The sequence below is a fragment of the Ranitomeya imitator genome, chromosome 5 (assembly GCF_032444005.1).
Source record: "Ranitomeya imitator isolate aRanImi1 chromosome 5, aRanImi1.pri, whole genome shotgun sequence".
Lineage (NCBI taxonomy): Eukaryota > Metazoa > Chordata > Amphibia > Anura > Dendrobatidae > Ranitomeya > Ranitomeya imitator.
Genome location: NC_091286.1, coordinates 438,653,922 through 439,639,555, shown reverse-complemented (window position 1 = coordinate 439,639,555; position 985,634 = coordinate 438,653,922). Strand labels below are relative to the sequence as shown.

Here is a 985,634-nt window from a genome sequence, read left to right as displayed (position 1 = left end):
TTACTTTAACGATGGTAACCAGGGTAAACATCGGGTTACTAAGCGCGGCCCTGCGCTTAGTAACCTGATGTTTACCCTGGTTACCGGCATCGTTGGTCGCTGGAGAGCGGTCTGTGTGACAGCTCTCCAGCGACCACACAGCGACGCTGCAGCGATCCGGATCGTTGTCGGAATCGCTGCAGCGTTGCTTAGTGTGAAGGTACCCTAACAAAGGAGTGCCACATTACATAGATCTAAGAAATGAGCCTTCACACTTGCATTGTGGAAAATGAGATGAATCACTAAAACACACGACAAAACAGATGACGGTTCCTCTTACCAGCAGACAAGTTTGCACATTTTTCTTACCACATTAAATAAACAAAATTTTATATTATTTAACTAATAAGGAAAAAAGCTAAACACAATTGTGAAGGTTGGAAGGAAAGAGAGCCGATACAGTAAGGTGGTACTAATAACGCACAGAAAATAAATAAGGGCCTGATTATGGTATGATATAGTGTTATGTGTCTTTGACAATTGTTGGCAAACTCAGACGAAATAATGTGATTATGTAAGTAGCAGACAAATCATACATGAGAGCTGTACAGCTGCCCAGGATTCCATTAGATAGAGGGATTAACTGTGTCTTTGATAGTAGCTTTGTACTGTTTGCTAGATTTTTTCTGATGGGGCTCAAATAATTAATCTTAGAGCCTACATTACTGAAGGTTTAGAGAAATTTAAGCTGCGCTATGTCATAAGCCGTAAGAGAATAAGGGGCATATATAAAGTACTGTTCTTGCCTCTGAGCCCTCTGCTGTCTTCATCTGCCCATGGCTGCTTTATCTGCAAACCTTTTTCACTCCAACATATGTACAGAACAGCTGTCAACTTGTAGGAGACATCACTATGCCCCACTTTAAGACCAAGTGCAACTTTTGTAATGACACTGAAGTTATCAATGTAATTTTGTATAGTCATTAAGTACCTCTGTATTATGAAGCTAAGCTTATATTGTGTCATCATTAAAAATCTGTTAAAATCTGCCTGCTAATGTTCAAGAATTCATTGTTTTCTGACCATTTTCTTTGATTGACAGTGCTGCCTTTACAACAGCCAGTCCTGCCTCCATTAAGACCTTGCATATTTGTTGATAGCCCGAGCGCTCCCCAGCTCCTTAGATTCAAGGACACTTTGCTACACATTCAGGTCAAGCTGCCCAGAAGGAACTGAGAGCAGCAAACAGGAGATAAGTGCTTTTGTGCCAGACTATTAGTGCAAGTGTGATTTTTCAATGGAAACAGTGCAGGCTTCTGTATAGACAATGGTTTAAATTAAGGAAGCCAGAGGCAGAGATACATGAATGGTGTGAAACTATTTACCTCAATTGCATGAAAGAAGTGTTTCTTAAAATGAGGAGGGGTTATGTACAAAAAACAAATAGAAATTACAATGAATAAACTAATAGTTACAAACAGGTACAGAGGGGACAGGACCCTGCTCTTGCAGCCTTATATTCTACAGGATAATGGGGGAGGAGACATTAGGTTTTGGGGTTGCAGCAGCTCCAATGTTGGTCACATGGCGGCTCTGATAGTGGTGAGGTGGCAGCAGGGTTAATGCAGGCAGTAAGCTGTTCTGAAGTCATCAGTTTTCAAGTTTTGCTTGAAAGTTCGGAATGTAGAGGATAATCAGAAGTCATTGCCACAGAGTTCAAATGGATGGGGGATACTCAGGAAAAATCTTGCAGGCGATTGAATGAGGAACATACAATTGTGGAGGAGAGAAGGAGGTCTTGAGAGGAGCCCAGATTATATGGAGGGAGATATCGGGAGATTAGTTCAGAGATATATGGGAGCGACAGATTATAGACAGCTTTGTAGCTCACTATTAGTAGCTTGAAGTGAATACATTGTGCAATTGGGAGCCAATGAAGGCCTTTGCGGAGGAGTAGCAAGAACAGAGGTGGAATAGTTGGGCAGCAGGGTTAAGGACAGACTGAAGAGATGCGCTGATGTGATGGGGATGATGAAGTCCTAGATTCCATTCGGAGTCAAGATCAACCAAATGACGTGGGCATTTTGGAAGAAAAAGTGGTGTTCATGCTGCCCTAGCTGCACAGCAAAACTGGGGAGCACGGAGTAAAAGCACCGTGGGCAGCCCCCTGCGAGTACGTTGGCTGCTATTTCCCACCACATCGACAAACTGAACACACTAAAGCCAGCTCAAAGGAGCTCCCTATAAGACACAGGTGGTTTGCATGCTGTGCCATCAGTGACTGAAGCGAGGCATAAATGTTCTTAACCTGAGTACCAGCTTTATGACTAGGCATCTGAATGAAAAGCAAGAACTGTAGTGGAGTACATACCTGAAAAACTAGGAAAGATCTGAGCCTCCTTCTGTTTCCTCTTCTGTTGCTGTATCAACCTCTTCCTCCTTCTCCCAAGCAACAGGGCCAGCTTGCTGCCCCAAAGAGAGGCGATGACAGCATCACCACCAGCAGTGTCACTGAGCATCTCCACATCATCCCATTGAAGCATTCAGCTGTACATCCACCAAACACTGGATTTTTTACAAGTGGCCTCACAAGGCCTTACTATACATTAAGATCATATGGAAGCACAGTACGTGGTTCTATTTGCCGCTGCTTTTCCAGGTAAGCCATCCCTGTGGTGCACAAATGTGTTGCGTGCAAAATCAGATGTACTGCGCAACGCCATCAGTGTAAAGGTCAACAAAACCACTGAAACGTGGACTGGTAAGCATGGTCAGAGAAGTTATATCTCTCTAACGGCCCACTTGGTAAATGTTGTGTACAACTGGGCCTGAGGTTGAAGCGTTTTGATGCATGTCCTACCACCTCTAAGGATTGGTCAATTTTTTATTTCATGTTAATTTTTCCATGTTGTCTCCACCTCCCACTCCACTTCTTCCACCACCTCCTCATCTGCAGGACCAACTTCAGCACACCCAAGGGAAAAAAACAGCAGGCTGTTGTGAAATCAATGAGTGGTTGGTGCTGCTAAATCTTACGACCGGCCTGATGGAGTGTGATAACAGGCAAAATCTTGTAGTAGCTCTGGGCCCAGTTGGTTTGATGCACATACCTTGACTGAACTTGATGGAGTAGAGCTAACTGAAAAATTACCCTGAGATGTCAGAGCTGCTGCAGAGAGTGCAGGCATTTTCGGTGTTTTCACCCTGCTGCTACTGCTCGCCTGCCTGCACTGCAGTATCACTTCTGCCTTTCCATCAGCTGCCTCATATGTGACATACCCACAAGGTGAAAATCCTCCTTGTGTTAGGGCTGGCGGAATGCACCAAATAATTATAAAGATAGTAATAAGGTGCGTTCGCAGCTCGGGGTCTACCATGCAGAGATGGAACCTGCTGCTAGGTAATGACGACACTATATGGCGGTACTACGCCAGAATAAACACGGGTTCTGTCACCCAGTAGGAACTGACGCAAACTCTGTTGCTTCTCAAAGACACAGAGAAACAAAGGAAACGCTGTGCCCTGTTGGCAGTCACAGGATCTAGCAGATGGATGCTAGTGGGATCCCTGAAATTCAACCCCACTACGCTGGTGATTGATCTCACTCTGACCCTCCATGGATTTTGAGCCCACTCCTGAGGACGCCCTGAGACGGATGCTGAAATCAAGCGGGAATTCCCACCCTACACTGACCAGTAGTGTTAATGTAGCTGAGAAGCCATTATTAGGCGCTGACTGCTCCACTCACCCTAATACCCAGACAACAACCAAAGGGGTGGGGATAATTTAGGAGCACTCACCAATATCAATCTCTCGGCACACACATACATAGTCAAGTCTATACTAGCGCATGGCTGAGCGGCCATGCAAACCTTTTATAGTCGCAGCCTTCCAGGACCTTCATGGTGGTCCAATCGGAGTTGCTACAAGATCTGGGCATGTGACCTCCGACCTCCAATGAGAGGTCATCCCACGGGCATGCTCAGTAGATGAAAAGCAGGACTTTATCCCTGCAAAGTCTGCTCATTGCTGATCAATGCTGGTTACAAAGGCTGAACCTGGAATGGCAGCTGTAACCAGACGCAAAGTATCAGCTTGAGCCAAACGCTGGAACCAACTTCTCTGCTGAGCAGATTCCTCTGTGGCTGGGGAAGAATGGGAGACCGCAGAGGACATGGTGCAAGATTTCCCCTGTGCAGCGGCGGGAACTCGACACCTAACACTTTGCATAGGCTGGAGAGACTGTGCGAGCAGCATCAGGCAATACTGCAATTTCAGCTACCGTATGCACTGTTGAGTCGCTCTGCGGAAAAAGGTCACTTCACCACCAAAGAGTGATCCTCCATGCAGACAACTGTGCCATGTTGAGCTGCTTCAAGTACTCCAGCAACATGGCCAGCGCTGATGATGCCATCATTAGCTTTAGTATCCCATGTCTATGTCTGCTTCAGTATCAGTATCATTTTGGCTAGTCCAATCCCCAAGGGGAAGCCACAAGATAAGATGGAATCCATATATTACCTTTATTGGAATGTATGCCGCCCCACCATCCTTTTAGAAAGCAGTTCATTCACAAGCACCTCTACTTCCTATTTCCAGTCTTCCAGATGACATCACTAGTGTTGAGCATCCGGATACGCAAGTATCGGGTATCGGCCGATATTTGCGGTATCGGAATTCCGATACCGAGTTCCGATATTTTTGTGATATCGGGAATCGGTATCGGGATTAAGATTAATGTGTAAAATAAAGAATAAAAATAAAAAATATTGATATACTTACCCTCTGACGCGCCCTGGTCGTCACCGCTGCAACCGCCTTCCTTTCGTTCCAAAGAATGAGCGCGTAAAGGGCCTTCGATGACGTCTCGGATTGTGATTGGTCACTGAGCGGTCATGTGACCGCTCACGCGACCAATCACAAGCCGCGACGTCATCGAAGGCCCTTTACGCGCTCATTCTTCGGAACGAAAGGAAGGCGGTTGCAGCGGTGATGACCAGGGCCCGTCAGAGGGTAAGTATATCAATATTTTTTATTTTTATTCTTTATTTTACACATGAATATGGATCCCAGGGCCTGAAGGAGAGTTTCCTCTCCTTCAGACCCTGGGATCCATTACAGGATACCTTCCGATATTTGTGTCCCATTGACTTGTATTGGTATCGGATATCTGTATCGGCAATATTCGATATTTTTCGGATATCGGCCGATACCATCCGATACCAATACTTTCAAATATCGGACGGTATCGCTCAACACTAGACATCACATTCAGTCTGTGGAATGCATTGCACTTAATTTCTACACTGTGGTTAACTTGTGACAACATATCCGGTCTATGGAACACACTGTGCTCCATACACTAAATACCAGCTTTGAAGTAATTGGGTATCCTATCGTACCATAATTGGAATGCATACATATTGGTATGGCCAACCTTGATGTCTTCTACAAAATAGACAGCTTAGGAGTTGCCCATATTTACCTCTATAGTCTGAACACCTATTATGGTATATCTGACTATTTTATGGGAAATGGGCCTTGTGTGTTAGCCCCTTTTCAATTTTTTGCAAGCAGCATTCTTTTTTTATTAATTGATAAAAGTTAACTTTTATACCTCACTCCTTTGCTGTACTCATAGACAGACTGCAGCCAGAAAACAGAACTCAAACACCCAGGGAAAAGATATGACTCCTGTAGCTCGGCAGAAAGAGAGGTCAACCACAGACAGATTCAACAATCTAATGAAAAAATATGTGTCCACATGTCTCCATGTACTGAGTGATGAAGCTGTGGGAGTACTCTGAAAAATGCCTCTGTGGGGGGTACTCTGCAAAAAAGTGTGTGTGTCTGTACTCTGCATGCATCTCTGAGTGACTACTGTGCACAAAAGTCTGCGTGTGAACTCTGCAGGCATCTCAGTGGGAGTACTCTGATGTTATGGATGGTACTCACGGGTTAAAAAAAACTTCTTTATTCCAAGACTTTAAAATATCGGCATCGGGAGGATGGGAGCAGGAGTGCAATGGACGACAGCAGTTGAAGCGCCACTGCAGCGCGAAACGGATGTCGTCCATTCCACTCCTGCTCCCATCCTCCCGATTCCGATGTTTTAAACTATTGGAATAAAGAAGTTTTTTTCAACTGGTGAGGGCCATCCATTCCTTTCTATTTTTGTATCCAATGTGGCTATTTCTTTGGAGTGGCACCCCGGCTCACGGAGCACTTACTTCTGTATATATGCTTGCAGTTATGCAGTTACCTGTGCACTGAGTGGGCTTCCCCGCTGTGCGAAATTAACACTTTGTTGGAACCAATATTTTAGACTGCCAAGAGCCCCTCTAGGATTAAAGGGAAACCTATCAAGGTCCTGATTAAGTCTGCCACTTGATTCCAGAATCCTCTTATCTTGGGGCACCACCACCACCACCACACATGACTCAGATCCCCTTTTTTTCCCACATTCCTTCCAGCATAATGAGGAATAGGATTTGTTAAATTTGGAAATTTTATAAGGGGTCAGATACCAGTTCATATGTATCTTCTTTAGTTGTTCAAGATGATTAATGCAGGAAGAGTGCCTTTGAGTAAATGTGGCCGCAATCCACCAGTGTTCCGGGGTGGATAAGAAACAGAGTGCTTCCTCCCAGACATTCATATAGGGGAGTTTGATAGACTCTGCTGGCGAATTAAGAGTCCTATAAAACTGAGGCAATCCATGTTCATTTGGGTATTCTACTTTAAAGTATTTCTGCATCATGTCTGATGGGTCAGGGCTCCACCAAGCTGGAAATGTACAGTACAGACCAAAAGTTTGAACACACCTTCTCATTTAAAGATTTTTCTGTATTTTCATGACTATGAAAATTGTACATTCACGCTGAAGGCATCTAAACTATGAATTAAAACATGTGGAATTATATGCTTAATTTCAGTTGTTTCACACTTTTTTGTTATGTCTTATATTCTAGGTTCTTCAAAGTAGCCACCTTTTGCTTTGATGACTGCTTTGCACATTCTTGGCATTCTCTTGATGAGCTTCAAGAGGTAGTCACCGGGAATGGTCTTCCAACAATCTTGAAGTTGTTCCCAGAGATGCTTAGCACTTGTTGGCCCTTTTGCCTTCACTCTGCAGTCCAGCTCACCCCATACCATCTTGATTGGGTTCAGGTCTAGTGACTGTGGAGGCCAGGTCATCTGGCGCAGCACCCCATCACTCTCCTTCTTAGTCAAACAGCCCTTACACAGCCTGGAGGTGTGTTTGGGGTCATTGTCCTGTTGAAAAATAAATGATGGTCCAAATAAACGCAAACCCGATTTAATAGCATGCCGCTGCAAGATGCTGTGGTAGACATGCTGGTTCAGTATGCCTTCAATTTTTAATAAATCCCCAACAGTGTCACCAGCAAAGCACCCCCACACCATCACACCTCCTCCTCCATGCTTCACGGTGGGAACCAGGCATGTAGAGTCCATCCGTTCACCTTTTCTGCGTCGCACAAAGACACAGTGGTTGGAACCAAAGATCTCAAATTTGGACTCATCAGACCAAAGCACAGATTTCCACTGGTCTAATGTCCATTCCTTGTGTTCTTTAGCCCAAACAAGTCTCTTCTGCTTGCTGCCTGTCCTTAGTAGTGGTTTCCTAGCAGCTATTTTACCATGAAGGCCTGCTGCACAAAGTCTCCTCTTAACAGTTGTTGTAGAGATGTGTCTGCTGCTAGAACTCTGTGTGGCATTAACCTGGTCTCTAATCTGAGCTGCTGTCAACCTGCGATTTCTGAGGCTGGTGACTCACATAAACTTATCCTCAGAAGCAGAGGTGACTCTTGGTCTTCCTTTCCTGGGGCGGTCCTCATGTTAGCCAGTTTCTTTGTAGCACTTGATGGTTTTTGGCACTGCACTTGGGGACACTTTCAAAGTTTTCCCAATTTTTCAGACTGACTGACCTTCATTTCTTAAAGTAATGATGGCCACTCGTTTTTCTTTACTTAGCTGCTTTTTTCTTGCCATAATACAAATTCTAACAGTCTATTCAGTAGGAATATCAGCTGTGTATCCACCAGACATCTGCAAAACGCAACTGATGGTCCCAACACCATTTATAAGGCAAGAAATCCCACTTATTAAACCTGACAGGGCACACCTGTGAAGTGAAAACCATTCCCGGAGACTACTTTGAAGAACCTAGAATATAAGACATCATTTCAGCTGTTTCACACTTTTTTGTTAAGTATATAATTCCACATGTGTTAATTCATAGTTTTGATGCCTTCAGCGTGAATGTACAATTTTCATAGTCATGAAAATACAGAAAAATCTTTAAATGAGAAGGTGTGTCCAAACTTTTGGTCTGTACTGTACATGAATGGATAAAATGACAAATTTGGAGGTATTGATAAAAGCACGCTTTGGGAATATTGTAAAGTTGGGACAAATCTGCAAAGGAGGAGAATACAGGGCCATTTAAGAGTTTGTCAAGGGTGCTTACACCTTATTTCACCCACAGGTCTAGAGACAACCAGAGATGTTTGTTTCTATCGCTTTTACAGAAATTAATTTAAATAAGGATTTTGACAGTGTTCTATTAAGATTATTCCAATAAGAAATCAATGAGCATATCATATATAAGGGAAAATTCAAATTCAGGGGCTTCAGTAGCTTGATCTCTAGCAAAAGTCTAGTAGATCTGTGGGGAGCAAACTGTTTTTGCATTTGGAGCCATCAATAATTAAGATCCCCAGCCCACCAATCCATTGCGGCCTCGAGTATGACTGCCTTGTGGTACAAAGATACTGTAGATTTGGTACACCCTTGCCACCATGGGAATATTGGAAATGCAGAGCCCCGGCCGCCACCCCTGTTTTTTTGTTTTTCCAAATAAACTTACTAAGTAGGGATTGTAGGAGCCCTATCCATCTTGTTGGAAATTTGAAGGGGAGACATCTAAACAAGTAGATAATCTTAGGCAGCAACATTATTTTTACCATTTGTATTCTGGCAACCCAGGACAGTGGGAGAAGGGTCTGCCTTTCCAAGTCCCCATGAACTACCAAAATCAGCGATTCACAGTTCAACTTAATTAGATTTTCAAATTTTGTAAGTTTAAATTCCCAAATATGTAAATCCTGCTTCCTCCCACTTAAAGGGAAATACTCTAGTATTCTATCCTTTACCAAAGGTGAAATATTTATGTGGATTATGATAGACTTTGTGGCATTTAATTTGTAATATGAGATTCTGGAGAATTCAGCTAAGGTGTCTATGACACCCACCAGGGACTCCTCCACATGAGTGAGAGATAATATCACATCATCTGCATATAATCCCACCACATGGTCCATATTTCCCACACGTACTCCATGTATGCTTGGATTAGTTCTAAGAGCCTCTGCCAGCGGCTCCATTAGCAAAGCAAAGATAACCGGCAAAAGAGGGCAGCCATTAGACATCACAAACCGGTCTGAGGTGAAGCCAGATGCACTCCCCACCGCATCCGGATTAGAGTATAGGGCCAATATAGCCTTTTTAATATCTCCCACAAATCCAAACTTATCCAGAACCTCTCCCATATAACCCCAGTGCACTTTGTCAAATGCCTTCTCGGCATCAAGGGACAGCAGTACAACAGAGAGTTTACTAGTCTCCATTATCGCCAACAAATCTATCACTCTTCTAGTGCCATCCTTGGCTTGTCTCCCAGGGACAAATCCAACCTCATCAGGAACTATCAGAGAGGGAAGAATTGACATTATTCTCGCCTCAAGGATTTTAGAGAATATTTTTAGATCACAGTTTATTAAGGAGACAGCCCTAAAATTACCTGGAGTATTCGGGGGCTTCCCCGGCTTAGGAATGGTTTTGATTACTGCCTCAAGGTTTTCATGGCTTACTGAAGAACTACATTTCCAAAAACTGAAAGTATTTAGGAGGTAAGGAGCTAAAGTTTTGACGAAACAATGATAATAGGTGTTAGAAAATGCGTCCAGGCCCGGTGCAGAGGACTTTTTAGTAGAACGGATTATTTGGTCTATTTCAGTGATAGATAGGGAAGTATTTAGATCACTTAGCTGAGCCGCTTATAATTTGGGGAGCGAGATTCTTTCTAGGAAGTTACCAATTTCTTGTGGATTAGGCTGAACTCTATGAGGATCCTCTTTCAGGTTATATAGTGAATAATAAAATTGCCTAAATTCTTTTGCAATGTCGATCGGATTTTGTACTTTTGTCCCATCAGAATTATTTAACCCTCCGTCACATACAACTGATCTGACAGGCGCTTCTCTTTTACTTTCATTTCTCCTTCCTCACCAGATTGTGAGGAAACCCCCTCCCTCCAGGTAGTCTACTGTCCATTGAAGGTCTGTGAAACCTGATATCACAGTTGGATTTCAGAGCTTCAGGGGAGAGGATATAGCTGCACAGATCTCTCAGGCTCATTGTATGTGAATACGTCACATTCAGTAAGGGTACCGTCACACTATACGATTTACCTACGATCACGACCAGCGTTACGACCTGGCCGTGATCGTAGGTAAATCGTAGTGTGGTCGCTGGAGAGCTGTCACACAGACCGCTCTCCAGCGACCAACGATGCCGAGGTCCCCAGGTAACCAGGGTAAACATCGGGTTACTAAGCGCAGGACCGCGCTTAGTAACCCGATGTTTACCCTGGTTACCAGCGTAAAAAAACCAAACAGCACATACTTACATTCTGGTGTCCGTCAGGTCCCTTGCCGTCTGCTTCCCTCTGCTTCCCGCACTCACTGCCAGCCGTAAAGTGGAAGTGAAAGCACAGCACACGTCACCGCTGTGCTCTGCTTTCACTTTACGGCCGGCAGTCAGTGAGTGCGGGAAGCAGAGGGAAGCAGACGGCAAGGGACCTGACGGACACCAGAATGTAAGTATGTGCTGTTTGTTTTTTTTTACATTTACGCTTGTAACCAGGGTAAACATCGGGTTACTAAGCGCGGTCCTGCGCTTAGTAACCCGATGTTTACCCTGGTTACAAGCGAGCGCATCGCTAGATCGGTGTCACACACACCGATCTAGCGATGACAGCGGGAGATCCAGCGACGAAAGAATGTTCCATACGATCTGCTACGACGTACGATTCTCAGCAGGATCCCTGATCGCTGCTGCGTGTCAGACACAGCGATATCGTATGGATATCGCTGGAACGTCACGAATCGTACCGTCGTAGCGATCGAAATGGGACTGTGTGACGGTACCCTAAGGTTGGTATTTTATGTTTTTATTCATCACAATAGTTTATTTAGCTTGTTTTATGAATGTATAGCACAAAATGTGAGGATACTTCATAGAGATAAGGGAGATTTTATAAAAGAAAGTGTGCTGCTCAGGCATATACAGTAGTTCCCTAACATATTCCTTCTCTTGCTTCAGATTATCTGCTGAAATGGAGAGGAAAATGTACAATTTATCCAAACAACTTGATGTTGAGGAAGTAACAAACATGCTGTTAGATGATAGAGACCTCACACTGAATGAGGATTTAGGAGAGGAAAGTGAGATTGATTCTCATGATGAGGTGGAAGAATGTGTCCTGGATTCTGAAACAGAGCAAGATGGTGACAGTGGTGAGGATGAAGAAGTTGGATCATATTATATTGGAAAAGATAAAAATACTTATTGGAACAAGAAGCCATTCCAGAAAGAACGTAGGGAACCTTTAAACATTATTACTCACCTTCCTGCAGTAATAGGAACTGCACGTAATGCAAAAACTGCAGTTGAATGCTGGAACAGTATATTTACAGATGACATTCTGGACTCTATTGTCACATATACCAACCAATATATAGACATTATAAAGGACAAGTACATCTGCAACAGAACCATCAAGCCCACAGATGAAATAGAACTGCGTGCTTTTTTTGGATTACTGTACCTTGCAGGAGCTTATAGGGCAAATAGACAAAGTTTGGAGGAACTTTGGGGTAAAGATGGGGATGGAGTTGAAAAATTTAGCCTTGTTATGTCCATAAACAGATTCAAGATTCTAATTCGTTGCCTTCGGTTTGACGACAGAACTACCCGAACCGAACGCAAAACACATGACCGACTTGCTCCAATTCGTGATATATTTCAAAGATTTGTTGTAAACTGTAAACAAAGTTATTACCCTGGAGAGAATCTCACTATTGACGAAATGCTCCCTGGTTTTCGTGGTAGATGTGCCTTTCGTCAATATATTCCATCAAAGCCAAACAAATATGGAATAAAAATTTATGCCCTTGTTGATGTCAGTAAGACCTACACTTACAACCTGGAAGTTTATGCAGGAAAACAACCAGAAGGTCCTTACTGTGTGAGCAACAAACCCATTGATGTTGTAAAAAGACTGGCTGAACCCTTATTTGGATCGGGTCGCAATATTACCGCTGACAATTGGTTTACAAGTTGTGATCTGATTGATTATCTGAAAATTCAGAAGCTGTCATATGTGGGAACTGTAAGAAAAAACAAAAGAGAATTGCCGCCACAGTTTGTAAGTGTGAAAGAGAGACAACAGTACAGCAGTATATTTGCATTCCATAATGGAAAGGCTTTAGTTTCCTATGTACCACATGCCAAAAAAATCGTACTTCTTCTATCAACACTTCATGATGATGCTGCCATCGATCCTGGGACTGGGGCAGAAAAAAAACGGAGATAATTACATTTTACAATGCCACCAAAGGGGGTGTGGATACAGCAGATCAGATGTGCTCCACTTTCAACGTCAGCAGAAACATCAAACGCTAGCCAATGGTCATATTTTTTGCTATGTTGAATTTGGGTGGTATAAATTCACAAGTAATTTATCTTGAAAACAAGCTTGAACCACTCCGTAGACGATTGTATCTGAAAAAATTGGCCCATGAACTAGTACTTGGAGAGCTACGCAGGAGAAGCGTGAAAACAATCGGTATCCCCTCTCGCCTTCAAGTTCAGCTCAAAAGGTTCCGCCCAGAAGATGATGGTGAAAAGTCACCATCTGCACCACCTCACAAAAGAAGGAGATGCACCACCTGCCAAACAGAAAGCGGAACCAGAAGGCTTTCAAATTATGAATGTCTCAAATGTCATAAAGCAATTTGCCTGACACATGCAAAAATGGTGTGTAATTCTTGCTATTTGCTCTGCAAGTGTGACTTTTCTGGGGAAACCTCAGCATCTACTTCTGATTGAATATGTTTTTAATAGTACTTAAGGTACCTTAAAATTAAGTTTGTGTTCAAAAATTTTCTTTGTTCATTTTTTTGAGAGAGTCTAACTGGGGACTATTTGGCGGGAGTTTTGAAAAGTTTGTATTTCATAGTTATTAGTTTTATGTTAAGTAAATGTTTTTTTTGCAACTGATTATGTGTAGTCTCTTTTATTACATCCCTATGAAGGTCACTGATCACTTTTAGAGCACTGAAATTGCAAACATTAGATATTATAGGTATTTTTCCAGCAGGCGCCTGACAGGCACATTGTATGTGAACTCGTTAGTCCGAATATTGTATGTGACGGAGGGTTAAGTATGCAATCCTATTTCTTATCTCCCTTTTTCTGATTCTCTTAGCTAAAATCTTTCCTGCTCTATCACCCATTGCATAATATTTATTTTTGGACTTTTTAAGAGCTTTTTCGTACTGGAATAAAAGTAGAGCACGCAGCCTCATTCTATGTTCCGTTATTTTTTGGGACAACTGTGGAGTGGGATTTTTCTTGTTGATTTGTTCCAAATTGTTAATTTGAATTAATAGGTCTGACACTGCCGCCTCTCTCCTTTTCTTTTCTTCTGCTGTCATCTTAATAAAAATACCTCTCATGTATGCCTTGTGGGCTGACCATACCACTTCGTCTGAGGTGGAATTATTATCATTTATGTCAAAGAAGTCTTTTAACTTGGTCTCTATTAATTCAATGTTTTGTTTGTTAGTCAGGAAAAAAATCAGTTAAACGCTATCAATGAGCTTTGACCAAAGAATCACTATCAGATATGGTGAGCGAGACAGGAGCATGGTAAGACCACGAGATGGCACCTATCGTTGCCTCAAGTGCACTACTTAGAATTCTATCATCCACAAGAATATAGTCTATCCTGCTATATGAATTAAATCTAGAGGAGAAGGGGGAGTAATCCCTCTCAGAGCTGTGGAGATATCTCCAGATATCTTGTAAGTTATATACTGAAATGAGTGATTTCATCTCTCCCCTAGAGGTACGTCTGTTTGAGAAATCTAAGATGGCCGACATGGGGAGGTTGAAATCTCCACAGACAATTTTAAACCCTTTGGAGAACACCTGAACCCTCTTAAAGGGAAGGTGCTGTGATTTTAATTTTTGTATTAATAATTATTGATTATATAATCAATTATTTTTAATACAAAATTAAATGTACTACTTTCATAGTTTTTTACTTATTCACTTTTACATTTACCACTGGAGGCTGCCATTTTCATTAGTGTGGGTGTAAGTGTCTGGGCATGACACTTGCACTCATCACTTACGGCAGCCATGGACATAAGAGACTGCGGTCGGACTCCGACCGCATACCTTACGTTGAGGCCGCTCCTCCTGCCTCTCAGCTGTGAACTGGGCACGCTCCCACTGGGCTGCTAGGTCACAGCTGTGGGAGGAGATTGCGGCCATTTTGTTTGCTGTGGGCTGCGATGACAAAAGATGGTGGGGAGAAGCTGCTGGGAGCCAGGGTTCGGGGTAAGTATCTGCAGCACCAGCAGTGATCACAGCCTGAACTTAGTATTACAGTACAGGCTGCGATCACTGCCGACCTGTGCTGTCTTGCTGAAAGCTTCCTCGCTCAGTCCATGGGCAGGAAATCACCCAGCAGCAGCGCATCTTCCTGTACATGAAGCGTTATGTCTGCTGCTTTTCTGTGCAGCACTGATTTGTGGCTGGAGCCTGGATGTGTGGCACTTCATCACACTGACACAGTGACTGTTGGTGCAGACTGGAGTCCAAAGCTCCATGTTTGTAAAAATAGAGCAATTCTCTGCAGCACAGGGTCTCTTTGTGGTTACAAGGGGCGGCACTGAGGCTGGCCTGTAATGGTTACCCCTTCCCTGCCTGCTGTGCATGGTGCAGGGGGATCAGTGTGCAGACAGGCAGCAGCCTGGGGGCTTCACCTATGAATCAGGTGGGAGGTCTGCACAGTGTAAAGAGGTGGGCGGCAGCTTCTGGGATGGATCCAGGGTTCTGCAGAAGGTCTGACAGCCGCCCTGGCACATGTCCATCTCCTGGGAGCGCCATAATAATACTGTTCTAACACTTGGGCTATGGTTGGCACAAGGGAGCAGACCCCACAAGGAAGCAGACCCTACAAGGGAGCAGTACCCAGGAGGTGATGACACTCAGCAAGCTCTAGCTGCTGTGTCACTACAAGTCGCAGTATGCCAGGACTGAGTTCCTAAGTGTTGTAGTCCTGCAGCTCCTCAGGTCTCCTGCCTGATCGTCCTGCTATACATTCCAGAGCAGATGGCAGGTGGCAGCAGTCTGAGACTAGTGATCCAGGGAGCAGAAGAGGAAAGACTGAGGCTGAGCCCCTCCAAGCCCCTGGGCCCTGACACCCACCCTAAGCTCACTGACACCCACCCCATGCCCAATGACACCCACACCATACTCCCTGACACCCACCCCATACTCCCTGACACCCATCTCATGCTCCCTGAAACCCACCTCAAGCTCACTGACACCCCAAGCCTGTTGTCTTTCAGGACAAGCTGTGAGGATCGTCACCAGGGGCGTACAGACAAATCATAGGGCGACATAGCATAAGGTGTAATAAAATAATTGTGGGGGTCACAAAAGGGCATAGCTCACAACTTTCCTGCCTTTACATAATAAATATACCGCCATATATATTTATTACATAATACTGCCATATAGGTCATACATAATGCCGCCATATATATATATTATCACAATACTCACATAAAGCCCACACATTATACCTCCATATATATTTATTACATAGTACTGCCATATAGGTCATACATAACCGCCAGATATATCTATTACATAATACTGTAATATGGACCTCACGTAATGTTGCCATATATATTTTTAACATAATGCTGCCATATAGATCAAACCTAATACTGCTGGATATATTTATTACATAATACTGCCATATAGATCACACGTGATGCCACCATATATATTTTTTACATAGCACTGCTAGATAGATCACATTTGATGCCACTAATTATTATGTGTGACCTGTATGATGGTATTATGTGTGATCTATATGACAGTATTATATGTGATATGTATAACCATACATATACGTATTATGTTTGATCAGTATGGTGTAATAATATAAGAACTATATCAGGGGATTATATGAGAACTACTGTATATTGTGGGATTATGTGTGATCTATGTGGCAGTATTATGTGAGAATACAAAAGCTTAACCATGACATACAAAACCATCCACAACCTGTCTCCTCCATACATCTGTGACCTCGTCTCCCGGTACTTACCTACACGTAACCTCCGATCCTCACAAGATCTCCTTCTCTACTCCCCTCTTATCTCCTCTTCCCACAATCGCATACAAGATTTCTCTCGCGCATCACCCCTACTCTGGAACTCTCTACCACAACATATCAGACTCTCGCCCACCATCGAAACCTTCAAAAAGAACCTGAAGACCCACCTCTTCCGACAAGCCTATAACCTGCATTAACCACCGATTGACCAAACCGCTGCACGACCAGCTCTGTCCTCACCTACTGTATCCTCACCCATCCCTTGTAGATTGTGAGCCCTCGCGGGCAGGGTCCTCTCTCCTCCTGTGCCAGTTGTGACTTGAAATGTTCAAGATTATTGTACCTGTTTTTATTATGTATACCCCTCCTTACATGTAAAGCACCATGGAATAAATGGTGCTATAATAATAAATAATAATAATTATATGGTAGTTTTATGTGTGATTAATATGATGGTATTGTGTGATCTGTATGGCGGTATTATGTGTGATCTATATGGCAGTATTATCTTCAGAAAGGGGAACCATTCTAGGGTGGTTCTGGTTGAGCAGCTGCACACGGGTCTGGGGTAATAGAGGGGCAGCATGACCTCCAGTTAGGTGCAGTCAGGGGAAGGCTGGTGAGGCAGCTGAAGAGAGGGGTCTCATTTTTATCGTTACTATATGGCTACATTTCCCCTGAGCGTCACCCTGGACTGCGCCTGTCGTCTGGCTTTCACACATCACCAGGACAGGATCTGAGGAGGGGAATGGGGTCTGCATGCAATGTCTGGATCAGAACAGGCCATCAATCCACAGAAATGTTTCCTGGATTTCGGTGGAGCAGACAAGCAGACGGCCCATCCATGTGTATAAAAGACAGCGCTCTATGTACAATCCCTGGCTGCTTCGTGCACCGAACATGGTGCCTCCATAGACCAGCACACTGCTCTCCTGAAATACTCTGTGCTGCTGTCACCCTGCTCCTTCCACCATATATCTCCCAGAATCCTTGCTGCCTGCCATCCTTTGAGACTGTCTACTTGTCAGTATAACTTTGCAATCACCAACAAAATGGCTGCTCACTGTGTTCCTGAATCCTCTCATCCCTTAGCAAACACCCAGAAGGGGAGGAGAGGAGACATCACACACGTCAGCAGACTCCGTCCATATTTACTGCAGTGCAGTAATGTGAGCTAGCTGTACACTAGGTTTTTGTCAAATTTCAGTAGCTGCTCCCCCTAGTGTTTAAAAGTGGAAATGCCAAACCTTTTCAAATTATTTTTCATATTTTACTAAATTATAAACAAATGATAATTTTTAATAAGAAAATGTAAACATTAATCCTTTACATTTTTTCAATTGCTGGAAAAAAATTTTTTTTGATGGCACCTTCCCTTTAAGGCTGGTTTCACATTTGCGTTTAAAAATGCAGCATTTTAAACGCAAATGCATGTGGTGCAAAAAACGCATGTAAACGCGTTAAAACCCTGCGTTTTTTAGACGCATGCGTTTTTGCATGTTTTAATACAAACGCGGCGTTTTGACGCGTTTACACGCGTTTTTTCCTGCGTTTGCATTTTTTAAACGCATGCTGAGAAGTGTGTGACAGCTGCCAATCATCAAAATCAACAAGAAAACCCACTATAAACAGAAATAGCTAGGGTTAGGGTTAGGATCCCTAGTAACCCTAGGGATCCTAACCCTAACCCTAAGGGATCCTAACCCTAACCCTATCCCTAACCCTAAGGGATCCTAACCCTAACCCTAAGGGATCCTAACCCTAACCCTAAGGGATCCTAACCCTATCCCTAACCCTAACCCTAAGGGATCCTATCCCTAACCCTAAGGGATCCTAACCCTAACCCTATCCCTAACCCTAATCCTAACCCTCACCTGATCCACCCGCCATAATCACCTATACGGCATCACGGGGGATGACTCAGCCCCAGGGGTGGCACCTGACCGGATCCACCTGCCATAATCGTCTATACGGCATCACGGGGGATGACTCAGCCCCAGGGGGTGGCACCTACACGGCCTCGCCGAGCTGGCGTCTCGGGTTCGAATCCTGTTGTGTCATACATTCAGAAAGGGAAAAATCTCAGGTGTTATGTCAAGGACACTTCCAGGGATCCTGGGGAAGGATTGCAGGCAGGGTCCTTGACACTTAGAAAAATTTTGAGACAATCCTGATTTTGTAAAAAAATCTCACATTTTCCCTACTTCAACCTCATGGTCGTCAATATGTTGTAAAGTACCCCAAGATGGAGACTTAAGTGTGGGTAATGTGTCTGGTTCATGGGCGCAAAGTTGAATTTTCAGTGAAAATTTGTCGGAAATCCGCTGTGGACATTGGCTGGGCGCGTGACCCGAGTGAGAGAGGCGAATCTGGGCGACCCGAGCTTGGCAGGACCCTTCCCACGGGGGTCCTGGTTCTCTGGAGGTTATCACTGTCAGAAGGGCACATCTTGAGTCCTCACCCAGGTGAGGGCTCTCGGAAGGCGGACGCCCTTCTGTCTTTGTCCCCCCAGAGCAGGCTGGGTGTTTGTCGGAAATCCGCTGCGGACGTTGGCTGGGCGCGTGACCCGAGTGAGAGAGGCGAATCTGGGTGACCCGAGCTTGGCAGGACCCTTCCCACGGGGGTCCTGGTTCTCTGGAGGTTATCACTGTCAGAAGGGCACATCTTGAGTCCTCACCCAGGTGAGGGCTCTCGGAAGGCGGACACCCTTCTGTCTTTGTCCCCCCAGAGCAGGCTCGGTGTTTGTCGGAAATCCGCTGCGGACGTTGGCTGGGCGCGTGACCCGAGTGAGAGAGGCGAATCTGGGTGACCCGAGCCTGGAGGGACCCTTCCCACGGGGGTCCTGGTTCTCTGGAGGTTATCACTGTCAGAAGGGCACATCTTGAGTCCTCACCCAGGTGAGGGCTCTCGGAAGGCAGACGCCCTTCTGTCTTTGTCCCCCAGAGCAGGCTGGGTGTTTGTCGGAAGTCTTCTGTGGATGTTGGCTGGGCGCGTGACCCGAGTGAGAGAGGCGAATCTGGGTGACCTGAGCTTGGCAGGACCCTTCCCACGGGGGTCCTGGTTCTCTGGAGGTTATCACTGTCAGAAGGGCACATCTTGAGTCCTCACCCAGGTGAGGGCTCTCGGAAGGCGGCCACCCTTCTGTCTTTGTCCCCCAGAGCAGGCTGGGTGTTTGTCGGAAGTCTTCTGTGGACGTTGGCTGGGCGCGTGACCCGAGTGAGAGAGGCGAATCTGGGTGACCCGAGCTTGGCAGGACCCTTCCCACGGGGGTCCTGGTTCTCTGGAGGTTATCACTGTCAGAAGGGCACATCTTGAGTCCTCACCCAGGTGAGGGCTCTCGGAAGGCGGACACCCTTCTGTCTTTGTCCCCCAGAGCAGGCTCGGTGTTTGTCGGAAGTCTTCTGCGGACGTTGGCTGGGCGAGTGACCCGAGTGAGAGAGGCGAATCTGGGCGACCCGAGCTTGGCAGGACCCTTCCCACGGGGGTCCTGGTTCTCTGGAGGTTATCACTGTCAGAAGGGCACATCTTGAGTCCTCACCCAGGTGAGGGCTCTCGGAAGGTGGACACCGTTCTGTCTTTGTCCCCCCCAGAGCAGGCTCGGTGTTTGTCGGAAGTCTTCTGCGGACGTTGGCTGGGCGCGTGACCCGAGTGAGAGAGGCGAATCTGGGCGACCCGAGCTTGGCATGACCCTTCCCACGGGGGTCCTGGTTCTCTGGAGGTTATCACTGTCAGAAGGGCACATCTTGAGTCCTCACCCAGGTGAGGGCTCTCGGAAGGCGGACGCCCTTCTGTCTTTGTCCCCCCAGAGCAGGCTTAGTGTTTGTCGGAAATCTGCTGCGGACGTTGGCTGGGCGCGTGACCCGAGTGAGAGAGGTGAATCTGGGTGACCCGAGCCTGGAGGGACCCTTCCCACGGGGGTCCTGGTTCTCTGGAGGTAATCACTTTCAGAAGGGTACATCTTGAGACCTTACCCAGGTGAGGGCTCTCGGAAGGCGGACACCCTTCTGTCTTTGTCCCCCCCCCCAGAGCAGGCTCGGTGTTTGTCAGAAGTCTTCTGCGGACGTTGGCTGGGCGCATGTCCCGAGTGAGAGAGGCGAATCTGGGTGACCCGAGCTTGGCAGGACCCTTCCCACGGGGGTCCTGGTTCTCTGGAGGTTATCACTGTCAGAAGGGCACATCTTGAGTCCTCACCCAGGTGAGGGCTCTCGGAAGGCGGACGCCCTTCTGTCCCTGTCCCCTAGAGCAGGCTCGGTGTTTCTCCGTAGGATGTCCCCACCGTTTTGGTTTTTGTGTTCCGAGGTGTATCCTTGCAGCTTGGCCGAAACAAACATTTGCCATTTTCGGTGGCGACAGCCATGACCGCGGCGAAGCACTTTGGGCGCGGCCGGGATGCGCACACCCCGCTCGCCACGTTTCAGTCGCTGGCTGAGTGGACTCCGAAGGGGGGCTTAATAGTCGGCCCTGTGGAAGTCGGTGGAGGGCTTAATAGTCGGCCTGTGGAGGTTGTCTGAGGGCTTAATAGTCACCCTGAGTACGCCAAAGAGGCTCTCCAAGGTGGGGGCACAGTGTGCGTTCCATGAGCGGAAAGTTGAATTTTGAGCGAAAAACCGTATTTTCGCACTGTAAAAAATGTCAGACTTCCAGGTGGGGGGAAACCGCTGGAGGTGTCCCGAGGACGCTTCCAGGAGCCTGGGGAAGATTTTCGAGAAGTGTCCTTGACACTTAGAAATTTTTTGAGAAAATCCTGATTATGTGAAAAAATGACACGCTTCCCCTACTTCCACCACAGGGGGGCGTCAATATGTTGTGAGGCACCCCAAGGCGGTGACCTAAGTGCGGGTGAAGTTTGCAGGTCATGGGCGCAAAGTCGAATTTTGGGTGAAAAACCGCATTTTCATACTTTAAAAATTTCAGACAAGTGTCAGACTTCCAGGCAGGGGGAAACCGCTGGAGACGTACCGAGGAGGCTTCCAGGAGCCTGGGGAAGATTTTCCAAAAGTGTCCTTGACACTTAGAAAAATTTTGAGAAAATCCTGATTTTGTGAAAAATTACCCCTTTCCCCTTCTTCCACCCTAAAGGGGCGTCAATATGTTGTAAAGCACCCCGAGACAGAGACCTAAGCGTGGGCAAAGTTTGGGTCTGATGGGTGGAACACTGAAAAAAACGCAATTTTCCACTTAGAACAAACATAGAACTTTCAGACTTCCAGGCGGGGGGAAAGCTCTGAGGCTGTACCGAGGACACTTCCATGGCCCCCGGATTGATTTTCAAGAATGAGTCCTTGGGACTTTGAAATTTTTCAGCGAGGCGTTTTTGGCTTCCGGGAGCCGTAGAACCTTGGGAAATTCACTCCGCTCGCCGGTTCCAGGTGTTTCGGGCTAGTCCAGGTCCCAGCTACGCCGCCTGGCCGCCAAATTTCGCAAAATCGAAAAAAAAAAAAATAGAACTGGAATGAGGGAATTTCTGGCCGCCGGATACGCCGCACAGCTCCAGGAAGTCGGACACTTTTTGGCTTCGCTCCCTTAAAGTGGGGGTCTGTGTTTCGCCATGCAAATACCCACTTTTGCACACCAGCTGCAGGATATAGGAGAGAGGGGTACCTCTCGGGCCCGACTGATTTCCGATGTTTTCGTGGTTCCTCGAGTCGCGTAGGCGGTTTGGCGAGTACCCCCCTGTTTGCATGGAAGTCCGCCCTCGTGTCGACACCAGGCTTCCGCGGCTCCAGGGGGACTCTTGCCGGTCGTCTGCCCCAAGTCAGAGACACGTTTCCTGGGTCGCCTGAGCCTGAACGGACCCTCCCCAAGCGTGTTCTGATTCTCTGAGGGTGACGGATGTCAGAAGGGAGGCAAATCTGGAGTCTTCGTCCCGAGGAGGGCTCCAGGAGGGCGGATTGTACCTTCTGACTCGATCCCCTCAGAGCAGGCTTGGCGTTTCTCTGCGTCGGATGTCTCCCGCTTCCACGCCACCGGGGAGACCTATGAGAGAATTGCACCGTGACCCGGATTCCGTCTCGAGGGCGCCCGTAGCGTGTCGGAGAGGTACCTCCAGGACTATCGGGCACGTTTCTTCCCTGTCTCCCCGAGGGGAAGAATGGTAGTGGGTGGGGTTCTCACCCATGCCCCCCGGCTCTTCCTCCGATCGATTTGGCTCAGCGCTCCCGGGTGGGGAGGTGGTACTGCTCACTCGGCCCGGGCTTTGGAGCCCGCGTCGGTCTACGGCGGGCGGTCTCCTTCCTCTTTTACCCCCCCGGGATTCAGGCAGTCGTCCTTGGGCGCACACGCCGGCAATCGCCTCCCGTTCGCAGGACGGTGGCGGCCGAGCAATGGGGGAGCTTGACCCAAACTGTGGTACGCCAGGGGTCTGACGACCCGCGCGGGCGAACGGCGGGGCACCCACCCACCTCGGCGTGGGGGCCCGCCGTCCGAATCGCTCCCCGCGTGGGGTAGCACAACGATCTTCTCCGAGGGCGGCCCTTTGACTTCTAGATGCGCAGCTCGCCCACGGAGGCCCGCGCCGACCCCCACCCAGCGTCCGATGGGCGGCCTCCGCGGTGGGCATCGGCGAGAGTGGCGGCGGTGGGTGGCGCTTCCACGCCACCGCCGAGCTCTGCGTTTTCCAGTCTTTTCCCGAGCCCCTACGATAGTGGGGGGACGACAGACGCGTGGGGAGGCAGGCGGAGTGGGTTCTCACCGTGTGGTGTGCCCGGCCGAACGCTGTCGCCTTCCCCGCTCATCCGTTGTCCTCCGAGGCGGCTCGGCAGGGAGCGCGAGAGCGAGAGGGAGAGAGAGAGACCAAGCGGACGCCCCAGAGCGAGAAGGGAGGATGGAAAAGGGAAAGACGAATCGTCCACGAGGGAGCAAAAGAGTTTTGGCGAAGGGAGTACCCGGTGAACTGCCGCCCCGGGCTTCTTCTGTTCTCAACAGCGGAGGCATGGCTTTGGGGGGAGACGCCGCTCGGTTGGCCTCCTTTGAGGTTACGGGCAAGAGCCTGGGACGAGGGTCTACACCGGAGGGCGACGCCGACACGGCCAGGCCAACTGCGCCCCGCGCGACCTCCGCGTCGCTGGTGGGCTCTGCGCCAGAGCCGCGGTGGACCCCGACGGCCAGCCCCCCTCTCCCACTCCTTGCGCCCGTCCGCCGGAGGGTCTGCGACCCCCCGTGGTGGAGGCAGGTCTAAGCCAGACGGAGGCGCTGCATAGGCCCCCCACCGCCCTGGCCCCTCTCCCCAACAGCGACTCTGTGTGTCGCCCCGGGAGCGGTGGGTCACGAGGCAGGGGGGTCGTGGTGTCTTCCGGAGGCCAGTCACCTACGGCCCTCCCCGCGCAAGGGGTGGTTTTTACAACAGATGCCCTCTGATCGGGAGGCCGGGTCTAAGCCAGAAGGCGGCGCCGCATAGGCCCCCCACCGCCCTGGCCCCTCTCCCCAGCAGCGACTCTGTGTGTCGCCCCGGAAGCGGTGGGTCACGAGGCAGGGGAGCCGTGGTGTCCTCCAGAGGCCAGTCACCTCGCCCTCTCCGTGCAAGGTGGGTTTTTTCCAGACACCCTCCGCATCGGCCGCCTCGCACTGTACAGCGTGCACGATCTCCCCAGTGGCACTGCACTCGCCGTTCAGGCTCCCTTCTTCCTCCGCAAGGTGACACCCCGGGCTTCTTCTGTTCTCAACAGCGGATGCATGGCTTTGGGGGGAGACGCCGCTTGGTTGGCTTCCTTTGAGGTTACGGGCAAGAGCCCGGGACGAGGGACTACGCCGGAGGGCGACGCCGACACGGCCAGGCCAACTGCGCCCCCCGCGCGACCTCCGTGTCGCTGGCGGGCTCTGCGCCTGAGCCGCGGTGGACCCCGACGGCCAGCCCCCCTCTCCCACTCCTTGCGCCCGTCCGCCGGAGGGTCTGTGACCCCCCGTGGCGGAGGCAGGTCTAAGCCAGACGGAGGCGCTGCATAGGCCCCCCACCGCCCTGGCCCCTCTCCCCAGCAGCGACTCTGTGTGTCGCCCAGGGAGCAATGGGTCACGAGGCAGGGGGGTCGTGGTGTCCTCAGGAGGCCAATCACCTCGCCCTCTCCGTGCAAGGTGGGTTTTTTCCAGACACCCTCCGCATCGGCTGCCTCGCACTGTACAGCATGCACGATCTCCCCAGTGGCACTGCACTCGCTGTTCAGGCTCCCTTCTTCCTCCGCAAGGTGATGCCCGGGGATGCCCGCCTGCCGGCACGGACGATGACGGGGATTTCCCCTTCCTTTGGGCGCCCTTCCTGCTGCGGGGCTTCCTTTCCGGCTTCTCTCCCTCGATTGATTAAGTCCCTGCCCTTTGTACACACTGCCCGTCGCTACTACCGATTGGATGGTTTAGTGAGGTCCTTGGATCGGCCCCGCCGGGGTCGGCCAAGACCCATGGTGGAGAGCCGAGAAGACGATCGAACTTGACTATCTAGAGACAGTAAAAGTCGTAACAAGGTTTCCCTAGATGAACCTGCGGAAGGATCATTAATGGGCGAGTGAAAAATACCGATGAGGCGCAGAGCAGGAAGCTGAGGCCAGCCGCCCGCCAAATCCCCGAAGGGTACCGAACGTGATGGGGGCGGTGGTGGGTCTCTTTCCGCATCGCCAGGGTGCTCCGCAGGGTGGGGACGGCGAGGGCACGTGAGGACAGCGGGCGGGCGACGTCGGGAGGGTGCGGGGAGCCCCTCTCGCTCCGTCGCCCAGGAAAAAGACGCCCGGCCTCGCGCCGACGATTGTTGCCCTGCCGCTGCCTGCCGAGGAAAAATAAGAAGCCCGCCGCGCACATGAAAGGCCGTCCCAGGTACCATTCTCCCGTGCGCTCGCACACCCCTCCCCGGGGTATGCGGGTCCGGGCGGTAGGTCGAGAAGCCTCGAGCCCTCCTTCGTTCTCCTCCCCGCTGGAGGGAGGGATGGGGAGGCCGAGCGCCCGGGCAACAGGGCCGAGATTTGAAAACAACCCTCCGAAGCATCCCAGTCTTTTGCGGCCGGCTGACACGAGAGTGAAAAGGGGGGCGCCTCCGAGCGTCCCCAAACCAGAAAGCGCGACTCTTAATGGTGGATCACTCGGCTCGCGCGTCGATGAAAAACGCAGCTAGCTGCGAGAATTAGTGTGAATTGCGGGACACATTGATCATCAACACTTTGAACGCACCTTGCGGCCCTGGGGTGCTTCCGGGGCTATGCCTGTCTGAGGGTCGCCTCTCCGTCTATCGCCTCCGTGGCGCAGCTGGGGTCCCCTCGCAAGGGTGACAACGAGGGAGGCCCGAGGCTCCGTGCCCCGATGGTCTCTCCTCCTTTATCCCTTACGTCCCCCCAAGGCCAGACTCACCCGCCCTGGGCCCACCTGATGGGGCTTACCATCCGTCACTCCCCCCGTTGCGACGCGAAACCCTGTGGCGCAATGAAGGTGAAGGCCGGGGCGCCTCTGCCGAGGTGGGATCCCGCTGCCCGCTCCGGGGGGTTGACACGGCGGGCGCACCACCGGCCCGCCTCGCCCGCTCCGTCGGGGAGGTGGAGCACGAGCACGCGCGATAGGACCCGAAAGATGGTGAACTATGCCCAGGCAAGACGAAGCCAGAGGAAACTCTGGTGGAGGTCCGCAGCGGCCCTGATGTGCAAATCCGGTCGTCTGACCTGGGTATAGGGGTGAAAGACTCACGGAGACCATGGGCGGACGTACAGGGGCCTGATCAACCCCTGGACCGTACGGGCTGCTGTGCCTGCCGCAGGCGTGAAGCAAGAAGCCCTTCGGGGCACGGAGACCACAACCGGACGTACGGGGGTCTGATAAACCCCTGGACCGTACGGTCTACTGGCTGCCGTGCCTGGTGCAGGCGAGAAGCGGGAACCCCTTCGGGGCACGGAGACCACGACCGGACGTACGGGGGTCTGATAAACCCCTGGACCGTACGGTCTGCTGGCTGCCGTGCCTGGTGCAGGCGAGAAGCGGGAACCCCTTCGGGGCACGAATACCACGACCGGACGTACCGGGGTCTGATCAAACCCCGGGACCGTACGGGCTGCTGGCTGCCGTGCCTTCCTCAAATTGCTTGGCCTAAACAAAAGTCATTTTTTGTGACAACAGTGATGACCGTGACAGAGCACTGGAGGTGTACCCCAAGACAGTGATCTAAGTGTGGGTGAAGTCTGTGGTTCATGGGCGGAAAGTTGAATTTTGGGTGAAAAACCATACTTTCACACTTTGAAAATTTCAGACAAGTGTCAGACTTCCAGGCAGGGGGAAACCGCTGGAGGTGTACCGAGGACACTTCCAGAAGCCTGGGGAAGCTTTTCTGGAAGAGTCCTTGACACTTAGAAAATTTTGGGCAATTTTCTGAGAAAAAAAAAACATCACATTTCCCCTTACCCCCACCCAAGAGGGGCTTCAATATGTTGCAGAGTACCCCAAGAGGGTCCCCAAAGTGGGAGAAAAGTGAGGCAAGTCAAAGAGGCAAAGATGAATGTACATTTGAATAATTTTATTAATGGCAGATAAAAATTGACAGATTCACATGGGCTTTGTTCACCTGATTGGGATGAGCCGAATATTCTTGAGACTATACCCCTCAGTAGACTCGGATGACTCGGTATCACTTTCCGTGAGGTCTACCACCTCGTTATCCAATTGACTGGTTGATGCCATTACTGGCGACATAATTTTGGCATCCTCATGATTTCCTGCGTTGAACACTAGCTCTTGGGCACGGCACATATCGGTCAGGGTCTTCTCCCGGTAAACTCTCTCGGCCACATCGTTTGTATGTGCCAAGTAGCGTGCAAACAAGCGCTTTTCGCAATCCGTGTATTGTGACAAAGTCCATGTCTCACAAATCCGCCGTACAAGGTGGCTGGTGATGTTTGGGAGGTTGTAGCTACAGAGGAAAGCACATTGTTAGTACCGGTTGCTACTTATGGCTGTGGGTCACTTGACTTGTGGCCACCTTACCTTGAATGGTATCGTCTGAGGCTCACGGATGGATTTTTTATGACCTTCCCGGTACACGTCACGAAAAAGTTTGTGATAATCTTTCGGCCAACGGTAAAGACCGGTCTGACATATGTTAATCTCCAGCCCGGGGGCACCCCTCCAAAAGGTTTTACATGGGGACAAGAGAGTGTTTTGCTCCCCATAATGAGTGGGGTTGCCTGGGTTCCCTGGCTTTGAGAAAAGCTTACCGATTCCTCTTCCTCTGAAAGTACAAAAGTTGCTACCTGAGAGGTGGAGCACTTGTGAGTCTTCACACCCACAATTGTCTTGCGTCTTCCTTGGTACGTGTGATGGATCCTCTCATTCCACTCTGAAACCTACGATGTGAAAAAAAAAGGTGGAAAAATATTGAACCGGTTCAGCAAATACCGCTGACCCACAGGGCCCGACGACTTACCGTCATGTTACGAACAACACCTGGTCTTTGGAGATGTTTTAGAATCAGAAGGGCCTCGAGGTACAGTACCACTTCCCGGCGATCTCCGCCATCTGTCACAGCCTCGACGCTAGCTAGAAATGTTGGCCTTGCCTCCTCCAGTATAATCTGGCAGTCCTTGGGTGACTTTGATGGCTTCATCAATAGATCGTACCTGCGGGGAAAAATAAAGGCAATTAACCAACATCCAAGGTTTGGTAACAATGCGCTGAATATTGGCTCTTTTGAACGGTGTACCTTTTACTTACAGACTCTCGGCAGGCTCCCTTGTACAATGATTTCTGAAGGTCTGTTGTAAAATTCATGAACACTTCACATGCCTTATAAAGTTGAGGATTCTCTAGTCTCAGTTTGGTAGCCCTCATCTGATAGATGGTAAATCTCCGTACATCAACATTTTGAGGGAGGTCTGGCTCGATAGATGGAGTTTTCCAAGTTGTTGAAAAAAATTATTAACCTTTGGTTTGGTTTTATGAGGTACTCCAGAGTTACAGATTTTGGGTTCACAAAAAATAGAAACCGTGCTACGTTTGATACCTCCTGTTGACAGTTTGGGACCCCATGGGTAACTGTTAGGTACGAGTGGAACCCCATTAACATGGGGTGATTCAATGAGTGACGCTTGTACAATCCGGCGGCCTTGGTAGCCGTGCGGTTTTTGTCTTTCCATTCCCTTTTCTGGATACTTAAATTGCTGCCATCCACGACCTCCTCATTGCCTATGCGGTCAGAAACGCTCCCTGTGTGGTCAGGCTCAGGGCACGGGTCTCCCTCCCGACTGTCTACTGGCCGTAAAAGGAAAGGCACGTCCATCTCATCCGAATCTAGCTCTGGCGGGGGGCACGGGTCTCCCTCCAGACTGTCTACCGGCCGTAAAAGGAAAGGCACATCCATCACATCTGAATCTAGCTCTGGCATGGAGCCTGGGCGGAGCTCCGGATTGTCAGTTGGTACCTGAGCGGGCCCTTCACAGGTCAGTGGTGTGATTTGTGACTCAAACCTAGGCTTGTTTGCTATCAAAAAGCCGCGACCTTCTAAGAAGGCTACAGTCTCCTCCAAGGATTGGAGGGGCTTGAGCTCACTGAATTGGATTGTTGTCCCCTTGTTAGCGATACAGCGAAGTTGATACTTTGCGGAGGCTATGGCGGTTTTTATCTCCGAATCACCGTGTGACCTCAGGCATACCCTTCTCAGATGTGTGGATAGATATTTGGTTACCCTGTGGCACACGGGGCATGTAAGTGGTGTCCGTGGGTGCCTGCGGGGGAGACACAAGCAATAAAACCGGTCACCTTGCCAGCAAGTGTACAACTCCACTACAAGGTACATTCATGTGTCTCTACGTGGCCGACAAATGTCTTCTACTCACCGCTCCATTGCGAATGGTTTCCCGCAGTCAAACAGAGCGTCTCGTAATAGTTTATTAAAGTGCCGTGTTTCTCTGTGTCTTGAACTGTGGCAAATGATTTTCCTCCGCGCGAGTCAGCCACGCAGGTGAAAGACGCCAGCCGAGGTGATTGAAATTAACCGGATGTGTTTTGCCGTACTCTGATATAGGTCACCACGGGGGTTGAGTCAGCCCCGGGGGTGGCACCTCCACGGCCGCTAAACATCCGTAGGGTTGATGATATATCCCTAAGGGATCCTAACCCTATCCCTAACCCTAACCCTTAGGGTTAGGGTTAGGGTTTGGGTTAGGGTTTGGGGTTGGCTTATCAGTGTGTATTCTTGTGTTTTTCTATTAAAACGCATGTGTTTAAAAACGCATGCAAACGCATGTGCTTAAAAACGCATGCGTTTACATAGACAGCAATAGGTTTTTTTGCGGCAAAAAAACCCCGCTAGAAATTACTACATGTTGCATTTCTGCAACACAACGCATGCATAGAAAAGACGCATGAGGCGGGAAAACGCGGCAAAACGCATGCAAAAAAAAGCATGCGTTTTTAATGTTAAGTATAGGAAAAAACGCATGCTTTTTTTGCGCTAAAATGCAGCGGCAAAAAACGCAAATGTGAAACCAGCCTAAGTGTTCTTCTGATAAATGAGAACTGGTGCGTATTTGGAGCATATAGAGATACAATTGTGTAATGAGATCGCTAGTATTGTCATGCAATTTAAAGGTTAGTGAGTCTCTTATAGAAATAGCCACTCCAGCTCTTTTAGTCTTGTTATTTGCAAAGAACTGGTGTGGTTAGCGTGGGTTATTTAGACGAGCATTATCCTGCGCCAGCAAGTGCGTTTCTTGAACACAAATTACATCAGCAGTCTCTTTTCAAATATTCTTCCAAAAGATTGGTCTTTTACCTGGTGAGTTCAAACCATTGGCATTTTGAGATAAAACCTTAATATGCATTGTTAATACTATATCTTGCTTTATGTGAAACTATTGCTCCTAAATGAGTGACAAACATGGGGAGGACAGACAGGGGGAGGACGGACAGGGGAACAAATTTGCTTAATTATACAAATGAAGGGTTATCAAATCGAAATTTTTGCTTCAACATAAGAGGAAGTCCCCTTACAGTTCCAAAATCAAGCAAACAAAAAAGAGAAAGGAAAACATTGAAATAATAGCTGAAAAGAGAGTGAAAAAAAGATACTCTGTGGGCAACTTTACCTGGTTTCAACATCGCCATAGAGGCACCAGGCAATGAGTAGAAAGCAGGAAACAGAGAACGGCTCTCTAGTAATCAATCATGCCTTAAACCAGTCTGGGTCCAGTTTTTTCTTTTTCTGTGCCTGAGGAGCTCTTTTGTTATTCGGATATACAGTATAGGCTGAATCTTACATTTTAGCTATAAATCTTTCACCTTTTCTGGGGATGTGTAGACAAATATGGAATTTTCCCTCAACATTTTCAATTTTGTGGCGAACCCCTAGTGGTACTTTGTCCCTTGACCTCTGAGGGCTGTAGTGTATGGCATATCCTGAGCTAAAGTACCTTCCAACAAGTCAGGGAATACCTTCAGCTGGGACAAATTATCTGGAAGTTTTGGCCTTTTCCTGAGGCCAGCCAAAAAAGTCTCCTTCACTGTATTGAAATGAATGCGGGCAATAACATCTCGAGGTAAATCTTGGCTGAGGCCTTTTGGTTTTTGAATCCTGTGTATTCTATCCACCATTAAGTCCTTGCTGTCTGCAGAGACCTGGCAGGTCTCTGTCGGGAGTAGATTCATCAATCCCTCTAATGTGAATATTGTTCCTAGACCTGTCCTCAAGGTCCAGGGTTTTGTTGTGGATTTGGGAAACCTCCTTTTCTAAAGCCTCTTTAGCATCTATTAGTTCATGATGAGTTATGATTTATTAAGCTCTGCCAGTTTCTGCTCCAGATGATCAGTTCTAGTGCCCAGCTCCTGCGGCTCTCCCTTGAAGTCTGATATTATTGCTTTCAGATCAGATTGGCGCTCTTGTCTCAGGGACTTCAGCAAAGCTTCCATTGTTTTTTGTTTAAGGGGGATATCTGTCTGTGCCTCCTCACCCCTTTCTGAGACAGCTGCATGTGACCCCCCCCCCTTGAGCAGGAAGAAGGAGATGGGGAAGGAATAGCTGCAGCCATTTTAGAGGCTGCACTCAGTACCTGGTCCTGGGAAAAATATGCAGTCGCCTTTCTTGGGGAGCTTCTTCTCACGGTGTCCTCAGGTCACCAGGTAACTTATTTAAGGCTTCCCAGAGTGATTTTTCACCTTGTTGTGCCGAGATGAAGCCGATCTCTGCTGGAGCTCCTGCAATAAGCAGCCAGTGCCAACCAAAGCTTGGCAGCGACCTACTTGTATTAATAATTTTGATCCATCTCTTGGATCAAAATTGGACATGTCACTGATTTTCTCCTCAGATCACTTGGTCAAAGGAAAAGATTAGACATGTGCACTGCCCCATAGAATATCATGGGTACAAGTGCTATCGGTGAAAACTATGATATTAGGCCATGTTCACATGTTGCAGCAGTTTCCCATGTGGTTTACAGTACCATGTAAACCTATAAAAAACCCTATCCACTGGGCACAAGTTGCGAAAAAAAAGCGTGAAAACGCAGTATTGTTTTTTCCGCAGCATGTCACTTCTTTGTGCGGATCTGCAGCGTTTCTGCACCCATTGACTTGCATTGAGTCAGGCACATCCGCAGCAAAACCGCAGATGTAAAAAAGATCTGTGTTTTAGCTGCAGATGAAACGCTGCAGATCGGGGGGAGGGAGTGTGTGGGTGGAGTGTGGGCGGGGTTTGCTGCTATATCTGCAGGGCTGTCGGGGGTCTGTGCGGGGTTGCCGGTGCATCTGCGGGGCTGTTGGGGGTCTGTGCGGGGCTGCCGGTGCATCTGTGGGGCTGTCGGGGTCTGTGCCGGGCTGTCAGGAGTCTGTGCGGGTATGCTGGTGCATCTGCGGGGCTGTTGGGGGTCTGTACCGGGCTGCCGGTGCATCTGCGGGGCTGTCGGCGGTCTGTGCGGGGCTGCCAGTGCATCTGCAGGGCTGTCAGGCATCTGTGCAAGGCTGCCGGGGGTCTGCTGGGGCTGTCGGGGGGCTGCCGGGGCTGTACAGGGGGTCTTTGTGTGTGTGTGTGTGTGCAGGCATCGTCCGATGGGACTACAAGTCCCATCGGGCTATGCCTGCTGCAGTGACAGCGATTGACACATTAGCCAATGATGGGACAGTAGTAGTCCCATCATCTGGCTAATGTGTTGAATGTAAAAAAAAAAAAAAAACAGACATACACACATACAGTACATACAACAAGATACAACAGTACATTCAACATACAACAGTACATACAACATACAAATTATGACATACTATACATACAACAGTACATATAACAGTACATACAACATATGACATATAGTGCATACAACATACAACATTACATACAACATACAACAGTACATACATTACATACAACATATGACATATAATACATTCAACATACAACAGTACATACGACATATACATATAGACATACAGTACATACAACACATACATACAGTACATACCACATATACATATAGACATACAGTACATACAACAGAGTACATGCTCACCATCATATTGATCCCCGAAGCCCTTGCTCACCTGTAAAAAATGATGATGATGATGTTCGTCCTTCGTTTTCGAAGATGACCATGACTTCAGGGTTAGAAGAGAATTAATAGTTATGGGTCCGGAGGTGGCTGATGAGTCCAATCCGGGCCCTGAAGGTTCGCCCACATACTTGACATACGAAAGCAGATGTGGTCAGTACACCAGATTCTGCTTGTGCCTTGCGTACAGCACGCTTTCTTTTTGCATCACAGATTTTCCTATCTTCAGCTGCACGTGCTCCTGAGGTGATCCTGCCCCGCCAACCTGGACGATCCAGTGCAAGCTCTTCCCATTTATTGGTGTTGACTTCCAGGTTTTTGAGAGACTCCTTAAGGCAGTCTTTATAGCGCTTCTTCTGCCACCCAACTGCTCGCTTTCCTTGGCACAGTTCTCCGTACAGCAGTTGTTTCGGTAGTCGGCTGTACGGCATTCGGACCACATGACCAGCCCACCTGGCTTGGACTTTCAGCAGGAGAGTGTAAACGCTGCAGAGCCCAGTTTGTTCCAGAATTGCCGTGTCTGGGACATTGTCTTGCCACCTGATGTGGAGGAGTCTGCGGAGGCAACTCATGTGGAAATGATTAAGCTGTTTAGCATGCCGGCTGTACACTGTCCAGGTCTCGCTAGCATAGAGAAGTGTGGTGAGGACCACCGCGCAGTAGACCTTCAGCTTGGTGGTAAGGCTGAGTCCCCTTCGTTCCCAGACGTTCTTACGCAGTCTCCCGAAGGCGGCACTGGCTTTGGCGATTCTGTTGTTAACCTCAGCGTCTATGGTTACTTCACGGGAAAGTGTGCTGCCTAAGTAGGTGAAGTTATCGACTGCTTTGAGGTTTTGCTCCTTCACCGTGATACGTGGCTCCTTGTACAGTTTTCCTGGAGCCGGTTGATACATAACTTCGGTTTTTCTAATGTTGATCTCGAGACCAAAACTGTCGCAGGCTTGCGAAAAACTGTCCATTTCATGCTGCATCTGCTGTTCCGTGCTAGTGTTAAGTGCACAGTCATCAGCAAATAGTAATTCACGGATAACAGTCTCATGCACTTTAGTAACCGCCTTCAGGCGTTTTGGGTTGAATAGCTTGCCATCAGTCCTGTACCTAACCTGGATTCCATCTTCACAGTTGTTAAAGACATCACTTAACATTGCAGAGAATAGCATACTAAACAGGGTTGGAGCAAGCACACAGCCTTGTTTTACGCCATTTGTTACTGGGAAAGCCTCAGGTTCATCTCTATCATTCAGAACCTTCACCATCATGCCATCATGGAACTGCCGGATGACTGAGATGAACTTGCTCGGGCAGCCAAATTTTGCCATGATCTTCCACAGGCCATCTCTACTGACTGTGTCAAAAGCCTTGGTCAAATCAATAAAAGTTACATAAAGGTCACGGTGTTGCTCCTGGCACTTTTCCTGAAGTTGACGTGCTGAAAAGACAATATCTACTGTTCCACGTTTAGCACGGAAACAACACTGGCTTTCGGGTAATAGTCCTTGCTCAAGGTGATGTAAAAGGTGGTTGAGCAAGACACGAGCCAATATCTTGCCTGCAGTGGACAGAAGGGAGATGCCTCGATGGTTGTCACAAGATTGGCGATTACCTTTCCTCTTGTATATGTGGATTATGCTGGCATCTTTCATCTGTTGTGGAACCTGTTCCTTTGTCCACATATATTGGAATAGTTTGGTCACTGTTTGCATCAGAACAGGGCCGCCAGATTTATATACCTCAGCAGGTATAGCATCATTTCCGGGTGCTTTTCCACAAGAAAGTTGTTTTACTGCTTTCCTGACTTCAACTCCACTTGGAAGAACATCAAGCTCCTTGTTGATTTCTACCTGGGGCAGGCGAGCAACAGCCTCATCATTGATATTGGCAGGGCGATTAAGAATATTATTAAAATGCTCAGCCCACCGTTCCAGAATTTGTTTCCTTTCTGTCAGCAGCTTAGTTCCATCTGCATTAAGCAGAGATGAAGGGCTTGATGACTGGGGTCCATATACAGCTTTGAGCGCATCGTAGAAGCGTTTCTGGTCATGGGTATCTTCATAGCCCTGAATTTCGTCGGCCTTCTTGCTAAACCAGATATCCTGCATCTCGTGTAGCTTGATTTGTACCTTTCTTTTTATGTTGGTAAAGGCACCTTTCTTAGCTAACGATGTGGGGTCATTTTGGTACACTTTATACCGCTGATGTTTCTCTTCTAGGAGTGTCTTTATTTCCTCGTTGTTTTCATCGAACCAGTCTTGATTATTTCTGGTTGCTGACCCAAGATGCTCCAGAGCAGTATTATAAACAGCATCTCTCAGAATTGTCCACTGTTCCTCAACGCCAATCTCCTCTGCCTGTAGTATATTTAACAGTCTGCCATCAAGGTCATTGGCAAATTCCCTTGCAATTCTTTTATTTTGCAGCTTATAGATATTCAGCCTCTTTGTCGTTTTCTGCCCTTGGGGTCTCCTCGCAGGCAGGATGCGGAGCCTGCACTTAGATACAATGAGGCGATGGTCAGTCCAGCAGTCTGCACCACACATGGCCTTCGTCACTCTAAAGTCCATCTCATCCCTTTTCCTGGCAATGATGTAATCAATGAGATGCCAATGCCTCGAGCGTGGGTGCATCCATGAAGTCTTCTTGCGGGTGGGTAAGCAGAATAAAGTGTTGGTGATGACAAGGTCATGTGTGGCACACATCTTGAGGAGCAGCAGGCCATTACTGTTACACTTGCCAGTGCCGTGTCTCCTAATGACCCCTTCCCAGTTTTGATGGTCTGTTCCCACTCTGGCATTAAAGTCTCCAAGTATAGTGAGCTTGTCTGCCTGTGGGATTGCTGAAATAAGTATGTCAAGTTCATCATAGAACTTATCTTTAATGTCATCCGGATTAGTCATCGTGGGAGCATAGGCACTGATCAGAGTCGCGCGTTTCTTGTTTGTAAGTGGGAGCTGAAATGTCATCAGACGGTCGTTGATGCCCTCCGGAAGCCAGGTAAGTTTACGAGCAAGATGAGTTTTGATAGCAAATCCCACGCCTGCTTCTCGTTTTTCAGTGCTGCCTCGACCACTCCAGAAGAATGTATATCCACCACCATGCTCTGTCAATTGACCCTTGTCTGCCAGGCGTGTTTCGCTGAGAGCTGCTATATCAACCTTGTAACGAGCTAGCTCCCGAGCAACCAATGCCGTTCTTCTCTCTGGTCTGTCTGCCTTGGTTTTATCCAGCAGAGTTCTCACATTCCATGTGCCAAGGTTGAGTACCATCATTTTCTTTTTCTTTATTGTGCGCAGTGGTTGAAGTCATGACTTGCGCTTGACTTAGATTAAAGTGAGGAGGAGTTGCGCAGTCGTCAACCTCACTCTCTCCTGTACCTATCGAGCCCCAGTGGCAAGAGCTAAGCGAGACAACTGGAGATAGGTCAGGGTGCAGTGGAAGGCCAGCAGTGTCCTATATGTGCCTCGCTGTGCCCTCTCAGCGCTCCACAACACTGTGCTGGAAATCGCTTGTCTGTCCGTTGAACCTTGGTTTCTTCCGCACAGTCTGCCATATCCAGTCTTCACATGCAAGGGTAGGCAAACCCTTGAAAATCACTGTAGGTCTCAAAGAACCCAACAGCTACCCTCACCTGGTTTGGCCCGTCTGCCGAGGCGGGGTTCCGGGGTGTACCCGCTGCCACATGCTAGCAGCTACTTGTAGGTACAGGTGAGAGTTGAGCATCAGATGAGGACCAAAGATGGAAGAGCTGTCCAAAGAGGACACGGCAAGCACTCCACCCGAGGTGCTACCTCTATCTAGATACCCCATATACCCCCCTGTAAAAAATATTAAAATAATAAACAAACAATATACTCCCTGTGTCCCGCAGATATCCAATTAATACGAGTGTCCCACGACGATCTCCCGTGGAGAGCTGCCACATCGGCTGATGTGACCGCTATCCAGGGGCTCCAACAATACAATGACGGCAGGTATCCTTCCGCAATGTATTCCTCTGCCGCTGTGAGAAATAGTCCCTATTCTCTCTTGTGGCACTGCTGTGTGGGAAAATTCTTTCTGACTATAAAATATAAGGGGACCCCACATCATTTTTGGGGGTCCCCTTATATTAATAGCCAGTAAAGGCTATGAAGACAGCTGCGGGCTGATGATCATAGCCTGGGAGGCCATGGATATTACCCCCTTCCCAGGCTAGAAATATTGGCCCCCATCTGTCGGCTTTCCTCCTCTGGCGCAGAAAATTGCGGTGGAGCCAACACCATTTTTTTTAAAATAAACATGTTCATTAATCAACATTGGCCTTGTTATTACATATATATGGATATTTCTATGGATAAATATATATACAGTATCTATAGATGGATATCTATGGATATATCTATAGATATAACTATGGATATATCTATCTATAGATATATTTATAGATAGATATATCTGTAGATACATAGATATATCTATCTGGTTACATTCACACATGAGGTTTTTGCCGTTTCTTTTCCGTCGGATCAGTTTTTTTCTCATAGAGTTGTATTAGCGCTGGATTGCGCCTGGTGGCTACACATTTCATCCATTTTTTGCCGGATCCGTCAAAAAAGCTGCTTCCGGCAGACAGAGAAAACATCCATAGGAACGTTATTTTCTGTCCGGGGAAAAATGCCCAGCGACTGATCCGGCGAAAAACGTATGAAACGGAGATGTGAAATGAAGAATCCAGCCTCCGAATCCGTTTTTTCATGCATTTTTCCATTCAAATCATGCACATTTTCCGTTCTCTCTCTCTAAAAAAAAAACGGATCAGTTGCATCAGTTTTTCACTATTTACAACGGATTTGTTTTTTCAAAAATTCGCCGGATCCTGCCTGATTGAAAAAACTGATGTGTGAAAGTAGCCTAACTATCCATATATCTATCTACATCTATCCATAGATATATCTATCCATTCATATATCTATCCATACATATATCTATAGATAGATACATAGATCTATCTATTCAAATATCTATAGACCTATCTACCTATCTATCTATCTATCTATCTATCTATCTATCTATCTATCTATCTATCTTTGTGTGTAATGGAGTGTGGTTGGACAAATGTAAAAGAGGAATTTGGACAAGAAATGACATCACAATTTTTTTTTGCTCAATAATACATCTTTATTTAGCTTTCAAAAACGCATAGAAAAATGCATAAAAAAAAACGCACCAAAAATGCGCAAAAAAATGCATAAAAAACACCTGTGTTTTCTGCCAAGAGCTGCAAATTTAGTACAGAAAAATCTGCAGGCAAATCTGCAACTGATTTACAGTACAATGTAAATCAATGAGAAAAAAAAATGCTGTGCACGCTTTGCGGAAAATCCGCTGCAGAAACGCTGCGGTTTAAAAGAAGTAGCATGTCACTTCTTTTTTGTGAATCTGCAGTGTTTTTGTACCCATTCCATTATAGAAAACTGCAGGGGTAAAAAATGCAGCAAATCCACAAGAAAACCGCAGCAAAAACGCAGAAAAAACGCTGCAGAACCGCACACAAAACCCGATAAACCCGCAGGTGCGTTTTCTGCCAGGAGAGGCAGAATCCACACCAGAAATTCCTAAGCCTAATCCGCAACGTATGCACATAGCCTAAATGGTCTTGTGCATCTGCCCTAATAAATATCAATGCTTAGGAAAACATCTGTATGATTGTCCAGTGCCTAACTCTTCTATGTGTATGGCCAACTTTAACCCTTTATCGACATATGATGTACTATTATATCATATGTCAGGTCTCTTATGTCTCATGTCAGAAGCTCAGCCAACCTTATTGACGGGAACCTACTTTCCCCCCATTTCAAATAAAAAAAAAGAAAAACTACATATTTGGTATCTTTCATAAAAGTCTATCTATAATATAACGCTGGGAGCGTCACTCTGTCCGAAGCCTTTATAGACTGCGCAAGCGCAAGCGCCGGCGCAGTCTGGCCCCCACAGAGTGACGCTCCCAGGAGATCGCTCCCAGGCGCCGATTCCGGCAGCAGGAATCGGCGCCTGCGCAGTCCGCGCTTTCCGGCGCCATTTTCTTGAAGACACACTCCGGCTCCACTGCAGGTGTGTCTTCAAGAAAATGGCGCCGGAAAGCGCGAACTGCGCAGGCGCCGATTCCGGCAGCAGGAGGACGAAGAAAATGGGCGGAAAGGAATGGCGTAAGTAACAAATTGCTGTGGCATGAAGCTGTGACACTTCATGCCACAGCAATTTGTTATTTACGCCACCTGATTCCATTCCACCGCCATTTTCTTGGTCCTGCTGCTGGAATCGGCGCCTGCGCAGTCCGCGCTTTCCGGCGCCATTTTCTTGAAGACACACTGCCGGCGCCATTTTCTTGAAGACACACTGCAGGTGTGTCTTCAAGAAAATGGCACCGGAAAGCGCGGACTGCGCAGGCGCTGATTCCGGCAGCAGGAGGACGAAGAAAATGGGCGGAAAGGAATGGCGTAAGTAAGAAATTGCTGTGGCATGAAGCTGTGGCACTTCATGCCACAGCAATTTGTTATTTACGCCACCTGATTCCTTTCCGCCGCCATTTTCTTGGTCCTGCTGCCGGAATCGGCGCCTGCGCAGTCCGCGCTTTCCGGCGCCATTTTCTTTAAGACACACTGCAGTGTTTCTTCAAGAAAATGGCGCCGGAAAGCACAGACTGCGCAGGCGCCGATTCCGCCAGCAGGAGGACCAAGAAAATGGCGGCGGAAAGGAATCAGGTGGCGCAAGTAACAAATTGCTGTGGCATGAGGCTGTGGCACTTCATGCCACAGCTATTTGTTACTTACGCCACCTGATACGGGGCATATACTATGGAGCATCTTATGGAGCAACGTATGGGGCATATGGAAGGGAGCAGCAAATTAAAGAACGGTGCCGCAGGATGGGAGCAGCACATGACAGAACGGGGCGCAGGATGGGAGCAGCACATGACAGAACGAGGGTGCAGGATGGCAGCAGCACATGACAGAACGGGGGCGCAGGATGGGAGCAGCACATGACAGGATGGGAGCAGCAAATGACAGAACGGGGGCGCAGGATGGGAGCAGCACATGACAGAAAGGGGGCGCAGGATGGGAGCAGCACATGACAGAACGGGGGCGCAGGATGGGAGCAGCACATGACAGAACGGGGGCGCAGGATGGGAGCAGCACATGACAGAACGGGGGCGCAGGATGGGAGCAGCACATGACAGGATGGAAGCAGCAAATGACAGAATGGAGGCGCAGGATGGGAGCAGCACATGAAAGAACGGGGGCGCAGGATGGGAGCAGCACATGACAGAACGGGGGCGCAGGATGGGAGCAGCACATGACAGAACAGGGGCGCAGGATGGGAGCAGCACATGACAGAACGGGGGCACAGGATAGGAGCAGCACATGACAGAACAGGGGCGCAGGGTGGGAGCAGCACATGACAGGATGGGAGCGGCAAATGACAGAATGGAGGCGCAGGATGTGAGCGGCACATGACAGAACGGGGGCGCAGGATGGGAGCAGCACATGGCAGGATGGGGATGCAGGACGGAGCAGCACATGACAGAATGGGGGCGCAGGATGGAGCAGCACATGACAGGATGGGGACGCAGGATGGAGCAGCACATGACAGGATGGGGGCGCAGGATAGAGCAGCACATGACAGGATGGGGACGCAGGATGGGAGCAGCACATGACAGAACGGGGGCGCAGGATGGGAGCAGCACATGACAGAACGGGGGCGCAGGATGGGAGCAGCACATGACAGAATGGGGGCGCAGGATGGGAGCAGCACATGACAGAACGGGGGCGCAGGATGGGAGCAGCACATGACAGGATGGGAGCAGCAAATGACAGAATGGAGGCGCAGGATGGGAGCAGCACATGAAAGAACGGGGGCGCAGGATGGGAGCAGCACTTGACAGAATGGGGGCGCAGGATGGGAGCAGCACATGACAGAACAGGGGCGCAGGATTGGAGCAGCACATGACAGAACGGGGGCACAGGATAGGAGCAGCACATGACAGAACGGGGGCGCAGGATGGGAGCAGCACATGACAGGATGGGGATGCAGGACGGAGCAGCACATGACAGAATGGGGGCGCAGGATGGAGCAGCACATGACAGGATGGGGACGCAGGATGGAGCAGCACATGACAGGATGGGGGCGCAGGATAGAGCAGCACATGACAGGATGGGGACGCAGGATGGAGCAGCACATGACAGGATGGGGACGCAGGATGGAGCAGCACATACCAGGATGGAGACCATATACCAATATAAATGCTCGCCACCCGGGCGTAGAACGGGTTCAATAGCTAGTAAAAATATAAAATTATATAACCCAATTGGTAAATGGTATGATAAAAAAAGTAAATTCCATAATAGTTTTTTTTTGGTTGCCGAAATGAAGCAAAAAATGCAATAAGAGAAGATCAAAATGTTTTTACCTTAAAATGGTATCAATAAAAACATCAGCTCATGGTGCAAAAAACAAGAACTCACAAAGCTACATCGACCAAAAATTAATGTTACAGGCCTTGAAACTTTGCGACATAGCCACATTTTTTTTGAGATTTTAAAATATGTTTTACTATTAAAATAAAAAATATACAACTTTGGTATCACAGTAATCGTACTGTCTTGGAGAATCATGTTGACTGGTCATTATTCTCAAACAATGACTGCTGTAAAAGAACAACCCATAAAACAATTGTGTTTTTTTTGTGTAGAATTTTATTATTATTATTATACATTTTTTATAGCTCCATTTATTCCATGGCACTTTACATGTGAAAAGGGGGAAAATATAGACAAATACAATAAAAATGAGCAAAAAACAAGGCACTAACAGGTACAGAAGGAGGGAGGACCCTGCCCGCGAGGGCTCACAATCTGCAGGGGTTGGGTGAGGATTCACTAAGAGAGGGTAGAGCTGGTTGTGCGGCGGTTCAGTAGGTTGAGGATCACTACAGGCTGTAGGATTGTCGGAAGAGGTGAGTCTTTAGGTTCTTTTTGATGGTTTCTATGGTAGGCGAGAGTCTGATGTGTTCGGGTAGAGAGTAATGTAACCACATTTGTAATGTTTCCCATGTTCCATTACATTGAATGGTAAAATGATTGATGATATTCAAAATTACTAAACATTCAGCAAAAAAAATCAAATCCCTCATATGACTATGTGGATGAAAAAAAAAGAGCAAAATAGCAAAAAATGCAAAAACAGAAAATCGCTATGTTGGGAAGGGAGTAATCACAAGAGCTTTAGGCTATGTGCACACGCTGCGGATTTTGCTGCGGATTCGCAGCAGTTTTCTATGCGTTTACAGTACCATGTAAACCTATGGAAAACAAAATCCGCAGTGCACATGCTGCAGAAAAAACGCACGGAAACATAGCATTGTTTATTCCGCAGCATGTAAATTCATTGTGTGGATTCCGCAGCAGTTTACACCTGCTCCATAATAGGAATCCGCAGGTGTAAAACCGCAGGTGGAATCCGCACAAAAAACGCAAAAAAAGTGGCAAATCTGTGGTAATTCCGCAGGAAATCCGCAGTGCGGATTACCTGCAGATTTACTAAAATCAGTCTGGAAAAATCTGCAGAGTAATCCGCAGCGTGTGCACATAGCCTTATGATCAGAAATGTATTGAGGAGAATGACCAATGCTGTGCAATTTTCTCATGCTCTGAGCATTGCTCATTTTTCTCGCATTCTTAGCATTGTGTACAATCTCTTCTGTAATATTGCAATCTAGTCCATGTAGCCTAAGTGTGCTATTTGAAAAAACATACATCCACGTATATAGTGTTTTGACCTTTTAAAGAAGATGATTAGATTATTGATTATTAAATCTGGAGCAGAACAATATTGTATCATACAATTAGGTTCTGTAGAAGGACGTAGATCTGGGGATTTATTATGATGGAATATAGGCTGAACTGGATGGACAAATGTCTTTTTTCGGCCTTACTAACTATGTTACTATGTTACTATGTTACTATGTAAATGTTACTGCTAGAGAAATGGGCTTATGAAGATCTGTTGACATCATTGGGAGTTATATGGAAAACATGGAAAGGATGAAGATAGATTAGAGAGAAGTGAAGAGCAAATTTGTTCTGAAAATGATAGCCAAACATAAATTCGAAACAAATATTGCACATTCGGATTCGTGGTCAGAAACACGTGCAAAATTTTATAAAATCTGTTAAAATCGGTAACATTCAATAGAAATTTCAGGAAAATATTTGTGTTGCTTGGCATGTGTTTGATGAGGGTAAGGGGTTTGTAGAGCTCCGAGGCGCGGCTTTCTTGTAAACAGTCATTTTTTTGGTTTCCTAAATTTTTGTGTGCACATTGCGGCTAGCAAATCAGGGCACAGGAAACATCCAGAATTTCCTGACACAACAGTTTGTGTCATTGGCTGCTGAAATCACATGTCCCTCTCCATATAAACTGCGGGCATCTTGTTTTAGCGCCATTTTGACAATCTTCCGGACGCTGGCACTAATTTTAGCTAGTTAGCTAGGCAGTTGTAGATCAGTCAGATAGTGTAGCTAGCTATCGTCCAGTGTGGCTGTTAAATTTACCTTCCAGCACTTTTTTTTGGCCACAGACAAAGCCAGCAGGACACATGTCCCATAAGTGTGTTGTGCACTACTTCTATTGTGCTCCATGCACAAGTATAGCTTTCTAAATAACATTTTTTCACTAGCTAAATGTGAAATAGACTGCTTTTTCATACCATGTCATTTAGTGCTGTGGTGATATGAAACTCTCTGCAGACCTAATGCACATTAAAAAATATATATATAATTTTTCAGTTGCAAAAATTTAGACAGCCCGCCTTATCACACTGTCATTTTGTTGGGTTGAAATTAAGCTGTCTGGAAATCTCAAGCACATAAACAAAACATTTGTTATGCTGCTAAATATCTTACAGTAGGGGACCTAACTTTTAAATAGTTTGTATCATCTATTGTGTTACAGAGGCCTGATCCAGAGGCCACCAAACACTCTCTTGTTCCTAGTGTCATACAGTAGGGGACCTACCTGACTTTCAATTAGTATGTAGCATCTAATGTGTTATAGAGACCTGATCCAGAGGCGACAAAAATGATTCTGTTCCTAGTGCCATACAGTAGGGGGCATCTCACATTCAAATAGTTTGTAGCATCTAGTGTGTTATAGAGGCATGATACAGAGGCCAACAGAAAATTCTTCTGCTCCTAATGTCATACAGTAGAGGACATCTCACATTCAAATAGTTTGCAGCCTCTAGTGTGTTATAGATGCCTGATCCAGAGGTCACAAAAAAATTCTTCTGTTCCTAATGTCATAGAGTATGGGGCCTGACATTTAAATAGTTTGCAGCATCTCGCGTGTTATAAAGGCCTGATCCAGAGGCCACAAAATTCTTTTGTTCCTAGTGTCATACAGCAGGGGACATCTCATATTCAAATAGTTTGTACCATCTAATGTGTTGTAGAGGCCTGATACATAGGTCACAAAAATGTGTCATGCAGTAGAGGACATCTCACGTTCAAATAATTTGTAGCAAATAGTTTCTAGCATCTAGTATGCTATAGAGGCCTGATCAAGAGGACACATAAAAGTTCTTCTTTTCCTATTGTCATACAGTAGGGGACCTGACTTTCAAATAGTTTGTAGCATTTAGTGTGTTATAGAGGCCTGATACAGAGTCCACAAAAAAGTCTTCTATTCTTAGTGGCATACAGTAGGGGACCTGACTTTCAAATTGTTTGTTGAATATCTTCTTTCTCATACATGCCTCATCCCCAATTCTTGCTTCTGTGACTAACTCGATACCTTGCGTCATATTTCACTATGGAATTTGCTGCATCTGAAATTCAGCTGTTTGCATAGGTGGTGCAGAGTTTAAAATCCTTTTTTTGTTGCTATTACTGTACTACAAATATACTATCTGAGCAACATGCCTGGGAAGAAGCGAGGCCTTGGTGGAAGGGGAATTAGGATTTGTGTTCAAGGTGTACATGAGGTAGGTGGTAACGTTAGTGAAAGCACTAGTGAATCAACAACGTCACATCCTATGCAAAGACTTCTGACAACTTCTGTTACTGGAAGGGCTACTCCACGTCCTTTCTTTGGCAGATGAACAGCGGTAAGCCTTGTTGATTAAGCCCAGAAAGCGCACGTGCTTGAGTGGATGGCAAGAGCAGCTTCAAGTGGCCTCTCTTCCTTTTCCTCCACCTCAACATCGCACCCAATACAGTCCACATGGGTTGCACCTAAATTCCCCTTGCTTCTCCCCGCATCTCAATTTTCCAACTGTACAAATGACTGTACTTAACCACAGATGGGTGAGTCTGGAGAGCTGTTCACACATTCTATGAAATGGTCATCAGAAGTGTACTCAAAAGCTTCACAGAGTCAAGAGAAGGAAATCTGCATCGAAGACCCAACATTTTTTTTAGCTTGGATAAAGGGCAGGACAAAGTAGGGTCCGAGCAGCATACTGACCCTCATCATCAGAGGTTAACCTCTGGGAGGGTGATCCTGAGGAGACTCAGATATGAGTCTCACATGGACTGTACTGTGCTGTCATGGCAGGAAGAAGAATAATAATTTTTATATAATAATAATTTTTATTTATATAGCGCCAACATATTCCGCAGCGCTTTACAAATTATAGAGGGGACTTGTACAGACAATAGACATTACAGCATAACAGAAATACAGTTCAAAACAGATACCAGGAGGAATGAGGGCCCTGCTCGCAAGCTTACAAACTATGAGGAAAAGGGGAGACACGAGAGGTGGATGGTAACAATTGCTTTAGTTATTCGGACCGGCCATAGTGTAAGGCTCGGGTGTTCATGTAAAGCTGCATGAACCAGTTATCAGCCTAAGTATGTAGCAGTACAGACACAGAGGGCTATTAACTGCATAAAGTGAATGAGAACATGATGCGAGGAACATGATTTTTTTTTTTTTTAAATAGGCCACACAGGGATCGTTAGGTTAATGCATTGAGGCGGTAGGCCAGTCTGGACAAATGAGTTTTTAGGGTACGCTTAAAACTGTGGGAATTGGGGATTAATCGTATTAACCTAGGTAGTGCATTCCAAAGAATCGGCGCAGCACGTGTAAAGTCTTGGAGACGGGAGTGGGAGGTTCTGATTATTGAGGATGCTAGCCTGAGGTCATTAGCGGAGCGGAGGGCACGGGTAGGGTGGTAGACTGAGACCAGAGAGGAGATGTAGGGTGGTGCCGAGCCATGGAGTGCTTTGTGGATGAGGGTAGTAGTTTTGTACTGGATTCTGGAGTGAATGGGTAGCCAGTGTAATGACTGGCACAGGGTAGAGGCATCGGTGTAACGGTTGGTGAGGAATATGATCCTGGCAGCAGCATTCAGGACCGATTGGAGCGGGGAAAGTTTGGTAAGAGGGAGGCCGATTAGTAGAGAGTTACAATAGTCCAGACGAGAATGAATAAGTGAAACAGTAAGAGTTTTTGCAGAGTCGAAAGTAAGAAAAGGGCGAATTCTAGAAATGTTTTTGAGATGCAGGTAAGAAGAGCGAGCCAGTGATCGGATATGGGGGGTGAATGAACGGTCAGAATCAAGGATGACCCCAAGGCAGCGGGCATGTTGCTTTGGAGTAATGGTGGAACCGCACACGGAGATGGCAATGTCAGGCAAAGGTAGGTTAGTAGAGGGAGAGAACACGAGGAGTTCAGTTTTTGACAGGTTTAGTTTCAGATAGAGGGAGGACATGATGTTAGAGACAGCGGTAAGACAATCCCTGGTGTTTTCTAAAAAGGTCGGCGTGACAACAGGAGAAGAGGTGTATAATTGGGTGTCGTCAGCATAGAGATGGTACTGGAAACCAAATCTACTGATTGTTTGTCCAATAGGGGCAGTATACAATGAGAAGAGGAGGGGGCCTAGGACTGATCCTTGAGGAACCCCAACAGTAAGGGGAAGGTGAGAGGAGGAGGAACCAGCAAAACATACAGTGAAGGATCGGTCAGAGAGATAGGAGGAGAACCAGGAGAGAACGGTGTCCTTGACGAATAGGGCGACTGCAAGGGCAGAAATGTGATAATACAGAGGATGATGATGATAAGGTGTTAGATCTCAGATGGCATGAACATAGAGGCACACAGCTGAGTAGGTCAACTAAGGAGGAAGACAAGGAGGTTACATTGCACCACAATGAGAAATGCATTCTCAGCCACAACTGAAGCTATGACCAGCAGTGTTCGTGGGTCGTCAGCTCGCAGGGGTAGCCAGGGTTGCGTAGCCAGGGCCATGACAATGCAAATGATGAGCCAACTCACGTAATCTTCCAACTTTGCAAAAAAAAAAACTGAATAGAGGTAAAAAGTGCAATAATTTGACTACTGCATGCATGAACCTTTACATGCAAAATCAACATGCGTTACTCTGGGAATCCCACTGCACTAAAATGAATCAATCGCATCTGCTGCTTCTTCCTCCTCCTCTGTTACCGTGCCAACTATTGAGACGCAGGTCATCGACCGCAGAACCTCTACATCTTTACCCGCTCCAGTCATGCTGATTGAGAGCTTGCCATCAGCTGTAATGGATGCAAACATACCTGCTGTTTTAGACCCATCTCAGAGAATTAGCACACCACAACTTCCACAATCCACGGTGAACCATTCAGCAGTTTGTCCGGTTCACCATACTCAGCCCTCTCTCAGCACTGCAGCCAGCCCACGGTACCACAAATGTGGTCACGTAAAAGATTGTTTCCTCCTGCGCATGACAAATCTAAGATGTTGAACTCCACCATCTCCAATCTCTTGGCCATAGAAATACTGCTTTCAATGCGGTAGATACAGACAGTTTTCAAAAGTTGATGGTCATCGCAGTCCCTCAGTACCAATTGTCTAGTCACCATTACTTTTCTAAGAAATCTGCATGTTGCAGACAACAATACTAAATTTCTGCCTGCCAGGGTGTATTTCTCCAGAGACATTTAGACCAGTAAGCTTGGACAATGGCGTTATATCTGGCTGGGTGACTCGTGGAGCAGCGCATGCTCCCAAAGTCTTGGAATCCCCAAGACTTGCAGGACAAACCTCTACATTTAACACTTCCTCCACTGCTTCTGTCTCCTCCTCTATCTCCTCTTGGGCCTCCACCTGCGCCTTCAACCTCTGCCTTAATGAGATACACGTTCCAGCAGTGCAGTGCGAATCCTCACCACCTCCGTACTGTGAAGCAAGAGCTCACCACAATTAGGCAGTGTTAAAATTGATATGACTTGGAGATCGCAGTCATACAGCTGAAGAGTTGTGGACAGCTCACCTGGCAGAGTTTGATCAATGGCTGTCTCCGCTGAACCTGCATCCAGGTAAGGCCATGTCCGATAAAGGTGCGAACCAAGTGGCGGCCCTACGGCGAGGCAAGGTCACACACATGCCTTACATGGCTCACGTCCTTCAACTGGTAGTACAGCGTTTTCTCCTCCACAATACTGGCCTGTGTGAGCTGCTCCAGAAAGCACATAAGCTGTGTGCTCATTTCCGCCGTTTGCACTCCTCCGGTCATCGACTTGCATCTATACAGAGGTCTTTGTCCATGCCAGTTAACAGGTTGATTTGCGATGTGTCAAATGTGACACAGTATGTCATGTCATATAGCCTGGGCCAATGTGATGTGTCAAATGTGACTCAGTATGTCATGTCGTATAGCCTGGGCCAACACAGGACAGACGTGGTGCATAGCACATATATGGAGTGGGCCCAGATTATGGACCTATGCACCCTTCTGCAGAGTTTCAAAATGGCAACTAAGATGGTTAGCACTGATGACACCATCATCATCATCGCTATTCCGGTCATCTATATGCTGGAGCAGACATTGAATAGCCTGAGCGAGGAGATGGTGGTCCCAGAAGAAGAGGAGGAAGCTGATGAGGATGCGGAAGGGATAACATTTTTTCTATGTTCCAGACTGTGGTCATACAGGCGGGTGCCAAGGGAGGGTGGCCTACTGTGATCAAGGGGGCTGGTGATGACAAACTCTTATTCAAGGTGCAAAATCCAAGGAACAAATGTAGGAGGAAGAGATGATGGGTGAGCAACTGTCAGATGAAGAGGATAATCCTCCCCTCTCTATTGTTCATGACTGGCGGGAGGGAAAGGAGAAAACAAGCCTCATTGTTACCCAGCAACCAATACAGCATTGGCTTGGACCTCATGTAAGAGCCTGACATATGAGTGACTTCTTGCTGCAATATCTGCAACATGATCCCGTATTGTTATGATTAAGAATACTGGTTGCTACTCTGTTAGATCCACATTATAAAACCAAATTTTGCCGGATGATTCCCACCCTGGAAAGGTACCCATGAATGCTGGAGCATCGAAAAGCTTTTACACAACTTAAGAGAGCTTTTCTCCAAGACAGCAGTGAAACACACAGTTCACCTCACAGCTCTATACTTCCAACCTCCGGCACGTCAATTTATTAATGCCAAAACATTAGAAGCAGCAGCAGCAAAGGTGGACGTGGAAGAAGCAATTTCTGTGAGTCCTTTGACACTTTTTTTTAAACCAGCTCGTGCACCAGCACAACAGAGTCCAAGTCTTACACATGGTGAATGAATGGAGAGGATGGTGCAGGAGTATATAGAACTGAATATATATACCATCAGGGTGGGGTTGGACCCTTTCACATTTTGGTCTTCCAAAATGGATGAGTGGCCTGAGCTCGCCTCAAACGCCTTGGAGGTTTTATCTTGCACGGCAGGCAGAGTTCTCTTAGAATGTGTCTTCAGCACTGCTGGTGGTATTCTTACAAATAAGTGCAGCCAGCTGTCTCCTGAAAGTGTAGGCCACTTAACTTTCATCAAGATGAACAAGTCATTGATCTCCAAGCACTTTTGCTCTCCAATGATAGACTATACAGACTAGGTGATATTGCATTTTTAGTGTGCTGCATTAATGTCACTTAACTGCTCTCTTTGATATATTTAGTGTGGCTTATGTGCCTGCTGTAGCTGCTGCTGATATTAGCACAAATTTATGTAAATGTGAACAGTCATGGTTAGTCTACATCTGCTGTGTTGGCAGTTTCAGTCTCAATTATAAAATTTCTACTCTCATGAAATGTATGCCACTTCTGTTGTGTAACACCCTCATTTGTTTAAATGTAAACACTTCTGGTTGGGTGTTCATCTGCTGGATTCGGTGTAGTGGAAGACCTGTCGGTTCCTATTATACTATTTCTATTGTGGTGAAATTGATGCCACTTTGGCATTGTCTGACAATATTTTTTGGAAATGTGAAAAATCCTTGCTGGGTGTCGATTTGCTGGATTGGGTGTAGTGGAAGACCTGTCGGTCCCATTTACACTATTTCTACTATCATGGGGTGCATTAAAAGAGGTCTGGATACACATGATGAGAGCATTATACTGCCTCTGTACAAATCCCTAGTTAGACCGCACATGGAGTACTGTGTCCAGTTTTGGGCACCGGTGCTCAGGAAGGATATAATGGAACTTGAGAGAGTACAAAGGAGGGCAACAAAATTAATAAAGGGGATGGGAGAACTACAATACCCAGATAGATTAGCGAAATTAGGATTATTTAGTCTAGAAAAAAGACGACTGAGGGGCGATCTAATAACCATGTATAAGTATATAAGGGGACAATACAAATATCTCGCTGAGGATCTGTTTATACCAAGGAAGGTGACGGGCACAAGGGGGCATTCTTTGCGTCTGGAGGAGAGAAGGTTTTTCCACCAACATAGAAGAGGATTCTTTACTGTTAGGGCAGTGAGAATCTGGAATTGCTTGCCTGAGGAGGTGGTGATGGCGAACTCAGTCGAGGGGTTCAAGAGAGGCCTGGATGTCTTCCTGGAGCAGAACAATATTGTATCATACAATTATTAGGTTCTGTAGAAGGACGTAGATCTGGAGATTTATCATCATGGAATATAGGCTGAACTGGATGGACAAATGGCTTTTTTCGGCCTTACTAACTATGTTACTATGTTACTATGTATCATGAAATTTATGCCACTTCTGTGGTGTAAGGCCCTCATTTGTTTAAGTGTGAACACTTCTTTTTGGGTGTCCATCTGCTGGATTGGATGTATTGGAAGTCCTGAGTCCCTATTATACTATTTCTACTTTGGTGAAATTGATGCCACTTTTGTATTGTCTGCCAATAATTTTTGGAGATGTGAACACTCCTGGTTGGGTCTCATTCATGCGTGTTGCCTGTAGCAGTAAGCCTCCGAGACTGTCAGGCCTCCACTTCCTTGGACTCAACTGCCCGTGTTTAGTGTTGAGCGATACCGTCCGATACTTGAAAGTATCGGTATCGGATAGTATCGGCCGATACCCGAAAAATATCGGATATCGCCGATACCGATATCCGATACCAATACAAGTCAATGGGACATCAAGTATCGGAATGTATCCTCATGGATCCCAGGGTCTGAAGGAGAGGAAACTCTCCTTCAGGCCCTGGGATCCATATTAAAGTGTAAAATAAAGAATTAAAATAAAAAATATTGTTATATTCACCTCTCCGGCGGCCCCTGGACATCAGCGGGAGGATCCGGCGTCCGGCACGGCTTCTTTCTTCAAAATGCGCGCCTTTAGGACCTGTGGAATGACGTCCCGGCTTCTGATTGGTCGCGTGCCGCCCATGTGACCGCCACGCGACCAATCAGAAGCCGCGACGTCATTCCTCAGGTCCTAAAAGGCGCTCATTCTAGGACTTTAGCTGAGGAATGACGTCGCGGCTTCTGATTGGTCGCGTGGCGGTCACATGGGCGGCACGCGACCAATCAGAAGCCGGGACGTCATACCACAGGTCCTAAAGGCGCGCATTTTGAAGAAAGAAGCCGTGCCGGACGCCGGATCCTCCCGCTGATGTCCAGGGGCCGCCGGAGAGGTGAATATAACAATATTTTTAATTTTAATTCTTTATTTTACACTTCCGATACCGATACCCGATATCACAAAAATATCGGATCTCGGTATCGGAATTCCGATACCGCAAGTATCGGCCGATACCCGATACTTGCGGTATCGGAATGCTCAACACTACCCGTGTTACTATCCTTAAATTTTTCTGACAATGGTAGTCTACAAAACTGATATTTGTGCCACCTGAGTATGGCTGAGCATGAAAGCAGGTACAGGTGCTGCATGTGGTATCAGGGCTCCCAGCAAAGGAGGCCTACACCAATCCCTCACCCACCTTGTCTTACTGTGACGTTCAATTGAAATAGCTGTAAATGCTGTCCCAAACCCCGATACCTCATGCCTGGCTGATTGCTGCCGTGCCATTCTATAATTTGTACTGTGAGTGGGCCACTTTCCTGGTGTCTATCCCTCATTTGATGTGTTTCAGCAGCATTTTGGGCTGTTATAAGGTGTTGTGCATGTGTTTGTTTTTTCCTCCTATTGACATGAATGGCGTTCGGTTATGTTCAGCGAATATTCAATGAATTACTTAGCGAATATTGCAAATTTGTAATTTGAACAGAACATTGAAATATTCGCTCATCTCTGTTAGAGAGGCTTTGCATAGTGGCTTTCTGTTGTAGGTAGGAATAGGATATACAATAGGACACCATGTCTATCAGCTCATATTCTATACTACACTATATTAAAACTCTGTAAACCACAATGTTAAAAAGTTGATTTACTCTCCAATCAATCTATACATTAACATTCAATTTGATCACAAGAGCTCACTGAAAATGATGCAGCTCTTTATTAGAGTGAACTGTATGGAATATGGGCATATGTGACATGTCTTTTGAACATTAAAGGGCTTACCCGTGACTTGTTTTTTTCTTTGCGATGGGGATAAGAGCTTACCAGCTGGTAGTTTCTAATTACCAGCCTGTTCTGCTCTGCTTTGTCGAGGGGGTGTCACTGCTGATGCCATGCTGATTGAGAGCTAGCTCCCCCCTGCCTATCTGTGAGGAGCTTTCTGTCAAATAATATGACGCTGGCAATGACGCTCCATCGACAGAACAGACCGAGAGAGAAAGAGCTACCCTGTTGATGTGAGATCATGTGAAGCCAGACAATCGCTGCCTGAAATGGGAAAGATGTTGCAGGGCAGAACAGGCAGTTAGTTAGCAATAACCTACCGGTATGTTCTTAGCCTCATTGCAAAAAAAATCCCAAAGTCCCAGATAACCCCATGTAAAAGAGTGGTGAAATAGAGATTGTCCTCATTGCCCTTTTAAATGCGAGTAGTCAGAGTGCTGTAAATAGGATTCTTCCTCTCCAAAGAAACTGACATTTTGTGAAATAATTCAATTAGTGTCAACTTTATACTGATTTTTCTTCTAAAAGTCATATTGAAGGTTGAATTAAAGGGGAAAATATTCTTAACTTTGCTTGGAGTGATGATTAGTGAGAGGCATCGCCATTATAGAGTATTTATAGCATTCAGTAATTGATCAGAGCCAATGTTGCATGCTTTTGCTACTTTTCAGTTCCTTAGTAGCATTAACATTTAGAAAATTCTTGTTTGGCTGATTGGTTTCTTTTTCAAAGGTTTTGATTTATTCATATGACATCTCAATTGGAAAAGAAGTAAGAAAAAAAACTAATGTAAAGCAACATGGCAGATCAGCAGGAAAAGCAAAGAAATTAACAAACTATAATGCATATATTAAATTAAAAACATAAGTGTTTCTTGTGCTTCACAGGTGTACAGAAGCATGAGCCGTAAGGATGTTCTTTAAAAATCTTGATCAATTAAATAGCTTTGTTCTATGTTTTTATTGTGCTAAGTTTCAGTTTATTTATTCTATGTCAATATTGTCCTTGTCTTGATTTATTTTGAAATATGCCAAGAAGTGAGAAAGCTCCAGCAGCTGCGGTAACAAACCCGATGGCACTGATAGCTCTGTTGGCCTGAAAAAGAACAGATGTTCATGTAAGAATATGTGACTCTGAAGATTTTGTTCTTCCTTATTGCTCCTTTTGGTTCAACATGTCCCATAATGTTTGTCACAAAACAACCAGACAAGCAAGCAAAAAATGACATTGTTAAACTCATATACAGTAGTACAGACATCACACTATGTCTGTCCTATTAGTGGTTATGTGTGGCCACCCAGTGGTTATGCTCTGGATTGCAGCCTGTCAAGCGTTTTGCTACCTTGTTTAAATGCTGAATTTATTTCATGAGAAATTGAAGCCCTTCAAATGGTTGTCCTATATATAAGATATCCTAACCTCTTTTGGAATTTGCTTTATTTGCAAATTACTTTTTGTTACTTTAATTTCTGTGATGTTCCATTTAACTCCCAGCATTCACTGGGGATCTTCAAATGGTACTTCATCAGTTTGATGGACCTGCATCCATTTCCTCACAACTTTGATCATTGCCCCTAAAATAGGACACCATCTGGGACGTCGCTTTGTTCACTTACTACCGCTTCTTTCACCACCATAAGCATTTTTAATAACTCGCAGTTAAAGAAGTATGGAGAAGTGATGACTATCACCGCCCTAGAACAAAACATTTATCAGGAGGCAGTGATGCAATCACTACCCCCACTTCTATCACCGCTGCCCCTGATGACCGTCTATTTCAGGGCAGTGATGGAAACTGTGGAACAGCGCTGCAGTCACTTCTGGCTTCTTTTTAAAAGATATTGTTATTAGCTGTTGAGTTCCTGCCGCTGCACAGGGGGAATCTCGAACCACCTCGCTGCGGTCTCCCATTCTCCTCCAGCTTCAGTGGAGCCTGCTCAGCAGAGACCCCGGTCCCAGCATCTGGCTCAGGCAGATACTGTGGATTTGGTTAATGTCCAGGTTCAGTCATTATAACCAGCACTGATCAGGGGCGAGCTGGCGCTCCTGGCACTAAGTCCTGCTTTTCTTCTGAGCATGCCCAAAGGAAGACCTCTCATTGGAGGTCGGGTGTCACATGCTCAGGCCCAGTGGCAGCTCCTATTGGACCACTTGGAAGGTCCCGGATGGCTACAGCTATAAAAGGTTCGCATGGCCACACGGCCATGCGCCAGTATAAACCTGTTATCATGTGTGTGTATCCACATATCGTGTGAATGCCTGTTCTGGTGATTGCTCCTTAATCATTCCCATTCCTAGTGTTGTTGAATGCTCGTGAATGTTGGAGCTACCTAGCACCGGACAGTGCTATCCAAGCACAAGAGCACAATTCTTACTGCATCAGACCAGCAGCGACCGCCAGTGCGACGCCGTTCGCAATTTCCTGGCCCTACTCAGGGTGATTAGTGGCGTTCGTCAGAGTGGCGCTGTACACAATCTCGTGCGGTAAATGTTTATATAGCTTTCCCCTGGCACCGCAGTAGCGGCGCCGAGCACTAGTGGTCTAGAGGGACTCTTCCCCCACTCCTTAGGGCAGAGTTCTGTGATCTCATCCTAGTGCTCACTTTGCGGTTCGGCGACCCTGTGAAGCAACAGGGTTCATCTCCTTTTTCATACCGGGTGAAGCTAACCAGTGTGTGATCATGTTACACAGCCATATAGTGTCTGCCATTACCGAGCAGCAGGAGTTTCTCTGTATGGTGGACCCCGGGCAGCGAACGCACCTGATACCTTTCATATTATTCTTTGGTGCGTTCCGCTAGCCCTAACAATTGATTTGTGACATCATCAGAGGGTTGTGAACACATCACTGCCCGCTGATGAAGTCCCCATCATGTCTCCTGGTGTCCTGGCCTGTATCCTAGTATCTGCTCCATGCTCTGGACACTGTGCTGACAAACACAGCTAGCCTTCTTGCCACAGCTCGCATTGATGTGCCATCCTGGATGAGCTTCACTACCTGAGCAACTTCTGTGGGTTTATTGTAGACACCACCTCATGCTACTGTCCTTTTTGGGGTGAGAGCAATGACAAAATTAAAAAGTGACCAAAACAAGAGCCAAAAAGGATGGCTACAGAGAAATGGTCTGTGGTCATCCCCTTCAGAACCACTTCGTTATAGGAGTAGTCTTGCTAATTTCCTATCATTTCTACCTGTTGTCTGTTCCATTTGCAGAACAGTAGGAGAAATTGATTCACAATCAGTGTTGCATGACTGGACAGGCTGCTTTCACAGTGTGATTGCCTTAGAGTTACATTGTGTTGTTTAAGTTTTCCTTTTATTTTTTTGAGCAGTGTAGTTATATGTCACTAGCAGTATAAAAAAATGCACAGACTATATATTTTAAGGAAATATACAGTAGGTAATGATGTGGTAAGATTACTAAATAGCCCCCAAACAAAGGCATGAGGCTCATATAGCTATCAAACCACTCAATAAAACAACGAAAAAAATCAAAGAACAAAAGCAGCAGCATAGAGAAGGAAAATCTGCTATATAAAGCTGAATGTGTGTGTGTGTGTATGTGTGTATGTCCGGGATTGGCATCTGCACCGTCGCAGCTACAGCCACAAAATTTTGCACAGTCACACGTCTGGACCCTGAGAGCGTCATAGGCTACGTTGTGAGGTGAAATTTTAACCCCGCGCGTTCCAATTCACCAAACAATTTTGCCCCTATCTACATAATGGGGAAAAAGTGAAAGGAAAAGTGTTGGAGGCGTCGCAGCTACAGCCACAAAATTTTGCACAGTCACATGTCTGGACCCCGAGAGCGTCATAGGATATATTGTGAGGCGAAATTTTAACCCCGCGCGTTCCAATTCACCAAACAATTTTGCCCCTATCTACATAATGGGGAAAAAAGTGAAAGGAAAAGTGTTGGAAGCGTCGCAGCTACAGCAACAAAATTTTGCACAGTCACATGTCTGGACCCCGAGAGCGTCATAGGCTACGTTGTGAGGTGAAATTTTAACCCCGCGCTTTCCAATTCACCAAACAATTTTGCCCCTATCTACATAATGGGGAAAAAGTGAAAGGAAAAGTGTTGGAGGCGTCGCAGCTACAGAAACAAAATTTTGCACAGTCACACGTCTGGACCCTGAGAGCGTCATAGGCTATGTTGTGAAGTGAAATTTTAACCCCGCGCTTTCCAATTCACCAAACTATTTTTCCCCTATCTACATAATGGGGAAAAGTGAAAGGAAAAGTGTTGGAGGCAAATTGACAGCTGCCAGATGTGAACAAGGGGGACTTAAAGAATGAGAGCGATGGCGCAAAAGAGTATATATACCGATCAGTTGCTAAGGTGGGGCCCCGACATGGGATACTCACCACACACGGGGATATGAACACACACACAAAATGCACCACACACTACCACGTGCTTGAACACATAGACCACCCTCAGCACACATTTCACCACACATACACCAACCTCGCCACATAAAAGTCAAAACACAAAAGTCGCCGCTCAAAACTCGCCACGCGCAAAACTCGCCACATGCAAAAACTAGGCTCACGCAAAACTCGCCACAAGTGCAAAACTCCAGCTACAGCCACAAAATTTTGCATAGTCACACGTCTGGACCCTGAGAGCGTCATAGACTACGTTGAGAGGTGAAATTTTAACCCTGCGCGTTCCAATTCACCAAACAATTTTGCCCCTATCTACATAATGGGGAAAAAGTGAAAGGAAAAGTGTTGGAGGCGTCGCAGCTACAGCCACAAAATTTTGCACAGTCACATGTCTGGACCCCGAGAGCGTCATAGGCTATATTGTGAGGCGAAATTTTAACCCCGCGCGTTCCAATTCACCAAACAATTTTGCCCCTATCTACATAATGGGGAAAAAAGTGAAAGGAAAAGTGTTGGAAGCGTCGCAGCTACAGCAACAAAATTTTGCACAGTCACATGTCTGGACCCCGAGAGCGTCATAGGCTACGTTGTGAGGTGAAATATTAACCCCGCGCTTTCCAATTCACCAAACAATTTTGCCCCTATCTACATAATGGGGAAAAAAGTGAAAGGAAAAGTGTTGGAGGCGTCGCAGCTACAGCCACAAAATTTTGCACAGTCACACGTCTGGACCCTGAGAGCGTCATAGGCTACGTTGTGAGGTGAAATTTTAACCCCGCGCGTTCCAATTCACCAAACAATTTTGCCCCTATCTACATAATGGGGAAAAAAGTGAAAGGAAAAGTGTTGGAAGCGTCGCAGCTACAGCAACAAAATTTTGCACAGTCACACGTCTGGACCCCGAGAGCGTCATAGGCTATGTTGTGAGGTGAAATATTAACCCCGCGCTTTCCAATTCACCAAACAATTTTGCCCCTATCTACATAATGGGGAAAAAAGTGAAAGGAAAAGTGTTGGAGGCGTCGCAGCTACAGAAATAAAATTTTGCACAGTCACACGTCTGGACCCTGAGAGCGTCATAGGCTACGTTGTGAGGTGAAATTTTAACCCCGCGCTTTCCAATTCACCAAACAATTTTGCCCCTATCTACATAATGGGGAAAAAAGTGAAAGGAAAAGTGTTGGAGGCGTCGCAGCTACAGCAACAAAATTTTGCACAGTCACATGTCTGGACCCTGAGAGCGTCATAGGCTTCGTTGTGAGGTGAAATTTTAACCCCGCGCGTTCCAATTCACCAAACAATTTTGCCCCTATCTACGTAATGGGGAAAAAGTGAAAGGAAAAGTGTTGGAAGCTTCGCAGCTACAGCAACAAAATTTTGCACAGTCACACGTCTGGACCCCGAGAGCGTCATAGGCTATGTTGTGAGGTGAAATTTTAACCCCGCGCTTTCCAATTCACCAAACAATTTTGCCCCTATCTACATAATGGGAAAAAATGAAAGGAAAAGTGTAGGAGGCAAATTGACAGCTGCCAGATGTGAACAAGGGGGACTTAAAGAATGATGGCGCCAAAGAGTATATACCGTACAGTTGCTAAGGTGGGGCCTCGACATGGGATACTCACCACACACGGGGATATGAACACACACAAAATGCGCCACACACTACCACGTGCTTGAACACATATTACCCACAGCACACATTTCACCACAAATACACCAACCTCGCCACATAAAAGTCAAAACACAAAAGTCGCCACTCAAAACTCGCCACGCGCAGAACTCGCCACATGCAAAAACTAGGCTCACGCAAAACTCGCCACACGTGCAAAATTCTCCTCATGAAAAACTCGCCACACGCAAAACTTGCACACACGGAAAAATTGCCACGTGCACAAAAGTTGCAACACATGCAAAAGTTGCCTCACACAAAACTTGCACATACTCAAAAGGCACCACACATAATACTCGCAACGCGCAAAACTCGCCATGCACAAAACTTGCTGCACACAACTTGCTACACTAACCTGTCACATGCAACTCGACACACAAAAAGTTGCTACACGCATGTTGCTACACAAAACTCATCTCACAAAAGTCGCTACATGCATGTCGCCACACGCAACTCAACACACACAACTTGACAAACGAAACTCGCCCTAAAACACACACAAGTCTGGTATTATCCTTCAAAAATAAAAATCTGATTAATAAGCAGACAAACTACAACAATTGCACCATATAGGAAATACGGCAGCTGTCAGTCACATGACCTGTCTATTATGTGTATGTGTGAGCTAATATATACTGCCAGGGGGAGGGCTTCCTGTTGGCTGGGGATTTATCAGGCTGCCAATTTAGCTTACAAATACTGAGGTAAAAATACTGAGCAAATAACGTGTGAACGAGGTCTAATACAGGAGGAGATGACACACAGGTATATACTATGTACAGGGGAGATAACACACAGGTATATACTATATACAGGAGGAGATGACACACAGATATATACTATATACAGGAGAGATGACACACAGGTATATACAATATAGAGGAGGAGATGACATATAGGTACATATATATACAGGAGGAGATGACATACAGGTATATACTATATACAGGAGGAGATGACATATAGGTACATGCTATATATAGAAGATGACATGCAGGTATATACTATATGCAGGAGGAGATGACACTCAGATATATACTATATACAGGGGAGATGACACACAGGTATATACTATATACAGGAGGAGATGACATACAGGTATATACTATATATAGAAGGAGATGACATTCAGGTATATACTATATATAGGGGAGATGACACACAGCAGGTATATACTATATACAGGGGAGATGACATACAGGTATATACTATATACAGGAGATGACATACAGATGTATACTATATATAAGGGAGATGACAAACATGTATATACTGAGGTGATGAGGTGAAAATGAGAGGTGTGAGGTGAAAATGAAAAGGTGTGAGTGCAAAATGAGAGGAGTGAGGAAAAATAGTGGAGTGATCAGAAAATGACAGATGTGAGGTTGAAATGACAAGTGTTAGGGGGGAATGAGAGGAGTGAGAGAGAAAATGAGAGGTGTGAGGGAGAAAATGAGAGATGTGAGGGGGAAAATGAAAGATGTGATTGGGAAAATGAGAGGCGTGATGGGAAAATAAGTGAAGTGAGGTGCTATAACTAACCACAGATATTTACTATGCCCAGGCAACCCCGGGCTCTTCAGCTAGTCATGTATAAATTTTAAGTTTAAATGCTTAGCCATAGAGTGATATGTCTCTGTGTGCGTCTGCAGACCCGACGTGCATTTCACATGGGCTTCCACAGCTTCCTCAGGGGGCAGTGTGGGCATATGTAAGAGCACATTCTATATATGCTTCCCATTAGGTGTAAAGTATCAATACTGCAATAATCGGGCGAATGAAGGGCGGGCTCCAACTGCATACACTTCACTTCTGGCAATCCCAGTGACAGCCATTAAAAGAGGATAATCAGGTAATATTTTATTCAGAGTAGGTTATGTCAAAACGGTTTGTCAGTGTCTTTGTAAAATTTTGACTATGGTATCCCACTGGTTATAAAAAGTTGAAATGAATCTGAAAAGGGATGTTTGTCAAATTTATTTTGTTTCGGGGGGATAGACAACAATTGGTTATGAGTTGCAGTTCTAGCACAAGAGTATTCTTTTTTGATGCTTCTATTTATAGGCTGAACTGGATGGACAAATGTCTTTTTTCGGCCTTACTAACTATGTTACTATATTGCTATAACGGAATGCTTGGAACCTATCTCTTAAGGCCCCAGCCTGATCTTCAAAACCAATATCTGTTAAACATATATGTTTCATCCTCAAAAATTGTCCCACAGGGAGCTCGAATAGTAGAGGACATATACAAAGATTAATAGCCTTTTAATATCTTTATTTAATGTTACATTATTTTCATCTATTTCTTACTCTGTCATGCTGGTGGATTTTGAACCCACTGCGCCACAGGCCGGGCTTACCTTGGACGGGCGTGGTAAGCGGCTACCTGGTTCTCACTAGAGCCCCTGATGGTAAATTCCTGCTTGAGCTGCCAGGTACCACTCTAAGGCAGTCCCAGGTACTGTGGCAGCTGACCCCAAGGGTCAGGATGGAAAGTCTTGGACGATCCAAAAAACTAGAACTCAAAGTGTCAAATAAATAAAAATAAATCTTTATTGAATAAATACATGCAACAATTAAAAACACATAAAACAGATATTCTGCAGAAAAAATATAGGTGGTTTTGACATGTTCAAAGCATGAAAATAAATTTATTGCTCCATGCTCATGTGTAAAGCATATGACTAGAGTTGAGCAGGGCTGCCACTAGAAATTTCGGGGCCCCATACTGGCAAAATTTTCAGGGCCCCCTTAAGACTCCGCCCAGGCTCCACCCCAGCCCCGCCTCCACCCCAGCCCCGCCTCCACGCTCCACCCCTCGAACTGTCCACAATCCCACCGTTCTCTCTTGGAAAAACTACACTTCTCACCTATCACACATTAACAGTTCCCATCACCAGATCACACATATAGCTGCAGCTTTTGTTTTGGCCAAAAGATTTTTTAAGCCGCCACCATAACACGGTGGACACTTTTGGCCGGGCCCTACTCTACTGTAACCTATTAAATATTTGTTAAAATATGCAATACAATTTAGGTATATTTTAATTTATTTTTCAATTTTTTAAATGACCAATAATATCACATACAAAGAACAAATGCCACAGCACTATGACCAGATGACATATTACCACCACAGTGATCGAATATCACATACAAAGAACAAATACCGCTACACCATGACCAGATGACATATTACCACCACAGTGATCGAATAATATCACATACAAAGAACAAATACCGCTACACCATGACCAGACCGCATATTACCACCATATAGTGACTGAATACTACAATTCTGATCAGTAATAAAAAAAAGAACCATACTATCACCATAAGAGCCATTATACACAGGAGAACTGTACTTAGTATGCAGTGTCTGTGTACAGATAATACAGTGATCACTAGTGAAATTATACACAGGAGCTCTGTATGCAGTGTATAGTGTCAGTGTATAGGTAACACACTGACTCACCAGTGACGTCTCTAGGTGAAGTCCTTCATCTTTCATCCAGCACAGACCGCCATCATTTCATCCAGCCAGGACTCGTTTCTGCAGGAAATAACAGTTATCTCGAGCTCTGCTTGTAGAATACATTACTTAATTTTTCCAACTTCTACATTACACCACATGAAGAAAAAGAGGCAACATGGTATCACTCTACACAGTAACAGGACCGCCCCCTCATTTAAAACAGTATCCTCAAAAAATAAAATAAATACATCACTGCAGTAATAATATCCCTAAATTAGTCCCTATGGTAATAATATTCCCCATCCTGGCCAATGTGTGTCTCATTCCTGGCGTCAGCCATATGTTCTCCCATCCTGCCCTCATGAAAATCCATTCTGCCCCATATGATCTCCCCATCCTGACCCATTTGTCTCCATCATATCCATCCTGCCCCATGATCCTGCAAGATCTGTCTCCAATTCTGCCCCCAGTGTCTCCAATTCTGCCCCCAGTGTCTCCAATCATGCCCCCATGTCTCCAATCATGCCTCCTGTGTCTCCATTCTGCCCCATCTGTCTCCAATCCTTCCCCCATCTGTCTCCAGTCATGCCCCCATGTCTTTCATCATACCCCGTATCTCCATTCTGCCCGTGTCCAGCATTCTGCCCCTGTGTCCAGCATTCTGCCCGTGTCCAACATTCTGCCCCTGTGTCCAGCATTCTGCCCCAGCGTGTCCAGCATTCTGCCCCAGCGTGTCCAGCATTCTGCCCCAGCGTGTCCAGCATTCTGCCCCAGCGTGTCCAGCATTCTGCCCCAGCGTGTCCAGCATTCTGCCCCAGCGTGTCCAGCATTCTGCCCCAGCGTGTCCAGCATTCTGCCCCAGCGTGTCCAGCATTCTGCCCCAGCGTGTCCAGCATTCTGCCCCAGCGTGTCCAGCATTCTGCCCCAGCGTGTCCAGCATACTGCCCCTGTGTCCAGCATACTGCCCCTGTGTCCAGCATACTGCCCCTGTGTCCAGCATAATGCCCCTGTGTCCAGCATAATGCCCCTGTCTGTGTCCAGCTTTCTGCCCCTGTGTCCAGCATACTGCCCCTGTGTCCAGCATTCTGCCCCTGTGTCCAGCATTCTGCCCCTGTGTCCAGCATTCTGCCCCTGTGTCCAGCATTCTGCCCCTGTGTCCAGCATTCTGCCCCTTTGTCCAGCATAATGCCCCTGTGTCCAGAATACTGCCCCTTTGTCCAGCATAATGCCCCTGTGTCCAGCATAATGCCCCTGTCTGTGTCCAGCTTTCTGCCCCTGTGTCCAGCATACTGCCCCTGTGTCCAGCATTCTGCCCCTGTGTCCAGCATTCTGCCCCTGTGTCCAGCATTCTGCCCCTGTGTCCAGCATTCTGCCCCTGTGTCCAGCTTTCTGCCCCTTTGTCCAGCATAATGCCCCTGTGTCCAGAATACTGCCCCTTTGTCCAGCATTCTGCCCGTGTCCAGCATAATGCCCCTGTGTCCAGCATTCTGCCCCTGTGTCCAGCATAATGCCCCTGTCTGTGTCCAGCTTTCTGCCCCTTTGTCCAGCATTCTGCCCCCGTGTCCAGCATCTCCTCTGCCCCTGTGTCCAGCTTTCTGCCCCTTTGTCCAGCATTTTGCCCCTGTGTCCAGCATATCCTCTGCCCCCTGCGTGCCCAGCATTCTGCCCCCGTGCCCAGCATTCTGCCCCCGTGTCCAGCATAGTACCCCAGGCCCCCTCCCCTGGATCGCTGCTACCAAAAAAAAAAAAAATACTTCTTACCTGGCTGTGTGCTCCTGCGGCGGGCGAAGCTCCTCCACGCAGATGAAGGACGCACTCGCCGGCGGCTGACGATGACGTCAGACGCCGGCGACGTGCGACTGCGCACTGCGGCCGCTCAAGTCAGCTGCCAGCCTCCGACTGGCTGGCGGCGACTGTTAACTATTGACATGCAGGCACGGGCCCGCACGTCAATAGTGTGCCGCACAAGGGCGTAGCTAGAGCTTTTGCCACCCGGAACTGTTCCCGAGTTTGGTGCCCTGTATTTTATGTGTGGCACAGTGTGAGTACAGAGCTGGTGATGTGTGTAATAGAAGATCATTCTGAAACTTGTATTATTATTTGTTCTGGAATTCCTCTGTAATGCCTCTGTAATGTTTATGATCTCTGTTTGCTGTCAGTGACCTGGAGCCTTCCCGGTGTAATGGTAATCACAGCAAAGAGATTAGTACAATTCTATCTACCTTGTACTGTCCATTGTGTGCGGAATACTGCTGTGCTTCATAAAAGCCGCACCTCGCCAGATATAAGACAAGCCCGCGGGGCGCGGACATTGGCGACAATCCACATTTCAGCAGAGCCACTAACATAAAACCTCACAAGTTTGGTGTCGCCGCCATCGATCCGCCCCGTGAATCGGGCTATCGGCTTATTTCTACAGCACAAAGAGGAACGTAACGAAACAAGGGAGGAGACATTGCTTTTTCACCAATTCATCGCTCGCACTTGGGAATTTTATGCATATTATACGGGAAAGTGCAAGGAAAAAAAAATACAAATTATCCCTCAAAAACAAAAGTCTGCATTGTTTTGGAAGAAAAGGACAACTGCAAGAGCAAAACTAGCCTCTGTCCTTAAAGATCCTGCATAAAACCTAGTGCAACAAGTCACATGCAGCGCCGGGCCGGCTCCTCACCTGGATCGCCCGGTACAGCCCGTAAGTCATGGCCTCATTGAAGCTCTCGGTGTGAGCCCTGGTCAGGTCCTGCAGCGGCGGGTGCTGCTGACGTCCAGGCTTTCCATAGCTGGGGTCAGTCAGCTTCTTCAGACTGGGCTGGCTGGGCAGTGTGAGCCACTTCTGGGCCGCCTCCATAGCGTGCAGTGATGGCGCTGTACAGCCCGGACTACAGGCAGCACATGTGCAGGAAGATGGGGGACAGTATTCACAGGTGCGCCCTGTGCTTCCACTAGAGGCGGCAATGTCATCACTTCCGCCTCCCGGAGCTGCGGCCATTTTGTTGGAGACCCGGATGACTGGTGGAGGGCTGCACAGCACTTACACCCGGCTTTTTCCTGATGCCCTGCAGTCTGTCACTCTGTGACCCACCCCCCGCATTGTGCCGCCCTGGGCGGCCCGCCCCCCGGCCCGCCCCCCCCTTCCTACGCCACTGGTGCCGCAGCGCCTGCAGGGGGGCCCGGTGAGCAGATGAGACGGGGCCCGATGCAGGCCCCCTCTGCCCACCGGGCCCCATACGCCAGTCATGGCTGTCATGCCCTGATGGCGGCCCTGGAGTTGAGCGACTTTCTTTTTTCAGATCGAGTCGGGTTTCGCGAAATCCGACTTTGTCAAAAGTCGGGTCGGGTGAAATTGGCCGATTATTGCGAAAAGTCGGGGGCCGACTGAAACACGAAACCCAATGCAAGTCAATGGGGAATCAAAGTCGGCAGTGAGTGGAGGACAGGAAAACACCTACAGTGCCCATTTTAATTCCAAAAACATCTATTCTTATTACTTAAGCTTTTCAATCTTATTTTACTTTATAATAATAGTTAGGCATTGAAAACTGGGGGTCATTTGGCTAAAGTTGTGGGGGGGTAGGGCTGGCTCAAGATTTTCGTTGGCCCAGAAAATCCAGAATACGTCACGGCGGTGGAGCAGGGAGAGGTAAGTATTTCAACTTTGCAAGTGCTGTGATCCTGAGCAAGCAGGGGGGGCCCACTCGTTGGCACTGGCACAGGGCCCTTCATAGTACGGCGATGTGTTTGACGGCGGGTGGTGCCTCCCACTGGCAGAGACACTTTTGCGTACTATGAGAGGCCCTGTGCCAGTGACATCGCCAACGAGTATGCCCCCCCGATGAAGAAACCTGCACTTTCATCTGCACCTTCCTCTTTGTCCCCGTGTAAGGTGGTATAGTATGCGGGAAGGGGAACCTGACTTTCAGCAGGGCCAGATTCTGGCTGTCTAGAGTGCAAGGGGAATGTAGTGGTCTGGGTCAATGTACCAGCGGACTCATCTAGCAGTGGCTGGGCAATGGGCAGGATGAGGAGGAAACACAGATATAGGCCCAAATAATAAAGTAGGCTAAATGCAGTTCAAAATTGGTAACAGGACTAAACAGGCGGCATTGCTTTGTTCAGTGGAGGAAAACTGTAATGAGTGGCAGACACAGTTAGTAGGCCCAAATAATAAAGTGGGCTAAATGTCTGCTAGGTACAAGGGTGGGCTCCTCTGCTGAGTAGCAGACAGTGGTAATAGGTGCAAAGTATTAACTGGTCTAAATGGAGGCCAGGGCCCCTGTATATTTTAACTATCATCTATCATTTCAACAAATTTGTATTGGCAGTGCCATTGAAGGATTTAACAGCTCAGACTACACAGTGGTGGAGCAGGGAGAGGTAAGTATTGCAAGTGGTAGAGCACTGTTCGAGCTGGGGGGGAGCACTCTCGTGGGCGGAGGTACTGGCACAGGGCCACTCATATTACAATGGTGTGTCTGACCTTGGTTGTGCACCACCACCGTCAGAGGAACTTCATTGTACTATGAGGGACCCTGTGCCAGTGCCGTCGCCCAAGAGTGGGCCCACCCACCTGTCCAGGTAAACGGCACTCGCACGAGTGCTTGCGCTAGGTGGTGACCACGGCCCTGTGGGGGGAGTCAGCCCATTTAGGGAGGTATAAGAATGGCCTATGGTGAACATTCAGCAGCTGCAAATGGAGGAATTGAAGAAGTCAGTAAGAGGAGGCCAAAAGCAAGACATCTTTCAGGCAAGCTAGGTGTCAGCAAGGGAAGGTGGGGCAAAATCATTGGAAATCCATGATTGGTTCATTTTAATGAAGGTTAGATTATCAACATTCTGGGTAGCCAGACATGTCCTTTTTTCGGTCAGTATTGAACAAGCAGCACTGAAGACTCTTTCTGATAACACAGTAGCAGCAGGGCAAGCGAGCTCCTGTAATGCATATTCTGCCAATTCAGGCCAGGTGTCTATTTTAGATGCCCAGTAATCAAAGGGGAATGACCTGTGAGGGAGAACATCGATAAGGGAGGAAAAGCAGTTCATAACCATACTGGACAAATGCTGTCTCTTGTCAATCTGAATCGATGGAGCAGTACCTGTCGTGTCAGAGGTCATTGCGAAATCACTCCACAACCTGGTCATAAAACCCCTCTGTCCAACGCCACTTCAGATTTGTGCACCTCTAACACCTCTGCCATGTTGCCCTCTACGGCTCATGTGAGAACCATCACCGCCGCTGTGTGCTGGGAATGCCTGAACCAAACGGTCTACAAGAGTTTCTTGTTTGGTAGCCAATATTTGCTCAAGGTTCTCATGTGGCATGATATTTTGTAATTTTCCTTTATATCGTGGATCCAGGAGGCAGGCCAACCAGTAATCGTCATCGGTCATCATTTTGATAATGCGGGGGTCCCTTTTTAGGATATGCAAGGCATACTCAGCCATGTGGGACAATTTTCCAAGTGTCAATTCACTGCTTGTGCTGGGTTGAGGAGCAGTTTCTTGCCAATCAACATCACTTGTGTCCCGCAAAAACCCTGCACCTGACCTTGCAATGCCACCAGTTTGTATTGCCCCCTGAGAAGCATCCTCCTCCCATAAATATTCACAGGGCCGCCATCAGGGCATGACAGCCATGACTGGCGTATGGGGCCCGGTGGGCAGAGGGGGCCTGCATCGGGCCCCGTCTCATCTGCTCACCGGGCCCCCCTGCAGGCGCTGCGGCACCAGTGGCGTAGGAAGGGGGGGGCGGGCCGGGGGGCGGGCCGCCCCGGGCGGCACAATGCGGGGGGTGGGTCACAGAGTGACAGACTGCAGGGCATCAGGAAGAAGCCGGGTGTAAGTGCTGTGCAGCCCTCCACCAGTCATCCGGGTCTCCAACAAAATGGCCGCAGCTCCGGGAGGCGGAAGTGATGACATTGCCGCCTCTAGTGGAAGCACAGGGCGCACCTGTGAATACTGTCCCCCATCTTCCTGCACATGTGCTGCCTGTAGTCCGGGCTGTACAGCGCCATCACTGCACGCTATGGAGGCGGCCCAGAAGTGGCTCACACTGCCCAGCCAGCCCAGTCTGAAGAAGCTGACTGACCCCAGCTATGGAAAGCCTGGACGTCAGCAGCACCCGCCGCTGCAGGACCTGACCAGGGCTCACACCGAGAGCTTCAATGAGGCCATGACTTACGGGCTGTACCGGGCGATCCAGGTGAGGAGCCGGCCCGGCGCTGCATGTGACTTGTTGCACTAGGTTTTATGCAGGATCTTTAAGGACAGAGGCTAGTTTTGCTCTTGCAGTTGTCCTTTTCTTCCAAAACAATGCAGACTTTTGGGGCAGAATGCTGGACACGCTGGGGCAGAATGCTGGACACGCTGGGGCAGAATGCTGGACACGCTGGGGCAGAATGCTGGACACGCTGGGGCAGAATGCTGGACACGCTGGGGCAGAATGCTGGACACGCTGGGGCAGAATGCTGGACACGCTGGGGCAGAATGCTGGACACAGGGGCAGAATGCTGGACACAGGGGCAGAATGTTGGACACGGGCAGAATGCTGGACACAGGGGCAGAATGCTGGACACGGGCAGAATGGAGATACGGGGTATGATGAAAGACATGGGGGCATGACTGGAGACAGATGGGGGAAGGATTGGAGACAGATGGGGCAGAATGGAGACACAGGAGGCATGATTGGAGACATGGGGGCATGATTGGAGACACTGGGGGCAGAATTGGAGACACTGGGGGCAGAATTGGAGACAGATCTTGCAGGATCATGGGGCAGGATGGATATGATGGAGACAAATGGGTCAGGATGGGGAGATCATATGGGGCAGAATGGATTTTCATGAGGGCAGGATGGGAGAACATATGGCTGACGCCAGGAATGAGACACACATTGGCCAGGATGGGGAATATTATTACCATAGGGACTAATTTAGGGATATTATTACTGCAGTGATGTATTTATTTTATTTTTTGAGGATACTGTTTTAAATGAGGGGGCGGTCCTGTTACTGTGTAGAGTGATACCATGTTGCCTCTTTTTCTTCATGTGGTGTAATGTAGAAGTTGGAAAAATTAAGTAATGTATTCTACAAGCAGAGCTCGAGATAACTGTTATTTCCTGCAGAAACGAGTCCTGGCTGGATGAAATGATGGCGGTCTGTGCTGGATGAAAGATGAAGGACTTCACCTAGAGACGTCACTGGTGAGTCAGTGTGTTACCTATACACTGACACTATACACTGCATACAGAGCTCCTGTGTATAATTTCACTAGTGATCACTGTATTATCTGTACACAGACACTGCATACTAAGTACAGTTCTCCTGTGTATAATGGCTCTTATGGTGATAGTATGGTTCTTTTTTTTATTACTGATCAGAATTGTAGTATTCAGTCACTATATGGTGGTAATATGCGGTCTGGTCATGGTGTAGCGGTATTTGTTCTTTGTATGTGATATTATTCGATCACTGTGGTGGTAATATGTCATCTGGTCATGGTGTAGCGGTATTTGTTCTTTGTATGTGATATTCGATCACTGTGGTGGTAATATGTCATCTGGTCATAGTGCTGTGGTATTTGTTCTTTGTATGTGATATTATTGGTCATTTAAAAAATTGAAAAATAAATTAAAATATACCTAAATTGTATTGCATATTTTAACAAATATTTAATAGGTTACAGTAGAGTAGGGCCCGGCCAAAAGTGTCCACCGTGTTATGGTGGCGGCTTAAAAAATCTTTTGGCCAAAACAAAAGCTGCAGCTATATGTGTGATCTGGTGATGGGAACTGTTAATGTGTGATAGGTGAGAAGTGTAGTTTTTCCAAGAGAGAACGGTGGGATTGTGGACAGTTCGAGGGGTGGAGCGTGGAGGCGGGGCTGGGGTGGAGGCGGGGCTGGGGTGGAGCCTGGGCGGAGTCTTAAGGGGGCCCCGAAAATTTTGCCAGTATGGGGCCCCGAAATTTCTAGTGGCAGCCCTGAATATTCATCCCCATCATCCTCCTCGTCCTCCTCCTTTTCGTCCGCCACCTCGTCCAGGAGAGTTCCCCGAGCAGATAGTGGCTGACTGTCATCAAGGATTCCCTCCTCCTCGGCTGCAGAGGCCAGCTCCTTAATGTGCGTCAAATTTGCATCAGCAAACGCATAAATGAGATGCTCATGCTTATGATGGCGTCGTCTGCACTTACCAGCCGTGTGCTTTCCTCAGAACACTGAAGGACTTGACAGAGGTTTTGTAGCTTCGACCACTGCACACCTGACAACTCCATGTCTGCCATCCAAGTGCCTGCCCATGTATGTGTATCATCCCACAAATTAATTACAGCACGCCTCTGTTCGCACAGCCTCTGAAGCATGTGCAGTGTGGAGTTCCACCTTGTTGCAATGTCGATTATTAGGCGGTGCTGGGGAAGATTCAGCGATCGCTGATGGTTCAACATACGGCTGGAGTGTATGGGCGACCGGCGGATGTGCGAGCAAAGTCTTCGCACCTTCAGGAGCAGGGCTGGTAACTCCGGATAATTTTTGAGGGAGCACTGCACCACCAGGTTCAAGGTGTGAGCCAGTCAAGGTACTGTATGTGTTTAAGCTCTGAAAGGGCTATGACAGCCATAAAATTCCTTCCGTTATCACTGACTACCTTGCCTGCCTCAAGATGTACACTGCCGAGCCATGACTGAGTTTGTTGCTGCAAGTACTCGGCCACTACTTCCGTGGTGTGTCTGTTGTCGCCCAAACACTTCATTTGTAACACAGCCTGCTGACGCTTACCACTAGCTGTTCGATAATGGGACACCTCGTGTGCAACACTGGCAGCTGAGGATGGAGTGGTTGTGCGACTGCGCTCTGTGGATGAGCTTTCGCTTCTGGAGGAGGGGTGGCTATCGCCTACAGCCAACTGTTTCCTAGACCGTGGGATAGGCAGAACTGTCCCACTGTGGCTGTCCCCTGTGGACCCTGCATCCACCACATTAACCCAGTGCGCCGTGATGGACACGTAACGTCCGTGGCCATGCCTACTGGTCCATGTATCTGTTGTGAGGTGCACCTTTCCACTGACTGATTGCCTCAGTGCATGGACAATGGGGTCTTTGACATGCTGGTGGAGGGCTGGGATGGCTTTTCTCGCAATGAAGTGCCGACTGGGTAGGTCATAGCGTGGTACTGCATAGGCCATCAGGATTTTGAAAGCTTCACTTTCAACCAACCGGTAGGGCATCATATCTAATGAGATTAGTCTAGCAATGTGGGTGTTCAAACCCTGTGTACGTGGATGAGAGGATGAGTACTTTCTTTTCCTAATGAGAGTCTCTTGTAGGGTGAGCTGGACTGGAGAACTGCATATGGTGGAACTAGGGGTAGTGGTGGTGGACATGGCGGATTGAGAGAGGGTTGGTGATGGTATTCTTGATGTTGGCCTACATACAGTGTTTCCTACCAAGAACCTTGTGATTCCCTGACTGCTTTGGCCTTGTGATAATACCTCCACATTTGCTGCTGGTGGTGTCCTAACCGGTGGGCTTACAGTGAGGGAATCAATGTAGCGTTGCTGAATACCTTTATTCTGAGCAGGTGCACCAATGGAACGGGAAGTTTGGTAGTTAGTCTAGGCTTGCAAGTGCATGCTGGTTAAATGTCTAAGCATGCACTTTGTATTTAAATTTTGAAGATTCTTCCCTCTGCTGAAGGTCTTTGAGCATTTCTTACAGATAACTTTTGACTGATCAATTGGATCTTGGTTAAAAAATTGCCACACTACACTCTTCCTACTATGGAATACCCTTTCAGGCATTGCACGCTGTGCTACTTTCACTGGATGGCCACGCTGTCCTAAAACTGTTTTTGTTTTTGACAAATGTTTTTGGCCTGATACGGACCTGCCAGATGACAGCTGTTGCGATGTAGATGGCTGCTGCGGATCATACTCCTCCGCTTCTGAGCTACTGGCAGCGGCACCTGTTATGACCTGGTGGTCAGTACAATAATGGACCTGGTGGTTAAGAGCACACAGAATGACCTGATAGTTACTGATAATAAGGACGAGCTCTGGGACGTGGGAACTCTGCTGACCGCAATCCCTAAACCTATCAAACACACTAGAAATAGCCGTGGATTGCGCCTAACGCTCCCTATGCAACTCGGCACAGCCTAAGAAACTAGCTAGCCCCTGAAGATAGAAAAATAAAGCCTACCTTGCCTCAGAGAAATTCCCCAAAGGAAAAGGCAGCCCACCACATATAATGACTGTAAGAAAAGATGAAAATACAAACACAGAGATGAAATAGATTTAGCAAAGTGAGGCCCGACTTACTGAACAGACCGAGGATAGGAAAGGTTACTTTGCGGTCAGCACAAAAAACCTACAAAAAGACCACGCAGAGGGCGCAAAAAGACCCTCCGCACCGACTCACGGTGCGGAGGCGCTCCCTCTGCGTCCCAGAGCTTCCAGCAAGCAAGACAGCAAATTAAATAGCAAGCTGGACAGAAAAATAGCAAACCAAAGAAATACAAGCTGGAACTTAGCTTCTGATGGGAAGACAGGTAACAAGAACGATCCAGGAGTGAACTAGACCAATACTGGAACATTGACAGGTGGCACGGAGCAAAGATCTAAGTGGAGTTAAATAGAGCAGCAGCTAACGAATTAACCTCATCACCTGTGAAACTCAGAAACACCCACCAGAGGAAGTCCATGGACAGAACCAGCCGAAGTACCATTCATGACCACAGGAGGGAGCGCGACAACAGAATTCACAACAGTACCCCCCCTTGAGGAGGGGTCACCGAACCCTCACCAGAGCCCCCAGGCCGACCAGGATGAGCCAAATGAAAGGCACGAACCAGATCGGCAGCATGAACATCAGAGGCAAAAACCCAGGAATTATCTTCCTGACCATAACCCTTCCACTTGACCAGGTACTGGAGTTTCCGTCTCGAAACACGAGAATCCAAAATCTTCTCCACCACATACTCCAACTCCCCCTCAACTAACACCGGGGCAGGAGGATCAACGGATGGAACCACAGGCGCCACGTATCTCTGCAATAACAACCTATGGAACACATTATGGATGGAAAAAGAAGCAGGAAGGGCCAAACGAAATGACACAGGATTGATAACCTCAGAAATCTTATACGGACCAATGAAACAAGGCTTAAACTTAGGAGAGGAAACCTTCATAGGAACATAACGAGATGACAACCAAACCAAATCCCCAACACGAAGTCGGGAACCCACACAGCGCCGGCGGTTAGCGAAACGTTGAGCCTTCTCCTGGGACAATGTCAAATTGTCCACCACATGAGTCCAAATCTGCTGCAACCTATCCACCACAGTATCTACACCAGGACAGTCTGAAGACTCAACCTGCCCTGAAGAGAAACGAGGATGGAAACCAGAATTGCAGAAAAACGGCGAAACCAAAGTAGCCGAGCTGGCCCGATTTATTAAGGGCGAACTCAGCCAACGGCAAAAAGGACACCCAATCATCCTGATCAGCAGAAACAAAGCATCTCAGATATGTTTCCAAAGTTTGATTAGTTCGTTCGGTTTGGCCATTTGTCTGAGGATGGAAAGCCGAGGAAAAAGACAAATCAATGCCCATCCTAGCACAAAAGGATCGCCAAAACCTTGAAACAAACTGGGAACCTCTGTCAGAAACGATGTTCTCCGGGATACCATGTAAACGAACCACATGCTGGAAAAATAATGGCACCAAATCAGAGGAGGAAGGCAATTTAGACAAAGGTACCAAATGGACCATCTTAGAAAAGCGATCACAAACCACCCAAATGACCGACATCTTTTGAGAGACGGGGAGATCCGAAATAAAATCCATAGAAATATGCGTCCAGGGCCTCTTCGGGACCGGCAAGGGCAAAAGCAACCCACTAGCACGAGAACAGCAGGGCTTAGCCCGAGCACAAGTCCCACAGGACTACACAAAAGAACGCACATCCCGCGACAAAGACGGCCACCAGAAGGATCTAGCCACCAAATCTCTGGTACCAAAGATTCCAGGATGCCCAGCCAACACTGAACAATGAATCTCAGAGATAACTCTACTAGTCTATCTATCAGGGACAAACAGTTTCTCCGCTGGGCAACGGTCAGGTCTATCAGCCTGAAATTTTTGCAGCACCCGCCGCAAATCAGGGGAGATGGCAGACAAAAATACCCCCTCTTTGAGAATACCCGCCGGCTCAGGAACACCCGGAGAGTCTGGCACAAAACTCCTTGACAGGGCATCAGCCTTCACATTCTTAGAGCCCGGAAGGTACGAAACCACAAAATCAAAACGGGAGAAAAATAACGACCATCGAGCCTGTCTCGGATTCATCCGTTTGGCAGACTCAAGATAAGTCAAATTCTTGTGATCTGTCAAGACCACCACGCGATGCTTGGCTCCTTCCAGCCAATGACGCCACTCCTCGAATGCCCACTTCATGGCCAACAATTCACGATTACCAACATCATAGTTACGCTCAGCAGGCGAAAACTTTCTAGAAAAGAAAGAACATGGCTTCATCACCGAGCCATCAGAACTTCTTTGCGACAAAACAGCCCCTGCTCCAATCTCAGAAGCATCAACCTCAACCTGAAACGGAAGCGAAACATCTGGCTGGCACAACACAGGGGCAGAAGAAAAACGACGCTTCAACTCCTGAAAAGCCTCTACAGCCGCAGAAGACCAATTGACCACATCAACACCCTTCTTGGTCAAATCAGTCAACGGTTTAGCAACAGTAGAAAAATTAGCGATGAAGCGCCGATAAAAATTAGCAAAGCCCAGGAACTTTTGCAGGCTCTTCACAGATGTCGGCTGAGTCCAATCGTAAATGGCCTGGACTTTAACAGGGTCCATCTCAATAGTAGAAGGGGAAAAAATGAACCCCAAAAATGAAACCTTCTGAACTCCAAAGAGACACTTTGACCCCTTCACAAACAAGGAATTCGCACGAAGGACCTGGAACACCATTCTGACCTGCTTCACATGAGACTCCCAATCATCCGAAAAGACCAAAATATCATCCAAATACACAATCAGGAATTTATCCAGGTACTCTCGGAAGATGTCATGCATAAAGGACTGAAATACTGATGGAGCATTGGAAAGCCCGAATGGCATAACCAGGTACTCAAAATGGCCCTCGGGCGTATTAAATGCTGTTTTCCATTCATTGCCTTGTTTAATACGCACAAGATTATACGCCCCTCGAAGATCTATCTTGGTGAACCAACTAGCCCCTTTAATACGAGCAAACAAATCAGACAGCAACAGCAAAGGATACTGAAATTTGACTGTGATTTTATTAAGAAGGCGGTAATCAATACAAGGTCTCAAAGAACCATCCTTCTTGGCCACAAAAAAGAACCCTGCTCCTAACGGTGATGACGACGGGCGAATATGGCCTTTCTCCAAGGATTCCTTTATATAACTCCGCATAGCGGCGTGTTCTGGCACAGATAAATTTAACTATCGGCCCTTAGGAAACTTACTACCAGGAATCAAATTAATTGCACAATCGCAGTCCCTATGAGGAGGTAGGGCACTGGCTTTGGGCTCATCAAATACATCCCGATAATCCGACAAAAACTCTGGAACTTCAGAAGGAGTGGAAGATGAAATAGACAAAAATGGAACATCACCATGTACCCCCTGGCAACCCCAGGTGGACACAGACATAGATTTCCAGTCCAATACTGGATTATGAACCTGTAGCCATGGCAACCCCAAAACGACCACATCATGCAGATTATGCAACACCAGAAAGCGGATATCCTCCTGATGTGCAGGAGCCATGCACATGGTCAATTGGGTCCAATACTGAGGCTTATTCTTGGCCAAAGGCGTAGCATCAATTCCTCTCAATGGAATAGGATACTGCAAGGGCTCCAAGAAAAAACCACAGCGCCTAGCATACTCCAAGTCCATCAAATTCAGGGCAGCGCCTGAATCCACAAATGCCATAACAGATTAGGATGACAAAGAGCAAATCAGAGTAACAGACAATAGAAGTTTAGACTGTACCGTACCAATGGTGGCAGACCTAGCGAACCGCTTAGTGCGCTTAGGACAATCGGAGATAGCATGAGTGGAATCACCACAGTAAAAACATAGCCCATTCCGACGTCTGTGTTCTTGCCGTTCAGCTCTGGTCAAAGTCCTATCACATTGCATAGGCTCAGGCCCATGCTCAGATAGTACCCCCAAATGGTGCACAGCTTTACGCTCACGCAAGCATCGATCGATCTGAATGGCCAAGGACATAGACTCATTCAGACCAGCAGGCATGGGAAACCCCACCATGACATCCTTAAGGGCTTCAGAGAGACCCTTTCTGAAGATTGCTGCCAGGGCACATTCATTCCACTGAGTGAGCACAGACCACTTTCTAAACTTCTGACAATATATCTCTGCTTCATCCTGACCCTGACACAGAGCCAGCAAGATTTTCTCTGCCTGATCCACTGAATTAGGTTCGTCATAAAGCAATCCGAGCGCCAGGAAAAACGCATCAACATCACGCAATGCCGGATCTCCTGGCGCAAGGGAAAATGCCCAGTCTTGAGGGTCACCACATAACAAAGAAATAATGATCTTTACTTGTTGAACAGGGTCACCTGAGGAGCGAGGTTTCAAGGCAAGAAACAATTTACAATTATTTTTGAAATTCAAGAACTTAGATCTATCACCAAAAAACAAATCAGGAATTGGAATCCTAGGCTCTGACATCGGATTTTGAACCACAAAATCTTGAATGTTTTGTATCCTTGTAGTGAGATTATCCATCCAAGAGGACAGACCTTGAATGTCCATGTTTACACCAGTGTCCTGAACCACCCAGAGGTAAAGGGGAAAAGAGAGACAAAACACACTGCAAGGAAAAAAAATGGTCTCAGAAGTTCTCTTATCCCTCTATTGAGATGCATTAGTACCTGTACTGTTATGACCTGGTGGTCAGGACAATAATGGACCTGGTGGTTAAGAGCACACGGAATGACCTGATAGTCACTGATAATAAGGACGAGCTCTGGGACGTGGGAACTCTGCTGACCGCAATCCCTAAACCTATCAAACACACTAGAAATAGCTGTGGATTGCGCCTAACGCTCCCTATGCAACTTGGCACAGCCTAAGAAACTAGCTAGCCCCTGAAGATAGAAAAATAAAGCCTACCTTGCCTCAGAGAAATTCCCCAAAGGAAAAGGCAGCCCCCCATATATAATGACTGTGAGTAAAGATGAAAATACAAACACAGAGATTAAATAGATTTAGCAAAGTGAGGCCCGACTTACTGAACAGACCGAGGATAGGAAAGGTTACTTTGATGTTAGCACAAAAACCTACAAAAAGACCACGCAGAGGGTGCAAAAAGACCCTCCGCACCGACTCACGGTGCGGAGGCGCTCCCTCTGCATCCCAGTGCTTCCAGCAAGCAAGACAACAAATTAAATAGCAAGCTGGACAGAAAAATAGCAAACCAAAGAAATACAAGCTGGAACTTAGCTTCTGATGGGAAGACAGGTCACAAGAACGATCCAGGAGTGAACTAGACCAATACTGGAACATTGACAGGTGGCATGGAGCAAAGATCTAAGTGGAGTTAAATAGAGCAGCAGCTAACGAATTAACCTCGTCACCTGTGGAAGGAAACTCAGAAACACCCACCAGAGGAAGTCCACGGACAGAACCAGCCGAAGTACCATTCATGACCACAGGAGGGAGCCCGACAACAGAATTCACAACAGGCACCCTCTTTCCCCAATGGCTGCCAATCTGGGTCAACAACTGGGTCATCTATCACCTCCTTTTCAATGTCATGTGCACCTTCCTCTGTGTCACCGTGTAAGGTGCTATAGCGTTCGGGATGGGGCACCATAGTCTCATCAGGGTCAGATTCTGGCTCAGTACACTGTGAGGGAAATGTAGTGATCTGAGTCAATGGAACAGCATAATAATCTAGATGTGGCTGTGCATCAGTGCTCTCCATGTTCGATTCATCTTGTAATGGGCAGTTAACAATTTCCCTTTCTAACCCAGGCACGGTATGTGTAAAGAGCTTCATTTAGTAACCTGTAGTGTCACCTGACACATGCTTCACTTTTGGTTTGGGTGAAGGACACAAGGAAACATCTTGTTCCTGACCAGGAGCATCAACTGATAACTGGCTGCTTTTATATTTGGAACTTTCAGAAGAGGAGGCGAAAGAGCTAGAGGCTGAGTCAGCAAGGAAAGCCAAAACATCTTCCTGCTGCTCCGGCTTTAAAAGCTGTTTTCCTACTCCCAGATAAGGGAGCATTCGAGGCCTTGTGTAGCCAGACAATGACGCTGGCTCAACACCTCCAGCCTTAGGTGCTATTGTGTTTTTGCCACTACCACCAGATGCACCACCACCACCATCAGTACCAGTTGGCAACCACCGCTCACGGGCTCTTCCACCAGACTTCCTCATTTTTTGGAAAATCTAACCAAAATAACAACCGTTATATGGTACTGTAAAACAAGGTAGAAGGTGTATATAAACTTGTCGAGAATTTAAATCCCCCTTTTTTGGGGGGGAGACTGAACCAAAACTCAGGCCCTGTGCATAAAATAATACAATGTAAGTGTCAGAAAGTGGCTGGCTGATATACGACAAACTAACAGGACTGGAGTATATCCACTTTGTGAGAATTTGAATCTCACTTTTTTGGGGGGGAGACTGAACCAAAACTCAGGCCCTGTGCATAAAACAACACAATGTAAGTGGCAGGCTGATATACGACAAACTAACAGGACTGAAGTATATCCACTTTGTGAGAATTTGAATCTCACTTTTTTGGGGGGAGACTGAACCAAAACTCAGGCCCAGTGTATAAAACAACACAATGTAAGTGGCAGAAAGTGGCTGGAAGATATATGAAAAAATACAAGGACTGTAGTACAATTTCAATCTCCCTACAATGTTCTCATGAAAAGTATGGCAGCAATAAAAAGGACTGCTGCACACAAAAGTGTGGACAAATAAACAAGATAACTGTGCAGAAAGGAGCAACGGGATTGTTGCTTTTAAAAAAGCAGTTGGTTTGCACAACAGTGTGCAAACAGCAATGCAGCTATGAGGGAGCCTTATAAGGCAGCCTAATAAGCTACAGAGCTGATGCAAAAAAATATAGCCTCCACTATCCCTGCAAAAAATGGTGGTGTTGGACAGTAGAAATCGCTACAGCACAAGCAGTTTGGGGGTTAATCTTCCCTCCCTAACTATATCCCTTCTTCTGATGAAGCTGCAGCAACCTCTCCCTATGCTAAGATCGGCAGAAGTAAGATGGTGGTCGGCGTGCACGCCCTTTATAACCCCTGTGATGCCGCAGAAAGCAAGCCGCAAGCCAATCTCTGTCATGCCCTTCTCTAAGATGGTGGGGACCGAGACCTATGTCATTACACTGCCCACACTCTGCGTCCTCCTTCATTGGCTGAAAAATAGAGCTGAAAGCGTCATATGAAACGCGACTTTTAAGCGCAGATCGGCGACCTCATGGCCGATCCCACACTAGGATTGCAGCGCCCCAGAGATCTGGTCGTTGCAGTAACGTCGCTCCGCCACTAAGGGGAGTGATGGTACGTCTGATGGCACTAAAGGAGTTCTACTGACCAGATATCACCAAGCACACACTACACTTCACACTCCGGCCACTAGGGGGAGCAAAAGGCTTATTTACTGGGCCACTTCTCACATTGGTAAAACTAGGGGTCGGACAGGAAGTTAGGAGAACGAAGCCTGCGAGAGGTCCAGGGAGGACCTGTCAGAACTGGGAAATCTGGCAGGTACTTAGCGAAAGGACAGATTGTTACGGAACCGCGCCTGCACTACCTTGCGGCGTTATCCTAAGAAAGAGACAAGAAAGAAAGGATATTGTGGAACAGTGAGAAACAAGATCAGCACATAGGAGATCCAGTAGGAGTCGTGCCCCGAGAACAGCAACATCTTACTGAGGCGTATAGTCGGTGGCCGGAGCACCAAAGAAGTAACAGTCTCCACGCATTACTTCAAACAGCGGCAGGACAGTTAATTACTGGTTGGCTGTCTACCATACAACACCTAAGAAGGACATAGGAGGCAATTGTGGGAGAGGGGCGACACTAGGGTTCCAGAATAACTCCAGGCCTACCTGTCATAAAGGTGCGTCCTAGCCATAACATACCTGGGGGACGGAGAAGAGAAAGATCTAGAACGAACGAGAACAGAAGTTGTGAGGACTATCCTGAATGCTCAGCAGGGAAGCACTACAACACACAGGCGCTAGTGGGTAGACACTGATTTCCACATAGAAACAAAGAACTAAAGAGAGCAGCACTCACCCCACTTCTTCAGATGTGTAAATATCCTTTAATAAGCATGGCACAATGTTCCTTACTTGGTACAATACAGGCTACGGTATGAGAGGGGAGCGGTGCGGGAGGGTGCAGTGACGAGACAGACGACGGCCGTTTCGCGCGGAGGCGCTTCTACGGGTCCATGTGAGTTGTGCTGGTGATGTCAGTTCCTTTTATAGGAGTGAACATCCCACATATGATACATATAAACATAATTATTTAAAAACAACATCACTTGTTCTTCTAACACTGTAATTCAATCGGATTAGATAAATACTGCCATGTCTAATTTATCATTTAGACCCCATGGACCTTGTGCATTCGTTCTGAGAATCCATCTGGCTTCGCACTGCAATAATAATTTATTATGATTGCCACCCTGCTGGGGAAATTTAACTACCTCCAAGCCGGCAAAACTCAGGGAGCTGGGGTCGCCACCATGCGCATCTTGTATATGCTTCACTAGGCGTACTCGCCCCTTCCCTGTAAGAACAGAATTGTAGTGCTCACGGAACCTAACCATTAGGGGTCTAATAGTTTTGCCGATATAGAATCGGTTGCATGGACAGTAAATCACATACACTAAAAATTTACTTTTACAAGTCACGAAGTCTCTCACGGTGTGATACAAAGTGCCCACTGTAAGACTCATGCTGGTGTGGTAGATGGAGGTAGGTATATCTCGCCCAGGTGTTTGTCCTATGTGAACTAGGCCACTCAGTATCTTCAGGGTGCTAATGGGTTAATGATTGCAGGAATAAAAGATGACCAGCTGGGTGTTTCCAGTGTCTGCCTGGGGCACACAGATTGCCTGCCTGTGTGGGACAAATGTGAGTGAAGAGCTCTGCTCAAGAATTGTGTGATGTTAGCTGGGTGGGAGAAGCCCCCCAGTTGTTGAGATAGCAACGTATTTTGTTTAGTTAGTGCCGGACAGGCTAGGATTTATTTTTATGTTTTGTTTTTTGTGTTGCTTTCACGTTAATAAATCTGACCTGAGGTCAGCCTGCTCAGAAACCTGCTGTACGCCTCAGATTCAATGCACAAACCACGTGGCCTTTGACCCCAGCAAAGGCGATCCCAGAGTGTTTTGTCACATTGTGGTGGAGAATGCGGGCATACCGTGGCACAGGCGACAGCATGGAAGACGTGGTGAAAGCCTTAGTACAGTCCACTGCCGTACAGCAGCAGGCCACTGCCGCACAGCACGAAGCTAATCGCTTGATGGCCGCACAGCTGAAGGAGTTACTGGACATGACGGTTGCAGACCGCCAACTTCTCCAACAGGTGGCGCAGCGCCTGGTGAGCATGCCTGACGCTGACCCGGAAGCAGAGTCCAGAAGGATCCATGTGAGTCGATACTGGCAAAAGCTGACTGCAGAAGATGACGTCGAGGCATACCTGACAACGTTTGAGCGGACGGCATTGAGAGAGAAGTGGCCGAAGGCACGATGGGCCGATTTGATTGCCCCGTTTCTCTCCGGCGAGGCCCAAAAAGCTTACCATGATTTGGACCCGGAGGTCGCTCAGGACTTTGAGAAGCTGAAAGCTGAGATCCTGGCCCGGCTGGGTGTGACGACGGCTGTCCGTGCACAGAGGGTACATCAGTGGACATACCAGCAAGATAAACCGGCGCGGTCTCAGATGTTCGACCTGATCTACTTAACAGAGAATTGGCTGCAACCCGAGGTACTGACAATACCCGAAATAATCCAGCGGGTTGTCCTGGACAAGTACCTGAGAGTACTACCCCCAGCGCTGAAAAGGTGGGTAAGCCAAGGAAATCCCACGACAGCGGATCAACTTGTGGAGTTGGTCGAGCGTTATTCCGTGGCAGAAGGACTTCCCGACGACACCGCCAACCCCCGGTCTGTGCCTCCTCCTCGTGGAACCGGTAAGACTGTTCCAGGGACCACGGGTGAAGGAAAATCGCTTAAAACTGTGGGGGAGGAGTCCGGGACTGTTCGCACTCCGAGACCAAGAGTATTGGACGGTGGTCTCAGTAGGGGACCTGTTAGGTGTTTCCGCTGCCATGAGAAGGGTCATGTTTCTGCGAACTGTCCTGTTACCGCTGAACCCATGCAGTGCGACGTTATAGACTCTAGAAAACGCATGTCTTTGGTTACACAGCTAGTGAGTGTGAATGCGGGTCAAAATGATACAGTGAAACACCTGTGTGAATTATCTGTTGATGGGAAAAATGTTGTGGCATTACTAGACTCCGGAAGTGTGGTGACTCTGGTGAAAGCTAGTCTGGTGGCACTTCCGTCTGGTCCGTCTGACAAGTTTTCTGTGACGTGTGTGCATGGTGACACCCGCTCGTACTTAACAGCGGTCATATGGATTTCTACTCCCTATGGGTCAGTGCAGCACAAAGTGGGACTCGTCCCCGCATTGTTACAGGATGTAATCCTGGGCAGGGATTTTCCCTATTTCTGGCAGTTGTGGGAGAATCAGTTGCTCCTTCACGGTAGCTGTACCCGTGAATCTTCTCCCATGCCATCTGGAGGTCCCGAGTCCCTAGAGGAGACCCCACAGGAAGATGTTGCTGGGGAGGTTAGTGAATCTAACCTTCAGTACCCCTTCTCCGTCATGGCGGGGGAAACAGAGGAAACTGAGGAACCTCAGCGAGAGGCGGAGGCAGACAGCCATCCGGCACCCTGCCTGCCAGATTTGGGAGTCCAGGTGGATGACTTCCACAGCGAGCAAATGAAAGATCCTACCCTGACTCCGGCTAGGAAAAATGTAAAAATGATAGATGGGGTACCCGTAGAACCTGACACTAGGCTAGCGTACCCGTATATGGTTCTTGAAAATGATTTGCTCTACCAGGTAGAAAAAAAAGGGGAAGACACAGTGCAACGGTTAGTGGTACCCAAACCTTATCGGCGGAAGGTACTGGATTTGGCCCACGGACATATAATGGGGGGACATCTGGGGGTACAGAAAACCACAGAAAGGATATTGCATTGTTTTGTGTGGCCTGGAATACATTGTGATGTGCGTAACTATTGTGAGTCCTGTCCAGAGTGCCAAATCGCGGCCCCTAAATCTCAGTTCCGTAGCCCTTTGGTACCCCTTCCTATCATCGGGGTCCCTTTTGAGAGAATTGGGATGGATTTGGTTGGGCCCCTTCCCCGATCCGCACGTGGGCACCAACATATCCTCGTCATCGTGGACTATGCCACTCGTTACCCGGAAGCCGTCCCTTTGCGTAACACAGCTACCAAGACGATCGCCAAGGAATTGGTACAAGTGTTTAGTCGGGTGGGAATTCCAAAACAGATACTCACCGACCAGGGGACTCCCTTTATGTCGAGGGTAATGAAGGAGCTCTGCAGGCTCTTACAAATAGACCCGTTGCGTACGTCTGTCTAGCACCCTCAAACAGATGGCCTGGTTGAGCGCTTCAACAAAACCTTAAAACAGATGCTCCGGAAGGCGATAGACAAAGATGGGAAGAACTGGGATTACTTGTTACCCTATTTGCTGTTTGCCATTAGGGAAGTTCCCCAGTCTTCCACAGGGTTTTCGCCTTTCGAACTGTTGTACGCCCGTCGTCCCCGGGGACTGCTGGACGTCGCAAAAGAAACCTGGGAAGGTCAAGTCACTCCCTTTAAAACGGTGATCGACCATGTAACACAAATGCAGGATCGTATTGCCGCTGTCATGCCCATTGTTAGGGACCATATGTTACAGGCCCAGGGAGCCCAGAGGCAAAGTTATGATAGAGGCGCTAAGGTCCGTACATTTGCACCCGGCGATAGGGTGTTGGTCCTAATCCCTACGGTGGATAGTAAATTCCTGGCGAAATGGCAGGGCCCATTTGAGGTCCGAGAAAGAGTTGGTGAAGTGAACTATAAAGTGTACCAGCCGGGTAAGAGAAAACCGGAACAGATTTATCATGTGAATCTGATAAAATCCTGGAAAGACCGCTCTGCCCTAACAGCGGATCTGCCCCGTCCGGTTTGTTCACCTACTGTACCAGAGGTGCAGGTTGCTGAGACTCTCTCAGAACGACAAAAATCTGAGGTTAAGCAATTTTTGTTACAGAACCGACAGTTTTTCTCCGAAAAACCTGGCCGGACTAAGTTGGTGAAACATGAGATTGTCACAGAGCCTGGCGTCACTGTTCATGTGAAGCCCTACCGGATTCCGGAAGCCCGCCGTGAAGCTGTCTCCCGTGAAGTGATGGCAATGTTGGACTTAGGAGTCATTGAGGAGTCACACAGCGCCTGATCCAGTCCAATTGTTTTGATACCTAAACCGGATGGCTCCATCCGGTTTTGTAATGACTTTAGGAAACTGAATGCAGTTTCTAAATTTGATGCGTACCCTATGCCCCGGGTCGATGAGTTGATCGACCGGCTTGGTAAAGCCCGATACATTACGACCCTGGATTTAACAAAGGGGTACTGGCAGATTCCTCTGGCCGAGGCGGCCAGAGAGAAGATGGCATTTGCTACACCGGAAGGTCTGTTCCAGTATGTCTACATGCCGTTTGGACTTCACGGAGCTCCCGCAACATTCCAGAGATTGATGGATCGAGTCTTGAGGCCTCACAGACAGTACGCTTCTGCCTACCTGGATGACATCGTAATTTACAGCATGGACTGGGAAACTCATCTCCAGAAGGTACAAGCGGTGATTGATGACCTGCGAGATGCAGGTTTAACGGCAAACCCCAAGAAATGCCACATCGGGCTTGAAGAAGCCCGATACTTGGGCTACGTGATTGGCCGAGGAGTGGTTAAACCCCAGATCGACAAAATACAGGCAATTCAGGGCTGGCCACAACCAGTGAACAAGAAACAAGTGCAGGCTTTCCTGGGGATTGCCGGCTATTATCGCCGGTTCATACCCAATTTTGCAGCCATGGCTACTCCCTTGACGGATCTTACCAAGGGGAAGGGTTCCGTCATGGTAAAATGGACCTCAGCTGCTGAAGAGGCCTTCCACAGCCTGAAACGGGCTTTGTGCTCTCAGCCCGTACTAGTGACTCCTGATTTCAGCAGCGAGTTTGTGGTACAAACTGATGCCTCTGATACTGGTGTCGGAGCTGTACTTTCCCAGGTGAGGGACGGAGTCGAACACCCGGTCCTCTATCTCAGTCGGAAACTGAATGTACATGAGCAGAGGTATGCGGTGGTTGAAAAAGAGTGCCTAGCCATTAAATGGGCTCTCGACTCCCTCAAGTATTACCTGGCTGGTAGGAAGTTTAGGCTGGTCACAGACCATGCCCCTCTCAAGTGGATGCACCTCCACAAGGACCGTAATAGTCGGGTAACCCGGTGGTTCCTTGCCCTGCAGGCTTACTCTTTTACGGTGGAGCACCGACCTGGGGTGCAGATGGGGAACGCCGATGCCCTATCCCGAGTGCACTGTTTCAAAAGTGTTCTTGCTCGACCGGAGTGGTCTGAGCAAGGGGGGGGGATATGTAAGACTCATGCTGGTGTGGTAGATGGAGGCAGGTATATCTCGCCCAGGTGTTTGTCCTATGTGAACTAGGCCACTCAGTATCTTCAGGGTGCTAATGGGTTAATGATTGCAGGAATAAAAGATGACCAGCTGGGTGTTTCCAGTGTCTGCCTGGGGCACACAGATTGCCTGCCTGTGTGGGACAAACGTGAGTGAAGAGCTCTGCTCAAGAATTGTGTGATGTTAGCTGGGTGGGAGAAGCCCCCCCAGTTGTTGAGATAGCAACGTATTTTGTTTAGTTAGTGCCGGACAGGCTAGGATTTATTTTTATGTTTTGTTTTTTGTGTTGCTTTCACGTTAATAAATCTGACCTGAGGTCAGCCTGCTCAGAAACCTGCTGTACGCCTCAGATTCAATGCACAAACCACGTGGCCTTTGACCCCAGCAAAGGCGATCCCAGAGTGTTTTGTCACACCACTTTAACAGGATTGTTGGTTCTATGTAAATGACACGTGCTGCAATTGCCGCACTTGAAATTACCTTGCGGCAAAGATTTCTTAATCCAATTATTATTGTCGGCGGTAAGGCGATTTTTTATCACCAGATCTCCTATGTTAACCGAACGCTTATAAGCAAAACGAGGGCTACATGTGGTTAAATTGCGAAAATCCGAATCGTTAGTTAGCACATGCCAATTTTTGCGTATAGCCGCGTGAATATCGTTGTCAAGAGGACTATGTTTAAACACGAACGTAAAAATACCGCTGTCATTGCTGTTATCGGCTCTACTATATTTCTTTTTATTCTTACCCCTTCTCAAGAGATCTATTTGGGACAAGCTAGCCACCCGTGATTCCGCCTGCTGCAGTATGTGATTTGGATAACCCCTGTTTTTAAAACGCAATTTTAATTCCTGTATCTGGTTTTTATAGCTTTCCTCGCAGTTATTAATTTTCCTCAGTCTTACCATCTGGCTGTAAGGGATACTATTTTTCGTATGGTTAGGGTGGGCGCTATGATAATGTAAAACATTATTAGTTGCCGTAGTTTTTCTATGGACACTAGTATTTATTGTGCCCTCCCTAATTTCTATTTTTACATCGAGAAAATCCAGCTCTTTGCCTCCAAAGACTGACGTGAATTTCATGTTTTCGTCATTATTTTCGTTCAGGAACACCACAAAATCATTAAAGGTCTGTTCTCCTCCATCCCACACAATAAAGACATCATCGGCAAAACGCAGATATAAGCGTATATACTTTAAATAAGGGTTGTGGGTCCCGGTGACATGCTTCTCCTCGAACGCTGCTAAAAACAGGTTCGCGAAAACGCATGCCACCGGGGTACCCATCGCGGTACCGACCCTTTGGCTGTACCACTTGTCCATAAATTTAAAGGTGTTGTTAGATAAAACAAAATCCAACCCCTCCAAAATAAAAGACACAAAGTCCTGATCCTTCTCTGTGTTTGCCAGAATACGCTGAATTGCTTCCAACCCCTTTTGCTGCGGGATTCTGGTGTACAAGTTGATGATATCAATTGAGGCTAAGGAAAAAGTGGGTTGCCAGGTAAACTCCTTGAGGGCCAACAGAAAATCCCCTGAGTCTTTGACAAAAGAAGGTATTTTTAAGAGTAAGGGTTTTAACAGCCAATCCAAAAATTGAGAAAGCGGTTCTGTCACAGAATTTTTTCCTGAAACAATTGGGCGTCCCAGAGGTTTTTCCGCATTTTTATGAACCTTCGGGATGCTATACCAATTTGGATATTGTGGGAATTCCGGTATTAATTTTTCCGCTCGTTTTTGTGTTATCGTCCCTTTTTCTACGTATTTCCGCAAAAAAGTTCTCAATTTTGCTTTAATACCATTAGTGGGATTATTTTCTAAGATCAAGTAAGTATTGGCATCGTTTAGCTGGGATAACGCCTCTTCTATGTAATAAGATTTATCTAAGATTACTATATTGCCGCCTTTATCGGCTTTTCTAACAATGACGTCATCCCATTTTTGTATTTCCCCCAGCGCTCTCTTCTCCTGCACTGATAAATTTTGTGGCGGTTGTCTGTATAAACACTGATTTCCACCTGCAAAGGGAACTCTGGATGTGCCTTCGGATCAGCCGGTCTCAGACAGCCCTGTTGAAAGTGCCCTGGATTGAGGATCCTGAAACCTTCAGTAAAAGGTAAAGAAACTGAACCCTGTGTCCTCGTTATTCCTCGCACTACGCCCCATCACTCTTTATTGGACGCACCTTAGCAGGGTCACGGACCGGGTCCAGCCACCATTACAACCCCAGAACTGAGACAGAAAGGACCGGTACCAAGTAACCTGTGGCCCTGCGTCTGGGGGCGATCCAGGATCGGGTCGGGTTTCATGAAGCCCGACTTTGCCGAAAGTCGGCGAATTTTGAATTTGTCCGATTTATTTAGCTCAACCCTATATATGACCATTGAAAACATATTTATGTATTTAATACTTTGAGGAGTTCTACTTTTTTGGATTTTCATTGATTAGAACTCCTGTGATTGTGACCATTCTTAGTTACCTAGTAGTCATGGACACAAAGTCAGAGTCACTGGCAAGACAGAATTCAGATAACTAGTAAAATAGATATTGCAGTAAGTTCAGACAGAACAGGATCAGGCTCAAACAGAACAGGATAACACCGGTACAAGTTCAGACAGGACAGGTTCAGGATACAGGATCATGTTTAGGCAAGACAGGTCAGGGACTGGTTCAGATACAGACAGGATGGGTTCAGGAACAGGGTCAGGTTCAGGCAGGACAGGTTCAGGAATAGGTTCACATACAGACAGGATGGGTTTAGGAACAGGGATGTGACAACTGACTAGTTGAACAACTACTAACAAGAAAACTAACATTGCTCAGGCACCTCCCTACAGGGTAGGGTGCCTTAAATACTTAATGCTTCCCAGCTATTGGCTAGTGACATTTCCAGGAGTGGACATGCTGCTCCTTTAAAAAGAAGGAAGTATGTATGCCTTAAGCGTGCTGACAGGAGATCTATGCAACATGTGCAGGCCCTAGGACTAGGAACCTGCATCAGGAGGAGACACTTTTGAGTGGCCGTGGCCGTGGGCATGTCAGCGTCCATGTCAAGAGGAGGAATAGGGACCAAGCAGGGATGTTGGCACTGGTGATACAGTACCCCCACCCCCTTACGCACCCTCTTTTTGAAACCTACAAAGAATCTCTCTGCATTAGAAGTGGGATAAGAATATTCTCCTGGGGCTCCTACAATCTCTTTTCAGGGCCAAATCATTTCCAATCCACTAGGAAAAAGTTTTACTTCTCACCTTCCTCATGGCCTAGATGCTTCTTCTGTAACAAGTGTGGAAGTTTCAATTTGAAGGACACAGCATTAATTTGATTGATGATCTCAAAGGGACCCAACTTGTAGGATTGGATCTTGAGATGGCTGTACTTTGAAGAGAGCCATACCTTATATCCAGGCCGAAAGCATGGTGGGTCCAAGAATCTCTTTTCTGCATGCCTCGTCATTCATTTGGACAGTTTCTCAAGAGTTACTTTGATGTCCTCCAGGATCCTGGAGAAATCCATTTTCGAAATGCTGTCCACCACTGCCCAGATGAGGGAGCATCCTGAGGACACAGGGAAGTACTTAATGAAGTTCATGGTGATATATTGCTAAGGAGCTGAAGGCACAGGAAGTGGTAGATGTCACTTGGGCAGGAGTTGCCTGATAGTCCTGTTATGTGCACAGGAAGGAGAGGTTGAAACTAAATCCATAACATCCTTTCACATGGTAGGCCATCAATAATGACATGAGATACATTACAAAGCCTTTTTCTGTCCAGCATGACCAGCCACCTTTAAGAGTGCCCCCGCAGCAGAACTTGGCCCCTATCTGATTCCAACAATAAAGTCTTCTTTGGAAGAATCTGAGTCAAGTTTACTGAAGCCACAGTAACCATCTTGGAAGGCTTGATAATTTTTGGTTCATGCACTTGATCGATGGGTAGAAACTTGGAAGAACCTAGAAAGAGTATCTGCCTTGATGTTCTTGTCAGTAGGTCAAAAATGCAAGACAAAGTCAAAACAGACAAAGACCACCTAGCCTGGTGCAAATTCAATCTTTGTGCAGTCTGCAGGCAGGTAAGCCAGGTTCTTATGGTCGGGTGTATATGACGACCGGATGGACTGCCCCTTAAACAATAATAACTCTCGGTCACCAATCAAGTAGCTGCATTCAGGAGCAGAGAAAACCTTGGAGAAGAAAATGCAGGTGACAATTTGACAAAAGGAAGACTTCTGCCTGAGAACTGCCCCAGCCCCAGAGGATGAAGCATCCACATCGAGGAAGAACTGTTTGTTGATTTTGGATCCATGTAGTACAAAAGCACAGGAGAAGGCATCCTTGTGGTTCATCACTGAGATGTGGGCGGTCCGACATGAGAAATGAGGAATAAACAGGCGTTAGTAGTTAGCAAATCCTAGGAATCACTGAATTGCCCTGATGCCTGCTGGAAGTGTCCACCTGAGAATTAAAGATACCTTGTCTGGATCCATCTTCAAACCAGTGTCCAAAAAGATATACTCTAGGAAAGGCAGCAAGGACATTTCTTGAATATAGGGTACAGGTAATTATTCCTTAGTCTTTGCAAGACCTGTCACATGTTTCTACTATGAGAAAGAAGATCTGGAGGGGAAAGCAGAATATCATCCAGATAAACCACCACACAAGAGTACAGAAGATCCTGGAAGATGTCATTCATAAATTCCTGGAAGACAACAGGGGCATTACTGAGCCCAAACAGCATAACACAGTATTTATAGTGGCCATCTCAGGTGTTGAAAGCAGTCTTCTACTCATCTCTCTGGCGTATGCGGATTAAGTTGTAGACTCTCCTCAGATCCAGCTTGGAAAATATTCTGACACCTCTAAGCCTATTAAATAATTCCTGAATTAGTGGCAATGGATATTTGCTCTTGATCGTAATCTGGTTGAGGCATCTATAATCTATACATGGTCAGAAGATTCCATCTTTCTTCTTACCAAAGAAAAAAACAGTTCCTGCAGATGAAGACTTCTCGATAAAACCTCTTGCCAGATTTTCCCTTACATACTTGGGCATGGCTAGGGTCTCCGCCTGTGACAGATGGTAGTTACAGCCTCAAGGAGGTGAGAATCCCAGGAGAAAATTAATGGGGAAATCATGTGTTCTATGTGGAGGTAAAGTCTCCACCAGCATATGGTCAGTAGTGTTGAGCATTCCGATACCGCAAGTATCGGGTATCGGCCGATATTTGCGGTATCGGAATTCCGATACCGAATTCCGATACTTCCCGCGTATCAGATACCGGAATCGGAAGTTCCCAGAATTCAAACAGAACGCAGCAGCCAATGAGGAATGATTGGAAGTGTGGGCACATCCTGTTTAGCATGGTGGGCATGTAAGTACTGGCAAGGCTGTGATTGGCTGCTGAAATGATGTCACTCTGCACTATAAAAAACGCTGCCACCATTTTGCGCTCACTCTGCTGTGATTTCAGTTAGGGACAGGACGCTGTGTTCTAACTGAGGGCCAGTTGAGATAGCTAATTGCTTTATTTTGCTTTTCCAAGGCTAATTTAGCAAACGCTGTGTTCACTGTTCAGTTCACCTTGCTCTTGCCTTGCAGCGCTGTTTTAACAGCGTTCTGCAAGGTCTCTGTGTGTGTGTGTGCAGCTCACTCTGTAGTCTGTGTGCAGCCATATACCCGGTTGTATTCAGCTCAGGGGGGGTTCACACTGCCTCACACAGTTGTCCTTTTTTGCTCATAGTGCAGCCTGCTTCACATTTTTTCTCAAATTTCCTATTAGTGTTTTTCCACCCGTCTCCAGCTAAATTGTGGAAAAACACTACATAGGATAACCTAGAGGGGGGTTTTTGGGCCTTGCAGCGCCGTTTACGGCTGTCTGCACGGTCTCCGTGTGAGCCCAGCTCGCCCTGTAGTCTGTGTGCAGCCATAGCCGGTTGGATTCAGCTCAGGGTTCGTTACTGGCTCATACCTTGAGAAAAATTTTCCTTTTTTTCAAATAGTGCAGCCTGTTTAAAAATTTAAAAAAAAATTCCCTATTAGTGTTTTTCCACCTGTCTCCAGCTAAATTGTGGAAAAACACTACATAGGATAACCTAGAGGGGGGTTTTTGGGCCTTGCAGCGCCGTTTACGGCTGTCTGCACGGTCTCCGTGTGAGCCCAGCTCGCCCTGTAGTCTGTGTGCAGCCATAGCCGGTTGGATTCAGCTCAGGGTTCGTTACTGGCTCATACCTTGAGAAAAATTTTCCTTTTTTTCAAATAGTGCAGCCTGTTTAAAATTTAAAAAAAAAATTCCTATTGGTGTTTTTCCACCCGTCTCCAGCTAAATAGTGGAAAAACACTACATAGGATAACCTAGAGGGGGTTTATTGGGCCTTGCAGCGCCGTTTACGGTTGTCTGCACGGTCTCTGTGTGAGCGCAGCTCGCCCTGTAGTCTGTGTGCAGCTATAGCCGGTTGGATTCAGCTCAGGGTGCGTTACTGCCTCATACCTTGAAAACAATTTACTTTTTTTCAAATAGTGCAGCCTGTTTAAAATTTAAAAAAAAAAATTCCTATTAGTGTCTTTCCACCCGTCTCCAGCTAAATAGTGGAAAAACACTACATAGGATAACCTAGAGGAGGGTTTTTTGGCCTTGCAGCGCCGTTTACGGCTGTCTGCACGGTCTCCGTGTGATTTAAACTAGCTCTGTAACCCGATCTGCACAAAAAAAAGAGTAAAGTTCACCAAACACAACTTAACACTTGTGTAGGCCACATTTGAAAAATAATAAAGTTTAGTCCACACTTTACAACATTAGTGTTTCTTACACCTGTTAGGAGGAGCATTTCAGGAATAAGCACACTAAGGCCTTAGTACTTTTCTGCTTATCTTTATCTGTCAACCAAGATGAAGAGGGCAGGGAGTAAGGCACGTGGGCGTGGGCGCGGAGCAGGGAGAGGAGCAGGGAGAGGACGTGGTGATTCTGTGCCTGCTGCGGGCGCCGGTGACTCGTCGTCACTCAGTTTCAGCAGGGAACAGTCCTTCATGCGCAGCTTTGTCAGAGAGCGCCGTGCACCGCTGCTGCGTGAAGACCAAATTGAAGCCGTTGTCGGGTGGATGGCAGCTAACGCCTCAGCATCGACTTCAGTTAGTGCCACATCCTCTCAGGCACAGAGCACTGGAGAGCAGCCATCTGTCTCTTCACCACCTGCCAAATTGGCCAGGCAGTCAGAGAGCCCAGGACAGGAGCCGTCTCTACTTCTGTTCTCTGAATCTCTTGGCTTGGAAACAGGGGGCCAGCCAAGCAGCATTGGAGAAATGGAAGAAGAGGCAGTGTGCAGTGATGCCCAACAGCTTTCTCTCTCTGACTCTGAAGAGGCAGGTGGGCCAGTGCCTCCGGTGACCACAGCGCAGTACGCATCTGATGATGAAACTCAGGTGACGCTTTCTGATGCGTACTGTGCTGCCGAGACTACCCAGGAGGAGCAGTTGGTGGCAGAGGGTAGTGGAGATGATGAGGTCCTTGACCCATCGTGGCGTGAGGAACAGGACGGTGGTGGGAGCAGCTCTGAGGAAGAGCTTCCCCTTACGGGCCAAAGAGGGAGAGGGAGGGGGAAGACTGCGGAGCCTGTAGCCTCCACTTTGGCACCCGTTAGGAGCCTGTCTCTTTCCAAAGCCAAAAAGGGCGCTCCCAAGACTTGCAGTGCCTGGTCCTTTTTTGACACAGTTGCAGATGACATTTGTTTTGTCAAATGCAAGCTGTGTCATCAGAAAGTAAAAAGAGGGAAAAATGTCAGCAACCTCAATACCACAAATATGTGGAAACATGTGCGGACCAGGCACGCGGTGGAGTTACAGAAACAGACTGAAGATGTAGGCCAACGAACAGCGGCAGCTACCACCTCTTCAGCTCGTGTTGCCTCTTCCTCCAGCTCACGCACAGCTGGTTTGGCTTCCTCCCAGGATCGCCATGGAAGAACCTCTGGCACTGTTGTCCAGAGACCTTGTGTAATTCCACCCACAGCACCACCTTCCCAGTCATCCTCACACTCCCAGTCTACTCTACAGCCATCGGTAGTACAGGCATGGGAGAAAAGGCGGGCATTCTCGGCCAACCACCCCCGAGCACAGGCTCTGAATGCAGGCATTGCCAAACTGTTGTCCCTGGAAATGCTCTCGTTCAGGCTGGTGGAGACTGACAGCTTCCGTGACTTGATGGCATTGGCAGTCCCACAGTACAAGGTGCCCAGCCGCTTTTACTTCAGCAGGCAGGCTGTCCCTGCCCTGCACAGGCATGTTGAGGCAAACATAAAACATGCGCTACTGAACGCCGTCAGTAGCAAGGTCCACCTCACCACCGATGCGTGGACCAGTCAGCATGGACAGGGGCGATATGTTTCCCTCACTGCCCATTGGGTTAATGTTGTTGAGCCAGGTACAGATCGTGCGAGTGGCGCAGGACGTGTCCTGCCCACTCCAAGGATTGCAGGAATCCAGTCTGTACGCATCGACTCCTCCTCTTACACCAGTTCCTCAGATTCCTCTCTGCAGGATCCGTCACAGTCCACCTCCACATGGACCCGTGAACGTTTACCTATGACCGACATGAGCACAGCCGTGGCCAAACGTCAGCAGGCCGTCTTGAAACTAGTTTCATTGGGGCATCAAAGCCACACAGTGCAGTAGCTCTGGAATGCCATCAAGCAGGAGAGCGATGTGTGGTTACTGCCAGCGAATCTCCATCCAGGCATGGTAGTGTGTGACAATGGCCGAAATCTGGTGGCAGCTTTGGCCCTTGGCAACCTCACTCACATCCCATGTCTGGCACATGTGCTCAATTTGGTTGTGCAGAGTTTTCTGAGGGACTATCCGGATCTTGATGCCCTGCTGCACAAGGTCCGCCTAGAGTGTGCTCACTTGCGGCGTTCCAGCTTGGCCAGATCCCGCATTGCTGCTCTGCAGCGCCGATTCCGCCTTCCGGAACACCGCATCATATGTGACCTACCTACCCGGTGGAATTCCACGTTACATATGTTGGAGCGGTTGTGTGAGCAGCAGCAAGCAGTTATGGAGTACCAGCTGCATCAGGCGCAAAGAAGTCGCAGTCAGCGCCGATCAGACTTCACAACCACAGAGTGGGCCACTATGAAGGATGTCTGCCAGGTTTTGCGTCCTTTTGATTATTCCACGCGGATGGCAAGTGCAGATGATGCACTAGTCAGCATGACTGTCCCCCTTATCTGCCTGCTTCAGCAAACTTTGCAAGGGTTAAGGGATGATGTTGTGGAAGAGGTGGAGGATGAGGAGTCACCTTTTCCATCAGCTTCTGGAGAGTCAGCGCCACGTGGTTCCTCACAAAGGGGTACGCAGGGGCCAATTTGTGAGGAGGATGAGGAGAAGTCAATGGAGGAGGAAGGGCTCCGTCCAGAGGAGGGAGCGACACAATTGTCCAGTGGTCAGTGTGTACAGCGAGGGTGGGGTGATGACGAGCGGGCAGAGATCATGTCTCAAGCAGGGGACAGCGTTTCTGGGCCAGTTGGCACTCTGCAGCACATGGTGGATTTCATGCTGCAGTGCCTGAGAAACGACCGCCGCATCGACCACATTCTCAACATGCCTGATTATTGGGTGTTCACCCTCCTCGATCCTCGCTACCGGGACAACGTCCAAAACCTCATCCCTGCGTTGACCCGGGAGCGTAAATTGCGGGAGTACCACGGCACACTGGTGAATTCCATCATCTTCTCCTGTCCAACTGAGAGGAGTGCTGCTAGTGCTTTACAAAGCAGCTCAGTGCGTCGAGGCAGTGGGGGAGGCTCTGCCCAAAGAGGGAGCAGAAGCAGTGCCTCTGCCCAAGGCAAGCCCAGTATGGCACAACTCTGGCACACTTTTGTGTGCCCGCCCCAAATGTCTACACCATCACCGGCGGCTCCAGTCAGCAGGAGGCAACGGTTCCGTCAGATGGTGACAGACTACATGGCTTGCCCTCTTACTGTACTCCCAGACGGCTCTTCCCCGTTCAAGTTTTGGGTCTCTAAGCTGGATACATGGCCAGAGCTAAGCCAGTATGCATTGGAGGTGCTGGCTTGCCCTGCGGCCAGTGTCTTATCGGAACGTGTCTTTAGTGCCGCAGGTGGTGTACTAACAGACCGTCGCATGCGACTATCCTCCGATAACGTTGACCGGCTTACTTTCCTGAAAATGAACCAGGCCTGGATCTCGCAGGAATTTGCCACTCCTCTGCCTGATTAAGAAATTGGGTGTCATCCAGGTCTCCTGCTGTGTTCATCTTTCTACCACCTGAACTGCTATTCCTGAGCTCCAACACCGCCAGTTGCGGCTCAGAAGTGCAGTGTTATGTTTGCTAATGACAGGTGTTATGAAGGCAATCCAGAAACACAGTGTGCTTAGCGATCAGAGCGCACACAGTCATCTGACAAATACCCAAAAATACAAGAACGAGCTCTGAGACGTGGAAACTCTGTAGACTGCACACCTGATCCTATCCTAAACACAACTAAAAGCGGCTGTGGATTGCGCCTAACAACTACCTAGGCAACTCGGCACAGCCTAAGAAACTAGCTAGCCTGAAGATAGAAAAATAGGCCTGACTTGCCCCAGAGAAATTCCCCAAAGGAAAAGGCAGCCCCCCACATATAATGACTGTGAGTAAGATGAAAAGACAAAACGTAGGGATGAAATAGATTCAGCAAAGTGGGGCCCGATATTCTAGGACAGAGCGAGGACAGTAAAGCGAACTTTGCAGTCTACAAAAAACCCTAAAGCAAAAAAACGCAAAGGGGGCAAAAAAAAACCACCGTGCCGAACTAACGGCACGGCGGTTCACCCTTTGCGTCTCAGAGCTTCCAGCAAAACAAAAGACAAGCTGGACAGAAAAAAAGCAACAAAAAGCAAAAAGCACTTAGCTATACAGAGCAGCAGGTCACAGGAACAATCAGGAGAAGCTCAGATCCAACACTGAAACATTGACAAGGAGCAAGGATAGAAGCATCAGGCGGAGTTAAGTAATGAAGCAGTTAACGAGCTCACCAGAACACCTGAGGGAGGAAGCTCAGAAGCTGCAGTACCACTTGTGACCACAGGAGTGAATTCAGCCACAGAATTCACAACAGTACCCCCCCCTTGAGGAGGGGTCACCGAACCCTCACTAGAGCCCCCAGGCCGACCAGGATGAGCCGCATGAAAGGCACGAACAAGATCGGAAGCATGAACATCAGAGGCAAAAACCCAGGAATTATCTTCCTGAGCATAACCCTTCCATTTAACCAGATACTGGAGTTTCCGTCTAGAAACACGAGAATCCAAAATCTTCTCCACAATATACTCCAATTCCCCCTCCACCAAAACCGGGGCAGGAGGCTCAACAGATGGAACCATAGGTGCCACGTATCTCCGCAACAACGACCTATGGAATACATTATGTATGGAAAAGGAGTCTGGGAGGGTCAAACGAAAAGACACAGGATTGAGAACCTCAGAAATCCTATACGGACCAATAAAACGAGGTTTAAATTTAGGAGAGGAAACCTTCATAGGAATATGACGAGAAGATAACCAAACCAGATCCCCAACACGAAGTCGGGGACCCACACGGCGTCTGCGATTAGCGAAAAGTTGAGCTTTCTCCTGGGACAAGATCAAATTGTCCACTACCTGAGTCCAGATCTGCTGCAACCTATCCACCACAGAATCCACACCAGGACAGTCCGAAGACTCAACCTGTCCTGAAGAGAAACGAGGATGGAACCCAGAATTGCAAAAAAATGGAGAAACCAAGGTAGCCGAGCTGGCCCGATTATTAAGGGCGAACTCAGCCAACGGCAAAAAGGACACCCAATCATCCTGGTCTGCAGAAACAAAACATCTCAGATATGTTTCCAAGGTCTGATTGGTTCGTTCGGTCTGGCCATTAGTCTGAGGATGGAAAGCCGAGGAAAAGGATAGGTCAATGCCCATCCTACCACAAAAGGCTCGCCAAAACCTTGAAACAAACTGGGAACCTCTGTCAGAAACAATATTCTCAGGAATGCCATGCAACCGAACCACATGCTGAAAGAACAAAGGTACCAAATCAGAGCAGAAAGGCAATTTAGCCAAGGGCACCAGATGGACCATTTTAGAAAAGCGATCACAGACCACCCAAATGACTGACATCTTTTGAGAAACGGGAAGGTCAGAAATGAAATCCATCGAAATATGTATCCAAGGCCTCTTTGGGACCGGCAAGGGCAAAAGCAACCCACTGGCACGAGAACAGCAGGGCTTAGCCCTAGCACAAATCCCACAGGACTGCACAAAAGTACGTACATCCCGTGACAGAGATGGCCACCAGAAGGATCTAGCCACTAACTCTCTGGTACCAAAGATTCCAGGATGACCAGCCAACACCGAACAATGAAGTTCAGAGATAAGTTTATTAGTCCACCTATCAGGGACGAACAGTTTCTCTGCTGGACAACGATCAGGTTTATTCGCCTGAAATTTTTGCAGCACCCGCCACAAATCAGGGGAGATGGCAGACACAATGACTCCTTCCTTGAGGATACCCGCTGGCTCAGATAAACCCGGAGAGTCGGGCACAAAACTCCTAGACAGAGCATCCGCCTTCACATTTTTAGAGCCCGGAAGGTACGAAATCACAAAGTCGAAGCGGGCAAAAAATAACGACCAACGGGCCTGTCTAGGATTCAACCGCTTGGCAGACTCGAGATAAGTCAAGTTCTTATGATCAGTCAATACCACCACGCGATGCTTAGCTCCTTCAAGCCAATGACGCCACTCCTCGAATGCCCACTTCATGGCCAGCAACTCTCGATTGCCCACATCATAATTACGCTCAGCGGGCGAAAACTTCCTGGAAAAGAAAGCACATGGTTTCATCACTGAGCAATCAGAACCTCTCTGTGACAAAACCGCCCCTGCTCCAATCTCAGAAGCATCAACCTCGACCTGGAACGGAAGAGAAACATCTGGCTGACACAACACAGGGGCAGAACAAAAACGACGCTTCAACTCCTGAAAAGCTTCCACAGCAGCAGAAGACCAATTAACCAAATCAGCACCCTTCTTGGTCAAATCGGTCAATGGTTTGGCAATGCTAGAAAAATTACAGATGAAGCGACGATAAAAATTAGCAAAGCCCAGGAACTTTTGCAGACTTTTCAGAGATGTCGGCTGAATCCAATCCTGGATGGCTTGGACCTTAACTGGATCCATCTCGATAGTAGAAGGGGTAAAGATGAACTCCAAAAATGAAACTTTCTGCACACCGAAGAGACACTTTGATCCCTTCACAAACAAAGAGTTAGCACGCAGGACCTGAAAAACCATTCTGACCTGCTTCACATGAGACTCCCAATCATCTGAGAAGATCAAAATGTCATCCAAGTAAACAATCAGGAATTTATCCAGATACTCACGGAAGATGTCATGCATAAAAGACTGAAACACAGATGGAGCATTGGCAAGTCCGAACGGCATCACTAGATACTCAAAATGACCCTCGGGCGTATTGAATGCAGTTTTCCATTCATCTCCTTGCCTGATTCTCACCAGATTATACGCACCACGAAGATCTATCTTAGTGAACCAACTAGCCCCCTTAATCCGAGCAAACAAGTCAGATAACAATGGCAAGGGATACTGAAATTTAACAGTGATCTTATTAAGAAGGCGGTAATCAATACACGGTCTCAGCGAACCATCCTTCTTGGCTACAAAGAAGAACCCTGCTCCCAGTGGTGATGACGATGGGCGAATATGTCCCTTCTCCAGGGATTCCTTCACATAACTGCGCATAGCGGCGTGTTCGGGCACGGATAAATTAAATAATCGACCTTTAGGGAATTTACTACCAGGAATCAAATTGATAGCACAATCACAATCCCTATGCGGAGGTAGAGCATCGGACTTGGGCTCTTCAAATACATCCTGATAATCAGACAAGAACTCTGGGACCTCAGAAGGGGTGGATGACGAAATCGACAAAAATGGAACATCACCATGTACCCCCTGACATCCCCAGCTGGATACCGACATGGAATTCCAATCCAATACTGGATTATGGGTTTGTAGCCATGGCAACCCCAACACGACCACATCATGCAGATTATGCAACACCAGAAAGCGAATAACTTCCTGATGTGCAGGAGCCATGCACATGGTCAGCTGGGCCCAGTATTGAGGTTTATTCTTGGCCAAAGGTGTAGCATCAATTCCTCTCAATGGAATAGGACACCGCAAAGGCTCCAAGAAAAACCCACAACGTTTAGCATAATCCAAATCCATCAGATTCAGGGCAGCGCCCGAATCCACAAACGCCATGACAGAAAACGACGACAAAGAGCATATCAAGGTAATGGACAGAAGGAATTTGGACTGTACAGTACCAATGACGGCAGACCTAGCGGACCGCTTAGTGCGCTTAGGACAATCAGAAATAGCATGAGTGGAATCACCACAGTAGAAACACAGACCATTCAGACGTCTGTATTCCTGCCGTTCAACTCTAGTCATAGTCCTATCGCACTGCATAGGCTCAGGTTTAACCTCAGGCAGTACCGCCAAATGGTGCACAGATTTACGCTCGCGCAAGCGTCGACCGATCTGAATGGCCAAAGACAAAGACTCATTCAAACCAGCAGGCATAGGAAATCCCACCATGACATCCTTAAGAGCCTCAGAGAGACCCTTTCTGAACAAAGCTGCCAGCGCAGATTCATTCCACTGAGTGAGTACTGACCATTTCCTAAATTTCTGACAATATACTTCTATATCATCCTGACCCTGGCACAAAGCCAGCAAATTTTTCTCAGCCTGATCCACTGAATTAGGCTCATCGTACAGCAATCCGAGCGCCAGGAAAAACGCATCGACACTACTCAATGCAGGGTCTCCTGGCGCAAGAGAAAATGCCCAGTCTTGAGGGTCGCCGCGCAAAAAAGAAATAATAATCAAAACCTGTTGAATAGGATTACCAGAAGAATGAGGTTTCAAGGCCAGAAATAGCTTACAATTATTTTTGAAACTTAGAAACTTAGTTGTATCTCCAAAAAACAAATCAGGAATAGGAATTCTTGGTTCTAACATAGATTTCTGATCAATAGTATCTTGAATTTTTTGTACATTTATAACGAGATTATCCATTGAAGAGCACAGACCCTGAATATCCATGTCCACACCTGTGTCCAGAATCACCCAAATGTCTAGGGGAAAAAAAAAAAATGAACACAGAGCAGAAAAAAAAAAAAAAATGATGTCAGAACTTTTTCTTTCCCTCTATTGAGAATCATTAGTTTGGCTCCTTGTACTGTTATGTTTGCTAATGACAGGTGTTATGAAGGCAATCCAGAAACACAGTGTGCTTAGCGATCAGAGCGCACACAGTGATCTGACAAATACCCAAAAATACAAGAACGAGCTCTGAGACGTGGAAACTCTGTAGACTGCACACCTGATCCTATCCTAAACACAACTAAAAGCGGCTGTGGATTGCGCCTAACAACTACCTAGGCAACTCGGCACAGCCTAAGAAACTAGCTAGCCTGAAGATAGAAAAATAGGCCTGACTTGCCCCAGAGAAATTCCCCAAAGGAAAAGGCAGCCCCCCACATATAATGACTGTGAGTAAGATGAAAAGACAAAACGTAGGGATGAAATAGATTCAGCAAAGTGGGGCCCGATATTCTAGGACAGAGCGAGGACAGTAAAGCGAACTTTGCAGTCTACAAAAAACCCTAAAGCAAAACCACGCAAAGGGGGCAAAAAAACCCCACCGTGCCGAACTAACGGCACGGCGGTACACCCTTTGCGTCTCAGAGCTTCCAGCAAAACAAAAGACAAGCTGGACAGAAAAAAAGCAACAAAAAGCAAAAAGCACTTAGCTATACAGAGCAGCAGGTCACAGGAACAATCAGGAGAAGCTCAGATCCAACACTGAAACATTGACAAGGAGCAAGGATAGAAGCATCAGGCGGAGTTAAGTAATGAAGCAGTTAACGAGCTCACCAGAACACCTGAGGGAGGAAGCTCAGAAGCTGCAGTACCACTTGTGACCACAGGAGTGAATTCAGCCACAGAATTCACAACAGTGCAGGCTGCACAGTAAAAACATACGACCCAGTGTTATTGGGTTTCAGTAACGTCAGCTGATCCCCAGCTGTGTAGCCGGCAATGTGTCCTGCGACCGCCACGCTGGCACAACAACCTAAATGTAAGGGAACCTGTCCCCCCCCCCCGTCGTTTGTTACTGAAAGAGCCATCTTGTGCAGCAGTAATGCTGCACAAGGAAAAGGTAGCTCTTTTTTTTTTAGCTCCTTGCACACGCAGAACTTAACACTTATAAAATGTGTTCACTGATACCGTTATACTGTCCCGGAGCTGGGACTTTCCTTCGTAATGTGACGCAGCACAGCCGTCATTCCTACTCCCTTGGTGCCATGCGCTGCCTCCTCAGCGTTGTTTTAAGCTGTCACGGAGTCTGCGCTGTTCTGTTATCCCTTGGGCATGCCCTATTTGCGCTGCCTGTCTTCTGACATAATTTGGTGTCAGGCTGGCTGCGCCTGTGCGGCCGCGCTGCACGATATCCCGCCTCGCAGTGTCTTCTGATTGAGTCACACTGCGGGCCTGGGATCCATGGGCATGCGCAGTGCATATCTTCCCCTCGGGCTCTCGCTCATTTCCCTCCGCCTTCTTTAGACTGCGCCGTCAGCTGATCCCTAATAGCATGCCACGGCCGTGACACCGCACAGTCTGAAGAAGAGGGAAGGAGGGGAGTGAGAGTCGAGGATATGCACTGTGCATGCCCATGGTTCCAAGGCCCGCAGTGGGATTACGTTAGACGAGACTGCGAGGTGGGATCTGGAGCAGCGTGGACGCACAGGCACTGACAGCCTGACACCAAATTATGTCAGAAGACAGGCAGCGCTAATTGGGCATGGCCAAGGGCTAACAGAACAGCGCAGGATCCGTGACAGCTTAAAACAACGCTGAGGAGGCAGCGCACGGCACCAAGGGGATAGGAATGACAGCTGTGCTGTGTCCCATTACGAAGGAAATTCGCACCTCCGGGACGGTTTAACGGTATAAGGGGACACATTTTTAGTGTTTACTTCGGTGTTTGCAAGGAGCATAATTAAAAGAACCACCTTTTCCTTTTGCATCCTTAGTGCTGCACAAGATGGCTCTTTCAGCTACAAACGTCTTGGGGGGGGGGTTAAAGGTTCCCTTTCAACTTGCTCCAATCAGGCTTCGGCCTACACTCTGTTCCTCTGCTCCTCCTGCTGTCCCTGGGCTCTAACACCGCCAGTTGGTGCCTGGAAGTGCTGTGTGCACAGTCAACAGTCGCTCCTCTGTTATTGGGGTTCAGTAACGTCAGCTGATCCCCAGCTGTGTGTGCGGCAATACCTCCAATCTGCTCCTCCTGCTGTCCCTGGGCTCTAACACCGCCAGTTGGTGCCTGGAAGTGCTGTGTGCACAGTCAACAGTCGCTCCTCTGTTATTGGGGTTCAGTAACGTCAGCTGATCCCCAGCTGTGTGTGCGGCAATACCTCCAATCTGCTCCTCCTGCTGTCCCTGGGCTCTAACACCGCCAGTTGGTGCCTGGAAGTGCTGTCTGCACAGTCAACAGTCGCTCCTCTGTTATTGGGGTTCAGTAACGTCAGCTGATCTCCAGCTGTGTGTGCGGCAATACCTCCAATCTGCTCCTCCTGCTGTCCCTGGGCACTAACACCGCCAGTTGGTGCCTGGAAGTGCTGTGTGCACAGTCAACAGTCGCTCCTCTGTTATTGGGGTTCAGTAACGTCAGCTGATCCCCAGCTGTGTATCTGGCAACGTGTCATGCGACCGCCACGCTGGCACAACTAAAATGTAAGGGGACCTGTCCCCCCCCCCCTAGGCGTTTGTTACTGAAAGAGCCACCATGTGCAGCACTAATACTGCACAAGGGAAAGGTCGCTCTTGAAATTATGCTCCTTGCAAACGCTGAACTACACACTCATGTAATGTGTCCCCTCACACCGTCCAACCGTCCCGGAGGTGGGACTTTCCTTTGTAATGTGACGCAGCACAGCCGTCATTGCTACCCCCTTGGCACCGTGCGCTGCCTCCTTAGCGTTGTTTGATTCCGTCATGGACCCTGCGCTGTTATGTTATCCCTTGGCCATGCACAGTTTGCGCTGCCCGTCCTCTGACATCATTTGTTGTCGTCCTGGCTGCGCCTGTGCGTCCCCGCTGCCCGAAATCCCACCTCGCAGTGTCGTCTAATGTGATCCCACAGTGGGCCTGGTATCCATGGCCATGCGCAGTGCATATACTAGCCTCTCACTCCCCTTCTTCACGCTTCTTCAGACTAGGCGGCGTCAGCTGATCCCTAATAGCATGCCACGGCCGTGATGCCGCACAGTCTGAAGAAGCAGGAAGGAGGTGAGTGAGAGGCGATGATATGCACTGCGCATGCCCATGGATCCCTGGCCCGCAGTGGGACTACATTAGATGACACTGCAAGGTTGGATCTCGGGCAGCTTGGACGCACAGGCACTGCCAGCCTGACACCTACATGATGTCAGAAGACGGGCACCGCTAACTGTGCATGGCCAAGGGATAACATTACAGCGCGGGCTCCGTGACAGAACCAAACAATGTTGAGGAGGTGGCGCACGGCACCAAGGGGGTTGGAATGACGGCTGTGCTGTGTCACATTACAAAGGAAAGTCCCACCTCCGGGATGGTTTGACGGTGTGAGGGGACACATTATATGAGTGTGTACTTCAGCGTTTGCAAGGAGCATAATTTTCGGAGCCACCATTTTCCATGTGCAGTATTACTGCTGTACAAGATGGCTCTTTCAGCAACAAATGCCTGGGGGGGGGGGGTTAAAGGTTCCCTTTCAACTTGCTCCACTGCAGGCTTCGGCCTACACTCTGCTCCTCTTTGATTCCCTGGGTTTCAACACTGTCAGTTGCCACCTGGAAGTGTTGTCTACACAGAAAAAACACTAGGTGATGTGTCAGTGGGGTTCAGCACCGCCAGCTGTTCCCCTGCTGTGTAGTCGGCAACGTGTCCGGCACAAGCCACGCTGGCACAACAGAACAAAAGCTGCCACCAGTGCAGGCGTCGGCCTACACTCTGCTCCTCTCCTCCTCCTGCTGACCCTGGGCTCAAACACCACTAATTTTTGCCCGGAAGTGCTAGCTGCACAGAGAAAAACACCAGCCAATGTGTTAGTGGGGTTCAGCAACGCCAGCTGTTCCCCTGCTGTGTAGCCGGCAACGTGACCTGCAAACGCCACGCAGGCACATGAACTGAAATTAAAGGGAACCTGGCCCCACCCCCCCAGGTGTTTCTATGTATAACAGCCACCTAGTACAGCAGTACTGCTGCATTTGTACAAGGTGGCTGTTTTTTTATCCTTGCCCACGTAGAATTAAACACGTAAAATATGTGTCTCATTACAGACCATTACAATGTCCCTGAGGTGTGACTTTCCTTTTTAATGACACGCACCACCCCCCTTGGTAGCGCTGCCCGTCTTCTGACATCATTGGTTGGCTGCCTGTGCCTGTGCGTCCGCCCTGCCCGACACAACCCCCCTCGTTTCATATATTTTGGCTGCGAGGGTGTGATTGATGGGCATGTGCAGTGCATATGTTCGCCTGTCTTAACTCATCTCCTTCCGCCTTCTTCAGACTGTGCGGCCTCCTGGCCGTGGTAGGCGATAAGGGATCAGCTGAGGCCGCCCAGTCTGAAGCAGGTGTAAGGACATGTGTGAGCGGCAAACATATTTACTGCACAAGGCCACGAATCCCAGCCACGCAGTGTGATTTTTTGAAAACACACTGTGGGCCTGGGATTCATATCCATTGCTAATCGCAACGGCCAACATGAAATGAGGTGAGAAGACAGGCAGCGCTCACAGCGCATGGCCAAGGGATCACAATAGCGCAGACTCCTGTACAGCTAATACAATGCTCAGGAATCTGCGCCCACCACCTAGGTGTAAATTTTGACACCTGTGCTGCGTCTCCTTAAAAAGACAAGTCACGCCTCCACTACTGTTTGACAGTATAATGGGCTAAATAGTGTACGTGTTTTATTCAGCGTGTGCAAGGAGCAAACTAAATAGAGCAACCTTTTACTTGTGCAGCATTAATGCTGCACAAGGTGTGGCTCTTGTACCTTGCAACACCTGAGGGGGGGTTAAAGGTTACCTTTGAAATTGGTTCAACTAGGCTTTGGCCTACACTCTGCTCCTCTCCTCCTCCTGCTGACCCTGGGCTCTAACACCGCTAGTTTTTGCCCGGAAATGCAAGCTTCACAGAGAAAAACAACAGCCAATGTGTTAGTGGGGTTCAGCACCGCCAGCTGTTCCCCTGCTGTGTAGCCGGCATCGTGTCCAGCACAAGCCACGCTGGCACAGCCGACCAAAAGCTGCCACCAGTGCAGGCTTCGGCCTACACTTTGCTCCTCTCCTCCTCCTGCTGACCCTGGGCTCTAACACCGCCAGTTTTTGCCCGGACAAGCGAGCTGCACAGAGAAAAACACCAGTCAATGTGTTAGTGGGGTTCAGCAACGCCAGCTGTTCCCCTGCTGTGTAGCCGGCATCGTGTCCAGCACAAGCCACGCTGGCACAACCGACAAAAAGCTGCCACCAGTGCAGGCTTCGGACTACACTTTGCTCCTCTCCTCCTCCTGCTGACCCTGGGCTCTAACACCGCCAGTTTTTGCCCGGACATGCGAGCTGCACAGAGAAAAACACCAGTCAATGTGTCAGTGGGGTTCAGCAACGCCAGCTGTTCCCCTGCTGTGTAGCTGGCAACGTGTCCTGCAAACTCCACGCAGGCACATGAACTGAAATTGAAGGAAGCCTGCCCCCCACCCCCAGGTGTTTCTATGTATAACAGCCACCTTGTACAGCAGTACTGCTGCATTTGTACAAGGTGGCAGACTTTTTCTCCTTGCCCACGTTTAATTAAACACGTACTAAATGTGTCTCATTGAGACCATTCCACTGTCCCTGAGGTGTGACTTTCCTTTCTAATGATACGCAGCACCACCCTTGTTAGCGCTGCCCGTCTTTTGGCATCATTGGTTAGCTGGCTGCGCCTGTGCGTCTGCCCTGCTCGAAACAACGCCCCTCGGTGTCTTATTTTTTTGGACAACGAGGATGTGATTGATGGGCATGTGCAGTGCATATGTTTGCCTGTGTTCACTCATCTCCTTCCGCCTTCTTCAGACTGGGTGGCCTCATGACCGCGGCATGCGATAAGGGATCAGATGAGGCCGCCCAGTCTGAAGCAGGTGTAAGGACATGTGTGAGCGGCAAACATATTTACTGCACAAGGCCACGAATCCCAGCCACGCAGTGTGATTTTTCGAAAACACACTGTGGGTCTGGGATTCATGTCCATCGCTAACCGCAACGGCCGACATGAAATGAGGTCAGAAGACAGGAAGCGCTCACAGCGCATGGCCAAGGGATAACAAGAGCGCAGACTCCTGTACAGCAAATAACAACGCTCAGGAAGCTGCGCCCATGCACCAAGGTGTTATTTTCGACACCTGTGCTGCTTTTCTTTAAAAAGACAAGTCACGCCTCCACTACTGTTCTACAGTAGAATGGGCTAAATAGTGTACGTGTTTTATTCAGCGTGTGCAAGGAGCAAAATTAAGAGAGCAACCTTTTACTTGTGCAGCATTAATGCTGCACAAGGTGTGGCTCTTGTACCTTGCAACACCTGAGGGGGGGTTAAAGGTTAACTTTGAAATTGGTTCAACTAGGCTTCGGCCTACACTCTGCTCCTCTCCTCCTCCTGCTGACCCTGGGCTATAACACCGCCAGTTGTAGCCTGGAAGTGCTAGCTGCACAGAGAAAAACACCCGCCAATGTGATAGTGGGGTTCAGCACCGCCAGCTGTTCCCCTGCTGTGTAGCCGGCATCGTGTCCAGCACAAGCCACGCTGGCACAACTGACCAAAAGCTGCCACCAGTGCAGGCTTCGGCCTACACTCTGCTCCTCTCCTCCTCCTGCTGACCCTGGGCTCTAACAACGCTAGTTTTTGCCCGGAATTGCGAGCTGCACAGAGAAAAACACCAGCCAATGTGTTAGTGGGGTTCAGCACCGCCAGCTGTTCCCCTGCTGTGTAGCCGGCAACGTGACCTGCAAACGCCACGCAGGCACATGAACTGAAATTGAAGTGAGCCTGCCCCCCACCCCCAGGTGTTTCTATGTATAACAGCCACCTTGTACAGCAGTACTGCTGCATTTGTGCAAGGTGGCTGACTTTTTCTCCTTGCCCACGTGGAACTCAATACGTACAAAATGTGTCTCATTAGAGACCATTACAATGTCCCTGATGTGTGACTTTCCTTTTTAATGAAACGCAGCACCCCCATTGTTAGCGCTGCCCGTCTTCAGACATCATTGGTTGGCTGGCTGTGCCTGTGCGTCCGCCCTGCCCGACACAACGCCCCTCGTTGTCTCATATATTTTGACTGCGAGGGTGTGATTGATGGGCACGAGCAGTGCATATGTTCACCTGTCTTCACTCCCCTCCTTCCGCCTTCTTCAGACTGTGCGGCCTCATGGCCGTGGCAGGCAATAAGGGATCAGCTGAGGCCGCCCAGTCTGAAGCAGGTGTAAGGACATGTGTGAGAGGCGAACATATTTACTGCACAAGGCCACGAATCCCAGCACCGCAGTGTGACTTTATGGAAAGGCACTGTGGGTCTGGGATTTATGGCCATCGTTAACCGCACCGGCCAACATGAAATGAGGTCATAAGACGGCCTGCACTAACAGGGTATTGCCAAGGGATAACACAAGAGCGCACTCTCCTGTACTGCAAATAACAACGGTAAGGAGTCTGCGCCCAGCACCTAGGTGTAAATTTTGACACCTGTGCTGCGTCTTCTTCAAAAGAAAAGTCACGCTTCCACTACTGTTTGACAGTATAATGGGCTAAATAGTGTACGTGTTTTATTCAGCGTGTGCAAGGAGCAAAATGAAGAGAGCAACCTTAGACTTGTGCAGCATTAATGCTGCACGAGGTGTGGCTCTTGTACCTTGCAACACCTGAGGGGGGTTAAAGGTTACCTTTGAAATTGGTTCAACTAGGCTTCGGCCTACACTCTGCTCCTCTCCTCCTCCTGCTGACCCTGGGCTCTAACACCGCCAGTTTTTGCCCGGACGTGCTAGCTGCACAGAGAAAAACACCAGCCAATGTGTTAGTGGGGTTCAGCACCGCCAGATGTTCCCCTGCTGTGTAGCCGGCAACGTGACCTGCAAATGCCACGCAGGCACATGAACTGAAATTAAAGGGACCCTGCCACCCACCCCAAGGTGTTTCTATGTATAACAGCCACCTTGTACAGCAGTACTGCTGCATTTGTACAAGGTGGCTGACTTTGTCTACTTGCCCACGTTTAATTAAACACGGAAAAAATGTGTCTCATTACAGACCATTACAATGTCCCTGAGGTGTGACTTTCCTTTTTAATGACACGCAGCACCCCCCTTGTTAGCGCTGCCCGTCTTCTGACATCTTTGGTTGGCTGGCTGCGGCTGTGCGTCCGCCCTGCCTGAAACCACGCTCCTCGTTGTCTTGCTTATTTTGACTGCGAGGGTGTGATTGATGGGCACGAGCAGTGGATATCTTCGCCTGTCTTTACTCATCTCCTTCCGTCTTCTTCAGAATGTGCGGCCTCATGGCCGCGGCATGCGAGAAGGGATCAGATGAGGCCGCCCAGTCTGATGCAGGTGTAAGGACATGAGGGACAGGCGACAAAATTTACTGCGCAAGGTCACGAATCCCAGCTCTGCAGTGTGACTTTATTAAAAGACACTGCGGGTCTGGGTTTCATGGCCATCGCTAACCGCACCGGCCAACATGAAATGAGGTGAGAAGACAGGCATCGCTCACAGCACATGGCCAAGGGATAACAAGAGCGCAGACTCCTGTACAGCAAATAACTACGCTCAGGAATCTTCGCCCAGCACCTAGGTGTAAATTTTGACACCTGTGCTGCATCTCCTTAAAATGACAAGTCACGCCTCCACTACTGTTTGACAGTATAATGGGCTAAATAGTGTACGTGTTTTATTCAGCGTGTGCAAGGAGCAAAATGAAGAGAGCAACCTTAGACTTGTGCAGCATTAATGCTGTTCAAGGTGTTGCTCTTGTACCTTGAAATACCTGAGGGAGGGTTAAAGGTTTCCTTTGAAACTGGTTCAACTAGGCTTCGGCCTACACTCTGCTCCTCTCCTCCTCCTGCTGACCCTGGGCTATAACACCGCTAGTTTTTGCCCGGACGTGCTAGCTGCACAGAGAAAAACACCAGCCAATGTGTTAGTGGGGTTCAGCACCGCCAGCTGTTCCCCAGCTGTGTAACCGGCAACGTGACCTGCAAACGCCACGCAGGCACAACAGAACAAAAGCTGCCACCAGTGCAGGCTTCGGCCTACACTCTGCTCCTCTCCTCCTCCTGCTGACCCTGGGCTCTAACACCGCTAGTTTTTGCCCGGAAATGCGAGCTTCACAGAGAAAAACACCAGCCAATGTGTTAGTGGGGTTCAGCACCGCCAGCTGTTCCCCTGCTGTGTAGAGGGCATCGTGTCCAGCACAAGCCACGCTGGCACAACCGACCAAAAGCTGCCACCAGTGCAGGCTTCGGCCTACACTTTGCTCCTCTCCTCCTCCTGCTGACCCTGGGCTCATAACACCGCCAATTTTAGCCTGGAAGTGCTAGCTGCACAGAGAAAAACACCAGCCAATGTGTTAGTGGGGTTCAGCACCGCCTGCTGTTCCCCCACTGTGTAGCCGGCAAAGTGTCCTGCAAACGCAACGCAGACACAAAGCTGACTCCAGTGCAGGCTTCGGCCTACACTCTGCTCCCCCTGCTTACCCTTTGCTCCAACACCGCTAGTTGGGGCTGTAGGAAGACAATGTTTGATAGGCAAAGCATCCGGGTTCCAGCACCGCCAGCTGGTTCTCGGCAGTGTTTTTGTCACAGGTACTCCCTCGTGCCAAACCTGGTTTCAGCACCGTCAGCTGTTTCCGGGTTGTGTCAAACTCGCTGAGACGCCTATGCTTGCCCCGTCGTGGTGCTGTCGGGTTAGCCAACTCCAGGGTGCCTCCAGTTTAGGAGCTTCCTATGTGGGCTGCGTGAACTGGTAGTCAAGGCTGGTTCTGTAGTGCCAGTAGGCCCAGCTCCCCCTGTAGGACTGTTGGGGTTCGGTAACTGCGGCTGCCTCGCGGCCTAGCTGTTCTCTCCTCTCCTGTGGGCCTTCGGGTCCACCTCCTGGTTCCAGCACCGTCAGCTGGTTCCGGGCCGAGCCTTTGGCTTAGGTGCCTCCTCCTGGGTATCCGAGTTCCGCCAACGCCAGGCAGTCCTTGGTAGTGCTTTTAAGCGCGGGCACCTACAGCTTAGTGTCCGGGTTCCAGCACCGTCAGCTGGTCCTCGGTCGTGCCATTGGCTCTTGCACACTGGGGCAACGCATCTGGGTTCCAGCAACGCCAGCTGGTTCTCGGCAGTGTTTTTGACACAGGTACTCCCTCGTGCCAAGCCTGGTTTCAGCACCGTCAGCTGTTTCCGGGTTGTGTCAAGTTCACTGAGACGCCTATGCTTGCCCCGTCGTGTTGCGGTCGGGTTAGCCAACTCCAGGATGCCTCCAGTTTAGGAGCTTCCTATGTGAGCTGCGTGAACTGGTAGTCAAGGCTGGTTCTGTAGTGCCAGTAGGCCCAGCTCCCCCTGTAGGACTGTTGGGGTTCGGTAACTGCGGCTGCCTCGCGGCCTAGCTGTTCTCTCCTCTCCTGTGGGCCTTCGGGTCCACCTCCTGGTTCCAGCACCGTCAGCTGGTTCCGGGCCGAGCCTTTGGCTTAGGTGCCTCCTCCTGGGTATCCGAGTTCTGCCAACGCCAGGCGGTCCTTGGTAGTGCTTTTAAGCGCGGGCACCTACAGCTTAGTAACCGGGTTCCAGCACCGTCAGCTGGTCCTCGGTCGTGCCATTGGCTCTTGCACACTGGGGCAACGCATCTGAGTTCCAGCAACGCCAGCTGGTTCTCGGCAGTGTTTTTGACACAGGTACTCCCTCGTGCCAAGCCTGGTTTCAGCACCGTCAGCTGTTTCTGGGTTGTGTCAAGTTCACTGAGACGCCTATGCTTGCCCCGTCGTGTTGCGGTCGGGTTAGCCAACTCCAGGGTGCCTCCAGTTTAGGCGCTTCCTATGTGGGCTGCGTGAACTGGTAGTCAAGGCTGGTTCTGTAGTGCCAGTAGGCCCAGCTCCCCCTGTAGGACTGTTGGGGTTCGGTAACTGCGGCTGCCTCGCGGCCTAGCTGTTCTCTCCTCTCCTGTGGGCCTTCGGGTCCACCTCCTGGTTCCAGCACCGTCAGCTGGTTCCGGGCCGAGCCTTTGGCTTAGGTGCCTCCTCCTGGGTATCCGAGTTCCGCCAACGTCAGGCGGTCCTTGGTTTTGCTTTTAAGCGCGGGCACCTACAGCTTACTAACCGGGTTCCAGCACCGCCAGCTGGTCCTCGGTGCCATTGGCTCTTGCACACTGGGGCAACGCATCTGGGTTCCAGCACCGCCAGCTGGTTCTCGGCAGTGTTCTTGTCACAGGTACTCTCTCGTGCCAAGCCTGGTTTCAGCACCATTAGCTGTTTCCGGGTTGTGTCAAGCTCACTGAGACGCCTATGCTTGCCCCGTCGTGGTGCTGTCGGGTTAGCCAACTCCAGGGTGCCTCCAGTTTAGGAGCTTCCTATGTGGGCTGCGTGAACTGGTAGTCAAGGCTGGTTCTGTAGTGCCAGTAGGCCCAGCTCCCCCTGTAGGACTGTTGGGGTTCGGTAACTGCGGCTGCCTCGCGGCCTAGCTGTTCTCTCCTCTCCTGTGGACCTTCGGGTCCACCACCTGGTTCCAGCACCGTCAGCTGGTTCCGGGCCGAGCCTTTGGCTTAGGTGCCTCCTCCTGGGTATCCGAGTTCCGCCAACGCCAGGCGGTCCTTGGTAGTGCCTTTAATCGCGGGCACCTACAGCTTACTAACCGGGTTCCAGCACCGCCAGCTGGTCCTCGGTGCCATTGGCTCTTGCACACTGGGGCAACGCATCTGGGTTCCAGCACCGCCAGCTGGTTCTCGGCAGTGTTCTTGTCACAGGTACTCCCTCGTGCCAAGCCTGGTTTCAGCACCGTCAGCTGTTTCCGGGTTGTGTCAAGTTCACTGAGACGCCTATGCTTGCCCCGTCGTGTTGCGGTCGGGTTAGCCAACTCCAAGGTGCCTCCAGTTTAGGAGCTTCCTATGTGGGCTGCGTGAACTGGTAGTCAAGGCTGGTTCTGTAGTGCCAGTAGGCCCAGCTCCCCCTGTAGGACTGTTGGGGTTCGGTAACTGCGGCTGCCTCGCGGCCTAGCTGTTCTCTCCTCTCCTGTGGACCTTCGGGTCCACCAACTGGTTCCAGCACCGTCAGCTGGTTCCGGGCCGAGGCTTTGGCTTAGGTGCCTCCTCCTGGGTATCCGAGTTCCGCCAACGCCAGGCGGTCCTTGGTAGTGCTTTTAAGCGCGGGCACCTACAGCTTAGTAACCGGGTTCCAGCACCGCCAGCTGGTCCTCGGTGCCATTGGCTCTTGCACACTGGGGCAACGCATCTGGGTTCCAGCACCGCCAGCTGGTTCTCGGCAGTGTTCTTGTCACAGGTACTCCCTCGTGCCAAGCCTGGTTTCAGCACCGTCAGCTGTTTCCGGGTTGTGTCAAGTTCACTGAGACGCCTATGCTTGCCCCGTCGTGTTGCGGTCGGGTTAGCCAACTCCAGGGTGCCTCCAGTTTAGGAGCTTCCTATGTGGGCTGCGTGAACTGGTAGTCAAGGCTGGTTCTGTAGTGCCAGTAGGCCCAGCTCCCCCTGTAGGACTGTTGGGGTTCGGTAACTGCTGCCTCGCGGCCTAGCTTTTCTCTCCTCTCCTGTGGACCTTCGGGTCCACCACCTGGTTCCAGCACCGTCAGCTGGTTCCGGCCTGAGCCTTTGGCTTAGGTGCCTCCTCCTGGGTATCCGAGTTCCGCCAACGCCAGGCGGTCCTTGGTAGTGCTTTTAAGCGCGGGCACCTACAGCTTAGTAACCGGGTTCCAGCACCGCCAGCTGGTCCTCGGTGCCATTGGCTCTTGCACACTGGGGCAACGCATCTGGGTTCCAGCACCGCCAGCTGGTTCTCGGCAGTGTTCTTGTCACAGGTACTCCCTCGTGCCAAGCCTGGTTTCAGCACCGTCAGCTGTTTCCGGGTTGTGTCAAGTTCACTGAGACGCCTATGCTTGCCCCGTCTGTTGCGGTCGGGTTAGCCAACTCCAGGGTGCTTCCAGTTTAGGAGCTTCCTATGTGGGCTGCGTGAACTGGTAGTCAAGGCTGGTTCTGTAGTGCCAGTAGGCCCAGCTCCCCCTGTAGGACTGTTGGGGTCCGGTAACTGCGGCTGCTTCGCGGCCTAGCTGTTCTCTCCTCTCCTGTGGACCTTCGGGTCCACCACCTGGTTCCAGCACCGTCAGCTGGTTCCGGGCCGAGCCTTTGGCTTAGGTGCCTCCTCCTGGGTATCCGAGTTCCGCCAACGCCAGGCGGTCCTTGGTAGTGCTTTTAAGTGCGGGCACCTACAGCTTAGTAACCGGGTTCCAGCACCGCCAGCTGGTCCTCGGTGCCATTGGCTCTTGCACACTGGGGCAACGCATCTGGGTTCCAGCACCGCCAGCTGGTTCTCGGCAGTGTTCTTGTCACAGGTACTCCATCGTGCCAAGCCTGGTTTCAGCGCCGTCAGCTGTTTCCGGGTTGTGTCAAGTTCACTGAGACGCCTATGCTTGCCCCGTCGTGTTGCGGTCGGGTTAGCCAACTCCAGGGTGCCTCCAGTTTAGGAGCTTCCTATGTGGGCTGCGTGAACTGGTAGTCAAGGCTGGTTCTGTAGTGCCAGTAGGCCCAGCTCCCCCTGTAGGACTGTTGGGGTTCGGTAACTGCGGCTGCCTCGCGGCCTAGCTGTTCTCTCCTCTCCTGTGGACCTTCGGGTCCACCACCTGGTTCCAGCACCGTCAGCTGGTTTAATGCCGAGCCTTTGGCTTAGGTGCCTCCTCCTGGGTATCCGAGTTCCGCCAACGTCAGGCGGTCCTTGGTAGTGCTTTTAAGCGCGGGCACCTACAGCTTAGTAACCGGGTTCCAGCACCGTCAGCTGGTCCTCGGTCGTGCCATTGGCTCTTGCACACTGGGGCAACGCATCTGGGTTCCAGCAACGCCAGCTGGTTCTCGGCAGTGTTTTTGACACAGGTACTCCCTCGTGCCAAGCCTGGTTTCAGCACCGTCAACTGTTTCCGGGTTGTGTCAAGCTCACTGAGACGCCTATGCTTGCCCCGTCGTGGTGCTGTCGGGTTAGCCAACTCCAGGGTGCCTCCAGTTTAGGAGCTTCCTATGTGGGCTGCGTGAACTGGTAGTCAAGGCTGGTTCTGTAGTGCCAGTAGGCCCAGCTCCCCCTGTAGGACTGTTGGGGTTCGGTAACTGCGGCTGCCTCGCGGCCTAGCTGTTCTCTCCTCTCCTGTGGGCCTTCAGGTCCACCACCTGGTTCCAGCACCGTCATCTGGTTCTCGGCAGTGTCTTTTGCTCTTGTACCTTCTGCTCCCCATCCTGGTTCCAGTACCGTCAGCTGGTTCCGGGCAGAGCCTTTGGCTTAGGTGCCTCCTTCTGGGTATCCAAGTTCCACCAACGTCAGGTGGTCCTTGGTAGTGCTTTCAGGCACGGGTACCTCCTGCTTAGTAACCGGGTTCCAGTAACGTCAGCTGGTCCTCGGTAGTTCCATTGGCTCTTGGACCTTCGGCTACCCATCCGGGTTCCAGTACCGTCAGCTGGTTCTCGGCAGTGTCTTTTGCTCTTATACCTTCTGCTCCCCATCCTGGTTCCAGTACCGTCAGCTGGTTCCGGGCAGAGCCTTTGGCTTAGGTGCCTCCTTCTGGGTATCCGAGTTCCGCCAACGTCAGGCGGTCCTTGGTAGTGCTTTTTAGCACGGGTACCTCCTGCTTAGTAACCGGGTTCCAGTAACGTCAGCTGGTCCTCGGTAGTTCCATAGGCTCTTGAACCTTCGGGTAGCCATCCGAGTTCCAGTTCCATCAGCTGGTTCTTGGCATTTTCTCAGCCTTCTTGTACCTTCTGCTACATTTCCAAGTTGAAGACCCTAAAGTCGACGACCCGGAAGACCACCCCGATGACGACGACGATGACCCGGAAGACCACCCCGATGACGACGACGACGATGGCGGAGACGACGGCGGCGGAGACGACGACGGTGGAGACGACGACGGCTGAGACGACGACGGCGGAGATGACGACACTGGAGACGACGACCCTGGAGACGACAACATGGAAGACCGAGAAGCAGAAGAACAAGAGGCTGCAGAACAAAGAGCAGAAGAACATTAAGCATAAGACTTAATATCAGAGCAAAAGATATTATCTAAATTATATGCAGAAGAAGACTAAGCAGTGTATGGGGGTGAGTCCGTTCCTCCTCGTGGTGCCCCTGGATAAAGCCTGATGCTGCAGGCCAAACTGAACGCGGACAAATGTAACTTTTGTGACTGGCAGAACGGAAGGTGTAATCTTCCAACTTTTATAGATAACAACAACGGGAATGCCTGTCACAAATGAGAATATGATGAAGAAGTAGAATAGGAAGAATAATAACAGTGGAATAAAAAGAATATGTAGAATAGGAAGAATAATAATAGTTGAATAAAATGAATATGAAGAATGTAATCAAAAAAAAAAAAAAGGTAAAGGATGAAGAAGAAGATGAATAAGGTGAAGAAGAAGTTGATGTCAAAGATGCTGATGATGATGAAGATGAAAGTGTGGGAAAAGAAAAAAAAAAAAAGAAAAAAAAGAAGGGGAAGGGCGTGGAATAGTGAAACATCAATATCTGACAAAATGATAAAAAAATTTACATAGTCAATATCTTTGTCACTCCGAACGTCTTAAAAAAAAACAAAAAACATGCTATTCTATTTGATTGGGCTAAACCTCTATGACTTTAATGTCTCCGCCACCTCCCCAAATACATCCAGCATTATTCTTAGTTGTTTTCCTTCATGTAGAATGAACCTACAAGGCAAGAAAGGGTTTATTTTAATTCCGATATTTTGGTCCCATTGACTTGCATTGGGATCGGGTATCGGTATCGGTGATATCCGATATTTTTTGAATATCGGCCGATCCTATCCGATACCGATACTTTCCGATATCGGAAGGTATCGCTCAACACTAATGGTCAGTAATCGGCTGGCAGACCTGGAAGAGTAGATGGCATAACCGGCAGTCTGCCTGGACACATATGAACAAGACACTTCTCATGACAAGACTGCCCCCAATGAAGTACATCACCAGATATATAGTCAAGGAAGGGGTCATGAATACATAGCCATGGAAGGCCCAGGAAAAGTGGAGGTAACAGGTCAGGAAGAACATAAAGGCAATCTTCTACTTATGCAACACTCCTATCTGGAGGTCCACTTGTTCTGCAACAACATAAACAACCTCAGATAGAGCCCTTTAATTGACAAATGCCATCATTAAAGGATTCTGAAGGTGTCGGATGGGAATCTGGTACCAATCCACCACTGTTTGGTACATGAAGTTTCCAGCCGAACCGGAATTCAGATAGGTGGTCTCAACGAACCGATAACCTCCACATTATTATTATTTATTTATATAGCACCAATAATTCCATGGTGTTGTACATGAGAAAGGGGTTACATACAGAGTTATAGATATCGTTTACAGTAAACAAATTTACAATGACAAACTGGTACAGAGGGGCGATGACCCTGTCCTTTTGGGGAAGAGACAGAAGGTTGTGCGGTAGCTCTTGTGGTGGTGACGCATCAGCTCTGGTGGTGGTGAGGCGACAGCTCGAGTGGTGGTGAGGCGGCAGCTCGCGTGGTGGTGAGGCAGCATAATGGTTATTGCATGCTGTAGGCTTTCCTGAAGACATGGGTTTTCAGGTTCCGTCTGAAGGATCCAAGAGTGGTGAATAACTGGACGTGTTGAGGCGTGGAATTCCAGAGAATGGGGTATATTCGGCAGAAATCTAGGAGGTGGTTGTGTGAGGAATAAATAAGTGTGGAGGAGAGTAGGAGGTCTTGGGAGGATCGAAGATTACGTGAGGGAAGATATTATACTGATACAGTCAGAACCAATGGTAGAGAAGTATTACTCTCACCCAGGGTAGTCTCTCCTACAGAACCTGGGCATTGGAGTTTACCGACTTCTCAGGACACCAGCGGATAAGATGATCTATGCCATCACAGTAGTATTATAACCCCTTGGCTTGGTGGTGCTCCTATGGTTGCTCAGCTGTCTTAAAACGTTCGATCTACATGAGTTCAAAAGAAGCAGCTGCCATCGGAGGCTGAAAAATGAGTGGTCTTTGGCAAAGTCAGTCACTATGATCTCTTCTCAAGCCTTGTCTCTCAAGTACGTTCTTGGAACCTGAGGTCGATCAGGGTAGCCAGGGATATTAGTTCATATAGAGTAGTTCATCTTTAATCCTTCAAGACAAACCCTTCGGGAAAGTGGCAGACAGGGTGTGAAACCGCATGGCATATTAGCTTACACTCAGACCCTCCTGGCACAGTCTGAGGATGAAGGATGCAGTTGAAGTGACAAAGTGACAAAGACTGGCTTATTGAAGGCCTTATGGAACACATGTAGGAAAGTCTGCAGATCTGAGTTCACAGGATACAGTCTCTTCCATAAGAGGATGAGCCATGCTAGGGCCTCTCCTCCTGAGTGAGACAACAGGAATGCTAATTTTGCCCGATCATAAGGAAACAGGTGGGTCAACAGTTCTTAATGCAGTGTGCATTATTTATTAAACCCATTACACTGCTTGAGATCCCCATCATAATGTGATGGAGCAGACAGACGAGGGCCAGCTCCAGATGACTTGATAGCTGAGTAGTGTGAAGCAGTGACTGGTGTCATATGGTGTAAATGGACTACAATATCTTCCACGTTCACTACAAATGGCTGAATTTGGAGCAAACTTATATGTGATCCGTGTGTGGGAAAACCACATTTTAAAATATCGGGACTGTAGGTAACTATTATTTTTTCAGCAAACTAATGTCAATAACTTGCCTAAGACACTGCAACAATATTTAAATTGAGGCCTGAAATGGCACAATTTTGACCACACTGATAGGCGATCCGAGTTATGGCCAAACCCCTGATTAAAATACATGCCCTGTAGGTAATTTTTTTTTTTTCAGCAAACTGGTGTCTTATCTAAGACACTACAACAAATTTAACAGTTGACCACAAATAGCAGAATTTTCAATGCACTTAGATGTGATCCGTGTGACGGCCAAACCCCTGTTTAAAATAGCTGGCCTGTAGGTAACTATGGTTTTTTCAGCAAACTGTCATCTTATCTAAGACACAACAAAAAATTTTTTACAGTAGGCCACAAATGACATAATTTTCAATGCACTGAGATGTGATTTGTGTGACGGCCCAACCCCTGTTTAAAATAGTTGGATTTTTACATTGTAATTTAGAAAGGATCTGGCTGTATTCTGCAGTGCCAACCAGCAAATGGAGCAGAAAAACAGTGTGCTCTGGGTAGCTTTTAAAGAAAATAATCAGGATTCAGATCCCCCCAAAAATATTCCTGGGCCCTGATACCTGGGACTCTGTATATAAATATCTGTAATAGGCAGCAGACAGTAATGGAATAGACCCTCTTGCTATATGCAATGAAGTCTGCCACATACAATGCCTGCCTGCCTAGCACTGATATCTATACACAGCTTGATTAGTCCTCAGAAGGACTGTTGATTGAGATGTATTTGTGTATTACAGATGGTATACCCACGCTAACTACTAAAATTGAAATTATCTCCCTATCTCAGCCACAACTCTCCCTACACTGCGTGATTCCGGAGCTGATTGTGATGAGCAGGGCAGGGCCAGGTCTGATATAGACCTGATGACGCTGTGCGTCCAGCCAATCACTGTAATGACATAACCAACATGGCTGTGGAATTACAGTGTGTGGCAGATAATCCCTGCATTTTCATTGGTGCTCTGAAGAGTGCCAAACATGCAGGGCGGGGATCCGAGCTCCCACCGGGCAAAGCCAGAACTACTCGGCGAGCTCCAAGCATCGTGAGCACTGCGCTGCTCGGGCGAGCACCGAGTAGTGGTGAGCAAGCTCGCTCATCACTAATCATGATGCAAAAATATGAAATAAAAGGTTCTTGGAATAGAATGATATGTGTATTTATCTGTGTGTCTGAGTCTATTGAGACCTCATACACACTTATAGGTCTGATCAGTATTTAGCCATTATATTTTTTATAGGGACTAACACATAAATGTAAATAATATTTAATTGATTCTTACATAATCCATTAAAGCATATTTTACACATGAAGGCATAATGTTATAGCAGGATGACAGCATATTACCTGGTCAGATACACCTTCTCCATAACGAAGCAGTGTGACAAAATGTTCACAGTTATTTCCCAGAAGGTCGTAACATATTTCTTGTCCAATAAGAATCTCTGCTCGCTGCAGGATTTCTTCTGCTGGCAGTGGAGTGTACTTGTCGTCATACTTATTGTTCACTTTGTAAGTGTCGTCTCCCACAACATCTTTGAGGAGCTGCATCTTTACAAGAGCCTTTCTGCTGAAGACGGACTTTGCGCTTGAAAATGAAGCAACTGTGTTTTCTTCTGTCAATGTAAGATTGAACAAAATTTGAGGTGAAATTCATAAAACTCTATTTGAAGATACAAATGATTTGCAGGATGCATTCCCACTGTCAACAGCTTTGTTACTCCACAGAACAATATACAAGAACAAGATGCTGACGTCCAGCGATACACAACAGGCTCACATTCAAAAGGCTCAGAAACCTGATATGTACCTTAAAACTTGGCACTGGGGAATGTGGAATGCATTCAAGCACCAAAGAATATAAAGAAGGTTATGACTAAAAATAATTCTAACAACACTGTTGATTGTTAGATGATGGATGCTTATTACTTCATAAGAGTGGAAATTTAGGAAAAATAAAATAGCAAATTTTGAATTTGCCATATATGCTAAAAATAATATGGTGTTAGAATATTAGACCATCTATGGTGCTTGGATCAGTTCCTTGTCTGCTTGTTGACTCCCAAGATGAGACATCAAAAAAGATATTATTGTTTTTTCATTGTCTTGTCTTCCACTCTTAGTGTAAGTAGTAAGTTTTTTTCAAATACTTTAGATAATTTGTACATATACATCAAATGATTTAGCAGCGTTAAACCACCGCCAATTAGTAAATATTTACCAATTGGCGATCATTTAACTGTCTGTTTACACAAGCAGACCATGCTACACCATTGGCACATTAGGCAAGTGAGTATTTTTATCATATGATCATTTTTATGTACATGTTCCTACTCCAAACTGTATAATAATATAAACTTATTATAATAAACTTATTGCATGAAGCAGCTGAGTTTATGTGTATTTGTGTAACGAGGCAGGATGTGGCCTAAGGATATCAACACCCTTCATTAAAGGTATCGTCACACTAAGCGACGCTGCAGCGATACCGACAACGATGTCGATCGCTGCAGCGTCGCTGTTTGGTCGCTGGAGAGCTGTCACACAGACAGCTCTCCAGCGACCAACAATCCCGAGGTCCCCGGTAACCAGGGTAAACATCGGGTTACTAAGCGCAGGGCCAGGCTTAGTAACCCGATGTTTACCCTGGTTACCAGCGTAAACGTTAAAAAAACAAACACTACATACTTACATTCCGCTGTCTGTCCTCCGGCGCTGTGCTTTCCTCTGCACTGTCAGCGCCGGTCAGCCGGAAAGCAGAGCGGTGACGTCACTGCTGTGCTTTCCGGCTGGCTGGCGCTGACACAAGATGCAGGAGGAGTGCAGAGAAGCACAGCGCCGGGGACAGACAGCTGAAGGTAAGTATGTAGTGTTTGTTTTTTTAACGTTTACGCTGGTAACCAGGGTAAACATCGGGTTACTAAGTGCGGCCCTACGCTTAGTAACCCGATGTTTACCCTGGTTACCAGTGAAGACATCGCTGGATCAGTGTCACACACGCCGATCCAGCGACGTCAGCGGGAAGTCCAGCGACGAAATAAAGTTCTGAACTTTCCTCAGCGACCAACGATCTCCCAGCAGGTGCCTGATCGTTGGTCGCTGTCACACATAACGATATCGTTAACGATATCATTGCTTTTTGTGACGTAGCAATGATATCGTTAAGGAAATCGTTATGTGTGACGGTACCTTAAGAGTGAATTTTTTAGCAACTTGATATCCTCAGACAAAGAGGCCAAAAAAGATAACTGACTCTGAAAAGTCAGAGTTTTTTAAAATTATTACAGAGGGATGCAGCACTCTTAGAATTGCTAAGATACTGAAGCGTGATCACAAAACCATCAAATGTTGTGTTTTAAATAATCAAAGGGTTTTCAAAAAACAGATTGAGAAAAAAGCCGTACGTCAACTGCCAAATATTCGAGTAGAATCAAATGTGAAATGACCAAGAACTAGAGATGGGCGGACACCTGGATGTTTGGGTCCGGTGGGTCCGGCCGAGCAGTTACAAAAAGTTCGGATTTGGGTACCAGAGCAGTACCCGGACCCGAACCAGGACCCCATTCACTTGAATGGCGGGCCAAAACATCCAATGTTTGCTGCGTTGTCATGTGCATGACAGCATAGCAAACACCTCTTCTGTTTGGCAGAGAAATGATCCCCGCCGATCATAAAGCCGTGGTTCCCACACTGTCAAAAGACAGCAAGAGCGCTCAGCTGTGATTGGATGTATAAAGTTTACCTTTAGTCACTGGTGTTAGCTGGTGGGACTACTGATCCCATCATCCTACACCTGCTACCGCTAATTACAGTGAGGCCAGGAGCAGTGGATGGGAGTATTCATCTGCCGTTCCTGCAATGTAAATAAATAATTTTTTTTTTAAAAACTACGTGGGTTTAGCAAAAATACAGGGGAACCCACGCCGTTTTCTTTTTAATTACTTATTTACAGTGCATGAGCGGCAGATGAATACTTACATCTGCCGCTCCTGCGCTCGCTGTTATTAGCGGCAGCAAGTGTCAGCTGATTGGAGCTGTAGGGAACTGTGGCTCTCTGACCAGTGGGAATGATTTCCCCGTTGATCAGAAGCAGTGTTTGCCACACACATGCACATGACAGCGTGACAAACACCCAGTGTTCGGGCAGCCGTGCCAGAACAGTAGGTTTTCGGTATGGACCATGAACTTTACTGTTCGGGTTCGCCCATCTCTACCAGGAACCCATTATCCTCCAGTGCTGTCATATTCCAGAACTGAAACTTCCCTGGAATGGCCAGAAGTGCAAGATGTTCAGTTCTTATATGGTTAATGTAAGGAAGGCTCAAACCCAATCACCACTGAACAAGATATAGAAGGTGAAACGTCAAGAGAGGGCCAAGAAATATATAAAGGCTGATTTTTCAAAGGTGCTATGGGTTGATAAGATGGGAGTGACTTTGATAGACCAGATGCATGGGCCTGTAGCTGGATTAATAACAGACATGGACTTGGAGTACTGAAGTAGGTTGGTATTATTAAAGAGGAGCTGTAACACATGGTGTAAGGAAGACTAAGTGCAAATCAAAAGGGATAAGGGGAAGGGAGCCAAAACACTAGGGAAGCATGAAGTGGAGACCCCTAGGCTGATCTAATGTCACCCTGTCTGCTCTAACGTCCCTATATAGGTTCTGCACCTATCACCGAGCAGGAATCTAATCCCTGCCTCACCCTGGCAATAAGCCCTGCATAGGGAAGGACAGGATGAGCATTAGTCAATCCCCACTACTACTAGTGACAGCTGTGGTAGATAAACAAGGGGAACACTTTGCTTGAGAAGACTCAGAGAAGTAACACATACGTAGCTCCAAGCCTCAACAGGGGAAAATAGAAATAGAAATATCACCAGCAACTCCCATCAGCAAGCTGGGAGTTATAAACACCCAGATACAGGTGTGTCCATTAGAGCTGGGGGAAGGTGGCTACTGGGTCATAGATTCAGAAGGACCAGGAAGAAGTCTGCAAAGCAAAATGCTGAGACCTTCTGCAGCCAGATACAGTGTGACGATCTGCAGCCTCACACATGACAGGGGCTAGTTGCACCTTTTAGGGGTGAAGAAGCGTACGAGGTGCGTCTGAGGTCCGTTCTTCGCTAGCGCAGATCGGGGATCTGCGCTAGCGGGATCGGCAAACGCGATCCCTCTAAAGACATTGCGTTAGCGCAATCCGCTAGCGCTATGCGCTTAACGGATTGCCCTAACGCAATGTGAACCTAACCTTAAAGTCACCAATGCTTGGCTGCCAGAGAAGGCCATAAAGATGAAAGAATAACGACTTGGCTATTCCATATCTGAACTAAACCCTATTGAGACATTTGGGGCCCTTCTTAAATGGGAGATTTGTGGTGAAGAAAAACCAAGCAATTTTGAGTCTGGGATACTGTGGTTGGTGCTGCCAAAATGTTGGTCGTCAACAGATTAAGAAACTGACAGACTCCATGGATGGAAAGATTATGACTGTTGTTGAAAAGAAGCGTGGATATATTGGTCACTGATAATATTTTGAAATGTTAGAAATGTATTTTTTTCATTTTGAGTTGTATGATTATTAGGGTTGCTCGATCCGATCATGTAAAATCAGAATTATACCGATTTTCACTATGATCAGAATTCCGAATCCCGATTCCGATCTTTGAATGTGATCGGAAATCGGAAGTGCGTTTTTTTTTTTGCACAATGCTTATGATTGACACATGAACCACCCAATGAAGAGCCTGTGTAGTGTGAGCACATCCAGTTCGGGAGGGGGGAAGAGTGTGGGCGGAGTGTAGGCGGTGCGTGGGCGGAGAATGTGCATGTGTGTGTGTGGGTAGGGTCTGTGTGGGACCGTCGGGGGTCTGTGCGGGCCTCTCGGGGGTCTGTGCGGGCTGCCGGGAGTCTGTGCGGGCCTCTCGGGGGTCTTTGTGTGTGTGCAGGCATCGTCCGATGGGACTACAAGTCCCATCGGGCTATGCCTGCTGCAATGACAGTTATTGACACATTAGCCAATGATGGGACGGTAGTAGTCCCATCATCCAGCTAATGTGTTGAATGTAAAAAAAACCACAAACATACATACTACATACAACATACTACATACATACAACATACATACAACATACATACTACATACATACATACTACATACACACATACATACATACTACATACATACTACATAAACCAATCATACTACATGCATACTACATACATACTACATACATACTACATACATACTACATACATACAACATACATAAAACATACATACTACATACATACTACATACATACAACATGATACATACATACTACATACATACAACATGCTACATACATACAACATACATACAACATACATACATACAAAATACAACATACAGTCATGGCCAAAAGTATTCACACCCCTGCAATTCTGTCAGATTATACTCAGTTTCTTCCTGAAAATGATTGCAATCACAAATTCTTTGGTATTAATATCTTCTTTTAATTTGTCTTAACCCTGCTGTTCTGTTCGGGTCATAGTGACCCGAACAGACTTTTTGCGGCCCTGTAGATTTTTTTCTGTAAGTCTCTAAAACTTGAGACTCCTTGACTTTTCCTCATTTGGGGGTCCTACCTATGAGTATTTTTTTTATTTTCTTTTTATTCGTTTACTTTTTGCTACACGCAAAAAGTTACACTTGTTGTGTTCGGGTCATAGTGACCCGACATTGTTTTTTACAGCTGTGAGGCCATATTTTCAGTGAAATAAAGGAGTTATAACCTCAGTTGGGTCTATTTATTGCATCTACTATTGTATATCAATTGATTTATTTCCTAAATTATTTCAATGGGGTCGTACACGCGCTCTACCGGGGGGAGATCTGCGCACCATAAAAATGGCTTTATATTGATTATTTTTGGTGCGCAGTCTATTCTAAAATGTAGAGTGCATCCGGAGAGATCACTAGGTGTGCACTACATGTGTATATTATGCGCAGAACGGACTGCTCAGAATGCAACGTTTTTTTCTTTGTAAAGCTGAGCTGTAAAGTCTTGAAAATAATTTTTTTTTGCTAAGTAAGTCTGTCTTCCTGGCTTATCTGCTTGTTTTCAGAAGGGTTCTTATCTTCTCTGCTCTTATCAGTACACATATGCTAGCCCAGACATGTTACCTTTCAGTTTCTTTGGAGAGCAGCTGTGTGCTCCTACCCCCATGGCCTCTTCCGGCATAAAAAGAAAAAGATGCAGCTATTGCCCTTCTACTTGTGACAACAAGACGAGTATAACATGTTCTGGCTGTAAAACATTTCTATGCAAAAATCATCTGTATTGTTTTTCATGCAAGAATCCGTAAATTTATATGATCATGTAAATATATTCACATTGTAATGTTTATTATCTTTAATTTTTTATCACAAAATGTTTGATTTGATTGTTTTGTTTTTTTTTTTTTTTACAAAATATGTGTAGTTTTCTATTTTCGTTTTGCTCATTGGATGGGTCTGTTTTTTCAGAATAAAAACAAAAAAAAAAGATTTCTAGTTCATTTTTCTTTTTCTTTTTTTTACTACCAAACATGTTCACAAACAGTCTAGTAAGCAAAAAGTATAAAAAAAATGGAGTTAGAGTGTCTAAAATCAAGGTTTAATAAGCCGGGTCATAGTGACCCGGAACACTACAAGTTTATAGTTAATGCAAACAAAACAGCAGGGTTAAATGAAAAAACACAAAAGAAAATGAAGCAAAAAGCAAAACATTGATCATTTCACACAAAACTCCAAAAATGGGCCAGACAAAAGTATTGGCACCCTCAGCCTAATACTTGGTTGCACAACCTTTAGCCAAAATAACTGCGACCAACCGCTTCCGGTAACCATCAATGAGTTTCTTACAATGCTCTGCTGGAATTTTAGACCATTCTTCTTTGGCAAACTGCTCCAGGTCTCTGATATTTGAAGGGTGCCTTCCCCAAACTGCCATTTTTAGATCTCTCCACAGGTGTTCTATGGGATTCAGGTCTGGACTCATTGCTGGCCACCTTAGAAGTCTCCAGTGCTTTATCTCAAACCATTTTCTAGTGCTTTTTGAAGTGTGTTTTGGGTCATTGTCCTGCTGGAAGACCCATTACCTCTGAGGGAGACCCAGCTTTCTCACACTGGGCCCTACATTATGCTGCAAAATTTGTTGGTAGTCTTCAGACTTCATAATGCCATGCACACCGTCAAGCAGTCCAGTGCCAGAGGCAGCAAAGCAACCCCAAAACATCAGGGAACCTCCGCCATGTTTGACTGTAGGGACCGTGTTCTTTTCTTTGAATGCCTCTTTTTTACTCCTGTAAACTCTATGTTGATGCCTTTGCCCAAACAGCTCTACTTTTGTCTCATCTGACCAGAGAACATTCTTCCAAAACGTTTTAGGCTTTTTCAGGTAAGTTTTGGCAAAATCCAGCCTGGCTTTTTTATGTCTTGGGGTAAGAAGTGGGGTCTTCCTGGGTCTCCTACCATACAGTCCCTTTTCATTCAGATGCTGACGGATAGTACGGGTTGACACTGTTGTACCCTCGGACTGCAGGGCAGCTTGAACTTGTTTGGATGTTAGTCGAGGTTCTTTATCCAACATCCGCACAATCTTGTGTTGAAATCTGTTGTCAATTTTTCTTTTCCGTCCACATCTAGGGAGGTTAGCCACAGTGCCATGGGCTTTAACCTTCTTGATGACACTGCGCACAGTAGACACAGGAACATTCAGGTCTTTGGAGATGGACTTGTAGCCTTGAGATTGCTCATGCTTCCTCACAATTTGGTTTCTCAAGTCCTCAGACAGTTCTTTGGTCGTCTTTCTTTTCTCCATGCTCAATGTGTTACACACAAGGACACAAGACAGAGGTTGAGTCAACTTTAATCCATGTCAACTGGCTGCAAGTGTGATTTAGTTATTGCCAACACCTGTTAGGTGCCACAGGTAAGTTACAGGTGCTGTTAATTACACTAATTAGAGAAGCATCACATGATTTTTCAAAAGGTGCCAATACTTTTGCCCACCCCCTTTTTTATGCTTGGTGTGGAATTATATCTAATTTGGCTTTAGGACAATTCTTTTTGTGTTTTTTCATTTAAGACAAATTAAATGAAGATATTAATACCAAAAAATTTGTGTTTGCAGTCATTTTCAGGAAGAAACTGAGTATTATCTGACAGAATTGCAGGGGTGTGAATACTTTTGGCCATGACTGTACATACAACATACATACTACATACATACTACATACAATACATTCATACATTACATACAATACATACATATAACATACAGTACATATAACATAGAGTACATACTCACCATCACTTGTCACTTTGATCCACGAAGCCAGTGTCACCTGTAAAAAATATTAAAATAACAAACAAACAATATACTCCCTGATCCGCAGAAATCCACGAGTGTCCCACAATGATCTCCTGTGGAGAGCAGCAGCATCAGCTGATGCGACTGCTCTCTAGGAGCTCCAGGAATACAATGACGGGAGAGAGGTATCCTTCCGCACTGTATTTCTCTGCACTGTAAAAAATAGTCCCTAGTCTCACTTTTGGCACTGCTGTGCACGCAGCAATGGCATAAAGTGAGACCAGTGAACTATAGTAACCTCTCAGTGATGCACTGCAGGAGCCATTGTCTCCTGTCAGTGTGTCACTGGAGGTCCTATAGAGCAGTGACATCACCCGATGTCACTGTTCTATAGGGGAGATCGTCATGGGACACTCGTTATTAATTGGACTGCGTCGGACAGGGAGTATGCGGTTTATTATTTTAAGTTTTTGCAGGTGCTGAAGGATGGTAAGTATGTTTAAATTAAGAATAATAAAATACTTTTTTCTGGCTGTGTCTTTATTTTGTTTTTAACTCTTTCACTTCTTTAGGATTAATAATGGATAGCCATCTTATTGACGCCTCTCCATTATTAACCCGAATTAATGTCACCTTACAATAGCAAGGTGACATTAACCCCTTATTACCCCACATCCTACCGCTACTCGGGAGTGGGAAAAGAGGGGCTAAGTGCCGGAATTGGCGCATCTTACACATGCATCATTTCTGGGGCGGCTGCGGACTGGTATTTGTAGCCGGGGTGGGGCCAATATCAATGGCCCCTCTCTAGGCTATGAATATCAGCCCACAGCTGTCTGCGTAGCCTTTCTGGATATAAAGTATAGGGTGACCCCTCATCATTTTTTGGGGGGGTCCCCCTATTTTAATAGCCAGTAAAGGCTACACAGACAGTTGCGGGCTGATATTCATAGCCAAGGAGGCGCCATGGGTATTACCCCCTTCCCAGGCTACAAATATTGGCCCCCTCTTGCGCAGAAAATTGCGCAGGAGCCCACGCCATTTTTTTCCATTTTTTTTTAATTAAACGCTCATTAAGACACATCGACCTTTCTATTAGATATCTATGGATATATCGATCTATAGATATATTTATAGATAGATATATCTGTACACATATAGATGTATCTATCCATATGTCTGGCTGCTTTCACACATCAGGTTTTTGCCGTCAGGCACAATCTGACGAGTTTTGAAAAAAATGGAACGTTTTTTTTCTGTCGGATCAGTTTTTTTCTTATAGAGTTGTATTAGAGCCGGATTACACCTAATGGCCACACGTTTCATCCGTTTTTTGCCAGATCCTTCAGAAAAGCTGTTTCCGGTGGATGGAGAAAACGTACAGAAGAACGTTTTTTTCTGTCCGGCAAAAAAAAAAACAGCGATGTGTGAAAGTAGCCTAACTTTCCATATATCCATCTACATCTATTCATCAGGCAGGATCTGGCGAATTAATGAAAAAACGGATCCATTGCAAATAGTGAAAAGCTGATGCAACTGATCCGTTTTTTTTTAGAGAGAGAGAATGAAAGATGTGCATGATTTCAATGGAAAAAATGCATGAAAAACCAGATTCGGAGGCTGGATTCATAATTTCAGATCTCAGTTTCATACATTTTTCGCCAGATCCGTCGCTGTTCGTTTTTTCTCTGGACAGAAAAACCGTTCTTCTGCACATCCGCCGGAAACAGCTTTTCTGATCCGGCAAAAAACGGATGAAACGTGTGGCCATCAGGTGTAATCTGGCGCTAATGCAACTCTATGAGAAAAAAACGGATCCGGCGGAAAAAAAGATCCGTTTTTTTTCTAAACTCGCTGGATTGTGCCTGACGGCAAAAACCTGATGTGTGAAAGCAGCCAGATACAGTTAGGTCCATATATTTTTGGACAGAGACAACATTTTTCTAATTTTGGTTATAGACATTGCCACAATGAATTTTAAATAAAACAATTCAGATGCAGTTGAAGTTCAGACTTTCAGCTTTCATTTGAGGGCATCCACATTAAAATTGGATGAAGGGTTTAGGAATTTCAGCTCTTTAACATGTACCACCCTGTTATTAAATGGACCAAAAGTAATTGGACAGATTCAATAATTTTAAATAAAATGTTCATTTTTAGTACTTGATTGAAAACCCTTTTTTGGCAATGACTGCCTGAAGTCTTGAACTCATGGACATCACCAGACGCTGTGTTTCCTCCTTTTTGATGCTCTGCCAGGCCTTCACTGTGGTGGTTTTCAGTTGCTGTTTGTTTGTGGGCATCTCTGTCTGAAGTTTAGTCTTTAACAAGTGAAATGCATGCTCAATTGGGTTGAGATCAGGTGACTGACTTGGCCATTCAATAATGTTCCACTTCTTTGCTTTAATAAACTCCTGGGTTGCTTTGGCTTTATGTTTTGGGTCATTGTCCATCTGTAGTATGAAATGACGACCAATCAGTTTGGCTGCATTTGGTTGGATCTAAGCACACAGTATGGCTCTGAATACCTCAGAATTAGTTTGGCTGCTTCTGTCCTGTGTCACATCATCAATAAACACTAGTGACCCAGTGCCACTGGCAGCCATGCATGCCCAAGCCATCACACTGCCTCCGCCGTGTTTTACAGATGATGTGGTATGCTTTGGATCATGAGCTGTACCACGACTTTGCCATACTTTTCTCTTTCCATCATTCTGGTAGAGGTTGAGCTTTGTTTCATCTGTCCAAAGAATGTTCTTCCAGAACTGTGCTGGCTTTTTTAGATGTGTTTTATCAAAGTCCAGTCTAGCCTTTTTATTCTTGATTCTTATGAGTGGCTTGCACCATGCAGTGAACCCTCTGTATTTATTTTCATGCAGTCTTCTCTTTATGGTAGATTTGGATATTGATACGCCTACCTCCTGGAGAGTGTTGTTCACTTGGTTGGCTGTTGTGAAGGGGTTTCTCTTAAACATGGAGATTATTCTGCGATCATCCACCACTGTTGTCTTCTGTGGGCGCTCAGGTCTTTTTGCATTGATGAGTTCACCAGTGCTTTCTTTCTTTCTCAGGATGTACCAAACTGTAGATTTTGCCACTCCTAATATTATAGCAATTTCTTGGATTGTTTTGTTCTGTTTTCTCAGCTTAGGGATGGCTTGTTTCTACCCGCATAGAGAGCTCCTTTGATCGCATGTTCACTTCACAGCAAAACCTTCCGAATGCAAGCAGCACACCTCAAATCAACTCCAGGCCTTTTATCTGCTTAATTGAGAATGACAGAACGAAGGGATTGCCCTCACCTGTCCATGAAATAGCATTGGAGTCAATTGTCCAATTACTTTTGGTCCTTTTAAAAACAGGGTGGCACATGTTAAGGAGCTGAAACTCCTAAACCCTTCATCCAATTTTAATGTGGATACCCTCAAATGAAAGCTGAAAGTCTGAACTTCAACTGCATCTGAGTTGTTTTGTTTAAAATTCATTGTGGTAATGTCTATAACCAAAATTAGAAAAATGTTGTCTCTGCCCAAATATATATGGACCTAACTGTATATGGATAGGCACATCTATGTATCTATAGATATATCTATCTATAAATATATCTATACATCGATATATCCATAGATATATAATAGAAAGGCCGATGTTTCTTAATGAGAGTTTAATTAAAAAAAGCAAAAAAAATGGAAAAAAAAATGGTGTGGGCTCCTGTACAATTTTCTGCGCCAGAGGGCGAAAGCCGACGGCCGGGGGCCAATATTTGTAGCCTGGGAAGGGGGTAATACCCATGGCCCCTCCAAGGCGATGAATATCAGCACGCAGCTGTCTGCGTAGCCTTTACTGGCTATTAAAATAGGGGGACCCCAAAAAAAAATTACGTAGGGTTGCCCTATATTTTATAGCCAGAAAGGCTACGCAGACAGCTGCGGGCTGATATTCATAGCCTAGAGAGGGGCCATGAACATTGGCCTCCCCGGCTACAAATACCAGTCTGCAGCCACCCCAGAAATGGCGCATGTGTAAGATGCACCAATTCCGGCACTTAGCCCCTCTCTTCCCACTCCCGAGTAGCGGTGGGATATGGGGTAATAAGGGGCTAATGTCACCTTGCTATTGTAAGACATTAAGCCGGGATAATAATGGAGAGGCGTCAATAAGACGCCTATCCATTATTAATACTAGAATAGTGAAAGGGTTAAAAAAAATTAAAGACACAGCCAGAAAAAATATTTTATTATTCTTATTTTAACCATACTTACCATACTTCAGCGCCTGCAAAAAACGTAAAATAATAAACCGTATACTCCCTGTCCGACACAGTCCAATTAATAACGAGTGTCTCACGACGATCTCCCCTATAGAACATTGACCTCGGGTGATGTCACTGCTCTATAGGACCTCCAGTGGCACACTGACAGGAGACAATGGCTCCTGCAGTGCATCACTGAGAGGTTACTGTAGTTCACTGGTCTCACTTTATGCCATTGCTGCGTGGGAACTTTCTCACACAGCAGTGCCAAAAGTGAGACTAGGGACTATTTATTACAGTGGCGGAGGAATACAGTGCGGAAAGATAGCTCCCTCCCATCATAGTATTCCTGTAGCCCCTAGAGAGCGGTCGCATCAGCAGATGCTGCTGCTCTCCACGGGAGATCGTCGTGGGACACTCGTGGATTTCTGCGGATCAGGTATTATACTGTTTGTTTGTTATTTTAATATTTTTTACAGGTGACATTGGCTTCGGGGATCAAAGTAACAAGTGATGGTGAGTATGTACTCTGTTATATGTACTGTATGTTATATGTATGTATTGTATGTAATGTATGAATGTATTGTATGTAGTATGTTGAATGTATGTATGTTGTATGTATGTAGTATGTTGTATGTATGTTGAACGTACAGTACAGACCAAAAGTTTGGACACCTTCTCATTTAAAGATTTTTCTGTATTTTCATGATTATGAAAATTGTACATTCACACTGAAGGCATCAAAACTATGAATTAACACATGTGGAATTATATACTTAACAAAAAAAGTGTGAAACAACTGAAAATATGTCTTATATTCTAGGTTCTTCAAAGTATCCACCATTTGCTTTGATGACTGCTTTGCACACTCTTGGCATTCTCTTGATGAGCTTCAAGAGGTAGTCACCGGGAATGGTTTTCACTTCACAGGTGTGCCCTGTCAGGGTTAATCGGTGAGATTTCTTGCCTTATAAATGGTGTTGGGACCATCTGTTGTGTTGTGCAGAAGTCTGGTGGATACACAGCTGATAGTCCTACTGAATAGACTGTTAGAATTTGTATTATGGCAAGAAAAAAGCAGCTAAGTAAAGAAAAACGATTGGCCATCATTACTTTAAGAAATGAAGGTCAGTCAGTCCGAAAAATTGGGAAAACTTTGAAAGTGTCCCCAAGTGCAGTGGCAAAAACCATCAAGCGCTGCAAAGAAACTGGCTCACATGAGGACGCCCCAGGAAAGGAAGATCAAGAGTCACCTCTGCTTCTGAGGATAAGTTTATCCAAGTCACCAGCCTCAGAAATCGCAGGTTGACAGCAGCTCAGATTAGAGACCAGGCCAATGCCACACATAGTTCTAGCAGCAGACACATCTCTGCAACAATTGTTAAGAGGAGACTTTGTGTAGCAGGCCTTCATGTTAAAATAGCTGCTAGGAAACCACTGCTAAGGAAAGGCAACAAGCAGAAGTGACTTGTTTGGGCTAAAGAACACAAAGAATGGATATTAGACCAGTGGAAATCTGTGATTTGGTCTGATGAGTCCAAATTTGAGATCTTTGATTCCAACCACCGTGTCTTTGTGCGATGCAGAAAAGGTGAAGGGATGGACTTTACATGCCTGGTTCCCACCGTGAAGCATGGAGGAGGAGGTGTGATGGTGTGGGGGTGCTTTGCTGGTGACACTGTTGGGTATTTATTCAAAATTGAAGGCATACTGAACCAGCATGGCTACCACAGCATCTTGCAGCGGCAAGCTATTCCATCAGGTTTGCGTTTAGTTGGACCATCATTTATTTTTCAACAGGACAATGACCCCAAACACACCTCCAGGCTGTGTAAGGGCTATTTGACCAAGAAGGAGAGTGATGGGATGCTACGCTAGATGACCTGGCCTCCACTGTCACCAGACCTGAACCCAATTGAGATGGTTTGGGGAGAGCTGGACCGCAGAGTGAAGGCAAAAGGGCCAACAAGTGCTAAGCATCTCTGGGAACGCTTTCAAGATTGTTGAAAGACCATTCCCGTGACTACCTCTTGAAGATTATCAAGAGAATGCCAAGAGTGTGCAAAGCTGTCATCAAAGCAAAAGGTGGCTACTTTGAAGAACCTAGAATATAAGACATAACTTCAGTTGCTTCACACTTTTTTGTTAAGTATATAATTCCACATGTGTTAATTCATAGTTTTGATGCCTTCAGTGTGAATGTACAATTTTCATAGTAATGAAAATACAGAAAAATCTTTAAATGAGAAGGTATGTCCAAACTTTTGGTCTGTACTGTATGTTGTATGTATGTATGTAGTATGTATTTTGTATGTATGTAGAATGTTGTATGTAGTATGTAGTATGTATGTATGTTTTTTGTTTTTTTTTACATTCAACACATTAGCCGGATGATGGGACTACTACTGTCCCATCATTGGCTAATGTGTCAATCACTGTCATTGTAGCAGGCATAGCCCGATGGGACTTGTAGTCCCATTGGACGATGCCTACAAGTCCCATCGGGCTATGCCTGCACACAAACACAAAGACCCCCAAGAGGCCCGCGCAGACTGCCGACAGGCCCGCGCAGACCCCCGACGGGCCCGCACAGACCCCTGATGGATCCACACAGACCCCCGACAGGCCTGCACAAAAATCCGACAGGCCCACTCAGACCCCCGACAGGCCCGCACAGACCCCCGATGGTCCCGCACAGACCCCGCCCGCACACACAGGCATGCACAGTCTCCGATTTTTTATCCCCATTGACTTCAATAAGGATCGGAAATTGGAATTCCCGATTGCCGATTTTCAAGTGTGATCGGACCGATCCTTTCCGATCTGAATTTTAGGGTGATCGATCAACCCTAATGATCATTATTCTCACAATAATAGATCAAAATAAACAATAGAGATAGGAAAATGTATGTTTTTCATTTAGTTGCATAATAATTCAGCACACTAATAATTTCCAAATAATTTTGCACACATACAGTGGCATGTAAAAGTTTTGGCCCTCCTGGTCATAATTGCTGATATTGTGAACTGTTAAGCATGTTTAAGATGAAATGATCTCTAAGGCTATGTGCACACGTTGCGGTATTTACCGCAGAACCACAGCGATTTTGATGCTGCGGGTCCACAGCAGTTTACATTGCGTTTACAGTAAACATGTAAACCAATGGGAAACCGCAAACCGCTGTGCACATGCTGCGGGAAAAACCACGCAGAAACGCAGCGGTTTACAACCCGCAGCATGTCACTTCTTTGTGCAGAATCGCAACGATTCTGCACACATAGAAATGCATTGATCCGCTTACTTCCCGCATGGGGCTGTGCCCACCATGCGGGAAGTAAGCGGATAATGTGCGGGTGGTACCCGGGGTGGAGGAGAGGAGACTCTCCTCCAGGCCCTGGGAACCATATTTGTGGTAAAAAAAAAGAATTAAAATAATAAATAATGATATACTTACCTCTCAGCGCTGCACGCGGCCGTCCGGTCTCAGGTTTGCTATGCGAGCAGGACCTGCGGTGACGTCGCGGTAACATGACCGTGACGTCACGAAGGTCCTTCTCGCGCAGCATCTTTGGAACCGGACCGCCGCCTGCAGCGCCGAGGAGATCGGGACATCAGAGGGTGAGTATAACCATTTTTTTTTATTTTTAACATTACTATTGATGCTGCATTTGCAGCATCAATAGTAAAACCAGTGCAGGAGTAAAACCCGCAGCGGAAACCGCAAGACAAACCGTGATAAATCTGCAGGGATAACCGCAGCGGTTTTGCCCTGCAGATTTATCAAATCCGCTGCGGGAGAACCAGCAGGGACCCGAACCTACGTGTGCACATAGCCTCCAAGGCCTAATGTTAAAGATGACACATCTCCTTTGTATTTTTGGCAAAAAAATATATATATATACACCGTCATTTTTTTTTACATTTTAAAAATTACACAATGAAAAATGAGCCAATGAAAAAGTTTGGGCACCCTTGGAGATTTGTGTGCTCACATACATTTCATATTATATATATTAAGCCTAAAATACAAAGAAAATGTGTCATTTTTAACATTAGGCCTTTTACAGATCATTTTATATAACAGTAATTTTGACCAGGGGTGTCTAAACTTTTTTATGCTACTGTAGATATTCTTTAAGAAAGACAAGACCCCACTTTTACATTCTTAAATATTCAGGTGTTAAGTTTATTAACCTTTTGGATTGACTGACAGCACTGAAGTTGTTCAATAATAAAATTAATCATCAAAAATACATATTGCTTAATAACTGTGCACACAGTGTATAGATTATTACAAGCTAAATCTACCATTGTTCCCATCAATAAGGGTCCTGTACAATGATCTTGCAAGACTTTTGATATTTTTGTGTAGTACAAACGATCATTTTTCTTCAATGAAAAAGCATTTTGCTTCATTTCACCCTAAGATCATCAGTCTGTTTAGATTGCAAGATTATTTTCTGAACACTGGTTAACAATAATTTTACATAGCAAATGAACCTTTACAAACTACTTAAAAATACAATATGATTCCGTAACTGGTTAAATTGAGATTAGAAATGAAGTTGTCCATTTGGGATACCTATAGAACTAGTCCAACACTGATGCACCTTATTCACATTATGTATTCACCCAAGATTGAGACTCATCTGCTGTATCATTAGAGAAGAACATCAGATAATGAAGATTACATAGATTACAGTAGGTAACTTCCGATAGCAAGAGCCATCTGCAGTCTGCTGAACGGTATGCAGGATAAGTAATAGGAAAGTTTTCAGCAACAGAAATGACCAGTGATGAACAAAGGGCTACAAGGTTCTGTATTGGCTACAGAAAAGACTAAAGGTACCGTCACACTCAGCAACTTTCGATCACGACCAGCGATACGACCTGGCTTTGATCGTTGGAAAGTCCATGTGTGGTCGCTGGAGAGACAGACAGCTCTCCAGCGACCAACGATGCCGAAGTCCCCCGGTAACCAGGGTAAACATTGGGTTACTAAGCGCAGGGCTCACCGCTGTGATCTGCTTTACGGCTGGTCGGCGCTGACACAGGATGCAGGAGGAGTGCAGGGAAGCGGACGCCGGGGATGTGACAGACACCGGAATGTGAGTATGTGTTTTTTTTTTACATTTACAATGGTAACCAGGGTAAACATCGGGTTACTAAGCGCGGCCCTGCGCTTAGTAATCCGATATTTACCCTGGTTACCAGTGAAGACATCGCTGGATCGGCGTCACACACGCCGATTCAGCGATGTCAGCGGGTGATCCAGCAACGAAATAAGGTGCTGGCCTTCTAGCTCTGACCAGCGATGTCACAGCAGGATCCAGATCGCTGCTGCGTGTCAAACACAACGATATCGCTATCCAGGACCCTGCAACGTCACGGATCGCTATCGTTATCGTTGTAATGTTGTTCAGTGTGAAGGTACCTTTAGGGGCAGGCACAGAAAGTAAAAGGCTTTCTTGCAAGTACTATTTATGGGCCTGCCTATCATAAGGAGTGCAATATATGAAAATCCACCAGTAATTGTGAGTTATGAAATTTATTCATTTATGCCTTACATGCAATCTAATTGATGGTAGGAAGCTGCTCTAAATAAGACAGTGGAACCCTAAGCTATTATACGTTTCTGCAGCTTCACAGATTGCCAGAATGATATACAGGTCCTTCTCAAAAAATTAGCATATAGTGTTAAATTTCATTATTTACCATAATGTAATGATTACAATTAAACTTTCATATATTATAGATTCATTATCCACCAACTGAAATTTGTCACGTCTTTTATTGTTTTAATACTGATGATTTTGGCATACAACTCCTGATAACCCAAAAAACCTGTCTCAATAAATTAGCATATTTCACCCATCCAATCAAATAAAAGTGTTTTTTAATAACAAACAAAAAATCCATCAAATAATAATGTTCAGTTATGCACTCAATACTTGGTCGGGAATCCTTTGGCAGAAATGACTGCTTCAATGCGGCGTGGCATGGAGGCAATCAGCCTGTGACACTGCTGAGATGTTATGGAGGCCCAGGATGCTTCAATAGCGGCCTTAAGCTCATCCAGAGTGTTGGGTCTTGCGTCTCTCAACTTTCTCTTCACAATATCCCACAGATTCTCTATGGGGTTCAGGTCAGGAGAGTTGGCAGGCCAATTGAGCACAGTAATACCATGGTCAGTAAACCATTTACCAGTGGTTTTGGCACTGTGAGCAGGTGCCAGGTCGTGCTGAAAAATGAAATCTTCATCTCCATAAAGCATTTCAGCCGATGGAAGCATGAAGTGCTCCAAAATCTCCTGATAGCTAGCTGCATTGACCCTGCCCTTGATGAAACACAGTGGACCAACACCAGCAGCTGACATGGCACCCCACACCATCACTGACTGTGGGTACTTGACACTGGACTTCAGGCATTTTGGCATTTCCTTCTCCCCAGTCTTCCTTCAGACTCTGGCACCTTGATTTCCGAATGACATGCAAAATTTGCTTTCATCAGAAAAAAGTACTTGGGACCACTTAGCAACAATCCAGTGCTGCTTCTCTGTAGCCCATTTCGGCACCTGTAGCCCATTTCCTGCACACGCCTGTGCACGGTGGCTCTGGATGTTTCCACACCAGACTCAGTCCACTGCTTCCTCAGGTTCCCCAAGGTCTGGAATCGGTCCTTCTCCACAATCTTCCTCAGGGTCCGGTCTCCTCTTCTCGTTGTACAGCGTTTTCTGCCCCATTGTTTCCTTCCAACAGACTTACCATTGAGGTGCCTTGATACAGCACTCTGGGAACAGCCTATTTGTTGAGAAATTTCTTTCTGGGTCTTACCCTCTTGCTTGAGGGTGTCAATGATGGCCTTCTTGACATCTGTCAGGTCGCTAGTCTTACCCATGATGGGGGTTTTGAGTAATGAACCAGGCAGGGAGTTTATAAAAGCCTCAGGTATCTTTTGCATGTGTTTAGAGTTAATTAGTTGACTCAGAAGATTAGGGTAATAGGTCGTTTAGAGAACCTTTTCTTGATATGCTAATTTATTGAGACAGGTTTTTTGGGTTATCAGGAGTTGTATGCCAAAATCATCAGTATTAAAACAATAAAAGACGTGACAAATTTCAGTTGGTGGATAATGAATCTATAATATATGAAAGTTTAATTGTAATCATTACATTATGGTAAATAATGAAATTTAACACTATATGCTAATTTTTTGAGAAGGACCTGGATATGGCCCTGTATAGCCCACCAGGGATACATTTAAAACAAATCATATGACAACAACCAAAAAATTGCTTTAATCCACTAGTTCATTATTGATATATAATTTAACACTGGTAAGAACATAATTTAATTTTCTAGCATCCCTACAAAGACATTCTGCATTGATGCTTTTACTATTAGAATAGAAAAAAAAGAAAAGGATCCTCTGCATACATACCCATTGGTGCAACGTTGATGACATAGCCATCACCAAGATACAATGCCCAGTGCTGGTATGCTGGGCGAAATATTTCAATCAGGTCCCCAGGCTGGAGATTATCGGGAGCCTCCTCATTGTTTCTGTCACTTGAGGCCATCTGAAAAAGGCAGGAATTACAACTAATTGTTATTACACCTTCGAAATAAAAAAAAAACACATTTTTATTCTCGCTATGCAAGTGAGGGTAAAGGTTGCATAATGAGGGTAGACAGTATTTATAATAGAAGCTCAACATATTACAAATCTCTGCTTCTGTATTTCTTCAAATGAGAGCCTGTATTATGCACTATGTTCTTCCAAAGATCCATTTATTCGATAATTTTGGTGACCACAAAGTCAACTTGTCAAATTATAGACATGATAATTTTCTACGAGTTCATAGTTATTTCACCTCACAATTTCTAATAATGTACCGACATCTGAAGCACCATATTGTTAAAAATTCTGAACAACTGAAAATTTGGATGTAATACAATACACATAGAAGCATAGTCAGAGCCAATGTCACTACCCAGCACACCCGGGCAAGTCCTGGGGTCCTGAGCAAGTGGGGAGGCCCACTCATCATCACTGACAACGGCACACTATGGAGCCCATGACTTGGGAAAACCTGATGCCGGCATCTGCGAGTGGCCCCCCAGCATTTGCAATACTCACCTCTCCCTGTTCCTCAGTAGCTTTGGTGTCTTTTCTGTGCCTTCTGTGTTGTGAATTCTGTTGTCAAGCTCCCTCCTGTGGTCATGAATGGTACTTCGGCTGGTTCTGTCCATGGGCTTCCTCTGGTGGTTGTGAGTGGGGCTGCGGCTTCTGAGGTTCCTTCCACAGGTGACGAGGTTAATTCGTTAACTGGCTGCTCTATTTCACTCCACCTAGATCATTGCTCCATGCCACCTGTCAATGTTCCAGTATTGGTCTAGTTCACTCCTGGATCGTTCTTGTGACCTGTCTTCCCAGCAGAAGCTAAGTTACTGCTTGTTTTTCTCTGGTTTGCTATGTTTCTGTCCAGCTTGCTATTTTGATTGTTGTCTTGCTTGCTGGAAGCTCTGGGACGCAGAGGGAGCGCCTCCGCACCGTGAGTCGGTGCAGAGGGTCTTTTTGCGCCCTCTGCGTGGTCTTTTTGTATTTTTTTGTGCTGACCGCAAAGCTACCTTTCCTATCCTCTGTCTGTTCAGTAAGTCGGGCCTCACTTTGCTAAATCTATTTCATCTCTGTGTTTGTAATTTTCATCTTTACTCACAGTCATTATATGTGGGGGGCTGCCTTTTCCTTTGGGGAATTTCTCTGAGGCAAGGTAGGCTTTATTTTTCTATCTTTAGGGCTAGCTAGTTCCTTAGGCTGTAACGAGGCGCCTAGGGAGCGTCAGGAGCGCTCCACGGCTATTTCTAGTGTGTGTGATAGGATTAGGGATTGCGGTCAGCAGAGTTCCCACGTCTCAGAGCTCGTCCTATATTATTAGTCACTATCAGGTCATTCCGTGTGCTCTTAACCACCAGGTCCATTATTGTCCTGACCACCAGGTCATAACAGTACAGGTGGCCCAAAGTACTAATGCATCTCAATAGAGGGATAAGAGAAGTTCTGAGACCATTTTTTTTTCTTTGCAGTGTGTTTTGTCTCTCTTTTCCCCTTTACCTCTGGGTGGTTCAGGATACAGGTGTAGATATGGACATTCAAGGTCTGTCCTCTTGTATGGATAATCTCACTGCAAGGGTACAAAACATTCAAGATTTTGTTGTTCAGAATCCAAAGTTAGAGCCTAGGATTCCAATTCCTGATTTGTTTTTTGGGGATAGAGCTAAGTTTCTGAATTTCAAAAATAATTGTAAATTGTTTCTTGCTTTGAAACCTCGCTCCTCAGGTGACCCTGTTCAACAAGTGAAAATCATTATTTCTTTGTTACTTGGCGACCCTCAAGACTGGGCATTTTCCCTTGCGCCAGGAGATCCGGCATTGCGTGATGTTGATGCGTTTTTTTCTGGCGCTCGGATTGCTTTATGATGAACCTAATTCAGTGGATCAGGCAGAGAAAATCTTGCTGGCTCTGTGTCAGGGTCAGGATGAAGCGGAGATATATTGTCAGAAGTTTAGGAAGTGGTCTGTACTCACTCAGTGGAATGAATGTGCCCTGGCAGCAATTTTCAGAAAGGGTCTCTCTGAAGCCCTTAAGGATGTCATGGTGGGATTTCCCATGCCTGCTGGTCTGAATGAGTCTATATCTTTGGCCATTCAGATCGATCGACGCTTGCGTGAGCGTAAAGCTGTGCACCATTTGGCGGTATTATCTGAGCATAGACTTGAGCCTATGCAATGTGATGGGACTTTGACCAGAGCTGAACGGCAAGAACACAGACGTCGGAATGGGCTGTGTTTTTACTGTGGTGATTCCACTCATGCTATCTCCGATTGTCCTAAGCGCACTAAGCGGTTCGCTAAGTCTGCCACCATTGGTACGGTACAGTCGAAATTTCTTTTGTCCGTTACTCTGATCTGCTCTTTGTCATCCTATTCTGTTATGGCATTTGTGGATTCAGGCGCTGCTCTGAATTTGATGGACTTGGAGTTTGCTAGGCGCTGTGGTTTTTTCTTGGAGCCCTTGCAGTATCCTATTCCATTGAGAGGAATTGATGCTATGCCTTTGGCCAAGAATAAGCCTCAGTACTGGACCCAATTGACCATGTGCATGGCTCCTGCACATCAGGAGGATATTCGCTTTTTGGTGTTACATAATCTGCATGATGTGGTCGTTTTGGGGTTGCCATGGCTACAGGTCCATAATCCAGTATTGGATTGGAAATCTATGTCTGTGTCCAGCTGGGGTTGTCAGGGAGTACATGGTGATGTTCCATTTTTGTCTATTTCGTCATCCACCCCTTCTGAAGTCCCGGAGTTTTTGTCGGATTACCGGGATGTATTTGATGAGCCCAAATCGAGTGCCCTACCTCCTCATAGGGATTGCGATTGTGCTATCAATTTGATTCCTGGTAGTAAGTTTCCTAAGGGCCGACTGTTCAATTTATCTGTGCCAGAGCACGCAGCTATGCGGAGTTATGTAAAGGAATCCTTGGAGAAGGGTCATATTCGCCCGTCGTCATCACCATTGGGAGCAGGGTTCTTTTTTGTGGCCAAGAAGGATGGTTCTTTGAGACCTTGTATTGATTACCGCCTTCTTAATAAGATCACAGTCAAATTTCAGTACCCTTTGCCGCTGCTGTCTGATTTATTTGCTCGGATTAAGGGGGCTAGTTGGCTCACCAAGATAGATCTTCGTGGTGCGTATAATCTTGTGCGTATTAAACAGGGTGATGAATGGAAAACAGCATTTAATACGCCCGAGGGTCATTTTGAGTACCTGCTTATGCCATTCGGGCTTTCCAATGCTCCATCAGTATTTCAGTCCTTTATGCATGACATCTTCCGAGAGTACCTGGATAAATTCCTGATTGCATATTTGGATGATATTTTGGTCTTCTCGGATGATTGGGAGTCTCACGTGAAGCAAGTCAGAATGGTGTTCCAGGTCCTTCGTGCGAATTCTTTGTTTGTGAAGGGGTCAAAGTGTCTCTTTGGAGTTCAGAAGGTTTCATTTTTGGGTTTCATTTTTTCCCCTTCTACTATCGAGATGGACCCTGTTAAAGTCCAGGCCATTTATGATTGGACTCAGCCGACATCTGTGAAGAGTCTGCAAAAGTTCCTGGGCTTTGCTAATTTTTATCGTCGCTTCATCAGTAATTTTTCTAGCGTTGCTAAACCGTTGACTGATTTGATCAAGAAGGGTGCTGATGTGGTCAATTGGTCTTCTGCGGCTGTGGAAGCTTTTCAGGAGTTGAAGCGTTGTTTTTCTTCTGCCCCTGTTTTGTGCCAGCCAGATGTTTTGCTTCCGTTCCAGGAGGTTGATGCTTCTGAGATTGGAGCAGGGGCTGTTTTGTCGCAAAGAAGTTCTGATGGCTCGGTGATGAAACCATGTGCCTTCTTTTCTAGAAAGTTTTCGCCTGCTGAGCGCAATTATGATGTGGGCAATCGGGAGTTGTTGACCATGAAGTGGGCATTCGAGGAGTGGCATCATTGGCTTGAAGGAGTTAAGCATCGCGTGGTGGTCTTGACGGATCACAAGAATTTGACTTATCTCGAGTCTGCCAAACGGTTGAATCCTAGACAGGCTCGTTGGTCGCTATTTTTCTCCCGTTTTGATTTTGTGGTTTCGAACCTTCCAGGCTCTAAGAATGTGAAGGCTGATGCCCTGTCAAGGAGTTTTGTGCCCGACTCTCCGGGTGTTCCTGAGCCGGCGGGTATTCTCAAAGAGGGGGTAATTTTGTCTGCCATCTCCCCTGATTTGCGGCGGGTGCTGCAAAAATTTCAGGCTGATAGACCTGACCGTTGCCCAGCGGAGAAACTGTTTGTCCCTGATAAATGGACTAGTAGAGTTATTTCTGAGGTTCATTGTTCGGTGTTGGCTGGTCATCCGGGAATCTTTAGATTTGGTGGCTAGATCCTTTTGGTGGCCGTCTTTGTCGCGGGATGTGCGTTCTTTTGTGCAGTCCTGTGGGACTTGTGCTCGGGCTAAGCCCTGCTGTTCTCCTGCCAGTGGGTTGCTTTTGCCCTTGCCGGTCCCGAAGAGGCCCTGGACGCATATCTCTATGGATTTTATTTCGGATCTCCCTGTCTCTCAAAAGATGTCGGTCATTTGTGTGTTTTGTGATCGCTTCTCTAAGATGGTCCATTTGGTACCCTTGTCTAAAGTTGGAGTATGTGGTGGAGAAGATTTTGGATTCTCGTATTTCGAGACGGAAACTCCAGTACCTGGTCAAGTGGAAGGGTTATGGTCAGGAAGATAATTCCTGGGTCTTTGCCTCCGATGTTCATGCTGCCGATCTGGTTCGTGCCTTTCATTTGGCTCGTCCTGGTCGGCCTGGGGGCTCTGGTGAGGGTTCGGTGACCCCTCCTCAAGGGGGGGGTACTGTTGTGAATTCTGTTGTCAAGCTCCCTCCTGTGGTCATGAATGGTACTTCGGCTGGTTCTGTCCATGGGCTTCCTCTGGTGGTTGTGAGTGGGGCTGCGGCTTCTGAGGTTCCTTCCACAGGTGACGAGGTTAATTCGTTAACTGGCTGCTCTATTTAACTCCACCTAGATCATTGCTCCATGCCACCTGTCAATGTTCCAGTATTGGTCTAGTTCACTCCTGGATCGTTCTTGTGACCTGTCTTCCCAGCAGAAGCTAAGTTACTGCTTGTTTTTCTCTTGTTTGCTATTTTTCTGTCCAGCTTGCTATTTTGATTGTTGTCTTGCTTGCTGGAAGCTCTGGGACGCAGAGGGAGCGCCTCCGCACTGTGAGTCGGTGCGGAGGGTCTTTTTGCGCCCTCTGCGTGGTCTTTTTGTAGTTTTTTGTGCTGACCGCAAAGCTACCTTTCCTATCCTCTGTCTGTTCAGTAAGTCGGGCCTCACTTTGCTAAATCTATTTCATCTCTGTGTTTGTAATTTTCATCTTTACTCAGTCATTATATGTGGGGGGCTGCCTTTTCCTTTGGGGAATTTCTCTGAGGCAAGGTAGGCTTTATTTTTCTATCTTTAGGGCTAGCTAGTTCCTTAGGCTGTAACGAGGCGCCTAGGGAGCGTCAGGAGAGCTCCACGGCTATTTCTAGTGTGTGTGATAGGATTAGGGATTGCGGTCAGCAGAGTTCCCACGTCTCAGAGCAGTCACAGTGCAGAGAGCCAGAAGACGGCAACACTGAGGAGTCCGGACCTGCAGCCAGCGAGGAGAGGTGAGTATTTGATTTTTTTTTTTAACATGGAGCAATATATGGGGCCAATTGACTATTATATGGGGCTCATTCTGTATGGAGCAATATATGGGGCCCATTCTGCATGGAGCATTATATGGGGCTCATTATACTGTATGGAGTATTATATGTTGTCTATTATTCTGAATGGATAATTATATGGGTCCCATTATTCTGAATGGAGCAATATATGGGGCCCGTTCTGAATGAAGTATTATATGGGATCTATTCTGTGTGGAGCAATATATGGGGCCCATTCTATATGGAGCATTATATGAGACATTATATGGGAGCAATATATAAGGCCTATTCTGTATGAATCAATGAAGCAATATATGGGGCCAATTCTGTAGGGAGCAATCTATGGGGCCCATTCTGTATAAAGCATTATATGGGGCTCATTCGTTATGGAGCATAATGTGGGGCCCATTCTGTATGGGGCACATTCTGCAAGGATGAATATATGAGGCCAATATTGTATGGAGGATTCTATAGGGCACATTCTGTATGGAGAAATATATGGGGCCCATTCTGTATGGAACATTATATGGGGCACATTCTGTATGGATCAATATATGGGGCCAATATTGTATGGAGCATTCTATGGGGCACATTAGGTAGGGAACATTATATGGAACCCATTCTGTATGGAGCAATATACGGGGACACATTCTGTATGAAGCAATATATTGGGCCCATTCTATATGGGGCATTATTTGAGACCCTTTCTTTATGGAACATTATATGGGTCTCATTCTGTATGGAGCATTATATGGGGCCCATTATTCTATATGGAGCATTATATGGGGCTCATTATACTGTATGGGGCTGTATATTGGGTCCATTATTCTGTATGTAGCACTATATGGGTTCCATTATTCTGTATGGAGCATCATATGAAGCCCATTATTCTGTGCAGAGCATTATATGAGGTACATTATTCTGTACGGACCATTATATGGCGCCTATTATTTTGTATGGCACATTATATGATGCCTTTCATTTTTTATGGAGCATTCCATGGGGCCCATTATTCTGTATGAAGCAATATATGGGTCTCATTATATTGTATGGAGGACTATTTGGTGCCCATGATGCTGTATGGAGGACTATACTGTCCGGTCTTAAATGAAAAACTTTTGAATTGCCGCGGGGGCACGCACTATGCGCTGTGAGGATTTGCCGGTTTCTGAGCTTTTGAAGAATTTACAATAGATATCACTCATGTAATGGAAGAAGTAAGTGAAATCTTTGGCATTGTGCTATACCTATATTTCTCTGCCGTATCTGTGCATCATGAATCGTGGTTTGTGTTACAGGGGCCCACTGAGACTTTTTTGCCCTGGGCCCACGAAAACCTGGAGCTGGCCCGGAGCATAGTAAAATATAGATAGAAAGGTATACATACCCCATTCATTACCACTGACAGTGTGTGGGTCATGCCATTGATATTTGTGAGGTTGGAGAGCCCCAGTGAAGGACGTAATAGTGTTGATGCCTGTTTTAGGACCTGCACATCCGTTGGTGATAATAACCAACTGCCACTACAGTCTCCAGTACTGCAGTCATGTCAACTTTATACTAATTTGACCAATGTACAGTACATGGACTTGATAACTATAATTGAGCCCTTTGTTATTTCTTTATATATTTAGTGGCACATGACTTAATTTTCAGGTTTTGGTTAGTGTCTGATAATCTGGTCAATTTCCACATGATTTCATTATTTAGATACTACATTTCTATATACATACACAGTGGGTTCAGAAAGTATTCAGACCTCTTTAAATTGTTCACTCTTTGTTTCATTGCAGCCATTTGGTAAATTCAAAAAAGTTCATTTTTTTCCAATTGATGTACTCTCTGTACCCCATCTTGACTGAAAGAAAACAGAAATATAGTAATTTTTGCAAATTTATTAAAAAAGAGAAACTGAAGTATCACATGGTCATAAGTATTCAGACCTTTTGCTCATTACTGAGTAGAAGCTCCCTTTTGAGCTTGTACAGCCATGAGTCTTCTTGGGAATGATGCAACAAGCTTTTCACACTTGGATTTGGGGATGCTCTGCCAATCTTCCTTGCAGATCCTCTCCAGTTCCATCAGATTGGATGGTGAACGTTGGTGGACAGCCATTTTCAGGTCTCTCCAGAGATGCTCAATTGGGTTTAGGTCAGGGCTCTGGCTGGACCAGTCAAGAATGGTCTCAGAGTTGTTCTTAAGCCACTCCTTTGCTATTTTAGCTGTGTGCTTAAGGTCATTGTGTTGTTGGAAGGTGAACCTTTGGCCAAGTCTGAGGTCCAGAGCACTCTAGAAGATGTTTTCATCCAGGATATCTCTGTACTTGGCCACATTCATGTTTCCTTCACTTGCAAACAGTCATCCTGTCCCTGCAGCTGAAAAACACCCCCATAGCATGATGCTGCCACCACCATGTTTCACTGTTGGGATTGTATTGGGCAGGTGATGAGCAGTGCCTAGTTTTCTCCACACATACCGCTTAGAATTATCACCAAAAAGTTCTATCTTCATCTCATCACACCAGAGAATCTTATTTCTCATAGTCTGGGAGTCCTTCATGTGTTTTTTAGCAAACTCTATTTCTCACCAAGACTCTTCTCCCTCGATTGCTCAGTTTGGCTGGACGGCCAGGTCTAGGAAGACTTCTGGTGGTCCCAAACTTCTTCCATTTAAGGATTATGGAGGTCACTATGCTCTATGGAACCTTAAGTACTGCAGAAATTCTTTTGTAACCTTGGCCAGATCTGTGCCTTGCCACAATTCTGTCTCTGAGCTCCTTGGCCACTTCCTTTGACCCCATGATTCTCATTTGGTCTGACAGGCACTGAGTTGTGAGGTCTTATATAGACAGGTGTGTGCCTTTCCAAATCAAGTCCTATCAGTTTAATTAAACACAGCTGGCATCCAGTAAAGGAGTAGAAGTATCTCAAGAGGATCACAAGGAAATGGCCAGCATGTGACTTAATTATGAGTGTCAGAGCAAAGGGTCTGAATACTTATGACTGACCATGTGATATTTCAGTTTTTCCTTTTTATTAAATTTGCAAAAATGTCTTCATTTCTGTTTTTTTCAGTCAAGATGGGGTGTAGAGTGTACATTAATGCGAAATAAATGAACTTTTTTTGAATTTACCAAATGGCTGCAATGAAACAAAAAATTAAAAATTTAAAGGAGTCTGAATACTTTCCCTACCCACTGTACTTATATATACATTATACACATACAAAATATATATTTGAAGAAGGCTCACACACAAATCCGAAACGTCTCACAATGGGCCATTAAGAAAATTTTTTTTTGCACTAAAGAAATGGTGTTCTGCTTCCATTTTTTTCTATATTTATAAGGCTTGGTATGTACCTAACAATATTTGCACCCAACTATTTTACTAGGTGTTGTTCTTTATTCTTTTCTCTCTCTCTTTTTTTTTTCTCTCTCTCTATATACTGTATATATTGCAAGCAATGGCACCACTCCGGTCATAAATTATTTTTCTTGAATTTAAATCTTAAACACCCTACTATGGTGTTGCTAATATATATATATATTTATGTTTATATATACACACATGCATATGGTACTTACGGTAGTATACAGAGTTGCCATTTCATGACAGCACACCAGCAGCTTCAGCGCATACCTTTCATTGATGAAACCCCAAACCTAATATTTATCAAACATGCCTCTCCTGGGTTAAAGTCTACAAATTTAAAGGGGAGGTGGCATCCAGCACTAATTAAAAACAGCCTGAGGCTGATGGGAAATGCGGTCATCAAAATAAACAGGCAGTCACCACCTTCAACACTATAATACAAAAAAAAATGACCAGCACCTCCAAACAGAATAAAGTAAGACTGGGGAGTTCCACCACTCCTCTTGGGCTATCTGCACAAAAGCTGTTCTACCCTGTATGCACACATGGATTTTTCCTCTCTGAACCCTGTTCACACAGGTAATATACAGATGATCAGGTTTTTAAATACATCAGATAGGGATTGCATACATTAGTTAGGACTGCTCTGATAAGGGTATACCGTGAAGTTTGGTAGAGCAGCTTAGTATAAATTTTTTGCAAAAAACGTATCAACCAAATACCCTGTTTTTTACATCTTTTACTAGCACTTGCGGATTACTGCAACATTTTTTCAAACTGAGTGTTTCTGGTTTTACTATTCTCTTTTGTGTCTTCAGGTTTCTTGGTGGTGTGTGAACATGATCATACAGACTTGTTCACGGTGCAAGTAGCCCATGTGTTCCTGTTTCCATAATTGTTCTCTTGTGTCTACAAGACTGGGGAGTTCCACCACTCCTCTTGGGCTATCTGCACAAAAGCTGTTCTACCCTGTATGCACACATGGATTTTTCCTCTCTGAACCCTGTTCACACAGGTAATATACAGATGATCAGGTTTTTAAATACATCAGATAGGGATTGCATACATTAGTTAGGACTGCTCTGATAAGGGTATACCGTGAAGTTTGGTAGAGCAGCTTAGTATACATTTTTTGCAAAAAACGTATCAACCAAATACCCTGTTTTTTACATCTTTTACTAGCACTTGCGGATTACTGCAACATTTTTTCAAACTGAGTGTTTCTGGTTTTACTATTCTCTTTTGTGTCTTCAGGTTTCTTGGTGGTGTGTGAACATGATCATACAGACTTGTTCACTGTGCAAGTAGCCCATGTGTTCCAGTTTCCATAATTGTTCTCTTGTGTCTACAAGACTGGGGAGTTCCACCACTCCTCTTGGGCTATCTGCACAAAAGCTGTTCTACCCTGTATGCACACATGGATTTTTCCTCTCTGAACCCTGTTCACACAGGTAATATACAGATGATCAAGTTTTTAAATACATCAGATAGGGATTGCATACATTAGTTAGGACTGCTCTGATAAGGGTATACCGTGAAGTTTGGTAGAGCAGCTTAGTATACATTTTTTGCAAAAAACGTATCAACCAAATACCCTGTTTTTTACATCTTTTACTAGCACTTGCGGATTACTGCAACATTTTTTCAAACTGAGTGTTTCTGGTTTTACTATTCTCTTTTGTGTCTTCAGGTTTCTTGGTGGTGTGTGAACATGATCATACAGACTTGTTCACTGTGCAAGTAGCCCATGTGTTCCTGTTTCCAGAATAAAGTAAGTGTCTACAGTTTTAACCTGTTATCACTGCATAACATACAAACAAAAGAATACAGCAGCACTCTGCATAGACTAAGATGTATGCAGACATTAAATATATTGATTATATGGCTGAGCATTCCTCCCATCATCCCAAATCATTATATATAGGCAATCTGGCATCTAAGGGTGGTTTCACACTTGCGTTTTTGTCTGCAGCGTTTTTTGTACAAAAAACGCATGGGTTTTTTCCCCCTATCTTTAACATTAAAAACGCATGCGTTTTTGTTTGTACGCGTTTGGTCGCATTTTGCAACGCATGCATTTTTTCCCCGCATGCGTTTATTTGCAGAAATGCAACATGGTAGTATTTTTGAGAGGCGTTTTTTGGACTCATAAAAACGCATGCGTTTGTATGCGGGTTTTTTTGCATCAAAAAATGCACTAGAGTCAATGGAAACGCATGCATTTTTTGTGCATGCGTTTGCATGCGTTTTTGAACGCATGCGTTTTTTAAGATAAGGTTGTCTAGACACTGATAAGCCACCCCCTAGCAGCAAGATGATAAAAGGGACCTTGGGGGAAGTTTCAGGACACTTCTCATCAGACTCCCAAGAAGACAAGACACTGCCTGGACGCATTTTGGTGGACAAGACCCAGAGCAATGTGAGTATATCCTAGCCAATGCCTTTATTTTCAATTTTTTGGATCTACATGTCCTAATGTTTGCAATTTTTTTCTTTCAACATTCATCAGAATGTCTTCTGCGGAGTCTTCATCTGATGAGGAGTTTGAGCCACGTCAATCTGAAGTGGATCTTGTCAGTGAGGTGAGTTTTTGGCCCGTCAGCTTGATAAGTATTCACTGTCACATCGACACATGTGACAATTTGATTTTTCAATTTTTTTAGAGCACTTCTTCTGAGGGACAGACAGGGACGGAGCAGCGGAGTCAAGGTCCGGTGGGAAGACGGCAGCGGGTATGTATACAAGGCTGACTGTCCTCATTGTAATATTCTTGAATCTTCCTTTCTTTACCCTTTATTTCTTTTAATTTTTCTTCTGGAATCCTTTACTAAGTTGACTTTCATATTCATGCTATTTCTCATCTGTAATTTTTTTTTCCTAATGTGATTGAGCAAACTTAAATGATTTTCTTGTAATTTTAGGTTTCACAACGGGACAATGACCGGATCGATAATGACCTTCTGATAACACTGGTCCAGGAGCGAGTCCCGTTGTGGGACGGACGGGATCCACAGCATTCTGTAAACACTACACTACGCCGCTTATGGAGTGAGGTGGCACAAGCGTTGTGGGATGGCTGGGAGAATTCCCCGCCACGGGTCCGTAATGCATTTGGTAAGTATTGCACTGCAGTGTGAAGCAGCAGACCTTGGCCATGCTCTCTTGACTGTGTGTGATGAAAGAAATTTTTCGGAGTTTCTTTCATCACACACAGTTGTCTAAGCACGGCCAAAAGTCCATTTTCTGACCATTATATTTTATTTTTATTTAACAGTGGAGAAAATAAGAACACGTTGGCGTTCTATGAAGGACCGCTTCAATAAGGACCTGCGTGAAGAAAATCGTGCTGCAAGTGGTTCCGGAGCAAGGCATCGGCTCTACAAGTACCATAGAGTGCTGTCCTTTTTAAGACCGGTCCTTCTCCAGAGAGCGTAAGTATTTCTCACATGCTTCCGGTTGTATTGCATTGACATAATATGTAATTTCAAATTCCACAGGATGTACTGTCTTGTTATATTTTGGTATTAATTTTCTGTTTCCTTTTTTCACAGCACACACAGCACGACTGTCGCCCGAGGTTCTGGAGCGGTCCTTCAGCCAGCAGCCACGGACCCGTCCCAGCCATCCAGCAGTGCAGCAGCAGGTGGGCCTTCCACACTCACTGGAGACCAGGGAGCTGGCCCATCAGGTATTCCCCTTTCGCAGTCCTCTGTCACTGCACCCTTTTTTGCGGGCTCATCCCGGCAGCGACAGAGGGCTTTGGATAGGTCACTCATGCCCGAGTTTTTGCACTTGAGCTCGGTTTTACATGAAGCAATCAAGGCTTTAGGTGACAGAATGGATGTGTCTCATAACTTCTTAAATTGCCGGATCCAGGATGTCACCAAAAGCCTTGATCAAGTTAAAGCCGACCTCCAGAGGCCAGCTCATCATTTTTTTAATGAAATAGAGCAGGGCATGTCGGAACACCTTAGCCCTGATCTCCAGCTCAGTGTGATGCAGGCCTGCAATATTGCTTTTGTGCAGGCTATGCAGCAGAGTTGCAATGTACAGCAGACAGTGGCGGCATATCCAACTGTGCCATCACTGTCACGATTAACCTCCATTCCTACCTCTGCTGCATACCACTGCACGGCCACCTCTATTCCATCCACAGGTGTACTCCACTACAGCGCCAACACGATGACGAGTGCTGTTGGACATCCCACCGCCACCACCGTGACAACCGCTGCTCCGGCTTGGACCTCCTCCACTGACACCACGATGCCGCAGGACCCTGGCGTGGCTTTTCGGCCCGGCGCCCTCCCAATGCAGCAGGACCCAGGCATGGCGTATCGGACCGGCCCCCCCAATGCAGCAGGACCTAGGCATGGCTTTCCGGGCAGGACACCCCCCCGATGCAGCAGGACCCAGGCATGGCGTATCGGACCGCCCCCCCCGATGCAGCAGGACCCAGGCATGGCTTTCCGGGCAGGACCCACCCCGATGCAGCAGGACCCAGGCATGGCGTATCGGACCGCCCCCCCCGATGCAGCAGGACCCAGGCATGGCTTTCCAGGCAGGACCCACCCCGATGCAGCAGGACCCAGGCATGGCTTTCCGGGCAGGACCCACCCCGATGCAGCAGGACCCTGGCAGGGCTTTCCGGGCAGGACCCACCCCGATGCAGCATGACCCTGGCAGGGCTTTATGTTCCCCCCCACCAGCAATGCAGCAGGAACCTGGGAGGGTTTTATGTTCCCCCCCACCAGCAATGCAGCAGGACCCTGTGAGGGCATTATGTTCCCCCCCTCCAGCAATGCAGCAGGACCCTGGGAGGGGTTTATGTTCCCCCCCCCAACGATGCACCAGGACCCTGGCAGAGCTTTATGTTCCCCCCCCACTGCGATGCAGTTGGACTCTGGCGTGGCTGAGCGATCCACAATCAAAATGGACTGTGAGATAGTAGAGCCGGACCCTGACGTGTCTCCCGGCACCACCCAACAACATATGAGGCACCAAGATGTCCCCCTACCAGGCAAACACAAACGAAAACTCAGAAACCCCCCAAAAAACAAAAAACTCTTACTATTCCTCCCCCATCACCTACCGATGTGTCTGTATTGTCAGTTTTGTCTCACCCTTCCAGTGAGTCTCAAGCCTCTCATGTGTTAAGCCCCATCCCGAACTTCCAGACCCTTCCAGTTTCATTGCCCCTTCTCCTGCCACCTCTGCCTCCTCGACGGTGAGCCAGGCTTCAGTTCTTAACACCCCCCGTTTACATCACTCTACCCCAAGCCGTAGCGGTACAACCTGTCGCGGTAAAAAAAAGTAAGTTTTTACATTTGTTTGTTAACTAAATAAAAAAATGTTAATTTGCCACAATTATGTTTGGTTTATTGTGTTTATCGCCGCCGTCAATACACACCAATAAAGTTCGCCACACACTTATTCTTTGGGCCAAAACATATCTCCAGTAGTTTAAAATACAAGACTACATCTATATGTGTGTCTTTAGTATACAGATATGAGGTGGTCCAAAAAATATAACATTTATTTCCATACTCTGTTTTTGTACCTAGTGTGACAGTACAAACAAAGAAAAAATGGTGGAAATCAATTTCAGTACTCTACTGAACAGGTCAGGTGTCAGGTGTTCAAAAACTCATAAGTTAAGACACCTGACCTATTGAGTTGATAACTGCTTTGTATATTCACCATATTCTCTTAGACCTAATCTATTACACAACAAATGAGGTGACAATGGTTGTCACACGCTACATATCTATGCTCACCAGGCCAGGTGTAAGAAATTGTGAATTCATGAGCATGTATATGTTTATCGTGAATTAATTATTTCTGACACTTGACTTGATGGGTATAGATCAATAGTAATAAATCAACATGGTTACCAATAAATCAACATGGTTACCAATAAATCAACATGGTTGCCATTATTAGAAGTATGCGGCCAGTGTTTTATATCATTATTTGTAAACCGAAATAGGGAGTGCAACAATATAAGAGGTCAATTATGATATTAAAATAATAACTATTACCTCATCATCTATCACCCACTCCTGGTTTTGGATTACAAAATGATATACATACATATCTACTGACCGTCTTTGGTAAACCTTTGTTTAGAGAGGAAAAAGATAGAAGACACGGTCAACACAACCAACACTCAAGTTTATTAATTTGAAATATTTTTATCAGTATATAATAATTAGTAAAGATAAAGATACAACAGGACATTTATACAACATTGTCCTGCCATGACACCCGTCCAATATCGGAAACAAAATAGGCCGCAAATTGGTCCCGCATAAGACCAACGGCTGCAGTTGACCGCATCGGGTGATGCTGAAAATCAGGCATTGGGTGTGCAACTGGTTCATCCAGTTCAATGTGAGGTCGCTCCTTAGCAATTAGGTAATTGTGGAGAACCACACAGGCTTTGACCACCTCGTCCACTGTTTCCACTTTTAGATTTATGGCTGTTGCAAGAATGCGCCATTTAGCAACCAGAATGCCAAAGGTGCACTCTACTGTTCTTCGGGCCCTGGTCAGTCTGTAGTTGAAGATCCTTCTAGTGTGGTCCAAGTCCCGACTAGAATATGGCTTCAGGAGATTTTCACACATCTGGAAGGCCTCATCCCCAACCATAACAAATGGCAGCGGTGGGCCTTGAGTGTTGGGGAGAGGCTGTGGAGGGGGAAAATTAAAATTGTTGCCATACACCCGACGGCCCATATCTGAGCTCTTGAAAGTCTTGGAATCATTGCCACAGCCAAAAGCTCCAATGTCCACGGCGATGAAGCGACAGTCCGCATCTGCTATTGCCATGAGCACTGCCATGAGAAAAATATTTTTTGTAGTTAAAAAACTCCGATCCGGTTCTGGCAGGTTTGATAATGCGGATGTGCTTTCCATCCACCGCCCCTAAACAGTTGGGGAAATCACACACATTCAAAAATTTATCGGAAATTTCATGCCACATTTCCACGGTGGGTACTGGTATAAACTCCTCACGGAGTACATTCCATAACGCACAACAGGTGTCCACAACAATTCCGGACAGGGTTGATATTCCAAAGCGGTATTGGAAGTGGAGGGAAGATAAACTCTCCCCTGTGGCAAGAAATCTAGAAGAAAAAGAAACAAAAAAAACAACATTAAAATCTACTCTTTTTATGGTGTGTTTAAAAATAACAAAAAGAAAAAAACACATAAAATACATGTCATAATAACCAAAATTTGGACTGTCATTTGTTTAGATTTTGAACGTACCTTAATGTCACTAGCAGACGTTCCTCGGGTGGAATCGCTCTACGGAGCCGTGGGTCCTGTCGCCATATGGCTCCTTGGACACGAGACATCAAATCCCGGAACGATTCTTGTGACATTCTCGTGTAATCCTGGAATTTCTCCGGGTTGGCATTCAGCTCCGCATAGAGCGTGTGATAGGCTCCACAGCTCTCACCCACTTCAATGATGGGATGCCTCCAAAAACGCCAACGTTGTCTCCATCTCCATCTTTGGCGGTTTCGGTCTTGCTCCCAAGCAAAAGCACAGGCCAGAAAAATCTTGAAGCTGAAATCCAGGTTGAAATAAAAGCTCTCCATGGAAAGATCCATCATGACACAGGAAACAGTAGCAAGCTGTTAAAATTTCTGTACCCCTAGGGTCAATATATAGAGAGCCCATCATATACGCCCTCTCTATTCCTATTGGTGGTGTCAGATTATCTTTTTTTGGATTCTTGAATTTTTTTTGTGAAAAGTGCAAAAGAACCGCAAATGCATGCAAAAACGCATGTAAACGCGTGTAAACGCTGCGTTTTTTTGACGCATGCATCAAAAAAACGCAGCGTTTACACGCGTTTACATGCTTTTTTTCATTTAAAAAAAAGCATGCGTTTAAAAACGCAAGTGTGAAACCAGCCTAATAAGGCTAACAAATTACTCTATTCATACTATATACAGGGTATTTACATTTCATTCAAGGTAGATGCTGTGCAATTTAATAGATCGCTTTTATTTGCTGTAAAAATCGGGGACAACATTGTGATATGCATATTCAATTGTCTGCTTTTACTCCGTGTCGGGCCTACTGTCAGATCAAACTTATGCATTATATTTAAATACCTTCAATTATTCTACCCTCTCCCCTTTTTTGCCCATTTAGTTGTGTAATTATGTGTGTCTGTACAAAATCTCTTCTTTTACTTCAGCAGGTGGTACCAATCTAGACCCTTTATTATATTTTGGACCACAAAAGTACAATTGAACAAATGCAATATTAACTGTACATTAAAGTGCTATTTGGGTTTTAGTCAGTCCTTTTTCAAGTATGCAGATGTCAGTAGAGTGCTTATAGCGCGGGGATGTCTATATTACAGTATATTGACCCCCCAACCTTCCCCATAGGATTCCACGTGCATAAGATAAATAATGTGTGTCACAAATATACTTATGCAAAAGGCTCACAGCTTACATGTTTAAATGCAAATAATCTTGTTACTAACAGATTGATGCATTTGCGAAAATATTTGTCTTTCTAAGAGAAAGAAAATATCCCAGGCCACTGGTCTCATTCTAAAAGTTTACTTGTACAAGCATTTGCTTTAATCTCTGAAAAGGTCACTGACCCTTAACTGTGTGTTTGGATCTGAAACAGCATGGTGGCATTATTGGTTTGCTCTATAAATAATGTTTGTATTATTCCTGGCTGATAGTTTCACATCTAAGATAAATACACTAGGTGCCATATCAGCATTTGCAATGGTGGCTGCAGCTATGCTTGAGAACCTTTGAGGAGTCTAGAAATTTGTTGATAACTACATTTGCATATTATTCTTATCCTGCCTTTTCAGATGCTTTTTATAAGGAAATTAAAATTTCCATTAAAAAGGCACTATGTGGTTTAGGTTCACTATGGAGCTCAGAAGGGAGGGGGACATTTGGATATGGGAGCGGAGAATTTGCTGAATTTCTTTTGCTGGTTGAAGAGTCATTTCGCATGGAAGCCCCCTATATTTCTATTAACAGGTGACAGACATCAGTGAGGGCTTGCTTTTTTTGTGGACTGAGTTGAAGCTTTTATTGGGAACATTTTACATAACGTTCGGGATCACATTTATCCAGCGCTTTATGCTAACCACTTACTTTGGGGTTTCCATCTAATTATAATAATATAATAATCTTTATTTTTATATAGCGCTAACATATTCCGCAGCGCTTTACATTTTTTGCACACATTATCATCACTGTCCCCGATGGGGCTCACAATCTAAATTCCCTATCAGCATGTCTTTAGAATGTGGGAGGAAACCGGAGTGCCCGGAGGAAACCCACGCAAACACGGAGAGAACATACAAACTCTTTGCAGATGTTGTCCTTGGTGGGGTTTGAACCCAGGACTCCAGCGCTGCAAGGCTGCTGTGCTAACCACTGCGCCACCGTGCCGCCCTTCTCTGAGTGACGTGATTAAGCTAAAACCCTTGAGGGATACATTCACTATAATGAAGCAGCGGAGTTACTCTAGACTCTGTTCAGCGGTGTACTTCTTTTCAGAAGTGCACAAAACTGTGGTCGACGGCACTTTTATGCAATCCTAAAAAGATAGTCACCACCGGATCACAGGTCAGATGGCATCCACACTGCTTGTTTCTGCCTCATTATAGGGAACCTTCCACCAGAGGTTCTGTCTGAATCATGTATTTCAGAGATTTACATGGAAACCCCAGAGCAAGCGCTCATCGCAGAGCATACGATAAAGGTGCACTGACCTTTACTGCGATCTTTGGGAGGCAGAATGAAAAAATCAACAGCAAGTGAAGAATAGTTTTTATTTACTTTTAGCTGTTCCTCGTACGGTATAATTGCCTAGATGGGCATTTCCTGAAGGAAATACATGGTGCTTGAACAGCTCTGCCAATGAACCGCAGGAGCAAGTCTGGCATGCAGGGCTCTGCCCCTGGGTAACCATTTTGGCCATTTGGTAGCCACTTTGATGTGCGGGGCCCCTTGTTAGCCACTTTGGCCCCTTGGTAGCTATTTTGGCATGCAGGAATCCTTGGTAGCGACATTGGTGCACAAAGCCCCTCGGTAGCCACTTTGGCCACATCCCCTTATATACAAACATCACTCCTAGGCATAGACACCACTTCTATATACAGATATTTAGCTATATACAAACACCATTCCTGTATACAGACACCACACCTATATACAGACATCCCCCAATATACAGACGTCACTCCTATATACAGACATCCCCCTATATACATACACCACTCCAATATACAGAAATCCCTCTATATACAGACACCACTCCTATATACAGACTCCACTCCAATACACATACATTCCCCTATATACAGACTCCACTCCTATACACAGACATCCCCCTATATACAGACACCACTCCTATATACAGTCATCCCTTATATACAGATACCACTGCTATATACAGAGATCCCCTATATAAAGACATCCTTCTATATACAGACACCACTCCTATATAGACATCCCTTATATACAGAAACCACTCCTATATGCAGACATCCCTCTATATACAGACATCACTCCTATATACAGACTCCACTCCTAGATACAGACATCCCTCTATATACAGACATCCCCCTATATACAGACATCCCTCTATATACAGACACCACTCCTATATAGACATCCCCATAATAATAATAATAATAATCTTTATTTATATAGCGCGAACATATTCCGCAGCGCTTTACAGTTTAACAGTTTCAAACACAAAAGTCATAAGTAACAACGTTAACAATACAATAATTACACAGATATCCCCTTTATACAGACATCACTCCTATATACAGATATCACTCTTATATACAGGCATCCCCCTATATACAGACACCACTCCTATATACAGATATCCCCTATATGCAGACATCCCTCTATATACAGATATGCCCCTATATACAGTCATTATACAGACATCAACCTTTATACAGACAACCCCATATACAGACACAACTCCTATATACAGACATCCTTCTATATACAGACATCATTCCTATATACAGACATCCCTCTATATACAGACATCCTTCAACATATAGATATCCCCCAATATACAGACATCATTCCTGTATACAGACATCCCTCTATATACAGACATCCCTCTATATACAGACAAACCCTTATATACAGACACCACTCCTATATACAGACATCCCCTATATACAGAAACCACTCCTATATGCAGACATCCCTCTATATACAGACATATCTCCTATATACAGACAACACTCCTATATACAGACATCCCCAATATACAGATATCACTCATATATACAGGCATCCCCCTATATACAGACATCTCCCTATATACAGACATCCCTCTATATAGACATCCCAAATAAACAGACATCATTCCTATATACAGACATGCCCCTATATACAGTCATGCCCATTATACAGACATCCCCATATACAGACACAACTCCTATATACATACATCCCTCTATATACAGACATCCTTCTATATACAGACATCCCCCTATAGACAGACACCACTCCTATACACAGACATCCCTCCTATATACAGACATCTCCCTATATACAGACATCCCTCTATATACAGATATCCTTCAACATATAGATATCCCCCAATATACAGACATCATTCCTGTATACAGACATCCCTCTATATACAGACATCCCTCTATATACAGACATCCTCCTATTTACAGACACCACTCCTATATACAGACATCCTCCTATATACAGACACCACTCCTCTATACAGACATCTCCCTATATACAGACATCCCTCTATATACAGATATCCTTCAACATATAGATATCCCCCAATATACAGACATCATTCCTGTATACAGACATCCCTCTATATACAGACATCCCTCTATATACAGACAAACCCTTATATACAGACACCACTCCTATATACAGACATCCTCCTATTTACAGACACCACTCCTATATACAGACATCCTCCTATATACAGACACCACTCCTCTATACAGACATGCCCCAATATACAGAGACCACTCCTATATACAGACATCTCTCTATATACAGACATCACTCCTATATACAGACATCCCCTATATACAGACACCACTCCTATATACCGACATCCCTCTATATAAAGACATCACTCCTAAATACAGACATCCCCTTCATACAAACATCACTCCTATATATAGATATTCCCCAAAATACAGAAATCACTTCTATATACAGACATCCCCCTATATACAGACATCTCTCCTATATGCAGACATCCACCTATATACAGACATCTCTACTATATACAGACATCCCCCTATGTACAACCATCCCCTATATACAAACATCCCCCTAAATACAGACATCCCTCTATATACAGACATCTCCTATACACAGACATCCCCCTATATACAGACCCCACTCCTATATACAGACATCCCCCTATATACAGACATCCCCCTATATACAGACACCACTCCTATATACAGACATCCCTCTATATACAGACATCTTTCATATATACAGACATCACCCTATATACAGACATCACCCTTATACACAGACACCACTCCAATATGCATACATCCCCAATATACAGACATCCACCTATATACAGACATCCCCTTTATACAGACACCTCTCCAATATACAGACATCCTCCTATATACAGACATCCCCCTATATATAGACATTCCCCTATATACAGGCATCCCCCTATATACAAACACCACTCCTATGTACAGACATGCCCCTATATACACACATCTCCCTATATACAGGCACCACTCCTATATACAGACATCCCCTTATATACAGACATAAATCCTATATACAGACATCCCCCTATATACAAACACCACTCCTATGTACAGACATGCCCCTATATACAGACATCCCCTATATACAGACATCCCCCTATATACAGGCACCACTCCTATATACAGACATCCCCTTATATACAGACATTCCCCTATATACAGACATCACTCTGTATACAGACATCCCCGTATATACAGACATCCCCCTATATACAGACATCCTCCTATATACAGACATACTCCTATATACAGACACCCCCCTATATACCGACATCCCCTATATACAGACATAATCCTATATACAGACATCCCCCTATATACCGACATCCCCTATATACAGACATACTCCTATATACAGACATCCCCCTATATACCGACATCTCCCTATATACCGACATCCCCCTATATACAGACATCCCCCTATATACAGACATCCCCCTATATACAGACATCCCCCTATATACAGACATACTCCTATATACAGACATCCCCCTATATACAGACAAACTCCTATATACAGACATCCCCCTATATACCGACATCCCCCTATATACAGACATCCCCCTATATACAGACATCCCCCTATATACAGACATACTCCTATATACAGACATACTCCTATATACAGACACCCCCCTATATACAGAAATCCCCCTATATACAGACATACTCCTATATACAGACATACTCCTATATAGAGACATCCCCTATATACAGACATACTCCTGTATACAGACGCCACTCCTATATACAGACATCCCCCTATATACAGACACCACTCCTATATACAGACATCCCCCTATATACAGACATCCTCCTAAAATACAGACATCCCCTATATACAGATATCCCCCTATATACAGACATCCCCCTATATACAGACATTCGCCTATATACAGACATCCCCCTATATACAGACACCACTCCTATATACAGACATCCCCTATATACAGACATCTCCCTATATACAGACATTGTACATTTGTGTGTTGTAAAATTGATAAGGCAGTTTTATTCTTCGGGTCAGTATGATTTCAGCAATACCTCATTTATATTTGTTTTTATGTTTTGGCGCTTTTACACAATAAAAACTATTTTATAGAAAAACATAATTATTTTTGAATCGCTTTATTCTGAGAGCTATAGCTTTTTATTTTTCCGCTGATGGAGCTGATGGCTGTTTGTTTTTTGCAGGACAAGATGACATTTTCAGCGGTACTATGTTCATTTATATCCACCTTTTTGATTATTCTTTTTCCACTTGTTATTTGGTGGTGTGATGATAAATCATTGTTTTTGCCTTGTTTTTTTATTTTTTTTATCGTGTTCACTAAAGGGATTATCTAGTGGGACAGTTTTATAGGTCGGGTTGTTGCAGATGTGGTGATATCAAATATGTGTACTTTTATTATTTATTTTTTTCATACAAATCTTTAAAGATACAATATCTTTTCATTTTTTTATTATTATTTTTTTTCAAATATTTTTACAATTACTTATTTTTTTTTTTTTACTTTTTTACTTTGTCCCACTATGGGACTATCATTTTTTGCAGGCTGATTGCTTGTACAGCATGGGAATGCAGCCGCATCCCCATGCTGGAGAAACAGTCAGCTCTGCACTGACAGACAAAGCTACTGATCATGCACTGAGCGTGATCAGCAACTTTCCTAGCTCTGGTGACAATGTTTGGGACCCCATGTCACGTTGCAAGGTCCCCAATCCAAAGGCAGATGAGCTGCCGGCTCCCAGAATGCTGCGATCATGTTCGATCACATCATTTAGGGGTTAAAGTGCTGGGATAGGTGCGTCACTGCTCCTGGCACATATTGCGGGTGATCGCAATGACATAATAATCCATTCCTGGTTGGATAGGCCAAGGGCACAGGGACGTATTATTGAGACAAATGTCAGAAAGGGGTTAAGACATGATACATATAATCAACATAATTCACATTTATTTACAAGAAATGGTCCTTTGAGACAAATATTACATATGTGACTTGTATAATTGTTGTTTTTTATTAACTATTTATTGTTCTAAGCTGTGTAGAAATTGCATTCCTACCCTATATAAGGGATGAGGGAGGTGGTTCTGTATAACATACTACTGTATATCTGATGGAGGAGTCAATCCGACTCAAAACACATTGCATGAATGAATAAAGATCCAGAGATCATACAGTGCCTTGAAAAAGTATTCACTCGATAAACTTAAATGTATTTTATTGTGATTTTATGTAATATACAAGCAAAAGGAAACAAGCATTTGTGAAGTGTAAAGGAAATGATACTTTTTTCTAATTATTTAAAAAATATAAATATGAAAAATGTGACGTGCATTTGTATTCAGCCCCCAGTCGTCTCTTAACCCTAAATAAAATCTTGAGTTACATATTGCCTCTAGAAGTCATATACGGTAATTAGGAAATTGAGTTAACCTGTGTCTAATGTATACTGAGTATAACTACATCAGTTTTGTGAAGGCCTCAGAGGTTTGTTTGACAACATTAGAGATCAAACATCATGATGAGAACTAAGGAATCCGCAAGACAGTTCATGGATAATGTTGTGAAGAGTAAAGCAAGGTGTGTGTGAAATAAAGGAGTATGACACAACTGCTAATCTGCCTCTCAAGATATGGACGCCCACCTAAACTCACATACCAAGCAAGGAGAGCACTAATAAGAGAAGAAGCCAATGGGCCCATGGGACGCTGTTGGTGCTGCAGAGATCAACAGCTCAGGTGGGAGAATCTGTCCACATGACAACTATTAGACATATATTCCACAAATATGGCCTTTATGAAAAAGTGGCAAGTCATAAGAAGTCCAGTTTGCAGTTTGTAAGAAAACATGTAGATGACAGCTAGCATGTTAAGATGGTGTTCTGGTCAGATGGGACTAAAGTAGAACTTTTTGGGCTAAATGCAAAATGCTATGTTTGCCGGAAAACTGAAACTGCACATCACACTAAAAACACCATCTGCACCTTAACCCCTTCATGACCCAGCCTATTTTGACCTTAAAGACCTTGCCGTTTTTTGCAATTCTGACCAGTGTCCCTTTATGAGGTAATAACTCAGGAACGCTTCAACGGATCCTAGCGGTTCTGAGATTGTTTTTACGTGACATATTGGGCTTCATGTTAGTGGTAAATTTAGGTCAATAAATTCTGTGTATATTTGTGATAAAAACGGAAATTTGGCGAAAATTTTGAAAATTTCGCAATTTTCACATTTTGAATTTTTATTCTGTTAAACCAGAGAGATATGTGACACAAAATAGTTAATAAATAACATTTCCCACATGTTTACTTTACATCACCACAATTTTGGAAACAAAATTTTTTTTTTTAGGAAGTTATAAGGGTTAAAATTTGACCAGCGATTTGTCATTTTTACAACGAAATTTACAAAACCATTTTTTTTAGGGACCACCTCACATTTGAAGTCAGTTTGAGGGGTCTATATGGCTGAAAATACCCAAAAGTGACACCATTCTAAAAACTGCACCCCTCAAGGTACTCAAAACCACATTCAAGAAGTTTATTAACCCTTCAGGTGCTTCACAGCAGCAGAAGCAACATGGGAGGAAAAAATGAACATTTAACTTTTTAGTCATAAAAATTATCTTTTAGCAACAATTTTTTTATTTTCCCAATGGTAAAAGGAGAAACTGAACCACGAAAGTTGTTGTCCAATTTGTCCTGAGTACGCTGATACCTCATATGTGGGGGTAAACCACTGTTTGGGCGCAAGGCAGGGCTTGGAAGGGAAGGAGCGCCATTTGACTTTTTGAATCAAAAATTGGCTCCACTCTTTAGCGGACACCATGTCACGTTTGGAGAGCCCCCGTGTGCCTAAAAATTGGAGCTCCCCCACAAGTGACCCCATTTTGGAAACTAGACGCCCCAAGGAACTTATCTAGATGCATAGTGAGCACTTTGAACCCCCAGGTGCTTCACAAATTGATCCGTAAAAATGAAAAAGTACTTTTTTTTCACAAAAAAATTCTTTTAGCCTCAATTTTTTCATTTTCACATGGGCAACAGGATAAAATGGATCCTAAAATGTGTTGGGCAATTTCTCCTGAGTACACCAATACCTCACATGTGGGGGTAAACCACTGTTTGGGCACATGGTAAGGCTCGGAAGGGAAGGAGCGCCATTTGACTTTTTGAATGAAAAATTATTTCCATCGTTAGCGGACACCATGTCGCGTTTGGATAGCTCCTGTGTGCCTAAACATTGGCGCTCCCCCACAAGTGACCCCATTTTGGAAACTAGACCCCCCAAGGAACTTATTTAGATGCCTAGTGAGCACTTTAAACCCTCAGGTGCTTCACAAATTGATCTGTAAAAATGAAAAAGTACTTTTTTTTCACAAAAAAATTCTTTTCGCCTCAATTTTTTCATTTTCACATGGGCAGTAGGATAAAATGGATCATAAAATTTGTTGGGCAATTTCTCCCGAGTACGCCGATACCTCATATGTGGGGGTAAACCACTGTTTGGGCACACGGCAGGGCTCGGAAGGGAAGGCGCGCCATTTGACTTTTTGAATGGAAAATTAGCTCCAATTGTTAGCGGACACCATGTCTCGTTTGGAGAGCCCCTGTGTGCCTAAACATTGGATCTCCCCCACAAGTGACCCCATTTTGGAAACTAGACCCCCCAAGGAACTTATCTAGATGCATATTGAGCACTTTAAACCCCCAGGTGCTTCACAGAAGTTTATAACGCAGAGCCATGAAAATAAAAAATAATTTTTCTTTCCTCAAAAATGATTTTTTAGCCTGGAATTTCCTATTTTGCCAAGGATAATGGGAGAAATTGGACCCCAAATATTGTTGTCCAGTTTGTCCTGAGTACGCTGATACCCCATATGTGGGGGTAAACCACTGTTTGGGCGCACGGCAGGGCTCGGAAGGGATGGCACGCCATTTGGCTTTTTAAATGGAAAATTAGCTCCAATCATTAGCGGACACCATGTCACGTTTGGAGAGCCCCTGTGTGCCTAAACATTGGAGATCCCCCAGAAATGACACCATTTTGGAAACTAGACCCCCAAAGGAACTAATCTAGATGTGTGGTGAGGACTTTGAACCCCCAAGTGCTTCACAGAAGTTTATAACGCAGAGCCATGAAAATAAAAAAAAAAAATTATTTTCTCAAAAATGATCTTTTAGCCTGCAATTTTTTATTTTCCCAAGGGTAACAGGAGAAATTTGACCCCAAAAGTTGTTGTCCAGTTTCTCCTGAGTACGCTGATACCCCATATGTGGGGGTAAATCACTGTTTGGGCACATGCCGGGGCTCGGAAGTGAAGTAGTGACGTTTTGAAATGCAGACTTTGATGGAATGCTCTGTGGGCGTCACGTTGCGTTTGCAGAGCCCCTGATGTGGCTTAACAGTAGAAACCCCCCACAAGTGACCCCATTTTGGAAACTAGACCCCCAAAGGAACTTATCTAGATGTGTGGTGAGCACTTTGAACCCCCAAGTGCTTCATAGAAGTTTATAATGCAGAGCAGTGAAAATAATAAATACGTTTTCTTTCCTCAAAAATAATTATTTAGCCCAGAATTTTTTATTTTCCCAAGGGTTACAGGAGAAATTTGACCCCAAAAGTTGTTGTCCAGTTTCTCCTGAGTACGCTGATACCCCATGTGTGGGGGTAAACCACTGTTTGGGCACACGTCAGGGCTCAGAAGGGAAGTAGTGACTTTTGAAATGCAGACTTTGATGGAATGGTCTGCGGGTGTCACGTTGCGTTTGCAGAGCCCCTGGTGTGCCTAAACAGTAGAAACCCCCACAAGTGACCCCATTTTAGAAACTAGACCCCCCAAGGAACTTATCTAGATATGTGGTGAGCACTTTGAACCCCCAAGTGCTTCACAGACGTTTACAACGCAGAGCCGTGAAAATAAAAAATAATTTTTCTTTCCTCAAAAATTATGTTTTAGCAAGCATTTTTTTAGATTCACAAGGGTAACAGGAGAAATTGGACCCCAGTAATTGTTGCGCAGTTTGTCCTGAGTATGCTGGTACCCCATATGTGGGGGTAAACCACTGTTTGGGCACACGTCAGGGCTCGGAAGTGAGGGAGCACCATTTGACTTTTTGAATACGAGATTGGCTGGAATCAATGGTGGTGCCATGTTGCGTTTGGAGACCCCTGATGTGCCTAAACAGTGGTAACCCCTCAATTCTAACTCCAACACTAACCCCCCCACACCCCTAACCCTAATCCCAACTGTAGCCATAACCCTAATCACAACCCTAACCGCAACCCTAATTCCAACCCTAACCCTAAGGCTATGTGCCCACGTTGCGGATTCGTGTGAGATATTTCCGCACCATTTTTGAAAAATCCGCAGGTAAAAGGCACTGCGTTTTACCTGCGGATTTTCCGCGGATTTCCAGTGTTTTTTGTGCAGATTTCACCTGCGGATTCCTATTGAGGAACAGGTGTAAAACGCTGCGGAATCCGCACAAAGAATTGACATGCTGCGGAAAATACAACGCAGCGTTTCCGCGCGGTATTTTCCGCACCATGGGCACAGCAGATTTGGTTTTTCATATGTTTACATGGTACTGTAAACCTGATGGAACACTGCTGCGAATCCGCAGCGGCCAATCCGCAGCCAAATCCGCACAGTGTGCACATAGCCTAATTCTAAAGGTATGTGCACACGCTGCGGAAAACGCTGCGGATCCGCAGCAGTTTCCCATGAGTTTACAGTTCAATGTAAACCTACGGGAAACAAAAATTGCTATACACATGCTGCGGAAAAACTGCATGGAAACGCAGCGGTTTACATTCCGCAGCATGTCACTTCTTTGTGCGGATTCTGCAGCGGTTTTACAACTGCTCAAATAGAAAATCGCAGTTGTAAAACCGCAGTGAAAGGCGCAGAAAAAACGCGGTAAATCCATCATAAATCCGCAGCGGTTTAGCACTGCGGATTTATCAAATCCGCAGCGGAAAAATCCGCAGAGGACCAGAATACGTGTGCGCATACCGAAACCCTAACCCTAGCCCTAACCCTACCCCTAACCCTAACCCTACCCCTAACCCTACCCCTAACCCTACCCCTAACCCTAACCCTACCCCTAACCCTAACCCTACCCCTAGCCCTAACCCTAGCCCTAACCCTACCCCTAACCCTAACCCTACCCCTAACCCTAACCCTACCCCTACCCCTAACCCTATTCTAACATTAGTGGAAAAAAAAAATTGTTTATTTTTTTATTGTCCCTACCTATGGGGGTGACAAAGGGGGGGGGTCATTTATTATTTTTTTTATTTTGATCACTGAGATATAATCTATCTCAGTGATCAAAATGCACTTTGGAACGAATCTGCCGGCCGGCAGATTCGGCGGGCGCACTGCGCATGCGCCCGCCATTTTGGAAGATGGCGGCGCCCAGGGAGAAGACGGACGGGACCCCGGCTGGATCGGTAAGTATGATGGGGTGGGGGGGACCACGGGGGGGGGGATCGGAGCACGGGGGGGGAATCGGAGCGCGGGAGGGGTGGAACGGAGCACGGGGGGCGTGGAACGGAGCACGGGGGGCTGGAATGGAGCACGGGGGGGTGGAACGGAGCACCGGTGGGGTGGATCGGAGTGCAGGGGGGGTGATTGGAGCACGGGGGGGTGATTGGAGCACGGGGGGAGCGGACAAGAGCACGGGGGGGAGCGGAGCACAGGACGGAGGGGAGCCGGAGCAGTGTACCGGCCAGATCGGGGGGCTGGGGTGGCGATCGGTGGGGTGGGGTGGGGTGGGGGCACATTAGTATTTCCAGCTATGGCCGATGATATTTCAGCATCGGCCATGGCTGGATTGTAATATTTCACCCGTTATAATAGGTGAAATATTACAAATCGCTCTGATTGGCAGTTTCACTTTCAACAGCCAATCAGAGCGATCGTAGCCACGAGGGGGTGAAGCCACCCCCCTGGGATAAACTACCACTCCCCCTGTCCCTGCAGATCGGGTGAAATGGGAGTTAACCCTTTCACCCGATCTGCAGGGACGCGATCTTTCCATGACGCCACATAGGCGTCATGGGTCGGATTGGCACCGACTTTCATGACGCCTACGTGGCGTCATGGGTCGGGAAGGGGTTAAAACTTGGTGGTGGCAGCATTATGCACTGGGAATGCTTTTCTTCAGTGGAGAGACAGCAAGGTTGGTCAGAGTTGATTGGAAGATGGATGGAGCTAAATACAGGGCAACCCTGGAGGAAAATCTATTAGGCTACGTGCCCATGATCAGGAATAGCAATGTTTTTGACACAGCAGATTTGCAAACACAGTGGATGGGATATATACAAATCTCATGCCCACTGTGCTTCTATTTAACGCTGCATAATCTCACCCACAATGCAGCTTTATGAGCTATAGCATGGGATTTTCACGAATAGAATTTTATCAATGCGGTGTATCTGCATGTAACGAAACACAAGTGTGGATATTAGCGTTTTGGACACAGCGAAAATACGCTGCCTCTAGATGTGCAAAGCTGATAGAGACGTATCCCAAAAGACTTGCAACTGTAATTACAGTGAAAGGTAGACCCACAAAGTATTGACTCAGGGGGCTGAATACAAATGCACGTGATAATTTTCAGATTTACATTTTAAAATATTTAGAAAACCATGTATCATTTCCTTTTCATTTCGGAAATACTTGCTACTTTGTTTTGGTATATTGCATAAAATAAATTACCTTTAAGTTTGTGGGTGTGACATGAAAACATGTGGAATAGTTCAAGGAGTATGAATACTTTTGAAGGCACTGCACCCCCTTGCAGGTACGGACTGGGGCTGAAATTCAGCCCTGGCATTTGAAATCACACAGGCCCATGTTGTCCCCATCCCCAAGCACCAGATGGGATATATTACTAATATTACCCTGGATGGAGCAAAGCAAGATTACTACAAGACCAATATTTGTAATGATACCGGTGGCCTGCTGGGGTAAGTGACAGAGTCAGCGACTTTGTGCTCCGTCACAACTCTTAACAGTATGGGTATCTTAAGAACACCGATTCTGTTAACAGCATTGCAGACAAGGCAGCCCATGACCAGACAGGCCCTTCTGGCATTTGCCAGAATTTCCAGATGGCCAGTCCGGCCCTGCACACTTGTATTCAATCTGTGGAAGTGCCCGGGAATCACAGCTTTTTATGTTTAGTTTGAATATGTTTCTTCCCAACGGCATATGTGTCAGACATCGGAGTAGCCAATATACAATCCTTTGCTCCCTGTGTTTTATATTGAGGGTTACACACTTGGAGCGCTTTTTATCTTTTTCAGTTAAAATAGAAAGGCCAGATTTGACCTTGCCCAAAAACATCTAAAGAAGCCAGCCCAGTTCTAGAAAAGCATTCTTTGGACAAATGAAATTAAGATCAACCTGCACCAGACTGTTAGGAAGAAGAAAGTAAGGCTTGGAATAGCTCATGATTCAAAGCATACCAGGTCCTCTGTAAAACATGATGGCAGAAAGACCCTCACACAAGCAACAACTGAAGTCAGCTGCAGTAAAGGCCTGACAAAGCAGCACAAAGGAGGAAACCCAGCATTTGGTGACATCAATGGCTCCCAGACTTGAGTCAGTCATTACCTGCAAAGGATTCTCAACAAAGTATTAAAAATGAACACTGAATTGAGGAGGTTTTGAAAGTAGAAAAATGGTTGGAACTCCTAAACTTTTCACAGGATGATTTTATTCAACCTTTAATTAAACCTGAAAGTCTACACTTCAATTGTATCACAATAGTTTATTTTATATAAAAAAAAATAGAGGAATGCAGAGCCCAAATCATGAATATTTGGTCAGTGTTCAAATATTTATGGACCTAACTGTATATATTTATTGTCAATTGTTTAATATTTTTTTCCTATATATGCCATCATTTAGATAATGCAAGACCTCCCAATTCATACTTAGGAAGTGCAAGTGTAACTAGATCTTTGTCTATATTATCATGTATTGTACCCATTAAGTGCTTTATACAGTCATATTGACATCGTAGGGGTGTCATGAAAATCACAGCCACAGAGGTCTCTCTATCCCTTACCCTGAAGCCTGTGCAGAAATAACATAAATCAGCACAAGATTAATATATTGTGTTCAGCTTTCTGTCTAAAGCCGCAGAGACTGGAGCCTGTGGAGGTGAGTAAGGATAGGACAATAGAATGCTGCACTGGAACAAGGAAGTGTACGTGGTTGCTAATGGTGGTTGCAAGTGTGCAACGACAGGTGCAGGGTGTCAGGCATCATCACCTGTGTCATGGACTGGGAATTCACATGCATGTAGAACAGGGAAAGAGTGTTATGACCTGGTGGTCAGGACAATAATGGACCTGGTGGTTAAGAGCACACGGAATGACCTGATCGTTACTGATAATAAAGGACGAGCTCTGGGACGTGAGAACTCTGCTGACCGCAATCCGTAATCCTATCAAACACACTAGAAATAGCCGTGGATTGCTCCTAACGCTCCCTATGCAACTCGGCACAGCCTAAGGAACTAGCTAGCCCTGAAGATAGAAAAATAAAGCCTACCTTGCCTCAGAGAAATTCCCCAAAGGAAAAGGCAGCCCCCCACATATAATGACTGTGAGTAAAGATGAAAATACAAACACAGAGATGAAATAGATTTAGCAAAGTGAGGCCCGACTTACTGAACAGACTGAGGATAGGAAAGGTTGCTTTGCGGTCAGCACAAAAACCTACAAAAAGACCACGCAGAGGGTGCAAAAAGACCCTCCGCACCGACTCACGGTGCGGAGGAGCTCCCTCTGCGTCCCAGAGCTTCCAGCAAGCAAGACAACAATAAAAATAGCAAGCTGGACAAAAAAATAGCAAACCAAAGAAAATACAAGCAGAAACTTAGCTTCTGTTGGGAAGACAGGTCACAAGAACGACCCAGGAGTGAACAAGACCAATACTGGAACATTGACAGGTGGCATGGAGCAAAGATCTAAGTGGAGTTAAATAGAGCAGCCAGCTAACGAATTAACCTCGTCACCTGTGGAAGGAAACTCAGAAACACCCACCAGAGGAAGTCCATGGACAGAACCAGCCGAAGTACCATTCATGACCACAGGAGGGAGCCCGACAACAGAATTCACAACAGTACCCCCCCCTTGAGGAGGGGTCACCGAACCATCACCAGAGCCCCCAGGCCGACCAGGATGAGCCAAATGAAAGGCACGAACCAGATCGGCAGCATGAGCATCAGAGGCAAAAACCCAGGAATTATCTTCCTGACCATAACCCTTCCACTTGACCAGGTACTGGAGTTTCCGTCTCGAAATACGAGAATCCAAAATCTTCTCCACCACATACTCCAACTCCCCCTCAACCAACACCGGGGCAGGAGGATCAACGGATGGAACCACAGGCGCCACGTATCTCCGCAATAACGACCTATGGAACACATTATGGATGGCAAAAGAAGCAGGAAGGGCCAAACGAAATGACACAGGATTGATAACCTAAGAAATCTTATACGGACCAATGAAACGAGGCTTAAACTTAGGAGAGGAAACCTTCATAGGAACATAACGAGACGACAACCAAATCAAATCCCCAACACGAAGTCGGGGACCCACACAGCGCCTGCGGTTAGCGAAACGTTGAGCCTTCTCCTGGGACAATGTCAAATTGTCCACTACATGAGTCCAAATCTGCTGCAACCTATCCACCACAGTATCTACACGACAGTCCGAAGACTCAACCTGCCCTGAAGAGAAACGAGGATGGAAAGCCGAGGAAAAAGACAAATCAATGCCCATCCTAGCAAAAAAGGATCGCTAAAACCTCGAAACAAACTGGGAACCTCTGTCAGAAACGATGTTCTCCGGGATACCATGTAAACGAACCACATGCTGGAAAAATAATGGCACCAAATCAGAGGAGGAAGGCAATTTAGACAAAGGTACCAAATGGACCATCTTAGAAAAGCGATCACAAACCACCCAAATGACCGACATCTTTTGAGAGACGGGGAGATCCGAAATAAAATCCATAGAAATATGCGTCCAGGGCCTCTTCGGGACCGGCAAGGGCAAAAGCAACCCACTGGCACGAGAACAGCAGGGCTTAGCCCAAGCACAAGTCCCACAGGACTGCACAAAAGAACGCACATCCCGTGACAAAGACGGCCAACAAAAGGATCTAGCCACCAAATCTCTGGTACCAAAGATTCCAGGATGCCCAGCCAACACTGAACAATGAATCTCAGAGATAACTCTACTAGTCCATCTATCAGGGACAAACAGTTTCTCCGCTGGGCAACGGTCAGGTCTATCAGCCTGAAATTTTTAGACAACAGGAGAGCAAATGAGTCAAATGGACATGCCACTTGTAAACAAACGTGAAAAATCTTTATTAAATACAAGATTAAAAACATACACAAAAACTACCATAAAGCGTATGTACAGGACAACAGAGCAATCAATATATCCAGTAACGGCATAGTACAAATGGGTGTGTGGACAGATACCAAATGAAAAGGAGTGGTAAGATTATACTTCCATAATGGGCACACCCAGTGTGGTATAATATAAAAATGACTGCAGTATGCTGGGCAGAAGTTCAATATAGATCATATGCATAATATAGCTAATTATATGTTGTATAGGTTCACAGGGAAAATTAGGGGAAGGGGAGCCTATGTATAGAGCATAACATGTCATGTGACCTCCACTGCTCTAAGGCATACCCTTACCATATAACCCACCAAACATAGATAACCTGTGAGATGGTTTAAACCCAACAAGAGGGCCACAGCTGCAGACAAATAAGACCACAGTATTTACCCATATCAGGAAAGGATAATCTGTCCAGTCCTAGATCCCCAACGCACGTTTCGGTGCGGGTTCACCTTCTTCAGGGGGCGTGGTTTTGATGGAGGATATAACCTCCCTATATATCCGACGAGAGAAGTCACAGGGTACAGGAGTACCAATAGGGACAAAGTGCTAAAACTAGGTAGGGAGCTGATAGGCCAGTCAGCAAACAGCCAAAATAGCGCTATGACGTCACGAGAGGCCGCCAATAGGAACAGCCACTCTACCACTGAGCGGGCGAGACAGTGTCATAAAGAAGCAGCAGCTAATGACAGCGCTGGCGGTGCATGCGCAATACAACGTATTTACCTATCAGCTGCCGCTTTCTGATGACACTCCCCTGCCCGTTCAGTGGCAGAGCGGATGTTCCTGCCGGCGGTCCCACGTGACCTCTGTGTCTCCTAGGTTACCGCTTAGATGCATCATAATAGTGTTGGTAGCGCATGCGCAATATATTACCTATTAGCCGCCGCTTCTTTATGACACTGTCTCGCCCGCTCAGTGGTAGAGCGGCTGTTCCTGTTGGCGGCCTCTCGTGACGTCATAGCGCTATTTTGGCTGTTTGCTGACTGGCCTATCAGCTCCCTACCTAGTTTTAGCACTTTGTCCCTATTGGTACTCCTGTACCCTGTGACTTCTCTCATCGGATATATAGGGAGGTTATATCCTCCATCAAAACCACGCCCCCTGAAGAAGGTGAACCCGCACCGAAACGTGCGTTGGGGATCTAGGACCGGACAGATTATCCTTTCCTGATATGGGTAAATACTGTTGTCTTATTTGTCTGCAGCTGTGGCCCTCTTGTTGGGTTTAAACCATCTCACAGGTTATCTATGTTTGGTGGGTTATATGGTAAGGGTATGCCTTAGAGCAGTGGAGGTCACATGACATGTTATGCTCTATACATAGGCTCCCCTTCCCCTAATTTTCCCTGTGAACCTATACAACATATAATTAGCTATATTATGCATATGATCTATATTGAACTTCTGCCCAGCATACTGCAGTCATTTTTATATTATACCACACTGGGTGTGCCCATTATGGAAGTATAATCTTACCGCTCCTTTTCATTTGGTATCTGTCCACACACCCATTTGTACTATGCCGTTACTGGATATATTGATTGCTCTGTTGTCCTGTACATACGCTTTATGGTAGTTTTGTGTATGTTTTTAATCTTGTATTTAATAAAGATTTTTCACGTTTGTTTACAAGTGGCATGTCCGTTTGACTCATTTGCTCTCCTGTTTTCCTATATATATTTTGAGTCGTTTTCTTTTGCCCCTATAGATATGCTACTTAGCATTTATATGCCAGTTTATGCATGGTAATTTTGGTAGACGAATATGTTGTTGGGACTATTTGTGTCATTGATGCTTTCTGTGTTTTTCACAGCTTCAAGTTCCAAAGCAGCTATGGATTATAAAGCACGTGAGCAATCATGGCTTACACGTATAAATGAAGTGTTTAGTGATAGTTCCAAGGCATCAGTGGCGGATGGCGGCAGGGATTCGCATGAGGCAATTAAGAAGTTGAAGGATTTATTACATAGACGGACTCGCGTCTGGTGGAATCGTGCGTTTTTGATTAAATATATTGAGACAGGTCTTACACCGAGGGGGTTAAGAGTCCAGGTTTTCCCGTCATTTGAGGTGGAGGATGTGGTTTTCAGACATAATTGGGAGGAGCTTGCTACAACATGCTCGAAGGGCTTTATGGAGCTGCTGGCTCAATCTAACAAAGAGTCTATAGATTCCCTGGATAGGGAAATTGAGACTATACAGGGTATATTAAAACAAGATTTGTCTGAGGCGGAGTTGCAAACACTTAATGGTGAAATTGATAAAGAATTCTAGAAGTGGGAGAAGGATATCTGTGCCACTAAGACTGCCAAATTCCAGCGGGATGTTGGGGATAGGCAGTCCAACACGATGTATAGGTGGAACAGAAAATCATATAAAAGGCTTTAGGAGAAGGTCTACATCTGCCTCCATGACCTCTCAGGCATCCACTGAAGAATCATCAAGATCTCTGCTGAAGGCGTCCGAACCCCATAAGATGTTTCCAAACAGGGAAGCTCTGGTGGTCAAGCGTAAAGTTGGATACACCAACAAACAAGATAAAAAATATAAAACCAACCAGCTGCAGGTAATTAACCTGTCTGAACATACTCTTACTAAGGCTCAATTGGAGGTTCTCTCCAAGGGTTTGACATTTTCACCAACTAATAATTTTGATTTTTTTACAGCCATAAAAGATTTATTTTTGTTTGCAAGAAAATTAATACTCAAAAAATTACACAGTAAAGGAAGTGGTGGGCCTGAAGCACAAGCAGAAATGGAAGCCCTTAAAGCCCTGGAGGAACTTCTAATTGAGCAAGAGTCAACGGCTGCAGGTACGTTCCCACGCTTCATATATCCACGATCCACTCACTTTCCCCCCTTGTCGGCTTGCCCTGCTGTCGATATTTTTACCAGATTAGTAGCGAAGGATTTTGAACATCTGACTACTCGCCGTGAGGGCGAAAACCTCACAGCACAGCAGCGTCTAGCTCTTAAAGATTTGAGAAGCTATAAGGATATTGTGATTAAGCCGGCCGACAAGGGGGGAAATATAGTGATATGGCCACAGTGGATGTATGAAAGGGAGGCTTACAGGCAGCTGAAAGACAAGAAAACATACTGTCGTCTTGATCGTAACCCTACAGTAGCTTTCTTGGCAGAACTTGAACTGATTCTACAACAGGCTGTTGAAAAGGGTATTATCCCCAAAAAAGTAATGGATGGACTGTTGATTAAAACTCCCAAAGTCCCGACCATTTATTTCACACCTAAAATCCACAAGGATTCACTGACTCTGCCAGGCCGGCCCATTGTGTCGGGCCTGGGTGGACTCTGTGAACCTGTGTGTAGGTTTATAGATCACTATCTTAAGCCTCTTGTGGAATCACTTCCTTCGTACGCACGTGATACGATGGATGTTCTGTCGAGAATTGACGGTATGTCTTTTGATGGTGATATGATACTCGTAACGGCAGATATCGAATCGCTGTACACGTGCATCCGACACGATGATGGTCTCCGGGCCTGCCAATTTTTTCTTGCTAACAGCAATTGGGATGGCCCACTGTGTGAATTTGTCCTGCAGCTGCTTTTGTACATCCTGACTCACAATTTTTTCGTGTTTCGTGTCATCTTTTATTTACAGCAGTGCGGCACTGCCATGGGGGCTGCCTGTGCGCCCTCTTTTGCCAATCTCTTCCTTGGTTTTTGGGAGAGAGAGGTTTTTGGCGGAGAGGGTGCCCAGGCGGCGGACCATGTGCAGTGCTGGCTGCGTTATATTGATGACGTTTTTATTGTGTGGCAGGGTACTGAACAGCAGCTGCGGGTCTTTATGGATGGCTTGAACTCGAACATGTATAATATCAAACTGACTTATAAATTTAGCAGGACCGAGGTGGACTTCCTTGATATTAAAATCTTTACTGACGAACATCTGCAGTTACAGACTGATGTGTATCGGAAGCCCACCTCGGTCAATGCACTGTTGCATGCGAGTTCGAGCCACCCTCCAGCTACCATTAGGGCCATCCCGGTAGGCCAATTTCTCAGAATGAGACGTGTGTGCTCATCTGAGGAAAGATTTGAGGCTCAGTCGGTGGACCTTCATGATAGGTTTCGGATGCGCGGGTATAGCAATCGCTGTATAAAACAAGGCTATCTGAGGGCAAAAAAAAGCAACCGCCTTGGTTTGTTACATGGCCAGCCCAAAATAAAAAATGGTGAAGAACATATTAGATTCATATCAACATACAATGGCCAGTGGACACAGATGAGGGAATGTCTTAGGCGACATTGGAATGTACTTCAGACTGACCCCATCCTCTCCAGACACCTATCCACGGATCCACTTATGACAGCTAGAAGAAGCCAAAATTTGGGAGACATGCTGGTCAACAGTCATTATGTCCCAGTAGTCAACAATCCCTTTAATTCACATGGCTGTTTTCCATGTGGGAGATGTATGGCATGCAAGAACATGCTGAGAACCACTACCTTCACCTCATCTGACGGGAAACATATTTTTGATATCAGACATTATATCACCTGTGCGACAACACAGGTGATATACTACGCTACATGTGGGTGTGATAAGATTTATATTGGTCTGACGTCTCGTCAGTTGAGAATTCGTACCTGAGAGCATGGACGTGACATACTAGCATCTGCCTTGGTTATGGATGAGTCCTTGCTAAAAACTATACCGAGACATTTTCGCACATACCATCAGAGTGACCCCAAATCCTTCATGGTCAGGGGCATCCAGCATATTCAACTCGGTATCCGCGGTGGAAACATTAAGCAATTATTTGCCCAGAAAGAATGTAGGTGGATCACTGTTTTGGGCACAATGTTTCCACGCGGCCTTAATGAATCACATGGCTTTGCCTCTTTCCTGTAACCACTATTTTGTGGTGTGAGTACCTTGTATTTATTCTTTTGCCTGATGTGCCCCTGCCTGACCTTCTGCCGCTGTTTTGTCTTTTAATTTTGGTTTTGGTGTTTCTTTTTAATGATTTTAACTTATGCTTTTTATTTATTATTTCAGCTATCCGTGCAATATACTGATCTGAATATGTACGGTGCGACTTGCTCAAGATATACCCCTATGTTCCGTCGAGGTCACGTATTCTACATCATGGAGTGGCATCTATGAAGTCATTTAAGTCGTCATACTTTGAGGAGAAGTGTGACTCTAGTATGGACTCAGCACTTTGTAGTCATATTATGTTGATTAATTATGTGGGCCTTTATGTGGTCATGATTTTCTCTATTATATATACCTTTAAATAGTCTATATTATGTGCATGTTCGCACACTGCCTCCTGTTTTGGCTTGGTGCATGGTGGAGGTGGGGCGCCAGCCTCCCGGATGTTACCAGCCCTCACAGTATTGGCTTTTTGTAGGTGCTTTCTTTCTGTGCCTGTTTTAGTTATATAGGCACAGATACAGCTTGCATATGTATGTTGGATTTATTTATTTAAATGTTTGTCATTCGTTTATTAATATTTTTCGCCTGATATTGTTACCATGTATTGTTCTCTGTCCGTATGGAGACGGGCTGTCTTTCTTCCCCCTGTGAGTTCTCTCTGCTTGCACTGTCCGTGGGTGTGTTTCGGTGCCGACTCGCCCTTCGGATTGCGCAGCGGGGATTGTCACGGGGCTTTTTGATCGCCCGCCTCCTCCGGACAGTGTATGCAGTATGTGAAGTGTATTTGTGTCTCCTAGGTTACTGTTGTAGATGCGTTATGACAGCGCTGGCGGCGCATGCGCAATACAACGTATTTACCTATCAGCTGCCGCTTTCTGATGACACTCCCCTGCCCGTTCAGTGGCAGAGCGGATGTTCCTGCCGGCGGTCCCACGTGACCTCTGTGTCTCCTAGGTTACCGCTTAGATGCATCATAATAGTGTTGGTAGCGCATGCGCAATATATTACCTATTAGCCGTCGCTTCTTTATGACACTGTCTCGCCCGCTCAGTGGTAGAGCGGCTGTTCCTGTTGGCGGCCTCTCGTGACGTCATAGCGCTATTTTGGCTGTTTGCTGACTGGCCTATCAGCTCCCTACCTAGTTTTAGCACTTTGTCCCTATTGGTACTCCTGTACCCTGTGACTTCTCTCGTCAGATATATAGGGAGGTTATATCCTCCATCAAAACCACGCCCCCTGAAGAAGGTGAACCCGCACCGAAACGTGCGTTGGGGATCTAGGACCGGACAGATTATCCTTTCCTGATATGGGTAAATACTGTTGTCTTATTTGTCTGCAGCTGTGGCCCTCTTGTTGGGTTTAAACCATCTCACAGGTTATCTATGTTTGGTGGGTTATATGGTAAGGGTATGCCTTAGAGCAGTGGAGGTCACATGACATGTTATGCTCTATACATAGGCTCCCCTTCCCCTAATTTTCCCTGTGAACCTATACAACATATAATTAGCTATATTACGCATATGATCTATATTGAACTTCTGCCCAGCATACTGCAGTCATTTTTATATTATACCACACTGGGTGTGCCCATTATGGAAGTATAATCTTACCGCTACTATTTGTGTCATGTCAGCCTGAAATTTTTGCAGCACCCGCCGCAAATCAGGGGAGATGGCAGACAAAATTACCCCCTCTTTGAGAATACCCGCCGCCTCAGGAACACCCGTAGAGTCAGGCACAAAACTCCTTGACAGGGCATCAGCCTTCACATTCTTAGAGCCCGGAAGGTACGAAACCACAAAATCAAAACGGGAGAAAAATAACGACCATCTAGCCTGTCTCGGATTCAACCATTTGGCAGACTCAAGATAAGTCAAATTCTTGTGATCTGTCAAGACCACCACGCGATGCTTGGCTCCTTCCAGCCAATGACGCCACTCCTCGAATGCCCACTTCATGGCCAACAACTCTCGATTACCAACATCATAATTACGCTCAGCAGGCGAAAACTTTCTAGAAAAGAAAGCACATGGCTTCATCACCGAACCATCAGAACTTCTTTGCGACAAAACAGCCCCTGCTCCAATCTCAGAAGCATCAACCTCAACCTGAAACGGGAGCGAAACATCTGGCTGGCACAACACAGGGGCAGAAGAAAAACGACGCTTCAACTCCTGAAAAGCCTCCACAGCCGCAGAAGACCAATTGACCACATCAGCACCCTACTTGGTCAAATCAGTCAACGGTTTAGCAACACTAGAAAAATTAGCGATGAAGCGCCGATAAAAATTAGCAAAGCCCAGGAACTTTTGCAGGCTCTTCACAGATGTCGGCTGAGTCCAATCGTAAATGGCCTGGACTTTAACAGGGTCCATCTCGATAGTAGAAGGGGAAAAAATGAACCCCAAAAATGAAACCTTCTGAACTCCAAAGAGACACTTTGACCCCTTCACAAACAAGGAATTCGCACGAAGGACCTGGAACACCATTCTGACCTGCTTCACATGAGACTCCCAATCATCCGAAAAGACCAAAATATCATCCAAATACACAATCAGGAATTTATCCAGGTACTCTCGGAAGATGTCATGCATAAAGGACTGAAATACTGATGGAGCATTGGAAAGCCCGAATGGCATAACCAGGTACTCAAAATGGCCCTCGGGCGTATTAAATGCTGTTTTCCATTCATCGCCTTGTTTAATACGCACAAGATTATACGCCCCTCGAAGATCTATCTTGGTGAACCAACTAGCCCCTTTAATACGAGCAAACAAATCAGACAGCAACGGCAAAGGATACTGAAATTTGACTGTAATTTTATTAAGAAGGCGGTAATCAATACAAGGTCTCAAAGAACCATCCTTCTTGGCCACAAAAAAGAACCCTGCTCCTAACGGTGATGACGACGGGCGAATATGGCCTTTCTCCAAGGATTCCTTTATATAACTCCGCATAGCGGCGTGTTCTGGCACAGATAAATTGAACAATCGGCCCTTAGGAAACTTACTACCAGGAATCAAATTAATTGCACAATCGCAATCCCTATGAGGAGGTAGGGCACTGGCTTTGGGCTCATCAAATACATCCTGATAATCCGACAAAAACTCTGGAACTTCAGAAGGAGTGGAAGACGAAATAGACAAAAATGGAACATCACCATGTACCCCCTGGCAACCCCAGCTGGACACAGACATAGATTTCCAGTCCAATACTGGATTATGAACCTGTAGCCATGGCAACCCCAAAATGACCACATCATGCAGATTATGCAACACCAGAAAGCGGATATCCTCCTGATGTGCAGGAGCCATGCACATGGTCAATTGGGTCCAGTACTGAGGCTTATTCTTGGCCAAAGGCGTAGCATCAATTCCTCTCAATGGAATAGGATACTGCAAAGGCTCCAAGAAAAAACCACAGTGCCTAGCATACTCCAAGTCCATCAAATTCAGGGCAGCGCCTGAATCCACAAATGCCATAACAGAATAGGATGACAAAGAGCAAATCAGAGTAACGGACAATAGAAATTTAGACTGTACCGTACCAATGGTGGCAGACCTAGCGAACCGCTTAGTGCGCTTAGGACAATCGGAGATAGCATGAGTGGAATCACCACAGTAAAAACATAGCCCATTCCGACGTCTGTGTTCTTGCCGTTCAGCTCTGGTCAAAGTCCTATCACATTGCATAGGCTCAGGCCCATGCTCAGATAGTACCGCCAAATGGTGCACAGCTTTACGCTCACGCAAGCGTCGATCGATCTGAATGGCCAAAGACATAGACTCATTCAGACCAGCAGGCATGGGAAATCCCACCATGACATCCTTAAGGGCTTCAGAGAGACCCTTTCTGAAGATTGCTGTCAGGGCACATTCATTCCACTGAGTGAGCACAGACCACTTTCTAAACTTCTGACAATATATCTCCGCTTCATCCTGACCCTGACACAGCGTCAGCAAGATTTTCTCTGCTTGATCCACTGAATTAGGTTCGTCATAAAGCAATCCAAGCGCCAGGAAAAACGCATCAACATCACGCAATGCCGGATCTCCTGGCGCAAGGGAAAATGCCCAGTCTTGAGGGTCACCACGTAACAAAGAAATAATGATCTTTACTTGTTGAACAGGGTCACCTGAGGAGCGAGGTTTCAAGGCAAGAAACAATTTACAATTATTTTTGAAATTCAAGAACTTAGATCTATCACCAAAAAACAAATCAGGAATAGGAATCCTAGGCTCTGACATCGGATTCTGAACCACAAAATCTTGAATGTTTTGTACCCTTGTAGTGAGATTATCCATCCAAGAGGACAGACCTTGAATGTCCATGTTTACACCTGTGTCCTGAACCACCCAGAGGTAAAGGGGAAAAGAGAGACAAAACACACTGCAAAGGAAAAAAAATGGTCTCAGAACTTCTCTTATCCCTCTATTGAGATGCTTTAGTACTTTGGGCCACCTGTACTGTTATGACCTGGTGGTCAGGACAATAATGGACCTGGTGGTTAAGAGCACACGGAATGACCTGATAGTTACTGATAATAAAGGACGAGCTCTGGGACGTGGGAACTCTGCTGACCGCAATCGCTAATCCTATCAACCACACTAGAAATAGCCGTGGATTGCGCCTAACGCTCCCTATGCAACTCGGCACAGCCTAAGGAACTAGCTAGCCCTGAAGATAGAAAAATAAAGCCTACCTTGCCTCAGAGAAATTCCCCAAAGGAAAAGGCAGCCCCCCACATATAATGACTGTGAGTAAAGATGAAAATACAAACACAGAGATGAAATAGATTTAGCAAAGTGAGGCCCGACTTACTGAACAGACTGAAGATAGGAAAGGTTGCTTTGCGGTCAGCACAAAAACCTACAAAAAGACCACGCAGAGGGCGCAAAAAGACCCTCCGCACCGACTCACGGTGCGGAGGCGCTCCCTCTGCGTCCCAGAGCTTCCAGCAAGCAAGACAACAATAAAAATAGCAAGCTGGACAGAAAAATAGCAAACCAAAGAAAATACAAGCAGGAACTTAGCTTCTGTTGGGAAGACAGGTCATAAGAACGATCCAGGAGTGAACAAGACCAATACTGGAACATTGACAGGTGGCATGGAGCAAAGATCTAAGTGGAGTTAAATAGAGCAGCCAGCTAACGAATTAACCTCGTCACCTGTGGAAGGAAACTCAGAAACACCCACCAGAGGAAGTCCATGGACAGAACCAGCCGAAGTACCATTCATGACCACAGGAGGGAGCCCGACAACAGAATTCACAACAGAAGAGGCAGTGGTATCACCCGCAGACAGTTTCAGGACCCTGGTGTTTTGCCCCACTAGTCGGGTGCTTTGCTGTGCCTGAGCATGCTGGTGGTGGTCAGGCGGGTAGTTGTGCTGCCCCTACTGATGCTGGTATGGCATATGTTGCAAATTACTTTTATGGGTTAACTGGGCTGTCTTTAAAATCGCACCAGACTTGTGAACACCTATCCTTTGGCTTGACAACTTCACCCGTGTTCGTGCTCTGTGGAACAGTTGCCAACCTTGTGTCTCTGGCCACCCCATTGGCTCTTCCTGCCTGTTGTGGAGCTGCAGATCCCTCCCCCTGTGCGCTGCTGTCCTCTCTCTGCATGTCACTTTCCCTGGTTGGGTCAGTGACTTTATCGTCCACCACCTTGTGCTCCCTGGTCCTCTTTCTGACATGCTAACATAACAACATCACTTTTTGGCAATTGTATCTCATCATCATCCACCTCTTGTGACAGTAATTTCATTTCCCACCATCGTCTTCTTGTGAGCATGGCTGCTCAAATATTTGGACATTGTTACATACAATCTCCTCATGTCAAACTTGAAATGCACAGGGCAAGAGGCTGAAATCTATAATGGTAAATGTGAATAGGTCTTCGGAGTTTCCAAGTGTGGGATCTCTTGCCTCTGGGCACTCGGCATGGTGGGAGGAAGAAGGATTATGTGATTCAGAATCAGGACTAATGAGCAGTGTGGAAGACAGGGTGGTGCAGGCAAAGTGGGTAAAAGCATTATCTGTTGTCAGTTCAAAAACCTTTTTACACCGGTCTTGCTTCGAGAGTGGTGTTCATGAGCCCCTACAAAGTAGAACAGGATACTAATGATGTGTGTTTGTTGTGCTCCCACAGCAGGCACAGCTTAACATTGCCCACTGCCTCGGCCTCAGCGCTCACCATCAACACCACGTCTACTTCCCTGTCCCTTAGCAAGTGCCTTAACCATTTTAAATTATGTATGATATATCCCTATTGAGAAAACATTGCAGGATTAGTATCACAAGAAATGTGGCCACCTCAGATGGACTTGTTACAGTGCAGGAGCAATATAGCAATACTATTGCTAACCAACAAAGTCTGGCTGTGTGCTTTTGATGCCCAACTGGTGTACTATAAATGGTGGCTAATATTTCCCTGCTGAAAACAATTTGAAGAATTACTATCACAGGAAAATTTGCCCACCTCAGATGGACTTTTTACAATGCTGGAGTAATATAGCAATGTTTCTAAACAACCAAGTCTGGCTTTTTTATTTTGATGCACAACTGCCACAGTATAAATGGTCTATAATATTTCCCTGCTTTAAAAAATTTGCAGGAATACTAGCACTAAATTTGCTACATTTAAGGGTAGCAGTAGCAATGGATGGGTCTCTCCAGGTCAGGGGCCCTCGGTAGCTATGCTACTGGCTCATGGGGAGAAATTTTAGATAATAAAGATAGAGGGGAGCGATGATATGTGTTCACTTACTTTTGGACATACTAGACTTGTGAAGCACACCCAAACTCCCACTTAATTTTTTTCTTCCAAGCTACTTAAGTTAGAAACAATTCACTCGTTTTAGAAGTGGAATATCGGTTTACAAATATGGAGGGTGAGATATGAGGATATTTGGAGATTTTCTGTTGTGTTTTTTTTTTCATTTCCAGATGTCCCAGCATGGCCATTTTCCTGAATCCCATGGCCTGTATAAATAGAATGAAAATGGTCTATATTCCCACCTTATGTCTGCTGTATTGGTCTTTTCAGTCAACCTGGTCTGTCCTAAGCAAGATTTACAGTAAATAGTAATAACGGTCCTAGGAGCGCTGGAAATGAGACCAAAACAAGGATTTTAGTGTTGAACCACAACGCGTTTCAACGGTTAAACCGTCTTCATCACCTGATGAAGACGGTTTAACCGGTGAAACGCGTTGTGGTTCAACACTAAAATCCTTGTTTTGGTCTCATTTCCAGCGCTCCTAGGACCGTTATTACTATTTACTGCATTTTGCATCCTCCTAGAAGGTTAACGGCTGGAGCTGCGGTGGACCTTTTGCTTTCAATTGTAACTGTGACCCTCACAGCGCTCCCTAGTGACCGCTTTCTTTTCCCTTGAATCTCTAAGCAAGATTTAGGCACAGGTGGAGTTTTGTCCAGCTTTGCACGACTCCAGCGTTTTTTATTTTATTTCAGTGCTGGAGTGCTGATACTAATCTACGGTAAGTTACCTGACCTAGTATTATACTTACCGGCATCTTGTGACAGGAACTTCTAGCTGTCTGGAAGTTAGAGGTAATGATCACAAGCTCTCAATGTAAGTCTATGAGAGTCTCTTTCTGACCCCGTTCTGGAACTCATAGTCTTACATTGAGTAGTGAATTCCGTTCTTCCTAGCAATCACTGGTTATAACATGCAGAACACTCACCAGAGTGCCACAGACAAAAGATAAAGATGATGGCTGGTAAGTATGATACTAGGAGCAGGGAGCTAAGATTAGTGACACCACTTTAGAATTGCAATAAAAAAAAGTTGGCCAACCTGTTTTATTGATCCACAATACTTAGCTTGTGTCTTATTGGTAAGATTCTTATTTTTGGGATGCCACCATCCGGGTAACACTTTTAGTATGGAGGAGCGAGAATCTTTGAAGTCAAGAATAGTCTGCCGCTACAAGTTATATCTACTTTGGGTGCTCATAACTAAGCTTGAGATTCAGGAACTCTTCATGTTGGGCATTCCACAGAGAAATCATAGCAGCTAATCCCTACTCCCAGCTCTCAGTGAATTGTAAATTGCAGATAGAGATTGTAAAAGGGAAAACTGGTGAGAATGCAGTACATAGTCACATAATGGCCAGAAATGGCATTATTTATCATGTACCTACACAGGACACCTTATTCTGAAAATAAGTTATGTAAAAGCACGGTTAATCTTGAAGCTCTGTAATTTATCATTCATTTTTAATAAACGGATAATGTCTCTTTATCAGACTTCTGCTAGCACCATTGGTACGGGAACTTACTGTCCATCACTTCTCAGCATGCACTACCATTGTCTAATGCAGTAGTGGGGAACCTCAGGCCCGCTGGCTATTTACGGCCCTGGGATGACTTTCTTTTTTAACCCCTTAGTGACAGAGCCAATTTGGTACTTAATGACCGAGCCAATTTTTGCAATTCTGACCACTGTCATTTTATGAGGTTATAACTCTGGAACGCTTCAACGGATCCTGCTGATTCTGAGACTGTTTTTTTGTGACATATTGTACTTCATGGTAGTGGTAACATTTCTTCGATATTTCTTGCGATTATTTATGAAAAAAACAGAAATATGGCGAAAATTTTTAAAATTTTGCAATTTTCAAACTTTGTATTTTTATGCCCTTAAATCAGAGAGATATGTCACAAAAAATAGTTAATAAATAACATTTCCCACATGTCTACTTTACATCAGCACAATTTTGGAAACAAAATTTTTTTTTGTTAGGGAGTTATAAGGGTTAAAAGTTGACCAGCAATTTCTCATTTTTACAACACCATTTTTTTTTAGGGACCACATCACATTTGAAGTCATTTTGAGGGGTCTATATGATAGAAAATAATGAAGTGTGACACCATTCTAAAAACTACACCCCTCAAGGTTCTCAAAACCACATTCAAGAAGTTTATTAACCCTTTACGTGCTTCACAGGAACTGAAACAATGTGGAAGGAAAAAATGAACATTTAACTTTTTTTTGCAAACATCTTAATTCAGAACCATTTTTTTTATTTTTAGGCCATGTTCACACGATCCTTTTTTTCATGCGGAATTGCCGCGATTTTCCCGCTGCGGGTCCGCAGCTGTTTTCCATGCAGGGTACATTACATTGTACCCTATGGAAAACAGGAACTGCTGTGCCCACAATGCGGAAAATAAAAAAAAAAACCGCGCTGAATAGCTGCGGGAAAAAAGAAGTACCATGTCACTTCTTTTTTCGGAGCCGCAGCGGTTCTGCACCCATTGACCTCCATTGTGAGGTCAAACCCGCAGTAAAACCCGCAGATGAAAAAAATATCTGCGGGTTTTACTGCGGTTTGTGGTGCCGAACCGCTGCAGCAGGAAGTGCGGGGAAGCGGGCGGAAGTGCGTGGGCGGAGTGTGGCTGCCCCCCCGTGCTCCGATCCCGCCCCCCCGTGCTCCAATCCCACCGCCCCGTGCTCCGATGCCCCCCCCCAGTGCTCCGATGCCCCCCCCGTGCCCTAATCTCCCCCCCTTATACTTACCCGGCGTCCCGGTGTCCGTCCGGCCGTCTTCTCCCTGGGCGCCGCCATCTTGCAAAATGGCGGGCGCATGCGCAGTGCGCCCGCCGAATCTGCCGGCCGGCAGATTCGTTCCAAAGTGCATTTTGATCACTGAGATATAACCTATCTCAGTGATCAAAATAAAAAAAAATAGTAAATGACACCCCCCCCCCTTTGTCACCCCCATAGGTAGGGACAATAAAAAAAAATTAAGAATTTTTTTTTTTCCACTAAGGTTAGAATAGGGTTAGGGGTAGGGTTAGGGGTACGGTTAGGGTTAGGGGTAGGGTTAGGGTTAGGGGTAGGGTTAGGGGTAGGGTTAGGGGTAGGGTTTGGGGTAGGGTTAGGGGTACGGTTAGGGGTAGGGTTAGGGTATTTTCAGCCATTTTAACTGCATAGAAAACTGCATAAAAAAAGGATCAAAAAAAGGATCAAAAAAAGGATCAAAAAACGCATCAAAAAAGGACAAAAAAAGGACCTGCGTTTTCTGCCAAGAGCTGCAGTTTTTTAAAAAACAGTCCTGAAAAAAAAAGGATGGAAATCAGGAACGTGTGAACATACCCTTACAAGTGTATAAACAGAAATGTAACCATACATTTTGTTATGCAATTTCTCCTGAATACGCCTATACCCCATATGTGGGGGTAAACCACTTTTTGTGCGCACAGCAGAACTTAGAAGTGAAGGAGCGCCGTTTGACTTTTTCAATGCAGAATTGGCTGGAATTGAGATCGGACGCCATGTCACGTTTAGAGAGCCCCTGATGTTCCTGAACAGTGGAAACTCCCCACAAGTGACACCATTTTGGAAACTAGACCCCTTAAGGAACTTATCTAGATGTGTGGTGAGCACTTTGAACCCTCAAGTGCTTCACAGAAGTTTATAACGTAGAGCCGTGAAAATAAAAAATCGCTTTTGTTTACACAAAAATGATCTTTTCGCCCACAAATTCTTATTTTCACAAGGGTAACAGGTGGAAATTAGACCACAGAAGTTGTTGTGCGATTTCTCCTGAATACGTCGATACCCCATATGTGAAGGTAAACCACTGTTTGGGCGCACCGCAGAGCTTGGAAGTGAAGGAGCGCCGTTTTACTTTTTCAATGTAGAATTGGCTGGAATAGAGATCGGACGCCATGTCGCGTTTGGAGAGCCCCTGATGTGCCTAAACAGTAGAAATCCCCCACAAGTGACCCCATTTTGGAAACTAGACCCCCCATGGAACTTATCTAGATGTGTGGTGAGAACTTTGAATGCCCAAGTGCTTCACAGAAGTTTATAATGCAGAGTCATGAAAATAAAAAATATTTTTTTTTCACAAAAAAAATATTGCAGCCCCCAAGTTTTTATTTTCACAAGGGTAACAAGAGAATTTGGACCCCAGAAGTTGTTGTCCAATTTATCCCGAGTACGCTGATGCCCAATATGTGGGGGTAACCCACTGTTTGGGCGCACGGCAGAGCTCAGAAGGGAGGGAGCACCATTTGACTTTTTGAGCGCAAAATTGGCTGTCTTGTTTGGAGACCCCCTGATGCACCTAAACAGTGGAAACCCCCCAATTCTAGCTCCAACCCTAACCCCAACAGACCCCTAACCCTAATCCCAACCTGATCCATAATCCTAATCACTAACCCTAACCATAATCACAACCCTTACCCCAAAACAACCCTAATGTCAACCCTAACCATAACCCTAATCAAAACCCTAAATCCAACACACCCCTAATCCTAATCTCAACCCTAACCTCAAACCTAACCCTAATCCCAATACACCCCCAATCACAACCCTAACCTTAACCCTAATCCCAAACCTAACCCTAATCCCAAGCGTAACCCTAATGCCAACCCTAACCCTAATACCAACCCTAATCCAAACCCTAACCCTAATCCCAACTCTAACCCTAGCTTTAGCCCCAACCCTAGCCCTAACTTTAGCCCCAACCCTAACCCTAGCCCTAAGGCTACTTTCACACTTGCGTCGTTTGGCATTCCGTCGCAATCCGTCGTTTTGGACAAGAAACGGATCCTGCAAATGTGCCCGCAGGATGCGTTTTTTGCCCATAGACTTATATTGCCGACGGATCGTGACGGATGGCCACACGTCGCGTCCGTCGTGCACTGGATCAGTTGTGTTTTGGCGGACTGTCGGCACAAAAAAACGTTCAATGAAACTTTTTTTGTACGTCGCATCCGCCATTTCTGACCGCGCATGCGTGGCCGTAACTCCGCCCCCTCCTCCCCAGGACATAGATTGGGCAGCGGATGCGTGGAAAAACTACAGCTGCTGCCCACGTTGTGCACAATTTTCACAACGTGCGTCGGTATGTCGGGCCGACGCATTGCAACGGTCCCGTACCGACGTAAGTGTGAAAGAAGCCTAACCCTAAATTTAGCCCCAAACCTAACCCTAAATTTAGCCCCAACCATAACCCTAAATTTAGCCACAACCCTAGCCCTAACCCTAGCCCTAACCTTAGCCCTAACCCTAGCCCTAACCCTAACCCTAGCCCTAACCCTAGCCATAGCCCTAACCCTAGCCCTAACCCTAATTTTAGCCCCAACTGCTGTTCTCCTGCCGGCCAGCAGATGGAGAAAGATGGCGGGCGCACTGCGCATGCACCCGCCATTTTCTTTTGCCGGCGGCCAGGAGGAGCAGCAGGAGGATCCAGGGACACAGGTGAGTATGATAGGGTCCCCGAATCCCCCTATTTCTCTGTCCTCTGATGTGCGATCACATCAGAGGACAGAGAATTACACTTTAATTTTATTTTTTTTGCGGTCGCCGGTAAACAGTTAATTACCGGCGATCGCAAAACAGGGGTCGGTAAAACCGACCTGTTGTGAATTCTGTTGTCAGGCTCCCTCTTGTGGTCATGAATGGTACTTCGGCTGGTTCTGTCCATGGACTTCCTCTGGTGGGTGTTTCTGAGTTTCACAGGTGACAAGGTTAATTCGTTAGCTGCTGCTCTATTTAACTCCACTTAGATCTTTGCTCCATGCCACCTGTCAATGTTCCAGTATTGGTCTGTTCACTCCTGGATCGTTCTTGTGACCTGTCTTCCCTTCAGGAGCTAAGTTCCAGCTTGTATTTCTTTGGTTTGCTATTTTTCTGTCCAGCTTGCTATTTATTTGTTGTCTTGCTTGCTGGAAACTCTGGGATGCGGAGGGTCTTTTTGCGCCCTCTGCGTGGTCTTTTTGTAGGTTTTTGTGCTGACCGCAAAGTAACCTTTCCTATCCTTGGTCTGTTCAGTAAGTCGGGCCTCACTTTGCTAAATCTATTTCATATCTGTGTTTGTATTTTCATCTTTACTCACAGTCATTATATGTGGGGGGCTGCCTTTTCCTTTGGGGAATTTCTCTGAGGCAAGGTAGGCTTTATTTTTCTATCTTCAGGGCTAGCTAGTTTCTTAGGCTGTGCCGAGTTGCATAGGGAGCGTTAGGCGCAATCCACGGCTATTTCTATTGTGTTTGATAGGATTAGCGATTGCGGTCAGCAGAGTTCCCACGTCCCAGAGCTCGTCCTTATTATCAGTAACTATCAGGTCATTCCGTGTGCTCTTAACCACCAGGTCCATTATTGTCCTGACCACCAGGTCATAACAGTACAGGTGGCCCAAAATACTAATGCATCTCAATAGAGGGATAAGAGAAGTTCTGAGACCATTTTTCTTTCTTTGCAGTGTGTTTTGTCTCTATTTTCCCCTTTACCTCTGAGTGGTTCAGGACACTGGTGTAAACATGGACATTCAAGGTCTGTCCTCTTGGATGGATAATCTCACTACAAGGGTACAAAACATTCAAGATTTTGTGGTTCAGAATCCGATGTCAGAGCCTAGGATTCCAATTCCTGATTTGTTTTTTGGTGATAGATCTAAGTTCTTGAATTTCAAAAATAATTGTAAATTGTTTCTTGCCTTGAAACCTCGCTCCTCAGGTGACCCTGTTCAACAAGTAAAGATCATTATTTCTTTGTTACGTGGTGACCCTCAAGACTGGGCATTTTCCCTTGCGCCAGGAGATCCGGCATTGCGTGATGTTGATGCGTTTTTCCTGGCGCTTGGATTGCTTTATGACGAACCTAATTCAGTGGATCAGGCAGAGAAAATCTTGCTGGCTCTGTGTCAGGGTCAGGATGAAGCGGAGATATATTGTCAGAAGTTTAGAAAGTGGTCTGTGCTCACTCAGTGGAATGAATGTGCCCTGGCAGCAATCTTCAGAAAGAGTCTCTCTGAAGCCCTTAAGGATGTCATGGTGGGGTTTCCCATGCCTGCTGGTCTGAATGAGTCTATGTCCTTGGCCATTCAGATCAATCGACGCTTGCGTGAGCGTAAAGCTGTGCACCATTTGGCGGTACTATCTAAGCATGGGCCTGAGCCTATGCAATGTGATAGGACTTTGACCAGAGCTGAACGGCAAGAACACAGACGTCGGAATGGGCTATGTTTTTACTGTGGTGATTCCACTCATGCTATCTCCGATTGTCCTAAGCGCACTAAGCGGTTCGCTAGGTCTGCCACCATTGGTACGGTACAGTCTAAATTTATATTGTCTGTTACTCTGATTTGCTCTTTGTCATCCTATTCTGTTATGGCATTTGTGGATTCAGGCGCTGCCCTGAATTTGATGGACTTGGAGTATGCTAGGCGCTGTGGTTTTTTCTTGGAGCCCTTGCAGTATCCTATTCCATTGAGAGGAATTGATGCTACGCCTTTGGCCAAGAATAAGCCTCAGTATTGGACCCAATTGACCATGTGCATGGCTCCTGCACATCAGGAGGATATCCGCTTTCTGGTGTTGCATAATCTGCATGATGTGGTCGTTTTGGGGTTGCCATGGCTACAGGTTCATAATCCAGTATTGGACTGGAAATCTATGTCTGTGTCCAGCTGGGGTTGCCAGGGGGTACATGGTGATGTTCCATTTTTGTCTATTTCGTCTTCCACTCCTTCTGAAGTTCCAGAGTTTTTGTCGGATTATCGGGATGTATTTGATGAGCCCAAAGCCAGTGCCCTACCTCCTCATAGGGATTGTGATTGTGCAATTAATTTGATTCCTGGTAGTAAGTTTCCTAAGGGCCGATTGTTCAATTTATCTGTGCCTGAACACGCCGCTATGCGGAGTTATATAAAGGAATCCTTGGAGAAAGGCCATATTCGCCCGTCGTCATCACCGTTAGGAGCAGGGTTCTTTTTTGTGGCCAAGAAGGATGGTTCTTTGAGACCTTGTATTGATTACCACCTATTTAATAAAATTACAGTCAAATTTCAGTATCCTTTCCCGTTGCTGTCTGATTTGTTTGCTCGTATTAAAGGGGCTAGTTGGTTCACCAAGATAGATCTTCGAGGGGCGTATAATCTTGTGCGTATTAAACAAGGCGATGAATTGAAAACAGCATTTAATACGCCCGAGGGCCATTTTGAGTACCTGGTTATGCCATTCGGGCTTTCCAATGCTCCATCAGTATTTCAGTCCTTTATGCATGACATCTTCCGAGAGTACCTGGATAAATTCCTGATTGTGTATTTGGATGATATTTTGGTCTTTTCGGATGATTGGGAGTCTCATATGAAGCAGGTCAGAATGGTGTTCCAGGTCCTTCGTGCGAATTCCTTGTTTGTGAAGGGGTCAAAGTGTCTCTTTGGAGTTCAGAAGGTTTCATTTTTGGGGTTCATTTTTTCCCCTTCTACTATCGAGATGGACCCTGTTAAAGTCCAGGCCATTTACGATTGGACTCAGCCGACATCTGTGAAGAGCCTGCAAAAGTTCCTGGGCTTTGCTAATTTTTATCGGCGCTTCATCGCTAATTTTTCTACTGTTGCTAAACCGTTGACTGATTTGACCAAGAAGTGTGCTGATGTGGTCAATTGTTCTTCTGCGGCTGTAGAGGCTTTTCAGGAGTTGAAGCGTCGTTTTTCTTCTGCCCCTGTGTTGTGCCAGCCAGATGTTTCGCTTCCGTTTCAGGTTGAGGTTGATGCTTCTGAGATTGGAGCAGGGGCTGTTTTGTCGCAAAGAAGTTCTGAGGGCTCGGTGATGAAGCCATGTGCTTTCTTTTCTAGAAAGTTTTCGCCTGCTGAGCGTAACTATGATGTTGGTAATCGTGAATTGTTGGCCATGAAGTGGGCATTCGAGGAGTGGCGTCATTGGCTGGAAGGAGCCAAGCATCGCGTGGTGGTCTTGACAGATCACAAGAATTTGACAAATCTTGAGTCTGCCAAACGGTTGAATCCAAGACAGGCTCGATGGTCATTATTTTTCTCCCGTTTTGATTTTGTGGTTTCGTACCTTCCGGGCTCTAAGAATGTGAAGGCTGATGCCCTGTCAAGGAGTTTTGTGCCTGACTCTCCGGGTGTTCCTGAGCCGGCGGGTATTCTCAAAGAGGGGGTAATTTTGTCTGCCATCTCCCCTGATTTGCGGCGGGTGCTGCAAAAATTTCAGGCTGATAGACCTGACCGTTGCCCAGCGGAGAAACTGTTTGTCCCTGATAGATGGACTAGTAGAGTTATCTCTGAGATTCATTGTTCAGTGTTGGCTGGGCATCCTGGAATCTTTGGTACCAGAGATTTGGTGGCTAGATCCTTCTGGTGGCCGTCTTTGTCGCGGGATGTGCGTTCTTTTGTGCAGTCCTGTGGGACTTGTGCTCGGGCTAAGCCCTGCTGTTCTCGTGCCAGTGGGTTGCTTCTGCCCTTGCCGGTCCCGAAGAGGCCCTGGACGCATATTTCTATGGATTTTATTTCGGATCTCCCCGTCTCTCAAAAGATGTCAGTCATTTGGGTGGTTTGTGATCGCTTTTCTAAGTTGGTCCATTTGGTACCTTTGTCTAAATTGCCTTCCTCCTCTGATTTGGTGCCATTATTTTTCCAGCATGTGGTTCGTTTACATGGTATCCCGGAGAACATCGTTTCTGACAGAGGTTCCCAGTTTGTTTCAAGGTTTTGGCGATCCTTTTGTGCTAGGATGGGCATTGATTTGTCTTTTTCCTCGGCTTTCCATCCTCAGACAAATGGCCAAACCGAACGAACTAATCAAACTTTGGAAACATATCTGAGATGCTTTGTTTCTGCTGATCAGGATGATTGGGTGTCCTTTTTGCCGTTGGCTGAGTTCGCCCTTAATAATCGGGCCAGCTCGGCTACTTTGGTTTCACCGTTTTTCTGCAATTCTGGTTTCCATCCTCGTTTCTCTTCAGGGCAGGTTGAGTATTCAGACTGTCCTGGTGTAGATACTGTGGTGGATAGGTTGCAGCAGATTTGGACTCAAGTGGTGGACAATTTGACATTGTCCCAGGAGAAGGCTCAACGTTTCGCTAACCGCCGGCGCTGTGTGGGTCCCCGACTTCGTGTTGGGGATTTGGTTTGGTTGTCATCTCGTTATGTTCCTATGAAGGTTTCCTCTCCTAAGTTTAAGCCTCGTTTCATTGGTCCGTATAAGATTTCTGAGGTTATCAATCCTGTGTCATTTCGTTTGGCCCTTCCTGCTTCTTTTGCCATCCATAATGTGTTCCATAGGTCGTTATTGCGGAGATACGTGGCGCCTGTGGTTCCATCCGTTGATCCTCCTGCCCCGGTGTTAGTTGAGGGGGAGTTGGAGTATGTGGTGGAGAAGATTTTGGATTCTCGTGTTTAGAGACGGAAACTCCAGTACCTGGTCAAGTGGAAGGGTTATGGTCAGGAAGATAATTCCTGGGTTTTTGCCTCTGATGTTCATGCTGCCGATCTGGTTCGTGCCTTTCATTTGGCTCATCCTGGTCGGCCTGGGGGCTCTGGTGATGGTTCGGTGACCCCTCCTCAATGGGGGGGTACTGTTGTGAATTCTGTTGTCGGGCTCCCTCCTGTGGTCATAAATGGTACTTCGGCTGGTTCTGTCCATGGACTTCCTCTGGTGGGTGTTTCTGAGTTTCCTTCCACAGGTGACGAGGTTAATTCATTAGCTGGCTGCTCTATTTAAACAGTTAATTACCGGCGATCGCAAAACAGGGGTCGGTAAAACCGACCTGTTGTGAATTCTGTTGTCGGGCTCCCTCTTGTGGTCATGAATGGTACTTCGGCTGGTTCTGTCCATGGACTTCCTCTGGTGGGTGTTTCTGAGTTTCACAGGTGACGAGGTTAATTCGTTAGCTGCTGCTCTTTTTAACTCCACTTAGATCTTTGCTCCATGCCACCTGTCAATATTCCAGTATTGGTCTGTTCACTCCTGGATCGTTCTTGTGACCTGTCTTCCCTTCAGAAGCTAAGTTCCAGCTTGTATTTCTTTGGTTTGCTATTTTTCTGTCCAACTTGCTATTTATTTGTTGTCTTGCTTGCTGGAAGCTCTGGGACGCAGAGGGAGCGCCTCCGCACCGTGAGTCGGTGCGGAGGGTCTTTTTGCACCCTCTGCGTGGTCTTTTTGTAGGTTTTTGTGCTGACCGCAAAGTAACCTTTCCTATCCTTGGTCTGTTCAGTAAGTCGGGCCTCACTTTGCTAAATCTATTTCATCTCTGTGTTTGTATTTTCATCTTTACTCACAGTCATTATATGTGGGGGGCTGCCTTTTCCTTTGGGGAATTTCTCTGAGGCAAGGTAGGCTTTATTTTTCTATCTTCAGGGCTAGCTAGTTTCTTAGGCTGTGCCGAGTTGCATAGGGAGCGTTAGGCGCAATCCACGGCTATTTCTAGTGTGTTTGATAGTTTTAGGGATTGCGGTCAGCAGAGTTCCCACGTCCCAGAGCTCGTCCTTATTATCAGTAACTATCAGGTCATTCCGTGTGCTCTTAACCACCAGGTCCATTATTGTCCTGACCACCATGTCATAACACCGACCCCGATCATGCTCTTTGGGGTCTCGGCTACCCCTGGCAGCCGAGACCCCAAAGATTCTCACGGGGCCGGCCGGCGGGCGCACTGCGCATGCGCCCGCCACTTTGAAGATGGCGGCGCCCACCGAGAGCCACGAGGAGCACCGGGGGAGACAGGTAAGTATTGGGGGGCTACCTGGGACCCCTTTTCTCTGTCCTCCGATGTGCGATCACATCGGAGGACAGAGAAATTAAAAAGAGATCGCATTTTTTTCTTTTTTTTGCGATCGCCGGTAAACGGTTAATTACCGGCGATCGCAAATGCGGGGTGGGTAAAAAAAAAACCCCGAATCATGTTCTCTGGGGTCTCGGCTACCCCCGGCAGCCGAGACCCCGGAGAAAATCCGACTCTGGGGGGCGCTATTTACTTTTTCCACAGCGCCGTTAATTAACGGCGCTGTGGTTTAAGTACCCTTAGCGGCCGCCGTTAAAAGGCGTATCGGCGGTTGCTAAGGGGTTAAACCCCCAGGCAGATTCCTGAGGGTCGTAGTGCTTGGGCTGGCAGCTAGGTATTTTTCGGCCGCCGGCTCTTTATTTTCTTCTTGATTGCGTGTGAATGCAGCATTCATCACTGAACGCTGAAGCGCATGCAATGAAAGAATACATCCTGACTGACACTAGTGCCAGAGTCAGGATGTATTTTGTGGGTGAAGTTTGCACACGATTTGTTCGGCCTCCAAAGGATGGTAAAAATATCCCAAATGCCCTTGGCAGAATAAAAGGTTCCCCACCCCCGGACTAATGGTTTTACTATTCCTAACCAGAAGTCAATTATGTTTGTATGCATCTTAACATACAGAAAAGCAAAATGAACATCTTAAAGACCTGCCCTTATTTTTTTTTTTTTTAACGCATACTAACATTATCCTGACATAGGGCTCGGGTAGCCCTTTCAGAATATGTATCATTTATTGTACATTGCCCTGTTGTCTTTCTGAATTCAGAGTTATATGATGGCTAGCCATGCTTATGTAAATCATAAGCAAATAGTCGCCCCTACCCATGCCCATAATTTCGCCCACCCCTCTGCGCTGAAGTCAGTGATAGTTAGGGTGCAGTCAGACTGCCATATTACTTAAGCAAGAATTGCATTGCAATTCTCAGACTGGCTGCTCAGGTCAGCAGAGCCAATAGCCAATAGGAGGATTGTGATGCCATCCTCACGTGAGGAACAGGGCAGTCTGACTACACCCTCTCACTGAAGCTGACACAGAGGGTTGGGAGGAATTATGGGCAGAGAAAGAGGTGAATATTTGCTTTTTAATTTCATATGCTTGACTAGCATGCTCGTGACTCTAAATTTTTCGGAGCTTAAGGCAAGACAATGGGCCAACGTATAATAAACGGTACAAAAAATAATGGCCGAAAGCATTTTCACTTTTGAAATAGTTCCAGAAAATGAAACATTTCTCCCAGAAAAATATTGCAATTACACATATTTTAGTATACACATATATTTCCTTTGTGTGTATTGGAACAACAAAAAAGAAGGAAAAAAAAAAGAAACTTGGACATGATTTCACACGAACCCCAAAGTGGCCCGGACAAAATTGTTGGAATAAATAATTGTGCTTAATCGCATCCTATAACCATCAAGCTTCTTACATCACTCACTTGGAATTTTGGACCACTCTTCTTTCGTAAATTGCTCCAGGTCTCTCATGTTTGAAGGTGCCTTCACCTAAGAGCAATTTTAAGAACTCTCCACTGGTGTTCAATGGAATTTAGGACCCATTGCTGACCACTTCAGAACTCTCCAGCGCTTTGTTTCCATCCATTTCTGGGTGCTTCTTGAAGTATTTTTGGGGTCATTGTCCTGCTGAAAGACCAATGACTTAGGACGCAAAGTCAGCTTTCTGTCACTAGGCACCACATTGTGACCTAAAATCATTTGAGATTTCATCAATGTGGATCTCCTTGGTCTCCTGCCATAGCATTTAATTTCATTTAAATGTTGACAGATAGTGTTGAGCGATACCGTCCGATACTTGAAAGTATCGGTATCGGATAGTATCGGCCGATACCCGAAAAATATTGGGTATCGCCGATACCGATATCCGATACCAATACAAGTCAATGGGACATCAAGTATCGGAAGGTATTCTCATGGTTCCAAGGGTCTGAAGGAGAGGAAACTCTCCTTCAGGCCCTGGGATCCATAGGGATGTGTAAAATAAAGAATTAAAATAAAAAATATTGATATGCTCACCTCTCCGGCGGCCCCTGGACTTCACACTGCTAACCGGGAGGCTTCTTTGTTTAAAATGCGCGCCTTTAGGACCTGGGAATGACGTCCCGGGTTCTGATTGGTCGCGTGCCGCCCATGTGACCGGCACGCGACCAATCAGAGGCCGCGACGTCATTCGCAGGTCCTCAATTCCTAGAATTAGCAGTTTTGTGAATGAGAATGACGTCCCGGCTTCTGATTGGCCGCGTGCCGGTCACATGGGCTGCACGCCGCCAATCAGAAGCCGCGACGTCATTCTCATTCACAAAACTGCTAATTCTAGGAATTGAGGACCTGCGAATGACGTCGCGGCCTCTGATTGGTCGCGTGCCGGTCACATGGGCGGCACGCGACCAATCAGAAGCCGGGACGTCATTCACCGGTCCGAAAGGCGCGCTTTTTAAACAAAGAAGCCTCCCGGATAGCAGCGTGAAGTCCAGGGGCCGCCGGAGAGGTGAGCATATCAATATTTTTTATTTTAATTCTTTATTTTCCACATCCCTATTGATTCGATACCGATACCCGATATCACAAAAATATCGGATCTCGGTATCGGAATTCCGATATCGCAAATATCGGCCGATACCCGATACTTGCGGTATCGGAATGCTCAACACTACTGACAGATAGTTCACAGTGACACTGATGCACCCTGAGCCTGCAGGACAGCTTGAATTCTTTGGAACGTCATTGGGGCTGCTAATCCACAATTTGGACTATCCTTCATTGCAATCTTTCATCAATTTTTCTCTGCAGTCCTCTTCCAGTGCCAAAGGTTGTAAACTTCTTGATTATGTTGCAACATGGATAAAGCAACATCAAGTTCTCTGGAGACAGACTTGTAACCTTGAGATTTGTTGTTTGTTGGTATTTTTCAACAATTGCTCTTAAGTCCTCAAATAATTATCTTTTGCTCTTTCTGTTCTCAATGCTTAAGGTACCTTCATATGTTGCAGCGTCCTGGATAGCGATAACGTTGTGTTTGACACGCAGCAGCGATCTGGATCCTGCTGTGACATCGTTGGTCGGAGCAGAAAGGCCAGAACTTTATTTCGTCGCTGGATCTCCCGCAGACATCGCTGAATCGGCGTGTGTGACGCTGATTCAGTGATGTCTTCACTGGTAACCAGGGTAAACATCGGGTTACTAAGCGCAGGGCCGCGCTTAGTAACCCAATGTTTACCCTGGTTACCAGTGTAAATGTAAAAAAAACAAACAATACATACTTACATTCCGGTGTCTGTCGCGTCCCCCGGCGTTCTGCTTCCCTGCACTGTGAGCGCCGGCCGGCCGTAAAGCACATCGGTGACGTCACCGCTTTGCTTTACGGCTGGCGCTCACACAGTACAGGGAAGCAGAACGCCGGGGGACAGACACCGGAATGTAAGTATGTAGTGTTTGTTTTTTTTTACATTTACACTGGTAACCAGGGTAAAAATCGGGTTACTAAGCGCGGCCCTGCGCTTAGTAACCCGATGTTTACCCTGGTTACCCGGAGACTTCGGCATCGTTGGTCGCTGGAGAGCTGTCTGTGTGACAGCTCTCCAGCGGCCACACAGCGACGCTGCAGCGATCGGCATCGTTGTCTAGATCGCTGTAGCGTCGCTAAATGTGACGGTACCTTTAGTGTGGCACACACACAATGCAAAGATTGAGTCAACTTCTCCCCTTTTTATCTAGTTTCAGGTGCGAGTTTCATATTGCCCACACCTGTTACTTGTCACAGGTGAGTTTGAATGAGCATCATAAGCTTGAAACAAAATTGTTTATCCACAATTTGAGAAAGGTGTCAAAAATTTTCTACGGACCATTTTTTGGGTTCTGTGTGAAATTATGTCCATCTTGCGTTTTTTTCTCTGTTTTTTTTTTCTTCAAATGCGACAAAGTATTCACAATTATCCCAGGCAAATAGTGCTCTTTCCTATCCAAGTCCTGTCATATTCCCAAGCAGAAGTTTTTGACCACATATGGGGTATAGTCAGGTTCGGAGCAAATTGCGCAACACATTTTTGTGGGCATTTTATCCTATTATCAATTGTAAAAATTACAAATATGTGCAAAAAGAACATTTTTGTGAAAACAATGAAATTTCTCAATATGATGACCTGATGTTATCAAATTCTGTGTAGCACCTGTGGGTTCAAAATGGTCACTATACCCATGGATAAAATCCTTGAGGGGTGTAGTTTTCAAAATGGGGCACCTTATGTTTATTTTATCTATTTAGGCACATCAGTGGCTCTCCAAACACGACATGACGCCCGCAAATCATTCCATCAAAATCTGCATTTCAAAACATAATTTTTTCCCTTTCATGTCCTTCCGTGCACCCATACAATAATTTTCTTCCATATGTGGGGTATCAGCAAACTCAGAAGAAATTGTACAACAAATTTTTGGTATCCATTTTCTTCTGTTGCCCTTGTGAAAGTAAAAAATTTGGGCTAAAAATACATTTTTGTTGGTAAAATGTGATTTTTTTTTATTTTCATAGCTCTACATTATAAACTTCTGTGAAGCACCTGGGGGTTTGAGGTGATCATCACAAATCTGGATACATTCCTTGATGGGTCTAGTTTCCAAAATTGGGTCACTTGTGGTGGGGGTTTCCACTGTTTAGGAACATCAGGGGCTCTCCAAACGTGACAAGGCGTCCGTCGGGGCCGTATTTGCCTCTAAGCTCTTGAGGGCACTTGCCTAGGGTGGGACGATGCTGGGGGCGGCGCCTGAGCAAGTTTTTTTTTTTTTTTTTTTTAATTTAAGTACTGGGTCACCTCCCTCCCGACTGCCCCAGCCCCCCCTCGGTTGCATGCCCGCCCACCTGCCTGCCTCCCAAACTCCTTGAAGATGTCATACTCACCCTGCTCCAGAGATGCCTGGTCTCAGCGCCTGCAGCTCATCCTGAATGAGTGGTCACATGGTACCGCTCATTAAGGTCATATATATGGGCATATTCATGACCTTAATGAGCAGTACCACCTGACCGCGCATGCAGGAAGAAGGTGCTGTGTCGGGAGTCAGGACAGAGCTAGAGGGATGTTCGGCGCTGCCGCGCGGTGTGGGAAAGGTGAGGGACGGGGGGACAGGGGATGGGGGGGATGAAGGAGGACGTGGAGCCGAGCCATGCAAGATGGGAGCGGGGGGTTGAAAGATGAACCAAGCATACAGGAGGGGGGAATATGAGCCATGCATACAGGAGGGGGGGAATATGAGCCATGCATATGGGATGGGAGGGAGATGAGCCATGCATACAGGAGGGGGGATATGAGCCATGCATACAGGAGGGGGGGAATATGAGCCATGCATATGGGATGGGAGGGAGATGGGCCATGCATACAGGAGGGGGGGAATATGAGCCATGCATATGTGATGGGAGGGAGATGAGCCATGCATACAGGAGGGGGGATATGAGCCATGCATACAGGAGGGGGGAATATGAGCCATGCATATGGGATGGGAGGGAGATGAGCCATGCATACAGGAGGGGGGAATATGAGCCATGCATATGTGATGGGAGGGAGATGAGCCATGCATACAGGAGGGGGGATATGAGCCATGCATACGGAGGGGATATGAGCCATGCATATGGGATGGGAGGGAGAGGGGCCATGCATACAGGAGGGGGGGAATATGAGCCATGCATATGGGATTGGAGGGAGATGAGCCATGCATACAGGAGGGGGGAATATGAGCCATGCTTACAGGAGGGGGAATATGAGCCATGCATATGGGATGGGAGGGAGATGAGCCATGCATACAGGAGGAGGGGAATATGAGCCATGCATATGAGATGGGAGGGAGATGAGCCATGCATACAGGAGGGGGGGAATATGAGCCATGCATATGGGATGGGAGGGAGATGAGCCATGCATACAGGACGGGGGATATGAGCCATGCATACGGGGGGGATCTGAGCAATGCATATGGGATAAGAGGGAGATGGGCCATGCATACAGGGGGGGGGGAATATGAGCCATGCATATGGGATGGGAGGGAGATGAACCATGCATACAGGAGGGGGGAATATGAGCCATGCATAAAGGAGGGGGGGAATACGAGCCATGCATATGGGATGGGAGGGAGATGAGCCATGCATACAGGAGGGGGGAATATGAGCCATGCATATGGGATGGGAGGGAGATGAGCCATGCATACGGGATGGGAGGGAGATGAGCCATGCATACAGGAGGGGGGAATATGAGCCATGCATAAAGGAGGGGGGGAATATGAGCCATGCATATGGGATGGGAGGGAGATGAGCCATGCATACAGGAGGGGGGGAATATGAGCCATGCATATGGGATGGGAGGGAGATGAACCATGCATACAGGAGGGGGGAATATGAGCCATGCATAAAGGAGGGGGGGAATACGAGCCATGCATATGGGATGGGAGGGAGATGAGCCATGCATACAGGAGGGGGGATATGAGTCATGCATATGGGATGGGAGGGAGATGAGCCATGCATATGGGATGGGAGGGAGATAAGCCATGCATACAGGGGGGGGGTATATCAGCCATTCATATAGAATGGGAGGGAGATGAGAAATTGTACAACACATTTTGAGGTCTATTTTCTTCTGTTACTTTTGTGAAAATAAAAAAAATTGAGGCTAAAATACATTTTTGAGAGTAAAATATGATTGTTTTTAATTTTCTCAACTCTATGCTATAAACTTCTGTGAGGCACCTGGGGGCTCCAGGTGCTCATAATACAGCTAGATATATTCCTTGAGGTGTCACTTGTTGGGGGTTTGCATTATTTAGGCATATCAGGGGCGCTCCAAATGCAAGATGGCGTCTGCTTTCAGTTCCAGCCATTTTTGCGTTTAAGGCCGGCATCACACTACCGTGTTTTATGGACATAAGAGAGGTGCTGAAAATACGGATTGCATACGGTACAATGCTTCTCTATGACCCAGCTCCTATCAGCCGTATTTTACTGATCCGTATTATACGGTCTTCTACGGCCGTAGAAAATTGCAGCATGCTGCGTTTGTCACCGTATTGCGCAAAAAATACGACAATGAAAGTCTATGGGGGCCAGAAAAATACGGATTACACATGGGCCATGCGTGTGACTTGCGAGAAATACGCAGCGGTGTTAGAGAGAAAAGCCGGCAATTCAGTGCGGTGTACAGTAAAATCACACTGACAGCTTCCAATAGAATAGGTAGAATAAATGTGTACACATAGAATAGGTATATATATATATATGTATATATGTCATTGAGACACATATATATATATATATATATACTAGGTATTGAACCCGTTCTACGCCCGGGTGGCGAGCATTTATATTGGTATATGGTCTCCATCCTGGTATGTGCTGCTCCCATCTTGCTCCCCCATCCTGTCATGTACTGCTCCATCCTGCATCCCCATCCTGTCATGTGCTGCTCCATCCTGCGCCCCCATCCTGTCATGTGCTGCTCCATCCTGCATCCCCATCCTATCATTTGCTGCTCCATCCTGCGCCCCGGTCCTGTCATGTGCTGCTCCAACCTGCGTCCCCATCCTGTCATGTGCTGCTCCATCCTGCATCCCCATCCTGTCATGTGCTCACATCCTGCGCCCCCATCTTGTCATGTGCTGCTCCCATCCTGCCCCCATCCTGTCATGTGGTGCTCCCATCGTGCGCAACCATTCTGTCATGTGCTGTTCCCATTCTGCGCCCCCATTTTGTCATGTGGTGCTCCCATCCTGCGCCCCCATTTTTTCATGTGCTGCTCCCATCCTGCGCAACCATTCGGTCATGTGCTGCTCCCATCCTGTGCCCCCATTCTGTTGAAATGTGCTGCACCCATTCTGCCTGTTCCTGTTTCCATTCTGCCATATGTTGCTCCCATCTTTTTCCGGCTCTACTGCCCGAGTGCGGCTGTGCTGAGTGGGACTGTGCTGAGTGGGACTGTGCTGAGTGGGACTATGCTGAGTGCAACTGTGCTGAATGCGACTGTGCTGAGTGCGGCTATACTGCCTGAGTGCGGCTATATCGCCTGAGTGCGGCTATACCGAGTGCAGTTGAACTGCCTGAGTACAGCTTTAAAGCTTGAGTGTGGCTATACTGAGTGCGGCTGTACTGCCTGAGTGCGGCTATACTGCCTGAGTGCGGCTATCCTGCCTGAACGCGGCTATACTGCCTGAGCGCGGCTAAACTGAGTGCAGTTGAACTGCCTGAGCGCGGCTGTACTGCCTGAGTGCGGCTATACTGAATGCAGTTGAACTGCCCGAGTCCGGCTATACTGCCTGAGTGCGGCTATACTGAGTGCAGTTGAACTGCCTGAGTACGGCTTTAAAGCTTGAGTGTGGCTATACTGAGTGCGGCTGTACTGCCTGAGTGCGGCTACACTGCCTGAGTGCGGCTATCCTGCCTGAACGCGGCTATACAGCCTGAGCATGGCTATACTGAGTGCAGTTGAACTGCCTGAGCGCGGCTGTACTGCCTGAGTGCGGCTATACTGAGTGCAGTTGAACTGCCTGAGTGCGGCTATACTGCCTGAGTGCGGCTATACTGAGTGCAGTTGAACTGCCTGAGCGCTGCTGTACTGCCTGAGTGTGGCTATACTGAAAGCGGCTGTACTGCCTGAGTGCGGCTATACAGAGCATGGCTGTACTGCCTGAGTGCGGCTATACTGAGCGCGGCTGTACTGCCTGAGTGCAGCTATACTGAGCGCGGCTGTACTGCCTGAGCGTGGCTGAGTGTGGCTGTACTGCCTGAGTGCGGCTATACTGAGAATGGCTGTACTGCCTGAGTGCAGCTATACTGAGCGCGGCTGTACTGCCTGAGCGCGGCTGTACTGCCTGAGTGCGGCTATACTGAGAATGGCTGTACTGCCTGAGTGTGGCTATACTGAGCGCGGCTGTACTGCCTGAGTGCAGCTATACTGAGCGCGGCTGTACTGCCTGAGCGCGGCTGAGTGTGGCTGTACTGCCTGAGTGCGGCTATACTGAGAATGGCTGTACTGCCTGAGTGCAGCTATACTGAGCGCGGCTGTACTGCCTGAGCGCGGCTGTACTGCCTGAGTGCGGCTATACTGAGAATGGCTGTACTGCCTGAGTGTGGCTATACTGAGCGCGGCTGTACTGCCTGAGTGCGGCTATACTGAGCGCGGCTGTACTGCCTGAGTGCAGCTATACTGAGCGCGGCTGTACTGCCTGAGCGCGGCTGAGTGTGGCTGTACTGCCTGAGTGCGGCTATACTGAGAATGGCTGTACTGCATGAGTGCGGCTATACTGAGCGCGGCTGTATTGCATGAGTGCTGCTATACTGAGCGCGTCTGTAGTGCCTGAGTGCGGCTATACTGTGAGTGGTTGTACTGCCTGAATGCGGCTATACTGAGCGCGGCTGTACTGCCTGAGTGCGGGTATACTGAGCGCGGCTGTACTGCCTGATTGCAGCTATACTGAGCGTGGCTGTACTGCCTGAGTGCGGTTGAGTGTGGCTGTACTGCCTGAGTGCGGCTATACTGAGCATGGCTGTACTGCATGAGTTCAACTATACTGAGCGTGGCTGTACTGTCTGAGTGCGGCTATACTAAGCGTGGCTGTACTGCGTGAGTGCGGCTGAGTGTGGCTGTAATGCGTGAGTGCGGCTGAGTGTGGCTGTACTGTGTGACTGTGGTTGAGTGTGGCTGTACTGTGCGAGTGTGGCTGAGTGTAGCTCTACAGTGCGAGTGTGGCTGAGTGTGGCTCTACTGTGTGAGTGTGGCTGTACTGTGTGAATGTGGCTGTACTGTGTGAGTGTGGCTGTACTGTGTGATTACGGCTGAGTGTGGCTGTACTGCGTGCGGCTATACTGTGCAAGTGTGGCTGTACTGTGTGAGTGTGGCTGTACTGTGAGTGCGGCTGAGTGTGGCTGTACTGTGTGAGTGTGGCTGTACTGTGAGTGCGGCTGAGTGTGGCTGTACTGCGTCAGTGCGGGTGAGTGTGGCTGTACTGCGTAAGTGTGGCTGTACTGTGTGTGTGGGGCTGAGTGCACTGTACTGTGTGAGTGCAGCTGAGTGTGGCTGTACTGTGCGAGTGTGGCTGAGTGTAGCTCTACAGTGCGAGTGTGGCTGAGTGTGGCTCTACTGTGTGAGTGTGGCTGTACTGTGTGAATGTGGCTGTACTGTGTGAGTGTGGCTGTACTGTGTGATTACGGCTGAGTGTGGCTGTACTGCGTGCGGCTATACTGTGCAAGTGTGGCTGCACTGTGTGAGTGTGGCTGTACTGTGAGTGCGGCTGAGTGTGGCTGTACTGTGTGAGTGTGGCTGTACTGTGAGTGCGGCTGAGTGTGGCTGTACTGCGTCAGTGTGGGTGAGTGTGGCTGTACTGCGTAAGTGTGGCTGTACTGTGTGTGTGGGGCTGAGTGCACTGTACTGTGCGAGTGCGGCTGAGTGTGGCTGTACTGTGCGAGTGTGGCTGAGTGTAGCTCTACAGTGCGAGTGTGGCTCTACTGTGTGAGTGTGGCTGTACTGTGTGAATGTGGCTGTACTGTGTGAGTGTGGCTGTACTGTGTGATTACGGCTGAGTGTGGCTGTACTGCGTGCGGCTATACTGTGCAAGTGTGGCTGTACTGTGTGAGTGTGGCTGTACTGTGAGTGCGGCTGAGTGTGGCTGTACTGTGTGAGTGTGGCTGTACTGTGAGTGCGGCTGAGTGTGGCTGTACTGCGTCAGTGCGGGTGAGTGTGGCTGTACTGCGTAAGTGTGGGGCTGAGTGCACTGTACTGTGTGAGTGCGGCTGAGTGTGGCTGTACTGTGTGAGTGTGGCTGTACTGTGTGAGTGCAGCTGAGTGTGGCTGTACTGTGTGAGTGTGGCTGAGTGTGGCTGTACTATGTGAGTGTGGCTGTACTGCATGTGTGTGGCTGTACTTACTGCCTGAGTGCTAGTGATGTGACGTTCATGAACGAGCCGACTCAAAGAGCCGGCTCTTCACTGTGAACTATATGAGCCGGCACCCATCAGTGAGCCGCTTGTTATCTAGTGACTCTCTGCTCTCCTCCCTTCCCTCAGCCTGGTGGTGGAGGGGGAGGAGAGGAGCCAGGAGAGACTGTGTGCTGGAGGGGGAGAGAGTAAAGCTGCTGCTGACAGTCCTGTAGAAGAGGAGTCGGCAGCAGTGCACAGTGTTATCTCATTCACCCGGCCAATACAGAAGCAGGATGTAAATGAAGGTAGAACATGTGACCACAGAGCAGCCAGTCACAGCTCAAGTTTCACTTGTCCTCATGCACTGTCTTCTTACATCTTTGGCTACTTTCACACTAGCGTTAACTGCAATCCATCACAATGCGTCATTTTGCAGAAAAAACGCATCCTGCAAAAGTGTTTGCAGGATGCGTTTTTTCTCCATTGACTAACATTACGCAACGGATTGCCACACGTCGCAACTGTCGCGCGACGGTTGCGCCGTGTTGTGGCAGACCGTCGGCCGCAAAAAACGTTCCATGTAACGTTTTTTGCAGCCGACGGATCGTCTTTCCGACCGCGCATGCGCGGCCAGAACTCCGCCCCCACCTCCCTGCACCTCACAATGGGGCAGCGGATGCGCTGAAAAGCAGCATCCGCTGCACCCATTGTGCGGCGGAGACAACGCTAGCATCGGTAACCTCGGCCCGACGCACTGCGACGGGCCGAGCCCGACGCTAGTGTGAAAGAAGCCTTTATTGGCATCCTGCCCTGTGTTCAGTAGCAACATCAGTCCCTTCAGAGAGAATTTTCTCCAAAACAGGGCAGATAATCACAGAGAGAAGAAACCGGATCAGCTCGTCCAAACTGAGGCACTTAGTGTTTCTTAATGCCAATTTGTCCTAATGACCTTCTAAAAATGTTTCACTATTAAGTTATACTGCTGTTTTGCACATTTTTTGCATTTGTTTGATGTTCTTATAATGAAAAATAATATAAACAATGTTAATCTGTTAACTAGAAGGTTTTGTGTCATTATTTTGGTGAGATTACTGAAGAGCCGATTCAAGAGCCGAAAGAGCCGGCTCTTCTTGCTGAGCCGAGCCGAAAGAGCCGATTCCCAAAAAAAAACCCCGAAGTCCCATCACTACTGAGTGCGGCGCTGGCGTGGCTATAATGGATACAGGACCCCTGCAGCCAGCACAGCAAGGGCTGACTCCGCCCACTCGCGTCACTGGTCACATGCTGGTGACATCATCGAAGGTCCTGGAGCTCCGCTGGGCTCTACATCTACCCTGACCGGAGCTGCAGAGCATGGAGCCTCCATGGCCACTTTATTATTAGGGATACACGGGTGTTTGGAGCCCCCATGGCTGGTATATTGGTGGGGGGGATAAGTAAGTTCGGCTGCGTCACTCTGGTCCAGACTGCGCAGGCTCGGTGCGTCGCGCTTGCGCAGTCTATAAAGGCTTCGGACAGAGTGACGCTCCCACCATTATATTATAGATATTTCATCCAGCGCGATAGCTTAAAAGCCGGTAATTCAATGGCCGGCTATGCTATCTCCTTCCTAAACCCGACATGATATGAGACATGGTTTACATACAGTAAACCATGTTATATCCCCATTTTTTTTCCATATTCCACACTTAATTAAGGGCATAAGAATTAAGTTTGCAACATTTTTGAAATTTTCGCCACATTTCGGACATTTTCGCAAATAAACGCAAGTAATATTGAACAAATGTTACAACTATTCTGAAGTACAATATGTCACAAGAAAACATTCTCAGAATCACCGGGATCTGTTCCAGGGTTATTACCACATAAAGTGACACTGGTCAGATTTAATAAAATCTGGCTGGTCATTAAGGTCAAAATTGGCTCGATCACTAAGGGGTTAATATTCCAGAATTACTTTAATTTTCATCACTTATCAAATATTTACAAAACAAAGAGAGAAGGGGAAATAAAAAAGATAAATTGGCAAAATATGAGCTCCTTCAACTCTTGGGTCAGGTAATATGTCTATATTACTACAGAAGCTACTTGTTTGTGTCCAGGGAAGTAACGATACTGGGTGCAGGGGTTACAGTTGTTCATGGTCCTTTGAGCATACTGGGGTCCAAAAGGACTGTTTGAGAAGACCAATGCTATTAAAGGGAAATGGTCAGTAGATTCATGCTGCCCAAACCACGAGCAGCATGAATGGTAGCCTAGCTGAACGCAGCCAAGTATATCATTCTCTTTAACACTCTGGCTTTGATGGTCCAGCGCTGTTCCAGGTGACTCACAGGTCTCTTCTTATCTAGAGGCAAAGTAGAGACCTGTCAATCACTTGCAGCAGTGATAGGAAGAGCCATCAAATGATCGTCAAAGTATATTTTCTCTAAAGGTATGTGCACACGCTGCTGATTATGCTGCGGATCTACAGCGGATGCGCAGCTGCGGGTCCGCAGCGGTTTCCCATGAGTTTACAGTACAATGTAAAACCTATGGGAAACGAAATCCGTAGTGCCAGTGCACATGCTGCGGAAAAAAACGCGCGGAAACGCAGCGGTTTACATTCTGCAGCATGTCAATTTTTGTGCGGATTCCGCAGCGGTTTTACACCTGCTCCAAGAGAAAACTGCAGGTGTAAACCCGCAGCGGAGTCCGCAATAGAAACTGCGATCAATCCGCAGGAAAAACCGCAGCGGTTTTGCACTGCGGATTTATCAAATCCGCTGCGGAAAAATCCACAGCCCTCACAGATACGTGTGCACACACCCTAAAAGGCCAGAACATTTAAGAGACTAATACAATTAGCTCCAATCAAACAGTGAGGCTGTGATTCGTGCTGCCTGCGATTTGGGCAGCATCAATTGCTTGACAGGTTCCCTTTAAAAGGCCCTTGACAGTCTGAGACCCTGTTAAAAAATTTTCATTGGGCCCCACAAGTACCATTTTGCACCATGTGAACTTTCCCTATCAGTTTCTGCATCGTCTCCTGAAATATATGTAGAATTTCCTGGAGAATGGACACAAGGGGATCATTAAGACAAAGTAAAATGTTGTCAAAATAAAGGAGGCTGTGGAATCTAGGGTATGTGCACACGTATTCTTGAGGTCTGCGGTTTTTCCTCAGCAGATTTGTGAAAACCGCAGGTAAAAGGCACTGCGTTTTACCTGCGGATTTCCTGTGGTTTATTGCGGATTTACCGCGGTTTTGTGCAGATTCCACTGCGGTTTTACACCTGCGGTTTTCTATTATGGAGCAGGTGTAAAACCGCTGCGGATTCCGCACAAAGAATTGACATGCTGCGGAATGTAAACTGCTGCGTTTCCGCGCGTTTTTTTCCACAGCATGGGCACTGCGGATTGCGTTTCCCATAGGTTTACATTGTACTGTAAACGCACGGGAAACTGCTGCGGACCCGCAGCTGCGGAAACGCTGTGAATCCGCAGCAAAATCCGCAGCGTGTGCACATAGCCTAGGGTATGTGCACACATTGTGGATTCTGTGCGAATCTGCAGCGTTTTTTGAGGTGCAGCAACACTGTAGATCCGCAATTGATTTACAGTACAATGTAAATCAATAAGAAAAAAAAATGCTGTGCACACTTTGCAGAAAATCCGCTGCGGAAACGCTGCGGTTTAAAAGAAGTAGCATGTCACTTCTTTTTTGTGAATCTGCAGCGTTTTTGTACCCATTCCATTATAGAAAACCGCACGGGTAAAAAACGCAGCAAATCCGCAAGAAAACCGTAGCAAAAACGCTGCGGAACCGCACAAAAAACGCGACAAATCCGCAGATGCGTTTTCTGCCAGGAGAGGCAGAATCCGCACCAGAAATTCCTAAGGCTAATCCGCAACGTCTGCACATAGCCTTAGAGGTCAACTGTGGCTTTTCCATGATAGATAAAGATACAGAATAACAGATCCATGAACCTGTCAACTTGAACATTCTCTGCATTAACAGAGGCCTAGACAATAGAAGCAGAAAATTCCCATGGAAACAGGGTTCACAGCTTAGAGCATGGTGAACAGTGAGTAATGAAGGCAAACACAACAGAAATTCTGTATATTTAGTTGATAATACCCAGTATGAGCCGTGAATGCTCATGTAAGGAACAGCCCAATTCTGTATAATCACACTTTTAAAAATAGGGATTTTTTATTGCATGTATCAAAGACATATTAGTGTCTGTCTTGTTTGATCCTTCTACTAGATGGTGGCCTGATTCTAACGCATCGGGTATTCTAGAATATGCATGTCCACGTAGTATATTGCACAGTCCACGTAGTATATTGCACAGCCCACGTAGTATATTGCACAGCCCTCGTAGTATATTGCCCAGACACGTAGTATATTGCCCAGACACGTAGTATATTGCCCAGACACGTAGTATATTTCCCAGACACGTAGTATATTGCCCGGACACGTAGTATATTGCCCAGACATGTAGTATATTGCCCAGACACGTAGTATATTGCACAGCGACGTAGTATACAGCACAGAGCCACGTAGTATATTGCCCAGTCACGTATATTGCCCAGTCACGTAGTATATTGCCCAGTCACGTAGTATATTGCACAGCAACGTAGTATACAGCAAAGAGCCACGTAGTTTATTGCCAAGACACGTAGTATATTGCCCAGACACGTAGTATATTGTCCAGCCACGTAGTATATTGCCCGGAGACGTAGTATATTGCCCAGACACGTAGTATATTGCCCAGACACATAGTATATTGCACAGCGACATAGTATATTGCCCAGACACGTAATATATTGCCCAGACACGTAGTATATTGCCCAGACACGTAGTATATTGCCCAGACACGTAGTATATTGCCCAGACACGTAGTATATTGTCCAGCCACGTAGTATATTGCCCGGACACGTAGTATATTGCCCAGACACGTAGTATATTGCCCAGACACGTAGTATATTGCACAGGGACGTAGTATATTGCCCAGACACGTAGTATTTTGCCCAGACACGTAGTATATTGCCCAGACACGTAGTATATTGCCCAGACACGTAGTATATTGCCCGGACACGTAGTATATTGCCCAGACACGTAGTATATTGCCCAGACACGTAGTATATTGCACAGCGACGTAGTATACAGCACAGAGCCACGTAGTATATTGCCCAGTCACGTAGTATATTGCCCAGTCACGTAGTATATTGCCCAGTCACGTAGTATATTGCACAGCAACGTAGTATACAGCACAGAGCCACGTAGTATATTGCCCAGTCACGTAGTATATTGCCCAGTCACGTAGTATATTGCCCAGTCACGTAGTATATTGCACAGCAACGTAGTATACAGCACAGAGCCACGTAGTTTATTGCCCAGACACGTAGTATATTGCCCAGACACGTAGTATATTGCCCAGTCACATAGTATATTGCCCAGTCACGTAGTATATTGCCCAGTCACGTAGTATATTGCACAGCAACGTAGTATACAGCACAGAGCCACGTAGTTTATTGCCCAGACACGTAGTATATTGCCCAGACACGTAGTATATTGTCCTGCCATGTAGTATACAGCACAGAGCCACGTAGTATATTGCCCAGCGATGTAGTATTTTGCCCAGCCATATAGTATATAGCACAGCAACGTAGTATATTGCCCAGCCTCGTAGTATATTGCTCAGTGACGTAGTATACAGCACAGAGCCACGTAGTATATTGCCCAGTTACATAGTATATTGCCCAGCCACATAGTATATTGCACAGCGACGTAGTATACAGCACAGAGCCACGTAGTATATTGCACAGCGACGTAGTATATTGCCCAGCCACGTAGTATACAGCACAGAGCCACGTAGTATATTGCCCAGTTAAGTAGTATACAGCACAGAGCCACGTAGTATATTGCACAGCGACGTAGTATATTGCCCAGTGACATAGTATATTGCCCAGTTACGTAGTATACAGCACAGAGCCACGTAGTATATTGCCCAGCTACGTAGTATATTACCCAGCCACATATGTCACAGGTTAAAAAATAAAAAATAAACATACCTAATGATCCGAGGGCCCTTTGTAGATCTAACATACTCACCATTCTGGTCGCTGCTCCTCAGCGTCCTGTCTCTGCGCCTCCTGGGATCCAACGGCGCTGTGCCGATGGGCGCGCGGCTGCCACCATCTTGCGTTCCCAGGATGCCTTGCAAAATTACCCAGATCACTTAGCGGTCTCGCGAGACCACTAGGTCTTCTGGGTAATTTTGCAAAGCATCGCTGGGAAAAGAAGATGGCGGCAGGCGCGAGCGCCTCAGCGGACAACGGAGGGTGAGTATAGCAGGTTTTTTGTTTTTTAACCCCTTTCTGCCATTAGACGTACTATTCCGTCCATGTGGGGTGGGCCTTACTTCCCAAGGACGAAATAGTACGTCATAGGCGATCGGCCGCGCTCACGGGCCAGCTTATCGCAGCTGACATCCGGCACTATGTGCCAGGAGCGGTCACGGACCGAACCCAGCACATTAACCCCCGGCACACCACGATCAAACATGATCGCGATGTGCCGTCGGTGCAGGGAAGCATCGCGCAGGGAGGGGGCTCCCTGCGGGCTTCCCTGAGACCCCCGCAGCAACGCGATGTGATCGCGTTGCTCCGGGGGTCTCCTACCTTCCTTACTGCAGCAAGTCCCGGATCCAAGATGGCCGCGGATCCGGGTCCTGCAGGGAGGGAGGTGCCTTACCAAGTGCCTGCTCAGAGCAGGCACTTGGTAACGCTGCAGCGCTCTGAGACAGATCGGTGATCTGTCAGAGTGCTGTGCAAACTGGCAGATCACCGATCTGTATTGTCCCCCCCTGGAACAAAGTAAAAAAGTTTAAAAATTTTTTTACAAGTGTGTAAAAAAAAAAAAAAAAACCTAAATAATGAAAAAAAAAAAATATATATATTATTCCCATAAATACATTTCTTTATCTAAATAAAAAAAAAAACAATAAAAGTACACATATTTAGTATCGCCGCATCCGTAATGACCCGACCTATAAAACTGTCCCACTAGTTAACCCCTTCAGTAAACACCGTAAGAAAAAAAAAAAAAACGAGACAAAAAACAACGCTTTATTATCATACCGCCGAACAAAAAGTGGAATTACACGCGATCAAAGAGGCGGATATAAATAACCATGGTACCGCTGAAAGCGTCATCTTGTCGCGCAAAAATCGAGCTGCAACACAGCAACATGAGCAAAAAAATAAAAAAGTTATAGTCCTCAGAATAAAGCGATGCAAAAATAATTATTTTTTCTATAAAATAGTTTTTATCGTATAAAAGCGCCAAAACATAAAAAAATGATATAAATGAAGTATCGCTGTAATCGTACTGACCCGAAGAATGAAACTGCTTTATCAATTTTACCAAACGCGGAACGGTATAAACGCCTCCCCCAAAAGAAATTCACGAATAGCTGGTTTTTGGTAATTCTGCCTCACAAAAATCAGAATAAAAAGCGATCAAAAAATGTCACGTGCCTGAAAATGTTACCAATAAAAACGTCAACTCGTCCCACAAAAAACAAGACCTCACATGACTCTGTGGACTCAAATATAGAAAAATTATAGCTCTCAAAATGTGGTAATGCAAAAAATATTTTTTGCAATAAAAAGCGTCTTTCAGTGTGTGACGGCTGCCAATCATAAAAATCCGCTAAAAAACCCGCTATAAAAGTAAATCAAACCCCCCTTCATCACCCCCTTAGTTAGGGAAAAATAAAAAAATTAAAAAAATGTATTTATTTCCATTTTCCCATTAGGATTAGGGCTAGGGTTAGGGCTAGGGTTAGGGCTAGGGTTAGGGTTGGGGCTAGGGTTAGGGCTTGGGTTAGGGTTAGGGCTAGGGTTAGGGTTAGGGCTAGGGTTAGGGTTAAGGCTAGGGCTAGGGTTAGGGCTAGGGTTAGGGCTAGGCTTATGGTTAGGGCTAGGGTTAAGGCTACAGTTAGGGTTAAGGCTACAGTTAGGGTTGGGGCTAAAGTTAGGGTTAGGGTTTGGATTACATTTGCGGTTGGGAATAGGGTTGGGATTAGGGTTAGGGGTGTGTCTGGGTTAGAGGTGTGGTTAGGGTTACCATTGGAATTAGGGTTAGGGGTGTGTTTGGATTAGGGTTTCAGTTATAATTGGGGGGTTTCCACTGTTTAGACACATCAGGGGCTCTCCAAACGCGACATGGCGTACGATCTCAATTCCAGCCAATTCTGCATTGAAAAAGTAAAACAGTGCTCCTTCCCTTCCGAGCTCTCCCGTGTGTCCAAACAGGAGTTTACCCCAACATATGGGGTATCAGCGTACTCAGGACAATTTGGACAACAACTTTTTGGGTCCAATTTCTCCTGTTACCCTTGGGAAAATACAAAAATGGGGGCTAAAAAATCTTTTTTGTGGGAAAAAAAAGATTTTTTATTTTCACGGCTCTGCGTTATAAACTGTAGTGAAACACTTGGGGGCTCAAAGTTCTCACAACACATCCAGATAAGTTCGTGGGAAGGTCTAGTTTCCAATATGTGGTCAATTGTGGGGGGTTTCTACTGTTTAGGTACATTAGGGGCTCTGCAAACGCAATGTGACGCCTGCAGACCATTCCATCTAAATCTGCATTCCAAACGGCGCTCCTTCCCTTCCGAGCCCTCCCATGCGCCCAAACGGTGGTTCACCCCACATATGGGGCATCAGCGCACTCAGGACAAATTGGACAACAACTTTTGGGGTCCAATTTCTCCTGTTACCCTCGAGAAAATACAAAACTGGGGGTGAAAAAATAATTTTGGGGGGAATTTTTATTTATTATTTTCACGTCTCTGCGTTAGAAACTGTAGTGAAACACTTGGGGGCTCAAAGTTCTCACAATACATCTAGATAAGTTCCTTGGGGGGTCTAGTTTCCAATATGGGGTCAATTGTGGGGGGTTTCTACTGTTTAGGTACATTAGGGGCTCTGCAAACGCAATGTGATGCCTGCAGACCCTTCCATCTAAGTCTGTATTCCAAATGGCGCTCCTTCCCTTCCGAGCCCTCCCATGCGCCCAAATGGTGGTTCCCCCTACATATGGGGTATCAGCGCACTCAGGACAAATTGCACAACAACGTTTGGGGTCCAATTTCTCCTGTTACCCTCGGGAAAATACAAAACTTGGGACTAAAAAATAATTTTTGTGGGAAAAAATTTTTGTTTTATTTTTACGGCTCTGCATTATAAAGTTCTGTGAAGTTCTTGATGGGTCAAAGTGCTCACCACAAATCTAGATAAGTTCCTTAGGGGGTCTACTTTCCAAAATGGTGTCACTTTTGGGGGGTTTCAATGTTTAGGCACATCAGTGGCTCTCCAAACGCAACATGGCGTCTCATCTCAATTCCTGTGAATTTTGCATTGAAAAGTCAAACGGCACTTCTTCCCTTCCGAGCTCTCCCATGCGCCAAAACAGTGGTTTACCCCCACATATGGGGTATCAGCGTACTCAGGACAAATTGTACAACAACTTTTTGGTTCCTATTTCTTCTCTTACTATTGGGAAAATAAAAATTTTGGGGCGAAAAGATAATTTTTGTGAAAAAAAAATTATTTTTTATTTTTACGGTTCTGCATTATAAACTTCTGTGAAGCACTTGGTGGGTCAAAGTGCTCACCACAACTCTAGATAAGTTCCTTAGGGGGTCTACTTTCCTAAATTGTGTCACTTGTGGGGGGTTTCAATGTTTAGGCACATCAGTGGCTCTCCAAACGCAACATGGCATCCCATCTCAATTCCAGTCAATTTTGCATTAAAAAGTCAAATGGCGCTCCTTCGCTTCCGAGCTCTGTCATGCGCTAAAACAGTGGTTTACCTCCACTTATGGCGTACTCAGGACAAATTGTACAACAAGGTTTGGGATCCATATTCTCCTGTTACCCTTGGTAAAATAAAACAAATTGGAGCTGAAGTAAATTTTTTGTGAAAAAAAGTTAAATGTTAATTTTTATTTAAACATTCCAAAAATTCCTGTGAAACACCTGAAGGGTTAATAAACTTCTTGAATGTGGTTTTGAGAACCTTGAGGGGTGCAGTTTTTAGAATGGTGTCACACTTGGGTATTTTCTATCATATAGACCCCTCAAAATGACTTCAAATGAGATGTGGTCCCTAAAATAAAATGGTGTTGTAAAATGAGAAATTGCTGGTCAACTTTTAACCCTTATAGCTCCCTAACAAAAAAAAAATTTTGGTTCCAAAATTGTGCTGATGTAAAGTAGACATGTGGGAAATGTTACTTATTAATTATTTTGTGTGACATATCTCTGTGATTTAATTGCATAAAAATTCAAAGTTGGAAAATTGTGAAATTTTAAAAATGTTCGCCATATTTCCATTTTTTTCACAAATAAACGCAGGTAATATCAAAGAAATTTTACGACTATCATGAAGTACAATATGTCACGAGAAAACATTGTCAGAATCACCGGGATCCGTTGAAGCGTTCCAGAGTTATAACCTCATAAAGGGACAGTGGTCAGAATTGTAAAAATTGGTTCGGTCATTAACGTGCAAACCACCCTTGGGGGTGAAGGGGTTAACATTACTTTTTTTTACTATTTATGCCGCATAGGCAGCATCAATAGTAAAAGGTTGGGGACACACAGGGTTAATAGAGGCGGTAACGGAGTGCATTACCCGCGGCATAACGCGGTCTGTTACCACCGACATTAACCCTTTGTTAGCGGTGACCGGAGGGGAGTATGGAGCGGGCGCTGGGGACACTGACTGCGGGGAGTATGGAGCGGAGCGCCGGGGACACTGCGGGGAGCGCGGGGAGTATGGATCGGAGCACCGGGGACACTATGGGGAGTATATAGCGGAGCGCCGGGGACACTGCGGGGAGTATATAACGGAGCACCGGGGACACTTCGGGGAGTATATAGCGGAGCGCCGGGGACACTGCGGGGAGTATGGAGCAGCGGGCTGGCCACTGACTGCGGGGAGTAAGGAGCGGCCATTTTCTTCCGGACTGTGCCCGTCGCTGATTGGTTGCCGCAAAACAGCCACTACCAATCAGCAACTTGGATTTCCATGATAGAAAGAGGCCACGACCAAAGAATGTCCGTGACAGACAGACAGACAGAAGGACAGACTGAAGTACCCCTTAGACAATTATATAGTAGATACCTGAAAAACATACTAATGCCTCATTTACCCTGATCACTGGAGGTTAGTGACGTCAATACTTCTGGGCCAGCAGAGAGCGATAGTTTGGTGGGGAGTGTATTCTAGGGATGAGGATATTTAATTGCATTGTTGCATTCATGCAGACGAATGTATTATCAGTCCAAGTGCGATCCAACAAAACATTGGATCGCACTCAGACCAATGTTGATGTATGGAACTGTGCCCATGTCAGATGTTGGCGCAGTCTGAGGACAAAATTGCTGCATGCCCTAGTTGGAGCGAATATTCTGATCACACTTAGCCATGCAAGTCAATCAGTTCGTGGAAACCATTGGACTGCACTCGGATGACGTCTGAGTGCAGTCCGATTTCCGGGTACTCACCCAATGAAGGAGATGGAGACGTTTTTGTCTCCATCTCCTCATCTGTCTGAATTAGATCACACTCTGCTCTGATTAACTTTGATCACAGTTTAATTACTGTGTGTTTTGCACAATTAACCTGCCTTGGATGAGAGAATACACGGTCATCTGCAACTAGTCTAAGAGAAATTAATGTCTGCAAATTCCACGTGCAGCTCTGTGTATTCAGCTGCATTGCAGGCGAATGTTAGAGCTGCATGCATTCTTCTGCTCCATAAAAAGCAAAAAACTTCATGCAGTCATTTATTTCTAGGTGGGCCACTACTTATGTGCACTTGCATAATTAAAGGGAACCTGTCACCCCGTTTTTTGAGATTGAGATATAAATACTGTTAAATAGGGCCTGCGCTGTGTGTTACTATAGTGTATGTAGTGTAGTGTAGTGTATGTAGTGTACAAAAAGGGCTCTAAAAGTGAACCTGGAAATTATAGGCCAGTAAGTCTAACCTCTATTGTTGGTAAAATATTTGAAGGGTTTCTGAGGGATGTTATTCTGGATTATCTCAATGAGAATAACTGTTTAACTCCATATCAGCATGGGTTTATGAGAAATCGCTCCTGTCAAACCAATCTAATCAGTTTTTATGAAGAGGTAAGCTATAGACTGGACCACGGTGAGTCATTGGACGTGGTATATCTCGATTTTTCCAAAGCGTTTGATACCGTGCCGCACAAGAGGTTGGTACACAAAATGAGAATGCTTGGTCTGGGGGAAAATGTGTGTAAATGGGTTAGTAACTGGCTTAGTGATAGAAAGCAGAGGGTGGTTATAAATGGTATAGTCTCTAACTGGGTCGCTGTGACCAGTGGGGTACCGCAGGGGTCAGTATTGGGACCTGTTCTCTTCAACATATTCATTAATGATCTGGTAGAAGGTTTACACAGTAAAATATCGATATTTGCAGATGATACAAAACTATGTAAAGCAGTTAATACAAGAGAAGATAGTATTCTGCTACAGATGGATCTGGATAAGTTGGAAACTTGGGCTGAAAGGTGGCAGATGAGGTTTAACAATGATAAATGTAAGGTTATACACATGGGAAGAGGGAATCAATATCACCATTACACACTGAACGGGAAACCACTGGGTAAATCTGACAGGGAGAAGGACTTGGGGATCCTAGTTAATGATAAACTTACCTGGAGCAGCCAGTGCCAGGCAGCAGCTGCCAAGGCAAACAGGATCATGGGGTGCATTAAAAGAGGTCTGGATACACATGATGAGAGCATTATACTGCCTCTGTACAAATCCCTAGTTAGACCGCACATGGAGTACTGTGTCCAGTTTTGGGCACCGGTGCTCAGGAAGGATATAATGGAACTAGAGCGAGTACAAAGGAGGGCAACAAAATTAATAAAGGGGATGGGAGAACTACAATACCCAGATAGATTAGCGAAATTAGGATTATTTAGTCTAGAAAAAAGACGACTGAGGGGCGATCTAATAACCATGTATAAGTATATAAGGGGACAATACAAATATCTCGCTGAGGATCTGTTTATACCAAGGAAGGTGACGGGCACAAGGGGGCATTCTTTGCGTCTGGAGGAGAGAAGGTTTTTCCACCAACATAGAAGAGGATTCTTTACTGTTAGGGCAGTGAGAATCTGGAATTGCTTGCCTGAGGAGGTGGTGATGGCGAACTCAGTCGAGGGGTTCAAGAGAGGCCTGGATGTCTTCCTGGAGCAGAACAATATTGTATCATACAATTATTAGGTTCTGTAGAAGGACGTAGATCTGGGGATTTATTATGATGGAATATAGGCTGAACTGGATGGACAAATGTCTTTTTTCGGCCTTACTAACTATGTTACTATGTTACTATGTTACCCCGATTCCCCACCTATGCTGAGAAATACATTACCAAAGTCGCCGTTTTCGCCTGTCAATCAGGCTGGTCAGGTCGGGTGGGCGTGGTGACATCGCTCTTTTCTTCCCCAGCTTTCCGATGGTGGCGTAGTGGTGTGCGCATGTCCAGAGTTCCGAATCCCCTGCGCGCACGAGAAGCAAAAGCGCGCGATCTGCGCTATTGCCCCTGTCATCGGTGGGGGCGGCCATCTTCCTGGGGCCGCGCGTGCGCAGATCGAGTGCTCTGCTGCACGGGGCTTCAGGAAAATGGCCGCGGGATGCCGCGCGTGCGCATTAGAGATCGCGGCGGCCATTTTCCCAAAGCCGAGTTTGCATCTCGGCTTTGGGAAAATGGCCGCCGCGATCTCTAATGCGCACGCGTGGCATCCCGCGGCCATTTTCCTGAAGCCCCGTGCAGCAGAGCACTCGATCTGCGCACGCGCGTCCCCAGGAAGATGGCCGTCCCCACCGATGACAGGGGCAATAGCGCAGAACGCGCGCTTTTGCTTCTCGTGCGCGCAGGGGATTCGGAACTCTGGACATGCGCACACCACTATGCCACCAACGGAAAGCTGGGGAAGAAAAGAGCGATGTCACCACGCCCACCCGACCTGACCAGCCTGATTGACAGGCGAAAACGGCGACTTTGGTAATGTATTTCTCAGCATAGGTGGGGAATCGGGGTACACTACATGCACTATAGTAACGCACAGCGCAGGCCCTATTTGACAGTATTTATAGCTCAATCTCAAAAAACGGGGTGACAGGTTCCCTTTAATTACACTGGGCAGTGTGCTATCCGTTGTGCACATGGACAATACACTGACTGAAATTACTAGCTGTCTGAAAGAGATCAAGCACCTTCGATATGAATCTGAGTCAGGCCACATTCAGTATTTGGTCAGTATTTTACCTCAGTAATTGGTAAGTATTTTATCACAGCATATGGTCAGTATTTTACCTCAGGATTTGGTCAGTATTTTATCACAGTATAAAGTCAGTATTTTAACTCAGTATTTGGTCAGTATTTTACCTCAGTATTTGGTCAGTATATTACCTCAGGATTTGGTCAGTATTTTATCACAGTATATGGTCAGTATTTTACCTCAGTATTTGGTCAATATTTTATCACAGTATACTGTCAGTATTTTACCTCAGTATTTGGTCAGTATTTTGTCACAGTATACGGTCAGTATTTTATCACAGTATAAGGTCAGTATTTTACCTCAGTATTTGGTCAGTATTTTACCTCAGTATTTGGTCAGTATTTTACCTCAGGATTTGGTCAGTATTTTACCTCAGGATTTGGTCAGTATTTTATCACAGTATATGGTCAGTATTTTACCTCAGTATTTGGTCAGTATTTTATCACAGTATACGGTCAGTATTTTACCTCAGTATTTGGTCAGTATTTGGTCAGTATTTTATCACAGTATACGGTCAGTATTTTACCTCAGTATTTGGTCAGTATTTTACCTCAGTATTTGGTCAGTATTTTACCTCAGGATTTGGTCAGTATTTTATCACAGTATATGGTCAGTATTTTACCTCAGTAATTGGTCAGTATTTTATCACAGTATACTGTCAGTATTTTACCTCAGTATTTGGTCAGTATTTTATCACAGTATACGGTCAGTATTTTATCACAGTATAAGGTCAGTATTTTACCTCAGTATTTGGTCAGTATTTTACCTCAGTATTTGGTCAGTATTTTACCTCAGGATTTGGTCAGTATTTTACCTCAGGATTTGGTCAGTATTTTATCACAGTATATGGTCAGTATTTTACCTCAGTATTTGGTCAGTATTTTATCACAGTATACGGTCAGTATTTTACCTCAGTATTTGGTCAGTATTTGGTCAGTATTTTATCACAGTATACGGTCAGTATTTTACCTCAGCATACGGTCAGTATTTTACCTCAGTATTTGGTCAGTATTTTACCTCAGTATTTGGTCAGTATTTTATCACAGTATACGGTCAGTATTTTACCTCAGTATTTGGTCAGTATTTTACCTCAGTATTTGGTCAGTATTTTATCACAGTATACGGTCAGTATTTTACCTCAGTATTTGGTCAGTATTTTACCTCAGGATTTGGTCAGTATTTTATCACAGTATATGGTCAGTATTTTACCTCAGGATTTGATCAGTATTTTATCACAGTATATGGTCAGTATTTTACCTCAGTATTTGGTCAGTATTTTATCACAGTATACGGTCAGTATTTTACCTCAGTATTTGGTCAGTATTTGGTCAGTATTTTATCACAGTATATGGTCAGTATTTTACCTCAGTATTTGGTCAGTATTTTATCACAGTATACGGTCAGTATTTTACCTCAGTATTTGGTCAGTATTTTATCACAGTATACGGTCAGTATTTTATCACAGTATAAGGTCAGTATTTTACCTCAGTATTTGGTCAGTATTTTACCTCAGTATTTGGTCAGTATTTTACCTCAGGATTTGGTCAGTATTTTATCACAGTATATGGTCAGTATTTTACCTCAGTATTTGGTCAGTATTTTATCACAGTATACTGTCAGTATTTTACCTCAGTATTTGGTCAGTATTTTATCACAGTATACGGTCAGTATTTTATCACAGTATAAGGTCAGTATTTTACCTCAGTATTTGGTCAGTATTTTACCTCAGTATTTGGTCAGTATTTTACCTCAGGATTTGGTCAGTATTTTACCTCAGGATTTGGTCAGTATTTTATCACAGTATATGGTCAGTATTTTACCTCAGTATTTGGTCAGTATTTTATCACAGTATACGGTCAGTATTTTACCTCAGTATTTGGTCAGTATTTGGTCAGTATTTTATCACAGTATACGGTCAGTATTTTACCTCAGCATACGGTCAGTATTTTACCTCAGTATTTGGTCAGTATTTTACCTCAGTATTTGGTCAGTATTTTATCACAGTATACGGTCAGTATTTTACCTCAGTATTTGGTCAGTATTTTACCTCAGTATTTGGTCAGTATTTTATCACAGTATACGGTCAGTATTTTACCTCAGTATTTGGTCAGTATTTTACCTCAGGATTTGGTCAGTATTTTATCACAGTATATGGTCAGTATTTTACCTCAGGATTTGGTCAGTATTTTATCACAGTATATGGTCAGTATTTTACCTCAGTATTTGGTCAGTATTTTACCTCAGGATTTGGTCAGTATTTTATCACAGTATACGGTCAGTATTTTACCTCAGTATTTGGTCAGTATTTTACCTCAGGATTTGGTCAGTATTTTATCACAGTATATGGTCAGTATTTTACCTCAGTATTTGGTCAGTATTTTATCACAGTATATGGTCAGTATTTTACCTGAGTATTTGGTCAGTATTTTACCTCAGTATTTGGTCGGTATTTTATCACAGTATTTGGTCAGTATTTCACCTCAGTATTTGGTCGGTATTTTATCACAGTATATGGTCAGTATTTTACCTGAGTATTTGGTCAGTATTTTACCTCAGGATTTGGTCAGTATTTTATCACAGTATATGGTCAGTATTTTACCTCAGTATTTGGTCAGTATTTTATCACAGTATACGGTCAGTATTTTACCTCAGTATTTGGTCAGTATTTGGTCAGTATTTTATCACAGTATATGGTCAGTATTTTACCTCAGTATTTGGTCAGTATTTTATCACAGTATACGGTCAGTATTTTATCACAGCATAAGGTCAGTATTTTACCTTAGTATTTGGTCAGTATTTTACCTCAGTATTTGGTCAGTATTTTACCTCAGGATTTGGTCAGTATTTTATCACAGTATATGGTCAGTATTTTACCTCAGTATTTGGTCAGTATTTTATCACAGTATACTGTCAGTATTTTACCTCAGTATTTGGTCAGTATTTTATCACAGTATACGGTCAGTATTTTATCACAGTATAAGGTCAGTATTTTACCTCAGTATTTGGTCAGTATTTTACCTCAGTATTTGGTCAGTATTTTACCTCAGGATTTGGTCAGTATTTTACCTCAGGATTTGGTCAGTATTTTATCACAGTATATGGTCAGTATTTTACCTCAGTATTTGGTCAGTATTTTATCACAGTATACGGTCAGTATTTTACCTCAGTATTTGGTCAGTATTTGGTCAGTATTTTATCACAGTATACGGTCAGTATTTTACCTCAGCATACGGTCAGTATTTTACCTCAGTATTTGGTCAGTATTTTACCTCAGTATTTGGTCAGTATTTTATCACAGTATACGGTCAGTATTTTACCTCAGTTTTTGGTCAGTATTTTACCTCAGTATTTGGTCAGTATTTTATCACAGTATACGGTCAGTATTTTACCTCAGTATTTGGTCAGTATTTTACCTCAGGATTTGGTCAGTATTTTACCTCAGGATTAGGTCAGTATTTTATCACAGTATATGGTCAGTATTTTACCTCAGTATTTGGTCAGTATTTTATCACAGTATACGGTCAGTATTTTACCTCAGTATTTGGTCAGTATTTTACCTCAGTATTTGGTCAGTATTTTATCACAGTATACGGTCAGTATTTTACCTCAGTATTTGGTCAGTATTTTACCTCAGGATTTGGTCAGTATTTTATCACAGTATATGGTCAGTATTTTACCTCAGGATTTGGTCAGTATTTTATCACAGTATATGGTCAGTATTTTACCTCAGTATTTGGTCAGTATTTTACCTCAGGATTTGGTCAGTATTTTATCACAGTATACGGTCAGTATTTTACCTCAGTATTTGGTCAGTATTTTACCTCAGGATTTGGTCAGTATTTTATCACAGTATATGGTCAGTATTTTACCTCAGTATTTGGTCAGTATTTTATCACAGTATATGGTCAGTATTTTACCTGAGTATTTGGTCAGTATTTTACCTCAGTATTTGGTCGGTATTTTATCACAGTATTTGGTCAGTATTTCACCTCAGTATTTGGTCGGTATTTTATCACAGTATATGGTCAGTATTTTACCTGAGTATTTGGTCAGTATTTTACCTCAGGATTTGGTCAGTATTTTATCACAGTATATGGTCAGTATTTTACCTCAGTATTTGGTCAGTATTTTATCACAGTATACGGTTAGTATTTTACCTCAGTATTTGGTCAGTATTTGGTCAGTATTTTATCACAGTATATGGTCAGTATTTTACCTCAGTATTTGGTCAGTATTTTATCACAGTATACGGTCAGTATTTTATCACAGTATAAGGTCAGTATTTTACCTTAGTATTTGGTCAGTATTTTACCTCAGTATTTGGTCAGTATTTTACCTCAGGATTTGGTCAGTATTTTATCACAGTATATGGTCAGTATTTTACCTCAGTATTTGGTCAGTATTTTATCACAGTATACTGTCAGTATTTTACCTCAGTATTTGGTCAGTATTTTATCACAGTATACGGTCAGTATTTTATCACAGTATAAGGTCAGTATTTTACCTCAGTATTTGGTCAGTATTTTACCTCAGTATTTGGTCAGTATTTTACCTCAGGATTTGGTCAGTATTTTACCTCAGGATTTGGTCAGTATTTTACCTCAGGATTTGGTCAGTATTTTATCACAGTATATGGTCAGTATTTTACCTCAGTATTTGGTCAGTATTTTATCACAGTATACGGTCAGTATTTTACCTCAGTATTTGGTCAGTATTTGGTCAGTATTTTATCACAGTATACGGTCAGTATTTTACCTCAGCATACGGTCAGTATTTTACCTCAGTATTTGGTCAGTATTTTACCTCAGTATTTGGTCAGTATTTTATCACAGTATACGGTCAGTATTTTACCTCAGTATTTGGTCAGTATTTTACCTCAGTATTTGGTCAGTATTTTATCACAGTATACGGTCAGTATTTTACCTCAGTATTTGGTCAGTATTTTACCTCAGGATTTGGTCAGTATTTTATCACAGTATATGGTCAGTATTTTACCTCAGTATTTGGTCAGTATTTTATCACAGCATATGGTCAGTATTTTACCTGAGTATTTGGTCAGTATTTTACCTCAGTATTTGGTCGGTATTTTATCACAGTATTTGGTCAGTATTTCACCTCAGTATTTGGTCGGTATTTTATCACAGTATATGGTCAGTATTTTACCTGAGTATTTGGTCAGTATTTTACCTCAGTATTTGGTCGGTATTTTATCACAGTATTTGGTCAGTATTTTACCTCAGGATTTGGTCAGTATTTTATCACAGTATATGGTCAGTATTTTACCTTAGTATTTGGTCAGTATTTTATCACAGTATACGGTCAGTATTTTACCTCAGTATTTGGTCAGTATTTGGTCAGTATTTGATCACAGTATATGGTCAGTATTTTACCTCAGTATTTGGTCAGTATTTTATCACAGTATACGGTCAGTATTTTACCTCAGTATTTGGTCAGTATTTTACCTCAGTATTTGGTCAGTATTTTATCACAGTATACGGTCAGTATTTTACCTCAGTATTTGGTCAGTATTTTACCTCAGGATTTGGTCAGTATTTTATCACAGTATATGGTCAGTATTTTACCTCAGGATTTGGTCAGTATTTTATCACAGTATATGGTCAGTATTTTACCTCAGTATTTGGTCAGTATTTTACCTCAGGATTTGGTCAGTATTTTATCACAGTATACGGTCAGTATTTTACCTCAGTATTTGGTCAGTATTTTACCTCAGGATTTGGTCAGTATTTTATCACAGTATATGGTCAGTATTTTACCTCAGTATTTGGTCAGTATTTTATCACAGTATATGGTCAGTATTTTACCTGAGTATTTGGTCAGTATTTTACCTCAGTATTTGGTCGGTATTTTATCACAGTATTTGGTCAGTATTTCACCTCAGTATTTGGTCGGTATTTTATCACAGTATATGGTCAGTATTTTACCTGAGTATTTGGTCAGTATTTTACCTCAGGATTTGGTCAGTATTTTATCACAGTATATGGTCAGTATTTTACCTCAGTATTTGGTCAGTATTTTATCACAGTATACGGTCAGTATTTTACCTCAGTATTTGGTCAGTATTTGGTCAGTATTTTATCACAGTATATGGTCAGTATTTTACCTCAGTATTTGGTCAGTATTTTATCACAGTATACGGTCAGTATTTTATCACAGTATAAGGTCAGTATTTTACCTTAGTATTTGGTCAGTATTTTACCTCAGTATTTGGTCAGTATTTTACCTCAGGATTTGGTCAGTATTTTATCACAGTATATGGTCAGTATTTTACCTCAGTATTTGGTCAGTATTTTATCACAGTATACTGTCAGTATTTTACCTCAGTATTTGGTCAGTATTTTATCACAGTATACGGTCAGTATTTTATCACAGTATAAGGTCAGTATTTTACCTCAGTATTTGGTCAGTATTTTACCTCAGTATTTGGTCAGTATTTTACCTCAGGATTTGGTCAGTATTTTACCTCAGGATTTGGTCAGTATTTTACCTCAGGATTTGGTCAGTATTTTATCACAGTATATGGTCAGTATTTTACCTCAGTATTTGGTCAGTATTTTATCACAGTATACGGTCAGTATTTTACCTCAGTATTTGGTCAGTATTTGGTCAGTATTTTATCACAGTATACGGTCAGTATTTTACCTCAGCATACGGTCAGTATTTTACCTCAGTATTTGGTCAGTATTTTACCTCAGTATTTGGTCAGTATTTTATCACAGTATACGGTCAGTATTTTACCTCAGTATTTGGTCAGTATTTTACCTCAGTATTTGGTCAGTATTTTATCACAGTATACGGTCAGTATTTTACCTCAGTATTTGGTCAGTATTTTACCTCAGGATTTGGTCAGTATTTTATCACAGTATATGGTCAGTATTTTACCTCAGTATTTGGTCAGTATTTTATCACAGCATATGGTCAGTATTTTACCTGAGTATTTGGTCAGTATTTTACCTCAGTATTTGGTCGGTATTTTATCACAGTATTTGGTCAGTATTTCACCTCAGTATTTGGTCGGTATTTTATCACAGTATATGGTCAGTATTTTACCTGAGTATTTGGTCAGTATTTTACCTCAGTATTTGGTCGGTATTTTATCACAGTATTTGGTCAGTATTTTACCTCAGGATTTGGTCAGTATTTTATCACAGTATATGGTCAGTATTTTACCTTAGTATTTGGTCAGTATTTTATCACAGTATACGGTCAGTATTTTACCTCAGTATTTGGTCAGTATTTGGTCAGTATTTGATCACAGTATATGGTCAGTATTTTACCTCAGTATTTGGTCAGTATTTTATCACAGTATACGGTCAGTATTTTACCTCAGTATTTGGTCAGTATTTTATCACAGTATACGGTCAGTATTTTATCACAGTATAAGGTCAGTATTTTACCTCAGTATTTGGTCAGTATTTTACCTCAGTATTTGGTCAGTATTTTATCACAGTATATGGTCAGTATTTTACCTCAGTATTTGGTCAGTATTTTATCACAGTATATGGTCAGTATTTTACCTGAGTATTTGGTCAGTATTTTACCTGAGTATTTGGTCGGTATTTTATCACAGTATTTGGTCAGTATTTTACCTCAGTATTTGGTCGGTATTTTATCACAGTATATGGTCAGTATTTTACCTGAGTATTTGATCAGTATTTTATCACAGTATATGGTCAGTATTTTACCTGAGTATTTGGTCAGTATTTTACCTCAGTATTTGGTCGGTATTTTATCACAGTATATGGTCAGTTTTTTACCTCAGTATTTGGTCAGTATTTTATCACAGTATACGGTCAGTATTTTACCTCAGTATTTGGTCAGTATTTTATCACAGTATACGGTCAGTATTTTATCACAGTATAAGGTCAGTATTTTACCTCAGTATTTGGTCAGTATTTTACCTCAGTATTTGGTCAGTATTTTACCTCAGGATTTGGTCAGTATTTTATCACAGTATATGGTCAGTATTTTACCTCAGTATTTGGTCAGTATTTTATCACAGTATACTGTCAGTATTTTACCTCAGTATTTGGTCAGTATTTTATCACAGTATACGGTCAGTATTTTATCACAGTATAAGGTCAGTATTTTACCTCAGTATTTGGTCAGTATTTTACCTCAGTATTTGGTCAGTATTTTATCACAGTATACGGTCAGTATTTTACCTCAGTATTTGGTCAGTATTTGGTCAGTATTTTATCACAGTAAACGGTCAGTATTTTACCTCAGCATACGGTCAGTATTTTACCTCAGTATTTGGTCAGTATTTTACCTCAGTATTTGGTCAGTATTTTATCACAGTATACGGTCAGTATTTTACCTCAGTATTTGGTCAGTATTTTACCTCAGTATTTGGTCAGTATTTTATCACAGTATACGGTCAGTATTTTACCTCAGTATTTGGTCAGTATTTTACCTCAGGATTTGGTCAGTATTTTATCACAGTATATGGTCAGTATTTTACCTGAGTATTTGGTCAGTATTTTACCTCAGTATTTGGTCGGTATTTTATCACAGTATTTGGTCAGTATTTCACCTCAGTATTTGGTCGGTATTTTATCACAGTATATGGTCAGTATTTTACCTGAGTATTTGGTCAGTATTTTACCTCAGTATTTGGTCGGTATTTTATCACAGTATTTGGTCAGTATTTTACCTCAGGATTTGGTCAGTATTTTATCACAGTATATGGTCAGTATTTTACCTCAGTATTTGGTCAGTATTTTATCACAGTATACGGTCAGTATTTTACCTCAGTATTTGGTCAGTATTTGGTCAGTATTTTATCACAGTATATGGTCAGTATTTTACCTCAGTATTTGGTCAGTATTTTATCACAGTATACGGTCAGTATTTTACCTCAGTATTTGGTCAGTATTTTATCACAGTATACGGTCAGTATTTTATCACAGTATAAGGTCAGTATTTTACCTCAGTATTTGGTCAGTATTTTACCTCAGTATTTGGTCAGTATTTTACCTCAGTATTTGGTCAGTATTTTATCACAGTATATGGTCAGTATTTTACCTGAGTATTTGGTCAGTATTTTACCTGAGTATTTGGTCGGTATTTTATCACAGTATTTGGTCAGTATTTTACCTCAGTATTTGGTCGGTATTTTATCACAGTATATGGTCAGTATTTTACCTGAGTATTTGGTCAGTATTTTACCTCAGTATTTGGTCGGTATTTTATCACAGTATATGGTCAGTTTTTTACCTCAGGATGTATAAGCCAAAACCAGGAGTGGGTGATAAATACAGAAGTGGTGACGTGTTTCTATTATATTTTTTCTCTGATTGTTCCACTGCTGTTTTTGGCTTACAAATACTGAGGTAAAATACTTACCAAATACTCAATGTGTAAATGTGGCCTTACAGAAATGTATGTTCAAATGAAATGAAACCACAGATTAGGTTAAGTATAGTATCCGTACAGTAGTGACTCGTAGGCCCCAATGCAAAATCTCCAAAGGGACCTCCATAACAGCTATGTGAACAGTGAGTACTGAAGGCAAACACAAGAGAAAGCCTATGTAGCATCAATAGTAAAAACATATAAAAATAATAATAAAACAAAAAATAATTATATTCTCACCTTCCAGCGTCCGCAGCAGCCTTTCCCGCGCCTCGCGACGCTCCGGTCCCAAGAATGCATTGTGGCAACGACCCGTGATGACGTATCGGTCTCGCGAGACCTCTACATTATCACATGTTTTTGCCGCAAGGCATTACTGGGAACGGAGGATCGCGAGGAGCATCGCTAAAGGCCTGGCCTGGATCCGGGGGCCACCGCAAGGTGAGTATATAACTATTTTGTATTTGAATTCTTTTTTTAACAGGCATATGGTGCCCACATTGCTATATACTACGTGGGCCATGGGCGGACATACCGCCGGTTCAACCTGTGCAACTGCACCGGAGCCCAGAGCCGGAGGAGGCCCCTGAAGGACCGAGAAAGCAGGGCGGTGAATGACAGCCGGGGGCAGGATTACTGATAACAGGAGAAGCAGGGGGCCCGCTCTGCTGCACACATGATATGACGGTCAAAAGGGGCCCCCTGCCTGACCTCTCCTGTTAGCAGACATTACGCTGCTGTCCGTCTGTCACTGGTGCAGTGTGGTGAGGGGCGGCAGACGCTGGAAGAGAGGACTGAGGGAGTCAATGAAGATGCGTCTCTGACTCGCTGCTGTGCAGGTGCACATTCTTCCCAGAGCCCCAGTGATCGGCAGGACTGGGATAGTGGATACACATGAAAATAGGGGGAGGGGAGGAGGAATTACTACTCTAGGTAGGAGATAGGAGACGGCCTGGCCCGCCGGGAGTCTGCAGGGATGAGTGCTGACAGTCTAGACAGGCCCCATGTCTCCCCTGCTCATTTCCTCTGGGCCTGACCAGCTCCCTGCAACTGCACTCTCTGTAGGTACTGAACATATTCCATGTGATATCTGTTGATCTATCTAGTGTGTGTGTGTGTGTACTGCTATGTGTATATATATTGCTAGTGTGTGTGTGTATATATAGCTAGAGTGTGTGTGTGTACTGCTGTGTGTATATATATTGCTAGCGTGTGTGTGTGTATACTGCTGTGTGTATATATATATATATATTTTGCTGGTGTGTGTGTATATATATATATATATATATATATATATATATATATATGGCTAGTATGTGTGTGTATACTGCTGTGTGTGTATATATAAGGCTAGTATATGTGTGTGTATACTGCTGTGTGTGTATACGGCTAGTGTGTATACTGCTGTGTGTGTGTATATAGGGTTAGTGTGTGTATACTGTTGTGTGTGTAAATATGGCTAGTGTGTATACTGCTGTGTGTGTGTGTGTGTATATATAGGGCTAGTATGTGTGTGTATATATAGGGCTAGTATATGTGTGTATACTGCTGTATGTGTATACTGCTGTGTGTGTGTGTATATATATATATAGGGCTAGTATATGTGTGTATACTGCTGTGTGTGTGTATATATAGCACTAGTATGTGTATGTATACTGCTGTGTGTGTATACTGCTGTGTGTGTGTGTATATATATATATATAGGGCTAGTATATGTGTGTATACTGCTGTGTGTGTATACTGCTGTGTGTGTGTGTGTGTGTGTATATATATAGGGCTAGTATATGTGGGTATACTGCTGTGTGTATACTGCTGTGTGTGTGTTTATAGGGCTAGTATGTGTGTGTATACTGCTGTGTATGTGTGTGTGTATATATAGGGCTAGTATGTGTGTGTATACTCCTGTGTGTGTATATATAGGGCTAGTATGTGTGTGTATACTGCTGTGTGTACACATGTTATTATAGGTATTTTATATACAGTGTACATGCATGAGGGGGGCCCCGAATGTATTTCCTGCACAGGGGCCCATTGCTGCTTGTGTCCGCCCCTGACGTGGGCTATGTTATATACTACGTGGGCTGTGTTACATACTGCATGGGCTGTGTTATATATTGCGTGGGCTGTGTTATATACTACGTCGCTGTGCTCTACACTACATGGGCTCTGCTATATATTATGTGGCTGTGTAATATACTACGTATTTGTGCTATATCCTACGCAGACTGTGTTATATACTGCATGGGCTGTGCTATATATTACATGGGCTGTGCTATATACTATGTGGGCTGTGTTTTATACTGCGTGAGCTGTGTTATATACTGCGTGGGCTGTGCTATATACTACATGGGCTGTGCTGTATATTACGTGAGCTGTGTTATATACTGCATGGGCTGTGCTATATACTACGTGGCTCTGCAATATACTATGTGGCTGTGTTATATACTACGTAGCTGTGCTATATATTACGTGGCTGTGCAATATACTACGTGGCTGTGCAATATACTACATGGCTGTGTTATTTACTGTGTGAGCTGTGCTATATACTCAGGGGCAGATTATAAGAAGGTCAATATGGGCGGTAGCCCAGGGCCCAGTGGTGTGGGGGGGCCCTGGGCTACCACACAGATTGTCCGCCGCCATAAGGGCATTACTGCCCGTGTCCTGACTGGCGTATCATTTATGGGCCCGGTGGGCAGAGAGAAGGGGCCCGCAATCGGCCCCGTCTCATCTGCTTACCGGGCCCCTACCGGCACTGCGGCGGTTTCCTATTGATGTGCGGGCGCGCACCCGCACGTTAATAGTTAACAACAACAGCCGCCAGCCAATTGGAGGCTGGCAGCAGAAGTCGGCCGCAGGCGCACACGCAGCGCAGATGTCGCCAGCGTCTGACGTCATTGTCAGTCGCCGGCGAGTGCGCGCTGCTGGAGGGAGCTCGCCGCCTGGAGCGCTGGTCAGGTGAGGAGAACTCAGTTTATTTTTTTTGTTTTTTGCTAACCTAACGGTTGCTGGACACACTGGAGCAAATGATTGCTGGAGACACTGGGGCAATGCTGGAGACACTGGGGGTAATATGCTGGACACACTGGGGCAGATTGCTGGACACACTGTCTGGGGGCAATGCTGGACACACTGGGGCAATATGCTGGACATACTGGGGCAGATTGCTGGACATACTGGGGCAAATTGCTGGACATACTGGGGCAGATTGCTGGACATACTGGGGCAGATTGCTGGACATACTGGGGCAGATTGCTGGACACTCTGGGGCAATATGCTGGACATACTGGGGCAATATGCTGGACATACTGGGGCAGATTGCTGGACACACTGGGGTAATATGCTGGGCACACTGGGGGTAATATGCTGGACACACTGGGGCAGATTGCTGGACACACTGGGGGCAATATGCTGGAGTCAGACACTGGGGCAGATTGCTGGACACACTGTCTGGGGGCAATGCTGGACACACTGGGGCAATATGCTGGACATACTGGGGCAGATTGCTAGACACACTGGGGGTAATATGCTGGACACACTGGGGCAGATTGCTGGACACACTGTCTGGGGGCAATGCTGGACACTCTGGGACAGATTGCTGGACACACGGGGGGCAATATGCTGGAGTCAGACACTGGGGCAGATTGCTGGACACACTGTGTTCCTTGTATGTGATATTATTCAATCACTGTGGTTGTAATTTGTGGTCTGGTCATGGTGCGGTGGTATTTGTTTCTTGTATGTGATATTGGTCAAAATATACCTAAATTGTATTGCATATTTTAACAAATATTTAATAGGTTACAGTAGAGTAGGGCCCGGCCATTTTTCTGGAATAATCTGGTTCAGGTATATTATGACCCCCATCACATGACCCCCGTCACATGACCGGGGGGCCACAGTGTCTGAACAGCCCGGGGCCCTGGCTACCCTTAATCAACTCCTGTATATACTATGTAGCTTTGCTACATACTACATGGCTGCTATATACTACGTGGCTGTGTTATATACTACATGGCTTGCTATATACTACGTGGCTGTGCTATATACTACGTGGCTGTGTTATATACTGTGTGGGCTGTGCTATATACTATGTGGCTGTGCTATATACTATGTGGCTGTGTTATATACTACGTAGCTGTGCAATATACTATGTGGCTGTGCAATATACTATGTGGCTGTGTTATATACTACGTGCCTGTGCTATATACTACGTGGGCTGTGAGACTTTTTCGCCCAGGGCCCTCAAAAACCTGCAGCTGGCCCTGGCTTCACTGATTGTTTGCAGCTGGCTGCGACCAATCAGCGACAGGCGCAGTCCGGCCACGAATTGGCGCGGGATTTGAACCACGCTTCACTAATTGGTCGCGCCCGGCCGGCCGAATCCTGTGTATTCATTGTATTATTCTCAAATCTTCATAAATAAACTACATACATATTCTAGAATACCCGATGCGTTAGAATCGGGCCACCATCCAGTTTTACTATAGATGTCTCTATAGGAAAGAAAACATGAAAAACACATTTATTCCATCTTGACCATCACTCACTGAGGCCAGTCTCACACGTCCAGATAATTCCAGTACCGGAAAAATCGGTACCGGAATTATCCGTGTCCGTGTGCTTACCTTGAACATCATTGTGGCACACGTGCGGCAGCCGTGTGCCGACTGGGTACCACACGGAGCGTGCAGGAGACAGCGCTAGAGATAAGCGCTGTCCCCTGCATCTGGTGATGAAGCCGCCATTCATATCTTCTCTCCAGCAGCGTTCACTGGAGAGAATATATGAAAAATCCTTTTTTTTTTTTGCGGTGTAAATAAAGATCCCTGTCCCCTCCCCCCTCCCACCCCCTGTGCGCCCGCCAGCTGTTACTAAAATACTCACCCGGCTCCCTCGAAGCGTCCTCTCCGCGCTGCACCTTCTCCAGTTTGAGCGGTCACGTGGTGCCGCCCATTACAGTCATGAATATGCGGCTCCACCCCTATGGGAGGTGGAGCCGCATATTCATGACTGTAATCGGCGGCACCACGTGACCGCTCATACAGGAGAAGCTGGCGCTGAGAGGAAGCTGCGAGGGAGCCGGGTGAGTATTTTATTAACAGCGGGCGGGCGCACAGGGGGTGGGAGGGGGGAGGGGACAGGGATCTTTATTTTAACCCCTTTCTGCCATTAGACGTACTATTGCGTCCATGTGGGGTGGGCTTTACTTCCCAAGGACGCAATAGTACGTCATATGCGATCGGCAGCGCTCACGGGGGGAGCGCCGCCGATCGCGGCCGGGTGTCAGCTGTTTATCGCAGCTGACATCCGGCACTATGTGCCAGGAGCGGTCACGGACCGCCCCCGGCACATTAACCCCCGGCACACCGCGATCAAAGATGATCGCGATGTGCCGGCGGTACAGGGAAGCACCGCGCAGGGAGGGGGCTCCCTGCGGGCTTCCCTGAGCCCCCCGCAGCAACGCGATGTGATCGCGTTGCTGCGAGGGTCTCACCTCCCTCCCTGCTCCCTCCAGCCCCGGATCCAAGATGGCCGCGGATCCGGGTCCTGCAGGGAGGGAGGTGGCTTCACAGAAGCCTGCTCAGAGCAGGCACTGTGAAGGCTGCAGCGCTGCATGTCAGTGCTGTGCAAACTGTCAGATCACTGATCTGTGATGTCCCCCCCTGGGACAAAGTAAAAAAGTAAAAAAAAAAAATTTCAAATGTGTAAAAAAAATAAAAAAAAATATTCCAAAATAATGAAAAAAAAAAAATATTATTCCCATAAATACATTTCTTTATCTAAATAAAAAAAAAAAACAATAAAAGTACACATATTTAGTATCGCCGCGTCCGTAACGGCCCGACCTATAAAACTGGCCCACTAGTTAACCCCTTCAGTAAACACCGTAAGGAAAAAAAAAAAAAAAAACGAGGCAAAAAACAACGCTTTATTATCATACCGCCGAACAAAAAGTGGAATAACACGCGATCAAAAAGACAGATATAACTAACCATGGTACCGCTGAAAACGTCATCTTGTCCCGCAAAAAACGAGCCGCCATACAGCATCATCAGCAAAAAAATAAAAAATTTATAGTCCTGAGAATAAAGTGATGCAAAAATAATTATTTTTTCTATAAAATAGTTTTTATCGTATAAAAGCGCCAAAACATAAAAAAATGATATAAATGAGGTATCGCTGTAATCGTACTGACCCGAAGAATAAAACTGCTTCATCAATTTTACCAAACGCGGAACGGTATAAACGCCTCCCCCAAAAGAAATTCATGAATAGCTGGTTTTTGGTCATTCTGCCTCACAAAAATCGGAATAAAAAGCGATCAAAAAATGTCACGTGCCCGAAAATGTTACCAATAAAAACATCAACTCGTCCCGCAAAAAACAAGACCTCACATGACTCTGTGGACCAAAATATAGAAAAATTATAGCTCTCAAAATGTGGTAACGCAAAAAATATTTTTTGCAATAAAAAGCGTCTTTCAGTGTGTGACGGCTGCCAATCATAAAAATCCGCTAAAAAACCCGCTATAAAAGTAAATCAAACCCCCCTTCATCACCCCCTTAGTTAGGGAAAAATTTAAAAAATGTATTTATTTCCATTTTCCCATTAGGGCTAGGGTTAGAGTTAGGGCTAGGGTTAGGGCTAGGGCTAGGGCTAGGGTTAGGGCTAGGGCTAGGGTTAGGGCTAGGGTTAGGGCTAGGGTTAGGGTTAGGTTTAGGGCTAGGGTTAGGGTTAGGGCTAGGGTCAGGGCTAGGGTTAGGGTTAGGGCTAGGGTTAGGGTTAGGGTTAGGGCTAGGGTTAGGGCTAGGGTTAGGGCTAGGGTTAGGGCTAGGGTAAGGGCTAGGGTTAGGGTTAGGGTTAGGGCTAGGGTTAGGATTAGGGTTAGGGCTAGGGTTAGGGCTAGGGCTACAGTTTGGGTTGGGGCTAAAGTTACAGTTAGGGTTTATCACATCAGGGCCCTCTCCAAACGCGACATGGCGTCCGATCTCAATTCCAGCCAATTCTGCGTTGAAAAAGTAAAACAGTGCTTCTTCCCTTCCGAGCTCTCCCGTGTGCCCAAACAGGGGTTTACCCCAACATATGGGGTATCAGCGTACTCAGGACAAATAGGACAACAACTTTTGGGGTCCAATTTCTCCTCTTACCCTTGGGAAAATATAAAACTCGGGGCTAAAACATATTTTTTGTGGGAAAAAAAAAGATTTTTTATTTTCACGGCTCTGCGTTATAAACTGTAGTGAAACACTTGGGGGTTCAAAGTTCTCACAACACATCTAGATTAGTTCCCTGGGGGGTCTAGTTTCCAATATGGGGTCACTTGTGGGGGGTTTCTACTGTTTAGGTACATTAGGGGTTCTGCAAACGCAATGTGACGTCTGCAGACCATTCCATCTAAGTCTGCATTCCAAATGGCGCTCCTTCCCTTCCGAGCTCTGCCATGCGCTCAAACGGTGGTTTCCCCCAACATACGGGGTATCAGCGTACTCAGGACAAATTGGACAACAACTTTTGGGGTCGAATTTCTCCTCTTACCCTCGGGAAAATACAAAACTGGGGGCTAAAAAATAATTTTGGGGGGAAAGATTTTTTTTTTTAATTTTCACGGCTCTGCGTTACAAACTGTAGTGAAACACTTGGGGGTTCAAAGCTATCACAACACATCTAGATGAGTTCCTTAGGGGGTCTAGTTTCCAAAATGGTGTCACTTGTGGGGGGTTTCTACTGTTTAGGTACATTAGGGGCTCTGCAAACGCAATGTGACACCTGCAGACCATTCCATCTAAGTCTGCATTCAAATGGCACTCCTTCCCTTCTGAGCCCTCCCATGTGCCCAAACAGTGGTTCCCCCCACATATGGTGTATCATCGCACTCAGGACAAATTGGGCAACAAATTTTGGGGTCCAATTTCTCCTGTTACCCTCAGGAAAATACAAAACTGGGGGCTAAAAAAATAATTTTTGTGGGAAAAAATTTTTGTTTTATTTTTACGGCTCTGCATTATAAACTTCTGTGAAGCACTTGGTGGGTCAAAGTGCTCACCACACCTCTAGATAAGTTCCTTAGGGGGTCTACTTTCCAAAATGGTGTCATTTGTGGGGGGTTTCAATGTTTAGGCACATCAGTGGCTCTTCAAACGCAACATGGCGTCCCATCTCAATTCCTGTCAATTTTGCTTTGAAAAGTCAAACGGCGCTCCTTCCCTTCCGAGCTCTCCCATCCACCCAAACAGTGGTTTACCCCCACATTTGGGGTATCAACGTACTCAGGACAAATTGTACAACAACTTTTGGGGTCCAATTTCTTCTCTTACCCATGGGAAAATAAAAAATTGGGGGCAAAAAGATAATTTTTGTGAAAAAATATGATTTTTTATTTTTACGGTTCTACATTATAAACTTCTGTGAAGCACTTGGTGGGTCAAAGTGCTCACCACACCTCTAGATAAGTTCCTTAGGGGGTCTACTTTCCAAAATGGTGTCACTTGTGGGGGGTTTCAATGTTTAGGCACATCAGTGGCTCTTCAAACGCAACATGAGGTCCCATGTACAAATCCCTGTACAAATCCCTAGTTAGACCGCACATGGAGTACTGTGTCCAGTTTTGGGCACCGGTGCTCAGGAAAGATATAATGGAACTAGAGAGATTACAAAGGAGGGCAACAAAATTAATAAAGGGGATGGGAGAACTACAATACCCAGATAGATTAGCGAAATTAGGATTATTTAGTCTAGAAAAAAGACGACTGAGGGGCGATCTAATAACCATGTATAAGTATATAAGGGGACAATACAAATATCTCGCTGAGGATCTGTTTATACCAAGGAAGGTGACGGGCACAAGGGGGCATTCTTTGCGTCTGGAGGAGAGAAGGTTTTTCCACCAACATAGAAGAGGATTCTTTACTGTTAGGGCAGTGAGAATCTGGAATTGCTTGCCTGAGGAGGTGGTGATGGCGAACTCAGTCGAGGGGTTCAAGAGAGGCCTGGATGTCTTCCTGGAGCAGAACAATATTGTATCATACAATTATTAGGTTCTGTAGAAGGACGTAGATCTGGGTATTTATTATAATGGAATATAGGCTGAACTGGATGGACAAATGTCTTTTTTCGGCCTTACTAACTATGTTACTATGTTACTATGTTATCTCAATTCCTGTCAATTTTGCATTGAAAAGTCAAATGGCACTCCTTCGCTTCCGAGCTCTGCCATGCGCCCAAACAGTGGTTTACCCCCACATGTGGGGTATTGGCATACTCAGGACAAATTGTACAACAATGTTTGGGGTCCATTTTCTCCTGTTACCCTTGGTAAAATTAAACAAATTGGAGCTGAATTAAATTTTTTGTGAAAAAAAGTTAAATGTTCATTTTTATTTAAACATTCAAAAAATTCCTGTGAAGCACCAGAAGGGTTAATAAACTTCTTGAATATGGTTTTGAGCACCTTGAGGGGTGTAGTTTTTAGAATGGTGTCACACTTGGGTATTTTCTATCATATAGACCCCTCAAAATGACTTCAAATGAGATGTGGTCCCTAAAATAAAATGGTGTTGTAGAAATGAGAAATTGCTGGTCAACTTTTAACTCTTATAACTCCCTAACAAAAAAAAATTTTGTTTCCAAAATTGTGCTGATGTAAAGTAGACATGTGGGAAATGTTATTTATTAAGTATTTTCTGTGACATATCTCTGTGATTTAATTGCATAAAAATTCAAAGTTGGAAAATTGCGAAATTTTCATAATTTTCGCCAAATTTCCGTTTTTTTCACAAATAAACGCAGGTACTATCAAATAATTTTTACCATTGTCATGAAGTACAATATGTCACGAGAAAACTGTCAGATTCACTGGGATCCATTGAAGCGTTCCAGAGTTATAACCTCATAAAGGGACAGTGGTCAGAATTGTAAAAATTGGCCCGGTCATTAACGTGCAAACCACCCTTGGGGGTAAAGGGGTTAAACACACACAAAAAAAAAAAAAATTTTCATATCTTCTCTCCAGCGTCCGTGTGCGGTACGTGTTTTACACGGACCCATTGACTTTAATGGGTCCGTGTAATCCGTGCGCTACCGCAAACACGGACATGTCTCTGTGTTTTGCACACGGACACACGGTCCATGAAAACACGCTGACATGTGCAAAGACACATTGATTTCAATATGTCTACGTGAGTCAGTGTCTCCGGTACGTAAGGAAACTGACACCTCACGTACCGGAGCCACTGACGTGTGAAACCGGCCTTATACACACATAGGGCCTTTCACACATGGCATGTATTTAGTCAGATTACTTATCATTTCTAAGGGTAAAAAAATTAAACAAATAATAGACCCTTAATTTATTTTAGATCTAGATCATATTATTTAGCCAAATCTTACTTTGGAAAATCTGGGTGAAAATATGGTGGCCACTACAATACCCATAGTGTTGTCACTAGTGATGAGCGAGTGTACTCGTTGCTCGGATGATCTCCGAGTATTTGTTAGTGTTTGGAGACTTAGTTTTCCTTGCAGCAGCTGGATGATTTACGGCTACTAGACAGCTTGAACACATGTGGGGATTCCCTAACAACCAGGCAATCCCCACATGTACTTAGGCTGGGTAGTAGCTGTAAATCATTCAGCTGCGGCAAGGAAAACTAAATCTCCGAACACTAACAAATACTCGGCGACCACCCGAGCATGCTCGGGAAAACTAGAGCAATGAGTATACTCGCTCATCACTAGTTCTCACTAAGCATTCCCAGAATCCTGAGCGGCAAAGCTGCATAGTTATATAGGGATGTGGTTTTCTGCTCTAGCATTTGCCTAATAATTTGACAGATTTGCCTTTCAGGACTGAAGGGAAACTAATTGTTCTAAGTTGCCCTCAGATTTCATGGAAACAGATGTAACTGAAAAAACAGCTGGAAAAAAATGAACACCTAAGGCCGGCGTCACACTAGAGAGTTTTACGGATGTATGAGAGGCGCAAAAATTACGCATTGCACACAGACCAATGATTTTCTATGGGGCAGCTCCTATCTGCCGTATATTTCTCGGCCGTATTTTATGGGCGTAGAAAATCGCAGCATGCTTCGTTTGTCAGCGTATTGCGCAAAAAAAAATTGCCAATGAAAGTCTATGGGGGCGAGAAAAATACGGGAATGGGAATTTTTCTGATGGGAATGGGAATTTTTCTGACTATTTTCTCACGCTAGAGTTCATATGAGTTTATACCAGCAGCGGGGGGCAGCACCGCAAATCTCCGATGCTACATTCCCCTGCTTTCGATTAATTCCCCTGTTATTACAGTCAGGAGCACAGCTGCATTAGCAGGCTCCTGGCTGTAAAATTAATTAACCCCTTCAGATGGATTTACAGCGTGGGACGTGACTGAGCACCGGAAAGGTATGGGATATTATCGCTCTTTTATTTTTGTTCTTTTACAAAACGAGGGTGTTCAGGTGGATTAAGTGTATAACAAAGATTTTACAACCCCATGTGTGTTTTTATTTAAAAAAAAATACTTTGTGTGTGTATTATTAACCCTTTAATATTATTGGATTAATAGTGGATAGGTGTCTCATTGACACCTCTCTGTTATGAACTGGTGGTTTAGGAGCAACATGGGACGAGCTCTGAAGGAGGTGGTACCTGTACTGACCGCAGTCCCTAAGCTCAACACAACACTAGAAGTAGCCGTGGGATGCTCCTGTCACTCCCTAGGCACCTCGTCACAGCCTGAGAACTAACTACCACTAAAGATAGAAACAGGAAAACTATCTTGCCTCAGAGAAAATCCCCAAAGGATAGATAGGCCCCCACAAGTAATGACTGTGAGTGGAGAGGGAAAAGACATACGCAGAATGAAACCAGGATGTAGCACAGGAGGCCAGTCTAGCTAGATAGATAGGACAGGATAGAATACTGTGCGGTCAGTATTAAAAACTACAAAAATCCACACAGAGTTTACAAAAATCTCCACACCTGACTAAAGGTGTGGAGGGTAAATCTGCTTCCCAGAGCTTCCAGCTTAACTGAATTAATCCATACTGACAAGCTGGACAAAACATAGAGAGCACAGAACGAATAAGTCCACAACCTGTGGACAGAAAAGAGCAAGCAAGGACTTAACTTTGCTGAACTGGTCAGGATATCAGGGAAATCCAAGAGAGATGTGAATCCAACCAGGAACCATTGACAAGTGGCACTGGCTGAAGGGAAGAGCCAGGCATAAATAGCCGAGCAGAAAGACAATCAGTGGAAGCAGCTGCAGACTGCTAAATCCAAGGAGCAGCCATACCACTTAAAACCACCGGAGGGAGCGGGAGCCCAAGAGCAGAACTCACAAAAGTGCCACTTACAACCACCGGAGGGAGCCCAAAAGCGGAATTCACAACACCTCTCCATTATTAACCAGGCTTAATGTCACCTTGCAATAGCAAGGTTACATTAACCCTTTATTACCCCATATCCCACCGCTACAGGGGAGTGGGAACAGAGTAGTTAAGTGTCAGAATAGGTGCATCTTACAGATGTGCCTTTTCTGGGGTGGCTGGGGGCAGATGTTTTTAGCCGGGGGGGGGGGGGAAAGGCAATATACATGGTCCCTCTCTATGCTATTAATATCTGCCCTCAGTCACTGGCTTTCCCACTCTGGCAGAGAAAATAGCGCAGGAGCCCACGCCAGTTTTTTCTGTGATTTTACCCTTTATTTTAACAGCTAGAGCCCCAAAATTTTGCACACAGACTCTACTAACATTATTAGTGAGGAATATGTAAAAAAAAAAAAAGGGATATGAAATGGTTTACTGTATGTAAACCATGTCTGATATCCTGTCGGTTTGATAAGGATATAGCAAAAGCCGGCAATTGAATTACCAGGTTTTCTGCTATCTAGCCTGTATGAAATATATATATACTAGCTGAAGAGCCCGGCGTTGCCTGGGCATAGTAAATATCTGTGGTTAGTTATAGCACCTCACTTCTCTTATTTTCCCATCATGCCTCTCATTTTCCCCATCACATCTTTCATTTTCCCTCTCAGAGCTCTCATTTTCTCCCTCACACCTCTCATTTTCCCCCTCACTCCTCTTATTTTCCCCCTCACTCCTCTCATTCCCCCCTAACACTTGTCATTTCGACCTCCCATCTGTCATTTTTCGATCACTCCACTATTTTCCCTCACTCCTCTCATTTTGCAATCACACCTTTTCATTTTCACCTCACACCTCTCATTTTCACCTCAGTATATACATGTTTGTCATCTCCCTTATATATAGTATACATCTGTATGTCATCTCCTGTATATAGTATATACCTGTATGTCATCTCCCCTGTATATAGTATATACCTGCTGTGTGTCATCTCCCCTGTATATAGTATATACCTGTATGTCATCTCCTCCTATATATAGTATATACTTGTATGTCATCTCCTCCTGTATATAGTATATACCTGTGTGTCAGCTCCCCTGTATATAGTATATATCTGTGTGTCATCTCCTCCTGTATATACCTGTATGTCATCTCCTCCTGTATATAGTATATACCTGTAGGTCATCTGCTCCTGTATATAGTATATACCTGTGAGTCATCTCCTCCTGTATATAGTATATACCTGTATGTCCTCTCCTCCTGTATATAGTATGTACCTGTATGTCATCTCCTCCTCTATATAGTATATACCTGTGTGTTATCTCCCCTGTACATAGTATATATCTGTATGTTATTTCCTCCTGTATTAGACCTCGTTCACACGTTATTTGGTCAATATTTTTACCTCAGTATTTGTAAGCTAAATTGGCAGCCTGATAAATCCCCAGCCAACAGGAAGCCCTCCTCCCTGGCAGTATAAATTTGCTCACACATACACATAATAGACAGGTCATGTGACTGACAGCTGCCGGATTTCCTATATAGTACATTTGTTGCTCTTGTAGTTTGTCTGCTTATTAATCAGATTTTTATTTTTGAAGGATAATACCAGACTTGTGTGTGTTTTAGGGCGAGTTTCGTGTGTCAAGTTGTGTGTGTTTAGTTGCGTGTGGTGACATGCATGTAGCGACTTTTGTGAGATGAGTTTTGTGTGGCGACATGCGTGTAGCAACTTTTTGTGTGTCGAGTTGCATGTGACAGGTTAGTGTAGCAAGTTGTGTGCAGCAAATTTTGAGCATGGCGAGTTTTGCGCGTGGCGAGTTTTATGTGTGGTGCCTTTTGAGTATGTGCAAGTTTTGTGTGAGGCAACTTTTGCATGTGTTGCAACTTTTGTGCATGTGGCAATTTTTCCAACGGGTGCAAGTTTTGCGTGTGGCGAGTTTTCCATGAGGTGAGTTTTGCACGTGTGGCGAGTTTTGCGTTAGCCTAGTTTTGCATGTGGTGAGTTCTGCACGTGGCGAGTTTTGTGCGGCGACTTTTGTGTTTCGACTTTTATGTGGCGAGGTTGGTGTATGTGTGGTGAAATGTGTGCTGAGGGTGATATGTGTTCAAGCACGTGGTAGTGTGTGGCGCATTTTGTGTGTGTTCATATCCCTGTGTGTGGTGAGTATCCCATGTCGGGGCCCCACCTTATCAACTGTACGGTATATACTCTTTGTCGCCATCGCTCTCATTCTTTAAGTCCCCCTTGTTCACATCTGGCAGCTGTCAATTTGCCTCCAACACTTTTCCTTTCACTTTTTCCCTATTATGTAGCTAGGGGCAAAATTGTTTGGCGAATTGGAAAGCGCGGGGTTAAAATGTCACCTCACAACATAGCCTATAACGAACTCGGGGTCCAGACGTGTGACTGTGCAAAATTTTGTGGCTGTAGCTGTGACGGTGCAGATGCCAATCCCAGACATACATACATACACACACACATCCAGCTTTATATATTATATATATATATATATATATATATATATATATATATATGTGTATATATATATATATATGTATATATCTAATATATAATTGCCTAGAATACTACTTCCTGCAATTTGTGCCAACTTCCGTGGCTTTGTCCGGAGCTAATGTCCGGAGCTAATGTCCGGAGATAAGTGACGTCAACAGTGTCCAGTGTCTGATTGGTTGCCGCCTGCTGCGAGCGACCAATCAGAAACGTGCCGTACTGTGACACACTCCGCCCGCCATTTTGGTGTGATTTTTGAATTTTTACCTCACAGCAAGGCGGGCCCAGTGACGTTGCTCTTCAAGCTCCTGCCGAATTTCAAGTATATATGGATTCTAGACTCCCGATTCTTTAGAATCGGGCTGCCATCTAGTATATATATATATATATATATATATATATATATATATATATATATATATATATATATATATATATATAATTATGCATATAGACTTTATATATGTTTTCACGAATATTTGAGCCCATGGATCCATTATATGTCCATTTTGCAAGGTTGCGGAAAAAAAACGCAGTACGGATGCCATATGGAGGTTAACATGCGTAAAATACGCAGACACACCCTGCCTATGGATGACATATGGATCACTGTTTTGGGATAATTTCTGCGTATTACGCCTGTGAAATTCGGACCGTATTTCCCTACGCTGAGTGTGACGCCGTTTTTTACCGCAATGCGTTTTTTTCGCGGAAAAAAACGCATAATGTGCACAAAAATTGCGGAATGCATTCTAAATGATGGGATGCATAATGTATGCGGTTTTTATAGCGAAAAAACTTGAAAAAACACAAATTCTGCAACGCATGCACACAGCCTAAAGGTAACCTAGATAGCTTAGGAAGTCTCATACAGGTTGGGTAGCCTCTTCTGTATCTGTAGCTCCTCAGCACTCTCATTCATTCTTCTTTATATGATCATCACCCTCAAACATTCTCGGCAGCTGGCATTGTAGTGTTACTTACCGGTGTGTGGCGAGCATGTCATCCCTGTGGTCCATGTACAGGAGCTGCACTCTCCTGAGGGACAGGTGCTTGATCACACCTTATGGCTACAACCCCTACTTGTCATGCGCAGCAGCAGGAATTGTTCTGCAGATTAGATGCTGCCCAATAGCCAATCAGAAGCCAGGGATGCTTATACATCTAGGCAAAAGAGCTGCTTCTGGATATAGCGTGACCCCCAGTCATGTGAGGGGTGGCACATATAAAAACAAAAAGTCAGCTCACCCCCTTGTTGATTGTTTGGCATGTAATGCAGATAGCAGGGCTTCTGTCTGAGTGCATGTAGCGCTGTCAATGGCTGCACACATAGTACAGCTACCGAGGAGAAGGGATTCTGCATCCTTTGTGTAGCCGCCCAGCACAATCACATATAGACCATGCTTACGCACATTGAGCTGATGAATGCCTCTTAGTCATGGCGTACATAATGTGCACAAACACTTAAATAGACAAAAAGCAGTGAACTTTCCATGTACTAAAACCAGTGACAGCACACATCTCCGTGACAGCAGTTGAATAGTTAATCAAAACTTGTAAAGGGGCCACACTCCTTGCGCTCCTTGAATAATTCATGCACTATTGATCAAAGGAAATAGTCAATAATTGATGAAAATAAATATTTATGATTCCAATTCTAATCAAAGTAATGCATCCATCCACCTTGACAGTGTGTTTTATTTAAAACTTTAGGCTGGTATTTATCACAAAAATATAGTATTTTGCTCAAATTTTGATACATTTGTGCAAAAATGTAAATACTGGAGCGCTTGCAATTGCTCAAAGCGTACACGAGGGAAAGAATAGAGTGACAGAACACTGCTGACGATAAGAGCTTACTTTCTATAGGAGAGAGGGCCCCACTGTTCATAAGAACTTACACTTTACATGATAGACAGGACCCTACTGACCATAAGAGCTTAAACTGTACAGAAGAGCGAGAAAATCGCTGACAATAAGAGCTTACACTCTACAGGAGAGAGAGACTTACCCAGTGACTCGGGACATAAAAAACGACTCTGCTGTACAAACGGTACTTCACTGGGGACCACTGATCTGTGATGGCCCAGGTACTGACCACCACTGTACAAGGTATAATAACAATCTCTAAGATGTCATAATCACAGGGCATTACGGCGCACCACGCAAAATACATTAGCCTGCTCTCTGATGCTTTAATAGTGTGGGAAATCATTCTAAGCAATTACATTTTTTGTGAACTGCAAATCAAAATGTTTGAATTTGCAAAAAAACTGCAAATTTCAGAAAATTCTACTCCAACTCGACAGTCAGAGAATCGATCCGCTCATCTTTACCATTCATTAAATTCCCTAAAATCCTAATGAATCTTTTAAATGGAAGTATTTCTTCCATTACCCATGTGTGATGTCGATGTTTGTACACAATTATATTGTAATGCAGACTTGTTTATACATTTTAACCACTTAACGACCGCCAATATGCCTTTTAACGGCTGCAGTTAAGGGGCCTTATTCCTCTGCGCCACTTTTTAATGGCACTGAGAAATAAGTGTATACTACCCCCAGCATCTGAAAATCCCACAGCATGATCTAACTAAGGCCGGTTTCACACATCAGTGGCTCTGGTGCGTGTGGTGACAGTTTCCTCACGTACCAGAAACACGGACACACGCAGACACATTAAAATAAATGTGTCTCTGCAGATGTCAGCATGTTTTCATGGACCGTGTGTCTGTGAGCAAAACACGGAGACATGTAAGTGTTTGTGGGAGCGCACGGATCACACGGACCCATTAAAGTCAATGGATGCGTGTAAACACAAATTGTTTCAGTACACTGACAAGGACACATGGACAGCACACGGACAGCACACAGACAACACACGGACGACGATAAAAACGGACACTCGCATAACACACGGATGACACATGGATGACCTACGTGTGCAAACACGGACACACGGATAGCTCGGGACCATTTCTTCCGGTACCAGAAATATCTGGATGTGTGAGACTGGCCTAGCGTGTCAGTGTAGCACTGATGGTTAAAAAATGTGATGAGCGAGTTTACTCGTTGCTCGGGTTGTTTCCGAGTATTTGTGACTGCTCGGAGATTTAGTTTTTGTTGACGCAGCTGCATGATTTATAGCTGCTAGCCAGCCTGAGTACATGTGGGGGTTGCCTGGTTGCTAGGGAATCCCCACATGTATTCAAGCTGTCTATCAGCTGTAAATCATACAGCTGAGGCAACGAAAACTAAATCTTCGAGCACTTACAAATACTCAGAGACCACCCGAGCATGCTCGGGAAAGCCCAAGCAACGAGTATACTCGCTCATCACTAGTTACAAAGCATAGCAATGCTCCTGCAATGCTACACTTAAGGCCGGAGTCACACTACCTTATAATAAGGACGAGTGCTATGCTATAAAAAAATCACATAACACTCGGACTAATGTTAATCTATGGGAAGCTCGCCAATGAAAGTCTATGGGTGCGAGAAAAACTCGCACACCACACGGACCATCAGTGTGACTTGCGAGAAATGCGCACCGGTGACCTTTAGAAAAGCCTGCAATTCAGTGTGCTGTAATGTAAAATCACACTGACAGGTTAAAATAAAATAGATAAACTAAATGTCTACACATAGTATATATATATATATATATATATATATATATATATATATATATATATATATATATATATATATATATATATATATACACAGTGGGGCAAAAAAGTATTTAGTCAGTCAGCAATAGTGCAAGTTCCACCACTTAAAAAGATGAGAGGCGTCTGTAATTTACATCATAGGTAGACCTCAACTATGGTAGACAAACTGAGAAAAAAAAATCCAGAAAATCACATTGTCTGTTTTTTTAACATTTTATTTGCATATTATGGTGGAAAATAAGTATTTGGTCAGAAACAAAATTTCATCTCAATACTTTGTAATATATCCTTTGTTGGCAATGACAGAGGTCAAACGTTTTCTTTAAGTCTTCACAAGGTTGCCACACACTGTTGTTGGTATGTTGGCCCATTCCTCCATGCAGATCTCCTCTAGAGCAGTGATGTTTTTGGCTTTTCGCTTGGCAACACGGACTTTCAACTCCCTCCAAAGTTTTTCTATAGGGTTGAGATCTGGAGACTGGCTAGGCCACTCCAGGACCTTGAAATGCTTCTTACGAAGCCACTCCTTCGTTGCCCTGGCGGTGTGCTTTGGATCATTGTCATGTAGAAATACCCAGCCACGTTTCATCTTCAATGCCCTTGCTGATAGAAGGAGATTTGCACTCAAAATCTCACGATACATGGCCCCATTCATTCTTTCATGTACCCGGATCAGTCGTCCTGGCCCCTTTGCAGAGAAACAGCCCCAAAGCATGATGTTTCCACCACCATGCTTTATAGTAGGTATGGTGTTTGATAGATGCAACTCAGTATTCTTTTTCCTCCAAACACGACAAGTTGTGTTTCTACCAAACAGTTCCAGTTTGGTTTCATCAGACCATAGGACATTCTTCCAAAACTCCTCTGGATCATCCAAATGCTCTCTAGCAAACTTCAGACGGGCCCGGACATGTACTGGCTTAAGCAGTGGGACACGTCTGACACTGCAGGATCTGAGTCCATGGTGGTGTAGTGTGTTACTTATGGTAGGCCTTGTTACATTGGTCCCAGCTCTCTGCAGTTCATTCACTAGGTCCCCCCGCGTGGTTCTGGGATTTTTGCTCACCGTTCTTGTGATCATTCTGACCCCACGGGGTGGGATTTTGCGTGGAGCTCCAGATCGAGGGAGATTCTAAGTGGTCTTGTATGTCTTCCATTTTCTAATTATTGCTCCCACTGTTGCTTTCTTCACTCCAAGCTGGTTGGCTATTGCAGATTCAGTCTTCCCAGCCTGGTGCAGGGCTACAATTTTGTTTCTGGTGTCCTTTGACAGCTCTTTGGTCTTCACCATAGTGGAGTTTGGAGTCAGACTGTTTGAGGGTGTGCACAGGTGTCTTTTTATACTGATAACAAGTTTAAACAGGTGCCATTACTACAGGTAATGAGTGGAGGAAAGAGGAGACTCTTAAAGAAGAAGTTACAGGTCTGTGAGAGCCAGAAATCTTGATTGTTTGTTTCTGACCAAATACTTATTTTCCACCATAATATGCAAATAAAATGTTAAAAAAAACAGACAATGTGATTTTCTGGATTTTTTTTCTCAGTTTGTCTACCATAGTTGAGGTCTACCTATGATGTAAATTACAGACGCCTCTCATCTTTTTAAGTGGTGGAACTTGCACTATTGCTGACTGACTAAATACTTTTTTGCCCCACTGTATATATATATATAATATATCTACTATATAATTGTCTAAGGGTCACTTCCGTCTTTCTGTCTGTCACGGATATTCATTGGTCGCGGCCTTTATCTGTCATGGAATCCAAGTCGCTGATTGGTCGTGTCAAAACGGCCACAACCATTGCCACGACCAGACTGCGACGGGTGCAGTCCGGCGGCAACATGGCCACTCCATCCTCCCCGCAGTCAGTGCCTGCTCTGTACTCCCCTCCAGCCAGAGCTCACACAGGGTTAATGGCAGCGCTAATGGACCGTGTTATGCCGCGGTGTAACGTACTCCATTAACGCTGCTATTAACCCTGTGTGACCAACTTTTTTACTATTGATGCTGCCTATGCAGCCTCAATAGTAAAAAGATCTAATGTTAAAAATAATAATAAAAAAAAAAAATCATATACTCACATTCCGGCGCCTTTCCCGCTCCTTGCGACGCTCCGGTGACCAGTCCATGCAAGCGGCAGGTTCTGGTGGCAAATATGGTATGCGACAAGGACCTGCCATGACGTCACGGTCATGTGACCATGACATCATCACAGGTCTTGCGAGAAAGACCTGCCATGACGTCACGGTCATGTGACCACGACGTCATCACAGGTCCTGCGCCCATACCAACCCTGGGACCGGAAGCTGCCGGGTGCACCGCACGCAGGGCCAGGACTTCAACGGAGGGTGAGTATATGTTTATTTTTTATTTTAAGTCTGTATACTACATGGCTCTGTGCTGTATACTCCGTCGCTGTGCAATATACTACGTGACTGGGCAATATACTACGTGGCTGGGCAAAATACTATGTGGCTGGGCAATATACTACGTGGCTGGGCAATATACTACGTGGCTGGGCAATATACTACTTAGCTGGGCAATATACTACATGGCTGGGCAATATACTACGTGACTGGGCAATATACTACGTGACTGGGCAATATACTACGTGGCTGGGCAACATACTATGTGGCTGGGCAACATACTACGTGGCTGGGCAACATACTATGTGGCTGGGCAATATACTACGTGGCTGGGCAATATACTATGTGGCTGAGCAATATACTACGTGGCTGGGCAATATACTACGTGGCTGGGCAATATACTACGTGGCTGGGCAATATACTACGTGATTAGGCAATATACTACGTGGCTGGGCAATATACTACGTGGACATGCATATTCTAGAATACCCGATGCATTAGAATCGGGCCACCATCTAGTGTATATATATATATATATATATATATATATATATATATATATATATATATATATATATATATATATATATATATATATATATATACTAGATGGTGGCCCGATTCTAATGCATCGGGTATTCTAGAATATGCATGTCCACGTAGTATATTGCCCAGCCACGTAGTATATTGCCTAATCACGTAGTATATTGCCCAGCCACGTAGTATATTGCCCAGCCACGTAGTATATATATATATATACTAGATGGTGGCCCGATTCTAATGCATCGGGTATTCTAGAATATGCATGTCCACGTAGTATATTGCCCAGCCACGTAGTATATTGCCTAATCACGTAGTATATATATATATATATATATATATATATACTAGCTATTGAACCCGTTCTACGCCCGGGTGGCTAGCGTCTATATTGGTATATGGTCTCCATCCTGGTATGTGCTGCTCCATCCTGCATCTCCATCCTGTCATGAGCTGCTCCATCCTGCGTCCCCATTCTGACATGTGCTGCTCCATCCTGCGTCCCCATCCTGCCATGTATTGCACCCATCTTTCGCCCCTATTCTGTCGTGTTGCACCCATCCTGCGCCTCCATTCTGTCATGTGCTGCTTCCATCCTGCGTCCCCATTGTGACATGTGCTGCTCCCATCCTGCGCCCCCATTCTGACATGTTCTGCACCCATCCTGCACCCCCATTCTGTCATGTGTTGCACCAATCCTGCGCCCCCATTCTGTCATGTGCTGCACCCATCCTGCGCCTCCATTCTGACATGTTCTGCACCCATCCTGCGCCTCCATTCTGTCATGTGCTGCTTCCATCCTGCGTCCCCATTGTGACATGTGCTGCTCCCATCCTGCGCCCCCATTCTGACATGTTCTGCACCCATCCTGCACCCCCATTCTGTCATGTGTTGCACCAATCCTGCGCCCCCATTCTGTCATGTGCTGCACCCATCCTGCGCCTCCATTCTGACATGTTCTGCACCCATCCTGTGCCTCCATTCTGTCATTTGCTGCTGCCATCCTGTCATGTGCTGCTCCCATCCTGTGCCCCCGTTCTGTCATGTGCTGCTCCCATCCTGTGCCCCCGTTCTGTCATGTGCTGCTCCCATCCTGTGCCCCCGTTCTTTCATGTGCTGCTCCCATCCTGTGCCCCCGTTCTTTCATGTGCTGCTCCCATCCTGCCCCCGTTCTGTCATGTGCTGCTGCCATCCTGCGCCCCTGTTCTGTCATGTGCTGCTCCCATCCTGCGCCCATTCTGTCATGTGCTGCTGCCATCCTGCGCCCCCGTTCTGTCATGTGCTGCTCCCATCCTGCGCCCGTTTTGTCATGAGCTGCTGCCATCGTGCGCCCGTTCTGTCATGTGCTGTTCCCATCTTTGCCCCCGTTCTGTCATGTGCTGTTCCCATCTTTGCCCCCGTTCTGTCATGTGCTGCTCCCATCCTGTGCCCCCGTTCTTTCATGTGCTGCTTCCATCCTGCGCCCCTGTTCTGTCATGTGCTGCTCCCATCCTGCGCCCGTTCTGTCATGTGCTGCTGCCATCCTGCGCCCCCGTTCTGTCATGTGCTGCTGCCATCCTGCGCCCCCATTCTGTCATGTGCTGCTCCCATCCTGCGCCCGTTTTGTCATGTGCTGCTGCCATCGTGCGCCCGTTCTGTCATGTGCTGTTCCCATCTTTGCCCCCGTTCTGTCATGTGCTACTCCCATCCTGTGCCCCCGTTCTGTCATGTGCTGCTCCCATCCTGCACCCCTGTTCTGTCATGTGCTGGTCCCATCTTGCACCCCCATTCTGTCATGTGCTGCTGCCATCCTGCGCCCCCGTTCTGTCATGTGCTGCTACCATCCTGCGCCCGTTCTGTCATGTGCTGCTGCCATCCTGCGCCCGTTCTGTCATGTGCTGCTCCCATCCTGCGCCCCCGTTCTGTCATGTGCTGCTACCATCCTGCGCCCGTTCTGTCTTGTGCTGCTGCCATCTTGCGCCCCCGTTTTGTCATGTGCTGCTCCCATCCTGCGCCACCATTGTATTATATGCCCCCCATAAGATGCTCCATTATATATGCCCCGTATGCTGCTGCCATATATAAAAAAAAAAGAAAAAATACCATACTCACCTATCGTCGCTGGGCGCCGAGTGCTGGGGGCCTGAGCAGGCGGGGACACCGGCGCGCTGTGGGGGTCAGGTGCCGGAGTCACCGCTAGCTCAGGCCCCCAGCACTTGCTATACTCACCTGTCTGTCCCGTTCCACCGCTGCCATCTTCCGGCTCCTCTGGCTGTGACTGTTCAGTCAGAGGGCGGCGCCGGCGCACATTAAGCGCGTCATCGCGCCCTCTGAACTGGGAACGTCACAGCAGGGGACCCGGGAGACGGAGCCGCACGCAGCGCTGGAACGGGGAACAGGTCGCGGTGTGCGTTCAGTGTTTACGCATACCGCGATCTCCTGGGAGCGTCACTCTGTGAGGCCCAGACTGCGCCAGCGCTTGCGCAGTCTATAAAGGCTTCGGACAGAGTGACGCTCCCAACGTTATATTATAGACTATTATATATATAGATATCTATATATATAATTGTCTAAGGGTTTTTCCGTCTGTCTGTCTGTCTGTCTGTCCTGGAAATCCCTGCTCTCTGATTGGTCGAAGCCGCCAGGCCTTGACCAATCAGAGACCGGCACAGCATCGACGTAGAAATCCCGCGTCTCTGATTGGTCGAGGCCGCCAGGCCTCGACCAATCAGCAACGGGCACAGCGACGATGATGTCATAATGGTTGCCATGGCGACGATGATGTCATAAAGGTTGCTTTGACCAATCAGCAACGGGCACAGTCTGCCGCGAATTCTGGAATCCTCATTGTCCATATATTACAGGGACATGCATATTCTAGAACAGAGGTCCCCAACTCCAGTCCTCAAGGCCCACCAACAGGTCATGTTTTCAGGATTTCCTTTGCATTGCACAGGTGATGCAATTATTACCTGGGCAAGACTAAGGAAATCCTGAAAACATGACCTGTTGGTGGGCCTTGAGGACTGGAGTTGGGGACCTCTGTTCTAGAATACCCGATGCGTTAGAATCGGGCCACAATCTAGTATATATATATATCTATATATATAATTGCCTAAGGGTTTTTCCGTCTGTCTGTCTGTCTGTCTGTCCTGGAAATCCCGGCTCTCTGATTGGTCGAGGCCGCCAGGACTCGACCAATCAGAGACCAGCACAGCATCGACATAGAAATCCCGCGTCTCTGATTGGTCGAGGCCGCAAGGCAATGGGCACAGCGACAATGATGTCATAATGGTTGCCATGGCGACGATGATGTCATAAAGGTTGCCTCGACCAATCAGCGACGGGCACAGTCTGCCGCGAATTCTGGAATCATTGTCCATATACTACGGGGACATGCATATTCTAGAATACCCAATGCGTTAGAATCGGGCCACAATCTAGTCTATATATATAATTGTCTAAGGGTTTTTCCGTCTGTCTGTCTGTCTGTCTGTCTGTCCTGGAAATCCCGCCTCTCCGATTGGTCGAGGCCGCCAGGCCTCGACCAATCAGCGACGGGCACAGCGACGATGATGTCATAAAGGACGTAGATATCCCGTGTCTGATTGGTCGAGACCGCCAGGCCTCGACCAATCAGCAACGGGCACAGTATCAACGTAGATGTCATAATGGTTGCCATGGCGACGATGATGTCCTAAAGGTTGCCTCGACCAATCAGCGACGGGCACAGTCTGCCGCAAATTCTGGAATCATCATTGTCCATATACTACGGGGACATGCATATTCTAGAATACCCGATGCGTTAGAATCGGGCCACAATCTAGTATATATATAATTGTCTAAGGGTTTTTCCGTCTGTCTGTCTGTCTGTCTGTCTGTCTGTCCTGGAAATCCCGGGTCTCTGATTGGTTGACGTAGAAATCTCGCGTCTCTGATTGGTTGAGGCCGCCAGGCCTCGACCAATCAGCGACGGGCATAGTCTGCCGCGAATTCTGGAATCATCGTTGTCCATATACTACGGGGACATGCATATTCTAGAATACCCGATGCGTTAGAATCAGGCCACAATCTAGTATATATATAATTGTCTAAGGGTTTTTCCGTCTGTCTGTCTGTCTGTCTGTCTGTCCTGGAAATCCCGGGTCTCTGATTGGTTGACGTAGAAATCTCGCGTCTCTGATTGGTTGAGGCCGCCAGGCCTCGACCAATCAGCGACGGGCATAGTCTGCCGCGAATTCTGGAATCATCGTTGTCCATATACTACGGGGACATGCATATTCTAGAATACCCGATGCGTTAGAATCGGGCCTCAATCTAGTCTATATATATAATTGTCTAAGGGTTTTTCCGTCTGTCTGTCTGTCTGTCTTTCTGTCAGTCTGTCCTGGAAATCCCGCGTCTCTGATTGGTCGAGGCCGCCAGGCCTCGATTAATCAGCAACGGGCACAGCGACGATGATGTCATAAAGGACGTAGAAATCCCACGTTTCTGATTCAGCGACGGGCACAGTATCGACGTAGATGTCATAATGGTTGCCATGGCGATGATGGTGTCATAAAGGTCTGCAGCGAATTCTGGAATCATCATTGTCCATATACTACGGGGACATGCATATTCTAGAATACCCGATGCGTTAGAATCGGGCCACAATCTAGTATATATATATATATATATATATTTATATATATATATATAAATACTGCTCAAAAAAGTAAATGTAACTCTAAAATACCACATCCTAGCTATCACTGAATGAAATATTCCGGTTGCAAATCTTTATTCATTACATAGTGGAATGTGTTGAGAAAAATAAAACCTAAAAGTGATCAACGTAAATCACAACGAACTCCCACGGAGGTCTGGAGTTGGAATGATGCTCAAAATCTAAGTGGAAAATGAAGTAACAGTGGAAATGCCTCAAGACAAGGAAATGATGCTCAGTAATATGTGTGTCCTCCACGTGCCTGTATAATCTCCCCACAAAGCTTGGGCATGCTCCTGATGAGGCGGCTATTGGTCTCCTGAGAGATTTCCTCCCAGACTTGGACTAAAGCATCCGCCAACTCCTGGACAGTCTGTGGTGCAACGTGACGTTGGTGGATGGTGCGAGACATGATGTCCCAGATGTGTTCAATCACATTCAGGTCTGGGGAACAGGTGAGCCTGTCCATAGCATCAATCCCTTCATCTTGCAGGAACTACTGACACACTCCAGCCACATGAGGTCTAGCATTGTCTTGCATTAGGAGGAACCCAAGGCCAACTGCTCCAGCATATGGTCTCACAAAGGGTCTGAGGATCTCATCTTGTTACCTAATGGCAGTCAGTCTACCTCTGGCTAGCACATGGAGGGCTGTGTGGCCCTCCAAAGAAATGCCACCCCACACCATTGCTGACCCACTGCCAAACCAGTCATGCTGAAGGATGCTGCAGGCAGCAGATCGCTCTCCACGGCATCACCAGACTGTGTCACATCTGTCACATGTGTTCAGTGTGAACCTGCTTTCAACTGTGAAGAGCATAGCCAAAAGCCAATTATCCTGCACGGTGTTGGGCTGTGGACCCCTATCTGTGGATGTCAGGCACTTAGACCATCTTCATGGAGTCGGTTTCTAACTGTTTGTGCAGACACATACACATTTGTGGCCTGCTGGAGGTCATTTTACAGGGCTCTAGCAGTGCTCCTCCTGTTCTTCCTTGCACAAAGGCTAAAGTAGTGGTCCTGCTGCTGGGTTGTTGCCCTCCTATGGCCCCCTCCACGTCTCCTGGTGTACTCGCCTGTCTCCTGGTAGTGCCTCCAGCCTCTGGACACTATGCAGACAGACACAGCAAACCTTCTTGCCACCGCTTGCATTGATGTGCCATCCTGGATGAGCTACACTACCTGAGCCATTTGTGTGGGTTGTAGAGTCCGTCTCATGCTACCACGAGTGTGAAAGCACAACCAACATTCAAAAGTGACCAAAACATCAACCAGAAAGCATTGGTAATGAGATGTGGTCTGTGGCCCCCACCTGCAGAACCACTCCTTTATTGAGTGTGTATTGATAATTGCCAATAATTTCCATCTGCTGTCTAATCCATTTGCATAACAGCATGTGAAATTGATTGTCAAACAGTGTTGCTTCCTAAGCGGACAGTTTGATTTCACAGAAGTTTTATGTACTTGGAGTTATATTCTGTTGTTTAAGTGTTCCCTTTATTTTTTTGAGCAGCGTATTACATTGTATATAACCCCTTTTCATGTATAGCACCATGGAATTATTGGTACTATATAAATTAATTATAATAATAGCAATAATAATATCATGTCCACTTCCCCGTCCCTTGCCAAGTACCTTTCCCATTGTAAATGGACTACAGTATCTTCCACATTCACTACAAATGGCTGAATTTGGAGCGAACTTATATGTGATCCGTGTGCGGGAAAACCACATTTTAAAATATCGGGACTGTAGGTAACTATTATTTTTTCAGCAAACTAATGTCAATAACTTGCCTACGACACTGCAACAAAATTTAAATTGAGGCCAGTAATGGCACAATTTTGACTGCACCGATAGGCGATCCATGTAGCGGACAAACCCCAGTGTAAAATATCTGGCCTGTAGGTAAATATTTTTTTCAGCAACCTGATGTCAATAACTTGCCTAAGACACTGCAACAACCACTCCTTTATTGAGTGTGACTTGATAATTGGCAATAATTTCCATCTGTTTTCTATTCCTTTTGCACAACAACATGTGAAATTGATTGTCAAACAGTGTTGCTTCCTAAGTGGACAGTTTGATTTCACAGAAGTTTGTATTACCGTATATACTCGAGTATAAGCCAACCCGAGTATAAGCCGACCCCCCTAATTTTGCCACAAAAAACTGGGAAAACTTATTGACTCGAGTATAAGCCTAGGGTAGGAAATGCAGCAGCTACCGGTGAATTTCAAAAATAAAAATAGATGCTCCATACCGTTCATTATTGCCCCATAAGATGCTCCATATAAAGCTGTGCCACATATAATGCTCCATACTGTTCATTATTGCCCTATAGATGTGCCATATAAAGCTGTGCCATATAGTGCTCTGCACCGTTCATCATTGCCCCATAGATGTGCCATATAAAGCTGTGCCATATAGTGCTCTGCACCGTTCATTATTGCCCCATAGATGTGCCAAATAAAGCTGTGCATATAGTGCTCTGCACCGTTCATTATTGCCCCATAGATGTGCCATATAAAGCTGTGCCATATAGTGCTCTGCACCGTTCCTTATTACCCCATAGATGTGCCATATAGTGCCCTGCACCATTCATTACTGCCCCATAGCTGTGCCATATAGTGCTCTGAGCCGTTCATTATTGCCCCATAGATGTGCCATATAGTGCTCTGCACCGTTCATTATTGCCCCATAGCTGTGCCATATAGTGCTCTGCGCCGTTCATTATTGCCCCATAGCTGTGCCATATAGTGCTCTGCGCCGTTCATTATTGCCCCATAGCTGTGCCATATAGTGCTCTGCGCCGTTCATTATTGCCCCATAGCTGTGCCATATAGTGCTCTGCGCCGTTCATTATTGCCCCATAGCTGTGCCATATAGTGTTCTGCACCGTTCATTATTGCCCCATAGCTGTGCCATATAGTGCTCTGCGCCGTTCATTATTGCCCCATAGCTGTGCCATATAGTGCTCTGCGCCATTCATTATTGCCCCATAGCTGTGCCACATAGTGCTCTGCACCGTTCATTATTGCCCCATAGCTGCCATATAGTGCTCTGTGCCGTTCATTATTGCCCCATAGCTGTGCCATATAGTGCTCTGCACCGTTCATTATTGCCCCATAGCTGCCATATAGTGCTCTGCGCCGTTCAGTCTTGCCCCATAGCTGTGCCATAGAAAGCTGTGCCATTGCTGCTGCTGCAATAAAAAAAAAAACGCCATACTCGCCTCTCTTGCTTGCAGCTCCCAGCGTCTCGTCCCGGCGTCTCTCCGCTCTGACTGATCAGGCAGAGGGCGGCGCGGACACTATATGCGTCATCGCGCCCTCTGACCTGCACAGTCAGAGCGGAGAGACGCCAGGAAGATGGAGCGGCGCCCGGCGTGTGGAACGCGGACAGGTGAATATTACATACTTACCTGCTCCCGGCGTCCCGCTCCCTCTGCCTGTCACACGGTCTTCGGTGCCGCAGCTTCTTCCTCTATCAGCGGTCACCGTTACCGCTGATTAGAGAAATGAATATGCGGCTCCACCCCTATGGAAGGTGGAGCCGCCTATTCATTTCTCTAATGAGCGGTCCCACGTGACCGCTGAACAGGGGAAGAACTGCAGCACCGAAGACCGTGGGACGGGCAGGGGGAGCGCCAGGATCGCTGGAACTAGGTGAGTATGCCTCAGCGCCCCCTCACCCTCCGACCCTGCCGCCCACCGTGACTCGAGTATAGGCCGAGAGGGGCACTTTCAGCCCAAAATTTTGGGCCGAAAATGTCGGCTTATACTCGAGTATATACAGTACTTGGAGTTATATTCTGTTGTTTAAGTGTTCCCTTTATTTTTTTGACCAGTGTGTATATGTATATATATATATATATATATATATATATATATATATATATATATATACTGCCTCATAAAGTCCAGAGCAACCTGCCTCACACAACTGTTAATTAGTAAACCTCTTGATTGTACACTGTAAAAAAAATTGAGGCAAAAAAGATGCTTTGTCATCATAATCCAAAACAAAAAGTGGAATACAACATGATTAAAAAAATGAAAGTACATAAAAATGGTATCACTGAAATCATCTTCTCCTGCCATAATCAAGCCATGATACAGTTTGTATGTTCTCCCTCTGCGTGGGTTTCCTTTGGGTACTCCGGTTTCCTCCCACATTCCAAAGACATATTGATAGGGAACCTAGATTGTGAGCTCCAATGGGGACAGTGTCAATAGTGTTTGTAAAGTGCTGTGGAATTAATTGTGCTATATAAGTGAGTAAAATAAATGAAATAAATAGATAAATGCAGCTCCATCAGTGAGCAAGCAATAAAGGTAAAGCGATGCAAAAATAATTATTTTTTTCTATAAAATAGTTTTTAAACTATTAAATGCGCCAAAACACAAAAAAAATCTAAATATAGTAATGCTATATTCATACTGACCCGAAGAAGAAAAATGTCTTATCAATTTTACCACAAGCGGAATGGGATAAAACAACCCCCCAAAAAAACAATTGCTGGTTTTTATTCATTCTGCCTCCCAAAAATGTAAATAAAAAGGAATAAAAAATGCCACATGCCCAAAAGTGGTACCCATACAAATGTCAACTCGTCCTGCAAAAAACAAGTCCACACATGACTATGTCAGCAGAAATATGGAAAAATGATAGCTTTCAAATATGGCAATGCAAAAACTAGTTTTTGCAAAAAAAAAAGGTCTTTTAGTGTGTGTCTCTGAAATATTTAATTCTGACAGAATACCTGGTAGAAGATTTCCATATAATGAAGTAAATGGTGGCACTGTGGACTCATTGGGGGGTGTAGTTTGTAAAATGAGGTCACTTAAGGGGGTTTCTGCTCATCTGATACCTCAGGGGCTCTGTGTATGTGACATGGTGTAACGGGAGGCCAGGGGCTTAGCCGTGGCTGAGGGTGGCAGTACTGGCAAATCCTGGCCCTCCGTCACATAAACACATTGTCCCTTCTGTGGTGCACTTGGTGGTCCACTTACTTGTACATCAAGGTCCCTCTTGGTCTGCAGGGGACCTTTCCTTTAAGCATCAGGTAATTTCATGCAGAGTCCAATTCCAGTTTCAGCAGCTTCTTGACTGGCCAGACTAACTCGCTTCAGGAGTTCGCCCGTACATTTAGGATAGTTACCATGAAATTAACTGCTACCATTTTGATGCTGCCCTGTATTTCTCCACCACCTTGTGACTGTCAGCTCATAGGCCCTGGACGGCTGGGCTCCCAAGCCTGAATGTTATGGGACACAACTGTCCTGTCCTTTCTCCCAGCCCCTACTGCCCAAATCCAGCAAGCTCCCCAAACTACTCTACATTGGCCCCTCCTAATTAACTAGATCCTATTGATCTATCTAATTCTTATTGTGCCCCCTCCAGTGGGCTAACTCTGTATCCTACACTTTCCCTATTTCTACACAATACAGAATATATATATACAGTGGGGCAAAAAAGTATTTAGTCAGTCAGCAATAGTGCAAGTTCCACCACTTAAAAAGATGAGAGGCGTCTGTAATTTACATCATAGGTAGACCTTAACTATGGGAGACAAACTGAGAAATAAAAATCCAGAAAATCACATTGTCTGTTTTTTTAACATTTTATTTGCATATTATGGTGGAAAATAAGTATTTGGTCAGAAACAAAATTTAAACTCAATACTTTGTAATATATCCTTTGTTGGCAATGACAGAGGTCAAACGTTTTCTGTAAGTCTTCACAAGGTTGCCACACACTGTTGTTGGTATGTTAGCCCATTCCTCCATGCAGATCTCCTCTAGAGCACTGATGTTTTTGGCTTTTCGCTTGGCAACACGGACTTTCAACTCCCTCCAAAGGTTTTCTATAGGGTTGAGATCTGGAGACTGGCTAGGCCACTCCAGGACCTTGAAATGCTTCTTACGAAGCCACTCCTTTGTTGCCCTGGTGGTGTGCTTTGGATCATTGTCATGTTGAAAGACCCAGCCACGTTTCATCTTCAATGCCCTTGCTGATGGAAGGAGGTTTGCACTCAAAATCTCACGATACATGGCCCCATTCATTCTTTCATGTACCCGGATCAGTCATCCTGGCCCCTTTGCAGAGAAACAGCCCCAAAGCATGATGTTTCCACCACCATGCTTTACAGTAGGTATGGTGTTTGATGGATGCAACTCAGTATTCTTTTTCCTCCAAACACGACAAGTTGTGTTTCTACCAAACAGTTCCAGTTTGGTTTCATCAGACCATAGGACATTCTCCCAAAACTCCTCTGGATCATCCAAATGCTCTCTAGCAAACTTCAGACGGGCCCGGACATGTACTGGCTTAAGCAGTGGGACACGTCTGGCACGGCAGGATCTGAGTCCATGGTGGCGTAGTGTGTTACTTATGGTAGGCCTTGTTACATTGGTCCCAGCTCTCTGCAGTTCATTCACTAGGTCCCCCCGCGTGGTTCTGGGATTTTTGCTCACCGTTCTTGTGATCATTCTGACCCCACGGGGTGGGATTTTGCGTGGAGCCCCAGATCGAGGGAGATTATCAGTGGTCTTGTATGTCTTCCATTTTCTAATTATTGCTCCCACTGTTGCTTTCTTCACTCCAAGCTGGTTGGCTATTGCAGATTCAGTCTTCCCAGCCTGGTGCAGGGCTACAATTTTGTTTCTGGTGTCCTTTGACAGCTCTTTGGTCTTCACCATTGTGGAGTTTGGAGTCAGACTGTTTGAGGGTGTGCACAGGTGTGTTTTTATACTGATAACAAGTTTAAACAGGTGCCATTACTACAGGTAATGAGTGGAGGAAAGAGGAGACTCTTAAAGAAGAAGTTACAGGTCTGTGAGAGCCAGAAATCTTGATTGTTTGTTTCTGACCAAATACTTATTTTCCACCATAATATGCAAATAAATTGTTAAAAAAACAGACAATGTGATTTTCTGGATTTTTTTTTCTCAGTTTGTCTCCCATAGTTGCGGTCTACCTATGATGTAAATTACAGACGCCTCTCATCTTTTTAAGTGGTGGAACTTGCACTATTGCTGACTGACTAAATACTTTTTTGCCCCACTGTATTTAGATAAGAAAAAATGAGTGCAGCACACTGCTCACCGGTGGGTGCCAAGCCTCCCAGACAAGACCATCCTCATGTCCATCCAAGTAATATGTCAAACAAAAGAGAAGGCAGCACTCCAATAGGTTGTAAGGGTGAAAAAGCTGTGAAGTTTATTTCAGACCCACATCTCGCGACGTTTCGGCTCGCACTGAGCCTTTCTCAAGCAATGGGTGGTAACAAATTGAGTGCTTATATACATATTTCCTTCAATCATTTACATAGTAAATAGCCATACATATGCTTACAGTTACTGTGATAAATATACATTATACTTATAAAACGCTCCATGTGTTATCCTGGTGTATAAAGTGCAATGTGCTAAGGTGCTTTAGACTTCTCTTAATTCCACATATCCACTGATATTTCTACTTTTAAAGCTATTTATGTTTCATTCTCTGATATATATATATAATAATTCGTATCCTCTGATATTAATAAAGCATAGCGCTTACCCTGCTGGACAGATGGAGTCACATGGAGGACTAATATACGGTATATATATATATATATATATATATATATATATATATATATATATTTTACATTACACATTATAACTAGTGTTGAGCGATACCTTCAGATATCGGAAAGTATCGGTATCGGATTGGATCGGCCGATATTCAAAAAATATCGGATATCGCCGATACCGATACCCGATCCCAATGCAAGTCAATGGGACCAAAATATCGGAATTAAAATAAACCCTTTCTTGCCTTGTAGGTTCATTCTACATGAAGGAAAACAACTAAGAATAATGCCGGATGTATTTGGGGAGGTGGCGGAGACATTAAAGTCATAGAGGTTTATCCCAATCAAATAGAATAGCATGTTTTTTGTTTTTTTTTAAGACGTTCGGAGTGACAAAGATATTGACTATGTAAATTTTTATTTTTATTTTGTCAGATATTGATGTTTCACTATTCCACGCCCTTCCCCTTCTTTTTTTTCTTTTTTTTTTTTTTCTTTTCCCACACTTTCATCTTCATCATCATCAGCATCTTTGACATCAACTTCTTCTTCACCTTATTCATCTTCTTCTTCATCCTTTACCTTTTTTTTTTTTTTTTGATTACATTCATCATATTCATTTTATTCAACTATTATTATTCTTCCTATTCTACATATTCTTTTTATTCCACTGTTATTATTCTTCCTATTCTACTTCTTCATCATATTCTCATTTGTGACAGGCATTCCAGTAGTTGTTATCTATAAAAGTTGGAAGATTACACCTTCCGTTCTGCCAGTCACAAAAGTTACATTTGTCCGCGTTCAGTTTGGCCTGCAGCATCAGGCTTTATCCAGGGGCACCACGAGGAGGAACGGACTCACCCCCATACACTGCTTAGTCTTCTTCTGCATATAATTTAGATAATATCTTTTGCTCTGATATTAAGTCTTATGCTTAATGTTCTTCTGCTCTTTGTTCTGCAGCCTCTTGTTCTTCTGCTTCTCGGTCTTCCATGTCGTCGTCTCCAGGGTCGTCGTCTCCAGTGTCGTCATCTCCGCCGTCGTCGTCTCAGCCGTCGTCGTCTCCGCCGTCGTCGTCTCCGCCGTCGTCGTCTCCGCCGTCGTCGTCGTCGTCATCGGGGTGGTCTTCCGGGTCGTCGTCGTCGTCATCGGGGTGGTCTTCCGGGTCGTCGACTTTAGGGTCTTCAACTTGGAAATGTAGCAGAAGGTACAAGAAGGCTGAGAAAATGCCAAGAACCAGCTGATGGAACTGGAACTCGGATGGCTACCCGAAGGTTCAAGAGCCTATGGAACTACCGAGGACCAGCTGACGTTACTGGAACCCGGTTACTAAGCAGGAGGTACCCGTGCTAAAAAGCACTACCAAGGACCGCCTGACGTTGGCGGAACTCGGATACCCAGAAGGAGGCACCTAAGCCAAAGGCTCTGCCCGGAACCAGCTGACGGTACTGGAACCAGGATGGGGAGCAGAAGGTACAAGAGCAAAAGACACTGCCGAGAACCAGCTGACGGTGCTGGAACCAGGTGGTGGACCTGAAGGCCCACAGGAGAGGAGAGAACAGCTAGGCCGCGAGGCAGCCGCAGTTACCGAACCCCAACAGTCCTACAGGGGGAGCTGGGCCTACTGGCACTACAGAACCAGCCTTGACTACCAGTTCACGCAGCCCACATAGGAAGCTCCTAAACTGGAGGCACCCTGGAGTTGGCTAACCCGACCGCACCACGACGGGGCAAGCATAGGCGTCTCAGTGAGCTTGACACAACCCGGAAACAGCTGACGGTGCTGAAACCAGGCTTGGCACGAGGGAGTACCTGTGTCAAGAACACTGCCGAGAACCAGCTGGCGGTGCTGGAACCCAGATGCGTTGCCCCAGTGTGCAAGAGCCAATGGCACGACCGAGGACCAGCTGGCGGTGCTGGAACCCGGTTACTAAGCTGTAGGTGCCCGCGCTTAAAAGCACTACCAAGGACCGCCTGGCGTTGGCGGAACTCGGATACCCAGGAGGAGGCACCTAAGCCAAAGGCTCGGCCTGGAACCAGCTGACGGTGCTGGAACCAGGTGGTGGACCCGAAGGCCCACAGGAGAGGAGAGAACAGCTAGGCCGCGAGGCAGCCGCAGTTACCGAACCCCAACAGTCCTACAGGGGGAGCTGGGCCTACTGGCACTACAGAACCAGCTTTGACTACCAGTTCACGCAGCCCACATAGGAAGCTCCTAAACTGGAGGCACCCTGGAGTTGGCTAACCCGACCGCACCACGACGGGGCAAGCATAGGCGTCTCAGTGAGCTTGACACAACCCGGAAACAGCTGACGGTGCTGAAACCAGGCTTGGCACGAGGGAGTACCTGTGTCAAGAACACTGCCGAGAACCAGCTGGCGGTGCTGGAACCCAGATGCGTTGCCCCAGTGTGCAAGAGCCAATGGCACGACCGAGGACCAGCTGGCGGTGCTGGAACCCGGTTACTAAGCTGTAGGTGCCCGCGCTTAAAAGCACTACCAAGGACCGCCTGGCGTTGGCGGAACTCGGATACCCAGGAGGAGGCACCTAAGCCAAAGGCTCGGCCTGGAACCAGCTGACGGTGCTGGAACCAGGTGGTGGACCCGAAGGCCCACAGGAGAGGAGAGAACAGCTAGGCCACGAGGCAGCCGCAGTTACCGAACCCCAACAGTCCTACAGGGGGAGCTGGGCCTACTGGCACTACAGAACCAGCCTTGACTACCAGTTCACGCAGCCCACATAGGAAGCTCCTAAACTGGAGGCACCCTGGAGTTGGCTAACCCGACCGCAACACGACGGGGCAAGCATAGGCGTCTCAGCGAGTTTGACACAACCCGGAAACAGCTGACGGTGCTGAAACCAGGTTTGGCACGAGGGAGTACCTGTGACAAAAACACTGCCGAGAACCAGCTGGCGGTGCTGGAACCCAGATGCGTTGCCTATTAAAGATTGTCTTCCTAGAGCCCCAACTAGCGGTGCTGGAGCAAAGGGTAAGCAGGGGGAGCAGAGTGTAGGCCGAAGCCTGCACTGGTGGCAGCTTTTGGTCGGTTGTGCCAGCGTGGCTTGTGCTGGACACGATGCCAGCTACACAGCAGGGGAACAGCTGGCAGTGCTGAACCCCACTAACACATTGGCTGGTGTTTTTCTCTGTGCAGCTAGCACTTCCAGGCTACAACTGGCGGTGTTATAGCCCAGGGTCAGCAGGAGGAGGAGAGGAGCAGAGTGTAGGCCGAAGCCTAGTTGAACCAATTTCAAAGGTAACCTTTAACCCCCCCTCGGGTGTTGCAAGGTACAAGAGCCACACCTTGAACTGCATTAATGATGCACAAGTCAAAGGTTGCTCTCTTAATTTTGCTCCTTGCACACGCTGAATAAAACACGTACACTATTTAGCCCATTATACTGTCAAACAGTAGTGGAGGCGTGACTTGTCTTTTTAAGGAGACGCAGCACAGGTGTACAAATTTACACCTAGGTGCTGGGCGCAGATTCCTTACCGTTGTTATTTGCAGTACAGGAAACTGCGCTCTTGTGTTATCCCTTGGCAATACTCTGTTAGTGCAGGCCGTCTCATGACCTCATTTCATGTCGGCCGTTGCGGTTAGCGATGGACATGAATCCCAGACCCACAGTGTGTTTTCAAAAAATCACACTGCGTGGCTGGGATTCGTGGCCTTGTGCAGTAAATAGGTTTGCCGCTCACACATGTCCTTACACCTGCTTCAGACTGGGCGGCCTCATCTGATCCCTTATCGCCTGCCGCGGCCATGAGGACACCCAGTCTGAAGAAGGCGGAAGGAGATGAGTGAACACAGGCAAACATATGCACTGCACATGCCCATCAATCACACCCTCGCTGTCCAAAAAAATAAGACACCGAGGGGCGTTGTTTCGAGCAGGGCAGACGCACAGGCGCAGCCAGCTAACCAATGATGTCAAAAGACGGGCAGCGCTAACAAGGGTGGTGCTGCGTATCATTAGAAAGGAAAGTCACACCTCAGGGACAGTGGAATGGTCTCAATGAGACACATTTTGTACGTGTTGAGTTCCACGTGGGCAAGGAGAAAAAGTCAGCCACCTTGTACAAATGCAGCAGTACTGCTGTACAAGGTGGCTGTTATACATAGAAACACCTGGGGGTGGGGGGCAGGCTCCCTTCAATTTCAATTCATGTGCCTGCGTGGCGTTTGCAGGTCACGTTGCAAGCTACACAGCAGGGGAACAGCTGGCGTTGCTGAACCCCACTGACACATTGACTGGTGTTTTTCTCTGTGCAGCTCGCATGTCCGGGCAAAAACTGGCGGTGTTAGAGCCCAGGGTCAGCAGGAGGAGGAGAGGAGCAATGTGTAGGCCGAAGCCTGCACTGGTGGCAGCTTTTGGTCGGTTGTGCCAGCGTGGCTTGTGCTGGACACGATGCAAGCTACACAGCAGGGGAACAGCTGGTGGTGCTGAACCCCACTTACACATTGGCTGGTGTTTTTCTCTGTGCAGCTAGCACTTCCGGGCAGAAACTGGAGGTGTTTGAGCCCAGGGTCCGCAGGAGGAGGAGAGGAGCAGAGTGTAGGCCGAAGCCTGCACTGGTGGCAGCTTTTGGTCAGTTGTGCCAGCGTGGCTTGTGCTGGACACGATGCCGACTACACAGCAGGGGAACAGCTGGCGGTGCTGAACCCCACTAACAAATTGACTGGTGTTTTTCTCTGTGCAGCTAGCAGTTCCGGGCAAAAACTAGCGGTGTTTGAGCCCAGGGTCAGCAGGAGAGGAGCAGAGTGTAGGCCGAAGCCTAGTTGAACCAATTTCAAAGGTTACCTTTAACCCCCCCTCAGGTGTTGCAAGGTACAAGAGCCACACCTTGTGCAGCATTAATGCTGCACAAGTAAAAGGTTGCTCTATGTAATTTGCTCCTTGCACACGCTGAATAAAACACGTACACTATTTAGCCCACTATACTGTCAAACAGTAGTGGATGCGTGACTTGTCTTTTTAAGGAGATGCAGCACAGGTGTCAAAATTTACACCTAGCTGCTGGGCGCAAATTCCTGAGCGTTGTTATTTGCTGTACAGGAGTCTGCGCTATTGTGATCCCTTGGCCATGCGCTGTGAGCGCTTCCTGTCTTCTGACCTCATTTCATGTCGGCCGTTGCGGTTAGCGATGGACATGAATCCCAGACCCACAGTGTGTTTTCAAAAAATCACACTGCGTGGCTGGGATTCGTGGCCTTGTGCAGTAAATAGGTTTGCCGCTCACACATGTCCTTACACCTGCTTCAGACTGGGCGGCCTCAGCTGATCCTTATCGCCTACCACGGCCAGGAGGCCGCACAGTCTGAAAAAGGCGGAAGGAGATGAGTTAAGACAGGCGAACATATGCACTGCTCGTGCCCATAAACCACACACTCGCTGACAAAATAAATATGACAACGAGGGGCGTTGTTTCTAGCAGGGCGGATGCACAGGCGCAGCCAGCTAACCATGATGACAAAAGACGGGAAACGCTACCAAGGGGGGTGCTGCGTATCATTAGAAAGGAAAGTCACACCTCAGGGACAGTGGAATGGTCTCAATGAGACACATTTTGTACGTGTTGAGTTCAACGTGGGCAAGGAGAAAAAGTCAGCCACCTTGTACAAATGCAGCAGTACTGCTGTACTAGGTGGCTGTTATACCTAGAAACACCTGGGGGGGTGGGGCCAGGTTCCCTTTAATTTCAGTTCATGTGCCTGCGTGGCGTTTGCAGGTCACGTTGCCGGCTACACAGCAGGGGAACAGCTGGCGGTGCTGAACCCCACTAACACATTGGCTGGTGTTTTTCTCTGTGCAGCTAGCACTTCCGGGCAAAAACTAGCGGTGTTTGAGCCCAGGGTCAGCAGGAGGAGGAGAGGAGCAGAGTGTAGGCCGAAGCCTGCACTGGTGGCAGCTTTTGTTCTGTTGTGCCAGCGTGGCTTGTGCTGGACACGTTGCCGACTACACAGCAGGGGAACAGCTGGCGGTGCTGAACCCCACTGACACATCACCTAGTGTTTTTTCTGTGCAGACAACACTTCCAGGTGGCAACTGACAGTGTTGAAACCAAGGGAATCAAAGAGGAGCAGAGTGTAGGCCGAAGCCTCGGGCAGCGCGGCCGCACAGGCGCAGCCAGCCTGACACCAAATTATGTCAGAAGACAGGCAGCGCAAATAGGGCATGGCCAAGGGATAACAGAACAGCGCAGGCTCCGTGACAGCTTAAAACAACGCTGAGGAGGCAGCGCATGGCACCAAGGGGGTAGGAATGACGGCTGTGCTGCGTCACATTACGAAGGAAAGTCCCAGCTCCGGGACGGTATAACGGTATCAGTGAACACATTTTATAAGTGTTAAGTTCTGCGTGTGCAAAGAGCTAAAAAAAAAGAGCTACCTTTTCCTTGTGCAGCATTACTGCTGCACAAGATGGCTCTTTCAGTAACAAACGACAGGGGGGGGGGGACAGGTTCCCTTACATTTAGGTTGTTGTGCCAGCGTGGCGGTCGCAGGACACATTGCCGGCTACACAGCTGGGGATCAGCTGACGTTACTGAAACCCAATAACACTGGGTCGTATGTTTTTACTGTGCAGCCTGCACTTCTGAGCTGCAACTGGCGGTGTTGGAGCCCAGGAATAGCAGTTCAGGTGGTAGAAAGATGAACACAGCAGGAGACCTGGATGACACCCAATTACTTAATCAGGCAGAGGAGTGGCAAATTCCTGCGAGATCCAGGCCTGGTTCATTTTCAGGAAAGTAAGCCGGTCAACGTTATCGGAGGATAGTCGCATGCGACGGTCTGTTAGTACACCACCTGCGGCACTAAAGACACGTTCCGATAAGACACTAGCCGCAGGGCAAGCCAGCACCTCCAATGCATACTGGCTTAGCTCTGGCCATGTATCCAGCTTAGAGACCCAAAACTTGAACGGGGAAGAGCCGTCTGGGAGTACAGTAAGAGGGCAAGCCATGTAGTCTGTCACCATCTGACGGAACCGTTGCCTCCTGCTGACTGGAGCCGCCGGTGATGGTGTAGACATTTGGGGCGGGCACACAAAAGTGTGCCAGAGTTGTGCCATACTGGGCTTGCCTTGGGCAGAGGCACTGCTTCTGCTCCCTCTTTGGGCAGAGCCTCCCCCACTGCCTCGACGCACTGAGCTGCTTTGTAAAGCACTAGCAGCACTCCTCTCAGTTGGACAGGAGAAGATGATGGAATTCACCAGTGTGTCGTGGTACTCCCGCAATTTACGCTCCCGGGTCAACGCAGGGATGAGGTTTTGGACGTTGTCCCGGTAGCGAGGATCGAGGAGGGTGAACACCCAATAATCAGGCATGTTGAGAATGTGGTCGATGATGCGGTCGTTTCTCAGGCACTGCAGCATGAAATCCACCATGTGCTGCAGAGTGCCAACTGGCCCAGAAACGCTGTCCCCTGCTTGAGACATGATCTCTGCCCGCTCGTCATCACCCCACCCTCGCTGTACACACTGACCACTGGACAATTGTGTCGCTCCCTCCTCTGGACGGAGCTCTTCCTCCTCCATTGACTCCTCCTCATCCTCCTCACAAATTGGCCCCTGCGTACCCCTTTGTGAGGAACCACGTGGCGCTGACTCTCCAGAAGCTGATGGAAAAGGTGACTCCTCATCCTCCACCTCTTCCACAACATCATCCCTTAACCCTTGCAAAGTTTGCTGAAGCAGGCAGATAAGGGGGACAGTCATGCTGACTAGTGCATCATCTGCACTTGCCATCCGCGTGGAATAATCAAAAGGACGCAAAACCTGGCAGACGTCCTTCATAGTGGCCCACTCTGTGGTTGTGAAGTCTGATCGGCGCTGACTGCGACTTCTTTGCGCCTGATGCAGCTGGTACTCCATAACTGCTTGCTGCTGCTCACACAACCGCTCCAACATATGTAACGTGGAATTCCGCCTGGTAGGTAGGTCACATATGATGCGGTGTTCCGGAAGGCGGAATCGACGCTGCAGAGCAGCAATGCGGGATCTGGCCAAGCTGGAACGCCGCAAGTGAGCACACTCTAGGCGGACCTTGTGCAGCAGGGCATCAAGATCCGGATAGTCCCTCAGAAAACTCTGCACAACCAAATTGAGCACATGTGCCAGACATGGGATGTGAGTGAGGTTGCCAAGGGCCAAAGCTGCCACCAGATTTCGGCCATTGTCACACACTACCATGCCTGGCTGGAGATTCGCTGGCAGTAACCACACATCGCTCTCCTGCTTGATGGCATTCAAGAGCTCCTGCGCTGTGTGGCTTCGATGCCCCAATGAAACTAGTTTCAAGACGGCCTGCTGACGTTTGGCCACGGCTGTGCTCATGTCGGCCATAGGTAAACGTTCACGGGTCCATGTGGAGGTGGACTGTGACAGATCCTGCAGAGAGGAATCTGAGGAACTGGTGTAAGAGGAGGAGTCGATGCGTACAGACTGGATTCCTGCAATCCTTGGAGTGGGCAGGACACGTCCTGCGCCACTCGCACGATCTGTACCTGGCTCAACAACATTAACCCAATGGGCAGTGAGGGAAACATATCGCCCCTGTCCATGCTGACTGGTCCACGCATCGGTGGTGAGGTGGACCTTGCTACTGACGGCGTTCAGTAGCGCATGTTTTATGTTTGCCTCAACATGCCTGTGCAGGGCAGGGACAGCCTGCCTGCTGAAGTAAAAGCGGCTGGGCACCTTGTACTGTGGGACTGCCAATGCCATCAAGTCACGGAAGCTGTCAGTCTCCACCAGCCTGAACGAGAGCATTTCCAGGGACAACAGTTTGGCAATGCCTGCATTCAGAGCCTGTGCTCGGGGGTGGTTGGCCGAGAATGCCCGCCTTTTCTCCCATGCCTGTACTACCGATGGCTGTAGAGTAGACTGGGAGTGTGAGGATGACTGGGAAGGTGGTGCTGTGGGTGGAATTACACTAGGTCTCTGGACAACAGTGGAGGAAGAGGCAACACGAGATGAAGAGGTGGTAGCTGCCGCTGTTGGTTGGCCTACGTCTTCACTGTGTTTCTGTAACTCCACCGCGTGCCTGGTCCGCACATGTTTCCACATATTTGTGGTATTGAGGTTGCTGACACTTTTACCTCTTTTTACTTTCTGATGACACAGCTTGCATTTGACAAAACAAATGTCATCTGCAACTGTGTCAAAAAAGGACCAGGCACTGCAAGTCTTGGGAGCGCCCTTTTTGGCTTTGGAAAGAGACAGGCTCCTAACGGGTGCCAAAATGGAGGCTACAGGCTCCGCAGTCTTCCCCCTCCCTCTCCCTCTTTGGCCCGTAAGGGGAAGCTCTTCCTCAGAGCTGCTCCCACCACCTTCCTGTTCCTCACGCCACGATGGGTCAAGGACCTCATCATCTCCACTACCCTCTGCCACCAACTGCTCCTCCTGGGTAGTCTCGGCAGCACAGTACGCATCAGAAAGCGGCACCTGAGTTTCATCATCAGATGCGTACTGCGCTGTGGTCACCGGAGGCACTGGCCCACCTGCCTCTTCAGAGTCAGAGAGAAAAAGCTGTTGGGCATCACTGCACACTGCCTCTTCTTCCATTTCTCCAATGCTGCTTGGCTGGCCCCCTGTTTCCAAGCCAAGAGATTCAGAGAACAGAAGTAGAGACGGCTCCTGTCCTGGGCTCTCTGACTGCCTGGCCAATTTGGCAGGTGGTGAAGAGACAGATGGCTGCTCTCCAGTGCTCTGTGCCTGAGAGGATGTGGCACTAACTGAAGTCGATGCCGAGGCGTTAGCTGCCATCCACCCGACAACGGCTTCAATTTGGTCTTCACGCAGCAGCGGTGCACGGCGCTCTCCGACAAAGCTGCGCATGAAGAACTGTTCCCTGCTGAAACTGAGTGACGACGAGTCACCGGCGCCCGCAGCAGGCACAGAATCACCACGTCCTCTCCCTGCTCCTCTCCCTGCTCCGCGCCCACGCCCACGTGCCTTACTCCCTGCCCTCTTCATCTTGGTTGACAGATAAAGATAAGCAGAAAAGTACTAAGGCCTTAGCGTGCTTATTCCTGAAATGCTCCTCCTAACAGGTGTAAGAAACACTAATGTTGTAAAGTGTGGACTAAACTTTATTATTTTTCAAATGTGGCCTACACAAGTGTTAAGTTGTGTTTGGTGAACTTTACTTTTTTTTTTGTGCAGATCGGGCTACAGAGCTAGTTTAAATCACACGGAGACCGTGCAGACAGCCGTAAACGGCGCTGCAAGGCCAAAAAACCCTCCTCTAGGTTATCCTATGTAGTGTTTTTCCACTATTTAGCTGGAGACGGGTGGAAAGACACTAATAGGAATTTTTTTTTTTAAATTTTAAACAGGCTGCACTATTTGAAAAAAAAGGAAATTGTTTTTCAAGGTATGAGGCAGTAACGCACCCTGAGCTGAATCCAACCGGCTAGAGCTGCACACAGACTACAGGGCGAGCTGCGCTCACACAGAGACCGTGCAGACAGCCGTAAACGGCGCTGCAAGGCCCAATAAACCCCCCTCTAGGTTATCCTATGTAGTGTTTTTCCACAATTTAGCTGGAGACGGGTGGAAAAACACTAATAGGGAATTTTTTTTAAAATTTTTAAACAGGCTGCACTATTTGAAAGAAAGGAAAATTTTTCTCAAGGTATGAGCCAGTAACGAACCCTGAGCTGAATCCAACCGGCTATGGCTGCACACAGACTACAGGGCGAGCTGGGCTCACACGGAGACCGTGCAGACAGCCGTAAACGGCGCTGCAAGGCCCAAAAAAACCCCTCTAGGTTATCCTATGTAGTGTTTTTCCACAATTTAGCTGGAGACGGGTGGAAAAACACTAATAGGAAATTTGAGAAAAAATGTGCAGCAGGCTGCACTATGAGCAAAAAAGGACAACTGTGTGAGGCAGTGTGAACCCCCCCTGAGCTGAATACAACCGGGTATATGGCTGCACACAGACTACAGAGTGAGCTGCACACACACACACACACAGAGACCTTGCAGAACGCTGTTAAAACAGCGCTGCAAGGCAAGAGCAAGGTGAACAGTGAAGAACACACAGCGTTTTGCTAAATTAGCCTTTGGAAAGGAAAATAAAGCAATTAGCTAGCTCAACTGGCCCTCAGTTAGAACACAGCGTCCTGTCCCTAACTGAAATCACAGCAGAGTGAGCGCAAAATGGCGGCAGCGTTTTTTATAGTGCAGAGTGACATCATTTCAGCAGCCAATCACAGCCTTGCCAGTACTTACATGCCCACCATGCTAAACAGGATGTGCCCACACTTCCAATCATTCCTCATTGGCTGCTGCGTGCAGTTTGAATTCTGGGAACTTCCGATTCCGGTATCCGATACGCGGGAAGTACCGGAATTCGGTATCGGAATTCCGATACCGCAAATATCGGCCGATACCCGATACTTGCGGTATCGGAATGCTCAACACTAATTATAACATAAGACATATGAGGAATATCGCTTTTACAGGACCATAGGGAAACATGGGCAGAGAGAGGGGCACGGACTAGCCCTTGCACATCTCTACATTGGCACCCTCAAAACTTTCCAGCAAAATCTGAATTCCAATATGGTTTTTATTCCCTTCTGAGCTTTGCACTCTGTCTCAAAATTGGATTTCGACCACATATAGGGTATCGTTATACCCAGGAGAAAATGCACAACAAATTATGAGGTCCATTTTCTCCTGCTATCCTTGCGAAAATGAAACACAGGGGCTAAAAACATTTTTGTGCCAAATTGTTTTTTCATTTTCACAGATCAACATTATAAATATCTGTGAAGCACTTGGGGGTTCATCGTGCTCACCACACATCTAGATAAGTTCCTTTAGGCATCTAGTTTCCAAAATGGGTTCACTTGTGGGGGTTATCCACTATTTAGGTACATCAGGGGCTCTCCAAACTCAACATGACACACGCACACAATTCCATCAAAGTATGTGTTCCTACTTCCTTGCTGAGCCCTGCCATGCACCCAAACAATAGTTTTCTGCCAAATTATGAGGTACATGCAAACTCAGGAGAAATCGCACAACAAATTTTGAGCTCAATTTTCTTCTGTTACCCTAGTGAAAATAAAAAACGGGCTAAAATAAACTTTTTATGGGAATGTTTTTGTTTTATTTTCACAAACATTATCAACTTCTCTGAAACATCTCGGGATTCAAGGTGCCCACAACACATCTATTCATTCCTTGTGGGAGGTTTCCACTGTTTAGGCACATCAGGGGCTCTCCAAATGGGACATGTCATTCATTAATGTTTCCAGCAAATTTTGCATTCCAAAAGTCACAGTGCTCATTCTCTTCCGAGCCCTGTCATGCACCCACACATTTTTTCTCCCACATATTTGGCGAACTCAGGAGAAAAATTGCACAACAAATTATATGGTGCAATTTCTCTTGTTACCCTTCCAAAAATAAGAAAATTGGTGCTAAAATAACATTTTTGTGGTAAAAACGTAAGTTTATTATTTTTACAACTTTTGTGAAGCACTTTGGGTTTCAAAGTGCTCACCGCATATCTAGGTACATTCCTTGAGGGGTCTAGCTTCCAAAATGGGGTCACTTGGGACATTGCTACTTTTTAAGGGGGCACCTAGAGCATTATCGCTTTTGTAAAGGGGCACTTTGTGCATTAATACTTTTTAATTTGGCACTTACAGCATTTTTGATTTTTATGAGCTGATTTGGGGGCATTGTTAATTTAAAGGGGCAATGAGAGGACTTTTTTATTTGAAAATGGGACCTTGAAAAGTGAACATGCTGAATGATGAAAAATGGGTGTCTTATAATCATTTCTAAGGGCACTGTCTATTTGGCTTACTGTCTGTGTAGAATATTTATTGTAAAAGGGGGTAATTATAGTAATGACGCCATTTTTTAAACATTGGGGTCCCTGTTCTATGCCGCATGTGCAGGTAAACAATAGTGATAGCAGCAAGGTAGGGAATTTATGAAAGTTGGGAATAGAATGGGCAGTGCTGAATGTGAGTAGTAAAATTAATCTTTCTTATAAACTTTGTAGAATGGCTGGAAGAAGTCGTCATGTTGGTCTTTTCCAGGTGGAAAATGGGCAATACCAATAAAAAAAGAATGTCAAATCTAAGTAACTATGTAGTATATAACTGTACTGTAATCAGTTATATACTGTATTCTGCAGGACTGGTCGAGTTGTACTTTAAAACAATACCATTGTTTTTACCATGTCATGTAACAGAAAATGGGAAAAAATTTCAAGTGCGGTGAAAATGCAAAAAAAAAGTGCAATCCCACACTTGTTTTTTGTTTGGCTTTTTTGGTAGGTTCACTAAATGTTAAAACTGACCTGCTAATATGATACTCCAGGACATTATGAGTTCATATTTCAAAAACCTGACCTGCACATCCAAACATAGACTCAGTGTGCACAGGTGCTGAACCTAGAGTCGCCAACTCGTATATAGTTAAATAAATAAGGCAGCACACTGCAGCACTAGAACGTACAAACTTGAAATACGAAATTTGAACTGCATTACTGCACTAGAAATATGAAAAATGAGAGCGTTTAGCGCATAAAAATGGCCAATTTTATGTGTACCTGGTAGCCCCTTTACGGCATCTCTCTTATACCAGGTCCTACGCTTGCCTTACCTCGCTGAGAATAAACGTCTCCATCTGAATGGGTAAATGTGAAACCTCTTCCTAGACTAAAAATTCTCTCTCTCTATGGAGGGGTATTGGACCTGCTGTAATTAAAACACCTGTAGGCTAGGAGGCGGAGTGCACGATCAGAAGGCTAGAGAATACATTTCAAAAACCTGACCTACACATCCAAACATAGACTCAGTGTGAACAGGTGCTGAACCTAGAGTCGCCAACTCGTATATAGTTAAGTAAATAAGGCAGCACACTGCAGCGCTAGAACATACAAACTTGAAATACAAAATTTGAACTGCAATACTGCACTAGAAATATGAAAAATGAGAGCGTTTAGCGCATAAAAATGGCCAATTTTATGTGTACCTGGTAGCCCCTTTACGGCATCTCTCTTATACCAGGTCCTACGCTTGCCTTACCTCGCTGAGAATAAACGTCTCCATCTGAATGGGTACATGTGAAACCTCTTCCTAGACTAAAAATTCTCTCTCTGTTTTAATTACAGCAGGTCCAATACCCCTCCATAGAGAGAGAGAATTTTCAGTCTAGGAAGAGGTTTCACATGTACCCATTCAGATGGAGACGTTTATTCTCAGCGAGGTAAGGCAAGCGTAGGACCTGGTATAAGAGAGAAGCCGTAAAGGGGCTACCAGGTACACATAAAATTGGCCATTTTTATGCGCTAAACGCTCTCATTTTTCATATTTCTAGTGCAGTATTGCAGTTCAAATTTTGTATTTCAAGTTTGTATGTTCTAGCGCTGCAGTGTGCTGCCTTATTTACTTAACTATATACGAGTTGGCGACTCTAGGTTCAGCACCTGTTCACACTGAGTCTATGTTTGGATGTGTAGGTCAGGTTTTTGAAATGTATTCTCTAGCCTTCTGATCGTGCACTCCGCCTCCTAGCCTACAGGTGTTTTAATTACAGCAGGTCCAATACCCCTCCATAGAGAGAGAGAATTTTTAGTCTAGGAAGAGGTTTCACATTTACCCATTCAGATGGAGACGTTTATTCTCAGCGAGGTAAGGCAAGCGTAGGACCTGGTATAAGAGAGATGCCGTAAAGGGGCTACCAGGTACACATAAAATTGGCCATTTTTATGCACTAAACGCTCTCATTTTTCATATTTCTAGTGCAGTAATGCAGTTCAAATTTCGTTTTTCAAGTTTGTATGTTCTAGCACTGCAGTGTGCTGCCTTATTTACTTAATTATGAGTTCATAGACACCAAATATGTCTAGATTCTTTTTTATCTAAGTGGTGAAAAAAAAATACAAAATGTGCTTAAAAAAAAAAAAAAAAAAGGCCATTTTTTTGAGACCCATAGCAGCTCCATTTTTTGTGATCTCGGATTGGGTTTTTAATGATACCATTTTTGTGCACATACGATCTTTTTATAGCCCGTTATTGCATTTTAACGTAATTCTGGCATTTTTATTTTTTTCTTGCTATGCCGCTTAGCGATCAGGTTAGTCCTTTTTTTTATTGATAGATCGGGCAATTTTGTACTTATGTCTGTTTGATTTTATTTTTTTTTAATTTTGAATGGGGCGAAAGGGGGGTTATTTGAACTTTTTACAATTTTTTTATTTTAATCATTTTTTTACTTTTGACATGCTTCAATAGTCTCCATGGGATTCTAGAAGCTGCCACAACTAGATCGGCTCTGCTACGTAGAGGCGATGCTCAGCTCGCCTCTATGTAGCTGAATTGCAGACTTGCTATGAGCGCCGACCACAGGGTGGTGCTCACAGCATTCCAGCATCAACAAGCATAGAGGTCTCAAGGAGACTTCTGGTTGTCATGCCGATGACGCACCAATTACCCCTGATCATGTGATGGGGTAACCGGAGGGCACATTTCCTGCCGCATGGCCAGAAGCACTTGTTAAATGCCGCTGTCAGAGTGGTGGATCACGGTTATAAACAGCTGACATGTCCTGGCTTTAAGGTGGGTTCACCGACGAAGCCAACATCAATGCCAAATGTAAAAAAAAGGAATTAAAAATGTGAAAAAAACCTCTTAAAAGTTCAAATCATCCCCCTTTTGCACCATTCAAAATAAATAATTGAAAATAAAATCAAACAGACATAATCGCACGATCTATCAATTAAAAAAAGGATTAACCTGATTGCTAAACGGTGTAGCGAGAAAAAAAATCAAAATATCAGGATTGCACTTTTTTGGTCGCTGCGACATTGCATTAAAGTGCAATAACGGGCTATGAAAAGATCTTAGCTGCACAAAAATGGTATAATTAAAAACGTAAGCTCGACATGCAAAAAGTAAGCCCTCGCCCAACCCAAGATCCCGAAAAATAGAGGTGCTACAGGTAACGGAAAACTGTGCAATTTTTTTTAGCAATCTTTGGAATTTCTTTTCATTACTAAGATAAAAAAGAACGTAGACATGTTTGGTGACTCTGAACTCATAATTACCTGGAGAATCATAATGGCCGGTCAGTTTTATCATATAGTGAACCTAGCAAAAAAGCCAAACAAAAAACAGTTAAGGAATTGCACTTTTTTTGCAATTTCACCGCACTTGGAATTTTTTTCCCATTTTCGAGTATACAACATGGTAAAGCCAATGGTGTGCTTCAAAAGTACAACTCATTCTGCAAAAAATAAGCCCTCAAATGGCCATATTTAAAGAAACATAAAAAAGTTATGGCTGTGGGAAGGAGGGGAGCGAAAAATGAAAACTCAAAAATGAAAAAAGCTCAGGTCATGAAGGGGTTAAAAAATAAGATTGCGGGGGGGGGGGGGGAAAGTTGAATGTTCCTTTTTTCATTCATTGCAAAAAATCCTATGAAGCTCCTGAAAGGTTAATAAATTTCTAGAGTGTGCTTTTGAACATCTTGAGGGGTTCTGTTTTTAGAATGGTGTAGATTTTGGGTACTTTCTGATATATACACCCCTTAACCCCTTAACGACCGCCGATGCGTCTTTTAACGGCGGCCGCTAAGGGTACTTAAACCACAACGCCGTTAATTAACGGCGCTGTGGAAAAAGTAAATAGCTCCCCCCAGAGTTGGATTTTCTTCGGGGTCTCAGCTGCCAGGGGTAGACGAGACCCCAGAGAAAATGATTCGGGGTTTTTTTTTTACCGACCCCGCTTTTGCGACCGCCGGTAATTAACCGTTTACCGGCGATTGCAAAAAAAACCCCCGCAATTTCCTTTTTAATTTCTCTGTCCTACGATGTGATTGCACATCAGAGGACAGAGAAATGGGGTCCACAATAGCCCCCCGATACTCACCTGTCTCCCCCGGTGCTCTTCGTGGCTCCTGAAGGGCGCCGCCATCTTCTTCCGGCAAAAAAATGGCGGGCGCATGCGCAGTGCGCCCGCCGGCCGGAACTGGGAGGATCTTTGGGGTCTCGGCTGCCGGGGTTGCCGAGACCCCAAAGAACATGATCGGGGTCGGTTTCACCGACCCCTGTTTTGCGATCGCCGGTAATTAACTGTTTACTGGAGACCGCCCAAAAAAAAAGCAAAGTGTAATTCTCTGTCCTCTGATGTGATCGCACATCAGAGGACAGAGAAATAGGGGGATTCGGGGACGTGTTATGATCTGGTGGTTTAGGAGCAACATGGAACGAGCTCTGAAGGAAGTGGTATCTGTACCGACCACAGTCCCTAAGCTCAACACAACACTAGAAGTAGCCGTGGGATGCTCCTAACTCTCCCTAGGCACCTCGTCACAGCCTAAGAGCTAACTACCCCTAAAGATAGAAGCAGGAAAACTATCTAGCCTCAGAGAAAATCCCCAAAGGATAGATTAGCCCCCCACAAATAATGACCGTGAGTGGAGAGGGAAAAGACATACACAGAATGAAACCAGGATGAGCACAGGAGGCAAGTCTAGCTAGATAGATAGGACAGGATGGAATACTGTGCGGTCAGTATAAAACACTACAAAAATCCACGCAGAGATTACAAAAATCTCCACACCTGACTAAAGTTGTGGAGGGTAAATCTGCTTCCCAGAGCTTCCAGCAACACAGAGTTAATTCATACTGATAAGCTGGACAAACATAGAAAGCACAGAACGGATAAGTCCACAATCTGTGGAGAGAAAAGAGCAAGCAAGAACTTAGCTTTGCTGAACTGGTCAGGATAACACGGAAATCCAAAGAGATGTGAATCCAACCAGGAACCATTTACAAGTGGCACTGGCTGAAGCAAAGAGCCAGGCATAAATAGCCGAGCAGAAAAGACAATCAGTAGAAGCAGATGGTGACAGCTAAATCCAAGGAGCAGCCATACCACTTGAAACCACAAGAGGGAGCCCAAGAGCAGAACTCACAAAAGTGCCACTTACAACCACCGGAGGGAGCCCAAGAGCGGAATTCACAACAGGGACCCTATCATACTCACCGGTGTCCCTGGGTCCTCCTGCTGCTCCTCCTGGCCGCCGGGGAAAAGAAAATGGCTGGCGCATGCGCAGTGCGCCCGCCATCTATCACCATCTGCCGGCCATCAGGAAAAGAGCAGTTGGGGCTAAAATTAGGGTTAGGGTTAGGGCTAGGGTTAGGACTAGGGTTAGGGCTGGGGCTAGGGTTAGGGCTAGGGTTAGGGTTAGGGCTAGGGTTAGGGCTAGGGTTAGGGCTAGGGTTAGGGCTAGGGCCTAAGGGTTGTGATTATCGTTAGGGTTAGTGATTAAGATTATGGATCGGGTTGGAATTAGGGTTAGGGGTGTGTTGGGGTTAGGGTTGGAGCTAGAATTGGGGGGTTTCCACTGTTTAGGTACATCAGGGGGGTCTCCAAACACGACAGCCAATTTTGCGCTCAAAAAGTCAAATGGCGCTCCCTCCCTTCTGAGCTCTGCCATGCGCCCAAACAGTGGGTTACCCCCACATATGGGGCATCAGCGTACTCGGGATAAATTGTACAACTAGTTTTGGGGTCCAATTTCTCCTGTTACCCTTGTGAAAATAAAAACTTGGGGGCTACAAAATCTTTTTTGTGGAAAAAAAATATTTTTTATTTTCATGACTCTGCATTATAAACTTCTGTGACGCACTTGGGCATTTAAAGTTCTCACCACACATCTAGATAAGTTCCATGGGGGGTCTAGTTTCCAATATGGGGTCACTTGTGGGGGGTTTCTACTGTTTAGGCACATCAGGGGCTCTCCAAACGCGACATGGCATCTGATCTCAATTCCAGCCAATTCTACATTGAAAAAAGTAAAACGGCACTCCTTCACTTCCAAGTTCTGCTGTGCGCTCAAAAAGTGGTTTACCCCCACATATGGGGTATTGGCGTATTCAGGAGAAATTGCATAACACAATTTATAGTTACATTTCTGTTTTTACACATGTGAAAAAATAAAAAAAAATGGTTCTGAATTAAAATGTTTGCAAAAAAAAGTTAAATGTTCATTTTTTCCTTCCACATTGTTTCAGTTCCTGTGAAGCACGTAAAGGGTTAATAAACTTCTTGAATGTGGTTTTGAGAACCTTGAGGGGTGCAGTTTTTAGAATGGTGTCACACTTCATTATTTTCTATCATATAGACCCCTCAAAATGACTTCAAATGTGATGTGGTCCCTTTTAACCCTTATAACTCCCTAACAAAAAAAAAATTGTTTCCAAAATTGTGCTGATGTAAGGTAGACATGTGGGAAATGTTATTTATTAACTATTTTTCGTGACATATCTCTCTGATTTTAAGGGCATAAAAATACAAAGTTTGAAAATTGCAAAATTTTAAAAATTTTCACCATATTTCCGTTTTTTTCATAAATAATCGCAAGTAATGTTGAAGAAATGTTACCTCTAACATGAAGTACAATATGTCACGAAAAAACAATCTCAGAATCAGCGGGATCCGTTGAAGCGTTCCAGAGTTATAACCTCATAAAGTGACAGTGGTCAGAATTGTAAAAATTGGCTCGGTCATTAACCCCTTTACCCCCAAGGGTGGTTTGCACGTTATGGACCGGGCCAATTTTTACAATTCTGACCACTGTCCCTTTATGAGGTTATAACTCTGGAACGCTTCAACCGATCCCGGTGATTCTGATATTTTTTTCTCATGACATATTGTACTTCATGATAGTAAAAAAATTTCTTTGATATTACCTGTTCTTATTTGTGAAAAAAACGGAAACATGGCGAAAATTTTGAAAATTTCAAAATTTTCCAACTTTGAATTTTTATGCAAATAAATCACAGAGATATGTCACACAAAATACTTAATAAGTAACATTTCTCTCATGTCTACTTTACATCAGCACAATTTTGTAACCAAAATTTTTTTTTTGTTAGGGAGTTATAAGGGTTAAAAGTTGACCAGCAATTTCTCATTTTTACAACACCATTTTATTTTAGGGACCACATCTCATTTGAAGCCATTTTGAGGGGTCTATATGATAGAAAATACCCAAGTGTGACACCATTCTAAAAGCTGCACCCCTCAAGGTTCTCAAAACCACATTCAAGAAGTTTATTAATCCTTCAGGTGTTTCACAGGAATTTTTGGAATGTTTAAATAAAAATTAACATTTAACTTTTTTTCACAAAAAATTTACTTCAGCTCCAATTTGTTTTATTTTGCCAAGAGTTACAGGAGAAAATGGACCCCAAACCTTGTTGTACAATTTGTCCTGAGTACGCCGATACCCCATAAGTGGAGGTAAACCACTGTTTGGGCGCATGACAGAGCTTGGAAGCGAAGGAGCGCCATTTGACTTTTTAATGCAAAATTGACTGGAATTGAGATGGGACGCCATGTTGCGTTTGGAGAGCCACTGATTTGCCTAAAGATTGAAACCCCCCACAAGTGACACCATTTTGGAAAGTAGACCCCCTAAGGAACTTATCTAGAGGTGTGGTGAGCACTTTGACCCACCAAGTGCTTCACAGAGGTTTATAATGCAGAACCGTAAAAATAAAAAATAATTTTTGTGAAAAAAAAATGATATTTTCGCCCCCAATTTTTTATTTTCCCAATGGTAAGAGAAGAAATTGGAACCAAAAAGTTGTTGTACAATTTGTCCTGAGTACGCTGATACCCCATATGTGGGGGTAAACCACTGTTTGGGCGCATGGGAGAGCTCGGAAGGGAAGGAGCGCCGTTTGACTTTTCAATGCAAAATTCACAGGAATTGAGAAGAGACGCCATGTTGCGTTTGGAGAGCCACTGATGTGCCTAAATATTGAAACCCCCCACAAGTGACACCATTTTGGAAAGTAGACCCCCCTAAGGAACTTATCTAAATGTGTGGTGAGCACTTTGACCCACCAAGAGCTTCACAGAAGTTTATAATGCAGAGCCGTAAAAATAAAACAAACATTTTTTCCCACAAATATTATTTTTTAGCCCCCAGTTTTGTATTTTCCCGAGGGTAACAGGAGAAATTGGACCCCAAAATTTGTTGTGCAATTTGTCCTGAGTGCGCTGATGCCCCATATGTGGGGGGGACCAGCGTTTGGGCGCATGGGAGGGCTTTGAAGGGAAGGAGCGCCATTTGGAATGCAGACTTAGATGGAATGGTCTGCAGGCGTCGCATTGTGTTTGCAAAGCCCCTAATGTACCTAAACAGTAGAAACCCCCCACAAGTGACCCCATATTGGAAACTAGACCCCCCCACGATCTTATCTAGATGTGTTGTGAGAACTTTGAGCCCCCAAGTGTTTCACTACAGTTTATAACGCAGAGCCGTGAAAATTAAAAAATCTTTTTTTTCCCACAAAACTTATTTTTAAGCCCCCAGTTTTGTATTTTCCCAAGGGTAACAAAAGTTGTTGTCCAATTTGTCCTGAGTACGCTGATACCCCATATGTTGGGGTAAACTCCTGTTTGGGCACACGGGAGAGCTCGGAAGGGAAGGAGCACTGTTTTACTTTTTCAACGCAGAATTGGCTGGAATTGAGATTGGACGCCATGTCGCGATTGGAGAGCCCCTGATGTGTCTAAACAGTGGAAACCCCCCAATTATAACTGAAACCCTAATCCAAACACACCCCTAACCCTAATTCCAACGGTAACCCTAACCACACCTCTAACCCAGACACACCCCTAACCCTAATCCCAACCCTATTCCCAACCGCAAATGTAATCCAAACCCTAACTTTAGCCCCAACCCTAACTGTAGCCTTAACCCTAACTGTAGCCGGGATTTGCTGCAGGGAGGAAGGTAGGAGACCCCCGGAGCAACGCGATCACATCGCGTTGCTGTGGGGGTCTCAGGGAAGCACGCAGGGAGCCCCCTCCCTGCGCAATGCTTCCCTGCACCGCCGGCACATCACGATCATGTTTGATCGCGGTGTGCCGGGGGTTAATGTGCCGGGGGCGGTCCGTGACCGCTCCTGGCACATAGTGCCGGATGTCAGCTGCGATAAGCAGCTGACACTCGGCCGCGCTCCTCCCGTGAGCGCGGTCGATCGCCTATGACGTACTATTCCGTCCTTGGGAAGTAAAGCCCACCCCACATGGACGGAATAGTACGTCTAATGGCAGAAAGGGGTTAAGTACCAAATTGGCTCTGTCACTTAGGGGTTAAAGTTGTGATGTGGTCCCTAAAAAAATAGTTTTGTAAATGTTGGTGGAAAAATTAGAATTCACCAGTCAACAAGACACTGTGACTTATATGGCTCTCTAGGTCTCAGTCTAACCATTAGACGACCAGGTGTTGATCAAAGCTGAAAATTAGACTCATCAGAGAAGATTACCTTACTCCAGTCCTCTATTGTACAATCCTTATGGTCTTTGGCAAACTTCAGCGTGGCTCTCCTTTGCTTTTGACTGATTAAAGGCTTTTTCTAGCTTTACATGACTTCAGTCCTGCCACTAGGAGCCTGTTACGAACTGTTCTTGCTGTGCACTTCACCCCAGCTGCCATCTGCCATTCCTTTTGTGGGTCACTACATCCTGCGGTTGCTGAGTGACATTCGAATAAGATGGCGGTCATCCCGGTCAGTGGAGAGTCATTTTCGCTTTCTGCCGGTCTGTAGCTTTGTGGTCTCCAATGTCTGCTGCTTGATCTTGTTGTAATGGACTGCCGTCTTCGAAATTTTAAGGATGGAGGCAACATGACACTCACTGTGTCCCTCTGCTAGTAAAGCCAGAATTGAGCCCTTCTTTTCCTCACTCAAGACTTTTCTTTTCAACTCCTTTGCCATGGTTAAAAGTTATTCTTTCATGCAAATTACTTTTGGGCTGTTCTTTGCACATGTTTTGCCATCCAGCTTATCCTATTGCAAGATGATTGTGAAGACCACAGCAGTGTTTTTTATACTTTCCTTCATTAACCCCTTAACGACCACCGATACGCCTTTTAACGGCGGCCGCTAAGGGTACTTAAACCACAGCGCCGTTAATTAACGGCGCTGTGGAAAAAGTGAATAGCGCCCCCCACAGTCCAATTTTCTCCGGGGTCTCGGCTGCCGAGGATAGCCGAGACCCCAGAGAACATGATTCGGGTCGGTTTTCACCGACCCCGCTTTTGCGAACGCCGGTAATTAACCGTTTACCGGCGATCGCAAAAAAAAATCCGGATTTGCGTTTTGTTTCTCTCCCCTCTAATGTGATCGCACATTAGAGGGGAGAGAAATAGGGTCCCCCGAGCCCCCCACGGTACCTTATGTACCGAAGAAGGTGCCCCCCGGTCCCCGACCCTCCTCGTTCCTCTCCCGGCTCCAAAATGGCGGGCGCATGTGCAGATGCGCCCGCCAAAACGTAGCTTCCTCCGGTGTATTGGGGTCGGTTTTTACCGACCCCTGGAGCGATCGCAATCCCGGTGGTCTTTATAGACCCCCGGGGTTGCGATCTCTGCATATAGTTTGTAAAAAAAAACAGTTTGCTTTGCATTTCTCTCCCCTCTGATCGCACATCAGAAGGGAGAGAAATAGAGCCCCCGAGCCCCCCACCATACCTAGATGTCCAGTGTTATGAACTGGTGATTCAGAACCACAATGGACCTGGTGGTTACGAGCACAGAAAATGACCTGAAAGTTACTAATCACATAGGACGAGCTCTGAGACGTGGGAACTCTGCTGACCGCAATCCCTAATCCTATCACACCACACTTGAGGTAGCCGTGGAGCGCTCCTGACCAGACCTAGGCGCCTCGGGCACAGCCTGAGAAACTAGCTAGCCCTGAAGATAGAAAAATAAGCCTACCTTGCCTCAGAGAAATTCCCCAAAGGAAAAGGCAGCCCCCCACATATAATGACTGTGAGTAAAGATGAAAATACAAACACAGAGATGAAATAGATTTTAGCAAAGTGAGGCCCGACTTACTGAATAGACTGAGGATAGGAAAGATAGCTTTGCGGTCAGCACAAAAACCTACAAACAACCACGCAGAGGGCGCAAAAAGACCCTCCGCGCCGACTAACGTTACGGAGGTGCTTCATCTGCGTCCCAGAGCTTCCAGCAAGCAAGACAAACCAATATAGCAAGCTGGACAGAAAAAATAGCAAACAAAAGTAACACAAGCAGAACTTAGCTTATGCAGGGCAGACAGGCCACAAGAGCGATCCAGGAGAGAGCAAGACCAATACTGGAACATTGACTGGAGGCCAGGAACAAAGAACTAGGTGGAGTTAAATAGAGCAGCACCTAATGACTTAACCTCGTCACCTGAGGAAGGAAACTCAGAAGCCGCAGCCCCACTCACATCCACCAAAGGAAGCTCATAGACAGAACCAGCCGAAGTACCACTCATGACCACAGGAGGGAGCTTGACCACAGAATTCACAACAGTCCAGGTCCCTGGTCCCAGGTCCCCAGCCCATAGCTCCCGGCCCCCCTTCTTCTTCTCTGCTGGAAGAAAATGGCGGGCGCATGCGCAGTGCACCTGCCATGATCTGCCAGCAGAGACCCAGCAACCTGTGAGAATTTTCTCATTGGCTGCTGGGTTTTGATTACTGTAATATGTCCTATCACAGTGATCAAAACCCCTAATATTTAATAAATATGGCAGCACTTGGGCTGTACCTCTCTCTTCTCTCCTTGTAGTTGTTCTAGGAGAGTAGAGAGAGAGACTACAGTTCAAGTGCTGCCCTGTCAGTTACAAAAAACACTTTTCTATATCCGCCAGCATCCAATTTACCCACCCCCGTTCTCCGTAATCCCTGCATCATCAGCAGAGGATTATACAAAAAAAATTAAAATAAATAAATTATAATTTAAAAAAAAAAATTTGTTAGGGTTAGGGGAGGAATTAGATAAAATGGCCCGCAGAACTTTCAGCGCGGAGCAAGCTTACAACCTGCTTTGCTCCGGCAGCTCCGGCAGTGAAACAGATTCTGCCTCTGAAGCTGAGCAGCTTTCAGACAGTGATGACGACTCTTCCTCCACGGGATCCCCCAGCCCGGTGTTAGCGGAGTCGGTCGTCACTGCTGAAGCTTCAGAGGCAGGACCAAGTACCGCAGTCCCCCCACCGCTGTGGTATAATGACACCTCATTTTCCCCTCAAATTCCCCCTTTTTCTGCAGTCTCTGGAATAAAAGTAGATGTCGCCAATTTTACCCCCATTGATTTTTTTGAAATTTTCATTAGCCCCGAAGTCCTGCAATTAATCGTCCACCAAACAAACCTATATGCCCGGCAATATATTTCCCAAAAACCCACTGCCTTTCATTCCCGTTCCTGGATCCCCACAAATATCCCCGAAATAAAAAAATTCTTAGGCCTCACCCTGAATATGGGTATAGTAAAAAAACCCACTCTCCGCTCTTACTGGGCAACAAAAGCTGTTCACTGCACCCCTGTATTTGCAGCCATCATGTCCCGAGTCCGTTACGAAGCCCTGATGAGATTCCTCCACTTCAGTGACAATTCCCAAGCTCTCCCAAGAACTGACCCCAACTACGATCGGCTAAATAAATTAAGACCCCTTATTTCCCTCTTAAAAACTTCTTTTCTAAATTCCTATACCCCAGAGCAAAATGTGGCAGTCGACGAGTCATTGATGAGCTACAAGGGCCGTCTGTCAGTCCGCCAATTTATTCCCTCCAAGAGAGCCAAATACGGCATAAAATTATATAAAGCTTGCGAGAGCTCATCAGGGTACACGTCAACCTTCTTAATTTATAAAGGTAGGGACCGCCAAATAAACCCCCCAAACTGCCCCCAGACAATTGGTATCCCAGGCAAAATTGTCTGGGAGCTAATGACGCCCTTTCTCAATCAAGGGTACCACGTGTATACCAACAACTATTACACGAGCATCCCCCTATACAAATCCCTCCATGTTGCAAATACAGGGGCCTGTGGGACAGTGAGGAAAAACAGAGTGGGGTTTCCGTCACAGTTGGTGTCCAGACGTTTGGAGAGGGGGGCGTCATTCTCACTTGCAAGCGACCAACTTCTTGCAGTAAAGTGGAAAGACAGGAAGGACGTCTACATGCTTTCCACACTGCATACGGACACCACTATGATGGTCAGAGAGAGGGGTGCCACCAGGGACAAAGAAAAACCTGTCTGCGTCACAGTCTATAACAGACATATGGGTGGCGTAGACCTGTCAGACCAGGTTCTGCAACCATACCTGGTCAAGAGGAAGACCAGAGCGTGGTATAAAAAGGTGGCAATCTATCTAATTCAAACTGCCACATATAACAGTTTTGTCCTATATAAAAAATCCCAAGGACCACTTACGTTCCTGCACTTTCAGGAAAAAGTAGTAGAGAGCCTCATATTTGAGTCCATGGCACCGGCGGAAGCCTTCGACTCTGAGGATTCCCGGAGACTTGCAGAACGCCATTTTCCTCACCCTGTCCCTGTCACTCCCACCCAAAGGTATCCTCAAAAAAGGTGCCGAGTTTGCAGAAAGCATGGCAGACGGAGTGATTCCCGATTCTATTGCCCCACATGCCCATCCCAACCAGGCCTTTGTATCTCCCCTTGCTTTGAGACCTACCACACCACCTACAATTATTAGTTTGTTTTTTTTCAATAATTTTTATTTTCTGCTTAGTGGCCCCAGTTGTACAATTTGGAACAATTGATAAATAATATTTTAATTAGTAGATTCAATTTTACCCCATTTCACAATTAATTCCAGAACTTGATCAATCCATATCAAACTACTATCCCAACAAATTCTCATCCACGTACCCACGTCTGTATGCTCTAGAGTGTGGACCCCACAAATGTTCTTGCAAAGTCAGGTCATCTGAAAATTCTACGACTCGATCAATCCCATACCAAACTACTATTCCAACAAATTCTCGTCCACGTACCTATGTCAATAAGCGTTAGAATGTGGACCCCAGAAATGATCTTGAAAAGTGAGATCATCTGAAAATGAATTCTAGGACTTGATTACTCACAAACATTTTTGACCATTTATCTAACTTTGACTGTTTTTATGACTGTCTTGCTACACAAAACTTTGGCTTCCATTTATATTACTTATATTTATGTTGATGATACGGGCATGATCATTTTATTGTAGGATTTCTAAAAAAAAAAATTAGGAAGTTCCGTACTTATACACTATGGGCTTTACTTTATGGTTCTTGCCGAACCTCTGATACCAGACAATACTTTCTATAGAGAACTGGTTGTTTTGTGCATATAGCGGTGGGAGCTTGCTATGGTGTACCACGTCTATTGGCACATTCGTCTCTCATATAGGGATTGATGTAGCTAAAATGATGTTGTACGACCAGTCTCTGAAAGTGTCTGCCATTCTAGCCCTGATGGTGTTCTTTCATCTTTGGAACAAACTCCGCTTTGCCACATAGTTGGCTGCATTTTCCTACACATTTTGCCCTTCATTCCAGTACAGTTTATTCTTCCTGCTACAATATACGCAAATGCGGGACAACTGTTTTGTTAGCAAGACCAATTTTATAGTCAGCCATTGTGTTTTAAGAGCATGCCTCCCTCTGTGAGTAATAATTCCTGGAAGGATTTTCTTTTTTGCTCAATGTCTCTAGAAGCTTTGAATGGGTCCTGGATCTTCAATTTCAAATAAAGCCAAATTTGTCACATTGTGCCCCTTTCTGTCCAAGCCCTGCCGTTTGTCCAAACAGAACTTTTTGACTACATATGGGATATCGCTGTGCTCATAATAAAGTGGGTAACGAATTGTGGGGTCCACTTTTTGATGTTATTTCTGAAAAAGTGAGACATTCAGGTCTAAAACAAGATTCTCGTGGAAAAAAATGAATTTTTTCAATATGACGACCTAATGTTATCAAATTCTGTGTCGTACATGTGGGTTCAAATTGCTCAATATACCCCTGATTAAAATCTTTGAGGGGTGTAGTTTCCAAAATGGGGTCAGTTGTGGGGGGTTTCCGCTGTTAGGCACAACTACAAACCCAAAATGGCGTCCGCTCTCACAATTAAGAGATTAAAAGTCAAACGGCACACCTTCCCTTCCAAGCTCCGCAGTGTGCCCAAACAGAGGTTTACCCCCACATACGGGGTATCGACATACTCAGGACAAATTGCACAACAACTTTTGGGAACCAATTTCTCTTGCTACCCTTGGGAAAATAAAAAATTGGGGGTGAAAAGATCATTTTTGTGAAAAAAAAAATGATTTTTAATTTTTTCGGCTCTACGTTATAAACTTGTGTGAAGCACTTGGGGGTTCAAAGTGTTGACCACACAACTAGATAAGTTCCTTAGGGGGTCTAGTTTCCAAAATGGTGTCACTTGTGGGGGGTTATCACTGTTTAGGCACATCAGCGGCTCTCCAAACGCGACATGGTGTCCGATCTCAATTCCAGAGAATTCTATGTTGAAAAAGTCAAATGGCGCTCCTTCCCTTCTGAGCTCTACTGTGCACCCAAACAGAGGTTTACCCCCACATACGGGGTATCAACATACTCAGGACAAATTGCACAACAACTTTTGGGGTCCAATTTGTCTTGCTACCCTTGGGAAAATACAAAATTGGGGGTGAAAAGATCATTTTTGTGAAAAAAAAATGATTTTTTATTTTTTTGGCTCTAAGTTATAAACTTGTGTGAAGCACTTGAGGGTTCAAGGTGTTGACCACACACCTAGATAAGTTCCTTAGGGGGTCTAGTTTCCAAAATGGTGTCACTTGTGGGGGGTTTCCACTGTTTAGGCACATCAGCAGCTCTCCAAACGCGACATGGTGTCCGATCTCAATTCCAGGGAATTCTATGTTGAAAAAGCCAAATGGCGCTCCTTCCCTTCTGAGCTCTACTGTGCACCCAAACAGTGGTCCCCCCCACATATGGGGTATCGGCATTCTCTGAACAAATTGCACAATAAATTAGGTGGTTCATTTTCTTTTTTTACACTTGTGAAAATTAAAAATATTGGTTCTGAAGTAAAATGTTTGTGAAAAAAAGTAAAATGTTCATTTTTTCCTTCCACATTGCTTCAGTTTCTGTGCAGCAACTGAAGGGTTAATAAACTTCTTGAATGTGGTTTTGTGCACCTTGAGGGGTGCAGTTTTTAGAATGGTGTCACTTTTGGGCATTTTCTGCCACATAGACCCCTCAAACTGACTTCAAATGTGAGGTGGTCCCTGTTGTGAATTCCGCTCTTGGGCTCCCTCCGGTGGTTGTAAGTGGCACTTTTGTGAGTTCTGCTCTTGGGCTCTCTCCGGTGGTTTTAAGTGGAATGGCTGCTCCTTGGATTTAGCTGTCAGCAGCTGCTTCCCCTGATTGTCTATTCTGCTCGGCTATTTAGCCTGGCTCTTTCCTTCAGCTTGTGCCACTTGTCAATGGTTCCTGGTTGGATTCACATCTCTTTGGATTTCCCTGTTATCCTGACCAGTTCAGCAAAGCTAAGTCCTTGCTTGCTCTTTTCTGTCCACAGGTTGTGGACTTATCCGTTCTGTGCTTTCTATGTTTGTCCAGCTTGTCAGTATGAATTAATTCAGTGATGCTGGAAGCTCTGGGAAGCAGATTTACCCTCCACACCTTTAGTCAGGTGTGGAGATTTTTGTAAACTCTGTGTGGATTTTTTGTAGTGTTTTATACAGACCGCACAGTATTCCATCCTGTCCTATCTATCTAGCTAGACTGGCCTCCTGTGCTCATCCTGGTTTCATTCTGTGTATGTCTTTTCCCTCTCCACTCACAGTCATTACTTGTGGGGGGCTATATATCCTTTGGGGATTTTCTCTGAGGCAAGATAGTTTTCCTGTTTCTATCTTTAGGGGTAGTTAGTTCTCAGGCTGTGACGAGGTGCCTAGGGAGAGTTAGGAGCACCCCACGGCTACTTCTAGTGTTGTGTTGAGCTTAGGGACTGCGGTCAGTACAGGCACCACTTCCTTCAGAGCTCGTCCCATGTTGCTCCTAAACCACCAGATCATAACAGGTCCCTAAAAAAAAATGGTTTTGTAAATTTTGCTGTAAAAATAAGAAATTGCTGGTCAAATTTAAACCCTTATAACTCCCTAATAATTTTTTTTTTTTTTTTTTTTTTAAATTGTGCTGATGTAAAGTAGACATATGGGAAATGTTATTTATTGACCATTTTGTGTGACATATCTCTCTGATGTAAGAGAATAAAAATTCAAATTTTGAAAATTGCAACATTTTCAAAATTTTCGCCATATTTCCGTTTTTTTAATAAATAAAAGCAAGTAATATCAAATAAATGTTACCTCTAACATGAAGTACAATATGTCACGAAAAAACAGTCTCAGAATCAGCGGGATCCGTTGAAGCGTTCCAGAATTATAACCTCATAAAGTGACAGTGGTCAGAATTGTAAAAATTGGCTCGGTCACTAAGTACCAAATTGGCTCTGTCAGTAAGGGGTTAAATAAGATTTGGTTCAGGTGATCACCTAATTAGAAGCACAATAAGTAGAATAAGGTGTACTCAGGTTGGCTGTCAGACATGTAGAGAAGCTGATTTTTTATAAAACTGTGCAGTGGTCTCTTAATTTTTGCCAGAGCTGTATATTGATATCATTAATGTGTTGTATAAAACATTATTCTAATCTGAACATTTAATCTAAACATGAAATAGAACTATGTTTAACCCTAATTTACTCTTCATATTAGTACACAGAACAGTGGCATTGTTAGTGTCATAGATTCCTATGCCCTATCTCCAACAAGTGCAACTATTAACTGTGTCAGTTTCAAAATGATGCTGATACAGTTCAGTACTTTGGTAGAGCAAGGAGCTATTCTATTACTCTACCTTTAATGCTACAGGCCACTGCTTCCAGGACATCAGCAACCCGACACAGGTGGCTCATTGTTTATGCAAGTAAGAAGAGGACATGAAGGGGGAATCAGGTGAGGATAACATTTATTTTATATGGCATTTAAAAGGAAACCATCACCAGTTTTTTTTTATTATCCCAATAAATGCCACCACCTTTTTCGGACTCTCCCTGTACATCTCAAAAATACCATTCAATTTGGTCACGTGCTGTATTTACAGTGGGGGAAATAAGTATTTGATCCCTTGCTGACAAAGACAAGGATAGTCTGTAATTTTAAGGGTAGGTTAATTTTAACATTGAAGGATAGAATATCAAAAATAAAATCAAGAAAATCACATTGTATAAATTACATAAATTTATTTGCATTTTGCAGTGAGAAATAAGTATTTGAAACCCTACCAACCATTAAGAGTTCTAGCTCCTACAGTTAGACGCTCCTAATCAACTCGTTACCAGCATGAAAGACAGCTGTCTTACATAGTCACCTGTATGAAAGACTCTTGTCCACACACTCAATTAACCAGGCAGTTTCTAAGCTCTACAACATGGGCAAGACCAAAGAGGATGTCAGGGATAAGATCTGCACCAAGCTGGAATGGGTTACAAAACCATAAGAAAGACGCGAGGTGAGAAGGAGACAACTGTTGGTGCAATAGTAAGAAAATGGAAGAAATAGAAAAAGACTGTCAATCGACATCGATCTGGGGCACCATGCAAAATCTCACCTCGTGGGGTATCCTTGATCATCAGGAAGGTGAGAGATCAGCCAACAACTACACAGGGGAAAATTGTTAATGATCTCAAGCAGCTGGGACCACAGTCACCAAGAAAGCCATTGGTAACACATTACGCCATAAAGGTTTAATATCCTGCAGTGCCCACAAGGTCCCCCTACTCAAGAAGGCACATGAGCAGGCACGTCTGAAGTTTGCCAATGAACACCTGGATGATTCTGTGAGTGATTGGAAGAAGGTGCTGTGGTCAGATGAGGCAAAAATTGAGGTCTTTGGCATTATCTCAACTCACCTCGTTTGGAGGAAGAGAAATGTTGCCTATGACCGAAAGAACACCATACCTACCGTCAAGCATGGAGGGGGAAACATTATGCTTTGGGAGTGTTTCCCTGATAAGGGCACAGGACTATTTCACTGCATCAATGGGAGAATGGATGGAGCCATGTACCGTAAAATTCTGGGTGACAACTTCTTTCCCTCCACCAGGACATTAAAAATGGGCCGTGGCTGCGTCTTCCAGCAAGACAATGACCCAAAATATACAGCCAAGGCAACAAAAGAGTGGCTCAAAAAAAGCACATTAAGATCATGGAGTGGCCTAGCCAGTCTCCAGACCTTAATCCCATAGAAAACTTATGGAGGGAATTGAAGCTCCAAGTTGCCAAGCGACAGCCTCAAAATGTTAATTATTTAGAGATAATCTGCAAAGAGGAGTTGACCAATATGCCTTCTGATATGTACGCAAACCTCATCATCCGCTACAAAAAATGTCTGACTGCTGTGCTTCCGAAAAAGGGTTTTGCCACCAAGTATTAAGTCTTATTTGCCAGAGGGATCACATTCTTATTTCTGACAGCAAAATGCAAATAAATTTATATAATTTATACAATGTGATTTTATGGATTTTATTTTTGACTAGCTGAAGAGCCCGGCGTTGCCTGGGCATAGTAAATATCTGTGGTTAGTTATAGCACCTCACTTCTCTTATTTTCCCATCACGCCTCTCATTTTCCCAATCACATCTTTCATTTTCCCCCTCACATCTCTCATTTTCTCCCTCACACCTCTCATTTTCTCCCTCACTCCTCTCATTCCCCCCTAACACTTGTCATTTCAACCTCACATCTGTCATTTTCTGATCACTCCAGTATTTTTCCTCACTTCTCTCATTTTGCACTCACACCTTTTCATTTTCACCTCACACCTCTCATTTTCACCTCATCACCTCAGTATATACATGTTTGTCATCTCCCTTATATATAGTATACATCTGTATGTCATCTCCTGTATATAGTATATACCTGTATGTCATCTCCCCTGTATATAGTATATACCTGCTGTGTGTCATCTCCCCTATATATAGTATATAACTGAATGTCATCTACTTCTATATATAGTATATACCTGTATGTCATCTCTTCCTGTATATAGTATATACCTGTGTGTCATCTCCCCTGTATATAGTATATATCTGAGTGTCATCTCCTGCATATAGTATATACCTGCATGTCATCTTCTATATATAGCATATACCTGTATGTCATCTCCTCCTGTATATAGTATATACCTGTGTGTCATCTCCCCTGTATACAGTATATATCTGAGTGTCATCTCCTCCTGCATATAGTATATACCTGCATGTCATCTTCTATATATAGCATATACCTGTATGTCATCTCCTCCTGTATATAGTATATACCTGTATGTCATCTCTTCCTGTATATATATGTACCTATATGTCATCTCCTCTATATAGTATATACCTGTGTGTCATCTCTCCTGTATATAGTATATATCTGTGTGTCATCTCCCCTGTATATAGTATATACCTGTGTGTCATCTCCTCCTGTATTAGACCTCGTTCACACGTTATTTGCTCAATATTTTTACCTCGGTATTTGTAAGCTAAATTGGCAGCCTGATAAATCCCCAGCCAACAGGAAGCCCTTCCCCTGGCAGTATATATTAGCTCACACATACACATAATAGACAGGTCATGTGACTGACAGCTGCCGTATTTCCTATATGGTGCAATTGTTGTAGTTTGTCTGCTTATTAATCAGATTTTTATTTTTGAAGGATAATACCAGACTTGTGTGTGTTTTAGGGCAAGTTTCGTTTGTCAAGTTGTGTGTGTTGAGTTGCGTGTGGCGACATGCATGTAGCGACTTTTGTGAGATGAGTTTTGTGTAGCAACATGCGTGTAGCAACTTTTTGTGTGTCGAGTTACATGTGACAGGTTAGTGTAGCAAGTTCTGTGCAGCAAGTTTTGCGCATGGCGAGTTTTGCGCATTGCGAGTATTATGTGTGGTGCCTTTTGAGTATGTGCAAGTTTTGTGTGAGGCAACTTTTGCATGTGTTGCAACTTTTGTGCATGTGGCAATTTTTCCGCGTGTGCAAGTTTTGCATGTGGCGAGTTTTTGATGAGGAGAATTTTGCACTTGTGGCGAGTTTTGCAAGAGCCTATTTTTTGCATGTGGCGAGTTCTGCGCGTGCGAGTTTTGAGTGGCGACTTTTGTGTTTTGACTTTTATGTGGCGAGGTTGGTGTATTTGTGGTGAAATGTGTGCTGAGGGTAATATGTGTTCAAGCACGTGGTAGTGTGTGGCGCATTTTGTGTGTGTTCATATCCCCGTGTGTGGTGAGTATCCCATGTCGAGGCCCCACCTTAGCAACTGTATGGTATATACTCTTTGGCGCCATCGCTCTCATTCTTTAAGTCCCCCTTGTTCACATCTGGCAGCTGTCAATTTGCCTCCTACACTTTTCCTTTCATTTTTTCCCATTATGTAGATAGGGGCAAAATTGTTTGGTGAATTGGAAAGCGCGGGGTTAATATTTCACCTCACAACATAGCCTATGACGCTCTCGGGGTCCAGACGTGTGACTGTGCAAAATTTTGTTGCTGTAGCTGCGACGCTTCCAACACTTTTCCTTTCACTTTTTTCCCCATTATGTAGATAGGGGCAAAATTGTTTGGTGAATTGGAACGCGCGGGGTTAAAATTTCGCCTCACAATATAGCCTATGACGCTCTCAGGGTCCAGACGTGTGACTTTGCAAAATTTTGTGGCTGTAGCTGCGACGGTGCAGATGCCAATCCCGGACATACACACATACACACACACACACACACATTCAGCTTTATATAGTAGATATTCTATTTCTCAATGTTAACCCCTTTCTGCAATCTGATGTACTATCCCGTCGAGGTGACCTGGAACTTAATTCCAAGGGACGGGATAGTACATCATAGGCGATCAGCCACGCTTACGGCGGGAGTGCAGCCGATTGCGGCCAGGTGTCAGCTGATTATTACAGCTGACATCTGACAGCTGACATCTGGCACTACGTGCCAGGAGCGGTCACGGATCGCTCCTGGCACATTAACCCCCGGAACACTGCTATCAAATATGATCGCAGCATTCCAGTGGCATAGGGAAGCAGGGGGCTCCCTGCGTGCTTCCCTGAGACGCAATGTGATCGCATTGTTCTGAGCGTCACCTCTGTCCTCCTCCCTGCAGGCCCTGGATCCAAGATGGCCGTGGGGGTCCTTCCTGGTTCTGCAGGGAGGTTGCTTGCAAGCGTCTGATGAGAGCAGGCACCAGCAAGCCTCCTGCACTGCCTGTCAGATCGCTGATCTGACAGTGCTTTATAAAGTGTCAGATCAGCGATATGACACTATACAGTGATGTCCCACCCTGGGACATTGTAAAAAAGTTATAAAAAAAATGTTAAAATGTGTAAAAAAAAGTTTTGTTTTTTTTAAATCCTAGATAAAAAAAATATATATATTGTTCCAATAAATACATTTACTTATGTAAGTAAAAAAAAACAATAAAACGGTATAAACCCCTCCCCCCAAAAGAAATTCATGAATTGCTGGCTTTTGTTCCTTCTGCCTAACAAAAATTGGAATAAACTGCGATCAAAAAATGTCATGTACCTAAAAATGGTACCAATAAAAACGTCAACTCGTCCTGCAAAAAACAAGGCTTTACATGACTCTGTGAACCAAAATATGGAAAAATTATAGCTCTAAAAATGTGTTAACGCAAAAACTATTTTTCGCAATAAAAAGCGTCTTTTAGTGTATGACAGCTGCCAAACATAAAAACCCGCTATAAAAATCCTATATAAATAGTAAATCAAACCCCCCCTTTATTACCGCCTTAGTTAGGAAAAAATAATAAAATAAAAAAAATGTGTTTCTATTTTCCCATTTGGGTTAGGGCTAAAGTTAGGGTTAGGGCTACAGTTAGGGTTAGGGCTACAGTTAGGGTTAGGGATGGGGCTAAAGCTAGGGTTAGGGTTGGGGCTAAAGTTAGGGTTGGGGCTAAAGTTAGGGTTGGGGCTAAAATTAAGGTTAGGGCTAAAGTTACAGTTAGAGTTTGGATTACATTTACGTTTGGGATTAGGGTTGCGATTAGGGTTAAGGGTCTGCTGAAGTTAGGGGTGTGGTTAGGATTGGGATTAGTGTTAGGGGTGTGTTGGGGTTAGGGGTGTGGTTAGGGTTGGGATTGGTGTTAGGGGCGTGTTCGGGTTAGGGGTGTGGTTATGGTTAGGGTTGGGATTAGGGTTAGGGGTGTGTTGGGGTTAGGGTTGGAGTTAGAATTGGGGGGGGTTCTACTGTTTAGGCACATCAGGGGCTCTCCAAATGCAACATGGCATCCTATCTCAATTCCAGTCAATTTTGCATTGAAAAGTCAAATGGCGCTTCTCCCCTTCTGAGCTCTGCCATGCGCCAAATCAGTGGTTTACCCCACATATGGGGTATAAGCGTACTCAGGACAAATTGTAACACAATTGTTTGGGTCCAATTTCTTCTGTTACCCTTGGTAAAATAAAACAAATTGGATCTGAAGTAAATGTTTTGTGAAAAAAGTTAAATGTTCATTTTTTTTTAAACATTCCAAAAATTCTTGTGAAACACCTGAAAGGTTAATAAACTTCTTGAATGTGATTTTGACCACCTTGAGGGGTGCAGTTTTTAGAATGGTGTCACACTTAGGTATTTTATATCATATACCGTAGACTCCTCAAAGTGACTTCAAATGTGATGTGGTTCCTAAAAAAAAAATGGTGTTGTAAAAATGAGAAATTGCTGGTGAAATTTTAACCTTTATAACTCCCTAACAAAAAAACAATTGTTTCCAGTATTGTGCTGATGTAAAGTAGACATGTGGAAAATGTTACTTATTAAGTATTTTCTGTGATATATCTCTGTGATTTAAGGGCATGAAAGCTCAAAGTTTGAAAATTGCAAAATTTTCAGAATTTTCGCCACATTTCAATTTTTTTCACAAATAAACGCAAGTAATGTAAAGGAAATTTTACCACTATCATGAAGTACAATATGTCTCGAGAAAACATTGTCAGATTTACCAGGATCCATGCAAGCGTTTCAGAGTTATAACCTCATAAAGGGACAGTGGTCAGAATTGTAAAAATTGGCTCGGTCATTAACATGCAAACTACCGTTGGGGGTTAAGGTGTTAAAATTAACCTACCCTTAAAATCATAGACTTTTCATGTCTTTGTCGGGGGGGGGGCAAACTTGAAAATCAGCAAGGGATCAAATACTTATTTCCCCCACTGTAAATAAGACTAGCCCGGTCTGATGGGTGTTCTCCTTGCATTGACTGTTCCCCCCCTCTCTGATAGTAAAAGTTGTCATCAGGCTCTAATTAATGTGGATGACAAGTCCTGCTGAGTGAATTCTCCTGCCTGCATAGTAGCATCGCCAGGAATCAATATTTTTTAAGGGGAACTTGGGGCATTGCTACTTTTTTAGGAGGCACCTAGAGCATTATCGCTTTTGTAAAGGGGCACTTTATGGCACTTTGTGCATTAATACTTTTAAATTTGGCACTTACAGCATTATTGATTTTTGTGAGGAGATTTGGGGGCATTGTTAATTTAAAGGGGTAATGAGAAGATGTTTTTACTTGAAAATGGGACCTTGAAAAGTGAACATGCTGAATTATTACTGTCCAGATGAAAAATGGGTGTCTTATAATCATTTCTAAGGGCACTGTCTATTTGGCATACTGTCTGTGTAGAATATTTATTGTAAAAGGGGGTAATTATAGTAATGACGCCATTTTTTAAACATTGGGGTCCCTGTTCTATGCCGCATGTGCAGGTAAACAATAGTGATAGCAGCAAGGTATGGAATTTATGAAAGTTGGGAATAGAATGGGCAGTGCTGAATGTGAGTAGTAAAATTAATCTTTCTTATAAACTTTGTAGATGCGTAATGGCTGGAAGAAGTCGTCATGTTGGTCTTTTCCAGGTGGAAAGTGGGCAATACCAATAAAAAAAGAATGTCAAATCTAAGTAACTATGTAGTATATAACTGTACTGTAATCAGTTATATACTGTATTCTGCAGGACTGGTCGAGTTGTACTTTAAAACAATACCATTGTTTTTACCATGTCATGTAACAGAAAATGGGAAAAAATTTCAAGTGCGGTGAAAATGCAAAAAAAAAGTGCAATCCCACACTTGTTTTTTGTTTGGCTTTTTTGGTAGGTTCAATAAATGTTAAAACTGACCTGCTAATATGATTCTCCAGGCCATTATGAGTTCATAGACACCAAATATGTCTAGGTTCTTTTTTATCTAAGTGGTGAAAAAAAAAATACAAAATGTGCTTAAAGAAAAAAAGGCGCCATTTTTTGAAACCCATAGCAGCTCCATTTTTTGTGATCTCGGATTGGGTTTTTAATGATACCATTTTTGTGCACATACGATCTTTTGATAGCCCGTTATTGCATTTTAACGTAATTCTGGCATTTTTATTTTTTTCTTGCTATGCCGCTTAGCGATCAGGTTAATCCTTTTTTTTTATTGATAGATCGGGCAATTCTGTACTTATGTCTGTTTGATTTTATTTTTATTTAATTTTAAATGGGGCAAAAGGGGGGTTATTTGAACTTTTATAATTTTTTTATTTTTATCATTTTTTTTTACTTTTGCCATGCTTCAATAGTCTCCATGGGAGTCTAGAAGCTGCCACAACTAGATCGGCTCTGCTACGTAGAGGCGATGCTCAGCTCACCTCTATGTAGCTGAATTGCAGACTTGCTATGAGCGCCGACCACAGGGTGGTGCTCACAGCAATCCAGCATCAACAATCATAGAGGTCTCAAGTAGACCTCTGGTTGTCATGCCGACGCACCGATGACCCCTGATCATGTGATGGGTTAACCGGTGGGCACATTTCCGGCTACATGGCCAGAAGCGCTTGTTAAATGCCGCTGTCAGAGTGGTGGATCACGGTTTAAAACAGCTGACATGTCCTGGCTTTAAGGTGGGTTCACTGACGAAGCCCACATCAATGCTGACATCTGCGTAATATTACGTCCGATATCAGTAAGGGGTTAATAATATTTTTCCTATTTAGTAACAGTTTAGTGCAAAAAATCATTATGTAGTGGCAAGGTAAGTATATAGTGGCATTTTAGGGTAAATTATTCTTGCAAAGTGTGTTTTGCTCTACAAAAGATTGGTAATATGTATTCATTATGTACCAGTGACCCCATTCCGTCACACCTCCTCCAGTCCCGTTCCCCTGCTGTCACCTCTCACCTAACAAAAATATTCAACCTCTCTCTCTCTTACAGTATCTTTCCCTCCTCATTTAAGCATGCCATCATACATCCATTACTTAAAAAACCATCCTTCGACCAAAACTGGGCCGCTAACTGTAGACTTGTCTCTAATTTTCCCTTCATCTCTAATTTCCTCGAACGCCTGGTCCACTCCCGTCTTATGAACTATCTTTCAGATATCTCTCTTCTCGACCATTTTCAATCTGGTTACCGCTCTTTAAACTCTACAAAAAATGCCCTCACTAAAGTATCTAATGATCTACTAACAGCTAAATCTAATGGTCACTACTCCATGCTAATTCTCTTGGATCTCTCTGCAGCATTCGACACTGTGGATCATCAGCTCCTCCTCACTATGCTCCGCTCCATCAGCCTCAAGGACACCGTTCTCTCCTGGTTTTCCTCCTATCTCTCTGACCGCCCCTTCCCTGTATATTTTGCTGGTTTCTCCTCCTCTCATCTTCCCCTTACTTTTGGAGTTCCTCAAGGATCAGTCCTAGGCCCCCTCTTCTTCTCTTTGTACTCTGCCCCTATTGGACAAACAATCAGTACATTTGGGTTCCAGTACCATCTCTATGCTGATGACACCCAATTATACACTTCTGCTCCTGATATCACGCCTGCCTTTTTAGAAAACACCATTGATTGTCTTACCGCTGTCTCTAGAAGAAACGGGAAAAGAAACATGCTATATATAGGGGCCACCATTAATATAAGAAATAAGTAAATTTTATTTTCATAGAATCAACCAAAACACTACACCGCAAAAACCTTTTAAAAACACTTAAAGCCAAACTCATTTTGTGGAGCCCATAATGGGATACCCCCTTCTGGACATTGCAGCACCAAAATACCTTAAATAAAGTGCATACAGTGCTATAAAATATAGGAATTACATAAAAATTACCAAAGCACTATACACAGTGGTAAAACAGATATTAATCTTCCTTATGGCCCACTAACATGAAATTCTGATCAAGAAATATATATAAATTACAAAAAATACAAGAAGTGATATCTCAGCATGCTCAAAGTCTCTACACAATCCGAGTAAATACCTGTAATAGTCAATATATATTAATGGAGTATGATAGGGAGGATCAATGTATAGAAAAACACCCAATGTTTTAAATAAGAGTGTAGATATGCCCTAACACAGAGTAGAAATACCTCCCAACAAAAAACAAAAAAAATGGTACAAATTATGCATGAAGATCCAAGGACAAGTGTATTAATCTCCAAATATACAGGTTGCCTGGAGAGCCTAAAGCTGAGCTTCTGCTGAACAATTCCACAGATAGCAAAGAAAAGAATGTGGACCAAAAAAAGGGGGACTAAGCCAGGCACCCCCGTGGTGTACGGGTAACCGGACTTGATGAAAAACAGCCACAGCCAGCCATATTAAAGTAGGGATCTCAGAAGTAAAGCTAAATAAGCGAGATCACCGCATGTGCCTGCAAACCAGAGGTCCAGGGGCAGGTGTGCCCAACGCGTGTCACCTCCAAAGTGGCTTCGTCTGGGACGGATGAGATCCCTACTTTAATATGGTTGGCTGTGGCTGTTTTTCATCAAGCATGTTTCTTTTCCCGTTTCTTCTATGCTTCAATATTCATGCTTTAGGTAGATCCCTTTTGTCTTGTATTGGTTGATTGTGCCCTCCATTTTTTTGCTTTATAGTCTTATGGCTGTCTCTAACATCATGTCCTCCCTCTATCCCTCCCATCCTCTACGTCTGGAGGAAAAAAGGTTTAAGCATAATAACAGACGCGGATTCTTTACTGTAAGAGCAGTGAGACTATGGAACTCTCTGCCGTATGATGTTGTAATGAGTGATTCATTACTTAAATTTAAGAGGGGACTGGATATATTTCTGGAAAAGTATAATGTTACAGGGTATATACACTAGATTCCTTGATAGGGCGTTGATCCAGGGAACTAGTCTGATTGCCGTATGTGGAGTCGGGAAGGAATTTTTTTCCCCAAGGTGGAGCTTACTCTTTGCCACGTGGGTTTTTTTTGCCTTCCTCTGGATCAACATGTTAGGGCATGTTAGGTTAGGCTATGGGTTGATCTAGATGGACTTATAGTCTTCCTTCAACCTTAATAACTATGTAACTATGTAACTATCTGAAACTGAACCTGTCAAAAACTGAACTCCTCGTGTTTATTCCTTCTGCTAACATACCTTTGCCTGACATTGCCATCTCTGTGTGTGGTTCTACCATTTCTCCCAAGCAACATGCCTGCTGCCTTGGGGTCATACTTGATTCAGAGCTTTCGTTCACCCCCCACATCCAATCACTGGCTCGCTCTTGTTATCTTATTGTTTCTTACTTTTTCGACTCTGCAAAAACTCTCACTGTTTCTCTTATTCATTCTCGTCTGGACTATTGTAACTCTCTACTAATCGGCCTCCCTCTTACCAAACTCTCCCCTCTCCAATCTGTCCTAAATGCTGCAGCCAGGATCATATTCCTCACCAACCGTTACACCGATGCCTCTACCTTGTGCCAGTCATTACACTGGTTATCCATCCACTCCAGAATCCAGTACAAACTTATTACCCTCATCCACAAAGCACTCCATGGCTCAGCACTACCCTACATCTCCTCCCTGGTCTCAGCCTACCACCCTACCCGTGCCCTCTGCTCCGCTAATGACCTGGGTTAACATTCTCAATAATTAGAACCTCCCACTCCTGTCTCCCATTCACGTGCTGCGCCAATTCTTTGGAATGCACTACCCAGGTTAATACGATTAATCTCCAATCCCCTCAGTTTTAATCGTGCCCTAAAAACTCATTTGTACAGAGCCTACAGCCACAATGCATTAACCTAACTATCCCTGTGTGGCCCATTCAAAAAAAAAAAAAAAAAAACATAATCAGGTTCCTCGCATCATGTTCTCATAAACTTTATGCAGTTAATAACCCTCTGTGTCTGTACTGCTACATACTTAGGCAGTTAACTGGTTCATGCAGCTTTACATGAACACCTGAGCCTTACACTATGGCCGGTCCGAATAACTAAAGCAATTGTTACCATCCACCTCTCGTGTCTCCCCTTTTCCTCATAGTTTGTAAGCTTGCGAGCAGGGCCCTCATTCCTCTTGGTATCTGTTTTGATCTCTGTGCTTATTGTTATGCTGTAATGTCTATTGTCTGTACAAGTCCCCTCTATAATGTAAAGTGCTGCAGAATATGTTGGCGCTATATAAATAAAAATTATTATTATTATTATTAGTGGTTATCATGTAGTGGTATTGTTTGGTCATTGCATAGTAGTAAGTTTGGAACTATTGATCTTTGTATAGTATGTCTTATTATGTAGGTAATATTAATCTTGGAATCAAAGCAATAGTGATACATGATAGTACATTTATACATTTTATTTAAATTGGTGGGGGTATATAGAGATATATTTGCTTGGAGGCTAGAGCCTCTGATATTTTAAGCTCCTTGCAACACCCCTGAAACAAGTAATAGAGTTCTTGGATTTTATAGACTACTGCATCAGTGTCCTATACCCTTCCTCTCCATAAAACTCAGGGGTCCTTGTAGTTAATGCCAAATCTATATAAAGGGAAAAGTTAAACACAAAAACATTTGCTGGGACCCTCTAAGCGTAGTAACTAGTGCAAACACTGTGGAAGCCTTCTTTATAGTTACCTGAACTCTGAACAGTCACTGTAACAATCAGATAATAAACTACTGTGTAATGTGTATCATAAAGCAACATGTATGCACATTTGTCAAAAACAAATCTGGGTGCTGAATGTATCACATAGACAGTTTAGGAGATTAAAATGTATTTGCAAAGAAATAATCACATTTTCAGCAAAACTCGCAGTTATCTATTGATAAGAAAATACTCTGAGCATGTCTCCTCATGTTCCCTGATAAAGACATTAGAACTTGACAAGACAATTCATCATTCTTTCAGTAAAACAGTAATAGGTTACATACCCTGGAGCAAAACATGACTTTACAATTAAAGAATGAGGAAATACGTGTAACAACCCTTTGGGCTTTCTGTGGAGGTGGGGTGTCCTGTAGTTCTCAACTCACTGGCGCCGTGTCGTCACCTGAATCTTGCTGAAACCTATGTAACAATGTAAGTGGGTCTTTCTCTTCTGTTAGGTGTCGATTCGGCAAACCCTTGTTCAATCTCATTACACACTCACAACAGATGAGATGAAAGCAATTTAACAGATTTATTTTAAGTAATGAATTAAAATAAGGAAGAAGGTTGTATGATGGAGTGAAAGAACCCATGGATGGTACCAAAGTCAACAAAGAGCAAAATATTGTACAAGCGAACTATGATGAACTAGGGCTTTTGTATTATGAAAAGGGCTATATACTAGACCTGGCATGGGTGAAACACATATACGGTTAGCTCACAATTGATTATGACATACTCAGTGCACAAGAAATCAAGCACACATCTTGAAACTGGAGAGAACATACAACCTAAAATGGTTGCAGCAATATTAAAAACATGGCCCGAGGTTGAGACCTATTTGCCATAGATCTTGGCCTACTTGAAGGAAATGTTGGTGCACATTATTATTAAAAACACAGCAAAATCCTCTTGGCAATAGTTTAATCGGTAGTTCTTTCATAGAAGAGTAACAATTCTCAGCCATATTTACAGTTGTGCTCAAAAGTTGACATCCCCCAGGTGAATTTTTGCTTTCTTGGCATTTTTTTTTTATAGAAAATGAATGATAACACCAAACATTTTTCTCCACTCATGGTTAATGGTTGAGTGAAGCCATTTATTGTCAAACCACTGTGTTTTCTCCTTTTAAATCATAATGACAGACCCCCCATAAATATTTAGCATAGGGGAAAAATGGTCACACAGACCCCGGTTATTGTGGTTTTAAGATAGTCTATTCTCTTCCACCCTTTTTCATTCTGTGGTATTATACAGCTCTGCAAAATTTTCAGTTTCTCTGCTTTTTCTCCTTACAGGTATATTTTTGAGTAAAATGTAGATTGTTATTTTATTCTATAAACTACTGACAACATGTCTCTAAAATTCAAAGCTAAAAATTGACTGTCTGTAGCAGCACGGAACACGTGAACCCGTTTTTATTTGCAGCAAATGATATATGGTCAAAATAATAAAAAAGAAACAGTGCTTCAGACCTCAAATAATGCAAAGAAAACAACTTCTTATTCATTTAGAAACAACAATACTAATGTTTTCACTCGGGAAGAATTCAGAAATCAAAATTTGGTGGAAAAAACATGATTGTTAATCACAACTTTCATGCGTATTGGCATGCTTTTCACCAGTCTTTCACACTGCTTTTGGGTGACCTTATGCCTCTTCTGGCACAAAAATGTAAGCAGTTATTTGTTTGATTGCTTGTGACTATCTATCTTCCTCTTGATTACATTCCAGGGGTTTTCAATGGGGTTCAGGTCTGGAGATTGGGCTGGCCATGACAGGGCTTGATATGGTGCTCCTTCATCCACATATTGATTAACCTAACTGTGTGGCATGGGGCATTATAATGCCTGAAAAAAACAGTCCTCAGAGTTGGGGAACATTGCCTGAGCAAAAGGAAGCAAGTGTTTTTCAAAGACAACCTTGTATGTGGCGTGATTCATACGTCCTTCGCGAAGATTAACCTGCCCAATTCCAGCCTTGCTGAAGTATCCCCAGATCATAACGGATCCTCCACCAAAATTCCCAGAGGGTGCAAGACACTGTGGCTTGTATGCCTCTCCAGGTCTCTGTCTAACCATTAGATGACCAGGTGTTGGGCAAAGCTGAAAATTAGACTCATCAGGGAAGATTACCTTACTCCTCTATGGTCAAATCCTTAAGATCTCCTTTGCTTCTCATTGATGAAAGGCTTATTTCTAGCTTTACATGACTTGAGTCCTGCCTTTAGGAGCCTGTTACGAACTGTTCTTGCTGTGCACTTCACCCCAGCTGCCATTTGCCATTCCTTTTGTGGGTCACTACATCCTGCGGTTGCTGAGTGACATTCGAATAAAATGACGGTCATCCCGGTAAGTGGGGAGTCATTTGCAAAAGAGTGGGAGGAACTCTGGCACCAGCATCAGGAACATCAAAATTGAAAGCAAGATGGAGATCTTACTGAAGCAATTGGTCTGAAGTGAAGGAGAAGCTGGCAGAGAAGACTGGCTAAGAAGATGCCTTAACCCTTTATGACCTTGGGATTTTATGTTTTTCCGTGTTCGTTTTTCGCTCCCCTCATTCCCAGAGCCATAACTTTTTTTATTTTTCCATCAATATGGCTATGTGAGGGCTTATTTTTTGCGAAACAAGTTGTACTTTTGAACGACATCATTGGTTTTAGCATGTCGTGTACTAGAAAATGGGAAAAAAATTCCAAGTGCGGTGAAATTGCAAAAAAAGTGCAATCCCACACTTGTTTTTTGTTTGGCTTTTTTGCTAGGTTCACTAAATGCTAAAACTGACCTGCCATTATGATTCTCCAGGTCACTACAAGTTCATAGACACCTAACATGACTAGGTTATTTTTTATCTAAGTGGTGCTAAAAAAAAAAAATATTGCGCCATTTTCCGATACCCGTAGCGTCTCTATTTTTCATGATCTGGGGTCGGTTGAGGGCTTATTTTTTGCGTGCTGAGCTGGTGTTTTTAATGATATCATTTTGGTGCAGATCGTTCTTTTTATCGCCCGTTATTGCATTTTAATGCAGTGTCGCGGTGACCAAAAAAAACGTAATTCTGGCATTTCACATTTTTTTCTCGCTACGCTGTTTAGCGATCAGGGAAATGCTTTTTTTATTGATAGATTGGGCGATTCTAAATGCGGCGATACCAAATATGTGTAGGTTTGATTTTTGTATTGATTTATTTTGAATGGTTCGAAAGGGGGGTGATTTAAACTTTTATATATTTTTTAATTTTTTCAAATTTTTTTTCACTTTTTTTTTACTTTTGCCATGCTTCAATAGCCTCCATGGGAGGCTAGAAGCTGGCACAATGGGATCAACTCAGCTACATAGCAGCGATCATCAGATCGCGGCTATGCAGCAGAATTGCAGGTGTGCTATGAGCGCCGACCACAGGGTGGCGCTCACAGCTACCGGGGATCAGTAACCATAGAGGTCTCAAGGACCTCTATGGTTACTCTACAGAAGCATCGCTGACCCCCAATCGTGTGATGAGGGTCAGCAATGCGCTCATTTCCGTCCGCCCGGGCCAGAAGCGTCAGTTAAATACCGCTGTCAGCATTTGACAGCGGCATTTAACTAGTTAATAGCGGCGGGTGAAATCGCGATTCACCCGCCGCTATTGCGGGCACATGTCAGCTGTACAAAACAGCTGACATGTCCCGGCTTTGATGCGGGCTCACCGCCGGAGCCCGCATCAAAGCGGGGGTTCTGACCTCAGACGAACTATCCCGTCCAAGGTCAGAAAGGGGTTAAAGCACACTATCACCATCCCCAGTGTCACCGAGCATCTCAACACAGGCCCACGGAATTGTTCAGCTTTCCATCTGCTACACCCTGGAGAGAAAAAAGTAAATTTGCCCATAACCACAAACGGGACATGCTCCTCAATTACAGCATTTCGAAATTTCTCTCCATCGAAATGATTCCATTCTGGCTGGTTGAGTTTAAAAATCTAATGGTGGTGGCTGTCCGTAGTACGTTGTTCCCAGTCACTACAACTTCTCCAAGTGGGCATGATCAGCGAAACTGATCTATTTGGGGGACAGACCCCACCCACACCACACCACAGGAGCTGTGGACTGGAATCAAAGAGCAGACCGATGAATGGTCAGTGTCGCTGCACCACAAGCACGGCTTGGTGGAATGCGATAACAAGCAAAATCTAATAGCAGCTCTTGGCCTAGCCAGATTGATGCACATCCCTTGTCTGGCACATGTTCTTAATTTGGTTGCTTAAAGTTTCCTAAAAAATTGCCCAGATATGTCCGATTGGCTGGTGAAAGTGCAGGCAGTGTGTGCACACTTTTGTCGTTCTCACCCTTCTGCTGCTCGTCACTTCTCTCTTCCTGCTCACAACTTCATATTCAATGTACCAACAAGGTGGAACTCCACCCTCCATATTGTAGAGAGACTGTGAGCAGCATCAGGCAATTGAAGGCTTTCATCTACAGTGTGCATGGGTGAACTGCTCTGCAGAACAACCAAACTTCACCAATGACAGGGCCTCCATGCATCATCAGCATTACAATACCAATAGTTTGTCTGTTGGAAAAACAGTACAGGCAATGATAATTGAGGAAGTGGGACAGCAGGAAGAGGATCAGGAGGAACAGGGAACATTTGCAACTTTATCAGGCCTGTCATGAACACAAGTGTACAAACCAGGAGACAGTATTGAAGAATGAGCAGTACAAGGAAGAGGGACAACAATAGCCATGTTCACAGAAGGGTGGCACTCAGACAAGCTCACGGTCATCACTAGAGGGTAGCTGAGGGGATAGTGAGGATGTAGACTATACACCTCCCACCAAGGACAGCCTGTTCTTGCCTCTGGGCAGCCTGGGACACGTGTCAATAATTGCTGCAGTACTTGTGCAACAGTAGCCAAGTTGTTCATATTTTCATCAGTGCAGATTACTGGGGAGACCACCATGCTGGATCCCTGCTACAAGGACAATGTCCCATCATTGCTTCGGTCAATGGAGAGGGAACTAAAACTGCGGGGATTGAATCAGATTCTTGCATAGAAATTACGGAAGGCTTTCCTACCTGACAGCTAAGGCTCAGTGTAACAAAAAGGTGGAGGCGGACGAGGAAATTGCCCACACAGCTCTTCCAGCACCACCATCTCAAAAGACCGGGTTAGAATACCTGCTATGTGGCAAAATTTAATGAGCACACCACAACATACAGTACCACCAAATAATACTGCCCGTTTCAGCAGAAAGGAGCATTTACAGAACATGGTGGAAGAGTAGGTGTCCACACATATCCATGTACAAACTGATGGGTCTGCCCATTTAACTATGTCAAAATTAGACACATGGACATAGTTTACCCTGTATTTCTTGGTGGTGCTGGCCTGTCCTGCTGCAAGTGTAATGTCACAACATGTCTTTAGCACTGCAAGTGGTGTCCTCACAGACAAACGCATCCAGCTGTCTACAGACAATGTGGGGAAGATAACATTCCTAAAAATGAACAAGGCGTGAATCTCAAAGTACATGACTGTACCTTTGTCTAACTAGACAATTATATCAGCCGCACCCAGTCATGGTTATACTGTATTTTGCATTTGTTTGATTTTGCTGCTTACCAAAATTTAAACAAATCACAAACCCAAAAAATGTAAAACAGTGTTGGCCTCCTCCCCCTTTTCCGCATATACCACCACGATCACCACCACCCCCTTCTCTGCTTGAGCCTATGCCTCATGGTTCTTTTTTTAATTGTTGCTAATTTTTGTTTTATTATTTTTTTCTCTGCTACTTTAAATCGATTAATAAAAACAAAGTGTTGGCCCCCTCACCTTCTTCCACATACACCACCACGTTCACCTCCAACCCCTCCTCCTTTTGGATTTCTGTGTTATGGTTGTTATTTTTATTTTTCTTTATTTCACTTTTTGTCCCTGATATTTTAAGTCATTTCCCTAAAAATGAAATGTGGAATTTATGTTGGATGGCTGGATGAGGGAGGCATGAATGCATGGTTGGATGAGCGAGGAGTGCATGACTGAGAGAGGGATGGATGGATGGACCCATTTTTAATAACCAACAAAAGGAAATGCAGACAGCTGGGGTCTGCAGCCCTCAATTGTCTGCTTTCCCTTAGATGGTTATAAAAAAAAGGGGGAACCCACTATATTTTTTTTCATTTATTTATCAATAATATAAATAAATGGAGCAAATACGTGGGTTCACCGCCATTTTTAATAATCAGCTAAGGTACAGTTGATAGCTGTGAGTTTATGCTAATATTCTTTGAACAGGCAAATATTCTTAAAGTTTCCCAGACTATTAATATCAGCTCACAGCTAATTACTTAGCCTTTAGTGGTTATTATAGAGGGGACCCCTTCAAAAAATGACATGGGGTCCCCCTATATTCAATAACCAGCAAAGGCTTAACATACTTTAGAAACTTGAAAACTTTACAAACAGACTTAACAAACAGCGAGCTGATATTAATAGCCTAGGAAAGGGCCACAGATATTGGCCCCCTGCCAGACTAAGAACATCAGGTCTCAGCTGCCCCAAGTGGGGTAATAGTTGTGAGGTTAATATTAGCTTTGCAATGTCAGCTGACATCAAGCCCACAGGTTAGTAATGAAGAGTTGTCTGTAAGACAACCCCGTTTCTAACCCCATAGTCAGATTGTAATAAAGACGCAGCCATAATAAAGTCCTTTAATAAAGTCCAGACTACTTTATTTGAAATAAAACTCCCCACCCTCTTTTACCCTTTTATTACCTTAAGCTAAAAATTAATAAAATACCATATTCATCACCTGTCAGATGGTAATCCATTAATGGCCATGTCGCATGATGATCCAGATAGTTTGGAGAGCAGCCACATCGGTTATATGACCTATCTCCACACCAGCCTGTCATGCAGCTGCAGTGCAGTACAGCGCAAGCTTCACCAGGGGGAGTTTTATAGGGACGTGAGACTGCACACACTGAGCAGCTGAACAGATGCCACCTAGTGGCAAGAGATTTGTCAGAAAAGCCGAATCAGGGCACAAAAAGGATAAAAACAGAAAGGATAGTCAGGACGTACCAAGGGATCAGTAAACCAGGGCGAGCAAAATACGGTACAATAGAGACAAATCAAGACAGAGTCAATAGCCAAGCCAGGAGGTCAGAATCAGAGAATCAAGCAAAACAGACAAACACAGGGAAAGGGCAGACAGAGGGGGATAACAGACACAGGACAAGTCAGGGTTCATAGCAGGACAAACCAAGGGTTTCCAGAGTCAGGTTCACAAGCCGAAAACAGAACTATAGCTGACACTGCCAGCAAGATTCATGGGAGCTAAATAGCAAACCTGAACCCAGAATGAGGCAGAGTAAAGTTAACCCTTGACATGATCCATCCCAAAAAGGCAGACACTAATAAACCCTGGAACGGATCTTGACAAGCCTGCTTGCAGTGAGCAGACCATGACAAGCACTGCCTGCCTGTGTCTGGTGGTGATGTCATTAAGGTCACCATCGGTCAAATGCAGAGCTTTTAACACTCAGCTCAGTATGTTCCAGCTTGTGTGGAGAGCGGTTGCATCGCTGATTAGACCGCTCTCCAAACCACCAGATCACAGTGGGAAAAGTATGGATTATCTTCTCATCGGACGTGTGAGGAATATGGTGATTTTTTTATTTTTAATTTTTGAAAATAAATGGGTAAAAGAGGGTGGGGAGTTTATATTTCAAATAAAGGAGTCTGTGTTCTTATTTAAAATAAAGTACTTTATTCTTGCTGATTCTTTATTATAATCTGACTAAGGTATTAGTAATGGGGACGTCTTATAGATCTCGCTATTAGAAAGCAGGCGTACAATGATGCAAATAGTACTCTCATCAGCTGACGCTTATAACCGAAGGTTACCTTTTAACTACAGGTCACAGGTGCTGACTTAAGCGCTGTCATCTGTATGACAGTGTGGAAACCTCAGTGCTTTGACCAGCGGTAACTTGAAAGGTTACTGACAATCAGAATGGGTATTTCTTGCTCCGTCACACAGATGACAGCGTAGGAAACAAGCGATGTTCAGTACAAGTTTGGGTACTGTTCTGGTACCTGAACCCAACTCTTTAAAAATGTTCAGCCATACACCTCAGACACGAACATCAACAGGTTTGCCCATCACTAGGTATATCTTAATAACTCAGATAATCATCTGATGTGCTTCCTACATAGATGATTCAGGTAAGTACTGTATGCTTGTCATTACATTGGCTGCCGTGTCCCTGGCTAGGTTCAGAACATTCACCACCACATCTGAGGCCATCCAATGCCTCCTCACTTTGAAATATCCTAATTCCCTCTTCTTTTTTAAAGGAAGAGAAGTCCTAGTGTGCCAACGTCATTTTCTGGTGCAGTTGTGTGGTATTCTAAAGGTGGAACACTCTCCTGAGCTTGTGACATGCATATGTCACATCCTTTTGCTTCGGGCATGACACACCCCTGTCCTCTCAATATGCATGCATCATTCCCGATGGTTATCAGGGGCAGTGGGGGTCATGTAAAAAAGGCCTCATTGATGATTCAAGTAGGATAGGCTCCACCCTCTTCTCTATGCTGATGCTAGATTAAAAGCATTGAATGCTAGCAGGGATTTGGGGATGAAGAGCATTCAGTAGTTTTAGCCACCAAGTGCAACAGTCAATTTATCCTTATATATGAGTTTTCCACAGGGTGATCGTCATCTCTGGATAAAATTAAAAAAAGATGGCTTATTCAGAAGGCATAAAGAACAAAATATTTTGTTACATTTATGAACTTCATTTCATGCAGCTGGGTTTAACTGAGTTTAACCTGCCACGGGGCATCGCATGTGTGGAGTCAGCGCGGACATAGGTAATATGTATTAGGCACAGGGCATTGTATTTATATTATGGTATTGAATATATTCAGCCATTAACATTATTGCAGCCCTACCAAATGCTATTACAAGGCTTCATGAGGAATCCATATTGCACGTGCACTTTATGAGTGTGGATTGGGCGTTTTGGTTAACGTATTTCTGTATCAGCGTATGTTATATGATATCATTGATACCAATGTAGCTATACATATTTTCAGTGTACCTTTTTGAGTGTTTTGCACAAGTATAATATTTTATTGGATAATTTACATATTGATACAGATTGGTATAGGATATAATTGTATATCCCTGTGTGTGCGCCTATATATGAACGCAGACTGCGCCAGTTTTTTCTCCCTATGGATTGTGTTTTTACTATTTACTATATTACACTTTTTTTGATCTGTGCGTAGATTATATCTACGAGATCAGTATGTTTATCAAAATGTTGTGGCTGTAGCTGCGACTGTGCAGATGCCAATCCCGGTTATACACACGGACATAGACACATACACACACACACACACACACACACACACAGCTTTATATATTAGATTGGTAGCCTTTCTTTGTCAGTCTCCAATGTTAAATGGAGACCTAGATAGTTGATATTTTATTTATTGGCAAAACTGGAGAATTATATTACATTACCTTTTCAGATCACAAAAATGTCATCTATATAATGGGTCCAAAGGACAGTCCTTTCACCACCAAGGATAAGTTCATCGCTGAAACAACAGTTCTTCCCACCAGCTCAGGAGCAGATTACTGTAAGTAGGAGAACAAAGGCTTCCCATCGCTGTGCCCCTGAGTGGGAGTACTTACTATCAAAAAAGACATTTTTTTATAAAGCAGAAATGCAGAATTTCAAGCACAAAACTATTGTGCCTCTGAAACTTACATATTCTACTTTTTAGAAAATATTCCATGGCCTCATGGAATCCATGAGAAGAATGCTTCCACATCAATGGTGGCAAGTATCATGTCAAGTTCTATCATCACACCTTCTAACTTTCTGACTAGGTCCATAGTATCCTGAATACACGAATTTAATGAGGTTACCCAGGGTCATAGAATCTTATCTACATAAATTTCCAAATTCAGAGTGATCCTATGTATCCCAGAGACAATCACTTTAAATTTAAGGCGGTTCAGGCCCTTATGGATCTTGGGCAGTCCTTAAAAGATTGCAATGATTAGGTATCATGGTAGTAAAATATCAAACTTGCTTTTTGTCAAAAATGGCTGTTAAGCCCTCTGTCAGGATACTTTTCAGCCCACTTTTTTTCTATAATTCAATTTGGTGGATCGATTATTTTCTATAATTTAGGTATCTATTTCTATTATTGAGTATGGCAGGTTTCCTAGCCACAAGCATAGATACAAATCATTGGAGGAGTGAGGCAGATGTTTTTTCGGATCGAAACTTTACACAAAAACAGTACATCTTATCTTTTAAAACAGTATTTATGTATTTAAAAACATAGCTAAAACCTAGACAGACAAAATGACCTCTTGGTGGGAGGTCCAAAGTTTAGAAATCTACACTAAAGTCGAGAATGTCCCCCGAAATTTGATAATAATTTTCACACCTGCGTTTCAATACAATAGTTCGAATCTCCTGGCTAAAAAGGAGAAAGACGCCATTGACAGCTCACTTAAATTCATGCAATTACTTTTAGAGGAAGAGAAACAAGCTCTATTTACGATCAGATAGACAGCACAGAAAAGTTCATGTCTGAACCAGATTTTGCATCAAAAGATGTCAATTTGAAAAATAAATTTCAATGATTTCAGTACCACTTAAAGGAAAAAAACCAACATTACATCAGAGACTTACAAGAGTTTAAAGAAAATAAGGCTTATTCATATGATAAAAATAGAATAGTAAAAAATATCAAAACTTATCTATCCTCCACAGACACTAAGGTCTATGATCAAGAAGGTCGAACCAGGACCCAGCAAGGAAGACAGAGGGGCTTGGGAGGATGATGGTTGAGAACCATTGATAGTTATCCATCTCCGATAACATATTTATTTAGAACAGATGTAAGGGGGAGAAGCTAACCAGGTTTGTCTCATCGTAACGGGTCCGGATCCGTCGGGTTTATCACCTAGGATACAGGGGGGAGAGCTTTGGGTGTCCCTGTGCTCGAGATAAGGGGCTTGGCTAAGCAGTGAACGTGTATAGGACTAAAACATAACTTTTACTAAATCTATAAAAAAATTAGTACCAAAAGTGCAAGGTGCAGACTAACAAACAAATAAACATGTGTGAGCTGCGCTGTAGATTTAACACTGCATAGCGGCATACATACTGTACCTTTTGCGTGTTTACCTAACAAGAATGCATATCCATACATAAGATAAAGGTACGGTCTGTATGCTATTCAGTAGCAGTAAACCGCAATCCCAAAGGTCAAGAAACGGACATCTCCTCTTCGGAGGCAGATTTCTCGGACTCAGAATCTAAATCGAGACATCAGAGAGGGAGAGGAAGAGGAGGACGAGGGGGTGGTAGGGGTGGTGGAAAAAAGTCACCACAAAGGGATTTTTTAGAACTAAGCTACCCGTTGAGAAGTCGACAGAACAAGCACAACGCCCCGTAGAGCCCCAAGTCCTTAATCTGTCGTCACGTAACATCACCAGCAACGAGATGTGTGTCTTAAGTAAAGGACTCTCCTTCGTTCCATCTAGTGACTATGATTGTTTTGAGACAATCAAAGACTTACATCTTTTCGCACGTAAGTTGAAATGGAGGAAACACTTTGCTAAGGAGGAAAAAAGAGTATCTAATGAATTGGGCATCCCGGACGATATGCTTTCTGACGTCCATTTATTGTTTCACTTGGGGGATATTGACCCCAATTTTAGGGGGGATGGCCCTTTTACTTACCTCAAAAACAAGAGCAGCAGCATGCCCCCAACAACGACTGATGTAAGCTCGATAGATGTCTTTGTAAATTTGGTAACAGAGGAGTTGATGAAAGTACCAAAATCTGTCAACATGTGGAGCCATAACCTGTCCTGTGAGGAAATGTTAAGTCTAAACAACTTAGAGAAAGATCAGAGTATAACGATTAAGCCCTCTGATAAAGGGGGCAAAGTTGTTGTAATGGATACGTCTGAGTATAGATCACTGTGCATGAGTCTGCTGGGGGACACCAGTGGGTATGAAGTACTATCCCATAACCCTAGTAACACCATTATGAACGAACTCAGGAATATTGTCAATGAAGGGTTTAAAATGGGGGTAATAGATAAGAATGAAAAAAGAGTTCTTAACCCCGCTGCATCCAGTCATGGCCACTTTCTACTGTCTGCCCAAAGTCCATAAGGGGACAAACCCCCTAAAGGGTAGACCTATAGTGGTGGGTATAAACAGCATGACACAAAATTTGGGCCTATACATTGACCAGGTACTGAGACCGTTCGTTTTATCTTTGAATTCATATGTACGTGATACGACAGATTTCCTCAGGAGACTGGATGGCATCTGCATCGAGTCAGACATGATTCTTTGCAGTATTGATGTTGAATCATTGTACTCTTCAATTCCCCATGATGTAGGCCTAAGGGCAGTGGCTGATTACCTGCAGACGAGAGGACGTCAGTACAGTAGACACAATGAGTTTGTGCTCAAGGCTCTGCAATTCTGCCTCACAAATAATGTCTTTCTATTTGACGGTAAGTACTTCCACCAGCTCAGGGGCACCACGATGGGTAGCCCCTGTGCACCAACTTACGCAAATCTGCTCCTGGGCTGGTGGGAGGAAAAAAATTGTCTTCAGTGACACATCAGACAATCTGGAGGATAATGTAGTGCTATGGCTACGGTATATAGATGACGTCTTTGTTATCTGGAAGGGAGACAAATCCGAATTTCATAAGTTCGTGGATGGTCTCAATGTGAATGGCCTGGGGCTACATTTTACCTGTGAGACTAATACGAATAGTCTGGCTGTCCTTGATGTCCTGGTCCATAAAGGTGATGATGGTACGGTTGGGACCAAAAACTACCGAAAACCCACGGCAACAAATGCGCTTCTAAGATGGGAGAGTAACCACCCTAGACCCCTGAAACGGGGAATTCCAAAAGGACAGTACCTTAGACTCCGCCGAAATTGCTCCGATATAAGCAACTTTAAGGAGCAAGCGGATGATCTTAGAGGATGATTCCTCGAAAGAGGTTATCCTGACCATATACTAAATGAAGCGTATAGATCATCACTTACAAAAGAGCGTAAAGACCTCCTTGTTCAAAAAACCCCTAAATCGGAAGAAGGGACCACACGGTTTATAACACGGTTCTCAAATGGAGCTTATGAGATCCGAAAAATTTTACAGAAGCACTGGCAGATCTTGTGTATGGACCCGGACATTAAGGAATCCATTCAAGTTACACCCCAAATGACGTTCCGTAGAGGAAGATCTATAAAGGATAGACTCGTCCATAGTCACTACCAGGGTCCAAAAAATAACACGTGGCTGGGCTCGCAACCAGCGGGGTGTTATAAGTGTGGCAGATGCAGGGCCTGTGCCTCTATACAGACAAATAGGATGTTTGTGAGCAACAATACAGACAGGAAATATGAAATCAGGCAATTTATCAACTGCCAGACTGAGGGAGTGGTGTACAAGGCCACTTGCGAATGCGGGATGGAATATGTGGGAAAGACGAGGAGAAAAATCTGTAGGAGAGTATGTGAGCACATACGTGATATTAAAAACAAGAGAGACACCTCTGTAGCCAATCACGTGAATACACATCACCAAGGAAACATCAGTAAGGTTACATTTATAGGTATAGACAGGATAAAACCCCCAAGCAGAGGAGGTAACTGGGATCAGCTTATACTCCAGACAGAATGCAAATGGATTTTCTGGTTACGCACAGTTCACCCCTATGGTCTAAATGAGCAGCTCTCTTTTACTTCCTTCCTATAATGTAGGGTGTATTAGGGAGTATATCTAGGGACAGCCGCCGTCGAGTGGGGGCGCCACTGCGCAGGTCCTAGGGTGCCAACCTCTGCGATAGGTAGGGAGGAGGTAGAATAGGGCACCCTAGGGGAACGGCAGGCTTTGTCTATCTGGGGTTTCTTTTTCCTATTTTTTCATTCTTTACCTATAATTTCTATGCATCCGTTGCTCCTGAGGTTTAATCTCCATCGCTATCCACAACATATTTTTTCCATTTTTGCACTTATTTCTTTTGCGCTTTCCAAATAGTATTGATATTCTGCCCTACTATGTTCCCGGCATGAACATTAACTAGTATCTGCACTCTACGTACTTTCTGTCATAGTTTGTTCCTGCTGAGTAAAATATGTCTGTGTCTTACCGCAATCAGTGTGAATCTGCACATTACAATAGTGGTATATACAGGGTTGTATGTAGGTGACTGCTTATTTATTGTTAGCGTCTAAGATACACGCCCCCGTTACAAAAAACGAATGCATTGCACCCGACTCCAGGACAAGTCTAGGTTGGGCTATATGAAGCGATGCACAGTGTCTACCTTTGAGCGCAGGTGCAGTGTACATTCTGCGCTCTTGAGGAGGCGCGGCTTCCAGCAGTCCGAAGCTGCGGACAGCTGATACTTTTCTATTATGTCACATCCGGTCAGGTGAGCGGCAGGATGCGTCACACAGACTGGATGTCGGCAAACAAGGCGCGCTTGTAAAAAGACTGATGCGCAAGTGAAGAGCACACACACGGATGACAGCGTCGGCTGGATCATGCACATGCAATGAACCCCGAAATCACCCCCTGATGAGGATTTACCGAAACGCGTCGGGAGAGTAGGGGATAAAAGTCCACCGTCATAAGGAGAACCGAATGAGGACTTGATGCACGGTTCCGGGCAGGTGAGACCGCTCTGTATACCTTTTTCCAGTCTTATGTATGGATATGCATTCTTGTTAGGTAAACACGCAAAAGGTACGGTCTGTATGCCGCTATGCAGTGTAACAGAGTATCCATTGATTATAACCCCAGTCCCTAGCACTTAGTATAGAGGGTCTCAGTGTTACTGTATAAGGTTGTTTTTACCCTGTAAAGTGCGGACAGAGAGGGGATTATAGGCCCGTGGCTAAAGCATAATATATCCTCTAATCTGCATTCGTGGACGCTCAGATGGCTGGATTTATAAGGGGCTTGGCTAAGCAGACAGTTAATGCGCGTGCAGAAATTCAAAAAGTTCAGGTGGGAACAGCGCGCGCAGGAGAGTCTTGTCAGAGAAGGTCAGCGGTGAGGCGACGGGCGGCGCTGACTGGAGCCGACGATGAGAGGACGTGCTGACAGGAACCAGCCGACGTGGTCCCGCTGAGACACCACAGATAATACTGTCCTCGCTAACACCACTGTCCCCGCTTTCATAGGGGACTGTTAAGAGACTGCTGACTTAGCCAACGATGCTGACAAGACCACCCTGGCCGGGAGTACTGACTGTGAAAGGCAAGGTCTGTGTACAGGATACAGGCGCTAATCGGTAGAGCACAGCGGGCTGAGCTGGCCATTATGGAGTGTGTTGCGACAGTGTTACAGGGTCCAGCAGTGTAGGGACTCTCACCGCTGAGGGAGAGACTTCCTCCTTCCTCCCTTCATCCATTGGGGCCAGTGCCCATGATAATACCACAGACTATCACGATCATCACCAGGTTCACAAGAGGACATCACCACTGCCAGGACCACCAGAGGACACCGCCATAATCAGGACCACAGGAGGACACCGTTAACACCAGGGACGTTTCCTCCATTTTTTCACAGAATTGTGACAGATCCCTTTTTGTCACGTAATCTAAACGTCCTCAGTCACGGGCAGGAGCACACCCGTGGCTGATGCCCAAAGTGTTAAGAGTATTATATGCATTATTCTCCCCTGTTCATTAAAAAAACTTTCCCCCTACTAGTTCTCTCTGTATTAGGTATAACCTTGCTCTTTGTGTACATATGTCTCTGTGGGGAGTAACTATTGTTTATTGAACCCCTTGTTAACCCTTAATCTGCCTACTGTCCATCACTGCATCCTGCTACCTGCTTACACAGACATACCCCTTAAGAATTTGATCGAGTCTTACAACCTTTCAAGGTCCACTTGAGTCAAACTGGTTGTGTACTTCTCCCCTAGACAACTTACTAGTCAAAATTAATGTTCTAAGTAAAGGCATATCTTTTATGCCAACAATAGATTTTAATGCCTTTAAGTGAACAAAGGATTTCCATTTGTTTGCACGGAGTATAAAATGGTGTGAACAGTTTTATTGCCTCACAATAAAATGTTTTTCTGTTTGATAGTAAGTACTTCCACCATTTCAGGGGCATAGTGATGGGAAGTCCTTGTGTTCCTACCTATGCTATTCTGCTCCTGAGATGATGGGAAGAAATTGTAGTTTTTGGTCACTCTTCATGGTGAAAAGATTGTCCTTTCGGCCCCTTACATAGACAACATTTTTGTGATCTGGAAATGTAATATGATACAATTCACCAGTTTCATCAATAAATTAAATATTAATGATATAGATGTATGTGATCGCGCTGGAGGTGCCGATACAACAAGAAAAGCTTTCTTTTTAGAAAAACATTCACACTATGCTTAATTACCTACTTAGCATTTGGCGTCTGTTTCCCACATATAAGCAGTTGCCAGGTTTTCCTGTTAATTCTAGAGGTCTTCCCAGATATGAACGGTTACCGTATTTTCCTATTGATTCTGATGATCTTCACGGATAAGTATAAAGTGCTGTGCTTAAAAATATATATGCGAGGGAGTGGGTATAAAACTGTCCCGGCCGGTGACAGTTACCCGTTACCTCACATGCGGTGTGTTCCAGACCTTCAGCGGTGAAGTCGCGCTTAGAAAATGGAATTGCCGGCGAGGTGCAGGACCTCGCGTGACGTCACATGCACGTGGTACTCCACGTGATCAGCTAACGGAATGCACCTAGGACCAAAAAGTCTCTCCAACGCGTTTCGAAGTCGGCAGACTTCTTCCTTCCGAGGAATGTGCAGCGCCTCTGGTTGTTTTGAATTCTGACTATTAATGATATAGGCCTCCATTTCACATTTGAGACTGATGATAAAACCTTTAGACAACAAGCACGGGATCTGAGGAAAATCAAGAGAAGATATCCAAAATAATCCCAAAATATCAGAAAAGGGCTATAGAGAGACAGTAAAAAGAAATAGAACTCAACTACTTTCCTCCACCCCAAAAAAAGACAGAGTCATCCTCTGTCTGAACTAAATTCAGAATCATTTTACTTTTACTAATAGAGCTCAGGAGGTAAGAGCCTTTTTACAAAAACACTGCTACATTTTCCAAATGGACAAAACTATTTGGGACTCTTTGGCTCCTTTCCCTCAGATACCTTTAAAAAAGGGTGGTCCCTCAAAGACCGATTGCTCCATAACAATTACACCTCCTCTGTGTCTACCACATGGCAACCCTCCAATGCAAAAGCAGTGGTGGTGTGGCTTGTAACAGTTTCAGGAGAGGTTTTTAATATCAGATCATTTATCAACCAAAGAACAAAAAACGTAATCTATAATGCCACATGTTTTACATGTTAAAACTAAAAGCCAGGCAGAGATGCTTACCTGTCTAACTGGGCCTCAATACAATTGCACTAACAGGGTGCACAAAATGTACTCTGTATGTAGCATTGTTCACACAAGGAATGCAGAGCTTCTGGTTCTCAGCCTATTCATGATTCCCTATGGTGGTGTGCCCAGTGCAAACTATAATGCATCCTGTGTGAACAGAGACCACAGTTTACAGAATCATTTGGGCCCAACTGCACCTCGAAAAAAATATAATGTGCAAAAAAATATCAATATATGTAAGGTATTGGTTGATATTCTGGGCATAATATGTAAGCAGGCAACCTGCGTCAAAGGTCCTTATGTTTGCCAGTCCTACTTTAATGTAAAAACCATAAAAAGAGGAAAAAATCCTCCAATATTAAAAAAAAAAAAAAAACAGTCAGAGATGCGTACCTGTTTAACTAGGCCTCAATACAACTGCACTGACAAGGTGCAGCGGACCCAAGTAAAATGGCAACTGCAGAGATGCAATAATACCAAATGAGGCAGCCAGCCTTCAATCAGGGATTGGCCGTGTGGCACGTCAATGCAAAAAAATATTCTCTGTATGTGGCATTGTTCACATAAGGAATGCAGAGCATCTGGTTCTCAGCCAATTAATGACGCGCTATGGCGGGCTGCCTAGTGCTAACTATGATGCATCCTGTGTGAACAGAGGCCAAAGTTTACAGAACCATTTAGGCCCAATTTCACCACAAAAAAAATATAACGTGCAAAAAAACATATCAATATATGTAAGGTATTGGCTGATATTCTGGCCATAATATGTAAGCTGGCAACCCGCGTCAAGGGTCCTTACGTTTGCCAGTCCTATTCTAACATGAATACCACAAAAAGAGGAAAAATCCTTCAATATTCAAGAAAAAATCAAAAAACAGGCCAAGATGCTTACCTGTCTAACTGGGCCTCAATACAATTGCACTAACAGGGTGCAGCGTACCCAAGTAAAATGGCAACTGCACAGGTGCAATACCTAATGAGACAGCCAGCCTTCAATCAGGAATTGGCCATGTGGCACACCAGTGCAAAAAAAATATACTCTGTATGTGGCAATGCTCACACAAGTAATGCAGAGCAACTGGTTCTCAGCTTATTAATGACGCCCTATGGCGGCCTGCCCGATGCTAACTATAATGCATCCTGTATGAACAGAGGCCACAGTTTACAGAACCATTTGGGCCCTACTGTACCCCAAAAACAATATAACGTGCAAAAAAACATATCAATATATGTAAGGTATACATGTTGTTGTGGCCTAGAGTATATACAGTAGGTGAAACATCTAATAATATTGCTAATAAAATAATTCAGGCACATAAATATGGAGGATGTAGTTTATCGATAAAATTTAGATCAAGTTGAGAGACTACCTAGAGGATGGGAGAAAAAATATGACAACAGGAAACCAGTTAGATTTTTCATTTAAAAACTACACCATCTGCTTTAGACGAACAACTAACAGTTACCTGTTATTTTTAAGAGTAGGGTTTACCCTGGTAAGATAGAAAGAGTGGGGGTGCCATTGCTAAGGTTTTGTAGAGTGTCAACCCCTGTAGCAAGGGAGGTTTCAGTATAGTTGAAGACATGTAGGGAAATCCAGACAAATGCTCATTATCATCTTCAATAAACCCCGTCCCCATCCCTCACCATCTTCTAATTTGTTTAGTTCTGACACCACTAAAATGTAAATGTAACTTGCCATCAATGGAGTTTATTGAAGTATCAACACATATTCTTCTTTTTGCCTTCTGAATATGCCTCTATTTTGTTGATTTTTCCCAGAGATGAGGATCACCCTGTGGAGAACTCAGATTTATAGAGTTAATTTTGTTGATGTAGTTGGTTACTTAACTACTGAATCCTCTGCACCCCCAAATCCCTGCTATTGTTCAATACTTTTAATCTAGTAGTATCATGGGAAAAAGGTTGAAGCCTATGCTATTACAATAACAATATGAGCCAATTAAGCCATTCTTGATAAATCAATGATGCCCCTAGAAAGACGGAAGCATCATCAGCGATCTTTTTTAGCAATCCTCCCCAGTGGTAGGTGCTGGAAATGACACGTGCATATGAAGAGTCCAGGGGTTGGAGTATGTCTCACCTCCTGGAGCAAAATGAAGTGATGTATGCATGTCACAGGTTCAGGGAGTATATCTTAATTCCCAGATAGAGTACAACGGCGCCATAATATGACGCAGGCACACTATCACCACTCTTTCTTTTAAAAAGCAGAGGGATTAGGAGATGGCAAAGTGAGGAGGTATTGAATAGCCACAGATACGGTGAATATACTGGGTCTAGCCCGGGACAACGCTAGCCATCTAATGGGCAAAAAATCATCCAAAAGGAAAAAAATCCAGCAAAGTGCTGAGGTTGCTAAAAAGTAACTTTTTTTCCAGATAAATAAAAAAATATGCTAACATATTGTTTCCAGCACTTATCACACTTGAAGGGAAAAATCACCGCGTTTCGACTTGCATCTTAGTCATGATCTGACCAGAAGACATTGTGTTACAGAATGTATAGCATTTCAAAAGTTTCCAATTAGTTAATTCCTAAAGTAATGTATATGTATGCTAAGTAGAACATTTAAAGGTGATTAAAAAACAGATGTAACAATGAAACAAAAACATAGTGTCAATAAACAATATCAATGTATGTATAAATTCTAAAAGAAAGTTTGTTTGTAAAAAGTAGACTCAGTACTGTGTAACTAAATCATGTCTGGCGTTTAAACCATTTTACCTAATGAGCAAAAAACAGCGCAAAATTTAAGTGTATTCTAAAATACACTAGAGGATTTGCGCCAACTTTTCCAGATTTTTTGAAGATTTTAGCTACTAGCTCTATTCTAGTTCTAAACTGTCTATATATATATGACAGTAGTAATACCTCATGTGCAAATTGTCATGCCTCTGTTGTCGGGTGTTGCGGGACCCAGGGGTTCTTCCCTGTCCATAAGGCTAGGGTTACCTTAGCTCACCCTACTCTCTGCATTACTTCTGATGGTGAAGACGCTGGGGCCACATACCTTGCCTTAGCTCATGAATCTGCCCTCAGTCTGTACCTTTCCCCCACCCAGAGAAGAGCAGAGTAGATCTGTACCGTAGTGCACCAACCAGACTAACAAGGTAATATGAACAGGGATAACAAAAAAATTCCAAACATACAAATTTACTCACACACATAACACAGGAATGCACTGGGGAGTGGAGGATGGGGGTTAAACCAAAGTAGGTGAAGAAAGGGAATTATCACTCAAAACCTAGCAACAGTCAAAGATAAATCCAACAAACACCTTCTCCAATAATAGCCAACAATAACCTCTAGCCATGCAGCATAAGCTCTTCTGACAATTATTGCTAGCCAGGACCCAGTTTATACAGTATATGGCTATGTGCACACGTAGGAGATGAGGTGCAGAATTTTCTGCACAGAATCTGCATCTCTTGGCAGAATACGCAGCTGCGGATTTGCAGCGGTTTTTATGCGGATTTTGTGCGGATTTGCCACGGAATTGATGCAGATTTTGTGCGGATTTTCTGCAGTTTTTGCAACTGCGGATTTCTTTCATGGAGGGGTGCAGAAACGCTGCAAATCCGCACAACAGTAGAGACATGCACTTCTTTTAAATCCGCAGCAATTCCGCACTGATTTTTCTTTACCCATTGATTTACATTGTACTGTAAATCACAGTGCAGATATGCAGCGTTTCAGCGCGGAAAAATCCGCTGCGGATCTGCAGCAAGTCCACATCGTGTGCACATAGCCTATGAGATAGTAGTGGCTAACAGTGCACAGCTATGAGCCTTAATGCAGGAAAGCTTCTAGGAGCTATCAACTGAGCAGACTATACCATGCACTGCTGAAAGAAATTTACAATATTTAATATAAAGGTAAAATGCTTCTAATCAGTGCAGGAGTAGGAGAAATGAGATGCTGCGGTCTCCTGGTTCCTCTGTATCAAGGTAAACCCGTGAACAAATGCTTTTACACTAACACGTTTTACCATTGAATCAGTGAAATAACAAGTCCTATTTGTGCTATTGAATTATTTTAGAATCACGGAAATAGTTGTATGGTGAGTATGTATATACCTTTTTTAGATTTATGTATTTTGTAGCAAAATTCCTTTGTGCTAGACCATTTTCTCCTAAACACTTAAGAGTTTCTCACAATCCACCCTGAAAAACCTGAGTTACAATCTCAAGGTGGAGCTCAAAGAGATGAAAAGGGAGGGTGTGCACTAAGAAACTTCATACTGTTGAACAAGTGACAAACCCTCAGTAGTTGTATTGGAGGAGAGGAACTTCAGCATACACTTCAATGGCCACACGCAGCATACTCAATGAGGGGCAGGAAAATGAAATGGTAAGAAAACTTTCTTTTATTAAGTACATAATGATTATTTTGTAATGCATGTTGTATGTACTTGTATGTTTTTGTCTTGAGTTACATTGATGTGTCACCTGTGCTTTCACTTATTACTGTACATAGAATTAAATCATAGAGACTTGAAGTTTTTTTTCTTCGTTCTATAAATTCTTGCTGTGCATGTGTGAATAAGCTAAAGTCCAGTGAGTAATAGGTGGTACAGTACTGTTTTATGAATTCTAATGTGCTAATCTGATTACAGCATTATATGAATAACCCAATTACCATAGATTAGTTTCTTACCCTTTTTGTTCATGATTGGTATGAACTGGTCACATGTCATAGTATACAGGCTATAAACTGAGTCCTTCTTCTTAAGAAAAACTAATATGCACAGACAGTTCTTTTTGCCTGATTTACATTGTCTAATGTGATTGTAGAACAACATAGACCCTAATGAAAATTTCTAGGTGAAAAGATATTAGGTGTCTTTATTTGATAGCTGTTAAGCGCCATAAATTTCTTGTGCTTGGTGTTGGGCTTTAATTCCATGTTATTCTCAAACCATTCCTGGCTGTCAGACATAAGTGGGGTTTCTGCGGAGAAGGTAGAAGTGGTTACTGACACATTTGTCTTTTCTTTTGCTGGATACACAGTGCTCAGCACCTATGCTTCAGTAGACTTTGGCAATCACTAGAGAATAGAGAATATATTTAAATGGGATTGAATTTTATTTGAATGTTACAAAAATTTGTATTTGCCAATATGCAGATTTTTTTTCTGTAATTTGCTTCCTCATAGATTCAGCAGAATTTTCTGAGCTTTAAAAGACCGACAAAATGTTAATAACCAAAGAAAACCATTATAATAAACTTACTGCTCACATCTGACCTCCACACCTTATTGTTCCCTGTCCGGTCCTTGTCGCATCTTCAGATCGCTAGTTTGCACTAGTCTGAGATTTCAGGGTTTGATAGGCCTAGGAGAGTTCTGCATATGTGCCCTCAAAGGTTGCAGCCTAATGTGATCCAAAATGTGATGATGACCTAACGGGTAACAGTAAGGATCAAAGGAGCTGGAGAGGTGAACGGTATAGTGAATAGGGATGAGCAAATAGCTTCGGATAATTCCTTATCCGAATAGCTATAGCTCTTACCGAACAGCTGCATTGGGGACTCAGATACTTGGATAATCAGCTGTTTAGCACCGCAGCTGCATATGTCGCAGCTGTGAGACAGTCACAACACCTGCTCTGATCCACTCATCTCTAGCAATGGCTGGTTATTTGTGAGGAATAGTGGAGCTTCTGTGTCACAGCTATCAGATCAGCTAGAGAGCCAAATAATAATAATATAATAATAATAATAATTTTTATTTATATAGCGCCAACATATTCCGCAGCGCTTTACAAATTATAGAGGGGACTTGCACAGACAATAGACATTACAGCATAACAGAAATACAGTTCAAAATAGATACCAAGAGGAGTGAGGGCCCTGCTCGCAAGCTTACAAACTATGGGGAAAAGGGGAGACACGAGAGGTGGATGGTGACAATTGCTTTAGTTATTCGGACCAGCTATAGTGTAAGGCTCAGGTGTTCATGTAAAGCTGCATGAACCAGTTACCTGCCTAAGTATGTAGCAGTACAGACACAGAGGGCTAATACTGCATAAAGTGTATGGCCAAATAATCAAGAACCACAGGGATATTCTTTTAGCATGTTTGCCTTTGGGATTCAAAATGTTTTCTACATGTAACAAAACCACTCCATGAGTGCAATACAATTATGCATGGAAAAGCTGTTTTTTAATGGTATAATGTGATCAACAACTTTGGTCACCTGTTCTTCCATCAACAGGAGTACTGTGCAGTCTGTGAAGAAAGCTACACTAATAAGATTGTGGAATTCATGTGTGGAATTCACACCTTTCTGAATACCACACCTAGTTGCATTCACAAAAAATAAAAGAAATGGTTACAAAAATTAAAGAAACATTTTTCTGCATGTAATGTGGTAGATGTCATATGGAGGCCTATATAATACTAAGCATAGCACAACGTGATACTTTTTTGAGTACTGATTACACAGTTTACACACATATGAGCTGCCCACAAGTTGTGGATTGCTACATTTGTACAGAATCAGAACCATCATCAGTACATTTATACAGCACCAGAACAAACATCAATACATGAATACATTGCCGGGACCATCATAAGTATATGAATATATCACTGAAACTACCATCAGTACATGAATACATCACATCATGTTCTTCAACTATATCAATAGTAAAAGAATAAAAACTGAAAATGTAGGCCCCTTAAAAAAATAGTGAGGAAAGAATGGTTGTAGATGACGAGGAAAAAGCTAACATATTAAACACCTTCTTCTCCACGGTATTCACGGTGGAAAATGAAATGCTAGGTGAAATCCCAAGAAACAATGAAAACCCTATATTAAGGGTCACCAATCTAACCCAAGAAGAGGTGCGAAACCGGCTAAATAAGATTAAAATAGATAAATCTCCGGGTCCGGATGGCATACACCCACGAGTACTAAGAGAACTAAGTAATGTAATAGATAAACCATTATTTCTTATTTTTAGTGACTCTATAGCGACAGGGTCTGTTCCGCAGGACTGGCGCATAGCAAATGTGGTGCCAATATTCAAAAAGGGCTCTAAAAGTGAACCTGGAAATTATAGGCCAGTAAGTCTAACCTCTATTGTTGGTAAAATATTTGAAGGGTTTCTGAGGGATGTTATTCTGGATTATCTCAATGAGAATAACTGTTTAACTCCATATCAGCATGGGTTTATGAGAAATCGCTCCTGTCAAACCAATCTAATCAGTTTTTATGAAGAGGTAAGCTATAGACTGGACCACGGTGAGTCATTGGACGTGGTATATCTCGATTTTTCCAAAGCGTTTGATACCGTGCCGCACAAGAGGTTGGTACACAAAATGAGAATGCTTGGTCTGGGGGAAAATGTGTGTAAATGGGTTAGTAACTGGCTTAGTGATAGAAAGCAGAGGGTGGTTATAAATGGTATAGTCTCTAACTGGGTCGCTGTGACCAGTGGGGTACCGCAGGGGTCAGTATTGGGACCTGTTCTCTTCAACATATTCATTAATGATCTGGTAGAAGGTTTACACAGTAAAATATTGATATTTGCAGATGATACAAAACTATGTAAAGCAGTTAATACAAGAGAAGATAGTATTCTGCTACAGATGGATCTGGATAAGTTGGAAACTTGGGCTGAAAGGTGGCAGATGAGGTTTAACAATGATAAATGTAAGGTTATACACATGGGAAGAGGGAATCAATATCACCATTACACACTGAACGGGAAACCACTGGGTAAATCTGACAGGGAGAAGGACTTGGGGATCCTAGTTAATGATAAACTTACCTGGAGCAGCCAGTGCCAGGCAGCAGCTGCCAAGGCAAACAGGATCATGGGGTGCATTAAAAGAGGTCTGGATACACATGATGAGAGCATTATACTGCCTCTGTACAAATCCCTAGTTAGACCGCACATGGAGTACTGTGTCCAGTTTTGGGCACCGGTGCTCAGGAAGGATATAATGGAACTAGAGAGAGTACAAAGGAGGGCAACAAAATTAATAAAGGGGATGGGAGAACTACAATACCCAGATAGATTAGCGAAATTAGGATTATTTAGTCTAGAAAAAAGACGACTGAGGGGCGATCTAATAACCATGTATAAGTATATAAGGGGACAATACAAATATCTCGCTGAGGATCTGTTTATACCAAGGAAGGTGACGGGCACAAGGGGGCATTCTTTGCGTCTGGAGGAGAGAAGGTTTTTCCACCAACATAGAAGAGGATTCTTTACTGTTAGGGCAGTGAGAATCTGGAATTGCTTGCCTGAGGAGGTGGTGATGGCGAACTCAGTCGAGGGGTTCAAGAGAGGCCTGGATGTCTTCCTGGAGCAGAACAATATTGTATCATACAATTATTAGGTTCTGTAGAAGGACGTAGATCTGGGTATTTATTATGATGGAATATAGGCTGAACTGGATGGACAAATGTCTTTTTTCGGCCTTACTAACTATGTTACTATGTTACTATGTTACCAGGACTAACATCAGTATATGAATACATCCCTGAAATCATCATCAATTCATAAATACAGCACACAAACCACCATATGTACATGTACATTTCCAGAACCATCATCAGTACATGAATACAGTGCTGAAACTACCGGTACATGACTATATTGCTGGAACTTCCATTAATACTGGAATACAGTACCAGATCCATTATTGTTATAGAAAAACAGCACGAGAGCTACTATCAGTAGAAGAATACAGCACCAGATTCACCATAAGTACAGGAATATAGCACCAACCTTAGCAAAGCAATACATTGCAATGTCAAGACAATTAATTTACAACTTACAGGGAGTTTTTTTTTACCTGCCATCATCAGACTGCAGGCCATACAGGAGCCACAGTACTCATAATATACTGCCAATTTCACAAATAAACAATTACAACAAGGTACCTTACAATTGATGTCTTGTTTGTATAAACACTACCTTATGCCCCTGAATACATTTATTTGCTCTCTCCAAAAAATATTATCACAAACACTGTCCTTCTTATGATTCATGACCCTCACAATGTCCTTTTCGATAAAATATTACATCCAGAATATCCCATTATATAGGGCAGCACGGTGGTGCAGTGGTTAGCACTACAGCCTTGCAGCGCTGGGGTCCTGGGTTCTAATCCCACCCAGGACAACATCTGCAAAGAGTTTGTATGTTCTCTCCGTGTTTGCGTGGGTTTCCCACGGGCACTCCGGTTTCCTCCCACATTCCAAAGACATACTGATAGGAATTCTAGATTGTGAGCCCAATCGGGGACAGTGATGATAATGTATGCAAAACTGTAAAAGCGCTGCGGAATATGTTAGCGCTATATAAAAAAATAAAGATTATTATATGAACTATGCCCTAAACACAATCTCATCATTGTGTAATCAATGCATTTAGTCTACAAAAGTCAAATAGATCCAGGGTTCGGAGCGGACTATGGAAAGAAACCCTCATAACACAATATTCATATTGGGTAACAATTGAGTCTGTCTCCAGAAATTGGTAAGAGGGCTAATATGGTATTCCCATAACAACTTTTCACGCCAGTTGGCATGTTATGAATATTGTGTTATGGGGGTTTCTTTCCATAGTCCGCTCCGAACCTTGGATCTATTTGACTTTTGTTGACAAAATGCATTGATTACGGATAACATTTCACATCGATCCTTATGTGGGTTACGGATGTGGTATACCCTCTTATCCATGTGTGATTTTCCATGGGCTGGTTACTACTTATGGTACTGAGTGTTTCACAGGAGGCTAGCGTTTGGTGTCCTTATGTATGTGTATGTGTGTTTTCTGCAAAATTTTTCTCAATAAACTTTTGTACATTTTTTATACAAACATTGAATGCTCCTGTTCTTCTCCTGATTTTGTAAGCATTTGTATGGAGTAGTATATATAGTTGCCAGGATATGGTTCCTGGACACTTTGCAATATGAGTCTGGGTTTATATATATTAACAAATAATCATTTAATTGTAATAATTTGTAATTCAACAAAAGATAACAAATATTATTATGCATGTACAAGCTATTCTTATAATAGTGGATTATATTTATCCATATGTAGCACACCTTTTAAACTAGTCTCACTATGTCAAGTGATTTGCAGTTCCCATCTCACTATGGTGCAGAGTCTTCACTCAAAACTTACTGAAAGTTTTCTTCTGCCATAGCTTGACACAGGAAAACTTGTGTTCAAGTTCAGTATATACTCACAAGAGATTAAATGAATTCAATTTTATAGGTTAAGTTTAACCCTTTACAACAAATATCCACTGTACATGTATTGCGCAAGTCAATAAAGGGTGAATGGAGCTGTCGACACATACCCAGCCGGTAATGGCTGTGACCCACAGTCAGGATGTGCCTTACCAGCTGTAGGTGAACTGGGGCTCCAGCTGCAACTGTTAATATATTGAATGGAATTGCTAAACTCTAACATGTATCGGCATAGGGGTACTGCATTCTATGCTCCCATCAGTGCCCCTGTGATACAATAACGGGGAGCTGATGGGCTGCTATGAGAGCTGGTGGTCTGTTGAAGACCTCTGTACCTATCTTTATGGAGCACCTTTGAAACCCACCTGTGGCTTAACATGAAAGGAGATTGTGATTTTTACTGTATACAGCAATATTATGATATTGCTAATAGAACAAGTATTCAGATGATCGCAGAGGACCTCTATGGTTACCATCCTGACGCATCGCCGACCCCCGATCATGTGACGGGGGTTGGCGATGACGTCTTTTCCGGCCGCCCGGCCGGAAGCGGTAGTTAAATGCCACTGTCTGCGTTTGACAGCGGCATTTAACTAGTTAATAGGTGCGGGCAGATCGCGATTCTGCCCGCGCCTATTACGGGCACATGTCAGCTGTTCAAAACAGCTGACATGTCCCGACTTTGATGCGGGCTCACCGCAGAGCCCTGCATCAAAGCAGGGGATCTGACCTCGGACGTACTATCCCGTCCGAGGTCAGATAGGGGTTAAAAATAAAGTACCGGTAACTAAAAAAATGCACATGTGGTAATACCGTGACAAGATAGGTTAAATTGATTAAAATATAAAAATAGTTAACCAAATCGGTAAACACCATAAACAGAAAAAAAGCAACTCGTCCAACAAAAAATAAGCACTCATACATCTATGTGGACAGAAATTTTTTTTATTCTGGCACATGGAAAAGGGGCGGAAAAAACAAAATCTTTATTTAATAATAATCTTTATTTTTATATAGCGCTAACATATTCTGCAGCGCTTTACAGTTTTGCACACATTATCATCACTGTCCCCATTGGGGCTCACAATCTAGAATCCCTATCAGTATGTGTTTGGAGTGTGGGAGGAAACCGGAGTACCCGGAGGAAACCCACGCAAACACGGAGAGAACATACAAACTCTTTGCAGATGTTGTCCTGGGTGGGATTAGAACCCAGGACCCCAGCGCTGCAAGGCTGCTGTGCTAACCACTGCGCCACCGTGCTGCCCATTACAAAAGCACAAAAACAGAAAATGTCCATGGTTCGAAGGGGTTAAATGTAGTGTTGAGCGGAACCGTGGATACTCAGGTTCATATCGTTCAGCCGCACTTGAGAAAAAAAAATCTGGTTCGGATACAAGAACTTGACTCAATCTTGAACCCAAACCCAATAAAAGTTAATGGAGACCTGAAGTTCATTGCTTTATAATGGCTGTAAAATGGTCATAGTAAGGACAAGGGGGCTTCAAAAGGAACGTAAATGGGGTAAGAGCAGGACAAGTGCCCTGCAAACAAATGTGGATAGGTAAATTAAAATAACATAGAATAAAAAAATTAAAATATTACAATCTTGAACCAGGAACCTGAGGAAATGTAGAGCAAGAGATTGAGGAGGAGCTGGACATAGGGGGGTAGGGAGAAGAGGAGGAAGATGAGGTAGCTAACACTGTTTTTGCGTTTTGTTTTTTATCAATTTTTTTGGGGGTACTCTTTAAACATGGAGTGTAATATTCTGGTGGCCACTCTCTTTCTGTATTCAGGCCATGAAATTAAGGAGAGAGAGTGCACGTAGGGCAATAAAAGTGATAATTTGGATGACAATACACTGTAGGTGCACTCACCTTCCGTGGATATCAATGTGACAAAGAAGGAAGGAGAAGACCGGGTTTCTCAATGTATCCGCGCTTACCACACATGATGTAAGTTTTCTTCAAAGCTTTATTGTGCCGACGCGTTTCGTGGCAATCTGCCACTTCTTTTGCACTGAGGATTTGCCATGAAACGCGTCGGCACAATAAAGCTTTCAAGAAAACTTCCATCATGTGTGGACAGCGCGGATACATTGAGAAACCCAGTCTTCTCCTTCCTTCTTTGTCACATTGTATTCAGGCCATGTAATATTCTGCAACTTTTTAGGTTGAAAACAATGAATAGTGCATCAAATAGGAGATGCAGACTTATTGCTTGTGGTGGTAGTGTAGCTGCTGCAGGGAGAGAGAAGGCACTGCTTATCTGTGTCTGCTATTTTCCCAAATGACAAAGACCATTGGATGAATGGTGAGGTTAAAACAAATAAGGTGGTTTTAGATGGGTTGGCTGAGAGTGCCTTCAGTTCTCTTGCTTTGTCTTCCAACCAGTGTACTGCTGAAAGTGAAGATTTTATATTTGCGGCCCATGGGTATCTGCGTAACACCTCACCCCCTTGCAAATAAGGCAAGCAGTCTGAGCCCAAAGTCATGCAGCAGTCACTTCTGCTTTTTGATGATTCTGCTAGCTATGGTTCTGTGTGCCATCCACCTGGCCCTGACCCACAAGTGGAAGAGATTGAGTGCATTGATGCCCAACCACTTGTTCAGATTGAAGATGAGTACATGGGAGGGCTCATGCACATGGTAAGCAGACCACCACAGCCCATCTCTGATGCTGATGAAACACAGGTGCCAAATGCTGCAGCTTTCTACTGTGTCTACACAGGCAATGAGGGTAGGGGTGAAGATTGGGTGGAACATCATATGGAGGATTATTATTAATATTTATCTTTAGAGCACCATTGATTTCATGATTCTGTACATAAGGATGGGTTACATACGATACGATACAATACACTTTATTGATCCCGAGGGAAATTTTGGTCTTACAGCAGCGTTACAAACAGTATTTCAAACATTATTTTAAACATTACAACATTAAAAACAGCATTACATAAAGTAATTACTAGACACAGATCTTGTACATGACTAACCACATTACGTAACAAACAAATTTGGGTAAATGCTGGTACTTAAATCTCTGATCATTGCCATTAGTGTACCAGCCATAGGTCATTGTTGTCTTTCACCCTTAGGGAATTGGTATATATCCCCATAGCAGTGGGCATAAATGATTTCCTGAATTTCTCCTTCTTGCACCTTAAGGTACCTTCACACTGAGCAACTTACCAACGAGAACGACAACGATCCATGACGTTGCAGCGTCCTGGATAGCAATCTCGTTGTGTTTGCCACGCAGCAGCGATTAGGATCCTGCTGTGACATCGCTGGTCGGAGCTAGAAGTCCGGAACTTTATTTGGTCGTCAGGTCGGCGTGATTTGTCATGTTTGACAGCAAAAGCAACGATGCCTGCAATGTTTTTTCATGGAGCAAACAACCAGCGAGAACGATAAGTACGTCACTGAATCGCTCCTGCATCGTTCTGCTGTTGCCGTGTTTGACGTCTCCTAGCGACCTAAACAGCGACGCTGCAGCGATCGGCTCATTGTCTATATCGCTGCAGTGTCGCTAAATGTGACGGTACCTTTAGTAGGAACACAAAACACAAAGATAAATTACAATGAACAAACTAATAGTGACAGTCAAGTACAGAAGGGAGAAAACCCTACCCTTGCAGCCTTACATTCTACAGAATAATGATGGAGTCAGTTGATTCATCGGTTGCAGCAGCATTGGTGTTGATGATGTGGTAGCAGGGTTATTGCAAGCTGTAAGCTGTGCTGAAGACATGGGCTTTCAAGTTCTGCTTGAAAGTTCCGAACGTAGGGCCACATAATTCTACAGGAGGGGGGATACTCGGGAGTAGTCTTTCAGGCGATTGGATGAGGAATGTACGATTGTGGTGAGAAGGAAATCTTGGGAAGACCAGTGATTACGTTGTGGGAGATTAGTTCATAGGCAGATTATGAACCGTTTTCTAGGTCAGTGTTACTATCTTGAAGTTGATAATTCGTGGAATTGTAGACAATGAAGGGATTTGCAGTGGGGAGAAGCAAAGGAGTAGCGAGGACAGAATTGAATTAGTAGGGCAGCAGAGTTATGGACAGACTGGAGAAGTGTGATAATAAAGTCAAGGCTATCTGTGTAACATCGGCAGTTTGGAGGAAGAGGTGGTGGTCATGCTGCCCCAACTATACAGCAAAAGATGGAGCAGGGTACAAAATCCTTTAGCCAGTAAGTTAGCTGTTCTTTAAGTGCTGACGCTGGCCACTACCTATTAACTTGGCTGCTATTGTGCACCATGGTCGGCCCCAGCCATTAGGTCAGCTGCTTTTTAAAGGCCAACGGATGACCCTAGCCATTACCTTGGCTGCTACTGTGCACCACGGTCGGTACCTAGCCCTTAAGTCAGTTGCTTTTTAAACACCGATGCCATCCCCTAGTAATTAACCTGGCTGCTACTGCGCACTGCGACCTGCCCTTTGCCTTTTCGTTGTCCATGTTGCATCCTCCTCCTACAATGTTTCCTCCACCATCTCCTCATCCAGTCAAAAAGTGCAGACAGTGTATTAGCACTTTTGGCATTCTCACCCTGCTGCTGCTTGCCTGTCTGCTGTGCAGCTTCTCTTCTGCCTTCTTGTTCCCCACCTCATATGCAATGTACCCACAAGGTGGAACTCCACCTTGAATATGCTGAAGAGTCTGTGCGAACAGCAGCACAGGATTGCAGTGGAATTTCAGCTGCAGCACGCAAGGGTTAATCACTATGTGGAACAACACCACTTCAAGACCAATGAGCGGGCTTTCATTCGGGAAGTGTGTGCCATGGTGTGCTCCTTCGAGTACTCCACAAACATGGCCATCACTGTTACCATAACACTTCTATGTTTCTTTGAAAAAAACTGCTTCAGGCGATGATGGATGAGGTGGTGGTACAGAAGGAAGAGGTGGATGAGGAACTGTGACCATTAACACCATTAGCAGGATAGTCATCCACACATGGCTTGGAGGATGGTTTACTATACCAACAGTGGCCATGTATGCATCTCTCTAGCCAGTTTTTGAGGATGAGGAACCATGTTCAAAGCAGGGTGACTACAAGCACAACACGCCATCCTTACTTCCGTCACTGGTTAGTGATCAGAAAATGTGGGAATACAAGTGCATTCTGGCAGACGCAATACTGACAGCATCCTCACCTGACAATAGTGGCTCAGTGGAAGTACAAGGAAGGAAGGGAGGAAGAATTTGCCAATGCAGCTGGGACACCAGCACCAGCTCGAAAGGGAGGGTTAGCATGTGGAAGATGTGGAAGATTATTTTGTTTTGGTACCTACTATGGATGAATGAGCGCTAAAATGTTCAAATGCTCGTTACTTGAACTGAGCGATTCCTCATACTCGGATGGTCAGATACTCATTTAAAGTAACAAATATTATGGGAGTCAATGGAAAATCCAAGTATTTTTCTGGCAGGCTCTAAAAGGAGGTCTGGGGGCAGTGAAAATGTTGAAATGAATGGAAAATGCTGAATGGACGGAGAACAGAATGGGGAAGACATCTGGAACCATCTCTGACTCTGAGATTGCTGCTGAGAACAAAGGTGTCACACTTTTTTTCCACTTTAAGAACTGACAATAAAACATTCAAAATCGAAGAGAAATTGGAGTTTACAGTAAAAAAAATTAAGAAACATTCTTTCCTGTTCTGTATAATGACTTGTATATAAGGTAACATTTAAAAAGCATTTTAAAAAAATATATTAATTTAAGCAAACCTCAATTGAAATGTTTATAAAAAAAATGGAAATTTCGGTGTAATTTATGAAGGAAGCAAGAGCTGGCACAAATATGATGGAAGAGGCACTCAGATACACCCTGTATTAGACATAAATGAGGAACTCTGACATATTTTGTTCAAATTGTCATGCAGTGGTACTCCTATACTCATAAAGGCTATGCACTAAGTGCAAAGCCTGCCAATTATTACAAGCACGGTCATCCATAGATCATTGAAGGCAACAGCCTGCGAGCCTCATTCAAATATTGAAGATTAAAAACACTTTATGTGCTGTTGTCATCTAGTGGTGGGAAAAAGTTCATTTTTATCATAGTGAAACTGTCAGCAATTTCTGTTGACATTCAAAAGTGCCTGTCTGTTTTCATCCCCCCATACAGGCAGCACTAAAAACCCGCTCAGACAAGACATTAATGGCAGGGCAGTACAACAACTTCAAGACATAGAGGAACAGCTCATGCCAGATGTCAAACTTTGAGACCCAATAAGTGAAGGTCGCAAAGCAATTAGGGTGTACGCTGGTATGCATGTATTGCTTGGCCATCTTTAAAAACTTTGCCCTCATTGTCAAAAATACCTGGTTATGAGGGCCTTGACTCTGGGAGTGTGTCATGAAATAGGCCCTGGCCTTTGACAGTGTACCCCTGCTTTTGCTGTACCTGTTGTGTGTCTCCTTTGCCTCTCCTCTTAGGTTGGGCATGGGCTCATTGCCACTAGCCTTATCTGATGGGAATTTTTCCAACATATTTTCCACAATTGTATATACATATTAGTACTCAAAAACAACCTAAATATCCATAGGTCACACTCCATATATATCATATCAACCCAGAACCAATCACAGAACAAGGAGTGTATATATAAACTCAATAAAGTTTATTCACAACAAATACATAAAAATTATACAGGTATATACTGGATTAGGGTTGAGCGACCTTGACCTTTTTAGAGTCAAGTCGGGTTTCGCGAAACCCGACTATCTCAAAAGTCGAGTCGAGTGGAATCGGCCGATTATCGCAAAAAGTCGGGGATCGACCGAAACACGAAACCCAATGCAAGTCAATGGGGGAGCATAGTCGGCAGTGAGTAGAGGCCAGGAAAACATGTACAGAGCCCATTTTAATGGCAAAAACATCCATTCTTGTTACTGAAGCTTGTCAATCTTAATTTAGCTCACAATAATTTTAAGGCATTTGAAATTGGGGGTCATTTGGCTAAAGTTGTGGGGGGTAGGGCTGGTTCAAGTAATTACTGGGCCCAGTAAATCTGGACCACGTCACGGCAGTGGAGCAGGGAGAGATAAGTATTTCAACTTTGCAAGTGCTGTGATCCTGAGCAAGCAGGGGGGGCCCCCTCGTTGGCATTGGCACTGGCACAGGGCCCCTCAAAGTACAGCGGTGTGTTTGCACGGCGGGAGCGCCTCCCACCGGCAGCAACACTTTTGCGTACTATGAGGGGCCCTGTGCCAGTGACATCGCCAACGAGTATTCCTCCCCCCACCTGATAAAGGAACCTGCACCTTCATCTGCACCTTCCTCTTTGTCCCCGTGTAAGGTGGTATGGTATGCGGGAAGGTGGGACCTGACTTTCAGCAGGGTCACAATCTTGCAGTGTAGCATGCACGGGGAATGTTGCGTTATGGGTCAATGTACCAGCAGACTCATCTATCACTGGCTGGGCAATGGGCAGGATGAGGAGGAAACACAGATATAGGCCCAAAGAATAAAGTGGGCTAAATGCAGTTCAAAATTGGTAACAGGACTAACCAGGGGGCATTGTTTTATTCAGTGGAGGACAACTGGAATGAGAGGCTGACACAGAGAGTAGGCCCAAATCTGTAAGTAGTCTAAATGCAGTTCAAAATTGGCAAGAGTAGTAAACAGGCGGCACAGCTTAGTTCACTGTAGGAGAACAGCAAGGAGCGGCAGACACAGATAGAAGGCCCCAACCCAACTAGTAGGCCCACTGCAGTTTTAAAATTCCGATAGGCTGAAAACCAGATAATTGTAGGTCATTTTTTGTAAAGAGGACAGCTGTATTGAGTGGCGCAGCCAGACACTACAAGTAGGCCTTAAACCACAAAGTTGGCTCGACGCTGGTTTAAAAAAGGTTACATGGGTACACGTTCTGCATTGTTGTGCTCAGTGGAGGACAATTGGAAGGAGGGACCGCAGAAAGACTTTGTAGGCGTAAAATTGCAAAATAGGCTCTATGCAGCTTCGATTATGTGGCAACCTGGAGAACACCTTGGAGCGGCAGACACCGTCTCTACGACCCAGACCCAACTTGTAGGCCTAATGTAGTGTTGTTTCAACAACTACTTAAGACGAGCATGAAGATTGAAGCAATGGAGAGGAAACCTGGAGAACACCTTGGAGTGGAAGACACCGTCTCTACAACCCAGACCCAACTTGTAGGCCTAATGCAGTGTTGTTTTCAACAACTACTAAACAAGAGCTTTAAGATTGAAGCAATGGAGAGGCAACCTGGGGAACACCTTGGAGTGGAACACACCGTCTCTACACCCCAGACCCAACTTGTAGGCCTAATGCAGTGTTGTTTTCAACAACTACTAAACAAGAGCTTTAAGATTGAAGCAATGGAGAGGCAACCTGGGGAGCACCTTGGAGTGGAACACACCATCTCTACACCACAGACCCAACTTGTAGGCCGAATGCAGTGTTGTTTTCAACAACTACTAAACGAGAGCCAGAAGATTGAAGCAATGGAGAGGCAACCTGGGGAACACCTTGGAGTGGAACACACTGTCTCTACACCCCAGACCCAGCTTGTAGGCCGAATGCAGTGTTGTTTCCAACAACTACTAAACAAGAGCTTTAAGATTGAAGCAATGGAGAGGCAACCTGGGGAACACCTTGGAGTGGAACACACCGTCTCTACACCACAGACCCAACTTGTAGGCCGAATGCAGTGTTGTTTTCAACAACTACTAAGCGAGAGCCAGAAGATTGAAGCAATGGAGAGGCAACCTGGGGAACACCTTGGAGTGGAACACACCATCTCTACACTCCAGACCCAACTTGTAGGCCGAATGCAGTGTTGTTTTCAACAACTACTTAAGAAGAGCCAGAAGATCGAAGCAATGGAGAGGCAACCTGGGGAACACCTTGGAGTGGAACACACCGTCTCTACACCCCAGACCCAACTTGTAGGCCGAATGTAGTGTTGTTTTCAACAACTACTAAACAAGAGCTAGAAGATCGAAGCAATGGAGAGGCAACCTGGGGAACACCTTGGAGTGGAACACACCGTCTCTACATCCCAGACCCAACTTGTAGGCCGAATGCAGTGTTGTTTTCAACAACTACTTAAGAAGAGCCAGAAGATCGAAGCAATGGAGAGGCAACCTGGGGAACACCTTGGAGTGGAACACACCGTCTCTACACCCCAGACCCAACTTGTAGGCCGAATGTAGTGTTGTTTTCAACAACTACTTAAGAAGAGCTAGAAGATGGAAGCAATGGAGAGGCAACCTGGGGAACACCTTGGAGTGGAACACACCGTCTCTACATCCCAGACCCAACTTTTAGGCCGAATGCAGTGTTGTTTCTTTCAACAACTACTAAACAAGAGCTTTAAGATTGAAGCAATGGAGAGGCAACCTGGGGAACACCTTGGAGTGGAACACACCGTCTCTACCCCACAGACCCAACTTGTAGGCCGAATGCAGTGTTGTTTTCAACAACTACTAAACGAGAGCCAGAAGATTGAAGCAATGGAGAGGCAACCTGGGGAACACCTTGGAGTGGAACACACCGTCTCTACACCCCAGACCCAACTTTTAGGCCGAATGCAGTGTTGTTTTCAACAACTACTTAAGAAGAGCCAGAAGATCGAAGCAATGTAGAGGCAACCTGGGGAACACCTTGGAATGGAACACACTGTCTCTACAACCCAGACCCAACTTGTAGGCCTAATGCAGTGCTGTTTTCAACAACTACTAAATGAGAGCTAGAAGCTCGAAGCTATGGAGAGGAAACCTGGGGAACACCTTGGAGCGGAAGACACCGTTAGTAGGCCCTACCGAAGTAGTAGTAGTAGCCCCAATGCAGTTTTCAAATTCCTATAGGCTGAAAACCAGACTATTGACGCTCAGCTTTTTTAAAAGGAGGACAGCTGTATTGAGTGGCGCAGACAGACACAGGTAGTAGGCCTTAATCACAAAATTTGGCTCAATGCAGTTTAAAAAAGGTTACAGGGGTACACAGGCAGCATTGGTCTGTTCAGTGGAGGACAATTTCAATTATGGACCACAGACAGAGTTTGTATGCCTACTATTAAAAAAAGGATGCTCTATGCAATTTAAAATAGGTTCCAGGGGTACACGGGCAGCAGTAGACAGGTCACTGGAGGACTAGTGGAACGAGGGACCGCAGACAGGCGTAGTAGGCCTAACATAACAAAATTTGGCTGTAGGCACTTTAAAATTGGTTCCAGGGGTACACGGGGAGCAGTGGTCAGGTCAGTGGAGGACTAGTGGAAGGAGGGACCGCAGACAGGCGTAGTAGGCCTAACATAGCAAAATTTGGCTGTAGGCACTTTAAAATTGGTTCCAGGGGTACACGGGCAGCAGTAGACAGGTCACTGGAGGACTAGTGGAAGGAGGGACCGCAGACAGGCGTAGAAGGCCTAACATAACAAAATTTGGCTGTAGGCACTTTAAAATTGGTTCCAGGGGTACACGGGCAGCAGTAGACAGGTCACTGGAGGGGCTAGTGGAAGGAGGGACTGCAGACAGGCGTAGTAGGCCTAACATAACAAAATTTGGCTGTAGGCACTTTACAATTGGTTCCAGGGGTACACGGGGAGCAGTGGTCAGGTCAGTGGAGGACTAGTGGAAGGAGGGACCGCAGACAGGCGTAGTAGGCCTAACATAACAAAATTTGGCTGCACGCACTTTAAAATTGGTTCCAGGGGTACACGGGCAGCAGTAGACAGGTCACTGGAGGACTAGTGGAAGGAGGGACCGCAGACAGGCGTAGTAGGCCTAACATAACAAAATTTGGCTGTAGGCACTTTAAAATTGGTTCCAGGGGTACACGGGCAGCAGTAGACAGGTCACTGGATCACTAGTGGAAGGAGGGACCGCAGACAGGCGTAGTAGGCCTAACATAACAAAATTTGGCTGTAGGCACTTTAAAATTGGTTCCAGGGGTACACGGGCAGCAGTGGTCAGGTCAGTGGAGGACTAGTGGAAGGAGGGACCGCAGACAGGCGTAGTAGGCCTAACATAACAAAATTTGGCTGTAGGCACTTGCAATTCTCTTGCAGGGGTACACAGGCAGCATTGGTGTTGTCAGCGGAGGCCGATTGTAATGAGTGTCTGCCAGTTAGTACTCCAAAAAAATAAATAGATGTTAATGTCTCGCATTACAACAAAACCAAAACACAAAAGGGTGGAATACTTAGGTACAGGGGTGGGCTCCTCTACTGAGTTTTAGACCTAGTAATTTGGCGCTAATTATATACTGGTGTAAATATAGGACACTGCCCCTGACTATGTTAAGTACCATCATACATGTCAACACAATGGTATTGCCAGTGCCAGGCATTGAATGATGTCAGTGTATAGACTAAACATTGGTGGAACTGTGAGAGATAATTGTGCAAGTGGTAGAGCAATGTTTGAGCTTGGGGGGGACTCTCTTGTGGCCGGCGGTACAGGCCCAGGGCCCCTCATGTTACAACAGTGTGTCTGACGTTGGGTGCGCACCACCACCACCAGAGACACTTTATTGTACTATGAGGGACCCAGTGGCAGTGCCATCGACCAAAAGCGGGCACAGCCACCTCTTCAGACAAACGGCACTCTCACGGGTGCTTGCGCCAAGTGGCGAGACCACAGCCCCGTGGGGGGAGTTTGGCCATTTAGGGAGGTGTAAACATGTCGTATGCTGGACAATCAGCTGCTGCAAATTACGAGATTGGAAAAGTCAGTCAGAGTAGTCCACAAGCAAGACCTTTTCATAGGAAAGCTAGGTGTCAGCCGGGCAAGGTGGGGCAAAAGAATTCGAAATCCAGTTGTGGTTCATTTTAATTAAGGTTAGATCATCAACATTTTGGGTAGCCAGACGAGTCCTTTTTTCGGTTAATATTGAACCTGCAGCACTGAATACTCTTTCTGATAGCACACTAGATGCTGGGCAAGCAAGCTCCTGCAATGCATATTCTGCCAATTCTGGCCAGGTGTCTAATTTGGATGCCCAGTAATCAAATGGGAATGACGGTTGAGGGAGAACATCGATAAGGGATGAAAAATAGTTAGTAACCATACTAACTGCAGTACCTGTCCTGTCTGCGGTCATAGCAAAATCACTCCACAACCTGGTCAGAAAACCCCTCTGTCCAACGCCACTTCTGATCTGTGCACCTCTAACACCTCTGGTCTGCTGCCCCCTGCAGCTCGTGTGAGAACGATCACGGGCGCTGTGTGCTGAGAATTCCTGAAGCAAACGGTCAACAAGAGTTGATTGTTTGGTTGCTAATATTAGTTCCAAGTTCTCACGTGGCATAATATTTTGCAATTTGCCTTTATAGCGAGGATCAAGGAGGCAGGCCAACCAGTAATCGTCATCGTTCATCATTTTAGTAATGCGTGTGTCCCTTTTGAGGATACGTAAGGCATAATCCGCCATGTGGGCCAAAGTTCCAGTTGTCAAATCTGCGGTTGTGCTGGGTTGAGGGGCAGTTTCAGGCAAATCTACGTCACTTGTGTCCCTCAAAAAACCAGAACCCGGCCATGCCACGCCACCAATTTCCAGTGGCCCCGGAAAAGCTTCCTAATTAAAAAAATACTCATCCCAATCATCCTCCTCGTCCTCCTCCTCCTGTTCGCCCACTACCTTGTCCTGTACACTGCCCTGACCAGACAATGGCTGACTGTGATCAAGGCTTTCCGCTTCCTCTGCTGCAGACGCCTGCTCCTTTATGTGCGTCAAATTTTGCATCAGCAGACGCATTAGGGGGATGCTCATGCTTATTATGGCGTTGTCTGCACTAACCAGCCGTGTGCATTCCTCAAAACACTGAAGGACTTGACACATGTCTTGTATCTTCAACCACTGCACACCTGACAACTCCATGTCTGCCATCCTACTGCCTGCCCGTGTATGTGTATCCTCGCACAAATACATAACAGCACGCCTCTGTTCGCACAGTCTCTGAAGCATGTGCAGTGTTGAGTTCCACCTTGTTGCAACGTCTATGATTAGGCGATGCTGGGGAAGGTTCAAAGACCGCTGATAGGTCTGCATATGGCTGGAGTGTACGGGCGAACGGCGGATATGCGAGCAAAGTCCGCGCACTTTGAGGAGCAGGTCGGAAAACCCCGGATAACTTTTCAGGAAGCACTGCACCACCAGGTTTAAGGTGTGAGCCAGGCAAGTAATGTGTTTCAGTTGGGAAAGGGAGATGGCAGCCATGAAATTCCTTCCGTTATCACTCATTACCTTGCCTGCCTCAAGATCTACAGTGCCCAGCCACGACTGCATTTCTTTCTGCAAGAACTCGGACAGAACTTCTGCGGTGTGTCTGTTGTCGCCCAAACACTTCATAGCCAATACAGCCTGCTGACGCTTGCCAGTAGCTGCCCCATAATGGAACAACTGGTGTGCAACAGTGGCAGCTGCGGATGGAGTGGTTGGGCGACTGCGGTCTGTGGACGAGTTCTCGCTTCTGCAGGAGGAGGAGGAGGAGGGGGTGCAAACGGCTACAGCCAACTGTTTCCTAGACCGTGGGCTAGGCAGAACTGTCCCAAAATTGCTGTCCCCTGTGGACCCTGCATCCACCACATTCACCCAGTGTGCCATGATGGACACGTACCGTCCCTGCCTATGCCTACTGGTCCATGCATCTGTTGTCAGGTGCACCTTTGTACTCACAGATTGCCTGAGTGCAAGGACGATGCGCTCTTTAACATGCTGGTGGAAGGCTGGGATGGCTTTTCTCGAAAAGAAGTGTCGACTGGGTAGCTCGTAGCGTGGTACAGCGTAGTCCATCAGGGCTTTGAAAGCTACGCTTTCAACTAACCGGTAGGGCATCATCTCTAACGAGATTAGTCTAGCTATGTGGGCGTTCAAACCCTGTGTACGCGGATGCGAGGCTAAGTGCTTCCTTTTTCTAACCAGAGTCTCATGTAGGGTGAGCTGGACTGGAGAGCTGGAGATTGTGGAACTAGCGGGGGTGCCGGTAGACATGGCAGACTGAGAGATGGTTGGAGACGGTATTGTTGCCACCGGTGCCCTAGATGCAGTGTTTCCTACAACGAAACTGGTGATTCCCTGACCCTGACTTCTTTGGCCTGGCAAAGAAACCTGCACAGATACTGCAGGTGGTGCGGAAAATGGTGGCCTTACAGTGATGGAAGAGATGTAGCATTGCTGACTAGCTTCATTGGCCGAGGGTGCTACAACCTTGAGGGACGTTTGGTAGTTAGTCCAGGCTTGCAAATGCATGGTGGTTAAATGTCTATGCATGCAACTTGTATTTAGACTTTTCAGATTCTGACCTCTGCTTAAGGTAGTTGAACATTTTTGACAGATGACTTTGCGCTGATCAATTGGATGTTCTTTAAAAAAATGCCAGACTGCAATCTTTCTAGCATCGGATCCCTTTTCAGGCATTGCAGACTGAGCTTTAACCGGATGGCCACGCTGTCCTCCAACAGGTTTTGGCTTTGCCACGCGTTTTGGGCCAGATATGGTCCCGGCAGATGGAACCTGTTGCGATGTTGATGCCTGCTGCGGCCCCTCCTCCTCCGCTTCAGATCTACTGCCGCCTGCACCCTGTTCCCCCAATGGCTGCCAATCGGGGTCAACAACTGGGTCATCTATAACCTCCTCTTCTATCTCGTGTGCAACTTTGTCTGTGTCACCATGTAAGTTGGTGGTATAGCGTTCGTGACGGGGCAACATAGTCTCATAAGGGTCTGATTCTGGATCAGTACCCTGCGAGGGCAATGTTGTGGTCTGAGTCAAAGGACCAGCATAGTAGTCTGGCTGTGGCTGTGCATCAGTGCACTCCATGTCAGATTCAACTTATAATGGGCATGGCCTGTTAACTGTTTCACTTTCTAAGCCCGGGATGGTATGTGTAAAGAGCTCCATGGAGTAACCCGTTGTGTCGCCTGCTGCATCCTTCTCTGTTGTTGTTTTTGCTGAAGAGGACAAGGAAGCGACTTGTCCCTGACCTTGAACATCCACTAACGACGCGCTGCTTTTACATTTACCAGTTTCAGAAGAGGAGGCAAAAGAGCTAGAGGCTGAGTCAGCAAGGTAAGCCAAAACTTGCTCTTGCTGCTCCGGCTTTAAAAGCGGTTTTCCTACTCCCAGAAAAGGGAGCGTTCGAGGCCTTGTGTAGCCTGACGACAAACCTGGCTCCACAGCTCAAAACTTAGGTGCTATATTGTTTTTCCCACGGCCACCTGATGCTCCACTACCACTACCATCATTACCAGCTGGCAATGAACGCCCACGGCCACGACCTCTTCCACCAGACTTCCTCATTGTTTTAAAAATGTCACCAAAGTAACGGTATATGTTACTGTCAAACAACTTACAAGGTGAACTCTAACTTCTGTATGATTTAGATATCCCTTTATAGGTGTGTGAGACCGCAAGGAAAATCAGGCACGATGTTACACACTCTGTTTTCTTTGGCACCAAATGAGAGAGATGCCACACACGCAGGACTGTCACTCAAGCACAAATGTCAATATTAATCTCCCACTGTTTCTTTTTTTTTTTCAGGGAGAATTTAACAACCAAAAACAGGCACTAGGCTTTATGTGGCCCACTAATTCTGAAAGATGGCACACACGACTGGCACAGAAGCACAAAGGCCAATATTAATCTCCCACTGTTTTTTTTTGTCAGTGAGAATTTATAAACCCAATAAAAAATAAACACTAGGCTTTCTATGGCCCACTATTTGAGAGAGAAGTCACACTCAGGTCTGGCACACAAGCAGAAAGGTGTTATGACCTGGTGGTAAGGACAATAATGGACCTGGTGGTTAAGAGCACATGGAATGACCTGATAGTTCCAAATAATATAGGACGAGCTCTGAGACGTGGGAACTCTGCTGACCGCAATCCCTAATCCTATCACACACACTAGAAATAGCCGTGGATTGCTCCAAACGCTCCCTATGCAAGTCGACACAGCCTAAGGAACTAGCTAGCCCTAAAGATAGAAAAATAAAGCCTACCTTGCCTCAGAGAAATTCCCCAAAGGAAAAGGCAGCCCCCCACATATAATGACTGTGAGTAAAGATGAAAATACAAACACAGAGATGAAATAGATTTAACAAAGTGAGGCCCGACTTACTGAACAGACTGAGGATAGGAAAGGTAACTTTGCGGTCAGCACAAAAAACTACAAAAAGACCACGCAGAGGGCGCAAAAGACCCTCCGCACCGACTCACGGTGCGGAGGCGCTCCCTCTGCGTCACAGAGCTTCCAGCAAGCAAGACAAAAATCAAAATAGCAAGCTGGACAGAAAAATAGCAAACTAAAGAAAAACAAGCTGGGACTTAGCTTCTGCTGGGAAGAGAGGTCACAAGAACGATCCAGGAGTGAACTAGACCAATACTGGAACATTGACAGGTGGCATGGAGCAATGATCTAAGTGGAGTTAAATAGAGCAGCCAGCTAACGAATTAACCTCGTCACCTGTGGAAGGAAACTCAGAAGCAGCAGCTCCACTCACAGCCACCAGAGGAAGCCCATGGACAGAACCAGCCGAAGTACCATTCATGACCACAGGAAGGAGCTTGATAACAGAATTCACAACAGTACCTTCCCCTTAAGGAGGGGTCACCGAACCCTTACCAGAGCCCCCAGGCCGACCAGGACGAGCCAAATGAAAGGCACGAACCAGATCGGCAGCATGAACATCGGAGGCAAAGACCCAGGAATTATCTTCCTGACCATAACCCTTCCACTTGACCAGGTACTGGAGTTTCCGTCTCGAAATACGAGAATCCAAAATCTTCACCACCACATACTCCAACTCCCCCTCAACCAACACCGGGGCAGGAGGATCAACGGATGGAACCACAGGCGCCACGTATCTCCGCAACAACGACCTATGGAATACATTATGGATGGCAAAAGAAGCTGGAAGGGTCAAACGAAACGACACAGGATTGAGAACCTCAGAAATCTTATACGGACCAATGAAACGAGGCTTAAACTTAGGAGAGGAAACCTTCATAGGAACATAACGAGACGACAACCAAACCAAATCCCCAACACGAAGTCGGGGACCCACACAGCGCCGGCGGTTAGCAAAACGTTGAGCCTTCTCCTGGGACAATGTTAAATTATCCACCACATGAGTCCAAATCTGCTGCAACCTATCCACCACAGTATCTACACCAGGACAGTCCGAAGACTCAACCTGCCCTGAAGAGAAACGAGGATGGAAACCAGAATTGCAGAAAAACGGTGAAACCAAAGTAGCCGAGCTGGCCCCATTATTAAGGGCGAACTCAGCCAAAGGCAAAAAGGACACCCAATCATCCTGATCAGCAGAAACAAAGCATCTCAGATATGTTTCCAAAGTCTGATTAATTTGATTCGGTTTGGCCATTTGTCTGAGGATGGAAAGCCGAAGAAAAAGACAAATCAATGCCCATCCTAGCACAAGAGGCTCGCCAAAACCTCGAAACAAACCTCTGTCCGAAACGATGTTCTCCGGAATGCCATGTAAACGAACCACATGCTGAAAAAACAATGGCACCAAATCAGAGGAGGAAGGCAATTTTGACAAGGGTACCAAATGGACCATCTTAGAGAAGCGATCACAAACCACCCAAGTGACCGACATCTTTTGAGAGACGGGGAGATCCGAAATAAAATCCATAGAGATATGCGTCCAGGGCCTCTTCGGGACCGGCAAGGGCAAAAGCAACCCACTGGCACGAGAACAGCAGGGCTTAGCCCGAGCACAAGTCCCACACTACTGCACAAAAGAACGCACATCCCGCGACAAAGATGGCCACCAAAAGGATCTAGCCACCAAATCTCTGGTACCAAAGATTCCAGGATGACCAGCCAACACCGAACAATGAACCTCAGAGATAACTCTACTAGTCCATTTATCAGGGACAAACAGTTTCTCCGCTGGGCAACGGTCAGGTCTATCAGCCTGAAATTTTTGCAGCACCCGCTGCAAATCAGGGGAGATGGCAGACAAAATTACCCCCTCTTTGAGAATACCCGCCGGCTCAGGAACACCCGGAGAGTCGGGCACAAAACTCCTTGACAGGGCATCAGTCTTCACATTCTTAGAGCCTGGAATGTATGAAACCACAAAATCAAAGCGGGAGAAAAATAGCGACCAACGAGCCTGTGTAGGATTCAACCGTTTGGCAGACTCGAGATAAGTCAAATTCTTGTGATCTATCAAGACCACCACGCGATGCTTGGCTCCTTCAAGCCAATGACGCCACTCCTCGAATACCCACTTCATGGCCAACAGATCTCGATTGCCAACATCATAATTGCGTTCAGCAGGCGAAAACTTTCTAGAAAAGAAGGCACATGAATTCATCACCGAGCCATCAGAACTTCTTTGCGACAAAACAGCCCCTGCTCCAATCTCAGAAGCATCAACCTCGACCTGAAACGGGAGCGAAACATCTGGCTGGCACAACACAGGGGCAGAAGAAAAACGACGCTTTAACTCCTGAAAAGCTTCCACAGCCGCAGAAGACCAATTGACCACATCAGCACCCTTCTTGGTCAAATTAGTCAACGGTTTAGCAACACTAGAAAAATTACTGATGAAGCGACGATAAAAATTAGCAAAGCCCAGGAACTTTTGCAGACTCTTCACAGATGTCGGCTGAGTCCAATCATAAATGGCCTGGACTTTAACAGGGTCCATCTCGATAGTAGAAGGGGAAAAAATGAAACCCAAAAATGAAACCTTCTGAACTCCAAAGAGACACTTTGACCCCTTCACAAACAAAGAATTTGCACGAAGGACCTGGAACACCATTCTGACCTGCTTCACATGAGACTCCCAATCATCCGAAAAGACCAAAATATCATCCAAATATACAATCAGGAACTGTTAAGGACCGGCGGAACGCACCAAGTATAGATAATAAGAAACTAGGTGCGTTCGCAGTCCGAGGTCCACCGTGCAGGTAAAAGACCCTGCTGCTAGTAAGACGGACTATATGGCGGTACTAAGTATACACACATGGGTTAACTTCACCCTGCGTGAAGGAAGCGAACCTGTTGCGTCACAGGACCGCAGTACCGCACATAAAGCGCGAGCAAGAAGTCAGCGGACTCAACCCCTACACAGGATTGAAGTCCGATTAGACACCTGCTGGCACAACACCGCAACTGGGTGTGTCAGAGAAACATAAATAATAATAATAAAGGCACAAGAGTGTGTGCGGTGCCGCACTGACGGACGCCAGTAACCACCCAGGCTTGGGTCAGGAAAGCGCAGAGCAAGCGCACGGCGCCGTACTAGTGGACACAGCAACTGGTAGCTGCATTGTGTGTTTCGTGCTGTTGGATAAGTCGGGCGCTAGATAGCAAACATACACCTTCCGCAAACAGACATTCAATAGGGAGGGTTATTTAACCCCTTTACCCCCAAGGGTGGTTTGCACGTTAATGACCAGGCCAATTTTTACAATTCTGACCACTGTCCCTTTATGAGGTTATAACTCTGGAACGCTTCAATGGATTCCAGTGATTCTGACATTGTTTTCTCGTGACATATTGTACTTCATGACAATGGTAAAAATTCTTTGATAGTACTTGCGTTTATTTGTGAAAAAAACGGAAATTTGGCGAAAATTATGAAAATTTCGCAATTTTCCAACTTTGAATTTTTATGCAATTAAATCACAGATATATGTCCCACAAAATACTTAATAAGTAACATTTTCCACATGTTTACTTTACATCAGCACAATTTTGGAACCAAAATTTTTTTTTGTTAGGGAGTTATAAGGGTTAAAAGTTGACCAGCAATTTCTCATTTTTACAACACCATTTTTTTTTAGGGACCACATCTCATTTGAAGTCATTTTGAGGGGTCTATATGATAGAAAATACCCAAGTGTGACACCATTTTAAAAACTGCACCCCTCATGGTGCTCAAAACCATATTCAAGAAGTTTATTAACCCTTCTGGTGCTTCACAGGAATTTTTGGAATGTTTAAATAAAAATGAACATTTAACTTTTTTTCACAAAAAATTTAATTCAGCTCCAATTTGTTTTATTTTACCAAGGGTAACAGGAGAAAATGGACCGCAAAAGTTGTTGTACAATTTGTCCTGAGTACACCGATACCCCATATGTGGGGGTAAACCACTGTTTGGGCGCATGACAGAGCTCGGAAGCGAAGGAGCGCCATTTGACTTTTCAATGCAAAATTGACTGGAATCGAGATGGGACACCATGTTGCGTTTGGAGAGCCCCTGATGTGCCTAAACATTGAAATCCCCCACAAGGGACAACATTTTGGAAAATAGACCCCCTAATGAACTTATCTAGAGGTGTGGTGTGCACTTTGACCCACCAAGTGCTTCACAGAACTTTATAATGCAGAACCGTAAAAATAAAAAATCATATTTTTTCACAAAAATTATCTTTTCGCCCCCAATTTTTTATTTTCCCAAGGGTAAGAGAAGAAATTGGACCCCAAAAGTTGTTGTACAATTTGTCCTGAGTACGCTGATACCCCATATGTGGGGGTAAACCACTGTTTGGGCGCATGGGAGAGCTCGGAAGGGAAGGAGCGCCGTTTGACTTTTCAATGCAAAATTGACAGGAATTGAGATGGGACGCCATGTTGCGTTTGGAGAGCCACTGATGTGCCTAAACATTGAAACCCCCCACAAGTGACACCATTTTGGAAAGTAGACCCCCTAAGGAACTTATCTAGAGGTGTGGTGAGCACTTTGACCCACCAAGTGCTTCACAGAAGTTTATAATGGAGAACCATAAAAATAAAAAATCATATTTTTTCACAAAAATTATCTTTTCGCCCCCAAATTTTTATTTTCCCAAGGGTAAGAGAAGCAATTGGACCCCAAAAGTTGTTGTACAATTTGTCCTGAGTACGCTTATACCCCATATGTGGGGGTAAACCACTGTTTGGGCGCATGGGAGAGCTTGGAAGGGAAGGAGCGCCGTTTGACTTTTCAATGCAAAATTGACAGGAATTGAGATGGGACGCCATGTTGCGTTTGGAGAGCCACTGATGTGCCTAAACATTGAAACCCCCCACAAGTGACACCATTTTGGAAAGTAGACCCCCTAAGGAACTTATCTAGATGTGTGGTGAGCGCTTTGACCCACCAAGGGCTTCACAGAAGTTTATAATGCAGAGCCGTAAAAATAAAACAAACATTTTTTCCCACAAAAATTATTTTTTAGCCCCCAGTTTTGTATTTTCCCGAGGGTAACAGGAGAAATTGGACCCCAAAATTTGTTGTCCAATTTGTCGTGAGTGCGCTGATACCCCATAAGTGGGGGGGAACCACTGTTTGGGCGCATGGGAGGGCTCGGAAGGGAAGGAGCTCCATTTGGAATGCAGACTTAGATGGAATGGTCTGCAGGTGTCACATTGCGTTTGCAGAGCCCCTAATGTACCTAAACAGTAGAAACCCCCCACAAGTGACACCATTTTGGAAAGTAGACCCCCTAAGGAACTTATCTAGATGTGTGGTGAGCGCTTTGACCCACCAAGGGCTTCACAGAAGTTTATAATGCAGAGCCGTAAAAATAAAACAAAAATTTTTTCCCACAAAAATTATTTTTTAGCCCCCAGTTTTGTATTTTCCCGAGGGTAAGATGAGAAATTCGACCCCAAAAGTTGTTGTCCAATTTGTCCTGAGTACGCTGATACCCCATATGTGGAGGGAACCACCGTTTGGGTGCATGGGAGGGCTCGGAAGGGAAGGAGTGCCATTTGGAATGCAGACTTAGATGGAATAGTCTGCAGGCGTCACATTGCGTTTGCAGAGCCCCTAATGTACCTAAACAGTAGAAACCCCCCACAAGTGACCCCATATTGGAAACTAGACCCCCCAGGGAACTCATCTAGATGTGTTGGGAAAACTTTGAACCCCCAAGTGTTTCACTACAGTTTATAACGCAGAGCCGTGAAAATAAAAAATCTTTTTTTTTTCCCACAAAAATTATTTTTTAGCCCCTAGTTTGTTTTTTCCCAAGGGTAACAGGAGAAATTGGACCCCAAAAGTTGTTGTCCTATTTGTCCTGAGTACGCTGATACCCCATATGTTGGGGCAAACCCCTGTTTGGGCACACGGGAGAGCTCGGAAGGGAAGGAGCACTGTTTTACTTTTTCAACGCAGAATTGGCTGGAATTGAGATCGGACGCCATGTCGTGTTTGGAGAGCCCCTGATGTGCCTAAACAGTGGAAACCCTCCAATTATAACTGAAGCCCTAATCCAAACACACCCCTAACCCTAATTCCAACGGTAACCCTAACCACACCCCTAACCCTGACACACCCCTAATCCCAACCCTATTCCCAACTAAATGTAATCTAAACCCTAACCCTAACTTTAGCCCCAACCCTAACTGTAGCCCAAACCCTAACTGTAGCCCCAACCCTAACCCTAACCCTAACCCTAGCCCTAGCCCCAACCTTAACCCTAGCCCTAGCCCTAACCCTAGCCCTAACCCTAGCCCTAACCCTAGCCCTAACGGGAAAATGGATATAAATACATTTTTTTAATTTTTCCCTAACTAAGGGGGTGATGAAGGGGGGTTTGATTTACTTTTATAGCGGGTTTTTTAGCGGATTTTTATGATTGGCAGCCGTCACACACTGAAAGACGCTTTTTATTGCAAAAAATATTTTTTGCGTTACCACATTTTGAGAGCTATAATTTTTCCATATTTTGGTCCACAGAGTCATGTGAGGTCTTGTTTTTTGCGGGACGAGTTGACGATTTTATTGGTAACATTTTCAGGCACGTGACACTTTTTGATCGCTTTTTATTCCGATTTTTGTGAGGAAGAATGACCAAAAAACAGCTATTCATGAATTTCTTTTGGGGGAGGCGTTTATACCGTTCCGCATTTGGTAAAATTGATAAAGCAGTTTTATTCTTCGGGTCAGTACGATTACAGCGACACCTCATTTATATCATTTTTTATGTTTTGGCGCTTTTATACGATATAAACTATTTTACGGAAAAAATAATTATTTTTGCATCGCTTTATTCTCAGGACTATAACTTTTTTATGTTTTTGCTGATGATGCTGTATGGCGGCTCGTTTTTTGCGGGACAAGATGACGCTTTCAGCGGTACCATGGTTATTTATATCCATCTTTTTGATCACGTGTTATTCCACTTTTTGTTTGGCGGTATGATAATAAAGCGTTGTTTTTTGCCTCGTTTTTTTTTTTTTTTTTCTTACGGTGTTTACTGAAGGGGTTAACCAGTGGGCCAGTTTTATAGGTCGGGCCGTTACGGACGCGGCAATACTAAATATGTGTACTTTTATTGTTTTGTTTTTTTTATTTAGATAAAGAAATGTATTTATGGGAATAATATTTTTTTTTTTCATTATTTTGGAATATTTTTTTTAATTTTTTTTTACACATTTGAAAAAAATTTTTTTAACTTTTTTACTTTGTCCCAGGGGGGGACATCACAGATCGGTGATCTGACAGTTTGCACAGCACTCTGTCAGATCACCGATCTGATAGGAGTGCAGGCTGCTTCACAGTGCCTGCTCTGAGCAGGCTCTGTGAAGCCACCTCCCTCCCTGCAGGACCCGGATCCGCGGCCATCTTGGATCCGGGCCTGGAGCAGGGAGGGAGGGAGGTAAGACCCTAGCAGCAACGCGATCACATCGTGTTGCTGCGGGGGGCTCAGGGAAGCCCGCAGGGAGCCCCCTCCCTGCGCGGTGCTTCCCTGCACCGCCGGCACATCGCGATCATCTTTGATCGCGGTGTGCCGGGGGTTAATGTGCCGGGGGCGGTCTTTGACCGCTCCTGGCACATAGTGCCGGATGTCAGCTGCGATAGGCAGCTGACACCCGGCCGCGATCGGCGGCGCTCCCCCCGTGAGCGCTGCCGATCGCATATGACGTACTATTGCGTCCTTGGGAAGTAAAGCCCACCCCACATGGACGCAATAGTACGTCTAATGGCAGACTTTCACTCACAACACACACACATATTTACAAGACAATACTAGCGCATGGCCGTGCGGTCATGCGCAGTTTATATAGTAGCAGCACAGGAAGCAGCTCCAGAAGTTTTGCCCTTTCAGGACCTGCCAAGAGGACCAATGGGATGTGCTGCAATACCTGAGCATGTGACCCTCGATCTCCAACGGGAGATCCTGCCCTGGGCATGCTCAGACAGAGAAAAGCAGGACTTAGATCCAGAAACGTCCACTCGCCGCTGCCCAGCACTGGCTTCAATGGCAGAAGCAGGAAAAGCAGCAGTAACTCTTCGCACAGAGTCAGACTGAGCGAGACGCTGGGATCGACGTCCCTGCTGAGCAGACTCCACCGCGGCTGGAGAAGAATGGGAGACCGCAGCGGAGACGGATCGAGATTCCCCCAGTGCAGCAGAGGAAACTCGACTCCTAACAGGAACCTATCCAGGTACTCTCGGAAGACGTCATGCATAAAGGACTGAAATACCGATGGAGCATTGGAAAGCCCGAATGGCATAACCAGGTACTCAAAATGGCCCTCGGGCGTATTAAATGCTGTTTTCCATTCATCGCCCTGTTTAATACGCCCAAGATTATATGCACCACGAAGATCTATCTTGGTGAACCAACAAGCCCCCTTAATCCGAGCAAACAAATCAGACAGCAGCGGCAAAGGATACTGAAATTTGACCGTGATCTTATTAAGAAGGCGGTAATCAATACAAGGTCTCAAAGAACCATCATTCTTGGCCACAAAAAAGAACCCTGCTCCCAATGGTGACGACGACAGGCGAATATGACCCTTCTCCAAGGATTCCTTTACATAACTCCGCATAGCGGCGTGCTCTGGCACAGATAAATTGAACAGTCGGCCCTTAGGAAACTTACTACCAGGAATCAAATTGATAGCACAATCTCAATCCCTATGAGGAGGTAGGGCACTGGATTTGGGCTCATCAAATACATCTCGGTAATCCGACAAAAACTCCGGGACTTCAGAAGGGGTGGATGACGAAATAGACAAAAATGGAACATCACCATGTACCCCCTGACAACCCCAGCTGGACACAGACATTGATTTCCAATCCAATACTGGATTATGGACCTGTAGCCATGGCAACCCCAAAACGACCACATCATGCAAAGAGCAAATCAGAGTAACGGACAAAAGAAATTTCGACTGTTCCGTACCAATGGTGGCAGACCTAGCGAACCGCTTAGTGCGCTTAGGACAATCGGAGATAGCATGAGTGGAATCACCACAGTAAAAACACAGCCCATTCCGACGTCTGTGTTCTTGCCGTTCAGCTCTGGTCTAAGTCCTATCACATTGCATAGGCTCACTGCAAGGGTACAAAACATTCAAGATTTTGTGGTTCAGAATCCAATGTTAGAGCCTAGGATTCCAATTCCTGATTTGTTTTTTGGGGATAGATCTAATGTCTGGGGATGTCAGATATACCGCCAAATGGTGCACAGCTTTACGCTCACGCAAGCGTCGATCGATCTGAATGGCCAAAGACATAGACTCATTCAGACCAGCAGGCATGGGAAATCCCACGATGACATCCTTAAGGGCTTCAGAGAGACCCTTTCTGAAAATTGCTGCCAGGGCACATTCATTCCACTGATTGAGTACAGACCACTTCCTAAACTTCTGACAATATATCTCTACCTCATCCTGACCCTGACACAGAGCCAGCAAGATTTTCTCTGCCTGATCCACTGAATTTGGTTTATCATAAAGCAGTCCGAGCGCCAGAAAAAACGCATCAACATCACGCAATGCCGGATCTCCTGGCGCAAGGGAAAATGCCCAGTCTTGAGAGTCGCCACATAACAAAGAAATAATGATTTTCACTTGTTGAACAGGGTCACCTGAGGAGCGAGGTTTCAAAGCAAGAAACAATTTACAATTATTCTTGAAATTCAGAAACTTAGATCTATCCCCAAAAAACAAATCAGGAATTGGAATCCTAGGCTCTAACATTGGATTCTGAACCACAAAATCTTGAATGTTTTGTACCCTTGCAGTGAGATTATTCATACAAGAGGACAGACCTTGAATGTCCATATCTACACCTGTATCCTGAACCACCCAGAGATAAAGGGGAAAAGAGAGACAAAACACACTGAAAAGAAAAAAAAATGGTCTCAGAACTTCTCTTATCCCTCTATTGAGATGCATTAATACTTTTGGCCACCTGTACTGTTATGACCTGGTGGTAAGAGCAATAATGGACCTGGTGGTTAAGAGCACACGGAATGACCTGATAGTTACAAATAATATAGGACGAGCTCTGAGACGTGGGAACTCCGCAATCCCTAATCCTATCACACACACTAGAAATAGCCGTGGATTGCTCCTAACGCTCCCTATGCAACTCGACACAGCCTAAGGATCTAGCTAGCCCTAAAGATAGAAAAATAAAGCCTACCTTGCCTCAGAGAAATTCCCCAAAGGAAAAGGCAGCCCCCCACATATAATGACTGTGAGTAAAGATGAAAATACAAACACAGAGATGAAATAGATTTAACAAAGTGAGGCCCGACTTACTGAACAGACTGAGGATAGGAAAGGTAACTTTGCGGTCAGCACAAAAAACTACAAAAAGACCACGCAGAGGGTGCAAAAGACCCTCCGCACCGACTCACGGTGCGGAGGCGCTCCCTCTGCGTCACAGAGCTTCCAGCAAGCAAGACAAAAATCAAAATAGCAAGCTGGACAGGAAAATAGCAAACTAAAGAAAAACAAGCAGGAACTTAGCTTCTGCTGGGAAGACAGGTCACAAGAACGATCCAGGAGTGAACTAGACCAATACTGGAACATTGACAGGTGGCATGGAGCAATGATCTAAGTGGAGTTAAATTGAGCAGCCAGCTAACGAATTAACCTCGTCACCTGTGGAAGGAAACTCAGAAGCAGCAGCTCCACTCACAGCCACCGGAGGAAGCCCATGGACAGAACCAGCCGAAGTACCATTCATGACCACAGGAGAGAGCTTGACAACAGAATTCACAACAGAAAGACCAATATTAGTCTCCCACTGTTTTTTTTATTTTTTCAGGGAGAATTTAGAAACCAAATTAAAAAAATAGGCTTTCTATGGCCCACTATTTGAGAGAGATGGCACACTCAGGACTGGAACACAAGCAGAAAGGCCAATATTAATCTCCCACTGTTTTTTTTTTCAGGGAGAATTTAGAAACCAAATTTAAAAAAAAAGGCTTTCTATGGCCCACAATTTGAGAGAGATGGCACAGTCAGGACTGGCACACAAGCAGAAAGGCCAATAATAATCTCCCACTTTTTTTTTTCAGGGAGAATTTAGAAACCAAATTTTAAAATAAAAAACACTAGGCTTTCTATTGCCCACTATTTGAGAGAGATGGCACACTCAGGACTGGCACACAAGCAGAAAGGCCAATATTAATCTCCCACTGTTTTTTTTTATTTTTTCAGGGAGAATTTAGAAACCAAATTAAAAAAAAATAGGCTTTCTATGGCCCACTATTTGAGAGAGATGGCACACTCAGGACTGGAACACAAGCAGAAAGGCTAATATTAATCTCCCACTGTTTTTTTTTATTTTTTCAGGGAGAATTTAGAAACCAAATTTAAAAAAAAAAACACTAGGCTTTCTATGGCCCACTATTTGAGAGAGATGGCACACTCAGGACTGGCACACAAGCACAAAGGCCAATATTAATCTCCCACTGTTTTTTTTTTTTCAGGGAGAATTTAGAAAACAAAATAAAAAAAAAGGCTTTCTATGGCCCACAATTTGAGAGAGATGGCACACTCAGGACTGGAACACAAGCAGAAAGGCCAATATTAATCTCCCACTGTTTTTTTTTATTTTTTCAGGGAGAATTTAGAAACCAAATTTTAAAATAAAAAACACTAGGCTTTCTACGGCCCACTATTTGAGAGAGATGGCACACTCAGGACTGGCACACAAGCAGAAAGGCCAATATTAATCTCCCACTGTTTTTTTTATTTTTTCAGGGAGAATTTAGAAACCAAATTTTAAAATAAAAAACACTAGGCTTTTTATGGCCCACTATTTGAGAGAGATGGCACACTCAGGACTGGCACACAAGCAGAAAGGCCAATATTAACCTCCCACTGTTTTTTTTATTTTTTCAGGGAGAATTTAGAAACCAAATTTAAAAAAAACCACTAGGCTTTCTATGGCCCACAATTTGAGAGAGATGGCACACTCAGGACTGGCACAGAAGCAGAAAGGCCAATATTAATCTCCCACTGTTTTTTTTTTCAGGGAGAGTTTAGAAACCAAATTTAAAAAAAAAAGGCTTTCTATGGCCCACAATTTGAGAGAGATGGCACACTCAGGACTGGCACACAAGCAGAAAGGCCAATATTAACCTCCCACTGTTTTTTTTTATTTTTTCAGGGAGAATTTAGAAACCAAATTTTAAAATAAAAAAACACTAGGCTTTCTATGGCCCACTATTTGAGAGAGATGGCACACTCAGGACTGGCACACAAGCAGAAAGGCCAATATTAACCTCCCACTGTTTTTTTTTATTTTTTCAGGGAGAATTTAGAAACCAAATTTTAAAATAAAAAAACACTAGGCTTTCTATGGCCCACTATTTGAGAGAGATGGCACACTCAGGACTGGCACACAAGCAGAAAGGCCAATATTAATCTCCCACTTTTTTTTTTTTTCAGGGAGAATTTAGAAACCAAATTTTAAAATAAAAAACACTAGGCTTTCTATGGCCCACTATTTGAGAGAGATGGCACTTTCAGGACTGGCACACAAGCAGAAATACCAATATTAATCTCCCACTGTTTTTTTTTTATTTTTTCAGGGAGAATTTCGAAACCAAATTTGAAAAAAAAACACTAGGCTTTCTATGGCCCACAATTTGAGAGAGATGGCACACTCAGGACTGGCACACAAGCAGAAAGGCCAATATTAATCTCCCACTTTTTTTTTCAGGGAGAATTAAGAAACCAAATTTTAAAATACAAAACACTAGGCTTTCTATGGCCCACTATTTTAGAGAGATGGCACACTCAGGACTGGCGCACAAGCAGAAAGGCCAATATTAATCTCCCACTGTTTTTTTATTTTTTTTCAGGGAGAATTTAGAAACCAAATTTAAAAAAAAACCACTAGGCTTTCTATGGCCCACTATTTGAGAGAGATGGCACACTCAGGACTGGCACACAAGCAGAAAGGCCAATATTAATCTCCCACTGTTTTTTTATTTTTTCAGGGAGAATTTAGAAACCAAATTTAAAAAAAAGAAACACTAGGCTTTCTATGGCCCACTATTTGAGAGAGATGGCACACTCAGGACTGGCACACAAGCAGAAAGGCCAATATTAATCTCCCACTGTTTTTTTGGTCAGGGAGAATTTATAAACCCAATAATTAAATTAAAAAAAAATAGGCTTTCTATGGCCCACTATTTGAGAGAGATGGCACACACAGGGATGGCACTCTAGCAGAAATGCCAATCTTAATCTCCCACAACTTATTTTTTTAGGGAGAATTAAAAAAAAAAAGGGACTGTCCTACAATTACTATCTCCCTTCAGTAATCTCAGCCAGGTATGGCAGGCAGCAATAAGAAGGAGTGGACTGCTGCACAAATTAAATCAAAAGTGTAGACAAACAAACAAGATAGCTGTGCAGAAAGGAAGGAACAACAGGATTTGTGCTTTGAAAAAAGTAGTTGGTTTGCACGGCGGTGTACACACAGCAATGCAGCTATCAGGGAGCCTTCTAGAGCAGCCCAATGAGCTACAGTGCTGAGGAAAAAAAATGTAGCTTCCACTGTCCCTGCAAACAAAAGGTGGTGTTGGACAGTGGAAATCGCTACAGCACAAGCGGTTTGGTGGTTAATGGACCCTGCCTAACCCTATCCCTGCTTCTGACGAATCGGCAGCAACCTCTCTCTATGCTCAGATCAGCAGCAGTAAGATGGCGGTCGGCGGGAACGCCTCTTTACAGCCCCTGTGACGCCGCAGACAGCAAGCCAATCACTGCAATGCCCTTCTCTAAGATGGTGGGGACCAGGACCTATGTCATCACGCTGCCCACACTCTGCATCCACCTTCATTGGCTGAGAAATGGCGCTTTTAGCATCATTGAAACGCGACTTTGGTGCGAAAGTCGCGTACTGCATGGCCGACCCCACACAGGGGTCGGGTCGGGTTTCGTGAAACCCGACTGTGCCAAAAGTCGGCGACTTTTGAAAATGAACGATCCGTTTTGCTCAACCCTATACTGGATGCCTCAAGCCAAACTAGAAAACCAGAATCTTGGTGTGTTGTTACCTGCTGGTCTTCTAGTTTGGCTTGAGGCATCCAGTATATACCTGTACAATATTTATGTATTTGTTGTGAATAAACTTTATTAATTTGATATATACACTCCTTGTTCCGTGATTGGTTCTGGGTTGATATTTTCCAAAATTGCCTATTGCTATAGCACCATTTTAGTAGACAGCTCTTCCTCAGAAGTGTTATATAGCACAGAAATATCCCACAAAGCACACAATACTGTATGGATGAGTAATTGAATCCAGAAAAAAATTCAACACCTTTTTGGAGTGTTATATACCACAGAAATGTACCACAAAGCACAAAATACTCTGTGGGTGAGTGACTGAATCAAGAAAAACACTTCAACTCTTTTTGGAGAGTTATATACCGCCAAAATGTTCCATGGAACACATAATACTATACAGGTGAGTAATTGAACTAAAAAAAAATGTAAACACTTTTTTGAGTGTTGTATACCAATAAAATGTACCACAAAGCACCTAATACTCTAGGGATGACAATATAGTCAATTTTTTCACCCACCAAAAATTAGATACATATTTAGCAATGGACTGAAAAACCCTAAGCCCTTCATAGAGACTGTAGACTGCCACACTCATTGCTCCTGCTCTTGGCCTTCCCAGGCAGAGTGTAACTGATACAAACAACAATGCACAGATTTAGCCTTTACAATGGCTGTTAGTATAATGGTTCAGAAGCAGCACCAGTATAAATGCCAGAGTACTCTGATTTGTTCAACTGTGCTCACAGAGCTCTGGACAAGCACTCTCTCTCCAATAAGAACTGTCCTTGAGCAGTGCAATGGCGTCAGCGTGCCGAGCGTGGCGGCGCCTTTACTTTCATAAACCCAGATGATGAAGCATGGCCAGCTAATCACAGTAATGCCACTACCAAGATGACTACTGCTTTACAGTGACTGGCAGTAACCACATGCTTATTGGCTGTGTAACAGACGCCAAACATGCATAGCGGGAAATCAGGTTTCAGATGTGAACACTGGCTAATGCTCGCTGAGTGCCGAGCACCCAGATACTTGAGTGATATCCAAGTATCACCAAGCACGTTCACTCATCCCTATTATGTACCTGGTCTCCTATGTGCAGCTGATCATTTATCAGATTTAGCTAATACAAGATCTGTGCAGGACACATATTACCATGTACTTAGCAGCTGGGAACATTATTGCTAGGATGGGTCCTGACTCTGATTATATATTGCAGCAACCCTTGTCATTGAGTATGATGGTCCATGTAATAAGAAGGGTCATCATAATTGGTGATTAAGCTACATAGGTGAAAAATGTTGTTTGGATGAAATAGCTATTAAATATTTCCCTGCACATCCTTTTGTATTCCGATTATTTGTGTTATTATAGGTTGACCTTGTTGTTTTGGCTACTGGAATGTTTCAGCCCCTATTTTATTGATTATATGATTTTGCACTTAAGGGAACCTGTCATCAGGATTGTGCACAGTAATTTACACACAGTGTCAAGTCAGCGCCATAATACTGATTAAAATGATACCTTGGTTGATGAAATCCATCTTGTGGTTTTTCTTTTATCTTTACATTCAATTTTGTGCTAATAAGCTTCTTGTGTCCAAAGGCGGGGTTGGTGTATGTGGTGCTCTGATTAGATATTCATAATGCAGACTGTTGACAGGCCACTAATCCCTCCGTGACCTGCACCTAGTTTGAATAATGAATATGTGTACATACATTAAAAAAAAACCTTCTGCAGGCAGGTGCCGGCCGTGGCACCTGCTCTGCAGCAAAATCACATGTTTTATGTGCCAATAGTACATTTTATTCATGTTGTTCAGCTAGAGGAAAGAAAACAAAAACTCAATTTGAAAATGGTGCCTGCCGCACCTGCGCAGTAGCTGCTATTGGTGTCTAGCTGTGATCCGATAGCTGCCACTGCACATGCGCTAGCGGCACCATCTTACTGGAGAAGAAGTCGCTTTGCTATTTTGTGAATTGTAGGCGAAATACTTTGTGACATTTGCGCAGTAATGGCTATCTTCTGGCGACTCGACCATGCAGCACATTTTTCTTCAAGTGCCTCCTTATTGTGCATCTTGAATCAGCCACACCGATACTTTTCAGAGAGTTCAGTATTTCAGCTGATGTTCTTTGTGGGTTTCTCTTTGCATCCCAAACAATTTCCCCGGCATTTGTCACAGGTAACAGGTGAGGATGTTACCTTTAGTAGCCGTTTAATCCCATTTGTGTCAACTTCTGTGCATGTTATCAGGCCAAAATCACCAAGGTATGTGAGCTTTTAAACAGGGTCATTTGGATGCTTCGGTTGTCATTATGATTTAAAAGAGAAAACACAGTAGTTTGACAATAAATGGCTTCACCCAACCACTAACCATGAGTGGGGAAAAGGTTTTGATGTTATCATTCATATTGTCTGAAAAAAGGCCAAGAAAGCAAAAATTCTGCTGGGGTAAGTTTTTATGCGGTGTAGGGATTTCACTCACTCAGGTGCGACGGCTGAGACTCAGGAGGCACGTTCCTTGAAAAGTTCACAGGGTTTATTGCATCATAAACCACATGGCGAAATAACAGAAAGGAAATAGCCTTTGGCTCAGGAAAGAAAAAAACAAGTGTCCAGTCCTTCCGGCTCAGTCCTGGAGCCTTGACACACTCAGGAGGGTTTCACCTCCACACATATCTACTGTGTAAAGCATTAGGCAGTCTTATATAGAGCTAACCACACCCAGTAACCCATCACATGATTAGCCATGTGGTCTGACATCACCACAGGTCCTGAAACACATATACAAGGTTATGTGCAAGAAAGAAATACTCCGGGCTACATTACAGCAACAAGGCACTTATGTGGCACATACCTCCCATCGACCACACACCCGTTAGCCATGCTACATACCTCCCCCTCTGCCTAAAGCCGTGGGGCTTGGCACTTTCTCCCACTAAACAAGGGATTCTTGATAGGGCATCCGCATTACCGTGCAGCTTTCCGGCCCTATGTTCCACATGGAAACTGAAGTCCTGCAGGGCTAAGAACCAACGGGTGACTCTAGCATTTCTACCCTTCGTTTCCCTCATCCACCTAAGTGGGGCATGGTCGGATATCAGTCTAAATTTACGTCCCAGCAGATAGTACCGTAATGTGTCCACTGCCCATTTTATGGCCAAGCACTCCTTCTCAACGACTGAGTAGTTCTTTTCAGACGAGGACAGCTTCCTACTCAGATAGAGAACAGGATGCTCCTCCCCATGTAGTTCTTGGGAAAGGACTGCTCCCACCCCAACATCTGAGGCATCTGTCTGAAGAATAAACTCTTTCTTGAAGTTTGGGGCCATCAGAACGGGTTGCTTACACAAAGCCTCTTTCATTCGTTGGAAGGCTGACTCTGTTTCTTCGGACCACTTAACCATTACTGATTTTGTCCCTTTTAGCAGGTCAGTCAGAGGCGCAGCCATCGTGGCGAAGTTTGGGATGAACCTCCTGTAATATCCTACGATTCCCAGGAAGGCTTTAACTTGCTTCTTGGAAACTGGTTTTGGCCATGTTTGAATTGCCTCCACTTTACCGATTTGGGGTTTTATTTCTCCATGACCCACTATGTATCCAAGGTACTTAGCTTCTTCTTTACCCAAGGCACACTTCTTTGGGTTTATTGTAAATCCGGCCTCTCTTATAGCATCAAACACCGCTTGGACTTTCTCCAGATGACTCTCCCAGTCCGGGCTAAAGATGACGATATCATCTAGGTACGCAGCAGCGTAGGCCTTATGGGGTGCAAGGACTCTATCCATAGCCCTCTGGAAGGTCGCCGGAGCTCCCTGTAGGCCAAATGGCATTCGGACATACTGGAAGCATCCATCAGGTGTCGAAAAGGCCGTCTTCTCCTTGGCTTCCTGTGCCATGGGGATCTGCCAATACCCCTTTGTCAAATCCAAGGAGGATATATATCTGGCGTGCCCAAGCCTTTCGATGAGCTCATCAACGCGGGGCATGGGATAGGCGTCAAACTTGGAGACCTCATTCAACTTCCGATAGTCATTGCAAAACCTCCACTCTTCACCAGGTTTTGGGACCAGGACAATTGGGCTCGACCAACCGCTCTTGGATTCCTCAATGACTCCAAGCCTCAACATACGCTCCACTTCCTTGGAGATAACTTACTTCCTTGGAGATAACTTCTCGACGAGCCTCAGGAATACGATAAGGTTTCACATTCACCCGCACATGTGGCTCTGTTAGGACCTCGTGCTCTATGACCTTCGTGTATCCTGGCAATTCTGAAAACAGGTCCCTGTTTTTCTGGAGTAACTCCCGGCACTGCTGTTTCTGGGTCTTTGATAGCGTCTCTGCTATAGTAACCGCTCCAACCTCACCTTCTGGGTTGCTTAACAATGACGGAGTTACTGTCGGCTCTCTATCTTGCCATGGCTTGATGAGGTTGACATGGTAAACTTGGAATGGTTTTCGTCTTCCTGGTTGGTGAATTTTATAATTTACCTCACCAAGTTTCTCGACAACCTCATATGGCCCTTGCCATTTGGCAAAGAACTTGCTTTCCACCGTTGGAACTAACACAAGAACTCGGTCTCCTGGATTGAACTGCCTCACTCTTGCAGACCGGTTGTAGACCCTGGCCTGAGCTTCTTGTGCTTGGAGAAGGTGTTCTTTCACGATAGGCATCACCTTTGCAATCCTCTGCTGCATCAGGGCCACATGCTCAATGACGCTTCTGTGGGGCGTGACTTCGGCTTCCCAGGTTTCCTTGGCTATATCCAGGAGTCCTCGTGGATGTCGGCCATATAGAAGCTCAAACGGTGAGAACCCTGTGGAGGCCTGTGGAACTTCACGAATGGAAAACATCAAATAGGGTAAGAGACAATCCCAGTCTCTACCGTCTTTCTCTATAGCTTTTCTCAGCATGCTCTTCAGTGTCTTGTTAAATCTCTCAACAAGGCCATCTGACTGGGGATGGTACACCGAGGTCCTCAACTGGGAGATTTTCAGGGCTTTGCATAACTCCCTCATCACCTTGCTCATGAAAGGTGTCCCCTGGTCAGTCAGGATCTCCTTCGGCAGACCTGTCCGGGAAAACACATGGACCAACTCGTGGGCTATACTCTTCGAGGAAGAATTTCTCAAGGGAATTGCCTCAGGATAGCGTGTGGCATAGTCCAGGATGACTAATATATACTGATGGCCCCGCGCTGATTTAACTAAGGGACCGACCAAGTCCATGGCAATTCTCTCGAACGGTACCTCAATAATGGGCAGTGGCACAAGGGGGTTCCGGAAATGAGGAGTAGGAGCAGTTAGCTGACATCTAGGGCAGGACCTGCAATAGTTCACTATTTCCCGGTGACACCCAGGCCAATAGAACCTCTGCACAACCCGTTCCTGCGTTTTTTCCACCCCTAGGTGTCCATCCAAGATGTGTGAATGGGCCATGTACAACACTTTCGGTCTATACGGACCCGGCACTACCAACTGCTCTACCAACTCCTCCCTTATTTTCGTGACCCAGTACAACAACTCCCCACTCATCAGAAAATGGGGAAATCTTGTGTCTGCCCCCGGCTCCTGTACCACCCCATCAATAACTGTGACATTATTAAAGGCTTCCCTCAGAGTGGAGTCCCTATGTTGGGCAGTCCCAAAATTTTCACCGGTAACCTCTAACTCCAGAATGTCAGATGTAGGGGATACTTCCTCCTCATCCCCAACCAGAACACAAAAAGGAAACCTGTCTGCCTCTGGGTGTGGCGATACCCTTCCAGGGTTCACTGGTTCCCTGCTAGGGAGCTCAGAACCTTTTCCCCACAAATCCCAAAACAAACAGAAATCCCGGCCAATAATTATAGGGTGCAACAAGTCCTGAACGACGCCGACTATGTGGGGCTCAATGCCACATGCCGTTTCAATGTCCACCCTGGCCATAGGGTAGTCCTTTGCATCACCATGTATGCACCGCACTCCGACCTTCTTTCTCGGGAGCAGGTGGAGAGGAAAAGTGGCCCTCACCAGGGTCACTAGGCTCCCCGAGTCTAACAGTGCCGTTACTGCTCGACCGTTCACCTTTATGGGACACGCTTGAGGTCCCTCGTTGGGCGGAGAGTTCACACTGCAGGCTGGATACGCATAGTATGAACAACGGCGTCCCATGCTGCAGTCCATCTGCTCAGTGGTCTCGGAACAATGGGCAGCTATATGTCCTGGCCCGTGTCACTTCCAACAAACAATATCACCCATAGGGACCTTGGGCACCACCTCCCCCGCCCTTTGTGACCTTGAACGCACCACCCCTTTTTGGGACTCGGCTCCCTTCTGGGACCCCCAGTACGGCATGGGCTGCCTCCCGAAGGAGCCTTCCAACCCTTGGTATCTCTCAACCAGTCCGATCAGCTCGTCGGCATTCTGGGGATCACCCTGGGCAACCAAAGACTGTATAGGCATCGGGAGGGAATGGACAAACCGATCCATCATCACCCGTTCTACCATCTGTGCAGGCGTAGAGGACTCTGGCTGCAGCCATTTCTGGACCAGGTGCAACAGATCAAACATTTGGGAATGAGGTGGTTTGTCCCGGTGATAGACCCAGCAGTGAACTCGCTGTGCCCTGACAGTCAGTGTCACCCCCAAACGTGCGAGAATCTCAACTTTCAATTTGTGATACTCTTTGGCATCCTGCAAGGTCAAATCATAGTACGCCTTCTGGGGTTCTCCCGTCAGGTATGGCGCCAGTACCTCTGCCCACTGCTCTGGCGGAAGTTTTTTCCTCTCAGCGACCCTCTCAAACACCGTCAGGAATGCCTCAACATCATCCCCGTGGGTCATTTTCTGCAATGCGCGTCTTCCGGACGTGGGTCTCATCAGCCAGACCTGGGGTTGGGGCGCTCGCCTTGCCCTGGATGGCGGTTGCCAGAAGCTGCATCTGCTGCTGATGCTCCTGCTGGCTCTGCCGTTGCTCCTGCTGGCTCTGTTGTATCTGCTGCTGGCTCTGTTGTATCTGCTGCTGGCTCTGTTGTATCTGCTGCATCAACAGCCTGTTGGTCTCTTTCTGCCTTTGCTCCTGCTGTGACTGCACCTGGACCAAGTGTTTCAGCAGGTCCTCCATTTTCTCCGGCAATGCTTGCTGGCTTGCAACAGACTTGACCCAGGACATTCAAAATAGACTTACGTCTCCGCTGGGAACGCTGCCCGCACGTCTACCACCAATTGTAGGGATTTCACTCACTCAGGTGCGACGGCTGAGACTCAGGAGGCACGTTCCTTGAAAAGTTCACAGGGTTTATTGCTTCATAAACCACATGGCGAAATAACAGAAAGGAAATAGCCTTTGGCTCAGGAAAGAAAAAAACAAGTGTGCAGTCCTTCCGGCTCAGTCCTGGAGCCTTGACACACTCAGGAGGGTTTCACCTCCACACATATCTACTGTGTAAAGCATTAGGCAGTCTTATATAGAGCTAACCACACCCAGTAACCCTTCACATGATTAGCCATGTGGTCTGACATCACCACAGGTCCTGAAACCTGTTATGTGCAAGAAAGAAATACTCCGGGCTACATTACAGCAACAAGGCACTTATGTGGCACATACCTCCCGTCGACCACACACCCGTTAGCCATGCTACAGCGGGGAGAGGGTTGGGGGATTACCAAAATTCTGTTCTATGAGTTATTGTAGGTCCTAATTAGATGACACCAAAAACAGTTAATTACGTTCTTGCAATGAATAAAAAAAACATGTTGTGATTAGTGATAAGCGAGTGTACTTGTTGCTTGGGTTTTCCCGAGCATGCTCGGGTGGTCTCTGAGCAGGTACGGACTGGGGCTGAAATTCAGCCCTGGCATTTCAAATCACACAGGCCCATGTTGTCCCCTTCCCCATGAACCAGATGGGATATATTACTAATATTATCCTGGATGTAGGAAAGGTAGATTTTCTACAAGACCAATCTTTCTAATGGTACCAGTGGCCTGCTGGGGTAAGTGATGGAACAGCAACTTTGTGCTCCATCACAACTCTAAACAGTATGGGGATCTTGAGAACCCCGATTCTGTTAACAACGTAGAAGACAAGGCAGCCCATGACCAGACAGGCCCTTCTGGCATTGGCCAGAATTGCCAAATGGCCAGTCCGGCCCTGTCTCTGAGTATTTGTTAGTGTTCGGAGATTTAGTTTTCATCGCCGCAGCTGAAAGATTTACAGCTACTAGCCGGCTTCAATACATGTGGGGGTTGCCTGGTTGCTAGGGAATCCCCACATGTATTCAAGTTGGCTAATAGCTGTAAATCATTCAGCTGCAGCGATAAAAACTAAATCTCTGAGAAGTCATAAATACTCGGAGATCACCCGAGCAATGAGTATATTCGCTCATCGCTAGTTGTAATAAACTTGCACAAAAAAGAAAGCTGAGGCCACTAAATAGGTGATCACCACACAATAAATAAATAGTCAAAAAAATTATTGAGTACAAAAGCGTGAGAACAACACAATTAAAAACATTTAAAACGTCACACATGTGACTAAGCAGATACAATCATAACCCATAATAGGGTACTACCCAAAACAAAGTGACACTAATGAAAACGTAAATGGTGCAAAGGTACAGGATACAAACAGCACACCACACCGATGATAGTGTGTATGGACAATCAAGAGCCGTGAGGCAATACAAATATATAAAAGATGCAATGTGCAGTCAAAAAAAATGACACAGTTGTATTGTATTTTGTATTAGACAAAAATCATTTCATTTTTGACAGGGTTCACTATAGGCAGGTATCCGGGACCGCGATGGGCACACGTTGTGCGCCCTCGTATTCAAATTATTTGTAGGGTGATGGGAGTTCAAGGATTTGTGCTGCCTGGGTGTATTCTCTCGATATGTTATCAAATGGTTTTGTTTTATTGATGACATTCTATGTTTTTGGACAGGCACTCTGGAAGAATGTCAGGCATTTATTGGACAATTGAATGCCAACTCTCTTAACATCCACTTAACGCACACTGTTCCCCTGTGTTCACCTATTTAGTGGCCTCAGCTTTCTTTTTTGTGCATGTACTGTGAAAATTTTGGTCCTGGATTGATCCCCCCAAACTATCGTCCTATGGTGCCCTCCACCCTTGATTGTTCTCATAGTTGTGATAAACTTGTAAAAAAAAGAAAATTGATTTGCCCATCTGAAAATGATCTACTGTATTCTACTACATTTTTACCTCTGACATTTAAAAGGATATGTATCATGGGCAAATCTGCTGAAATTTTTTCACCACTTTACCTGTGTGGATTTTATTGCTGGTTTGTTCTAAAGTAGATAGCGGAGCAGATGTTCAGGCAACCAATCAGACTTTAGTGCTAACTTTCAAGATGTCCTATGAGAGTTTAAAACTGCAACTTAATTATTCATTGTTGCCACTTTAGTTGTCTTTGCACCACTTTTGATAAATATCCTCTACATCTGTTCAACAAAAATGTAAAAAGTCCTTGAACTCTCATCACCCTGTTATGTGCATCATGATCTCTACTGCATACATATTGAATGTTTACTTTGTTTTTAAGAAATTTTTGAAAAATTTTAACTCTTCATTTTTCTAGGAACTGTTTGGTTATAAGAAACAAAGAGGGCGAACTTTTCTTTGCATTACCGGTTATATTTTTACTTTGGGGCTCCTTAAAATTATTTTCCATTGGAAACCGGAACTGGATGTCTGGTGTCACTGTGTCTCATGCAGCTTAACAGATGCCAATGTCATTCTTCTCAGAACCACTGTAAGTAATCATGATGGCGAACAATTTCAATACATTTTAGATTATAGGGTTTGACACATCAGATCTTAAATTTAAGAACTGCAGCAAAACAACTGTTAAACAGCTAATATTGATAAAACAGTGACTGCAGCTTTCCACTGCAGCCCATCTTACTGCCCCATTATGGGAAAATAGAGGATTATATGAATGACATGCAATACAAGAATGTCCCAAATCCACTGGAACTGCTGTGGCTCGCAAAAGAAGTTTCTTCTTTGTTATGGTCATATGCCCTGTTTAGACTGTGATTACATGGATGAGTCCACCGCTATAATATTAAATTAGCTCTGCATAAAAGATGTTGCTGACAAAATTTGTTTTAGATCTTGGTTGTCAGGCAAACTACCTCCCTCACTTAAACGGGGCTGAGCTGCTTTACCCGACACAGTCCACTGACAAATGTGGCTCTGTTTCTGAAAAAAAACCAAACAAACAGTTTTTCCTTCATCTCAGGCAATCTCTTTAAAGCGAACTTGTGAGCAGGATTTTGCTAAGTAAACTACAAATATTGTCATGTTGCTGCTGTTTTATTGATTGAAATGATACATGTAGTTCTTATGCAATCAGTGTTAGATTGTTTTCAGTTAGTGAAAGTTTTCAGTTAGCGATTTTCTCGTGCTCTGGGGCGTGACTGTAGGCAGAGTCTTATCTTCCTGCTCTAAGCCAGAGAAACCAAGGAAAGATCTGTCCACAGTCACCCCCAAAGCACAACTATGTTCTTCGTCATAGGGACAGAGAGACAGACTGTTTGTGCTTGTGGGTGGCCTCTGGGCAGGTCTATTCTTGGCTTCTCTGGCCTAGAGCAGGAATATGAGACTCTGCCTACAGTACCACCCTGGAGCAGGGGCATCTCATTAACTGAAAACTTCTAACACTGATTACACAATAACCACAAGACGGGTTTCTTCACCTCTGGTATAATTTTATTCAGTATAAGAGCAAAAACATGGCAATGTCTGCAGCTTACCTAGCGAAACCTTTCTGACAGGTTCGCTTTAAAATAGCAAAAAACTTAAAAATAGCACAAAAACTGATATGTATAATTTCATTTTTGCTAGTTGAATTGACTGAAGTTTTATCATCTGCGCTGCTAAATATAAGAAGGAGGTACATGACTACCATTCCCCATGACATTTAACTGGTTCATGAAGGTCTGCTGCTACTCAGTATGACTGGCCATTGCTCCATGCTCAGGAGCCCTAATTGTGGGGCCCTCAGTGATCAGCATGTTATCGCCTGTCCTGTGGAAAAAGTGATAACTTAAGTCAAGAATAACAGTTAATGCCTTGTTCACACAATGTGTTCTCAATTAATTTTTTTGCCACGATTTTCTGTTCATACTGAAATCATAGCATTAACACCTTGTTTTTGGAAAACCAAAGCCAAATAATACATTAGGAATGTGAATACAACTTTAACCTCTGTAGTATTCTCCAAAGAATTTGGTATGTTTATTATAACAGTAAGAAACAAGTATTTCTATACTTTTTATAATAACTGCTTATTTTTCATTAAAGAAGCTCTCCCATCAAACAAAGTTTTTATCCTCTTAATAGAGAAGTAGAGCTATAGAGTTTAAAGGAAAGCTGTCACCCCTAAACGCGAAGATGAGCTAAGCCCATTGGCATCAGGGGCTTATCTACAGCATTCTGTAATGCTGTAGATAAACCCCCGATTTATCCTGAAAGATGAGAAAAAGAGGTTAGATTATACTCACCTGGGGCGGTCCGATCCGATGAGCGTCGCGGTCTGGTCCAGGGCCTCCCATCTTCATAGGATGACGTCCTCTTCTTGTCTTCACGCTGCGGCTCCGGCACAGGCATACTTTGTCTGCCCTGTTGAGGGCAGAGCAAAATACTGCAGTGCGCAGGTGCCAGGCCTCTCTGACTTTTCCCGCCGCTTGCGCACTGCAGTACTTTGCTCTGCCCTCAACAGGGCAGACAAAGTACGCCTGCACCGGAGCCGCAGCATGAATACAAGAAGAGGATGTCATCATAAGAAGATGGGAGGCCCTGGACCAGACCGCGACGTTCATCGGACCGCCCCAGGTGAGTATAATCTAACCTCTTTTTCTCATCTTTCAGGATACATCAGGGGCTTATCTACAGCAGTACAGAATGCTGTAGATAAGCCAGTGGGTTTAGCTCATCTTTGATTTTGGGGGTGACAGGTTCCCTTTAAGTCCTCTTTTTCACTGAAGAAGCAATTTGCATATCTTCTTAATACATTTCAATCATCATATTACATGGCAAGGTGTGCTTACAATTGCTCCTGTTGCCTTTTTACCCAGTTATTTCTTCTCTTTTCTCTGCTTTATGTAGAAACAGAAAATATCCTTTCCTTGCATGAATCATTCCCCTGCTTCATCCCCCGACCCAGTTATTTCATTCCTCTTCACTGCCAGGGACTTTTGCAGTGACTTATGACTCATATAGAGAAAATGTAATTCCTGTTCCTAAAGAGCATAGAAGGATTCAGCTAATCTGTTTTAAATCACGTGATGACATAGACTTAGGCTATGTGCACACGTTCAGGTTTTTCGCATTTTTTTCAGCATTTTTTCACGGTAAGAACACTATAAAAACTCATTAAATATGCATACATTATGCATCCTATCATTTAGAATGCATTCTGCATGTTTTGTGCACATGATACGTTTTTTTTCCACAAAAAAAGCATCGCGGTAAAAAAAGCAGCATGTTCATTAATTTTGTGGATTTTCTGCGTTTTTCCCGCTATTCTATGCATTTGGGAAAAAACACATAAAAAGCGCACCAAAAACGCATCAAAAACGCATCAAAAACGCATGAATAATGCGGTAAAATCGCAGTAAAAACGCATGCGGATTTCTGACAGAAATGTCCGGTTTTTGTCAGGAAAATTTCTGCAAGAAATCCTGACATGTGCACATAACCCAAATGGCAGGGCCAGTTTTAAACAAAGTGGGGCCCTGGGCAAAAGTTTAAAGCCGGGCACCAAATGCTCACATATTGCACCATCACACAGAAACATTTCTGTTGTATTTACATGCGCTGATTTCAGGCCTGTAAACAAGCATGATCGATAATATTGAAGTCGTTCAACGCTTGTTTCCCGGCCTCTTTACTCTGGCTGAGGAAGAATGATTGGTACAGATAGTCCTCAATACAGTATAATGCAACTCCCAAATAGTATATATAGTATAATGCGCACCCAATGGTCCATGACAGAATATAATGCAGCCCCCTCAAAGTATAATGAAGCCCCCTCAGAGTATAATGCAGCCCTCCCACACACAGTATAATGCAGCCACACACAGTATAATGCAGCCCCCTGCATATAGTATAATGCAGCCCCCTGCATATAGTATAATGCAGCCCCCTCAGAGTATAAATCAGCCCCTCAGAGTATATTGCAGCCCCACACACACAGTGTAATCAGTGTAATGCAGCTCCCCCACACACAGTATATTTCAGCCCCCCCACAAACACACGCATACAGTATAGTGCAACCCCATACAGACACACAATATAATGCAGCCCCCACACATATGGTATAATGCAGCCCCCACTCACAGTGTAATGCAGCCCCCACACACAGTATAGTGCAGTTCCCCCACACACAGCATAATGCAGCCTCCCACACACAGTATAGTGTAGTACCCTAACACACAGTATAATGCAACCCTCCACACACACACAGTATAGTGCAGTCCCCCCACACACAGCATACTGCAGTAGCCACACACACATATACTATAATGCAGATGCACACACTATAATGCATATACAGACAATACTTACCTCTCCTCATTCCCCCACTGCTCTGTCTTCTGCAGAGCGTCTCAGCTCTACTGCTGGTAAATGCTGACTCAGAGGCAGAGGGGTAGCGATGGGAGAGGGAGCGTCATTTGATGTGCTCTCCTCGATCACTGCTTTCAACTATATCGGCTGTTATGATTAGGCAATTCAGTACCACAGTGAACATAGAGGTCAGAGCACATACAGTGATCTGACAATAATCCAAAAACATAGAACGAGCTCTGAGACGTGGGAACTCTGTTGACCGCAATCCCTAATCCTATCCAACAACACTAGAGGCAGCCGTGGATTGCGCCTAACGCTACCTATGCAACTCGGCACAGCCTGAGAAACTAGCTAGCCTGAAGATAGAAAATAAGCCTACCTTGCCTCAGAGAAATACCCCAAAGGAAAAGGCAGCCCCCCACATATAATGACTGTGAGTAAGATGAAAAGACAAACGTAGAGATGAAATAGATTTAGCAAAGTGAGGCCCGACTTTCTGAACAGAGCGAGGATAGGAAAGGTAACTTTGCGGTCAACACAAAACCCTAAAAACCACGCAAAGGGGGCAAAAAGACCCTCCGTACCGAACTAACGGCACGGAGGTACACCCTCTGCGTCCCAGAGCTTCCAGCAAACAAATAGATAAGCTGGACAGAAGAAAAGCAAACAAAATAGCAAAGGAAAACTTAGCTATGCAGAGCAGCAGGCACAGGAACGATCCAGGAGGAAAACAAGTCCAATACTGGAACGTTGACAGGAAGCCAGGATCAAAGCACTAGGTGGAGTTAAGTAGAGCAGCACCTAACGACCTCACCACATCACCTGAGGGAGGAAACTCAGAAGCCGCAGTACCACTTCCCTCCACCAACGGAAGCTTACAGAGAGAATCAGCCGAAGTACCACTTGTGACCACAGGAGGGAGCTCTGCCACAGAATTCACAACAATCGGCATCTATGATGCCGATAAGTTGAATAAATGATGCAGGGGGGCAACGTCGGGCCCCTCTTACTCATGGGCCCCATAGAGGCCACGTGGTGTGTGCCGTTATTTAACAGCACACCATTGGCTGAGGGCTCCTGGAGGAGCAGGGGCCCTAGGCAGCTGCCTGGTCTGCCTGCCCCCAACCTCGGCCCTGCCTAATGGATAACTGAAGAAATACTGTAACTGGCTAGAAAGGCAAAAGCAATTGTAAAGTACAAAGTGCTATATTATATGATGATTACTATACATTAAGAGGATAAAAATGTTGATGGGAGTGCTTCTTTAATTCACAAAACATCCACTGGTACCAATTTCTTTACATCATCTGTTATTTTTACCTGCATTTTACAGCTTACATATAGATATAATACATATATAATGGTGCTGAGAGTGTTGTTCAACACTGAGGACTCTCAATTCTAAATATTGTTCAACACTGATAATTTTCATTAAACCCCCCCCATGCTTCCTCCTATTACCATGTTTTTTAGCTGCAACAATGTTACGAGTTTTTTGTGTTTTTTTTTGTTTTAAAATGATTCAGGATGAATTTAAGAAATACATTAAGAAGGATGTAAAATGTATCCATTCAGATCCTTCACGTGTTATGGATAATGTTGAAACTTCATCGATGGAGCCAGCGGACCTTCATAAGTTATTATTGAGCCCTAAAAGCAAGGTAAGTTGTAAAAACAGTATACTGTAATACAGGAAAGGTATGCAGTATATCGTTGTACTATGTTAGCCAGTAGATTAAAAAATATTTAGATCTGAGAGTTCTCAGTGGTTAACACCTCTTAATGGGTAACTGAAAAGATGATAACAAATTGCAAGCTTTTAAGACTACTCAAGTATCTTCATCAGGCCTTGAATAACACAAAATCTGAATAATAACATATTTATACACAACAGCACACAGATAATGCAATAGATAAGACAAGTGATGTGAAGAAGAAGTATCACTATGGGAGAGGGATAAACAATTGTGGCCGTAAATATTGGAACAGTTCATAGATAAGGATATAGAAAGACATAAATCTATATCATCTAAGTAATTTGCTCCTCAGACCTTGTGGGGGCATCACAACACAGAACCAGACCCCAATCAGAGAATAATAAAACTGCCACACTTCTTATTTATGAACTGCTCTAATATTTGCAGCCACAAATGTTTATCTCTCTCCCATAATGATAGTTCTGCTTCATGTCATTTGTCTTACCTATTGCATTATTTCTGCACCCTGTTTTGTATAAATATGTGATTCTTCAGATTTCGTATTAGTCTATGCCTGATGAAGAGACCTGAGTAGTCTCAAAAGCTTGCAATTTGTTACCATCTTTTCAGTTAGCCATTAACCCCTTATCGCTCGGAGCATTTTTCAGTTTAGCGTTTTCATTTTTCGCTCTCCTCCTTCCCAGAGCCATAATTTTTACATTTTGTGCAATTTTCCGTTACCCGTAACGTCTCCATTTTTCGTGATCTTGGGTTGGGTGAGGGCTTATTTTTTTCAAGCCAAGCTGACATTTTTAATGATACCATTTTGGTGCAGATAAATTCTTTTGATCACCTATTATTGCATTTTAATGCAATGTCGCAGCGACCAAAAAAAGTAATTCTGGCGTTTAGCGATCAGGTTCATTCTTTTCTTATTGAAAGATCGGGCGATTCTTAATGCGGCACTATCAAATATGTGTATGGTTTGGTTTTTTATTGTTTTATTTTGAATGGGGCAAAAGGGGGGTGATTTGAACTTTTATATATATATTTTTTATATATTTTTAAAAACATTTTGTTTTACTTTTGTCATGCTTCAATAGCCTCCATGGGAGGCTAGAAGCTGGCATTGCCTGATCGGCTCTGCTACATAGGGGCGATGCTCAGATCAGCCTGACCGCTGTCCATTGGGGAAGCTGTTTGTTCCTGATAGATGGACAAGTAAGGTAATTTCTGAGGTTCATTATTCAGTGTTGGCTGGCCATCCTGGGAATTTTGGTACCAGAGATTTGGTTGCTAGGTCCTTTTGGTGGCCTTCCTTGTCGCGCGATGTGCGTGCTTTTGTGCAGTCCTGTGGGACTTGCGCCCGGGCCAAGCCTTGCTGTTCCCGCGCTAGTGGGTTGCTTTTGCCTTTGCCGGTCCCTGAGCGGCCCTGGATGCATATTTCCATGGATTTTATTTCGGATCTTCCTGTTTCCCAGAAGATGTCTGTTATCTGGGTTGTTTGTGACCGGTTCTCTAAAATGGTCCATCTGGTACCTTTGCCTAAGTTGCCTTCCTCCTCAGATTTGGTTCCATTGTTTTTTCAGCATGTGGTTCGTTTGCATGGCATTCCAGAGAATATTGTGTCTGACAGAGGTTCTCAGTTTGTCTCTAGGTTTTGGCGGGCCTTTTGTGCTAGGATGGGCATTGATTTGTCTTTTTCTTCGGCGTTTCATCCTCAGACTAATGGCCAAACTGAGCGAACTAATCAGACCTTGGAAACCTATTTGAGATGCTTTGTGTCTGCTGATCAAGATGATTGGGTGGCTTTCTTGCCGTTGGCCGAGTTTGCCCTTAATAATAGGGCAAGTTCGGCTACTTTAGTTTCACATTTCTTTTGTAATTTTGGCTTTCATCCTTGTTTTTCTTCGGGGCAGGTTGAGCCTTCTGATTGTCCTGGTGTGGATTCTGTGGTGGACAGGCTGCAGCAGATTTGGACTCATGTGGTGGACAATTTGACGTTGTTTCAGGAAAAGGCTCAACGCTTTGCTAACCGCCGTCGGTGTGTTGGTCCCCGACTTCGTGTGGGGGATTTGGTTTGGTTGTCTTCTCGTCATGTTCCTATGAAGATTTCTTCCCCTAAGTTTAAGCCTCGGTTTATTGGTCCTTATAAGATTTCTCAAAATTATCAATCCTGTGTCTTTTCGTTTGGCTCTTCCAGCCTCTTTTGCCATTCATAATGTTTTCCATAGATCTTTGTTGCGGAGATATGTGGTGCCCGTTGTTCCCTCGGTTGATACTCCTGCCTCGGTGTTGGTTGAGGGAGAGTTGGAATATGAGGTTGAGAAAATTTTGGATTCTCGTTTTTCGAGGCGGAGGCTTCAGTATCTTGTCAAGTGGAAGGGTTATGGCCAGGAGGATAATTCTTGGGTTGTTGCCTCCTATGTCCATGCCGCCGATTTGGTTCGTGCTTTTCACTTGGCTCGTCCTGATCAGCCTGGGGGCTCTGGTGAAGGTTCGGAGACCCCTCCTCAAGGGGGGGTACTGTTGTGAATTCCGCTCTTGGGCTCCCTCTTGTGATTTTAAGTGGTATGGCTGCTCCTTGGATTTAGCAGTCTGCAGCTGCTTCCACTGATTGTCTTTCTGCTCGGCTATTTATGCCTGGCTTTTCCCTTCAGCCAGTGCCACTTGTCAATGGTTCCTGGTTGGATTCACATCTCTCTTGGATTTCCCTGATATCCTGACCAGTCCTGCAAAGTTAAGTCCTTGCTTTGCTCTTTTCTGTCCACATGTTGTGGACTTATTCGTTCTGTGCATTCTATGTTTTGTCCAGCTTGTTAGTATGGATTAATTCAGTTAAGCTGGAAGCTCTGGGAAGCAGATTTACCCTCCACACCTTTAGTCAGGTGTGGAGATTTTTGTAAACTCTGTGTGGATTTTTGTAGTTTTTAATACTGACCGCACAGTAATCTATCCTGTCTTATCTATCTAGCTAGACTGACCTCCTGTGCTACATCCTGGTTTCATTCTGTGTATGTCTTTTCCCTCTCTACTCACAGTCATTACTTGTGGGGGGCTATCTATCTTTTGGGGTTTTCTCTGAGGCAAGATAGTTTTCCTGTTTCTATCTTTAGGGGTAGTTAGATCTCAGGCTGTGATGAGGTGCCTAGGGAGAGACAGGAGCATCCCACGGCTACTTCTAGTGTTGTGTTGAGCTTAGGGACTGCGGTCAGTACAGGTACCACCTCCTTCTGAGCTCGTCCCATGTTGCTCCTAAACCACCAGTTCATAACAGGGGTCAATGGTGCACGCATTTCCGGCCGGAAGCGCTTGTTAAATGTCGCTGGCAGAGTTTGACAGTGGCATTTAACTAGTTAATAGGAGCAGGCGGATTGCAATTCTGCCAGCGCCTTTTGCAGGCACATGTCAGCTGTTCAAAACAGGTGACATGTCCTGGCTTTGATGTGGTCTCACCGCCGGAGCCCACATCAAAGTGGGGGCTCTGCCATCGAACGTACTATTCCGTCCGATGGCAGAAAGGGGTTAAAAGGTATCAACAACTGAGGACTCGCAAATCTAAATATTTTTCTATCTACTGGCTAACACGGTATCTTTGTTTGAATGTTTTATTTTCAGTCCTTAAAGTGGAGTAAAAGTGTGACACCATTGTTCTCAGCAGTGACCTGGGATGTCAGAGATACTTCCAGGGGTCTTCCCCTTTCCCATGCTGTTCCCCTTCCACTCTGCACTTTTTCTATTGGTTTCAACATTTTCATTGCCCCAGACATTCTTGTAGGGTCTTCCAGAAAAATTCTCAAATTTCCCATTGACTCCCATTATAGCCGTTACTCAAAATGAGCATTGGAGCAATAGGAATGGCTTGGTTTGATGAAGAGATCAGATGAAGAGATCTGAATGGTCTCGAAAGCTGCAATTTGTTACCATCTTTTCAGTTAGCCATTAAAAGGTGTCAACCACTGAGGACTCTAAGATCTAAATGTTTTTCTATACTGTAATATAAATTAAACAAACCAAAGTATCACAACTATATATCAATTGTGCTTTTTTACATAGTCTACACATTAAAGAGGACCTGTCATTTACTAAAAAAATTGAGATTAATGCCTTATAAAAATCAGTGAATACCTCTGATTCTGCCACTCTTTTCCGTTTGGCAGTGCATTACTCCATTGTACAGATATTCACATTCATTTCTTTGGTGTACAATATGTGAAAGCTATGTTCAACTAGGTGTTTTTCAGTCTTCTTTGGGAGCGTGCATTTTCACCCATTTCTCCCAGATGCTGCCAATCTCAATTCAGCAGTATCTGAGACTGCTTGACTACAAGATCAGCTGCCAAGCTGTGATTGACAGCAACTGGGAGGGATGAAGCAGTTGCCAACAGAGAAGATTCTGCAGAAACACCAGGTTGAACTAGCAACAGATATTTCACATACTGTGCTTCAAAAGCAATAAATGTGAAAATCTTTGCAATACCGTAGCGCAGTGCATAACAGAAAAAAAGCAGCAGAATCATGAAAGCTCATGCATTTTTACAAGGTATGTATTTCAATTTTTTGAGCAAGTGACAGGCGTCCTTTCAAAAAAGGAATTATGTTTTACTTCCATAAATGAGTTGTAAAAATTTTAGAAATCTGAAGAGCATTAAGATAATCTTGGCTCTGTATGTAAAAAATGAATCCAGATGATTGTTTCAGAGTCCAGAATTTGTCTCTGAATTTGCAGGTTCGATACATAAGAGTACAGAAGACTCGCTATGTATGGAATCCATTAGAAGGCCTGTTTAAGAAAATTGGGTGAGTGTGGTGTATTAATTTGTTATATAGTATTCTTCAATTACTGCTGTGGAAATTGTAATTTGTATATTTCTGCTTTAAGGGTTTTGGAGGAGAACCAATCATGCTCTGATATACATACAACATATGGACTTGGTTTAAGTAGTGAAGAACAAAAAAACAGGTACTAAGATTAATAATTGTAGAATTCATTATTTGATTTCTGATACACTTCAATCTCCCTAAACCAAACTCAACAACACTTATACAGCTGAGGTCAGTTTTAGGCTATCACACTGGATTCCAGGAAACAGATGAGCTTCCATATTTGTTGCTGTTGGAAATAATTGACGATTAATTGAACCAACGGTGGAGAATCAATGGTATCTTCCATCTGAGCACTGTACAATGTGTCCAGTTCACATTTTAATGTGTACTTACACTGACTCACACATTCTTCTATGCAACATTGAATTTTTCTGCGACACACAATAGAGCTGGCAAGAAACTTGAAATGCAAACTGTCTGTAAGGTCAGGGAGTTGCATTTTTGATACAGAGTGAATTTAGATGTGGACCAGATATATTGATGACAAATGTATCATCTGTAAAGGTATATATAAGAGTTTTGTTCATTATGTGGATAGCCGAAATAAGAAGTAAATAGGTCTTTAGGGTAATGATGAATAGAAAATACTGCACTATAAGGGATCTACTCGAAGCTGGTTGCTTGGATAACCAAATGTATATGTGAATGCATATTCACAAGTGTAATTCATATTAAACACTGTTGCCCAATACCATTCAGTGGTTCTTTTACAGAACTATACCAGTTAGTACTTTGTATGCCAATTCCGTTAGTAATTGCACATCTACACATTCCACATACCTTTTTAGGTAACCCTGATGAAGAAGTTTGATACACTTCGAAACGCGTTGGTAGTTTCTGGCCCTAACTGAACTCCGTAGACCAGTCGCATGCGGTCGAGCGGCTGAGCAGTATCGGCCAAGTTTTTTCCTTTCCTCATGTAACCAGGGACGCAACCAGCCGAGACGTCTCTGGCTCTGAACGCATCGGCAATTTTCCTCCGCCTATCGCACAAATCCCTGGGCGGCACACGCATAGTGTTTACCCATCCAGCTCTGTACGAACCTACAGCAAACTTCTGTTTACTCGGAGCACAGCGGTGTGTATTTATATGTTATTCAACTTCTCACCTACCAGATTGGGGAATTCACTAAAAAGGTATGTGGAATGTGTAGATATGCAATTACTAACGGAATTGGCATACAAAGTATTAACTGGTATAGTTCTGTAAAAGAATCACTGAATGGTATTGGTCAACAGTGTTTAATCTGAATTACACTTGTGAATATGCACGTATATTTGGTTATCCAAACAACCAGCTTCGAGTAGATCCCTTATAGCGCGGTATTTTCTATTCATCATTATTCATTTATATATAACTGGCAGAAGGTAGCACAGTCTCTGTCTAAATACCAGCAGCTTTCTTTTCTTTTGGTTCTGAGTACATATAGCACCAGTGTGGTTTTCAATATTTTATAATCATCTAAGGTCTTTAGGGTAACCTTAAAGAACAATCAAGATAAACCACTAATTTTGGATTTAATGATGTTCAAGACCAGAAGCGGACTGTCTATAAAAATAGCTTTGTCCACTAAAACCCTACTCAGATAGGAAAGTCACAACGTGCCGTAATTAATAGTCAGGATCTTAAAGGAGCACATTGGAAATTTACAGCTTCTGTAGAGCTGTTGTAAATGTAGGGCAATCTCCCTGGATTACAAGAAACACATGCAATATACATCAGTGGCCATAAGTTTTAAAACAAACACAAATTTAGGTTTTCACAAAGTTTCCTGCTTCAGTGATTTTAAATCATTTAGTCATAGGTTTCCGTCAGAGGTAGAGGCATTTTATCTGTGATTAACACTAGGACTACCGGACTGGTGACCCCCCCACCCCAGAATTACCGAATGGAGTCATTTTGGCTTGTTTCAGTTCATTTTTAGAGTTTGTTGCTCCTGGTATTGTTGTAACTTTAATTTATAGAATGTATAGAATGCATATAGAATGTATAGAATGCAAAATAGCAAGAATATTGTCAGGTTGTCAGGTTTTAGTGCAGTTCTTCTAGCCATATGAGCAATTAGAAAACTGCAGGCCGTATTCTATATAAATTATGTAGTCCACTCAAGAGTTCACTGGTTCACTGACGGATGTCCTGTATATGTCCTGCGTATGTCAAGCATATTTGCAAAATGCTATTTATTCTAAGTCAAAGCCAACATTTATTCTTAACATACAAGTAAATGAAAACTAAAATAAATAATAACATTCAGCGGCAAAGACTTGCATAATATAGTAGGAAGTCAAAATGACTCCTTTTGGTAAGTAAAGATAAATTTTGAAAAAAGTACTCTTTATTTTCCAAAATTATTTATTGTCACAAAATCTTTTTTTGCACCCTAAATAAGTAAAAGTCACCGAGTCTCAAGTCGGAATTCAGAAAAATGTAGTCACAGAGGAGAAATTAAAATCGCGAGGAGTCAAAATGACTCCATCGGTAGTTCTAGTGTTAAATGATGATTGAGATCTACAGAGTTTCCTATCCATGGACTAAAATGTTAATGTTTTGTTCACTGAGACTTACAGTGGGGAAAAAAGTATTTAGTCATCCAGCAATTGTGCAAATTCTCCCACTTAAAAAGATGAGGGAGGCCTGTAATTGACATCATAAATAGACCACAACTATGAGAGTCAAAATGAGAAAACAAATCCAGAAAATCACCTTGTCTGATTTGGCAAGATGTGTTTTGCTAATTATGGTGGAAAATAAGTATTTGGACACCTAAAATTATGCAAGATATGTGGTTCTCACAGACCTGTAACTTCTTCTTTAAGAGGCTCCTCTGTTCTCCAATCATTACCAGTAGTAATGGCACCTGTTTGAACTTGTTATCAGTATAAAAGGCACCTGTCCACAACCTCAAACAGTCACACTTCAAACTCCACTGTAGTGAAAACCAAAGACCTGTCAAAGGACACCAGAAACAAAATAGCAATAGGCAAGCAGCTTCATGTGATGAAATCAACCGTGGGAACAATCATAAGAAAATGGAAGACATACAAGACCAGTGATAATCTACCTCGATCTGGGGCTCCATGCAAGATCTCGACCCTTGGGGTCAAAATGATCACAAGAGCAGTGAGCAAAAGTCCCAAACCACATTGGGGGACCTAGTGAATGAACTGCATAGAGCTGGGACCACTGTAACAAAGGCTACCATCAGTAATACACTACGCTGTCAGCGACTCAAATTCTGCAGTGCCAGACGTGTCTTCCTGCTTAAGCCAGTACATTTCCGGGCCCATATGAAGTTTGCTAGAGAACATTTGGAATATCCAGAAGAGTATTGGGAGAATGTCATATGGTATGATGAAACCAAAGTAGAACGGTTTGGTAGAAACAAAACTCGTCGTGTTTGGAGGAGACAGAATGCTGAGTTGCATCCAAAGAACACCATACCTACTGTGAAGCATGGGGGTGGCAACAACATGCTTTGGGGTTGTTTCTCGTCAAAGGGCAAGGACAACTGATCCATGTATATGAAAGAATGAATGGGGCCATGTATCGTAAGATTTTGAGTGCAAACCTCCTTCCATCAGCAATAGCATTGAAGATGAAACATGGATGAGTCTTTCAGCTTGATAATGATCCCAAGCACACTGCCAGGGCAACAAAGGAGTGGTTTCGAAAGAAGCATATGAAGGTCCTGGAGTGGCTTAGCCAGTCTCCAGATCTCAACCCCATAGAAAACTTTGGAGGGAGTTGAAAGTCTGTGTTGCCCAGCAACAGGCCCAAAATATCACTGCTCTAGAGGAGATCTGCATGGAGGAATGGGCCAACATACCACTAACAGTGTGTGCCAACCTTGTGAAGACTTACAGAAAACATTAGACCTCTGTTATTGCCAACAAAGGATATATAACAAAATATTGAGGTGAACGTTTGATAATGACCAAATACTTATTTTCCACCATAATTTGCAAAATAAATCTTGCCAAATCAGACAAGGTGATATTCTGGATTTGTTTTCTCATTTTGACTCTCATAGTTGTGATCTACCTACTGTATGATATAAATTACAGGCCTTTCTCATCTTTTTAAGTGGAAAAATTTGCACAATTGGTGGCTGACTAAATACTTTTTTACCTCTGTACTTATCACTTTTGTTTTATGACATGGTGCTCCATCATGCTGCAAAAAGTATTGTTCATTACCAAACTGTTCCTGGATCATGTTTAAATTTGTACTTGTAGGATGCTTAGATACTATATTTTACACATTGTACTGATCTTAGGCAAATTAATTGTTTCAGGTTGATTTAATGATGAACTTAGTAGCAAAGCCACAAAAGATGAATACAAATCATCCAAAAATCCAAGAATACAGCTGAAAAGGGGCAGTACCAGTTACCTGCCCAGGTCTCTGAACAAATGCACTACAGGATGCAGCCAACCCATGTAGCAAAGATGTCAGCAACACAGGTGCAAAATACTAAATAGACAGCCACTCACAGGCCACCAATTCATGGAGGGGGTGACTGCTTAGTATATGCTTGTACAATAGAGGCCTGTATAAGGCACTGTTCACATGCAGGTGATGCACAGTGTCTGGCTCACAGCCTATTAGTCACGCCCATACTATTCGATCAGGTGGGCTGGCCAGCACTCTCTAAATGCATCCCATGTGAACACCCCTGAACACAGGACCTAACAAGCTGCGCTTGGATGTACCCTGAAACATAAAGTGCATAAAATACATATAAATATGTGAGGTATTGGTCGATATTTTGGCCAAGATATGCAAGCTCGCACCCAACATCAAGGGTCCTCACGCTTGCGAGTCCCAACATTAAACTTAGTACCAAAGCCACAAAAGAAGACTAAAAATCCTCCAAAAATTCAAGAATACAGCTGAAAAGTGGCAGCACCACTTTTCAGCTGTATTCTTGACTTAATGATGGCATGGAAATGAAGCATGGTAGTGCTCACCTTTTCTTCTCCAGATAATCGTTCTTCCAGTTCTCTGCAGTACAAGTCCTGTACTCCCTAGACTAACATTCCAGAGGAAATGCAGGGAGTGGACTGCAAAGGACTGGGGTAAAGTTATTTTCTCTGAGGAAGCCCCCTTCTGTCTGTTTGGAACATCTGGAAGAATGCTTGTCCGGAGATGATATGGTGAGTGCTACCATATCAACAGTAAAGCATCCTGAAACCAGTCATGTGTGGAGTTACTTTTCATCCAAGATTTGGGCTCACTTACAATTTTGCCTAAGAGCAGTGTCATAAATAAAGATTGTTATATAAACACCCATCAAGGGCAACTATTCACAATGATCTAGGTTTAATTTGGTAGTGATCAATGTTTTCTCCAGCATGATGAAGCATCATGTCACAAGACAAAAGTGATAACTGACTAGCTGAGTAAAACTTCGAGATTTTGGATGTGTAGGTAGGAAACTCCCTAGATCTCAATTACATTGAGAACCTGTGGAAAATTCTTAAAAAGAGGCTGGACAAACAAAAATACAGACATTTTTTTATAAACTTCAAGCACTAAATAGGTAAGATTAGGTTGCCAAGAATCAGGATATGATCCAAAAGCTGATATCCACCATGCCAGGGCAAATTACAATAGTCTTGTAAAATAAGGGTCAACACTGTAAATACTAAATTCGATATTCTAAAAACTTTTGAAATATTTAACTTAGTACATCATTAATAATAGAAACATCTGACTAAAAAATTGAAAAACAACAAAGCATTAAACATTGTGATAACTGAAATTTGAGTGATTCTTAAAACTTTTGGATACACCTGTTGAGCATAAGAGAAGATTGACTAAGCCAGAGGTGGACAATGAGTGATATCATCTATTTGAGCATTGTACAAAGTGTTGAGTTTACATGTTAAAGGTGTTGTCTGGGAACTGGTGTTTCATGATCAAACTGCAGGAAAGGTCATTAATTGCAAATTAGAGGGTATCCAACTCATTGCACCATCAGCGGTCAGCTGATTTTTTTGTCTCAGCATCAGCAGAATGTGAATAATTTGAATGGAGCTGTTGAGCCAAGCTACGTTCACAGTGTGGCATTGTTGCCAGTCAATGATGCATCACGTGGCAACAAAGACGTTGCACCAGGCCAGCTATTCAAAAAAAGAGCCCATCGGGTAAGAGGTGTTACTCACAGCTTATTCCCAGCGGCCAGAGATTACTGACGTAACCAATGGCCCAGCCATGCAAATCAATTCCCACAATCACTTTTCATTACACTTTGACTTAGGCAGCTATGTTCAAATTGTTTACATCTTCCTGCCACCGCTGATAATTGGGAGGGGTTGGGAGTCGGATCCCCACCGATCTGTATTGATGTACAGACGCCTACATTGGTTTATGTCACATTGAGTGCTTGCATAAAGCAAATTAAAGCCTGTGGCAGGAAACTGGCAATGTAAACTGTTTACAAATTCAGAAGTTAGTCGTACTTTAGTAATGCCACCTTATGTCTGCGAACATCATCAGCCATATTAGGCCACATGAACAAACTGAGGATTATTCATGGATTTTTAAAGGGAAATCTGCACAAAAATCCTTCGAAAGTGCAGTATAATGCACATAATAATAATAATAATAATTTTTATTTATATAGCGCCAACAAATTCCGCAGCACTTTACAATTAAGCGGGGACATGTACAGACAATAAATTCAGTACAAGTTAAGACGATTTAAACAGTGACATTAGGGGTGAGGTCCCTGCTCGCAAGCTTACAATCTACAAGGAAATGGGGGGACACAATAGGTGAAAAGTGCTTGTTATTTCAGGTCTGGCAATTCTAATAAATAGGGATTTTCATATAAAGCTGCATGATCTGGTCATCAGCCCATGTATTTAAGTGCAATAGTCAAGTATCAAGTGCAGTTATGTGCATGGAGGGTGTGGAGACATGAATAGTGGGGTGCAGATTCACATGCAGATAATATTTGGAAGGAGGGAACAGGACAAAGTTAGTTTACTGAGTAGTTGATTTGGTAGGCTTGTTTGAAGAGATGGGTTTTTAAAGCGCGCTTGAATAGGTCGGGGATAGGTATCAGTCTGATCGTCTGGGGAAGTGCATTCCAGAGAGCTGGCGCAGCACGAGAGAAGTCTTGAAGATGGAGGTGCGAGGTTACATAAGTAAGGTTTTAACCAAATTCATAGTAATACTTTGATATTCGTAAATAAGAGATATCAAAGAGGCTGAGTGTGCAAAATCGACTTTGTATATCCCAAAAACCTAAATGAAATGTGACCAAGTCACATGTCTGCCTTATCTGCCTTACTTGCAAGCATTGTTCAGACATGGAACTGTAGTGCGATTGCAGACCTTCAGATGAATTCAAGTGCCTGTTTAAAGAGTAGGTTGACTACTTTCAGTTGTGTGCAGAAGGAAGTCGGGATTATTTTTTAGCCTTTGAATTAAAACAATGAATGATGTCAGCATGGTGAGAAACTTAAAATGGTGAAATGTTCTTAAAGTAATATAAGAGAACTAGCTATTGAACATGTTCTACACCCCGGGTGGCGAGCATTTATATTGATATATGGTCTCCATCCTGGTATGTGCAGCTCCATCCTGCGCCCCCATCCTGTCATGTGCTGCTCCCATCCTGCATCCCCATCCTGTCATGTGCTGCTCCCATCCTGCGCCCCCATTCTGACATGTGCTGCTCCCATCCTGCGCCCTCATTCTGACATGTGCTGCTCCCATCCTGCTCCCCCATTCTGACATGTGCTGCTCCCATCCTGCGCCCCCATTCTGACATGTGCTGCTCCCATCCTGCGCCCCATTCTGTCATGTGCTGCTCCCATCCTGCGTCCCCATCCTGTCATGTGCTGCTCCCATCCTGCGCCCCCATTCTGACATGTGCTGCTCCCATCCTGCGCCCCCGTTCTGTCATGTGCTGCCCTATTCTGTCATGTGCTGCTCCCATCCTGCGCCCCCGTTCTGTCATGTGCTGCTCCCATCCTGCGCCAACGTTCTTTAATTTGCTGCTCCCATCCATATGCCCCGTATGCTGCTCCATAAAGGTTTATGGCCCCCATAAAATGCTCCATAGTATATGCCCTGTACACTGCTCCATAAAGGTTGATGGCCCCCATAAGATGCTCCATAGTGTATGCCCCGTACGCTGTTCCATAAAGGTTTATGGCCCCCATAAGATGCTCCATGGTATATGCCCCCATACACTGCTCCATTATGGTTTATGGCCCCCATAAGATGCTCCATAGTATATGCCCTGTACACTGCTCCATTATGGTTTATGGCCCCCATAAGATGCTCCATGGTATATGCCCCCGTACACTGCTCCATTATGGTTTATGACCCCATAAAATGCTCCATTGTATATGCCCCCATACACTCCTCCATTATGATTTATGGCCCCCATAAGATGCTCCATAGTGTATGCCCCATATGCTGTTCCATAAAGGTTTATGGCCCCCATAAGATGCTCCATACTATATGCCCCCGTACACTGCTCCATTATGGTTTATGGCCCCATAAGATGCTCCATTGTATATGCCCCGTGTGCTGCAATATATATATAAAAAAAATACCATACTCACCTGTGGTCGCTGGGCGCCGAGTGCTGGGGGGCCTGAGCAGGCGGACACCGGCGCGCTGTGGGGGTCAGGTGCCGGTATCGCCACCAGCCCAGGCCCCCTAGCACTTACTATATTCACCTGGCCCCGTTCCACCGCTGCGCGCCGCCATCTTCCCAGTCCTCTGGCTGTGACTGGTCCGTCAGAGGGCGGCACCGGCGCGCATTAAGCGCGTCATTGCGCCCTCTGAACTGAATGTCACGGGCCGAGGATCGGGAAGATGGCGGCGCGCAGCGGTGGAACGGGGCCAGGTGAATATAGCTCATACTTACCCTCCTGGTGGTCCCTGCTTCTCTGTTGGAGATCACGGTGTGTGTTCAGTGTTTACGCATACCGCGATCTCCTGGGAGCATCACTCCGTGAGGCCCAGACTGCGCCGGCGCTTGCGCAGTCTATGAAGGCTTCGGACAGAGTGACACTCCCAGCATTATATTATAGATATTGAATGGCTTTGATTAAATAACCACCTTAAATGATAAGTTAATTATGTGGTTAAAGAAAGTACACTTTTGTGGATATTCAATTAGCAGGGACAATACATATGGTTATGCAAGATGGCTCAATGGTGTAACTAATTGTCAGAAACAAATTTTAGGGTTTCTATACCAAGAGACAATCTGATCTTGCTCATAAAGTTTATTCTGGCTTTTCAAAGGTTTTTCGAATTGTCTCCTTAGACTGGATTATATGGAGTGAGTGCAATCAAAATTGCAAGTCATCATAGTTGATATGTGCACTCATCTAACGTCACAATTTTCTTTTATATATTTACTTTTCAACATTTCTCATTATTCAGTATATACATAGGGCATATGTACACTAGGTTTTACTTATTTGCAGAACACGGGAATCTATACGTATAAGCAAGGAAGTAATAATGGCTTAAGCGCTAAGCATTTGAAATATAATTTCTTACCTAAGTTACAAATGTGCTAGTATAGATAAAAAAGACTTATCTGCCAGGTTTATCCAATGGCAGGCATCAAAGGGATATGGGAGGGTGTGGTAAACACGAGTGTAAAATAAAATATAATAATTGTTCGAGTTAATAATCAGCAAATAAATATTCCTAGGAAATTTCAAATCTAATAAATACATAAATGTATTGAAATGTATACATGAAAGTGTTCTCAATTGATATTTTTGCTTTTGTTATATTGTAATTATAGACAAAAATTGTGTGGACCAAATACAATTGAAGTAGAAATATCCCCAATATGGAAGCTTCTATTTAAGGAGGTAAATCAATAAAAAGCATTCTTTTCAAGTACTGTATGTCTCATTTATTAACATATCCTTATAGTCCAGTATATATAATATTGTATTCCACTTACATCACCTAATTAAAAATCTATTTTTCTAATGAAAATTTCTTGACTGATGAAAGGCTGACCTTTTTGGCTTCTTTTTAACTATCCAACTACCTTTACCCATTTATATTGTACCTTTACCCTTGACCTCCCCCAAACATTAACGACAGGCAACTATGGATGTAGAAAAATGTCCATAAAAACCTTGTCCTGAATATAAGTGAATGTGTCTTTGGAAGCCAACTAATAAATGTTTAGATCCTTCAGCTGCTTCTCTTTGTCCCCAACTGCAAAGCACTGATTCTGGGGCCTCCTGCTGAATGGTGACCCATTCAATTTACCTCTGAGACCTTGGCCCAGTGGGGTCCCTGAGTATTCTTTACCATTAACCCCTTTACCCCCAAGGGTGGTTTGCACGTTAATGACCGGGCCAATTTTTACAATTCTGACCACTGTCCCTTTATGAGGTTATAACTCTGGAACGCTTCAACGGATCCCAGTGATTCTGACATTGTTTTCTCGTGACATATTGTACTTCATGATAGTAATAAAAATTCTTTGATAGTACCTGCGTTTATTTGTGAAAAAAATGGAAATTTGGCGAAAATTATGAAAATTTCGCAATTTTCCAAATTTGAATTTTTATGCAATTAAATCACAGAGATATGTCACAGAAAATACTTAATAAGTAACATTTCCCACATGTCTACTTTACATCAGCACAATTTTGGAACCAAATTTTTTTTTTGTTAGGGAGTTATAAGGGTTAAAAGTTGACCAGCAATTTCTCATTTTTACGACACCATTTTTTTTAGGGACCACATCTCATTTGAAGTCATTTTGAGGGGTCTATATGATAGAAAATACCCAAGTGTGACACCATTCTAAAAACTGCACCTCTCATGGTGCTCAAAACCATATTCAAGAAGTTTATTAACCCTTCTGGTGCTTCACAGGAATTTTTGGAATGTTTAAATAAAAATTAACATTTAACTTTTTTTCACACAAAATTTATGTCAGCTCCAATTTGTTTTATTTTACCAAGGGTAACAGGAGAAAATGGGCCCCAAAAGTTATTGTACAATTTGTCCTGAGTACACCGATACCCCATATGTGGGGGTAAACCACTGTTTGGGCGCATGACAGAGCTCGGAATCGAAGGAGAGCCGTTTGACTTTTCAATGCAAAATTGACTGGAATCGAGATGGGACACCATGTTGCGTTTGGAGAGCCCCTGATGTGCCTAAACATTGAAACCCCCCACAAGTGACACCATTTTGGAAAGTAGACCCCCTAAGGAAGTTATCTAGAGGTGTGGTGAGCACTTTGACCCACCAAGTGCTTCACAGAAGTTAATAATGCAGAACCGTAAAAATAAAAAATCATATTTTTTCACAAAAATTATCTTTTCGCCCCCAATTTTTTATTTTCCCAAGGGTTAGAGAAGAAATTGGACCCCAAAAGTTGTTGTACAATTTGTCCTGAGTACGCTGATACCCCATATGTGGAGGTAAACCACTGTTTTGGCGCATGGGAGAGCTCGGAAGGGAAGGAGCGCCGTTTGACTTTTCAATGCAAAATTGACATGAATTGAGATGGGACGCCATGTTGCGTTTGGAGAGCCCCTGATGTGCCTAAACATTGAAACCCCCCACAAGTGACACCATTTTGGAAAGTAGACCCCCTAAGGAACTTATCTAGAGGTGTGGTGAGCACTTTGACCCACCAAGTGCTTCACAGAAGTTTATAATGCAGAACCGTAAAAATAAAAAATCATATTTTTTCACAAAAATTATCTTTTCGCCCCCAATGTTTTATTTTCCCAAGGGTAAGAGAAGAAATTGGACCACAAAAGTTGTTGAACAATTTGTCCTGAGTACGCTGATACCCCATATGTGGGGGTAAACCACTGTTTGGGCGCATGGGAGAGCTTGGAAGGGAAGGAGCGCCGTTTGACTTTTCAATGCAAAATTGACAGGAATTGAAATGGGACGCCATGTTGCGTTTAGAGAGCCACTGATGTGCCTAAACATTGAAACCCCCCACAAGTGACACCATTTTGGAAAGTAGACCTCCTAAGGAACTTATCTAGATGTGTTTTGAGCGCTTTGACCCACCAAGGGCTTCACAGAAGTTTATAATGCAGAGCTGTAAAAAATAAAACAAACATTTTTTCCCACAAAAATTATTTTTTTAGCCCCCAGTTTTGTATTTTCCCGAGGGTGAGAGGAGAAATTGGATCCCAAATTTTGTTGCCCAATTTGTCCTGAGTGTGATTATACACAATATGTGGGGGGAACCACTGTTTGGGCACATGGGAGGGCTCAGAAGGGAAGGAGCGCCATTTGGAATGCAGACTTAGATTGAATGGTCTGCAGGTGTCACATTGCGTTTGCAGAGCCCCCAATGTACCTAAACAGTAGAAACCCCCCACAAGTGACACCATTTTGGAAACTAGACACCCTAAGGAACTCATCTAGATGTGTTGTTAGAGCTTTGGACCCCCAAGTGTTTCACTACAGTTTGTAACGCAGAGCCATGAAAATAAAAAAAAAAAACTTTCCCCAAAAAATTATTTTTTAGCCCCCAGTTTTGTATTTTCCCGAGGGTAAGAGGAGAAATTCGACCCCAAAAGTTGTTGTCATGTTTGGAGAGCCCTGATGTGCCTAAACAGTGGAAACCCCCCAATTATAACTGAAACCCTAATCCAAACACACCCCTAACCCTAATTCCAACAGTAACCCTAACCACACCTCTAACCCTGACACACCCCTAACCCTAATCCCAACCCTATTCCCAACTGTAAATGTAATCTAAACCCTAACCCTAACTTTAGCCCCATCCCTAACTGTAGCCCCAACCCTAACCCTAGCCCTAGCCCTAACCCTAGCCGTAACCCTAGCCCTAACCCTAACCCTAGCCCTAACCCTAACCCTAGCCCTAACCCTAGCCCTAATGGGAAAATGGAAATAAATACATTTTTTTAATTTTTCCCTAACTAAGGGGGTGATGAAGGGGAGTTTAATTTACTTTTATAGCGAGTTTTTTAGCGGATTTTTATGATTGGCAGCCGTCACACACTGAAAGACGCTTTTTATTGCAAAAAATATTTTTTGCGTTACCACATTTTGAGAGCTATAATTTTTCCATATTTTGGTCGACAGAGTCATGTGAGGTCTTGTTTTTTGCGGGACTAGTTGACGTTTTTATTGGTAACATTTTTGGGCACGTGACATTTTTTGATCGCTTTTTATTCCGATTTTTGTGAGGAAGAATGACCAAAAACCAGCTATTCATGAAGTTCTTTTGGGGGAGGCGTTTATACCGTTCCGCATTTGGTAAAATTGATAAAGCAGTTTTATTCTTCGGGTCAGTACGATTACAGCAACACCTCATTTATATCAGTTTTTTATGTTTTGGCGCTTTTATACGATAAAAACTATTTTATAGAAAAAATAATTATTTTGGCATCGCTTTATTCTCAGGACTATAACTTTTTTATTTTTTTGCTGATGATGCTGCATGGCAGCTCGTTTTTTGCAGGACAAGATGTCGTTTTCAGTGGTACCATGGTTATTTATATCTGTCTTTTTGATCGCGTGTTATTCCACTTTTTGTTCGGCGGTATGATAATAAAGCGTTGTTTTTTGCCTCGTTTTTTTTTTCTTACGGTGTTTACTGAAGGGGTTAACTAGTGGGCGAGTTTTATAGGTTGGGTCGTTACGGACGCGGCGATACTAAATATGTGTACTTTTATTGTTTTTTTTTAATTTAGATGAAGAAATGTATTTATGGGAATAATATTTTTTTTTCCATTATTTAGGAATATTTTTAAAAAATTTTTTTTGCACATTTGGAATTTTTTTTTAAACTTTTTTATTTTGTCCCGGGGGGGGCATCACAGATCAATGATCTGACAGTTTGCATAGCACTCTGTCAGATCACTGATCTGACTTACAGTGCTGCAGGCTTCACAGTGCCTGCTCTGAGCAGGCTCTGTGAAGCCACCTCCCTCCCTGCAGGACCCGGATCCGCGGCCATCTTGGATCCGGGCCTGGAGCAAGCAGGGAGGGAGGTAAGACCCTCGCAGCAACGCGATCACATCGCGTTTCTGCGGGGGGCTCAGGGAAGCCCGCAGGGAGCTCCCTCCTTGCGGGAAGGTTCCCTATACCGCCGGCACATCGCGATCATCTTTGATCGCGGTGTGCCAGAGGTTAATGTGCTGGGTGCGGTACGTGACCGCTCCTGGCATATAGTGCCGGATGTCAGCTGCGATAGGCAGCTGACTCCCGGCCGCGATCGGCGGCGCTCCCCCCGTGAGCGCTGCCGATCGCATATGACGTACTATCCCGTCGGTGGTCATAGGGGCCCACCCCACCTCGACGGGATAGTACGTCTAATGTCTGAAAGGGGTTAAACAGAGGAGGAGAGATGGATCTCCCAAACGAGTCCCCTTCCTATTTTCACCGTCCCACCACTTGGTTTTCCAAAGATCTGATCCAGCCAGCTGCCATAACATACCTCTTGAAACGGAGTAGCCACATTACACTCACATCAAGGCCGAAAAACCACAAATGAATTGCTGAAACTCACATTGAAGGGAAAGAAGTGGTATGCTGCCCCACCAATGGACTGCCCCACACAGTCCTGGGATCCCTATATATCACAGTTTCTTCCACAAAACAGGTATGACCATGCGTATACCACTCCCCATATCTACCCCCCACCCCCAATAACCCTGCCCCCTAACCTCATGACAAACGCCGTCCTAGCATTTTATAAAATAACCTTATTATTTTCTATTTCTTTCTTTTTACAGATTTTAAACCCATTTTACTGTTTTGAAATTTACTCACTGAGTACATGGTTTGCCACGGGTTATATTGAATATTCAATGGCTATTTTACTACTGACTATTTTTTCTGTTCTTGCAACAATTTATATGTTGAGAATGGTAAGTGTTTTTTGTATTACTTTCTTTTTATAAAATGTAGTAAGATATACGGAAGCAATGAACTATAAAATGTTAATTATGTTCTTGTTTTTTACTTTATTCTTGTTTGTTTCAGCAATCTGTTAAACTACATCGTATGGTGGAATCCCACAACAATGTTATGGTTTCTATGCTTCAAAAAAATGGAGGTAGGTGTTATTTCTCTCTTTTATGTCTTTTACATTCCTAAATTAATAGAAAAGCATGTCTCAAGAATGAACCCACCAATATTGTCAAGAACAGCTGACAGTATAATGTGTATGTGGCCTCCAGACTCTTCCCTGGACAGATGATGTTGGGGGAGAGAATGATCTGACTTGCTGAACATCAGCGATTGATCCTTTTGTTCCTCGTAAAAAAAAGCCACTGCCTGAAGACTCTGATAGTGGCTCACTCATAGAGAAAACAGGGGCTATTTGCCAAGGCGAGCATTCTTGTGTATTAAGGAATGGAGGAAGATGGCTGGAAGCTGAATGATTGTTCACATAATATTGACTCATTCCCTTAATGACCCTGTGTTTTTGTTTTATTCTCCACTTCTCCCAAGAGCCATATTTTGTTTTGTTTTCTGTCAATATAAACATAAGAAGGCTTGTTTTTGTGGAATGGCCTTGTTCATTTTACCACTCAATATTCCAGAGAACTGTAAAAAATGTCCAAGTGCTGTGAAATTGCAAAAAAATCTGTAAATGCTTTTTAGGTTTTGTTTTTGCAATTTTCACTTGTTTTAACCCCTTCAACCCGAAACTAGTTTACACCTTCCTGACTAGGCCAATTTTTACAATTCTGACCAATGTAAATTTATGAGGTCATAACTCTGGATTGCTTCAATGGATTCCACTGATTCTGAGTTTGATTTCTCATGATATATTGTACTTCATGATCGTAGTAAAACTTATTTAATATAACTTGTGTTTATTTGTGTAAAAAACTGAAATTTGGCAAAAGATTAGAAAATTCTGCAAATTTCAAACTTTTAATTTTGATGCCCTTAAATTAGAGAGGCATATTACACAAAATAGTTGATAAATAACATTTCTCACATATCTACTTTGCATCAGCACAATTTTTGAAACAATTTTTTTTGTTAGGACGTTATAAAGGTTAAAAGTTGACCAGTGATTTTTCATATTTACAAGAAAATTTGCAGAACCATTTTTTAGGGACCACCTCACATTTGAAGTGACTTTGAGGGGCCTAAATGACAGAAAATACCCGAAATTGACGCCATTCTAAAAAATGCACCCCTCAATGTACTCAAAACCACATTCATGAAGTTTATTGACTCTTCAGCTGCTTCAAAGGATTTTTTGGAATGTGGAAGGAAAAAAATAAACATTTAATTTTCTTTCACAAAAAATTTCCTTTAACCCCTTAATCCCATATGACGTACTATCCCGTCCAGGTGACCTGGGACTTAATTCCCATGGACGGGATAGTACGTCATATGCGATCGGCCGCGCTCACGGGGGGAGCGCGGCCGATCGCGGCCGGGTGTCAGCTGCCTATCGCAGCTGACATCCGGCACTATGTGCCAGGAGCGGTCACGGACCGCTCCCGGCACATTAACCCCCGGCACACCGCGATCAAAGATGATCGCGGTGTGCCGGCGGTGCAGGGAAGCATCGCGCAGGGAGGGGGCTCCCTGCGGGCTTCCCTGAGACGATCGGTACACGGTGATGTGCTCACCGTGTACCGAGCGTCTTCTCCCTGCAGTCCCCGGATCCAAAATGGCCGCCGGGCTGCATCCGGGTCCTGCAGGGAGCACTTCCGGGTCAGGATCAGGCTGCAGCTGCAGCTCTAATCCTGCCCGGCTGTATGTCAGATCACCGATCTGATAGAGTGCTGTGCACACTGTCAGATCGGTGATCTGTGATGTCCCCCCCTGGGACAAAGTGAAAAAGTAAAAAAAAAAATTTCCACACTTGTAAAAAAAAAAAAAAAAAAAAATTCCTAAATAAAGCAGAAAAAAAAAAATATTATTCCCATAAATACATTTCTTTACATAAAAAAAAAACAAAAAAACAATAAAAGTACACATATTTAGTATCGCCGCGTCCGTAACGACCCGACCTATAAAACTGGCCCACTAGTTAACCCCTTCAGTGAACACCGTAAGAAAAAAAAAAAAAAAACGAGCCAAAAAACAACGCTTTATTATCATAACGCTGAACAAAGAGTGGAATAACACGCGATCAAAAAGACGGATATAAATAACCATGTTACCTCTGAAAACGTCATCTTGTCCCGCAAAAAACGAGCCGCCATATAGCATCATAACCAAAAAAATAAAAAAGTTATAGTCCTCTGAATAAAGCGATGCCAAAATAATTATTTTTTCTATAAAATAGCTTTTATCGTATAAAAGCGCCAAAACATAAAAAAAATGATATAAATGAGGTGTCGCTGTAATCGTACTGACCCGAAGAATAAAACTGCTTCATCAATTTTACCAAACGCGGAACGGTATAAACGCCTCCCCCAAAAGAAATTCATGAATAGCTGGTTTTTGGTCATTCTGCCTCACAAAAAAATCGGAATAAAAAGCGATCAAAAACTGTCACGTGTCCGAAAATGTAACCGATAAAAACGTCAACTCGTCCCGCAAAAAACAAGACCTCACATGACTCTGTGGACCAAAATATGGAAAAATTATAGGTCTCAAAATGTGGAGACGCAAAAACTTTTTTGCTATAAAAAGCGTCTTTTAGTGTGTGACGGCTGCCAATCATAAAAATCCGCTAAAAAACTCGCTATAAAAGTAAATCAAACCCCCCTTCATCACCCCCTTAGTTAGGCTAGGTTCACATTGCGTTAATGGGTTAACGCTAACGGACAGCGTTGCACGGCGAAAATGTCACAATTAACGCCGTGCAACGGGTCCGTTAGCACAACCATTGACAGCAATGTGATTTTCAGGTGTAGCGCATCGCTAGAGCGTGCCATTTTCGGCTCGCGCTAGCAAGGTGCCATTCTTTTGTGGCGCGCCTCAGACGCTGCTTGCAGCGTCCGCGGCGCGCCCGAGGTCCGATCCCCGATCTTCCAGAGCGGGGACGTTAACGCGACCACTAAACACGACACCTAAAAAGACATTGTGTTAGCGCAATCCGCTAGTGCTAAACGGATTTCCCTAACGCAATGTGAACCTAGCCTTAGGGAAAAATAATAAAATTAAAAAAAATGTATTTATTTCCATTTTCCGGTTAGGGTTAGGGTTAGGGTTAGGGTTAGGGCTAGGGTTGGGGCTAGGGTTAGGGTTTGGATTACATTTACGGTTGGGATTAGGGTTGGGATTAGAATTAGGGGTGTGTCTGGGTTAGGTGTGTGGTTAGGGTTACAGTTGGGATTAGGGTTAGTGGTGCGTTTGGATTAGGGTTTCATTTATAATTGGGGGGTTTCCACTGTTTAGACACATCAGGGGCTCTCCAAACGCGACATGGCGTCCGATCTCAATTCCAGCCAATTCTGCATTGAAAAAGTAAAACAGTGCTCCTTCACTTCCGAGCTCTCCCGTGCGCCCAAACAGGGGTTTACCCCAACATATGGGGTATCAGCGTACTCGAGACAAATTGGACAACAACTTTTTGGGTCCAAGTTCTCTTGTTATCCTTGGGAAAATAAAAATTTGGGGGGCTAAAAATCATTTTTGTGGGAAAAAAAAGGATTTTTATTTTCACGGCTCTGCGTTGTAAACTGTAGTGAAACACTTGGGGGTTCAAAGTTTTCACAACACATCTAGATAAGTTCCATGGGAGGTCTAGTTTCCAATATGGGGTCACTTGTGGGTGGTTTCTACTGTTTGGGTACATCAGGGGCTCTGCAAATGCAACGTGACGCCTGCAGACCAATCCATCTAAGTCTGCATTCCAAATGGCGCTCCTTCCCTTCCGAGCTCTGCCATGAGCCCAAACAGTGGTTCCCCCCCACATATGGGGTATCAGCGTACTCAGGACAAATTGAACAACAACTTTTGGGGTCCAATTTATTCTGTTACCCTTGTAAAAATACAAAGCTGGGGGCTAAAAAATCATTTTTGTGAAAAAAAAAAGAATTTTTATTTTCACGGGTCTGCGTTATAAACTGTAGTGAAACACTTAGGGGTTCAAAGTTCTCACAACACATCTAGATAAGTTCCATGGGAGGTCTAGTTTCTAATATGGGGTCACTTGTGGGGGGTTTGTACTGTTTGGGTACATCAGGGGCTCTGCAAATGCAACGTGACTCCTGCAGACCAATCCATCTAAGTCTGCATTCCAAATGGCGCTCCTTCCCTTCCGAGCTCTGCCATGCGCCCAAACAGTGGTTCCCCCCCACATATGGGGTATCAGCGTACTCAGGACAAATTGGACAACAACTTTTGGGGTCCAATTTATTATGTTACCCTTGTGAAAATACAAAACTGGGGGCTAAAAAATTTTTGCGAAAAAAAAATAAATTTATTTTAACGGCTCTGCGTTATAAACTGTAGTGAAACACTTGGGGGTTCAAAGCTCTCAAAACACATCTAGATAAGTTCCTTAGAGGGTCTAGTTTCCAAAATGGTGTCACTTGTGGGGGTTTTTAATGTTTAGGCACATCAGGGGCTCTCCAAACCAACATGGCGTCCCATCTTAATTCCAGTCAATTTTGCATTGAAAAGTCAAATGGCGCTCCTTCCCTTCCGAGCTCTGCTATGCACCCAAAAAGTGGTTTACCCCCACATAGGGGGGATCATCGCACTCAGGACAAATTGCACAACAACTTTTGTGGTCTAATTTCTTCTCTTACCCTTGGGAAAATAAAAAATTGGGGGCGAAAAGATCATTTTTGTGAAAAAATAAGATTTTTTATTTTTACGGCTCTGCATTATAAACTTCTGTGAAGCACTTGTTGGGTCAAAGTGCTCACCACACATCTAGATAAGTTCCTTAAGGGGTCTACTTTTCAAAATGGTGTCACTTGTGAGGGGTTCCAATGTTTAGGCACATCAGGGGCTCTCCAAACGCAACATGGCGTCCCATCTCAATTCCAGTCAATTTTGCATTGAAAAGTCAAATGGCGCTCCTTTCCTTCCGAGCTCTGCCATGCGCCCAAACAGTGGTTTACCCCCACATATGGGGTATCGTCGCACTCAGGACAAATTGCACAACAACTTTTGTGGTCTAATTTCTTCTCTTACCCTTGGGAAAATAAAAAATTGGTGGCGAAAAGATTATTTTTGTGAAAAAATATGATTTTTTATTTTTACGGCTCTGCATTATAAACTTCTGTGAAGCACTTGTTGGGTCAAAGTGCTCACCACACCTCTAGATAAGTTCCTTAAGGGGTCTACTTTCCAAAATGGTGTCACTTGTGGGGATTTCAATGTTTAGGCACATCAGGGGCTCTCCAAACGCAACATGGCATCCCATCTCAATTCCAGTCAATTTTGCATTGAAAAGTAAAATGGCGCTCCTTCCCTTCCGAGCTCTGCCATACGCCCAAACAATGGTTTACACCCATATACGGGGTATCAGCGTACTCAGGACAAATTGGCCAACAATTTTTGAGGTTCAATTTCTTCTCTTACTCTTGGGAAAATAAAAAATTGGGGGCGAAAAGATCATTTTTGTGAAAAAATATGATTTTTTATTTTTACGGCTCTGCATTATAAACTTCTGTGAAGCAATTGGTGGGTCAAAGTGGTCACCACACATCTAGATAAGTTCCTTAGGGTGTCTACTTTCCAAAATGGTGTCACTTGTGGGGGGTTTCAATGTTTAGGCACATCAGTGGCTCTCCAAACGCAACATGGTGTCCCATCTCAATTCCTGTCAATTTTGCATTTAAAAGTCAAATGGCGCTCCTTCCCTTCCGAGCTCTGCCATGCGCCCAAACAGTGGTTTACCCCCACATATGGGGTATCAGCGTACTCAGTACAGATTGTACAACAATGTTTGGCATCCATTTTATCCTGTTACCCTTGGTAAAATAAAACAAATTGGAGCTGAAATAAATTTTGTGTGAAAAAAAGTTAAATATTCATTTTTATTTAAACATTCCAAAAATTCCTGTGAAACCCCTGAAGGGTTAATAAACTTCTTGAATGTGGTTTTGAGCACCTTGAGGGGTGCAGTTTTTAGAATGGTGTCACACTTGGGTATTTTCTATCATATAGACCCCTCAAAATGACATCAAATGAGATGTGGTCCCTAAAAAAAAATGGTGTTGTAAAAATGAGAAATTGCTGGTCAACTTTGAACCCTTATAACTCCCTAACAAAAAAAAATTTTGGTTCCAAAATTGTGCTGATGTAAAGGAGACATGTGGGAAATGTTACTTATTAAGTATTTTGCGTGACATATCTCTGTGATTTAAGGGCATAAAAATTTAAAGTTGGAAAATTGCGAAATTTTCAAAATTTTCGCCAAATTTCCGTTTTTTTCACAAATAAACGCAAGTTATATCGAATAAATGTTACTACTAAAATGAAGTACAATATGTCACGAGAAAACAGTGTCAGAATCGCCAAGATCCGTTGAAGCGTTCCAGAGTTATAACCTCATAAAGGGACAGTGGTCAGAATTGTAAAAATTGGCCCGGTCATTAACGTGCAAACCACCCTCGGGGCTTAAGGGGTTAAATCTATTTTTTTTACTTTCTCAAGGCTAGCAGGAGAAAATGGACCATAAAATTTGTTGTGCAATTTCTCCTTAGCATGCTGATACCCCATATGTGGAAGAAATCTACTGTTTGGGCATAGGGCACAGCTCGGAAGGAGAAGGAGTGCCATTTCACTTTTTGAATGTAAAATTTGCTGGCATACCGTAATTAGCGGACGCCATGTCATGTTTGCAGAGCCCCTGATGTGCCTAAACAGTGAAAACCCCCGAAAATTAACACCATTTTAGAAACTAGACCCCTTAGGAAACTTATCTATATGTGTATTGAGCACCTTGATCAAACAGGCACTTCACAGAAGTTTATAAAGTTAAGCTGTTAAAATAAAGAAATCACATTTTTCCCCCAAAATCTTTTTAGTTCCAAATTTTGCATTTTCACAAGGGAAACAGGAGCAAACGGACCCCAAAATTTGTTTTTCAATTCATCCCGAGATCACCGATACCCCATATGTGATTGAAAACTACTTTTGAGGCACAGTGCAAAGCTCAGTGTACATTTTTATGCACTGGTTTGAGGGTGCCATGTCATATTGGCATAGCCCCTAAGGTGCTAGAACGGCAGAACCCCACATAAGTGACCCCATTTTACAAACTAAGCCTCTCAATAAATTCATGTAGGGGTGCAGTGATTATCTTGACACCACAGGTGTGTTACAGAATTTTATACCATTGGGCATTGAAGACAAAATAATTTACATTTTTACCATCAAAAATTGTGTGTTAGCCACAAATTTTACATTTTCATACTGGGGAAATGGTAAAAATGAACCAAAATGTGTCCACAATTTCTGCTGAATGTAGAACTACCCCATTTGTGGCTGTACAGTACTGCTTAGCCATATGGAGAGACTCTGAAGGGAAAGAGCAATATTTGCCTCCTCGAGCGCAGATTTTCCTAGAATGGTTTGCGAACTCTATATACAGAGCGCAGAATCCCCCCTCAAGTGACCCCATTTTGGAAATTATACCCTATGGGAATTTATCTCCAGGTGTAGCGACGATTTCGACTCAATGGGTCTTTTCAAGAAACAAGCAGTAGTTGATGTTGCTGCCTGAAAATTGCAAGCTGCCGCTGTTGTGACCAGCACGATGTAGTGATCAGTACGTTGCAGTCACCAGTATGTTATGCCCAACCTGTGCTTCTGGAGATATGCACCAGTAAATTAGGTGGGCTCTCATCACTACAGAAATACCAAACATGTGGGCATGTGGTTTAGACACACTGGAGCTAAGAAGGGAGGGGGGATTTGAGAGCGCAGAATTTGCTGAATTTCTTTTGGAGGATGAGGGCCATTTTGCTTTTCCAGAGCCTTTTTACTACCAGTAACTTGGATGCCCCCTATATTTCCATTAACAGATTACAGACTTGAGTGGGGACTTGCTTTTTTGTGGATTGAGTTCAAACTTTTTTTCGAAATATTTTACTTAACATCTGGGATCGTATTTATCAGGCATGCTACAGTGAGCACTTTGTGGTTTCAATCTAAATCTCTGAGTGACGTTGTTAGATGTCAAGTTTCTGCCGCTGCACAGGGGGAATCTCGAACCATATCCTCTGCGGTTTCCCATTCTTCCCTAGCCACAGAGGAGCCTGCTCAGCAGAGACATTGCTCCCAGCGTCTTGCTCAAGCTGATGCTGAGCGTCTAGTTACTGCTGCCCTCCCAGGTTCAGCTATTGTAACCAGCAGTAATCAGTAGTGAGTTGATGCTCCAGGGACTAAGTCCTGCTTTTGGACAACTGAGCATGCCCATGGGATGACCTCTCATTGGAGGTCGGGGGTCTCATGTTCAGTTCCTGAAGCAGCGCTGATTGGACCACTGGGAAGGTCCCAGAAGGACGCAGCTATAAAAGGTTTGCATGGCCATTCGTCCATGCGCTATTCTGAAACCAAAATCGTATATGCAATCTGATGAAAACTCCTAATTGAACCCCTTCCCTAGTGTTGTTGACTGAGTGTGGGTGATTGGAGCCAACCAGTGCCAGATTGTGCCATCCAGCACTAGGCACGAGAGTACAGCGTCTATTGCAGAGCCCATCAGAGTGGCGCCATGTGCAATTAGTGTGCTTTCCTGATCCAAAGTTAGGGTGGTTAGTGGCATCCACCAGACTAATGCTGTACACAATTAGGCTGGTTTCACACTTGCATTTTGATCTGCAGCGTTTTAACCCCTTTCTGACATTAGACGTACTATCCCGTCGAGGTGGGGTGGGCCCCTATGACCACCGACGGAATAGTACGTCATATGCGATCGGCAGCGCTCACGGGGGAGCGCCGCCGATCGCGGCAGGGTGTCAGCTGTTTATCACAGCTGACATCCGGGACTATGTGCCAGGAGCGGTCACGGACCGCCCTCGGCACATTAACCCCTGGCACACCGCGATCAAAGATGATCGCGATGTGCCGGCGGTATAGGAAGCTTCCCGCAGGGAGGGGGCTCCCTGCGGGCTTCCCTGAGCCCCCCGCAGAAACGCGATGTGATCGCGTTGCTGCGAGGGTCTTACCTCCCTCCCTGCCTGCTCCAGCCTCAGATCCAAGATGGAAGCGGATCCGGATCCTGCAGGGAGGGAGGTGGCTTCACAGAGCCTGCTCAGAGCAGGCACTATGAAGCCTGCAGTGCTGTAAAGTCAGATCAGTGATCTGACAGAGTGCTATGCAAACTGTCAGATCATTGATCTGTGATGTCCCCCCCTGGGACAATATAAGAAAGTTAAAAAAAAAAATTCCAAATGTGCAAAAAAAATATAAAAAAAATATTCCTATATAATGAAAAAAAAATAAAATATTATCCCCATAAATACATTTCTTCATCTAAATTAAAAAAAAAACATTAAAAGTACACATATTTAGTATCGCTACGTCCGTAGCGACCCAACCCATAAAACTGGCCCACTAGTTAACCCCTTCAGTAAACACCGTAAGAAAAAAAAAAAAACGAGGCAAAAAACAACGCTTTATCATACCGCCGAACAAAAAGTGGAATAACACGCGATCAAAAAGACAGATATAAATAACCATGGTACCGCTGAAAACATCATCTTGTCCCACAAAAAACGAGCCGCCATACAGCATCATCAGCAAAAAAATAAAAAAGTTATAGTCCTGAGAATAAAACGATGCAAAAATAATTATTTTTTCTGTAAAATAGTTTTTATTGTATAAAAGCGCCAAAACATAAAAAAATGATATAAATAAGGTGAGGCTGCAATCGTACTGACCCGAAGAATAAAACTGCTTTATCAATTTTACCAAACGCGGAACAGTATAAACGCCTCCCCCAAAAGAAATTCATGAATAGCTGGTTTTTGGTCATTCTTCCTCACAAAAATCGGGGTTAGGGCTAGGGTTAGGGTTAGGGCTAGGGTAAGGGTTAGGGCTAGGGTTAGGGTTAAGGTTGGGGCTACAGTTAGGGTTGGGGCTAAAGTTAGGGTTAGGGTTTAGATTACATTTACAGTTGGGAATAGGGTTGGGATTAGGGTTAGGGGTGTGTCAGGGTTAGAGGTGTTCTTAGGGTTACTGTTGGAATTAGGGTTAGGGGTGTGTTTGGATTAGGGTTTCAGTTATAATTGGGGGGTTTCCACTGTTTAGGCACATCAGGGGCTCTCCAAACACAACATGGCGTCCGATCTCAATTCCAGCCAATTCTGCGTTGAAAAAGTAAAACAGTGCTCCTTCCCTTCCGAGCTCTCCCGTGTGCCCAAACAGGGGTTTACCCCAACATATGGGGTATCAGCGTACTGAGGACATATAGGACAACTTTTGGGGTCCAATTTCTCCTGTTACCTTTGGGAAAATACAAAACTGGGGGCTGAAAAATAACTTTTGTGGGGAAAAAGAAGATTTTTTATTTTCACGGCCCTGCGTTATAAACTGTAGTGAAACACTTGGGGGTTCAAAGTTCTCACAACACATCTAGATAAGTTCCCTGGGGGGTCTAGTTTCCAATATGTGGTCACTTGTGGGGGGTTTCTACTGTTTAGGTACATTAGGGGCTCTGCAAACGCAATGTGACACCTGCAGTCCATTCCATCTAATACTACATTCCACATGGAGCTCCTTCTCTTCCGAGCCGTCCCATGCGCCCAAACGGTGGTTCCCCCCACAAATGGGGTATCAGCGTACTCAGGACAAATTGGACAACAACTTTTGGGGTCGAATTTCTCCTCTTACCCTTGGGAAAATACAAAACTGGGGGCTAAAAAATAATTTTGGGGGGAAAGTTTTTTTTTTTTTTTTCACGGCTCTGCGTTACAAACTGTAGTGAAACACATGGGGGTTCAAAGCTCTAACAACACATCTAGATGAGTTCCTTAAGGTGTCTAGTTTCCAAAATGGTGTCACTTGTGGGGGGTGTCTACTGTTTAGGTACATTAGGGGCTCTGCAAACGCAATGTGACACCTGCAGACCATTCCATCTAAGTCTGCATTCCAAATGGAGCTCCTTCTCTTCAGAGCCCTCCCATGCGCCCAAACGGTGGTTCCCCCCACATATGGGGTATCAGCGTACTCAGGACAAATTGGACAACAACTTTTGGGGTCGAATTTCTCCTCTTACCCTCGGGAAAATACAAAACTGGGGCTAAAAAATAATTTTTGTGAGAAAAAATTTTTGTTTTATTTTTACGGCTCTGCATTATAAACTTCTGTGAAGCCCTTGGTGGGTCAAAGCGCTCACCACACATCTAGATAAGTTCCTTAGGGGGTCTACTTTCCAAAATTGTGTCACTTGTGGGGGGTTTCTACTGATTAGGTACATTAGGGGCTCTGCAAACGCAATGTGACACCTGCAGACCATTCCATCTAAGTCTGCATTCCAAATGGCGCTCCTTCCCTTCTGAGCCTTCCCATGCGCCCAAACAGTGGTTCCCCCCACATATTGTGTATAATCGCACTCAGGACAAATTGGGCAACAAATTTTCGGGTCCTATTTCTCCTGTTATCCTCGGGAAAACACAGAACTGGGGGCTAAAAAAATAATTTTTTGTGGGAAAAAATTTTTGTTTTATTTTTACGGCTCTGCATTATAAACTTCTGTGAAGCACTTGGTGGGTCAAAGTGCCCACCACACCTCTAGATAAGTTCCTTAGGGGGTTTATTTTCCAAAATGGTGTCACTTGTGGGGGGTTTCAATGTTTAGGCACATCAGGGGCTCTCCGAACGCAACATGGCGTCCCATCTCAATTCCTGTCAATTTTGCATTGAAAAGTCAAACGGCGCTCCTTCCCTTCCGAGCTCTCCCATGCGCCCAAACAGTGGTTTACCCCCACATATGGGGTATCAGCGTACTCAGGACAAATTGTACAACAACTTTTGGGGTCCAATTTCTTCTCTTACCCTTGGGAAAATAAAAAATTGTGGGCGAAATATAATTTTTGTGAAAAAATATGATTTTTTATTTTTACGGTTCTGCATTATAAACTTCTGTGAAGCACTTGGTGGGTCAAAGTGCTCACCACACCTCTAGATAAGCTCCTTAAGGGGGTCTACTTTCCAAAATGGTGTCACTTGTGGGGGGTTTCAATGTTTAGGCACATCAGGGGCTCTCCAAACGCAACATGGTGTCCCATCTCGATTCCAGTCAATTTTGCATTGAAAAGTCAAATGGCGCTCCTTCGCTTCCGAGCTCTGTCATGCGCCCAAACAGTGGTTTACCCCCACATATGTGGTATTGTTGTACTCAGGACAAATTGTACAACAACTTTTGGGGTCCATTTTCTCCTGTTAACCTTGGTAAAATAAAACAAATTGGAGCTGAATTAAATTTTTTGTGAAAAAAGTTAAATGTTCATTTTTATTTAAACATTCCAAAAATTCCTGTGAAGAACCAGAAGGGTTAATAAACTTTTTGCATATGGTTTTGAGCACCATGAGGGGTGAAGTTTTTAGAATGGTGTCACACTTGGGTATTTTCTATCATATAGACCCCTCAAAATGACTTCAAATGAGATGTGGTCCCTAAAAAAAATGGTGTTGTAAAAATGAGAAATTGCTGGTCAACTTTTAACCCTTATAACTCCCTAACAAAAAAAGATTTTGGTTCCAAAATTGTGCTGATGTAAAGTAGACATGTGGGAAATATTACTTTTTTAGTATTTTGTGTGACATATCTCTGTGATTTAATTGCATAAAAATTCAAAGTTGGAAAATTGCGAAATTTTCATAATTTTCGCCAAATTTCCGTTTTTTTCACAAATAAACGCAGGTACTATCAAAGAATTTTTACCACTATCATGAAGTACAATATGTCACGAGAAAACAATGTCAGAATCACTGGGATCCGTTGAAGCGTTCCAGAGTTATAACCTCATAAAGGGACAGTGGTCAGAATTGTAAAAATTGGCCCGGTCATTAATGTGCACGGCACCCTTGGGGGTAAAGGGTTTAAACGCAAACACATTTAAACGCATTTGGTGCAAAAACATTTAAATGCTGCGTTTTTTAGGCGCATGCGTTTTTGCATGTTTTAATGCAAATGCGGCGTTTTGATGCGTTTACAAGCGTTTTTTCCTGCGTTTGTGTTTTTGAAACGCATGATGAGAAGTGTGTGACAGCTGCCAATCATTAAAATCAACTAGAAAACCCACTATAAATAGAAATACCTAGGGTTAGGGTTAAGATCTCTAGTAACCCTAGGGATCCTAACCCTAACCCTAGCCCTAACCCTAAATCACAAACTCTAACCCTAACCCTGAAACACAAACTCTAACCCTAACCCTAACACAAACTCTAACAAACTCTAACACAAACTCTAACCCTAACCCTAAAACACAAACTCTAACCCTAACCCAAACTCTAACCCAAACTCTAACCCTAACCCTAACACAAACTCTAACAAACTCTAACACAAACTCTAACCCTAACCCTAAAATACAAACTCTAACTCTAACCCTAACCCTAAAACACAAACTCTAACCCTCACCCTAAAACAAAAACTCTAACCCTAACCCTAAAACACAAACTCTAACCCTAACCCTAAAACACAAACTCTAACCCTAACCCTAAAACACAAACTCTAACCCTAACCCTAAAACACAAACCCTAACCCTAACACAAACTCTAACAAACTCTAACACAAACTCTAACCCTAACCCTAACCCTAAAACACAAACTCTAACCCTAAGCCTAAAACACAAACTCTAACCCTAACCCTAAAACAAAAACTCTAACCCTAACCCTAAAACACAAACTCTAACCCTAACCCTAAAACACAAACTCTAACCCTAACCCTAAAACACAAACTCTAACCCTAACCCAAACCCTAACACAAACCCTAACACAAACCCTAACACAAACCCTAACACAAACCCTAGGGATCCTAACCCGATCCCTTAGGGTTAGGGTTTGGGTTAGGATCCTTTAGGGTTAGGGTTTGGGTTAGGGTGTTTTCTTGTGTTTTTCTATAAAAACGCATGCAAACATATGTGCTTAAAAATGCATGCGTTTACATAGACATCAATACGTTATTTTGCCGCAAAAATTACTACATGTTGCATTTCTGCAACACAACGCAAGCAGAGAAAAAATGCATGCGTTGCAAAAACGCATGCAAAAAAACGCATGCGTTTTTAATGTTAAATATAGGGAGAAAAAACGCATGCTTTTTTTTGCATCTTTTACCGCAAAAACGCAAAAAAAAATCGCAAATGTGAAACCAGCCTTAGTGCGGTAAATCTTTACTTTAGTTTTCTCTCTGTCACTGCAGTTGTGGGACTCTAACCCTGTTTTCTTGGGGCAGGGTCCTGTGACCTAAACACTTGCATTCATTCCACGGTATAGTGGCACTTTGACACAACAGGATTCGCCTCCTACATACCGGGTGAAGTTAACCCGCATGTGTTCACGTTATACTGCAAATATATTGTCCGTCATTACCTAGCAGCAGGTGTCTTCTCTGCATGGTTTACCCCAGGCTACGAACGCACCGTATATCTTCCTAAATATTATTTGGTGTGTTCGGCCAGCACTAACAGACGTGATTCAGATGAAATCCCGAGCGATCAATTCACTATACTGAAACAGCAGAGTTACTCTGGACTCTGTCTGGCCTCTGTTCAGCGTTGTCTTTCATTTCAGAAGTGCACAAAACTGTGGCCGACGGCACCTTTATGCAATCCTAAGAAGACGGACAACACAGATCTTTTGGTATCCACAGTGCTTCCATCTGCCTCATTTTAGAGAATCTTATGCCAGAGGTTCTGTGTGAATCACATATTTCAGAGATTTACATGGAAACCCCGATGTAAGCGCTCAGAGCAGGGCGCAGGATAAATGTGCTCCGAGACTTACTGCAATCTTTGGGAGGCAGAATGTAAAAAAATCAACAGCAGGTGAAGAATTGTTTTTTTTTTTTAATTTTCTATGCTGTTCATCGTGCTGTATAAGTAATTAAGGCGACTTTATTCTTCAGGTCAATGCGAATACCAGACTGATATCTTTTTTTATCTTTTGTCAGCTGTCACACACTAAAAGACGCTTTTTATTGCAACTAGTTTTCACTTCACATATTTTAAGAGGTAAAATTTTTCCATATTTTGGTCGACAGAATCATGTTATGGCTTGTTTTTTCTGGTACAAGTTGATCTTTTTATTGGTGCCATTTTTGGGCAAATATACTGGATATGAAATGTGGATTAGATCCGCGCTGTCGTAATAATGACGTTCCAGTTGATAGTAGAATTAAAAAAGTGGTTTATTCAACGCGTTTCAAGGCTCCTATGGCCCCTTCTTCAGGAATTACCACATAGAACATGCAGGGACAGTGTGCTTATACAATGTTTAAACACACGCCTGGTTCAAAAAACAGCTCCAAAGAATCAAATGACGTATATTGTCAAAGTTCATAGGAGACAGACGGTTAACAAATCTTTTCAGCAAAGAAATTATCATATAATCGATTATATATATTAAAGATTACTCTCTTAGTCACAAATCCATTCTTAATTTACAGGACTTTGAGATGAAAAGAAAAATTAGAAAATGAACAAGAAATAAAAAATACATATGAAAGGACTAGAGCAGAAAGAATTTAGTCAAGAACCTGCAAGGCAGAATGTTCAAGCAAGGGAGTAGGCTGTGGAGAGCTCAGGCTTCTGAGTCAGACAATAAATCTTCTAAGACGTATTTGATGAATAGTGCTTCCTTGCTAGGTTGAAATACCACCTGGAACTATTATTAAAATATTCTTTTTATTGCTTTATTAAAATGTTATTAAATGATTCAAAATAAATTGTGTGTGTGGATTAATTGTCTGATAGGAATAACACTGTTTTTCTAACTTTGTTTTGTTTTTTGTTTTTTTTCCTAAACTGATTAACTGTATGACAATTAATCAATCAACACACACAATTTATTTTGAATCATTTAATAACTTTTTAATACAACAATTAATAAAATGATATTTCAACCTAACAAGGAAGCACTATTCACCAAATACATCCTAGAAGATTTATGGTCTGACTCGGTAGCCTGAGCTCTCAACAGCCGACTCCCTTGATTGAACATTCTGCCTCGCAGGTTCTTGACTAAATTCTTTCTGCTCAAGTCCATTCATATGTATTTTCTATGTCTTGTTAATTTTATATTTTTTCTTTTCATCTCAAAGTCCTGTAAATTAAGAATGGATTTGTGACTAAAGGTACCGTCACACTAGACGATATCGCTAGCGATCCGTGACATTGCAGCGTCCTCGCTAGCGATATCATCCAGTGTGACAGGCAGCAGCGATCAGGCCCCTGCTGTGATATCGCTGGTCGGGGAAGAAAGTCCAGAACTTTATTTCGTCGCTGGATCTCCTGCTGACATCGCTGAATCGGCGTGTGTGACGCCGATTCAGCGATGTCTTCGCTGGTAACCAGGGTAAACATCGGGTTACTAAGCGCAGGGCCGTGCTTAGTAACCCGATGTTTACCCTGGTTACCATCGTTAAAGTAAAAAAAACAACCACTACATACTTACCTACCGCTGTCTGTCCCCTGCGCTGTGCTTCTCTGCTCTGGCTGTGAGCACAGCGGCCGGAAAGCAGAGCGGTGACATCACCGCTCTGCTTTCCGGCTGCCCGGCGCTCACAGCCAGAACAGAGAAGCACAGCGCCGGGGACAGACAGCGGTAGGTAAGTATGTAGTGGTTGTTTTTTTTACTTTAATGATGGTAACCAGGGTAAACATCGGGTTACTAAGCGCGGCCCTGCGCTTAGTAACCCGATGTTTACCCTGGTTACCGGCATCGTTGGTCGCTGGAGACCTGTCTGTGTGACAGCTCTCCAGCGACCAAACAGCGACGCTGCAGCAATCCGGATCGTTGTCGGTATCGCTGCAGAGTCGCTAAGTGTGACGGTACCTTAAGAGTAATCTTTAATATATATGACCGATTATATGATAATTTCTTTGCTGATAAAGATTTGTTAACCGTCTGTCTCCTATGAACTTTGACATTATATGTCATTTGATTGTTTGGTGCCATTTTTTGAACCCGACATATATTTAAACATTGTAAGCAAACTGTCCCTGTATGTTGTATGTGGTAATTCCTGAAGAAGGGGCCATAGGAGCCCCGAAACGAATTGAGTAAACCACTATTTTAATTCTACTATCAACTGGATCCTCATTATTACAGCAGCGTGGATCTAATCCACATTTCCTATCCAGTATATTGCTTTGTATGGTCGTTGATGGGCCTGTGGATCTACGGCAGCCTAAATCTTTACAAGCCTGCTTTCAGTTTCACCAGGTGAGTGACTTTCTTGGTGATTCCTCTATTCTTTTTGTGAGATAAGACCCTATTTGCGCTTTGTGTCTCCCCTTTCTTTTCAAATTTTTTGTCAAATGACATTTTTTGATAGCTTTCTATTCTGATTTTTGGGAGGCAGAATGAACAAAAACCAGCAATTCAAGATTTTTTTTTAATAGCATTCTGCATATGTTAAATTGACAAGGCAGTTTTATTCTTCAGGTCAGTATGATTACAGTGATACCCCATTTATATTTTTTTTTATGTTTTGGCGCTTTTACACAATAAAAACTCTTTTAATGAAAAAGAATTATTTTTGCATCGCTTTATTCTGAGAGCTATAACTTTTTTACTTTTTAGCTGACAGAGCTGTATGGAGGTTTTTTTTTTTGCAGGACATGATGTTTTCAGAATTACCATTTTTATTTAAATTCTCCTTTTTATAGCATTTTATTGCAATTTTTGTTCAGTGGTATGATGATAAAGCATTGTTTTTTGCCTTTTTTATATTTTTATTGTGTTAAGGGGGTAACTCGTGGGACAGGTTTATAGAGCAGGTCGTTAAGGAAGCGATACCAAATATGTGTACTTTCATTATTTATTTTTTCATAAATAAATGTATTTATTGCAAAAAAATATTTGTTTATTTTTTTGTTATTTATTAGGGGAGTAAAAAACATTTTTTACTCTTTTTAATAATTTTTTATTTACTTTTTTTTTACATTTTCCTAGAATGGGACATCACTGTATAGTATCAGATCGCTGATCTGATACTCTGCAATGCTTCTGCCCAGCAGAGTTTCACATCAGCATCTGACAGGCAGGGAAGGAGGCATGTGAGCATTTCACCAGGCACTCACAAGCCACATTCCCTGCAGGACCTTGAAGGCCCCAGCATCCATCTTGCGGCCATGGAGACCATCAGAACAATGTGATCGCATCTCGATGCTAGCACCAATCGTGAGCATTGCTGCAGGTTGTCAGCTCTCACACAGAGCTCACACCTGCATCCGATCGCTGCGGCACTCTGCGTGAAGCCGAGCGATCGCAGCGCCGTACATATACTGTGGTTTGCTGGAATGCAGCTCCCAAAAAGCAGTATGTGTACTGTGCATGTCAAGAAGAGGTTAAATATGAATCTCCATTTTGGGGAACATATGACAATTTGATTATTTCACTGCATTTTTTTTCAAAGTTGCAGCATTAAGAAAAACACAATTTTTGTGTTTTGATTCTTTTTTTATTATGGCTTTTAAAGATAAAATTAATTTTATATTTTGATAAACTGGAATACTTCAAACATGAAAACACATAAGTACCGTATGTATTTTTGTTTATTTTTAATACAGAAAAAATAGTGATTCGAACGTTTGTATTTTTTCTTATAAACTTTTTTTTATTTGATATTCTCCTTAGGGAATTTGAACTTGCAATTATCTGATCACCTGCACTATATACTGAATTACCATAGTATTGAAGTATATAATATAAATCATAGTATCCAATGGCACCCAGGGACAAGTTGATTTTCATAGGAGTGCGATGATAACAATCACAGGGACTTTCAGCAGTCCTCCAATTGTTATGGCAACACATCAGCATGCCACAATCGCACTGCATGGGCCTGATGGGAGTGTGGAACAGCCCACCCCTTCGTTTGTGAGTGTTAAATGCCACTGTCAGAGATTAATGGAGGCATTTAAGTGGTTAATAGCAGCAGGCCGAGCCTGGTTGTTTATTATAGCCATTGTTTGAGCTCAGAGACTGAAGGTATGACATTTGACTTACCGTAATAATATGTCATTTGCTTGGAAGGTGCTAATGTATATTGGAGCCTTTAATGTTTAGTTGACAAGTTATTCCACAATATGGTGAAGTCATTTCCTGCTGATGATTTTTCATCCTAATGCAAGGCACAGGACATCTAACTACTTTCATTATTATGTTAAACAATATCATACTCACAACATGAAAAACAGTCTTTCTAGAGTGAAACAATAGAAAATACCATATATTCTTGAGTATAAGCTGACCAGAGTATAAGCCGACCCCCCCCAATTTTGCCACAAAAAACTGGGAAAACGTAATGACTCGAGTATAAGCCTAGGGTGGGAAATGCAGCAGCTACCGGTAAATGTCAAAAGTATAAATAGATACCAATAAAAGTAAAATTAATTGAGACATCAGTAGGTTAAGTGTTTTTGAATATCCATATTGAATCAGGAGCCCCATATAATGCTCCATAAAGTTCATTATGGCCCGATAAGATGCTCCATATTAAAATATGCCGCATATAATCTTGCATAAAGGTTAATAATGGCCCCATAAGATGCTCCATAGACATATTTGTCCAATATAATGCTGCGCAAATGCTGATTATGGCCCCATAAGATGCTCCATAAAGATATTTGCCCCATATAGTGCTGCACAAACATTGATTATGGCCCCATACAGACACTTACTCCATATAGTGCTGCACAAACATTATGGCCCCTTATAGTGCTGCACAAACGTTATAGCCCCTTATAGTGCTGCACAAACGTTATGGCCGCTTATAGTGCTGCACAAACATTATGGCCCCATATAGTGCTGCACAAACATTATGGCCCCTTATAGTGCTGCACAAACGTTATGGCCGCTTATAGTGCTGCACAAACGTTATGGCCCCATAGATGCTCAATACAGACACTTGCCCCATTTGCTGTGATAAAGGCCCCGGCGCTTTCAATATTCACGTGCTGATCGTTGCGGCACCACTCCATCTTCAGCACTGGCATTCACGCTGAGGGCGCGCACTAACCATGTCACCGCACCCTCTGACCTGAGCGCCACTGCTGTAGATGGAGCAGCGCTGAAACGAGGAGCAGGTGAGTATCGTGCAGCGCAGCGCTCCCCCTCCCCGTTATACTTACCTGCTCCTGGCGCTGTGCAGTCCCTGCTTCCCATCGTCGCAGCTTCTTCCTGTAGTGAGTGGTCACCGTTACCGCTCATTACAGTAATGAATATGCGGCCCCACCTCTATGGGAGGTGGAGCCGCATATTCATTACTGTAATGAGCGGTACCATGTGACCGCTCAGTACAGGTCTCACACAACATCTTGGGAATGTCAGGAACTCCATTTTATATTTTACTTTGGATTTATTTGCGACTTGGTGCAGAGTTACCACAAGAAAGCACAAGGTCACTGGCATAGTGCATGGGAGTTCTACACAAAAACTGTACTGGCAGTTAACAGATACTGCAGCTCAGGTCCTGTTCATTGCAATTGGAGCTGGGCTGCAGCACCCATGTACACCCACTACACTTTGCAAAGAACTGATCAGTGGGAGTTTTTTCTCCATTCATACAGAAATAGTAATATTGTTAATAATAGTAATCTTAACAAGTACTGTTTATAGTTCCCTAAGTGTTGAAAAAGTCTGTGCATGACAGATTATGTCATGTACCTGTGATAAAATCTCAATGTATTTATTGGGGATTTCAATCTATTCATTGCAAAAGGAAATAAACAGAATATCCTTTATGTGCACGCATGCTCTTAACTTGTGAAACCATAATCCAAATTAAACGTCCCATATATTACTTTCCACAGTGGACTTAAATATAAGACTTTCAGCTTTAATTGGAGTGTATTCACATCCTAATTGGAGTAAGGGTTTAGGAATTACAACTCTTTAATGTGCAGATGCCTCTTTTGAAAGCGACCGAAAGTAATTGGACAGTTATTTCAAAAAGCTCTTTAATGGACTGAATGGGCTTTTCTATGATTAATCCATCATCGACTAAGCAGGTAAAAGGTCTGGAGCTGATTCTGTGATGGAAATACATGTCATGTAGATCTCACTTGCATGTATACTCCTTTATAATCATATACACTCATATAAACGCAAATATATATACTCAGCTAGTTTATAATCAATTGCTCAACTTGACCACATGAGCTAGGCCAGATGGTTCCTCGGTACTTTCCAGACACCCAAAAACTGGAACTTAGGCCAGATGTCTTGAACTAATGTCTAAGAATCCTGCTGAATAGCAGGATAAATGTGACAGCTACATTTTAGTTGCTTAATCAGCATTCATATGTGCATTAATCACAATATTCCATATATATATTTAGATAACCAATAACAGAGGAGCTAGACAATATGGTAGTTCACTAATCACACCTAACCACCTCCTTTCTATATGCAATTATAAATCCATGTATGTACTATAAATCATCAGTATTGATGGAATGTTTTTCTGTCACAATGGTGTACAGTCCATTCTTGATGAGCGCTCAAAATACTCAGGCTTATTGGTAACGGCCGCAGCACACACAGGGATAGATTTATCCAAACCAAATTTCCATAACATCTCCAGGTGTGGCATTTGTATCTGAAAGTTATTGCTGTTGACCCACAACAAGCAGTTAAATGAGCTCTCAATGGATGAGAAAAATAGCATCATAAGGCAGAAAAAAGAAGAAATTCAACAGAAAGATCACAGAAATGTTAGGAGTGGCCAAATAAATAGTTTGTTACATTCTGCAAAAAAAGAGCGCACTGGTGAGTTTGGAAACTCAAAAAGGACTGGATGCTCAAAGAAGACAACAGTGGTGAATTATTATTATTATTATTTTTTTTTATTATTATACATTTTTATAGCGCCATTTATTCCATGGCGCTTTACATGTGAATACGGGGCAAATATAGACAAATACATTAAACATGAGCAGATAACAAGGCACACGAGTACATAAGGAGGGAGGACCCTGCCCGCGAGGGCTCACAGTCTGCAGGGGGTGGGTGAGGATACACTAGGAGAGGGAAGAGCTGGCTGTGCGGCTGAATTATCACATAATCCTTTCCATGGTGATAAAAAAAACCTTCAAAACATTCACACAAGTCAAGAACATTCACTAGGAAGTAGGTTTTTCAGCTTATGTCTAGCATGAAGAGGAGACTTCATGAGAGAAAATACAGAGGGTTCACCACAAGGTGCAAACCATCAGCCTTAAAAATAGAAATGCCAGATTAGACTTTGCCAAAAATATTTAAAGAAGCTAGCACAGTTCTGGAAAATAGTTCTTTGAAAAAGTATGATCATCCTGTATCAGAATGATTTGAAGAAGAATGTATGGAGAAGACTTTGACCGGTCATAAACCAAAGCACACCACATTCTCTGTAAAACATGGGGGAGGAAGTGTGATGGCATGGGTATACAGGCCTTCCAATGACACTGCATCAATAGTGTTTATTGATGATGTGACTGAAGACAGAAGCTGCCGGATGAATTCTGAAGTGTACAGAACTGTACTCTCTGTTCAGATTCAACCAAATGCATCAAGTTTGACTGCAAGGCGCTTAACAGTACAGATGGACAATGACCCAAAATATACAGCAAAACTAGCCTAAGAGTTTTTTTAGTGTAAAGAAGTGGAATATTCTGCAATGGCCAAATCAATCACCAGATCTCAACCCCATTGAGCATGCCTTTCACAAGCTTAAGACAAAACATAAGACAGAAACACCCACAAACAAGCAACGCCAACAACTGAAGTTAGCTGCAGCAAAGGCCTGCTAAATAATCAGAAAGGAGGAAGCCCAACATTTGGTAACATCTATGACTTCCAGACTTCAGGCAGTCATTGCCTGCAGAGCATTCTCTATAAAGTATTAAATATGAACATTTTATTTACGATTAAGTTAATTTGTGCAATTTCTTTTGAGCCCCTGAAATGAGGGGGCTTGCAGAAAAATGGTTGCAATTCCTAAACATTTAACAGAATATTTATGTTAAATCCCTTAAATTATACCTTAAAGTCGACACTTTACTTGCAGTTTAGTTATTTCATTTTAAATAAAATATAGGGGCATGCAAAGTTCAAATAATGAAGATTATTTCACCGTCCACATATTTCTGGACCTAACTGTGGATTAAACTTTACAATTTTTAAACTATGTTAAAAAATACAGCAAAATGAACAAGAAATAAACAATGCAAGTATATTAAAAGTGTTAAGCATGATAAGACCTACAGTGGGGAAAATAAGTGTTTGATCCTTTGCTGATTTTATAAGTTTACCACTGACAAAGACATGAAAAGTTTATAATTAGTTTATAATTTTAAGGATAGGTTAATTTTAATAGGTCATAGGCATCATTTCTCTTCCTCCAAACACGGTGAGTTGAGTTAATGCTAAAGACCTCAATTTTGTCTCATTTGACCACAGCACATTCTCCCAATCACTCACAGAATCATCCAGGTGCTCATTGGCAAACTTCAGATGAGCCTGCACATGTGCCTTCTTGAGCAGGGGGCTTGCGGCACTGCAGAATATTAAAGGGAACCTGTCACCTGAATTTGGCTGGTCCTTTTTTGGGTCATATGGGCGGTGTTTTGGGGTCTTTTATTAACCCCTTTTTTCCGCTGGCCGCACGCTGGTCGCAAAATTGACTTGCTGTTGATTCGCTTTCCTCCCTAGTTAACGCGTGCGCAAAGCAATCTTGCCTTGCGCACGCACAGTATGCTTTGCCCAACTGCGGGCAAAGCCGAAAACCATTAGTGTGCATGCGCCGGCGCACTATGTCCTGGAACACAGCAAAATACCTGAACTCTTAAGGATTGGAAGGGGATCAAATACTTATTTCTTGCAGTAATATATGTAAAAAGCAATGCGGCACTCACCCCAACGATACTGTTGCAGAAAAATCCTTTATTCGCTGAAATCAGCGCTCAGGTACACATGGAGAGGCGGCAGGGAATAAACATGAGAGGGTGCGGGGAAACAGGTGAGGACAACGGCCGTTTCGCGCTGTGCGCTTCAACGGGTCCAACGGGTCCAGCTTTTATCTGGCTAAGTGTTAAAAGTCTGTATGCCTCAGCTTGCTGAATTGCCTGTGAAGATTTAATTACCTGGTGCCGCACAGTCTCTGTATCTTGGCTTGTTTCAAATACTTATTTCTCACTGCAAAATGCTAATAAATTTATATGATATACAGTATACAATGCCATTTTCTGGATTTTATTTTTGATATTCTATTTCTCAATGTTAAAATTAACCTACCCTTAAAATTATAGACTGTTCATGTATTTCTCAGTGGGCAAACTTACAAAATCAGCAAAATCAGCAAGGGATCAAAAACTTATTTCCCCCACTGTATTATAAATAAACATTTTCAATGCAGTCTATGGTATTTTGTATTAATCTTTTTCTTCTTTTCAGAGGTTAAAGAGATTGAATCCAAAAACCTGGTACCAGGAGATGTGATAATTATATTGGAGAAGAGATTTTTCCTACCATGTGATGCTTTATTAATAACTGGGGGATGCGTTGTAAATGAAGGCATGCTAACAGGTACCGTAAAATCTAATTTTTATTTATGTTTCAAATAGCCCATCCTATAATGGTATGTAACATCCCTGTAAGCCGCCTCCATGGGCAGCGTGTCCTTTCATTCTCACCTCAATATGGCACAATGCTCCCCTCAAATCTTTCTGAGAGATCCAGGAGAATGCAAGCGATCTCCAGCGATGCTCTAGGTGTGATGAACGCTTATGGAGGAAAACACGCACACCAGAAGACTTCATACACTTAAAATTTATGTTAAGCACCTATAATTCTGCCCTTCACCTCGCCAAACAGACCTACTTCACCACCCTGATCTCCTCACTATCCAATAACCCCAAGAAACTTTTTGACACCTTTCACTCCCTCCTCAGGCCAAAAGCACAAGCCCCTATCATAGACATTTGTGCTGATGACCTGGCCTCCCACTTTATAGAGAAAATAGACAATATCCATCAGGAAATCCGCTCCCAATCAACAAGTTCAGTGACTCTCATCCCTCCCTGCATTTCCCCTGGCTCACTCTCCACATTCGATCCCATCACAGAAGAAGAAGTTTCCAGGCTCCTTTCCTCTTCTCGTCCGACTACATGCACCACCGACCCCATTCCCTCACATCTCCTCCAGTCTCTCTCTCCAGTCGTCACAACTCACCTAACTACAATCTTTAATCTCTCCCTCTCCTCTGGCATTTTCCCCTCCTCCTTCAAACACTCTATCATTACTCCATTACTAAAGAAACCCACCCTCGACCCATCCTGCTCAAACAACTACAGACCAGTCTCCAATCTCCCCTTCATCTCTAAACTCTTGGAGCGCCTAATATACTCCCGCCATACCTGTTACCTCTCCACTCACTCCCTCCTAGACCCTTCACAGTCCGGTTTCCGCCCCCTACATTCAACAGAAACTGCACTCATCAAAGTGACCAATGACCTTCTGACAGCAAAAAGTAACTGTGACTACTCTCTGCTCATTCTTCTCGACCTTTCTGCAGCTTTCGACACTGTTGACCACCCTCTCCTACTCTGTAGGCTCCAGTCACTTGGCATTAAGGACACTGCTCTCTCCTGGTTCTCTTCCTATCTTTCTGACCGCTCCTTCAGTGTTCTGTTCTCTGGCTCCACTTCATCTCCTCTTCCTCTCACTGTTGGGGTACCTCAGGGCTCAGTCCTTGGCCCCCTTCTCTTCTCTCTCTACACAGCCCCAAATGGACAGACCATCAGCAGATTTGGCTTTCAGTACCATCTTTATGCCGATGACACACAACTATACACATCCTCCCCTGACCTTACCCCCGCTGTACTACAGAACACCACTGACTGTCTGCAGTCTCAAACATCATGTCTGCTCTCTTTCTGAAACTCAATCTCTCCAAAACTGAACTTCTTCTGCTCCCGCCATCTACTAACCTCCCTAAATCTGACATTTCCCTCTCCGTGAGTGGCACCATAATAACACCCCGGCAGCAGGCGCACTGTCTGGGTGTTATGTTTGACTCCGATCTCTCCTTCACCTCCCATATACAATCTCTTGCCCAATCGTGCCGCTTACACCTAAAGAACATCTCTAGAATCCACCCTTTTCTCACCATGGAAACAATAAAAACCCTCACTGTCACCCTGATCCACTCCCGCCTGGACTACTGTAATGCTCTACTAATTGGCCTCCCCATTACTCAACTTTCCCCTCTCCAGTTTAACCTTAATGCAGCAGCCAGGGTCGTCCATCTGGCTAGTCATTACTCAGATGCATCCACTCTTCGCCAGTCGTTACACTGGCTGCCCATTCATTACAGGATACAATTCAAAGTACTTGTTCTCACCCACAAAGCTCTCCACAGTGCGGCACCTCCATACATCTCCTCCCTCATTTCAGTCTATCGGCCTAGCCGACCGCTGCACTCTGCAAATGACTTTCGACAAATCTCTGCACTAATCCGTACCTCCCACTCCCGACTCCAAGACTTCTCCCGTGCTGCGCCAATCCTCTGGAATGCTCTACCCCAAGATATTAGGACCATCCACAATTTGCATAGTTTTAGGCACTCGCTCAAAACACATTTGTTCAGAGCGGCCTATCAGATTCAGTAATCAAAGTCATTTTAGGTTTGTGTGTGTGTAGCCCATTCACTATCTCCATCTATCCCCACCCCCTGAAGATGGCTGGACCATCATTGTAAATACATGATTGTAAATACACACCTGTACTTTGTATCTCCCCCACCTCATTGTAGATTGTAAGCTCTCACGAGCAGAGTCGTCTTATTTTGCTTTAATTATTGTATTGTTAACGTTGTTACTTATGACTGTTGTATTTGAAACTGTTAAACTGTAAAGCGCTTCGGAATATGTTGGCGCTATATAAATAAAGATTATTATTATTAATGCAAGAAATCCTTGTGCATGCTTCATACACACTCACAAGAAATGAGATTGAAAGACTTAACGGGTTTATTTATAGTGGGATAAATGGTGAACAATAAAGGGAGAATAATAAGGAATAGCAATACAAATAGGGACCCAGCTTGGGGCTGCAGGATAAAGGAGTCTGAGGGCACCGGGGATACATAGCAGAATCCCTCTCTGGGGTAAGCCAGGTGGTGGTAGGCAACCCCTGGTAACCTGGGTGGTTTGTATTTGTGGTGCAGTTCCAGGGCTTACTGTTGTTTTACACTTTGTTGCAGAACTGCTAGCACTCCTCCTTTGTTTTTGTCCTGGGTCATCACTGTCTCTCTCCATCAATGGATGACAGCCCACTCGTCATGATCCCAGTGCATGGTTTGACCTGCACGCCAGGGGTTAATGTTTTGATCACAGTGCAGGCTCTGACCAGCACACCTGGGGCTTATTATTGTCCTCTCTTTGGTTGGGGGGGGGGGGTGGACCCTTCTTATAGCCCCGGGAAGCTCCAATCTCTGTCATTTATACTTTTGCTATTGGCTCAGTGTGGTGACCCCTGTGTACTTGTGCCTTATGCCTGCAATCTAGCTTGTTTGTATGGTTCTGACTCGGTTCTGCTCCCTGGTGTGATTTTGCCTTTTTGATTCTGTACTGTGTATCTGCTTCTCCGGTTTTCTGACTCCTGCTACGTCCCTGACTATTCTTGATTACCCTGCTCCTTGTGTACTGTGTTACCTCTCTCATTTACTGACCTCGGCTTGTCTTGGATTGTGTCTCCCTCTGTTGCCCCATCCTTTCCCTGGTGTCCGGTTACTCCCTTTTCTTTCTCCTCTGCCCTGTGTCCCTGTAGTGTCCTGCATACTTCGGCTACAGGATGCTAAGCCCCGCCCCTGTTGTCACGTGACCACAGGTCTTGTCAGTACACTCACCATCTGGTGTTCTGCTCACTCCAGCTCTGCTGTATTGGTGTTTTCTTGCCCAGCACTCGGGCGCTGTGTGAACAGCTGCCACAGGCTGTCTGAGGCTATGGGTTCTCACTGTCAAGCCAGCATAAACTGCTGGAAAGTGCCACCTGGCGGTTTCTCCTGATAGTTTGCCTTGATACCACGCTCTCTCCCCAGTGCAATTAGCTCCTCCCTTCTTCTTCAGCTTACTCATCCATTCTGTCATTTCCTGTGCTGCTCCTCCTCTTCCAGGTTGACAAGAAGAGCCAAAGTTTTTAGGAGTTGTATTGCAAGGCAATGCAGGAAAAGAGCTATTAAAGCCTGTCACTGAGAAGTACTGTGTGCTCCTAGCTGTACCAGTCTATGTATACCATGTTCCCCCTACAGGGGTTACAGTTATATTTTTCCTGCAGTGTAAAGTGACCTGCTCCATCTCCAAAAATCTTGACAAATTTAGGTCTCTCAGCTACAGTTTCATGTGCAATCTGAAAGGAGTAATTACTTTATATAGTAGACAAATCTTTTATCAAGATACAGTAAGTAAGAATGCAGAGCAGGGCTCTGCAACAAATTTTAATCATTTCTTTAAGGGAATCTATCAAAAGTTCAACCTCCCAAGGTAAATATATGGGTATGTGGGTCTGCAAAATGTAAATTCATCAACCTTTTTGTAACTTCTATCCTTTCTTGAAATATTTGAGTAATTATTGGTTTCAGTCATACGTAAAAGATGCTTTAAGTGCTCTGAGTGCAGCAGAGCACCTGAGAAGTCTTTGCGTCTTTGGGTTGTTTCTCCACCCAGCATCAACCTCTCTAGGTTAATAGGTAGGTCAATAGATAGATCATTGTTCCTGTGAGATGTAAAGGTGTTGATGTATTTACATTGTAAATACCTGCGTTTCCACATATGGACAGCATGGTGGCTCAGTGGTTAGCACTAATCATACAATTATTAGGTTCTGTAGAAGGACGTAGATCTGGGTATTTATTATGATGGAATATAGGCTGAACTGGATGGACAAATGTCTTTTTTCGGCCTTACTAACTATGTTACTATGTTACTATGTTACTAATGCTTTTCAGTGTTAATGTCCCGGGTTCAATTCCCACAAAGAACAACATCTCAAAGGAGTTTGTATGTTCTCATCATGTTTGTGTGGGTTACCTCTAGGTACTCCGATTTGTTCCCACGCTCCAAAGGAAAGTAATAGGGAATTTATATTAGCCCCAGTGGAGACAGTGATGACAATATCTGAAAAGCACCATGAAATATGATGGCATTTTATGAGTAAGCATATTAAATATGTGCTGTATGGTTGGGGGTTAACCTTATTGACAAGTTCCCTTTAAGTCTCTAAATATAATCTCAATGGCAAATGGTATGACAAGTCTAGCTTGTCACTTTACTGTCTAATTAGATAGGCATTTTGAAGGTTTGATTTAGTCTGACGCGTGAGAAGGTTGTGAAGTGAGTACAGTGTGTAATTTTTGAAAATTTATTAAAAAAGAAAAACTGGAATATCACATGGTTTAAGTATTCAGACTCTTTTATTAGTATTGAGTAGAAGCACCCTTTTAAGCTAGCACAGCCATGAATCTTCTTGGGAATGATGCAAAAAGTTTTCACACTTGGATTTGGGGACCTTCTGCTATTCTTTCTTGCAGATATTCTCCAGTACCGTCAGGTAGGATGGTGAACGTTGGTGGACAGCCATTTTCAGGTCTCTCCAGAGATGCTCAATTGGGTTTAGTTCAGGACTTTGGCTGGGCCAGACAAAAATGGTCACAGTGTTGTTCTGAAGCCACTCCTTTGCTATTTTCGCCATGTGCTTAGGGTCATTGTCTTGTTGGAAGGTGAACCATCCACCTTTCGTGTCTCCCCTTTTTCCTCATAGTTTGGAAGCTTGCGATCAGGGTCCTCATAACTCTTGGTATCTGTTTAGATTTGTGTTTATTGTTATGCTGTAATGTCTATTGTCTGTAGAAGTCCCCTTTATAATGTAAAGTGCTGCAGAATATGTTGACGCTATATAAATAAAAATTATTATTATTATAGCCTCCAGCTAAGTCTGAAGTCCACAGCACTCTGGAAAGGGTTTTCCTCCGGGATATCTCTGTACTTGGTCACATTCATGTTTCCTTCAATGACAACCAGTCGTCCTGTCCCTGTAGCTGAAAAACACCCCCATCGCATGATGCTGCCACCACCACCATGTTTCATTGTTCGGATTGTATTGGGAAGGTGATGAGCAGTACCTGGTTTTCTCCACACATTCCACTTAGAATTATCACTAAAAAGGTCCAGAGAATCTTATTTCTCATAGTCTGGGAGTCCTTCATGTGTTTTTTAGCAAACTCTATGCGGGCTTTCATATGTCTTGCACTGACGAGAGGCATCCATCGGGTCACTCTGCCCTAAAAGGACGACTGGTGTAGGCCTGCCGAGATAGTTGACTTTGTGGAGCTTTCTCCTATCTCCCTACTGTATCTCTAGAGCTCAGCCACAGTGATCTTGAATTTCATCTTTACCTCTCTCACCAAGGCTCTTCTACCAAGATTGCTCCTTTTGGCTGAACAGCCAACTCTAGGAAGACTTCTAGTGGTCCCAAACTTCTTCCATTTAAGGATTATGTAGGCCACTGTGCTCTTAGGAACCTTGAGTACTGCAGAAATTCTGTTGTAACCTTGGCCACATCTGTGCCTTGCCACAATTCTGTCACTGAGCTTCTTGGCCAGTTCCTTTTACCTCATGATTCTCATTTGGTCTGACATGCACTGTGAGCTGTGGGCTCTTACATAGACAGGAGTGTGCCTTTCCAAATAAAGTCCTATAATTTTAATTAACCCTTTTACCCCCAAGGGTGGTTTGCACGTTAATGACCGGGCCAATTTTTACAATTCTGACCACTGTCCCTTTATGAGGTTATAACTCTGGAACGCTTCAACGGATCCCAGTGAATCTGACATTGTTTTCTCGAGACATATTGTACTTCATGACAATGGTAAAAATTCTTTGATAGTACCTGCGTTTATTTGTGAAAAAAACGGAAATTTGGCGAAAATTATGAAAATTTCGCAATTTTCCAACTTTGAATTTTTATGCAATTAAATCACAGAGATATGTCACACAAAATACTTAATAAGTAACATTTCCCACATGTCTACTTTACATCAGCACAATTTTGGAACCAAAATTTTTTTTGTTAGGGAGTTATAAGGGTTAAAAGTTGACCAGCAATTTCTCATTTCTACAACACCATTTTTTTTAGGGACCACATCTCATTTGAAGTCATTTTGAGGGGTCTATATGATAGAAAATACCCAAGTGTGACACCATTCTAAAAACAACACCCCTCAAGGTGCTCAAAACCACATTCAAGAAGTTTATTAACCCTTCTGGTTCTTCACAGGAATTTTTTGAATGTTTAAATAAAAATGAACATTTAACTTTTTTTCACAAAAAATTTAATTCAGCTCCAATTTGTTTTATTTTACCAAGGGTAACAGGAGAAAATGGACCCCAAACATTGTTGTACAATTTGTCCTGAGTACGCCAATACCCCACATGTGGGGGTAAACCACTGTTTGGGCACATGGCACAGCTCGGAAGCGAAGGAGCGCCATTTGACTTTTCAATGCAAAATTGACTGGAATTGAGATGGGACGCCATGTTTCGTTTGGAGAGCCCCTGATGTGTCTAAACATTGAAAACCCCACAAGTGACACCATTTTGGAAAGTAGACCCCCTAAGGAACTTATCTAGAGGTGTGGTGAGCACTTTGACCCACCCAGTGCTTCACAGAAGTTTATAATGCAGAACTGTAAAAATAAAAAATCATATTTTTTCACAAAAATTATCTTTTCGCCCCCAATTTTTTATTTTTCCAAGGGTAAGAGAAGAAATTGGAACCCAAAAGTTGTTGTACAATTTGTCCTGAGTACGCTGATACCCCATATGTGGGGGTAAACCACTGTTTGGGCGGATGGGAGAGCTCGGAAAGGAAGGAGCGCCGTTTGACTTTTCAATGCAAAATTGACAGGAATTGAGATGAGACGCCATGTTGCGTTTGCAGAGCCCCTAATGTACCTAAATAGTAGAAACCCCTCACAAGTGACACCATTTTGGAAAGTAGACCCCCTAAGGAACTTATCTAGATGTGTGGTGAGCGCTTTGACCCACCAAAGGCTTCACAGAAGTTTATAATGAAGAGCCGTAAAAATAAAACAAAAATTTTTTCCAACAAAAATTATTTTTTAGCCCCCAGTTTTGTATTTTCCCGAGGGTAACAGGAGAAATTGGACCCCAAAATTTGTTGTCCAATTTGTCCTGAGTGCGCTGATACCCCATATGTGGGGGGAAACCACTGTTTGGGCGCATGGGAGGGCTTGGAAGGGAAGGAGTGCCATTTGAATGCAGACTTAGATGGAATGGTCTGCAGGTGTCACATAGCGTTTGCAGAGCCCCTAATGTGCCTAAACAGTAGAAACCCCCCACAAGTGACACCATTTTGGAAAGTAGACCCCCTAAGGAACTTATCTAGATGTGTGGTGAGCGCTTTGACCCACCAAGGGTGTAAGGGCTAGCGGAACGCACCAAATACTAAGACAGATAGAGTATGGTGCGTTCGCAGCCCTGGGTCCACCGTGCAGAGATGGAACCTGCTGCCAAGTAATGACGGACTATATGGCGGTACTCATAAGTATACACACGTGGGTTAAATTTCACCCAGCGTGAAGGAAGCGATCCTGTTGCGTCACAGGATCGCGGTACCGCACATAGAGCGCGAGCAAGTAGTCAGCGAACTCAACCCCAACTAGGATTGAAGTCCGATTAGACCCTTGCTGGCACAACACCGCAACTGGGTGTGTAAGGAAGCTCAATAACAATATTAGGGCACAAGAGTGCATGCGGTGCCGCACTGACGAACGCCACTAACCACCCAGGCTTGGGTAAGGTAAGCACAGAGGAAGTGCACGGCGCCGTACTGGCGGTCACAGCAACTGGACGCTGTAATGTGTGATTCGTGCTGTAGGATAAGTCGGGCGCTAGATAGCAACCATACACCTTCCGCGAACAGACATTCAATAGGGAAGGGGTATCCAAGGACGACTTGCACTCACAACAAACACACGTAAGCAAATGTACACTAGCGCATGGCCGTGCGGTCATGCGCAGTTTATATAGTTGCAGCACAGGAAGTGGCCACAGAAACTTTGCCCTTCCAAGACCTGCCAAGAGGACCAATGGAATGTGCTGCAGGGCCTGAGCACATGACCCTCGATCTCCAACGGGAGATCTTGCCCTGGGCATGCTCAGTGTGTGCAGACAAGGACTTAGTCCCAGAGAAGTCTGCTCGCTGCTGACCAGCACTGGCTTTAATGGCAGAAGCTGAAGAAGCAGCAGTAACTCTCTGTACAGAGTGAGACTGAGCAAGACGGTGGGACCGACGTCCCTGCTGAGCAGACTCCACTGCGGCTGGATAAGAATGGGAGACCACAGCGGAGATGGCTCGAGATTCCCCCTGTGCAGAAGCGGGAACTCGAGACCTAACATTACCCCCCCTCCTAGGGCCCCCCTCCTTGGGCCTCGCTACGCTCGAAGGCAGCAATGAGCTGTGGGGCCCGAATGTTTTCAGCAGGCTCCCATGACCTGTCCTCTGGGCCATAACCCTTCCAATCCACCAGATAGAACTTTTTGCCGCGTACCACCTTGCACCCCAAAATAGCGTTCACCTCGTAATCGTCCGTAGACGAACCCGATGTCCCGGCAGATGACTCGGAAAACCGGGACATGTATACGGGTTTCAAGAGGGACACATGAAAGGTGTCGGTGATACCCAAGCGTGGAGGAAGAGCCAAACGGTAGACCACAGGATTAACCTGTTCGAGAACCTTGAAGGGACCCAAGTAGCGAGGAGCAAACTTAGTGGACTCAACTCGCAGCCTGATGTTACGGGCGGAGAGCCACACCAAGTCGCCAGGAGCAAAGGTCGGAGCGGGGCGCCGATGAACATCTGCGGAGGACCTCATTCTCTCCTTGGAGGCCCGAATGGCATCCTGCATGCGGTCCCAAATGTCCCGTGCCTCCACAGCCCAGTCTGCCACCATGGAGTCAGCAGAAGACACAGGCATGGGCACAGGAACACGCGGATGCTGGCCGTAATTTAGGAGGAATGGAGTCTGACCGGTGGAGTCGGCTACGGCATTGTTAAGTGCAAACTCTGCCCACGGTAGCAAGGATGCCCAGTCATCCTGCCTGGCAGAAACAAAATGTCGTAAATATGTGACCAAGGTCTGGTTGGCCTTCTCTACCAACCCATTCGTCTCGGGATGATATGCCGAAGAGAGATTCAACTCAATACTGAGTAGACGACAAAGCTCTCTCCAGAATCGAGACGCAAACTGGGGACCCCGGTCACTAACAATTTTGTCTGGCATACCGTGTAGGCGAAAGATATGCTTGACGAACAAGACAGCCAACGCCCGTGCAGAAGGTAGCCGTGGAAGAGGCACCAAGTGCACCATTTTGGAAAAATGGTCGGTGATCACCCAGATAATGGTGCAGTTACGAGACTTGGGTAAGCCCACCACAAAGTCCATCCCGACCATCTCCCAGGGCCTGTCCGCCACCGGCAGAGGATAAAGCAAACCAGCTGGCCGTTGCCGAGGAGTCTTGTTCTTGGCGCAAGAGACACACGCCCGAACATACTCTGCGACATCACGAGCCATATGCGGCCACCAGTATGTCCTTGCCAGTAACTCAGATGTCCTTTTGGTACCAAAATGTCCACCCACCCTGGACGAGTGTGCCCAAGAGAGAACCTCCGGTCGCAAACTGGATGGTACAAAAGTCTTGCCCGGAGGCACAGACTCTAGCGAAACCGGGGCCACAGTTCTCAAGCTCTCGGTGGGGACAATAAGCCGAGGCTCCTCCTCCTTCTCCGCAGATGACACAATGGAGCGAGAGAGAGCGTCGGCCCGAATGTTCTTCTCCCCAGAAAGAAAATGGAGGGTGAAATGAAACCGGGAGAAGAATAAGGACCATCTGGCCTGGCGATAATTCAACCGCTGGGCTGTCTGCAGGTACACCAAATTTTTATGGTCTGTGAAGACTTGGAAGGGAAAACGTGCTCCCTCCAAGAGATGTCTCCACTCCGAGAAAGCCAACTTCATGGCTAGCAACTCCCTGTCCCCGATGGAATAATTCCTCTCTGCTGGTGAGAAGGTCTTGGAGAAAAAGAAGCAAGGATGCTTCCGACCTTGAGCATCCTTTTGGAAGAGGACTGCTCCAGCACCAACAGAAGAGGCATCCACCTCCATGATAAATGGCTTATCAACATCGGGGCGATGTAGGATGGGAGCGCTAGCGAAGTGTGACTTTATAGAGTTAAAGGCCTTGGAGACCTCCTCAGACCACAATTTGGGATTCGCCCCCTTCTTGGTGAGGGCAACCAAGGGAGCTACCAAAGTTGAGAAGTGCGGAATGAACTGGCGATAATAATTAATGAACCCCATAAAGCGCTGCACCGCTTTAAGAGAATGGGGTTCCTGCCAGTCCATCACAGCCTGTAGTTTGGCAGGATCCATAGCCAATCCCTGGGCAGAGATGATGTAGCCTAGGAAAGGTAAGGACTCCTGCTCAAACATACACTTCTCCAACTTGGCATAGAGGGAGTTTGCCCGTAGGAGGTCGAAGACTTTGCAAACATCTCTCCGGTGGGAGTCAATATCTGGAGAGTAGATGAGAATATCATCCAGATAGACTACGACCGAGGTGGAAAGCATATCCCGGAAGATATCGTTCACAAAGTCTTGGAAAACGGCTGGGGCATTACAGAGCCCGAAGGGCATCACCAGATATTCATAGTGCCCATCCCTGGTGTTAAAAGCCGTCTTCCATTCGTCCCCCTTATGGATGCGAATCAGGTTGTAAGCACCCCGCAGATCTAGTTTAGTAAATACCCTTGCTCCCCGAAGCCTATCGAAGAGCTCAGATATCAAGGGCAAAGGATACTTATTTTTAACGGTGATGGCATTAAGACCCCTGTAGTCTATGCATGGACGCAATTCCCCATTCTTCTTCTGCACGAAGAAGAACCCTGCCCCAGCAGGTGACACTGACTTCCTAATGAATCCTCTTGCCAGATTTTCCTGGATGTACTGTGACATTGCCTCCGTCTCCGGGAGAGATAACGGATAGACCCGACCCCGGGGAGGCTCAGCACCAGGCAAGAGATCAATAGGACAGTCATAGGGGCGATGGGGCGGAAGGATCTCCGCCGCCTTTTTGGAGAACACGTCTGCATAAGACCAATACTGCTTGGGGAGAGAGGAAAGATCTGCGGGTACCTCTGTAGTAGCAACCTGAACGCACTCCCTCTGACACCTACCCCCACAAGATTCGCCCCATCCCAGGATTCTGCCAGAGGACCACTCGATAGGAGGAGAGTGGTACCGTAGCCAAGGTATTCCCAACAGGACCTCATCAATTCCCTCAGGAATGACGAGCAGAGATATAATCTCCTGATGAGATGGCGACATGGACAGAGTAAAAGGGATGGTCTGGTGTGTTATCTGTGAGGGCAGTGTCGACCCATTCACCACTCGTACCGTTACTGGTTGAGCTAGCATAACCAGGGGTATTGCGTGACGTTGAGCGAAGGCAGAAGATATAAAATTGCCCTCCGCCCCAGAATCCACGCAGAGCTCTACCGAGTGGGAGAATGAGCCTATAGTAATTGTCCCTTTAAAGGACAATTTAGAGGCAAACGTCGCCGTGTCTAGTGTACCTCCACCTACTACCACTAGACGCTGACGTTTCCTCGACCGCTGAGAACATCTGGTGGCTAGATGTCCTGACTGCTGGCAAACATGACAGACCTTGAGTGCACAAGCGGTCCGGGACTTAGATCCCGGTTGTGACACTTCCCTGGCCTCATGTGACTCAGGAACCAGGACCGGAGATTCCAGAGGTTTGGCGAAGGTAGGAGCCAACCGAAACCTCTGCCTACACTGGGCTCGCTCTAACCTCCGCTCGTTAAAACGGAGGTCAATTCGAGTGGAGACAGTTATTAGCTCCTCCAGTGTGGCAGGAATCTCCCTAGTGGCCAGAGCGTCCTTAACGTGGTCAGCCAGGCCCCTCCAAAATATGGGGATAAGAGCTTTATCCGACCAATCCAGCTCAGAAGCTAAAGTGCAGAATTGGACGGCAAAATGACTGACCAAGGACTCACCCTGAGTTAATGCCAGCAGTTGGAGCGCAGTATCATGGGTGACTTGAGGTCCTAAAAAGACCTGTTTCAGAGTGCTCAGAAACAGCGGAGCACTCTGCACCACATGATCGCCACTCTCCCACAGCGGCGTAGCCCATTCCAACGCCCTGTCCGACAAGAGAGACACTATAAATCCCACCTTAGCCCGCTCTGTGGGAAAACGTGCAGCCAGGAGCTCGAGGTGAATAGAGCACTGACTCACAAATCCCCTACAAAATTTGCTATCACCAGAAAATTTTTCTGGCAGCGGGAGGCGAGAAAATGTCGGAGCAGGGGTGGCAATGGACAGGGTTGCTGCAGCCACGCTAGCAGCCTGTACAGCAACTGCGGTAACATCCACAGCTGAGGTTGCACTCTCAAGAGCCGCCAACCTACCCTCCAGCTGCTGGATATACCGCAAGGATTGCTGTTTGTCCGTCATTACTAGCCAGACCCTGGCGCTAGTGTAATGTAAGGGCTTGCGGAACACACCAAATACTAAGACAGATAGAGTATGGTGCGTTCGCAGCCCGGGGTCCACCGTGCAGAGATGGAACCTGCTGCCAAGTAATGACGGACTATATGGCGGTACTCATAAGTATACACACGTGGGTTAAACTTCACCCAGCGTGAAGGAAGCGATCCTGTTGCGTCACAGGATCGCGGTACCGCACATAGAGCGCGAGCAAGTAGTCAGCGAACTCAACCCCAACTAGGATTGAAGTCCGATTAGACCCTTGCTGGCACAGCACCGCAACTGGGTGTGTGAGGAAGCTCAATAACAATATTAGGGCACAAGAGTGCATGCGGTGCCGCACTGATGAACGCCACTAACCACCCAGGCTTGGGTAAGGAAAGCACAGAGGAAGTGCACGGCGCCGTACTGGCGGTCACAGCAACTGGACGCTGTAATGTGTGATTCGTGCTGTAGGATAAGTCGGGCGCTAGATAGCAACCATACACCTTCCGCGAACAGACATTCAATAGGGAAGGGGTATCCAAGGACGACTTGCACTCACAACAAACACACGTAAGCAAATGTACACTAGCGCATGGCCGTGCGGTCATGCGCAGTTTATATAGTTGCAGCACAGGAAGTGGCCACAGAAACTTTGCCCTTCCAAGACCTGCCAAGAGGACCAATGGAATGTGCTGCAGGGCCTGAGCACATGACCCTCGATCTCCAACGGGAGATCTTGCCCTGGGCATGCTCAGTGTGTGCAGACAAGGACTTAGTCCCAGAGAAGTCTGCTCGCTGCTGACCAGCACTGGCTTTAATGGCAGAAGCTGAAGAAGCAGCAGTAACTCTCTGTACAGAGTGAGACTGAGCAAGACGCTGGGACCGACGTCCCTGCTGAGCAGACTCCACTGCGGCTGGATAAGAATGGGAGACCGCAGCGGAGATGGCTCGAGATTCCCCCTGTGCAGAAGCGGGAACTCGAGACCTAACAAAGGGTTTCACAGAAGTTTATAATGGAGAGCCGTAAAAATAAAACAAAAATTTTTTCCCACAAAAATTATTTTTTAGCCCCCAGTATTGTATTTTCCCGAGGGTAACAGGAGAAATTGGACCCCAAAATTTGTTGTCCAATTTGTTTTGAGTGCGCTGATACCCCATATGTGGGGGGGAACCACTGTTTGGGCGCATGGGAGGGCTCGGAAGGGAAGGAGCTCCATTTGGAATGCAGACTTAGATGGAATGGTCTGCAGGTGTCACATTGCATTTGCAGAGCCCCTAATGTACCTAAACCGTAGAAACCCCCCACAAGTGACACCATTTTGGAAACTAGACCCCCTAAGGAACTCATCTAGATGTGTTGTGAGAGCTTTGAACCCCCAAGTGTTTCACTAGAGTTTGTAACACAGAGCCGTGAAAATTTAAAAAAAAAATCTTTCCCCCAAAATTATTTTTTAGCCCCCAGTTTTGTATTTTCCCAAGGGTAAGAGGAGAAATTCGACCCCAAAAGTTGTTGTCCAATTTGTCCTGAGTACGCTGATATCCCATATGTTGGGGGGAACCACCGTTTGGGCGCATGGGAGGGCTCGAAAGGGAAGGAGTGCCATTTGGAATGCAGACTTAGATGGAATGGTCTGGAGGCGTCACATTGCGTTTGCAGAACCCCGAATGTACCTAAACAGTAGAAACCCCCCACAAGTGACCCCATATTGGAAACTAGACCCCCCTGGGAACCTATCTAGATGTGTTGTGAGAACTTTGAACCAACAAGTGTTTCACTACAGTTTATAATGCAGAGCCGTAAAAATAAAAAATCTTTTTTTCCCACAAAAATTATTTTTTAGCCCCCAGTTTTGCATTTTCCCAAGGGTAACAGGAGAAATTGGACCCCAACAGTTGTTGTCCTATTTGTCCTGAGTGCGCTGATACCCCATATGTTGGGGTAAACCCCTGTTTGGGCACACGGGCGAGCTCGGAAGGTAAGAAGCACTGTTTTACTTTTTCAACGCAGAATTGTCTGGAATTGAGATCGGACGCCATGTTGCTTTTGGAGAGCCCCTGATGTGCCTAAACAGTGGAAACCCCCCACTTATAACTGAAACCCTAATCCAATCACTCCCCTAACCCTAATTCCAACGGTAACCCTAACCACACCTCTAACCCTGACACACCCCTAACCCTAATCCCAACCTTATTCCCAACTGTAAATGTAATCTAAACCCTAACTGTAAATTTAGCCCCAACCCAAACTCTAGCCCTAACCCTAACCCTAGCCCTAACCCTAGCCCTAACCCTAGCCCTAGCCCTAGCCCTAACCCTAGCCCTAACCCTAACCCTAGCCCTAGCCCTAACACTAGCCCTAACCCTAGCCCTAACCCTAGCCCTAACCCTAGCCCTAGCGGGAAAATGGAAATAAATACATTTTTTTTATTTTTTCCCTAACTAAGGGTGTGATGAAGGGGGGTTTGATTTACTTTTATAGCGGGTTTTTTAGCGGATTTTTATGACTGGCAGCCGTCACACACTGGAAGACGCTTTTTATTGCAAAAAATATTTTTTGCGTTACCACATTTTGAGAGCTATAATTTTTCCATATTTTGGTCCACAGAGTCATGTGAGGTCTTGTTTTTTGCAGGACGAGTTGACGTTTTTATTGGTAACATTTTCGGCATGTGACATATTTTGATCGCTTTTTATTCCGATTTTTGTGAGACAGAATGAGCAAAAACCAGCTATTCATGAATTTCTTTTGGGGGAGGCGTTTATACCGTTCCGCGTTTGGTAAAATTGATAAAGCAGTTTTATTCTTCGGGTCAGTACGATTACAGCGACACCTCATTTATATCATTTTTTTATGTTTTGGCGCTTTTATACGATAAAAACTATTTTATAGAAAAAATAATTATTTTGGCATCGCTTTATTCTCAGGACTATAACTTTTTTATTTTTTTGCTGATGATGCTGTATGGCGGCTTGTTTTTTGCGGGACAAGATGTCGCTTTCAGCGGTCCCATGGTTATTTATATCTGTCCTTTTGATCGCTTGTTATTCCACTTTTTGTTTGGCGGTATGATAATAAAGCGTCGTTTTTTGCCTCGTTTTTTTTTTTCTTACGGTGTTTACTGAAGGGGTTAACTAGTGGGCCAGTTTTATAGGTCGGGCCGTTACAAACGCGGCGATACTAAATATATGTACTTTTATTGTTTTTTGTATTTATTTAGATAAAGAAATGTATTTATGGGAATAATATTTTTTTTTTTTTCATTATTTAGGAATATTTTTTTTTTTTTTTTACACATTTGGAAAAATGTTTTTTTACTTTTTTACTTTGTACCAGGGGGGGACATCACAGATCGATGATCTGACAGTTTGCACAGCACTCTGTCAGATGACCGATCTGATAGGAGTGCAGGCTGCTTCACAGTGCCTGCTCTGAGCAGGCTCTGTGAAGCCACCTCCCTCCCTGCAGGACCCGGATCCGCGGCCATCTTGGATCCGGGGCTCGAGCAAGCAGGGAGGGAGGTAAGACCCTCGCAGCAACGCGATCACATCGCGTTGCTGCGGGGGGCTCAGGGAAGCCCGCAGGGAGCCCCCTCCCTGCGCGATGCTTCCCTGCACCGCCGGCACATCGCGATCATCTTTGATCGCGGTGTGCTAGGGGTTAATGTGCCGGGGGCGGTCCGTGACCGCTCCTGGCACATAGTGCCGGATGTCAGCTGCGATAGGCAGCTGACACCCAGCCGCGATCGGCCGCGCTCCCCCCGTGAGCGCCGCCGATCGCGCTGGACGTACTATCCCGTCTGTGGTCATGGCCCACCCCACCTCGACGGGATAGTACGTCCGATGTCAGAAAGGGGTTAAACACAGCTGGATTCCAATGAAGGATTAGAACATCTCAAGGATGATCACAAGGAAATAGACAGCATGTGACTTAAATATGAGTGTCTGAGCAAAGGGTCTGAAAACTTATGACCATGTGTTATTTCAGTTTTTCTTTTTTATTAAATTTGCAAAAATTACTACATTTATGTTTTTTTCAGTAAAGATGTGGTGCAGAGTGTGCATTGATGAGAAAAAAAACTGAAATGAAACATAGAGAGAAAAAATTAAAGGGGTATGAATACTTTCCGTACCCACTGTATGTGATATCCACTCTTCACGCTGTTTCTGCATTAGGAACATTGGCCTTCACATATAAATTTCACGTTTGTATTGAAAAACTGAAATGAATTAACTTTTGGATGATATTATAATTTTGTGAGAAACATCTTTATTGCAACAGGTTTAAACAACTGACACATCGCTGTGAAGCATCACAAAATAATCCCAAAAGGTTTTTCTCCAGGATTGCCCTGTATTGAGCCTCATCCTATCCTTGCTGAGAAAAAGCATTTTCACATGATGCTGCTACAACCATGTTTGTCGGTGGAGACGGTGTTTTCAAGAATATGTGCAGTGTTAGTTTTCTGCCTCACATAGGGTTTTGCATTTAGCCCCAAAATTTCTACTTTGGTTACATCTGACCAGAGCACCTTCTTCCATATGCTAGCTGTTCCCATACATGGCCTTTTGCAAACTGCAAACAGATCTTGTTTTGGCTTGCTTTCAAAAATGGCTTTCTTCTTGCCACTCTTCCAAAATGGCCAGACTTACGGAAAAAACAACTAACGGTTGTCCTGTGAACAGATCATGTATGATCAGTTACCAGAAAAATAGGAGTGTACACCATTTTAAGAGAACAAAAAAGACCCCCCCTTCCACATGCTATAAGCTGCCCTTACCCATAGTCTCCTCTTTGGGACCCAGTGTGCCGCAACATTGCATTAAAATGTAATAAAGCGTGATCAAAAGATCGCATCTACACACATAAAATAAACTGTCACCCAGCCCTAGATCATGAAAAATGGAGACATGCTACAGGTCTCGGAAAATGGCAACTTTATAAAATAAAAACTTTCAATTTTTTTTACTGCTTAACCCCTTCCCGACATGCGCCGTACTAGTACTGCTCTGCGGGAACTGAGTTCCCGCAAACCACAGTACTAGTACGGCGGCACAATTGCGTGGTCTCACAGTGAGCACCACGGCGATCGCGTGCGGGTGTCAGCTGTATGTGACAGCTGACACCCCGCAGCAATGCCCACGATCGGCGCTAATGACAGCGACATAGAGGGGCATCGCGCAGGGAAGGGGGCTCCCTGTGCTCTCCCACCGGAACAACGCAATGCAATCGCGTTGTTCCAGTGTTCTGGAAGGAGTCCCCGGATCCAAGATGGCCATGTGGCTCCTTCTGGGTCCATCACTGAGGTGGCTTACGGGCGCCTGCTCAGAGCAGGTGCCGGAAAGCCTCCTGCACTGCCTGTCAGATCAGTGATCTGATGAAATATAGTGATGTCCCACCCTGGGACAATGTTATAAAGTGTTAAAAATAAATTGAATGCATAAAAGAAAAAAAAATCCCCAAATAAAGAAAAAATAAATATTTTCCCAAAAATCAATTTATGTAAATAAAAAAACAATAAAAGTACACATATTTGGTATCGCCGAGTCTGCAACGACCCACTCTATAAAACTATCCCACTAGTTAACCCTTTCAGTGAACACCGCAAAAAAAAAAAAATGAGGCAAAAAACAACACTTTATTATCATACCGCCAAACTAAAAGTGCAATAAAATATGATCAAAAAGACATATAAATAATCATGGTACCACTGAAACGTCATCTTGTCCCGCAAAAAAGGAGCTGCAGAAAAATAAAAAAGTTGTAGCTCTCAGAATAAAGCGATGCAAAAACAATTATTTTTTATATAAAATAGTTTTTATTGTGTAAAAGCACCAAAACATAAAAAATGATATAAATGAGGTATCGCTGTAATCGTACTAACCCTAAGAATAAAGCTGCTTTATCAATTTTACCACAGGTGGAACAGTATAAAAGCCCCCTAAAAGAAATTCAGGAATTGCTTGTTTTTGTTAATTCTGCCTCCCAAAAATCAGAATAAAAAGCGATCAAAAAATGTCATGTGCCTGAAAAAGGAACCATTAACCCCTTTACCCCCAAGGGTGGTTTGCACGTTAATGACCGGGCCAATTTTTACAATTCTGACCACTGTCCCTTTATGAGGTTATAACTCTGGAACGCTTCAACGGATCCCAGTGAATCTGACATTGTTTTCTCGTGACATATTGTACTTCATGACAATGGTAAAAATTCTTTGATAGTACCTGCGTTTATTTGTGAAAAAAACGGAAATTTGGCGAAAATTATGAAAATTTCGCAATTTTCCAACTTTGAATTTTTATGCAATTAAATCACAGATATATGTCACACAAAATACTTAATAAGTAACATTTCCCACATGTCTACTTTACATCAGCACAATTTTGGAACCAAAATTTTTTTTTCTTAGGGAGTTATAAGGGTGAAAATTTGACCAGCAATTTCTCATTTCTACAACACCATTTTTTTTTAGGGACCACATCTCATTTGAAGTCATTTTGAGGGGTCTATATGATAGAAAATACCCAAGTGTGACACCATTCTAAAAACTACACCCCTCAAGGTGCTTAAAACCACATTCAAGAAGTTTATTAACCCTTCTGGTGCTTCACAGGAATTTTTTGAATGTTTAAATAAAAATGAACATTTAACTTTTTTTCACAAAAAATTTAATTCAGCTCCAATTTGTTTTATTTTACCAAGGGTAACAGGAGAAAATGGACTGCAATCATTGTTGTACAATTTGTCCTGAGTACGCCAATACCCCACATGTGGGGGTAAACCACTGTTTGGGCGCATGGCACAGCTCGGAAGCGAAGGAGCGCCATTTGACTTTTCAATGCAAAATTGACAGGAATTGAGATGGGACACCATGTTTCGTTTGGAGAGCCCCTGATGTGCCTAAACATTGAAACCCCCCACAAGTGACACCATTTTGGAAAGTAGACCCCCTAAGGAACTTATATAGAGGTGTGGTGAGCTCTTTCACCCACCAAGTGCTTCACAGAAGTTTATAATGTAGAACCGTAAAAATAAAAAATCATATTTTTTCACACAAATTATCTTTTCGCCCCCAATTTTTTATTTTTCCAAGGGTAAGAGAAGAAATTGGACCCCAATAGTTGTTGTACAATTTGTCCTGAGTAAGCTGATATCCCATATGTGGGGGTAAACCACTGTTTGGGCGGATGGGAGAGCTCGGAAGGGAAGGAGCGCCGTTTGACTTTTCAATGCAAAATTGACAGGAATTGAGATGGGATGCCATGTTGCGTTTGGAAAGCCACTGATGTGCCTAAACATTGAAACCCCCCACAAGTGACACCATTTTGGAAAGTAGACCCCCTAAGGAACTTATCTAGAGGTGTGGTGAGCACTTTGACCCACCCAGTGCTTCACAGAAGTTTATAATGCAGAACCGTAAAAATAAAAAAATCATATTTTTTCACAAAAATTATCTTTTCGCCCCCAATTTTTTATTTTTCCAAGGGTAAGAGAAGAAATTGGACCCCAATAGTTGTTGTACAATTTGTCCTGAGTGCGCTGATACCCCATATGTGGGGGTAAACCACTGTTTGGGCGGATGGGAGAGCTCGGAAAGGAAGGAGCGCCGTTTGACTTTTCAATGCAAAATTAACAGGAATTGAGATGAGACGCCATGTTGCGTTTGCAGAGCCCCTAATGTACCTAAATAGTAGAAACCACTCACAAGTGACACCATTTTGGAAAGTAGACCCCCTAAGGAACTTATCTAGATGTGTGGTGAGCGCTTTGACCCACCAAGGGCTTCACAGAGGTTTATAATGGAGAGCCGTAAAAATAAAACAAAATTTTTTTCCCACAAAAATTATTTTTTAGCCCCCAGTTTTGTATTTTCCCGAGGGTAACAGGAGAAATTGGACCCAAAAATGTGTTGTCCAATTTGTCCTGAGTGCGCTGATACCCCATATGTGGGGGGAAACCACTGTTTGGGCGCATGGGAGGGCTCGGAAGGGAAGGAGTGCCATTTGAATGCAGACTTAGATGGAATGGTCTGCAGGCGTCACATTGCGTTTGCAGAGCCCCTAATGTACCTAAACAGTAGAAACCCCCCACAAGTGACCCCATATTGGAAACTAGACCCCCCCGGGAACTTATCTAGATGTGTTGTGAGAACTTTGAACCCCAAGTGTTTCACTACAGTTTATAACGCAGAGCCGTAAAAATAAAAAATCTTTTTTTTCCCACAAAAATTATTTTTTAGCCCCCAGTTTTGTATTTTCCCAAGGGTAACAGGAGAAATTGGACCCCAACAGTTGTTGTCCTATTTGTCCTGAGTACGCTGATACCCCATATGTTGGGGTAAACCCCTGTTTGGGCACACGGGTGAGCTCGGAAGGAAAGAAGCACTGTTTTACTTTTTCAACGCAGAATTGGCTGGAATTGAGATCGGACGCCATGTCGCTTTTGGAGAGCCCCTGATGTGCCTAAACAGTGGAAACCCCCCAATTATAACTGAAACCCTAATCCAAACACTCCCCTAACCCTAATTCCAACGGTAACCCTAACCACACCTCTAACCCTGACACACCCCTAACCCTAATCCCAACCCTATTCCCAACTGTAAATGTAATCTAAACCCTAACTGTAACTTTAGCCCCAACCCTAACTGTAGCCCTAACCCTAGCCCTAACCCTAGCCCTAACCCTAGCCCCAACCCTAACCCTAGCCCTAGCCCTAACCCTAGCCCTAACCCTAGCCCTAACCCTAGCCCTAACCCTAGCCCTAACCCTAACCCTAGCCCTAACCCTAGCCCTAACCCTAACCCTAGCCCTAACCCTAACCCTAGCCCTAACCCTAGCCCTAACCCTAGCCCTAGCCCTAACCCTAGCCCTAACCCTAGCCCTAACCCTAACACTAGCCCTAACCCTAGCCCTAACCCTAGCCCTAACCCTAGCCCTAATGGGAAAATGGAAATAAATACATTTTTTTATTTTTCCCTAACTAAGGGGGTGATGAAGGGGGGTTTGATTTACTTTTATAGCGGGTTTTTTAGCGGATTTTTATGATTGGCAGCCGTCACACACTGAAAGACGCTTTTTATTGCAAAAAATATTTTTTGCGTTACCACATTTTGAGAGCTATAATTTTTCCATATTTTGGTCCACACAGTCATGTGAGGTCTTGTTTTTTACGCGACGAGTTGACGTTTTTATTGGTAACATTTTCGGGCACGTGACATTTTTTGATCGCTTTTTATTCCGATTTTTGTGAGACAGAATGACCAAAAACCAGCTATTCATGAATTTCTTTTGGGGGAGGCGTTTATACCGTTCCGCGTTTGGTAAAATTGATAAAGCAGTTTTATTCTTCGGGTCAGTATGATTACAGCGACATCTCATTTATATCATTTTTTTATGTTTTGGCGCTTTTATACGATAAAAACTATTTTATAGAAAAAATAATTATTTTGGCATCGCTTTATTCTCAGGACTATAACTTTTTCATTTTTTTGCTGATGATGCTGTATGGTGGCTCGTTTTTTGCGGGACAAGATGACGCTTTCAGCGGTACCATGGTTGTTTATATCTGTCTTTTTGATCACGTGTTATTCCACTTTTTGTTCGGCGGTATGATAATAAAGCGTCGTTTTTTGCCTCGTTTTTTTTTTTTTTTTCTTACGGTGTTTACTGAAGGGGTTAACTAGTGTGCCAGTTTTATAGGGCGAGTCGATACGGACGCGGCGATACTAAATATGTGTACTTTTATTGTTTTTTTTTTTTTTATTTAGATGAAGAAATGTATTTATGGGAATATTTTTTTTTTTTTTTTCATTATTTAGGAATATTTTTTTTTAATTTTTTTTACACATTTGGAAAATTTTTTTTTTACTTTTTTACTTTGTCCCAGGGGGGGACATCACAGATCAGTGATCTGACAGTTTGCACAGCACTCTGTCAGATCACTGATCTGACATGCAGCAGTGCAGGCTTCACAGTGCCTGCTCTGAGCAGGCTCTGTGAAGCCACCTCCCTCCCTGCAGGACCCGGATCCGCGGCCATCTTGGATCCGGGACCTGGAGCAGGGAGGGAGGGCGGCAAGACCCTCGCAGCAACGCGATTACATCGCGTTGCTGCGGGGGTCTCAGGGAAGCCCGCAGGGAGCCCCCCTCCCTGCGCGGTGCTTCCCTGCACCGCCGGCACATCGCGATCATCTTTGATCGCGGTGTGCCGGGGGTTAATGTGCCGGGGGCGGTCCGTGACCGCTCCTGGCACATAGTGCCGGATGTCAGCTGCGATAGGCAGCTGACACCCGGCCGCGATCGGCGCCGCTCCCCCCGTGAGCGCTGCCGATCGCATATGACGTACTATTGCGTCCTTGGGAAGTAGGGCCCACCCCCCATGGACGCAATAGTACGTCTGATGGCAGAAAGGGGTTAAAAACGTCAACTCGTCCCACAAAAAACAAGACCTCACATGACTCTGTGGGCCAAAATATGGATATATTATAGCTCTCAAAATGTGGTGATGCAAAAACTACTTTTTGCAATAAAAAGCGTGTTTTAGTATGTGACAGCTGCCAATCATAAAAATTTGCCAAAAAAAGCTAGAAAAGTAAATCACACCCCCCTTCATCACCCCCTTAGTTAGGGAGAAATAATAAAATTTTAAAAAATGTATTTATTTCCATTTTCCCATTAGGGTTAGGGTTGGGGGTAAAGTTAGGGTTGGGGTTAGGGTTGGGGTTAGGTCTTGGGTTGGGGTTAGGGCTAGGGTTGGGGCTAAAGTTACTGTTAGGGTTGGAGCTAAAGTTAGGGTTAGAGTTGGGGCTAAAGTTAGGGTTTGGATTACATTACGGTTGGGATTAGGGTTAGGATTAGGGTTAGGGGTGTGGTTAGGGTTATGGTTGGGATTAGGGCTAGGGGTATGTTTGGGTTAGGGTTTCAGTTAGAATTAGGGGTTTCCACTGTTTAGGCACATCAGGGGCTCTCAAAACACGACATGGTGTCCGATCTCAATTCCAGCCAATTCTGCGTTGAAAAAGTAAAACAGGGCTCCTTCACTTCCGAGCTCTCCCGTGTGCCCAAACAGGGGTTTACCCCAACATAAGGGGTATCAGCGTACTCACGACAAATTGGACAACAACTTTTGGGGTCCAATTTCTCGTATTACACTTGGGAAAATATAAAACTGGGGGCTAATATATAATTTTTGTGGAAAAAAAAAAGATTTGTCATTTTCACGGCTCTGTGTTATAAACTGTAGTGAAACACTTGGGGGTTCAAAGTTCTCATAACACATCTAGGTAAGTTCCTTGGGGGTCTAGTTTCCAAAATGGGGTCACTTGTGGGGGGGATTTTACTGTTTAGGTCCATCAGGGGCTCTGCAAATACAACATGATGCCTGCAGACCAATCCAAGTCTGCATTCCAAATGACGCTCCTTCCCCCCCACATATGGGGTGTCAGCGTACTCGGAACAAATTGGACAACAACTTTTGGGGTCCAATTTCTCCTGTTACCTTTGGGAAAATAAAAATTTGGGGGCTAAAATATAATTTTTGTGGAAGAAAATATATTTTTCATTTTCACGGCTCTGCGTTATAAACTTTAACGAAACACTTAGGAGTTCAAAGTTCCCACAACACATCTAGATAAGTTCCTTGGGGGGTCTAGTTTACAATATGGGGTCACTTGTGGGAGTTTCTACTGTTTACGTACATCAGGGGCTCTGCAAACGCAACGTGATGCCCGCAGACCATTACATAAAAGTCTGCATTCTAAAACAGCGCTCCTTCCCTTCTGAGCTCTGCCATGCGCCAAAACGGTGGTTCCCCCTACATATGGGGTATCAGTGTACTCAGGACAAATTGGACAACAACTTTTGGGGTACAGTTTCTCCTGTTACTCTTTAAAAAATAAAAAAAATGTGAGCTAAAAAATCATTTTGTGGAAAAAAAATGATTTTTTAATTTTCACGGCACTACATTCTAAACTTTAGTAACAAATTGGGGGTTCTCAAAACACATCTAGATAAGTTCTTTAAGGGGTCTTCTTTCCAAAATGTGCCCAAACAGTGGTTTACCCCCACACACAGGGTATCAGCTTACTCAGGACAAATTGCACAACAACTTTTGCGGTCCAATTTGTCCTGATATCCTTGGGAAAATAAAAGATTTGGGGCAAAAAGATAATTTTTGTGAAAAAAATATGATTTTTTTTACGGCTCTACATTATAAACTTCTATGATGCACGTGGGGGTTCAAAGTGCTCAGCACACATCTAGATTAGTTCCTTAGGGGGTCTAATTTCCAAAATGGTGTCACTTATGGGGGGTTTCCACTGTTTAGGCACATCAGGGGCTCTCCAAACGCAACATGGTGTCCGATCTCAATTCCAGCAAATTTTGCATTGAAAAGTCAAATGGCGCCCCTTCCCTTCCGAGCTCTGCCATGTGCCCAAACAGTGGTTTACCCCCACATATGGAGTATCAGCGTACACAGGAGAAATAGCACAACGACTTTTGTGGTCCAATTTCTCCTGTTACCCTTGGTAAAATTAAACAAATTGGATCTGAAGTAATACTTTTGTGAAAAAAAGTTAAATGTTCAATTTTTTTTAAACATTCCAAAAAATCCTGTGAAGCACCTGAAGAGTAAATTAACTTTTTGAATGTGGTTTTGAGTATCTTGAGGAGTGCAGTTTTTAGAATGGTGTCACTTTTGGGCATTTCTGTCATATAGACCCCTTAAAGTGACTTCAAGTGTGAGGTGGTCCCTAAAAATATGTTTTGCAAATTTTGTTGTAAAAATTAGAAATCGCTGGTCAACTTTTAACCCTTCTAACTTCCTAACAAAAAAATTATGTTTCCAAAATTGTGCTAAAGTAAAGCAGACATGTGGGTAGTGTTATTTATTAACTATTTTGTATGATATGACTCTCTAATTTAAGGGCATTAAAACTAAAAGTTTAAAAATTGCAAAATTTTTGCCAAATTTCAGTTTTTTTCACAAATAAACGCAAGTCAAATGGAAGAAATTTTACCACTGTCATAAAGTACAATATGTCACGAGAAAACAGTCTCAAAATCACCAGGATCTGTTGAAGCGTTTCAGAGTTATGACCTCATAAAGTGACAGTGGTCAGAATTGAAAAAAATGGCCTGGTCAGGAAGTTGAAAACAGGCTTTGGAATGAAGGGGTTAAATAATAAACAACCTATATATGTTTGGTATTTGCAAAGTCTCAATGATCTGCATAATCATATTGACCAGTCAGTTTTAGCATTTAACATAGTAACATAGTTAGTAAGGCCGAAAAAAGACATTTGTCCATCCAGTTCAGCCTATATTCCATCATAATAAATCCCCAGATCTACGTCCTTCTACAGAACCTAATAATTGTATGATACAATATTGTTCTGCTCCAGGAAGACATCCAGGCCTCTCTTGAACCCCTCGACTGAGTTCGCCATCACCACCTCCTCAGGCAAGCAATTCCAGATTCTCACTGCCCTAGCAGTAAAGAATCCTCTTCTATGTTGGTGGAAAAACCTTCTCTCCTCCAGACGCAAAGAATGCCCCCTTGTGCCCGTCACCTTCCTTGGTATAAACAGATCCTCAGCGAGATATTTGTATTGTCCCCTTATATTCTTATACATGGTTATTAGATCGCTCCTCAGTCGTCTTTTTTCTAGACTAAATAATCCTAATTTCGCTAATCTATCTGGGTATTGTAGTTCTCCCATCCCCTTTATTAATTTTGTTGCCCTCCTTTGTGCTCTCTCTAGTTCCATTATATCCTTCCTGAGCACCGGTGCCCAAAACTGGACACAGTACTCCATGTGCGGTCTAACTAGGGATTTGTACAGAGGCAGTATAATGCTCTCATCATGAGTATCCAGACCTCTTTTAATGCACCCCATGATCCTGTTTTCCTTGGCAGCTGCTGCCTGGCACTGGCTGCTCCAGGTAAGTTTATCATTAACTAGGATCCCCAAGTCCTTCTCCCTGTCAGATTTACCCAGTGGTTTCCCATTCAGTGTGTAATAGTGATATTGATTCCTTCTTCCCATGTGTATAACCTTACATTTATCATTGTTAAACCTCATCTGCCACCTTTCAGCCCAAGTTTCCAACTTATCCAGATCCATCTGTAGCAGAATACTATCTTCTCTTGTATTAACTGCTTTACATAGTTTTGTATCATCTGCAAATATCGATATTTTACTGTGTAAACCTTCTACCAGATCATTAATGAATATGTTGAAGAGAACAGGTCCCAATACTGACCCCTGCGGAACCCCACTGGTCACAGCGACCCAGTTAGAGACTATACCATTTATAACCACCCTCTGCTTTCTATCACTAAGCCAGTTACTAACCCATTTACACACATTTTCCCCAGACCAAGCATTCTCATTTTGTGTACCAACCTCTTGTGCGGCACGGTATCAAACGCTTTGGAAAAATCGAGATATACCACGTCCAATGACTCACCGTGGTCCAGCCTATAGCTTACCTCTTCATAAAAACTGATTAGATTGGTTTGACAGAAGCGATTTCTCATAAACCCATGCTGATATGGAGTTAAACAGTTATTCTCATTGGGATAATCCAGAATAACATCCCTCAGAAACCCTTCAAATATTTTACCAACAATAGAGGTTAGACTTACTGGCCTATAATTTCCAGGTTCACTTTTAGAGCCCTTTTTGAATATTGGCACCACATTTGCTATGCGCCAGTCCTGCGGAACAGACCCTGTCGCTATAGAGTCCCTAAAAATAAGAAATAATGGTTTATCTATTACATTACTTAGTTCTCTTAGTACTCGTGGGTGTATGCCATCCGGACCCGGAGATTTATCTATTTTAATCTTATTTAGCCGGTTTCGCACCTCTTCTTGTGTTAGATTGGTGACCCTTAATATAGGGTTTTCATAGTTTCTTGGGATTTCACCTAGCATTTCATTTTCCACCGTGAATACCGTGGAGAAGAAGGTGTTTAATATGTTAGCTTTTTCCTCGTCATCTACAACCATTCTTTCCTCACTATTTTTTAAGGGGCCTACATTTTCAGTTTTTATTCTTTTACTATTGATATAGTTGAAGAACAGTTTGGGATTAGTTTTACTCTCCTTAGCAATGTGCTTCTCTGTTTCCTTTCTGGCAGCTTTAATTAGTTTTTTAGATAAAGTATTTTTCTCCCTATAGTTTTTTAGAGCTTCAATGGTGCCATCCTGCTTTAGTAGTGCAAATGCTTTCTTTTTACTGTTAATTGCCTGTCTTACTTCTTTGTTTAGCCACATTGGGTTTTTCCTATTTCTAGTCCTTTTATTCCCACAAGGTATAAACCGCTTACACTGCCTATTTAGGATGTTCTTAAACATTTCCCATTTATTATCTGTATTCTTATTTCTGAGGATATTGTCCCAGTCTACCAGATTAAGGGCATCTCTAAGCTGGTCAAACTTTGCCTTCCTAAAGTTCAGTGTTTTTGTGACTCCCTGACAAGTCCCCCTAGTGAAAGACAGGTGAAACTGTACAATATTGTGGTCGCTATTTCCTAGATGCCCGACCACCTGCAGATTTGTTATTCTGTCAGGTCTATTAGATAGTATTAGGTCTAAAAGTGCTGCTCCTCTGGTTGGATTCTGCACCAATTGTGAAAGATAATTTTTCTTGGTTATTAGCAGAAACCTGTTGCCTTTATGGGTTTCACAGGTTTCTGTTTCCCAATTAATATCCGGGTAGTTAAAGTCCCCCATAACCAGGACCTCATTATGGGTTGCAGCTTCATCTATCTGCTTTAGAAGAAGACTTTCCATGGTTTCTGTTATATTTGGGGGTTTGTAACAGACCCCAATGAGAATTTTGTTACCATTTTTCCCTCCATGAATTTCGACCCATACGGACTCAACATCCTCATTTCCTTCGCTAATATCCTCCCTTAAAGTGGACTTTAGACAAGACTTTACATAGAGACAAACCCCTCCTCCTCTCTGATTTTTACGATCCTTTCTAAACAGTCACTATGTCAAAGTTACCCGTAGATATTTCTGCTTCTAATTCTTCCATCTTGTTTGTCAGGCTTCTGGCGTTTGCGAGCATACAGTTTAGAGGATTTTGTTTTGTTCCAATCTCCTCGCTGTGGATTGTTTTAGAAATGTTCTTACCTCCCTTCTGAGTATGTTTTCCTGGGTCTTCTTTGTTCAAGTCTAATGTTATTCTTCCCGTCCCCTCTTTAGTGAACATGGTTAAAAAAATTAAAAAAATGTGGAATTTTTTTTTGCTATTTCACCACACTTTGAATTTTTTCCTGTTTTTTAGTACACTATATGGTAAAACTAATGGTGTGATTGAAAATTACACCTTGTCTTGCAAGAAACAAGCCCTCACATGATCTTATTGACAGAAAAATAAAAAAAATTATGGCTCTGGGAAGAAAAGGAACAAAAGACGGAAACTCAAAACTGGAAAAACCCAAGTTGGTGAAGGGGTTAAGCTGTAATGATCAGTGTGGTTCTCTCTCTCCCCATGTACTTTCAAAGCAATTACAGGTTATCCAGCACCTAGATTCAACTTATTTGCCATGACTTTCACGTTTGAGCTTCAAAAGGTCTGCTCATCTCTAGTTACAGCTAATCACATTCCCTTTTTTGCACAGTGACTTTTCTACTTCTCACAGAACATACAGTACAGACCAAAAGTTTGGACACACCTTCTCATTTAAAGATTTTTCTGTATTTTCATGACTGTGAAAATTGTACATTCACACTGAAGGCATCAAAACTATGAATTAATACATGTGGAATTATATACTTAACAAAAAAGTGTGAAACAACTGAAATTATGTCTTATATTTTAAGTTCTTCCAAGTAGCCACCTTTTGCTTTGATGACTGCTTTGCACACTCTTGGCATTCTCTTGATGAGCTTCAAGACGTAGTCACCAGGAATGGTTTTCACTTCACAGGTGTGCCCTGTCAGGTTTAATAAGTGGGATTTCTTGCCTTATAAATGGGGTTGGGACCATCAGTTGTGTTGTGCAGAAGTCTGGTGGATAGTCCTACTAAATAGACTGTTAGAATTTGTATTATGTCAAGAAAAAAGCAGCTAAGTAAAGAAAAACGAGTGGCCATCATTACTTTAAGAAAAGAAGGTCAGTCAGTCCGAAAAATTGGGAATACTTTGAAAGTGTCCTCAAGTGCAGTGGCAAAAACCATCAAGCGCTATAAAGAAACTGGCTCACATGAAGACCGCCCGAGGAAAGGAAGACCAAGAGTTAACTCTGCTTCTGAAGATAAATTTATCCGAGTCACCAGCCTCAGAAATCGCAGGTTAACAGTAGCTCAGATTAGAGACCAGGTCAATGCCACACAGAGTTCTAGCAGAAGACACATCTCTACAACAACTGTTAAGAGGAGATTTTGTGCAGCAGGCCTTCAAGGTAAAATAGCTGCTAGGAAACCACTGCTAAGGACAGACAACAAGAAGAAGAGACTTGTTTGGGCTAAAGAACACAAGGAATGGACATTAGCCCTGTGGAAATCTGTGCTTTGGTCTGATGAGTAGTGTTGAGCATTCCGATACCGCAAGTATCGGGTATCGGCCGATATTTGCGGTATCGGAATTCCGATACCGAATTCCGATACTTCCCGCGTATCGGATACCGGAATCGGAAGTTCCCAGAATTCAAATTGAACGCAGCAGCCAATGAGGAATGAATGAAAGTGTGGGCACATCCTGTTTAGCATGGTGGGCATGTAAGTACTGGCAAGGCTGGGATTGGCTGCTGAAATGATGTCACTCTGCACTATAAAAAAGCGCTGCCGCCATTTTGCGCTCACTCTGCTGTGATTTCAGTTAGGGACAGGACGCTGTGTTCTAACTGAGGGCCAGTTGAGCTTGCTAATTGCTTTATTTTCCTTTCCAAAGGCTAATTTAGCAAAACGCTGTGTGTTCTTCACTGTTCACCTTGCTCTTGCCTTGCAGCGCTGTTTTAACAGCGTTCTGAAAGGTCTGTGTGTGTGTGTGTGTGTGTGTGTGCAGCTCACTCTGTAGTCTGTGTGCAGCCATATACCCGGTTGTATTCAGCTCAGGGGGGGTTCACACTGCCTCACACAGTTGTTCTTTTTTGCTCTTAGTGCAGCCTGCTGCACATTTTTTCTCAAATTTCCTATTAGTCTTTTTCCACCAGTCTCCAGCTCTATTGTGGAAAAACACTACATAGGATAACCTAGAGGGGGTTTTTAGGGCCTTGCAGCGCCGTTTACGGCTGTCTGCACGGTCTCCGTGTGAGCCCAGCTCGCCCTGCAGTCTGTGTGCAGCCATAGCCGGTTGGATTCAGCTCAGGGTTCGTTACTGGCTCATACCTTGAGAAAAATTTTCCTTTTTTTCAAATAGTGCAGCCTGTTTAAAATTTGAAAAAAAAAATTCCTATTAGTGTCTTTCCACTCGTGTCCAGCTAAATAGTGGAAAAACACTATATAGGATAACCTAGAGGAGGGTTTTTTGGCCTTGCAGCGCCGTTTACGGCTGTCTGCACGGTCTCCGTGTGAGCCCAGCTCGCCCTGTAGTCTGTGTGCAGCCATAGCCGGTTGGATTCAGCTCAGGGTTCGTTACTGGCTCATACCTTGCGAAAAATTTTCCTTTTTTTTCAAATAGTGCAGCCTGTTTAAAATTTGAAAAAAAAAAATCCTATAAGTGTCTTTCCACTCGTATCCAGCTAAATAGTGGAAAAACACTATATAGGATAACCTAGAGGAGGGTTTTTTGGCCTTGCAGCGCCGTTTACGGCTGTCTGCACGGTCTCCGTGTGAGCCCAGCTCGCCCTGTAGTCTGTGTGCAGCCATAGCCGGTTGGATTCAGCTCAGGGTTCGTTACTGGCTCATACCTTGAGAAAAATTTTCCTTTTTTTGAAATAGTGCAGCCTGTTTAAAATTTGAAAAAAAAAAATTCCTATTAGTGTCTTTCCACCAGTCTCCAGCTCAATTGTGGAAAAACACTACATAGGATAACCTAGAGGGTTTTTTGGGGCCTTGCAGCGCCGTTTACGGCTGTCTGCACGGTCTCTGTGTGAGCGCAGCTCGCCCTGTAGTCTGTGTGCAGCCATAGCCGGTTGGATTCAGCTCAGGGTGCGTTACTGCCTCATACCTTGAAAAACAATTTCCTTTTTTTCAAATAGTGCAGCCAGTTTAAAATTTGAAAAAAAAAATTCCTATTAGTGTCTTTCCACTTGTATCCAGCTAAATAGTGGAAAAACACTATATAGGATAACCTAGAGGAGGGTTTTTTGGCCTTGCAGCGCCGTTTACGGCTGTCTGCACGGTCTCCGTGTGATTTAAACTAGCTCTGTAGCCCGATCTGCACCAAAAAAAAAGTTAAGTTCACCAAACACAACTTAACACTTGTGTAGGCCACATTTGAAAAATAATAAAGTTTAGTCCACAATTTACAACATTAGTGTTTCTTACACCTGTTAGGAGGAGCATTACAGGAATAAGCACACTAAGGCCTTAGTACTTTTCTGCTTATCTTTATCTGTCAACCAAGATGAAGAGGGCAGGGAGTAAGGCACGTGGGCGTGGGCGCGGAGCAGGGAGAGGAGCAGGGAGAGGACGTGGTGATTCTGTGCCTGCTGCGGGCGCCGGTGACTCGTCGTCACTCAGTTTCAGCAGGGAACAGTCCTTCATGCGCAGCTTTGTCGGAGAGCGCCGTGCACCGCTGCTGCGTGAAGACCAAATTGAAGCCGTTGTCGGGTGGATGGCAGCTAACGCCTCGGCATCGACTTCAGTTAGTGCCACATCCTCTCAGGCACAGAGCACTGGAGAGCAGCCATCTGTCTCTTCACCACCTGCCAAATTGGCCAGGCAGTCAGAGAGCCCAGGACAGGAGCCGTCTCTACTTCTGTTCTCTGAATCTCTTGGCTTGGAAACAGGGGGCCAGCCAAGCAGCATTGGAGAAATGGAAGAAGAGGCAGTGTGCAGTGATGCCCAACACCTTTTTCTCTCTGACTCTGAAGAGGCAGGTGGGCCAGTGCCTCCGGTGACCACAGCGCAGTACGCATCTGATGATGAAACTCAGGTGCCGCTTTCTCGTGCGTACTGTGCTGCTGAGACTACCCAGGAGGAGCAGTTGGTGGCAGAGGGTAGTGGAGATGATGAGGTCCTTGACCCATCGTGGCGTGAGGAACAGGAAGGTGGTGGGAGCAGCTCAGAGGAAGAGCTTCCTCTTACGGGCCAAAGAGGGAGAGGGAGGGGGAAGACTGCGGAGCCTGTAGCCTCCACTTTGGCACCCGTTAGGAGCCTGTCTCTTTCCAAAGCCAAAAAGGGCGCTCCCAAGACTTGCAGTGCCTAGTCCTTTTTTGACACAGTTGCAGATGACATTTGTTTTGTCAAATGCAAGCTGTGTCATCATAAAGTAAAAAGAGGGAAAAATGTCAGCAACCTCAATATCACAAATATGTGGAAACATGTGCGGACCAGGCACGCGGTGGAGTTACAGAAACACACTGAAGATGTAGGCCAACCAACAGCGGCAGCTACCACCTCTTCAGCTCGTGTTGCCTCTTCCTCCAGCTCACGCACAGCTGGTTTGGCTTCCTCCCAGAGACCTTGTGTAATTCCACCCACAGCACCACCTTCCCAGTCATCCTCACACTCCCAGTCTACTCTACAGCCATCGGTAGTACAGGCATGGGAGAAAAGGCGGGCATTCTCGGCCAACCACCCCCGAGCACAGGCTCTGAATGCAGGCATTGCCAAACTGTTGTCCCTGGAAATGCTCTCGTTCAGGCTGGTGGAGACTGACAGCTTCCGTGACTTGATGGCATTGGCAGTCCCACAGTACAAGGTGCCCAGCCGCTTTTACTTCAGCAGGCAGGCTGTCCCTGCCCTGCACAGGCATGTTGAGGCAAACATAAAACATGCGCTACTGAACGCCGTCAGTAGCAAGGTCCACCTCACCACCGATGCGTGGACCAGTCAGCATGGACAGGGGCGATATGTTTCCCTCACTGCCCATTGGGTTAATGTTGTTGAGCCAGGTACAGATCGTGCGAGTGGCGCAGGACGTGTCCTGCCCACTCCAAGGATTGCAGGAATCCAGTCTGTACGCATCGACTCCTCCTCTTACACCAGTTCCTCTGATTCCTCTCTGCAGGATCCGTCACAGTCCACCCCCACATGGACCCGTGAACGTTTACCTATGACCGACATGAGCACAGCCGTGGCCAAACGTCAGCAGGCCGTCTTGAAACTAGTTTCATTGGGGCATCGAAGCCACACAGCGCAGGAGCTCTGGAATGCCATAAAGCAGGAGAGCGATGTGTGGTTACTGCCAGCGAATCTCCAGCCAGGCATGGTAGTGTGTGACAATGGCCGAAATCTGGTGGCAGCTTTGGCCCTTGGCAACCTCACTCACATCCCATGTCTGGCACATGTGCTCAATTTGGTTGTGCAGAGTTTTCTGAGGGACTATCCGGATCTTGATGCCCTGCTGCACAAGGTCCGCCTAGAGTGTGCTCACTTGCGGCGTTCCAGCTTGGCCAGATCCCGCATTGCTGCTCTGCAGCGCCGATTCCGCCTTCCGGAACACCGCATCATATGTGACCTACCTACCCGGTGGAATTCCACGTTACATATGTTGGAGCGGTTGTGTGAGCAGCAGCAAGCAGTTATGGAGTACCAGCTGCATCAGGCGCAAAGAAGTCGCAGTCAGCGCCGATCAGACTTCACAACCACAGAGTGGGCCACTATGAAGGACGTCTGCCAGGTTTTGCGTCCTTTTGATTATTCCACGCGGATGGCAAGTGCAGATGATGCACTAGTCAGCATGACTGTCCTCCTTATCTGCCTGCTTCAGCAAACTTTGCAAGGGTTAAAGGATGATGTGGTGGAAGAGGTGGAGGATGAGGAGTCACCTTTTCCATCAGCTTCTGGAGAGTCAGCGCCACGTGGTTCCTCACAAAGGGGTACGCAGGGGCCAATTTGTGAGGAGGATGAGGAGGAGTCAATGGAGGAGGAAGAGCTCCGTCCAGAGGAGGGAGCGACACAATTGTCCAGTGGTCAGTGTGTACAGCGAGGGTGGGGTGATGACGAGCGGTCAGAGATCATGTCTCAAGCAGGGGACAGCGTTTCTGGGCCAGTTGGCACTCTGCAGCACATGGTGGATTTCATGCTGCAGTGTCTGAGAAACGACCGCCGCATCGACCACATTCTCAACATGCCTGATTATTGGGTGTTCACCCTCCTCGATCCTCGCTACCGGGACAACGTCCAAAACCTCATCCCTGCGTTGACCCGGGAGCGTAAATTGCGGGAGTACCACGACACACTGGTGAATTCCATCATCTTCTCCTGTCCAACTGAGAGGAGTGCTGCTAGTGCTTTACAAAGCAGCTCAGTGCGTCGAGGCAGTGGGGGAGGCTCTGCCCAAAGAGGGAGCAGAAGCAGTGCCTCTGCCCAAGGCAAGCCCAGTATGGCACAACTCTGGCACACTTTTGTGTGCCCGCCCCAAATGTCTACACCATCACCGGCGGCTCCAGTCAGCAGGAGGCAACGGTTCCGTCAGATGGTGACAGACTACATGGCTTGCCCTCTTACTGTACTCCCAGACGGCTCTTCCCCGTTCAAGTTTTGGGTCTCTAAGCTGGATACATGGCCAGAGCTAAGCCAGTATGCATTGGAGGTGCTGGCTTGCCCTGCGGCTAGTGTCTTATCGGAACGTGTCTTTAGTGCCGCAGGTGGTGTACTAACAGACCGTCGCATGCGACTATCCTCCGATAACGTTGACCGGCTTACTTTCCTGAAAATGAACCAGGCCTGGATCTCGCAGGAATTTGCCACTCCTCTGCCTGATTAAGTAATTGGGTGTCATCCAGGTCTCCTGCTGTGTTTATCTTTCTACCACCTGAACTGCTATTCCTGGGCTCCAACACCGCCAGTTGCGGCTCAGAAGTGCAGGCTGCACAGTAAAAACATACGACCCAGTGTTATTGGGTTTCAGTAACGTCAGCTGATCCCCAGCTGTGTAGCCGGCAATGTGTCCTGCGACCGCCACGCTGGCACAACAACCTAAATGTAAGGGAACCTGTCCCCCCCCCCCGTCGTTTGTTACTGAAAGAGCCATCTTGTGCAGCAGTAATGCTGCACAAGGAAAAGGTAGCTCTTTTTTTTTAGCTCTTTGCACACGCAGAACTTAACACTTATAAAATGTGTTCACTGATACCGTTATACCGTCCCGGAGCTGGGACTTTCCTTCGTAATGTGACGCAGCACAGCCATCATTCCTACCCCCTTGGTGCCATGCGCTGCCTCCTCAGCGTTGTTTTAAGCTGTCACGGAGCCTGCGCTGTTCTGTTATCCCTTGGGCATGCCCTATTTGCGCTGCCTGTCTTCTGACATAATTTGGTGTCAGGCTGGCTGCGCCTGTGCGGCCGCGGTGCCCGAGATCCCGCCTCGCAGTGTCTTCTGATTGAGTCACACTGCGGGCCTGGGATCCATGGGCATGCGCAGTGCATATCTTCCCCTCGGGCTCTCGCTCATTTCCCTCCGCCTTCTTTAGACTGTGCGCCGTCAGCTGATCCCTAGCATGCCACGGCCGTGACACCGCACAGTCTGAAGAAGAGGGAAGGAGGGGAGTGAGAGTCGAGGTTATGCACTGTGCATGCCCATGGTTCCAAGGCCCGCAGTGGGATTACGTTAGATGAGACTGCGAGGTGGGATCTGGAGCAGCGTGGACGCACAGGCACTGACAGCCTGACACCAAATTATGTCAGAAGACAGGCAGCGCTAATTGGGCATGGCCAAGGGCTAACAGAACAGCGCAGGCTCCGTGACAGCTTAAAACAACGCTGAGGAGGCAGCGCACGGCATCAAGGGGATAGGAATGACAGCTGTGCTGTGTCCCATTACGAAGGAAATTCGCACCTCCGGAACAGTTTAACGGTATAAAGGGACACATTTTTAGTGTTTACTTCGGTGTTTGCAAGGAGCATAATTAAAAGAGCAACCTTTTCCTTTTGCATCCTTAGTGCTGCACAAGATGGCTCTTTCAGCTACAAACGTCTTGGGGGGGGGTTAAAGGTTTCCTTTCAACTTGCTCCAATCAGGCTTCGGCCTACACTCTGTTCCTCTGCTCCTCCTGCTGTCCCTGGGCTCTAACACCGCCAGTTGGTGCCTGGAAGTGCTGTGTGCACAGTCAACAGTCGCTCCTCTGTTATTGGGGTTCAGTAACGTCAGCTGATCCCCAGCTGTGTGTGCGGCAATACCTCCAATCTGCTCCTCCTGCTGTCCCTGGGCTCTAACACCACCAGTTGGTGCCTGGAAGTGCTGTGTGCATAGTCAACAGTCGCTCCTCTGTTATTGGGGTTCAGTAACGTCAGCTGATCCCCAGCTGTGTGTGTGGCAATACCTCCAATCTGCTCCTCCTGCTGTCCCTGGGCTCTAACACCGCCAGTTGGTGCCTGGAAGTGCTGTGTGCACAGTCAACAGTCGCTCCTCTGTTATTGGGGTTCAGTAACGTCAGCTGATCCCCAGCTGTGTATCCGGCAATGTGTCATGCGACCGCCACGCTGGCACAACTAAAATGTAAGGGGACCTGTCGTCCCCCCCCTAGGCGTTTGTTACTGAAAGAGCCACCATGTGCAGCACTAATACTGCACAAGGGAAAGGTCGCTCTTGAAATTATGCTCCTTGCAAACGCTGAACTACACACTCATGTAATGTGTCCCCTCACACCGTCCAACCGTCCCGGAGGTGGGACTTTCCTTTGTAATGTGACGCAGCACAGCCGTCATTGCTACCCCCTTGGCACCGTGCGCTGCCTCCTAAGCGTTGTTTGATTCCGTCATGGACCCTGCGCTGTTATGTTATCCCTTGGCCATGCACAGTTTGCGCTGCCCGTCCTCTGACATCATTTGTTGTCGTCCTGGCTGCGCCTGTGCGTCCACGCTGCCCGAAATCCCACCTCGCAGTGTCGTCTAATGTGATCCCACAGTGGGCCTGGTATCCATGGCCATGCGCAGTGCATATACTAGCCTCTCACTCCCCTTCTTCACGCTTCTTCAGACTAGGCGGCGTCAGCTGATCCCTAATAGCATGCCACGGCCGTGACGCCGCACAGTCTGAAGAAGCAGGAAGGAGGTGAGTGAGAGGCGATGATATGCACTGCGCATGCCCATGGATCCCTGGCCCGCAGTGGGACTACATTAGATGACACTGCAAGGTTGGATCTCGGGCAGCTTGGACGCACAGGCACTGCCAGCCTGACACCTACATGATGTCAGAAGACGGGCACCGCTAACTGTGCATGGCCAAGGGATAACATTACAGCGCGGGCTCCGTGACAGAACCAAACAACGTTGAGGAGGTGGCGCCCGGCACCAAGGGGGTTGGAATGACGGCTGTGCTGTGTCACATTACAAAGGAAAGTCCCACTTCCGGGATGGTTTGACGGTGTGAGGGGACACATTATATGAGTGTGTACTTCAGCGTTTGCAAGGAGCATAATTTTCGGAGCCACCATTTTCCATGTGCAGTATTACTGCTGTACAAGATGGCTCTTTCAGCAACAAATGCCTGGGGGGGGGGGGTTAAAGGTTCCCTTTCAACTTGCTCCACTGCAGGCTTCGGCCTACACTCTGCTCCTCTTTGATTCCCTGGGTTTCAACACTGTCAGTTGCCACCTGGAAGTGTTGTCTACACAGAAAAAACACTAGGTGATGTGTCAGTGGGGTTCAGCACCGCCAGCTGTTCCCCTGCTGTGTAGTCGGCAACGTGTCCAGCACAAGCCACGCTGGCACAACAGAACAAAAGCTGCCACCAGTGCAGGCTTCGGCCTACACTCTGCTCCTCTCCTCCTCCTGCTGACCCTGGGCTCAAACACCGCTAGTTTTTGCCCGGAAGTGCTAGCTGCACAGAGAAAAACACCAGCCAATGTGTTAGTGGGGTTCAGCAACGCCAGCTGTTCCCCTGCTGTGTAGCCGGCAACGTGACCTGCAAACGCCATGCAGGCACAGGAACTGAAATTAAAGGGAACCTGGCCCCACCCCCCCAGGTGTTTCTATGTATAACAGCCACCTAGTACAGCAGTACTGCTGCATTTGTACAAGGTGGCTGACTTTTTCTCCTTGCCCACGTGGAACTCAACACGTACAAAATGTGTCTCATTGAGACCATTCCACTGTCCCTGAGGTGTGACTTTCCTTTCTAATGATATGCAGCACCCCCCTTGGTAGCGTTTCCCGTCTTTTGTCATCATGGTTAGCTGGCTGCGCCTGTGCATCCGCCCTGCTAGAAACAACGCCCCTCGTTGTCATATTTATTTTGTCAGCGAGGGTGTGGTTTATGGGCACGAGCAGTGCATATGTTCGCCTGTCTTAACTCATCTCCTTCCGCCTTCTTCAGACTGTGCGGCCTCCTGGCCGTGGTAGGCGATAAGGGATCAGCTGAGGCCGCCCAGTCTGGAGCAGGTGTAAGGACATGTGTAAGCGGCAAACCTATTTACTGCACAAGGCCACGAATCCCAGCCACGCAGTGTGATTTTTTGAAAACACACTGTGGGTCTGGGATTCATGTCCATCGCTAACCGCAACGGCTGACATGAAATGAGGTCAGAAGACAGGAAGCGCTCACAGCGCATGGCCAAGGGATCACAATAGCGCAGACTCCTGTACAGCAAATAACAACGCTCAGGAATCTGCGCCCAGTACCTAGGTGCAAATTTTGACACCTGTGCTGCGTCTCCTTAAAAAGACAAGTCACGCCTCCACAACTGTTTGACAGTATAATGGGCTAAATAGTGTACGTGTTTTAGTCAGCGTGTGCAAGGAGAAAAACAAATAGAGCAACCTTTTACTTGTGCAGCATTAATGCTGCACAAGGTGTGGCTCTTGTACCTTGCAACACCTGAGGGGGGGTTAAAGGTAACCTTTGAAATTGGTTCAACTAGGCTTCGGCCTACACTCTGCTCCTCTCCTGCTGACCCTGGGCTCAAACACCGCCAGTTTCTGCCCGGACATGCTAGCTGCACAGAGAGAAACACCAGCCAATGTGTTAGTGGGGTTCAGCACCGCCAGCTGTTCCCCTGCTGTGTAGTCGGCATCGTGTCCAGCACAAGCCACGCTGGCACAACTGACCAAAAGCTGCCACCAGTGCAGGCTTCGGCCTACACTTTGCTCCTCTCCTCCTCCTGCTGACCCTGGGCTCAAACAACGCCAGTTTCTGCCCGGACATGCTAGCTGCACAGAGAAAAACACCAGCCAATGTGTTAGTGGGGTTCAGCAACGCCAGCTGTTCCCCTGCTGTGTAGCTGGCAACGTGTCCTGCAAACGCCACGCAGGCACATGAACTGAAATTGAAGGGAGCCTGCCCCCCACCCCCCCAGGTGTTTCTATGTATAACAGCCACCTTGTACAGCAGTACTGCTGCATTTGTACAAGGTGGCTGACTTTTTCTCCTTGCACACGTGGAACTCAACAAGTACAAAATGTGTCTCATTACAGACCATTACAATGTCCCTGAGGTGTGACTTTCCTTTTTAATGACACGCAGCACCCCCATTGTTAGCGCTGCCCGTCTCCTGACATCATTGGTTGGCTGGCTGTGCCTGTGCGTCCCCCCTGCCCGACACAACGCCCCCCATTGTCTCATATATTTTGACTGCGAGGGTGTGATTGATGGGCACGAGCAGTGCATATGTTCCCCTGTCTTCACTCCCCTCCTTCCGCCTTCTCCTGACTGTGCGGCCTCATGGCCGCGGCATGCGATAAGGGATCAGCTGAGGCCGCCCAGTCTGAAGCAGGTGTAAGGACATGTGTGAGCGGCGAACATATTTACTGCACAAGGCCACGAATCCCAGCACCGCAGTGTGACTTTAGGAAAAGCCACTGTGGGTCTGGGATTTATGGCCATCGTTAACCGCACCGGCCAACATGAAATGAGGTCATGAGACGGCCTGCACTAACAGGGTATTGCCAAGGGATAACACAAGAGCGCAGTTTCCTGTACTGCAAATAACAACGGTAAGGAATCTGCGCACAGCACCTAGGTGTAAATTTGTACACCTGTGCTGCGTCACCTTAAAAAGACTAGTAGTCACGCCTCCAATACTGTTTGACAGTATAATGGGCTAAATAGTGTACGTGTTTAATTCAGCGTGTGCAAGGAGCAAAATTAAATAGAGCAACCTTTGACGTGTGCATCATTAATGCTGTTCAAGGTGTGGCTCTTGTACCTTGCAACACCTGAGGGGGGGGTTAAAGGTAACCTTTGAAATTGGTTCAACTAGGCTTCGGCCTACACTCTGCTCCTCTACTCCTCCTGCTGACCCTGGGCTCAAACACCGCTAGTTTTTGCCCGGAAATGCTAGCTGCACAGAGAAAAACACCAGCCAATGTGTTAGTGGGGTTCAGCACCGCCAGCTGTTCCCCCGCTGTGTAGCCGGCATCGTGTCCAGCACAAGCCACGCTGGCACAACCGACCAAAAGCTGCCACCAGTGCAGGCTTCGTCCTACACTTTGCTCCTCTCCTCCTCCTCCTGCTGACCCTGGGCTCTAACACCGCTAGTTTTTGCCCGGACATGCAATCTGCACAGAGAAAAACACCAGTCAATGTGTCAGTGGGGTTCAGCAACACCAGCTGTTCCCCTGCTGTGTAGCTTGCAACGTGACCTGCAAACGCCACGCAGGCACATGAACTGAAATTGAAGGGAGCCTGCCCCCCACCCCCAGGTGTTTCTATGTATAACAGCCACCTTGTACAGCAGTACTGCTGCATTTGTACAAGGTGGCTGATGTTTTCTCCTTGCCCACGTGGAACTCAACACGTACAAAATGTGTCTCATTAGAGACCAATGCTAATGTCACTGAGGTGTGACTTTCCTTTTTAATGACACGCAGCACCCCCATTGTTAGCGCTGCCCGTCTTCTGACATCATTGGTTGGCTGCCTGTGCCTGTGCGTCCGCCCTGCCCGACACAACGCCCCTCGTTGTCTCATATTTTGGATGCGAGGGTGTTATTGATGGGCATGTGCAGTGCATATGTTCGCCTGTTTTAAGTCACCTCCTTCCGCCTTCTTCAGACTGGGTGTCCTCATGGCCGCGGCATGCGATAAGGGATCAGATGAGGCCGCCCAGTCTGAAGCAGGTGTAAGGACATGTGTGAGCGGCAAACATATTTAGTGCACCAGGGCACGAATCCCAGCACCGCAGTGTGATTTTTTAAAAACACACTGTGGGTCTGGGATTCATGTCCATCGCTAACCGCAACGGCCAACATGAAATGAGGTCATAAGACAGGAAGCGCTCACAGCGCATGGCCAAAGGATCACAAGAGCGCAGACTCCTGTACAGCAACTAACAACGCTCAGGAAGCTGCGCCCATGCAAAAAGGTGTTGTTTTCGACACCTGTGCTGCTTTTCTTTAAAAAGACAAGTCACGCCTCCACTACTGTTTAACAGTATAATGGGCTAAATAGTGTACGTGTTGCATTCAGCTTGTGCAAGTAGACAAATTAATAGAGCAACCTTTTACTTGTGCAGCATTCATGCTGCAGAAGGAGTGGCTCTTGTACTTTGTAACACCTGAGGGGGGGTTAAAGGTAACCTTTGAAATTGGTTCAACTAGGCTTCGGCCTACACTCTGCTCCTCTCCTCCTCCTGCTGACCCTGGGCTCTAACAACGCTAGTTTTTGCCCGGAAATGCTAGCTGCACAGAGAAAAACACCAGCCAATGTGTTAGTGGGGTTCAGCACCGCCAGCTGTTCCCCCGCTGTGTAGCCGGCATCGTGTCCAGCAAAAGCCACGCTGGCACAACCGACCAAAAGCTGCCACCAGTGCAGGCTTCGGCCTACACTTTGCTCCTCTCCTCCTCCTGCTGACCCTGGGCTCAAACACCGCTAGTTTTTGCCCGGAAATGCTAGCTGCACAGAGAAAAACACCAGCCAATGTGTTAGTGGGGTTCAGCACCGCCAGCTGTTCCCCCGCTGTGTAGCCGGCATCGTGTCCAGCACAAGCCACGCTGGCACAACCGACCAAAAGCTGCCACCAGTGCAGGCTTCGGCCTACACTTTGCTCCTCTCCTCCTCCTGCTGACCCTGGGCTCAAACACCGCTAGTTTTTGCCCGGAAATGCTAGCTGCACAGAGAAAAACACCAGCCAATGTGTTAGTGGGGTTCAGCACCGCCAGCTGTTCCCCCGCTGTGTAGCCGGCATCGTGTCCCGCTCAAGCCACGCTGGCACAACCGACCAAAAGCTGCCACCAGTGCAGGCTTCGGCCTACACTTTGCTCCTCTCCTCCTCCTGCTGACCCTGGGCTCAAACACCGCCAGTTTTTGCCCGGACATGCGATCTGCACAGAGAAAAACACCAGCCAATGTGTTAGTGGGGTTCAGCAACGCCAGCTGTTCCCCTGCTGTGCAGCTTGCAACGTGACCTGCAAACGCCACGCAGGCACATGAACTGAAATTGAAGGGAGCCTGGCCCCCACCCCCAGGTGTTTCTATGTATAACAGACACCTTGTACAGCAGTACTGCTGCATTTGTACAAGGTGGCTGATGTTTTCTCCTTGCCCACGTGCAACTCAACACGTACAAAATGTGTCTCTTTGAGACCATTCCACTGTCCCTGAGGTGTGACTTTCCTTTCTAATGATACGCAGCACCCCCCTTGGTAGCGCTTCCCGTCTTCTGACATCATTGGTTGGCTACTTGCGCCTGTTCGTCCGCCCTGCCTGAATAAAATGCTCCTCGTTGTCTTAATTATTTTGACTGCGAGGGTGTGATTGATGGGCACGAGCAGTGCATATCTTCGTCTGTCTTAACTCATCTCCTTCCGCCTTCTTCAGACTGTGCAGCCTCATGGCCGCGGCATGCGAGAAGGGATCAGCAGAGGCCGCCCAGTCTGAAGCAGATGTAAGGATGTGTGTGAGCGGCCAAAATATTTACTGCTCAAGGCCACGAATCCCAGCACCGCAGTGTGGCTTTATGAAAAGACACTGTGGGTCTGGGATTTATGGCCATCGTTAACCGCAGCGGCCAACATGAAATGATGTCATAAGATGGGCAGCGCTAACAGGGCATTGCCAAGGGATAACAGAAGAGCGCAGACTCCTGTACAGCAAATAACAACGCTCAGGAAGCTGCGCCAAGCACCAAGGCGTTATTTTGGACACCTGTGCTGCGTCTCATCAAAAAACCAAGTCACGCATCCACTACAGTTTGACTGTAGAATGGGGTAAATTGTGTATGTCTTTCATTCAGCGTGTGCAAGTAGACAAATTAATAGAGCAACCTTTCACTTGTGCAGCATTAATACTGCACAAGGTGTGTCTCTTGTACTTTGTAACACCTGAGGGGGGGGTTAAAGGTTTCCTTTGAAATTGGTTCAACTAGGCTTCGGCCTACACTCTGCTCCTCTCCTCCTCCTCCTGCTTCAACACGGGCTCTAACATCGCTAGTTTTTGCCCGCAAGTGCTAGCTGCACAGAGAAAAACACACGCCATTGTGTTAGTGGGGTTCAGCAACGCCAGCTGTTCCCCCAGTGTGTAGCCGGCAAAGTGTCCTGCAAACGCAACGCAGACACAAAGCTGCCTCCAGTGCAGGCTTCGGCCTACACTCATCTCCCCCTGCTTACCCTTTGCTCCAACACCGCTAGTTGGGGCTCTAGGAAGACAATCTTTAATAGGCAAGGCAACGCATCTGGGTTCCAGCACCGCCAGCTGGTTCTCGGCAGTGTTCTTGTCACAGGTACTCCCTCGTGCCAAGCCTGGTTTCAGCACCGTCAGCTGTTTCCGGGTTGTGTCAACTTCACTGAGACGCCTATGCTTGCCCCGTCGTGGTGCGGTCGAGTTAGCCAACTCCAGGGTGCCTCCAGTTTAGGAGCTTCCTATGTGGGCTGCGTGAACTGGTAGTCAAGGCTGGTTCTGTAGTGCCAGTAGGCCCAGCTCCCCCTGTAGGACTGTTGGGGTTCGGTAACTGCGGCTGCCTCGCGGCCTAGCTGTTCTCTCCTCTCCTGTGGACCTTCGGGTCCACCACCTGGTTCCAGCACCGTCAGCTGGTTCCGGGCCGAGCCTTTGGCTTAGGTGCCTCCTCCTGGGTATCCGAGTTCCGCCAACGCCAGGCGGTCCTTGGTAGTGCTTTTAAGCGCGGGCACCTACAGCTTAGTAACCGGGTTCCAGCACCGTCAGCTGGTCCTCGGTCGTGCCATTGGCTCTTGCACACTGGGGCAACGCATCCGGGTTCCAGCACCGCCAGCTGGTTCTCGGCAGTGTTCTTGTCACAGGTACTCCCTCGTGCCAAGCCTGGTTTCAGCACCGTCAGCTGTTTCCGGGTTGTGTCAACTTCACTGAGATGCCTATGCTTGCCCCGTCGTGGTGCGGTCGAGTTAGCCAACTCCAGGGTGCCTCCAGTTTAGGAGCTTCCTATGTGGGCTGCGTGAACTGGTAGTCAAGGCTGGTTCCGTAGTGCCAGTAGGCCCAGCTCCCCCTGTAGGACTGTTGGGGTTCGGTAACTGCGGCTGCCTCGCGGCCTAGCTGTTCTCTCCTCTCCTGTGGGCCTTCGGGTCCACCACCTGCTTCCAGCACCGTCAGCTGGTTCCGGGCCGAGCCTTTGGCTTAGGTGCCTCCTCCTGGGTATCCGAGTTCCGCCAACGCCAGGCGGTCCTTGGTAGTGCTTTTAAGCGCGGGCACCTACAGCTTAGTAACCGGGTTCCAGCACCGTCAGCTGGTCCTCGGTCGTGCCATTGGCTCTTGCACACTGGGGCAACGCATCCGGGTTCCAGCACCGCCAGCTGGTTCTCGGCAGTGTTCTTATCACAGGTACTCCCTCGTGCCAAGCCTGGTTTCAGCACCGTCAGCTGTTTCCGGGTTGTGTCAACTTCACTGAGACGCCTATGCTTGCCCCGTCATGGTGCGGTCGAGTTAGCCAACTCCAGGGTGCCTCCAGTTTAGGAGCTTCCTATGTGGGCTGCGTGAACTGGTAGTCAAGGCTGGTTCTGTAGTGCCAGTAGGCCCAGCTCCCCCTGTAGGACTGTTGGGGTTCGGTAACTGCGGCTGCCTCGCGGCCTAGCTGTTCTCTCCTCTCCTGTGGACCTTCGGGTCCACCACCTGGTTCCAGCACCGTCAGCTGGTTCCGGGCCGAGCCTTTGGCTTAGGTGCCTCCTCCTGGGTATCCGAGTTCCGCCAACGCCAGGCGGTCCTTGGTAGTGCTTTTAAGCGCGGGCACCTACAGCTTAGTAACCGGGTTCCAGCACCGTCAGCTGGTCCTCGGTCGTGCCATTGGCTCTTGCACACTGGGGCAACGCATCCGGGTTCCAGCACCGCCAGCTGGTTCTCGGCAGTGTTCTTGTCACAGGTACTCCCTCGTGCCAAGCCTGGTTTCAGCACCGTCAGCTGTTTCCGGGTTGTGTCAACTTCACTGAGACGCCTATGCTTGCCCCGTCGTGGTGCGGTCGAGTTAGCCAACTCCAGGGTGCCTCCAGTTTAGGAGCTTCCTATGTGGGCTGCGTGAACTGGTAGTCAAGGCTGGTTCTGTAGTGCCAGTAGGCCCAGCTCCCCCTGTAGGACTGTTGGGGTTCGGTAACTGCGGCTGCCTCGCGGCCTAGCTGTTCTCTCCTCTCCTGTGGGCCTTCGGGTCCACCACCTGGTTCCAGCACCGTCAGCTGGTTCCGGGCCGAGCCTTTGGCTTAGGTGCCTCCTCCTGGGTATCCGAGTTCCGCCAACGCCAGGCGGTCCTTGGTAGTGCTTTTAAGCGCGGGCACCTACAGCTTAGTAACCGGGTTCCAGCACCGTCAGCTGGTCCTCGGTCGTGCCATTGGCTCTTGCACACTGGGGCAACGCATCCGGGTTCCAGCACCGCCAGCTGGTTCTCGGCAGTGTTCTTGTCACAGGTACTCCCTCGTGCCAAGCCTGGTTTCAGCACCGTCAGCTGTTTCCGGGTTGTGTCAACTTCACTGAGACGCCTATGCTTGCCCCGTCGTGGTGCGGTCGAGTTAGCCAACTCCAGGGTGCCTCCAGTTTAGGAGCTTCCTATGTGGGCTGCGTGAACTGGTAGTCAAGGCTGGTTCTGTAGTGCCAGTAGGCCCAGCTCCCCCTGTAGGACTGTTGGGGTTCGGTAACTGCGGCTGCCTCGCGGCCTAGCTGTTCTCTCCTATCCTGTGGGCCTTCGGGTCCACCACCTGGTTCCAGCACCGTCAGCTGGTTCCGGGCCGAGCCTTTGGCTTAGGTGCCTCCTCCTGGGTATCCGAGTTCCGCCAACGCCAGGCGGTCCTTGGTAGTGCTTTTAAGCGCGGGCACCTACAGCTTAGTAACCGGGTTCCAGCACCGTCAGCTGGTCCTCGGTCGTGCCATTGGCTCTTGCACACTGGGGCAACGCATCCGGGTTCCAGCACCGCCAGCTGGTTCTCGGCAGTGTTCTTGTCACAGGTACTCCCTCGTGCCAAGCCTGGTTTCAGCACCGTCAGCTGTTTCCGGGTTGTGTCAACTTCACTGAGACGCCTATGCTTGCCCCGTCATGGTGCGGTCGAGTTAGCCAACTCCAGGGTGCCTCCAGTTTAGGAGCTTCCTATGTGGGCTGCGTGAACTGGTAGTCAAGGCTGGTTCTGTAGTGCCAGTAGGCCCAGCTCCCCCTGTAGGACTGTTGGGGTTCGGTAACTGCGGCTGCCTCGCGGCCTAGCTGTTCTCTCCTCTCCTGTGGGCCTTCGGGTCCACCACCTGCTTCCAGCACCGTCAGCTGGTTCCGGGCCGAGCCTTTGGCTTAGGTGCCTCCTCCTGGGTATCCGAGTTCCGCCAACGCCAGGCGGTCCTTGGTAGTGCTTTTAAGCGCGGGCACCTACAGCTTAGTAACCGGGTTCCAGCACCGTCAGCTGGTCCTCGGTCGTGCCATTGGCTCTTGCACACTGGGGCAACGCATCCGGGTTCCAGCACCGCCAGCTGGTTCTCGGCAGTGTTCTTGTCACAGGTACTCCCTCGTGCCAAGCCTGGTTTCAGCACCGTCAGCTGTTTCCGGGTTGTGTCAACTTCACTGAGACGCCTATGCTTGCCCCGTCATGGTGCGGTCGAGTTAGCCAACTCCAGGGTGCCTCCAGTTTAGGAGCTTCCTATGTGGGCTGCGTGAACTGGTAGTCAAGGCTGGTTCTGTAGTGCCAGTAGGCCCAGCTCCCCCTGTAGGACTGTTGGGGTTCGGTAACTGCGGCTGCCTCGCGGCCTAGCTGTTCTCTCCTCTCCTGTGGGCCTTCGGGTCCACCACCTGGTTCCAGCACCGTCAGCTGGTTCCGGGCCGAGCCTTTGGCTTAGGTGCCTCCTCCTGGGTATCCGAGTTCCGCCAACGCCAGGCGGTCCTTGGTAGTGCTTTTAAGCGCGGGCACCTACAGCTTAGTAACCGGGTTCCAGCACCGTCAGCTGGTCCTCGGTCGTGCCATTGGCTCTTGCACACTGGGGCAACGCATCCGGGTTCCAGCACCGCCAGCTGGTTCTCGGCAGTGTTCTTGTCACAGGTACTCCCTCGTGCCAAGCCTGGTTTCAGCACCGTCAGCTGTTTCCGGGTTGTGTCAACTTCACTGAGACGCCTATGCTTGCCCCGTCGTGGTGCGGTCGAGTTAGCCAACTCCAGGGTGCCTCCAGTTTAGGAGCTTCCTATGTGGGCTGCGTGAACTGGTAGTCAAGGCTGGTTCTGTAGTGCCAGTAGGCCCAGCTCCCCCTGTAGGACTGTTGGGGTTCGGTAACTGCGGCTGCCTCGCGGCCTAGCTGTTCTCTCCTCTCCTGTGGGCCTTCGGGTCCACCACCTGGTTCCAGCACCGTCAGCTGGTTCCGGGCCGAGCCTTTGGCTTAGGTGCCTCCTCCTGGGTATCCGAGTTCCGTCAACGCCAGGCGGTCCTTGGTAGTGCTTTTAAGCGCGGGCACCTACAGCTTAGTAACCGGGTTCCAGCACCGTCAGCTGGTCCTCGGTCGTGCCATTGGCTCTTGCACACTGGGGCAACGCATCCGGGTTCCAGCACCGCCAGCTGGTTCTCGGCAGTGTTCTTGTCACAGGTACTCCCTCGTGCCAAGCCTGGTTTCAGCACCGTCAGCTGTTTCCGGGTTGTGTCAACTTCACTGAGACGCCTATGCTTGCCCCGTCATGGTGCGGTCGAGTTAGCCAACTCCAGGGTGCCTCCAGTTTAGGAGCTTCCTATGTGGGCTGCGTGAACTGGTAGTCAAGGCTGGTTCTGTAGTGCCAGTAGGCCCAGCTCCCCCTGTAGGACTGTTGGGGTTCGGTAACTGCGGCTGCCTCGCGGCCTAGCTGTTCTCTCCTCTCCTGTGGGCCTTCGGGTCCACCACCTGGTTCCAGCACCGTCAGCTGGTTCCGGGCCGAGCCTTTGGCTTAGGTGCCTCCTCCTGGGTATCCGAGTTCCGCCAACGCCAGGCGGTCCTTGGTAGTGCTTTTAAGCGCGGGCACCTACAGCTTAGTAACCGGGTTCCAGCACCGTCAGCTGGTCCTCGGTCGTGCCATTGGCTCTTGCACACTGGGGCAACGCATCCGGGTTCCAGCACCGCCAGCTGGTTCTCGGCAGTGTTCTTGTCACAGGTACTCCCTCGTGCCAAGCCTGGTTTCAGCACCGTCAGCTGTTTCCGGGTTGTGTCAACTTCACTGAGACGCCTATGCTTGCCCCGTCATGGTGCGGTCGAGTTAGCCAACTCCAGGGTGCCTCCAGTTTAGGAGCTTCCTATGTGGGCTGCGTGAACTGGTAGTCAAGGCTGGTTCTGTAGTGCCAGTAGGCCCAGCTCCCCCTGTAGGACTGTTGGGGTTCGGTAACTGCGGCTGCCTCACGGCCTAGCTGTTCTCTCCTCTCCTGTGGACCTTCGGGTCCACCACCTGGTTCCAGCACCGTCAGCTGGTTCCGGGCCGAGCCTTTGGCTTAGGTGCCTCCTCCTGGGTATCCGAGTTCCGCCAACGCCAGGCGGTCCTTGGTAGTGCTTTTAAGCGCGGGCACCTACAGCTTAGTAACCGGGTTCCAGCACCGTCAGCTGGTCCTCGGTCGTGCCATTGGCTCTTGCACACTGGGGCAACGCATCCGGGTTCCAGCACCGCCAGCTGGTTCTCGGCAGTGTTCTTGTCACAGGTACTCCCTCGTGCCAAGCCTGGTTTCAGCACCGTCAGCTGTTTCCGGGTTGTGTCAACTTCACTGAGACGCCTATGCTTGCCCCGTCGTGGTGCGGTCGAGTTAGCCAACTCCAGGGTGCCTCCAGTTTAGGAGCTTTCTATGTGGGCTGCGTGAACTGGTAGTCAAGGCTGGTTCTGTAGTGCCAGTAGGCCCAGCTCCCCCTGTAGGACTGTTGGGGTTCGGTAACTGCGGCTGCCTCGCGGCCTAGCTGTTCTCTCCTCTCCTGTGGACCTTCGGGTCCACCACCTGGTTCCAGCACCGTCAGCTGGTTCCGGGCCGAGCCTTTGGCTTAGGTGCCTCCTCCTGGGTATCTGAGTTCCGCCAACGCCAGGCGGTCCTTGGTAGTGCTTTTAAGCGCGGGCACCTACAGCTTAGTAACCGGGTTCCAGCACCGTCAGCTGGTCCTCGGTCGTGCCATTGGCTCTTGCACACTGGGGCAACGCATCCGGGTTCCAGCACCGCCAGCTGGTTCTCGGCAGTGTTCTTGTCACAGGTACTCCCTCGTGCCAAGCCTGGTTTCAGCACCGTCAGCTGTTTCCGGGTTGTGTCAACTTCACTGAGACGCCTATGCTTGCCCCGTCGTGGTGCGGTCGAGTTAGCCAACTCCAGGGTGCCTCCAGTTTAGGAGCTTCCTATGTGGGCTGCGTGAACTGGTAGTCAAGGCTGGTTCTGTAGTGCCAGTAGGCCCAGCTCCCCCTGTAGGACTGTTGGGGTTCGGTAACTGCGGCTGCCTCGCGGCCTAGCTGTTCTCTCCTCTCCTGTGGGCCTTCGGGTCCACCACCTGGTTCCAGCACCGTCAGCTGGTTCTAGGCAGTGTCTTTTGCTCTTGTACCTTCTGCTCCCCATCCTGATTCCAGTAACGTCAGCTGGTTCCGGGCAGAGCCTTTGGCTTAGGTGCCTCCTTCTGGGTATCCAAGTTCCACCAACGTCAGGTGGTCCTTGGTAGTGCTTTCAGGCACGGGTACCTCCTGCTTAGTAACCGGGTTCCAGTAACGTCAGCTGGTCCTCGGTAGTTCCATTGGCTCTTGGACCTTCGGCTACCCATCCGGGTTCCAGTACCGTCAGCTGGTTCTCGGCAGTGTCTTTTGCTCTTCTACCTTCTGCTCCCCATCCTGGTTCCAGTAACGTCAGCTGGTTCTGGGCAGAGCCTTTGGCTTAGGTGCCTCCTTCTGGGTATCCGAGTTCCGCCAACGTCAGGCGGTCCTTGGTAGTGCTTTTTAGCACGGGTACCTCCTGCTTAGTAACCGGGTTCCAGTAACATCAGCTGGTCCTCGGTAGTTCCATAGGCTCTTGAACCTTCGGGTAGCCATCCGAGTTCCAGTTCCATCAGCTGGTTCTTGGCATTTTCTCAGCCTTCTTGTACCTTCTGCTACATTTCCAAGTTGAAGACCCTAAAGTCGACGACCCGGAAGACCACCCCGATGACGACGACGACCCGGAAGACCACCCCGATGACGACGACGACGGCGGAAACGACGACGGAGACGACGACGGCGGAGATGACGACACTGAAGACGACGACCCTGGAGACGACGACATGGAAGACCGAGAAGCAGAAGAACAAGAGGCTGCAGAACAAAGAGCAGAAGAACATTAAGCATAAGACTTAATATCAGAGCAAAAGATATTATCTAAATTATATGCAGAAGAAGACTAAGCAGTGTATGGGGGTGAGTCCGTTCCTCCTCGTGGTGCCCCTGGATAAAGCCTGATGCTGCAGGCCAAACTGAACGCGGACAAATGTAACTTTTGTGACTGGCAGAACGGAAGGTGTAATCTTCCAACTTTTATAGATAACAACTACGGGAATGCCTGTCACAAATGAGAATATGATGAAGAAGTAGAATAGGAAGAATAATAACAGTGGAATAAAAAGAATATGTAGAATAGGAAGAATAATAATAGTTGAAGAAAATGAATATGAAGAATGTAATAAAAAAAAAAAATAGGTAGAAGATGAAGAAGAAGATGAATAAGGTGAAGAAGTTGATGTCAAAGATGCTGATGATGATGAAGATGAAAGTGTGGGAAAAGGAAAAAAAAGAAGGGGAAGGTCGTGGAATAGTGAAACATCAATATCTGACAAAATAAAAAAATTTTTACATAGTCAATATCTTTTTCAATCCGAACGTCTTTAAAAAAAAAAAAATCATGCTATTCTATTTGATTGGACTAATCCTCATTGCCTTTAATGTCTCCGCCACCTCCCCCATACATCCTACATTATTCTTAGTTGTTTTCCTTCATGTAGAATGAACCTACAAGGAAAGAAAGGGTTTATTTTAATTCCGATATTTTGGTCCCATTGACTTGCATTGGGATCGGGTATCGGTATCGGCGATATCCGATATTTTTTGAATATCGGCCGATCCAAACCGATACCGATACTTTCCGATATCGGAAGGTATCGCTCAACACTACTGATGAGCCCAAATTTGAGATCTTTGGTTCCACCGTGTCTTTGTGTGACGCAGAAAAGGTGAACGGATGGACTCTACATGCCTGGTTCCCACCGTGAAGCATGGAGGAGGAAGTGTGATGGTGTGGGGATGCTTTGCTGGTGACACTGTTGGGGATTTATTCAAAATTGAAGGCATACTGAATCAGCATGGCTACCACAGCATCTTGCAGCGGCATGCTATTCCATCCGCTTCGCGTTTAGTTGGACCATCATTTATTTTTCAACAGGACAATGACCCCAAACACACCTCCAGGCTGTTTAAGGGCTATTTGACCAAGAATGAGAGTGATGCGGTGCTACGCCAGATGACCTGGCCTCCACAGTCACCAGACCTGAACTCAATCGAGATGGTTTGGGGTGAGCTGGACCACAGAGTGAAGGCAAAAGGGCCAACAAGTGCTAAGCATCTCTGGGAACTCCTTCAAGATTGTTGGAAGACAATTCCCAGTGACTACCTCTTGAAGCTCACCAAGAGAATGCCAAGAGAGTGCAAAGCAGACATCAAAGAAAAAGGTGGCTACTTTGAAGAACCTAGAATATAAGACATAATTTCAGTTGCTTCACACTTTTTTGTTAAGTATATAATTCAACATGTGTTAATTCATAGTTTTGTTGCCTTCAGCGTGAATGTACAATTTTCATAGTCAAGAAAAAACAGAAAAATCTTTAAATGAGAAGGTGTGTCCAAACTTTTGGTCTGTACTGCACCTAAAAATCTTTCCTATAAGTTACAAGAACTCTGATGTTCATGTGGCTACTAAAAGTAATTTTTTTAGCAGCAGAAACATAGCTGTCAATTTTAATCTTGTACAATAATTTTATATCTTGTGTAATAAGGTATAAATCAGAATATCAGAAAATAAACTCAAAGAAGATTATATTAAATATTGTATTAAAAAATGTTGCATTTACAAAAAAACTCCTTGTCCTGGTTTTAGAATTATTTGATTTGTATTTCAGGAGAAAGTGTTCCTGTGACAAAAGTTCCCTTACCAAATGTTGATAATGGAATTCCATGGAAACTGCACAGTGGAGAAAATTCTCGAGCACACATACTGTATTGCGGAACAGAAGTTATAAAGACGAAACTACCTACTGAGGGTGTTGTTAAAGCTTTGGTTTTACAAACAGGTTAGATAACTGGGGTCTGCACCAAATATTCTGTTCAGGCCGGGTTTAAATTGACTTATTGCAAAACAAGCCAGTTGTGTCTGCAAATTATGTATGTGACGGGTTTCTTGTGCAGATATATGCGCTTGCCCAAATTGTGGAACACTGACTATAATTGATCCCTATGCTTTCTGTGTGTGGTCTATGGCGCACATGGATAGCAAAAGCATTGACTACACACTCCTCTGAATGAACCCTTAAGATGATAAAGACTCTTTAACTGGTTAGTCCTGTTTGTAAACTTTTTCATGGTGTGATTCAATGAAGGAAATCATATGATGCTTTTTTACTCTTTCTCATTCAACATTGTATATTTATTCATTTGCATAGGTATGTAGGAATTCAAGGATTCATTTATTCCTGCATTAGACTGAAAGTTGTAAATTGAACAAAGAGAAGCCACAGTCTGGCTTTTTACTACAGTAAACAATCTCCACACTGTGGAAAATTCCTGTATGGAAACTGAAGTAATGCGCAGTTTTTAAAATCTGCAGTGCATTGGTCACGTCCATACATAGTAGCCGTCCTTTTAAGTGTCTTTTCACTACTAACTATTGTAAGTTTCACCTAATCCCACGAAGCCACCTAAATGTAATAAACTAGCAGCATTACTACTTATTGTTATTATTTATTATTATAGCACCAATTATTCCGTGGCACTTCATATGTCAAAAGGGTATACATAATCAAAAACAAGTACAATATTCGGGAACAAAGCGAGTCACCGGTTGGTACAGGAGGAGAGAGGAACCTGCCCCGCAAGGGCTCACAGTCTACAAGGGATGGGTGGGGATACAGTAGGTCAGGGAAGAGATAGTTGTGCAACAGTGTAGTGGAGCGAGGGTTACTGCAGGTTGTAGGCTTATCGAAAGAGGTGGGTTATTGTCTCATTTAAGGGAAGAGTTGAATGACAATTTGGATGAGAATTCCAACGCAATGCTCGAATTAAACTGAAAGGGAGAAGATACAGATTAGGTATTAGGAAAAAAACTTTTTGACAGTGAGACTTATCAATGAGTAGAACAGGCTGCCATGAGAGGTGATGAGTTCTCCTTCAATACAAGTCTTCAAACAGAGGCTGAACAGACATCTGTCTGTGATGGTTTAGTGAATCCTGCATTGAGCAGGGGGTTGGACATGATGGGAGGTCCTTTCCAACTCTAACATTCTATGATTCTAAGATTCTATGACTGGCCGGATGCTCTCCCTACTCAAGTGTGACAGTTGCATAGCATATATGCTGTCATGCTTGGGTTCAGAAAGCCGACAGCCAGTCAGAGCATTGTGTTGCGATCCTTGACCAAGTTATACGGCCATCTGAATCTTCCCTTAGGCAATGTTAACATAATTTTTTATAAATAGAAGTGGGGTTTCTAAAATCCATGTACATGCAGCAGACAAAGACTAATTTAAATGTTTGGAGCAATTTTCAATTAGATATTTCTTCTCGCTATTCGTTCATAATTCAGTGGAGTAATATTAAGTTAACCAAAGTGTTAATTAGCAAGCATTTATCTTCTACATGGTACTATATGTGTAACGATTTTATACAGACTTATCTATTGAATGTAGTATATTTCTAAATCACATTCACATTGTTTTAAAACTAGGATTCAACACTGCAAAAGGAGACCTAATACGTTCAATTCTTTACCCAAAACCCATGAATTTTAAAGTTCACAGAGAGGTGTTGAAAGTCCTCATTGGGCTAGTAGTGCTTTCTCTTATCGGCGTTATTTACACCGTGACGGTTTATTCATTGAGTGGAGTAAGTATTTTTCATGGTATTGCATCTTTTCTATAATATACACTGTTATAAAAATAGTAAGAGTCACATAAATATTCCATTTTAAGTGGCATGAATATCTGTTTAGCTTGCCCTTTTTTACATATTTTTTTGACTATTTACAGTAATGCAGTGTATTATGATTATTAATTTACATGATCAATGCACAATGTACAATAAACAACTTACAATTTTCACATATGGCCTTTTGAGTGGTAAGAAGTACATATACTTTCATTATAGCATTGTGATTTAAAAAGTAATAATAATAATAGCAGCTTCTTACATGAAGGCCCTTATGCAGCTCCCCTGAAGAGTCTGGCACGATGAAACGCATCGGGAGGATGCCCGTTGGCTGATGCAATATGGGAGCTTCCTTAGCGTTATATTCTCCTAAGAACTATGATGCAGTGTCATTTTTATGCCCAGTTCAAGCTCCTTTAGAATTATTTTCACCTGCTGCTCCACAAGATCCATCTAAGATATTTAAATGAAACTTGAAGCCTCGGAAAATGCTATATGCATGCCGACATGGGGTTAATTTTCAGGTAAATAGCATTGCGATGCTGTCTGGCTCTTGTAGACTTTATTAACACATCAGTACATTGGAGCAGTATTTTATCAGTATTTGTATGCCAAAACCAGAAAAGTCTCCAAAACATCACTTACAACATCTTTCATTATATTGTGAAAGGTAGCTATAAGCACATCTCAGCACTTTCATGGACAGCTTGGTCTTAACAGATGCTCTGCAAAGCGAGCTGTCAATTAGACTGCCAAGGCGTGCTTACGATCCGTGATCATAGTATAATGTAAGCAGTGACTGTAGGCACTTTGTGCATGCTCCCTTGACTGAAAGTCAGCAGTTACATGGTGGAAATAAGTAAAATTTCTCCCAGTACCAAACTTTCAGTAAGTTGGCCAGACAGCATTGGAATGCCATTTACCTGCGGAAGAAGCCTATATCTGCAGTTAAAAAGCTGTTTCTAAGATGACAGATTCCCTTTAAGTGCTATATTGACTGTAATGTACCAGTCTTGCAGGCCAGCTATTGTGCGCAGCTTCTAATGGAGCAGGAACTGAGCATTGCAACACGTTGAAACATCACTGCAGAATAGTTCATCTACAACCACCAAGTTTGTTGCCTATTTTTGGGAGATTTTTTTTCCTGTGTACATCTGCTTTCTTTTACTTTGACACCAAGGGTTCTTATACTTTATACTAAATTTAAAGAGGTTTTCCACAAGCTATTCCAAACTTTCTGAATACTTGATCAATAACTTGTTTTCTTCAACTTTGTTTTTTTTTTTTAAATAAAATATCTCTCTTCCTTTTATCATTCATATGTTCATTTACATTATGAGATCGCAAAGTAACTAATATATATATTTCCTTAACATGCACTTTGTAGGCTACAGCAAGTGATTTGGTAATCATGGCGCTTATTATGGCTACTGTTGCGATTCCAGTCTCTCTGCCACCAGCTTTGACCATCTGCAGTCTTTATTCACAAAGGCGCTTAAGAAAGCAAGGGATATTTTGCATTAGTCCGCAGCGGATTGTTTTGTGCGGACAGTTGAACCTTGTCTGCTTCGATAAAGTATGTGGTTGTTCATTTACAATAGTGATGTTATTGCAGCATGTTCTGTTGTTATGTTAATTTTTTAAAAGTGTAGTTTTAAAAAAAAAAATTTTGTATGCAAATTGTGTTTAATTGTTGTTAATATTTTAACTCTGTCACATAATGACAATCCTTATTCATATTAATCAATATAGACACCCATCTTGCCTTGGTCTTTTTTTTCTGCAGTTATTATTTGCAGTAGAAATGTCAGATATGGCTTTCCTTGCTGAGAACAGCTGATTTCCAGGGAGAGTGGAAAAGTTGAACTAACACTGATCAGTTGATCATTAGTTCAACTTTTCTTTAGAAAGTGGATCTATTATGATCGTATTATGCAATATCATTTTTTTTTTTTTTTAAAAGGCACTAAAAATTTAGTGAAATAAACAAATGGTAAAAGGATTCAACTAGTGGAAGCTCTCAGTCTCTGGTAAGTAGAATGAGAACTGGTAAATTATTATTCATTTGTAGAGATGGGCGAACCCAAACAGTAAAGATCTGGGTCTGTACCAAACACCTAGTGTCCATGCAATGGCCCCAAACACGGATATCTCCAGGAAGTCCGTGTTACTGTTTGGGTTCAGCACTCCAAACAAAGGCTTTTTCCCCTTCTGTCATCTGTATGACAGCACGAGAAACGCTGGGGCTCTGATAGGCATAAAGTTAGTTATACAGATGCATTAGTCAGCAGCTGTTACCGGCGGTAAAAACGTTATCGCAGGTGTCAGCTGATGAAAGACTACTACTCTCATCAGTGTATGCCTGCTGTCACTGATAACAGTGAGGGAAGTCAAAGCTGATGAGAGTATACAGCAGCCTGTGCAAAAAAAAAAATTAAAAATGGTGTGGGGGTCTCTTCTATTTATGATAACCAGCACAGGCAAAACAGATAGCTGTGGGCTGCAACTCTCCGCTGTCAGCTTTATCATGGTTGGTTATCAAGAACAGAGGGGTCCAATGCTGTTTTTTTAAATTATGTAAATAAATAATTTAAAAGCACGGCGTGGGGTCCACCCATTTTTGACAACCAGCCAAACTAAAGCAGATAGCTGGGAGCTGATATTCTCAGACTGGTAAAGGGCCAAGGATATTGCCCCCTCAACCTAAAAATAGCATCTTCCAGCTGCCCCACAAAAGGCACATCAATTCTGGTGCTCTGAATGGCTCTTCCCAGTTGCCGGGTTGTGGTGACAAAAATAGGTTTGGGGTTGGTGTCAGCTGTTTTATGGCTGCTGGCATTAAGCCCAGTGATGGAGAGGCAGACCTTAGTGATGGAGAGGCATCTATAAAAATAAGAAATTAATGAAATATTAAAGAATATGTTATTGTAACTTAAAAGCACAAACTAGTGTTTCTTTACCCAGACAGGTACATTGACAGAAGGTGACTTAGATTTGTGGGGCATTGTTCCTTCTGATGGAAACAGGTAAGTTCATTCATGTTTCTGTTTGGAAAATACAGCAGGTAAAATTAATATTGAACATGTCACCAATTTTCTAAGTACATATATTTCTAAAGGTGCTATTGACATGAAATTCTCACCAGATGTGGGTAACAACCCATTCAATCTGCACAGGCAACAAAATCAAACCATACATGTCCATAAATTAAGAAGAAAAGAGGAGGTGCAAATAGCCATGTAACGTCATGACACCAGCTCAAATCGTTCAGTAATTGGAATTCAATTCTGGCATTTAGTAAAAAAATAATGTCAGCTTGAACTGAAGCCTTTAAAAAGGCGTCTCATCACCAAGGTGCCAAACAAGAAACATCTCATTATGGGTAAAATAAGTGAGCTATTTAAAGACCTTTGCAACCTTTCTGTTGAAAAAAATACTGATGGCATTGGTTACAAAAGAATTTCTAAACTGCTGAAGGTTCCAGTGAGCTTTGTTGGGGCCATAATCTAGAAGTGGAAAAAAACATAATTTCACCTTAAACCGGACTTGACTAACTGATCCCCGCAAGATTTCAGACTGGAGTGGAAAGAATTAGCAGAATAGTTGTCCAAGAGCCAAAGCCCACCTGTTGAGAGCTACAGAAGGATCTAAAATCAGCAAGTACAAATATTTCAAAGAAAACTATAAGAAATGCACTCAAAAGCGATGAACGCTCACCATGCAAGACTCTATTGTTGAACAAAATACAAAAAAGGTTGCACTCTATCGTGCCAAAGCATGTCTAATATGAAATACATGAAATATGAATAGCAAAATGACTTTTGAACATTAGGAAAATATTTGAGAGATGCTTTGCACAAAATTTGATCAAATAGTGTGAGCCCATCAACCATCGTCAAGGTGGTCTCATTAAAACTGATGGGTCCCTGACCTCCCTGTCCAAATGTGAACACTTACTGAAGACCAATGTCTGTATGCCTGGGTGAATATGGACACCTCTGTCAGCAAGGCCTACATATGGGTTGGCCGGAACCCACTATTTGATCAAATTTTGTGCAAAGCGTCTCTCAAATATTTTCCTAATGTTCAAAAGCCATTTTGCTATTCATATTTCATGTATTTCATATTAGACATGCTTTGGCACGATAGAGTGCAACCTTTTTGTATTTTGTGTATGGAGGTAGCTGCTCCTGGTATGCACCTATTCATACTAGTTTGGATGTGCCAGTCGTTTTTCTGTCATTTCTATGTTAGCTTACTGACTGAGCACTCCTCCCTTCACCATGTGGTTTTTGATTACATCTAATCACACTTGGTTCCGGCCAACCCATATGTAGGTTTTGCTGACAGGGGTGTCCACGTTCACCCAGGCATACAGACATTGGCCTTCGTTAAGTGTTCACATTTGGACAGGGAGGTCAGGGACCCATCAGTTTTAATGAGACCACTTTGACAATGGTTGATGGGCTCACACTAGAGTTGAGCAACTTTTACTTTTTTAGGATCGAGTCGGGTTTCGCGAAATCCAACTTTCTCAAAAGTCGGGTCGGGTGAAATCGGCCGATTATTTTGAAAAGTCGGGGGCCGACCGAAACACGAAACCCAATGCAAGTCAATGGGGAATCAAAGTCGGCAGTGATTGGAGGACAGGAAAACACCTACAGTGCCCATTTTAATGCCAAAAACATCAATTCTTATTTCTTAAGCTTGTCAATCTTAATTTACTTTATAATAATAGTTAGGCATTGAAAGCAGGGGCTCATTTGGCTAAAGTTGTGGGGGGTACGGTTGGCTCAAGATTTTCGTGGGCCCAGGAAACGCGGAATACGTCACGGCGGTAAAACAGGGAGAGGTAAGTATTTCAACTTTGCAAGTGCTGTGATCCTGAGCAAGCAGGGGAGGCCCACTAGTTGGCACTGGCACAGGGCCCCTCTTAGTATGGCGGTGTGTTTGACGGCGGGCGGTGCCTCCCACTGCCAGAGACACTTTTGCGTACTATGAGGGGCCCTGTGCCAGTGCCAATGAGTATGGCCCCCCCCTACCTGATGAAGGACCCTGCACTTTCATCTGCACCTTCCTTTTTGTTCGCGTGTAAGGTGGTATAGTATGCGGGAAGTGGAACCAGACTTTCATCAGGGTCAGATTCTGGCTGTGTAGAGTGCAAGGGGAATGTAGTGGACTGGGTCAATGTACCAGCAGACTCATCTAGCAGTGGCTGGGCAATGAGCAGGATGAGGAGCAAACACAGATATAGGCCCAAAATGAAAAAGTAGGCTAAAAGCAGTTCAAAATTAGTAACAGCACTAAACAGGCGGCATTACTTTGTTCAGCGGAGGACAACTGTAATGAGAGGCTCACACAGACTTAGTAGGCCTAAAATAAAAAAGCAGGCTAAATGCAGTTCAAAATTGGTAAGAGGAGTACACAAGTTGCATTGCTTTGTTCAGTGGAGAACAACTGTAATAAGTGGCTCAGACAGACTGGGTTGGCCTAAAATAAAAAAAAAGTAGGCTAAATGCAGTTCAATATTGGTAAGAGGAGTACACAGGCGGCATAGCTTTTTTCAGCGGAGGAGGACAACTGTAATGAGAGGCTCACACAGACTTAGTAGGCTTAAAATAAAAAAGTTGGCTAAATGCAGTTCAAAATTGGTAAGAGGAGCACACAGGCGGCATAGTTTTGTTCAGCGGAGGAGGACAACTGTAATGAGAGGCTCACACAGACTTAGTAGGCCTAAAATAAAAAAGTAGGCTAAATGCAGTTCAAAATTGGTAAGAGGAGTACACAGGCAGCATAGCTTTGTTCAGCGGAGGAGGACAACTGTAATGAGAGGCTGACACAGTTACTAGGCCCAAATAAGTAAGTAGGCTAAATGCAGTTCAAAATTGGTAAGAGGAGTACACAGGTGGCATTGCTTTGTTCAGTGGAGACTGTAATAAGTGGATCAGACAGACTAAGTAGGCCTAAAATAAAAAAGTAGGCTAAATGCAGTTCAAATTTTTTAACAATAGTACACAAGCAAATAAGCTTTGTTCAGCGGAGGAGGAAAACTGTAATGAGAGGCTGACACAGTCACTAGGTCCAAATAAATAAGTAGGCTAAATGCAGTTCAAAATTGATAACAGGAGTGTCAGGAGTCGAGTTTCCTCTGCTGCACAGGAGGAATCTCGATCTGTGTCTGCTGCGGTCTCCCATTCTGCATCGGCCGCAGTGGGGTCTGCTCAGCGGAGGCGTCGCTCCCAGCGTCTTGCTGGGACTGATTCTGTGCAGAGGGTTACTACTGCCTTTTCTGGCTCTCCTGTTGTACCCTGCACTGATCTGCGGCGAGCGGGCTTCTCTGGGACTAAGTCCTTATTTTCACACACTGAGCATGCCCAGGGCGGGATCTCCCGTTGGAGATCGAGGGTCACATGCTCAGGTACTGCAGCACATTCCATTGGTCCTCCAGGAAGGTCCTGAAAGGGCAAAACTTCGGTAGCAGCTTCCTGTGCTGCAACTATATAAACTGCGCATGACCGCACGGCCATGCGCTAGTATTGTCTTGTAAATATGTGTGTGTGTTGTGAGTGAAAGTCGCTCTTTAAATAACCCTCCCTACTGGATGTCTGTTCGCGGAAGGTGTATGTTTGCTATCTAGCGCCCGACTTATCCAACAGCACGTAACACACATTACAGCTACCAGTTGCTGTGTCCGCCAGTACGGCGCCGTGCGCTTGCTCTGCGCTTTCCTGACCCAAGCCTGGGTGGTTAGTGGCATCCGTCAGTGCGGCACCGCACGCACTCTTGTGCCTTTATATTATTATTTATGTTCCTCTGACACCCCAGTTGCGGTGTCGAGCGCATGGGGTCTTCTGAACTCAAACCCTCAGTCTCGGGTTTGAGATTAGTGACTCCTTGCTTGCGCTCTATGTGCGGTACCGCGGTCCTGTGACGCAACAGGGTCGCTTCCTTCACACAGGGTGAAGTTAACCCATGTGTGTATTCTTATAGTACCGCCATATAGTCCGTCTTTACTAGCAGCAGGGTTCTTACCTGCACGGTGGACCTCGGGCTGCGAACGCACCTAGTTCCATTTCATCTTGTACTTGGTGCGTTCCGCCAGTCCTTAACATAATACTAGCACCAAGGTCTGGCTAGTAAATGGCGGACGGTCAGCGTCTACAGCGGTACATTCAGCAGTTGGAGGGTAGGTTGGCGGCTCTAGAGCGTGCAACCTCAGCTGTGGACGTTACTGCTGTCGCTGTTCAGGCTGCAAGTGCAGCTGCAGCCAGTTTGTCCGCTGCCACCCCTGCTCCGACCTTATCCCGTCTCCAGCTTCCAGACAAGTTTGCTGGTGACAGTAAGCTATGTCGGGGATTCGTGAGCCAGTGCTCCATACATCTCGAGCTGCTGGCTGCACGTTTTCCTACAGAACGGGCGAAAGTGGGATTCATTTTATCTCTCTTGTCGGGCAGGGCGTTGGAGTGGGCAACGCCGCTTTGGGAACGTGGTGATCATGTGGTACAGAGTGCTCCTATCTTCCTGGACGCTCTGAGGCAGGTCTTTTTGGGACCCCATGTCACCCACGATACCGCGCTCCAATTGTTGGCAATTACTCAGGCTTCGTCCATGGTCAGCCAGTTCGCCATCCTATTCCGGACTCTAGCTTCTGAGCTGGAATGGCCGGATAAAGTCCTTATTCCGGTGTTCTGGAAAGGACTGGCAGATCATGTAAAGGACGCCTTGGCCACCAGAGAGATTCCCGCCACACTGGAGGAGCTTATTACTATAGCTACCCGCATCGATCTCCGTTTTAACGAGCAGAGATTGGAGCGGACCCAGTGTAGGCCGAGGTTTCGGCTGGCTCCCACCTTTTCCAAACCTCTAGAATCTCCTGTTATGGCGTCCGACTCCCATGAGGCCATGGAGGTTTCTCGAGAGGGACCTAGGTCTCAGACCGCTCGAGTACCTGTGGTGTATAAAAATTGCCAGCAACCGGGACATTACGCTAATAAATGTCCACAGCGGTCGGGAAAACGATTGCGTCTTGTGATCATTGGAGGAGGTTCACTGGACACAGCGGCATTTTCCTCCAAATTGTCCTTTAAAGGGACAATCCTGTTAGGCACATCCACTCTTACAGTAGAGCTTTGTGTGGATTCAGGAGCAGAAGGAAATTTTATGTCTTCTGCTTTTGCTCTGCGTCACGCAATACCTCTGGTTATGCTTGCCAAACCAGTAACCGTTATTGTGGTGAATGGGTCGACACTTCCATTACAGATCACACATCAGACTGTCCCTTTCACGTTAGCCATGTCCCCATCCCACCAGGAGATTATTTCCCTTCTTGTCCTTCCCGAGGGAATGGATGAGATTCTGCTGGGAATACCCTGGCTCCGTTTCCACTCCCCACATATTGAGTGGACCTCTGGGAGGATATTGGGTTGGAGTGAATCCTGTAAGGGCAGATGTGTGAAAGAGTGCGTTCAGGTTTCCACCACTCAGATCTCTCTACTCTCCCCAAATGCTATTGGTCTTATGCAGACGTCTTCTCCAAAAAGGCCGCGGAGACCCTTCTGCCTCACCGTCCCTATGACTGTCCTATAGATCTCTTGCCTGGAGCAGAACCTCCTCGGGGACGTGTCTATCCCCTCTCTCTCCCGGAAACGGAGGCTATGTCCCAATGCATCCAGGAGAATTTGGCAAGAGGATTTATTAGGAAGTCAGTGTCACCAGCAGGGGCAGGGTTCTTCTTTGTACAGAAGAAGAATGGAGAGTTGCGTCCTTGCATAGACTACAGGGGTCTTAACGCCATCACCGTTAAGAATAAGTACCCGCTTCCCCTGATTTCTGAGCTTTTTGATAGGCTACGGGGAGCTAGGGTATTTACCAAATTAGACCTGGTGGGAGCTTATAACCTGATTCGCATCCGTGAGGGGGACGAATGGAAGACGGCATTTAACACCAGAGATGGGCACTATGAGTATCTGGTGATGCCCTTTGGGCTCTGTAATGCCCCAGCCGTTTTCCAAGACTTTGTCAACGACATCTTCCGGGATATACTTTCCACCTCGGTCGTAGTCTATCTGGATGATATTCTCATCTTCTCTCCAGATATTGACTCCCACCAGAGAGATGTTGGCAGAGTCTTCGACCTCTTACGGGCAAACTCTCTTTACGCAAAGTTGGAGAAGTGTGTGTTTGAGCAGGAGTCTTTACCTTTCCTGGGCTATATCATCTCTGCCCAGGGATTGGCTATGGATCCTGCCAAACTACAGGCTGTGATGGACTGGCAAGAGCCCCATTCACTTAAAGCGGTGCAGCGCTTTATGGGGTTCATTAATTATTACCACCAGTTCATTCCTCATTTCTCAACTTTGGTAGCTCCCTTGGTAGCCCTCACCAAGAAGGGAGCAAATCCTAAAGTGTGGTCTGAAGAGGTCTCCAGGGCCTTTTCTTCTACTAAGTCTCATTTTGCTAGCACTCCCATCCTACATCATCCCGATGTCGATAAGCCATTTATAATGGAGGTGGATGCCTCTTCCGTTGGTGCTGGAGCAGTCCTCTTCCAAAAGGATGCTCAAGGTCGGAAGCATCTGTGCTTCTTCTTCTCCAAGACCTTCACACCAGCGGAGAGGAATTATTCCATCGGGAACAGGGAGTTGCTAGCGATGAAATTGGCTTTCTCTGAGTGGAGACATCTCTTGGAGGGGGCTTGTTTTCCCTTTCAAGTTTTTACAGACCACAAAAATTTGCTATATCTACAAACGGCCCAGCGGCTGAATTCTCGCCAGGCTAGATGGTCCCTGTTCTTCTCCCGGTTTTATTTTACTCTCCATTTTCTCTCCGGGGAGAAGAACGTTCGTGCCGACGCTCTCTCTCGCTCCGTAGTGTCATCTGAGGAGGAGGAGGAGGAGCCTCGGCTTATTGTCCCTTCTGAGAGCCTGAGAACTGTAGCTCCGGTTTCGCTAGAGTCTGTGCCCCCGGGCAAGACTTTCGTGCCAGCTAACTTGCGACCGGAGGTTCTGTCTTGGGCTCACTCCTCCAGGGTGGGTGGGCATTTTGGGAGCAAGAGGACATCTGAGCTTTTGGCGAGAACATACTGGTGGCCACATATGGCCCGAGATGTCAGGGACTATATTCAGGCGTGCGTTTCTTGCGCCCAGAATCGGTCTCCTCGGCAACGGCCTGCTGGGTTGCTTTACCCTCTACCGGTGGCAGACAGGCCCTGGGAGATGGTCGGGATGGACTTTGTGGTGGGCTTACCCAAGTCGCGTGGCTGCTCCATTATTTGGGTTGTCACCGACCATTTCTCTAAGATAGTGCATTTGGTGCCGCTTCCTCGGTTACCTTCAGCACGGTCCTTGGCGGTGTTGTTCATTAAGCACGTTTTCCGATTGCATGGTATTCCTGATAAGATTGTCAGCGATCGGGGTCCCCAGTTCGCGTCTCGGTTTTGGAGAGAGCTCTGCCGTTTACTCAGCATAGAGTTAAACCTCTCCTCTGCATACCATCCCGAGACGAATGGGTTGGTGGAGAGAACCAACCAGACTCTGGTGACATATTTGCGTCATTTCGTCTCTGCTCGGCAGGACGACTGGACATCTTTGCTACCTTGGGCGGAATTTGCCTTGAACAACGCCGTAGTCGATTCCACTGGTCAGACTCCTTTTCTCCTTAATTACGGCCAGCATCCGCGTGTCCCTGTGCCCATGCCTGTGTCATCCACTGATTCTAGGGTGGCAGACTGGGCGGTGGGGGCACGTGACATCATGATGCCATCCAGGCCTCCAAGGAGAGAATGAGGGTTTCGGCTGATACACACCGGCGCCCCGCTCCGGTCTTTGCTCCTGGCGACTTGTTGTGGCTCTCCGCCCGTAACATCAGGCTGCGAGTTGAGTCCACTAAGTTTGCTCCTCGCTACATTGGCCCGTTTAAGGTTCTGGAACAGGTCAACCCTGTGGTCTACCGTTTAACTATTCCTCCACGCCTTGGTATCACCGATACTTTTCATGTTTCCCTCTTAAAGCCCGTTCGTTTGTCCCGGTTTTCTGAGTCATCTGCTGGGACATCGGGTTCATCCACGGATGAGTTTGAGGTGAATGCTATTGTGGGGTGCAAGGTGGTACGTGGCAAGAAATTTTATCTGGTGGACTGGAAGGGTCACGGCCCAGAGGATAGAACCTGGGAGCCTGTGGAGCACATTCGGGCTCCGCTGCTTATTGCAGCTTTTGAGCGTAGTGAGGCTCAAGGAGGAGGGGGCCCTAGGAGGGGGGGTAATGTTAGGAGTCGAGTTTCCTCTGCTGCACAGGAGGAATCTCAATCCGTGTCTGCTGCGGTCTCCCATTCTGCATCGGCCGCAGTGGGGTCTGCTCAGCGGAGGCGTCGCTCCCAGCGTCTTGCTGGGACTGATTCTGTGCAGAGGGTTACTACTGCCTTTTCTGGCTCTCCTGTTGTACCCTGCACTGATCTGCGGCGAGCGGGCTTCTCTGGGACTATGTCCTTATTTTCACACACTGAGCATGCCCAGGGCGGGATCTCCCGTTGGAGATCGAGGGTCACATGCTCAGGTACTGCAGCACATTCCATTGGTCCTCCAGGAAGGTCCTGAAAGGGCAAAACTTCGGTAGCAGCTTCCTGTGCTGCAACTATATAAACTGCGCATGACCGCACGGCCATGCGCTAGTATTGTCTTGTAAATATGTGTGTGTGTTGTGAGTGAAAGTCGCTCTTTAAATAACCCTCCCTACTGGATGTCTGTTCGCGGAAGATGTATGTTTGCTATCTAGCGCCTGACTTATCCAACAGCACGTAACACACATTACAGCTACCAGCTGCTGTGTCCGCCAGTACGGCGCCGTGCGCTTGCTCTGCGCTTTCCTGACCCAAGCCTGGGTGGTTAGTGGCGTCCGTCAGTGCGGCACCGCACGCACTCTTGTGCCTTTATATTATTATTTATGTTCCTCTGACACCCCAGTTGCGGTGTCGAGCGCATGGGGTCTTCTGAACTCAAACCCTCAGTCTCGGGTTTGAGATTAGTGACTCCTTGCTTGCGCTCTATGTGCGGTACCGCGGTCTTGTGACGCAACAGGGTCGCTTCCTTCACACAGGGTGAAGTTAACCCATGTGTGTATTCTTATAGTACCGCCATATAGTCCGTTTTTACTAGCAGCAGGGTTCTTACCTGCACGGTGGACCTCGGACTGCGAACGCACCTAGTTCCATTTCATCTTGTACTTGGTGCGTTCCGCCAGTCCTTAACAAGGAGTACACAGGTGGCATTGCTTTGTTCAGTGGAGGACAACTGTAATAAGTGGCTGACACAGTTAGTAGACACAGGGGTCGGCTCCTCTGCTGAGTAGCAGACAGTGGTAGTTGGCGCGAAGTATTAATTGTTCTAAATGGAGGCCAGGACCCCTATATATTTTTACTATCATCTATCATTTCAACAATTTTGTATTGGCAGTGCCATTGAAGGATTTAACAGCGCAGACTACACAGTGGTGGAGCAGGGAGAGGTAAGTTTTGCAAGTGGTAGAGCACTGTTCGAGCTGAGGGGGAACACTCTCTCGTGGGCGGCGGTACTGGCACAGGGCCCCTTATATTACGACGGTGTGTCTGACGTTGGTTGTGCACCACCACCATCAGAGACACTTCATTGTACTATGAGGGACCCTGTGCCAGTGCCGTCGCCGAAGATTGGGCACACCCACCTGTCCAGGCAAACGGCACTCGCACGGGTGCTTGTGCCAAGTGGTGACCACGGGCCTGTGGGGGGAGTCAGCCCATTTAGGGAGGTATAAAAATGGCCTATGGTGGACATTCAGCAGCTGCAAATTGAGGAATTGGAGCAGTCAGTAAGAGGAGGCCAAAAGCAAGACATTTTTCAGGCAAGCTACGTGTCAGCAGGGGAAGGTGGGGCAAAATAATTGGAAATCCATGATTGGTTCATTTTAATGAAGGTTAGATCATCAACATTTCAGGTAGCCAGATGTGTCCTTTTTTTGGTCAGTATTGAACCAGCAGCACTGAAGACTCTTTCTGATAGCACACTAGAAGCTGGCCAAGCGAGCTCCTGTAATGCATATTCTGCCAATTCAGGCCAGGTGTCTATTTTGCCCAGTAATCAAATGGGAATGACGGGTGATGGAGAACATCGATAAGGGAGGAAAAATAGTTCATAACCATACTGGACAAATGTTGTCTCCTGTCACTTTAAATCGATGCAGCAGTACCTGTTGTGTCTGCAGTCATTGCAAAATCACTCCACAACCTGGTCATAAAACCCCTCTGTCCAACGCCACTTCGGATTGTGCACCTCTAACACCTCTGCCATGTTGCCCCCTACAGCTCGTGTGAGAACCATCACCGCCACTGTGTGCTGGGAATGACTGAACCTAACGGTCTACAAGAGTTGCTTGTTTGGTAGCCAATATTTGCTCAAGGTTCTCATGTGGCATGATATTTTGTAATTTTCCTTTATATTGTGGATCCAGGAGGCAGACCAACCAGTAATCGTCATCGGTCATCATTTTGATAATGCGGGGGTCCCTTTTTAGGATACGCAAGGCATATTCAGCCATGTGGGCCAATGTTCCAGTTGTCAATTCACTGATTGTGCTGGGTTGAGGAGCACTTTCTTGCAAATCAACATCACTTGTGTCACGCAAAAACCCTGTACCTGACCTTGCAATGCCACCAGTTTCTATTGCCCCCTGAGAAGCATCCTCCTCCCATAAATATTCATCCCCATCATCCTCCTCCTCTTCATCCGCCACCTCATCCAGGAGAGTTCCCTGACTAGACAATGGCTGACTGTCATTAATGCTTCCCTCCTCCTCAGCTGAAGATGCCTGCTCCTTGATGTGCATTAAACTTTGCATCAGCAGACGCATTAGTGGGATGCTCATGATTATGATGGCGTCATCTGCACTTACCAGCTGTGTGCATTCCTCAAAACACTGAAGGACTTGACAGAGGTCTTGGAGCTTCAACCACTGCACACCAGACAACTCCATATCTGCCATCGAACTGCCTGCCCATGTATGTGTATCCTCCCACAAATAAATGACAGCACGCCTTTGTTCGCACAGCCTCTGAAGCATGTGCAGTGTGGAGTTCTACCTTGTTGCAATGTCCATTATTAGGCTGTGCTGGGGAAGATTCAGCGATCGCTGATGGTTCAGCATACGGCTGGAGTGTACGGGCGACCTGCGGATGTGCGAGCAAAGTCTTCACACCTTCAGGAGCAGGGCTGGTAACTCCAGATAATTTTTCAGGAAGCACTGCACCACCAGGTTCAAGGTGTGAGCCAGGCAAGGTATGTGTTTCAGTTCCGAATGGGCTATGGCAGCCATAAAATTCCTTCCGTTATCACTAACTACCTTGCCTGTCTCAAGATGTACACTGCCCAGCCATGACTGAGTTTGTTGCTGCAAGTACTCAGCCAGTACTTTCGCAGTGTGTCTCTTGTCGCCCAAACACTTCATTTGTAGCACAGCCTGCTGACACTTACCACTAGCTGTTCCATAATGGAACACCTCGTGTGCAACACTGGCAGCTGCGGATGGAGTGGTCGTGCGACTGCGCTCTGTGGATGAGCTTTCACTTCTGGAGGAGGAGGAGCAGGAGAGGTGGCGAACGCCTACAGCAAACTGTTTCCTAGACCGTGGGCTAGGCAGAACTGTCCCACTATGGCTGTCCCCTGTGGACCCTGCATCCACCACATTAACCCAGTGCACCGTGATGGACACGTAACATCCCTGGCCATGCCTACTGGTCCATGCATCTGTTGTGAGGTGCACCTTTCTACTGACTGATTGCCTCAGTGCATGGAAAATGCGGTCTTTTACATGCTGGTGGAGGGCTGGGATGGCTTTTCTCGCAAAGAAGTGTCGACTGGGTAGGTCATAGCATGGTACTGCGTAGGCCATCAGGGCTTTGAAAGCTTCGCTTTCAACTAACCTGTAGGGCATCATCTCTAATGAGATTAGTCTAGCAATGTGGGCGTTCAAACCCTGTGTACGCGGATGACAGGATGAGTACTTTCTTTTCCTAATGAGAATCTCTTGTAGGGTGAACTGGACTGGAGAGCTGCATATGGTGGAACTAGCGGGGGTGGTGGTGGACATGGCAGATTGAGAGAGGGTTGGTGATGGTATTCTTGATGTTGGCCTACATACAGTGTTTCCTACCAAGAACCTTGTGAGTCCCTGACTGCTTTGGCCTTGCGATGATACCTCCACATTTGCTGCTGGTGGTGTCCTAACCGTTGGGCTTACAGTGAGGGAAGCAATGTAACGTTGCTGACTACCTTCATTCTGAGCAGGTGCACCAACGGTAGGGGACGTTTGGTAGTTAGTCCAGGATTGCAAGTGCATGCTGGTTAAATGTCTACAAAATTTCCACACTACACTCTTCCTACTATGAATTACCTTTTCAGGCATTGCATGCTGTGCTACTTTCACCAGATGGCCATGCTGTCCTAAAACTGTTTTTGGTTTTGGCAAACATTTTTGGCCAGATACGGGCCTGCCAGATGAAAGCTGTTGCGACGTAAATGGCTGCTGCGGATCATCCTCCTCTGCTTCCGAGCTACTGGCAGCGGTACCCTCTTCCCCAATGGCTGCCAATCTGGGTCAACAACTGGGTCATCTATCACCACCTCTTCAATGTCATGTGCACCTTTCTCTGTGTCACAGTGTAAGGTGCTATAGCGTCCATGACGGGGCACCATAGTCTTATAAGGGTCAGATTATGGCTCAGTACACTGCGAGGGCAATGTAGTGATCTGAGTCAATGGAACAGCATAATAATCTAGCTGTGGCTGTGCATCTGTGCACTCCATGTGCGATTCATCTTGTAATGGGCTTTTAACAATTTCCCTCTCTAACCCAGGCACGGTATGTGTAAAGAGCTCCATGGAGTAAACTGTAGTGTCGCCTGCCGCATCCTTCACTTTTGGTTTGGGTGAAGGAAACAAGGAAGCAACTTGTTCCTGACCGGGAGCATCCACTGATGACTCGCTGCTTTTAGATTTCGAACCTCCTGAAGAGGAGGAGAAAGAGCTAGCGGCTGAGTCAGCAAGGAAAGCCAAAACTTTTTCCTGCTGCTCCGGCTTTAAAAGCTGTTTTCCTACTCCCAGATAAGGGAGCCTTCGAGGCCTTGTGTAGCCACACGATGACACTGGCTCAACACCTCGAGCCTTCGGTGCTATTTTGCTTTTCCCACTGCCACCAGATGCTCCACCACCACCACCACCATCAGAACCAGCTAGCAATGACCAAAATAACAACCATTATATGATACTGTAAAACAAGGTAGAAGGTGTATATAAACTTGTTGAGAATTTAAATCTCCCTTTTTTTGGGGGGAAACTGCAAAAAAACTCAGGCCCAGTGTATTACACTACACAATGTAAGTGGTAGAACGTGGCTGGCTGATATACGACAAACACTAACAGAACTGACGTAGATCCACTTAGTGCCAATTTAAATCTCCCTTTTTTGGGGGGGAGACTGCAACAAAACTCAGGCCCAGTGTTTTACACTACACAATGTAAGTGGCAGAACGTGGCTGGCTGATATACGACAAACTAACAGAACTGACGTAGATCCACTTAGTGCCAATTTAAATCTCCCTTTTTTGGGGGGGGAGACTGCACCAAAACTCAGGCCCAGTGTATTACACTACACAATATAAGTGGCATAACGTGGCTGGAATATATACAACAAACTAACAGAACTGATGTAGATCAACTTAGTGCCAATTTAAATCTCCCTTTTTTTGGGGGGAGACTGCAAAACAAAACTCCGGCCTAATGTATTACACTACACAATGTAAGTGGCAGAACATTGCTGGAAGATGTACAACAAACTAACAGAACTGTGACATAGATCCACTTAGTGCCAATTTAAATCTCCCTTTTTTGGGGGGGAGACTGCAACAAAACTCAGGCCCAGTGTTTTACACTACACAATGTAAGTGGCAGAACGTGGCTGGCTGATATACGACAAACTAACAGAACTGACGTAGATCCACTTAGTGCCAATTTAAATCTCCCTTTTTTGGGGGGGGAGACTGCACCAAAACTCAGGCCCAGTGTATTACACTACACAATATAAGTGGCATAACGTGGCTGGAATATATACAACAAACTAACAGAACTGATGTAGATCAACTTAGTGCCAATTTAAATCTCCCTTTTTTTGGGGGGAGACTGCAAAACAAAACTCCGGCCTAATGTATTACACTACACAATGTAAGTGGCAGAACATTGCTGGAAGATGTACAACAAACTAACAGAACTGTGACATAGATCCACTTAGTGCCAATTTAAATCTCCCTTTTTTGGGGGGGGAGACTGCAACAAAACTCAGGCCCAGTGTATTACAGTACACAATGTAAGTGGCAGAACGTGGCTGGAAGATGTACAACAAACTAACAGAACTGTGACGTAGATCCACTTAGTGCCAATTTAAATCTCCCTTTTTTGGAGCGGAGACTGCTACAAAACTCAGGCCCAGTGTATTATACTACACAATGTAAGTGGCAGAACGTGGCTGGAAGATGTACGATAAACTAACAGAACTGACGTAGATCCACTTAGTGCCAATTTAAATCTCCCTTTTCTTGGGGGGAGACTGCAACAAAACTCAGGCCCAGTGTATTACACTACACAATGTAAGTGGCAGAACGTGGCTGGAAGATATATAAAAAAATACAAGGGCTGTAGTACAATTTCAATCTCCCTACAATGATCTCAGGACAAGTATGGCAGCAATAAAAAGGACTGCTGCACACAAAAGTGTGGACAAATAAACAAGAGAACTGTGCAGAAAGGAGCAACAGGAGTTTTCCTTTTAAAAAAGCAGTTGGTTTGCACAGCGGCGTACAAACAGCAATGCAGCTATCAGGGAGCCTTATAAGGCAGCCTAATAAGCTACAGCGTTGATGCACAAAAATATAAACTCCACTGTCCCTGCAAAGAAAAGGTGGTGTTGGACAGTGGAAATCGCTACAGCACAAGCAGTTTCGGGGCTTAATCTTCCCTCCCTAACTATACCCCTTCTTCTGATGCAGCTGCAGGAACCTCTCCCTATGCTAAGATCGGCAGAAGTAAGATGGCGGTCGGCGTGCACGCCCCTTTATAGCCCCTGTGAGCCACAGAAAGCAAGCCAATCACTGTCATGCCCTTCTCTAAGATGGTGGGGACCGAGACCTATGTCATCACACTGCCCACACTCTGCGTCCTCCTTCATTGGCTGAAAAATGGCACTGAAAACGTCATACGAAACGCGACCTTGGCACGCTGTTCGCCGACCTCATGGCCGATCCCACACTAGGATCGGGTCGGGTTTCCCGAAACCCGACTTTGCCAAAAGTCGGCAATTTTTCAATTTGTCCGATCCGTTTCGCTCAACCCTAGCTTACGCTATTTGATCAAATTTTGTGCAAAGCATCTCTCAAATATTTTCCTAATGTTCAAAAGCCATTTTGCTATTCATATTTCATGTATTTCATCTTAGACATGATTTGGCACAATAGAGTGCAACCTTTTTTGTGTTTTGTGTATGGAGGTAGCTGCTCCTGGTATGCACCTATTCACACTAGTTTGGATGTGCCAGTCGTTTTTCTGTCATTTCTGTTAGCTTACTGACTGAGCACTCCTCCCGTCACCATGTGGTTTTTAATTACATCTAATCACACTTGGTTCCGGCCAACCCATATGTAGGTTTTGCTGACAGAGGTGTCCACATTCACCCAGGCATACAGACATGCACCTATTCACACTAGTTAGGATGTGCCAGTCATTTTTCTGTCATTTCTTTGTTGAACAAAAGGCATGTTCAGATGCGTGTACACTATGCTTAACAACATTTACAAACGCCTTTGCAATGCTGAGAGAATATATTGTGATCAGATGAGAGAAAAATTGAACTATTTGGATGCCATAATGCACATAAATTTGGAGATCAAAAGAAACTGTATAAAATGTTAAATACATTTCAATAAGTGTGCTAAATAGTGGTGAGCGAATGTGCTTGTTACTTGACTTTTCCGAGCATGCTCGAGTGTTCTCAGAGTACCTTGGGCGTGCTCGCAGCTGCATGATTTGCAGCTGCTAGACAACCTGAACACATGCAGTGATTGCCTGTTTGTTTGGGAATACCCACATGTATTCTGTCTGTCTAGCAGCCGCAAATCATGCAGCTGTGGGGACTCAAACCAAATCTACGAGCACGCCCAAGATACGTGGAGAACACACGAGCATGCTCGGAAAACTCGAGTAACGAGTACACTCGCTCATCAATAGTATTAAATACTTTTTCCTGTGTCATTTCTCATTATCACACATATCGTAGTCCATGGACATCTATAATTACTGCCATCTGGGGACAATATAGTGTCAATGGCACTTCTAGAAATATATTTAATTAGAAAATGTGTGACTTGTTCAATACTTATTTCACCATACTGCGTGTGTGCATATAAATATATATATACATTTTTTATTGATATATGTATATATACTGTATATACAGTGGGGCAAAAAAAGTATTTAGTCAGTCAGCAATAGTGCAAGTTCCACCACTTAAAAAGATGAGAGGCGTCTGTAATTTACATCATAGGTAGACCTCAACTATGGGAAACAAACTGAGAAAAAAAAATCCAGAAAATCACATTGTCTGTTTTTTTAACATTTTATTTGCATATTATGGTGGAAAATAAGTATTTGGTCAGAAACAAAATTTCATCTCAATACTTTGTAATATATCCTTTGTTGGCAATGACAGAGGTCAAACGTTTTCTGTAAGTCTTCACAAGGTTGCCACACACTGTTGTTAGTATGTTGGCCCATTCCTCCATGCAGATCTCCTCTAGAGCAGTGATGTTTTTGGCTTTTCGCTTGGCAACACGGACTTTCAACTCCATCCAAAGGTTTTCTATAGGGTTGAGATCTGGAGATTGGCTAGGCCACTCCAGGACCTTGAAATGCTTCTTACGAAGCCACTCCTTCGTTGCCCTGGCGGTGTGCTTTGGATCATTGTCATGTTGAAAGACCCAGCCACGTTTCATCTTCAATGCCCTTGCTGATGGAAGGAGGTTTGCACTCAAAATCTCACGATACATGGCCCCATTCATTCTTTCATGTACCCGGATCAGTCGTCCTGGCCCCTTTGCAGAGAAACAGCCCCAAAGCATGATGTTTCCACCACCATGCTTTACAGTAGGTATGGTGTTTGATGGATGCAACTCAGTATTCTTTTTCCTCCAAACACGACAAGTTGTGTTTCTACCAAACAGTTCCAGTTTGGTTTCATCAGACCATAGGACATTCTCCCAAAACTCCTCTGGATCATCCAAATGCTCTCTAGCAAACTTCAGACGGGCCCGGACATGTACTGCCTTAAGCAGTGGGACACGTCTGGCACTGCAGGATCTGAGTCCATGGTGGCGTAGTGTGTTACTTATGGTAGGCCTTGTTACATTGGTCCCAGCTCTCTGCAGTTCATTCACTAGGTCCCCCCGCGTGGTTCTGGGATTTTTGCTCACCGTTCTTGTGATCATTCTGACCCCACGGGGTGGGATTTTGCGTGGAGCCCCAGATCGAGGGAGATTATCAGTGGTCTTGTATGTCTTCCATTTTCTAATTATTGCTCCCACTGTTGCTTTCTTCACTCCAAGCTGGTTGGCTATTGCAGATTCAGTTTTCCCAGCCTGGTGCAGGGCTACAATTTTGTTTCTGGTGTCCTTTGACAACTCTTTGGTCTTCACCATAGTGGAGTTTGGAGTCAGACTGTTTGAGGGTGTGCACAGGTGTCTTTTTATACTGATAACAAGTTTAAACAGGTGCCATTACTACAGGTAATGAGTGGAGGAAAGAGGAGACTCTTAAAGAAGAAGTTACAGGTCTGTGAGAGCCAGAAATCTTGATTGTTTGTTTCTGACCAAATACTTATTTTCCACCATAATATGCAAAAAAAATGATAAAAAAACAGACAATGTGATTTTCTGGATTTTTTTTCTCAGTTTGTCTCCCATAGTTGAGGTCTACCTATGATGTAAATTACAGACGCCTCTCATCTTTTTAAGTGGTGGAACTTGCACTATTGCTGACTGACTAAATACTTTTTTGCCCCACTGTGTATATATATATATATATATATATATATATATATATATATATATATATATATCACTTTTTCTCTATCAGTTTTCAGGAAGCAGTGTCCATTACACCTGGTTGTTCTTTACCCTGGAGCCCGTTGATTGGAGCAATGGCCACTTGTCATTCATTGGTTCTAATGAATGGAAACATACACGGGGATCCGCTAGATATGAAGTTGTTTGAAGGAACCGGCTGGGTAATATTGATCCTGTGCCAGGAAATTTAACACATTAACACAGCAACATATTTTCTATGTCTTATTTACATTTGTTAATCTTTTTTAGCACCTTGAAGAATTCAAGGCAAGCAACAAATCTAGTTCATATTCTATTGTCACACCAGGACCACGAACACTGAATGTAAGCTGTCCTAAAATCAAATTACATAGATTTGTTAAGGCTATGTCTACATTTGCTATATGTGCTTCCATTAAGAGTCACTTGGTGTTGAAAGTCAGAAACCTCAATGGAACCCTGAGAGACAACATTATAAGTCACTAGGGACCATACTTTGGAACTCGCACATGCTATTAATCTGGCATTATTATACTGTAAGAAATAATCTTGAAATGAACAGAGATTAAAACACAGTTATCTGTCTCTTTCCACCCTAGACTTTAGCTAACTATTTTCTTAAATGTCCAAAAATGAGGCAGCACTCCATAGCAAATGTCAAAAAACGTGCAGGGTTTAATATACCCACATATTGTGGCGACGTTTCAGCTCGCAATGAGCTTTTTCTCATGAGAAAAGCTCATTGCGAGCTGAAACGTCGCCACAAAATGTGGGTATATTAAACCCTGCACGTTTTTTGACATTTGCTATGGAGTGCTGCCTCATTTTTGGACATTTATAAATGTGGATGATCGCTGGACGGAACATCTTGGGGCTTTGCACCTGAAGTTAAGTATTTCTGTGCTGTTCCTTTTCTTTTTTGGTATAACTATTTTCTTAGCTATTTAGGATCTGATGTCTACTTTACATAGCTAATATTCTGAAATATATTAAAATGTTGCAATTAATAAGCATGATTATTATAGTCTTAGACTGGAGTCACACCAGTGCATGGCATTGAATGCGAAAGCATCTGCTGCGATATACTAATGACCCTCGACTCCTGCTCTGCTGCGAGCAGGAGCCGAGCGTCATGCATCTGTGCTCTGAGCCTCAGAGTGGACTGGAGCGTAGTTGCAGAGGAGGTGGAGAAAGAAATTTCTCCACCTCCTCTTCTGCTGGCGTCGGTGTATATCGCACCGCACTCGGGTGGTATCCGAGTTTTGCACGTTGTGTCACTCGCACCCATAGACTTATGCCAATTCGGCATGAGAAATTAATCCCAGATCTAAGCTGCCACATAGAGTAACACTGGGCAGAGTGCTATGCCATTTTTTATCTTATAGCACTCGGCCTTGTTGTACAATAGTGTGACTCCGGCCTAAGAGTTACATCAGTTGGCAAGTAATTATAATGGATGTACCGTATCTAGTATAATGAGAAAGTAGTAATCAACAAGTCTGTAAGACACAATGGCTGATACCCTTAATGGGAATCTGACAGGCCCTAGCTGTATTATCTCAGCTGCGGCGATTCAGAAAAAAACTTACTTTAAGGCTGCCGTCACACTATCAGTATTTGGTCAGTATTTTACATCAGTATTTGTAAGCCAAAACCAGGAGTGGGTGATAAATGCAGAAGTGGTGCATATGTTTCTATTATACTTGTCCTCTATTTGTTCCACTCCTGGTTTTGGCTTACAAATACTGATGTAAAATACTGACCAAATACTGATAGTGTGACGGCAGCCTAACTCCTTCACAACGAGGCGAATTTCCATTTTGCGTATTCATTTTTTCCTCACTCTCTTCCGAGAGCCATAACTCTTTTATCTTTCTGTCCACATAGATGTGTGAGGGCTTTTTTTGCAGGATGAGTTGTACTTTTGAATGACACTATTCATTTTACCACATAGTGTACTAGAAAATGAGAAAAAAATTCCAAGTGGGGAGAATTTGTGAAAGAAAAGCATTTCTTTCTGAAACAGATTTTTGGGAACTATTTTTACGATGTACATTTTGTGGTAATAATGACCTCATAATATGACTCTGCTCATCAGACGATTACGGCAATATCAAGCATGTCCAGTTTTTTTGCTACTCTAAAAAATTCAGAAGTTTGCAAAACTCAACTTTTGGAGTTGTCACCATTTTTTGAGAACATTTAACTTTTTTTTGCAAACATTTTAATTCAGAACCATTTTTTTTATTTTCACAAGTGTAAAAACAGAAATGTAACCATAAATTTTGTTATGCAATTTCTCCTGAATACGCCAATACCCCATATGTGGGGGTAAACCACTGTTTGGGCGCACTGCAGAACTTGGAAGTGAAGGAGCGCCGTTTGACTTTTTCAATGCAGAATTGGCTGGAATTGAGATCGGACGCCATGTCACGTTTAGAGAGCCCCTGATGTGCCTAAACAGTGGAAACCCCCCACAAGTGACACCATTTTGTAAACTAGACCCCTTAAGGAACTTATCTAGATGTGTGGTGAGCACTTGAACCCCCAAGAGCTTCACAGAAGTTTATAACGTAGAGCCGTGAAAATAAAAAATCGCATTTGTTTACACAAAAATGATTTTTTCGCCCACAAATTCTTATTTTCACAAGGATAACAGGAGAAATTAGACCAAAAAAGTTGTTGTGTGATTTCTCCTGAATACGCCAATACCCAATATGTGGGGGTAAACCACTGTTTGGGCGCACCGCAGAGCTTGGAAGTGAAGGAGCGCCGTTTTACTTTTTCAATGTAGAATTGGCTGGAATTGAGATTGGACGCCATGTCGCGTTTGGAGAGCCCCTGATGTGCCTAAACAGTGGAAACCCCCAACAAGTGACACCATTTTGGAAACTAGACCCCTTAAGGAACTTATCTAGATGTGTGGTGAGCACTTTGAACCCCCATGTGCTTCACAGAAGTTTATAACGTTGAGCCGTGAAAATAAAAAATCGCATTTGTTTACACAAAAATGATCTTTTTGCCACCAAATTTTTATTTTTACAAGGGTAACAGGAGAAATTAGACCACAAAAGTTGTAGTGCAATTTCTCCTGAGTACGTCGATACCCAATATGTGGGGGTAAACCACTGTTTGGGTGCACCGCAGAGCTTGGAAGAGAAGGAGTGCCGTTTTACTTTTTCAATGTAGAATTGTCTGGAATTGAGATCGGACGCCATGTCGCGTTTGGAGAGCCCCTGATGTGCCTAAACAGTAGAAACCCTCCACAAGTGACCCCATTTTGGAAATTAGACCCCCCCAAGGAACTTATCTAGATGTGTGGTGAGATCTTTGAATGCCCAAGTGCTTCACAGAAGTTTAGAATGCAGAGTCGTGAAAATAAAAAATATATTTTTTTCCACAAAAAGATATTGTAGCCCCCAAGTTTTTATTTTCACAAGGGTAACAGGAGAAATTGGACCACAATAGTTGTTGTCCAATTTATCCCGAGTACACTGATGTGCCATATGTGGGGGTAAACCACTGTTTGGGCGCACGACAGAGCTCGGAAGGGAAGGAGCGCCGTTTTGGAATGCAGACTTAGATAGGATGGTCTGTGGGCGTTATGTTGCGTTTGCAGAGCCCCTGATGTACCTAAACAGTAGTAACCCCCCACAAGTGACCCCGTTTTGGAAACTAGACCCCCCAAGGAACTTATCTAGATGTGTGGTGAGAACTTTGAATGCCCAAGTGCTTCACAGAAGTTTAGAATGCAGAGTCATGAAAATAAAACCACAAAAAAGATTTTGTAGCCCAAGTTTTTATTTTCACAAGGGTAACAGGAGAAATTGGACCCCAAAAGTTGTTGTCCAACTTATCCCGAGTACGCTGATGCCCCATATTTGGGGGTAACCCACTGTTTGGGTGCACAGCAGAGCTCAGAAGGGAGGGAGCACCATTTGTCTTTTTGAGCGCAAAATTGGCTGTCGTGTTTGGAGACCCCCTGATGTACCTAAACAGTGGAAACCCCCCAATTCTAGCTCCATCCCTAACCCCAACACACTCTTAACCCTAATCCCAACCCGATCCATAATCCTAATCACTAACCCTAACGATAATCACAACCCTTACCCCAAAACAACCCTAATGTCAACCCTAACCATAACCCTCATCAAAACCCTAAATCCAACACACCCCTAATCCTAATCTCAACCCTAACCTCAAACCTAACCCTAATCCCAATACACCCCTAATCACAACCCTAACCTTAACCCTAATCCCAAACCTAACCCTAAGCCCAAGCGTAACCCTAATGCCAACACTAACCCTAATACCAACCCTAATCCAAACCCTAACCCTAATCCCAACTCTAACCCTAACTTTAGCCCCAACCCTAGCCCTAACTTTAGCCCCAACCCTAACCCTAGCCCTAAGGCTACTTTCACACTTGCGTCATTTGGCATCCGTCGCAATCCATCGTTTTGGACAAAAAACGGATCCTTCAAATGTGCCCGCAGGATGCGTTTTTTGCCCATAGTCTTGTATTGCCGACGGATCGTGACGGATGGCCACACGTCGCGTCCGTCGTGCACTGTATCAGTTGTGTTTTGGCGGACCATCGGCACAAAAAACGTTCAATGTAACCTTTTTTTGTACGTCGCGTCCGCCATTTCTGACCGCACATGCGTGGCCGTAACTCCGCCCCCTCCTCCCCAGGACATAGATTGGGCAGCGGATGCATTGAAAAACTACATCCGCTGCCCACGTTGTGCACAATTTTCACAACGTGCGTCGGTATGTCGGGCCGACGCATTGAGACGGCCCCGTACCGACATAAGTGTGAAAGAAGCCTAACCCTAAATTTAGCCCCAACCCTAACCCTAAATTTAGCCCCAACTCTAACCCTGAATTTAGCCCCAACCCTAACCCTAAATTTAGCCCGAACCCTAACCCTAGCCCTAACTCTAGCCCTAACCCTAGCCCTAGTCCTAGCCCTAACCCTAGCCCTAGCCCTAACCCATCCCTAACCCTAGCCCTAACCCTAGCCCTAACCCTAGCCCTAACCCTAACCCTAGCCCTAACCCTAGCCCTAACCCTAACCCTAGCCCTAACCCTAGCCCTAACCCTAACCCTAGCCTTAACCCTAACCCTAATTTTAGCCCCAACTGCTCTTCCCCTGCCGGCCGGCAGATGGAGATAGATGGCGGGCGCACTGTGCATGCGCCCGCCATTTTCTTTTCCCCGGCAGCCAGGAGGAGCAGCAGGAGGACCCAGGGACACCGGTGAGTATGATAGGGTCCCCGAATCCCCCTATTTCTCTGTCCTCTGATGTGCGATCACATCAGAGGACAGAGAATTACACTTTGCTTTTTTTTTTTTTTTTTTTTTGCGGTCGCCGGTAAACAGTTAATTACCGGCGATCGCAAAACAGTGGTCGGTAAAACCGACCCCGATCATGTTCTTTGGGGTCTCGGCTACCCCCGGCAGCCGAGACCCCAAAGATTCTCCCGGTGCCGGCCGGCGGGCGCACCTCACATGCGCCCGCCATTTTGAAGATGGCGGCGCCCATCGGGAGCCACGAGGAGCACCGGGGGAGATAGGTAAGTATTGGGGGGCTACCTGGGACCCCATTTCTCTGTCCTCTGATGTGCGATCACATCGGAGGACAGAGAGATTAAAAAGAAATCGCATTTTTTTTTTGCGATCGTCGGTAAACGGTTAATTACCGGCGATCGCAAATGCGGGGTCGGTAAAACCCCCCCGAATCATGTTCTCTGGGGTCTCGGCTACCCCCGGCAGCCGAGACCCCGGAGAAAATCCGACTCTGGGGGGCGCTATTTACTTTTTCCACAGCGCCGTTAATTAACGGCGCTGTGGTTTAAGTACCCTTAGCGGCCGCCGTTAAAAGGCGTATCGGCGGTCGTTAAGGGGTTAATAATGGGAACAACAAAGCATAGCCAGCTGATGGATGAATAGTAAAGGCCACCTGATGGCCCTATAAAAATAGGCTTAGTGACTTTCAGAGTCCCTCCTTCATAAATGAATCAGGATGTGTCTGATGATGTGTCACACACCACATGGCCAGTTAAGGTTGTAAAATGTTAAAATGACCTTTCCCAGTGAATGCATTTGTCTTGGTTGAAAGCAATGCTACAGTTCAAAAGCGCACGAAAAACACTACATGTGAACATAGCCCAAGGTGTGGAAAAGCATTTTTGTTTTTGGTTATTTATTTTGTCTTCCATACAAGTCATTACCCTGGAATGGAAGTTCCTTTACATATTTCCCAGGAAAATCCATTTTGGTTTAGTTTTTGTGTGTTTTATTGTCAGCCTGTAAAAGTGGCGTAAGACTCTGACAACATTGGTCACAGCAGTGATCTGGGAGTCAGAAATGCTTCCAGGGGTCTTCCACATGATGTTCTCATGTCATTTGAGCACTGTTTCCACTGATTTCCGCAATTTCTAGTCCCTCTAAAGACCTCCAGAGGGGGCCGCGGTAAAATTGCTCGTTGCTCGGGTTGAGCACCTGAGCATTCCAATATACTCGACCCGAGCAACGAGCACCTGAGCATTTTAGTGCTCGCCTGTCACTAGTTTGGACTTCAAGTTGGGTCTCATTCATGTATGCTGCCTTAATTTGACAGGGCTGCCAGGGCACCAGCCCTACACCTGCCACTCAACCACCTGTTACTGATCAATGTTTAAGCTAGAATTGCTGGTCCAAGCCTTGTCTCAGGACCTGTTCCATATATCCATGCTGCAAAATTTTACTTTTTGCACTCTGAGTCAATTGATGCCACCTTTCCTGGTGTCTGCCCATAATATGAACTGTTTTGGCATCTTTTTGGCCCATTGAGGTTGTTGTTGCTGTTGTCTATGGGTTGTTGTCTATGGGTTTAGTATTGCCTCCAATTGAATTCAATAGGGTTCAGATATGTTTGGGACGTTCGCCAATTCAAACTGAACTGAATCTTGAAATTTTTAGTCTAGTATTTAAGGCATGCCTCAAATATACTTTTACAGAGATTTCCACAGGACAACTATGGGGCACTGTTTGGCTCAAAGTTAGATTGGAGAATTGTCAGCTTTATGTTCCAAGATCAAATGTGACTGCTATTGATCGTGTTATGTCAAAATGTGAAGGAAAGAAAATTAAAAAATCACAACAGATTAAAAACAATAAAAGTGAAAAAATGTTAATATGGTTTAAAACTCAACATGTGTTTTGGAGTCATCCTAGGCTGCAAATATCTCTTTGCCCATATAACAAGGTACAATACTTTCCTATGCATTTGCCTGTGAATTCATTTTCCTGATAATTTAAAATGATGGCTTATAAATTGTATAAAGCAACTGCTGCAAACAATGTGCTGTCTCCCAGAATTTTCTGCCTAACTAAAATCTAAAATCCTAGAAATAAATTAGGAACACAAGTCTGGTAACTTCTATCTAATATATAAAGCTGAATGTGTGTGTGTGTGTGTGTATGTGTGTATGTCCGGGATTGGCATCTGCACCGTCGCAGCTACAGCCACAAAATTTTGCACATTTAAGTAAAAAGGGCAGCACACTGCAGCGCCAAAACATGCAAACTTGAAAACACGAAATTTGAACTGCATTACTGCACTAGAAATATGAAAAATGAGAGCTTTTAGCGCATAAAAATGGCCATATTTATGTGTACCTCGTAGCCACTTTACGGCATCTCTCTTATACGAGGTCCTACGCTTGACCTACCTCGCTGAGAATAAACGTCTCCATCTGAATGGGTACATGTGAAACCTCTTCTTGGACTCAAATTCTCTCTCTGTGTGGAGGGGTATTGGACCTACTATAATTAAAACACCTGTGGCTAGGAGGCCAAAATTTTGCACAGTCACACGTCTGGACCCCGAGAGCGTCATAGGCTATGTTGTGAGGCAAAATTTTAACCCCGCGCGTTCCAATTCACCAAACAATTTTGCCCCTATCTACATAATGGGGAAAAAGTGAAAGGAAAAGTGTTGGAGGCGTCGCAGCTACAGTCACAAAATTTTGCACAGTCACACGGCTGGACCCCGATAGCGTCATAGCCTATGTTGTGAGGTGAAATTTTAACCCCGCGCTTACCAATTCACCAAACAATTTTGGCCCTATCTACATAATGGGGAAAAGTGAAAGGAAAAGTGTTGGAGGCAAATTGACAGCTGCCAGATGTGAACAAGGGGGACTTAAAGAGTGAGAGCGATGGCGCCAAAGAGTATATACCGGACAGTTGCTAAGGTGGGGCCCCGACATGGGATACTCACCACACACGGGGATATGAACACACACAAAATGCTCCACACACTACCACGTGCATGAACACATATTACCCTCAGCACACATTTCACCACACATACACCAACCTCGCCACATAAAAGTCGAAACACAAAAGTCGGCGCTCATAACTCGCCACGCGCAGAACTCGCCACATGCAAAAACTAGGCTCACGCAAAACTCGCCACAAGTGCAAAACTCACCTCAAGGAAAACTCGCCACACGCAAAACTTGCACACGCGGAAAAATTGCCACATGCACAAAAGTTGCAACACATGCAAAAGTTGCCTGACGCAAAACTTGCACATACTCAAAAGGCACCACACAAAACTCGCCACGCGCAAAACTCGCCATGCGCAAAACTTGCTGCACACAACTTGCTACACTAACCTGTCACATGCAACTCGACACACAAAAAGTTGCTACACGCATGTTGCCACATGCAACTCAACACACACAACTTGACAAACGAAACTCACCCTAAAACACACACAAGTCTGGTATCCTTCAAAAATAAAAATTTGATTAATAAGCAGACAAACTATAAGAGCAACAAATGTACCATATAGGAAATACGGCAGCTGTCAGTCATATGACCTATCTATTATGTGTATGTGTGAGCTAATATATACTGCCAGGGGGAGGGCTTCCTGTTGGCTGGGGATTTATCAGGCTGCCAATTTAGCTTACAGTTAAAAATACTGAGCAAATAACGTGTGAACGAGGTCTAATACAGGAGGAGATGACACACAGGTATATACTATATACAGGGGAGATGACACACAGATATATACTATATACAGGAGAGATGACACACAGGTATATACTATATAGAGGAGATGACATACAGGTACATACATATACAGGAGGAGATGACATACAGGTATATACTATATACAAGAGGAGATGACACACAGGTATATACTATATACAGGAGCAGATGACCTACAGGTATATACTATATACAGGAGGAGATGACATACAGGTATATGCTATATATAGAAGATGACATACAGGTATATACTATATACAGGAGGAGATGACACACAGATATATACTATATACAGGGGAGATGACACACAGGTATATACTATATACAGGAGGAGATGACATACAGGTATATACTATATATAGAAGGAGATGACATACAGGTATATACTATATATAAGAGGAGATGACATACAGGTATATACTATAAACAGGGGAGATGACACACAACAGGTATATACTATATACAGGAGATGACATACAGGTGTATAATATATATAAGGCAGATGACAAACATGTATATACTGAGGTGAAAATGAGAGGTGTGAGGTGAAAATGAAAAGGTGTGAGTACAAAATGAGAGGAGTGAGGGAAAATAGTGGAGTGATCAGAAAATGACAGATGTGAGGTCGAAATGACAAGTGTTAGGGGGGAATGAGAGGAGTGAGGGAGAAAATGAGAGATGTGAGGGAGAAAATGAAAGATGCGATTGGGAAAATGAGAGGCGTGATGGGAAAATAAGAGACGTGAGGTGCTATAACTAACCACAGATATTTACTATGCCCAGGCAACGCCGTGCTCTTCAGCTAGTACATAATATAAGCAAGTTATTTAATACAGCAAATGAAATCTGATTAAATGGTAGTAACACTGATTATTTTGATAGGTTCCAGTCAAGGGATTCTGCATTTTTTACCAATTCCCCTTTACCTCAAGTCTTCAGCGCATGTCTGTCATTACCCAGACAATAGGAGAAATGACCTTCTCAGTTTTCATGAAAGGAGCTCCAGAAATGATAATCCAGTTTTGCATGAAAGAAACAGGTATTTTAGATCCAGTTTATTTAAAAGTTTGTTTGGTATTGAAGACCTATCAAGGAAGAAGATCATATCATTAAAAAGATTTTATGTTTTTAGATTGCCCTGTCTCCCATCATAGTTGCTTTAAAGAGCCAAAAACCCTGTGTTTTACTCGCACCCCTTCCTGTCCAGTGCTGTGTCTCCACCACATCTTCCAGCGTCTGTTATTGCTTGCCATGCTGCTATCATGTCAACAACTCTGCAAGCAATAAAAGAGCTTAGTGGCTCCAAGTTTACTGATTGGAAGCAGCTGTCATTGTGACGGACTCATGACAATGACTGTCACGACCGACAAGGATAAGAACAGCGGACAACACAACTTCTACCTACAATGGGATGTAATGGGGGGAGGAAGGCCCTTACTGTAGGGAACGAGGGATCGGGGTACCTCCTGAGCTCCAACCTGAGCATGTCCCCAAACTCCCCAAACACCATAAGCGGGTCCTTCCCCCCCACCGCTGTCAGGTGCCTAGTCCCTGATTGTCACCTCACTAATCCCTGGCTAGTGCATTGGCCGACAAGGACTCTGGCCTCACCAATGCAAATGATGAACCACACAGGGAGAGTGACAAACACAAGACAGACAGAAAGAGGGGAACTTATACTTAACAACTGTCTCTGCTGCAAAGCACCACACAGAAGAGGGTAGGCACCAGGACCATGAACTCCACGAAAACAGCAGATTCACTGCTGCAACCAAAGAGCTCTTTACTCCAGGCTTGGTCAACATACAGTAGATTACTCTATCACCGACATTCATCTGAGGGGGTCAAGTGACTTTTTAAAGGATGGTGGAAGTGGTCACCATCCACATCAGCTGTCAACAAAGCAGCTGTCAGCCAGGAAACTGACATTTAACCCTTGCTCTCCTGAAAAAAAAAAAACTACATTTAAATTATAGCGGAACAATAGCTGCTACGAATCAAGAAATGAATCGTGACAATGACAAACACAGGGAGCAGCCATGAAGACACAGTCCTGTACCGGGAAGGATGACTAAAGCAGTTTGTTTAAAAAAAAAATACCAGGGGACAGGAGTTATCCAAAACCGGACAACTGCTTTATTAAATTACAGTTTTTGCTAGACAAGGCAGAAACTAAAGGGGTTTTGGCATGAACAAAACCATATTTTAATTAGCAGATGTTAGAGTAAAAATAAACTCCTTAATTAGATGTCTTTTTTAAAAAAAAAATGTTCCTGTGCTGAGATAATCTATCAAATGTGCCCCTGCTGTGTACTGCGCAATGGCTGTGTCTGACCATACAGCAACTTGGTCTGATCATAGCCCATCTCCGGAGAAGGGGGGAAAGCAAAAGTGTATACAGACATCAGCTGAAATCCCATGCTGTAATGTCTGTATACTTTTTTGCTTCCTCCCCTGTCCAGGAGCTGTGGTATATTCCACCTGTTCCTACATGGTCAAGCACAGCCGTTGCATAGTGAATAGCAGGGGCACATTTCTAAGATTATTTTGGTAAAGGAACACTTCAAATTGTGGAGTTTATTTTTATTCCAAGATCTATTGATTAAAATATCCTTTTGTTCGTGCCACAACCCCTTTAAGTGGAGTTTTCCTATTTTTACATCTGTCTCAGGATTTTCAACATATGTGTTTTCAATTTAAAGTTACTTAAATATGATAGTTCTAGAAAATATTGAGAAAAAACACAAAGTAAAGTAAAAGACATGATTGTTTACAATCAGTATTATCATTTCTTTCTACAAACAGTGCCAGACAATTTTTCTTGCATCCTTGACCATTATACTATGCAAGGTTTCCGTGTCATTGGCATTGCATTTAAAGATTTCAAATCAAATGAAGCTATTAATGTGAATACATTGAAAAGGTAAGTGAATTGAAATGTTTTTGTAGAACCAACATTTTATTATGCAGTCTTTATGGTATCTTTTGCATATAAAAAAAAAAAATAATAATAATTAAATGTAGAAAACAGGATATTATTTATATAATGGCTAATATATAGGGATTCACCCGATATTACCATAAACAGTTATTGTTAGTTACTGGCGGTAAAAATAAACATGCTAAATCACAGTTTAATATACGGTATCAAACATTGTTATCAATAGGTTTATTAATAAGCGATAAACACGGGACTCACTCTAGATCAGTAGTTTAACTAATGTTTTAGAGGTGAATCTTTAGAAATTCAAACTTACCAGCGCTGTCAAATTTAAGCACGTTTTGTAATTTAAGGACATGACTGTAATGGAGCTGTAATACAGATTACATTGATTCAATTTGTGAAGAAATCCGATTTGTTGTTTTTCTGCTAATTAGGTCTTCTTCCCCCTGTCTGTTACTCCCTGACCCCTCTGCTGTTTTTGATCTTTGAATGATGGGTTACTGCTGAGATTTCAAACCGAAGAGGCAGGTCATTCAAAGACCGGAGTTAGGCTGAGGGCCAGGGTTCACAGACGAGAAGAGAAACCCAAGAGAAAATTGACCATACAATTTGTTGTGTAGTTTCTCCTGAATAAAATGATGCTCAATATGTCGTGGAAAACTACTGCTTGGATGCAAGCCAAAGCTCAGAAGTGAAGGAGCACCCTTCAATTTTTGGAGTGCAAAATTGGTTTTGAGTGCTGTGAGGATCTGACGTTGTGGGTTGTAATAATCACCTAGACAATTTAAAGATGTAACTATTTTTATGTCTTACGTCCACGATCTTACAGCAACTCCGAGTAAATAGCCTTAATGCAATGCCTCACGGTTCACAAGATTCCAACCTTTGGCCGCTAGTTTCTCTTCCCCTATGTCAGGTGATACCCACTGTCTCCCAACTTCTGGTTGGCGCACAACATTTGTATCTCCTGCCGGTATAGTCTGCAGTCACAGCCCATGCTCCTCAAGATGATGGATACCATGACCCTACGCATATATCCAGCTCCAGCCAGCAACAACATACAGTACAATCCCAACCTGGGTGGGATTTTTCATGGGTTCAGTGATGGGCAGTGGAGCTGATCTGTATTCCACTAACTGAATCCATGGTTCCTTGAGCTCATACTTTAGAGTCTCTCTGGAGATGGAGACAGGACCCTTTTAAATCCGCAGCTCTCATTTAGGACATTTTCCCACAGGATTGGGGTAAGGTAGGGGGAGGTAATCGTTCATTGTTCTATTGTTCAATTAACCCACATATTTGTCCTCTAAGTTGTGTAGATTTATCAACTGCACGGGCTGATACTATATGTAGTCAGGTATGCCACAATTAGCAAACATTGATTGTTCAATTAATCTGCATATTTGTCCTCCAAGGTTTATAGAGTAGAAAATGCAGGAGGCTAATACAATACATAATCATATAACACCAAACAACAGGCTTTGATACCACCATGTATGTTTTTTTTGTTAAATTATCTTTTATTAGTAATACAACTTGTTTAAAAAAATAAAATAAAAAGGAAGAGCAAAATACCACAGGTACAGTAAGAATAAGGGTGGGTAACCCGGGGAATACAGCAAATCAATACATAATATTATTACACAGGCAAATGGTCACAAACCATAATTTGAAAATCATGCTATATAGTCCACTTTATCATATAAAATCAGTGGTTCCAACAAACAAATCTAGAGTCCTCAAAATGATTAGTCCTCAGTGAGAAAAGTACAAGCACAATGGAGACACCGCCATATTGATATGATGGTCAAGTGACTAGCTACTTTCCGCAGCACAATGCAAAACACATCTGTGAGTATCCAGTGATAACATAGTAATACTGTAGATTATTGGACGGCGCATGCAATATACACATAATACCAATGTAATACCACTTTCAAAAATACCTGCATGTTACATAGTAAAGGACAGTTACGTGAAACACCAGGGACCCACCACACCCACTCGCTTTTCGCTTTAGCCACCCCTGGATGAAATATTTCAAAGCTGAACACGGGTCGGGTGTGATGGGTCCCCGGGTGTTTTAGTTAGCAAGGCCCAGATCTACGTCCTTCTAAAGAACCTAATAATAGAGTTGAGCGACCTTGACCTTTTTAGAGTCGAGCCGGGTTTCGCGAAACCCGACTATCTCAAAAGTCGGGTCGAGTGAAATCGGCCGATTATGACGTAAAGTCGGGATCGACCGAAACACGAAACCCAATGCAAGTCAATGGGGCAGCATAGTCGGCAGTGAGTGGGGGCCAGGAAAACACCTAGAGTGCCCATTTTAATGTCAAAACCATCCATTCTTCTTAATGAAGCTTGTCAAGCGTAATTTACCTTATAATAATTGGAAGGCATTTGAAATTGGGGGTCATTTGGCTAAAGTTGTGTGGGGTAGGGCTGGTTCAAGTAATTAGTGGGCCCAGGAAATCTGGACCACGTCACGGCAGTGGAGCAGGGAGAGGTAAGTATTTCAACTTTGCAAGTGCTGTGATCCTGAGCAAGCAGGGGGGGCCCACTTGTTGGCATTGGCACTGGCACAGGGCCCCTCAAAGTACAGCGGTGTGTTTGCACGGCGGGGGCGCCTCCCACCGGCAGCAACACTTTTGCGTACTATGAGAGGCCCTGTGCCAGTGACGTCGCCAACTAGTATTCCTCCCCCCACCTGATGAAGGAACCTGCACTTTCATCTGCACCTTCCTCTTTGTCCCCGTGTAAGGTGGTATGGTATGCGGGAAGAGCAACCTGACTTTCAGCAGGGTCACAATGTTGTTGTGTAGCATGCACGGGGAATGTTGCGTTATGGGTCAATGTACCAGCAGACTCATCTATCACTGGCTGGGCAATGGGCACGATGAAGTGGAAACACAGATATAGGCCCAAAGAATAAAGTGGGCTAAATGCAGTTCAAAATTGGTAACACAGGAATAACCAGGGGGCATTGCAGTGGAGGACAACAGGAATGAGAGGCTGACACAGAGAGTAGGGCCAAATCAGTAAGTAGTCGAAATGCAGTTCAAAATTGGCAACCGTAGTAAACAGGCGGCACAGCTTTGTTCAGTGGAGGAGAACAGCAAGGAGTGGCAGACACCGATAGTAGGCCCCAACCCAACTAGTAGGCCAAATGCAGTCTAACATTAACAACTACTTAACGAGAGCCTGAAAATGGAATTTCAGGACAGGAAACCAGGAGAACAGCAAGGAGTGGCAGACACCGATAGTAGGCCCCAAACCAACTAGTACGCCAAATGCAGTTGTTCCATTTAACCACAATTTAATGAGAGCCTGAAGATAGAAGCTCAGGAAAGGCAACCTGGGGAACACCTTGGAGTGTAACACACCATCTCTCTCCACCCCATACCCATTTTGTAGGCTAAATGCAGTGTACTTTTCTACAACTACTAAACGAGAGTCGGAAGACCGAAGCAATGGCAAGGAAACCTGGGGAACACCTTGGAGTGTAACACACCATCTCTCTCCACCCCATACCCAATTTGTAGGCCTAATGCAGTGTAGTTTCCAAGAACTACTAAACGAGAGCTGGAAGATCGAAGCTCAGGAAAGGCAACCTGGGGAACACCTTGGAGTGTAACACACCCTCTCTCTACACCCCATACCCAATTTGAAGGCCTAATGCAGTGTAGTTTCCAAGAACTACTAAACGAGAGCCGGAAGATCGAAGCTCAGGAAAGGCAACCTGGGGAACACCTTGGAGTGTAACACACCCTCTCGCTACACCCCATACCCAATTTGAAGGCCTAATGCAGCGTAGTTTCCAACAACTACTAAACGAGAGCCAGAAGATCGAAGCTCAGGAAAGGCAACCTGGGGAACACCTTGGAGTGTAACAAACCCTCTCTCTACACCCCATACCCAATTTGTAGGCCTAATGCAGCGTAGTTTCCGACAACTACTAAACGAGAGCATGAAGATCGAAGCTCAGGAAAGGCAACCTGGGGAACACCTTGGAGTGTAACACACCCTCTCTCTACACCCCATACCCAATTTGAAGGCCTAATGCAGTGTAGTTTCCAAGAACTACTAAACGAGAGCCGGAAGATCGAAGCTCAGGAAAGGCAACCTGGGGAACACCTTGGAGTGGAACACACCATCTCTCTACACCCCATACCCAATTTGAAGGCCTAATGCAGCGTAGTTTCCAACAACTACTAAACGAGAGCCGGAAGATCGAAGCTCAGGAAAGGCAACCTGGGGAACACCTTGGAGTGTAACACACCCTCTCTCTACACCCCATACCCAATTTGAAGGCCTAATGCAGCGTAGTTTCCAACAACTACTAAACGAGAGCCGGAAGATCGAAGCTCAGGAAAGGCAACCTGGGGAACACCTTGGAGTGTAACACACCCTCTCTCTCCACCCCATACCCATTTTGTAGGCCTAATGCAGTGTACTTTTCTACAACTACTAAACGAGAGTCGGAAGACCGAAGCAATGGCAAGGAAACCTGGGGAACACCTTGGAGTGTAACACACCATCTCTCTCCACCCCATACCCAATTTGTAGGCCTAATGCAGTGTAGTTTCCAAGAACTACTAAACGAGAGCCGGAAGATCGAAGCTCAGGAAAGGCAACCTGGGGAACACCTTGGAGTGTAACACACCCTCTCTCTACACCCCATACCCAATTTGAAGGCCTAATGCAGTGTAGTTTCCAAGAACTACTAAACGAGAGCCGGAAGATCGAAGCTCAGGAAAGGCAACCTGGGGAACACCTTGGAGTGTAACACACCCTCTCGCTACACCCCATACCCAATTTGAAGGCCTAATGCAGCGTAGTTTCCAACAACTACTAAACGAGAGCCGGAAGATCGAAGCTCAGGAAAGGCAACCTGGGGAACACCTTGGAGTGTAACAAACCCTCTCTCTACACCCCATACCCAATTTGTAAGCCTAATGCAGCGTAGTTTCCGACAACTACTAAACGAGAGCATGAAGATCGAAGCTCAGGAAAGGCAACCTGGGGAACACCTTGGAGTGTAACACACCCTCTCTCTACACCCCATACCCAATTTGAAGGCCTAATGCAGTGTAGTTTCCAAGAACTACTAAACGAGAGCCGGAAGATCGAAGCTCAGGAAAGGCAACCTGGGGAACACCTTGGAGTGGAACACACCATCTCTCTACACCCCATACCCAATTTGAAGGCCTAATGCAGCGTAGTTTCCAACAACTACTAAAAGAGAGCCGGAAGATCGAAGCTCAGGAAAGGCAACCTGGGGAACACTTTGGAGTGTAACACACCCTCTCTCTACACCCCATACCCAATTTGAAGGCCTAATGCAGCGTAGTTTCCAACAACTACTAAACGAGAGCCGGAAGATCGAAGCTCAGGAAAGGCAACCTGGGGAACACCTTGGAGTGTAACACACCCTCTCTTTCCACCCCATACCCATTTTGTAGGCCTAATGCAGTGTACTTTTCTACAACTACTAAACGAGAGTCGGAAGACCGAAGCAATGGCAAGGAAACCTGGGGAACACCTTGGAGTGTAACACACCATCTCTCTCCAACCCATACCCAATTTGTAGGCCTAATGCAGTGTAGTTTCCAAGAACTACTAAACGAGAGCCGGAAGATCGAAGCTCAGGAAAGGCAACCTGGGGAACACCTTGGAGTGTAACACACCCTCTCTCTACACCCCATACCCAATTTGAAGGCCTAATGCAGTGTAGTTTCCAAGAACTACTAAACGAGAGCCGGAAGATCGAAGCTCAGGAAAGGCAACCTGGGGAACACCTTGGAGTGTAACACACCCTCTCGCTACACCCCGTACCCAATTTGAAGGCCTAATGCAGCGTAGTTTCCAACAACTACTAAACGAGAGCCGGAAGATCGAAGCTCAGGAAAGGCAACCTGGGGAACACCTTGGAGTGTAACAAACCCTCTCTCTACACCCCATACCCAATTTGTAGGCCTAATGCAGCGTAGTTTCCGACAACTACTAAACGAGAGCATGAAGATCGAAGCTCAGGAAAGGCAACCTGGGGAACACCTTGGAGTGTAACACACCCTCTCTCTACACCCCATACCCAATTTGAAGGCCTAATGCAGTGTAGTTTCCAAGAACTACTAAACGAGAGCCGGAAGATCGAAGCTCAGGAAAGGCAACCTGGGGAACACCTTGGAGTGGAACACACCATCTCTCTACACCCCATACCCAATTTGAAGGCCTAATGCAGCGTAGTTTCCAACAACTACTAAACGAGAGCCGGAAGATCGAAGCTCAGGAAAGGCAACCTGGGGAACACCTTGGAGTGTAACACAACGTCTCTCTACACCACGGAAGGGCTGATTCTTAGGAAGGAAGGCTGTTGGAAATAAGCATTGCGCGTCCGAGGGTGATTATATTCTTATTAGGTATATACTCACCCTCGGACGCGCCTTGCTTCTTTATTTGGAATGAATGTTTATTTGCAATGTGGTGTTGACTTTCTCTATTATTTTGGTAATTAATGATTTTATTATTTTCATTGTTTTGCATCTTCTCGGCAATAATATAAAGAAGACGCGACAGGACAACACTCGGTGGATGCCATATGTGTGTTTTCAATTTAAAAAACCTTTCAGTTAACTACTTGCAGGAGAAAGTAATTGTAGCTGGTGGCCATTTTTAGTACTGTACCAGATTTTAGTTGTGTGTTTGTTTTTAATGTTAAAATGTCTGCATTTGATATCTCACCAGTATTTTCTTTTTTATAAGCAAAATACTTTTTTTTTTATTTTATGATGTTGGTTCAAGGGGTACACGGGCAGCAGTAGACAGGTCAGTGGAGGCCTAGTGGAAGGAGGGACCGCAGACAGGCTTCGAAGCCCTAACATAATAAATTGGGCTGCCTGTAGGCAATTTAAAATTGGTTCCAGGGGAACACGGGCAGCAGTAGACAGGTCAGTGGAGGCCTAGAGGAAGGAGGGACCTCAGATGCGCCAATGTTTCCCCCATACCAAATTTGTAGGCCTAATGCAGTGTAGTTTCCAACAACTACTAAACGAGAGCCAGAAGATCGAAGCTCAGGAAAGGCAACCTGGGGAACACCTTGGAGTGTAACACACCCTCTCTCTACACCCCATACCCAATTTGAAGGCCTAATGCAGTGTAGTTTCCAAGAACTACTAAACGAGAGCCGGAAGATCGAAGCTCAGGAAAGGCAACCTGGGGAACACCTTGGAGTGTAACACACCCTCTCTCTACACGCCATACCCAATTTGAAGGCCTAATGCAGCGTATTTTCCAACAACTACTAAACGAGAGCCGGAAGATCGAAGCTCAGGAAAGGCAACCTGGGGAACACCTTGGAGTGTAACACAACGTCTCTCTACACCACGGAAGGGCTGATTCTTAGGAAGGAAGGCTGTTGGAAATAAGCATTGCGCGTCCGAGGGTGATTATATTCTTATTAGGTATATACTCACCCTCGGACGCGCCCTGCTTCTTTATTTGGAATGAATGTTTATTTGCAATGTGGTGTTGACTTTCTCTATTATTTTGGTAATTAATGATTTTATTATTTTCATTGTTTTGCATCTTCTCGGCAATAATATAAAGAAGACGCGACAGGACAACACTCGGTGGATGCCATATGTGTGTTTTCAATTTAAAAAACCTTTCAGTTAACTACTTGCAGGAGAAAGTAATTGTAGCTGGTGGCCATTTTTAGTACTGTACCAGATTTTAGTTGTGTGTTTGTTTTTAATGTTAAAATGTCTGCATTTGATATCTCACCAGTATTTTCTTTTTTATAAGCAAAATACTTTTTTTTTTATTTTATGATGTTTGTTCAAGGGGTACACGGGCAGCAGTAGACAGGTCAGTGGAGGCCCAGTGGAAGGAGGGACCGCAGACAGGCTTCGAAGCCCTAACATAATAAATTGGGCTGCCTGTAGGCAATTTAAAATTGGTTCCAGGGGAACACGGGCAGCAGTAGACAGGTCAGTGGAGGCCTAGAGGAAGGAGGGACCGCAGATGCGCCAATGTTTCCCCCATACCAAATTTGTAGGCCTAATGCAGTGTAGTTTCCAACAACTACTAAACGAGAGCCGGAATATCGAAGCTCAGGAAAGGCAACCTGGGGAACACCTTGGAGTGTAACACACCCTCTCTCTACACCCCATACCCAATTTGAAGGCCTAATGCAGTGTAGTTTCCAAGAACTACTAAACGAGAGCCGGAAGATCGAAGCTCAGGAAAGGCAACCTGGGGAACACCTTGGAGTGTAACACACCCTCTCTCTACACCCCATACCCAATTTGAAGGCCTAATGCAGCGTAGTTTCCAACAACTACTAAACGAGAGCCGGAAGATCGAAGCTCAGGAAAGGCAACCTGGGGAACACCTTGGAGTGTAACAAACCCTCTCTCTACACCCCATACCCAATTTGTAGGCCTAATGCAGCGTAGTTTCCGACAACTACTAAACGAGAGCATGAAGATCGAAGCTCAGGAAAGGCAACCTGGGGAACACCTTGGAGTGTAACACACCCTCTCTCTACACCCCATACCCAATTTGAAGGCCTAATGCAGTGTAGTTTCCAAGAACTACTAAACGAGAGCCGGAAGATCGAAGCTCAGGAAAGGCAACCTGGGGAACACCTTGGAGTGGAACACACCATCTCTCTACACCCCATACCCAATTTGAAGGCCTAATGCAGCGTAGTTTCCAACAACTACTAAACGAGAGCCGGAAGATCGAAGCTCAGGAAAGGCAACCTGGGGAACACCTTGGAGTGTAACACAACGTCTCTCTACACCACGGAAGGGCTGATTCTTAGGAAGGAAGGCTGTTGGAAATAAGCATTGCGCGTCCGAGGGTGATTATATTCTTATTAGGTATATACTCACCCTCGGACGCGCCCTGCTTCTTTATTTGGAATGAATGTTTATTTGCAATGTGGTGTTGACTTTCTCTATTATTTTGGTAATTAATGATTTTATTATTTTCATTGTTTTGCATCTTCTCGGCAATAATATAAAGAAGACGCGACAGGACAACACTCGGTGGATGCCATATGTGTGTTTTCAATTTAAAAAACCTTTCAGTTAACTACTTGCAGGAGAAAGTAATTGTAGCTGGTGGCCATTTTTAGTACTGTACCAGATTTTAGTTGTGTGTTTGTTTTTAATGTTAAAATGTCTGCATTTGATATCTCTCCAGTATTTTCTTTTTTGTAAGCAAAATACTTATTTTTATATTTTCTGATGTTGGTTCCAGGGGTACACGGGCAGCAGTGCCCTGGTCAGTGTAGTAGTAGTTGAAAGAATGGACCGCAGACAGGCATCGAAGGCCTAAAATAAAAAAATTGGGCTGGCTGTAGGCAATTTTAAATTGGTTCCAGGGGTACACGGGCAGCAGTGGTGTGGTCAGTGGAGGCCTAGTGGAAGGAGTGACCGCAGACAGGCATCGAAGGCCTAAAATAATAACACATGGCTGTAGGCAATTTTAAATTGGTTCCAGGGGTACACGGGCAGCAGTGGTGTGGTCAGTGGAGGCCTAGTGGAAGGAGTGACCGCAGACAGGCATCGAAGGCCTAAAATAATAACACATGGCTGTAGGCAATTTTAAATTGGTTCCAGGGGTACACGGGCAGCAGTGGTGTGGTCAGTGGAGGCCTAGTGGAAGGAGTGACCGCAGACAGGCATCGAAGGCCTAAAATAATAACACATGGCTGTAGGCAATTTTAAATTGGTTCCAGGGGTACACGGGCAGCAGTGGTGTGGTCAGTGGAGGCCTAGTGGAAGGAGTGACCACAGACAGGCATCGAAGGCCTAACATAACAAAAATGTCAATACAATGGTATTGTCAGTGGCAGGCATTGAAGGATGTCAGCGCATAGACTAAACATTGGTGGAGCTGTGAGATAATTTTGCAAGTGGTAGAGCACTGTTTGAGCTGGGGTGGGGGGAAACTGTCTTGTGGCCGGCGGTACAGGCCCAGGGACCCTCATATTACAACGGTGTGTCTGACGTTGGGTGCGCACCACCACCGCCAGAGACACTTTATTGTACTAGGAGGGACCCAGTGGCAGTGCCGTCGACCAAAAGCGGGCTCACCCACCTCTTCAGACAAACTGCACTCTCACGGGTGCTGTCGCCAAGTGTCGATACCACGGCCCCGTGTGGGGAGTTTGGCCATTTAGTGAGGTGTAAACATGTCGTATGCTGGACAATCAGGTGCTGAAAATTACGAGATTGGAAAAGGCATTCAGAATAGTCCACAGGCAAGACCTTTTCATAGGAAAGCTAGGTGTCAGCCGGGCAAGGTGGGGCAAAAGATTTCGAAATCCAGTTGTGGTTCATTTTAATGAAGGTTAGATCATCTACATTTTGGGTAGCCAGACGAGTCCTTTTTTCTGTTAGTATTGAACCTGCAGCACTGAATACTCTTTCTGATAGGACACTAGCTGCCGGGCAAGCAAGCTCCTGCAATGCATATTCTGCCAATTCTGGCCAGGTGTCTAATTTTGATGCCCAGTAATCAAATGGGAATGACGGTTGAGGGAGAACATCGATAAGGGATGAAAAATAGTTTGTAACCATACTGGACAAATGTTGTCTCCTGTCACTTTGAATTGATGCTGCAGTACCTGTCCTGTCTGCGGTCATAGCAGAATCACTCCACAACCTGGTCAGAAAACCCCTCTGGCCAACGCCACTTCTGATTTCTGCCCCTCTAACTCCTCTGGTCTGCTGGCCCCTGCAGCTCGTGTGAGAACGATCACGGGCGCTGTGTGCAGGGAATGCCAGAAGCACACGGTCAACAAGAGTTGATTGTTTGGTTGCTAATATTAGTTCCAAGTTCTCATGTGGCATTATATTTTGCAATTTGCCTTTATAGCGAGGATCAAGGAGGCAGGCCAACCAGTAATCGTCATCATTCATCATTTTAGTTATGCGTGTGTCCCTTTTGAGGATACGTAAGGCATAATCCGCCATGTGGGCCAAAGTTCCAGTTCTCAAATCTGCGGTTGTGATTGGTTGAGGGGCAGTTTCAGGCAAATCCACGTCACTTGTGTCCCTCAAAAAACCAGAACCCGGCCTTGCCGCGCCACCAATTTCCAGTGGCCCCGGAAAAGCTTCCTCATTAAAAATATAATCATCCCCATCATCCTCCTCGTCCTCCTCCTCCTCTTCGCCCGCTACCTCGTCCTGTACACTGCCCTGGCCAGACAATGGCTGACTGTCATCAAGGCTTTCCTCTTCCTCAGCTGCAGACGCCTGATCCTTTATGTGCGTCAAACTTTGCATCAGCAGACGCATTAGGGGGATGCTCATGCTTATTATGGCGTTGTCTGCACTAACCAGCCGTGTGCATTCCTCAAAACACTGAAGGACTTGACACGTCTTGAATCTTCGACCACTGCACACCTGACAACTCCATGTCTGCCATCCTACTGCCTGCCCGTGTATGTGTATCCTCCCACAAAAACATAACAGCCCGCCTCTGTTCACACAGTCTCTGAAGCATGTGCAGTGTTGAGTTCCACCTTGTTGCAACGTCTATGATTAGGCGATGCTGGGGAAGGTTCAAAGAACGCTGATAGGTCTGCATACGGCTGGAGTGTACGGGCGAACGGCGGATATGTGAGCAAAGTCCATGCACTTTGAGGAGCAGGTCGGATAACCCCGGATAACTTTTCAGGAAGCATGGCACCACCAGGTTTAAGGTGTGAGCCAGGCAAGGAATGTGTTTCAGTTGGGAAAGGGAGATGGCAGCCATGAAATTCCTTCCGTTATCACTCACTACCTTGCCTGCCTCAAGATCTACAGTGCCCAGCCACGACTGCGTTTCTTTCTGCAAGAACTCGGACAGAACTTCCGCGGTGTGTCTGTTGTCGCCCAAACACTTCATAGCCAATACAGCCTGCTGACGTTTGCCAGTAGCTGCCCCATAATGGGAGACCTGGTGTGCAACAGTGGCAGCTGCGGATGGAGTGGTTGTGCGACTGCGGTCTGTGGACGAGCTCTCGCTTCTGCAGGAGGACGAAGAGGAGGAGGAGGGGGTGCGAACGGCTACAGCCAATTGTTTCCTAGACCGTGGGCTAGGCAGAACTGTCCCAAACTTGCTGTCCCCTGTGGACCCTGCATCCACCACATTTAACCAGTGTGCCGTGATGGACACGTAACGTCCCTGGCCATGCCTACTGGTCCATGCATCTGTTGTCAGGTGCACCTTTGTGCTCACAGATTGCCTGAGTGCATGGACGATGCGCTCTTTAACATGCTGGTGGAGGGCTGGGATGGCTTTTCTGGAAAAAAAGTGTCGACTGGGTAGCTCGTAGCGTGGTACAGCGTAGTCCATCAGGGCTTTGAAAGCTTCGCTTTCAACTAACCGGTAGGGCATCATCTCTAACGAGATTAGTCTAGCTATGTGTGCGTTCAAACCCTGTGTACGCGGATGCGAGGCTAAGTACTTCCTTTTTCTAACCATAGTCTCATGTAGGGTGAGCTGGACTGGAGAGCTGGAGATCGTGGAACTAGCGGGGGTGCCGGTGGACATGGCAGACTGAGAGACGGTGGGAGATGGTATTGTTGCCACCGGTGCCCTAGATGCAGTGTTTCCTACTACGAAACTGGTGATTCCCTGACCCTGACGGCTTTGGCCTGGCAAAGAAACCTGCACAGATACTGCAGGTGGTGCGGAAAATGGTGGCCCTACACTGCCGGAAGGGATGTTGCGTTGCTGACTAGCTTCATTGGCCGAGGGTGCTACAACCTTAAGGGACGTTTGGTAGTTAGTCCAGGCTTGCAAATGCACGGTGGTTAAATGTCTATGCATGCAACTTGTATTGAGACTTTTCAGATTCTGTCCTCTGCTTAAGGTAGTTGAACATTTTTGACAGATGACTTTGCGCTGATCAATTGGATGTTGTTTAAAAAAATGCCAGACTGCACTCTTTCTAGCATCGGATACCTTTTCAGGCGTTGCAGACTGAGCTTTAACCGGATGGCCACGCTGTCCTCCAACAGGTTTTAGCTTTGCCACGCGTTTTGGGCAAGATACGGGCCCGGCAGATGGAACCTGTTGCGACGTTGATGCCTGCTGTGGCCCCTCCTCCTCCGCTTCAGAACTGCTGCCGCCTGCACCCTGTTCCCCCAATGGCTGCCAATCGGGGTCAAGAACTGGGTCATCTATTACCTCTTCTTGTAGCTCGTGTGCAACTTCGCCTGTGTCACCGTGGCGGTCGGTGGTATAGCGTTCGTGATGGGGCAACATAGTCTCATCAGGGTCTGATTCTTGATCAGCACCCTGCGATGGCAATGTTGTGGTCTGAGTCAAAGGACCAGGATAGTAGTCTGGCTGTGGCTGTGCATCAGTGCACTCCATGTCAGATTCAACTTGTAATGGGCATGGACTGTTAACTGCTTCACTTTCTAAGCCAGGGACAGTATGTGTAAAGAGCTCCATGGAGTAACCCGTTGTGTCGCCTGCTGCATTCTTCTCTGTTGTTGTTTTTGCTGAAGAGGACAAGGAAGCGACTTGTCCCTGACCGTGAACATCCACTAACGACGCGCTGCTTTGACATTTACCAGTTTCACGAGAGGAGGCAAAAGAGCTAGAGGCTGAGTCAGCAAGATAAGCCAAAACTTGCTCTTGCTGCTCCGGCTTTAAAAGCGGTTTTCCTACTCCCAGAAAAGGGAGCGTTCGAGGCCTTGTGTAGCCAGACGACGAACCTGGCTCCACAGCTCCAGACTTAGGTGCAATATTTTTTTTCCCACGACCAGCTGATGCTCCACCACTACCACTACCCTCATTACCAGCTGACAATGAACGCCCCCGGCCACGACCTCTTCCACCAGACTTCCTCATTGTTTTAAAAACGTTAACAAACGAACGGTATTTGTTGCTGTCACACAACTTACACGGTGAGCTATAACTTCAGTATGATTTAGCTACCCCTTTACAGGTGGGTGAGACCACAACGAAAATCAGCCACAATGTTACACACTCTGTTGTTGTTGGCAACAAATGAGATGGCACACACGCAGGACTGTCACTGAAGCGCAAATGTAAATATTTATCTCCCACTGATTTGTGTTTTTTTTTTTAAAAGGGAGACTTCAGAAAAAAAAAAAATTAAAAAAAAATTATTTTTTACAAAAGAATTTATAAAACAAATAAAATGAAATGATTGTTTCAGGGAGAATTTAGGAAAAAAAAAAAAAAAGGCTTTGTAGGGCCCACTGAGTGAGAGAGGACGCACACAGGAGTCAGGAGTGGCACACAAGCCCAGAGGCCAATATTAATCTCCCACCGATTGATTTAGTTATTTTTTTTGGTAGATTTTGGAACCCAAATCAAGCAAAAAAATTAATAGGCTTTCTATGGCCCACAATTGGGGAGAGAGAGAGAGATGGCACACCCAGGAGTCAAGACTGGCACACAAGCAGAAGGGGCAATATGAATCTCCCACAGATTTTTTTTTTTTTTTTTTTTTTCAGGGAGACTTGAGAGAAAAAAAAATACCAAAAAAATGATTTTTTTCAGGAATAATTTAGAAACCAAAGAAAATAAAATGATTGTTTCAGGGAGAATTTAGAAAACAAATAAAACAAAAAATAGGCTTTCTAGGGCCCACTGAGTGACAGATGACGCACACAGGAGTCAGGAATGGCACACAAGCCCAGAGGCCAATATTAATCTCCCACTGATTGATTTAGTGATTTTTTTTTGGTAGATTTTGGAACCCAAATCAAGCAAAAAAATTAATAGGCTTTCTATGGCCCACAATTGGGGAGAGAGAGAGAGATGGCACACCCAGGAGTCAAGACTGGCACACAAGCAGAAGGGGCAATATGAATCTCCCTCAGATTTTTTTTTTTTCAGGGAGACTTGAGAGAAAAAAAAATACAAAAAAAATTATTTTTTTCAGGAATAATTTAGAAACCAAAGAAAATAAAATGATTGTTTCAGGGAGAATTTAGAAAACAAATAAAACAAAAAATAGGCTTTCTAGGGCCCACTGAGTGACAGATGACGCACACAGGAGTCAGGAGTGGCACACAAGCCCAGAGGCCAATATTAATCTCCCACTGATTGATTTAGTGATTTTTTTCAGGTAGATTTTGGAACCCAAATCAAGCAAAAAAATTCATAGGCTTTCTATGGCCCACAATTGGGGAGAGAGAGAGAGATGGCACACCCAGGAGTCAAGACTGGCACACATGCAGAAGGGGCAATATGAATCTCCCACAGATTTTTTTTTTTTTTTTTTCCAGGGAGACTTGAGAGAAAAAAAAATACAAAAAAATGATTTTTTTCAGGAATAATTTAGAAACCAAAGAAAATAAAATGATTGTTTCAGGGAGAATTTAGAAAACAAATAAAACAAAAAATAGGCTTTCTAGGGCCCACTGAGTGACAGATGACGCACACAGGAGTCAGGAGTGGCACACGAGCCCAGAGGCCAATATTAATCTCCCACTGATTGATTTAGTGATTTTTTTCAGGTAGATTTTGGAACCCAAATCAAGCAAAAAAATTAATAGGCTTTCTATGGCCCACTGAGTGAGAGATGGCACACACAGGAGTAAGGCCGCCGTCACACATGCGAGTTTTACGGACGTAAGAGCGCAGAATCTACGTCCGTAAAACTCGCAAAAAATACGGCACAATTATTCTCTATGCCCCTGCTCCTATTTGCCGTATTTTACTGATCAGTATTATACGGCTTTCTACGGCCGTACAAAATCACAGCATGCTGCGTTTGTCACCGTACTGCGCAAGAAATACGCCAATGAAAGTCTATGGAAGCGTGAAAAATACGGATTACACACGGACAAGCAGTGTGACTTGCGAGAAATACGCAGCGCTGTTAGAGAGAAAAGCCGGTAATTCAGTGCGGTGTACAGTAAAATCACACTGACAGCTTCCAGTCCAATAGATATAATAAATGTGTACACATAGAATAGGTATATATATATATATATGTCAGTGAGACACATATATGTATATATATTAATATTTATTCCAGCGCTATACAGCTTGAAAGCCGGTAATTCAATTACCGGCTTTTTCTTTCTCCTTCATAAAACCCGACATGATTTGAGACATGGTTTACATACAGTAAACCATGTCTTCTCTCCATTTTTTTTGCAGATTCCACACTACTAATGTCAGTAGTGTGTATCTGCAAAATTTGGCTGTTCTAGCTCTTAAAATAAAGAAAAGAAAAAAAAAGTTGAATTCCAGCTCCTTAAAACATGACGTTTATTGTATCCAAATAAAAAATCCAAATGTCCATGGTGTGCAACCTCCCACCGGTAAGTGCCTGGGATGACAGAGATAAACGGCTACGCGTTTCGATCGGAGTGATCTTTATCAAAGCCATAGATCGTGGGAAATTACCTAGAAAGCCAGGGAGCCAGGGAGCTTTCTAGGTAATTTCCCACGATCTATGAACAGCCAGCAGAGGGCGCCTCACCGCAAATGATGCTAAATATAGATCATTGATCTATTTTTAGCCTCATTCCCTGGGGTTTTGCAGCGAGGAGCAGCCTGCATTAGCACAGCTCCTTGCTGCAAAATGTTTTAACCCCTTCAGAAGGATTTACATCGTTGGACGTTACAGATCTGCGGAGGGTAAGTATATTGTTGGTTTATTATGTTTCTTTACTCACAGAACGAGGGTCTTCAGTGACTGGATTGGGCGTTGAATAAAATACTACAACAACCATTGTTTTTATTTCATTAAAATAATTTTAAAGAATGTGTTTGTGTTTTATTTAACCCTTCACTACAATTGGATTAATAATGGATAGGTGTCATAATTGACGCCTCTCCATTATTAATTAGGCTTAATGTCACCTTACAATAGCAAGGTGGCATTAACCCTTCATTACCCCATATCCCACCGCTACACGGGAATGGGAAGAGAGTGGCCAAGTGCCAGAATAGGCGCATCTTCCAGATGTGCCTGTTCTGGGGTGGCTGGGGGCAGATATTTTTAGCCAGGGGGGGGCCAATAACCGTGGACCCTCTCCAGGCTATTAATATCTGCCCTCAGTCACTGGCTTTACTACTCTGGCGGAGAAAATTGCGCGGGAGCCCACGCCAATTTTTTCCGCCAGTTAACCCTTTATTTTAAGAGCTAGAACGGCCAAATTTTGCAGATACACACTACTGACATTAGTAGTGTGGAATCTGCAAAAAAAATGGAGAGAAGACATGGTTTACTGTATGTAAACCATGTCTCAAATCATGTCGGGTTTTATGAAGGAGAAAGAAAAAGCCGGTAATTGAATTACCGGCTTTCAAGCTGTATAGCGCTGGAATAAGTATTAATATATATACATATATGTGTCTACTGACATATATATATATATATATATATATATATTCTTTTCTTTTTGGGACACATGGATCACTTCTATAGCGGTATGTTGGTTTTGCAAGCCTGCGAGAAAACCACGCAGTACGGATGCCATACGGATTACATACGGAGGATGCCATGCGCAAAAAACGCTGACACAGCCTGCCTACGGAGGAGCAACGGACCATTTTTTTGGGGACTTTTCAGCGTATTACGGCCGTAATATACGGACCGTATTGTTTTACGCTGTGTGTGACGCCGGCCTAAGGAGTGGCACACAAGCCCTGAGGCCAATATTTTTCTCCCACTGATTGATTGATTGATTTTTTCAGGTAGAATTAGGAACCCAAATCAACCCAAAAAATAAATAGGCTTTCTATGGCCCACTATTTGTGAGAGAGATGGCACGCTCAGGATTGGCACACAAGCCCAGAGGCCAATATTAATCTCCCACTTTTTTTTTTTTTCCAGGGAAAATTTATAAACCCAATAAAAAAAATAATAATAAATAGGCTTTCTATGGCCCACTATCTGAGAGAGAGAGATGGCACGCTTAGGACTGACACACAAGCCCAAAGGCCAATATTAATCTCCCACTGATTGATTGATTGATTTTTTCAGTTAGAATTATGAACCCAAATCAACCAAAAAAATAAATAGGCTTTCTATGGCCCACTATTTGTGAGAGAGATGGCACGCTCAGGACTGGCACACAAGCCCAGAGGCCAATATTAATCTCCCACTTTTTTTTTTTTTCCAGGGAAAATTTATAAACCCAATAAAATAATAAAAAAATAGGCTTTCTATGGCCCACTATCTGAGAGAGAGAGAGATGGCACGCTTAGGACTGGCACACAAGCCCAAAGGCCAATATTAATCTCCCACTGATTGATTTATTGATTTTTTCAGGTAGAATTTAGAACCCAAATCAAGCAAAAAAATTAATAGGCTTTCTATGGCCCACTGAGTGAGAGATGGCACACACAGGAGTAAGGAGTGGCACACAAGCCCTGAGGCCAATATTTTTCTCCCACTGATTGATGTTGTGATTTTTTCTGGTAGATTTTGGAACCCAAATCAAGCAAAAAAATAAATAGGCTTTCTATGGCCCACTGAGTGAGAGATGACACAGACAGAGATGGCACTCTAGCAGAAATGTCAATCTTAATCTCCCACAAAAAAAAAAAAAAAGGAACTGTCCTTCAATTACTATCTCCCTGCAGTAATCTCAGCCAGGTATGGCAGGCAGCAATAAGGAGTGGACTGATGCACAAATTAAATAAAAAGTGTGGACAAACAAACAAGATAGCTGTGCAGAAAGGAAGGAACAAGAGGATTTGTGCTTTGAAAAAAGCAGTTGGTTTGCACAGCGGCGTACACACAGCAATGCAGCTATCAGGGAGCCTTCTAGGGCAGCCCAATGAGCTACAGCGCTGAGGAAAAAAAAAAAAAAAGGAGCTTCCACTGTCCCTGCACACCGAAGGTGGTGTTGGGCAGTGGAAATCGCTACAGCACAAGCGGTTTTGTGGTTAATGGACCCTGCCTAACGCTATCCCTGCTTCTGACGAAGCGGCAGCAACCTCTCCCTAAGCTCAGATCAGCAGCAGTAACATGGCGGTCGGCGGGAACTCCCCTTTATAGCCCCTGTGACGCCGCAGACAGCAAGCCAATCACTGCAATGCCCTTCTCTAAGATGGTGGGGACCAGGACCTATGTCATCACGCTGCCCACACTCTGCGTTTACCTTCATTGGCTGAGAAATGGCGCTTTTCGCGTCATTGAAACGCGACTTTGGCGCGAAAGTCGCGTACCGCATGGCCGACCACGCACAGGGGTCGGATTGGGTTTCATGAAACTCGACTTCGCCAAAAGTCGGCGACTTTTGAAAATGTTCGACCCGTTTCGCTCAACCCTACCTAATAACTGTAAGATACAATATTGTTCTGCTCCAGGAAGACATCCAGGCCTCTCTTGAACCCCTTGACTGAGTTCGCCATCACCACCTCCTGATGACCCTTTTTGCGCTTGCTCTAGTTCCATTAAATCGTTCCTGAGCATCGGTGCCCAAAACTGTGCACAGTACTCCAATGTGTATTTATTAGTATATTTTTTTTACATTCTTTATTTTGTGATTTTTAAAAAAATATTTTTAAATACATTTTTACTTTTTGGAACTTTTTTTTCCTTAGCTCCTCTGAGACTTTAACTTTTTTCACTCTGATAGGTGGTATAATGCATTGCAATGCACTAGCACTGCAATGCATTATACCTGTCAGTGCTGCAATGAGAAAAACCTCTTCGTGCATGCTCTGTGCATGGTCTAACATGCTCGCCATAGCTGGCTGACCCGGAGGTCATTGTGACAACCTTGGGTTGCCATGGCAGAGATCGGGTCCTCTTGTTCACGTCGTGGTGCCAATTGGAAGAAGGAGTGAGCCATCTCCCTCTGACAGACTTTTAAATGTTGTGATCAACATTGATCGTGGCATTTAGGAGGTTAAATGGCTCTGCTTTAGTTTAAGTTGAGCTCCCTGCGGCAATTGAGTGAGCAAAGCTCCTGTGCCCCCACAAAATCACTTTGATTTATCCTTATGTCAAAGTTCGAGAACCCCTATCCAACTATGTCATATCATGGGTGTGTCAAATGTCTTGAAGGGGTTAAAGAAGAACCACAGAGCAGATTTCTTCATCAAAGATATTATTTTCATCTGTGTTACAGCACCTATGCAGTCATATCTTTATTCTACACTACAAAATTGTGCTAACAAGTTCTCTTTAAAAAAAGAATGTGCCAGGTTGGGAAAATATAATAATACAGAAAATTAATTGATAGAGGGAGAGACATACACTGTAGGAAAACTGTTAGTTAATGATTAGTGCTGTCACACTGCTGCATCACAATTGCACAAATGCAAGCCATCAATATCACTGAAAGAAAAATCATTTAACTAACATAGTTAGTAAGGCCGAAAAAAGACATTTGTCCATCCAGTTCAGCCTATATTCCATCATAATAAATCCCCAGATCTACGTCCTTCTACAGAACCGAATAACTGTACAATGTACAGTTATATGAAAAAGTTTGGGCACCCCTATTAATCTTAAGCGTAATGTTTTATAAAATTTTTTTTTTTTGCAACAGCTATTTCAGTTTCATATATCTAATAACTGTTGGACACAGTAATGTTTCTGCCTTGAAATGAGGTTTATTGTACTAACAGAAAATGTGCAATCTGCATTCAAACAAAATTTGACAGGTGCATAAGTATGGGCACCCTTATCATTTTCTTATTTTAAATACTCCTACCTACTTTTTAATGACTTACTAAAGCACTTTTTTTGGTTTTCTAACCTCATTGAGCTTTGAATTTCATAGCCAGGTGTATGCAATCATGAGAAAAGCTACTTAAAGTGGCCACTTGCAAGTTGTTCTCCTGTTTGAATCTCCTCTGAAGAGTGGCATCATGGGCTCCTCAAAACAACTGTCTAATGATCTGAAAACAAAGATTATTCAACATAGTTGTTCAGGGGAAGAATACAAAAAGCTGTCTCAGAAATTCAACCTGTCAATTTCCACTGTGAGGAACATAGTAAGGAAATGGAAGAACACAGGTACAGCTCTTGTTAAGGCCAGAAGTGGCAGGCCAAGAAAAACATCAGAAAGGCAGAGAAGAAGAATGGTGAGATCAGTCAAGGACATTCCTCAGACCACCTCCAGAGAGCTGCAGCATCAACTTGCTGCAGGTGGTGTCACTGTGCATCGGTCAACTATACAATGCACTTTGCACAAGGAGAAGCTGTATGGGAGAGTGATGCAAAAGAAGCGATTTCTGCAAGCACGCCACAAACAGAGTCGGCTGAGGTATACAAAAGCCCATTTGGAGAAGCCAATTTCTTTTTGGAAGAAGGTCCTGTGGACTGATGAAACCAAGATTGAGTTGTTTGGTCATACAAAAAGGCTTTACGCATGCCAAAAAACACAGCATTCCAAGAAAAACACTTGCTACCCACAGTAAAATTTGGTGGAGGTTCCATTATGCTTTGGGGCTGTGTGGCCAATGCCGGCACCGGGAATCTTGTTAAAGTTGAAGGACGCATAGATTCCTCTCAGTATCAGCAGATTCTTGACAATAATGTTCATGAATCAGTGACAAAGTTGAAGTTACGCAGGGGATGGATCTTTCAGCAAGACAATGATCCAAAACATTGCTCCAAATCTACTCAGGCATTCATGCAGAGGAACAATTACACTGTTCTGGAATGGCCATCCTAGTCCCCAGACCTGAATATCATTGAACATCTGTGGGATCATTTGAAGAGGGCTGTCCATGCTCGGCGACCATCAAACTTAACTGAACTGGAATTGTTTTGTAAAGAGGAATGGTCAAAAATACCTTCATCCAGGATCCAGGAACTAATTAAAAGCTACAGGAAGTGACTAGAGGCTGTTATTTTTGCAAAAGGAGGATCTACTAAATATTAATGTCACTTTTCTGGTAGGGTGCCCATACTTATGCACCTGTCAAATTTTGTTTGAATGCAAATTGCACATTCTCTGTTAGTACAATAAACCTCATTTCAAGGCAGAAACATTACTGTGTCCAACAGTTATTAGATATATGAAACTGAAATAGCTATTGCAAAAAAAACAATTTTTATAAAACATTAAGCTTAAGATTAATAGGGGTGCCCAAACTTTTTCATATGACTGTATCTAAGCAGGGCCAAAATTGGAGATCATGCTGCAATTTGCACTTTAAGGCTACTTTCATACATCAGGTTTTTGCCGTCAGGCACAATCCGGCGAATTTTCCAAAAAAAGGATCCGTTTTTTTCTGCCAGATCCATTTTTTTCTCAGAGTTGTATTAGCGCTGGATTGCACCTGATGGTATAACGTTTCATCCGTTTTTTGCTCGATCCGTCAAAAATTAGTTTTCTGGTGGCCGGAGAAAACATCCAGAGGAACGTTTTTTCGGTCCGGTGGAAAACCGCCCAGCAACTGATCTGGCGAAAAACGTATGAAACGTTAGGGGAAATGACCAAATCTGGCGACCGTATCCAATTTTTTACACAAATCATGCATTTTCCATTCTTGAATCTCTCTCTCTCTCTCTCTCCTCCCCTCCCCAGAAAAGGAAATCCAAACTCTATCCCCGGTTGAAAAAAAACAAAAAAAACGGATCCAGAAAAAAATCGGATCCATTGCATCAGTTTTTCACATTTTGCACTGGCTCCGTTTTTAAAAAATTCAACGGATCCTGCCTGACGGCAAAAAACTTATGTGTGAAAGTAGCCTGAGTTACACCCCGTATTGATAAATCAGCCTAAGGAAATGCACACAAAACATCTATTTCAGGCAGATACATTCTGTATAAATGCTAAAAAATAAACATATGCACTGCAGAGACAAAAAGAAATGTGCTGTTTATATGTTCAGTCTTTTGAGGTGCGCATGGAGGCATACCGTGGGGTTCTCCCTCCCTAGCGCAGACCAAAAGGGGGAGGTGTGAGGAAAATGTATAATATAAGTAGTAGTTTCTCTGCTTGTTAACACCATAGCTGATGGAGTTTTGCACTTCTAACCATGGTGCTGAAAAACACTTCCTGAATACCACCAACCAGCCCTAGGGCAGACACTGGGTAACCTGAAGCTTGGGTGTGAGCAGAGTGTGGCTTTAACTTGCAGGTGACCAATCCTGCAAAGCCACCTGTGGTCCCTCACCTCTCAGTCAGGAATGTCTTTGTCTCGAGAGTCTCAAAACATAAATATCTTGGAGACCTGTTATGTCTGCTAATGAAAGGTGTAATTAAGGCAATCCAGAGACACAGTGTGCCTAGCGATCAGAGCGCACACAGTGATCTGACAAATACCCAAAAACAAAAGAACGAGCTCTGAGACGTGGAAACTCTGTAGACTGCACACCTGATCCTATCCTAAACACAACTAAAAGTGGCTGTGGATTGCGCCTAACCACTACCTATGCAACTCGGCACAGCCTAAGAAACTAGCTAGCCTGAAGATAGAAAAATAGGCCTGACTTGCCCCCAGAGAAATACCCCAAAGGAAAAGGCAGCCCCCCACATATAATGACTGTGAGTAAGATGAAAAGACAAAACGTAGGGATGAAATAGATTCAGCAAAGTGGGGCCCGATATTCTTAGACAGAGCGAGGACAGTAAAGCGAACTTTGCAGTCTACAAAAAACCCTAAAGCTAAACCCACGCAAAGGGGGCAAAAAGACCCACCGTGCCGGACTAACGGCACGGCGGTACACCCTTTGCGTCTCAGAGCTTCCAGCAAAACAAAAGACAAGCTGGACAGAAAAAAGGCAACAAAATAGCAAAAAAGCACTTAGCTATACAGAGCAGCAGGTCACAGGAACAATCAGGAGAAGCTCAGATCCAACACTGGAACATTGACTAGGAGCAAGGATAGCAGCATCAGGTGGAGTTAAGTAACGAAGCAGCTAATGAGCTCACCAGAACACCTGAGGAAGGAAGCTCAGAAGCTGCAGTACCACTTGTGACCACAGGAGTGAATTCAGCCACAGAATTCACAACAGAGACCTCAGTGAATATCATTAGTGATGTCCCAAGGCTGGAGTATATAAGCCCCCACACTTAACCCAGCCGGCAGTCTGAGTTTTTGTTGGATCTGTACTATGCATTGGGACATCTGGGCTGTACATGCAGCATGGGTTTTGCCTGATATGAACTGAGAACATGTGAGTTGTACCTTTTCTTATTTAATCTCTGTTTATTTTATAATTTACCTTGTACATATTTCAATTGTCTCATATTGTAACATCTTTATATGACCTTTTATAAACACTGCCTGAAACCTTTGACGGAGTATAACATTTGATACTAGATTCGTTCTTCCTGTTCTAAAACGTACCCTAAGTCTTCTGAAGGGAATTACGCTACTGTTTTGGGTTAGCTTTGGACCCGTTTAATCGGAGCTGGTGGCAGCAATACCGTGTGCAGGCCTTTGGGAGTTGTTGTAGCGACTGCGGCGTTGATAATTATTGTTCCTGCCTGAGTGGGAGTAGTTAATTGCCTCGCTGCAGCGTGCCCAATAGCCAGTACATAGCAGGCAGCCTTTCTGGCGACTAATTACCCTAGGTGCAGTACCTAATCTGACCTGAGAGTAAGGGGGGCGCCAGAGAGCTGCCAGTTTCAAGGGGAACTGTAAGTGGGATATACATAAATCTGTTGTGAATTCCGCTCTTGGGCTCCCTCCGGTGGTTGTAAGTGGCACTTTTGTGAGTTCTGCTCTTGGGCTCCCTCTTGTGGTTTCTAGTGGTATGGCTGCTCCTTGGAGTTAGCTGTCATCAGCTGCCTCCACTTATCGTCCGCTATTTAAGTCTGGCTCTTTCTTCAGCCTGTGCCACTTGTCAATGTTTCCTGGCTGGATTCACATCTCTGCTTGGATTCTCCTGGTTTCCTGACCAGTTCTGCAAAGATAAGTTCTGGCTTTGCTCATTTCAGTCCACATGTTGTGGACTTATTGTTCTGTGCATTCTATATTTGTCCAGCTTGTCAGTATGGATTTTTTCTGTTAGCTGGAAGCTCTGGGAACCAGATTTACCCTCCACACCTTTAGTCAGGTGTGGAGATTTTGTAAACTCTGTGTGGATTGTTTTGTAGTTTTTATACTGACCGCACAGTATTCTTTCCTGTCCTATCTATCAAGCTAGACTGGCCTCCTATGCTAAAATCTGATTTCATTTCTGCGTATGTTATTTTCCCCTCCTCTCACCGTCAATATTTGTGGGGGGCTATCTTTCCTTTGGGGATTTTCTCTGAGGCAAGATAGGTTTCCTGTTTCTGTCTTTAGGGGAAGTTAGATCTTAGGCTGTGCCGATGGGTCTAGGGAGCGTCAGGTACCCCCCACGGCTATTTTTAGTTGCGCTGCTAGGTTCAGGGTTTGCGGTCAGTACAGATACCACCTCCTTCAGAGCTTGTCTCATGTTGTTCCTAAACCACCAGATCATAACATAAATCCCTGCAGATCATGGTATATTGAAGAGCAGTGGGATACCTAAAATAAGCCCCTGCTGTAAAATAAGAGGTCAATAGTCTTGTGTGTGTTTTTTCATCACATTGTGGAGTGGAGGGATAACTAAGATAAGCCCCCCTGCACATGTGATAGCCGTCTGTTGGCCTAAAGTCATCCCGATCCGTGACGTAGGGGTGACCGGCACGGTGTGGATCGTGACAGCCCCTCAATGCTGCCTGACTATCCATATTGAGGTCCCCATGTTGCCTCACTCTCCTTACTGAGCTCCCACACTAAGCCACTTTCCATACTGAGCCTTCCATGCTTCCCTCCATACTGGGGCTCCTATGCTGCCATCTGTACATACTCATTCCACCACACTGTTCCCAGTCCATTTGGTCCCTTATGTCATCCCTCACAATGTAAGCCCTGCTAACTCACAGTTTATAGTTCCCTTTGAGCGCTTCCCTTCTCCGTGTCTCTCTGCCTGTGCATCACTATGTCATTTGCAATGTAGTAAAATGACCTCATCTCGCTGCAGCTACGTCAGCAGCATTAAAACACTTCTGTATGATGGAGCATGAAGCTGATTGGTGCTCCTCTGTCCATAACTGCTGGCATCAAAATTTCTGGAGTCAATCAACTCCTTGTCTCTATAGTTTATTTGCATTTGTGTCTTAAAGACACAAAAATAAATGAATGGAGGCACACAACCACCCGACCCCTTCTCCACAAAGACAATAGTTTTATTACACAGTCTAAGGGCTCGCTCTCACAAGCATAAAACTGGACAAGTGTAAACTGATAAAAAAGGCATTGCACTCGGACAAATGTTATTCAATCAGGCAATGCAGATCTGGTTTTTTTTTTCAGCTGTACACAGTGATTTCACTCAGAAATCGGAAGCAATTTCACTCTGAAATTGGATGGGTGTGAGAAAAAAAAAATCAGATGCCATATGGACCATCAGAGTGGCATCCGATTTTTATGAATACATTGCAATCCTGTAACTCAGGAAATGTAAATAGTCCTGTAAATGATTAAAAACTGTTGAATAAGAAAAACAGATTGCACACTGACAACACATCACATGGATGACAAGTGAGAATCGTCTCACGTTTCTGCATGAAAACTGGACCTATTTTTAACTCTATGTTCACACGTTTCTTTTTTGCTGCTTTTATCTGCAGCCAAAACCTGATTTATTGGAAGTAAGAAAAAGCTGAAGACAAAAAGCAGGTTTTTGCTCACTTTTTGTTGCTTTTCTTGCTGTTTTTTTCTGCATTTTTCAGGATTCCAAAGTGCAGCTTTGCTACCACCATAAAATAATGAGCAATGCAAGTTATTAAGGCAGCAATGCAAGACACACAGTATGTGAACCAATAATACAGTTTTGGAAAAAAAAAGGGCAAATTAATCAAATTATTTTGTGGAAAAAGACTTTTATGTCTGAAAACATATTAGTGACTATTCTAAAAAAAAAGTTCACAAGTTCCTGAAAAAATGCATAATTACTAGTGATGAGCGAATATACTCGTTACTCGAGATTTCTTGAGCATGCTCGGGGGTCCTCCGAGTATTTTTTAGTGCTCGGAGATTTAGTTTTTCTTGCTGCAGCTGAATGATTTACATCTGTTAGCCAGCATAAGTACATGTGGGGATTCCCTAGCAACCAGGCAACCCCCACATGTACTTATGTTGGCTAACAGATGTAAATCGTTCAGCTGCGGCAAGAAAAACTAAATCTCCGAGCAATAAAAAATACTCGGAGGACCCCTGAGCATGCTCAAGAAATCTCGAGTAACGAGTATATTCGCTCATCACTAATAATTACTAGAGATGAGCGAATGCGCTTGGTGATACTCGGATATCACTTTAGTATCTGGGTGCTCGGATGTGATCAGCACTAAACAAAAATTGTCTGGTGTTCAGATTTGAAGCTCAAATCCACCCCACATGTTTGGCACCTGTTACAGAGCCAATAAGCAGTAGGGGATTGCCTGCCAGTCAGCGTAATGTCGTAGCCATCTTGGTAGTGGCGTTGTTGTGATTGGCTGGCCGCATTACCTCATCAGAGGTTATAAAAGGACAAGCGCCGCCATGCTTGGCTCACTGACACTATTGAACAGCTCAGGGACACTTCTGATTGGAAGGAGAGAGCAGTTATCCAGGTCTGTGTGTGCATAGTTTAAGTAGTCATAGTCCTCTAGTGGTGATATTGGTGCTGTTGCTGAACCATCCTACTAACAGTCATTCTAAGTCCTTCTAACGGCTAATCTTGTGATTTTCTGTTTGAAACAGACACATTCTGCATTTACCGTATATACTCGAGCATAAGCCGAGATTTTCAGCCCAAATTTTTGGGCTGAAAGTGCCCCTCTCGGCTTATACTCGAGTCACGGTCGGCGGTGGGGTTGGCGGGTGAGGGGGAGAGAGGGCTGAGGCATACTCACCTAGTCCCGACGATCCTGGCGCTGTCCCTGCAGTCCCATGGTCTTCGGGTGCCGCAGCTCTTCCCCTGTTGAGCGGTCACGTGGGACCGCTCATTAGAGAAATGAATATGGACTCCACTCCCATAGGGGTGGAGCCGCATATTCATTTCTCTAATCAGCGGTAACGGTGACTGCTGATAGAGGAAGAGGCTGCGGCACCCGGAGACCAGCTGTCCGGGAGAAGGAGCGGGACGCTGGGAGCAGGTAAGTATCGCATATTCACCTATCCCCGTTCCACACGCCAGGCGCCGCTCCATCTTCCCGGCGTCTCTCCGCACTGACTGTTCAGGTCAGAGGGCGCGATGACGCATATAGTGTGTGCGCCGCCCTCTGCCTGAACAGTCAGAGCGGAGAGACGTCGGGACGAGACGCTGGGGAGCTGCAAGCAAGAGAGGTGAGTATGGCATTTTTTTTATTGCAGCAGCCGCAGGCAGCATTATATATACCGGTAACACAGCTTTATTAGGAGCATCTGTGGGGCACAAATGAACGGTGCAGAGCACTATAAGGCAGAGCTTTATAAGGAGCATCTATGGGGCACAAACAAATGAACGGTGCAGAGCATTATATGGCAGAGCTTTATAAGGAGCATCTATGGGGCACAAATGAACGGTGCAGAGAACTATATGGCAGAGCTTTATAAAGAGCATCTATGGGGCACAAATGAACGGTGCAGAGCACTATATGGCAGAGCTTTATAAGGAGCATCTATGGGGCACAAATGAACAGTGCAGAGCATTATATGGCAGAGCTTTATAAGGAGCATCTATGGGGCACAAATGAACGGTGCAGAGCACTATATGGCAGAGCTTTATAAAGAGCATCTATGGGGCACAAATGAACGGTGCAGAGCACTATATGGCAGAGCTTTATAAGGAGCATCTATGGGGCACAAATGAACGGTGCAGAGCACTATATGGCAGAGCTTTATAAGGAGAATCTATGGGGCAATAATGAACGGTGCAGAGCACTATATGGCAGAGCTTTATAAGGAGCATCTATGGGGCAATAATGAACGGTGCAGAGCACTATATGGCACAGTTTTATATGGCACATCTATGGGGTAATAATGAACGGTGCAGAGCACTATATGGCACAGTTTTATATGGCACATCTATGGGGTAATAATGAACGGTGCAGAGCACTATATGGCAGAGCTTTATAAGGAGCATCTATGGGGCAATAATGAATGGTGCAGAGCACTATATGGCAGAGCTTTATAAGGATCATCTATGGGGCAATGATGAACGGTGCAGAGCATTATATGGCACAGCTTTATATGGCACGTAGTGATATGCGATCCTCAGCGATTCCGTCCACTTGTATTGCCAGAGGAAGGTAAAATGGAGTAAATTCAGCGTATTGCCTTTAGAATTGCGGGCTGCAGGAACTGCCCCGGCCGGCGGCAGAAGAACCTGCGCTCGCGTGTTCTATGGAGTGTATCAGCGCTGCTGGGCTGAGCCGCTCGATACTCTGCAGTTGCAGGACCTTACGTGACGTCACGGTCACGTGATTGTTCACGTGACAGGCTAAGGAAAGCGTGTGGGACCAAATCCTACGCGTTTCGGAGACAGATGAGCTCCTTCATCAGGGATGGTCCTTTCTGGGTAAGGTATACCTATATAGCCCGCAGCGGTCACATGACCATATTAAGAATTAAAGGCAAATAGTTCAATTTCACTGTTTAGACCCCTTGGAATTAAGGTATCAAATTCGAAAATCATTTTGGTCTCTTCCCTGGACATTTGTTGGATGAAATCACCCCCTCTCAAACATTTCCGTACCACCTTAAGGCCAGTAATAGTGGTACCATGAATTAACCCCTAATGCTGAGTCAGAATGTGTTTGGAGAGCGGGTGACCTTCAAATTTTTTGTTGATATTCCTAATGTGCTCATTAATCCTAATTTGAAGGGCCCGTTTGGTTCTACCTATATAGATCTTATCACAGGGGCATCTGATTGAATAGATAACCCCCTTAGTATTGCAAGATATAAAGTTCTCAATTCTCCAATCAATGGTCCCCTTCTTAAATGAATGTTGTTTTTTGGTTTTTAATAATTTGCATGGTTTGCATTTTAGACAAGGATAAAAACCTGGATGTCTATTTAAAAACGGATGTTTAATTGGTGAAAAACAACGTGGAACTGTGGGGGCTATTTTATTTCCCAAATTACTGGCCTTTTTGTAGATGAATAATGGATGTTCGGGAAGTTTTTCGCCAATAACTTTATCTTCTCTTAAAATGTCCCAATGTCTACTCACAATCTTTCTAAAAAGATGGGTGTTGGCATTGTATCTGGTAATAATGGGAACTCGTTCCAACAATAATTGTTTGTTGGTTTTTTCTTTAGTTTGGAGAAGACAAGATCTAGGTAGCTTCTCAACTTGAATTTTTGCCAGGGACAGAGAACTATATGAGTAACCCTTCTTGGCAAATTTATCTGTCAGAGTTTCTCGTTCCCGAGTAAAGTCCTGTACTCGGGAACAGTTTCTATGTGCCCGAATCATCTGGCTTTTGGGAACGTTCAACAACCAGTTGGGGAGATGGCAGCTATCCAAAGCAATATAATTGTTCCCATCCGTTGGCTTGTGAAATGTTCTCGTATGAATTCTGCCCTCATCAATAAAAATATTAAGATCCAAAAAAAATCGATAGATACGGTACTGGTGGTTCCCATGAATTTTAAAAAATATGAATTTTTATTTAAATTACTAATAAAATCAGACAAAGAATCGGGACCACCAGACCAAATAATAACAATATCATCTATGAACCTATGCCAGAGTACCAGGTTCGCACCCCAGGAGCTGTCCCCATAGATGGTATCATGCTCCCATTTGCCTACATAAAGATTTGCATAACTAGGTGCGAACCTGGTACCCATGCTTTTTTATCATATCTATTGATTTTGTTGCGGACGGGTGGTACCGCAACATTATCTGCCACAGGTTTCATAAAAGTGCAAGCGCTACTGGCCCTTTTTTTATTGATTTTTACATTCTGCATTTAGCATAAGGACAGTTGCAGAAGCAGAATACAGCTTATAGGCATGGCTCAGGGCTTTGGAGTCCGATGCAAAACATATTACTGCTGCAAATGAGCACATACTTTTTAGGGGGTGAAAAAATTGACTATATTGTCATACATAGTATATTAGGTTATTGCTGAATGTCTCTAGAAAAAATATATGTTGTAGCCTAAAAAACAACACTCCCATAGAATATAATCGACAACGTCCATGACGGTATAGTGACCCATGGACAAAAAGTGAAAAGGCAAAAATACGATTTAAAAAGTTATATCTTTATTACAAAAATTAATAATTAAAAAGGGACCAAAAACAGTGACAGGGCTAAAGAAAACCTCCGTGGGGAAGGACCAATAGTATAGCGGACGCGACAAATACACTAATAAATTCCATATAATATGCAGCAAAATAAATATCAATATACTAATGCACCAAATAAATGGAAATATAAGTATAGCTGCAAGAAATAATGAAACATGTGTATAAGATAGCGGATGCTCAGTCTCTACAACCTAATTACCGATGCTGAATAATGATACTAACTATTTGCTCATGCACATAGTCACTAAAAGGTGTCACACTGGCAAGTCATGTAAAGACCATGTCGAAATAATGTATGCATATACTAAGACTATAACCAAAACTGCTGAAGATATATTAGCTACAGTATACCAGATGGCAACCAGATGAATGGTAATAAGGGCCAAAATAAGGCCGCTAGCAAAATAAAAATGCCATATAACAATATACCAAGCAAGGTGCAAATGTCGCAGTAAAGAAAAACAAAGTGACCAAGTAACACAGATGCAGCGATAGGGACCAAAATAGTGGTCCGAGCAACAACAATAGTGAGAGCACCGGCAGATAGGTAAAGATATGGGAGAGCTTACCGCAAAGGTACGTGGCGTCCAAGTGTCCATCCCGCCTGCCCGACGGGCGCCGTTTCGCTGCTCGCTTCTTCCAGGGGCGTGTGAGGAGAGGGGTGCCGACGCTGTATTTAAGTGCCGCGAGAGAGTGTGATAGGTCGTATCCCCTGGTTCAGGTTCTCCCCCGATCTAAAAGTGACTTGGTGGAACGCAGTGACACGCACAGCGGTCACCAGATAGACACACCCGGAAGTCATAGGGGATCAGACCCAGCGCTTGCGCACACCGGGGAGAGGACGATCAAATAGAAGAAATGAAACATAACCCGCAACTACTGATTTAGGATACTGAGGGCAATTGTCCAAATTGGAATGAAGTGATAGCGGGGCAATTATAGTATTGCGAATAAGGAGTAGATATAATATAAACCCAAGTGACTGAAAAAAAAAAAAAAAAAAAAGAGAGAAGTGCCCGAAATAGATATCTAATATTTAATAATATATTAATCAAAAATTAATCCCGGGAATGATAGATAATATAAATCTCGTGTATAATTACCGTGAAAAGTGATAAATAAATCAATCAATATAAAAATGCCAAGAAATAAAAATAGGAATAGATGGATCTAATACATATAAATATAGATCTAATAAACCTAAATATTATATCTAATCAAGCACCAGGTGACCAAAGTATAAAGTTGATCATAATAATATAACGCTATATATACATGTGATTACATTCATATAAATATAAATAAAGTGCTATCAGTGTATAAAAACCAAGGGTATTATAAATATCCTCTCCTACTGATAAAAAGATATATATATAGTGGGGAACCATTATTAAATCCAAGGACTAAGTACATAAATAATATACAATTAACCCTATATATATATATATATATATATATATATATAAATATACATATAATATATAAATATAGTATATTAGTAAAAAAGTCCAATTAATATAAAGGGTATAATTCATGAAGCTCCACTGATCCCCGATAATTTCTTCAACTTGATCCTTAAGTCACTGATTGCAGAGATAATTAGCATCATCCTTGCCATTGAGGGCAGAAATGAATCTGTTAGAATTTCTCATGATGTAGTATGTTAACCACTATTCACACTCTCGCTAAACGAATACTTCTGTAATGATAAAAAAGTATGTTAAAAATCAAATAAAAACAACACGGACAACAATCAATTAAAAAGGAACCCCTGACCTAAGTTCAGGAAAAAGACCATAGGGAATGACCAACTGTTATTATAAGAATGCATTAAAACCCAAATTTTCATTAAGGCCCTGTGGTGTAAGTGTACCGAGACGGAAGATCCATCTGCCTCATATTGAGCCAGTGTTTGGCCTAAGTCTCCTCCCCTAATGCCAAGGTCAACCTGATCAATCCCCCAGATACTTAGCCCACGTGGATTGTATTTATGATGGGCCCTAAAGTGCCTGGGGAGGGTTTTGAGAAAGGAAACATCCTCGACCGTTGCTGCTTTTTCAATGTCTCTTACGTGTTCTCTCACCCTTATTTTGAGTTCTCGAGTGGTGAGACCAATATAAATCATGTCACAAGGACATTTGGCATAATAGATGACACCCCGGGATGCACATGTGAGGTGTTTTCTAATCTCATAATTTTTAGATCCATTCCAATTGGAAAAGGAAGATGCTTTACGAAGATTAAAACAGGCCTTACAAAAGCCACAGGGAAAGAAACCATCTTGTAAGGGCCTCTTCTTGATGTTCCGATTTGAGTCATAATGGCTATGGACTAACAAGTCCTTAAGGTTCTGACTGCGTTTGGCTACCATCTGTGGGGAAGATGGGATCACTTCTCGCAGGATTGTGTCCAATTTCAAAATTTTCCAGTGTTTTATTAGAATATTTCTAAATTCATTCCATTGATTGTTAAAGTTGGAGATAAATCTCACTGGCTCTCCTATGTTGGAGTGACATTTTTTGACCGGGGGATGGATCAGTCTAGCACGAGGGGTATTAATAGCTCTCTTATAACCCCGTCTGATGGATTTTTTACTATACCCTCTATTAGAAAATCTGAATGCTAAGTCCACCGCCTGTTCTTCTAAAGTCTCCTGTTGGGAACAATTTCTTCGAGCTCGGAGAAATTGGCCAATCGGTATTCCTCTAATCGTGGCTGCAGGATGTGATGAGGAATAGTGCAACAGGGAATTTGTAGAGGTTGGCTTCCTATATAGATCTGTTGTAATGGTTCCATCATCGAGGGCCTCAATTTTTAAGTCTAAAAAATCCAGTTTCCTTCCGCATTTGTAAGTTAGATGGATATTTAAGGAGTTGTCGTTGAGTTTATCCATGAGATGATGTAGTTCGTCCATTGTCCCCTCCCACACAAACCATATATCATCGATATAACGCATCCATCCCTGAACTTTGTCCATTTCAGGGATGGTGCTGTCTAGGAAAATGCTTCTCTCCCAAGCCCCCATAAATAGATTGGCATAGGAGGGGGCACAAGCGGCCTCGATAGCTGTGCCTTGTAATTAGAGGTATGTCTCGTTGTTAAATGTGAAGATGTTATGAGTTAAGACATATTCCAGAAGAGTCAGAATCAATTCAGTCAACTCGGGCGCAAAGCTAGTAGATCTTAGGTAGAACACCACTGCACGGAGGCCATCCTGATGTTTGATTGAAGTATATAGTGCCTCGACGTCTGATGTCACCATGATCATATTGTCCTCTAAACTGAGGCTATCCAATCTCTGTAAGGCGGCTGTCATGTCTTGTATGAAAGAGCGCAATGTTGACACTAAGGGTTTTAAATACCAGTCGATGAAGCTACAGATCATTTCATTAAGTCCCCCATTCCCAGCCACAATTGGTCTGCCGGGTGGGTCAAGAGAGTTTTTGTGTAACTTCGGGATCAGATACAATGTGGGCAATTTTGGATGTAGATTACGAATTAAATCTACCATCATTTTTTAACCCCTTTCTGACATCGGACGTACTATCCCGTAGAGGTGGGGTGGGCCCTTATGACCACGGACGGGATAGTACGTCCAGCGCGATCGGCGGCGCTCACGGGGGGAGCGTGACCGATCGCGGCCGGGTGTCAGCTGCCTATCGCAGCTGACATCCGGCACTATGTGCCAGGAGCGGTCACGGACCGCCCCCGGCACATTAACCCCCGGCACACCACGATCAAAGATGATCGCAATGTGCCGGCGGTGCAGGGAAGCATCGCGCAGGGAGGGGGCTCCCTGCGGGCTTCCCTGAGCCCCCCGCAGCAACGCGATGTGATCGCGTTGCTGCGAGGGTCTTACCTCCCTCCCTGCCTGCTCCAGACCCGGATTCAAGATGGCCGCGGATCTGTGAAGGATGCACTGCTCTAAGTCAGATCAGTGATCTGACAGAGTGCTGTGCACACTGTCAGATCACCGATCTGTGATGTCCCCCCGGGACAAAGTAAAAAAGTTAAAAAAAAAATTTCCAAATGTGTAAAAAAAAATAAAAAAAAATATTCCTAAATAATGAAAAAAAAAATATTATTCCCATAAATACATTTCTTTATCTAAATAAGTAAAAAAAACAATAAAAGTGCACATATTTAGTATCGCCGCGTCCGTAACGACCCAACCTATAAAACTGTCCCACTAGTTAACCCCTTCAGTAAACACCGTAAGAAAAAAAAAAAAACGGGGCAAAAAACAACGCTTTATTATCATACCGCCAAACAAAAAGTGGAATAACACGCGATCAAAAAGACAGATATAAATAACCATGGTACCGCTGAAAACATCATCTTGTCCCGCAAAAAACGAGCCGCCATACAGCATCATCAGCAAAAAAATAAAAAAGTTATAGTCCTGAGAATAAAGCGATGCAAAAATAATTATTTTTTCTATAAAATAGTTTTTATCGTATAAAAGCGCCAAAACATTAAAAAATTATATAAATGAGGTGTCGCTGTAATCGTACTGACCCGAAGAATAAAACTGCTTTATCAATTTCACCAAACGCGGAACGGTATAAACGCCTCCCCCAAAAGAAATTCATGAATAGCTGGTTTTTGGTCATCCTGTCTCACAAAAATCGGAATAAAAAGCGATCAAAAAATGTCACGTGCCCGAAAATGTTACCAATAAAAACGTCAACTCGTCCCGCAAAAAACAAGACCTCACATTACTCTGTGAACCAAAATATGGAAAAATTATAGCTCTCAAAATGTGGTAATGCAAAAAATATTTTTTGCAATAAAAAGCGTCTTTCAGTGTGTGACGGCTGCCAATCATAAAAATCCGCTAAAGAACCCGCTATAAAAGTAAATAAAACCCCCCTTCATCACCCCCTTAGTTAGGGAAAAATTAAAAAAATGTATTTATTTCCATTTTCCCATTAGGGCTAGGGTTAGGGCTAGGGATAGGGTTAGGGCTAGGGTTAGGGTTAGGGCTAGGGTTAGGGTTAGGGCTAGGGTTAAGGTTAGGGTTAGGGCTAGGGTTAGGGTTAGGGCTAGGGTTTGGGCTACGGTTAGGGCTAGGTTTAGGGTTAGGGCTAGGGTTAGGGCTAGGGCTAGGGTTAGGGCTAGGGTTAGGGCTAGGGTTAGGTCTAGGGTTAGGGTTAGGGCTAGGGCTAGGGTTAGGGCTAGGGCTACAGTTTGGGTTGGGGCTAAAGTTACAGTTAGGGTTTAGATTACATTTACAGTTGGGAATAGGGTTGGGATTAGGGTTAGGGGTGTGTCAGGGTTAGAGGTGAGGTTAGGGTTACCATTGGAATTAGGGTTAGGGGTGTGTTTGGATTAGGGTTTCAGTTATAATTGGGGGGTTTCCACTGTTTAGGCACATCAGGGGCTCTCCAAACGCGACATGGCGTCCGATCTCAATTCCAGCCAATTCTGCGTTGAAAAAGTAAAACAGTGTGTCTTCCCTTCCCAGCTCTCCCGTGTGCCCAAACAGGGGTTTACCCCAACATATGGGGTATCAGCGTACTCAGGACAAATAGGACAACAACTGTTGGGGTCCAATTTCTCTTGTTACTCTTGGGAAAATACAAAACTGGGGATTAAAAAATAATTTTTGTGGGAAAAAAAAGATTTTTTATTTTTACGGCTCTGCGTTATAAACTGTAGTGAAACACTTGGGGGTTCAAAGTTCTCACAACACATCTAGATAAGTTCCCTGGGGGGTCTAGTTTCCAATATTGGGTCACTTGTGGGGGGTTTCTACTGTTTGGGTACATTAGGGGTTCTGCAAACGCAATGTTACGCCTGCAGACCATTCCATCTAAGTCTGCATTCCAAATGGCACTCCTTCCCTTCCGAGCCCTCCCATGCGCCCAAACAGTGGTTTCCCCCCACATACGGGGTATCAGCGCACTCAGGACAAATTGGACAACAAATTTTGGGGTCCAATTTCTCCTGTTACCCTTGGGAAAATAAAAAATTGGGGGCGAAAAAATAATTTTTGTGAAAAAATATGATTTTTTATTTTTACGGTTCTGCATTATAAACTTCTGTGAAGCACTTGGTGGGTCAAAGTGCTCACCACACCTCTAGATAAGTTCCTTAGGGGGTCTACTTTCCAAAATGGTGTCACTTGTGGGGGGTTTCAATGTTTAGGCACATCAGTGGCTCTCCAAACGCAACATGGCGTCCCATCTCAATTCCAGTCAATTTTGCATTGAAAAGTCAAATGGCGCTCCTTCGCTTCCGAGCTGTGCCATGCGCCCAAACAGTGGTTTACCCCCACATGTGGGGTATTGACGTACTCAGGACAAATTGTATAACAATTTTTGGGGTCCATTTTCTCCTGTTACCCTTGGTAAAATAAAACAAATTGGAGCTGAATTAAATTTTTTGTGAAAAAAAGTTAAATGTTCATTTTTATTTAAACATTCAAAAAATTCCTGTGAAGCACCAGAAGGGTTAATGAACTTCTTGCATGTGGTTTTAAGCACCTTGAGGGGTGTAGTTTTTAGATTGGTGTCACACTTGGGTATTTTCTATCATATAGACCCCTCAAAATGACTTCAAATGAGATGTGGTCCCTAAAAAAATGGTGTTGTAAAAATGAGAAATTGCTGGTCAACTTTTCACCCTTATAACTCCCTAACAAAAAAAAATTTTGGTTCCAAAATTGTGCTGATGTAAAGTAGACATGTGGGAAATGTTACTTATTAAGTATTTTGTGTGACATATCTCTGTGATTTAATTGCATAAAAATTCAAATTTGGAAAATTGCGAAATTTTCATAATTTTCGCCAAATTTCCGTTTTTTTCACAAATAAACGCAGGTACTATCAAAGAATTTTTACCATTGTCATGAAGTACAATATGTCACGAGAAAAAAATGTCAGATTCACTGGGATCCGTTGAAGCGTTCCAGAGTTATAACCTCATAAAGGGACAGTGGTCAAAATTGTAAAAATTGGCCCGGTCATTAACGTGCAAACCACCCTTGGGGGGTAAAGGGGTTAAATAATGCCTTGTTCCCATGCCTTATCCAAAATACTAAGCAACTCAGATTGAAAATTGGGGTAGGATTAAAACTCAATTTTTTATATCCCGAAGGTATATTTAGTAATTTGTAGGCTTGCCTCTCATATTGGTCAATAGGCCAAATGACTAAATTCCCGCCCTTGTCGGCTTCTTTGAATACCACATCACGAAATGACTGTAATTCTCCCAGGGCCTGCCTGTCTTCTCGAGTAATATTAGTCCTATATGTGGGTTTAGATGCTAGGTCCTCAATATCTGCTGTAACCATTTTGGTAAATATTTCAATGGCCGAACAAGTACTGAGTGGTGGAAATTTCTTAGATTTACCTAGGAGACTATCAGGAAAAGTACTTACTGTTGTTGGAGTCGCATTTTCATCCAGTAAAAATTCCAAAATTTGTAGAGTCTCACTTTCTTCACAAGTCGCGGTCATATCCCCAGTATTTTTCTTATGATGAAACTTCTTAAAGATTAATTTCCTGGCGAACAGGTGTAAATATTTTACCGCTGTAAACGGGTCTAAACGGCATGAGGGAGAGAATGTTAGCCCTTTTTCCAAGAGGCGCAATTGCGTCTCTGTTATCGTATGTTGTGATAGATTCACTACCTTAGATTGTTCGCCAAATGATTTCTTCCCCTTGGTTCTTGTGAAGATATCATGTAGGCGTTTCTCATTTCTTGGATTGCCTCTATGCCTCTTCTCTCTCTAGTGTAGTTCTCACTCTCACTTGTCGAGGTCTTGTGATTATCGGAAGTTGAAGCACAAGAACTTTCTGAACTGTTCTTTCCTGGGGTGAATCTGATCTGTTTCCCTCTGTATCTTCTTTAATAGCCTTTTTGACATTTTTATATTGCCATCGATAAATTTTATCGTTTTCATAGTCTTTAAGATCTCGTTGTAGTTTTTTCAATTTATTTTGGCTAATTTGACTTTACCATTTGTCCACCTCTTTCTTGATTTCTGCCAAGCTTATATCGAAATTATCCACGGGTATCTGTTTTAAAATGTTTTTTTTTTCCATTTCATCAATTTCCTCATCCAGGATTTTTAAAGATTGGGAATTCTTATCAACAATAATCTGCATGAAGTCCAGCGAGCATGTCATAGCAGCAGATATCCATCTTTTTATGAGTGTATATACTCATAACTCAAAAGAAGGGTATATCTGGACCCGAAGGCCCCGTGGTATTATCTGTTTATCCAGATAATTTTCTAACGATGATTTATTCCACCAAAAGCGGGTTTTTTTGTAAAGAGCATTTTTGTAGGATTTCATGAGATCCTTATTAGCAGTGGTCGTTTCCTGGGTTCCTGAGGAGGTGCCCTGTTTGAATAGATCCGATGCTTTGGACTGCCAGGCTTTCTCCCAAGCTTTGAAGTCCATATTATATATCTAGGACAAAAGTCTGTCACACAAAACAGAAAGTATATATTATTGCTGAATGTCTCTAGAAAAAATATATGTTGTAGCCTAAAAAACAACACTCCCATAGAATATAATCGGCAACGTCCATGACGGTATAGTGACCCATGGACAAAAAGTGAAAAGGCAAAAATACGATTTAAAAAGTTATATCTTTATTACAAAAATGAATAATTAAAAAGGGACCAAAAACAGTGACAGGGCTAAAGAAAACCTCCGTGGGGAAGGATCAGTAGTATAGCGGACGCGACGAATACACTAATAAATTCCATATAATATACAGCAAAATAAATATCAATATACTAATGCACCAAATAAATGGAAATATAAGTATAGCTGCAAGAAATAATGAAACATGTGTATAAGATAGCGGATGCTCAGTCTCTACAACCTAATTACCGATGCTGAATAATGATACTAACTATTTGCTCATGCACATAGTCACTAAAAGGTGTCACACTGGCAAGTCATGTAAAGACCATGTCGAAATAATGTATGCATATACTAAGACTATAACCAAAACTGCTGAAGATATATTAGCTACAGTATACCAGATGACAACCAGATGAATGGTAATAAGGGCCAAAATAAGGCCGCTAGCAAAATAAAAATGCCATATAACAATATACCAAGCAAGTTGCAAATGTCGCAGTAAAGAAAAACAAAGTGACCAAGTAACACAGATGCAGCGATAGGGACCAAAATAGTGGTCCGAGCAACAACAATAGTGAGAGCACCGGCAGATAGGTAAAGATATGGGAGAGCTTACCGCAAAGGTACGTGGCGTCCAAGTGTCCTTCCCGCCTGCCCGACAGGCGCCGTTTCGCTGCTCGCTTCTTCCAGGGGCATGTGAGGAGAGGGGTGCTGACGCTGTATTTAAGTGTCGCGAGAGAGTGTGATAGGTCGTATCCCCTGGTATGTCAGCGCATGCGTCAGGACAGGTTCTTCCCCGATCTAAAAGTGACTTGGTGGAACGCAGTGACACGCACAGCGGTCACCAGATAGACACACCCGGAAGTCATAGGGGATCAGACCCAGCGCTTGCGCACACCGGGGAGAGGACGATCAAATAGAAGAAATGAAACATAACCCGCAACTACTGATTTAGGATACTGAGGGCAATTGTCCAAATTGGAATGAAGTGATAGCGGGGCAATTATAGTATAGCGAATAAGGAGTAGATATAATATAAACCCAAGTGACTGAAAAAAAAAAAAAAGAGAGAAGTGCCTGAAATAGATATCTAATATTTAATAATATATTAATCAAAAATTAATCCCGGGAATGATACATAATATAAATCTCGTGTATAATTACCGTGAAAAGTGATAAATAAATCAATCAATATAAAAACGCCAAGAAATAAAAATAGGAATAGATGGATCTAATACATATAAATATAGATCTAATAAACCTAAATATTATAACTAATCAAGCACCAGGTGACCAAAGTATAAAGTTGATCATAATAATATAACGCTATATATACATGTGATTACATTCATATAAATATAAATAAAGTGCTATCAGTGTATAAAAACCAAGGGTATTATAAATATCCTCTCCTACTGATAAAAAGATATATATATATATATATATATATATATATATATATATATATAGTGGGGAACCATTATTAAATCCAAGGACTAAGTACTTAAATAATATACAATTAACCCAAAATATATATATATATATATATATATATATATATATATATATATATATATATATATATATATAAAAATATACATATAATATATAAATATAGGATATTAGTAAAAAAGTCCAATTAATATAAAGGGTATAATTCATGAAGCTCCACTGATCCCCGATAATTTCTTCAACTTGATCCTTAAGTCACTGATTGCAGAGATAATTAGCATCGTCCTTGCCATTGAGGGCGGAAATGAATCTGTTAGAATTTCTCATGATGTAGTATGTTAACCACTATTCACACTCTCGCTAAACGAATACTTCTGTAATGATAAAAAAGTATGTTAAAAATCAAATAAAAACAACACGGACAACAATCAATTAAAAAGGAACCCCTGACCTAAGTTCAGGAAAAAGTCCATAGGAAATGACCAACTGTTATTATAAGAATGCATTAAAACCCAAATTTTCATTAAGGCCCTGTGGTGTAAGTGTACCGAGACGGAAGATCCATCTGCTCTCATATTGAGCCAGTGTTTGGCCTAAGTCTCCTCCCCTAATGCCAAGGTCAACCTGATCAATCCCCCAGATACTTAGCCCACGTGGATTGCATTTATGGTTTTCTTTTGCCCTGTCACTGTTTTTGGTCCCTTTTTAATTATTAATTTTTGTAATAAAGATATAACTTTTTAAATCGTATTTTTGCCTTTTCACTTTTTGTCCATGGGTCACTATACCGTCATAGTATATTAGGTGCTTTGTGTTACTTTACGGTGATATTGATATGTAACACTCCACAAAAAGAGAAAAAATATTCTGCATTGTATTCAAAAGTTTAGCTGGATTCAATTAGTCATCCAAAGAGTATTACGTGCTTTGCTTTACTTTTCAGTGGTATATAACACTCCAAAAAGCATTCACAAATGTTTCTGAATCAAGTTTGTTGTCTTTAGAGTATTTTGTGCTTTGTGTTACATTTTGATGCTATATAACACTCCAAAAAAGAGTTGAAAAATGTTTCTGGATTCAATTAGTCATCCAAAGGGTATTATGTGTTTTTTGGTATATTTCAGTGGTATATAACATTACAAAAAAGAGTTCAAACATTTTCCTAAAATGAATTTGTCATTCAAAGAGTATTACATGCTTTGTATTACATTTTGGTGGTATATAAACACTCCAAAAAAGCATTCAAAATTTTTTTCTGCATTGAATTAATAATCTACACAGTATAACGTGCTTAGTGGTCGACAAGGTTACAAAGCCGGCAGGATCCCACAGACTCCCGAGAAAGCGACCAGAGTAATATCAGAGCCTCACCAAGCTGGCATGACAGCAGACATGACAGGAGCCTGTGGTCCAGAACTGGACACTTTTCTGGAACCACTAAGGCCAGAACCCGAGCAGCAACCCTCAACTGGTGAGTGGACTGCGGGGCTTAGGTTAGTTGGAAGAGTCAAGGAGGTGAGCCACAATTGGATCTGGAGACATGCTAACTGACCCACAAGCTGCAAGATACCAAGAATTGGCACACTGGCAGAGGTTGTTATGCATGACCGGCAGCAGAGATGAGGGTCTATAAAATGGTTTGGGACCCGCCATCACATCTTGTTCAACTAGTGGGCAGTAGAGATGGAACACCTGCATGGAAAGCTGCAGGAGATGACCACTGGAACTAAGGTCACATTCCTCAAAATGGATGAGCAACACTGCTGGTATGCATGGTGTGTGATTTGAGAAGGAAGGAAGCATGTTGAACCCTTCTGGCCAAATGAAAGGGCCAGAGAGCGGCTCCTTAAAGTTGCTTGAGACAGGTTTACCATCTCCAAGAAATCAAACTGTCCTTGGGGTTCCCCACCACCTATGCAGGAGCAGGAAACGATGAAGGTGAAAGAGGGGGCCAATGTTCATTTCTACATACCGGTGGCTCCAGCACTCCGCAAAGCCAGGTCACTTATAGCCTAGGCATCTGGAAACCAGCTCCAGGAAGCACGTGGAGGCAGTCCCTCCAGCCTTCTGAGGAATGAAGAAGACACATAGATCTGAACATAATTACTATATTACCCTATTTAGAATTGAGAGTCTTCAGTGGTTGACATATTTTAATGGCTAACTGAAAAGTTGGTAACAAATTGCAAGCTTTCGAGACTACTCATGGCCTATGCCTGATGAAGAGACCTGAGTAGTCTCGAAAGCTTATAATTTGTTACCATCTTTTAAGTTAGCCATTAAAAGGTATCAACCACTGAGGACTCTCAATTCTAAATATTTTTCTATCTACTGGCTAACACGGTACCAAGATATATATTTTTCCTGTATATTACCCTAATCATCATTTTCTCCTGGATTTGCACTTGTGCAAAACTTTTATGAGTGTAGGAGTACATCAACTATTCTTTCAAAATATTTGAATGAGGCCTGCATGTTGTTGCCTTCAAGGTTCTATGGATGACTGGATGACCATCCTTATATTTTTTTTCTGGCTTTGTACTGTGTGCAAAACCTTTTTGAGCATAGTGAAGAAAAAGTGCCACAATTACAGTTTCTTAATTTTTTATGAGGAACTCCATTTGGTGCCTTCAAGGGTGTATGGATGACCCTCCTCATATTTGTTTTCTGGCTTTGCACTGTGTGAAGAGCTTTTATGAGTATAGGAGTACCACAGCTATACTTTGCACAAAATATTTGAATGAGACACTACAGTTGGTGCCTTGAAAAGGGTATGTATGGCCCTGCTTGTAATTTTTGGCAGGCTTCACCTGGATGCAAACCTCATGTAGATAAATATATACACAACTTCAGGAATTTGCTAACATCCATCATCGTAGACGCTACCAGGAGAGAAGCATCCAACATCACTGCCAAATAGAGAAAGACCATATTGTCTTTGAAAACCAACAAATAAATCATCAATAAGCCTGCTGACAAGAGAGGTGCAATAGTTATGATGAACACATCAGACTACATGAAGGAAGCAAACATGCAACTTATGGACACATGCTACTACAATAATTTGGAGTTGGTTCCTACACAGGACTGTTACCAGGAACTAAACAAGTTGGTATCTTGTCTGCTGGACAAATGCATAAAAGCCAATGACCTGATACCAGAGAGTCCAAGAATAGTGATATTCTACATGCTTCCCAAAATAAAAAAAACTGGAAATCCAGGAAGACCAAATATTTCATGTGTGGGCACCTTTATTGAGCTGGTATCTGGATGGTGTAGGGGTTGTACTCGCTCGGATGCATAGGAGGAAACAGGAGGCACATTCTCTTCAGCGTTCATATAGTTTTATTCACTCCATAAACCATTTAAGTCAGCAACACAAGGGTAAACAGTCTTACATCAGACGGAAAAGTCCTTAGTGTCCATAGTAGAGCTCCGCTCTCTCTCAGACCTGTAAACATTCAGGCTGTGCCATGTCCAGCACGTAGGCTCTCCAGCCTAAAGATGGTCCCCACATGGAACCGTCCAACACACAGGCCACTCTGCAGTGTCCAGCCAGGACACATGGAAGTTTGTCCACCCTGACAGACTTCCAAACACTCTCACACCACGTGCCACACACACCTCTTTACATAGGTGTAACCACACCCAGGAACCCATCACATGATTAAACATGTGGCTGTGACATCACCACAGGTCCTGAACCAAACATCGATAGGCATGGTTATCCCCCTTACCCAGGGGTGAGGTATATAGGTAGCCAGACACTCCCATCTCTCATAGCTACCCGTAACCCGGACCCAAATATACCAAACAATTCCTTATTGCTTTATGTGTATTAAAGAAAACACTCCGGGTTACATCACAGCGACAAGCCTTCTCTGTGATACATACCTCCCGTCGACTATACACCCTTTAGCCACGCTACAATGGGTAGAGAGTATTCTTAAACCACTGGTAAAAGATGCACACAGCTCCATTCAGGACACAACTGACTTATTGAGTATAGTAGTAGCAATAGGTACTCTACCAGAAGGAAACATCCTGGCCACCATGGATGGGGAATCTTTGCACTCTAATATTCCACATCAGGATGCATTAAATGTGCCAATGACAGGTTTAGTGGAAGACATGTTGGTCCTTATTATACTATTTCTACTGTAGTGGTGTCTGACAATAATTTTTGGAAATGTGAACATTTCTGGTTGGGTGTCCATCTGCTGGATTGAATGTAGTGGAAGAACTGTTGGTCCCTATTATACTATTTTTACTGTGGTGTAATTGATGCCTCTTCTGTGGTGTACTATTTTTACTGTGGTGTAATTGATGCCTCTTCTGTGGTGTAAGACCCTCATTTCTATAAATGTAAACACTCCTTGTAGGTTGTCCATCTGCTGGATTGGGTACAGGGGAAGAACTGTCAGTCCTTTTTATACTATTTCTACTGTGGAGAAATTGATACCACTTCTGTGGTGTCTACCAATAACTTTGGAAATGTGAACACTCCTGGTTGGGTGTCAATCTGCTGGATTTGATGTAGAGAAAGACCTGTCAGTTACTATTATACTATTTCTGCTGGGGTGAAATTGATGCCTCTTTGGTAGTGTCTGCCAATAATTTTTGGAAATGTGAACACTCTTGGTTGGGTGTCCATCTGCTGGACTGGGTGTAGTGGAAGAATTGTTGGTCCTTATTATACTATTTCTACTGTGGTGGAATTGATGTCACTTCTGTGGTGTAAGGCCCTCATTTCTTTAAATGTGAACACTCCTTATTGGGTGTCCATCTGCTGGATTGGGTGTAGTGGAAGAGCTGTCGGTCCATATTACACTATTTCTACTGTGGTGAAATTGATGCCACTTTGGTGGTGTAAGACAATAATAATAATAATTTTATTTCTATAGTGCAGACATATTCCGCAGCACTTTACATTTTAGAGGGGACTTGTACATTCAATAGACATTACAGCATAACAATAAACACATAGATCAAAAACAGATACCAAGAGGAATGAGGGACCTGCTCACCAGCTTACATTCTGTGAGGAAAAGGGAGACATGAAAGGTGGATGGTAACGATTGCTTTCGTTGTTCGCATCAGCCAAAGTGAAAAACTCGGGTGTTCATGTAATGCTGCATGAACCGGTTATCACCCTAAGTATGTAACAGTACAGACACAGAGGGCTATGAAAGGCATAAAGCATATGAGAACATGATACGAGGAAACTGGTTGCGGTAAACATTTTTTGAATGGGCAGCACATGGATAGTTAGGTTAATGCATTGAGAAGGTAGGCCAGTCTGAACAAATGAGCTTTTAGGGCACGCATAAAACTGTGAGGATTGGGGATTAATCGTATTATCCTGGGTAGTGCATTCCAAAGAATTGTCACAGCACGTGAATAGTCTTGGAGACCGGAGTGGAAGGTTCTGATTATTGAGGATGCTAACCTTAGGTCATTAGCAGAACGGAGGACACGTAGGGTGGTGCTGTGCCATGGAGTGCTTTGTGGGTGAGGGTAATAAGTTTGTACTGGATTCTGGAGTGAATGGGTAACCAGTGTAATGACTGGCACAAGGTAGAGGCATTGGTTTAGCGATTGGTGAGTAATGTGATCCTGGCTGCAGCATTCAAGACAGATTGGAGAGGGTAGAGTTTGGTAAGAGGGAGGCCAATTAGTAGAGAGGTACAATAGTCCAGACGACAATGAATAAGAGAAACAGTGAGACTTTTTGCAGAGTCAAAAGTAAGACAGGGTCAAATTCTAGAAATGTTTTTGAGGTGCAGATAACAAGAGCAAGCCAGTGATTGGATGTGGGGGGTGAATGAAAGCTCGGAATCTAGTATGACCCCAAGACAGCAGGCATGTTGCTTGGGAGTAATGGTGGAACCACACACAGAAATGGCAATGTCGGGCATAGGTACATTAGTAGAGGGAGGACATACAAGGAGTTCAGTTTTTGACAGGTTCAGCTTCAGATAGAGGGAAGACATGATGTTAGAGACAGCAGTAAGAAAATCACTGGTGTTTTCTAAAAAGGCAGGCGTGATATCAGGAGAAGTGTATAATTGGGTATCATCAGCATAGAGATGGTACTGGAAACCAAATCTACTGATTGTTTGACCAAAAGGGGCAGTATAGAAAGGGAAGAGGAGGGGGCCTAGAACCGATCCTTGAGGAACCCGAACAGTAAGGGGAAGATGAGAGGAGGAGCCAGCAAAAGATACAATGAAGGAGCCGTCAGAGAGATAGGAGGAGAACCAGGAGAGAACAGTGTCCTTGAGGCCGATGGAGCCGAGCATAGTGAGGAGGAGCTGATGATACACAGTGACGAATGTTGCTGAGAGATCCCAGAGAATTAGCAGGGAGCAGTGACCATTAGATTTATCTGTTAATAGATCATTAGAGACTTTAGTAAGGGCAGTTTCAGTAGAGTAAAAACCACAAAAAGAGGAAAAAATCCTCCAATATTCAAGAAAAAAAACAAAAACAGGCAGAGATGCTTACCTGTCTAAATGGGCCTCAATACAATTGCACTACCAGGGTGCAGCAGACCCAAGTAAAATGGCAACTGCGCAGGTGCAATACCAAATGAAACAGCCAGCCTTCAATCAGGGATTGGCCGTGTGGTACACCAATGCAAAAAAAAATATATATATACTCTGTATGTGGCAATGTTCACACAAAGAATGCAGAGAATCTGGTTCTCAGTGATACACAGTGACGAATGCTGCTGAGAGATCCCAGAGAATTAGCAGGGAGCAGTGACCATTAGACTTAGCTGTTAGTAGATCATTAGAGACTTTAGTAAGGGCAGTTTCAGTAGAGTGTAAAGATAGAAGATCGGAGGAAACAGGAGTATTCAGGGTTAAAAAATAGTAAGCTTTATTACAAAAACATATCAAGTCATATAAATATATTCCAAAAAGTGATACTAAAACCGGATGATGTGCCAGATCAATAGCGCCACCTATGCCCCAATAGTACATAATACATAGTGAGAGGTAAAGGGGAAAGTATGTACCAAAAAAAAAAAATCTATGTTCTGACCAAGTGGTCAAAAATGTGCAAATATGCAGCAGGAACAACACTCACCAAAGGATAGATGGGGAAGTGGCACTAGATCGCATCCAAGAGCGCCCCAACGTACGTTTCACTTTTTAGTATGTCAGCTTTATCAAGGGGAGTGGAAACCAGATTGTAAAGGGTCGTGAAGAGAGTTATCTGAGAGATAGCGCATAAGACGGGTGTGGACCAGGCGTTCCAGAAGTTTAGAGATGTAGGGAAGATTAGAGACAGGTCTATAGTTAGCGGCACAGTTTTAGTCAAGGGAAAGTTTTTTTAAGTAATTGATGTATGATGGCATGCTTAAATGAAGAGGGAAAGATACCAGAAGAGAGAGAGGTTGAATATTTTTGGTGGGTGTGCGGTGACAGCAGGAGAAAGGAACTGGAGGAGATGTGACAGAATCGAGTCACTGGTACAAGTGGTCGGGCGAGAAGATGCAAGGAGCCTGGTTACTTCTTCTTCTGTGACTGGTTCAGTCAGAGAGTGAGCTAGATGCAGTGGGGAAGGGAGGTCACTGCATGGTGTGAGGAGATTGGGAGATAATTTTCTGCCCTGATTTTCTTTGAAATAATTGGCCAGGTCATCAGCTCAGAGATCTGTGGTTGGGGCCTGCACTCATGGATTGAGTAGAGAATGAAAAGAGTCAAAGAGACATTTCGGGTTATTGCACAGTGAGGTGATGTGAACACTCTTTGTAGGGTGTACATTTGCTGAATTGGGTGTAATGTGTTGTGAATTCTGTTGTTGAACTCCCTCCTGTGGTCGTGAATGGTACTTCGGCGAGTTCTGTCCATGGACTCCCTCTGGTGGCTGTGAGTGAAGCTTCTGCTTCTGAGGTTCCTTACACAGGTGACGTGGTTTATCCTTTGGTTGGCTGCTCTATTTAACTCCACTCAGATCGTTACTCCAGGCCAGCTGTCAATGTTCCTGTGCTGGTTCAGTTCACTCTTGGATCTTCTGGAGACCTGTCTCTTCCTGCAAGAAGCTAAGTCCCCGTTTGTTATTTTCTGTTCATGGTTTTCTAGTCCAGCTTGCTTTCATGATTTTGTCTTGCTAGCTGGAAGCTCTGGGATGCAGGGTGGCGCCTCCGCACCGTGAGTCGGTGCAGGGGTCTTTTTGCACACTCTGCGTGGTCTTTTGTAGTTTTGTGCTGACCGCAAAGATACCTTTCCTATCCTCTGTCTATTTAGTTAGTCTGGCCTCCCTTTGCTAAACCTGTTTCATTTCTGTGTTTGTGACTTTTATCTTAACTCACAGTTAATATTTGTGGGGGGCTGCCTTGTCCTTTGGGGAAATTTCTCTGAGGCAAGGTAGGCTTTATTTTCTATCTCTAGGGCTAGCTAGTTCTTAGGCTGTGTCCGAGGCGTCTAGGCCTGTTAGGTACGCTCCACGGCTATTTCTAGTGTGTGTGATAGGATTAGGGATTGCGGTCAGCAAAGTTCCCACTTCCCAGAGCTTGTCCTGTGAGTTTAACCATCAGGTCATTCCTGGTGCTCCTAACCACCAGGTCATAACAGTACAGCTGGCCCAAAGTATTAATGCATCTCAATAGAGGGATAAGAGAAGCTCTGAGACCATTTTTTTTCTTTGCACTGTGTTTTGTCTTTCTTTTCCCCTAGACATTTTGGTGGTTCAGAATCCTATGTTAGAGCCTAGAATTCCTATTCCTGATTTGTTTTCTGGGAATAGATCTAAGTTTCTGAATTTCAAAAATAATTGTAAACTGTTTCTAGCTTTGAAACCCCGCCCATCTGGTGACCCCGTTCAACAAGTAAAAATCATTATTTCTTTCTTGCGTGGTGACCCTCAGGACTGGGCATTTTCCCTTGCGCCAGGAGATCCTGCATTGCGTGATGTTGATGCGTTTTTTCTGGCGCTTGGATTGCTTTATCATGAACCAAATTCAGTGGATCAGGCAGAGAAAATCTTGCAGGCTTTGTGTCAGGGTCAGGATGAAGCGGAGGTGTACTGTCAGAAGTTTAGAAAGTGGTCTGTGCTTACTCAGTGGAATGAGTGTGCCCTGGCGGCAATTTTCAAAAAGGGTCTTTCTGAAGCCCTTAAGGATGTCATGGTGGGATTTCCTACGCCTGCTGGTCTGAATGAGTCTATGTCCTTGGCCATTCAGATCGATCGGCGCTTGCGTGAGCGGAAAGCTGTGCACCATCTGGCGGTATTCTTTGAGCATAGGCCTGAGCCTATGCAGTGTGATAGGACTTTGACCAGAGCTGAACGGCAAGAACACAGACATCGGAATGGGCTGTGTTTTTACTGTGGTGAATCCACTCATGCTATCTCCGATTGTCCTAAGCGCACTAAGCGGTTCGCTAGGTCTGCCACCATTGGTACTGTACAGTCTAAATTTCTTTTGTCCGTTACTCTGATTTGCTCTCTGTCGTCCTATTCTGTTATGGCATTTGTGGATTCAGGCGCTGCCCTGAACTTGATGGACTTGGAGTTTGCCAGGCGCTGTGGTTTTCTCTTGGAGCCCTTGCAGTATCCTATTCCATTGAGAGGAATTGATGCTACGCCTTTGGCCAAGAATAAGCCTCAGTACTGGACTCATTTGACCATGTGCTTGGCTCCTGCACATCAGGAGGATATTCGCTTTTTGGTGTTGCATAATCTGCATGATGTGGTCGTTTTGGGGTTACCATGGCTACAAGTCCACAACCCAGTATTGGATTGGAAATCAATGTCTGTGTCCAGCTGGGGTTTTCAAGGGGTACATGGTGAGGTTCCATTGCTGTCAATTTCGTCTTCCACTCCTTCTGAAGTCCCTGAGCTTTTGTCGGATTACCGGGATGTATTTGATGAGCCCAAATCCGGTGCCCTACCTCCTCATAGGGATTGTGATTGTGCTATTGATTTGATTCCTGGTAGTAAGTTTCCTAAGGGTCGACTGTTCAATTTATCGGTGCCAGAACACGCCGCTATGCGGAGTTATATAAAGGAGTCCTTGGAGAAGGGTCATACTCACCCGTCGTCTTCACCATTGGGAGCAGGGTTCTTTTTTGTGGCCAAGAAGGATGGCTCTTTGAGACCTTGTATTGATTACCGCCTTCTTAATAAGATCACAGTCAAATTTCAGTATCCTTTGCCGCTGCTTACTGATTTGTTTGCTCGGATTAAGGGGGCTAGTTGGTTCACCAAGATAGATCTTCGAGGGGCGTATAATCTTGTGCGAATTAAACAGGGTGATGAATGGAAAACAGCATTTAATACGCCCGAGGGCCATTTTGAGTATCTGGTTATGCCATTCGGGCTTTCTAATGCTCCATCTGTGTTTCAGTCCTTTATGCATGACATCTTTCCAGAGTACCTGGATAGATTCATGATTGTATATTTGGATGACATTTTGGTCTTTTCGGATGATTGGGAGTCTCATGTGAAGCAGGTCAGAATGGTGTTCCAGGTCCTTCGTGCGAATTCCTTGTTTGTGAAGGGGTCAAAGTGTCTCTTTGGAGTTCAGAAGGTTTCATTTTGGGGTTTCATTTTTTCCCCTTCTACTATCGAGATGGACCCTGTTAAAGTTCAGGCCATTTATGATTGGACTCAGCCGACATCTGTGAAGAGCCTGCAGAAGTTCCTGGGCTTTGCTAATTTTTACCGTCGCTTCATCGCTAATTTTTCTAGTATTGCTAAACCGTTGACTGATTTGACCAAGAAAGGTGCTGATGTGGTCAATTGGTCCTCTGCAGCTGTAGAGGCTTTTCAGGAGTTGAAGCGTCCTTTTTCCTCTGCCCCTGTGTTGTGCCAGCCAGATGTTTCGCTCGCGTTTCAGGTCGAGGTTGATGCTTCTGAGATTGGAGCAGGGGCTGTTTTGTCGCAAAGAAGTTCTGATGGCTCGGTGATGAAACCATGTGCCTTCTTTTCTAGAAAATTCTCGCCTGCTGAGCGCAATTATGATGTTGGCAATCGAGAGTTGTTGGCCATGAAGTGGGCATTCGAGGAGTGGCGACATTGGCTTGAAGGAGCTAAACATCACGTGGTGGTCTTGACGGATCACAAGAATTTGATTTACCTCGAGTCTGCCAAACGGGTGAATCCTAGACAGGCTCGATGGTCGCTCTTTTTCTCCCGTTTTGATTTTGTGGTTTCATACCTTCCGGGATCTAAGAATGTGAAGGCTGATGCCCTGTCAAGGAGTTTTGTGCCTGGCTCTCCGGGTGTTCCGGAGCCGGCGGGTATTCTTAAAGAGGGGGTAATTTTGTCTGCCATCTCCCCTGATTTGCGGCGCGTGCTGCAGAAGTTTCAGGCTGATAGACCTGACCGTTGTCCAGTGGAGAGACTGTTTGTCCCTGATAGATGGACTAGTAGAGTTATCTCTGAGGTTCATTGTTCGGTGTTGGCTGGTCATCCTGGAATCTTTGGTACCAGAGATTTGGTGGCTAGATCCTTTTGGTGGCCTTCTTTGTCACGGGATGTGCGTTCTTTTGTGCAGTCCTGTGGGACTTGTGCTCTGGCTAAGCCCTGCTGTTCTCGGGCCAGTAGGTTGCTTTTGCCCTTGCCGGTCCCGAAGAGGCCCTGGATGCATATTTCCATGGATTTTATTTCTGATCTCCCTGTTTCTCAAAGGATGTCGGTCATTTGGGTGGTTTGTGATCGCTTCTCTAAGATGGTCCATTTGGTACCCTTATCTAAATTGCCTTCCTCCTCTGATTTGGTGCCATTGTTTTTCCAGCATGTGGTTCGTTTGCATGGCATTCCGGAGAACATCATCTCGGACAGAGGTTCCCAGTTTGTTTCGAGGTTTTGGCGGTCCTTTTGTGCTAAGATGGGCATTGATTTGTCTTTTTCTTCAGCTTTCCATCCTCAGACTAACGGCCAAACCGAACGAACTAATCAGACTTTGGAAACATATCTGAGATGCTTTGTTTCTGCTGATCAGGATGATTGGGTGTCCTTCTTGCATTTGGCTGAGTTCGCCCTTAATAATCGGGCCAGCTCGGCTACTTTAGTTTCTCCTTTTTTCTGTAATTCTGGTTTCCATCCTCGTTTCTCTTCAGGGCAGGATGAGCCTTCGGACTGTCCTGGTGTGGATACGGTGGTGGACAGGTTGCTGCAGATTTGGACTCATGTGGTGGACAATTTGACATTGTCCCAGGAGAAGGCTCAACGTTTTGCTTACCGCCGGCGCTGTGTTGGTCCCCGACTTCGTGTTGGGGATTTGGTTTGGTTGTCATCTCGTCATGTTCCTATGAAGGTTTCCTCTCCTAAGTTTAAGCCTCGTTTCATTGGGCCATATAAGATTTCTGAAGTTCTTAATCCTGTGTCATTTCGTTTGACTTTCCAGCTTCTTTTGCCATCCATAATGTGTTCCATAGGTCGTTGTTGCGGAGATACGTGGCGCCTATGGTTCCCTCCGTTGATCCTCCTGCCCCGGTGTTGGTCGAGGGGGAGTTGGAGTATGTGGTGGAGAAGATTTTGGATTCTCGTGTTTCGAGACGGAAACTCCAGTACCTGGTCAAGTGGAAGGGTTATGGTCAGGATGATAATTCCTGGGTTTTTGCCTCTGATGTTCATGCTGCCGATCTAGTTCGTGCCTTTCATTTGGCTCATCCTGATCAGCCTGGGGGCTCTGGTGAGGGTTCGGTGACCCCTCCTCAAGGGGGTGTACTGTTGTGAATTCTGTTGTTGAACTCCCTCCTGTGGTCGTGAATGGTACTTCGGCGAGTTCTGTCCATGGAGTCCCTCTGGTGGCTGTGAGTGAAGCTGCTGCTTCTGAGGTTCCTTACACAGGTGACGTGGTTTATCCTTTGGTCGGCTGCTCTATTTAACTCCACTCAGATCGTTACTCCAGGCCAGCTGTTAATGTTCCTGTGCTGGTTCAGTTCACTCTTGGATCTTCTGGAGACCTGTCTCTTCCTGCAAGAAGTTAAGTCCCCGTTTGTTATTTTCTGTTCATGGTTTTCTAGTCCAGCTTGCTTTCATGATTTTGTCTTGCTAGCTGGAAGCTCTGGGATGCAGGGTGGCGCCTCCGCACCGTGAGTCGGTGCGGGGGTCTTTTTGCACACTCTGCGTGGTCTTTTGTAGTTTTGTGCTGACCACAAAGATACCTTTCCTATCCTCTGTCTATTTAGTTAGTCTGGCCTCCCTTTGCTAAACCTGTTTCATTTCTGTGTTTGTGACTTTCATCTTAACTCACAGTTAATATTTGTGGGAGGCTGCCTTGTCCTTTGGGGAAATTTCTCTGAGGCAAGGTAGACTTTATTTTCTATCTCTAGGGCTAGCTAGTTCTTAGGCTGTGTCCGAGGCGTCTAGGCCTGTTAGGTACGCTCCACGGCTATTTCTAGTGTGTGTGATAGGATTAGGGATTGCGGTCAGCAAAGTTCCCACTTCCCAGAGCTTGTCCTGTGAGTTTAACCATCAGGTTATTCCTGGTGCTCCTAACCACCAGGTCATAACAGTAATGGAAGTACTGTCGTTCCTTATTATACTATTTCAACTGTGGCGAAATTGATGCCACTTCTGTGGTGTAAGACTCTCATTTCTTTAAATGTGAACACTCCTTGTTGGGTGTCCATCTGCTGGATTGGGTGTAGTGGAAGACCTATAAGTCCTTATTATACTATTTCTACTGTGGTGAAATTGATACCATTTCTGTGGTGTCTGCCAATAATTTTTGGAAATGTGAACACTCCTGATTGGGTGTCCGTCTGTTGGATTGGGTGTAGTGGAAGAACTGTCAGTCCCTATTATACTATTTCTATTGTGGTGGAATTGATTCCTTGTGTGTGGTGTAAGACCATCATTTCTTTATGGTTATTGCATAGTGAGGTGATGTGAACACTCCTTGTAGGGTGTACATCTGCTGGATTGGGTGTAATGGAAGTACTGTCGATCCTTATTATACTATTTCAACTGTGGCGAAATTGATGCCACTTCTGTGGTGTAAGACTCTCATTTCTTTAAATGTGAACACTCCTTGCAGGGTGTCCATCAGCTGGATTGGGTGCAGTGGAAGATCTATCGGTCCTTATTATACTCTTTCTACAGTGGTGAAATTTATACCACTTCTGTGGTGTCTGCCAATAATTTTTGGAAATGTGAACACTCTTGGTTGGGTGTCCATTTGCTGGATTGAGTTTAGTGGAAGACCTGTCGGTCCCTATTCTACTATTTCTACCGTGATGAAATTGATGCCACTTTGGTGGTGACTGCCAATAGTTTTGGGAAATGTGAATACTCCTAGATTGGGTGTAGTGGAAGAACTGTCAGTCCTTATTATACTATTTCTACTGTGGTAAAATTGTTGACACTTCTGTGGTGTAAGGCCCTCATTTCTTTAAATGTGAACACTCCTTGTTGGCTGTCCATCTGCTGGTTTGGGTGTAGTGGAAAAACTGTCGGTCCATATTATACTATTTCTACTGTGGTGAAAATGATGCCACTTCTGTGGTTTAAGGTCCATATTTCTTTAAATGTGAACACTCCTTGTTGGGTGTCCATCTGCAGGATTGGGTGTAGTGGATGAACTGTCGATCCATATTATTGGATTGGTTGTAGTGGAAGAACTGTCAGTCCTTATTACACTATTTCTACTGTGGTAAAATTGTTGACACTTCTGTGGTGTAAGGCCCTCATTTCTTTAAATGTGAACACTCCTTGTTGGCTGTCCATCTGCAGGATTCGGTGTAGTGGATGAACTGTCGATCCATATTATACTATTTCTGCTATGGTGAAATTGATGCCACTTCTGTACCCTCATTTCTTTAAATGTGAATACTCTTTGTAGGGTGTCCATCTGGTGGATTGAGTATAGGGAAAGACTTATTGGTCCCTATTATACTATTTCTACTGTGGTGAAATTGATGCCACTTTGGTGGTGACTGCCAATAATTTTTGGAAAAATGAACACTCCTGGTTGGGTGTCCATCTGCTGGTTTAGGTGTAGTGGAAGAACTGTCGGTCCATATTATACTATTTCTACTGTGGTTAAAATGATGCCACTTCTGTGGTGTAAGGCCCTCATTTCTTTAAATGTGAACACTCCTTGCTGGGTGTCCATCTGCTGGATTGGGTGTAGTGGAAGAACTGTCGTTCCCTATTACACTATTTCTACAGTGGTGAAATTGATGCCACTTCTGTGGTGTAAGGTCTTCATTTCTTTAAATGTGAATGAGTCGCCCACCAGGGCCGTGGGGTACTCGGTATCGGGTCTAGTACTTAAAGGGGAGGTCACGGTGGCTGCGACCCATTCCGTGGCCCTGGGCGCCCAAAGAAAGGGGTCAGGTTGTTTAAGGGATTTGTAATAAAGTTTGTTCGTGACGCCACCTGTGGTATTCGGTCAGTAGAGACTGATGCTGCTTAAAGGGGTCCTTTGGGGTGATGGTATGGCAGCTAGATGGTATAACTTCCCACGGGTGAAGTAGGTCCCCAACGTTCCCGTATGTAGATGGAGATGGTGAATGGTGCAGTAAAGAACAAGGACACAGGTTTACAGTCTCTTTACCTCGTTTGCTGTAGCTTCAGGCAACTGCAGTCCAGGGCATCAGATCACAGGTACGGGCAGGGTCTGGCCGGCTTGGAAGCGAATCCAGAGTCCCCTTTACCAGGTGGAAATAAAAGCCTTCCTCAATGCCCGGTGGTGTTGTAGTCCCTTACTGCCTATGGCATCTGATAAGGTACTCACAGTTTCTTCCTGTCCCCCAGAGTAGGACACAAACCTGTATGACAGGTGACTCGAGCCTTTTTATAGGGTCTCTATCTGACCCGGGCCCTATATGTCACTGTGCCTCCTGGGTGTAAAGGCGGACAGGTAACTTAAAGTTCAGCTGTCCTGCTGGTTTCAGCTATGTCTCTTAGAGTCTGAAACGGCCTCAGTCTTCCGGCTACCGGAATCTGCGCTTAGCCAGGGAGGGTAGCCAAAATCACTGCTCTGCTCCCCAGGTGTCACTCTCTTGTGCCTTTTCTCTCCTGCACACTTTCCACAAGCTGTCCTTACCTTCTCAGTTCTCTTTCTCTAGGACCTGCAGCTCTTACTCTCAGTCTGTCTGGAGCTGCTCATGCCCTCAGTCCTTTCTCTCTTTCTGCCTGTAGCTGTATACTACCACATCTGCTCAGCTATTCTCCTCTCGTACCAGCTCCGCCTAGCTGATGTTCCTCGACAAGCTCCCTTCCGGCAATCTCTCTCTAGCCCCCTCTGACAGGGAACTTCCACTTAGCACATTTTCCTGCTTCACTGTCCTCTCACCAACTGACTTACTTCCTTTCCCTCTAGACCAGAATATAGGGAAGTTCCCCTTAATCCAGGTTCAAAGCTTCCCCTTCTTGCCTGGAGTATGAACATGTGTGTATGTGATTACCTGATAAAAGGAATCCTTCATCGCTTCCAAGCATGACATCACTCTCTCCTTGAGGAAAGCAATGCCACTGTGACAACCAGGACCCTGGGGCGACACATGAACACTCCTTGTGGGGTGTCCATCTGGTGGATTGAGTGTAGTGAAAAACCTGTCGGTCCCTATTATACTATTTCTACTGTGGTGAAATTGATGCCACGTTGGTGGTGTCTGCCAATAATTTTTGGGAAATGTGAACACTCATGGGTGGGTCTCCTTCATGTGTGTTGCCTGTAGCAGCAGGCCTCCACTTCCTTGGACTTAAAGGGAACCTGTCACCCCGTTTTTTCAAGAAGAGCTAAAAATAATGCTAAATAGGGGCAGAGCTGTGCTTTACATTAGTGTATTTTGGAGCCTTTATTCCCCACCTATGCTGCCGAAATACCTTTGTAATTTCGTCGTTTTGGGCTGTCACTCACGCTGTTCAGGTCATATGGGCGTAGTGACAGTGCTGTTTCTCCCCCAGATCTCCGTTGGTGGCGTAGTGGTGTGTGCATGTCCAAGTGGCAAGTCCACTGCGCAGCTTGAAGGAAAATAGTGCGATCTGCGCTATTCAGCCGTTTATCGGTGGGCGCGGCCATCTTTGTGAGGCTGCGCATGCGCAGATGGTTCTTCTCGGCTTCCCGGGGCTTCAGGAAAATGGCCGCGGGATGCCGCGCGTGCGCAGATGGCGATCTCGGCGGCCATTTTCCTGAAGCCTAGTTCGCATCTCGGCTGCAGGAAAATGGCCGCCGCGATCTCCATCTGCGCATGCGCGGCATCCCGCGGCCATTTTCCTGAAGCCCCAGGAAGCCTAGAAGTACCATCTGTGCACACGCGGCCTCACAAAGATGGCCACGCCCACCGATAAACGGCTGAATAGCGCAGATCGCACTATTTTCCTTCAAGCTGCGCAGTGGATTCGCCACTTGGACATGCGCACACCACTACGTCACCAACGGAGATCTGGGGGAGAAACAGCGCTGTCCCCACGCCCATATGACCTGACCAGCGTGAGTGACAGCCCAAAACGGCGACTTTACAAAGGTATTTCGGCAGCATAGGTGGGGAATAAAGGCTCCAAAATACACTAATGTAAAGCACAGCTCTGCCCCTATTTAACGCTATTTTTAGTTCTTCTTGAAAAAACGGGGTGACAGGTTCTCTTTAATTAGTGTTACTATACTTAAATTTTTCTGACAATGGTAGTCTACAAAACTGATATTTGTGACACCTGGGTATGGCTCAGCATGAAAGCATGTAGAGGTTTTGCATGTGGTATAAGGGCTCTCTGCAAAGGGGACGTACACCGATCCCTCACAGACTTGGTCTTACTGTGACGTTCAATTGAAAGCTGTAAATGCTGTCCTAGACCCCGATACCTCATGCTTGGCTGCTGTAGTGCCATGCTACAATTAGTACTGTGGGTGAATTGAGGCCACTTTCCAGGTGTCTGGCCCTAATTTGCTGTGTTTTGGCAGCATTTGGGGCCGTTCTAAGGTGCTGTACATGCATTTGTTTTTGCCTTCCATTGAAGTGAATAGCGTTCGGTTATGTTCGTCGAATATATTCGACAAATTAATAAATATTGCAAATTCAGCGAACGTAATCCGAACTGAACATTGAAATATTTGTTCATCTTTACTAAAGATGTTCCATGAACAGTTTAATCAATTTCATCCCACCATCAAATTAAGGGCTTATACCCATATGTGAGAAAAAGGTCTGATTTCCGGACTGAAAAACCATACGAGTGCTTTGCGAGTGCCATATGAGTGTCATGCGAGTTCAATGCGATTTTCACACCTAGCATCCAATTTACCTCCTAGTGCATTGCGATTGCTACCTGATTGCAATGCGATTTTAACATGAGCTTTTATATACAGCAGTTCTCTGTATGTAAAGGCTCATGTTAAAATCGTATTGTAATACACAACTGTACACATAGTTTTAAAACCAAGTATTCTTCAATATATATATCTACTATATAAAGCTGAATGTGTGTGTGTGTGTGTGTGTGTGTGTATGTGTGTATGTCCGGGATTGGCATCTGCACCAGCCACAGCTACAGTCACAAAATTTTGCACAGTCACACGTCTGGACCCTGAGAGCGTCATAGACTACGTTGTGATGTGAAATTTTAACCCCGCGCTTTCCAATTCACCAAACAATTTTGCCCCTATCTACATAATGGGGAAAAAAGTGAAAGGAAAAGTGTTTGAGGCGTCGCAGCTACAGAAACAAAATTTTGCACAGTCACACGTCTGGACCCTGAGAGCGTCATAGGCTATGTTGTGAGGTGAAATTTTAACCCCGCGCTTTCCAATTCACCAAACTATTTTTCCCCTATCTACATAATGGGGAAAAGTGAAAGGAAAAGTGTTGGAGGCAAATTGAAAGCTGCCAGATGTGAACAAGGGGGACTTAAAGAATGAGAGCGATGGCGCCAAAGAGTATATACCGATCAGTTGCTAAGGTGGGGCCCCGACATGGGATACTCACCACACACGGGGATATGAACACACACACAAAATGTGCCACACACTACCACGTGCTTGAACACATAGACCACCCTCAGCACACATTTCACCATATATACACCAACCTCGCCACATAAAAGTCAAAACACAAAAGTCGCCGCTCAAAACTCGCCACGCGCAAAACTCGCCACACGCAAAAACTAGGCTCACGCAAAACTCGCCACAAGTGCAAAACTCACCTCATGGAAAACTCACCACACGCAAAACTTGCACACGCGGAAAAATTGCCACATGCACAAAATTTGCAACACATGCAAAAGTTGCCTCACACAAAACTTGCACATACTCAAAAGGCACCAGATATAAAACTCACCACGCGCAGAACTCGCCATGCGCAAAACTTGCTGCACACAACTTGCTACACTAACCTGTCACATGCTACTCGACACACAAAAAGTTGCTACACGCATGTTGCCACACAAAACTCAGCTCACAAAAGTCGCTACATGCATGTCGCCACACACAACTCAACACACACAACTTGACAAACGAAACTCGCCCCAAAACACACACAAGTCTGGTATTAGCCTTCAAAAATAAAAATCTGATTAATAAGCAGACAAACTACAAGAGCAACAAATGTACCATATAGGAAATACGGCAGCTGTCAGTCACATGACCTGTCTATTATGTGTATGTGTGAGCTAATATATACTGCCAGGGGGAGGGCTTCCTGTTGGCTGGGGATTTATCAGGCTGCCAATTTATCTTACAAATACTGAGGTAAAAATACTGAGCAAATAACGTGTTAACGAGGTCTAATACAGGAGATCACACAGGTATATACTATATACAGGGGAGATGACACACAGATATATACTATATACAGGAGAGATGACACACAGGTATATACTATATAGAGGAGGAGATGACATACAGGTACATACTATATACAGGAGGAGATGACATACAGGTATTTACTATATACAGGAGGAGATGACACACAGGTATATACTATATACAGGAGCAGATTACCTACAGGTATATACTATATACAGGAGGAGATGACATACAGGTATATGCTATATATAGAAGATGACATACAGGTATATATTATATATACAGGAGGAGATGACACACAGATATATACTATATGCAGGGGAGATGACACACAGGTATATACTATATACAGGAGGAGATGACATACAGGTATATACTATATATAGGAGGAGATGACATACAGGTATATACTATATATAGGAGGAGATGACATACAGGTATATACTATATACAGGGGAGATGACACACAGCAGGTATATACTATATACAGGGGAGATGACATACAGGTATATGCTATATACAGGAGCAGATTACCTACAGGTATATACTATATACAGGAGGAGATGACATACAGGTATATACTATATACAGGAGCAGATTACCTACAGGTATATACTATATACAGGAGGAGATGACATACAGGTATATGCTATATATAGAAGATGACATACAGGTATATATATATAATTGCCTAAGGGTTTTTCAGTCTGTCTGTCTGTCTGTCTTTCTGTCTGTCTGTCTGTCCTGGAAATCCCGGCTCTCTGATTGGTCGAGGCCGCCAGGCCTCGACCAATCAGAGACCGGCACAGCATCGACGTAGAAATCCCGCGTCTCTGATTGGTCGAGGCCGCCAGTCTGATTGACACTTCTATATTGATCAGTCCTCCTGACACTTCTGTATTGATCAGTCCTCCTGACACTTCTATATTGATCAGTCCTCCTGACACTTCTATATTGATCAGTCCTCCTGACACTTCTATATTGATCAGTCCTCCTGACACTTCTATATTGATCAGTCCTCCTGATACCTCTATATTGATCAGTCCTCCTGATACCTCTATATTGATCAGTCCTCCTGACATTCTATATTGATCAGTCCTCCTGACACTTCTATATTGATCAGTCCTCCTGACACCTCTATATTGATCAGTCCTCCTGACACTTTTATATTGATCAGTCCTCCTGACACTTCAATATTGATCAGTCCTCCTGACACTTCAATATTGATCAGTCCTCCTGACACTTCAATATTGATCAGTCCTCCTGATACCTCTATGGCGGCCTCGACCAATCAGAGACCGGCACAGCATCAACGTAGAAATCCTGCGTCTCTGATTGGTCGAGGCCGCCAGTCTGATTGACACTTCTATATTGATCAGTCCTCCTGACACTTCTGTATTGATCAGTCCTCCTGACACTTCTATATTGATCAGTCCTCCTGACACTTCTATATTGATCAGTCCTCCTGACATTCTATATTGATCAGTCCTCCTGACACTTCTATATTGATCAGTCCTCCTGATACCTCTATATTGATCAGTCCTCCTGACACTTCTATATTGATCAGTCCTCCTGACACTTCAATATTTATCAGTCCTCCTGACACTTCTATATTGATCAGTCCTCCTGACACTTCAATATTGATCAGTCCTCCTGACACTATATGTGTCAGGAGGACTGATCAATATAGAAGTGTCAGGAGGACTGATCAATATAGAAGTGTCAGGAGGACTGATCAATATAGAAGTGTCAGGAGGACTGATCAATACAGAAGTGTCAGGAGGACTGATCAATATAGAAGTGTCAGGAGGACTGATCAATATAGAAGTGTCAGGAGGACTGATCAATACAGAAGTGTCAGGAGGACTGATCAATATAGAAGTGTCAGGAGGACTGATCAATATTGAAGTGTCAGGAGGACCGATCAATATTGAAGTGTCAGGAGGACCGATCAATATTGAAGTGTCAGGAGGACTGATCAATATTGAAGTGTCAGGAGGACTGATCAATATAGAAGTGTCAGGAGGACTGATCAATATAAAAGTGTCAGGAGGACTGATCAATATAGAGGTATCAGGAGGACTGATCAATATTGAAGTGTCAGGAGGACTGATCAATATAGAAGTGTCAGGAGGACTGATCAATATAGAAGTGTCAGGAGGACTGATCAATATAGAAGTGTCAGGAGGACTGATCAATATAGATCAGTCCTCCTGACACTTCTATATTGATCAGTCCTCCTGACACTTCTATATTGATCAGTCCTCCTGACACCTCTATATTGATCAGTCCTCCTGACATTCTATATTGATCAGTCCTCCTGACACTTCTATATTGATCAGTCCTCCTGACACTTCTATATTGATCAGTCCTCCTGACACTTCTATATTGATCAGTCCTCCTGACACCTCTATATTGATCAGTCCTCCTGACACTTCTATATTGATCAGTCCTCCTGACACTTCTATATTGATCAGTCCTCCTGACACTTCTATATTGATCAGTCCTCCTGACACTTGACGATGATGTCATAAAGGACGTAGATATCCCGCGTCTCTGATTCAGCGACGGGCACAGTATCGACGTAGATGTCATAATGGTTGCCATGGCGACGATGATGTCATAAAGGTTGCCTCGACCAATCAGCGACGGGCACAGTCTGCCGCGAATTCTGGAATCATCATTGTCCATATACTACGGGGACATGCATATTCTAGAAAACCCGATGCGTTAGAATCGGGCCACAATCTAGTATACTATATACAGGAGGAGATGACACACAGATATATACTATATGCAGGGGAGATGACACACAGGTATATACTATATACAGGAGGAGATGACATACAGGTATATACTATATATAGAAGGAGATGACATACAGGTATATACTATATATAGGAGGAGATGACATACAGGTATATACTATATATAGGAGGAGATGACATACAGGTATATACTATATACAGGGGAGATGACACACAGCAGGTATATACTATATACAGGGGAGATGACATACAGCAGGTATATACTATATACAGGAGATGACATACAGGTGTATACTATATATAAGGGAGATGACAAACATGTATATACTGAGGTGAAAATGAGAGGTGTGAGGTGAAAATGAAAAGGTGTGAGTGCAAAATGAGAGGAGAGAGGGAAAATAGTGTAGTGATCGGAAAATGACAGATGTGAGGTCGAAATGACGTGTTAGGGGGGAATGAGAGGAGTGAGGGATAAAATGAGAGGTGTGAGGTAGAAAATGAGAGATGTGAGGGGGAAAATTAAAGATGTGATTGGGAAAATGAGAGGCATGATGGGAAAATAAGAGAAGTGACGTGCTATAACTAACCACAGATATTTACTATGCCCAGGCAACGCCGGGCTCTTCAGCTAGTCTAATATATAAAGCTGAATGTGTATGTGTGTGTGTGTATGTCCGGGATTGGCATCTGCACCGTCGCAGCTACAGCCACAAAATTTTGCACAGTCACACGTCTGGACCCCGAGAGCATCATAGGCTATGTTGTGAGGCGAAATTTTAATCTTGCGTGTTCCAATTCACCAAACAATTTTGCCCCTATCTACATAATGTGGAAAAAAGTGAAAGGAAAAGTGTTGGAGGCGTCGAAGCTACAGCCACAAAATTTTGCACAGTCACACGTCTGGACCCCGAGAGCGTCATAGGCTATGTTGTGAGGTGAAATTTTAACCCCGCGCTTTCCAATTCACCAAACAATTTTGCCCCTATCTACATAATGGGAAAAAATGAAAGGAAAAGTGTAGGAGGCAAATTGACAGCTGCCAGATGTGAACAAGGGGGACTTAAAGAATGAGAGCGATGGCGCCAAAGAGTATATACCGTACAGTTGCTAAGGTGGGGCCCCGACATGGGATACTCACCACACACGGGGATATGAACACACACACAAAATGTGCCACACACTACCACGTGCTTGAACACATATTACCCTCAGCACACATTTCACCACAAATACACCAACCTCGCCACATAAAAGTCGAAACACAAAAGTCGCCGCTCAAAACTCGCCACGCGCAGAACTCGCCATGCGCAGAACTCGCCACATGCAAAAACTAGGCTCTTGCAAAACTCGCCACAGGTGCAAAACTCACCTCATTGAAAACTCGCCACACGCAAAACTTGCACACGCGGAAAAATTGCCACATGCACAAAAGTTGCAACACATGCAAAAGTTGCCTCACACAAAACTTGCACATACTCAAAAGGCACCACACATAAAACTCGCCACGCGCAAAACTCGCCATGCGCAAAACTTGCTGCACACAACTTGCTACACTAACCTGTCACATGCAACTCGACACACAAAAAGTTGCTACACCCATGTTGCCACACAAAACTCATCTCACAAAAGTCGCTACATGCATGTCACCACACGCAACTCACACACAACTTAACAAACGAAACTCGCCCTAAAACACACACAAGTCTGGTATTATCCTTCAAAAATAAAAATCTGATTAATAAGCAGACAAACTACAAGAAATGTACCATATAGGAAATACGGCAGCTGTCAATCACATGACCTGTCTATTATGTGTATGTGTGAGCTAATATATACTGCCAGGGGGAGGGCTTCCTGTTGGCTGGGGATTTATCAGGCTGCCATATTAGCTTACAAATACTGAGGTAAAAATACTGAGCAAATAACGTGTGAACCATGTCTAATACAGGAGGAGATGACACACAGGTATATACTATATACAGGGGAGATGACACACAGATATATACTATATACAGGAGAGATGACACACAGGTATATACTATATAGAGGAGGAGATGACATACAGGTACATATATATACAGGAGGAGATGACATACAGGTTTATACTATATACAGGAGGAGATGACACACAGGTATATACTATATACAGGAGCAGATGACCTACATGTATATACTATATACAGGAGGAGATGACATTCAGGTATATGCTATATATAGAAGATGACATGCAGGTATATACTATATACAGGAGATGACACACAGATATATACTATATACAGGGGAGATGACACACAGGTATATACTATATACAGGAGGAGATGACATACAGGTATATACTATATATAGAAGGAGATAACATTCAGGTATATACTATATATAGGGGAGATGACACACAGCAGGTATATACTATATACAGGGGAGATGACATACAGGTATATACTATATACAGGAGATGACATACAGATGTATACTATATATAAGGGAGATGACAAACATGTATATACTGAGGTGATGAGGTGAAAATGAGAGGTGTGAGGTGAAAATGAAAAGGTGTGAGTGCAAAATGAGAGGAGTGAGGAAAAATAGTGGAGTGATCAGAAAATGACAGATGTGAGGTTGAAATTACAAGTGTTAGGGGGGAATGAGAGGAGTGAGGGAGAAAATGAGAGGTGTGAGGGAGAAAATGAGAGATGTGAGGGGCAAAATGAAAGATGTGATTGAGAAAATGAGAGGCATGATGGGAAAATAAGAGAAGTGAGGTGCTATAACTAACCACAGATATTTACTATGCCCAGGCAACGCCGGGCTCTTCAGCTAGTATAATATATAGCTTGAGAAAGGTCCACATCCTGGACTGAAACGTCGCACACGGGCCAATAAACCACATTTATTTTTTCTATTGAAGTGCTGCCTTCATTTTTCTGGATAATAGCATGAGGTTTGGTATATACAGTGGGGCAAAAAAGTATTTAGTCAGTCAGCAATAGTGCAAGTTCCACCACTTAAAAAGATGAGAGGCGTCTGTAATTTACATCATAGGTAGACCTCAACTATGGGAGACAAACTGAGAAAAAAAAATCCAGAAAATCACATTGTCTGTTTTTTTAACATTTTATTTGCATATTATGGTGGAAAATAAGTATTTGGTCAGAAACAAACAATCAAGATTTCTGGCTCTCACAGACCTGTAACTTCTTCTTTAAGGGTCTCCTCTTTCCTCCACTCAATACCTGTAGTAATGGCACCTGTTTAAACTTGTTATCAGTATAAAAAGACACCTGTGCACACCCTCAAACAGTCTGACTCCAAACTCCACTATGGTGAAGACCAAAGAGCTGTCAAAGGACACCAGAAACAAAATTGTAGCCCTGCACCAGGCTGGGAAGACTGAATCTGCAATAGCCAACCAGCTTGGAGTGAAGAAATCAACAGTGGGAGCAATAATTAGAAAATGGAAGACATACAAGACCACTGATAATCTCCCTTGATCTGGGGCTCCACGCAAAATCCCACCCCGTGGGGTCAGAATGATCACAAGAACAGTGAGCAAAAATCCCAGAACCACGCGGGGGGACCTAGTGAATGAACTGCAGAGAGCTGGGACCAATGTAACAAGGCCTACCATAAGTAACACACTACGCCACCATGGACTCAGATCCTGCAGTGCCAGACGTGTCCCACTGCTTAAGCCAGTACATGTCCGGGCCCGTCTGAAGTTTGCTAGAGAGCATTTGGATGATCCAGAGGAGTTTTGGGAGAATGTCCTATGGTCTGATGAAACCAAACTGGAACTGTTTGGTAGAAACACAACTTGTCATGTTTGGAGGAAAAAGAATACTGAGTTGCATCCATCAAACACCATACCTACTGTAAAGCATGGTGGTGGAAACATCATGCTTTGGTGCTGTTTCTCTGCAAAGGGGCCAGGACGACTGATCCGGGTACATGAAAGAATGAATGGGGCCATGTATCGTGAGATTTTGAGTGCAAACCTCCTTCCATCAGCAAGGGCATTGAAGATGAAACGTGGCTGGGTCTTTCAACATGACAATGATCCAAAGCACACCGCCAGGGCAACGAAGGAGTGGCTCCGTAAGAAGCATTTCAAGGTCCTGGAGTGGCCTAGCCAGTTTCCAGATCTCAACCCTATAGAAAACCTTTGGAGGGAGTTGAAAGTCCGTGTTGCCAAGCGAAAAGCCAAAAACATCACTGCTCTAGAGGAGATCTGCATGGAGGATTGGGCCAACATACCAACAACAGTGTGTGGCAACCTTGTGAAGACTTACAGAAAACGTTTGACCTCTGTCATTGCCAACAAAGGATATATTACAAAGTATTGAGATGAAATTTTGTTTCTGATCAAATACTTATTTTCCACCATAATATGAAAATAAAATGTTAAAAAAACAGACAATGTGATTTTCTGGATTTTTTTTTCTCAGTTTGTCTCTCATAGTTGAGGTCTACCTATGATGTAAATTACAGACGCCTCTCATCTTTTTAAGTGGTGGAACTTGCACTATTGCTGACTGACTAAATACTTTTTTGCCCCACTGTACCTGGAAGGATTTTTTGCACCCTTTGTTTTCTTTTGGTGCTGCTTTTTGTTTACTTTCTCTCTCTCTCTCTCTCTCTCTCTATACACTGCTCAAGAAAATTAAGGGAGCACTTAAACAACAGAATATAGCTCCAAGTAAATCAAACTTCTGTTAAATCAAACTGTCCACTTAGGAAGCAACACTGTTTGAAAATCAATTTCACATGTTGTTGTGCAAATGGAATAGACAACAGATGGAAATTATTGGCAATTATCAAGACACCCTCAATAAAGGAGTGGTTCTGCAGGTGGGGACCACAGACCAACATCTCAGTACCAATGCTTTCTGGCTGATGCTTTTGTCACTTTTGAATGTTGTTTGTGCTTTCACACTCGTGGTAGCATGAGACGGACTCTACAACCAGGGCCGGCTCCAGGTTTTTGAGGGCTGTGGGCGAAAGAGTCTCAGTGGGCCCCCCCACTTTAACACATTCCATGATTCATGATGCACAGATATAGCAGAGAAAGATAGGTATAGTACAATGCCAGATTTCACTTCTTACATGAGTGATAGCTATTGTAAATTCTACAATACCATACAGCAGTCAACCCCCTATATGCAAATTTTTATTACCTACTCCCTCTTCCTCAGTTACCAGTAGGCCTTTTATTGTTAGCTGAACTTGCTGCAAAGAAAAAACTGCATACATTGAATATGGCAATTTTTTAATGGAAAACTTTTTAAAGTAAACATTAGAAAGTATTAACGTTGAACATTTGTAAAAGTTCAAAATGGGTAGCATATAGCACAGCCACATAGTATATAACACAGCCACGTAGTATATAACACACGTAGTATATAACACAGCCCCGTGACGTAGTATAACACAGCCCATGTAGTATATAGCACAGCCACGTATTATATAGCACAGCCCACGTAGTATATAGCACAGCCCACGTAGTATATAGCACAGCCACATACTATATAGCACAGCCACGTAGTATATAACACAACCCCGTAGTATATAACACAGCCCCGTGACATAGTATAACACAGCCACGTAGTATATAGCACAGCCACGTATTATATAGCACAGCCCACGTAGTATATAGCACAGCCCACGTAGTATATAGCACAGCCACATACTATATAGCACAGCCACGTAGTATATAACACAGCCCCGTAGTATATAACACAGCCCCGTGACATAGTATAACACAGCCACGTAGTATATAGCACAGCCACTTAGTATATAACACAGCCCACGAAGTATATAACACAGCCACGTAGTATAAAATACAGCCACGCAGTATATAATACAGCCCGTGACATATTATAACACAGCCACATAGTATATAGCACAGCCACATAGTATAAAGCACAGCCACGTAGTATATAACACAGACACGTTGTATATAACACAGCCTCATAGTATATAACACAGCCCCATAGTATATAACACAGCCCTGTAGTATATAACACAGCCCCGTGAAGTAGTATAACACAGCCCACATAGTATATAACACAGGCAGCCCACATAGTATATTGCATAGCCAGCCATGTTGTATATAGTCTACAGTCCCAGCCTCACTCAGATGCCATACTGTAGGTCTGTTTTGTGTCAGACTACAAGACCCAGGCAGGCTGCATCCCCCCACAATGCTTTGGGTTGGACCAGGCAGGAAGGAAGACTCACTGCTTCACTGTCACGTCACAGTCGTCACTCACGAGTCACGCCATCGCCCCAGACCATTGTGGACACAGGGTGTACTTGTCACATGCATTGACTGCTGCTCGGTGCCGCGCTGGACCTGGACGGTGACAAGAACAAGATACACAGCACTCTATAGATTTGTGAGTAGAGGTGCTCAAGTAGGGTTTCCAGCCACTTAAATCAACTGTATCAAAAAACTTGGCACTCAATAATGCTTGTAGAAAATAAAGTCATTTATTTTACATCTGGACAAACAGATCAGCTGTAGCTCGTATCTTTCTAAACGTTTTCGGTCCTTTGTGGACCTTCCTCAGAGCAAGTTTATCTGGAGCGTAGGATCTGGACATTTAATCAGATGCATGAGTATGCTGACAATATATGTAGAGGCAAATTTCAGAGGCAGTAATGGAGACCATACGATGTGCCCACACTGTGCACGTTATGTTGCCTGGAGCGCTGGTGGCATGCTGAGACGCTGAGGGAGTCACGCTGCCTGGACGGTGGACCCGGACCTGCCGTGTCGTGGCGATCTGTGTGTGAGTGAAGATGTAGGATAACGAGCTCATCCTCACTCTCACCCGGAAGTGACGACCGCCGGCCCAGAAGTGACTCTTCGTATCCCCATCGTGAGTATTATTGCAGCTGTGCAGCGTCAGTCCCGACTCCCAGAGCTCTGTGTGCCGTGCCTCCTGCTGCCGGGGATGTCAGCTCCGCCTCCAAGTCCAGGCTGGGAGTTGACTAGGTAGTGACAGTCAAGCACACTAGCACAGGGAGGGATCTAGTCCAGCATCGGGGGCCCCAGGAAGCGCATAATGCGCATCAGTTTCGGCATCAGTGTCTCACCGTTATGGGCCCCCCGTCTCGCCAGGGCCCCAGCACTTGCCCGGGTGGGCCGGGTGGTGACGACGGCCCTGTCTGCAACCCACACAAGTGGGTTTGCTGTGTCTGTCAGCGCAGTGTCCAGAGGCTGGAGGCGCTACCAGGAGACAGGTCAGTACACCAGGATTCATGGAGGGGGCTGTAGGAGGGCAATAACCCAGCAGCAGGACTGCTACCTCAGCCTTTGGGCAAGGAGGAACAGGAGGAGCACTGCCAGAGCCAAGCAAAAGGACCTCCAGCAGGCCACAAATCTGCATGTCTGCACAAACGGTTAGAAACCGACTTCATGAGTATGGTCTGAGTGCCCGACGTCCACAGATGGGGGGTTGTGCTGACAGCCCAACACGGTGCAGGATGCTTGGCATTTTCCACAGAACACCAGGATTGGCAAATTCACCACTGGCACCCTGTGCTCTTTACAGATGAAAGCAGGTTCACGCTGAGCACATGTGACAGATGTAACATAGTCTAGAGATGCCGTGGAGAGCGAGCTGCTGCCTGCAACATCCTTCAGTATGACCGGTTTGGCAGTGGGTAAGTAATGGTGTGGGGTAGCATTTCTTTGGATAGCTGCACAGCTGTCCATTTGCTTGCTAGAGGTAGCCTGATGGCCATTAGGTACCGAGATGAGATTCTCAGACCCTGTTATGTTCTGGTGGCCTAGGAGCAGCATGAGACGGACTCTGGAGAAGGTGGTCCCTGTACTGACCGCACACCCTGAACCTAGCAGCGCAACTAGAAGTAGCCGTGGGGGGTACCTAACACTCCCTAGACCCCTCGGCACAGCCTAAGATCTAACTACCCCTAAAGACAGAAACAGGAAACCTATCTTGCCTCAGAGAAAATCCCCAAAGGATAGATAGCCCCCCACAAATATTGACTGTGAGAGGAGAGGGAAATAACATACGCAGATATGAAATCAGATTTTAGCATAGGAGGCAATACTAGCTAAAAAGAAAGAAAAGAACAGAGTACTATGCGGTCAGTAGTGTTGAGCATTCCGATACCGCAAGTATCGGGTATCGGCCGATATTTGCGGTATCTGAATTCCGATACCGAATTCCGATACTTCCCGCGTATCGGATACCAGAATCGGAAGTTCCCAGAATTCAAACTGCACGCAGCAGCCAATGAGGAATGATTGGAAGTGTGGGCACATCCTGTTTAGCATGGTGGGCATGTAAGTACTGGCAAGGCTGTGATTGGCTGCTGAAATGATATCACTCTGCACTATAAAAAACGCTGCCGCCATTTTGCGCTCACTCTGCTGTGATTTCAGTTAGGGACAGGACGCTGTGTTCTAACTGAGGGCCAGTTGAGCTAGCTAATTGCTTTATTTTCCTTTCCAAAGGCTAATTTAGCAAAACGCTGTGTGTTCTTCACTGTTCACCTTGCTCTTGCCTTGCAGCGCTGTTTTAACAGCGTTCTGCAAGGTCTGTGTGTGTGTGTGTGTGTGCAGCTCACTCTGTAGTCTCTGTGCAGCCATATACCCGGTTGTATTCAGCTCAGGGGGGGTTCACACTGCCTCACACAGTTGTCCTTTTTTGCTCATAGTGCAGCCTGCTGCACATTTTTTCTCAAATTTCCTATTAGTGTTTTTCCACCCGTCTCCAGCTAAATTGTGGAAAAACACTACATAGGATAACCTAGAGGGGTTTTTTTGGGCCTTGCAGCACCGTTTACGGCTGTCTGCACGGTCTCCGTGTGAGCCCAGCTCGCCCTGTAGTCTGTGTGCAGCCATAGCCGGTTGGATTCAGCTCAGGGTTCGTTACTGGCTCATACCTTGAGAAAAATTTTCCTTTCTTTCAAATAGTGCAGCCTGTTTAAAAATTTTAAAAAAAATTCCCTATTAGTGTTTTTCCACCCATCTCCAGCTAAATTGTGGAAAAACACTACATAGGATAACCTAGAGGGGGGTTTTTGGGCCTTGCAGCGCCGTTTACGGCTGTCTGCACGGTCTCCGTGTGAGCCCAGCTCGCCCTGTAGTCTGTGTGCAGCCATAGCCGGTTGGATTCAGCTCATGTTTCGTTACTGGCTCATACCTTGAGAAAAATTTTCCTTTCTTTCAAATAGTGCAGCCTGTTTAAAAATGTAAAAAAAAATTCCCTATTAGTGTTTTTCCACCCGTCTCCAGCTAAATTGTGGAAAAACACTACATAGGATAACCTTGAGGGGGGTTTTTGGGCCTTGCAGCGCCGTTTACGGCTGTCTGCACGGTCTCCGTGTGAGCCCAGCTCGCCCTGTAGTCTGTGTGCAGCCATAGCCGGTTGGATTCAGCTCAGGGTTCGTTACTGGCTCATACCTTGAGAAAAATTTTCCTTTTTTTCAAATAGTGCAGCCTGTTTAAAAATTTTAAAAAAAATTCCCTATTAGTGTTTTTCCTCCCGTCTCCAGCTAAATAGTGGAAAAACACTACATAGGATAACCTAGAGGGGGTTTATTGGGCCTTGCAGCGCCGTTTACGGCTGTCTGCACGGTCTCTGTGTGAGCGCAGCTCGCCCTGTAGTCTGTGTGCAGCTCTAGCCGGTTGGATTCAGCTCAGGGTGCGTTACTGCCTCATACCTTGAAAAAGAATTTCCTTTTTTTTCAAATAGTGCAGCCTGTTTAAAATTTAAACAAAAAAATTCCTATTAGTGTCTTTCCACCCGTCTCCAGCTAAATAGTGGAAAAATACTACATAGGATAACCTAGAGGAGGGTTTTTTGGCCTTGCAGCGCCGTTTACGGCTGTCTGCATGGTCTCTGTGTGAGCGCAGCTCGCCCTGTAGTCTGTGTGCAGCTATAGCCGGTTGGATTCAGCTCAGGGTGCGTTACTGCCTCATACCTTGAAAAACAATTTCCTTTTTTTCAAATAGTGCAGCCTGTTTAAAATTTTAAAAAAAAAATCCTATTAGTGTCTTTCCACCCGTCTCCAGCTAAATAGTGGAAAAACACTACATAGGATAACCTAGAGGAGGGTTTTTTGGCCTTGCAGCGCCGTTTACGGCTGTCTGCACGGTCTCCGTGTGATTTAAACTAGCTCTGTAGCCCGATCTGCACAAAAAAAAAAGTAAAGTTCACCAAACACAACTTAACACTTGTGTAGGCCACATTTGAAAAATAATAAAGTTTAGTCCACACTTTACAACATTAGTGTTTCTTACACCTGTTAGGAGGAGCATTTCAGGAATAAGCACGCTAAGGCCTTAGTACTTTTCTGCTTATCTTTATCTGTCAACCAAGATGAAGAGGGCAGGGAGTAAGGCACGTGGGCGTGGGCGCGGAGCAGAGAGAGGAGCAGGGAGAGGACGTGGTGATTCTGTGCCTGCTGCGGGCGCCGGTGACTCGTCGTCACTCAGTTTCAGCAGGAACAGTCCTTCATGAGCAGCTTTGTCGGAGAGCGCCGTGCACCGCTGCTGCGTGAAGACCAAATTGAAGCCGTTGTCGGGTGGATGGCAGCTAACGCCTCGGCATCGACTTCAGTTAGTGCCACATCCTCTCAGGCACAGAGCACTGGAGAGCAGCCATCTGTCTCTTCACCACCTGCCAAATTGGCCAGTCAGTCAGAGAGCCCAGGACAGGAGCCGTCTCTACTTCTGTTCTCTGAATCTCTTGGCTTGGAAACAGGGGGCCAGCCAAGCAGCATTGGAGAAATGGAAGAAGAGGCAGTGTGCAGTGATGCCCAACACCTTTTTCTCTCTGACTCTGAAGAGGCAGGTGGGCCAGTGCCTCCGGTGACCACAGCGCAGTACGCATCTGATGATGAAACTCAGGTGCCGCTTTCTGATGCGTACTGTGCTGCCGAGACTACCCAGGAGGAGCAGTTGGTGGCAGACGGTAGTGGAGATGATGAGGTCCTTGACCCATCGTGGCGTGAGGAACAGGAAGGTGGTGGGAGCAGCTCTGAGGAAGAGCTTCCCCTTACGGGCCAAAGAGGGAGAGGGAGGGGGAAGACTGCGGAGCCTGTAGCCTCCACTTTGGCACCCGTTAGGAGCCTGTCTCTTTCCAAAGCCAAAAAGGGCGCTCCCAAGACTTGCAGTGCCTGGTCCTTTTTTGACACAGTTGCAGATGACATTTGTTTTGTCAAATGCAAGCTGTGTCATCAGAAAGTAAAAAGAGGTAAAAGTGTCAGCAACCTCAATACCACAAATATGTGGAAACATGTGCGGACCAGGCACGCGGTGGAGTTACAGAAACACAGTGAAGACGTAGGCCAACCAACAGCGGCAGCTACCACCTCTTCATCTCGTGTTGCCTCTTCCTCCACTGTTGTCCAGAGACCTAGTGTAATTCCACCCACAGCACCACGTTCCCAGTCATCCTCACACTCCCAGTCTACTCTACAGCCATCGGTAGTACAGGCATGGGAGAAAAGGCGGGCATTCTCGGCCAACCACCCCCGAGCACAGGCTCTGAATGCAGGCATTGCCAAACTGTTGTCCCTGGAAATGCTCTCGTTCAGGCTGGTGGAGACTGACAGCTTCCGTGACTTGATGGCATTGGCAGTCCCACAGTACAAGGTGCCCAGCCGCTTTTACTTCAGCAGGCAGGCTGTCCCTGCCCTGCACAGGCATGTTGAGGCAAACATAAAACATGCGCTACTGAACGCCGTCAGTAGCAAGGTCCACCTCACCACCGATGCGTGGACCAGTCAGCATGGACAGGGGCGATATGTTTCCCTCACTGCCCATTGGGTTAATGTTGTTGAGCCAGGTACAGATCGTGCGAGTGGCGCAGGACGTGTCCTGCCCACTCCAAGGATTGCAGGAATCCAGTCTGTACGCATCGACTCCTCCTCTTACACCAGTTCCTCAGATTCCTCTCTGCAGGATCCGTCACAGTCCACCTCCACATGGACCCGTGAACGTTTACCTATGACCGACATGAGCACAGCCGTGGCCAAACGTCAGCAGGCCGTCTTGAAACTAGTTTCATTGGGGCATCGAAGCCACACAGCGCAGGAGCTCTGGAATGCCATCAAGCAGGAGAGCGATGTGTGGTTACTGCCAGCGAATCTCCAGCCAGGCATGATAGTGTGTGACAATGGCCGCAATCTGGTGGCAGCTTTGGCCCTTGGCAACCTCACTCACATCCCATGTCTGGCACATGTGCTCAATTTGGTTGTGCAGAGTTTTCTGAGGGACTATCCGGATCTTGATGCCCTGCTGCACAAGGTCCGCCTAGAGTGTGCTCACTTGCGGCGTTCCAGCTTGGCCAGATCCCGCATTGCTGCTCTGCAGCGCCGATTCCGCCTTCCGGAACACCGCATCATATGTGACCTACCTACCAGGTGGAATTCCACGTTACATATGTTGGAGCGGTTGTGTGAGCAGCAGCAAGCAGTTATGGAGTACCAGCTGCATCAGGCGCAAAGAAGTCGCAGTCAGCGCCGATCAGACTTCACAACCACAGAGTGGGCCACTATGAAGGACGTCTGCCAGGTTTTGCATCCTTTTGATTATTCCACGCGGATGGCAAGTGCAGATGATGCACTAGTCAGCATGACTGTCCCCCTTATCTGCCTGCTTCAGCAAACTTTGCAAGGGTTAAGGGATGATGTTGTGGAAGAGGTGGAGGATGAGGAGTCACCTTTTCCATCAGCTTCTGGAGAGTCAGCGCCACGTGGTTCCTCACAAAGGGGTACGCAGGGGCCAATTTGTGAGGAGGATGAGGAGGAGTCAATGGAGGAGGAAGAGCTCCGTCCAGAGGAGGGAGCGACACAATTGTCCAGTGGTCAGTGTGTACAGCGAGGGTGGGGTGATGACGGGCGGGCAGAGATCATGTCTCAAGCAGGGGACAGCGTTTCTGGGCCAGTTGGCACTCTGCAGCACATGGTGGATTTCATGCTGCAGTGCCTGAGAAACGACCGCCGCATCGACCACATTCTCAACATGCCTGATTATTGGGTGTTCACCCTCCTCGATCCTCGCTACCGGGACAACGTCCAAAACCTCATCCCTGCGTTGACCCGGGAGCGTAAATTGCGGGAGTACCACGACACACTGGTGAATTCCATCATCTTCTCCTGTCCAACTGAGAGGAGTGCTGCTAGTGCTTTACAAAGCAGCTCAGTGCGTCGAGGCAGTGGGGGAGGCTCTGCCCAAAGAGGGAGCAGAAGCAGTGCCTCTGCCCAAGGCAAGCCCAGTATGGCACAACTCTGGCACACTTTTGTGTGCCCGCCCCAAATGTCTACACCATCACCGGCGGCTCCAGTCAGCAGGAGGCAACGGTTCCGTCAGATGGTGACAGACTACATGGCTTGCCCTCTTACTGTACTCCCAGACGGCTCTTCCCCGTTCAAGTTTTGGGTCTCTAAGCTGGATACATGGCCAGAGCTAAGCCAGTATGCATTGGAGGTGCTGGCTTGCCCTGCGGCTAGTGTCTTATCGGAACGTGTCTTTAGTGCCGCAGGTGGTGTACTAACAGACCGTCGCATGCGACTATCCTCCGATAACGTTGACCGGCTTACTTTCCTGAAAATGAACCAGGCCTGGATCTCGCAGGAATTTGCCACTCCTCTGCCTGATTAAGTAATTGGGTGTCATCCAGGTCTCCTGCTGTGTTCATTTTTCTACCACCTGAACTGCTATTCCTGGGCTCCAACACCGCCAGTTGCGGCTCAGAAGTGCAGGCTGCACAGTAAAAACATATGACCCAGTGTTATTGGGTTTCAGTAACGTCAGCTGATCCCCAGCTGTGTAGCCGGCAATGTGTCCTGCGACCGCCACGCTGGCACAACAACCTAAATGTAAGGGAACCTGTCCCCCCCCCCGTCGTTTGTTACTGAAAGAGCCATCTTGTGCAGCAGTAATGCTGCACAAGGAAAAGGTAGCTCTTTTTTTTTAGCTCCTTGCACACGCAGAACTTAACACTTATAAAATGTGTTCACTGATACCGTTATACTGTCCCGGAGCTGGGACTTTCCTTCGCAATGTGACGCAGCACAGCCGTCATTCCTACCCCCTTGGTGCCATGCGCTGCCTCCTCAGCGTTGTTTTAAGCTGTCACGGAGCCTGCGCTGTTCTGTTATCCCTTGGGCATGCCCTATTTGCGCTGCCTGTCTTCTGACATAATTTGGTGTCAGGCTGGCTGCGCCTGTGCGGCCGCGCTGCCCGAGATCCCGCCTCGCTGTGTCTTCTGATTGAGTCACACTGCGGGCCTGGGATCCATGGGCATGCGCAGTGCATATCTTCCCCTCGGGCTCTCACTCATTTCCCTCCGCCTTCTTTAGACTGTGCGCCGTCAGCTGATCCCTAATAGCATGCCACGGCCGTGACACCGCACAGTCTGAAGAAGAGGGAAGGAGGGGAGTGAGAGTCGAGGATATGCACTGTGCATGTCCATGGTTCCAAGGCCCGCAGTGGGATTATGTTGGACGAGACTGCGAGGTGGGATCTGGAGCAGCGTGGACGCACAGGCAGTGACAGCCTGACACCAAATTATGTCAGAAGACAGGCAGCGCTAATTGGGCATGGCCAAGGGCTAACAGAACAGCGCAGGCTCCGTGACAGCTTAAAACAACGCTGAGGAGGCAGCGCACGGCACCAAGGGGATAGGAATGTCAGCTGTGCTGTGTCCCATTACGAAGAAAATTCGCACCTCCGGGACGGTTTAACGGTATAAGGGGACACATTTTTAGTGTTTACTTCGGTGTTTGCAAGGAGCATAATTAAAAGAACCACCTTTTCCTTTTGCATCGTTAGTGCTGCACAAGATGGCTCTTTCAGCTACAAATGTCTTGGGGGGGGGGTTAAAGGTTCCCTTTCAACTTGCTACAATCAGGCTTCGGCCTACACTCTGTTCCTCTGCTCCTCCTGCTGTCCCTGGGCTCTAACACCGCCAGTTGGTGCCTGGAAGTGCTGTGTGCACAGTCAACAGTCGCTCCTCTGTTATTGGGGTTCAGTAACGTCAGCTGATCCCCAGCTGTGTGTGCGGCAATACCTCCAATCTGCTCCTCCTGCTGTCCCTGGGCTCTAACACCGCCAGTTGGTGCCTGGAAGTGCTGTCTGCACAGTCAACAGTCGCTCCTCTGTTATTGGGGTTCAGTAACGTCAGCTGATCCCCAGCTGTGTGTGCGGCAATACCTCCAATCTGCTCCTCCTGCTGTCCCTGGGCTCTAACACCGCCAGTTGGTGCCTGGAAGTGCTGTGTGCACAGTCAACAGTCGCTCCTCTGTTATTGGGGTTCAGTAACGTCAGCTGATCCCCAGCTGTGTATCCGGCAACGTGTCATGCGACCGCCACGCTGGCACAACTAAAATGTAAGGGAACCTGTCCCCCCCCCCTTCCTAGGCGTTTGTTACTGAAAGAGCCACCATGTGCAGCACTAATACTGCACAAGGGAAAGGTCGCTCTTGAAATTATGCTCCTTGCAAACGCTGAACTACACACTCATGTACTGTGTCCCCTCACACCGTCCAACCGTCCCGGAGGTGGGACTTTCCTTTGTAATGTGACGCAGCACAGCCGTCATTGCTACCCCCTTGGCACCGTGCGCTGCCTCCTTAGCGTTGTTTGATTCCGTCATGGACCCTGCGCTGTTATGTTATCCCTTGGCCATGCACAGTTTGTGCTGCCCGTCCTCTGACATCATTTGTTGTCGTCCTGGCTGCGCCTGTGCGTCCACGCTGCCCGAAATCACACCTCGCAGTGTCGTCTAATGTGATCCCACAGTGGGCCTGGTATCCATGGCCATGCGCAGTGCATCTACTAGCCTCTCACTCCCCTTCTTCACGCTTCTTCAGACTAGGCGGCGTCAGCTGATCCCTAATAGCATGCCACGGCCGTGACGCCGCACAGTCTGAAGAAGCAGGAAGGAGGTGAGTGAGAGGCGATGATATGCACTGCGCATGCCCATGGATCCCTGGCCCGCAGTGGGACTACATTAGATGACACTGCAAGGTTGGATCTCGGGCAACTTGGACGCACAGGCACTGCCAGCCTGACACCTACATGATGTCAGAAGACGGCCACCGCTAACTGTGCATGGCCAAGGGATAACATTACAGCGCGGGCTCCGTGACAGAACCAAACAACGTTGAGGAGGTGGCGCCCGGCACCAAGGGGGTTGGAATGACGGCTGTGCTGTGTCACATTACAAAGGAAAGTCCCACTTCCGGGATGGTTTGACGGTGTGAGGGGACACATTATATGAGTGTGTACTTCAGCATTTGCAAGGAGCATAATTTTCGGAGCCACCATTTTCCATGTGCAGTATTACTGCTGTACAAGATGGCTCTTTCAGCAACAAATGCCTGGGGGGGGGTTAAAGGTTCCCTTTCAACTTGCTCCACTGCAGGCTTCGGCCTACACTCTGCTCCTCTTTGATTCCCTGGGTTTCAACACTGTCAGTTGCCACCTGGAAGTGTTGTCTACACAGAAAAAACACTAGGTGATGTGTCAGTGGGGTTCAGCACCGCGAGCTGTTCCCCTACTGTGTAGTCGGCAACGTGTCCAGCAAAAGCCACGCTGGCACAACAGAACAAAAGCTGCCACCAGTGCAGGCTTCGGCCTACACTCTGCTCCTCTCCTCATCCTGCTGACCCTGGGCTCAAACACCGCTAGTTTTTGCCCGGAAGTGCTAGCTGCACAGAGAAAAACACCAGCCAATGTGTTAGTGGGGTTCAGCACCGCCAGCTGTTCCCCTGCTGTGTAGCCGGCAACGTGACCTGCAAACGCCACGCAGGCACATGAACTGAAATTAAAGGGAACCTGGCCCCACCCCCCCAGGTGTTTCTATGTATAACAGCCACCTAGTACAGCAGTACTGCTGCATTTGTACAAGGTGGCTGACTTTTTCTCCTTGCCCACGTTGAACTCAACACGTACAAAATGTGTCTCATTGAGACCATTCCACTGTCCCTGAGGTGTGACTTTCCTTTCTAATGATACGCAGCACCCCCCTTGGTAGCGTTTCCCGTCTTTTGTCATCATGGTTAGCTGGCTGCGCCTGTGCATCCGCCCTGCTAGAAACAACGTCCCTTGTTGTCATATTTATTTTGTCAGCGAGGGTGTGGTTTATGGGCACGAGCAGTGCATATGTTCGCCTGTCTTAACTCATCTCCTTCCGCCTTCTTCAGACTGTGCGGCCTCCTGGCCGTGGTAGGCGATAAGGATCAGCTGAGGCCGCCCAGTCTGAAGCAGGTGTAAGGACATGTGTGAGCGGCAAACCTATTTACTGCACAAGGCCACGAATCCCAGCCACGCAGTGTGATTTTTTGAAAACACACTGTGGGTCTGGGATTCATGTCCATCGCTAACCGCAACGGCCGACATGAAATGAGGTCAGAAGACAGGAAGCGCTCACAGCGCATGGCCAAGGGATCACAATAGCGCAGACTCCTGTACAGCAAATAACAACGCTAAGGAATCTGCGCCCAGCAGCTAGGTGTAAATTTTGACACCTGTGCTGCATCTCCTTAAAAAGACAAGTCACGCATCCACTACTGTTTGACAGTATAGTGGGCTAAATAGTGTACGTGTTTTATTCAGCGTGTGCAAGGAGCAAATTAAATAGAGCAACCTTTTACTTGTGCAGCATTAATGCTGCACAAGGTGTGGCTCTTGTACCTTGCAACACCTGAGGGGGGTTAAAGGTAACCTTTGAAATTGGTTCAACTAGGCTTCGGCCTACACTCTGCTCCTCTCCTGCTGACCCTGGGCTCAAACACCGCTAGTTTTTGCCCGGAACTGCTAGCTGCACAGAGAAAAACACCAGTCAATGTGTTAGTGGGGTTCAGCACCGCCAGCTGTTCCCCTGCTGTGTAGTCGGCATCGTGTCCATCACAAGCCACGCTGGCACAACTGACCAAAAGCTGCCACCAGTGCAGGCTTCGGCCTACACTCTGCTCCTCTCCTCCTCCTGCTGACCCTGGGCTCAAACACCTTCAGTTTCTGCCCGGAAGTGCTAGCTGCACAGAGAAAAACACCAGCCAATGTGTTAGTGGGGTTCAGCACCGCCAGCTGTTCCCCTGCTGTGTAGCCGGCAACGTGTCCTGCAAACGCCACGCAGGCACATGAACTGAAATTGAAGGGAGCCTGCCCCCCACCCCCAGGTGTTTCTATGTATAACAGCCACCTTGTACAGCAGTACTGCTGCATTTGTACAAGGTGGCTGACTTTTTTCTCCTTGCCCACGTGGAACTCAACACGTACAAAATGTGTCTCATTAGAGACCATTCCACTGTCCCTGAGGTGTGACTTTCCTTTCTAATGACACGCAGCACCCCCATTGTTAGCGCTGCCCGTTTTCTGACATCATTGGTTGGCTGGCTGTGCCTGTGCGTCCGCCCTGCCCGACACAACGCCCCTCGTTGTCTCATATATTTTGACTGCGAGGGTGTGATTGATGGGCATGAGCAGTGCATATGTTCCCCTGTCTTCACTCCCCTCCTTCCGCCTTCTTCTGACTGTGCGGCCTCATGGCCGCGGCATGCGATAAGGGATCAGCTGAGGCCGCCCAGTCTGAAGCAGGTGTAAGGACATGTGTGAGCGGCGAACATATTTACTGCACAAGGCCACGAATCCCAGCACCGCAGTGTGACTTTAGGAAAAGGCACTGTGGGTCTGGGATTCATGGCCATCGTTAACCGCACCGGCCAACATGAAATGAGGTCATGAGACGGCCTGCACTAACAGAGTATTGCCAAGGGATAACACAAGAGCGCAGTTTCCTGTACTGCAAATAACAACGGTAAGGAATCTGCGCCCAGCACCTAGGTGCAAATTTGTACACCTGTGCTGCGTCTCCTTAAAAAGACAAGTCACGCCTCTACTACTGTTTGACAGTATAATGGGCTAAATAGTGTACGTGTTTTATTCAGCGTGTGCAAGGAGCAAAATTAAGAGCGCAACCTTTGACTTGTGCATCATTAATGCAGTTCAAGGTGTGGCTCTTGTACCTTGCAACACCCGAGGGGGGGTTAAAGGTTACCTTTGAAATTGGTTCAACTAGGCTTCGGCCTACACTCTGCTCCTCTCCTCCTCCTGCTGACCCTGGGCTATAACACCGCCAGTTGTAGCCTGGAAGTGCTAGCTGCACAGAGAAAAACACCAGCCAATGTGTTAGTGGGGTTCAGCACCGCCAGCTGTTCCCCTGCTGTGTAGCCGGCATCGTGTCCAGCACAAGCCACGCTGGCACAACCGACCAAAAGCTGCCACCAGTGCAGGCTTCGGCCTACACTCTGCTCCCCCTGCTTACCCTTTGCTCCAGCACCGCTAGTTGGGGCTCTAGGAAGACAATCTTTAATAGGCAACGCATCTGGGTTCCAGCACCGCCAGCTGGTTCTCGGCAGTGTTTTTGTCACAGGTACTCCCTCGTGCCAAACCTGGTTTCAGCACCGTCAGCTGTTTCCGGGTTGTGTCAAACTCGCTGAGACGCCTATGCTTGCCCCGTCGTGTTGCAGTCGGGTTAGCCAACTCCAGGGTGCCTCCAGTTTAGGAGCTTCCTATGTGGGCTGCGTGAACTGGTAGTCAAGGCTGGTTCTGTAGTGCCAGTAGGCCCAGCTCCCCCTGTAGGACTGTTGGGGTTCGGTAACTGCGACTGCCTCGCGGCCTAGCTGTTCTCTCCTCTCCTGTGGGCCTTCGGGTCCACCACCTGGTTCCAGCACCGTCAGCTGGTTCCAGGCCGAGCCTTTGGCTTAGGTGCCTCCTCCTGGGTATCCGAGTTCCGCCAACGCCAGGCGGTCCTCGGTAGTGCTTTTAAGCGTGGGCACCTACAGCTTAGTAACCGGGTTCCAGCACCGCCAGCTGGTCCTCGGTCGTGCCATTGGCTCTTGCACACTGGGGCAACGCATCTGGGTTCCAGCACCGCCAGCTGGTTCTCGGCAGTGTTCTTGACACAGGTACTCCCTCGTGCCAAGCCTGGTTTCAGCACCGTCAGCTGTTTCCGGGTTGTGTCAAGCTCACTGAGACGCCTATGCTTGCCCCGTCATGGTGCGGTCGGGTTAGCCAACTCCAGGGTGCCTCCAGTTTAGGAGCTTCCTATGTGGGCTGCGTGAACTGGTAGTCAAGGCTGGTTCTGTAGTGCCAGTAGGCCCAGCTCCCCCTGTAGGACTGTTGGGGTTCGGTAACTGCGGCTGCCTCGCGGCCTAGCTGTTCTCTCTTCTCCTGTGGGCCTTCGGGTCCACCACCTGGTTCCAGCACCGTCAGCTGGTTCCAGGCCGAGCCTTTGGCTTAGGTGCCTCCTCCTGGGTATCCGAGTTCCGCCAACGCCAGGCTGTGCTTGGTAGTGCTTTTCAGCGCGGGCACCTACAGCTTAGTAACCGGGTTCCAGCACTGCCAGCTGGTCCTCGGTCGTGCCATTGGCTCTTGCACACTGGGGCAACGCATCTGGGTTCCAGCACCGCCAGCTGGTTCTCGGCAGTGTTCTTGACACAGGTACTCCCTCGTGCCAAGCCTGGTTTCAGCACCGTCAGCTGTTTCCGGGTTGTGTCAAGCTCACTGAGACGCCTATGCTTGCCCCGTCGTGGTGCGGTCGGGATAGCCAACTCCAGGGTGCCTCCAGTTTAGGAGCTTCCTATGTGGGCTGCGTGAACTGGTAGTCAAGGCTGGTTCTGTAGTGCCAGTAGGCCCAGCTCCCACTGTAGGACTGTTGGGGTTTGGTAACTGCGGCTGCCTCGCGGCCTAGCTGTTCTCTCCTCTCCTGTGGGCCTTCGGGTCCACCACCTGGTTCCAGCACCGTCAGCTGGTTCCAGGACGAGCCTTTGGCTTAGGTGCCTCCTCCTGGGTATCCGAGTTCCGCCAACGCCAGGCGGTCCTTGGTAGTGCTTTTAAGCGTGGGCACCTACAGCTTAGTAACCGGGTTCCAGCACCGCCAGCTGGTCCTCGGTGCCATTGGCTCTTGCACACTGGGGCAACGCATCCGGGTTCCAGCACCGCCAGCTGGTTCTCGGCAGTGTTCTTGTCACAGGTACTCCCTCGTGCCAAGCCTGGTTTCAGCACCGTCAGCTGTTTGCGGGTTGTGTCAAGTTCACTGAGACGCCTATGCTTGCCCCGTCGTGGTGCGGTCGGGTTAGCCAACTCCAGGGTGCCTCCAGTTTAGGAGCTTCCTATGTGGGCTGCGTGAACTGGTAGTCAAGGCTGGTTCTGTAGTGCCAGTAGGCCCAGCTCCCCCTGTAGGACTGTTGGGGTTCGGTAACTGCGACTGCCTCGCGGCCTAGCTGTTCTCTCCTCTCCTGTGGGCCTTCGGGTCCACCACCTGGTTCCAGCACCGTCAGCTGGTTCCAGGCCGAGCCTTTGGCTTAGGTGCCTCCTCCTGGGTATCCGAGTTCCGCCAACGCCAGGCGGTCCTTGGTAGTGCTTTTAAGCGCGGGCACCTACAGCTTAGTAATCGGGTTCCAGCACCGTCAGCTGGTCCTCGGTCGTGCCATTGGCTCTTGCACACTGGGGCAATGCATCTGGGTTCCAGCAATGCCAGCTGGTTCTCGGCAGTGTTTTTGACACAGGTACTCCCTCGTGCCAAGCCTGGTTTCAGCACCGTCAGCTGTTTCCGGGTTGTGTCAAGCTCACTGAGACGCCTATGCTTGCCCCGTCGTGGTGCTGTCGGGTTAGCCAACTCCAGGGTGCCTCCAGTTTAGGAGCTTCCTATGTGGGCTGCGTGAACTGGTAGTCAAGGCTGGTTCTGTAGTGCCAGTAGGCCCAGCTCCCCCTGTAGGACTGTTGGGGTTCGGTAACTGCGGCTGCCTCGCGGCCTAGCTGTTCTCTCCTCTCCTGTGGGCCTTCAGGTCCACCACCTGGTTCCAGCACCGTCAGCTGGTTCTCGGCAGTGTCTTTTGCTCTTGTACCTTCTGCTCCCCATCCTGGTTCCAGTACCGTCAGCTGGTTCCGGGCAGAGCCTTTGGCTTAGGTGCCTCCTTCTGGGTATCCAAGTTCCACCAACGTCAGGTGGTCCTTGGTAGTGCTTTCAGGCACGGGTACCTCCTGCTTAGTAACCGGGTTCCAGTAACGTCAGCTGGTCCTCGGTAGTTCCATTGGCTCTTGGACCTTCGGCTACCCATCCGGATTCCAGTACCGTCAGCTGGTTCTCGGCAGTGTCTTTTGCTCTTGTACCTTCTGCTCCCCATCTGGTTCCAGTACCATCAGCTGGTTCCGGGCAGAGCCTTTGGCTTAGGTGCCTCCTTCTGGGTATCCGAGTTCCGCCAACGTCAGGCGGTCCTTGGTAGTGCTTTTTAGCACGGGTACCTCCTGCTTAGTAACCGGGTTCCAGTAACGTCAGCTGGTCCTCGGTAGTTCCATAGGCTCTTGAACCATCGGGTAGCCATCCGAGTTCCAGTTCCATCAGCTGGTTCTTGGCATTTTCTCAGCCTTCTTGTACCTTCTGCTACATTTCCAAGTTGAAGACCCTAAAGTCGACGACCCGGAAGACCACCCCGATGACGACGACGACAACGACCCGGAAGACCACCCCGATGACGACGACGACGGCGGAGACGACGACAGCGGAGACGACGATGGCTGAGACGACGACGGCGGAGATGACGACACTGGAGACGACGACCCTGGAGACGACGACATGGAAGACCGAGAAGCAGAAGAACAAGAGGCTGCAGAACAAAGAGCAGAAGAACATTAAGCATAAGACTTAATATCAGAGCAAAAGATATTATCTAAATTATATGCAGAAGAAGACTAAGCAGTGTATGGGGGTGAGTCCGTTCCTCCTCGTGGTGCCCCTGGATAAAGCCTGATGCTGCAGGCCAAACTGAACGCGGACAAATGTAACTTTTGTGACTGGCAGAACGGAAGGTGTAATCTTCCAACTTTTATAGATAACAACTACGGGAATGCCTGTCACAAATGAGAATATGATGAAGAAGTAGAATAGGAAGAATAATAACAGTGGAATAAAAAGAATATGTAGAATAGGAAGAATAATAATAGTTGAATAAAATGAATATGATGAATGTAATAAAAAAAAAAAAAAAAAGGTAAAGGATGAAGAAGAAGATGAATAAGGTGAAGAATAAGTTGATGTCAAAGATGCTGATGATGATGAAGATGAAAGTGTGGGAAAAGAAGAAAAAAAAGAAAAAAAAGAAGGGGAAGGGCGTGGAATAGTGAAACATCAATATCTGACAAAATAAAAAAAAAAATTTACATAGTCAATATCTTTGTCACTCCGAACGTCTTAAAAAAAAAACAAAAAACATGCTATTCTATTTGATTGGGATAAACCTCTATGACTTTAATGTCTCCGCCACCTCCCCATATACATCCGGCATTATTCTTAGTTGTTTTCCTTCATGTAGAATGAACCTACAAGGCAAGAAAGGGTTTATTTTAATTCCGATATTTTGGTCCCATTGACTTGCATTGGGATCGGGTATCGGTATCGGCGATATCCGATATTTTTTGAATATCGGCCGATCCAATCCGATACCGATACTTTCTGATATCGGAAGGTATCGCTCAACACTAGCGGTCAGTATAAAAACACTAGAAAATATCCACCCCAGAAAATACGGATCACCACATCTGACTAAAGACATGGGGGGTATATCTGCATCTCCAGAGAAATAGCTAGGCTGCAAAAAAATCATTCACAGACTAAGCTGGACAAGACAAAAACATGAAAAAGCACAGAACTATAAGGTCCACTGCAGGTGGACAGCAAAAACAAAGCCAGAACTGGAGAGACCAGCAGGGAAGTAAATCCTTCCAGAACAATGGACAACTGGCACTGACTAAAGGATTCTGCAAAGCTATATACCCCAGTCAGTTTTGCAATTAGTAGATACACCTGTCCACTCCTGCAGTCCAGGCACAACTGCATTACCCTCTACAACCACCGGAGGGAGCCCAAAAGCTGAATTCACAACAGTACCCCCCCTTGAGGAGGGGTCACCGAACCCTCACCAGAGCCCCCAGGCCGATCAGGATGAGCCCGATGAAAGTCACGAACCAAATCAACGGCATGGACATCAGAGGCAGAAATCCAAGAATTATCCTCCTGGCCATAACCCTTCCACTTGACATGGTACTGAAGCTTCCGCCTCGAAAAACGGGAATCCAAAATCTTCTCAACAACATATTCCAACTCCCCATCGACCAATACAGGGGCCGGAGGATCAACAGAGGGAACAACGGGCTCCACATATTTCCGCAACAAAGATCTATGGAAGAAATTATGAATAGCAAAAGAGGCCGGAAGCGCCAGGCGAAAGGACACCGGATTAATAATCTCAGAAATCCTATAAGGACCAATAAATCGAGGCTTAAACTTAGGGGAAGAAACCTTCATAGGAACATGACGGGAAGATAACCAAACCAGATCACCAACCCGAAGCCGGGAATCAACACACCGACGACGGTTAGCAAAACGCTGAGCCTCCTCCTGAGACAGCACCAAATTGTCCACCAATTGCAACCTGTGGACCACAGAATCCACACCAGGAAGGTCAGAAGGCTCAACGTGCCCAGAAGAAAAACGAGGATGAAAACCAAAATTACAAAAAAAAGGTGAAACCAAAGTAGCCGAACTAGCCCGATTATTAAGGGCAAACTCGGCCAATGGCAAAAAAGCCACCCAATCATCCTGATCAGCAGACACAAAGCATCTCAAATAGGTCTCCAAGGTCTAATTAGTTCGCTCAGTCTGGCCATTTGTCTGAGGATGAAATGCAGAGGAAAAAGACAAATTACGACGAAGCCATTCAGGTGAAACGCGCGTTGAGGCTTCCCTCCCTGCCTGCAGTACCTTGGTCTTCATCGCTACTATGTCTCAAGGTAATGGTATATCCACCTAATACATCTTTTTTATTTATTCATGCTGCCTCTACTTTGTTGCATATCCGCTGCCACCCAATATATCTTTCGTGGACTGTTTGCAGCGGTGTTATTTATTACCTTATAGTGCACACATGGGATCACTTTACCAGTGCACGTCTTAACAGCCCTTGGTCTGCAGTCAGGGAAGGGTGCTCAATTTTCTTTTCATGTGGTTTCTAGCATTGTATTTTGCCATCTCGTACATGCTCTCTTTTAGCTGCTTCTTTCTTGTTACCCGCTTTTGTCTTTTGTGACAAAACACTCTGGGATCGCCTTTGCTGGGGTCAAAGGACACGTGGTTTGTGCATTGAATCTGAGGCGTACAGCAGGTTTCTGAGCAGGCTGACCTCAGGTCAGATTTATTAACGTGAAAGCAACACAAAAAACAACACATAAAAATAAATCCTAGCCTGTCCGGCACTAACTAAACAAATACGTTGCTATCTCAACAACTGGGGGGGCTTCTCCCACCCAGCTAACATCACACAATTCTTGAGCAGAGCTCTTCACTCACGTTTGTCCCACACAGGCAGGCAATCTGTGTGCCCCAGGCAGACACTGGAAACACCCAGCTGGTCATCTTTTATTCCTGCAATCATTAACCCATTAGCACCCTGAAGATACTGAGTGGCCTAATTCACATAGGACAAACACCTGGGCGAGATATACCTGCCTCCATCTACCACACCAGCATGAGTCTTACATATCCCCCCCCCCCTTGCTCAGACCACTCCGGTCGAGCAAGAACACTTTTGAAACAGTGCACTCGGGATAGGGCATCGGCGTTCCCCATCTGCACCCCAGGTCGGTGCTCCACCATAAAAGAGTAAGCAGGGCAAGGAACCACCGGGTTACCCGACTATTACAGTCCTTGTGGAGGTGCATCCACTTGAGAGGGGCATGGTCTGTGACCAGCCTAAACTTCCTACCAGCCAGGTAATACTTGAGGGAGTCGAGAGCCCATTTAATGGCTAGGCACTCTTTTTCAACCACCGCATACCTCTGCTCATGTACATTCAGTTTCCGACTGAGATAGAGGACCGGGTGTTCGACTCCGTCCCTCACCTGGGAAAGTACAGCTCCGACACCAGTATCAAAGGCATCAGTTTGTACCACAAACTCGCTGCTGAAATCAGGAGTCACTAGTACGGGCTGAGAGCACAAAGCCCATTTCAGGCTGTGGAAGGCCTCTTCAGCAGCTGAGGTCCATTTTACCATGACGGAACCCTTCCCCTTGGTAAGATCCGTCAAGGGAGTAGCCATGGATGCAAAATTGGGTATGAACTGGCGATAATAGCCGGCAATCCCCAGGAAAGCCTGCACTTGTTTCTTGTTCACTGGTTGTGGCCAGCCCTGAATTGCCTTTATTTTGTCGATCTGGGGTTTAACCACTCCTCGGCCAATCACGTAGCCCAAGTATTGGGCTTCTTCAAGCCCGATGTGGCATTTCTTGGGGTTTGCCGTTAAACCTGCATCTCGCAGGTCATCAATCACCGCTTGTACCTTTTGGAGATGAGTTTCCCAGTCCATGCTGTAAATTACGATGTCATCCAGGTAGGCAGAAGCGTACTGTCTGTGAGGCCTCAAGACTCGATCCATCAATCTCTGGAACGTTGCGGGAGCTCCGTGAAGTCCAAACGGCATATAGAGATACTGGAACAGACCTTCCGGTGTAGCAAATGCCGTCTTCTCTCTGGCCGCCTCGGCCAGAGGAATCTGCCAGTACCCCTTTGTTAAATACAGGGTCGTAATGTATCGGGCTTTACCAAGCCGGTCGATCAACTCATCGACCCGGGGCATAGGGTACGCATCAAATTTAGAAACTGCATTCAGTTTCCTAAAGTCATTACAAAACCGGATGGAGCCATCCGGTTTAGGTATCAACACAATTGGACTGGACCAGGCGCTGTGTGACTCCTCAATGACTCCTAAGTCCAACATTGCCATCACTTCCCGGGAGACGGCTGCACGGCGGGCTTCCGGAATCCGGTAGGGCTTCACATGAACAGTGACGCCAGGCTCTGTGACAATCTCATGTTTCACCAACTTAGTCCGGCCAGGTTTTTCGGAGAAAAACTGTCGGTTCTGTAACAAAAATTGCTTAACCTCAGATTTTTGTCGTTCTGAGAGAGTCTCAGCAACCTGCACCTCTGGTACAGTAGGTGAACAAACCGGACGGGGCAGATCCGCCGTTAGGGCAGAGCGGTCTTTCCAGGATTTTATCAGATTCACATGATAAATCTGTTCCGGTTTTCTCTTACCCGGCTGGTACACTTTATAGTTCACTTCACCAACTCTTTCTCGGACCTCAAATGGGCCCTGCCATTTCGCCAGGAATTTACTATCCACCGTAGGGATTAGGACCAACACCCTATCGCCGGGTGCAAATGTACGGACCTTAGCGCCTCTATCATAACTTTGCCTCTGGGCTCCCTGGGCCTGTAACATATGGTCCCTAACAATGGGCATGACAGCGGCAATACGATCCTGCATTTGTGTTACATGGTCGATCACCGTTTTAAAGGGAGTGACTTGACCTTCCCAGGTTTCTTTTGCGACGTCCAGCAGTCCCCGGGGACGACGGGCGTACAACAGTTCGAAAGGCGAAAACCCTGTGGAAGACTGGGGAACTTCCCTAATGGCAAACAGCAAATAGGGTAACAAGTAATCCCAGTTCTTCCCATCTTTGTCTATCGCCTTCCGGAGCATCTGTTTTAAGGTTTTGTTGAAGCGCTCAACCAGGCCATCTGTTTGAGGGTGATAGACAGACGTACGCAACGGGTCTATTTGTAAGAGCCTGCAGAGCTCCTTCATTACCCTCGACATAAAGGGAGTCCCCTGGTCGGTGAGTATCTGTTTTGGAATTCCCACCCGACTAAACACTTGTACCAATTCCTTGGCGATCGTCTTGGTAGCTGTGTTACGCAAAGGGACGGCTTCCGGGTAACGAGTGACATAGTCCATGATGACGAGGATATGTTGGTGCCCACGTGCGGATCGGGGAAGGGGCCCAACCAAATCCATCCCAATTCTCTCAAAAGGGACCCCGATGATAGGAAGGGGTACCAAAGGGCTACGGAACTGAGATTTAGGGGCCGCGATTTGGCACTCTGGACAGGACTCACAATAGTTACGCACATCACAATGTATTCCAGGCCACACAAAACAATGCAATATCCTTTCTGTGGTTTTCTGTACCCCCAGATGTCCCCCCATTATATGTCCGTGGGCCAAATCCAGTACCTTCCGCTGATAAGGTTTGGGTACCACTAACCGTTGCACTGTGTCTTCCCCTTTTTTTTCTACCTGGTAGAGCAAATCATTTCAAGAACCATATACGGGTACGCTAGCCTAGTGTCAGGTTCTACGGGTACCCCATCTATCATTTTTACATTTTTCCTAGGCGGAGTCAGGGTAGGATCTTTCATTTGCTCGCTGTGGAAGTCATCCACCTGGACTCCCAAATCTGGCAGGCAGGGTGCCGGATGGCTGTCTGCCTCCGCCTCTCGCTGAGGTTCCTCAGTTTCCTCTGTTTCCCCCGCAATGATGGAGAAGGGGTACTGAAGGTTAGATTCACTAACCTCCCCAGCAACATCTTCCTGTGGGGTCTCCACTAGGGACTCGGGACCTCCAGATGGCATGGGAGAAGATTCACGGGTACAGCTACCGTGAAGAAGCAACTGATTCTCCCACAACTGCCAGAAATAGGGAAAATCCCTGCCCAGGATTACATCCTGTAACAATGCGGGAACGAGTCCCACTTTGTGCTGCACTGACCCATAGGGAGTAGAAATCCATATGACCGCTGTTAAGTACGAGCAGGTGTCACCATGCACACACGTCACAGAAAACTTGTCAGACGGACCAGACTGAAGTGCCACCAGACTAGCTTTCACCAGAGTCACCACACTTCCAGAGTCTAGTAATGCCACAACATTTTTCCCATCAACAGATAATTCACACAGGTGTTTCACTGTATCATTTTGACCCGCATTCACACTCACTAGCTGTGTAACCAAAGACATGCGTTTTCTAGAGTCTATAACGTCGCACTGCAAGGGTTCAGCGGTAACAGGACAGTTCGCAGAAACATGACCCTTCTCATGGCAGCGGAAACACCTAACAGGTCCCCTACTGAGACCACCGTCCAATACTCTTGGTCTCGGAGTGCGAGCAGTCCCGGACTCCTCCCCCACAGTTTTAAGCGATTTTCCTTCACCCGTGGTCCCTGGAACAGTCTTACCAGTTCCACGAGGAGGAGGCACAGACCGGGGGTTGGCGGTGTCGTCGGGAAGTCCTTCTGCCACGGAATAACGCTCGACCAACTCCACAAGTTGATCCACTGTCGTGGGATTTCCTTGGCTTACCCACCTTTTCAGCGCTGGGGGTAGTACTCTCAGGTACTTGTCCAGGACAACCCGCTGGATTATTTCGGGTATTGTCAGTACCTCGGGTTGCAGCCATTTCTTTGTCAAGTAGATCAGGTCGAACATCTGACACCGCGCCGGTTTATCTTGCAGGTATGTCCACTGATGTACCCTCTGTGCACGGACAGCTGTCGTCACACCCAGCCGGGCCAGGATCTCAGCTTTCAGCTTCTCAAAGTCCTGAGCGACCTCCGGGTCCAAATCATGGTAAGCTTTTTGGGCCTCGCCGGAGAGAAACGGGGCAATCAAATCGGCCCATCGTGCCTTCGGCCACTTCTCTCTCAATGCCGTCCGCTCAAACGTTGTCAGGTATGCCTCGACGTCATCTTCTGCAGTCAGCTTTTGCCAGTATCGACTCACATGGATACTTCTAGACTCTGCTTCCGGGTCAGCGTCAGGCATGCTCACCAGGCGCTGCGCCACCTGTTGGAGAAGTTGGCGGTCTGCAACCGTCATGTCCAGTAACTCCTTCAGCTGTGCGGCCATCAAGCGATTAGCTTCGTGCTGTGCGGCAGTGGCCTGCTGCTGTACGGCAGTGGACTGTACTAAGGCTTTCACCACGTCTTCCATGCTGTCGCCTGTGCCACGGTATGCCCGCGTTCTCCACCACAATGTGACAAAACACTCTGGGATCGCCTTTGCTGGGGTCAAAGGACACGTGGTTTGTGCATTGAATCTGAGGCGTGCAGCAGGTTTCTGAGCAGGCTGACCTCAGGTCAGATTTATTAACGTGAAAGCAACACAAAAAACAACACATAAAAATAAATCCTAGCCTGTCCGGCACTAACTAAACAAATACGTTGCTATCTCAACAACTGGGGGGGCTTCTCCCACCCAGCTAATATCACACAATTCTTGAGCAGAGCTCTTCACTCACGTTTGTCCCACACAGGCAGGCAATCTGTGTGCCCCAGGCAGACACTGGAAACACCCAGCTGGTCATCTTTTATTCCTGCAATCATTAACCCATTAGCACCCTGAAGATACTGAGTGGCCTAATTCACATAGGACAAACACCTGGGCGAGATATACCTGCCTCCATCTACCACACCAGCATGAGTCTTACACTTTGTATTGTTATTTTGTATTATTATATTTTTGTGTATATTTGATACTCTAATAAAGATTATGGTTATATACTTTTGTCTTGTACCTCTATTCTGATCTGCTCAGACCTATGGTTAATTACCTTTCCCTATGCTATCCATATCGGATCTAGGGTGGATTAGAGTGTCTGGTGCGATTTTTTTCTAGGTTTTTTTACAAAGCATCTCAAATAGGTCTCCAAGGCCTAATTAGTTCGCTCAGTCTGGCCATTTGTCTGAGGATGAAATGCAGAGGAAAAAGACAAATTAATGCCCAGCTTGGCACAAAAGGCACGCCAAAACCTGGAAACAAACTGGGAACCTCTGTCGGACACAATATTCTCCGGAATACCATGCAAACGCACCACATGCTGAAAAAACAACGGAACCAAATCAGAAGAAGAAGGCAATTTAGGCAAAGGCACCAAATGAACCATCTTAGAAAATCGGTCAGACAACCCAGATAACCGACATTCTTTGGGAAACAGGAAGATCGGAAATAAAATCCATAGAAATATGCGTCCAAGGTCTCTCAGGGATCGGCAATGGCAAAAGCAACCCACTAGCGCGGGAACAGCAAGGCTTAGCCCATGCACAAATCCCACAGGACTGCACAAAAGAACGCACATCCCGTGACAAAGAAGGCCACCAAAAGGATCTACTAACCAAATCTCTGGTACCAAAAATCCCAGGATGGCCAGCCAACACAGAACAATGAACCTCAGAAATCACTTTACTAGTCCATCTATCAGGAACAAACAGTTTCCCCACAGGACAGCGGTCAGGCTTATCAGCCTGAAATTCCTGAAGAACCCGTCGCAAATCAGGGGAGATGGCAGAAAGAATCACCCCTTCCTAGAAAATGCCGACCGGCTCAAGAACCCCAGGGGAATCAGGAAAAAAACTCCTAGAGAGGGCATCCGCCTTAATATTCTTAGTACCAGGAATGTACGAGACCACAAAATCAAAACGGGAGAAAAACAGGGACCATCGAGCCTGTCTAGGATTCAGCCGTTTGGCAGACTCGAGGTAAATCAGATTCTTATGATCGCTCAGGACCACAATACGGTGCTTGGCCCCCTCAAGCCAATGTCGCCACTCCTCAAATGCCCACTTCATAGCCAACAACTCCCGATTGCCGACATCATAATTGCGTTCCGCAGGCGAAAACATCCGGGAAAAGAAGGCACACGGTTTCATCAAGGAACCATCAGAATTCCTCTGAGACAAAACGGCCCCTGCCCCAATCTCAGACGCGTCAACCTCAACCTGAAATGGAAGAGAAACATCTGGCTGAAAGGCAGAAACAGCCGCGGAGGACCAATTTGTCACATCAGCGCCTTTCTTGGTCAAATCGGTTAGAGGTTTAACCACACTGGAGAAGTTGGCAATGAAACGACGATAAAAATTAGCAAAGCCCAAGAATTTCTGAAGGCTCTTCACAGATGTGGGCTGAATCCAATCATGAATGGCCTGAACCTTAACCGGATCCATTTCTATAGATGAGGGAGAAAAAATGAAACCCACAAAAGAAACCTTCTGCACTTCAAAGAGGCACTTTGACCCCTTCACAAATAAAGCATTATTACGGAGGATCTGAAATACCATCCTGACCTGTTTCACATGAGACTCCCAATCATTGGAAAAAATCAAAATATCATCCAAATATACAACCATGAATTTATCAAGATAACTCCGAAAGATATCATGCATGAAGGATTAGAACACAGATGGGGCATTAGAGAGTCCGAATGGCATCACAAGGTATTCAAAATGGCCTTCGGGCGTATTAAATGCAGTTTTCCATTCGTCACCCTGCTTGATACGAATAAGATTATATGCCCCTCGAAGGTCAATCTTAGTAAACCAGCTAGACCCCTTAATCCTAGCAAACAAATCAGTAAGCAAAGGCAAGGGGTATTGAAATTTACCCGTGATCTTATTCAAGAGGCGATAATCAATAAAGGGTCTCAAGGAGCCATCCTTCTTGGCAACAAAAAAGAACCCCGCTCCCAATGGTGAAGAAGATGGCCGAATATGCCCTTTCTCCAAAGACTCCTTAATATAGCTCCGCATAGCGGTATGTTCAGGCACAGACAGGTTGAAAAGTCGGCCCTTAGGGAACTTACAACCTGGAATCAAGTCAATAGCACAATCACAGTCCCTATGCGGTGGAAGGGAACTGGATTTGGGCTCATCGAATACATCCTGGAAGTCAGACAAAAACTCAGGAACTTCAGAAGAGGGGGAAGAGGAAATTGACATCAAAGGAACCTGATCATGAACCCCCTGACAACCCCAACTAGTCACAGACATAGACTTCCAATCCAACACCGGATTATGTAGCTGCAACCATGGAAAACCCAGCACAATATCATCATGCAAATTATGCAACACCAGAAAACGACAATCTTCCTGATGGGCTGGCGCCATGCGCATGGTCAGCTGTGTCCAAAACTGAGGTTTATTTTTAGCCAACGGTGTAGCATCAATGCCCCTCAAAGGAATAGGGTTCTGCAAAGGCTGCAAGGGTAAACCACAACGTCTGGCAAATTCTAAGTCCATTAAGTTCAGAGCGGCGCCTGAATCCACAAATGCCATGACAGAAAATGATGATAATGAGCAGATCAAGGTCACGGATAACAGAAATTTAGGTTGTATAGTACTGATGGCAACAGAACTAGCGATTCTCTTAGTACGCTTAGGGCAATCAGAAATAACATGAGCAGAATCGCCGCAGTAAAAACACAACCAATTCTGACGCCTGAATGTTTGACGTTCAGCTCTAGACAAAATCCTATCACACTGCATAGGCTCAGGGCTCCGCTCAGAGGGCAACGCCACAGTGTGCACAACTCTGAGCTCGCGCAAGCGCCGATCAATCTGAATGGCCAGAGACATAGAATCACTCAGACCAGCAGGCGTGGGGAACCCCACCATAACATCTTTAACGGATTCAGAAAGACCCTTTCTGAAAATTGCCGCCAAGTCATCCTCATTCCATTTAGTCAGTACAGACGATTTTCTAAATTTCTGGCAATACAATTCTGCCGCTTCTTGACCTTGACACAGGGCTAACAAGATTTTCTCAGCCTGATCCACAGAATTAGGCTCATCATACAACAACCCCAATGCCTGAAAGAACGAATCAACATTAAGCAAAGCAGGATTGCCAGATTCCAGGGAAAATGCCCAATCCTGTGGGGTCACCACGCAGCAGAGATATGATGATTCTAACCTGCTGAATAGGATCACCAGAAGACCGGGGTCTTAATGCAAAAAACAGTTTACAGTTATTTTTGAAACTCAAAAATTTGGATCTGTCACCAAAGAATAAATCAGGAGTGGGAATCTTAGGTTCTAAGGCAGGAGTTTGAACAGTGAAATCTGAAATACCCTGTACCCTAGCAGCAAGCTGATCCACCTGAGAAATTAACTCCTGAACATTCATGTTAATACTAGACTCCATAACCACCCAGAGGTAAAGAGGGAGAAAAATACCAAACAGGCTAAGGAAAAAAAAAATGGCTCAAAAGCTTCCCGCCCTTCTTCTGAGATGCAATTAACTCATTGTGGGCCAGTTGTACTGTTATGTTCTGGTGGCCTAGGAGCAGCATGAGACTGACTCTGGAGAAGGTGGTCTCTGTACTGACCGCAAACCCTGAACCTAGCAGCGCAACTAGAAGTAGCTGTGGGGGGTACCTAACACTCCCTAGACCCCTCGGCACAGCCTAAGATCTAACTACCCCTAAAGAAAGAAACAGGAAACCTATCTTGCCTCAGAGAAAATCCCCAAAGGATAGATAGCCCCCCACAAATATTGACTGTGAGAGGAGAGGAAAATAACATACGCAGATATGAAATCAGATTTTAGCATAGGAGGCCATACTAGCTAAAAAGAAAGAAAAGAACAAATTACTATGCGGTCAGTATAAAAACACTAGAAAATATCCACCACAGAAAATTACGGATCACCACATCTGACTAAAGACATGGGGGGTATATCTGCATCTCCAGAGAAATAGCTAGGCTGCAAAAAAATCCTTCACAGACTAAGCTGGATAAGACAAAAACATGAAAAAGCACAGAACTATAAGGTCCACTGCAGGTGGACAGCAAAAACAAAGCCAGGACTTATCTTTGTAGAAAAGCACAGCAAACTGGAGAGACCAGCAGGGAAGTGAATCCTTCCAGAACAATGGACAACTGGCACTGACTAAAGGATCCTGCAAAGCTATATACCCCAGTCAGTTTTGCAATTAGTAGATACACCTGTCCACTCCTGTAGTCCAGGCACAACTGCATTACCCTCTACAACCACCGGAGGGAGCCCAAAAGCTGAATTCACAACAGACCCCTTGTGAGACCCCTTGTGAGACCATACTGGTGCGGTTGGCCCTGGGTTCCTCCTAATGCAGGACAATGCCAGACTTCATATGGCTGGAGTGTGTCAGCAGTTCCTGCAAGAAGAAGGCATTGATGCTATGGACTGGCCTGCTTGTTCCACAGACCTGAATCCGATTGAGCACATCTGGGACATCATGTCTCGCTCCATCTACCAACGTCATGTTGCACCACAAACTGTCCAGGAGTTGTCAGATGCTTTAATCCAGGTCTGGGATGAGATACCTCAAGAGACCGTCCGCCGCCTCATCAGGAGAATGCCCAGGCGTTGTACAGGAGGGAGGTCATACGGGCACGTGGAGGCCAGACACAATACTGAGCATCTTTTCTTTTTCATGAGGCTTTTCCACTGAAGTTTTATTAGCCTGTAATTTGATTTTCTAGTTTGATTTTGAGTTTCATTCCAAATCCAGACCTCCATGGGATATTTATTTTGATCTCACATGTAAAGCTCCATGGAATAAGTGGTGCTATAATAAATAATAATAATAATAATAATAATAATTTACATTGATAATTGTTGTTTTATTGTTCTGAACACATTCCCCTATGCAATGAATACAAATTTGCAACTGGAATATTTCATTCAGAGATATCTAGGATGTGGTATTTTAGTGTTGCCTTTATTTTTTTGAGCAGTGTATATTGTGATGCAGTGACCCATGTTACAGCCAGGGGGTGCTGTATGTGCTCCTCAGGATATGCATGGAGGCGTATCTGCAGTAGTGATAATGAAAGTGTCTGGCATGGTTGTAAATGGTCGGTATGTGTCACAGAGGGAATCTGCACTGTAAGCCTGTAGTATTGTTGCTCTGGGAAGTGTAGTCCCTCAAGTATTTATATAGTTTGTAAAGGGAGGCTTTCCGGGTTAGCTGGAGAGTAGGGTGGGGCTGGCTAACCAAACACACCTCCCACCTATAGGAGTGGTTACAGGTACATAATGTGACCAGGAATTGGTCACATGTTCAGAGTGTGTGGACTGAATGGTCAGTGTGTTGGAATGTACGGGAGTGGACTGGATTCCTGGAAGCACATGTTGAGACCATGGACTGAAGGCCTGTGTGTTGGAAGTGCCTGGGACTGGACTTCCTGAATAGCGCATGGAGAGGCCATATCTGCAGAGCCTGGGATGGCTACTGTGTTGGGAGAGCTGCAGTTCCTACTGTGGGTCTGGACTATCTGATGTACCCTGGTCACAAGGACCGTGATCCCAGTGAGGCAGCTTTTCCCCTGGGAACCAGGACTGACTGGAGTCAGTATGTGGAGCCGAAGCTTCTGTAAGGTAACTCCAGATTAAGGAGGTTACGGGCAGAGAAGTATCTGCCATTGGAACAGACTGTTGGTGGTTAATGTGTTCCATTGATATTTAAAATGAACTGTTTGTGACGCGGTTTATGCGGAGTTAATAAACCGGAATAGACTGTTTTTGTGAGAAACCGTGCCTGAGTGCTTTAATCCCGTTGCCTAGAAAGTGTCCCCCAACACATTCAGGTAACGTTATCTCACAATATATAGCGGTGCAGCGGTGGCATGTGGGGTATTAGTTGTGGGGTTGATGTCACCTTTGTATTGTAAGGTGACATCAAGCCAGCTTAGTAATGAAGAGGTGTCAATAAGACATCTGTCCATTACTAAACCTATAGTTGGTAAAGGGTTAAATTAAGACACAGCCAGAATAAAGTATTTTAATGAAATAAAACACTGAACCCAGTTTGACCATTTTATTGTTACTGCTAATCCATGTGACGCCCTCGACCTCCTGTAATAAATGAAAAAATAACAAACCAACAATATACCCATACCTGTCCGGCGTTCAGTCCCGCGCCACAATCCATATCTAGGGGATATACAGTTTACAACCGGGAGAAGTGCTAATGCGACCGTCCCAGCTGTAAACCACTGATAAATGAATGAGAAGATGCCAGCGGCTGCATCAGTGACTAGCGCTTACGTCACTGATGCTGTGCTGACTCACAGCTTGACCGACGGTGAATTCTTCAACGTGGGACAATGAACTGGCATTTTCCCACGCTCCAGAGGTCATCTCAGCTCAGCACGGCTGCTAGTGGCAGCTTCAGTGATTAACAATGCCGTCACTGAAGCTGCGCTCCCTCACAGCCTTAACTGGGAAGACCTCTGGAGCGTGGGAAAATGCCTAATCCCATCCCTAACCATAACCCTAATCACAACCCTAACCCCAACACACCCATAACCCTAATCCCAACCCTAATCATAACCCTAATCACAAACCTTACCCTAATAATAATAATCTTTATTTATATAGCGCCAACATATTCCACAGCGCTTTACAGTTTAACAGTTTCAAACGCAAGTCATAAGTAACAGTGTTAACAATACAATAATTAAAGCACAATAAAACGACCCTGCTCGTGAGAGCTTATAATCTACAATGAGGTGGGGGAGATACAAATAAGGGAGGAGATGTAAGGGGGTGCTGCACTGTGAAGAGCTTTGTGGGTGAGAACAGGTACTTTGAATTGGAGCCTATAATGAATGGGCAGCCAGTGTAATGACTGGCAAAGAGCAGCTGCATCTGAATACCAATTGACCAGGTAGATGACCCTGGCTGCTGCATTAAAGGGAACCTGTCACCCCGAAAATCGCGGGTGAGGTAAGCCCACCGGCATCAGGGGCTTATCTACAGCATTCTGTAATGCTGTAGATAAGCCCCCGATGTTACCTGAAAGAGGAGAAAAAGACGTTATATTATACTCACCCAGGGGCGGTCCCGCTGCTGGTCAGGTCAGATGGAAGCCTCCCATCTTCATTACAAGACATCCTCTTCTGATCTTCAGCCACGGCTCCTGCGCAGGAGTACTTTGCTCTGCCCTGTTGAGGGCAGACAAAGTACTGCAGTGCGCAGGGGCCGGGCCTCTGACCTTTCCAGCGCCTGCGCACTGCAGTACTATCCTCTGCCCTCAAGAGGGCAGAGCAAAGTACGCGTGCGCCAGAGCCGTGGCTGAAGATCAGAAGAGGACGTCTTGTAATGAAGATGGGAGGCGCCGCAGCGGACCAGAGACGCCCATCCGACCTGACCAGCAGCAGGGCCGCCCCTGAGTGAGTATAATATAATGTCTTTTTCTCCTCTTTCAGGTAACATCGGGGGCTTATCTACAGCATTACAGAATGCTGTAGATAAGCCCCTGATGCCGGTGGGCTTACCTCACCTGCGATTTTCGGGGTGACAGGTTCCCTTTAAGGATAGACTGGAGAGGGGAAAGTTGACTGAGGGGGAGGCCAATTAATAGAACATTACAGTAGTACAGGTGGGAGTGGATCAGGGCAACAGTGAGGATTTTTGTTGTTGCCATGGTTAGAAAAGGGCAGATTCTAGAGATGTACTTTAGGTGTAAGCAGCAAGAGAGGGCAAGAGATTGTATATGGGAAGTGAAGGAGATATTGGTGTTAAATATAACACCCAGACAGTGCGCCTGCTGCCAGGGTGTTATTATGGTGCCACCCACAGAGAGGGAAATGTCAGATTTAGGGAGGTCAGTAGATGGTGGGAGCAGAAGTTCAGTTTTGGAGAGGTTGAGTTTCAAATAGAGGGCGGATATGATGTCGGAGACTGCGGACAGTTACTGGCGTTCTGTAGTACAGCGAGAGGTCAGGGAATGAAGTATATAGTTGATTGTCATCGGCACAAAGTATATAGTTGATTGTCATCGGGACAAAGATGGTACTGAAAGCCAAATCTGCTGATAGTTTGTCCAATTGGGGCCGTTTAGAGAGAGAAGAGAAGTGGGCCAAGGACTGAGCCCTGAGGTACCCTGACAGTGAGAGGAAGAGGGAACGAAGTGGAGCCAACGAATGATACACTGAAGGAGCTGGCATAAAGATAGGACGAGAACCAGGAGAGGGCAGTATCCTTAATGCCTAGTGACTGGAGCCTAGAGAGTAGGAGATGGTGGTTAACAGTGTCAAAAGCTGCAGAGATATCGAGAAGAATGAGCAGAGAGTGGTTACCATTACACTTTGCTGTGAGAAGGTCATTGGTCACTTTGAGTGCAGTTTCTGTCAAATGTAGGGGGCGGAAGTCGGACTGTGAAGGGTCTAGGAGGGAGTGGAGAGGTAATGGGTAAGGCGGGAGTAGACCAGGTGCTCCAAGAGTTTAGATGATAGAGTGTTTGAAGGATGATAGGAAGATGCCCAAGGAAAGGGAGAGATTAAAAATTGTAGGTAGTTGGGTACCATCCCTAACCCTAATCCAACCCTAATCCCAGCACACCCCTAACCCCAATCCCAACCCTAACCATAACCCTAATCCCAAACCTAACCCTAATCCCAACCCTAACTCTAATCCCAACCATAACCCTAATCTCAACCCTAACCCAATCCAAATCATAATCCCAACCCTAACCCTAATCCAAACTCTAATCCCAACTCTACCCCTAACTTCAGATCCAACCCTAACCCTACCTTTAGCCTTAACCCTAACCCTAAATTTAGCCCAACTTATTTTAGCCTAACTGTAACTCTAATTGGAAAGTGAAAATAAATACTTTTTCTTTATTTTGTTGTTTTTCCCTAACTAACGGGGTGAAAAAGGGGGGTTTATTTACAATTTTTTTACTTTGATCATTGTGTTGCGGTCTATCACAGTGAGCAAAATGAACCAATAGTCAAAATCTTCCTATTGTTGCCAGGTGCCAGCCGGCAGATCTCGGCGGGCGCACTGCACATGCGCCTGCCATTTTCTTCCCAGAAAAAAACACGTGTGGATGATGAAAGCGGGCCCAGGCATACCAGAGGACACTGGGAGGTGCAGAGGGGAGATCGGGGACCCTATTTCTCTGTCCTCTGATGAGCGATCACATCGGACGACAGAGAAATTAATTGGCAAATAGCGCTTTTTTTGTGTGACCGTTATACGGTTAATAACGGCGATCGTAACCTGGAGGTCGGTAGAAACAAACCCGAATCATGTTTTCTGGGGTCTTGGCTATCCCTGGCAGCAGAGACCCTGGAGAAAATCTGACTCTGGAGGGCGCTATACACATTTTCCACAGCGCCGTTAATTAAGTATCTTTAACTACCGCCGTTAAAGTGAATATCGGTGGTCATTAAGGGGTTAAATATATGTCCATTAATTTGCACACACACTGTACTAATTGTATTTGTCACTAATGTAAGGAGGTTGCTATCCCTGCTCCTTACCTGGAACCACTTAGACAGCTAGGTTGTCGGGGGGAAGACTTTCTGCTCTGAACACAAGGGACCGTGTGACGGCTGGGGCAGGGAGGAAGAGACGGGGGTGTGGTCAGAAAAGTGCGGGAGACCAGAGCGCGCCAGAGAGAGGGGACAGCGTGCCAGAGAGAAAGCAGGCTGCAGCGCCGCGCTCCCCATGACAGAGTGCTCCCCGTGAAAGCCCTGTTTACTCCCTGCGAGAATTTTACCCCTGTTAATAAATCCCCTTCAATAGTTGGTCTGTCTGTTCCGTGGTGACATACTCAACCCTGCACTCTATTACACTTGGCGTAGTCGGCAGGATGTCACACGGTAGCGTGGAAAGGGCAGACCAAGCAGTTGGGGGAGGCCCCAGGTCTAGCATTTCCCTGGGAGCCATGTTAGTTAACTTGCCAAAATTCTCGGGGAGTGATGTCATGTTGTGGAGTTGGACGGAACGCATCCGGGGGATGATGCGGATGCATCCTATGACACCGGCTCTGCAGGCGGAAATAGCGGTGATGGCCCTAGAGGGGGATGCACGGGACTCTGTTATGCTCAGACCCCCCAGGCGAGAGATACCCTGGACAAAGTATTACGTATACTTGAGGAGACGCATGGGGACCCCACTGACGTAGGGGAGCTGCGCATGCGACTGTTCCGCCGGGTACAAAGAGAGTGGGAGACAGTGACGCAATATATGAACGCACTGCAGGAGCTTCATACTGCCATTATACGGAAGGACGGCGTAGGTGTGGGGTCAATTGACATTGTGCTGCGGGACCAAATGGTGACAGGCTTGCGAGATGTGTTGGTGAAACAGGCCCTGCGAGAGCGCATGCGCGTAAAGCTAGATATGACTTTCTCTGAGGTCGGGAGTGAAGCACGCATGCGGGAGCAAGAGCAAGGGATGGTAGTGCCAGTGGGACAGGTATGGAGCAGGGAGGTAACAGCCCCTCAATGGGTAGAAGACTTTAAGAAGGAGGTTAAGAGAGTCCATGAGGAAGTAGCTGAATATAAGAAGACCCCTGCTGCAGAGTACAGTTTTCCGGTGCGAGAACAAGAGACCGGCCCCCACAGTGAGACTAGTGCTGCTCGGCGAAGAAGACTGCCTACATGCTACAACTGCGGAGCACCCAGTCAAAATGACGAGGAGGCGATGAGGACCCGAGATTCCCAGCTGAAGATAAGAAGAATCTGGGAGGAGATTGAGAGTCTGGGGAAAGCCCTTACTGCGGTTTTGGAGACCAGCGGCATACCCCGAGGTAACATGCGGAAGCCGCCAGAAAGAAATCGAGGAGAGGTGCGCAGCATGAAGAATGCTTCGGTGATGGCCCCAGAGTGTAACTTCGTATCCTGGGGTGAAGAGCAAGCGCAGATGAGAGATGTCTCCCGCCGATGTCGACGATCCAGACTGAAGCACCCTCGAGACAGACGCAGACGTGAGTGCTGGTCGTGCAGAAAGGTGGGACACATGGCCAGAAATTGCCCTACCCGAGAAGAGCGGTGGCAGAGATCCGCTCACCCCTCTGAGGGTCCTGCTAATTGGAGGTAACGTTGCCCCTGGAGAGAATGGTACGGCCGGAAGAGAAGAGTTCCACCTAAGGCAAGGCAGTACCACAATGTCGGACGCCAAGGAGAGGTGGAGAAGGTGTCGAGCATCTCCGGTGGAATGACTGCGCTGTCCCAAGGTGTGAAGGCGAGCCTGGTGGATCTCCAGCCTGGGTCTGAAGGTTCTGCTTGTGAGACTCAGCCCGGAAGAAAGGAAGGGACGTTCATTCAAGAAGACCACCAAAGTGCTTTACTCCCTTGCCCAGCATGAGTTCCCGAAGAAGGAGAGAAAGTTCCAAGTGTTCCTGCGACACTCGTTTTCAAGGTCCTAGCCAATGAGAAGGAGGAACCACTGATGTCCCCTGAGGTGAAGAATGTGCTGGCTGTCAGCTCACCGGTTCCTGATCGGACAGGGGAAATGGAACAGCTGTGTGAGACAGGGCGTGTGGCTGAGAAGCCCCGGGAAGTGATGCCCGCAGAGCCCGGCGCATATGACAAAGACTCCGGCCTGCATGGTCTTAATTCATCTGACTCAAGTTTCGATGGGAATGCTCCTGTCAAAGAGAGGGGGAACTATGGAGAAGAATTGCTTGTACTAAGCCCCCAGACTGAGGAACCCGAGCAAGAAGCCCCTACGCAAACATCTGCTACTGGCAAGGCTAAGAATAAGAAGGAAAAGAAGAAGAGGTCAGCAGTTGTTGATGAAGCAGAGAAAGCATATCTCAACCTGACTGATGAGCAGCTCCTAAACCATTTAGTTTGGGAGTATGCTCAAGAAGAAAGGCAGAAGGAGATGCGAGAATCGCAGGTATCTGACTCCCCTCAAAAGAACAAAGAGAAGCATGAAGAGTCCTCGCCCGTGGAATGGCGAGCTTTAAGAGAGGGGGAATGTTAGGAGGTTGCTGTCCCTGCTCCTTACCTGGAACCACTTAGTCAGACAGCTGGGTTGTCGGGGGGAAGACTTTCTGCTCTGGACACAAGGGACCATGTGACGGCTGGGGCAGGGAGGAAGAGACGGGGGTGTGGTCAGAAAAGTGCGGGAGACCAGAGCGCGCCAGAGAGAGGGGACAGCGTGCCAGAGAGAAAGCAGGCTGCAGTGCCGCGCTCCCCATGACAGAGTGCTCCCCATGAGGGCACTAAGGCTGGAGTGAGAGTGGGGACTTGGAAGCCTCCATAATCTGAGAAGACTCTTCCCCTGACAGTGCAGAGACATTGACTCGAGTGCAGCCCTGGTGACCGCAGTGACAAGCAAAGATCCCTGAGTGTGATAAGTAACTGCCCAGTTTGTGTGTGACATCGTTACTACAGAGAAGCTGCCAGGCTTACAGAGACTCCTGCAGCAGTGACGGAGAGACTGTGCTATTTCCTGGTTCCAGTTTCACTTTGAAAGGAACAGGCTGCAGAGACTTAACCCTGGAGTTTCCAGGAGACAGAGAAGAGGCCAGGATCTCAAGCCCTGCTGGTGACTGTACCCACATTGGAAAAAGGACCCTCCAGTCAGGACCTCCCTGGGCTGATAAGTTACAAGAACACTCGTTAACTCTTTTGATTCCGCTTAACTGTTTACTGTTTGATTTGTCTCTATTAACCCCCTGTTTACTCCCTGCAAGGAGAATTTTACCCCTGTTAATAGATCCCCTTCAATAGTTGGTCTGTCTGTTCCGTGGTGACATACTCAACCCTGCACTCTATTACACTGACATCTATATATATATACCTATTGCATATGTATTTATTGTATGTGATCCATCTCTTCTATCCTGTCGAATTATACAGGAATAAAGCATAGACTAAATATAGTCAGGTCATCTTTCCCTGACGAAGCTATAGTTGATAGCGATACATGTAGGGATAATGGGGATCATTCATGCTGTCTTACATTGAAGATTTGGTGAGTTTATATTATCTTTTTATTTCTCTAATTATATCACCACAACCTCTGGGTAACACTTGCTAAATTTGCATTGCATGTAATGATCAGGATTCAGAGTCCTTAATGATTTTGTAAGTAGCCTATGACCCTGCTGACTTGCAGTTCACTATATATAGTCTATGCTTTATTCCTGTATAATATTCATAGCCATATATTAACAGCTTATGGGTGGTTTAATAATGATATAACATGCCTTCATCCGTTAATTAATTATAGAGAATTATCAGGTAGCATTTCTATCTTGATAGACCATATTTTGGCTGTCATATGGTACTTTGAATCCTTGTATCTGTTTTAAGTGTTTTTAAATGTTCTTATTATGTATGTGCACTTTCATTTGATACCAATAAAGCTATTTTCTATATTGCTACCGGATGAGTGCACTATTTTTGTACCTTCCTTTTTCTTCCGTTTGTACATTTTACTGCTTTTGGGTAATGTAGCACCCTGGTGATATTACATTAATTTAATTTAGCGGTGCCCACTGTCTGTCTTTTCTGCATACTCACCTGCTCCTCGTATATAGTTATACGTGTTTTAATTGCAGCAGGTCCGATTCCGTAAAGGGGCTACCAGGTACACATAAAATTGGCCATTTTTATGCGCTAAAAGCTCTCATTTTTCATATTTCTAGTGCAGTAATGCAGTTCAAATTTGGTTTTTCAAGTTTGTATGTTCTAGTGCTGCAGTGTGCTGCCTTATTTACTTAACTATATACGAGTTGGTGACTCTAGGTTCAGCACCTGTTCACACTGAGTCTATGTTTGGATGTGCCGGTCAGGTTTTTGAAATGTATTCTCTAGCCTTCTGATCGCGCACTCCGCCTCCTAGCCACAGGTGTTTTAATTACAGCGGGTCCGATACCCCTCCACAGAGAGAGAGAATTTTGGTCTAGGAAGAGGTTTCACATGTACCATTCAGATGGAGACGTTTATTCTCAGTGAGGTAAGGCAAGTGTAGGACCTGGTATAAGAGAGATGCCGTAAAGGGGCTAACAGGTACACATAAAATTGGCCATTTTTATGCGCTAAAAGCTCTCATTTTTCATATTTCTAGTGCAGTAATGCAGTTCAAATTTGGTTTTTCAAGTTTGTATGTTCTAGCGCTGCAGTGTGCTGCCTTATTTACTTAACTATATACGAGTTGGCGACTCTAGGTTCAGCACCTGTTCACACTGAGTCTATGTTTGGATGTGCCGGTCAGGTTTTTGAAATGTACTCACCTGCTCCTGGCGCATTCCCTGCATCTCAGATAGTTTCCGGGCTCCAGCAGCTCTTCTTGTGTTCAGCGGTGCGAAGCAGGGACCGCGCCGGGAGCAGGTGAGTATAACTGGGCAGGGTGAACATTTCATATTCACCTGTCCCCGTTCCGCCGCTGCGTGCCGCTCCATCTTCCGTGTCTTCTGGCTTTAACTGTTCAGGTCAGAGGGCGCAATGACGTGTTAGTGTGCACGCCGCCCTCTGCCTGAACAGTCACTGAGGAGAGACGGGATGCTGACGAGTAGCGAGCAACGACGAGAGGTGAGTATGTCATTTTTTTTTATTGCAGCAGCAGCAGATATACAGTAAGGATAATGATATCAGCATAAACTGCATCTTATGGGGCCATAATCAACTTTAATGCAGCATTAGATGGGGCATATTTTCTATGGAGCATCTTATGAGGTCATTATTAACCTTTATGCAGCATTGTATGGGGAAATGTTTCTATGGAGCATCTTATGGGGCCATTATTAACCTTTATGCAGCATTGTATGGGGAAATGTTTCTATGGAGCATCTTATGGGGCCATTATTAACCTTTGTGCAGTATTATATGGGGCATATTTTGTATGAAGCATCTTATGGGGCCCATCATAAACTGTGTGGAGCATTATATGGGGCGTATTTTGTATGGATCATCTTATGGGGCCCATCATGAACTGTATGGAGCATTATATGCTCCTGATTCAATATGGATATTCAAAAATACTTAACCTACTGATGTCTCAATTAATTTTACTTTTATTGGTATCTATTTTTATTCTTAAAATTTACCAGTAGCTGCTGCATTTCCTACCCTAGGCTTATACTCGAGTCATTAAGTTTTCCCATTTTTTTTGTTGCAAAATTAGGGGTCTCGGCTTATACTCGGGTCGGCTTATACTCGGGTATATACGGTATATGTATTCTATGTGTATATACTGTATCTATTCTATCTTTTCTATTATAACCTGTCAGTGTGATTTTTACTGTAGCGGCATATGAATTACCGGCTTTTCAAAGGACACCAGTGTGTAAAAATCAGACAGCACTTGCATGGTGCGAGTGCTGTGCGTTTTTGTCTCACATCCATTGACTTGCATTGGCGAGTCTCATTCGGGATACGCAGCAAATCGCAGCATGCTGCAATTTTTTCTCAGTCCGATTTCAGCTGAGAAAAAAATTGCAAATGAGATGTCACCCATAGAATAACATTGGTCCGAGTGCAATCTGATTTTTTTTTATCAGATTGCATTCGGCCATTTCTCGCACAAATGGGTATGAGCCCTAACACTCAACTAGTCAAGCACTGAAATTAACTTTTTGGACACCATCATTAAGCTACAGAACAATGAAATAGAGACATACTGTACCTGTATCAGAAGCCAATCAACCGTCCAACATTTCTTAACTGGGTAAATCATCCTATCAAAAAAACTGTAGACCTCTATTAAAAATAATGAACAAATAATTATTAAACACAATATTAATTAATTAATTAATTAATTAAAACATAAAAATTGTAAGGTAGTACATGATTGGAAAACACATGGTACATTTAGGTAAGAAGTGGTATCAATAATATCAAAATAATTTTTATTGCATAATTATTCTCAAAAAAAGTCGTCTTAAGTATATAGATGTGGAATTTTACATAATATTTACCAAAGTGGACTCAAAATTAAAGATCTAATCATACAACAAATACGGTAGTTTTAATGAATGAAGAGGATGTATTTATAAATCTCTATTGTTATTCTTCATTTTTATATAAAAAATAAATATATATTTTTTATCATTAATACACTGCTATCTGGTGGCAAAGGATGGAATGATATCCTATCAATTTCAGAACAATTCCTACTATCCAATTCCTCACAGAAATTTCTTATATGTGCATTGAGTGGAGTGTCAAGCACTATTTATTGCTTATATCTAAAGATGCAATAAGGTACATGCATAAAATGGTTAATTCAAAGATCAGAGTAGTGCAGTAAAAGTGCTATAATAGTGCTAGGCTGCCCTTATATCAAAATACATATGAGCTTTAGGGAATGTGCACACGTTGCAGATTTACCTGCGGATTTTTCTGCACTAAATCCGCAGCTCTTGGCAGAAAATAAAGATGCGTTTTTGATGTGTTTTTTGCGTGGTTTTGATGCGTTTTTTATGCGTTTTTGTATGCATTTTTGAAAGCTAAATAAAGCTGTATTATTGAACACACAAAAAAAAGATTTGTGATGTTATGTCTTGTTCAACCTCCTCTTTTACATTTGTCCAATCCACACTCCATTACACACATAGATAGACAGACAGACAGACAGACAGATAGATAGATAGATAGATAGATAGATAGATAGATAGATGATAGACAGATAGATAGATAGATTGATTGATTGATTGATTGATAGATAGATGGAATGAGATAGATAGATGTAGATACAGTAGATATATGGATAGTTAGGCTACTTTCACTCATTAGGTTTTTGCTGTCAGGCATAATCTGGCGATTTAAAAAAAATTGGATCAGTTTTTTTTCCACCGGATCCGTTTTTTTTTCTCATAGAGTTGTATTAGCGCAGGATTGCGTCTGATGGCCACACGTTTCTTCTGCTTTTTGCCAGATCCGTCAAAAGAAACTGTTTCCGGCAGACGGAGAAAACGTACAGAGGAAAGTTTTTTCTGTCCGGCGAAAAAACGCGCAGTGACGGATCCGGCGAAAAACGTATGAAACTGAGATGTGAAATGATGAATCCGGCCTCCGAATCCATTTTTTCATGCATTTTTTCCTTTAAAATCATGCACATTTTCCGTTCTCTCTCTCGCTCTCTCTCTCTAAAAAAACAAACGGATCAGTTGCATCAGTTTTTCACTATTTCCAACGGATCCGTTTTTTCAAAAATTCACTCGATCCTGCCTGACGGAAACAAACTGATGTGTGAAAGTAGCCTAACTATCCATATATCCATCTACATCTGTCCATCAGGCACAGGATCTGGCAAATTTTTGAAAAAACGGATCCGTTGCAAAAAGTGAAAAACTGATGCAACTGATCTGTATTCTTGAGAGAGAGAGAACGGAAAATGTACATGATTTAAATGGAAAAATGCATTAAAAAACGGATTCGGAGGTCGGATTCATCATTTCACATCTCAGTTTCATACGTTTTTTGCTGGATCCATCGCTGGGCGTTTTTTCGTTGGACAGAAAAAAAACGATTTTCTGTGCGTTTTCTCTGCCCGCTGGAAACAGCTGTTCTGACTGATCTGGCAAAAAAACGGATGAAATGTGTGGCCATCAGGCGCAATCCGGTGCTACTAAAATGCTTGTGCACGCCCTCATCATCTCCCACCTTGACTACTGCAACATCCTTTTCTGCGGCCTCCCTGCTAACACCCTTGCACCTCTCCAGTCCATTCTTAACTCTGCTGCCCGACTAATTCATCTCTCTCCTCGCTACACCTCTGCTTCCCCCCTCTGCAAATCTCTTCACTGGCTCCCATTCCCTCAGCGTATCCTGTTCAAATTACTAATACTGACCTACAAAGCCATCCATAACCTGTCTCCTCCATATATCTCTGAACTAATCTCCCGATATCTTCCCTCACCTGATCTCTGGTCCTCCCAAGACCTCCTTCTCTCCTCCACACTTATTCGCTCCTCATCCAACCGCCTCCAAAACTTCTCCCGAATATACCCCATCCTCTGGAATTCTTTGCCTCAACACGTCCGACTATCAACCACATTCGGATCCTTCAGACGGAACCTGAAAACCCATCTCTTCAGGAAAGCCTACAGCCTGCACTGACCCCTCTGCCTCCTCATCACTACCAAAGCTACCGCCTCACCAACACCGGAGCTCCTGCAACCCTCAACCTATTGTCTCTTTCCCCATAATCCGGCAGAATGTAAGCCCACAAGGGCAGGGTCCTCGCCCTTCTGTATCAGTCTGTAATTGTTAGTTTGTTTACTGTAAGGCTGGAGTCACACTAGCGAGTTTTACGGACGTAAGAGCGCAGAAAATACGTCCGTAAAACTCGCCAAACAACCAGCACAATTATTCTCTATGACCCTGCACCTATCTGCCGTATTTTACTGATCAGTATTATACGGCTTTCTACGGCCGTAGAAAATCGCAGAATGCTGCGTTTGTCACCGTATTGCGCAAAAAAAAACGCCAATGAAAGTCTATGGAAGACCCAAAAATACGGATTACACACGGACCAGCAGTGTGACTTGCGAGAAATACGCAGCAGTGTTAGAGAGAAAAGCCGGCAATTCAGTGCGGTGTACAGTAAAATCACACTGACAGCTTACATTAGAATAGGTAGAATAAATGTGTACACATAGAATAGGTATATATATATATATATATATATATATATATATATATATATGTCAGTGAGACACATATATGTATATATATATTATTACTTCATACAGCGCTAGATAGCTTTAAAGCCGGTAATTCAATTACCGACTTTTGCTATCTCCTTCCTAAACCCGACATGATATGAGACATGGTTTACATACAGTAAACCATCTCATATCCCCATTTTGTTTGCATATTCCACACTACTAATGTTAGTAGTGTGTATATGCAAAATTTGGCCGTTCTAGCTATTAAATTAAAGGGTTAAATGGCAGAAAAAATTGGCGTGGGCTCCCGCGCAATTTTCTCCGCCAGAGTAGTAAAGCCAGTGACTGAGGGCAGATATTAATAGCCTGGAGAGAGTCCACGGTTATTGCCCCCCCCTCCCCTGGCTAAAAACACCTGCCCTAGCCACCCCAGAAAAGGCACATCTCGAAGATGCACCTATTCTGGCACTTGGCCACTCTCTTCCCATTCCCGTGTAGCGGTGGGATATGGGGTAATGAAGGGTTAATGTCACATTGCTATTGTAAGGTGACATTAGGCCAGATTAATAATGGAGAGGCGTCAATTATGACACCTATCCACTATTAATCCAATACTAGTAAAGGGTTAAAAAAACACAAACACATTATTAAAAATTATTTTAATGAAATAAAAACAAAGGTTGTTGTAATAATTTATTCTACGCTCAATCCTTCTGAAGACCCTCGCTCTGTAACAAAGTAAAAATAATAAACCAACAATATACATACCTTCCGAAGATCTGTAAGGTCCCACGATGTAAATCCATCTGAAGAGGTTAAAATATTTTGCAGCAAGGAGCTCTGCTAATGCAGCGCTGCTCCTTGCTGCAAAACCCTGGAGAATGAAGGTAAAGTAGGTCAATGACCTATATTTACCTTCATTTGCGGTGAGGCGCCCTCTGCTGGTTGTTCCTAGATCGTGGGAACTTTCCTAGAAAGCTCCCAGGCTCGAGTTCATAAGAGGCGCTCTCTGCTGGTTGTCCTCATATGAACTCGAGCCTGGGAGCTTTCTAGGAAAGTTCCCACGATCTAGGAACAACCAGCAGAGGGCGCCTCACCGCAAATGAAGGTAAATATAGGTCATTGACCTACTTTACCTTCATTCTCCGGGGTTTTGCAGCAAGGAGCAGTGCTGCATTAGCAGAGCTCCTTGCTGCAAAATATTTTAACCCCTTCAGATGGTTTTACATCATGGGACTTTACAGATCTTCGGAAGGTATGTATATTGTTGTTTTTTTTTTTTTTTTTTTGTTACAGATCGAGGGTCTTGAGTGAGTGGATTGAGCGTAGAATAAAATATTACAACAACCTTTGTGATTTTTTCATTAAAATACTTTTTAATAATGTGTTTGTGCATTTTTTAACCCTTTACTACTATTGGATTAATAATGGATAGGTGTCATAATTGACGCCTCTCCATTATTAATTTGGCTTAATGTCACCTTACAATAGCAAGGTGGCATTAACCCTTCATTACCCCATATCCCACCGCTACACGGGAATGGGAAGAGAGTGGCCAAGTGCCAGAATAGGCCCATCTTCCAGATGTGCCTTTTCTGGGGTGGCTGGGGGCAGATGTTTTTAGCTAGGGGGGGGGGGGGGGGCAAAAACCATGGACCCTCTCCAGGCTATTAATATCTGCCCTCAGTCACTGGCTTTACTACTCTGGCAGAGAAAATTGCGCGGGAGCCCACGCCAATTTTTTCCGCCATTTAACCCTTTAATTTAATAGCAAGAACGGCCAAATTTTGCATATACACACTACTAACATTAGTAGTGTGGAATATGCAAAAAAAAAGGTGATATGAGATGGTTTACTGTATGTAAACCAGGTCTCATATCATGTCGGGTTTTAGGAAGGAGATAGCAAAAGCCGGCAATTGAATTACCGGCTTTAAAGCTATCTAGCGCTGTATGAAGTAATAATATATATACATATATGTGTCTACTGACATATATATATATATATATATATATATATATATATATAGACAGTATATATGTTTTTTTTTTTTTTTTTTACACATGGATCCCTTGTATAGCCGCATGTTGGTTTTGCAAGCCTGCGAGAAAAACACGCAGTACGGATGCCATACGAACTACATACGGAGGATGCCATGCGCAAAAAACGCTGAAACACCCTGCCTACGGAGGAGCTACGGACCACTATTTTGGGGACTTTTCAGCGTATTACGGCCGTAATATACGGACCGTATTGTCTTACGCTGAGTGTGACTCCAGCCTAAGTGATATCTGTAACTTGTATGTAACCCCTTCTCATGTACAGCACCATGGAATCCATGGTGCTATATAAATAAATAATAATAATAATAATATAACTCTATGAAAAAAAAACGGATCCGGCGGAAAAAACACCACGGATCCGTTTTTTCAAAACTCGCCATATTGTGCCTGACGGCAAAAACCTGATGTGTGAAAGTAGCCAGATAGATATATGGATAGATATATCTCTGTATCTACAGATATATCTATCTGTCTATAAATATATTTATAGATCGATATAGCCATAGTTATCCATCTATAGATACAGCCATAGTTATCCATGTATAGATATATAGATTTATCTACGGATATATCTATAGATATATCCATAGATATATAACAGCAAGGCCTATGTTTCTTACTGAATGTTTAATTTAAAAAAAAAAAAAGGAAAGAAATGGCGTGGGCTCCCACGCAATTTTCTGCGCCAGAGGGGAAAAGCCGGGGGCCAATATTTGTAGCCTGGGAAGGGGGTAATAACCATGGCCCCTCCCAGGCTATGAATATCAGCCCGCAGCTGTCTGCGTAGCCATTACTGGCTATTAACCCCTTCATGACCTTGGGATTTTCCATTTTTCCGTGTTCGTTTTTTGCTCCCCTTCTTCCCAGAGCCACTAGTTTTCTATTTGTCCGTCAATATGGCCATGTGATGGCTTACTTTTTGCGAAACAAGTTGTACTTTTGAACGACATCATTGGTTTTAGCATGTCATGTACTAGAAAATGGGAAAAAAAATTCCAAGTGCGGTGAAATTGCAAAAAAAGTGCAATCCCACACTTGTTTTTTGATTGGCTTTTTTACTAGGTTCACTAAATGCTAAAACTGACAAGCCACTGTGATTCTCCAGGTCATTACGAGTTCATAGACACCAAACATGTCTAGGATCTCTTTTATCTAAGTGGTGAAAAAAAATTCCAAACTTTGCTAAAAAGAAAAAAAATTGCGAAACCCATAGCGTCTCCATATTTCATGATCTGGGGTCGGGTGTGGGCTTATTTTTTGCGTGCTGAGCTCGCGTTTTTAATGATAGCATATTGGTGCAGATACGTTATTTTGATCACACGTTATTGCATTGTAATGCAATATCGCAGCGACCAAAAAAACATAATTCTGGCGTTTCAAATTTTTTTCTTGCTACGCCGTTTAGCGATCAGGTTAATCCTTTTTATTATTGATACAGTGCCGGCAAAAAAAATCTTTACAAGACTGCCAAATAACAAAACTGGCTGAGCTGCACATAGCAACCAAGATTAATAAAATACACCAATGTTATCCGGGTAACAATAAATATATAATAATAGAAAACCAATAAAATTTATACAGTGGGGCAAAAAAGTATTTAGTCAGTCAGCAATAGTGCAAGTTCAACCACTTAAAAAGATGAGAGGCGTCTGTAATTTACATCATAGATAGACCTCAACTATGGGAGACAAACTGAGAAAAAAAAATCCAGAAAATCACATTGTCTGTTTTTTTAACATTTTATTTGCATATTATGGTGGAAAATAAGTATTTGGTCAGAAACAAAATTTCATCTCAATACTTTGTAATATATCCTTTGTTGGCAATGACAGAGGTCAAACGTTTTCTGTAAGTCTTCACAAGGTTGCCACACACTGTTGTTGGTATGTTGGCCCATTCCTCCATGCAGATCTCCTCTAGAGCAGTGATGTTTTTGGCTTTTCGCTTGGCAACACGGACTTTCAACTCCCTCCAAAGGTTTTCTATAGGGTTGAGATCTGGAGACTGGCTAGGCCACTCCAGGACCTTGAAATGCTTCTTACGAAGCCACTCCTTCGTTGCCCTGGCGGTGTGCTTTGGATCATTGTCATGTTGAAAGACCCAGCCACGTTTCATCTTCAATGCCCTTGCTGATGGAAGGAGGTTTGCGCTCAAAATCTCACGATACATGGCCCCATTCATTCTTTCATGTACCCGGATCAGTCGTCCTGGCCCCTTTGCAGAGAAACAGCCCCAAAGCATGATGTTTCCACCACCATGCTTTACAATAGGTATGGTGTGTGATGGATGCAACTCAGTATTCTTTTTCCTCCAAACACGACAAGTTGTGTTTCTACCAAACAGTTCCAGTTTGGTTTCATCAGACCAAAGGACATTCTCCCAAAACTCCTCTGGATCATCCAAATGCTCTCTAGCAAACTTCAGACGGGCCCGGACATGTACTGGCTTAAGCAGTGGGACACGTCTGGCACTGCAGGATCTGAGTCCATAGTGGCGTAGTGTGTTACTTATGGTAGGCCTTGTTACATTGGTCCCAGCTCTCTGGAGTTCATTCACTAGGTCCCCCCGCATGGTTCTGGGATTTTTGCTCACCGTTCTTGTGATCATTCTGACCCCACGGGGTGGGATTTTGCGTGGAGCCCCAGATCGAGGGAGATTATCAGTGGTCTTGTATGTCTTCCATTTTCTAATTATTGCTCCCACTGTTGATTTCTTCACTCCAAGCTGGTTGGCTATTGCAGATTCAGTCTTCCCCGCCTGGTGCAGGGCTACAATTTTGTTTCTGGTGTCCTTTGACAGCTCTTTGGTCTTCACCATAGTGGAGTTTGGAGTCAGACTGTTTGAGGGTGTGCACAGGTGTCTTTTTATACTGATAACAAGTTTAAACAGGTGCCATTACTACAGGTAATGAGTGGACGAAAGAGGAGACTCTTAAAGAAGAAGTTACAGGTCTGTGAGAGCCAGAAATCTTGATTGTTTGTTTCTGACCAAATACTTATTTTCCACCATAATATGCAAAAAAAATGATAAAAAAACAGACAATGTGATTTTCTGGATTTTTTTTTCTCAGTTTGTCTCCCATAGTTGAGGTCTACCTATGATGTAAATTACAGGCGCCTCTCATCTCTTTAAGTGGTGGAACTTGCACTATTGCTGACTGACTAAATACTTTTTTGCCCCACTGTATATAACTATATTATTAAAGAGAACCCAGAGGACACCCAGTGTATTAGTGGTGTAGTGAAAGCACTACAAAAATGTAAAAGACCATGCTCTCCACATGGTAAAAAGATCCAAAAAATCAATCAAGACAAGATTATAATCAAATAAAATATTATTTTATTGAATACCACATAAAAAATATACAATAATAAAATAATTGAATCCAATATATATGTAAATGAATTATTAATATGTGCCCATATCTGACTGGCTAGTATAGCTTAATAATTTCAATCTCCATAGGGTCACTCCTTTAGCCCACTAAAAACACTAGAAAAAATGTGTAAAAAAATTGAGCAAAAAAGTAGGGGATTTATATGAAGTAGGTGCCGCAATGTGTATATAAAGTGCCGCAGTGTGCATATAAAGTGGCCAATTATAAGTGCAATATAATGCATAGAGAGCTAAAGTGCAACGAGCATAATCCCCTGACGAAGGAACAGTGCGTCCGAAACGCGCGTCGGGGTGCCCCAGACTGTCCTGGCTGCCCATAGTGGTGTATACACGTATTGATCAAAGTAAGTGTCTCCATATATTGCCTACCTTCTTTACACTTGCATTACATTATGCTTGTTGCACTTTAGCTCTCTATGCATTATATTGCACTTATAATTGGCCACTTTATATGCACACTGCAGCACTTTATATACACATTGCGGCACCTACTTCATATAAATCCCCTACTTTTTTGCTCAATTTTTTTACACATTTTTTCTAGTGTTTTTAGTGGGCTAAAGGAGTGACCCTATGGAGATTGAAATTATTAAGCTATACTAGCCAGCACATATTAATAATTCATTTACATATATATTGGATTCAATGATTTTATTATTGTATATTTTTTATGTGGTATTCAATAAAATAATATTTTATTTGATTATAATCTTGTCTTGATTGATTTTTTGGATCTTTTTACCATGTGGAGACCATGATCTTTTACATAGCAACCAATCAGAGGGCAGCTTTCGCTTTACCAGAGAAGTGAAAACTGAGCGTTGATTGGTTGATATTTGCAACAAAGCCAGCTTTAATATTAGACAGTTTTTTATTATCTCCCCCATTGTGTACACTTTTAAAAAGTGAAATTATTATGTGGATTTTATATGTAAAGTTTTTTTTTGCTGCACAAATGTAAAGATTTTTTTTTTTGCCGGCACTGTAGATCGTGTGATTCTGAATGCGGTGATGCCAAATATGTGTAGGTTTGATTTTTTTTTTTATTGATTTATTTTGAATGGGGTGAAAGGGGGGTGATTTAAAATTTTATATTTTTTTCATTTTTTTCACATTTTTTTTTACTTTTTTTTTTTTTTAACTTTTGCCATGCTTCAATAGCCTCCATGGGAGGCTAGAAGTTGGCACCACTCGATCGGCTCTGTTGCATAGCAGCGATCATTAGATCGCTGCTATTCAGCAGAAATGCAGGTGTGTTATGAGCGCCGACCACAGGGGGGCGCTCACAGCAGGCCGGCATCAGTAACCATGGAGGTCTCAAGGACCTCTATGGTTACCATTCTGATGCATCGCTGAACCCCGATCATGTGACGGGGGTCGGCGATGCGCTCATTTCCGGCCGCCCGGCCGGAAGCGCCAGTTAAATGCCGCTGTCAGCGTTTGACAGTGGCATTTAACTAGTTAATAGTGGTGGGTGAATCGCGATTTCACCCACCGCTATCGCGGGCACATGTCAGCTGTTCAAAACAGCTGACATGCCCCAGCTTTAATGCGGGCTCACCGCCGGAGCCCGCATCAAAGCGGGGTTTCTGACCTCGGACGTATTATCCCGTCCGAGGTCAGAAAGAGGTTAAAGTAGGGGGACCCTCCCAAAAAATGACGTGGTGTCCCCCTATATTTTATAGCCAGAAAGGCTACGCAGACAGCTGTGGGCTGATATTCATATCCTAGAGAGGGGCCATGAATATTGGTCCCCGGCTACAAATACCAGCCCCCAGCTGCCCTAGAAATGGCGCATCTGTGAGATGTGCCAATTCCGGCACTTAGCCCCTCTCTTCCCACACCCGAGTAGTGGTGGGATATGGGGTAATAAGGGGTTAATGTCACCTTGCTATTGTAAGGTGACATTAAGCCGGGTTAATAATGGAGAGGCGTCAATAAGACTCCTATCCATTATTAATCCTAGAGTAGTGAAAGAGTTAAAAAAATAAATAAAGACACAGTCAGAAAAAAGTATTTTAATATTTTTAATTTAACCATACTTACAGCATGTAGCATGTTGTATGTATGTAGTATGTTGTATGTATATTGCATGTTGGTGTTTTTTTTTATACATTCAGTACATTAGCCGGATGATGGGACCACTACGGTCCCATCATTGGCTAATGTGTCAATCACTGTCACTATGGCAGGCATAGCCGGATGGGACTTGTAGTCACATTGGACAATGCCTGCACACACATGCATACACATATGCACACACACACACACACACACAGTGCCACACACATGCGGACAGCCAGCAGACCCCCAGGACAGTCCGCAGACCACCCGGAAAGTTCGAAGACTACCCGGACAGCCCGCACACCACCTGGACAGCCCGCAGACCCAGCATGGAGAGACGGCAGACCCCCGGACAGCCCGCAGACCACCCGGACTAACCGCAGACTCGGCACGGAGGGACGGCAGACCCCCAGATAGCCCGCAGACCCGGCATGGAGAGCCCGCAGACCACTGGACAGCCCGCAGACCACCCGGACAGCCCGCAGACCCGGCACGGAGAGACGTCAGACCCCCGGACAGCCCGCAGATCCGGCACGGAGAGACGGCAGACCCGGCACAGAGAGACTGCAGACCCCCGGACAGCACGCAGACCACCCGGACTAACCGCAGACTCGGCACGGAGGGACGGCAGACCCCCAGATAGCCTGCAGACCACCTGGACAGCCCGCAGACCCGGCACAGAGAGCTCACAGACCCCGCCCGCACACACACACAGACACCGCCCACACTCCGCCCACACTCTTCCCCCCCTCCCAAACGGCAGCGCTTCCTCCTCAGCTAAACTACAGATCATTTTTATATCTGTGGTTTTGCTGCGGAAGTGCCCGACTCAATGCAAGTCAATGGGTGCAGAAATGCTGCAGTTCCGCACAAAGAATTGACATGCTGCGGAAAAAAACAACACTGCGTTTCTGCGTAGTTTTTTCCGCATCATGTGCACAGCGGATTTGGTTTTCCATAGGTTTACATGGTACTGTAGACCGCATGGAAAACTGCTGCAGATCCAAAGTGTCAAAAACACTGCGGATCCGCGGTAAAAACTGCAACGTGTGAACATGGCCTTAAGGGTGTGTGCAGATGTTGCCGATTTGGCTGCGGATCCACAGCCGATTTGACACTTCGGATCTGCAGCTGTATTCCAAGCGTTTTACAGTAGCATGTAAAGCTATGGAAAACCAAATCCGCTGTGCACATGCTGCGGAAAATTCGGCGCACATTTGCTGCAGTTTATTTTCTGCAGCATGTCAATTCTTTGTGCAGATTCTGCAGCGTTTTAGACCTATTCCTTAATTCTGCAGGTGTAAAAATGCACGTGAAATCTGCACAAAAACTGCGGTAAATCCGAGGTCTGCACGGAGTTTGTGTGTTCTCCCTGTGTTTGCGTGGGTTTCCTCTGGGTACTCCGGTTTCCTCCCACATTCCAAAGACATACTGATAGGGAATCTAGATTGTGAGCCCCATAGGGGACAGCAATGATAATGTGTGCAAACTGTAAAGCACTGCGGAATGAGTTAGCACTATATAAAAAAAACACAAAGATTAAGGGCATTTTACCTGCGGATTTTTCTTAAATCTGGTTGAAAAATCAGCACACAAATGCGCAACGTGTGCAAATACCCTCAGACGACATACTAAAGATTTAGTACCAATGGATCACGTGTAGGAGACCACCTAACGGGTGTTTCACATTCTTGCTTCTTCCGGAAAAAGAAAGAACCTCTGATATAGGCCTAGTGAAAGCTTTGTGGTCACCTTGCTTCGTGACCCTCACATCCACTTTGCGCACTTTGCCATATTATCTTGGAAAGGTTTTTGATATAAGTCCCATAGGCCATGAGTTTCTTTCCACCTTCTGGTCTTTCATGAGGACAAGATCTCCTACTTGTAAGCTCTGTTTAACTTGCTGCTATTTTCTTCATCTTTGGAGAAGAGTATGGTACTCCATCTTCTATTTACTCCAGAAACAGTTAGCCAGATGTTGTACTTGTTTCCACCGTCTCAGATATTTGTTACCACACCCAGAATCTTCAGGTAAACTAGGAACAGTTCCAAGTGTCTGAGTCAGGAGAGTTGATGGAGTAAGAAGAGTAGAAGATTACGGATCCATAGATATGGGAACTAGAGGTCTTGAGTTTACAATACACACACTTCTGCTAAGAAAGTAAAGGTCTCATGAGTGAGTCTTTAAAGATTTACTGTAAGTCCATCAACATACAATAGACTCCAGTATCCTACGAGTGATGCTTATCATTGTTTCCCATGATCCACCCATATGGAAAGCGTGAGGAGGTTTGAAGACCCACGAACAACTAGTTTTTGACAAGAAGTCCTGGACTGGTATTGAAATCAATTGTAGTTCTCGACTGACACCTACGAAGTTTGTTGCACAATCAGATATCAATTGCTTTACTGGTCCTCTGATGGCAAGGAATCTTCTTAAAGCATTGATGAAACAGGAGGAATCCATTGATTCTATTACTTCTATATTTATCGCTTGTACACTCATGCATGTGAACAACACTGCCCATCATTTACTCTCTGCATGTACACCTCTGGTTTTACGTGCAGTGACTGTCCACGGGCCAAAAACATCCAAACCACATAGGACAAGCACAGAACCACCATTTACCTATGAGCAGGCAAATCAGACAATTGTTGTTGTTGCATGGACCGTGGCCAGGGCATTGGCTTGCACGCACAACAGTGAAAGAAGCAGTGATGTCACCCGCAGACACTGTTCCTGGAGCCTGGGATTCGGCCCACAAAGTTGGGTACTTTACTGCCAGGTGCCTGGTTATGCTGGTGGTGGTCAGTCTGGTAGTTTTGCTACCCTTGCTGATGCGGGCATGAGAGGTGGTGCAAATGGCCTGTTTGGGGTTATCGACAGAGTCTTTAAAAAACAACCAGACTCGGGAAGACCTAACAGTTGGACTGGCAACTTCCGTCATGTTGGTGTTACCAGGAACGGTTGCCCGCCTTCTGCCTGCGACCACCACACTGCTTCTTCATGACTGTTGGGGTTTAACACCTCCCTCCCCCTGTGTGCTGCTGTCCTCACTCTGCATGTCCTCCTGCCAGGTTGGGTCAGTTACTATATCATCCACTACCTCTTCTTCCATTTCCGCACCCTGATCTTTCTCCTGAGTTACTGGAAATTGTGTCTCATCATTGTCCACCTCTTGTGACACTTTCCCACTGTAGCCTTCGTGTGACCGTGACTGCTCAAATATTTGGGTATCACTACATGCGATCTCATCTTGCCTTACTTCAAGTGGACCGACCTAGAGTCACAAATCTATAAATGAAAAAGCGAACAGCTCTTTGGAGTGTCCAAATGTGGGATCAGTTGTCTCCAGGCACTCGGCATGGTGGAAGGAAGGAGGATCAGGGTGAGTAATATGCGGTTCAGGAAAACAGTTACTCAGGCTTGACCGTGTGGAAGATATGGTGGTGGTAGCATTATCTGTTATCCAACCAACAACCTTTTTACACTGCTCTGGGTTTAATAGTGCTTTGCTACAGTCCCCTAGTAATTGGAACATGAAGGTGGGTGTTTGTTGACCCAATTTCAGCTTGCCCATGGCCTCAGCCTTTGCCACCACCATCAGCATCACATCCACTTCCCTGTCCCTTGCCAGGTACCTTGCACCTTGCACATTTTAAATGGACTACTACAATATTTTCCACTTTCACTACAAATGGCTGAATTTGGAGCAAATTTATATGTGATAAGTGTGCGTAAAAACCACAGTTTAATATATATGAACTGTAGGTAACAATTATTTTTTTGACAAACTGTTGTTTACTATTAGCCTACACATAGAGGAGGCATTTGACAGAGATACCACACTGTTCAATATGTGGCCTGCATTTTTTTAAACAGAAAAATACTGTATAGAACTAGGGTAATAGACAGCAAATACAGTGGAATGAAGGCCTGAAATGCCCAAATTTGTAGACCACAGATAGATCAGACATCTCACAGAGATACTGTCACGGCCACTCCTTCTGCGGCTGTGCCTGCTGCCGGGCCCACCACCACTACCGCCACTCATACTTACCCGCTGTGGCACGCTCCTCCTGCAGGAGTGCATCCTCTCCTTTATTCTTCTCTGCTCCCTGTTTCTCATCGGGTGCGCATGCGCACCAGCCACTCCAGCACTTCCTCTTTCTGATATACAGGCACTCTGTATCTCCTCTCTGTGATCCTGGAAGACCGTGACCTGGAAGTCCTTCAGCACTCCATGTATTTAAGGCAATTCCTTCCTCTGCTCCTTGCCTGTCTGTCATTTGTGCTTCTGTGACTCAGGTCCACCTTTGTCTTTGCACTGCCTGTTCTGAGTCTCCGCTCTGTCCAGCCAGTTCAGGTTCTCTGCCTTTCACAGGCTTCCTTGTCTCCTCATCCAGTCCAGCCTTCCCAGTGTCTGCTCGGTACTCTGTTAGTCTAGTGTCTCTGTCCTGTCCTGCTTCCTTTGTGTCTTCCGCTTCCTTAGTGCTCCTTTGGTTTCGCCTGTACTCAGCTCTTACCAAACTGTACTTCATCTTACCCCGCTCTCTCTGTCCTACGCCCAGCTTCCCTATTTTGTACCTCGTACTACCTGTCTCCGGGTTCCAGTTTCTGCGGCAACAGTCTCCCTTGGCTCTGCCCCTAATGCTCCCTGTATAGGGGGTGGTCTACCTGGTCAGCTCACCCTTGGTAGGTTCGTTGTCTTGGATCTGCAGGTCCACTCCAGGTGTTCCAAAAGATCTCACAGATATCACAATGTTCAATATGTGGCCCATTTTTTTTTCCTTTTTTGATCACCAAAATTGTGTCAATAAGTAGACTATGACAAAACAAAAAAATTTCTATGGTGGCCTGAAATAGTACAATTTTTAGCGCAATGATATGTGATCCGTGTGGTGGACAAAACACAGTGTTAAATATGTGAACTGTAGCTAAATATTTGTTTGGCAGCTAAATATTTTTGGGCAGCAAAATGCTGTAAAAAAATTGGATAATACAGTCCAAAAAATATTACAGTACCAAAAAAAAGTCATAATTTTCTGCGCACTCAGATGTGATGGCTGGGACAGGCAAACTTGTTTAAAATAGCTGGATATTCACACTGTACTGTGAAAAGCAAAAGGACCCGGCTGTAGTCTGCAGTGCCAACAAGCAAAAAAAGGGGGGCTCTGCATTGCTTTGGAATAAAATAATCAGGATTAAGATGCCAAAAAAAATTCTTACTAACCACTGATACCTGCGGTTAGGTATATATGTAATAAGCAGCAGCAGAAAGTGATTGAATGAACCCTCTTTATGTATGCAATGATACTTATATACCCACATAAAGTGCCTGTGTTACACCCCAGGGAGATGTCATGCCTGGAAGCAAGGAAGATCCCCTCAACAGGTGGTACACATACGTGCAACATATTCTGATTCCAGGCCAGAAGGGGGAGCTCTGAACCCAGTTTCAGGTGAGCCTCCCTATATATACTGTATGTATATATATACACACAGTATATATAGGGAGGCTCACCTGAAACTGGGTTCAGAGCTCCCCCTTCTGGTCTGGAATCAGAATATTTTGCATGTACGTGTACCACCTATTGAGGGGATCTTCCTTGCTTCCAGGCATGACAGGCATATATATATATATATATATATATTGTAGCGTGGCTAAAGGATGTCTAATCGATGGGAGATATGTGTCTTATAGATGGCTTGTTGCTGTGATGTAACCATGGCTACCTATATGTGTTTCAGGACCTGTGGTGATGTCACAACCACATGTCTGGTCATGTGATGGGTTCTGGGTGTGGTTAGACATATAAAAGAAAGCCTAATGCTTAACACAGGTAGGTATGTGTGGAGGTAACATACATAGTAACATAGTAACATAGTTAGTAAGGCCGAAAAAAGACATTTGTCCATCCAGTTCAGCCTATATTCCATCATAATAAATACCCAGATCTACGTCCTTCTACAGAACCTAATAATTGTATGATACAATATTGTTCTGCTCCAGGAAGACATCCAGGCCTCTCTTGAACCCCTCGACTGAGTTCGCCATCACCACCTCCTCAGGCAAGCAATTCCAGATTCTCACTGCCCTAACAGTAAAGAATCCTCTTCTATGTTGGTGGAAAAACCTTCTCTCCTCCAGACGCAAAGAATGCCCCCTTGTGCCTGTCACCTTCCTTGGTATAAACAGATCCTCAGCGAGATATTTGTATTGTCCCCTTATATACTTATACATGGTTATTAGATCGCCCCTCAGTCGTCTTTTTTCTAGACTAAATAATCCTAATTTCGCTAATCTATCTGGGTATTGTAGTTCTCCCATCCCCTTTATTAATTTTGTTGCCCTCCTTTGTACTCTCTCTAGTTCCATTATATCCTTCCTGAGCACCGGTGCCCAAAACTGGACACAGTACTCCATGTGCGGTCTAACTAGGGATTTGTACAGAGGCAGTATAATGCTCTCATCATGTGAATCCAGACCTCTTTTAATGCACCCCATGATCCTGTTTGCCTTGGCAGCTGCTGCCTGGCACTGGCTGCTCCAGGTAAGTTTATCATTAACTAGGATCCCCAAGTCCTTCTCCCTGTCAGATTTACCCAGTGGTTTCCCGTTCAGTGTGTAATGGTGATATTGATTCCCTCTTCCCATGTGTATAACCTTACATTTATCATTGTTAAACCTCATCTGCCACCTTTCAGCCCAAGTTTCCAACTTATCCAGATCCATCTGTAGCAGAATACTATCTTCTCTTGTATTAACTGCTTTAAATAGTTTTGTATCATCTGCAAATATCGATATTTTACTGTGTAAACCTTCTACCAGATCATTAATGAATATGTTGAAGAGAACAGGTCCCAATACTGACCCCTGCGGTACCCCACTGGTCACAGCGACCCAGTTAGAGACTATACCATTTATAACCACCCTCTGCTTTCTATCACTAAGCCAGTTACTAACCCATTTACACACATTTTCCCCCAGACCAAGCATTCTCATTTTGTGTACCAACCTCTTGTGCGGCACGGTATCAAACGCTTTGGAAAAATCGAGATATACCACGTCCAATGACTCACCGTGGTCCAGCCTATAGCTTACCTCTTCATAAAAACTGATTAGATTGGTTTGACAGGAGCGATTTCTCATAAACCCATGCTGATATGGAGTTAAACAGTTATTCTCATTGAGATAATCCAGAATAACATCCCTCAGAAACCCTTCAAATATTTTACCAACAATAGAGGTTAGACTTACTGGCCTATAATTTCCAGGTTCACTTTTAGAGCCCTTTTTGAATATTGGCACCACATTTGCTATGCGCCAGTCCTGCGGAACAGACCCTGTCGCTATAGAGTCACTAAAAATAAGAAATAATGGTTTATCTATTACATTACTTAGTTCTCTTAGTACTCGTGGGTGTATGCCATCCGGACCCGGAGATTTATCTATTTTAATCTTATTTAGCCGGTTTCGCACCTCTTCTTGGGTTAGATTGGTGACCCTTAATATAGGGTTTTCATTGTTTCTTGGGATTTCACCTAGCATTTCATTTTCCACCGTGAATACCGTGGAGAAGAAGGTGTTTAATATGTTAGCTTTTTCCTCGTCATCTACAACCATTCTTTCCTCACTATTTTTTAAGGGGCCTACATTTTCAGTTTTTATTCTTTTACTATTGATATAGTTGAAGAACAGTTTGGGATTAGTTTTACTCTCCTTAGCAATGTGCTTCTCTGTTTCCTTTTTGGCAGCTTTAATTAGTTTTTTAGATAAAGTATTTTTCTCCCTATAGTTTTTTAGAGCTTCAATGGTGCCATCCTGCTTTAGTAGTGCAAATGCTTTCTTTTTACTGTTAATTGCCTGTCTTACTTCTTTGTTTAGCCACATTGGGTTTTTCCTATTTCTAGTCCTTTTATTCCCACAAGGTATAAACCGCTTACACTGCCTATTTAGGATGTTCTTAAACATTTCCCATTTATTATCTGTATTCTCATTTCTGAGGATATTGTCCCAGTCTACCAGATTAAGGGCATCTCTAAGCTGTTCAAACTTTGCCTTCCTAAAGTTCAATGTTTTTGTGACTCCCTGACAAGTCCCCCTAGTGAAAGACAGGTGAAACTGCACAATATTGTGGTCGCTATTTCCTAAATGCCCAACCACCTGCAGATTTGTTATTCTGTCAGGTCTATTAGATAGTATTAGGTCTAAAAGTGCTGCTCCTCTGGTTGGATTCTGCACCAATTGTGAAAGATAATTTTTCTTGGTTATTAGCAGAAACCTGTTGCCTTTATGGGTTTCACAGGTTTCTGTTTCCCAGTTAATATCCGGGTAGTTAAAGTCCCCCATAACCAGGACCTCATTATGGGTTGCAGCTTCATCTATCTGCTTTAGAAGTAGACTTTCCATGCTTTCTGTTATATTTGGGGGTTTGTAACAGACCCCAATGAGAATTTTGTTACCATTTTTCCCTCCATGAATTTCAACCCATATGGACTCGACATCCTCATTCCCTTCGCTAATATCCTCCCTTAAAGTGGACTTTAGACAAGACTTTACATAGAGACAAACCCCTCCTCCTCTCCGATTTTTAGGGTGAAACCCTCCTGAGAGTGTTACGGCTTCAGGACTGAGCCGGATGAACTGGACACTTGTTTTTCTTTACCTGAACCAAAGGCTATTTGTTTTCTGTTGTTTGCCACATGGTTTATGAAGCAATAAACCCAGTGAACTTTAAAGGAACACGTCTCCTGAGTGTCAGCCGTCGCAGCTGAGTGAGTGAAATCCCTACAATTGGTGGTAGACGTGCGAGCAGCGTTCCCAGCGGAGACGTGAGTTTATTTTGAATGTCCTGGGTCAAGGCTGTTGCAAGCCAGCAAGCATTGCCGGAGAAAATGGAGGACCTGCTGAAACACTTGGTCCAGATGCAGTCACAGCAGGAGAAAAGGCAGAGCCAGCAGGAGCAAAGGCAGCAAGAGACCAACAGGCTGTTGATGCAGCAGATACAACAGAGCCAGCAGGAGCAACGGCAGCAGATGCAACAAAGCCAGCAGGAGCAACGGCAGCAGTTACAACAGAGCCAGCAGCAGATGCAGCAGAGCCAGCAGGAGCAACGGCAGCAGATGCAGCAGAGCCAGCAGGAGCATCAGCAGCAGATGCAGCTTCTGGCAACCGCCATCCAGGGCAAGGCGAGCGCCCCAACCCCAGGTTTGGCTGATGACACCCACGTCCGGAAAACGGTAAGACGCGCATTGCAGAAAATGACTCCCGGGGATGATGTTGAGGCCTTCCTGATGGTGTTTGAGAGGGTCGCTGAGAGGGAAAAACTTCCGCCAGAGCAGTGGGCAGAGGTACTTGCGCCATACCTGACGGGAGAACCCCAGAAGGCGTACTATGATTTGACCTTGCAGGATGCCAAAGAGTATCACAAATTGAAAGCCGAGATTCTCGCACGTTTGGGGGTGACACTGACTGTCAGGGCACAGCGAGTTCACTCCTGGGGCTATCACCGGGACAAACCACCTCGTTCCCAAATGTTTGATCTGTTGCACCTGGTCCAGAAATGGCTGCAGCCAGAGTCCTCTGCGCCTGCACAGATGGTAGAACGGGTGATGATGGATCGGTTTGTCCATTCCCTCCCGAGGCCTATACAGTCTTGGGTTGCCCAGGGTGATCCCCAGAATGCCGACGAGCTGATCGGACTGGTTGAGAGGTACCAAGGGTTGGAAGGCTCCTTCGGGAGGCAGCCCATGCCGTACTGGGGATCCCAGAAGGCAGCTGAGTCCCAAAAAGGGGTGGTGCGTCCAAGGTCACAAAGGGCGGGGGAGGTGGTGCCCAAGGTCCCCACGGGTGATATTATTTGTTGGAGGTGCCACAAGCCAGGACATATAGCTGCCCGTTGTTCCCAAACCACTGAGCAGATGGACTGCAGCATGGGACGCCGTTGTTCATACTATGCGTATCCAGCTTGCAGTGTGAACTCTCCGCCCAACGAGGGACCTCAAGCATGTCCCGTGAAGGTGAACGGTCAAGCAGTAACGGCACTGTTAGACTCGGGGAGCCTAGTGACCCTGGTGAGGGCCACTTTTCCTCTCCACCTGCTCCCGGGAAAGAAGGTCGGAGTGCGGTGCATACATGGTGATGCAAAGGACTACCCTGTGGCCAGTGTGAACATTGAAACGACATGTGGCACGGAGTCCCACATAGTCGGCGTCGTTCAGGACTTGTTGCACCCTATAATTATTGGCCGGGATTTCTGTTTGTTTTGGGATTTGTGGGGAAAGGTTCTGAGCTCCCTAGCAAGAGTAGGGAACCAGTGAACCCGGGAAGGGTGGTGCCACACCCAGAGTCAGACAGATTTCCTTTTTGTGTCCTGGCTGGAGATGAGGAGGAAGTGTCCCCTGCATCTGACATTCTGGAGTTAGAGGTATCCGGTGAAAATTTTGGGACTGCCCAACATAGGGACCCCACTCTGAGGGAAGCCTTTAATAATGTCACAGTTATTGACGGGGTGGTACAGGAGCCGGGGGCAGACACAAGATTTCCCCATTTTCTAATGAGCAGGGAGTTGTTGTACCGGGTCACGAAAATAAGGGAGGAGTTGGTAGAGCAGTTGGTAGTGCCGGGTCCATATAGACGGAAGGTGTTGGACATGGCCCATTCACACATCTTGGGTGGACACCTAGGGGTGGAAAAAACGCAGGAACGGGTTGTGCAGAGGTTCTATTGGCCTGGGTGCCACCGGGAAATAGTGAACTATTGCAGGTCCTGCCCTACATGTCAGCTAACTGCTCCCACTCCTCATTTCCGGAACCCCCTTGTGCCACTGCCCATTATTGAGGTGCCATTCGAGAGAATTGCCATGGACTTGGTCGGTCCCTTAGTTAAATCAGCCCGGGGCCATCAGTATATATTAGTCATCCTGGACTACGCCACACGCTATCCTGAGGCAATTCCCTTGAGAAATTCTTCTTCAAAGAGTATAGCTCGCGAGTTGGTCCATGTCTTTTCCCGGACAGGTCTGCCGAAGGAGATCCTGACTGACCAGGGGACACCTTTCATGAGCAAGGTGATGAGGGAACTATGCAAAGCCCTGAAAATCTCCCAGTTGAGGACCTCGGTGTACCATCCCCAGTCAGATGGCCTTGTTGAGAGATTTAACAAGACACTGAAGAGCATGCTGAGAAAAGCTATAGAGAAAGACGGTAGAGACTGGGATTGTCTCTTACCCTATTTGATGTTTTCCATTCATGAAGTTCCACAGGCCTCCACAGGTTTCTCACCGTTTGAGCTTCTGTATGGCCGACATCCACGAGGACTCCTGGATATAGCCAAGGAAACCTGGGAAGCCGAAGTCACGCCCCACAGAAGCGTCATTGAGCATGTGGCCCTGATGCAGCAGAGGATTGCAAAGATGATGCCTATCGTGAAAGATCACCTTCTCCAAGCACAAGAAGCTCAGGCCAGGGTCTACAACCGGTCTGCAAGAGTGAGGCAATTCAATCCGGGAGACCGAGTTCTTGTGTTAGTTCCGACAGTGGAAAGCAAGTTCTTGGCCAAATGGCAAGGGCCATATGAGGTTGTCGAGAAACTTGGTGAAGTAAACTATAAAATTCACCAACCAGGAAGACGGAAACCATTCCAAGTATACCATGTCAACCTTATCAAGCCGTGGCAAGATAGAGAGCCGACAGTAACTCCATCGTTGTTAAGCAACCCAGAAGATGAGGTTAGAGCGGTTACTATAGCGGAGACGCTATCGGAGTCCCAGAAACAGCAATGCCGGGAGTTACTCCAGAAAAACAGGGACCTGTTTTCCGAGTTGCCTGGGTACACGAAGGTCATAGAGCATGAGGTCCTGACAGAGCCCCATGTGCGCGTGAACGTGAAGCCCTATAGAATTCCTGAGGCCCGTCGAGAAATAGTCTCCAAGGAAGTGGAGCGTATGTTGAAGCTTGGAGTCATTGAGGAATCCAAGAGCGGTTGGTCGAGCCCAATTGTCCTGGTCCCAAAACCTGATGGGGAGTGGAGATTTTGCAACGACTATAGGAAGTTGAATGAGGTCTCCAAGTTCGACGCATATCCCATGCCCCGAGTTGATGAGCTCATCGAAAGGCTTGGGCCCGCCAGGTACATAACCACCTTGGATTTGACGAAGGGGTATTGGCAGATCCCCATGGCACAGGAAGCCAAGGAGAAGATGGTGTTTTCTACACCAGATGGATGCTTCCAGTATGTCCGGATGCCATTTGGCCTACAGGGAGCTCCGGCCACCTTCCAAAGGGCTATGGATAGAGTCCTTGCACCCCACAAGGCATACGCTGCTGCGTACCTAGATGATATCGTCATCTTTAGCCCGGACTGGGAGAGTCATCTGGAGAAAGTCCAAGCGGTGTTTGATGCTATAAGAGAGGCCGGATTTACAATAAGCCCGAAGAAGTGTGCATTGGGTAAAGAAGAAGCTAAGTACCTTGGATACATAGTGGGTCATGGAGAAATAAAACCCCAAATCAGTAAAGTGGAGGCAATTCAAACATGGCCAAAACCAGTTTCCAAGAAGCAAGTTAAAGCCTTCCTGGGAATCGTGGGATATTACAGGAGGTTCATCCCAAACTTCGCCACAATGGCGGCGCCTCTGACTGACCTGCTAAAAGGGACAAAATCAGTAATGGTTAAGTGGTCCGAAGAAACAGATTCAGCCTTCCAAGAAATGAAAGAGGCTTTATGTAAGCAACCCGTTCTGATGGCCCCAAACTTCAAGAAAGAGTTTATTCTTCAGACAGATGCCTCAGATGTTGGGGTGGGAGCAGTCCTTTCCCAAGAACTACATGGAGAGGAGCATCCTGTTCTCTATCTGAGTAGGAAGCTGTCCTCGTCTGAAAAGAACTACTCAGTCGTTGAAAAGGAGTGCTTGGCCATAAAATGAGCAGTCGACACATTACAGTACTATTTGCTGGGACGTAAATTTAGACTGATATCCGACCATGCCCCACTTAGGTGGATGAGGGAAACGAAGGGTAGAAATGCTAGGGTCACCCGTTGGTTCTTAGCCCTGCAGGACTTCTGTTTCCATGTGGAACATAGGGCCGGAAAGCTGCACGGTAATGCTGATGCCCTGTCAAGAATCCCTTGCTTGCGGGAGAAAGTGCCAAGCCCCACGGCTTTAGGCAGAGGGGGGAGGTATGTAGCGTGGCTAAAGGATGTCTAATCGATGGGAGATATGTGTCTTATAGATGGCTTGTTGCTGTGATGTAACCATGGCTACCTATATGTGTTTCAGGACCTGTGGTGATGTCACAACCACATGTCTGGTCATGTGATGGGTTCTGGGTGTGGTTAGACATATAAAAGAAAGCCTAATGCTTAACACAGGTAGGTATGTGTGGAGGTGAAACCCTCCTGAGTGTGTTACGGCTTCAGGACTGAGCCGGATGAACTGGACACTTGTTTTTCTTTACCTGAACCAAAGGCTATTTGTTTTCTGTTGTTTGCCACATGGTTTATGAAGCAATAAACCCAGTGAACTTTAAAGGAACACGTCTCCTGAGTGTCAGCCGTCGCAGCTGAGTGAGTGAAATCCCTACAATATATATATATATATATATATATATATATATATATACAGTGGGGCAAAAAAGTATTTAGTCAGTCAGCAATAGTGCAAGTTCCACCACTTAAAAAGATGAGAGGCGTCTGTAATTTACATCATAGGTAGACCTCAACTATGGGAGACAAACTGAGAAAAAAAATCCAGAAAATCACATTGTCTGTTTTTCTAACATTTTATTTGCATATTATGGTGGAAAATAAGTATTTGGTCAGAAACAAACAATCAAGATTTCTGGCTCTCACAGACCTGTAACTTCTTCTTTAAGAGTCTCCTCTTTCCTCCACTCATTACCTGTAGTAATGGCACCTGTTTAAACTTGTTATCAGTATAAAAAGACACCTGTGCACACCCTCAAACAGTCTGACTCCAAACTCCACTATGGTGAAGACCAAAGAGCTGTCAAAGGACACCAGAAACAAAATTGTAGCCCTGCACCAGGCTGGGAAGACTGAATCTGCAATAGCCAACCAGCTTGGAGTGAAGAAATCAACAGTGGGAGCAATAATTAGAAAATGGAAGACATACAAGACCACTGATAATCTCCCTCGATCTGGGGCTCCACGCAAAATCCCACCCCGTGGGCTCAGAATGATCACAAGAACGGTGAGCAAAAATCCCAGAACCACGCGGGGGACCTAGTGAATGAACTGCAGAGAGCTGGGACCAATGTAACAAGGTCTACCATAAGTAACACACTACGCCACCATGGACTCAGATCCTGCAGTGCCAGACGTGTCCCACTGCTTAAGCCAGTACATGTCCGGGCCCGTCTGACGTTTGCTAGAGAGCATTTGGATGATCCAGAGGAGTTTTGGGAGAATGTCCTATGGTCTGATGAAACCAAACTGGAACTGTTTGGTAGAAACACAACTTGTCGTGTTTGGAGGAAAAAGAATACTGAGTTGCATCCATCAAACACCATACCTACTGTAAAGCATGGTGGTGGAAACATCATGCTTTGGGGCTGTTTCTCTGCAAAGGGGCCAGGACGACTGATCCGGGTACATGAAAGAATGAATGGGGCCATGTATCGTGAGATTTTGAGTGCAAACCTCCTTCCATCAGCAAGGGCATTGAAGATGAAACGTGGCTGGGTCTTTCAACATGACAATGATCCAAAGCACACTGCCAGGGCAACGAAGGAGTGGCTTCGTAAGAAGCATTTCAAGGTCCTGGAGTGGCCTAGCCAGTCTCCAGATCTCAACCCTATAGAAAACCTTTGGAGGGAGTTGAAAGTCCGTGTTGCCAAGCGAAAAGCCAAAAACATCACTGCTCTAGAGGAGATCTGCATGGAGGAATGGGCCAACATACCAACAACAGTGTGTGGCAACCTTGTGAAGACTTACAGAAAACGTTTGACCTCTGTCATTGCCAACTAAGGATATATTACAAAGTATTGAGATGAAATTTTGTTTCTGACCAAATACTTATTTTCCACCATAATATGCAAATAAAATGTTAAAAAAACAGACAATGTGATTTTCTGGGGTTTTTTTTCTCAGTTTGTCCCCCATAGTTGATGTCTACCTATGATGTAAATTACAGACACCTCTCATCTTTTTAAGTGGTGGAACTTGCACTATTGCTGACTGACTAAATACTTTTTTGCCCCACTGTATATACACTAGCTATTGAACCCATTCTACGCCCGGGTGGCGAGCATTTATATTGGTATATGGTCTCCATCCTGGTATGTGCTGCTCCATCCTGCGTCCCCATCCTGTCATGTGCTGCACCCATCCTGCGTCCCCATCCTGTCATGTGCTGCTCCATCCTGCGTCCCCATCCTGTCATGTGCTGCACCCATCCTGCATCCCCATCCTGTCATGTGCTGCACCCATCTTGCGTCCCCATCCTGTCATGTGCTGCACCCATCCTGCGCCCCCATCCTGTCATGTGCTGAACCCATCCTGCGTCCCCATCCTGTCATGTGCTGCACCCATCCTGCGTCCCCATCCTGTCATGTGCTGCACCCATCCTGCGTCCCCATCCTGTCATGTGCTGCACCCATCCTGCGTCCCCATCCTGTCATGTGCTGCACCCATACTGTGCCCCCATCCTGTCATGGGCTGCACCCATCCTGCGTCCCCATCCTGGTATGTGCTGCACCCATCCTGTATCCCCATCCTGCGTCCCCATCCTGTCATGTGCTGCTCCATCCTGCGTCCCTAATCCTGTCATGTGCTGCACCCATCCTGCGTCCCCATCCTGTCATGTGCTGCACCCATCCTGCGCCCCCATCCTGTCATGTGCTGCACCCATCCTGCGCCCCATCCTGTCATGTGCTGCACCCATCCTGCATCCCTATCCTGCGTCCCCATCCTGTCATGTGGTGCATCCATCCTGCGTCCCCATCCTGTCATGTGCTGCACCCATCCTGCGCCCCCATCCTGTCATGTGCTGCACCCATCCTGCGTCCCCATCCTGTCATGTGCTGCACCCATCCTGCGTCCCCATCCTGTCATGTGCTGCACCCATCCTGCGTCCCCATCCTGGTATGTGCTGCACCCATCCTGCGTCCCCATCCTGTCATGTGCTGCACCCATCCTGTGTCCCCATCCTGTCATGTGCTGCTCCATCCTGCGTCCCTAATCCTGTCATGTGCTGCACCCATCCTGCGTCCCCTGTTATGGCCGGCAATCAGGCAACACAGCGTGCAGTAATCAGCGCACATACAGAGATCTGGCAATAACCAAAACAATAGGACGAGCTCTGAGACGTGGAATCTCTGTAGACTGCAGTACCTGATCTATCCTCACACAACTATAAGCAGCAGTGGATTGCGCCTATCACTACCTATGCAACTCGGCACTGCCTGAGGAGCTGACTAGCCTGAAGATAGAAATACAAGCCTGACTTACCTCAGAGAAATACCCCAAAGGAATAGGCAGCCCCCCACATATAATGACTGTTAGCAAGATGAAAAGACAAACGTAGGAATGAAATAGGTTCAGCAAAGTGAGGCCCGATATTCTAGACAGAGCGAGGATAGCAAAGAGAACTATGCAGTCTACAAAAAACCCTAAAACGAAAACCACGCAAAGGGGCAAAAAGACCCACCGTGCCGAACTAACAGCACGGCGGTGCACCCCTTTGCTTCTCAGAGCTTCCAGCAAAAGTTAATAGCAAGCTGGACAGAAAAAACAGAAAACAAACTAGAAGCACTTATCTAGCAGAGCAGCAGGCCCAAGGAAAGATGCAGTAGCTCAGATCCAACACTGGAACATTGACAAGGAGCAAGGAAGACAGACTCAGGTGGAGCTAAATAGCAAGGCAGCCAACGAGCTCACCAAAACACCTGAGGGAGGAAGCCCAGAGACTGCAATACCACTTGTGACCACAGAAGTGAACTCAGCCACAGAATTCACAACAGTACCCCCCCCTTGAGGAGGGGTCACCGAACCCTCACCAGAACCCCCAGGCCGACCAGGATGAGCCACATGAAAGGCACGAACAAGATCTGGGGCATGGACATCAGAGGCAAAAACCCAGGAATTATCTTCCTGAGCATAACCCTTCCATTTGACCAGATACTGGAGTTTCCGTCTAGAGACACGAGAATCCAAAATCTTCTCCACAATATACTCCAATTCCCCCTCCACCAAAACAGGGGCAGGAGGCTCCACAGATGGAACCATAGGTGCCACGTATCTCCTCAACAACGACCTATGGAATACATTATGTATGGAAAAGGAGTCTGGGAGGGTCAGACGAAAAGACACCGGATTGAGAATCTCAGAAATCCTATACGGACCAATAAAACGAGGTTTAAATTTAGGAGAGGAAACCTTCATAGGAATATGATGAGAAGATAACCAAACCAGATCCCCAACACGAAGTCGGGGTCCCACACGGCGTCTGCGATTAGCGAAAAGCTGAGCCTTCTCCTGGGACAAGGTCAAATTGTCCACTACCTGAGTCCAGATCTGCTGCAACCTGTCCACCACAGAATCCACACCAGGACAGTCCGAAGACTCAACCTGTCCTGAAGAGAAACGAGGATGGAACCCAGAATTGCAGAAAAATGGAGAGACCAAGGTAGCCGAGCTGGCCCGATTATTAAGGGCGAACTCAGCCAACGGCAAAAATGACACCCAATCATCCTGGTCAGCGGAAACAAAACATCTCAGATATGTTTCCAAGGTCTGATTGGTTCGTTCGGTCTGGCCATTAGTCTGAGGATGGAAGGCCGAGGAGAAAGATAGGTCAATGCCCATCCTACCACAAAAGGCTCGCCAGAACCTCGAGACAAACTGGGAACCTCTGTCAGAAACAATATTCTCAGGAATGCCATGTAAACGAACCACATGCTGGAAGAACAAAGGCACCAAATCAGAGGAGGAAGGCAATTTAACCAAGGGCACCAGATGGACCATTTTAGAAAAGCGATCACAGACCACCCAAATGACCGACATTTTTTGAGAAACGGGAAGGTCAGAAATGAAATCCATCGAAATATGTGTCCAAGGCCTCTTCGGGATCGGCAAGGGCAAAAGCAACCCACTGGCACGTGAACAGCAGGGCTTAGCCCTAGCACAAATTCCACAGGACTGCACAAAAGCACGCACATCCCGTGACAGAGATGGCCACCAGAAGGATCTAGCAACCAACTCCCTGGTACCAAAGATTCCTGGATGACCGGCCAGCACCGAACAATGAAGTTCAGAGATAACTTTACTAGTCCACCTATCAGGGACGAACAGTTTCTCGGCTGGACAACGATCAGGTTTATTAGCCTGAAATTTCTGCAACACTCTCCGCAAATCAGGGGAGATGGCAGACACAATGACTCCTTCCTTGAGGATACTCGCCGGCTCAGATAACCCCGGAGAGTCGGGCACAAAACTCCTAGACAGAGCATCCGCCTTCACATTTTTAGAGCCCGGAAGGTATGAAATCACAAAATCAAAACGAGCAAAAAATAACGACCAACGGGCCTGTCTAGGATTCAAGCGCTTGGCAGACTCAAGATAAGTAAGGTTCTTATGATCAGTCAATAACACTACGCGATGCTTAGCACCCTCAAGCCAATGACGCCACTCCTCGAATGCCCACTTCATGGCCAGCAACTCTCGGTTGCCCACATCATAATTACGCTCAGCAGCAGAAAATTTCCTGGAAAAGAAAGCACATGGTTTGAACACTGAGCAACCAGAACCTCTCTGTGACAAAACCGCCCCTGCACCAATCTCAGAAGCATCAACCTCGACCTGGAACGGAAGAGAAACATCAGGTTGACACAACACAGGGGCACAGCAAAAACGACGCTTCAACTCCTGAAAAGCTTCCACGGCAGCAGAAGACCAATTAACCAAATCAGCACCCTTCTTTGTCAAATCGGTCAATGGTCTGGCAATGCTAGAAAAATTACAGATGAAGCGACGATAAAAATTAGCAAAGCCCAGGAATTTCTGCAGACTTTTTAGAGATGTCGGCTGAGTCCAATCCTGGATGGCCTGAACCTTAACCGGATCCATCTCGATAGTAGAAGGGGAAAAGATGAACCCCAAAAATGAAACTTTCTGCACACCGAAGAGACACTTTGATCCCTTCACGAACAAGGAATTAGCACGCAGTACCTGGAAAACCATTCTGACTTGCTTCACATGAGACTCCCAATCATCTGAGAAGATCAAAATGTCATCCAAGTAAACAATCAAGAATTTGTCCAGATACTCACGGAAAATGTCATGCATAAAAGACTGAAAAACAGATGGAGCATTGGCAAGTCCGAACGGCATCACCAGATACTCAAAATGACCCTCGGGCGTATTAAATGCCGTTTTCCATTCATCTCCCTGCCTGATTCTCACCAGATTATACGCACCACGAAGATCAATCTTAGTAAACCAACTAGCCCCCTTAATCCGAGCAAACAAGTCAGAAATCAATGGCAAGGGATACTGAAACTTAACAGTGATCTTATTAAGAAGGCGGTAATCAATACACGGTCTTAGCGAACCATCCTTCTTGGCTACAAAAAAGAACCCTGCTCCCAATGGTGACGACGATGGGCGAATATGTCCCTTCTCCAGGGACTCCTTCACATAACTGCGCATAGCGGTGTGTTCAGGTACGGACAAATTAAATAAACGACCCTTAGGGAATTTACTACCAGGAATCAAATCGATAGCACAATCACAATTCCTATGCGGAGGTAGGGCATCAGACTTGGACTCTTCAAATACATCCTGAAAGTCAGACAAGAACTCTGGGATGTCAGAAGGAATGGATGACGAAATAGACAAAAATGGAACATCACCATGTACTCCCTGACAACCCCAGCTGGTTACCGACATAGAGTTCCAATCCAATACTGGATTATGGGTTTGTAGCCATGGCAACCCCAACACGACCACATCATGCAAATTATGCAGTACCAGAAAGCGAATAACTTCCTGATGTGCAGGAGCCATGCACATGGTCAGCTGGGCCCAGTACTGAGGCTTATTCTTGGCCAAAGGTGTAGCATCAATTCCTCTCAACGGAATAGGACACCGCAAAGGCTCCAAGAAAAATCCACAACGTTTAGCATAATCCAAATCCATCAGATTCAGGGCAGCGCCTGAATCCACAAACGCCATGACAGAATACGATGACAAAGAGCACATTAAGGTAATGGACAAAAGGAATTTGGACTGTACAGTACCAATAACGGCAGAGCTATCGAACCGCCTAGTGCGTTTAGGACAATTAGAAATAGCATGAGTAGAATCACCACAATAGAAACACAGTCTGTTCAGACGTCTGTGTTCTTGCCGTTCAACTTTAGTCATAGTCCTGTCGCACTGCATAGGCTCAGGTTTACTCTCAGACAATACCGCCAGATGGTGCACAGATTTACGCTCGCGCAAGCGACGACCGATCTGAATGGCCAAGGACATAGACTCATTCAAACCAGCAGGCATAGGAAATCCCACCATTACATCCTTAAGAGCTTCAGAGAGACCCTTTCTGAACAAAGCCGCTAGTGCAGATTCAATCCACAGAGTGAGTACTGACCACTTCCTAAATTTCTGACAATATACTTCTACATCATCCTGACCCTGGCATAAAGCCAGCAGATTTCTCTCAGCCTGATCCACTGAATTAGGCTCATCGTAAAGCAATCCCAGCGCCCGGAAAAATGCATCAACATTACTCAATGCAGAATCTCCTGGTGCAAGAGAAAACGCCCAGTCCTGTGGGTCGCCGCGCAAAAAAGAAATAATAATCAAAACCTGTTGAATAGGATTACCAGAAGAATGAGGTTTCAAGGCCAAAAATAGCTTACAATTATTTCTGAAGCTCAGGAACTTAGTTCTGTCACCAAAAAACAAATCAGGAATCGGAATTCTTGGTTCTAGCATCGATTTCTGATCAATAGTATCTTGAATCTTTTGTACATTTACAACGAGATTATCCATTGAGGAGCACAGAGCCTGAATATCCATGTCCACAGCTGTGTCCTGAAGCACTCTAATGTCTAGGGGAAAAAAAAGACTGAAGACAGAGCTAAGAAAAAAAAATGATGTCAGGATTTCTTTTTTCCCTCTATTGGGAATCATTGGTGTTGGCTCCTTGTACTGTTATGGCCGGCAATCAGGCAACACAGCGTGCAGTAATCAGCGCACATACAGAGATCTGGCAATAACCAAAACAATAGGACGAGCTCTGAGACGTGGAATCTCTGTAGACTGCAGTACCTGATCTATCCTCACACAACTATAAGCAGCAGTGGATTGCGCCTATCACTACCTATGCAACTCGGCACTGCCTGAGGAGCTGACTAGCCTGAAGATAGAAATACAAGCCTGACTTACCTCAGAGAAATACCCCAAAGGAATAGGCAGCCCCCCACATATAATGACTGTTAGCAAGATGAAAAGACAAACGTAGGAATGAAATAGGTTCAGCAAAGTGAGGCCCGATATTCTAGACAGAGCGAGGATAGCAAAGAGAACTATGCAGTCTACAAAAAACCCTAAAACGAAAACCACGCAAAGGGGCAAAAAGACCCACCGTGCCGAACTAACAGCACGGCGGTGCACCCCTTTGCTTCTCAGAGCTTCCAGCAAAAGTTAATAGCAAGCTGGACAGAAAAAACAGAAAACAAACTAGAAGCACTTATCTAGCAGAGCAGCAGGCCCAAGGAAAGATGCAGTAGCTCAGATCCAACACTGGAACATTGACAAGGAGCAAGGAAGACAGACTCAGGTGGAGCTAAATAGCAAGGCAGCCAACGAGCTCACCAAAACACCTGAGGGAGGAAGCCCAGAGACTGCAATACCACTTGTGACCACAGAAGTGAACTCAGCCACAGAATTCACAACAGTCCCCATCCTGTCATGTGCTGCACCCATCCTGCGTCCCCATCCTGTCATGTGCTGCACCCATCCTGCGCCCCCATCCTGTCATGTGCTGCACCCATCCTGCGTCCCCATCCTGTCATGTGCTGCACCCATCCTGCGCCCCCATCCTGTCATGTCCTGCACCCATCCTGCATCCCTATCCTGCGTCCCCATCCTGTCATGTGGTGCATCCATCCTGCGTCCCCATCCTGTCATGTGCTGCACCCATCCTGCGCCCCCATCCTGTCATGTGCTGCACCCATCCTGCGCCCCCATCCTGTCATGTGCTGCACCCATCCTGCGTCCCCATCCTGTCATGTGCTGCACCCATCCTGCGTCCCCATCCTGTCATGTGCTGCACCCATCCTGCGTCCCCATCCTGTCATGTGCTGCACCCATCCTGCGTCCCCATCCTGTCATGTGCTGCACCCATCCGGGGGCCTGAGCAGGCGGGGACACCGGCGCGCTGTGGGGGTCAGGTGCCGGTATCGCCGCCAGCTCAGCGCCCCCAGCACTTACTATATTCACCTGTCCTCCATTCCACCGCTGGGCGCCGCCATCTTCCCGGTCTCCTGGCTGTGACTGTTCAGTCAGAGGGCGGCGCCGGCGCACATTAAGCGCGTCATCGCGCCCTCTGAACTGAAGGTCACAGGCCGAAGACCGGGAAGATGGCGGAGATCAGCGGTGGAACGGAGGACAGGTGAATATGGCCGATACTCACCCTCCTGGCGGTCCCTGCTTCTCTGTTGGAGATCGCGGTGTGCGTTCAGTGTGAACGCATACCGCAATCTCCCGGGAGCGTCACTCTGTGAGGCCCAGACTGTCTATAAAGGCTTCGGACAGAGTGACGCTCCCAGCGTTATATATATATATATATGTATATATATATATATATATACCGTATATGCTCGAGTATTAGCCGAGAATTTCAGCCCATCTTTTTAGGCTGAAATTGCCCCTCTCGGCTTATACTCGAGTCATTCCCAGGGGTCGGCAGGGGAGGGGGAGAGGCAGCTGTCTAATAATACTCACCTGCTCCCGACGCGGTCCCTGGACATCCCTGGTTCTCCAGGTGCTGACAGCTTCTTCCAGCATTGAGCGGTCACAGGGTACCGCTCATTACAGTAATGAATATGGAACCCACTCCATTCCCATAGGGGTGGAGCCGCATATTCATTACTGTAATGAGCGGTACCATGTGACCGCTCAATACAGGAAGAAGCTGCCTGCGCCCGGAGAACCAGGGATGTCCAGGGACGGCACCGGGAGCAGGTGAGTATAATAGGGGCAGTGCATGATATTCACCTGTCCCCGGTTCCACCGTCGGTGCCGCTGTGTCTATTGTGTCCTCTGCAGTGACGCTCAGGTCAGAGGACACGATGACGCGATTAGTGCGCGCCGCCCTCTGCCTGAGCGTCAGTGCGGAGGACGGGGAAGACATAGCGATGCTCGGCGGTGGGAAGACACAGCGATGCTCGGCGGTGGAACGGAGGACAGGTGAATATAGCAAGCGCCGGGGGCCTGAGCGACGAGAGGTGAGTATGTAATTTTTTTTTTTTTTAAATCGCAGCAACAGCATATGGGGCAAATATCTCTATGGAGCATCTTAAGGGGCCATAATCAGCATTTGTGCACCATTATATGGGGCAAATGTATCTTTGGAGCATTTTATGGGGCCATAATCAGAATTTGTGCAGCATTATATGGGGGCAAATATCTCTATGGAGAATCTTATGGGGCCATGTGCAGCATTATATGGGGCAAATATTTCTATGGAGCATCTTATGGGGCCATGTGCAGCATTATATGGGGGCAAATATCTCTATGGAGCATCTTATGGGGCCATAATCGGCATTTGTGCAGCATTATATGGGGCAAATGTGTCTATGGAGCATCTTATGGGGCCATAATCAGAATTTGTGCAGCATTATATGGGGGCAAATATCTTTATGGAGCATCTTATGGGGCCATAATCAGCATTTGTGCAGCATTGAATGGGACAAATGTCTCTATGGAGCATCTTATGGGGTCATAATCAACATTTGTGTAGCATTATATGGGGCATATTTTAATATGGAGCATCTTATGGGGCCCATCATAAACTGTATGGAGCATTTTATGGGGTGTATTTTGTATGGAGCATTATATGGGGCCCATCATGAACTACTGTATATGGAGCATTATATGGGGCTCCTGATTCAATATGGATATTCAAAAACATTTAACCTACTGATGTCTCAATTATTTTACTTTTATTGGTATCTATTTTTATTTTTGACATTTACCGGTAGCTGCGGCATTTTCCACCCTAGGCTTATACTCGACTCATTAAGTTTTCCCAGTTTTTTGTGGCAAAATAAGGGGTCTCGGCTTATACTTGGGTCAGCTTATACTCGAGTATATACAGTATCAAAGCACGAGAAGGAAGGCTTATGAACCTCGCCTGAGAGAGGGATTCATCATTGCTTCCAGGCCGACTGGACCTCGCCAACACCTGTTGCTGGTACCCTGTACTGTGGCTATCTACCATCAGTAAACCAGGTAAAGAGACTGTAACTTAGTGTCCTCTGATTATTTCTGGCACCACACTATCTTTGCCAAATACACCGGGAGCCCTGGGGACCTCAACTTCACCTGTTTGAACCCATACCATCTTTGCTGCAGTGCCATCACTCCCCAGAGGACCCCTTTAAACAGCATCAGTCACCCCTGACCGAATATCACAGGTGGTGTCAAAAACATTTATTATTTTACCAACCCCTTTAACCCCTTTCTGACCTCGGACGGGATAGTACGTCCGAGGTCAGATCCCCTGCTTTGATGCAGGGCTCCGCGGTGAGCCCGCATCAAAGCCGGGACATGTCAGCTGTTTTGAACAGCTGACATGTGCCCGTAATAGGCGCGGGCAGAATCGCGATCTGCCCGCACCTATTAACTAGTTAAATGCCGCGGTCAAACGCAGACAGCGGCATTTAACTTCCACTTCCGGCCGGGCGGCCGGAAATGATCGCATCGCCGACCCCGTCACATGATCGGAGGTCGGCGATGCTTCAGAATAGTAACCATAGAGGTCCTTGAGACCTCTATGGTTACTGATCTCCGGCAGCTGTGAGCGCCACCCTGTGGGCGGCGCTCACAGCACACCTGCAATTCTGCTACATAGCAGCGATCATCAGATCGCTGCTATGTAGCAGAGGCGATCGGGTTGTGCCTGCTTCTAGCCTCCCATGGAGGCTATTGAAGCATGGCAAAAGTAAAAAAAAAAGTAAAAAAAAATGTGAAAAAAATAAAAAAAATATAAAAGTTTAAATCACCCCCCTTTCGCCCCAATCAAAATAAATGAATAAAAAAAAATCAAAACTACACGTATTTGGTATCGCCACGCCTAGAATCGCCCGATCTATCAAACAAAAACGTTTTTTTGGTCGCCGCGACATTGCATTAAAATGCAATAACGGGCGATCAAAAGAATGTATCTGCACCAAAATGCTATCATTAAAAACATCATCTCGGCACGCAAAAAATAAGCCCTCAACCGACCCCAGATCATGAAAATTGGAGACGCTACAAGTATCGGAAAATGGCGCAATTTTTTTTTTTTAGCAAAGTTTGGAATTTTTTTTCACCACTTAGGTAAAAAACAACCTAGTCATGTTAGGTGTCTATGAACTCGTACTGACCTGGAGAATCATAATAGTAGGTCAGTTTTAACATTTAGTGAACCTAGCAAAAAAGCCAAACAAAAAACAAGTGTGGGATTGCACTTTTTTTGCAATTTCACCGCACTTGGAATTTTTTTCCCGTTTTCTAGTACATGACATGCTAAAACCAATGATGTTGTTCAAAAGTACAACTCATCCCGCAAAAAATAATCCCTCACATGGCCAAATTGACCAAAAAATAAAAAAGTTATGGCTCTGGGAAGAGGGGAGTGAAAAACGAACACGGAAAAACGAAAAATCCCAAGGTCATGAAGGGGTTAAAGACCGTCCCTTTTACTTGGATACCCAGGGCCACGGACCGAGTCGCTGCCACCATGGCTTCCCTTTATTGACCACTTGACCCGGTACCGAGTACCCCTAGGCTCTGGCGGGTGCTCCACCTGCATGCCTTTCACTGTTATGTATAGAGCCACATACACTCCCCTGCCTACCTAGCACTGCAATCTATATAATCCATAATTAGTCCTTAGAAGGACTGTTGGTTTAGCTGGATTTGTGTAAAATATGATGGTATACCCAGATTAATTGATAACCCCCCAAATCTAACCCTATCTCGGCAGCACCTGTCCCTACGCTGTCTGAATCAGGAGCTGAATGTGACGAGCAGAGTAGCGACAGGTCTATTATAGATGTGATGACGCTGTGCGGCCAGCCAATCACTGTAATGCCACAACCAAGATGGCTAGGCATTACAGTGTGTGGCAGGCAATCCCTGCATGTTGATTGGTTCTCTAAAGAGCGCCAAACATGCAGGGTGGGAACCCGAGTTCCCGATGAGCAAACTGGGAAATGCTCGGTGTTCGCCGAGTACCGCAAGTACAGCATTGCTTGGGTGAGTAACAAGCATTACCGAGTATGCTCGCTCATCAGTAGTGCCTGTGCAACATTGTAAGTTTGTTTCTAACACTCTTGTTAGTACTCAGGTTCCAGTGCTTGTATTCCTGCATACCTGCCTGTCTATCAGCCGTGCCCTTCTGCCTATCAGCTGGTCTTGCCTGCATCTGCAGTTTTCCATCTTTACATCAACTGGTACGGTCTGCACCTGTGGTTCCCATTTTCTTACAGCGCCTGCCAGCATCTACTGGACCTTCCTTCGATCCGCCACCTCTACCTGTTCCTTGGGGGTCAGCTGCCATCTACCCAAGGTCTGTTTTGGTGTAGCACCTCCTTTTTCTCTCCTCGAATCATGGCATCATATGCTGCCGTTTGTGTCTGAGATTGGATTGGGTGAGACTTCTAGTTATGCCCCTTCAGGCTTTCCTTGGACTTCAGCAAAGTGGTTCCACCACCCAGCCCGTTACAGGCTGCCATTATACTATATGAATGGTTATGTGGAGCTCATTATACTATATGGAAGGCTATGTGGGGACCAATACAGTATGTGGGAGGCTATGAGGAGCCAATTATACTATGTGGAATGCTATGTAGGGACCATATGACTGTATTGAAAGCTATGTGGGACATTATACTAAATGGTACGCCATGTTGGTCCCATTATACTATTTTAAAGGCTACATAGAGCCTATTATATTATATGTAATGCTATGTCAGGGCCATTATACTATATGGAAGGCTCTGTGGGGTCTATTATACTATATGGATGCATATGTGGGGCCAAATATGCTATATGATAGGCTTTGTGGGGGTCATTATACTATATGGAAAAATATGTGGGGAAATTATGCTATATGGAATGCTATGTGGAGCCCATTATATTATATGGAAGACTATGTTGGGGAAATTATACTATATGGAATGCTATGTGGGGCCCCTTCTACTATATGTAAAGATATGTAGGGCCAATGTACTATATGGAAAGCTATTTGGGAGCCATTATACCATATGTTATGCTGTGTGGAGCCCATTATACTATATAGAAGATTGTGTGGGGGCTGTTATCTTATATTGTTATATTCTATGGAAGGCTATGTAGGTGTCATATAATATGGAATGTTTGCTGTGGCCTATTATACTATATGAAATGTTATTTAGGGGCCATTAATCTATATGGAAAGCTATGTGGGATCTATTATACTATATGGAAGGCTATGTAGGATCCACTATACTATATGGAAGTCTATGTGGGGGCCATTATACTGTATAGAAAGATATGTGAGGCCCAATATGCCATATAGAATGCTAAGTGGGGCTATTATACTATATGGAATGCCATATTTGGCCCATTATACTGTATGGAAGGCTATATGGGACCCATTATATGATATGGAAGGCTATGTGGGGTCCATTATACTATATGGAGGGCTGCGTGAGTGCCATTATAATATTTGAAAGGCTATGTTTAGCCATTATAATGTTTGGAGGAATAGTTGGTGGGCATTGCACTGTTTGGATGGCTATTTTAGGACCATGTTTTAACCCCTTAATCCCATATGACGTACTATCCCGTCCAGGTGACCTGGGACTTAATTCCCAGTGACGGGATAGTACGTCATATGCGATCGGCCGCGCTCACGGGGCATATCGCAGCTGACATCCGGCACTATGTGCCAGGAGCGGTCACGGATCGCTCCCGGCACATTAACCCCCGGCACACCGCGATCAAAGATGATCGCGGTGTGCCGGCGGTGCAGGGAAGCATCGCGCAGGGAGGGGGCTCCCTGCGGGCTTCCCTGAGACGATCGGTACACGGTGATGTACTCACCGTGTACCGAGCGTCTTCTCCCTGCAGTCCCCGGATCCAAAATGGCCGCCGGGCTGCATCCGGGTCCTGCAGGGAGCACTTCCGGGTCAGGATCAGGCTGCAGCTGCAGCTCTAATCCTGCCCGGCTGTATGTCAGATCACCGATCTAACAGAGTGCTGTGCACACTGTCAGATCGGTGATCTGTGATGTCCCCCCCTGGGACAAAGTGAAAAAGTAAAAAAAAAAATTTCCATACTTGTAAAAAAAAAAAAAAAAAAAAAATTCCTAAATAAAGCAGAAAAAAAAAAATATTACTCCCATAAATACATTTCTTTATCTAAAAAAAAACAAAAAAACAATAAAAGTACACATATTTAGTATCGCCGCGTCCATAACGACCCGACCTATAAAACTGGCCCACTAGTTAACCCCTTCAGTGAACACCGTAAGAAAAAAAAAAAAAAACGAGCCAAAAAACAACGCTTTATTATCATAACGCTGAACAAAAAGTGGAATAACACGCGATCAAAAAGACGGATATAATAAAGCATGGTACCTCTGAAAACGTCATCTTGTCCCGCAAAAAACGAGCCGCCATGTAGCATTATAACCAAAAAAATAAAAAGTTATAGTCCTCAGAATAAAGCGATGCCAAAATACGGTAATTATTTTTTCTATAAAATAGCTTATATCGTATAAAAGCGCCAAAACATAAAAAAAAATGATATAAATGAGGTATCGCTGTAATTGTACTGACCCGAAGAATAAAACTGCTTCATCAATTTTACCAAACGCGGAACGGTATAAACGCCTCCCCCAAAAGAAATTCATGAATAGCTGGTTTTTGGTCATTCTGCCTCACAAAAAATCGGAATAAAAAGCGATCAAAAACTGTCACGTGTCCGAAAATGTAACCGATAAAAACGTCAACTCATCCCGCAAAAAACAAGACCTCACATGACTCTGTGGACCAAAAAACTTTTGCTATAAAAAGCGTATTTTAGTGTGTGACGGCTGCCAATCATAAAAATCCGATATAAAAAACGCTATAAAAGTAAATCAAACCCCCCTTCATCACTCCCTTAGTTAGGCTAGGTTCACATTGCGTTAATGGGTTAACGCTAACGGACAGCGTTGCACGGCGAAAATGTCACAATTAACGCCGTGCAACGGGTCCATTAGCACAACCATTGACAGCAATGTGATTTTTGGGTGTAGCGCATCGCTAGAGCGTGCCATTTTCGGCTCGCGCTAGCAAGGTGCCGTTCTTTTGTGGCGCGCCTCAGACGCTGCTTGCAGCGTCCGCGGCGCGCCCGAGGTCCAATCCCCGATCTTCCAGAGCGGGGACGTTAACGCGACCACTAAACATGACACCTAAAAAGACATTGCGTTAGCGCAATCCGCTAGTGCTAAACGGATTTCCCTAACGCAATGTGAACCTAGCCTTAGGGAAAAATAATAAAATTTAAAAAAATGTATTTATTTCCATTTTCCCATTAGGGTTAGGGCTAGGGTTAGGGCTAGGGTTAGGGTTTGGATTACATTTACGGTTGGGATTAGGGTTGGGATTAGAATTAGGGGTGTGTCAGGGTTAGGTGTGTGGTTAGGGTTACAGTTGGGATTAGGGTTAGGGGTGCGTTTGGATTAGGGTTTCATTTATAATTGGGGGGTTTCCATTGTTTAGGCACATCAGGGGCTCTCCAAACGCGACATGGCGTCCGATCTCAATTCCAGCCAATTCTGCATTGAAAAAGTAAAACAGTGCTCCTTCACTTCCGAGCTCTCCCGTGCGCCCAAACAGGGGTTTACCCCAACATATGGGGTATCATTGTACTCGAGACAAATTGGACAACAACTTTTTGGGTCCAAGTTGTCTTGTTATCTTTGGGAAAATAAAAATTTGGGGGGCTAAAAATCATTTTTGTGGGAAAAAAAAGGATTTTTTATTTTCACGGCTCTGCGTTGTAAACTGTAGTGAAACACTTGGGGGTTCAAAGTTTTCACAACACATCTAGATAAGTTCCGTGGGAGGTCTAGTTTCCAATATGAGGTCACTTGTGGGGGGTTTGTACTGTTTGGGTACATCAGGGGCTCTGCAAATGCAACGTGATGCCTGCAGACCAATCCATCTAAGTCTGCATTCCAAATGGCGCTCCTTCCCTTCCGAGCTCTGCCATGCGCCCAAACAGTGGTTCCCCCCACATATGGGGTATCAGCGTACTCAGGACAAATTGAAAAACAAATTTTGGGGTCCAATTTATTCTGTTACCCTTGTAAAAATACAAAGCTGGGGGCTAAAAAATAATTTTTGTGAAAAAAAAAAAGAATTTTTATTTTCACGGCTCTGCGTTATAAACTGTAGTGAAACACTTAGGGGTTCAAAGTTCTCCAAAATGGTGTCACTTGTGGGGATTTCAATGTTTAGGCACATCAGTGGCTCTCCAAACGCAACATGGCATCCCATCTCAATTCCAGTCAATTTTGCATTGAAAAGTAAAATGGCGCTCCTTCCCTTCCGAGCTCTGCCATACGCCCAAACAATGGTTTACACCCATATATTGGGTATCAGCGTACTCAGGACAAATTGGCCAACAATTTTTGGGGTCCAATTTCTTCTCTTACTCTTGGTAAAATAAAAAATTGGGGGCGAAAAGATCATTTTTGTGAAAAAATATGATTTTTTATTTTTACGGCTCTGCATTATAAACTTCTGTGAAGCAATTGGTGGGTCAAAGTGGTCACCACACATCTAAATAAGTTCCTTAGGGTGTCTACTTTCCAAAATGGTGTCACTTGTGGGGGGTTTCAATGTTTAGGCACATGAGGGGATCTACAAATGCAACATGGCGTCCCATCTCAATTCCTGTCAATTTTGCATTGAAAAGTCAAATGGCGCTCCTTTCCTTCCGAGCTCTGCCATGCGCCCAAACAGTGGTTTACCCCCACATATGGGGTATCAGCGTACTCAGTACAGATTGTACAACAATGTTTGGCATCCATTTTATCCTGTTACCCTTGGTAAAATAAAACAAATTGGAGCTGAAATAAATTTTGTGTGAAAAAAAGTTAAATATTCATTTTTATTTAAACATTCCAAAAATTCCTGTGAAACCCCTGAATGGTTAATAAACTTCTTGAATGTGGTTTTGAGCACCTTGAGGGGTGCAGTTTTTAGAATGGTGTCACACTTGGGTATTTTCTATCATATAGACCCCTCAAAATGACATCAAATGAGATGTGGTCCCTAAAAAAAAATGGTGTTGTAAAAATGAGAAATTGCTGGTCAACTTTTAACCCTTATAACTCCCTAACAAAAAAAAATTTGGTTCCAAAATTGTGCTGATGTAAAGTAGACATGTGGGAAATGTTACTTATTAAGTATTTTGCGTGACATATCTCTGTGATTTAAGGGCATAAATATTTAAAGTTGGAAAATTGCGAAATTTTCTAAATTTTCGCCAAATTTCCGTTTTTTTCACAAATAAACGCAAGTTATATTGAATAAATGTTACCACTAAAATGAAGTACAATATGTCACGAGAAAACAATGTCAGAATCGCCAAGATCCGTTGAAGCGTTCCAGAGTTATAACCTCATAAAGGGACAATGGTCAGAATTGTAAAAATTGGCCCGGTCATTAACGTGCAAACCACTCTCGGGGCTTAAGGGGTTAATCCAGAGGTGGGGAAGCTATTTTCTGCCAATGATCATTTAAATATTTATACCATACTTTGGGGGCAATAAAAATTGCACTGTAACTCCGACCACAAAGTACATCCTGCTGCTGGCACTGGTGTCAGTATATAGTCTTTCATTCAGTTCAGTAGTTAATATTGCATGCACGAGCTCACAGAGTAAGAAGAAAATAATGAGCCGGCAAAATACACCTGCCGGCCCAAGCACTGTGAATCCCAAGAATCTTCCCATTGGCTGGATTAAGGGTTATCGAGGGCCACGGGCCTGAGATTCTCCATCCCAGTTACAACTGATATCCAGGTTGATGTTTTGATAGCTCTGTGGATGCTAAGACACATTTCAGAAACTTGCAACATTCCAGGAAATGCAGTTCTCTGCAAAATCATGTTAGTCATTTTCAGAGCTTTTTCTTCATTTTTTAAATAAACAGAAAATGTTTAGTCCATGTCATGTTCATGTTAATGTGACGAAAAAGTGCAATTTTCAATGAATGCACTTTTGTTTAATGCACGTGTTTGCTCTCCTATACAAGTAGGTTGGTCACATTTTTAAAGTGCAGATGTTCCACTTTTTAGACCTCTTTAGACCACTCCCCCTATTGTGGTGAAAAGTGTGACTTTTTGGAAAATTAATTAAGAAATTGCAAATCTTGTTTTAACCCCTTAGTGACAGAGCCAATTTGGTACTTAATGACCGAGCCAATTTTTGCAAATCTGACCACTGTCACTTTATGAGGTTATAACTCTGGAACGCTTCAACCGATCCCGCTGATTCTGAGATTGTTTTTTCGTGACATATTGTACTTCATGCTAGTGGTAACATTTCTTCGATATTACTTGCGATTATTTATGAAAAAAACGGAAATATGGCGAAAATTTTTAAAATTTTGCAATTTTCAAACTTTGTATTTTTATGCCCTTAAATCAGAGAGATATGTCACGAAAAATAGTTAATAAATAACATTTCCCACATGTCTACTTTACATCAGCACAATTTTGGAAACAAAATTTTTTTTTGTTAGGGAGTTATAAGGGTTAAAAGTTGACCAGCAATATCTCATTTTTACAACACCATTTTTTTTTAGGGACCACATCACATTTGAAGTCATTTTGATGGGTCTATATGATAGAAAATAATGAAGTGTGACACCATTCTAAAAACTACACCCCTCAAGGTTCTCAAAACCACATTCAAGAAGTTTATTAACCCTTTACGTGCTTCACAGGAACTGAAACAATGTGGAAGGAAAAAATGAACATTTAACTTTTTTTTGCAAACATCACCATTTTTTTTTATTTTCACAAGTGTAAAAACAGAAATGTAACCATAAATTTTGTTATGCAATTTCTCCTGAATACGACAATACCCCATATGTGGGGGTAAACCACTTTTTGGGCGCACCGCAGAACTTAGAAGTGAAGGAGCGCCGTTTGACTTTTTCAATGCAGAATTGGCTGGAATTGAGATCGGACGCCATGTCACGTTTAGAGAGCCCCTGATGTGCCTAAACAGTGGAAACTCCCCACAAGTGACACCATTTTGGAAACTAGACCCCTTAAGGAACTTATCTAGATGTGTGGTGAGCACTTTGAACCCCTAAGTGCTTCACAGAAGTTTATAACGTAGAGCCGTGAAAATAAAAAAATCGCTTTTGTTTACACAAAAATGATCTTTTCGCCCACAAATTCTTATTTTCACAAGGGTAACAGGAGAAATTAGACCACTAAAGTTGTTGTGCGATTTCTCCTGAATACATCGATACCCCATATGTGAGGGTAAACCACTGTTTGGGCGCACCGCAGAGCTTGGAAGTGAAGGAGCGCCGTTTTACTTTTTCAATGTAGAATTGGCTGGAATTGAGATCGGACGCCATGTCGCGTTTGGAGAGCCCCTGATGTGCCTAAACAGTAGAAATCCCCCACAAGTAACCCCATGTTGGAAACTAGACCCCCCATGGAACTTATCTAGATGTGTAGTGAGAACTTTGAATGCCCAAGTGCTTCACAGAAGTTTATAATGCAGAGTCGTGAAAATAAAAAATATTTTTTTTTTCCACAAAAAAGATTTTTTAGCCCCCAAGTTTTTATTTTCACAAGGGTAACAAGAGAAATTGGACCCCAAAAGTTGTTGTCCAATTTATCCTGAGTATGCTGGTACCCCATATGTGGGGGTAAACCACTGTTTGGGCGCACGGCAGAGCTCGGAAGGAAGGAGCGCCGTTTTGGAATGCAGACTTTGATAGAATGATCTGTGGGCATTATGTTGCGATTGCAGAGCCCCTGATGTACCTAAACTGTATTAACCCCCCACAAGTGACCCCATTTAGGAAACTAGACCCCCCAAGGAACTTATCTAGATGTGTGGTGAGAACTTTGAATGCCCAAGTGCTTCAAAGAAGTTTAGAATGCAGAGTCATAAAAAAAATATATATATATATTTTTCCACAAAAAGGATTTTTTAGCCCCCAAGTTTTTATTTTCACAAGGGTAACAAGAGAAATTGGACCCCAGAAGTTGTTGTCCAATTTATCCCGAGTATGCTGATGCCCCATATGTGGGGGTAACCCACTGTTTGGGCGCACGGCAGAGCTCAGAAGGGAGGGAGCACCATTTGACTTTTTGAGCGCAAAATTGGCTGTCGTGTTTTGAGACCACCTGATGTACCTAAACAGTGGAAACCCCCCAATTCTAGCTCCAACCCTAACCCCAACACACCCCTAACCCTAATCCCAACCTGATCCATAATCCTAATCACTAACCCTAACCATAATCACAACCCTTACCCCAAAACAACCCTAATGTCAACCCTAACCATAACCCTAATCAAAACCCTAAATCCAACACACCCCTAATCCTAATCTCAACCCTAACCTCAAACCTAACCCTAATCCCAATACACCCCTAATCACAACCCTAACCTTAACCCTAATCCCAAACCTAACCCTAATCCCAAGTGTAACCCTAATGCCAACCCTAACCCTAATACCAACCCTAATCCAAACCCTAACCGTAATCCCAACTCTAACCCTAACTTTAGCCCCAACCCTATCCCTAACTTTAGCCCCAACCCTAACCCTAGCCCTAAGGCTACTTTCACACTTGCGTTGTTTGGCATCCGTCGCAATCCGTCGTTTTGGACAAGAAACGGATCCTGCAAATGTGCCCGCAGGATGCGATTTTTGCCCATAGACTTGTATTGCCGACGGATCGTGACGGATGGCCACACGTCGCGTCCGTCGTGCACTGGATCAGTGTTTTGGTGGACCGTCAGCACAAAAAAAGTTCAATGTAACTTTTTTTGTACGTCGCATCCGCCATTTCTGACCGCGCATGCGTGGCCGTAACTCCGCCCCCTCCTCCCTAGGACATAGATTGGGCAGCGGATGCGTTGAAAAACTTCATCCGCTGCCCACGTTGTGCACAATTTTCACAACGTGCGTCGGTATGTCAGGCCGATGCATTGCGTAAAAGAAGCCTAACCCTAAATTTAGCGCCAACCCTAACTCTAAATTTAGCCCCAACCCTAACCCTAACCCTAATCCTAGCCCTAATCCTACCCCTAGCCCTACCCCTAGCCCTACCCCTACCCCTAACCCCAACCCTACCCCTAACCCTAGCCCTAGCCCTAACCCTACTCCTAACCCTACCCCTAGCCCTAACCCTACCCCTAACCCTACCCCTAACCCTAGCCCTACCCCTAACCCTAGCCCTAACCCTACCCCTAACCCTAACCCTAATTTTAGCCCCAACTGCTCTTCCCTGCCGGCCGGCAGATGGAGACAGATGGTGGGCGCACTGCGCATGCGCCCGCCATTTTCTTACCGGAGGAAGAAGCCGGCGGCCAGGAGGAGCAGCAGGAGGACCCAGGGACACAGGTGAGTATGGCAGGGTCCCCGAATCCCCCTATTTCTCTGTCCTCTGATGTGCGATCACATCAGAGGACAGAGAATTACACTTTGACTTTTTTTTTTTTGCGGTCGCCGGTAAACAGTTAATTACCGGCGATCGCAAAACAGGGGTCGCTAAAACCGACCCCGATCATGCTCTTTGGGGTCTCGGCTACCCCCGGCAGCCGAGACCCCAAAGATTCTCGCAGGGCAGGCCGGCGGGCGCCCTGCGCATGCGCCCGCCATTTTGAAGATGGCGGCGCCCACCGGGAGACACGAGGAGCATCGGGGGAGATAGGTGGGTATTGGGGGCCACCTGGGACCCCTTTTCTCTGTCCTCCGATGTGCGATCACATTGAAGGACAGAGAAATTAAAAAGAGATCGCGTTTTTTTTTTTTTTTTTTTGCGATCGCCGGTAAACGGTTAATTACCGGCGATCGCAAATGCGGGGTGGGTTAAAAACCCCCTGAATCATGTTCTCTGGGGTCTCGGCTACCCTCGGCAGCCGAGACCCCGGAGAAAATCCGACTCAGGGGGGCGCTATTTACTTTTTCCACAGCGCCGTTAATTAACGGCGCTGTGGTTTAAGTACCCTTAGCGGCCGCCGTTAAAAGGCGTATCGGCGGTCGCTAAGGGGTTAATAAAAAGTGGCTTTAATAAATCCCCCTTTACTGTTTCTAAAACCTCTAGTACCTCCTTGAGCTGATGCTGGTGATTAATAATTATATTACCAATCTTTTACAAGAAGGCCATAACATTTTTCTCTTGCTATCGGCCACTGCCATTACAGAATATTGCTGCCATAAACAGGCGTGCTTGATTTACAACAATATTACAAGTGGTATGTGTAACATCCACATAAGAGTTGAGCAAAAAGATTTGCAGACCTTTGGTACAGTGGTTACAATGGTAGTAATTCCTGATGTCCCTTCTAGTGCCCCAGAGCAATGTCATACGTGTATCACACCACCATGATGATTTTGCGCTGGTCCTACTAATCAGAAACAAAGAAACAGAAAGTTCATTGCACTCCGACGTGGCTGCTGGACCATAGCCATCTGAAATTGTTTGCTCATCTCTAGTCCACATGAAAGCTAGGACCCAAAGGTTTTCTGCAAAACTGGACAATGATCTAATTTTGATGCCCATAAAGCCGTTGTAGGCCCTTTCAGTGGTGGACAAAGGTTAGCCTGGACCAATTTAAACCAACACAAAAATAAAACCCCTAAAATATAACTTTATGTTGTGGAGCAGCCCGTCTCCAGGTGAGCTGACTTTTCTTTCGTTTTGTAAAACAAAAATAATACCCCTAAAATATAGCTTTAATACTCTTAAGGTAAAATTACCCATATATTAGGGTCAGTAGAATAGCACAATCTTAACAATACTAAAAAGGATAGAGATAAATTTGGTGAGGGGGTGACCTTTTCCTTTCTCATCCTACCTTACCGCGGAGATTGTCACCCTAAGTTCGACATGGCGCCCCCACTCAACATCGGCTCTCCCTTATGACCCTAAAGGGTGGAACTAACAAAGCAACACCATCACCAGCACCAATAATACTTAACGTGCTAATGTGCTATAAAGTGCTCAGCCAAAAAACTGCATCAGTGTATTCCTTCTCAGAGTAGGTATACCAATCTTATTCAGGATTAGTTTCTGCTTTGGATACCATCAATACACTTATATCTGATAATCTATTCTAGTAATGTGCATTAGTGAGCAATGTCATGAATAAAGAGAAATTACTTGTATATATCTCAAAGTTTTGCAACTCTTAAAAGGTTGGTGCCATATTGTTATGGGTTCTCCCACTGTTGATAGCACATATGATAATGGGTACAAGTAATAAAGAATTGTGCATACAAGATAACGGCAATAACAACGCCTACAACCTCAAAGTGGCATTGCTTCACTTAAATAATAAAGATACACCTCTTAGGCTAGGTTCACATTAGCTTTTCTGTGCACAGCGTATCATCTGCATGCGCAAACGCATGCCAATACGCATGCAAACGCATGTTTACGTAGCGTTTTTTATCCGCATGATCTTATGCATGATGGCAAACAAACACTGCGTGTGCATGCATTTGTATGCATTTTTGCATGCGTACAATATTTCCCAATGTGCGTGGCTTATGGGATTTCTATACATAGACACTGCACACATCCTCTTCTTTTGATGCTGTATCCTGCTGCAAGATGGATCTTAGCGTGGAGAACTTCGATCTGAATCTGGATTTATCATTGAAATTGGCTTTTGCTTTTGTTGTGGCTTGTGAGGAAGAAAGGAGAAGAGAAAGATGGAGAAGATGTCGTCGTCACTGTAGTCAACACCCCATTGTTAAATTGCAAGATAGCTGTGGAACCTACCACTCATTGTAAACTGAGCTTCGTGAAAACCCGCAAAAGTTTTTTGAGTACACAAGAATGTCTGAACAGAGCTTCCAACAATTTTCTTTTCACAGATTCCTGGCTACTGGAGAGACCTTAAGATCTCTACATTTTCAATTTAGGATTGTACAGTCCACCCTTTCTGGGATCGTTGGAGACACCTGCCGTGCATTGTGTGACGTTCTGTTTGCAGAATTCCTCCTCCAACCCACAACTGAACTCTGGCTGAAAAATTCAAGGAAATTTGTAATTTTCCAAACAGTGTGGAGCCTGTGGACGGCAAACACATTCGGATTCTGAAACCTACTGAAAGTGAATCCAAGTACTTCAATTATAAAAAATACTTTTCCATTGTTCTCATGGCGATTGCAGATGCTGAGTATCGATTTGTCGCTGTTGACGTTGGCTCATTTGGATGAGGAAATGACTTACAGACTTTCAAAAACTCTGACATGGGACGACGTTTGTATGGTAATAATTTTAGTTTTCCACCGCGTCAACCTCTTCCGAACACTGAAGGACCGCCAATGCCATTTGTTGTTGTTGGGGATGAGGCGTTTCAAATGTGTGCCAAACTCATAAAACCATACTCGAGTTTGGGCTTGATTCACACATAAAGGATTTTCAACTACCGACTGACAAGGGCATGAAAAACTGTGGAGTGTGCCTTTTGGTTTGCTGGCAGCTAAATGGCACATTTTGGGTACAGCTATCAATGTTAAAATAAAGACAATTGATGAGGTTGTGAAAGTGTGTGTTGTTCTGCATAATTACTTCCTGTCAAAATAGAAACCCCACTTCAAACTTGAGGAACCTGTTAATACCACATTGCAGGATTACCATGCTCACCCTCTGAGGACTACAGTGGAAGTTGCCCAAATGAGGAATAAATAGGCTGCCTACTTTGTTTCTGAAATTGGATGTGTGGCATGGCAAGATGAAATGGTTTAAGCTGTAAATAAGTCAAATGTACCTGTAATGTTATGTACCAGTACTGTTTTCTGACTGTAATATTAACACCTTGACTGTAACTTTAATAATAAACACCTTAACTGTAACACCCATTAATACTTCACTCAACAATACACATATGTTTAAATAAAGAGATAAAGAAAACACAGGGAGACAGGAATTTTTACTAACAAAAATAATAACAACTTGAAATTTAACAAATAAATAAAAAAGGAAAATAATGTGATTTACTTTTGGGGTCTGCGGGAGGGAGTAACATTGTGGCCCTGGGAGTTGTCGGGCTGTGATGGTAGTTTAGGAGTGGTTGGGATAGTTGTTATAGGGAAAGTGGCAGTCAATTGGAGGATTGGGTCAGAAACATTGGCAGAGGACACATTGGGTAAAGAGGACACATAAGGAGTGTAAAACAAGTAAGGCTACGTTCACACTAGCGTCATGCGATGCAGCGTCGCCGACGCAACGCACGACACATCGGAAACGCACGCAAAAACGCACCTTTTTTGACGCAAGCGTCGGACGGATGCGTCGTAAAACGCAGCATTTTTGGTGCGTTTTTGTTGCGTTTTTACAAAAAACGCAGCGTTTTACGACGCATGCGTTGTCAAACACTGATTAGATCTTTACACACAATTTAGTGTCTAGACACTAGATAACACCACCAATGAATAGAAGAGGGTGGGTCTAGTGTCTAGACAATCGATAATGCCACCAATGGGTAAATGGGGGTGGGTATTAATGTAATAGTGGTATATATACCCCGGCATAGATTATTTCCAACCATAGAGCATCAAGATGGATCGTTCCATGGAGAGTATCTACCTCAATTTTCAGCTGGAATTAGCCCTTGCTATTGCTTATGCTATTGCCTGTCATGAACAGAGGAAAAGAGACAAACTACGGAGAAGGAGTCGTCGGCGTTTTTGGCTACACCCTATATTGGAAGTCCGAGAGAGTCGTGGAGCCTACCATTGTCTGTTTGGCGAATTAAATGAGAACCAGGACAAATACTTTGAATACACCAGGATGTCAAAAGACAGCTTCCGATATCTGCTGCGTCTGGTGGAAGGAACCATTTGCAGGCACGACACGCAGCTCCGTAAATCGATTTCCCCTGAGGAACGTCTGCTGGTGACTCTACGGTACGTAATGGAATGTGAAGGATTTATATGTTCTTGCCAATTTTTAAAAGTAACCTGTTTTTGTTTTGTGGGGTGGGGGGATTGTTATTAAAAATGAAAAATTCTTTCATAACAATTTTATTAATTATATTTATTTATTTTTCTTCTTGTCAGTTTCCTGGCTACCAGAGAGACATTGAGATCACTGCATTTCCAGTTTCGGATTGGAGTCTCAACACTGTCGGGTATTATTGCCGACACTTGCCGCGCATTGTGGGACAACCTCCGGGAGGAATTTTTACCCATCCCTACAAGAGAAATATGGCTTGCCAACGCCCAAAAATTTGAACAAGTGTGTTCTTTCCCTAACTGTATTGGAGCCGTGGATGGGAAGCACATTAGGATTACCAAGCCTTCAAGAAGTGGATCTCTTTTTTTTAATTATAAAAAATACTTTTCCACCGTGCTGATGGCAATTGCAGGTGCGGACTGCAGGTTTCTCGCTGTGGACATTGGAGCGTTTGGTCGTGCAAATGATTCACGGACATTTAAGGAGTCTGATATGGGCCGAAGATTGTACAATAACAATTTTAATTTCCCCCATTCCACGACCTCTTCCCAACACCGACGGCCCGGCCCTGCCATTTGTTGTTGTTGGTGATGAGGCTTTTCAAATGAGTGGCAACCTACTTAAACCTTACTCAAGTCGTGGGTTGGACCGCACCAAAACTATATTTAATTATAGACTGTCCAGGGCCAGAAGAACTGTGGAGTGCGCCTTTGGCATCCTGGTCTCGAAGTGGCGTATCTTAGGATCCGCCATAAATTTGAAAATTGAGACAGTGGATGAGGTGGTGAAGGCGTGTGTGGTTCTCCACAATTTTATTATTGATAAAGAGAGAGTCAACGTGGAACTCGATGAACCCATACAAAATCCATTGCCTGATTATCAAGCTCATCCTCTGCGGACAACTGTGGAGATTGCTCATATGAGGGACCAATTTGCTGCATACTTTGTTTCTGATGTTGGCCATGTTTCATGGCAAGATCAAATGGTTTAATTCTTCGTGTTATTATGATGTCATGTAAACACTGTGGAGTCCATGTCATTTAACCATACTATGTAAGGTTATTGTTAAAATGTCCCCTGATTGTATAATGCGTTGTGTTTTGAAATAAAGTTCTTGTGCCTTTCCGTTTTCACCAAACAAATCTCCCATACGTTTTTCCATAGTAATAGAATTGTAAAATCCAATTTTATTGAAAGTAATGTGTGTCACACAAAATTTGTGTGTTCCATAGTTTTGACGTATAATTACATAATCGGCTCCCACCTTGTCAACCATTTTTAATCCTGCAGACTATTTGCATATGGAACCAGGCTTGACAAGGAGGGAGACGATCATGTTTGCAAAACTCTACAGAGTTAACACTATTGTACTCAGGATGCTAGAATTCGTCCAGAGTCAAATAGTGGCGACACTGTGAACATTGCTACCACCTCACCTGACCAATATTCTTAAGGTACCGTAATAAAACTATTAACCAACGATACCGACCAGTGATACGACTGGACTGAGATCGTTGTTTAGTTGTCGCGTGGTTGCTGGAGAGCTGTCACACAGACAGCTCTCCAGCGACCAAAAAAGAGCAAGTCCCGTGTAATCTGGGTAATGTTTTGCCACACTCACAATGTTTTAAATGTAATTTTAAAAAATACAAAAAACCCTTACACTCCGGTGTGTGAAACGTCCATCGCCGTCAACTTCCCGTACTGTGGCAGCCCTAAAGCACAGCACAGCGTTTATTATTAAGTCAACGGTGTGCTCAGCTTTACGGGCGGGAATCACAGTGTCAGTGCGGAAAGATGACGGCGAGGGACGTGGTAGACACCTTTTTATATTTGTGGGGTATTGTTCACTTTTTATTTGAGTGTTTAAAACAGTGTGCTAGTAACCCAATATTCCCTTGTTTAAAACAAAGACATCGCTGGATCGGTGTCTAACTCGCCGATCCAACAATGACAGCGTCTGATCAGTTACCCAAAAAAAATTCCAAATCATTCGCTGACACCAAAAAACTCACAGCAGGGGCTCAATCGTTTTACGATTTCAGAAAAGATAACGTTGGTTACACACAAAAACCAACTTTATCTATACTGAAATTGTTGTGTGATGGTACATTGTAAACTTGACATATTGAGCAATGCTGTTTGTGTTTGTAACATCTGAGTACAATGAGCGACAGCCCTATAAAACAATGAGAAAAAAAAATTGATAAATATTGTCAGACATTGCACATCAGGTGTTACAAAGACAAGATTTGTGTATACGGCGCAAGGTGTGATTTGGTGCAAACTTTATTTGAGACAATAAAAACTAATTTTTAAAAAAAAACAAAACATTTATTTAGGGTACAAAAAAAAGAAATTGGGAAATGTTATTAGGGGGTACTAACATCCGCAATTAAAGGGGATTGATATCCCACACTTTTTGGGGGTGTTGAGGAGACCGAGGAGGAGGACGAGGGGGAGGAAGCAGCATACTCGATCACACTAGACGGGATGCCGACATCAATCCAGGTAGTGGATGGTGGCGAGATTAGCAAAGCAGGAGGTGAGGGAGGAGGAGGGACGACCAGTGTCCTTGGCTGGCTACTCCGGCTCCGGGTAGACCCAGGCTGTGATGGTGTACTCCTTGTAGACCCAGGCTGGGTACTGGGTGTACTCCGTGTAGACCCAGCCTGGGTACTTGGTGTGCTCCGGGTCGACCCGGGGTGTTTTCTGGTGGTAGTTGTGGGAGCAGCCATAGCCAAGGTCGTAGTACTTGTCGTCGTCTTCTTCTTCTTTTTCCTCCTCTCTCCCTCTGGGTGTGGGTCGGCATCCCGTCTGTGTCCCCTTGAAGGCCTGTCAGGCTCTGAACTTTGGGGCTCTGTTCTGTGGTGGCGGTGGCGGTGGCCCTCGGCACGCGGAGCTCTGTGGTGGTGCTCTGCAGCAGGAGTCGGAGTCATGGCAGCCAGCTATGGTACTGCGGGCAGATTTGTCGCTGACTGCATGACCCGAGCCTGCTGCAGAGCACTGACATATACAGTGGGGCAAAAAAGTATTTAGTCAGTCAGTAATAGTGCAAGTTACACCACTTAAAAAGATGAGAGGTGTCTGTAATTTACATCATAGGTAGACCTCAACTATGGGAGACAAACTGAGAAAAAAAAATCCAGAAAATCACATTGTCTGTTTTTTTAACATTTTATTTGCATATTATGGTGGAAAATAAGTATTTGGTCAGAAACAAACAATCAAGATTTCTGGCTCTCACAGACCTGTAACTTCTTCTTTAAGAGTCTCCTCTTTCCTCCACTCATTACCTGTAGTAATGGCACCTGTTTAAACTTGTTATCAGTATAAAAAGACACCTGTGCACACCCTCAAACAGTCTGACTCCAAACTCCACTATGGTGAAGACCAAAGAGCTGTCAAAGGACACCAGAAACAAAATTGTAGCCCTGCACCAGGCTGGGAAGACTGAATCTGCAATAGCCAACCAGCTTGGAGTGAAGAAATCAACAGTGGGAGCAATAATTAGAAAATGGAAGACATACAAGACCACTGATAATCTCCCTCGATCTGGGGCTCCATGCAAAATCCCACCCTGTGGGGTCAGAATGATCACAAGAACGGTGAGCAAAAATCCCAGAACCACGCGGGGGGACCTAGTGAATGAACTGCAGAGAGCTGGGACTAATGTAACAAGGCCTACCATAAGTAACACACTACACCACCATGGACTCAGATCCTGCAGTGCCAGACGTGTCCCACTGCTTAACCCAGTACATGTCTGGGCCTGTCTGAAGTTTGCTAGAGAGCATTTGGATGATCCAGAGGAGTTTTGGGAGAATGTCCTATGGTCTGATGAAACCAAACTGGAACTGTTTGGTAGAAACACAACTTGTCGTGTTTGGAGGAAAAAGAATACTGAGTTGCATCCATCAAACACCATACCTACTGTAAAGCATGGTGGTGGAAACATCATGCTTTGGGGCTGTTTCTCTGCAAAGGGGCTAGGACGACTGATCCGGGTACATGAAAGAATGAATGGGGCCATGTATCGTGAGATTTTGAGTGCAAACCTCCTTCCATCAGCAAGGGCATTGAAGATGAAACGTGGCTGGGTCTTTCAACATGACAATGATCCAAAGCACACCGCCAGGGCAACGAAGGAGTGGCTTCGTAAGAAGCATTTCAAGGTCCTGGAGTGGCCTAGCCAGTCTCCAGATCTCAACCCTATAGAAAACCTTTGGAATGAGTTGAAAGTCCGTGTTGCCAAGCGAAAAGCCAAAAACATCACTGCTCTAGAGGAGATCTGCATGGAGGAATGGGCCAACATACCAACAACAGTGTGTGGCAACCTTGTGAAGACTTACAGAAAACGTTTGACCTCTGTCATTGCCAACAAAGGATATATTACAAAGTATTGAGATGAAATTTTGTTTCTGACCAAATACTTATTTTCCACCATAATATGCAAATAAAATGTTAAAAAAACAGACAATGTGATTTTCTGGATTTTTTTTTCTCAGTTTGTCTCCCATAGTTGAGGTCTACCTATGATGTAAATTACAGACGCCTCTCATCTTTTTAAGTGGTGGAACTTGCACTATTGCTGACTGACTAAATACTTTTTTGCCCCACTGTACATTGTTGCAGCCCTGCATGACCAAAATCTGGAGTTCCGGCGTAAGATGTTCAACCATGCCGTTGTGAATGGCAGTAAAAAAATGTTTGGCCGGCCTCGAGAGATCCGTTTCGATGTTTTCAAGACGCCGTTCGATATTGCACATTTTATCGCACAGCGCCTTGAAACCATTCTGAAATACGGTGCTCAGATGTAAAAATTCGGGCATGGGCGCCCTGTCCAAGGCCCGCTGACGCTGTCGGGAAGACACAAAGGAAGGAGCGACAGAGGCCTCGGCCAGGGGAACATCTGATGGACCGGCTGCCGGTTTGCCAGATTGTGGTGGTGCAGACCTGCTCTCGCTGTGGGATGGCTGCGACTGTTCAGATGGCGCTTCACAAAGGACCGCTCCAGAGGGTCGGACAGTCTCGCGAGTGCTGCTGTGTGTTCTGTGAAAACATAAGGAAACCATTAGTATACTAAATATCACATTTCACATGTGTCATTAATTAACTTTACCGCCAGCTATCCATTGCCGCCATTAATATTAACCTATTTTTAATATTGACACTGCATATGCACCATCAATATTAACAAAAAAAGGTATTTATTTAATTCACAATAGTCACCCATGGTTGTGGTTTGCAACGCCAGACAATTATGCTTACGTTGGAACTGCCATGACGTCACGGTCATGTGACCGAGACGTCATCACAGGTCCTGCGAGCTGAGCAACCATGGGAACATAACCTGCTTTGCAGTGGAATGTATGCCGTATCTATTATATTTTACTTTTTTGTGTATAAAAAATCGGGGATACACCTGGATAGCCACTATACTACTACACTATTAAATATTGGCTGGGCATGGCCAATCTACTATTTTTCTGTGTTCTGTATATTTCAGATTTCAGTGAAATTGCTAGTCAAGCTCAACATTGTAGTAATCCCAGAAGGCTCGGAGCACGGAGCCGCTGTGTCAAGTGTGAGAAGACCAGAAATGAATAAAAAATTCTAGGCCAACGAGGCGTGAAAAGTAAAAACAAAATACTTTATTCACTTCAATCATAAGCAGAGGATGAAACATCTGCACAATACAATAAAAACACTATCTACGCGTTTCAGGTCTGATGTTCCCTGTCACCTGAAACGCGTAGATAGTGTCTATTGTATTGTGCTGATGTTTCATCCTCTGCTTATGATTGAAGAGGATAAAAGTATGTATTTTTTACTTTTCACGCCTCGGTGAGCTTTCCTTTTTTTCTTCATTTCTATACTTTGTACTTGCCAAAATAACTGGCTGGGCAATAAGCTACGTGGCTGGAATGTAGTATGTGAATATGCATGTTGTAAAAACTAGGTGTGTGCATAGGTACTATACTTACTCTCTGCTTTCAAGGACCGGTCGCAAGAACTGCAGTATACGGTTGTACTTATACACCGAGGTCCTTGAAGCGGCAGCACCACTACGAGTCTGTCCCTCCTTTTTCAGGCCCCTCCGGAAGCGGTCCTTCATGGAGCGCCATCTAGTCTTCAATTGTTTAACTGTGTATAAATTGAAAAAAAAAAAAAAGTTTTTAGATAATATATTGAAAACGATTACGCAACCGTGTGCAATCCCAATAGAAGACATCACAGACGGTTGTGTAATCCTGGCATGATGGGTCACAGCAGCATTTTGTAAATACTTACGGAAACTAGTTTTGGCCTTTGGTGAAGCGCTGTCGAAGCCATCCCACAGCGATTGTGCCACCTCTATCCACAGACGCCGCAATATGCCCTGGTCCGCGTGCCGGGGGTCACGGCTGTCCCACAACGGGCCCCGTGCTTCAATGGATGCCACCATCATGTCAATATTGAGTGGTTCATCCAGGGCCCGTTGTGAAACCTAGAAAAAATGGAAAATATTAATGTTTGAAAGATAAAAACAATGGTCCCTACCTCCTCCACCGCCACCTACTACACACAACACCACAACCTCCCACCACCCCCCATAACTGCAAAAACAAAAAAATTAAACAAAAAAAATGAATAGGTTTGAAATAAATACTTACTCTCCGTCCTGCAGCCACAGCTTGGCCCCGTGGTCCCTGCTCCTGCTCCCTCTGTTCCTCCTGGTCCTCCTCCTCACTTGAAGAAGCCTGCAAAATAGTTTACCAAAAAGTTGAGTGACCCATCTACTAATGACAGCGAATATAAGCAATAGTAGATCATGTACTCACCGGACTCCTCAGCGGTGGGGTGTGACTCGAGTCGCTGCCGCTGGCCATGACTAATGCAATTCTGAAATAAAGAACAAAATAACATTGATCCTATGCTCCTATGCACAATCCAGCAATATATAAAAAAAAAAATCATTTAAACCACAAAGAACATTGCATTCCAACTGAACTAAAGGTACTGTCACACTAGACGATATCGCTGGCGATCCGTGACGTTGCAGCGTCCTCGCTAGCGATATCGTCCAGTGTGACAGGCAGCAGCGATCAGGCCCCTGCTGGGAGATCGCTGGTCGGGGAAGAAAGTCCAGAACTTTATTTCGTCGCTGGACTCCCCGTAGACATCGCTGAATCGGCGTGTGTGACACCGATTCAGCGATGTCTTCACTGGTAACCAGGGTAAACATCGGGTAACTAAGCGCAGGGCCGCGCTTAGTAACCCGATGTTTACCCTGGTTACCAGCGTAAAAAAACAAACAGTACATACTTACATTCAGCTGTCTGTCCCTTGCCGTCTGGTTCCTGCACTGACTGCTGGCCGTAAAGTGAAAGCAGAGCACAGCCACAGCGGTGAGTCACCGCTGTGTGACTCACCGCTGTGCTGTGCTTTCACTTTCACTTTACGGCCAGCAGTCAGTGCAGGAACCAGACGGCAAGGGACAGACAGCTGAATGTAAGTATGTACTGTTTGTTTTTTTACGCTGGTAACCAGGGTAAACATCGGGTTACTAAGCGCGGCCCTGCGCTTAGTTACCCGATGTTTACCCTGGTTACCGGGGACCTCGGGATCGTTGGTCGCTGGAGAGCTGTCTGTGTGACAGCTCTCCAGCGACCAAACAGCGACGCTGCAGCGATCCGGATCGTTGTCGGTATCGCTGCAGCGTCGCTAAGTGTGACGGTACCTTAACGCTGAGCAAACAACACTGCCACATTGATTAAATTAAAGAAACAATGGCAGAGACAACCCAATGCCAGAGTACAAAAGCCTAAAGATAAGAAAACTAATCTACAACAGACCCTATGTAGTAATCCCAAAAGAGTGTTTTTTTTTTTTTTTTAAAGTACAGTATGCATGGAGCAACCCAAAAAACACAATAGTTTTTTGAAAGTAAAAAATTAACAACCCCCAAAAATTAAGGGCAGAAACATTAATAACACACCATACTTTACAATAAAACCGACAGGGACGGATACAATAAAAGGGCCATACAACGCCATACAGCACAACCAGAAACATACAACAATGTCTTTACACAACCACAGTGCTGAACATAATACACAACTTGCAATATAAATTATTACATTTAATAACGGCGCAGAATCATTCTATACCATAATTTACAATAAAACCGACAATAAAAGGGCCATACAACGCCATACATCGCAACCAGAAAACATACAACAATGTCTTTACACAACCACAGTGCTGAACATAATACACAACTTGCAATAAAAAATTAATAAATGTAATAAAAGGGCGCAGAATCATTCTATACTACCATACTTAACAATAAAACCGACAGGGCCGGAGACTATTAAACGCCATCATATAACGCAAGAATAAAACATCACAACTGAATACAAAAAACACCACCAAACCAAAAAATGGAAACGAAAAATCTATCCTGTAACAATAATCAAGGCCGCAGACAATGAAACGCCATTCTATACCACGCCATACATCACAACCAGACTAAAAATACCACAATATCTTTAACCACAGTGCAGAATATAATACACAACTTGCAAAAATAATTTTAAAAAACATGTAGAAAATGCACAGAATCATTCTATACTTACATCTCTGGACAGCGGATGAATAGTAGAAGTCGTCTGGGGTTCTGGTGTGATGCCTCTAGATATTCTGGAGATGTGCCTCTGGTGTCTTGCCTCAAGATGCTGCAGCAGAAGTGACAAACAATCCAACATTTTCTTTATATATGGGGGATGTTTTTCTCACTGTTTGCACTGTCTAGACACTTTTTTGTTTTATTTTATCTAACGACGCATGCGTCGCACAACGCACGCACGACGCACACCCGCGACGCAAGTGCGTTGTCAATAGGTTTCAATGGGAAATTGAACGCATTGACGACGCACGAGCGACGCAAGTGCGACGCGTGCGTTTTTTGGACGCTAGAAAAATGCAACAAGGTAGCGTCTCCGACGCCACCCAGGTGCGGTGAAACGACGCATGCGTCGTGCGTTTTACCGAAAACGCACGACAACGCAACGCATGCGTCCCCAATGATAAAGATAGGGGCGCATGACGCATGCGTTGTCGTGCGTCGGCGACGCTGCGTCGCATGACGCTAATGTGAACGTAGCCTTAGAAGGGATTGACACATTGGATGGGAAAGAACCAAGGGAAGGTGTGGACATACTTGAAAACAGACACATTCGGAGGTGAGGGTGGAGGAGGTGGTTAATGTCTTTCCATTTCGCTTACTGGCCTTTGTTTTGCTGTTTCTTTGGCCTTTTGGTTCCTGTTGCTTCTTGGTGGGAGTGGAAGTCTGGGCTGCTGCACTCTGCTGCATGGTTGAAGAGGATTGCTGGGATGCTGCATTCAGCTGCATGGTTGAAGGGGAAGGCTGGCTGCTGCACTCGGCTGCGTGGTGGATGTGTATGGATAGACTGCTGCACTCGGCTGCATGGTGTGGCTGGGTACTGTTGGAACAGTCCTAATGTCCAGCAGTGGTTGTGGCAATGGTGAATAGGTCACTTGGTGAGCAGACTGGTATCCAAGTCCTTGTGATGTTGGGAAAGGTGCTGGCGGATTATGCACTGATGCTGTGCTGGAGCTTGTTGCCCTGTGGAAATGAAGTTTGTGCCTGCTGCTGATATCAGGACTGCTGCATGGCCTCGGTGTAAGCAGCCTAACAGGCCTTCATCACATACAGCTGGATATCAGGACTAAGGTTTTCCGTCAAGCCCAATTCTATAGCGGAAAAATAATGTTGCGCCGGTCTATGAAGATCGGCTTCCAGGCGGTCAAGGCGTCTGTGGACTTCCTAGAAAAGTGTGTTCACCTGAGTCAACCCACTATCCAGTCTTTCTACAACCGCCTTCATTCCAGCCTGGAAGACCGAGCTTAAGTGAATAAATTCAGGCATGACTGACCTCTCATAGGCACTCTGCCGCTGCTGCAGGCGAGCAGACCCAAGTAAAGTAGTGGCAGAGGGCTGGGAGAGGGGAAAACCAGCCAGTGAAGCCTCCCTGGTTGCTCCATCGCTGGTGGATGATTGGGATTGAGCCTCTTCATTGGCTGGTCGATGAGGGGACGCTCTAACAGAGGATGATCCAGGTTATGTGGTGCTGCTCCACGTTATGTGTGGAAAATAAATGAAAAACAGTAAAAAAAAGGGGTTAAATAATAGTAAGACAACACAAAAGATACTCACATTCGCTGAGCAACCGCAGGCTTCAGAAAAGAAAGCCGATGATGGTACTTATATTTTCTGAGTTTTCGAGCAGCACCACTTTGAACCTGATTCTCCTCTCTCATGTCCTTATTGAAGCGATCCTTTATCGAACGCCAACGGACTTTTATTCTCTTCACTGTGAAGGGGGGAAAAAATTAATTGTAGAATGATGCACCTACATTAACAGGTTCACTGCCGTGTCAGACAACATTGCAATACTTACGAAAATCCTTTCTGGCCGGAGCAGCAAACAGTCTGCAAGGAGCAGAAAAAAATTAGTACAGAGTATAAACTGCAAAGACAAACAGACATTTTTAAAGCTTCTATACTTACATCCAAAGTCTTGTGCTTGCATCCAGAGTCTTGAGAGTATTGAAATTGCTGTAAACCAGCTGAAACCAGTTCTTGGACATGTTCAGTCTGAAGTACGCATGCGTATCAAATGCATGCGTACGCATGTCCTTGTGTACAATGCGTTCCCATAGATAGTAATGCGTTTTTTGAAGCACTCATCTGCAATCATCCGTATGCGCATGATTTCACAATATTTGATGCCTCAAAAAATGCAACATGTTGCATGTTGCTTTTGTCGAACACTGCTGCACACCGCAAAACAACGCACGCGTACGCATCCGCATGCGATTGCATGCAAAAGCATGTCCCGGCATACACCATGTTAAAGATATGTACGCATGATGCATGCGGATCATGGGCTGCGCACAGAAATGCTAATGTAAACCCGGCCTTAGACATATATCAAAACTGATGCAGGCCATGATAAATCAATCCATAAATTGACACTGGTCAAAAAGAAGATAATGAAAAAGGATGTACTCATCTAGATAGCTGCCCATCCCTACGCATTTCACCTCAGGATAATAAGCCAGGGTTCATCAGGGAAAAGAAAAGGGCTATTCTCAACAAGAGGCAGCTACAGTGAACCGCATCTCATCATGACTGTTCACAATGAAGGGTTACGTGTGTCTCCCGGTGTTAGTATTTAAATACTAGTCAGAAGGTCTGAGATCAGATACCAGGAGACCTTTTAATACAGAGGGGTAAGTCAAAAAGTGGTTAGGAAATAGTCTGGGGTCAAATGCCTAAAGGGTACATCAAAACCAGGGAATACAACAAACGGATTGTCAGAGGCCAAGTTAGCTACCTGAAGTCAGAGACCATCAAAAGCAGAAGCGATATCCATGAGAATTGTCACAACAGACCCAAGGCGAAAAAACAAGATCAGATGTCTAACACAGAGCAAGTACACACACCTAGTTAAGGCAAAGCTACAGCTGACAATGACGACTAACAGCTGACTTGCTAAGTATCTTGCAAATGATTAAGGATGGAAGGTGTCTGAGGAAACACCTACAGACCAGCCCAGACTGAGCAGTAAGGCAGTCAATCAAAATACTGACATCCCAGCACACCCCAGGATCAGATTGAATGACCGGAGTGTCACTGAGAAAACCAACAGTCCAGCAGACTCCAGATTTCAAAGAGCTGCTGAGCAAACACTCACAGGGTCCCAAGGCCTCAATCAGTTATAAAACTGTGACAAACAGTAACTTAACTGTGATATCGGACTAGACAAGTTAGCTTTTGCTATCCTTGTGCATCCGTAAGCCTTAGGCACCTGTGACTCTGTGGATTATTCATTAGCTGTCCTTTCTATGATCACTTTTAGTTGGTACGAACTACTGAAAATCGGAAACACCCCATTGTTCATTGTTACAATTTCCACAGCAGCGATAATCCAGCAGTTTCTCTTAGGATCAAATGCCCTTTTTCTTTCTTTCAATGTTCTTTTTATTAAGAAAAAGACAGCATATTACAAACTTTATCATGAGAACAACTATAACAAGTTGAAGTCAACTAAAGAAATACAGGCGTAACAATCCTCATGCATCGGGTATGAATCCAACTAAACCTCCAATATCATATTTTTCAGTTAACTACTTGTTTAAAAAAACATTTGTAAACATCAGATTGAGAGAGAAAAAGGCCTCTAGGTAGAGGATAAAAGGAGGAAGAGAGGGAAGGGGGGGGGGAGAGACGGGGAGGGGGTGGGACACCCTGGGATGGGGTGCGATTATGTTGAGATTGTTGCAAGATAGGTTGACTGAGACCTAAAATGGATCCATGGTGCCCAAAGGAATGCAGTGATGGTGTGGTTAACCCTGGCCGCCAGCTCCTCAACCTGAAACAGTTGATCAATTTTTGAATACAGTTGTTGGCTCGTGGGTATTGTTGGCGGATTCCAGTTAATCGGGATCAGAGATTTCCCAGCCACCAGAATAAATTGAGCTAGTTTATTGTCACAATTATCATTAGGCCAGATATGTAAGTTTAGGAAGACATTTTCTAGTTTCAGAGCGACCCTCCTCCCCAGCAACTTGCTTATAACCGAGGCCACCTCACTCCAAAATGGACTTAAGCGTGGGCAAGACCACCATATGTGTTTATAGTCGCCCACACCAGCACCGCATCTCCAACAATTAGTGTTTGAGTTATGGCCCGAACATTGAATCTGTTGTGGTGTGATATACCACCTAGTTATGGCTTTATAGGAATTTTCCTGGATACGTACACATTTTGAAGGACCATGAGAATTTTTATATATTTGTTTAATCTGCTTCTCGGAAAGAGGAGTGCCTATGTCTTTTTCCCAACGGGCTATATATGCCCTCTTTAAAGGTACATCCATTTTGAGTAGAAGTTGGTAGATCGTTGAGAGAATTTTTGTGGGGGGCTTCAATCTGGCGCATAAGGTCTCGTAGGGAGATAAAGTTCTGTCCAAGTCAACCGGGTGGGTTCTTTGGCAGAGAATGTGGGAAAGTTTTTCGTGCTGGAGGAATGTGAGGCCCGACAACCCAGGAATCTTATATAACTCCTGTAATGGAAGAAGTGTCCCATTTTCAAACAATTGTTCTATCGGGACATGGGTGGCTCGGAGAGGAAGGTCGTCTAATAAATTGGTGACCTTGGTGAGAGGGGAGAGGGCAGGAACTAAAGCAGAACCCAATTTTTTCCAGATTTTGATCGTGGCTAAAGTGTGATCGTTTTTGTATTCGGTTAGGTTCTGTAGTTTATTATTTCCTAATATGATAACACGAAGGGGATAAGGGGATATTGCCTCTTCTATATCAAGCCATTGCTTATTCTCTGAGCTTCTAATCCAGTATATTATTCTGGCTAAGTGGGCGGCTTGGTAATATTTAATTATATCTGGGGCACCCATTCCGCCCATGTCTTTTGGTAAGGTAAGGTTTGGTTGATGCGTGGTTTGCATTTTTGCCATATGTATTTAAAGAAAAGGGAATGGACTTTAGTTATGAAGGAGGTGGGTATTTAAATTGGGAGCATGTTGAAAATATATAGAAATTTTGGCAGTATGAGGCTCTTTAATATGTTCTTTCTTCCTATCCAGGATAGTAAGGTATCTTTCCAGGAACGGAGGCTGGCGGATACTGTTTGAAATAACTTTTTAAAATTAAACTCAAAGAGGTCTTTATGGGAAGCACTTATCTGAATGCCCAGATATGTCAGACTTTTAGATTGCCAAGGAAAGGGATAGGAGGTCTTGAGCTTCTTCACTATATTATTGGGCAGGCCTAAGTTTAGTATCTCAGATTTGGTTTTGTTGATTTTGTAATTGGCCAGATTGCTATATTTTTCTAGGACTTTTATTATCACAGGGATACTACTTAAGGGTTTGGTTATTACAAGCAAGAGGTCATCTGCAAATGCTGCTGTTTTATAGTGTGTGCCTTGGGTTCGCAGACCTTCAATCCCAGAGTTTTGTTGAATGGCCTGTAAAAGGGGTTCGAGAGATAAATCAAAGAGTATCGGGGAGAGGGGGCAACCCTGTCTCGTTCCATTGAATATTTGGAACGATTCTGTGAGGGAACCGTTTAACCTAATTCTTGAGGTTGGAACTGTGTACATGCCCATTATTGCAGACACTGAAGATTATGGGAAGCCAAATTTCAGTAATGTTTCCTGTAGGAAGAGCCAGTCCACCCTGCTTTTTCAGCATCCGTACTTAACAGGGCCAGTGGAATATTTCTCACTTTTGCATATTATATAAGATTTAGGATCTTATACGCTTTATCCTTCCCCTCTCTCCCCTTCACAAACCCCGTTTGGTTTGGGGAAATTAGTTGAGGAAGTACATCCGCAATTCTATTGGCCAGCATTTTTGTGTACAGTTTTAGATCCATATTTAATAAAGATATAGGCCTGTAACTGCCACATTGCTCCGGATCTTTTCCCTCTTTCTAAATTAGTGAGATTCTGGCCTCTAGATGTTGTCGCGGAGCACTCCCACCTTTTTGAAGAGAATTACACATATTGAGGAGATGGGGGAGTAGGATTTCTGAGTTGGATTTATAATAATATGAGGAGAAACCATCTGGACCCGAAGCTTTCCCTTTTGGGCAAGTTGCCAGGGTAGACTGGAGCTCCACGAGTGGAAATGGTTTGGCGAGGCGTTGTTGCTGCACCGTGTTTAGGGTTTGGAGATTTAAGTCCTTCAAGAAGGATTGGACATCCTGTCTTCTTTGAGACATTCCCTCCCCTCCCTCCACCGAGCGTATTTGGTACAGAGATTTATAAAAAATGCAATAATTCTTTTTCAATCTGTGAATAATTCTGGGTCTTAGAGCCGTCTTTGGTTCTAATTGAATGTATAAAGGTGCGGGTCTACTTTTTCTTTATTAAGGACATAGTTAATTTAGATGCTTTGTCTCCATGAACAAGTAGACATTTTCTCCATGAGGCAAAAAATTTAGATGACTGTTCTCTTAGGAGGTCTTTTAATTTTTACCTCTTGGTAGAGAGCTCTAAAAGAATTTGTGGGAGAAGTGTTTTTTATGCTGGCTTTCTAAACTAATTATTTCTTCATGAAGAGAGTTGATTTCTTTGTTTTTCAATTTATTTAAATATGATGCAATGGAGATGAGTTCTCCTCTTATCACTGATTTGTGGGCTTCCCAGAGTGTTATGGGTGAAGTCTCGGCGTTATTATTGAGTTCGAAATATTTTGTATGGCCTTTTTGATGCGTGTTTTGGATGAGGGGTTGTCTAATAGGGAATCATTTAACTGCCACGTTCTACATGGGGAAAATTGTTTAGACAGAATTAGTTCGACTAATACACATGCATGGTCAGAGAATATACAGGAGACTATATCAGCTTGATGTACATTAGATAATAGAGATCTTGGAGCAAAGACATAATAGATACGATGATATGAACCGTGTGGGTGTGAAAAGAATGTGTAATCTCGCTTCGTTGGGTTAAAGTAGCGCCAAAGATCTATCAAATTTAGGGAATGAAGGGCAGTCTTCACCCTTGCTAGATCCCTCAATGAGATCGCACTTCTTTTTTTTGTAGTGTCAATGGAAGGTTCAAGACCTAAGTTAAAGTCTCCCCCTAAAAGGAGGACACCCTCCCTGAACTCCCTTATTTTCTTGAATATGGCCAGTAGCCATTTCATTTGTTTCTTATTTGGCGCGTAAATATTATAGATGGTCACAGCCTCACCAGCCAGGATTCCTTTTATAAAAATAAAGCGACCATTCACATCTATGAGCTGGTAATGGAGGAGAAATGGTATATCTTTAGCTATGGCTATTGACACTCCTCTCAATTTCGGTTGGGGCGATGTGGCATGGAACCATCTGTCATAATGAGCTTTCTCAAATGAGGGAGTTTTTTTCTTTAGTAAAGTGTTTTTCCTGTAACAATAGCAAATCTATACCTTTTTTCTTAAAACCTGAAAGAGTCTGGCCTCTGGGGATCGGAGAGTTGAACCCATTCGTATTAAGGGTCAGAAGCTTGAGAACCTTTGGAGAGACGGTCATCTTGATGACTTGTATGTCAGCGGTGGACATCCCAAGGTGCCTGAAGGGGGAAAGGGTGAGAGAAGGGAAAAGGGCGGGAGGATGGGGGGGGGATATAGAAAGATTACGGAGATAGATTAGCATGTATTGAAGGGGTTTAAAGTAACTTATAACCAAACGAAACATGTTGTAAATTAAGGAGCTGGGAGATACATAAAATTGCCAGCTAGGGGGAAGGCAAAACTATCCTTCATTAATCATTATAATGCTCAGTTCTAAACCGAATTTTAACCGTAACTAAATTACACACAGATGATTAATCAGTAATATATTGTTGGAAGGTTTCCAGATAAGGATCCGAATCCCAAAGGAGACAGAGTCACAGCTCCCAGTGTGGGGGGATCAGACCCTAAGTAATTATTTCCGTCATATGTAGGTGAATCTTCCTCAGGTATCTGGGTCTTTGGTGGGTGTCATTCTTGAGCCTCTGCGTCTCGACCTGTGAGACTTGGGAGTGGAGACTTGCTGCCAAGGGGGAGGGAGAGGGAGGGGTTGTATAGAGGAAGCAGCGTGGAAAGTCTCGATGTCCGGGTATTGGTCCAGGGAAATGCCAAGATCTTTGCATAGCTTTCGGATTTCAACTGAGGATCTAGCTTGGAGTCTTTTGTCTTCTGTAATAACCTGTATTCCAAATGGATAGAGCCATCGATACTGAAGCTTTCTCTGGAGAAGTGCCTCAGTGAGTGGTTTGAGAAGTTGACGTTTCCTCAGTGTGATCGCTGAGAGGTCTTGAAATAGCTTGAGGTGCGTACCTTCAAATTTAACTTCCCGCGCTTCTCTTGCGCGTTTCAGAATCAATCCTTGGTTTGGAAGTCTAGAAATCTGCACAAAACGTCTCAAGGAGGGTCTCCTTGTTTAGGTTTAGGACACAACGCCCTATGGATTCTCACAATGTCGATGGTCTGAGGATCTTGTTCCAAAAGGATTGAGCGGAAAGTCTCAGTAGCAGCCTTATTTAGGGCCTCATAGGCTACAGATTCGGGTAGTCCCTTTATCCGTATGTTGTTTCTACGCTCTCTGTTTTCATGGTCCTCTAGAGTGGAATGAATGATGTGCAGTTGTTCCTCCTGAGCCTTAATGCAGGTGAGGATGGCATTGGAATATTCGGTACAGCTGGTCTGTGCATTTTCCAAAGATTCTAGCCTAAGACCCTGTTGTGATATTTCTTGTTTAATGCCCGTAAGTTCCTTACCGATGGGTTCTAAGGCTTGGGCTAATATACGTTTGATGAAGGAGCGTGTCACTGGATGTTCCTTGCTGCTAGAACCAATATCCGAGTTGCTCTCTATATCTGTGTCTGTTTCTCCTTCTGGAGCAGAATTGGATGGGTAGTTTGTTTTGACAACGCTAGGAGTTGTAAGGCTTTTTTTAAGTATTTGTCTAGGTCTGATTGAGAGGTTAGAGCATTAGCTTTGACTGACTTGGGTGTCTTGGTACTAGATTTCACCATTGTGTGGTATGGCGAAGTATGAGTAGAAACAGGAGAAGCAGCTGTTTCCTCACCCTGCTGGCAGGAATGGATTAGTAGGTGTTCATTTGGTTAGAGCTTAGTCCAAGGGTATGGAAAAGCTTGAGCAATTGTTTGTGGCTATGTACTATACGTCCGCAGACTATTTGGAGAATATAGAGGAACGAATCTCCTGATCGGCCACTAGAGGTCAGTCTAAGATTGTTATATTTCCAGAATGATCTCAAGTTCTCTATTTTTAGAATGCAGAAGAATTATCTCAAGAGAAAGTTTATGGATTGGTTGTCAAGTTTAATCAAATTGGTGTGTATATTCCAGACAATGATGTCTCTTAAGGTACCGTCACATTAAGCGACGCTGCAGCGATATAGACAACAATGCCGATCGCTGCAGCGTCGCTGTTTAGTCGTTGTGTGGTCACTGGAGAGCTGTCACACAGACAGCTCTCCAGCGACCAACGATGCCGAAGTCCCCGGGTAACCAGGGTAAACATCGAGTTACTAAGCGCAGGGCCGTGCTTAGTAACCCGATGTTTACCCTGGTTACCATTGTAAGTGTAAAAAAAAAAAAAAAACACTACATACTTACATTCCGGTGTCTGTCGCGTCCCCCGGCGTCAGCTTCCCTGCACTGTGTCAGCGCCGGCCGGCCGTAAAGCACAGCGGCCCTGCGCTTAGTAACCCGATGTTTACCCTGATTACAAGTGAAGACATCACTGGATCGGCGTCACACACGCCGATTCAGCGATGTCAGCGGGTGATCCAGCGACTAAATAAAGTTCTGGCCTTCTAGCTCCGACCAGCGATGTCACAGCAGGATCCTGATCACTGCTGCGTGTCAAAAACAACGATATCGCTATCCAGAACGCTGCAACGTCACGGATCGCCATCGTTATCGTTCTAAAGTTGCTCAGTGTGAAGGTACCATAAGATGTTAAAGTGTGCGTATTTAGCCTCATAGAATGATGTGGAAGTTCTTATAATCGGTGGGAACAGGGTAGAGGAGGCAAGGCAGATCTCCTCAGAAGGCGCTGGAGGGGTTAATTCTTCCTCCCCCTGGTCCCAAGTGGCTCACCCTGCTAGTGGCGCGATGAAGGGGGAAAAAGGCACGTATTTGGGCAGGAATCCCCTTTAAAGTGAGCCGGTCACTTACTGTGGGCAGCAGGTTAGGCACCAGGTATAAATGATAAACGGAGCCCCAGGTCTCCCTCTCGGCCTGCAGATGCCTCCCCACTTCCCCAATGCGCTCACAGGGTCGTCTTAGGCTTCAAGAGTCAAGAGCGACCGCGTCTGAACTTGCTGCAGCAGAGCAGCGCTCACCTAAACTCCGCTTCCCCGCGCCGTGGGGGGCTCTGTTCCAGTGGGCGGCGGATCAGGCCAGGGGTCAGGGGTCTGAGCTACAGCTCCGGTGTCCCTCAGTTAGCCGAGAGCACAGCATAGAAAGCCGCCTCGGGGATGATTCCGGGTGCGGGGAGAGCTAAGGAGAAGGAGCAACCGGCGAGCGTCACCTCTATCCTGATGGCCACCACCCCGTTCCGGTAGGGCTATTGCCGAGTGCCGCCCCGAGGTCTTCCTACCTCCAACTGCAGCCGCAGAAGTTCTCTGGCCGGGTCCCGGATGTCGTATCGGCGCTTTCCGGCAGGCCCCGGTCTTCCCGTCTCAGCCCGTCCGTGGCCCCCGAGGAGAGCCCCCTCACTGCTCCCGATCGCCGACAGGCAGCTCCTCAGCCATCTCCCAGCGTCCCACAGACGGCGATGCTTCACCGCAGGGTCCATGGTTCCGGGTTCACAGGTTGGTGAGTTCTCGGCGCTGCACAGCTGCAGATCGCGCCGGCAGCACCTGGCTCACGGTGCCTCCAGGTCCGGTCTCAGTGCAGCCGCTTCACAATGCAGGGTGGCCACCCAAATGCCCTTTTTCAATGACCATGGACACATATTAGGGTAAAATAATAGCCAGCTAACTGTAAGAGTAATGCTTGCATGTTGCATATTATAAAATATAAACTGTAGGTATCTCTTAAATGTCAATAATCTCAGAATTCATTTTTTAACTTTAAGAACTTTTTTCTTTCCAGAGAAGACGTGGAAAATGAGCTTCAGTTCCTAGGCTTTTTGATCATGGAAAATAAACTGAAGTCTGAAACAAAACCAGTTCTGAATGAACTTAAATCTGCAAACATAAGGACAATCATGGTCACAGGTATGGTTGAGAATTTGTGGAAAACTTCAGATGAGATAATGAATTTGCTTGAAGGTGTTGGCTACATTCATCAGGTATAGCAGACACAACATCACGAGTGCTGCTCATTGTCTGATGCAGAAGTGAGTAGTGCCTCAAACATTATCAACTTAGTGATAAACAATTGAATAACAGATGAAAGCTTTGTTCGATTGTGTGTCTTCTTTTGTGTTTGTGTGTGTGTATATATACATATATATATATATATATATATATATATATATATATATATACAGTTAGGGCCAGAAATATTTGGACAGTGACACAATTTCCGCGAGTTGGGCTCTGCATGCCACCACATTGGATTTGAAATGCAACCTCTACAACAGAATTCAAGTGCAGATTGTAACATTTAATTTGAAGGGTTGAACAAAAATATCTGATAGAAAATGTAGGAATTGTACACATTTCTTTACAAACACTCCACATTTTAGGAGGTCAAAAGTAATTGGACAAATAAACATAACCCAAACAAAATATTTTTATTTTCAATATTTTGTTGCAAATCCTTTGGAGGCAATCACTGCCTTAAGTCTGGAACCCATGGACATCACCAAACGCTGGGTTTCCTCCTTCTTAATGCTTTGCCAGGCCTTTACAGCCGCAGCCTTCAGGTCTTGCTTGTTTGTGGGTCTTTCCATCTTAAGTCTGGATTTGAGCAAGTGAAATGCATGCTCAATTGGGTTTAGATCTGGAGATTGACTTGGCCATTGCAGAATGTTCCACTTTTTGGCACTCATGAACTCCTGGGTAGCTTTGGCTGTATGCTTGGGGTCATTGTCCATCTGTACTATGAAGCGCCGTCCAATCAACTTTGCAGCATTTGGCTGAATCTGGGGTGAAAGTATATCCCGGTACACTTCAGAATTCATCCGGCTACTCTTGTCTGCTCTTATGTCATCAATAAACACAAGTGACCCAGTGCCATTGAAAGCCATGCATGCCCATGCCATCACGTTGCCTCCACCATGTTTTACAGAGGATGTGGTGTGCCTTGGATCATGTGCCGTTCCCTTTCTTCTCCAAACTTTTTTCTTCCCATCATTCTGGTACAGGTTGATCTTTGTCTCATCTGTCCATAGAATACTTTTCCAGAACTGAGCTGGCTTCTTGAGGTGTGTTTCTGCAAATTTAACTCTGGCCTGTCTATTTTTGGTATTGATGAATGGTTTGCATCTAGATGTGAACCCTTTGTATTTACTGTCATGGAGTCTTCTCTTTACTGTTGACTTAGAGACAGATACACCTACTTCACTGAGAGTGTTCTGGACTTCAGTTGATGTTGTGAACGGGTTCTTCTTCACCAAATTAAGTATGCGGCGATCATCCACCACTGTTGTCATCCGTGGACGCCCAGGCCTTTTTGAGTTCCCAAGCTCACCACTCAATTCCTTTTTTCTCAGAATGTACCCAACTGTTGATTTTGCTACTCCAAGCATGTCTGCTATCTCTCTGATGGATTTTTTCTTTTTTTTCAGCCTCCGGATGTTCTGCTTCACCTCAATTGAGAGTTCCTTTGACCGCATGTTGTCTGCTCACAGCAACAGCTTCCAAATGCAAAACCACACACCTGGAATCCACCCCTGACCTTTTAACTACTTCATTGATTACAGGTTAACGAGGGAGACGCCTTCAGAGTTAATTGCAGCCCTTAGAGTCCATTGTCCAATTACTTTTGGTCCCTTGAAAAAGAGGACGCTATGCATTACAGAGCTATGATTCCTAAACCCTTTCTCCGATTTGGATGTGGAAACTATCATATTGCAGCTGGGAGTGTGCACTTTCAGCCCATATTATATATATAATTGTATTTCTGAACATGTTTTTGTAAACAGCTAAAATAACAAAACTTGTGTCACTGTCCAAATATTTCTGGCCCTAACTGTACATACGTATGCACAAGTGCTTCTCACTAAATTAGAATATCATCAAAAATTAAATTTATTTCAGTTCTATAATACATAAAGTGAAACTAATATATTATATAGAGTCATTACAGACAGAGTGATCTAGTTCAAGTGTTTATTTCTGGTAATGTTGATGATTATGCCTTACAGCTAATGAAAACCCCAAAGTCATTATCTCAGTATATTAGAATAATTAACAAAAAACAACTGCAAAGGCTTCCTAGTCATTTAAAAAGGTCCCTTAGTCTGTTTCAGATGTCTCCACAATAATGGGGAAGACTACTGACTTGACAGATGTTCAGAAGGCAATCATTGACACACTCCACAAGGAGGGTAAGCCATTAAGGCTCAGACTCATTGCTATAGAAGCTGAATGTTCAGAGTGCTGTACCTAAGCATATTAATGGAAAGTTGATTGGAAGGAAAAAGTGTGGTAGAAAAAGGTGCACAAGCAAGCGGGATAACCGCAGCCTTAAAACGATTGTTATGAAAAGACCCTTCAGAAATTTGGGGGATATTCACAAGGAGTGGACTGCTGCTTTAGTCATTGCTTCAAGAGCCACCACACACAGACGTATCCAGAACATGGGCTGCAAGTGTGGCATTCCTTTTGCCCAGCCACTCATGACAAATAGACAACACCAGAAGTGTCTTACCTGGGCCAAAGAGAAAAAAAACTGGACTGTTCCTCAATGATCCAATGTGCTAATTTCAGATGAAAGTAAATTTTGCAATTAATTTGGAAATCAAGGTCTCAGAGTCCGGAGGAAAAGTAGAGAGGCACACAATTCAAGTTGCTTGAAGTCTAGTGTGAAGTTTCCACAATCAGTGATGGCTTGGGGAGCCATGTTATCTGCTGGTGTAGGTTCACTATGTTTTATCAAGACCATAATCAGCCCAGCCGTTTACCAGGAAACTTTAGACCATGTGTACACGTTCAGGTTTTTTTGCATTTTTTCGTGCTAAAAACGCTATAAAAACTCATTAAAAATGCATACATTATGCATTCTATCATTTAGAATGCATTCTGCATGTTTTGTGCACATGGATGCGTTTTTTTCCGCGAAAAAAACGCATCGCGGTAAAAAAAATGAGCATGTTCATTATTTTTGGGGATTTTCTGCGTTTTTCCCGCAATTCTATGCATTTGGGAAAAAACACGTCAAAAACGCATCAAAAACGCAGTAAAACGCATGCGGATTTCTGGCAGAAAAGTCCGGTTTGTGTCAGGAAAATTTCTGCAAGAAATCCTGACGTGTACACATACCCTTAGAGCACGTCATGCTTCCCTCTGTTGGCATGCATTTTGGAGATGGAGATTTCTTTCTCTTGCAGGACTTGGCACCTGTCCACACTGTCCACAAAGTATCACTGTGCTTCATTGGCCAGCAAATTCGCCTGACCTTAACCCCATAGAGAATCTATGGAGTAATGTTGAGAGGAAGATGAGAGACACCAGAACCAAAAATGCAGACACGATGTACGCTGCTATCAAAGCAACCAGGGCTTCCATAATACCTCAGCAGTGCCACAGGCTGATTGCTTCCATGCCATGCCACATTAACACAGAAATTGATGCAAAAGGAGCCCCGACCAAGTATTTAGTGCATTTACTGAACATACATTTCTGTAAGCCAACATTTCGAATTATAAAATCATTTTTCAAGCTGGTGTTATAAATATTTTAATTTACTGAGATAATGACTTTGGGGTTTTCATTGGCTATAAGCCTTAACCCCTTTACCCCTAAGGGTGGTTTGCACGTTAATGACCAGGCCAATTTTTACAATTCTGACACTGTCCCTTTATGAGGTTTATAACTCTGGAACGCTTCAATGAATCCCAGTGATTCTGACATTGTTTTCTCGTGACATATTGTACTTCATGATAGTGGTAAAATTTCTTTGATATTCCCTGCGTTTATTTGTGAAAAAAATGGAAATTTGGCAAAAATTTGGAAAATTTTGCAATTTTCCAACTTTGAATTTTTATGCAATTAAATCACAGAGATATGTCACACAAAATACTTTATAAGTAACATTTCTCACATGTCTACTTTACATCAGCACAATTTTGGAACCAAAATTTTTTTTTGTTAGGGAGTTATAGGGGTTAAAATTTGATCAGCAATTTCTCATTTTTACATCTTTTTTTAGGGACCACATCTCATTTGAAGTCATTTTGAGAGGTCTATATGATAGAAAATAACCAAATTTGACAACATTCTAAAAACTGCACCCCACAAGGTGCTCAAAACCACATTCAAGAAGTTTATTAACCCTTCAGGTGTTTCACAGGAATTTTTGGAGTGTTTAAATAAAAATGAACATTTAACTTTTTTTCACAAAGAATTTACTTCAGCTCCAATTTGTTTTATTTTACCAAGGGTATCAGGAGAAAATGGACCCCAAAAGTTGTTGTACAATTTGTCCTGAGTACGCTGATACCCCATATGTGGGGGTAAACCACTGTTTGGGCGCATGGCAGAGCTCGGAAGCAAAGGAGCGCCATTTGACTTTTCAATGCAAAATTGACTGGAATTTAGATGGGACGCCATGTTGTGTTTGGAGAGCCCCTGATGTGCCTAAACATTGAAACCCTGAACAAGTGACACCATTTTGGAAAGTAGACCCCCTAAGGAACTTATCTAGATGTGTGGTGAGCACTTTGACCCACCAAGTGCTTCACAGAAGTTAATAATGCAGAGCCGTAAACATAAAAAATCATATTTTTTCACAAAAATTATCTTTTCGCCCCCAATTTTTTATTTTGCCAAGGGCAAGAGAAGAAATTGGACCACAAAAGTTGTTGAACAATTTATCCTGAATACGCTGATACCCCATATGTGGGGGTAAACCACTGTTTGAGTGCATGGGAGAGCTCGGAAGGGAAGGAGCGCCTTTTGACTTTTCAATGCAAAATTGACTGGAATTGAGATGGGACGCCATGTTGCGTTTGGAGAGCCACTAATGTGCCTAAGCATTAAAATCCCCCACACGTGACACCATTTTGGAAAGTAGACCCCCTAAGGAACTTATCTAGATGTGTGGTGAGCACTTTGACCCACCAAGTGCTTCACAGAAGTTTATAATGCAGAACCGTAAAAATAAAAAATCATATTTTTTCACAAAAATTATATTTTCACCCCCAATTTTTTATTTTGCCAAGGGTAAGGGAAGAAATTGGACCCCAAAAGATGTTGTACAATTTGTCCTGAGTACGCTGTTACCCCATATGTGGGGGTAAACCACTGTTTAGGTGCATGGGAGAGCTCGGAGTGGAAGGAGCGCCATTTGACTTTTCAATGCAAAATTGACTGGAATTGGGATGGGACGCCATGTTGCGTTTAGAGAGCCACTGATGAGCCTAAACATTGAAACTCCCCACAAGTGACACCATTTTAGAAAGTAAGAAAGAGCTTTGAACCCCCTGTTAGGGCTAGTGGAATGCACCAAGTAAATATAGATGTTTTATTGTAATTGATGCGTTCGCAGCCCGGGGTCCACCGTGCAGGAGAACCTGCTGCTAGCAATGGCGGCACTATATGGCGGTATGAACTAGCTCTGTTATTTCATTATTTCACAGAGTAGCCGTGAAAGCAAAGCACTGCACCCTGTTAGACTTCACAGAGGCGCAGGCTAACTGCCCAACAGAGAGCAGTCAGTGGTCATGCATGCACACAAAACTCCCCGCCGGAGGTGCCAGCATTCTAGGGGCTTATTTCAGCCAGGTCCTTGAATACATACAAACACAAAATCTCCTCGCCTGAGGTGCCAGCATTCTAGGGGTTTATTTCAGCCGAGTCCCTGAACACAATCTTTCATGACCACACTGGCGCAAAGCACATAACTTAGAAAATAGAATTATTCTTACCGTTAATTCGGTTTCTAGTAACTCACCACGACAGCACACCTGGAGGATGTTAAACCCTTTCCTAATAGGGACAGGAAATGACAAGAGGTTAAATAACCCCTCCCTCATCCTCCCCCTCAGTGTTATTATAAAGGACCACAGGAGAAGGAATGCTTCAAATTATATTTATTCTTTTCAGAACGTATATCAAGCAAAGGGAGGGATTGCTCCTGCTGTCGTGGTGAGTTACTAGAAACCGAATTACCGGTAAGAATAATTCTATTTTCTCTAGTAACCACCACGACAGCACACCTGGAGCAGTACACAAGAGTAATCTCTTAGGGAGGGACTATAGCCCCAAGGACTTTTTCTCCGAAGGCCAAGTCCTCCTTTGACATCAGCTCTAGCCTGTAATGTTTGGAAAATGTATGAACCGAGGACCATGTAGCAGCTCTGCAAATTTGCTCAATGGAAGCACTGGCTTTCTCGGCCCAGGAGACAGCTGTTGCTCTGGTAGAATGAGCTGTGAATTTTTCTGGCGGTGGAAGGCCTTGGATCTGATAGGTGTTGTGAATTCTGCTCTTGGGCTCCCTCCGGTGGTTATGAGTGGTAGTGCTGCTGTCTTTGGATCGCAGCACTTATCAGGTGTGTCCACTTGTTGCAATTTGGACTGGGCTATTTAGTCTTGCTTGATTCTTTAGTCAGTGCCAGTTGTCCATTGTTTTTGGAGGATTCACATCCCTACCTGGTCTCTCCTGTTTTGCTGTTCATTTCATCAAAGATAAGTTCTGGCTTTGTTTTTGATGTCCACATTCTGTGGACCTTAAACTTCAGTGCATTTTAATGTTTTGTCTTGTCCAGCTTGGTCTTTGTAAGGATTTTTTCAGCCAAGCTGTATCTCTGGAAAAGCAGATATACCCTCCATGTCTTTAGTCAGATGTGGAGATTTTGTATTTTCTGTGGTGGATATTTTCTAGTGTTTTAATACTGACCGCATAGTACTCTGTCCTATTCTTTCTTTTTAGCTAGAATGGCCTCCTTTGCTAAATCCTGATTTCAGTCTGTGTATGTCATTTCCCTCTTCTCTCACAGTCAATATTTGTGGGGGGCTGTCTATCCTTTGGGGATTTTCTCTGAGGCAAGATAGTTTTCCCATTTCTATCTTTAGGGGAAGTTAGTCCTTAGGCTGTGTCTAGGGAGTGTTAGGTACATCCCACGGCTGCTTCTAGTGCGGTGCTAAGTTCAGGGTCTGCGGTCAGTACAGGTACCACATTCTCCAGAGTACGTCTCATGCTGCTCCTAGGCCACCAGTTCATAACAGATAGGCCTCCAAGATTGCTCTCTTGATCCAATTGGCAATTGTAGATTTGGAAGCCTTCTTTCCCTTATTCTGCCCGTGAAGATGGATAAACAAATTCTGATCCTTCCTAATTTTGTCTGAAACTTGAAGGTAATAAAGTACCGTTCTTCGAACGTCTAAAGTATGGAACTGTTGTTCTTCCTCATTTTTTCGTTCTTGATAAAAGGAAGGGAGAATTATCTCCTGCGACTTATGGAAGTCAGATGCGACTTTTGGGAGAAAGGATGGATCCAATCGCAGAATACGTCTATCTTGTAGAATCCTCATGTAGGGTTCATTGATTGACAGGGCCTGTAGTTCACCTACTCTCCTAGCAGTAGTTATAGCTATCTGGAAGGTGGTTTTCCAGGCGAGTCTATCCATTGCTATTGAAGACAAGGGTTCAAAAGGTGGAAGTGTAAGTCCCTTCAGGACAATATTGAGGTCCCAAGATGGGACTATATTTATGGATCTTGGAGATATGCGGAATGCTGTCGTCATAAACCTTCTTATCCATCTGTGTTCGGCTAAAGGCTGGTCAAAATACGAGCTCAGTGCCGCCACCTGTACCTTGAGGGTGCTGGGTTTGAGACCCTTTTCTAGTCCATCTTGTAAAAAATCCAGGATTCTGGCTAAGTTCGGCCTGTCTGGGTTGGGCCGTTCAGGAGCACTCCATTTCCATATTTTCTGATAAATGGAATTGGTAACTGTCTTCCGGCTTTTCTGTAGCGTACTAATAACCTTCTTTGATAGCCCTCTGGTCCTCAGAATTGAGAATTCAGAAGCCAGGCATTCAGGTGTAATCTCTCGGGGTCTGGATGAAGTATTGGCCCCTGATAGAGGAGGTTCTTGATCAGAGGTAATGCCATCGGTCCATCTACTTTTAGGTTGATGAGGGCCCCAATGGAGCCACTAAGATTACACTGACCCTTTCTGTTCTTATCTTTTGTAGGACCCTTGGTAGAATTGGTAATGGAGGAAAAGCATAGGCTAGTGAGAATGTCCATGGTTGGGCCAATGTGTCTACTCCTAGCCCCGGATTGGTTGGATCTAGCGAAAAAAATTGGTCCACCTTTGTGTTCTGAGCATTCACGAACAGGTCCACTTCCGGCTGCCCCCACTTTCTGACCAAAATCTGAAAAGTCTCTGGGTCTAGACCCCATTCTCCGGGAGGGATCCTTTCTCTGCTCAGGAAGTTGGCCTATATATTTATTTCCCCTCTTATGTGCAGGGCAGAAAGTGAGAGAACATGTTCTTCGGCCCAGGAAAATATTCTGGCTGATATGGCCTTTAGATCCTCGTGTCTTGTACTTCCCTGATGGCGAAGATGGGCAACTGTTGCCATGTTGTCCGAGTAGATCTTGATATGGGAATTCTGAACAAGAGTTACTGCTGCTTTGAGGACTTCCTCCACAGCATTTAATTCTCTGAAGTTCGAGGATTGTTGGCCTATCTCGTTTGGCCAGTCCCCCTGAAATATGTGTTGGGCTACAGTAGCTCCCCAACCTCTTTCGCTGCCATCTACTGTTATAGAGATTGCTGGATCCTGAGACCAGGGAACTCCTTTGAGTAGGTTTTCCTTTTATAGCCACCACGTCAAAGATGACTTTACGTGCAGTGGTACTCTGACCTTTTTGTCCAGAGAATCTGGGGATCCATCCCAGTTTGACAGAATATGAGTCTGGAGTACTCTGGTGTGGGCTTGTGCCCATGACACCATCTGGATGCATGACGTCATAGTCCCGAGAACCGACATGGCCCATCTTAGAGAAATTATCTTCTTGTCCCGCAACGTTCTGATCTTTGCTGTAAGCAAGGTCCGTTTTTGTTCTGGTAAAAAAGATGTTTGGCTGTGAGAATCCAGTAAGACCCCTAAAAAGACCTTTGTTGTTGATGGAACCATATCCGATTTCTTGTGGTTCACTATCCAGCCTAGAGACGATAAGATCTGGACTACCTTTTGAAGGTGTTCTTGAAGAGTGGGAACTGAGGGGGCCACTATCAGTAGGTCGTCGAGGTATGGAATTATGCATATTTGTTGACCTCTGATGTAGGCTATTACTTCGGACATGATCTTTGTGAAAATCCTTGGGGCTGAGGATAGCCCAAACGGGAGGACATTGAATTGAAAATGGTCTATGTCTTTTCCCCTGGCGACTGCAAATCTCAGGAATTTTCGATAAGTTGGATGGATTGGGATGTGGTAATACGCGTCCTGTAGATCTATCGTCACCATGATGAAATCTTGTCCTATGAGGGGTATTGTAGACCTTACTGATTCCATCTTGAACCTTCTGTAGGCGACATATTGATTCAGAGGTTTTAGATTGATTATTATTCGATGGGACCCATTTGGTTTCTTTATTAGAAACAAATTTGAATAATGTCCTCTGTTCTTCTCGTTCTTCAGGACTGAGGAGATCACCTTGTTGTCTAAAAGATCTTGAACTCCCGCTATCAATATGGATTGTAGCTTTGGTGTAGCTAAAGATGTTGTTCTTGACATCTTTGAGGATATGATATCAACTCTATTTTTATTCCGTCTCTGACCGATGTTAAAGTCCATTGGTCTGAGGAGATTGCCTGCCAGTATGGGAAGAAGTTTGAGATACGACCTCCTACCCTGGTGGCGTCATTGTTTTCTTTGACTTTGGGGTTGGGAAAGAAAGAGATTTCTGTCTCTCCCTCCTTTTGGGTAGCTCCAACGCCCCGACTTACCCTTGCCTCTGTATTGAGGAGTATGCTCTTGTTGAGAGCGAAAGGGTCTTTTCCTAGGGTTTATAGGTTCTGGCAATGTCTTCTTTTTGTCTGAAGCCTTCTCCAGTAGATCATCCAGGGCAGGCCCAAATATATAACTCCCTTTAAAAGGAATAGAGCAGAGCCTTATCTTCGAGGTCATGTCCCCAGACCAGGATTTCAGCCAGAGTGCTCGTCTTACGGAATTTGACAACCCTGATGACCTTGATGCCACCCTCACGGACTCAGCCGAGGCATCCGCTAGAAATCCTGTCGCTTTCTGGAAGATAGTTAGAGAGGCTAGGATCTCCTCTCTGGGAGTGCCTGAGGACAGGTGTTCTTCTAGTTGACCCAGCCAGCGGTGCATTGATCTAGCCACACAGGTAGATACCGAATTAATGTTAAGTAAGGATGCTGACGTCTCCCATGACTTTCTTAGTAGCCCGTCCATCTTACTCTCCAGAGGGTCCTTCAACTGGGAGGCATCTTCAAATGGTAGCTTGGTTTTCTTAGCTACCCTAGCAATCTGGATATCCACCTTAGGAATCTCCGACCAGCATGAAGCCATTTCGTCATCTACCGGAAACCGATCCTTAATTTCTGCTGGGGTGGTCAACCTCTTTTCCGGAGTTTCCCATTCTTCTAGAACTAAATCACGGATATTTTTGTGAATGGGAAATACCTGTTTTTTCTTAGAATGAAGACCCCCGAACATCTCATCTTGTACTGACTGAGCCGTCTTCTCTTCTTCAATCTCCATAGTCTTTCTCACTGCTGTGAGGAGTTCTTCTATGTCACTGGAGGAGAAGTAGTATCTCTCCTGCTGAGAAGCCTCTGAGTCTAAGGATATTTCACCTTCCTCTGGAGGTTCATCCGACATCTCCCCCTGAGATTCCTCATGCCTTTCATCCTCTGGATTAAGCTTTTTTTCTTAGCCTCCGGAGGAGTACTGGGGGAGGGAGTGGGTTGGGAGAGTGTGGCCAGAGAGCTTCTGATCTCGTGCTGGATCAAGCCTTTAATCTCTTCCATTAGAGATGGCTGCTCTTCTCTAACAATTTTTTCTGTACACTCTTTGCACAATGTCTTCTTGTATGAAGAGGACAGTTTTTTTGCACAGACAGCACATTTGCGTGCAGTTTTGGATCTGCCTCCTGATGCAGGTTCCTTGTCCCCCTGAAATACAGGGGAGAAGGAATCATAAGATTGCAACCCGCATCAGGGAGTGGACACCCTGGGCCAAATTACTTACTGGGGCCGGGATGGTGCTGGGATCTGCAAGAGCAGAGCGCGAGGCAGACGTCTCCATGATTTTCACCACACAGTGGTCTTACCTGAGGTGTCTTCTTGTCCAGGGCTCTTAAATAGTCGACCGGACACAGCACCTGTCCTCCTGTGAGAGGACCTCCTCCTCCAATGTCCGGATGTGGGGGGAGGAAGGTCGCCAACATCCACGCCATCTGACATGCGTTTCAGCGTGGAACGCAAAGGAGCTTCCTGAATACTGAAGCCGGCCAGCGTCTGACGTCACTTCCTGCCGCCGGCTTCAGACCGGAAGTCCTCATTGCGCGCACAGCGCTAAAGGAGGAGAGGGGCTGGAGAGCTCAGAGAGGCCTCCAGCCGAGGAATGCCGCCCAGACCTTGCCCTGTAGGTGCGGACTGGTGGCGGAAGTCCCGAGTCCGGAGGAGACAGGAGCAGCGCTCGGGGGAAGAGAGGTAAGTCTGTTCCCCAGCTGCCCGGCGTAAAAATCTCTTTCCCCCCTGGTAACAGCTGCCGGCACAGCACACCTGGGATGACCTCTTCATCCCTAGTAGGGACAGGAAAAAACACTGAGGGGGAGGATGATGGAGAGGTTATTTAACCTCTTGTCATTTCCTGTCCCTATTAGGAAAGGGGTAACATCCTACAGGTGTGATGTCGTGGTGGTTACTAGAGAAAGATACTAGCGCATGGCCGTGCAGCCATGCGAGCCTTAAATAGTTGCAGCAAGTACATGACCTTCCTAGAAGGACCAATGAGAGGCTGCTACAGAGCCTGAGCACCTACAGGACCTTCCTGGAGGACCAATGGATCTAGCTGCAGTATCTGAACATGTAACCCTCGATCTCCACTGAGAGATCTTACTCTGGGCATGCTCTGAACGAGAAAAGCAGGACTTAGTCCTAGAAGCGTCTGCTCGCCGCTGCCCAGCACTGGCTTCAATGGCAGAAGCAGGAAAAGCAACAGTAACTCTTTGTACAGAGTCAGACTGAGCGAGACGCTGGGACTGACGTCTCCGCTGAGCAGGCTCCACTGCGGCAGGAGAAGAATGGGAGACCGCAGCAGAGTTGGCCCGAGATTCCCCCTGTGCAGAGGCAGGAACTCGACCCCTAGCATTACCCCCCCCTCCTGGGGCCCCCCTCCTTGGGCCTCGCTACGCTCGAAGGCAGCAATGAGCTGCGGAGCCTGAATGTGCTCAGCAGGCTCCCAGGACTTGTCCTCAGGACCATAACCCTTCCAGTCCATCAAATAACATTTTTTGTCACGTACCACCTTGCACCCCAAAATAGCGTTCACCTTGTAATCGTCCGTAGATGAACCCGATGTCCCAGCAGATGACTCAGAAAACTGGGACATGTATACGGGCTTAAGGAGGGACACATGAAAGGTGTCGGTGATACCTAGGCGTGGAGGAAGGGCCAGACGGTAGACCACAGGATTAACCTGTTCGAGGACCTTGAAGGGAACCAAGTAGCGAGGTGCAAACATAGTAGACTCAACACGCGGCCTGATGTTACGGGCGGAGAGCCACACTAAGTCGCCAGGAGCAAAGGTCGGGGCAGGGCGCCGATGTGCATCAGCGGAGGACCTCATTCTCTCCTTGGAGGCCCGGATGGCATCCTGAGTGTGGTCCCAAATGTCCTGTGCCTCCACTGCCCAGTCTGCCACCCTGGAGTCAGCAGAAGACACGGGCATAAGCACAGGAACCCGCAGATGCTGGCCGTAATTAAGGAGGAAAGGAGTCTGACCGGTGGAGTGGGCTACAGCGTTGTTAAGCGCAAACTCTGCCCACGGTAACAAGGATGCCCAGTCATCCTGCCTGGCAGAAACAAAATGTCGTAAATATGTGACCAGGGTCTGATTGGCCCTCTCAACCAGCCCATTTGTCTCGGGATGATAAGCCGAGGAGAGATTCAACTCAATACTGAGTAGATGATAAAGCTCTCTCCAGAATCGAGATGCATACCATGTAGGCGAAAGATATGTTTGATGAACAACGCAGCCAGAGCCCGTGCAGAAGGTAGCCGTGGAAGAGGCACCAAGTGAACCATTTTGGAAAAATGGTCAGTGATCACCCAGATAATGGTGCAGCTACGAGACTTGGGTAAGCCTACCACAAAGTCCATCCCGACCATCTCCCAGGGCCTGTCTGCCACTGGCTGGGGGGAAAGCAAGCTGGCTGGCCGTTGCCAAGGAGACTTGTTCATGGCGCAAGAGAGACACGCCTGAACATAGTCTGCGACATCACGAGCCATATGCGGCCACCAGTATGTCCTCGCCAGTAACTCAGATGTCCTTTTGGAACCAAAATGTCCACCCACCCTGGACGAGTGAGCCCAAGAGAGAACCTCCGGTCACAAACTAGATGGTACAAAAGTCTTGCCCGGAGGCACAGACTCTAGCAAAACCGGGGCCACAGTTCTCAGGCTCTCGATGGGGACAATAAGCCGAGGCTCCTCTTCCTCCTCCTCAGATGATACAACGGAGCGAGAGAGAGCGTCGGCACGAATGTTCTTCTCCCTAGAAAGAAAATGGAGGGTGAAATGAAAGCGGGAGAAGAACAAGGACCATCTGGCCTGGTGAGAATTTAACCGCTGGGCAGTCTGCAGGTATACCAAATTCTTGTGATCTGTGAAGACTTGGAAGGGAAAACGAGCTCCATCCAAGAGATGTCTCCACTCCGAGAAAGCCAACTTCATGGCTAGCAACTCTTTGTCCCCATTGGAATAATTCCTCTCCGCTGGTGAGAAGGTCTTAGAGAAGAAGAAGCAAGGATGCTTCCGACCTTGAGCATCCTTTTGGAAAAGGACTGCTCCAGCACCAACAGATGAGGCATCCACCTCCATTATAAATGGCTTATCTACATCTGGGCGATGTAGGATGGGAGCGCTAGCGAATTGTGACTTAATGGAGTTAAATGTCTTGGAGACCTCCTCAGACCACAATTTGGGATTTGCTCCCTTCTTGGTGAGGGCAACCAAGGGAGCTACCAAAGTTGAGAAGTGTGGTATGAACTGGCGATAGTAATTAATGAACCCCATAAAGCGCTGCACCGCTTTAAGAGAATGGGGTTCCTGCCAGTCCATCACAGCCTGTAGTCTGGCAGGATCCATAGCCAATCCCTGGGCCGAGATGATATAACTTAGGAAAGGTAAGGACTCCTGCTCAAACACACACTTCTCCAACTTGACATAGAGGGAATTTGCCCGTAGGAGGTCGAAGACTTTGCAAACTTCTCTCCGGTGGGAGTCAATATCTGGAGAGTAGATGAGAATATCATCCAGATAGACTACGACCGAGGTGGAAAGCATATCCCGGAAAATGTTGTTCACAAAGTCTTGGAAAACGGCTGGGGCATTACAGAGCCTGAAGGGCATCACCAGATATTCATAGTGCCCATCCCTGATGTTAAAAGCTGTCTTCCATTTGTCCCCCTCACGGATGCGAATCAGGTTGTAAGTAGTGTTGAGCATTCCGATACCGCAAGTATCGGGTATCGGCCGATACTTGTGGTATCGGAATTCCGATACTGAGATCCAATACTTTTGTGGTATCGGGTATCGGTATCGGATCCATAGTGAGGAGTAAAATAAAGAATTAAAATAAAAAATATTGATATATTCACCTCTCCGGCGGCCCCTGGACATCACCGCGGGTAACCGGCAGGCTTCTTTGTTTAAAATGAGCGCGTTCAGGACCTGAGGAATGACGTCGCGGCTTCTGATTGGTCGCGTGCCGCCCATGTGACCGCCACGCGACCAATCAGAAGCCGCGACGTCATTCCTCAGGTCCTAAATTCCTAGAATGAGTTTAGTGCCTGAGAATGACGTCGCGGCTTCTGATTGGTCGCGTGCCGCCCATGTGACCGCCACACGACCAATCAGAAGCCGCAACGTCATTCTCAGGCACTAAACTCCTCATTCTAGGAGGAACACGTCCGTATAGGACCAATATTGCTTGGGGAGAGAGGATAGATCTGCGGGTACCTCAGTAGTAGCAACCTGAACGCACTCCCTCTGACACCTACCCCCACAAGATTCACCCCATCCCAGAATTCTGCCTGAGGACTACTCGATATGAGGAGAGTGGAACCGTAGCCACGGTATCCCCAACAGGACCTCATCAATTTCCTCAGGAATGACGAGCAGTGACATAATCTCCTGATGGGATGGCGACATGGACAGAGTAAAAGGGATGGTCTGGTGTGTTATCTGTGAGGGCAGTGTCGACCCATTCACCACTCATACCGTTACTGGTTGAGCTAGCATTACCAGGGGTATTGTGTGACATTGGGGGAAGGCAGAAGACATAAAATTGCCCTCCGACCCAGAATCCACGCAGAGCTCTAACGAGTGGGTGGATGAGCCTATAGTAATTGTCCCCTTAAAGGACAATTTGGTGGCAAACGTCGCCATGTCTAGTGTACCTCCACCTACTACCACTAGACCCTGACGTTTCCTCGACCGCTGGGGACATCTGGTGGCAAGATGTCCTGACTGCTGGCAAACATGACAGACCTTGAGTGCACTAGCGGTCTGGGACTTAGATCCCGCTCGTGACTCTTCCATGGCCTCATGTGACTCAGGGACCAGGACCGGAGATTCCAGAGGTTTGGCGAAGGTGGGAGCCAGCCGAAACCTCTGCCTACACTGGGCTCGCTCTAACCTCTGCTCGTTAAAACGGAGGTCAATACGAGTGGAGACAACTATTAACTCCTCCAGTGTGGCAGGAATCTCCCTAGTGGCCAGAGCATCCTTCACGTGTTCAGCTAGCCCCCTCCAAAATATGGGGATAAGGGCTTTTTCCGACCACTCCAGCTCAGATGCTAGAGTACGGAAGTGGATGGCAAAATGGCTGACCAAGGACCCTGAGTCAATGCCAGCAGTTGGAGTGCCGTGTCATGGGTGACTCGAGGTCCTAAAAAGACCTGTTTCAGAGTGCTCAGGAACAGCGGAGCACTCTGCACCACATGATCGCCATGCTCCCAGAGCGGCGTAGCCAACTCCAGCGCCCTGTCCGACAAGAGAGACACAATAAATCCCACCTTTGCCCGCTCTGTGGGAAAACGTGCAGCGAGAAGCTCGAGCACTGACTCATGAAACCCCTACAAGATTTACTATCTCCAGAAAATTTTTCTGGCAGCGGGAGGCGAGTTAATGTCGGAACAGGGGTGGGAGTGGACAAGGTTGCTGCAGCCACGCTAGCAGCCTGTACAGCAACTGCAGTAACATCCACAGCTGAGGTTGCGCTCTCGAGAGCCGCCAACCTACCCTCCAGCTGCTGGATATACCGCAAGGACTGCTGTATGTCTGCCATTTACTAGCCAGACCCTGGTGCTAGTATTCTGTTAGGGCTAGCGGAACGCACCGAGTAAATATAGATGTTTTATTGTAATTGATGCGTTCGCAGCCCGGGTTCCACCGTGCAGGAGAACCTGCTGCTAGCAATGGCGGCACTATATGGCGGTATGAACTAGCTCTGTTATTTCACAGAGTAGCCGTGAAAGCAAAGCACTGCGCCCTGTTAGACTTCTCAGAGACACAGGCTAACTGCCCAACAGAGAGCAGTCAGTGGTCATGCATGCACACAAAACTCCTCGCCGGAGGTGCCAGCATTCTAGGGGTTTATTTCAGCCAGGTCCCTGAATACATACAAACACACTCTCCTCGCCCGAGGTGCCAGCATTCTAGGGGCTTATTTCTGCCGGGTCCCTGAACACAATCTTACATGACCACACTGGTGCAAAGCACATAACTTAGGCCATGCGAGCCTTAAATAGTTGCAGCAAATACAGGACCTTCCTAGAAGGACCAATGAGAGGCTGCTACAGAGCCTGAGTACCTACAGGACCTTACTGGAGGACCAATGGGTCTAGCTGCAGTATCTGAACATGTGGCCCACAAACTCCACTGAGAGATCTTACTCTGGGCATGCTCAGAAGGAGAAAAGCAGGACTTAGTCCTAGAAGCGTCTGCTCGCCGCTGCACAGCACTGGCTTGAATGGCAGAAGCAGGAAAAGCAACAGTAACTCTTTGTACAGAGTCAGACTGAGCGACACACTGGGACCGACATCTCCGCTGAGCAGGCTCCACTGTGGCAGGAGAAGAATGGGAGACCGCAGCGGAGATGGCCCGAGATTCCCCCTGTGCAGAGGCGGGAACTCGACCCCTAACACCCCCAAGTGTTTCACTACAGTTTATGATGTAGAGCCCCCAGTTTTGTATTTTCCCAAGAGTAACAGGAGAAATTGGACCTAAAAAGTTGTTTTACAATGTATCCTGAGTACGCTGATACCCCATATGTTGGGGTAAACCCCTGTTTGGGCGCACGGGAGAGCTCGGATGGGAAGGAGCACTGTTGAGAATTCTGTTGTCGAGCTCCCTCCTGTGGTCGTGAATGGTACTTCGGTGAGTTCTGTCCGTGGGCTCCCTCTGGTGGCTGTGAGTGGAGCTGCTGCTTCTGAGGTTCCTTACACAGGTGACGGGGTTTATCCTTTGGTTTGCTGCTCTATTTAACTCCACTTAGATCGTTACTCCATGCCAGCTGTCAATGTTTCTGCATTGCTTCAGTTCGCTCTTGGATCTTTCTGGTGACCTGTCTACTCCAGCAGAAGCTAAGTTCCTGATATTATCTAATTCGTTCATTGTTTTCTTGTCCAGCTGGATATCATGATTTTGTCTTGCTAGCTCGAAGCTCTGGGATGCAGAGTGGTATCTCCGCACCATTAGTCGGTGGGGAGGTCTTTTTTGCACACTCTGCGTGGTCTTTTGTAGTTTTTTGTGCTGATCGCAAAGCTACCTTTCCTATCCTCTGTCTATTTAGTAAGTCTGGCCTCCCTTTGCTGAAACTTGTTTCATTTCTGCGTTTGTGACTTTCATCTTTACTCACAGTCAATATATGTGGGGGGCTGCCTCTTCCTTTGGGGAATTTCTCTGAGGCAAGGTAGGCTTTATTTTCTTTCTCTAGGGCTAGCTAGTTCTTAGGCTGTGACGAGGTGCCTAGGGAGCGTCAGGTGCGCTCCACGGCTATTTCTAGTGTGTGTGATAGGATTAGGGATTGCGGTAAGCAGAGCTCCCACATCCCAGAGCTTGTCCTGTTTGAGGTTTAACTATCAGGTCATTCCTGGTGCTCCTAACCACCAGGTCATAACAGAGCACTGTGAATGCCATGTCACATTTGGAGAGCCCCTGATGTGCCTAAACAGTGGAAACCCCCCAATTATAAGTGAAACCCTAATCCAAACACACCCCTAACCCTAATCCCAATGGTAAGCCCAACCACACCTCTAACCCTGACACACCCCTAACCCTAATCCCAACTCTATTCCCAACCGTTAATGTAATCCAAACCTTAACCTAAACTTTAGCCCCAACCCTAACTGTAGCCTTAACCCTAGCCCCAACCCTAGCCCTAACCCTAGCCCTAACCCTAGCCCTAACCCTAGCCATAACCCTAACCTTAACCCTAACCCTAGCCCTAACCCTAATGAAAAAATGGAAATAAATGCATTTTTTTAAAAAATTTTTAAATTTTCCCTAACTAAGGGGGTGATGAAGGAGGGTTTAATTTACTTTTATAGAGGGTTTTTTATTGGATTTTTGTGATTGGCAGCCGTCACACACTTAATGACGCTTTTTATTGCAAAAAATATTTTTTGCATTACAACATTTTGAGAGCTATAATTTTTCCATATTTGGGTCCACAGAGTCATGTGAGGTCTTGTTTTTTGCGGGACGAGTTGACGTTTTTATTAGTAACATTTTCGGGCATGTGACTTTTTTGATCGCTTTTTATTTCGATTTTTGTGAGGTAGAATGACCAAAAACCAGCTATTCATGAAATTCTTTTGGGGGAGGCGTTTATTCGGTTCCGCTTTTCGTAAAATGTATAAAGCAGTTATATCCAGAGAATAAAGATGAAATGAAGTGGCACTCACCCGATCTTGCTGAATGAAAAGTGTCCTTTATTCAGAGTGCATACTCACAGACATCTAAAGGAGAGGCGGCTTGGTACCTTCCCTTCTACCAAGCCGCCTCTCCTTTAGATGTCTGTGAGTATGCACTCTGAATAAAGGACACTTTTCATTCAGCAAGATCGGGTGAGTGCCACTTCATTTCATCTTTATTCTCTGGATCTTCATTGCTTTTTTGTTGAGCACCACCCGCCTGCTATTGATTACTGCGCGCCGCAGTGGTTCTGAATTGAGTCTCTATTTTTCCAGCGCTGTTTAAAGTTCATTTAGGCGAACTCCACGTTACATCATAGTTGTGGGGGAAAACACTTGGTGCCATTCTATCTTCATTTTTACAATAAAGCAGTTATATTCTTCGGGTCAGTATGATTACAGCAATACCTCATTTATATCATTTTTTTATGTTTTGGCGCTTTTATACGATAAAAACTATTTTATCGAAAAGAAAATTATTTTTACATCGCTTTATTCTGAGGACTATAACTTTTTTTCTTTGATGCTGTATGGCGGCTCGTTTTTTGTGGGACAAGATGACGTTTTCAGCGGTACCATGGTTATTTATATCAGTTTTTTTTATCGCATGTTATTCCACTTTTTTTGGCGGTATGATAATGGAGCATTGTTTTTTGCCTCGTTTTTTATGCAGCATCAATAGTAAAAAGATCTAATGTTAAAAATAATAAATAAAATAAAAAATCGTTATATACTCACCGTCCGTCGACCCCCGAATCAGGAACAGGCCTTTCCCGCTGCTCGCGACGTTCCGGTGACCACTCCATGCATTGCGATCTCGCGAGATGATGATGTATCGGTCTCACAAGACCGCTACGTCATCATCTCGCGAGACCGCAATGCACTCTGGAGACCGGAGCACGCGAGGAGCGTCGGTAACTGCTTCGCTTGGATCCGGGGGACAACGGAGGGTGAGTATATAACTATTTATTATTTTAATTCTTTTTTTAACAGGGATATGATGCCCACATTGCTATATACTATGTGGGCTGTGCAATATATTACATTGGCTGGGCAATATACTACGCGGGCTGTGCAATGTACTACACGGGCTGTGCAATGCACTACGCGGGCTGTACAATATACTACGCGGGCTGGGCAATATACTACGCGGGCTGTGCAATATACTACGCAGGCTGTGCAATATACTACGCGGGCTGTGCAATATACTGTGCGGGCTGTGCAATATACTGTGCGGGCTGGGCAATATACTGCGCGGGCTGTGCTATATACTGCACGGGCTGTGCAATGTACTGCGCGGGCTGTGCAATGTACTGCGCAGGCTGTGCAATGTACTGCGCGGGCTGTGCAATGCACTACGTGGGCTGTGCAATATACTACGTGGCTGTGCTATATTCTACTTGGGCTGTGCAATATACTACGTGGCCTGTGCTGTATACTACGTGGCCTGTGTTATACACTACGTGGCCTGTGTTATACACTACGTGGCCTGTGTTATACACTACGTAGCCTGTGTTATACACTACGTGACCTGTGCTATATACTGCGTGCGTGGTACTGCGCGGGCTGTGCAATATACTCCGTGGGCTGTGCAATATACTCCGTGGACTGTGCTATATACTCCGTGGACTGTGCTATATACTCCGTGGGCTGTGCTGTATACTCCGTGGGCTGTGCTGTATACTCCGTGGGCTGAGTTGGCGGATGTTTAGTCCAGGTCTGGGAGGAGATCCCTCAGGAGACCATCCACCGCCTCATCATGAGCATGCCCAGGCGTTGTACAGTAGGGAGGTCATACAGGCATGTGGAGGCCACACACAATACTGAGCATCTTTTCCTTGTCATGAGGCATTTCCACTGAAGTTGGATCAGCCTGTAATTTGATTTTCCACTTTGAGTTTGAGTATAATTCCAAATTCAGACCCCCATGGAATATTCATTTTGAATTACATTGATAATTGTTATGTTTTATTGTTCTGAACACTTTCATTTATGCAATGAATGAAAATTTGCAACTGGAATATTTCATTCAGAGATATTTAGGATGTGGTATTTTAGTGTTCCCTTTATTTTTTTTGAGCAGTAAGTATATATATATATATATATATATATATATATATATATATATATATATATATATATATATATATACACTGCTCAAAAAAATAAAGGGAGCACTTAAACAACAGAATATAACTCCAAGTAAATCAAACTTTTGTGAAATCAAACTGTCCACTTGGGGAGCAACACTGCTTGACAATCAATTCCACATGGTGTGCAAATGGAATAGACAACAGATGGAAATTATTGGCAATTATCAAGACACACTCAATAAAGGAGTGGTTCTGCAGGTGGGGACCACAAACCACATCTCATAAGGTGGGGACCGCAAACAATCTTCATAAATGAACTACATACATATTCTAGAATACCTGATGCGTTAGAATCGGGCTACCATCTAGTGTATATATATATATATATATATATATATATATATATATATATATACACTGCTCAAAAAAAATAAAGGGAAAACGTAAACAACAGAATATAACTCCAAGTAAATCAAACTTCTGTGAAATAAAACTGTCCACTTAGGAAGCAACACTGATTGGCAATCAATTTCACACGCTGTTATGCAAATGGAATAGACAACAGATGGAAATTATTGACACACTCAATAAAGGAGTGGTTCTGCAGGTGGGGACCACAAACCACATCTCAGTACCAATGCTTTCTGGATGATGTTTTGGTCACTTTTGAATGTTGGTTGTGCTTTCACACTCGTGGTAGCATGAGATGGACTCTACAATCCACACAAGTGGCTCAGGTACTGCAGCTCATCCAGGATGGCACATCAATGCGAGCTTTGGCAAGAAGGTTTGCTGTGTCTGTTCACTTAGTGTCCAGAAGCTGGAGGCACTACCAATAGACAGGCCAATACACCAGGTGACATGGAGGGTGCTGTAGGAGGGCAACAACCCAGCAGCAGGACCACTACCTCAGCCTTTGTGCAAGGAGGAACATTAAGAGCACTTCCAGAGCCCTTCAAAATGACTTCCAGCAGGCCACAAATGTGCATGTGTCTACACAAACGGTTAGAAACTGACTCCATTAAGATGGTCTGAGTGCCTGACTTCCACAGATGGGGGTTGTGCTCACAGCCCAACGCCGTGCAGGATGCTGGGCATTTGCCACAGAACACCAGGATTGGGAAATTCGCCACTGGGCCCTGTGCTCTTCACAGATGAAAGCAGGTTCACACAGAGCACATGTAACAGACGTGACAGAGTCTGGAGACACCGTGGAGAGCGATCTTCTGCCTGCAACATCCTTCAGCATGACCGGTTTTGGCAGTGGGTCAGTAATCGTGTGGGGTTTAATTTCTTTGGAGGGCCGCACAGCCCTCCGTGTGCTCACTAAAGGTATCCTGACTGCCCTTAGGTACTGTGATGAAATCCTCAGACCCATTGTGAGACCATATGCTGGTGCGGTTGGCCCTGGGTTCTTTCTAATGCAGGTCAGTGCCAGACCTCATGTGGCTGGAGTGTGTCAGCAGTTCCTGCAAGATGAAGGCATTGAAGCTATGAACTGGCCCGCCCGTTCCCCAGACCTGAATCCGATAGAAAACATCTGGGACTAGGGTTGAGCGAAACGGGTCAGCCAGATTCAGAAGTCGCCGACTTTTGGCACAGTCGGGTTTCATGAAACCCGACCCGACCCCTGTGTGGGGTCGGCCATGAGGTCGGCGATCTTCTGATCTGGAATCGGAATTCCGATACCGAGTTCTGATATGTTTAAGATATCGGGAATCGGTATCGGAATTCATACTTAAGTGCAAAATAAAGAATAAAAATAAAAAAATATTGATATACTCACCCTCGGACGCGCCCTGGTTCTCACCGGCAGCCTTCCTTCCTAAGAATGAGCGCCTGAAGGGCCTTCGATGACGTCGCGGCTTGTGATTGGTCGCGTGAGCGGTCACATGGGCGGTCACGCGACCAATCACAAGCCGCGACATCATCTAAGGTCCTTCAGGCGCTAATTCTTAGGAAGGAAGCGTCCGAGGGCACGTCCGAGGGTGAGTATATTCCTAATAGGTATATACTCACCCTCGGACGTGCCCTGGTTCTAACCCGCAGCCTTCCTTCCTAAGAATCAGCGCCTGAAGGACCTTAGATGACGTCACGGCTTGTGATTGGTCGCGTGACGCCCATGTGACCGCTCACGCGACCAATCACAAGCCGCGTGAGCGGTCATTCTTAGGAAGGAAGGCTGCCGGTGAGAACCAGGGCGCGTCCGAGGGTAAGTATATCAATATTTTTTATTTTGATTCTTTATTTTACACTTATTTTACACTTAAATATGGATCCCAGGGCCTGAAGGAGAGTTTCCTCTCCTTCAGACCCTGGGAACCATTAGAAACCCAATGCACTGCATTGGGTTTCGTGTTTCGGCCAACCCCGACCCCAACTTTTCTATAGGATCGGCCGATTTCACTCGACCCGACTTTTGAAAAAGTCGGGTTTCGTGAAACCCGACCCGATCCTATAAAAAGAAAAGTCGCTCAACCCTATCTGGGACATGATGTCTCGCACCATCCACCAATGACATGTTGCACCACAGACTGTCCAGTTGTTGGCTTATGCTTTAGTCCAGGTCTGGGAGGAGATCCCTCAGGATACCTTCCACCGTCATATCAGGAACATGCCCAGGCATTGTAGGGAGGTCATACAGGCATGTGGAGGTCACACACGCTACTGAGCATCATTTCCTTGTCTTGAGGCATTTCCACTGAAGTTGGATCAGCCTGTAACTTCATTTTCCACTTTGATTCTGAGCATCATTCCAACTCCAGACCTCAGTGGGATATATATATATACGCCAACACACACATATAAAAACCTCCTTCCCACCCCCCAATGGGGGTTGTCTTTTTTTCTCCTTTCTCATTCTAAGGATCTTATTTGTTTCTAGCATTGCACTTCTCTGGACAGAATGTTCAGATATTGCTTTTGGGATCTGTTGTAGCCATTTTCCCAACTTAGGGGTCACTGCTCCAAGTACTCCTCTCACCACTGGAATATATATTTATGTATGTGTGTATATATATATATATATATATATATATATATATATATATATATATATATATACAGACCAAAAGTTTGGACACACCCTCTCATTTAAAGATTTTTCTGTATTTTCATGACTATGAAAATTGTACATTCACACTGAGGGCATCAAAACTATGAATTAACACATGTGGAATTATATACTTAACAAAAAAGTGTAAAACAACTGAAATTATGTCTTATATTCTAGGTTCTTCAAAGTAGCCTCCTTTTGGTTTGATGACTGCTATGCACACTCTTGGCATTCTCTTGATGGGCTTCAGGAGGTAGTCACCGGGAATGGTCTTACAACAATCTTGAAGGAGTTCCCAGAGATGCTTAGCACTTGTTGGCCCTTTTGCCTTCACTCTGCGGTCCAGCTCACCCCAAACCATCTCAATTGGGTTCAGGTCTGGTGACTGTGAAGGACAGGTCATCTGGCGTAGCACCCCATCACTTTCCTCCTTGGTCAAATAGCCCTTACACAGCCTGGAGGTGTGTTTGGGGTCATTGTCCTGTTGAAAAATAAATTATGGTCCAACTAAACGCAAACAGGATGGAATAGCATGCCGCTGCAATATGCTGTGGTAGCCATGCTGGTTCAGTATGCCTTGAATTTTGATTAAATCCCCAACAGTGTCACCAGCAAAGCACCCCCACACCATCACACCTCCTCCTCTATGCTTCACGGTGGGAACCAGGCATGTAGAGTTCATCCGTTCACCTTTTCTGCGTCGCACAAAGACACGGTGGTTGGAACCAAAGATCTCAAATTTGGACTCATCAGACCAAAGCACAGCTTTCCACTGGTCTTATGTTCATTCCTTGAGTTCATTAGCCCAAACAAGTCTCTTCTACTTGTTGCCTGTCATTAGCAGTGGTTTCCTAGCAGCTATTTTACCATGAAGGCCTGCTGCACAAAGTGTCCTCTTAACAGTTGTTGTAGAGATGTGTCTACTGCTAGAACTCTGTTTGGCATTGACCTGGTCTCTAATCTGAGCTGCTGTTAACCTGCGATTTCTGAGGCTGGTGACTCGGATAAACTTATCCTCAGAAGCAGAGGTGACTCTTGGTCTTCCTTTCCTGCGGCGGTCCTCATGTGAGCCAGTTTCTTTGTAGTGCTTGATGGTTTTTGCAACTGCACTTGGGGACACTTTCAAAGTTTTCCCAATTTTTCTGACTGACTGACCTTCATTTCTTAAAGTAATGATGGCCACTCATTTTTCTTTACTTAGCTGCTTTTTTCTTGCCATAATACAAATTCTAGCTGTCTATTCAGTAGGACTATCAGCTGTGTATCCACCAGACTTTTGCACACCACAACTGATGGTCTCAACCCCATTTACAAGGCAAGAAATCCCACTTATTAAACCTGATAGGGCACACCTGTGAAGTGAAAACCATTTCCAGTGACTACCTCTTGAAGCTCATCAAGAGAATGCCAAGAGTGTGCAAAGCAGTCATCAAAGCAAAAGGTGGCTACTTTGAAGAACCTAGAATATAAGACATAATTTCAGTTGTTTCACACTTTTTTGTTAAGTATATAATTCTACATGTGTTAATTCATAGTTTTGAGGCCTTCAGTGTGAATGTACAATTTTCATAGTCATGAAAATACAGAAAAATCTTTAAATGAGAAGGTGTGTCCAAACTTTTGGTCTGTACTGTAAATACATACATGCAGTGGGGGAAATAAGTAACTAAGTATTTTATCCTTTGCCTACTGACAAAGACATGAACAGTCTATAATTTTAAGGGTAGGTTAATTTTAAGAGAGATAGAATATAAAAAATGAAATCCAGAAAATCAAATTGTGTAAATTATATAAATATGTTTACATTTTGCAGTGAGAATTAAGTATTTGATCCCTCTTGCAAACAAGGCTTAATACTGGGTTGCAAAACCCTTGTTGGCAAGTACGACAGTCAGACATTTTCAACTCCCTCCATAAGTGTTCTATGGGATTAAGGTCTGGAGACTTGCTAGGCCACTCCATGAACTTAATGTGCTTCTTTTTGAGCCACTCCTTTGTTTTCCTTGGCTGTATGTTTTGGGTCATTGTCTTGCTGGAAGACCCAGCCATGACCTATGTTGAATGTACTGGAGGAGGGAAGGAGGTTGTCTCTCAGCATTTTACGGTACATGGCTCCATCCATTCTCCCATTGAAGCACTGAAATATTCCTGTGCCCTTAGCAGATAAACACCCCAAAAACATAATATTTCCACCTCCATTATTGCCAGTGGGTACTTTGGGTGTTCTTTGGGTCATAGGCAGCATTTATCTTCCTTCAAAAATGGCGAGTTGAGTTAATGTAAAAGAGCTAAATTTTTGTCTTATCTGACCACATCACCTTCTCCCAATCACTCACAGAATCATCCAGGTGTTCATTGGCAAACTTCAGATGGGCCTGCACATGTGCATTCTTGAGCAGGGGGACCTTGTGGGCACTGCAGGATTTTAAACCATTATGGCGTAATGTGTTAGAAATGGTTTTCTTTTTCTTGAGATTATTAGGAAGTTGTCCCTGTGTAGTTTTAGCCTGATCTCTCACCTTTCTCATGATCAAAGATATCCCATGAAATGAGATTTTGCATGGTGCCCCAGATCGATGACGACGGACAGTAACATAGTAACATAGTAACATAGTAACATAGTTAGTAAGGCCGAAAAAAGACATTTGTCCATCCAGTTCAGCCTATATTCCATCATAATAAATACCCAGATCTACGTCCTTCTACAGAACCTAATAATTGTATGATACAATATTGTTCTGCTCCAGGAAGACATCCAGGCCTCTCTTGAACCCCTCGACTGAGTTCGCCATCACCACCTCCTCAGGCAAGCAATTCCAGATTCTCACTGCCCTAACAGTAAAGAATCCTCTTCTATGTTGGTGGAAAAACCTTCTCTCCTCCAGACGCAAAGAATGCCCCCTTGTGCCCGTCACCTTCCTTGGTATAAACAGATCCTCAGCGAGATATTTGTATTGTCCCCTTATATACTTATACATGGTTATTAGATCGCCCCTCAGTCGTCTTTTTTCTAGACTAAATAATCCTAATTTCGCTAATCTATCTGGGTATTGTAGTTCTCCCATCCCCTTTATTAATTTTGTTGCCCTCCTTTGTACTCTCTCTAGTTCCATTATATCCTTCCTGAGCACCGGTGCCCAAAACTGGACACAGTACTCCATGTGCGGTCTAACTAGGGATTTGTACAGAGGCAGTATAATGCTCTCATCATGTGTATCCAGACCTCTTTTAATGCACCCCATGATCCTGTTTGCCTTGGCAGCTGCTGCCTGGCACTGGCTGCTCCAGGTAAGTTTATCATTAACTAGGATCCCCAAGTCCTTCTCCCTGTCAGATTTACCCAGTGGTTTCCCGTTCAGTGTGTAATGGTGATATTGATTCCCTCTTCCCATGTGTATAACCTTACATTTATCATTGTTAAACCTCATTTGCCACCTTTCAGCCCAAGTTTCCAACTTATCCAGATCCATCTGTAGCAGAATACTATCTTCTCTTGTATTAACTGCTTTACATAGTTTTGTATCATCTGCAAATATCGATATTTTACTGTGTAAACCTTCTACCAGATCATTAATGAATATGTTGAAGAGAACAGGTCCCAATACTGACCCCTGCGGTACCCCACTGGTCACAGCGACCCAGTTAGAGACTATACCATTTATAACCACCCTCTGCTTTCTATCACTAAGCCAGTTACTAACCCATTTACACACATTTTCCCCCAGACCAAGCATTCTCATTTTGTGTACCAACCTCTTGTGCGGCACGGTATCAAACGCTTTGGAAAAATCGAGATATACCACGTCCAATGACTCACCGTGGTCCAGTCTATAGCTTACCTCTTCATAAAAACTGATTAGATTGGTTTGACAGGAGCGATTTCTCATAAACCCATGCTGATATGGAGTTAAACAGTTATTCTCATTGAGATAATCCAGAATAACATCCCTCAGAAACCCTTCAAATATTTTACCAACAATAGAGGTTAGACTTACTGGCCTATAATTTCCAGGTTCACTTTTAGAGCCCTTTTTGAATATTGGCACCACATTTGCTATGCGCCAGTCCTGCGGAACAGACCCTGTCGCTATAGAGTCACTAAAAATAAGAAATAATGGTTTATCTATTACATTACTTAGTTCTCTTAGTACTCGTGGGTGTATGCCATCCGGACCCGGAGATTTATCTATTTTAATCTTATTTAGCCGGTTTCGCACCTCTTCTTGGGTTAGATTGGTGACCCTTAATATAGGGTTTTCATTGTTTCTTGGGATTTCACCTAGCATTTCATTTTCCACCGTGAATACCGTGGAGAAGAAGGTGTTTAATATGTTAGCTGTTTCCTCGTCATCTACAACCATTCTTTCCTCACTATTTTTTAAGGGGCCTACATTTTCAGTTTTTATTCTTTTACTATTGATATAGTTGAAGAACAGTTTGGGATTAGTTTTACTCTCCTTAGCAATGTGCTTCTCTGTTTCCTTTTTGGCAGCTTTAATTAGTTTTTTAGATAAAGTATTTTTCTCCCTATAGTTTTTTAGAGCTTCAATGGTGCCATCCTGCTTTAGTAGTGCAAATGCTTTCTTTTTACTGTTAATTGCCTGTCTTACTTCTTTGTTTAGCCACATTGGGTTTTTCCTATTTCTAGTCCTTTTATTCCCACAAGGTATAAACCGCTTACACTGCCTATTTAGGATGTTCTAAATGGAAGAAATACAGTCATTTTGTATTTCTTCCATTTTCTTAATATTACACCAACAGTTGTCTCCTTCTCACCCAGCGTCTTACTTATGGTTTTGCAGCCCATTCCAGCTTTGTGCAGGTCTATGATCTTGTCCCTGACATCCTTATAAAGCTCTTATGTCTTGCCCATGATGTAGAGGTTAGATTGATTGATTAATTGAGTCTGTGGACAGGAGTCTTTTATAAAGGTGACTATGTAAGACAGCTGTCTTTAATGCAGGTAACAAGTTGTTTAGGAATGTCTAACTGGTCTGTATGAGCTTGAACTCTTAATGGTTGGTAGGGGATCAAATACTTATTTTTCACTGCAAAATGGAAATAAATTTATATAATTTATACCATGTGATTTTCTGGATTTTATTTTGGATATTCTATCTCTCAATGTTAAAATTAACCTACTCTTCAAATTTTGAACGGTCTTTGTCAGTGGACAAACTTACAAATTTAGCAAGGGATCAAATACTTATTTCCCCCACTGTGCATGTACATGTACTGTGAAAGGGTCACTGGTGCTGTATGTGAGGGGACATATGTGTCAAGAAGTTTGCTACCTTCCAAGATGTGAAACCCAGAAGATTCTCTCCAGCATCTTAGGTGCTGAGGAGTTAATCGGTCATTAGACGGGTTAAACTCTATGGCTCAGTGTGCTGTGCGAGAAAGCAATGGAAAGCACTAGGAAATGGCACATGGATGTGTGAATGTAGCCTATGTCTTTGAAAAATAGTCCTTTTTTAAGATATTGAACTGACAAGGATACTCATATGCTAGAACATCATCCTCAAAAGACAGTATTTAATCCCTATTCTGTCCTATCCATCCTGGAATTTTTCAATATTAAGTTGCTATTCATCTCCTAGTGTATCCTCACCCATCCCCTGCAGACTGTGAGCCCTCGTGGGCAGGGTCCTCTCTCCTTCTGTAAATGTGTGCCTTGTTTTTTGCTAATGTTTAATTGTATTTGTCTATATTTGCCCCTTTTTCACATGTAAAGCGCTATGGAATAAATGGCGCTATAAAAATGTTCAATAATAATAGTGCTTATTTGTTAAAAGGTTTGTAAATGGGAATATTTCTCCTTGTGGAGAGTGCCAATCCATCGTAAAGAGACTGATATGCCATGCAATGTTCTTCTGTGAATTTAAATGTACTAATAGCCTCTTCAGAAAAGATGAAGTCTTGAATTCGCCAATTCTTTGGAATGCACTGCCCAGGTTAATATGATTAATCCCCAATCCCCACAGCTTTAAGCGTGCCCTTAAAACGCATTTGTTCAGACTAGCCTACCGCCTCAACGCATTAACCTAACTATCCCTGTGTGGCCCATTCAAAAAACTTAAGCCATAATCAGGTTCCTCACATCATGTTCTCCTACACTTTATGCAGTTAATTAGCCGACAGTGTCTGTACTGTTACATATTTAGACTGTTAACTGGTTCATGCAGCTTTACATGAACATCTGATTCTTACACTCTGGCTGGTCCGAACAACGAAAGCAATTGTTACCATTCACCTCTCGTGTCTCCCCTTTTTCCTCATAGTTTGTAAGCTTGTGAGCAGGGCCCTCACTCCTCTTCGTATCTGTTTTGATCTGTGTTTATTGTTATGCTGTAATGTCTATTGTCTGTACAAATCCCCTCTATAATGTAAAGCGCTGCGGAATATGTTAGCACTATAAATAAAATTATTATTATTATTAACTCTAGTGCCACCTCTCGAGATAGCAATCCTTAGGCTTTGCACAACTGATTTTCTCAAGACCAAGAAAAACTTGTGGTCACAGAAGAAAAAAATGAGGCAATAATTTTAAGGTTAAAATAGCTTTATTGGTGAGGGTAATAAGAAATAGCACTACGTGCAAAAAGAAGTGCCCTCACAAGTTAAAATATTACACTTGATTAACCACAAAAATAAAATCATATTAAAAACAGAAAAGCAGGGGATTTAGACCAAGGATTACACAAAAAATATATATATATATAAATAGACAAGCATCAATAGCAGGATATTTAAACAATGAAAGCAGAGGCCCACAAGGACAATGTCTCACAGTAGTAGTTTGGCTAAATACACTGAATACACTAGTACAAACATCTGAATGCAAAAAAGTGAATAAATGGATATATGTGTATTAAGGGTATACATAGCCTGACTATATGCAAATGGATAAAAGGCAGGGTGTCACAGAAGGTACATACGTAAAAACTGCAAAGATAATGTGTGACTAAATGTTATGTAACATGTACAAAATGTGACAACCCAAAGATGCAGAGCCAGTGCAGGAGTAGTGGAAATAGCAATAAATCAACACGGCAAGCTAATACAAGTTGGCAGTAGAAAGCCTGTTAGAGTAGACAAGTCCAAAATAGGATGGAGTAGTGTGTTAGGCGTCGGGATTCTCCCGTTGCACAGAAGAAATCCCAAGCCTTGTCTTCTATGGTCTCCCATTCAATCTCGGCCGCAGAGGATCCTGCTCAGCAGAGACGTCGGTCCCAGCGTCTAGCTCAGACTCGAGCTGTGCGTCTGGTTGCTGCTGCCTCTACAGGTACAGCTATAGCAACCAGCATTAGACAGCGGCGAACAGACGTTCCTGGGACTAAGTCCAGCTTTTTCCCTTCTGAGCATGCCCGTGAGATGACCACTCATTGGTGGTCGGAGGTCACATGCCCAGGTCCTCAAGCGAGTCTGGATTGGCTCTCTATAAAAGTCCTTCCAGACTGGCATCAATAAAAGGATATCATAGTAGCATGGCCATACGCTAGTATAGTCCAAACATGTGAAGTGTGTGCATGTGTGAATGTCTCTGGTGCAAGTTCCTAATGATCCCTTACCCTCTGGTTGTGTATGTGTATAGGGTGATTGGAGTGAGACAGCGCCGAGTAGAGGCATCTTCAGTGCGAGGCCATGCACACAGTTGGTCCAGTCAAACTCTATCCCCCACGTTCTAGGGGCTTAGTCTAGGGACCGCACTTGCACATAATCTGTAAAGGCTGCGTCGAATAATGGCATTGACAGTGCGACGCCGTACGCAGAGTGGGTCCAGTCTGACTCTAACCCACGCTTCCTAGGGGCTGAGTCTTGTGACTTCACTCGCGCTAAATATGCTGTGCCCTTTGACAGCTATCAGGCAACAGCATTATGGTTCCCTGATGGTATGGACCCCGGGTTGCGAATGTACCTAAGTATTATATTTTATTTGGTGCGTTCCGCCAACCCTAAGTTAGTGTGGGCATGGGCACAAGGTTACCTTTGCGGTTCATGGTCACTGGTGCGGTGCGCACCCCGACGCACTTTTTGGAACGTGTCCTTCACCAGGGTGTGTCAGCAGTTGTGAACTGGAGGCTTAAAAAGAAGGTGAATGCACCACCGATAGGAGGAGACAAATGGTGAATGACGCATGCACACTAAGGGAACCCAGAAGTCACCGACAGCCCTGTCACGTGACCGATGACACCAAGTCATATGACCGCGACTCGGCGCCTCGAAAATATAGAGACACAGGAAGCAGGGGACTCCAGGAATACTGACAGTGCATGCATACAGATCCTTTCAGGTTCTATGAGTGCAAGGTAAATCCTTTTATCCTAGTAACTAAGGGGAAAATGGAATGGTAAAGGGTAATGATAAGTAATAGCTAATAATAATAATAATAATAATCTTTATTTTTATATAGCGCTAACATATTCCGCAGCGCTTTACAGTTTGCACACATTATCATCACTGTCCACGATGGGGCTCACAATCTAGAATCCCTATCAGTATGTCTTTGGAATGTGGGAGGAAACCGGAGTGCCCGGAGGAAACCCACGCAAACACGGAGAGAACATACAAACTCTTTGCAGATGTTGTCCTGGGTGGGATTAGAACCCAGGACCCCAGCGCTGCAAGGCTGCAGTGCTAACCACTACGCCACCTAATAGCTAAAGAATATGTGGACACAGTGTGTAAGAAACATCAATAAGAATAATTATGATGTATGTAAATATTGAAGTGTGTTGTGGATAATTAGAGACTGGAATAAAGTGAGAAGTGTGAATAAGTGATGAGAGGGCAGAGAGGTGAAAGGGGACGGAAAAGTATGTGGTTATCTGAGAGTATACAGAAGTGTGCCTGTTCATAAAAACCATGTCAGCAATTGATAATCAAAAGGGTATGAAAAAAAATTATGGACAAAAAATAAATATAGTAAAATAGAATAAATTGTTAATAATTAAATAGATACAAATAGTAAGTGAGTGAAATGGATAAGAAGGAGAGGAAGGGATGGGGGAAGGAGGAAAGGGGGAGAAAGGGGGGAAGGGGAGGAAGGAATGGGAAAGAAGGGAAAAAAGAGGATTGGAAATGAATGGTGAATAATTAATGATAAACAATGAAAAAGAAAGCCATATGTAAAGAAGAAAATTATACAACTAAATGCACAAAAGTAAAAAAAAATATAAAAGGTGCTAATACATCAAGAGTAATAAGAGTAATGATAAAGATAAGAGAAAGGGGTGGAAAGAGGGAGGGGAAAGAGAAAGAAGGGGGTAGAAGGAAAGATGGATATATGAGAAAACAGGGGATTGGCACTAGAGTTGGATTGATAATACAGTGACTTAATGCCAATTTTTGTAATATATAGGGTCAATTTCCCCGCAGCTTCATGCAACTCGATGTACAACCAACTCTCCAGCAGAAACATCCGATTGGACCAAGCATCTGAAAGGACCAGAGCCTCACAAATGGCAGATAACATAGTGATATATACTGGTAAATAAATATTAAGCACAACGCCCAAACTCATAACCCCAAAGGGGAGTGGGCAACACTTCATATAACTCTAGAACATACCAGGAACACAGATAAATAAACTGTGGTCCAAGAAGTGCCACAAAGATATATTTAAAACAAACTCATTTTATTTACAAATTAGTTAAAATACAAACATACACATACATAAACAAAGAGGTGCCTGTATACAACCGAAACAAATGCGGTCAGCATGAGCAGGACACTTATTTTTGGAGCAAAGAGCTGGGAGTGTGACAAATTCCACAGATATCAAGTCATGCATATAATCCCCTCAATTTAGCCACTACATATATCTCAATCACAGAAACCGGTGTGACTGGATCTTGAATTTTCTGATCAAGCATATAATCCAAGATGATTTAAAGATTGCATAAATTCCAGTCAAATAAACAAGTATAGGGCGCTCTGACTTGTCAGCTGTATGACACACTACTCCAAGTGCTAATCAGGGTTTAGCTACAACCACCACCATATAAAACTTTTTTCTAATCTGTACTCTTACGGTAACAACATTTCATCAATACTGGCAAATCAAGTGGTGTGCCCCATGCCCCACACATATTACCTGCTCCGTGTCTTCTCCCAGCGTTCTCAGCCTAATGGTGTGCTGTGTCCACAAGCCCCGACGCGCATTTTGCGTGATGCTTCTTCCTGGGGGTGTGTCTTAGGCAATGAGTCTCAGAGGTCTTATATGGTCATCGTCCAATCAGGCTACTCAGGGCGGGGCTAATGTGTGCGCGTCATGTAATACATGCCCACTCCGAACTATACTGATGGCCCTAGAATCCAGACTGCCCTCTAACACAAGACATCTGGAGAAGGGAAGAATGATCTCAACCTCCCGAAACATAATAAAACTTTTTTCTGGTAAGGAGTTAAATAGCGTATATGACCAACATGTTGCGTCGACCGACTCAAAGGTGGAGCGCTTCATACGTCATATGTAAACCGCCCACCAGGTTGACAACACTGTTGCCATAGACACCAAGATATATTCTCCTCCCAATACATGATGTACCAGATAGAGCAGGGATAAATAGAAGATCTATTCACCAAACATAGAACATAGAATTAACCGTGACTGTACTGCAACGCATAAATGTGCATGTCAAAAAATTCAAAATGTGAATAAATAAATAAATAAATAGTGCATTTGAAATTATTTACCTCAATAGAAGAGGGGGAAGACAGTGATACCGCATGAGAAAAACCCAGCGGTAATAATTAAGTTAGAAAAACATCCAGTGAGGATAAAAAGTGAAGTGAAAAAATATTCAATTTATAACGTGAATTTGATAACAATAATTACATGTAGAAGCCAAGTGCAAATTTTATGATTTTAACCGTGTAAAAAAGGCTCTCATGTAAGTGAACGTTTGGTGTTTATGACTACATTCATGGCGTATATATCTGAGATGAAATTGGGGGCGACATCCACCCCCCCTGCAGATAGGGGGCAACCTACGCCACCGGCAATCATCACCGGATCCCGCCAGATGTGTCCATCAAACGTATATTAAATATATATTTTATATTAATACAGATTATTGTAGTGTGGTGAAAACAGACAAGTGAAACAGATAATATAAGTGATGGTGAATAGAGATTTAATAAAATTTATACATAAACATAAATATAAATAGAGATAGTAAAAACCCAATATAATACCATATCCAAAACAATAAAGCCAGATTTAACCCCCACCTCCACCCCCCGACCGCCCCCCCCCCCCCCGGAATATCTTCACTTCAGTCAATCATAATCAGGTTACCAAAAAAATAATACATAAAATCATGATTTCAATCACAGTATTAGAGAACATCACCACATTAGTTAATCCACATACTAGTAATGGTAATTAGTTTGTGGATTAACTAATGTGGTGATGTTCTCTAATACTGTGACTGTTATCATCATTTTTATGTATTAATTTTTTGGTGAATGTTTGGTGAATAGATCTTCTATTTATCCCTGCTCTATCTGGTACATCATGTATTGGGAGGAGAATATATCTTGGCGTCTATGGCAACAGTGTTGTCAACCTGGTGGGTGGTTTACATATGACGTATGAAGCGCTCCACCTTTGAGTCGGTCGACGCAACATGTTGGTCATATACGCTATTTAACTCCTTACCAGAAAAAAGTTTTATTATGTTTCGGGAGGTTGAGATCACTCTTCCCTTCTCCAGATGTCTTGTGTTAGAGGGCAGTCTGGATTCTAGGGCCGTCAGTATAGTTCGGAGTGAGTGGGCATGTATTACATGACGCGCACACATTAGCCCCGCCCTGAGTAGCCTGATTGGACGATGACCATATAAGACCTCTGAGACTCATTGCCTAAGACACACCCCCAGGAAGAAGCATCACGCAAAATGCGCGTCTGGGCTTGCGGACACAGTACGCCATTAGGCTGAGCACGTTGGGAGAATACACAGTGCAGGTAATATGTGTGGGGCATGGGGCACACCACTTGATTTGCCAGTATTGATGAAATGTTGTTTCCATAAGAGTACAGATTAGAAAAAAGTTTTATATGGCGGTGGTTGTAGCTAAACCCTGATTAGTACTTGGAGTAGTGTGTCATACAGCTGACAAGTCAGAGCGCCCTATACTTGTCTATTTGACTGGAATTTATGCAATCTTTAAATCATCTTGGATTATATGCTTGATCAGAAAATTCAAGATCCAGTCACACCGGTTTCTGTGATTGAGATATATGTAGTGGCTAAATTGAGGGGATTATATGCATGACTTGATATCTGTGGAATTTGTCACACTCCCAGCTCTTTGCTCCAAAAATAAGTGTCCTGCTCATGCTGACCGCATTTGTTTCGGTTGTATACAGGCACCTCTTTGTTTATGTATGTGTATGTTTGTATTTTAACTAATTTGTAAATAAAATGAGTTTGTTTTAAATATATCTTTGCAGCACTTCTTGGACCACAGTTTATTTATCTGTGTTCCTGGTATGTTCTAGTGATAAATCAATAAGTAGATTAAAAAGATAAAATGAGTAATTAAAAACAATACATAAAAAAGCTATAATAATCCATATATAGGAAAAATAGTATATCGGTTCAAAGACTGAGAAGTGGTTTATCGGTCAGGGCAAGAAGAGGTTGGCTCTGAGGACGATGGGTGTGAGAACACACAGGGTGATGATGACGAGGTTGGAGACCCCACTTACTGTCAACCCACAGTCTGCCAGTCCATGAGGTCAGCAGAGGAGGCGGAGGAGGATGCTAGTGATGACGAGTTTAGGTTGCGCCTTCCTGGACAGAGACGGAGTACTGGAAGCACGTCAACAACTGCATCCTCAACCGCAACTGTGCCTCTGAGCACAAGTCGTGGTGGCTCTTCAGGTTGCATGGGCTCTAAGCCTTGCATAGCCTGGGCATTTTTTGAGATCGCAAAGGATGACCGAACTCATGTTGTCTGTAAGATTTGTCACCAAAATCTCAGTAGAGGCAAAAGAATTAATAGTTTCAGTACTTCATGCATGAATCGTCACATGTATATTAGGCATAAGTTGCAGTGGGAAGCTCACTGTGCTACAATGCGGCCTAGTGGGCCGGGCCAACCGCCATCTGCCCCATCAAGTGCATCCGCGGCCTCTTCATCCTCTGTGACTGCGGGGACAGCAGTCGCATATGGTTTTGGACACAGACCTTCCACCTCTTTAACCGCAACAGCCAGTGTGATTGGCAGGTCGTCAGTAGATTTGCAAGTGGAAACACCTGCTGGTGTTGAGCACCACATTTTGATCAATGGAACATAATATCTCTGCCTGCACTTTCTCACAGACCAGCAGTTTGCCAGGAACACCCTACTCAACCTCGTCTAAGCACAGCAGCCAGCCCTCAGTCCCTCAGATGTGGACAAGTAAAAGACCATTTCCTCCTAGCCATGACAAAGCTAAGAGTTTGAATTTCACCATCTGCAAGCTGTTGGCTACAGAAATGCTGCCTTTCCACTTGGTGGACACAGAGGATTTTCAAAACCTTATGTCCGTCGCAGTGCCCCAGTACCAGATGCCCAGTCGCCACTACTTCTCAAAGAAAGCTGTGCCTACGCTACACCAGCATGTCGCACACAACATCACCGCTTCCTTGAGAAACTCTGTGTGTGACAGGGTGCATTTCACCACATACTCTTGGACAAGTAGACATGGACAGGGGCGTTATATGTCAGTGACTGGGCATTGGGTAAATATGTTGACATCAGGAGAAGGGGCTGCTGTCCAGGTCTTCTTGTCTTCATGAGTTGCATGTTGATCCTCTGTATCTATAAGTTCCTTTACTGCTCCTGTTTCCTCAACCTTCTCTCGGACCTCCACCTGCACCCAAAGCCTGCCTGGTAATGCCACCTGCGTTCTAACTGCACGGAAGGAATCCTGCACACCTCCTTACTATGCTGTCTCCAGGGCTCAACGGCATCAGGCGGTGTTTACCTTGAAATGTCTGGGAAATGTGAGTCACACAGCTGAGGAGTTGTGGTCAGCTCTGGAGATCGAGTTCCATCAATGGGTGTCTCCACTGAACCTGCAGCCAGGGAAGGCCGTGTGCGACAATGCTGCAAACCTGAGTGCGGTCCTTCGCCGGGGCAATGTCACACAAGTGCCTTGTATGGCTCACGTTTTGAACATGGTTGTCCAGCAATTTTTATCCCACTATCCCGGACTAGATGGGCTTCTGCAGAGGGCACGGTCGCTGTGTGCTCAATTCCGCCGTTCACATCCCGCAGCTCAACGACTTACATTTCTACAGAAGTCATTGGGCCTGCCAGTTCACCGGCTGAAATGTGATGTTCCCACACGTGGAATTCAACTCTGCACATGTTGCAACGACTGTGGCAGCACCAATGAGCCCTGTTGCAATACGTTATGACGTATAGCCTGGGCCAACGAGATCCAGAGGTGGGGCAAATCACGCTGCAGGAGTGGTCTCAATTCTGGGACCTATGCACACTTCTGCACAGTTTTGAAATAGCGACAAAGATGTTTAGTGCTGATGATGCCATTTTCAGCATGACTATTCCTATTCCGGCAATTTACATGCTGGAGCACACCTTAAACAGTATTCAGAGTCAGGTGGTGGGACAAGAGGAGGAGGAACAGGAGGAGTCGTATGCGGAAGGAATAATATCTCCAAGGTCCAGATGGTCAGCTACACCAAGGCGGCTGGCATTGGAGGGTGGGGGAGAGGGATTACCGAGGGTGCATAGTAACAGCCAAACTGTTGAGGAAGGTGAAGGAGCCGAGGAAGAAGTGGAGGACGAACTGGCGCTGGGCATGGAAGACTCATCAAATGAGGGAGACCTTGATCAAATGTTGTGCGAGGTTGTGGGGAGAGGGCAGAGGAAGGAAGCATGATTCTCACCTTGCCGCCACCAAGACAACAAGGACTTGGTCCTCCTGGATGCGCAAAACACATGAGTGCCTTCTTGCTGCACTACCTGCAGCATGACCCTCGGATTGTCAGAATATGAAGTAATGCCGACTACTGGGTTGCCACACTCTTAGATCCCTGGTACAAAAGTTAATTTGGCAAAATAATTCCTGCCATAGAAAGGGATTCATGCATGCAGGAGTATCAGCAGAAACTGTTACAGAATCATGCATCTGCTTTCCCACAAAACACCAGTGGTGCACATAGTGAATCTCTGAGTTCTAACTTGCCAACCGCGACACTGTCGAGTGATCACTCAAACCGTAACAGCAACATCGTATCTGGCGGTAACAGCAATTTTTTTCCAATCATTTCAAGAATTTTTTAGACAATCCTTTGCAAGGCCACAGGAGACAAGAAGTCGGACGCATAGCCAACGCCTAGAGAGGATGGTACAGGAGTATCTCCAAGTTAACATCGATGCCATGACTATGGAAGTGGACTCTTGCTCATTTTGGGCTTCCAATCAGGAAAAATGGCCTGATTCCTCACTCACGCCTTGGAGATCTTGTCGTGCCCCGCAGCCAGCGTTCTCTCTGAACATGTGTTCAGCGCTGCTGGTGGTGTGCTGACAGATAAGCGCACGCGGCTGTCCAGTGACAATGTAGACAGACTAACGTTCATCAAGATGAACAAATCCTGGATCCACAAGGACTTTTCTACCCCTGTGTCATCCTGGGGAGACTAAATGCTTGATGATTTTTGAAAATCGCCTCACCAACCATTTTAAGAAACTCTGGCGAAATTGATGCCACTTAAGTGGTGTCTGTGGCCCTATTTTTGGAAAAAATGGAGACTGTTTTTGGAGGCCCCTTGCTGTGTTTTACATGACGTTGCCATCATCAATTCCAGGTGGGTGGGTTCGCTTCCCCCCCTTTTAACCTTTAGAAACTACATACACTATGGCTTGGGGTAACACAGATGGTTGAGTCTGCAGAGCTGTTTACTCATACTATGGCCTGGGATTCAGAGGTCTGCTCCAAAGCTTCAGTGTCTGCTAGTCAGCAGAGTAGCCCACCCATGAAGCAAGCTACACCGCCTGTTTATCTAATTACTAATTTTTAAATGCATCTAGCCCAGGCAATACTTTAGACCTACTAGCAGTGTCTGCTACTCAGCAGAGCACCCCACCCATGAAGCAAGGTACACCGCCTGTTTATCTAATTACTAATTGTTAACTGCATCTAGCCCAGGAAATCCTATTGGGCCTAGTAGCAGTTTCTGCTACTAGGCAGAGTACCCCAACCATGAAGCAAGCTACACCATCTGTTTATCTAATTACTAATTTTTAACTGCATCTAGCCCAGGCAATAAATTGGGCCTAGTAGCAGTGTCTGCTACTCAACAGAGTACCCCACCCATGAAGCAAGCTACACCGCCTGTAGATCTAATTACTAATTTTTAACTGCATCTAGCCCAGGAAATCTTTTTGGGCCTAGTAGCAGTGTCTACTACTCAGCAGATTACCCCACCCATGAAGCAAGCTACACCGCCTGTTTATCTAATTACTAATTTTTAACTGCATCTAGCCCATGCAATACTTTGGGCCTAGTAGCAGTGTTGGCTACTCAGCATAGTACCCCACCCATGGAGCAAGCTACACCACCTGTTTATCTAATTACTAATTTTCAACTGCATCTAGCCCAGGCATTACTTTGGGCCTAGTAGCAGTTTCTGTGTCACTCTGTGACTGTCCTGGTGTGACACGACCTGGCGGGTGGTCGGACACAAAATGATGAAACACACAAGGGTACACCAGGGAAACTTTAACAATGGTGGACCCTGTCGGTAGGGAACGGGGAATGGGCACCTCCTGAACTCACCTGAGGCTGTGCCCTGATCTTGCTACCGTCTCTATACGGGTTCTTTCAACCCGTTGCCGACCAGGATGCCTAGTCCCTCACTTGCCCTGCTCTAATCCCTATATAGGGAACTGGCAGTTGAGAGCACTGGTCCCACCGCTGCACTAATACAACACTGGGAAGGTTACAAACAACAAAGGGACAAATAAACAATAACACCACACTTAGCTTTCTCTGCTGCAATGCACCGCACAGCAGAGTAAGGCACCAGGAATAAGTATTCAGCTGTAGAACAACAGCACAAAGCAAGCTCCTATTCCAGCAAGGTTGGTATCCAATGGACATGTATAACCAACAGTCAGCTGATGAACCATGTGACCTTTTAAAGGAAGGTAGGAGTGGTCACCACCCACAACAGCAGAACAAGCTGCAATGCAATTACACCAGCGGCCACAGGGGAAAAACTGCATTAACCCCCGATGACCTGAAAGGAAAAAAGGTTTTAATCTGAAAGAAACCAGATCTGCCACAGATCCAAACATGGATTGTGACATTCTGCTACTCAGCAGAGTACCCCACCCATGAAGTAAGCTACACCACCTGTTTATCGAAGTACTAATTTTTAACTGCCTCTAGCCCAGGCAATACTTTGGGGGTAGTAGCAGTTTCTGCAACTCAGCAGAGTACCCCACCCATGAAGCAAGCTACACCGTCTTCCTTTCTCACTCTAACCCCTCGGCTCTGGGGTGTCCACTCTCCCTCCAGCTCTCTCCTTCGCACACGTGGACTACCGCGTGTATTCACACTGTGGCAAATCTTGTGGGCCCAGGCATAAGAAGTCGTTGAGGTAATGGATAATATGTGCCCCCTTAGAAACGTCCATGATGACCCATTCGAGGAAGCAACTAAATGCCTCAAATAGTGAGCAGGATATGGAGCACCCCATGGACAAACAGCGATCTATGTAGTATGCTCCTTCACAGAAGCAGCCCAATAGGCAGACACTATTCGGAGGCACAGGTAGTAACCGGAACACCCCCTCAATGTCTGTTTTGGCCATTAGGGTGCCCCTTTCCTACTTCTTGACCCGCTTGATTGCCTCGTCAAAGGAGGTACAGTATATAGTACTGTACTTGGTTCCGCGTCAATGTTGTCGTTTGCTGGCCTGCCCCTTGGATATGAAAAATGGTTGATTAGTCTGCATGTATTGGGTTCCTTTTTTGGCACGACTCCCAATGGGGATACTGTCTTCTAAGGAAAGTGTTCTGAATGGACCCGCCATTCTACCTAAAGATATTTCTTTTTTTTTAAAATTTGTCACAACGTCAGGGTGTTGGTAGTCTGATTTTAGATTTTTGCTCCAGCCTTTCTTGATTTTAGAAGGGCATGACATGCCTATATCTGTGTATCCTCCTCCTTTTTATGCCTCCACCTCTTTTCTTTTCGCATGACTATATGTACTCGTGACTTTTCCATGTGTTTGTTGTGTCTTCTGAGCAGTTTGTCAGCTTTTGGACACATTTTAAGATATTTTCTATGTATTTTCTATGTGTTTGTATGTGTCTGTGTTTGCCTGTGATTGGTTTCAATGGGGTTCGACGGCGTTCGTCGAACGTTCGATGAACATTCGTCGAACACACCCCAATTCGACGAACCGAACCGAACTCGAACACTAGGGGGCAGCTCAACACTAGCTAGGAGGAAAACATAATTCACATTTACGCTTAGGAGTTGAGATAATAAATGTAGAAACGGAAGAGGAGGCACCAGACACGTCACTCGCAAGTGGGTTGGAAGAAATAGACTCAGTGCGGTCCCTGATTGGGCGCCTGGTTGAGTACCTTTTCCATTTGTATACATTACCAAGAGTAAAATCTTTCTGGTCTCTAGTAAATTTAACAGACTGGTTCTCTTGGATGTCTTTGACCCAAAGGTCAATTTCCTTGTTCATCTGGGTATTAATGGATTGTAATTGTTCAGATGATAAATCAGACTTGACGTTATTGTAGACTTCTTCCAAGGTTTTGTCCATGTCGACAATTGATTTTGAGTTCAGTCTGATTAATAATTCCATAACTTTCCTGAAGGTATCATTACATACACCAATCCAATGAAAAGAAAACAGAAAAAAAAAGAGCAGCAACACATCTCTTTTGTGGCATGTGAACCTTAGTCCTTTATTACAAAAAGTTTTACATGGACGTGGTTTTACGGGCAGGACATGCCACAAAAGAGCGTTGTTGCTGTTCTTTTTTTTTCTTTTGTTCTTTTCATTGGATTCACTTTGCTGTGTGCTGTGGACTCAGAGCTCATCTACTCCACCAGTAAGTAGACATATTTCTTATTGCCATTCGTTTTTTCTCCTATATTGGATCATTACATACACTTTCCCAATCTTTGATAAATTCATCATCGTCTATGGAACAGGATGGTGTGATTTCAACCCTTAAACCCCTTAGGATGAGGTTTTTTTCTGGATATAATTCTCTAAGAACACTTTATTCCTCCATACTCAAGTTCTTTTATACAAAATATTTTTTTAAAGTACTAGATATAGAGTCAAACTCTAAACCAATAGTAGCTGGTGCAGAAGTGCTACTGTTACCAAACACTTCATTAACTTGTCCCTGCCAGGAAATTTCCCTGGCTTTTAAGTCCATGTCTAGAGTAGGAGACCTGTGAAGAACACAGCAATAATTAATTCATATACGTACTGAACACAAAAAATAGATATATATCACACAAGATTAAAAAAAATTATATATATATATATATATATACAGTGTATATATATATATATACAGTACAGACCAAAAGTTTGGACACACCTTCTCATTTAAAGATTTTTCTGTATTTTCCTGACTATGAAAATTGTACACTAACACTGAAGGCATCAAAACTATGAATTAACACATGTGGAATTATATACTTAACAAAAAAGTGTGAAACAACTGAAATTATGTCTTATATTCTAGGTTCTTCAAAGTAGCCACCTTTTGCTTTGATGACGGCTTTGCACACTCTTGGCATTCTCTTGATGAGCTTCAAGAGGTAGTCACTGGGAATGGTTTTCAATTCACAGGTGTGCCCTGTCAGGTTTAATAAGTGGGATTTCTTGCCTTATAAATGGGGTTCGGACCATCAGTTGTGTTGTGCAGAAGTCTGGTGGATACACAGCTGATAGTCCTACTGAATAGACTGTTAGAATTAGTATTATGGCAAGAAAAAAGCAGCTAAGTAAAGAAAAATGAGTGGCCATCATTACTTTAAGAAATGAAGGTCTGTCAGTCTGAAAAATTGGGAAAACTTTGAAAGTGTCCCCAAGTGCAGTGGCCAAAACCATCAAGCGCTACAAAGAAACTGGCTCACATGAGGACCGCCCCAAGAAAGGAAGACCAAGAGTCACCTCTGCTTCTGAGGATAAGTTTATCCGAGTCACCAGCCTCAGAAATCGCAGGTTAACAGCAGCTCAGATTAGAGACCAGGTCAATGCCACACAGAGTTCTAGCAGCAGACCCATCTCTACAACAACTGTTTAGAGGAGACTTTGTGCAGCAGGCCTTCATGGTAAAACAGCTGCTAGGAAACCACTGCTAAGGACAGGCAACAAGCAGAAGAGACTTGTTTGGGCTAAATAACACAAGGAATAGACATTAGGCCAGTGAAAATATGTGCTTTGGTCTCATTAGTCCAAATTTGAGATCTTTGGTTCCAACCACCGTGTCTTTGTGCGACGCAGAAAAGGTGAACGGATGGACTCTACATGCCTGGTTCCAACCGTGAAGCATGGTGGAGGAGGTGTGATGGTGTGGGGGCGCTTTGCTGGTGACACTGTTGGGGATTTATTCAAAATTGAAGGCATACTAAACCAGCATGGCTACCACAGCATCTTGCAGCGGCATGATATTCCATCCGGTTTGCGTTTAGTTGGACCATAATTTATTTTTCAACAGGACAATGACCCCAAACACACCTCCAGGCTGTGTAAGGGCTATTTGACCAAGAAGGAAAGTGATGGGGTGCCACGCCAGATGACCTGGCCTCCACAGTCACCAGACCGGAACCCAATCGAGATGGTTTGGGGTGAGCTGGACCGCAGAGTGAAGGCAAAAGGGCAAACAAGTGCTAAGCATCTCTGGGAACTCCTTCAAGATTGTTGGAAGACCATTCACGGTGACTACCTCTTGAAGCTCATCAAGAGAATGCCAAGAGTGTGCAAAAGCAGTCATCAAAGCAAAAGGAGGCTACTTTGAAGAACCTAGAATATAAGACATAATTTCTGTTGTTTCACACTTTTTTGTTAAAGGGACTCTGTCACCTGAATTTGGAGGGAACAATCTTCAGCCATAGGGACGGGGTTTTCGGTGTTTGATTCACCCTTTCCTTACCTGCTGGCTGCATGCTGGCTGCAGTATTGGATTGAAGTTCATTCTCTGTCCTCCATAGTACACGCTTGCGCAAGGCAAGATTGTCTTGTGCAGGCATGTACTACGGAAGACAGAGAATGAACTTCAATCCAATATTGCAGCCAGCATGCCGCCATCGGGTAAGGAAAGGGTGAATCAAACACCCGAAAACCCCGCCCTTATGGCTGAAAATTGTTTCCTCCAAATTCAGGTGACAGAGTCCCTTTAAGTATATAATTCCACATGTGTTAATTCATAGTTTTGATGCCTTCAGTGTGAATGTACAATTTTCATAGTCATGAAAAAACAGAAAAATCTTTAAATGAGAAGGTGTGTCCAAACTTTTGGTCTGTACTGTATATATACAGTATATACTCGAGTATAAGCGGAGATTTTCAGCCCATTTTTTGGGGTTGAAAGTCCCCCTCTTGGCTTATACTCGAATCAAACTCAGGGGTCGGCAGGGGACAGGGAGCGGGGGCTGTCTAATTATACTCACCTGCTCCTGGCACGGTCCCTGCAGGTCCCTGCTTCCCCGGCGCCGCAGCTTCTTCCTGTACTGAGCGGTCATATGGTACTTCTCATTACAGTAGTGAATATATGGCTCCACCTCCCATAGGGGTGGAGCCGCATATTCATTACTGTAATGAACGGTAACGCAGTGACGCTCATGTTAGAGGGCATGATAACGTAGTTAGTGCGCGCCCTCTGCCTGAACGTCAGTGCTGAAGATGGAGCAGCGCCGGAACGAAGTCAGGTGAATATTGAAAGTGCCGGGGGGCCTGAGAGATGGAGAGATGGGTATGTGATTATTTTTTTTTTATCGCAGCAACAGCAAATGGGACAAGTGTCTGTATGGAGCATCTTATGGGGCCGTAATCAATGTTTGTGCAGCACAACATGGCGCAAATATCTTTATGGAGCATCTTATGGGGCCATAATTAACGTTTGCGGAGCATTATATTGGGCAAATGTGTCTATGGAGCATCTTATGGGGTCATAATTAACCTTTATGCAGGATTATATGGGGCATATTTTAATATGGGGCATCTTATGGGGCCATCATAAACTGTATGGAGCATTATATGGGGCTCCTGATTCAATATGGATATTCAAAAACACTTAACCTACTGATATCTCAATTAATTTTACTTTTATTGGTATCTATTTTTACTTTTGACATTTACTGGTAGCTGCTGCATTTTCCACCCTAGGCTTATACTCGAGTCATTTAGCTTTCCCAGTTTTTTGTGGCAAAATTAGGGGGGTCGGCTTATACTTGGGTCGGCTTATACTCGAGTATATACGAGATATATATATATATATATATATATAGTAAATCACATAAATAATGAATGATATATATCTGCTGTTTGTGGAGGAATGTAAGACCATTCGGAGTTAGTGATGACCAAGAAGAAGGAACCCGAACTTGTGGTCACAGAAGAAAAGAATGAGACAATAATTTGAAGGTTAAAATACCTTTATTGGTGAGGGTAATGAGAAGCAGCACTACGTGCAAAAAGAAGTGCCTGCACGAGTTAAAATATAACACTTGATAAATCAAAAAAGAAAATCACGTAAAAAATAGAACAGCAAGGAATTTAGGCAAAGAATTATACAAAAATGTTGTATAAATAGACAAGCATCAAAAGCAGGATATTTAAACAATGAAAGCAGAGGCCCACAAGAGCAATGTCTCACAGTAGGAGTTTGGCTGAATACACTGAATACACTAATACAAACATCTGAATACAAAAAAGTGAATAAATGAATATATGTGTAGCAAGCGTATAAATAGCCAGGCTATATACAAATGGATAAAAGACAGGGTAACACAGAAGGTACATACATAAACAGCAAGGATAATGTGTGACTAAATGTTATATAATGTGTACAAAGTGTGATAGTGCAGGACTAGTGGTAATGGCTATAAATCAATAGGACAAGCTAATACAAGTCAGCAGCGTAAAGCCTGTTAGGGTAGATAAAGCCCAAAATAGGATGGAGTAGTGTGGGCATGGGCACAAGGTTACCTTTGTGCTTAACGTTCACTAGTGTGGCGCACACCCCGACACGCGTTTCGGAACATGTCCTTCGTCAGGGCGTCAGCTATTTTGAACTGGAGGCTTAAAAGAAAGGGAATGGCGCCACCAATAGGAGGAGACCAAATGGTGATTGACGCATGGGCGCCAGGGGAAACTGGAAGTGACCGGCACCAGCGTAATGTGACTTATGACGCCGAGTCACATGATCGCGACTCTGCGTCTTGGAAACATAGAGACACAGGAAATTGTTGTCCAATTCTTTTCTTCTGTGACCATAATTTGCGGTTCCTTCTTCTTCGTCTTCACTAATTCTAAATGGTCTTCCATTCCTCCACATACAGCAGTAATATATCACTCACTATTTATGTGATTCACTGTGTATATATATATACCTGGTGGGCTATTTATATGGATACACCTAAATAAAATGTGAATGGTTGGTGATATCAACTTCCTGTTTGTGGCACATTAGTATGTGGAAGTGGGAAAACTTTTCAAGATGGGTGGTGACCTTGGTGGCCATTTTGAAGTTGGCCATTTTGGATCCAACTTTATTTTTTCAATGGGAAGAGGGTCATGTGACACATCAAACTTATTGAGAATTTCACACAAAAAATGGTGTGCTTGGTTTTAATGTAACTTTATTCTTTCATGAGTTATTTACAAATTTATGATCACTTATAAAATGTGTTCAAAGTGCTGCCCATTGTGTTGGATTGTCAATGCAACTCTCTTCTCCCAGTCTTGACACACTGATAGCAACACCACAGAAGAAATGCTAGCACAGGCTTCCAGTTTCCGTTGTTTCAGATGCTGCACATCTCGTATCTTCGCAGCATAGAAGATGTGAAGTGTGTGAAGATACGAGATGTGGCACTACCAGCAAGCAAAGAAGAAAAGGGCACACAGCAACACCCAGAAGTGACATCAAAAAGTACGGCCAAAAAGCGAGGAAGAGTGGTAGTGGTGGGAGACTCACTACTGAGAGGCACAGAAGCAGCCATCTGCAGACCGGACATAATCGCAAGAAAAGTATGCTGTCTCCCAGGTGCAAAGATGTGACCGATACCAAGCTCTTCAGTTCCAAGAGCATCCACCCATTTATTCTGATACTTGATGTCACCAATGACATGGCAAGGAAGGACCTACAGATAATCGGTAAGGACTTTGAAGAGTTGGGGACTAAAGTAAAGGAACTGGATGCACAGGTATTTTTTTGCTCTTTCCTTCCAGTGGGCCTGGCATCAGGAGATGGAACAGGATCTTTAATGTGATCAGCTGGCTAAGACGATGGTGCAGTCAACAAGGATTTGGATTCCTGGATCATGGTGTGAACTACCTGTACGACGGACTCCTCACCTGAGACGGACTACACCTCAACCAACCTGGGAAACACATATTTGCCTGAAGACTCACTACACTCATCAGGTAGAAAAGGGGATGGGAAGAAAAACATTAGACTTGAACATGAAGCCAGAAAATATACTGATGAAGGATATGAGTTGCGGCAAAGAAGAACCAAGACAACATACTTGGAAGGGAGGTAAGAAAATTTCTGAAACAATCCATAGGGAGGAGATTGGAACAAAACAAAATCCTCTAAACTGCATGCTTGCAAATGACAGAAGCCTGATAAATAAGATGGAAGAACTAGAAGCAGAAATATCTACAGGTAACTATGACATAGTGGGAATAACTGAGACATGGTTAGACGAAAGTTATGACTGGGCAGTTGCCTTATAGGGTTACAGTCTGTTTAGAAAGGATCGTAAAAATCGGAGAGGAGGAGGGGTTTGTCTTTATGTAAAGTCTTGCCTAAAGTCCACTTTAAGGGAGGATATTAGCGAAGGAAATGAGGAAGTCAAGTCCATATGGACCGAAATACATAGAGGAAAAATAGTAACAAAATTCTCATTGGGGTCTGTTACAAACCCCCAAATATAACAGAAATCATGGAAAGTCTACTACTAAGGCAGATAGATGAAGCTGCAACTCATAAAGAGGACCATGTTATGGGGGACTTTAACTACTCGGATATTAACTGGGAAACAGAGACCTGCGAAACCCATAAAAGCAACAGGTTTCTACTAATAACCAAGAAAAATTATCTTTCACAATTGCTGCAGAATCCAACCAGAGGAGCAGTACTTTTAGACTTAATACTATCTAATAGACCAGACAGAATAACAAATCTGCAGGTAGTCAGGCATCTAGAAAATAGCGACCACAATATTGTACAGTTTCACTTGTCTTTTGCTAGGGGGACTTGTCAGGGAGTCACAAAAATATTGAACTTTAGGAAGGCAAAGTTTGACCAGCTTAGAGATGCCATAAAAAATGGTTGACTGGGACAATGCTCTCAGAAATAAGAATACAGATAATAAATGGGAAACGTTTAAGAACATCCTAAATAGGCACTGTAAGCGGTTTACACCTTGTGGGAATAAAAGGACAAGAAATAGGAAAAACCCAATGTAGCTAAACAAAGACGTAAGAGGGGCAATTAACAGTAAAAAGAAAGCATTTAAACTACTAAAAAATTATAGGGAGAAAAATACTTTATCTAAAAAAACAAATTAAAGCTGCCAAAAAGGAAACAGAGAAGCACATTGCTAAGGAGAGTAAAAATAACCCCAAACTGTACTTCAACTATATCAATAGCAAAAGAATCATGAGTAGTGTTGAGCGATACCGTCCGATACTTGAAAGTATCGGTATCGGATAGTATCGGCCGATACCCGAAAAGTATCGGATATCGCCGATACCGATACCCGATACCAATACAAGTCAATGGGACACAAAGTATCGGAAGGTATCCTGATGGTTCCCAGGGTCTGAAGGAGAGGAAACTCTCCTTCAGGCCCTGGGATCCATATTAATGTGTAAAATAAAGAATTAAAATAAAAAATATTGATATAATTACCTTTCCGGAGGCCCCTGGACATCACCGCTGGTAACCAGCAGCCTTCTTTGCTTAAAATGAGCGCGTTTAGGACCTGAGAATGACGTCGTGGCTTCTGATTGGTCGCGTGCCGCTCATGTGACCGCCACGCGACCAATCAGAAGCCGCGACATCATTCTCAGGTCCTAAATTCCTAGAATGAGGAGTTTAGGACCTGAGAATGACATCGCGGCTTCTGATTGGTCGCGTGGCGGTCACATGAGCGGCACGCGACCAATCAGAAGCCGTGACGTCATGGAAGTCCCTAGACGCGCTCATTTTAAACAAAGAAGGCTGCCGGTTACCAGCGGTGATGTCCAGGGGCCTCCGGAGAGGTGAGCATATCAATATTTTTTATTTTAATTCTTTATTTTACACATTAATATGGATCCGATACCGATTCCCGATACCACAAAAGTATCGGAACTCGGTATCGGAATTCCGATACCGCAAGTATCGGCCGATACCCGATACTTGCGGTATCGGAATGCTCAACACTAATCATGAGTGAAAGTGTAGGCCCCTTAACAAATTGTGAGGAAAGAATGGTTGTAGATGACGAAAAAATAGCTAATATATTAAACACCTTCTTCTCCACGGTATTCATGGTGGAAAATGAAATGCTGGGTGAAATGCCAAGAGACAAAGAAAACTCTATATTAAGGGTCACTAATCTAACCCAAGAAGAGGTGCGAAACCGGCTAAATAAGCGTAAAGTAGATAAATCTCCAGGTCCGGATGGCATACACCCACGAATAATAAGAGAACTAAGTAATGTAATAGAAAAGCCACTATTTCTTATATTTAGGGGCTCTATATCGATGGGGTCTGTTCCACACGACTGGCGTGTAGCAAATGTGGTACCGACATTCAAAAAGGGCTCTAATAGTGAACCTGGAAATTATAGGCCAGTAAGTCTAACCTCTATTGTTGGTAAAATATTTGAAGGGTTTCTGAGGGATGTTATTCTGGATTATCTCAATGAGAATAACTGTTTAACTTCATATCAGCATGGGTTTATGAGGAATCGCTCCTGTTAAACCAATCTAATCAGTTTTTATGAAGAGGTAAGCTATAGACTGGAACAAGGTGAGTCATTGGACGTGGTATATCGCGCTTTTTCCAAAAAACTTCAAACTGCTTAGAATTATCACTAAAAGGGTCTATCTTCACCTCATCAGCCCAGAGAATCATATTTCTCATAGTCTGTGAATCCTTGATGTGTTTTTTAACAAACTCTATGTGGGTTTTCATATATCTTGCACTAAGGAGAGGCTTCTGTTGGGCCACTCTGCCATAAAGGCCTGACTGGTGGAGGGCTGCAGTGATAGTTGACTTTGTGGAACTTTCCCCCATCTCCCTACTGCTTCTCTGGAGCTCAGTCACAGTGATCTTGGGGTTCATCTTTACCTCTCTTTCCAATGCTCTTCTCCCACGATTGCTCAGTTTGGCTTGATGGCCAGGTCTAGGAAAACTTCTTGTGGTTCCAAACGTCCTCCATTTAAGGATTATGGAGGCCCCTGTGCTCTTAGGAACCTTGAGTACTGCAGAAATTCTGTTGTTACCTTGGCCAAATCTGTGCCTTGCGCCTTGCCACAATTCTGTCTCTGAGCTCCTTGGCCAGTTGCTTAGACCTCATGATTCTCATTTTGTCTAACATGTACTATGAGCTGTCAAGTCTTAAATAGACATGTGTGTGCCTTTCCAAATCAAGTCCTATCAGTTTAATTAAACACAGCTGGATGCTGATGAAGAAGTAGAACCATCTCAAGGAGGATCACAAGGATATGGACAGCATGTGCTGTGAGTGTCTGAGCAAAGGGTCTGAATACTTATGACCATGGGATATCTCAGTTTTTCTTATAAAATTTGCAAAAATTTCTACATTTCTGTTATTTTTCTGTCAAGATGGGGTGCAGAGTGTACATTAATGTGAAAAAAATTAACTTTTTTGAATTTACCAAATGGCTGCAATGAAACAAAGAGTGAAAAATTTAAAGGGATCTGAGCACTTTCTGTACCCACTGTATAAAAGAACTCGAGTGTGGTGGAATAAAGCGTTCTTAGAGAATTATAACCAGAAAAAAATACTTATCCCTAGGAGTTGGAGGGTACACGTCACATCAACCTTTTCTATAGACGATGATGAATTTTTCAAAGATTGCAAGGGTGTATGTAATGATACCTCCAGGAAACTTATGAAATTATTAATCAGACTGAACTCAAAATCAATTGTTGACATGGAAAAAACTTTGGAAGTAGTGTACAATAACACCAAGTCTGATTTATCGTTTTAACAATTACATTCCATTATTACCCAGATAAACAAGGAAATTGACCTTTGGGTCGAAGACATCCAAAAGAATTAGTCTGTTAAATTTACTAGAGACCAGAAAGATTTCAGTCTTGGTAATGTATAAAGATGGAAAAGGTATTCAACCAGGGGTCCAATCAGGGATCGCACTGAGTCTATTTTTTCCAACCCACCAGTGAGTGACGTGTCTGGTGCCTCCTCTTCCTTCTCTACATCTATTATCTCTACTCCTAAGCATAAACATGAATTACATTTTACTCCCAGGGATCCAAGAAGTATCGTTTCTCCTTGCAGAGAGTGACATGATAAGCATGTCGACGTGAGGAGACTTAAAGCCACAATGCTCCTCTGGGAAATATGCAAATTGTCTCTTCAGAGAGGAAGAGGACTAGAACTCTAGTGCCACCTATTGGAAGTAGCAATCCTAACAGTCAATGTCGACTCTTTAACCCCTCTCTGACCTTGGACGTACTATCCCATCGAGGTGACCTGGGCCTATCTGACCCTCGATGGGATAGTACGTCATAGCGATCGGCCGCGCTCACGGGGGGAGCGCGTCCGATCGTGGCCGGGTGTCAGCTGCCTATCGCAGCTGACATCTGGCGCTATGTGCCAGGAGCGGTCACGGACCACCCCGGACACATTAACCCCCGGCACACCGCGATCAAACATGATCGCGGTGTGCCGGCGGTATAGGGAAGCATCGCACAGGGAGGGGGCTCCCTGCGGGCTTCCCTGAGACCCCCGCAGCAACGCGATGTGATCACATTGCTGCAAGGGTTGCCTTACCTCCCTCCCTGCAGCAGGCCCAGATCCAAAATGGCCACAGCATCCGGGTCCTGCAGGGAGCGAGGTGGCTTCACAGCCCCTGCTCAGAGCAAGCACTGTGAAGCCTGGAGCTGTGCATGTCAGATCGTTGATCTGACACACTGCACAGCAAGGTGTCAGATCAGCGATCTTGCACTATAACATGATTCCCCCCCCTGGGGCAATGTTATAGTGTAAAAAGAAAATATTATAATGTGTAAAAAAAATTGTAATAAAAATTCCAAAAAATTCCCTCCTCCCCCCAAAAAAATATTGTTCCTATAAATACATTTCTTTATCTAAATAATAATAAAAAACAATAAAAGTACACACATTTAGTATCACCACGTCCATAACGACCCCACCTATAAAACTATATCACCAGTTAACCCCTTCAGTGAACACCGTAAAAAAAAAAACGAGGCAAAAAACAACGCTTTATTCTCATACCGCCAAACAAAAAGTGGAATATCAAAAAGACAGATATAAATAACCATGGCACCGCTGAAAACGTCATCTTGTCCCGCAAAAAACGAGCCACCACACAGCATCATCAGGAAAAAAAATAAAAAAGTTATAGTCCCCAGAATAAAGCGATGCAAAAATAATTATTTTTTTTTCTATAAAATAGTTTTTATAGTATAAAAGCGCCAAAACATAAAAAAATGATATTGGTATCGCTGTAATCGTACTGACCCGAAGAATAAAACTACTTTATCAATTTTACCATACGCGGAATGGTATAAACGCCTCACCCAAAAGAAATTCATGAATAGCTGGTTTTTGGACATCCTGCCTCACAAAAATCGGAATAAAAAGCGATCAAAAAATGTCACGTGCCCGAAAAAGTTACCAATAAAAACGTCAACTCGTCCCGCAAAAAAAAAGACCTCGCATGACTCAGTGGACTCAAATATGGAAAAAATATAGCTCTCAAAATGTGGTAACACAAAAAAATATTTTTTGCAATAAAAAGCGTCTTTCAGTGTGTGACGGCTGCCAATCATAAAAATCCGCTAAATAACCCAGTATAAAAGTAAATCAACCCCCCCTTCATCACCCCCTTAGTTAGGGAAAAATAAAAAAACTGAAAAAAATGTATTTATTTCCATTTTCTCATTAGGGTTAGGGCTAGGGTTAGGGCTAGGGTTAGGACTAGGGTTAGGGTTAGGGCTAGGGTTAGGGTAAGGGTTAGGGTTAGGGTTTGGGTTAGGGCTAGGGTTAGGGCTTGGGTTAGGGTTAGGAATAGGGTTAGGGCTAGGGTTAGGGCTAGGGTTAGGGCTAGGGTTATGGCTAGGGTTAGGGCTAGGGTTAAGGCTACAGTTAGGGTTGGGGACTCAGGACAAATTGTACAACAATTTTTGGGGTCCATTTTCTCCTGTTACCCTTGGTAAAATAAAACAAATTGGAGCTGAAGTAAATTTTTTGTGAAAAAAAGTTAAATGTTCATTTTTATTTAAACATTCCAAAAATTCCTGTGAAACACCTGAAGGGTTAATAAACTTCTTGAATGTGGTTTTGAGCACCTTGAGGGGTGCAGTTTTTAGAATGGTGTCACACTTGGGTATTTTCTATCATATAGACCCCTAAAAATGACTTCAAATGAGATATGGTCCCTAAAAAAGAAATGGTGTTGTAAAAATGAGAAATTGCTGGTCAAATTTAACCCTTATAACTCCATAACAAAAAAAAAATTTGGTTCCAAAATTGTGCTGATGTAAAGTAGACATGTGGGAAATGTTACTTATTAAGTATTTTGTGTGACATGTCTCTGTGATTTAATTGCATAAAAATTCAAAGTTAGAAAATTGCAAAATTTTCTAAATTTTTACCAAATTTCCGTTTTTTCACAAATAAATGCAGGTAATATCAAAGAAATTTTACCACTATCATGAAGTACAATATGTCACGAGAAAACAGTGTCAGAATCACCAGGATCCGTTGAAGCGTTCCAGAGTTATAACCTCATAAAGGGACAGTGCTCAGAATTGTAAAAATTGGCCTGGTCATTGATGTGCAAACCACCCTTAGGGGTAAAGGGGTTAACGAGCCTTGTCACATGACTTAGGATTCTGGCTTGGCTATTTTCCTAAGTCATGTGACAAGGCTCGTTAAAGAGTCAACATTGACTGTTAGGATTGCTACTTCCAATAGGTGGCACTAGAGTTCTACTCCTCTTCCTCTCTGAAGAGACAATTTGCATATTTTCCTCCCAGCAAACACAACTTCAGATATTCACCTGAGATCTACAGGAATTTGTCTAAGGTAACTAACCTTAGTTCTCATATCTTTCTTCCACTCAACTCAATGTGTTAAATAAGGGCCTTATGTTTTTTTTCCTCACGACACAATTTGACAAATTTACTGCTATTAAAGATTTGCATTTGTTTGCGAGTAAACTACTACTCAAACGTTTTTTTTTCATTATGAAATCATCTTTAAATTATTTCCTACAGAGATGTAACAGGAGGCACTAGCCACCCTGGGGGATTTAGCAAAGGAGCACAACCCTACCGAATTACGTAAGATACCCAAAACTATTCAACCACGATAAGACAAATTTCACCCTCTATCTACATGCCCTACAATTGACATTTTTGTCAAGATGATGAGTAAGGACGATAAAGTCCCTCGACATCCCACTTCTAACAATTTGAGCAGAGAGAAAAAACTCAAATTCTACAGGAGATTACAAAGTCTACAGGATGTCATATTTAAACCAGCTGACAGGGGTAGCAATGTTGCCGTCTGGCACAAATCTATGCAGGAGGTAGAGGCCTTTTGTCAACTGAAAAACACTGTTTGATATAGGAAATTGACATTCAATCCCTTGATCCAATTTCCTGCTGAATTCCTAACTATTTTACAAACAGCCAAAGACAATGAAGTTATTTCTAGAGATAGGTGGACACCTAGATGTTTGGGTCTAACGGGTCTGACTGAACAGTTACAAAAATTTTGGATTTGAGTGCCAGAACAGTACCCAAACCGAACCTGGACCCCATTCACTTGAATGGGGGGCCCTAACATCCAGTGTTTGCCTCGCTGTCATGTGCATGACAGCGCGGCAAACACCGCTTCTGATCAGCGGTGAAAGCATCCCTGCCGGTCAGAGAACCACGGTTTCAACATTGTCAAAAGACAGCGTGAGCTCTCAGCTGTGATCGAAGATAAAAAGTTTACCTCCGGTTACTGGTGTCAGCTGATGGGACTACTGATCCCATCATCCGACACCTACTGCTGCTAATTACAGTGAGAGCAGGAGTGGCGGATGAGAGTATTCATCATCCGCTCCTGCCCTGTAAATAAATAATTTTAAAAAACATCAGAGTGGGTTCCCCTGTATTTTTGCTAACCAGCCAGGCAAAACTCACAGCTGGGGACAGCAACCCTCAGCTGTCAGCTTCCAGCAAGGCTAGTTAACAAGAATAGAAAGGTCTCCACGCTGTATTTTTAAATATTTAAATAAATAATTAAAAAACTGGAGTGGGTCCCCCCATTTTTGACAACCAGTCTTGCTAAAGCAGACAGCTGTGGGTTGGTATTTTCAGACTGGTAAAGGGCCATGGATCTTTGCCCCCAGCTTAAAAAGCCCAGAAAAGTTACATCTATTAGATTCACCAATTCTGGATCTTTGCCCAGATCTTTCCATTTGCACTGTAGCTGTGGCAACTGGGATGATAGTTGGGGGGTTGATGTCACCTTTGTTGTGTATGGTGACATCAATCCCCGAGGTTAGTAATGGAGAGGCGTCAATAAGACACCCCAATTACTAACCCCATAGTCACACAGACACCCAGAAAAAAAGTCCTTTACCTGAAAGAATGACACAGATTCCTTTAATAATCTTAATTAAACCGTACTTATGACCTCGCCTAATTCCACCGAAGCCCTCGATCTCCTGTAATAAAACTAAAATAATAAAACAACAATATACCTTACCTGTCTGTGGTTCTGTCCCATACCGTAATCCATGTCTGGAAAGAAATAGTTTTCAACTAGGACGGTGCCAGTATGTGACCATCCAGGCTAAGAACCACTGGCAAATCAGCTGCTGTGAGCGCAGCCTGAGTGAATAGAGCTAATGTCACTGAGGCTGTGCTCCCAGCCAGGCTGAACTGCGGTAACCTTGATGAGATCCCCGCTAGCACTGTGAGAAAAACTCCCACGCTGCTAGCGGGGATCTTACCGAGGTCATCGCAGTTCAGCCCGGCTGGGAACGGCGCCACAGTGACCGGACGTAACCTCGATGATGTCACCACTGATCATTGAGGCCACGCTCGCAGCCGCTCAGTCACCAGTGGTTCTCTGTCTGGACAGTCGCATCTTGGCACCATCTAGGTTAAAACGGTTTATCCCCAGACATGGATTACGGCGTGGGACAGAACCACGGACAGGTGTGGTATGTTGTTGTTTTTTATTTTAGTTTTGTTACAGGAGTCGAGGGCTTCGGTGGAAATAGGTGAGGTCATAAGTATGGTTTCATTAAGATTATTAAAGGAGTCTGTCATTCTTTCAATTAAAAGACTTTTCTGGGTGTTTGTTTTCTTACAATGTGACTCTGGGGTTAGTAATAGGGGTGTCATATTGATGCCTCTCCATTACTAACCTCGGGGCTCGATGTCACCTGACAATACAAAGGTGACATCAACCCTCCAACTATCACCCCACTTGCCACCGCTACAGGGCAAATGAGAAGAGCAAGGCAAAGCGCCAGAATTGGCACGTTTAATGGATGTGCCTTCTTTGGGCAGGTGCGGACTGCTATTTTTAGGCTGGGGCAGCCAATATCCATGGCCTCTTACGAGCCTGATAATACTAGCTGCCAGCTGTCTGCTTTGCAAGGCTGGTTGTCAAAAATGGGGGGACCTTACTCTGTTTTTTTTAAACTATTCATGTAAATAATGTTAAAAAACAGCGTGGGAACCCCTCTATTCTTGATAACTACCCTTGCTGAAGCTGAGAGCTGAGGTTTGCAGTCCCCAGCTGTGAGTTTTGCCTGGCTGGTTAGCAAAAATACAAGGGAATCCATGCCATTTTTTAAAATTACTTATTTACTGGAGTGGCTGATGAATATTCTCATCCACTGCTCCTGCTCTCTCTGCTATTAGCAACTGCAGGTGTCAGATGATGGAACCAGTAGTCCCATCAGCTGACACCAGTGACCGGAAGTAAACTTTATACCTTAGATCACTGCTGAGTGCACATGCTGTCTTTTGACAGCGTGGGAACTGCAGATCTCTGACCGACGGGAAGATTTCACCACCGATGAGAAGCGATGTGTTTGCCATGCTGTCATGCACATGACAGAGTGACAAACACCGATGTTGGGGCAGATGAACTCGAAAAGTAACACGGACTTCCTGGTGAAGTCCGAGTTTGGTGTCTGTGCTCAAACAGTAGGTGTTCAGTACGGACGCCAAACTTTACTGTTCGGGTTCCCCATCTCTAGTTATTTCCAAAGAACTTTTCACAGCCCTTCAAGTATGTGAACCTTCAATTTCCACCATATATTAACTGCCTAAAGTCCATCAATACCACACCACACCACCAGAACGACCAATTATACCAGGATGTGGTAATTCCCTGGAGAACATAAATAGATTTGTGGATTCCGAGCTTTAGAAATTAGTAGGGATAATAATAATAATAATCTTTATTTTTATAGAGCGCTAACATATTCTGCAGTGCTTTACAGGTTGCACACATTATCATCACTGTCCCCGTTGGGGCTCACAATCTAGGTTCCCTATCAGTATGTCTTTGGAATGTGGGAGGAAACCGGAGTGCCCGGAGGAAACCCACGCAAACATGGAGAGAACATACAAACTCTTTGCAGATGTTGTCCTTGGTGGGGTTTGAACCAAGGACTCCAGAGCTGCAGGGCTGCTGTGCTAACGACTGCGCCACCGTGCTGCCCACATGCCCATGCTGCCCATAGGGATAATGCTAGCCTTTATCAAGGATATTAGTGATTTCTTGAAAAAGGTAGATGGACTTCACATTGAATCTGATACCCTGCTGGTGACGTGTGATGTCGAGTCACTGTACACTAACATTCGCCATGTGGATGGTTTCAGAGCGACAAAGTTCTTTTTACAAACCTCATCCATCACTCCAACTATGGGCCAATTTATTATTCAACTACTTCAGTTCTCTCTATATCATAATTTCTTTTTATTTAAGGGGTCATTCTACCTGCAGCTCCAGGGGACAACTATGGGGGGATCCTTTGCACCATCTTATGCCAATCTATTCCTGGGACTGTGGGAGAGGGACCTCTTCCTTTCAGACAGTCCGCTGTCAATAGACAGTGTCCTTTTTTGGACATGGTACATTGTTGACATATTTTTAGTCTGGTAGGGATTGGCTGAATTACTCCAAAATTTTATTTCTGAATTAAATAATAATCAATCCAATATACATCTCACATACCATTCGGATAAAGACTCAATTGATTTTTTGGATGTTACTGTTAGAAGGGATTATGAAACTGTCTGCAGACTGATATGTTCTGGAAGCCCACATCTGTTAATTCCTTGCTCCTTGTCCCTTCATCCTACCCTCCAACCATGATCCGATCAATACCTGTTGGTTAATTTTTGCGCCTACGCCGAATTTGAACAAACAACGATGATTTTGAATGCCAGGCCGATGATCTGAAATCTAGATTTCTCAACTGGGGCTACAGCCGTTGCTCTATTAAGAGAGCCTATTATAGAGCAAAACAAACCACACAATATGAGGCTCTCTATTCTTAGAGACCATCTGCTTCTAATCAACCTGTCAGATTTAATGCACAATATCATGGGCATATCTACAGGATGCGACGATATTTAGATAAATCTTGGCCTATACTCAATGCCGACCTGGTTTTATCACACTATGTAGACACTAAGCCCAATTTTACATACAGGAGCGCTAAGAATATAGTTGATGTCCTTGTCAGAAGTCACTATACAAACGAACCTACCACCTTCCTTTTGGCCTCCAAACCTCCTTGGGGTTGCAAATCTTGTGGCAAATGTGTCACGTTTCCCAACATTGACAGGGCCAAAACTTTTTCCAACTCAGATAACTCCCAAACCTTTAATATCAAGCATGTACAGCTAAAGCCATAATTTACTATGCTACATGTCCATGTCAGCCCATTTATGTAGGCTTAACAACCCATCAATTTAAAGTACGGGTGCGAGAATATGAATTGGGCATTACGGCAGCTAAAAAAATCCAAGATCTTTCTCTCCTTAAAACTTTACCTAGACACTTTAAGATACACCATAATTGCGATGCCTCTTCTTTACGTTTCTTTGGGATTGACATGATACAAGCAAAAATTAGAAGTGGCAATATCAGTGCAGCACTGGTGAAACTTGAAACTGAATGGATCTGGACCCTAAACACCGTATCCCTTTTTGGCCTTAATGAAAATCTTTGCTTTGTTTCATTCCTATAAATCATTTCACAGTCTTTGAATGGTTTTAATATTTTTCCTATATATGGATTATTATATTGCTTTTTCATGTATTTTTTTTTAATTTCTCTTTTTATCTTTTTTATCTACTTGTTTATTTACCAATACTTGCCACTATATGATCTGCAATTTGTATGGCTCTGGTCCTTTCGGATGCTTGGCCCAATTGGATGTTTCTGCTGGAGAGATGGTCATACATAGAGTCGCATCAAGCTGCGGGGAAATTGACCTATACATTACAAAAATTGGCATTAATTCACTGAATTATCTATCCAATTCTGGTGCCAATCCTCTGTTTTCCTATCTTTCCCTCTTTCCTTCTCCCCCCTTCATTCTCTATCCTTCCCTCTTTCCACCCCTTTCTCTTATTGTATAATTTCCTTCTCTATATATGGGTTTCTTTTTCATTATCATTAATTATTCATCATTTATTTCCAATCCTCCCATTCCCCCACCTTCCCCCTTTCTCCTCCTTCCTCCTTCCACTCCCTCTCTCATTCCCTCTCCTTCTTATCCATTTCACCCACTATTTGTATCTATTTCATCATTAACAATTTATACTATTTTACTATATTTATTTTTTGTCCATAATTATTTTATTTTTTCCATTTACTCTTGATTTTCAATTGTTGACATGATTTTTGTGAACAAGCATACTTATTTGTATTCTTACATCACCACATACTTTTCCTTCCCCTTTCCCGCTTCACCTCTCTGCCCTCCCTGCACATATTCACACTTCTCACTTTATTCCACTCTCTAGTTATCCACAACACACTTTATTATTTATATACCATCATCATTTTTCTTATTGATGTTTCTTACACATTGTGTCCACATATTCTTTAGTTAGTATTTATCATTATCCTTCACCATTCCCTTTTTCCTTTGATTAATATGACTTGACTGGATCTGTACGCATGCGCTGTCAGTATTCCTGGAGTTCCCTGCTTCCTGTGTCTCTATGTTTCCTAGACACCAAGTCGCGATCATGTGATCGGTCGCGTGACGCAGGAGCTTGTGACTTCCGGTTTCCCCTGGCGTACATGCATCATTCACCATTTGGTCTCCACCTATTGGCAGCACCGTCCCCTTCTTTTTAAGCCTCCAGTTCACAACGGCTGACACCCCCTGATGAAAGACATGTTCCGAAACGCATGTCTTGATGTGCATCGCACCAGTAACCGCGAACCACAAATTCACATTGTGCCCATGCCCACATTACTCCATCCTATTTTGGACTTTGGACTACTCCAACAGGCTTTACACTGCCAACTTGTGTTAGCTTGCCCTATTGATTTAATGCTATTACCATTACTCCTTCACTGGCTTTGCATCTGTGGATCTTAATTGTGTTGTCACACTTTGTACATGTTATATAACATTTATTCATACATTATCCTTGCTGTTTATGTATGTACCTTCTGTGACACCCTGTTTTAATCCATTTGCATATAGCCTGGCTATTTATACCCTTGATACATATGCAGCTCTGGAAAAAATTAAGAGACCACTGCAAAATTTTCAGTTTTTCAGATTTCTCTTTTTATAGGTATATTTTTGAGTAAAATGTAAATTGTTCTTTTATTCTATAAACTTCTGACAACATGTCTCTGAATTTCCAAGCAATACATTTTGTATTTTTTTCTCACAAAAAAAAATGTTCAAAATTTAACAAAAACAAAAAAAACAAGGCTTTGAGACCTCAAATAATGCAAAGAAAACAAGTTCATAATCATTTAGAAACATCATTACTAAAGTTTTAACTCAGGAAGAGTTCAGAAATCAATAATTTGTGGAAAAATTCAAGGTTTTTAATCACAGCTTTCATGCGTATTAGCATGCTTTCCATCAGTCTTTCACACTGCTTATGGAGCAAAAATGTAAGCAGTTCTTCTTTCTTTGATGGCTTGTGACTATCCATCATCTTGATTACATTCCAGAGGTTTTTAATGGGGTTCAGGTCTGGAGATTGGGCTGCTCATGACAGGGTTTTGATGTTGTGGTCTCTTAAATTTTTCCAGAGCAGTATATCCATTTATTCACTTTTTTGTATTCAGATGTTTGTACTAGTGTATTCAGTGTATTCAGTCAAACTCCTACTGTGAGACATTGTCCTTGTGGGCCTCTGCTTTCATTGTTTAAGTATCCTGCTTTTGATGCTTGTCTATTTATACAACATTTTTGTATAATCCTTTGCCTAAATCCCCTGCTGTTCTGTTTTTTACGTGATTTTCTATTTTGGTTAATCAAGTGTTACATTTTAACTTGTGCAGGCACCTCTTTTTGCACGTAGTGCTACTTCTCATTACCCTCACCGATAAAGGTATTTTAACCTTAAAATTATTGTCCCTTTCTTTTCATCTGTGACCACAACATATTTGTTCAAAATTGTGCGGTATTTTGAAGAATTGCAAATGATAAATAAGGTTAAAAGGTCTGGATAAGGAAATATATGACAGCACAGTCTCAAACAAAAAATAAAAATTTAGTGAAAACTAGGAAATACCTTAAAAAAATGCGTAACTGAAATAATTTATACAGTGCAAACATAAATTACTATTAGAAACATTTTTATGTCAGAAAACATGCTGCAAATTAAATGATGAATCAGGGCCTGAATGTGTTAATAGCTCATTACAGAATTAAATTTCTATTACACGGTCTAGTTTAAAGGGTCTGCACACTCCATTCATTTGCCTGCATGCATTATTTAACACTGCTATCTACCATAACATTCTAATTACTCTGTTTTTGAAAGGTGATAATCTTCAGACGGCTTGTACAGTGGGACTGAGCTCTGGAATGGTACCTGATGAGTCCAGTTTACTCCTACTTGAAGCTTGCAAACCTGATGGGGAAAGGCCTGCGTCATTTACAAGACAGTCGCTGGAAAGTAACAGGGACAAATCACACACCCAAAATGTAATTCTTGTGTATCAGGTTGATGTGGGAAAAGTGACAGAAACTTTTGTGTTTTGATTAAAAGGAAATTCAATCTTACAAAATTAATAAAAAGATGGACTGTTTTACAAAAAATATTTTTTTGTAATCTATTGTTCATTTAAAACGGATTGTAAGCAGTGCAAAATAATATTTACTGTTTTTTTGTTTACTAAAACCAAAACATTTTTTGTAAATCCTTACATCTGTATGTAGCAGCTTCCTTTAAGGTTGGGACATTTAATAATGATTGCACATTGTAATTCACTTTATTACCTAATTTATAATATATTTTGTATGTTATTGTATTAGCTCAGCTAGCTTGCTAGTAGTGTGACCAGGGTTCTATTGGCACTAGAGCAAAGTTTTGATCTGGGCATCATACCCCAACCAGCAAGTTGGTCAGATACATGGGTCACATTGGCATTGCCAGAGCATAGAAAGTTATATGAGTTCACCCTCTGTATAAATTTCATAAAAAAATAAAGCATTAAAACAATTTTCTTAGTAATGCTTCTTAGTAATAGCCATACAGTTGCCTAATGACAAATATTTTCATCCCTATACTGACACTGTGCAAAGTTCACTATACCAATTTCACAGGGGGAAAACAATGCCACATCAAGTCCATATAATACCACATTACAGCATCTGAATATAACACCCATCCTGTAACTAAACAAAACCAACTATACCAAGACCAATTTTCCAATAATACCACATATAAGGGTCAAATATTGCCACATATCATGACCATATAATTATCAGGTTATATAGTGGTGACCAATTAATACTACCATACTAATCATTAAGAAAATCCACAGTACTAAGATTAATATCACAAATGGTGACACTATACATAGGAGCGCTGTAGATTACTTCTAGCGTGCCCTCACCACTTTTTCCTCCTCTTCTGCACTACACTGGATGAAAAAGGTAAGCAACATAGTGCCGCCCTGTCACTCTACACAGTAACAGTTGCTTCCTTTAGCACCCCTACATGTATCCCCAAAAATGAAAATATTTTAAAGAAGCTATATCCCCCTTTGTGTCCCCATATAATAGAAATTCATCCACCAAATGGTGCTAATGCTAATATCTACTTTTTGTGGCACCCAATCAATAGTAAAATTCTCCTTTGTGTCTCTATAAAGGAGTAATGTCTGTCTTTTTACACAAACACACTAGTAATGCCCCCCCTACCCAGTGGGAAGCATTAGGTAGCAGCATACACCATTTCTGCCCCAAACAGTAACAGCAACCACCTTTTATGCCCTGTTACATTTTTATCATCGCCATTTTAGCCTTTAGGATATAGGTCCACAATGGGGATCATTAACAAAGTTTGGAAAAATTATTTAAAGGGACACAATGGATGACATTATTAATGTCCTTCTTTATTGTCCCATACATTGTGTCCAAATCCATTAATAATAGCCCTCTCTGTGACCCCATACATTAATGATTTCCCCTATTGTGACCAGCACTCTTACAATGATGTGCACTGCCATTTAAACTATTGAAGTCATCCATTCAGGCTACCATATACAGTGCCTTGCGAAAGTATTCGGCTCCCTTAAACTTTTCAACCTTTTCCCACATTTCATGCTTCAAACATAGACACCAAATGTATATTTTTGATGAAGAATCAACAACAAGTGGAACACAATTGTGAAGCTGAACAAAATTTATTGGTTATTTTAAATTTTTGTGGAAATTCAATATGCAAATTGCCTCTTCTGAGAAAAAGAGGACTTAAACTCTATAGCGCCACCTGTTGGAAGTAGCGATCCTACAAGTCACAATCAACTCTTTAACGAGTTGTGCAATATGACTTAGGATAAAAGCCAAATTAGTTTCTCAATTTGCAGACACGGTGTTTCGGGCTGTTGGCCCTCGTCAGTGCGAAGCATAAGAACTAATTTGGCTAGGTGAGAGGCTCTGGACTGGGGTCTAAGGGGTATCGTTTCTCCTTATGGAGAGTGACATCCCATCTCTGGTTTGTCAAGGTAAGGAGGCTTATTCGCCGTGCAATGCTCCTCTGGGAAACATAATATGCAAATTGCCTCTTCTGAGAAAAAGAGGACTTGAATTCTATAGCACCACCTGTGGAAATTCAAAAACTGAAAAGTGGGGCGTGCAATATTATTCGGCCCCTTTAACTTAATACTTTGTTGCGCCACCTTTTGCTGCGATTAAAGCTGCAAGTCGCTTGTGGTATGTCTCTATCAGTTTTGTACATCGAGAGATTGAAATTCTTGCCCATTCTTCTTTGGCAAACAGCTCGAGCTTAGTAAGGTTTGATGGAGATCGTTTGTGAACAGCAGTTTTCTGCTCTTTCCACAGATTCTTGATTGTATTGAGGTCTGGACTTTGACTTGGCCTTTCTAACACCTAAATATGTTTATTTGTGAACCATTCCATTGTAGATTTTGCTTTATGTTTGGGATAATTGTCTTGTTGTAAGACAAATCTCAGTCCCAGTCTCAGGTCCAACAAGTTTTCTTCAAGGATGGTCCTGTATTTGGCTCCATCCATATTCCCATTAATTTTTTTTTGTAAATTCCTTATTTATGAATTATCACAGATATAAAAAACCACCACACATAGTTTGATAAGTATACCGGTAAACAATGTTAAGAGTTCAGAAACCACGTGTGTAATAGTATGGGAAACTGATAAACATAATAGAGAAGGAGAGGGGAAATCAGAGTGGTAGATTGAGGTTAGGGGTATTGTAAGATGGGGAAGGGAACGAGAAAACAAGGGGGAAGGGTCAAAGGGGAGGGTAGGGGGAACTCAACTTGTATAACATGAATTGGTACAATAAATCTAGTCTTTGCAAAATACAGGCGAATTGTATAAAAATACCACAAGCTACAACCATGGACCTTATGGGCATACTAAGCAATGCAAAGTGAGTTAAGTACTTCCACCTGCTCGCATCTCTTTCCAGGGTGCCCAAACCCTCATATATAGATCGTGGCTGTTCATTTCCCAACTAGATAATTCTTCGAGCCTTGAGATTTGGTCTCCCTTGGACAGCCATTCAGCTATGGTTGGAGGGGAAACATCTTTCTAGTGTAATGTGATTAAGTGTTTAGCGGCACTTAATAGTAGTGGTAGAAGTCTATGTTTCTTGGGTCTGTAATTAATAGTTGGACAGGAGAGTAGAACTTCAGAAGCCAGTAAATTAGACTTAATCAGTTTTAGTTTTTTTAGAAACTCGTTAATTTCCCCCCAAAACTTAAACAATTTTGCACACTCCCAGAAAACATGAGTGTGATGGCCCAGAGAACTATGACAGCGCCAGCAGGTGCTATTGTCTAACAGGCCTAACTGAGTCAGTCTGGCAGGAGTCAAGTGCCACCTAGTCAAAATCTTGTAGGAGTTTTCTTAAAGTAGTATGCAACGAGAGAATCTCCGTGCATTAGCTAGAATGTTAGAGGTTTGCATCTCTGTAAAAGTAACCCCCATCTCTATTTCCCAGGAGAGAAGAAATGCAGGTTTAGAATGGGTGTTGGTGGAGTTGAGTTGTAAGTAAACGCGGGAGACGCTTTTCATTTCGGGATGTGGGGTTTTAAACATTATGTCAAGCCATGACCAAACAGAACTCTGGGGAAACTTCTTTTTGAAGTTAATGAGCGTACGTTTAATATGTAGTGCTTGGAGAAAGTTTTTAGGTTGCGTTTGAGAGTTAGGAGGCCAGGTGCCTCCATGGAGTATTATGTCTTTATAGAAGTTCCTTAAAAGCTCTTTGGGGAGTGAGGACCACAATCTATATGGGTCCCTGTAGCTCGGATCTAATAAAAATGGTATAGAACATATTGGAGCAAACGCAGAGGGGAAGGAATCTAATGGAAGTTCTTTGTTTAATGAGCGCCTTATTTTGAGTGTTGTTAGAATCACCTCATCTAATCTGAGATAGTTAGGAGGTTTAGCTAGTGACCATAGGTAAGATATTCCCGTCGTCCCCAAAAGTGCTAAATCCACATTATTATAGTTACCCTTCTCGTAGCTATCTACTATCTTTAACCATCTGGATATGTGTACTGCTCTGAAATACAGGGTCGGATCAGGAACTCTCAGACCACCCTCCACTGCCGAGCGGGAGAGAAATCTGTATGGAATTCTAGCTGGTTTCTGTTTCCAAATAAATATAGATATCAAAGATTTTAAGTTTTTAAAAAAGGTTTGTGGAGCATTAATTGGAACCATGTTTAATGTGTATAGAATAATTGGCATAATGTAAGTCTTAAAGATGTTAATGCGTCCCAGCCAGGACAAAGTAGGCAAATTGTAGGTTTTCAGTAAACCTAGCACCTTTTTGAATAAAGTGGGATAATTAGCTTGGAAGAGGTGGCTAGGATCTCTTGTAATATATATACCTAAATATTTTATTGAGTGCGACGACCAAGAAAAGGGGCACTGAGAGTACAATGTGGAGAGTCAGGAGTGGGGAAGGGAAATGTTTAAAGCAATCGATTTTGTGGTATTAATTTTAAAATTTGATAAATGCCCGTATAGCTGAAAAATGTCTAGAATTTCCGGGAGGGGTTAGTAATCAAAAAAAGCAAGTCGTCGGCGAAGGCTAAAGTTTTCAGCTCCAATGAGCCAATCTTCAAGCCTTCGACTAGTGCTTCCTGGCGTATTTTTTGAATTAGTGTTGCTATAACCAAAATAAATAGAGATGGAGACAGTGGGCACCCCTGTCTTGTACCATTTTGAATATTGAAGCTATTTGACAGGGTGCCGTTAACTCGTACCTTAGCCGTAGGTTGTGAGTAGAGGGAGAGAATAGCGCCAATAAACTGTTTTTGGAAGCCAAACTTAATCAAAGCTTGTTCCATGAAGCACCAGCTCACCCTGTCGAATGCCTTTTTGGCATCTGTAGACAGGAGAACTAAGGGGATCCCTTTATTCTTTGCGAATGTAATGGACTGGATAATTTTTGCGGAATTATCTTTGCCTTCCCTTCCCCTCACGAATCCCACTTGATCTGAGTGGATCAATTTAGGCAAATAGGGGCTCAACCTAGTGGCTAAGATTTTTGCCCAGAGCTTGATGTCAGAGTTAAGAAGGGAAATGGGTCTATAGTTTGAACAGGCTGTAGAATCTTTACCTTCCTTAGGCATTACAGAAATAAAGGCCTCTAGGGATTGCATAGGTAAAGGTTGACCTTCCAGGAGTGAATTAAATAGGGATACTAAATGAGGTAGAAGTTGCTTAATGAATTTTTTGTAATAACTAATTGGCAGTAGGGTTGAGCGAAACGGGTCGAAAATTTTCAAAAGTCGCCGACTTTTGGCAAGGTCGGGTTTCATGAAACCCGACCCGACCCCTGTGTGGGGTCGGCCATGAAGTCGGCGATCTTTTGAATCTAGAATCGGAATTCTGATACCGATTCCCGATATGTTTATACCTATTAGGTATATACTCACCCTCGGACGCGCCCTGCTTCTTTCCGGCAGCCTTCCTTCCTAAGAATCAGCCCTTCCAGGACCTTCGGTGACGTTGCGGTGACGTCGTGGCTTGTGATTGGTCGCGCGAGCGGCCACATGGGCGGCCGCGCGGCCAATCACAAGCCGCGACGTCACCGCGACGTCACCGCAAGGTCCTGGAAGGCTGATTCTAAGGAAGGAAGGTTCCCGGTTAGTACCAGGGCGCGTCAGAGGGTAAGTATTGCGATATTTTTTATTTTAATTCTTTATTTTACACTAAAATATGGATCGCAGGGCCTGAAGGAGAGTTTCCGCTCCTTCAGACCCTGGGAACCATGGAAACCCAATGCACTGCATTGGGTTTCAGGTTTCGGCCGGCCCCGACCCCGACTTTTTTATAGGATCGGCCGATTTCACTCGACCCGACTTTTGAAAAAATCGGGTTTCGTGAAACCCGACCCGATCCTATAAAAGTAAAGGTCGCTCAACCCTAATTGGCAGACCATCAGGGCCTGGGGCCTTCCCATTGGGAATCAATGTTAAAGTGTTCTGTATCTATTTTGGGGAGATAGGTGCTAGTAATCTCTGTTGACCTTCCTCAGAGATTTTGGGTAGTTTAAGGGGTGCGAGAAAATTGTTCATCTTAGTAAGAATTTCAGGTGGGCCCCCCAAATGTGGCGATGTAGGTAAATTATAAAGGCCTTCGTAAAAAGATCTAAACTCTTCTGCAATGTCGGAAGTCCTATATTTATGTGACTTATCAGATGATACTATGTGATTTATAAACCTCCGTTCATTGCGTTTTTTAAGTAATGAAGTCATTAACTTACTGCCTCTATTACCATGTAGATAAAATTTATGTTGGCTCCTCGTATAGATTTTAGCAGACTGTACGTTAAGAAAGTTTTTTAAAGTACTTCTCAAGTCAAATAACTCGTTTTGTATTACCTTCCTTTGGGATTTTTTATGGATCCTCTCCAGGGTGTTAATTTGATGTAAAATATATATTATATGTTTTGATCTTTCTTTTTTGACGAATGCACCCAGAGCTATGAATTCGCCCCTCATAACGGCTTTGTGCGGTTCCCATATGATGGCCGGTGAGGTACCCAAATTGGAGTTTTCCTGGAAGAAGCGGTTAAGCTTGTCTGCTAGTTTAGTTATCTGAATATCCGAATCTAACAAAGTCTCGTTTAGGGACCAAGTCATTGTCCGTCTGGGCAGCGAGTCAATGCTCATCTCTAGAAAGATAGGGGCATTGTCTGATGTTATGTTGTCAATAGAGGCCGATTTAATAAATTGAAGGCTAGGTATCTGGGTTAAAAGGTAATCAATTCTGTGGTAGGTGTTGTGGGGGGGCGAGTAAAAGGTGTAGTCCCTATCTGCGGGGTGTAAAGTCCTCAAAGTGTCAATTAGATTTAATGATTGAAGGGTGTAGTTTTCTGAGGGTTTTTTGGGACAGATGCGTCTTCCCTGAAGATGTGTCTAAAAACGGGTCAAGAGGGAGGTTGAAGTCGCCTCCCACCACTAATACTCCCTCCATGAACAATTTCAGAGTTTGTAATGTTTTACATAGCCAGCTTACTTGATCACGGTTTGGAGCGTAGAGGTTACAGAAAGTTACTTTGGTATTGGCAATAAGACCTTTGAGGAAGATGAATCTACCTTCAGAGTCTGACAGAGAGTCTTTTAGAGTAAAAGGTACATTTTTATTTATGATTATGCTAACTCCTCTGAAGGAAGAGGTACCTGTGCTGTTGAACCAGTGAGGGAAGTAGGATCTGGACATGTCTGGGACTCTGTTATGTTTAAAATGTGTTTCTTGTAGGAAGGCAATACTTGTCTTTTTAGAATGTAGGAATCTCAGGATTTGACTTCTTTTGTTTGGGGACCGTATGCCTTGAACATTGTATGAGGCCAAAGTTATGTTGGCCGAGGAATTATAATTAGTCATAGCTGGGCATATGAAGAAGCTCGGTAGGCTCTTGAGAAAGTCCTATACCTGTACCAAATCAGAAATAACAAGGGGACATACATAAACTTGGGGAAGAACAATGTAATACATATATACAAACAAACTGTCCATCTGCCGCAGAGGTGGGGGCCAGGGGGTCCTCCCATAGCAGATAGGGTGGGTGCAATCTCATGCACGAGCGGCGATCTGCCAAATAGAAAGAACAATGCACTAACATCCAAAAAAACAATATATAACTGTTACATAAGATAGCCACAACGGTGGAAGACAAAAGTGGCGCAATTGATTGTCTAGACAATGGTATGGATAGTAAGAAGCTCACGGGAGAAGCTTTTTTTTTAACTCCCGTTTTCCCCTGTCTAGGGGACGCCACTTTCTTGACTGGAGTCCAGTCACCATGTTCTCCTGCAATGGCTCTCAAGGGAGTAGGTGAGTGTGGATCCATGTCCATGGAGAGCCAAGAGGGAATCTCCAGAGGAGTAAGATCAAAAGACTCCCACACTCCAGGGAGATTGTCAGGGCTTCTAACAATGACCTGCTTACCACCACCATGGATGGCCAGGCCAAAAGGAAAGAGCCACCTATATAGGATTTTTTTGGAGCGTAGGGAATCAAGCAAAGGTCTCAGGACCCTACATTTCATCAGGGTGGAAGAAGCCAGATCTTGAAATAACTGTATAGGGGAACCCTCATTACAGAGCGATTTTTTATCCCTGGAAGCTGTCATTAAGGCCACGGTGTCTAGATAGTTCAGCAATCCACAGATAACATCTCTCGGTGGGTCCGTGGACCTAGGTTTTGGTCTCAGAAACCTGTGGACCCTTTCAATAATGATTTGATCACATTTCTCTTGTGGTAGTAATAAGGCGAAAATCTCTTTGGTAGCCTTCTCGAGTATCTCTTGAGACACACTTTCGGGCAATCCTTTGATTCTTATGTTCTTTCTCCGGCTCCGATTCTCCTGATCTTCAAGCGCTAGAGCTGCACTGTTAAGCTGATGTCTGTGGAATTCCAGGTGATCCTTCAAAGAATTTGCTTGATTAACAATGGCAGATTGGGTATTTTCTAATGTTTCAACTCCGTTTCCTATTTGTGAGAGATCCGCCCTCATGCCAGCAATTTCGGCAACTAAGGGTTTCATAGCCTGAGCCAGTGACTTCTTGAAGAACGATCTAGATAGTCTTCCTGAGTCAGATTGGAGGAAGTCGCTTCCAGAAGCCTCATCGCTAGAATCGGAGTCTTCCACTAAATCTTCAGTGCCGGTATTAGGGTTAGAGTTTTTAGATATGCCTTTGGTTGTTGCTTTATGTTTGAGAAACTTTTCCATCTCTCCCTGTTTTCCATGGTAGAGAGCTGGAGTTAGATTCTTGGAGCATTCTTTACTTGTCTTCACCATTATAGCTGTACAGAATTAAAGATGTTAGCTTCTAAAATCACCGGCCGTCCATGTATAACTAGGTTACCTTAGACATAACTTGGACAAAAGGAGAAGATATTGAACTGATCTCTCTGTTGTGTTCAGATCCAGATTTCAGTATGGACACTAGGTGTCACTGTAAGATCAGCGAAAAAGATTTGTGTCTTGTTGAGCATAGCATATGTATTCCAAGACTCGACACCAGATCTTAGCTTATACACTAGGTGTTGCTATACTGCTGTTTTCCAGGGCACCTTCTCTGTCCCAATATATATGAATAGTAATGAAAAAGCACTTCACCCCAAGCAGCAAGAGGCTCAATAGATATGTTGCTTATGTTTGCGACACACTGCAGTGTTATCAGTACGTTTATGTCTCCTCCAGAATGACCCAAAAAATAGTGGGTATGGGGCAGCAGTAAGAGAGGCACTACAAGAAGGGTGGTCTGCACTTTCCTGATGACGCTGCAGCTCGCCCTGCCCCCAGCCCGCGAGACTGCAGTCCTTTTGCTTTAGCTTTATTGCAGGGGGGACTACAAATCCCAGCAGGCTTTGTGCGTAGCTGTTATTATTCCTCACGGCCAACCTCCCACAGCCCCAGGGGGTAAGGAGCAGCCCCGGCAAGTTACAAAACACAGCAGTTCTTATATGTGTTCGTTATCAGTCTCCTCAGCCTGTCTCCCACAGCCCCAGGGGACATAGAATGACTTCAGCGAGTCTTATGAATCACTGCAGCTGACGATGGAGGGGCCTTTAAGGCACACGTCTGAGCTGCAAACTACTCTTGATGCCGCAGCCGCAGAGAACTAACCTCGAGGGGATTCCCCAGGCACCGTCCTGCTGATCTGCAGAGCCAAGGGCGCACCGCCCTGATCCTTCTCTTCACCGATGATGGAGAAGCAGCGGGCCGGCGGCAACGAGCAGCCGGTCTTTTCACACCAGCCAGCCTCCACAGCGGTCCCGGCGGTAACAGCTTTCAGCCAGGCGACGGGCGGCTTGGCGGGAGACGGCTCCGGAGCGCTCAACGAGGAGGCAAGTCGACGCGATCCTGAGGTCAGGTATGCCGGGTCCTCTGTAGAAATGACGGCCGGAAGAGGCAGCGGGCGGGAACACCTCCGTCGGAGCCGCAGCCCCTCGCCAGCCACAGGATTCTCTGCAGCCTCCAAGCCCCGGGGGCGCCCCTCCGGCTCCCAGCTACACAGGGGGAAGGTCTAATGAATCATCCCATTCAGCAGGGGAAAAAAGCTCAGCGTGCCTCGCTGCAATGGCGGGCCGGAGGTGTCTCTGATCAGGCCCAGTACCGTCTCCAGGCCTCACGCTCTCTCAGGGTCCGTGGCATCCAAATAAATCAATATATTGCCTCCAGGGACTTAGGGCAGGCCAGCGGCACCTCTAAATATTGCGGATTGGTCTTGTAAGGCGATGAAATAGGTGGATTATGGTGTCCAGCAGAGGAGCACAGGAAAAACACGTCCTGTTCCTTCAGCAGCTGGCTACGCCCCATCTTCCCATTAATTTTAACCAGCTTCCCTGTCACTGCTGAAGAAAAGCAGGCCCAAACCTGGATGCTGCCACCACTATGTTTGACAGTGGGGATGGTGTGTTCAGATTGATGAGCTGTGTTGCCTTTTCACCAAACATATTTTTAGGCATTGCTGCCAAAAAGTTTGATTTTGGTTTCATCTGACCAGAACACCTTCTTCCCCATGTTTAGCGTATCTCCCAGGTGGCTTGTTGCAAACTTTAAACAACACTTTTTATGGATATCTTTGAGAAATGGCTTTCTTCTTGCCACTCTTCCATAAAGGCCAGATTTGTGCAGTATACGACTGATTGTTGTCTGATGGACAGACTGTCCCACCTCAGCTGTAGATCTCTGCAGTTCATCCAGAGTGATCATGCGCCTCTTGGCTGCATCTCTGATCACTCTTCTCCTTGTTTGAGATGAACGTTTAGAGGGATGTCCGGGTCTTGGTAAATTTGCAGTGGTATGATACTCCTTCCATTTCAATATGATCACTTGTACAGTGCTCCTTGGGATGCTTAAAGTTTTTGAAATCATTTTGTTTCCAAATACAGCTTTAAACATCTTCACAACAGTATCACGGACCTGCCTGTTGTGTTCCTTGGTCTTCATGATGCTTTCTGTGCTTCAGACAGAACCCTGAGACTATCACAGAGCAGGTGCATTTACACGGAGACTTGATTACACACAGGTGGATTATATTTATCATCATTAGGCATTTAGGACAACATTGGATCATTCAAAGATCCACAATGATCTTCTGAAGTGAGTTTGCTGCACTGAAAGTAAAGGGGCCGAATAATATTGCACGCCTCACTTTTCAGTTTTGAATTTCCACAAAAATTTAAAATAACCCATAAATTTAGTTCAACTTCACAATTGTGTTCCACTTGTTGTTGATTCTTCACCAAAAATTTACATTTTTTATCTTTATGTTTGAAGCATGATATGTGGGAAAAAGTTGGAAAGTTCAAGGGAGCCAAATAGTTTCGCAAGGCACTGTACTTATAATGTCCCCATTCTCGCCTGTATCTCCTTGTAATATTCCCCATTCTGGCACCCATATACTTATAATGTCCAATATTCTGGCTCAGAAATTTTATAATGTTCCAAATTCTGACTGTCAAACATATTCACCAATTCTGGCTTCCATATACTTATTATGTTCCCCAATCTTGGCCCCCATACACTTGTAATGTGCCCCATTCTGACACTCTTATACTTTTAATGGTTTTAATTCTGGCCACCTTATTATGTCTCCCAATTTTGGACCCCACAAACTTGAAATTTCTATCATTCCAGTCCTCATACATTTAGAATGACCTCTATTTTGGCACACATATATTTATAATGTCCTGCTTTCTGGCCCCCATGTATTTATAATGTATCACATTCTGGCCCTCATATACTTTTAATGTCCCTCATTTTTTGCCACCATACGCTTATAATGTTCCCTATACACTTTAAATGTCACCATTCTGACTCCCATACACTTGTAATGCATTCATAGAGTTGTACTGTCCCCCATTTTGGACACCATGCTCTTATAATATCTCAATTCTGAGCCCAAATAATTACAATGTCCCTAATTCTGGCACTCCTATACTTATAAGGTCCTCGGTTTTGGTCCCCATTTACTTGTAATGTCCCCAATTTTGTTCCCATATACTCGATTCCTTGATTCTGGACCCCATATACTTATTGTATTCCCCCATTTCAGCCCCCATATTCTTCTAAAAATCACAATTCTGTCCTTTGTATACTTGTAATGTCCTCCATTTTGGCTATCACATACTTAAAATGTCCCCCATAGACTTGTAATGTCCTCCATTCTAACCTTATACACTTACAATGTCCTCCATTCTGGCAACCAGATACTTGTAATGTCACCCTTTTTGGCCCTCATATACCTATTGTGTCCCCTATTCAGGGTCCTATAAACTTGTGATGTCCTTCATTCTCCCATCATATACTAATATCCCCATTGTGCGGAATATGTTGGCGCTATATAAATAAAATTATTATTATTATTATTATTATTGTGGATCTCATGCATGTGTAAATGTCCACATTCTGGCCTAAGACACCTACAAATTGGCTAGAATAGAGCACAATATATTTGTAATGTTGCCATACTGATCTTTTCCATATAAAAATACAAAAAAATAAAAAAACAGCCTCTTCGTCTCACTTGTCTAGGGTCACACTGCAATTGGCTCTTTCTTCCTCTTTCTCCTTTATTGTCCAGCAAAGGCGGTGCAATGCTGTCATTTTGTTGACTGCGACCCTCTGCCAACATTTGTTGGCGTCTGATAGACTATTGTGGTGCAGGGAGCCAGTGACTCTCTGCACCACAATAGTTTCAACTGGATGTGCAGTTATGGACTGCACATCCAGATGAAAATAACACTTATCATCAGCAAGCATTCTCGGTAACCGTGGTCGTTACTTTTCCAAGTGTGACCACCAAGGAACTCTCAAAATGGTCCCAGTATCAATAAATATAATTTAGATCAGTTTTGTTTATGATATATAGCACAATGTATTTCCATGTTGCCTTTTTTAGATTATATTAATTTATAAGTTGTGATATTTATAAATTAAAGACATTTAAGTAGTGTTCCCTTCTGCAAGATTCATGACATATCAATAGGCTATGCCATAAATGTCCAATAGGTTCAGGCATTATCACTTTGGAAGATCTAAAAATGACTAATTCGTCAATTGTTGAAACAGTCATTGAAAGGAATTCAAGGGGCAGTTTATAAATAGTGACATATCCATTCCTAACAGTGCAAGCCAGGATTGATGTGGGTCCCAACAATGAAACCTGCATATATTGGGCATTTATGGCCTATCTTATTAATGTACCATAAATGAGGAATTTCCCTTTAAGTTTAAGACTGTCAATCTCTTTAGATGGCTATCTTGAACACTGTTCTAAGTTCATAATAATAATAATCTTTATTTTTATATAGCGCTAACATATTCTGCAGCGCTTTACACACATTATCATCACTGTCCTGGTGGGGCTCACAATCTAAATTCCCTATCAGTATATCTTTGGAATGTGGGAGGAAACCGTAGTACCCAGAGGAAACCCACGCAAACACAGAGAGAACATACAAACTCTTTGCAGATGTTGTCCTTGGTGGGGTTTGAACCCAGGACTCCAGTGCTGCAAGGCTGCTGTGCTAACCACTGCGCCTCTGTGCCGCCAATCAATGATTGTGATACAATAATGGTATATAATACATAATTGAATGTCTTTTTTATTCAGAGCACCGTGAAACATAACATAACCTCAGACTCTGAAATTACTTCGGATTTTAATGTTAATGCTGAAAAATATCATTACGCAATGAGTGGGAAATCATATGAAATTATCAAGCAATATTTCCCTGACATGGTACTAGAAGTAAGTGCAAATTTTATATTAAAAGAAACAGTAATATTAATAACGTTTTCGATTTACCTTTGACGCTGACTAGTAAGGAAATATAGGGCTGTTTAGGGAAAGTCAACATTGAGTGGGGAAAACGTATCCTTCTAAATTAGGGTGCCAATCTCCGAGACTAATTAGTAAGAATCACAGGGAATGATTAAAGTTATTGTTAGTACCAATGAATGCCTGGTATCATATAGGGCTAAAACAAACAAGAGCTCTTATCTGGCTAATATGGTAACCAATATATTTATGTGTGTTTTGTCGTGTTTGTGTTAAGGTACCTTCACACTGAACAACTTTACAGCGATAACGATAGCGATCCGTGATGTTGCAGCGTCCTGGATAGCGATATTGTTGTGTTTGACACGCAGCAGCAATCAGGATCCTGCTGTGACATTGCTGGTCAGAGCTAGAAGGCCAGCACCTTATTTTGTCGCTGGATCATCCGCTGACATCGCTGAATCGGCGTGTGTGATGCCGATTCAGCGATGTCTTCACTTGTAACCAGGGTAAACATCGGATTACTAAGCGCAGGGCCGCGCTTAGTAACCCGATATTTACCCTGGTTACCATTGTAAATGTAAAAAAAAAAAAAAAACTACATACTTACATTCCGGTGTCTGTCGCGTCCCTCGGCGTCAGCTTCCCTGCACTGTGTCAGCGCCGGCCGGCCGTAAAGCAGAGCACAGCGGTTATGTCAGCGCTCTGCTTTACGGCCGGCGCTTACACAGTGCAGGGAAGGTGACGGCGAGGGACGCAACAGACACCGGAATGTAAGTATGTAGGTTTTTTTTTTTTTAACATTTACAATGGTAACCAGGGTAAACATCAGGTTACTAAGCGCGGCCCTGCGCTTACTAAGCCGATGTTTACCCTGGTTACCCGGGGACTTCGGCATCGTTGGTCACTGGAGAGCTGTCTGTGTGACAGCTCTCCAGCAACCACACAACGACGAAACAGCGACGCTGCAGCGATCGGCATTGTTGTCTATATCGCTTAATGTGACGGTACCTTTAGGGTTACGTTTTTAATGAACTATACATTTTTTAATGGGATTTAGTTATGTTAAACCTAATTTGATGATCCTCATACCACCACATTGGATGTTAGAAAGCCATTTCAGGAAGGCAGGTATGATTGACAGCTAAATGTCTTCTATACTCTGCCACATACCAATATTACTCATAATCATGGCATTAAAAAGGTATCTATGGGATGCAAAACAGGAAAGGTGTACTTGATGTTTACTGACAGTATGAATTTTAAGAGGGGCCATAAGATTGCCCAATCACATTTATTCCTAAGATATGATGTAGATACGCTTTTACTATAGGTGAACTGCAGACTATCACATTCGGGTCAAATTCGAGTCAAATTTTTAGAAATTCGCTGTTCCATAGAAATTTTGACAATTTACATCTGATGGCATCTCACACAATGCTGAAGACTAAGTGAGCATGTGAATTGCCACGCGAGCTTCACCATAATGCTCTGCATCAATCATAAGCAGTATAAAAGATGCAAGCCATCCAAGGAATGCCATTTTATGTCTATACTGTGTAGGAGCAAGCAGAGTAAACAAGCTAGAGATAAAAAAAAGGCCCAATGCAATTGTGATGTTCTACTTCACTTCTGATAAAACAGATTGAAAATGGAATCATCTTAGGCTACTTTCACACTAGCGTAAACTGCAATCCGTCACAATGCGTCGTTTTGCAGAAAAAACGCATTCTGCAAAAGTGCTTGCAGGATGCGTTTTTTCCCCATAGACTTGTATTGACGACGCATTGCGACGGATTGCCATACGTCGCATCCGTCATGCGACGGATGCGTCGTGCTTTGGCGGACCGTCAGCACAAAAAAACGCTACAGGTAACTTTTTTTGTGCGACATGTCCGTCTTTTCCGACCGCGCATGCGCGGCCGGAACTCCGGACCCTCCTCCCCGCACCTCACAATTGGGCAGCGGATGCGCTGAAAAGCAGCATCCGCTGCACCCGTTGTGTGGCGGAGACAACGCTAGCGTCGGTAACCTCGGCCCGACGCACTGCGACGGACCGAGCCCGACGCTAGTGTGAAAGTAGCCTTAGTCTGTGAGTAATAATCCAAATATTCAAGTGCTACATAGGGAAGTGCTGGACCTTCATAATCATTCTGTGTGGCTGCGAATTGATTGTTCTGTGATATAATGCAGAAACAGCACCTTAAGAACTGATGATTTTTTCACATAGAGTAAGCAAGGGTTAGTATTAAACCACTTACTGCTAACAGTGCAAGTAAAAACAAAATAAAGCAATTATATTTTCAGTGATACACAAGCTTTGAATTTAGAATTTGAGACACACAAGCCAACTTTTACTTAAATTTAACTAAAACACAACTGTTTACTTTCCAAAGTGAGTGTTAGATTAATTATGCTGGGCTATCCGGAAGTCATAACTCGATGTAAGTCTAAAGAGGCAGATTAGACTCTTACAGACTTGCATTGAGAGCTTGCAACTATTTTCTCTGACTTCCGGTAACTCAGAAGGTAATCATTGAGAAAGTTCCTCTTATGTGAAGATGCTTATGGTGGCCCAGCAGCTCCACTTCTGTCTTGTGATTGACACAGGAAATTGCTACCTTGTGTCTTCATGTGACCAGTAATATGTGAATGAGTCAAGTAGCATAAACAGCTGAGCTGTTGAGTGCCAAGGCAACTACAAATGAAAATATAATTATTTAAATGCAAATATAAAATAAGCAGATGTTGATTTGTAATTTTACATTTAGTCTATGTTTTATACACCGCATGTCAACATTTTTTTCCTTATGTTTCAGATTCTTCTAAATGGAACTATTTTTGGCAGAATGACACCAAAACAAAAATCCGGCCTTATAGAAGATTTGCAAAAAATTGAGTGAGTTAGAAAAGAATCGTTTCTAATGTCCAACAAAATTTGTTACCTTTTTGAAGCTAAAATCTGTGGTTTATTCTGAAGCTTAATATTCACAATTTTGTCAACTGTTTAATCTTAAACTGAAAATGATTAACATGATCTGGGAGATTATTATTAGTATCAGCAACTGATATTTTACATTGACTACAAAAAGCTATTAATGATAAACTAGGTAAAGCCTGATTAAAAATGGATATAGGCAAATACCTGGCATATTTGTGCTATGCGAAACCTGACTTGACTTTATTAGGTCTGTAATCTTGAACCTATTTATGACATTTATATTGCATTTAGTTAATATAGCATACAGTATGTGAATTTACTTTGGCAGGTAGTTTGGGTTTGGTATTCAAAGTATGTCTGTTTTAACTGTTATTTTACTTTTATTTTAGCTATTATGTTGGTATGTGTGGAGATGGAGCAAATGATTGTGGGGTAAGGTATTTTATTATCTAATTCCTACATAAGATTTCATATTCACTTCTCTTTCTAGAGTAGAATATCTTCAGCTCTTGTAAGCTATCTCTCAAGGTCCCATATAAAAAGAATGGAGCTATTGCTTCACTACTCTCCTCATTTCAGAGCTCCTTTCTGTGGATCTGACTAATAAGACTTTCACTAGTCAGAAAGTGATTGCCTGTGGATAGCTGATGAATTTCAATGTTGAGAACATCTTTTAAAAGGTTCTCTAAGAATGTGACTAAAATATATTCCGTAATGTATTGTATTTTAAACTGCAATTCTTCTTAGTCATGTGTCCATGATGGGTTCTCAGACTGAAGGAGCATAGCATGAGATGTGTGCTACAACTGACAGAAGAAAGCATGTTAAGCATACATACTTCCTCACTTAGCCACAAAAGCAAGGCTAAGCATCGCTGTCTGCAGATTTATAGCAGGGAATGGAGACTGACCGAGCAGACTGGGTAAACAAATAATGAAGGAACATAAAGATGCAAAATATTTAATTATGCTCAGTCAAAAAGGAGAAAATGTATTTCTTCTTCTACAGTATCACAACCCTTCTCTGGTGGCTGAGGATGGTTTGTATATCTACAGGGCTGCTCTTCTGTCTGTTGAGACACGCATCTCAAGTTGTGTTTCATCAGTCTTCAACCCAGCCTAACAAGTGACTAGGATGAGGGCAGTTTGAAATATGTCATGAGAGCAATTAGTATTACATTGTTGAAGGACCCCTTTAAAGGCCACGGAATGGCTATTCAAACTAATTCCCACTGCTCACTGCTTCACGGCGGGGTCAATAATTTAAATATACCTTCCTAACTGCTTGTTTTCCTTCAATCTCCACTCTCTCTCATCTTTGACTGACAACTCTGGCTTCATAGAGACAGAGAAGGGTACAGATAGATGGAAACCTCATAAAACTCATATAATAGGCCTGGACAGAAATGATGGTACCCCTGTAAATAATGTGACAAAAGGGACATGCTAAATCAAGGTGTGTCCACTAATTAGCATCACAGGTGTCTACAATCTTGGAATCAGTGAGTGAGCCTGTATATAGGGCTACAGATACTCACTGTGCTCTTTGGTGACATGGTGTGTATCACACTCAAAATGGACTAGAGGAAGCGAAGGAAAGCGTTGTCTCAGGAGATTAGAAATAAAATTATAGACAAACACATTAAAGGTAAACGTTAAAAGACCATCTCCAAGCAGCTTTATGTTCCTGTGACTACAGTTGCACATATTATTCAGAAATTTAAGTTCCATGGGACATTAGCCAACCTCCCTGAACATGGCGAGAGGAGTAAAATTGAAGACAAATCAAAGAGACTAATAATACGAATGGTAACAAAAGAGCCCAGAAAAACTTCTAAACATATTAACCCCTTCCCGACCTGTGACACAGCGTATGCGTCATGAAAGTCGGTGCCAATCCGACCTGTGACGCATATGCTGTGTCACAGAATGATCGCGTCCCTGCAGATCGGGTGAAAGGGTTAACTCCCATTTCACCCGATCTGCAGGGACAGGAGGAGTGGTAGTATAGCCCAGGGGGGGTGGCTTCACCCCCCCGTGGCTACGATCGCTCTGATTGGCTGTTGAAAGTGAAACTGCCAATCAGAGCGATTTGTAATATTTCACCTAAAAAACTGGTGAAATATTACAATCCAGCCATGGCCGATGCTGCAATATCATCGGCCATGGCTGGAAACACTTATGTGCACCCACCCCACCCCACCGATCGCCCCCCAGCCCCCCGATCTGTGGTCCGCTCCCCTCCGTCCTGTGCTGCGCTCCCCCGTCCTCCTGTCCGCTCCCCCCGTGCTCCAATCACACCCCCCGTGCTCCAATCAAACCCCCCCGCACTCCGATCCCCCCCCGCACAGCGATTCCCCCCCCGTGCTCCGATCCACCCCCCGCACATAAATCCCCCACCCCGTGCTCCAATCCCCCACCCCGTGTTCCGATCCACCCCCCCGTGCTCCAATCCACCCCCCCGTGTTCCGATCCACCCCCCCGTGCTCCGACGCCCCCCCCCCCCCGTGCCCTGATCTCCCTCCCTTATACTTACCTAGCCTCCCGGGGTCCGTCCGTCTTCTTTGCTGGGCGCCGCCATCTTCCAAATCGGCGGGCGCATGTGCAGTGCGCCCGCCGAATCTGCCGGCCGGCAGATTCGTTCCAAAGTGAGTTTTGATCACTGAGATAGGTTATATCTCAGTGATCAAAATAAAAAAAATAGTAAATGACCCCCCCCTTTGTCACCCCCATAGGTAGGGACAATAAAAAAAATAAAGAATTTTTTTTTTGTTCCACTAATGTTGGGGTAAGAACTAGGGTTAGGGTTAGGGGTAGGGGTAGGGTTAGTGGTAGGGTTAGGGTTAGGGGTAGGGGTTGGGGTTGGGTTAGGGGTAGGGTTAGGGGTAGGATTAGGGTTAGGGGTAGGGTTAGGGGTAGGGTTAGGGTTAGTAATGTGCACACGTATTCTGGTCCTCTGCGGATTTTTCCGCAGAGGATTTGATAAATCCGCAGTGCTAAACCGCTGCGGATTTATCGCAGATTTACCGCGGTTTTTCTGCACATTTCACTGCGGTTTTACAACTGCGATTTTCTATTGGAGCAGTTGTAAAACCGCTGCGGAATCCGCAGAAAGAAGTGACATGCTGCGGAATGTAAACCGCTGCGTTTCCGTGCAGTTTTTCTGCAGCATGTGTACAGCGATTTTTGTTTCCCATAGGTTTACATTGAACTGTAAACTCATGGGAAACTGCTGCGGATCCGCAGCGTTTTCCACAGCGTGTGCACATACCTTTAGAATTAGGCTATGTGCACACGGTGCGGATTTGGCTGCGGATCCGCAGCAGTGTTCCATCAGGTTTACAGTACCATGTAAACATATGGAAAACCAAATCCGCTGTGCCCATGGTGCGGAAAATACCACGCCGAAACGCTGCGTTGTATTTTCCGCAGCATGTCAATTCTTTGTGCGGATTCCGCAGCGTTTTACACCTGTTCCTCAATAGGAATCCGCAGGTGAAATCCGCACAAAAAACACTGGCAATCCGCGGTAAATCCGCAGGTAAAACGCAGTGCCTTTTACCCGCGGATTTTTCAAAAATAGTGCTGAAAAATCTCATACGAATCCGCAACGTTGGCACATAGCCTTAGGGTTAGAATTAGGGTTGTGGTTAGGGTTAGGGGTGTGTTGGGGTTAGGGTTGTGGTTAGGGGTGTGTTGGGGTTAGGGTTGTGATTAGGGTTACGGCTACAGTTGGGATAAGGGTTAGGGGTGTGTTGGAGTTAGAATTGAGGGGTTTCCACTGTTTAGGCACATCAGGGGGTCTCCAAACGCAACATGGCGCCACCATTGATTCCAGCCAATCTTGTATTCAAAAGGTCAAATGGTGCTCCCTCACAGTGGTTTACCCCCACATATGGGGTACCAGCATACTCAGGACAAACTGTGCAACAATTATTGGGGTCCAATTTCTCCTGTTACCCTTGAGAAAATAAAAAATTGCTTGCTAAAACATCATTTTTGAGGAAAGAAAAATGATTTTTTATTTTCACGGCTCTGCGTTGTAAACGTCTGTGAAGCACTTGGGGGTTCAAAGTGCTCACCACATATCTAGATAAGTTCCTTGGGGGGTCTAGTTTCCAAAATGGGGTCACTTGTGGGGGGTTTCTACTGTTTAGGCACACCAGGGGCTCTGCAAACGCAACAAGACGTCCGCAGACCATTCCATCAAAGTCTGCATTTCAAAAGTCACTACTTCCCTTCTGAGCCCCGACGTGTGCCCAAACAGTGGTTTACCCCCACACATGGGATATCAGCGTACTCAGGAGAAACTGGACAACAACTTTTGGGGTCCAATTTCTCCGGTAACCCTTGGGAAAATAAAAAATTCTGGGCTAAAAAATTATTTTTGAGGAAAGAAAACGTATTTATTATTTTCACGGCTCTGCGTTATAAACTTCTGTAAAGCACTTGGGGGTTGAAAGTGCTCACCACATATCTAGATAAGTTCCTTTGGGGGTCTAGTTTCCAAAATGGGGTCACTTGTGGGGGGTTTCTACTGTTTAGCCACATCAGGGGCTCTGCAAACGCAACGTGATGCCCGCAGAGCATTCCATCAAAGTCTGCATTTCAAAACATCACTACTTCACTTCCGAGCCCCAGCATGTGCCTAAACAGCGGTTTACCCCCACATAAAATAAAAAAAAAATTGCGGGCTAAAAAATCATTTTTGAGAAAATAATTTTTTTTTTTTATTTTCATGGCTCTGTGTTATAAACTTCTGTGAAGCACTTGAGGGTTCAAAGTGCTCACCACACATCTAGATTAGTTCCTTTGGGGGTCTAGTTTCCAAAATGGGGTCATTTGTGGGGGTTCTCCAATGTTTAGGCACACAGGGGCTCTCCAAACGCGACATGGTGTCCGCTAATGATTGGAGCTAATTTTCCATTTAAAAAGCCAAATGGCATGCCTTCCCTTCTGAGCCCTGCCGTGCGCCCAAACAGTGGTTTACCCCCACATATGGGGTATCTGCGTACTCAGGACAAACTGGACAACAACATTTGTGGTCCAATTTCTCCTATTACCATTGGCAAAATAGGAAATTCCAGGCTAAAAAATCAGTTTTGAGAAAAGAAAAATTATTTTTGATTTTCATGGCTCTGCATTATAAACTTCTGTGAAGCACCTGGGGGTTTAAAGTGCTCAGTATGCATCTAGATAAGTTCCTTGGGGGGTCTAGTTTCCAAAATGGGGTCACTTGTGGGGGAGCTCCAATGTTAAGGCACACAGGGGCTCTCCAAACGCGACATGGTGTCCGCTAACAATTGGAGCTAATTTTCCATTCAAAAAGTCAAAAGGCGCGCCTTCCCTTCCGAGCTCTGCCGTGTGCCCAAACAGTGGTTTACCCCCACATATGAGGTATCGGCGTACCCGGGAGAAATTGCTCAACAAATTTTAGGATCCATTTTATCCTATTGCCCATGAGAAAATGAAAAAATTGAGGCGAAAATAAATTTTTTGTGAAAAAAAGTACTTTTTCATTTTTACGGATCAATTTGTGAAGCACCTGGGGGTTTAAAGGGCTCACTAGGCATCTAGATAAGTTCCTTGGGGGGTCCAGTTTCCAAAATGGGGTCACTTGTGGGGGAGCTCCAATGTTTAGGCACACAGGGTCTCTCCAAACGCGACATGGTGTCCGCTAACGATGGAGATAATTTTTCATTCAAAAAGTCAAATGGCGCTCCTTCCCTTCCGAGCCTTACCATGTGCCCAAACAGTGGTTTACCCCCACATGTGAGGTATCGGTGTACTCAGGAGAAATTGCCCAACAAATTTTAGGATCCATTTTATCCTGCTGTCCATGTGAAAATGAAAAAATTGAGGCTAAAATAATTTTTTTGTGAAAAAAAAAGTACTTTTTCATTTTTACAGATCAATTTGTGAAGCACCTGGGGGTTTAAAGGGCTCACTATGCATCTAGATAAGTTCCTTGGGGCACCTAGTTTCCAAAATGGGGTCACTTGTGGAAGAGCTCCAATGTTTAGGCACACAGGGTCTCTCCAAACGTGACATGGTGTCCGCTAAAGAGTGCAGCCAATTTTTCATTCAAAAAGTCAAATGGCGCTCCTTCCCTTCCAAGCCCTGCCGTGCGCCCAAACAGTGGTTTACCCCCACATATGTGGTATCAGCGTACTCAGGACAAATTGGACAACAACTTTCGTTGTTCAGTTTCTCCTTTTACCATTGGGAAAATAAAAAAATTGTTGCTGAAAAATCATTTTAGTGACTAAAAAGTTAAATGTTCATTTTTTCCTTCCATGTTGCTTCTGCTGCTGTGAAGCACCTGAAGGGTTAATAAACTTCTTGAATGTGGTTTTGTGCACCTTGAGGGGTGCAGTTTTTAGAATGGTGTCACTTTTGGGTATTTTCAGCCATATAGACCCCTCAAACTGACTTCAAATGTGAGGTGGTCCCTCAAAAAAATGGTTTTGTAAATTTCGTTGTAAAAATGAGAAATCGCTGGTCAAATTTTAACCCTTATAACTTCCTAGCAAAAAAAATTTTGTTTCCAAGATTGTGCTGATGTAAAGTATACATGGGGGAAATGTTATTTATTAACTATTTTGTGTCACAAAACTCTCTGGTTTAACAGAATAAAAATTCAAAATGTGAAAATTGCGAAATTTTCAAAATTTTCACCAAATTTCCGTTTTTATCACAAATAAACACAGAATTTATTGACCTAAATTTACATCTAACACGAAGCCCAATATGTCACGAAAAAACAATCTCATAACCGCTAGGATCCATTGAAGCGTTCCTGAGTTATTACCTCATAAAGGGACACTGGTCAGAATTGCAAAAAATGGCAAGGTCTTTAAGGTCAAAATAGGCTGTGTCATGAAGGGGTTAAAGGTGAACATCAAGCTCAAGAAACAACAGTGTCAGATCGCACCATCTGTCGTTGCATAAGCCAAAGTGCACTTCATGGAAGATGACCAAAGAGGACACCATTGTTGAAAAACAATCTTAAAAAAGCCAGACTGGAATTTGCCAAACTATATGTTAATAAGCTACAAAGCTTATAGGAGAATGTCCTATGGACAGATGAGACAAAACTTGAACTTTTCGGCAAGGCACATCGGCTGTATGTTCACAGATGGAAAAATGAAGCATATCAAGAAAAGAACACTGTCCCTACTGTGAAACATGGGGGAGGCTTTGATATGTTCTGAGGCTGATTTACTACATCTGGCCCTGGGTGTCTAGAATCTGTGAAGGGTACAATGAAATCTCAAGACTATCATGGGATTCTAGAGAGAAATTTGCTGCCCAGTGTTAGAAAGCTTGGTCTCAGTCGCAGGTCATGGGTCTTGCAACAGGATAATGACCCAAATCACACAGCTAAAAACACCCAAGAATGGCTACGAGGAAAACATTGGACTATTCTGAAGTGTCCAACTTTGAGCCCTGACCTAAATCCTATTTAGCATCTTTGGAAAGAGCTGAAACATGCCATCTGTAAAAAGCAACCTTCAAACATGAGACAACTGGAGCAGTTTGCTCTTGAGGAGTGGGTCAAAATACCTGTTGAGATGTGCAGAAGTCTCTCTGACAGTTACAGGAATCGTTTGACTGTAGTGTTTGCCTCAAAAGGTTGTGCAACAGAATATTAAGTTAAGGGTTAGTGATGAGTGAACGTGCTCGCCACTACTCGTTACTCGCCCGAGAATCAGTGTACTCGCCGAGCACCAAGCATTTCTGGGATTATTCGGCGGTAACTGGTGTCTCCACCCAGCATTTTTGATGGACTATAGAGACCCAATCACACTGCAGGGATTGTCTGCCAGGCCATGAAACGCCACAATCTTTGTTGTGGTCGTGCAGTGATTGGCTTGGCCGCACAGCATCATCACGAGTATAAGAGACCTAACTCTGACCTGCTCACCGCATTCTGCTCCGGACTTAGCTAGTGTAGGGAGAGCTGCTGCCGAGATAGGGTCAGAATCGTGCTTTTAAGTCTGCCATCACACTAGCAGTATTTGGTCAGTTTTTTACATCAGTATTTGTAAGCCAAAACCAGGAGTGGGTGATAAGTGCAGAAGTGGTGCATATGTTTCTATTATACTTTTCCTCTAATTGTTCCACTCCTGGTTTAGGCTTACAAATACTGATGTAAAATACTGACCAAATACTGCTAGTGTGATGGCAGCCTAATAGTTAGTGTAGGTCTGCAACTGTTAATTCCACAACTCCTGAGAAACTAACAGTCCTTTTTAGGGCTAATTCGTGGGTCCTGAGATTGCAGCGCTAGGTAGGCAGGGCACAGCATATCCACATCAGTGCAAGGCCTGCATGCACTGTATTTGCGTACATAGCTTCCACTGCATCCCTCCCAAAGCTCCATAACGGTCTGCTGCTACTTATTTATTATATGCCTAGTTTTCTTTTTTTTTTCTCCAAAAATTCACCCCCAAAATACAGTCTGTTATGTCAGACTGAGTCCTGGTGCATCTGTAGAAAAATCAGTTTGTCAGGCATAATTAGCATATTTGTGTGTGCTAGCCTTGTTCTACTATGTATTTTTTTTTTTAATAAATTCACGGAACAGCAAAAAAAAAAAAAAAAATTAATACAGTCTGTTATGTCAGGCTGAGTCCTGGTGTTTTTTTTTTTTATTTTGAAAAATCGTATTTACGTAGTAGCATAGTTCTCTGCAGTAGCCTTGTGCCACTCTTTTCTTTTTTTGGTTTTAAATTCACCAAAAAACAAAAAAGGCCTCATATATCGCCGTGCTCCGAGTTTGGGCATTATAGGCCGGTTTTCCACTGTTTTTGCTGTCTGGGACTTTACTTATATACAGCACTATTTTGCAGACCCCCCAAAAAATGCAGGCCACATATTTGGCTGTGTGACATTTCCGTGACAGGCCTCATTTATCTGCATGCTCCAAGTTTTGGCATTCTAGGGCGGTTTCACACTGTTTTTGCTGTCTGATACTCTACTTATATAGAGCACTGTTTTGCATGTCAAAAAATACAGGCCACATATTTGGCAGTGTGGTATTTCCATGACAGGCCTCATATATCTGCGTGCTCCAGGTTTGTGCATTGTAGGCCGGTTTCCCACTTTTTTTGCTGTCTGTTACTCTACATATATACAGCACTATTTTGCATTACAAAAAATACAGGACACAAATTTGGCAGTGTGGTATTTCCGTGACAGGCCTCATATTTCTGCGTGCTCCAGGTTTGGCATTGTAGGTCAGTTTTCCATTGTTTTTCCTGTCTCTTACTCTACTTATATACAGCACTAGTTTGCATTTAAAAAAATACAATTCATATATTTGGCAGTGTGGTATTTCCGTGTCAGGCCTCATATATCTGTGTGCTCCAAGTTTGGGCATTGTAGGCCGGTTTCCCACTGTTTTTGCTGTCTGTTACTCTACTTATATACGGTACTATTTTGCATTAAAAAAATACAGGCCACGTACTTGGCTGTGTGATATTTCCATGACAGGCCTCATATATCTGCGTGCTCCAAGTTTGGGCATTGCAGGCCGGTGTCCCACTGTTTTTACTGTCTGTTACTCTACTTATATATAGCACTATTTTGCATGTCAAAAAATACATTAAAAAAAATCCTGGTGTTTGTGTTTGAAAAATCGTAGCTTTGCAGGCATACTGATCAGATATAATAAATACATTTGTGTTGAGCTTTAGAAATAGTGCAGTAGTCCATTTAAAATGGGCAAGGCAAGGGGCAAGGGATGGTGAAGTGGACGTGATGTCTTCCGCACGGTCAAGTCTGAGTAGCCGTGATTGTGGCCTGAATATTCATCACCCTGATCCTCCTTCCTCCCACCATGCTGAGTGCCCTGATACAACTGATCCCACACTTGGACACTCTGAAGAGCTGTTGAGTTTTCCATTTCAAGATTCTTGACTCTTGGCCGGTCAACTTGAAGTGGGGTCTCATGAAATCGTATGTAGAGCTGCCCAAAGCTTTGTCCAGCCCTGGACACACGAAGGCGATGGTGGGAAAGTGTCACAAGAGGTGGACGATGATGAGACACAATTGCTAGAAAGTCAGGAGGAGGAGCAGGGTGTGGATGTGGAAGATGAGGTGGTGGATGACATAGTAACTGACCCAACCTAGCAGGAGGACCTGCAGTACGAAAGCATTAGCACACATGGGGAAGAAGGCATATCCCCCCAACAGGCAGGAAGAAGCTGTGTAGTGGCCACAGACAGAAGGGGTGCATCCGTTCCCCGTAACACCAACATGAGGGAAGTTACCATTCCAACTGTTAGATCTTCCCGAGTATGGTTATTTTTTAAAGACTCTGCCTATAACCCCAAACATGCCATTTGCAGCACCTGCCATACCCACATCAGCAGGGATAGCAAAACAACCAGCCTGACCACCACCAGCATGATCAGGCACATGGCAGCAAAGCACCCGACTTTGTGGTCCAAACCCCAGGCTCCAGGAACACTGTCTGCAGGTGACACCACTGCTTTTCCACTGTTTTGCTTAGAAGGTGAAGCCAATCCCCAGTCCACTGTGCATGTGAAGATGCCTCTAGCAATGCACCTATTGTTGCCCACAGTCAAGCAGCGCCATCATCAAGCCCGTCCACGTCCTTGTCCCAGCACAGCCTTCAGTTGTCTATACCTCAGTCTTTGGAATGCAAGCAGAAATACCCAGCCAACGCCCCACACGCCACAGTCTTTTATTCTAACATTTCTCTTCTAGAAATGTTGCCTTTTAGGCTTGTTGAGATGGAAGCTTTCCGCAACCTGATGGCGGCGGCCGTCCCAAGATCCTCGGTCCCCAGGTGTCACTATTTCTCTCGGTGTGCCAACAACATTGCTTATGCCCTCAACAATGCTGTTACAGGGAAAGTTCACCTATCCACAGACACATGGACAAGTGCTTGTGGGCAGGGACGGTACATCTCACTGACGGCACCCTGGGTTAACTTAGTGGAAGCCGGGACCCAGTAGGACCTTGAGATGGAACACATCCTCTCCACGCCAAGGATTGCTGGCCCTACGTCAATCAGGGTTTCCCCGACAGTCTACAGCTCCTGCACCTCCTTTTCATCCTCCATCTCTGAAATCAACACATCATTCAGAAGCTTGCAGCACTGCCTCAGCCAAGCGGCAACAGGCTGTGCTGAAGCTAATCTGCATAGGTGACAGATGAGTTGTGGACAGCACTGAAAGAGCAGTCAGATAATTGGATGACACCGCTAAACCTACAGTCAGGCAAGGTCTGGTGTGACAATGGTCAGAACCTGGTGGCAGCTCTGAGGCAAGGTGAGCTCACACATGTACCTTGCTTGGCCCATGTGCTTAATCTCGTGGTTCAACATTTTCTGAAAAGCTATCCGGAGCTGCCGGATCTGCTAGTGAAAGAACACCGTCTGTCTGCCCATTTTAGAAAGTCAGCTACAGTTTCAGCCGCCCTAGCCATGCTTCAGTAGGGTTTGCAGTGTCCAGCTCACCGACTGGTGTGTGATGCCCCCATGCACTGGAACTCTATGCTGCATATGTTGGAAAGGATATGTGAGCAGAAGAGGGCAGTTGTTGGCTACCAACATCAACAACACCGTCGCTATTCAGTTCAGACTCCACACATAAAACCTCAGGAGTGGACACGGATGTGAGACATATGTACCATCCTCCAAAACTTTGAGGACTGCACCATCCCGCTTCTCAGCATTCTGATAACCTCTCTGCTCACATCTAAAGAGGATGCATTGCAGGCAGAGCATGAGGACATGGTGTTAGGGGTCGAGTTCCCGCCTCTGCACAGGCGGAATCTCAAACCATGTCCGCTTCGGTCTCCCATTCTTGTCCAGCCGCAGTGGAGCCGTCGGTCCCAGCATCTGGCTCAGCCTGATACTGTGTCGATGGTTACTACTGCCTTTCCAGGCTCAGCCATTGTAGCCAGTACTGGTCAGTGGCGAGCAGATGTCTCTGGGACTAAGTCCTGCTTTTCCCCTTCTGAGCATGCCCGGTGTAAGACCTCTCTTCGGAGGTCAGGGGTCACATGCTCAGGTACTGTGTCAGCTCCCATTTTTCCTCTAGGAAGGTCCTGAAGTTGCTGCAGCTATAAATCTTTCGCATGGCCGCACGGCCATTCGATAGTATCAGCTTATGTTATGAACTTTAGCTACTCAGTGGTCTTGTCTGCTTGTGATCTTGGTCAGGCTGAAATAAGCCACTAGAATACCGACACCTCCGGTGAGGAGTTTGTATGGTGAATTCAGGGCTGGTGTTAAGCCATTTGAATTCTGGCTCCACCGGAGAGGAGGTGTTTGTGTGCTTACTACTTTCTGACCACTGATTGCTTTTGCTCTGTTAGGCAGCTGTGTTCCCCTGTGACGCTAACAGGGCACAGCGTTTTCCCTTCTGTTTGACTTTGTGAAGTAACAGAGTTCGCTTCTAGCGCCATATTGTGCCTTTATTTGCTAGCAGCAGGTTGGTCTCCTACACAGCGGACCGCGGGCTGCGAACGCACCAATAATAATATCTAAATATACTCGGTGCGTTCTGCCAGCCATAATAAAATACTAGCGCCAGGGTCTGTCTAGCAATGGCGGACACACAGCAATCCATGCGGTACATCCAGCAGCTGGAGGGTAGGTTGGCAGCTCTCGAGCGCACAACCTCAGCTGTGGATGTAACCGCAGTTGCTGTTCAGGCTGCTAGCGTGGCTGCAGCAACCTTGTCCACTGCCAACCCTGTTCTGACTCTATCTCGCCTCCCACTGCAAGAAAAATTTTCTGGTGATAGTAAATCTTGTAGGGCTTTCGTGAGCCAGTGTTCTATACATCTCGAGCTTCTGGCCACACGTTTCCCCACAGAGCGGGCTAAGGTGGGATTTATTGTGTCTCTCCTGTCGGACAGGGCGTTGGAGTGGGATTCGCCACTGTAGGAGCGTGGAAATCATGTGGTGCAGAGTGCTCTGTTGTTCCTGAGCACTCTGAAAAAGGTCTTTTTAGGATCTCATGTCACCCATGATATGGCTCTCCAACTGTTGGCATTGACTCAGGCCTCATCCTTGGTCAGCCATTTTGCTGTCCACTTTCGCACCCTAGCATCTGAGCTGGAGTGGTCGGATAAAGCCCTTATTCCGATATTTTGGAGGGGCTGGCTGAAGGATGCTCTGGCCACTAGGGAGATTTCCGCCACACTGGAGGAGTAAATAGCTCTATCCACTCGTATTGAACTCCATTTTTATGAGCGGAGGTTAGAGCGAGTCCAGTGTAGGCAGAGGTTTTGGCTGGCTCCCACCTTCGCCAAACCTTTGGAATCTCCAGTCCAGGCTCCTGAGTCACATGAGGCCATGGTAGTGTCACGAGCGGGATCTAAGTCCCGGACCACTTGTGCACTCCAGGTTTGTCATGTTTGCCAGCAGTCAGGACATCTTGCCACCAGATGTCCCCAGGAAATGTCAGCGTCTAGTGGTAGTAGGTGGAGGTGAGCTAGACACGGCGATGTTTACCTCCAAATTGTCCTTTAAGGGGACAATTACTTTAGGCTCATTTACCCACTCCGTAGAGCTCTGCATGGATTCTGGGGCAGACTGCAATTTTATGTCTTCTGCCTTCGCCCAACGTCACTCAATTCCCCTGGTAATGTTAGCTCAACCAGTAACCATACGAGTGGTAAATGGATCGACACTCTGTCCATGTCGCCATCTCATCAGGAAATTATATGTCTGGTCATCATTCCTGAAGGATTTGATGAGGTCATGTTAGGGATACCTTGGCTACGGTACCACTCTCCTCATATTGAGGGGCCCACAGGCAGAATTTTGGGAGGGGGTGAAACTTGTGAGGGTAGATGTCAGAGGGAATGTGTTCAGGTTGCTACTACTGAGGTACCCGCAGATCTATCCTCTCTCCCCAAGTAATATTGGCCCTATGCGGATGTGTTCTCCAAAAGAGCTGCGGAGACCCTTCCACCTCACCCCCCCTATGACTGTCCTATTGACCTCTTGCCTGGTGCTGAGCCTCCCCGGGGTCGAGTCTATCTGTTATCTTTCCCGGAGATGGAGGCAATGTCACAGTACATCCAGGAAAATCTGGCAAGAGGATTCATTAGGACGTCAGTGTCACCTGCAGGGGCTGGGTTCTTCTTCATGCTGAAGAAGAATGGGGAACTACGTCCATGCATAGATTACAGGGGTCTTAACGCCATCACTGTTAAGAATCAGTATCCTCTGCCTCTGATATCTGAGCTCTTTGATAGGCTTCGGAGAGCAAGGGTATTTACAAAATTAGATCTGCGAGGTGCTTACAACCTGATTCGCATCCATGAGGGGGACGAATGGTCCTTGTTCTTCTCCCGGTTTCATTTCACACTCCATTTTCCTTCCGGGAAGAAGAACATTCTTGTCAAATCTCTCTCACTCAGTTGTATCATCTGAGGAAAAGGAGCCTCGGCTTATTGTCCCCACCGAGAGCCTGAGAAATGTGGCCCCGGTTTCCCTAGAGCCTGTGCCTCCAAGCAAGACTTTTGTACCATCCAGTTTGCAGCCGGAGGTTTTCTCTTGGGCTCACTCGTCCAGGGTGGGTGGACATTTTGGGTCCAAAAGGACATCTGAGCTACTGACGAGGATATACTGGTGGCCGCATATGGCTCTTGATGTCACAGACTATATTCAGTCATGCGTCTCTTGTGCCAAGAACAAGTCTCCTCGGCAATGGCCAGCGGGGTTGCTTTACCCCCTGCCGGTGGCGAATAGTCCCTGGGAGATGGTCAGGATGGATTTTGTGGTGAGCTTACCCAAGTCTCGTAGCTGCACCATTATCTGTGTGATCACCGACCATTTTTACAAAATGGTGCACTTGGTGCCTCTTCTACGGCTACCTTCTGCATGGGTTCTGGCAGCGTTGTTCATCAACGGTATCTTTAGCCTACATGGTATGCCGGAAAAAATTGCCAGTGACCAGGGTCCCCAGTTTGTGTTTCGATTCTGGAGAGAGCTTTGTCGTCTACTCAGTATTGAGTTGAATCTCTTCTCGGCATATCATCCAGAGGCGAATGGGTTGGTTGAGAGGGCCAAGTAGACCCTGGTCACATATTTACATTTTGTTTCTACGAGGCAGGATGACTTGGCATCCTTGCTATCGTGGGCGGAGTTTGCGCTTAACAATGCCGTATCCGACTCCACTGGTCAGACTCCATTCCTCCTAAATTACGGCCAGCATCCGTGTGTCCCTGTGCCCATGCCCATATCTTCCGCTGACTCCAGGGTGGCAGACTGGGCTGTGGAAGCACGGGACATTTGGGACAGCACTCAGGATTAGTGTTGAGCTTTACCGTCCGATACTTGAAAGTATCGGTATCGGATAGTATCGGCCGATACCCGAAAAATATCGGATATCGCCGATACCGATATCCGATACCAATACAAGTCAATGGGACATCAAGTATCGGAAGGTATTCTCATGGTTCCCAGGGTCTGAAGGAGAGGAAACTCTCCTTCAGGCCCTGGGATCCATAGGGATGTGTAAAATAAAGAATTAAAATAAAAAATATTGATATATTTACCTCTCCGGCGGCCCCTGAACTCAGCGCGGGTAACCGGCAGGCTTCTTTGTTCAAAATCAGCGCTTTTAGGACCTGAGAATCACGTCCCGGCTTCTGATTGGTCGCGGGCCGCCCATGTGACTGCCATGCGACCAATCACAAGCCGTGACGTCATTCGCAGGTCCTTAACGCGCTCATTTTTTAAAAATGAGCGCGTTAATGACTTTCAAAGACGTCGCGGCTTGTGATTGGTCGTGGCCACGCGACCAATCACAAGCCGCTACGTCTTTGAAAGCCATTAACGTGCTCATTTTTAAACAATGAGCGCGTTAAGGACCTGCGAATGACGTCGCGGCTTGTGATTGGTCGCGTGGCGGTCACATGGGCGGCCCGCGACCAATCAGAAGCCGGGACGTGATTCTCAGGTCCTAAAAGCGCTGATTTTGAACAACGAAGCATGCCGGTTACCCGCGCTGAGTCCAGGGGCCGCCGGAGAGGTAAATATATCAATATTTTTTATTTTAATTCTTTATTTTACACATCTCTATGTATCCGATACCGATACCCGATACCACAAAAGTATCGGATCTCGGTATCGGAATTCCGATACCGCAAGTATCGGCCGATACCCGATACTTGCGGTATCGGAATGCTCAACACTACTCAGGATGCCATTAGGGCCTCCAAGGAGAGAATGAGGTCCTCCACCGATACACATCGGCGCCCTGCTCTGACCTTTGCTCCTGGTGACTTGGTGTGGCTCTCCGCCCATAACATCAGGCTGAAAGTTGAGTTCACTAAGTTTGCACCTCACTACTTTTGTCCCTGCAAGGTACCCGAACAGGTTAAGCCTGTGGTCTACCGTCTGGCCCTTCCTCCACACCTAGGTATCACCGACACCTTTCATGTGTCTCTCTTGAAGCCCATATACATTTCCTGTTTTTCCGAGTCACCTGCTGGGACATCGGGTTTGTCTACAGGCGATTGCGAGGTGAACGCTATATTGAGGTGCAAGGTGGTGCTTGGCAAAAAATTCTATTTGGTGGACTGGGAGGGTTATGGCCCAGAGGACAGGTCCTGGGAGCCTGCTGAGCACATTCGAGCTCTGCAGCTCATTGCTGCTTTTGAAAGTAGCAAGGCCCAAGGAGGGGGGCCCTAGGAGGGGGGTAATGTTAGGGGTCGAGTTCCCGCCTCTGCACAGGGGGTATCTCGAACGATCTCCGCTGCGGTCTCCCATTCTTATCCAGCTACAGTGGAGCCTGCTCAGCGGAGACGTCGGTTCCAGCATCTGGCTCAGCCTGATACTGTGCTGATGGTTACTGCTGCCTTTCCAGGCTCAGCCATTGTTGCCAATACTGGTCAGCGGCGAGCAGACATCTCTGGGACTAAGTCCTGCTTTTACCCTTCTGAGCATGCCTGGGGTAAAACCTCTCTTTGGAGGTCAGGGGTCACATGCTCAGGTACTGTGGCAGCTCCCATTGGTCCTCTATGAAGGTCCTGAAGTTGCTCAGGTACTGTAGCAGCTCCCATTGGTTCTCTAGGAAGGTCCTGAAGCACGGCCATGCGCTAGTATCAGCTTATGTTATGAGCTTTGCTTTACTACTCAGTGGCCTTGTCTGCTTGTGATCAGGGTCAGGCTGAAATAAGCCACTAGAATTCCGGCACCTCCGGTGAGGAGTTTGTATTGTGAATTCAGGGCTGGCTTTAAGCCATTAGAATTCCAGCTCCACCGGAGAGGAGGTGTTTGTGTGCTTTCTACTCCCTGACCACTGATTGCTTTTGTTCTGATAGGCAGCAGTGTTCCCCTGTGATGCTAAAAGGGCACAGCATTTTCCCTTCTGTTTGACTTTGTAAAGTAACAGAGTTCGCTTCTACCACCATATTGTGCCACCATTTGCTAGCAGCAGCAGGTTAGTCTCCTGCATGGTGGACCTAGGGCTGTGAACGCACCAATAATAATATCTAAATATACTCAGTGTGTTCCGCCAGCCCTAAAACATGAAGCAAGAAACTATATAGGGAGATTACACTTAGCCCAGCCTCATGTCTTCTCAACCTGGATTGGTAGTCAATGAGGAGGCGGAGGAGGAAGAACAGGAGCTACTTTAATGCGCTGTAGACAGTACTACAAACACAGCTGTCCTACTGTCTGTTCAGCGGGGATGGCCTGAGGACAAGGAGGAGGACAGCATGGTCAGTCGTCCTGTTGGTGAGGACACGGAAGTCTTGCCTGTTAGCAGTCTGGCACGTATGGCTGACTTCATGCTGCACTGCGTTTCACGTGACCCTCGCATTATAAAAGTTTTGGGTGACACTCATTACTGGTTGATAACACTTCTAGACCCACGCTACAGGGAGAACTTTCAATCTCTTCTGCCTGAGGCAGAGAGGTGTACTAAAATTTTGCAGTACCAGAGGGCCCTTGTAGCGGAATTACTTAGACAATTCCAATGTTAGAACGCTGGCAGCAGACGACCAAGGAGTCAAAGCGAGAGAGACAGAAGTACAATCCAGCTCAGGCAGGGGAACAATGGCAAAGTTCTGGGACAGTTTTCTCAGACCCTCCCATCGTGACGGCACAGAGGCAAGGGTTGCTGTCACAAGAATGCAATGTTTGGGAAGATGGTGAGGGAGTACCTTGCAGATCGTACAAATGTCCTCCATGATTCCTCTGTGTCTTTTAATTATTGGGTATCCAAGATGGAAACATGGCATGAACTGGCTCTCTATGCCTTGGAGGGTCTGGCCTGCCCTGCTACTAGCATTCTGTCAGAGCGGGTTTTTAGTGCCACTAGTGGAATTATAACAGATAAGCGCATCCGCCTGTCAACTGAAAATGCTGACAGGCTGACTTTTATAAAATATGAACAAGGGCCGGATTAGGAAAGACTTCTGTACACCACCAAGTGAAAACAGCGAAACGTGACCTCAAATACATTCTCTGTTTTGGGGAGCTGTATTCTCATGCACTTCTGCACAACCAAACATGGGTATACGCTTCCAGATTTGGTCTGTTTATTCTTATAAACAGAATATACGGCAAAAGCCAGCTCACCGATCATTGCAAGAAGCCCGGAATTTCGTCCTGACAAGACGCAGTAGGATTCCATAAACGAAAAGAAAATGGTTCCAGCTTCAGTAAAATCATGATAATTTATTCCAACTTTTAAAATGGAGAAACAACTCCTGGGACAGCACCATAGCACATGCGAGGTAGGCTACGCGTTTCGACCGACACAGCGGTCTTTATCACGGCCGTGATAAAGACCGCTGTGTCGGTCGAAACGCGTAGCCTACCTCGCATGTGCTATGGTGCTGTCCCAGGAGTTGTTTCTCCATTTTAAAAGTTGGAATAAATTTTCATGATTTTACTGAAGCTGGAACCATTTTCTTTTTGTTTATTCTTATCCTCCTCCTTATCCTCATCCTCATCCTCATCATCCAGAACCACTAGATGACCAGGGTGAACATGCTCTGTACTGTTATAGGCCGGTGAATTTTGGGCAAGGGGGGCTGTGATGGCGCTATTTTATTTATTACAAAAGATACCCCCATTGAGGAATTGTTTGTCAGCTCATGCTCTCCATTACAAGTCTCAGAGACCCACACCCTTCCATTGGGCCTACTTCTTAACTCTGTCTCCTGCAATGTCTCTTCATAAACTGCTACTAGATGACCAGGGTGAGCGTGCTCTGTACTGTTATAGGCCGGTGAATTTTGGGCAAGGGGGCTGTGATGGCACTATTTTATTTATTAAAAAAAGGACCCCATATTGGGGAATTGTTTGTCAGCTCATGCCCTCCATTACAAGTTTCAGAGACCCACACCCCTACATTGGGCCTACTTCTTAACTCTGTCTCCTGCAATGTCTCTTCTTTAACTGCCACTAGATGACCAGGGTGAACGTGCTCTGCACTGTTATAGGCCAGTGAATTTTGGGCAAGGGGGCTGTGATGGCTCTATTTTATTTACTAAAAAAAGGACTCTCCATTAGGGAATTGTTTGTCAGCTCATGCCCTCCATTACAAGTGTCAGAGACCCACACCCCTACATTGGGTCTACTTCTAAACTCTGTTTCCTGCAATGTCTCCTCCTTATCTCTGATGACATGACCTGGGTGAATGTGTTCTGTACTGTTATAGGCCACAGAATTTTGAGTAAGGGGGGCTGTGATGGCAATAGTATATTTTTTTAAAAAGATACCCCGCATTTGTGAAACCACATCCTTGTTGTCAAAGACTTCATAAAATTTTTGTACCTTAAAGAGCTCACTTGAAAAGCTCCTTTTTGTGTTGCCTGGTTACTCACATTGGACACAATACACTTCATATAAATTTGATAAAGCAATGCTGTTAGTTTGGCTCAGTTGTTCATTACAAATATTCCTTTGTCCACTATATTAGATTCTCTCCTTGAGAGCCATAACTTTGGATGCATCAAATGTACAAATGGCGAATATACAAATGGAGATTTGAAATCCAGATTATAATACTGTATAGCGAATGCATTCAGACAATTACATAGCTGCATTTCTTGTAAAACATTTACAGCTGTGAAAGACAATGCTCATAGTGACACAGTCTTGAGAAATGTTTGTTTATTCACTTCACAAACAGTTCTAAGCCTCTATATGTTTGCTGTTTGTCATTGTAAAACATTAAGGTTTACTGAAACTCTGCCTGTGGTGGTTTGATCTAAATCCTTGTGTCTATAATATTCTAGGGGTTTATTGCCCCTCGTCTAAGGACTCCATGATATCTAAGTTTCATACAAACTTGAAAGCTGGCCAATTGAAGGGCTTGGTGAATCTAGAGTTACTACATAGTGTAAATCACTATATAAGACAAGAGAAACATGATTAAAGGTACCTTCACACTAAACGACGCTGCAGCGATCCAGACAACGATCCGGATCGCTGCAGCGTCGCTGTTTGGTCCAACGATGCTGGTAACCAGGGTAAACATCTGGTTACTAAGTGCAGGGCTGCGCTTAGTAACCCGATGTTTACCCTGTTTACTATCCTAAAAGTAAAAAAACCAAACGCTTCATACTTACCTTCCGCTGTCTGTCCCCGGCGCTGTGCTTCTCTGTACTGGCTGTGAGCACAGCGGCCCGAAAGCAGAGCGGTGACGTCACCGCTCTGCTTTCCGGCCGCTGTGCTCACAGTGAGTGCAGGAAAGCAGAACGCCGGAGGACAGACAGCTGAAGGTAAGTATGAAGCGTTTGGTGTTTTACTTTTAGGATGGTAACCAGGGTAAACATCGGGTTACTAAGCGCGGCCCTGCGCTTAGTAACCCGATGTTTACCCTGGTTACCAGCGAAGACATTGCTGAATCGGTGTCACACACGCTGATTCAGTGATGTCAGCGGGAGAGCCAGCGACCAAAGAAAGTTCTGGCCTTCTAGCTCCGACCAACGACATCACAGCAGGATTCTGATCGCTGCTGCGTGTCAAACTAAACGATATCGCTAGCCAGGACGCTGCAACGTCACGGATCGCTAGCGATATCGTTTAGTGTGAAGGTACCTTAAGACAGATGACAAAACTGGGGAACCTGTACATGTACAGTGTGCGCCTACCTGCCTAATTGGTGACGCCCATGCAGTGTAGGTAATCTCCCTGGGGTTCTCTGTCTTGGTGTTGCTTCCCTGATATTCCAGACAGAAGATATTTAAAAGCCTCTTGTTGATGATGTAAGTATACTGTATGTAGTTAATCTTTATATATACGTAATCATCATATGTATTTAATCCTTATATGTACTTATTAACCTTTGTATGTTAAGTACATACACAAGAGTGTACGCACTCATACTATTCAATCATACCATTCCTTAAATTTTGTACTTTGCAAAAAAATTGCGTTGTATTGCAAGTATTAGCCTTCTTTAACCCCTTTTCCCCAAGGGTGGTTTGCATGTTAATGACCGGGCCAATTTTTACATTTCTGACCACTGTCCCATTATGAGGTTATAACTCAGGAACGCTTCAACGGATCTCGGTGATTCTGACACTGTTTTCTCATGACATATTGTACTTCATGATAGTGGTAAAATTTCTTTGATATTACCTGTGTTTATTTGTGAAAAAGATGGAAATTTGGTGAACATTTTCAAAAGTTAGCAATTTTCCAAATTTGAATTTTTATGCCCTTAAATCACAGAGATATGTCACACAAAATACTTAATAAGTAACATTTCCCACATGTCTACTTTAAATCAGCACAATTTTGGAACCAAAATTTTTTTTGTTAGTGAGTTACAGTGGGGCAAAAAAGTATTTAGTCAGTCAGCAATAGTGCAAGTTCCACCACTTAAAAAGATGAGAGGCGTCTGTAATTTACATCATAGGTAGACCTCAACTATGGGAGATAAACTGAGAAAAATAAATCCAGAAAATCACATTGTCTGTTTTTTTAACATTTTTTTTGCATATTATGGTGGAAAATAAGTATTTGGTCAGAAACAAACAATCAAGATTTCTGGCTCTCACAGACCTGTAACTTCTTCTTTAAGAGTCTCCTCTTTCCTCCACTCATTACCTGTAGTAATGGCACCTGTTTAAACTTGTTATCAGTATAAAAAGACACCTGTGCACACCCTCAAACAGTCTGACTCCAAACTCCACTATGGTGAAGACCAAAGAGCTGTCAAAGGACACCAGAAACAAAATTGTAGCCTTGCACCAGGCTGGGAAGACTGAATCTGCAATAGCCAACCAGCTTGGAGTGAAGAAATCAACAGTGGGAGCAATAATTAGAAAATGGAAGACATACAAGACCACTGATAATCTCCCTCGATCTGGGGCTCCACGCAAAATCCCACCCCGTGGGGTCAGAATGATCACAAGAACGGTGAGCAAAAATCCCAGAACCACGCGGGGGGACCTAGTGAATGAACTGCAGAGAGCTGGGACCAATGTAACAAGGCCTACCATAAGTAACACACTACGCCACCATGGACTCAGATCCTGCAGTGCCAGACGTTTTCCACTGCTTAAGCCAGTACATATCCGGGCCCGTCTGAAGTTTGCTAGAGAGCATTTGGATGATCCAGAGGAGTTTTGGGAGAATGTCCTATGGTCTGATGAAACCAAACTGGAACTGTTTGGTAGAAACACAACTTGTCGTGTTTGGAGGAAAAAGAATACTGAGTTGCATCCATCAAACACCATACCTACTGTAAAGCATGGTGGTGGAAACTTCATGCTTTGGGGCTATTTCTCTGCAAAGGGGCCAGGACGACTGATCCAGGTACATGAAAGAATGAATGGGGCCATGTATCGTGAGATTTTGAGTGCAAACCTCCTTCCATCAGCAAGGGCATTGAAGATGAAACGTGGCTGGGTCTTTCAACATGACAATGATCCAAAGCACACCGCCAGGGCAACGAAGGAGTGGCTTCGTAAGAAGCATTTCAAGGTCCTGGAGTGGCCTAGCCAGTCTCCAGATCTCAACCCTATAGAAAACCTTTGGAGGGAGTTGAAAGTCTGTGTTGCCAAGCGAAAAGCCAAAAACATCACTGCTCTAGAGGAGATCTGTATGGAGGAATGGGCCAACATACCAACAACAGTGTGTGGCAACCTTGTGAAGACTTACAGAAAACGTTTGACCTCTGTCTTTGCCAACAAAGGATATATTACAAAGTATTGAGATGAAAATTTGTTTCTGACCAAATACTTATTTTCCACCATAATATGCAAATAAAATGTTAAAAAAACAGACAATGTGATTTTCTGGATTTTTTTTTTCTCAGTTTGTCTCCCATAGTTGAGGTCTACCTATGATGTAAATTACAGACGCCTCTCATCTTTTTAAGTGGTGGAACTTGCACTATTGCTGACTGACTAAATACTTTTTTGCCCCACTGTATAAGGGTTAAAAGTTGACCAGCAATTTCTCATTTTTACACCACCATTTTTTTTAGGGACAATATCAGATTTGAAGTCATTTTGAGGGGTCTATATGATAACCAAGTGTGACACCATTCTAAAAACTCCCCTAAAGGTGCTTAAAACCACATTCAAGAAGTTTATTAGCCCTTCAGGTGTTTCACAGGAATTTTTGGAATGTTTAAATAAAATGAACATTTAACTTTTTTTCACAAAAAATTTATTCAGCTCCAATTTGTTTTATTTTACCAAGGGTAACAGGAGAAATTGGACCCCAAACGTTGTTCTACAATTTGTCCTGAGTACGCTGATACCCCATATGTGGGGGTAAACCACTGTTTGGGCGCATGGCAGAGCTCGGAAGGGAAGGAGCGCCATTTGACTTTTTCAATGCAAAATTGACTGAAATTGAGATGGGACGCATTTGGAGAGCCCCTGATGTGCCTAAACAGTGGAAACCCCCAATTCTAACTGAAACCTTTACCCAAACACATCCCTAACCCTAATCCCAACCACACCCTTATCCCAAACACACCCCTAACCCTAATCCCAACCCCAACCACACCCCTGACCTTAATCCCAATGATAACCCTATCCACACCCCTAACCCTGACACACCCCTAACCCTAATCCGGACTGTAAATGTAATCCAAACCCTAACCCTAGCCCCAACACTAATCCTAGCCCCAACCCTAATCCTAGCCTTAACCATAACCCTAGCCCTAACCATAGCCCTAAACCTAACCCTAGCCCTATCAATAACCCTAATGGAAAAATGGAAATAAATACATTTTTTAATTTTTTAAATTTTTCCCTAAGGGGGTGATGAAGGGGGGTTTGATTTACTATTTATAGCGGGTTTTCTAGCAGATTTTTATGATTGGCAGCCGTCACGCACTAAAAGACGCTTTTTATTGCAAAAAATATTTTTTGCGTTACCACATTTTGAGAGCTATAATTTTTCCATATTTTGTTCTGCAGGGTCATGTCAGGTCTTGTTTTTTGCGGGACGAGTTGATGTTTTTAATGGTAACATTTTCAGACATTTTTTTATCGCTTTTTATTCCGATTTTTGTGAGGCAGAGTGACCAAAAACCATGCATATTGTGAAGTGGGTTTTATGGGCCCATTCAGTATGTGGGTTCCAAGGCGTAATGGGGTGCATATGAATTGGTAGCAGGGAAGGCCTTGCATTCAATGCAACAATTTTTCATGAGGCCCTCCTGGTCATCTTATGAAAGGGGTATTGTGGTGCGTTGTAATTCTTGGCAGCCCAACCACTCACAGCATAGGCTGCAACAGTTTAGGAGTCACACTGCTTAATAATTGCCCTTTAAGAAGATTGGTGCCGCCTGATGCACCAGTAAAAACAGGCTCTGTGACTAAATGTTACAATGACATTTCCCAGTGAATGCATTTGTAGTGGTTGAAGGCAATGTTAAAGTTGAAAAATGCTTCAAAAACGCTGCTTCTGAACTAAGCCCAAGTGGTGGAGGAACATTTCGGTCTGGGGTTAATTATTTGGCCTTACAGGCAAGTCATTAACCTGCAAATTATGTACCTTGACATATTTCCCAGCAAAATCCGTTTTGGTTTTGTTTTAGTGTGTTTTTTGTGGCACCGGGAAAAATGGCATGAATCTCAGAAAAAATTGTTTAAAGCTGTGAACTTCGAGTCAGGAATGCTTCCATCGGCGATCCCCATGATGTTCCTGTGTCGTTTGAGCAGTGTTTCCATCATTTTCAAACGTTTTTAGACCTTAAAAGGACCCCGGGGGGATCACGGTAAAAACAATCGGCTTATCCTCTGTTACTAGGCTACTGCTTATGTGTACTGACCCCTGGCAATTCCCTGACCATGCAACCTGCTTTCCTCCATCACAATACTGCTGCTCCTGTTTACTAGCCTATGGCTTCCTTGATTATGCTACCTGCCTCTGTTACTCCTAGTGGTTGCAATGCAAATACTCCGACCCTGGCTGGGATAATAACAAAATTAATGATCAAAGTATTTGTCATTGAAGCAGTTATGTTTTTGCATCCAAATGGACATTAACAAAGAGATTTCAGTGTGAGCATGGAAGTCTTTCTCTTTCTCACATTGACCAATCAAGTACAGGCAGCTACTTGTTAGGGAAAGAAGAATATGCCCCCACCATAGTTTGGAACAGGCTCAGTGTTAGATATGTATTGACAAACAGTTTGCTCAACTCAACCCAGGAGACCTGAGTGTGACTAACACCTTTTAGTTTTCGTCTCCAGCAGTCAGTTTCAGGAGTACATCAGAGTTGCCAGTACTACACTTACTTTGTCAATGTTAATGTGCATTTGATCCTGTCAATAAAGCTCATTTGAATTTGGGAGACTTAGTAGAAGTGCAGCATGGCTCTTCTCCCAAGGTGACTGCTGGAGATAAAAGCTGCTAATACTCTCAGCTCTCCTGTGCTCCTGCACATGTCATCGCACTGCAGTGAGAATGTAATGTCGGAGTCCCTGCATGCTTCACATCCTCCCCGGTTGGGACATTGACTCACTCACTTCACCTGCCCTCATAAAGCATGTCCTCCTCCTCCTGCTCCTTCCCAGGGTGAGTGCACACCCGGCTGATCCACGGGCACTGCACTTAGGGCATGCACTCCTTATCTCTTAAAGAGACAGCACGCACCATTCAAGAGTGTCTTCAGCCTATGGCTGGGAGACACTTATTATTTAAGGCACTTTCATCTTTTGAGGGTGCCTTAGCAATTTGTATAGTCAGTTAGTCTGAATGTTTGCTAGTTCTCAAGTCCGCTGTCAGTTAGTACCTGCCAGTACTCGCTGGTACCTACCAGTACCTATTAGTACCAGCTTGGTCTTACTTGCTCCTGCTTGTGCCTTTCAGTGTCTTCTTGCACCTGCTGTGTCAGACTATATACCAGTTCTACCTGCTTACATCTTTCATTCCAATTTGTATACCAGTCATACCTGACTGCATCTGCTGTGCCAGTCTGTATACCGTTGTACCTGCCTGCACATGCCGAACCAGTATGTATACCAGTCGTACCTGGCTTTATCTGCATGCCAGTTTGTATACCACCCGTTACTGCCTGCCCCTGCTGTGCCAGTCTGTATACCAGCCGTATCTGACTGCACCTGCTGTGCGAATCTGTACATGAGCCGTACCTGCCTTCAACTGCCATGCCAGTCTGTATACCAACCGTTCCTGCCTGTGTCTGCCATGCCAGTCTGTGTACCAGTCATACCTGCCTGCACCTGCTGTGCCAGTCTGTATACGAGCTATACCTGACTACAACTGCCATGCAATTCTGTATACCAACTGTACCTGCCTGATCCTGCTGTGCCTGCCTGTATATGTTAAAGTCTACCTGTTCCTGGTCTTTCTAACTACCTGTTCCTTTGGGGGGGGGGTCAGCTGCTGTGTGTTTATGGTCTATCTTGGAGTAGCACCTGGTGTCCATCTGCAGTGAAGTCTAGCCCCACCATCAGGGGCTCTAGTGAATAGTCATATGTTCACCAAGTCATGCCCCCCCAGTGACATAATTGTGGTTTTGCCCACTTGGACAAAATAAACTTTTTAGGTGCCAAATACTTTGATTGCTAATATTTACACAACACAGCCATTATTGCATCATGTGTCCAGCTCAACTCAAAAAATTTGGGAAAATGTAATCTTTAAAGGGGTTTAATGTTGATGGTTATCCTTTGGATAGGTTACCAGTGTCTGGTTGGCGGGTGTGCAACACCCGGCACCCCAGCCAATTAGCTGTTTCCGGTGTTAACCATGGCCAACACTGCTCAGTCAACTGTAAATTGGCCCCAGTCAATATTACACATCAGCGATCAGCAATTCCAAAACGCGTTGGAATTTGGCTTGGTGTGCATTCCGTAGCCGGTCACGTGACTTATCACGTGGTAGTGACGTCACGCAAGGTCCTGCAGCTGCTCTGCACCTTGCCGGCTCTATTCTTGTGATAGAGTTTTCTGTGCCTGTGCACGGCACATTCTGTCTAGCTTTCTGCGGGGAGGTACGCCTGTCACCGGCCGGGACGGCGACCCCCAATATATCGGCAACCGCGATTTTGTTTTTTTATCAGCTACCTTTTGGCATTTGCCAGCATTTGCATATCAGCTTCTAAGGACATCTACGAACATTATTTACAGGACTTCTCACTACCAGGAGACACACGTCTACATACAGCACACCAGGATTAAGATATGCCATATGTGGATGCACCTTATTAACGCTTGGTTTTACGGTGTTATATCCTTATTTATATTTTTATATACTGACGTTTTTAGCGCAAATATATTTTTTCATATATTCTTTATAGTGTTTTTCTTTGGATGAATAGGGTGGTTTTCATCATTATATTTGCTGCAAATTAACTCAGTTTTCAGGGCAGCGCCTTCCTGGACATTTGTTTATAATATTACACATCCACCACCTATTGAAATCAATAGGAGTTGGATGTGCGGTACCAATATTTCCACAATGGAGATGTGTTGTGAAGCTCCTTAACTGAGCAGTTTGGGCTGCCACCAACAACGGAAACAACTGATGAGCAGGGGTGGCAGATGTCACACACATGTTAGGCTACGTTCACACTAGCGTTCGGCTAGTGTGCGTCGCGCTAGCGTCGGGCGACGCAGCGGCGACACACGCGTCATGCGCCCCTATGTTTAACATGGGGGACGCATGCGTTTTTGCTTGTTGCGTTTTCCGACACGTGCGTCTTTTTTGACGCTAGCGTCGGACCAAGAAAACGCAACAAGTTGCATTTTTCTTGCGTCCGATTTTCGTCAAAAAACGACGCACGCGTCGAAAAACGCAGCGTTTTTGCGTGCGTTGCACGCGTTTTTCGGTGCGTTGTGCGTCGCGTCGCCGACGCAGCGGCGCACAACGCTAGTGTGAACGTAGCCTTAATTAGACATTGATGAACAATCCTAAGGATAGGCCATCAATGTTAAAGACCCAGAAAACCTATTTAAATATTCCACTCAGCATGTTTACACATATCCTTCATCGTACGGAATTGTACGCATTAGAGAAATCAAAATAATAGCTGACCAGTTTTAAAACACAACACGACTAACCTGAAGCAATAAAATTATAATCTATTATTGGTTAATCATACTTAAGATTCACTTATGGTTTTTGGAAGTTGTTCAATCTATATTAAAATTGCAGCATTTGTTAGATATTAAATTAATTTCGAAATGAAAATTATATTTTCAGCAACATATATGTTTTTTACTGCACCTGCCATCAGCAGTTTCTACTTGAATTGACATTTTATAGAAAAGGAGGACATAGAGTTAGCACAAAATACAAACTTTATTAGAATCAAAAAGATATACAAGAATAAAAATGGACATCATAGGTCAAAAATTGTAATATGTGAACCATACCCAGGTGAAGTTACTTGACCAGTGATTCACACACTAAACCAGGAAGATAGGCTTGAAATTCTATCTGGGTAATTATATAAAGCGTGGCCCCCTGAGGAAGCGAGGCTACAATTAGCACGCGAAACGCGCGTTGGGGTAACCGGGACTCACACCTTAACTGGACATGGGTAATTATTGATTTCGATATGTAATTGATTTACCGGCTATATGTGTCCCATGTGGGTTTAGTTATATGAGTAGTGGGTGTTTGGAAATTTGGGAACATAGTTCCCTGGGAAGGTATTTTATATTATACCCACACTTTATATAATTACCCAGATAGAATTTCAAGCCTATCTTCCTGGTTTAGAGTGTGAATCACTGGTCAAGTAACTTCACCTGGGTATGGTTCACATATTACAATTTTTGACCTATGATATCCATTTTTATTCTTGTATATCTTTTTGATTCTAATAAAGTTTGTATTTTGTGCTAACTCTATGTCCTCCATTTCTATACAATTGCTTATTGAGTATTGCCTTAATTATGGATATTTGCACCGTACTGGTATCTCTTCAATTATTTGAATTGACATTTTGTTTTTCTTGATTTACCAGGCTCTCAAAATGGCTCATGTGGGAATATCTTTATCAAACTTAGAAGCATCAGTAGCTTCACCATTTACTTCTAAAATCCCAAACATTGAATGTGTGTCTGCACTATTAAAGTAAGTTACTATTACCCTACACTCTAGATATAAGTAGCATCAATGTGGTAACATCTACGAAATCATTCTCCTCTATGAATTCTATTTCTATTTTTTATTTTTTATCTTATTTATTCTGTTGGAGGAGAAAGCTAAGAGCTTTGTCTAGTTTACTTTAGCCTTAGGTCCTAAGAGATGTTCTAAGAATCATGCAGTCTTAAAAACAGAAGCTATCATTATTGTATCACTGTTAAATTTTGCTTTGGGCATATACTCACAAAGAAGTAAATATTATTCACAAGTTAAAATGTTCTCATGGGAATAAATTGTTAATTACATGGGCAATTTATCATAATAATGGATAAAAGTGTAATGCTGAGATGCGTTATGTTCTGAATTAATAAATCTCAAATATGATTAATATGCAATAAAAATGATTACCGTCTAGAAAATGTAGTAAAAATATTAGTTATCTCTTGTTAATAAAGTAAAACTTATTTGTTGTTTAATACAAACTGTGGTAGTTCAACTCACATGACAGTATACGGAGGTAGAAAACAGGAACACCGACTCTTTAAATTTTTGGTTGGTTTCTTATTATGCAGCATAAACAAACAAGAAGGGAAAGTAAACACAGCATTTCAGGCTAAAACAGGAAAGCAACAAAAAAACAAAACACTGCAACACAGTCCATGTATGTGTAGCAGCCTGCTCTGAACACAGGTTCAGTCTTTCTTCTTGAAACAAAGGCACTGGAAAATCGTCTATCCGGTCTTGCTGACAAAAGACTGCATCTAGAGCCCAGTTATTTAAACCCCAAACCATGTGACTAGGGTTGAGCAACTTTTACTTTTTTAGTGTCGAGTCGGGTTTTGCGAAACCCGACTATCTCAAAAGTCGAGTCGAGTGAAATCAGCCGATTATCGCGAAAAGTCGGGGATCGACAGAAACACGAAACCCAATGCAAGTCAATGGGGAAGCATAGTCGACTGTGAGTGGAGGCCAGGAAAACACCTACAGTGCCCATTTTAATGGCAAAAACATCCATTCTTGTTACTGAAGCTTGTCAATCATAATTTACCTTATAATAATAGTTAGGCATTGGAAATTGGGGGTCATTTCGCTAAAGTAGTGGGGGGTAGGGCTGGTTCAAGTATTTAGTGGGCCCAGGAAACGTGGACCACGTCACGGCAGTGGAGCAGGGAGAGGTAAGTATTTCAAATTTGCAAGTGCTGTGATCCTGAGCAAGCAGGGGGGGCCCACTCGTTCGCATTGGCACTGGCACAGGGCCCCTCAAAGTACGGCAGTGTGTATGCATGGTGGTGGCGCCTATCACAGGCAGCGACACTTTTGCGTACTATGATGGGCCCTGTGCCAGTGACGTCGCCAACGAGTATTCCCCCCACCTGATGAAGGAACCTGCACTTTCATCTGCACCTTACTCTTTGTCCCCGTGTAAGGTGGTATAGAAAGGCAACCAGAACACGTTGGAGCAGCAGACACTGTTAGTAGGCCCCAACCAATCTAGTAGCAGCAATGCATTTGTTCCATTTAACAACTATTTAACGAGAGCCTGAAGATCGAAGCTCAGGAAAGGCAACCAGGAGAACACCTTGGAGCGGAAGACACTGTTAGTAGGCCCCAACCAAACTAGTATCAGCAATGCCTTTGTTCCATTTAACAGCTATTTAACGAGAGCCTGAAGATCGAAGCTCAGGAAAGTCAACCTGGAGAACACCTTGGAGCGGCAGACACTGTTAGTAGGCCCCAACCAAACTAGTAGCCCCACTGCAGTTGTTCCATTTAAGAACTATTTAACGAGAGCCTGAAGATCAAAGATCAGGAAAGGCAACCAGGAGAACACCTTGGAGCGGCAGACACTGTTAGTAGGCCCCAACCAAACTGGTAGCCCCACTGTAGTTGTTCCATTTAAAAACTATTTAACGAGAGCCTGAAGATCGAAGCTCAGGAAAGGCAACCTGGAGAACACCTTGGAGCGGCAGACACTGTTAGTAGGCCCCAACCAAACTAGTAGCCCCACTGCAGTTGTTCCAATTAAAAATTATTTAACGAGAGCCTGAAGATCGAAGCTCAGGAAAGGCAACCTGGAGAACACCTTGGAGCGGCAGACACTGTTAGTAGACCCCAACCAAACTGGTAGCCCCACTGTAGTTGTTCCATTTAAAAACTATTTAACGAGAGCCTGAAGATCGAAGCTCAGGAAAGGCAACCTGGAGAACACCTTGGAGCGGCAGTCACTGTTAGTAGGCCCCAACCAAACTAGTAGCAGCAATGCATTTGTTCCATTTAACAACTATTTACCGAGAGCCTGAAGATCGAAGTTCAGGAAAGGCAACCTGGAGAACACCTTGGAGCGGCAGACACTGTTAGTAGGCCCCAACCAAACTAGTAGCCCCACTGCAGTTGTTCCAATTAAAAATTATTTAACGAGAGCCTGAAGATCGAAGCTCAGGAAAGGCAACCTGGAGAACACCTTGGAGCGGCAGACACTGTTAGTAGGCCCCAATCAAACTAGTAGCCCCACTGCAGTTGTTCCATTTAAGAACTATTAAACGAGAGCCTGCTGAAGATCAAAGATCAGGAAAGGCAACCAGGAGAACACCTTGGAGCGGCAGACACTGTTAGTAGGCCCCAACCAAACTGGTAGCCCCACTGTAGTTGTTCCATTTAAAAACTATTTAACGAGAGCCTGAAGATCGAAGCTCAGGAAAGGCAACCTGGAGAACACCTTGGAGCGGCAGACACTGTTAGTAGGCCCCAACCAAACTAGTAGCAGCAATGCATTTGTTCCATTTAACAACTATTTACCGAGAGCCTGAAAATCGAAGTTCAGGAAAGGCAACCTGGAGAACACCTTGGAGCGGCAGACACTGTTAGTAGGCCCCAACCAAACTAGTAGCCCGACTGCAGTTGTTCCAATTAAAAATTATTTAACGAGAGCCTGAAGATCGAAGCTCAGGAAAGGCAACCTGGAGAACACCTTGGAGCGGCAGACACTGTTAGTAGGCCCCAACCAAACTAGTAGCCCGACTGCAGTTGTTCCAATTAAAAATTATTTAACGAGAGCCTGAAGATCGAAGCTCAGGAAAGGCAACCTGGAGAACACCTTGGAGCGGCAGACACTGTTAGTTGGCCCCAACCAAACTAGTAGCAGCAATGCATTTGTTCCATTTAACAGCTGCTTAACGAGAGCCTGAAGATAGAAGCTAGGGAAAGGCAACCTGGAGAACACCTTGGAGCGGCAGACACCGTCTCTAGAAGCCAGATCCATCTTGTAGGCCTAATGCAGTGTTATATTAACAACTACTTAACGAGAGCTTGAAGATAAAAGCTAGGGAGAGGCAACCTGGAGAACACCTTGGAGCGGAAGACACAGTTTGTAGACCACAACGAAACTTGTGGCCCCAATGCAGTTTTAAAATTCCGACAGGCTGAAAACCAGACAATTGCAGCTAATTTGAGTGGCGCAGACAGACACTGCTAGTAGGCCTTACACCACAAAGTTGGCTCGTTGCAGGTTTAAAAAAGGTTACATGGGTACACGGGCAGCATTGGTGTGGTCAGCGGAGGACAATTGGAAGGAGGGACCGCAGACAGACTTAGTAGGCCTAAAATAAAAAAATTAGGCTCAATGCAGTTTGAATTATGTTGCAGGGGTACACAGGCAGCATTGATGTGGTCACCGGAGGACAATTGGAATGAGGGACCGCAGACAAACTTAGTAGGCCTAAAATAACAAAATAGGCTCAATGCAGCTTTGATTATGTGGTAGGGGTACACGGGCAGCATTGGTGTGGTCAGCGGAGGACAATTGGAAGGAGGGACCGCAGACAGACTTAGTAGGCATAAAATTAAAAAAATAGGCTCAATGCAGTTTGAATTATGTTGCAGGGGTACACAGGCAGCATTGGTGTGGTCAGCGGGGGACAATTGGAAGGAGTGTCTGACACAGTTAGTACTCCCAAAAAATAAATAGATGTTAATGTCTTGCAAAATAACAACAAAAAAAGGATGGCATACTTAGGCACAGGGGTGGGCTCATCTGCTGAATTTCAGACATTATAATTTGGTGCAAAGTATTTACTGGTGTAAATGTAGGACAGGGCCCCTGAATATTTTAACTAGCATCATACATGTTAACAAATTGGTATTGTCAGTGTCAGGCATTGAAGGATTTCAGCGCATAGACTAAACAGTGGTGGAGCTGTGAGAGATAATTTTGTAAGTGGGAGAGCACTGTTTGAGCTGGGGGGGACACTCTCTCGTGGCCGGCGGTACAGGCCCAGGGCCCCTCATGTTACAGCGTTGTGTCTGACGTTGGGTGCACGCCACCACCGCCAGAGACACTTCATTGTACTATGAGGGACCCAGTGGCAGTGCTGTTGACCAAAAGTGGGCACATCCACCTCTTCAGACAAACGGCACTCTCACGGGTGCTTGCGCCAAGTGGCGAGACCACGGCCCCGTGGGGGGAGTTAGCCCATTTAGGGAGGTGTAAACATGTCGTTTGCTGGACAAACAGCAGCTGCAAATTAAGAGATTGGAACAGTCAGTAAGACCAGTCCAAAAGCAAGACCTTTTTACAGAAAAGCTAGGTGTCAGCCGGGAAAGGTGGGGCAAAATAATTAGAAATCCATGAGTGGTTCATTTTAATGAAGGTTAGATCATTAACATTTTGGGTACCCAGACGAGTCCTTTTTTCAGTCAGTATTGAACCAGCAGCACTGAATACTCTTTCTGATAGCACACTAGCTGTTGGGCAAGCAAGCTCCTGCAATGCATATTCTGCCAATTCAGGCCAGGTGTCTATTTTGGATGCCCAGTAATCAAATGGGAATGAAAGTTGAGGGAGAACATCGATAAGGGATGAAAAATAGTTAGTAACCATACTGGACAAATGTTGTCTCCTGTCACTTTGAATTGATGCTGCAGTACCTGTCCTGTCTGCGTTCATTGCGAAATCACTCCACAACCTGGTCAGAAAACCCCTCTGTCCAACGCCACTTCTGATTTGTGCACCTCTAACACCTCTGCCCTGTTGCCCCCTTTAGCTTGTGTGAGAACCAACACCAGCGCTGTGTGCTGGTAATGCCTGAATCAAACAGTCTACAAGAGTTGCTTGTTTGGTTGCCAATATTTGTTCAAGGTTCTCATGTGGCATGATATTTTGCAATTCGCCTTTATAGCGAGGATCATGGAGGCAGGCCAACCAGTAATCGTCATCGGTCATCATTTTTATAATGCGTGGGTCCCTTTTGAGGATACACAAGGCATAATCCGCTATGTGGGCCAATGTTCCAGTTGTCAAATCAGTACTTGTGCTGGGTTGAGGAGCACTTTCGGGCAAATCAACGTCACTTGTCTCCCTCAAAAACCCTGAACCCGGCCTTGCAACACCACCAGTTTCTATTGCCCCCTGAGAAGCTGCCTCATCCAAAAAATACTCATCCCAATCATCCTCATTGTCCTCCTCCTCTTTGCCCGCCACCTCGTCCTGTAGACTTCCCTGACCAGACAATGCCTGACTGTCATCAATGCTTCCCTCGTCCTCGGATGCAGACGCCTGCTCCTTTATGTGCGTCAAACTTTGCATCAGCAGACGCATTAGGCGGATGCTCATGATTATTATGGCGTTGTCTGCACTAACCAGCCATGTGCATTCCTCAAAACACTGAAGGACTTGACACAGGTCTTGTAGCTTCGACCACTGCACACCTGACAACTCCATGTCTGCCATTCAACTGCCTACCCGTGTATGTGTATCCTCCCACAAATACATAACAGGACGCCTCTGTTCGCACAGTCTCTGAAGCATGTGCAGTGTGGAGTTCCACCTTGTTGCAACGTCGATGATTAGGCGATGCTGGGGAAGGTTCAAAGACCGCTGATGGTTCTGCATACGGCTGGAGTGTTCGGGCAAACGGCGGATGTGCGAGCAAAGTCTGCGCACTTTGAGGAGCCGGTCGGGTAACTTTTCAGGAAGCACTGCACCACCAGGTTTAAGGTGTGAGCCAGGCAAAGAATGTGTTTCAGTTGTGAAAGGGCTATGGCAGCCACAAAATTCCTTCTGTTATCACTCACTACCTTGCCTGCCTCAAGATGTACAGTGCCCAGCCATGACTTAGTTTCTTGCTGCAAGAACTCGAACAGAACTTCCGCGGTGTGTCTGTTGTCGCCCAAACACTTCATTGCCAATACAGCCTGCTGACGCTTGCCACTAGCTGTTCCATAATGGGACACCTCATGTGCAACAGTGGCAGCTGCGGATGGAGTGCTCATGCCACTGCAGTCTGTGGACGAGCTCTCGCTTCTGCTGGAGGATGAGGAGGGGGAGCGAATGCCTACAGCCAACTGTTTCCTAGACCGTGGGCTAGGCAGAACTGTCCCAATATTGCTGTCCCCTGTGGACCCTGCATCCACCACATTAACCCAGGTTGCCGTGATGGAGACGTAACGCCCCTGGCCATGCCTACTGGTCCATGCATCTGTTGTCAGGTGCACCTTTCTACTCACAGATTGCCTGAGTGCATGTACAATACGGTCTTTTACATGCTGGTGGAGGGCTGGGATGGCTTTTCTCGCAAAGAAGTGTCGACTGGGTAGCTCGTAGCGTGGGACAGTGTAGTCCATCAGGGCTTTGAAAGCTTCGCTTTCAACTAACCGGTAGGGCATCATCTCTAACGAGATTAGTCTAGCAATGTGGGCGTTCAAACCCTGTGTACACGGATGCGAGGATGAGTACTTCCTTTTCCTAATGAGAGTCTCATGTAGGGAGAGCTGGACTGGAGAGCTGCATATGGTGGAACTAGCGGGGGTGCCGGTGGACATGGCAGACTGAGAGAGGGTTGGTGATGGTATTCTTGCTTTTGCCCTACATACAGTCTTTCCTACCACGAACCTGGTGATTCCCTGACTGCTTTGGCCTTGCGACGAAACCTCCACATTTACTGCAGGTGGTGTGGTAAACGGTGGGCTTACAGTGAGGGAAGGGATGCTGACTAGCTTCATTGTGAGAGGGTGCTACAACGTTAAGGGACGTTAGGTAGTTAGTCCAGGCTTGCAAGTGCATGGTGCTTAAATGTCTACACATGCAACTTGTATTTAGATTTTTAACATTCTGACCTCTGCTGAAGATCCTTGAGCATTTTTTACAGATGACTTTGCACTGATCATTTGGATCTTGTTTAAAAAAATCCCAGGCTGCACTCTTCCTACTATCGGATAACTTTTCAGGCATTGCACACTGAGCTACTTTAACCGGATGGCCACGCTGTCCTACAACTGGTTTTGGTTTTGCCACACGTTTTTGGCCAGATACGGGCCTGCCAGATGGAACCTGTTGCGATGTTAATGCCTGCTGCGGCTCCTCCTCCTCCGCTTCAGAGATACTGGGGCCTGCACCATGTTCCACCAATGGCTGCCAATCGGGGTCAACAACTGGGTCATCTATGACCTCCTCTTCTATGTCTTGTGCACCTTCTTCTGTGTCACCGTGTAAGCCGGTGCTATAGCGTTCGTGACGGAGCTCCATAGTCTCATCAAGGTCAGATTCTGGATCAGTACACTGCGAGGGCAATGTTCTGATCTGATTCAAAGGAACAGCATAATAATCTGGCTGTGGCTGTGCATCTGTGCACTACATGTCCGATTCGTCTTATAATGGGCATGGCCTGTTAACAATTTCCCTTTCTAACCCAGGAACGGTATGTGTAATGAGCTCCATGGAGTAACCCGTTGTGTCACCTGACGCATCCTTCTCTGTTGTTCTGGGTGAAGAAGACAAGGAAGCGACTTGTCCCTGACCGGGAACATCCACTGACGATGCGCTGCTTTTACATTTTGCACTTTCCGAAGAGGAGGCGAAAGAGCTAGAGGCAGAGTCAGCAAGGAAAGCCTAAACTTCTTCCTGCTGCTCCGGCTTTAAAAGCGGTTTTCCTACTCCCAGAAAAGGGAACGTTTGAGGCCTTGTGTAGCCAGACGATGATGCTGGCTCACCAACTCGAGACTTAGGTGCTATATTGCTTCTCCCACAACCACCTGATGCTCCACCACCACTACCATCATTACCAACTGGCAATGACCGCCCACGGCCACAACCTCTTCCACCAGACTTCCTCATTCTTAGAAAAATGTAACCAAACAAACAAACGGTATTTGGTACTGTAAAAACAATTACAAGGTGTACACAAACTTGTGGTGAATTTAAATCTCCCTTTATAGGTGGGTGAGACTGCAGTGAAAATCAGGCCCACTGTATAACAGTACACAGCTTAAGTGGCAGACAGATATGCCACTAACAGGACTGACGCAGATGCACACACTGCCAATAAAAATCTCAAAAAGAGAGAAGCCAGCGCTGCTTGTGGTCAAACCGCAATTTGAAAAGCGCAAATGCGCATATTAAATTCTGACTGTATATCAAAATGAGATATTTAGCAAACAATTGATCAATTCTTTGAGCCACCCCGCCACGTCACGGCAATCTCTTGGGGCAGTCCTGCTCTACGATTTTTATATTCGCTGTGCCATTACGGCCTCCTTAATATGCTGGGAGAAAGACCACATTAGTCCCGCTGTAAGTTTTTTTATGTTTTACTCACTGTGCCATTACGGCCTCCTAAATGTGTTAAAAGCGGGACCATATTGAATGCAAACCGTACCTGTAGCTTTTCCGAATCACTCCCATGGCGCCAGAAAGGGTATGCGACAATAACGGTCGACCAGGTCCAAGCATGGACATGTCAGATCTGACCTCCACAATGCCTGACCAGCACCATGGCTTAAAGAGAGAGACTGGCCCAGGCACGGGTGCACTAATTAAAACAGAGCCCGGGCAGGGCAGGGCTGCTGTAAGTGTGTACAGCAGCCTAGATCAATCACAATGAAAACAGAAAGAATGGCGTAAATGACCCAAGCGCGCACGGCAACAGTGGTGGTCAGCCACAAACCAATACAAAACAAAAAGAGAGAAGCCAGCGCTGCTTGTGGTCAGAACGCAATTTGAAAAGTGCAAATGCGCATATTAAATTCTGACTGTATATCAAAATGAGATATTTAGCAAACAATTGATCAATTCTTTGAGCCATCCCGCCACGTCACGGCAATCTCTTGGGGCAGTCCTGCTCTACGATTTTTATATTCGCTGTGCCATTACGGCCTCCTTAATATGCTGGGAGAAAGACCACATTAGTCCCCCTGTAAGTTTTTTTATGTTTTACTCACTGTGCCATTATGGCCTCCTAAATGTGTTAAAAGCGGGACCATATTGAATGCAAACCGTACCTGTAGCTTTTCTTTTAACATGCGCATTTGCGCTTTTCAAATTGCGTTCTGACCACAAGCAGCGCTGGCTTCTCTCTTTTTGCAATAAAAATCTCCCCCATTTTATTTTTTCTGGAAGAATAGTGAATAAATCAGGCCCACTGTAATACAGTATATTTTCTGTGGCAGAAAATGACAGACAGATGCCACAGACAGGACTGGCACAGATGCAGATTTTCCAATCTTAATCTCCCACTTTTTTATTTTTTCTGGGAGAATAGTGAATAAATAAGGCCCACTGTAATACAGTATATTTTCTGTGGCAGAAAATGAGTGACAGATACCACAGACAGGAATGGCACAGATGCAGATTTGCCAATTTTAATCTGCCCCTTTTTTATTTTTTCAGGGAGACTAGCGAATAAATCAGGGCCACTGCATTAGAATATATTTTCTGTAGCAGAAAGTGGCTTGAAGATATATAACAAAAAAAAAAAGGGACTGTACTACAATTACTATCTCCCTACAGTAATCTCAGAAAAGTATGGCAGGCAGCATTAAAAAGGACTGCTGCACACAAAAGTCAAAAGTGTGGACAAACAAATAAGATCGCTGTGCAGAAAGGATTTGTGCTTTGAAAAAAGCAGTTGGTTTGCACAGCGGCGTACAAACAGCAATGCAGCTATCAGGGAGCCTTCTAGGGCAGCCCAATAAGCTACAGAGCTGAGGAAGAAAAATCTAGCCTCCACTGTCTCTGCAAAGAAAGGTGGTGTTGGACAGTGGAAATCGCTACAGCACAAGCGGTTTGGGGGTTAATGTACTCTGCCTAACGCTATCCCTGCTTCTGACGATGCGGCAGCAACCTCTCTCTATACTCACATTGGCAGCAGCAAGATGGCGGTCGGCGTGCATGCCCCTTTATAGCCCCTGTGACGCCGCAGAAAGCAAGCCAATCACTGCCATGTCCTTCTCTAAGATGGTGGGGACCAGGACCTATGTCATCACGCTGCCCACACTCTGCATCCACCTTCATTGGCTGAGAAATGGCGCTGAACGCGTCATAGGAAACGTGACTTTGGCGCGAAGGTCGCCGACCTCGTGGCCGACCCCACACAGGGATCGGGTCGGGTTTCATGAAACCCGACTTTGCCAAAAGTCGGCGACATATTAAAATGAACTATCTGTTTCGCTCAACCCTACATGTGACTCTTTCCCCATGTGACTGAACACATGACTGACATCTCACAGGTCCTGTGCTGGTGGAGATAAGGTGGACATCCTCTGACCCTCTCTATGGATGTCCACATAAAATCCAGCCCATTTATGCAACTTAGCTGCAAAACCTCATAACACCTAGTGTGCTGGAGAAAATATTCTGGTTTTCGCATCATGGACGCCACTAAGCGTAGTGACACATATTTTCCCTCCAGTACTCTATCAGTGACTTTTTCACAAGAGATATAACCTTAAAGGGAACCTGTCAGTTTCCTCAGACCCCCAAACCACCATCATGAATGTATTGACCCATTTTTATACTTTCTAACAAACCCTTTTTGTTATTTGCAAACTTTTGAATATGCCTAAAATCAATGTTATACCTTGTTTTGTGATATATTATAGGGGGTGACTTGTGGGGACATTCCTTTCCCAAGATTAATTGTCCCAGTATTCATGTTATCAAGCCCCTTTGGGGGTGAGAGACATGATTTGCAAGTGAGGAATAATTATTCATTCTTTGCAAATCTCCTCCTCTCTGGCAATGTGCAGTGCAGTCTTATGTACGCTCCCCAATTTCATAGGCACACTTTGCGATGCCAGCAGTGACAGAGGACTCAACCAGCCATTACTGCCAATTCTTTGCAAATCTTACACTGTGCACCGTTGAACCCAAGGTGTGTACACCCAGCTTAACTGAGCATTGCCAGAGAGGCAGAGATTTGCAAAAAAGCCAGAAGCCACGTCATTGTTTCAAATCAAGTCACTCATGCATAAAGGAGCATGACAATATAAGGAGGTTTATGAGGCAGCGGGTACCTGCATTCTGGGTCCAGAACTAGAGAGGCTGCATCCACTGTCCCTGGGGGGAAGCCTCAGTGAGGCAGACCTCCCCTTGTTGCCTAGGAGAAGCTCTAGTGAGGAGGGGCTTCCTGATGTGAGAGGGGGCAGAAGAAAAGAGGGAAAAAACACACGAAGCAGGGCAGTGTTGTTCCAGCACAGAGCAGTGAGGAGCATGCTCTGCTTACCCCTCCAGAGAGTGCAGCAGCAGGCCTGAAGGATGGAGACTGCTGCATTGAGGGGGGTAGTGTGCCCAGCAGCAACCTGGAGAGCGAAAGGCGTGCAGAGCTGAGCCATGCATAGCAGAGCCAGTCAGAACCGAGCCATGCGGAGCAGAGCCATGCAGAACAGAGCTGTGCGGAGCAGAGGCATGCAGAGCATAGCCATGCAGAGCAGAGCTGTGTGGAGTAGAGCCACTCAGAGCAGAGCCATGCAGAGCAGAGCTGTGCAGAGCAGAGCCATGCAGAGCAGAGTCATTGAGAGCTGAGCCAGGCAGAACCATGTACACAGAGCATAGCTGAGCCGGGTGTTGCAGCAGCCACAGAGAGTAGTGCTCCAGCTGGGAGCACCAGCGCCAAACAGATCAGCATTGCCCATGGCCAACAGTGGGGACAATGGAGTGCGGGACGTGTGGTGTGTCCAGTGACCGCCAGAGAGAACTAGGTGCCGTACACTACGTGACCGTGAGTACCTCACAAGCGTTGCCCCAAGAGAGACCGCACACAGGACTGAAATTTTCACCCTGACATGGGCATAGAATAGTTTTCCAGATCCTTGTTACTGGACTACCCCAGTTGAGATAGTTAAGAAGCTGCACTGACTAGCACAGGACTGTGGCCCGTGCTTTTGTTAGCCACATCAGTCTATGGACAAGGGGCAGTGGAAGGTATCGGAGACCAACCACTGCCGCCAGAAGACGGACCAACGACTACAGTACCATCCTAGAAAATGCACTGTGCTATTGAGTTCGCAGCAGGAGCTGAAGTTTAAGGACTTCCAGGCTTAAGGTACCGTCACACTAGACGATATCGCTAGCGATCCGTGACGTTGCAGCGTCCTGGATAGCGATATCGTCCAGTGTGACAGGCAGCAGTGATCAGGCCCCTGCTGTGATGTCGCTGGTCGGGGAAGAAAGTCCAGAACTTTGTTTCGTCGCTGGATCTCCCGCTGACATCGCTGAATTGGCGTGTGTGACGCCGATTCAGCAATGTCTTCGCTGGTAACCAGGGTAAACATCGGGTTACTAAGCGCAGGGCCGCGCTTAGTAACCCGATGTTTACCCTGGTTACCATCATTAAAGTAAAAAAAACAACCACTACTTACCTACCGCTGTCTGTCCCCGGCGCTCTGCTTCTCTGCACTCCTCCTGTACTGGCTGTGAGCGTTCCTACTAGAACCTTACAATAATATAAGTCAGGTCAGTCTTGGCAAAAAAAAATGCCCCACACAAATAAACATATAACTGGCCAGTTATAAAACTGATTTTAGGCATATTCAATAATCGATTAGTAATGGAAAGTGCTTGATAGAAAGAATTTAAATGGTTCATTAAATTCAGGGTGGTGATTTATGTGCTCGTGACAGCTAACAGGTTTTTTTATAAAGGAGTTAGTTGATATAGGTGGTATATTGATCGGGCGATTCTGAATGAGGCAAACGGGGAGTGATTTGAACTTTTATTTTTTTAATAACTTTCTTTTTTAACTTTTTGCATTCTTCAATATTCACTAAGAGATGCTAGTGTTAGGTATTGAGTTCCCACCACTGCACAGGGGGAATTTCGAACCATGTCCGCTGCGGTTTCCCATTCTCCTCCAGCCGCAGTGGATCCTGCTCAGTGGAGACATCGTTCCCAGCGTCTGGCTCAAGCTGATGCTGGGTGAATGGTTACTGCTGCCTTTCTAGGCTCTGCCTTTGTAGCCATCACTGATCAGCAGCGAGTAGGCCTTTCTGGGACTGCGTCCTGCTTTTCCAATACTGAGCATGCCCACGGAACGACCTCCCATTGGAGGTCGAGGGTCACATGCTCAGGTCCTGTTGCGGCGCCTATTGGACCATCAGGAAGGTCCCGGTGCGTTACTGCTATAAAAGGTTCACATGGCCGCTCGGCCAAGCGCTAGTGTAAACCTGCTAATGTGTGTTGGTGGATGTATGCCTGTCGATGGATGAAAGCTCTGAATCATTCCCATCCCTAGTGTTGTTGCCTGCTCGCGAAGCAGGTGGTGGAAGCTACCTAGCGCCAGACAGTGCTACTCTGCACATCCAGCACATAATTCAGCATCTCTCAGCAGCGACCGCCAGTGTGGCGCCGTGTGCTTAGTGCGCTTTCCTCGCCCTAGTTAGGGTGGTTAGTGGCGTCCACCAGAGCGGCATTGTTCGCACTCTTGTGCCGTAAATTATTAGTTCAGTTCTATCCCTGACACCACAGAAGCGGCGTTGAGCATAAGAGGTCTAGAGGAACTCTTTCACCGTGTCTTGTGACAGAGTTCTGTGACTCTTTACTTGCACTCTCTGTGTGGTATCGTGGCCCTGTGACGCAACAGGATTCGCTTCCTTCTTACCGGGTGAAGCTATCCCGTGTGTGTATTCACATTATACTGCCATCTAGTCCTCTATTACAGAGCAGCAGGTGTCATTTCTGCACGGTGGACCCCTGACTGCGAATGCCCTCATATCCCCTCTAATTATTATTTGGTGAGATCTGCCAGTCATAACAGCTAGAAGCTGCAGTACTTTGATTTCCTCTGCTACACACAGGATTGGCGGGATTAGTGATGCGCTTCCTGTACGCACGAGTTAAATGCTGCTGCCAGAGATTGACAGAGGCATTTAACTAGTTAACATCCACGGGAGGATCACAATTACACCTGCAGTCATTGCAGGCACATGTTAGTTGTATAGATCAGCTGTCATGTGCCCAGAAAGGTACTGGCTCAGTGCCGGAGCCAATATGAAAAAGGGGATTTTGACTTACATACTATTATGCCACATGTCGTAAAGGGGTTAAAAAAAATACATTTTTTACATTGCCGCATTCAGAATCGCCTGATCTGTCCATATGTACAAAGAATTAATTCCATCGGTAAACAATGTAACGTAAAAAAGTCAGAAATAAGTTTTTTGGTCACCGCAACATTGCAATAGCATATATTAATGGGTGATCAGAAGATTGTATCTACACAAAATTGGTATCAATAAAAATTTCAGCTTGGCATGCAAAAAAAGAGCCCTCACCTAACCCCAGATCATGAAAAATGGAGATGCTATGGGTCTTGGAAAATGAAGCAATTTTTTTTTTTAACAAACATTGTATTTTTTTGCCACTTAACCCCTTAACGACCGCCGATACGCCTTTTAACGGCGGCCGCTAAGGGTACTTAAACCACAGCGCTGTGGAAAAAGTAAATAGCGCCCCCCAGAGTCGGTTTTTGTCCGGGGTCTCGGCTGCCGGGGGTAGCCGAGACCCCAGAGAACATGATTGGGGGTTTTTTTTTTCCTGACCCTGCTTTTGCGATCGCCGGTAATTAACCGTTTATCGGCGATCGCAAAAAAAAACGTGATTTTGCTTTTAATTTCTCTGTCCTCAGATGTGATCGCACATCAGAGGACAGAGAAATCGGGTCCACAATAGCCCCCCGATACTCACCTGTCTCCCCCGGTGCTCCTCGTGGCTCCCGTTGGGCGCCGCCATCTTCTTCCGGCAAAAAAATGGCGGGCGCATGAGGTAGCTGAGACCCCAAAAAACATGATCGGGGTCAGTTTTACCAACCCCTGTTTTGCAATCGCCGATAATTAACTGTTTACCGGCGACCGCAAAAAAAAAAAAAAAAAAAAAGCAAAGTGGAATTATCTGTCCTCTGATGTGATCGCACATCAGAGGACAGAGAAATAGGGGGATTCGGGGACCCTATCATACTCACCGGTGTCCCTGGGTCCTCCTGCTGCTCCTCCTGGCCGCCGGGGAAAAGAAAATGGCGGGCGCATGCGCAGTGCGCCTGCCATCTATCGCCATCTGCCGGCCGGCAGGAGAAGAGCAGTTGGGGCTAAAATTAGGGTTAGGGTTAGGGCTAGGGTTAGGGCTAGGGTTAGGACTAGGGTTAGGGTTAGGGTTGGGGCTAAATTTAGGGTTAGGGTTGGGGCTAAATTTAGGGTTAGGGTTCTTTCACACTTACGTCGGTACGGGGCCGTCGCAATGCGTCGGCCCGAAATACCGACGCATGTTGTGAAAATTGTGCACAACGTGGGCAGCGGATGTAGTTTTTCAACGCATCTGCTGCCCAATCTATGTCCTGGAGAGGAGGGGGCGGAGTTACGGCCACGCATGCGCGGTCAGAAATGGCAGACGCGACGTACAAAAAAAGTTACATTGAATGTTTTTTGTGCCGACGGTCCGCCAAAACACAACTGATCCAGTGCACGACGGATGCGACGTGTGGCCATTCGGCGCGATCCGTCGGCAATACAAGTCTATGGGCAAAAAACGCATCCTGCGGGCACATTTGCAGGATCCATTTTTTGTCCAAAACGACGGATAGCGACGGATGCCAAACGCAAGTGTGAAAGTAGCATTAGGGCTAGGGTTAGGGTTGGGGCTAAAGTTAGGGTTAGGGTTGGGGCTAAATTTAGGGTTAGAGTTGGGATTAGGGTTAGGTTTTGGATTAGGGTTGGTATTAGGGTTAGAGTTGGCATTAGGGTTACGCTTGGAATTAGGGTTAGGTTTGGGATTAAGGTTAAGGTTAGGGTTGTGATTAGGGGTGTATTGGGATTAGGGTTAGGTTTGAGGTTAGGGTTGAGATTAGGATTAGGGGTGTGTTGGATTTAGGGTTTCGATTAGGGTTATGGTTAGGGTTGACATTAGGGTTGTTTTGGGGTAAGGGTTGTGATTATCGTTAGGGTTAGTGATTAGGATTATGGATCGGGTTGGAATTAGGGTTAGGGGTGTGTTGGGGTTAGGGTTGGAGCTAGAATTGAGGGGTTTCCTCTGTTTAGGTACATCAGGGAGTCTCCAAACACGACAGCCAATTTTGCGCTCAAAAAGTCAAATGGTGCTCCCTCCCTTCTGAGCTCTGCTGTGCGCCCAAACAGTGGGTTACCCCCACATATGGGGCATCAGCGTACTCGGGATAAATTGGACAACAAATTTTGGGGTCCAATTTCTCCTGTTACCCTTGGGAAAATAAAAACTTGGGGGCTACAAAATCTTTTGGTGGAAAATAAAATATTTTTTATTTTCATGACTCTGCATTATAAACTTCTGTGAAGCACTTGGGCATTGAAAGTTCTCACCACACATCTAGATAAGTTCCTTGGGGGGTCTAGTTTCCAAAATGGGGTCATTTGTGGAGGGTTTCTACTGTTTAGGTACATCAGGGGCTCTGCAAACGCAACATAACGCCCGCAGACCATTCTATCAAAGTCTGCATTCCAAAACGGCGCTCCTTCCTTCCGAGCTCTGCCGTGCACCTAAACAGTGGTTTACCCCCACATATGGGGTACCAGCATACTCAGGACAAATTGGAAAACAATTATTGGGGTCCGATTTATCTTGTTACCCTTGTGAAAATAAAAACTTGGGGGCTAAAAAAAAACTTTTTTGTGGAAAAAAAAATATTTTTTATTTTCACAACTCTGCATTATAAACTTCTGTGAAGCACTTGGGCATTCAAAGTTCTCACCACACATCTAGATAAAGTTCCATGGGGGGTCTAGTTTCCAAAATGGGGTCACTTGTGGGGGGTTTCTACTGTTTAGGCACATCAGGGGCTCTCCAAACGCGACATGGCGTCTGATCTCAATTCCAGCCAATTCTACATTGAAAAAGTAAAATGGCACTCCTTCTCTTCCAAGCTCTGCGGTGCACCCAAACAGTGGTTTACCCCCACATATGGAGTATTGACGTACTCAGGAGAAATTGCACAACAACTTTTGTGGTCTAATTTCTCCTGCTACCCTTGTGAAAATAAAAATTTGGGGGCAAAAATCATTTTTGTAGAAAAAATTCGATTTTTTATTTTCACGGCTCTACGTTATAAACTTCTGTGAAGCACATGGGGGTTCAAAGTGCTCACCACACATTTAGATAAGTTCCTTAAGGGGTCTAGTTTCCAAAATGGTGTCACTTGTGGGGGGTTTCCACTGTTTAGGTACATCAGGGGCTCTCCAAACGTGACATGGCATCCAATCTCAATTCCAGCCAATTCTGCATTGAAAAAGTCAAACGGCGCTCCTTCACTTCCAAGTTCTGCTGTGTGCCCAAAAAGTGGTTTACCCCCACATATGGGGTATTGGCGTATTCAGGAGAAATTGCATAACAAAATTTATGGTTACATTTCTGTTTTTACACATGTGAAAAAAAAATGGTTCTGAATTAAAATGTTTGCAAATAAAAGTTAAATGTTCATTTTTTCCTTCCACATTGTTTCAGTTCCTGTGAAACACGTAAAGGGTTAATAAACTTCTTGAATGTGGTTTTGAGAACCTTGAGGGGTATAGTTTTTAGAATGGTGTCACACTTCGTTATTTTCTATCATATAGACCCCTCAAAATGACTTAAAATGTGATGTGGTCCCTAAAAAAAATGGTGTTGTAAAAATGAGAAATTGCTGGTCAACTTTTAACCCTTATAACTCCCTAACAAAAAAAAATTTTGTTTCCAAAATTGTGCTGATGTAAAGTAGACATGTGGGAAATGTTATTTATGAACTATTTTTCGTGACATATCTCTCTGATTTAAGGGCATAAAAATACAAAGTTTGAAAATTGCAAAATTTTAAAAATTTTCGCCATATTTCCATTTTTTTCATAAATAATCGCAAGTAATATCGAAGAAATGTTTCCACTTACATGAAGTACAATATGTTGCGAAAAAACAATCTCAGAATCAGCGGGATCCATTGAAGCGTTCCAGAGTTATAACCTCATAAAGTGACAGTGGTCAGAATTGTAAAAATTGGCTCGTCATTAAGTACCAATTTTGCTCTGCACTAAGGGGTTAAATTAAAAAGAACATAAACATGTCTAGTATCTACAAACTTGTAATGACCTGGAGAATCATAATGGCAGGTCAGTTTTAGCATTTGGTGAACATGGTAAATGAAAACTATTATGGAATTGCACATTTTTTGCAATTTCACCGCACTTGGAATTATTTTCTTGTTTTCTAGTACATTAAATGGTAAAATAAATGATGTCCTTCAAAATTAAAACTTTGCCCTGCAAAAAACAAGCCCTCACCTGGCCATATTGATGAAAAAAATAAAAAGTTATGGCTCTTGGAAGAAGGAGAGCAAAAAACAGAAATGCAAAAATGGAAAATGGCCCGGGGTGATGGGGTAAAAATTTCTTGTACTGTAATTTTTATTCTTTTCTCATCTACCAAGCTTGACTTATATTGAGTGGGAGAGACATGAGAAATAGAGTCTAAGTGACTAAATGACATTGTTCACAATAGTTGCCATATATTGTCCCAATTGAAAATAGATAGTACCTCTGGAGCGCACTTAGCGCAGTACTTTTATCATAACTAGGGTTGAGCGAAACGGATCGTTCATTTTCAAAAGTCGCCGACTTTTGGCAAAGTCGGGTTTCATGAAACCCGACCCCTGTGGGGGGTCGGCCATGCGGTACGCGTCTTTCGCGCCAAAGTCGCGTTTCAATGACGCGAAAAGCGCCATTTCTCAGCCAATGAAGGTGGACACAGAGTGTGGGCAGCGTAATGACATAGGTCCTGGTCCCCACCATATTAGAGAAGGGCATTGCAGTGATTGGCTTGCTGTCTGCGGCGTCACAGGGGCTATAAAGGGGCATTCCCGCCGACCGCCATCTTACTGCTGCTGATCTGAGCGTAGGGAGAGGTTGCTGCCGCTTCTTCAGAAGCAGGGATAGTGTTAGGCAGGGTCCATTAACCACCAAACCGCTTGTGCTGTAGCGATTTCCACTGTCCAACACCACCTTTGTTTGCAGGGACAGTGGAAGCTACATTTTTTTTCCTCAGCGCTGTAGCTCATTGGGCTGCCCTAGAAGGCTCCCTGATAGCTGCATTGCTGTGTGTACGCCGCTGTGCAAACCAACTGCTTTTTTCAAAGCACAAATCCTGTTACTCCTTCCTTTCTGCACAGCTATCTTGTTTGTTTGTCCACACTTTTTATTTCATTTGTGCAGCAGTCCACTCCTTATTGCTGCCTGCCATACCTGGCTGAGATTACTGCAGGGAGATAGTAATTGTAGGACAGTCCCTGTGTTTTTTTTTTTTTTTAATTCTCCCTAAAAAAAAAGCTGTGGGAGATTAAGATTGGCATTTCTGCTTGAGTGCCATCCCTGTGTGTGCCATCTCACATAGTGGGCCATAGAAAGCCTAATTTTTTTTTCTGTTTTTTTTTTGTGGGGTTTCTAAATTCTCCCTGAAAAAAAAAAAAAACAGTGGGAGATTAATATTGCCCTTTGGGCTTGTGTGCCAGTCCTGAGCGTGCCATCTCTCTGTGAAATAGTGGGCCATAGAAAACCTATTTTTTTTTTTTTCATTGGTTGTATAAATTCTCCCTGAAAAAAATAAAAACAGTGGGAGATTAATATTGCCCTTTGGGCTTGTGTGCCAGTCCTGAGCGTGCCATCTCTCTGTGAAATAGTGGGCCATAGAAAGCCTATGTTAGGGCTAGCGGAACGCACCAAATAATAAGACAGATAGAGTATGGTGCATTCGCAGCCCGGGGTCCACCGTGCAGAGATGGAACCTGCTGCCAAGTAATGACGGACTATATGGCGGTACTCATAAGTATACACATGTGGGTTAAACTTCACCCAGCGTGAAGGAAGCGATCCTGTTGCGTCACAGGACCGCGGTACCGCACATAGAGAGCGAGCAAGTAGTCAGCGAACTCAACCCCAACTAGGATTGAAGTCCGATTAGACACTTGCTGGCACAACACCGCAACTGGGTGTGTAAGGAAACTAAATAATAATATTAAAGAGTGCATGCGGTGCCGCACTGACGAACGCCACTAACCACCCAGGCTTGGGTAAGGAAAGCACAGAGGAAGTGCACGGCGCCGTACTGGCGGTCACAGCAACTGGACGCTGTAATGTGTGATTAGTGCTGTAGGATAAGTCGGGCGCTAGACAGCAAACATACACCTTCCGCGAACAGACATTCAATAGGGAGGGTTATTTAAAGAGCGACTTTCACTCACAACATACACACATTAACAATTGTACACTAGCGCATGGCCGTGCGGTCATGCGCAGTTTATATAGTTGCAGCACAGGAAGTGGCCACAGAAACTTTGCCCTTCCAAGACCTGCCAAGAGGACCAATGGAATGTGCTGCAGAGCCTGAGCACATGACCCTCGATCTCCAACGGGAGATCTTGCCCTGGGCATGCTCAGTGTGTGCAGACAAGGACTTAGTCCCAGAGAAGTCCGCTCGCTGCTGACCAGCACTAGCTTTAATGGCAGAAGCTGAAGAAGCAGCAGTAACTCTCTGTACAGAGTGAGACTGAGCAAGACACTGGGATCGACGTCCCTGCTGAGCAGACTCCACTGCGGCTGGATAAGAAAGGGAGACCGCAGCGGAGATGGCTCGAGATTCCCCCTGTGCAGAAGCGGGAACTCGAGACCTAACAGCCTATTTATTTTTTTTCATTGGTTGTATAAATTCTCCCTGAAAAAAAAAAAACAGTGGGAGATAAATATTGCCCTTTGGGCTTGTGTGACAGTCCTGAGCGTGCCATCTCTCTCTCTCAGATAGTGTGCCATAGAAAGCCTATTTTTTTTTATTTGTTTTCTAAATTCTTCCTTAAAAAAATCATTTTTTTTTTGTGCTTCTAAATTCTCCCTGAAAAAATAAAAAAAAAACTGTGGGAGATTAATATTGGCCTTTCTGCTTGTGTGCCAGTCCTGACTCCTGGGTGTGCCATTTCTCTCTCTCAGATAGTGGGCCATAGAAAGCCTATTTGTTTTGTTTTTTGTTTGGTTTCTAAATTCTCTCTGAAAAAATCACTTTTTTTTATTTTGTTTTCTAAATTCTTCCTTAACCCCTTCATGACCAGGGGATTTTTCGTTTTTCCGTGTTCGTTTTTCGCTCCCCTCCTTCCCAGAGCCATAACTTTTTTATTTTTCCGTCAATTTGGCCATGTGAGGGCTTATTTTTTGCGGGACGAGTTGTACTTTTGAACGACATCATTGGTTTTAGCATGTCTTGTACTAGAAAACGGGAAAAAAATTCCAAGTGCGGTGAAATTGCAAAAAAAGTGCAATCCCACATTGGTTTTTTGTTTGGCTTTTTTGCTAGGTTCACTAAATGCTAAAAATGACCTGCCATTATGATTCTCCAGGTCATTACGAGTTCATAGACACCAAACATGACTAGGTTATTTTTTATCTAAGTGGTGAAAAAAAATTCCAAACTTTGCTAAAAAAAAAAAAAAAAAAAATTGCGCCATTTTCCGATACTCGTAGCGTCTCCATTTTTCGTGATCTGGGGTCGGTTGAGGGCTTATTTTTTGCGTGCCGAGATGACGTTTTTAATGATAGCATTTCGGTGCAGATACGTTCTTTTGATCGCCCGTTATTGCATTTTAATGCAATGTCGCGGCGACCAAAAAAACGTAATTCTGGCGTTTCGAGTTTTTTTCCCGCTACGCTGTTTAGCGATCAGGTTAATACTTTTTTTTATTTGATAGATCGGGCAATTCTGAGCGCGGCGATACCAAATATGCGTAGATTTGATATTTTTTTTATTGATTTATTTTGATTGGGGCGAAAGGGGGGTGATTTAAACTTTTATGTTTTTTTTATTTTTTTCACATTTTTTTAAACTTTTTTTTTTAACTTTTGCCATGCTTCAATAGCCTCCATGGGAGGCTAGAAGCAGGGACAGCACGATTGGCTCTGCTACATAGCAGCGATCTGCTGATCGCTGCTATGTAGCAGAATTGCACGTGTGCTGTGAGCGCCGACCACAGGGTGGCGCTCACAGCGACGGGCAATCAGTAACCATAGAGGTCTCAAGGACCTCTATGGCTACAATGGAGATGCATCGCCGACCCCCGGACATGTGACGGGGGTCGGCGATGACGTCATTTCCGGCCGCCCGGCCGGAAGCGGTAGTTAAATGCCGCTGTCTGCGTTTGACAGCGGCATTTAACTAGTTAATAGGTGCGGGCAGATCGCGATTCTGCCCGCGCCTATTACGGGCACATGTCAGCTGTTCAAAACAGCTGACATGTCCCGGCTTTGGTGCGGGCTCACCGCGGAGCCCTGCATCAAAGCAGGGGAGCCGGCATCGGACGGTATAGTACGTCCGATGCCGGTAAGGGGTTAAAAAAATCTTTTTTTTGGGGGGGGGGGTTCTAAATTCTCCCTGAAAAAATAAAAAAAAACAGTGGGAGATTAATATTGGCCTTTCTGCTTGTGTGCCAGTCCTGACTCCTGGGTGTGCCATCTCTCTCTCAGATAGTGGGCCATAGAAAGCCTTTTTGTTTTGTTTTTTTATTTGGTTTCTAAATTCTTCCTGAAAAAATCATTTTTTTGGGGGGGGTTTCTAAATTCTCCCTGAAAAAATGAAAACAAACAGTGGGAGATTAATATTGACATTTGTGGTTGAGTGACAGTCCTGCGTGTGTGGCATCTCTCCCATTTGGTGCCACCAAAAACAGAGTGTGTAACATTGTGCCTGCTTTTCCTTGCGGTGTCACCCACCTGTAAAGGGGTATCTAAATCATACTGAAGCTATAGCTCACCGTGTAAGTTGTTTGACATCAACAAATACCGTTAGTTTGGTTACGTTTTTAAAACAATGAGGAAGTCTGGTGGAAGAGGTCGTGGCCGGGGGCGTTCATTGTCAGCTGGTAATGAGGGTAGTGGTAGTGGTGGAGCATCAGGTGGTCGTGGGAAAAAAAATATTGCACCTAAGTCTGGAGCTGTGGAGCCAGGTTCGTTGTCTGGCTACACAAGGCCTCGAACGCTCCCTTTTCTGGGAGTAGGAAAACCGCTTTTAAAGCCGGAGCAGCAAGAGCAAGTTTTGGCTTACCTTGCTGACTCAGCCTCTAGCTCTTTTGCCTCCTCTTTTGAAACTGGTAAATGTAAAAGCAGCGCATCGTTAGTGGATGTTCACGGTCAGGGACAAGTCGCTTCCTTGTCCTCTTCAGCAAAAACAACAACAGAGAAGGATGCAGCAGGCGACACAACAGGTTACTCCATGGAGCTCTTTACACATACCGTCCCTGGCTTAGAAAGTGAAGCAGTTAACAGGCCATGCCCATTACAAGTTGAATCTGACATGGAGTGCACTGATGCACAGCCACAGCCAGACTACTATGCTGGTCCTTTGACTCAGACCACAACATTGCCCTCGCAGGGTACTGATCCAGAATCAGACCCTGATGAGACTATGTTGCCCTGTCACGAACGCTCTACCACCGACTTACACGGTGACACAGACGGAGTTGCGCACGAGCTAGAAGAGGAGGTTATAGATGACCCAGTTGTTGACCCCGATTGGCAGCCATTGGGGGAACAGGGTGCAGGCGGCAGTAGTTCTGAAGCGGAGGAGGAGGGGCCACAGCAGGCATCAACATCGCAACAGGTTCCATCTGCCGGGCCCGTATCTGGCCCAAAACGCGTGGCAAAGTCAAAACCTGTTGGAGGACAGCATGGCCATCCGGTTAAAGCTCAGTCTGCAATGCCTGAAAAGGTATCCGATGCTAGAAAGAGTGCAGCCTGGCATTATTTTTAAACAACATCCAATTGATCAGCGCAAAGTCATCTGTCAAAAATGTTCAACTACCTTAAGCAGAGGTCAGAATCTGAAAAGTCTCAATACAAGTTGCATGCATAGACATTTAACCACCATGCATTTGCAAGCCTGGACTAACTACCAAACATCCCTTAAGGTTGTAGCACCCTCGGCCAATGAAGCTAGTCAGCAACGCAACATCCCTTCCGGCAGTGTAGGGCCACCATTTTCCGCACCACCTGCAGTATCTGTGCAGGTTTCTTTGCCAGGCCAAAGCAGTCAGGGTCAGGGAATCACCAGTTTCGTAGTAGGAAACACTGCATCTAGGGCACCGGCGGCAACAATACCATCTCCCACCGTCTCTCAGTCTGCCATGTCCACCTGCACCCCCGCTAGTTCCACGATCTCCAGCTTTCCAGTCCAGCTCACCCTACATGAGACTATGGTTAGAAAAAGGAAGTACTTAGCCTCGCATCTGCGTACACAGGGTTTAAACACCCACATAGCTAGACTATTCTCGTTAGAGATGATGCCCTACCGGTTAGTTGAAAGCGAAGCTTTCAAAGCCCTGATGGACTAAGCTGTACCACACTACGAGCTACCCAGTCGACACTTCTTTTCCAGAAAAGCCATCCCAGCCCTCCACCAGCATGTTAAAGAGTGCATCGTCCATGCACTCAGGCAATCTGTGAGCACAAAGGTGCACCTGACAACAGATGCATGGACCAGTAGGCATGGCCAGGGACGTTACGTGTCCATCACGGCACACTGGGTAAATGTGGTGGATGCAGGGTCCACAGGGGACAGCAATTTTGGGACAGTTCTGCCTAGCCCACGGTCTAGGAAACAGTTGGCTGTAGCCGTTCGCACCCCCTCCTCCTCCTCCTCGTCCTCCTGCAGAAGCGAGAGCTCGTCCACAGACCGCAGTCGCACAACCACTCCATCCGCAGCTGCCACTGTTGCACACCAGGTCTCCCATTATGGGGCAGCTACTGGCAAGCGTCAGCAGGCTGTATTGGCTATGAAGTGTTTGGGCGACAACAGACACACCGCGGAAGTTCTGTCCGAGTTCTTGCAGAAAGAAACGCAGTTGTGGCTGGGCACTGTAGATCTTGAGGCAGGCAAGGTAGTGAGTGATAACGGAAGGAATTTCATGGCTGCCATCTCCCTTTCCCAACTGAAACACATTCCTTGTGTGGCTCACACCTTAAACCTGGTGGTGCAGTGCTTCCTGAAAAGTTATCCGGGGTTATCCGACCTGCTCCTCAAAGTGCGTGGGCTTTGCTCACATATCCGCCGTTCGCCCGTACACTCCAGCCGTATGCAGACCTATCAGCGGTCTTTGAACCTTCCCCAGCATCACCTAATCATAGACATTGCAACAAGGTGGAACTCAACACTGCACATGCTTCAGAGGCTGTGCGAACAGAGGCGGGCTGTTATGTTTTTGTGGGAGGATACACATACACGGGCAGGCAGTAGGATGGCAGACATGGAGTTGTCAGGTGTGCAGTGGTCGAAGATACAAGACATGTGTCAAGTCCTTCAGTGTTTTGAGGAATGCACATGGCTGGTTAGTGCAGACAACGCCATAATAAGCATGAGCATCCCCCTAATGCGTCTGCTGATGCAAAGTTTGACGCACATAAAGGATCAGGCGTCTGCAGCAGAGGAAGAGGAAAGCCTTGATGACAGTCAGCCATTGTCTGGCCAGGGCAGTGTACAGGACGAGGTAGCGGGCGAAGAGGAGGAGGAGGATGAGGAGGATGATGGGGATGATTATATTTTTAATGAGGAAGCTTTTCCGGGGCCACTGGAAATTGGTGGCGTGGCAAGGCCGGGTTCGGGTTCTTTGAGGGACACAAGTGACGTAGATTTGGCTGAAACTGCCCCTCAACCAAGCACAACCGCAGATTTGACAACTGGAACTTTGGCCCACATGGCGGATTATGCCTTACGTATCCTCAAAAGGGACACACGCATTACTAAAATGATGAACGATGACGATTACTGGTTGGCCTGCCTCCTTGATCCTCGCAATAAAGGCAAATTGCAAAATATAATGCCACATGAGAACTTGGAACTAATATTAGCAACCAAACAATCAACTCTTGTTGACCGTTTGCTTAAGGCATTCCCAGCACACAGCGCCCGTGATCGTTCTCACACGAGCTGCAGGGGCCAGCAGACCAGAGGTGTTAGAGGGGCAGAAATTAGAAGTGGCGTTGGACAGAGGGGTTTTCTGACCAGGTTGTGGAGTGATTTTGCTATGACCGCAGACAGGACAGGTACTGCAGCATCAATTCAAAGTGACAGGAGACAACATTTGTCCAGTATGGTGTTATGAAAGGTAATTCAGTACCACAATGGACATAGAGGTCAGCGCACATACAGTGACCTGGCAATAACCCAAAAAACAAGAACGAGCTCTGAGACGTGGGAACTCTGTTGACCGCAATCCCTAATCCTCTCCAACCACACTAAAGGCAGCCGTGGATTGCGCCTAACTCTCCCTATGCAACTCGGCACGGCCTGAGAAACTAGCTAGCCTGAAGATAGAAAATAAGCCTACCTTGCCTCAGAGAATTATCCCCAAAGGAAAAGGCAGCCCCCCACATATAATGACTGTGAGTTAAGATGAAAAGACAAACGTAGAGATGAAATAGATTTAGCAAAGCGAGGCCCAACTTTCTGAACAGAGCGAGGATAGGAAAAGTAACTTTGCGGTCAAGACAAAACCCTACAAAAACCACGCAAAGGGGGCATAAAGACCCTCCGTACCGAACTAACGGCACGGAGGTACACCCTCTGCGTCCCAGAGCTTCCAGCAAGCAGGAAAAAACAAATAGACAAGCTGGACAGAAAAAAACAGCAAACAAATAGCAAAGAATAACTTAGCTATGCAGAGCAGCAGGCCACAGGAACGATCCAGGAGGAGACAGGTCCAATACTAGAACACTGACTGGAGGCCAGGATCAAAGCACTAGGTGGAGTTAAATAGAGCAGCACCTAACGACTTCACCATATTACCTGAGGAAGGAAACTCAGAAGCCGCAGTACCACTTTCCTCCACCAACGGAAGCTCACAGAGAGAATCAGCCGAAGTACCACTTGTGACCACAAGAGGGAGCTCTGCCACAGAATTCACAACAGTATGGTTACTAACTATTTTTCATCCCTTATCGACGTTCTCCCTCAACCGTCATTCCCATTTGATTACTGGGCATCCAAATTAGACACCTGGCCAGAATTGGCAGAATATGCATTGCAGGAGCTTGCTTGCCCGGCAGCTAGTGTCCTATTCGAAAGAGTATTCAGTGCTGCAGGTTCAATATTAACCGAAAAAAGGACTCGTCTGGCTACCCAAAATGTAGATGATCTAACCTTCATTAAAATGAACCACAACTGGATTTCGAAATCTTTTGCCCCACCTTGCCCGGCCAACACCTAGCTTTCCTATGAAAAGGTCTTGCCTGTGGGCTATTCTGAATGACTTTTCCAATCTCGTAATTTGCAGCACCTGACTGTGCAGCATACGACATGTTTACACCTCCCTAAATGGCCAAACTCCCCACACGGGGCCGTGGTATCGCCACTTGGCGCCAACACCCGTGAGAGTGCTGTTTGTCTGAAGAGGTGGGTGTGCCCGCTTTTGGTCGACGGCACTGCCACTGGGTCCCTCATAGTACAATAAAGTGTCTCTGGCGGTGGTGGTGCGCACCCAACGTCAGACACACTGTTGTAACATGAGGGGCCCTGGGCCTGTACCGCCGGCCACAAGAGAGTTCCCCCACCCCCAGCTCAAACATTGCTAAACCACTTGCACAATTATCTCTCACAGTTCCACCAATGTTTAGTCTATGCGCTGACATCCGTAAATTCCTGCCACTGACAATACCATTGTGTTGACATGTATGATGGTACTTAACATAGTCAGGGGCAGTGTCCTATATTTACCCAAGTAAATACTTTGTGCCAAATTACTAGGTCTGAAACTACGCAGAGGAGCCCACCCCAGTACCGAATGATTGCACCCTTTGGTGGTTTCGTTTTGTTGTCATGCGAGAGATTAACATGTATTTATTGTTTGGGACTACTAACTGGCAGACACTCATTACAATCGGCCTCCGCTGACAACACCAATGCTGCCCGTGTACCCCTGGAACCAATTATAAATTGCCTACAGCCCAATTTTATTATGTTAGGCCTTTGAAGCCTGTCTGCGGTCCCTTCTTTCTACTACTACTCCACTGATCTGTCTACTGCTGCCCGTGTACCCCTGGAACCAATTAGAAAGTGCCTACAGCCCAATTTTATTATGTTAGGCCTTCGAAGCCTGTCTGCGGTCCCTTCTTTCTACTACTACTCCACTGGTACTGCTGCCCGTGTACCCCTGGAACCAATTAGAAAGTGCCTACAGCCCAATTTTTTTATGTTAGGCCTTCGAAGCCTGTCTGCGGTCTCTTCTTTCTACTACTTCTCCACTGACCTGTCTACTGCTGCCCGTGTACCCCTGGAACCAATTAGAAAGTGCCTACATCCCAATTTTTTTTATGTTAGGCCTTCGAAGCCTGTCTGCGGTCCCTCCTTCCACTAGGCCTCCACTGACCTGTCTACTGCTGCCCGTGTACCCCTGGAACCAATTAGAAAGTGCCTACAGCCCAATTTTTTTTATGTTAGTCCTTCGAAGCCTGTCTGCGGTCCCTCCTTCCACTAGGCCTCCACTGACCTGTCTACTGCTGCCCGTGTACCCCTGAAACCAATTAGAAAGTGCCTACAGCCCAATTTTATTATGTTAGGCCTTCGAAGCCTGTCTGCGGTCCCTTCTTTCTACTACTACTCCACTGACCTGTCTACTGCTGCCCGTGTACCCCTGGAACGAATTTAAAAGTGCCTACAGCCCAATTTTTTTTTATGTTAGGCCTTCGAAGCCTGTCTGCGGTCCGTTCTTTCTACTACTCCTCCACTGACCAGACCACTGCTGCCCGTGTACCCCTGGAACCAATTTAAAAGTGCCTACAGCCCAATTTTTTTTATGTTAGGCCTTCGAAGCCTGTCTGTGGTCCCTTCTTTCTACTACTACTCCACTGACCTGTCTACTGCTGCCCATGTACCCCTGGAACCAATTAGAAAGTGCCTACAGCCCAATTTTATTATGTTAGGCCTTCGAAGCCTGTCTGCGGTCCCTTCTTTCTACTACTACTCCACTGACCAGACCAATGCTGCCCGTGTACCCCTGGAACCAATTAGAAAGTGCCTACAGCCCAATTTTTTTATGTTAGGCCTTCGAAGCCTGTCTGCGGTCCCTCCTTCCACTAGTCCTCCAGTGACCAGTCCACTGCCGCCCGTGTACCCCTGGAACCTATTTCAAAGTGCATACAGCCTACTTTTTTTCTTTTATTTATAATTATAAAGCCCAGATGGACTACGCTGTACCACGGTAAGAGCTACCCAGTCGTCACTTCTTTTGCGAGAAAAGCCATCCCAGCCCTCCACCATCATGTAAAAATCCGCATTGTCCATGCTCTCAGGCTATCTAATAGTAGAAAGGTGCACCTGACAACAGATGCATGGACCAGTAGGCATGTCCACGAAAGGTTACATGTCCATTACGCCGCACTGGGTTAATGTTGTTGATGCATGGTCCACAGGGGACAGCCTACTAAGTCTGTCTGCAGTCCCAAATAGAAATTGTCCTCCGCTTACCATACCAATGCTGCCTGTGTACCCCTGGAACATTTTATAAACTCCATTGACCAAAATTTTGGGTTTAAAGCCTACTACCAGTGTCTGCCGCTCCAAGGTGTTCTCCGGGTTGCCTTTTCTGAGCTTTGATCTTCAGGCTCTCATTTAGTATTTTTTTTAAATCTAACTGCAGTGGGGCTAGTACTTGGGTTGGGGCCTACTACCAGTGTCTGCCGCTCCAAGGTGTTCTCCGGGTTGCCTTTTCTGAGCTTTGATCTTCAGGCTCTCGTTTAGTATTTTTTTTAAATCTAACTGCAGTGGGGCTAGTACTTGGGTTGGGGCCTACTACCAGTGTCTGCCGCTCCAAGGTGTTCTCCAGGTTGCCTCTCCATTGCTTCAATCTTCTGGCTCTCGTTTAGTAGTTGTTGAAAACAACACTGCATGCGGCCTACAAGTTGGGTCAGGGGTGTAGAGACGGTGTGTTCCACTCCAAGGTGTTCCCCAGGTTGCCTCTCCATTGCTTCAATCTTGAGGCTCTTGTTAAATAGTTGTTAAATGGAACAACTGCATTTGGCCTACTAGTTGGGTTGGGGCCTACTAACAGTGTCTGCCGCTCCTTGCTGTTCTCCTGGTTTCCTGTCCTGAAATTCCATTTTCAGGCTCTTGTTAAGTAGTTGTTAATGTTAGACTGCATTTGGCCTACTAGTTGGGTTGGGGCCTACTATTGGTGTCTGCCGCTCCTTGCTGTTCTCCACTGAACAAAGCTGTGCCGCCTGTTTACTACTGCTGCCAATTTCGAACTGCATTTAGACTAATTACTGATTTGGGCCTACTATCTGTGTCAGCCTCTCATTACAGTTGTCCTCCACTGAACAAAGCAATGCCCCCTGGTTAGTCCTCTTACCAATTTTGAACTGCATTTAAACCACTTTATTCTTTGGGCCTATATCTGTGTTTCCTCCTCATCCTGCCCATTGCCCAGCCAGTGATAGATGAGTCTGCTGGTACATTGACCCATAACGCAACATTCCCCGTGCACGCTACACAGCAAGATTGTGACCCTGCTGAAAGTCAGGTTCCTCTTCCCGCATACCATACCACCTTACACGGGGACAAAGAGGAAGGTGCAGATGAAAGTGCAGGTTCCTTCATCAGGTGGGGGGAGGAATACTCATTGGCGACGTCACTGGCACAGGGCCCCTCATAGTACGCAAAAGTGTCGCTGCCGGTGGGAGGCACCCCCGCCGTGCAAACACACCTGTTATGAAAGGCAATTCAGTACCACAATGAACATAGCGGTCAGAGCACATACAGTGAACTGACAATAACCCAAAATCATAGAACGAGCTCTGAGACGTGGGAACTCTGCAGACCGCAATCCCTAATCCTCTCCAAACAACACTAGAGGCAGCCGTGGATTGCGCCTAACACTGCCTATGCAACTCGGCACAGCCTGAGAAACTAACTAGCCTGAAGATAGAAAATAAGCCTACCTTGCCTCAGAGAAATACCCCAAAGCAAAAGGCAGCCCCCCACATATAATGACTGTGAGTTAAGATGAAAAGACAAACGTAGAGATGAAATAGATTCAGCAAAGTGAGGCCCGACTTTCTTAACAGAGCGAGGATAGGAAAGATAACTTTGCGGTCTACACAAAACCCTAAAGAAAACCACGCAAAGGGGGCAAAAAGACCCTCCGTATCGAACTAACGGCACGGAGGTACACCCTTTGTGTCCCAGAGCTTCCAGCAACAAATTAGACAAGCTGGACAGAAAAAATAGCAAACAAATAGCAAAGAAGAACTTAGCTATGCAGAGCAGCAGGTCACAGGAATGATCCAGGGAAAAACAAGTCCAACACTGGAACATTGACAGGAAGCCAGGATCAAAGCGTTAGGTGGAGTTAAGTAGAGAAGCACCTAACAACCTCACCAGATCACCTGAGGGAGGAAACTCAGAAGCCGCAGTACCACTTTCCTCCACAAACGGAAGCTCCCAGAGAGAATCAGCCGAAGTACCACTTGTGACCACAGGAGGGAGCTCTGCCACAGAATTCACAACAGTACGCCCCCCCTTGAGGAGGGGTCACCGAACCCTCACCAGAGCCCCCAGGACGAGCCACATGAAAGGCACGAACAAGATCGGAAGCATGGACATCAGAGGCAAAAACCCAGGAATTATCTTCCTGAGCATAACCCTTCCATTTAACCAGATACTGGAGTTTCCGTCTTGAAACACGAGAATCCAAAATCTTCTCCACAATATACTCCAATTCCCCCTCCACCAAAACCGGGGCAGGAGGGTCAACAGATGGAACCATAGGTTCCACGTATCTCCGCAACAATGACCTATGGAATACGTTATGTATGGAAAAAGAATCTGGGAGGGTCAGACGAAAAGACACAGGATTAAGAACCTCAGAAATCCTATACGGACCAATGAAACGAGGTTTAAACTTAGGAGAGGAAACCTTCATAGGAATATGACGAGAAGATAACCAAACCAGATCCCCAACACGAAGTCGGGGACCCACACGGCATCTGCGATTAGCGAAACGCTGAGCCTTCTCCTGGGACAAGGTCAAACTGTCCACTACATGAGTCCAAATCTGCTGCAACCTGTCCACCACAGTATCCACACCAGGACAGTCCGAAGACTCAACCTGTCCTGAAGAGAAACGAGGATGGAACCAAGAATTGCAGAAAAATGGCGAAACCAAGGTAGCCGAGCTGGCCCAATTATTAAGGGCGAACTCAGCCAAAGGCAAAAAGGACACCCAGTCATCCTGATCGGCAGAAACAAAGCATCTCAGATATGTTTCCAAGGTCTGGTTGGTTCGTTCGGTCTGGCCATTAGTCTGAGGATGGAAAGCCGAGGAAAAAGACAAGTCAATGCCCATCCTACCACAAAAGGCTCGCCAAAACCTCGAAACAAACTGGGAACCTCTGTCAGAAACGATATTCTCTGGAATGCCATGTAAACGAACCACATGCTGGAAGAACAATGGCACCAAATCAGAGGAGGAAGGCAATTTAGACAAGGGTACCAGATGGACCATCTTAGAAAAGCGATCACAGACCACCCAAATGACTGACATCTTTTGAGAAACGGGAAGATCTGAAATAAAATCCATAGAGATATGTGTCCAAGGCCTCTTCGGGACCGGCAAGGGCAAAAGCAACCCACTGGCACGAGAACAGCAGGGCTTAGCCCGAGCACAAGTCCCACAGGACTGCACAAAAGCACGCACATCCCGCGACAGAGACGGCCACCAAAAGGATCTAGCCACTAACTCTCTGGTACCAAAGATTCCAGGATGACCAGCCAACACCGAACAATGAACCTCAGAGATAACTTTATTGGTCCACCTATCAGGGACAAACAGTCTCTCCGCTGGACAACGATCAGGTTTATTAGCCTGAAATTTCTGCAGCACCCGCCGCAAATCAGGGGAGATGGCAGACACAATTACTCCTTACTTGAGGATACCCGCCGGCTCAGACAAACCCGGAGAGTCGGGCACAAAACTCCTAGACAGAGCATCCGCCTTCACATTTTTAGAGCCCGGAAGGTACGAAACCACAAAGTCAAAACGGGCAAAAAACAGCGACCAACGAGCCTGTCTAGGATTCAACCGCTTAGCAGACTCGAGATAAGTCAAGTTCTTATGATCAGTCAATACCACCACGCGATGCTTTGCTCCTTCAAGCCAATGACGCCACTCCTCGAATGCCCACTTCATGGCCAGCAACTCTCGGTTGCCCACATCATAATTTCGCTCAGCAGGCGAAAACTTCCTGGAAAAAAAAGCGCATGGTTTCATCACTGAGCAATCAGAACCTCTCTGCGACAAAACAGCCCCTGCTCCAATCTCAGAAGCATCAACCTCGACCTGGAACGGAAGAGAAACATCTGGTTGACACAACACAGGGGCAGAAGAAAAACGACGCTTCAACTCTTGAAAAGCTTCCACAGCAGCAGAAGACCAATTGACCAAATCCGCACCCTTCTTGGTCAAATCGGTCAATGGTTTGGCAATACTAGAAAAATTGCAGATGAAGCGACGATAAAAATTAGCAAAGCCCAGGAACTTTTGCAGACTTTTCAGAGATGTCGGCTGAGTCCAATCATGGATGGCTTGGACCTTAACAGGATCCATCTCGATAGTAGAAGGGGAAAAGATGAACCCCAAAAATGAAACCTTCTGCACACCAAAGAGACACTTTGATCCCTTCACAAACAAAGAATTAGCACGCAGGACCTGAAAAACTGTTCTGACCTGCTTCACATGAGACTCCCAATCATCCGAGAAGATCAAAATGTCATCCAAGTACACAATCAGGAATTTATCCAGGTACTCTCGGAAGATGTCATGCATAAAGGACTGAAACACTGATGGAGCATTGGCAAGTCCGAATGGCATCACTAGATACTCAAAATGACCCTCGGGCGTATTAAATGCAGTTTTCCATTCATCGCCTCGCCTGATTCGCACCAGATTATACGCACCACGAAGATCTATCTTGGTGAACCAACTAGCCCCCTTAATCCGAGCAAACAAATCAGATAACAATGGCAAGGGGTACTGAAATTTAACCGTGATCTTATTTAGAAGGCGGTAATCTATACAAGGTCTCAGCGAACCATCCTTCTTGGCTACAAAAAAGAACCCTGCTCCTAATGGTGACGATGACAGGCGAATATGCCCCTTCTCCAGGGATTCCTTCACATAACTGCGCATAGCGGCGTGCTCAGGCACGGATAAATTAAACAGTCGACCTTTTGGGAATTTACTACCAGGAATCAAATTGATAGCACAATCACAATCCCTATGCGGAGGTAGGGTATCGGACTTGGGCTCATCAAATACATCCCGGTAATCAGACAAGAACTCTGGAACCTCAGAAGGGGTGGATGACGAACATTGACAGAAATGGAACATCACCATGTACCCCCTGACAACCCCAGCTGGACACTGACATGGATTTCCAATCTAATACTGGATTATGGGCTTGTAGCCATGGCAACCCCAACACGACTACATCATGCAGATTATGCAACACCAGAAAGCGAATAACCTCCTGATGTGCAGGAGCCATGCACATGGTCAGCTGGGTCCAGTATTGAGGCTTATTCTTGGCCAAAGGCGTGGCATCAATTCCTCTCAATGGAATAGGACACTGCAAGGGCTCCAAGAGAAACCCACAATGCTTAGCATACTCCAAGTCCATCAAATTCAGGGCAGCGCCTGAATCCACAAATGCCATGACAGAATACGATGACAAAGAGCAGATCAAGGTAACGGACAGAAGAAATTTTGACTGTACTGTACCAATGGTGGCAGACCTAGCGAACCGCTTAGTGCGCTTAGGACAATCAGAGATAGCATGAGTGGAATCACCACAGTAGAAACACAGCCCATTCAGACGTCTGTGTTCTTGCCGTTTAACTCTGGTCAAAGTCCTATCGCACTGCATAGGCTCAGGTTTAAGCTCAGGTAATACCGCCAAATGGTGCACAGATTTACGCTCACGCAAGCGTCGACCGATCTGAATGGCCAAAGACATAGACTCATTCAAACCAGCAGGCATAGGAAATCCCACCATGACATCCTTAAGGGCTTCAGAGAGACCCTTTCTGAACATAGCTGCCAGCGCAGATTCATTCCATTGAGTGAGCATGGACCACTTTCTAAATTTCTGACAATATACCTCTATCTCATCCTGACCCTGACAAAGAGCCAGCAAATTCTTTTCTGCCTGATCCATTGAATTAGGCTCATCATACAGCAATCCGAGCGCCAGGAAAAACGCATCGATATTACTTAATGCAGGATCTCCTGGCGCAAGAGAAAATGCCCAGTCCTGAGGGTCGCCGCGCAAAAAAGAAATAATAATCAAAACCTGTTGAACTGGATCACCAGAGGAGCGAGGTTTCAAGGCCAGATATAGCTTACAATTATTTTTGAAACTCAGAAACTTAGTTCTATCTCCAAAAAACAAATCAGGAATAGGAATTCTTGGTTCTAACATAGATTTCTGATCAATAGTGTCTTGAATCTTTTGTACTCTTGCCGAGAGCTGATCCACAAATGAAGACAGACTTCTAATGTCCATCGCTACACCTGTGTACTGAACCACCCTAATGTCTAGGGGGAAAAAAAAGGCAAAACACAGTGCAAAGAAAAAAAAATGGTCTCAGAACTTCTTTTTTCCCTCTATTGAGAATCATTAGTACTTTTGGCTTCCTGTACTGTTATGAAAGGCAATTCATTACCACAATGAACATAGCGGTCAGAGCACATACAGTGAACTGACTATAACCCAAAATCATAGAACGAGGTCTGAGACGTGGGAACTCTGCAGACCGCAATCCCTAATCCTCTCCAAACAACATTAGAGGCAGCCGTGGATTGCGCCTAACACTGCCTATGCAACTCGGCACAGCCTGAGAAACTAACTAGCCTGAAGATAGAAAATAAGCCTACCTTGCCTCAGAGAAATACCCCAAAGGAAAAGGCAGCCCCCCACATATAATGACTGTGAGTTAAGATGAAAAGACAAACGTAGAGATGAAATAGATTCAGCAAAGTGAGGCCCGACTTTCTTAACCGAGTGAGGATAGGAAAGATAACTTTGCGGTCTACACAAAACCCTAAAGAAAACCACGCAAAGGGGGCAAAAAGACCCTCCGTATCGAACTAACGGCACGGAGGTACACCCTTTGCGTCCCAGAGCTTCCAGCAACAAATTAGACAAGCTGGACAGAAAAAATAGCAAACAAATAGCAAAGAAGAACTTAGCTATGCAGAGCAGCAGGCCACAGGAATGATCCAGGGAAAAACAAGTCCAACACTGGAACATTGACAGGAAGCCAGGATCAAAGCATTAGGTGGAGTTAAGTAGAGAAGCACCTAACAAACTCACCAGATCACCTGAGGGAGGAAACTCAGAAGCCACAGTACCACTTTCCTCCACAAACGGAAGCTCCCAGAGAGAATCAGCCGAAGTACCACTTGTGACCACAGGAGGGAGCTCTGCCACAGAATTCACAACACACACCGCCGTACTTTGATGGGCCTGTGCCAGTGCCAATGCCAACGAGTGGGCCCCCCCTGCTTGCTCAGGATCACAGCACTTGCAAAGTTTAAATACTTACCTTACCTTAACTATTATTATAAGGGAAATTAAGATTGACAAGCTTCATTAAGAAGAATGCATGGTTTTGGCATTAAAATGGGCACTCTAGGTGTTTTCCTGGCCCCCACTCACTCCCGACTATGCTGCCCCATTGACTTGCATTGGGTTTCGTGTTTCGGTCGATCCCGACTTTACGTCATAATCGGCCGATTTCACTCGACCCGACTATTGAGATAGTCGGGTTTTGCGAAACCCGACTCGACTCTAAAAAAGTCAAGGTCGCTCAACCCTAATCATAACATATTAACTTCAAACAAAAAGCTGGAACATTCATGTTTTTGATTTATGGATGAACTTCGTTTTAATTATTTTTTTCTTTCCTTTTGACACACAGGGAGGGGAGAAATACGTTTGTTACTTCAATATCTTTGTTCAAATACCTTATTATGTATACGATGGTGGCCCTTGTTTGCATGATGCTTCTATTCTGGGTAAGACAAAGTTTTTCTATGAATATGAAGTAATCCAATAAACGAATTTGTGTAACTTGTTTAATCAGTATGCTAAAACAAACAGATTAGACAAACATGATAGAGCACACATGATAAGTATATAAATATCAAAAGTAGTTATGTAAACATTTCAAAATCAATCAATAATTGTGTATATATATATATATATATATATATATATATATATACAGTGGGTATAGAAAGTATTATGCCCCCTTTAAATTTTTTACTCTTTGTTTCATTGCAGCTGGAGCGCCCCCAAGGGCTGTTGGGTACTCGGAGCCGGGCCCCTTCGGTTCTCAGTGGGGATGACACGGTGGCTGACCCGGTCCGTGGCCCTAGGGGAACGTCCGTTGATTAAATGGGGGAAAGGTCTTTAAAGGGATAATGTTCGTGACGCCACCTGTGGTATTCGGTCAGGGTGACCGACGCTGCTTAGTGGTCCGCTGGGGTGATGTTATGGCAGCTAGATGGTATACCTTCCCACAGGTGAAGTATGTCCCCAGGGCTTCCCAGAGTGTAGATGGTGGATGATGTAAGGCGCAGTAAATAACGAAGACACAAGGTTGCAGTCTCTTTACCTGTACTGAAGGCTTCAGCATCCATATTCCAGGGTAGGGACCAGAGGGTAGGCAGAGTCCGGTCAGTCTGAAGGAATTCAATAGCCTTCCTCTAGCACCTGGGCGTTGTAGTCCCTCCCTGCTGAGCAAGTTGGTAAGGTCCTCACAATTATTGTAGATGATAAGTCTCTTTCTCTCTGTCCCCCTGACGAATAGGACAAACCCATATGACTTGTGGCCTGAGGCTTTTTATAGGGACCCTAGAGACGCCCCGGCCCCCACAAGTTGCCACCCTGCCTCCTGGGTATATGGTCGGGCAGCCAACGTGGAATCAACTGTCCTGCCAGTCTCTGAAGTAACGGCATAGAGATCCTTACTCCCTCGGTGTTCTGGCTACCGGTACTGCGCTTCAGAAGGAGGCAGCCTGCTTCTAGCAGGTCTCACGCTGATATTCCTCTCCTGTTGCTATGACTTCATTTCTCACTCACTGCAACACAATTCATTTCAATGTCTCTTTCTTGGGATACTGCCGCATGGGATGCAGGCGCAGCTCCGTGTACCCTTGCATTCCGCAGGCCAAGTCTGGAGCTGGCTGGAACCCACTCCAACCAGCCTCTGCCAAACTCAGTCGGGACTCACTGACTATCTCCTACTCCCTCCAGTCAGCTTCTGTCTAACTTCCTAACCAACCCACCAGTTTTACCTATGTGTGAGGAGTGCCCTAATAGATAGAAGCATGGCTCCCCCTGGCGGACTGGAGTGTGAAGTGTGTTTTGTGGTTGTGGCACCTGGACAGAAGATCTCCTTCTTCGCCTTCAGACGTAACATCATTCCCCCTGGTGGAAGAATACCATTACTGCAATGACCAGGACTCTGGGGCGCTGCACAGCCATTTGGTAAATTTAAAAAAGTTCTTTTTTTCACATTAATGCACACTCTGCACCCCATATTGACTGAAAAAAAAACAGAAATGTAGAAATTTTTGCAAATTCAATAAAAAAGAAAAACTGAAATTTCACATGGTCATAATTATTCAGACCCTTGCTCACTCACTCATATAATATGCTGAGAAAGAGAGAATGGACAGCACCTCCAAAAATGATATATTGATCTAATGCCCCTAGGCAAAAGTATACACTGCTCAAAAAAATAATGGGAACACTTAAACAACAGAATATAACTCCAAGTAAATCAAACTTCTGTGAAATCAAACTGTCCACTTACAATTTCACATGCTGTTGTGCAAATGGAATAGACAACAGATGGAAATTATTGGAAATTATCAAGACACACTCAATAAAGGAGTGGTTCTGCAGGTGGGGACCACAGACTACATCTCAGTACCAATGCTCTCTAAACTGCATGCTCGCAAACGCCAGAAGCCTGACAAACAAGATGGAAGAACTAGAAGCAGAAATATCTACAGGTAACTTTGACATAGTGGGAATAACCGAGACATGGTTAGATGAAAGCTATGACTGGGCAGTTAACTTACAGGGTTACAGTCTGTTTAGAAAGGATCGTAAAAATCGGAGAGGAGGAGGGGTTTGTCTCTATGTAAAGTCTTGTCTAAAGTCCACTTTAACCCCTCTGTGATCTTAGACGTACTATCCCGTCGAGGTGCCCTGGGCTTATCTGACCCTGGACGGGATAGTACGTCATAGCCGATCGGCCGCGCTCACGGGCACTATGTGCCAGGAGCGGTCACGGACCGCCCCCGGCACATTAACCCCTGGCACACCGCGATCAAAGATGATCGCGATGTGCCGGCGGTGCAGGGAAGCACCGCGCAGGGAGGGGGCTCCCTGCGGGCTTCCCTGAGACCCCCGGAGCAACGCGATGTGATCGCGTTGCTGCGAGGGTCTCACCTCCCTCCCTGCTCCCTCCAGCCCCGGATCCAAGATGGCCGCGGATCCGGGTCCTGCAGGGAGGGAGGTGGCTTCACAGAGCCTGCTCAGAGCAGGCACTGTGAAGCCTGCAGCGCTGCATGTCAGATCAGTGATCTGACAGAGTGCTGTGCAAACTGTCAGATCACTGATCTGTGATGTCCCCCCCGGGACAAAGTAAAAAAGTAAAAAAAAAATTTTCCAAATGTGTAAAAAAAATTAAAAAAAATATTCCAAAATAATGAAAAAAAAAAATATTATTCCCATAAATACATTTCTTCATCTAAATAAAAAAAAAACCAATAAAAGTACACATATTTAGTATCGCCGCGTCCGTAACGACCCGACCTATAAAACTGTCCCACTAGTTAACCCCTTCAGTAAACACCGTAAGAAAAAAAAAAAAAAAACGAGGCAAAAAACAACGCTTTATTATCATACCGCCGAACACAAAGTGGAATAACACGCGATCAAAAGGACAGATATAAATAACCATGGTACCGCTGAAAGCGTCATATTGTCCCGCAAAAAAAGAGCCGCCATACAGCATCATCAGCAAAAAAATAAAAAAGTTATAGTCCTGAGAATAAAGCGATGCAAAAATAATTATTTTTTCTGTAAAATAGTTTTTATCGTATAAAAGCGCCAAACCATAAAAAAATGATATAAATGAGGTATCGCTGTAATCGTACTGACCCGAAGAATAAAACTGATTTATCAATTTTACCAAACGCGGAACGGTATAAACGCCTCCCCCAATAGAAATTCATGAATAGCTGGCTTTTGGTCATTCTTCCTCACAAAAATCGGAATAAAAAGCGATCAAAAAATTTCACGTGCCCAAAAATGTTTTCAATAAAAACGTCAACTCGTCCCGCAAAAAACAAGACCTCACATGACTCTGTGGACCAAAATATGGAAAAATTATAGCTCTCAAAATGTGGTATTGCAAAAAATATTTTTTGCAATGAAAAGGGTCTTTCAGTGTGTGACGGCTGCCAATCATAACATAACATAGTAACATAACATAGTTAGTAAGGCCGAAAAAAGACATTTGTCCATCCAGTTCAGCCTATATTCCATCATAATAAATACCCAGATCTACGTCCTTCTACAGAACCTAATAATTGTATGATACAATATTGTTCTGCTCCAGGAAGACATCCAGGCCTCTCTTGAACCCCTCGACTGAGTTCGCCATCACCACCTCCTCAGGCAAGCAATTCCAGATTCTCTGGAATTCCAGATTTCCATTTTCCCATTAGGGCTAGGGTTAGGGCTAGGGTTAGGGCTAGGGCTAGGGTTAGGGCTAGGGTTAGGGCTAGGGTTAGGGCTAGGGCTAGGGCTAGGGTTAGGGCTAGGGCTAGGGTTAGGGTTAGGGCTAGGGCTAGGGTTAGGGCTAGGGTTAGGGCTAGGGTTAGGGTTAGGGTTGGGGCTACAGTTAGGGTTGGGGCTAAAGTTAGGGTTAGGGTTTAGATTACATTTACAGTTGGGAATAGGGTTGGGATTAGGGTTAGGGGTGTGTCATAAAAATCTGCTAAAAAACTCGCTATAAAAGTAAATCAAACCCCCCTTCATCACCCCCTTAGTTAGGGAAAAATAAAAAAAAATGTATTTATTTCCATTTTCCCATTAGGGCTAGGGTTAGGGCTAGGGTTAGGGCTAGGGCTAGGGTTAGGGCTAGGGTTAGGGCTAGGGTTAGGGCTAGGGCTAGGGCTAGGGTTAGGGCTAGGGCTAGGGTTAGGGTTAGGGCTAGGGTTAGGGCTAGGGTTAGGGCTAGGGCTAGGGTTAGGGCTAGGGTTAGGGCTAGGGTTAGGGTTAGGGCTAGGGCTAGGGTTAGGGCTAGGGTTAGGGCTAGGGTTAGGGCTAGGGTTAGGGCTAGGGTTAGGGTTAGGGCTAGGGTTAGGGCTAGGGTTAGGGCTAGGGTTAGGGTTAGGGTTGGGGCTACAGTTAGGGTTGGGGCTAAAGTTAGGGTTAGGGTTTAGATTACATTTACAGTTGGGAATAGGGTTGGGATTAGGGTTAGGGGTGTGTCAGGGTTAGAGGTGTGGTTAGGGTTACCGTTGGAATTAGGGTTAGGGGTGTGTTTAGATTAGGGTTTCAGTTATAATTGGGGGGTTTCCACTGTTTCGGCACATCAGGGGCTCTCCAAACACGACATGGCGTCCGATCTCAATTCCAGCCAATTCTGCGTTGAAAAAGTAAAACAGTGCTCCTTCCCTTCCGAGCTCTCCTGTGTGCCCAAACAGGGGTTTACCCCAACATATGGGGTATCATCGTACTCAGGACAAATTGGACAACAACTTTTGTGGACCAATTTCTCCTGTTACCCTTGGGAAAATACAAAACTGGGGGCTAAAAAATAATTTTTGTGGGAAAACAAAAAGATTTTTTATTTTCACGGCTCTGCGTTATAAACTGTAGTGAAACACTTGGGGGTTCAAAGTTCTCACAACACATCTAGATAAGTTCATTGAGGGGTCTAGTTTCCAATATGGAGTCACTTGTGGGGGGTTTCTACTGTTTAGGTACATTAGGGGCTCTGCAAACGTAATGTGACGCCTGCAGACCAATCCATCTAAGTCTGCATTCCAAATGATGCTCCTTCCCTTCCGAGCCCTCCCATGCGCCCAAACGGTGGTTCCCCCCACATATCGGGTATCAGCGTACTCAGGACAAATTGGACAACAACATTTAGGGTCCAATTTCTCCTGCTAACCTTGGAAAAATACAAAACTGGGGGCTAAAATATAATTTTTGTGGAAAAAAAAATATTTTTTATTTGCATGGCTCTGCGTTATAAACTGTAGTGAAATACTTGGGGGTTCAAAGCTCTCACAACACATCAAGATGAGTTCCTTAGGGGGTCTACTTTCCAAAATGGTGTCACTTGTGGGGGGTTTCTACTGTTTAGGTACATTAGGGGCTCTGCAAACGCAATGTGACGCCTGCAGACCATTCCATCTAAGTCTGCATTCCAAATGGCGCTCCTTCCCTTCCGAGCCCTCCCATGCGCCCAAACGGTGGTTCCCCCCCACATATGGGGTATCAGCGTACTCAGGACAAATTGGACAACAACTTTTGGGGTCCAATTTCTCCTGTTACCCTAGGGAAAATACAAAACTGGGGGCTAAAAAATAATTTTTGTGGGAAAAAAATTTTGTTTTATTTTTATGGCTCTGCATTATAAACTTCTGTGAAGCCCTTGGTGGGTCAAAGTGCTCACCACACATCCAGATAAGTTCCTTAGGGGGTCTACTTTCCAAAATGGTGTCACTTGTGGGGGGTTTCAATGTTTAGGCACATCAGTGGCTCTCCAAACGCAACATGGCGTCCCATCTCAATTCCTGTCAATTTTGCATTGAAAAGTCAAACGGCGCTCCTTCCCTTCCGAGCTCTCCCATGCGCCCAAACAGTGGTTTACTGCCACATATGGGGTATCAGCGTACTCGGGACAAATTGGACAACAACTTTTGAGGTCCAATTTCTTCTCTTACCCTTGGAAAAATAAAAAATTGGGGGCAAAAATATAATTTTTGTGAAAAAATATGATTTTTTATTTTTACGGTTCTGCATTATAAACTTCTGTGAAGCACTTGGTGGGTCAAAGTGCTCACCACACCTCTAGATAAGTTCCTTAGGGGGTCTACTTTCCAAAATGGTGTCACTTGTGGGGGTTTTTTAATGTTTAGGCACATCAGTGGCTCTCCAAACGCAACATGGCGTCCCATCTCAATTTCTGTCAATTTTGCATTGAAAAGTCAAACTGCGCTCCTTCCCTTCCGAGCTCTCCCATGCGCCCAAACAGTGGTTTACTGCCACATATGGGGTATCAGCGTACTCAGGACAAATTGGACAACAACTTTTGAGGTCCAATTTCTTCTCTTACCCTTGGAAAAATAAAAAATTGGGGGCAAAAATATAATTTTTGTGAAAAAATATGATTTTTTATTTTTACGGTTCTGCATTATAAACTTCTGTGAAGCACTTGGTGGGTCAAAGTGCTCACCACACCTCTAGATAAGTTCCTTAGGGGGTCTACTTTCCAAAATGGTGTCACTTGTGGGGGTTTTTTAATGTTTAGGCACATCAGTGGCTCTCCAAACGCAACATGGCGTCCCATCTCAATTTCTGTCAATTTTGCATTGAAAAGTCAAACTGCGCTCCTTCCCTTCCGAGCTCTCCCATGCGCCCAAACAGTGGTTTACTGCCACATATGGGGTATCAGCGTACTCAGGACAAATTGGACAACAACTTTTGAGGTCCAATTTCTTCTCTTACCCTTGGAAAAATAAAAAATTGGGGGCAAAAATATAATTTTTGTGAAAAAATATGATTTTTTATTTTTACGGTTCTGCATTATAAACTTCTGTGAAGCACTTGGTGGGTCAAAGTGCTCACCACACATCCAAATAAGTTCCTTAGGGGGTCTACTTTCCAAAATGGTGTCACTTGTGGGGGGTTTCAATGTTTAGGCACATCAGTGGCTCTCCAAACGCAACATGGCGTCCCATCTCAATTCCTGTCAATTTTGCATTGAAAAGTCAAATAGCGCTCCTTCCCTTCCGAGCTCTCCCATGCGCCCAAACAGTGGTTTACTGCCACATATGGGGTATCAGCGTACTCAGGACAAATTGGACAACAACTTTTTGGGTCCAATTTCTCCTGTTACCCTTGGTAAAATAAAACAAATTGGAGCTGAAATAAATTTTTTGTGTAAAAAAGTTAAATGTTCATTTTTATTTAAACATTCCAAAAATTCCTATTAAACACCTGAAGGGTTAATAAACTTCTTGAATGTGGTTTTGAGCACCTTGAGGGGTGCAGTTTTTAGAATGGTGTCACACTTGGGCATTTTCTATCATATAGACCCCTCAAAATGACTTCAAATGAGACGTGGTCCCTAAAAAAAAATGGTGTTGTAAAAATGAGAAATTGCTGGTCAACTTTTAACCCTTATAACTCCCTAACAAAAAAAAAAATTGGTTCCAAAATTATGCTGATGTAAAGGAGACATGTGGGAAATGTTACTTATTAAGTATTTTGTGTGACATATCTCTGTGATTTAATTGCATAAAAATTCAAAATTTGAAAATTGCGAAATTTTCAAAATTTTCGCCAAATTTCCGTTTTTTTCACAAATAAACGCAGGTACTATCAAAGAAATTTTACCACTATCATGAAGTACAATATGTCACGAGAAAACAATGTCAGAATCACCAGGATCCGTTGAAGCGTTTCGGAGTTATAACCTCATAAAGGGACAGTGGTCAGAATTGTAAAAATTGGCCTGGTCATTGACGTGCAAACCACCCTTGGGGGTAAAGGGGTTAAGGGAGGATATTAGCGAAGGAAATGAGGATGTCGAGTCCATATGGGTCGAAATTCATGGAGGGAAAAATGGTAACAAAATTCTCATTGGGGTCTGTTACAAACCCCCAAATATAACAGAAACCAATGAAAGTCTACTTCTAAAGCAGATAGATGAAGCTGCAACCCATAATGAGGTCCTGGTTATGGGGGACTTTAACTACCCGGATATTAACTGGGAAACAGAAACCTGCGAAACCCATAAAGGCAATAGGTTTCTGCTAATAACCAAGAAAAATTATCTTTCACAATTGGTGCAGAATCCAACCAGAGGAGGAGCACTTTTAGACCTAATACTATCTAATAGACCTGACAGAATAACAAATCTGCAGGTGGTTGGGCATCTAGGAAATAGCGACCACAATATTGTACAGTTTCACCTGTCTTTCACTAGGGGGACTTGTCAGGGAGTCACAAAAACACTGAACTTTAGGAAGGCAAAGTTTGACCAGCTTAGAGATGCCCTTAATCTGGTAGACTGGGACAATATCCTCAGAAATAAGAATACAGATAATAAATGGGAAATGTTTAAGAACATCCTAAATAGGCAGTGTAAGCGGTTTATACCTTGTGGGAATAAAAGGACTAGAAATAGGAAAAACCCAATGTGGCTAAACAAAGATGTAAGACAGGCAATTAACCGTAAAAAGAAAACATTTGCACTACTAAAGCAGGATGGCACCATTGAAGCTCTAAAAAACTATAGGGAGAAAAATACTTTATCTAAAAAACTAATTAAAGCTGCCAAAAAGGAAACAGAGAAGCACATTGCTAAGGAGAGTAAAACTAATCCCAAACTGTTCTTCAACTATATCAATAGTAAAAGAATAAAAACTGAAAATGTAGGCCCCTTAAAAAATAGTGAGGAAAGAATGGTTGTAGATGACGAGGAAAAAGCTAACATATTAAACACCTTCTTCTCCACGGTATTCACGGTGGAAAATTAAATGCTAGGTGAAATCCCAAGAAACAATGAAAACCCTATATTAAGGGTCACCAATCTTACCCAAGAAGAGGTGCGAAACCGGCTAAATAAGATTAAAATAGATAAATCTCCGGGTCCGGATGGCATACACCCACGAGTACTAAGAGAACTAAGTAATGTAATAGATAAACCATTATTTCTTATTTTTAGGGACTCTATAGTGACAGGGTCTGTTCCGCAGGACTGGCGCATAGCAAATGTGGTGCCAATATTCAAAAAGGGCTCTAAAAGTGAACCTGGAAATTATAGGCCAGTAAGTCTAACCTCTATTGTTGGTAAAATATTTGAAGGGTTTCTGAGGGATGTTATTCTGGATTATCTCAATGAGAATAACTGTTTAACTCCATATCAGCATGGGTTTATGAGAAATCGCTCCTGTCAAACCAATCTAATCAGTTTTTATGAAGAGGTAAGCTATAGGCTGGACCACGGTGAGTCATTGGACGTGGTATATCTCGATTTTTCCAAAGCGTTTGATACCGTGCCGCACAAGAGGTTGGTACACAAAATGAGAATGCTTGGTCTGGGGGAAAATGTGTGTAAATGGGTTAGTAACTGGCTAAGTGATAGAAAGCAGAGGGTGGTTATAAATGGTATAGTCTCTAACTGGGTCGCTGTGACCAGTGGGGTACCGCAGGGGTCAGTATTGGGACCTGTTCTCTTCAACATATTCATTAATGATCTGGTAGAAGGTTTACACAGTAAAATATCGATATTTGCAGATGATACAAAACTATGTATAGCAGTTAATACAAGAGAAGATAGTATTCTGCTACAGATGGATCTGGATAAGTTGGAAACTTGGGCTGAAAGGTGGCAGATGAGGTTTAACAATGATAAATGTAAGGTTATACACATGGGAAGAAGGAATCAATATCACCATTACACACTGAATGGGAAACCACTGGGTAAATCTGACAGGGAGAAGGACTTGGGGATCCTAGTTAATGATAAACTTACCTGGAGCAGCCAGTGCCAGGCAGCAGCTGCCAAGGCAAACAGGATCATGGGGTGCATTAAAAGAGGTCTGGATACACATGATGAGAGCATTATACTGCCTCTGTACAAATCCCTAGTTAGACCGCACATGGAGTACTGTGTCCAGTTTTGGGCACCGGTGCTCAGGAAGGATATAATGGAACTAGAGAGAGTACAAAGGAGGGCAACAAAATTAATAAAGGGGATGGGAGAACTACAATACCCAGATAGATTAGCGAAATTAGGATTATTTAGTCTAGAAAAAAGACGACTGAGGGGCGATCTAATAACCATGTATAAGTATATAAGGGGACAATACAAATATCTCGCTGAGGATCTGTTTATACCAAGGAAGGTGACGGGCACAAGGGGGCATTCTTTGCGTCTGCAGGAGAGAAGGTTTTTCCACCAACATAGAAGAGGATTCTTTACTGTTAGGGCAGTGAGAATCTGGAATTGCTTGCCTGAGGAGGTGGTGATGGCGAACTCAGTCGAGGGGTTCAAGAGAGGCCTGGATGTCTTCCTGGAGCAGAACAATATTGTATCATACAATTATTAGGTTCTGTAGAAGGACGTAGATCTGGGGATTTATTATGATGGAATATAGGCTGAACTGGATGGACAAATGTCTTTTTTCGGCCTTACTAACTATGTTACTATGTTACTATGTTTTCTGGCTGATGTTTTGGTCACTTTTGAAAGTTGGTTGTGCTTTCACACTCATGGTAGCATGAGACGGACTCTATAACACACACAAATGGCTCCGGTAGTGCAACTCATCCAGGATGGCACATCAATGTGAGCTGTGGCAAGAAGGTTTGCTGTGTCTGTCAGCATAGTGTCCAAAGGCTGGAGGCGCTACAAGGAGACAGGCCAGTACACCAAGAGACATGGAGGGGGCCATAGGAGGACAACAACCCAGCACTAGGACTGCTACTTCAGCCTTTGTGCTAGGAGGAACAGGAGGAGCACTGCTAGAGCCCAGCAAAAGGACCTCCAGCAGGCTACAAATGTGCATGTGTCTGCCCAAACGGTTTGAAACCGACACCATAAGTATGGTCTGAGTGCCCAACATCCACAGATGGGGGTTGTGCTCACAGCCCAACACTGTGCAGGACGCTTGGCATTTGCCACAGAACACCGCGATTGGCAAATTCACCACTGGCGCCCTGTGCTCTTCACAGATGAAATCAAGTTCACACTGAGCACATGTGACAGATGTGATAGTGTGCAGATGCAGTGGAGAGCGATCCGCTGCCTGCAACATCCTTCAGCATGACTGGTTTGGCAGTGGGTCAGTAACGGTGTGGGGTGGCATTTCTTTGGAGGGCCACATAGCCCTCCATGTGCTCACCAGAGGTAGCCTGACTGTCATTAGGTACCGAGATAAGATCCTCAGACCCCTTGTAAGACCATATGCTGGTGCAATTGGCCTTGGGTTCCTCCTAATGCAGGACAATGCCAGACCTCATGTGGCTGGAGTGTGTCACCAGTTCCTGCAAGATGAAGGCATTGAAGCTATGGACTGGCCTACCTGTTCCCCAGACCTGAATCCGATTTAACTTATCTGAAACATCATGTCTCGCACCATCCACCAACATCACGTTGCACCACAGTCTGTCCAGGAGTTGCCATTTGCTTTAGTCCAGGTCTGGGAGGAGATCCCTCAAGAGACCATCTGCCACATCATCTAGAGCATGCCCAGGCATTGTAGGGAGATCACACAGGCACGAGGAGGCCACACACACTACTGAGCATCATTTCCTTGTCTTGAGGCATTTTCACTGAAGTTGGATCAGCCTGTAACTTAATTTTCCACTTTGATTTTGAGCATCATTCCAACTCCAGACATCCGTGGGATATTAGTGGTGATTTACGTTGATCATTTTTAGGTTTTATTGTTCTCAACACATTCCACTATTTAATGAATAAAGATTTACAACTGGAATATTTCATTCAGTGATATCTAGGATGTGGGATTTTAGTGTTCCCTTTATTTTTTTGAGCAGTGTATATAACTTAACATGAGGTTCTTAGTTTAACATTCTGATCAGACTGTATGAAGCACACTGCAATGTTATGGCAAACCTCGCAGTGGGTCCTATCCCCCTATGCTCTCTTTTTCAGCATATTGCATGATCTGTCTTTTTTTTCTTTGGATATGCACTCCTCCCATTTGGTACAGGTGATTTTAATTAGCAGGAGACTGCAAAGAAGGAAGTCTAGCCCATTTCTGCTCTCACTGAAGAGTTTGAGAAAGATGAGTTGAAATGCTCCTTTCATTTGGTGCTATTGCTGTGTGGCAGCCATTGTTACTGTGGTTTTGTGCTGGTGAGGCAGCATGGTCTGGTGTCATAGGGACTTAGTCTTGCAGCATGGGTTCTGTGTTCCCCCTTGCCGTCTGCCCTGAAGGTGCACTGCAGAGGTGGTCGGCTCAGCGCCATTATGGCAATAGGACCCACTAAGAGGTTTGCTGTGACGTGGCAGTGAGCTTCATACAGTCTGATCAGAAAGTTAAACTAAGAACCTCATGTTCAGTTATATATATATTTTTGCCTAGCAGCATTAGATCAATGTATGATTTTTGGAGGTGCTATCCATTATCTCTTTTTCAGCATATTGCACATTAATATTTAAGTCATATTCTGTACATTTCCTTGAGATCCTCCTTGAGATGGCTCTACTCCTTCATTGGAGTCCAGCTGTGTTTAATTAAACTGATAGGACTTGATTTGAAAAGGCACACGCCTCTCTATATAAGACCACACAGCTTACAGTGAATGTCAGACCAAATGAGAATTATGAGGCCAAAGGAACTGGCCAAGGATCTCAGAGATAGAAATGTGGCAAGGCACAGATCTGGCCAAGGGTACATCAAAATTTCTGAAGTATTCAATGTTCCTATGAGCACAGTAGCCTCCATAATCCTTAAATGGAAGAAGTTTTGGACCATCATTAGTCTTCCTAGACCTGGCCTTCCAACCAAGCTAAGCAATCGTGGGAAAAGAGCCTTGGTGAGAGAGGTAAAGAAGAAACCCAAGATCACTGTGGCTGAGCTCCAGAGATGTAGAAGGGAGATGGGAGAAAGTTCCACAAAGTAAACTACCGCTACCACTTCTACCACTGTGCCACCAAAGGATAGCAATTGCTCCACACCAGAACCTACTGTGTGGAACCTTCTTTTGTCAGCACCTGTGAAAAGATCCCTGTATGTATTTCTCCTTGTGGGCGACTATGTGATCAAGGCTATTAACTGGCCAAAACTTCATTTTGCCTGTCGCTTCACCAATCACTAAGTTAGGTGTCAAGTTCCCGCCGCTGCACAGGGGAGGGGGAATCTCGAACCATGTCCACTGTGGTCTCCCATTCTCCTCCCGCCGCAGTGGAGCCTGGTCAGCAGAGACATCGATCCCAGTGTCTGACTCAAGCAGACACTGTGCGCTTGGGTACTGCTGCCTTTCCGGGCTCAGCCTTTGTAACCAGCACTGGTCAGCGGCGAGCAGACATTCCAGGGACTAAGTCCTGCTTTTCTTCTACTGAGCATGCCCATGGGATGACCTCTCATTGTAGGTCAGGGGTCACATGCTCAGGTCCTGTAGCGGCTCCGATTGGACCACTAGGAAGAACTCAGAGAGCTACAACTATAAAAGGTTTGCATGGCGACTTGGCAATGCGCTAGTATAAATCAGAAATCGTGTATGTGGACATATGACTGAATATCTAATCTTACCCTTCCCTAGTGTTGTTGAAAGTACTTTGGTGATTGAGCTACTTAGCGCCAAACTGTTCCATCGAGCACTAGGCACGACTACACAGAGTCAATTAGCAGTGACCGCCAGTCCTGGCCCTAGTTAGGGTGGTTAGTGGCATCTGCCAGAGCGGCGCTATATGCACTCAGTGTGGTAAATCATTATTTAGGTTTTCCCTGGCACCGCAGTTGAGGCGCCGAGTGCTAGTGGTCTAGAGGGACTCTAACCCCGAGTCCTTGGGGCAGAGTCTTGTGACCTAATACTAGCATTCTCTTTGCGGTATTGCGGCCCTGTAACGCAACAGGGTTCACTTCCTACATACCGGGTGAAGCTAACCCTGTGTGTGTTCACATTGTACCGCCATATACTGTCTGCCATTACCGGGAAACAGGAGTCATCTCTGCATGGTGGACCCGGGCTGCGAATGCACCTTATACCATCCATATAATTATTTGGTGCATTCCGCTAGCCCTTACACACTATTAATAAATCCTCACTTGAAGCATAATTTTCAACTCGTACGTGTGCAGTGATTATTTGTTTATGGAACCACTGGCCCATTTCACTAGCACCATCATTCTAATCTTTAAGTTGCGTGCTAGCCATCGTATCCTTTAAGTCCACAGTTGTTTTTGAACAATATAAAGATTATAATCAATAGAGGTTGGCATCAGTTTTACAGTGGTGTTGTGTAGTCTAGAGGGTGTGAGATTTACAATATTTACAATTTGATGCTGAGAAGCAAGGCCTGCTTCAGCACCCAGTGCACTCGAGAAAGTGCCAGGGCCCTGAGAAGGCAGGGGGCCCACTCGCTGTCGGGAATATCGGCGCACTATGGGGGCCCGGTGCCAGTGCCCATGAGAGGGCTCCCTGGGTTCCTCAGGGCCATGACATTTGCAATACTTACCACTCCCCGCTTCAGTGCTGCTGCATCTTCTGCATCTTCTAACTGGGATGTTCGGGTCAGAGAGCATGATGATGTCACATCTGTGCAGAGAAGCGGCCAATAAGGAGAAGTGAGTATTTAATTTTTTCCTTATGTTTGGAGCAATATATGGGGCCCATCATACACTGGAGCATCATATATGGGGCCCATTATATATGGAGCATTATATGGGGCCCATCATATATTGGAGCATCATATATGGGGCTCATCATCCACTAGAACATCATATGGGGCCCAATATACATGGAGCATCATAAATGGGACCCATAATGTATAGGGAGCATCATATGGGGCCCATTAAAAATGGAGTATTATATTGGGCCTATTATGTATGGAGCATTATATGCGGCCCATTCTGTATGGAGCATTATATGGGGCCATCATATACTGTATGGAGCATTACATGGGACTCATTATACTGTATGGAGCAATGTATGGGGTTAATTATACTATGTGGGGCCCATCATATGCTGTTATGGAGCATTATATGGGGTGCATCATATACTGGTGCATTATATGGAGTCCATTCTGTATGGCGCATTATATGGGGTCCATTATATACTGTAAGGAACATTATATGAGGTTCATTATACTGTTTAGAGCATTATATGGGACTCATTATGCTGCATGGAGCAATGTATGGGGCTCATTATTCTTTATGGAGCATTATATGGGTCCATTATACTGTATGGAGCAATATATGGGGCTCATTATACTGTATGGAGCAATGTATGGGGCCTATTATATACTGTATGTAGCAATGTATAGGGCTTATTATACTGTATGGAGCATTATGGAGCATTATATGGGCTCATTATACTGTATGGAGCGTTACATGTGGCTCATTACACTGTATGGAGCAATATATGGGGCCTATTATATGCTGTATGTAGCAATGTATAGGGCCCATTATACTGTATGGAGCATTATATGGGCTCATTATACTGTATGAAGCGTAATAAGTGGCTCATTATACTGTATGGAGCATTATATGGTGTTCATTATTCTGTTTGGAGCAATATATGGAGCTCACTATTCTGTATGAAGCACTATGTGGTGCCCATAATACTGTTAGGAGCAATATATGGGGTCCATTATTCTGTATGAAGCATTATGTGGTGCCCATAACATTGTATGGAGAACTATACTGTCTGGTTTCTGGCTTATTGTAGAATTCACAATAGATATCACTCATGTAATGTAAGAAGTAAGTGAAATCTTTGACATTGTGCTGTACCTATATTTCTCTGCCGTATCTGTGCATCATGAAGTGTGGTATGTGTTAAAGGGGCCCACTGAGACTCTTTTGCCTGGGGTTCACGAGAACCTGGAACCGGCCCTGGCTGAGAAGTAACTAATTCGCTGTATGACTTTTCTCACCCATTCTCACAAACTGTATAAATGTTCCTCCTTAGACCACCAGTCAGAGGCCTCTCACCTAGCCCAAACAGATCTCGTGCTTTGCACTAAAGAGAGTCAAACACCTTCAAACATGTGTCTCCAAATGGAGTTTCTGGTTTGGCTTCTTATCCTAAGTAATGTGGTAAAGCTCTTTAAAGAGTCATTATTGATTTTCAAGATTGCTTGATTCAAAAGGTAGCTCTAGCTTTCAAGTCCTCTTCCTCTCTGAAGAGGATATTTGCATAACTAATAGAACAAGATCATACAAAACATAGTCATTATTCAAAGTTATCTTAATACAGCTCTATTCCACTGCGCTCACAGTTATTTTTGAGCAATATAAAGATTAAAATCAATAGAGGTTGACATCAGTTTTACAGTGGTGTGGTGTAACCTGTGCTTTATTGTAATATTGCTGTGACTCATGGATGAAAATTTTTTGCAAGCTGTAGGTGACTAAATATGCCCAAATACCTTGTTCGGCTGACAGCATCTGTCTTGATTCCCCTGGGCACATGTTAAGCGTGAAGAGAAATTCACCCCCAGTGACCTCTTCTATATTGGGAGAGCAAAGCAAGGTATCGGGAATTTAAATTCAAACTATCTAATCTACAGTATATTTCTCCAATATCACCTATATGGGAACTCTATGGTAACAAAATGCTTGTTTATATGGTGAAATGATCTTCTGCACAGCACAAAAAAATCCTTATTCTCAGCAATGCATCATCCTATGTAAAGAGGACTTGTACTTTGGAGAACTATGACAGCCTATAGGTACCGTCACACTGAACGATATAGCTAGCGATCCATGATGTTGCAGCGTCCTGGCTAGCGATATCGTTCAGTTTGACTCGCAGCAGCGATCAGGATCCTGCTGTGATGTCGTTGGTCGCTGCAGAAAGTCCAGCACTTTATTTCGTCGCTGGACTCCTTGCAGACATCGCTGAATCGGCGTGTGTGACGCCGATTCAGCGATGTCTTCACTGGTAACCAGGGTAAACATTGGGTTACTAATGCACTTAAGGTACCTTCACACTCAGCGACGCTGCAGCGATACCGACAACGATGTCGATCGCTGCAGCGTCGCTGTTTGGTCGCTGGAGAGCTGTCACACAGACAGCTCTCCAGCGACCAACGATGCCGGTAACCAGTGTAAACATCGGGTTACTAAGCGCAGGGCCGCGCTTAGTAACTCGATGTTTACCCTGGTTACCATCGTAAAAGTAAAAAAAACAAATACTACATACTTACCTTCCACTGTCTGTCCCCGGCGCTGTGCTTCTCTGCACTGGCTGTGAGCGCCAGCCAGCCGGAAAGCAGAGTGGTGACGTCACCGCTCTGCTTTCCGGCCGCTGTGCTCACAGTCAGTGCAGGAAAGCACAGCGCCGGGGACAGACAGCGGAAAGTAAGTATGTAGTGTTTTTTTTTTTACTTTTACGATGGTAACCAGGGTAAACATCGAGTTACTAAGCGCGGCCCTGCGCTTAGTAACCCGATGTTTACCCTGGTTACCGGCATCGTTGGTCGCTGGAGAGCTGTCTGTGTGACAGCTCTCCAGCGACCAAACAGCGACGCTGCAGCGATCGACATCGTTGTCGGTATCGCTGCAGCGTCGCTGAGTGTGAAGGTACCTTAAGTGCAATGAGCAATCTATTACAGATTGCTTAGTGTACATCATTTGTTTTAGCCTGCCTGTGTAAACAGACATTTAAATGACCACCGGTATTTACCAATGGTATACCAATTGGTGGCCGTATCATGATGCCGGTTGGTCTTAGTAAACACACCTTTACAGTGTATCATCTTGAGAACTTCAACTTTGTTTTATTAATATTTTTATTGTTACAAGAAAACTAATAAAATGTATTGATATTTCCTCTCTTTCCAGAAACAAACATTACTTGGAAACTATCATTATCTAATACAAGACGTTGCCATCAGTGTCATAGTTATTCTTACAAGTAAGAGTAATTGTAATTGACATTTCAATTGACAGATGTTGATAAATACATTTTAATGAATGTATGTTAGGAAGTTTTGTGGGAAAGACCTTAGTTGTATGAATAATTTTGTAAAATAGAAATTACAAGCAAACCATGCCTTACCATCATGGCTAAAAAATTTTAGACTAACTTACATTTTGGTTTTCACAAAGTTTGCCTCTTTAATGTTTTTAGATCTTTTAGTCAAATGTTTCTATGGTTATGATGTACAATTAGCAGCATTTCATAAGATTTTACATCTTTATTGATAAATACATCAAGTTTATGCACAGACTCAACATTTACAGTGTGAGGCATATTTTTCAAAACTTTTGTAACTCATCTTGGCATGCAGGATATCAGATTCTCGGTAAAATCCTGACTGACGACAACTCATTCTTCCCTAATTAGTGGATGGAGTTATTCACAATTTCTGTGTTTTTGTTTGTCCTCCCGCTGTTTGACCACAGGTTCTCAATGGGATTGAGATCTGAGGAGTTATCATTTTATCACTAATTATGTAAGGATGGGTTGCAATAAGTCTAGATTTGGTACAGACACAGATATTTAAGCAAGGCACTCAATGCCAGGGGCAGCAAAACAGACACAAAACATATTTTTTGTATCTCCTCCATATTTGACTGTAGGTATTATGCTCTTTTCTTTGTAGTCCTCATTCCATTTTCAGCAAATAGTAAAATGGCGTGCTTTACAAGAAAGCTCTATCTTGGTCTCATCTCCCCACAAAATATTTTGCCTGAAGGATTTTGGTTTACTAACATTTTGGCAAACAGCAGTCATAGAATCATAGAATCATAGAATGTTAGAGTTGGAAGGAACCTCCTGGGTCATCTGGTCCAACCCCCTGCTCAAAGCAGGATTCACTAAATCATCCCAGACAGGTGTCTGTCCAGCCTCTGTTGGAAGACTTCCATTGAAGAAGAACTAGATATGTCTAGTCAAAAAGTTATATCTCAAGATTCTGGAAAAGTTGAATCCCCAAGAAAGCAAAAAATGTATTCCAAAATTTGGAAAAAAAATTGAACCTCCCCAGTCAGAAACAATATCAGACGGAATCCCATGTATTTTCAAATTTTTGGCATTCGGCAAAGCAGGAAGCACAATGAATTGAGTTATCATACTGAATCTGTCCACCAACACCAACATTACATTTTTACCCGCTGATACAGGTAGATCAGTGATAAAATCTACAGAAAAATGAGTTTATGATCTACAGGAAATCGCCAAAGGTTGAAGCGTATGTGGGTCTTAGAACACACACAAGTACTGCAAGCGGCTACATTCTCCTGAACATTCTGGTGCACTCCAGTCCACCAAATACGATAAATAATAAGATCTGTGATGGCTTTACTACCAGGATGTCCAGCCAAGACTGAATCATGATGTTCATTAAAAATTTTAAGATGTAGGTTTACAGGAACAAACAGTTTACCTGAAGGACAGACAGCAGGGGCATCCCCCTGAGCCTCTATAACTTCCTTCTCAAGATCAGAACATATAGTAACAACAGCTACTCCTTTCTGTAGTATAGGAACGGGCTGACATTTACCTCCTCCCCCGGAAAACAATGAAAGCATCCGCCTTAACCCCCAAGGGTGGTTTGCACGTTAATGACCTGGCCAATTTTTACAATTCTGAACACTGTTTATGAGGTTATAACTCTGGAATGCTTCAATGAATCCTGATGATTCTGACAATGTTTTCTCAGGACATATTGTCCACACATTACAACTGTCCTCCCCTGAAACAAGCTAGGCCGCCTGGTAAGTCCTGGTAGCAGTTTTGAACTGAAGCCACTGATTACAGTTGTCCTACGCTAAACCAAGCTATGCCGCCTGTGTACTCCTGTTACCAATTTGGAACTGCATTCAGCCAACTGTTTTATTTTAGGACTACTCAGTCTGTCTGAGCCACTTATTACAGATGTCCTCCGCTGAACAAAGCTATGCCACCTGTGTACTCCACTTACCAATTTTGAACTGCATTTTGCCTACTTACTTATTAAGGCCTACTAACTGTGTCTGCCTCCCATTACAGTTGTACTCCACTGAACAAAGCTGAGCCTCAATTTTCATCCGGTGTCAGATATTAAACTGCATTTGGCCTACTTGTTTGGTTGGGCGTACTAACGGTGTCTGCCGCTGCCTGGTCTTCTCCTCCATTTTACAAACCTGAGCTTCAATCTTCAGGCTTTCGGCCTAGATCAGATATTACACTGCATTTGGGCTACTGGTTTGGTTGGGCGTACTAACGGTGTCTGCTGCTGCTTGGTGTTCTCCTTCAACTGTACAAATCTGAGCTTCAATCTTCAGGCTTTCAGGCTATATCAGATATTAAACTGCATTTGGGCTACTGGTTTGGTTGGGCGTACGAACGGTGTCTGCCGCTGCTTGGTGTTCTCCTCCACTTTACAAAGCTGAGCTTCAATCTTTAGGCTTTCGGCCTATAACTGTTGTGATAAGGTAATTCAGTACCACAATGGACATAGAGGTCAGAGCACATACAGTGACCTGACAATAACCCAAAAACATAGAACGAGCTCTGAGACGTGGAACTTTGCTGACCGCAATCCCTAATCCTCTCCAACCACACTAGAGGCAGCCGTGGATTGCGCCTAATACTCCCTATGCAACTCGGCACAGCCTGAGAAACTAGCTAGCCTGAAGATAGAAAATAAGCCTACCTTGCCTCAGAGAAATACCCCAAAGGAAAAGGCAGCCCCCACATGTAATGACTGTGAGTTAAGATGAAAAGACAAACGTAGAGATGAAATAGATTTAGCAAAGTGAGGCCCGACTTTCTGAACAGAGCGAGGATAGGAAAGGTAACTTTGCGGTCAACACAAAACCCTACAAAAACCACGCAAAGGGGGCAAAAAGACCCTCCGTACCGAACTAACGGCACGGAGGTACACCCTCTGCGTCCCAGAGCTTCCAGCAAGCAGAAAAAAAACAAAAAGACAAGCTGGACAGAAAAAAACTGCAAACAAAATAGCAAAGCAGAACTTAGCTATGCAGAGCAGCAGGCCACAGGAACGATCCAGGAGGAAACAGGTCCAATACTAGAACATTGACTGGAGGCCAGGATCAAGGCACTAGGTGGAGTTAAATAGAGCAGCACCTAACGACTTCCCCACTCACCTGAGGAAGGAAACTCAGAAGCCGCAGTACCACTTTCCTCCACCAACAGAAGCTCACAGAGAGAATCAGCCGAAGTACCACTTGTGACCACAGGAGGGATCTCTGCCACAGAATTCACAACAATATCAGATATTACACTGCATTTGGGCTACTGGTTTGCTTGGCGTACTAATGGTGTCTACGGCTGCTTGCTTTTCTCACTTTACAAAGCTGATCTTCAATCTTCAGGCTTTCGGCCTATATCAGATATTACACTGCATTTGGGCTACTGGTTTGGTTGGGCGTACTAATGGTGTCTGCCGCTACTTATTGTTCTCCTCCACTTTACAAAGATGAGCTTCAATCTTCAGGCTTTCGGCCTATATCAGATATTAAACTGCATTAGAACTACTTGTTTGGTTGGGCCTAATAACAGTGTCTGCTGCTGCTTGGTGTTCTCCACTGAACAAATCTGAGCTTCAATCTTCAGGCTTTCGGCCTATATCAGATATTAAACTGCATTTGGCCTACTTGTTTGGTTGGGCCTACTAACGGTGTCTGCCGCTGCTTGCTGTTCTCCTCCACTGAACAAAGCAGTGCCGCCTGTTTACTCCTGTTACCAATTTTGAACTTCATTTGGCCCACTTTATTACTTGGGCCTACTAACTGTGTCTGCCACTCATTACAGTTTTTCGCCACTGAACAAAGCTATGCCGCCTGTTTAGTTCCTGTTACCAATTTTGAACTGCATTTAGCCTACTTTATTCTTTGGGACTATATCTGTGCTTCCTCCTCATCCTGCCCATTGGCAAGCCACTGCTACATGAGTCTGCTGGTACATTGACCCAGACCACTACATTCCCCTTGCACTCTACACAGCCAGAATCTGACCCTGCTGAAAGTCAGGTTCTCCTTCCCGCATACTATACCACCTTACACGGGGACAAAGAGGAAGGTGCAGATGAAAGTGCAGGTTCCTTCATCAGGTGGGTGGGCATACTTGTTGGCGTCGTCACTGGCACAGGGCCCCACATAGTACACAAAAGTGTCTCTGCCGGTGGGAGGCGCTCCCGCTGTCAAACACACTGCCATACTTTGAGGGGCCCTGTGCCAGTACGAACAAGTGGGCCCCCCCTGCTTGCCCGTGATCACAGCACTTGCAAAGTTTTAATACTTACCTCTCCCTGCTCCACTGCCATGACATAGTCCGCATTTCCTGGGCCCACAAAGAACTTGAACCAGCCCTACCCCCCCACAACTTTTACCAAATGACCCCCAATTTTCAATGCCTTACTATTATTATAAGGTAAATTAAGATTGACAAGCTTAAGTGACAAGAATTGATGTTTTTGACATTACAATGGGCACTGTAGGTGTTTTCCTGTCCTCCACTCACTGCCGACTTTGATTCCCCATTGATTTACATTAGGTTTCGTGTTTCGGTCGATCCACGACTTTTTGCGATAATCGGCTGATTTCACCCGACCCGACTTTTGACAAAGTCGGGTTTCGCGAAACCCGACTCGATCCTAAAAAAGTAAAAGTCGCTCAACCCTAGTGTGGGGTGCATTTTGTGTGTGTGTTCATATCCCTGTGTGTGGTGAGTATCCCATGTCGTTGCCCCACCTTAGCAACTGTACGGTATATACTCTTTGGTGCCACCGCTCTCACTCTTTAACCCTAGAACGCATACCCATAGAAATCTACACATTCACGTACCTGGGGCCTTTTAGGCCTGTTTACAATTATTATGGAATAACTCAAATAAAAATACTTTTCAAAGTTTATTGCAAAGTAAGGATGCATTCCCACTAGCACAGGGGTCCGCCAGGACGAGATTCCGTAATGGATCTGACCTCCTGGTGACCCCAGCTAAGGCTGGCGGACGCCTACCTGGGGCCTCGCAGGCCTTCCAGGTTACTTGTTTTCTATTTTCTGTAAAATTACTTTAATTTTGAAACTCTAGGTATTCCTCAGGTATATAGTTGTTAGTAATTTCCAGTTGTTCATACATTTTTATGTTATAGGCATTTCGGTATAACAACCTTTTTTTGGGACTACCCCATATTCACGCACCTGGGGCCTTTTAGGCCTGTGTGCAAATAACACGGAATAACTCAAATAAAAATACTTTTCAAAATGTCTTTTACAATTGCAAGGTAAGGATGCATTCCAACTAGCGCTGGGGTCCGCCAGGAAGGGATCCGTAATTGATCTGACCTCCTGGTGACCCCAGCTAAGGCTGACGGAATCCCGCCATTCCGGCAGCCTTAGATGGAGTTACCAGGAGGTCAGATCTATTATGGATCCCCTTCTGGCGAACCCCAGCGCTACTGGGAACACAGCCTAAGATATGTATATTTCAAAACATAATTATGTGCATAAAACAACAAAAAAGTAAGTAAACGGGCACGCCAAATATAGGCATTCTATATGCAATTTTGTTATGAAAACATTTTTTGGTTGTAGCAAACTTGGTGCAGGAATATTTATTTGTAACTTTACATATTCCCCCGACAATTCTCGCATAATATTTTTTCGGCTGAATGTCCCTGGCATACATTTTGTCCGCAAGTAGAACAGAAATGCTCCGATTTTCTTTCCTTCTTTGCTGGACAAATATAGCAGCGCTTTCTTTTTTTTTCTCTTTGCTCTGGATGTCCTCACATGGAGGACGCTATTGAATGAGGTTGTGTCTGCCACTCCAGAGCACCTCTTTTGACCTGGACATTATTTTCCCCTGATGAACCCCCATAACGGGGAGGGAAACGCCTCGGAAAAAGAAGATACACTATCCAGAGTGGTTATACATATTAAAATTCTCCATTAAGCAGGCTCAAACTTGGGGACTGCCCCTGTTAGGGCGGGAGTCTTATACACGGGGCACGACAGGGAAGATAGTTGCAATTGTCTCCCCCCCCCCCGGAAAAAAGGTTTACTTTTCTCTCCCCCATGTCATGCTCTTGACAAGTACAGGAATCCACAACAAGGAGAGGGACAACGACTGGGTGAGATCATGCCAATTCTTCTATCTAGTACGCTGTTAAACATGAGCACCAAATTGATTTTAAATAAAATGTACTATTTTTAGGGGTATACACTAGCTGAGGAGCCCGGCGTTGCCTAGGCATAGTAAATATCTGTGGTTACTTATAGCACCTCACTTGTCTTATTTTCCCATCACGCCTCTCATTTTCCCAATCACATCTGTCATTTTTCCCCTCACACATCTCATTTTCTCCCTCACTCCTCTCATTCCCCCCTAACACTTGTCATTTCAACCTCACATCTGTCATTTTCTGATCACTCCACTATTTTTCCTCACTCCTCTCATTTTGCACTCACACCTTTTCATTTTCACCTCACACCTCTCATTTTCACCTCATCACCTCAGTATATACATGTTTGTCATCTCCCTTATATATAGTATACATTTGTATGTCATCTCCTGTATATAGTATATACCTGTATGTCTTCTCCCCTGTATATAGTATATACCTGCTGTGTGTCATCTCCCCTATATATAGTATATACCTGAATGTCATCTCCTTCTATATATAGTATATACCTGTATGTCATCTCCTCCTGTATATAGTATATACCTGTGTGTCATCTCCCCTGTATATAGTATATATCTGTGTGTCATCTCCTCCTGTATATAGTATATACCTGCATGTCATCTTCTATATATAGAATATAACTGTATGTCATCTCCTCCTGTATATAGTATATACCTATAGGTCACCTTCTCCTGTATATAGTATATACCTGTGTGTCATCTCCTCCTGTATATAGTATATACCTGTATGTCATCTCCTCCTGTATATATATGTGCCTGTATGTCATCTCCTCCTCTATATAGTATATACCTGTGTGTCATCTCTCCTGTATATAGTATATATCTGTGTGTCATCTCCCCTGTATATAGTATATACCTGTGTGTCATCTCCTCCTGTATTAGAACTCGTTCACACGTTATTTGCTCAGTATTTTTACCTCAGTATTTGTAAGCTAAATTGGCAGCCTGATAAATCCCCAGCCAACAGGAAGCCCTCCCCCTGGCAGTATATATTAGCTCACACATACACATAATAGACAGGTCATGTGACTGACAGCTGCCGTATTTCCTATATGGTACATTTGTTGTAGTTTGTCTGCTTATTAATCAGATTTGTATTTTTGAAGGATAATACCAGACTTTTGTGTGTTTTAGGGCGAGTTTCATTTGTCAAGTTGTGTGTGTTGAGTTGCGTGTGGCGACATGCATGTAGCGACTTTTGTGAGATGAGTTTTGTGTGGCAACATGCGTGTAGCAACTTTTTGTGTGTCGAGTTGCATGTGACAGGTTAGTGTAGCAAGTTGTGTGCAGCAAGTTTTGCGCATGGCGAGTTTTGCGCGTGGCGAGTTTTATGTGTGGTGCCTTTTGAGTATGTGAAAGTTTTGTGTGAGGCAACTTTTGCATGTGTTGCAACTGTTGTGCATGTGGCAATTTTTCCGCGTGTGCAAGTTTTGCGTGTGGCGAGTTTTCCATGAGGTGAGTTTTGCACTTGTGGCGAGTTTAGCAAGAGCCTAGTTTTTGCATGTGGCGAGTTCTGCACGTGGCGAGTTTTGAGTGGCGACTTTTGTGTTTCGACTTTTATGTGGCGAGGTTGGTGTATTTGTGGTGAAATGTGTGCTGAGTAGTGTTGAGCATTCCGATACCGCAAGTATCGGGTATCGGCCGATATTTGCGGTATCGGAATTCCGATACTGAATTCCGATACTTCCCGCGTATCGGATACCGGAATCGGAAGTTCCCAGAATTCAAATTGAACGCAGCAGCCAATGAGGAATGAATGAAAGTGTGGGCACATCCTGTTTAGCATGGTGGGCATGTAAGTACTGGCAAGGCTTGGATTGGCTGCTGAAATGATGTCACTCTGCACTATAAAAAAGCGCTGCCGCCATTTTGCGCTCACTCTGCTGTGATTTCAGTTAGGGACAGGACGCTGTGTTCTAACTGAGGGCCAGTTGAGCTAGCTAATTGCTTTATTTTCCTTTCCAAAGGCTAATTTAGCAAAACGCTGTGTGTTCTTCACTGTTCACCTTGCTCTTGCCTTGCAGCGCTGTTTTAACAGCGTTCTGCAAGGTCTCTGTGTGTGTGTGTGTGTGTGTGCAGCTCACTCTGTAGTCTGTGTGCAGCCATATACCCGGTTGTATTCAGCTCAGGGGGGGTTCACACTGCCTCACACAGTTGTTCTTTTTTGCTCTTAGTGCAGCCTGCTGCACATTTTTTCTCAAATTTCCTATTAGTGTTTTTCCACCAGTCTCCAGCTCTATTGTGGAAAAACACTACATAGGATAACCTAGAGGGGGGTTTTTGGGCCTTGCAGCGCCGTTTACGGCTGTCTGCACGGTCTCCGTGTGAGCCCAGCTCGCCCTGTAGTCTGTGTGCAGCCATAGCCGGTTGGATTCAGCTCAGGGTTCGTTACTGGCTCATACCTTGAGAAAAATTTTCCTTTTTTTCAAATAGTGCAGCCTGTTTAAAATTTGAAAAAAAAAATTCCTATTAGTGTCTTTCCACTCGTATCCAGCTAAATAGTGGAAAAACACTATATAGGATAACCTAGAGGAGGGTTTTTTGGCCTTGCAGCGCCGTTTACGGCTGTCTGCACGGTCTCCGTGTGAGCCCAGCTCGCCCTGTAGTCTGTGTGCAGCCATAGCCGGTTGGATTCAGCTCAGGGTTCGTTACTGGCTCATACCTTGAGAAAAATTTTCCTTTTTTTCAAATAGTGCAGCCTGTTTAAAATTTGAAAAAAAAAAAAATTCCTATTAGTGTCTTTCCACCAGTCTCCAGCTCAATTGTGGAAAAACACTACATAGGATAACCTAGAGGTTTTTTTGGGGGCCTTGCAGCGCCGTTTACGGCTGTCTGCACGGTCTCTGTGTGAGCGCAGCTCGCCCTGTAGTCTGTGTGCAGCCATAGCCGGTTGGATTCAGCTCAGGGTGCGTTACTGCCTCATACCTTGAAAAACAATTTCCTTTTTTTCAAATAGTGCAGCCAGTTTAAAATTTGAAAAAAAAAATTCCTATTAGTGTCTTTCCACTTGTATCCAGCTAAATAGTGGAAAAACACTATATAGGATAACCTAGAGGAGGGTTTCTTGGCCTTGCAGCGCCGTTTACGGCTGTCTGCACGGTCTCCGTGTGATTTAAACTAGCTCTGTAGCCCGATCTGCACCAAAAAAAAGGTTAAGTTCACCAAACACAACTTACACTTGTGTAGGCCACATTTGAAAAATAATAAAGTTTAGTCCACAATTTACAACATTAGTGTTTCTTACACCTGTTAGGAGGAGCATTACAGGAATAAGCACACTAAGGCCTTAGTACTTTTCTGCTTATCTTTATCTGTCAACCAAGATGAAGAGGGCAGGGAGTAAGGCACGTGGGCGTGGGCGCGGAGCAGGGAGAGGAGCAGGGAGAGGACGTGGTGATTCTGTGCCTGCTGCGGGCGCCGGTGACTCGTCGTCACTCAGTTTCAGCAGGGAACAGTCCTTCATGCGCAGCTTTGTCGGAGAGCGCCGTGCACCGCTGCTGCGTGAAGACCAAATTGAAGCCGTTGTCGGGTGGATGGCAGCTAACGCCTCGGCATCGACTTCAGTTAGTGCCACATCCTCTCAGGCACAGAGCACTGGAGAGCAGCCATCTGTCTCTTCACCACCTGCCAAATTGGCCAGGCAGTCAGAGAGCCCAGGACAGGAGCCGTCTCTACTTCTGTTCTCTGAATCTCTTGGCTTGGAAACAGGGGGCCAGCCAAGCAGCATTGGAGAAATGGAAGAAGAGGCAGTGTGCAGTGATGCCCAACACCTTTTTCTCTCTGACTCTGAAGAGGCAGGTGGGCCAGTGCCTCCGGTGACCACAGCGCAGTACGCATCTGATGATGAAACTCAGGTGCCGCTTTCTCGTGCGTACTGTGCTGCTGAGACTACCCAGGAGGAGCAGTTGGTGGCAGAGGGTAGTGGAGATGATGAGGTCCTTGACCCATCGTGGCGTGAGGAACAGGAAGGTGGTGGGAGCAGCTCAGAGGAAGAGCTTCCTCTTACGGGCCAAAGAGGGAGAGGGAGGGGGAAGACTGCGGAGCCTGTAGCCTCCACTTTGGCACCCGTTAGGAGCCTGTCTCTTTCCAAAGCCAAAAAGGGCGCTCCCAAGACTTGCAGTGCCTGGTCCTTTTTTGACACAGTTGCAGATGACATTTGTTTTGTCAAATGCAAGCTGTGTCATCATAAAGTAAAAAGAGGGAAAAATGTCAGCAACCTCAATACCACAAATATGTGGAAACATGTGCGGACCAGGCACGCGGTGGAGTTACAGAAACACACTGAAGATGTAGGCCAACCAACAGCGGCAGCTACCACCTCTTCAGCTCGTGTTGCCTCTTCCTCCAGCTCACGCACAGCTGGTTTGGCTTCCTCCCAGAGACCTAGTGTAATTCCACCCACAGCACCACCTTCCCAGTCATCCTCACACTCCCAGTCTACTCTACAGCCATCGGTAGTCCAGGCATGGGAGAAAAGGCGGGCATTCTCGGCCAACCACCCCCGAGCACAGGCTCTGAATGCAGGCATTGCCAAACTGTTGTCCCTGGAAATGCTCTCGTTCAGGCTGGTGGAGACTGACAGCTTCCGTGACTTGATGGCATTGGCAGTCCCACAGTACAAGGTGCCCAGCCGCTTTTACTTCAGCAGGCAGGCTGTCCCTGCCCTGCACAGGCATGTTGAGGCAAACATAAAACATGCGCTACTGAACGCCGTCAGTAGCAAGGTCCACCTCACCACCGATGCGTGGACCAGTCAGCATGGACAGGGGCGATATGTTTCCCTCACTGCCCATTGGGTTAATGTTGTTGAGCCAGGTACAGATCGTGCGAGTGGCGCAGGACGTGTCCTGCCCACTCCAAGGATTGCAGGAATCCAGTCTGTACGCATCGACTCCTCCTCTTACACCAGTTCCTCTGATTCCTCTCTGCAGGATCCGTCACAGTCCACCCCCACATGGACCCGTGAACGTTTACCTATGACCGACATGAGCACAGTCGTGGCCAAACGTCAGCAGGCCGTCTTGAAACTAGTTTCATTGGGGCATCGAAGCCACACAGCGCAGGAGCTCTGGAATGCCATAAAGCAGGAGAGCGATGTGTGGTTACTGCCAGCGAATCTCCAGCCAGGCATGGTAGTGTGTGACAATGGCCGAAATCTGGTGGCAGCTTTGGCCCTTGGCAACCTCACTCACATCCCATGTCTGGCACATGTGCTCAATTTGGTTGTGCAGAGTTTTCTGAGGGACTATCCGGATCTTGATGCCCTGCTGCACAAGGTCCGCCTAGAGTGTGCTCACTTGCGGCGTTCCAGCTTGGCCAGATCCCGCATTGCTGCTCTGCAGCGCCGATTCCGCCTTCCGGAACACCGCATCATATGTGACCTACCTACCCGGTGGAATTCCACGTTACATATGTTGGAGCGGTTGTGTGAGCAGCAGCAAGCAGTTATGGAGTACCAGCTGCATCAGGCGCAAAGAAGTCGCAGTCAGCGCCGATCAGACTTCACAACCACAGAGTGGGCCACTATGAAGGACGTCTGCCAGGTTTTGCGTCCTTTTGATTATTCCACGCGGATGGCAAGTGCAGATGATGCACTAGTCAGCATGACTGTCCCCCTTATCTGCCTGCTTCAGCAAACTTTGCAAGGGTTAAGGGATGATGTGGTGGAAGAGGTGGAGGATGAGGAGTCACCTTTTCCATCAGCTTCTGGAGAGTCAGCGCCACGTGGTTCCTCACAAAGGGGTACGCAGGGGCCAATTTGTGAGGAGGATGAGGAGGAGTCAATGGAGGAGGAAGAGCTCCGTCCAGAGGAGGGAGCGACACAATTGTCCAGTGGTCAGTGTGTACAGCGAGGGTGGGGTGATGACGAGCGGGCAGAGATCATGTCTCAAGCAGGGGACAGCGTTTCTGGGCCGGTTGGCACTCTGCAGCACATGGTGGATTTCATGCTGCAGTGCCTGAGAAACGACCGCCGCATCGACCACATTCTCAACATGCCTGATTATTGGGTGTTCACCCTCCTCGATCCTCGCTACCGGGACAACGTCCAAAACCTCATCCCTGCGTTGACCCGGGAGCGTAAATTGCGGGAGTACCACGACACACTGGTGAATTCCATCATCTTCTCCTGTCCAACTGAGAGGAGTGCTGCTAGTGCTTTACAAAGCAGCTCAGTGCGTCGAGGCAGTGGGGGAGGCTCTGCCCAAAGAGGGAGCAGAAGCAGTGCCTCTGCCCAAGGCAAGCCCAGTATGGCACAACTCTGGCACACTTTTGTGTGCCCGCCCCAAATGTCTACACCATCACCGGCGGCTCCAGTCAGCAGGAGGCAACGGTTCCGTCAGATGGTGACAGACTACATGGCTTGCCCTCTTACTGTACTCCCAGACGGCTCTTCCCCGTTCAAGTTTTGGGTCTCTAAGCTGGATACATGGCCAGAGCTAAGCCAGTATGCATTGGAGGTGCTGGCTTGCCCTGCGGCTAGTGTCTTATCGGAACGTGTCTTTAGTGCCGCAGGTGGTGTACTAACAGACCGTCGCATGCGACTATCCTCCGATAACGTTGACCGGCTTACTTTCCTGAAAATGAACCAGGCCTGGATCTCGCAGGAATTTGCCACTCCTCTGCCTGATTAAGTAATTGGGTGTCATCCAGGTCTCCTGCTGTGTTCATCTTTCTACCACCTGAACTGCTATTCCTGGGCTCCAACACCGCCAGTTGCGGCTCAGAAGTGCAGGCTGCACAGTAAAAACATACGACCCAGTGTTATTGGGTTTCAGTAACGTCAGCTGATCCCCAGCTGTGTAGCCGGCAATGTGTCCTGCGACCGCCACGCTGGCACAACAACCTAAATGTAAGGGAACCTCTCCCCCCCCCCCCCGTCGTTTGTTACTGAAAGAGCCATCTTGTGCAGCAGTAATGCTGCGCAAGGAAAAGGTAGCTCTTTTCTTTTAGCTCTTTGCACACGCAGAACTTAACACTTATAAAATGTGTTCACTGATACCGTTATACCGTCCCGGAGCTGGGACTTTCCTTCGTAATGTGACGCAGCACAGCCGTCATTCCTACCCCCTTGGTGCCATGCGCTGCCTCCTCAGCGTTGTTTTAAGCTGTCACGGAGCCTGCGCTGTTCTGTTATCCCTTGGGCATGCCCTATTTGCGCTGCCTGTCTTCTGACATAATTTGGTGTCAGGCTGGCTGCGCCTGTGCGGCCGCGGTGCCCGAGATCCCGCCTCGCAGTGTCTTCTGATTGAGTCACACTGCGGGCCTGGGATCCATGGGCATGCGCAGTGCATATCTTCCCCTCGGGCTTTCGCTCATTTCCCTCCGCCTTCTTTAGACTGTGCGCCGTCAGCTGATCCCTAGCATGCCACGGCCGTGACACCGCACAGTCTGAAGAAGAGGGAAGGAGGGGAGTGAGAGTCGAGGTTATGCACTGTGCATGCCCATGGTTCCAAGGCCCGCAGTGGGATTACGTTAGATGAGACTGCGAGGTGGGATCTGGAGCAGCATGGACGCACAGGCACTGACAGCCTGACACCAAATTATGTCAGAAGACAGGCAGCGCTAATTGGGCATGGCCAAGGGCTAACAGAACAGCGCAGGCTCCGTGGCAGCTTAAAACAACGCTGAGGAGGCAGCGCACGGCATCAAGGGGATAGGAATGACAGCTGTGCTGTGTCCCATTACGAAGGAAATTCGCACCTCCGGAACGGTTTAACGGTATAAAGGGACACATTTTTAGTGTTTACTTCGGTGTTTGCAAGGAGCATAATTAAAAGAGCAACCTTTTCCTTTTGCATCCTTAGTGCTGCACAACATGGCTCTTTCAGCTACAAACGTCTTGGGGGGGGGGTTAAAGGTTTCCTTTCAACTTGCTCCAATCAGGCTTCGGCCTACACTCTGTTCCTCTGCTCCTCCTGCTGTCCCTGGGCTCTAACACCGCCAGTTGGTGCCTGGAAGTGCTGTGTGCACAGTCAACAGTCGCTCCTCTGTTATTGGGGTTCAGTAACGTCAGCTGATCCCCAGCTGTGTGTGCGGCAATACCTCCAATCTGCTCCTCCTGCTGTCCCTGGGCTCTAACACCGCCAGTTGGTGCCTGGAAGTGCTGTGTGCACAGTCAACAGTCGCTCCTCTGTTATTGGGGTTCAGTAACGTCAGCTGATCCCCAGCTGTGTGTGCGGCAATACCTCCAATCTGCTCCTCCTGCTGTCCCTGGGCTCTAACACCGCCAGTTGGTGCCTGGAAGTGCTGTGTGCACAGTCAACAGTCGCTCCTCTGTTATTGGGGTTCAGTAACGTCAGCTGATCCCCAGCTGTGTATCCGGCAACGTGTCATGCGACCGCCACGCTGGCACAACTAAAATGTAAGGGGACCTGTCCCCGCCCCCCCTAGGCGTTTGTTACTGAAAGAGCCACCATGTGCAGCACTAATACTGCACAAGGGAAAGGTCGCTCTTGAAATTATGCTCCTTGCAAACGCTGAACTACACACTCATGTAATGTGTCCCCTCACACCGTCCAACCGTCCCGGAGGTGGGACTTTCCTTTGTAATGTGACGCAGCACAGCCGTCATTGCTACCCCCTTGGCACCGTGCGCTGCCTCCTTAGCGTTGTTTGATTCCGTCATGGACCCTGCGCTGTTATGTTATCCCTTGGCCATGCACAGTTTGCGCTGCCCGTCCTCTGACATCATTTGTTGTCGTCCTGGCTGCGCCTGTGCGTCCACGCTGCCCGAAATCACACCTCGCAGTGTCGTCTAATGTGATCCCACAGTGGGCCTGGTATCCATGGCCATGCGCAGTGCATATACTAGCCTCTCACTCCCCTTCTTCACGCTTCTTCAGACTAGGCGGCGTCAGCTGATCCCTAATAGCATGCCACGGCCGTGACGCCGCACAGTCTGAAGAAGCAGGAAGGAGGTGAGTGAGAGGCGATGATATGCACTGCGCATGCCCATGGATCCCTGGCCCGCAGTGGGACTACATTAGATGACACTGCAAGGTTGGATCTCGGGCAGCTTGGACGCACAGGCACTGCCAGCCTGACACCTACATGATGTCAGAAGACGGGCACCGCTAACTGTGCATGGCCAAGGGATAACATTACAGTGCGGGCTCCGTGACAGAACCAAACAACGTTGAGGAGGTGGTGCCCGGCACCAAGGGGGTTGGAATGACGGCTGTGCTGTGTCACATTACAAAGGAAAGTCCCACTTCCGGGATGGTTTGACGGTGTGAGGGGACACATTATATGAGTGTGTACTTCAGCGTTTGCAAGGAGCATAATTTTCGGAGCCACCATTTTCCATGTGCAGTATTACTGCTGTACAAGATGGCTCTTTCAGCAACAAATGCCTGGGGGGGGGGGTTAAAGGTTCCCTTTCAACTTGCTCCACTGCAGGCTTCGGCCTACACTCTGCTCCTCTTTGATTCCCTGGGTTTCAACACTGTCAGTTGCCACCTGGAAGTGTTGTCTACACAGAAAAAAACACTAGGTGATGTGTCAGTGGGGTTCAGCACCGCCAGCTGTTCCCCTGCTGTGTAGTCGGCAACGTGTCCAGCACAAGCCACGCTGGCACAACAGAACAAAAGCTGCCACCAGTGCAGGCTTCGGCCTACACTCTGCTCCTCTCCTCCTCCTGCTGACCCTGGGCTCAAACACCGCTAGTTTTTGCCCGGAAGTGCTAGCTGCACAGAGAAAAACACCAGCCAATGTGTTAGTGGGGTTCAGCAACGCCAGCTGTTCCCCTGCTGTGTAGCCGGCAACGTGACCTGCAAACGCCATGCAGGCACAGGAACTGAAATTAAAAGGGAACCTGGCCCCACCCCCCCAGGTGTTTCTATGTATAACAGCCACCTAGTACAGCAGTACTGCTGCATTTGTACAAGGTGGCTGACTTTTTCTCCTTGCCCACGTGGAACTCAACACGTACAAAATGTGTCTCATTGAGACCATTCCACTGTCCCTGAGGTGTGACTTTCCTTTGTAATGATACGCAGCACCCCCCTTGGTAGCGTTTCCCGTCTTTTGTCATCATGGTTAGCTGGCTGCGCCTGTGCATCCGCCCTGCTAGAAACAACGCCCCTCGTTTTCATATTTATTTTGTCAGCGAGGGTGTGGTTTATGGGCACGAGCAGTGCATATGTTCGCCTGTCTTAACTCATCTCCTTCCGCCTTCTTCAGACTGTGCGGCCTCCTGGCCGTGGTAGGCGATAAGGGATCAGCTGAGGCCGCCCAGTCTGGAGCAGGTGTAAGGACATGTGTAAGCGGCAAACCTATTTACTGCACAAGGCCACGAATCCCAGCCACGCAGTGTGATTTTTTGAAAACACACTGTGGGTCTGGGATTCATGTCCATCGCAAACCGCAACGGCCGACATGAAATAAGGTCAGAAGACAGGAAGCGCTCACAGCGCATGGCCAAGGGATCACAATAGCGCAGACTCCTGTACAGCAAATAACAACGCTCAGGAATCTGCGCCCAGTACCTAGGTGCAAATTTTGACACCTGTGCTGCGTCTCGTTAAAAAGACAAGTCACGCCTCCACAACTGTTTGACAGTATAATGGGCTAAATAGTGTACGTGTTTTAGTCAGCGTGTGCAAGGAGCAAAACAAATAGAGCAACCTTTTACTTGTGCAGCATTAATGCTGCACAAGGTGTGGCTCTTGTACCTTGCAACACCTGAGGGGGGGGTTAAAGGTAACCTTTGAAATTGGTTCAACTAGGCTTCGGCCTACACTCTGCTCCTCTACTCCTCCTGCTGACCCTGGGCTCAAACACCGCTAGTTTTTGCCCGGAAATGCTAGCTGCACAGAGAAAAACACCAGCCAATGTGTTAGTGGGGTTCAGCACCGCCAGCTGTTCCCCTGCTGTGTAGTCGGCAACGTGTCCAGCACAAGCCACGCTGGCACAACAGAACAAAAGCTGCCACCAGTGCAGGCTTCGGCCTACACTTTGCTCCTCTCCTCCTCCTGCTGACCCTGGGCTCAAACAACGCCAGTTTCTGCCCGGACATGCTAGCTGCACAGAGAAAAACACCAGCCAATGTGTTAGTGGGGTTCAGCACCGCCAGCTGTTCCCCTGCTGTGTAGTCGGCAACGTGTCCAGCACAAGCCACGCTGGCACAACAGAACAAAAGCTGCCACCAGTGCAGGCTTCGGCCTACACTTTGCTCCTCTCCTCCTCCTGCTGACCCTGGGCTCAAACAACGCCAGTTTCTGCCCGGACATGCTAGCTGCACAGAGAAAAACACCAGCCAATGTGTTAGTGGGGTTCAGCACCACCAGCTGTTCCCCCGCTGTGTAGCCGGCATCGTGTCCAGCACAAGCCACGCTGGCACAACCGACCAAAAGCTGCCACCAGTGCAGGCTTCGTCCTACACTTTGCTCCTCTCCTCCTCCTCCTGCTGACCCTGGGCTCTAACACCGCTAGTTTTTGCCCGGACATGCAATCTGCACAGAGAAAAACACCAGTCAATGTGTCAGTGGGGTTCAGCAACGCCAGCTGTTCCCCTGCTGTGTAGCTTGCAACGTGACCTGCAAACGCCACGCAGGCACATGAACTGAAATTGAAGGGAGCCTGCCCCCCACCCCCCCAGGTGTTTCTATGTATAACAGCCACTTTGTACAGCAGTACTGCTGCATTTGTACAAGGTGGCTGACTTTTTCTCCTTGCACACGTGGAACTCAACAAGTACAAAATGTGTCTCATTACAGACCATTACAATGTCCCTGAGGTGTGACTTTCCTTTTTAATGACACGCAGCACCCCCATTGTTAGCGCTGCCCGTCTCCTGACATCATTGGTTGGCTGGCTGTGCCTGTGCGTCCCCCCTGCCCGACACAACGCCCCCCGTTGTCTCATATATTTTGACTGCGAGGGTGTGATTGATGGGCACGAGCAGTGCATATGTTCCCCTGTTTTCACTCCCCTCCTTCCGCCTTCTTCTGACTGTGCGGCCTCATGGCCGCGGCATGCGATAAGGGATCAGCTGAGGCCGCCCAGTCTGAAGCAGGTGTAAGGACATGTGTGAGCGGTGAACATATTTACTGCACAAGGCCACGAATCCCAGCACCGCAGTGTGACTTTAGGAAAAGCCACTGTGGGTCTGGGATTTATGGCCATCGTTAACCGCACCGGCCAACATGAAATGAGGTCATGAGACGGCCTGCACTAACAGGGTATTGCCAAGGGATAACACAAGAGCGCAGTTTCCTGTACTGCAAATAACAACGGTAAGGAATCTGCGCACAGCACCTAGGTGTAAATTTGTACACCTGTGCTGCGTCTCCTTAAAAAGAATAGTAGTCACGCCTCCACTACTGTTTGACAGTATAATGGGCTAAATAGTGTACGTGTTTAATTCAGCGTGTGCAAGGAGCAAAATTAAATAGAGCAACCTTTGACTTGTGCATCATTAATGCTGTTCAAGGTGTGGCTCTTGTACCTTGCAACACCTGAGGGGGGGGTTAAAGGTAACCTTTGAAATTGGTTCAACTAGGCTTCGGCCTACACTCTGCTCCTCTACTCCTCCTGCTGACCCTGGGCTCAAACACCGCTAGTTTTTGCCCGGAAATGCTAGCTGCACAGAGAAAAACACCAGCCAATGTGTTAGTGGGGTTCAGCACCGCCAGCTGTTCCCCTGCTGTGTAGTCGGCAACGTGTCCAGCACAAGCCACGCTGGCACAACAGAACAAAAGCTGCCACCAGTGCAGGCTTCGGCCTACACTTTGCTCCTCTCCTCCTCCTGCTGACCCTGGGCTCAAACAACGCCAGTTTCTGCCCGGACATGCTAGCTGCACAGAGAAAAACACCAGCCAATGTGTTAGTGGGGTTCAGCACCGCCAGCTGTTCCCCCGCTGTGTAGCCGGCATCGTGTCCAGCACAAGCCACGCTGGCACAACCGACCAAAAGCTGCCACCAGTGCAGGCTTCGTCCTACACTTTGCTCCTCTCCTCCTCCTCCTGCTGACCCTGGGCTCTAACACCGCTAGTTTTTGCCCGGACATGCAATCTGCACAGAGAAAAACACCAGTCAATGTGTCAGTGGGGTTCAGCAACGCCAGCTGTTCCCCTGCTGTGTAGCTTGCAACGTGACCTGCAAACGCCACGCAGGCACATGAACTGAAATTGAAGGGAGCCTGCCCCCCACCCCCCCAGGTGTTTCTATGTATAACAGCCACCTTGTACAGCAGTACTGCTGCATTTGTACAAGGTGGCTGACTTTTTCTCCTTGCACACGTGGAACTCAACAAGTACAAAATGTGTCTCATTACAGACCATTACAATGTCCCTGAGGTGTGACTTTCCTTTTTAATGACACGCAGCACCCCCATTGTTAGCGCTGCCCGTCTCCTGACATCATTGGTTGGCTGGCTGTGCCTGTGCGTCCCCCCTGCCCGACACAACGCCCCCCGTTGTCTCATATATTTTGACTGCGAGGGTGTGATTGATGGGCACGAGCAGTGCATATGTTCCCCTGTTTTCACTCCCCTCCTTCCGCCTTCTTCTGACTGTGCGGCCTCATGGCCGCGGCATGCGATAAGGGATCAGCTGAGGCCGCCCAGTCTGAAGCAGGTGTAAGGACATGTGTGAGCGGCGAACATATTTACTGCACAAGGCCACGAATCCCAGCACCGCAGTGTGACTTTAGGAAAAGCCACTGTGGGTCTGGGATTTATGGCCATCGTTAACCGCACCGGCCAACATGAAATGAGGTCATGAGACGGCCTGCACTAACAGGGTATTGCCAAGGGATAACACAAGAGCGCAGTTTCCTGTACTGCAAATAACAACAGTAAGGAATCTGCGCACAGCACCTAGGTGTAAATTTGTACACCTGTGCTGCGTCTCCTTAAAAAGACTAGTAGTCACGCCTCCACTACTGTTTGACAGTATAATGGGCTAAATAGTGTACGTGTTTAATTCAGCGTGTGCAAGGAGCAAAATTAAATAGAGCAACCTTTGACTTGTGCATCAATAATGCTGTTCAAGGTGTGGCTCTTGTACCTTGCAACACCTGAGGGGGGGGTTAAAGGTAACCTTTGAAATTGGTTCAACTAGGCTTTGGCCAACACTCTGCTCCTCTACTCCTCCTGCTGACCCTGGGCTCAAACACCGCTAGTTTTTGCCCGGAAATGCTAGCTGCACAGAGAAAAACACCAGCCAATGTGTTAGTGGGGTTCAGCACCGCCAGCTGTTCCCCTGCTGTGTAGTCGGCAACGTGTCCAGCACAAGCCACGCTGGCACAACAGAACAAAAGCTGCCACCAGTGCAGGCTTCGGCCTACACTTTGCTCCTCTCCTCCTCCTGCTGACCCTGGGCTCAAACAACGCCAGTTTCTGCCCGGACATGCTAGCTGCACAGAGAAAAACACCAGCCAATGTGTTAGTGGGGTTCAGCACCGCCAGCTGTTCCCCTGCTGTGCAGCTTGCAACGTGACCTGCAAACGCCACGCAGGCACATGAACTGAAATTGAAGGGAGCCTGGCCCCCACCCCCAGGTGTTTCTATGTATAACAGCCACCTTGTACAGCAGTACTGCTGCATTTGTACAAGGTGGCTGATGTTTTCTCCTTGCCCACGTGGAACTCAACACGTACAAAATGTGTCTCTTTGAGACCATTCCACTGTCCCTGAGGTGTGACTTTCCTTTCTAATGATACGCAGCACCCCCCTTGGTAGCGCTTCCCGTCTTCTGACATCATTGGTTGGCTACTTGCGCCTGTTCGTCCGCCCTGCCTGAATAAAATGCTCCTCGTTGTCTTAATTATTTTGACTGCGAGGGTGTGATTGATGGGCACGAGCAGTGCATATCTTCGCCTGTCTTAACTCATCTCCTTCCGCCTTCTTCAGACTGTGCAGCCTCATGGCCGCGGCATGCGAGAAGGGATCAGCAGAGGCCGCCCAGTCTGAAGCAGGTGTAAGGACGTGTGTGAGCGGCCAAAATATTTACTGCTCAAGGCCACGAATCCCAGCACCGCAGTGTGGCTTTATGAAAAGACACTGTGGGTCTGGGATTTATGGCCATCGTTAACCGCACCGGCCAACATGAAATGAGGTCATAAGATGGGCAGCGCTAACAGGGAATTGCCAAGGGATAACACAAGAGCGCAGACTCCTGTACAGCAAATAACAACGCTCAGGAAGCTGCGCCAAGCACCAAGGCGTTATTTTGGACACCTGTGCTGCGTCTCATCAAAAAACCAAGTCACGCATCCACTACAGTTTGACTGTAGAATGGGGTAAATTGTGTATGTCTTTCATTCAGCGTGTGCAAGTAGACAAATTAATAGAGCAACCTTTCACTTGTGCAGCATTAATACTGCACAAGGTGTGTCTCTTGTACTTTGTAACACCTGAGGGGGGGGTTAAAGGTTTCCTTTGAAATTGGTTCAACTAGGCTTCGGCCTACACTCTGCTCCTCTCCTCCTCCTCCTGCTTCAACACGGGCTCTAACATCGCTAGTTTTTGCCCGCAAGTGCTAGCTGCACAGATAAAAACACACGCCATTGTGTTAGTGGGGTTCAGCAACGCCAGCTGTTCCCCCAGTGTGTAGCCGGCAAAGTGTCCTGCAAACGCAACGCAGACACAAAGCTGCCTCCAGTGCAGGCTTCGGCCTACACTCATCTCCCCCTGCTTACCCTTTGCTCCAACACCGCTAGTTGGGGCTCTAGGAAGACAATCTTTAATAGGCAAGGCAACGCATCCGGGTTCCAGCACCGCCAGCTGGTTCTCGGCAGTGTTCTTGTCACAGGTACTCCCTCGTGCCAAGCCTGGTTTCAGCACCGTCAGCTGTTTCCGGGTTGTGTCAACTTCACTGAGACGCCTATGCTTGCCCCGTCGTGGGGCGGTCGAGTTAGCCAACTCCAGGGTGCCTCCAGTTTAGGAGCTTCCTATGTGGGCTGTGTGAACTGGTAGTCAAGGCTGGTTCTGTAGTGCCAGTAGGCCCAGCTCCCCCTGTAGGACTGTTGGGGTTCGGTAACTGCGGCTGCCTCGCGGCCTAGCTGTTCTCTCCTCTCCTGTGGGCCTTGGGGTCCACCACCTGGTTCCAGCACCGTCAGCTGGTTCCGGGCCGAGCCTTTGGCTTAGGTGCCTCCTCCTGGGTATCCGAGTTCCGCCAACGCCAGGCGGTCCTTGGTAGTGCTTTTAAGCGCGGGCACCTACAGCTTAGTAACCGGGTTCCAGCACCGTCAGCTGGTCCTCGGTCGTGCCATTGGCTCTTGCACACTGGGGCAACGCATCCGGGTTCCAGCACCGCCAGCTGGTTCTCGGCAGTGTTCTTGTCACAGGTACTCCCTCGTGCCAAGCCTGGTTTCAGCACCGTCAGCTGTTTCCGGGTTGTGTCAACTTCACTGAGACGCCTATGCTTGCCCCGTCGTGGGGCGGTCGAGTTAGCCAACTCCAGGGTGCCTCCAGTTTAGGAGCTTCCTATGTGGGCTGCGTGAACTGGTAGTCAAGGCTGGTTCTGTAGTGCCAGTAGGCCCAGCTCCCCCTGTAGGACTGTTGGGGTTCGGTAACTGCGGCTGCCTCGCGGCCTAGCTGTTCTCTCCTCTCCTGTGGGCCTTGGGGTCCACCACCTGGTTCCAGCACCGTCAGCTGGTTCCGGGCCGAGCCTTTGGCTTAGGTGCCTCCTCCTGGGTATCCGAGTTCCGCCAACGCCAGGCGGTCCTTGGTAGTGCTTTTAAGCGCGGGCACCTACAGCTTAGTAACCGGGTTCCAGCACCGTCAGCTGGTCCTCGGTCGTGCCATTGGCTCTTGCACACTGGGGCAACGCATCCGGGTTCCAGCACCGCCAGCTGGTTCTCGGCAGTGTTCTTGTCACAGGTACTCCCTCGTGCCAAGCCTGGTTTCAGCACCGTCAGCTGTTTCCGGGTTGTGTCAACTTCACTGAGATGCCTATGCTTGCCCCGTCGTGGGGCGGTCAAGTTAGCCAACTCCAGGGTGCCTCCAGTTTAGGAGCTTCCTATGTGGGCTGCGTGAACTGGTAGTCAAGGCTGGTTCTGTAGTGCCAGTAGGCCCAGCTCCCCCTGTAGGACTGTTGGGGTTCGGTAACTGCGGCTGCCTCGCGGCCTAGCTGTTCTCTCCTCTCCTGTGGGCCTTCGGGTCCACCACCTGGTTCCAGCACCGTCAGCTGGTTCCGGGCCGAGCCTTTGGCTTAGGTGCCTCCTCCTGGGTATCCGAGTTCCGCCAACGCCAGGCGGTCCTTGGTAGTGCTTTTAAGCACGGGCACCTACAGCTTAGTAACCGGGTTCCAGCACCGTCAGCTGGTCCTCGGTCGTGCCATTGGCTCTTGCACACTGGGGCAACGCATCCGGGTTCCAGCACCGCCAGCTGGTTCTCGGCAGTGTTCTTGTCACAGGTACTCCCTCGTGCCAAGCCTGGTTTCAGCACCATCAGCTGTTTCCGGGTTGTGTCAACTTCACTGAGACGCCTATGCTTGCCCCGTCGTGGGGCGGTCGAGTTAGCCAACTCCAGGGTGCCTCCAGTTTAGGAGCTTCCTATGTGGGCTGCGTGAACTGGTAGTCAAGGCTGGTTCTGTAGTGCCAGTAGGCCCAGCTCCCCCTGTAGGACTGTTGGGGTTCGGTAACTGCGGCTGCCTCGCGGCCTAGCTGTTCTCTCCTCTCCTGTGGGCCTTCGGGTCCACCACCTGGTTCCAGCACCGTCAGCTGGTTCCGGGCCGAGCCTTTGGCTTAGGTGCCTCCTCCTGGGTATCCGAGTTCCGCCAACGCCAGGCGGTCCTTGGTAGTGCTTTTAAGCGCGGGCACCTACAGCTTAGTAACCGGGTTCCAGCACCGTCAGCTGGTCCTCGGTCGTGCCATTGGCTCTTGCACACTGGGGCAACGCATCCGGGTTCCAGCACCGCCAGCTGGTTCTCGGCAGTGTTCTTGTCACAGGTACTCCCTCGTGCCAAGCCTGGTTTCAGCACCGTCAGCTGTTTCCGGGTTGTGTCAACTTCACTGAGACGCCTATGCTTGCCCCGTCGTGGGGCGGTCGAGTTAGCCAACTCCAGGGTGCCTCCAGTTTAGGAGCTTCCTATGTGGGCTGCGTGAACTGGTAGTCAAGGCTGGTTCTGTAGTGCCAGTAGGCCCAGCTCCCCCTGTAGGACTGTTGGGGTTCGGTAACTGCGGCTGCCTCGCGGCCTAGCTGTTCTCTCCTCTCCTGTGGGCCTTCGGGTCCACCACCTGGTTCCAGCACCGTCAGCTGGTTCCGGGCCGAGCCTTTGGCTTAGGTGCCTCCTCCTGGGTATCCGAGTTCCGCCAACGCCAGGCGGTCCTTGGTAGTGCTTTTAAGCGTGGGCACCTACAGCTTAGTAACCGGGTTCCAGCACCGTCAGCTGGTCCTCGGTCGTGCCATTGGCTCTTGCACACTGGGGCAACGCATCCGGGTTCCAGCACCGCCAGCTGGTTCTCGGCAGTGTTCTTGTCACAGGTACTCCCTCGTGCCAAGCCTGGTTTCAGCACCGTCAGCTGTTTCCGGGTTGTGTCAACTTCACTGAGACGCCTATGCTTGCCCCGTCGTGGGGCGGTCGAGTTAGCCAACTCCAGGGTGCCTCCAGTTTAGGAGCTTCCTATGTGGGCTGCGTGAACTGGTAGTCAAGGCTGGTTCTGTAGTGCCAGTAGGCCCAGCTCCCCCTGTAGGACTGTTGGGGTTCGGTAACTGCGGCTGCCTCGCGGCCTAGCTGTTCTCTCCTCTCCTGTGGGCCTTGGGGTCCACCACCTGGTTCCAGCACCGTCAGCTGGTTCCGGGCCGAGCCTTTGGCTTAGGTGCCTCCTCCTGGGTATCCGAGTTCCGCCAACGCCAGGCGGTCCTTGGTAGTGCTTTTAAGCGCGGGCACCTACAGCTTAGTAACCGGGTTCCAGCACCGTCAGCTGGTCCTCGGTCGTGCCATTGGCTCTTGCACACTGGGGCAACGCATCCGGGTTCCAGCACCGCCAGCTGGTTCTCGGCAGTGTTCTTGTCACAGGTACTCCCTCGTGCCAAGCCTGGTTTCAGCACCGTCAGCTGTTTCCGGGTTGTGTCAACTTCACTGAGACGCCTATGCTTGCCCCGTCGTGGGGCGGTCGAGTTAGCCAACTCCAGGGTGCCTCCAGTTTAGGAGCTTCCTATGTGGGCTGCGTGAACTGGTAGTCAAGGCTGGTTCTGTAGTGCCAGTAGGCCCAGCTCCCCCTGTAGGACTGTTGGGGTTCGGTAACTGCGGCTGCCTCGCGGCCTAGCTGTTCTCTCCTCTCCTGTGGGCCTTGGGGTCCACCACCTGGTTCCAGCACCGTCAGCTGGTTCCGGGCCGAGCCTTTGGCTTAGGTGCCTCCTCCTGGGTATCCGAGTTCCGCCAACGCCAGGCGGTCCTTGGTAGTGCTTTTAAGCGCGGGCACCTACAGCTTAGCAACCGGGTTCCAGCACCGTCAGCTGGTCCTCGGTCGTGCCATTGGCTCTTGCACACTGGGGCAACGCATCCGGGTTCCAGCACCGCCAGCTGGTTCTCGGCAGTGTTCTTGTCACAGGTACTCCCTCGTGCCAAGCCTGGTTTCAGCACCGTCAGCTGTTTCCGGGTTGTGTCAACTTCACTGAGACGCCTATGCTTGCCCCGTCGTGGGGCGGTCGAGTTAGCCAACTCCAGGGTGCCTCCAGTTTAGGAGCTTCCTATGTGGGCTGCGTGAACTGGTAGTCAAGGCTGGTTCTGTAGTGCCAGTAGGCCCAGCTCCCCCTGTAGGACTGTTGGGGTTCGGTAACTGCGGCTGCCTCGCGGCCTAGCTGTTCTCTCCTCTCCTGTGGGCCTTCGGGTCCACCACCTGGTTCCAGCACCGTCAGCTGGTTCCGGGCCGAGCCTTTGGCTTAGGTGCCTCCTCCTGGGTATCCGAGTTCCGCCAACGCCAGGCGGTCCTTGGTAGTGCTTTTAAGCGCGGGCACCTACAGCTTAGTAACCGGGTTCCAGCACCGTCTGCTGGTCCTCGGTCGTGCCATTGGCTCTTGCACACTGGGGCAACGCATCCGGGTTCCAGCACCGCCAGCTGGTTCTCGGCAGTGTTCTTGTCACAGGTACTCCCTCGTGCCAAGCCTGGTTTCAGCACCGTCAGCTGTTTCCGGGTTGTGTCAACTTCACTGAGACGCCTATGCTTGCCCCGTCGTGGGGCGGTCGAGTTAGCCAACTCCAGGGTGCCTCCAGTTTAGGAGCTTCCTATGTGGGCTGCGTGAACTGGTAGTCAAGGCTGGTTCTGTAGTGCCAGTAGGCCCAGCTCCCCCTGTAGGACTGTTGGGGTTCGGTAACTGCGGCTGCCTCGCGGCCTAGCTGTTCTCTCCTCTCCTGTGGGCCTTCGGGTCCACCACCTGGTTCCAGCACCGTCAGCTGGTTCTCGGCAGTGTCTTTTGCTCTTGTACCTTCTGCTCCCCATCCTGGTTCCAGTACCGTCAGCTGGTTCCGGGCAGAGCCTTTGGCTTAGGTGCCTCCTTCTGGGTATCCAAGTTCCACCAATGTCAGGTGGTCCTTGGTAGTGCTTTCAGGCACGGGTACCTCCTGCTTAGTAACCGGGTTCCAGTAACGTCAGCTGGTCCTTGGTAGTTCCATTGGCTCTTGGACATTCGGCTACCCATCCGGGTTCCAGTACCGTCAGCTGGTTCTCGGCAGTGTCTTTTGCTCTTGTACCTTCTGCTCCCCATCCTGGTTCCAGTAACGTCATCTGGTTCCGGGCAGAGCCTTTGGCTTAGGTGCCTCCTTCTGGGTATCCGAGTTCCGCCAACGTCAGGCGGTCCTTGGTAGTGCTTTTTAGCACGGGTACCTCCTGCTTAGTAACCGGGTTCCAGTAACGTCAGCTGGTCCTCGGTAGTTCCATAGGCTCTTGAACCTTCGGGTAGCCATCCGAGTTCCAGTTCCATCAGCTGGTTCTTGGCATTTTCTCAGCCTTCTTGTACCTTCTGCTACATTTCCAAGTTGAAGACCCTAACGTCGACAACCCGGAAGACCACCCCGATGACGACGACCCGGAAGACCACCCCGATGACGACGACGACGACGACGGCGGAGACGACGACGGCTGAGACGACGACGGCGGAGATGACGACACTGGAGACGAAGACCCTGGAGACGACAACATGGAAGACCGAGAAGCAGAAGAACAAGAGGCTGCAGAACAAAGAGCAGAAGAACATTAAGCATAAGACTTAATATCAGAGCAAAAGATATTATCTAAATTATATGCAGAAGAAGACTAAGCAGTGTATGGGGGTGAGTCCGTTCCTCCTCGTGGTGCCCCTGGATAAAGCCTGATGCTGCAGGCCAAACTGAACGCGGACAAATGTAACTTTTGTGACTGGCAGAACGGAAGGTGTAATCTTCCAACTTTTATAGATAACAACTACGGGAATGCCTGTCACAAATGAGAATATGATGAAGAAGTAGAATAGGAAGAATAATAACAGTGGAATAAAAAGAATATGTAGAATAGGAAGAATAATAATAGTTGAAGAAAATGAATATGAAGAATGTAATAAAAAAAAAAAATAGGTAGAAGATGAAGAAGAAGATGAATAAGGTGAAGAAGTTGATGTCAAGGATGCTGATGATGATGAAGATGAAAGTGTGGGAAAAGAAAAAAAAAAATAGAAAAAAAAGAAGGGGAAGGGCGTGGAATAGTGAAACATCAATATCTGACAAAATAAAAAAAATTTACATACTCAATATCTTTTTCAATCCGAACGTCTTTAAAAAAAAAAAAAAAACATGCTATTCTATTTGATTGGACTAATCCTCATTGCCTTTAATGTCTCCGCCACCTCCCCCATACATCCTACATTATTCTTAGTTGTTTTCCTTCAGGTAGAATGAACCTACAAGGAAAGAAAGGGTTTATTTTAATTCCGATATTTTGGTCCCATTGACTTGCATTGGGATCGGGTATCGGTATCGGCGATATCCGATATTTTTTGAATATCGGCCGATCCAAACCGATACCGATACTTTCCGATATCGGAAGGTATCGCTCAACACTAGTGCTGAGGGTAATATGTGTTCAAGCATGTGGTAGTGTGTGGCGCATTTTGTGTGTGTGTTTATATCCCTGTGTGTGGTGAGTATCCCATGTCGGGGCCCCACCTTAGCAACTGTACGGTATATACTCTTTGGCGCCATCGCTCTCATTCTTTAAGTCCCCCTTGTTCACATCTGGCAGCTGTCAATTTGCCTCCTACACTTTTCCTTTCATTTTTTCGCATTATGTAGATAGGAGCAAAATTATTTGGTGAATTGGAAAGCGCGGGGTTAAAATTTCACCTCACAACATAGCCTATGACGCTCTCGGGGTCCAGACGTGTGACTGTGCTAAATTTTGTGGCTGTAGCTGCGTCGCCTCCAACACTTTTCCTTTCACTTTTTCCCCATTATGTAGATAGGGGCAAAATTGTTTGGTGAATTGGAACGCGCGGGGTTAAAATTTCGCCTCACAACATAGCCTATGACGCTCTCGGGGTCCAGACGTGTGACTGTGCAAAATTTTGTGGCTGTAGCTGCGATGGTGCAGATGCCAATCCCGGACATACACACACACACACACACACACATTCAGCTTTATATATTAGACTAGCTGAAGTGCCCGGCGTTGCCTGGGCATAGTAAATATCTGTAGTTAGTTATAGCACCTCACTTCTCTTATTTTCCCATCACGCCTCTCATTTTCCCAATCACATCTTTCATTTTCCCCCTCACATCTCTCATTTTCTCCCTCACACCTCTCATTTTCTCCCTCACTCCTCTCATTCCCCCCTAACACTTGTCATTTCAACCTCACATCTGTCATTTTCTGATCACTCCACTATTTTTCCTCACTCCTCTCATTTTGCACTCACACCTTTTCATTTTCACCTCACACCTCTCATTTTCACCTCATCACCTCAGTATATACCTGTATGTCATCTCCCCTGTATATAGTATATACCTGCTGTGTGTCATCTCCCCTATATATAGTATATACCTGAATGTCATCTCCTTCTATATATAGTATATACCTGTATGTCATCTCCTCCTGTATATAATATATACCTGTGTGTCATCTCCCCTGTATATAGTATATATCTGAGTGTCATCTCCTCCTGCATATAGTATATACCTGCATGTCATCTTCTATATATAGCATATACCTGTATGTCATCTCCTCCTGTATATAGTATATACCTGTGTGTCATCTCCCCTGTATATAGTATATATCTGAGTGTCATCTCCTCCTGCATATAGTATATACCTGCATGTCATCTTCTATATATAGCATATACCTGTATGTCATCTCCTCCTGTATATAGTATATACCTGTATGTCATCTCCTCCTGTATATATATGTACCTATATGTCATCTCCTCCTCTATATAGTATATACCTGTGTGTCATCTCTCCTGTATATAGTATATATCTGTGTGTCATCTCCCCTGTATATAGTATATACCTGTGTGTCATCTCCTCCTGTATTAGACCTCGTTCACACGTTATTTGCAAAGTATTTTTACCTCAGTATTTGTAAGCTAAATTGGCAGCCTGATAAATCCCCAGCCAACAGGAAGCCCTCCCCCTGGCAGTATATATTAGCTCACACATACACATAATAGACAGGTCATGTGACTGACAGCTGCCGTATTTCCTATATGGTGCAATTGTTGTAGTTTGTCTGCTTATTAATCAGATTTTTATTTTTGAAGGATAATACCAGACTTGTGTATGTTTTAGGGCGAGTTTCGTTTGTCAAGTTGTGTGTGTTGAGTTGCGTGTGGCGACATGCATGTAGCGACTTTTGTGAGATGAGTTTTGTGTAGCAACATGCGTGTAGCAACTTTTTGTGTGTCGAGTTGCATGTGACAGGTTAGTGTAGCAAGTTGTGTGCAGCAAGTTTTGCGCATGGCGAGTTTTGCGCGTTGCGAGTATTATGTGTGGTGCCTTTTGAGTATGTGCAAGTTTTGTGTGAGGCAACTTTTGCATGTGTTGCAACTTTTGTGCATGTGGCAATTTTTCCGCGTGTGCAAGTTTTGCGTGTGGCGAGTTTTTCATGAGCAGAATTTTGCATTTGTGGCGAGTTTTGCAAGAGCCTAGTTTTTGCATGTGGCGAGTTCTGCGCGTGGCGAGTTTTGAGTGGCGACTTTTGTGTTTGACTTTTATGTGGCGAGGTTGGTGTATTTGTGGTGAAATGTGTGCTGAGGGTAATATGTGTTCAAGCATGTGGTAGTGTGTGGCGCATTTTGTGTGTGTTCATATCCCCGTGTGTGGTGAGTATCCCATGTCGAGGCCCCACCTTAGCAACTGTACGGTATATACTCTTTGGCGCCATCGCTCTCATTCTTTAAGTCCCCCTTGTTCACATCTGGCAGCTGTCAATTTGCCTCCTACACTTTTCCTTTCATTTTTTCCCCATTATGTAGATAGGGGCAAAATTGTTTGGTGAATTGGAACGCGCGGGGTTAAAATTTCACCTCACAACAAAGCCTATGACGCTCTCAGGGTCCCGACGTGTGACTGTGCAAAATTTTGTTTCTGTAGCTGCGACGCCTCCAACACTTTTCCTTTCACTTTTTCCCCATTATGTAGATAGGGGCAAAATTGTTTGGTGAATTGGAACGCGCGGGGTTAAAATTTCACCTCACAACGTAGCCTATGACGCTCGCGGGGTCCAGTCATGTGACTGTGCAAAATTTTGTGGCTGTAGCTGCGACGCCTCCAACACTTTTCCTTTCACTTTTTCCCCATTATGTAGATAGGGGCAAAATTGTTTGGTGAATTGGAAAGCGCGGGGTTAATATTTCACCTCACAACATAGCCTATGACGCTCTCAGGGTCCAGACGTGTGACTGTGCAAAATTTTGTGGCTGTAGCTGCGACGGTGCAGATGCCAATCCCAGACATACACACACACATACACACACACATTCAGCTTTATATAGTAGATATTAAATGTTAAGTTTTAGAATTCATTAGCTGGCTATGCTATTCCGCAGAAAGCGTATTCCACATCATATCATTACCTCCGTGATTTGCCTTGATAAGCATATCATGCTGCTTCTCTTCATCATAGTATGCATCAAAAGTTCATAACAAAGTTCTGTCAAAAATAGACGTCTCTTGTCTTTCCTGTTGGCATGTAATTCTGGATTAGTTTGACAATAAACAATGTAGCTATTGAGGGCTGACACATCAAGGATATTGGAATAAAGGGCAACAGGCCAACGTTTAGTCTGCCTTTTGCACGAATACTCTCCAATCATTTCGTCCATCTTGTCGACACCTCCTTTTATCTTATTATAATGCATTATGATTTCAGGTTTTTTTCCTGTCATTGGGTTCCATCATGATGCATTGTACTCAGTAATATCACGGATTTTTCTTTCTTGGCTTTATAAGACACCATTGTTGCTTGATTGCAGAAATCGAATACACTCTCGTCGATTGTTCGCTGTGCATTGTGCTTCATGATTGGAGGAATTTTGCAGCGGTTTGGCCTCATAGTACCAACAAGTGTAAGTTGCTTTTGAAGCAAAAAGTTGGCCATTTCAAAATTGGTAAAGTAATTATCCATTGTAATATTTTTTCCTGAATTGAAAATTGGTAGAGCAAGTGGTTTTAGAGTGTTTAGAGAGTTTTTAGCAAGTGTTTTAGAGTCATAAAAGTTCTTCCCTAGCAACAATACAGACAAAAAGACTGAGTATCACATGTAAACCTAGTGCAGGCCTAAAAGGCCCCAGGTGCGTGAATATGGAGTAGTCCCAAGAAAAGGTTGTTATACCGAAATGTCGTAACATAAAAATATATGAATAACTGGAAATTACTAACAACTATATACCTGAGGATTACCTAGATTTTCAAAATTCTAACTAAAGTACTTTTACAGAAAATAGAAAACAAGTAACCTGGCAGGCCTGCGAGGCCCCAGGTATGCGTTCTAGGGTTTAAGTCCCCTATTCACATCTGGCAGCTGTCAATTTGCCTCCAACACTTTTCCCCCATTATGTAAATAGGGGCAAAATTGTTTGGTGAATTGGAACGCGCGGGGTTAAAATTTTGCCTCACAACATAGCCTATGACACTCTGGGGTCCAGATGTATGACTGTGCAACATTTTGTGGCTGTAGCTGCGACAGTGCAGATGACAATCCCGGACATACACACATACCCACATACACACACATATTCAGCTTTATATATTAGACTAGCTGAAGAGCCCGGCATTGCCTGGGCAAAGTAAATATCTGTGGTTAGTTATAGCACCTCACGTCTCTTATGCTCCCATCATGCCTCTCATTTTCTCCCTTACACCTCTCATTTTCTCCCTTACACCTCTCATTTTCCCCCTCACTCCTCTTATTTTCCCCTCACTCCTCTCATTCCCCTCTAACACTTGTCATTTCGACCTCACATCTGTCATTTTCCGATCACTCCTTTATTTTCTCTCACACCTCTTCATTTTCACCTCACACCCCTCATTTTCACCTCAGTATATACATGTTTGTCATCTCCCTTATATATAGTATACACCTGTATGTCTTCTCTTGAATATAGTATATACCTGTATGTCATCTCCCCTGTAAATAGTATATACCTGCTGTATGTCATCTCCTCCTGTATATTGTATATACCCATGTGTCATCTCCTCCTGTATATAGTATATACCTGTATGTCATCTCTTCTGATTATACTATATACCTGTATATTATCTCCTCCTATATATAGTATATACCTGTATGTCATCTCCTGTATATAGTATATACCTGTATGTCATCTCCCTTGTATATAGTATATACCTGCTGTATGTCATCTCCTCCTCTATATACCTGTGTCATCTCCTCTTTTATATAGTATATACCTGTATGTCATCTCCTCCTGTATATAGTATATATGTGTCATATCCTCCTGTATATAGTATATACCTGTGTATCATCTGCCCTGTATATAGTATATACCTGTGTATCATCTGCTCCTGTATATAGTATATACCTGTGTGTCATCTCCTCCTGTATATAGTATATACCTGTATGTCATCTCCTCCTGTATATAGTATATACCTGTGTGTCATCTCCACTGTATATAGTATATACCTGTGTGTCATCGCCCCTGTATATAGTATGTACCTGTATGTCATCTCCTCTGTATATAGTATATACCTGTATGTCATCTCCTCCTGTATATAGTATATACAAGTGTGTCATCTCCCCTGTATATAGTATATATGTGTGTGTCATCTCCTCCTGTATATAGTATATACCTGTGTGTCATCTCCTCCTGTATATAGTATATACCTGTGTCATCTCCTCCTGTATATAGTATATACCTGTATGTCATCTCCTCCTGTATATAGTATATACGTGTGTCATCTCCTCCTGTATAAAGTATATACCTGTGTGTCATCTGCTCCTGTATATAGTATATACCTGTGTGTCATCTGCTCCTGTATATAGTATATACCTGTGTGTCATCTCCTCCTGTATATAGTATATACCTGTGTGTCATCTTCTCCTGTATATAGTGTATACCTGTGTGTCATCTCTCCTGTATATAGTATATACCTGTGTGTCATCTCCTCCTGTATATAGTATATATCTGTGTGTCATCTCCTCCTGTATTAGGCCGCGTTCACACATTATTTGGTCAGTATTTTTACCTCAGTATTTGTAAGCTACATTGGCAGCCTGATAAATCCCCAGCCAACAGGAAGCCCTCCCCCCCTGGCAGTATATATTAGCTCACACATACACATGATAGGTCATGTGACTGACAGCTGCCGTATTTCCTATATGGTACAGTTGTTGCTCTTGTAGTTTGTCTGCTTATTAATCAGATTTTTATTTTTGAAGTTTAATACCAGACTTGTGTGTGTTTTAGGGCGAGTTTCATGTGTCAAGTTGTGTGTGTTGAGTTGCATGTGGCGATATGCATGTAGCGACTTTTTTAAGATGAGTTTTGTGTGGCGACATGCGTGTAGCAACTTTTTGTGTGTCGACACAAAAGAGAATAGTAAAACCAAAAACACTCAGTTTGAAAAAAATGTTGCAGTAATCCGCAAGTGCTAGTAAAAGATGTAAAAAACAGGGTATTTGGTTGATACGTTTTTTGCAAAAAATGTATACTAAGCTGCTCTACCAAACTTCAAGGTATACCCTTATCAGAGCAGTCCTAACTAATGTATGCAATCCCTATCTGATGTATTTAAAAACCTGATCATCTGTATATTACCTGTGTGAACAGGGTTCAGAGAGGAAAAATCCATGTGTGCATACAGAGTAGAACAGCTTTTGTGCAGATAGCCCAAGAGGAGTGGTGGGTAGCTCCCCAGTCTTGTAGACACAAGAGAACAATTATGGAAACAGGAACAAAAGCTGTTCTACTCTGTATGCACACATGGATTTTTCCTCTCTGAACCCTGTTCACACAGGTAATATACAGATGATCAGGTTTTTAAATACATCAGATAGGGATTGCATACATTAGTTAGGACTGCTCTGATAAGGGTATACCGTGAAGTTTGGTAGAGCAGCTTAGTATACATTTTTTGCAAAAAACGTATCAACCAAATACCCTGTTTTTTACATCTTTTACTAGCACTTGCGGATTACTGCAACATTTTTTTCAATCTGAGTGTTTTTGGTTTTACTATTCTCTTTTGTGTCTTCAGGTTTCTTGGTGGTGTGTGAACATGATCCTACAGACTTGTTCACTGTGCAAGTAGCCCATGTGTTCCTGTTTCCATTTTTGTGTGTCGAGTTGCATGTGACAGGTTAGTGTAGCAAGTTGTGTGCAGCAAGTTTTGCGCATGGCGAGTTTTGCGCGTGGCGAGTTTTATGTATGGTGCGTTTTGAGTATCTGCAAGTTTTGTGTGAGGCAACTTTTGCATGTGTTGCAACTTTTGTGCATGTGGCAATTTTTCCGCTTGTGCAAGTTTTGCGTGTGGCGCGTTTTCCATGAGGTGAGTTTTGCACGTGTGGCGAGTTTTGCGTGAGCCTAGTTTTGCATGTGGCAAGTTTTGCGCATGGCGAGTTTTGAGCGGCAACTTTTGTGTTTCGACTTTTATGTGTTTGCTGAGGGTGGTATGTGTGTTGAAGCACGTGGTAGTGTGTGGCGCATTTTGTGTGTGTGTTTATATCCCCGTGTATGGTGAGTATCCCATGTCGGGGCCCCACCTTAGCAACTGTACAATATATACTCTTTGGCGCCATCGCTCTCACTCTTTAAGTCCCCCTTGTTCACATCTGGCAGCTGTCAATTTGCCTCCAACACTTTTCCTTTCACTTTTTCCCCATTATGTAGATAGGGGCAAAATTGTTTGGTGAATTGGAAAGTGCGGGGTTAAAATTTCACCTCACAACATAGCATTTGATGCTCTCAGGGTCCAGACGTGCGAGTGTGCAAAATTTTGTGGCTGTAGCTGTGACGCCTCCAACACTTTTCCTTTCACTTTTTCACCATTATGTAGATAGGGGCAAAATTGTTTGGTGAATTGGAATGCGCCGGGTTAAAATTTTGCCTCACAACATAGCCTATGACGCTCTCGGGGTCCAGATGTGTGACTGTTCAAAGTTTTGTGGCTGTAGCTGCGACGGTGCAGATGCCAATCCCGGACATACACACATACATACATACATACACACACACATTCAGCTTTATATACTAGATTAAGTATGAGCACCATGCACTGAAATACAAGCTCTTATATGTTTTGGTATGCTACCATTTAAGTTATTAATGGTTCTATGAAGACTGTTCTGCTGCACACTTGGGTATGAAATGATCAAGATCTGCTGTTGGCAGGCCTCTTACAATTGACAACCATCGAAATCACAGATGTACTTGAATAAAGACAAGTTCAGAGATGTTGCAGGCCCTGGTAGAATACAGTGCAATATGTTGGCACTTTTTAAGTAAAATATTAATAACAATAATTATATTAATCTTCGTGATTGCTATTCTTGCAAGGCAGTAACTTAAGATTTGTATAAACCACTATAGATGTCAAAGCAAGTACAGATCACATATACTGTATGTTTCCTAAAACACAACTTTTGTTCTTCTCTCACAGTGAGTCTAACCGGTCCTGCGTCAACGTTAGCCCCCTACAGACCTGCAATGAGTCTCCTTTCTCCACCTTTACTGCTCTCAATGGTTCTGCATATTTCATTCACCATCATCATACAGACCACTGCCTTCTTCCGTGTGCAGCATCAAACATGGTACAATGAAACACATGTTTTTAGGTGAGATCATGTGCTTTATTTTTGAAACCACAGTGTTGTCAGTACTATAAAAGTCAGTCTACTGGTTTTTAGTGATGAGAGAATTTTCAGCACTTTTGCAATGATAATGGTTGTGTACAATGAGTGTTTTGCATGTGTTTGATGAGGGAAGGGGGTTTGCAGAGCTCATAGGAGCTGCGTTCTTGTAAACTTTTTTTTTCCTACCTTTATGTGTGCACATTGCGGCTAACCAATCAGGGCGCAGGATACATCCACAATGCCCTGACACCACAGTTTGTGTCATTGGCTGCTGAAATCCCATGTCCCTTTCCATATAAACAGCAGACTTCTTGTTGTAGAGCCATTTTGACATGGTAACAGCACAGAGAGGCTGCTCCTGATGCTGGCGCTATTAACAGCAAGATTTTAGCTAGTTAGTTAGGCAGTTTTATATCACTCAGAGAGTGTAGCTAGCTAGTGTCCAGTGTGGCTGTTAAATTTACCTTCCATCATTTTTTTGGGCCATTACCGAGTTCCACAGACAAAGCCAGCAGGGCACATGTCTTACAAATGTGTTGTGCACTACTTCCATTGTGCTCCATGCACGAGTATAGCATTTTAAATAATATTTTTCACTAGCTAAATGTGAAACAGCTTGCTGTATGCCACTTTGTCATTTAGTGCTGTGATGATATGAAACTGTCTGCAGACCTAAAGCACATTAAAAAATTATAATTTTTCAGTTGCAAAAAGTTGCAAAAGCCCACTATATCACACTTTGTCATTTTGTTGGGTTGCAAATAATCTGTCTGTAGATCTCACGCACATAACCAAAAAACATTTCTGTTGCTAAACATCATACAGAGGCCACAAAAAAATTCTTCTGTTCCTAGTGTCATACAGTAAGGGACCTGACTTTATAACACACTTGATGCTCAAACTATTTTAGAGGCCTGATCCAGAGGCCAGCAAAAAAAACTTATGTTCCTAGTATCATACAGTAAGGCACCTGACTTTCAAATAGTTTTCAGCATCTAGTGTGTCATAGTGGTGTTTTCCAGAGGCCACCGGAAAATATTATGTTCCCAACTTCATACAGTAGGAGACTTCTGACTTTCAAATTGGTTGTAGCATATCTTCTTTGTCATACAGGCCTCATCCACACTCAAACAACTCTTACTTCTGTGATTAACGTGATACAGCATGCCATATTTCACCTTGGAAGAAATTCAGCTGTTTTCAGAGGTGGGGCAGAGTTTAAAATTTTTGTTGCAAATACTGTTCTCCTACCAAAGTATCTGAGCAACATGCTTGGGAAAAAGCGAAACCGTGGTGGAAGGGGAATTAAGCCTGGTATTCAAGGTGTATATAAGGTGTTAGTGAAAGCACTAGTGAGCCAACCATGTCAATTCCTATGCAAAGACATCTGACAACTTCTATTACTGGATGGGCTACTCTATTACCTTTCTTTGGCAGGCGCATAGTGGTATGCCTTGTTGATGAGACACAAAAAGAGCATGTGCTGGAGTGGATGGCAAGAGCAGCTTCAAATGGGCAATACCAAGTGCATAGAATGTGATAACACAGAGGATGATGATGATAAGGTGTTAGTTTCCTGTTCCTGTGAACATAGGGGCATACAGCTGAGAAGGTAATCTGAGGAGGAAGATGAGGAGACACCTAGCGTTGCAGCCATGATAAGCAATAAATCCTCAGCCATAACTGTGGCTGTGACCAGCAGCATCCACGGGTCTGCAGCTCACAGGGGTGGCAGAGGTTGCCTAGCCTGGGCCTTTCTTGACACTGCAAATGATGAGCCAACTTACTTAATCTGCCTGCTTTGCAAAAAAAATGTTAAAAAGTGCAATAATTTGACTACTACATGTACGATACTTCACATGCGCAATCAACATGTGTTGCTCTGGGAATCCCACTGTGCTAAAATGCAGACCTCAATACCCATCAGCGGCCCCATCAATTGCATCTGCTGCTTCTTCCTCCTCCTCTGTTACAGTGCCACCCATTGAGATGCAGGTCTTCAACCGCACAAAGTAAAGAGATTGAACTCCACCAACTTTAATCTGTTGGCCATAGAAATGCTACATTTGCACTTGGTAGATACAAATGGTTTCCAAAAGCTGATGGCCATCGTAGTCCCCCAGTACCAATTGCCCAGTCACCATTTTTTTTCTAAGAAAGCTATGCCTGCCCTACACCAGCATGTCACAGAGAACATCACCCATTCCTTGACTAAATCTATGTCAGCCAGGGTGCATTTCACCACAGACACTTGGAAGCATAGCCAATGGCATTACATCTCGCTGACTGGGCATTGGGTGACTCTGGTGGCTGTGGGGGCAGGTGGTCAATGGGCTGCTCCACAAGTCTTTGTATCCCCAAGGCTTGAGGGACAAACTCAGTATCTAACAGTTCCTCCACTGCTTCTTGCTCATCCACCTTCTCTAAGGCCTCCTCTTATGCCCTCAGCATCTTCCTTAATCAGACACATGTTCGAACAGTGCAGATAGAATCCCTCCATTATGGGCTGACTTGGGTTGGAGTAGTGGTATTGCAACCACTATGGGCAGCACAAGCAGGTAGTGTAGTCAGGAATAGCCAGGCAACAGTACATAGGTGCAGTAATGTAGTTTACAGGATCAGCATGAGATAGGAAGATTGACTAAAGTCTGGTAGCTCAATAATCTTGCAAGGAAAGAAGTACAATGATAGGTTTACGTAGGGTGTTCAATGAGAGTGGAACCAATCAGGAACTCAGGGTGGAGACACAGGTACTTGTATCTGGGTTAGAAAGGAAATGTCCAGCGGGCTGAACAGCTCAGATAGAAGAACTGATGCCTGGTGCACAAGAGCCGCTGGTTTTGAATCCTGACAGTATGCCTTTCCTTCCAGAATGGCTTCTGAACATCTCTGGTGCTGGCTTCTCTGGATGTCTCTGATGAAAACTTCTTTTAAGCCAGTGTGCATGAACATTGCCTTCCAGCTCCTTTGAATTATTTTCTGGTCCGTAACCCCTCCACTGCACCAAATATTGTAGTCTTCCTCTGAATCTTCTAGAGTCTAGAATGTTATGCACAATGTACCCCTCTTCACCATGGACTTTTTCTTTTGGTGGAGGTGTCTGAGTTCTACCTGGAAACAGGTTATCACTGAATGGTTTGAGCAAGGATACATGGAACAGAAGGTGAATTTTCAGGCTGTTAGGAAGTTTTAAACAGAAATCAACTGGGTTAATTTGTGCAGAAATTTGAAAAGAACCTATGAATTTTGGACCCCAATTTACAAGACGGTAAGTTCATTTTCAAATTTTATTTTAGAAAGCCAAAGGCTACTTTCACACTAGTGTCGAGCTCGGCCCGTCGCAGTGCGTCGGGCCGAGGTTACCGACGCTAGCAGTGAATGTGCCGCACAACGGGGGCAGCAGATGCATTTTTCCAGCGCATCCGCTGCCCCATTGTGAGGTGGGGGAGGAGTTCCGGCCACGCATGCGCGGTGGGAAAAAGCGGACCGTCGGCAGCAAAAACGTTACATGTAATGTTTTTTGCTCCCGGCGGACCGCCACAACACGGCGCAACCATCGCACGACGGTTGCAACGTGTGTCAATGCGTCACAATGCGTCGCTAATGTTAGTCTATGGGGCAAAAACGCATCCTGCAGACAACTTTGCAGGATGCGTTTTTTCCCCTAAATAACGCATTGCGACATATTGAAAAAAACGCCAGTCTGAAAGTAGCCAAACTTGTCACTAACCTGAAGGGTAGGAGGGGCTTTGAGATGCTTATCTGCTGCTTATTCATAATCTTTTTGAGCCTTTTGTAACATCTCAGTTAGGCCGGTGTCACACTTGCGAGTTTTACGGACGTAAGAGCGCAGAAACTACGTCCGTAAAACTCGCAAAAAATACGGCACAATTATTCTCTATGCCCCTGCTCCTATCTGCCGTATTTTACTGATCAGTATTATACGGCTTTCTACGGCCGTAGAAAATCGCAGCATGCTGCGTTTGTCACCGTATTGCGCAAATAAAACACCAATGAAAGTTTATGGAAGCCCCAAAAATACGGATTACACACGGACCAGCAGTGTGACTTGCGAGAACTACGCAGCGCTGTTACAGAGAAAAGCCGGTAATTCAGTGCGGTGTACAGTAAAATCACACTGACAGCTTACAGTAGAATAGGTAGAATAAATATGTACACATAGAATAGGTATATATATATATGTCAGTGAGACACATATATGTATATATATTCTTACTTCATACAGCCGCGAAATAGCAAAAAGCCGGTAATTCAATTACCGGCTTTTGCTTTCTCCTTCCTAAAACCCGACATGATATGAGACATGGTTTACATACAGTAAACCATCTCATATCACCATTTTTTTTGCATAATCCACACTACTAATGTTAGTAGTGTGTATCTGCAAAATTTGGCCGTTCTAGCTCTTAAAATAAAGGGTTAAATGGCGGGAAAAATTTGCCTGGGCTCCCGCGCAATTTTCTCCGCCAGAGTAGTAAAGCCAGTGACTGAGGGCAGATATTAATAGCCTGGAGAGGGTCCATGGTTATTGGCCCCCCCTGGCTAAAAACACCTGCCCCCAGCCACCCCAGAAAAGGCACATCTGGAAGATGCACCTATTCTGGCACTTGGCCACTCTCTTCCCATTCCCGTGTAGCGGTGGGATATGGGGTAATGAAGGGTTAATGCCACCTTGCTATTGTAAGGTGACAATAAGCCTAATTAATAATAGAGAGGCGTCAATTATGACACCTATCCATTATTAATCCAATTGAATGAAAGGGTTAAAAAAAAAACACACACACATTATTAAAAATTATTTTAATGAAATAAAAACAAATGTTGTTGTAATATTTTATTTAACGCCCAATCCAATCACTGAAGACCCTCGTTCTGTAAAAGAAAAAACATAATAAACCAACAATATACTTACCTTCCGCAGATCTGTAAAGTCCAACGTTGTAAATCCTTCTGAAGGGGTTAAAACATTTTGCAGCAAGGAGTTCCGCTAATGCAGGCTGCTCCTTGCTGCAAAACCCCGGGGAATGAAGCTAAATATAGGTCAATGATCTATATTTAGCTTCATTTGCAGTGAGGCGCCCTCTGCTGGCTGTTCACAGATCGTGGGAACTTACCTAGAAAGCTCCCAGGCTTTTTTAACCCCTTCAGAAGGATTTACAACGTTGGACTTTACAGATCTGCGGAAGGTAAGTATATTGTTGGTTTATTATGTTTTTTCTTTTACAGAACGAGGATCTTCAGTGATTGGATTGGGCGTTAAATAAAATATTACAACAACCTTTGTTTTTATTTCATTAAAATAATTTTTAATAATGTGTGTGTGTTTTTTTTTAACCCTTTCATTCAATTGGATTAATAATGGATAGGTGTCATAATTGACGCCTCTCCATTATTAATTAGGCTTAATGTCACCTTACAATAGCAAGGTGGCATTAACCCTTCATTACCCCATATCCCACCGCTACACGGGAATGGGAAGAGAGTGGCCAAGTGCCAGAATAGGCGTATCTTCCAGATGTGCCTTTTCTGGGGTGGCTGGGGGCAGGTGTTTTTAGCCAGGGGGGGGGCAATAACCATGGACCCTCTCCAGGCTATTAATATCTGCCTTCAGTCACTGGCTTTACTACTCTGGCGGAGAAAATTGCGCGGGAGCCCACGCCAATTTTTTCCGCCATTTAACCCTTTATTTTAAGAGCTAGAACGGCCAAATTTTGCAGATACACACTACTAACATTAGTAGTGTGGATTATGCAAAAAAAATGGTGATATGAGGTGGTTTACTGTATGTAAACCATGTCTCATATCATGTCGGGTTTTAGGAAGGAGAAAGCAAAAGCCGGTAATTGAATTACCGGCTTTTTGCTATCTCGCGCTGTATGAAGGAATAATATATATACATATATGTGTCTACTGACATATATATATATATATATATATATATATATATATAGACAGTATATATGTTTTTATTTTTTTTTTAACACATGGATCCCTTGTATAGGTGTATGTCGGTTTGGCAAGCCTGCGATAAAAACACGCAGTACGGCTGCCATACGGATTACATACGGAGGATGCCATGCGCAAAAAACGGTGACACACCCTGCCTACAGAGGAGCTACGGACCACTATTTTCGGGACTTTTCAGTGTATTACGGCCGTAATATACGGACCGTATTTGCATACGCTGAGTGTGACGCCGGCCTTAGTTCCTTCTGAACTTTCTGCAACTCTGTAAGTCTGTTTGTAACAGCAGGAACAGCAGTAGTAAATGGAAGATTATACATAAATGCCAGATGCAAGCCAAAGTTATCAAAAATTGGCTTTGGGATGTAAAACGGTTTCTGGAGTTATTATTGGCAAATTCTGCTGTTGGTAAATAGTCCACCCAGTCATCCTGGAGGTAAGGCTACTTTCACATATCAAGTTTTTGCCATCAGGCAGGATCCGTAGAATTTTTTAAAAAGGGGAACTGGTGCAAAATGTGAAAAACTGTTGCACCTGATCCGTTTTTTTTTAAACTGGGGATAGAGTATGGATTTTCTCTTCTGGGTAAAAAAGGAAAGAGAGAGAGAGAGACTCCAGAATAAAATGCAGCTATGAGGCATGCTCAGAATCGGTATCTGGATTCACCAATTTCACCTCATGTTTCATCCGTTTATTGCCGGAACCGTCGCTGTGCGTTTTTTCACCCGGACTCAAAAACGTTCCTCTGGAAGTTTTCTCCGTCCGCCGTAAAACTAATTTTTGATGGATCCAGCAAAAAACGGATAAAACGTAAGGCCATCAGGCGCAATCCGTTGCTAATACAACTCTATGAGAAAAAAACGGATCCGGCAAAAACCTGATGTGTGAAAGTAGCCTAAGGCCGGGTTGACATACATGAACGGGCTGCTGTAACACATTTTCCGACTTGTCACATCGCTAGCGCAGATAGAGCATCTGCTAGCTCTATCTGCGCTAGCAGTGACGGACCCGGAAATGCTGCAGCCCGCGTCTCGGGGTCCGTCACTCAATGACGGCACATCGATAGTTCACACCCATTGTGGGCATGTGCTAGCGATGCGTCCGACATTGAATTTAATGGCGGTGTTACCGGACAGCGTTACACCATGTTATGCCGCGGTGTAACGTAGTCCTTCTAATGGACGCCATTAACGCTATGTGAACCCAGCCTTAAAAATAAAGCAGCGCAGGTATTGTTCTAAAGTTTGGTTAGTCCTTTCAGTCTGATCATTGTATTGTGGGTAGAAGGCATTAGAAAAATTGACAGTAACTCCTAAAACTGTACAAAAGCTTTTTCAAAATTTTGATGTAAACTGAACACCTCTATCAGAAATTACATTGTCAGGGATTCCATTCAGCCTTAATATCTGTTTGACTTTTTATTCTGTGGTTTGTTCAATGGTAGGAAACCCTTTAGTTGGAATAAAATGGGCCATCTTTGTGAGCCCACCCTCCACAACAAGGATAACAGTCATTTCTTTTCTTTAGATGGAGGTAGGTCCACAATAACATTAATTGACATTGCCCCAGGCCTGTATGGAACTGGAAGAGGTTGAAGGAATCATAGAGAAGATTAGGGCATCTTGGTCTGTGCATATGTTAAACAAGAGGAAACATGTTTTCCCACATCGTTCCTACAATTTGGCCATTAAAAAGAACAAAACAGTAGTTCTAGCCTTTTCTTGACTCCAGTGTGCCCTACAAGTTTAGAGTCATGAACAAATTTGAGGACTTCAAGTCGAGTAGATGTAGACTCGGTGATATATATATATATATATATATATATATATATATATATATACATATATAGATCAACGTCTTTAGAAGGATATAAAGGGAACCTGCCACCCCCAAAATTGAAGATGAGCTAAGCCCACCAGCATCAGGGGCTTACCTATTCTTCTGGAATGCTGTAAATAAGCCCCCGATGTATCCTGAAAGATGAGAAAAAGAGGTTAGATTATACTCACCCAGGGGCAGGCCTGCTGTGGTCCGATCCGATGGGTGTCGTGGTCCGGTAGGGGGCCTTCCATCTTCTTATGAGGACGTCCTCTTCTTGTATTCACGCTGCCGCTCCGGGACAGGTGAAATTTGTCTGTGAAAGTAAGAAAATAATCCAGCTCAGGAAAATGTATAAAATCGAAAATTCTTTATTCCAAATAATTTTTAAAACGAGAAGAAACACTGCATGTCAAAAATCAACAATATCCAAAAAATGGAAGGACAACCATGGTACAGCTGAACGCGTTTCGAACACAAAGTGTTCTTAGTCCACTGCTGAGGGCAGAGCAAAGTACTGCAGTGAGCAGGTGTCGGGAAAGGTCAGAGAGGCCCGACACCTGTGCACTGCAGTACTTTGCTCTGCCCTCAACATTTGACATCATCAAAGTATCAGAATCACCTACATAAACCACATGCGTGGTTCTACATGATATAAAGTCACGGACAGTGTGTTGAATGGGGCCAATCCTAATTACCATATCAGTTACATGGTAAGAACAAAAATTGCAATGGCCACATCTAAAATTTCCTTTTGGAATGCCTGCTCTTAACCAATTTTCCTGCTCATTATTAATTCTATTACGTACCAAAAGATCTTTTACATGTTTTCCGCGGCAGCAGGCAAAAAGAGGACCCCTACTACTAAGTTTTAATAAATCGGGATCTTTTTCCAAAATATGCCAACTTCTCCTAATTGCTGATCTAATGTAACTATCCATGGGACCAAATTTAAAACAGAATGTAAATCTTTTTTCAGAAGTCTTCTTTTTTACTTCCCCCACTGAGAGAGAGGTTAACCTCTTCTTGACCAACAACTCATTGAAGTCCTATGTGGATTGCGAGAGAGTACCGCTGGGACTGAGGGTCTATAAAGATATGTTACTGTTCAAAGACAATAAACAATTTGTTATGGAGTGGGAGAGGATCTTATTGAAATGCTCTCAGGATCTTCTCCAGTTGGTCTTACAGCAAGACATGAATAATTATGACATGGTGAAATCTGAGCTTAGTAAACCAAAAGAGGAATTAAAAACAAGATTGACTGATAGCCAATGGACATTATTGGATAAGAAGCTTGACAGCAGAATGGTGGCCATTCAGTCCGAAATAAAACAAAAGAAACATGATAAATTTATCCGTGATAAAGCTGATTTTGATTCTAGACATGTTTTCTCGTGGAATAAAAACAAGAATGTGTAAGACAATCACAGACATTTTAGATCAAGGAATAACAGAAATAGGAATCCTAAAAGATTGCATAAAAAGACTATCCAACTACGGACTCTGATTCAAGTCCTAATGAGGACATTGTGACCGGAGCCGGTGCATCTACTTCTTTTTCTCCTTTGGGAACTTCAGCCCCTTAAGACGCAGGATGCGTAGAGGGGGTAGGAAACATAGAGCCCGGCAATCAGCGCAGAAAGCAAGTCTCTTGGAAAACGGCTCCCCAGCAGATGAGCCAGTAACAACAGTAATAAACTTGACCGACCGTGATCTAAGTGGGGCTCATCTTTCAGTTTTGTCAAAAGGGTTAAATTACTGCCTGCCTGAAAACTTTGATTGATTTGGTAGATTTTAAAATAGATTTGTATAAAGCAGTAAGGAAAATCCACTTGCATAAATCTTTTATGTCTTCTAAAGGTATGGTTCTTGAAAAACATCCAGGTGAGATTCCTTGCACAGTTGGCCCACTTGGTTTCATGGTTGGGGATGATATTGATATAAACATGCGAGATGATGCTCAGTTGCTGCTTAGCCTTACCGATCTGAAGGGCACTGAGAGAAAGTCTCTAGCTCCTCCTTTTACGCCTTTTACAGGGGGGGTGAAATCCACGAATGTGCCCTCAACATCTCCGGGTAACCTTATTGATGTTTTTGAAAAACAAGTAATAAATGATGTAGAGGCTCTGGTTTATCAGAAACTACCCTCTAATTTGACAACGGTAGAAAAACGTGCCTTAATGGATATTAGGGGTTGGTCTGACACTATTGTTCAAGCTGCGGATAAAGGAGACAATACCGTCTTTTTGTCAGAAGATTACTATATTTTGGAGGCTCATAGACATTTATCTAGAACTGACACCTATCTTAAATTGGGTTCAGACCCCACAACCAAGTTTAAAAACGAGTTAGGTTTGTTTCTGAGGACTCATGTGGAATTGGGAGTCATATAAAAAAAACAGGCTGAGAAGCTTCTGCCAGATTTCCCTGAAAAACCTTATAAGTATAATGTTCCGAAAGGTCACAAGTCTCTGAGCCACCCGGTCGCCCAATTGTGTCCGGGGTTAGCTCGCTCACAGAACCTTTATCGCGCTATCTGCATTGGTTGCTGCATCCGCTGCTCCCTGACATACCTTCTTATGTTCACGATACTAAAAACTTTTTGCAGGTTCTAACGGGTTTTGTCTGGCAGGAGGGCTTCTCTTTGACTTCCGTCAATATAGAGAGCTTGTACACCCATATTCCACAGAGTTTAGGAATTGAGGCAGTCAGAGAAGACCTCATTCACACAAATACGAACAAAAACACAATAGATTTTATATGTGATGGGTTAATGTTTATTTTGAAGCACAATGCTTTTAAGTTCGCCTCAACATGGTATCTACAGATAGAGGGGACTGCCATGGGTACGCCTGTCGCATGTACCCTGGCTAATTTATTCCTTGCAGTTTTCGAAGAGAGATACTTTTACTCAGGTAGCAACCTATTCTTGAAACACATAAAACTGTACATCAAGTGCGTGGATGACGTGTTCATAGTGTGTGATGGCCCATGGGAGTCCTTTCATTCATTTGTTGAGCACCTGGGGTGGTCCAATACCATGAACATGAATTTCACGTCAGTGTTTGGAGGCTCGGTGTTAGAATTTCTAGATGTTAAATTGTGGGAGAAGGATGGCACGATCCACGCTGGGGGTTTTCGAAAACCGTCTGCCACAAATTCGTTGTTGCATTACAACAGTGCCCACCCACAATACACAAAAAACTCTCACCCCTTTAGTCAGTTTTTAAGGGTTAAAAGAATAAACAGTAGCCTCGGTGGTTTCAATAGACAATCTGATGAGTTATATAACAGGTTCCAAGATCGTGGGTACCCCCGCCCTGTGTTGGATGCTGCCCTAGCTAAGGCTGAGGTGTGCGGTATAAACAATCTAGCAGTAGGGGATGTAAAAAAGAAGACTTCTGAAAAAAGATTTACATTTTGTTTCAAATTTGGTCCCATGGATAGTTACATTAGATCAGCAATTAGGAGAAGTTGGCATATTGTGGAAAAAGATCCCGATTCATTAAAACATAGTAGTAGGGTCCTCTTTTTGCCTGCCGCCGTGGAAAAAATTTAAAAGATCTTTTGGTACGTAATAGAATTAATAAAGAGCAGGAAAATTCGTTAAGAACAGGCATTCCAAAAGGAAATTTTAGATGTGGCCATTGCAATTTTTGTTTTTACCATGTAACTGATAAGGTAATTAGGATTGGCCCCATTCAACACACTGTCCGTGACTTTGTATCATGTAGAACCACGCATGTGGTTTATGTAGTTTTTTGCCCTTGTGGCTTTTTTACATTGGGAAGACCATTCGCCCTCTTTTTGTAAGGTTCAGGGAAAACTTTAATTCCATTAGTTCTGGCAAGGGAGTCCCTCGCCTCATTAACCATATGCGGTTATGCCATGGAGGTAATGCAGCTTTGATGCGTTTTGCTGGTTTAGAGATTGAACACTAGATGGTGGCCCGATTCTAACGCATCGGGTATTGTAGAATCTGTATGTAGTTTATTTACAAAGTTTTCAGAATAATGCAATTTACACACAGGATTCGTCCGGCCGACCGCGAGCAATTAGCAAAGCGTGGTTCAAATTGCCACGTAGTATATTGCCCAGCCACATAGTTTATTGCACATCCACGTGGTATGTAGCTCAGCCCACTTAGTATGTTGCTCAGCCACATAGTATATTGCTCAGCCACGCAGTATATAGCGCAGCCACATAGTATATAGCACAGACACGTAGTATATGGCACAGACATGCAGTATATTGCCCAGCCATGTAATATATTGCTCAGCCACGTATTATATTGCCCAGCCACATAGTATATTGCTCAGCCACATAGTATATTGCTCAGCCACATAGTATATTGCCCAGCCACGTAGTATATAGCACAGACACATAGTATATAGCACAGACATGTAGTATATTGCCCTGCCATGTAATATATTGCGCAGCCATGTAATATATTGCACAGCCACGTAGTATATAGCACAGAGACCTAATATATAACACTGCCCATGCAGTATATAACACAGGCCACGTAGTACATAGCACAGCGATGTAGTATATTGCCCAGCCACGTAATATATTGCACAGCCATGTAGTATATAGCACAGATACGTAGTATATAACACAACCCATGCAGTATACAACATAGGCCACGTAGTATATAGCACAGAGATATAGTATATTGCACAGACACGTAGTATATAGCACAGAGACGTAATATATAGAGTAGCACTGCCCCTGCAGTATAGAACACAGTGATGTATTATTTTGCCCAGCCACGTAATATACTGCCCAGGCACGTAGTATATAGCACAGCCCACATTGTATATAGCACAGAGATGTAGTATATAGCACAGTTCACGCAGTATCTAACACAGCCCACGTAGTATATAGCAATGTGGGCACCATATCCCTGTAAAAAAAAGAATTAAAATAAAAAATAGTTATATATTCACCCTCCGTCGGCCCCCCCGGATCCAGCCGAGGCATTTACCGATGCTTCTTGCGACGCTCTGGTCCCAAGAGTGCATTGCAGTCTCGCGAGATGATGACGTAACGGTCTCGTGAGACCGCTACGTCATCATCTCGCGAGACCGCAATGCATGGACCGGTCACCGCGAGGAGCTGGAAGGGCCTGGGCTGGATCTGGAAGGTGAGTATATAATGCTTTTTTATTTTTTTTATTATTTTAACATTAGATCCCGTGCCAATGTCACTGATTGGTCGCGCCGGCGGGGCACAAGCAATAAGCGAAGCGGGATTTAAATCCCACGCCGATATCGCCGATTGGTCGCGCTGGCTGACCACGACCAATCAGCGAGGCAGGATTTAAATCCTGCGCCAATGTCGCCGATTGGTCGCGCCGGCTGACCGCTACCATATAATGAAGCGTGATTTAAATCCCGCGCCAATGTCGCCGATTGGTCACGCCAGCTGGGCGCGAGCAATCAGCGAAGCGGGATTTAAATCCCACGCCAATGTCGCCAATTGGTCACGCCTGTTAACTGCGACCAATCAGCGAAGCGGGATTTAAATCCCACGCCAATGTCGCCGATTGGTCGCACCGGCTGACCGTAACCAATCAGCGAAGCGTGATTTAAATCCCATGCCAATGTTGCTGATTGGTCGTGCCGGCTGGGCGCGAGCAATCAGCGAAGCTTGATTTGAATCCCGCGGCATTGTCGCTGATTGGTCGCGCCAGCTGGGCGGAAGCCATCAGCGAAGCAGGATTTAAATACCATGCCAATGTCGCCGATTGGTCGTGCCTGTTAACCGCAACCAATCAACGAAGCAGGATTTAAATCCTGCACCAATGTCGCTGATTGGTCGCGCCGGCTGACCACTACCATTTAACAAAGCGTGATTTAAATCCCGCACCAATGTCGCCGATTGGTCACGCCAGCTGGGCGCGAGCAATCAGCGAAGCGGGATTTAAATACTGCACCAGTGTTGCCGATTGGTCGCGCCTGTTGACCGCAACCAATCAGCGAAGCGGGATTTAAATCCTGCGCCAATGTCGCCGATTGGTCGCGCCAGCTGACCGCGACCAATCAGCGAAGTGGGATTCCCGCGTCAATGTCGCCGATTGTAGGGAGTGGCCATTTTGCGGCCGGACTGTGCCCGACGCTCGCAAGAGTGCATTGTGGTCTCGCCAGATGATGACATAGCGGTCTCGTGAGACCGCACGTCATCATCTCGCGAGACCGCAATGCATGGATCGGACCGTCGCGAGGAGCGGGAAAGGCCTGGGCTGTATCCAGGGGGGCTGACAGAAGGTGAGTATATAATGATTTTTTATTTTTTTGATTATTTTTAACATTAGATATTTTTACTATTGATGCTGTATAGGCAGCATCAATGGTAAAAAGTGGGTCACACAGGGTTAATAGCAGCGGTAACGGAGTGCGTTAGCCGCGGCATAACGAAGTCCATTAACGCTGTCATTAACCCTGTGTGAGCGCTGCCTGGAGGGGAGTATGGAGCAAGCGCCGGGCACTGACTAGACGGAAGTAGGGAGAGACTAATTCTCGGCCGGACTGTGCCCGTCAGCGACATGGGATTTCTGGGACAGATAGACAAGGCAGACAGACCCTTAGGCCGGCGTCACACTTGGCGTAAGGCAATACGGAACAAATTATACGTCCGTACTACGCGTTCAATACGCCAAAATGTCTCCGTAATCGACTTCCGTAGTTAATCTGTTTCTTAGGTGTGGTCGCGTATTTTGCGCATGTGCTTGTGCGTGTGTAATCCGTATGTGATCCGTATGGCGTATTTTTCACGCACCCTCACAAAATGGACATTTAACAGTTTTCAGGCCTGCAAATAATTTAAACCATCATTAAGCACAGTATTTAAGCCCTCTACAACAGGTGGAGCCCTCCCATCTGCCCTATATGTTCTCTAGCATATTTTGCCTGTGTTGCTTTGACCTTACAAACATGTCTGACCCTGTGTATTTAAGCACAACTCAGCGGGTGTTGCTTCACTGGGTGTTGTCTCGTTGCTTTGGCCAGCCATATCAGGTCAATGTTGATCCGCGAAGGAGGAGACGAAGATTGTGGGTACATCCTCTATTGACCCAACACCAGAGTAAAGGACATTTCCAGAGACTATATTCAGCTTTGAGGGCACATCCTGACAAGTTTTACCTGTATAGTCGCATGTCCATCAGGACTTTTGACATGTTGTTGGAGATCTTACGTCCTGGGATCACCTATCAGGACACCTGGATGAGAAAAGCCATCTCTGCTGAGGAGCGTCTGCTCCTAACCTTACGGTATGTATTCCACATTCGCACATACTTTTTTTCATTTTGTTTTTTGACAAACTGTGTGGTGTCCTACTATGTTTCAGTAACTTAACTTGGACATGAAGCCACAAGCACATATAAAAGAATGGTGTAAATATTCTAGTATATTAAGATTGTAAAATGAACCTTTTTCTATTGTAAATAATGTCATAGTAAATGAAATGTACACTTGTGCTTATTCATGTTTTCATAGTCATCATGTTAATGTTTTTTTTACCTTTTTCTTGTTTTGCAGCTTCCTGTCCGCAGGCTGGTCCTATGCGGGTCTACACCTGGAGTTTCTGATTGGGCGGTCGTCAATTTCAGGCATTGTTAGGACAACCTGTTCACAAATCTGGCAGAAACTTCATGAAGTTGTGTTGCCTGAGCCCAAACAGGAGGATTGGCTCAAAATCGCCACTGGTTTCAAAAATAATTGTGACTTCCCTAACTGCATTGGAGCTGTGGATGGGAAACATATCAGGGTGCATAAGCCGCCGAACTCTGGTTCCCAATTCTACAATTACAAGCAGTTTTTCTCTGTAGTTCTGTTAGCAGTTGCTGACAGTAACTACAGGTTTATAATTGTAGACATTGGGGCCTATGGGCGAACTGGAGACTCTAGGGTCTTCAATTTGTCCATAATGGGTCGGCGCCTACGTGACAACCAGTTGAACCTCCCACCACCACAACAACTCCCAGGCTCCAATGCGGAAGCAGTGCCTTTTGTTTTGGTTGGAGATGAGGCCTTCCAACTGACGAGGCACGTCATGAGGCCTTACCCCAGGCGCAACCTTGACCGCCGGCGGAGGGTGTTTAATTTGAGACTTGCAAGGGCACGGAGACTGGCTGAGTGCGCCTTTGGTATTCTTGTTGCCAAATGGCGGGTTCTTCAGTCTGCCATCCAGTTGAGTGAGGCTACAATCAATGAAGTGATCAAAGCCTGTGTAATTCTACATAATTTCACAAGAATACATGATTGTTCCTCTCCAAATTTTGAAGATCACCTCATGAACAATGTTATTAGGCCTACCCCATATGTCCCTCCTCCGCGTCGTCCACTTTCTGGTCTTAAAGTTCGTGATGTCTTTACAAATTATTTTTTGACTCCTCAAGGTGCTACTCCCTGGCAAGACTATGCATTTTTGCAGGTGTAATTATTTTGATCTATAAAGTATGTGTTAACCAATTTATAAACTCGGTCTGTTGTATTTATTTTTTTCACATATGGTTATCAGCATATCATGTGTGTGTGATGGAAGAATGAATAGAGCGCATCCAGACTTTGATTGTTAGTAATAGAAATTTTTACTGATGCAAATTTGTTATGGTCTTGGTTATTTTTTTGGCATAACCATTTTTTGGAATAAATCTTTATTTTTTTAAATCTTTATTTTTATATAGCGCTAACATATTCCGCAGCGCTTTACAGTTTGCACACATTATCATCGCTGTCCCCGATGGGGCTCACAGTCTAGATTCCCTATCGGTATGTCTTTGGAATGTGGGAGGAAACCGGAGTACCCGGAGGAAACCCACGCAAACACGGAGAGAACATACAAACTCTTTGCAGATGTTGTCCTGGGTGGGATTGGAACCCAGGACCCCAGCGCTGCAAGGCTGCGGTGCTAACCACTGCACCAACGTGCTGCCCACGGAATCTAAATGGCCTTTTTTGGGTGGCACAACAAATTAGTAACAACATCCACAATAAAGACTGCTATGTAGTCACAATCCAAAAGAATATTGTGGAGACAAATCATATAAAAAAAACAAAAAAAAGGCAAAAATAAATATAAAAAACCAAACAAAACTTAAAATAACAAAATTACAAGTCCTGGTAGGTAGGTGCAGGAGATGTAGATTGCTCAGGGTCAGCATCAGATGGCCTTTGTAGGCCCAATTGTCCAGCACCTTGTGCAGATGTTGTAGTGGCCTGAGGGACATTAGCCCAACTATGATGCTGGGAACTTGGAAGAGTGGGGCGAGGATTTTGGAGATACCCCTGCTGTTGCTGACCATATGGCCGGGAATCATACCCCAACCCAAAATGACCATATTGTCCATACCCAGGTTGGGACCAGCCTCCAGCACTGGGTGTGGACAAGTGGCCATATTGGGATGGTTGATGATATCCCGCCATATGTTGCTGAGGTTGCCATTGTGGGTTCGTTGTGGGTTGGGGTTGAGGTGTTGGCTGACGTGGAGGGGGTGCTTCAGATCCTTGTTGAGCAGCCAGGCCTTGTAATCTCTGAGGCCGCAGAATATTTTCAGGTGACATCTGCCACTGATCAATCATCTGCAAGAGATTGTATGGGTTATTTGGGCGGGTGCATGCGTCAATAAGGATCTGAAAACACCCTCTCACGCGAAGCCTCAACTCCCGCTCTATGGACCTTAAGTACTGGGCAAGGCTCCTTGTAAAGCCCTCCTCCCCATCATCCTCTCGAACCCGGGCCAAATAGTTCATGACCCCAGCATCCACGTTTCTCCTGCTTTGGATAAGCTCTCTCCTGCGGCGTGAACGCTGTGGTCTGACTGCAGCCTGTGGGGATGGATCCAGGGCAACAATTGGGCTGCTGCTATTTCCAGGGTCATCCTGGCTAGGTGGTGGTGCTGCTGCTGATGATGATGCTGCTGCAGATGCGAACTGTGGGGCCTCTTGTTGTGGTTCGGCTGCAGATGGAGCTGCCTGGCCAGATGAGGAGGATCCAGGAGGGATGGAGCCTGAGGGAGCAGCAGATGGACCAGCCACCTCTTCACCTTCACCAACTGGGTCAATGACCAGTTCAGAGTCAGACCCTGTCTCCGTGTCAGTGAGGTTAGACTGAGTTCTGAAAAAGAATAATTTTTTATTTTTCAAATTTTAACTGAAAAATTTTCTCAAAATTAATAATTAGAAAAAGTTAGTGATGTTTTTACTTACGGCCTGAGGTCCATGCTGGGGTTAAGAAAGGTTAGGCGGTCGAAATATAGATATTTCCTTTTTTTAGGAGGTGCCCCGGCTCCACTTCTCTCCCGCTGCTGCCTCTCCCTCCTATACTGGTCACGGATACTCCGCCACCTTGTTGTAACATCACCCACTGAAACAACAAAAATTAAACACATTGATTAGCCCATTATGCAGAGTGCTCACACAAGGTGTAATTGACTACATTTGTAGAGCACATTTAACCCCTTCACGACATGCGCCGTACTAGTACTGCGCATGCCGTGTCACCCCCTTTGATGTGGGCTCCGGCGGTGAGCCCACATCAAAGTCGCGACATGTCAAGCTGTTTTGTACAGCTGACATGTGCGCGCAATAGCGGCGGGTGAAATCGCTATTCACCCGCCGCTATTAACCTGTTAAATGCCGCTGTCAAACACAGACAGCGTATTTTAACTACCGCATCCGGCCGGGCGGCCGGAAATGACGTCATCGCCGACCCCCGTCACATGATCGGGGGTCGGCGATGCATCAGGAAGGTAACCATAGAGGTCCTTGAGACCTCTATGGTTACTGATGCAGGCCTGCTGTGAGCGCCCCCCTGTGGTCGGCGCTCACAGCACACCTGCATTTCAGCTACATAGCAGCGATCTGATGATCGCTGCTATGTAGCAGAGCCGATCAGGCTAAGCCAGCTTCTAGCCTCCCATGGAGGCTATTGAAGCATGACACAAGTAAAAAAAAAATGTTTTTAAAAATATGAAAAAAATATAAAAAATATAAAAGTTTAAATCACCCCCCTTTCGCCCCATCCTAAATAAAACAATAAAAAAAAATCAAACATACACATATTTGGTATCGCCATGTTCAGAATCGCCCGATCTATCAACTAAAAAAAAAGCATTAACCTGATCGCTAAACGACGTAGCGAGAAAAAAATCCGAAACGCCAGAATTACGTTTTTTTGGTCGCCGCGACATTGCATTAAAATGCAATAACGGGCGATCAAAAGAACGTATCTGCACAAATATGCTATCATTAAAAACATCAGCTCGGCACGCAAAAAATAAGCCCTCACCCAACCCCAGATCACGAAAAATGGAGACGCTACCGGTATCGGAAAATGGCACTTTTTTTTTTTTTTAGCAAAGTTTGGAATTTTTTTTCACCACTTAGATAAAAAATAACCTAGTCATGTTAGGTGTTACTCGTACTGACCTGGAGAATCATAATGGCAGGTTAGTTTTAGCATTTAGTGAACCTAGCAAAAAAGCCAAACAAAAAACTAGTGTGAAATTGCACTTTTTTTGCAATTTCACCGCACTTGGAATTTTTTCCCGTTTTCTAGTAAAAGACATGGTAAAACCAATGGTGTCGTTCAAAAGTACAACTTGTCGCGCAAAAAATAAGCCCTCACATGACCATTTTGACAGAAAAATAAAAAAGTTATGGCTCAGGGAAGGAGGGAAGTGAAAAACGAAAACGCAAAAATGAAAAAGGGCCGCGACTTGAAGGGGTTAATATTAAATTTAACAAACACACAATTATCAAGCAAGGCCACAAGGACAGAGTCCACTAACCTCTATCACAGAAAGTACAATTAATGGGAAACACTGTTAGTAAGGGACACCTATTCAAAATCCGTTTATCATGTACAACACCATGTATCTACTGGTGTGCTTTCTAGTTCTTTCATGAATATTTAAGAATTTCTGGATGAGAAATTCAAAGTAGTATAAGGGCCTGCTGTTTAACAAGAACATTACATTTCAAACATGGGTGTACTTACTTATCTGTCGCTGTGCCTCACGTGGCTGCTGGTCATAATGTGGGAAGAGGGACCCACACACGCTCCTCCATGCTGCCTCTTTTTGCGCCCTGTTGGCATAATTTGGGTCTCTTTGGTCCCAGATGACAGGCCTCTCTTGGACCAAAATTATCAGCATGTCCGTATTGACAATGTTTGCCATGCTGAATATCACTCCGTGGAGGCGTGCAGCAGACTTCCGGGTTCACTGTCTGGCTTTTTCAGCTAATTAGCATGTCTCACCTGCCTGATTGAGGCCTTTGGACATTTCCGGACATCTGCCAGTAAGTTGCGTATTTCTCGCAAGGCACACGCATGGTCCGTATGCATTCCGTATTATACGCTCTCCCATAGACTTGCATTGGCGTATTTTTTGCGCGATACGCTGACAAACGCAGCATGCTGCAATTTTGTGCGGCCGTAGAACACCGTATAGGACTAGATAGGACTAGACCCATTGAGAATCATTGTGCCGTATGTTATGCGAGTTTTACGCACGTAGTTTCTGCGCTCTTACGTACGTAAAACTCGCATGTGTGATGCCGGCCTTAGACAATTATATAGTAGATTCGATAGATTCAAGTGCTTAGCTTTTTTTATTAGATTGCATATCACTTTTGAATATTGGCTAATAATTTATTGTTCGCTATATTTATTTTTTTCTCCAGCGCCTGTCTTCTTGCTAATGAAACTTCTGACAACCAAACGATGATGATGACACATGGTCAGTCTCAGAACTTTCTGACCACCACATTGTGGCCTGTGAGCGGAATACATCTCATCATTGTTGAATATGTGTTTTCTAAAGGAAGTCCTTTTAGAAAACCAATGTATACAAATTGTAAGTGTTAATGTTATTATATGTACATATTCTGAAAAATAATAATTCTACTTGCCACGTAGCTGCATACATATATATTTGGTGTATATCAAAAGTCTAAAACTGCCAGGTTTTTGTCATATAAAGAAAAAGCGTTAGCTTATGCTCTCTTCTCAATCATTTTCCCTGTGCGTCTGATATCTCAGTGCAGTGACTGCGATGATGAATAGAGGATTTTTTAAATCAATGAGAACATTGTGGGAGCATCATACTATTGGAGGGCTGCTTGAGGGCCATAATACGTTTTGGAGTGTTATGTGGGGGACATAATATTATTTGGCGGCCTATGTGAGTACCAACATATTATTCAGAGGGCTATGTGAGGGCTATCATACTATTTGAAGGGCTACAAGGGGGCCACCATAATATTTGGAGAGCTATTTTGGAGTTATCGCACTATTTGAGGTCTATCATACTATTTGGATGGCTGCTTGGGAGGCCATTCATACTATTTTGAGGGCAACGTGGAGGGGCCATCATACTATTTGGTGTCTATCATACTATTTGAAGGGTGACTTGGGAGGCCACAATACTATTTGGAGGGTCACTTGGGGGCCATCATACTATTTGGAGGATTGCGGGGGGTCGTAATACTATTTGGAGGGCTACTTGGGGGACTATCATAATATTTGGAGGACTACTTGGGGGCTATCATATTCTTCTTACTTTTTGGAAAGCTTCTTGAGGGACCATTATACTATTTGGAGATCTATGTGAGGAATCATCATGCCATATGGAGGACTACGTGGGGCCATTATATTATTTGGTGGGCTGTGTGGGAGCCATTATACTATTTGGAGGGCTGTGTAAAGGTCTATTATACTATTTGGATGACCAATATATTATATAAAGGACTATGTGGGTACCAGGTATGCTATTTGGAAGGCTCTTTAGCAGCCAGTTATACTGTTTGGAGGGCTTTGGGGGACAGTTAAACTGTTTGGAGGACTGTATGGGGGCAGTTATACAGTTTGGAGGGCAGTGCAGAGACTATTACAATGTTTGGAGGGTTGTGTGTTGGACATTATATTGTTTAGAGGGAGGTGTGAGGATCATTATACTGTTTGGATGGCTAGTTAGGGCTATTATGCAGTGTGAAGGGTTGTGCAAGGGCCATTATACTAAGTGGAGGTTGTGAGGGGGCCATTATACTATTTTCAGAGGTATATGTGGGTCTATTATACTATTTGGAGTGCTAATGGAGGCCATTATAATATGTGAGGGCCATTATAAAATGTGAAAGGTCACCATATACTGTATAATATACATATTATATACACTATATTAAGGAAGTAATGTAAATAACTATCCCTAAAAAATCCCTTAGTATTTGGCACCTTAATCAAACAAATTGGCATCCACATGGGATGGCTGTAATATTGCCCTACTATGTGCCCTGCTATGCACCCTGCCTATAGTAAAGTGTAATTACAAACACATGCAAACACACAAACATAAAACGCCACAATATAATATAGTTCCCTGTGGGACTAATAGTCCCTTAGTCTTATAATATTGATATATAACGTATGAGAAGGCAGGTCCCAGCCACAAAACTCTCAGAAATCTATCAGCAATACATACAGTGGAGAAAAATTATATAGTCAGCCACAAATTGTGCAAGTTCTCCTACTTAAAAAGATGAGAGAGGCCTGTAATTGATATCATAGTTAGACGACAACTATGAGAGTCAAAATGAGAAAACAAATCCAGAAGATCACCTTGTGTGATTTGGCAAGATTTATTTTGCTAAATATGGTGGAAAATAATTATTGGGTCACCTACAAACATTTCTGGCTCTCACAGACCTGTAACTTCTTTATGAGGCTCCTCTGTCCTCCACTCATTACCTGTAGTAATGGCACCTGTTTGAACTTATCAGTAAAAAAAGACACCTGTCCACAGCCTCAATCTGTCACACTCCAAACTCCACTATGGTGAAGACCAAAGAGCTGTCGAAGGACACCAGAAACAAAATTGTAGCCCTGCACTAGGCTGGGAAGACTGAATCTGCAATAGGCAAGCAGCTTGTTGTGATGAAATCAACTGTAAGAGCAATAATAAGAAAATGGAAGATATACAAGACCACTGATAATCTCCCTTGATCTGGGGCCCCACACAAGATATCACCCTGTGGGGTAAAAATGATCACAAGAATGGTGAACAAAAATCCCTCAACCACAGGGGGGGACCTAGTGAATGACCTGCATAGAGCTGGAACAGCCATAACAAAGGCTACCATTAGTAACACACTATGCCGCCAGGAACGCAGATCCTGCTGTGCCAGATGTGTCCCCCTGCTTATGCCAATACATGTCTGGGCCAATCTGAAGTTTGCTAGAGAGCATTTGGATTATCCAGAAGAGTATTTGGGGAATGTAATATGGTCTGATGAAACCGAAGTAGAACTGTTTGATAGAAACTAAACTCATGTTTGGAGGAGACAGAATGCTGTTGCATCCAAAGAACACCATACCTACTGTAAAGCATGGGGGCTGTATCTCTGCAAAGGGACCAGGATGACTGATCTGTGTACATGAAAGAATGAATGGGGACATGTATTGTGAGATTTTGAGTGCAATCCTCTGTTCATCAGCAAGGGCATTTAAGATGAAACGTGGATAGGTCTTTCAGCATGATAATGATCCCAAATACACCACCAGGGCAATGAAGGAAAGGCTTCTTAAGAATCATATGAAGGTCATGGAGTAGCATAGCCAGTCTTCAGATCTCAACCCTATAGAAAACCTTTGAAGTCAGTTGAAAGTCTGTGTTGCCCAGCGACAGGCGCAAAACATCACTGCTCTAGAGGAGATCTGCGTGGAGGAATGGGCCAACATACCACCAACAGTGTGTGCCAACCTTGTGAAGACTTACAGAAAATGTTTGACCACTGTCATTACCAACAAAGGATATGTAACAAAATATTGAGAAGAACTTTTGTTAATGACCAAATACTTATTTTCCACCATAATTTGAAAAATAAATCTGCCCAAATCATACAAGGTGATTTTCTGGATTTATTTTCTCATTTTAACTCTCATAGTTGCACAATTGGTGGCTTACTAAATACTTTTTTCCCCACTGTATACAGTACAGACCAAAAGTTTGGACACACCTTCTCATTTAATGATTTTTCTGTATTTTCATGACTATGAAAATTGTACATTCACACTGAAGGCATCAAAACTATGAATTAACACATGTGGAATTATATACTTAACAAAAAAGTGTGAAACAACTGAAATTATGTCTTATATTCTAGGTTCTTCAAAGTAGCCACCTTTTGCTTTGATGACTGCTTTGCACACTCTTGGCATTCTCTTGATGGGCTTCAAGAGGTAGTTACCGGTAATGGTTTTCACTTCACAGGTGTGCCCTGTCAGGTTTAATAAGTGGGATTTCTTGCCTTAAAAATGGTGTTGCCCCTCCCCTTCATACAAAAAATTAAAAATGCTTCTTGCATATGTTATTTGTCTCACTTAACATTAATAAAATTGTTTGGATAAAAAAAAAATAAAAAAATGGTGTTGGGACCATCAGTTGTGTTGAGCAGAAGTCTGGTGGATACACAGCTGATAGTCCTACTGAACAGACTGTTAGAATTTGTATTATGGCAAAAAAGCAGCTAAGTAAAGAAAAACGAATGGCCATCATTACTTTAAGAAGTGAAGGTCAGTCAGTCCGAAAAATTGGGCAAACTTTGAAAGTGTTCCCAAGTGCAGTGGCAAAAACCATCAAGCGCTACAAAGAAACTGGCTCACATGAGGACCACCCCAGGAAAGAAAGACCAAGAGTCACCTCTGCTTCTGAGGATAAGTTTATCCAATTCACCAGCCTCAGAAATCGCAGGTTAACAGCAGCTCTGATTAGAGACCAGGTCAATGCCACACAGAGTTCTAGCAGCAGACACATCTCTACAACACCTGTTAAGAGGAGACTTTGTGCAGCAGGTCTTCATGGTAAAATAGCTGCTAGGAAACCACTGCTAAGGACAGGCAACAAGCAGAAGAGACTTATTTGGGCTAAAGAACACAAGGAATGGACATTAGACCAGTGGAAATCTGTGCTTTGGTCTGATGAGTCCAAATTTGAGATCTTTGGTTCCAACCACCGTGTCTTTGTGCGACGCAGAAAAGGTGAACGAATGGACTCTACATGACTGGTTCCCACCGTGAAGCATGGAGGAAGAGGTGTGATGGTGTGGGGGTGCTTTGCTGGTGACACTGTTGGGGATTTATTCAAAATTGAAGGCATACTAAACCAGCATGGCTACCACAGCATCTTGCAGCGGCATGCTATTCCATCCGGTTTGCGTTTAGTAGGACCATCATTTATTTTTCAACAGGACAATGACCCCAAACACACCTCCAGGCTGTGTAAGGGCTATTTGACCAAAAAGGAGAGTGATGGGGTGGTACGCCAGATGACCTGGCCTCCACAGTCACCAGACCTGAACCTAATCGAGATGGTTTGGGGTGAGCTGGACCGCAGAGTGGGCCAACAAGTGCTAAGCATCTCTGGGAACTCCTTCAAGAGAGTTGGAAGACCTTTCCCGGTGACTACCTCTTGAAGCTCATCAAGAGAATGCAAAGAGTGTGCAAAGCAGTTATCAAAGCAATAGGTGGCTACTTTGAAGAACCCAGAATATAAGACATATTTTCAGTTGTTTCACACTTTTTTTGTTAAGTATATAATTCCACATGTGTTAATTCATATTTTTGATGCCTTCAGAATGAATGTACAATTTTCATAGTCATGAAAATACAGAAAAATCTTTAAATGAGAAAACTTTTGGTCTATACTGTATATGCTCTATAAATTAATGAAATTAGTACTAATCGCATCATGGAACACTGTCCCAATGCGGGTCCCCCCACCAATTATTGGGGTTCATCAGGGGACTGAAGAGGATCCAAGGGTTACCACCAATGTGAAGTTCCCTGTGGACGCAAAGATAATGCTGTGTACAAACACAATATTTCAATTTTAAGAATCTGAAGTGTGAATCAACATTATTAGATATAAATTTAAAAAACAAAGTACTGTTTTCAGGGTTTTTTTCTTTAGTGTTTTTTTTGGACCCCTTTCTGTAAATTGATAATTTGGAACAGTAGTGTCATCATACCGTGCGTATGGAGGGTACAGTGGAGCAATTCATTGTGGGTGTATCTTACTCGGTTTGGAGGGTACATTTGTTAACATCATACATTTATTGGGGTCATGAAAAGGGGTAAAAAGGGTATTTTAGTGTGAGGGAACGCTAAGAGGCTTCAATAGAAGCTAAATTACTTTGTAAGGGCTACAAAGTTGAGAGATACGCTCTTTTGTGACCCTGTTGAATTTTTTTGGGGGGGGCGGGGGGGAATTAGGACTTCTGTTATTGGGCTCCATGATTTATATGTAAGCACATGGCTCAGCGGCTCAAGCCATCTACATTGGCAGAGCAACTGAGTTCAGTAATTGACAGCAGAGGTGACGTGAGTTGTTGACATGACATCATCTCTCCAGTAAAAATACAGAGACTGGAGATGAGTAGCACTACAATTGTATACTATATTGCATATGCATTTTATTTTTTTCTTTACAAATTGTGCAAAAATATGAAATATATTATTTTTATTTTCTGGGTTTTGCTTTAACAGATTTATTTTGTATACTAATGTTGGCCCAACTGGTTGCCTTTTTATTTATGCTGTTCGCTGACATTGAGGATCTTTATCACACCATGGAGGTATGTAAGAATGAAAAACAACCTTTTCAACTGCTTGTGTTACCTGTTTTTGTAAAAATATACACAGTAATCACATAAAATACTTGTTATGGGAAAGATATATATCTTGGTACCGTTTTAGCCAGTAGATAGAAAAATATATAGAATTGGGAGTCCTCAGTGGTTGATACCTTTTAATGGCTAACTGAAAATATGGTAACAAATTGCAAGCTTTGGAGACTATTTAGGTCCCTTCATCAGGCTTAGACTAATACAAATTCTGAAGAATCACATATTCATGCGCAATACAGCCAAGAAATAATGCTGTAGATAAGACAGGTGACGTGAAGCAGAACTACCATTATGTGAGAGTGATAAACAGTTATGTCCATAAATATTGGAACAGTTCTTAGTTAAGGAGTGTGCATAAATAAGTAATTCTTCAGAATTTGTATTAGTCTTCACCTGATGAAGAGACCTGAGTAGTCTGAAAGCTTGCAATTTCTTACCATCTTTTCAGTTAGCCATTAAAAGGTATCAACCACTGAGGACTCTCAGTTCTAAATATAAAATACTTGGGAATTGACAATCACTTTAACAGAGACACCTGCTTTTCACAAGTGAAGCTTCCCTGTTCGGAAATTAAACACGTGACCAGTACAGAATATAATTAAGTTGCCAAGGTTGATCTGTTTCAGTGTGAATCCACATAAGGCCGGGGTCACCCTTGCGTTGAATATAGACAAGTGCTATGCGATAAAACATCTCATAGCACTCAGACCAGTATTAATCTATGGGGCAGCTCCCATCACCATTTTTTTTCTTGGCCGTATTCAGCGAGCGAGTGAGATAGAGAGATTAGGTTCTCTGCCTCCTCCGCAGGTGTGCTCCGATTCTCTCTGTGCGAGAGGCTCGGAGCACAGCAGCATGACACTCGGCTCACCCTTGCAGCAGAGCTGAAGCCGAGGGTCATTTAGCACATTGCATCCGATGCTCTTGCATCGGATGACATACGCTAGTGTGACCTCGGCCTTACAATGAGAAAATCAAGCAGTTTAAGTGACTTTAAATATGTCATGGTCATCTGTGCTAGATTAGTCAGAGAGAGTATTTCCAAATCTGGCAACCCTGGGGGGTTCCTCGTGCAGTATCAAAAGAATGTTGAGAATAATGTGATCAATGAAGATCCACCAAAAGGGGATCCTGTAGAGAAAAGGATAAGAAGAGGATGTCTAGAATAATTCTAATGAATAGGCAGTACAGAGTCATGTAAATTGCAGCTGAATGGAGCAGTGTTCTTCAAAAAATATTTATGAACTCAAAACTTCTTAGCATAGATGGGTCTGTAACAGCAACTGATTTGAGTGCCTATGTTCGGGAAAATTAAAGAATCTAATGGGTAAAAAAAAGCTCTAAAATGTCATCACTGAGCAATGGAAAAAACATTCTTGGTGAGATGAATCCTAATTTCTGTTGCACTAAGCTCATACAGTTAGGGCCAGAAATATTTGGACAGTGACACAAGTTTTGTTATTTTAGCTGTTTACAAAAACATGTTCAGAAATACAATTATATATATAATATGGGCTGAAAGTGCACACTCCCAGCTGCAATATGATAGTTTCCACATCCAAATCGGAGAAAGGGTTTAGGAATCATAGCTCTGTAATGCATAGCGTCCTCTTTTTCAAGGGACCAAAAGTAATTGGACAATGGACTCTAAGGGCTGCAATTAACTCTGAAGGTGTCTCCCTCGTTAACCTGTAATCAATGAAGTAGTTAAAAGGTCAGGGGTGGATTCCAGGTGTGTGGTTTTGCATTTGGAAGCTGTTGCTGTGAGCAGGCAACATGCGGTCAAAGGAACTCTCAATTGAGGTGAAGCAGAACATCCTGAGGCTGAAAAAAAAGAAAAAATCCATCAGAGAGATAGCAGACATGATTGGAGTAGCAAAATCAACAGTTGGGTACATTCTGAGAAAAAAGGAATTGACTGGTGAGCTTGGGAACTCAAAAAGGCCTGGGCGTCCACGGATGACAACAGTGGTGGATGATCGCCGCATACTTAATTTGGTGTAGAAGAACCCGTTCACAACATCAACTGAAGTCCAGAACACTCTCAGTGAAGTAGGTGTATCTGTCTCTAAGTCAACAGTAAAGAGAAGACTCCATGACAGTAAATACAAAGGGTTCACATCTAGATGCAAACCATTCATCAATAACAAAAATAGACAGGCCAGAGTTAAATTTGCAGAAAAACACCTCAAGAAGCCAGCTCAGTTCTGGAAAAGTATTCTATGGACAGATGAGACAAAGATCAACCTGTACCAGAATGATGGGAAGAAAAAAGTTTGGAGAAGAAAGGGAACGGCACATGATCCAAGGCACACCACATCCTCTGTAAAACATGGTGGAGGCAACGTGATGGCATGGGCATGCATGGCTTTCAATGGCACTGGGTCACTTGTGTTTATTGATGACATAAGAGCAGACAAGAGTAGCCGGATGAATTCTGAAGTGTACCGGGATATACTTTCAGCCCAGATTCAGCCAAATGCTGCAAAGTTGATTGGACGGCGCTTCATAGTACAGATGGACAATGACCCCAAGCATACAGCCAAAGCTACCCAGGAGGTCATGAGTGCCAAAAAGTGGAGCATTCTGCAATGGCCAAGTCAATCTCCAGATCTAAACCCAATTGAGCATGCATTTCACTTGCTCAAATCCAGACTTAAGACGGAAAGACCCACAAACAAGCAAGACCTGAAGGCTGCGGCTGTAAAGGCCTGGCAAAGCATTAAGAAGGAGGAAACCCAGCATTTGGTGATGTCCATGGGTTCCAGACTTAAGGCAGTGATTGCCTCCAAAGGATTTGCAACAAAATATTGAAAATAAAAATATTTTGTTTGGGTTATGTTTATTTGTCCAATTACTTTTGACCTCCTAAAATGTGGAGTGTTTGTAAAGAAATGTGTACAATTCCTACATTTTCTATCAGATATTTTTGTTCAACCCTTCAAATTAAACGTTACAATCTGCACTTGAATTCTGTTGTAGAGGTTTCATTTTAAATCCAATGTGGTGGCATGCAGAGCCCAACTCGCGAAAATTGTGTCACTGTCCAAATATTTCTGGCCCTAACTTTATGAGGATCAAAACTTGGAGTCCGAAGCCTGAATGAATTCAGTGGATTGCCATCAAATCTATCCAGAGAATGGTGAAAGTATAGACATAGATATATGAAAGGAAGAATGGGTGTGCTACAGGATAGTAGCATTCACTAGTTTGGACAGAGTCCTTAGAAAAAATTACATTTATGCTTCACTGTCATCTATTTGTATTCACTGTCAAAAATGTCTAACCTTAATTCAGAAATGTATATCAATGGCCATTCGTGATCAATATTGTTAAGGCAGCAAATCTCTCTAAATGTTATTGGACTGAAGTTATTATACTGTACAGGTCATGTACAGTTTGGGTGAAAATCTATAAATATAGTTTACTAGCTGAAGAGCCCGGCGTTGCCTGGGCATAGTAAATATCTGTGGTTAGTTATAGCACCTCACTTTTCTTATTTTCCCATCACCCCTCTCATTTAACACCTCACTTCTCTCATTTTCCCCCTCACTCCTCTTATTTTCCTTCTCACTCCTCTCATTCCCCCCTCACTCCTCTCATTCCCCCTAACACTTGTCATTTCGACCTCACATCTGTCATTTTCCGATCATTACACTATTTTCCCTCACTCCTCTCATTTTGCACTTACACCTTTTCATTTTCACCTCACACCTCTCATTTTCACCTCACACCTCTCATTTTCCCCTCAGTATATACATTTTTGTCATCTCCCTTATATATAGAATACACCTGTATGTCATCTCCTGTATATAGTATATACCTGTGTGTCATCTCCTATATATAGTAAATAACTGTATGTAATCTTCCCTGTAAATAGTATATACCTGCTGTATGTCATCTGCTCCTGAATATTGTATATACCTATGTGTCATTTCCTCCTGTATATAGTATATACCTTTATGTCATCTCTTCTGTATATAGTATATACTTGTATGTCATCTCCTCCTATATATAGTATATTCCTGTATGTCATCTCCTGTATATAGTATATACCTGTATGTCATCTCCCCTGTATATAGTATATACCTGCTGTATGTCACCTCCTCTATATACCTATGTGTCATCTCCTCTTTTATATAGTATATACCTGTATGTCATCTCCTCCTGTATATAGTATATACGTGTGTCATCTCCTCCTGTATATAGTATATACCTTTATGTCATCTCCTCCTATATATAGTATATACCTGTATGTCATCTCCTCCTGGATATAGTATATACCTGTAAGTCATCTCCTCCTGTATATAGTATATACCTGTGTGTCATCTGCTCCTGTATATAGTATATACCTGTGTGTCATCTCCCCTGTATATACTAAATACCTGTATGTCATCTCCTCCTGTATATAGCATATATCTGTGTGTCATCTCCCCCTGTATTAGATCTCGTTCACACAGTATTTTTACCTCAGTATTTGTAAGCTAAATTGGCAGCCTGATAAATCCCCAGCCAACAGGAAGCCCTCCCCCTTGCAGTATATATTAGCTCACAAATACACATAATAGACAGGTCTTGTGACTAACAGCTGTCATATTTCCTATATGGTATATTTGTTGCGCTTGTAGTTTGTCTGCTTATTAATCAGATTTTTATTTTGAAGAATAATACCAGACTTGTGTGTGTTTCAGGGCGAGTTTCATGTGTCAAGGTGTGTGTGTTGAGTTGCGTGTGGCAACATGCATGTAGCGACTTTTGTGAGGTGAGTTTTGTGTGGCGACATGCGTGTAGCAACTTTTTGTGTGTCAAGTTGCATGTGACAGGTTAGTGTAGCAACTTCTGTGCAGCAAGTCTTGCGTTGCGCATGGCGAGTTTTGTGCGTGGTGAGTTTTATGTGTGATGCATTTTGAGTATGTGCAAGTTTTGTGTGAGGCAACTTTTGCATGTGTTGCAACTTTGTGCATGTGGCAAATTTTCCGCGTGTGCAAGTTTTGCGTGTGGTGAGTTTTCCATGAGGTGAATTTTGCACGTGTGGCTAGTTTTGCGTGAGTCTAGTATTGCATGTGACGAGTTTTGCATGTGACAAATTTTGTGCGTGGCGAGTTTTGAGTGGTGACTTTTGTGTTTCGACTTTTATGTGGCGAGGTTGGTGTATGTGTGGTGAAATGTGTGCTGAGGGTGGTATATGTGTTCCAGCACGTGGTAGTGTGTGGAGCATTTTGTGTGTGTGTTCATAACCCCGTGTGTGGTGAGTATCCCATGTCGGGGCCCCACCTTAGCAATTGTACGGTATATACTCTTTGGCGCCATCGCTCTCATTCTTTAAGTCCCCCTTGTTCACATCTGGCAGCTGTCAATTTGCCTCCAACACTTTTCCTTTCACTTTTTCCCCATTATGTAGATAGGGGCAAAATTGTTTGGTGAATTGAAACGCGCGCGGTTAAAATTTCACCTCACAACATAGCCTATGACGCTCTCGGGGTCCAGACGTGTGACTGTGCAAAATGTTTTGGCTGTAGCTGCGACGGTGTAGATGCCAATCCCGGACATACACACACACACCCACACACACACACATTCAGCTTTGTATATTAGATTATATTTGCAATAGTAAAGTACTGGATCTATCGATTATCTTTGAATTTGACATTCTGAATTGTTGCTTTTTCTCTCTTTTGCTAGCTTGTCTGCACTCCCTATTACTGGAGGATGGAAATATTCGGAATGCTTATCATACTTTTTGCTGTTTCGTACAGTGTAGAGGTAAATTAATTGGCTTCATTTGCAAATATCTATTTAATGAGCTATACCACTGACAAGCCTATATCTAGGAGGGATGGCATGTAGCAAAATTAAAAATGGACCCTAAAATATAATATGTGGAGAGTGGGAACCCTTTCAAACATTTGCTATGAGGTCCAGCATTTCCTCGTTTCTTTTTGCCTCTGACAAACCTGAATTTTATAAGTAGTATATAGGCTAGTTATCTAAGGATCCTTTCACCCTGCATTCAGTGGTATGGTCGAGGCAAACTGAGATTCGGGCGTATGCATCGGCAGGGCCATTGACTATAATAGTGCAGACGGAGTCAACATACGCATGTCTGGGTTGTCGTATAGGTCTGAAAATAATACACAGCAGAGCACATATTGAATCCGTCTGCACAATTATAGTCAGTGACTCAGTCGGTCAAGTTTACAGGGAGTTTGGACGTAAAATCCGATGGGAGCATTGAACTTGGCAAAGAACACAGTGTGAAAGCACCACAAGAAACTTCATTGCATTTCCATCTCATTTGTTTGTGGCTGCAGCGGAAGTCAAGTGGAATCCAGGTTTCAGACAAGGAATGGGGGCTCATAAAAATCTCAGTCCAGCCCCAGATAAAGGGCAAGCAATAGGGTACTTAACTATTACAGTGATAGGATCATCTTGTTTTTTAATACAGGAGCATTAATTTCTGACATAAAGCCTTTTCTCATCCTAATAGTTTTTTTTTCGTTCTAGAAATGAAAAGCACATAACAAATGTAAAAAAAACAAACAGCATATTATTTTCAGCAGTCAGCTGCAAGCCTGTTTCCATGTAGTGCAAAGGGTGAAAAAACAATACTCCAAAACACCGCAGAATTCTTTATTTTAGCAGGTCATTCCTGGGCCAGAGCTATTGCCTATTCATAGACTCAGGACGTCATGATGAGCTCAAAATACATTACACACTAAAATTCTTATTAAATCAACTAACATTCTGTTTTAGATGTATGTGAATTGAGCAAGAATATGTTAATTATGCTGTAGCCAATAATTGCCTACAGCATACCTGTCCAGCCAGAGCAAAAATCTCAGAGACTCCTTTCAAGCACCACATTTCTTTTTTTTCAGCATTGGAGTGATGTTTCTAATTTAAGGTCTCTGTCTCCAGTCCTATACTCACCCTCCGGCGTCTTCACCTTTCCTCGGAATCAGAGTGGCGCCATCTTGTGACAGCAAAGTCTGACAGGCTGGAAGTCAGAAGTTACATCACCAGCTCTCAATGCATCTCTAAGAGAGCCCAAAGGAGGCTATCATAGACCTATACTGAGTTGTGGCCTCTAGCTCGCTCCTTGATGTAATAATGTAAAGAAGTCACCACCATTTAGATGGTGATCAGTCTTAAACATACTAAAATAGACTATATTAAGGAAAAAAGAGGCATCACCTATAAGAATCAATATTTTATTATGAAACACTAGATCGATTTGGCAGGGATCAAACTGCTGGACACTGAGAGGAGAGGTGATGTTAAAAGGTTAAGATAGCGGCAGATGAGTATAAAAGTAGGGTCAGGGGCACTAGATTGGAAGCACCACTCCAGCGGTAAAATAAAATAACATATTATCGTGTGGTGTTTTCATTGTTTGCAGCCAACATTAGTGTGATGATATGGTATACAGATGCAGTATATACAGCTCTACCTAAACTATATGTTTAGTTTGTATGCAGCAAGATTCTTAGTCTCCCTAAAGGTGGCTTCAGGAAGTACAGTTTTTCATTTAACCTTATCGGTCTGTGCGAGAAGCAGTACATAATACCCTATGATATATGATATATTATGACATTTGTAAGAGACATGAGCCTAGTAAATGAAAAATATGTTAAGTTGAATGTGCCATTAAACTGATGCAGTTTATTTTTTTTTCCATGAAGCCATATTTTTAAATGACTATTTTACGAATTCTCCTAAATTAATGACAATGTGTTATATAATACTAATAAGGGCAGAGACAGACTGCCATATTTCTCGTGCGAGAATCGCATCGCATCGCACTGCATGGACTGGCCTGGTACCTGTCCTGACCTGAGCAAGACAGTATGATATATTTCTATGGAGCTGTCAAGCTCAGGTCAGGAGAGCCGACAGCCAGTATGAGTTTTGCGATGCGATTCTCACACGAGAAATACGGCAGTCTGTCTCTGCCCTAAGATAAATTATGTGATATTACTAATTATTGGTCATTTTCTCAAGGTATTTGTGTACAACAGAGAACTTTGGTTGATCATAAAGAAGATTTTTGGCTACAAATCAAAGAGCCAGTACAAGAAAATTCAATGGGTTTTGGATCAACATAACGACAGTTCTTTCAGAAAAGACACATTTCCCGGAAAGAATCAGTATTCAGTACTAGAAAAAGACTGTGTTTAGTAGATCATTCAGTAACACAGAACAAAAGGCCAAGTAGAGGTAAAATATTGCTATACATACACAGTATATAAATACAGTAGCTTGCGAAAGTATTCACCCCTTGGCATTTTTTTTGTTTTGCTACCACACAACCTAGAATTTCACTGCTTTTTTTAGAGTTTGCATCAGTTCATGTAAAGAGCATGCCTATTACTGTGAACATTTTGTTTTCTTTTTATTGTGAAACAAATAGGACAAAATAACTGAAAAAATGTCAGTGTGCTTAACTATTCACATCCCTAAAGTCAGCATTTTGTAGAGCCTCCTTTTGTGGCAATTACAGCTTCAAGTCGCTTTGGATAAGTCTCTATGAGCTTTCCACATCTTCCCACTGGGATATTTGCCCATTCCTCAAGGCAAAACTGCTCCAGCTGTTTCAAGTTAGAAGGTTTCCAATGGTGTAAGGCAATCTTTAAGTATGGCCACACATTCTCAATTGTATTAAGGTCTGGGCTTTGACTAGGCCTTTCCAAAGAATTTACACATTTCTCCTTAAATCACTAGAGTATTGCTTTAGCAGTATGCTTTGGGTCATTGTCTTGTTGGAAGGTGAACCTCCATCCCAGTCTCAAGTCACTAACAGGCTTAAACATTTTTTGCACAAGAATATCCCTCTATTTTGTATCATCCATCTTCCCTCGACTTGGATCATGACTCAGATTATTTTCCTTGTCAATGCTGCCGAAACACATTCCCACAGCATGATGCTGCCACAAACATGTTTTACTGTGGGGATGATGTTATTGGGGTGATGAGCTGTGTTGGTTTGGCACCAGACATACTGTTTAGTTTAATTTGGACTCATCTGATCACAGTACCTTCCTCCATAGACTTGGGGAGCCTCCCACATGTCTTTCGGAAAGCTCATAATGAGCCTTACATTTTTTGTGTGTAAGTAAAGCCTTTTTTTCTGCCCACTGTTCCATAAAGGTCACCTCTATGGAGTGTACGGATTATTGTGATCGTATGGATAGATACTCCAGTCTCTACTTGGGAACTCTGCAGCTCCTTCAGGGTTACCTTTGATCTTTGCCCTGCCTCTCTGACTAATGTCCTCCTTGTCCATGCTGAGAGTTTTGGTGGGCAACCCTCTCTTGGCAGGTCTGTTGTAGTACCATGTTCTTTCCATTTTATGATAATGGATTTGATGGTGCTCCAGGGGATCATCAGAGATTGGGGTATTTTTTTTAAACTTAATCCTGATTTGGACTTCTCTACAACTTTGTCCCTGACTGGTTTGGAGACATCCATGGTCTTCATGGTATTTGGTTTGGAGTGTCTCTTACTTAATGGTTTTGCAGCCTCTATTGCCTTTTAGACAAGATGTGAATACTGACACACCATGTGACATTTAGATTGCACACAGGGGGATTTCATGTTACTAAGCAAGTGACTTATGAAGGTAATTGCTTGCAACAGAAATGTTTAGTGGCTTTACAGGAAAAGGGGTGAGTGCATATGCATATGCTAATTTAGGCCTATATGCCTTTATGAGTTATTTGATCCCATAAATTTAATTTATGCCTATTTTCCTTACTTCACTTGACCCACTTAGACTATTTAGTGCTGACACATCATACAAATTGGATTACAAAGATATTTAAATGCAGGTTGTGATGCAACAAAATAGGTAAAAAGCCAAGGGAGGTGAATACTTTCACGAGCCACTGCATATGTATATACAGTGGGTACTGAAAGTATTCAGACCCCTCTAAATTTTTCACTCATTGTATAATTGCAGCCATTTGATAAATTCAAAAAAGTTCATTTTTTCACATTAATGGACACTCTGCACCCCATCTTGACTGAAAAAGAAAAACAGAAATGTAGAAGTTTTTGCAAATTTAATAAAAAGAAAAACTGAAATAACACATAGTGATAGGTATTCAGACCCTTGGCTCAGACACTCATATTTAAGTCACATGTTGTCCATTTCCTTGTGAACCTCCTTGAGATGGTTCTACTGCTTCATTGGAGTCCAGTTGTGTTTAATTAAATTGATAAGACTTGATTTAACCCCTTCCCGACCCATGACGCCACGTAGGCGTCATGAAAGTCGGTGCCATTCCGACCCATGACGCCTATGCGGCGTCATGGAAAGATCGCGTCCCTGCAGATCGGGTGAAAGGGTTAACTCCCATTTCACCCGATCTGCAGGGACAGGGGGAGTGGTAGTTTAGCCCAGGGGGGGTGGCTTCACCCCCTCGTGGCTACGATCGCTCTGATTGGCTGTTGAAAGTGAAACTGCCAATCAGAGCGATTTGTAATATTTCACCCATTATAACGGGTGAAATATTACAATCCAGCCATGGCCGATGCTGAAATATCATCGGCCATGGCTGGAAATACTAGTGTGCCCCCACCCCACCCCACCGATCGCCCCCGCAGCCCCCCGATCTGGCCGGTACACTGCTCCGGCTCCCCTCCATCCAGTGCTCCGCTCCCCCCCGTGCTCGTGTCTGCTCCCCCCGTGCTCCAATCACCCCCCCGTGCTCCAATCACCCCCCTGCACTCCGATCCACCCCCCCCGTGCTCCGTTCCACCCCCCCGTGCTCCATTCCAGCCCCCCGTGCTCCGTTCCACGCCCCCCGCGCTCCGTTCCACCCCTCCCGCGCTCCGATTCCCCCCCCCGTGCTCCGATCCCCCCCCCGTGCTCCGATCCCCCCCCCCCGTGGTCCCCCCCCCACCCTATCATACTTACCGATCCAGCCGTGGTCCCGTCCGTCTTCTGCCGGGCGCCGCCATCTTCCAAAATGGCGGGCGCATGCGCAGTGCGCCCGCCGAATCTGCCGGCCGGCAGATTCGTTCCAAAGTGCATTTTGATCACTGAGATATAATCTATCTCAGTGATCAAAATAAAAAAAATAATAAATGACCCCCCCCCTTTGTCACCCCCATAGGTAGGGACAATAAAAAAATAAAGAAATTTTTTTTTTTCCACTAATGTTAGAATAGGGTTAGGGTTAGGGGTAGGGTTAGGGTTAGGGGTAGGGTTAGGGCTAGGGGTAGGGTTAGGGGTAGGGTTAGGGTTAGGGGTAGGGTTAGGGGTAGGGTTAGGGGTAGGGTTAGGGCTAGGGTTAGGGCTAGGGTTAGGGTTAGGAATGTGCACACGTATTCTGGTCCTCTGCGGATTTTTCCGCTGCGGATTTGATAAATCCGCAGTGCTAAACCGCTGCGGATTTATGGCGGATTTACCGCGTTTTTTTCTGCGCATTTCACTGCGGTTTTACAATTGCGATTTTCTATTGGAGCAGTTGTAAAACCGCTGCGGAATCCGCACAAAGAAGTGACATGCTGCGGAATGTAAACCGCTGCGTTTCCGTGCAGTTTTTCCGCAGCATGTGTACAGCGATTTTTGTTTCCCGTAGGTTTACATTGAACTGTACACTCATGGGAAACTGCTGCGGATCCGCAGCGTTTTCCGCAGCGTGTGCACATACCTTTAGAATTAGGCTATGTGCACACGGTGCGGATTTGGCTGCGGATTCGCAGCAGTGTTCCATCAGGTTTACAGTACCATGTAAACATATGAAAAACCAAATCCGCTGTGCCCATGGTGCGGAAAATACCGCGCGGGAACGCTGCGTTGTATTTTCCGCAGCATGTCAATTCTTTGTGCAGATTCCGCAGCGTTTTACACCTGTTCCTCAATAGGAATCCGCAGGTGAAATCCGCACAAAAAACACTGGAAATCCGCGGAAAATCCGCAGGTAAAACACAGTGCCTTTTACCCGCAGATTTTTCAAAAATGGTGCGGAAATATCTCACACGAATCCGCAACGTGGGCACATAGCCTTAGGGTTAGGGTTGGAATTAGGGTTGTGGTTAGGGTTAGGGGTGTGTTGGGGTTAGTGTTGTGGTTAGGGGTGTGTTGGGGTTAGGGTTGTGATTAGGGTTATGGCTACAGTTGGGATTAGGGTTAGGGGTGTGTTGGGGTTAGTGTTGGAGTTAGAATTGAGGGGTTACCACTGTTTAGGCACATCAGGGGTCTCCAACATGGCGCCACCATTGATTCCAGCCAATCTCGTATTCAAAAAGTCAAATGGTGCTCCCTCACTTCCGAGCCCTGACGTGTGCCCAAACAGTGGTTTACCCCCACATATGGGGTACCAGCATACTCAGGACAAACTGCGCAACAATTACTGGGGTCCAATTTCTCCTGTTACCCTTGTGAATCTAAAAAAATGCTTGCTAAAACATAATTTTTGAGGAAAGAAAAATGATTTTTTATTTTCACGGCTCTGCGTTGTAAACGTCTGTGAAGCACTTGGAGGTTCAAAGTGCTCACCACATATCTATATAAGTTCCTTGGGGGGTCTAGTTTCTAAAATGGGGTCACTTGTGGGGGGTTTCTACTGTTTAGGCACACCAGGGGCTCTGCAAACGCAACGTGACACCCGCAGACCATTCCATCAAAGTCTGCATTTCAAAAGTCACTACTTCCCTTCTGAGCCCCGACGTGTGCCCAAACAGTGGTTTACCCCCACATATGGGGTATCAGCGTACTCAGGAAAAACTGGACAACAACTTTTGGGGTCCAATTTCTCCTGTAACCCTTGGGAAAATAAAAAATTCTGGGCTAAATAATTATTTTTGAAGAAAGAAAACGTATTTATTATTTTGACGGCTCTGCATTATAAACTTCTATGAAGCACTTGGGGGTTCAAAGTGCTCATCACACATCTAGATAAGTTCCTTTCAGGGTCTAGTTTCCAAAATGGGGTCACTTGTGGGGGGTTTCTACTGTTTAGGCACATCAGGGGCTCTGCAAACGCAACGTGACGCCCGCAGAGCATTCCATCAAAGTCTGCATTTCAAAACGTCACTACTTCAATTCCAAGCCCCGGCATGTGCCCAAACAGTAGTTTACCCCCACATATGGGGTATCACCGTACTCAGGAGAAACTGGAAAACAAATATTGGGGTCAAATTTCTCCTGTTACCCTTGGGAAAATTAAAAAATTCTGGGCTAAATAATTATTTTTGAGGAAAGAAAACGTATTTATTATTTTCACGGCTCTGCATTATAAACTTCTATGAAGCACTTGGGGGTTCAAAGTGCTCACCACACATCTAGATAAGTTCCTTTGGGGGTCTAGTTTCCAAAATGGGGTCACTTGTGGGGGGTTTCTACTGTTAAGCCACATCAGGGGCTCTGCAAACGCAACGTGACGCCCACAGAGCATTCCATCAAAGTCTGCATTTCAAAACGTCACTACTTCACTTCCGAGCCCCGGCATGTGCCCAAACAGTGATTTACCCCCACATATGGGGTATCAGCGTACTCAGGAGAAACTGGAAAACAACTTTTGGGGTCAAATTTCTCCTGTTACCCTTGGGAAAATAAAAAATTGCAGGCTAAAAGATCATTTTTGAGAAATAATTTTTTTTTTATTTTCATGGCTCTGAGTTATAAACATCTGTGAAGCACTTGGGGGTTCAAAGTCCTCACCACACATCTAGATTAGTTCCTTTGGGGGTCTAGTTTCTAAAATGGTGTCATTTCTGGGGGATCTCCAATGTTTAGGCACACAGGGGCTCTCCAAACGTGACATGGTGTCCGCTAATGATTGGAGCTAATTTTCCATTTAAAAAGCCAAATGGCGTGCCATCCCTTCCGAGCCCTGCCGTGCGCCCAAACAGTGGTTTACCCCCACATATGGGGTATCAGCGTACTCAGGACAAACTGGACAACAATATTTGGGGTCCAATTTCTCCTATTATCCTTGGCAAAATAGGAAATTCCAGGCTAAAAAATCATTTTTGAGGAAAGAAAAATTATTTTTTATTTTCATGGCTGTGCGTTATAAACTTCTGTGAAGCACCTGGGGGTTTAAAGTGCTCAATATGCATCTAGATAAGTTCCTTGGGGGGTCTAGTTTTCAAAATGGGGTCACTTGTGCGGGAGCTCCAATGTTTAGGCACACAGGGGCTCTCCAAACGCGACATGGTGTCCGCTAACAATTGGAGCTAATTTTCCATTCAAAAAGTCAAATGGCGCGCCTTCTCTTCCGAGCCCTGCCGAGTGCCCAAACAGTGGTTTACCCCCACATATGAGGTATCGGCGTACTCGGGAGAAATTGCCCAACAAATTTTATGATCCATTTTATCCTACTGCCCATGTGAAAATGAAAAAATTGAGGCGAAAAGAATTTTTTTGTGAAAAAAAATTACTTTTTCATTTTTACAGATCAATTTGTGAAGCACCTGAGGGTTTACAGTGCTCACTACGCATCTAAATTAGTTCCTTGGGGGGTCTAGTTTCCAAAATGGGGTCACTTGTGGGGGAGCGCCAATGTTTAGGCACACAGGAGCTATCCAAACGCGACATGGTGTCCGCTAACGATGGAAATAATTTTTCATTCAAAAAGTCAAATGGCGCTCCTTCCCTTCCGAGCCTTACCATGTGCCCAAACAGTGGTTTACCTCCACATGTGAGGTATTGGTGTACTCAGGAGAAATTGCCCAACACATTTTAGGATCCATTTTATCCTGTTGCCCATGTGAAAATGAAAAAATTGAGGCTAAAAGAATTTTTTTGTGAAAAAAAAGTACTTTTTCATTTTTATGGATCAATTTGTGAAGCACCTGGGGGTTCAAAGTGCTCACTATGCATCTAGATAAATTCCTTGGGGCGTCTTGTTTCCAAAATGGGGTCACTTGTGGGGGAGCTCCAATTTTTAGGCAAACGGGGGCTCTCCAAACGTGACATGGTGTCCGCTAAAGAGTGGAGCCAATTTTTGATTCAAAAAGTCAAATGGCGCTCCTTCCCTTCCAAGCCCTGCCGTGCGCCCAAACAGTGGTTTACCCCCACATATGAGGTATCAGCGTACTCAGGACAAATTGGAAAACAACTTTCGTGGTTCAGTTTCTCCTTTTACCATTGGGAAAATAAAAAAATTGTTGCTAAAAGATAATTTTTGTGACTAAAAAGTTAAATGTTCATTTTTTCCTTCCATGTTGCTTCTGCTGCTGTGAAGCACCTGAAGGGTTAATAAACTTCTTGAATGTGGTTTTGAGTACCTTGAGGGGTGCAGTTTTTAGAATGGTGTCACTTTTGGGTATTTTCAGCCATATAGACCCCTCAAACTGACTTCAAATGTGAGGTGGTCCCTAAAAAAAATGGTTTTGTAAATTTCGTTGTAAAAATGACAAATCGCTGGTCGAATTTTAACCCTTATAACTTCCTAACAAAAAAAAATTTTGTTTCCAAAATTGTGCTGATGTAAAGTAAACATGTGGGAAATGTTATTTATTAACTATTTTGTGTCACATATCTCTCTGGTTTAACAGAATAAAAATTCAAAATGTGAAAATTGCGAAATTTTCAAAATTTTCGCCAAATTTCCGTGTTTATCACAAATAAATGCAGAATTTATTGACCTAAATTTACCACTAACATGAAGCCCAATATGTCACGAAAAAACAATCTCAGAACCGCTAGGATCCGTTGAAGCGTTCCTGAGTTATTACCTCATAAAGGGACACTGGTCAGAATTGCAAAAAACGGCAAGGTCTTTAAGGTCAAAATAGGCTGGGTCTTGAAGGGGTTAAAAAAGGTACACACCTGTCTATATAAAACCTCACAGCTCACAGTGCATGTCAGACCAAATGAGAATCATGAAGTCAAAGGAACTGGCCAAGGAGTTCAAAGACAGAATTGTGGCAAGGCACAAATCTGGCCAAGGTTACAACAGAATTTCTACAGTACTCAAGGTTCCTAAGCGCACAGTGTCCTCCATAATCTTTAAGTGGAAGACGTTTGGGACCACTAGAAGTCTTTCTAGACCTGGCCTTCCAGACAAACTGAGCAATTATGGGACAAGAGCCTTGGTAAGAGTGGTAAAGAAGAACCCCAAGATCACTGAGCCTCAGCTCCAGAGATGCAGTAGGGAGATGGGAGAAAGTTCCACAAAATCAACTATCACTGCAGCCCTCCACCAGTCAGGCCTTTATGGCAGAGTGGCCGGACAGAAGCCTCACCTCAGTGAAAGACATATGAAAGCCTGCATAGAGTTTTCTTAAAAACACATGCGCTGCTCATCACCTTCCCAATACACTTCCAACAGTGGAACATGGTAGTGGCAGCATCATGCTATGAGGGTGTTTTTCAGCTGCAGGGACAGGACGACTGGTTGTCATTGGAGGAAACATGAATGCGGCCAAGTACAGAGACATCCTGCATGAAAACCTCTTCCAGAGTGCTCTGGACCTCAGACTTGGCTGAAGGTTCACCTTCCAACAAGACAATGACCTTAAGCACACAGCTAAACTAGCAAAGGAGTGACTTCAGAACAACTCTGTGACCATTCTTTATTGGCCCAGCCAGAGCCCTGACCTAAACCCAATTGAGCATCTCTGGAGAGACCTGAAAATGGCTGTCCACCAACGTTGACCATACAACCTACAAGGAAGAATGGCAAAATATTCCCATGAAGACTCATGGCTGTACTAGCTCAAAAGGGTGCTTCTGCTCAATACTGAGCAAAGGGTCTGAATACTTATGACCGTGTGATATTTCAGTTTTTCTTTTTTTATAAATTTGCAAAACTTACTACATTTTTGTTTTTTTCAGTCAAGATGGGGTGCAGAGTGTACATTAATGAGAAAAAAAAATGAACTTTTTTTGAATTTACCAAATGGCAGCAATGAAACAAAGAGTGAAAAATTTAAAGTAGTCTGAATACTCTCTGTACCCACTGTGTGTACTGTATATATACATACACTCTATGTTTTAATATTTTTCTGAATTGTATATGATGATCTGGTTGCCATTTAAAAGCTGGATTACTCATGTAATAAACATAAAGCAAAGCAGATTTTCCAACATATTCAAAAAAAGTAATGTTATGCAACACAAAATTTCAAGTATTGCATTATATCTACTGTATTTCAGCTTTATGAAGAATGAAGTACTGAACACAGACACCAAGTACATTGTCAGCAAGCAATGTCCTAACATTACAATTGGTTGCATGTCCTAACATTACAATGGGTTGCTTGAAGACGCAAAGATGGTTGAGAAAAGATGAGTTCACCCCTTCATGGGTGTTTTTTTTCCAGAATATAGCAACTATATCTTAGCTGTAAATATGAAATATTCAGTACAATGCAAACAATGCATTTATATTCAATTATCTTCTTTTTTTCTGGTTAGTGTCTGTTTTTTCAAATGCAACATGGTGTACGGTAGTTTTTTCTTAATTCAATTTCTGGTAGTTTTCTTTATAAATCTCCATTTTTTAAATATGAATAGATTTTTTGTGGTAATTTTAAAGGAATCTATCCTTAAGTTTGACCCATGCTTCACAATAAATGCACAATATGCGCATGTAGCCTAAGTGCATTCTCCAGCCCACTGTACTTAACACTTCATTTGCATAGTGCTAAAATAGGGATTTCACAAATTTAGGCAACAGGTTGACAATTAAAGGTACCAGAGAGTTCATCTTTCACTGTGATATATGTTTAAAAGAGGGTTTAAAGTATGGAGGAGTGGGTCAAACTTACTGACAAATTTCCATTAATGCACTATATACAGTTGTGGTCAAAAGTTTACATACCCTGGCAGAATTTTTGCTTTCTTGACCTTTTTTTCAGAAACTATGATTGATAACACCAAAACTTTTTCTCCACTCATGGTGTGTGTTTGGGTGACACCATTTATTGTCAAACTACTGTATTTTCTCTTTTTATATCACAATTACAGCCAAAAACATCCAAATGACTCTGAACAAAAGTTCACATTCCCCATTTCTTAATGCTGTGTATTGCCCCCTCTAACATCAAAGACAGCTTGAAGTATTTAGTGGTGGTTGTGGATGAGGTTCTTTATTTTCTCAGATGGTAAATCTGCCCACTCTTCTTGGCAAAAAGCCTCCAGTTCCTGTAAATTCCTGAGCTGTCCAGCTTGAACTGCGCGCTTGAGATCTTCCCAGGATGGCTCAATGATATTGAGGTCAGGAGACTTAGATGGCCACTCTAGAACCTTCACTTTGTTCTGCTGTAGCTAATGACAGGTCCACTTGGCCTTGTGTTTTGGATTGTTGTCATGTTGGAATGTCCAAGTACGTCCCATGCACAGCTTCCAGGCTGATGATTGCAAATTTGCCTCCAGTATTTGCTGATAACGTTCTGCATTCATCTTTCCTTGAAACTTTGACCAAGTTTCCTGTGTCTTTGCAGCTCACACATCCCAAAAACATCAGCGATCCACCTCTGTGCTTTACAGTAGGAATGGTGTTCCTTTCATCATAGGCCTTGTTGACCTTTCTCCAATTTTAAGGTTTATGGTTGTGGCCAAAAAGTTCAATTTTGATCTCCTCACTCCAAATTACTTTGTTCCAGAAGTTTTAAGACTAACCTCTGTGCTGTTTTGCGTATAATAGGCAAGATGCTTTGTGGAAATTTGCGAAGTAATGGCTTTCTTCTGGCGACTCGACCATGTAGCCCATTATCTTCAAGTGCCTTTTTATTGTGCATCTTGAAACAGCCACATCGCTAGTTTTCAGAGAGTCCAGTATTTCAGCTAATGTTATTTGTGGGTTTTTATTTGCATCCTGAACAATTTTACTGGCAGTTGTGGACAAAAATTTTTGCTGGTCTACCTGACCATGGCTTTCTGTTTACAGAGCCCATGATTTTCCATTTGTTAATCACAGTTTGAACGCTGCTGACTGGCATTATAAATTCCTTGGAAATATTTTTGTATCCCTTTCATGTTTTATACAGTTCAACTACCTTTTCCCATCCGTTGATCATTCTTTTGTTTTCCAAATGACTCAAAATCCAGAAACGTCAGTGGCTCAATGAAAAATGCAAGAGTCTGTCTGGATCCCAGAAACTCACTCTGCTTTTATGGACATACACTGATTACAAGCAAACAGGTTACATTTAGTTGCCATTCAAACCCATTTGTGTCAACTTCTGTGCATGCTATGAGGCCAAAATCACCAGGGTAAGTGAATTTTGAGGTCATTTGGATGTTTTGGGTTATCGTTATGATTTAAAAAGAGAAAACACGGTAGTTTCACCCAACCACTTGCCATGAGTGGAGAAAAAGTTTTGGCGTTATCATTCATATTTTCTGAAAAAAAGGCCAAGAAAGCAAACATTTTTCCAGGGTATGTAAACTTTTGAGCACTACTGTAAATTACAAATCATGTGATCCTATCTCTTTGATTTTTTTTATATGTGAAAAAACATTTAATAAATAAAGCATAGAACAGTATAAACAATGTTAAAAAAAACTGTTTAATTTTTTTGGAGCCAGTAAAGCACAACAAAAAAGTGTGAGGTTACTCCAAGTTGATAATCCATTCTTTAAAGGGGCACTCCGAGATCTGTAAGACAAACAATTAAAATAAATGAAGTAAATTTAAATATTTCAAGTGTTACTAAATATCTTTATTTAGTAAAAATGTAATAAATGGTTATCTTTAGTTAGTGACTAATTAAATATGTCACTTCCAGCAATTTCCCAGCCGTCTCAGCTGTGAGGTTGTAGGTAGGGCAGGTTTTAGACAAAGTAGGGCCCTGGGCAAAAGTTTAAAGTGGGACCCCAAATGCTAGCATATTGCACCATTACACAGAAACATTTCTGTTGTATTTACCTGTGCTGAATTCAGGCCGTTAAACGAGCGCAATCGACAATATTGAAGTCAGTCAATGCTTGTTTCCTGGCCTCTTTAGGGTATGGGCTCAAGTTCAAAAATTGGCAGCGCTTTGGATGCAGCATATGTCCACTATGTCAAAAGTCCTACCGGCTATGGAACGCAGATGAATCTGCATGTGTTCATTGAACCGTGCAGATACACCGCATCCAATACATTGTACAGGTGAAATTTATCTTGCGGAGACATGCTGCAGTCTGGAGAGATGCGCCACATGTCCATCTCCGTGGGTGATTTGCGGGCATCTGTGCATGCATAGTGGGCATGGGATATGGGACCGTGTGCACCTACCCTTACTCTGGATGAGGAAGAATGATTTAGGAAAATAGTCCTTGATACAGTATAATGCAGGTCCCATATAGTAAATACAGGTGCATCTCACAAAATTAGAATATCATCATTATTTTGTTATGGAAGCCCAGGTTGCTTTGATAGCAGCCTTTAACTCATTTGTATTGTTGGGTCTGGTGTCTCCCATCTTCCTCTTGACAATACCCCATATATTCTCTATAGGGTAAAGGTCAGACGAGTTTGCAGGCCAATCAAGCACAGTGATACTGTTGTTTTAAATCATGTATTGGTACTTTTGGCAGTGTGGACAGGTGCCAAGTTCTGATGGAGATTGAAATTTCCATCTCCAAAAGCTTGTTGGCAGAGGGAATCATGAAGTGCTCTAAAATTTCCTGGTAGACGGCTGTGCAGTCTTTGGTCTTGATAAAACAAAGTAGACCTACACCTGCAGATGACATGGCTCCCAAAACCATCAATGATTGTGGATACTTCACATTAGACCTTGGAAATCAAGGTCCCAGAGTCTGAAGGAAGAGTGGAGAGACAAAATCCAAACTGCATGAGGTCTAGTGTGAAGTTTCCCTAATTAGCGATGGTTTGGGGAGCCCCGTAGATTCTATATGGGGTTAAGGTCAGGTGAGTTTGCTGGCCAAACAAGAGCAGTGATACTTTTGTTTTTGAACCAGGTATTGGTACTTTTGGCAGTGTGGACAGGTGCCAAGTCCTGCTGAAGAACTAAATTTCCATCTCCAATTAGCTTGTTGGCAGAGGGAATCGTGAAGTGCTCTAAAATGTCCTGGTAGACGGCTGTGCTGACTTTGGTCTTGATAAAGCAAAGTGGCCTACATCAGCAGATGATATGGCTCCCAAAACTATCATTGATTGTGGATATTTCACATTAGACCTTGGAAATCAAGGTCCCAGAGTCTGGAGGAAGAGTGGAGAGACAGAGAATCCAAGCCCCTAGAGTATACCATAGCCCCATACACAGAGTATAATGCAGCCCTCCACACACTCAGTATAGTGCAGTCCCCCCACACACAGTATAGTGCAGCAGACAAACACATACACAAAAAACAATACTTACCTCTCCTCCTTATTCCCCCTCTGCTCTGACTTCTGCAGAGCGTTTCAGCGTCTCATAAGCTCCACTGCAGGCACATGCTGAGTCAGGGGCAGAGGGGGAGTGATGGGAGAGGGAGCGTCACATGATGCTCTCTCCTCCATCACTGCTTTCATTTTGTATTGGCATCTATGATGCAGATAAGTTGAATGCACGATGCTTGGAGGGCACAACGCCATGCCCCTTTTACTCAGGGACCCCATAGCGGCTGTGTAGTGTGCCACTATTAGTAGCACACCACTGGCTTGGGGCCCCTGGAGGAGCAAGGGCACTAGGCAGCTGCCTGGTCTGCCTGCCCCTTACACCGGCCCTGGTTGTAGGATAGGCTGCATAAAGTAAAGATGTTTGCTCAAGACAGACATCGGGTGAGGGCAGAGTTCTGTCAGATATCATGACCAGACTTTGCCCCCACCCGACGTAAGTCTTGAATAGAGTTGAGCGACCTTGACCTTTTTAGAGTCGAGCCGGGTTTCACGAAACCCAACTATCTCAAAAGTCGGGTCGAGTGAAATCGGCCGATTATGACGTAAAGTCGGGATCGACCGAAACACGAAACCCAATGCAAGTCAATGGGGCAGCATAGTCGGCAGTGAGTGGGGGCCAGGAAAACACCTAGAGTGCCCATTTTAATGTCAAAACCATCCATTCTTCTTAATGAAGCTTGTCAAGCGTAATTTACCTTATAATAATTGGAAGGCATTTGAAATTGGGGGTCATTTGGCTAAAGTTGTGGTGGGTAGGGCTGGTTCAAGTAATTAGTGGGCCCAGGAAATCTGGACCACGTCACGGCAGTGGAGCAGGGAGAGGTAAGTATTTCAACTTTGCAAGTGCTGTGAACCTGAGCAAGCAGGGGGGGCCCACTCGTTGGCATTGGCACTGGCACAGGGCCCCTCAAAGTACAGCGGTGTGTTTGCATGGCGGGGGCGCCTCCCACCGGCAGCAACACTTTTGCGTACTATGAGAGGCCCTGTGCCAGTGACGTCGCCAACTAGTATTCCTCCCCCCACCTGATGAAGGAACCTGCACTTTCATCTGCACCTTCCTCTTTGTCCCCGTGTAAGGTGGTATGGTATGCGGGAAGAGCAACCTGACTTTCAGCAGGGTCACAATGTTGTTGTGTAGCGTGCACGGGGAATGTTGCGTTATGGGTCAATGTTCCAGCAGACTTATCTATCACTGGCTGGGCAATGGGCAGGATGAGGAGGAAACACAGATATAGGCCCAAAGAATAAAGTTGGCTAAATGCAGTTCAAAATTGGTAACACAGGAATAACTAGGGGGCATTGCAGTGGAGGACAACTGGAATGAGAGGCTGACACAGAGAGTAGGCCCAAATCAGTAAGTAGTCGAAATGCAGTTCAAAATTGGCAACCGTAGTAAACAGGCGGCACAGCTTTGTTCAGTGGAGGAGAACAGCAAGGAGTGGCAGACACCGATAGTAGGCCCCAACCCAACTAGTAGGCCAAATGCAGTCTAACATTAACAACTACTTAACGAGCGCCTGAAAACGGAATTTCAGGACAGGAAACCAGGAGAACAGCAAGGAGCGGCAGACACTGTTAGTAGGCCCCAAACCAACTAGTACGCCAAATGCAGTTGTTCCATTTAACCACAATTTAACGAGAGCCTGAAGATAGAAGCTCAGGAAAGGCAACCTGGAGAACACCTTGGAGTGGAACACACCATCTCTCTCCACCCCATACCCATTTTGTAGGCCTAATGCAGTGTAGTTTTCTACAACTACTAAACGTGAGTCGGAAGACCGAAGCAATGGCAAGGAAACCTGGGGAACACCTTGGAGTGTAACACACCATCTCTCTCCACCCGATACCCATTTTGTAGGCCTAATGCAGTGTAGTTTTCTACAACTACTAAACGAGAGTCGGAAGATCGAAGCAATGGCGAGGAAACCTGGAGAACACCTTGGAGTGTAACACACCATCTCTCTCCACCCCATAGCCAATTTGGAGGCCTAATGCAGTGTAGTTTCCAACAACTACTAAACGAGAGCATTAAGATCGAAGCTCTGTAAAGGCAACCTGGAGAACACCTTGGAGTGTAACACACCATCTCTCTCCACCCGATACCCATTTTGTAGGCCTAATGCAGTGTAGTTTTCTACAACTACTGAACGAGAGTCGGAAGACCGAAGCAATGGCAAGGAAACCTGGGGAACACCTTGGAGTGTAACACACCATCTCTCTCCACCCGATACCCATTTTGTAGGCCTAATGCAGTGTAGTTTTCTACAACTACTAAACGAGAGTCTGAAGACCGAAGCAATGGCAAGGAAACCTGGGGAATACCTTGGAGTGTAACACACCATCTCTCTCCACCCGATACCCATTTTGTAGGCCTAATGCAGTGTAGTTTTCTACAACTACTAAACGAGAGTCGGAAGACCGAAGCAATGGCAAGGAAACCTGGGGAACACCTTGGAGTGTAACACACCATCTCTCTCCACCCCATACCCAATTTGTAGGCCTAATGCAGCCTACTTTCCGACAACTACTAAACGAGAGCATGAAGATCGAAGCTCAGGAAAGGCAACCTGGGGAACACCTTGGAGTGTAACACACCCTCTCTCTACACCACGGAAGGGCTGATTCTTAGGAAGGAAGGCTGTCGGAAAGAAGCAGGGCGCGTCCGAGGGTGATTATATTCTTATTAGGTATATACTCACCCTCGGACGCGCCCTGCTTCTTTATTTGTAATGAATGTTTATTTGCAATGTGGTTTTGACTTACTCTATTTTTTTGGTAAATAATGATTTTATTATTTTCATTGTTTTGCATCTTCTTGGCAATAATATAAAGAAGACGTGACAGGACAACACTCGGTGGATGCCATATCTGTGTTTTAAATTGAAAAAAACTTTCAGTTAACTACTTGCAGGAGAAAGTTATTGTAGCTGGTGGCCATTTTTAGTACTGTACCAGATTTTTGTTGTATGTGTTTGTTTTTAATGTTAAAATGTCTGCATTTGATATCTCTCCAGTATTTTATTTTTTATAAGCAAAATACTTATTTTTATATTTTCTGATGTTGGTTCAAGGGGTACACGGGCAGCAGTAGACAGGTCAGTGGAGGCCTAGTGGAAGGAGGGACCGCAGACAGGCTTCGAAGGCCTAACATAATAAATTGGGCTGGCTGTAGGCAATTTAAAATTGGTTCCAGGGGAACACGGGCAGCAGTGGCCTGGTCAGTGTAGTAGTAGTGGAAAGAACGGGCCGCAGACAGGCTTCGAAGGCCTAACATAACAAAAATTGGGCTGTAGGCAATTTAAAATTGGTTCCAGGGGAACACGGGCAGCAGTAGACAGGTCAGTGGAGGCCTAGTGGAAGGAGTGACCGCAGACAGGCTTCGAAGGCCTAACATAAGAAAAATGTCAATACAATGGTATTGACAGTGCCAGGCATTGAAGGATGTCAGCGCATAGACTAAACATTGGTGGAGCTGTGAGAGAAAATTTTGCAAGTGGTAGAGCACTGTTTGAGCTGGGGGGGGGACTGTCTTGTGGCCGGCGGTACAGGCCCAGGGCCCCTCATATTACAACGGTGTGTCTGACGTTGGGTGCGCACCACCACCGCCAGACACTTTATTGTACTATGAGGGACCTAGTGGCAGTGCCGTCGACCAAAAGCGGGCACACCCACCTCCTCAGACAAACAGTACTCTCACGGGTGCTGGCGCCAAGTGGCGATACCACGGTCCCGTGTGGGGACTTTGGCCATTTAGGGAGGTGTTAACATGTCGGATGCTGGACAATCAGGTGCTGCAAATTACGAGATTGGAAAAGTCGTTCAGAATAGTCCACAGGCAAGACCTTTACATAGGAAAGCTAGGTGTCAGCCGGGCAAGGTGGGGCAAAAGATTTCGAAATCCAGTTGTGGTTCATTTTAATGAAGGTTAGATCATCTACATTTTGGGTAGCCAGACGAGTCCTTTTTTCTGTTAGTATTGAACCTGCAGCACTGAATACTCTTTCTGATAGGACACTAGCTGCCGGGCAAGCAAGCTCCTGCAATGCATATTCTGCCAATTCTGGCCAGGTGTCTAATTTTGATGCCCAGTAATCAAATGGGAATGACGGTTGACAAATGTTGTCTCCTGTCACTTTGAATTGATGCTGCAGTACCTGTCCTGTCTGCGGTCATAGCAAAATCACTCCACAACCTGGTCAGAAAACCCCTCTGGCCAACGCCACTTCTGATTTCTGCCCCTCTAACACCTCTGGTCTGCTGGCCCCTGCAGCTCGTGTTAGAACGATCACGGGCGCTGTGTGCAGGGAATGCCAGAAGCAAACGGTCAACAAGAGTTGATTGTTTGGTTGCTAATATTAGTTCCAAGTTCTCATGTGGCATTATATTTTGCAATTTGCCTTTATAGCGAGGATCAAGGAGGCAGGCCAACCAGTAATCGTCATCGTTCATCATTTTTGTTATGCGTGTGTCCCTTTTGAGGATACGTAAGGCATAATCCGCCATGTGGCCCAAAGTTCCAGTTCTCAAATCTGTGGTTGTGCTTGGTTGAGGGGCAGTTTCAGGCAAATCCACGTCACTTGTGTCCCTCCAAAAACCAGAACCCGGCCTTGCCGCGCCAACAATTTCCACTGGCCCCGGAAAAGCTTCCTCATTAAAAATATAATCATCCCCATCATCCTCCTCATCCTCCTCCTCCTGTTCGCCCGCTACCTCGTCCTGTACACTGCCCTGGCCAGACAATGGCTGACTGTCATCAAGGCTTTCCTCTTCCTCAGCTGCAGACGCCTGATCCTTTATGTGCGTCAAACTTTGCATCAGCAGACGCATTAGGGGGATGCTCATGCTTATTATGGCGTTGTCTGCACTAACCAGCCGTGTGCATTCCTCAAAACACTGAAGGACTTGACACATGTCTTGAATCTTCGACCACTGCACACCTGACAACTCCATGTCTGCTATCCTACTGCCTGCCCGTGTATGTGTATCCTCCCACAAAAACATAACAGCCCGCCTCTGTTCACACAGTCTCTGAAGCATGTGCAGTGTTGAGTTCCACCTTGTTGCAACGTCTATGATTAGGCGATGCTGGGGAAGGTTCAAAGAACGCTGATAGGTCTGCATACGGCTGGAGTGTACGGGCGAACGGCGGATATGTGAGCAAAGTCCACGCACTTTGAGGAGCAGGTCGGATAACCCCGGATAACTTTTCAGGAAGCACTGCACCACCAGGTTTAAGGTGTGATCCAGGCAAGGAATGTGTTTCAGTTGGGAAAGGGAGATGAAATTCCTTCCGTTATCACTCACTACCTTGCCTGCCTCAAGATCTACAGTGCCCAGCCACGACTGCGTTTCTTTCTGCAAGAACTCGGACAGAACTTCCGCGGTGTGTCTGTTGTCGCCCAAACACTTCATAGCCAATACAGCCTGCTGACGTTTGCCAGTAGCTGCCCCATAATGGGAGACCTGGTGTGCAACAGTGGCAGCTGCGGATGGAGTGGTTGTGCGACTGCGGTCTGTGGACGAGGTCTCGCTTCTGCAGGAGGACGAGGAGGAGGAGGAGGGGGTGCGAACGGCTACAGCCAACTGTTTCCTAGACCGTGGGCTAGGCAGAACTGTCCCAAACTTGCTGTCCCCTGTGGACCCTGCATCCACCACATTTACCCAGTGTGCCGTGATGGACACGTAACGTCCCTGGCCATGCCTACTGGTCCATGCATCTGTTGTCAGGTGCACCTTTGTGCTCACAGATTGCCTGAGTGCATGGACGATGCGCTCTTTAACATGCTGGTGGAGGGCTGGGATGGCTTTTCTGGAAAAAAAGTGTCGACTGGGTAGCTCGTAGCGTGGTACAGCATAGTCCATCAGGGCTTTGAAAGCTTCGCTTTCAACTAACCGGTAGGGCATCATCTCTAACGAGATTAGTCTAGCTATGTGGGTGTTCAAACCCTGTGTACGCGGATGCGAGGCTAAGTACTTCCTTTTTCTAACCATAGTCTCATGTAGGGTGAGCTGGACTGGAGAGCTGGAGATCGTGGAACTAGCGGGGGTGCCGGTGGACATGGCAGACTGAGAGACGGTGGGAGATGGTATTGTTGCCGCCGGTGCCCTAGATGCAGTGTTTCCTACTACGAAACTGGTGATTCCCTGACCCTGACTGCTTTGGCCTGGCAAAGAAACCTGCACAGATACTGCAGGTGGTGCAGAAAATGGTGGCCCTACACTGCCGGAAGGGATGTTGCGTTGATGACTAGCTTCATTGGCCGAGGGTGCTACAACCTTAAGGGACGTTTGGTAGTTAGTCCAAGCTTGCAAATGCATGGTGGTTAAATGTCTATGCATGCAACTTGTATTGAGACTTTTCAGATTCTGCCCTCTGCTTAAGGTAGTTGAACATTTTTGACAGATGACTTTGCGCTGATCAATTGGATGTTGTTTAAAAAAATGCCAGACTGCACTCTTTCTAGCATCGGATACCTTTTCAGGCATTGCAGACTGAGCTTTAACCGGAGGGCCACGCTGTCCTCCAACAGGTTTTGACTTTGCCACGCGTTTTGGGCAAGATACGGGCCCGGCAGATGGAACCTGTTGCGATGTTGATGCCTGCTGCGGCCCCTCCTCCTCCGCTTCAGAACTGCTGCCGCCTGCACCCTGTTCCCCCAATGGCTGCCAATCGGGGTCAAGAACTGGGTCATCTATTACCTCTTCTTGTAGCTCGTGTGCAACTTCGTCTGTGTCACCGTGTCGGTCGGTGGTATAGCGTTCGTGATGGGGCAACATAGTCTCATCAGGGTCTGATTCTTGATCAGCACCCTGCGAGGGCAATGTTGTGGTCTGAGTCAAAGGACCAGCATAGTAGTCTGGCTGTGGCTGTGCATCAGTGCACTCCATGTCAGATTCAACTTGTAATGGGCATGGACTGTTAACTGCTTCACTTTCTAAGCCAGGGACGGTATGTGTAAAGAGCTCCATGGAGTAACCCGTTGTGTCGCCTGCTGCATTCTTCTCTGTTGTTGTTTTTGCTGAAGAGGACAAGGAAGCGACTTGTCCCTGACCGTGAAAATCCACTAACGACGCGCTGCATTTACTTTTACCAGTTTCACGAGAGGAGGCAAAAGAGCTAGAGGCTGAGTCAGCAAGATAAGCCAAAACTTGCTCTTGCTGCTCCGGCTTTAAAAGCGGTTTTCCTACTCCCAGAAAAGGGAGCGTTCGAGGCCTTGTGTAGCCAGACGACAAACCTGGCTCCACAGCTCCAGACTTAGGTGCAATATTTTTTTTCCCACGACCACCTGATGCTCCACCACTACCACTACCCTCATTACCAGCTGACAATGAACGCCCCCGGCCACGACCTCTTCCACCAGACTTCCTCATTGTTTTAAAAACGTTACCAAACTAACGGTATTTGTTGCTGTCACACAACTTACACGGTGAGCTATAACTTCAGTATGATTTAGCTACCCCTTTACAGGTGGGTGAGACCACAACGAAAATCAGGCACAATGTTACACACTCTGTTGTTGGTGGCAACAAATGAGAGAGATGCCACACACGCAGGACTGTCACTGAAGCGCAAATGTAAATATTAATCTCCCACTGATTTGTTGTTGTTTTTTAAAAGGGAGACTTTAGAAAAAAAAAATAATAAAAAAAAATGATTTTTTAAGGAAGAATTTATAAACCAAATAAAATGAAATGATTGTTTCAGGGAGAATTTAGAAAACAAATTAAAAAAAATAGGCTTTCTATGGCCCACTGAGTGAGAGAGGACGCACACAGGAGTCAGGAGTGGCACACAAGCCCAGAGGCCAATATTTATCTCCCACTGATTGATTTAGTAATTTTTTCAGGTAGATTTTGGAACCCAAATCAAGCAAAAGAATAAATAGGCTTTCTATGGCCCACAATTGGAGAGAGAGAGAGAGATGGCACACCCAGGAGTCAAGACTGGCACACAAGCAGAAAGGGCAATATTAATCTCCCACTGATTTGATTTTTTTTTTTTTTCAGGGAGACTTTAGAAAAAAAAAATACAAAAAAATGAATTTTTCAGGAAGAATTTATAAACCAAATAAAATGAAATGATTGTTTCAGGGAGAATTTAGAAAACAAATAAAAAAAAAATAGGCTTTCTATGGCCCACTGAGTGAGAGAGGACGCACACAGGAGTCAGGAGTGGCACACAAGCCCAGAGGCCAATATTTATCTCCCACTGATTGATTTAGTGATTTTTTCAGGTAGATTTTGGAACCCAAATCAAGCAAAAAAATAAATAGGCTTTCTATGGCCCACAATTGGAGAGAGAGAGAGAGATGGCACACCCAGGAGTCATGACTGGCACACAAGCAGAAAGGGCAATAATAATCTCCCACTGATTTGATTTTTTTTTCTTTTTTCAGGGAGACTTTAGAAAAAAAAAATACAAAAAAATGAATTTTTCAGGAAGAATTTATAAACCAAATAAAATGATATGATTGTTTCAGGGAGAATTTAGAAAACAAATAAAAAAAAAATAGGCTTTCTATGGCCCACTGAGTGAGAGAGGACGCACACAGGAGTCAGGAGTGGCACACAAGCCCAGAGGCCAATATTTATCTCCCACTGATTGATTTAGTGATTTTTTCAGGTAGATTTTGGAACCCAAATCAAGCAAAAAAATAAATAGGCTTTCTATGGCCCACAATTGGAGAGAGAGAGAGAGATGGCACACCCAGGAGTCAAGACTGGCACACAAGCAGAAAGGGCAATATTAATCTCCCACTGATTTGATTTTTTTTTTTTTTCAGGGAGACTTTAGAAAAAAAAAATACAAAAAAATGAATTTTTCAGGAAGAATTTAGAAACAAAATAAAATAAAATGATTGTTTCAGGGACAATTTAGAAAACAAATAAAAAAAAATCGGCTTTGTAGGGCCCACTGAGTGAGAGAGGACGCACACAGGAGTCAGGAGTGGCACACAAGCCCAGAGGCCAATATTTATCTCCCACTGATTGATTTAGTGATTTTTTCAGGTAGATTTTGGAACCCAAATCAAGCAAAAAAATTAATAGGCTTTCTATGGCCCACAATTGGAGAGAGAGAGATGGCACACCCAGGAGTCAAGACTGGCACACAAGCAGAAAGGGCAATATTAATCTCCCACTGATTTGATTTTTTTTTTTTTCAGGGAGACTTTAGAAAAAAAAAAATACAAAAAAATGAATTTTTCAGGAAGAATTTAGAAACAAAATAAAATAAAATGATTGTTTCAGGGAGAATTTAGAAAACAAATAAAAAAAATAGACTTTGTAGGGCCCACTGAGTGAGAGAGGACGCACACAGGAGTCAGGAGTGGCACACAAGCCCAGAGGCCAATATTTATCTCCCACTGATTGATTTAGTAATTTTTTCAGGTAGATTTTGGAACCCAAATCAAGCAAAAGAATAAATAGGCTTTCTATGGCCCACAATTGGAGAGAGAGAGAGAGATGGCACACCCAGGAGTCAAGACTGGCACACAAGCAGAAAGGGCAATATTAATCTCCCACTGATTTGATTTTTTTTTTTTTTTCAGGGAGACTTTAGAAAAAAAAAATACAAAAAAATGAATTTTTCAGGAAGAATTTATAAACCAAATAAAATGAAATGATTGTTTCAGGGAGAATTTAGAAAACAAATAAAAAAAAAAATAGGCTTTCTATGGCCCACTGAGTGAGAGAGGACGCACACAGGAGTCAGGAGTGGCACACAAGCCCAGAGGCCAATATTTATCTCCCACTGATTGATTTAGTGATTTTTTCAGGTAGATTTTGGAACCCAAATCAAGCAAAAAAATTAATAGGCTTTCTATGGCCCACAATTGGAGAGAGAGAGAGAGAGATGGCACACCCAGGAGTCAAGACTGGCACACAAGCAGAAAGGGCAATATTAATCTCCCACTGATTTGATTTTTTTTTCTTTTTTCAGGGAGACTTTAGAAAAAAAAATACAAAAAAATGAATTTTTCAGGAAGAATTTATAAACCAAATAAAATGATATGATTGTTTCAGGGAGAATTTAGAAAACAAATAAAAAAAAAATAGGCTTTCTATGGCCCACTGAGTGAGAGAGGACGCACACAGGAGTCAGGAGTGGCACACAAGCCCAGAGGCCAATATTTATCTCCCACTGATTGATTTAGTGATTTTTTCAGGTAGATTTTGGAACCCAAATCAAGCAAAAAAATAAATAGGCTTTCTATGGCCCACAATTGGAGAGAGAGAGAGAGATGGCACACCCAGGAGTCAAGACTGGCACACAAGCAGAAAGGGCAATATTAATCTCCCACTGATTTGATTTTTTTTTTTTTTCAGGGAGACTTTAGAAAAAAAAATACAAAAAAATGAATTTTTCAGGAAGAATTTAGAAACAAAATAAAATAAAATGATTGTTTCAGGGACAATTTAGAAAACAAATAAAAAAAAATCGGCTTTGTAGGGCCCACTGAGTGAGAGAGGACGCACACAGGAGTCAGGAGTGGCACACAAGCCCAGAGGCCAATATTTATCTCCCACTGATTGATTTAGTGATTTTTTCAGGTAGATTTTGGAACCCAAATCAAGCAAAAAAATTAATAGGCTTTCTATGGCCCACAATTGGAGAGAGAGAGATGGCACACCCAGGAGTCAAGACTGGCACACAAGCAGAAAGGGCAATATTAATCTCCCACTGATTTGATTTTTTTTTTTTTTCAGGGAGACTTTAGAAAAAAAAAATACAAAAAAATGAATTTTTCAGGAAGAATTTAGAAACAAAATAAAATAAAATGATTGTTTCAGGGACAATTTAGAAAACAAATAAAAAAAAATAGGCTTTGTAGGGCCCACTGAGTGAGAGAGGACGCACACAGGAGTCAGGAGTGGCACACAAGCCCAGAGGCCAATATTTATCTCCCACTGATTGATTTAGTGATTTTTTTCAGGTAGATTTTGGAACCCAAATCAAGCAAAAAAATTAATAGGCTTTCTATGGCCCACAATTGGAGAGAGAGAGATGGCACACCCAGGAGTCAAGACTGGCACACAAGCAGAAAGGGCAATATTAATCTCCCACTGATTTGATTTTTTTTTTTTTTTCAGGGAGACTTTAGAAAAAAAAAATACAAAAAAATGAATTTTTCAGGAAGAATTTAGAAACAAAATAAAATAAAATGATTGTTTCAGGGAGAATTTAGAAAACAAATAAAAAAAAAAATAGGCTTTGTAGGGCCCACTGAGTGAGAGAGGACGCACACAGGAGTCAGGAGTGGCACACAAGCCCAGAGGCCAATATTTATCTCCCACTGATTGATTTAGTGATTTTTTCAGGTACATTTTGGAACCCAAATCAAGCAAAAAAATTAATAGGCTTTCTATGGCCCACAATTGGAGAGAGAGAGATGGCACACCCAGGAGTCAAGACTGGCACACAAGCAGAAAGGGCAATATTAATCTCCCACTGATTTGATTTTTTTTTTTTTTTTCAGGGAGACTTTAGAAAAAAAAAATACAAAAAAAATGATTTTTTCAGGAATAATTTAGAAACCAAATAAAATAAAATGATTGTTTCAGGGAGAATTTAGAAAACAAATAAAAAAAAAATAGGCTTTGTAGGGCCCACTGAGTGACAGAGGACGCACACAGGAGTCAGGAGTGGCACACAAGCCCAGAGGCCAATATTTATCTCCCACTGATTGATTTATTGATTTTTTCAGGTAGAATTTAGAACCCAAATCAACCAAAAAAATAAATAGGCTTTCTATGGCCCACTATTTGTGAGAGAGATGGCACGCTCAGGACTGGCACACAAGCCCAGAGGCCAATATTAATCTCCCACTTTTTTTTTTTTTCCAGGGAAAATTTATAAACCCAATAAAAAAAATAATAAATAGGCTTTCTATGGCCCACTATCTGAGAGAGAGAGATGGCACGCTTAGGACTGGCACACAAGCCCAAAGGCCAATATTAATCTCCCACTGATTGATTTATTGATTTTTTCAGGTAGAATTTAGAACCCAAATCAAGCAAAAAATTTAATAGGCTTTCTATGGCCCACTGAGTGAGAGATGGCACACACAGGAGTCAGGAGTTGCACACAAGCCCTGAGGCCAATATTTTTCTCCCACTGATTGATGTTGTGATTTTTTCAGGTAGATTTTGGAACCCAAATCAAGCAAAAAAATAAATAGGCTTTCTATGGCCCACTGAGTGAGAGATGGCACACACAGGAGTAAGGAGTGGCACACAAGCCCTGAGGCCAATATTTTTCTCCCACTGATTGATGTAGTGATTTTTTCAGGTAGATTTTAGAACCCAAATCAAGCAAAAAAATAAATAGGCTTTCTATGGCCCACTGAGTGAGAGATGACACAGACAGGGATGGCACTCTAGCAGAAATGCCAATCTTAATCTCCCACAAAAAAAAAAAAAAAGGAACTGTCCTTCAATTACTATCTCCCTGCAGTAATCTCAGCCAGGTATGGCAGGCAGCAATAAGGAGTGGACTGATGCACAAATTAAATAAAAAGTGTGGACAAACAAACAAGATAGCTGTGCAGAAAGGAAGGAACAAGAGGATTTGTGCTTTGAAAAAAGCAGTTGGTTTGCACAGCGGCGTACACACAGCAATGCAGCTATCAGGGAGCCTTCTAGGGCAGCCCAATGAGCTACAGCGCTGAGGAAAAAAAAAAATGTAGCTTCCACTGTCCCTGCACACCGAAGGTGGTGTTGGGCAGTGGAAATCGCTACAGCACAAGCGGTTTGGTGGTTAATGGACCCTGCCTAACGCTATCCCTGCTTCTGACGAAGCGGCAGCAACCTCTCCCTAAGCTCAGATCAGCAGCAGTAACATGGCGGTCGGCGGGAACGCCCCTTTATAGCCCCTGTGACGCCGCGGACAGCAAGCCAATCACTGCAATGCCCTTCTCTAAGATGGTGGGGACCAGGACCTATGTCATCACGCTGCCCACACTCTGCGTTTACCTTCATTGGCTGAGAAATGGCGCTTTTCGCGTCATTGAAACGCGACTTTGGCGCGAAAGTTGTGTACCGCATGGCCGACCCCGCACAGGGGTCGGATCGGGTTTCATGAAACCCGACTTTGCCAAAAGTCGGCGACTTTTGAAAATGAACGACTCGTTTCGCTCAACCCTAGTCTTGAACATTTGTCTTCACCCAGCCCATCCTACAACGTCAAGGCTGGGACAACTGGGAAACTGCAGCGAGCTGACATATTTAAAATCCTGATAGTGCACTAAAGATTACCCTTTTACTAAATGTTTGGTAAATAAAGGTATTTAGCAAACTTTGTGATATTTAAAATACTCTATTTATTTTCATTATTTATTGTTATTACATTTCTTGGAGTACCCCTTTAACTTCCTCTAGTGTTAGGGTCGTGACCGACCCGTTTTAGGTTTTAAATGCATACAAATTCTACATACATTTGTTTATTGCATCAAGACTTTTTGACTTTTTCAGGAACTTATTGTTAAACAAAATACAATAAAATAAAACTATTTTACTAAATTGTAAAATGCTCTTATTAAAATTATAACATTTGTGTTGTTGGGGTCAATTTCTAATATAAGAGTAAAAAAACAATAATAAGTCCCAAAACTGAACTCATAAACACAATATAAACCAACAGCCCACAGCCAGCTCTACCGCCAACAACTTGAGTTAGAGACATGTCCAGGCATGTATGGCCAAATCAGCTTAGAGTTGGTACTTTGCAGAGTATAGTTTATATCAAGGGTTTCAAACTGCATTCCTCGACGACTGCAAACAGGTCATGTTTTCAGGATTTCCTTGTACTGCACAGGTGATAATTTAATCACCTACACAAATAATGAGTTGGTGATTAAATTATCACCTGTGCAGTACAAGGAAATCCTGAAAACATGACCTGTTTGCAGCCCTCGAGGAATGCAGTTTGACATCCCTGGTTTATATTATTCTTTTGAGGTTCATTTGACAATATTTTTATATTGAAAATGAAGGGTATGCTCTCAAATGAAAGGCCCAGGGGGCCACAACAAAAATATTAAAATCAATCCTTCCATGGATGAGAAACCCTAACAAGGTAACTAAGAGGTAAGAAACAAATTGGATCATAAATATCTGTTTTTAGGGTATCCCAGGGGTGATTTAAGACACGGATCAAAACCGACCCGTTAACATAAGAAAGAGTAACAGAAAGCTAACACTAGAGGAAGGTTAAAGCTCATCATTTTAGATTTAAACTGCACACAGATATATAATAGCCACTACTTGGAATATGTGATGCTATGTGACACCCATTTAAACTAAGGAGCAACCATGTAAATAATAGATAATAATGTTGAGTTTGCCAGAGTAACAGATTTTCTATATGCAGACTGTTATGTTTTGCAATTACTGTAGAAGGCACATATTAGAAGAAAAATGCTTCCTCGTTCCACATAGAGCACATGGAGATCCTGTGTGTTGTAACTGTCACACAGCCGTGACCCATGCAGCTGCGGCGCCAAACAGCTGATCATCAGGAGCACTCTAGGTATCCGTGTTGTCAATGCAGCTTCTCGATAAGCGCTATAACTTACCTAGTAAGGAGGGAGCCGATGATGTTCACTCATCTTTACTCATAACCTGAAATATTATGATCACGTAAGGCATCCAGTCCCTCTTTGAACTTTTGCAGTGAATCATCTATAATATAACGCTGGTAGCATCACTCTGTCCCACCACTTTATATACTGCGCAAGCACAAGCGCCGGCGCAGACGCTCCCAGCATTACATTATAGCCACAATGTCCTTCTTAAAGAAAAACTGGCGCCGGAAAGCGCCGACTGCGCTGGTACAGATGTCGGCATCACGCTCTCACCTACTGATGAAGTCCACCTCCACATTATCCCCACACCCTCTGATTCCGCCGAATGTCCCACCGTTCCCGGAATCGGCGCTTTCCAACGCCATTTTCTTGAAGAGACACTACAGCAATCAGTGCCTGCGCAGTCCGCGGTTTCTGGTGACATTTTATTGAAGACACACTGCAGTGTGTCTTCAAGAAAATGGCTATATCGCGCTGAAGTAAATATAAATATATATATATGTGTCTCAATGACATATATATATAAAAATGGCGCTGAACGCGTCATACGAAACCCGACTTTGGTGCGAAGATCACTGACCGCATGGCCGATCCCACACTAGGATCGGGTCGGGTTTCATGAAACCCGACTTTGCCAAAAGTCGGCAACTTTTGAAATTATTCGATCCGTTTCGCTCAACCCTAGAAGGCACATTAAAAAAAATATATAATTTTTCAGTTCCAAAAAGTTAGACATTTTGTTGAGTTGAAATTAAGCTGTGGTGGCCTGATCCAGAGGACAAAAAAAATATTCTTCTGTGCCTAGTGTCATACAGTAGGGGACTTGACTTGAAAATAGTTTGCAGCATCTAGTGTGTTATAGAGGCCTGATCCATAGGCCACAAAAGATTCTTCTGTGCCTACTGTCATACAGTAGGGGACCTAAATTTATCCATAGGCCACAAAAAGTTCTTCTGTTAGTAGTGTCATACAGTAGGGTACCTGACTTTAAAATAGTTTGTAGCATCTAGTGTATTATAGAACCCTGATCCAGAGTGTTATAGAGGCCAGATCCATAGGCCACAAATAAATTCTTCTGTTCCTTGTGTCATACAGTAGGGGACCTGGCTTTAAAACAGTTTGCAACAACTAGCGTGTTATAGAGGCCTGATCCAAAGCCCACCAAAAAAAATCTTCTGTTCCTAGTGTCATGCAGTAGGGGATGTAAGTTTAAAATAGTTTGTAGCATCTAGAGTGTTAAACATGTCTGACCCATAGGACACAAAATGTTCTTTTGTTCCTAGTGTCATACAGTAGAGGACCTGACTTTAAAATAGTTTGTAACGTCTAGTGTGTTATAGAGGCCTGATCCATAGGCCACAAACATTTCTTCTGTTCCTATTGTCATACAGTAGGTGACCTAACTTTAAAATAGTTTGTAGCATCTAGTGTGTTATAGAGGCCTGATTCAAAGGCCACAAAAAATTCTTCTGTTTCAAGTGTCATACAGTAGAGCACTTGACTCATACACTTGACTCATACAGTAGAGCACAGGCCTCATCCACACTCAAGCAATTCTTTTTTTCTGTGACTAGCATGATACAGCACATCATACCTGGAATTTAATGTGGCTGAAATTCAGCTGTTTGCAGAGGTGGTGCAGAGTTTGAAATCTAATTTTTTGTTGCTAATACTGTGCTCCTACCACACTTTCTGAGCAACATAATTGGGAAAAAGCAAGGCTGTGGTCAAAGGGGAATTAGGCTTGGTTTTCAAGGTGTACGTGGGGTAGGTGGTAATATTTTTGAAAACACTAGTGGAGCAACATCACGTCCTATGCAAAGACAATTGATAATTTACAGTGCCGTGCGAAAGTATTCGGCTCCCTGAAAATTTTCAGCCTTTTCCCACATATCATGCTTCAAACATAAAGATATCAAATCAAAATTTTTGGTGAAGAATCAACAAGTGTAACCCAATTGTGAAGTTGAACAAAATTTATTGGTTATTTTAAGTTTTTGTGGAAAATAAAAAACTGAAAAGTGGGGCATGCAATATTATTCGACCCCTTTAACTTAACACTGGAGTGAGTTTGCTGCACTAAAAGTAAAGGGGCCGAATAATATTGCACGCCCCACTTTTCAGTTTTTGATTTTCCACAACAATTTAAAATAACCAATAAATTTCACAATTGTGTTCCACTTGTTGTTGATTCTTCACCAAAAATTTTAATTTGGTATCTTTATATTTGAAGCAAGATATGTGGGAAAAGGTTGAAAAGTTCCAGGGAGCAAAATACTTTCACAAGGCACTGTATGTTACTGGACAGACTGGTCCACTACCTGTCTTTGGCAGATGCACAGCGGTACGCCTTGTTGATGATGCCAAGAAAGAGCATGTACTCAATTGGATGGCAAGCTCAGATTCAAGTGGCCCCTCCTCCTCTTCCTCCACCCCAACATCACACCAGTACATTCCACAGAGGTGGCATCCAAATTCCCCTTGCTTCCTTCCCTGTCCCAATTATCCATTCTTACAACTGAATGTACGGAACCACAGATGGGTGAGACTGAAGAGCTGTTCACACATTCTATGCCATGTTTATCAGAATTGTACTCAAAAGCATCGCAGAGTCAAGAGGAGGAGATCTGCACCGATGGCTAAATTTTTTTTTAGCTTGGATCCATGGCAGGATGAGGTATGGTCCGAACAGATTCCTGACCCTCATCATCAGATGTTAACCCCAGGGGAAGTCATCCTGATGAGACTCATATCTGAGGCTAAGGCATTACCTGAGTTAAGGTAAAAAAATGCAATAATTTGACTACTACATGTATGAACTACCACATGTGCAATCAACATAATTTACTGTGGGAATCTCATTGTGCAAAATGTGGACCTCAACAAACCATCACCACCCCATCAATCGCATCTCATGCTTCTTCTTCCTCCTCTGTTACCATGCCAACTATTGGGATGCAGGTCTTCAACCACTGAAACTCTGGTTCTTTACCCGCTCGAATCACACTGACTGAGAGCCCGCCGTCAGCTGTAATGGAAGTGGACATGCCTGCTGTTTTTGACTGATCTCAAAGAATGAGCACGCCACAAATTTCTTAATCCACCGTAACATCTTTGCTTGCACCTCTCTCACGGTCCAGCAGTTTGTCCAGTTCACCGTACTCCGCCCTTTCTCAGCACTGAAGCCAGCCCACGGTTCCACAATTATGGTCACGTAAAAGATTTTTTCCTCCTACACATGACAAAGCTAAGAGGTTGACCTCCATCATCTACATTCTGTTGGCCACGAAAATGCTGCCTTTCCACCTGGCAGATACATACAGTTTCCGAAAGCTGATGGCCGTCGCAGTCCCCCAGTACCAATTACTCAGTTGCCGTTACTTTTCTAAGAAAGCTGTGCTTGCACTATGCCAGCATATCGCAGACAACATAACCTGTTCCTTGACAAAATCTCTATCTGCCAGGGTGCATTTCACAACAGACACTTGGACGAGTAAGCATAGCCAAGGGTGCTACATCTTGCGTACTTGGTTATGGGTGACTTTGCTTGCTGTGGGGACAGGCGCTGGTCCAAAAATCTTGAAATCCCCAATGCTTGCAGGATAAACCTCTACATTTAATACTTCCTCCACTGCTTCCGCCTCATCTATCTCCTCGAGGGGCTACACCTGTGCCCTCAACCTCTGCCTTGACAAGACATGCTTTCCAACAGTGCAGAGCGAATCCCCACCACCTCCGTACTGCGCATCCATGGCTCACAGCAATCAGGCAGTAATAAAATTGATATGACTTGGAGATCGCAGTCAGTCAGCTGAAGAGTTGTGGACAGCTCTCCAGGCTGAGTTTGATCAAAGGCTGTCTCCGCTGAACCAGAATCTAGGGAAGGCCGTGTCCGATAACAGTGCGCACCTGGTGGCGGCCCTACGGTGAGGCAAGCTCACACACTTGCCTTGCATGGCTCACAGCCTCAACATAGTGGTACAGCATTTTCTCTGCCACTATCATGGCTGGGATGATCTGCTCCAGAAAGTACATAAGCTGTGTGCTCATTTCCGCCATTCACACTCCTTCTGGATTGGGTTTAGTGGAAGAACTATCGGTCCCTATTATACTATTTCTGCTGTGCTGAAATTGATGCCACTTTGGTGGTGTCTGCCAATAAATTTTGGAAATGTGAACACTCCTTATTAGGTGTCTATCTCTTAGATTGGGAGTAGTGGAAGACCTGCCAGTCCCTATTACACTATTTCTGCTTTAGTGAAATTTATGCCACCTCTGTGGTTTAAGGTGCTCATTTGTTTAAATGTAAACACTCCTGGTTGGGTATCCGTCTGCTGGATTGGGTTTAGTGAAAGACCTGTCGGTCGCTATTATACTATTTCTACTATATGGTGAAATTGTTGCCACTTTTGTGGCATCTGGCAGTAATTTTTCGAAATGTGAACAATCCATGTTCAGTGTCCATATGCTGGATTGGGTGTAGTGGAATACGTGTCGGTCTCAATTGTACTATTTCTATTCTCGTGGCGGTTATTCCACTTGGGTGGTATCAGGCCATAATTTTTAAAAATGTGAAAGCTCCAAGTTGGATGTCCATCTGCTGGATTGGGTGTAGTGGAAGACCTGTCGATCTGTATTATGCTTTTTCTACTCTCGTGAAATTGATGCCACTTTGGTGGTGTCTGCCAATAATTTTTGGATATGTGAACACTCCTGGCTGGGTGTCCATCTGCTGTATTAGGTGTAGTGGAAGACCTGTCGGCCCATATTATACTATTTCTACTCTCGTGAAATTGATGCCACTTTTGTGGTATAAGGCCCTCATTTGTTTAACTGTCAACAATCCTGGTTGGGTGTCAATCTGCTGGATTGGGTTTAGTGGGAGACCTATCAGTCCCTATTATACTATTTCTACTGTGGTGAAATTGATGCCACTTTAGTGGTATCTGCCAATAGTTTTTGGAAATGCGAACACTCTTGGTTGGGTATCCTTCATGTGTGTTACCTGTAGCAGTAGGTCTCCTAGACCGTCCAGCTTCCACTTCCTTGAACTCAACTAGCCTTGTTATTATCCTTAAATTTTTTTTGATAATGGTAGCCTACAAAACTGATATTTGTGCCACCTGAGTGTGGCTGAGCATGATAGCAGGTAGAGGTGTTGCATGTGGTATCATGGCCAAAACAAAGGGGTCTTATACCGATCCTTCACCCATTTTGTCTTACTGTGACGTTCAATTGAAAGCTGTAAATGCTTTCCCAGACCTTGTTACCTCATGCCTGGTTGATTGCTGCAGTTCCATGCTAAAATTTGGATTGTGGGTAATTTGAGGCCACTTTCCTGGTGTCTGTTCCTCATTTGATGTGTTTTGGCCATATTTGAGGCCCTTATAAGGTGTTCTGCATTAGGGTTGAGCGACCTTCACTTTTATAGGATCAGGTCGGGTTTCACGAAACCCGACTTTTGGAAAAGTCGGGTCGAGTGAAATCGGCCGATCCTATAAAAAAGTCGGGGTCGGGGTCGGCCGAAACTCGAAACCCAATGCAGTGCATTGGGTTTCCATGGTTCCCAGGGTCTGAAGGAGCGGAAACTCTCCTTCAGGCCCTGGGATCCATATTTAAGTGTAAAATATAGAATTAAAATAAAAAATATCCTTATACTTACCCTCTGACGCGCCCTGGTACTAACCGGGAACCTTCCTTCCTTAGAATCAGCCTTCCAGGACCTTCGGTGACGTCGCGGGTGACGTCGCGGCTTGTGATTGGCCGCGCGGCCGCCTATGTGACCGCTCGCGCGGCCAATCGCAAGCCGCGACGTCACCCGCGACGTCACCGAAGGTCCTGGAAGGGCTGATTCTTAGGAAGGAAGGCTGTCGGAAGGAAGCAGGGCGCTTCCGAGGGTGAGTATATTCCTATTAGGTATATACTCACCCTCGGAAGCGCCCTGCTTCCTTCCGACAGCCTTCCTTCCTAAGAATCAGCCCTTCCAGGACCTTCGATGACGTCGCGGGTGACGTCGCGGCTTGTGATTGGCCGCGCGAGCGGTCACATGGGCGGCCGCGCGGCCAATCACAAGCCGCGACGTCACCGTGACGTCACGGCAAGGTCCTAGAAGCGCGGATTCGAAGGAGGAAGGCTGCCGGTTAGTACCAGGGCGCGTCAGAGGGTAAGTATTGCAATATTTTTTATTTTAATTCTATATTTTACACTTTAATCTGAATTCCGATACCAATTCCCGATATCTTAAACATATCGGGAATCGGGATCGGAATTCCGATTCCAGATTCAAAAGATCGCCGACTTCATGGCCGACCCCCCACTGGGGTCGGGTCGGGTTTCATGAAACCCGACCTTGCCAAAAGTCGGCGACTTTTGAACAATTTCGACCCGTTTCGCTCAACCCTATTCTGCATGTGTTCGCATGTGTTTTGCCTCCCATTGATCCAAATGGCATTTGGTTATGTTTGGCGAATATTCAATGAATTAATCAGCAAATATTGCAAATTCTGCAATTCTAATAAGAACCGAACATTGAAATATTTGCTCATCTCTACTCAGCAGATGGGAGGGACATTGAGGGAGAATGATTCTATGCCACTCAAGTATAGCATAGAGTAGCTCCTCCTACACTCAGACATGATCTGTGAGTCACCAAGTGGACGAAGAAGAAAGCAGATTCGTCCAAATCCACAACACTGTACTTTGAAACATGAAATTTGCCCTTAAGTGGATGCATTTTCTGTTACAGTCACCATCCTAGGATGGGCAATCAACAAGGCTTTTTTACCTTATTATGCATTTAGATTTCATCCACACTCCAGTATATTGTATTGATTTTGGTAAGACAAAATTGGTGAAGATAACTTAGCACTGACTGAGTTATTCAGAATAAAAGATTTTTGTGTTTAAATTAATTATATTCATTGTAAGGAATTCCAGAATAAACATTTCATTTGAATGACCTTTATCAGTATGACTGCACCATAAGAAGAATGAAAGATACAGTACAGTGTTTGCACAGCATTAGCAAATCAATAAGTCAAACAGAAATAAAATTCTAAATAAATTATATTCATATTCAAATATAATTAACATGGAAAGCAATTCATAATAGACATAAATGAAATAACAATGAGTGGGACAAGCATCCAACCAAACCGTGTCATAAAATGGTGTGTCCATAGGGATGTGCAAGTAGTGAAATATTTGGACTCGCTATACTCGTAACGAGTAGGTCTTAATATTCGGGTATTTGCAACGAGTAGCGAGTTAAATCAAGTCAATAGGAAATGTGAGTAATTTTATGCTGGACCCTACAAAGTGGTCTGGGGGCCTGAAGAAAAGGCTTAAATGGGTTCATGATAGTTTAAAACCAGGCGGTAAAAAGCTGTGTGTTGGTTAACGCAGGAAGAAGCCACCCATCATCATCACAATGGGCTCACAATTCTAAAGGTTGTACTACTGTCCTTGTTGTTCCACTGCCACTGCACAATGTGCAGGCATAGTGTCTTCAAAAAATTTGCCCTAGGGGCTGCATCATGGCTGACGCAGGAAGCATGCCTCAAGAGCCAGACAATTATGACACTAGACTACTAGCACGGTAGTTCCAGTGCCCAATGTACAGGCATACACATAATGTTTTAAAAAATTTGCCTAAGGGACTGTGTCATGGTTGACGCAGGAAGGATGCCTCAAGAGCCAGACAATTATGACACAAGACTACTAGCATGGTAGTTCCAGTGCCCAATGTGCAGGCATACACATAGTGTTTCCAAAAAATTTCCCAAGGGGCATTATACCATGGTTGATGCAGGAAAGAGGTCTCATCACAATTGCCTCCTATGGGAAATATTAATGAATAGAACATTGTTTCTAGCTTGTTGACCATAAGGTACATGTGGCAGAAGCAGGAGTAAGATACACATGCAATTAGAAGGAGGAAAGGGGTTTGTATGGGAAGGGATGGACGTGATCACCAGTAGCATAAAAGATTGTTTTGGGTAACTTTAGGTTGGGATGACGTCATCTGGAGGGCTTAAGAACTGTGGCGAAATTCAGTCCTTGTTAAATTTTATCAGAATCAGCCTGTCTATGGTCACTTACTCGTTGATCATTTTGTTCAACTTCTGCCACCTTGACATTGTTACTGGTCCAGATAGCCCTTGCTGATGAGCCGGTTTATTGAAGATGGCCCAGTTTGTTTACATGTCCCCTCCACCTCTTTTGGACCTGCTGGGCGTGTCCATGTTGTTGCACCGAGCTGGTACCTCTGCTACCAGCAGTGTCTGAGTCTGATGTTGTCATCAAATGATCGACAATGGCCCTCTTGATGGATTAAATTGTGAAACTCCTTGGTGATTGCAAAAGTAGCGAAGGAAATTTTTCCTTGTACAGTGGGTCGAGAAAGGTGGCCAACCAGTATAAGTTGCTGTTGAAAATATGGATCATGCGAGGGTCTTGGGACAGACAATTAGACATGAACTGTGCCATGTGTGCCAAGCTGCAATGAGGCAATTGTTCTGTGGCCGCAGAAGGAGGAGCAATACCCATCCTCTCCTCAAACTGACTCTACTCCTCCTCCTCCTCCTCTACCTCCTCCTCTCCAGCTCATCCATGCTGGACAGAACTGAAGCTGGGGTTGTGAGTCCCCTCTGTAGCATCATGGTTCCCCTCGGTACCACATAAAATAATTCTTCTCCCTCCTCATCTTCCTCCTCATCTTCATAACACAATGTTGCCTCATCATGATATTGGCTGGACTGGGTTGGATCACCCAGTGTGAAATCTTGCTCTATACCCTGCTGATAGGCATTCAAAAATTCCATGTTTAGATTATGCAGAGATTCTTTCAACGTACATAGCATCTTGATGATAACACTGATAATAGCCTGATCACCGCTTGCAAGGTTGGTGCAGTACTCAAACTTATCAAGCACCTCACAAATGTTAGCGATCCACACCCACTCGACAGTTGTTATGTGTTTTGGCTGAGTTGCAGTCTGACGGGCATGTTTAAGCTGATATTCAGAAAGTGCCCTCTGCTGCTCACTAATGCTTGCCAACATATGATATGTTGACTTCCAGCATGTGGACAGGTAGCAAATGAGTCAGTGATTTGGCAAATTAAATTGCTTTTGAAGCACTGCAAGATCGGCAACAGCAGTAGAGGAATGGCGGAAATGGGCACAAATACGGCGCACCTTTTCAAGTAGGTACGGCAAGACAGGGAATGTTTTGATACATTTCTGAACCACTAGGTTCAGCACATGAGCCATGCATGGCATGTGATCCAGCTTCCCGAGCTTTAATGCCACCACCAGGTTACGCCCATTATCGCAGACAACCAGACCGGGTTCGAGTTGCAGTGGGGAGAGCCACTGATCAGTCTGTTTTATTCATTGCCACAGCTCAGCTTCAGCAGAGTGTGTTGCTGCTTTGCCGATGCGCTGCTGCACAGTTCTCAACTTGGGAGTGATGTGGAGGGTAATTCAGCATAGGCAGAGGAGAGACTTGATGTATATAATGATGCGGAAACCATGACTGAGGTTGGGCCTTCCTTATGTGGCGTGGGTAGGATAACTGATGTTCCACTTTGCAACTTTGTCCCACCCTCCACCAGGTTCAGCCAGTGTGCCATGACAGAAATGTATCGTCCCTGTCCACAATTTGTTGTCCACGTGTCTCTTGTTAGGTGGACCTTCTCGGTTACGGCATTGGTGAGAGCACGCTTTAGATTGTTTAACACGTGCTGGTGTAACACATTGACGGCACACCGGGAAAAATAGTGCTGGCTGGGAACAGAGTATTGTGTGGCAGCCACAGCCAAGAGATCACAGAAAGACTGTGTCCTCAGAAGTCTAAATGGCAACATATCCATGGCTAGCAACTTGGCAATGTGCGCGTTTAGTATTTGTGCTTGTGCGTGCGTTGGTATTTACGCTTCCTTTCATAAATCTGGGGCACGGACAACTGGATGCTTGGCTGGGACAAACAAGTGGATGGGATTGTTGTGTTTTGTGTCTCAGCAACCACAGCTTGTGAGCAGGAGGTATGAGCACCTGCTTCCTGGCCAGCAGATTGGGAAGGATGGATCACAGGTGATATGACAGTGGTTTGACCTGCAGACACTGATTTGTTACCCTGTTTTTCTGCCCACCGACTAGGGTGCTTGGCTGCCATGTGTTTACGCATACTGGTGGTGCTCTGGTTGCCTTTGCCCTGGCCTCTGCTCAGCTTCGTATGGCAGATGCTACAGATGACAATGTTTTGTTCAGAAAGACTATCCGAAAAAAAAATTCCAGACAGGATGAACGCCCCCTTGCCTTGACTTGGGGCACAGAGGGATTGCTCTTGGCAACAATTGACACACTTCACACTCTGCTCAAACCAGTAGCCCTTTGTTGGTGCTACGTATCCACCTTCTTCCTCTATGCTGTTGTGTTGGCTATGCGTACCAATGGTCCCTATCAGATCAGTGGACTCATCATCGACAACCTCGTCGTCCATGTCATCCTCCTTCCTTGTGGGCTGGCCAGATGGCAACTGTGTCTCATCATCATCAGCCTCCACCTCATGAGCCGGTATATCACGTGGCTGAAAGTGGCTTTTTTCTGCCTTTGGGTTTTCAAATATTTGGCAATGAACAGATGATATCTCCTCACGTTCCTCTTCAATGTTGCGCATTGTGAGGCCAGAGCCAACAAAAGTATCATATCTACCAAACAGATCACTGGAGTGGTCAAGCATGTGGTCAAATGTTTCCTGGGACTGCTGAGGGGGGGAGAAAGTAGGAACAGTTTGAGGATTGGATGACCCAGCATTCTGTGTATCGACAGTAGACTGTGTGGTCATGGAGGATTGGGTGCTACTAGAAAATTTCATTGAGGCCTTATCTGCCATCCAAGACAGTATCTGCTCTTGCTCTTTTGGCTTCCAGACAAGTTTCTGTTCCTATTTAGATCTGCATCGAGCCAACTTTTTTATTTTAGGCCTAGTAAGTCTGTCTGCGGTCCCTCCTGCCAATTGTCCTCCACTGACCACGCCAATGCTGCCTGTGTACCCCTGGAACCTGTTTAGATCTGCATCAAGCCTACTTTTTTATTTTAGGCCTAGTAAGTCTGTCTGCGGTCCCTCCTGCCAATTGTCCTCCACTGACCACACCAATGCTGCCCGTGTACCCCTGTAACCTTTTTTAAACTGTATTGAGCCAACTTTGTGGTGTAAGGCCTACTACCAGTGTCTGCGCCACTCAATACAGCTGTGCTCCTCTTAAAAAAGCTGAGTTGCAATTGTCAGGTTTTCAGCCTATCGGAATTTGAAAACTGCATTGGGGCTACAAGTTTGGTTGGGTTCTACAAACGGTGTCTGCCGCTCCAAGGTGTTCTCCAGGTTTACTGTCCTGAGCTTCAATCTTCAGGCTCTCATTAAGTAGTTTTTAATATAACACTGCATTTGGCCTACTAGTTTGGTTGGGGCCTACTAACGGTGTCTGCCGCTCCAAGGTGTTCTCCTGGTTTACTGTCTTGAGCTTCAATCTTCAGGCTCTCATTAAGTAGTTTTTAATATAACACTGCATTTGGCCTACTAGTTTGGTTGGGGCCTACTAACAATGTCTGCCGCTCCAAGGTGTTCTCCAGGTTTACTGTCCTGAGCTTCAATCTTCAGGCTCTCATTAAGTAGTTTTTAATATAACACTGCATTTGGCCTACTAGTTTGGTTCAGGCCTACTAACGGTGTCTGCTGCTCCTTGCTGTTCTCCACTGAACAAAGCAGTGCCGCCTGTTTACTACTGTTACCAATTTTGAACTGCATTTAGACTACTTACTGATTTGGGCTTACTCACTGTGTCAGCCTCTCATTACAGTTGTCCTCCACTGAACAAAGCTATGCCGCCTGGTTAGTCCTGTTACCAATTTTGAAATGCATTTAGCCAATGTTAGGAGTCGAGTTTACTCTGCTGCACAGGGGGAATCTCGATCCGTGTCTGCTGCGGTCTCCCATTCGGTATCGGCCGCAGTGGGCTCTGCTCAGCGGAGACGTCGCTCCCAGCGTCTCGCTGGGGCTGATTCGGTGCATAGTGTCACTACTGCCTTTTCTGGCTTTCCTATGGTACCCTGCACTGATCTGCGGCGAGCGAGCCTCACTGGGACTAAGTCCTTGTTTACTCACACTGAGCATGCCCAGGGCAGGGTCTCCCATTGGAGGTTGAGGGCCACATGTTCGGTCACATGCTCAGGTGCTGCAGTACATTCCATTGGTCCTTCTGGAAGGTCCTGAAAGGGCAAAACATGCTCAGGTACTGCAGCACTTTCCATTGGTCCTTCTGGAAGGTCCTGAAAGGGCAAAAACTTCAGTAGCAGCTTCCTGTGCTGCAACTATATAAACTGCGCATGACCGCACGGCCATGCGCTAGTATCGTCTTATGCTATATGCTTTGCACCAATGTGGTCATGTGTTTGAATGTGTTCAGGGACCCGGCTGAAATAAGCCCCTAGAATGCTGGCACCTCCGGCGAGGAGATTGTGTTTAAGTGTGTTCAGGGACCCGGCTGAAATAAGCCCCTAGAATGCTGGCATCTCCGGCGAGGAGTTTTGTATGCATGCATGACCACTTACTGCTCACATCTGGGTAGTTGGCCTGTGCCTCTGTGAAAGTCTAACGGCACAGAGCTTTCCTCTCGCGGTTACTCTGTGAAGCTAACAGAGTTGGTATATACCGCCATATAGAGCCGCCATTATTTAGCAGCAGGTGCTTTCCTGCACGGTGGATCCCGGGTTGCGAACGCACCGATTCCATTTAATAAATTATATATTTGGTGCGTTCCGCCAACCCTAACAGCCCATTTTATTATTTGGGCCTATATCTGTGTTTCCTCCTCATCCTGCCCATTGCCCAGCCAGTGCTAGATGACTGCTGGTACATTGACCCAGGCCGCTACATTCCCCTTGCACGCTACACAGCCAGAATCTGACCCTGCTGAAAGTCAGGTTCCCCTTCCCGCATACTATACCACCTTAAACGGGGAAAAAGAGGAAGGTGCAGATGAAAGTGCAGGTTCCTTCATCAGGTGGGGGGGGAATACTTATTGGCAACGTCACTGGCACAGGGCCCCTCATAGTACGCAAGTGTCACTGCTGGTGGGAAACGCCCCCGCCATGCAAACACACCTCCGTACTTTGAGGGGCCTTGTGTCAGTGCCAATGCGAATGAGTGGGCCCCCCCCTACTTGCTCAGGATCACAGCACTTGCAAAGTTTAAATACTTACCTCTCCCTGCTCCACTGCCATGATGTGGTCCACGTTTCCTGGGCCTACTAAATACTTGAACCAGCCATACCCCCCACAACTTTAGCCAAATGACCCCCAATGTCCAATGCCTAACTATTATTATAAGGTAAATTAAGATTGACAAGCTTCAGCACCAAGAATGGATGTTTTTGCCATTTAAATGGGCACTGTAGGTGTTTTCCTGGCCTCCACTCACTGCCGACTATTCTTCCCCATTGACTTGCATTGGGTTTCGTGTTTCGGGCGATCCCCGACTTTTCGCGATAATCGGCCAATTTCACTCGACTCGACTTTTGAGATAGCCGGGTTTCTCGAAACCCGACTCGATCCTAAAAAAGAAAAATTCACTGAACCCTACTCTCTAGGCTCGCATCTGCGAGCAGAGCGGCCTGAAACTCCTGGCTAGGGGATGCCAGAAGCGATGTCAGGGTCCCTTCCCCACGAGAACCCTCTTGGACCTGCTCTGGGTCCACCTCTGGTTCAGTCGCAATGATGACTGAGGAGGGTCCGGAAGGCAGACAGTAATCTGCGTTCCAGGCACTCTGACTGCGGGTGACAGCAGCTACATAGGCTGCCCCCCGGGGATTTCTACAGATCCATCAGCCGGCGCTGCTATGGGCTCTACCTCCCCATCCGCCCCCAACACTCCAGGGGCAGTGCTACTTATGGGCCAGTTACCTTCCTCTGTGGCACTGGTCAATTTCATGGCATCACCTTTCTCACGGTTCCCATGCTTCTCCCCATTTCCTGTAGCACCTACACTCGCCCCTTCTAGGGGTTCCTCAGCCATCTCACTCCGCAGAGCGACGTGGCTGAGCACGCCTGTACCTATGGACACATTAACCTTTGCAGAAAAATCATTATCAGGTTCAGTTGGCACAGGTACCACATTTTCACTATCAATCCTACGGAAAAAATGGTTGTTAGATGCATCATTACAAGATAAAGCATGGTCAGGTAACACATGCGATTTCCCATCATCATCATCCTCATCAGGGCTAACGTTACCCTTATTAGCAGATTGGGGAGGGGTGTTAGGGACGTAGTATGCAACCATCCTCCCCAAATCAGTCCCCAACAAAACATCAGTGGGCAAATTATCAGAGAGCCCCACTTCCTTCACCCCGCTCCTGGCACCCCAATCAATATAAACCAGGGCCATTGGTAAAGGACAGCTGATGCCCCCAATCCCAGTGACAGTTAATGTTTTCCCGGAATGATCTCTTCAGGGGCCACCAGTTTGGATCGGATGAGGGTTCATTCAGCCACGGTGTCCTTGAGGCCTGTAGCAACATAGCCTCCCACAGTGACGTGCTGTACATTGTCACACACCCTCCCAGCCACCCCACCCACCAAAAGAACTGCTGCGTTAGGCCCTGGGGCCTTGACTGGGGGGTTCTTCTGCTTGCCTGGGCAGTAGGGACTGTTATGGCCAGTCCGCTTGCAGAAGAAACACTGGCGAGTAGGGTTGAGCGACTTTTACTTTTTTAGGGTCGAGTCAGGTTTCGCAAAACCCGACTATCTCAAAAGTCGAGTCGAGTGAAATCGGCCGATTATGGCGAAAAGTCGGGGATCGACTGAAACACGAAACCCAATGCAAAGTCAATGGGAAATCTATTTTTTTTCTCTCTCTCTCTCTCTCCCCTCCGTCCCTGAACAGAAAAGCTGGTGTTACACATTGCAAATCGCTACAGCGCACAAGCGAGAAGATGGCGATAAGCATCCACGCCCCTAAGACCTATGTCATCACTCTGCCCACACTCCTTCATTGGCTGAAAAAATGGCACCAAACGCGTCATACGAAACGCGACTTTGGCGCGAAGATCGCCGACCGCATGGCTGATCCCACACTAGGATCGGGTCGGGTTTCATGAAACCCGACTTTGCCAAAAGTCGGCGACTTTTGAATTTGTCCGATCTGTTTCGCTCAAGCCTACTGGCAAGGTTCGGTGGTAGGTCTGGTGCTGTTGGCCACAGGGACAGGACCTCTGGTGTGTTGGCTGGCAGGGATACTGGCATTGGTTGAAGGCTTACCCCCTCTCCAGCTGGTGGTGACTGGCTTCCGCAATTTCGATCTACGGTTGGCCTCATAGGCATCGGCAATCTGCGTTGCCTTCGTCACGTCTTTGGGTTTTCTGTCCATCACGAACTGTCGCACCTCAGCTGGGCAAAGATGTAAGAACTGGTCTTTGATCATCAGGTCTCTCAGCTGCTCAAAGGTGGTCACTGACAGTCCTTGGATCCACTGGTTAAAGTGGGTCCTGAGTCCATGCACCACATCACCGTAGCTTTCCTGTGGGCCACGTTGGAGGTTCCGGAACTTTCTGCGGTACACCTCGAGTGTAAGCTGGTACGTGGCTATCAGAACCTGCTTGATGGCTTCATAGTCACCATCTTGTTCTTGAGGGAGGGCAGCAAACGCCTCCAGAGCTTTGCCTCTCAGCCCTGGTGTCAGGTATCATGCCCATTCATCTGTAGGCAGCTGGTACTGTCTGCAGGCTTTCTCAAAGGCCCGCAGAAAAGTGTCCAAGTCCCCGTCCTTTTCCATAACAGGAAAGTGATCGGGCCGGGGCTTCGGTATCTAAGCACTGCTGGGCTCACGGCTCCGGGCGGTGGAGGGCATCACCCCCTGCCGGAGCATCTCCCGTTCATGTTCTCGCTGGACTTGGCGCTCGGCTCGCTGGGCCTGGGCCTCTCGCTCGGCTCTCTCAGCCTTCCGCTCGGCTCGGGCCTCTTGCCAGTATTGCTGAATCAGCTGCCGACGTCCATCATGGTCCTCAGTGGGAAATTCTTCCAAGGCCGCCAGCCGGTTGGGGTTCAATTTGCCCTGATTGCTAGTAGGGCTGGCATTCAGTGGTTGGACCTCTACTGCAGCACCCCCTCTGCTTGGGCCGGGGTCTGCACCCTCTGGGCTCTGGCCGGTTTCCCGTTGCACCAGAGCCGCGACCAGTTGGCCTTTGTTTTTGTTCATGGTGTCGATCTGCCACACCCCGCACAGGGCAATAAGAGAGTCTTTCTTAAGCTGCTTATACCACTCTTCTCCCATTGCAGCCATGGTTGCCAAATAATAGATAGGACAGAAAAACAAAGAGAAGGGTAGGGGATAATTACAAGTACACACAATTGTCTCAGGACTAATAAACACTGAGTTCGTTCTCCAATCTTATTTGCGCAGAGTTCTTGCAAGTTTTTTAGTGAGAGGAATGATCACTCAAACCAAATCACTAATGCTCTAAGATCTCACCGCCTTGCCACCAATAAGTCACGATTCATACCGTGACCGTCACCCCCACGTCACGGATCGGGATGACTTTAGGCCAACAGACGGATATCACATGTGTAGGGGGCTTATCTTAGTTATCCCTCCACTGCTACAATGTGATGAAAACACACACAAGGCTATTGACCTCTTAGTTTACAGCAGGGGCTTATTCTATATACCACGAACTGCAGGGATTTATATATATCCCGCTTTACAGTCCCGCTTGAATTGGAGCTCTCTGGTGCCCCCCTTACCCTCAGGTCAGATTAGGTACTGCGCCTAGGGTAATTAGTCACCAGAAAGGCTGCCTGCTATGTACTGGCTATTGGGCACTCTGCAGCGAGGTGATTTAACTACTTCTGCTCAGGCAGGAACAATAATTATCAACGCCGCAGTCGCTGCAACGACACCCAAAGGCCCCACACACGGTATGCTGCCACCTGCTTCGATTAAATGGGTCCGAAGCTAACCCAAAACAGTAGCGTAATTCCCTTCAGAAGACTTAGGGTATGTTTTAGAGCAGAAGAACGAATCTAGTATTTTAAATATTATACTCCATAAAAGATTTAAGGCAGTGTTTATAAAAAGTTATATAAAGATGTTACAATATGAGACAATTGAAAATATGTACAAGGTAATTATAAAAATAACAGGGGTTAAATGAGAAATTAACACTTACATGTGTTCAGGTCTTTTCAGGCAAAACCAGGCTAGTGGGCAGAGCTCTCAAATGTCCCAATGCATCCGGACTGGCAGTGAGGGCTCCTAAAGTCAGACTCAGACAGACTCTGAACGCTGGGTAAAGTGGAACCACTTTTTGGGCTTGATGGGATGCATAGTTTCAGAGAAACCCATACTCTGTCCCTGTTGGAACTAAAAGCCCGCGCTTACTGTGGCTGATAGATGCGTCGATGGAGATTCACAATATGTACTTATTATTTTCCTAGCCCAAATCGTTGGACCAGAATCTTACAAGATTAAGACAAAGAGCCTCATGTTTTAAAAGGGAGATCCGACCAGTTTCAGCTGGTACAACTGTCTATGCATCTATACTGATCGTAAAAATTCCTTTGGGAGGGTCATGAGGGGTTTGGGAGCTGAAAGTCAGGAATTTGCAGCAAGAAGCAATGAAAGCTCTCCTACACCCATTGAAAAGAAAAACTAAACCCTGAAGTAAAGGGGGTCTACGCCCATCCTATATGTGCTGGCAGAGAAACTAAACATATTATATACATTTTCCTCACACAAGGCATTAACCTATGCGGGTAACCCAGCATACTAAATGGGCAGGCTATAACTTTATGAATGGGATCGCACACTGACACGGGTACCGGTTGAAAGAAAGGATTTACAAAGAGAGATGCTGTACCTGTATCCAACTAGTCCCTCTACAGACTAGGAAGGTCCCTAACCATACAAATAAAAAACACATCCTTGGATTGTCAAGGGGTTTCTCGTATCTCCTGAGGAACCAGAGGGGAGGCTGCAACACAAATCTTTCAAAGGAAAAGGAGAGCTTGCAAGTAAACACGAGAACCCAGGGTAAGAAGCTAAACACATTTACACAAGATAGACAAGGATAAATACAGAAAACCAAAAAATTTACAGACTAAGTGAAAAATGTTGTCACTTGCGCAGGCGTGCCTTGCACAGGCGTGTACTACGGAGGACAGAGAATGAACTTCAATCCAATATTGCGGCCAGCATGCAGCCAGCGGGTAAGGAAAGGGTGAATCAAACACCTGAAAACTCCGCCCACATGACCGAAAACCGGTCCCGCCAAATTCAGGTGACAGGTTCCCTTTAACTCCTTCAATACACACTGTCAAAAAAAATGAAGCAAAACCTTTTCTTTTTTACCATGCCGCCAAACAAAAAGTAGGATAAAATGCAATCAAAAAGTTAAATCAAAATAAAAATGCTAGTGATGAAAACGTCATCTTGTCCCAAAAGAAACAAGCTGCCATATAGCGGAAAAATAAAAAAGTTAGAGCTCTCAGAATAAAGCGATGCAAATACAAATTTTTTCTATAAATTAGTTTTTATTGTGAAAAAGCAGCAAAACATAAAAAAAGATATAAATGTGCTATCACTGGAATCGTACTGACCTGAAGAATAAAACTGCTTTATTACTTTAACCACATGCGGAACGAAAATGAAAAACAACCTAAAAACAATCCCTGAATTCCTGCTGTTTGATCATTCTGTCTCTCAAAAATCAGAATAGAAAGCGATCAAAAAATGTAATGTGCCTGAAAATAGTACCAATAAAAATGTCAGCTCGTCCCGCAAAAAAACAAGCCCTCCCATGACTCTGGCGGTTGAAATATGGTGAAATGATAGCTCTCAAAGTATGGTGATACGCAATAAAAAGCGTCTTTTAGGGTGTGACAGCAGCCAAACATAAAAACCCTATATAAATCTGGTATTGCTGTAATTGCACTGACCCGAAGAATAAAATTGTCTAATCACTTATACCACATGAGGAACGATGTAAAAAATAAATAAAATCAATTCTTCTCCTGATGTTGATTTTTTTCATTTTGCCTCCCAAAGATTGCAGTAAGGTTCGGCACACATTTATTCTGCGCTCTGAACTGAGCGCTTACACCGGGGATTCCGTGTAAATCTCTGAAAGGCCGGTGTCACACTTGCAACTGCAATGCGAGAAACTCGCGTGAGTCTCTCGCTTCAATGCCCGGCACTGCCGCCAGCACTCGGGACCGGAGTGTGCGGCTGCATGTATTTCTGTGCAGCTGAATGCTCCAGTCCGATCCCTCGGCAGCAGTGCCGGGCATTGAGGCGAGAGACTCGTGCGAGTTTCTCGCATTGCAATTGCAAGTGTGACACCGGCCAAATAGATGATTCAGACGGAACCCCCGGCGGAAGACTCCTTATAATAAGGCAGATAGAGGAACTGTGGATACTATAGGACATGTGATACAGCGTTATAAGTCTTTTTAGTCATACATAAAAGCGCAGTCTACTAGTTTTGTGCACCTCCAAAAAGGAGGACAGCCTGACTCTGCTGACTCATTATATTGATTTGACCCCTTGGTGGTTTCATCTGAATCACATCACTCATAGATTTAGATGGAAACCTCAAAATAATTGCTCAGCGTAGAGCGCCAGATAAATGTGATCTCTAAGGTTATTTAAAATGTTCTCAATAAAATCTTCAACGCAATCCACAAAAAAAGCAAGTCCCCACTGATGTCTGTCATCTGTTAATGGAAATAAAGGGGGCTTCCACATTACTGCTAGTACAAAGACTCTGGTAAAGCCTAATGACTTTTTACCCCCTAAAAGAAATACTGCGCTTCCATATTAAATTGCCCCCCTCCTTTCTGAGCCCCAGTGTGTCTAAAACACATATGACATCCACATGTTTGGCATTTCTGTAGTGATGAGAGTTCGCCTAATTTATTGGTGCATGTCTCCAGAAGCACAGGCTGGGCAAAATGTACTGGTTACTGCAACGGCAGTTTACATTTTCACTCAGCAACATCCACTGCTGCTTGTTTCTGGAAAACACGTAGGCTGCCATCACACTAGCAGTATTTGGTCAGTATTTTACATCAGTATTTGTAAGCCAAAACCAGGAGTGGAACAATTAGAAGAAAAGTATAACAGAAACATATGCACCACTTCTGCATTTATCACCCACTACTGGTTTTGGCTTACAAATACTGATGTAAAATACTGACCAAATACTGCTAGTGTGACGGCAGCCTTAGGCTGGTTTCACATTTGCGTTTTTTTTTTGCGCAAAAAAAAGCATGCATTTTTTTTCTATACTTAACATTAAAAACGCATGAGTTTTGGCATGCGTTTTGACGCGTTTTGACGATGCATGCGTTTTTTCTCTGCATGCGTTGTGTTGCAGAAATGCAACATGTAGTAATTTTTAGCGGCGTTTTTTTGCAGCAAAAAAAGCGTATTGATGTCTATGTAAATGCATGCGTTTTTAAGCACATGCGTTTGCATGCGTTTTTATAGAAAAACACAAGAATACACATTGATAAGCCACCCCCCAACCCTAACCCTAAGGGATCCTAACCCTAAGGGTTAGGGTTAGGATCCCTAGGGTTAGGGTTAGGGTTAGGATCCCTAGGGTTAGGGTTAGGATCCCTAGGGTTAGGGCTAGGGTTAGAGTTTGTGTTAGGGTTTGTGTTAGGGTTAGGGTTAGAGTTTGTGTTAGAGTTTGTGTCAGGGTTAGGGTTAGAGTTTGGGTTAGGGTTAAAGTTTGTGTTTTAGGGTTAGGGTTAGAGTTTGGGTTAAGGTTAGAGTTTGTGTTAGAGTTTGTATTAGGGTTAGGGTTAGAGTTTGTGTTAGGGTTAGAGTTTGTGTTAGGGTTAGGGTTAGAGTTTGTGTTTTAGGGTTAGGGTTAGAGTTTGTGTTAGAGTTTGTGTTAGAGTTTGTGTTAGGGTTAGGGTTTGTGTTAGGGTTAGGGTTAGAGTTTGGGTTAGGGTTAGAGTTTGTGTTAGGGTTAGTGTTAGAGTTTGTGTTTTAGGGTTAGAATTTGGGTTAGGGTTAGGGTTTGTGTTAGAGGGTTAGGGTTAGAGTTACATAGTAACATAGTAACATAGTTAGTAAGGCCGAAAAAAGACATTTGTCCATCCAGTTCAGCCTATATTCCATCATAATAAATCCCCAGATCTACATCCTTTTACAGAACCTAATAATTGTATGATACAATATTGTTCTGCTCCAGGAAGACATCCAGGCCTCTCTTGAACCCCTCGACTGAGTTCGCCATCACCACCTCCTCAGGCAAGCAATTCCAGATTCTCACTGCCCTAACAGTAAAGAATCCTCTTCTATGTTGGTGGAAAAACCTTCTCTCCTCCAGACGCAAAGAATGCCCCCTTGTGCCCGTCACCTTCCTTGGTATAAACAGATCCTCAGCGAGATATTTGTATTGTCCCCTTATATACTTATACATGGTTATTAGATCGCCCCTCAGTCGTCTTTTTTCTAGACTAAATAATCCTAATTTCGCTAATCTATCTGGGTATTGTAGTTCTCCCATCCCCTTTATTAATTTTGTTGCCCTCCTTTGTACTCTCTCTAGTTCCATTATATCCTTCCTGAGCACCGGTGCCCAAAACTGGACACAGTACTCCATGTGCGGTCTAACTAGGGATTTGTACAGAGGCAGTATAATGCTCTCATCATGTGTATCCAGACCTCTTTTAATGCACCCCATGATCCTGTTTGCCTTGGCAGCTGCTGCCTGGCACTGGCTGCTCCAGGTAAGTTTATCATTAACTAGGATCCCCAAGTCCTTCTCCCTGTCAGATTTACCCAGTGGTTTCCCGTTCAGTGTGTAATGGTGATATTGATTCCTTCTTCCCATGTGTATAACCTTACATTTATCATTGTTAAACCTCATCTGCCACCTTTCAGCCCAAGTTTCCAACTTATCCAGATCCATCTGTAGCAGAATACTATCTTCTCTTGTATTAACTGCTTTACATAGTTTTGTATCATCTGCAAATATCGATATTTTACTGTGTAAACCTTCTACCAGATCATTAATGAATATGTTGAAGAGAACAGGTCCCAATACTGACCCCTGCGGTACCCCACTGGTCACAGCGACCCAGTTAGAGACTATACCATTTATAACCACCCTCTGCTTTCTATCACTAAGCCAGTTACTAACCCATTTACACACATTTTCCCCCAGACCAAGCATTCTCATTTTGTGTACCAACCTCTTGTGCGGCACGGTATCAAACGCTTTGGAAAAATCGAGATATACCACGTCCAATGACTCACCGTGGTCCAGTCTATAGCTTACCTCTTCATAAAAACTGATTAGATTGGTTTGACAGGAGCGATTTCTCATAAACCCATGCTGATATGGAGTTAAACAGTTATTCTCATTGAGATAATCCAGAATAACATCCCTCAGAAACCCTTCAAATATTTTACCAACAATAGAGGTTAGACTTACTGGCCTATAATTTCCAGGTTCACTTTTAGAGCCCTTTTTGAATATTGGCACCACATTTGCTATGCGCCAGTCCTGCGGAACAGACCCTGTCGCTATAGAGTCACTAAAAATAAGAAATAATGGTTTATCTATTACATTACTTAGTTCTCTTAGTACTCGTGGGTGTATGCCATCCGGACCCGGAGATTTCTCTATTTTAATCTTATTTAGCCGGTTTCGCACCTCTTCTTGGGTTAGATTGGTGACCCTTAATATAGGGTTTTCATTGTTTCTTGGGATTTCACCTAGCATTTCATTTTCCACCGTGAATACCGTGGAGAAGAAGGTGTTTAATATGTTAGCTTTTTCCTCGTCATCTACAACCATTCTTTCCTCACTATTTTTTAAGGGGCCTACATTTTCAGTTTTTATTCTTTTACTATTGATATAGTTGAAGAACAGTTTGGGATTAGTTTTACTCTCCTTAGCAATGTGCTTCTCTGTTTCCTTTTTGGCAGCTTTAATTAGTTTTTTAGATAAAGTATTTTTCTCCCTATAGTTTTTTAGAGCTTCAATGGTGCCATCCTGCTTTAGTAGTGCAAATGCTTTCTTTTTACTGTTAATTGCCTGTCTTACTTCTTTGTTTAGCCACATTGGGTTTTTCCTATTTCTAGTCCTTTTATTCCCACAAGGTATAAACCGCTTACACTGCCTATTTAGGATGTTCTTAAACATTTCCCATTTATTATCTGTATTCTCATTTCTGAGGATATTGTCCCAGTCTACCAGATTAAGGGCATCTCTAAGCTGTTCAAACTTTGCCTTCCTAAAGTTCAATGTTTTTGTGACTCCCTGACAAGTCCCCCTAGTGAAAGACAGGTGAAACTGCACAATATTGTGGAGTTTGTGTTAGAGTTTGGGTTAGGGTTAGAGTTTGTGTTTTAGGGTTAGAATTTGGGTTAGGGTTTGTGTTAGAGGGTTAGGGTTAGAGTTTGTGTTAGAGTTTGGGTTAGGGTTAGAGTTTGTGTTTTAGGGTTAGGGTTAGAGTTTGTGTTTTAGGGTTAGGGTTAGGATCCCTAGGGTTACTAGGGATCCTAACCCTACCCCTAGGTATTTCTGTTTATAGTGGGTTTTCTAGTTGATTTTGATGATTGGCAGCTGTCACACACTTCTCATCATGCGTTTCAAAAACGCAATCACAGGAAATGACGCATGTAAACACGTCAAAACGCCGCGTTTGTGTTAAAACATGCAAAAACGCATGCGCCTAAAAAAGTTTAAACGCGTTTTTTCACCAAATGCGTTTGCGTTTAAAATGCTGCGTTTTTAGCCGCAAATGTGAAACCAGCCTTCAGGAGTCAAAATCATAACTACATCTTTAGATAAATTCCCAAAGGGTTATAATTTCCAAACTGGGGTGACTTGAAGGGGGATTCTGCTTTTCTGGCATTTAGAGGCTCATGATCTGGAGTCCGGAAACTATTTTATAATAATTGGCTCTCTGAGAATTAAATAGCGCTCCGTTTCTAGCGAGTTTCGCAGTGTCACTAAGCAGTACTGTACAGCTATATGGGGTATTGCCAAGTTCAGCAGAAATTGTGTGACACATTTTAGCCCCACTTTTACCCATTTCCCAGTGTGAGAATGTAAAATCTGCGTCTAAAACTATTTTTTGTGGTACAAATGTAATTATTTTTTCTTCACTGCCCAATGGTATAAAGTTCTGTGACCCACTTGTGGTGTCAATGTGATCACTGAACCCCTAGATGAACTCATTGAGAGGTGTAGTTTGCAAAATAGAGTCACTTACATGAGTTTCTGCTGTTCTGACACCTCTGGGGCTCTGCCAATGTGACATGGCCCTCTCAAACCAGTACAGCAAAATCTGTACTGAAATATGGCACTCCTTCCCTTTTGAGCTTTGTGTTGTGCCTAAAAAGTAGTTTTCAACCATTTATGGGGTCTTGATGTACTCAGGAGAAATTGCATAATAAATTATACTGTTCGTTTTCTCCTATTACCCTTTTTGAAAATAGTAAACTTGGGGTCAAAGCGACATTTTAGTTGAAAAAATAGTAATATTTCATTTACTCGGCCCAATTTTATACAAGTTTGTGAAATGTCTGATGATTAAACATGTTTATTACTCCCCTAGATGAATTCCTTGAGAGGTGTAGATTAAAAATGTGTTTTGGCATGTCAGGGGCACTTCAAAAG

At 45.0% G+C, this 985,634-nt stretch overlaps 2 protein-coding genes and 1 non-coding gene across 3 annotated transcripts; 2 read left to right on the top strand and 1 right to left on the bottom strand.

Moving 5' to 3' along the window:
* Positions 1–25,525: 25,525 nt before the first annotated feature.
* Positions 25,526–25,679, top strand: LOC138640042 (5.8S ribosomal RNA). Its single transcript, XR_011313563.1, has one exon. It is a non-coding gene; the product is annotated as a 5.8S ribosomal RNA (ribosomal RNA).
* Positions 25,680–52,644: 26,965 nt separating this feature from the next.
* PLAAT1 (phospholipase A and acyltransferase 1) lies at positions 52,645–248,925 on the bottom strand. The gene is made up of 4 exons (XM_069727144.1): positions 248,808–248,925; positions 140,321–140,459; positions 120,636–120,904; positions 52,645–53,887 (listed from the first exon to the last, which is right to left on the bottom strand). Exons 2-4 carry the CDS (start codon positions 140,457–140,459, stop codon positions 53,786–53,788), a joined length of 510 nt encoding a protein of 169 aa, XP_069583245.1. The 5' UTR covers positions 248,808–248,925; the 3' UTR covers positions 52,645–53,785.
* Positions 248,926–331,250: 82,325 nt separating this feature from the next.
* Positions 331,251–942,520, top strand: LOC138638119 (probable cation-transporting ATPase 13A5). The gene is made up of 31 exons (XM_069727143.1): positions 331,251–331,341; positions 377,104–377,277; positions 382,628–382,762; positions 387,528–387,598; positions 387,681–387,761; positions 397,477–397,546; positions 402,437–402,571; positions 402,687–402,759; positions 427,188–427,319; positions 480,899–481,069; positions 482,719–482,876; positions 484,306–484,494; positions 485,883–485,944; positions 504,115–504,265; positions 504,354–504,428; positions 514,017–514,173; positions 515,940–516,057; positions 696,544–696,668; positions 760,424–760,587; positions 774,243–774,380; positions 777,230–777,309; positions 777,741–777,783; positions 806,775–806,884; positions 844,149–844,245; positions 862,033–862,105; positions 898,375–898,549; positions 919,063–919,235; positions 924,920–925,008; positions 930,742–930,822; positions 933,061–933,276; positions 942,173–942,520. The coding sequence occupies exons 1-30, from the start codon at positions 331,297–331,299 to the stop codon at positions 933,235–933,237; spliced, it is 3,522 nt and encodes a 1,173-aa protein (XP_069583244.1). The 5' UTR covers positions 331,251–331,296; the 3' UTR covers positions 933,238–933,276; positions 942,173–942,520.
* The last annotated feature ends 43,114 nt before the right edge of the window (positions 942,521–985,634 follow it).

Bases quoted from the DNA above. Each gene is read 5' to 3' on its own strand.
- PLAAT1 (XM_069727144.1), bottom strand. From the start codon at position 140,459: ATGGCCTCAAGTGACAGAAACAATGAGGAGGCTCCCGATAATCTCCAG. The intron at 120,905-140,320 runs GTATGTATGCAG...TTACATTGACAG, and splicing joins CATCAACGTTGCACCAATGG to AAGAAAACACAGTTGCTTCA. The intron at 53,888-120,635 runs GTAATATGCTGT...GTTCTTTTTCAG, and splicing joins GAGAAGGTGTATCTGACCAG to GCCAACAGAGCTATCAGTGC.
- LOC138638119 (XM_069727143.1), top strand. From the start codon at position 331,297: ATGGCCACACGCAGCATACTCAATGAGGGGCAGGAAAATGAAATG. The intron at 516,058-696,543 runs GTAAGTGAATTG...TTTTCTTTCCAG, and splicing joins AATGTGAATACATTGAAAAG to AGAAGACGTGGAAAATGAGC. The intron at 760,588-774,242 runs GTAATTCTTGTG...TTTTTTATTCAG, and splicing joins ACAAATCACACACCCAAAAT to AGCACCGTGAAACATAACAT.